The following is a 927,632-nucleotide window of genomic DNA, read 5'->3' as shown; positions in this document are numbered from 1 at the left end:
TTCAAGCCAAAACTCAAAATAAAACACAACATAAATTTATAATCTGTAAAATGTACTATATGTTTTTATTATTTAAGACATTAATAGTGATCGAAAGAAAAGAAAATACATCAATTTCGTATATATTATTAAAATTTGTTCTATTAATCCACATGGAAAATCTTTTGTCGAGTCAATCAACCCATTCAGCCAGACTTGTAAACAGTTCTACTTTTACTTTTTTTTGTTAGGGTTTTACGTTTTTGAATAGTGAGAAGAAAACTTCAATAAAAACAAACAAAATGTTTAAAAATGCCTTGATAAAAAATGGTACGTGTTAATTATAATTACCCACAAGGCCACAACCATCAAAGTGATTTATCATTGATTTTAAATTAATGAATTAATTATTAGATACAAAATCAGTTACTATCTTTCTAGTTACCCTCACTCTAGCTCTCTCGAATTATTCTGTCTCTCTCGTTTATGAATTTTGTTCTAGTTAATCGAAATTTGACGAACAAACTGTTTAAATATTTTCTCATCGAAAACGTAAAGTATGACCATGTGGCGAAAACATTGTTATTTGTGGCCCTACCGAATCGATCACTGATCAAAGTTTGTGGTCTTTCAAACCATTTTCTATATTACCAACCACATGTATTTAAAACTATTGCTATGCATGGCAGCATGGGCCAAACCCAAACGTCGTATATATTGCGATGCTACCAAAGTTCCAATTCATAATTTGGGAAACAACGCAATCGTTGAAAATGGTAAAATTATGTGGCGTACGTAGAATCTCCTTCATTCACCAGCTCCAACCATCAAACATGGCCGACGCCCTCCGGGTTTGGTTCCACTCGAGAGCCTAACAAAGGCTCTGTTTTGAAATCCTTTATACCTCTGTTTTTCCTTGGTTTTAAAATTTTCTGAAACTCAAAAAAACGTTATGCTTAAAGCTGCATATATTGTAACCAAGGACTTTTTTGAATAAATTTTACATTGATTCAAAAAAAAAAAAAAAAAAAAAGACAACCCTCAAATAACAAAAGAGGATCTTTATTTTACTTTTCAAATGTGGGCAGGAAAACTATGTTTTAAAGACTTGCCCCAAATCATGAGTTTCATTTAGTATTAATGATCTTTTGTAATAATTAGTTGGTCAAAATTTTCAAAATCCCCCCAGAGTGCATATTATACCTTAGATATCCACCGACATAACTAAATAGGTGTAGCAATAATACTATATATTAATGATTTTTAGTATGCCTGTTCTATGTTGCTTAGCCTTATATAGGTTGTCACTTTCGTCATTATAAATGCAACTTGAAAATACTATGGCATGAGATTTGTGACAAACGCGAACGCAATGGAGAGACGAGGTCTTGATCATTGGGCTTGATATTGAGCCAATCATTCAAATTATTCACTTTTTTTTTTTGACACCTCAAATTATTCACTTAAACAATAGTTTTTAATACCATTGTGAATAAAATCAAAGATCTAATAAGTTATTGTGAATTTGTGATACACAAGATCAGTATACGATTTCAAAGCTGACTCCCCCTCCCATTCATCATAACATAAGTTATTCGGTAGATTTTACACTTCTTTTTCGGAATAACAAAGGGCCTGATAGAATTAATTACAATGATTGATAGTGGACATGTAGATAAGGAAATATATATAAGAATCATAGTGGACCTAGATAAATAGACCCATAGAACTAAAGCAGTAACAATTTTTGATGGAAAGAAACATAATATATATTTTTAACTACAAAACAAAGTGAAGAAATGATGGAAAAGTGGGGCCTAAGGACAGAGGCAACAATGACAGGCCCATTGACACTCTCATATGAAAGGTTCATGTGGTTCTCCCACTCGTCTATTGCTAATTATTAACTTTATCAAATGCAAAGTATATTTCTCATTAATGAACAAAGTAAACATTACAAGAGTATATATAGTATGAGAGTAAAGTAACAAACTATAACTAACTCTCATATAGGCTTAATACACCCCCCTCAAGCCGAATCCTGTATAGCTTGACCTTTTTGAGGAAGGAAGAGGCTTGACACTGATAGACGACCAAGGATAGACCGAAATGGACCTGGTTGAAGCGCCTTAGTCAGAATATCAGCAAGTTGGTTCTCTGTATCAACATGAAGAACCTTCAAGAAGCCATTCTTGACTCTATCTCGTGTAGTATGACAGTCGATTTCAACATGTTTAGTTCGCTCATGGAACACCGAGTTATTTGCAATATGCATAGCCGATTTATTATCGCAAAAGAGCTTAACCTGAAACTCCATCTCCACATGTAAGTCTTTCAGCATTTGAGCTAACCACAACAATTCCTTAGTCGCTACTGCCATACTCCTGTACTCTGCTTCTGTGCTACTTCCACTGGCTACTTCCTGCTTTTTAGATTTCCAAGTAATCAGAGAAGTGCCAAGAAATACACACACACCACTTACTGATCTTCTGGAGTCCAAGCATGTTCCCCAATCAGCATCAGCAAAGCCATTTAAGTACAATTCTGTTCCTGCAGAGGAAAACAAACCTTGACCTGGATTGTTCTTTAGGTATTTCAAAACCTGATGTGCCGCATGCAAATGAACATTCGTTGGGCAAGATAAGAATTGACTGAGATTATGGACTGCAAATGTAATGTCCGGTCTTGTAACACAAAGATACAGTAACCTCCCAATCAATTCTCTGTAAGGTCTTCCATCTTCAAGTAAAGTACCTAAATCCTTCGTAAGAACCACCTTCGGATCCATAGGCACTGATTTAGGCTTGCATCCTAATAGACCAGAATTAGCCAACAAATCCAAACAATACTTTCTCTGACATATCGAAATACCATCAGAGTTCCTTGCTATCTCCAAGCCAAGAAAAAACTTTGCTGGACCCAAATCCTTGATCTTATACCTTGCAGCCAGAACACTCTTCACAGCACAAACAACTTCATCATTATTACTCACAATCAAGATATCATCCACATATATCAACATAGCCACAATAGCAGTGGATGTGATCTTAACAAACAACGTGTTATCCACATAAGATTGTTGAAAGCCATCATCAAGTAAAGTCTGAGACAAGCACTTATACCATTGTCGTGAAGCTTGTTTCAATCCATATATGGATTTATGAAGTCTGCAAACTGGATTTGGTGGTAAAGATCCTGAAGATGGTGTGTATCCTTGAGCAAGACTCATATAAATTTCTTCTTCTAGGTCACTATGCAAAAATGCATTTGTGACATCCATTTGAGTCGTACTCCATCCTTTTCTAGCTACTAATCCTAGAACTAATTTCACACTAGCAAGCTTAGCCACAGGGGAGAAAGTATCAAAGTAGTCTACTCCTTCCTGTTGTGTGAAACCTTTAGCAACCAACCGTGCTTTATATCGTTCTATAGAGCCATCTGCATTGTACTCAATAGTATATACCCATTTACACCCAACTACATTCTTATTTGGTGGTAAAGAAACTACACTCCAAGTCTTATTAAGTTCCATAACACCTAGTTCCACATTCATAGCCATAGTCCACTGAACAGATGCTATGACTTCTTTAAATGTTTTTGGTTCTGTCTCAACCGAAATAGAAAGCACAAAATTTTGGTAGGTGGGCTTTATCTGAGCATATGAAAGGAAAGAAGAAAGAGGATAAGGAGTAGTAATGACCTTTGGTGTAGGATTGGTGTGTATGAGAGAACAATGGTAATCCGATAAGTAACTTGGAGCTTTAGATGATCGTTTTAGCCTGCCATTATTCAATGAAAGAATCAAAGAATCGAGTAAGTTCAAGAAGTAACAACCAAATCCAGATCGATGAAGTGAATGAAAGCGGAAGAAGATTCAATGTGAATCGCGATGATTGTGATGTAGAGATGAATTGAAGGAAAGATCGAAAGCTTGATGTTGCTTATCGATTGAAGATAACAGCAAATTGAGCTGCGAAATGATGATGGATGAAGATGATAATGTGAGAATCGTCGTTGATGATGACGATTTGAAGACAAAAGCAGAAAAAATGGAAGAAGATGATGAAGAAGACGATGAATTTGGTGAATTTTTCCTGGAAAATTGGTTGTTAGAACTTTCTCGAGAAAGTGAATGAGAAAACAATTTTTCTTTGCTCTGATACCATATTAACTTTATCAAATGTAAAGTATATTTCTCATTAATGAACAAAGTAAACATTACAAGAGTATATATAATATGAGAGTAAAGTAACAAACTATAACTAACTCTCATATAAGCTTAATACTAATGATGATTAAGAATTCAATGATCCTCCTTTTTAGTATATATATTATTTTATAGTACCTTATAGTATAGTAATATAGTATGTTAAGAAAATCCAATGAGTTTTTCCGATTAATTAGGATCTTTTCAGCTTATTGATGATGATGCTATCAACTTCCCTCAAAGTTTTTCATGCACTACAACTTTTTTTTTTGTTTTTCAAATCAAAATTTTGTTGAAGTGTATTTAAAAATAAAATAAAAACTTTAAAAAGAATCTCATGCTTTCATAAACATTATTGAACTTTAGGATAATCTTTTAAGATGAATGATTGAATGGAAAATGACTTTTACTAACGTAAGAAAATGATGACAAAATGCATAAACTCTCGTAATTATTTGTAGAGTCAGTCCACTCCTACTGCCTTCTTAGAATAGATCCGCCCCTGACTTCAAGAAACGAAACATCAAAGCCCAAAAAATAGAAGATGATTTTCGATTGGAATAAGCATTCTTCGTCGTACCTTCGGTGGCCAGTAATTGTGTGTTATCATTATCTTCCTCTAATTGACACAAAAAGTCCCAATAATTGAAGTGTTGTACTGTTTGATTGCATGATTTATTTTTCGGAACAGAATTCGTATGCATGCAGCAACACATAGCTAACTGATAATAGTGTAGACCATATTTATATTCACTCTATCGTGGACCCAATGTCACTATTCTTTTAAATATTAGGTTTTGGCTGTAAATGTTTGTTTAAATTATGGTCGGTGTGGTCGCTCCGGGTTTTTGTGATAAAATAATTCTTTTGTTTTTATATGACCTGAAAATGTGGCATAGTAGTTTAATATAGTATTATTGATGCATTACCATGGGCTTCAAACTTTCATGATAAATCTTTGTTGTTAAGAAAAAAAAAAAGAAATGTTTAGCCAATTATATTAAATTAAAATGGTAGAACTAATCACAATAATTTAGCGATTTTTACGATAATGTCAATTTAAGTATATTATTTATTATCTGATGTCATTATTTAAAAGTTTTGCCAATCACACCCATGTGTGAAGTGTGAAAATTAAACTAAACGACGTGAACAAAAGAATTTACAACAAAACAAAAACGAAGATTCTCCGAAAAACCTAACCCATTGTGACTATTAGATCAAATAGGCCCATATATGTTTTGAGTTTAAGTCAGATTCTGATTATCTTACGGCCCATTTTAGTGATTATCGAGAAATCAAGTCACGTGGCTATGATAATTAAAATTTAAAACTCAACAGTCAACACACCGTATATTTCCCAAAATAACATATATATATATATATATATATATCATGTACATTTTATAAATACAAATTTAACAGTAATTAAATATCTCAAGACTTGTCATTTTAGTTATATTATTTGATTTTTAGAATAAACTTAGCAAATTTAGATACTATGGTACTTCATATATCTTGAATTCCCCAAATTATTAAACAGGAATAATGAAGGACAAGTAATTGTCTTTATAAAGTGGGAACTAAACAAACCAGTAAGAAAAAGTTGAAATAAAGTGGCGAGTAATTACAACGAATACGACACGTGGGAATACGTATCCATGTGAAATCCGTAATTAACTGAGGTGAGATTTCCAATACTGAAATTTATACTAATCCGAAATTAGCAATAATACAAAATTTAATACGAGTAGTTTCGGGTGTTCGGAATCTAACTGTTAAAAGTAACCAAAGTTATCGACTTTGGTTTTATTCTTATCCAAAACTTCAAAATGAGCAAAACAAAAATTAACGTCTACTCCTTTCATTAATGCACCATATTAAAATTGATTATAATATATCAATTTTTGTGTTCAATAATTATATATAATTCTGAATAAATAATATGTAACTATTTTTAAAAAAAAGTTTACATTTCATCATCAATAAATAATAAAACCTTTAAATATATTTTTTTCGAAACAGTTTATTTTCTTATAAAACTTGGACTAATTAAGAACAGAAAACCTAATCAGTAAGAGATTAAGTCATTATTAATATAGTTACCGCAAGAATATAAATAGTATTTCTTTTATCTCTTTAAATCCAAATGTATTCATATCTGTTTTATTCATACATATTTATCCTATTTATTAAATTATTTATATTTGTTACTTTATGTATTTTTCTTAATTTAATATTCAGTCGCCAAAATATTATTATTCGGAAACACTTCTTAAAGATGTCTTCTACCATCCATACTATATCAGTATATCGTCATCACTTACCGCATGGTCCGCATCTAACTTCTTTCTTCATAACCGCCAAATAATTCCGGTTTATTTTAATGTAATCACCAATCGAGTTATATGTTATTCAAAACGAGTTTTACCATTGGTGCAAATGTGCAATAATTGTTAGAACATAGAATAAAACTACTTTCTTTCTTATAGTTTTTCAAAAAAGAACAAGACTACTACTTTATCTGAAATCTGAATGTGAAAAAGTGAACAAATTTTTTATGAAATCAGAATTATACCAGTTTTTCACATAGTTTTCGTATATAATGGTTAGAAAGATATCATTGCAAAAAGAAAATATATATAAAAGGTAAAAGAAAGTTAAAAATTGTTAAAAAGATGTTGTGTGGAACTCAAATTGATCCTTTTATATAGTATATCATTTTTAACACGTGTCCTAGTTCGTTTTGGTTATACCATAAATTTCTCTTCAAAAACTAATTTTTTTTACGGAAGTCTGTTTAGTTTCTTTTTGGTTTAAGATTGAGGAAGTCTTTCAAGCTTTATTGATCGTTATCTTATTTTAGACTCGACTAATGCGCCGATTTTTGTTGTATATAAGTGATAAGTGATAACCGATTAAAATGTAAACCATTCTTAGTCAAACTGTATAGACTTCAGTATAACATTGACATAACAAGTTAAAAGGTGTATTAACAGATGTTCTGTATTATGTTCTATAATTTATTAATTTATATACGTTTCATACATCATGCGTAACAACTTTATAACGGAATAAGGATCTTCATGGAAGAAATGAAATAAATCAAGAAGGAACGAAAAACATAACTATTAAGAAAGTAACATGAATGACTTGGATTCTACCAGTGAATTAGATGGTCGATTTAGGATGGATCTTCATAGATAAATGACATTTAGACTTTTATTTATGAGAAACTACTGAAACATACAAGTGAATATGGTGGTGTGATGATGTTTTTTTTTTTTTTTCTTCGAAGGATTTGTTCGTCATGTCTCGTCGCCAGTCACATATGTGTAAAACGATATGGTTCGTTATGTCTTGGCTTGGTTCTAATATTTATGATGAATCGAAGTTGGAGACTAATCTTTAGCGTTATGACGATGTGAAAAAAAAAAACATTTTCTGGATTTTTTTTAAGTTTCAACATATTTGAATATCGTATGTATTACACTATGATAAATTAAATTCAGATAGCTGAAATTATCCCCATCCTTCTATATTTGTAACTATTTTTAAAAATATTCTGAAATTTAAAAATATGTGTTTCCTGTACTCAAACGTAAAACAATCAACAAAAAGAAATCTTATAATTTAATTAAGTCTAAGAAGCCACATTAACATTACTTTTCTCGTCTATAAAATTTGTTTTCTATATCATTTCTCGTCAACTCTTTTAATGTATATCAGGGATGTTTATCACAAAAGACATCATATAATTGAGTAATTGCTACAAATAACCCACCACAATGCATTAACAAAAATTTCAAGAAAAAATATTTCGAATTTAGTTGCTTCATTTTATCCTCTCTAATATTAACTTTAGTTGAATATAATAATATAAAACACTAATACAGGAAGTAGTGTCAATAATCTATACAAGCTTAGCACACCACGCTAAAAGGATAAAACTTTGCAAAGATTTTCTTACTTGTGACCTAAATTAATAGACTTTTCAGGTTCTGAATCTTCAGTAATTCCAGAAAGGTTCAAGATCAACCGGACCGGAAGAGGGAGATGGAACTTCTTGATGATCAAATCGCTTCCTCCCAAATTCAAAAACCGATGAGTTATCGGTGTTCGAAACCCCGGTTTCTTGCGAGATGCTCAATGTTTTGAAGTTCTGCCTTCTGTTGTTTTCCATCATCGCTTGTAAAACTGATTGTTCTTGCGTAAGAACCGGATTGGAACTCTCGGAAATGTTGAGAGATTGAGGTTGGTAGAGTGGAATCATCTGGAGAAAATCTGGTTGGATGGAGCTAAGGGAAGGGTTGCTGAAGCAATTGAGTATTGTTCCTCTAGTTTCAGCTTGGTTGGAGAAGCAGGGCACGTAAACTGGTTCGGTCTTGGTTTTGTCGTTGTATGGTGAAGAATCAGTTAAAGGTGGTAAACTAGACCCGGTTCCGTAAGAACCGATTCGGATTAACGTCGAAATCGGGATCTTCTTACCTCCAGCAGTTTTATGAAATACCCTGCAGATCACCCATTCATTCTGCCAAATGGAACCAAACCCCAAAAATTATCAAACAAATGGAAAAAAAAACAAAACAAAACAAAAACAGAGTTGTAAAACAGAGCAAGAAACAGAGCAAAGCTTGGATTGTTTTTATTTGACCTTAGCGGTTTTAGGCAAGTTGTGAGCAGAGAGTTTTCCATCTAGCCTATACTCATGCATCACCCAATTTGTTTTCTGGCCTTTAGGAGCTCTTCCTCTGTAGAAAACAAGTGTTTTCTTCATACCAACAAGCGATTTGCCTCGGAAGATCTCTTTATCCTTCCCTGTCGCCTTCCAATAACCGGCTTGAGTTGCTCGGTTAGTCCTCAGACCAGTCGGATACTTTCTATCCCTCACACAGAAAAAGTACCATTCTTTCTCACCAATTTTTGCTTTATCTGTTTAACAAAAAACAAAAAACACCAAAAAACAGAACTCATTAGACTTCAAAACCTTGTTTGAATTTAGACATGGGGGGATGTGTGTTGCTAAATTATGTTTTTTTTTAAAACCTACATGGCAACTCCCATGGCTCAGCTTTGTTCAAATCAACCTCACCAATAGCTTTAGCCGAGAAACCAAGGTCAAGAACCTTCTTGTGGAGATAGTGGGTTATGAGTTCTTCGTCTGTTGGATGAAACCTAAAACCAGGAGGCAAATCCATCTGCTCATCATCTTCCTTGTGAAACACACCGAAAGTTTCCATCTGTTTTTAAATAACCTTAAACCCTAGAAGAAAAGCAAAAACCTGATTCCGGTACAAGATCAAACCCTTACTTGATCCAAAACATATGTTTCTTAAATAGTTTTTCTTTGAATAGATCGAGAAAGATTTGATCTTGAATGTTTTCAAGAGATGGGTTCAGGGAATATATATAGATATATGTAAGAGAGATAGAGAGAGTAAAGGTGAAAGAGAAGTTAGGGAGAGAGATTAAGGAGACGCAGAGGAACTAGAAAGGTGGAATTTTTTGACGAAAATGATCGTTTTTCATCATACAAATTTGATTCATGTATTAAATTAAAAATATATATATTCTGTGAGAGGAGAAAGATACGTAGTGTGTAACGCAACTTGGCTAGGTTGTTTTGCACTTTCCCTTTTTGAAAAGAAAGAAACCTTTTTCTGCTCATTTAAAATAAAAATAAAAATTGTAATTAGAAATAATTAATAAAACTATATTCGGATAAAAAAAATAGAAATAGATTTGTTTAATTTAGGTTCTTTGAATCTAACGCGGTGACTAGTTATAATCAATTAACGGTATAATGAAAATAGTAATATAGTGAATTACCCAAATATATTTCGTTCGTTAAGCTACACACAATGAATGAATAACGGCGAAGAAGTATATATGATTTCAGGGAGTTATTAAAATGGCCGTTTTTGGTATTAATCAATTCATTTATTTTAAAAACTTAAATAAAGAGGTATGTGCATGTCATTACAAGTAATTAAATGTTGAAATTCTGATGACTCAACACAAATACTCGATTTACTAGTTATACTATTATTTAGTAGGATTTTTCTTTTGTCAATTTTTAATGTAGTATTAATTAGTTTTAAATAGTATACTAACTATCTTCTTCCCAATAGTGGTGTCAGGAAGGCATGAACTAGGTTTAACAAATGGTGTTCTGTACTCTTATTGGTTCTTCTTTAATTTGTTTCCTTATTTATCAAAAATGTGTTATTTTACTAAGGATATAATTATTTAGTAGAAAACTCTCGACCACAATGAGACCTTATAATCATTTCTTTTATTGATTCTAAGCTAATTTAGTTTAATTAAATTCTTTTTACAGCATTTAATTAATTAATTCTGTTCTTAATATTCTGATTATTTTTATATAAATTAAATGCTTTAAATAGTTCGTTGGTCTGATAATATTTTAGGTGATAGTCCTATTCTACTTAATTACTTATTCAAAAGTCAAATGGTCTAAAATAAAATAGAAAATTAGTAAATCTACCAACAATATAACTAATCCAAGTCACAAAAAACGACGAACTAATAAATAATTTACATCCATTAATGGCAACTACAAACTGTGATTTTAATCAATGTTTGAAACTAAAACTACATGTATATCTATATGTTTAATTACATATACACATAGCTACATTAAAGCCATATTGGTATCTATAATTTACCTCTTTCACTTTTTTTGGTAAAAGCATAATTTACATATTGCTATATGCATGTGATTACATTACATATACACATAGCTACACTAGAGCGGCCATATATTTGTTAAGCACAAGGGTGTCAAGGTGAGGCAGTGCTTCCATTAAACACTAAAATTTCAAATAGTAACTTCAAAGGTATTAGCTCTACTTAGTGACCTATACGTACCCTCAAACGAAAAGAAAGAATATGTTTATTTAATTAACCAGATATTGAGGTGCCAAATGAGAATGCAAATGCAGACTCGGCGAAAATACAAACACTTATCTATCTAGACGTAGTAAAAAGGGAAAAATATACGTTTAGGTTTAACTTTCAATGTTATTTTACTATAAAATAGTTTACCCCGTTAAAGTAAGTACCTATCGTAATAGACATCCTTTTTTCTATATTAGTGAAATTCCCTATGATCTTAAAGAAAAGCTCTAATATTCATCTTCTTCCAATTTCAAGCCAGCAGTAATGACAAATTTGTTTGTCCGAATAGTGGATTAGAGGATAATATTGTAATCAATAAAATCATATTAAATTGTGGGGTGAGCAAATAACTGATCCAATAAGATTTGGTCGTCTAATAAATTAAAATTCTACTTATAGAAAATGTTGCAAATTAGGTTAGTAAGATAGCGACTAATATTTCTATTTGAGGAAATAGATCTAATAAGACAAGACCACGTGTCTGGCTGTTTCTCGAGCAATCCCAAAGACTGCCAGTCATTAGCATAGTCAACTTGTCCATTCCGAGTTTTAATCACACATAAAAAAACTTAGGTGCCAGCTATATCCAATTATAAATAACCACGTGTCGTGGATGAAAGCTAACTACGTAATTATCAATGAAGCGATAGTTGACCTTGTTGGTTAAGTACTGGTCTCCAGTTGCGTGGTTGTCTCTTAGTGGCTAATAGGGTCAATTAAGAAGGTAGCCTTTTTTTGGGGTGCATTTCTTCGAATACTGAGAAAGATAGAAAAATGGCCGTACAGTACAGTGATGTGAACGAGATGGCAAAACTAACGATGTAAGATTAGACAAACTCCTCTACGCATCTTGTACATTGAAAAACACACACACAAAAGAGTGTAATAAAGAAAAATGATACTTAAAAGAGTTAAATGGATGACCTAGATTCAAGTCTTACTGATCATTGAATGAGTGTTAAGTATAAACGATATTGTTCTTAGCAAGCGAGATTAATTCAATTGGTTGGAAGAAAATAACTTGTTATCGAGTTCAACTGGAATATAAAGCTATATATATGTTATGTCTCAGGTCCCAAAAATGTTTTGTCTGTGATTATGCAGGTTAAGTAACAGAAAAGAACATTGTTACTATATATGTGTGTGTCATTTTTTTCTTAACCTAGTTTTATTGTGTAGACCTCTTCAAACTTTTATCTAACGAAACTAACTTATGCTAGTAAAATGCTTCTTGCTAACATATATATGGATATCGGAATTATGACTGGCCTTATTAACAACTAAAGAAGACTAGAAATTGTAGTTAGTTAACTTTTTCTTAAAAGGAAACTTGCAACCCTTTATTAGAACATGTTTAATAAATCAAATACACATGACGAACAAATTTTTTTTTTAAAATGTTGTCTGGTACATTAGTATATCACATGCACAAATTGCAAATAGTAACACAAACAAATTTATTTGAAAACTCCATATTATTATTGTTTTTATAAAATATATATAAGAAACTCCACACTATTATTACTACTTAAAATGAAAATCACGTAGAATGGAACAAAGCCGGCCCATGTGAGATTCTTGGTGTAAAACGAAAGAAAATAAAGATATATGTGTATATATGGATGAACCTAAACCACTTAAGAAAACCTAATTTAAGTTGTAACACTTTTTTATTGTTTACTGGCCTAATTAGGCAATATTGTATGAAACCGGACCCCACATGTACATTTTTCTCAATTGGGCAACACACACACATACACAAAAATATATATTTCACTAATTAAATCTGTAATTATTTGAGGATTGATAATGTGGAGTATATAGTGTAATTGATTTTAGGAAAAAAAAACTTCCAGGTCGTTTAAATCACCTGAATTATCACTATTATTTTTTTATACATAATCATTTAAAATTATTCCTTAACATGCAATGAATGATCTATTTCTAGTAAGAAAAATGTTTGAAAATACTTCTATATATCACTAGTTAATTATTTGTGAATACTTCAACATCCAATAACAATAATATTTGATAAAATCGTTCTTGATGTCTTAAGATATAATAAGATATCAAAAGGGGATGTAGCTCAGATGGTAGAGCGCTCGCTTAGCATGCGAGAGGTACGGGGATCGATACCCCGCATCTCCATTTTTCCTCCAATTAATTTTTTTTTTTTTTTTTGGGGTCAAGTCTCTCATCAATCTATGAATCTATGAAACAGAGAATGGATAAAAAGTAGAATTTACAGTAATTGCTACATTGTTCAACGAGAAGAAACAAAGAAAGAGAACCTAAGAAACTTTCAAAAAACAACATTGAAGAAAGAGTTGCGAAGTGTTAAGTATTCATGTTTTCTTGAAAAATTTCCCACCTTTTTCCCCAATTCCGGTCCCTGTAAGGCTTGAAGAGAGATGGGATCTGGTGTCTGGTCTCCACTGCAATTCTACTAATGCTGAGAACAGAGCTGACAGCGAAGGAGAGACTTCTGAATCTTTTATGTTCTTGCATGAAACTACTTTCAGATGTTCGAGCTCGTGCCAATGTAGAATCACGGATTCTAGACCTGATGTTGTTAGCAATGAGCATCCTTCTAGATACAACAGCTTCACTCTCCTGCAAACCCAACAAACAATGAAATTGGCAAAAGATTTGAACTTTTTAAAAATTATCGACAAGATCTTATACTAGTAGCAATGAAATTGGCTACAACTTTTTAAAGATCACATTGTTCCTAGAGATTCATATAGTGCTACAAAACCAGAATGCAGTTCAGTTAACTATTATCAAGCCTCAACCGCACAAAAGGGAGAGATAAAGTTTTTAGTACCCGAAAGCCATTGCCAAGCTGAATATATCATTATCCAATCCCCAACAATCTTGGAAAACAATCTCTCTCGCTGCTTCACACATTTTAAACAAAGCCTTTACGGTATTCTTATCTCTTAACTGACACTTCTCCAACTGCAATCGCTCGAGAGCAGGACAACAACAACTCAAGGACTCATCTGGATCATTATCGATCTTTTTACAAGAAACGAGTTTCAGAGTCTTGAGATTCTCACAATATCGAAGACCTCCAAGCCAACCCGACTCCATCTTATTATCACAAACAGTGAGTTCCTCAAGCATTTGACAACACTCACCTATCTCTTTAATCCCGTCAAATCCTCCCTCACATCCAACAAGCTCAAGCTTCACCAGTCTCTTACACCCTTGAGCCAAAATCATCAATCCGATATCCGAAACCAAAGAGTTATACAAACCATCGACATTCCCAACCAATCTCAAGATCTGCAGATTCTCAAACGCACCAATGCCAAGCAAAACACTATCAGAACACTTGTGCAATTCGAGTTCTTGCAACCTGGAACACTCTTCAGCTACATTCAACAACCCTAATTCACTAGTATTCGTCACTACGAGTTTCCGGAGATTAGAGCAACCACCAGCAAGTGCTTTTAGCCCTCTCTCAACTAATTCAACAGACAACAAATTCTCCTCAAAGAAACTCCAACTCTGATAAGACCCTACACCAACAGTAAACGAAACTATCCTGTGGTTAACTAAAATACCTAAATTTGGCGGCGAAATTAAACACCCACTGACCAAATCAACAGTCTCCAGATTGGGAAACCTCGAAATCAGCCGACCAGACGATAGAAATTCCCAATCCGAAACCTTAAAAGACCGTACAAGACGACCATGGAGTCTAAACCATCTCTTGCATACCAAGGAGAGATTTTTCCGTTGAGAATTAGGGATTTTCTGAATGACTCTGATGAGAATGAGGTCAGGTAAGAGAAGCGTGAAATCAGGAAGTAGGGTTTTGGATTTGGAGATAGGAGGAGTCAAAGACTGAAACTTTGCGGCTAAATCAAGGGGCGAAGAAGACAATAAGTGGTGATGGTTAACCCAAAGTTCCGACCAGCTTGCTCGTCGCTTCTTCAATGGCGAAACTGGACTACTCTCCTTCCCCGTATTATAAGACATGATACTTCACATTCTCCGTCAACGTTTCTTGAAGGTTTTTTCTCGGTTTTGATTTTCCCGAGAAAGAGCTTTAACGGATTTCTGCAATAGAAATGGAAAGTTTGAAGCTTTGAGGAACTAGAGAACTTTTACATTCACAGAGCAAAAATTTTGTTTTTAGGGATTTTAGATTTTGTTTATAAAAAATGATATTTTTGTTGTCTCTCTCTAAAGACGAAAGATTCGGTCTCTTTTTGTTAGCTTTCGTTTTGGAAACTGTTTAGATTTCTAGGAATAATGTACAAACGGTCTCAAATGTACAGTGAAGAAGAAAAAATTGAACCTGTCACTTTCAATCTTTTCATCAAAAAATCTGAAGCCACTAGATCATAATCATTATATCTATCTGTTGAGATTATTGACAAAAGAGAAACTTCCAAAATATAGGATAAAGTTAGAAAGACCCCATTAAGTTATGGCCAAAAGAGAGTAAGATGGTGAATTTACAAAAGGAGAGGTTCTTTGTAGCTCAAGAACGTGGAGCAGCCATTTGTTGCTTCTTTATCTTCTCGTGTGACTTCACCATACTGTGTAATTTGCAAAAGAGAGATTACAATGTTACATAGTTCCTATGCTTTAAAGAAACAGTGTTGTGTGTTACTTCACTAAGTGGATGGAAGTTACCTTATATCATGAGGAGTGATGAACATCCACTGTGAACCTTGTTTCAATGCGAAATCAATCAATGTGTCTAAGCTGATTTTCCTGCTAACTGCGTCCTGAGGTTGCAGAAACCGAATCGTTAACACGTTATTTCTCTCAAGGTGTTTGAATTTTGTTTTAGAAGCTCCAAGTTATGAGAAGAAGTGGTGTATGATATTATACTATGCAAACCGAGATCAAGTTGTAAGAAATAAAATTCCCAAAAGGAGATTACCATAAACACATCAAACTCGTCCATTGCTCGAATTGGGGCTTCAGTCATATTCTGAAGAGCTAATGTGAAGCATAAAGTCGAGAAAGACCGTTCCCCACCTGGAATTTATGATAAGAGTAGGATTGATCAAACTTTGAAGCTCCCTAGAAATGTAAATAGCTGATAATTTGAACGAATAAGGTTATACTCTCAATGGAGCATTAGCTTCTAGAGATTCAAATATAGGACAACATAGAGGGCATATAGTAAACAAAGGTCAAAATAGTTTTAGATTCTTAGATTTAAGTACCATCTTCAAGGGCTTAGTTACTTAACTTATTCCACTGAACCTTGTTCTAACGTTTCTAGAATGAGTGAATTTAAGTCTTAAATAATTCATATGCAAATCTAGAGCAGAGAAACAGCACCTGAAAGTCCTCTAGTATCTCGAACAGCACTGTTTGTTGCATCTTGAGGCATCTTTACCTGTCGAATACAAAAGTGCAACCAACCAGTAAATTAAAGTAATAATATAGACATATCACATGCAAATTGTAGCAATATGGCACCAGTTACCTCTATGGACAAAGTTTTGTCTTCATAAGAGACTCTGATATTTCCACTGATACCTTTCTTTCCTAAATGATGGTTGAATCTGCTTTGATGATCACCAATCAAGGAAAATAGCATATGAAAATCACATAACTAAAGAGTTAGCCAATGGTATTGGTAATTATGGGCAAAACAATTCGTACTGCCAAGTTAATTCTCGCTTCAGAAGATCTTTATTTCTTTGGAGCTTGTTCCACCGTGAGTCTACTGCATCTTTGCAGACCTGATTAAACAGTAATGCACACATTAAATGAATTAGCACATATATCTCGGAATTTTGGATGAAGGGAAAATATATCTGTAAACCTTGAGTTTTTCTCGACAGCTTTTGTAAGTTTTGCGTTTCTTCCCAATCTTCTGTTCTTTTTCCCCGTGCATAATCCTGAGGTCATCGATTGATTCAGAATAACTGTATCAATAAGAGATAAACGCATGTAACATTAACAGGCATTCAACGGGTAATTTCCGTATGTAGGAACAATCACAAGGCACAGAAACTTAAGCACTTCTCATTCTCTCGCTTCAGCCTATGATTTATTTTGTTAATCTGAGCACTAAGCTGCAAAGGAGTTGGCCCATCCCAAGGACCCAAAGCTTTTATCTCACTCTCAGGACAAATTATGGAGGCCTTCTTGTTGCTTTCCTGAAATTCAGCAGTTGAACAAAGTATTTAAAAAAAATGAATCCAAGAGCAATAATTAACTTGCATACAAACATATATATATAATGAAATTGCATTGCTCATTATGATATTTTTGTCCCTTTTCATGTTTATTACTAGTAGAATTTTATAATTGCTTACCTGCCGTTTCATTTCAAGCTCCTTATATATAGTCTCAGCCTGTTTAATCTCGGGTAAGACCTTGTCCTTCATTATATCCTCATAATGGTTCTTCTCCTGAAACAGAATCACAGTTCAGTACTAAGTGCAAACAAGTAAAGAACCAAACTCTTAACGAAGGTGCACCGTTTCTGCAGAATGGAGTTCATCTTCTTTCTCCTTTAGCTCATCCTCAGCTTTCTCAAGGGCTTCAATTTCACCCTTGGCGGACTCTGCATGTACGTTTTAGATAGAATCACTGTAGCTAGCTTGAACTATATTAAAGTAAACTGGTCTGTAAATCAAGATGACTAATCTCTTTTACACAAATCCAAGAATATAAATGTATCGCTAACATACCATATAAGTTTTCATATGAAGCTTTAAGTTCATTAGCCTTTAGTTCGGCTTCCTTCAAGGAGTCTTGAAGTTTTTCTAGCAAGGATTCTTTCTCCTCTATCTCTTTTTGGAATTTCTGAGAAATACAAAGAGTGCAATCAAGAATGATGCTATGGGAAATATTGACAATCAAACGGTTTCAACCAATATCACTAACCATGATTTCTAGATGAAGCTCATTAACACTTGATGTAGGTGATGCTTTGGTTTCAGAAGCGACTGAATTTTTCAGATCCTGCATTTCAAGTTCCTTCCTTGTCAAATCTTTCTCTAGTTGGGTGCGTTGCTTCTGTACATAAACCAAAAAAATATGCAAAATGGTTATTAATCCAAAGAAGCTTAAGCTTTGCGGAAACAAATAAAATGTATCACAGTTAAAAGTTTGGCACATTAGTTCGACATGACCAGTGCATTAAACAATGGATACAGCTAAAGAGACAGTAGTGATGTTACACTACCTTCAGTCTGCGCATTGTTGATTCAAGACCCTCGAGATTCATTTCTGCCTCCCTCTTTTGTCCCCTACATTCCTGTATCTCACTTTGTTCTCTTGAGGCCTCTATTTCAAGATCCTTGATTTGGTCATCAAAAGAAGCACACAATCTAGTAGGTCTTCGAGGACGGGGAGGAAGGGTTGTCTGAACAGGCCCACGGGAAAACCTAAGAAAAGAATATGTAGATTACTGTAATGTTGACGCAGATCTTCCTCTACAGATGAAATTAATATAGACATATAGCCTTTCCAGTAATTAAGTCAATACTCAGTAAAATCATCAGAAGTTGGCTCTAATGATCTCAACTCAAACCTCTTCCTAGGTAAAATCATTATCTCATTTTACAAAATTTGAAAACACCTGATATTTATGTCCCTCCCTTATAATCTGAACCTAAGTATTTGTGTCTGGCTCTCTAAGAGATTCGTTCTTGCCAATCTAACTGGAAACTTACATTCGGTATCCATCTATAGTGAAAACATCCTTCAGATGTGAGAGCCTTCTCTCAAAGGCAATAATCTTGCCAACCTCATAATTTTCTGCAAGCACATGCCTCTCTACGCAACTCTGGAAATATACAGAAACCAAAGCTAAAATGAATATCACTATACAGGGGTTGGAGGGTGAGAAGTTAGTAGTATACAAATACAGAGAAATCTGAAAGTAAGATTACCACATCCACCAAGACGTTAAGAACAGTAGTATTCTCAGAGTGCAAGACAGAGAGAATAGTTGGGTGTTCTGTTTGAGGAATCATGTGCCTTGGTATATCTAACCTGCATAAATAATAGCCATGGCGTTTGCAATATAACTAAATCTATCCATTCATCAAAGCAGAACATAAACAGAAATATTGGAAAATGTTTTTCAGATTTGAACCTTGGTCTTGAAAAGTCATAGATGATAATCTTTAGATTGTTATATTTTGCTTCCTTTCCACAGTCTCGCAAAGCAACTAAATCTTTATGATCGGTCACTATAAAGGCATTCAGGAGGTTGCCAAGAGCTTGTTCAACTGCAGAAGCCCATCTATTACCATTGATCAATGTCTGTACAACACCAGACGATTAGAAGAATTCACACTAAAACAGCAGAGATTGTTGTCGTAACACTTGAAAATGTTAGCTTTTCTTTACAACATGCAGGGTCCATATGATGTGAACAAACTCGATTGAATTTCTTTGTGCACAGATGTGCAGAAGGGACAAACTGTAACTTACCACATGAGCACCAATCGGACCAATTGGTGGCATTTTAAATCTGCGGTGATGTCTCTCAATCGCTCGTAAAAGATTAATGACTTTGTCCCCTCCAAATGCGGTAACCTAGCAAGAGAAGTTTGAAATTATCCAACTAATCCTCGAGATTATCATTCTCCAAAAGAATAGAAATAACAAAACAGGGCCTGCTAGTAAATCCATGTAATTGGATAAGCACCTTATTTGTTTGATGTTTCTTCAGATCATTGATGTGCGCGTTCATGTTTCTTTGTTTCTTTTCATGGTCTCTAATCTACAAGCCAAAGGGCCAAAAAAAAAAACTGAAATGTAAATATATTTACAGACAACTACAAAAAGGTGACAATTATACGATTGAAAACAGAGCACATAAATGAAACAGTGTAATAAGAAAAAGCTACAAGCACCATCATACCATCTCCTCTATGTGTTCCTTCTCCTTCCCTCCGGCTGATGCTTTTTCCATTACCATGTTCTCCTCCTCTTTCAAACTAAAAGTGAAAAATATTTAACCCATGGTTAGTCAAATAAAAGAAGATAGTGCAAAAGGATAGTTCAAGAGAAGAAATCGAAAAACATAATGACCTGGAAACCAATGATTCAGCCTTCTCAACCTCTACTGTCAATTGGTTCAGTTTTCCTTCGATTTCAGATTGTTCGACCTGCATCAATATCAGCCTGTAAAGAGTATAGACACCTCTACATACTCACACACACACTTAACTACGCCTCAATCACCATACCAAACCCTGAGCATAAAACTGAAAGGATCTTAGTTTACAAGTAGGGGACCTGTGTGCTTCTTATAGTCATTTCATTAATATCTTCAATCTGTCGTTCAAGCCTCCTAACACGATCCTTAATCTTCTGAATGTTACTGCACTTATGATGGTATTCTTCTTCTAAAGCAATCTTCTCTCTTGCAGCCTGTTTAAAATTGTATGTCAAGTACACACAGATGCGAAAAGTATCTAAACCAAACGCAATTTTTAAGCTACACTATCAGAGTAGTGCCTATCAGAGTCATGCAATTCAAATATTTCAATAACAAAATTTTCTTTGATAATATCCAATCCTTTCATTTGTTCCTCTCCCTTAACTGCTGAATAGGAAAATATAGTTTGTTTAAAAGAGGAAAGATAAATTATCAAACTACATCCTCAAGGGTAATCGCGTCAACTGGGACTCTCTTTTAAAACTAATTTTTAACATACCTTCTTCATTGATTGCCGCAAACACTCTAGCTCTCTCTTCATCGCAGTTGACTCATCTATCAAGCAGGCAACTTGAGCTTTCTTCTCGGTTAAGCTTACCCTTAAAGATTCCACCTCACCCTACATAAAAGGTCAGTTATAATCAACTTCAATATGAAGGATTCAAGCATATGCTAAGGTATGATTGATGCCACAATCAAGTATATAAGTGTGTAAGAAAATAAACATTTTAGAAACTCAACCTCTCCTAAATGAAGAGTGCACAAGGGACACTATGGCCCTAGAAGAATGTTTTAGGGTAGAACTAACCTCAAAGCTCAACATTCACTATTTGATACAAGTCATGCACCCTGTGCATAGCAGTCTAAATTTGAGTAAATAGAAACATATTACTTACCAGTTTCCGATCAATTTTATTTTGACAAGTTGGCACTCGTTCTTTGAATTTCACGATCTTCTCATTCTGCTCCTTGAGCTGCCTATCCACATCATATACCCATGACCAAGCTAGTTTCTTTTTCAAATGCAGAACCTGTTGAGTTATTTCTTCAACATGTTCCATATTCTTTATCTTTTCAAGCAACTCATTGATCTCCTTTTCTATTGGTTTTATGGTCTTCTCCATCTCATCCAAAAGAGCATTTGCAGAATTCAACTTTGTACCAATACTTTGAAGAATATCATCGACTTGCTGAAGAAGGGTTGCTTTATAAAAGAACTACGGAACAAAAGCATTCAGTAAAACTATCAACTAAATTTACCTCAGCGCGTACAGATTTACAGGATATACCTTGAATTTATCTTTGTCGTTACCAGAATGTAAGAACTCCCTGCTCTTGTCTTGACTCATTATCACACAGGGATTCTCAACATCAATCTAGTCAACGAAAGCATAATACAGATCCAAGCAATGAATACCACAAATAACACGAAAATCTGATATAACATAAATGATCATACTTTTAATCTTAAATCGAAGAGAAAAGCTCACATTATAATGTTCAACTAGTTCCCGTAGCTCCTCCTTTCGGCTAGATATTTTTCTTCCTGCACAACACAATTAAGAAGAAAACCTCTTAACTCAATTACTTGATTTATACAATGACATAACAAGTAAGTAGATATACAAATCAAGCAGAAGCACAAAGCCACAAACTACGAAGATAACATCAAAGAATTTGTTTACCTTGATGATCCTTGAGAACCGTTAAACTAGTGGAATCAGAGATCCTGCGTTCAATAATCAGAGTATCACCATATATTTCAGGCTTGAAAGCATCCTCTCCTTGGTTTTTCAGTTCGACATAAACAAGGGCATAGCTGCAAAAAAAAAACCAAATAGATTGAAGAAAGTTATGTCATTTCTGCAATTTATCCCATGGAGAAGCAAATGTGCGCAAACCTGCATCCAGTTTTAATGAAATCTTTCAACGTAGCGGCGCGCTGAGTTCCCCTGGCTCGACATCCAAAGGCAACACATAGAGCAGTCAATATCGCACTCTTACCACCTGAAAACCACGAAAACACACTCTCCAAAACTCATTTCCGCTCTTAATTGGTCAATCATTCAGAAATTCAACAAATTTAAATGATTCAAAATTGAGTATTCATAAACATGGGTTTTGAGCACAAACCAAAATCAAAGCCTAAAAAGACTTATTTACTGAAAATAGCAAACACCCGGCTCGAGAAAACGAAGCCATAAGCGAATTCACTCAAAAAAGCTAAATTTAGGTGAAAAGATACTTACTTCCGTTTTGACCAGTGATGAAATTGACCCAATCGCCAAACTCAATCTCGAGATTACTGTGGCACATGAAATTCTCAAGGCGAATCCTAAGGATTTTACCCGAGCTAGTTTGTTGATCGTTGAAAGGATTACTCTGTCGATGGTCGCCATGTTCATCCATCTCTGTCACTTTTTAGGGTTTCGTACTCAGAAGAACAGAAGAAAGTTGGATGTTTTAATGGGCGGGAAATAAAAGAGGAGATAACTAATGGTACGGATTTATATAATAAACGTGCCATACGACAAAAATAAAATAAAAACGTGCCATAATTTGGCCTTTTCGAAATTCAATTAAGTTTTTAAAGAATTTGCAAATGGTTTGTTGTTTCTTTGGAAATAAAAACTCAAAGTAATTTGTTTCTTAAGAAATTTCTACCCTTTTTTTGTCCAGTTGTATGTAGTTTCTATCTCTGATGTTTATAGGAAAAAAAGAAGAATAACTATCATTATCCTCTGTTTTTTACACTTTTTTCTTGCTAATTTCTTTTCGTTCATATTTTTTTTTTTTTTAGGGAACGAAAATAGGACAAAAATGAAAATTCTGAAATTTCCAAAAAAAAAATCTTAAAAACAAAAAATAATGAAATTTTCAAGGTTTTTTATATTTTCCAATAAAGCTTCACTTTGTCTTTCTCTTTCTCACCGTTGAAATATTTTGTAAGCAAAACCATAAACCGAATCCTTAACCGTCTTTGGATTAGCATATTAGTGAGTGGGATACGTACATGATCGGTTCTTTCTCCTTGGAAGCGGATAGGGCTCATGATTATGTCCAAAATGCTCTGTTTTGGAGACTTGTGTAATAGTAAACTACTAAAGGGAAAATAACTAGGTTTGACTCAAATATAGGTTATTTTCATGACCATAATGATGGCCCAGCAGATCTCGCACTTCTTGCTTGCATCGAAATTTAAAAAAGAACATTTTAATGCTAACAATGTTTCCTTGCTATCTTCTTCTAGGAATCTTCTCGACTGTTCAAACCTGGACAACCTCTTTTGCCCAAAGTCAACTGTGCTTTCCCAAGTCTATTTATGCGATTGATCATTCTCTTATATGCTCTGACTTAGATCGAACATGATCTAAAACAATCTGTTTGGTCTTGTATATAAACTGTAATAAATCGTCTGTTTGTTCCTAATCCAATGTCGCTTGTCGAGATCTCTGGCTCTGATGCTATGGCGGCGCCGATGCCTGGAAGAGTACCACCACCACCACCACGTCCTCCTCCTATGCCTAGAAGATTACCTCCGATGTTTGATGCCTTTGATCATACGGGTGCAGGAATGGTGTGGGGTTTTCCACGTCCAGCTAAAAAAAGGGCCTCCCTGAAGCCTTTACATTGGGTTAAAATAACAAGCGATTTGCAGGGGAGCTTATGGGATGAGTTACAGAGACGACATGGAGATTCACAAACGTATTGGACTTTAACTTTATCTTGGCTTTTCTCTTACTTCTATGTGATAATACGTACTGACGTTTTATTGACCATTGCTTTGCAAGTAATCATTTCTTATTTTTTTTTGCCAGTGCAATAGAACTTGATATATCAGAATTAGAGACCCTTTTCTTTGTTGAGGCAAAACCTGAAAAAATTCGACTGGTAATGTGAAATATTCTTAACACATTTGGTTATTGCGTCACATATATTTTTTAACTTGCTCTTTTCTGGTGGAGACTTTTGAAAGTATAGTCTCTCTTATGGTTTTCCAGCATGACCTTAGGAGAGCCAGTTACAGGGTTTTTAATGTTAGATCCTACTATATGAGAGCCAATAACAAGGTTATTAATCTTTCGATGCCGCTGCCTGATATGATGGTAAGCTACAAAACCTACATTAATTACCTGGGTAAGAAGTCATTACGCTTCATAGCTTAATGATAATAGTCCACATTTTTTTCTTTGCATCGTCCAGACTGCAGTCCTGGCAATGGATGAGTCTGTAGTAGATGTTGATCAAATAGAGAAACTTATAAAGTTTTGCCCAACAAATGAGGAGATGGAGCTTCTTAAGGTTTTGACTTTTGAGTAGTTGCATTATTTACTTTCTATTTATTTATTTTGTGATATTTGTCAGTTCTTGGTTAATCATCATTATTCACTTTTTATTGACACGGGTTCTTGTTCTTTGTCGTGATTGACTGATTTGTTGTAGACCTACACTGGTGACAAGGCAGCCTTGGGAAAGTATGAACAGGTCTGTTGAAGTTATCAATCTCGCACTGTTTTTGGTTCCTACTATAAATAAATATGGTTAGTAATTAGCTTACTTAGCTAACTCATTGACTTCTGCCATCAATTTTGTTTATCGCAGTACTTACTAGAGCTAATGAAGGTGCCACGACTTGAGGCAAAGCTTAGAGTATTTTCCTTCAAGACTCAATTTGGCACTAAGGTCCGGCGGTTCTGTTATCTGATTCTTTGGAGGAAAACGTTTTGGTTTTACCAGCGTCTATGTAACTGTATATTCTTGGTTCTGTTGTTACTGTGCAGATAACAGAACTCAAAGAAAGGTTAAATGTGGTAACTTCTGCGTGTGAGGAGGTATAATAATTACCTCTAGTTCTTGTGCAGTCCATATATGCATTTCTCTTTCTTAGAATTTGCTCCTTATTCACCAGGTCCGTTCTTCAGAAAAGCTAAAAGAAATTATGAAAAAGATTCCTTGCTTGGGTAACACATCGAACCAAGGACCTGACAGGGGTAAGTATTAGGGATATTTTATCTTTTTTGCACAAGACCTTCAATAAGATTTCTTTGATTCAAGAACGGCGCCTTTTTGTTTCTGCTGCATCATATATATATATTGTTTGTTCTCAAGGCAAATCCTCTGTGGTTGATAAGAACCTTTCTTTCTCCAGTGGAATTCAAGTTGGACAGATTAAGTGTTAAAAGGATGCATTATTTTTGCAAGGTAAATTACTCTCTTTACAAAGAAAAAGCCTCTAGATTCTGTTTTAGAAAATGGTCTTGCTCAGGTCCTGAAACTATATATGTATTTTGCAATAGTTACCTCTAGTCCATATATGAATTTCTAAACGAAAGATGAAAAAAACATAACAACAAGCAAGCAACTAAATTCTTACAAAACGGTATGATGAATTTCGTTTTTCTTACACTTTTTCTCCTCATTTCTTATTCATCATGTCCGTTTCTTCACAAAAGCTAAAAGAAATTATGAAAAAGATTCCTTGCCTGGGGAACACATCGAAGTCGAACCCGAGGGGTAAGTTTCATATCTTTCTCTTTGATTCAAGAACGGCGCCTCTGTTCCGCTGCATCATATACATTATTTGTTCTGAACGAAAATCATCTGTGGTTGCAGTGGGAGTCAAGTTGGACAGTTCAGTAAGTGATACACATACTGTTAAAAGCATGCATTATTATTGCAAGGTAAATTACAATTATAGGGTTGTTTTAGAAAATGGTCTTGCTCAGGTCCTGGAGTTAACTCTCTTCTTTCTTCAGGTCCTTGCTTCCGAGGCATCAGAACTACTGGACGTCTATAAGGATCTTCAAAGTCTTGAATCAGCTTCAAAGGTTTGCATTTGTGCTTTTTCCGGCGTCGTCGATCTACTCCTTTGGCTCATCATCTGATTGTCTTGTCTATTTCAGATACAAGTGAAGTCTCTGGCTCAGAATATCCAAGCTATAATCAAAAGATTGGAAAAACTGAAGCAGGAGCTCACTGCATCCGAAACTGATGGTCCTGCTTCTGAAGTTTTCTGTAATGTATGTTGGTTTTTTGTTCGTCTTATGATTTGAGTTTAGTTCCATGATTGTGCACCACGTAAATAATCTTCAGATATCTGACCTCCGGATCCTGAAACCTAGTTTTATGTATCTGATAACAGACATTGAAGGACTTCATTTCCATTGCTGAGACTGAAATGGCAACTGTATTGAGCCTTTACTCTGTCGTGGTAATTTCTCAACGGCCTCTTACTAGATTTAACCTTTGACAATGTGTTTGCTCTTGATATGATTTTTTTGCTTTGTTTCAAAAGAGAAAAAAGGCTGATGCACTTCCGCCCTATTTTGGCGAGGATCCTAACCAATGTCCATTTGAACAACGTATGGCGTAAAATATATAAACTTCAATCTTCTTAGGAAATACATAGAAAGAAAAAAAATTCCCTATTTGTTACTTTAAGTTGGAATTGTTTTGTAGCTAACAATAATTACCTGATGGATTGCTGCAGTTACTATGACTCTCTTTAACTTTATAAAGTTGTTTAAGAAAGCACACGAAGAGAATGTTAAACAAGCTGACTTGGAGAAGAAGAAAGCCATGAAGCAGGTGAAAGGAGTCTCTGTCTCACAAGAAAAGTGGTTCAATATATAATAGATGACCCATAAACTTTAAATATTTCACTCTGTTTGATGGACGGTTTTTCTACTGGGTTCCAGATTGACCTTAGGAGAGCCAATGACACGGAAATTATGCTTACTAAAGTAAACATTCCGCTGGCTGATATGATGGTAATTAAGCTCCTAAACCTACTTTACTGGTTGATGTTTTATAGTTTTAATGATAATTTATCACATTATTCTTTGCACCATCCAGGCTGCAGTACTAGGAATGGATGAGTATGTACTAGATGTTGATCAAATAGAGAATCTTATAAGGTTTTGCCCAACAAAGGAGGAGATGGAGCTTCTTAAGGTTACCTCTTGCCTTTTTGAGTAGCATTATCTACTTCTTAAGGTTGTTACTTGACACGAGTCCTTATTCTTGGTCGTAATTGACTGGTTTGTTGTAGAACTATACTGGTGACAAGGCAACCTTGGGAAAGTGTGAGCAGGTCTGTTTTTAAGTCTTATCACACTCTTTTTATTCCCCACTATGATATAGTTGTAACAAATTGCTTAGTTAGCTAAAGCTAAAGCTCCACTGAAAGAGCATTTCCGGGTGATTAATGCGTTTCCTTCACTCACACCGCAGTACTTCCTAGAGGTAATGAAGGTGCCAGGAGTAGAATCAAAGCTGAGAGCATTTTCCTTCAAGATTCAATTTGGCACTCAGGTCTGGTGGTATTATTACCTATAATGTTATTTTCTGTCTATCTGGTTCTTTGGAGGAATAAAAGTTATGGTTTTATCAGTGTCTAAGTAGCTCATGTAGATTCTTGATACCTTTTTTTATAATGATGATTACTTTGCAGATAGCAGAACTCAATAAAGGTTTAAATGCGGTTAATTCTGCATGTGAGGAGGTAAGATATTTTCAATAATTATCTCTAAAGTTTTAATTTGTGCAGTCCATCTTTCTTAGACTTTTTCTCTTCATTAATTTCTTTTGTTCATCAGGTCCGTACTTCAGAAAAGCTAAAAGAGATTATGGCAAATATCCTCTGCATGGGGAACATATTGAACCAAGGAACTGCGGAGGGTGAGTATTACATTATCTTTTGGCTTTAAGATATCTCCTAACGCAACACAATAACATTCGTGTGTTCAATGTGAGCTAAGTTAACGAAAGGAATGGCGCCTTTGTTTAATCGTTGCATTATGTCCTCTTTTGTTTTATCTGAACGCAAATCCTTTGCACTGCTTTCTGTAGGCAGTGCCGTGGGATTCAAGTTGAAAAGTTTATTGATATTAAGCGACACATGTGCACCTAACAGCAAGATGACTCTCATGCATTATCTTTGCAAGGTAAAACTACAATCGAAAGAACGAAGCATGCATTATATTTATGCGATCATGAAACCATCCTCTTTTATTTTCCCAGGTCCTTGCTTCCAAGGCATCAGATCTACTAGACTTCCATAAAGATCTTGAAAGTCTTGAATCAGCTTCAAAGGTTTGCCTTTGTACGTACCTTTTCCGTTCTTAGCTGTAATTTTGACTGTCCTGTCTATTTCAGATACAATTGAAGTCTCTGGCTGAGGAAATACAAGCTATAACCAAAGGATTGGAAAAACTGAACAAGCAACTCACTGCATCTGAAAGTGATGGTCCAGTTTCTCAAGTTTTCCGTAAAGTATGTTGTTGTTTTTCTATCTATCTCGATCTCTTGCATTTCTCTTTTATCAATCATGAATTTGAGATTAGGTCCATGACTCTGCCACATAACTTAATCTAGGTCTATGTGTTTTGGACAGGTATTGAAGGACTTCATATCCATGGCTGAGACTCAAGTAGCAACGGTATCGAGTCTTTACTCCTCCGTGGTAATGTTTGTCAATCTCTTATTACTAGTAGATTCCAAGTGCCTTACATTTTACAATGTGTTTGATCTTGAAAGTAATTACACTTGTTTTTGAATCAATCTTATGTATGGACGACAGGGAAAAAATGCTGATGCACTTGCACACTATTTTGGCGAGGATCCTAACCATTATCCATTTGAAAAAGGTATATATGCCTCGGAAACAATAAACTTCATCCTCTTTAGAGAGTGGCTCGTTATATGTAGCTAATAACATTAAGACCTGGTGATCGATCGATATTGCTGCAGTTACCACGACACTCTTGAGTTTTATAAGGTTGTTTAAGAAAGCACACGAAGAGAATGTCAAGCAAGCGGACTTGGACAAGAATAAAGATGCTAAGGAAGCGGAAATGGAGAAGACGAAATAACAAGTTGCTTTCACTAAAAGAAAAGCAAGCAGATATTTTGTGTTGATATAAACGAGTGATGTAAATATTTTCACTGCTTGGTGTTGTTAATATGTGTGGGTTTAAATTTGCATATACAAAAGTGATGTCAGTGTTTGTGACAATTCAAATGAGAAAGTGTTTGCATCAATTAAACCCCACTCAACACAAAAACCCATCACTGCCTCGCTGGTCCTCTAACTCCCAACTCGGGCAGTTACAGTTGGCTTCCTTGTTCCACTCAGCTCCACAAGAGCAACAGAACTCGAATTTGCAACTGTGAGATCAAAACCAGTATTAATAAACAAAAAAAAACAAATATCATGATACACACACTTTACTAATACACTATATATGAAGTAAAAATGCAGAGAAAGAGAGAGTGTACCTGCAGGTTATATGGTTGCAACCTCCATCAAATACCTTCCTCGACTTGCAATTTCTGCATTGCATCCATCTAAGACTCTTAACCGAAGCTTCCTAACGTTCCACATCCTCAGGAGATGGCTCATTACTCTCTCTTTTAAAGTATTCCTCACATGTCATGCCAGAGTGCCATCCTGCTCTGCATTCTCCGCAGAAACAATACCCACACTCCGTGCACTTTCTGACTCCTGACAGCTCAGCATCAACGAAGAACGTTTTTGTGTATTCAATGAGGTCGGGCTTTGCCATTACATTGTCACATGTGGTACAACATACAAAGTCTAAAACTTTGGCTTTGATCATGCTCGCCTTCTTGTACATGGTCATACGATCAAGCTGCTTAGGTTTCAAAACACCTTCACAATCCTCTCTCTGTAGTTCTGAGTTGCAACCGAAGCTTGGGCAGTTTACTACTGGTTTCGCAAATTCTAGTGCCACGTCGGCTTGTTTCTTAATGCAATCAAAGCAGAAGCGGTGGAAACAACCGGGTACCTCAAACTTCTCGTCAGATGTAACGTGTTCATAGCATACTGGACAAGTCTCCATGTAGACGTCACCTTCACGCCACCTGATTTGGGAAGCTATAGCATCTTTTGCAAGCTTAAGGACAAAAGTGATGTCCTTCATCACAGGAAGTGCTTCGCAAAACGAGAATTTGCTCTGAAGAAGAGAAACTTCCTTCACAAGTGTTGCTACAGTGGACTCGTTTGGTTCAGCTTTACCTGTCACCTGTTACATAGAAAAGAAAAACATTAGGCAAATACTTTATGTCTAATAATGAAAAAAAGTTTTAGGGTTGAGTAATTACGTATTCTAAGATATTGGAATCATCACAGAAGAATGTGACCCTTCCCAAATCAAGCTCCAACGCCCAATTCAAAGCATGAATTAAGGCAGCCAATTCAGCAGCTTGCTGGTGTGTGGACTCTTCACCTCCCAGAACTTTGTTCATCTCATATAGTCGATTATCCTCGTGATCACATATGGCCACACCAAAACCACCGATCTGCTTACTCTCATCCCTTATCACCTCTTCACTCACCAAACCCTTGCAATATAACCAAAAGGTCGTCGACACACACATTTTGAATGTATAAAAAAATGTTTTAGGATTTGGTCCGAATCATCATCGGTGCGGCAAGACAAGTTGTTTCTAATAAGTTTTTATACATATTTCAATCTTGCTGTACCTTTTCATTCATGAAATGATTCAACCATTACCAAAAACAAAAATAATGAAGAGTAGTACCATGTTAAATAACTCCTATAAAAACTGAGGGTTTTTCCCCACTAAAGGTGGATTCGGTAATACAAAAGCTTCTCTGTCTCAGCGTTAAAATTCTTTTCTAAGCAAAACTATAAACCGAATCCTTAACCGAACTTTAACCAGGGCATATACCGGGTTCTTCAGTCGTCGTGATTGTAATCCCTGAAACGTTTGATTCTTTTGATGAACACCCTCTCACGCCGGTATCTACCAACGAAAACACACAAGTTTTCAGAACCGAAACAAGACCTTAAATGTCAGTTTTTTGAAATGGATATTGTAGTAGCCATAGGAGAGGAGACTTACATGACAATGGCCGAAAGACAGAAGCAGATGACACCGATGCCGAAATGGAGGGGAAATGTTTCCCAAAAGTTCTTACGATCTAGGATGGTTTTCTCTGAGATGAGAGTGATTATGCTCGAAAGGATAAGAATTTGCCAACCTAAAGGAAAGCATTTTCGGAACGAGAATGAAGAAGTGCCCTACAGACAAATTTGGAGGTTCAATACAAATGTTGTTGAAAAAATGGGTGATGTTACATAATTCTATAGTTTAATCAAGCATACCTGGAAGTAACGTTGGATGAATCTCCCTGAATAGATGATCCTAAAAATCATATCTTTGTTTTTTAGAAGTCAAGAAGACAAAAACGAGATGAACAATAGCTGATTCTAGTTGAAGTATATATATATATACATATATATATATATATATAGGTGAAGGATACTCAAGGAATTCGCCATGATTAAACCTATTGCTCCGGCAGATCTTATCAGTAGAATATTTAATGCGACGTAAATCAATGAAAATATAAGCAACATGTCGTTTGAGCGCTCCAGTTCATTCTTTGTTCCAACTGCATGTAAAAATGCTTCCGAGGTCCCTGACGAAATAATGGACAAAGTAACAGATTGAAGATAGTAACCGCCAAAAGAAGAAGCTTGACAAGTCCATAAGAATTAGTTAATCCAGATATGATCACTAACCGTTCATGGCTAGGACAATGATGTAGAGACAATAAAACTGTAGGGCCAAGGAAGCTTCTCCATCGCTCCATTTTTCGCCATACAACAATCTGATGAGAGAGTACGAATAACTCGGGCCAAATGCCATAAATATAAGACCTAATTTCACGTATTCAGAAAATTTCCAAAGATAAGAGTCAAGAAGTCTTTATCTACATTGAGGAACAAAAACAATTGGGGATCTGTAATTTCGGTTTTAGAGACTCTGCAATAGATAGGAATATACCTATTAATATCACAAGCTTCAACGCCACGGTCAAGTAAATTCCAAGTTTCTTATTCCTTTCCTGATAATCACCTGTCAACAGAGAGAGACACACAGATAGAAACCATATATGGTAATGAACAGTAAATATCTTGGGAGAAATCTCTGAACCAATACCATGAAACACTAAAATTGAGATTTATTCCATACTTAACTACACTCAGGAGAGAAATGAACCTGATGCGAACCTGGCAAATATAGTGTATGAACTTTCTTCAAAGGGGAGAAACACCATGCGTACAACTAAACTACCTGGAGTTTTAAGAACTGTGTAAGAAACATTTCTAGGCAACATTTGTACCCGTAGATAATTTGCATTTTGTCACCAAAAAGACTTGCCTAGTTTGTCGACTATCCCATATACAGCCTGGTTATAAGGTGTATCTAACCATACCAGGACCAATTTTTCACCTTCTTGAAGGATTAACTTTCGGAAGGACTGAAAAGTAAACAGCTTACACATCTTCGAGAGATCATTATCAAAATCCATGAAGTTCCCAGGTCTGTGACATCACAAAAATTGTTGAACATTAATATTTATGATAGAATTAATTAGAGCATATTAAGAGTTAACAATGCTGGCGAGGAGATCAAATGATAGAGAACTCATACCTGAAAGGAAAGAGATTCGAACTTCTGTAAACACCACAGATGAGAAAATAGGCCCAGTACCCAATAAACAAGGAACCTCCATATGCAACTTGTGACAATGCGAAGATTATCACTTTTTCCTGAACATGTTGAAGATAACCTTAAGTTCGATAATATATGCTTTATTTTGCCTGAAACAAGATGGAATAGTACAAGGACTGTACCATGTTGGTTTGCATGACTAGGAGAGAGTACAGAGTTACACACCGTGCCAATGTAGCTACGGTCTCAACAATGAGTCGCAACTGTAGTTTCAGCAATGTCTGAGAGAGGATATACAAAGGTTCAGCCATAAGCTCCAGTACACATGCAAATCCTGCCACGTTAGTAGGTTAGTCCTTGAGTTGATTACAGACACAAGTATGACCGAAAACCGAAACTTTCAAATTCCAAGGCTGTAAGCTAAAGAACTATGATAAAGGCACAAAAAAGACCACAATATACCGTGAATCCAGATAGCCTGTGCATATGGGTCGGAGTAACTAAGGTTCTGCCACCATAACACAAAAATGCATGCTGCAATAGTAATAGCTATCCCGAGTGGAACTGTCACCCATGCTACTTTCAATATCCTAGTCACATTTTCCTCTGATTCAGGACCATCACTGAAGCACGAAGTTGAGGAATATCACTGACCAAAAACTCAGTCAAAAACCAAATATACAAACGGGATCAGCGCAAACTGCATTACGCATACCGTTTGGTGCCAGCCCGCAAGCAAGCGCGCCGAAATCCCTCCCGGCTGAGAAACAAGACACAAGTAACAAAAAGATGGAACTGGATAGCGTAGAGCTGCATTTCAATGAGAAAAGATAGATCGAGATTAAAATCAAGCATTTAGCTAAAACTTATAAAACATGACTTTATAACTGTTTTCTCGGTCACCTAAGAGTCCATAAAAACACAATCTTTACCATAAGAAATGCATACAAAGACAGCAACAACCAAAATAATAAATCCTTTCCATCAAGCTTAAAGCAAATACATTGGCAAAATCTAACAAGATAAACATTCAACTGGTGAACAAAGATTCATTACCGCATAGTCTCGTTCGGTGAGATGCCTGACGATCCAGGAATTGAATACGAAGGGGATGCTTCTTGATATAAACTGCCTACCTAAAATTCCAAAATTCAATCCAGAATCAAGGAAAAACACACTAATTAGAAGCTCTTAATGCAAAAGAGAGCTTCTCAGAAAAAGTAAGAAACACAGAATGAAGACGAACTTAGTGAAAACTTGAAAATGCGCGAGAGATTAACGTTGTTGTCACTATTGGTAGCCATTTTGTTTGGAGATGCAAAACTCAAAGTCCCTCGCTGGGTTAACGACGATTCAATTGCAGCACCAATCCAAGTAACTTTGATCCCAAAAAGAACATGATAATAACATTAAGCAATCTTATCACAAATTCAAAAAAAAATAATTGGGTTTTTAGGGTTTTGATTTGGGGATTTTTTATAAATGGGTAAGAAAAATAAAAATGAATGTCAGATGTGGGATTTGAACCCACGCCCTCTCTCGAAGACCAGAACTTGAGTCTGGCGCCTTAGACCACTCGGCCAACCTGACTCGTTGATATTATTATGAGTTTTTAATTTATATTCCCTTACAAATATGACCTGTGAATTTTTTTTCCTTTTCTAAACTTAAAGTTCTTGCAACAAGCCAAAGTATACATGAAGGAACATTGCACTCACGTACCAATAATAACTCCACAACATATTAAGATCAGATTCATCAGAAAAATCCTTGTCAAATTTACAACGGACTCTAGTGATGGTACGTACCGTTTTACCAGCATGGTCTTGAATATCATCATCCACTAAAAGTTTAGGCTGCAAAACACAACACAGTTTTAGTAATAGACGTAGATAAGCAAAGAAAGATTCATTTGTCACAACTTGAAACTGAATGCAATGAATGAGTCAGAGACCTCGTCATAGTCAGTCAACCAAATTAAACACAAGTTTGGTAATACTTGTCACACCTGAAATAAAGTGTAAATATATTCCATCTATTGAGCCAAGAGTATGAGAGATGTCGTGCAAGAACTAAATTAAGTTTATACGACCAGTGATAACAATAATATATTGGCCTTCATTGTTCATCATATACAAGTAGAAAACAAGCCAATTCTATCAATTTACAGTTTTATTCGTTTTTCTATCATCAAATGTTTTTGCTGTTCGAGTCCAAATTACATTTTTTTATTAGGAGTATGAACTACATAGTACTTACATGGCACATTGGGGCCATAAAATGAAACTGCCGGCCAACGTTTCATTTTCAATAAATATTTAATGCCAACCTCATCCATTTTTTTTTTATTATTTTGAACCCATGTACTCAATAATCAATATTAGTAAAATATTGCTATGATATTTTTCCGATTTTTCTTCAAAATGTAATGCTAAAGAAAATCTATATTCCCATCTTCTCAATCTAGAGCTAATTAACTACTCCTAACTTAATATGTGGGCTCATGTGATGTGTTTCTTTTTTTCAACTCATATGGTTTTATAGTACTTTGTAGTGCTACATATAAATTAGTTACGAGAAAACTTAGAAAAGGCTAGCCAATATATATCGTGCAATTTATTATGATTATGAACGAGTATGCTTTCACAATCGTATTTGGTGGTGAACAATTTAAAATGATGATGACATGGGATAGTGGAACCAAAAATGGGTGATTTCGAGCCGTTGAATAAAGTGAATTTCATCATCTGTGTCAACTGTCTAATTAAGGAGTAGAGACAAAGCTTACAGCTAACAATAGATTAATCGTGATGTCGATTTTCACTTCTCAACAATCATTATTTTCAGTCTTTTCTCTAAACACAATCATACTTATTCCAAAACAATTTCAGCTTGAAAAACAGAAAAAATTGGTATTAGTAGAAGAAAGGTTCCTCAACAAAAGAGAGAAAAGTATTCCTCTATCCTTTTTTCTTCTCAATTTATTTCATTCTCAAGTTAGGAGTTGTATGTACTTGCCTTCAATTTATTTCCTCTCCACCAGTCTGACCCTAACTTGCCGGATAAAACATCCAATCAAGGATCTAAATATGTACCCCACGCACTTCAACTACCATCACTAGTCAAACCCAACATTTAATTATCATCACCACTTCCAACGTTCTTCATTTTTTCTTGAGATCATTACAATTAATTACCACGGTCGCTCATTAATATTTTTACCTTGAAAGAAACTAAAACGTTCTACTCGAGATATTATTTTCCAAAAACTCTTTTATACGGAGTATACAAGCATGTGTGAAACTGAAAAACATCAACCCTAGAGAGAAAATAAGTACATATAGGTCGACGTGTAACGAAAATACAATTTGGAATTATTAGGTCATCATAATTGGTTGAGAACATAAGAGGAAAGTAAATTTGCATATATATGTAAATACAAATATACACATACCCTTACAAGGCCAAGAAATCATAAAGTCAACATTGATACAAGGAAATAAAATAAAAAAGATATTCTTAGATCTGTCCTCTGAACTTATATATCAACTTCATCTCCCGTCTCTATCAATCTTTCTCTCTTTCTCTGTAATTTTTTTCCCTGCAAACCTCACAATACTCATAATCATAAATCTTCCAAAAAATCTCTCACCTAAAAAAGTGTTTCAGAGATGAGAAAATCTCTACTTCTAACATTGTTACTAGGAGTATCTTTATCAGCATTCTTGATAGTAATCTTCTTTATCATCTTCCTTAGAAGAAAAGAATCATCATCTACTGAATCAGATCAATACGACGTCGAATCACTAGACCACAACAAACAAGGCTTCTCCTCGGAAACAGAGGAACTCGTAATCTTTCAAGGCGGAGAAGATCTCACGATCTGCGATATCCTCGATGCTCCCGGAGAAGTCATCGGAAAATCAAGCTATGGTACTCTATACAAAGCGTCTTTACAAAGAAGCGGCAAGATTAGGGTTCTTAGGTTTCTTAGACCGGTGTGTACAGTGAGATCGGATTCTAAAGAGTTTAATGGCATCATCGAAACACTTGGGTTTGTTCGACATGAGAATTTGGTTCCTCTGTTAGGTTTCTACGCTGGAAACAGAGGAGAGAAGCTTATGGTTCATCCTTTCTTCGGTTCCGGGAATCTTTCCGACTTCATCAGAAGTAAGTCTCTCTGTTTTCTTTTCTACTTTCTTGATAAAAAAGTTTTAAAAAGGACCAAACTTTTTCTTTTTTCCGACAGAAAGCAAAGAATGTTAACTTTTTTTCTTTTTTTCCTTTTAACCCCATGGAATCTCGTGGTTACTTGTTTCATGGGTTTTCCCGGGAAGATTCTATACATACATATATAGTTTCTTAGAATCTTCCTGGATAATTTACCATTCCCATGATGATGATATCATATGTACATACATACATATATATTCATAAAGATATAAATTAAAAATACTATGTAAGATTAACAATGTGTTAAGATTATCCAAAAGAGAACCACACAGCTGGAATTAAGCACATTAGCTGGATCATTTAATTCAGTGTTTCATTATTTGTCTTAAATATTATTTTCTTCAAGCTTTTCAAAATATAAGGTATGAGATCATCTTTGTCTTTTGTCGGTACTATTTTTGTTTTATTTTCTGTCATTTTCCACTTCTTTAGTGTAGTAAGAACAAAATTTGACACTAAGAACATCAATCTCAGCAAATATCTAGACTAATAAGAAAATTACATTCTTGTTTTGTTTTGACAGGTGGAGATGATGAATCAAGAAAATGGATCAATATTTTAAGAATCACAATTGGAATATCGAAAGCCCTTGATCATCTTCATACAGGAATGCAAAAACCAATCGTCCATGGCAATCTGAAGTCCAAGAACGTTCTTCTCAGTTCGAGTTTCGAACCTAGAATCTCTGATTTCGGTTTACATTTGCTCTTGAACCTGTCTGCAGGACAAGAGATTCTTGATGTTTCTGCAGCTGAGGGATACAAAGCTCCTGAGTTAATAAAGATGAAGGACGTGAGCAAAGAGAGTGATGTGTATAGTCTTGGTGTGATCATGCTTGAGCTAGTCTCTGGTAAAGAACCGATAAACGAGAATGCAACTGGCGATGATGAGTTCTATCTTCCTGATTTTATGAGGAATGCTGTTCTTGATCATAGGTTGTCTGATTTATACCGTCCTGAGATTCTCGGAAGTGATGATAATCTAAGTGAAGAATGTGTCCTCAAGTATTTTCAGCTTGCAATGTCTTGTTGCTCTCCTTCGCCTTCTCTTAGGCCAAACGTCAAACAAGTCTTGAGGAAACTTGAAGAGATTGGGAAATTTTAGAAGAGGTATCATCTTTTGAATAAAAGCTTCTACATAGGGATGGATTTTACAGAGAAAGATAAACTACTATTTAGACATTAGCAAGAGACTTGATGAACTGGAAAGTTCTTTGGAATCTGTAAAAATGATCCTCAGGAGCATCATTGACCAATGACTTGAAATCACAAAGTTTCTTGAAAGTCTTGTCTATGAAGTTGTACTTTACAGCTTGGTTTGGAATGTGGAGCAAAATGTATGATGCTGCATCTGTCTCTTCCTTTACAAAACCGATGACAGAGAACGCGTAAATCCGCCTATCGGTATAGTATTCGGTTCTGATCATCTCGGGGAAAGCGGCTGCAAGAGGCTCTAAATCAACATTATACTTCACGGACCAGCTTGAGCTGTTGCTTTCCATTTCGTAAACCCGTAAATTTGAAGAGCTCTGATTATTTACCTCAATATAGTAAAGATTTCCCTGGGATTCATCCAGAAACATCAGTATCCTGGGATCAGGTAGCGGTTCGTCTTCATGTTCATGATCAGGGAGTGGAAGAATCTTGATTTCCTGTGTATTGATATCGAAAGAGAGGCAATCTCTAGAGCTGAAACCGTACCAGTTAACCGCGCCATTCCAGAAGACTGAGTAGCTGAACTCTATAAAGGTTGAAGGAGAGGTTGGAACTGGAACAACTCTTCTCCAAAGTCCTTCATTAGAGGAATAAACCTCTATGTGGTAAAGTTCAGAGTCAGAGGCAGAAGAAAAAGAGTTGTTGCTTCTTCCTCTGAGGCAAAAGACTTTATAGTGAGGAGATCTTGAAGGATCAAAGGCTAATGAGAGTGCGATGTGACCGGCGATCTGATGGAGAAGAGTGTACTGTTTTGTCGTCGGATTATAAACATAGTAATTTGTGTTGAAATGGTTAGAAGAAGCACAAGAACATTTGCAGAGGAGAAGTCCATTGGTTGATTGCATTATGATCATATCTGTTTGATGATCAGTAAACCAAAGTGGTAATGATGATGAAATCCGTTGGTTGGTTGCGTCATCATCAAGAGAGACAAAGCTATACTTGATCTCTCTTGGTGAGTGTAAGAAAAAGCCAGAGATGGGTAAGGGGTGGTTGGACTTGATGACACGGTTTGAGAAAACAGGGTTTGTAATGAGCGAAAGCCAGCGTTTGGATACGCGTTTGAATCTTAAAAGAGTTTTGATTGGAAGAAAAGAGAGGATTTGAATCAAGACATCATCGATATCTGCCACAATTGTAGCCGATGAAGAAGAGAAACCACCATTTCTACGGCTTCTGGCCGATCTTGGAGCTTTTGTTCTTGTTCTTGAACAAGAGGACATCGCTGGAGTGGTTTAAAAAGAAACTTGTTTAGGGTTTATTGGAGTGAGGAAGAAGAGAGACTCTGGTGTTGGATTATATAGAGAGGTAAGGATGTGATGAGTTATGTTTTTTTGGTCAAGAAGATTGTGGAGGAAGCTTTGCTTATCAATTATTCTTTGAGTTTCGTTGACATTGACCTGTTCTCACTTCTGAATTTTGAGTCGTGTCTAATACAAATCTTAGCTTATAAACTCTGTATTCTTCTGAAACTTAAAGTTTTTTAAATATTGTTATCTCGAAACTGCTATAGACCTGTAGAGGATCAAGGATAAGTTACATGTTTAGGATGTTCCAACCACAAACGTGAACAACACGACAGTTAATTTTTGAACTCTTTACAAGAACAAGAAAGAAAAAAGGTCCAAAAAACATGACAACCCCCAAAAAAAGAAAATGTAACGTGACGTAGATCTCTATGACTCTATCGACTCCCATCGTTTTGCATGTAGACCCCAAACAACGTAACCATCCAAAAACAAAGTATGAGCTGAAGAATTACATCAAAACAAATCTCATCAGTCATAGAAATTTAACATTTATCACAACATGTTTTCTTTTCTTATCTTCTTGTTGGAGGTTTATAAGGTTGTTATCGCTGTCGTGGCCTCTATAGTCTTCTTCGTGTTCTCGGGTCTAACACTCGCTGGTACAGCCGTCGGATTAACCGTAACCACACCGCTTTTCATCATATTCAGCCCGATTCTCGTACCAGCCACGATAGCCATTACTCTCTTAACCACAGGGTTTACGACCGGTGGCGCCCTTGGAGCTACGGCCATTGCTCTCATCAGGTTGCTGATTTAGTAAATCAAACAAATTTTATTGAAATATTCATATGGTACAATGTTTTTTTTTCTAATTTAATTTAATGAAACTATGACATATATACAAACACACACACTTGTGTTATTGTGTATGTGTGATGTAGGCGCGGCATGGGAGTAAAGTCGAAGAACAATATACCTGCAATAGGAGCTCCACCAACTATGTTTGCCCAGTTCAGTTTAACGCCAAAGATTAATTATGAAGGAACTTTTAAAGGGTCTTGGGGAGGAAAATCGTCACCCCAAGCTACGCCAAATTTTAGTTATGGAGGAACTTGGACAGCAAATTGGGGAGGAAGATCCTTTACTGGAAAGTTTGGAGATCAGTCTGGCGGTGGAAGTACCGCAGGTGGAAGTACACCCGAAGCTGCTGGTGCTGGTGCTGGTGCTGCTGCTGCTGGTGCTGGTGCTGCTGCTGCTGCGGGTGCTGCTGCTGCTGCTGTTCCTGGTCTTGGTGCAGCTAGTGCTGGTGCTGGTCCTGGTGCTGGTGCAGGTACACCCGCACCCGCACCTACGGGTAAGGCGGGTAAGGCCGGCTCAAAGAAAAAGTAGATCCGTTCAGTGATGTGGCTAATAATGGCCTTTTTGTTGGAAATAATAAGCTTTTTTAAAATGGAAAATTGGCCCAAATTTCTTTTCTTCTTTAAGTCATGTTTTGTGCGTATCGATCCGTGCAGTGCCGTAGCTAACGTGACAGTTTCACATAGTCATCTTTTTTTTTCCCAGATAAAACCTAATATTCAATCCCAGCCATCGTTCTGTGTCTAGAAATTTTTGAAAGATTTGGACCCTCAAATTAGCAGAGAATTAAATAAAAAAAATTGGAGCCTCTGCATTCATTTGCGCCGGTTGCACACCCTTAAAACCCCCCCGAGGTGAACGACATTGGTCGAGCTGTTCCAACATGTAGCAGCTTCAAAATTCAACGTTTCATGTTTATGAGTAATTCAAAATTCTATGATCAAATTTTTTTAGTAAAAAAATTACAATTAAACGTCTTATGTTTATATGTAATGTTGAATCTGCTTATAGTGAAAGTCTGTCTGATCTAAAAATACAACAACTCTATTGTATCAGTTGGAAAAACATCTTTCACGTGATTAAGATGAATGTGCATTTACGTACGTGAACATCAAAATATGGTCGATTTTTAGGTGATCATGATTTCGTCTATGTGAAGGTGTTTGTTAAATAAGGCTATTATTGTCATTCCAGCAACAAACGAGTTAATGAATAATAGGCCTCAGGCCCATTATCAATCTGAAATCCATCCCCGTAACTGGCCCACCCAATACAAACCCGACCCGACTCACAATCTCTCTTTCATTTCAATTTTGAAAATTTTCTCTCGAAAAAGTCGATATCCATGGCTTCTCGCAGTCTCGTATCACAGTGAATCCAGGAGCTTAGATTATCATAGATCATAGGCATTGATTCTTCTCTTCTGAGAATCTCGTTGCACATACTCAAATATGGAATTCACGGAGGCTTACAAGCAAACAGGTCCTTGTTGTTTCTCCCCAAACTCTCGTTACGTCGCCGTCGCCAATGATTATCGTCTCGTGATCCGTGATACGTTTTCGTTTCAGGTATAAGCAAGCTCGATTTAGTAATTTATCCACCTAAACCCTTGATTAGAATGGCAATTTCAGCTAGGAGATTTTTGGATCTTACTTCTTCTAATGTTCAAATGCAACTAGATCGTGTGCTTAAATTGGATTATACTAACTTGGGTTTGCTAAATTTTGGAACTTTTAACCTTAGAGATGATAAATGTCGTTGAAGTTTTTTTTTCTTTCTATGTACTAATCTTCAATGTTATGGATGTGAATGCAGGTTGTGCAATTGTTTTCTTGCTTAGATAAAATAAGCTACATAGAATGGGCTCTTGATTCAGAGTACATTCTTTGTGGTCTTTATAAAAAACCGATGATTCAAGCTTGGTCTTTGACTCAACCAGAATGGACTTGCAAGATTGATGAAGGTCCTGCTGGTATTTCATACGCTAGGTGGAGTCCAGATAGCCGTCATATACTCACTACGTCAGAGTTTCAGCTGCGGTTAACGGTTTGGTCTCTTTTAAACACGGCGTGTGTTCATGTTCAGTGGCCAAAGCATGGTTCCAAGGGAGTTTCATTCAATCAAGATGGGAAGTTTGCGGCTATATGTACACGGCGTGACTGTAAGGATTATGTTAACCTTTTGTCTTGTCAATCATGGGAGATAATGGGTAGCTTTGCTGTTGATACCTTGGACTTGGCTGATCTTGAGTGGTCACCTGATGATAGTTCTATTGTAGTGTGGGATTCGCCTCTTGAATATAAGGTATGTATCGTTTTGGTATTGATGCTATTTTTAGATAGTTATTGGAATTTTGTTATGTTTGGTTTGTTGGAGATATCTCTAAAATTTGTACCTTTTGGGCAGGTTCTAATTTATTCTCCAGATGGTAGGTGTCTGTTTAAGTACCAGGCATATGAATGTGGACTTGGTGTCAAGACTGTTTCCTGGTCTCCGTGTGGTCAGTTTCTTGCCATTGGTAGCTATGATCAAATGTTGCGGGTCCTGAATCACCTTACTTGGAAAACATTCGCTGAGTTCTTACACCTATCAACGGTTCGTGCGCCCTGTTCTGCGGCTATTTTCAAGGTAAATCCACTTCCATTCTTTGACAATAAGGTTGGTAACAGCCTGATTTAGGCGTGTATTTAACCTAGTGGACATGATTTTTCTAGGAAATCGATGAACCATTACAGCTTGATATGTCTGAGTTATCGTTGGATGAAAACTTTATGCCAAGCAATTATGGTAACAACGATTCCAAAACTTTCTGATAGCGAAAACTTCCGTACCATTCTTCTTGTTTGTAACCTTATCTTGTTTTCTTCTGTGGTTCTATGTGCAGATGCTTCAGAAGGCTATATAAGTGTCAGGTATGAAGTCATGGAATTACCGGTAGCTTTTCCTTTCCAGAAACCTCCTGCGGACAAGCCTAACCCAAAACAAGGAGTCGGTAAGCTCTTTCTTCTGCGACCAAATGCAACCTTGGAAACTGCAATCGGATATTCGAAATTTCCTTCTTGTTTTTAACTTCCAAAGCTAAACTCTTTTGAAATATTCGCAGGCCTTCTAGCTTGGAGCAAAGACAGCCAGTACATATGCACACGAAACGACAGTATGCCCACTGCTCTGTGGATATGGGACATGCGCCTCCTCGAGGTTGCAGCCATCCTGGTCCAGAAGGAACCCATCCGAGCAGCTGTGTGGGACCCAACCTGCACACGCCTCCTCCTGTGCACTGGAAGCTCTCACCTTTACATGTGGACTCCCTCGGGTGCTTTCTGTGTATGCAATCCCCTTCCGGGCTTCTCCATATCGGACCTCAAATGGAACATTGATGGAAGCTGTCTCCTTCTCAAAGACAAAGATGCGTTCTGTTGTGCCACGGTCCCGTCTCTGCCTGAGTCCAGCGACTACAGTTCTGATGACTGAAGATTACTTATGTGGTTCTTTGTAAAAGTTTCAGCCTTGTTTGTCTTTCAATTTTAGGAGTGTTTTTTTCCGCGACATTTACTAGTGAATGTTAAAAACATTTTTCAATGTATAAAGAAGCTTTCTTGAGTAACCGTTGAGTCCTTGACCCAACAAACTAAAGTTCTCATTTCAGGAAATAGGCTCCTGCTTGATGTTGGTCGATGGCGGACTCAACAGATAAAGGCATCCACCAAAACTCTGTGTTGGAAGGTAATGAATAATGATGCATCCATTATGTTGTAGTAACATGAAAAGTATTCAGACTAAAGAAGTGTTATGCTTGTCAAAAGTGAGATAGATATGATTGAGTTTCTTCAAGTATTTCGTTGGAACTATGGAGAATGATTGATTAGAGAAGAGTGACTTGTTCTGCCTTTTCCATGTACTAATGGGATATGCTGGTATATGCCATTGTTTGTAACTGTTTTACAAGTTTACTCTTGCAGTGGTGACCAATAGGTCCAATATGGTGGGCCTTGCATTGACAACTCAGTCAACCCTTGAAGAAAGTCTCTTCAATCTAAAACCAAACCAGGTTAGCTCACTATGGATGTTATAAGATATCTCACTTCAAAAATATATAGATCCCATTTTGGCCTAGGATTCGTCCACCCAGCAAGGGTCTAGACCGGAAAAATACCACTGAAACTAGGAAACCAGACAGAGATTAGGAAATGGTATCCTGGTTTCAGTGTTATTAATACTCAACCATTTAGTAAACAGAGAGAAGTAGATATTTAACTAAATATCTCTGCTCTGTTTATTCTGCATTTGCAAGTTGTGCATCTCTCTTTCAAGTCTCTGTAGCTTGTGGTCCAGTTCCTTTATCACTGAGTGTTGACTTGTTTATTCTGCATTTGCAAGTTGTGCATCTCTCTTTCAAGTCTCTGTAGCTTGTGGTCCAGTTCCTTTATCACTGAGTGTTGACTTGTACCTAACCTATGAAGACAAACATTGCTGCTAGCCTGCTACATTCATGTAACTTGCTCATCTTGATTCACTTCCCCTTCTCCTCTTGGTACACTCACTTTTTGTAGCTGTTTTAGTGAAGTTTCTATGTGTGAGATTGAGAACTTGATTGTTTCATAAACCATTGACTAATGGATTACAACATCTAATAACTAGTTAGGTTGTTTAGAGACCTGGAAACTGAATAACTTTCTTGGAAATAAGAAGATGTTTCTAAATCTTAGGGACATGAAGAAACAGAACATCCATACACATTTGTTGCAACTTGCAAGCACACTAAACCTACACAATTCGTTTCCTCTGTACAATTACTTTATACAACTTAAGGAAACTGCTCACACTCTTAATATGCTAAAATGCATCACAGGAAGATGAAGATGAATTGCTCTGAGTTCTTTGAAGCTCTTCATGCACATCACTTCTCTTCCTTTTCCTTCCTGAATTCGCTGGAGCTTCATATTTCCCGGCGTCAAGAGGGAAGTTGAGCACGGCTTTTCTTCCCCGGAGCTTGAAAGCTGCACAGTCATAGGCTCTTGCAGCATCAACATCACTCTCAAATGTTCCTAGCCAGATTCTTGATCCTTTCTTTGCTGGATCTCGAATCTCTGCTGCAAATTTCCCCCACGGCCTTCGCCTCACTCCTCGGTAATGTCTAGCATCTACTTCTTCTTCGAACCTCTCTGCCTTTTTCACACTCTGATCAGTCTCATATGTTGATGACGATGAATTCAGCTCTGGTGATGATGATGATGATGATTCCCCTTCCACTTGCAAGAACTCGTTGACGAAAGAATCCGGATCAAGAACTGGAGAATCAGGTTCTTGTTTAGGAACGTGTGGTTCTATACACCAAAGTCCTGAGACAAAAGAAGCATCGAAGTCAAAATCTCCCATGAAACCATCACAAACCAACAAGTCTTCTAAGAGATGGCTCTGTATAGCTTCCAAATCAGAGCTTTCCTCAAAACTCGCCATTTTTACGAAAGAGAGAAAGAATCTGCAAGTGATGATGGAACAAAAGCTGTGGATGTTTTGGTTCTTATATAAAAGAGGGAAAGAGAAGAGGAAGGAGACAAGAAGGTAATCACAAGATTTTAGCAGCCATGGATGGGGTAGGGACACAAAAAAAAAGCTATGGTTTTGTCGCTCTCTTAGTGGTTTTAGAGATGGGGTCATGAGTCTGTGATCAATTAATACAAATTTATGAAGACAACGTCCAACTTTTTGAAAGGACCTTCCTTCACCCAAGTTGTTGTGTGATGTGACACTTCACACTGCACAAAACTGTAATCAAAAGCTAAGCTTTTTTCTTTCTTTTTTACATTTTGGTTCTAACGATGAATCTTCTCATATGATTTATGCTCAACTTGTCTTTTACCTTTGATGCTGACTACTAAAAACCATTTGATTCTCAACGGCACTGCTTTTTTATTTCTTTTTTGCTAAACATCCCATTATTGTTTTTGTTTTTATTCGCTATTTATAATTATTGGTATTATGCATAATGACGAAATTTCACAGAATCAAATTTTTACATAGTCATTCTGCCATTCTGTAGAATAATAAATGACAAATAAATTGGTTTTTTTTTTTCTTTCTTTCTTTCACTTCCACTCTTTTACTTTCTATTTAAAGATAAGCCATTTAGTCTATGTGTTTCCACATAAAAACAATCTCTGCATATGAAGAGATGTCATTAAAAAATCAAAATTTGAGTGTAACTCTAAGCATTTACGTAGGTGGATTTGATTTTTTGATGCTTTAACTAGGGTTATTTGATCTATTGATATCATAAGGATTTCTAACCAACTTTACAACTTTATCTCGAAACTCTGATACGACTAGGTCGAATAATCTGGATTATTTGTACATCAAATAACTTTTTAACATACGTGAATTAGACTCGAATGAAAAAAATGTATCGAGAAAATAATGAAAAATCGAATAATATGCCGACTTTCTCGTAAACCATTTCTGATCAAACAACGTCCGATTAAATAATCGTTGTTTTTTTTGGATACTAATCTCAAAAGACTTTTCTATTTTCATACCCAAAAAAAAAAAAAAAATTATATGAAAAGCTTCCTAATGGATAAATTTTAAAAGAGGAAAGACAGCTCAATCAAGTTGTATTCCTGGTAGGCCTCTCCTGGTGGGAAATGATTTGAAGCAACTTGATTTTTTGGATTCTTAATTAATTTTTAGGGCTCCACAACAGTTAAACCTAATCCACCCTCTTTTTGCATAAATAATAATATGAACATAGATTTGTCCAAAATAATAATAGTAATCTCTATAATAATGTGAACATAGATTATGATTAACTTGGATGTCTTTGCGCCATCATCCATTATTGGTTGTCAATGATATGCTAATCACTTTTATGCTTACCGAGTCTGTTAGTTTTAACTAGTTTCAGATAAAAAGTTTACCGGCGAACATTTCACCTGTATTTTGCATTCAGCTAACAGTTGTGAAAATTCAAAATTGTGAACTTTCCTCCTATCAGAAAAATATGATCCATCCATAATCTATGCGTAAGAAAATAAATTATTTAAGGATTTTGATATACATAGCAAACGAAGTATTTTTTTTTTTGTTTTTGTACTAATAAACAAAAGATCGGAAACATCAAACAGAAGAGACTGTTCTATTTCAACCACCAACATTATTCAGTATGAATTGAATTGTATCAAGTGACTCATCTCGCACATACTACTACAGCTACTGAACCTTTAATAACAATATTAAATGCATTGCTTTAGTTACTTTGTTTGTGTAAGTTTGATGAATTTCTTGTATTTGGAAATCGGATAACGAAAATTCTTCTCTTTGGTCTAATTGATGATTCTGATCGCCATAAGTTTGAGAGCAGTTTTTATCAAAAAAAAGAAGTTTGAGAGAACTCGACTTTAAAACTGTTTGTTAACACTTACTAAACCTAACTTGAAACTGACTAACAATTTATGTACCTTAATTAGGTCCTTATAACAGTTCAAAGTTAGCTACAATACTTATTCATTTTACCATGGAAATTTAACACATGTAAGAATACGCAACGTAAACAAACTCTATCAAAACCACACCAAGATCTAACTAATTTTTTTTTGAAAAAAAGTCTAGTCAATCCGAATCAAAATGATTTTGGTTATAACTTATAATTCAATCATATTATAATGAAAACTAGATTAGTCAAACCAACCTACACAAACAATATCCCAATATAAACCAAAATACCTACAACTATTTTACAAGAAAGCGAGGAAACAAGGAATAGAGGACGAAAAAATGTGGTAAACCAACAAAATTAGCTAGGGAAACAGAAAAAAGAGAGGAGAAGAGGCATTGAGGTAACGTAGAGCTCAACAGTCACTTGCATCGTTACGCATGAGGTAAAGCACGTGCCGTGCACGTAGACCATACCTCTCTAGATCTATTCATAAAATCCACTCTCCTAATTCATGAAATCCCACAACATAACCATCCGATAAAACAAGGAATATTTTCTGGCCATTAAAAATGTTGTTTCGCAAGAAAAAACGCGAGAGATTACGATCTCCAAAGCCGACGATTAAGGGTGTTTTGATAGCGTTTTTTGCCTCTACAGCCGCAGTATTCCTCTTGTTGCTGGCCGGTTTATCACTAGTTGGCACAGCCATGGCGTTAGCCGCCTCCATGCCGCTCTTCCTTGTATTCAGCCCTGTTCTCGTACCAGCGGGTATTACCGCCACCGTTCTTGCTTTAAGTTTAATGGCTGGAGGTACCTCCGGTCTGACGGCTCTCACCATCTTAACTTGGCTCTATAAGTAAGTAACACTAACCTACAAAACATTCACTTTCTATATTAATCTGTTTGCGCATTTAGGCGTTGATCTAGCATTTGGGGTTATCTTGGTGACGACAAATATCTGAATTTTTACCGTTTTATTATACCTGTATAACTTCAAACTAAATACCGTATGTGAGAGCATAGACAAATTAATTAACGTCTACAATTCATGATTTGTGACTCTATTTATGAATATATATCAGGCGGGAGCGTAGTCATAGAATACGTGAACTACATGTGCAACAGGTCGTCTTCCTTTACCAAAAAACAAAACAAAGCAAAACAAAGCAAGAAAAAAAAAACTGATTATGTCTTTGGAGAAATAATTTGGACCAAATAAAGCATTCATATAACATTTATCAGTGTTCCGTTTGAACAATTTACTTGGTAGTTTAATGGTTCATCAGTAAAAACTCATGATCGTTAGTTCGACCATAATTAAAAAGGATCGTTTACCTTTTAAACGTAGTATAATCAATATCAGACACTATGAAACAGTATCGACCAAACTTTCAAGATTAATTCATCCATTCTTTCTATAACTACATGTATTCAATTGTCTGTAGTTTTACTAAAGGGAAAGACTTTTCGAAAATTCCTGGACTGATACCGGATGAATATGCATCGGATGAAGTTTTACCAAGGGGGGATACATCGAGTAGAGCTACAATGGGTGGAGATATATCAAATGGATCTTTACCAGATGGTAATGTAACTAGTGCAGCTACATCGGGTGAGAATGCATCCGGTGAAGATTTATCGGATGGAAATACATTTGAAAGAAATGTATCGGGAGAACTTGGAGTAGATGCACCATTATCGAGTGAACATCCAATGGATGCACCTGCACTGGATGGACCTTTGCAAGATACATCTGAACAAGGTGGACTTTCACCAGATGCACCTTCACCGGATGCATTTTCGTTAGATGGATCTTCATCAGGTGAACCTGCACCAAATGGATCACCATCAGATGCATCTACAATAGGTGGATCTATACCGAGTGGGCTTGCACAAAGTGGATCTCCACCAAATGAATCTGTATCGGGTGGACCTCCATTGGATGCACCTTCATCTGGTGGACCTCCATCAGATGCACCTACAACAGGTGGATCTATGCTTAGTAGACATATGTCGAATGGACCTACATCGGGTGGACATCCATCAGATGCACCTTCACCTGATGCACCTCTATCAGATGCACCTACATTGGATAGATCAACACCAGGTGGAGCAGCACCGGGTAGACCAGCACCGGGTGGACCTACATCAGATGGACCTTTACCTGGTAGAGATATATCAAGTGGAAGTTTTTCGAGTGCATCTCCATCAGATGCACCTACAACGGGCATATCGAATGGGCCTACAACGAGTGGACCCCCATTAGATGCACCTTCACCAGGTGGACCTCCAAAAGATGTACCTGCAACGGGCCAATCGATATTGGGTGGACTTATACCAAAAGGACTTATACCGAGACTTCCTGCACCAAGTGGGCCTGCATCGAGTGGACTTTCACCAGGTGGAGATGCAATGACTGGACCATCACCGGGTGGACCAGCACCGGGTGGACTTACACCAGATGGACCTTTACCTACTGGAGATATATCAAGTGGAAGTTTTCCAGGTGGATCTCCATCGAATGCACCTTCACCAGGTGGATCTATGATTGATGGACTTATACCAAATGGGCCTACATCGGGTGGACCTCCATCAGATGCACCTTCATCAAGTGGACCTCCAATAGATGTACCTGCAACGGGCAAATCGATATTGGGTGGACTTATACCAAAAGGACTTATACCGAGACGACGAATATTGAGAGGACTTATACCGAGACTTCCTGCACCAAGTGGGCCTGCATCAAGTGGACCTTCACCAGGTGGAGATGCAATGACTGGACCAACACCGGGAGGACCAACACCGAGTGGACTTACACCAGATGGACATTTACCTAGTGGAGATATATCAAGTGGAAATTTTCCGGGTGGATCTCCATCGGATGCATCTTCACCAGGTGGATCTATGATTGGTGGACTTATACCAAATGGGCCTACATCGGGTGGACCTCCATCAGATGCACCTTCATCAGGTGGACCTCCAATAGATGTACCTGCAACGGGCGAATCAATACTGGATGGACTTATACCAAAAGGACTTATACTGAGACGACGAATATTGAGAGGACTTATACCGAGACTTCCTGCACCAAGTGGGCCTGCATCGAGTGGACCTTCACCAGGTGGAGATGCAATGACTGGACCAACACCGAGTGGACTTACACAAGATGGACCTTTACTTAGTGGAGATATATCAAGTGGAAGTTTTCCTGCTGGATCTCCATCGGATTCACTTTCACCAGGTGGATCTATGATTGGTGGACTTATACCAAATGGGCCTACATCGGGTGGACCTCCATCAGATGCACCTTCATCAGGTGGACCTCCAATAGATGTACCTGCAACAGGCAAATCGATATTGGGTGGACTTATACCAGAAGGACTTATACCGAGACGACGAATATTGAGAGGACTTATACCGAGACTTCCTGCACCAAGTGGGCCTGCATCGCGTGGACCTTCACCAGGTGGAGATGCAATGACTGGACCAACACCGGGTGGACCAGCACCGAGTAGACTTACACCAGATGGACCTTTACCTAGTGGAGATATATCAAGTGAAAGTTTTTCGGGTGGATCTCCATCGGATGCACCTTCAACAGGTGGATCTATGATTGGTGGACTTATACCAAATATGCCTACATCGGGTGAACCTTCAGCAGATGCAGGTTCATCAGGTGGACCTCCATCAGATGCAAGTGCACTTGATGGATCGATATTGGATGGAATTTTACCGAAAGGACTTATACCGAGAGGACGTATACGAAGAGGACTTTTTCCAAGAGGACTTATACCAAGACTGCCTGCACCAAGTGGGTCCACACCAAGTGGACCTTCACTTGGTGGAGATTCAACGAGTGGACCTTCACCAGATGAACCTTTACCTGGTGGAGATAAATCAGGTGGTAGTTTTCCAAGTGGACCTTCATCGGATGCACCAGCAACAGGTGGATCAATACTTAGTGGACTTATACCGAGTGGGCCTGCATTAGATGGATCAGCATCAGATGCATCTGCCTTGGATGGTTCAATATTGGGTGGACTTATACCGAGAGGACTAATACCGAGAGGACGTATACTTAGAGGACTTATACCAAAACTACGTATACCGAGCAGGCCTTCACTAAGTGGGCCTTCACCGGATGGAGATGCAATGAATGGACTTGCACCGGGTGGACCTACACCAAATGAACCTATACCTAGTGGAGATGCATCAGGTGGAAGTTTTCCGGGTGGAGGTATTTCCCAAGATAAACCAGTGCCTACGAAAACATCAAATAAACCTACAACTAATCCATCATCAACTAAACCGAAATCTAAACCATCATCTAAACCGACATCTAAACCATCATCTAAACCGATATCTAAACCATCAACTAAATCAACGTCTAAACCATCATCTAAATCGACATCTAAACCATCAACTAAACCGAAATCTAAACCATCATCTAAACCGACATCTAAACCATCATCTAAACCGATATCTAAACCATCAACTAAATCGACGTCTAAACCATCATCTAAACCGACATCTAAACCATCAACTGTATCAGCATCTAAACCATCATCGAAACCAACATCTAAACCATCAACAAAACCAACAGTTAAACCAACACCTAAACCGACATCTAAATCAACAGCCAACCCATCTACTAAACCAATAACCAAACCGATAAATAAACCAACATCCAAACCAAGAACAAAAACCATAGCTAAACCATCATCGAAAGAAGCAGGTTAACCAACAACAAAGCCAACAACAACTAAATCGACATCTAAACCATCATCTAAACCGTCATCTAAACCATCAACTAAACCAACATCTAAATCGGTAGTTAAACCATCAACTAAACCAACGAATAAACCTGTAACAAAACCGATATCTAAACCAACAACAAAATCAATAGCTAAACCATCATCCAAAGAAGCAGGTAAACCAACAACAAGGCCAACAATTGAGCCATCATCAAAACCGACAACAAAACCAGTGGCAAAACCAATATCAAAGTCAACAACAAAACCAATATCAAAGTCGGTAGCAAAGCCAGTTAGAAAACCGACATCTAAACCGACAAAAAAGTCAGAAGCAAAGCCAACATCAAAAACGACTGTAAAACCAGTAGCAAAACCGACAGCAAAACCGGCAGCGAAGCCAACATCAAAACCAAAAGCCAAACCGAAGGCAAAACCAGTATCAAAGCCGGTAGCAAAATCGATGGCAAAACCAACATCTAAGCCCGCAGCAAAGCTAGTTACAAAACCGACAACAAAACCAACATCTAAACCGACGAAAAAACTTGCATCAAATCCACCATCAAAACCGACTGTAAAACCGTTTGCAAAATCAGCAGCAAAACCGATAGAAAAACCGCCAGCAAAGCCAACATCAAAACTGACAGCAAAACCGGTGGCAAAACAAGTATCAAAGTCAGTAGCAAAATCGACTTCAAAACCAACACCAATGCCGGTAGCAAAGCCAATTACAAAGTCGGCAACAAAACCAACATCTAAACTGACAAAAAAGCCGGTAGGAAAACCCGCATCAAAACCGACTGTAAAGCTGATAGCAAAACCAACTGCAAAGCCTGTATCAAAACCGATAGAAAAAACAGCAGGCAAGCCAACATCAAAACCAGTATCAAAACCTATGGTAAAACCAGTATCAAAGCCAACATCAAAGTCGGTAGCAAAGCCAGTTACAAAACCGCCAGCAAAACTAATATCTAAACCGGTAGCAAAACCATCATCTAAACCAACATCTAAAAAGGTAGCAAAACCACTATCAAAACCGATTGTAAAGCCGATGGTCAAATCAGCAGCAAAACCGGCAGCAAAGCGAACATCAAAACCGGTATCAAACCGACAGTAAAACCGGCAACGAAACCAAAATTGAAACCAACAACAAAACCAACATCTAAACCAAAACCGACCGCAAAGCCCGCAGCAAAACCACCGGCTAAACCAAAGAAATGAAAAGATACGGAGGACAATGAAAGATGATATGGATATTTTTAATATGCATGTAATCATTAGAATTCCAAAATTAAATCTAGTTGATAATTACTAACTACGTGTTGAAGAAACTAAAATTCTCAAATATCATTTTATTAATATACGAGTCTTCTTTAACATCTTATAACATTCCATTTATTGGATGCCGAAAATTATCCTATTTGCTCTATTGAAGATTCAGATCGCTATGTTTGAGAGCACTCGAGTTTTCAATCCTCAATATTTCAATTAGTTAATCATACTTATTCATTTATTTCACTGTATTCGATTTTTAAAACATGTAAGCTATAATATCACAACCGAAACAAACTCTTATCAAAACCACAGCAAATTAAATCTAATTGAACCAAACGAAATATATAGTCCAACCGATTAAAAATGACTTTGAGGTTATAATTCAATCAAATTTTAACGAAAACTGAACTAATCAAACCAACCAACGGTACCTACCCAAACCGAAATCCGAAAATAAACCAAAATACCTACAACTATTTTTTTTACAAGAAAGTGTGACCATTTTCGCATGAAGAAAGAAAGACGAAGAGGCATTGACGTGACGTAGAGCTCAACATTCACTCGCATCGTTTCGCATGGGGTAAGCAGGTGCCGTGCACGTAGACCACACCACTCTCTCTTCATTAAAATCCACTCTTCTAATTCATGAAATTCCACAATCATCCGATATCAAACAAGCTATGGCGCCCTTTCCACTCTCTTTGATTTTTGGAAAGAAAAAACGTCGTCGCGACGACGAGATACGAAGACAAAAGCCGACGCTCAAGGGTGTTATGACGGCTTTTTTTGCCACTGAAGCTGCAATATGCCTCTTGTTGCTGGCCGGTATATCTCTAACCGGCACAGCCGTGGCACTATTCGCGTCCATGCCGCTATTCCTCGTTTTTAGCCCCGTTCTTGTACCCGCGGGTATTGCCACCACTATTCTTGCTTCAGGTTTAATGGCCGGAGGCACCTCTGGTGTGTCGGGTCTCACCATCTTAATGTGGCTCTACAAGTAATTAACCCCCAAAAACATTCATAATTTCTTTTTTTAATATGTATGCATGCGCACACAAGCCGGTAAATTAAACCACAATTTTTTTTATAACCACACTTTTTTTTGTGTTTAGGAAATATACGGGTAGAGACTTTCCAATTAAAATTCCAGGTGCTGCCGCAGCAGGTGGAGCTGCCCCAGCCGCTCCCGCTGCCCCTGCCCCTGCTGCACCTGCCGCTAAACCAGCAGCTAAACCAGCAGCTAAACCGGGCGCGTGAAAATTAGTCAAGGACATAGACAAGGATGCATGACGATATGGAAAAATTTGCTCTACAACCATTGAAATTCCATAAATTAAAGATATTTATCCACTTCTTTTTTTTGCTAAGTACTAATTATTACGTACTGATGAAACTAAATTTCTCAATCGTCATTCTATTGATGTATGCCGTGCTACAGAAACAATAACATATATATGCATGTTTATTGTTTAATATTTTAAAAACGAGGTTATATATATAACCGATTTTAACCTTAAACATTTGGATTTGACGCGAGTGCATCATATCACCCGTCTGAATAAGTGAGTCTTGCACACTGGAATTCTTGTTTCGACCATCGTAACTGGTTTCCAATTAGAAAGCCAAACCTAATTTTTTTTTCCTCAAAGTACTTACAAATTTATTCGAAACAAATTAATCATAAATTCCTGTATATAAATATAAATAAAAGGAGTAAAGGACAATAAATCAGTGAGACAATGCATGCTCTTGCAGCTCCGCCAAGGGTCAAATGGAAAATTAAATACAATTTAAAATAGTCAAAGCTTTGACCATTACTGACCATTGCGCAAAGGAACAACCGAACAATTAGTCCATGGCTAATAATAAGCCCTTAACATATTCGATTCATCATTTTATCTTTCAATCAAGTACTTTAAATCGAAATTAATTAGAATCAGTTGCAAAAATTGGTCATGTATTCGGACATCGATCGGTTATATACTTAATATTCTATGGTCACAGACGTGCTGATAAAGAGCCACAATCATAAACTAAAATTAATATTACGATTCAGTAGATCAAAAAAAAAAAAAAAAATTGGTCGAATCTTAGCTTTTTTAGATTTTTCTTTATTATACTAAGCGATATGGCTATCCAATTTTTTCTCGTTTATCGAACTCTAAATTCTTGTTACCATTGTTAAAGGTATTTTTTGTTACAAATTTTCTTAGGAAAATGTGATAGTCACGAACTCAAATCTGTATTTTCTTCTTTAAAAACAGAAATTTAGGGATACGAAATCAAGATCATAACACATATTAAAACAAGGAAAAGGCCAAAAACCGTGACAATCCACAGAAAACCAAAGAGAGACAATGACGTGACGTAACACATATCTCCATTTTCATTCAGATCGTTTTGCATGGAGCATGAATGTGTAGCGTAGCGTTCACGTAGACTTCCACTAGTTCTTGATAAAACCCCACTTCTTCCCACCACTAAATCATAAACCATTCGATCAGACCAAATCCCAGCCGTTTAACTTGATCATCCCAAAGATGTTTGAGATTATTCAGGCGGTCTTCTCCGCCGGGGTTGCACTAGCTCTTTTGACATTCGCCGGTATAACCCTCGGCGGCTCAGTGGTCGCATGTATCATAAGCACACCACTTTTTGTCATTTTCAGTCCCGTTCTCGTGCCAGCGACTATAGCCACTACATTGCTAGCTTCAGGTTTCACAGCCTCCGGTTCCTTTGGTGCCACGGCTTTCACCATCCTTTCGTGGCTCTACAAGTAAATTATTGCAATTTGGTTTACTTTTATTGAAATGTAGTTTTAGGCATATGCATCTACATGGGAACTTATTTATATGCATGATTAGACATATAATATACATTTCAAGGGATGAACATTCGGTTATATATGGTATAGTTAATAGTTATTGATTTTGAGAATGTATAACCTTACTAAACTTTATCATGTTTGGTTTAAACCTGGTTCATGTTCGATTCATAATCTTTAGTTTATACAAACACAAATCAACGAATTTAATTTAGTAATCAGAAGTATGTGATTGTATGTAGGAAACGTACAGGGAGGGACCTACCAAAAATTCCAGGATTGACGCCACCGGCTCCGGCGTCTAACCCAGCAGGTTCCGGCGTCTAATCCAGCAGAATCGGGGAAATACGATTAGGCGTTTCCTAATTTGGGATGATGTATGAAGGAACTTGATCATACTAAATTACTGGGGTTCCATAAATAAAAATAAAAATTGATCTATCCTCTCTTTAATAAAAATACTAGTTACCTCCGAATATCATTCCATTGATGTATATCGTGTGTTACAAAAAGTATAATAAAATGTAATCGTCTTTATTGTATTTTTTTAATGAAGTAATATCATTGAGATTGCCATAGATGGGTTTTGGGATGTGTTGCAAGTTCACTACTATATCTACACTTAATCGCTAATAGTATATGCAAGGGTTATAATACTAAATAGATGAAATTTTTTAGTAAAAGTAAAGGCTTTCAAGACTGTTATATCTTTAAAACAGAGTTTACGCCTTCACAACTTTTAAATGTCTCTGCGGATTTTCTCCTTAATCATGTCACTCGGTAATTGCATATGGGCTATATAGCTAATAACAAATATAACCAAAAAGAAACCATTCTTATGGCAAAAAGGAGAAACACAAAAGCCTTCTTCTTTTTTTGGGGTTAAAAGTTGATGCATTGGAATTGAACAAAACATCTATGTATCACAACAAAAGTAAAAATCAAGCTCTGCTATTTCATCAAAACACAATAATATCAAAGATATAATTTGAGTTATTTTTGTTTGTTTCACAGAAGATAATTTGATGTTAATTAAGGCCTACAAAAGTTATATGAGAACTAGAGAAAAATGTTTAGTCAAGAGACACATATTAAAATTATATATTGTGGTCAAGTTTGAGTTGTTCGAAGTGTCCGTACCAAATTTCATCAAAAACAAAAGTCAGTCTTTGAACCAAATGATGAAGTGAGGAGGAGTGAGAGCTGCCGAGAAATGTGAGAAATCGCGATTGGTACGGACAACTACCCATCCTCAAAGGTTAATTTACCTAGTTCAATGTTTTAGGTCATCGCTTTTTTTTGGGTCATTATTACGTACTTGTAAGTTGTAATTATGCTTTGACTGAAACAAGTACAACGGACCTGAGCCGGACCTTGTAACTTCTTAATTATTTATCGTACATTAAATATATAGAAAATTATCTTAAACAATACATGAAACGTTAACGCCACACAAAAGAAGAAGCAAATCAGGCGTGACTTTTTTTTTGTTTTTGTTTTTTGTTTGTGTTGTGTGTGCACAATTTGGCGTGAGTTAACGTAGATCTCTATTTACTTCCCATCGTTTTGCATGGAGCATGCATGTGTACCGTACCGTGCACGTACACCACACAACTCTTTTCATAAAAGCCCTCTATCTTTCAACAAACATCCGATTAGAGTAGCAACAATAGAGATCAAACGTAACTCACAAAATGCTCTCGTTTCTTATCCCAGTTGTACAGTTTTTTCAGGTGGTTATCGCTGCCGTAGCATCTGTAGTCTTCTTAGTGTTCGCCGGTATAACCTTCGGTGCCTCAATTGTGGGACTAACCATAGCCACACCGCTTTTTGTCATCTTCAGTCCGATTCTCGTACCAGCCACTATAGCCACTACTTTCCTAGTCGGAGGGGCTACCGCTGCAGTTGCCCTAGGAGTGACGGCATTTGCTCTCATACTTTGGCTCTTTAAGTAAAATTTATTTATTCAATTTACTATTATTTTTTCCATGACTAAAGTTTTTTGAAAACCCTATTCAAACCCTCGAGGTGCACATCTCATATATCCACTATTTATCAAACGTCTTACATATCATATATTATAAGGCATGTGTGCATCTACAACGAACCTGCATAATGCATGTTTTATTGGTTCTAATGTTGAATAATGGATGTTTTCAGCACACAAAAAAAATCTAAATAGTTTCATGTACACTTGTGTGTGTGATGTAGACATAGGATTGGAGTAAAACCGAAGAACAATCCAGCTCCGAAAGGAGCCCCAACCAAAGCAGATCAACCGGGAGCGTCGGGAGGAGCGTCTGGAGATAAACCGGGAGAAATGTCAGGAGCAGGAGGACCGTCGGGAGATAAACCAGGAGGAGCGTCTGGAGGAGGAGATAAACCGGGAGGAGCGTCGGGAGGAGGACCTGGAGGAGCGTCGGGAGGAGCGTCGGGAGGAGCGTCGGGAGGAGCGTCGGGAGGAGCGTCGGGAGGAGCGTCGGGAGGAGGACCTGGAGGAGCGTCGGGAGGAGGACCTGGAGGAGCGTCGGGAGGAGGACCTGGAGGAGCGTCGGGAGGAGCTTCGGGAGATAAACCGGAAGGAGCACCGGGAGATAAACCCGGGGGAGCATGGGGGGGTAAACCGGGGAAAAAGCCAGGACATAAACCGGAGGGAGCGCGAGGAGGTAAACGGCTTGCGTGGTGGTAAGGATGATCATATGGAGCAACTTGAAACTTAATTATTAGGTTTCATAAATTAAACCTCATGTATCCATCTCTTTTTAGTAAATATTAATTACCGTAGAAGAAACTACATGTTTCAAATATCATTTCTATTAATGTATAGCATGGTACAAAGAAATTAACTATGAAACAATGCTTTGTTTAAATGAAGTAATTAATCGGTACTATAGCGTATATACATAGAATGGATCCAGTTTAACCAAAGCAACTGTATGTGACTATGTGAATGATTCAATCGTGAGACATTGAAATTGTCGTTTCTCCATTACCTTTTTGGAAGAAAAACCATCGAAAGCTAGCTAAGACTTTTTTTATTAAACGAACTTGCTACTATTTCTATGTTTTCTTTAAAATGAAAATTAAATTTGTTACTGTTTCACCTAAAACTCAAAAGTATTGCTTTTTAATTTTATTATTAAAAAAAAACTAATCTTATTTATGTTAAGAAACCTGTCAATTTTTCATTGTTAATTTCGGCTCTATAATTATTAATTAACAATCAATTTCTCAAAAATTGCAATCATGATTATGATTAGATATATATTAGTTGGATTGTGATGCATTTTTTGTAATATAAAATGGATGTTTGTATTAGTTTCTCACTCATGTAATTAAACACCAAATGCTAGAAACTAGTACTTTTGTTTCTCAGCTCTCGTCTATTGTTATATCTGCAACACGAACAAAAACCTTATCTAGGTGTTATATATCACGGTTATGTTTATGAGTTAGAAGGGATTCTTCAACAAAAATCACGGAACTACTTGTATATATGTATGTGTGTATCCGATCGAGGTTGACTTCCGGGGTTGGACGTTGAAGAAGACGAATTCATTGATTGGGCTTATATATGGGCATGTATTACTTGGTTCAAGTTTGTAACACTTTTAGCTTTTTCAATTCTATTCGAAACCAAAATATTGGGCTATATATCTTCATACAACCTTCAAGATAAATTGGACCAATTTTAGAAGAGCAAATTGAACCCGGCCGTTAGCGTTAGCCAAACCCCAACTCCTTTTCAGTACAATTAAATCAAGAATTTCTAATAAATCGTGAATTTCTAGACATACATATCATAATTTCGTCAAAGCGAGCCTACACCTAGTTTTGAGCTACATAACTCTTTTTTTTTTTTTTTTTTATGATTAGGAGGTTTCAAAACCCTTGGACCCATAATTTCTTATAATTAGTTTTGTAATACTAAATTCACCATTGAGAGCGACCTCTCGTCACTAGTAATTCGAAGATCTCATATTCATGACCTATATTAACCATCTTCCAGTCAAGTAATTTCAATCGAAATTCATCAAAATCATATATTTAACTTAGTAATCACATATGATATGGCTAATATACGTAATATAACGATAAAGATTTCTTCACGCTTTGATATTCCATAAAGCAATGGAAATATGGAATGGAAGAAAACATTTGAATTTTACAAGAAACAATAAATAGAAGGCCTACAAAACATGACAACCCACACACACACACACGAAAAGAGAAAATATAAAGAAGGACATGTAACGTGACGTAGCGTAGATCTCCATTCACTCCAATCGTTTTGCATGGAGCATGCATGTGTGTGTACCGTGCACGTAGTAGAGACCACACAACTCCTTCATAAAAGCCCTCTCTCTCTTACCATCACCAAAACACAACAATCCGATCAGAAAATATGAGCGAAGAACTAAGTCAAAAGCCATCATCAGCTCAGTCTCTGTCACTGAGAGAGGGCAGAAATAGGTTTCCTTTTCTGTCCCTGTCACAGAGAGAGGGCAGATTTTTTCCTTCTCTATCTCTTTCAGAGAGAGATGGAAGAAAGTTTTCTTTTCTCAGTATGTTCTCTTTTCTCATGCCACTGTTGGAGGTTATTAAGATTATTATTGCTTCTGTGGCCTCCGTAATCTTCGTCGGTTTCGCCTGTGTAACCCTCGCTGGTTCTGCCGCAGCATTAGTCGTAAGCACCCCGGTTTTCATCATATTTAGTCCTGTTCTCGTACCAGCTACGATAGCCACGGTTGTCTTGGCGACAGGATTCACGGCCGGTGGCTCTTTTGGAGCGACAGCACTTGGTCTCATCATGTGGCTTGTTAAGTAAGATTATTATAACAGCTTATATTGAGATCACTCGAGATTTATGCTTAATTATATAATATTCATAAACCTATAGTTTAAAAGTATATTGAACTTCATTTGTTAACGTACTTTATAAATATTGAACTTCGTTCGTTTTCTTAATTGGTCTCTAAGTATATATACATACTTTTTTGTGTGATGCAGACGTAGGATGGGAGTAAAGCCGAAGGATAATCCACCTCCGGCAGGACTTCCACCGAATTCGGGAGCAGGAGCAGGAGGAGCTCAAAGTCTGATCAAAAAGTCAAAGGCAAAGTCTAAAGGTGGGCTTAAGGCTTGGTGTAAGAAGATGTTAAAAAGTAAATTCGGTGGTAAAAAAGGCAAGTCCGGGGGTGGAAAAAGTAAATTTGGAGGTAAAGGCGGTAAGTCCGAAGGTGAAGAAGGTATGTCGTCTGGGGATGAAGGTATGTCTGGAAGTGAAGGAGGTATGTCCGGAGGTGAAGGAGGTAAATCCAAAAGTGGAAAAGGTAAACTCAAAGCTAAACTCGAAAAGAAAAAAGGTATGTCCGGAGGGTCCGAGAGTGAAGAAGGTATGTCTGGAAGTGAAGGAGGTATGTCTGGTGGTGGAGGAAGTAAATCCAAAAGTAAAAAAAGTAAACTCAAAGCTAAATTGGGAAAGAAAAAAGGTATGTCCGGAGGCATGTCAGGAAGTGAAGAAGGTATGTCTGGAAGTGAAGGAGGTATGTCCAGTGGTGGAGGAAGTAAATCCAAAAGTAAAAAAAGTAAACTCAAAGCTAAATTGGGAAAGAAAAAAAGTATGTCCGGAGGCATGTCAGGAAGTGAAGAAGGTATGTCTGGAAGTGAAGGAGGTATGTCCGGAGGTGGAGGAGGTAAATCCAAAAGTAGAAAAAGTAAACTCAAAGCTAATTTGGGAAAGAAAAAATGTATGTCCGGAGGCATGTCAGGAAGTGAAGGAGGTATGTCTCGAAGTGAAGGAGGTATATCCGGAGGTGGTATGTCTGGGGGCAGTGGAAGTAAACACAAAATTGGAGGAGGTAAACACGGAGGTCTTGGAGGTAAATTCGGAAAGAAAAGAGGCATGTCCGGAAGTGGAGGAGGCATGTCAGGAAGTGAAGGAGGTGTGTCTGGAAGTGAAGGAAGTATGTCCGGAGGTGGTATGTCTGGGGGTAGCGGAAGTAAACACAAAATTGGAGGAGGTAAACACGGAGGTCTTAGAGGTAAATTCGGAAAGAAAAGAGGTATGTCAGGAAGTGAAGGAGGTATGTCTGGAAGTGAAGGAGGTATGTCGGAAAGTGGTATGTCCGGGAGTGGAGGGGGTAAACACAAAATCGGAGGAGGTAAACACAAATTTGGAGGAGGTAAACACGGAGGTGGAGGTGGCCACATGGCGGAGTAAAGAACAATGGTCAAGTTGTTCCAACATTAAGCAGATCATTGTGCATTAGTTCAAGATTGTATGATTGGGAAAGTAAAAGAAAGAAAAAAATATTTTCTAATAAGTTTTATGTTTATATGTAATGTTGAATCTGATTATTATGATAAAAAGACATAAATGTGATACAATGTTTATTTTAAGAACAATAATAATGTGGCAACAGTTTTAGTCCATTCTGTAGTAGAATTGCTTCTGTTATTCAATTGTACGTAAGCATAGTTTTATAGTTAAAATGAATATAAAGAGGATGTTTCCCTAGTTATTTTCTATCTTGTATTAGATTTTCTGGTTCAAAATAAAAATTCAACTAACAAAGCAGTTTGGGTTTGTTGACAACAAAAATAAGCTACAGAAGAACTTAGAGACGCATGGTATGAATATTTATTTGAGGTTTGAAGTAATTTTTTGTGACCGCAAATTAGTTGTTAAAGGTTTCTAAGAATCATGTGTTAAGTTTATATGAATAGTTTTCAATACATAGTTTCTCACGTTCCAAGACTTTTTTCTATCATATATCTCACCAATGTAAGCCTTAGGACTCGAATTTGGGGCTAATACTAAAACAGCATCCCTTTTTCTTTCATATGTGATATGTATCATAAGAGCCCTCTAATATAGTCGTGTGGTTGAGTGGTTTTGGTGAACCTTCAACAACATTTTTTCCGTCTCAAACCTTCTCTCTCTCTCCATCCAACGGAAGAATAGGTGAACGGTTCTCGGGTTTCCGGTTATTTAGTTGCATTCTTAAGCGCCCCTTAGTGTGTTGAGAAATAGCTTGGACCAAACCATTCACCAAAGATCCTCTATGTAGTTTTGTTACGCATGATTGTATTTTAACAGCCAAGTGGTAGAATCTTGTTATCACCTTTTTAAAAATGTTTCATATATCTCCCCAAAATATATATATTCCTGAAAAAAGTCGAATGTATATGCTCGGCCTTCTCATGTTTCGACAATATTTTATTTTCGAATCTAATACAAATTTATTTTACGAGATTTGAAAATTAAACAGCATATTGCAATATCATCAAGCCGAATAGAGATTTACTGCAACCATCATCCGTAAAATCAAGCAAACTAGTATTCATCAAACTTCCACAAAATCTCGCCTCCTTGAATTTCTTTCGAAGCCCCTATATTAGGTTGTTCCAACCGTAAACATGAATTGCAACACGACAATTAATGTTTGAGCTTTTTAGAAGAAAGAAAAGATGGCTCAAAAACATGACAACCTAAAAAAAAGGAAAAAAAAAACAAGAAAGCAAAGGTGACGTGACGTAAATCTCTATTTACGATCCCATCGTTTTGCATGTAGACCCCTAACAACCATCAGATAACAAAGTATGAGCCGAAGAACTCCATCAAATCAAATCTCACTCATCAAACTTTAACATTTAACTATCACAATATGTTTTCTTTTCTTATCTTCTTGTTGGAGGCTTTTCAGGTGGTTATTGCTACCGTGGTCTCCATAGTCTTCTTAGTGTTCGCGGGTCTAACACTGGTAGGTTCAGCCACGGCATTAACCATAACAACACCGCTTTTTATTATATTCAGTCCGATTCTTGTACCAGCCACGATAGCCACTGCTGTCATAACCACAGGATTCACCACGGGTGGCGCACTCGGAGCGATGGCCGTTGCTCTCATCAGGTGGTTCATTAAGTGAAATTTTGTAAAACTATAGTCATTTTTGTTTTATGAAAAACTTGTTCAATTCTCTTTTTTTTTCTCTATTCTATCTTTGATTCTTTTCACATATTCTAATTCATTTATTTTAAAGAATTAGTGTACCCTGTGTACACTTAATGGTCTTATTAATTCTTTAATGTTTTGTCTTCTAACTTCGTTGTCTATTCCATCACAACCCATGTTTACCTTTTCTTGAAACATCATTAGAAAAACTGTCAACGTGATTAATAAGAAGTGGTACAATTTTGTTTTTAATACATAAGTAACCTTTGTACGCACTTGTGAGTATATATGTAGACGTAGGATGGGAGCTAAGCCGACTGCGGAAGGAACTTCGTCAGCCCAACCTCTTCTCAAATTGCCAGTTTATGGTGGATATGGAGGATTTTGGGGAGGAAAGAAATTTTCTGGAACATTCGGAAATAAACCAGGGGGTGGAAATCCGTTTGGAGACATCTCAAAATGGCTCGGACCAGGGGCCGCAGGTGGAGGTGCACCTGGAGGATTAGGAGGGGGCGGAAATCCGTTTGGAAACATCTCAAAATGGTTCGGACCAGGGGCCGCAGGTGGAGATGCATCTGCTGCTGGTGGTGCACCTGCCGCTGAAGCTGCACCAGCCGCTGGAGCTGCGCCTGCCGCTGGAGCTGCGCCTGCCGCTGGAGCTGCGCCTGCCGCTGGAGCTGCGCCTGCTGCTGGAGCTGCTCCTGCCGCTGGTGGAAGTACACCACCCACATGGTAAAGGAAATAAGTCAAGTTGTTCCAACATGTATATTGTGCATTGATTCATAAGGAAACAAAAGCTTTTTAAAACGTCTTTTGCTCATATGTATTCTCCAAGGTCAAAGCTGCTTACACAAGACTATGCTACAATGTTCATTAATTTATAGTATAAATCATATAGCTCGATGAACAAATGGGAACGTATAATGTATAATGTACGGTCGACTCTTAGACCATGTACATTGCACATTTAGTCGGCATTGTAGTCTGTAAATCATACTATATCAATTCTTAAGGTTTTTATATACTAAGTAATTTTAAATTGAAAATTGATTTCACTATTTTCAAATTTGTTATCTATAACAAAGCAAATTGATTATTGAATATTTGAAGAGAAAAAATAATAATTGAACTGAGAATAAATTATATATTTCTAATTAAAAATTACGTTACATTTGTAACTAAATTTTCTTTCAACAGCTACATTTTAAAATATCGTATATATAGTCAATCAAATTGCTGTTTTTTTTTTCTGGTCAACGATCAACAACCCAAACTTTTGATGGTATATACTGACAAGCGAGAAGTTTATTATCTATGTAACGGTTGCATGACTAGTGACTAGTACAAACTTAGCCAATAAACTCTGTTTTCTTCTAAAACTCTGTTTTTTTAACATTTGTGCATACGATCGAAACTGCAAAGACTTATAGAAGATCAAGAATCAGTTTACATGACATAAATCATTACAATTAAATTTACCATCTACATGACAAGATCTCGTATCTTGAATCTTGATCGCTACTTAGTGTGTTGAGAAACAGTTTGAAACAAACCATTCACCAAAGATCCCCTCTGTAGTTTTATTACGCATGATTGTCTTTTGACAGCCAAGTGGAAGAATCTTGATATCACCTTTTTTCAATGTTTCATATATATCCCCCAAACTTAGAAGAGTTTTCCTGAAAAAATCGAATATGCTCGGCCTTCTCATGTTCGACGATATTTTATTTTTGTATAATTATCTAAACTCTCCCACTTGGCCAACCTCACAAGAATCTCTTACAAATTTAATTTAGGAGATTTGAAAATTAAACAGGCATATTGCAATTTCATCAAGCATGAGAGTTTCGATAAAATCAAGCAAACTAGTATTCAAAATTCCACAAAATTTTGCCTCCTTGGATTTCTTTCGAAGCACCTATTTTAGGTTGTTTCAACCGTAAACGTGAATTGCAACACGACAATTAATCTTTGAGCTTCTTACAAGAAAGAAAAGATGGTCCAAAAACATGACAACTCAAAAACAAAAACAAAAAAGCAAAGGTGACGTGACGTAAATCTCTACTTACTCCCATTGTTTTGCATGTATAGACCCCTAACAACCATTTAATAATAAAGTATGAGCCAAAGAACTCCATCAAAACAAATCTCAGTCATTGAAATTTAACATCTATCCCAAAATGTTTTCTTTTCTCATCCTCCAAGTGTCGGAGGTTTTTCAGGTGGTTATTGCTGCCGTGGTCTCTATAGTCTTCTTAGTGTTAGCGGGTCTAACACTGGCAGGTTCAGCCACGGCATTAACCATAACCACACCGCTTTTTATCATATTCAGTCCGATTCTCGTACCAGCCACGATAGCCACTGCTGTCATAACCACAGGACTCACCGCTGGTGGCGCACTCGGAACGATGGCCGCCGCTTCTCTCCTCAGGTGCTTCATTAAGTGAAATTTTTAAAAACTAAAGACTTTTGTGTTTTATAAAAAAACTTGTTTAATTCTCTTTTGTCTATCTCTGATTCTTTTGACATACTACCTCATTTATTTTTAAGAGTATCGTACACTGTACACATTAATGTTCTAGTATTAATCTTTTAATGTTTCGTCTTCTAACTTTTGAGTTGTCTATTCTATCACAACCCATGTTTACCTTTTTTTGAAACATGATATATCATTAGAACAACTGCCAACGTGATTAATAAGAAGCGTTACAATTTGATTTCAATTTATAATTAACCTTTGTACACACTTATGTAGCCTGCGACGTAGGTTCGGGCGTAGGAGATTTGGGGGACTTAGGAGATTTGGGGGAGGTAGGAGATTTGGGGGAAGATTTGGAAAACCAGGGGGTGGAGGATTAGGAGGTGGAGGTTTACCTGGAGGATTAGGAGGATTAGGAGGTGGAGGTTTACCTGGAGGACTTGGAGGATTAGGAGGAGGCGAAAATCCGTTAGCTAAAATCTCAAAAATGTTCGGACCAGGGGCTGCAGGGGCCGCAAGTGGAGATGCACCTCCCGCTGAAACTGCACCTGCCGCTGGAGCTGCACCAGCCGCTGGAGCTGAACCGGCTGCACCACCCACATGGTAAAGGAAATAAGTCAAGTTGTTCCAACATGTAGCATATATATATATACGTTTATGCTCGTATGTAATCTCAAAGCTGCTTATACTGAAATAAAGAAACACAAGACTACAATTTTATTATTTTCTAGTATAAATCATATAACGTGATGAATAACCGGGAACTTATAAACAATGTACCGAGAACAAAGAGAGTATATTGTACGGTCGATTCTTAGGGCACCTCTATTGGTGTCTCAAATATCACTCAAAACATAAATTAATAGTAAACTTTAAAGACACCATATCGTTTTGGATCTAAAATGTCTATGCAGAGACACAAACTTCTACTATTCAAAGACACTCCTTTTTTTTCTTTTCTTTTTTAAATGTATTTTAAAAACATCTCATTTTTTCAACCAATAGAGATGCTCTTAGGTTTTTTTTTGGTGGGATGAGGGGGCAATGCACCCTACAAAAATTTATTAAAATAGAAAATAAAATTACAATCGAACTCTACGAGAATATGCAGACCCTCTTGCGTCCTCAGACAAACAAAGCGACAAATCGTCTGGACAAAAATCATATAAATGCAAACCTAAAGAAAGCGGAAAAGCATAGTTGGCTAATCCATCAGCGAGGTGATTACCTTCCCTATACACATGTGAAACTCGGACTGTCCAGTCCTTCGAAAGAAAGCCATAGCACAATCGTACTAGGAAAGACAAAGGATGCGTATCACTTATCCCCGTCTTGAGAAATCCCACTACTATCTCAGAGTCCACCTCTAATTCCAACTTCAGTATCTGTCTCTCCCACGCAATACAGAGCCCGTAATAAACCCCCTATAACTCCGCAAGTGGAGCTGAACATACCCCGATATTCAGCGCGAAGCCCTGAATCCAGCGTCCCTCTCTATCTCTCAGGACTCCCCCCGCTGCTGCTAACCCTGGGTTGCCTCGTGAAGCACCGTCCGTGTTGAGCTTAACCCAATCTGCAGGTGGCGGTTCCCAAGCAATCAGTCTCTCTACTCTGGTAATTGCTTCAGTACCTCCCAACACCGGAGCATGTGCTTGATAGACCTCCCTTGCAATATCCTTCACAAAACGCACCCGGTCTCTACACTTCCCTGTCACCCCAAAAACATTCCCACATCTCCACTTCCATCCCCACCACGCTGCCATCCCAAACACCGTTAACCAAGGCACGTCGTCCTTCAGCTTCCCGTCACTCACATTGGCGTAAATCCATTCGAGTAGGGATTGGCTAAAAAATTGTGCTCTGTTATTCCGCGCAACCAAACTGTTCCAGATCCCCGACATAGCAGGACAATCCCGTAAAACATGGAAAATAGTCTCCTCTCCACATATACATACCTGACAGGCATTAGAATCACACAAGTGTCGCCGGAATCTCTCTGAATTTGTCATAATCACTTGACTCACTATTAGCCACATGAATACTCTGATCCGCTCTGGAACTACACACTTCCAAATCTTCCCAAACAAAGACTCTACATTTGGTCTCGGGGAATGATTCCACTGTAAAAACGACGCGGCCGACTTCACACTGAATCTCCCATCCTGGCTTGGACCCCATGAGACTCTATCGGACGCTCCCGTCACTGTATCTACTACCATGGAGAGGAGTCGCAGTCTGTCCTGTGTTGATAGAAATGGTTCAATACGGCTCATATCCCACCCGACTCCCTCAACCCACAGGTCCCGAACCTTCAAATCTGCCATCTCTTCTGGAATAGTAGTCACAACATCGTCAATCAGCAGCCCATTGCTCAACCATTTATCTTTCCAAAACTTGATGGTTCTGCCATCTCCTAGAACCTAACTCAACCCCGGTATCACCACTTCTCTCAGTCCCGAACCCACACTCCTCCAAGTTGATGACCAGTTACTTTTTACAGCCGTCCATGACATATCATTTGTGTCTCTTACTTTATATTTGGCCCGGAGAACTTGTGTCCAAAGACTAGTGCGATCCTTCAGAATTCTCCACCCAACCTTAGCCAACAAAGCTTTATTCATTAGAGCTGCAGGCCTCATACCTAGACCACCTTCCCGCTTAGGCAGACAAATTCTTTTCCACGCTATCAAGTGTTGCTTCTTCTTCTCACTTGTACTTCCCCAAATGAAAGAGCGAGTTCCAACCTATTTAACGTGGACGTAGGGAGAGAAATAGTACTCATCGAGTGAACTGGAATAGAAGAGAGGACCGATTTGGACAAGGTGATCCTTCCTGCTAAACTCAACATACACCCCTTCCAGCCGGATAATCTAGAAGAGACTCTCTCAACAACTTCACCAAAAGTATCCTTATTAATTCTCTTGTGCAAGATAGGCATACCAAATCACAGGTTGCTTTAATACCGCTCTCGTCGCTAATCTCCTTAGCCAAATCACGGTCAATATTACCCGAAAAGAAGATCTTAGACTTCTCTAAGTTTACCTTCTGACCGGAGGCAACACAGAATTTCTCCAACACTCTTCTCATAATCCTTATCTGACTAATTGAAGCCTCCGCAAACAAAATAAGATCATCAGCAAAACATATGTGAGAGAGTTTCGGTCCTCCTCTCGAAATACTAATCGGTTTCCACTCTTTGTGTCTTGTTGATAACTCAATTAAGTGACAAAGTCTCTCAAGACAAAGCACAAACAGATATAGAGACAAGGGATCCCCTTGACGAAGGCCTCTAGAGGGCTGAAATGCCTCTGTTTGTTCTCCATTCCATAACACAGTCATCGAAGGACCGGTCACGCATTTCATGATCCACTCTATCCACTTAACCGGCAGTCGAGCTGCTCTAAGAGTATCTTCTAGAAAATCCCACCGAATTCTGTCATAGGCTTTCTCTAGATCCAATTTGAGCAGCATCCAACCTTTGACTCCCTTCTTCCTCCTCATGGAATGAACTGCCTCTTGAACAATCAAAATATTATCCGTACTCAACCTCCCCGGTATAAAACTTGATTGAGCTGGTCCAATAAGCAGAGGCATTACTCCCTTCAATCTTATAACCAAAGCTTTAGTAATAGTCTTGAAAAGGACATTACATAGGCTTATTGGTCTAAATTGAGTTACTAGCTCCGGCTTCGCTACCTTGGCGATAAGGACTACCAAAGCATCATTCATACTCTCCGGTAGGATTCCCGTCTCAAAGAAGTCTAAAGCGAACCTTATCACTGACGACCCCACAGTCTCCCAATTCTGCTGGTAGAAAACGGGTTGATAGCCGTCGGGGCCTGGGGCCTTAAATTTCCCCATACTTCGTACTGATTCTTCAATCTCAGCAGGCGTGAAAGGTCGATTCAGCTCCGTGAAAGCACTTTGTGATAGAATAGTGAACCCCTCAAGCGGTAAAGGAGTTAAAACTGGATTCACATCCTCCAGGGAGTACAACCTTTTATAGTAATTCACCGTCATCAATTCCAACTCCTTCGCGTCTGTAACCCAGCGACCACCATCTGCCTTAAGCATTTCGATCCTATTTCTCCTACGTCGAATGATAGTTGATGTGTGAAAAAAAATTGTATTACGGTCCCCAGCCGCTAACAACTTTTCCCTCGATTTCTGGTACCAATTCATCTCCTCCTGTTTCAGAATCACATCAAACTCCTTAAGTAGACTCTTCTCCTTCTCTAGAAGATCATCCGTGGGAGTACTGTCCAATTGATCCTGAATCCTCTTAATCTCATTAAGCAATTTTTCTTTTTTCTGTTGGACATTACCAAAAACTTCTTTATTCCATCTCTTTAGAGTACCTCGCAGTTTAAACAGAGCAACTTAGAGTACCATGCTCTTAGGTGTTCCGTCATGTAGTTCATATTATATCAATTTTAAATTAAAAATTGATTTTACTATTTTCATATTTGGTTTTCTTATACCAAAGCAAATTGATTATAGATGTTTTTAAGATAAATTATCAATTATAAATTTTTTAATTAAAAATTACTTTATTTGTAACTAAATTTTCTTTCAACATCTACATTTTACAAAATAATCGTATATACTGTCAATCAAATTGCTGTTTTATTTTTCTGGTCAACGATCAACAACCCAAACTTTTTATAGCTATATACGGATATACCGAGTTACTGACAAGCGACAACTATAATATCTACGTAACGGTTGCATGACTAGTAGTGACTAAAATACAAACTTAGCCAATTTTCTTTTGAAACTCTGTTTTATAACATTGTTTATACGATAGAAAATACAAAGACTTATAGAAGATCAAGAATCTGTTTACATGCAAAGAGAAGTAACTTCTTTTGCGACATTGCAATAAATCATTACAATTAAATTTACCATATACATGACAAGATCTCTCATCTTGAATCTTGATCTTGTGGATTTTAACAAAATCCACTTTATTTATCGGGTTTCTTTTGTTCTCTGCTTTGATTTCCCAAATTTAATCGACCAACTCTGAGATCCAATCAAAGTGTGACAAATCCAAATCCAAATCGGACGGCTCATAATGATCATCCACAATGCTCATCCGACTCCAACACTTCAACAACACCTTCTCCTCGTTACTATCTAAATCATCTTTCCCGCTTCTCACCGGAGACCGTGACGTGTCGTAACCCTCGTCGTCCATTCTCATCGTCACTCCATCGCCGTTTCCACCACCTCTAGCCCTCACCGGCCTATATGCGTACCTGCACCTGTGCTTTCCTTCAGACTGCCTTAGCTGCTCCGGCGCGTGGGCAAAGAAACACACTTTCCTCTGACACAAGTTCCCGGCGTTACATGCGCGTGTTCGGTAACGCGCCGGGTGGAGCCAGTACTCGAATACGCCATGTGCGAATTCGCATGAGTCGCCACGGTGGCATGCGCCATTTCGGAAAGCCGGGCATGCGACTGCACAGTAAGTGTAACGGCGAGGATCACGGCGTGTGGCTTTCTCGCCACGGTGAGCGTAGGGACACTCCGTCCAGTCGTGGCTACGAGTACGAGGACACCGTTTGATTTTGTAAGCGTACATACGGAACTCATCTGAGCCGTAGATCGCATCGTCGATGTTTGGGATCGAAGGGTCAATCTCGTAAGCTCCTGCGTTCCCAGGTTTGCTTAAAATGTACCCGAAAGTAGAGTATTGCTGCTCTCCGATATCGTAGAATGCCATTGGACTTGCACTTTTCAACATTTTTCCTTGCAATGATCTAAAGAGTTATTTTGGTTTAATAAATGTCTTTCTTTCGAAATTTAAGAAAGGAACAAAAAAAAAACTACAGAGATTTCATCTTAGGAAAATCTTAAGTAATTTAGGAAACTGAAAGGGGAATTTATAGGAAGAAAAACGAAATAAAAAGTCGAATATTTAATAATTTTACCTTTTGCAATGAAAAATGCCAAAACTATATTTTAAAGTTTAAACGTTACAGTTATTTTTTGTTGCATGCACTTATATACTGTGGATACATAATATCTTAACGGCAACGGAAGATGGTGAAAGATAAACTAATATGATTTGAAGATATATTTTTCCAGATGCAGCAGATCGTATGTAAAGTATATACAATTACAGTAATTTACAAAAATCGTCATCATGATCAACGTTTTAGAATATTTCAATATTTGATTATGGTGTTAAATGGTGTTTGATTCGTGAGAGGTAAAGTTAACAGACGTTAATAAGGGCAGCGTTTACGTGAAGGAAGAAGAGTGAAAAACATTTGGAAACACACGAGTGGTAAAAATTGCATGAGAAGGCACACGTGTAAGTGATAATCAGAAGAACTTAAAAATAATAAAGAGGAGAGGAGCACCATCTGGCACACGTGTCGAGAGGAATCCTTTAAATCCTCGACAGCCGTTTCTCTTTTGCAATCTTGGTAGGTTGGTGAGAGCATTGCTAAATCCAAAGACAATAGAAATAGTTTGCAAATGTCATTTCCATAATTTATATTTTAGTCGTAATAAATTTGATCGAAGTAGGAAATGATTATACAGCATACTATTATCACCATAAAAAGCTTATTTATCACTTTTTTATTTAGATCCGAAAAGTTTTGCGTTAAATACATTTTTTCGGAGCGAAAATCAGGCATAAATAAAGTTTTTTCTGTGCACTTGATATTCGTATCGTTTTTTCTTTATGTCCGAAAAGTTTTGCGTTAAATACATTTTCTCGGACCGAAGATAAGACAAAAACAAAACTTTTTCCTCGCATCTACTATTCAAATCGCTTTTTTGTTATATCCGAAAATTGTTACGTTAAATACATCTTTTTAAATTGAGAATCGTACGAAAATAAAGTTTTTTCATCATTTCATATCCGAATCTACTTTTTTTAAAATATGGTTTTAGATTCTAACTGTTTTAGCTATGAATTTTAGATAAAAAAATAATTTCTTTCTAATTTGTAGCTAAAACAGTTGAATCTAAAATCATGTTATAGAAAAATTGGATTCGGATATAATTGTTTTCTTTTTGTTTAGAGCCTTTACACACTAGATTAATGTCTTTATTTTTGGCAGATCTATAAAGTGACGGTTTTTAATCAGAATTTATGCCAGTTTACAAGGTTTTTTTTGGAAAGACGCGTATTCTTTTCTGAAAAGAAAAGAAGCAATTGCATGCACAAATGGTAACGTTTAAACTTTTTTCCCTAGTCTTTTTTAAACATCAAACCGCTGTCCTCCAAGTTGTAGCAGATTAATCAAAAAGAAAGGCGTCAATACAGAGTGAAAGTAGTTCTTGTGGATCTTGAAGATAATGTGAAGAACTAAATATAAAAGTTTAACCAAAGAAACACATCTCCTGATCAACTAACATGCGCAATCAAAATAGAAAGAAAAAAAAGAATAATTCGTTTTGAAAGTTTATCTCGTAAATATTTATCAAACAAAAAGGTGATTAATAAAAACCTTTCATCACTTTCCTTGAAGCTTGTATCCTCCGATTGCGTTTATTAGCCTCGCGTTTTAGTTTATTTTTTGAATGTCCGACCTCTGTGGCGGCTCCTAAGAATCCGGTCTGAGTTCCGTCGCTGTCATTGTCAATGTCTCCTTCGATCGTTAATCCTTCAATCCTAGCCGCAATGGAGTCCCCTTTCACCCCAACATCTACATCTATACGTAAAAAAATGTGCAATCATTTTATTTGACGCTACAAATCTACTTAAGAGTATCAAATATGTATGTACGTTACACATATCTATCATGTGAGTTCCGAATTGATTTTAAAAAAGAAAGATTATGTGTTTAAGGAAACTTGATTCATGGCCTTCTATCACAAGTAAATAACTGGATCAAAAAGACTAGAAGATGCAACATTCTCAAATAGATGGTTTGTTTGCACGCATAGAGAATCGAGCAAATATATATGATAGCCTAAGATCATGAATAGGGACACAATGTGTATAATTGTAAACAAACCTGGATTAGAGAAGAACCAAAGGACGAGAGCACAAGCAAGAAGGACAAAAGGGATTATGTGAACGGCGTTTTCAGCAAACTTGGTACGTGACTTCTCTTTCTTAGTCATCTCTTGGCCAGTGGGATCGTATGGAGCCGGCTCGTCTTCGTCTAAGCCCTTCCATAATCCCTTTGGTGCGGACCAAGGCACCGAGTAATCCTCGGTCACACGGTTCCAGCTCGCGGATCTGTACATATTGGGTCTATATAATCCGATCTTGTTGTGTAGAAGGGATTGGATCAGTGTCTTTACAACGTAACGAATTAAGGCTAAAAGATACTTTTGTGTCAAATCAGATAAAAATCGTAATTCTTTACTAAACAAACACCCCTTAAAAATTTATTAAATATTTGGTGGCGAATTTAGGGCCTACGCCTTTGGTAAATACAGATGGACCAGATCGATGTTAGGACTTTGTCAAAATTCTTGAATGAATCTCACTCGTTATTAATTACGTAGATTTTTTCGAATTATTATATACATATATTTATGTTTTTTTTTAAAGGTTTTTTTTTTTAAAGGGTTTATGTTTTTAAAATATTTATGTTTAAAAAAAAAAACCAATTAACCATGCATATTATATTTCTTTTCTTCTATTTGTAAATAGAAAAATATTTAATAAAAATAATCTAAATTAGACGCGCACATACATATTTGGGTGGTATTTTGATTTCAATGAATATTTGGAAATCGAGAGAATGATATGCTAATTATATATCTTACATTACAATTTAACACGTATATATGTCTCTGATATACATCTCCACGTTATCACAGGTTAAACGCCAAAAGGACATGGACTGAGTCATACCGTGTACCAAACCAAACCGGGCTAAGACCTGATCAGTCCTTTATTCTTATTCTGTATTTATTTTATTGTCCTCTTAATCAGTCCTTGATTCTGAGAGTGTCAATAAACCTATCCCCTTGAGAAATGTCATTTTTGACAAGAAAATCAAGAAAATCGTTAAAGCTGCTCTCTTTATACCGAACCGGATTTTCATCGTTAACCAATTCGCGCGGTACACTCATCTTATCGTCCATACCCAAGCTATGCAAGCTCGCGAGAGAGATTCTCGTCTTCTCTTCATTCAAAGTGACTTTATGAACGATGCTCTTGTATAATCCATTGCTTAGAACTTCCACATGGTCACCAATATGGACCTAAATAAAGAAAAAAGAGCGAAGATGCATGGTGATTACATTTTTTGTTTTGGATCTAAACGTTTCAATTATTTCTGTTTACGTCTAAACCGGTACAGTTGAAACGCACCTTAAGTACACCTGTGACTTGTGGGACACCAACCCAACGGCCAGATCCACCGTGAGCCATTGGATCGAAGATCTTGAGACCGTCCAAGTTCTGTAGAAGGAGGGTGATGCAACTATAGTCTGAATGCGGCGGCAGGCCTAGCGCCGTCTCAGGGTCCGGACAGGGTGGATAGCAGTTAACTGTCATGACTTGCATGCCGTTTTCGTCCATCCGAGACGACAGGTAGTCTCTCCCTAGACCTAGGCTTTCCGTTATTGCTCCCATTAACTCTATCGATAGTTTCCTCACTTCCTCGCAGAACTTTCCCATTTTTTCCCTGAATTATTCACAAAAACGCAAACACGTGTGTGTACTTAAATACGTATAATAGACGATTAGTACTTGCAAAATGTGATAGACATGGTCTAAAAAACGTAAAACAAAACAGAACAGTAATTATGTCTTTCTTAATTATACAATGTAAATCCTCAACCTATTCCATTATATAAAATAAATTAAGATAAAAGATGGTCAAATCATGAAATAGTTTATTTTTAAGTCAGTTCTAAATTTCTTTAATACACAGGCAACAAAACTGTTTTTTTTTTTTTTTTAATCATAAAACCCATAGGTTAGAAAGAAAAACAAAACCGTGTTCTATGTTAGAGAACAAAAACAAAAAAGAGTACCACGTACAAAAAACAAAAAAACAGGGAAGATATGTGATATTTTTTAATCAATTAGAAAAAAGAAAGAAAGTTAAGAATAAATTAACTGTTAGGTAACTTAACGATGTTATTACGTACTAAATTAAATATATAGTGCAAAGAGAAAATTAGCTCTTTAAATTTAGACGATCATATTTGATAAGAAATTAAATTGACTAAAAATGTCTATTGCATAAAGCTTATTCAGTATTTTAATATATATTCATATATTATTTTATTGTTTTTAACATAAGGACAAAAAAAGAAAAAAAGAAAAATGATAAGTGAAGGGTTGCAAGTAAAACAAAGGATTTCTTAAACCTTACCTTAGTTAGGACGGTCCAGGTGATTCAGTTCATTAGATGCACGTCAAGAAAAAAGACAAAATCTGCCGCTATATTTTGTAGATGCAATGTATAAGTATGACCTAATCAGTGACATGTAATACCTGTATCCGGGTGGATTCTCTGGCCAAAGATGAATCCAACGATGAAGAGGATGTGCATAGTGCTTTAGAAAAATCCTCCAGAATTGGATCGTGTCCAAACCGTCCTTGAGACTCGTACTGTACCGAACCGGTGCGTAGACATCGTTTGACATAAACTGTTTCTTCTCCTTCGCCGGCAGCTCGAAGAAGCTATTCGCAACCTCCAAGGCGTCATCTAGTATGTTCTGGTTGATTCCATGGTTCACTATCTAATATATTCATCGGACAAAAAGAATGGAAAAAATGAATCAGTTAGAGTGGAAGGATATACCGGAAAATGTTGAAATATTTTGGAGCCAATTAACCAGAAACTACATTTAGACCCCCGGCATGTGACAGCCACGTCACGTTACTAACACAGCTGATATTTTGATTTCAACGAATACGAGAGCTGATTTAACGTGATTTTAAATAATGACACGAACTATATGTATGTTAATACTATGTTGAATCCGTGGTTATCAAATGTAAGCAAACTTCTACATTACATATATCGTTGATAAAAAGAAACAAAAAGTGGATGAAAAAGCAGTTTCCTTGCAACCAAAATTTCGGAAAAAAACTCAAAGTTATATGAATTTACTTGTAAAATAGCTTACTTGAAAAAAACCAAGATGTTGACATGCCAAACTTAGCTCCTGAATAACCCCTCGACGTTCATCATCTCCCCCTTTCAGCCGAGAAACATCGATAGTGGGTACGATTCCGGAATTTGAGTCACATGGTTTGCTAGAAGGCGGGACGACGTAACAGTCAGGTACATACGGTAAACTCCTCTCTTGTGCAGAATTCCCCATTTTGAATGTGCTTGAATCCTCACCTTTCTCCATTATTGGTATTTGAATTTGAGTGTTGAGAAATCGGTTAATATTGTGAAGGGATAACTAAAATGAAAGTGTGAGTGGCTCCTCTATATATAAGGTTTGTAGGCTTGTAGTCGTTTATTGATATTTCGGAGTTATATATTAAAATATGACGGTCGAATACTAAATTATTATTCTTCCTTTTTGGAATATCTAGAGCATGTGTAACTGTCAATTGTTTATCGTGTACCAATAAGAAACTAAACTTTATTATCAAAATGATAATATAATGAACATCCATATGTTGTACGAAATGTATAAGAATGTCCAAATTCATATATGACGAGGGATATTAATAAGATGTTGGGATATAGTAGGAAGTAGGAACACTAACATGGATTTAATTTTTAAATGGAGACTTCGATCTCATTCATAGTCCCAACTACTAAAAAACAAAAAGAAGCTTTCCGCAAAAAAGCATCCTCTTGTCCGGATTTCAAGCCTTCATAAATATGTTGGACACATATGTGAATGCATGTACAGATAAATTCGATATATATGTCGTTTGAGTTGTAACAATTCTGTAAAAATAATAATGAAATTGTTATATACGGTCATGCGTAAGGTCTAGGTAAAATGTATTGCGCCGGGTTCCTTCATGCAATGGGCATTTATCTTCCTTTGGGAAAGACAAAAAAATGTCTGATGTCACATTGTCACTGACATTAAAATGAGAATTTTCAATCATAATTTAACACAACTAGCAATTAAGAAATAATATTACATCGATTTTTCATCGAAATACAACTACCTAGCTTCTAGTGATATACAGTATTAGTACTATTTTTCGTTGGGTATATTAGTTAATTTATAAATACGTAATACGTAAATAAAAGTTGCAAACAAAATGTTCATCCTAGAAATTATATTTTAGGACAAAAAGAATTGTTTTCTTGTACATGTTTTAAAAATTCGACTATATTTTAACTTTTTATCCCAAAAGGCTAAACCATATATCTAGTATAATTTTTCGATCATACATGTTCTAGTTCTGATGCTCCAACAACTATAAAAAGTGTTACAAGGGAAATTCTCTGGACGCATATTATTAGGTAGGTTTGGTAAAGAGAAACACTCAGGATTAGTCGAGGAGTTATGGTTCAACACCCCTTCAATGCCAATTCCAAGCCCTCTGCAAGTATTTTCGAGAAAAGGAAAAGTACATAACAACTAATATCACCATTCCACAAGATCATATATAAATACAAGCATTATTTACTGGCCATTAAAATCTTCCCTATATTTGTATGTTGTGCAATCAAGAACAAAAAATAAATATGAATTACTGCTTCAATATCTCCATCAAGATTTAACCATTTTAGGGTTGTGGACTTTAACTAACAGCATATGAATCATATGAATTGTGAAACACGAAAAATTTGTTAAGAACAAAAAAAAGGCTATAGGGAACAAAGCAGATCATATATGTTGTGGTGGTTGTGAAGTTAGGTTATCCACCAATGAGCAACCTTAACCTATGCCTTATATAAAAACATATATATTTCCATAATTCCATTCACACATATGCATATAGACAACTATAGCAATACAAGAAAATTAAACGCAATTTATTGAGAAAATACAAACAGCGTGCACTATGAAGAAGACGTCGAAGATACAATTTCTTTTCAATCTCTGCATCATATTTGGGGTTGTAGTAATAAGAAGATGTAACGCAACGACATACTTTGTAGGAGACAGCTCCGGTTGGGACATAAGCTCCGATCTCGAGTCTTGGACTTCAGGCAAGCGATTCTCTCCTGGTGATGTTCTAAGTAAGTATCTTTGATCATGTTGGCTTCATCCAACTATATATATACTACATAATTAAAAACTCAAATTAATTTACAGTTTCCCTTAATGAACTAATTAGTCTAATTAATTATGTGTATAATGTTTTTGCAAGTGTTCCAATACTCATCGACGCATAGTGTATACGAAGTGGCTAAAGACAACTACCAAAATTGCAACACAACAGATGCGATCCGGACGTTCACAAACGGGAACACGACCGTTGCTCTTTCCAAACCGGGAAACCGGTTCTTTGTATGCGGTAATAGGCTCCATTGCTTCGCCGGTATGAGGTTACTAGTCAATGTTGAAGGCAATGGCCCATCTCAGGCTCCCGTGGGATCTCCCCAAGCCGCCACTTCAGGGATTCTTCAACCATCTTCTAAAAAGAATAACCCTGCGACCGGAGTCGCTAGCTCAGCCGCCCGTTTTGTTGGCGACAGCGGTTGGAGGGGTACCATGGGAATTTTTGTATATTTTATGGTTTTTGCTTTTCCATTCATATGGTTTTGCTGATTAAAAACTATCTATAATAAGTGTTTTCATGTATATGTGTATTCATATTTGCCCTATAATGAGTGAGAGTATTTATTTGTTGAATTTCTTTATTTTTGTTTGAGTTCATGACCAAATTAAAACCTAAATTTTTGGTTCGTTATACAAATTTCGTTTTGTTTGCTCAGCAAATTTCTTACAAAAATGACATGTAAACAACGTTATGCTTAAAGTTATTAATCAATCAATGTATAATAAAAAAAAAGGAATTAGATTCTTTGACTACATTGAATTTGTATTTGTTCGATTCGATAGCGGAAAATTCAAAAAATAACCGATATCGGTTTATATTTTAGGTAATTTTATCTGGTTCGGTGTAGTAAATTCACCGTTTGACCGTATCTATATCACAGATGATTCACTGCGATTAAAAGTTGTGGTTATCACTATCTAATCGTGATCGCTACCAAAACGCAAACGCTAGTTACCGGAAGACACGTCTTGAGTTTCGCAGCATCTCTCTCCTCTCCTCTGTTCATATCTCTCTTTAGAAATTTCTCAATGAACATACTCAACAGATTGGGTTTGGGATCAAGTGGGCAAACCAATATGGATCCTTCTCCGATCGCTCAGGGAAATGACGATGACACACCGGCGCCGGGGAATCAGTTTGCCCAATTCGGAGCTGGATGTTTCTGGGGTGTCGAGCTGGCGTTTCAGAGAGTCCCAGGGGTGACTCAGACCGAGGCTGGATACACCCAAGGGACCGTAGACAATCCTTCATACGGAGATGTTTGTTCTGGTACCACAGGCCATTCGGAGGTTGTTAGGGTTCAATATGATCTTAACGATTGCACCTATGAGTCTCTGCTTGATTTGTTCTGGTCTAGGCATGATCCCACCACTTTGAATCGCCAGGTATTTTTGGATCCAAGAGTTGAAAGTTTTAACCTTTCAAGTTCGGGGATTGAGAAAGATTCTGTCTTTAGGATTATTGAATCTATTGGGATGTGCCTGAGTCTGTTGTGCTTTGGGGATTTCTTGATTTTTCTCAAATCTGATAGCTTTCTGATTTTCATCACCAGTCTTTACTTTGAAACTTTTTAAATTTGGAACCTTGATCATCTAAGTAGAATATGAGGAAGGAAATGATATTGAATCTTGATTTTTGTTGAATTATGAGGCTTGAGTTGGTAACTTTGGTCGTTGATCTTAGTATGATCCAGATTATGTAGTAGCTCTGTAATCTCTCCCCTGTTGCTCCCTTTTTAATTGAGGTAGAGATACGGATTTCAGAGAGGTTCTTCTTGTTCTGTTCATGATCATTGATTAGCATTGGATTTCATGTTTGTTTATATTGATGTTAGTTTGGCTTATCATTTGTCTTGCATCTGTGCGCAGAGAACTATAATCATATGCAAGTTTCTGCTAGTTTTGTTTGAGAAATTCACTAGCTTATAGTCAAATTATCTCGTTGGGGTTCATAGCGAAGTATTCTCAAATTCTACGCATGTACGAAACCAAATCGTAAGCGGTCTGTTTAGGTTATATGGTTTTAGCAATTTCTGTTGTTGCAAACTCGGGACAACTATCTCGATGATGTTAACCTTGTGTATTATGATGAAAAAAAATCCTATTTATGCTTTTTTCCGACAATTTACATTTGCATCTTCTCTGACTTTCAATAGCATATACTGACCAGTCTTATGACTGTTTATCTCATGAGTTTGAATTCTCTGTGTTTACTATCATAATTTTAGTTTAAGTACTCAGTTTTCTCGGCAGCCTACTTCCATGCTAAATTGATACTTTGATTTATGACTTTGCTGTGATCAGGGAAATGACGTGGGAACCCAATACAGATCTGGAATATACTTCTACACACCCGAGCAGGAGAAACTAGCCCGTGAGTCACTTGAACGTCACCAGCAACAAATGGAGAGAAAGATCATGACTGAAATCTTGCCAGCTAAGAAATTCTACAGAGCTGAAGAGCATCATCAACAGTATCTGTCAAAAGGTGGGCGGTTTGGCCAAGGGCAATCCACTGCCAAAGGCTGCAACGACCCAATCCGCTGTTACGGCTAATAAGCTGCTTTCCTCTGTCCCTCTCCGAAAACAGAGGACTTAGCATCAAAGGACTTGTGTGTCAAATAGATTGTGTAAAACTTGACTAAGTTGTTCACACGCTATGTAACTACTTCTTTGGAATTTCATTCGCAATGTTGTAATATTGATGTTATACTCTATAAACATAAACCAAATAATCATTGCGATCCTTACTAGATCTAAAAAGCCATCAACATGGTAAATGTAGCCAACGAAAAAAAAAAAAAAAAAGAGTGTTGGAGGGCCATTCCTTTATTAGAGTAATGATTCTCTAGTTTTGATTGCATAAACAAACGTGCCCACCAACCTACAAGTTGCATACTTGCATGATTGTTTATTATTAAGTCATCCTTCATAGTTCATATAATAGAGCTTAGAACTAGCTAGTTGAGTAATTGACCCAAAAAAAATGTGAACGGTATCAAAAGTCATTTCATAAACACATGTTTTCCAAGTTTTGATCAATATTATATCTGACCAATCTATAGATTGTCTTTCTCAAATACGAATTGATCTAAATAATTTCAGACCAACCAATTTTTTTGAATTATGTTTCCAAATTATAATGATGGTTGTTGGATTTTTTTTTTAAATAGATAGTTGATACAGTATTTCTATATACAATAAAAGAAATGACGCGTAATATATCCATTATTCATTAACAATTTGACCAAATTATAAATGCTACACATAGTATTGATTGAATGTATTTTTCTTGTGTGTCAAATACTACTTACATTGAAATATGAATATTCCTATTTAGCGATGATTTTTAGGTGTTAATCTCTGACTAGCTTCTTTATATATATAAACGAGCTTCCCGAGGTCTCATCATCAAACAATACACTTAACAATGGATTCTTCTCTGAAAACTCAGGAACCTCAAGTAGTGGAAACTTCTCCTTCTCCGGTAGCTCAGGAGCCTCCTCAAGTAGCTGACAAACCTGCGATTGTTCCTTCTCCGATAGCTCAAGAGCCAGACAACGATGTTCCGGCGCCGGGAAACGAGTTTGCTGAGTTCGCCGCCGGTTGTTTCTGGGGAGTGGAGCTTGCTTTCCAGAGAATCCCTGGCGTGACCGTGACTGAGGTCGGTTACACTCATGGGATCTCTCACAATCCGTCTTATGAAGATGTCTGTACGAACACCACGAACCATGCAGAAGTTGTCAGGGTTCAATATGATCCTAAAGAATGCACTTATGAGACACTTCTTGATTTGTTTTGGTCTAGACATAATCCTACCACCTTGAATCGTCAGGTATCGATTCTTGTTTCGATTTGTTGGTTTCTTTTCTAAATTTTCTGTTTGATTACCAGAGGATCTAGTGTTTTAGTGTCTAATTTTGTTAATTTCTGGTCAAATTTATGAGTCTTGAGACTTGCTCTGCTTTCAGTGGCTTCTCAAGAATGTTGACTTCTAGTTGACTTTTTTTGGGGTGGAATCTTCTTGTTATTTCCATCTTCCGATTGTTTTGGTTTCTGTAGTAGTGTAGAGACATGTATATGGTAATGGTTAAACTGAATTTGTGTTCTTATCTTGAAATGAAATTTGATGGTGCTTGTCATTGTCCTCAATTATAGCTTTCATAGTGAATGTGATCTTGACAACGTTCAATTCCTAACCGATCTTTAAACTGTTGCAGGGAGAACTTTTGGGAGCACAATACCGATCAGGTATATATTTCTACACACCGGAGCAAGAGAAACTAGCACGCGAGTCTCTAGAGAAAGAGCAGAAAAAACTGGAGGATAAGATTGTGACTGAGATCTTACCGGCAAAGAAATTCTACAAAGCTGAAGAATACCATCAGCAGTACCTTGTCAAAGGTGGGATGCATGGAAACGCTCAATCACCTGCAAAGAGCTGCAAGGACCCTATCCGCTGCTATGGCTAATCAAAAGCCTTTGTTCCTCTTCTCCCAAAACAGAGGATTCTCCCAGAGGACCTCTTTACCTGTTGCTTTGTTGGTTTGTGTGTGTGCGTGTGTTTATATGTACTTGTCATCTCATCATACATAATAAAAGATGTGGGATCATCTCACCTTTGTGAAATTCTTTTCGTTACTCCAAATTCAACTAATAAATATTTGAATAAGTCATTAGTACTCCTCTCTCTTTCTACTATTATTTTGGGCCGTTATCTCTATTTTTTGTTTATTCTTATATCATTTGGGCCATCCGTAAGAAGCCCATATTTTAGCCTCATGAACGAATCAAGAAGCATTGATAAACCCATTCCATTGTTTCGTGAGTTTTGTTCGTGAGGAAAGTTGTTCTATGTGGTGGAACAGAGTGTTCAGTGCATTTGGATAGATTTTTAGAGATTGTTTAGTGTCATGTCAAAGATTTGTCTTTATATCGAGTAAATCTGATTAAGTGAGTCTGTAAAGATTACTTCACCAATTTCTAATCTGTATAGGATTTTGTGTTGTCTCTTCTCGGTTTAACCATATCAATTTCTTTCACATTCAAAATATAAGACGTGATATAATAATCATCTAAATCATTAACAGGCAATGTTCTTGAGCATCAGATCCGGATTATAAGATACCCGAAAAAAATAATAATAATGAGAAGTGAAAGAGACATTAAGATTCAGTGATCTTAAACATTTCACAAATCTTTGAATATAGACAACATGTTGCTCATTACTCTTTAACGTGTTTAGCACCTTGGTCCTGGCTCATCACTCCGCCACATGGCGCTTTTAGTGACGCTGCCTCTAAGCATAACAGCATATCATAGATACTACTAATACCTTAATATTAGGGTAAATTTATTCAATGTATACAATAATAGTATACACATTGGCAGAGTCAACAAGAAAAGTGAAAGTCAGAACAAAATTAAGGGGGATTTTAGTTTGGTGGTTAACCAATTTTATCCTAACGAAAACCTAATCTCTCAAGTTAGCATTATCTTATTTATTATCATCTCTTCAAAAAAGATGTAACTAATGCTTCTAAGTTATGACTTTTTAATTTGGTCATAAACCTCGAATACAGAAATTCTTCATGGTAACACTACTTATTCACATTTTTTCTTTTAATGTTCTGCAGTTCGAAGTTCTAACCAATTCAGCGACGTGAGTTATAAGCAACAAAATTCAACCCAATATGCATTACTTTCATAAGCTTTCTGTTTACAAATCTTATATATGTGAAAAATATCTTCCTTTATAAGGGTTTTTAATTAAATAATACTTACCTAATGACTTTATTAATCTAAAACAAACATTGTGTCTCCAATATGTTAGCCAAATGGTCCAAATTTAGTGGTTAGAGCTTAGAATAAAATTGCAATAAAACCATTAATCAAAAGAGATAATCTTTGGAGAATCTGTAGTGAGAACCCAATAATCATTAGCATGACACATACATGTCCTACTATTTATTCTATATAAACACCCAAAACGACAGGCAAAAGAGGAGACACCAACACAAACTTAATCTATGTAATAACCTACACATCTCTCTCTAAATCCAATGGCTTATCAGATTGATCAGAAGATGATTCACGATCAAGAACCAATGGCTGAGATCATGCCAAATGTCATAACGGCGATGTCATCTCTTCTACAAAGGGTGTCGGAGACGAACGACGATCTGAGCCGTCCGTTCAGGGAGCACAAGAGGATCTCAGCTTTCAATGCAGTGACCAAACCTTCTATATCAATCAGAAGCTATATGGAGAGGATATTCAAGTACGCAGATTGCAGCGACTCGTGTTACATAGTCGCGTATATATATTTGGATCGGTTCATACAAAAGCAGCCATTGTTGCCCATTGATTCCTCTAATGTCCATAGACTCATCATCACCAGCGTCTTGGTCTCTGCTAAGTTCATGGATGACTTGTAAGTTCTCGTCTTTGTTAGAAAAACAAGTTATGATTCTTTTTAATTGGAGTGAAAATTGTTCTCGTTTTGTTCATTTCATTAATTAACGTTAAAACTTTGTTTAAATTGAAGTTTTTATAGAATTGTTTTGTTCTTCTTGACAATTTTCTAACAAATATTATCTGAATTTTTATAAAATATAGGTGTTACAATAATGCATTCTATGCGAAAGTTGGAGGAATAACCACAGAGGAGATGAACTTGTTAGAGCTGGACTTCTTATTTGGAATTGGATTCCAATTGAATGTGACAATTTCTACTTATAATGACTATTGTTCTTCACTTCAAAGAGAGATGGTTATGAGGACGATGTACTCTCCACTTTTGGAACCTGCTTTTTTAGTTAGAAGTTTTCATAAGAATCTTCTAAAGAATTTGTACGACGAAGATCATCGTAATAGTCAAGTCACCAGTGCTGTTTGATACATTGGAATACTAGATCATCTAACAAATGGAACCTTTTAACGGAAATGTAACAATTTTTTTGAGAACTTCAAATTGAATTCCAGTAATATGTAACCGATTTTAATAAATGTTTTGGTTTCACTATTTGTGTTTTAATAATAATAATAATGAAGTAGCAAGCCACACAACTGATGAAACTAAAATTTGGGCTTTTTTTTTCCTGGAATATTTCATCCTCTGCTTTGAAACTCTCGTTTAATCCAATCATATATTTTATTCCAATTTGTTAGTTTTTATTCAATCCATTTGTTTCCTTTTCCATTTCGGAAAGCTCAATGATTTTCAGTAACAATGAAACCAAAAAAAAAAAAATGGAAAACAGAGCAAGCAAGAAACAGAGTATATAAGGGGGATTCAACTGAATTAAGCTTCCCAACCACGCAACTGGGTGGCTCGAGCGACTCGGTTAACTCCAAGAGTGAAAGCTCCCATACGGAGGTTGCAAGAATGAGTATGGCACATTGTCTTGATGTTGTGAAAGGCTCGAGTCATGTATTTTTGCAGCTCCAAGTTCACTTTTTCCTCTTCCCACATGAATCCTTGAATGTTCTGCACCCACTCGAAGTAACTCACTGTCACTCCTCCTGCGTTTGCGTAGATATCTGGAAGTATAATCACTCCTTTCTTCGACAGAATCTGCCAAAACCAAACAGATTAGGATTTTTATTTTCGGAGTTTCAGGGATGAGTTCTTGTGTTATCGATGCATTACCTCATCAGCATCTGGATCTGTTGGATGGTTAGCTGCCTCTACTATAAACTTTGCCTTCACATCTCCAGCATTTTCCCTGAACAAATATTGGGAAATATAAGAATCAGAAAGTGAATCTCTATGATTGGTGTTGATTTGATGAGTGAAGTTTTTGAACTGACTTGTTCAGGACACCACCAAGAGCGCATGGAATGAGAACATCACACTCATGAATGAGCAATTCATCTGAATTCATAGCGTCTCCACCATTGAAATCATTGAGACTTCCAGTTGCGTCCTTGTGTTTTATGAGAGCGTTGATGTCGATACCTTCAGGGTTCCTGATTGCACCAGTAATGTCGCTTACTGCAACCACTTTACCGCCTTTCTCGTGGATCAGCTTCGCAGCCCATGTTCCAACATTCCCAAAACCCTGTCACATATCATCCAAATCTCTCAACATTTCTGTCTTATATCATATACACAATAAAGCTTGAGATCTGAGATTAGCTGATAATGGTTTTACTTGAATAACAAATGTCAAACCCTGAATCGATTTCCCGTACTCAGCAAGAAGAGCTTCGGTGGCAAATACTACACCACGACCTGTGGCAGCTTCCCTACCTAATGAACCACCAAGATCCTACACCAAAGTGATCCAACAGTTACTTCTATACCAAAAAGCTCAAAACTATGGTAATCACATAGAAACATCGAATTAATTCAAATCAAGAAAACATCCATAGAATAAACAACAGATTCCGGACTCAGAATGATATAACCAAAATCTTAAAAGCCTTACAATGGGCTTTCCAGTGACAACAGCAGGGGAATGACCATGAAACTTGGAGTACTCATCAAGAATCCAAGCCATGGTTTGAGCGTTAGTGCCCATATCAGGAGCAGGCACATCGGTATGAATACCGATAAGATCATGAATCTTCTGTGTAAACACACGAGTCAACCTCTCAAGCTCGCTCAAACTCAAGTCACGAGGACTACATCCAATTCCACCTTTAGCACCACCATATGGAATATCTGCTACAGCAGTCTTCCAAGTCATCAGCTGAGCTAGTGCGTTAACTTCATCTGGATCAACCTTCAAACCAAAAAATCAAAACCCTTAATTCAAATCCCTAGATTCAATCTATAACCCCCAAAGTTGTCAACTTTAAATCCTAGATCAAGAACAAATGATAAAAGACCCTACCTCAGGATGATATCTGATTCCACCTTTCATGGGTCCACGAGCATTGTCATGTTGAACCCTAAATCCGATGTATGAAACCAGAGTGCCATCGTCTTTAGGAATCGTACACTCAACCTGAAATCAAAAGTAAAAAAATCCAAACAAAGATTGAGACGAATTTTCCCCAAAAACGAAACAAAAGAGTAAAACCTCAAAAGGAAAAAAAAAAGTCAAACCTTGATTTCTCTAAATGGGATCATAAGACTTCTCTCGATCTTCGAATCCAAACCCAGGATTCGAGATGCATGACGGAAGTTTCTGTTTGTTGCAGCTAAAGCATTCATGGTTTCTTCTCTATAAAAAATTCGAACTTTATGGAACAAAAAAAAAAAAAAAATCAACAAACCAAAAAATTCAAAGTGATCGGAAGATCCAAGATATCAGAAAGTGAAATTTGTATCTCGTGATCGGAGAAATTTACCGATTGTAAATGGGAAAAAGGTAAGAACTTGGAGTTTTTGATTTGTTGTGATGAATTGAAGAAGAAAGAATTGAGTATTTGTAGGGGAAAGAAGAGAAAGCGTAATTTGAATGAGATCGGATATTTTTGACGTATCCTACGTCAGACGGAGACTAATTATCGACTGCAATGACTCTTTTACCCCTTATTATTTATTTGGATTTCTCTAATCTTTTTTTTGGCTATCTCATCATTTTTAACTCCTTTTTAAGTCAAACATATCTTTAGAAGATTAACATTCCTTTAAAATTTACTAAAAAAATATTGGCTTGAGTTGGAAAGTTATAAATAATAATCGAAAAAATTACGGAAAAAAAATTTAGTAATTACAAGAACTACAAAAGTTTTTAAGAATATACCAACATGGTAAATTCGTAAATAACGGTGGAGAAGGTAGTAAATTTTGATTTTAACACTAATTGTTTTAAAAAACCATGTGATATTTTCAGGGATTTTTTTTTTTTTATAACTTTAATTGAGGAAAAGAAAACGATATTGGTTTCTTGAAATTTTCGGTTTCCGTTTTCTTACTGGTGTCCTGTGACAGGATCGGGACGTGGATACCCAATTAGGATGGAGCTGGGACAGACTGTTTTTGGGGACGGCGTTATATGACTTTTTACCTTGTTGATTACTATGTTGTATGACTCATTTATTTTTCCCAAATACAGTATTGTATTATCACTTTTATGAGACATTTAATGACATTTCATATTTGGAATACATATACAAATGTTATCAATTAGTACAGCAAATTGTGGATAAACTTCAGACCTGCTTACATAAGGTCCACGTTAGAAACAAAATAAAAACATGCATCTAGTGCAATTGACTCGCATTCTTTAAATACTAAGGCATTTTAGGAATATCTCTCCATAATTAGTGAAATTAAAAATGATTTTAATCCGAATATACTATAGAATATGACCAACAATATTTATTTAAAACATTTCCGAAAACGTATTTATATATATCAACAAAACGTGAAAGAAAAAAAATTGATCGTCGATGTTATCACGAGGAGATGCGAAAAACATGGAAGTAAAGCTCATTTAGGGGCGTGGATTCTCTGCGGATGTGACAATATTGTACTAATGGTTCTAAACAATCTTAGCCGTTGAAAATCGGATGGTCATTAAATCGTAAGAACCAGATTCCGAATCTAAGTCAGACTCAGCAGAACACGTTGCAGAAGTTGCTATCCTTCTCTTCTTTAATTGGATGGCGACTTTTTGCTGACCTGGCTGTGACGCGGCTACTCGCGGCGGCTTCGTCGGTGCATATCTATATTTTTTTTTTCTTTTGACCATTGGGTCTTCACTTAATTCAATAAAATTTATGCATGCATCTCTTATGGATTAAAATATACTAATTCGCCGAGAAAATTAAAGAAAGAAGAAGCTGATTCATATATATACGAAAAATATTGAAGTTTAACATTTGCAACTAGAACTATTAAAATGATGAGATCTAGAAAATGTGTGTGTTCTACTTTTTTTTGGTTAAAATAATCAAAATGTTTAATAAAAGCATATATATCATGGATAGACATTGACTCTTTCTTTTTGTTGGTACTTTAAACATATATACCATGAACGTTTAACATAAGAAAAACAAAAACAAATCATTAACTCAATAGGGTGTGAACATAATTATGATATTTTACAAAAACAAATTTTGTATATATATCCTATAGGAATTTCTAAATAAAGGAAAACAAAAACACCACAAACATCCGGTATATATAGAAATGAATGAATTGGAAGATTTATATATGTAGAAAAAATATTGATCAATTCATATCTTAAGCAATACAAAAAAAAAATAAAGAAACTAAAAAGATGGGAACATTTCAATTATAAATTAAAGAACGGTGTTACAACAAATAAGTTGTCTTAAGAAAAATTTCAGTATTTAGGAGGAGGAAGTAGCCATGTGGAGCCCTTAATGTAACCAAGAGTGAGGAAAGGCGTAACTTCGTTTTTGTCAATATCTTGTGTGTAAGGCACTCTCTTCTCTAAGTGTGACCCTGGTCCGAAACACTTGTATTCTCCATAGAACACCGTCCTGTATTTATACAACACACAATATCAAATTCAGTTTATAATCAAATATATATATAAAATGTAGTTCTATATGTAAATGAGATGATATGAAATGTTACGTACTTGTCATATCCGCGGTTGAGGTTCTCCCTCCAGCCAGATGGATTGACCACGCTGGTCATCTCTGTGAAAGCATAGACGACTTTAGGGTGGCTCATCCAAGACCTGCCCAAATAGATTCCGGTTCCGGTTCCAGTGACTTTGCAGTGCACGAACGTGTATCCGTTTTGTTCGGTTGCACTTTGTCTACCTTGAGCTGTGATCACTCTTAATCCATCTCCAACAGCGTGCAATTGCGTATTCTATCGAGTTTACATACAAATATATGTACTATTAATATCAAAAAAATGCTATATATATGTGTACCATGTTAAAAGATGTCTAATATTTAATTTTAAGGTTACCAAGTACAAGGAAGCTCCTCTTCCAAAGATAAAATCATAAGTTCCTTCGATGTAACAATCCTTGAAGAAATGGTTGCCCTTGTCGTCACAGAGAGTATCTTGAAAACCATGGAATCTACAACTATAGAAAGCTGCCTTATCAGCGTTGATCCTCATTGCTAGAGCTTGTCCCTGTGAACCTGGTTTCGGCATTGGAGCAGTGTTCTATAGTATAACAAAATCAAATTAATTAGTAGCGATTAATCTCTAACGTAATGTAGTAACGTATAACGAATATAGATATGCTTCTCATACTTTAATGGTGAGGTGAGCTGCCTGGAAATATTCAGCCCAGACGATAAGAGTTGCACTCTCAACGGTTCCGTACTGAGCGGCTGTCCCGTGGTAAGTCAAGACCGTTTCCGCACCAGGTTGACCAAGCAATGTAATGAATGGTCGAGCTATGTCGATTGTGACCTTCTCATTGTATACACCAGGAGCCAACTTGATGATCACACGGTTCTTGTTTCCTGTCGGAATGCTCTTGATAGCTTCGTTTAATGTCTTGAAATTAGCGCCACCTTTTTGATTCACCTGCAATGAGATTTTCATTTTTCACTCGAGTTAACATACATTTGTAAACTATTCATATAAGCAAAAATTTAACAACGCCTACTTAATTCGGTCAAATCGATATGAACCGAACCAAACCAAAAATCAGATTTTAGTAACTTACGGTGATAATTTGTCGCGCTGCTTCAGCAGCTTCGAGGGCGGGGTCTAGCGTGCCCTTTCTCTGGGAATATGGTTTAACGTTTGTTTTAAACCATTGCGGGATTTGGGCTCTGTTTTCTGGAATCGGATCTGTATCGGTGGCTAGAACCACCGGCGAAGCAAAAACAACAAGGAATGCAACCACGGACATTGAAATGTAACCCATCTTTTTATTTTCTTTTATTTTCTTTTATTTCTGTTACAAAATAAAAGAAAATAATGAAAAGGAAAAGAAAAACTAAGTGTTAATATTACTATCTTATTTACTTTTAAAAATGGAAGAAATGAAGAAGCCTTGAAGGGGTTTTTATACTTGTCTTGCTTGTTGATCTCTGACCGGACATATCTCATTTTTACTATTCTCGTCTGTGGTTTATATTTCTTGAAGCATTTTTGAATATCTGATTTTGTTATTATTACAAATTCAGTAATTTTGAATGGAGATAAATTCGCACATTCATCTGTAACCATCAACGAAAAGGAAAATTTACAGTTGGCAAAATCAACATGTTGAATATTGACTCATCCAAAAGGAACTATGTTGTTAATTTGCTATATATCTATCTATAGATTTACCTGAAAAGGACCTAAACCACAATTTATGTTTGAATGTAAATTTGCTAGACATGACAGGAGTGGTTAGTAGTTCAATGTTAATTAAAATGACACTTCCTAAATTTGGATTTGCTTTACGTCAATGACGCTTCCCACATTTGGCCGTGATTTTCGATCGAACTTATATATATCTCTTCAAATTTTGTGTTTTATTTCTACTAGACCGGTAATGTCAATTATCAAGTTTTTATAATAATAGAAAAAGATTACAAAATGTTCCACCAATAAAAAGCTATCCGTGATTTTCCTTTACAAAATTGTGAATCTACAATTTTTAACCAAAAACGTAATTTCACAACCATCTGCTAAAAATGTGATTCTTCAGTTTTTTTTTTTAAATCACAAGTTAACAATTTTCTACCAAAATACGAGTTCTAATATCAAACATAAAAAATGATAGAAAGTAATGTCCATATTATTTTTTGTTTAGAAATTGTCCCCAATCATTTTAACATTAACTAGAAAATATTTATAGTTAATGTGTTCGCAATTTCGCATACAAATATACTGTCATTCATAACATTAATCAGTCGCGTCACTCTATCCATGCACAATAATCAGTATGTTTGAATTCTTATCCGCTTCTCATTTGTGAACCATTGAGTATTTTATTATCATGAAACCAAAATTACACAAGTCTCTACTCCTCCATTATATACAGGAAGAGAGGATACTTCGAAAACAAAACGTACAATTGTAACATATACAGAATTTTAGTGATGATTGGGTCTGTTTAGTAAGCGGGAGGAGGTAGAAGCCATTTGGAGCCCTTGATGTAGCCGAGGGTAAGGAATTGGCTAGCTTCTTTGTTGTCAATGTCTTGTGTGTGTGCCACTCTCTTCGCTTTGTGTGATCCTGGTCCCGTGCACATGTATTCTCCATAGAACACCGTCCTATCATTCATTATATAAAAAATATTACTTATTAATGGTTGGTTCGCACTGTCACAAATCACATTTTAAACTTGTAAAAACTATTGCAATATCTTTTCTTTTTGGGGCAAACTGAAACTATTGCAATATCTCTATGTGAGAAATTATGACTGTTTAACTCAATTGGAAATGACTAAATTATGCTTATATATTAGTGTTGGTTTCTTATCACATAATCATATAATGTGAAATTGATACACTTACTTGTCATGCGCACGCACTCTGTTCTCTTGCCATCCAGATGGGTTGACGACACTAGACATTTCAGTGTAGGAGTAGACGACCTTAGGGTGGCTCATCCAAGCCCTACCCAAGTAGATCCCGGTTCCGACTCCAGTAACCTTGCAATGCACGAACGAATACCCGTTTTGCTCAGTTGTACTCTGTCGATTGTGTGCCGCGATCACTCTTAATCCGTCTCCAACAGCATGCAATTGCGTAGTCTATGGATCAAATAAATAAAACATGACTTACTTATCGGTCATGCTATATATATATATATGTGTGTGTGCAAAAAGGAGATCAAAGTATACAACGTACCAAGTACAAGGAAGCTCCTCTTCCAAAGATAAAATCATAGGTTCCTTCGATGTAACAATTCTTAAAGAAATGGTTGCCTCTATCGTCGCAAAGAGTGTCTTGAAAACCATAGAATCTGCAGTTGTAGAAAGCAGCCTTATCGCCGTTGATTCTCATAGCTAGAGCTTGTCCTTGTGTACCAGGCTTTGGCATTGGAGAAGTGTTCTATAGGAGATAGAAAATTTAATTAGGTCCAACTAATCCGTAACATAGTATGTATACTAGTAACTGAGATTTAAATTTGTATACATACTATAATGTTTAGGTTGGCTGCCAAAAAATTTGTGGCCCAGACGATAAGCGTGGCACTCTCCACGGTGCCGTATTTAGCGGCTGTTCCGGCATAAGTCAAGTTGGTTTCCGCACCAGGTTTGCCAAGCAATGTAACGTATGGTCGGCCTACGTCGACGGTAACTTTCTCATGGTATATACCAGGAGCCAACTTTATGATCACACGGTTCTTGTTTGCTAATGGAATGCTCTTGATTGCCGCGTTTATTGTCTTAAAATCGCCGCCTCCATTTTGATTCACCTGCATTGGAATTAATAGTATGCATTGCTTGGTGTCCAATTCGGATAAAGTAATATGAACGGAGTTAAAACAATAAAACCGTACCAAAGAAAACGATACAAGAATCAATCCTAAGAGAATAAATTGATTATGGTTTTACTTTTTTTTTTTTATCCCAGCAAATACAACTATACTGAAATTTAAGTACAACGGTTTAAAGTATTTTAATTTGTGCAATTTTTATCAGGTTTCTTTGTCTCAAAAACGAAAACTGGATTCAATACATTAATCAATCTTATAGGTATGATAAAATTGTGATTTACTTACGATGATGACACGTCGCGATGCTTCTGCAGCTTCAAGTTCGGGGTCTAGCGTGCCCCGTCTCTGGGAAAAGGGTTTAACGTTGGCCATGAACCATTGTGGGATTTGGGCTCTGTCTGCCGGAATTGGGGTTATATCGTCGGCGAGAACCACCGGCGAGGCAAAAAATACAAGTAATGCAACTAGGGCTAGAGATATGTAACCCATCTTTATTAATTTATTAATTTTTAAGTTTTTTTTTAAAGTAAAAGAAAATAAAAGAAAAAAAGATATTTATTAATTTGGGAATAAAAATGGAAGAGATGAAGAAGCCTTGAAGGGACATTTTATATACTTGCAGTGGTCGGGATCGTCGATGCATGACCGGATAGATCTCTTTTTACTATTCTCGTGTGTGGTATTTTTTTCTTTTGCATTCTCATTTGTGGTTTATATCCCTCGAAGCAGTCATTTCTTATGGACTTGGTGTGTGAATTGTGATGAATTTGGAAATCAAGTAGCTTATTATTCGATATTCTATCCACATAATTGACGGTTATCATTCATTAATAATTAATCAGAGATCAGAGACTCAAATAAGAATCATATATATTAATCCAAATATTTTCATATAAAAGGAATTACATAATTGCCGAAACTGCATTGTATAGAAAACCTCGAGCTTTCCTTAGTAGGCTCATGGAAAAGTACAAGTTTGTTTTTGCGTTTAGATGCTTCGTAGATTCACATAAAGAGTGGAACATTACCAATTAGTCAATCATATATGCGTGCATGTCCATTATTTTTTCTTCTTTCTCATGTCTGATTAGATTGTACTGGTCTTGATTATACTAGACAATAATATTTTTTGGTGGTTACAGATGGCAATATGTAATTAAGTATTTTTGTATATATTAATTGTAAAATACAACTATAAAATTTTTGTAGCAATGTAGCGTCAGCTTATATGTTTTTGTACTGCCAACTCTGTATGTCTCTTTCTTACACTGCTATCTCATTGTATAGTCGTCACGTAAAAGATGGTATATGTATCAACAATTACACTCTATGAACATAAACTATTTAAAGATTCATATTAATTAAAGTAAGGCACAATAATTTTATGGGAATTTAATGAAAAAAACCTTCAACTTTGGCCAGATCCATTTTTAAACCCTGAACTATGTTTTTAGTAAAACAAACCCTGAACTAAAACCTGTTAATAAACTTAACCCCACAGTAATTAAATATTAATGGGATATTAATTTCCAAAAATCGATCAAAGAACAATGACAAAATCCGTGATCCAACTGAAGATCGTCCACCTCAAAAAGTTCCTTATACACGTGAAAAAGTTCAAATGATAAAATAGAGAACAATGAATTATGTTTCACAAGATCTTCCTTTTCAAATTATTTAATTTAATATTTGCATATTTAGACTTGCAGCAACTGTCAACAAGTCGGACACAACAAACGTTCATGCAAGCGTAAAGCAGTGCCAAAACCACCCAAGAAACTTCAAGGACGACCAAGAAAAAAACAGAAAACAATGGATGAAGAGAACCCTATCACTCAGCCAATACAATCTTCTCTTCAAAGTTAATGCTTGACAAGTCTTTACTTTACAATATCTTGTCCCTCTGAAACGATTGTTTTTTTTTGTGACAAATATTGTTGTGTTGCAACTGTTTCGATAGTTATGTTGGTTGGATTTATTTAAGCATGACTCTTTGGATTATTTTAAGTTGTTGTGTCTTTCTTCCAGCTTCTAAAATCCAAACTAATTAAGCAATTCAAAATCATTTAGAACGTTTTTTTGTAATAAATTCAAAACAGTTTTAAAGAACATCATGTGGTTTTTGCGCTAAATACAAATGTCTCGTTGTTTTTTTTTTTGGAAATTAATATTCCATTAATATTTAATTACTGTGGGGTTAAGTTTATTAACAGGTTTTAGTTCAGGGTTTGTTTTACTAAAAACATAGTTTAGGGTTTAAAAATGGATCTGGCCAAAGTTGAGGGTTTTTTTCATTAAATTCCCTAATTTTATATTCAATCTTATGATTAGAATGTGTGTTTGCTACACAATTTACCCCCGATGACCTTAAAAGGATAATAATGTGATAATCACCATCTCCGTGATATACAAATTAAAATTGATAATTTCATTGCATTGTCTTGTAAATATATCAAGCATAAGAAAAACAATTAAGTTCTCGAGATAAAATATATCAAACATAAGAAAAGGGGCTACTTAAACAAATATACAAGAGTTATGAACGGAAACAACATTTTATTATAATGAAACCAAAATTACATAAATCTCAACTCCTCCATGATATTTAAAGAAGAGAGGATTTCTGGAAATTGAAAGAAAATATCGACAAAAATAATATACACCGATAAACATATTTCGGTGAAAAAAGGATGTAAGTAGAAGTTTTAATTTTAGTTTTACGTTTTAATTTTAATTTTAATAGGTTGATATTAAAGAATTTACAAAGCGGGTGGTGGGAGAAGCCACTTGGATCCTTGGATGTAGCCGAGGGATAGGAAACAGTTAGCTTCTTTGTCGTCGATGTCTTGTGTGAATGGCACTCTCTTGGCTTTGTGTGACCCTGGTCCTGAACACTTGTACTCTCCGTAGAACACGGTCCTGTCATTTTTGATAGAAAGATCATAAGGGAGATGGACCGATTGTGTGATATTCACAACATTTTCTATGTAGTGTGAAAAGTGTACTTACTTGTCATGTGCGGGAGTCTTGTTTTCTTGCCATCCGGTGGGGTTGACAACGCTGGTCATCTCGGTGTAGGCATAGACAACCTTAGGGTGGCTCATCCATGCTCTTCCCAAATAGATTCCTCCTCCAGTTCCAGTCACCTTGCAGTGCACGAAAGAGTATCCACTCTTTTCTTCTGCGCTCTTTCCTGCATGCGCTGCGATCACTCTAATACCGTCTCCAACCACGTGCAATTGTGTTCCCTTTTGAATTCAAGCATGCGTTAGAGATTTCACACTTTATGTATAAAGAAAATATGTATGAGATGTTACGTACCAAGTACATAGAGGTTCCACTTCCGAAGATGAAATCGAATGTTCCTTCGACGTAACAATCCTTGAAGAAATGGTTTCCGGTATCATCACAGATTGTATCTTGGAAACCGTAGAATTTGCAGTTGTAGAAAGCAGCAAAGTTTCCGGAGATTCTCATGGATAAGGCTTGTGCTCCCTTAGTTTTACCATCTGGTGCCGGTGCAGTGTTCTACATATACAAAAAAATAAATCACTCGACCATGAAATAGTCGACTAGTCTCATAGATATGTATAATATATTAGTAGGATCACTTACCTTAACGACGATGTTAACGGCCATGAAATAGTCGGATAAGATAATGAGAGAGGCACTATCAACGGTTCCATACTTGGCGGCGGTACCGTCGTAGGTGATAACAGGCATGGCATTGGGTTGTCCCATCAATGTAATGAAGGGTTTGTTCCTGTCGATAGTGACCTTCTCTCTGTACTCACCATGAGCCATCTTTATGATCACCCGCTTTGTGTTCCCTGCGGGAACGCTCTTTATTGCGTCTGTTAGTGTTTTGAATTCACCTCCCTTTGGATTCACCTGCAATAATATTTACATGTTTTCAAAAAATTTATGTTAAAATATATTGTTACAATGATGAGTTTGGGAAAATCAAGTGTGAGTTATACGTTGATGATACGTGGAGCAGCCTCAGCAGCTACGAGAGCAGGATCTAAGCCTTTACGTTGAGCCAATGGACCAACGTGGGTATTGAACCACTGCACCACTTGGGGTTTGCCCTCTGGGATTGGTGTCAAATCATCTGCGAACACCATTGGTGAAACAAAGATCACCAACATGCCTAATAAAATGGACACATTTGTGTATCTCATATTTATTTATTATTTTTTTTTTATTAGAAAAAAAAAAGATATTTTTTTGTTTTATTATTTTTTTGTTTTTTTTTGTTTTTTCTGGATGATTTGATGGAAAGATGGCTATGGGTATATATATTGTTTCAGAGACCTGAATTTTTTTGAATTTCGTTTTCGTTTGCTATTATTGTTTGTGGTGATCCATTTTTCCATCCTGCTATAATTTCTCTAAGAATATTTCTATTACTTTTTCAACTTTACATTTTATTGACCAGAAATTTCTTAAGTTTCAAATGTTTACAAAGGGAAAAAAAATTCTAACCACTCGAATATATCTAATTATATAACCTTTTTAAAAAAAGAATGTATCTAATTATATAACCTTTTTCTAATTATTAAGTCCTCCTTCAATGTATTACATTATTCGTTTTTTTTTATTAGAGTATGAAATGAATTATTTCATTTCTTATTATACTTTTCAAAATTTTATGTTTGTTGCAAACAACAGTAGTTACATATACAAGGGTATTTTCCGAAACGACATAGTTTCAGGAGCTGAGGGAGGATGAGGATGACTCAACCTGGCTCCACAAGGCCTCAGCATAAGCCTCTTCCTCTTGCTTCTCCTCTTCTGCAACAAACTCTCCTCTTCCTTCAGCATCAGCTTCTTCTTCCTCTTCTTCTTCTACTTCTTCCTCAACTTCTGATTCTCCACAGAAACTTGTAGAGCCTTCCCTAAACTCAGCAAAAGCTTCCCTCATAGCCAAACCTGTAGCCGGTTTATCACTCCATCCATATTTTGGAGCCGGTACAACAAAAGGCAAGACAATATCATCAATTTTAGACCCTTCGCATGAGTCGGTTTCTTCATGAGGTGGAGGGAAAACGAACACAATCCCGAGCTCATAGTTACATACACGAAGTTTTTTAACTGCTCTGATGGCATTGTTTGACTGGTCCTGGTTGTTTCTGGAGGATCTGGATATGGTCTGTCCCCAGGCAGCTGCACTGAAATTATGTGAGCCGCTGTAAACCCAACCAAACGAAGAAGATCGTGAACCTCTCGTGGAGGTAAAGAGTCTCCTAGCCACCTGTTCATAGTTTATAAAGACATTTTACTACAGTGGAAGAGTCGGGTTTCGCCAACTCGAAAAATCTTTTATTGTCACAGACAGAGCTCTCCTTTGTTCTTACCTTGATATGCATTGGGTGTCCAACTCTATCTTGAGGATTAGGAACTGCATCGTGAAGCACATTGCTATGTCTCCACTTTTGCCAGGTTTTCTGCACAAGATAGTCAAAAGACAAAGTTTGAGGTTCATAATTTCCAGTACATTATTGAATCAGTCCAAAGCAATCCTTACTTTATCTTTCTGAACAAAAGCTTTGGGCATTATACAAGTGTAAAATAAGCAAATACCTCAGAGAAGCAAAGCAAACGTCTTGAAGACAAGACACCATGATGGCCATTCTTGACTCTTTCTATGGTAGGGAAGATTATTTTAATGGAAGGAGCTTCCCGTTCTTCCCTGTTACTCCAGCATCCCCACTGATCAAGAAGAACACAGACCAAACGTTTCATGCAAAAAACTTGTAGTAACAGTTTTTAAGGGTGCTTCAAAAAAAAATGGTACCTCTGGATCAGACTCCTGGGAGTCAAAATGCTGTAACGCTTTTTTACCTGCAGCTGATGAAAAATCAGCTTGAAATCCTGTAGTTGCTGAGCCTCCAATCGAGGATGCACCTATTATAAGAAAAAGAAAAACTATAAACTTAATACCCTATTAAGGTGTTTGTTTACCATTATCATAGGCAATGAACTTACTGTAGACGAAATCAGATTCCTGAGATTCGGGCCACTTGTAACGGCCTAACACCTTTCAGAAACCCAATACAGAAGAACACAGTTAGAGACAGATATACTCTCGTTATAACTCAAGGGTCTGAAAGGATGATTCTTTAGTTTTATTAATAATCAAACTTACCTCTTGTAGCCTCCAAATGCCAGTACATCTCTGAAGTGAAGCAATCAACGAGCACAATGCAACAACATGATAAGGTTGAATCAACTTTGACATATCTGAAATGGACACTCCCTGCAAAATTCAAGAGAGATTTTTAGATGTATCCATACTCTATTTATGCAAAGTATCTCATAAGCATATGAAGAGTACCCTGCCTGTAATACATGCAGCACTAGTTGCACCTTCTCGTTGCTCCTACAAGAAGCAGCTCCAAGGACTTCATCCCGATACACATATCCCACAAATTTAAAGAATCCAATATCCCATAAAGGAGACACCCATTTTGCAATACTCCGTGGCAAAAAGCCTAGTTGGACAAAATCTGTCAAAAGGAAATTTGGACGAGTCACATAATGAAAATTCATGTCTGGAACATACAGCGATCTGTAATACATGAAATGTAACTACCTACCATCTCTTGAATCATCATCTGGGTTAGGAACAAGGACTCTCACAGCATTCGGGTCAGCAGGCACATTCGTATTTCTTCTCAAAACAAGTTCTAACATTCCGAGAGAATTTTCCCGGGTTCTGCGGATATATGAAGCCAGTCGTTTCAGTTGTGCTCCTGTGGAATCATTGGCAGAGCGGAAAAGGTAACTGAGACCTACAACAGATGCTTCAACAGATCCCAGAAATTCTTCACTGAAAATCTGTGAAACAATAATCATACAATTAGTCAAGAAAGGGATGCATAGACCAAAATTTCTAATATACAGGACACAATTAAACTTTCAATATTCTTTAAGAAAAAACAACTAAGTGAACCAATAAAAGATGAGTTCAAGATATTGATACTAATCAGAGAATGCATGCATAGAAGATGGAAGGTGAAGCTACTCACGGTATTTGAGCAACCAGACTCTGTGAGATAAGACGGCTTATAAGAATGGATTCCAGGCACTGAAGCAACAAGGTGACCTGCTGAGTGTTCAAAGTTGTACTTCGTGAACTCAAGAATCCAATGGGCCTGACTTGGAACATCAGTCAAAAGTGATGCGGCAAATCCAGCCAGCTGAGCACAAAAGTCTGGCTTTAAACCATGATTGGTTTCTCTTTGGCAATGGCCGAAAAGGGATAAAAGATCAGGGTCTGCTCTTCGTGGAAAGTCTTGCCACCAAACTGTGTTGGTCACGTCATTCCACTGGAATGATAAATCTCCATTAGAAAATTAAATATGATAAAACTCTCTGAAAATAGCTGAAACCTCATAATAGCCAAGACTCATCTGTGATTCATAGTATATATATATATATATATATATATATATATATATATATTACTATATACTAAGGCCTACACTCTAACCTGTCTTGCTACTAAGTTTGCAGATGTGATAATTACACGAATGCTATCTTTTCTTTGCAAAATAAACAGCTTGGGGTGATGACAAGCAATGCCACGGTTCGTGCGGTCCTTCCCAAATGCAATTTCCTCAGGAAATGGTGGATACCTAAGACAAACAGGAAGTAATGAAGTTTTAATAACAAACAAGTATAAAACCATTCACCATTCCTTTTAACAGATATATGATCAGTATTACGTACACCATAGTCACATTTGGGTAATTTGGCAAAGGCACAGCAGTTCTTGCATCAGGGTTTGAACTCCAACATCTCTCAGCATTGTGACATGCGATAGTCACAGGCAAGTGTCTAGGTGTATCACAACAGGTAAGAAACCTGCTAATACAAATTCGTCAGACTCTTGAACAAGCCTGGGGAACAATTGTAGATATGGTATCTATTGTTGTGTTTAGACTACTAGGGAAAATACAAAAACAAACTCTTTTCGACATACCATAAAATATCACTTGTAAATGTTGCAAGAAAGATTTGTTGAATGCTTTCCACAGGGTGAAGAAGTTCTGGCAAGGAAACCACCCGTTGACAACCAGTTGAGCTTTGTTCAATATACTGTAGACGATTTAGATAAAAGTTCTTCCCAGGTGCTTGGAGAGAACTTTGATAACTTTTCTCTTTATTGATGCAAGTAATATCGGGAGTATTAACTTTCTCCCCATCAAAAGGAAGCATAGTCCTAGTCTTATCACTGATAAAAGTACAAGCAGCAAACTCGTTTTCTATTTCGCTAATCAAGTCAGAGACACCTAGTCTTCTATCTACATGTAAATTTGAGTTTGGCCGTTCAATACTCAACCTTAGACCAGACAAACCATGACCCATATCATGATTTATCTCGGCACTCTTAACTCCTCTATCATCGGCCACTATACCTACTTTTGACCTAAACATTTTGGATGTACAACAAGATAGACATTCCTTTCCAGAATGTGATATAATAGATAGCCTAAGGCAAGATAGAGGATCATCACTCTTCAATATATGTCTACAATAGCTTACAAGAGAATTCACTCTCTCAACAACACCAACAGCTTTAGGTGGATAAAACCCAGAAACTGGAGAATTAATCTCGTTTTCCATCGGAGCAAAAACCCTTTTGCTTCTCTTCCCACTTGAAAAGGTTCCTCGAGAATGTCCTGAAGAGACCGATACAATCGAAGCATCTCTTCCTTCAAACACAATCTCCTGAACCACAAACCCAACTCGACCATCTTTACAACACAACCCTTCCTTCCCGCAAAAAAACAATACCTCATCATCTATAGAAACCTCCTGAACTTTAGATTTCCTAACTCTAACACGATTTACATAAACCCCATTCAAAGAAGCCCTAAACTTCAAATTCCCCAAATCCTCAACACCAACTAATCTTCTCCTAAACTCATCATAAACTTGACTAAAACTACCGGAAGGCAAGTGAATCACGCCGTCAAAAATATAAAGTTTGTGACTTTGGCTATCAAATAGAATCTGACAGTGTTTTCTACTGATAGAGCTATGATCAATAACAAAATCGCAAAACCCATCACTACTACTTCGACCAATCGTGTACGGCCGATCTGATTGAATGTGAAATAACTCTAAAGGCAAACCAGAAGACCCAGAAATCAATGGTGTGCCAATATTGTGGATACGAATCACAACTTTCTCACACTGTCGCCTTTTCATATCTCAGCAAAAATAAAAATAAAAATTGCCCTTTCACCAATTTCATAAATTAGGGTTATTAACGAATAAACCCTTCAAAAATTAGGAAGAGAAAAAGCAAGAACAAAATCTGAAAGCAAAACCCTTTCCCCAAACTGATTTTGGTTTTCTGGGATTTTCCCTCCCAAATCCATGTGCTTTGGGAACTGTTTGGACGGCAGGTTTAAATTATCCTTAGCTTGAATATTATAACTTTCCCACTTTAACATACTGTAGCTGTTAATTAATTTCTCCACCTTCAGATAAATTGATATAATCTTTTATTTTCAAGGTCTTCATTTTAATATATAGTTTACGAATGCCAATTATCATATTATTAAGATGTAATTACGTGATAGTTATTATCAGAGTAACTTTTTGGGTTAAAACAAGAAAGTTGGTGGACAAAAAAAAAAAAAAAAACAAGAAAGTCAAAATCAAATATTCTATACAATAATCTCTTACAGTACAAATTATTTTTTGCAAGTGGTTGGTGAATAGAAAATGCTATGTTTTATTAAGCAGGTGGGTTGAATAATTAGTTTAAAATGTATGATTAATATGAAAGTTATATTTTAATTTAGATTTTCGATGTTTTTTCGTTTGTCAACAGATTTAGATTTCGAAGTTTGTTGATTAGACTAAGATGTAACGTGAGCGAATACGACGAGAAAGCTAATAAAAATTTGGTTAACCTGACCATCAACTTATAATAAGTCTCATATTGGACGTGGTCTGATAATGCGCGGGAGATTTGACCACGAAGAAAGTACACTAACAACTCTTTAGAAAATTTCTAACCAACCCCAACACCAAATTACAATAAACAAGATAAAGTCTCCTTTCATGCTACTTTGAATTTTTCTTCATTACTAAAGATTCATAGGCTGGTTTATATATTTTCAATAGGTTAAATTAATTTCATATTGTTAGTGTATGCTTTTGGTATTCCGGTGTTAATTAATTTAATCATTTACATAAGTTCGTCTCTCTGGTTTTCAACATTCTTCTTCTTCTTCTTCGTCTTCTTCAAAGATGCATAAATATATTTCTTAAACCAGAGGTTGATGATGAATCGAAGTGAAATGCAAAAGTTAGGTTTCGAACACGTGAGATACTACACAGAGTCGCCGTACAACAGAGGAGAGTCGTCGGCGAACGTGGCGACGACAAGCAACTATTACGGTGAAGATGAACCATACGTGGAGATCACGCTAGATATCCACGACGATTCCGTCTCCGTGTACGGCTTGAAGTCACCGAACCATCGAGGGGCCGGGTCTAATTATGAGGATCAATCGCTTCTCAGACAAGGTCGTTCAGGGAGGAGTAACTCGGTTTTGAAACGCTTGGCTTCTTCTGTTTCCACCGGAATAACACGAGTTGCTTCTTCTGTTTCTTCGTCTTCCGCGAGAAAACCACCGCGGCCGCAGCTGGCAAAGCTGCGCCGTTCGAAATCTAGAGCAGAGTTAGCTCTCAAAGGTCTTAAATTCATCACCAAAACTGATGGTGTCACTGGTTGGCCTGAGGTTGAGAAACGGTTTTATGTGATGACAATGACTACTAACGGATTATTACACCGATCTAGATTCGGTGAATGTATAGGTTAGAAGAAGCGACTAGTGAGAGGGTTCAATATTTTCTGTTTTGAAATTTCAATGATTGATTACATAAATTTTGCTGCAGGGATGAAATCGACAGAGTTTGCGTTGGCATTGTTCGATGCTTTAGCGAGGAGGGAAAACGTAAGCGGAGATTCAATAAACATTAATGAGCTTAAAGAGTTCTGGAAGCAGATCACTGATCAAGATTTTGATTCAAGGCTACGAACTTTCTTCGCCATGTAAATGTTTCTTTCGATTTCTCTATATATTTGACATGAACTTTGAGTTTTATATTGAAGTGTGGTATGAAATTTAGGGTCGATAAGGATTCGGATGGGCGGTTGAATGAAGCCGAAGTAAGAGAGGTAGAATCTTGATTTTTGTAGTGATTAGTATTAACAATCTTGCAGCTCTTTGTGTTCTTCATCATAAGTATATTTTCTATATGTGTATAGATTATAACTTTAAGTGCTTCTGCAAACGAGCTGGATAACATTCGGAGACAAGCTGATGAATATGCTGCTTTAATTATGGAAGAACTAGATCCTTATCATTATGGGTACATCATGGTATGTGAAGTTTTGTGAATGAGGTTTGTTTTGATTTAATCATTTTTTTAGTTAGAAAAGTTTGGTTTGTGAGTGTTTTTTGATGTGTTTGGAGGCACTTGCTACAATGCCAAACAGATAGAGAATCTCGAGATACTTCTATTGCAAGCGCCGATGCAGGATGTGAGAGATGGAGAGGGTAAGAAGCTAAGCAAGATGCTAAGTCAGAATCTCATGGTTCCGCAGAGTAGGAATCTCGGGGCGCGTTTTTGCAGAGGGATGAAGTATTTTTTGTTTGATAATTGGAAGAGAGTGTGGGTGATGGCTCTATGGATAGGTGCTATGGCGGGTTTGTTCACGTGGAAGTTTATGGAGTATCGAAAAAGATCCGCTTACGAAGTCATGGGAGTTTGTGTTTGTATAGCTAAAGGAGCTGCAGAGACGCTTAAACTAAACATGGCTATGATTTTGTTACCAGTTTGTAGGAACACCATCACTTGGCTCCGGACCAAAACCAAGTTAAGTGCTATTGTTCCTTTCGATGACAGCCTCAATTTTCACAAGGTAATTTTTTAGCTTCCCGGAGTATAAAAAAGAAGTTTCCTATATATATAGAAGAATGCTTATGATTGAACCTTACACAGGTCATAGCTATAGGAATTTCAGTTGGAGTTGGAATCCATGCTACATCTCACTTAGCATGTGATTTTCCCCGGCTGATAGCTGCAGATGAAGATCAGTATGAGCCAATGGAGAAGTATTTTGGGCCACAGACAAAGAGATATTTGGACTTTGTTCAATCGGTAGAAGGAGTTACCGGGATTGGAATGGTTGTACTAATGACCATAGCCTTTACATTGGCTACAACATGGTTCAGACGTAATAAGCTCAACCTTCCTGGACCACTGAAGAAAATAACAGGCTTCAATGCCTTCTGGTACTCTCACCACTTATTTGTTATCGTCTACTCGCTTCTTGTCGTTCATGGATTCTACGTATACCTCATCATCGAGCCATGGTACAAGAAAACGGTTAGTAACTTATTAACCATTAGACCCATTACAGAGTTGGAATATGGACTCTAATTTTGGTTTTCATGTGATCTAATAGACATGGATGTATTTGATGGTACCGGTGGTTCTTTACTTGTGTGAAAGGCTGATTCGTGCATTCAGGTCAAGCGTCGAGGCTGTTTCAGTGCTAAAGGTGGAATCTATAAACATTTCTATATTGATATATCCAAGAAAAGGAGGACTTTGTAAATTCATCTCTATTAGTACCTTACATTTTCAACAGGTTGCTGTGTTACCAGGGAATGTCTTGTCGCTTCACTTGTCAAGACCAAGCAACTTCAGATACAAGAGTGGACAATACATGTATCTCAACTGTTCTGCAGTTTCTACATTAGAATGGTAAATGAGGAAAAAAAACTCATATTATGTGAAGACATTTGTATGGAAACAAAACTGAACATTTGTTTTCTTATAAACAGGCATCCATTCTCAATTACCTCAGCTCCAGGAGATGACTACCTCAGTGTCCACATCAGGGTTTTAGGAGACTGGACTAAGCAATTAAGATCATTATTCTCTGAGGTATTTTACTCCATTTCCACTCTAGACTATAAACACAAGATATTATTTTGGTCCAAGTATGTAACTCCCTCTGAACCACAGGTGTGCAAGCCACGCCCTCCTGATGAACACAGACTGAACAGAGCCGACTCGAAGCACTGGGATTACATCCCTGAGTAAGTATTATCAGTAACTAACTATAATTCAGTTATACTCTAGCTATACATATGCAGTCTCTAACTAGGTCATTTTTTTCTTTAAATTGTGATCCCTTAGCTTTCCAAGAATCCTAATTGATGGTCCATATGGAGCACCAGCACAAGACTACAAGAAGTTTGAAGTTGTTCTGCTAGTGGGTCTAGGAATCGGTGCCACTCCGATGATCAGCATAGTGAGTGACATAATCAATAACTTGAAAGGCGTGGAAGAAGGCAGTAACCGAAGACAGTCACCGATCCATAATATGGTCACACCTCCTGTTTCTCCATCAAGAAAAAGTGAGACGTTCAGAACCAAGAGAGCTTACTTCTACTGGGTCACAAGAGAGCAGGGGTCGTTTGACTGGTTCAAGAACGTGATGGACGAAGTGACTGAAACAGACCGCAAAAACGTAATTGAGCTGCATAATTACTGCACCAGCGTTTACGAGGAAGGGGACGCGAGGTCTGCACTTATCACGATGCTCCAGTCTCTAAACCATGCTAAGCATGGAGTGGACGTTGTGTCAGGAACACGTGTCATGTCCCATTTCGCTAGGCCAAACTGGAGAAGCGTTTTCAAAAGGATCGCTGTGAATCATCCTAAGACTAGAGTCGGTGAGTTTCTAACTAACTAACAACCGATCTCATTATGTTTATGCAGATGCAAATAATATGAATGTTTTGGTAATATTGGCAGGAGTGTTTTATTGTGGAGCAGCTGGGTTAGTGAAAGAGTTACGACACTTATCACTGGATTTCTCTCATAAGACCTCCACCAAGTTCATCTTCCATAAAGAGAATTTCTAAAAAAATAAGTTTAAAAATATATATATTTCACAAGAGTATTTGATATAGTTTAAATTGTACATATATAGTGAGATTTAATATAGTTTTGGTTTTTGTACAAAAAAAGAAAAGAACAGTAGATCATGTTTGTATCCTAATACGCAAACTACAGAATATTACCTTTACTCCAAACTTCAAGTCTTCTCGAGATCCTTTCCTATTATACGCTGTGTCAGCTCAAAAACAAATTTGTCTTAACAATCTTTTTAACTTTCTCACTATCATCTCGAGTAAGTAAAAGAAAAGCTGAAGAGGAGCAGAATCTTACCCTGAGAGCTACTTAAAGCTCACTTTTGCTTTCGTTTCAGTCTCTGAAAGCTGGGTTTCATGAGCTGGCTTGATGAAACCTGAGTTGTCTGAAAAGGAATCAGAGGCTTCTTCTGAGAAAAGACACAGACATCTGGTGAGATGGGATTATGTATGACTACATTTGGTGATCCAACGTTTCCTCTAATCTTCCTCGGAGCTTCAAGTCTTTCCAAAATCATTGATGTTTTCATATCAGCCTGTTTGTTGTTACTCTGTATAGGAGACAGAACTTGGCGGATCGTAGTTATAACCGGAGAAGGAGACTTCATGCGAACCTCCTCAGTGACTACTAGTAGTTCCCATTCTTTAGTAATGGAAGCTGTTGCTTTGTCTTCTTCATCAATTATACGAACTTCCTGAAGTGTTCCTGGATTTACTATGTGTGGAAATGTCTGTTCCGCTGGAATTACAGAATCTGAATGGACTGAGCTCACTTCATATGTTGCGTCTTTCGTGTTAGAATGTAATGAACTTCCAGAAACAAGAAAAGAAGTTAGAGATGAGCAACATATTTGAAGGGATTCTAATGATGAAGAGAAGATAAGATGTGGGGAGAATAATCACCCAAATTGAAGACTTTCTTTCACAATGAGGTTCAGTTTCTGGTGGAAGCCTCTGTTGTGGATCAGAGGATTGTAGTTTGTTGATTCAATCTGCTTAAATTTCAGAAAGAAAGAAAAAGTTACAAGTCTTACTTAATACTAAATATGAATATCAAAAGATTGAAATGACATCGACCTCTAACAAAGCGCCTTTGACAGAAATCTCGATTTCTCTAGGAATAGAGGACTCGGCAAACTGACTGACATTGCAAATAGGCAGGACTTCCTCTGACCCTGCCAATCTCTGCAAATAGTTTTGTCTGTTAAGACTAAGAAAAATGCACAATTCAAGACATAACACAAACTTATCATATCATATGGACGATAAAATTCTGTAAGGCTAATGTTATGTGATCAAGGAAGAGGGTCAGAGTACTGAATTTTTACCCTCAGAAGCATTGGACCCTTTTCAGACGGTTGAAGAACGTAATAACAATGAAATTCCACGGCTCTCATGGTGTCTAGATTACAGTTTGAAGAACAAACCAAGCCTTGGTCCATTGAATATAGTGCACCACATAGTCCCTGAAAAACTGTATTCTAGATGCTTAGGAAAGTATGAGTCAATGGGTATTTATATTGGGTACACCTGAGATACTGCTTACTCTGAGTGTTCAAATCTGGTTGATCCATTTCTTCTGTTTCATGACAAGTTGAAGGGCTTACAATGTAAGGTATCCCAAGTAGTAGGCCTACGTCAAAATAGCATACTTGAATCAAGCTCTCTATCTTGGAGGCAAGAATCGAAGTCAAAAGAAGAGAGTGCTGTGGAATAGCTAAAAGCCTTACCTTCGCTGAGAGAAGTTAGATTAGTCCTCTCTATGACATTGAAATCAACTTGGGAAGAAACTGGATGAAGTTTCTGGAGGCTATGGATTGTAGGTAAAAACAGGGTTGTTCTGTTGCCAACTTTCACAGAATTTTCAATCACATCATACTTTCCAAGTTCATGATTGGTTACGGAGCATTTCAACTTCTCTGTTGGCTTTTCCACTGAATCTTGTAATGGGATGCCGTGGCACCTGCATGTCTGTAAACAGCAGCAAGAGGATGAAAAACTGTAGTGGGTAAACCATTAGCTGAGGTAAGTACAATATGACAGTATCCAAATATTTTCCTAATGATGCAAAAGGTAAGCTTATTGGGGGATAAAAGATTAAAGTTTAGGAGTATGGCTCAGTACTTGACAAGGGATAAATCCGTCGACAATCTGATTTGTGGCTGCAGTGATATTGCAGAAGACCTTATTTACTGAACCAACAAGGTTACTTTTGAAGATAATCTGAGCCTGCAGTGATTCTCCAGTGTCATCCTTTAGCTCCTGAAGCCATCTCTTTTCAAGGCCATGAAGTGATTTTCCATCTGAATTCATAGAACGGATCAGTTTCAGAACTATTCTTTGTTACCTCGTGCTGGATTTAAAACCTCTTTACAGAATACAGATCCAAAATGATTAAAGTAGCTTGGAAATCTTATTTAAAAAACCAGCATAAAAATATGAGAAGCAGCTAGTTATTTGGAACCTACCAGGGATGCAGGTTTGAAATGAACAATTGTCAAGATCCGATAAACATCTGAGGAATCTATTAATCTTCTCCTGCGTATAGCTCAGATAGCTTTCTTGCTTCTCAAACAAAAGAAACTCAACTGACACACATTTATCTGTTGCAGCCTGAAGCAAAAAGACTCAGAACTAAGATTACAAGCCAAAGCACTAACAAACACAGTATTTGACAAATTTGACTAACCATAAGAGTGTTTTTAGCTTCAGAATCCATATCTTCAGGGAAGCAAGAACTCAGCACAATAACTTTCCTCATAATGTCTCTACCTCCCCATGAGTACAAAGCTCGATCACATAGAACACTTGATAGCTTTAGATCTATGAACAATTTAGTATGATTACAGATCATGAGATTAACCAGGAAGCTATGAAGAAACAGATAGATAAAAAGAGGTAAAGAGAGACCTCTGCAAGATATGGCTCCCGATTCATCGATCTCAGGTACAAACGCATCCAAAGGCAAGCTGTTAATAGCGTGATGGAAGTCTCGAAGACAGAAGTTTCCAGTAGGAGTGTACGCAAATTTCAACTGCTGGATCCGTAAAAAAAACATGAAAACCACACACAAACCACCGAAAATAGAAGGAAACAACGATTGATGACGAATATAACCTGATCGTTTCCAGAAATTCGATCTTTCAAGATATAACACAAACCGATCCGATCAGTGAGAGAATCTACCGGAGACGAAATTGCGTGTAAGTTGCTGAGCTTCAGAAACGACTACAACCAAATTCGCAAGCAACAATCAAATTCAATATTCATAAACGAAGACGAAATTCGCAGCAACAATCAAATCCTAGATTCAGAAATGAAGATGAAATTCGTAGTAGTAACAATCAAATTCGAGCTTCAGAGAGACGAAATTCGCAGCAACAATCAAATTCGATCAACAGATAGATTCAACGATATACGAGCAAAAATTCCTACTGAGAATGGAAATAGAGAGAGACCTGCTTTAGATCTCCGATCAGAGAAGGCGAGATATTCCGCAGATCCACGACGAAACAAAGTAGCACCATTCTCAGTCAATCGTCGTCGTCTTCTTCTTCTTCAACGATGCGCGCGAGACTGGGAATTTGAAAAGGGGAACGCAGAGCAGACTGATTTTAATAGAAGACGATTTCATTTCAGTCCCTATACTTTTAGTAATATTTGGGATCTCACTGCAAACAAACTCTTAATTATTTACGAAATTTACTATTAGTGTGAATTATTTCCTCTTTTGGCGCTAAACTTTTTTAGCTGTACAAGTCACATTCAAAGTAAAGTTCAAATATGGAATTTTTTTATATGCCTAGAAATGGAATACTCTTTGAGAAAAGAGTACGAATGTATTCTGCTCTTTAGGTAATCAAGTACATATGTGAAGGAAACATAAGTTTATATCCAAAAATTGGAATCAGCCAAAGCCATAACAAACAAATTAACTTAAATCTAAGAATCTGCAGACTCATCTGGGCTCTGAAGAATCTCACGAATGAAGTTTATGAAAGAGCAAAGACCACCCAAGAAGTTATGGTCAATGACACCATTACCATCAAGAACATGAGCAAAATCCACCAGCTTGACTTGTGGTCTAGCATCATCATCATTTCCCTTTAAGATGGATTCATTCTCATAGACCATTAAAATCGAACAAGAGTTGAAATGGTAGAGCGTTTGGTTCTCGAACCAGGTCTTGAGTTCCAGCAACTGCGTTAAGATCCCGTGGGAACCGCCGTAAACACTCGAGGCAAAAGCAGAGTCAGGTTTCGAGCCAGTGTCCGAAAGTGAGTTAGATGATACAAACTTCCTCAGAGTCAATCTCGCTCCATCTACATCGAGCCCGCGAAGAAGCTTCCTCTCGGGCTTCCAGAAACTCGATTCTTTGTGATCATACACTTCGAAACCAGAGATCCTGAAACCCGATGACACGGTTGTGGTACCCGTGTCTTTCTTCAAACATTTTTGGATGTATTCTTCAGATGCATCAGGATACCATGTTCTCGAACCCATCTTAACATCCATTACTGATGGTTTTGTGTATTCTGCAAGAAGATTTTCCAACACCATCATGGCTGCTCCATCAGAACCTTCAACTGCTTGAGTGCCGTGATACACCGGGAAATATCTATGGATGTGTTCTGGAACCTCTGTGTTTGAGGAGAAAGATTCGTAGAACTTTACCTCGATTTCACCACGAGAATCGCCCTGAAGTGGCTTGAAGAACCGACCCTTGTCATCTACGAGAGGACCAGGCTTCCCGTCTTTAGCAATGTGTCCTGCAACCTGATGTTCAGGGACTTTGAGCTGCATCTTGTTTAAATTATGAAACTGAACCTGAAGAATGAGAAATTAGATACAGATAGAAACCACTCACAAAACCAAAGAACACAAGCAGAAAACCAAAAACATGAAGATGTTAAGAGATCTGTGGTTCAGTACTCAATGAGCCAGTAAAAGATCACAATGAGTCCATCACAGCCAACAATGCCCTAGTATCTAAATGTCATAGAAATTAACCTAAAAGCCAAGAAGATCCTGAGACAAGCCACAACAACTTAGGGAATAGCTATCAAGTGTTACAAGAACAACTCTGCATCAATGAACCTGTTGTGTAACTCAACAACTTAGGAATAGCTATTGATCTGCAAAACTATCACAATTTTCACAACAATCAGAGCTAAATGAAATTCAGATTAGTTATCATAAATCTACTTACAGAATTTTCCAGGAATATACTAATTCAGAATCAACAAACCACAGATCGAGTACCACTTTCCTGGTTCACCAAAATCAAAATCAAAACTTTTCTGGTTCATCGCTTGAAGAAGAAGAAGAAGAGAAAAGAAAGAAAATAGAAAAAGAAAAACAACACTGAAAAGGAAAATTTCCTAATTTTAGCTATTCAATTGAAGAAAATCACGAAAAGTTGCTTTTTCGTATAAAAGGCTAGAACTTTAGAAAAGTACGATCCCATTAATCAAACGCAACATAAAGCAACTTAGATTTAAGTAAGGAAATAATTGAAGAACTTTCATGGTAAGAGATTCAAGTAAACAGATATACCCAAAAAGAGTAGTAGAACAAATCTTCAGGGAGAAACGATGGAGAAGACGATAAGAAAGGTGTACGATTCTTCACATAATTGAAAGTTTTTGTCTTTTGTTACTTTTTCCTTTGAGGCAACGAAGCAATCTAGCTGGATAATTATATTATTCTCTCTTTTATTTAATTTATGTTTAATTAAAACTTAAAAGTCAGATGCAGACTGCTGAGGACGAAAACTCAATAGAGTAAACCGGTTTTAACCATCTTTAAATCATAAACAAAATTAGTTTATCATTGAGTATTTATGTAATAATATATTTTAAGTACTCGATTATCGTCTAATTAATGATCAATTTATCCAGTTTCCAGTTTTGCATTCGAATTGAGTTCCTCCTCGGAGCAGCGTCAAAGTCAACGGCCGTCTGATTCTTGTTTATCTCCTAAACCCAAAAACAACGATTTCACTGTCACCGTTGTCAAGCTCGAATCACACTAGCCGAGACGATGGCGAGACCATCGATCGCCACGTGTGATCCAAGCGCACGACCTTGTTTAGCGACGCGTGGCTCACTTCCTCGTAGCCGTACATGCGCGCCGCTTTTATTCCTCTGCCTCCTCCTAGGTTTAACGGTCTTTTGTGCGGACGCAAATCCTTCTGACTCGAAGCTTCTCTGCTCCCGTCTTCTTCCATGTGAGCCTTCTATTGAAATGGTGAGAAATTGTAAGAATCTGTGGAAACTCTTGGACCGGAAAGTGAGTGTTCCTTGCCGTAAGATTACAACTTTGACGAGGTAAAAGAAAATCTATTTTTTTGTATTTTTTCAACTTTGTGGTTTTAGACAGTGAGCTGATGTTATTTACACTGTTTATGATCAGGACAGTTACTCTAACTGAACTACCAGATAAGACTATGGAAGCTAAGTGTCTTCAGGGCATGTTTGAGTTGATTGATTCTGCATTCTTCAATGAAACTAAAGTAAGTCTTTTGATTCTCTTAACAGTCTGTTAATGTTCTGTAATGATTCAAGGAATCACCTTTCTACGTTTTTACCTGATTGGTTTGAATTGATTTAGATTTGTTCATTTAGATAGCCATTTTGGGTTTCTAAATCATACTTTGAGTAAGAAAGTGTATGTTTTACTTATCAGTTATGATAATGGAGTTTTGATGTTTGTGATTGGTCTATATAGCTACAGGAGATTGCAAAGGGGGCTACTGAAATGAATGTTCCTATATATCGAGCCAACCGGAAACTAGTAGCTACTAAGAATGGTGGGTTGGAAAATCCATCCCCGTTGGTGTTTAATCCGTCTTGGAACAGAGAAGTTCAACGAGTGCAAGACAAGAGATTCAAATACCCTTCGGCATCCGGAGTAAAACTCCCTAGAGATGAAGAAGATATCGCCTTCATGAGCGTAAGTCATCACTCTTTTTTATGGTTGTTATTTCGATAGACTGGTCTATTCGTCTAACTAGAGGAATGCATTATGGCAGGTTCTTGAACTCGGAGAACTTATAAAGACGAGACAAATTACTTCCAAAGAACTCGTTCGGATTTATCTTAAGCAGTTAAAACGGTAAGGGAGCTTCCATTTTCACTGAACGTTTGCAGGGAATTTTACATGATGCTGATTTTGTTAATGGTAAAAGGTACAATCATGTTCTTGAAGCGGTAGTTACTTATACTGAAGAACTGGCATACAAACAAGCCAAAGAAGCTGATGATTTACTCTCTCAAGGAACTTATCTTGGTATCTTTCTCTAGTGCCGTATAGTCTGTTTGATGGAATCTCTAATGCCACATACAAATCTGTTTGATGGATTGGTGTTTCAAGTTTCTTACTATGAAATTTTTGTGCGTGATAGGACCTCTTCACGGGATTCCATATGGTTTAAAGGATATAGTTGCAGTTCCCGGATATAAAACAACTTGGGGTTCAACTTCTTTCAAAGACCAATTTCTTGACATTGAAGCATGGGTTTACAAAAGGTCCTGAAAATAAAATTTCACTATGTTCATTGATTTTCCTTTTTGCTGTATTGGAGTTACAACGTCCATTGGACACTTGGTTTTTTTGGTTGTTTAGATTAAAAGCTTCAGGTGCAGTTTTAGTAGCAAAGCTTGTTACGGGTTCTATGGCTTATGATGATATCTGGTTCGGGGGACGGACTAGGAATCCATGGAATATCGAGGAATTCTCTACCGGGTCATCAGCTGGACCCGCTGCATCCACATCGGCTGGTTAGTTTTTATTTTAGAAAAATGAGTCAAGATTACGTTTCAGTTTGGCTATAGCTGAAAATATAAACAGCTCCTTTTCCTCTTTTTGGGTAAACTTTTTGTTCAGGTATGGTTCCTTTTGCTATAGGCTCGGAGACAGCAGGCTCAATGACATACCCTGCAGCGCGGTGTGGCATAACAGCATTGCGTCCGACATTTGGGAGCGTTGGTAGAACCGGAGTGATGAGCATATCCGAGAGCCTGGTATGTTGAAAATAGTAGCGGTTTTAATGTGCTTCAAAACCGAGTGAAAACTTGAGAATATCTAACCTTTAAGATCCAACTCCTCTTGTTACAGGATAAGCTGGGACCTTTCTGTAGAACAGCAGCGGATTGCGCTGTAATTCTTGACGCTATCAAAGGAAAAGATCCCGATGATCTCTCATCTAGAGAGATCGCGTTTGAAGATCCCTTCTCCGTTGATATCACAAAACTCACAGTTGGGTATACAAAAGATGCTGATATGAAGGTAAACAAGCTGCTAAATACTTTTTCCAATCACAGTAATGAACTAGTTTGTGTTGATTCAACATTTGACTTCTTCAGGTGGTGGAAGTTCTTGGTTCCAAAGGTGTCAATATGGTTCCTTTTGAGCTAAATTATACTGTGGAATCGGTTCAAGGGATATTGAACTTCACAATGGATGTAGATATGTTGGCTCATTTTGATGAATGGCAAAGAACCGGTCAAGAAGATCTCTATGAAGCTCAAGATCAATGGCCGGTTGAGTTACGCCGTGCTCGTGTAGTTACAGCAGTAGATTACATTCAGGTTTTTGTCCATTTCAACTTCTCATTTTGGTTTATAGGTTGGTTTTGTGATAGTTATGTCCGATTTATTTATCTATCTAATTTACCGGCTTAGGCTCAGAGAGCTCGTGGTAAGTTGATTCGGGAAGTGGAGAAGAGCTTTACAGTCGATGCGTTTATTGGAAATGTGACCGATTGGGAGAAAGTCTGTATGGGAAACCTAGTCGGTTTGCCGGTTCTAGTGATTCCGACCGGTTTCAAGAACATAACGGATCCACCAACCAACAGTTGCCGGAGACGGACAACGATCAATGCCGGAATTTATGCCCCTCCAGAACGTGATCACATTGTAAGTAAAACCAATAGAATATATATCTTATATGTCGTTCAGTGAACTGAAATTTAGGAAAATTGTGTGGTAGGCTTTGGCATTGGGTATGGCGTACCAATCGGTTACCGATGCACATAGGAAGCGACCACCTATTGATGATCTTGGACCGGATGACTCGATACCAAATCCTCCTCGGGCTTTAATCCCTCCCCGTAGGTTACACATTTGAGCTTTCTTCAATCTTTTTTTTTACATTGGGAAATGTAGTCAAATCAATGTTGTGTGTTTTGTTTAAAAAGAAGTTATGTTATAAGTAGCATATTGTTCTGTCTCAATGAGTGATCAAGTCAATGTTATGAAATGAACATATGGTTGGGACCGTTTTTGACGATCATGCTTTGTAGTGCGCGACTCTGGATATAAATTAATCTATTGGGATTTTGTCTAATGATTAATCCGTGAAAGGGTTTTGTTTCCATATCGAACGTGACTGACGGTGATTGGAATTTTGGAACTAGTGCTGATATAAAAGTGGAAATATACACGTGTTTTTTATTCGTTTTTTATGTAGCTGTCGTGTATGTGTTTGAAATTGCATTTTTTGCTTTACTAGAAGAGGAAATGGGAATTGCGTGGGTATAGAATTTTAATTATAATAAATTGTGTTCGGCGAGTTTTGTGGGTGGGAATTTATTGTACTACCTTTGACTTTACGACCTTCGCGTTCTATTTTCGATCTCAACTTCTTCACTGTAAAGCTTTTTTTCGTCGGAAACAAAATATTATGGTGCATAATCCCAGCCCTGCATAGTCCAAACCTGAAATAAATAAAATCAAACGTCTATATTTTTTATTCATTAAAGATGAATTAGCTAAATCTGAAAAAGTTTTGATTTTACCATAAAAAGAAGTTTTGAGTCAATGAAAACATTTCTGGCAGATCCCATTATTTATTACCAATAAATAGTGACATTTGACTTGATACATATTGTAGTTTTTTCTTATTTAACCCCAAAGCAAAAGTTGACTTGATATTTATTTTGGGGTTTTACAAATTTTGCTCTTATCTATAATCACAGGCAATTAATTTGCTCGCCGGTCTTACAGAGTAATTGCCCTCAATTGTAACCTTCAAATGCAACACTTCATAACAAAAGTATACAAGAAACAAACAATCAAAATGTTAAATATGTTTTAAGTATCTATCTAAATATCTCTAATCGATGTGAGCCAAAGAACGGAAACACAAAAGAGTAATTTGTTTTAAGTATTTATCTAATCGATAGCCAATCAAAGAGCGGAAACCAGATAAACCAGCACACGTAATGGATTAACTTGAATAGCTAGTGGTTTTTTTTATATCATCTATCTCTAATCTTTGTATATAAATGAATCCAAATTTTTTTAAAGACTATCTATGTGACTATGTCTATCTAGTTATAAAAGAAATTAATCGCTAGGACTATATATGCAAAAAAAAATGGTAAGTAGACTTTTAGTTTTAGGGTTGATTTTTCTGTAAACTTCTAAAGTGAAACAGACAAGTGGATATTCACTTTCCACGGTACGACCTTAAAACCAACTCTTTTCCGTAAAAACAAAATCTAACAAAATGGCACCTACACGTAATTTATTCGAAATAGCGAGGGTAAAAGAGACAAATACTAGTCATCTTCCCTCTTTCCTCTGGTTTATATTTCTTTCTTTCTTTTAGCTCCTCTGCACAAATCCCCTGAGCTCTCTTCCCATCTCGAGATCCGCCGTTAAACTCTTTTTGCCCAAACTCTGAGCTTCTCTCTCTGTCTTCTTCTTCTTCATCTCCTCTTTTGTATTCAATCACAGAGAGACTCTCTTCTCCAGATCTATCATTTGGTTTAATCAAGGTATGTTCGTCGGAATTATCGAAGAATTCTCGTAGATCTATCCATTCATTGATTCAATTTGATCTTTTCCGATTAGTTCCGATCTGATCGAGCGATATAGAGTCTCGTCTGATTGGTTTGGTTAGCTCAAAGTTATAGTGCAGATCGAGACAAATGTACATTTTTGTGATTCGTTGATGATGAATATTGTAGTCTTTATGTATCGATGCATGTAGCTTAATCTCGTTAGTGGTTTCGATTATCTAATCAGACCAAATTGATGTTTGATCATATATTTTACCAATGCACTGTGTTATAGTGCGGCCAAATGATGAGTCTTTTGAATGATTTACTCTGATTTTTGCCGAAATGGCTTTGGTCTAAGGTTAGCTAGTGAACATGGCAACGGGGGCTGAGAACCAATGGCTTAAAGGAAGAGTGAAGGCTGTTACCTCCGGAGACTGCTTAGTGATCACGGCTTTGAGCCACAACAGAGCTGGACCTCCACCGGAAAAGACCATTACTTTTTCTTCTCTTATGGCACCTAAGATGGTGAGTTTTAATCTCAAGTTTTTTTTACCAGATATTAGTGTTTGAAACAAAAGCTTGTGATCATCACAACCAATCAAAAAATCTTTTTGATATTGATTTTTTTCTTTTCATACTGCTTATGAAGTCTTAAACCGCAGATTATATTATTTTTTGTTGGAATTAAATGTCATGTTGTTTGTTTTTTCCTCTTTTTAGGCTCGCAGAGGAGGTATAGATGAGCCTTTTGCATGGGAAAGCAAAGAATTTTTGAGGAAACTTTGCATAGGAAAGGTGCAAAGTCAAAATTAATAACTCAGTTATTATACACTAGCTATTGTGAGTGACTATATTTTCTCATCTCAAGTTTTTATTTGACAGGAGGTTGCATTCAAAGTGGATTACAAGGTGGAAGCTATTGCTGGAAGAGAATTTGGCTCTGTTTTCCTTGGCAACGAGAATCTTGCTAAGCTTGTTGTTAAAACTGGTTGGGCAAAGGTGATAAGCGTTTTCTTTCACTCGAGATGGTGTTGTCTGAATTATGGTGGTGATACCTTAGCTTTATGACATGACAGGTTAGGGAGCCAGGTCAGCAGAATCAGGACAAGGTTAGTCCTTACATTAAAGAGTTGCTACAGCTTGAAGAGCTGGCCAAGCAGGAAGGATATGGTCGTTGGAGCAAGGTTGGTCTTATCTTCCTTACTTATTCTCCAAATTCTTTACTGCCTTAATTGATTTGATGATGGATTTACCCGACTCCAGGTTCCTGGTGCTGCTGAGGCATCTATCAGAAATCTTCCTCCTTCTGCCATTGGGGATTCTGCTGGCTTTGATGCCATGGGCCTTTTAGCTGCAAACAAGGGCAAGCCTATGGAAGGTATTGTAGAGCAAGTGCGTGATGGAAGTACTATTCGGGTTTATCTTCTTCCAGAGTTCCAGTTTGTGCAAGTATTTGTTGCGGGAGTCCAGGTATCTAAACTTGTTTCTCAGTTCTTGCTGCATGCAAGGTTAACGTTTTAACCTATCACTTTGAAACACATTCAGCAATATTTCTCTTTCAATGTAGGCTCCATCAATGGGAAGGCGAACCACAAATGGAAGTGTTGTTGAGACAGTTCCAGATGAGCCGAATGGAGATGTTTCTGCTGAGTCACGAGGTCCTCTAACGACAGCTCAGAGACTTGCTGCCTCTGCAGCATCGTCTGTCGAGGTTTCCTCTGATCCATTTGCAACTGAAGCCAAGTACTTTACCGAACACCGTGTTCTTAGTAGAGATGTAAGGATTTTTCTCATCAGCTTCTCTCCTGTTTATCTGTATTTTGCATTAGTGTGATCTCAGTTTTGAGCTGGATAATGCAGGTTCGCATTGTTCTTGAAGGCGTTGACAAATTCAACAATCTGATTGGTTCAGTTCATTATTCTGATGGGGAAACAGTTAAAGACTTGGGGTTGGAGCTCGTTGAAAATGTACGTGTTTACACTAAGCAGTTATTTTGCTTTCAACATAAATTGCATATTAACTTAATGGACTGAAAATGTTTTTGCTCTACTAGTGGCGTAAAAACTACAATTTTCTTCTCTATATTGCACATGTTGTTACTTAGAGAAATTTGTTTGACACATAATGTTATACTTTGTAATTCTACTGGTCAGTTTTTGATCTCTGATAGAAAATAACTGGAATATATGATCTTTCTATGTTGTTGAAACAATATCAATGACCTTTGCTGCTATTATATTTTCTTAGGGTCTTGCTAAATTTGTTGAATGGAGTGCCAACATGATGGAGGAGGAAGCTAAGAAAAAGTTGAAAGCTGCAGAACTTCAATGCAAGAAAGATAAGGTTAAAATGTGGGCAAACTACGTTCCTCCAGCTACAAACTCTAAGGCAATTCATGACCAGAACTTTACGGGAAAGGTAACTTGTCTGCAGAAATTCTTTCTAAATACTGTCCTTCTCCTTTGGTTATTGAGTTATTGGTTTTATCTCTCTTTAGGTAGTGGAAGTGGTGAGTGGGGATTGTCTAATAGTTGCCGATGATGCTGTTCCATTTGGGAGTCCAGCAGCAGAGAGACGGGTCTGTCTTTCGAGTATCAGATCTCCAAAAATGGGCAACCCACGTAGAGAAGAGAAACCAGCTCCTTATGCTCGGGAAGCAAGAGAATTTCTGAGACAACGACTTATTGGCAAACAGGTATTGTGTTGAGCCTTTTGCATTGCCTTTGTATACGCACATATGAACAAGATTTGACTTCCCTTTTCCTGCAACAGGTTATTGTTCAAATGGAATATTCAAGGAAAGTCACCCAAGGAGATGGTCCTACCACATCTGGAGCTGCTGATAGGTTCATGGATTTTGGCTCAGTGTTCCTTCCATCTGCTGCCAAAGCCGATTCTGATGAAGTGACTGCACCACCTGCTGCAGCAATTGCTGGCAGTCAGCCGGTTGGTGTGAATATTGCTGAGCTCGTTCTTGTCCGTGGTTTTGGAAATGTGGTTAGACATAGAGATTTTGAAGAGCGATCAAACCATTATGATGCTCTTCTGGCTGCTGAAGCTCGTGCTCTGGCTGGAAAGAAAGGAATCCATTCTGCAAAAGAATCTCCAGCCATGCACATCACAGACCTAACTGTGGTTAGTATATATATATATATATATATATATCTCCATGTACATAATAAACGCATTTTCCTCATTAACCTTTTTGACTAATCTAATGTGTAACCATATATTTGTCTCAGTCGGCAGCTAAGAAAGCTAAAGATTTCCTGCCATCCCTGCAAAGAATCAGGAGAATACCCGCTGTTGTGGAATATGTCCTCAGCGGACATCGGTTTAAGCTTTATATCCCAAAGATAACATGTAGCATAGCCTTTTCATTCTCTGGTGTCAGATGTCCTGGCCGTGGCGAACCTTATTCAGAAGAAGCTATCTCTGTAATGAGACGTAGGATCATGCAGAGAGATGTTGAGGTAAACCGAATGCACATCTAAGAATTAATCTCAGTTTCCTATTCTTTTAAATGGGTTTCTCATACTCTATTATAATCACACAGATTGAAGTTGAAACCGTGGATAGAACCGGTACTTTCTTGGGATCCATGTGGGAATCGAGGACAAACGTGGCTACAGTTCTGCTTGAAGCTGGCTTAGCAAAAATGCAGACTAGCTTTGGTGCAGACAGGATCGCCGAAGCACATCTTCTTGAACAGGCAGAGAGATCTGCTAAAAACCAGAAACTGAAGGTGGTCGGCAATTACATGTTTAGTGAAGAAAATTCTTTCTTTCAAAACGTAATTTGCTAAACTGTTTTGATATTTTTCAGATTTGGGAAAACTATGTTGAAGGAGAAGAAGTCTCAAACGGAAATACTAACACCGTAGAAACCAGGCAAAAGGAGACCTTAAAGGTGAACTTATCCACATGATCCTTCACAAACGTCACATCTTTTTTTTATAAATAAAAAGCAAACCTTCATTTTCATTTCATTGCCTACTATTACAGGTTGTTGTTACAGAAGTACTTGGAGGTGGTCGGTTCTATGTTCAATCTGCTGGAGATCAGAAAATAGCTTCGATTCAGAACCAGCTTGCATCATTGAGTATTAAAGACGCTCCCATTATCGGATCCTTTAATCCAAAGAGAGGTGACATCGTCCTTGCACAGTTTAGCCTTGATAACTCCTGGAACCGTGCAATGGTAATTTTAATTCACTTTCTTTGTTTCGAGATTTTCTTTGCTTCATGCTTTATTCATACAATCGATACTTGTGTTCAGATTGTGACAGCACCCCGAGCAGCGGTTCAATCCCCAGATGAAAAATTCGAAGTGTTCTACATCGATTATGGAAACCAAGAGACAGTTCCATACAGCGCAATCAGACCAATAGACCCTTCGGTATCTGCAGCACCAGGGCTCGCTCAGCTCTGCAGACTTGCCTACATAAAGGTTCCAAGCTTGGAAGACGACTTTGGTCCTGAAGCGGGAGAGTATTTGCATACTGTAACTCTGGGTAGTGGTAAAGAGTTCAAAGCAGTGATAGAAGAAAGAGACACATCTGGAGGCAAAGTCAAAGGGCAAGGCACTGGAACTGAATTCGTTGTCACTCTCATTGCTGTTGATGATGAGATCTCTGTAAATGCTGCAATGCTTCAGGTCGGTTTTCTCTCACCTTGTCTAAAAAACATTTCCAAGAATTGGTATTGGTATTGATGAGGATGATGATGAACAGGAAGGAATAGCGAGAATGGAGAAACGTCAGAAATGGGGGCACAAAGGCAAACAAGCTGCTCTTGATGCTTTAGAGAAGTTCCAAGAGGAAGCTCGCAAGTCGAGAATTGGAATCTGGCAGTACGGTGACATTGAGTCCGATGATGAGGACACTGGTCCGGCCAGAAAGCCTGCTGGTGGTCGCCGGTAAAATTATAAAAACCGATAAGTCGTGATATGGTTCAAAGGGACCATGAGGTAGGGAGAGAAGCTTCGGTGTGTTTCTCTAAAGAGTTTAAAGACATGTCGAACTTTTTGTAAGGTTTTAGATTTGTTTCTTCTCTTCTTCTTTTAATTTATATACGTTTTAGACTTTTTAAAGAAATTTTCCATGTAGGACTTGAAATAAGGGGAAGTTTGAACCATGCTTACAGTTTTTGTGTGTTTTCTGGTCCAACTTATCTTTCCATTCCTTAAGCCGTCTTATTTATGTTACACTGACATTAGAAAGAACAAAAAAAGAGCAGAGACTAAGCAGGAAGGATATGGTCGTTGGAGCAACTTTGGTCTTATTTTCTGATGAAGTGACTGCATCATCTGCTGGCAGTCAGCCAGCTGGTGAATAGTGCTGAGCTCGTTCTTGCCCGTGGTTTTGGAAATGTGGTTAGACACACAGATTTTGAAGAGCGATCAAACCTTTATGATGCTCTTCTGGCTGCTGAAGCTCGTGCTCTGTCAAAGAATCCATTCTGCAAACAGACCTAACTGTGGTTAGTATATCATACGAGTCTCGTGCCATGGCTATCAAGACCCTTTGGTAGAGAAGTCTAAATCTCGAAGCTAAGATTTTGTTGTAAACACTCGAGCTAAAGACGATAAACTGATAATGCTGATGCATGTGATGTACACAACCCATTACTTATCAAATTTCAACTCATAAATGTTGTGATCCACATTCAGATTCATGTGAAACTAAAAGCATACAAAAAAAACATGTTACAATAATCGTCTTAATATCAGGTCCACTACTGTTTGTCTATACGGTGATAAATCAAAACAAAAAGCCCCAAAAATCAAAATCTAATCCTCTTTTTATCTAACTCTCACGCCTCGTCTGCCTCTTTCGTGGTGCAGCCACCGCTTCTGCTTTCTCCTCTGTCTTTGCCTCGCTTGTCGAGGTCTCTGCAGCTGTTTCCGGTTTCTTCTTTTCTACCTTAGCCTACATACATACCAAGAATTTCGTTAAGACTCAAACACCCGCCAACCAAAACATTACATCTCACTGACATGTTTTTTTTTTACCTTTGCACCACCAAATATGAGCTTGAAGAAGAGAGAGAGGAAGACGATCACGATGGAAATGAGCACACCGATGGTTAAGTTTGGCTGTGTTTCAGCTTTCTCAATAAGTTCCTACAAACGAAAATTGCAAATTCTCATTTAAGATTCTTCATTATACAATATGTTTCTAAAGTCTGAAAATGAGAACTTACCATAATCTTTGACTTGTACGCACTAAGGAAAGAAATGTCTGCAACCTTGTACAAGAGGTCGAACACCTTCTTCTGCAGTAATGCACATACATAATATAAGTACAAAGGATATGTATAAGCATTCCAAATTTGTGGCGAAAATCAATATACCTGGTAACTCTTGAGACCATCTGCCTCACCAGCAGCTTCATCCTCTGCCTTTTGTTTCTCTTTCTCCACATCAAACTTGGGCTTCCAAGTGCTTTGTCTGTAAGTTTCAGCAACCTTCTCGTCTTTAGATATCAAGATGTTGTCAAATAAGATACCGTCTTGCATTGTCCATATCTCAATACCAATGGCAGCAATGGGCTCCAAATTCGGCCTCTCAAGCTCAAAATAATCAGGATTTGGAATGTCTCTTGGTTTCCAGATTCCCTTGTAAGCTGGGTTATCTATGAGAGGTGAGCTCCATTTGCCCTTGTAAGCAGGGTTCCTCTTCATCGGTCTCTTCCATTCGCCACATCCGGGTGCTGCCTCACACTTGGTGTTGGAAACCTTAGGAGCCTCCCACTCACCATCTTCCTCGTCATCCCAATCTTCTGGCTTGCTTGCCTCGGGGTCTTCAACCTCTACAGGCTCATCATCCAACCATCCTTCGGGTTTCTCAGCTTCCTCATCTTCAATCTCCATGGGTGCATCCTCATCCCAGTCATCAGGCTTCACAGCATTAGGATCAGGAATCTTGGCTCTCTCATCCCAGTCTTCTGGCTTCTTGTCCTCTGGATCAGGGATGGTCTTGGAAGGAATCAACGGAGGCTCAAAGTCTTCAGCAGACAGTAAATTACCCTTCTTCTTCTCCTCACCATCGACCAAAATCCTCACCTCATTATCAGATTTCAAGACCGCAGTGTAGACATGAGAAAGCATGTCAAACGGAACAGAAGGAGGGAACTTGAGATGGTGCTCAACAAACTCGCCACTCTTGGGATTCTTATGCTTCAAGATGAAATGAACCTTGTTGGTAGCACCACACTTATCAGGTCCAAACATGATAGAGTAAGGAGAATCATTATCAAACCCTTGAGGAACCCATCCAGCTTCTTGAGGACGAAGATACTTTAAGTAAGCACCACCACACTCAAGCCCTTCTTGGAAACGAGCCTCGTATTGAAGAACAACAGTTCCTTCGTTAAGGTTTAGAGGCTCATCAACATCAAGCTCTTTAACTATTCCGTACTTCTTAGCTTTCTCACTCACTAGAAGTCCATAATCATCATGCCCTTCACTCTTCTCGTGCTTCCACACACCTAAAAGATTTCAAATAAGAAGCAACCTTTTAAGAGCTCACACAAAGTCTGTTTCTTATCCACTTATAGTAAAAGTAAACATTTCTAAATCTGTTCCAATAAAAACCAAAACTTTAAGACCCCCTTTTGATTGTAACTTCCATTACACTAATTCTAACTTGTTTTTACTTCAACAGACGAAAGAAAACCAAAAAATTCAAAACACGAATTCACTACGACGACATGGCTTTACCTTGGTATTCAGCTTTCTCTGAAACGACCCAGCGACCATCAAAAGGCTCGTCAAACGATTCATACAGGATCTGAACAACAACAAAAACACCATGTTACTGGAGATTCGATGAACAAATCTTTAAAATAGGAACTTTTTCAAGGAAGTGACCAATCACCGTTTGGTCGTCACAGTAGCTAACACTGGGAAACGAAAGCAAAGCTACAAGAAGCAGCGAAACGAATGTAATAATCCGTTCTCTCATTATCGCAATCTCAAGAGAAGAGACAAAACAGAGACTCAAAATCAAATAAGACAGAGAAGTAACTACTAAGTAAGTACTAAGTAGATCAGAGAGAGAGATATTCTTTACTCTTTAGTCCTCGTATTTCTTAGACCTACGAACGTCATTTTGATTGTTATCTTCCAATGAATATCGCTCGCCAACGTGACACTACCCTATCACCTCTCGCCAAGTCATCCAAAACAAAGCACCGACGCGTGCAAAATTTTACCCCACTAGGGCCTGGTCCTGGGCCTTGACCTGGGCCCAATTAGAATGCGAATGAATCCTCGGACACTCTTAGAAGGTTAGGAAGTTAACCATTTTATCTCATTCAAACCTAGACCCAAGAAATTGGTTTCTCCCAAATGAGTATTTTTACTAAAATCGTTAATCCAGAAGAAAATAGAAGCAAAACGAAGTTGTATTATTACTTCGACCGAAATTTCATTAGATAATTTACATGCTGTTGAAACAACACAAATACACTCAAAAGTTGCTTGATCACTGTAATACATCCAAGAGGAAACAGGATAAAACCTTAACCGACCCATTTGAAAACTCTTTGATCTCCTTCAGATGTTTTATTTATCGACAGAAACATGGAAAACAAAACACATAAACCAGCCTTCATAAAAACTTAGTGAGCTGCAGCAGCCGATATCTTAGGATCAACGCCAACATCCTTAAGCGTCAAGGCACGAGGTTTATGAGCAAACTGGTCTTTCCTGATTGGGTCAGAGATCACATCCTGCTTGTCAAACTCTTGAACGTGAGCTATTTTCCTAAACCAAGACCTGTTAGCGAACCGGTCCGCTTCGTTTAGAACTCTATCTGGATCTTCGATCTCGGGAACGGTCTCTCTCATCTTCTTGTTGACACGTACGCCAGGGTTTTCATGTAGATGAAGATACGCAGTGTAGACACCAAATGTTACTGACAATGAAATCAATCCTATGGAGACGTAAACTGGTGTGAAGTCACCTTTTGTTGCTGCCGCTGTGGTGGCGGTTCTCTGGCCACCATACTCTGTTGCCGCCGTAGAATACGCTTTGGATCTTGGTACGGTTGTCGCCTTCGTGTAAGTTCTTAACCTCTGCACTACGTTTTTCAAGTGACCCTTCAAACACAAAATGATAAAAGTCAAATCGTGAAGACCAAATGAATCATAGAGAAACGACGACGTCTTAGGTTACTTACGGTTGATCGAACGGCCATTGGTTGTTCTTGGCGAGTGATTAGTAAAATCTAGCTGAAAAGAAGAGTAAGATTTGTACTTTTTGTTGTTGTGGATTGTGCTATACTTGAGAGCGTTTTAGATATCGGATATAAAAGGAAGATGGAGACATCTGGAGTAGAGAAGAGAGTTGTAGAAGTAATACGTGTAAGCATTTAAGAACATGCAGTTTAATTCGTGGAAGTGTCTTGAAGATCCACGTCAAATCAGATTCCTTATAATTGGGATTCACTGCAGTAATGCGCGTGTTTTATTTCATTGGTTCTGTCAAAATTAAAAATATGAGATATTAATTATATTTTAAATTTGTATGCCTAATGGATAAGACCAAAATTTGTGTATCTTCTTTTACTGGTAAGCTCTAGCAACCCTCGTCTTACCACGCGACATGTGACAATCACATTGCTGCTGTGTCGATGGAACCGTGCCTTGCATCGAGTAAATGAACCAATGGCACGAAAATCCATCAAGTACTAAATGAACCTATGTCACGAAAGTATGTTCTTTTGTTTTTAAGACAAAAATGAAGAGATTAAATATGTTTGGTGTCAATTCTAATGAAAATAGTTATATTTTCTCGTCTTCGTGTTATCGTTGTATCGACATTCAAATTTAAATTCATATAAATATTATGTAAAAAAGATGGAGAAATATTAAAACGACATTTTCAACGTAATATTTATTGTAGCCATTAATTCTATAAAGTTTGTCTATATTTAAGAAATATAAAATAATTAATGCATTTTTTATGGAGTTCTTTTTATTTCATAGTGCCTTTATTTAAATAGTGAATTCAGTACTATTCATAATTTTAATAGAAAAGTAAAAGTAAACAAGTTATTTGGGATAAAGACTTAACTAAAGTGCTATTTGGGATAAGACTTAACTAAAGTGGGCAAATCTTTCTCAATGAGGAAATTAAACAAGTTTTAACTACTGATTTAAATACAATAAATTGATACGAGTTGAACTAGTGTGCTTGGTGCTTACTAGCTCCCACTTTAATGGAATTAGTGCTTATTCGACGTAATTATTTGCTCATTTCTATTTTTGTTATAAATAAAGCGGTGTAAAGAGCTTTACAATCCTATATAAAGAAAGAAAGGCCTATACATTAACTATGTAAACAATATATATAATCGTATTCACATTTCATCTCTACTTTACGTTCTTTTCAAACTATGAATATTTTTCTTTGTATCGTGACTTTTACTCACTCACCACAATTTTTTAAAAATGATGTTACGTACTTTTATCATCAAGAATAAACTAAATGGCTTAAAGAAGCATTGGTCTTAACTGATTGATGATCAAAGAGTCTCTAAGTTAACCACGACTGTAAACTAAAACCTAGCTACGTAGGTCATAACTTTCAGAAGAAGAAAAAGAAAACTCAAGTTTTTGTTATCCTAGTTTTATTAACTGAAAATGTAATTATGAAAATAACTAATTCCATTTTATTTTCTGAAAAGTTAAGTATTTTTTTTGTCAAACTGGTACAAACTCAATATTAGTGGGTTGAGCTGATGAGGTAAGTGGTCCTCGTATGACCACTAAACTAGATCAGCTCCTTAGAAAATTAGTATTTTACGAAAATATATGATCTATTTAGTAAAAAAATCAAAAATGTATATATTATAGCTAGTGGAATGACGACATTTCTATATAATATATATTCTTGTGTGTGCTAATAGTCATGCAGAAGTCAAAAATAAATAGCATGTTTTTTTTTTGACACTATATATTAATTTTACATTATGAATCACTTATTTACGACTACCACTTAATCATTTTTACGAGTTAAACTTCTATTTTTTTTTCTTTATTTAGCAAAGTAGCCCTACTAATAATAAAGCAAGAAAAAGTATTAACGATAAACAGTAACAACAACAATAATTTATGCTGCGAACTTTAGATAACACATTAATATAATTCCAGCAAGTGGAAGATATATAGCAAAAACTATGCCGACGAAAAAATAATTAAAGAATAATTCCATCCCTCTACAGAAACCACCTCGATACTTCTTGTCATACCTTTGTCTGAATATATCTTATTCCACTAGCTTCAACACTATTATATTGTTCAAATCGTTCATTTGCAGTATAATTGAGTTTTTCGACAACTTTGTTAAACTATGGTTCAAATTTAACTTAAAATGTTTAGAATCAAGCGTTGTACTTGTACGTGAAAAGAAAAAGAAACAACTTTTTCTATCAAACAATTTGAACTAAACTGTTGGGGAGAGCCAAATGCTTAAACATCTTTAATGCAATAATGCAAATGGATTTCTTTTAAAAGTAGATGCACGTTATAAAAATGTTTATTAAATTTTTACCGACGTTAGGTATAACTTTCAAAAAGATTCCATGGGTCGAAAACTTAACAAGACATAATTCATGTTTAAAATATATTGTTTAAACAATAATACGATAATAATATACGCCATTATATATATAAGGTTTTGGATATGGGACCAGATGAAGCATTATAAATGGGGTGAAGAGAGACGTAGAAGACTAAAGCAACCACTAACAGTTAGCTTCGTTTTCATTAATCTAAGGAAGGGAAAGAGATATGGAGGAGGAAGAAACCGAGAAAGAAGACGACGACGTTAAGAAGCACGTCGAGCTACGGCTAATGGAAGTTAGCTCGGTTCCGTTATCTTTCTCTGGTTCTGGTTAACAACAGATCAAGGAAGAAAACAAACGGCAAGTCAACAGAGGCAAAGGGAAGGCTACGCCTTTCTTCTTCGTATTTTCTCTTTAATTTTTCTTTCTGTTTTCTCTTATTTTTCCGGTGATGTGTAGATTCTCTAACGAGAAGTATATATATCCCTATTGTTTGTAATAGTTTTATGATCTTGTTGTTTCTTCTAAAACTATCTTTTTATACATTAAGATCCAAGTTACGATTTACAAGTATAGTTGACTCTGACTCTGACTCCACGACCGAACGAAGTCTTTGATATAATGACTATTCACAATCAACCCTTTCCAACCAATTCTCTTGTTTTGGGGACTATCACGGTTTTTGCTTTCTTTTGCTTGTGATCTGTCTGACAATCAGTTATTTAAGAAATTTGTTGATTTGCAAGTTTTGTTTAAATTACTCATTTTACTCTAATTTCTAAATTTTAAGTTAAATCTATATTCTAAAAAAACGAAAAGAAAAGCTCGCTGATTTTTAAAATAAATATAGGTTAAAGCTGAAAACAACATTTAAAACTATATATGTCTAGGTATAACATTGTTGTCATCATTCTGAAACATAGTCTAAAAAAGAATATCAATGATCGCAACAAAACAATAATTGAGATATATAAATCATAGGTGTGTTATAAGTTATATTTTTAAGTCAACGAAAACAGTATAAATATATTGCTGATAACTTCTTCTTTTTTGTTATAAGAGTGTTTTTTTTGTTAAGTTGTTATAAGAGTGTTAACTTTATTATATTGCTGATAACTATTTATCAAAAAAATTTCCATCAAATTACAAATCTATAATTAAATTTTATCACCATAAAAATATATGTCCCAATTTCAAGAATATACTTTTAATATTTTGTTTTCCATTTAATTAAATCAGATCATATACTTAAATAGGCTATACACTTTAAAATATTAGAAAAGTGACTTACAACTGATCACGATTTATATAAAAATTCATTTATTATTTATAAAATGCAGTAAGACCTTTTTAAAAAAATTAGTTGATAGATATCTTTAATGATGTAACCATTCAAAATCATTTTTGGAGATGTGAGTTCATGACTTAACCATTCAAAATCTTTTTTGGAGATGTGAGTTTACAGACTTGAGTCTTGATCTTGAACACATCAACGAAGACATGTTACAATCTCTGTCTTGTTTTTGAATTTCTCACATAACCTAGAGAGAGTGACCCCTTGGGAACAAAAAAGAATAAACTAACTCGGAGAAAATTTCAAGACCGTATTGGCTAATCAAGAGCCATATTTTTCTTCATAGCTTCATAAACAATGTACGTGATGCTTGCCGCTGGAACTACTTTGAGAAGATTGGGTAATAGTCCTCTGTAGAAACCTCTAAGACCTTCTCCTTTCATCGTATTCATAAACTCTTGCTTCATTGTCGTCTTCGAACTATCCGCTTGCATTCTGACATGACAAGGATCAAACTTGTTTTTTACAATCGCAGACAAGACATTAAAAAAAATCGGTTACAAGTTTTCGGAATTTCGGGTTTTTACCTTGTTCTTACTACCTGTAACGGGTAAACACATGATGCTCCAAGGGCTCCTGATGTCATTCCACAGCTCAGCTGTATCAGAGGACCCGGCTCTGCAGAATTTTAAGCTATTTTAGTATCATATCACAGAACAATGATATGCAAATAAGAATAAGGATTTAAGGTTTTGATGCTCTAACCAGTGTCCTGAAGAATATATGTTCTGGACAAGTCTTTTAGCGTTTCATATGCAGCGAGGTCAATTCCTGCATAAGGAACAATCCCAAGAAGAGAAGGAAACAGACCCTTGTAGAAAGCCCGAGGTCCCTCCCGAACCCATATATCTTTTGTAAGCTTCCACAACTTAGGTGCCTTTCCACCTTCACTGACACAAGTCTGTAACCGAGTCTTCACGAGATCCATAGGGTAAATAGCGGTTTGAGCCAATGCACCAGCCATTCCACCTGCCATAAGTCTCCCACTTGTACCAATATCACCATCCTCCCCTCCAATCATGGGTTTTAGCATTTCGTAAGCACAAAACTTAATGGCACTTTCAGGAGCAACCTTCATGACATTTAACCCATTACCTCTAAAGAAACCCATCAACTTATCTTCTCTCCATATCTTCTTAATTGTCGGGAGGACCCCTGCATGTGCCCTTTGAACTTGCAAAACAACCTTCAGACGATCAAGAGGCGCAGTTGCAGTTCTAGAAACAGCTCCGGCTAGTCCTCCAGCGAGAAGTAATCTGCTTCTTTTCACATGTTTACTTATACCATCCGGTATAACAGCTTGCTCCCCAATATCTATCAAGCACACCCTTTCCCAATGATGATATATGTTTTCAAGGGTGGCTTCATGAGGATATAACAAAAGAAAATCTCTCCACTCTTCAAACGTTATAGTTCCATTGTTGTCCTTATCAACATGCTCCACAAAACGAGCGAGTTCCTCATCATCGATCTCAATGCCTACAAGAACAAAACTGTAGGGCTTATATAGGTTGGTGATACTCAACAATCCAATGAAATAACATAAACAATCAAACACGTTCTAACATCTCAACACAATGCCAATATAGCAACTTCACCATAAACAATCAAAATCCACAAATCTCTCATAAAGGTACAAACTTTACATGATGATCAATAGCAAAAAGTAACAGTATAAATGGAACAGTAACATACCGGCCTTAACAAGAGCCTCCCAAAGCTCCTCAGGCAAAATGCAGCCATTATGCTCAACATCAATGGCTTGGAAAATCCTGTATAGCTCAAGCTCCTTAGCATCAATGTATCGACGAAACTCCTGGTAATCAACACGCCCATCTCGATTAGCGTCGCAGACTCTAAACAAATCTCTAGCGTACTTGTACTCAGGAGGAATCTGAAGCGAAGCAAGACCCTTTTCGATCTGGGCATAATCTAAGAACCCTAAATTCGAATTATCAAAGAAATCAAACAAACTACGAATCCTGATCTCTCTCTCATCCATTGTCTCACGTAACGCCAATAGAACATGCTCCATCGTGATGGATACAGGTTTCTTCATCGGGTTACGGTTTTTGGGCTTCGATGACTCCATTGCTGATTCGCGATCAATATCGAGATTGCCCCAAATTAGAATGCTTTACAAGAGAATTGAATGATTCTAAGGATCATTCATCTTCTTGCGTATTTATTATACAGAGAGTGAGTCCTGGGTTTTGAGAAAGAAGACCTCACAAGTCACAACACAACACACCACCGAAAGAGTCTTCACGTCGAAGAAGAAACACAAAAGTTTGGAAATTTACTTCACTATTGGAGTCAGAAGCAAAAAGGGTTAATGGTGTTGTTGTGGGTCAGTGGCTATAAACGATGGATGGCCGGTGAAGGAAAATCCGGCTCCGTCATCTGTCAACCGCAAGTGACGGTAACATATCTCTCTATCTTCCCTCCCCCTGACCTTTTGCTATTCTCCACGTGCTATTCCCACACGACACGTGCGAATCAGTCAAATTGAAATCGTGCGTTTTCCGGTTTGAACCAAAACCGGAAATGGTCAAATGTGCTTGATTAGTAGAAGTAAAAAAAATGCGTTTGACCGTATTAAAAACCTATCCAAAATTACAGAGAGGGAAAAATAAGTTTATGGAGATTTTTAATTTAAATAATTTTGTTAGAGATTGGTAATTTTTGTAGCGATCTTCTCACCGGTTTTGTCTCCGGTTTGGAAATTAGAGGACATGACTACCAAGATTACTTAGGTTAATTAACAAATCTTTGTATTAGTAATCAATAACCGACCTTAGCTCAGTTGGTAGAGCGGAAGACTGTAGTCTGTGACAGCAAATCTTTAGGTCGCTGGTTCGATTCCGGCAGGTCGGATTTTTTTCACAAAAACGCTTTTTTTTTTTTTTTTGCCATTCTTTGTACAATTTTGCAGTTTCTCTTCGCTCTATACTGTCTGGAATGTGAAATCTCAAAAGAATCTGACCTACCTAGCAAATCATGAAATCACCTTTAAAAACTCGCTTTGGATGATTGTGAAATGGGCCAGACTATTAGTGAAACAGAATTGGGCTGCGTTACATTTACAAACTGAGTGAGTCGGTGCAATTTGAACATCCCTGAACGTGAACATACATACGTATTTTAAATGATTTAATATTGTGTATATATGGTATACATGCACGTATTCATACGTCTTTGGGCCGATAAGTTTGAAATAGAAGGTAAAGGCAGTGGTTGAGATTTGCGATAGCTTAGAAGGCCGCAAAGGTTGACAGGGCGGTGAGGCCGGCGTGCGTGCGGCCATCCCCAATTTCCCTTCCTTTGTCAACGTTTTAATCTCTTGATTTTCTTTTAACTATATTCTTTCTGTCGGGATGTATTTTTATATAATAGCTGTATTTGTGTTTAGTTATTTGAACTGTTTTCTTAGCTACGGTCCATATTCGTAATCGTATCTATATATGAAATATCAAAGACTTTTGAGTATTTGGAATTGTGTATCATGTTGAAAGAACATGAACTTTCTACAAAATTTGTTTTGTTTTTTCGATAACAATTCTTTTTAAAACATATGATAATCTGGCTGTCTTAATTTGTTCAAACAACTCTTCTATTATAAATATTTGTGTCTCGTGTTTGCAACATAATGGAACTTTTTGTCTTTACATTTGAAAAATTGTGTAGCACTTGTTCACTGTTTTCCCGACAAATGTTACTTTATCCAAACCGCCCAAAGCCCAGAGGAGATCCCACAGTTAATATGCCTAGCTAATTAATTAGTTAATTGATCACTTAACATATTCAGGCTAATATTCATCTTTGACTGATAGTTAAAAGTTTTCAATTCAACGATTTGTTAATTTCATATATTAATACTATATTGGGAAATTTTATAAAGAAAAACAGGTTAATAGACTTTCACGACTAACAAAAAACTGGTTTTGAACTGAACTTTTTTCATCATAAGTAAACCTAGCTTCGCTATAGTCACAGAGACAGAGGTGTCATACACGCGCCTCATTCGCGAAACGAATTCAAATTATTTTGTTTGTTTGAAAAAACGAAAGATTGTTTTTGAAGTTCCACGAATGTCTTGAAGTTGAAGTACAAATATTTGTCGGCGGCCGAGATTCGCATACCAATAAGTTTTAAGCACTAACCATTTACGCTAATGATCTAACACGCATGTAAAAAATGAAGAAACAAGCATAAAAGACGAAAAATCTATAAGCAAAACTTTTAAGACAACAAAGAGGAGATAACGCGTTGGTCGGAAAGTATTTCATAATAACGATATTCATTATCATCGTAACCATCATTTCAATTGATATGATGATAAGAAAAATGAGTCTTTCAGTTTCAAAACGAAATGATTTTTCATTTCTAAATCCATATGTACATTGAATCTAATTCTAGTTGTTGATGCTCTATAAATTTTATTTTTTCACATCATACAATTATAGGTTTGAAATAGAATTGTGACACAATGACAACATTATTACATTAACTACTACTTGAATTCTAATTGTCTTCTAAATTTAAGTATTATCCTATGTATATATACATTTAAGAATCTGTGACACATTCCTATATCATTATATATTGAAAATAACGTATACATATTAGGAATTGTTTCAATAAGTATACTATACAGAAAAATTAAGTCAAAAGGAGTCAACCTCTTTGGATTGACAAAAGTCAAGGATTTGAAAACAAACGCTCGGGGAATCTGTTTTGGTCAAGTTTTCATACTTGTTAGTTGTTACTTCTAAGGCCAGTATCTCTATCTTCAAGAACTTAGAAAATTGCTAGTAAAAGTCTCGTTATACAAGATATAATATAAAACAAAGTACTTTTGAAACCCTGATATAACGACTTCGTAATATATATATCAAGATACACTTCTTTTTGTCAACAAACGTAAAACTATACGACATTAATTCTAACTAAAGTCTACGGTGTTTTCGAATAACCAGGCCATAAACTATTACACGCACGTAGTAATTTTTTGAATTCAAACTGACTGAAGAGATCCCCCAAAACAGTCCAATAAAATTGGAAAGGAAATTGTGTATGTATAAACTTGATATATAATTACTTAAATCAAGGCTGTCATCTTAGTCCAAGAAAACGGGACGAAAAATATTAAAACTAAACGACTCTCAACAGATGTTATTAGTACTGTCATGTAGGTATGCTACTTTGCCTTATGTCTTGTAAGATACACGGTAGAAAATGTATTTTCATTCAATAAATAAAAAGCTTTGGTTTGTTATATCTGCGTTGGCAATATAATGGCCACATAACAACGCAATTCGGAATTTAGCAGTTATTAATGCTATAATTTTATGTGTCTACATGTGTGTTTGTTTGGGGGAACTCCAATAAATTTAAAGGGTAACACTCTTGTGTATTTATAATTTCTTCTTTAATACAAAACGAATTACCCCACCCAAAAAAAAAAAAAAAAAAAAAAAAAAACTTAAAACAAATCCAAATGCAAGGGTTACAAACAAAGAACCCATGAAAAACTCTTGAAAGAAGTAAACAAAGTGATCACAAACAAAAACACACGCATAATGAAAAATACAAATACAAAAAAAAACTCAATTAGAAAACATATGATCCCCTCATAACAAGTGACCCAAATCCTTTATTATCAGTTTATTGAAGATCTCAAAAACCAGAATTAGGAGGTGAAGAATCCCCAAAACGCAAATATCTGGCGTAATCTTGTTCATCATCTTGTTGCCTTGAAGATCCACCAGAAGATGAAGAATTTGTAGTAGATAACGTCTGATGATTATACATTGAGCCTCCGGTTTCTCCACCGGCCAAGCTATAACTTAATGCATCGTTACTATTCCCCCCTTGATGAAGATATTGGTTATAGTAGTATTGGTTAAAATAAGGTATGGTTTGCGGATTAGTCTGCGGATTTGAGTAGTAAATTTGATTATTAGAAGAATAATAGTTTGGTGGACCGGTAGTTGTACTAGTGTTACTTGCTAGTTGAGCTCTCTCAGGGAAATTGAGTTTGGCTTTGCTTCCTTTGAACTTAAGAGCTGCGTTATCATAAGCTAAAGCCGCAGCTTCAGCAGTCTCAAATGTCCCGAGCCACACCCGTGCTGCCTTTTGCGGATCCCGAATTTCAGCTGCCCACTTTCCCCATGGTCGTTGTCTTACCCCTCTATAGTGCCTCTTCCTCAATAGCCCTAATCAACAAGAGAAAACATTCGTATATATACTTGATATATTTCTCATATATACTACATGGATATATTCGTCGTCCAGAGCACAAATTCAACTGCTATTATAAAACATTATGCTCATTTTTTCATTCACATATATCATCCCATAAATATGGTAACTAATTTGTCAACTATATATGTAAATATACCTTGATCTTGAGTTGGAGGAGCCGGTGGGTTAGGATCTTGTTGATTATACACAACAGGTTGATGTTGGTTATTATCATGAGAGCTGCTTTGGTTTCCAATGACTTGAGTCAAGGCTGAGACCATGGCACGCATGTCATATTGGGATCGGGCAGAGAAGAAAGGGAATATGTTCTCATCATCATCGGCTTCTTTCTTTTCATCCGATTCATCGCCTCGAAAGGGCCTCTTTCCATAATTTCCTGAATTCGCCATCTTTGCTAAAATCTTTAAACCTCTTTTTTCAGGTGATCTCGATTGTGTCTGTAAATTTAGGGTTTAAGATTTGGAATTGAGGATGTCTTGAATATGAGAAACAAAGAAAAGACGAAGAAGGAGAATGAAAGAGGGAATATATAATTAGGGTTTTAGGGGTGAGCTATTTTGACGGTTTTATAGAAGCTTTTTCGTCTGTGTGAACATAAGACAAATGACAAAACAAAATTTAACGTCAAGCAGAAGTTTTGCATATTTTTAAAAAAATTATATATTTTTCTAGCTATTGTAATTTTCGATATAGAAAATCATGTACTATATCAGTGTACCCTGCTAAAACTGTAGAGACGCGTGAAAAAAGCTTTTTGATTTGATTATTGCAAAAAATGTGTACGTGTGAATCTGAACAAGTTAAGAAATGGATATCAATAAAGATTAGTAGAAAAGCTCTAATAGAAGAATGTAAAATAATATGAACGCTATGTAAAGCTCCAAGATGACAAAAAGAAAAAAATAAAGAAGGAGTGCATGCATATATACATATTCTGTTTAATTGCTTTTTTGAGAAAACATGCATGGAATCGAAGAAGAGAAAAGAAAAATAATTATATTCTTTTGGAAGTTTGATTTAAATACAAAGAAACATAGATATTCTTCGTGTATAACTATAAACCGACATTCTCTGGAAAAGTTAAGGAATAAGAAAATAATCAAATTGTTTTACATATATGTTGTGATATAGAAAAGGAGTTTACGTTACGCGAGAGTGGGGTCTTTTCTCCCCTATAAAATATTTGGATAGAGATTGAAAGACAAATTTAGTTATATTCGAGAAATGTGTACACATTGATCACTAACTCAAGTAAAAACGTGTGAAATGTTGTTATTGAGGCTCTTTCTACTTTTGATAGATAATTCGAAGAGGATTTCTAATTTCATCTATATCTAGAAATAGTTCAGTTAAATGAGTAATGAAAAAACATTTTTACATGCAAACACCAAGTCCAAGATTCAAGTTTTAGAAAGAAAAAAAGAGATAAGATTATCACAATTCAGGAGATCAAAATTGGAGTAAATTTTCATACTCACTTAAAATGTATATATAGATAACGGGTTAGATTACTATTAATGTTTTTTAATAAACGATAAAAAGAAAAATTAGTGGATCTAGGGAAAGTTTACAGTAATATATTAACATTTAAAGCACCATTTTGGTATTAAACAAACAAATTATTATAAGGATATGCTCACACACACAAAAAAAAAAACATTTTGTATGGGCCCTTGACAAGTCGCAATTCACAACTAACGATATTTGTTGATCTCAAATATTTAATTTCCTAAAATCTAGCTTTTGATATTCTAAGAAATAACTTTTTTTAGGTATAGACAGAGCTTTTTTTCTCATTACGGAAGTAGGAAAGAAACCAAGAGAGTTGCAATCGAGAAACTGTTGTCTTTTTTTAGTCATGTTTGCACGTGGCACACATGACACATGTGTTTGTTTGTTATTCTTTCTCAACAACAAGCAACATGCTTTTTTTGTTTCTTTGTAATGTATTAACTATTAAAGTAAAAAATATGTAATATTCAAACTTGATTATAAATACATTGAAATAAAAACATAACATATAGCATGGCATCTGATAAAACGTAGGATAACACGTTTTGACGGGACGACGAAAAAATAATTTCTGTTCAGGATTGCTGTTCAGGATGTATAACGTACTCATTTGACTATGGATAAATATGATTTGATATTATTATGATCTATTAAATTAGCCAACTTTTCTACGTCTAAATTATACAAAAATGACATTATATAGCTAAGATTACGAGAAAAGAAAGTGACTTTTTTAATAAGAAAGTCAATCTGATAGAAAAAAGGTTGAGAGTATCTTACAACGACATGTCAATGAATTTGAATTTAAATGAAAAAATTAAACTTTAAAACAGGATATACACATGGCATGTGTAGGTATTTTCAGATTTGTTGACGAGAACGAAGAAACAACATTTTGTGAATTTGCCAAGCAGGGAAAATGAGTTTAACGACGTCACATAATGTAAATTTTTTTTTTAAAAAAAAAATCTTTTTTGCATAAAACGGCTTGACAACTTTTTTAAAAAATTTACTTTCAATTTTATGATAATTATAACACAATACGTATATATAAACAAAATTTCAGATTTAGTATTATGAGATTAAAAATAGATACTATATAATAGAATATTTATATTTTAAGGTCTCGTTTTGTTGCTGTAATAGACAGTATCTGTTTCAGCGACAAGTACGGTAAAGAATAATCAACGGTCACGTTTAATAAAAGTTAGACTTAGAAAGTCCACCTAAATCCCAACCAAATTAAGAAAGTCAACAACTATATATGTTGACCGTTGAAACAGTACATATCTATGTGAATACGCCCAAACCAACTAATAATTTGGCATATATAATAAATTATGTTTTTGACAACAAATATAATAATGAAGAGTGATGAGATATAATTTGACGTGGAATACTGGAAAACGGAAAAATTCCAGACAATATAAAATCGAAAAAAACAAAAATAAAAGCCAAGATAAGACGACAGCGTTTATAGCTGTGACTGACTGATGTATGTACAGTGTTGAGAGTGTGGATCAAGTAGAAGATGGAGTAGTGGTGGTGGGAGTAATATTACGGTTTCTCATATACGTCAAAAATTGTGTTGGCAATTCTGCTAGAAGTGCTTCTACCACTGAGACCTCTCCATCTGCAACAACAACAACAACAACCACAATGATCAGAGACCAAAACTCTGCCTGACAAATCAAGAAACACGAGACTCACATTGTATGTCTCGTAATGCAACAAACTGGACGATATCGCGCGATGCTATTCGACCACTGGAGCTCTCTAATTTCTCTCCTTTATCTCCATCTAGTACCTATACAAACAACCAATACATAAACCTTGTAAGAATCTATTTCAAGAAGTTTTTCAAATGAAGTTAAGCATAACGTTTTTGTTTAAGAACCTCCATTTCTTTATAGTCAGCTCCTCCGACTCCAACGATGAGGATTGATAATGGGAGATCCGATGCACTGACAATTGAGTCTCTCGTTTCTTGAAGATCTGTTATTACTCCATCCTACAAAAAAACCGACATGGTATTTTCATATAGATAAAAACACAAGAATCAGAGGAAAATCACACGTCTTGTTGTGTATAAACTCACTGTGATTATTAACAAGACGTAATATTTCTTTGCACTTTGAGCGAGTGAATCGCTTGCGATTGTTGCAGCAGCGTTGATTACAGGACCAAATAGAGTAGGTCCTGCAAAAGAGACATTGAAGAGAGCGCCATTGTAGGCATTCATGATTCCTTGAATTCCGTCTACCTGAGAAACAATCAAATAACAAAGATTAATTGAGAAATTTTGATACAAAAGTTAGTTCAATGTGAGTAGGATTTGTTGCAAGACCTCGCAATAAGTACTGCTTCCGTTGAGGTTAAAGCAATGTGAGACCGGGATGTCGATTGGACGAGCTCCAAAACCCCATGCGGGAAAGCGTTTGTCCGAGTCATAGAACTGCAACACTTCTCCAACTTCAACTATTGCCTGAATAGAAAGAAGAAAGATCACACACAGTCACCAGCTTCTGCAAATTAACTTGAATAGATCGAGTTCTTACTCTCTGGTAGGCATTTAATCGTCCTGTAGGATCAATGTAATGCAAGGAATCTGGCAGGCGAGGATTTCCATTTGAAGCTGATGGAAGAAGGGACAAATTGGATTAGTTTAAAGAGAGAGAGAGAGAGTCTAGAAAAACTCTGCACTTTTCAGATCTTTTTACCTGTGAAATCAATTGCAACCATGAAGTTCAATTCAAATCCAGAAGCCAAGTATTCTAGGAATGTATGCTGGACGGTTTCAGTAAACTTGTCAACGAAAAGCTGGCTCTTTAATACCTGAAATAATGCTAAATGTTATCAGAATTCTCGCATTTTAAATTGTGTAAAAACCTCTTGTTGTTGAAGGTCTATACCCTATCTTCATGTTTATGTCCAACACCAGTAGGTAAGGCTAAATTGATTCCTTGGCCAGCCAAATGAAGCTTTTCTAAGTCTGACAGTGATTTCTGAACTTTTCTGGCAAAACCAATAAGATACAAGAATCATCTCAGCTTCAGCAAATCATTTTCATATCTCAACCAAAAAAGAATGCAAGGAACTGAGATTTTGTGACTAACCCTATCAGATCGTGATTGCCATTGCCATTGAAGTCTAAGCACTCTATTACCAGTGGGCTGTCCTGCAAGATTACAAAAGAGAAACTAATACATCTTCCTGGTCAGACAAAACTCAGATATAATAAACCCCTTTGGTTGGTTTACCTTACTCCCCACTTGTTGAACACTTAGAGAGACTGGTTTCCAAAGTGGATTGGGATCATTCTTTAAAACTTCTGTTTTAGAGACCGGGATTGGAGTCCCGTGCTCTACAATCTTAGATATCACCAAAAACGGGTCCTGAGCATGAACAACAACAGTGTTATATTCATGTCTGAAGTATACTGAGATAAACTGGTCAAAGAGTATAGCTTACACTTTTAGAGAAAGTATCCTTTGATTCCAAATTCAACCCCCTAAATACAATCTCTGTATTGGTCTTAGAAGCTAAAGACTCCTCAGCATGAACAATAAGCTTTCCATTATGTTGTGGCTGAGTCTGTGCAGCAACACCTTCTTTACGCATAAGTTCTAAAGCAATCGTCCTATTTGATTTGGTAACCACCTGCACAGTCAACACAACATCTAAATCAAACTAATCTATAGCAAGTTTATCTTCTCTTCCTTACACTAAAAATGATGTAATAGAGAGGTTGGCATACCTCGGACAATGTACATGTTGCCTCACCGAGAAATTGCTGTTCGTCGAGCTTAAGCAACTGAAAACATTAAAAAAAAAGTGTAACTTATATTAAGACTACCTAGTGACAAACGAAAAGATGAAAAATTTTGGCAGATACCTCCTCCTTAGAATTTTGAAACTGAGTGTCAATATCATAGACACGAAACCTGTGCAGCAAAAGGTGTTAAAGTTGATTCCTTTTCCTCAAGTTTTTCACACATATAACCGAGGTTTCAAGGAACTTCACTTACAGCAATGTTTGCACAATCTCGAACTGATAACCAATAGTAAAATTCTTAATCCATTTAGGATTCAAAGAATTCAAAACAACTTCACTACGAAACAATTCAGCAAGTGTTCCATCTCTTCCTTTTGTATAAACAACCACCATTGCATCACTCTGAGATATAACAACCAAAGTAATGATATAAGCTTATATACACTATCCTTGAATCAAACCTATAACACTTAATTGGCTCCAGGAATATCAGTTTTCTGGAAGAAAAAAACGAACCTTTGAAATCACGTCCCGGTCTCGCAAATTGGAAGCAGAGAAAGATAACTGCGAACAAAGAAAAAAAAGATGAGTGAAACTAAAAATTTCAAGTCTTGAAGAAGGGAAAAGGGAAGAAACAGACCTCGATCTGAGAAAAGAGGCCATTGTAGCCACGAGACTTGAGATAGTAGTCAACGGCGTCGTTAGGAGTGGCGGCGGAGGAATTAGCCCCACCACCAACACCGACCATTCCTCCACCAGCGTAAGAGCCATCAGACCAACAGCTTCCCATTAGACGGCGAGAGTCTCTTCAGAACAAAAAAAGAGGAGGAGGAGATTGGGGGGAGACGAACAAGGAAAGAAGAGGAAAAATCAGGACAGTGAATTAGATGGGACCCACCTTTGTTTTTCCAAGTCGACGATCTGTCTTGACTCCATTTAATTTCCTTTTATTGTTGTTTTGAAATTATTGACAACATAAAGAATTAAGTATTCCCCAAATTAATTAGTGTAGGTTTATGTTTGATTAGTGGAAAACTAGATGGTCCATATGTATTAAATTGGCTGTAAGATCACGTGAATATATTTACTACAACCGGTCTACTTGTATATATTTTGGTCCACATCGGAAAATTGTCTTAGTATCAGATTTTTGAATTAAGCCGACGTTTAAGAGATAATTTTGTTTATAGTTCTATGGGAATAAAAGTATTTTTAAAAAAAATATATTTTATAATGCGGTGTGACTGTAATTGAAATAGGAACAAAGAAAGAGAGAACGCATCTTTTAGAGGGAGACGTGAATAATAAGACACACCAATTTTACGTAATGACCAATTAAAAAAGATTTCGCCACCAGAAAGGCTAACAAAACTTTTTCAAAAGCATAATTACTACTGGACTACATATATAGTAACTTTTTGTTTCTATAAATATAACAAGAATAACTATATAGTATTATAGAATATAGTTCATGAGATCGGTTCCTTATCCAAGAGAATCATCAAGTATGTGTTGCAGACCAAACCCAGTTGCTTCTTTCTTTCCAAAGCCTTATAATGGATGGATACAAGAGCTGGACTGGAGAAGGAGCCAAGGAGGTCCTCCACTGCCATAAATGGGCCACTTACTCTCAGGGGCCAAAAATGTATCCAACCAAGAATTCTGATAGTCGAAAATTTAGAGACCAAGTGTCTTAGTAGTATTATTTATTCCAAGAGGAAGCCTTAAACAACTGACTGTGTCAGAAGCTTATAAAGTGACCGACTAAAGATTCAAAGAAACACTAAAAACCAAAAGAGAAGAAAGCAATGCCAAAAACTTCGCCCTCAAAAGGGTTTACATAAATGATATTATATGGTCCCAAGCCACGGGCGAAGAAACTGAACACATCGTACTAGGTTGTTACATTTGTATGCAAAGTACAAAGAAAAAGATCCTTGTAGACACAACCCAACAATTTTTTAAGTAAAACAGAAAAATAAAAACTTAGAAAGCAAAAAGAAAAAAAAATCAAGCAAGGTTTTCTCTGGGAGGTTTAGTGATACAACAAAACTTGTGAAGTAACCTGAAGGAGTTTAAAGGGACCAAGACTTCAAAAACTTTCTCCTCTGCAAAATGAGTTTTCTCAGGTAATTTACCACACCCCCAAGGATTTACAGAGCTGTGGGGTTGTCAACGATATATATATATTTTACCTTGTGTTAATCTTTTGGGTCTCTTTTCTTTTACCTCTGATACAAGACGCCTAAAAGGGTTAGTCTGGCTTACGACATGAAAACTGTCTGGCTTATCGGTTACATGGAGTCGTTCCCATTTGCAGGTTCGTCTCGGTTATCAGAGCTACTGCTAAAGTTGGTGTAGTTCTCGATGCTATTTGTTCGATGCTTGCCTGGTCTTGACCGGATGTTTGAACCCATTGGAAATGGTTCCTGCACATTTACAAATGCAGTAATCTCTCATCAAAAACAGCTAATTGAAAGGGAAATAGGTTCTCTCATTAGGACCAACTATGAACCTAATTTATGTGTGTCACGCTATAGTGAATACATAACTACCAGATGATATGATTACTTGCAACAGAAAGAGGTTATAGTTTGAATAAGGATATCAATTGAGCCCTTGTCTTCCTTACCTGATCACCAGCATTTGGACCAGCAGTGTGGAAGAGAATAGGCCTGCAACGTTTGTCTTCGTTCATCAAACTTGAGTTCTGGAAATGGGCAATAAGAGCTGATTTCCCCTGAATCCGACCATATGCAAGCGATGCCACCTTCTCGCTGTTGAACTTTTCCCATTTCTTACCGTTGAATGCCTGTTAAGGTTTTAAACTTGTAACCAAACGCTTTTTTCCTTTTTTTCTAAAGAACAATGATACATCATCTACACAAATTGATCATAAAAAGGTACAAAGCTTATACCTTATAAAACGGAACAATATTTTCAGGTTCGATAAGGTTGATGAAAGCATATCCGACATTGCATTTATTCTGCAAATAGAAGGAAGGTTCATTTATATCGATGTAGAAAATACCCTAAGCTATAAGGCTGCATTAGACTCCATTAGATGAAAAAACAGGTAAGAGGCCTGCATACCTTGAAGTCAATTGGCAAATAAAGAAAATCATATGTTCCTTTACAGTACTCATCAATAGCAGCTAGGAGCATCTTAGAAGTATACCTAAACCATTACCAGAACAAAGACAAATAGGAACAAATGAGCAACATATAATGTTATAAAACAGGGAATAATAGGGAGAAAAGGTGAATTCACTTACTTATTAGGAATGTTCTTTATCATCAACGTTGTTCTACTGTCTTCCCCACGTAATATGCGATCTACATCAAGCTCATACAGTTTCTTTTCAGCATTACTAGAGTTAGATTCACTTCTTCGGTGAGAGAGATTCCTGTATCGTTCATTAGGCAAGTCAAATGAGCCTGACACTGAAAGCATTGGGCTCCTTCCAGTAAAGAGGTGAGGCATCTGTCGCGATGATCGTAATACAGCATTTTTTGAATTGGCCTCCATGCGATTCCCACCGACATGAGAAAAAACCTTATGAGAACCAAAATCCATTGGATGTGAGGGAGACGAGCCAGGAAATCCCATGCTACCGGGAGAACCTAAGTGAAATCCTGAAGATTCTGGAGATTCAGCTACATATGCCTGTCTTCTATCCCAAAAAGGTGAGTTTAATACCGGGGCAGATCCAATGTGGTGGTGCACAGGCGATGATGCCATGTTCACCATTAAAGGAGATGCTCTAGAGAATGCAGTAACAGGTGGGATGCGCTGAGAGGGAACGCCGTTGACGCGAGATGGTGAGTTAGGCCACATCATGCCACTTGACTGATTATGTTGCTGACTGTTAGAGTTACTCCATAAGTTGAGGTTACCACGATGGGATCCTTGATTTATGGGAGATCCTATGACTACAATAAGAAAATACAAATGAGCAAACGTTATTCCGATGCCGTTATTGTAAGAATGACAAGTTCTACACCCAGGGGGACAAGTAAACCAACTATCTAAAGGTAATACCTAAATTTGCATCCTCTGTCACCTTTCGTAATCCACTACTATTGGTTAGGATCAATATAAATATCCTTAATTAGAGATTGTACTCATGGATTATATTCTAAAATCTACAGTAAACTATTCTTCTTAAATTCACAATCATTGGTTACGCATCATCACTAACCTTAGGCAAGTGTATCAAGGTAGAATAGTAATAAGAAGAACATGTACTTACCACCTCCATTAAATCCATCTACTCCCACTCCACGAACATTGCTCATCATAAAGCCCTCATTTGCTTTTTGGCCATCGCTTACCATTTCAGAGAATGTCGTAGAGGATTTATATGGACTACCGCTTGCAAAGTTGTCAAGGTAATCAGGAAAATGAGGATGGAGATTTGGCATACTTTGGATCCCCGTTTTCGAATTATCAAATGGGTTTCCAAACTCCTGAAGACCAACAGGCTTGCTAGCTGAGATGACTCTTGCCGATGGTGGCAAACCAATAGGAACATCGAGACTCTGATGACGTTCAATGAAGGAGTTCATAGGTGACCCAACAGAATTGTGCATACCTCGAATAGATCCACCATCAATGGAGGTTGAAGCTAATATTCCTGGGAAATGTCTCCCTGAAACAGAGATGTTAAAGGATAGGTATGAGTTGTGACCCTGGATGTTCAATCATTGAGAAACGATTAATCATAAACCGTGTGCACTATCTTACCCATGTGAGCTGATGATAGGTTATTAAAAGCCATTTTAGGTAGACCCCCCTCACCATCATCTGAAGCGAACTGTGGCCAGAAACTGAAAGAAACAAAAAAAGTATGATGAATCCTACACATCATCACAGTTCAAAATATGGTAGTTACTGCATCAGACAGCCATTGACAAAAACTATGGCTGGAAGAAAAATCGATAACTACCTTGTACCCTCTGGACAGGTTGGTGCAAGTTTAAGCTGCCTCCCAGCGACCTCAAGTCCATTTAGTCCTTGAAGTGCAACCTTTGCCTTTCGAACATCAAAGAACTCTATGTAAACTTGTGAGTTCTCATGCATCGTTCTACGAACCTACAAACAAAAGAAGTAGCAAAGTTATAACAATATCACATAACCGTCAATATCATAAAGAAAGAACAAAGAAAACACTAGTAAGCAAACCTCTCTAATTTCTCCATATGAACTGAATATACCGTGAAGCTCTTCATTGGATATAGAAGAATCAAGATTATTTACCCACAAGGCTCCTTCGCTGGAGTTCTCTTTAGGATTTTCCTGATATCACAGAAAAGAGTAGTAAGCAAGACAGTAAAAGTGACAGGTACAACGCACATAGCATACAAACAAGGGGGATAAGAAGAGTGAACAACACCTTTGGAATAGAATAGCGAATATCAAGCTTCCTTCCCCTTAAGAGCCTACCGTGGAGTGCTCTTGCCGCTTTCTGAGCAGCTCTTATATCATAGTATGATACCATGATAAAGCCACGATTCTTGCCAGCTGTATGAAGAGCCCGAACATCTCCAAATTGCTAAAAAATATAAATATATCATCAATGAGAAGAGAAGACTACTGAAATTTCTAATACCGTGTCTTGCCATAATTTCGGAACCTGTAACCAGAAACGCAGGTGAAATTACGTACCTTAAAAAGGACCCCCAGCTCGCAATCTTCAATGCTGCTATCCACATTCCTAACAAAAAGTATTCTGGATAAAATTTCTCCTTGAGGATGCTCAGCAACAGTCGAAACATTGCTGCCTCTCTTGCCATCTCTTTGACTGACAGAGGAGAAAACATCTCCATCTAGTTCCATGCCACCAACACTGCTGAATAGGTCACAATCATCCAAATCATCTCCACCATTGGCACGAGACTTATGGACACCCTCACCAACCACTTCTGCAAAAAGATCATCCTCATCAGGAAGAAGATTTCCAATAGTTTGCGCCTCCATTTCTTCTAAGGACTCTGAAGGTTCTTCCTCGCGGTTTGCAGACATAAAGGCTAACTTATCACTTCTTGGTAGTCGTACTGCAAAAACAAGGGAAGTCATTAGAAAACCAACAATAACAAGTAAAACTATTTGCAAGAGTGAATAAGAAGCTTACATTTTCTACTAAATAGGTCAGACAGAGAGCTTGAGAATAGACTGCTCTCCCAGTGAGTATCATTTGTAGTTGTTCTTCCATTAGGGATAAAGGAGGGAAGCGCCCCAGACAAGCTTGATTGTTGAGAGAGCTGGTAACTGTCAGATGTCCAAGAACTAGTCGGTAGATTTGAACTTCTATCCACACCACCTTCAGGCATTGGATTGTTTTTCATGAAACCAAATTGTTTCTGCAAAATAAAACATCAAAAAGTCTTGAGAAAAACCGTTCTAAACATGAAAACACTTGTGCAGCGTATGTGGAACCAAAATCGAAGAAGGAGTTACCTCAGGAGTGATGCGAATGTCTTCATGAAAATGAGAAGGTGTAGGCACACCTCTCGGTTCCAATATATCAGATGGCATTGTTCCAGCTGACAAGAAATTACAAAGAATGAGACTTTTTAACTTTCTAGTTTTACCACCTCCAGAAACAAACATAAGGGACCCAACCCAGTCTCAAATGCCAGAATGTATTACAATTCAATGGATAAAACAGGAGCTTTCTATTACAAAACCAATCCAACTCAAAATCAAAGACACCAAATTAAGCAAATTCAAGCAATCTATAGGGTAAGAATTAGTTTGACTAGAAAAAAATATTATAAAGACACAAAATTCGGAATTAAAAACGCCATAAAACTACAATTAGCCTAAATTCAGATCTTTTAATAGAAGCAGAGAAGAACCAACTCCTACCAAATTCAAAAGTTGAGCACAAAGATAATCAATAACAAAAACCCTAATCAACAATTAACCCAACAAACAAAGACAAAAACTTACCAGATCAATTGTGCTTCTTCTCTTCGTAATTCGTCCAAAAGCAAATTGAAGCAGCTAAAAATTACTGAAACGGATCTCGTAAACCTTCTTCTTCTCTAAACTTCACGTGGCAAAAGGAGCAGAGAGACAGAAACAGAGAGAGAAAGAGTTCTTCTTATATCTTTGGCTTTCCTTTTTGTTTCTTTCTATCCAATCATCATCATAACCAGCAGAGAGAATTATATCTATATATAATTTCCAAAACAAAAAAAAAGTGAATCGGTGCTTCAATTTCAAATTCTGCTTCCTCTGACGGACACGTCGTGAATTCCAAACGAGCAAGTAAAAACTTTGCACGGAAGCAAAACCGTAATTCCGGTGATAACTCCGATTAGATTCCGGCACTCCCTCCAAGAGAGAGAGAAATGGAGAAAAGAAAGAGTTTGGTTTTTTTCGGTTAGTTGGATTACGCAACAACAAGGAAAAAAAAATGAATGGTAGAAACAAGACAAAACAACAATGAGAGAAAGAAAAAGATTTTTGCTACGCTGTTTCTGCCATGGATCTAGCGTTACGGTGTGAGCTTTTATCTCAACCGTTGGATTAGGATTACAATTTCCTTTTTTTAATGGATATATATATACATTTACGGACTCGCGACTGCAGTCGTTGGATCCTGGCTGCTCCTCGATCGGCGAATTATGTTTGTTTTTTTTTTCTCTTCTTGTGTTGATAATACAGAATTTTATACTTCATCAATTATCTTAAAGTTTTTATTAAATTAATAAATGAATGGATTCCCCATGCCAAATGTTTAGAAGATAGAACTTTAGCGTGAGTACAGATGTTAAAAACCCCCAAATAAAAAGTTTTTGCGTGAGAAAAAGGAAACGATAAAAACGCATTAACACCGACTAAAATGGATATACATACATTGAAAATAACGTTTTATTTGGTTGTTTTTAACAATCTTTTTTTGTGTGCTTGTTACAGTCTTCACGTTCTTTCTCATTCTTCTTTTTTCACCTACAACGAATCAGATAATATCTAGTGGATAATCATCTTTTGGAATATCTTTGGGATAAATATAATGATTTAGTTTCCTAATTAGACATTGCGTAATATAGTTTCCCTAGATATTTATTTCGCTTAATTTTTGTTTTATTTTTACTGAAATTTTTACAAAACATTTGTGGTTAGTCAAAATTAAGCCGAGTCGAGCCATATTAGCAATGATAAGCCAAGTTTAGTGTAGCAAAGCTGAAAGAGATAGGAAAGCGAAGTTGTTGTTGTTGTTGTCCGAAAATTTTTAATGGGCTAGACGCGGCGTGAAGGATTAGTCAAGGAATTTTTATTTTTTTTCTTTAACAAGAAAAGCATTTTTACTGTTTTAATAAGAAAACCAAGAAAAGCATTTATTCTTAAGACGCTCTTCTCAATACCTCCACGTGTATATCTTTCTATGGTTGACGTCAACAAAACAAATATCCTACGCCTGCTTCGATTCTCTACTCTCCGATCTCTATGCACCCTTCACTCACGAGCCGTTGGATTCGTCGAATCTCTTTATGGTGAACTCTTGAACACAAACAAAGTGTAGGGTATTGACACTAACATCAGGTCTAATCTAACCTAACCTGACCGGTTCTTAACCAATAACCGGTTATATAGCAAACCGGTTCCAGTTGTAGCATCAAGCTATCCGTTAACCAAGATTAGCAGGTAATCTTATTGTTTATTAATGATACTTAGGTCGTCATCTAAAGTTACTTCAAATGTAAACCACCGAAGCTACGATATTAATATTTGTCGTTGTTTTATAATCTATTTTCAAACGATTTCTTACATATCATGAAATTTGCTATTGTTTTAGGTTTTAAGTTGCTAATTGCTCTTAATGTTTTAGTCTACGTTTTTATCACCAATTTCTTTACACTTACCAATAGAGCTATATATTGAAGACATTAACAATTTACCTTCTTCTTTTTTGAAAACGATGACTCAAATGACACTATAATCTACTCTATATTAAATACATGCATCATACAATTACAAAGTACACATAAACTTTTGAATTTGGGTGTCAATGTATGACACCTAATATATAAAATGGATAACTATCTACAAATTCAACAAGTTTATTCCAATTTATCAAAATATTCGAACTCGTGTCTATTCTTGCGTACTAGAGTTTCTTGAAAACATAAGTAGCAATGTGTACTATATCCATCCATTGATCACATGCAAAAGTTTACCCAAATTATTTATTGCTTTTGTATTTTTCTACACAAATAAGCTTAGAAACAAAATTTTGCTTGCACGCCTTTAGGTACATGTAGGATAAGTTGAAGCGTATAACACGAGTCATATGACACACTAGACACGACTATATATCATTACGCGTATAATACGACGAACTTAGTTACAGATAATCATTGTTTGACAAAAACAAAGTTACAGATAATCATTAACAGAATTTGATTTCCTTTAATTAATTTACATAACATATCTTTGGGAGGACAAGGTTTGAGAGAATAGAAGAGCAAAGCAAGAGAAAATTAATTTGAAAATAAAACCCAACCAATAAAAATATTTATAACTAAAAAAAACTAAATTAAGATATCATTGAATAATTAATTTAGTAATCATTAAATAGTGTTTACTACAATAATGCATTAATTATTGACTTATTCACATGGTCCATGCGGTCTCCTATACAGGTCGTCGTTGTCTCTATAGATTTTCGTCGGTCTACTGACTCTACTCGACACACTAATCCCATTACACCTGTATATATAATCAGTAAATAGACTTTGTGTTAGCCAACATATGCTTTGTTTAAAATTATATAAAACTAAATAAGCAACATTGCAAGGAAGTAGCTTCAACAAAAAGAAACATTGTAAGTAAGTATTGTTTTTTCAAAACATTGCAATACATAATTATGATTACGGTTAGCCATGGGCTGTATCCATAGACCCGTGATATCCACATTAAATAGGCCTGGCCCGTACGTATAATACATAACCCACTAGTTATTTGATTGATATTATATTACTGATGAGGCATAAATTGAGATATTTAGGTTTGTGCAATAAATGCTTAATCCGTGAATTGTTTGGACAAAGTCTACGACTCCTATATATTTCACGAGACTTCATGTTTGTAGGTTTTTAGTTAGCGTTTTTTTCTATTGTTTTCGTAGTTAATTAGAGAAAACAAACCTTTTTACAAATTTTAAAAAGAAAAGGTTATATACTATATATATATAAATAATGTGGTTATCATTTCGTAGTGTAAATTATATGAACACGTTTGGCGACAGAATAAAAGAGCAAGTTGCAGAAATTTTGTATGTAGTCAATAACTAAAGAATAAAAAGAAGTGGGAGTGACTGTAAAATATAAAGCCAGAAGTTTGGACTAAAGATTTTTCCCTCTATTTACAATAATTATTTACTGACCACCATACTGTATTTCTTGATTTTGACTTGACATCAAACAGCTACATTCCAACCTTTTTTTTTTGCAATTTTATTTTCTTTATCTCATAAATGTGGTTTTGAACGAGAAAGGGCATTTCTGTCAATTTAATGTTTATTTTTAATTTTTGTTTGTTATTAAGGAATGTACATTGGTTTAGGATTACAAAAAAAGTTTGATTTTTTTTTTAATCATATTAAAATCAAATAATTTAGTATAGATATTGCCATAATATCCGAATCCGAAAAACCGAAACAAAGTCTACCCAGAAAAACTCGATCTGAAGTCAAATACTCAATGATCTTAAACTTCGAGATCCAAAAATTCAAACTTAAACTTAAAAAGATATCTGATAATACTTAATATATAAGTTATTTTTCGGATATTTAGTTATTTTATATATTTTTGCATATATTTAAGTAAAAATATTTTTTTTGGAAACTTTTCAAGTAATTTGATAGATTTGCGTATAAAATTTTTGTTTTCTAAATATTTAGGTAAACCCGAACCAAATCGAACTCGATATCAAAATCTTAAAATATCCAAATTAAGCCGAAAAACCTGAATATGAATAGCTCGATCCGAATACACGAAAGCCAAGACCTAGTTTGGTATTTGAAAACTGTAACGATAAAATTTGTTAATTTAATAAATTTCATTTTTTTTGGTGAGTGATAGGGAACAATGTCCCCTATTTTTTATTCAAACTAAAAGAAATTACAAACGAACATGACGCGGAAACGACATTCCGTTCCGGTCTTCCAACATAACCGAATAAACAGCATCCGGACAAACATAAAAAAACTGAAAACCAAGAGGTAAAGAAAATGCATAGTTCGCTAACTCATCCGCTAGACTATTAGTTTCCCTATACTTGTGAGAAATCCGGACTATCTAGTCCTTTGATATAAAGCCATAGCACATGCGTATTAGGAAGGACAGCGGGTGAGATTCACTTATCCCTGTCCGAAGAAACCCAACAACAACCTCCGAGTCCACCTCTAACTCTAATCGGGATACTTTACACTCCCAGGCCATGAATAACCCGTAGTATACACCCCATAACTCAGCAAGAGGTGTTGAGCATATCCCGATATTAATTGCAAACCCTCTGCGCCATTCCCCATTGCTCTCCTGTAAGACCCCTCCTGCCGCCGCTAATCCGGGATTGCCTCTTGACGCTCCGTCTGTATTCAGCGTGCACCAACCTTCACTTGGTCTACTCCATGAGATTAGTCTATCTTCTCTGCCCACTAATCTCCGAGACACTCCTACCACCGCATGTGCTTTAATAACTTCCCGAGCTAGGTCCATATAAAAAATGTTTGGTTTTCTTAGGTATCCATATATTATTTTTATGATTTTCTCGAATTGAACTCAGAAAAAATGAAAAAAAATTGAAACCAAATTTATTTAGCAGTACCGATGAAAACATTGCATATTTGGTTTTAAAGTTTTATCTTTGGGTTATAAACTTTTTTCTTTGGTTTGGTATAACATCAGTTTATTTCACACCTGATCATAAATTAAGTGCAATTAATTGGAAATTGGAATACCTATTTTTCTTTGTTCGACATTTAGAAGAAACTGAAGAACACTTACATTAACATTACAAATACAAACCCTACCACTCCCTTGTTTGGTTAGTACTAGCAGTTTACTTAAACAACAAGAAACAACTACAACATTTAAGGTTATATGGCTCATATCTCCTTAAGAGCCTTCAACACATCAAGCATGTTAGGGCGCTTAGCTGGCGTTTCAGCAAGACAAAGCATAGCTATCTGAAGCAGACGAAGCTGAGAGTTCTTCAAAGCCACAGATACGAGCAGTGGATCAATAACATCCACAGCTTTCCCTTGGTTGATCTTCTGAATCGCCCAACCAACCAAGTTCCCTCCTTCACTCTCCTTAAAGTCTGGACCGGTTGGCTCTTTCCCTGTGACAAGCTCCAATAGTATCACGCCAAAGCTATAGACATCTCCTTTGGTTGTGGCTCGGGCACTCTGACCATACTCCGGTGGGATATACCCGAAAGTCCCTGCTATGACTGTACTAACATGGGATTCACAGGCACTAATTAGTCTTGCTAGCCCAAAATCCGCCACCTTTGGTTCAAAATCACCATCTAACAGAATGTTGCTCGCTTTGATGTCCCTGTGTATAATGTGAGGGATGAAACCGTGATGTAGGAAAGCTAGACCTCTTGCAGCTCCAACTGCGATTTTGAGGCGTTTTGACCAGTCCAGAACCTCTAGCATCCCAGTTTGGTTCCTTAACCAGTGATCTAAGCTTCCATTTACCATATACTCATATACCAGAAGCTTCTCTTCACTGAAAGAGCAATATCCAAGCAAAGACACAAGATTCGGATGCTTCACTTTCCCTAGAGTCTCCATCTCTGCCATGAATTCTCGGTTTCCCTGCGTTTTGGCTTCACTTAGCTTCTTCACCGCTACTGTTTTCTCACCTGGTAAACAAGCTTTGTAAACCGTCCCAAAACCACCGTCTCCTATAATGTTCTTCTTAGAGAAATGATCTGTAGCCTCGACAATATCTCCTAAACGCACCTTCAGAAGCGGCTGCTCGAACATTGCTATATTGATGCTTAAAGGCTCCCTTGATCTGCTTCCACTTAAGAAATACAGGTTCTGATCAACAAACCCTTTCAATCTGCTTTCCTCCATTCGCTCTGGATCATCTCTTTGCTTCACTCTCTTTGTCATAGCCCATCTGCGCAGAGAGAAAACAAACACAAAAACGATGATCGTAAAGCCAAGCATGAGTCCTGCAATCCCCCAAGCACTCCTCAACTTAGTTCCCTCGATCTTGCAATCTGATCCAACCACTCTGCCACACAACTCTTTGTTCCCTGAAAGCAATGCCTTGGAAGGATCCTGACAAACACCATCACTCGGCACCTCTCCTCGCAGATTGTTCTTGGCTAGATTCAAGAACTCCAGATTGGGCAATCCACAGATCTTTGTTGGTATCTCTCCAGATAACAAGTTCTCAGAAACATCAAGGTACTCCAGCTGCGTAAGATTACCAAGTTCTGAAGGTATTTCCCCGGTGAACTTATTCTGCTCAATGTAGAGGCCGACAAGTTTTTCCATTGTAGACAGTTCTGATGAAAGCTCGCCACTTAGGTTGTTAAAGCTCAAGTCCATGTGTGTAAGCTCTTTCAAGTTCCCAAGAGAAGCAGGAACCGGTCCATCAAGCTTGTTCTTAGTCAAGTTTAGCTTCACCAAGCTACCTAACAAGCCAAAGCTTTCTGGAATATGGCCATTGAGCTGATTATTCGCCAAGTTTAATCCCTGCAACTTAAGAGAGTTGCCCATCTCCTTTGGAATAGATCCAGTCAGTGCATTTCCAGATAGATCCAGGATTGTGAGGTTGGTCAAACGAGAGAGTGAAGCTGGAATCTCTCCAGAGAGATGGTTGTTGCTCAGTGAAATCTCTACCAATACCAAACACTCGCCAAGTTCTTCTGGTATAGGGCCAGACAATCTATTGTAGGAGAGATCAAATATCCCATGGTGCTGAAGAAAGCTGAGATCAGGCATCTCAATCTGATGGAAATAAGCAGAGGGTTTTGATGGAATTGACCCGGAGAGATTGTTGTAAGAGAGAACCAGGCACTGAAGCTGAGCGAGAGCAGTGATTTTGTCTGGAATCTGTCCTTGAAGATTGTTGCTGCCTAGATCCAATGTAGTCAAAGAAGTACAATCACCGAGCTCAACTGGTATCTTCCCTTGAAACATGTTTGCATTCAGATTCAAGACAGACAAAGATGTGAGTTTTCCAATCTCTCTTGGGATTTCACCTGTTAACTGATTATCACTGAGAACCAACCGCTTCAGTGAAGCTGCATTACCAATCTCTGCAGGCAAATAACCTTCTAGACGATTATAAGAAGCTGTAAACTCCATCAAGTTCGTTGATTTCCAGAGACTCTTTGGGATTTCTCCTGTGAAGTTGTTGGAATCCAAGTCAAGTGCCATCAATGGAAGCTTCCAAAGATCCTCAGGAATAGAGCCATTGATCTGATTATTAGTAAGTAACAACTCTCCAAGAGAGGAACATCCATCAAAGACCTCCTCAATTGTTCCAGAAAGCAAATTCCCAGAGAGATCAATCGCCTCCAACGAACCTGAACCACAGAGCTCCCTAGGAATCGAACCACTTAACAAGTTGCTAGCTAGACTGAGATGTTTCAACATTGGACAATCCTCAATCTCATGAGGGATTTCACCTGAAAACCGATTGTTAGCTAACAGAAGTGAGTCCAGTACCTTCCATTTCCCCATCCATGAAGGCAATGAACCCGAAAGCTGATTCCTTTCAGCAGAAAACGTCAACAGAGGAATCTCTGAAAGCTCCAATGGCAAAGGTCCAGAGAGAGAATTGAAAGACAGCATCAGTGACTTGAGGCTTTTACAATTACCAAGCTCTGGTGGGATCAATCCAATAAGCTCTGCGGAGACAAGATTTAGTATACTCAGATTATGCAACTCTCCAAACGATTTGGGAATGGAACACTTGAGTGGATTATAAGAAAGGTCGAGCTTTGCTAAGTGTTTCAGTTTCGAAATCTCCTTTGGTAACGGTCCATTGAAGAAGCAAGAAGGTGCAGCAAAGTTCTTCAGCAACGAGATGTTACCAATCTCCGACGGAATTTGACCGGAAAATGAGTTGAGTCCCATGTAAAGATTGGAGAGGTTACTCAGTTTCCCGATTTCAGGAGGGATTTCGCCGGAGAGAGAGTTGTTGGAGACGTCAAGAGAAGACAGTGCAGGTAAGCTGATGAAGAACGATGGAGGAAGTGAACCGGAGAAGTGGTTGTCACTAAGGTCGAGGTAGAGAAGCTGAGGTAACTCACTGAGTAGCCTCGGGAGAAGTCCGGTGAGAGAATTTCCTGAGAGGTCAAGGGTTTGGAGATGTTTTAGATTCCAAATCTCAGGCGGAATCTTCCCGGAGAATTGATTTCCGGCAAGACAAAGCTCTCTAAGGTTCTTCAAACTCGAAATTTCCTTCGGAATCTGGCCTCTCAGAGACAAAGACGGTAAGGAGAGCGAGTTGACTCGTCCAAGCAGACACGTAACGCCAACCCAATCGCAGTGAGACGCGGAAGACGAAACGTTCCATGAAGAAAGGAGAGATGGGTTTTCTAGTGAGCGCTTGAAGGAGATGAGAGAAGTTGTTTCCGAGCTAAGATCAACAATGGCGGAACTCGAAAAAGAGAAGAAGAGAAACAGGAACAATGCGGTAAGAAACGCCATGTTCTTTTAGAGAAGGAGGAAGAAAACTCGGAGATTTAAAAGAGACGATTTTACAGAGAAAGTTTCAATTTTTACAAGAGCAGAGAAGAGAAATCACGCCATTAAAGAGAAAAAGGAAGGGTTTTTTTTTTAGGCGCGATAAAGATGAAGATGAAGATGAAGAAGAAGAAGAAGAGAGAGAGAAAGAGAAGCACGAAACTCACGTGACGTAATAAGACTTCGTAACGGCAATTTAATATTTCTTATTTTCAAGCTTTGTTTTGTTTGCGTGAATTTTTAAATATACATTTGTGATGATGAATAGTTATATATGGATGAAGGCATGGGTCAGAGTCTTGAGAGAGTACGGCTCGAATCTGCAGGAATCCCAACCACTGTGTACCAGATTAAAGCTGACGGGGTTTGTTTTCTAAATATTCGAAAGTTGTATGGTCAAATTGTAATTTTGAGTTTTTGTTTTGGCTTCTTTATTAAAAAGCTGGTCAAATTAATTGTGTATTTTCATTCATTTAATGTGATATCCGAAGATGCTTCAATCAAAACCAATTATAGATAGATTACAGCTAATCATTTTAGGGGGTGGTTTTATGTTTGGGAATTCTTGCATTTACTTTATAGCAGTAGATTTTGATTTATCTAATCTAACTACATATGTTCAGGCTTTTTTCATTGCGAACAAAAACAGAACAAAATTGTATAGTCATTATTCTTAATTTTTATAGTATACAAGTTAATTTTGCTTTCTTGTTTCGAAGATAATTAAGAAAGGGGGTTAAAATTAAGAAAACAGAGAATGTGGTGGTCCATTGTAAATTAAAAAAATGAGGAGAAAAAAGAGCAGAGTTCCCCCACATGTCTTCTTTCCCCTTTGGGAATGTTTAAGCTTTTTCCCTTTGGGATCTGTTTCCATTTTTCTAATCACATAAAGACTTTACCCCCATTAGATTATTAAACCTAATTAAGTGAATATAGTTGATTATAAGGTTAGTGGACCACTCTTTCTCATAAATTCATTATAGGTTGAACTATATAGAATTATTGATCCATGACATAATAATAAGTTAATAAAAAAAATGGTAATGTAATTGAAATTTAAAGTCATATAGACTAGCTCTGCAAATGAAGATTTCGAAGTAGCAAAGCCAAAAATGGGAATGCTTTTTGAAATTGGCGCATCACTGAAACCAAACCAGTTCGAGTCCAACTAATTGAGTGATAGCTTCATTTGTTTGTTTGTTTTTCGTTTTTTCTTTCTTTTGGATCCAAGAACTAATAAGAGTAAAAGTAGTATTAAGTTATTTGCAGAGGAAGAAAATGACTTGGACTTTGTGTGGTCAGATTTTTCTCATCAAGAGCTATAGAGAATCATTCATTATTACCTTTAGTTTTGTTTGACTTCTTCTAGTTCTTGGGTTGAAAATTATAAGAAAGTCTCAATATTTTCATCTATGTACTATAACAAATGGGTCCAACTAATAAAAATAGAAAGATTTTGCAAAATGACCCCATCATTATGTTGACAATTACAAATCATCATCCATAATTAATAACTTGAGCCTCTCCAAAGTCAAAAACAAACGTTACAAACCTAACAAGAAGACTCTCTGTGTTGTGGCTCATCCCCATTTTAAAAGTAAGAAATGATGGGAGACATATAGATTCTCCTCTTTCTTTCTCTGTACATACAAATAATATGTTTATGATCAAGCATTGATCTCGGAGTTGCATTGGTTCTCTCTGCTACAGCTTCTTCTTCCCCAGAACATACTTGAACAAGTTGTTGTTTTCCCAAGTCTTTGCCCTTCTTCTATCTTCTCCTGTTCAGTTGTTGTTCGAGAAGGAGAAGATTCGACGTGTTCTTCGCTATGTCTCTCTGTTCCATGTGTCTCAAAGTTTGGACATGTCCCTTCGTTGCAGGTGCACATTGGAATGTTTACTGAAGGGAATGGGCTGCATGTTACCGGACAGAATATATCAGATGAAACCGAGGCTGCACGGGTCTTGCTGCTGCGTTGTTCTGTTGGTGGGCATGTCGGTGATGATTGATCTGTTGTGTCTCCCGTGTGAAGCATACATGGTGCACAGAACCCGAGTGACATGGGTAACTTCATTTCTCTTGTCAGGGAGCTTGGGAGTCGTTTAAACGCTGTAATTCCATGTCGACAAAGAGGGCAAGGAATTGATCCGGGCGGGCCAACTGTCACCGAGGGAACATTGCTTGAAGAGCAAAGGTATAACGCACATCTCACACATAGCTGATGCTCACAACCTGAAACACAAAACCCGGTTTTTTCAAAGGACACTAATAAACATCTCTCAAAGGATATGACAACAATTTAGACCGAACCTTCAGCAGCAACTGTGCATGTTCTTTCCAGGCAAACGGCACAGATATCGACTTCATCTCCAATGGTTGCAGACTGCAACCCGAACTCTCTGCAAGCAAATAGTCAACAAGAAGAGAAATCATATTGAGGCCAGAGTTTGGCCCTATAAACTCAGATGGAGATTTCTTCATTACCTTGCAATGTTGAGGATACTCAAAAGGGGCAATGATAAGTAGTTGGAATGAGGAAAGGCTGGAATGACAACATCAGAATTTGGTGAAAGCAACGGTTCTAACCAATGACGACTCCACATCCGTGCTATGTCAATAGGTAGCCACCTACAAACATATTTTGGAAAAGGAAAGTTTCCATTCTAACGACGTCAAATACTTCCCTGAAACTGATTTTGAACATGAAGTAAAACATTAGAAGATTGTGATGGAATAACTTACCCGTTGCAGTTCAATGTCATCTTTCTTGCACCTCTTGCAAGAAGAATCTATGGAGAAATACATAAAATGCAGATTCTCTCAAGTCTTTGTCTCCAAAATACCAAAGCAAAAAGAATAAACTTAATAGTATTGTTCTTACCTGACAACATTTCAGATTCCCACCACAAGCAGCATAGTGTAAAGGCGTGCTTCCAGCTCCTGCAACGTTAACGAAGAACAAGATTGTCATCTTGGGAGCAGTATAGAAAGAATCCTTTAGTCAATAAAAAAGAAGGCGGATAGAAAGCTGAGACCAATCATATCCATTGATGTTCCATAATGAAATGTCACAGCGGAAACATTGGCCTCAAGATCAAGCAAAAGCTGCACACAATCAAATAATCCATTCAAGGCAGCCATGTGAAGAGCTGTTATTCCACCATCAGCCGCCTTATTCACAAATTTAGACAATGCGCTGCACCAAAAGACAATTTCTTTTTTTGTTGGAACTACATAGTCAATCAAAACCTTACAAACATGAAGATGGTTTCCAAAAAAAAAAAAACCTTTGCTCAGATTTGTTCTTTGCAGTGACAACACCAGTTTCAGGAAGAGAGTTAAGTTTATCACTAGGTAAAAAATCAGCCAAGACAAGTCTAATACACCTGGCGTGACCATTCACAGCAGCGAAATGAAGCGCTGTTCTTCCAGCTAAATAATCAGCTCTTGTAACCTTTGACAAAGAAAGACGATACTAAGAATCAAAATCAAAACCAAATGTTATAATTTTCTTTCAACTAGTGATGAAAAGAACTCACATTGCATCGGAAAAGCAGAAGAGTTTGCACAACTTCCCAATGTCCGTATCTACAAGCTTGCATCAATGCTGTCTGAAACATGATTAATTGCAAACTTAGCATATTCCTGGATTTTAATAGATTCAGTGTAGGAATCGAATTTGTAACCATTAGTAATCTAAGTCAGATTTCAAACAAAATCGATCTATTAGCCTAATGAGCTCAAACTTAGCCAAAGATTTCACATTTCACTAATGATACAAATCCCTAAATCAAATTAAGATTCGTCGAATCAAAAGAATCGAACTTGAATCAATGAATCAGCTCAGAATCCGCTCAACAATTTCAAATCCAATTGAGAAAAAAAACTGAAACTAGATTTATTACCTGGCCGCAATAATTTCTGGAATTCACATCAGCTCCGTTCTCGAGCAACAATCCGACGATCTAACATCACATATCGGTAAAAGAGAAAACTTTATATTAAAAATTCGAGAACAGTAAAATTATGAGCAATGAAGAGTGAAAAAGAAACCTCGTTATGGCCTTTAGCTGCAGCGAAATGCAAAGGAGAATTAAGACCACCGAAAGTTGAATACTTGGCGAGACATGGATTGCAATCGAGAAGCATCTTGGCTTCCACGAAATCCCCATCTCTCGCCGCCGACACTAATCTCTCGCCGGAGGCAGAACACCCAAATGAATTACCCATTTCTCTCTCTATCTATCAATCTATCTTTCTTCTTCTTCAGATGATGAGAATACTTTTCTCTCTTCTCAAATCCAATTGGATGGTGACGAAAATTAGGTCAACCGTCGTGGAAATATACAGAGAAGGAAGAAAGAATCTGGGATTAGATATGATACTCAAACAGCACGCGAACTCTCTTTTCTCTTTCTCTCTCTCTCTCTCTGGTTTTGTCCGTCTGAGACAAAAAGAAAGACCAGAGGAAGATGCAGGCGAAACATAAACCTGATTTTCCTATTTTGCCCCTACATCTAATTCGTCTTTGCCATTTTGATTCGTCGGCTTCCACTTTCACTTGCCCCACTCGTCCACGTGGCGTCTTTGTAGTTCATCTTCGAGTTTGCTTGCTTGATTCATATTTTTATTTTTGATTAAAACATAAGGTTGCTTGTTCTTCTTAATCACCATATAAAAAACTGTTATATGATCTAATTTATTATGGTTAGTTGGTTTACTATCCCAAATCCATTACCAACATATGAAATATTTCAAAAACTTAGATAAAACCATAATCACCATTTATTTGTTATTTCTTAATGATAGGTGTATAATAAAGTTCATAGAAATAAAGTTCCAAATTCAAACTCTCATACAACGACAACGACAACAACAACAACAACAACAACATGCAGCAATAGCAATAACGACGACGACGACAACAAGAACGGTAAAAACTTCATAAGCCATAAAACTTCAACGGTGGACTGGAAGAGCATTTTGGACATTTCCTAGAATGTTAGTGACCATGTTCTCCATATAACTCCCCAGCTCATTTGGACTCGTGACCATAGTTTGGTCAGCCTTAACATAACAACTAGCTGTCACGAAACATTCTTGTGATTCGCATGGTATTATGGTGAATCCACTGGGTAACAGTTCGACGCCAGACAAATCCCCACCGTTTATTGCAGCTGCAAAATATGGCGCTTCTACGCAAGTGTGGATTATCATTGCTCCTGATTCATCGTAGTATGTTTCTTGAATCAGATACCACTCCTTCGAACCCTTCCACTGCAATATATTTAATTGTTCTCTATTCATAAATCAAATGCTCAATAATCGATTGGTATTACTAAACCAAATGAATTTTTTTACGTACCTCAATGCTGAAAACAGAGACTTCATTCCATGAATTAGGATGTCTTCCGATACGAATTAGTTCTTTCATATCTTTAGCAGACTCTAAATAACTCCATATTTCTTGTTTTTCTGCACCGTTGATTAATCCAAACATTACTTCTGGTTTAGTGTGCATTCTAGCTAAACCGGTAGCGCTAACCAAAACGCAAGGGATCCCACTCATGCCTCGACTTTCTTGCGTGAACATTCTAATGTTATTAGCCGAAACTCCAACTGTATTCAACCGATTCCACCTTTGTCCAGTTATCCCGCAAACTCCCGAACAAAATACGTTAACCATAAATGAAGATAGGTTAAGCAAGTTCTTGCGACAGATCTGGTCGAATACTAAACAAGTACAAACGTTAAAAAACATGGTTAGTGTAAAATCAAACTAAAATTGATGAATAGAACAATAAAAACTTTAAAAAACAGAATTTTCACTACTTTGAATATTGTGACCAATTGAAGGAATAGAAACGGGGCAGGTGTTGTAGTAATGCTTTTGGAGAGCAGTGAGCCATCTCTGTGCACCAAATTCAGAGTTTGAATTGAAAGTGTTCATGCCTTCTTCTTCCTTGTAAACCCAATGGTCGAGAATGGTTACCTACAAATAATAACAAAATCAGAACAAAGCTACCATTATATATATTTAAACTCTATTGAAATTGAAATATACCTTAGAGATACCATTGGCTATATGTTGGATAAGATATCCAGAAGGAAATCTCATATATTCAGGACGTAAATGTTGCGCATATGAGCTGAAATACATAGAAATTTCTGCAATAGCCCATGTATCATCCTCTATATGCCTCGAGCGTCGAAGAAGTTTCACATTCCGAGTTTGAATGAGAGGAGAGATTTGTGGCATAAAATTCACATTAATCTACAATTATAAAGATATAAAATTATCACTAGTTCTAATTTTTGTACGGAAAATAAATAAATGTTTGGTACCTTTTGCAATCCCCGTTGTTGTGATTCCACAGACACATCCGCGATGATTGACGGAAAGATTTTTTGCCAACTTACCTGAATAGATAAACAATATAAGAAAAAAGGATAAATGTGTATATTATTATGATTTCATGTAGTTTGTCACACACTTACATGATTCATAAGATTTGCCACGAGCGATGAAGCATCACATGGGACAAAAGCAGAAGCTCTTGATACCTCATGTACAAACCCGGGTGCGTTTCTTGCGTACCAAGGAAATAATTTAGAGTAGTATTCGTCGAGATTCAATCTCCCGTTACTTGTCCACATCGGAGTTCTTTGCCTCGCAAGAAAAACAACTTCTTTCAGCGAAAGTGACGTCATAACCGCCACTCCGTAACCCACTTCAGTCAAAGACGTAGCAAATGCGGGATATAGGTTCCTGAACGAATTTAATCTCCATATGAAACAAGTCAATGTATCAATCTCGGACCGAAGACGAGCATTCTCCAACCATAGCTCCCTCTCTTCGGTTGAAATGATGGGCTCCTCACAAGATCTGCAGATTGATGGAGAGGTCATAGCATGAATCCTAGCTCTGTTTTCTGCTCTCAGCAAATCATTTTGTTGGTGGAGAAAAATCCTCGTTTGAAGATGATGATACATATCTGACCTTTTCATGTGTTATAGTCATAGAAAAAAACAAAAAACAAAAAAGTTAAACAACTATTGTGAATTTGTGATATGTTGTTTAAAAAATAAAACCTCGTTTGTTTAACAGAAAACCTAAATTGAAAAGAATTGAAACTTTAGTCGAAGATTTAAGAAACCATACCTACCTTGATAAACTCACAGAACTCCTCAAACGATGAATCTGTAGAGAAAAAACTTCTGCTAGTTATGAGTGACTGAGTATTCATTCTCTGAAAACCATTAACCATATATATATATAAACAAGAAAAACTATTATGTGTAGGTTAATAAATGAAAGGCTCACGAGATTCATATTTTTTTGACTAAAATGAGACAAATGTTCATCATTATTTATTGTAATTCAAAGTGGATTCTCTGCCAATAAATTTCCTTCTTATTTTGTAGTTAATGACTTTTTTATTCTTAAAGATATATAAAAAGGCGTTACGGTTATTCAGAAAATACTTATTCTCGTAACGCTTTTTTACAACCTATCTATGTATGATACGTTGACATGAAACCAAAACAAAGTTAAAGATGTAGCTCTAAACTTCCGAAAGATTAAGCCATCTTTTCCGGTCCTCGTGTCCATTTATCCGTCTCTACCTTTAGACAACATAGATATTTGCCAAGGGTGCAAAGTCATTCTAAAAAAATATTAGTAAAGAAAATGATCCCAAATTTTAGAAAAAAAAAGTTTTTTAGTAAAAAGGTTAATTTATTTTGGTTTTACCAAAGGCCCTTTAATAGATTAAGACGGCACATCACACATAAGATAGTTTCCATCTACTCTGTGTGACCACAGACCATATAACATCGTATGAGTGTTCCGTAGGCATTCAAAGAGTAATGGCACACCTCTAGCTGCTACATCAACACTAAACCCAAAGGAACAATGTTTCGAAAATGTCATACGACAACTATTATGTGATGAGTTTTCAACTGGATTAAATAAGTCTAGAGATTTCATTATGGTCATCTCGACTAGCATCCTAAGTTTAACTTTAACGTTCAATATATACCTTAAGAAGAAGCGACGAAAATCTTTTAAAACAAATATCAAGATGCGCTTGGTACGCGGTGACCACATCTTGATCCACCATGCAATTCCATACATTTATTCCACGATCAATAAGACACATATTACCGGCATGGTTATTATGATCCTTTTTCTAAGAGGGATTTTACCCATCTCCCACAAATAACATTCTATATCTCTAAACTAATATTCCTAATGGTCCACACATTCGAATAAAACATTATAATCATCTCTTCCGGAAAAAAATCTCTTTGATATCATTCCACCAAATATCATATTAGGTCTTCAACGATTTTCGACTAAGACCTAAAACTTTACTCATTACTATATTTTCGGAACCCGATTATTCATTTAATAATGTTGTTCATATTAATTTAAACGTTAGAGAGTCCTCAACATAACAAATATATGTTGTTTTTCCGATATTATTAATTGATAGGGTATCAAGTCCAGAAGTTTAGACATTTACACGAGCCAACGAAACTTTCTTAAGAACCCCCAAAGACAAAGGAAACAAGAGCAAAGTATCATACATCACAGCTTTATACTATCGGAGTATCTGATTGAGATACTCATCAATTAAATAATAATTAAAAAGAGAAAAAATATGAAAGAAGAGAGAAAAGTGGAGAAATGTTTCTGGCAAGAAAGAAGATTCTGAGCATTTATTCAGAATTGTCATTCAATTAATGGTTCATTTACTTTAAACTAATTAAAATATATTAATTTAATTAAAATATTAATTATTTATTTTTTGAGATACTCTCTACCACTTTTGCCGATGGAGATGCTCTTAAAGCAAATTTGGAAATCCAGCGCACGTTAGCTCCGTTACGATACAGTGTGCAATAGACCACGGTACACCGTAACACGTACCACAAAAACCGGTATTATACATTTACACGTGGAAAGATTTAATTGGTTAACAGAAACCCACTTTCTCACCCACTCTCAAGGTTTAACTCTTCTTACCGCCTTCAATCCAAAAAAAAAAAAAAACCAACCAAAACAAAAAAAACAATAAACAAATTACAGACAGAGAAGAGAGAGATCACTATGGCTGTCGGAGATGATGATCTGGAGAACAGAATGTCGGCGAAAGATCGAGGAATCGGAAGCAGAGGCGGTGATCGGAATCGAATCGGACCACCGCCTCTGCCGGTAGCCTTGTCGTCGTCTACTGAATTTGGCGATAACGCGTTGTCGTCGCGGTGGACGTCGTGGCTTGTTCCGATGTTCGTTGTGGCTAACGTTGCGGTTTTCGTCGTGGCGATGTTCGTTAATAACTGTCCGAATCATTTCGAGTCTCACCGTCTCAGAGGTCACTGTGTCGCCAAGTTTCTCGGTAGACTCTCCTTTGAGCCTCTCCGAACTAATCCTCTCTTTGGTCCATCTTCTCACACGTACGTTTTCTAAATTTTGTATCGATGTTGATTTAGGGTTCTAAATACTAGAGAATCACGTTTTGGTTCTGTTTCTCAAGTTTGTCGGTTACTAAATCGAAATTTACTGGATCTTGAGATGTTGAAATGATGAAGTTATGTGATTGAGAGTTTGAGATACAAGATTTTGATATGATTGTGTTTTGGTTGATATATACTTGAAGATTGGAGAAGTTAGGAGCACTTGAGTGGAGCAAAGTTGTGGAGAAGAAGGAAGGTTGGCGTCTCTTGACATGTATATGGTTACACGCGGGTGTTATTCATCTCGGAGCCAATATGTTAAGCCTTGTTTTCATTGGTATTCGTCTCGAGCAGCAATTTGGTTTTGGTATGCAATTTGGGTGGATTTAGTCTTCATTCTTCTAGTTGTGTTATTCTGTTGCTAGAAATCTGAATCTTGGTTTCTTGAAATTTTCAGTTAGAATCGGAGTTATATACCTATTATCAGGAATTGGAGGGAGTGTATTGTCGTCGTTGTTTATCAGAAACAGTATCTCTGTTGGAGCTTCTGGTGCTCTTTTTGGCCTCCTTGGCTCAATGCTCTCTGAACTTTTCACCAACTGGACAATCTACTCTAACAAGGTTAATACCAATCTGCTTTTCATTTCAAACATACAAATCACTCCATCATGTTGGCTCATGTTTCTGATCTGAGCATATGTACCAGATTGCTGCACTCCTGACGCTTTTGTTTGTCATCTTGATAAACTTGGCAATTGGGATTCTGCCTCACGTTGATAATTTTGCTCATGTGGGTGGATTTGTAACGGGGTTTCTCCTCGGTTTCATTCTGTTGGCTCGTCCCCAGTTTAAGTGGTTAGCAAGAGAGCATATGCCACAAGGCACACCTCTGAGATACAAGTACAAGACTTACCAATACCTATTGTGGCTCCTATCTTTGGTTCTATTGATTGCCGGGTAAATTTTGCATTCCCACAAATTACTCTGTCATTTCAATATTAAACTTCAAAGTGTGACATTAAGTGAATGTTGTGCAGGTTTGTGGTGGCGCTGTTGATGCTATTTCGAGGAGAAAACGGCAATGATCACTGCCGTTGGTGTCACTACCTGCGCTGTGTTCCCACCTCAAGTTGGAGGTGTGATGATGTCTGATAAGTAAAGCAACAAGTTTTACTTTGTAAATCCATCTATAGGTTATATTTATCGTGTTATTTTTTAGTGTTTCAGTGTAATTGTGTGATTGCTTATGTGTGTGACTCTTATTGGGCTTTTATACCGGAAAGAAAAAGAAGAAGATATTAGTTTAATATGAAAGGTTATATCAATCAATTTTCATTGCTTTAAGTGGTGATTCCCACGTCTTGACTTGACATCACTTCAAATTATTGAAGTTTTTTTATCAGACAAGAATGGACCCTTGTTGGATACAGTCAATTAGAAAATAGTACAAAACACAGATTGATCACTGGCTGTCTCTGTACTCGTGTGTCGAAATCTAATTTTACACATTCCACTCACTTTTTTCATCCTTTCTCGACTATTGAAAGAAAAGAGGATTAGAACTGAAAAACGAAGTGTACATCTTCGATTTGTCACTTTGGTTTCGATCTAACCCATCAGAAACTCCTCTGTAACCCGCGATCCCGTTATCCGAACGCTGATCAAACGATCGCTCTGCAGCAGGCGTGTAGTAGTAATACTGTCCCTGTATAGACCTCTTGTAACCACTCTCTGAAGGTAAATCTTGTAGTCTCTGTCTTGGTGCGCTTTGTGATCGGACTTTTGCTTTGTAAGACTCAGTGTTAGCCATGTAGTTAGGGTGATACCCAGAGTAGTACTCGTACTCGCTTCTCGCAGGCGTGAAGGGAGTTTTTCTCCTTGAACCACCACTGCTGCTTCCTGTTCTAGACCTTAATTGTGGACTGTTCTCCACACTTGTAGGAACCACTAGAGATCCTCTTTTCCTTGGTGACTCTCTGAAGTGAGGCTTCCAAGTGTCGACTTCTAGGATTTTGTCATCATCTTCATTGTACTTTGGTGCGCTCCATAGACTTTCCTCTGTCCTCCATTGGTCTAATAACCGGCTTGAACCCATCGGTGAACGGTGGTTGTTGTGGTGGTGATCCATGGCAATGACTTTACTGTACTCAGCCTCTGAAACGCATCGTGCATGGAAAGATTGTGGGGAAGATGGAATCATTAGTGTTGGCGGATGGGAAGAGTCAGAAACGTGAGAAGAACGCGAAGCTCTAGCTCGTGCTTGGAGCCGAACCAGCGTTTGCATTCGACGCAGCATATCAGCCGTTTGTTTCCTTACTATGTGTCCCTTCACCAACGCTTGAAGCTTCACTAATGCCTTCAGTGCTCTCAACGCCCTCCTCGCCTGAATTAAAGAAAACTTGGTTACACACTTAATTCAAACCACAAAGTAATACACTAATACTCCTTATTAAATTACTCATAGTTTCCCAACCACTATCATTTTCTTCTAAATGATACACACCTTATTTGTTATATACGAAGCAATAAGATTAGAGAATCTCTAAATTATGTGTCTAAACTACATAACCTATCTGTCAAATTATGAAAAAGGTAGGTTGCAACTTTGATAGTAACAGTGGTGATGCAACTTTAAAGCTCAAAAAGCTTAAAAACCAATCTGTAGTTTCACCTTTATAGTAAAATACACTTTGGAACTTTGGAAACTAAAAAGAAAGTAGATAAAATAAAGAACTTGGCCCTCTCCTTGTTATTCTTTATTGCTGACTTGGTTTAATGTAAAAATTAATTTATTACAAAGAATAAGCCCTTAGCTAAATCTAGTTAGGTAAGATTTTGTTTGAGATAATATTTGCATATTTTTTGGGACCAAATTTTATCTATACAATTCTAGAGTAGTACCATTAAATAGTGTCGGTACTCGGTAGAGAATCGTATCGGCTCTAAACAAGTTTCTTGGTATCATTATTCATTCATTTGTCTCCTTTCCTAGTCTTTTTCGGGGACCAATACAAATAAATACAAATTATTCTCATTCTTTCTTTTTTTTGTTTAGTAAATATTTCAATTTGGGTTTAAGTAGAAAAATCAACATCAGACAGCTATTCCACACTTTGGCTCAAAAACTTAATTTCTTTCAAACAAAATTATAGATTATGAAGTTGAGTATTAAGATTAAACTTAGAGAAGTAATTAACTCACCAAGTAGCCACGAAAAGCGGATTGAATCTTCATAGCTGCTTTATACTCTTGAGACCACCGACGATTACTCCGACTGATTTGTTTTACCGACGAGTTTCTACCACCATTGGTGAGTCTCACGACTTCCGCCGCCGCACGAGCAGCAGCGAGTGCGGCTTCAGCCACTGCAGCTGTAGCAGCCGCGACGGCTATCGCATGCTTGTCGCCGTTTAAGACATCTTCATCCCCACGTCTCTTGCTTGAATGAGAAGACGAATCATTCTCGGGATGTGAGGATCTAGTAGCGAAGCTCCATCTTCGTCTGTTCGGTGTTGCCTTTTCTTGCTTCTTACTTCCGAACAGTCTTCCAAAGAAACCCATACTTAGTTCATTGTATGAACTGAACTCTTGTCGGAATTTTCTACGGTTGAGATTTTTTTTGTTGTTCTTTTTGTTTTTGACAAGTACAAAAAGAAAAGAAGAGACAATTGGGAATGGAGAAGCTAAAGTGTGATACATATAGAGTAACCTTTTTAATACGGACCATAGGTCATGCGCGTTGATTACACGCGTCACAAGATTGCATCCTTTGACTCTTTTAGTCAATAGGTCAGTGGTTCCGGTCTACTCCAAACCAAATCTCTGGTTTGGTTCAAACTTCAAACCAACGATTCCTTTTTACATCATTTGATTTTGTCAATGTGAATCTCTCTGGTAGTTTTTACTTTTGAAACCTGGTTTAAAATTTGAATTGAGTTTTGCCTGAAGTTGCATATGTTAACCTAACACGCCTATTGTAAAAGCAAGACTACAATGATGCCAATTATAGAAAATATTCCGTAATAATGGTGAAAACGATATTCAATAGATCTGTCATAAGTATTGAACAAACCAAATTCAAAACAAAACACTAAATAGTGTATTTCTCATTATTTTATTTTATTCGTCTTGTCGTTTGCAGACCAAACTCCCCAAATCCTCGGAACTGAATGTTGTTCAACTAGGCACTTATGCCTGCACAGTTCACAAAACATAAGTCCAAAAAATCATGAGAACAAATATAAAACAAACACTATTGATGGAATAATTTATAAAAATCTAGTAAAAAAGGTTTTAATCGATGGATCATCTTACCACAATCAAAAGAGGGGAGGTTACAAAGAGAGGTAAGTGTGGTGGCTGCTCGAAGAGCGTTACATAGACAATCTTTGTTAGTTGCTTGGAGGGCAGCGCAGCAATTTGAGTTCGCGGCAGGATTGACCGCACCGGGCAGAAGCAGCGGCGCGCACACCTGCACATTGCTCAGTTCGTCTCTGCACTGCTGGGCTAGAACCGTAGGTCCGGTGGCAAGAAACATGGCAACGAGAATAGCAGCAAGGGACTTTAGAGATACCATTCTAATTAGATACTATATTGTTTGTACTTCTGTTTTTTATTCACTTTTGGATTGGTGAATTCCATCATCTATATTTATAGAATAGAAGTGTAAGTAAATAGTTTTGGGCTTCGAGAATAATTAGGTCATGAAGTGAAGTGATGCTTTTTTTTTATGATCTTGATCTAGTTACTTCATAAGTTTTGCATGATAAAAAAAACTAAAAGCTAGGGGAAATAACAAAGTGTGTGATGTAGTTTCTTTCACAGATTAATTAAGATATTCAATTAATTTATCATTTATATACATCTCCACAACATATTCAAAACCCAAATCCGGTTGATCCGGTTACACGTAAATGCTTGATTAGTGGTTAACATCTTTTAAACACATTGATTTGACGGTAACACATGGTTTGTTTTTGTTAACTAATGCGATTTGACTTTTGAGAAAAGATTTTTAGTATTTTACTCATCTTTCGTTCCCACCACTTGTACTCTTCTTAGGAGAACATAATTAAGGATTTGAGATCAACATAACTTAGTTTTATAATCAATGATAATGAAACAAAAATTTAAGAATACTAAATCTCGAATCCATTAAAGCATTTATCACTCGATACGTTTAATTAATTCCTTTCTCGCTTATTTCATAAACATATTTACATGCTCTAATAAAGACTCAACCACGACAACAATATAACGAAACAGAAACATGTACTTATAAAAATATAATGTCACACAACAAAATCAGTAGAGAAAATCTATTTCCCCAAAATATTATAACTTCTCTAATACATAAATTAGATGGGAGATTCCCAAAGTTCTAGTGGATACAATTACTTTTTCGGAGAGGCTGATGAAATCACGAGGAAAATCGAGGAATATCAAAGAGAACGTGGTAGAGTCAATAATTCTCCAGTGCATGTGTTAGACAATTCTCCAATGATTACTTATCATCATCAAAACCAACCTACAATGTCTACACATTATTATAATCCCAATTCATCGGAACATTATACTTCACAAGACATTTCTCGTTCTGGTTATCATCATCAGTTTCAAAACCAACCAAACACTCGCCATAGGCAATGCTTCAAATGTTGGATATCGTGGCTAATGTTGATGCCAAGGCGGTTGTTCGTACCACGATCAATACCCACACTTATGCCTTATAACGATTCTCCACATTCATTCTCAGGATATGGTATGACTTGATTTTGTAGCATGACCAATAGTATCGTCTTTATATAATAAGTAAAGACTATTTGATCAGTTAGTCAATCATGGTATATGCTGAACCAAAACCCGGTTAATCTCTTACCAGTTAATAAACCTTTAATATACGTTTGCAGAACACTTGGAAGATGAATCAAACCAACATTCACTCGATGTAAGGAATATCCAAAACGATCATAATATTTTTCAAGTATCATTTTCTCGCCTGAAATTTTAATATTAACTCTCACCGTTATGTCTAGACCGAAACTGGTCCAATATTTATTTTACTATATATATATATTATTCTTATTGTATCACAGGAAATAATAGAGCGGATAGAAGAGCGTGAAAGAGGAAACACAAGTGTAGGTGAAGGATTAACAGAGGGACAAATTTCTCAATTACCTACCATCAAGTTTAAACCTTCTCTAGAAGATAAAATGTAAGTACATGACTATCTTTATATATCTCCCTTCCTTACATAAATGTTTTTCTGATTTTACAATTACAAAGTATAGACTTCACCCATATTAAATCTAAAATTAATTGAAAGAAAGAAAAAAAGTGTACATGACGTAGAAAATAGATAGAACCAGTGAATAACATATACAATTAAATTTATATATGCTGCTAAATTTTTTTTTTTTTTTTTTGTGCGAAATGCTGCTAAAATTTAATAACAATAAAAATGGGGAAAACAGGTGTATGATATGCCATTCAGATTATGTTCGCGGAGATAAATTAACAATTTTACCCTGTACTCACAAATACCACAAAGATTGCATTAGTCATTGGCTCCAAAACAGTAAGGTTAGTATCGTCTTCTTGCGATTTTCTTCTTCTATTACTGACATGATCAACATATGCTAAATAGATTATTATTATTTTTGGACGAAAACATGTTGGTTTTTCAAGTTCTTACATTTATTCTAGAAAAGGAAAGCAAATAAATTCGATATGAAGACGTATGATTGAACAATATATTGTTTGGTAAAATATCAGTTGTCTTAGTACTACCCAAAGCTATACCATATCAATATATCATCAGTAATTTCGTGAAATGTTATTCTTTAGATGCTATATAAATTTTAGTGATACTAACGCTATCCCCTTTTATCCCCCTTACTATTTTTCAGCTTTGCTGCGTTTGCCAAAGAGAAGTGATTGTATAACATTAGCTTTGATCAACAGAAGAATCAGCAAAATATTGAAATTAAGTTACTCGATTTTATTGAAACATTCAAACGTTTTTCAAATTTAATCAAACGAATATGTAAAAAAGGAAAGAAAGCTAAAATAATGAAAAAAATAGTTATCGTTTGGTATTTTATCTGGATTATTCAAACGACGGCGGGATCTGTTAACAAAAATAGTATCCTAAGATTAGTTTTCATATCAATTTGTTAAATTTAGTATATATATTGATGATATTTGTGGATGAGAATCCGCTTCAGCTTGAGCCTTGAGGGGTGCATGCAACTCCCAAGAAGAGTAGTGACTTGCTTACAATGATGTTGGTTTTTCCAGTGTCGATTTGTCCCCATCTTGCTTGTTAACTGGTTAGCTTCTAGTAAGAAGAATATGAGTTTGTCAGATTGATGACATACATGAAAACACACACATGGTTGGTATTGCTAGCTACTCTGTTCTATTTCAAAGACTTCTGAAGGAGTTTTAACTTTAAAAATCAGATATTAAAAACCAAAAATGTGAGACTAATCGTATTAAGTATGATGAATGGAGAGAATTAAACAATTATCTGAGAACTTGAGTTGAAAACAAGAGAGGAGTCATGGCAATATGGCATATTAAAGGCAAAGAAGCCATTGTCATTGAAATGAACATTTCTCTGGCTTTGTGATTCAAAAGAATCAAAACCACTGTTGTCTTAAACAAAACAAAAAAAAACATTGCCCTTGAATTATGTATAGCCAGAGTGGGTTAGGTAGAGGTGTCCAGACCTCAGAGGCCCAGACCCATATGATCCAACTAAAAAGTTCTCTCCAAAAGAAAATTTCCCATGAAAAATAAATATTGGGCCGGACCTGTATTGAAATGTTTGTTGGATGTCTTGTCCGTAAGCTGTTGTTCTGAGTCTGACACTGAAACTCATGCGGTCACCAGAAAGTGACACTTGTTATGAATTTGCCTAGTGGCTAGTGGTTTAGATACTGAAATTTGCCATTTTGTCGCTACATAGTCTGTTTTCACAAAATAAGAGGAAGATACAGAGAGTTCCATCGTACTTGGTACATTCTGTTTCATTAGCAATAAGATTTGCCAACTGAACCAATTCTCACGACACCAAATTCTAGTAAACACGAAATTTGTACTTTGGTTGTGTGTGAAATCAGTAAGTGGGCCAAAAAAACTTGTCAGAATTTTCATGATTCTGTTAACCTGAGAAATCTATAACAATTAAAGTAAGAGAACCAATGAATTACAAAACTAAATCTAACAAAACTTCCCCAAAAACATAAGTAGTTGAGTAAACGCCAAATTTACTATATTTTTTTGAATCTATACGCAAAATATGACCATGATACATTGTCTAGTAGTAGTGTAAGAAAAACCATTATAATCACCCAGATTACTTACTATCAGTTGTTTGAGCATAACTATTTTGGAATTTCTCAGAAAGAAATAATCAGTAACAACAATAGGTTTGATTTTTCCCCATTGACATTGACACAGATGGATTATCTGTATCTAGAATAGAGACAACCAAACTGATAAAGAACAAAGAAAAAAATACAAAGAAAATGTGGGAATCATATAATAAAATATATATGTGTGATTACTGATGATGAGACATAACAACAATACCATTAGCTGTCACTCTTTTTATTTATTTATTTCATAATATTAAAATTTAGAGTTGCAGAAAAAATAACAATTTACTTCCCTTTGTTCAGACGTTTCTTTATTCTTCTTCCTTCCTTCTTCTCCTTCTTCTTGATCGTGTTCAGAAATCATATTCATCACCTCTCTCTCTCTATGTCTCTATATTTGGATTCTTTATAACATGTGAGATCGATCTATTTTTGATCAGAGACAGAGAGAAGACTAGAAGAAGCAAAGAATATTTCAAGAATGATGAAGATGAATACAGGAACATCGCCGTCGGTCATCGGCGGCGGGACTAGTGGTAATGAGTGGGAGTCTCGACCTGGAGGAATGGTTGTTCAACGTCGGACAGATCAGAACTCCGATGTGCCACGTGTCTTTCGTGTTCGGGTTAAATACGGGTCGGTTTATCACGAGATCAACATCAATTCCCAATCTTCCTTCGGTACAATTTTCTGCTTTCCCAATTTGGTAATCTATATATAACCAAAAGATTAGTTTTTTCCTTTCTTTCTTAAATTGGATTATTGTAAACAGGAGAGTTGAAGAAGATGTTGTCTGATCAAGTGGGACTTCACCATGAAGACATGAAGGTTTTGTACAAAGACAAAGAGAGAGATTCAAAGATGTTTCTTGATCTTTGTGGAGTTAAAGATCGGTCAAAGCTTGTTGTTAAAGAAGATCCAATTTCTCAGGAGAAACGTCTCCTTGCAAAAAGGAAAAACGCCGCCATTGAAAAAGCTTCTAAATCTATCTCTGATATTAGTTTCGAAGTCGACAGACTCGCCGGACAGGTACTTCAAAAAAAAAAAACAGAGCTTTTTTACTCTGTTTCTCAAAGTCGGAATCTTTGGATTTCAATGTTCTGAATATTTTTCAGGTGTCGGCGTTTGAGACGGTGATTAATAAAGGAGGTAAAGTTGAAGAGAAGAGTCTTGTGAATCTGATAGAGATGTTGATGAATCAGTTATTGAGACTTGATGCTATTATTGCTGATGGTGATGTCAAATTGATGAGGAAGATGCAGGTATAAAATTAGATTAGCTAAATTACATTTCAAATCTCTAATTTTGATTGGTTAAGTTTGTTTATTTCATGATTTGATTTTGGTAGGTGCAAAGAGTTCAGAAGTACGTTGAGGCACTCGACCTCTTGAAAGTCAAAAACTCTGCCAAAAAAGTTGAAGTCAACAAGTCCGTCCGCCACAAACCGCAAACGCAAACGCGATTTGAGCAACGCGATTTGTTATCGTTTGTGGAGGAAGAGGAGGAGGAGCCTAGGAATTCCAATGCATCATCCTCATCAGGTACTCCGGCGGTTGTAGCTTCAAAATGGGAAATGTTTGATTCCGCATCGACGGCCAAGGCGGCTGAAACGGTTAAACCGGTCCCTCCGCGATTCAAATGGGAATTCTTCGATTAAGATGAACACTATATATACATACATGATAAATATGTCTTTTTTTTCTCCGGTTTCATATGTGATTTGTTTTGTTTTTCATCTCAACTGAGATGTGTATGATTTGTGATTTGATCTTGGCTATTTTTTGAGGCTTTGTCTAGAATATCTTTTGGTTGGACTCCCTTTTAAGTCAATCAAAAATAATAGGGGAGTTTCAACAATTACTATCATTGTAATACCTAAAGATTTGGATTTTCTTTACTATTACAATAAAAAGCTATCAAAAAGATGTACTAGTTTGTTATTTTGGAACATAATTGCATTACATTTCAGTAAACTATTTACATAATTATCTTGGCATACAAATTGGAAAATAAATATCATCGGAACTTTCAGAATATAATGTTTCTGATATTTTGATCTTGTGGGTCAAAATTTCATACTAGTTGAGGGATATCTTCTAATTGCTATGTGAATTTGAAATGGTCGACAATTTGATGCACCATAAAATGATAAATCCATCGCTAAATCCTAAGTAGCTAAAACGATAACACCAATACCTATACTTTCGAACTCAAAATTGTAATAGCAAAAATATTGTATTTTTAAAATATTTTTTTTTTCAAAAATGAAATTTTGATATTGATGTCTCATTCATGACGTGAGTAATAACATAGTATTCAATACTGAATTAATAAAATAAATTAAATGTACAAATCGTCAAAATCTAGTTAATGATAATGGAGACATAGGTTTTGAATTTTTATTGGTGGTGCATGATCAGTGGTGAATGCATCATATGCGGTGCGTGTTATCATTTCCATTTATCATTGTTGTGTGATTCGGAAAAAAGAGAGAGTGATATAAGGGTAGTTGTGATCCACAACAAAATTACCTTTCATGCAATATTTCATGGATTTTATTTTTTCTTATGATTTTTGATAGTTCTATCGATGCAAACAATTTCATATGAATATTTTATCATTATTAATTCTTTAGAATAGTTTGTTTTATTTGGTTACATCGTTTTACATCAGAAGTTGATTATTTGCTAGTTTACTTTTCAGCTTGTTTTGATCGTTTGGTTCCTTTTGTTATGATCAAATTAAATAGTCAAAACCATAAAATATCAAAGCAACAAGACGATCATAAAAGAAAGCAGGCATGTTGGTAACACATGCCAATCATAACATTGATTATGTTTCTTGTGGAATTGGTAACTTCTGGTGACCAAAATTATATCCATTGCTTCCTTGTAAGGCTACAAAGTAGAACGAGAGAGAGAACGAGAGAATCTTTAGGGTAACAAAAACCTAATCCTCCAATGGTCCATTGACATGAGAAAAGGCAAAGTACAAAAAGTTCATTAAGGAAATGATTTAGATTTAGTTAATCTTGCAATTATTATTTTGAAAAGCCAATATAGCATTTATACAAAATTTGAAGTTCTTTTTATATGATTACGCCTTTATAGTAACCAATAAGAATTAACGGATTAATTAAGGAATACATCAAATAATTTATCGTGACATGATTGGTATCCAATAAGAAAACTTTCTTGCGTTCTATCACAAAGATTTGGTATGGCTCTAAATGTTTCCTTGACATCCATTTTTTGGGCGAGCGATAACAAACGAGAGATTTTGCTTTCTACATGCTGGTGACTCTTTGCAAAGAGTTGGAGTGAAAAGAAAGGAACTTCTTTAAAGTACCAAATTTTATGTTTTGTTTTCCCAAGTTTTTTGCACCAAAAAAAGGTTTCCCAAATCATAACATATATATACAGTACCACAAAATTTACGTTTAGGGAAAGGGGTCTTAGAATTGTATATGAACTTATGAAGGGGAAGATTTTAAAAATAGATCATATTTTTTTTTGGTTTACTTAAAAATGGTTCATAAACCTAAATTATTTAACAAACCCTTCATAAACGTAGAATATGTGGTCTTTCTATATTATTTATTAAATTATTCTAATTTCGGAATTAAATTTGTGTTTATGGTACTTCAGAGTTTAGAATATATATCAATTTCAAGACTTAAACTAAAAATATAGTTGCCATATACATATATTGAAGTTACCAGTACTTTAAAATAATTCTGAAATACAGTACAATAGCCATACGAATGTCTATATATTGACTAAACCATCTACTCATAACGATTTGATCTGCTTACCAAAAAAAATAACGATTTGATCTTCAGTCCATCTTTATAGACTCAATCTTTAGATCTATAGTTATATGACATAGGACTTTGATAATATGACATCAAACCAAACGTTTTTTATTTTCGCAAAGCCATCAAACCAAACGTTTATTTTGAGGATTCCTTCTTGACCTACTTAACTAAAGTCATTTTATTTGTTATTTGGCGTCAACCAATTTATTTAATTGTAATGACAAAGGCGAGGTTTTTTGGGGTCAAATTGTACGACTTGCAGCATGATAATATATATTAAAATGTTATGTTTGTAATTTCTTAGAGGAGAATGAATTTTTAGGAACAAAAAGCAGATAAACGATCACATCTTAGGGACCATAGAAACTTTATAAAAATTCGTAGTAATTAAATGAATGAATTAGAATATTGAATTAGAAAATATGGCACAGAGGAAAAAAAAAATACGTTTATATCTGAGAAATTCTCCTTTCTCCCCCCTTTTTCCTTTCTGCCAAGATGAAGATTGTAGATCCTCTGCTCGTTCTTCCCCAGATCCGCCTGATTTGGTGGTTGTTGAACCTTTAGCTGAGCCGTCTCTCAGTCCTGTTCTTCGGGTAGCTCTTCCTTCAGATCCGCTTCCTTTGGCGGTTGCTGCTTCTTTGGATGCGTCGCCTTTAGCTCCTGAGCCTTGTGAACCAGCTCTTCCAGCTCCGTCGGTTGTGGTGGTGGTTGTTTCTCCTGTTGTGCCGCCTCTCATCTCAGTGCCGAGGTGTCAGTTATCTTCGCCTCAGTCTTCGATCCCAGCGAATATTCCTTCTACCGCAGCGCCTTCTTACGCAGAGCGGTTCAAGGCTTCTTTAAGGAATCTGAAAAAAATATCCTCTCCGGTGTGCCTAGAAGATGGTACTCCAGTAGTTCAAGCCCCAGCCTCAGTGTTATTGAAAGCAGCAGATCAATGGAAAGGTCATATAGTTGCGAAGTTTCACGGTCTCATTCCACCTTCCTCCAAAATTTTCTCAGATTTGAATCCAGCCTGGGGAAAATTCGGGAATATTGTTATTAGAGCAGTCTCAGATACTTCTTGTCTGATTATGATACCGTGCACCTCGACTAGGGAATGGGTGTTACAGGTTGGGTATTGGCAAGCAGGAAATGTTTCTTTCTCAGTTTATCCTTGGTCGACAGATGCTTCATTGTTTTTGCCAGAGTTGGAGACGGCTCCGACATGGGCTATCTTGGAAAATATTCCACCTCAAATGTATTCTCTTGATGGAATCAGTGTCATAGCAAGTGCTATCGGGGAACCGCTTCATACTGAAAAATCTAAGCTGGATCCTTATTACTTTGGAAATACGAAGGTGAAAGTGGAGATATCGCTGGATGCTCCTCCTCCGACGACCATCTTTGTGAGAGACGCTTTATTGAACTCTGTGAAAGTGCGTGTGTCTTACCCAAGACTGCCACCTAAGTGTTGCAATTGCGGGCGGTTTGGACATTTGCTAAATCGGTGTCCGAAGCCTCTTATGAGGAAAGCTCAAGGCGGTGTGGTCAAGGGGTTGATTCCAGCAGGCTCTGTGGTCGCAGTGACCTCCACGTCTCTTGCTATCGAGACTAATGGGTCGAAAGTGGTGAAGAGTCAGGGGCCTGGTGCTTCTGGAAAAGCTTCTTCTCCCTTAAAGAGGACTAGAATTAGAGCTGAATCACGAAAGACAGCGAAGGAGAGAAGTCGGAGTTGGCCTCCAGTGGGGATCTCTATTGCCCATGAGAGTGATCAATCTATTTCTCTCATAACACAGGAGAGTGTTAAAGCCTGGATAAAAGAAAGCTCTGATTTAAAGTTGAAGGTTCCTCCTGGTTCTGATATTACAGCTGATAGTGGTTTGAGTAATCAGTGGGTTGTGGTGGGAGCTAAATCTAAAGGGAAAGGCAAAGAAAAGGAGTTGTCTGACAAGGGTTCACAGGTGAATAAAGTCTATGGAAAGCCGGGTGTGGCTGAACCTCCGAAGCTTTTTCCAGGAATGAAGAGTATTAAGAAGGTTGCTAAACTTGAAGCTAAGAAGTATTTTGTGAAGAAGCCGATTAAGGGGACTTACTGCCAGTCAGGAGTTGGTGTGGCTGGTATTACAGTTCCGAATTTCTCTTCTATGACTCAGGGGGATCGAGGTAGCTCCTCGGTTAGTCCTGTTAATCTCTGATAGAGCATAGCTCTAACAGCTTTTGGTATATTAATGATAGTATTCGGATGGAATATTAGAGGTCTAAATAGCCTTTCCCGTCAGAGGTTTTTGCGGAGTTGGATTGGGAAAAATAAGCCTTCTATTGGCGGTGTTTTGGAGACTCACGTCTCAGTGGAGAATGCTCAACAGATTTTTCGTACAGCATTTCCAGGTTGGAGGAGTGAGATGAATTATGATTTTGCGGAGAATGGCAGAATTTGGGTGGTTTGGGACCCGGCGGTTTCTGTCATTTGTTTTTATAAATCTGCTCAGATTATGTTGTGTGGGGTTTATGATCCAGCAACGAATGAGAGCTTCTCAGTGGCTTTTGTCTATGCGTTTAATACTCAGGTGCAGAGAAGAGAGTTATGGGAAGAAATCTCTTCCATTGCTCAAATTTCTCCTGCTAGAGGTGCTCTTTTGATGATTATGGGAGATTTTAATCAGATTATTTATGCTAGTGAGCATTTCTCAGTCTTACCTCATCCCCTCCCACTGGCAGGTATGGCAGAGTTCCAAGACTGTATTGTGGATAACGAGTTATCTGATATGCCGTCTAGGGGTGCGTTTTTTACTTGGTCTAATGGCAGACAAGATGACCCTATTCTGAGGAAACTGGATAGGGTTTTAATGAATGAGCATTGGAGTGATGCGTTCCCTGAGTCTCTAACGGTCTTTGATCCTCCAGGGGATTCAGATCATTCTCCTTGTATGGTGTTTACTTCTTCTCTGGTGGCTAGGAGCAAGAAAGCTTTTAAATACTTCTCCTTTCTTTCATCGCATCCAAGGTTTAAAGCTGTTATTAATGATGCCTGGCAGGTTGAGGTGTCTATTGGGTCTAAGTTGTTTACTTTTGCTCAGAGGATGAGAGTTGTCAAGGCAGCTTGTAGGAAATTGAACAGAGAAGGGTTCGGTAACATCCAACAAAGAACAAAGGATTCTCTAGAGGAGTTGGAAAGAGTTCAAGCTGCTTTGATGAGTGCTCCATCTGATGGTTTATTCAGGGAGGAATTTCAAGCTAGAAAGTCTTGGAATTTCTTTGCTAAAGCTCAAGAGTCTTTCTATAGGCAGAAGTCTAGAATCAGATGGATGAAGGATGGGGAAGCCTGTACGGCCTTCTTTTTTAAGTCGGTGATTGCTAATCAAGGAAGAAACTGCATCAAACTGTTAAGGAGTGATGATGGTGAGAGGATTCAGAATGTGGATCAGATAAAAGATATGTTGATATCAGAATTTACTGGGCACAGAGAGTTTTGGGGTCATTCCTATGCCCATTGATGAAATCCAGGATTTGGTTCAGTTCAGATGCTCGAATTGTTTGGCGTCGCAGCTTATTAAGGTTCCCACTTTGGAAGAGATTAGAGATGTGATTGCTACTATGCCAAAGAACAAGGCTCCAGGGCCTGATGGGTTCCCTGTTGAGTTCTTATGGGAAGCTTGGGACTTGGTGGGTCAGGATATATTGGAAGCTGTGCAGGGTTTCTTTGTCTCAGGGCTTTTACCAAGGAATTATAACGCGACTACGATTACTTTGATTCCAAAAGTGCAAGGAGCGGATAGAGTGTCTCAGTTTCGTCCGGTTTCTCTTTGCACTACGGTTTATAAGATTATCGCGAGACTTTTAAAGCAAAAGCTCAAAATGTTCATTTCTGATGCGGTCCAAGGAAACCAAGTGGGGTTTGTTCAGGGAAGGCTCTTATGTGAGAATGTTCTTCTACCTTCAGAATTGGTTTCTGATTTTCATGTTGATGGAGTCACTTCTAGAGGCTGCCTTCAGGTGGATTTGGCAAAGGCTTATGATAATTTGGATTGGAGGTTTCTCTTGAATGTGTTACAGGCTATTAATCTACCTGCTGAGTTTATCGGTTGGATTAAGGAGTGTTTTACAACTCCGAGCTTTAGTGTGGCTTTTAATGGGGAGCTAATTGGCTATTTGCAAGGGAAGAAAGGGCTCAGGCAGGGGGATCCGATTTTGTCTCTTCTTTTTGTGCTAGCTATGGATGTTCTCTCAAAGAAATTGGACAAGGGTGCTCGTTCTCAGAGGTTTGGTCTTCATCCTGATTGTAATGTTCCGCTGATCACCCATTTGAGCTTTGCTGATGACGTGTTGATTTTCTTCGATGGGGAGGAGAGGTCAATTCAGGAAATTCTGGTTATTCTGGAGGAGTTTAAACAAGGTACTGGGTTAGGAGTTAATCGGGAGAAGACAGCTTTGTTTTTGGATGGAGGAATTACTCAGGAGAACAGTGATATGGCTGGAAGGTTAGGGGGGTGCCTTTGACTTCAAAGAAGATGACTAAGCAGGATTACAAGCCTCTTTTGGACAAAATTTGGGGGTGCCTTTGACTTCAAAGAAGATGACTAAGCAGGATTACAAGCCTCTTTTGGACAAAATTCTTAGCAGATTCTCTTCTTGGACTGTCAGACATCTTTCGTTTGCAGGCAGATTACAACTCATACAATCGGTTATCTACTCTATAATATCCTTTTGGGCTTCAATTTTCTTATTGCCTAACCAATGCCTTCTTGAGATTGAAAGAATGTGCAGCGCCTTTCTTTGGTCTGGTAAGCATGAGTCTGCTCGTGGGGCTAAGGTGAGCTGGGATTCTGTATGCACGCCAAAAGAATATGGAGGCTTGGGGTTGAGAAGACTGCAACCGTGGAATAAAGTGTTGGGGCTGAAGCTGATTTAGCTTCTTTTCACTGCGGGGGGATCGTTGTGGGTTTCTTGGGTCAGGAGGAATTTGTTGGGTCAGCAGAACTTCTGGGAGATGAGGAATGTTAATTCTGGGAGTTGGATTTGGAAAAGCATGTGTAAGCTTAGACCTTTGGCAAGGCAGTTTGTGGTGTGTAAAGTTGGGTGAGGAATTACTTGTAATTTCTGGAGTGATAACTGGACAAACTTAGGACCTCTAATTCATTTATCTGGAGAGGAGGGTCCGAGAATTACGGGTATGCCTCGGGGTGCTTCGGTGGCGGAGGCTTTGAGAGATGGAGAGTGGTGGATAAGTGGGAGTAGAAGTAGGAATCCTATTATCCAGTTGCTCAAGAGTTGTTTACCTTTGCCTAATGTGGTGCTTTCTCAAGAGAAAGAGGAGGATGATTGTTTTTTATGGAAATAGGAGAGAGTGAGGCCTCTAATGTGTTTTCCTCGGCTGCTACTTGGCTCCATCTGAATCCTATGGGAACAAGAGTTGACTGGTTTCAAGCGGTTTGGTTTAAAGGGAGGATTCCTAAACATGCCTTTGTTACTTGGGTCACGATGCGTCATAGGCTTCATACTAGAGATAGATTGCTTAGTTGGGGTTTGAATGTTCCGTCTGCTTGTCTTCTCTGCAGCTTAGAGGATGAGTCAAGACAGCATCTATTCTTTGAGTGCTCCTTTGCTGCGGAGGTGTGGAATTTTTTCACCTCAAGGGCCCATGTCTCTCTTCCTACTTTGTTTGAGGATGGAGTTATATGGCTTAAGAATCCTTGCCAAAACAAAAATGTGGCTATGATTCTTAGGATTGCCTTTCAAGCCTCTTTGTATACCATTTGGAGAGAAAGAAATGCTCGTCTTCATGCTGCTATTGCTAGGCCTGCTGCCTCTTTGGTGATGGAGATAAAGAACTTCATTCGGACTCACTTGGACCTTCTGTCTAGAGCTCAGAAGCTGGGACGTCATGGAATCTCTTTTATGGCGACGTGGTTTGGTCTATTTGATGTATAATGTGCTCTTGTTTTTTTGGGTTTGTTTGTTCTGTTGTTGTAGGTGTATCTCATTATAGGAGGCACTTTGTATCTGTTCCAAGGTTCCTTGGTTTTTATAAAGGTATGGAATTTTCAGGAAAAAAAAAAAAAAAAAAAAGAAATACGTTTATGGGAGCACGCATCAAAACATGAACCATGACTAAAAGAAAATAATTAAATTAATGATATGACTCTTAGACTTAGAGGGTATAGTGGAACCAACATATTTGGAAGGATTTAAGTTTTAATGAAGTTCTAGGTGATTTTGGTGAATGTTTGTTCAAAAAAAAAAATGATTTTGGTGAATTAGAAAAAAATATTATGATTTTTTTTATCAAATTCTTTTGTAATCTTACCTACGACTATGAGATTTAGATTTTTATATTTTTGACTAAGAAATTTTACTAAAATATTTCGAAATCTCTAAGAATTCACTGCTTAAATTATTTCTAATAAAGAGGATTTTGAATGTACATTTCCAAATCACTAGTCTAATTTAATATTATTTTATAATATTTAACAGAAACAAATCTATTTTAAATTAAATAAGCAATATTTTCATTAGTATAAGAATCTTACAAAAACTAGATAGAATCAATTATCACTTTATCCAATACTCTTAAAATACATTAATAGTATTGCATTTCCTGCAGTTTTCAAAACTTATTAAGTTAAAAAGATTTCATCACAAGATTTGATTTTGAGAAATTAAGTACATTTCATCACAAATTTGACTTTGAAAACTTGAGTACATGTATTAGATTTTCGTAAGTGATTTTTACGTTTCAAACTTTTTCAGTAAAACAAAGGTCAACGACTCAACGGGATCAATGTTTTGAAGTTTTTGCTAGTATTTTTAACTTTGGGTGTTGCACTTACCAAGCAAGAATATCTTAAACTACAAAAAGTATTTTCCTATATATTTCTCAGAAACTAAAAGCTACAATAAAACTCAAATTCTTCCAAAACCTAATTTGTTGACATATCACATTTTGTATCTAAAGTCTTATACATTATGTATTATTTTTTCCAAATATTACACATTTTTATTATTATTTTCGTTTAAAACATTGTACCATTCAAACTTAGAACGTATGGTCGCTTGGACAAAAAAAAAAGAACATTTGATCGTAAATTGTATGTATGTAACACAAACACATGAGATCTATCTAAACCCCACATAGATAGTATTAATATCATTACTATGATATTACAAAGTTCCCAGAGATAACATAATATAATATCCAACAGGACCAACACTCATTACGCTTGCTGAAAAAAAGACATAACATCCAATACTTAGAAAGGCTAACTAAGTATTCTGCTTAAAGAACTACTAAAGCTATATAGATATTTGCTTAAAGAACTATTAGGTATCGCCGAATTTATTTCTTCCCACCTCCTTTTTGAGAACATCATGGAGAGGAGAATCCTTTTCAATTCATGTCATTGTTGAACAGAGAGTTCATGAAGTCGTCATCAACCAATTCCTATATAAGAAACAATTCACCAAAACTTGTTTCAAAGACTCATAAACTTCAAAGTTAAACTATATACAAATAATTTATGTAAGTTCTTGTAAACATTATATCGTTTACCTGTGGATCCAAAAACGACCAATCGTTAAACTCTGGAACATCTTGTCCCTAAAAAAACCGAGTCCAGGTTTCAGAATAGATTTAAACAAATATTTCTTTTATATATTAAGTATCATAGTTTCATATAAATATTCTGACTGATATGAATTAGAGGTACCTGATTCTGATTATGGTTAATGTTCAAAATTGGAGTATTAGTCTCCGGAGAAGCAATAGTGTTCGATGTTTCTCCATTAGATTGACCCTTCACAACCAAGTCATGTAAGTCAATAAGACATTAACAGATGCCGATTTCTATCTAATTACAAGACTAGCTAGCAGCATGAAAAACTTTGCAAATCTACTAAATGTCTAATACTAACAAGTCTAGTTAGAAAATTTCCATGGTGGATAGTTTTATAAAACATTAATTTGATAAAATCTAATCTTTGATAGAACGTTGGCTCAAATTCGATTTTTGTTATTGCTAAGATCTCTTAATAAATTGTAAATACCTGGTTTATGTTCACGAAGGTCCAGTCACCATCGTCTTCATGATTCAGTTCAGTCGAAAATTTTGCAGCTGGGAGCTCAAATTTGGTGGGATCCGCTTCTCCTTGTTGATGCTGCACAAACCGATTATTTAAACACATATCTCACAGCACCTACTTCAATATACATATATATATCATTGTAAGATTAGGGTTGGGAAAATATACCTTGTTGTCATCGAATTGAAAGTTACTTATGTTGTAAGGAAGCTCACTAGTGTTGCCGAAATCATTGTATAAGTTGAGATTCTCCAGTTGAGGAAGTTCATCAAGATTTGGCTGTGTAGTTGCATTGGCAGGTGGCTGAGGGTTATATGTTACGTTCTCATTGTTTAAGAACGATTGCATCCCATAGGAGAAGTGGCTAGGTCCCGGTTGGCTCGGAATCAAACTTCCATATCTACTCGTCATGTTATTGTTGAAATTATGACCACTGATAGCTGACGGTCCAAGTTGTCCAAACCCAAGAACTTGAGATGTTTGGGCGATTTTGTTTGCCATCACGGGTGGTTCGAAAAAGCTTCTTCTTTCTTCGTTTTGAGATGGTTGGTTTGGGAAACTGAGGTTGCTCTGGATGGGCAGCGTCAAGTTTGATCCAGATCCAATACGGTGCGGCTCATAGGTGGATGACCGGTTCATGTAGTTGTAAGGCATCTGGTTGAAGCAGACGGGCTCACGTGTTGTGGACAAGAGTTTAGACTGTCCAAAGCCATGTACGGGTTTGGAATAGAATGATCTATTGTTAAGCCTTGTGTCATACCAAGAAGTAGATGGTGTGTAATAGTTGAAGTACGGCTCCTTAATGTGAGTTTGTCGAAACATCGAGTCTATGCCTCTATCCGACAACATGCTATACAAACCCTGCTCCGCAACTCTTCTCAAGAATATCCGATATTTCTGCATAACATAGCAAATGAATTTAAGTTAAATAACAAGTAGAATGACACATAATCTATGCATGGTATGATGTATTTAAAGTGGAGGAAAAAAGTCCCCAAGTTTAAGTTAAAGGGTGTTATAACGAGCTCTTAATGTTGACTAAGGATAGGTTGAAATCGACAAATCAACTCAAACTTGGAAGATTTTTGTGCTTAATAAGATATAAAGTTTATTTGTTTGATTCGAGTTAATAGAGGTTTTTCCAACTTTTTCCCATTTTAAACAGTAAAATCCAAAAACATTTTTGACAAGAGATATCAAACCTGTAAATGGCTGGCTACGTTCTCTCTTGTCAAGTATGGTACGCTCATGAACGCTAGGATCTTTTTTGGCACCGCCTCTTTGGAAGATTAGTAAACAAACATAAAACATTAGTTAGTGTGCAGGTGACCTGAATTGTAAGAAAACAAACAGTGTATCATGTACTATATATATATCGTTTTTTTTAAGAAAATCAAAACACTTACTATCAAGACCAATATGTCGGATAGCCTGTAAGAATAGGTCGTGAAGAGAATCCGTCCACTGAATCTTTTTCTTTTTCGCGGGTTGCGACATAGACTCGCCATCATCACTAGGACCACCGTTGGGTTTTCTTTTTCGATTTTTTCTTGAACCATCCGTACTAACACAACTTCCATTTGTACTGTTCACGGTTCTTGAATCCGATTTAAATGAGCAGTTCTTCCTCTTGGTCTTTAAGACGTCAGCTTGCTCAGGAACCAACGTGATTTGCTGAGGGACACTAACATCTGCGTCCTTGTGGTTTTGCTCGGTCGATAGTGTTGACTTACCGTTCCTCTTGTTGCTTAAAGCAAACTGGTAAATCTTTGTTAAGTCAGTAGGATGTATGGGTTTTGGAATGAAACCCATCGCTCCACAACTTAAACTCTCCTCTTCTTTGTTGGTGTCCGATGACATAACTTTATATCAAAAACAATGTAAGGGGAAACAAACGGATAAATATATCTTTCACTATAACAAAAGAATAAATATCATAATTTAATTTAAGTTGTAAAGAACAAAAAATGTTACCTAAGACCGGTAAATTTCCAAATTCCTGAGTGATTTGTTTTTTGAGTTGTAAACCGTTCATACCAGGCATATAATAATCTGTGATTATGAGATCTATATTGTCTCGTTGAATTTTTAGAGTAGATAATGCTTTCTTCGGATCGTCTACAGCTATAACTGCGATCTCCATAACTGATGGATCTAAAACCATTTAATCAAAATAAAATTAATAAACTAAAATATAATGACAAAAATATTGCAAGTACCAAGAATTATTACTTTTTGATTGGTTTAACCTTTAAAAATGATAGGATTTCATAAATTTTACTTACGTTTTGTATGGAGGGGTTATATAGTTTTCCACATTAGTTATGAAATATTTCACAAATTTGAGATAGTTCATAACATAAGTAAAACATATTCTTTAAAATCACCATTTTCATTGAAGTGTTTACAATTTATTGTGATTGATGCTAATTGGTTGATTACTTATAAGAACAGTCGATTTGAAGAATATCAGCTAGTTTTAAACTAAGATAAATCACATGTCGTTTGCAAACACGATTTACAATTTTTTTTTTTTTTTTAATTCAACAATAGGTTACTATTTTATAAATAAACTATTTTCAATAATCTCTTAAAAAAGTTACATAGTATAAAGTATGGTTTGACAAAAAGAAAATAAACTTTATATATCATATTGGTTAGAATTTTTTTTATCAATCAAACTATTCGTCTCAAAGGCATCAAAACAAGAATACCTCAATTGAAAATTGTAGATGTGTACATGTAAACGGAATCCGGATGATTTAGAAGAATAATTGTTAAATTTTGACATATATATATAACATCTTTGAATTTCTCAAAATTCAAGTTTTGTTTTTAAAACTGCTAGTTGTTTCTCCAAAAATTGTATTTCATGCTAAGAAATCATAGAAATAAAAATCTAAATGAAATCACAAACAAAAAATCAATAACATATTATATATAATATGATAATAATATTTAATTACCTCTGTATTTGGAGTGTTGAAGCATGCGTGACATGATATCAAGGAAAACATGATCATCGTCCACAACCATGACATTGATTTTCAAGACAGAGCTTTGGTTGTAGAAAGATTGAGCAGAAGCCATTCTAATAATCTTTGCAAAGAGTTTTTTTTCTTCTCTCAAGTATGGATGAACTATTTAGGTTGCACAAACCTCACTATTTAAAGGCGAGTAAAGTAGACACGGAAATGCAACATATGGCAATATTGTACTGGTGTATATGTAATTATTATTTGTAGAAAGAAATAATAATAAAATAAGATAAATGAAAACTTAATTCTCTTTACTATTTTAATGATAATATTAAAAATTAAGAAAAGTTGAGAAAAACTAGAAAAAAAAGATACAAACAAAATATTACCATTACTTAGAAATAGCGTGTGCTAATTAATGTACAAAATCTAGACTAAGTTAAGAAAAAATTAATGCTATTTACCAATAATTTTTGGGTAGCAGATTTAAAACAGACAACAAAAAAAAAATTGGTAGTACTATAAAATATATGAATTTTTAGTGTTTCTCCATATTTTTTATTTCTTGTTAAGGATTGATTTTCATATAGATTATCTACATCTTTGTTGGATTTGTGCTATAAAGGGAAAATATTGCAATATTGTATGTAGAAATTCTAAATAAAATTATTATTTCAAGATTAAATTTTATCTATTAGAAAAAACAAAAAAAAATGATGTAGTTAAAATTGTCGATCCTTAAAACCCTAGTTTGTTCCATCTTTGATCTTCACATATATATAATGTGACTAGAACTAAGATAATACACAGTTTTTATTTTTGAGTTCTCTGATTTTTTAATTTAGAGTTTCATTTAAAAGAAAATATTTGTCATCATTTTTTGTAGTGATATTATTGTTTGTTTTCAAATCTTATACCAAAATGCGCATTAATTTCTTTGATTTTTGGAATAGTCAGATACTTTTACTATTTAGATATATATACATACATACATATAATTACCTGAACCTAGTATCCCAATTTCGAAATAAATCTTTCATTCACTAGACTATTTTTCATAACTATATGTTTGTTAGTTTTTTAACAAACAAAAAAAAAACTATATGTTTGTTCATTTTTGAACTCCATAAGTTTTTCGACCATGGTTGGTTACATTTGTCCTTCTTCGTTACTTAAAACTGTAAAACATAAATTACAAATTTAAGATATGAAATTCTCTAAAAATAAGTTAATATTAAGAGTACCTGTCTACCTGCAACTTTTGCCCTTACTCATCTCATAGACAATATTTGATTAAAAATGATACTTAGCTAGTTATTTCTAGATTATATGATAGTTTAGCGAATGGTGTTCTTCTAGCAACAACATTATTTAAAGTTTACATGCACTTAATACTTCCTCATGGAGACGCAAAACTGTTTGTAACTAAATTTATTGTGTTTAATGGAACGACAAAATCCAAGGGATTGAAATTGCGAAGACCATTGTCACTTTGTTACGTTTAGACGATTTCACATTATTAACAAAAAAAATAGTGCTATAAAAATGTTACTATTACTGAATTTAAATTTTTAATTAATTACTGAATTAGGCCGCCCATCGTGTGCAAACATATCAAATACATTTAATTCCTTAACTTAAGAAAATAATGTTTGCATTTTAATATTTACTTATTTGGTTTAAAAAATATGAACCATACAAACAAATAATACATTTTATTACTAAACTCATGAAAAAAATATAACTATAACATATATAAGGGACATGTCAGGCGGGAAAATATTATTTAATCTTTTAATTTTATTACATATATAAGATGGGTATTACGCGTGTCAAAACCGTTGACATTACTAAATATTATAATTAAATGTAAATGTTTGCACTGATAAAAGCGACAAATCATATCCGAACTTTTGTCGCAATTAAGTTATTGCAAATAAAATTCTAATTATGGTATTTGTAAACATTTTAATACTTTGTATAACGATTTTAACGATAATTTTGTCGATATTATAACAACTCAATCTATAATATTAAAAAGATAGGTAACGGAGATCATCCCATTTTTAAGTAAAAAACATGTAAGGTTATAAATTACTTAACGTTTTTTTTTTGTTTGAAAATGGAATTTGTAGTCATCAAATAATGACATCAATAAATATAAAATTTCAACTAACCAAAAAATTGATCATATATTTTCTCAAATGTCATATAACTACTACTCCTTTATTGTTTTAAATCTTTTTCTGTTCAATTATAAAATAGGTACTGCTATCTATTGATTTTCAAAATTTCTTCTAAAGTTCAAAATTTTACTTAATAGTTCTTAATTTTAATTTTAGTGATATCTAGTCAGTTTAATTTCCTCTCTAATCGAGAGTCAAAAAGTATCTTCAATTTTTAATTTTTTTCAACGTCTGCTTGTGACGCAGTGTCCGTTTAGTGTGAAAGGTTGATTGGAAAAGCGTCCGTTAATGAAAGTACACAAGTGATGAGAATCTACCTATGTATTGTAAGTTAAAGGTAAGCTGCATGCAAGACAATAGATTTGTTGATAGATGACACTTGTACTTTTGTAATTAATTTAGGGGAAACTAAAGTGGTTTGTATTCGATATGTTTGCACACGATGTAATGTTTAGGAGAAATTGAAGCATCTAAAAGTTAATGGTTTTGTGATTATGGGAAAATTAAAGTATTTAATTATTAGTAATTAATTAATCTGTTTAATAAAAATCAGCTTTAACTGTCAAAAACAAATTGCAAAAAAACAAACAGCTTTAACCGTGGGTTGACAATTGCGACCAATACAGATGAAGTGAACATTAATTATCCAAAATTTCTTTATTGGATTCTTATTTTAAAATGATAAGATTCCTGAGTTTCTTACACATAGTTTGATGTATGTTACGTTATTCCTAAACCTTACTCCAAATCTTTAAATTTTTACATAAAATCAAATTTTTTTTATGAATATGAAATTTAAATTTTCAAGTTCAAAGACATTTTTCCATAGATAAAAGTCAAACAGTGGAGAATATCAACAATGAAAAATATCTCATAGAAAAATAATTTTGTATTTGTCCAAAAAAAAAAATGTATAATAAAAACATATGACCTTAATCTTGTTTAATAAAAATATATAAGTAATGATTATGTCATAAAATCCCAAATAATTAATTGAGGAGCATCTATTACATATATATGATCTTAATGTTGTAAGATATTATATTTTTTAATTGAATTGATATTTTTCTTAAGATTATTGCTATTTAAATCTTCCATAAATATTCTAAAGTATCCATCAATCTTGCTAAAATCTGCTATAGGTTATATATACTTGATAATATTCCACATAATTTCCGTATTATATATAAATATGTAAATAATTTCTTATTTTAAAATTTAAAACATCAAATTCATTTAAAAAAATTGGTTAAAATTTAATTTGTTTTAAAAAATATCTTATAAAGTAATTTCTTACAGCTATCATTGTCATTGACGATGAAAATTCATTAAAAATGTAGTACCATTATTGATTAGAAAATTTTCTTTTTAATCTATATATATACCCACTAACATACATGTTAATTTTTGGGAAACATTCATTTACAGTATAGATTTGCTTTAAAACTCGCTTAGCTCGTCAACACTAACACTGACACTATCACATACAGTATATTTTAAAATTAATTGTGGTTAAAAACACGACATTGTTGTGTTATGCTTTATATTTTCATATCTTAACCTTCGATCAGGCACCAACTCTTATCTTAGCAAAATATCATATTACGTTTTTCGCAAATCATTTCTTAATATCGAAACATCACTCTTTTCTTTTCTTTTTGTCAACACTTATGTGTATACAAGGATTATAATAACTGGTTTGAAAATTAATTTGTAAGTCCTAACCATATTTTGTTTTTTCAAATAGTTACAATCAATTAACATCAACAATCCACAGTATCAACTCTACCGTGATGACCAAAAAAAAAAAAAAACTCTACCTAATTATCTTCATGGTACATTTATTTCGATATTATACAGCCATGTTCAATGAACGAGAAATATGCAATGAAATTGAAGAACTGAATAAGAATATCTTCTTTCAAATGAATTTTAACCTCTAAATACAGCCGTAGTATATATGTCGACTTGTAATATACTTGGTTCGCCGTTTAATGTTTTGATAATTAATTGGACCGTGGTAATTCGGCACATGTGTCATTTTTAAACAACATTTTCACTCTTTGGGTATTAGGCCCGTCTGTATTGGGCCTAAAGTTTGCTTAGGCCGAAGACTGAGCTATGTAGCCTATGTATATCTCACAATTGTCCCACGTAAGATACTAAGTTTTGTGAAAATGCTACCCTAAATGGCTAGCTAAATCCATTAATTAGACAATGAAACTCACCAGTTTAAAAGTTAGTGTGCATCAATATACGCTCGTCAGTAAAGCATTTCTTTCCAACCAAATTTGGCGTTGGAATTTTGGGTCAACAGCAATTTCAATAATCACAAAAAGTCAACTATTGGATTAGACGTCAATAAGAAAGAGTGAAAGCCAGATTGTGGTCGACTGCTAAATTAGGGTTTAAAAGTGTCTCAATTATGTCACTTTCCTTCCAAAAGTGAGGCTATCTATCTGTCAAATCCGACATTACACAGTACACACTATCTTGTATAGTTCATTGGTAAGCATCAACAAAGAACATGATATCATAGGTCATTTAGAGATGGACCCTGTTTGTAATAAAGTCTCTGAGTGGATCCCAAAAGGACTTGTAATTAAATTAAGAAGTCAAGAGATTCCATTGTTTTGATATACCAAAAGTGTCTTACACTGTTACACACATTATCCATACAATACATTTAATTTCCTCCTAAAGTTGTAAATTAAACAAAATCTTTTATATAATTCTGTTGCGTAAAACGTAGGGGAATTAATTGGATTTTATACAACCATCAAATAACGTATCTATATCGTTTATATCGGAATTTTTATACGCTTTACAAAAGTCAAATATGCATGCAATGATTAAACTAAAACAAGAATGAACTTGCTCTCTGATTATAACCGAGAAAGAAAAGTTAATGGTTTGTTTTATCTCGCTGAATCAGCTAAATCACTTCGTACATTTGTTCTTTTGATCTCGTAAAATGGGAAGATCAGTTACACGGAGAAAACTGCATGTTTTAGGGTAACTGTTGGCAATTGGCACACAAAGAGCACCACCTATCACAACAGACCAAATCGATATACTCGAGGATGAAATTGTTTGAAAATTAAGAAAACGGTTACGTTAAATTGGTAATGTCCGTTTCTATACATCCAAATTATTTTTTATGTAAGAAGAAGACAACTTTAGGTGCATACGTTGCTTCTTTCCAAAAACTACCAAAACCAATGAACACGAGAGAAGTCATAACTCATATGTATCTCCATGCGCGTTGAAGGTGTGTGTCACTCACAGACATCATTGAAAATGTTGTACTGCCAAACACTCTCCACAAGAAGACAACCTTAACCGCTTCAAATGTGTGATATGGGTCAAGCAATTCAACTCTTTTTAAAATTATAATTAACGCTTCTTCTCTTTTCGTAATATATATCTTACTAATTTTTTACTAACACCTCGATTTAATTTCATTGATAATTATCTTTTTTTATTTTATTAAAAAACTATTTTTATTTACTTTCTATAACGTTAGTATGTTACGGTAGAAGGTTCTAATCTAGATGAGTATTTGGATAACTTTTCATTTAAAACAAATAAAAATTGCTTTAACCTTTAAGTGTTTGTTGTGTTCTTCCACTTTCGATAAACATATGCTACATGCATAAAAAACAAAACAAAAGCAACTTTTTCGTTTGCTCAGCTTAAAAATATTTAAAATGATGAAACGTTTGATTCTTTACCACCAACTGTTGTTTTTATACCATTTGGCTATCGTTGTCGCCTTGTCGGTGTTGGAGCGTTATAAAGCTACGATGGGCCTCACCAAGCCCAACAGCTTTCCTTATCAATAAATGATGACCGTTTCATTTTATATTTAGTCACACGATGACCGTTTTACTGAAATGATAAAAACCTTTTCACTCATTACAGAATGGAACTTTCATTTCTTATGAAAGTTTGAAACGGACGGATTTAGAGGAATTAATTTTTTTTTCTATCACATGCTTGACTTCACTGAATCACATGTTTAGTTTCATTCTGAAAATTTTCAGTCTTTTTCTTCTTTCATTTGCTTATAGGAATTAACGGGGGTTGTAGCCTAATAGTTTGTTTTAGTAATGTCATGATTATATGCCATAACTTGGATTCAAACCTGCATGTGTGCATTATGCATATGTAAGTTAATTACTTTACAAAAAGAAAAAGAAAAAAGCCTATATAAATAATTTGTCATTTTAGCAAACATAATTTTATCACAGAAAACCTATTAAAATTCAATATTAATTTTTAAAAATATGATTGCATATGTTTTAAACATGTTTACATAATTATAGATATAGATTTTAAGAAATATTGGTTTATTCCGTTTGGATGGGTTTATACTTAAAATATCAATATGCTTCGGTTCAATATTTCGGTTTTGTGATTAATGGCAATATTCAATATTAATGTATTTACAAATAATAATAAATACATTTATAACTGAAACTATACTTGAATTTATCCCTAATTTCAAAAGAAAGATTAATTATTCAATAGTTTATTATGTTTATAAACGGTTTAATACTCGACTGGCAATTTTAAAAAATAAAAATGAAAAGTATCATGATAATTTCGCCTAATATATATGTTGTTAAGAAAAACAAGAATTTAACATGATTTTTTTCATCTGTTTTGTCTTATCTTCGAATTGCAGCCCATTCAAAAATCAATATAGTCGATACAGCCAGTTCAGCCACTAAATAAATTAATAGATTAAAAACTACAGCCAAAATTCATCTAGAAATATGTTACCATTTACAGCCAAAAAAAGAAAGAAACACCAACCTCCCAAATGCCGCTTACGTACTATTCCCTGCACCTAAGTTTCCCTCTCGCACCTATATATACCACTCCTTTCCTCTCCCACTTACCGACCACTGTACTGAATCTTTAAGCCTCTCAACGTGTTTTTTATATATATTTTGAAAATCTTTTACGCCTTAAAAGGATCTACGATAATTAAAAAAAAATGGCAACGGAATGCATTGCAACGGTCCCTCAAATATTCAGTGAAAACAAAACCAAAGAGGATTCTTCGATCTTCGATGCAAAGCTCCTTAATCAGCACTCGCACCACATACCTCAACAGTTCGTATGGCCCGACCACGAGAAACCTTCTACGGATGTTCAACCTCTCCAAGTCCCACTCATAGACCTAGCCGGTTTCCTCTCCGGCGACTCGTGCTTGGCATCGGAGGCTACTAGACTCGTCTCAAAGGCTGCAACGAAACATGGCTTCTTCCTAATCACTAACCATGGTGTCGATGAGAGCCTCTTGTCTCGTGCCTATCTGCATATGGACTCTTTCTTTAAGGCCCCGGCTTGTGAGAAGCAGAAGGCTCAGAGGAAGTGGGGTGAGAGCTCCGGTTACGCTAGTAGTTTCGTCGGGAGATTCTCCTCAAAGCTCCCGTGGAAGGAGACTCTGTCGTTTAAGTTCTCTCCCGAGGAGAAGATCCATTCCCAAACCGTTAAAGACTTTGTTTCTAAGAAAATGGGCGATGGATACGAAGATTTCGGGTAATAGTCAAATTAGCAAATGTTGAAATTTTATTATAAATGTCCAAGAAGACTGATATAATTGGTGTGATTTTATCCATGCAGGAAGGTTTATCAAGAATACGCGGAGGCCATGAACACTCTCTCACTAAAGATCATGGAGCTTCTTGGAATGAGTCTTGGGGTCGAGAGGAGATATTTTAAAGAGTTTTTCGAAGACAGCGATTCAATATTCCGGTTGAATTACTACCCGCAGTGCAAGCAACCGGAGCTTGCACTAGGGACAGGACCCCACTGCGACCCAACATCTCTAACCATACTTCATCAAGACCAAGTTGGCGGTCTGCAAGTTTTCGTGGACAACAAATGGCAATCCATTCCTCCTAACCCTCACGCTTTCGTGGTGAACATAGGCGACACCTTCATGGTACTTATATATATAGTCTTCTTATTATGGTCAATACATGCATTAGTAGATCAAATTAATGACACGAAACTTATACCATTTTTTTTTCAATCATAGGCTCTAACGAATGGAAGATACAAGAGTTGTTTGCATCGGGCGGTGGTGAACAGCGAGAGAGAAAGGAAGACGTTTGCATTCTTCCTATGTCCGAAAGGGGAAAAAGTGGTGAAGCCACCAGAAGAACTAGTAAACGGAGTGAAGTCTGGTGAAAGAAAGTATCCTGATTTTACGTGGTCTATGTTTCTTGAGTTCACACAGAAGCATTATAGGGCAGACATGAACACTCTTGACGAGTTCTCAATTTGGCTTAAGAACAGAAGAAGTTTCTAAAATTGAGGAGACAATGTTGTGGTCCAGAAGGTCACTTGTAGTTATGTATAGAGCTTTCACTGTTTTTCTTAAGATGTTCAAGACTTGTTAAGGATCGGAGACTTTTTTGTTCTTTTATTATCTTGCTCTAGGTTGTCTGGTGTTAAATAAAAGTAGCAAAAAAATAAAAATATATGTACTCCATTGGGTCTACTTATGATTTGTTTCGAAATGGTTTTTTTATAGTCTCTAATGTTAAATTTATGTCACTATTACTATTATTAAATGAAGTTTATCAAGTACAAATATCATATGATAAAACATTACACAAATAAATTTTAGCAAAATCCAAATTGTCGAAATCAAATTTGTCAACAAGACCAAGTGGATATCAGGTTCGACAACTATTAGATAATACAAAAATCATTTAAATTATAAAAGTTGTCCTCAACTATTAGATAATATAAAAACATCTTTTAAATTATTTCACCTGGCAATACTCTCTTTCTCAAATTTGATTTTATTAGGTGTCCTCTTAAATTTTGTGAACGTTCAGACTTGAAACTAATTCAATATCTAGTATAATAGCTTTAGCTTTTAAACTTTTGAAAACATACTCATCCTTCATCGTATCATTTTTTTTTTTCGTCGCATCATCTAGATTATGCATTTTGATGCAAAATTTTAGCGAACTAATGATTTTATCATTTTGACTTTTTCTAGGGAGAAAATTATTGGAAAAATATTTAGAAACCATATACTATATAGTAGTGTATTATGAAAAATAATTCACAGTAAAAAAATCACAATAAAACATCAATATTTTGAAAACGTAATTCAACAGAAATAAATATAGGAAACGAAGAGGAAAAAAAAGAGAGACAGAAGAGTGTGCGTCATTACTCTGAGAAGCTGCGATCGATGTTTGTATTAAGACTAAAGACGAAAAAACAATACAGCCAAAAGATGGCCCCGCCTTAGAAATATTGCAAATATAGATTCATAATTTCCATATGAATAGTATTGCTGATTCCACACGATTTTTAGATTCCATTACGAAGAAAAACAAATCTCAATTTGACCGCATGGAAGAAAATGTAAAATCAATCCCACTAATTACGATATGTGTTTCTATCTCTAAATTTATCTGGAAACTTGGATGGTTGTACTTTTGCCATGTAAGAAGACAATGTACTTTCTTTGGCGTCTTCTTTTATTTTCTTCGAAATAGAATCTACGATAATAAGAAAAAGATGACATGATTTTATATGGCATGGTAGAACTACAATGAACTAAATTTTTTGTTCATTTTTTTCCGTTTGTTATAGAGTTTTATCTCTTCTTATTTGCTTATTATATTTTTTCCGCCTAATTTATTTATTTTCTATCATTCTTTCATTTGATATAGAGTGTAAACAAAAAACATTGTTAACTAAAATTTCGATTATAGTAAAAATTGTAGTGAAAGAAAGTGGACGTAATCACGTAACTCCCATTAAATGTATACCACTACTATGAATTTTATATTATTTAAAAATATATACTATGTTTTTGCAATTCGAATTATATTCCAAATCCTTATAATAAGTTTAGGAAATTAATGAAGTTTTTGTTTATAAAAGTATGTTATGACTTATGACCAAACAATTATGAATTTCAACTGATACTTCAAATTTATTAGATGAATAATGCATAATTGGTTGTTCAAAAAAGAAAGAAAGAATAATGCATAATTTTAACAAAAACCTCAAGTTCAATGGGAAAATCACAAATCACACATAATTTTGGTTTTGTATTTAAAATCTACTAACTAACAAATCTCCTAAACACCATAAATATATATTATAGGAAATATAGTACTACTAATTAAGGAAAGGACAAAATCACATAAACGTGATGTTTGATTGCACGTAATCATAAATAAATACGAAAATAGAACTATATATGGAAAAGGCCCAATGGGCCAACCCGACCTCTCATATAATAAAACAGGCCCTCTTCACGTGATTCACGTGCATCTTTTTTGTCTCTTTTCTGCCGTCTCATTTAACACACTGCACGACAGTGATCTTTATCCTGTCCAGCTCTACGACACCGTCTTAGGTCTTTCTTGTTTAGTGTTTTTCCCTTTCTCTGTGTTTTCTTCTTTTGGATTGGATTATATAATTTATTTTGTTTGGAAAAGTATTGGATTGTAATATATAATACAAAAAACAAATACATTTCGTAAGCTTGCAAATAAAAGAAATGGTCCTGCAAGTGAAGTAACATGCACCAATGGATAGCTTGTTGCTCTCTCACTATCACAATGTTTGGATCTTCAATATCTCACACTTAGGTATCGTTTCAATCAGCTCCCTCGGTCCCACTAAGATAGAACTCTATGGTAAGAAAAAAGGTGCCTCAATACATTTTCTACAGTTTTTTTTTTTCTTTTTCAAATGGTTAATTTTAGGAGTTTTTTTGTGTGCGTGGATGAGTATGTTTAGTTTCTATACAAATAAAAATGGATATACTTTTACTTTAGGCTAGCTATTGAATTCTTGTTTAGAATCAATTTTTCAAAAATATAGTTACAATCATATGCTAATCATAGTATTGCTTTTTTTACTGTTTTTTATTATGCGTTTTACACCATTCCAATTTGAACTAGTTTGAACAAATATGAAAAATGAGAGAAAAATATATATGTATAGATAGAGATAAGAGATTTTGTTTTTTGTAATTTTGTTTTAAAAAAATCGAAAAGATAAATATCGCTTTCTGATATTACATTTTAATGATACGTATCATGTCAGGATACATTTAGATCATATCATTTGAGATATTTTTCTACAGAAAATTGTTTTTGTACTCTTTCAAATAAGATGGTACGAAATAAAACGACATTCCAAAACACATTTTCCCAGATTTTGAATATGTACCAAGCATGCATTGTGAACATTGACGCAGAGACAATTAGTTACTATAACACGCAGAAAAAATCGGTTTCGGGTAATATTTATATGTCATACTCAATTTTTTTTTTACTCCTCAATGAACAACTCATGGCTTCCGACTTTTTTAATGAAGAAAATTTGAGCTATGAAACAAACCAAAAAAAAAAATTACAGTTAACTAGAGACGTGAAAATAAAATTCAGTATAAATCATAATATTTTATCAAATTAGTTGTCTATCTTTAAGAAATCATTTTATCATTTTAATGATAATCAGTAAATGGTAAAGTGTAAACCAATATGGATTGTTAACCAAACATGGTTGAACATGTAAAATTTTAAATAGATTTGAAGGTTGTTTTAAGATTGTTTTACGAGTTACGACTGCCATTAAACAACTAGAACAGTAACAAATAAATGATTGGGTCATTTTCATAGTATTCGCCCATCTCTAAATTTAGATTCTCACAATGAAAATTGCTTCAATCGAGATAAGTCATCAGTTCATGTGCTTTATTCCTTTTTTTTTTACTATATAAATTCTCCATATTCAGTACTTTTTAACCTACCTAGCTACAAATGAAAAGTACAAGTAAGAGTAAACTATCTTATACTCATCTTGAGAATGAAATTGTAAATGACAAAAATTGCTTTAGACCATGAATGGTGATATAAACCGCACCCAAAACTGCACCGCAACAATGCTGTAACAATATCAAAATCTATACATATATATGTATTTATGTATTTTCATTACTTTTTAAATTGCATCACATTTCTCCCACACTGCAAAATGCAGTCATCATTCAGACCTAATTACTTACTACTTATTAGTCAATGCATGTTACTTATTCGTACTGGTAAAATATTTCTCTTTTATTTGTTTGTTTTTTTCATTTGTCATCACCTGGACGTACTCTTAATAAATAGTAATATTTATGTATGTTTTCTCGCAATGCCCAATCTCTAAATAATTTGTCTTTTTCCTAAATGACAAAGTTAAGATTGTTTTTTTCTTAATTTAACTTATGCTTACGTAAGAGATGACATGTCATATTGTTTATACCTCGGGTCGTTTTGTCTTTTCCATCGTCTTTGTCTTCAACGAAAAACTAAATTATAATGGCCAGAGATTACGTCGAGAAAAGGGTTCATATATATATTTTTTGTAAATATTTTCTTGAGTTTCGATCCATTGGATTTTATAGATACGTGCAATTTGGATTGTTATGATTTTAAAATGATTTATACTATTATATTGTAGAAGTAAATTTAAATGGTATTTGTTTGGAACGTTGTGAAAACTAGTCTAGTTTTTTCATAGTACAAACAAATTGCATTTGAGATTGATTGACCACTCTATTTTTTCATGGGCCTCCAAAGTAAGAGTTGTCTGTAACTAAATTGAAGTTACGCCTTGACGTCTTGATGGGCCTTAGTAGTTTGGGCTTAGCTACATCTTTTTGCTTTTGTTTAGGATCCATCGAATAAAGTCTCAGTACCGATTCTATTTAATTGTTCGGCAGGATTTAGCGGCTAAATCGGCGGAATATCTAACCATTTACCTTCTCTCTTTTTTTTTTTTCTTTTTTTTTTTTTTTTAACTTTATGGTGACTTAAAAGAACAACATTTCAAAAACAAAATCAGTAAAATAAAATAAAAATTGTCGGATTAACATCAATAGACAATTTGATTTAAGTAAAAGAAAATGAAAATGGCTCGGTGTAACATCAATATAAGCCATATTTAATCCCGATTTAGATCAAGGACACGTGAAACCAGATGTCCGAAAAAAGAAGAAATTTGTCTAAAAGAGAAGAGTTGTTTACGTGTTTCGACTTCTCCCATGAACTCCACCTACTACTACCTGACAAATTCCATGCATTCCAGTTTTCGACAACACTTCAATAACAATTCGAATCAAAAGTTAGGTCCATTTATGTTTTCCTTGAAATGTCATCAAATGTGCCTTGAGTTGAGGTTTGTTGTCCAAATTATTTAAATTATATCCTTGTTTGTCTCAATATAATCTATTGATAATTTGGTATGATACACCAGTTTTTGGATAAATCTTCATCTCAATTGTTAAAATTGATCACTGCTTAGCATATATGTACTTTAAAAAAAAAATTATCATACTGTCTCGCTAAAAATTGCAAGTCCAAACACCGGTTATGGAAAGTGATGGATTTTTTTAATCTTTATTTCTATGCACAAGTGATGGATTCTCTTTTGAAAATGAACTACTAAATGTCGGTACCAACTGATTAATAATCATAGCTAAACAGGAACTCATGCGCACATACTTAATAAGTAATTATGTTTTCTACAACAAGGAAAAGGCTGAAGCAAAACGAAAGCAAATAAAAACATTCGACGGAAAGAAAAAGCCTCATACAACCCAACAACATGCTCTTCAAGTACCATGCTAGTAACTCCAACGCACCATTGCGGCAATCGCAGTCGCAATGGCAAACGCAAGGAAAACACTCTCACCATTTCCAAGCCTTGAAGCAGCAGACGGCCTTGGTGGAGGCGGCGGTGGGGTGGTAGGTGTCTCCGGTGGAAACTCTGGCGGAAAATGTGGTGGAGGCAGATCGGGAGACGATGGTCTGCCTGTGGTGTTGCAGTTGTTGTGGCCGTACCAAGTGTTTAGTTGAGGGACGCTCTTGCTGAAATCGAATTTAACGGACTTTGAACCTTCTGAGTAGATCTCAATGGACTCCGGGACCCAACCGTCGGGTCCATTCCGGTTGATATAGAGAGAGCAGATAGGGTCATTCAAACATTGACCTCTGACTTGGAATGTGTTCGTTGAACACTTCCCCAAACCCCCTGGTCCTCTTACCAAACCCCCTAGTTTCGGTGCATACACCTAAAACAACAGAGATATTTAACATTTTTATTTAAATCACTATAAAGTTACTTGCACTGAGCACACATGCAAGGTATCTAAACCACTTTAAAGCAAATAAGATGTCGACTTAACTGGAACTATATACAAAAAAATCTAGTTACTTAACCTTGTTACCGTCGGCATCGCCAAAAACAATGCTGATCTGATCTCTTGTCGACTCCGGAGAAAGACAGCTTGTCATGACAACCACCGTGTACGGACATGTTCCCTGTTGCATCTACATGATTTTCTCAAAAAAACAAATATACAAGTGAGAAAACCGGTTCTGGTTACTTTGTTAGCCAGAAAGTAGAAAACAAGAAGAACCTGGATGATGCTGAGGTCGAATGCATGCGTAACGAATATGAAGGCAAAGAAGAGAAATGAGACAGAAAGAGAAGGGAACGTCATTTTACTTCAGAGATTTGTGTGTGTTTGTGATTAGGAGACGAGGTAGATAAAGAAAGAGGCTCTCGTGAGTGTTATATAAATTATAAATGCTTGATGTTTGTTGTCATCAGCTGCGACTAATTTTCTCATGAACACCAACACTTGGCACATGGAATCAATCCATTGAGATGCAAAAAGAAAATTATATTTTTTTGACGGAAATAATTGAATAAATAAGTTTGGTTATGGTTTGTAGACCGAGTTTTTGAAAATTAGCAGTTGACACGTCATCTATGGTCTCGCTTTGTCCTGAAAAAGACAAACGTACCCCTTAACTTTACAATATCATTCAAAACAGAGTCTTGTTTAAAGAAGTAACCTACGCTTCAATGGAACTGAGTCTTTGAAAAAGACAAATATACCCATTGACTCTACTATATCAGACTACTATAATATAAACCACGTCGGATCCTATGTGTCCCATTTGCTGAGTGTGGTTGCTAACCTTTCTTATTGAAGTAAATGGTTTGCCATTTTTTTTACCGTTCTATATTGTACTATTCCTTCTTACATTTTTAATAACGAATTTAATAATCATTTATCATTTCCTATTTACTGCTTAAAATTTCATAACGCTTTATGTCACCAAGTATACCCGCTATATTGAAACCTATAAAGATTACAACATTGTCTTTCATCATATAGAGAGAGACAAGTGAGAACTGCTGTTTGCAAACAAATACATCATTTTTATTATTACCCATGTTCATTTCTTTTGAACCAACTTAACAATTAGAAAAAAAATTTGCGTTTTCAGACATGAAAAAACGATATTGCCTGCTTTGGAATGTAGTCATGTAGATTACTCCCTCCATAGTATTTTTTTTAGTGTGGGTGTTGGTTAATATTGGGCCAACAATTGGGTCAGATGTAGGCTTGCATACAAATTGGAAGCTCTCCCTTCACGTTACCGGTATGGCGGTATCAAGTTTAGCAATCAAGATATGACACAACCATTATTGCATCTCAAATTATTATTACTCGGATCTGCATTAATTTGAAACAATGGTTATAACTTATAAAGTTAAATCTATTTTCTCATGCTCAAAAAACGAAAGTATATATGGACATGCTACTTTGTTAGTGTTAAGGAAAAGAGAATTAAGATAAATATCTTTTAATGTTGTTGGAAATATTATGAAGTGAATGATTAAGAGTTGTCACGATTGCGGGATATAAATATAAAAGGTGTACGAGAGATATGTCTTGCAAGAAATATGGATATCACATTGAGATCCGATTATCCGAACTCGTATAATCAAGTTCACATAGATATAAATCTAATCCCTTTTCCTTTCTTTTTGGTCAAAAGAGATAAACTAATCTTTAAAACATCAAAAATTTATAATAAAAGATATTATACGATAAATACTTTATGCCAGAGTAATGTTACATTGAAGGAAAACAAAATCGAATAGTGTATATATAATATTAATTCCAAATAATGTAAATGTTTAAAACATAGGTTACTTAAAATTACTTCCCATGCATCTAGACCAAACAATCTTCACAGCTTTTGTCCCAGCTTTTACTACATGTTTTGGGCCTGTTTGATCACGCCACGTGGATCCGGTAAAATCCACGCTTGTCTTCTCTGATTGGCTCTTCACTATAGGCTTTTTTTTTTTTTTTTGTAAATTCACTATAGGCTTAAGCTAGTCTGCTCCATAGCTATAGGTCCCTATAAATATACGTAAGTCTTCTTATATAAAAGCAATGTAATTGAATGCTCGCATAACTAAGTGAATTAGTTGTAAAATAAACGAATGTTACGTATGTGGGCATATGATCAAATCTCATTTATTTTCTTATCAGTAAATACAAAGCTTGAAACGTGGTGAACAATGAAGATTGTCATTACGTATGAGAAATTTATAGTTTGTATTGACTAATTTCATTAACTATTTCAAATTTTCACTCAAGTTTGATCATATATACATACTAACTAGTCCACACAAATCTAACTCATGTTCACTAACTTTTGACCCTTAAAATAAAAAACTCATGTTCACTAACTGTCCGATATTAACAACAGTAACCACAAAACTGATCATATATATATACTAGACCACAACAGCTAACGCAGCACCTCGTTTATTGTTTCGACGCAATAACAATAAAAACATTTAAGAGGAAACATAGTAAAAAATAATTGAATTGGTCTAGTTTAGACTACTGTAGAATGCGTACAGATTGGTCTTCTTACATATTAGAGCCATGCACCGTTCGAGTCTAAAAGCCTAGAGTTGCTTATACAGCTGAACCTCCACAAGACTTATATAAATCTTGTGGATATACGAGCCCCCGTCTCCTTTTACGTTTTTGTGGATTTACATAAATCTTTATGGTCACCGAGTCTACTGATATAATTTTACTGTCGCAGTTTGTTTCCACTACTTAAGTTTCTATAATTTCACAGTTTGAAAGAAAAATTACTGGTTATTCAGCTAAATTACAAAGATTAGTTTAATTAGTTTAGCCAGTATAATGTTTTAGTAAAGTATTAAACGGCATTTTTCGTTGGGAGAATTATGTTATGGTATAATCTACTAATACATACTTTTACACATATATCAAAAAGTTTGACCATAGTAGGTAGTACAACATAGAAGAATCAAGATCGGAACCAGCAAGGAAGAAGATACGGTCGGTCCATATTAAGCTAAGAGGACCAACGTAACTCGATATATATTTTTCTGTTCTCTACGTTACCACCATATAAATTTTAATATTGAAAAAATCATCTTTTGGCATTGTGTTTGATGTCGGATTCGGAATATGGAAAGAGGAGAGATATGAGATTTTGGCACAAAGGAAGCTGCCAAAGCATTAGGGCAACCGAGTAGTAACGAGATCAAACATCGTTTCAATCGGACGGTCGGGGTTTGACCAATATTTCTCGGATATCTTTTGGACCCTACGTTCTGACTTGAACTTGATCAGTCACTTCAGTACCTTAGTTTTCATTTTCAATGTGATCATGAGTTTTTTTTTACATGTTAGCTTCAAAACAAATACTAATATTCATTAACTATGGATCGGCATAGTTTTCATGTAATCAGCTGAGCGTTTATCATATTGATTGAAGCTAACATGTAAAATTCTCATGATCACATTGACTTTTGCCTACAAATTTTAAAAGAGTATACAAATAATTGCTTAATGAAGATAGCTTCCATAGAGAAAGAGTAACAGCTTTATACGGAGGCATAGCTTTAGACACGATCTCTGCTCTTGTGTTTTTTGTTTAACACTGAATCCACAGTGAAATTACTGCTCATTTTTTTTCATTTTTTATTACATTTTTTTTTTTACTTTTTTATTTATTACAATCTACAGTTCTACCAACTTATTCAACCTAGTGGTACCATATCGACCCCAAAATTAATCAATCTAATTACAAGGTAGAAATAGAAAGATTTTATCAAAGGAGACAACTCTGATCGATAATATGTTGCAATAAAACCATGAAAAACTGTAAAAAATATTGAAAGCTGAAGAAAAATTTTCAAATCGATAAAAGGATAGTACTAAACCAATCCGGTTTGTGGCATCTTTTTCACCCAATCACTATCAAAGCATTAACTAAAAATCACAAGGAAGAGCATAATTTGATTCTCTACATCGCAGTCCACGATAGGATTTCTCTATCCACCGTTGGATCAAATTTAATAATGATGCACGCGCGCGTCAACGGGATTTTACCCAGCAAAGGAATGTCTTTTCACCGGACTCTTAAAAGACGTTCTTCTTTTTTCACCTTTGCATTGGAAAACGGCGTTTCTTCTTAGAACCGTCGCCGTCAAATCATACGGCCTAATAAATCTCCGTTTAACGCCGTTACTTTACCGTTAAGTACTAAAAAAACAAAAAAAAATCATTTCGATCACTGTCTCATTAAGATGATCGGAGATGTTTTAGCAGGGTTTAACAAGTGATGATAGTAATGTATGTATATATGTTACTGACATTATTTTGTCGTTGTCTAATAGGAGGGTACTAAAGTTTCTCTCTCTCATGGCGTCGGAGCTCAGCCTCTAGTAATGTAGACTGTCCTCTCTTTCTCTCTCTCTTCTTTAAACATCTCTGCTCTGTTTTCCTTCCAGTTCACGCTAATCTCCTGTGTCGGTCCCCTCTCTCTTTTCCTTTGGTCTCTCCCAACAATGGCAGAACGACTTTGTACCCTTCTTTTGCTCTTTGTTTGAATTTCGTTTCTTGCTACAAAGCTTCAAAGGATCTGACTTTTCCCTAAACAGAAAAAGAGGTCTTTAACCAAAAAAGGTTGTTACTTGTTTTCTGGGTTTCGTGGTGTTACTCTTGAGGAAGAAGAAGAAGAAGATGAGAAGGATAGAGACCATGAAAGGCTTGTTTTTTTGTCTGGGGATGGTGGTTTTCATGCTACTTGGTTCTGTTTCTCCAATGAACAACGAAGGTTCTAGCTCTTTCAAAATCTCTTTTGTTTCTCTATTGTTCCATGAGCCAGAGAGATTTCTCTCTTTTTTTTCCAGAGAACTTGAATTTTTATAAATTTGTAACCTTTCTTCCGATTTTGAAGATATCATATCTGTTTATCTGTCTATCTAAACAGTGACTGTTCCTGAGAGAGCAAAAGTCATTTGATTCGTTCTTAAAAAAAACTTACTTTAGTGTTTTTGGAAATATGATAATAATTTGTGACCTAGCTCACTTCACAGTTGAGTTTATTATACTAATGATCTAGTGGGGTTTTAGTTTTTGGCATGTGGTTCATATTTTACCATTTGACTATCATCAGTGTCAAATGATTAAATAAGCTTTTTTTGATTTGTTTATTGACTTCAAAAAGCTTTTGATTTTGCACAGGAAAAGCGTTGATGGCGATAAAGGCTTCATTCAGCAACGTGGCGAATATGCTTCTTGATTGGGACGATGTTCATAACCACGACTTTTGTTCTTGGAGAGGTGTCTTCTGTGATAACGTTAGCCTCAATGTTGTCTCTCTGTAAGGATTTTTTTTTTATCTCATTCCGTATTGTTGTGCTGTCTCTTTGATTTCAGACTTTTCTGATTTGCCTTTGTTTTTTTTTATGTTGGAAGTAATCTGTCAAACCTGAATCTTGGTGGAGAGATATCATCTGCCCTTGGAGATTTGATGAATCTGCAATCAATGTTCGTTTCTCTTCTCTCTTTTACTTGTATGTTTGAGAAGAAACATGGTGTTAAATCCTTATGAAGCTCTGGTCTTTCTTAATTACAGAGACTTGCAAGGAAATAAATTGGGTGGTCAAATTCCAGATGAGATTGGAAACTGTGTTTCTCTTGCTTATGTGTAAGTTTTGTTTGATGCTTGTAGTTTCATGTTAATGAGAACTTAATCTATCTCTATTATATAATCAAAAACCTTTCTTGTTTCAGGGATTTCTCCACCAATTTGTTGTTTGGAGACATACCGTTTTCAATCTCTAAACTCAAACAGCTGGAGTTTCTGTATGTCTTCTTATCTCTCTCATTCGTGTGTAATCTTTGCCTGATTTTGGCGTTTTTTTGTCAACTGTTTCATTCTAATGCAGGAACCTAAAGAATAATCAGCTCACTGGTCCAATACCAGCAACCTTAACTCAGATTCCAAACCTTAAGACCCTGTGAGTTTCAATCAGATAATATTCTATCTATGAAGCAGGTTATTTAATGCAAAGGGATCATTGCAATGATAATAGATTATTCTCATGATTTTGCAGTGACCTCGCAAGAAACCAGCTTACTGGTGAGATACCAAGGTTACTCTACTGGAATGAAGTTTTACAGTATCTGTAAGTAGTTCATCTACTTATCTTAAGTCTAGGCATCCAGAGATTTATGTTCTGATTGTGATGTATTCATTTTGCAGCGGTTTACGTGGGAATATGTTAACTGGGACATTGTCTCCTGATATGTGTCAGCTGACGGGTCTGTGGTACTTGTAAGTGAATCCGGTTCAGCTCTTTATTTTCTTTTACTCTCAACCTCAGATTTCGAGTAATTTATAAGTGAATGTTTGTTGTTGTTAGTGATGTGAGAGGCAACAACCTTACTGGAACTATCCCAGAGAGCATTGGCAATTGCACAAGCTTTGAGATCTTGTATGTGTCTTCTCCTTAAGGAATGAATATTCAGCACAGAACTCGAGTGATCTTATTCGTCATTTGCATTTTCAGGGATGTATCTTATAATCAGATTACCGGAGTTATACCCTACAATATTGGTTTCCTCCAAGTAGCTACTCTGTAAGTATTGTTAAGACCATCTTACACTTTTGTGTGGTTTGTTAAAGCATGTCAATATGGTTAAGTGGTGATGGGTTCTCTTGCAGGTCACTTCAAGGAAACAAGTTGACTGGCAGAATTCCGGAAGTGATTGGTCTGATGCAGGCTCTTGCTGTATTGTATGTCATTTTCATATTCAAATGCTTGCTTTTTTCCTACTCTCGTTTCTTGCTCTTCTGACTGAATGAAATAAACTTATCCAATGCGCAGGGATTTGAGTGACAATGAATTAACTGGGCCTATTCCACCAATACTTGGGAATCTGTCATTCACTGGAAAACTGTGAGTCCCTTTTTTTTTCTTCCCTCTGTGTCATGCATATGTTCAGATCTTCACATATATGGATAATGTCTTTTCTTGAAAATAGGTATCTCCATGGCAACAAGCTCACTGGACAAATCCCACCCGAGCTAGGCAATATGTCACGACTCAGCTATTTGTAAGATTGAGAACTTGAAACTCCAATATCTGTTCTTCTCAATACTTGATCTTATGAGGGTTTACTCTTTCGCAGGCAACTAAATGATAATGAACTAGTGGGAAAGATCCCACCTGAGCTTGGGAAGCTGGAACAATTGTTCGAACTGTGAGTTTTTATCCTTCAGTATACTTAAATTTTTATCTTAGGTGAAAAGCTGGTTGATGTAACTTTGCCATCTAGGAATCTTGCGAACAACAATCTTGTAGGGCTGATTCCATCTAACATTAGTTCCTGTGCTGCCTTGAATCAATTGTAAGATATGATATGAACCCTTTCCCATTTTATGCTTCTCTCTATTTTTCTTCTTCTTATCTTAATGAAAACTTATTGTGCTTTTATTGTGTTCAGCAATGTTCATGGGAACTTCTTGAGTGGAGCTGTACCACTTGAATTCCGGAATCTTGGAAGCTTGACTTATCTGTAAGCTTCAATGACTGCATGTACAGTATGATTATGTATTCGAACTATTAGTCTGTGTAAATCTTGATTCAATGCTGTAAATTGCAGAAATCTTTCCTCAAACAGTTTCAAGGGCAAAATACCTGCTGAGCTTGGCCATATCATCAATCTTGATACATTGTATGTTATTTTCTACTGATTTACATCCATGTTCCGCCTAGTTACCTACTGATATGTGTACCAACTACCAACTCATACAAACTTTGTTTCAGGGATCTGTCTGGCAACAATTTCTCAGGCTCAATTCCATTAACACTTGGTGATCTTGAGCATCTTCTCATCTTGTATGTCTTCATCAAGCCCTAAAGTTGCACTGCTTTGCATTAACTCTCTCAGATTTGTTGACTTGAGTTTTGTTTTAATTGTCAGAAACTTGAGCAGAAATCATCTGAATGGCACATTGCCTGCAGAATTCGGGAACCTCCGAAGCATTCAGATCATGTAAGGCTTGTCTTATGCTTAGATTTCTTCTGTTATGATAAAATCTTCCTACTTACAAACTTTTCTCCATCCTTCTCAGCGATGTGTCATTTAATTTTCTTGCCGGTGTTATTCCAACTGAACTTGGCCAGTTGCAGAACATAAACTCTCTGTAAGTAAACCATCACTTCTCCTCTGCAATTTACCGTATAATGCATATAAATAATTCTTCTTTGCTTCTTTAATGTACAGGATACTGAACAACAACAAGATTCATGGGAAAATCCCTGATCAGCTAACTAACTGCTTCAGTCTTGCCAATCTGTACGTGTTCCTTTGTTACAACAAGATGTGTACTCTCAGATAATCTTATGATCATTTCTGAATTCATATATTTTTCCTGCTCGTTCTTTATACATTGTAGGAACATCTCCTTCAATAATCTTTCTGGAATAATCCCACCTATGAAGAACTTTACACGTTTTTCCCCGGCCAGGTATCACCTTTGCCATATTGTTACCTGTCTTAGCTTTTCATATAATCAGTATACCAAATATACCTTTTCGTTTATAGCTTCTTTGGAAATCCATTTCTCTGCGGGAACTGGGTTGGATCAATCTGTGGCCCATCTTTACCTAAGTCACAAGGTATATGAATCTGCATTTATCCTATTGCATTGTTTTTAGCTGACATATCTCTCACTACATTTCTTGCTCTTGACCAACCAGTATTCACCAGAGTTGCCGTGATTTGTATGGTTCTCGGTTTCATCACTCTCATATGCATGATATTCATTGCGGTTTACAAGTCAAAGCAGCAGAAACCAGTCTTGAAAGGCTCTTCAAAACAACCTGAAGGTCTTGGTCTCATAGTTTATGATCTCTTCTCTTTCGTTCATTAAGATTCACAACAGCATTATGATATATCTTGTATGGATCCTTCAGGGTCAACGAAGCTGGTGATTCTTCACATGGACATGGCTATTCACACGTTTGATGATATCATGAGAGTTACAGAAAACCTCGATGAGAAATACATCATTGGATACGGTGCTTCTAGCACAGTTTACAAGTGCACCTCCAAAACTTCCCGACCTATTGCCATTAAGCGAATCTACAATCAGTATCCCAGCAACTTCCGCGAGTTTGAAACAGAGCTCGAGACCATTGGGAGCATCAGACACAGAAACATAGTAAGCTTGCACGGATACGCCTTATCTCCCTTTGGCAACCTCCTCTTCTACGACTACATGGAAAATGGCTCTCTTTGGGATCTTCTCCATGGTTTGCTATTCTTCTTCTCTTGGACCAGTTACGTTCTTTTCAGCCAGTTTTCTACTTTTGGAAGACTTAAACGTAGTGATTGTATGATGCAGGGCCTGGGAAGAAGGTGAAGCTTGACTGGGAAACAAGGCTGAAGATAGCTGTTGGAGCTGCGCAAGGACTTGCATATCTTCACCATGACTGCACACCTAGGATAATCCATCGAGACATCAAGTCATCAAACATACTCCTTGATGGGAATTTCGAAGCGCGTTTGTCAGATTTTGGGATTGCCAAGAGCATACCAGCCACCAAAACTTATGCTTCAACCTATGTTCTTGGAACCATTGGATATATTGACCCAGAGTATGCTCGAACTTCGCGTCTGAACGAGAAGTCTGATATCTACAGTTTCGGTATTGTCCTTCTTGAGCTTCTAACCGGCAAGAAGGCTGTGGATAACGAGGCCAACTTGCATCAAATGGTATGAATTTGAGTATAAAGTGTTTCACAAGTTTATTCTTGGAAACAATTTGATATCATTAACTTTTTTGTTGCAGATTCTATCAAAGGCGGATGATAACACAGTAATGGAAGCTGTTGATGCAGAGGTCTCAGTGACTTGCATGGACTCAGGACACATCAAGAAAACATTTCAGCTAGCTCTCTTGTGCACCAAGCGAAATCCTTTGGAGAGACCCACCATGCAGGAGGTCTCTAGGGTTCTGCTCTCACTTGTCCCGTCTCCACCTCCAAAGAAGTTACCGTCGCCTGCAAAAGTACAGGAAGGGGAAGAACGGCGTGAGAGCCACTCTTCAGATACAACAACCCCACAGTGGTTTGTTCAGTTCCGTGAAGATATCTCCAAAAGTAGCTTATAAGATAATAACTTTTAGGGTTCCCTTTTCTGTTGTGTTCTTGTATGTCAAGAAAGATCGGAGGGGCAGGTTTTTAAGTGATTTAGGGCTAGTATGAGGGGTATTTTGGGAAGGGAGATAAAATTGAAGGCATTAAAGATAAGAACATGGGATAGGTGAAAGAGTAGGTGAAGTTAATTGTTTTTCCAATGGACATCTTCACGAGTTCGTTAAAAGTCTTTCAATCTCCTCTTTAATGCAAACATCCATTAATGCATACTTCGTTCACACTATAAATATATTTTGTACATTATTCACATGACCAACGTTGTGTATATGTCAAACTTTTACAACTAATTAAGAACATATACGCATATGGCTTATCTCAAAATGTGAATCTCAAGCTGGTGAATCCTGCCACAGAAATTCAAGCTCCTTGTTAGAATGTAATTGATGGAGATGTGTTGTTCACTTGTTTGGTCCAAATACTAGAAGGAAATGATTAAAGCAATAGGTTTTTATACCTGTTAACATGGAGGATCGTTTTCCCATTGAAGCTCTCAATCTTTTTCATTGCAATGTCTAATTTGTACACGCACGAAATATGTCTTGAAAAATCTCTATGTGGATGAGATACAAGAGATTAAGAGAAGCAACTAATCTGTAAGTACCGCGACTGAATCATTATCTGAAGTGGTAACATTTCTGTGCCTCTCCCAAGGTTGATCCTTCTGTGTCTTTAATGATTAACACAGATGGCGACATACTGTTGTTTCCGCGAGATAATTTACATTAGGAACAAAACTAGTTGTGTCTTGATTCTACTTAGTCTAGTTGCAAGCAAAGACAATGTTAGGTTAAATGATGTTATGCTAGAGTTGGAAAACCACTCACGATATGTGCATGTCCTCCAATATGCCAAGCGTATTCAAAAGCTCAGAAGAAGAAACCAATGATTGATTAAGACGATAAAAAAGACTTGAGTGTACCTTAGCAATAACAAGATCTTCATAAGTCATTTTATCATCTTTCCTGCGTTGAGTGACCATATCAAACATCCTTTTCTCCTAAAGAACCACTCGGACCAAAATACTCCTGTGACAATCGAAATCCACCACACATCGTGTGATGCTTAAGAGAGATTTGAGATCATCGAGCTTCTTCTGAGTGAAAGCTCTGCAACAAAATTACAAACTCACAATTGAAGAAGTTTATTAGAGAGTGGAGGTGAGATTGGTTCCGATGAAAACCTGGAAGCAGAAGTGAAGTCATGATCAACAGAGGACGACGAAATCGAATTCCCATTTTCGCCGGGTTTTTCTGTTCTCCGGCAGGTTTCGTCGTCTCTGTTTACATGGTTTAGTCTTCGTCGGAAGGAGAAAAAATATTTCGGTTTACATGATTTTGAAAAGTTCAAATTATAATTGGTTTCGGTTCAGTGTACATGGTTTAAAATTACAAATTGATTTTGGTTCGGTTTACATAAAACAAAAAACATAAGAGTCACGCGATGGAGATTTTGGGAGGAAGTGCGTTGAATAAAAAAGGCATGATTTGGAAAGGTAAACCCCTACAAAATTGCTCTCACTCGCTCAACGCTCACTTTGTGCGAGTGGGATTGAAATAGAGCTTTCTGATTGGCTTAAAAACTCTTAAAAAAGTGAAATAGTAGACATGTTGCTAGCTCTTATTTATTTTTCTTCTTCTCTCAATTGAGGCAAAAACTTGCTTTCAGATTTCGACTGGTGAGAGTCTAATCAGTTTGGTAATCGTCTTTGTTTTTGTCCTGCTCTGTTTTCGACTTTGTTGTCATGTTTAATCTGGTGCAGTAAATTCTTCTTCTTCCTCCATTGGATGTGGATTTGGAGCAGTAATCTTAGATTCAGAGTTTTTGGAATGTGAAAGTTTCAATCCTTTCCTACAGCTCTTGTAAATAGAATGTTCAAAGATTACTTTGTCATTTGGATCCTTTTCTACTTTTGTTAGTTTGTGATTTTGAGTTTTGGTGTTTTGTTATTATGTAGCAGATTATGAAAGATCAAATAAAAGACCATTTTACCTGCAAGATGGCGAGATCGTGGTTGCTTTTTTTTGTTCTTTATGTTTATTGTTTTGACTTCTCAGTTTGAGTGGAATGAACAAGTTGAGAGTGAAACAGAGACTAGTCGTCCTCTGTTTCTTTCAGATACAAAAGCAACCACATATACCACAAGGCAAAGATTCCGTGCAAGAAAAGGTTTGTTTTCTTATTCATTTAATAAAGGCTAGTTTCCAACTTCATCCCATCCCTTTGAGCACATCCCAAGTGATGCATTTGCAGAAAGAAAAAACATATCAACCACACTTCTTAGTTAACTTTACTAAACCATATGATTTTGCCAAAGGGAAGTATCATCCAATGATGGCAGAAATTTCTATTATAAGAAAAGAAATTCAGAAGCTTAACGAGCTGGTCCGAGCTAGAAACTGAGCTTAATCAGCTGTTGGTAACAGATGTTTAATTCATTTTTACAGGTACATTGTTTCCCCCTAGCACATCTTTCTGTGTACTGATGCAGGATTGAAAGTAGTCATTGACTTAACACTTAGTACTATTGATGAATATTGGACTTCATGTTAGTATAAGCTTTCGCACATCTAATTTGTACAAGCACGATATATGTCTCGAAAAATCTCTATGTCGATGAGATACAAGAGAGTAAAGAGAAGCAACTAATCTATAAGTACCCCGACTGGATCAGTATCTGACGTGAGACATAGCTGTAAGAAATGGTAACTAACATTGTTAATAATCATAAGCAAAGAAACAAATTCTATGCAAGTTTTTGAAGATGATGAATGCTTACTTTTCTAAGAGATTCAATAAATGGTTCATCTCGAAAATTTGTGTTCATTGGAGCTTCAAATTCCTTCAATAAACTAAAAACCTGGTATTAGTAGGGGGAATATAAATGGATCTCCATCTAGAGATATGACCTGATCACTACATTGTTATAGTTTCAAAAACCAACCTGCAGCATGAGTGACTTACCCTCAGAAGATTGTTTTCATGTTTGATATCGATTGCTTCACCGCATTTGCTTGATGTCTATCATGAAGTAAAAGATTTGTGAGTTTTTTTTCTATAATTTGTTAACTAAATACCTTTCATGGATTCTAGTTCTTGTAGAAGGAGTTAACCTGCATCACCTTTGAGTCTAGAGGGCAAATCTTAGGTCCATAAACTTGACAATTGGAATTTGAGCTGCGAGACGCCTTGACCTTCATACCCTTCATGGAACCAACGGACTTTGACCTGCACAAGACATGAAAGAACATGTTTAGAAGTCTTGATTCAAGTTTGAGTCAAATGCAAGAGAAGAAGGAAATCATGAATGGGATTTATAAAAGATTTATGGACTAACGTTAAGGAGTGTTTAGAATCATCGGTTGGTGCAATTTTAGCCTGCAATGAGAACTGCATCACTGTAGCTTGAAAGATGACCAGATAAAAACAAACAGCACAAACGGTTTGAGACTTACACTGGAAGAGCGTTCCCTCGCTCTAAGAGATGTCCTTAGATGAAATGCCTGAAACAAAAGAAAGAATGTAATTGCTGGTAAAATTATGGTATGATAAAAGAGTTTGAAAATGTTCTTTAGAAGATTTAGACCTGTAGATCTTGGGGGTGGTGAGGCGTATTCTTCTTAGGCAAAGATGGTGAAGTAGTTCCTTGAACCTGCAGGCAAAGATTTGTGACTGTTACTACTTTTGAGTTGGTGGCAGTGAAAGAAACAAAAAATGATGTAGGCACACACGCACTGTTTTATTCATATTAGAGATGAATTTTGCAATCTGCTCGGGTGCTGAGTTAGCCTTAAACCTGAAAGAGATTCATAAGAAAGAAGTTGTTATAAACAAGCCATTAAAGGAACCAACAATATATTCAAAGAGAGTCCTTACCGGTTTCTTGCAGCTCTTTGGGCAGTCTTGAGGTTAGGCTCTCTTGGAACAGTGACTTTGGACCCCTGCAAACACAAAAATTACAAATGTAAGATACACAAAAATGATGATACAGTGAATGTTTAATCTTAAATTGCATTACCTTCTTTGGAACTTTATGTAAAAAAGGAGTTTGGTCCAGCCGTGAAACCTACTTCAAAAAGCTTTTTAAGATTAGCTCCAAAACAAAATGTGTTGAGAGCAGTGAGTTTAGATGATGTTTGAGAGCAGCACCTTGCGCAAGAAGCCGGTTTCGAGTTTTTGCCTTTTGTTATCTTGGGTTTGAGGCATTGAATATAAGTGAGATGAGAACTTGTCATCACACTTTCCTAATGACCGCTGACATCTATAAAACATCAAATTAGTTTGAGTCTAAGAAAGCAAAAAGGCTGTTGAAGAGGACTGATGTTACCTTGTGAGAAGCCGAACAGAGTAAATATCGAGAGGTTTATTCTGTCTTGCCAACAAAGAAGCAGTGGGTCTCGTTAAAGTTGAGTTCTTTCGTAAATAAGTTTTGGTTTTAGACTTATGCGTCGCCTTGGGAACATCTTTAGGAGCTTGGTTATTATATATAAACCCTAAATGACCATAACAAACCTTGAGTTGCAAGAAATCAAATCAAAGACAAGAATTTGCAAGATAATACCATTGTATTGATCTGAGACGGGTTTAGGGATCTCAAGATGTTTTTCTTCGTATCTCAAATGTATGCTAAATGCTGAGAAAAAAAAGTATAACATAATTAAGAAACAGAGTCTTTTTAGCCTCAATTCCAAAAATATGCATATTGATCTTACGTGAAGGAGGATAGTTTCCAGCTGATTGAAACCAAAGCTCTGTTTCCTCTGTTTCTGAATCGAGTTCAGGTTTGGAGAAATCGTAGAATCGAGGAGCGTCGAATTCGAAATCGATGTCGAATTCGAAATCGATGTCGAATTTCTCAAGGGAGAAATCTTCTGCAAATATATCCATTGTTTCCGGATCAATTTTCTTGGGGAAGAACATGTTGAAATCGAGCATCAATCAGAATAACATCAAAACCTCGATTTTGTTCTCTCTCTCTCTCACGTCTCTTGAAAACTTGTATGAGCAAATTTAGATGGCGCGGTTACGAAACGACGGTGTTTAAATGAAAGAAACATAACGGGATGTTATTGTTCGCTAATTACAGGTAAGTAACTAACTCCTAGTAGTTTTGTAATGTTTAATCTTGATGATTAGTTTTTCAAGTAGCATTAATTCCCTTTTCATGAAAAGAAGAATCAAAAGCTCTTTGCAGAAAGTAAAGAACTAATATATTATAAGATCAAGGAGCCAATCTTTTCATTTCAGAGAGTATTATATATTTGATCATTCTATAATAATAACATCTCTAGAAAATACACTCATTACGAAATTATGTTATACATTGATAAAAAAAAGTATGTACATATTCATACAAAATCTTTGCAATTAGAATGAACATATTAACAAACTAAATTCAAAGCCCTAAGCTTCTCATGCCTCCATTCATTGTTAATTTTTGCTATAAACATTTCTACCCTCATTCTCAAATCATCGTCTCCTTCCTCCTCTTCAACCTCGGAGTCTTTGCTCTCATCATCATCATCATCATCATCATCATCATCATCATCATCATCATCATCATCATCATCATCATCATCATCATCATCATCCTCATCGTCATCAGTATCATCAGCATCATCATCAGCAGCATAGCAATGGGTGCTTTCTGAATCATCTTCTTCGTCAGAACTCGAGTCATCGATCAAAGGGTCATCTTGTGAAGATGGAATAGCAGCAGCGATTTTCATATTTTCATCATCATCACCACAATAATGATCATCAGAAGAAATATTGCCCATATCGTAGCTCACTGAGGTAACAAATGTGGAATCTTGTGAATCCTTCAAACCAGGTTTTAATGATCCGGTAAAGATCATGACAATAATGAGGTTGCAGAAACAGAACATGAGAAGCGAATTCGACGTGGCATCTCCGATCAATTCAAACGCTATGTCCAACATCTTTGCAGCCAAAGAGAAAAATTGGAATATACTGAGAAAGAGATAGAAGACGAAGATAGTTTGGTAGTTAATTCTGTTTTATGATAGAAGAGAGGTTTCGCGCTTTATAAAGAGGTAAAAGAGTGGGAGAGAAGCTTTTTAATATGAAATGAGAAGTTTTGTAGCAATGAGGTGTAGATAGAAAGCTTCTTAGAAAATAATAAAAGTATAAATAAATCTTGAGTCTTTGGGATATGTATTCTATAGATGTGAACCTTTCACTGTGATGGTCCAAAATTGTTTAAATAATGTTTCTAGTGAAGTTACTTGGCAACTATTCATCAAATCATGTGAGCAACTTCTCCAACAAATAAAATAAACAAAAAGGCTTTCTTTCGCATTTTAGTGTCACATGGACATTAGCATTAGCATCATCATCATCATCATAGGCTTTCTAGTTTCTGTGTCAGCCAGAAGCTTCTCTGAAGTTGGATCATTCAGCCATCTAATCTAAGAAGAAGTGTGCTCTTTTTACTTCCGGGTACTTTCGATGCAAATTCGGTGAAACTACTTGACGATCTTCTATATACTTAACCACACATTACCTATTCCTTGGTTTGACAAAAAAAAAAAACATATTCCTTGTAGTAATTTTTTTTTAGCCTTAATGGGGTTTTAATAGCCCATTTACACTATCATCAAAACTTATTAATAACAGACCTTGTTATGGGCCATTTTGGGCCATACACAAATAAATTTTGTGTTGCAAAGAATTCCACTATTTTAAGAATGTTCAAAAACAAACACCACCACGTACAAGAAAGTTTATAAAGAGTTTAAAATGTTTAAAAAACAAACTAAAAAATTTGTAAAGGATAAGGTATTAACACATCTGGCAATAATACATTGGTCAATTTTTTCTATTTTAAGTAAAAATCAAGATACCCTAAAACGACAAAAAAAATTACAAGGGCAAATAGGATATTTAACTTGTATTTACTTCACTATAAAAGCCAACACTCGACGGTAGTAGTAGTAGCCTCACAACTATAACAAGGCTTAGCACATTTACTTATCTTAATCAATTATACTTTATCACAACTTAACTCATCAATGAGTTTCCCTGTGGTTGCGACATCGTTTGGAGTGTCCCAAAGTGGCAGCCAAGCGGGAAAGAAGAAAGGTGGTTACGTCAACTATGAAGTCGAGCCAGGCTTCACCATTCGTATGCGTCAGAATATTGATCCCACCACGGACCCTAAGATACTCAAACGGTTAACATAATTTTCATTTTTTATCGATACATATCTTATAAATGAAACCCTAATTGAATTCAATCCATATATGAAATAAAATATGTAGGATAATTTCGAACCGTGTTGCGGCTCAAAAGTCTAGGTGGAAGAAGGTTCAATATCTTGATGCTCTAGTGAAGAGATCCATGGAGCTCCAAGTATATATATACCTCTACTTAATTTCATATATGTACTACTTCGATTCATTATGCTTGCGTATTACACATATGTATATACATTTCATTTAATGTGCAGAGAGAGGTGAGTGAGTTGCGTTCCCAACTAGCGATTACCAGTGAACAAAAACGATATCTAGAAAATGAGCAAAGGCAGCTAAAGGAGTGTATCTCTGCTCGGGTTCAACATTGTATCAACAGCGATGGTATATTAATTATATACATGATAGCTAATTTAACTTAATTAAATATATATACATATATTTGGGATTATTGATATAACAATAATTATAATGCTAATTAATAGGTGTCATTGAGGAGTATAAAACGGAGATAGAGAGGCTGAAGACGAATCTGGCTCCACTCTCCAATCTTACTTAGTTGATTTGAAAAACCCCCTACCATTTCTTCGATTCAGTTTATTCTTGAGTTGTTTTCTTTTTTTGATTCATGTGTTTCGGTTTACAGATTTTTTTTGTTTTGAATGTTAAGTTTATAGAATATTGTTATCAAATGCATATCAAATCAGTGTGCATTTGTTTCGTTTGGTCTTAATTTCAGTTTGAGTTATCTTTCTTAAGAAGATTAAAGAACATTAAAAATTGAGTGCTAATTTCGGAATAAAAGCCAATTTGACGAAGTTAATGTTTAATCAATTTTAAACAAACGGGTATATATTTAATAATATTCTTCCACGTATACGCATGCATATAGAGCCACGTCTTTTGAAGATTTAGGTGTATTAGTGAAAGATAGAATAGAGACACTTAAACGGAAAAAATAACGCATTAGGATTTGTCGTTTCTTTTTATTAGTGTAGAAAAATGCCAATTTTGAACTCAATATAGGTTAAACAAACGGTCATATAATGATTGGCATGCATTCACATTACCTACGTTTTCTATTTTGTTAGTTTTGCTTTAAATATATGTTTTTCCACGCATACGATTGAATGCAAGAAGAGCACATCTTAATTCTAATTAGAAATTTAGGTATATTAATGAAATATATATTACAGAACCTTAAACCGAGATTATTACGCCTTAGAGATTTGTCGTTTTCTTTCTATTCATGGAAAATGCCAGCTTCGAATTCAATGTATTTTAAAACGATATACAGAGAAAATTGAAGAAATGGTTATTATTATTTTGAGCAAAAACTTGTTTTATCATTTAATAACTGAAATGTAGTACAAGGTTTGGAAGAATACCATTTTCAATTTTTGATACAACAAGGTTAAAAACGAATAAAAGAAGGTAAAAGATAATTCGATAATAGATTCATAACAACTTGGAAACAAAGGTTGTAAGACACAATGTCACATGCGAGGAGATGATAGAGCGAAAACACGACTACGCGGACAATCCAGGAAGTGGAAGATTGGTCATTATCAAAAGACATGATGACGTTGAAAAAGAATCCACAGCCTCGAGTCTGGCCGGCACAAGACACGCTACACAACATGGTGTTAAGACGATTAAAGAGTTCAAGAGATTTCTGGGCATACAAACCGAAAACCAAACACATCTATGTTTTTTAATTATCTTTTCTTAATTGCTTTATGTTTTTTTTACATGCATACACGTCTTCTAATTGGAGATTTAGTCATTTAGGTATACTGATAAAAGGTGTAATAACAATTTAAACGGTAATAATAATGCATTAGAGATTTATTTTCTTACTAGTGTAGGAAAATGCCAATTATGAATTCAATAGATTTGAAACGGATATACAGAGCAAGTTAAACAAACGGCTATATAATTATGGACATGCAAACACACCTAGGACTTCTATTAAATGATCTTTGCTTTTATCCTATTTTGCTTTATGTTTTTCCACGCACCAACATGTACTTTTTTTATATATTACAAGAAAATATGTTTGAAGCTTCATAGTTCGATTGTTTCCTTATTTTCCTTTCTTTATGGAAGTGAAAAAACAACAAAAGGAATAAACATGATGAAACTCAATTTGATTGTGCTACTTTTCTTATGGAAGTGATTAAGGAAATAATAATAAAGTGTAGAAATGCAGAGAATTGATATGAATCTAAAAAGTATTTTCAACGCGAAAGTTGCAGCAGACCAAAAGAATCGAGATTGGTACATGGGCCTATAATGAGCGAGCCCAGCCCAGTGTGACTCAGGGTTATATACGCTTGTCGTTTTTATATATCATAGCTCAACTTCATGTCGTTTGACAATAAGAACAAGATTTCTCTTTAATGTTTTCAAACTCACACATTTTATCTTATATTGACCCAAAATAAAACCCAAAAAAAGAAAGAAAGAAATCATCTTCAGACTTTAAATTTGCAGAGAGTACAGAGATGATGATGGTACATTAGTTTACTGTGCAATTGATATATCTACATTTCGGTGGATATAATCTCCAGCTCCGCCCACCACGCCGGAGACCGACTAGGCAACGCTGCTTCCGGCGTTATTCCGGTGATCTCTCTCAGCTTAACCACCACTTCCTTCATTTCCACCTTCTGACTCAAACACTCTTTAACCACTTCCCACACTCTCTCCATGACCTCCTCTTGAAAGCTTTTCAGAGTCGGGTCTGCAACGGGTTTGGTTTCTTCCTGGAGCAGAGAATCTGGATCCGGGATCTTTCCGGTGATGATCTCTTGTAGAAGGGCGCCAAAGCTGGATACGTTGGTCATGGGGTCAAGTGGTGTGGAGCTGAGGAACGTAAAGTCTGAGACTTTGGCTGCGTAATCTGTTGCCAAGTAGACTGAAGAAGAGTTGAGGTTGGTGTGAGAGATGGGTTTAGGGTTTAGATTGTGCATATGTTCCATACAGTAAGCTATTCCCATTACGATTCTCAGTCTCATTGGCCAGTCCAAATGCTCTGCGTCTTGGTCTGCAACATAATATTACAGTTACAAGTTTAAAAAATAGATGGGAGGGACTGAGTCTGTTGGAAGAAGTGGCATTACTACTACTCACCGTGCAGATGCTCGAAGAGGGATCCATTAGGAGCGTATTCGAAAACTAGCATTCGGTTGAATGGTTCGTCTTCATGGCAATATCCGATTACATTGAGGAAGTTCTTGTGGTTCACTTGAGATAACCTCTGTATCTGCATTGCATGATTTGTATGTGTTTTAAAGAAGAGGAGAAAGAATGCAGAAAGAGGTTTCTGATGTTACCTTTTCTTGGAACTGTGTTTCGTGATCCTCTGACCAGTCTTGGAGGGATCCAGATGCAACTGCTAGAACGGCAATTTCAGAGCCGGTGGAGAGAGTTCCTTTGTAAATGGTGGCGTCTGAGGATGTGGAGCCTATGATGTTACTGAAATCTTCACAGGCAGTTTCTAGTTCTGCTAGCTTCAGCTTGGGAACACCTTCATAAGTCATAATAAATACACTAAACTCACTTTCACCAATCTCTGCTATGTTATTGAACTAGAGAGTAAACATAACAGTGATGATACCTGTAGTAACAACATCTTGAAGCTGGCCACTGCTCCCAGTTTCCCCCCATGGCTTTATCAATTTTACCTTTTGGTTCCAGAGAAAAAAGAAGGCCACCAATGCGGCCATGACGCCTAATACACCTACTAGCACTCCGACTATTATGTACATCTTACTCTTATGAGATTTCTTTTTGTTGACAGCATGAGGCACTTCAGAAAGCTGAGGTGGTGGAGTCTGAGCTGGTGGAGGCTGAGCTGGTGGAGGGGGAACTGGAGACGGGTTTGGGATAACTTGGGTTTCAGTAGGAGGGCTTGCACCTATATTCTGCGGAGGAGGGGCAAAGAAGAAAGGAAAATCAATGGGGACTTCCTCCATAGGCGATGGAGGAGAAGGTTGAGAAGGAGGGGGAGATATCTGAAGCAGCCTGCGAGCGAAGGGAAATGGTTGGCCAAAGTTGTTGTCACACAAATCCAAGATCTCAAGCTCCTGCAATTCTGTTACCTCTTCAGGTACTTTCCCGGAAAATGAATTGTTTCTGAGAATACTGCAACAAGAACAAGGGGTGTTGTAGAGGTCTATCTATCTAGTGTATAGTTTGAGGAGTGTTGGGGAAAACGTTGGTTACTTACAGAGATTTCAAATGAGTTAGGTTTCCTAGTTCAGGTGCAAGTGTTCCTTGTAGGGAGAGATCTCTTAGATTTCTACATTATAAGACATCAAATTTATAACAAAACTGAAATTTTAGAGAAACTTCTTATTCTTATGTTAAGGACTCGGATATGACTTACAAGATGACAACTCTTCCATCATGTGAACAGACAACACCAGACCAAGAACAATGAGAAAGCTCTCCCCAATTAACCAGAGCTCCAAATGGGTCTATCTCTATTCTCTCTTTGAATTTCATCAAGGCCAATGCTGCAAAACACACAAGAGTTAATCCATCAATCAATAGTCGAATAGACTCAGAAAGAAAGATGAAACAAAAGTAAGTACCTTCGGTGTTGAAACAGAGACCAAAGGTGAGATTGTGAGGAAGAAAGAAGAGGAAGAAGAAGATGAAGAATGCTGGTCGGAGCAATCTCCACCGTTGATCGGAACTCATCCTTTTCTGTTTTGTTGGAGCAGTTCAAGTCGTCGTCCAGAAAAGAAGACAAATCAATGGCTGCTCCTTTTTATATCCCACCTTCTTCATTTTTGATTTGTTATTTGTCATTGTTTTTGATATATACAAATGTTTAACCATAGAAACAAACATTTACAAGTTGGAAAAAATGTAAATACAATTTTAATTTAAATATACACACCATTTGCAATGCACGATAAAGTCTTTCCCTCTAGAAATTGACCTAGTAAACTTTGACTTTTTTTTTTTTTTTTTTTTTGCAACAATAAAAATTTAAATGAACATCTTTATATTTTTTTGAGGATCCAATCCATACACAATCTTGAACAGTTCTAGTTTGAAATCGAACATTCGTACCTGTTTTTTCTTATAGAAAAAGAAAAGAAAAAAAATCACTCATATTGGTCCATTTACAATGTAAACAAAGTGTAAAAATGAAAGTGGACTGGGCAAAGAGGCTTATAACTGATAATGAAACTGTTATTCTACTTTCCGGTCCACAAGGTTGCTACCATCTGATCTAACCAAAATATACACCAACCACTTTCTTCATCACATTTGCTATATTGATGTGAAGCTATTCTGTTACCCACAAAAACTATTGGTTTGCTAAACATTTCTTCAAAAAGAGGCACTCTTCCAATTCCTATGTAGAAGAGAATGTGTTACCGTGAAATGGCACGGAGCAAGATGCAGTGGATTTGAGAGAAGTTAAGGCGTGTGGAAGGGCAAGTGTTCCAGCATTTGATCATAAGATATTTGAGGACTTGAGGACACTCCTTTGGGATATCTGGTCTTAGTCCGCACGCTGCAATCCCAACCGCTGCCTGCACTGGTGAGCAAGACCCATATGCCTCCTCCCCTGTCACCATCTCCCAAAGCACCATCCCAAAGCTATACGCATTGCTCATCCAACTCTCTCTTGTCTTCTCCGGGTCTCCCGCGATTATCTGATTTCAGCCATTCACAAACTACAGTCAACAACTGCTTTTCCAAATAGAATCTACTTATGCATAATTGGACAAGGAGAATTAGTGATGGTGAAGCATGTAGGTAGCTTTCAGATGTCTGGTATTGCATCTATAACCGAAAAGCTAGACCTTGAAGCCTACAAGTATAATTACATCATCCAATCACCAGGCAATGTTTTTTTGTATTATTGGCTTACAGATCACATATGATGAGGTAATGGTAAGCATGAATCTTGAGGCAAATCAATGAACTATGATTTATGCAGGGAAAGCGTCAAAGAAATACAGACCTCGGGTGCAAGCCATCGATAGCCATCCGTTTCATACTCCATGGCCTCGTTGACACTCTTGCATGCAGTGACTATTCCCAAATCACCCAAACAAGCGTTGCACTGCTTATCTAATAGTATTCTCTGTGTGTTAAGGTCTCTATATGCAACACCATGATCATTAATGAATTTCATCCCTTCTGCTATGTCAACAGCAATTTGAAATATCAACTTGGTCTGAAGCTTCTTTTTCTTCAACACCAGTTCACGAAGTGAACCACCTTGCATCAACTTTGTTACCACGCATAATCCATGATTTTCATCGATGCAGACACCATAAAACTGCAAAATGCTCTTGTGTCCACAGGTCATCAGCTCCAAGAAATCTTTTCGGATTGCAAACTCATAGGAATTCCCCTTCTCACAGCCTTTTAGTTTCTCAATGGCCACCTTTGTTCCTCTGTAAACTCCTTTAAATGAATTTGGTCCTAACTGACCACTAAACTCGAGATCATCTGAATTCAGTAGCCATTTTCTGATATCATCACCACCTGATTGGATAGTCTGCCATTCATCTACTGATACAGAAAACGAAGAGCTTGGAGGTGGCATTTGAAGCTGAATCCTAGTATTCAGATCATCCAACTCATGTCTATAACATTGATCAATGGACTCCACATCAACATCCCCGAATTCTCCAACACCAGCATTCTGTTCTTCACAGCCACAAAGACCAAATGGGAGCTTCACAGAGGTTGACTTGGGCTTCCTCACCGCAGATCTAAGGGCATTCACAACCTTAACTTTGAACATTTTTTCTTGTCCAGACTCAACCAGAAGAAGAACAACTCCAAGAGTCAACCCCTTCTTCTCAAAGATTTGTACTTTCTTACAACAAATCAAAGCACCATCAAGAGACCCTGAAATGGTTGACCATGGAAGGGAACAAGTACAAGCAAATGTGAGCTTAAACACAGAACCCTGATCATCAGCTTCCTCATCACACACCTCTTGAATCACAAACACAGGATTATCATCTCCAAAAGCTTGCTCTATCAACTTTATGTGTACAAATACATCTTTCATATCGAAACCAGTCTGACTATAACTGTTACAAAACAAAACCATATTTAATCCACATTACTCCATGATCTATTCCCAATACAACAACATATCTAGATCTAAGCTTTGTATCTTCCACATAACACTAAATTAATAATTTAAGAAACCGAGAAGAATAAACATTAGGTGAAGAGTAAAAATGACGCAACATCTTAAGCGTCTGTGAGAATCTGGTGTTACCTGAGAGGCAAAGAATCGTAATGCTTTCGGAGATTGGAGACGAGTTTATCAGGCAACTGGCTTCCAGGATACATTTTAGCAAGGTTTCTCACTACAGTAGCCCATACGAGCTTTCTACCTCCTCCGGTAGCTGCATTTTGGTTGTCTCGACTCGAATCGAGGTTGAGAGAGTTCTTGAGCGACGCGATCGCGTCGGAGACGTTGCGGCCGAGACGCTGAAACCGCTTTTGCATAGCGGAAGAGGTTTGATCGGAAGGTGGAGGAGCAGTGAGGGACTCAGACCTGTCTTCGGAGGACATTAGGACTTGGTCAACAAAATCGTCGTCGGCGCAACCACCGGCGGCATTACGTGTTGTCCAGCATTCGAGTGCGGAGGCCATGGCGGCGAAGGTAACGATGTTTGTGTCTCTTCTACTTGAAAAGTGCTCAGTGAGATTTAACTGAACGAAACTACAAGCATTATTATATGTTTGGTAATATAAGTGTATTTTCCTCTTGGGACATACAAGCACCAGTGGTCTAGTGGTAGAATAGTACCCTGCCACGGTACAGACCCGGGTTCGATTCCCGGCTGGTGCATAGTTTTGCTTTTTTTTTTGCATGCAAAATTGAAAAATACTTTTGGACTTAAAATATCTTGATACGTTTATCTTTTGTAATTGAAAATGAATGACATGTTTTGTGAAACAAATTTGAGAATATACAAGTGTATATGTGTGTAGATAACAGTCTTAACATTGGGGTAAGTCCAATGGTGGAGACTGTACAGACTGCAAATGTCCTTCTCCGTTCTCTACTAAGAAGACCATTGCTAAACCCCAGAATATATGTGAGTCAATGTGGCAGTGCATCAGCCACGCTCCTGGATTATTGGCAACGAATCTGATGGCTACCCATCCACCTGGAGGTGTTCCGATTGTGTTTCTTCGTGGTGGGTCGATGAGGTTAAAGGAGGATGTGTCTGTATTTGGGTTGAAGTTACCAACACCTGTCCCAACTACGTAGAACTCGTAGCCATGGAGATGCATTGGGTGATTCTCAGTGGTCACGATGCTCGTGTCTTGCAATATAATCTGCACTTGCGAATTGAACTTTAGTTTGTAGGCCTTTGTTCCGCGAGTAGGCTGCCATAGCCCTCTGCTCACGTTTCCTGTATAGTCAAATGTGACAGGAGGCGTTGGAGGGAAGTCTGTGGTGAAAACACCTGTGGGAGTGCCTTGGTAATAGGCTTGCATTATGGAGTTTTGTTTGGGGAAGACGAAAGAGACATTGTTGATGCTTGCGGTGAAGCGTGTTCCGTTAGGGCCTTGACACCTTTGTGTGTTGGGGGTTGGGCAGTTGAATAGTCCCAATCCCACTGTGAAAAACAAGTTCTCATCAATCTCCAGGGGCACTTTTACTTTCGAAGGACTCTTCATCTGCGCTGTGAAGGCTGCTGCTGTTGCTGTGTCGTTGAATCCTGGTAGTTGTGCGGGTATTGCCCGTGCCTGTGATTTAGCTTGAAGAGTAACACAGGAGGCGTCTTTGTACTTGAGGATTGCGGTGGTTGTGGTGTTGTCAAAGGCAGCATTGGCACTGTTGTAGGCATGTGCTGCCATGTAGTAGTGTGCTGGCGGTTGGTCTGCAGTTAGAAGCACATCAGTTGTCTGACCAGGACCTAACATTATGACATTGGTCGAGAATGGTTTGGTGTAGGAGGCATCCGCCGCAACCACTGTGAGTTTGTGATTCGCGACACCAAAGAAGAGTTCTTGGTTCAAAGCAGAGTTGATGACCCTGAGGAGGACTATCTCTCCTGACCCCACTAGAAATCTTAAAGTTTCTGCAACATGACAAGCACATAATATTAACCAACTAAGATGTAGCTGCTTGTGGCGCATGGGAAACATAAACTAAATCTGTACCTTGGCTGGAGCATCTGTAGAGATCACCAGGCTGACCATTGATGGTAAAGGCGTCTGAGATGTTTGGTGCTGCTCCAGTGAACTGGGCTAAGTTGAGGACATCCATGGGATTTCTGTCCCACCACTCTCCTAAGAGGAGGGTAATCTCTCTCTTGGGAATAACTGGAAAAGGGTAATGAGGAGAAGAGAGCGGAGGGCGGATAATGAGAGCACCATACACGGTGGCTCGCAGCCATCTACTGTGGGCATGCCACCACAATGTACCTTCTTGGTCTTCCATGGTAAACCTGTAGGTGTAACTCCCTCCTGGTTGGATTGGGCACTGGGTTATGTATTCTGGTCCATCCGCCCATGGATTCCTCATCTGCCGTATCCCATGCCTGCACATGGTCTGATTAGCAGACTATCTAGCGATAAAACATTGATTGATTTGATGCAAGGAAAGAGTGAGTTTACCAGTGAAGGCTGATGTTGTACCGAGCTTTGTTTATGGCTGTAATGACAAGGGAATCGCCGTTCCTCACCTCCAAGGTTGGCCCTGGAAACTGTCCATTCACCGTGATCGAGTTATGGACTCTGCACAGCCTCTTCACCGGCGTTTCTTGGATCTAACCAAACACAAAAAGAATAAACTAAGTTGAGCATCTTTTGTAAGTAACAAGGAAGAAAACAAAAAAGATTTCGAAGTAGTAAACACACAACAAACTCATGAAAGTGAACTTCTGCATTGACAAGTGAAGCTACAAAAATAGCCAACAACAGAAAGAAGGGTCGAAGTTGCTCCATTGCGCTCACTTACTCGAAGAGAAAGAGAAAGTTGATACTTTTTATAGGCAGGAGACAGAGAGCTTATAGTCTAACCAGCACACACCATTTGGTGTAACAACTAAACAACAAAACAAACAGTTTCTACTTTCTAGTTTTAAATATGATTCTTGTTCCAGAAGATGTAGGTGAACCCCTACCAGCCTACTTTAGTACCTTTTCTTTGATTTTTTCTCATCCTCGGACACCAAATCTCTAAAAGCTTTTGGATCCTCTCCTTAAACCAGAATCTTTACTATTTCCCAATTAAGATTACTGCATCAGAAATCTTAATAAACTATCCCAAAATCTATAAACCGAATCTATTGCTGCGTGCGTCATCAATCATCATCAACTTGTCCCCAAGTTGAGTTTGATTTTCTCAGTCATCAATGTGTTTTAAAAAACGAAGAATAAGAATGAAAACAGCTACCTTTTTTAGACATGAGACATCTGCTGCCTCAGCTTCTCCAGAAATTTCAGTGACTTTGAGTGCTTCAAAGACATTACTGAAAGTGATAAAAATTCTCTAAAACCTCGAGAACTGTTTACTCTTCTCTCATATGACGAAAGAAGTGTCTCCGTATCATAATCATGCGTTTTGCTCTTCTCCAATAGAAAACAGAGCTTTAAGCTTCTCGCCATTGGAAACTCCATGAGACTACTACATTCTCATTTCCGAAGAATACAGAAGAGCATAAGGTGAAGATAGAATCGATAGTTTCCCAAATGGCTCGGACCCGGTAACCCCAATTTCGAGTCCCTGAGTTCATCGGAAATCTTATTACAGTAGTTGACTCGATACGGTCGTGGAAGAAAGAACCAAGTAGACCTATAGTCAGGTCGTTTGGATGCAGAGATATCTCTACCACATTTAAGTATAAGAATAATTTGCATATTGGGCTGGGCTGGGCTGCTACGGGTCGGGTCAAAACCCAGCTAAACACTTTAACGTGACCCGAAAGATATTACTCTTTCCATCTCATCTTCCCCAATTAGTTATTGACGAGACTTGACGCTACTACATTCAATATCTGGAGCCAACACCGCCGTGACTTAGCCACTCCGCTTATTTATTGCAGTTCACGACCACCGTATCCTCGTAATCTCCGTTATCTCGAACCGAATCGAAAAATCCCTAAATTCCTGTGAATTTATTACTAAAATTAGCTCACCTTATAGATTTACCAGAGATGATGGGCTCAGAGAATGACGAAGAGTCCCATCTCCACTCATCCAAAGAAGAGATGGAGAAACTCTTTCTCCGCGAAGATGGCGATCCCTTGACCAAAAGCAATGTCAACGGCGATAAATCCAACTCTAATTATCGCAGCGCTATGTCAACTCTCTTCGACTCGCGTCACCCGTCGATTGTCGTAACTCCAGCTGATTCCGATCCACTTTTTGCGCCACCGTCTTACTACAGCGAATCTCGGAGTCCTCGTTCTAAACCAAACGGCGGCGACAGAGTCAGCTCTTACCTCGAGCCTCCGTCTTACGCGGATGTTATCTTCAGCCCTTTCGATGATATCTCCGAGATCAATGGCTCAGAAGATGGTCATAGTCAGTCGTCAGATTCATTATCTAGATCTCCGTCTTCTTTGAGCTCTGATTACATCAAGATCACTGTTTCTAACCCTCAGAAAGAGCAAGAGGCCACAAATTCAATGATTCCTGGAGGAAGTACTTACATCACTTACCAGATTACAACTAGAACGAATCTCTCTGACTACGGTGGATCGGAGTTTAGCGTGAGGAGAAGATTCAGAGACATTGTTACATTGGCTGATAGATTAGCTGAGTCTTATAGAGGTTTCTGCATTCCACCGAGGCCAGATAAGAGTATAGTTGAGAGTCAAGTGATGCAAAAGCAAGAGTTTGTGGAGCAGAGAAGAGTTGCATTGGAGAAGTATTTGCGTAGGCTTGTTGCACATCCTGTGATCAGGAACAGTGATGAATTGAAGGTTTTTCTTCAAGCGCAAGGGAAGTTACCGCTTGCTACGAGCACAGATGTGGCTTCTAGGATGTTGGATGGTGCTGTGAAGCTGCCGAAACAGTTGTTTGGTGAAGGCGGTGGAGCTTCTTCGGTTGAGGTGGTTCAGCCGGGTAGAGGAGGTAGAGATTTTCTGAGAATGTTTAAAGAACTTAGACAGTCAGTTTCTAATGACTGGGGTGGATCAAAACCACCTGTTGTGGAAGAAGATAAAGAGTTTTTGGAGAAGAAGGAGAAAATGTATGATCTTGAGCAACAGATCATTAATGCTTCACAGCAGGTAGAGAGATTTCATACTTGTTACTTCACAAAAGATCAGTATTTTTCATGGTTTTTGTTTTTTGTAGGCTGAATCCCTCGTGAAGGCACAGCAAGACATGGGGGAGACTATGGGGGAATTGGGATTAGCATTCATTAAACTGACGAAATTCGAGAACGAAGAAGCTGTCTTCAATTCTCAAAGAGCTCGTGCCAATGATATGAAGAATTTAGCCACTTCAGCTGTGAAAGCAAGCAGATTTTACAGAGAGTTGAATTCCCAGACGGTCAAGCATTTGGTAAACTAGATACTTGTAGAGATATGAAGAATCTATTCCACTTTCATTGAGCTGGGATTTAGTTTCACTAAGAGCTCTGAATTATTCATGTCAGGACACACTCCACGATTACCTTGGCCTAATGATGGCAGTCCAGGGCGCCTTTGCAGATAGATCTAGTGCTTTATTGACAGTGCAGACGCTTCTATCTGAACTTTCTTCACTGGAAGCAAGAGCAGAAAAGCTAGAAGTTGCATCATCAAAGGTCTTTGGCGGTGACAAATCAAGGATTAAGAAGATAGAAGAGTTAAAAGAAACCATCAAGGTCACTGAAGACTCTAAAAATGTTGCCATCAGGGAGTACGAGCAGATCAAGGTATTCGATTCAGTCATGTCCATATACAAAACAACTCTTATGCTGATTTGAGGTCATATGTAACTATGTATATTGTGACAGGAAAATAACTGGAGTGAGGTTGAAAGGCTGGATAGGGAAAGGCGTGCAGACTTCTTGAATATGATGAAAGGGTTTGTTGCTAATCAGGTACATATAAGGACTTTGACTATTATTAAACCTCTGTCTCTTCATAGAATTAACGAGAGAGTGTAAAGCAAGATCTTTTAGCTCTGAAATGGAAGAGAAAAGTCAGTGAGTGTTATAGGGGATGCTATGATTTGGGGACTTTCTTTCATGAAATGGATTCACCAAAAGGAATATGATTTGAGATATTTGAATGGATGCTTGAAAATTGGTGAAATCTGCTCTCTTGCAATGCTAGTGAATGCTGAGAAATCTGAGTGAGATGTTTGAAATAAAGAGATGAAAATATGTAAAAAGGTGTGAAAACAGAGTTGTTGGTATTTGAATGTGCAGGTTGGATATGCAGAGAAGATCGCCAATGTGTGGACAAAGGTTGCTGAGGAAACAAGGCAATACGATAGAGAGAGCTCTTAACATGAGAGCACAGTGTAATTTATTCTTATTCTTCGATTCATGGTTTTGAGCTTAAACCAATTTGTCGTATCTTTTTTACTTTGGTGTCAAAAAACAAGAGAGAGTTAGTAAAATTCTTCTTTACTGACTCTCGTTTTAATGGTGTATAGTAAGATGAATTGTGTTTCAAAATTCCAGCAACAAAGTAAACAAAACAGAAATGACAAAAGAATGGTTACAAGTTACAACAATTCAATATGAATAAATATCACACTTTGGAAATGCGGTGTAGGAATGTAGTCTCTTCAACAATCTCAGACTCGAACGCGTGACATTGCTGAGGTGGCTATGGCAGCGGCAGCTGCATTAGAGGCATTGTTGTTGAAGAATGCGAAAAGTCCAGATCCAATGGCTTCTTGTTCTTCAAGAAACAGGTCTTCGGGAGCACGAAACGCTCCGTGGATGGCCACGCCCATGATCCCAACTGCTAGAGTGGACATCAAGAGCGATCCAACGCTGGTCATGAACATCACCACCACAGTGGACAGGCAGAGTATCCCTAGCGTCTCAAGATCGGAGAACGTGCGTCCTCCAATGACCAACGGCTGATCCGCCGGACGGAAAAAGTAGAGGAAAAGCCAAGAAGCGGCCAGCGATGCGAGGAGGAAGAGAGCGAAAGGGTGCGTGAGCAGAGACGCGGCGAGTAAGATTGCCACTAAGGTTATGTAATTGGCTCGGAAATAGGAAAAGTTCTTCCTTACTCGTGACGTTGCCTCCGAGAGCGATGGTGGCCGGGAAAACGCTGACCGGTCAACGAGCTCTGCCCAGGGTCTGGCATCTGCAGAAGCGTGACGGACGGTGGCTAGAACGCGGGACAAGAGGACGCGTAGAGAGCTCAGCAACTGTGGATCGCCGCCGGGAAGTTGATCAGGAGTAGTCGAAGTTGGGAGAAGAGGAGAAGCCATTGCAGCAGATCTACTTTGCGGACAAAGTCAGAGAGTGCAGAGAGAGATCTAAAAGTAAATGGCTTTCACGATTTGCTGGCTTTACTTCAAACTGTCGGCTACTATCACATGTGCTTTTGCGTCTTTCTTTCTTTTTAAAGAAACATAAAAATATTCCGCTCTTTGTAGTAATATACATTTATGTGTATGCCTTTGTGTGTTTATCACATCATTTGCCACCATCCATTCCATTCCATCATCATCATGTCAAACACTTGGTGTGATGTATGTTTGATTTAATATCTTGAAACAGTTGAATAAAGATTTATCGTCGGTAGTGAACATAGGGGGCAAAATGATGGAGAAGCTTGGAACTTTAGCCTCTGCCTAGTCCTGATCAGTTATGTGTGTATAGGCGCATGATTAAGGAAACATACTATATATGAATGAAAGATTACAATAGGAATGCTGAAATGCCAAAACTCATTTGCTCTTTATGTCTCTGTTTTTCCAAGTAACCTTAAAACTGGACCTCTTCTTGGGGTCGGGATTTGGTGTTTGTGTTTTCCTTCGTAAGTTGTGATCACTGACTTGGGATCTTGAAATGCTCTTTCAACGTGTTTCCTTACAAAACATCCTGTAAATGTGCACTTGTAATAGCTCCTGCACATCACAAATTTAACTAACTTATAGCTCAAGCTTCAAGCCTCCTTTTCATTCAGAATTGACAAGAGAAAAATAAAACCACACCTTGGATTTGGATTACCCTTGACGACTTTCTGACCATACTTTCTCCATCTGTAGCCATCGTCAAGAATGTCTATATCACTTGTTGTCTGAACCACCACTCTTGGCTCCTTCACATTCTCTTCTCTTTTCCTGCATTTATAAGCCATTCACAACAAATCCAATCAGACATCTCATTGTCTCCTCATCCTTTTGGTTTCAGTTACTTAATTATGAGTCTGCTAATTACCATCTCTTGGCCTCTGTTTCATCTTCACCAATGTCTTTACCGTCTCCATTACTGCTGTTCTGATGTGCTGCTATAGCGGTGGAAGATGATCGCTTCGTGGATTGGGGCTTGGGATGATTGTGGCTTCCTTTATAGACAATCTCAATCATCTGACCCTTCACAAGAGACGTCTCTACTTTCTTCTTTGTGAGACAATTTGGATACGTGCATTTGAAGTAACTCCTCGGGTTTTCGCTTCCTTTGACTTGCTTCTGCCCGTATTTGCGCCAATTGTAGCCGTCATCAGAGGTTTTGTTACTCGACATGATTTCGGATTTGAATAAATCCAGTTGAGGTAAAGGCTGAGTTACCATCTGAAAATGAGATAGTTTAAAACTAGAATGTCTTAAGAGATAATAAAGCAGAAGCTAAAAATGCAAAAATGGATCCTACAGATGGTAGGAACAAGGGAGGAGTTGTGTCTTCATATTTGATTTCATTTTTGTCAATGAGCAAACCGTTATTGTTATAGTTCAGAGATTGCGCTGGAAATGTGCCTGTCGTAGGAGACGGCAAAATCTGTGATTTCAAGATCAAAGAAGAAGATGATATGAGAGAAGAAGAAGGGAAATGGACAAATCAAGAACCTTGAATTCTTTCAATATTCCAAGATAAGGACAAACAATCATAGTTTGAAACGTTGGAGGAGATAGATAGATACGTTGGAGGAAGTGAAGAGAAGAGGAGAGTCGAGAAAGTCGGCGGGAGTAAGGCCAGGAGGCATAGTGAAGTAAGGCGAAGGAGAAAGAGGGAGCGGTGACGGTGTTGCTGTTTTGAATTTCGGAACAGCTCTTTGGCGATCAAAAGAGCCCATCAATGGTTTACGTATGAGGTACTCTTCTTCTTCTTCTTCTTCCTATATTAAATTACGAGTTGGATAGAAGGAAAGGATGTTTCCAAGGAAAAGCAAGCAATTATAAAAGATAAGCTTGTGACCAAGTGTGAAGCGTGTGTATTCAAAACACCAAAATGTTTGACTTTTTTGTGTAAGGCGGCTGAATTCACATCACTTTCAGGAGTCCTTGAGGTCTTCTTCTAGATTACTTAATGCCAAGAAAATAATATCTATTACTCATCTCTCAACAACTAATAGCGCAAAGCAAAGGAGAAGACTAAGCAAAGGAGTGGACCAACTGTCATCTGATTTAAACGGTAAATCACCAAAAAATCCACCATACAAACATTACAAAAAGCACTACTCAGCTATTTTTTGATGGGTTTTGAAATCCAACAACATAAGAAAAGAAATAGACTCACAAACTGAGACAAGCAGCGAGTCTGTAAAAGAAACGGGTCTTGATGATTCAAAGCAGTTGGACTTTCAAGCAGCTTGCTGGGAAGCAAGTCTCTTCCTGGCTTCCTCAATGATGGTCAGCTTAATACCTTTGCCCTTTGGAAGAGACACCCATGGCTTTGTTCCTTTGCCGATTGTGTACACATTCCCCAACCTTGTGGCAAACTCATGCCCTGTTGAGTCTTGAATGTGGATTGTCTCAAAGCTTCCCTTATGCTTTTCACGGTTCTTAATCACACCCACACGCCCTCTGTTTCTGCCTCCAGTCACCATCACAACGTTACCCACGTCAAACTTGATGAACTCAACAATCTTGTTCTCCTCAAGGTCCAGCTTGATGGTGTCATTTGGCTTGATGAGCGGGTCAGGGTAACGGATGGTGCGACCATCATAAGTGTTCAGGTATGGAATTCCCTTCTGACCAAACTGGATAGATCTAACCTTGCAAAGCTTGAACTGCACATTCAAGCAGAAAAAGACTAATCAATCTTCTAATTCCAATCACTAGTTCTAATTCCAGTCAAGATCTAAGAAGAGAGTGCAACAAACCTTTGCTTCCTCATCCTTGATGGAGTGGAGACGGAAACGTCCCTTGGTGTCGTAGAGAAGACGGAAGTTCTCATTGGTCTTGGGGATGGATACAACATCTATTCAAACCATAATGCAATTTAGTTCAGTGATCAAATACATACGACAAAAAGGGCAGACATAACTGGAAAAAAAAAAAGACATACCCATGAAACCAGCAGGGTAAGTCTTGTCAGTCCTGACTTTGCCATCAACTTGGATATGCCTTTGCATCAAGATAGAGATAACTTCACGGTAAGTCAAAGCATACTTCAACCTGTTCCTGATGATCAGGACAAGAGGAAGACACTCCCTCGACTTGTGAGGTCCAGAAGATGGTTTGGGAGCCTACAACAAGAAACAGCATAAAAATGATCGATACAAACACATCAACATTACAGAACAAATGTAATGAATTGTCTTAAAAACACAAGATTGATGAGACAAACAACTTACGAAGGCACCACCAAGTTTGTCAAGCATCCAATGCTTAGGAGCATTGAGCCTCTTTAGATGCTTCTTCAATCCTCTTGCCTGCATAATCACATTTGATATATAAAAGGTCAAAACAACAGACGATTCAATCAATAAAAAGTTATCACATTTGACAGAGCCTAGTCAAAAGTACACTACCCAGAAGCTCAATTGTCAAGAAAAATACAACATCGCAGTCTGAAACATTTACAGGTACGGTCTACGGCATGAAACGAGAAAACTAGAGTCGCCATTGTCCTAAGAAACTAACCAAAACGCCCATAATTGAATATCCATGACCAGATATAACTAAACAGAAGAGACATAGACACAGACTAAACCAAAATTGGGAGAAAAACGAGAAATTGAGAAGACGAACCATGTTTGCAGCTGCTCTGTTTCCACTGAGGCTGCGATTAACGGCGCCCTTTACATTATATATCAAAAGAAAAACTAAAACCCTAGTGTTGTTCTCGCATAAATTTATTGGGCTTATTTAGATAGGCCCATTTTTACAGCATGAAATATTTAGGCCCAACTAAAGCATTCTTTTTCGGCCTTATATTTTGTTGTAGCTAAAATCAGTTTTTAGATGAAACAGTGATTTTAAAAACTCCACTAAGGAATATTGGCGTGGGGTCTTTAGAAGGAATATTGTTGCTGACGTGGCGTTACATTATTGGTTTGTAAAATATTACTTTCCAAATGTGAAAAACTTAAACAAACAGCAAACAAAAGCTTTAAATATACAATCGCATGAGGTCCTTTTCATATTTTAAAGAAACACTGTGAATTACATTCACCTGCTTATTAATTTCATGTATTTAGGGGATTTATGTGTTCCTTGAAGTTGACCATTACAGATTTGGGCAGCGTGACTAGCACTCTAACACCACCTTGCTTCCTCGGCAAGAAAATACAAATATCCGGCAGATACTTGGGCACCAATGGTATAATATTCACTGATCCTCCATACCCAAAATCAATTTCGTCTAGCAATCCAAGTTGCCTCCAATCAGTAAGCAACATGAACGCTCCTTTCCCTCCTTCACACGCTACATTCATCTTCAACGTTTTCTCTGTCTCTCTTAACTGCTCCAACACGTACCTCTTCTCCTGTGCCGCTTTCTTTGCCTCTTTAATGAGCTGAACAACGTGAGACAACGGTGAGTTGCTTAACTCTCCAGCCTTCATTGCTACGTTGGCTTTGACAAATGCGTTTCCGTAGTACCCTTCCGGTAATGGTGGCTCCACAATGCGGCGTATACCCACAGCCATTCCGAAAAGAGAAGTCCCATCTGGACTTAACTTCAAGGCCCGGCACCTTGCTCTCCAGACGTGGGCCGCAAGAATCTCTAGAGTCGTGACCACCCCCGCAACTTTCTCCTTGAGCTGAGTAATATCTTCGGATGTCACGTTGAGGATCTCACATACCATGTCGTTGCTGGGTGTGTAGGGAGAAGTTGCCGCAGAAGAGCAAGCCTCTCCAAAATCAACTAGCTTGGGAGCTTGTCCCTCCTCCACTTGGTCTACTTACATATAGATATACAATGTTAATTAGTAACATCACATCATACATAAAATAAATTTAAAACTACAATATAAAACATTGCCCTACTTACATATATACAATGTTAATTAGTAACATCACATTATAAATAAAATAAAGTTAAAACAACAATATATAAAAGATATGGACCAATCTATTTTTTGTCAACTGATCTGAAACTATCAAGATGATTAGTAATGCGTCTAAATCTAAAAGAAATTATATTTAGATAATACTAGTTAACATATACCGTTTAAGCTAAAGTTGTTAGAAGTGAGACGATGTCTGTCCCAGACGGGGATGATGCTAGGTTGTGTTTTTCCCGCGGCGAGCTCAGTTAAGGTTTTGAAAAACTGAGACGCTCCAAAACCATCACACAAGGAATGAGAGAGGGCCGTAGCAAGAGTGAGCCCTCCGCATGCAAACAAAGTGATCTGCAAAGCCAGAGGGTTGTAATCGCCAGAGGGCGCAGCTACATCACAAGGTACGAGTTGGTATAAGTCAGTGTCCATGTCCTTCAAATAGTTGAGGGAAGAGAGAGTACAGTCTGCGGTTGCCCTAACAAAGGGGACTCCTTCCGCGGGACTGCACCTCAATTCTAGTCTATGGTCGTGTGATCCCCGGTGAAGTTTTCCAGCGAGAGGGTAGTAATAGACAAGGGCGTCAGAGAGAGCTTGCTGAAAAAGGGAAGCTGGATCGTGGACGTGGTCGTTTGGGGATGGTGGAGCGTAGACATAGATGGTTTTGGCGAGGGTTTCGAGATAAGGATCGTTGTCGAGTGTGGAGAGAGAAAGAGAGACATCAGGTGTAGCCTTTGAGGGTTTCACTATAACCACTTGCGATTTCTTCACCACCAAGGGACTCGGTGAACTCATGCCTTGGCTTCCCATCTTGATTTCTATATCACATGCACTGTCTTTGTGTAAGATATATATATATATATATATTTGTAACAAAATATAGGGGATATATTAGCTAGAGATGTGAGTTTGGTAAGATATGACTTTGAAGATTGGAAATGGAAACTGCAAAGTCAAGTATTATTTTTCTATACACATAAAAATGCTTGGTTTATCCGAATCCCTTTCAACACTTTTGTATTGAATAAAATATTAAATATAAATGTATTGAAATTGGAACTAGTACTCCTTTCATAACTGGATCTACATATGTAAATGGAGGAACGAGGAAGTCAAATGCATCGATGGATATGATTGTTGACGTGTGTGCGAGAGAGAGAGAATGAGCAAAACGCGTTTTTGTGTTGTGGTGTATAAACTAGTCCTCACGTATTCATCATCACTCTATATAAATATTTCCCAATTGCTTTATTTAATTTACATTTATCTTATAAAATGTGTTTCTGTTTTGGAGAACATCAACATCAGATCTTTTGGAACCGCAATATAAAGACAAGTTTAGTAATTGGCTTGTTGGGGCAGTCATGAGGAGCCACGTACGATCACATGGTCATATTTATAGAGACTTTAGAGAATGATCATCAGTCAGTGCTTGGGACACGGAAATTCAATGCTGCGTTGTACCGTTTAATGTTGAACAGCTCTTCTTCTCCATATGCAAAAGTGTTTGAAGTAATCATTAATTTGGATTTTGGGTTATCTTTCTTTCTGAATTTCAACTTAACCAGCGCAAAAGCAGCATCACCATAAACTCCACAAGCTCCTTGGTATCGCTTTCCTTTTTTTTTGGATCAAAAATCGCTTTCCATGATGATTAACGTAAACATATGAGGCTATGAGCCTGTGACTCCAAACCATCTGCAGTGCATACACATCGCCATATATAGCTTCTTCTTATGATTGTTCCATTATGAACTCTTCTTATGTTGAAATATTTTTTTTATAAATTTCATTTACATTTTAGTAAATTTACAGTTTTTTTTATTTAACTGAATTTAAAAATTTAGTGAAAAAGTTACGAACCACACTAAAATATGTATGACGTACAAGAATTTGATTCAGTTTTTTCCCCTAACAAACTCCTTCATCAGAGCTTTCATTAATTTATTATGATCCACGTAAATCTTAAGAAAATTATTCATTACACAGCTTAACTTAAAATGTAGATAGAAATAAATGATATTGAGATGTGATATATCTAGTGCAATCTTAAAGCTATAGGTTTAATTATTTAATTTTGCAAAAATTCCATGAGATTGATTCATCAGCATCTTGCAGGGTTGTGGTTTTCACGATCACGAAATTACTACAATCACATTTTGAATCTTTCCTAGTTATAATATATAGATAATTCATAACTATGACTAAAGGCGCATCCGAAACAAACCGAGACTTAAAATATGTAATTTTGGGGTTGTTTCTTAAAGAATCAAGAATTGAAAATGTTGACCAAGTTCAGTTTGTAAACTCAATTAAAAAAATCCAGGGATTAAATATTTAATAAACAACTGCTTTTAATATTAGGTTTTATCGTTGGCACACACACAAAAAAAGAGGCTTTTATCGTCGACATAAAATAAAAAATAAATAGGAGGATTTATCGTTTTAAAACCACAAAATAAAAGTTAACCAAAAAGAAGAAAGAAAAAAAAAACGATCGCCGACCAAAAAAAAATCAAAGATCAACGGCGCATATAGCGCGTTAGGTGGACGAGCCCACGAGCAACAAATACCCTCTGCGACTCTCTCTAATGTCTATTCACTTCCACGCAACTATTTAAAAAGGAACTCTTAGATTTTCCTTTATTTCTTTTTTAAAACATAAAATCCAAAAATATAAATAAAAAGAATTTAGACAGAGGAGCAGAACTGAGTCCACTAGTCAACCAAACAGAGAGATCCGTTCGTTCTCTTTTGTCTTTCGGATTCATCCCTCAATTCGGTTTCATCATACAAGAGAGAAGTGACTGTTTCTTCTTCCTTTCTCTTTCGAGTGGTTTCTCTTCGTCTTGCTTCTCAATCTTTTTGTTACAGGAGATATCGAAATCGGTTTTGTGTTGTTGGTCTAAAAGGTTAGACTTCTGAGTCCTGATCCTATTGTGCTTTTTTGATTCAGTAGTAGTTAACCTAACTTGATTTGGAATCAACAAACTGGGTTTAAAAACTCAAATGCTTTGAGGTAGTAGTTTGAAGTTTGTAGATTTTAAGGATGGAGAACAAACCAAGTGTATTAACTGAAAGATATGAAGTTGGGAGGTTATTGGGTCAAGGTACTTTTGCTAAAGTGTATTTTGGAAGGAGTAATCATACCAACGAGAGTGTAGCTATCAAGATGATTGACAAGGACAAAGTTATGAGAGTCGGGCTTAGCCAGCAAATCAAGCGAGAGATCTCTGTAATGAGGATCGCTAAACACCCGAATGTCGTTGAGTTATACGAGGTTATGGCTACAAAGTCAAGGATTTACTTTGTTATTGAGTATTGTAAAGGTGGTGAGCTTTTCAACAAGGTTGCAAAAGGAAAACTTAAAGAAGATGTTGCTTGGAAGTATTTTTATCAGCTTATTAGTGCGGTTGATTTTTGTCACAGCCGCGGAGTTTATCACCGCGACATTAAGCCGGAAAATCTTTTGTTGGATGACAATGATAATCTTAAGGTATCTGATTTTGGTTTAAGTGCGCTTGCTGATTGCAAGCGGCAAGATGGTCTTCTACATACAACTTGTGGTACACCTGCTTATGTTGCGCCCGAGGTTATTAACCGAAAAGGATACGAGGGTACGAAAGCGGATATTTGGTCTTGTGGTGTTGTTTTGTTTGTTCTTTTGGCTGGTTATCTTCCTTTCCATGACACTAATCTTATGGAGATGTATAGGAAGATAGGTAAAGCAGACTTCAAGTGTCCCAGCTGGTTTGCTCCTGAGGTAAAGAGACTATTGTGTAAGATGTTGGACCCTAACCATGAGACTAGAATCACTATTGCAAAAATCAAGGAGAGTTCTTGGTTCAGAAAGGGTTTGCATTTGAAGCAAAAAAAGATGGAAAAGATGGAGAAACAACAAGTCAGAGAGGCTACTAATCCCATGGAAGCTGGAGGTTCAGGCCAAAATGAAAACGGAGAAAACCACGAGCCGCCTCGACTTGCTACCTTGAATGCTTTCGATATCATCGCCTTGTCTACGGGGTTTGGTCTGGCAGGACTTTTTGGGGATGTATATGACAAGCGAGAATCTAGGTTCGCGTCGCAAAAACCTGCTTCAGAGATCATTTCTAAGCTAGTAGAGGTTGCCAAGTGCCTGAAGCTGAAGATAAGAAAGCAAGGCGCAGGCTTGTTCAAACTGGAAAGAGTAAAGGAAGGAAAAAACGGAATTTTGACGATGGATGCAGAGATATTCCAAGTGACGCCGACGTTTCACCTGGTGGAAGTGAAGAAATGTAATGGAGATACAATGGAGTATCAGAAGTTAGTGGAGGAGGATCTTAGGCCTGCTTTGGCAGATATTGTTTGGGTTTGGCAAGGCGAGAAGGAGAAAGAGGAGCAGTTACTGCAGGATGAACAAGGAGAGCAAGAACCATCATAGCAAGTTCAGCTACAAGCCTACAACTGCAAGCACATGAATTGTTGCAGGAACATGAAAATGGTAACCCTCTTGCGACTTCAGCTGAAACAGAAGCAAGCATCAAGAAACTCTAACGAAAACAGAGGAAGGAAAACAATAACAATTGCACAAAATGGATTCTTTTTGCATATAGACTACAAAAATTGTAGATAGTTGATTGATTTGTAACAACTACGAGCTTTTTTTTTACCTTGCCTCTTGTGAAGTTTTGAACGTATATTGTTTCATGAGTACAGTAATTGAATTTCTTTAAGAGTTTGGTCGATACATAGCAGCAAGATTTGTGAAATTTTGGTTTACTAAATAACTATTTTTCCAGTTTCCATCTAGTCTTTTTGCATCTTAAACTCTGTTTCAATACTCATATGTATTACTGGACAATCATTACTGATAGGACATAACAACTTTGTCAATTAACCGACTAAGAAACTCAAAAAGAAGAAGATCAAAGAAGAAAAATCAAGGAGTTGTTGAAACATTTAAATCCTAAGAGGCTAAGATGTCCCCGGTTCTTTTAAATGTCGTCTGTGTTGATTGATTGTTGAAACTTTGAATCTGAAGGAGGGGTACTTTTCTACTAATCAATGTTCCTGTTAACAATGTTTCAGGATTTTTGAAATCAAAGTTCGTATTTTGATGATGAATTGTAGACTATTATGTGTCTGTGTGCTGAAGATTTTGAAAGTTTCTTAATGCTTGAGCCTTAACGGGCCCAGTTTAAAGCCCAATAATTGGTAACCCTAACCCATATTTTTAAGAGAAATTCCAAATCGATTTGGACTTTGGCCTATAAAAGTAGCGTCACGAGATTGATATCTAGTACCGAAGAAAATGTCTCACAGGGATCATGGAGCCGATGGATGGGAAAGCGCCGATTTCCCAATCACCTGCGAATCTTGCTTCGGTGACAATCCGTACATGCGAATGGTGATTTCTCGCTCCCATCTCTTAAGCTTTGTTGATGTTTTCTGTATAGTGGAGTTGTTAACTTAGTAATTTAGGTTTAGGTTCAGGTTTAAAGTTATTGTAGGTGCTAATGATTCTCATAGCTTGCACTGCACGTTTTTCTTCTTCAAATCCTTATTAAAGTTGTTGTTTATATGTAGACCCGAGCGGATTATGATAAGGAATGCAAGATATGTAGTCGTCCTTTCACAGCTTTTAGGTGGCGACCAGGCCGGAATGCTAGATTCAAGAAAACCGAGATTTGTCAAACTTGCTCTAAGCTAAAAAATGTATGCCAAGTCTGTCTTCTGGATCTCGGTTTTGGTCTTCCTGTTCAGGTCAGAGACTCAGCACTCAATATTAATTCTCACTACTCTGTCCCAATGAGCCATGTCAACAGAGAGTACTTTGCTGACGAGCATGACCCAAAGGTATGACCATGGATTCTCCTTTTTCTTTTTAACTAAGTATTTTCAAGTCTGCTTTTTAGGTTATGCGATCATTGTGAAAGATTGATGACTAATCAAGTCTAGTTTTTTGTAGACTAGAGCTGGACTGGATTATGAATCTTCATTTGGGAAGATGCAACCTAATGATACTATTTTAAAGCTTCAGAGAAGAACACCTTCCTATGAAAAGAACCGGCCAAAAATTTGTAGTTTCTACACCATTGGTCAGTGTAAAAGAGGTGCCGAATGTTCATTCCGGCATGAGATGCCCGAAACAGGAGAGCTATCCCATCAAAACATAAGAGATCGTTATTATAGGTAAGCTATTGGATCTTCTCTATTGCTTGACATTTAGTTGCCTTCTCAAATGCTTATTTGAGTTGTTTCTCTTATGTACTTTTCATATGTTCGCAGTGTAAATGATCCAGTCGCGATGAAGTTACTCAGAAAAGCTGGTGAGATGGGCACTTTGGAACCACCAGAGGATGAAAGCATCAAAACACTTTACGTCGGTGGACTTAACTCAAGAATCTTTGAGCAGGACATACATGACCACTTCTACGCTTATGGAGAAATGGAATCTATCAGAGTCATGGCCGAGGATGGCAAATATGATCAAAGTGGTTCAAACCAACAGCAACAGGGCAGTATCGCTCATACTGGATTAATATCTCAGCAGCAGAATCAACACTCACAAATGCAGCAGTACTATATGCAGCCACCACCACCTAACGAATACAGTCATTACCCATCAATGGACACGCAGAGAATGGGTGCAGCCTTTTCAACCCAAGAGAGTGATGGTTCAAGCACCAGTGAGAACAACAGAGCTTATTCTTCTTACTCTTACCCGATGCCACCACACCAGCCGTACCCCACACCACCACCATATATAGATATATATATATATATATGACATGAAAATTAGTCTTTTAACGTTTTAAATTACTTTAGTTTTCAGATGCTATTAAATTCTTGAATAACTCATTATTTCACTCCAAATTTGTGAGGACACGAAACCGTTTCTACTCCCATCCTGACTCATTCACAATAGACACATGGTGTCTCAATTGTATTTGAGATTGAATTCTAGCCGTGTGATTAGAAAGAGTTATCTACTTTTGTGAAGAGGTAACTTAGCTTTTGAATGATTTTATAATATCAAATGGTCCAAGTTCGAAGATTTAACTTTCATGTCACCATAATGCCTTCTATGTCATTTATTTGCTTACCTCAAGAGTCACTACATTGATGCCCTTCTATGATCCCCCTAAACCCTCCCATTACCTGCCACGTGTCCTATGCCCTTTTCCCCCATTTTTCCAATAAACAACTTTTGTTTCTTCTCGAATCATGCAAAAGTGCATCATCACAGTTCTTTTTGTGTTTAGGCATATTCTTAGTAACGAAAATCACAAGTGCGTCTATGATTATTGGCTAGAACGTCTGCGTTGTGGGTCGAAATTTTAATTAATCCCGAATTGATGCGAGTTGTGTCACATAAAAACATATATTTCGAAGATTAGCAATTTAATACCTTCCTATATGGACGAATTTAGTACGTACATTAGCGATAGATCATCCCTAACTCATCTTTTGGTTAGCCTGTTAACCCGTTCCATGGATTACCAAGACGGATAGAGATTTACAAATTTGTTCCACAATTTCATAATTTGCCTAATGGAAGTGTCATAGTACCCAATTGGTTTTATATAATTCGACCAGTATATTTGAGTTCCAATGACTATAGAGGGGAGGTAAGATAGTGATGTCAACCAAGAAACCTAAACATTAAACAAATACAAAACCATATCATAAATACGTTGCATCTTACTATAAATACAAAAGACCACGATCAATAGTTTTACTCAAACAACTACAACTTAAAACATTATGTCGATGGAGGAGATTAGTAGCTGTGAGAGCTTTCTCACAAGCTCTAAACCCTACTTCGCCATGATATCTCTCCAGTTTGGCTACGCCGGCATGAATATAATTACCAAAATATCCCTCAACACCGGTATGAGCCACTATGTCCTTGTCGTCTACCGCCATGCAATTGCCACCGCCGTTATTGCACCCTTTGCTTTCTTCTTCGAAAGGTTATATCCATTTAATTATTTTCATTACATTCTTTGAATTTTATTCGCCAATAATCGATAGATTGTTAATGGATTCTAACTACGTATATTCCGTTTTACAGGAAGGCTCAGCCGAAAATAACGTTCTCCATTTTCATGCAACTATTCATTCTCGGCCTTCTTGGGTTGTTACTTAATCACTGTCTCTATTTGACTACCTTGTCTTTGCAAAAGCAAATTAGAAAGAGAGTTAACATTTTTTTCTTTCTATAAACAAATTTACAGGCCAGTGATCGATCAAAACTTCTACTACATGGGGCTGAAATATACGTCCCCAACGTTCTCATGCGCCATGAGTAACATGCTTCCGGCCATGACCTTTATCTTGGCTGTACTATTCCGGTACGTAAATAAATGTGCAAATCTAAATTATGTGGCTTTCAACTAAAATACGATTATTGTTTTCTAAACGTTACAAATGGTTTTAAATGGTAATAAATTCTTCTATTAATTTTGATAATAGGATGGAGATGTTGGACCTGAAGAAACTGTGGTGTCAGGCGAAAATAGCCGGAACGGTAGTGACAGTGGCGGGAGCGATGCTAATGACAATTTACAAAGGACCCATCGTTGAGCTATTTTGGACCAAATATATGCATATTCAAGACTCTTCACATGCTAATACGACGTCGTCTAAGAACTCATCAAGTGATAAGGAATTCCTCAAAGGCTCCATCCTCCTAATCTTTGCAACACTCGCTTGGGCCTCCCTCTTTGTTCTACAGGTGTGTACACACATAAAGAGACAAAATTGAGTGACAACTCGAGATCCTCTTTTTCTTTATTCATATATAATATATTTCTTTTTGTGTTTACGTACAGTTTTACAAGTATTCGCTTATTATTGTTCTTTTGGTTTGGTTGATGTGATTAGGCAAAGATACTAAAGACGTACGCGAAGCATCAGCTTTCTCTAACAACACTAATTTGCTTCATCGGAACACTACAAGCAGTTGCTGTGACGTTTGTGATGGAACACAACCCCTCTGCTTGGAGAATTGGCTGGGACATGAACCTCCTTGCCGCCGCTTACTCTGTAATATTAAACCTCTCTTATCTAGCTCTCATGTATATAAAGTCACATATATTTATTTACTTATCCCGATAATTTGATATATAATAATAGGGGATTGTGGCATCAAGTATCTCATACTATGTGCAAGGGATAGTGATGAAGAAAAGAGGACCTGTGTTTGCTACTGCCTTTAGTCCTTTGATGATGGTTATTGTTGCTGTCATGGGTTCTTTTGTCTTGGCAGAAAAAATCTTCCTTGGAGGGTAAAAATTTCCACTTTTGCCCCTTTTCTCATTCTCCATACATGGTCATGAATCATATATGATGAATAATATCAATCATCACATAAAGCTTATCAACTGCTTTGGGACATGTAGGGTGATTGGTGCGGTACTGATTGTAATTGGACTGTATGCTGTCTTATGGGGAAAGCAAAAGGAGAATCAAGTGACTATATGTGAACTAGCCAAGATTGACTCAAATAGTAAAGTAACTGAAGATGTGGAAGCTAATGGATCTAAAATGAAAATCTCGGAAGGGGATAACTCTATGCTCTCTACGATTGTAATCAGCGTACCACTGTCGGAAACACATTTGAAAAAGACTATCCAAGAGCCATGAAGATTGTATGGCACTACATATGAAAAATAAAACTAAAGGCTGTTTTGGTCGAATCAGTATTTTTGTCTTATAATTTTGACCTCAGTAAGAGAAAGAGCTCCAACTATTTTTTTTCTTTTGTAAACAAAGAGCTCCAACTTACGGCTTCCTTTTTTTTTGAATAATACGAAAACTTTTTAACACATATTGAGGATTTCACAAAACATAAATTGATTTACTGCTTTTCAATTTATTTAATTTCTTGGGAAATTCGATATCAAATAAAACTTATCTAAAAGAAAACTTCAAGAAAAAAAACAGAAAAATGAAGAAAACAAAAAAACGAAAACCATATTCGAATCCCCATATTAAAGTGGAGATCACAGAATCACAGCACATACATAAATAATCTGTACAAAGATGTGATTTGATAAATGATAACCCTACCAAGTGTACAGGTACAAAGTTACCAAATCTGGAATCTCTCTCAGTAAAGATCATACCGGAATCACGAGATCGCGGTATTACAACTAGAGTGATCCAAGAGTCACATCGTAAGGTCGCAAATTCATGCAAATAAATAAATCCTAAGATATCATTTTTTATCAAATCATTAGAAAATTTTACGACCTTTATTATTGAGCTTTCAACTTCAATCCTAAAATATAACAAATTTTAACTCATTTCTCAATCTCAAACACACAAGGGAGTAAGAAAAGGTCTTTAACTTTCACCTGATTTGAAAGGCGAGTGGGACTAAGTCGGATAAGGGTGTGGCTAGCCTAGAGGGAGCCGGTGAGTTCCTACAAAGAGGACACGTAGCACTTGTCCGGAGCCACTCATCAACACAATCAGTGTGGAAGCAGTGATTACATTCCGGTATACACCGAACGGGTTCCCTAGCCTCGTAATCACATAGACATATCGAACATGGGCCGTTGTTGGGCCTCGGTAATCTCCGGCTATCTCCCAACACTATCCTTGGATATGACTCTATCACTGGCCGGTCTAGACCGAGCTTCACCTCAGCCGCGGGAGACGGCAAGTCAAGAACTACGTCACTAGTGGCTTCGTCTCTTCCTGTAGATTTTGACCTTATGCAGATGTATGAGGCCAGCATTATAAAAGATATGAGAACCAAGATGCTTACGGCGATGGCTATACCGTAGCCAAGCCCAACCCCACTGGCAGGAGGACTTATAGGAGACATATATGTGGAGAGAGTGAGTGAGAGAGAGCTAGAGAGAGACTTAAAAATGTGGAAGACGAAGAGAGTTTGTAGGAGAAGGGGACAAGTTTGACGTAGTCCGCGGGAAACACAATTAAATGGTGCTGCAGAACATTTTTTTTTTTTTTTTTTTTTTTCTTGTGCTGCAGAACATTAATTATCTCACATATGTATATATTAGATTGGTTATGAAGATATGTAATTTGTCCTCCTAAAATCTTTCATCTTCTTTATATTATAATGGACCGTTGACTCTGAAATTGTAGTGATTCTATGGAAGTTTTATATTTTAGCACAAAAACCGACAAAAAAAGTAGTCCTTGAAGTTAGTGTTTAATTATAACATCTATTGTACAACCTTTTCAGCCATATATCTTCTATGTGTACGAATTTCAAGGACATTATTCATTCAACATTAAGTTATCTTATCAATTAGATCTTGAAGTTCTTAGATGGTTCATTACGATTACGAATTAGTCTTGTTTAGTCAAAAAACTCTTTTTGTTTTATTTTTATAGAGTTTCCTCTTTCCTATATACCATCCTCATTAGCCAAAAACAAATTCTCTAGAAATAAGTTGAAATTCGTCTTGAAACATCTCCAAATCTACAATTACAATCGTTAATGTTTAGACGTAGTTGTCAACTGAAACGTTTCCTCTTCGCCTTCATTTATTCATGAACTAAATAAAACATCTCTCAAGAGCCAAAAGCAAACCCATTACAAAATATCTAAATAGGCGAAATCATTCCCTACCTCTATATCTGTCTTCGGGTCCTTCACCTCAGTTGATTCAACGATTATTTCTCTTTGGTAAGGGAACAATGCTTTTTCCACAAAGTTACCTAATCACTTTTTGTAAAAAGTTACATATCGTAGAGAAACTGTGGAATCAATAAATATTTTTTAAGGGAAAGTTGTCACATTTTTGTGGAAAATTGCATTTGTAGAGAGAATTCTTGGAAAACAAAAAAATCAAAATCACATTTTTTAGCTAATTTTGATTATGATTGATTATTCATGAGGTGTAGAAATCGAAGAACCGTATCAAATTCCCTTTGGCCACATGTGACTGTGATCAGCCCAATATTTGTATAAACATATTTGTTGAATAATAATCTATATATACATTGGGGATTTTTGAAGATAATGTTGAAGATTTGAGCCATAATTCAACAATTAATTCAAATGGGTGGGTTTTACCCGGTTTAACTCTGTTCGGATCCTAGATAACATGTTTAATTCTGTTCTGATCTTGGATAACATTAATTTTTGGAAAAGTTACCTAAAAACTAATAATTAAAAACGAAAATTAATGATTTAATTACCAAATTTAATATAAACAATATCTCTAAACTAACCATATTTCTTATTTACCTTAACTAATTTTCTAAAATATTTCTACCTAATTTAAACATAAATATATAATTCTTCTTTCAATTTTATTTGATCTTATACTTTATTTATTTTAAATTTATATAAAATATATATAGTTAATAAAATATTATATTTTTTCTGAATATGATGTAATTCAAATTTTTTAAAACGGACATATATTATTCAACCTATGAAGAAATAATATGTGTACAATGTCCTACATCGCTTAGAAAAATTGGACAATGGTTCATATCCATATTATAAAAGGACCAAAATGATTCTGATTACGAATGAGCAGGAAGCTTGATTTATCAGGCGTCCAAAATTAAAATAGTTATCCGATTTTACTCGGATTTTTTATTTTAAAGAATTGAAACTTTAAAATGTTTCAAAAAATTATAAATATTATAACTTTATCAAAAGTTAAATATTATAATTTTAAATTTTTTTATAAAGTTTATCTTTAAAAAATGCTTTAAATATTTATAATTTTAAAACTTATAAAGTTTTAAAAATTATAAATTGAATTTTACAAGAAATTTAACATTATAAATATATAAAAAATATATTAATACGAGACGATATATTACAGAAAAAATCTTAAATATAACAATCAAAATTCAATGATGAATTTTGGGTCGATATTGTATTTTTTTAAGTTTCAAATTTTATAATATTGAAATTTATAAGAAAATGACAAAATTATGTTTAATTTCACGGGACTGGGTTATATGGTATGACGGGTTTGGGTGGATAATAATTACGATTTTAGAATGTCCCACATCGCTTAAAAAAATTGGACAATGGTCAAGAGCCATACTATAAAAAGGACCAAAATGATTTCGATTACGAATGAGCATGAAACTTGATTTATGAGGTGTCCAAAATTAAAATGGTTTGTTTACTAGGGTTATTTATTTTAAAAAATTGAAACTTAAAAAAGTTTAAAAAATTATAAATTAAATTTTACAAGAAATTTAAACAATATAAAAGATATTAATACGGGACGATATACTGCGAGAGAAATCTTAGATATAACACTCAAAATTCAATGATGAAGTTTGGGTCAATATTAATCTTTTTTGAAGTTTCTAGTTTTATAAATATTTGAAATTTATAATAAAATGACAAATTTGTGTTTAATTTCACGGGACGGGGTTATATGGTGTGACAGGTTTGAGTGGATAATAACATGGGATAGTATGCTATGGAAAAAAACATATAATAACAATCATAATATAATTATATAATCTTAAACACTAAACAAAATTAACAATATTAAAAAAAAAAAACTTAAAACTTTAATTTTTTTAAAACACATTTTGATTCTTTTATAAGAAATTTAAACATTATAAATATTTAAACATTATACTACGGGTGAAATTTTATAATTGACTGTTTGGGTTGATAAGAATTTGCGATAGAATTGGGAGTGAAATCCTAGAATGACAATTAAAATATAATTATACAATTAAATACTACCACGGGTGAAATCCTAGAATTGACGGGCTTGATTCGATATTAATATGGGATGGTGTACTACGGAATATTTTAGAATTGACTGGTTTGGGTTGATAATAATTTGCGATAGAATTATGAGTGAAATCATAGAATGACAATTAAAATAGAATTATACAATTAAATACTACCACGGGTGAAATCCTAGAATTGACGGGCTTGATTCGATATTAATATGGGATGGTGTACTACGAAATATTTTAGAATTGACTGGTTTGGGTTGATAATAATTTGCGATAGAATTAGAAGTGAAATCATAGAATGACAATTAAAATATAATTATACAATTAAATACTACCACGGGTGAAATCATAGAATTGACGGGTTTGATTCGATATTAATATGGAATGGTGTACTACGGGTGAAATCCGAGAAACAACAATCAAAATACAATTATACAATATTAAACATTTAACAAAATAAACAAATACAACTTAAAACTTTAAAATTTGAGTTATAAAATTTCGTCTAGCGGTGAATTGTACATTTAAATCAAACAATAGCATAAATTTATTAAATCATTCTAAAAAATATTCAATTATTTTTTATTTAATAAAAATATAGGCTCGCGGTATACCACGGGTTAATATATAGTTAAATGTACACTTTTAAAAGAAAAATTAATCACAAAATACATTACCCATGTTCTATTTTGTTGTTGTGATTAGAAAAAAAGTTTATTTATATCATGTGGGAGACAAGTATATTTTCCTTATTGTATACGCTGCCCATCATACTAATACCCCACAAAAGTAGTGGAAATCTGAAGAAAGTAACTTTGCACTATCGGAAGAGTAAAGAAACAGATGAATAATTTACATTACTTGCCGACACATCTTTTACAAAGATAAATATAAGAGTAATAATGGCATGCTTACAAAATACTAGTAATAACTAAACCAGCACCCATGTTTTTACCGGTTCGCATTATTGGAGATGCTGCAAGAAACAATAGGAACACATCTTTCTATTTTAGATATGATGGTTAAGAGGTGGTAGTGATTAAGAAATCATCTCGGAAACATTAAAGACAGTCACTCTTTGTGAAGGGATTGTTGGATATTTGAAAGAATAACCCACTTTTTATTATTTTAAATGGAGATAATATATTATCTTCGAAAATATGTTTGAGAGGTAAATGAAAGAATTAACATAAGAATGGAAAAGATTTCGAATCAATATATATCTTAGATTTTCCCCTCTAAAGAGACATTAGTTATACACACTTTACACACACAAATCATTCTAAAATCACATAAGTCAAAGTTTAGAAAGGTATATCATAAAAAAAACTTTAGAGCTCTGCAACTTGTTTGATCTCATATACAGTTTAAGTTTGTTGAAGGTCGAACTCTCGAAGGGCGGGATATACGATTTAAACATGTGGTTGTTGTATACTGGAAAGCGTTTTTTTAACGGATCATACAGTTAATTGTTTAGCATAATGTTTTAGATACATGCTTTAACAATTTATTGTTCTTATAGACAGTCCAAGGCAAACCTTTGTAATGAAAAAAATTAACATTACAAAAGAAATGTTAAAGTTAGAAACGAGAGCAGTTTAAATTTAAGCTAATCTTTATTTTACCGTGGATTCAAACTTAAAACCTAATAAGCGGAAATAATTATTGATTTGTATCATATAGTTAATTATACTTTTGATTTTATGTGCTTGGTCATTATGTAGCTCAGACCACTATATATACCCTTCTCATGCCAACACCATTTAATAACCCATCCAACCCAAAAGCATACAATACAATGTCTACTCTTGTTTTATTCCTCCAACTTTTTTCCATCCTACCATTAGCACTTGGGTTGAACCACCCAAATTGTGACCTGACCAAGACTCAAGACCAAGGCTCTACCCTAAGAATCTTCCACATAGACAGCCCTTGCTCCCCCTTCAAATCATCATCCCCACTCTCATGGGAAGCGCGTGTGCTCCAGACGCTGGCTCAAGACCAGGCCCGTCTCCAGTACCTGAGCAGCCTCGTCGCCGGGAGATCTGTAGTCCCCATTGCCTCAGGGCGTCAAATGTTGCAAAGCACTACATACATTGTCAAGGCTTTGATCGGTACTCCGGCTCAGCCGCTGCTCCTAGCCATGGACACGAGCAGTGACGTGGCTTGGATTCCTTGCTCCGGCTGCGTTGGCTGTCCTTCTAACACGGCCTTTTCCCCTGCTAAGTCTACATCCTTCAAGAACGTTAGCTGCAGCGCTCCTCAGTGTAAGCAGGTATATAATTTTGTACTTACACACCTACAGTACTACATATCTAATAAATATGTTTTTGGAATGTTTTTTGATTAATTTATTTTATCCTCACACTTACACTTTCATAGCTTCATAAATGAACCGGTAGTATTAAAAAAGAAAAAATAGTTTATGAATGTCTCACCATACTATATTGTAGTCAAATTTTAATATTAGTAACCTGCATTTGTTTTCATCATAAAGATGTGAGCATGAGAATGTTAATTGCTGCCCCAAAATGAAAATATATTTGACAAAATATCAGATCTAGAAATTTTTTAGTTGATATACAAAAAGGACAGTTTCTATTTTATTACGTGAAAAATGTATTTTCACAGAGAGTGGGTTCCACGTGGTTATAATTGATAATTCCACCCACATTCAAAGAAAAAACGGTCACGGGATTACAGAACCACTAAACACTTGACCGACACAGAGACACTGTACTGCATTAACAACAATTCACGTGAACACTTGCTTCAGGTACCAAACCCCACGTGTGGAGCACGCGCGTGCTCTTTCAACCTCACCTATGGAAGCTCCTCCATTGCGGCTAACCTCTCTCAAGACACGATACGTCTTGCCGCCGATCCGATCAAAGCCTTTACATTCGGATGCGTCAACAAAGTCGCCGGTGGAGGAACCATCCCACCACCTCAAGGCTTGTTGGGCTTGGGACGAGGCCCACTTTCACTCATGTCACAGGCTCAGTCTATTTACAAGTCCACTTTCTCTTACTGTTTGCCAAGTTTCAGGTCTCTGACCTTCTCTGGTTCTCTCAGACTCGGCCCTACCTCCCAGCCCCAGCGCGTGAAGTACACTCAACTTCTCAGAAACCCTAGAAGGTCTTCTCTGTACTACGTCAACCTCGTTGCGATCCGCGTTGGTCGGAAAGTCGTCGATTTACCGCCGGCAGCTATTGCTTTTAATCCTTCAACCGGCGCTGGAACCATCTTCGACTCCGGTAATTACTCTTGTCCGGTTTGGTTCCGGTTAGGTTTTAGTTTTCTGTTTCAATTGGTATTAATTTCGTATTGGTTTAGACTAAAAACATAAATCTTTAGTTAATTAGTGTATTTCGTATTGTTTTACACTAAAATATATACGTAACAAAATAGAATAATTTAGTGTATTTTATTCGATTCGGTTATTTTCAGTTATAATATAATTTTAGATTGGTTTGGTTATATTAACTAAACCATTTGCTGTGTAGGAACTGTGTACACGCGGCTGGCTAAACCGGTTTACGAGGCAGTGAGGAACGAGTTCAGGAAGCGCGTGAAGCCAACCACAGCCGTGGTGACGTCACTCGGGGGTTTCGACACGTGCTACTCAGGGCAAGTCAAGGTGCCGACGATAACATTCATGTTCAAGGGAGTGAACATGACGATGCCGGCTGATAACCTGATGTTACACAGTACCGCCGGAAGCACGTCGTGCCTCGCCATGGCTGCAGCGCCGGAAAACGTAAACTCTGTCGTCAATGTGATCGCAAGCATGCAGCAGCAGAACCACCGTGTCCTCATCGACGTCCCCAATGGACGGCTCGGTTTGGCACGTGAACGATGCTCTTAGAAAGATGAATGAGACAATAAGAGCCTACTCATATTTATGCAGAGACTTGTTTGTTTGTGTTATTTGTGTGTTTCATTTTTGTCTTGTCTTGCGTCGTTTGCTTCACCAGTCTTAGAGGGCGGAGGTGTGTAGCATTTGTGCTATCTAGTAATTTATGTTTTTAATTGTTCTTCAATTATCTAGAGTGTTGGATCTAAGCTAATCAAATAATGAAACTATATTATATTTCCTTACGGTATACAAATATACAATTGAACATATTAGGTAATTAGAAATACATAAAATTGAATATAATATTAGCACAATGATCTAATCAAATTTTAGTCGTTGTCTTAAATTGTTTATCGACAATCGATGTTCATCAATTGGCCCATCAGAAATAGCGCGACTAGTGGATATTTCAGTTCATAGTTTTCAAAAAGAATCCACTTTAAAGCTTGTATAGGGTTTGTCTGGCATGGTAATATGTATAAGACAATAATTTTCATAATTTTATCAACTAGTAGAGAAAGAAAATTGATTAAAAAAAAGTATGATTAAAAGAAAAAATATAGTTTTGAGTTTCAAACGAGTAATGTAGAAAGTGAAAACCAAAAGAGAATGCTACGCCAATTGCTTAAAATCAAATCAAATTTCATAAAATAAAATTGATAATGCGAAAGAGAACAGAGAGACAACAATCACATCGATCATGTAACCACCTAAACAAGTTCCACTCTGGTTCACTCCATTATGATGGTACTTGTATACAATTCTTTTATTCCATACCGGGAAAGTGTGATTTGAACCCCACACATGCTTAAGGTACAATACAATGGATAGTGGCTAAGCACTAGCACACAAGGTATTTTGGGGTCGTTATGATTAAACTATGGCAAAACTGATATAATTCGTTAATGTCTTTTTACGGGAAAATGAATTGAATAATGGAATATAAAGTGGACGAAGCGGGAAAAAAAAAAGCGATATGCGGAATATCTCTAGAAACAGAATAAAGCAGAAAAAAATCAAGGTGCACTAATCCATACAAAATTTTCCAATAATTGGATTGAATAACCGAATTTTAAATTCGTCATTGAGAAAACAGATCAGAAAGAAAACCGAATTTTATTCCGGTTTGATTTGAAATTGTTTCAATTTGGTTTGGTATAATTTGGAGTTAGGAATTTGTGGGTTTGGCAGTTACACGCGTAGGCTAGTGGAAAAGCCCACCACACATAACACACACACATCTTCTTCCTCTCTTTATCTTCTTCTTCTCTGTTTCTCTAAGAAGATAGAACAATCCCAAGATTCTCCTCTTATTTGATCAACCATGTCGAATGTCTTGCTATCCCCAAACGGCTACGTATTTGCATCGCCTAAACCTCTTGGCAGATTCATCAATTCAAAGTCCGGCGGACGGAAACTTTTCTTCTCCGTCGTTAGAGCTTCTTCCGATGATGCTGATTGTAATGCCGAAGAATGTGCTCCCGAGAAGGAGGTACTCAATCCCACCTCTGTATTTGTTTCATTCTCCGCTCAATTTTGTTTCTTTAACAAAACCCATGATGATAATTTTTTTGCAATTGGGTTGTTCAACATTGCTGGGAAATATGAGTTGGTTACTTAGAAGATTTAGTTTCGGAATCTCCAAAATTAGCTAATTAGTGAAACTGGATTATAAAGTGGGGATTTTTACAATTGAAATGATGTCATTGATGAGGTTTGGTGGGTGAAACGCAACAGGTAGGAACAGTGAGTATGGAATGGTTAGCTGGAGAGAAGACGAAAGTGGTGGGAACATTTCCTCCTCGGAAGCCGCGTGGTTGGACTGGCTATGTTGAGAAAGATACTGCTGGTCAGACTAATGTTTACTCCATTGAGGTTCGTTCCTCTTTATTTCTCCATCTATCTATCCACTCCACTCATCTCTACTTTTATTAGTTTAGGTTATACCTAAGTAAGTTTTAGTATCTTTAGGGAAGCACAGGCACTCCTTTTAGGCTCATAGTGTTTGGAGGGATACTGGTTTTTAGTTGAGAGAAAAAGCTTCAAACTTTGCCGAGGGAACAGGTTCTTATGATTCTGTGATAGGCATTAGAATGTAGTGGATGCATAACAACAAGATGAGATTAGGGGTATTTGACCAGTGGCTTGTTTGTGAGCCTTTTGGCTTTCAGGGAGTTAGGAGATCTCTTTAACCAATTTTCAATATACATTTGGCTCTTTCTTTGAGTTTGATCGTTGCTTCAAGGATAACAAAGAAAACTAGGCTTTCGATCTGATCAGTTTTACTGTTATATTTTGTCTCGTTTGAAATTAACTTTTTTTTGGCTTTTCTTGTGTGTGTGTGTGTTTGTTCCATAATTCTGTCATCGATCTCGACCTCCATCTCCAAGAAATATGCATTAGCTTGCAACAACATGTCATGTAAACCCCGCATCTTCTTGAGATGGGGTTCTTGATCTAATTCGATTGGCTTTTTCTTATCGACTCAATTCCATTGGCTTTTTTTCTAAAGAATAGCGTTTCTTGTAACTTTTTCAGCCTGCAGTATATGTTGCAGAGAGCGCGATTAGCTCAGGTACTGCAGGATCATCGGCTGATGGGGCTGAGAACACAGCAGCAATCGTAGCAGGCATTGCTCTTATCGCAGTCGCTGCAGCTTCCTCTATACTCCTCCAAGTCGGGAAAGATGCCCCAACTCGACCCAAAGCAGTGGATTACAGTGGACCGTCTCTTAGCTACTACATCAACAAGTTCAAGCCTTCTGAAATTGTTCAACCTTCTACCCCCTCCGTCACAGAAGCCCCACCGGTGGCCGAGCTAGAAACTTCACTGCCAGAAACTCCATCGGTGGCTCAGCAAGAAACCTCACTGCCGGAAACTATGGCTAGTGAGGCTCAGCCAGAGGCGTCTTCTGTTCCAACAACAAGTAGTACCTCTTAGGGGCTTAGCCTAGGATTATATCTTTGTGTAAAAATGAGATGAAGCATATACCAAGATTATGCATTCTGTTAATATTCGGATATACCTATATGTATGTATACACTCTGTCACTCTTCTCTTTGAGTGAATGATTATATCAAATCTCAAATCCTATTATTTTTGCTTTTACCGCGTCTGGAGAATTGGTCTGTGTCAAAAAGATGCCTGCATTTACAAAGGGATTAAATGGTATATAGGGCTCGCTCTGTCTCCTCTATGTGTTCGGCGAGCCAAGATATTATTTTTCTTTCTTGAAGACATGTTGAGACTCTGTTCTAAGTTCTGACTGGATCTAGCTCCCTTCTGTAATGTAGGAGCTTGATACCAATTCATTAGGTTTTGGACCACGAAAAGTTCAATCTTTAAATGGAAGCTTTCCATTTAACTACGTTGCTTAATCACTTGTTTGAATGAGAAACAAGGATTTTTTTTGCAGAAAATGTAGACATACAAAAAACAGAACACGCTCTGTTTCCTATTAAGCTTAAATAAGAACAATTAAGACAAATAGTTTATCTATCTCTCTCTTATTCCAACACTTCTTCATTAGCTCTCATGTAGCTTTGGCGGTTTCAGTTGACTTAGCTTCATGTTACAGACCACAACTTGAGGAGTACTAGAGAAACTGAGAAAGTAGACTTCATTCGCTGTGGATTAAGCTCGAATCTTTAAGATTTTGAAGGTATATCAGCATTTACTCGTTTTTGTTATAGAAACCTCTTCCTCTTTTAGAGTCTTAGGTCTGCTTCAGCCAGTTAATATTCATCCTGAGGATATGAACATATATCTTCCTAATACAAAAGCGTTTTGGCAGGGGAAAAATGAAATTTTCATACAAAAAATTGCGAAGAAAAGAAAAGTTCAAAATGGTTGGTGCCAATTTTCAAAACAAAAATAACTTCTTTTTTTTGTTTAGATTCATATTTATCCCACAGGATGACTTTGATACATATTCTTGATGTAACGTATTTATGCAATATACAATCACATATAAGTTGGCAGAACTGGTTATGAGATATAAAACTAAATTATCCATTTAGTATAGGTCCGAAACTTTTTTGGTAAGAGAGAAAAATATGTGTTCAAAATACGAATATCAATCATCTATCCTTACTCGATAAAAACGAGGGAAAAAAATACGGCACGGAACTGTGAAATAGAAGAGATTAGGATTTAGAGTCGTAATCAAGGACATGTAGCATTCATTGGCCATTAAAAGTAGGCCTCAAGTCACTCAATTGTTTTTCTATATTTGTCGACATTTTACTTTTTTGCTGCTTTGTCGAGTTATTATAATAAGGAGAAGAGACAAAGATAAAGAAATTAGCAACGTAACGTAGGCTCTACTTGCCTAATGCATCAAAGCATCCGATACCAAGAGTGTGCCTTTAACGGCATGTCGATAAATTATCTGTTCCAAATAGTTGATTACCTGTTTTTCCTTTTTCGTTATTTTTTTTGTTATGAACAAACATTTAACGTCATGTCGATATATATGTCAAACATCAGACTTCATATATATTGAAAAGAAATCTATTATTATTATTTATTACGTAAGCAAAGTCTAAAACCATGACATCATCTAGCGATATAAATTAACAGGTTATAACAAAACCACAATCAGAATTTACCTTATATATTGTAAGAAAAGTTTACAATACATATTATTTTACCATTGACAGATTCTATCAAAGTTTTCTGGCAAACTAATAATTTAGTCCTACACTGAAACATTCAAACATCTATATATTTTGGATGAACGAAATTAAAAATTATAGAAGATGAATTAACTGATAAATGTTTAAAGTTTACACTGTACAATTTATTGTGGTAGGAGACTTAACAAGGATATAAATTAGGCAATCATAGTCCGAATAAGATTATTAATATTTGGATACTATTAAGTATCAGTTGTAAAAGTATTTTTAATTAGTAAGAGACAATAGATGGCCAAAAAAAAGTAAGAGGCAATAATAAATCATTTTTCGAAGGGAATTGCAAGATTCGTTTCGAGGATGCAATAGCACATAAATGGTCCCTAAATTGAATAGTTTCCGGTGAAAGTCTCGTATTTTTTTGGTTGTCCAAAAGTAAAGTACTTGAGAAGATTAATTTCATAAGTAATAATAACTTGTTAAGTTTAAATTGTTTTGGAATTAATCCAAAGTAACAATAATTTGATAAGTTTTAATCAATTATATATAGTTCAATATGTATACCTATTTATAAATAGTGTCCTAAGCTAGATGTGGGGTCTCACCTAAGTTAGCTAGTAAATAATATAAGGAAGTCCATGCGCGATGTGTGGAAGTGAACGTGGTACCACGTGGGTATGGAGTGGTTCTTGCGTTAATATGGGACTATGTGAGTGTGCTTTGAAGCCTACAAGAGATGATATATTCTTCTTGAAGAATCTTCAACTCCAAAGATAAAGATTAAGAAAAAGGATAAACAAAGACAGGTCAGTGCTCGTATCCAAACAAACTTCTTCATAAGTGAAATCAGAGCCATCAAAGACCTATATCACTATATCATTCTAGTCAAAATTCTGAAAACTGTCAATACATACGCTGATTAAAAACAGGACACGAACAATATCCCACGAGTGACTAGTCTCTTCTAAGCTTTCCATTTTTATCTGGTAAAATATACCATCTACAAATATCAAGCCATAGAAGTTAGAACTATTTTCAGACCAATCACTCGTATATGTACATAATAATCTATTTTGGTATTCGTCCCTAGTGCTTTTACTCCCCAATCGCTAAATTTAAACCAAAACAATGGAAAATGAATAGCTTCATAATGAGAAAAACTTTCTTCCTCTTCTTTATTTTCGAAAAGAACTTTCCATTGTTAATAATTCACAAACATACAAATCTCAAATTGAAAGGATAAACACAAAATGGAATCAAGTCATTAAAATATTCATCGTTGTAGACAAATCTTGAAAAGCATATAAATTTATAATAGCTACAATGTTAACTAGTGCTTCCCTCTGTTAACAAAAACAAAAAGTTTAGATATTTTATTTGTATTGTAGCTATAATTGGTCCGTCCGTTTCAGGGTATCTGTCCAAATATGGATAATTCAGTCGACAACTTAAGCTTGATGAATATGTTGATAACTAGAATAATACAAATGAACTTAATTGTAGGTCCTCGTTATAACACGTATCATGGTTCTGCATGACGATTTATTCGATAAACGGATTTATCTTTTAGGTCTAGGTACATCGTCTTCGCTAAAAGCAAGAAATGGACACATACGAACAACATAATGTTATCGCTTGGGTTGAAGTTTAATTACTATCTTGTCGGAGCCCTACAGAAAGATAGAAGAATGTCCACGGTACAAAATATATAGAAAGTGAGAAAACCCGAAAGCAAACAAAAAAAAAAAAGAAAAAAAAAGAAAATTGAGACCCGAGAAAATGAAAAAAGTGCAACAAATTACCTTCAAGAACTTGTATTGGGAACATGCACATGACGTTGTATTAGGGTGGACAACAACTAACCTGAAATAATCAAATCGAAATTTATTTATAAGCTGTTTGGTTTCATTAATTTAAAACTAAAAATCTAAAACCAAAACCGTTAGTTTGTAAAACCAAGCCGGAAAGAGAAAACTTATATTATTAATCATATGCAAATATTTATTAAAATAGTTATAATATAATATAATCAAATATATAATTTTTCAAAGTTCTTTTTACACAGAACCAAACTGAAATTGCGTCAAACCTAAGCAAAAACCTAACCTGAATCACTACTAGTTGAGATTGCATTAAAAAAAATTGATAAAGAAAACAAAATCAGTCAATTTTCTATTTATTTTACTAGGGTCTTCATCGATAGATATTTTATTCAATTTCATTAAAGTTGAAAATCCAAGTTTTTTTGTTGTTACATATAGACAATGAAGCAATGTCCACATTTCAGTTTGTCGAACTTTTTTTTTCCAATAAATATCATCGTGTTTGCCATTACATTTTTATTTATACAGAAGAAAACTATACTTGATGGGTGTGCCTGAATGTATTAAAAATATGTATAGAAAAAAAAAAAATATTACGATAAAGCTAGAAGATAGGATGTTTTTTTAATCTTTTACCTTTGAGTAAAATGAGGCGTATTGATATGAAAAAGAAACGACTTGCCTATTTTCCATAAAAAGACAAATGACTTTCCTAGTTTAAAGATTCCAAGATTGAGTTCTGCCGACAATTTATGGACCAAAGACAAATGAAAAAGCAGCAAATCAAACTTACACTAACTCCAAGGGGAATAGTACGTAGAGATCATGACACGGCATTATTACTAATAGGAAGGAAAAAATAATTCGAGAAATAATAAAAAAGAATTCGAGTATCAGTGAAAATATGGAGTGGGCCAACTAATATTCGCACACGCCGTTTATTTCCCACGTGGGCGATAACAACTGAGGCTGCTCTCTTCTCTTCACAACGCATCTCATGCATTTTGCGCTATTATATAAACACCCAACTTCATCTCGAAATCTTACACCAACACACAAAGATTCCATTACAAATAAACAATTTTCATATATATCTATAACAAAAAAAAACAATGGCTACCTCAAGCATGAAGAGCATTCCAATGGCGATCCCAAGTTTCTCCATGTGTCACAAGCTCGAGCTCCTTAAAGAAGGCAAAACTCGCGACGTCCCGAAAGCCGAAGAAGATGAAGGGCTAAGCTGCGAGTTCCAAGAGATGTTGGATTCTCTTCCTAAGGAGAGAGGATGGAGAACTCGTTACCTTTACCTATTCCAAGGGTTTTGGTGCCAAGCCAAAGAGATTCAAGCCATCATGTCTTTCCAAAAACATTTCCAATCCCTCGAAAACGACGTCGTTCTCGCCACCATACCTAAATCCGGTACAACCTGGCTAAAAGCTTTAACTTTCACCATCCTTAACCGTCACCGGTTTGATCCGGTTGCCTCGAGTACCAACCACCCTCTTTTCACTTCCAACCCTCATGACCTTGTACCTTTCTTCGAGTACAAGCTTTACGCCAACGGAGATGTTCCCGATCTCTCGGGTCTAGCCAGTCCAAGAACGTTCGCAACCCACTTACCGTTCGGTTCCCTAAAGGAAACGATCGAGAAACCCGGTGTGAAGGTCGTGTACTTGTGCCGGAACCCGTTTGACACATTCATCTCTTCGTGGCATTACACCAACAACATCAAATCCGAGTCAGTGAGCCCAGTCTTGCTAGACCAAGCTTTTGATCTGTATTGCCGGGGAGTGATCGGGTTTGGCCCGTTTTGGGAACACATGTTGGGATACTGGAGAGAGAGCTTGAAGAGACCAGAGAAAGTCTTCTTTTTAAGGTACGAGGATCTCAAAGACGACATCGAGACCAACTTGAAGAGGCTTGCAACTTTCTTAGAGCTTCCTTTCACCGAAGAAGAGGAACGAAAGGGAGTTGTGAAGGCTATCGCCGAGCTGTGTAGCTTCGAGAATCTGAAGAAGTTGGAGGTGAACAAGTCAAACAAGTCGATCAAGAACTTTGAGAATCGATTCTTGTTTCGGAAAGGAGAAGTGAGTGATTGGGTTAACTATTTGTCACCTTCACAAGTGGAAAGATTGTCAGCCTTAGTGGATGACAAGTTAGGTGGATCTGGTCTCACTTTCAGGTTGAGCTAAATATAAGGCCACGTGCCCCCATTTCTACTCTTGTTCTGAGGGCCTACTATATACGTTAAGCTAAGTTAAGGCAGTTGTATTGTTGTTACAGATAGACATCGAAGCAACGTAACGTCCATAATTAAGTTAATTTGTCGTTTTTATTTTTGTCAACACCGAAGTTTGTCGAATTTTTATTTTATTAAATATCGCTTGTTTTTGCAGTTATGTTTTTATTTTTACTAGAGTATTATTGTTCATGTGTGAAGCTAAATGTATTGTAAAGTATGTTAAAATTGAGTATATATATATATATATATATATATATATATATATATAATTTCATAGATATTTTTATATTAATTACTAAGACGATGGATCATGGATCATTGGATCTAACCACATGTTTTTACTTATATATATATATATATATATATATATACTTCTTTTGTTTTCTTTTGAAGCTTGAGAACAATATAGCATGTCGACAATAAAACCTATATATTAGCACGATTTTTTTTTGTTTCCAGTCTTATTTTTCTATTTTAACCAATATTTATGGTATGAAATCTGTATATGAGCAAGTACACGATAATTGTGCTATAGTAGTAAATACGAGACTGAACCACAATGATTAATGTCAATGAGAGAAGAATTTAGCTATGACGAAACGGAGTGGGTTGTTGAGCAATCAATAAACACGAGATTTAAACTATGCAAATAAAAGACAAACAAGTAAATTACAAATATCAGACAAATTTTTAATGAAACTTGAAGTATTGGCATGAGAAATCACAAATTGTTCACTTAAAACTAATTGGTAATGAATAAATTAATTTTAGATTTTTTCAAATTTTCAATGCTATATCCAAACATTTTTTGAGATGATTGTTTTCATCAATTTATCTCGAACCAAATTTCACTCTAAAACTTGTAATAAATTTTATGTAGGTCAAAAACTATAGACTTTGAAAAGATTATGTTTGATTTTGTAGATTTTCAATTCGAAAATCAATTGATCGTGAATAGATTAGTTTGTGACCATTATATATGTACGTTTAAAGATCTTTTCAAATTTTCAATGTAAAATCTCTAGGCAAAAATTCACGAACAGAAAAATGATTAATTAAAAAAACAATTAGGACATTTCTATTGGGGGTATATATCAATGAGGTACCTTCCACTAAAATAATAAAAAAAATGAAAAAAACTATGAAAGATAAAGAGATAAAAGAACCTTTGATCGTTTGAAAAAAAAAAAACATTTGATATACTAATAAGAACCCTTCTTTACACATGTCTTCTTTAATTGGTTCATTTCTTAGTTTAAAGTTAAAAATTTAATGTATAATTATACAATATTAAAATATAGTAATATTTTGTGTTGAGATATCCAAATGGGTACCTAAACCAATGGAGATGCTCTAATTAAAACCCATTTTAGAATTCAAACACATATAGAAATGTTATTTCAAAACATTACACGGTTTCACAATTTTCTTTCTTATAGCAATAAAGTGTAACCAATACCAAACCCACACAAATAATTAAGATAAACTAGTTCAACTCTAAAATTTCTTAAGTACTAGTATTTTAGAAAATGTAACCAATCAAATACCGAATCAAAATGTGTCGAATGTTATTCCGTTTCATTCAATTTTTATATTTCATAAACTAAACTAAAAATAAATGGAAAAATTAGATTGGACACACCGACCCCTGGATACAATGCCAACCAACTTACGTTATCTTCTACACATATTTGCATTTCCAAAGAGATTTCTCTTACTTACAGCCACATAAGATGAATTATATATTCATGTATAAGCATCACCAACAAATCATTTCGAATAATCTACCAAATTTTTTTTAAAAAAAGAATACCAAAAATAAATTCAACAGAAAAAGTAAAACAAATCGAAAAATGACGTAATGTAGTTTCTCAATTTGTTTACCCTAAAGTGACGTCGTTTTATGAAATCCTCGAAAAAAAGATACTAATAAGTAGTGTTTGCGGGTGATAGTGGAGAGCCAATCAGACCTTTTAACTCTGTGGAGACTAGTAGGTTCTAGGTAGAGAGAATAGATAATGACTCGTCGTTACTATTAAAAGGAAGGAAAACAAGATTTCGATTAAGTGAGGCTGCTCTCTTCTCTTCACAACGCATCATCTCATGCATTTTGGGCTATTATATAAACACCCAACTTCCTCACGAAATCTTACACCAAACACAAATATTCCATTAAAAGAAACATTTTCTATAGTCAAGCATAAAGAGCATTCCAATGGCGATCCCAAGTTTCTCCATGTGTCACAAGCCCGAGCTCCTTAAGGAAGGCAAAAGCGAAGGCCAAGAAGAAGAAGGGCTAAGCTACGAGTTCCAAGAGATGTTGGACTCTCTTCCTAAGGAGAGAGGACGGAGAAATCGTTACCTTTACTTATTCCAAGGGTTTCGGTGCCAAGCTAAGGAGATTCAAGCTATCACGTCTTTCCAAAAACATTTTCAGTCCCTTCCAGACGACGTTGTCCTCGCCACCATACCTAAATCTGGCACAACCTGGTTAAAAGCTTTAACTTTCACCATCCTTACCCGTCATCGGTTTGATCCGGTTTCCTCATCAAGTTCCGACCACCCTCTTCTCACATCCAACCCTCACGACCTCGTACCTTTCTTCGAGTACAAGCTTTACGCCAACGGAAATGTTCCCGATCTCTCGGGTCTAGCCAGTCCAAGAACATTCGCAACCCACGTACCGTTCGGTGCCCTTAAGGATTCGGTCGAGAATCCCAGTGTGAAGGTTGTGTACCTGTGCCGGAACCCGTTTGACACATTCATCTCCATGTGGCATTACATCAACAACATCACTTCCGAGTCAGTGAGCGCAGTCTTGCTAGACGAAGCTTTTGATCTATATTGCCGGGGATTACTGATCGGATTTGGCCCGTTTTGGGAACACATGTTGGGATACTGGAGAGAGAGCTTGAAGAGGCCAGAGAAAGTCTTATTTTTAAAGTACGAGGATCTCAAAGAAGACATCGAGACCAACTTGAAGAAGCTAGCAAGTTTCTTAGGACTTCCTTTCACCGAAGAAGAGGAACAAAAGGGAGTTGTGAAAGCTATCGCTGATCTGTGTAGCTTTGAGAATCTGAAGAAGTTGGAGGTGAACAAGTCAAGCAAATTGATCCAGAACTATGAGAACCGGTTCTTGTTTAGGAAAGGAGAAGTGAGTGATTTGGTTAACTATTTGTCGCCATCACAAGTGGAAAGATTGTCAGCCTTAGTGGATGACAAGTTAGCTGGATCTGGTCTCACTTTCAGATTGAGTTAAATATGAGGCCACCTGCCCACATTTATACTCCTGTTTTGAGGGCCTATAAAAGTTTTAAGTTAAGTGAAGGCAGTTGTATTATTGTTACAGATGGACAATGATGCAACGTAACGTCCACACTTTAGTTAATTTGTCGTTTTTATTTCTATTTTACTATATGTCGTTTGTGTTTGCCATTATGTTTTATTTGTTCTAGCGTATTATTATTGTTCATGCATGTATGTAGCTAAATGTATTGACAAATATGAATAAATTTTATACTTCATATGTTTATGTATTTCATGGACTTTTTTTTTTTTCATGGATATTTTCTTACTAATGGATTATGTATAATTGGATCTAATCACATGTTTTTACTTTTTTATTTATTTTTTCTTTTCTTTGATCATAAAAACATAGCATGATTTTCTTTGTTTTCCAATCTTATTTTTCGTTGTTAACTAATATTTATGGCATGAAATCGATTAATGAGTAAGTACAAAATAATTGTGCACTAGTAGTAAATACAACACTGAACCACAATGATCAATGTCAACATCATGTCACCGAGAGAATTGAAGAATTTAGCTATAGCTAAACGGAGGGGGTTGTTGAGCAATCAATAAACACGAGATTTGTGTTGAAGTAAATTACAAATGATTCGGATCAAAATAAATAGTTAAGTACCATTTAAGAATTTAAACACATATATATTATAACTTTCTTTCAGACCATTACAAGGTTTCACGATAATTATTTTACAAATTAAAGTGTCTAACCAATACCAAATCCACACAAAAATAGGATAAACTAGTTCAAATGTAAATATTTTAGAAACTAACGAACCAAAGCATCAAATAAAATGAGTTGAATGTTATTCCATTTTCATTCGATTTTTATAACCGAAAACTCAGATTAGACACATCGACACCTAGAATACAATTAGAAATTTGCTAACCAAACTTGCATTAATTATCATCTACACATATTTGCATATCCAAAGAGATTTCCCTAATAGCCACAGAAGATGTAGTATATATATATTTCATGTATACACATCACCAACAAATCATTTCGAATAATTTACCAAATTAGAAAAGAAGAATACCAAAAGAAACAAAATCAACAGGAAAAATAAATAGAGAAAAATGAAGTTTTTATGTTTCCCCTAAAGTGACGTCGTTTTATTAAACCCTCACGAAAAAGATACTAAGCTCAGGTCCACTGTTCCCATCAGGATTCATCATGTAATACGTCTCGGAGTCTCTTGACCCAATCACTCTCTCGAAATGTGCTCTCATATACGTCAAATCTCCTTCTTGTTGTCCTCCTCCTCCTCCGCCGCTTTGCTCCGTGATCGCGCCACTGCTCACCGGTAAAACACCAGCTCCCATCGACACAGCATGAAGCATCTGCATCACCACAAGATCCTCTTCCGTTGGTTGTCTCTTCACACCATAACCAGATTTCTTACCGTTACAATACAACGCCCAAATCGGTTCGTCAATGATTTTGGTTTTCTCGCTCGGTTTCTTCTCGCATTCCAACGCGATTCTCACTAAACCGACTCCAAGATCTTGAAGAAGTTTCCCCGTTGGAATCGCTAACTCCAATAAAAGAATCGGTAAAGAACGCGGATTCTCTTGAACCGCTAGATTCACACGCGTTTTGCGGTAACCAAACAACGTTCCCGTGACACGTGTTCCTCCATGAACGTGATTCTCGTGGAGTCTTCCTCCTCCTCCTACGGGAAATTTACACATCGGAGACATGATCGGAAGTGATCTGAACACAGACCTAACACGTCGGAAGAGTTTCGTCGATTTGGAGCCGGTTGTTTTGTTTCTTCCAGATGGTTGCTCCAACGTGATCTCCGGTCGTACCGTCGCCGTTGACTTCTTCGACTTTGGACTCCCGAGAGGCGACATTGTTGTTGGAGTCATCATTCTTGGCGTTAACGGTGGTGTTGCCATTACAAAAAAACGTTAAGAGTTTTCTCAGACTGAAATGTTTTGTTTGTTAAGAGTAAAGACCAAATCTTTATACAATCTTTAGAAACTAATGGAACGCACGTTTGAGTTCATATTATATCCCTATTTAATATGCAAACGTGAGTCAGAGACTTTCTTCTTAGATAATTTATATTTGAGTTCGCCGGTTCTAGTTTATGGTCGGGTGATATTGAAATTGACTTGTGTTTGTTTTGGTATTTGATGTTTATGTTTGCTGGTATAAGACTAATTCCTCTGCTTTGCTGTTTCCCAAGGTCGTTTCCCACTTAGATATGTTTCTGTGTCTCCTCTTATCAACAAATTAACAAAAGGTCTGAAGAATATCTTTTTTGATACATTGAAACAACAGATTCTACATGGGGTAATGTACATTCACAGGTTCACTCGGTAAATAACATATAGCATAAGAAATTGGAAATCCAGAAGCAGAGTCAGAGTCTAATGAAACAGATCAAAACTGAAGCTTGGAAAAAGTCAAGCCAAGCACACATACACACACACATATATATTATATACACATATGGTATTACCAAATATGATGAAACTCTCTTATCCTTGAACAGAAGAAAGTCTCTTCGGTGGAGGCATATTTCTCATGTTGGATTCCATCTTGTTGAATGTGAGATTGGCCACGGCTCTGTCGATTGAGTTTGGTTTCAAATTCAGTTTCCCTACTGACAAAAACGTCATAGATGGTGATGAGTCATTAGAACTATTGAAGGTGATGAGTCCATTTTTAAGCAAAGTATGATTAATGAAAAAAGCTCTCTTTACCTGGTTCTATCCTCAAGGAACTCATCCGAGTTGGAGTCTGACTTCTGTTGTGAGTTCTTTGCAAGCCGGTAAAAGGTATCGCGGAAGCACTTGCGGGTATCATCAGTCAACTATAAGAAGAAGAATGTAAAAGTCTGTTACAAGACAGATCAAATCTCAAAGAAGATTATATAGGCTAGATCAAATCACCACACTCACCATTTCTGTAGCCCTTTGTAGATCCTGCAACACAACTTCTTCAGCAGATGCCTCCTCCTTGTTCTCCTCACACAGATTCATAGGTGCATCCTCCTCCTTAACCAAAAGAATGTTCCAAGATCATTAACATCTTTACTATTATCTCACTTGGAACAACAATAGTCAAACACATAACCGAGAGATCTCAGACCAAAATCCAAAACCAGACTAATCCCAAGAGTCTACTGAATTCAACAAGATTTGTCAATCACTTAGTTTCTCTTTTCTACTATTTAACATTGCTAGTATATCAAAAGAGTCGATTCTTACCATAAGTGGCATATCTTGACAAGTTTCCCAGTTGTAATGGAACAAAGGGACTTCCCTGCCATCAGTTGTGTCGAGATAGGAGGAACTGGAGCTGTTGTTATTATCCGACTCCTTGAAAGAAAGAAAATTCTCATTCCCTGGAACATCCTCCAAAATGGAACTTCTTCAGTCAAAACCGGAAACAAAAAGAGAGAGACACAAAAATATAAACATCGAAAAACTATATAGATTTTTTTTTTTTTTTATGTGATATATAAACAATTTCTTACAAGAACATGTCATCCATGTGTTGGATTTCATCAAAATCATGAAGCGAACGGTCAAAACAACCACTAGCCTTTAACTTCTTAGTTTCTTCTTCTACTTGTTCACTAGTTCCCATATCCATCTCCATCTGACTGTATAATCCTCCACTGAAACCATTGTGAATCACATCATAATCAAAACATTTCTCAGCAGCTTCTGAAGAGTTCATGCTCCATCCAGTACCCCACATATCAGGAGAAGGGTACGAATCTGATGTCTCTTGATAGTTAGGCACAACAAGATCCTCTAAATTCCTCCTCGAATAACGATCCATGAATGATACTTTAACCTGCTAACAAGTCACTCACTATATTCAGCAACCAACAGGAGAAAAACATTTGAATTCTTAAGAATAAAATAATCAAAAGAAGTCACCTTTATGATCAGATCTAAATCCAAATCCAAAAGATTATGAGTCTATCTTCTTCTATCTTCTGTAGATTTGTGAGTGCGAAGGAGGAAAGAGAGAGAAGACAAAGAAGCAAGTTGAAGAGAGGAAGTGGAGAGCGCGTGAGTTTGAACTTTAGTTAGTGGCTTAGAATTCACAAACGAGATTTGTGGCTTAGATTACTCCTCCATCTAAAGCAACTCTTTCATTGGTCCACGTGTTAAACATATCTTTTTCTGTGTGAGGTCGGCACTTGAATTAAAATTAATTAAATCTTGCAAGACACAACTGGCCAACTTGTACGTTTTTGTAGTTCTTAAAAGTTGTCTGTTTACGGGTAGACGACAAAAGGATTTTAAGTTACGGATATACCCTCCAGATCAGGCAGTGGTTAGCGGCTCAGGTTTGGTGACGACACGTCACATGTTCACTCGATTTGGTGTAGACACGTGTCCTGTAGGTATAGGGAGGTGATGACACGTGACAGACTGTTTTGCGGTGGAGTGGGACCCATGGTCTCATGGGGATGCAGTGGATAATGTTCCTCTCAGGCTCTCACTCTCTTAAGCAAAACTTTTAAAACTGGAAATTGGTTTAGGTCCTTTATAGGAGGTATTTTGAAAATCCACCCAGCTGCCGACGATCTTATAGGTAAAGTGGTTAATCCAGTTTTGCTTGTTACTTCGTAAGGTTAATATATGATATAGTGGGCCTGACAAAAAATCATATGGGCTTGACAAAATCTATGTTTATATCCAGTTCGGTCCAAAATTCGAAAACATAAACAATGTGGAAAGATGTGTTGGCTAATCTGATACCATGTCAAAAAAACATAGAAGTTCTTGTGAGGTTTCTTGTTTATTCATGTGGAGGCAATTGCCCTTGTATACAAGGCTTGTGAAAGAAGTAAAGAAGATAAGTTTAGGAAGAAGGTGGCCCATGAGGGCCCAATATTCATATCATTAGTGAAAAGCATAGGAATTTCAACTTGTAATATTAAAATCAGTGATAATTGAATAACATTAATCTTTTTAAGATTTCCAAATTAATTCAAATCTTCATTAAGAAATAAGATTTAGGAATACTAAAAAGCTAAATAATTATCTAATTACTTAAAATCAGTAATGAAAATTAATATTATACTCCCATAGTATATTTTCTTCACTATGAATGAAGTTGAGACTTCAATTTTGACAAATTCGGTGTTCTGGAATAACAAAAGAAGTCAAAGAAAGAAAATTAGGGAGATAGAGTAAATTAAAGTTGAGACAAATCAGCTTCATTTTGTTTTTCCCAAATAATAATATACAGATAGATCTTTCGGCCCCGGCGCATTCTCTAGATTTGCTCATCACCACCTCGAAATTTCTGCTCGAAGTTCTCCAAAACAGTTCATTCATCTACATTTACCAGATCATATTCGTATTCAGTCGTCTCTAAATTCTCACTAAATCAATCCTTCCTTTGGATAATTCCGGTGTTTGCGAGGAATCTGATAAAATGATTGGTTAGTTCAGTTAAACTCTACTTCTAAAACTAAATCTGCATTCAAATGTAGTCTCTAGTTCTCGTACTTGAAGTAGACTTGATTCGATTTGATTTACTGATTCGTGGCTTTTGATTTCACAGGTCAATTGGAAATCTGAGAATCCGTGTGACTATTATTGCAGCTGGATCGAGATGGAAGAGTATGTTTCTTTCTTCTTCTTCTTTTGATTTTGTTTTTGGGCTACTGTACAATCTTCTTCGTTTTATTGCTATTGCATTTTGATCGATGTGCTGTTGTATTTTCTTGCGTGTATAGAGAAAATGCTGTCGAGATTCTTCAGAGATATCGCCGGGATAGGCGGAAGCTATTGGATTTTATGTTGGCTGGTAGCTTAATCAAGAAAGTTATAATGCCTCCTGGTGCTGTGACTCTTGACGATGTTGATTTAGATCAAGTTAGTGTTGATTATGTCATTAACTGTGCTAAGAAAGGTACTACTAGCTTCTTTCTTCTTTTGTTTTCGTGATCGTTCTGTTTTTTTTCTTTCAGATTAATAGTGTGTATTGTTTCAATTTAGGTGGAATGCTCGAACTCGCTGAAGCGATTCGGGACTATCATGATCACATTGGATTGCCTTATATGGTGTGTACATGTAACATATTGCTTTCTTAATTGATACTTCTAACTTTTGTTAAGCATTACTAGGAGTTGCTTGCAACAGTTTCTAGGATAATGCCTGTTCATTTCTGGAAAACCTTTTGCTATTAACATATAACGGACTCCTTCTCCATCGACTTATATAAGTCATTTTCTAAATGCTTGAGTCTTATGTATATTTCAGAACAGCGTGGGTACTGCTGATGAATTCTTTTTGGCTACAATTCCTGAATCTTCTGGCTCACCTCCAAAAAGGGCCCCACCGCCTATTCCTGTATTAATTTCCTCATCTTCTCCCATGGTTACAAATCCCGAGTGGTGTGAGTCACCATCTGCGCCACCATTGATGCGATCAGAATCTTTTGATTCACCAAAAGCTCAAGAGCTGACTGTTGATGACATTGATGATTTTGAAGACGATGATGATCTTGATGAAGTTGGTAATTTCAGGATCTCTAGGCGGACTGCAAATGATGCTGCTGATCTTGTGCCAAGACTGCCCTCCTTTGCGACTGGTAATATTTTTGGAAAATGCATATCTTTAAGAAGTAAATTTGATAAAGGAATACTATTGTTACTGTCATTCCATTGAATAACCTCATAAAATTATTCAGATCATACGTGCATTTGTAGACTTGGTAATTTATTATTTATGGACAGGGCATTTTAGTTCGAGAAACTAAAGGAGTACTTGTAAAATTATCATTGCTTATACCATCCAGTAGCCAGAGCTAACTACGACTGGACCATAAGTAGTACACCCACACCTATGAAAAGTCAAGGCCCTGCTGATTTATTAAGAAAGTTGCAATGTATTTCTGTTTCAGGTATTACCGATGATGATCTCCGTGAAACTGCATTTGAAATACTTTTGGCTTGCGCTGGAGCTTCAGGGTATACAGAATATTGTCTTGCTTACTTTTTACTTTCTTTGTTCAGTTGAGGTGTGCTTATAATATTAGTCACATCCTTACTGATATAATTTCTCTTTCATATGTTTTCAACATGTATTTTTTCATCATGTAGAGGTCTCATAGTACCATCAAAAGAGAAAAAGAAGGAGAAAAGCAGGTCTAGGCTGATTAAGAAGCTTGGTCGCAAAAGTGAGAGTGTTTCTCAATCTCAGAGCTCATCAGGATTGGTTTCTCTTTTAGAAATGATGCGGGGCCAAATGGAGGTCACTCCCTCTCTCTTTCTCTCTTACTGTTACTTTTTTATCTCTGTTGTTGAGGCATATATGGTTTGTCAGAGCATGGAATTACATATTTACTACTCTATCTTTTCTTGTAAAGTTGTTCTTATGTAATTACCATGTTAAGATGCCCTCATTTTTGTATGCCAAATGTCTCTGCTTCATTGATTTTTTAGTATGCGCTTGGACATTTTTCGCTTCGTTTGTCAGTTTACTCTTTCCATATGTCAATGTATTGTATTATGTTTTTGGCGCTGTTGCCTGCACTACCATATGATTCTCAGTTAGCCTACTTTATGTGTTTGTTCTGTATACGACAATTAATATTTTCGGCTCATACAGATTTCTGAGGCCATGGACATCAGAACAAGACAAGGGTTGCTTAATGCCCTAGCGGGAAAAGTTGGCAAAAGAATGGACAGCCTCCTGGTGCCTTTAGAATTGCTATGTTGCGTGTCTCGTACCGAGTTCTCTGACAAGAAAGCATACTTACGCTGGCAGAAAAGGCAGGTAAAGACCACCTTTTCACATCTGAGTGTAATATTGAGTACTTTCTTTTAGTATTTGGTCCTATCATCTATTAATGTTTTGGTATTTCAGTTAAACATGTTAGCAGAGGGGCTCATTAACAATCCAGTTGTTGGATTTGGAGAATCAGGTCGTAAGGCAACTGACCTGAAGAGTCTTCTGCTAAGGATTGAAGAATCAGAGGTATTTTTTCCACCTTATTATGTTTATGTGATCTATTATATTGTGTAGACATCAGATATCGGAAGTGGGTATTTTTAGGTCTTTTCTTTAAGGGTGTGGCATAATATCATCCAAAGGTTAAGATGGGTTATTCTTTGTGGAAAAAAATGGCTTAGCGTCTTTTTTTTCTGGCAGTTGTCTCTATTGGCTTTTATCCCATAATAACTGAATTTTCTTACATTTAGTGATTTCATGATATGTTTTTTGACTTCTCTTTTACTTTCCTTTCTATTTATAGTCTCTTCCATCCTCAGCTGGAGAAGTGCAAAGAGCAGAATGTTTAAAATCTCTTAGAGAAGTTGCTATCTCACTTGCTGAGAGACCGGCTCGTGGTGATTTGACGGGTGAAGTCTGCCATTGGGCTGATGGCTATCATTTGAATGTCAGACTATATGAAAAATTGCTTCTCTGTGTCTTTGACATATTGAATGATGGGAAGCTCACAGAGGTCTGTGAATTCTGTCAAAATTTTATTGAATACATTTTCCAGAAGCAATATTCTTGGTCATTTAAAAATCATATTGATTTGAAAGGTTTTTGTTCTTTTTATCAGCTGACACTCTTTGAGCTGCTTAGATTCCTCTGTTTTGTTTTTCCATCATATTATAATTCCCATATACATTACCAGAAAGAAATTCTTGACAAGTTGCCTTACAGTTTATTGTTTCTGTTACTATGAAATGTTCATAAAGTAACCTTTGTTATTTTATTTTAGGAAGTTGAAGAAATTCTTGAGCTTTTGAAGTCAACATGGCGTGTTCTCGGAATTACAGAGACCATCCATTACACATGCTATGCTTGGGTTTTGTTTCGACAGGTAATGATGGATTAGATATTTTCTTTATTGTAACGATATTGATGCTTCAGCTGGGAAGTTTTACGGTAGCTTATGAGTGTGTTGTGTGGTTGCAGTATGTCATTACTAGTGAACGAGGACTTCTGCGACATGCTATTCAGCAGCTGAAGAAGATCCCACTAAAAGAACAACGAGGGCCTCAAGAGCGTTTACACTTGAAAACCTTGAAGTGTAGGGTTGATAATGAAGAGATATCCTTCCTGGAGTCCTTCTTGTCACCTATACGGAGTTGGGCCGATAAGCAGCTGGGCGACTACCATCTGCATTTTGCCGAGGTTTTATCTAAAACAAATGCGTTCAGACACATTAGTTGCTTTCAATTCAATTACAGTAATTCGTATATAGGATTAGCCATCTTCTTTTACTTTGTCTAGTGAGCTGTACTCTTGCTTTATGTGATATTGTGTTTTTTACATCAAATGGACACATTAGTCTCAGTAGTGTCCAGAAAATTGACGCATTGTTTAATATGTCCAACTATTCCATATGTATGTCACACATGAATATATCACACTTAAATTTATATATCATACATAAATCCAAATAAGAGTATGTCCACCTCAGGCTCCCTATATCTATCTTACTTCTAAATACATTTCTATTGCAAGCAATTTCTTTTTCTCTATTTATACCATTGAAGTTAGATATTTTGTTATTTTTATCTACATTTCAGGGTTCACTTGTCATGGAGGATACAGTCACAGTTGCAATGATAACTTGGAGGCTCTTGTTGGAGGAATCTGATCGAGTATGTTACCTGCTTTTTAATGGAGCGATGGTGACATAGTTTCCCCAACATGACTTTTGTACTTGTAACTGAGAATGATTGTCATTTTTCTCTACAGGCGATGCATTCTAACTCTTCAGATCGAGAGCAAATTGAATCCTACGTTTTATCTTCCATCAAGAATACGTTCACAAGGGTAAGTGTTATACCAATCTTCTAGATGTTCGACCAACGATAACATATCAGTTCTTATTTATGCCCATTCTAAGAATTGAGCAAATTCTGATTCCATTGTGAACAATTTGACGCATAATATTATGGAGGGTATAATGGGGCTGATTTTTGCAAATTTACAGATGTCACTTGCCATTGATAGATCAGACAGAAATAATGAGCACCATTTGGCATTGCTTGCTGAGGAGACTAAGAAACTTATGAAAAAGGACTCTACCATCTTTATGCCAATTTTATCTCAGAGGCACCCACAGGCAATTGCGTTTTCTGCATCCCTTATTCACAAGCTTTATGGGAACAAGTTGGTAAGCTTGATGCTAGCGTCCCATCTTATTACTTTTTGGTTACTACATCTCAGTCATTAATGACATCTTGAATTTGTATTTTATTTCAGAAACCTTTTCTTGATGGTGCTGAACACTTGACTGAGGACGCTGTCTCTGTTTTTCCTGCGGCTGATAGCCTTGAGCAATATTTACTGGAGTTAATGACTTCTGTCTGCGGAGAGGATACAAGTGGACCTTACTTCAAAAAATTAATTCCATATGAGGTCAGATGTTTTACTTTGAAATCTAAGACGCATGGGTTAAGCCACCTTATAAACAGGTTCAAATTCAGCGACAATCACGTTGGCTATAATATTTCTCAATAATTTAGGTCGAATCCCTCTCTGGCACATTGGTTTTGAGATGGATCAATTCACAACTGGGGAGAATTTTAAGCTGGGTGGAGCGAGCTTATAAACAAGAGGTGAGATTTGGTGTTCCTTTACTGATCTTTCGAAGAATTGCTTTATCTGTCTTTTGATACAACTTTTTTTTTTCAAACCATAACGCTTCTTAACTTTTCTGTATAGCATTGGGACCCAATATCACCTCAACAGCGGTATGGGAGCTCAATTGTCGAAGTTTTCAGGATTGTAGAAGAGGTAGGGGTCCTATGATCCACTTTTTCTGTATCTTTTTCGTAGTAGCATATGTATATTTTATTGGTTTGGAGCACATGTTTTACTAGATCCTCTGAGTCTCATCAGTTGCTTAAGGCATAGGTTTATCTTTGTTGAGCTTCCTTAGATAGGTTGTTCAATTTGCTGTGACCCTTGTTGAAAATAAAGTTTACTTAGTTCCCAGTTATTCTACATGAGAAAGATTATTAGACTTGAATGAAGCTGTGTCTGTGTCAAAACTGTATTGAACGGAGCTGTGATATCTTTGTTTCTTGTAGAAGCATATTTTGATCTCAGTAAGCAATATGACTCCACAGTCTCCACTTATAAGAGCTTGTCTAATTAAGTCCACAGTCTCCACTTATAAGAGCTTGTCTAATTAGTGTTTTGAATACACTTTGATGCAGACTGTTGATCAATTTTTTGCGCTGAAAGTTCCAATGAGATCCATTGAACTAAGTGCTTTATTTCGTGGCATTGACAATGCATTTCAAGTATATACTAACCATGTCATGGAGAAGCTAGGTATGTACAATCTGACTGAACTCTGCTTCCGAGCTTTGAAGTTCTAAACTCCAACTTATATTTTTATGAGCTTTTATCTTCCGTAACCTGGACATTGTTTTTTGTCTACTGGAAAATTCTGGTATCGGATTTTATCCATTTCAGCTAGCAAGGATGATTTGGTTCCACCTGTACCTGTTCTTACTCGTTACAAGAAGGAAACAGCAATCAAGGTTTTTGTTAAGAAGGAACTATTCGACTCAAAACACCTTGATGAGAGAAGGTCGATTAACATTGATGTTCCTGCAACCGCTATGCTTTGCGTTCAGCTCAATACTTTACATGTAATTCAAGACTCGCTTCCTCAGTTCAAGCATCATTTTTAAGTGTTGCTGCTATTGATAACGTTTTCTTACGCTTTTCACAGTATGCTGTTAGTCAACTGAGCAAGTTAGAAGACAGCATGTGGCTACGCTGGATAGCAAAAAAACCTCGTGAAAAGATTGTCATCAGTATGGAACATCTATGTGCTTATTCAATGCTGAAGTTTATTTCCCAATACAAAAATTCTCATTTATTGTATTTTGTCTTAGCCACATGAATGATACATTCCCATTTTGGCTACATTGATAGGAAAATCTATGGTTGAGAAATCCAAGAGTTTTAACCAGAAGGAATCTTTTGAGGGGAGTAGAAAAGATATCAATGCAGCTCTGGATCGTATTTGCGAGTTTACTGGTGAGATGTCGTATGTTTATATTCTTGAAAAATTCATTATCAAAGGGTTAAATTAATCATGATTCTTTCACACTGCAGGAACCAAGATTATCTTCTGCGATTTAAGGGAGCCATTTATTGAAAATTTGTATAAGCCAAATGTTTCTCAATCAAGATTGGAAGGATTAATCGAAGCCCTAGACACGGTAAGAAGTCTCCCCTTAGACAAGGCAATTTTTAGCTGAGCCAGACATTACAGTTTACATGAAGTCTGAACCGCCACAGTCAAGGTGCTGGTAACATGATTCAGGGTGTCTAAAAACTATGGAACCTAGAAGTCACTGGAGCATGAAATTCCTTGACTATTTTTAGATTTATATGGCGTTTTGGCACCAATGAATATTAGAAAAGGCATTTTTCTCTACATTGATAAATTAAATGTCCAATTACTTTGACCAGGAACTTGGACAGCTATGTAGTGTCATAATGGAGCCATTGAGGGATCGGATAGTCACCAGCCTGCTCCAAGCATCACTTGTATGTAGTTTAATCTCAGTCGGGTTTATTTACATTATAGAAAGCTCTCAAGTGTTTGCCTTTTGATTGATAATATTTCAAATTTACCAGGATGGGTTGCTTCGTGTACTATTAGATGGAGGCGCGTCTCGTGTATTTCATCCAAGCGAGTCAAAGCTGTTAGAAGAAGATGTAGAGGTCTTAAAGGTAACTCTTTCTTAACTGTCATCTTATCTTTATGCCCGCCTGAAATGCCTGTGTCGTTAAAGCTCATATGAGTATGGGTGTTACTAGGAATTCTTTATTTCTGGTGGGGATGGACTTCCGAGAGGAGTGGTTGAAAACCAAGTAGCCAGAGTTCGTCTTGTTGTAAAGTTGCACGGATATGAGGTTAGTATAAAACTGCTCCAGCCTCTTTCATATCATCATTAACCTTTTCTTTACCACCAAATGTTCGGTATTTTGACTCGCATATTAACTACGCAACAGACACGGGAGCTTATTGATGACTTGAGGTCTAGAAGCAGTCTAGAGATGCAGCAAGGAGGAAAAGGCAAACTTGGAGCGGACACCCAAACATTGGTACGAGTGCTTTGCCACAGAAACGATTCAGAGGCATCTCAGTTTCTGAAAAAACAGTACAAAATCCCAAGATCCCACGGGTAATCTATGCGCCGATCTAATCAGATCAGATCATATTTGCGTCTCTTTCTTTCTTTCTTTCTTTCGGTCTTTTCTTTAGTAACAAAATCATTTGTATAATTGATTCTCACAAGTACAGGTTGCAGAGAAATACTACCTGAGGGGTTTTAGGTGTCATTCTTTTGACTTATCTTTGCTTTTTATACAAATGTTTGTAGTTTACGATCAATTTCATCAAACTGGGACCAGATGGGGCTCTGGTCTGGGTTCTGCGGTAAAAGTAGTATGTTGTGACCGGACCAGACCAGCGTGTTCGTAAATTCAGTAAAACTCTTGAATGAAGAAAAATAGACTCTTAAGGTTTTTGGTGTGCGGCTCCTGCCTCCTGCTGACCCCATGATTTAATTAGTAATTATAATAATAAATCAACCTCTCTGATCATAATCTAGTCGGCTTATATTTTACAACTCTTAATAATTCTTAAGCATTCAAATAAGATTAATGATTAATTGACGGTTGAAATCCCATTTATGTTTAATATTTGACCAATGTTTCTTTTATGTATTTTGAGGATTGATGTTAATAGCGTCTATGAGAAACTCATACCGTGACGTGAACCAAGTTCAAACTATTGTGCAAAGAAATCCAAGGATTTGGATATAATACAAGTTGCTATAAATGCATGCGTAGACTATGCTTGATTGCTTTCGTTGTTTCTCTTCTCGTAATCATGAGCGACAACTCCTTTCAACTCATCCACTATTGTTTCTTTGTTATGTCTCATTTACATTCGCTTAGAAACTGAATGACTGTGTTTATAATTTGTAATGATATTGTACAAAACCAAAGTCACTGCTTCTCTTTAGTATCCTAATGCTTTTCAAATGTTACGGGACTTTTATGATTTCAAGATACATTCATTACACACAAACATTACAACACAAAACAGTATAATCATAATCTTGTATACGAGCTACGTGTCTAAAGTCGTCAAATCTTATGCTAAGAATCTCAAATTTTCTGGACCTTCGTTGAAGTATAATAGAGTCATGGTTCACTCTCTTGGTCTGGCAAGCCATAGAGAGCTAAGAGCACGTAACCGCAATGTATAATTGTGTACTGCAAGGAGAGCACGAGCCGATTGTCGGGTTGTTAATAGTCTCACCATCTGTTGATATGTTTGTAGCCTTAAGTTATCAGCCTGCCACAAACAATAAGATGGTTCTATCAACTGACTGCAAAATACTTTTTTCATTTGATGTTAAACAACAAAATTGTAACGTACCTGGCGGATAAATCCTTCAAGGGTACCTAACTTCCCCATCGCCATGGCCATCTGACCCATGTAGCTAGCTACATTCCCTGATGAACTTGAACCGAGAGTCCCACTCGATAAAGTATCAGCGAGTGATTGCTGTAAGTTGTCCATCCCTTGAGACAAAGCATCTTCTGCTTGCTGAGAAGACTGTTGCAAGTTATTTATGTCTAGCGATTGTTGTTCTGTCAAGGGCTCCAACTGACTCGCTATAAGCTGTAGTAGAGAAGTAAAAAGTTTGGAAACTTGCTAGTGAAGAGACCAAATAAACCGAACCTGGTCGTGTGTTTTTTACCTTGAGAAGTTCTGATGAACGGAAACCGCCGAGCCACAAGAAACATCTCTCAGCTGGGGTTTTCCACATCCCTGATAATAAATGGAAGACATCACTCTTAGCTGCGTTGCCTTTTATCCTGTAAAGCTCCTCATAGTGAGCTATTACTCCATCTACAATTATCCGAAGCTCAGAATCAGTCGCGTGAGAATCTATAGCAGAACTCAGCTCCTTCATCTGTCTGTTTTTATCTTCCTGCCATCGTCTGTATTCTACATCAAATGCCATTGCCCCTGTAAAAGAGAAGCATTCATAAAAAATTATCTCACAAGAAAGTGATCAACACCATCAACCAAACTAGTGCTTGCTCTACTTTATAACCAACAAAACTAAAATTTTCAACCACATCATCAATAAATGGTTATGAATTATGATTCAGCTAACTCACCATCTCCAGCGGTAGAATGGGCTTGGTCTCCAGAGCTTGAGATAAAGACACCCTAAGATTAAGAGAAAAATGTTATGTATGCAACAGAGCAAATATCTACACAAATATAGCTGAACAAAGTTAAAACCTGTTGCCGTGCTCTTTGTAGCTCCTGCTCAAGTTGTGTTAGCTTCAATCGACTGTTCTCTAGCTGCTGAACATATGCCTAAAAGTGCAGTAACCAACAAACATCTTAGAGTTTGCAAATAGCTATGCTTGTAAAAAACATAAAAGAATTGAAACTATGAACATAAATCTAAGCATACTTTCTTCCTCAATCTGCTTTTCCTTGCAGCCTCACGGTTTTGAGCGAGCCTACGAAGCGTCTGTTGATTACAACAACAAACAAGAAAAACATAACTGAAAGGCTCAATGACAAAAACCAAACTCTTGCAAAATAGAGATGTTTATATTCACCTTTTGATCCATTTTACTCTTTGAACGGTCACTAGAATCAGAAGCACCGATACCCAAATGCCCTTCATCGAACTGCATAAATACTGTTTTATTTCAAAACTTTGGCCATTTAATGAACATAAAGAAGCAAGACCTAGAAATTTTACAAGCTAACCATTAGGTTATTATGATCAGTGTCTCCATCTGTTGAGACTGATGTTCTTGGACTAGTATCTCCCATTTTTCTTTTTCTTCAAAATCTCTGTTACTAAATCATCAGATAAAAACCGATCCAATCGTGGTACCCTAGATGGAGTAAAGACTGTCAAAAGTAAGATGGTAAACATAAACAAAAGATTAGAGTTATAGAGAAAGAAAACATATTTTTAAGCCAAAAACCAACGCATTAAGTAGAATCAAGAAAGTGGAAACAATGATACGATACATCACCCTATTTATGTCACACTAACATAAAGATCCAAACCACTAAACTTAACACATAGCTGTGAAGCAACCAATGACCTCAAGAACTTTGAGTATTCAAAGCCAGAGAATCAAAGTAAACAATAAGCACGCCTATATGATTTGAAATGAGAACCAACGGACTTCTATAGCGTAAAGCTCTCCGTGAGGTGAAACAGTAACTAATCTGAACATTAGACTGAAGTAGAGCTAAAAGATTCAGAATTTAGCAAACTAGCCCCGGAAACAGAGTAAAAGACACAAAATTCAAGCTTCATAACATCAAATCTCAACCAATTCGTTTAAATAGTGTCCGAAATAATGATTTTGGATCCTTAACACGTACATAAAGCAAAAAGGAAAAAATTCCCTCAAAGGTCAAAATCTTCAATGGAAAAAAACAATCATGAAAGCAGAGGCAGAATAAGAAAACTGAAGAACTAAAACCCCTAAGACTATTGAAGAAGAGACTCACCTGAAAAGAACGGATTCTTTGAGCTTAACCCCAAACAAAAGTTGCTCGGAGAAAAAGCGATTTAGAGAAAGATCCGGAAAATTCCAATCTACAACTGCAAAGACGTGGTCTTTGTCTAAAACCCACAACAGATATAGTATCAATCACCAACAAAGGTTACTACTTTTGTATCTTCCTTCTTTGAGGTATTTTTAGTTGTACGATCTTCTTTTTTTTTATTTTGCCGGTCTCTGAAAAAAAACAGGAATGGAAGACGAAACTCAAGTGATGGTGGACCTCTAGATGCTGAGGGTTAAAAAGTCCTCTGAAAATTGCAACACTCTCTTTTTTCTAAAAACAAAATAATTCTTGGTTTTGACAATGACATGTCCCTTTTTTTATTACAAAAAAATCTATCACACTTACTTTGAATGTAAATTCATTTTCATCATCTCTTGGAAGTTTACATTAGAATCCTCACTAAATAAGATTTAAGACACAAGCGATGAAACTACAAAACTCAAATAGAACATCTTAATATTGTTAAATGATTACAGTACAGAAGTTGCAAGGTTAAAACACCTTTACCACACACAAAAGTAACAAAAAAAAACAAAATTCAATAACCTTTCTAAGATAATCGAAGATGCTATATAAACAACATTGAACTTTTCAAATGCTAAATTAAAAACTGATGACTACAACTAAAACAACATGAATTACCACAACCATGTAGAAGAAACCTACATACAAAGAGTCTTTTGTTTCCCAGAAATTTGCTTATTTGTTGATGGATTTGGTAAGAAGAATCTGACAAGTGTTGATTAATAGTCTCTCCTGGTTTTGTGTCCATATGGATTTTGTACAGCTGACATGTGACCAAAATACAGTTTCACTCTCTGGGTCGAGCAAGCCATAAGGAGCTTAGAGCTCGTAGCCGTGAGAAGTAATCGTGTATTGCAAGTAGAGCACGTGCTGACTGTCTCGTTGTTAATACTCTTATCATCTGTTGCAATGTTTGTAGTCTCAAATTATCAGCCTGCCACCACCAACCAAGAGACGATTATTAACCTATTGATATATATATATACTCTTAACTAAGATATCATCTCAAAACATCACAAGTGTTGTACCTGGCGGATAAATCCTTCGAGTGTACCTAACTTTCCCATTGCCATGGCCATCTGACCCATGTAGCTTGCGACATTCCCTGATGAACTTGAACCAAGAGTCCCGCTCGATAAAGTATCAGCTAGTGACTGTTGTAAGCTCTCCATCCCTTGAGACAAAGCATCTTCAGCCTGCTGCGATGTCTGTTGCAGGTTATTTATGCCCATCAACTGTCTCTCTGTCATTGGCTCCAACTGATTCGCCAGAAGCTGTTTCAACACATTTTTCCCTATGACCATTCTTTTTATGTTCTATGTAGAAACAGATGCAATCGGTGAAGACAAAGTGAAATTTGACCTCACCTTTAGAAGTTCGGATGAACGAAATCCACCGAGCCACAAGAAACATCTCTCAGCTGGTGTTTTCCACATGCCAGATAGCAAGTGAAAGACATCATTCTTAGCTGCATTGCTCTTTATCCTGAAAAGCTCCTCATAGTGAGCCATCACACCATCGACTATTATTCGAAGCTCAGAATCACCTGCATGCGCATTCAGAGCAGACCTCAGCTCGTTCATTTGCTTGTTCTTTTCTTCCAACCACCGTGAATGTTCAGCATCAAACGCCAAAGCACCTGAATTAAAAAATTTATACATGATCAAAACAAACCCATGAGATTCGTCATCTTGTAAATCTAAATCTACACCAGTGCTAATTAGAATAACAGTTTTTGCTATCAGAACCATGTCAGTCTGCCACTGACTCTGATAACCCAGTGTATTGTAATGGGATGAGATATGATGTACTAATTGATCAGTCTACACCAAGTCAACAGGAAGTTGATATATGAACTTAACTTATACACAAATTAGAAGCCAAAAAATAAACATAATTAAAACTAATGGAGAATAAGCAACCAACCATTTCCACCAGTAGAATGGGCCTGGTCTCCTGTGCCTGAAATGAAGACGCCCTAGAAACAAGAAATTTACCGTTAGGTATACAGAATAACAAAATAAAAATCAATAGAAATAAGAAACAAATTTGAACCTGCTGTCTTGCTCTTTGCAGCTCCTGCTCAAGCTGGGTTAGTTTCAAGCGGCTGTTCTCTAGCTGCTGAACATAAGCCTATGGAGGGAGCAATTAAAAGGAATTAACGTAGTACCAAATAGCTATGCTTCTAGCGATGCACCAATTTAAAAAGAAAAGAAAAAGTAAAAAAAGATAAAACCAATGGAAGGTAATATACCTTCTTCCTCAATCTGCTTTTCCTTGCTGCCTCACGGTTTTGAGCAAGCCTACGAAGAGTCTATGGATCAAAATATAAGGAAACAAAAAGAGATTATAAATTGGCTGAATAAAAACAGTGATCTTATCTACAGAGATGGACATGTCACCTTTTGATCCATCTTTCCCTTCGATCGGTCACTCGAATCAGAAGCAGCAGTATTCACTAGTGCTCCCTCCGACTGCATTAAAATTAACACCAGAATTTTTGTTTGGTCCATAAAAAATCACACTATTTTGAAGAATATAAGTGATAAAATCTAGCCAGATTATGAGCTAACCCCAAGATCAGGATGATCTGTGTCGTCATCTGTTGAGACATCAGTTCTCGGACTGGTATCAGCCATATTACTTTCTCACCACTTTTCTGTACTAACACTTGATAACAAAGACAATATCCACTTGTGGCCTCTCTTTTAGTAACAACTTCTTGAAATTTCTCTTGTGTGCACAGACTGCCAGGATTCGGAAGGAAATTAAGAAAAAGAAAAAAAGACAGAAAGAACAAAATTAGGTGATAGAATATAAAAGAAAGATCAACACCTACCAATACGAATCAATAGGAAATGAATCAGGAACAAATGTTGGTCACCCGGAGCATTGGCTGCGCTGAATGAGCACAAAAAAAAACAGCATTACATACCATCTCTTTTGCTAACATAGTTTTCAATTATGTCCTATAAAGTCAAGAAAAAGGTTCTCTAGTTTGTTTCAGTTAAACAAGCCAGCTAAAGAATGCTAAAGAGTCCTTTACTTATTCAAAGTGTCCTAAGGGAAATTCTGCTGACTACCATAAGTCACAAAGTCAAATATATAAGAACAATCTGTTTGTAGCTAACAGACTGACAAAAATAGCCCATCAAAAACACAACCTTTAAAGCAATTCATCAAACCCAATCAGACATGTAGCTTGCACAATCTACAAAGTCTGAGAAACTCATTCAGACCTTAAGCTTAGCTCGCGGATCAAAGTCAAAATCAGTGAGACTTAAGGTGTTGGCACAGTCGAAAATGCCTGAGTTTGAAAAATTAGGTACAGTCACACTCACACACATCATTTCAATTCAGTTTGAATGACACTAAAGTAGCTTCAGTAGCTGAATCTCTTAGTTTTGCAACTCTAGCTAGAACAAAAACTATTCAGTATTCACATCCGAGTTGACTCAATTCCTTACTCAGTATTCATATCCGAGTAAAGTAAAAAAAAAAAGCTAAACTCTAAATCTAGAACCAGTGAGAATTCGGCATGAAGCTGCAGCTATGATTTCAAACCAAGAAACTACCACCGAAACAGAATTCAAGAGATTAACATTTAATTCGATGATTTTGGTAGCTCAAAATTAAGAACAAAATCACCAATTAAAAAAAAAAAAAAGCTGAACTCTTTAAGCTTGAGAAAGTCAACTAGGTTTAACTTCAAAAGCAAAAAGACAGAGTTAACAAGTAGCTTCTTAGGACTGTGAAGGAGAAAACTCCCAGAAAAAAAACAAAGGAAGAAAAACCCTAGAAAAAAAGGTTGGCTTGATGAAGAAACTGACCTGGAAAAACGAAATCTTGAAGGTGCACAAGTAAAGGGCTTGATTCGAAATCGGATTGAAACAAAGAAACAGAGAGAGACACGATCCGAAATTCCAATCTCCGAGACGTCGTTTTGTCTACAAATCTACCAGTTCCCCATAGACCCTCGACCAAAATTTAACGGGAAATTTCAAACTAAACCCTATACTCTTTATTTTTACCATTAACCAACCCTACTATCTTATAATTGCAAAACCCACCCCGTATTTTCAACACCTGAAATTCAATTCACTCTCACTCTCACTCTCACTCTCACTCTCACTCTCTCACTACTTCACTCATTCAGCAGATCCTCTTCATTCTCTATTCTTAACTCATTAATGGCTACCAGATTCAAGCACCAGTTTTCAATCTCACTAGCCTTGACATTCTTCTTCTTCTTCACCAAGACCTTCTCTTTCACAGAGAACGAGGAACTTGGTAACCTTCTCAGATTCAAAGCCTCCTTTGATGATCCAAAAGGCTCTCTTTCAGGTTGGTTTAACACTTCTTCTTCGCACCATTGTAACTGGACTGGTATCACATGTACTAGAGCTCCTACTCTTTACGTCTCTTCCATTAACCTTCAAAGTTTGAATCTTTCTGGTGAAATCTCTGACTCCATTTGTGACCTCCCTTACCTCACTCACCTTGACCTCTCCTTGAACTTCTTCAATCAGCCTATCCCACTTCAGTTGTCTCGTTGTGTTACTTTAGAGACTCTTAATCTCAGCTCTAATCTCATCTGGGGCACAATCCCTGATCAGATTTCTGAGTTTAGTTCCTTGAAAGTTATTGACTTTAGCAGTAACCATGTCGAAGGTATGATTCCAGAAGATTTAGGGTTATTGTTTAATCTCCAAGTTCTCAACTTGGGAAGTAATTTGCTCACTGGTATCGTCCCTCCTGCTATTGGGAAGCTAAGTGAGCTTGTTGTTCTTGATTTGTCTGAAAACAGCTATTTGGTTAGTGAGATTCCTTCTTTTCTTGGGAAGCTAGACAAGCTTGAACAGCTTCTGTTGCATAGGTCAGGGTTCCATGGAGAGATTCCTACTTCGTTTGTTGGTTTGACAAGTTTGAGAACCTTGGATCTGAGTTTGAACAACCTGAGTGGTGAGATTCCTCGATCATTAGGCCCTTCTCTCAAGAACTTAGTGTCTCTTGATGTCTCACAGAATAAGTTATCTGGCTCTTTCCCTAGTGGCATTTGCAGTGGTAAAAGGCTTATTAACCTTTCTCTCCACTCGAATTTCTTTGAAGGGTCATTGCCTAACTCCATTGGTGAATGCCTTAGTCTGGAGAGGCTTCAAGTGCAGAACAATGGATTTTCTGGTGAGTTTCCAGTTGTGTTGTGGAAATTACCCAGGATTAAGATTATTAGAGCGGATAATAATCGGTTCACAGGTCAAGTGCCAGAGTCTGTGTCTTTGGCTTCTGCATTGGAGCAAGTTGAGATAGTCAACAATTCCTTTTCTGGTGAAATCCCACATGGTCTTGGATTGGTTAAGAGCTTGTATAAGTTTTCTGCTTCACAAAACCGGTTTAGTGGAGAGTTACCGCCGAATTTTTGCGACTCACCTGTCCTTAGTATTGTAAACATCTCTCACAATAGGCTCTTAGGAAAGATCCCAGAACTGAAAAACTGCAAGAAGCTTGTCTCTTTGTCTCTAGCAGGCAATGCATTCACCGGAGAAATCCCGCCATCACTTGCTGATTTACATGTTCTGACCTATCTTGATCTATCTGATAATAGTCTTACTGGTTTGATCCCTCAAGGCTTACAGAACCTAAAGCTTGCTCTTTTTAACGTGTCATTCAATGGATTATCAGGTGAGGTACCTCACTCTCTGGTCTCCGGGTTACCAGCTTCCTTTCTGCAAGGAAATCCTGAGCTTTGTGGACCCGGTTTACCCAATTCTTGCTCCTCTGATCGGTCTAACTTCCATAAAAAAGGTGGTAAAGCGTTGGTGTTATCTTTGATATGTTTAGCACTTGCTATTGCCACTTTCCTTGCGGTGTTATATCGTTATTCTCGAAAGAAAGTGCAATTCAAGAGTACTTGGCGCTCGGAGTTTTATTATCCCTTCAAGTTAACTGAGCATGAGTTGATGAAAGTGGTGAATGAAAGTTGTCCTTCCGGAAGTGAAGTATACGTTCTCAGTTTATCTAGTGGGGAGTTATTAGCTGTGAAGAAGCTTGTGAATTCTAAGAATATATCCTCGAAATCTCTGAAAGCTCAAGTGAGAACCATAGCAAAGATACGGCATAAGAACATTACTCGAATTCTTGGGTTTTGCTTCAAAGACGAGATGATCTTCTTGATCTATGAATTCACACAAAATGGTAGCTTACATGATATGCTATCGAGAGCTGGCGACCAACTGCCGTGGAGTATTAGGTTGAAGATAGCACTAGGTGTTGCTCAAGCATTGGCTTACATTAGCAAAGACTATGTGCCACACTTACTCCATAGGAACCTAAAATCAGCAAACATTTTCTTGGACAAAGATTTCGAACCCAAGCTCTCTGATTTTGCTCTTGACCATATCGTTGGAGAAACTGCTTTTCAGTCTCTGGTACATGCAAACACCAACTCCTGCTATACTGCACCAGGTAAATATCTAGGACGACTGAGTTTTTCTGTACATGCAAACCTTTAGTGAAATTTTTTTCCTTGATGTGATTCAGAAAACCATTACAGCAAGAAAGCAACAGAAGATATGGATGTTTACAGTTTTGGTGTTGTATTACTAGAACTTGTAACGGGACAAAGCGCAGAGAAAGCAGAAGAAGGCTCTTCTGGGGAGTCCCTTGACATAGTGAAGCAGGTCAGGAGGAAGATAAACCTGACAGATGGAGCTGCACAAGTTCTTGACCAAAAGATCTTGTCCGATTCTTGCCAATCAGACATGCGAAAGACCTTAGACATTGCTCTAGATTGCACCGCCGTTGCTGCAGAGAAACGACCTTCACTGGTTAAAGTTATTAAACTGCTTGAGGGTATTAGTTCTTCTGTCTCACCAGTTTCCGCATAAACAATAAACCAAGAGAGACCGTTTCTTAGCACTGGTTTGAACTCAAAAATCAAGCTTTTATGGAAATGGTCCAAGAGCAAGATGGTATGTTTTGTTTGTGTAACATTAGAGTATGTAGTAATGTACATTGGTCATTTGATCTTCAAGGATAATAAGAATTGGACTTTTAATGTACTTCCCGATAAGTTTGGAATTTCCGCAGGCACTTTCTGGTAATTTAAGCCAGGTTTAGGCTTCTCCAAGGAGTCTGTATCTTTCATTAGTCTCAGAAAGATTGAGGTTATCCTTCGCTACAGCCCCTTTGATGACGTTGTAGTATGGAGGAGATCTTGGTGTTTCTACCTTCTCGTTGCTGCTGTATCCATTTTTGTGTGTCATAGAAAGCTTAAGTTTGACACTGAACTCTGCAACAATGTCTGTCAAGTGGCTACAAGAAGGAGGAGAATATGAAACCGGATTGACTTGCCGAGGAAAGCCTCTAGCTGTATCTCTAGATAAGCTTCTATTCTCAAGTATGCTCTGGAAACACAAAAACAACATAGGTTTAGGCTTTTAGCAAGACAACTTTTCTTTGTACCCAGTCAATAAAGCACAGAACATAAGTAGATCAACCTGAGCGTTGAGTTCCTCAAGCACAGTTCCTGGAACAGGATACGGGCAGAATTCATCGGGGGTGAAATTGCATACTATCCTTTTTATCAAACTCAGGCCAATTGATGGGCAGACCTGTGGAAACCCAAAAAAGTAAACAAGAAGCTAGATGAAGAAACCAAGCAATATAAGAGATCACAGCTTTGTAGGGTTGATAAGCAGTTCTAAATCATGAAGCATACATACCTCATCTCTGGTGGAACTGTCCACAAACATTTCTTTTGGAAGCATAAGGAGATCACTCAGTTCATTGAGCAAGTGGAAAGGTTTAAATGTCTCATCTCCTCTCTGCATTTTTTGCTCAACATCAATCCCAAAGATGTCTGTAAGCAATCTCGACCAGTAACTAACCTGTATGAACGTTTATATTAGCTTTATGACTTGTGACTCATATCTAGCTAGAAAAAAGGACATCAAATGGTTAACGTGAATACCGTGTTTTTCAGTTTTACTCCAGATTCAAAGCTCAAAACCCCTGCTGGAATTGGCAGAACTCTTGAGTCAGCAATGGGATCAGAGGCAGAGTCAGTCGGTATGTGATGAGCCGACTCACGGAGAATAGCATTGAACATAGCCACATCAAGTCTTACAATGCATTGCTCCATAACCTAATTAGACAGAACATGTCATTTTCAGTCCAGAAGAGAAACCAACATTCCACCAGAAGAAGGAAAGGAAAAAAAGTGTACCATTCTGGTCAACACATGCAAACAACCACATTGACGCCTTGTTGCCTGAACAGGACATAGCCGTTGAAGAGCCTCCTCAAAAGCTTCTTTCCATAGGTTAACAGAAAAGCTCTCTTGTAACCGGTCACATGTTGCTGGTTCTGAAAAATTACCGATCATTTCACCCATCGTCGAGTCTACTCCTTGAGGTATCATATGAACCATCATTACCTAACAGAAGGAGTGGAAATCTAAAGCCATTTAACATCTGCAGAACATGTTATTTCAGCTTGCATTGAACATAGTTACCTGTGACCAGATAGATTCAACTGCTTGGGTGAAAAAACATGATTCAACTCTTCTTAATGCCGCTATCAGAGTTCTCACATCACCCCAATCTTCTTTAAGAGAATTTAATCCATTTAGCTTTGAGCTACCAAAATCCAGTGAAATGATCTCTCGCAACATGACAGTGTTGGACAACCAGTAAGTTAACCTGAGCCAAAGATAAGACAAGCAAATAATAAGATTCACCAGAACCTATAGGAACAACATATGTACAAGAAGAAGAAACATTTCTTTTGATTACCTCGATACATCACTTCCACAGGATTTCAGCAACAAGGACAGACCAGACACAATGTTTTTGGTTACTGAGATTATCTTGTTTTCACTCTGATTTTTTCTAGCAAGTGCATAGAGTCTAGAAAGATTTCTTGCAGGTTTATGCAACTTGTGTGATGAGCTCCCATGTTCTGGAAATACAGAGTATAGTGACATCTCAAGAGCAGCCACTTCTCTCAACTCTTCTTCAAGTTTCTCGATTCGAGCTTCCATGGTCTCAATCTTTTGAGCTAAGACTTTCTCCACATCACTCCTTTTCTTCTCCTTGTACACAAGTGTTTCATTATCACTCTCATTGTTATGAACGCTATTCAAAGCATCTTCAAACTCATCATCTTCTTTCCCCTCCTCAAAAGGCGTTGAATCAACTGGTGAAGCAGAAGAGAAAGCCTTGTTGTTTTCAGAGCTTCTATAAGAGGAGAAATCAGACAAAGCTTTTGCCTGACTCTTACTCGATCTTACTGTCTTTCTAGCAGTACTGTGGAAGGTATTGGATCGAGATCTAACCGAATCAGCAATATTAGTACGTCCTTTAGATGTTAAAGGTCTATCCTGAGAGCTTTTACTTTTGGAAACCATTGATGGTCTTTCTGATTTCTTCTCTTCAGGGGAAAACAGTTCACATTGAGACCAAGAAACAGACCCATTGTTTGTCTCAGTGTCTGATTCATCACCATTACCTTCTTCTTCTTCACAACCCACTAGATTGCCATCAGTTCTTGATTTCTCATTAGCATCATCCATGTAATGCACATTCACATTCTCATAGACTTCAGAAGACTCTGATCCAGTAGTTGAATCAGTTACAGCGACTGAAGAAGGCTCAGAAGCTGTTGTTGCATCTAAAACTCTAGAAACCAGCTGAGCCGCATTCAACGGTTTCACACCAGATCCTTTACTACTACTACTACGCGGCTTCTGATCTTTCTTACCTGAACTGGTACTGGTCCTTGGCTGCGAGTGAATCGAAGTTCTTGGCCTCTCGAATCTTTTCATCTCCAAAGAAATTCACAAGAGAGACTAACAGACAATGAAGTTGAAATTCTCAAGATCCTCAAAATCACATTCTGCAGAAGAATGCAAGAAGCTTTATTGTCTTAGTCAATCAAAGAGAAGAAAAAAAAGTCAGATAAGATAAGTAAGGCTGAGAGATTCATGATGATTATAATCTTGAGAAGCAAGCAAGAGAACATGAGCACAAGTTTGCTCACACTTTACGGACATTATTAGCTTGGTCATAACTCGTGACAGCAACGGATGTTTCCTCACAGACAAACAAACATTTCATTCATTCATCAGATCCCACTATTCATTCATATACTACTTATTAAAATATAATTAAATCAACTTGCAAACAATATTTTTTTTTTGGCCGCTTACCACGACACATGGGGGCATTAACAGCATATGAGCACGTCTTTGTGTCTTACTATTACTTAATTATAATACACACAAAAACGACTCTGTTGATCGGTTTCTAATGAAATGATGAGATTGATGAAGCTAACAACGAGGATGTATAAATGAAAATCGGAGGAATATGTGAGTGATGATGCAATATTACAATGAATGTTACCTGAAACAAAGAAACTGGTGCGAGATCCAAGTTTGGTGAGCAGAGAATTAAGAGAAAAAATGAGAGGATTTTGAGGGAATAACAGTTATGGTTTTGTGAGTGTGACTCGATCAGGTTTAAAAGAGGATTACGTCTTTTTCGATCTCTCTGGATCGGTCGGTGATTAGTTTAATCAAAATTAGGATGATTCGGTTACACCTACAGGTCGTGATCTTCCCAATAAGACGTTTTACCACATTTTTTGGCCTCGTTTCCTTATTTTATATCCGTTAATTTATATATTTCCAAATTAATATTTTTGGTTGTGTATTATCCACAAGACAAACAAAAAATGACACGAATAAAAGATGAAGAATAGTCAATGGTAGAACAAAAACTATAAATACAGAGAAATATGTGAAGTTGAATGATTACCTTGTATAAATGATACAACTAGATTTTATATTATTTTACTGAATGGTAGTCTTGGTTTAAACTTTAAAAGTGAAAAATAAATTATAGAGATAATAACATTTACATATTACTAAAAACAATATTTCCTTATTAACAAACAAAAAAAAGAATGAATGTGTTATATGCATAAAAAAAAAAAAATCACATGAATGTGTGTAGCTATCTACAAAGGAAAGAAGAAAATGGTTATACATGTGGGATCTCTAGAGTGTGTGATATTCCATGAATTACAAAGTTGGAAGAAGAGAACATATCTGGATCTACAATCTCAACTCCAGAAATCATGAAATCTCCTCCAGACGAATTAACATTTCTTCTCGTGATTGTAAGATCTTGGTAAGGATCCAATGTCTTCACTGTGGCTTTATCAGACATTGAAGCAAAATCTTTGTATGTAAGCCGTTGAACAAGAATGTGATGTCTCACAACTTCATACAAAAACGGAGAAGCAGATGACAATGAGACCAGATTCGGTGTAGCTAGAATCGTTACACCGGTCAAGTTCTTGTGATGATTATGATCGTTCACAATCCTGTTGAGAACAGAGTGCAATCCAATTGCAAATGGCACAAACCCATTTGAACTTAGAAGCTGAACAATCCGAGTCCAGTCTATGCTAACTGGAACTTCTTCGTTGTTACTGGTTTTGTTTGTTGTATCAGATTGACATAAAGGTGTGTGGATAAGATGATCACTGTGAGGTTGCAGAGGAGAGAATGGTCCAATAACTCCGTGAATGACCAATGAATCTCCAAGAAACATGTCGGGGTGTGTGATACGGACATGATTGACTTCAGCTGTTCTTGATTCTTGATTAACAGTGGATATTTGGACACTCTTGTGGTGGAGAAGCGTTGGGAGACAGGTTCCTTGAGGCTTCTTGAGAAGGTCATCCATCGAAAGCATAAGAGGGAGTGTGTGATAGTGAAGAAGCTGCTTGAGAAACAAAGGATGAAGCGATGACGTGTTGAAGAAGGAAGCATCTTCGATGGCAAAGAGGGTTGTGTTGGGAGAAGAAGAGAGGAAGATCTCAGGGGAGATGTGGAGAAGAGTGGCTATTGCTTTGAAATTAGATTGCCGTAGAGTGTTTGAGGCGTTTAAAGAGAGAGAAGGCGAAGAGGAAGAAAAAGCAATGGGTATTGTGGGTTCGGAATCCGGAGGTGAACGTAGAGTGGTGGAGATGGCCATGAAAGCTAAAGCAATGGAGAGGATGAAGTAGACGAAGCAATCTGATGAACAACAACCCATCGCTTCAAAAGATAAACCCTAACTGTTTCTTGGAGAAGAAGATAGGTCGTCAAAGATATGTTTTCTTGGAGAAAATTTGGATTAGCAAATAGAGTTTTTCTATTTCACCGTTTGGGTTCAGTCTCGTCCTGTAAATAATAGGTCAACTTCATTTTTTTTATGGAGAGCATCAAAATTTTGAGAAGATAATTCCTCAATTTATAAAGCAATAATCGAAATATTTACTGATTTTTGAAATTGATGCAATTTTGAAATTGATGCAATTTTGAAAGAAAATAAACATTCTTGTTCCATCACAAATACTACTAGAAGACAACTCTGCTTTAAGACCTCTACTTTCCTCTAGACTTCTTGGATGGTTTTCTTTTGCTTTCAATCCTTCTCTGGGCAGCTTCAAATTCTTCTTCAGTGGGCTCTGCTTCCGCATCACCACCATACCTAGAGATAAGTGATGAAAACATCGAGTCCACCTTCCCTTTCCTCTCCTCTTGTCGTTTCGCAATCATCAAGCAAAGATCTGTCTCTGAATCCTTTGCTGCTGACCTACAAGTATATACAAATTGAAGCAAGGTGGTCACAACAAGGTTAAGTTTGATTGGTGGAAATAATTAAGAAACGAAGGCAGAGATTTTACTTCTTCTTCTTCCTCTTCCTCAATGGACTGGTGGGCGGTTTCGTTTCTGAAATTTTATTTGCCCATTTCTCATATGCCTTGCTTGACTTCACTTCTCCTGAAAAGGAAATCACACTTGATAATCAGCAACTCTCCCAAGTTTACATAGATTTCAGATCAGGATCACCAAACTGGAATAAAAAAATTAGAATGCATATTTAGGTGGAATATGAACCATCAAACACACAGCTAAAGGGATATGGTACATTTTACACTCATCCTCTAACTGGAGAAGGCACAATATCAAATTCTATTGCGTTATCAAAATTCATAGATGTACAAATAGAAGGCAAGCTCATCTTATAACGTCAAGGATTCCATAGATGAGAAGATAATCTTGTAAGACGTATATACTAAATACAGAAAGATAAATTACCTGCTGCAATGGCCTCATCAAGCATGTCTTTGAAACGGTGTGAATCAAGCTTGGGGTCCGAGCAAAGCATTGAGCAGAATAGCCTGGGAAGAAAATATATATATAAATCAACTCACAACCTCAACAATATCGAAAAGAAAGGATGATGAATTACCTGTTCATTTTACCCTTAAACTTGTTGAAAAGCTCAAGCAAGTCTTTCTTCTCTGACTCAGATCCCCTGTAGTTTGCCTCAAACTCTTCAATATCAGCTTCGTTGACCTATATATAAGCAGCAACACAAAAAAAAAAAGTTAGTGTAAGCAGCAGAAGCAGATGTGTAAAAGGTATCACTAGTGAAAGTTTCTGCTACCTTCTTATACATGTCCCGGAAGAAATCCCGCAAATTCTCAAACGCATCTCCAGGAATATCCTAACGAGCATGGAAAAACACCTCAGGTTTAAGAAAATCTCATAATACTAATGAGGAAGTTAAGTGCTTTCTTCACTCGATCAAACTGAACAAACACAACAAAAACAGAGACTCACAGCATCATCAATTGAGCCAGTTTGATCATAGACTGCCCTTTTCTCTTCATCACCAAGAATTGATATCACTTTTTGCAGCTGCTGGAACTTGTCTTTAGCTTCCTGTAACAAAACAATAGTAGAATCTTCATGTAAATGAATCCAAAAAATATCTCAAGTAAAAGAGTGTGTATTTAACCTTATCATCCTGATTTTTATCAGGGTGAAGCTTCAATGCCAACTTATGGTATGCTTTTCTTATTTCCTGTGAAGTGGCTCTTCTTTCAACTCCAAGAACCTTTGAGTAAAGTGACAGAGAGATATTAGTTAGTTTCTATTGATTTCTGTCTTTTTAGCTAATCGAATCATCCTGATACCAAAATCCTAATCAAATATAAGATCACTGATCAAAACCTATGATTAGTGTTTAATCTACATAAAAATTTATATATCAAAACACCAAATTTTATGAAAGTAGACAAATTCCAAACTATTTTCTAGAATCATGATAAACCAAACCCAGAAAACAAGCTTAAATTGAAATCCCTAATAAAACCCTAAGTACGCGAGAGAAAGAGCAGCGATCGGAAAGAGAAATCCGAAAATACCTCGTAAAGACTTGTCTCAGAGGATGGGCCAGCATTATCCATCTCAATCTCATCTTCTTCGGTTGTCGAAGCCCTAGATTTCTTTTTCCTACCCATCTCTCTGAACCCTAATTAATTCGATAATATGGAATAACTGGGCTCTGTTGATTGGAGTCGGCGACTTAAAATGCTTCACAGAAGAAGATTATCTGGGCGCCAATATTTCCGTGTTCCCCGCCATTGTAGGTTTATGGATTCCTTTCAGAGACTTTTTTGCTTGTAATCCTTATTTATTCGATTTTTACATTTATAAAAAATAAAATAATATTATATTAATAACATATTATTATGAGGCCTAGTTATTATCTTTTTGATGAAAAATGTAATGTTTTATTATATGATTTTCAATAAATTCTAACACATAATTGAACATAATGCATAATTTAACAATTTTAAGTCAAGGTCACTATCATCAAAGAATCATGTATTTTTAGATCCTTCATGGCAACAAGACAAGTTTTTATAGTATTTTCAAACAAACATAAAGCTTTTGTTATATACTAACATCGTCTTATACTTGTTTGATCCCAGTCACAATAATCAGCACAAACAAATATGTTTACATTGAATTTGGATATGAATTATACTTCTTGTTCATATCTCTTCTTCACACTTGTAACCATCTTCCTTCTCCATAGACTCTTCAGCTCCTCTAGCCGCAGAGGTCTTCCTCCAGGTCCTCGAGGACTTCCCGTTCTTGGTCATATGCATCTCCTCCGGTCTAGCCTACCACGATCTCTTCAAGCCTTGGCTCATACTTACGGTCCTCTCATGACCATACGCATCGGATCATTACGAGTCCTCGTTGTCTCAGATTCCGACACAGCTAAGCTAATCCTCAAGACTCACGACCCTGATTTCGCTTCCAAGTTTGTGTTTGGTCCGAGACAGTTCAATGTTTATAAAGGATCAGAGTTCTTTAATGCACCTTATGGATCTTACTGGAGGTTCATGAAGAAGCTATGCATGACTAAGCTATTCGCGGGTTATCAGCTTGATCGATTTGTCGACATAAGAGAAGAGGAAACGTTAGCTTTACTGAGCACGCTGGTTGAGAGGTCGCGAAACGGAGAGGCTTGCGATCTCGGTTTGGAGTTCACTGCTTTGACCACAAAGATCTTATCAAAGATGGTTATGGGGAAAAGGTGCCGCCAAAACTCGAATATTCCCAAAGAGATCAGGAAGATAGTGAGTGATATTATGGCTTGCGCCACAAGGTTTGGATTCATGGAGCTATTTGGACCATTGCGGGATCTGGATTTGTTTGGGAATGGTAAGAAGCTTAGATCCTCTATTTGGCGGTATGATGAGTTGGTTGAGAAGATACTGAAGGAATATGAAAACGATAAGAGCAATGAGGAAGAAGAGAAAGATAAAGATATCGTCGATATCTTGTTGGACACGTATAATGACCCAAAAGCCGAACTCAGATTGACTATGAATCAGATCAAGTTCTTCATTCTTGTAAGCTATTTGCATTACTTTTCTTTAGCTTCGTTAAATTAGCCTTAATAAGAATATTTGGTCTCTCGTTTGCAGGAGTTGTTCATGGCGAGCTTAGACACGACTTCTGCAGCTTTACAATGGACAATGACTGAGCTAATCAACCATCCGGATATCTTCGCGAAGATCAGAGACGAGATCAAATCGGTTGTAGGAACAACGAACCGGTTAATCAAAGAATCAGATTTGCAGAAGCTTCCTTACCTACAAGCAGCTATCAAGGAGACATTGAGACTTCATCCAGTAGGACCATTACTACGCAGAGAAAGCAACACAGACATGAAGATCAACGGGTACGATGTAAAATCCGGGACAAAGATCTTCATCAATGCTTACGGGATAATGCGTGATCCGACCACATACAAAGACCCTGACAAGTTTATGCCAGAGAGGTTTCTTGTGGTGGAACAAGATACAGAGAGAAAGATGGGTTACTACCAGCAATATATGTTGGAATTAAAAGGCCAAGATGTGAATTATCTTGCGTTTGGGAGCGGAAGACGAGGATGTCTTGGAGCTTCTCACGCTTCTCTGGTGTTGAGTCTCACAATTGGGTCACTCGTGCAGTGTTTTAATTGGACGGTGAAGGGAGATGAAGACAAAATCAAGATCAAGTTACCTACCGGCTTTTCGGCTTCAGGGACTGCTGGAGGAAGCTCACTTATGTGTTCTCCTGAATTATGTTTTGATCCATTTGGATACCAAACTAAGTGAATTTCTGCAGATAAACATCATTAGGAATTTGGAATCATATGTACTGTGCTCTGTTTTATGCTCTGTTTTATGTTCTGTTTTCATAAGCTTACCAGTTACCACTATTGATGGAAAAAAAATGTTTCAGTTATTTCCATAAGCTCTAAATCTTACAGTCTGTTGTTACCAACCTTGATTACTAATCTAACTACACCTGAAAATGACGTGTAAGCCTAGACAATGAAAACATTTTTCTTTTGTCAACTGATAATGAAAGCTTAACAACAGTCAAGTAAATTCTTAAATTTTTATTTGTTTATAAACAGACAAGCCATAAATAAACATGAAACAGGATCAGAAACAGAGATTATACCTTCACAAAAGAGACAAAAACAGAACAAAGACAACATGAGAAAAGAAAGAATCTTGAAGTTGGGATTGACATTTGATACCATTAGGAGTCATGACTATAAACCTATCCTATAAAATCAAAACATGATAATATCTCTCCTAAAAACAAAACACAAACGAAAATGGTGGATTTACAATACTTCTCCGTAATCATCCTTGTATGTCTTGGAATCACAGTCTTGATCCAAGCTATTACTAACAGATTACGTGACAGACTTCCACTCCCACCAAGCCCAACAGCTTTACCGATCATCGGTCACATTCACCTCCTTGGTCCCATAGCTCACCAAGCACTTCACAAGCTCTCAATCCGCTACGGACCTTTGATGTATCTCTTCATTGGCTCTATTCCTAATCTTATTGTCTCATCAGCCGAGATGGCGAATGAGATTCTCAAATCCAATGAACTCAACTTCCTGAACCGTCCCACAATGCAAAACGTTGACTACCTTACTTATGGCTCAGCCGATTTTTTCTCAGCGCCTTACGGGCTTCACTGGAAGTTCATGAAGAGAATTTGTATGGTGGAGCTCTTCAGCAGCAGAGCTTTAGATAGCTTTGTTTCCGTAAGAAGCGAGGAGTTAAAGAAGCTTCTAATACGAGTTCTGAAGAAAGCAGAAGCAGAAGAGAGTGTTAATCTTGGTGAACAGCTAAAGGAATTGACAAGCAACATCATAACGAGAATGATGTTCAGGAAAATGCAATCGGATAGTGACGGTGGCGAAAAATCAGAGGAGGTTATCAAAATGGTGGTGGAGTTAAATGAACTAGCCGGATTTTTCAACGTTTCTGAAACGTTTTGGTTCTTGAAAAGGCTTGACTTGCAAGGACTGAAGAAAAGGCTCAAGAATGCTCGAGACAAATATGATGTGATCATAGAAAGAATAATGGAAGAGCATGAGTCTAGTAAGAAGAATGCTACAGGAGAAAGAAACATGCTAGACGTTTTGCTCGACATATATGAAGACAAAAACGCAGAGATGAAGCTGACAAGAGAAAACATTAAGGCCTTCATCATGGTAAGTGTCTTGGTTATGTCTGCACTTATAGAGTATATTACACATGAAGGGCTGTGTCTTAGTATATATATGTTAATCCTACTCTAATAATATTCAATACATTCAGCATTTACATGGTATCAGAGCTTCGATATCCTAAAACCTACTTTTCTTTTTCTTCTTTTCAAAACCAAGCATTTACAGCACTGCAACATTCATGTTGTGATATAACATTTTCACAAGCCTAATTCATTGTTATACAGAATATTTATGGGGGTGGAACAGATACATCTGCCATAACAGTAGAATGGGCACTAGCAGAGCTGATAAACCATCCAGAGATCATGAAGAAAGCACAACAAGAGATAGAGCAAGTGGTGGGAAACAAGAGAGTAGTTGAAGAATCGGATTTGTGTAATCTTAGTTACACCCAAGCAGTGGTGAAGGAGACAATGAGGTTACACCCTGGAGGACCAATATTCGTGAGAGAATCTGATGAAGAATGCGCGGTGGCTGGATTCAGAATCCCGGCTAAAACAAGAGTGATAGTTAACGTGTGGGCGATTGGGAGAGACTCAAATCAATGGGAAGATCCATTGGAGTTTAGGCCTGAGAGATTTGAAGGGAGTGAATGGAAGGTCATGAGTGAGAAGATGATGTCTTTTGGAGCTGGGAGAAGAAGTTGTCCTGGAGAGAAAATGGTGTTTAGATTCGTTCCAATAATTTTAGCTGCAATAATACAGTGTTTTGAGCTGAAAGTGAAGGGAAGTGTGGATATGGATGAAGGGACTGGATCATCTTTGCCTAGAGCTACACCTTTAGTGTGTGTTCCTGTTGCTAAAGAGGCTACACAATCATTTTCTCTACTAGAACCAAATGTCAACTTCTAGCTAATGATTTCGAAGAAGAAAATGAACAAAGAGCAAGAAAACTTTACACTTGTGTACTTTTACTTATACTTCGTTTACGGCAATTCTGTTTTATACATAAAATAAACTAAGTAGTTGAAACAAACTTAAGTCAGTTACATATATGTATATAGTTTTAAAACATCTCTCTATTTAACATGAGTTGAGAGATTGAATAGCATTTACCTGCATCCGTTTTTACCAAGACAGTGTTAGGATGTCACCTGCTCGAACATTGTAATGTGCAAGTGACTTGTCATCGTCCTTTAAAATCCCGGCTTTTCCCCTTAACTTCAGTTTGTTTGCTACTTTCTCTTTCAAACTTGCCACGTTTTCGGATAAGGACTGCACTGTGATCTCAATGACTTGCCCATCATTGACGTCTGGAACAGAAACCATGATCGTAGAGGAACCGTGCAAATGTATGACCGCTAATTAGATACAACCAAAAAAAAAAACAGAAGGTAAGAGTCAGGAGAAAACATTACCGGATTTTGAGCAAGAAACTGGTCTTCTGGAACAAGACCTAACTTTTGTTTTGTTGGCTCTGTTTCCTCAGTTAGATGCTCCATGTGTGGTGGTGGATTCTTAAGAATTGAAAGGTATCCATGAAATATTGGTGATATCCTGAGCGCTTTCTGAATTGTTCTGCCCCGATTTCAAATCATTCTGCATCATTTTTTTTCCTTACAAAACGAAAAACATTCAAATTAGATTCGAATGAATATTCCCATGGAAAAAGGAATCGGCAAAGCAAATGACTACTGAAGATCCCGGAGAGAGATAAGAACAATCGTACTTCAGTCCCGCCGCGAGAACCGCCCTGACGTTGAGAAGAAACGGCTTCTTAGATCTAAAGCTTGGAAATCAAGGAAACGGTTTTCCAATGGGCCTTATTAGTTGGGCTTATAATTTCGATTCATACTAATTTTTTAGACCCACTTAATTTGATTGGAATGAGTTTTCTGTAGACTTTTTTTGTTCAACTTTTTCCGTTAATCAATGAAATCAAGCTAAAACATTGGTTCATGCTTTTATTAATCATTCAAAATAAAAACACAATTGTCACTAGACTTGATTAATTATTTGGTATATCAGAGATAATGCTTGGTTTTGCTGGAATCTTCACTTGCAACTAGGAAGAGGTGCACCACATAAACACTTGTTGTGGAAAAAGGAATAAGAATCAAATCTTTGAATATACTCTCCTTTGGGGATGCGTCCACACAGTCTGTTATAGCTAACATTCAGTAACTGAAAATAAGCTTTGCTCCACTCAGCCGGAATACTCCCTGTGATGCCATTGTGATTCATGTCCAAGTTATTAAGTGTCTTAGCGAGCTTAACCTTGGAGAGATCGAACTGGAACATGTTTCTTGATATATCAACGATCCATGTTGTTTTTTTAGCTCCAAACAAGATTGAAGCATCGCCTTGAAGCTTGTTCCGAGATAAATCGATGCGGTAAAAGTCGGGATTGCCTAGTGACTTTGGTATAGTACCAGAGAGCTGGTTGTGTGATAGGAAAAGACTAGGGACCTTTCCTGAAAACGTCCCAAATGACTCTGGTATCGGACCTATATGGAAGTTTAAACTTTAGTTTAGTCCATGAGATTAATGGATATGACTAATAGAGACAAAAAAAAACAGAGTTATTCACCTGTAAGCTTGTTCCTACTAAGTTCAAGATACTCGAGTTTACGTAATGAAGAGAGGGAACTAGGTATGGAACCAGAGAGGTCATTGAAGGAAAGGTCAATGTACTCAAGATTCTTGAGCTGACTCAGAAACTCAGGAACCGGACCGGTGAGATTGGTCCAGCTTAGTCTGAGAAAAGTGAGGTTCTTGAGCTTGGCGATAGTGGGTTGGATGTGACCAGTGAGGTTAGTGAGTTTGCGGAAGATAAGGGATGTAAGATACGGTAAGTCACCGACTTCAGGGGGGATCTGACCGGAGATCTCGCCGTCTTGTATGATTAGGGAAGTGACACGGTGGTTGACAGTAGCGTCGCCGCACTCGAGGCAGTACCAAGAGCAACAGTCGGTTTTGGGATCCCATGAGGCGAGGTGGTAAGGGTTGTTTAGGGATTTCTTGATCTTGAGGAGGGTAGTTTTGTCATCTTTATGACAGAGATCTTTAGCTAAAGAAGTCGTGAGGAGGAGAGTGGACAAGAGCAAGAACAGTGTCATTGTCTTATCCATAGTGTTTTTGGTGTTTGTGTTTTGAGTTTTTATGGAAACTATGATTGATATACATATAGGCTATGAATGCATGGTGCGATACAGATGTAGTAATGATTTTGCTGACTAGACCACGTTTTAAACAAGTTTCGGTGCAGAAATTTTGGAATTTATATTTGTGACGATTTGAGAAATTTGGGAATTTGGAAGAATAAGGAAATCAGGGTTTTTCTCTTCTTTTTTTTTTTGTTTAAACCAATCTGGTTTTACTTTTCAAGTTTGGATATAAACCCAAATCGAATCGAGAAACCATACCAAACCACTCAGAGATTCCGTTATCCATATTTCCCCTGTTTTTCCATTAAGGTAGGATTAATCCATCAAATAAAACATTTTGAAAATGTGCTATGAATACATCAAATGAGAGGTTTGGTTCATGTTTTATTAATCAATCCGAATAACATTACATATTTGTCTATATTATTGACTCAAATATATTTTTTCGTAATCCTAGAGATAAGCTTGGTTTACTTGCAAATTTCAAGAGGAGCACCACACAAACACTTGTTGTGAAAATAGGAATAAGAATCAAATGTCTGAAGTTTCCCTCCAGTTGGGATGTGTCCACACAGTTTGTTGTAGCTAACATTGAAGAACTGAAGAGGAGCTTCAGTCCACTGCACCGGAATATTCCCAGTGATCCCATTGTGGTTCAAGTCCAAGATACCAAGTGTTTTAGGGATATCAACCTTTGAGATATCGAACTGGAACATGTTTCTTGATAAGTCAATAGACCAGGTTGTTTTGTTGGAACCAAACAACATCGAAGCATCACCTTGGAGCTTGTTGCGGGATAAATCGATCCGGTTAAAGTCGATGTTGCCTAATGATTTGGGTATTGGACCGGAGAGCTGGTTATGTGATAGGCGAAGGTCAGGGACTGTTCCTGGAAACGACCCAAATGACTCTGGTATGGAACCTACAACATAAAGATCGTTGTTTAGACAAGACACTGAATGATGTAATAAAGGAAAAGATCGTTCTTTACCTGTAAGTTTGTTCCTGCTAAGTTCAAGAGCCAAGATTTTAGGTAACGTAGAGAGAGAACTTGGAATGGAACCAGAGAGATCATTGAAGGAAAGTTCTAAGAACTCGAGATTCTTGAGCTGACTTATAAAGTCAGGAATTGGACCTGTCAGATTCGTCCAGCTGAGCCTGAGCATTCGGAGGTTCTTGAGTTTGGCGATGGTGGGTTGGATTGTACCGGTGAGGTTAGAGAGTTTGCGGAAGACAAGGGTCTCAAGATACGGCAAGTCACCGACTTCAGCCGGGATCTGACCGGAGATCTGGCCGGAGAATATGGTTAAGGCGGTAACACGGTGGTTAACGGTGGCGTCGCCGCACTCAAGGCAGTACCAGGAGCAACAGTCGGTTTGAGGGTCCCATGAAGCGAGGTGATAAGGGTTGTTTAGAGATTTCTTGATCTTGAGGAGGGTGTTTTTGTCATTTTGGTTACAGAGATCTTTAGACAAACAGGTCGTGAGGAATGTGAACAAGAACAAGAGACACAATGTCGCTGTCTTATCCATGGTGTTGGTTTTGAATTTTGATGGAAAGTGTTAGTGATACATATACATACTATATAGTGAGTGATATAGACTTAGAGAGACGGATTCGATTTGATCTCTGTTTCCACATGGACCGTAATAATAGTCAATACATATCATATAGTCAAGATGTCGGCGTTGAATATGTTTGGGTAATGCAATTACGCGTTGTATATAATTAGGCTATAACCGGTGCAAGTTATATCTCCTTGAAGCATTTGGAAATGTATACTGAGGCAATGTCTTCACCATCTAATACAACTTCTCAAAAGTTCATCCAAATTTAAGTAACCCAATTGATCTATCCAACAAACATAAGATTTGAGAGAAAGTTTAGATTTTGGTTCATATTTATAAGAAAATATCGAACAAAGTTTATGGTCATCTTCAAATCGATCCGACCGTTGGAAGAGATTTATCACAAACGGCTCTATTGAGATAAGTGATTTCTGTTTTTCTATGAACAAATAAATAAAATAAGTTACCGAAGAAGAGCCAAAGTGTGGGCTTAATTCATCTTTCAGATCTCAATGAACGTGAATGAGGCCCAATTAGTTTATAATGGGCACTATGAAAGCCACTAGACAAGTCTTATGTTCACAAATGATGATCAACTGTATCTGATCCACAATGTAAAATGTCTAATGTTCACGCCAAGTCTAAATGCTTTGGTTTCGTTAGACATTAATAAATCGTAATTGTGAACCAAACTAAACCGAGAAAAATGGATATTATGTGACAAGTCTATCAAGATGATGCATAAAAGAACATAATAATATAGTCATCATTACTAAGCATCACTGAGGCAGCAAAAGCGGACCACTAAAGTTGGATCCTTTACAACTTGATAAGTTGGTTCATAAAAATTCAAATTAGCCTTCATAAAAGTTTTAAAAAGAAAAAGCATTCCAGTTTATTCATAGTTTACATATAACATAGATGTAAAAAATGTTAGAACCATCTTATAACTTTTTTGATAAAGAAACAATACAAGAACTTATTCCACACCTTTTTATTCTTTCTTTTGGGAGGTTTTGAATTTCAGGCAACTTAAATTCATCTACGTTGGTAAAAACAATTCTTTATCCTCAGAAATGTTTATTGGAAATTGTGTAGAACTCATCTATAACTTGTCTAAAATATTAAACACATGATTTTGAAGAAGATTGACTACATCCTCATGAGAGCTCATTTGCTATGGTTGAAACCTGGACACATTTTAACAAATGCAAGTGGAGTGAAGAACCGGTTCTTGTTTGATACTATACAAAGGGAAATGTCGATCTAACTGAAGTTAGTTTCATCTCTGCTGTTAGGGTCGATTTAGTCTCGGTTCACTGATTCTTTTTACCAAATAGTTTAATAAGCTCCAGTGCGGGCATTAGAAATAAAAATGGCGAGATAATAAGGTAATGATGTTACTCAATCAAATAATAATAATCACTCCTTAGCCTAGCCTGCCCTTTTGCTTTTTATGAAAAAGTTTCAAACTCCAAAAAGCTATTTTTTAGATGCTTATTCCAATGAGGCAGAAAGAAAGAAACACTAAAGATATATATACTCACAGGGGAAAGTTGGTGTTGGAAATGTTTCTAATTATCACTTTGGCACTAAGTATATTATCTGTGAGTTCTTGTAAATTTATGTTTACATGTTTTATTTTATATATTGATGCGAAACTATTTTTGTGAAAAGTTTTGATTAAAGCATGAGAAAGTTTCACTTGATGTTGGGTTTGAGTGTTTTATCCGGGTTTATTCATCCTTGAAATCAGTCATGCAATTTGGCAAATATGTGGTGTAATTTTTTACAAGTGTGAGAGAATCTACTATTTCTACCTTTGTCACTGCTGAAAAATTTCTTAATGTACCTAAAAGTCTTAAGACAAACGAAGAATCTGCTTTCCTATTTAATAAAACGAAGATAACAAAAAAAAAGAATCAGCTTCCCTCTTAAAGAAGGAGAAAAACAGAGAGAATAAGAAGTAATTTTTTAGGGTTCTTCCTTTTTCATTTTGATTCTTCTTTTTCTTTGAGATAGAATTGTTTCTCTTTCGTTCTCTCTCTGTGTATCAAACAAAAATTTGATTATGGAATAACTCTTAACTTCTTGGTTTCTTAAATTCTTCTTTCTTTCTTTTTTTCATTTCTATGGTACAGCAGCAAACAGAGAATTTTATGGCAGCTTCTTCAACATCTTTCTCAAGGTACTGCTTACTAAGTTAAACGCATCCTTCTTTACATATATACATGTTCTTGAAATATTGTTGGTCCATATAAAAATAGCTCTCTTTTTTTGTAAGTTCGAATACTATAGATTTATCTCTTTCATTGATTTTGTTTGCTATCTTCTTTTTCTCTTCATTTACTCTCTATTTATCGTTTTCATATTAATCCTTCTCTTACTTTTCATTTGCAAAAGATAATTCAAGACATTCTGTGTTTTCCTGCAAACACTTGAATGAGTTCATGGAACAGAACCAAGAGACAAAGCTTATATTTGCGTCGACCACTTAGTATATATTGTTTAAATCAGGTAAGAATCCTTTCAATTATCTTGGTTGAGATTGAAAGTAAATTACTAAATACTAATTATAAAGGTTTTAAATCAGTTCTGATGAGATACATTAGTTTCTTTACATCCAAGAAACAGGTTTTGTCTAATCATTTTTTCCTGCAATTCTCAGATTCTGTTTTTTTGTATGTCAGGAACAGAATTGAAACGTTTTGAAAGAAACAGGAGAATCTTTTGGTTCAAGTAATCTAAAACCATGGCAGCCAAAGATGGAGCTAAGAGCCAAGAAGACTATAAGCTTAAAGACATGAAACCAGAGCTTGGAGAGAGATGGCCACATGGAGGACAGCGTGGAGGAACCGGATGGATTGGCAGTGAACGAGCTGCAAGCACATATGACCTTGTTGAGCAAATGTTTTATCTCTATGTTCGGGTCGTCAAAGCCAAGGATCTTCCTCCAAACCCTGTCACCAGCAACTGTGATCCTTATGTGGAAGTGAAAATAGGAAACTACAAAGGAAAGACTAAACACTTCGAGAAAAGAACCAACCCGGAGTGGAATCAAGTTTTCGCATTTTCAAAAGACAAGGTCCAATCCTCTACTGTTGAAGTCTTTGTGCGCGATAAGGAGATGGTTACAAGAGATGAATACATCGGGAAGGTTGTGTTTGATATGCGTGAGGTTCCTACAAGAGTTCCTCCTGATAGTCCACTTGCACCTCAGTGGTACAGATTAGAAGATCGGCGAGGTGAGAGTAAGAAAAGAGGAGAGGTTATGGTAGCGGTTTGGCTTGGGACGCAAGCCGATGAAGCATTTCCTGATGCTTGGCATTCGGATGCTTCCTCTGTTCAAGGAGAAGGTGTCCAAAGCGTGAGGTCTAAAGTCTATGTATCTCCCAAATTGTGGTATCTGCGGGTTAATGTCATCGAGGCGCAAGATGTTGAGCCTAGTGACAGGAGCCAACCACCTCAAGCTTTCGTTAAAGTACAAGTTGGGAATCAGATTCTGAAAACAAAGTTATGTCCTAACAAGACGACGAATCCGATGTGGAACGAAGATCTTGTTTTTGTAGCTGCAGAGCCATTTGAAGAACAGTTCTTCTTGACGGTCGAAAACAAGGTGACACCAGCTAAAGATGAAGTCATGGGGAGGCTGATCTCACCTTTGAGCGTATTTGAGAAAAGGTTAGATCACAGAGCTGTTCATTCCAAATGGTACAACCTCGAAAAGTTTGGGTTTGGGGCTCTGGAAGGAGACAAGAGACACGAGCTCAAGTTCTCCAGCCGAATCCACCTACGAGTTTGCCTTGAAGGAGGTTACCATGTAATGGACGAGTCAACTCTGTACATCAGTGACGTGAAACCTACGGCAAGGCAACTATGGAAGTCTCCTATTGGCATCCTTGAAGTAGGAATCTTGAGTGCTCAAGGGCTATCGCCTATGAAAACAAAAGACGGTAAAGCGACAACAGATCCGTATTGTGTTGCCAAGTACGGTCAAAAATGGGTGAGAACAAGAACCATCATTGACAGCTCTAGCCCTAAATGGAATGAGCAATACACATGGGAAGTGTATGATCCTTGTACAGTTATCACACTGGGAGTTTTCGATAACTGTCACCTTGGCGGAAGTGAGAAATCGAACAGTGGAGCCAAAGTGGATTCGAGAATCGGGAAGGTAAGGATCCGGTTGTCGACTCTAGAGGCTGATAGAATCTACACTCACTCCTACCCTCTTCTTGTTCTGCAAACAAAAGGGTTAAAGAAAATGGGAGAAGTCCAATTAGCTGTGAGATTCACTTGTCTATCCTTGGCTCACATGATCTATCTTTATGGCCATCCTCTGCTTCCAAAGATGCATTATCTCCATCCATTCACTGTGAACCAATTAGACAGTCTAAGATACCAAGCAATGAGCATTGTCGCAGCACGGTTATCTCGAGCAGAGCCTCCTTTAAGGAAAGAGAACGTAGAGTACATGCTTGATGTTGATTCACACATGTGGAGCATGAGAAGGAGCAAAGCTAACTTCTTCAGGATAGTGTCTGTGTTTGCAGGCTTGATTGCTATGAGTAAATGGCTCGGAGACGTCTGCTACTGGAAGAATCCGTTGACGACGATATTATTCCACGTTCTCTTCTTTATATTGATTTGTTATCCGGAGCTGATACTCCCAACCACATTCCTCTACATGTTCTTGATAGGGCTTTGGAATTTCCGGTTCAGGCCGCGTCATCCTGCTCATATGGACACAAAGGTATCTTGGGCTGAAGCGGCTAGCCCTGATGAGCTAGATGAGGAATTTGATACTTTCCCAACTTCAAAGGGACAAGATGTTGTGAAGATGAGGTATGATAGGTTAAGAAGCGTTGCGGGTCGGATCCAGATGGTTGTTGGAGACATTGCAACGCAAGGAGAGAGGTTTCAGGCTTTGTTGAGTTGGAGAGATCCGCGTGCGACTTGCTTGTTTGTGATTTTTTGTCTTGTTGCTGCGATGATTTTGTACGTGACGCCTTTCAAGATCATAGCTCTTGCGGGTGGGATGTTCTGGATGAGGCATCCTAAGTTCAGAAGCAAGATGCCTTCTGCTCCAAGTAACTTCTTCAGGAAATTACCTTCAAAAGCAGATTGTATGCTTTGAATTGTAAAACTTCTTTGTGGCTTTTAGGTCTTCTCTGCTCGTAACTTGTGTTTCTTGTGTTCGTGTGTTTATCTGCTCTGTTTTATTATTTTGTTCTGTTTGCTTCTATTCTTATCATGTACTGTGTTGTTGGGTTTACTCTAAAACCCAAAAGTAGTGGGCTTTAGTTATAATGTTTTGTTTGTACGTTTTTTCCTTCTCTTAAAAAGAAATAAAATTCAATAGAAAACTTTAGGGCCCAAAAATTTACGGCCCAAACGAATTTGTAGTCCAAGAATAAACACATGTATAATCTGATTGCTAGTGTATGTACTTAGAAACTATTTTTTTTCAAATATTTGCGGCTAAATCAATCTCGTTTTTTGTGATGTAAAAAGATTTTTGTTGTTTTGATTTGACCATGCATGTGTACTACTGTAATGTTCACTTTTATCAGTCAAGAAATAAAAATAGAAGAGTTGAAAAAAATTAACTGGTGACAGCAAAGAAATGAAAAGTAAAGGAGAGAGAGAAGGGCGTTGAACCCAAAGCAAAACGGTACTGATCCCAAGTCCCTGACGGTATCCTACAGAACTCACCATTTGTCACCTTCCTCACTGGTCAATGCTTTAATTTGACCTAACAAGTGATAAGTCTTGCATGCAACTGCAATTGTTGCCAGCCTTCTATTTTTGTTTCCTTTCAATACTCTCTCATGTTCTTGTGTTTGGAATTGAAGATCAAGTATAATTTTTCACTTGAATTTGCATAAGGAAGAATTCATTAAAAGGTATGGAATACTTGTCTATATATATAATCTGCATCTTGATTAAAAACATAATAGTAAGAATCATATAACAAAAAGAAGCCAAACAATTTTCCCTAATTGCACTGTATTTGAGTAGAGAGACGATATATATGATAAAGAGGTCAAGCTGGCGGCTAACTAATCAACCTATTCTCTTGTTTTTGTTTTTGGTTTCCTTCATCAGTTGTTTTAGTATTATCCATCTTGCCGAGGACGGGCTAGCCAGAGAGAACTTAGAGCTTGAAGACGGTGGAAGTACTCCGCAACGGCTAGAAGACACCGTGCTTCTTGACGGGTCGTCAACAATTGGTTCAGCCTATGGATCGTTTGGTGCCTCAAATTATCCGCCTGTAAGTTTCTAATGTATTAGCTAGTTCAAAACTAAATAAGAGTTATAGGGAAAATGGAGAAATAGTAAAAGCAAAACAAAAGATGGACAAAGTAGTGCACATGTTATTGACTAAGACCAATTAAGGACAAATAATCGAATTGGACCATCATTAATCTCATAAATATAAGTATTAAAGACTAACTAGAGAGGAAAAAAACAGATAAAGGACTAATTAAGCATTATAATGATTGTGCATGACCCGAAATTATGTGGTTGATTGACGACTAATGCCGATTATTCAACATGTTGATCGATCAAAAAATCAAAGCTTGTTAGTAATTCACTAATAAGAACACGACACCAACATGTCAAAAAGGTGAAACCGTGAATTCCATACCCTCGGTCCCACGCCATGCTTCATGATACTTTTGATCATTAATTAGAATCATACATATATAATCAACCTATTATCAATGATATAAAAGTAGACAAAAAAATGCAGAATCAAATGTAAGTAAAGGAATTATTCTCAAGGAAGTGTTTTCGGAGGATGGGATACTTGGGCAGTTACGTCCATGACATCATGCAACGATATGGGCTCCAAGCATTCCATGTTTTTATTTGATGTGATATATTATAGATACATAATATATGTATTTTTCTTTTGGACTACATATATTGGAATATGTATACTTAATACATACTTTCATGGTGCCAATTGTCACGTGCGTTTAGAGAAAATTGAATTCATTACCCCTTTTTAGTAACTAACCCCACATTTACCACCTATTTTAAAGTTGGATCTTTCTCCAAATTGTGAGCGACTAACCGTGTAGCGAAACACAAAAACTTTTTTTATAGGCGGAACAGGAACAATTTAGAACTAATTATATTAAGAAATCATTGAAAGATGCCAACTTGTATATGCATGTATCTTGTATAGAATTAATTAGCCGAAATGTCCATTTGCATATAGAGTATAGACTTATACATTAATATACACAAGCAGATATATATATTTCTTTGTTTCAAAAACTTGCCTGTCCTAAACTAGTAAATGATTAAGAAATAAATATTAAATTAATAAACTTGGTCGTCTAAGAAAAGCAACCCGACCAAGTTGATATAAGACAAGAGAAGTGTTTGTTAGATACCTACTTGCATAATGTCCGAATCAAGAGGCAAATACTTTCCATTTCATATACATATACATGTTAATGCATAATTATTAAGTTTGCGAATTAGTTTTGACATCTTCTTTAAAATCAACCACTTTTATTCTATATACACTTAATATATTACAAATGTCCTCTAACAAATTATGGCCGACGTTATACCTATATATGAGTTGTACACAAAACAGACACACACATATATACAAACATCTATATAAATTTAGATAGCGTGTTATAACAGCCAAATATAGAAATATATAAGTATATGATAGTTGAGTTTAATAAGGAGTAGTTCAAAGAAACAGAATATGTATTCCTAGTCTGATTAGGACCACATATATCCTCTAGGGGTCCACTTGTATATCAACTCTATAGGTATATTTTTATATAAAGATAAAAGATTGGTATATTGATATATAATTGCACATAAACTTAAAAAGAAAGAGTTATAAGGGTACCTGGAGAACGAAGCCCTCGAGAGCAGAGAGCTTGTTGAGAGCTAAGGACATGTGTGACATGAAATTGGATAGATGAGGAGGAAGTGGTGCGGAGGCAGGCGGGAGGGAGTCAGAGACAATGCTATCGGAAAGTGATTGATTCAACGCCTCGAGGCCTTGCGAGAGAGCCTCCTCGGCCTCTTGTGTGGACTGTTGCAGCCCACATATCCCAACTATCTGTTGCTCCGTCAATGGTTCTATCTGGTTCACAATCACCTGCATGCATGCGTTTCTAATTAATACACACAAGTTGAGATATCGAGGATTAATTAACAATGGTCTTAATGGATGCATAAAGAACGTTGAATGCATTAAAGTGTGTAGTGTATGTACTCTGCACGAGTTACTAGCTACACCCAAAATCTCTTCTTTCCTTTTTATTTTCACTAAAAAGGATATAAGATTGAGACATTGCCAAAGGTCTTGTCAGATATGCACACCATCCATATATTAATTTGTATTATTAATCGGCTATCGTAGGTACTCATATTGTTTAGAATAAAAAGTAGGTTTAATTAAAATGGCTTTACGTAACCATTTTAGAAAAGAAAAAAAATGATAATCATCCAATTGACGAGCGTGCTAAAAATGTTAAACAATTATTTATTTTTGGTTTGTTTATTATGGTCGTCTCTGTTGAATTCCATGGTGGTTTATGTCTATCTCTCTCTCCTATGGATCCCATAAATCGAAAAAACAGACAGGCACTTTCTTTTGCATTATGCCAAAACCTACCTATTTCTAGAGATACTTCACCATCACACACAATTGCATGCATTCTTAATTTGTTTTCAAAATAATTTTACGTGTACCTTTATTATTGTCGTAATATAAAGACATTCACGTATATATGTTGGTTTTATACATCTAGAGTCACCCCATGCAATGTTATGTATATATATACCTCGTCCAACAATATCACTATATAGTCTATCTCTTGTCTGTCTTATCTATTATTACTATATCGTACCTCTTTTACGAGAATCAAAGACTAAATTAAAAAAAAAAATCTAAATAATAAAATAAAGTTGGAAGTACTATATTCTGTGGACATATATGTACGATATAAATAATAACAATGTCACAATTTCAGTCATTATTAGTATATGTTCTGCAAGTAATCCACAAAATTGATGGTATTAATGATTGTATCCTGGAATATTTTAGGTTCTAAGATAAAATTTAAAATGATTAGTCTTCAAGTAAAATTCCAAAATTTAGATTTATTAATCCATATTTGATTAGTTTACAATATCATCATGACTAATTATTGTGTGGGATGTGGCTCGAATAGAATAAGTAAATATCTCTCGAAAAACCTAAATATATGTATATGGCTATAAGAAAAGACGAGATGTACCTTAATGATCTCCGATGGACGGAAACCACCCATCCACAAGAAGCAACGTTCAGCTGGAGTTTTCCATGCTCCAGAAATGAGGTGGAAGACATCGGTCTTAGCGACCATAGCCTTGAGGTTAATCAAATGGTCATAATGAGCTAAACATGTGTCCACAAACATCCTAAGCTCGTTCTCGGACAAGTGTTCTTGTGTTGCCACCCTTAGTTCGTTTAATAGCCTCTGCTGCTCCTCCAGCCACCTCGCATATTCCATATCGAACACCGCTGCTTCTGCTTCACATTGCATTTACTCAATATCTCATTCTCTCGGTTTTCAAATTTTACGGTTTTTGAGTCATCACATTTATGAAACTATTAACGTACCAGAGCTGATGTTGCCAGGGCCAATGGGTAGTCCACCTTGCTGTTGATCTCCTCCTATAAGAGACCCTCCAAAGAATACGCCCTAAACATATATAGGAAATCAAATTAAATTGGTACATTTTAGACTTTAGGTTAAATACAATATATATGAAAAGACAGGTTCAAATATTTACTTGGGATCTGGCCCGTTGAATCTCTTGTTCTAGTTGGGTCAGTTTGATCCTACATGACTCGAGTTGCTGAACATAAGCCTGTCGTAATTTACCAAAGCAAATAACGTTATAAATAAATTTGGATATAAAAACTATATTTGCAACTTACAAATATTGAATGCTGACCTTTTTACGTAATCTGCTTTTTCTTGCTGCTTCTCTGTTTTGTGCTAGTCTTCTCAATGTCTGTTGAGAATTAAATTAATAAAGAAACTATCAAAAACCGAAAAGTAAAAAAAAAAAAAAAAAAAAGAATCTTATTAATTTTCTGCAGTTGTATGAATATACACTCACTTTAGGGTCTGACGATTTAGGTATGTCATGGTCCGATGAGGCAAGACCCTTGCGGTTCCCTTCCTTCTGCCATAACATTTAGATATGACCCATTAACTTCTAAAAACAACCACAACAAGTCTATATCTATACTCGAGTTATAGTTCGACAAAGCAATTAAATGATTAAAAAAACATAAATGGATAGAGACCTTGATGGATTTAGAACCTTGAGGAGGTTGATGAAACTGAGAATGATTGGTCAAGTCCATGGACGGGTCAGAAGCTGGTCGAGTGGAACCACTAGGTTGAGCAGCCGGAACTAATCTTGTATTATCGGTCTTACCAAACACATTATATAAAACAACCAAAAAACAATCAAATCACTACTCAATAGAAAAATAAGAAACGTATAATAATTGGTCTGACTTGATATTATATGAAATGGCTAGTAGTTGCGCTGACATTATATTAAATTAGAAACAGAAACCAACTAAAATTGGCATATATATATAGAAATTTATAAAGTAATAGTAATAATTATTACATTGTGTGTAGAAGAAGGAGGTGGCTCTATGTGCATAGGCTGAGATGGAAAGATGTTGAGCGTCGATGTTGGAGGTCTCATCGCCAAATTCTCTGCCATAAGATGAGTCATGTGACCATATGTATGAGAAATGGTCTAGTTATAACAAGTCATGTATATAAATATGTGAGCGGACTAGTTCTTCTAATTAGAAGAAAAAGGACAGAGAGAGAAAAGGGTTTAAAGAAGTGTAAGATATATGGATTTGAAAGATTTGGTGTCTGAAAAGAGAGAGGATCTGGTCAAAGCTGAAAGAATAGAGTACTGATGGCAGAAGAAAGATTGAAATCTGTTTGGCATGCTTTTGCTGTGACTCTCTCTCTCTCTCACACACCTAAAGGGAATCTTCCTTATCTGCTGAAACCAAAAAAACAAACCCCAATTCCCAAAAAAGAAAGAAAAGAGAGAGAGAGAGAGTGCATACGAGTTGTGTGATGATGATGTAAAGGAGAAGGAGCAGTTGATGGAGGATCATGATGTCCTTGTCCATCAAGATAGAGGAAGAGTGATGGGTCTATCTCTCCAATATCATACCCATCTTTGTTCCTGCACACATAAATTAAAGCTCTCTTATTAAAAACATGGGGATCATCAATCAATTCAAAAAGTTATTAAGTGAGTAAAAATTACATGAAGTTTCCATGGGAAGACGTGGCGGAGGATGATGATAAGTGTTGATGATGATTCTGGTGATGACCTTGCATTTGATGATGATGAAGAGAAGTCTATATATAGGATGATGTTTGAGAGAGCGTGTGATATGATAGTAACAGCAGAAGATGATGAAGAGAGATAGATTTTGATCTTCGATCTCTCTTATGTTGGTCTTCTCCTCTGAGGCAAGCTGATGATATATGATGATGATGACGGTGCTTTGATCACTAGCTAGAGAGATGATGATATACCTTCTTTTAATTCTTGTATATTATTTTCCTTTCTCTATATTCTTGGAAAGAGATAGAGATTATGTAACGGAGCATTTAAAGCTCCTTTGGTGTTTTTTTCAGAAGAGAGAAGAGAGGTCGGTTATATTGAAGTGGAGAGGGTTCAAAAACTTAAGAAGGATATTGGAGAGAAAAATAGAGATTGGAGAGAAGAACCTAAAGACAAACTCCTTTTTATTTTCTGATATTTTTGTTGTATAAGTTTCTTCTACCTTAAAATATTAGAAGACGACTTTGTTTTTATTTTTGTATGAAACCAAGAAAAATATTCTGATAAAGCGGTCAAGAACATGTCCTTTTCCATCCCCTCTCTCTTCTTCTTCCTTCTCTCTAGTCACATTGCTGATAACAAACTTGTATAAATATTTTTTGTTTGTTCTCTAAATTATTATTATTATATTTCTCCTATATATATTATTCAGCTATTAGATTTTTACTTTAAGATATACTTTTCAATTCCATCATCTATATTATTATTATAAGATTTTTTATTCGATTTTTAATGATCCATTAACCGCTCTTACATTCAATCTATAAACACTAGACATTATATGAAACAAGTTAAAAGTCATTATTATGTGATTTATGAACTTAGATTGTCAAATATATTGATTGAATTTTGTTTGTATCTCTAACTGTTCCATTGTACTTTGTTTGAATGGGCACTAATATGGTCTAGGTTTTGTTTTTGTTAAGCTAATTGGTTTGATCAAATTGAGCTGGTAAACTAATTTTGATTTCTTTCCCATCATTCACAAAATATTCATACAAATAATTTCCTCAAAATAGTTTTAACTTGTAAAGAAAAAAAAGTTTAAAATCTGTAGACTAATCCGTAAAGGTAAAACCGACGTTACTAGATAGACCAGTTTATGTTAACCGCGGTAATGGACCATCCAACCAACCCATATAAAACCAATAAACAATTTAATCTGCCGCGGACCGGAGTAAATTGGTTCGGTTAGTTCAATAACCGGATTCGAGATATTTGATGAGACCAATGAAATTATGCGTTCTTCTGTAGCAAACTCTTGAGACTCCAAAACGTTAAACTGTGTGAGACTTCGGAGATAAAATTTCCCAGAAAGCGTGAAAGGTTAACCGGAAGAAAATGCCGTCACAAGATGATGTTCAAAATCTTCCAATCGATATCACCTTCTCTCGTCTCGGAGGTAATGCAGAACTATCAATTACGAGTACACGGAATTTTAAATTTTTATATCTCTTTGGTTTTTTTTTTTCGTTTTCTTCGTTGGATTCGAATCTGCGTTGGTGATTATTGTCTTCATTTGATTTCAATTTTGTTGAATTTGAAGAATGGTTGGTGGATCGGAAGAGAATTCCGGCGGATTGGAGGAAGAGGGTTGCTGTGATCAGAGTCAAAATCTTAAAAGAGTTCTCTTCTTTGCCTAAAGAGATCGATCCATTCTTTCAAACCCTAGATCCTGAAGGTTTTAAATTCTTCAAATTTTGTTCTTTTATCAGTTTGGCGAATTTTCAAACCTTCAAAACGAATTCGTCTTAAATTGCGTTTTGGTTCACTGCTCTCATTTATAACTTAAAGTGTTAGTATTTTGTTTGAAAATGCCAAAGAGATTTTATTGGCATCTTTGTGAACACCGTAAGCTTGTTTGTTGTTTGGTTATGTCTGATGATTGATTAGGAGGAGGGCCTTACTTGGTTGTATTCTCATTCAAGTTTAATGTTGTTTTGCTTCCAGTGATCGGTTACTTGGAGGTCAAAAAGGTGTATGAGATTCTCCTGAAGACAACTCCGGAAAGCCGCAACATCTTTGGTCGACTTTCGGGTGCTTCTGTAAGGAAAACTGTCTCTCTGTTTCGCACTTTTGTTTGTGTTCATTGTCTCAGCTGTATAATGCTCTTTTAGGGTGTTTGGGAAGCAATTGTTCGTGCGTTTGAAAAAGATCACATTTATCTTGGGGAGGCAGCTCAGATAATAATTCAGAATGTTAATTACGAAATGTAAGTTGGCTTCTACTTGATTTTACCTATAGTCTCTCTACTTTGGCATTTCTGATCTCCCTAATATGTTTTCTTTTTGCAAAACATGAAGCCCTTATCTGAAAAAGCAAGTGCAAAAGGTTCAGCAACAAATGACAGAACTTGATCGTAAAGAAGCTGATATCAAAAGGAGCGTTGCACTCTCAGCAACAAAATACGAGGATGCTTGCCGAGAGCTTGGATTGCAGGTTTACTTGTAAACTTGGTTGATTTTCATCTATATGTTTTTTAAAAGGATCATATAAAGTTTAAACATTTAAGATATCAGGGAAACAATGTGAGGCGTGAGCTTTTGGAGACTGCGAGTTCGCTTCCTAGTACCTTTAGCAAGATTCTGGAAGTTATCAACAGTGACTCAGTAACAGGGGCAATGGAGTACTACTCTGCCTATGTTCAAGATGTTCATACTGAGAAAGATGTAAGATCACTGTTTAACTTCAATCTCTTTCTCTTTAAAATTTTGGTCCTTGTTTCCTGGAGATTGAATTGACCGGCTTCTGATCTGTCTGCAGAAGCCTTTGAGGATTGTCTTACAAAACCTGAAATACATTCGTGAAAACCCTCCATCATTAAGCGTTTTTGGGGACTCTGAAGGTCTCGATGCTGATAATATTCAGTCATCTGAGAATGCAAATGGTACAGATGCGGCTGCAGACAGCATTGATTGGGATATTACGGTTGAGACTCCTGAGATAGATTGGGATGTTAGTATGGTAGAAGAAGTTGATAGTGGAAATGATCTAGGTTCATATGAAATTGTCAATGCCAGCGATATTCCTGAGAATTCTCCATTTAAAGTGGAAGAAAGCCAAGGCCTTGAGGTTGATGTTTCTGAGATTTCTTGGGATGTAAGTGTTGAAACACCTCAGGTAGAAGAAATAGGTGATTCAGCTTTGCTAGAATCAAACCAGACACAGTTGACAGATTCTACAACTCAAGTCTTAGGGAGTGGAGGAGAGAGGAGCCAGCTGTTGGAGACAGAATATAGGAATAAGATCCTTGATGATTTGTATGAGGTACTCTTATCACTAACTATCTAATTCTCAGTTTAATCCTGGATATGCTTCTTGAGTTGATGTCGTTTCTCTTGTGTCAGGTCAAGGCATTTTTGAACCAGCGTTTGATAGAACTGAGAAATGAAGATACGCTGTCCTTGCAACACCACGTGCAAGCAGTCTCCCCCATGGTTCTTCAGCAGTATTCTCCTGAAACCATAGAGCCAATGGTGGTTGACATCTCCATGGCCATTTCATTGCTAACAAACAAGAAATCTCGGGATCTGATCATGATCCTCAACTCCAAAAGGTGCGTTAGGATAAAGAATCTCTGCCAGGGGATCACAGTGAGTACCACAGCTTCTGATATATGTATTTGTTTGTCGAACAGATTCCTAGATAGGCTTGTTTCAGAGCTGGAGGAGAAGAAGCACCGTGAAGTGAAGTTAAGAGAGAGCTTGAAAGATGTGGGTAGAAGACGCATGGAGCTGCAGAATTCACTTTCTGCTATATGGCCAAAACAGGTAACCTCATGTTCTTAAAAAGCTTGTTTTGGCTAAACTGTGGATTATCAGAAATTTGGAATTGGAAGGGGCTATTATCTAACAAATTCTGTTTATTGATTTTGGTATTGAATACAGGAAGCTGCACTTTCGAAAACAAGAGAACTCAAGGAGCTATGTGAGACAAGTCTCTCTTCCATGTTTGATGGAAGACCTGTGAATATAAGAGGAGAGATCAATACATTGTTGAACGCTGGGGTTTCTGCTTAGTTTGATCTTTGGGATTTGCTAGAAAACTTAGTTTCAGTACACCAAGTGACCCTGTTTCTTGCTTTAGGATTTTGCCTTGTTTCAAACTCTTTTGTATTTCTATTATATACCAAGAAACTTCCTTTTTACCAAGACTAATACGTGTATATCATCATATGCTAAGAACTATTCTTTTCACAGTAAAGTATATGTGCATGAAGTAGAGATACAGAAAATGTTCAAGAGGAGAGGTAGCTGAAGGTAGGTGAGGAGATGAAGCGTGTGCGTGTTGAGCAGAAAGATTTACTAAAAGGGTCGGTCTTGTCTGCTACACTACTGCTTGCTTCCTTGTTCTGTTTCTGTATCAGCGCAGTGAGGGCTTCCACTATTTCTGAAACCGGTGGTCTGAACTCCTTCTCTGCCTGCTTATGAAAGAATGGTTAGTTAATGTAATGATCCTGAGTGAAGAAACTCTAATGACAATACCTGAGTGCATAGGGAGATAATGTCTGCGTATTGTGAGGCGACTCTTGAGGAGAATGTGCCGGCTATGCCTCCATCAATCATCTGTTCTAAGCTTCGCCTGTCATGAAGTCTGGTTGATGCCCATTTCACCAGTAGCTGTTCTCCTCGGGGTCGTGAGCTGCAAAACATCCATCAGAAAAGGGTCATGATTAGCTTAGCTTAGGCATCAATGATTATATTATTATGTGAAACGCTTGTGTACCTGTCAAATGCTTTCCTTCCTGTTAACAGTTCTAAGAGTAGCACTCCCAGTGCATAAGTGTCACTCTTTGTGCCACTGCTTCCTGGTTGTCCATGTTCTGGTGCTATGTAGCCAGTGTTTTGTATCGCTATTTCTGAAGCCTGCTCTAAATCACAACTCATTAGGTCTCTCTGAGTCAAAGAATTAGGTGACACATCAGATGCTGTCTTACTTACCCGAAGTTTAACACTGTTGCTTGTAAGTGGCCTTAAACTAGCAAGCCCACAGTCAGCAATACGAGGTGTAAGTTCTTCGTCTAGTAAGATGTTTGTTGCTTTCAGATCGCTATGGGCTATAGGAGGGCAAAACGACGAGTGCAAATAGCTGAAAGTTTTTGATTCACCAGATAGGGAAGAGTCAAAATAAATAACTGCAAGGGTAGGGAATAGCTACTACCACTAGTTTGAGAAGATAGAATACTTACTCCAGAGCTCGGGCAACTCCAATAGCAATGCGGAGACGCAAGCCCCAAGAAAGTGGCTTGTATACCTCATCATGCATAGCATTGTACAACGACAAATGGCCAACATACTCATAGACAAGAAGATGCTCTCCATTCTCAATGCAGAAACCGAGAAGTGTAACAATGTTTGGGTGTCTTAGTTTGGAGGCTGTCTGAAGCACTTCAGTAAACTGTTCCTCTTCATGTAAAGATAGCGAAGACATTGGGATGTTTCTGACGACGGCAAACTGTTTTAACAAAACATCAATGGATGAGACACAAATAATAAAATTCCCAATTTTGAATGTTTGAAGAGAGAGAAGAGAGATATACCTGACCATCAGGCAACTTTGCTCTGTAAACAGAACCAAGAGGACCCTCTCCGAGTAGATTTTCCTCACTGAAACAGTTAGTTGCCAGTTGAAGCTCTGCAGCTGAGAAAAGCTTAGCGAACGATGGATATTGACATGTTGCAGAGAAGCTCTTTCTTCTTGCAGATTTATCGATTCTGACAGGTGGAGAAGGTAAATGTCTGAGTTGGGGAGCTGGTGGTGGCTGGAACCTTTTAATCTGTGGGTTATCTTCAGTTGCAACAGGATATTCTGTTACATGTGAAGGTAAAAAGTCAGCACCAGGGAATCAGAATGGCCATTGTAAAAATGAGGGGAGAGACAAGCATATATCACCTCGGCCTGTACTGACTGGAAGAGAGTATGCTATGCTATTGTTGCTTCTGTGAATAGCAGCAAGGTTTTGTGCACGTCGATGATTCATGCGAACTGCGAAAAGTGCAAAGAAAGTTCCCAGCAAAGCTAACCCACCAACCAGTAAAAAGGTACTTCCTGCTCCTATGCCTTTCTTCTTCTTTTTGACCTTCTGAGTCTCAGGTCTGGGAAAATTCATAATGGCACTTGACTCTGTTGTTGGATAGCCAGTATCATTTTGTATCAGTGGTCTGACGTCCAATGGGAACTTCCACGGTTTATAGTTGGGCTCTACATGGAACTTGTTTCCCCAAATCCTGCTCAGGAAAACACCAATGATTTTCATGAGTCATAGGTGTGTCTGAGCCAATTTATGAGAAGGGGGGAATAATAAACTCACCACAGATGAGGAATGGACTGAAAATGACTTGGGATAATACCACTGAACTGGTTATCTTCGATGTTCCTGAAGACATATGTTTAGGTCATAAATAAAGGAAGTTCAATGAAATGGAAAATCAAAGCACAAAGAGAGTGAAACTACAGGTCAGCTAAAGGAAGATCCGCGAGATATATGACTGATCCTGTTAATCTGTTGTTCTGGAGGTACCTGCAGTTTTGTTATCACAGCATCAAAACTGTTATTAGGTTATACCAACGTGCACAAAGCAGATAGCAGATATAAGAAACCAGATACTTACAGTGAAGTCAGATTCATTAGAGTCCCAAAAGAGCTCGGTAGATCTCCCGTCAGGTTATTGAATGACAGATCCCTAGCAAAGTCAATATTTGAATATGAATGGGTATCTTGCACCTATATATGGTGATGAAAGACTAACAGAACTGAACAGAAGACTCACATTTCTTTAATCTGTAACCCAGAAAACACATTTCCAAGAGGTCCAGATAATGAATTATGGCTCAAATTTCTAGAAGACAGAGGAAGCCATTATTTAACAAATCAGTATAAAAGGAAAGCAATGTGATGAGATATTTCAAAGATATCCATTTGGAATAAGCCACTTACAAAGACTGAAGAGATGTCATAAGAGGTAAGGAAAAAGGGATACTTTGGGTCAGATTGTTGTAAGCCATGTTTCTGTAATCGGCAAACAACGAAAACACTCGTGAATTGCACTGGAATGTATGCTTAAAAGATGAATGCACTTGCTTAAACACTTACATATGAGTAGCGTTAGGAGGCAAGCCAAACGGAATTTCACCCTCAAGGTTATTGAAGCTTACATCCCTAAACAAAGTAAAGACCAATGCTTTGAATAAATATCAACAATACAATGACTCTGTCTCGCAATGAAGTTAACAATCAAGAACCAGAAAAGTTTGCTTACAGAATCTTCAAATTGTGGAGATGTTGAAGCTGGTTTCCAAGGCTGCCCAAAAGCTTTAACTCTCGCAGTTGTCTGCGATAGAATGAATCAGATTTTGCTCGAACCGGACAAAATAAAAACTGAGGAAAAGGGTTAAACAAGGAGATTACAGGTCTACTATAGAAGAACCAGAACAAGAAATTCCCAGCCAGGCTTCTCCGCATGGATCTCCACCCTCTAATCTCCATCCTCTCAGCTGTTCTGGATTTCTCAGAGACTTGTAGAGATCTTGAAGAGCCAAAACTAAACGGAGAAACACAAATAAACAACAATCACATATAGCCGAAGACTAAACAGTCATTTGGTGATGATCAAGTAACAGCGAAAGATCTAAAACTCGCGACTAAACCCATAGAAATTTCAAGTCAAGAAAGGGTTTCTGTGTTTTGGTGATGATCAAGTAACAGTTCGTTCCTAAGTAAGTAAAATTGAAACAGAGAACAACGACGAACAAGAATCTTAGCTAGGATTCACTCCTAGACTGAGAAAAATGAAACGAGAATCTGGAAATTTACCTTCAAGCGGATCAGTATCAGTCTTCGCCAGAACAAATAGAATCGTCGTGAGCAGAATTGTAGCGAGGAATCGCAATTGCTGTTTGGTTTTCATCACTATAATCTCTCTCGACTCTCAGTAATAATGGTGCTTTATGCAGAGAAAGTGATACGTTTAAGCTCCGACATCTAACGAAAGGAGAAAAGAAGAAAAGAATGGTGGAATTTTCTCGCACTTTCTCTCGCTTTCCGGGAAAACAAACAGAGAGGAAACTCGGAAGAGAGAACATCAAAGAAGGAGCTTTAGTTAGAGAGATGGTACTTAATAAAAAAGCCAAAGCGCGAATATTCCACGTCAGCAAAAACAGTTAAGGACGTTGGAGTCAACTAGTCAAACCTTCGTGCCACGTGGCTTTTCTTTTTCTTAAAGACTGTGATCATCGTTATTTGATTTTATTTGAGGCTTGATTATATGATAATGTTTGAATAACATTATAATCTCTCTTTATAGTGTTTTTATATACCTTAATCTTCTCAATGAGTTTCGTTATTCAGTTAGTTTTTGTTCAAGTTCATTCTCGAATTCTGCCACAGTTATATTATGAGTTCCTTTCATTGAAATTTGTTGAGATTAAACAAATTTGTTTATTTTTTCTCCAACTTTTAAAAAATTGAAATAGAACTTGTAAAACTTACATAGCAATCTGCTCCAGGAGATAACACAAAACTGCAGCTACTGCTTCAAAAAAATGTCTTCATCAGATACAAAATCGAATCTTTCCTTTGTGTTTGGGGCTCATTTGCATTGTTGTGGTCAATACTATATATATCCTGATGCATTCTTGATCTCTACTAACACACAAGTAGTTTCTTCAGGTCTTCCAAATGCTTAGGCCCATCGGGGTGACGGTTTACAAATCTAGTGGCAAAGAACTTGTCCGAGCACACAAGTATAGTACTAACTTGAAGCTTTGGGTCTGCTTTTCCTCGATCTTGAAGCCAAGAGAACATTGAAAATCGAAGCTTCATCCGCTGAAGAGTGTACTTAAGACATGTTGGGAAAGTCACCAATGTCGAAAGCGGATAACCTAATTCCTTTACAAGGTAGTTCACCTTTGATTCTAAGATATCACATGCCTGGGTGAGGATACTAGGACATGCTTTCACCATATCTTTGACATCTTTCTCAGTAAGACCGAAACTCACGAGGACATTAAATCTCTCTCGGAGTTCAGATCCTTTGCCACGGAAATTCTTGAGTGCTCTCTCCATTTCCTCAGAGTTTTCTTTGTATCCGAGGTCTAACAAGAACTGAGTCTTCATTGTTTTCGACTTTGTGTTTACCTTGTATCCAGTAGCTGGTAATGGCTGGACTCTTAACCCCATAATCCATTTTTTCATCTCTTCTGGATTTTCTTGAATGACTTGACATAGCCGCCCTTTCCCACCCTTCAAATTGATAAGTAAGGTACTGGTTTGCTTCAAACGAGATACACCAATCCACAAAGAGTGCAAACGGAAAATCTTACCGATCTCGTCATCATCCATCTCAATATCTTTCAGAAACAAGAAGCAATGCCTTAAATTCAAAACAAATTTACCTAAACTCTGACACTGAGGGAATTTCTGAAACAACGAAGAGAGTTCACTTCTGGATGACCCTAGTTTTGCTTCAAACCCAGCTAGAATCAATGTCCATTCCCCTGAATCCTCGAAAATAAGTCTTGGCATCTTTCTGATTAACTCACATAGCTCATTTTCATCAACATACAAATCTCTAAGAAAACTTAGACATCTATGCATAGAGCTCCAATCATAAGACACCTCCTCTGACAAGTTCTCTGTTACCCAATCAACACCAAAACCAATAGCTTTCAGCATCTCCATGACCTTAGCCAGTCCAACATTCATATCCCCAATCAAGATACTTGGGCTACAAACTATAAGTTTCGATAGAAACAATTTGCTAAACCCCAAATCCTCATAAGACTTAATCTTGGAAGCTAAAACCCCGGTTTCATACCCGAAAACTTCCCTAGCTTCCTTAAAGATCTTCCCCATCTTCTCCCTTCCAATTCCATAGTTCCAAAAGACATGATAGTTCTCCAGCAAAAAAGCATCTTCATTCAAAAACATCTTATCACAAGGAATCAAATGACTAAACTCTGACGGCTTCAAACCTAAACTCTCTAAAAAGGGCTCAAATTCATTAACAGGATGAAACCATAGAAACCTAGTAATAGCTTTAACTATATCATCATCATCATCAACATCAACATCACAACCATTAAGCTTCTTCAAAAGATTATCATTAAAAACAGGAGCATTCTTACTCATACTCTCAGCAACCAGAAACTGCAAACCTCTCGTTTGATAAAAGTAATCAAACATCGCAACTTGAGCCACTTTACGAATCTCGTTTCGAGTTCTAAGACCCCATTTCTCGCCGGAAACTTCAGCATCGACGAGTGCTCTTTGGGTGGCGAAAAATCTAGGGTTTCTAGAAAGTTGGGGTTTTAAAGGGGTTTCTGCAAAAGCTTGTGATACCCAATTGAGAAGAAGACTTTTGAATCTAGGGTTTCGCATAAAAGACATTACCTGTTACGCAGACATATGGAAGATATGCAGAAGATTTGTCTACACAAAGCAAGAAGTATGTTTCAATGTGAAGAAGACGAAACTAGTTGACCAAAAAAAAAAAAGTGAATAAAATAATTTTAAAGTAAAAAAATACATAAATATTCATTTGTTCATATAAAGATGAATATCATTAGAAGAGAATAGTACTACACCTACAAAGGTTTCGATACAAGATGATTAGGTCTAGTGCTACAAAACAGAGTTAGGAATTAGTTTGTTTCAACTGAAAGATGCAGCTTCTTCAGATCCTCTAAATGCTTAGACCCATCAGGATGACGGTTTACAAAAAAACTCACGAATATTTTGTCCGAGCAAGCGAGCATTGTGCTAACTTTGATCTTGCGGTCTACTTTTCCTCGGGCTTGAAGCCAAGAGAACATTGCAAATCTGAGCTTCATCCGCTGAAGAGTGAACTTTAAACATGAAGGGAAATCCACCAAAGTCGAAAGCGGATAACCTAATTCCTTTATAAGGTAGTTCACCTTTGATTCTAGGATATCACAGGTCTGGGAGAGCATAGTAGGACATGCTTTCACCATATCTTTGACATCTTTCTTGGTAAAACCCAAACTTACGAGGACATTAAATCTCTCTCGGAGTTCTGATCCTTTACCACGGAAATTCTTCATTGCTGTCTCCATTTCCTCTGAGTTTTCTTTGTATCCGAGGTCTAATAAGAACTGAGTCTTCATTGATTTCGACTCAATGTCTACGTTGGTAGCTGGTAACGGCTGGATTTTTGAACCCATTGTCCATTTTTTCATCTCTTCAGGGTTTTCTTGAATGACCTGACAAACCCGAGTTTTACCAGCCTTCAAAAACACAAGCAAGCTACTGGTTTTCTTTAACTTACATGAACCAAGCCACCAGGAATGAGAACGGAAAACCTTATGAATCTCATCATCTTCCATCTCGATCTCTTTCAAGAACAAGAAGCACTGCCTTAGATTCGAAACACATTTCTCTACTTGAATCAGCGGGAATTTCTGAAACAACGAACATAGTTCACTTCTAGATGCCCCAAGCTTTGTTTCAAACCCAACTAGAATCCCTGTCCATTTCCCTGAATTCTCAAAAAGCAAACTTGGACAGTTCCTGATTAACCCATATAGTTTTTCCTCATCAAAACAGATTTCTCTAAGCAAGCTTAAAACACGATGCACAGAGCTCCAATCAGGTCCCTCATCTGACAAGTTTTCCATTACCCACTCGAACTCAAACCCTAAAGATTGCAACGTCTTTACAACCTGAACCAGTTCAATATTCGTATGACCCATCAAGACTCTCGGACTACAAACGATAAGCTTAGATAGAAACAATCTGCTAAACCCCAAATCCTCATACGCCTTAATCTTAGAAGCTAAAACCCCGGTTTCATAACTAAAAACTTCCCTAGCTTCCTTGAAGATCTTCCCAATCCTCTTAGGGTCAACACCACTATAACACAAAACATGATGGTTCTCCAGCAAAAAGCCTTCTTCATCCAAGAAGACCTTATCACAGGGAACCAAATGATTATACTCACTGGGATTCAAACCTGAACTCTCAAGGAAAGGCTCGAATTCATTGACAGGGTGAAACCGTAGATATCGAGTAATAGATTGGTTGATATCAGAAGCAGTAACACAATCAACTTTCTTCAAAAGATTATCAATAAAAATTGGACTGTTCTTGCTCATACTCTCTGCAACCATATACTGTAAACCCCTAGTGGAATAGAAATAATCCAACATTGCTTCCTCAGCTAATTTCCTAACATTGGGAGTGATTTTAAACCCATTTCGGGTTCTCTTCACTTTCGATTTCTCACTGCAAACTTCGTTACCGGTGACGGTGGCGAAAGATCTAGGGGTTTGGGCACATCGGAGGAGAAACCCAGTTCCAGAAATTGAGGGTTTTAATTGGGTTTCTAGAGAAAGTTGTGATACCCATTTGAGAACAGACGTGAATCTACTAGGGTTTTGCCGAAGTTTCATTGCTTACTTGAGCAAATTAAAAGCTTTTACCTTTGAATCTTTTACGAGTCTCGGAGCTCAAGTCGATACGCTTCTTTTGCCATCTTCAAGGATCATCATAAGCTCTGCCGGAGACGAAGAAGACCGGTGAAGAAGATTTAGACTTTGGTGGGTTCTTGTGTTTGCTTGTAACAAACATAAAAGAACAGGCTTCTTACAAGTAGTCAAGCCTAATAGGCCCACTTTTTTAAGAGTTTCTTAACCAGCCCAATAATAAAATCAATTTAATTGGGAAATTGAATATTCAAAGTAGAAATGATTAAGAAAGCAAAAGTATTAAAAGGTGGGGTTACGTTCCTCATGCACAATGTTAAAAAGTAGCGTTACTAATTTAAGAAGCTATCTCTTTGTATGAGTTTTGTTCTCTAACAACAAAATAGTTAATTAAGAATAATCTCACACATCCTGCTTATGTCAATTGAATTTTGACATTATGGAGGGCGACACGAGGGCGTTGAGTGCAACTGGTCATGATGCGTTAATGGAGGACGTCGGACGGCCACCGGATGGTTGCGTGCCGATGGCGGCTGTATCATGGGTGGATAAGGTGCAGAAGAGTAATGGCGGTGGGTTACCTGTCCCGGAGAGAGTGATAGATGATGAGTTTATCGCGTCAAGGATGAGGGTGGAGTTCCCGAATGGTGAGGATGGTGAGCCGGTGGTGACCATTGATCCAGAGGTTGTGGATGCGATGAATGGGTTGTGGAAGCTGTGTATGGTTGTCAAAGTGCTGGGTAGGCATGTGTCTATCGCCGCTTTGAGTCGAAAATTACGGGAGTTGTGGAAGCCGAGAGGAGGGATGTATGTGTTGGATCTGCCTCGGCAATTCTTCGTAGTGCGTTTCGACGTGGAGGAGGATTATCTGGCGGCGGTGACAGGGGGTCCGTGGAGGCTCTTCGGGAGTGTTTTGATGGGTCAAGCCTGGTCTCCGGAGTTCAATCCGCTGAAAGATGAGATTTCAAAGACACCGGTGTGGGTGAGGATTTCGAACCTCCCATTTACTTTTTATTGAATGATAAGACTAGTCTATGGGCTCGGGTTTTACGGAGTAAGTATAAAATCGGCGACATACATGATAGTGCTTGGATGACTCCTAAGGGAACTTGGTCGGCTTTGTGGAGAAGTGTGAATGTGGGACTGCGTGAGGTGGTCAATAGAGGCATTGGCTGGGTCCTAGGTGATGGGAAGATAATTCGCTTTTGGCAAGATAGGTGGTTGTTGTCAACACCTTTATTAGAATGGGTTTCGGATCAGCTTCCTGTGGAAGAGAGAGGGCAACGAGTTGCAGATTATTGGATCGAGGGTGTTGGTTGGGATATGGAAAGAATAGCTGTTTTCTTACCGGAGTTCATGAGACAAAGACTTCTCGCGGTGGTAATTGGCGGGTGTTATGGGGTGGAAGATAAAATGTCTTGGGTTGGTACGGAGAATGGGCGGTTCACAGTGTCATCTGCCTATTTAATCCAATCGGTTGACGAGATATCGAAACAGTGTATGTCACGTTTCTTTGACAGAGTGTGGCGTGTGATGGTTCCGGAGAGGGCTCGTATTTTTCTGTGGTTAGTAGGGAATCAAGTGGTTCTCACGAATGCGGAGAGAGTTCGGCGACATATGGCCGACTCTGATGTGTGTCCGCTGTGTAAAGGAGCTTCGGAGTCCTTGATTCATGTGTTACGAGATTGCCCTGCGATGATGGGCATTTGGATGCGGGTGGTACCAGTGATGGAACAACGAAGATTTTTCGAGACATCTTTGTTAGAGTGGATGTATGGGAACCTTAAGGAGAGGTCGGATTCGGAGAGGAGGAGCTGGCCTACACTCTTTGCCTTAACCGTGTGGTGGGGATGGAAGTGGCGGTGTGGCTACGTGTTTGGTGAGGATTCGCGGTGCCGGGATCGAGTTAAGTTCCTTAAGAGTGCAGTGGCGGAGGTCGAAGCGGCGCATCTAGCAGCTAATGGAGACGCTCGGGAAGATGTGTTGGTGGAGAGAATGATAGCGTGGAGGAAGCCAGCTGAGGGATGGGTCACGATGAATACGGATGGTGCTTCACATGGCAATCCGGGGCAAGCTACGGCTGGTGGCGTGATACGGGATGAGCACGGTTCATGGCTGGTGGGTTTCGCTTTGAACATTGGCGTCTGCTCAGCCCCTTTGGCGGAACTATGGGGTGTCTACTACGGTCTTGTCGTGGCTTGGGAGAGAGGTTGGAGGAGAGTGCGGCTGGAGGTTGATTCCGCATTGGTGGTGGGTTTTTTGCAGTCAGGGATTGGGGACTCTCATCCGCTGGCGTTCCTGGTGCGGTTGTGCCATGGCTTTATCTCAAAGGACTGGATTGTCCGAATCACTCATGTGTATAGAGAAGCTAATCGTCTAGCAGACGGATTAGCTAACTATGCGTTTACTTTACCGTTTGGTTTTTTATTGTTGGACTCATGTCCGGAACATGTGAGTTCGATTTTGTTAGAGGATGTTATGGGGACTTCGTTTCCCCGACATGTTCGGTTGTAAGTTTCATTTCATAAATAAAATGTAGGAGACAGTGGTCTCCTCCAGTCTACCAAAAAAAAAATCTCACACATCTATTAGTCTATGACAGAGATCGACCCCATCACACACCACTTGCTCACATTTAGTACCTGATTCTGTTTCCAAGTGTTAGTGTGTGTAGCACTTTGGACATTCTTGTCGCGACTCTTATAACTTTATACCACTTTGAATAGAGTAGAAACATGCTTTAGGCCTTTTCTAATTTAGCCAGAGTATCTCTCATTTTTCAACTTTTGGTGGACTGGAGTTGAGTGTCTTCATAACTTGTTAGCATCAGGGCTTCAGCGTCGTGTACCAAGAAAGGCGAAGGAGGAGAGTGAATATGGGGATCGAGAAGAGACAATGATGCTTCAGCGTCTGGTAGCTTCTTCAGAAGACTCTCTTTGTTTTTTTGTTGTTGTTCCATCATCATTTTCAGTTGTTTCCCTTGTTCTTCGATTCTTAGTTGTAGGTTTCGTTGAATCTAAAAGAAGAAAGGCACATCAATCATGAGAGTTGTATTAAAAAACATATCTATGTAAATAATTATCAGTGAATAGCTCATAAAAAGTGAGGAGAGCCACAGAATGTTCACACATGCAAATATACAATCTCTAAGCTAGAAAGCCTTCATTTTGTTTTGGTTGGAAGCACTAAATGCCATAATGTAACATTGGGTTATATTTACTTGGTATAAAGAAACTTAATTATATAATAAAGCAAGCTAATATATTTATATAGTTACATTTTGTAACTTACCTCTAGTTGTTCATGAAGATGCCTCTGAACATCTAGTTGAAGCTGAAGTGCCTCTTTAATTTGCACTCCACTGCCTCCACAACATTACAAAAAGAAAATCATTATTAACAAGCCATTATTTATTATTTTCGAATAATTCTTAATCGTATCGTGTTGCTATTGCTACGCTAAGCCATTTGGTCAATAACTTTGGATTTATATGAAGGAAAAATAGAGGGTTAGTTAGTATAATAAAGAAAAAATTATTCCTGACACACCAAAAAAATGAAGAGAAACATACGTTCTTGTGTCAAGCTGAGACAGCTCTTTTGCACAAGCTCTTTTCTCAAACTTGCCTGCAACACAAAACTCTTTAGAATTGTGTTATTCCCAAATTATCAATTTTTATTTTTGTCCAAAAAAAGTTAGTGCAGAGATTTATTAGTGTACCTTCTTGAGACTCAGGCATGTATTTCGCAATTCTATACTTCTGATGAGATTTAAAAGCCAAATTTTATTTAATAAAATCTTCTTTGGAAAAAAAAATGAAAAGAGAGAGGAAGTAACCGTAACCTGTAAGTGGCTTTTAACGTGAAATATTGTGAGTCCATCAGAATCCATCCGCTTCAATATCGCCTTGGGCGTCGCCTCTGCATAGTTTTCCACCACTTACACTTATCAGTGACCCACCAAAGAAACAAGTTACTATATCCTTACAACAATTACGTAATTACTTTTACTGAAAGATGTATACATCTATCCAAATTAAATAATGCAACATAATTTTCTCAAAAGAGGAAATTATTAATCCACATGTGCGTAAGATGACTTTTGATCTCATGCAATTATATTCTATTCACCTATTATTCATGACCAATCATGATTCATATGCATATCTAACAACTTTTTTTGGGTAACCAAGAAGTTCTAAGTTTTAGTGAGTTCTTCAGACCGAAGACCAAAGCAAGTTAAATTGGTCCCCTTTGTAGCATGTACTAGGTAATATGACTTTATATATACAAAGTGACTAGCTCAATCAAATCGTTGAGAAAATCTTGTAATGGTTATTGACTTACTATCAGCGCCACCAAGACGATTAACGCACTCCACAAACTTCTCATGAAGATCTTGAGTCCATCTTATCCGTGTCTTGTTCACACAGTTAGGAGCCATAGACCCTCCATGGATTGAGAATGAAGGAGGAGAAGAAAATCTTGGATGACTCTGTTTAGGTTGATGTTGTGATGATGTGAAATTAAGATGTGTTACATTAGAATTACTATAGGTCCTTCTGCATAGTTCCTGACGAGAACATTAAAAACATCAAATAGGATCATATTTGTCTTAAAAAAAATGTAAGAAAAAAAATTAGATGGATTTTTTTTTGGCATACTTGTGGATCATGACTTGCTTCAAAAGAAAGCGAGTAAGAGGCTGATGAAGCATTTGTTGCGGCAAAATCGTTCGAGCAAGATCTTTGATATAATGGCTTCATATATTGATCCGGAAGAGGCTGCATAGGAATCATCGATACAGATTGGTCTAATGATGGAGAATCAGAAGATTGATGATGGTACGGATGAAACGAGGAAGGGTAGGGTTTTGAAGATGAACATTGTACGGGAAAAGATTGATTGGCTGTGCAATCGTACGGAGTTAGACCAGAGAAGGTCTCCGTAGTCCAAGGAGATGATGGTTGATTGTATTGAATCATATTCAAGTCTTGTAAATTAAACGGCTGGGGCGGTTGTTGCTGCAACTGTAGCCGGCTTCCTTGTGAAGCGTTTGAGAATTCAAAGTTGATGTTATCCATCATATAACAAGCAAGAAAGACACAAATTGCCACAGAAACATATGATTGTTAAGTTCAATGATATATTGAACGGAGGGAAATCAAAAGTTCGAAGTTGAAAAAGAAAACAAAGATTCGATTAATCAAAAAAATGCATGGGAGGAATAGCGATCGAAATGAAATCTAAAGTGTTTTGTTTTTGGGATTTTCTGAAATCTCTACATTCCTCCAAAGTCTTCAGGTGCAAGATAGGGATGAGTATTGATATAAGGCAACGCCTTTTCTTTTGATTATTCTCAAAATGGATAGGAGTGCGCAATTTTTAATTATCCAATGGCCATAATTGCAAAAGTCCAAAATTCTTATTTCAATAATAAATACTTTATAAGAAGTATATATTATCCCACTTGATTAGACCTTGTCGTTATTCTTCTTCATTTGTAAAAACATTAGAAAAGAGTTTGTTCACAAAAATAGTATGATCGCACGGAAGTCGATTATAGTACCATTAACTCATATTTTAAACCCTAACTGATCCTGTTAAACCATGCATATATATTAGCATAAAAAAATATTTAAAGTTTTATATGAGATGTTCCTATATTTATTATTGGATTTAACGTTGACAAATGTTTTGAGGAAAGGTTTAGTTTTTTTGAACTTGAGAGTTGAGACTAGAAATTAACACAACCACATTGATAGTTCCAAAAAATGATATAAAGTATACTTCATCCGTATTAATAAAATGATGTTTTAATTTAATTTTTGTTTTCATTTTAAATGATGTTTTACATTTTCAACGTACAATAACTTGTTTTATTATACAGTTTATTACACTATTATTGATTGAATTGTGTTAAAACAGATAATAAAATGATTTTTCCAAACACAATTTTCTTTTTTAATATATGTAAGAAAAACAAATTAGATTTTTTTAATACAGAAAGATTATATATTAATTGTTAATAATTTAATGTCATTGCCTAGTCAAAAATGAACTCGCGTTTGTCAAAACTAAAATTGATTGGGTACTTTCGGATACACTTGAACCGCAATATATTAAACAATAATATTAAATTATTAATATCTCAATGCCCAATCAAAGTGAATTTGCATTTGTAAAAATTATATTTTGTTCTACCCAAGATATGGGAGAATATATTTTACATGAGCATCTTTTCTTAAAAATGTAATTATAACAAGACGATTCTCAGCATAAATTTCATTCATTTTTTAGGCTCATGAAGTTGGTAGTCTAAAAAGACATATCGAATTATTCTGGATAGGATGCATAAAAATAGATTTCCATCTTCCAAAAGTTTTGTTTGGCCCAATGCAACTTCGTTATCATCTTCTAGTTTTCGTTGAATTATTCATTACTGTTGACATTATATTGTTTATTATTTGCACCAATAACATTTTATATTCCAAAAAAAAATCATTGTAGAGATTCAAATTCCACTGCCAAAAGTTGCTTAGAGGCAAACCACATTCCACACCCAAAAACAAATAAAATTATTTAAAACAAGAGACCACAAAAAATATAGAGCAGTATTGAATTCCATTCCATATTGCAAAACATACATTCAATTTTTGTTCAAGCACTAGCTTTCTTATCTAATCAATATTGGTGATCGATGCATCCCATGAAGGCACTAATCAGATGAAGGCGTTTTCGTTACTCTTAAGTCTTAACAAAAACAGAAGAAGAAAAAGGCAGTTGTCGTTTAACAAATATATCTAAATGAATTTATTTACAAGAAAAACTCAAAGGTATACTAAAAATTTTTTCTTTTTTTTAAAGGTATACTAATTTGACGTGAACAATTTTTTATACGTGAATTCTGCGAGTGGGTACATAATATCTCGAATCTAAGCTGAAAGATTTTTAATTATAATCGGCCAATGCAAATACTTTAAAGGAAAAGAATACATGGTTTATATTTTTTATTTAAAAAAAAAATAAGCAAATGAGTACATGTTTTTCTATAAGTTCAAGAGTTTTTAAGTATGAACTTCTGTTCGAGATCTCCCGATATATTTTTTATTAAAAGCAAAAGCTTCATAAACTAAATTTCTGTTTGTTGCTGAATAAATAATTTCTATTAAAATAAAATCATATAGACAATTTGTAAATCTGTGTATTAAAACAATAAAAGGATTACTCTCAAAAATACAAAAGTTTTCGTTTATTTTTCATAATTACCATCAACATTACCAAATTCCAAAATACCAAAAATTGTATGATTAAGAGGGGTTACTAAAATTTTATATTAGAGTCGTTAATGCTTTTAGTTTCTAAACACTTTCAAACTTTCCTACAAAATTAAAAATATTGTATTTTAAAACCTAAAACAATACAATTAAAACTCTGCGCGTAACAACAACTCAATCTATTCAAAACAAGGTGTCATACATTGAATTGTGACTGATCTATTACGAGGAGTTGATAAATTCTCTCTTGTTATAAAATTTCTTAGATGGTTAATACTTTTAAATAAAAGTAAGTTCTTTATCTAATTAATGTTACAGTTTAAAATTGGAAAGCCACAGTAGAACAACTGTAAGATTCCCCCTGCGTATTAAAATAATGTCCAATACTATTCTTACAAGTTGCGTTTTCCCACTTTTGTAGATAAACAATTACATGTCTTTAGACAGGTCTTTGGTTTTTTTACTTAAGTATATTTCTTAATTTCGTTCAGTATTATTTCTTTATTCGTCTCGTCTTATAAAAAATAGACTATATTCGTCTCAGTCACAGATGCCCCCTGACGCGTGTCGACATAACAATTTAACGATAATTTTTTTTTAATTCAGTCCTTTTTATTTTAAATTAAAGTTCGATATCTAGGTCAGGTGATTTGGCTTGTTTGCGTAAAGATTGCTTTTTGTTGGGATAATAAGATTGTAATTTATTATTTGTTTTGATAGCAGAGACAAATTTCGCTAGACTCTGTTAAGGGCAATATTTGAAGAAACTTGACCTTAACTTGAAGCTCTAAAAAATCATTAAAATAAACGAATCACGATGTGCATTCTGCAGCCGGATTTGATGATAAAATAAACAATTCCCTTAACCTTAATAAAAAAATATTTCAAATACGTTCCGAATCTCCACATATGAACAAACATATCATAAATCTTTAAAAATTATCTTTCTTCATGAATTGATAAACTGGTTTCTATCCGTATTGCACTATTGCTAAATGATTTATTATCGTTAGAGATGTGAATGCAAAGATAGATGTTATGAATGTCAAGAAGCGGAGAGAGATGTAAAATTTCTTTTGACTTGATCATTCTGAACATCCCAGGCTAATGGATCCTTTATTTTGATGGGCTCATAGATGTTAATTAAAAAAGCCCATATTACAAAAGTTTTTGTCTTTCACCGTTGGCTCGTGACAAAAAGTCGTCCATGATTGAGAGGACTCGCTGGATTCTTAATTCTTTTTTCTACTCAGACTATCAAAAGTCGTGTCACCGCAAAACTTATATATCGTAGTGACCTTTTCCAAAAAAGCGCAGGTCGAGTCCTTTGCTATCTTATCTTGTCTCGTCAGAAGCTGTTCCGCTTAATTTGTTTATCAACATCATATCGAATTTGGGACATAAGGTGCATATGTAACCCTAATTATCAACGCCAATAAATATGTTGTTTCTTTTAATTTCAGTAACTTAATTGATTGTATAGATCTTCTTAGATTAAGGCATTGATGTTTATAATGTTGCGGTTAATAAGAAGGCAATTCATAGGAAAAAAAACTTATTTTTTGGCGTAATTTAAGATTGTTGATCAGTTTGGTTTGTCCAACTTAAAAACTGTATTTTTTATTATAATTTTTTGGGGGCTAAATATAGATTGTGTAACCTATATTTAAAAAAACAAAAAAAAAAAAGACAAAAAGTAGATAAACAATAAATTAAAAAATGCAAATATTTTGAAATATAGGAAGCGGGGTAGTAGAATCTTTTTTCTGGCATATGGTCATAGAGACTCGATATGGGGATCCTAGGGATTTGTTTTTGGGCATAAAAGTGCTGTACAAATTTGTTTCATGTGGTCTAAGATTCGTCATCCCACCTTTATTATATCCGTTTGAATGTTTAGTAAAGTCGTTAGGTTTGTTATTCGATATTACATACTTGGTGTTACACCAATGACCAAACTGTGGATCAATTAAACCATGCAAAATGATGGATATAGTTTCACTCTATTTGATTTCATTAACAGAGAAAGACATTAAACTAATAATAACTACTATTGATTACATTTTTGTTGTCGAACTTTGCAATCTATTCAGTGGTAATATTATAGCTATTGATTGACAGAAATTAGCAAAGATGTGAAAATTGTAGTTGAAATAAAGAGAGTACAGACTACAGAGAAGCAATGATCAGTGTCAGTTACTTGAATCTAAAGTCACTTCTTCTTTCTTTCTTTCAAATCTGAGATTTTCCTAGTATTCGTTAAACACGTCAGATCAAGTGGGCTCACACACACCACCCCGACCACAATTAAACTCTCCAAAGTAGAGTGGCAATGGCATCCCTTTAAATAGTCCAAAAGTATAAGGATATTTCAGTCAAACCCTTCTTCATAATATTTGATGTTCAACTAGAAATAAGCCTTTCCCAACCAAAGATTTAATTTGTAACAAGAGAAAGAGAGAGAGAATGGCAATGCCACTCAAATCAACATCTTCTTCTATGTCTTCTTCTCAATGTTCATCTTCTTCTTCACCAACCTCAAGCTCCATGAAACTCAAATCCCTAATACAAACTCTCATCATTTCTCAAGTTTGTCGGCTACTCCGAGAAATATCTAGAGTTTCATCCATTCTTGTTAGAGTCTTGAGAAAGAAGCAATACAATTTCTTGTCAGTGTCTTCTTTACTCTATCCAAAGAGAGTCTCAAAGAAACAAAAGAATAATATATTATTCGGCTCCTTCAGACTTCACTACAACTTTTGCTCCTCTCACGTAGTGCCTGTCTCTGCGCCAGTGCGTCTCCCGGAAGAGCTCTACTTAGCTCATCTCGTACACGAATCGACTTGGGAGTCAATGTACTCCACTGAATCCATGGATGGTCGCGATGATGATGATCAAGAACCATCTCAGCTCTCTAGCTATCTAAGACAGCTAGAGGATAAAGTTAAAGACGGCCAAGAAGAGGAGACAGAGACGATGATGAATGAGATTGATAAATTGGCTGATAGGTTTATAGCAAATTGCCATGAGAAGTTCATGTTGGAGAAAGTTGATTCATATAGGAGATCCCAAGGAACCCTGAATAGAAGCGGTTGATAACGATGATGATGGGGCCTAATTTGTATCTTTCATTTCTTTTTATGTGATTTCACTTTTTCCTTCTTTTCTTCTTTTGAAACTCCTCACATGCATAGTTTGAATTATCTGAAAATGTGTATTGGAAGCATAGGGATATATGGATTGTGTGGTGTTTGTTGTGTTACAGTCTAATGATGATGATATTGATGGTGGTGGTTTATAAACTAGAATAGACGACAGTCCAAAAAGGAGAAGAGAGGATACAAATGGAATGGATTTTTGTAACTTTGGCTTTTGTGGTTTATGACGTTCTTTTGCTACTATCTTCTGATATTGTTGTTTTCTTTTGGTTGTATACAACGGGACCAATTTCGATTTTCAGTTTACTTATCTGACTTTTCTAAGATCCATCAGAAATAAAATATTTCCTTAAATAACATCATTATGCAAAAAATTAAGATAGTGTAACCTTAAAAATGCTAGACAACATATAAAACAAGTTATATTTAAAATATCAAAATGTTGATAAAATTTATAAAGTGTAAATTTTAATTTTCAAAATCTCAGTTTTTCCTAAATTATATAATTGTATTAACTAAAACTACATTAATTTAAAATTATTTATTAACTTTATGTAATATCAATTAAAAATAATATTCATATATAGTTTAAGCTTATGCATAATGGAGCTTATATATAGATAATTTTATTTTTTATGATATATAAAAAATTTAAACATTAAATTAACAAGCCTGATTCTAAACAATTTTAGCATAAAAACCAACTTTTATTTATTATAAATACAAGTCTTAGTTTAGACTTTAGAGACTCCAGTAGAGGTGCCTTAAAAAAAACATACATTTCATATTTTCATTAACAGTTTGGGCCAAACAGGCCTATGTTATCATAAAATAGGCCCAAAATGAAATTAAACAAAAACGCATCGTCTTGTCTTAAGCTGCTTCCGACCAAACTAAGGTTTCTCTCTCCTCCAACTTGGAACTTCCCGTCTTCGATCTTCTCTTCTCTCTCTCTTCATCGCACGCTGTGCCCAGCCAGCTCAAAACACTGCACTTCCGCTTTTTATCAAGATCAATCTCTACCAATACTTAGAAAAGTTCTTTCCTTTTTGTCAAATTCTTTCAATTTCTCTCTTCAATTCCCTACGAATTACTCACTTCGGATCCAATCAGCTCTTTATAGCCTCTGCGTTTGGGAGTCAATCTTTCTCTCTTCGACAATTAAGGGTTTCGTATAAAGATTGCTGTTTTACGACAGGATTCTGAATAAGGAGGTATAATTTCTGTTTTGTACTTAGTTTGAGCGATTTAAGACATTTCTCTTTTGTCCATTGAGAGATCTAACAGTTCTAGGGTTTGAAATATCACTGGAGTTTAAAAAAAAGGGTTTTACTAAATTATTCTCTTTCTTAGGGTTTAAGATATTCTTTTCACATTCTATTAGATTGTTTGATCATCTCATGTCTATTTTTTTTGCTGTCCGAATATTCGCTTAAACTAAAGTTATCCAATTTCTTGATACAATAAGTCCACCAATAAGCTCCTACATTCTCATGAGACCTCGACTGTCAAAATTATTCATGAATCTGATTAGTGCCAATGTTTTTCGTGAAGTACCTGAAAATTTAGTAGTTTGTTAAACTATTGATGTTATAAAGTGTTTTCTACATTTCAGAAGAAGGGTTGGTTTCATTTGGATGGAAAGTATATGGTAGGTCTACACATTAATATGGAAGCGCAGATTCATATACTTGAGCAGGAAGCTTATTCTGCTGTATTAAGAGCTTTTCAAGCACAGGCTGATGAATTTTCTTGGGTAAGTCCTCTTTCTTCCTTTTGCCATCAAAAGACAAAGGATTTGGCTTATATGGTTTCATTTTATAGGATAAAGCAACCGTGATGACAAACCTACGTAAAGAATTGAGGATATCTGATGATGAAAACCGACAACTGTTGAACAATGTCCATAATGATGATCTTATCAAAAGAATAAGGTAACGAGTCTGATCATTTGTGATAGTAAAGCTATGAATCTAGATTTCGTTGTATCTTGTAATAATGTGTTGTATGATGGAACTGGACCAACAGAGATTCGAGACCAAGAGGTGGAAACCAGGTTGTTAGACATCAGTCCCTCGATGTTCATCCTAGTCCGACTTTTTCAGCTTCTCGGAAGAAACAGAAGACGTTCCAATCCGTAAGACTTCTTGTTTTAATCTTTGGTCATAGAACAACAAGCAGAGGATATCTGTATTTGCATATGGTTTTCTGTTTATTTACTGATCATATCATTTGTGATACACATGCAGTATCCGTCGATTGGTTCTACTAGAAGTAAGTCATTCAATAACCGTGTAGTATCAGCAAATGAACCTGCGGAAGCTCTTATTGGAAGAAAAGTGTGGACAAAATGGCCTGAAGACAACAGCTTTTATGAAGCAGTAGTTACACAATACAATGCAAATGAGGTAACTTCTGATGGCTGAGACCTTTTTATTGAGATTGAATCAGAAATTCATATGTTCAGCATTATATATGTTTGTGTGTCGAGGTGTCTCCTGTACTTCGAATATCTGACTCCAAGGCCTCAAAGCCTGATCGAAATTTACCGTATAGTTCAGAGTTACTCTAGTGAGTGAGCATTGCAATTACTTTAGGTTGATTGTAACTGTGTAGAAAGCTAAGCAACTAGTCGAATCGCTTAGCTAGATAGCTCACTAGTTAAAAAGGAAGTTTAGGCAGAATGAGCCGGGGTACTCTGGATTAGTCTAGGATCATGGTTTAGGCATTTGTCGAAAGACTTCTCTAGTTAATCAAGTCTCTCTATAGTGTAGTTCTTGATGAATTGAAGAAAGGAGGTGTTTACTGTTAATGTGCATATGAGGCGTTGAAAAGTATACTATGACTTTGATATATCTAGAAGTTTGGAACTGTATTTAGCGTTGAACATAGCTTAAGTATATTGTAATTGATGCATTCATTGTTCTCTCGCAGGGTCGACATGCGTTGGTATATGATATAAACACAGTGAATGAGACATGGGAATGGGTTGATCTTAATGAGGTAATCTTCACGAGTTTTTGATATTATTAGGTTTTTAAGTTTTTTGTGGAAAATGCTGCCAAGAATGTCTTTTGGGTAAAGTTACATTTGTTTTTGGAGGTAGCTTTCATTAGTAAGATTACGTGGGAAACATTTGTATAGTGTATCCACCTAGTATGAAAACATTTTCAGCAGAATCTGAAGTTAGTTAGTTATATAATTGTAGATTCCAACGAAAGATATAAGATGGGATGGAGAGGAAGATGGGGTAACTTTGAATGTAGGACATGGCGGTGGAACAACTCGTGGGAATCGAAGGACCTTAAGCCATGGTGGTAGAGGGAGAGGTCCAAGAACTCAGCCAAGAAGAGAACATTTAGCAACGGAAAACGGTGGTGGGAGGAAGTTTTTCGGTGAGATTGAATTGTTCAACACAGACTCACTTGTGAAAGAGGTAGGTATCTCTATCTCTCTGCATTTTGTTTCTCTTTAGGCAAAAAGGGTTTTTGATGTCGAAATCTTTCGCATTAGGTCGAGAGAGTTTTTGATTCAAACCTTCCTGATCCACATGAGCTTGATAAGGCCAAGAAGCTACTCAAGGTGAGCGATATGATAATTGATAAGAACTTTGTGACGAGATATCGATTGAAAGAAACAGTGAAGTGAAACTTGGTGTTGTTGTTATTGGATGATATAGGAACATGAACAGGCGCTTATTGCTGCCATTGCAAGGCTTACGGATGCTTCTGATTACGAAAGCGGTAATAAATGTGAACAGCGGCCTTTGTTTATTTCTATTTGTCATGCACTAAGATCACTAACAACAACATAATTTGTGCTGGTGAACCAGATGGAGAAGAACCGTATTCGCATGAGCTTCCAATGCTGCTGGGGTGAGTATGTATGACACCATCACCCCTAGGAAAAATGACTAGCAATATTTCTTTTTCTTCTGTTTTGCTTTAAGGGATCCCAGAAAATGATTTTGTTCATATATGATGAACAATTAGTAGTATTCTTCTAATTTGTGGTTTCAGAATGTATGAAAATAATCGTTAGGAATTTTGTTTGTAAAAACACTATTTTTAAAAAAAAATTCTGAACTTGTGTGATCATCATCAGGCTTGCCATCAGGATCGTTAATAATTTACTTGCTCAAATCCCCAATTCCTGTCTAAACAATGTAAAAAGAATCGAACCAAGCATGTAAATATTGAGAAGAGGCTTTTGACCTTTGAGCATAACATTCAAAATCTGATTCAATTAGCAAGAATATAAGATGGAAAGTGAGATCAACATAAATCACCTGTCACTGAATCCTTCAATTTTAAAAATATTTCAATGGTTACTTTACTTCAATTTATTTTATTGTTTTAAAAAAATATATTCAATGGTTATAAGAACGGTTAACAATAAATTAGTATCAGGGTTATCGTCTTATCGACCCGATGTTAGAAATTTTTTATAATTTTTCTTTTGTTAAAATGACAATCTTAATTCTTAATGGCAATTATATGTTCAATCTTAATGGCAATCTTAAACCGATCGATTATTCAAATTATATGTTCCGTATTTTTTTTAGATTGAATGTTATTGATAGAGTTATCAGAAAAAAATACTACTTTTTAGTTTAAATTACTGTGATTATGATAAAAAATTAAAACGCGCCAAACTTAACGATTTTTTTCCAAAATTTCTACAAATGACTCGTTACCCAAATTATTTTTTCTGTATTTTTTGAATATATTAAAACTAATGTGACTATGATAAAACAATTAAAACGCGCAAATTTAACAATTCTCTATTTTTGAAACCACTGGATGTGAATTAACAATAAATATAAAGTAATATGTGTACAAATAATCAGAGTTGAATATTTTTTTGGTGTTTATTACTTGCATGAGTACAAGTTTGATTCCAGTCTCATCAAATAAACTCTATTATTGTCAAAACATAAATTCATTCTAATGTTAATGTATATACTTTAAATTTATAGTAATCCATATAATTAATAATGGAATTAGTCTCCTGGTCTTTTGGTGTTCCACGAATTAATTTATATTATTAACAAATTAAGCAAACCTCTATCCCCCATTTATATTGTTGAGCTGTGTGTGTGGAGATGATGATGATGATGATAAACCCAATAGAATTTTAAAAGGATAAGAATCGCAAAGCTCATATCACAAAACTTTGAGATCTCATTTCATCTTTCTTCGATTCTACCTACTCCGATTCAATCGATCTTATCGAGACATGGATGCTCGTAAGAGAGGACGCCCTGAAGCTGCTGCCTCTCACAACTCCAATGGCGGATTCAAGAGGTCTAAGCAAGGTTTGTTCTTTCACTCCTCTCCTTCCTATTGTCTCCAATTGGGTTTTAGAAATTCGAGATCTTCACAACAAGAGAGAATGTTTTGGTATCACTTATGTTTGTTCATTTCTAGTTGCAATGTGTGCTCTGTCTCTCGTAAAGGTTGTTCCTTTGTTCATTTTTGTGTTCATTAGAGAGATTAGTCGCAAACCCTTTTTCTGCTTCAGTCTGGTATTACCTTACTTGAGAGTTGGGAGACAATTGATATGAGAAGTTTGTATCTTGTTCTGCTTTGTGTTGTGCTATTGGCTTACCCTTCTTCTCATATTCATTGGATTCATCAATCAACTCCCATTAGCCTTTGTGACCACTCAACATTACTGGATTTACTTGATTGATATATTGATCTGTATCAACTCAAGCTGTTGAGTTCAATTTCAAAACTCTATAACCCTGGAAATTTTCAAAACCAGAATGGTATACTGGTGCCAAGTCCAAATGATATGTATTGAGAAAATTGTAGAAAAGTTTAACCAAGTAAAAGCACTTAATGTTTGCAACAGAGATGGAATCAATTTCAACTGGTTTAGGAAGCAAATCCAAGCCATGCACTAAATTTTTCAGGTTATAAATCTATTTTTTTTCCTGATTGGATCATGAAATTAAGAAGTAATACTGTATAAAGTGTGCTAATGAAGTGGATAGTTGTTATACAGGTACGTAGCACTGTTCATCCTTAAACGAGTTAAAAAGTCAATGTAACAAACTGTGATTCCTCCTAAGAATGGATGATAAGCTTATATGGAGTATAATTTTGGAACTGAACTCTACTGGTGAATCTAATATACAAAATCAACCAAAACTTGTTTTTGTGGCTGTCGTTGTAAACAATTTGTTTATTCTTCTTCTGTTTGATGGTAAGGAAACTGTAATTTTGCATATGCAGCATAAAACCATTGTTCTCAAGTAAGGTTCTTCTTGCATTATCTTTGAACTATCCATGAGTCTTTCGGCTCCTGTGCAACGTGTTGTTCATCGGTGATGCATAATGACTACAATCTGTTTTATTACTTTATAAATTTCTTTCATTATCTTTGTACTAAAACGCTATAGCTTTTTCGAGAAGGTAGCAATAGTGCAACAGCTTGGAGATGTGTCGTTTTGTTCTTTCTCGAATGAATTTGCTGATGCATTATGGTTTGTACTGCAGCACTTCTGGATGTCCATTTGGTGACAATTGCCACTTCTTGCACTATGTGCCCGGTGGGTACAATGCTGCAGCGCAGATGACAAATCTCCGACCACCGGTTTCTCAAGTTTCCAGAAATATGCAAGGATCTGGTGGTCCCGGCGGCAGATTCTCAGGGAGAGGAGATCCAGGATCAGGCCCTGTTTCAATCTTTGGTGCTTCTACTTCCAAGATCAGTGTAGATGCTTCTTTAGCCGGTGCCATCATTGGAAAAGGTGGAATCCATTCCAAACAGATATGCCGTGAAACAGGAGCAAAATTATCGATTAAAGATCATGAAAGAGACCCAAACTTGAAGATTATCGAGCTGGAAGGAACATTTGAACAGATCAATGTAGCGAGTGGGATGGTGAGAGAGCTTATAGGGAGGCTTGGATCAGTGAAGAAACCTCAAGGGATTGGTGGTCCTGAAGGGAAACCACATCCTGGGAGCAACTACAAAACCAAGATCTGTGATAGGTACTCTAAAGGGAACTGTACATATGGAGATAGATGCCATTTTGCTCATGGTGAATCTGAGCTGCGCAGGTCAGGAATCGCTTAGTTATGTCTTTAGACTCTTGAGAACAGATTATGCATTGTTAGCTCCATTATCATTGTGACTTTTTGCTCTCTCTTTTTGTTTTATCAATTTGTTTTATGCGACTCGCTTTGAAAACTTTAGCCCATTCTGTATTGAGCTCTGAAGATTCGACGAGTTCTGTAAGTTACCGATCACAGTTAAAAGACTTTGATATGTTAAAACCCTTATATTACAGCTACATACTATTTTTGTCTTAACTCTTAAGATATCATGCACAATAATATACTTGTTTTGTCTTAACCTATCGATTACAAAACCGGGTTAACCGCCGACATGAGGCGAACTCTAAAGCCTAACACGCGTCAACATCTATCTTCTCAACGACTCAAAGGCTTTCCAACACGTGTAGGACCAATAACTGAAACACAAAGCCTACCACCTCTTCTTCCTCTTCTTTCATGACACGTCTCACTGACGTGTCGTCAAGAACGTAATTAAATATTAAACTATCGTGACGAACGCGAGGCCTATGGCTATATCTATGGGACATGCTCGGTGAGCAAAACAATAAACAAAAGTAATCAGAAGATATCTTTGTAACATCTTTGAATTTCGCTAAAGGAAAAGAGAGAGATTTGGTAAAAATGCAGTCGATGAAAGAAACAGCTTCGAATATTGCAGCTTCTGCAAAATCTGGCATGGACAAAACCAAAGCTACCTTGGAGGAAAAGGTAACAGAATTGTGGTTATTATTAATTTATTGATGTAAAATAATAAAAATGGTGTAACGTTGGGTTTGTTTTGTCTTCAAAAGGCGGAGAAGATGAAGACACGAGACCCTGTTCAGAAACAGATGGCTACACAGGTTAAAGAAGATAAGATCAATCAAGCTGAGATGCAGAAGAGAGAAACGCGTCAGCACAACGCGGCCATGAAAGAAGCGGCTGGAGCCGGAACCGGTTTAGGTTTGGGGACGGCCACTCACTCGACCACTGGACAAGTCGGACACGGCACTGGGACACATCAGATGTCGGCTCTGCCTGGTCACGGAACGGGACAACTGACCGACCGCGTTGTGGAGGGCACGGCTGTGACCGACCCGATTGGAAGGAACACTGGAACTGGTCGGACAACCGCTCATAACACTCACGTTGGTGGTGGTGGTGCCACCGGGTACGGAACCGGCGGGGGATATACTGGATAAACGGTGTTGTTCACTTGTTCTGTTATTTGCTCTGTTTTTGTTGAATCGAAATTTCGTGGTTTTCTGTCTTACTTTCGTGTTCTGTTTTTTTTTTTTCTTTTTCTTGTGCTTCTGAATAATTGTAGGACTTCGATCTCATCTAGGTTTTTGTTGTTGGATGATAGTCTTACTTTATGAGTAGAATGTTCATGCAATGTAACAGTAGTAAAATTATCCGTTAACAATATTGTGCCCATGCAACTTAACAATAACAATACATTGCTAACTTTTTGAACTTTGAAGAGAAACATTGCTAATGCTAAGTTTTTGAAGAGAAGCATTCGCATCATATTTGAATTAATCTACTATGTTATCAAAGAAAAATTATTTCTCTGCGCAATGGGTTTGTATAAAACAACATGTACCATGCGTGAATATTCTTAAAATAGTCACTTCGTTTTGAACCATGAAGATTTTTAACGATTAGATGATCATTGATCCGACATTAGTATTTGAAGTACAAAACCAAAGTCAAAAGACTCACAATTATAACCTTTACAGTTTTTGGTACGTTTTCGATTTTCACGCTGACTCTTCTTCCTTCTTCGGTTGCTCTATAATCGTCCAATCTGATTTGGATCTTCGTTGGTGTTTTTTTTTGTGGTTGTAGGAAGAAAAATGTCTTTCAGTTTTTGGAAAGGAGGAGGCTAAACATGGAGTGGAGATGGCTTTGATTGATTTGGATGCTTTTCAGTTTTTTGTTAACATGGAGTACAACGATATGCACGAGACTCCACTGGGATCTCATAGTATCCAAGCTGATATTGATGATCCAACAACTTTGAAGTCAAGACCACAAACTCATGATGTAGAACCTAATCAGTTTCCCATTACTTCCTCATCAAGGGATCACCCGCAAGGAGCGTGATATTATCAAGCTCAAAGCCCAGTTTGTGGCTGATTTTGGAATGCCTTTTGGGCAGGATTTGGTGATGAAGAGTGTGTTTATGAAACCTGAGCTTGAGCGGTTGATCCTCTGTTTAGGTTTGTCAAATGCTTTTAACTTTTTTTAAGAAGAAACGCGTTTTTAGACTTCTATTTCTAAATAAATCGACAAAAACAAAAATATGATGTAAGATCCTTGGTAATACGTACCAAAAATCACGTCATCAATTGAATTTAATTTTAATTTATAGAGACAACTTTAATTTACACAAATCATATTTTTCACACTTTGCTTCAACTACTCTCTCACTCTTGAAGACCAACGAAAGTCTTTTCCTTTTTCTCCAAAAATCTCACATTTTTTTTCTTCAGTTTCATCTAAAAAGATTCAATTCATATCGAAAATAAAAAAGGAACAAACTTTGCTTTTTGTTTTCGCAATCTCCGATTCGTTAACTCGTTTTCTCTCTTCACCTGTTTCAAGCTTTTCGATCCAACAAATCACGAGATTCCTCTTTCCGGTGTGGTCTCCGGCGACCTAAAATAAAGAGTTAATTCTCGTGGTCGTGGAGAGCAAATGAGGGATGTTCTCCTGGTTAGCGAGAATGGCTCTTTTTTGTTTACGACCTATGCGGCGATACGGTCGTATGAACAGAGATGATGACGATGATGATGATCACGACGGTGACTCTTCTTCCTCCGGTGACTCCCTTCTTTGGTCTAGAGAACTCGAGAGACATTCTTTCGGAGATTTCTCTATTGCTGTTGTGCAAGCTAACGAGGTTATTGAAGATCATAGTCAAGTCGAGACTGGAAACGGTGCCGTTTTCGTCGGAGTTTACGATGGTCATGGTGGTCCTGAAGCTTCTAGATACATCTCTGATCATCTCTTTTCTCATTTGATGAGTTAGTTTTTTTTAATCTCTTTTTGTCTTCTTCAAGTCAAACAAAATCTCTTTTTGTGTTCTTCAAGTCAAACACTAAGTCCACTTTGATATTCTGTGTCTGTGTGTGTTTCTTCTTCTTGATTTGGTTTTGATGATCGGATAATTTTTGTAGAAAGTTGAAATCTTTATGCATCTGATGAACAGTGAAGTGAATCTTGACTTTTTCTTTATCATTTTTTGGTGAGCTACCTACTTTTTGGCAGGTTATCTTTGTCTTGTGTGTCTCTCTGTTTGTTCGTTTCTGGATTTTTGTAGCTTTGTCTTGTTCCTTTTGTGGATTACAATGGTTTTCATTAGCTGCTTATTGATTAAAGTTTTGATCTTTTAGGAGTTTCGAGAGAAAGGAGTTGTATTTCAGAGGAGGCTTTAAGAGCTGCATTTTCTGCTACTGAGGAAGGGTTTCTCACGCTTGTGCGAAGGACTTGCGGGTTGAAACCGTTGATTGCAGCTGTTGGATCTTGTTGTTTGGTTGGAGTTATTTGGAAAGGGACTTTGCTTATCGCTAATGTTGGTGATTCTCGTGCTGTGCTTGGTTCCATGGGTAGTAATAATAATAGGTCAAACAAGATTGTAGCTGAGCAACTGACTAGTGATCACAATGCTGCTTTGGAAGAAGTTAGACAAGAGCTTAGGTCGTTGCATCCTGATGATTCACATATCGTTGTCCTTAAACATGGTGTGTGGCGCATCAAAGGCATCATTCAGGTTTGCAAAGCTCTCTAATCACATATTTAAATGCCTGTGACACTATGATAAGAACAAAGCTATGAAACTGCTATTATTATGGTTCCAATTCACTAAACAAGAGAGACTTGATTAATGATTAGCTCTTTGCACAAGTAGACAGACCCTTTGTGTCATCTTGGCTTATCAAACTATAAGTCAATATTGTGTTTCATTTGTGCAGGTATCTAGATCAATAGGGGATGCATATTTAAAGCGCCCAGAGTTCTCACTTGACCCTTCATTTCCGCGGTTCCATCTCGCTGAAGAACTACAAAGACCTGTTTTATCAGCAGAGCCTTGTGTCTACACAAGAGTCTTACAAACAAGTGACAAGTTTGTGATATTCGCATCAGATGGACTCTGGGAACAAATGACCAACCAGCAAGCTGTAGAGATAGTGAATAAACACCCCCGTCCTGTACGTGCCACCACCTAAGATTGCTAAAAGTTAATTCTCAGGTTTTTTCTGCTTTCACTGATGTTGTATATATGTATGAAACAAACACAGGGAATAGCGAGAAGGCTGGTGAGAAGAGCGATAACCATAGCTGCGAAAAAGAGAGAGATGAATTACGATGATTTGAAGAAAGTGGAGAGAGGAGTGAGGAGATTCTTTCATGATGATATAACAGTGGTTGTGATATTCATAGACAATGAGCTTCTTATGGTGGAGAAAGCTACTGTTCCTGAATTGTCCATTAAAGGTTTTTCTCATACCGTTGGACCTTCCAAGTTCAGTATCTTCCTCTCTTAGACATTTTTGTTACATTTCTTTACTTTACTATCACAGTCTTCACAAATATGATAAAAATGAACACGGATCGATTTTGTACCAACACGTTTGAGTTTAGATACAAAATTGTAGGTTAATAATCCTTGAACTGCTCATTTGTAATTCCAATAATCAAAATGTATCCTAATGTTTTCCTTTGCATTCTACATTAACAGACATCCAAAAATCCAAAAGCAGAATCTTACCTATCTCTGGATTTCATTAGGAACAGAGGAAGATACAAAAAACAGAAAGATAGTTATAAGTAGTATATAACGAAACAAACTCAATTCTCAAATACTTTTTGAAGAACACACAAATAAAGATTAATGTCATCTGCCAGTAAGCTCCGTAAGTGAATTGATCTGACTCCCTGTAAGAGAGTAGTCAATGTCACTGAAAGATGGAGGCATCGCTGGCCACACGAAAGCTGGTCTCTCTGTAGGAACATCCGGTGGGCTAGTCTCACCCGTCAAGACCTTCAACACTGTTTTCATGGACGGTCTTTGGTTCGGATTCGGGTGGCAGCAAGCTAGTCCTAAGAGCAAAACGCTTTTCATTTCTTCTTTATCGAACAAATTTCCCATTCCCGGATCGGCAGCATCCGTGATGGTTCCATTTCTGTATAGCTCCCATAGCCAATTCACAATGCTATTGTTGTAATTGTTCTGGTTGTCTTTGACCAAGACATAGCTTGGTTTCTTCCCCGAGACTACTTCAAGCATTAGAACTCCGAACGCATACACATCTGTTTCAACTGTGGCTCTCCCGTTGAGAAAAGTCTCAGGAGCCATGTATCCCGGTGTTCCAGCGATCTCCTTGGTCGAATGATGTGTCATTTCGCTTTGCTGAATCATCCTCGCAAGCCCGAAGTCGCCGAGCTTTGCGTTGAAGTCGGAGTCCAGCATTACGTTGCTTGCTTTTATGTCTCTGTGAAGTATCCTCTTCTCACATCCATTGTGAAGATACTCCAAAGCTTGAGATAGCCCTGTTATAATGTTCTTCCTTGTCTCCCATGTTAGGTTTGATCTTGACTTGTCTTCCAAGAAAAGATATTTGTCCAAGCTTCCGTTAGGCATATACTCATAAACCAGAAGATACTCCTTCCTCTCGTAGCACCATCCCAATAACTTCACCAGGTTCCTATGATTCAGATTACCAATAGTTGTGATCTCGGCTATAAACTCTTGCTTCCCTTGATGCGATTTCTCGGAAACTCGTTTCACAGCTATGTCTCTACCCTGCCATTTCCCTTTAAACACCATCCCAAACCCGCCTTGCCCTAGTTTATTCTCCGCGCCGAAGTTTCCTGTTGCTCTCTTTAGCTCTCTCAGCTTGAACTTCTGCGGATTTGCAGCGCAATTATCTAGCTCAGCTTCTATATCCGGATTTGTTTCCCCTGCCTTTGACCTAGATCTCAAGTACAATGCTCCTAAGAAAGCTCCTATACCAACAATAAACACTATAGGGATAGTGATCCAGAGCCATAACATGTTTCCATCGCCATCGATCTTTAAACCTTCAAAACTCCATGATCTCACACAATTCAGCTCCGTGAAATTGCTTGTTGAAGCTGTAAATCCAACATAAACTGTCTCCGGAAGATAGGCTGAGAGATCTATAGCCCTAGAAAACACTAAGTTCCTCTGTTCAAACACATCCAAGTTTCTTGAGACATAAACCGATAGATTCTTACCATCATACCGCACATGTGCGGTTAAGTCAAGTCCGGAATCGATCTTGATCCCTCGACCGCTCAAGGATTCTTGAACAACCGAATTGATGTTGTTCACATTTAGAGCCACATGGTTTCCATCAAGATCATCCGAATGACTCTTCCTTGTGTCGAACTCAACCGAAACGATCCTCGACTCATTATTCCTATTTGTTCTTTCGTTGACCATACCGAGCCACATACCTGAGCTGTTCTGAGGAGCAGTCTCCTCGGGTGTGAGAACGAAAGCTAAGCCTTCGCCTCCGGGATCGGTTTTGTTAGAGATGTTAATAACGAAAGTGGTGTTGAAAGTAGCACTCTTGTGTTTGCTCCATAGCCTGAAAGGCTTTTTGTAGAGTGCTCTGCCTGCTTGGTTTGCGATAGTGCCACCAGGTCCACCAGTAACATCAGGAGTCACTTGGATTGCTCCAAAGACAATGTATGAGTTATCTCGGATCAATTCCAGTTCATTGCTCACATTAAACCCAGGGAAATCGAACTTTAAGCACTTCACTTGTGTCTCGATCTTACAAGTTAGTATCAAGAACAGGAGCTTCCACGCAAGAGAAAATCTCATTCTTTTTTTTCTTTTGTGTTTTTTGGTTCTGCACATACAATAAATTATCTTATATGGTTTTCTTTATGGGTTTGGAATATATTAAAAATGGCTTCGTCGTCGAGATTAAAGTTTTACTCGGAGATTCTGGTCATAATACGACTGTTTCTACATTGGATATTTGGTTTTACATCTTCTTTTATTCAACAACGAAGAGTTGACCTGTCACTAATTTTAACAGGTTGTTGGATAAGTCTTATCTAAGCTAATTTGTCAAAATTATGTATTATGATTGTGTGTTATTTAAACGTTGACGTTATGTGTAAATGTATATGTAAATATAAGTTGAAATCTAGTACTTGTTTAAAAAATATTCTGAAGATTTGATAAATTCTCAAGGGCTTTGTTAATTGAAACATATATTCATAAACAAATCTTAGAAGTTAGATGTAACCTCTGTATTTGAAAACTCATATTGAAATCTTGAGAATTTTTTTTGGTCAAAACATCTTCAGAATTTTTAAAATACCCAAGATATTTCTATGTAACTAATTAATGTTCAAGAGGTTTTAATGTAATTAATCAAACCCGAGTATGAATGAAAATAACAATGTCTACAACTTTTAGTCAATCTTGAGCAGCTATCATCAGTTTGTTATTAATTACTATAATATATATAAAACTAACTTTGGAATGAGGTAGCTAACATGTGAAAATTCATATAAAGCTACAACTTGTTCTATTTTATAGTGACTTCTATCAGATATTCATATTCGCTTGGGGAGGCTCTCGGCAACAACATTTTTATTATCATTTTCCTTTGAATTCTCAAATTCAACATACGACTGATATAACTGTATAAGATAAGATATTTAGACCCTGCTTTGTTAACTTCTACACGTTTAAAAAAAAAAAAATTAATGGTGAACTATGTTACATCACAATAGACGTGTACTGCACAATTTTTTATTTCTTTTGAATGAAATTTTTAAACATGCTTGACACAATCAGACATGAAAGACAAAGCTATTTGTATAAGAGTAAAATAATGAACAAATAATTTATAGATGTAAGGAAAATTATCAATGAACATTAATTCTTGCAAGTTTTTCGACAAAAGATATGCTTGAATAACTATTACAGTCTGTTAAGTTTATAGTAGTATATGGATAAATTCTTAACGAAGAAGTAATGATGATATTAAGAAGAGTTTGGATGGTCCAGAAGCATAATGAATGATTGGATTTAAACGCACATGGAGAGTTGGTGATGACATTCTGAAGTGCAAACCAAATAGAATGAGCTGAAAAGATTTCGAATATTTGGATCCGATCGGCTAAAGCAGTGTAGACGCTTGACCAAGGATAGAAAAAGAATAATATTGGGGAAGTTTTTGAAACTTTACATATAAAGTAAAATTGAGATATGTCCAGTGAGGAAGATGAAGAACTATAATTTCAAGCAACAAGGAAGAATAAATGTTTATCAAAAAAAGAAAAACAAAAAACAAGGAAGAATAAAGGCGGTATGTATTTTACTTAGGACTAATGAACTAAGCATATTGTGTTATATGCATGATTTTTTTTTTTTTTTACCGTGAATAAAAAAAGTTAGTGGTGTGACCAAGGTGGCTAAGTCAGTCATTTTAACCTAATTTTTTACGATCGAAAAATATCACAGAAGCGCTCAGATCGCAGTGGAGAGTTCGTTAGTTTTTTTTTAATCAAATCTGTTCATCATCTATTTGAGACTGGTTTTATGGACTTTTTAATTTCCGATCGAAGCAAGTTCCATTATTTCGTTTGCTATATATGGCCTTCACTGAATATCCAAATTTTTGTATCATCAATTGGATATTCTTATACGTAAAGATTAATTTGTTAGTATACTTGAAATTTTCCTAATATTAAATTTCTATAGATTTTTTCGAGTTATATATAATCTTATTAATATGTTTTGATGTGCTGGTAAACTTGTACGTTAGTTTTTTTTTTTTTTTCAATTTACGTTGCGACCAATTATTTGTTAGTGTACGTTGATCATTTTTTCAGTTTGTGTTTAGTTGAAGATCTAAAAAGGATTATAAAGATATTGTAAAATTAAAAAAACATCTGTAAGTTAAAAAAACATATACAGTTGTAAAGTGCCCTAACAACTAACAACTCTTTCACGTTATTTACTTTTCGTGGAACGTGACTATATGACACGAATCTTGTAGACTCAATTTTTCTAACGTTAATGACTAATTAAAACACGCACTACATAAAAATCTAGAAGCGCCATCTTTTCTCACTTTTTGACTTGGTAAAACAACACGCACCTTGACTAGTAATTATTAGCTTAAGTTAAAATCTGTTACATTCCTGATCAGGTAAGATTTATTCAGCTTTTATCCTCTATATAATGACTAATTAGATTAATCATAAGTTCAGAATCAATCAGTAAAACGAAAAGCTAATCCAAAACTCTTTAATTATTTGCAACAACTGATCAATGGCTGTAACAAGCTCTTCTTCTACTTGTGATGGTTTCTTCATCATCAGCCTTATTGTTATCGTTTCTTCATTGTTTGGGACATCATCTGCGCAGTTAAACGCAACGTTTTACTCAGGCACATGCCCTAACGCCTCTGCCATCGTTCGCAGCACTATTCAGCAAGCTCTTCAATCCGATGCAAGAATCGGAGGCAGCCTAATCCGCCTTCATTTTCACGACTGTTTTGTTAATGTATAATAAGCTTCTTGGTTTTTATATTTTATCATAAATCCTTCTAAATTTTGTTACACTAAACCGCTACTTTGCTTTTTTACATCGGAAAAGGGTTGCGATGGGTCGCTCTTGCTTGACGACACTTCAAGCATCCAGAGCGAGAAGAACGCTCCTGCCAATGCAAACTCAACTAGAGGATTCAATGTTGTCGATAGTATCAAGACAGCCCTCGAGAATGCTTGTCCGGGCATTGTTTCTTGCTCTGACATTTTAGCTCTTGCCTCAGAGGCCTCTGTGTCTTTGGTAATACATAACACTTTCTTCATAAAACATAATCAAACAAAAGAAATTACGATACCTAAAGGCCGACCTTGAGCTCTGTGGACCTATCTATGGGCTGGGCCGCCAGTGAAAAATACCTAATATTACCTAATAAGCATGTTTAATTATCTTCTTCAGGCAGGAGGACCTTCATGGACTGTGTTATTAGGAAGAAGAGATGGTCTCACCGCAAACTTGTCTGGAGCCAATTCGTCTCTTCCCTCTCCCTTCGAAGGCCTTAACAACATCACATCAAAATTTGTAGCTGTCGGGCTAAAGACAACCGATGTAGTATCCTTGTCTGGTAAATCATCAGACATGTTTAATTACTTGCAGCTCACTTCAAACAAAACCCTAATTAATGACAACTCTGTTGTTGTTCAATATGCATAGGAGCGCATACGTTTGGGCGTGGTCAATGCGTAACGTTCAACAATAGACTATTCAACTTCAACGGGACAGGAAACCCCGACCCGACTCTGAACTCAACACTTCTCAGCAGTCTTCAACAGCTATGTCCTCAAAACGGCAGCAATACAGGGATCACCAATCTCGATCTGAGCACACCTGATGCGTTCGATAACAATTACTTCACGAACCTTCAGAGTAACAATGGGCTTCTCCAGTCAGACCAGGAACTGTTCTCAAACACCGGTTCAGCCACCGTCCCGATTGTTAATTCCTTTGCAAGTAACCAGACCCTGTTTTTTGAGGCGTTTGTTCAGTCTATGATCAAGATGGGGAACATTAGTCCCTTGACTGGGAGTAGTGGAGAGATTAGACAAGACTGTAAGGTGGTTAATGGACAGTCATCAGCCACTGAAGCAGGGGACATTCAGTTACAATCTGACGGACCAGTGAGTGTAGCAGATATGTGAACAACGATGAGATCAGTTTCACCGTTTGTTTATCATATATGAATAATAACTCCTAGGCCGAATCATTTTTGTGAAAAAAATAAGTTTGGTTGAGGAGAAAATAAGTGAGTGGTAGGGTTGTGTTTTACACTTTTGAAAATTTTAATATTCTAAAACATTATTATGCCTAAATACATGCATGCATGTATAACGTCTATCGTTTTGATACATTTTGTGGATTTGAATCTAAATTGTGTCACAACGACAAAATTTAAAAGAATAAAATAAAAAACTAGATTCATGTCATGATTTATCAAATCTAATGTTTTTAGTGTCAATCAATGGAAAAAATTATAATTCATGAGAAATAAATAGAAGTACGGCAAAGTGATTTGAAACATAGGTTCATATTTTGAAAAATGGGAAGCAAAATCTATTAATAGATTTCATAATATTATAAGATTCATAATCCTTAAGTTACTTGCGCATTTTGATTGTTTATTATTCTATGAGTTAATGTCAAAGGAACATCTCCAAAAGTGATCGTAAGTAAGACTTTTGCAGATTCTTCATCAAAATCAGTGAAGTAATAACAACTCATTATAAAAGGCTTGATTATGAATCCTTTTCTGGTTTTCTGAAAGTACAGCTGTAAAGCTCCAACAACTATTGAAGGCAGCAGTTCTTTCAAATATTAGTTATCATTCACAGAATTGTGACTTATAACTAAAACTTTAGACTAACATTTAAAAAACTTATCTAAAAATTTTGCGTATTCCTTGTGACAATTGAGAACTCCTTTCACAATCTCATATATATGAAATTTCCCTTGATTAAACGTGGGAATCTAAATGCATTAATCATTATAGATGTTGGCTTATAAATTTAATTTTGAGATTGAAATGTGGCCATATCATGTTTTAGTGTATTCATTTTATAAAAGAAAGAAACAAAAAAAAAAAATCTTGATTTTCTTGACCACCGATTTCGTCTCACGCAAAATCCTGTATAAATTATAAAAACTATATATAACTTCATTTACCAACCGCGTGGGAGGATTACAATAATGCAATTGATGGAGATAGTATAACCTAAAGACAAATTACTTTTAACTAAACAAAATGTAGAAGCACCAGCTTTCTTTTCCCATCTTTTGGACTATGTAGACAAACACACACGTTAATCTATAGTTATTGGCTTAATTTCAAAATCTTTCACTTTCATGATCAGTCAAGAAATACGCGTTTAATCGACTTTTTCTCTCTATATATACAATTCTTTCAAAATGATCAAACATAGTCATAAGTTCCGCACCAATCAGTGGAAATAACTAATCAAAACTCTGTATCATCGTTTTCAAAACCTAATTAATGGCTGTAACAAATCTTCCTACTTGTGATGGTTTGTTCATTATCAGTCTTATTGTCATCGTTTCTTCAATATTTGGGACATCATCTGCGCAACTAAACGCAACATTTTACTCTGGGACTTGTCCCAACGCCTCTGCCATCGTACGCAGCACTATTCAGCAAGCTCTTCAATCCGATACAAGAATCGGAGCCAGCCTCATCCGCCTTCATTTTCATGACTGTTTTGTTAATGTATACTAATATTTTCGACGCAACTGTTTAACATCAATTAAGCCATGTTGTAATTTTCGCCCTAAACCTACTTTGCCTTCTTTATTATATATTCTGAAGGGATGTGATGCATCGATCTTGCTTGACGACACTGGAAGCATCCAGAGCGAGAAGAACGCTGGTCCGAATGTAAACTCAGCTAGAGGATTCAACGTTGTTGATAATATCAAGACTGCCCTCGAAAACGCTTGCCCTGGTGTTGTCTCTTGCTCTGACGTTTTAGCCCTTGCCTCTGAGGCTTCTGTGTCTTTGGTAACTCTACACGTTCTTTGTGGACATATGAAACAAAACATAACTAAAAATTACTGTGGTATAATTCTATTTAGTTATTGTTAAGATACGTTTGATCATCTTCAGGCAGGAGGGCCATCATGGACTGTATTATTAGGAAGAAGAGATAGTCTCACGGCCAACCTCGCCGGTGCAAATTCGTCCATTCCTTCTCCCATCGAAAGCCTAAGCAACATCACATTTAAATTTTCGGCTGTCGGGCTTAATACAAACGATCTGGTAGCCTTATCTGGTAAGTTCATCTAAATGTTTAGTTACTTGCGTCTCAAGTTGAAACAAACCCTAACGCCAACTCTTGTGGATCGACGTAGGTGCGCATACGTTCGGGCGTGCTCGATGTGGAGTATTCAACAACAGACTATTTAACTTCAGCGGGACAGGAAATCCCGATCCAACTCTAAACTCAACGCTTCTGAGCACTCTTCAACAGCTATGTCCTCAAAACGGTAGCGCATCAACGATCACCAATCTTGATTTGAGCACACCAGATGCGTTCGATAACAATTACTTCGCCAACCTTCAGAGCAACGATGGACTTCTTCAGTCAGACCAAGAGCTGTTCTCTACCACCGGTTCATCCACCATCGCGATTGTTACTTCGTTCGCAAGTAACCAGACTCTGTTTTTTCAGGCCTTTGCACAGTCCATGATCAATATGGGGAATATTAGTCCCTTGACTGGGAGTAATGGAGAGATTAGGTTAGACTGTAAGAAGGTTAATGGAAGTTGATTTCCTTAAAGCTCATTTTCTTTGAAAAAACATTGGCAAGCTTTGGTTGAATAATTTTTGTTATCATAATCACATCAAATCTGTATTGCACTTAAATCATTCTAAGCAAATTTATGATAAATGAAATTAAATCAAAACAACAGAAAATCAGCAAAATATTTAACAGTTTTACTATTATTAATGGAACATTCTCTTTATCTTTGCATTCACAGAGAAGAATGCAGAAAATTGAAAGTTTTCACTTTAGTAATAAGAACAACTTTATTTTGTGGGCTCCAACAGAGAATTATCATTGACAAATTATTTTACGAATCACCAATCAATAACGATAACAAAAAAAAAAAAAAAACCGTCCAACATGTTAATCGAATTATCTATCAACCATCATTACAGTCCTTGTGGAATGATTTCGCCGACAAATAAAAAATTTCATTTGAAATTTAGGGGAGACATAAAATAATTCGGTAGGCTGATTTTGCGGTCAAAATAAAGCGGTCCCTTTCCACGCCAAACTGCCGAAGACGAGAGTGCTTGATTCTCTAATTTTCCTCTAGAGTACTATTGATTTTATTTTTTGACAGGAACTATGAATTTTCGGCTGTAAATGTAAATATTAATTCATTAATGACAAATAATATTATTCTATTTTATAAAGTAAAATAAAAAATAAGAACTTAATAATTATCTCAAAAAATGTTGACAAAAATAAATTTGTTCAAGAATACCAATTTAAAAAAAAAATAGGTATAGAAATTAGGTTATATTTTTCTTATCTTCTCACACACACAGAGACATACATATATACGGATGAAAGTCATGATCTATATTTATATGTTTATTATTTAGGTATCATCATCGCCTCTATTACCTACATATAAATAAAGCAATAAAAATGTAAATATACTCTCATATATATATTGAGTTACCAGCGGAAAAAAATACGCAGTTCTCTGAATTCGTTAATTTATTATATATAATGAATGTGGAGTTATTATTGGGACGGAAGTCCTACCACAATTTAAACGCCTCAAACATCTTCTTTTTAAAACATTACTAAAAAGGGTTAAAAGAAGACAAAATTGAATGTGAAGTTGTTGACTTGTTTCTATCTACAACTTTAGAATACGATAGAAAGCAAAGTTCTTACAAATAAAATTAATATTGGATAAGTGATCTGTTTTGTGTGATAGGTACGCTTTGAGTCAGAATTTCAATGGTTCAATTCTTCATATGGGTTACTACCGGTGGTATTATAGTGTCGATTACAAACGATTAGGAGTGTTGCCACAAGTGTCATAGGAAAATTTAAAACAAAAACTGAGATAATTAACTAAACCAGACGATAATAACGATTTGTGACAAACTTAGTGTTGAAAAAGTTTTGAATCAAATCCATTAAAATTGAGCAACACAAAATAAATCATAAGAGCACGGTATTAATCTAAAGTCATCTTCAGTGTTTCAGAAAAGTCAGAGGAAGTACTGAAAATAAAATGTTAAAGTTTTACGCCAATCATAGTTTTTGTTAGTCGAATGTAGTAATTAATTTCTTCAAGATGCACAAAGTTGACTACATAAAGCTAAAAAGTAAAAAGTATCTTAACTAGTCTTTGAACTCTCTCTAGTATAGTTAATTAGTTCGAAGATTTAGTTAATAGTAACTTTTAACACTTCAGAGTATAACAGTAAGATTTGCCCACAAAGATAAGAATAAAAGATGAACAAAGAAGAAATGCACAAATATAGAATAACATTTTACGGAAACTTGAGGTTTAAGAAAGGAAAAAAAGGTCCCATGAACAAATGATTGCCTGTGTGGAGATTTGCCTCTTCTCAAGCAAGACAAAGTGGAACCCCACTCGTTCATCAATTCAATAATACCATAATTACTTCATCAGGCACGTTGTCACGTGACTTTCTCCTCTTCAACGTCCTTTTGGTAAATGGATGTTTGAACCTTAAGTCAAAAGTAAATGGCAACAACTACCAAAAAAAGTTATCAAACTCTTTTTTTCTAACATGGGTTTTCATATTCATAAGGAATAAAATTCGTTGTCCAAAAAAAAATTAAAAAAATAAATGAATAAAACCTAAAGAACAATACCTTATTCTGTAAACAAAAAGTTTTAGCGGAAGTTTTTTTCAAGATTCCGTTAATGAAATTAGATATATAAGATTATTTTATTCATTGACAAAAGAAAAGGTAGTCAGGTTATTTTAATTTGTATATTTTGGTTTATTCTTCTCTTTCTTTATTTTTTATTTTCTTTTAATTTTTAGGTAAACATATTTTGACTATTCTTCAAATTCTTATATTGTAGCTATTTTATACTATTGAGTTCTAGACCGCCCACACCCTTCGTTAGCCGCCGCCTAGATAAGCTGGCCTCTATTTATAGCCGTGGAGCAAGACTGTGACAACCAGTTTTGCCTTCAATAGTTTGGTACATAGACTAGTTCGTATCTTGTTTAAAATCAACGTTAGATTCGGTTAGGCAAGCCATTAATCAACGTTAGCATGTAACTTGTATGTTCAAATTAGGTTCTGACTAAATCACGATCGGATTTGATGCGGGTTGGTCAAATTAGGTCGCTTACAACAATCTCTTAAATTGGAAAAATTGAAAAGGTTTATATTATTAATTCTAGTATTAAGGTACATGCTTTGCATGGGAAAATATATTAATACACATATTATAGAATATGATGTATGAATCCTAAATTTGGTTTTAAAGTGAAGGAATTTATACTATCCACAAAATAACGTATCTGTTACATAAATATAAGCGGTTAATGTTTAGTCAAGACTATTTAATGATATGTACATAGGATACTCTAAGAATGCCATAAATCTATTGAACAACATCGGCCGGCCGGTGTTTAATTGTGTATACACACTGCACACACAACATATTGGAATTCAAAAATATATGGTGCATATTCATATAAGTAATATCTAAACAAAAAGAAAACAGAATGTGCAATAATGAATGTAGTAGGACAGAGAGGAGAGAAATAATTGAGAGAAAGATTGAGATGCCAAAAAAACTTGAGATAGTAAATACTAATAATCACAATGATAAGAGTATGCATGACTTCAATTATTGCAAGGAGCCTAAAAGCATGACACACAGCAATATTTAGTTGAGGATATCATCCGCGTCCCACGCGTGTGGGTCCTTGCACACTCTTTTTATGTTTTAACCATAACTCAACTCCCAAATGAAAAAACTTAAATCATCATATCATATGTGGTCTATATCATATGCGTAGAAGGAATCAGAGAAATTTTTTCCCTATATAGTGACAGATTTGAAATAAGCGGCTTATAATGTTACTTGGATTTTGTTTCTACTGGTCTGGTGCCAATCTGGCGACTGATAACCAAATGTTAAAACTCTATTTTGTAGCTATTGGCCGACTCATGACATTCTGCTATATATATATCATTAGAAACATAATTCATACTTTGACAAATCCCACATTGTTTTAAAGTCCAAATTATGAAGTTAAATTTTTGAAAATGTATGTTTCGAGTTTTATAAGAAGAAATGGGAAATGTGTTAATGAAAATATACAAAATTACGGTTTTGATTATCAAAGTACAAGATTATGAAAGTGATAGAAATATATACTTTATGTGATACATAGAAGGTTAAATTATTAGAGGGGAAATTCGTGTGGCTGGAAAACTCAGAATGATATACTTTATTCTATTTTTGTCCTTAGGTTGTAAATAGCAAATTTGTCGAATGTCATCATGATCAGTAAAATAACAAAATCGTAGAATTACATAATTTTTCGACTATTCCATGAAATTATCAATCAGACCCTACTTTTTTTTGTAATTAATGACAACGTACTAATGTGAAACCAACTATCATATCTATGACATGTTACCATTCATACACATAATAATGTAGCTATTTAATGTCCAGAACTTTTCTTGAAAGCAACTTGCAATAAGTTAAAAAAGAAGTTATAATTAATGGAAAATGTATTGATGATGTTGGGTTTTTCTTTTTCATTTTTTTTTGTCGAAGTTTTTTATTTTATTTTTGATGATGTTGGGTAAGAACACATTAATCAAGTTTTTTTTAGGACAATAACTGTGATGAATAAAGTTTTGGGCCAATAACGATTTTGGTCAAACTCATAAAAAAGAAAGAAAAAAACTGATTGAGTGTTTTCGTGACCGTTTGATGGGTCATCGTTATCACATTTTGCTTCTTCTTCGTATCATCGTTAATCATTATGTCTTATTCTACCTTTTTATTGGGTAAATAATCAGATCATAATGTTTCTATTCCCTTTAATTGAGTAATTCAACTTAATCATGACCTTGTAGTTATGTAATTAGTCACGCTAATGACTAATCTGTCTCGTTTCTATAAAGAAACAAGATATATAGGTCATTTGTTTCTCCGCCGCTAGAGAAATTAGACGAGAGTCATCATATCATATTATTTTCCTTGGTTTGCTGATTCCAAATAACAAAATCCAAAATCACAGAACTCCATATATAGTTAGGAAACGAACAGTACATAGTCACGACTTAAAAGTAAAATTTAACTTAATCTGGAAATTTCGTCTTGTTTCAAATATGATTTTATAAATCTTGAATAATTAAATTTATTGTAAACAAAAAATATTTTATGCAAAACTCTGTATTAAAATTATCACTTGATTCATTATAATTAATAACTACTAAAAATAATAAAACATATAAATTTATGAAATTCAGTTTAAACTACAATGTCATGTTGATTGGTATGTTTTCGGGTCTGCCTCTGCTAATATAACATATCTTATAGGGTTTAGCGAATTCATTAATAATTTCGTGATCATTTTTAATATTACAATATTAAACAAAAATAAACTTATTACAAAAACATTTTCATCAGTCCAATATCAACAATTACCTAGTCATTAAGTTAGGTCCTGTTTGTTTCATCATTTAGCATTTTCATTTACATGATTCATTTACATGATTCATTTAAATGATGCATTTGAATGATGTTTCTAGTGTTTGTTTAATCATTTGATATTTAATCTAAATAATGCATTTAAATGGATCTTTATTTGTTTGATTATTTTGTAGTTCATCCACATTTTAGTAGGTAAAAATAATTTTACGGTTTTGGCGAAAAAAATATTTTATGGTTTTAGTGGGAAAACATGATATTATGGCTTTGGCGGGAAAACATGATTTTGCGGTTTTGCCGGGAAAACATGATATTACGGTTTTGGCGGGAAAACATGATTTTACCGTTTTGACGGGAAAACATGATTTTACCGTTTTGACGGGAAAATATGATATTACGGTTTTGGCGGAAAAACATGATTTTGAAGTTTTGGCGGGAAAACATGAATTTACGGTTTTGGTGAAAAAAATATTTTACAGTTTTGGCGGGAAAACATGATATTACGGTTTTGGCGGAAAAATATGATTTTGAAGTTTTGGCGAGAAAACATGATTTTGAAGTTTTGGCGGGAAAACATGATTTTACGGTTTTGGCGGGAAAACATGATTTTGAAGTTTTAACAGAAAAACATGATTTTGAAGTTTTGGCGGGAAAACATGGTCTTACGGTTTTGGCGGGAAAACATGATTTTAAAGTTTTAACAGAAAAACATGATTTTGAAGTTTTGGCGGGAAAATATGATTTTGCGGTTTTGGCGGAAAAATGAATACAATTTTGACGTAAAATAATAGTCCGTGATTTCCTAATTTTTTTTTTTTTTTGGGTGCAATATGTAATTTTAAAAAATAAAAAAACTTTATTGAAAATTAGTATTATTACAAACGTTATATTTGTCATTTATTCTTTTTAACTAAATCATCTCCATCCAAATGGTCAACTATGTCCATCTAAATGAGTTTTAAAAATTTGTCTAAATTTACAAAGTCATTCAGATGGATCATCCTAGTGATTCATCCAAATAATATGTTAAATTGTGAAAAACAAACATCATTTTTTATCTCTATCTAGATAATTCATTTGGATGGAGAAACAAACGGGCCTTAGTTATGTGAATCAAAACGTTAGTACTCTACAAACATTAAAATGTTGCACTTTAGCTTTAATTTTCCTTTTCACCGACCATTGATTTAGAAATTTAGCTACAGCATTAAACGGTAACTACGATGTCAAACCGTCACTATGTCCCTTTTTTTACTTCCAATTATTATATACCCTAATTCTTTTTCCAACCACTTCCACTTTCGTTTAAATCTCTTAAAACTTAAGAAAATCAAAGTTCCCATTATTAACGTGTGACCAAGAATTACGCTGGCCGGTCAAACTAATTATGGTCTTCAATAATGTTCAACAAACACAGTCTCACATCTTCAAGAAAAATCACGATTCCTTAATTGGTTTCTTCAATATGTGGAGTACTAAAAATGTAGCAAAAATAAAAAGTAGATGAAACTGTTTTTTAGCCGATCTTCTTCAATGGCTGCATTGTGATCGATGGACTAATTAAACGAGTCTCCGAAAATCATAAGCTTTATAGAAATAGTTGCTTTTTGCATGCTCAGATATGTATTTATCTTTATAAATTCAATTTTCACTCTATCTGAGATTTTTTTTCCATAAAATTTGGAAGTATCTTGAAATGGAAGTATTGCATACGAAATTTTGATTGTCATGAAAACAAACTGATTCCTTGTAGAATAAAAACAAACATAAGGAAAATATAGAGAGGGGTTAATAACAAACACACAAGGCGCCAGTCTCGTGTAAGAATGTGGTATACATTTATATGTATTCACGTGCGTATGTGAATGGCGGTTGTCGGTCAATCTCCCAAATCCATATCAACCCCAAAATACACTACATTTCTCGGTATTGACAAGAAATTAAAAAAAGGAAAATATCTCATGTTTTCTTCATTTTTTGATATAATTTTTTTTCTTATATTCTCTTTGGCATATAAAGTTGATTATCATTTGACCGGTTAGAGATATACTCTTTCCACAAAAAAAAATTTGAAACATTGTTCACATATATTAAAAAATATATAATTACATAAATACATGCCCTATTCATATACCACTAAAAAGAATGATGACTTAAATCACATGTCTTAAGGAATTTATAGGATGAAGATCCAATATTTGTTCATATACATAAATAATATTATTTAAATACATTGAACATAGGAAATAAATAAGTGGGGTTTCACTTTCATGTCACCACTCCATAAGGCCACAACAGATCTTCTTGTTCCTCTCTCTCAATCTCTCTCTCTAAAACTCTTATTTTCTTCGTAAGAGATGGAACTAGCGTTGTCTCTAGGCGACAATACTAAGAAACAGTTCTCTTTTATGGAGAAGAACTCGAAGATTAATAATCCCTCTGTCTCGTCGACATCTACTTCCGAGAAGGATCTTGGGTTCTGCATGGCTTTAGATGTTGCTTTTGGTGGTCACAGATCGTTGTCATCCTCTTCGTCTCCGTCGGTAGAGGATGAGAAGAAGAAACCGGCGCCCAGAGCAAAAAAATCTGACGAATTTAGGGTTTCGTCTTCTGTAGATCCACCATTACAGCTTCAGCTTCACTTCCCTAATTGGCTCCCTGAGAACAGTAAAGGTTCTTATTTTATTTTTTATATTTTAAAATAAAAAATGGGCATAGGGCTATAATTTCTCTTACTTAAATGGTGTGATTATATACGTACACACTAGACACAAAAGAAACAAAAGAAAGTCGATGTTATTCATAACATTCGATTTCTTATATTAGAATCCCTAATTTGGCTTACATGTTTTTTTTCTTACGACTATAAGAATATTAATATCTTTTCTGGATATATATATAGAGAGAGTCCGATTTGGCTTAAATGTGTCGATGGGATGTTGAAATCATTTTCCAAAAATGTTTTGACTGATTTGTGACAAGAAAGAAGAACCATCTTTTAATTAAAGTATTATTTAAATCCAAAGAAAAAAAATATCTATTGTGGATGTATTTGATTAACAAGAATACCTAACTTTTCACATATCAGTTTGAATATTCGCTCAGGATTACAATAGAAACAATATACTAATTTAATAAACCAAATTTACAGGTCGACAAGGAGGAAGAATGCCCTTAGGAGCAGCTACGGTTGTGGAGGAGGAAGAGGAGGAGGAGGAAGCGGTGCCTAGTATGTCAGTATCGCCGCCGGATAGTGTAACGTCGTCGTTTCAATTGGACTTTGGGATTAAAAGTTATGGTTATGAGAGAAGAAGCAATAAGAGAGATATTGATGATGAAGTGGAGAGATCAGCTTCAAGAGCCAGCAACGAAGACAACGATGACGAGAATGGATCCACTAGGAAGAAACTTAGACTCTCCAAAGACCAATCTGCTTTTCTTGAAGACAGCTTCAAAGAACACAGTACCCTTAATCCTGTTCGTGTCCCATTCTTTACAGTTTTTATTTATTTAAAATTTGTCTTTCTTGAATTTATTCTATTTTTTTAGTACCAAATTTTAGCCTTAATGCTTTTTTTTTTCTTTCTAAAACATTGCAGAAACAGAAGATTGCATTGGCGAAGCAGTTGAATCTTCGTCCTCGTCAGGTTGAAGTCTGGTTTCAAAACAGACGAGCCAGGTTAGCTTATATCATTAATTATTTATCTTCATTTTCTTCCTGTGTAAACGGTTTATTTTCTTCATTGGAAGTATATTTTTTTGCTATGATTAATTTCTGAAAAGAGGGATGAGGACGAAAAATGCATCACGAGTAATAATAACAAATTGTCGCATGTCTATCCTTGTCATTTTTCGTGCAAAAGTAGTATATCACTTCCGCTCATCATTTCCATATATAATTGCTTATAGTGACTTATTCACAAAAAGAAAAAAATTCATAATCCTTCTTTATATAATTTGAACCCAAAAAAAAACGTCTTCTTTAATCTTTACAAAAACAAAGTCTCATATTGTTGGTGGGGGTTATGTGATTGATAAATGATAATAGGACAAAGCTGAAGCAAACGGAAGTGGACTGTGAATACCTAAAGAGATGCTGTGAGTCACTAACCGAAGAAAACCGGAGGCTTCAAAAAGAGGTTAAAGAATTGAGAACCTTGAAGACTTCCACACCCTTTTACATGCAACTTCCGGCCACTACTCTCACTATGTGCCCTTCTTGTGAACGTGTTGCCACTTCAGCAGCACAGCCCTCCACGTCAGCTGCCCACAACCTCTGTTTGTCCACGTCATCATTGATTCCGGTTAAGCCTCGGCCGGCCAAACAAGTTTCATGAAAGCACCTGCGAAATACAGTTTGAGCAAACGGTCGAGCTAGAGTGGTTTTAAAAGTTGTCTTCTTGTGTATATATTTATTTTACTTTTCATATTTTATTAGAGACCGCTATTTTGAAAGACGAATAGATTGATTATCCGGTTAGTGTTTTGTTTTTCTTAGATAGGACCGGATAAAAAACAGATGGAGCAAAAGGGTTGACATGTTTTATTGAATGATAGAGGAATATAGAAGAAGACAAAAGGAAAAGGGGAAAATATTTGGTTTGATCTTATAGACTTTTATTTGTGATTAAAGCAAAAGGGTTTGTCGTGCAAAAAATCTTCACTAGATACGTTTAATTATCGTGTTTTAAATTTATTAAACTTATTTTTCTTCCTTTTTTTCTTTAATGTTATATATAGGTTGATACATTTTAATTTAAACAAAACAGCGTTTTTACAAGAAATATGAAGATAATTAACAAACCGGTTTTTTCATGTCAACGTTCGTTAATCAGAGCATGCATACATCGTAGGGAGAAACAATAGAGAACCTTTAACACAAGACGAGAACAGTCACAAGATTGTATCATTAATGATGTACTGTTTAGGCGATTAATTCTCTTTTGAACATGCGCCAGACTGTTCCTGCATGTAGAAGAACACGAGAAAAGCAAGTTGTATCTACTATCTTGTTTCGTCCTCTACTTCACACAAAACAAAGTTTGATTGATGTATAAGCCCCATTGAGATGATGTCTTTTGTTGGGTGGCGTCGACTGATCATGATATGAATAGCTAGAAGAGGAACATGTGTTTTTAAACAAAACTCTTATTTCTAAAACTGCAATTTTGCAATTATTGTATTACTTATATTCATACCTCAGGTTTCATATAGCATATATGGGTTGCATGTGAACCGGATCAATGATTTGTGAGTTTTAGATCCTATCATTTTGTATGGCAAGATAATATCAACATGTTTAGATAGTGGGTCGTATTTAGGATTAAAGCGAATATAATCTTAATGCATATTGCGTTTGTAAAGACACACTAGGATAAGATTGGTATCCCCATGCAATCAATTTAAACCGGGATTAAAGCCATTGAAAACAGCTTGATCTAGGTTTTTCTTTTGTCTTGGAAAATTGCAATATTTTTTGGTTTTGGTCAGTTACAAAATTTGATACATGTTTCTCTATAATAAATCACAAAATTAAAGTCTTCAGTCAGTTGCAAAATTTCTATGCAAATTTTCATTACATAACTTTTTTTTGCAAAACAGTTGCAAAATTTACAGCGGCTTTGGAGTGAAAGTTGATTTTCAATGAGAAAACTGGAATGAAGTTGTTTTTGTTGCAGATCCTTATAAGTTTATTATTTGGGACGGATTTCATTCATTTCCGTCAGAAAATCGCAAATTTCTCATAACTTTCCCAAGTCTTAAGTCATTAACTTCTCATTAGGAATGAAGACTTTGATGAACTCATGTTATAATCAAATGTACCATGCACTGTTATTGCGCTTATCAAATAACTTAAGGAGGTGTTAGTAGTTTAATTTGCTGTGGTTATAAAAACTATTCCTAAAGAAGTTTCTTGGAATGATCACCATTGGAGGTCACAAATTGTTGGATGCTTAAAATGTAGTACTACTAATTTTGTATATTTTGGTGCTTACGCTATGGCCTTTTTTCATAAAAGAGTAAATGTGTACGGGTGAGTTTCTTCAGATATTTCCAGTTTTTCATCAATTTGACAATTTAAGCATCTGTAATCTTACTTTATACACAAACATAAACACTTGTGTTTTTCCCATTCTCCAACCAAATAGTCACATGTATGACTCTTTAAATCAATACTATATCCTGTACTATACTTGGGATTGTAACAGACTTTAATAGGTAAACAAGTGCGCCACGTGACGAACAACTGCACCAGGTTGGATCTAATTGCAATTCTTAACTCATAAAAGCATTTGACCTAACTGACTTTTTTTAAAGTCCTTCATAGTCAAAAAGTCCAAACATCCCATGTGAAACGTCTTCTGAGTTCTGAGTTCTGACCAAACCCGTTATCTTCGACTCCTATTATTTCCCCCAAATGGACAAATTCTTTATCATTTAATTGTCGGAATTGTCGGTGATCCACAAATTCCACACCAAACTCTCACATCGATGGTTCCAAATGCAAATTCTTGCGTTCACATTATAGACATTAAAACAATCGAAAGCACAAAGCAAAACCAAGCTCTAATTAGATCATCAAATATTTAGAGAGTAACGATAAGTGGAATCAATTCCATTATAAGAAATATGAATATGTAACCTCTCTTTGGAGCTAAATATTGTATTCGTCGTGACAAAAGCATTTACAAACCAATAGTAACAAAGATATCGAGTGATCCATTATATTCCATCTTTCTTTTTTACTCTACACATTCTATAATCAACAATTACCATCAAAATAGAAAGTAAAAGTGTTGAGATCAAACAAGTATTGGGGGTGGAAGAACCTTAAGTTTTTCGTTGTGTTTGGCTGAGCTGATTGAGTTTGACGATCAGCTCAGCGTAGAGGATTTCATTCCAAGAGTCTGGAACCCCGGGGAGGCACCAATGGCTGCAGTCTTGGTACAGCAATGGCGACTTTTTCTCTTTTTCCGATAAGCTCTGTTTCCGGTATACTGACGGGTGACCGTCCTTCCTGTAGTCCGTTAATCTCGTGATGTTTAGATAAGTGACAGGTGTTTTCATACCTCTTAACACTTTCTCAAGCACTTTCATTTTAGACGGGTACGGGGTTAGGTATGTATCGTTCTTGATCGGTTCTGTTTCGCTATCGCATGCTCCTCCTGAGTTCCATTGCCCACCACTGCAAAACAATTCCAAAAGTGTCAAGATTTAGACTAGACCTAAATGATTGAGACTCTACATAAGCAGATTTAAAGACGGTCTGCGTTTACCTGAAATGGGATGCGGAATAGCCCCGAAAGAAAACGAGGGACTTTGCCGGATTCACATTCTTCTCAACCCATCGACCCCATGTAGTCAAAGCTTTACGAAAAGCTTCAAGAACAGCGAGTTCATGATAAACATTACTTCCTTCTTGATAATAATCCTCCCTATGAAACAAACTCCAAAATCAGTTCTACATTATACAACACAAACAAAGACAGAGCAAATATTCCAGTAGATTGAGAGAGATTTTAGTACCCTTTGGATGTTTTCTCATGAGTCCACCAATGTCCGGTATTAAAGACAATAACATCAGCTCCTTTGTACTGCTCAGAGGACTTCCCAACCAAATCCAACCTTAAAGTCTCCTTCTTTGTTCCTTTCTTGTCTACAATTTCCCACTCTTGAACCAAGAAGGGTGAAACAAAGAACTCCACCGTGCAGTTATAATCCTATCAATCAAATTGAAAACTTTTAATATAAAAGTATAAAGAACCAATTGGGCTATAAGCAAATTAAGAAGAAAAGCCTTACTTGGAAGACGAATGAGTACTCAGCCTCCCCACGGAAATGATGTCTTCCTCTAGCCTCATAGACTTTAGTCTCATCTTTCACTGATCCTTTGAGAATACAAACCAGAGATTCCCACATGTTCCTATTTAGTGAATCACCCACAAAGACAAGTCTTCTTCCTCTAAGCATCTCCAACAATATAGCTCCATTTAACCTTCACATATTGATCTATTATTAGATTTCAGAGCCTTAAGGCTAAATATTAAATTTTGAGAACTGTTCCGACCAAAACTAACCTTGGTAAACTACATTTCTTAGGTTTCCACTTCAATTTCTGGAAATCTTTGTCTGGTCTTCCGTTGGTAATACAATTGAACTGTTCATCGATAAGATTACACGAACCAGGTTTATAAAGCGGATACGAATCATCTTTGATCCATTCACCGTCGAAGAACTCACAATTCTTCAAAGATTCACTCCATTTCTCGATCTCTTGCTTCACCGACGAAACCAAATCAACGGTTTTAGTCTGCTTTTTCGGTGTAGACGAAGCAGTTGATGAATTGGAACTGGAATTGGTCTTCAGATCTACCGACACGGGTGCTTTCGACGGCGCCGGAGATGTTGTTTGGTTTCTATTCACGGTTTCAGTATCGGCGGTGGTCCGTGACTGATTATTCGATCCCGTCGTTGAAGATTTGTCTGAAAGCAGAGGATGAGATGAAGTGTTGTTCTTTGCATCTGGGTTGGTTCCGTTTACGATCGGAGACTCAAAGGTTGTGTTTTTAGCAACCGGAGTGTGAGTTTCCGGCGCCGGTGTTTGTAAAGTTCCGTTTTTGGAATTCGAATTGAGAGGTGGAGAAGTGGCGTTAACAGAGAGAGAATCTGTGGCGTCACTGGATCTATTGGTGGGTTTGGTTGAAGTGACATTGGGAAGAATATATGAGAAAATTGAAGAGAACTGAGATCCGGAAGTGTTGTCTGAAGTTGTGGTTGTGGAGGAGGAAGTGAAGATGTTAGAGAACCAAGGAGAAGATGAGTTTGGAGAAGGACTAAAAGCAAAGAAGAGAGTGAATGAGACAAAGGTTATGACGAAAGCGTAAGCGAAAGTTGAGGTTTTTTTGGGTTTTAGAGCGGAGAAGAAGCTCTTGATGTCGGCGGCGGTTGTTGCTGTTGTTCCTCCGCCGTGGATTGGCATATACTTAACGGCGTCTGACGCCATAGACGGAGAGGTGGATGGTCACTAGTAGTGGGGAATGTGGTGTAGAGTTCGTGGCGCGTGACGAGTGGTTTTAGGGTTGAGAGAGAGAGAGATGTATGAAGAAAAAAAAAAAAGAAGATGACTTTTTAAGAACAATGGAGAAAGGTGTTTCGTTAACGGACCATTTGTTTAGACGACATTGTTAAGGGGATGACTTAAAGTGATGAGTTTCAAATTAAAATACCCCTCGTTTTTGGAGTTATTTACTTAAAATGCCACTTCAAAGAAGCGTGTCGGTGTGTTCGAGATTCGAATTTTAATTACTGTCTTTTGCCCCTATCTATATATATCTCACTTTAATCACACTTTTATTATCGTTAATGTTTAATGTTTATTTATGTTAATGAAGGATTAGTGGTTAGTGGTTGTGTTACTAATTGTTCGTTGCTAATGTCCTTGAAAGGTGTAATTTGTATGATCTATCTAACTAAATTATCCGGAAATAATGCGGTTGAAATAAAATCACGATACATATTAGGATATCACAATCTATTTATAGTATATTTTAGTCGAGATTTGAAAATAAAAAGGGAATATATTACTCGATTAAAGACATTTTCAAACGCAAAATCGTATATAACTATAGATTGAATCATATATATATCTGTGACTCAAGTCTTTTATCTTTGTTTTTTGGTTTAATGTTAAAACTTTATATCAACAAAGACTTTTATCTTGTATCTTATGTTTACTATTTCTGATGAGTAAATATTAATTTTGTAGGTAAGTAAGGTGGCAGGTTTGGGTAAAGAGGAAATCAAAAATGTATGGTAGGATAGTACTTGACAAAATACAAAATTCTAATTCGCGTTTATTAAAGTCCTTAGCGTGTGGACTCTACTTGTTTAATTTCGACTCTCTAAACGTCGGCCTTTATTTTCTTTCAAACGTACTTCACCAACTCTATTAGAGAGATCGATTATAACCGACAAGCATAAGTATGTGATTTCTATATTAGTTTATATATAGCTATGTCTTCGAATGATTATTTATAGTAAACACATAATTATACGTAATAAGTCCGAGAGTATATAAACTATGAAGGATAATTAATTGAAGACAAGAAAATTAACGAAATAGTGTGGGGAATTCCCAAGGCATCATATTCAGATCAATGCACCGTCACAAGTTTGGCTATTCTTTATTTGGTTTTCTGATTAACACAAAGTTTTAAATAGTTTTGAACGTTTCTAATCCATTTGAGGCAGTGATTTTTTCTGTTCCAAGTATTTTATGTTCAATATTATTAGGAATGTGAACGGAACGATTTTTTTTTTTTTTTGTGGAACCGAGCGACCAAATTTGAGAAAATAAAACAAATTAGATTGATTTAACATTTAGACGAGGTTTAATTAGAAAGGAAAAAAAAAACACAATTTTATATAAATATGAACAGCCAAAATAATTTTCCTAGAGTTTATAAGTTCAGGGTTTACCTTTTTCATAGAGAAAACTAATAAAGTCACTATTAACATTTTAAGAATATACATTTTTAAAACAAATTATAAAGACAATGAGAGAAAGGTAGCCCCCACCAGTAGCACATCGTTGGCATTGTCCAACTCATCTTCCGGATAAGCTCTCTATCCATCTCCTCACATCTCTTCCCAAAACTTTCAAAAACAAAAAAAATATCTTAATTATGGCATTTGAAAACTTAAAAATATCTCGTCACATATCTTCATCGACAAAAAATTTACTGAAAGCGAAAAAAATAATGGCAGCTTTGGCATCAAACCCCCAAATGCTAACTAGACAAGCTCACGGTAACAAGAAGGAACAATTGTGGAGGAAAGAGAGTTTAAATTTGGAGAAGAAGTGTGGGTTTTGTGTGAGCGTTTACAGTAATGAAAAGCTTGGGAGGTCACATATGGAGAAAGAGTGGAGACTAAAAGCCTTTTGGTCAAACATAGCTCAGCCTACGACTTTGGAGATGGAACCCATTAACAACGTTGAAGAACTCGATGCTGTTCTCTCTCACGCACGCCAACTCTCTCAGCCTATCATCATCGAATGGTAAACACACCAAAATCATATCTTATCCAATCTCCACAATCCAAATTAGATTTGGTTCTCTATAGGAAAGCTAGTCCAGAGCATGGTCAACACTTACGGAAAAATTAGGTTAACTAAAAAATCATACAAAAATGCGTTCAAGTTTTTTTTTTATCCCGGCTCCGATTGGTTTGTTGAACTCTCTTTTGTTATAATGATGGATATCAAAGGAGTTCAATATTTTTTGTAGTTTTCTTGCTAGGTTATATTTTTCTCGCAAGTCGCAAGATCATTTTGCCGGATTTTTACTTTATTTTTGACAACTCAACCACACACCAATCAAAGCCTTTATATATGTTTGGTTATGAAGAATTGTGAGAAATATTTGGGCAGGATGGCTTCTTGGTGTCGAAAATGTATTTACTTGAAGCCTAAGTTGGAGAAATTAGCGGCAGAATATAATAACCGGTAAGCTAACAAAAGAATCAACAATTTACATGGATGTTATTGCAAAGGTTGATTATATTGTGAACAAAAATGATTTTTCTTACAACAGAGCAAAGTTTTACTATGTGGATGTAAACAAGGTCCCTCAAACCTTGGTGAAACGTGGAAACATTTCGGTAAAATGCTTAAACATAATTTTGTCCTTCTTTTCTGATGTGGTATGTGCCAAATCTGAACCAATTACTTCCATATTCGTGTGTTATGCAGAAAATGCCTACTATTCAGGTATGCTTACTTTCATCTAATACAACATCAGTATTTTGAGTTTCTTGATACGCATTTGACAATAAAGTAATAGTGAAAAAGTAAATTAACATAATAATGAGAAAAATGAGTGGTGAATGCAGTTATGGAAGGAAGATGAGATGAAAGAGGAGGTGATTGGAGGTCACAAAGGATGGCTTGTCATCGAAGAAGTTAGAGAATTGATCAACAAATTTGTCTAGTTCTCTCTTTTTTTTCATTTCCTACCTTTTTTTTTTCTTTTAAAAAAAATTAATATGTACAGTCAGTTTTCTTATTTTCTTTCTTTATACAATTTCAAACTTAAAAACTCCTTTTTTTGATAATCAAGAAATTTCACATTTTTTTTTCTTTTCGTCGAGATTGAGCTTTGTTAATTAAGAATGGCTAAAGTCAAGGTACAATTGTTCAACCATTCAATTAGGAGGACAAGCATAATCAGAGTAGTAGTTACATTGAAGACAACCATGTTTGGCAAGTAAATGAGCTACTCTATTACAAGTTCTACGAGTGAATGAAAAGCTAATGTTTTGGAAGAAATTTCACATTTTGATTTCTATTTTATACTAATAATTTCAATTAACGATTAAATTAATCAATTCATTAATTGAGCATCATCGTCGCTTTGGCCGAGTGGTTAAGGCGTTTGCCTGCTAAGTAAATGGGGTTTCCCCGCGAGAGTTCGAATCTCTCAGGCGACGAATTTTTTCACCTTTTTTTTTTCCTTATATGTTAACCTCCAGTTTGGCCTGCACTTGCAAATTAATCGACAACCGTGAATTGTTTTTTCTTTTAAATTGGACACGATTGCTTTAGATTTTGAGACTGTAACTCTTGCCAAAAGCTACTTGTTTTTTGTTGTTCATATGCTTCATTCACACAGAGATAGATCAATGTGGATGAGAGGAAGAGTATCACAAAGGTTCTTCTTAATTGCAAGAGAAAGGCTTGCGGATTAAAATCACTGTGAGCTAATGCTTGTGCTCAATCTCAGGCCGTGGCTACAGAAGCTTCTAGATAGTGAAAAATTCAGAGTTTGGAGCCTTTTACACTATGGAGATACACATTATGAAGAAGCAACTGATTCCTTCTTATATCAACCAAGTCATAAAACAAATCATACAAATCAGTGAACCACAGAAGAAGAAAAAAAACTAAAGCTGGAGATCATCAGACTTATAGCACAAACTCAAACACAAACCTTCCCCAATTTACCAACACAAAGAATCTGTTTCCCAATCCTAAACTTTGAAACAAGCCATTGAAAAAACAATCTATGCAAAAGACAGAAAATCTATGAGGCAGTCTCTAAATAAGAAACAGATTCTCCCACGCACCTAGATTTTAAGAAAAGAACCTCTGCATCCCTGGTTCAGGAGAGCCCATGCTGCAGTCAGCGGTTAGTGAAAGACGTAGATAATGTCTTCTTCTCTTGCGATTGTGCAATATGCTTTTCAACTAAACCTGATACTCTTTCAACTTTCTTATCCTTTGGAATGCAATCGGCTGTAGAACTCAGTGAAGTCAAGCCGGAAAAAGAGAAACTTGAGATCTACAGATTGTTGCAGAGGCAAGAGAGATAGGAATCCATCAAGTGACGATGTGTATTCCTTTGCAATACTGTCCATATCTTGACTCATGCTTTGTAGAAATTCTCCAGCACGCTGTGTTAAGCCCTTCCTACCCTCACTGATCCATGAACCGGGCTCTTGCGATTTGTTTTTTTCTCGTCCTGATTCTTTAGATCTGCAGGAAATCGGTGATATTAGAGATCAAATTGTGACCCTAAAATCAGAGGAAAATGTTTGAGCAATAGTTTAAGGTCTACTTTTGTTTGAATATAAAAGACAAAACACACCTTATTTGCAACTCGTGAATTCCTTCATACAAACGATCTGCATGACTCCTGAACCGTAATATAAGCTCAAACAGGACGAAAAGTGATTCGCGGATGGTCTGTGACTGTTCACCCAGAAGAGATTTTCCAACAATGGCGTTGAGGTACTTCTCATGCGCTGCCAAGAGATCATCGAGGTCTTTAGCAGCTTCCATCTCTTTTGAGAAATTAGACCATGATACCTCCAATACCTCAAACATGATGTAATACTGAAAGTTAGTAACAAAATGGTTCATTTCATTCCAAAGGACCTGGCACCGCCTCAGGGCTGAGAGTAATTGCAACTTCACCGAACTTTGAAGCTTAACAAATGAGTTCGAAGTGATGCAATTTGGTTTCATGGTCTTCCAAATTCCGATAAGAGCATGCTCTACCCGTTTCAACTTCCAGAGAAAATTGAACACTCTCAGGTATTTAGACAAAACAGACTCAGTAAACACGGTATCTAATGGAACCCTTGCCTCGTATTCCAATGAGAATACATCCCAGCCTCTGTCTCCACTGCCATGAGGCATCATCTTCACTCTCAATCTGTCTAGCATGTCACGGTCATCATACTGTGCATTTGATGCTCGTATTGCAGCCTCAAGAAACCCAGCTAGCTCAAATGAACTAATATTATTGGCTGGCTCAGAAAGCTTGGGTCCTACAATATCCATCAAGTACTGGACAAAATCACCTTGACCAAGTAGTAAATAACGCTTAATCGCAAGACAATGCTCCTTAAATTTATATCTCTTATATAGAACATCCAACAGATGCTTGTCGATTCTCTTTGCTGCCTCGGTTACAAGATGTTCAAGTGCATCTGTTTCACCATACCCGAGACCTCCTCGCCTAGTTGTTGTCCCAGAGGCAGCTGCTGCTTCTGAAGCTGCATCAGCCCACCCGTGGTCATCACAGCAAACACGAAGAAAGTTTATAGATTTCCCAGTTCTCAGAATTCTCTGAGCTAGACTTGGTGAAATAAAAGATGGAAGCATTGCTGGGTGGAGCTTATAGCCTTCTCTCCAAAGCAAATCGACTTTAACCGGCTGACCTACGACAAAGAATTCACCAAAAGTATCTTCCAACTCCCCTTCTAGAACCCAACTTCTCACCATTTCAAATAGCGGAGAACACACACATCGAAGCAAACTCATCATAAAATCATGAACAAGCGGATCACCATGCTGTGCGTGCAAATGGATAGCCCCAGCCATCGCCCCACCTCTCAAAACCTTACACTTGTCAACCAAAACAGCCATCAGTCTCATTTTCACCATAGGCTCCGCAAACCATACCGACAACCTCCTCAAAGAAAGGTAATTGTTTGAGCTTGCTGATTCAGAAACCAAAGGAATAGGATTCATGGCCTGCGCTTCTAGCACAGCTAACAACTTATAATAATCAGAAAGCTCATCTTGCAACGCCGCACAAAACGCTTGCCCAACAGTTCCCACATCCTCAGCTGGAAACCGATCCATACTCTCAGTTATAAAAGTCTTAACCTTTCTAAACAACCAACCAAGCTCAGAGAGCATACGAACCATAATCCTCGTAGCTCGAGGCACCTTAACAGACTCCTGCACGGCATAACCGTCGATTTCACTGTTAAATTTGACATATTTCCCATCAATTCCTTGGCTAGCATACAAAACATCCCTCACTAGAACCTCCTCCGTCACTTCATTCTCTTCCTTAACCAAAATGGCATACTCTCTAAACGCAATATCCCTCAAATTCTCAGGATCTTTACTAACCAACAAAACCCCATTACTCCAATCCTTCTTCTTAGCCTCTCCACGGCTCAAAACCCCATTACCAGTATCACCAATCCCCAAATTAGGTAACAAAACCGAGGAATCAAGACCATTTATAGCCGATTTACGATCGTCAGAAACAATTTTAAGCAAATAAACAAGAGCCCATTTGTTATTGACACTGCCAGGTCCAGTTTTGGAAGCGAACTTAGTGTAGAGATCGGCAAAAGCGAGTGCGTCGGAGGACTTACCCTGAGTAGCGAGACGGCGTTTGAGAGACTCAGCGATAGCGGTGGCGTCAGGGAGGACGGAAGGAGTAAGACGACTAGAGAGGATACGAAAAGCGTAACGAAGGGTTTTGAGGAAGGCGGGAGAATTGGGATCGAGATTAGGGGTTTGAGGGTTTTGTGAGACGAGACGAAGAACAAGCTCTTGTACTAGATCTGCAGCCTTCTGCTGATCGTCGTCTTCCATAATCAATTCAAGCTTTTGCCTTTTTTTTCTTCTTCTTCGATTTCACCTTTTTTTGGATTTTTTTTGTTCTTCGAAGTTTTTTTGGTGAATTTGATTTTTGAAATCGAAAGAGGTTTTGCAGAGTTTGGGCGAGTGAAGAGAGTAGTGAGTGAACGAATAAAAAAAGATTGGGCTTCTTTTGGACTTTAGAGCTATGTAATTATTTTTCCTCGGCGGGCAATTGAATACATATGTTGAAATCCAAAAACATTGGAATAAAAAAACATTATGCAAAATATCTTCTCATTTTTTTTGTTATAAGTTTTATTTCAAATATATTATTTGAAACAACGGAGAAAAATAATGTTTGAATTAAAAAAAAGTTCACAAGTTAATTGATATGTTACGTAGAATTTTTTTGTTTAATGGAATTTTGAGAATTTTCCATTTTAAAATTAATAAAGAAATATATAAATATGAAAAAACCTCATAATATTTAATTCACAATAAAAGGTACCAATAAAAATGTATACTTTTTTAAAAAATTAACTAGCATTTAAAAAAGATTATTTGGTTTTATCTACCAAATTTATGTATTTATTGAGCAAAATAATAAAAACAGTTCATTTTAGACATTTGTTCTCTGAATAGAGGAATGATTTCTCTACTCATTTTAGGTAGTAAAATGTTTCTCTACTCATTATTTTCATCAATGAAGATGAAAATAAAGGAAGCTTATTTCCACTTTAATCAATTGTAAAAAGAAAAGTACAAGATCGGAATTAAAAAGTAAAAATATTAGACCTATTTTTACGTATGTGGAAAAATATTCCCTGTAACAATCACTTTCTACTTTTTTCACTAATTAATTTCTCTATATTCTGTTTGTTACAGATTGCACACCATTTATATATATACACTACTTTACTATCATTTCCATATCTTTATCTTTTTCACACCAATTTACTTCCTTATCTAATCATAATTGATTCAACAACAAAAGTTTAGAAGTTTATAGCTATTTATGACATAGAAAAATCCGTGAAGGCAAATACGTACAATTGTACATGTGTACGTATACGATTCTTCTCTTATCTTTATCTCTTAATGATGTTTTGGTGATTACAGTTTAAGAGAAGAACGAATAAACAATTGAAACTCGGGTATTATCACTTCAAACTTCAAAGGCAAGCGAGAGATTATTATTAAAAAGTAAACACTCTTTTACACAACAATCGCAATCATCTAACTAATTACTCTTTTAATGATGATTATGCTTTTCTCTTCTTTAAGTTCCTCTTCTTCTTCTTCTTCTACGTAATCACTCACTCTCTCTTGCATCATCATAATCCTTTGCATGCGATTCGGCTTTTAGCGGCGGTGATGCTACATTGAGTTAGTACCCACTTGCCTCTCTTCTTCTCTTTTATTGCAATTTTCGACCTAACCCAAGTGTTCGAAGCTCGTGGCATTTCCGTAATTCTCTTATTCCTCTCATTGTGATTCTCTCACTCGCTTACCGATTGAGCTTTGTAAACTCCCAATTTCATTGCTTTCCTGTCAATTTGCAAGTTGCTCTATGACAATTTGGAATCTTTAGCTCAGTTTGACAAAAAAAAAGGAATCTTTAGCTCATTACACAGTCGAGCATAATTCCGTTAGCTTGGTTTCAGTCTGTACTTGATAAAGTTTTGTACTTTCTTCATTTTTTCAGTCACTCGAAGTTTGAATTTGGTTTTGTGATGGGATCTAAACAAGTATCAAAGACTAGAAATGGTGGATTTAGCAAGTTAAAGACTGTTGAGTCCTCTGCATCTTCAACAACCTCGTCTTCAAAACTTTATCAAGAGGCGTCTGTAGATAGCCATAGCTCCCCTACTTCTTCATCGGTTCGAAGCAAGCCTCAGTTACCACCTAAGCCTTTGCAGTCCAAAGAAAATGTCACTGTCACTGTGCGTTTTCGTCCACTCAGGTGAATATGTTGATTTCTTTTGTGTAGGATTCAAACACTTTAGTTTTATATGTTTGTTCTGTGGATTGTTGACATTGGTTTATGCTTCACTTAGTCCAAGGGAAATCCGGAAAGGAGAGGAGATTGCATGGTATGCAGATGGGGAAACGATAGTGCGGAATGAGAATAATCAATCAATAGCTTATGCCTATGGTTAGTCTTAACAGTTTGACTAGTGTTCATGACTTCATGAGTTTCTGTAACCATCATAAATCTTGTTCTGTGGAATGGATTGAAGTTTCATGCATCATGAATCAAGACCTAAATTAAACTAGATATCAAGGTCCAATCTGCCATATTTTTTCTTGAAATTTCTGTTGTCCTTTCTTGCAGATCGTGTTTTCGGGCCTACTACGACTACACGCAATGTCTATGATGTTGCTGCTCAGCATGTCGTTAATGGTGCTATGGCGGGGGTCAATGGTATGGACTAAACACTTATTATTGCCCTCTCTAGTTAAGACTTTATTCTTAGAAGAGAAAAAGATATTTTTAGTATCAAGCTTACCCGAGCTACAGTACCATGAACAGTTGCATGACCATTCATTTAGAAAATGAGATCTTTGAGTTGCCAAACTCTATCTAGTGCTTGTTCTAGTCTCTAGAACAACTTTAAGTTAGATTTTCTTGCCAATTTGATTTTATTGTAGTGACTTTGAGTGTTAATTCAACCACAGGGACCATTTTCGCATATGGAGTGACAAGCAGTGGGAAAACTCATACAATGCATGTAAGATTCACTAATCATGTTATTTCTTGCTTTTCATCTTATTATAATAGAACGTATTAGGTTACTACCTTGTACAATGTACTTCAATGTGTCATCCCAGACAATGCTTATCTGTCAGAGAGTCATTTACCTCTTCCTTCTTTTCTGGCTAAATCACTGAGTAGTTCAGGAACAAAGTTTCTCTCCTTTAGTAGCCATAATGATTAGCAATAGAACTCGATGTTTGAATCCTAAGATATATCGTTTATATTAGATATTTGGCTATTCCTTCTAGTTAGGGTTTCTTTGTTGACCCTAGAAAGCCTTTTCTTTTACTAAATTTAGCATATGGCTGCACTCTTTAAGTTAGTTCTTTGCTTTACACTTTGCAACCTTCTATAATTTTTCACTTATGACAGCCATGATCAATACATGGCCCTGCCCTAATGCCGGATGATCTTACACACTTCATTGTAGAGTCCATGTTTACCTTTAAAGATGTGCATGAAATAAGAACTATTTTATCTCATGAAGAAAGTTTTGTTTGGTTCAAATGTCAGGGGAACCAAAGATCTCCTGGTATAATACCATTAGCCGTGAAAGATGCTTTCAGCATTATACAAGAGGTACTTCTTAGGATGTTGATTAGTCGAATGTCCTGGCCTAAGTGCTAGTTAAATCACACTTTTCATTTTTCTCGCAGACACCAAGGCGAGAATTTCTCCTACGTGTTTCCTACTTTGAAATTTATAACGAGGTGCTACTCACTGCCTGCTTTTCTTCCCTCCCGTCAACTTTACCAGTGGTGTTGATTGATAGTCAGATTCTGGTTTTGATTTTTCTTAATATCCCTAGGGTTCATTTTGCTTCAGGTTGTCAATGATTTGTTGAATCCAGCAGGACAAAATTTGAGGATCAGAGAAGATGAGCAGGTACTTGTTTCAGCATTTGATCCTCTTATTTACTTTCTGTTGGTAACATGCTTAGCGCGGATTTCACTGTCTCATAATATCTTTGTTGGGACTATATTCATTATAGAATCCTAAATCCTAGCACACCATTTTTGTTTAATTAGAGGATACATCTTTTCTCGGCTAGATGCATGAAAGTACTTGTTCCATTTTAATATAAATGAAATTCTCTGAGATCCTGCAAATAATGTGCAAAGTGGCATGATTATCTATCTATATTTGAATGTTCTGGATCACATTTTTTATTCAAGTATACTAGATTTGTACCTGTTGACTATTGGTTGGGCTAAGAATTTTAGAATAAACATGACTACCTCTATTGCATTAAGTGTCTTTCCCTCTTAAATTCTGCACTGATTCTCTCTTTATTGCTGATTATAGGGAACCTATATTGAAGGGATTAAAGAAGAGGTTGTTCTGTCCCCTGCTCATGTGCTTTCTCTCATAGCAGCTGGAGAAGGTAGGCATTTCCATGTAAATTTTCATAAGATTTCTTTGTCAGAAAGTGTTTCCTTTACCAGTTGGGGTATTTTATGTGATATGAGATAGCAATTCTGAAGACTAGCATCTCTTTCTTGATTCTAGTATTTTCACTTCATTCTTAATCCTTCTCTTAAATCTACTACTTTTTTTCTTCATTCTTATGTTTATCATGCAAGTCATCTTGATTAAATTTTCGTTTGATGACAGAGCACCGACATATTGGATCCACAAGTTTTAATTTGCTCAGCAGCCGAAGCCATACAATGTTTACCCTGGTATGTTTATTTTTCTCTTTCAAAGCATAGATAGATTTATTTATTTGATTTTGCTTTCCCCTGTTTAGTAATGTAAGTATACAGTTTGGCTGTCTTTTCATATCTATCAGTAAAGTTTTTGAAAGATGTTATAACTGGTTTGGTTGCAGACTATAGAGAGTAGTCCCTTGGGTGACAATAATGAAGGTGGAGCAGTACACCTCTCGCAGCTGGTATAACATCTTTGTTCTTATCCTGTAATTTTATGTTCGGTTATAGCTTACTTTTTCTTCAACTCTGGAGCATAATCAACTATATAAACTGTTTATTGTTGCACTCTTTGAACACTTAAAGGTGAACAACTGATTAACTGCTCATAATTTCACTTATATCTGCAGAACCTCATTGACCTGGCAGGTTCTGAGAGCTCAAAAGCTGAAACCAGCGGTTTAAGGCGCAAGGAAGGGTCTTATATAAATAAAAGTTTGCTAACTTTAGGGACCGTGAGTTCTTGGTTCTCACTGTTTTTCCCAAGCAACAATAGTTTTTCGAATTTAGTTGAAATTTAAGAACTTCTTTGGCTTTTTCCACCTCCTTTACAGCTGAAAAGCTTGGTTGGTTTTTTTTGCCTTCCAGTCATTATGTTAAGTAATCTCCCAAAAGCTGAAGTTGGTACGTTCTTTTGCAATTTTGTAGGTAATATCAAAGCTTACAGATAGAAGGGCTAGTCATGTACCATATAGGGACTCTAAATTAACCAGACTGCTTGAGTCCTCACTGAGTGGTCATGGACGTGTATCTGTAAGTGTTGTCAGAGATCTGTTTTAGCTTCTTGTTCCAATTAATGACACACACAACATGAACATAGGCAGCAGAAAACAATTGTTATGATCGATTTAACTGATTGATTGTTCCATCTGGAATATGATAGCTCATATGTACAGTGACACCTGCATCAAGCAACTCTGAAGAAACACACAACACATTGAAGTTTGCTCATCGTGCAAAGCATATTGAGATTCAAGCCGCACAGAACAAGGTCTTAGTTTACATCTATCCTTTTAGCTTAGTGCATGTCTGTACTGAAGATTCATTCTGGATTTCTAACCTTATAAAACTACAGATAATTGATGAGAAATCATTGATCAAGAAGTACCAATACGAGATTCGCCAACTCAAGGAGGAGCTGGAACAGCTTAAACAAGGAATTAAACCAGTTTCTCAGCTAAAGGATATCAGTGGAGATGATATCGACATTGTTCTCCTGAAGCAGAAAGTATGTTTTTCTGCATTGACCCCTGTTTAAATGTTTTCAACAAACCAATGATACTTTTACTGTACCAAGCTTCAGTTTGTGGAGACTTGAAATCTGCTTTGCATGATTTTCTTTTGATGTGATTATAAAAGCTAGAAGAAGAGGAAGATGCTAAAGCAGCTCTCTTGAGTCGAATCCAAAGGCTGACAAAACTAATTCTCGTGTCTAATAAAACTCCACAAACATCGCGGTTTTCTTATCGTGCTGATCCTCGGAGGAGACACTCATTCGGAGAAGAGGAGGTAGAATCACTTTTCTAGCCTAGACCTATTTTACAAAACAATATAAAACATAACTCTTCATTTCCCAAAATCATGTCTGCCAATTACTATTTTTTTGGCTGATCTTAGTTGATAATGCATGGCCAGCTTGCTTACCTACCGCATAAGAGGCGCGACTTGACAGATGATGAGAACCTTGAATTGTATGTTTCTCGTGAAGGGACTCCTGAGATTATAGATGATGCGTTTATAGAAGAAAAGAAGACAAGGAAGCATGGCCTACTGAACTGGTTGAAAATTAAGGTACACATTTGATTGTAGAATTTATATGCTTTGATAAACTTTTACCGTTGGCTTCTCTTGTTTAAATCGGAGCATTTTCCTCAACATCATAGCCTTTACTCTCATTATTCTCATTACTGTTTACTATACTGTTGTATACAGTCTCCTGCGCATCATATATCTAGCATTCGTATGTGCTTTATAAAAATTATGCTCCTTATCACACAGCTTCATTTCCTCTTAGTTAGATTTTCTTTTTTCTTTTTTGGGGGTCTCTCTTTTGCCACCTTTACTCTCATTACTGTTTACTATCAGAAAAAAGACAGCAGTTTGGGGGGATCAAGCCTCAGTGACAAGTCGAGTGCAGTCAAGTCCAACAGTACACCGTCAACTCCTCAAGGAGAAGGCAGTGATTTTCATACAGAATCTAGACTTTCAGAAGGCTCCGCATTGGCAGATCAAATTATAGAGACTATGGAGAATAGAGAAGCTCATGAAGACAGTTTTCATGAGATTGAGACACCTGAGGTACATTGAGATTTTTTCACAGTTCTTGAGCTTTCTTTTGAACAAGTGATGTACGATTTTAAGGCATTGTGTACTTGTTCCCAGACTAGAATAAAAATGATCGACCAGATGGAAATACTGAGGGAACAGCAAAAGACTTTATCAGAGGAGATGGCACAACAATCAAGGTCTTTTAAACTGTTGTCAGAAGAGGCTGCCAAAGCCCCTCAAAATGAAGAAATTAAAGTAATCTTTGCGATCTGTTTATGATCTTTATCATATTTTGGATCAAATTCTGCAGATATTTACTTTCCTGGTTGTCTTTGGTTTTATGCAGGCAGAGATTATAAACCTCAATGGCGACATCAAGGCAAAGAACGACCAGATTGCTACGTTGGGGAAACAAATACTGGATTTTGTTATAGCATCACATGATGAATTGGATAAATCTGATATCGTGCAGGTCGATTATCTTTTTCAAACATCACACAGTAGCCTTGTGCTTCTTGTTCTGACATTTGTTTGAGGTTGGATTTTCTCTCATGTGAGTCGCTCTTATCTTCAGGCTGTTTCTGAAATGAGGGCTCAACTAAATGAGAAATGTTTTGAACTCGAGGTGCTGCTGAAACTCTCTCTCTTTACACAATACTTCAGCTCTTAATTGATACTGCACCTAGATGGCTTTGCTATATAACCTACCTGCAACTATATATCTTATTTAGCTCGATATGATCTGTTAAGGATTAGGACTCTTTTTACTCAGTATTCATTTAATTTACAGGTTAAAGCTGCAGATAATCGTATCATTCAGGAACAACTCACCGAAAAGGTTCAGATAATACACCGTCTCTTTCCGCAGTTCCAGCGTATTTAGGAACCTTTGAAGCTAGTGCGCAGACATTTCAGAGAATTATCTAACTGATCAACTCTTTTCTGCAGACAAGTTTCTGTGAAGATTTGCAAGAAGAGGTTGCAAACCTAAAGCAGCAGCTCTCTGACGCCCTGGAACTGGGAGATATCAACTCGGTCACATGTCACATGCAACAATCTTCTCAATCGCCAAACAAAAATGAAGAAAAAGTCATAGAAGCACAGGTGAAAATTCACATATACTTCACAACATGTTATTGTGAAGATTTTCCCCTTATACTTTGATTATATGAAAATCTGAACATTTTATTCACTACCTGAATGAGACATACCAGGCATTTGAGATTGAAGAGCTTAAACTGAAAGCTGCAGAACTAAGTGAACTGAATGAACAACTAGAAATCCGAAACAAGAAACTAGCTGAAGAGAGTTCATATGCGAAAGAGCTTGCTTCAGCGGCTGCTATTGAGCTCAAGGCATTGTCTGAGGAAATAGCAAGACTTATGAATCACAACGAGAGACTAGCAGCTGATCTGGCAGCAGTGCAGAAGAGCTCTGTTACAACACCACAGGGAAAGACAGGAAACCTGAGGAATGGAAGAAGGGAGAGTGTTTCAAAGAGGAAAGAGCAAGAAAACTCGTTGATGGAACTGAAGAGAGAACTGACTGTGAGCAAGGAACGTGAAGTTTCATTCGAAGCTGCTCTCATTGAAAAAATTCAGAGGGAAGCCGAGCTACAAAGAACAGTAGAAGAGTCGAAACAAAGGGAAGCGTATCTAGAGAATGAACTTGCTAATATGTGGGGTCTTGTTGCCAAGTTGAGATCCCAAGGAGCTGCTAATTCAGGTTTGTCTGATTCAGTATCAGAGACAAGAATCGAGCATTTTGGGACTTAAGTTATGATTTGACATTCGTGATTTTGAGTTTGTAAATTCTCATTTCCTTCTTGGGCTTGATTTTTTTGCTTGTTGATAATACTTTGGCAGTATCCTCAAGGAAAATCTTTTGTGCAAAGTAGTTCTTTGAATCCTCTAACTTGCGATTCGCTAAGCAAATATTTTATGTTCTGTAATCAATATACACAAAAGGCTAACCAAGTTCAACATGGGAGCTTAGCTGGAGGAACCCTGCATATCTTTTGATTATGGTATCTTTACACCATTTAGGACTTTCCAGCTGATCAGATTACCATTGCCAATCACTAGTTATAAGCATAGACAAGTACTACGATGCAAATATTCAATAACTAACAAGTCTTACATTGCTGAGGATATGACCTGAGCCTCTCTGTAACTTACCCATTACACTTGACAAAACCCTATCCATGTGTACTCTTATTACCTACATCTTTCACTAACCTCTCATTTCAGTCTCCAAACAATCCATACGCATGAAAACTCAAGCCTTTTGGTGTACAAATGATTAGAAAGATGTCAAAGCATATGAAAAGGACTTGAACACACAATAATCAAGACTGAATTTGAAAAGGAGTAGATCATGTTAAGGGATCCAAATCCAAACCTCATACTAGAAGAAAACTCAAAACTCGAAACTTTGAAAGTGTTTCTCATCAAACGAACTGAAAACAACACCACTACATCAGAGCATTGAAGTTATCTATGAAAATTTCAGAGTAACAACGAGCTAAGAATCCAGAATCCAATTCATCATCAGATCAAACCTGATCAATTGGTCTTTGGATCAGGCATTGGGAACAAACCACCAGCACCAGCAGCTCCTCTAGGTGGAGAGAAACCCAAGAACTTCTGCAGATTAGTCCTTATACTAATAGAACAAAGCAGATAAAGAAAAGCCATGGAACAATCAGTGGAATCATCGCCTTTCAATCCTCTATGACTCATCTTCCTCACAATCGTAATCGGATGAAACGGAAGCTTCGCTACCACTTTCCCTTCGAAAAGCGAATTCAACAATCCAAACACGACAAAGAGAACCAAAGCCACAACGGCACCAGATTTAAACTTGAAGAGTGATAGATCTCTGCTCGATTCCTTTAAGCTGGATTCAACGCGATCTATCTTCTTCGTCTTCGATTTCTTGTTTGTTAGCTTCGAGGAAGGATTATCTGTCTTCATCGTCTCAAGCTTCTTAGAGGCTTTGTCAATGGAAGATTTCAACGATTTGTAAGAGCTTGTGCGATAGATTAGGATCCATGAGATTGCTTCGCAGACCAACGCCGTGCAGAAAGAGATTCCAACGACGGTGAGACTATCGGCATACTTGAAAGAGGCGAAGAGAGGTATCGCGGTGGCCATTGTTGCTCAGCTGATCTCTTCTTCTTCTTCTTCTTCTCTATCAGAGTATATCTGAAAGCTCAGAGATTTGATTGAGAATTTATCATACAAAAGAAAGTCAAATATCAACAAAAAGGGTCAAACTTTAATAAAAGCCCACAAGGCCACAAAATGAACATAGTTTAAACCAATGTAAGAGAAATAAAAGGGCCCAATGATTAAAAACGCCCACTCATAATGGTAATACTGAGTTAATTAATAAACGGCATAACATGTGTGTTTGACGTCGTTTTGACATCCATTTTAAATTCCCTTTTAAACAAATGATTTTTCTCAAAATTTCTAGGGTTTGAGATTTGTCGATTTTGAGATATTTTTTTGAGGTTTGGAATAAAATAGTAGATCAAGATTTTGTGTTTTTTTGTAAGGTCGGTTATAGATTACGTTTATTTATTTATTTTTGGTTATGAACTTCATTTTCTGGCTTAATTATATTGTTGTATTTTCTTTCATTTTGGTTCAAGGCTTAATTTTATCAGGAATGTTTTTAGAGGCGGAATTGTTGTTTACATTTCGTTTCAGTGGTTGAGCCTTTATTGTAGTGGTTCGTGTTAGTGTTGTTGATGCATCATCCACACATGTTTGACAAACCAAACAAAACAAATGTTAAACAAGACAAAACATTCATTTTTCTCATTAAATTAATAGAATGATCAGATGTCCTGAAAAGACAAAATAGAGAAATTTTCGTCCTTATATCAAACTTACAACTACATAATAATTTTCTCGTTATACATATAGTACATGGAATGTGAGCACTTGATTTAAGTTACACCCAAAAGTAGATTTGGAAAAACGTGAGCCAAATAAAATCTGAAGTGAGTCATCCTTTTCTCTGGCTATATTTAGTTAACATGATTTTGGTATCATTTTCGTTTTCTTCATTCCCATTTAATTTGTAGGGGTGGTTTTGAATGTGTGTGGGACATGAGATTTTGTCTATTTATGATTAAACGTTTCCTTTGTACTTTGTACTAACACAAAGTTAGATTGAAATTAAATTTGTTATAGAACTATACATGTACCCACCACGGTCTCTTCTCGTATCACACATCAATTATTGTTTTGCATATCAACTAGGATCTGATGTTTAGGTTCCATAGATTAATTCTTGTTCACTTCTCAGTTCATACGCAACTAGAATTGAAAATATGTTATTTTCTAGCTAGCTTTTATTATATTCTATATAGTGTATTTGTAATTTTGATTAAAATAACAAAATCGTATTTGTGTATCTTATTATTTATTATTATTAATATAAATAAACATCATCTAAATAATATGTATTTTTATATATTTTATAAGCCTATCTCGTAGTGTGCACTTAGAATCACATAGACGTTCAAGGCACTATGTACTCTTTGAACATTACTTTTATCCAATTCCAACTAAATAAACTATACTTATTAACTTCTAAAAACGATTTTCCTCTTCTTCATATATCTCAATGTTGCTCTCTATGGATACTTTACCTTTCATTCGTTCATCAAAGGTCATCTAGTACATTGTTCTCAACGATATGTGTCTATCTTGAGTCCATACGTTAATCCATCTGTATAAACATTAAGGCTAACGGAATTATTTAGGCGGATGTGTATTTCTTGTCAGAAACTGAGTTATTAAATGCTGCATTCAGGCGTTATTTACATCACAATTCGAATAAATTTAAACATTTATTTGGTTTGTCTTTAGGTGGAGGCAAAAAAACTTGAAAGAAAAATGTAAACATTTTCAAGTTTAAACTTAGTGGTGATGTATCCCTTGGGACCCTTTACTGATTCGATTTAGATTTGAGAGTTAATGTTATTGGCGTGGACATTTCATAACCAATCAAACGGTCTTTCGAAACCAAATATATGTTGTCAAAAAAGAAATGCAAAATAATTGACGATTTTTTTTAAAAAAGAGAGAGTTGAGCTAACAAATGTGTTAGTTAAGTTTTCGGTTTCGTACTACTTTAAGCTATGCTTTAAAGTTTCTAAAGAGAATGTTAAATAAATAAACTGGTGTGGTTGAAAAGAAGGTTCGAGGATAATTTCTATTGGTGATAAATGGGTTTATGGTAAGTAATATGAAAATAACGATGTGTCAAATGAAAAAAATAACAATATTAAAAAACAAAAATCGAAAAAAATGTTACAAATAAATTCGTATTTTTTGATATTTGAATATTTTTTTTAGAAAATAAAAGGTCAAATTGTTTTTTACGAAAATTAAAGTGTCCACTTTTATGGTTGCTGTCTTGCTGATTATCAAATCGATCATTTAAATATTCCCAATTAATCACATACTTTAACCGTCGTTAGATGTGATTGACGAATGTTTCGCTTCTAAACACTATATTATTCAATTAATAATTTTACCTTTTTAGATACAAGTTGAAGTTTCAAGTAGCGATTTTAAAATACAATCCGAAGATTTTAGCATATGTTAATTTTGTTTTTGTTAAGTTTCATGGGTTAAGGTCCATTCTCAATTCTATACTTATAATGTGAGATATAAACCTATTCTGAGATTGGAATGCGTCGATAATATTTAAGACTTTAAATCTCAGAAAGAAACTATCTGAAGTTAAAGTTCATCTCCATAAAATTGTTTAACTGTTAATATAACATGATATCTACGGGGATACACTATCATAAATTCATAATTAATCAAGTAGACTAAAATAAAATAAAAAGTATTTGAAAGAAGGAAAAAAAACTAGTCTCTCTTTTTTTTTTTTTAAGAACTAGCTAGAGAGAGATACTAAAAGAATGGAACTAGAGGCGTAGATCCAAACTCACGTGGTCCGGTACATTCTTCTTGGACTCGTAAAACAGACCATGGCTGCTGCTACCACCACCGACATACGTTGGTCTAGTCTGGTGATCACCGATGAACCAAGGAATATATCTATTATAATAAGATGAACGGTCACGATTAAAACTCGCAGATGAGTTATACATACGACATAACCCTAATCTCGCGTCGTTGATTTGAACAGCTTCAAGGCTATAGCGATCCTCGTAGAGCCTAGAAGCAGCAATGTGGTTTTGTTGGCGGTGGAAGAAAGCGGCTGCGTTTGAATGGAGGTTGAAGCGTTTAGTTTGTTGACGTTCTCTCTTGTGAGCGTTTTGATGGCCGCCTAGGGCTTGTGAAGTAGGGAAGTTCCGGAAACAATAGTGGCACTTGAATCTTTTTTCTTTGTTATCGTCTTTGATGCTTTCATTGTTCTCGTTGTAATTGTCTTTGGACTCAGATTCTTCATGAGAAGCTCCAAACTCGAAGCCAAAGAGGCGAATGGGTCTTTCCTTAGGAGAGAAAGAGTTGACGTTCATGAAATCATAAGTCTTCATTTTAATATAGTGGTGGTTATGACTCTGGATGGCTAAGTACAGAGAAAAGATTGAAATTGTAGAGTTGAAGTAAAGGAAGATTTTGGCTTTCTATTTCTAGATTCTTCAACTTAGTGTTAAATTTGCAACTTCGAAGTACGGTCTCCTCTATGTTTCTTGCATTTAATTCCCGATGGGGTATGTACATAGATAATTTACACTGAATAACTATTAACTATAATAGACCTATTCAGGCACATTTAGTTTTTGGTAAGTAGTATATATTTACCCGTTTCTAGCTATATTCTTTCTAATTTTGCTATATTATAGTCTTGTATATGTAGATAGGATTAGCCAGACAAGAATTGAACTAAACTAGTGAGCTAATTGGTTTGTCTCCTTGTAGATAATCTAGTGAGCATTCAATTCAAATGCGGATTTGCCTTGATGATTTCTACCCGTCGAACTACCATCATTGATATGTCATGTCAATGCATCTTTTATGAAAAGGTTTTAGTACACGTATTTGATGTCAAGATAGTATATAGTTGTATCTTTAAGGTTCCTGTTTCTATGTTTAATAGTGACAGCTTATATACAGTATATAACACTGATGGCTATGTGTGAGGCTTTAGTCCAAAACTTCAAATCTCTGTCGTGATATATATACATTTTTTTCTTCCTTATGGTCAGTTTTAGAACAACCATGTTTTTGAGTAGTTAATCAAATTGTATGTTGCCTCATCTAATCAAATCCTCATTTTTGAGTAGGTAATACTAACCACAAGACCAAAAAGTAAAATAAAACAACCATGCATATGAATTAACATATAGTACAAGTTTTCAGGTGGATCCCTCAAATTAATGTAGTTAGATGGTAAACTGCGTGGTGTCACATCTTTGTTTCCTCATCTGCGCGATTACTTTTTTTTGTGTTTGGATTTTGCTTTTCGTCTCGAAGTACGATCTTGTTAAAAACAGATTCATTAATGTTACTCTCCATAACAAACTGCAACAGTGACGATATATTATGTTAATTTGTCTTCGTCATATTTGTTTTATTATAATGGATCATGAAAGTGGTCGCCCATGAGGAAAGAACATGGTCGTGAACCAAACGTTGCTCACACGATCGATTCGCATGCAGTTGCTTTAACAGAAGAAGAACAGCTTAAGCAACTCTAATATACCCTAAAATTCTTCAATAATCCTTTAGAAACAAAAGCAGTAGTTAATACACAGCCTTTTAATTCATCATAAGAGAAATAAAATATTTTTTCCCTTGTCACATAAAATTTATGAAACAAAAATTTTCTCAATAGCTAAAATAATCATTAATAGTCTTTTGTTCTTCTAATTATTTGAGTTGACAAAGTTCAAACAAAAGAAAACGAACAAATATTTCAAAAATTGAGGATCTAATAAAATTTCATATTCTCCACGATCGAATTGCTACTTTATTTCAAACAAACAACATTGCACGTCCTCTAATGTAATTGGAAGTGCCACACACGAAGCCAACTTGAGAAGATAGTATAATATTTACACACACAAAAAAAGACTATATAAATGGTATTCATGTTCAAGTATAACATAAAACCAAAACAAATAAATAAAAATAAAGAGATGGGTATGATGAGATCCTCAAGAACGATGGGGTTAGGGCATTGCATGGTTTACGTTGTGGTCCTAAGTGCCATTGCGGCTACAGTGACATCATACCCTTACTCCTCTCCTTACTCATCCCCTCAAACCCCACATTACAATTCTCCCAGCCATGAACACAAAAGCCCTAAGTACGCGCCACATCCAAAACCATACGTTTATATTTCTCCACCACCTCCATCATACTATTCTCCTTCTCCAAAAGTAAACTATAAGTCTCCACCACCACCAAACGTCTACAACTCTCCACCTCCACCATACTATTCTCCTTCACCAAAGGTTGATTATAAGTCTCCACCACCACCTTACGTCTACAGTTCCCCACCTCCACCATACTATTCTCCTTCTCCGAAGGTTGACTATAAGTCTCCTCCACCACCATACGTCTACAGCTCCCCACCCCCACCATACTATTCTCCTTCGCCAAAGGTTGAATACAAGTCTCCACCACCACCGTACGTCTACAATTCTCCACCTCCACCATACTACTCTCCTTCTCCTAAGATAGAGTACAAGTCCCCACCACCACCATATGTCTACAGTTCTCCACCCCCACCGTACTACTCTCCATCTCCAAAGGTTGACTACAAGTCCCCACCACCACCGTACGTCTACAACTCCCCACCCCCACCATACTACTCTCCTTCGCCAAAGGTTGACTACAAATCTCCCCCACCACCGTACGTCTACAGTTCCCCACCCCCACCATACTTCTCTCCTTCGCCAAAGGTTGAATACAAGTCTCCCCCACCACCGTACGTCTACAATTCTCCACCTCCACCATACTACTCTCCTTCTCCTAAGGTAGAGTACAAGTCCCCACCACCACCATATGTCTACAGCTCTCCACCCCCACCGTACTACTCACCATCTCCAAAAGTTTACTACAAGTCCCCACCACCACCATACGTCTACAGCTCCCCACCCCCACCATACTACTCTCCATCTCCAAAGGTTGACTACAAGTCCCCACCACCACCGTATGTTTACAGCTCTCCACCCCCACCATACTACTCTCCTTCGCCTAAGGTTGACTACAAGTCTCCCCCACCACCATACGTCTACAGCTCCCCGCCCCCACAATACTACTCTCCTTCGCCAAAGGTTGCGTACAAGTCTCCCCCACCACCATACGTCTACAGCTCTCCGCCCCCACCTTACTACTCTCCTTCACCAAAGGTTGCGTACAAGTCTCCCCCACCACCATACGTCTACAGCTCCCCGCCCCCACCATACTACTCTCCTTCACCTAAGGTTGATTACAAGTCTCCCCCACCACCATACGTCTACAGCTCCCCTCCTCCACCTTACTACTCTCCTTCACCAAAGGTTGAGTACAAGTCTCCCCCACCACCATACGTCTACAGCTCCCCTCCCCCACCTTACTACTCTCCTTCACCAAAGGTTGAGTACAAGTCTCCACCACCACCATACGTCTACAGTTCCCCTCCCCCACCATACCACTCTCCTTCGCCTAAGGTAAACTACAAATCTCCACCACCACCATACGTCTACAGCTCCCATCCCCCACCATACTACTCTCCTTCGCCTAAGGTAAACTACAAATCTCCACCACCACCATACGTCTACAGCTCCCCACCCCCACCATACTACTCTCCTTCGCCTAAGGTTAACTACAAGTCTCCCCCACCACCATACGTTTACAGTTCTCCGCCCCCACCATACTACTCTCCTTCTCCTATGGTTGACTACAAGTCTACCCCCCCACCATACGTCTATAGCTTCCCACCCCTACCATATTATTCTCCTTCTCCAAAGGTTGACTACAAGTCTCCACCACTACCATACGTTTACAGCTCCCCACCCCCACTATATTACTCTCCTTCTCCAAAGGTTCATTACAAATCTCCACCACCACCATACGTGTATAACTCTCCACCTCCACCATACTATTCTCCTTCTCCAAAGGTCACTTACAAGTCTCCACCACCCCCATATGTCTACAAGGCGCCTTACTATTGATTTTGAATTGTTTCATTAAAAGGAAACGTGATTGCAATAATTTGTTTTTATGATTTTTTTCTCTTGAATCTTCTGATTTTGTTCTTTTAATTTGTTCCTTTATCTTGTTGAGCTTTTTATTTTACCAATAATATTTGGCTATATTTAAAAATCCCTTGGTATTTGTTCGAATTGGCTCCAAATTTCTAATATATCCGTTTTGCTATCCATTGAAAAAAGGTTAAAAAGCAATTTTGGTAAGGTTATGGATATGATAGATTTAGATCGAACCGTTAAAATTTGTATATAGTACATATATTAGCTATTTCGTTATTTTCTTATTCCTAGTATTCTCACTTGCGTCTCTTTTTATTTTTATTTTTTTCTCTAACTTATGACGTATATTACATAAAATACATCAAAAGTCAAGATTTATAGGAGAAGAAGAGTGTATCACATAAATTTTTCAACAAGGTCTAGTTCTATTTAAGACATACAAGCTCGCCGTTGAGAGTTTTCTATTCATCTGCTTGAACTTGTTTAACTGTGAAGTTTATACGGTGTCACGGGGACTAACCATCATAAGTGAATTAAAACAAAACAAACTAGAGGAAAACTAAAGGAAAAAAAGAAAGAATTAGAGGTATTAAAAGAAGGATACATTCGTCTTGGAATCGTAAAATAGACTTATGCTGCTGCTACCACCACCCGACATACGTCGGTCTAGTCTGGTGATCACCGATGAACGCCAAGGCATATATCTATTATAAGATGAACGGTCGGATTAGTTATAGCTACGACATAATCCTAATCTCGTGTGGTTGATTTGAGCAGCTTCAAAGCTAAAGCGATCCTCGTTGCACCTAGAAGCAGGCAAGCACCAATGTTGGGGGTGGAAAAAGCGACTGTGTTTGAATGGACGTTGAAGCGTTTGGTTCGTTGACGTTCTCTATTGAGCGTTTTGATGGCCACCTAGCTAGGGCTTGTGAAGTAGGGAAGTTCTTGAAACAATAGTGGCACTTGAATCTTTAATTTCTTCTTTGTTATTGTCGTTGATGCTTTCCATTTTTTTTTTTGGTCAAATCGTTGATGCTTTCAAGAGTCTTCAACTTTGTGTAGAAAAATGTTACTTCTCTTCTGTTTTTTTTTTTAACAGCATTTAGTACAAGTTTTCAGGTGGATCCCTAAAGTTACCTTCTCCCCTAATTTCTTTGTTTCCTCATCAGCACGATTCTTCTTTTTAGTTTGGATTTTGTTTTTCCGTCTAGAAGTACGCTCTTGTTTAAAAAAATGTCATTAGTGCTGCTTTCCATGACAAAGTGCAAGATTGACGATAGATTCTGTTAGTTTATCATAGTCATATTTGTTTTCTTTTGATTCACTACAAAGAATGAACGAAGCTTTTGCTAATGTTATACTGTGCGATAATTAATGATCAGTTGATCACACAACGTAAGAGCAAAAAAAAAGCATGAAATTGCTAGTTTTGCGATACAAACTTTATTGGTCTAATCTTTTATCAAACAAAGAAAAAAAAACACTAATTGGTCTAAATGCGGCTCAAATGGATGATATATGTATTTATTTTGCTCCGTCAAATGACGTTACTAGAAGAATAATGGCTATTGCCAATAAAAAAAAAGATAAAAAAAAAAGTAAGAAACAGCATAAGCAACTCTAATGTAAATAGATGCTTAGCTTTTTTTTTTTTTTTTTTTTTTGGATGAACGTGGTCGCCCATGAGGAAATGTTGTGAATCAAATGTTGCTCACACGATCGATTCGCATCCACTTGCCTTAACCAAAGAAGAACCAGCTTGTACCATATAATTCTTTTTTAACTTATAATCCTTAAAAATTGAGGGTTGCTCAAGAATCTAGTATTATTACATATTCTTCACGAATCACGAATTTTCAAACAAACAACTTAGCACGTCCTCTAATGTACTTAGAAGTGCCACACACGAACGCAAGTTGAGAACACAAAGTAAGACTATATAAAGGGTGTTCATGTTCAAGTCTAACATAACCAAAAACAAAGAAATAAAAGAGTGTGATGAGATCCTCAAGAACAATGGGATTAATGAATTGCATGGTTTATGTTGTGGTCCTAAGTGCTATTGCGGCTACAGTGACATCATACCCTTACTCATCTCCTCATACCCCAGCTTACGATTCTCCCAGCTATGAACACAAAGGCCCAAAGTACGCACCACATCCGAAACCATATGTTTACAGTTCTCCACCACCACCATACTATACTCCATCACCAAAGGTAAACTATAAATCTCCACCACCACCATACGTCTATAATTCTCCACCTCCACCGTACTACTCTCCTTCTCCAAAGGTTTACTACAAGTCCCCACCTCCACCATACGTTTACAGCTCCCCACCACCACCGTACTACTCTCCTTCTCCTAAGGTATACTACAAGTCCCCACCACCACCGTACGTCTACAGTTCCCCACCACCACTGTACTACTCTCCTTCACCAAAGGTTTACTACAAGTCCCCACCACCACCATACGTCTACAGTTCCCCACCACCACCGTACTACTCTCCTTCTCCAAAGGTTTACTACAAGTCCCCACCTCCACCATACGTCTACAGCTCCCCACCCCCACCGTACTACTCTCCATCTCCAAAGGTATACTACAAGTCCCCACCACCACCGTACGTCTACAGTTCTCCACCACCACCGTACTACTCTCCTTCTCCAAAGGTTTACTACAAGTCCCCACCTCCACCATACGTCTACAGCTCCCCACCCCCACCGTACTACTCTCCATCTCCAAAGGTATACTACAAGTCCCCACCACCACCGTACGTCTACAGTTCTCCACCACCACCGTACTACTCTCCTTCTCCAAAGGTTTACTATAAGTCTCCACCTCCACCATACGTCTACAGCTCCCCACCACCACCGTACTACTCTCCTTCTCCTAAGGTATACTACAAGTCCCCACCACCACCGTACGTCTACAGTTCCCCACCACCACCGTACTACTCTCCTTCTCCAAAGGTTTACTACAAGTCCCCACCACCACCGTACGTCTACAGCTCCCCACCCCCACCGTACTACTCACCATCTCCAAATGTATACTACAAGTCCCCACCACCACCGTACGTCTACAGTTCCCCACCACCACCATACTACTCTCCTTCTCCTAAAGTTCACTACAAGTCCCCACCTCCACCATACGTCTACAGCTCCCCACCACCACCCTATTACTCTCCTTCTCCTAAGGTTCACTACAAGTCTCCACCACCACCATACGTCTACAGCTCCCCACCTCCTCCATACTACTCTCCTTCTCCTAAAGTCACTTACAAGTCTCCACCACCACCATATGTCTACAAGACGCCTTATTATTGATTTTGAATTGTTTCTTTAAGAAGAAGCATGAGTGCAATAATTTCTTTTTATGATTGGTTTTTTTTATTCTTCTGATTTTGTTCTTTGTTGATTTATCTTGTTAAGCTTTTTTTATGTAATAAAATTTGGCTATCTTTTTAAATGCACTTTTTTGTTCCTATTTTTGCTTAATATATATATTATATGTGTTTCACTATCTAATGATTGAAAATAATTTGGTTAAGATATATAGTTTTAGAAAACCATTAAGAATTTATATATAGTTTATTTTGTTATTTTCTTGATTCCTCGTTTTCTCACATATATTATATAAGATACACGAAAATTGAAGATGACTAGGAGAGGAAGAGTTAATCAGTTAGTCAGTGGACTGGCAGCGTAAACAGTTGCAGAGGAACCCAAACCCTTGAGAGAGTATTGTTTGTCGCGCTTCATATCCCATGCTTGCATCTATATAACATATCCGAAGCTCTTCACCTGAAAATATGCATGTAGTGTTACCAATCAAGTGAAATGCACACAAGATTGAAGTGAAATGCTAATTAAAAATCTTTGTTATAAGTATAAAAGACCAAACCTTCTTCGACATCGCGTAGAGTGTTCAACCTTGCATCTGCATTATGCAACCAAATTATGTGCGCGTTGGGATCTGTGGACATTCAAACTAGTCATCACTTTCTTTTTCATAAATAGATGAAGATTTTTGTGGCGTAATAGATGTCGTACCCGCATAATAGATGAACTCAACAGTTTACAAAAACAATTCAGGTAAAGACTCACATGGATTTGAACTATCTAGTTTCTAAGTAAAAAAAAATACTTTGCTAGTTTCTCAGTAAAACTTTATCTGATCATGTTCTTTACCCTAACAGTATAACTCTCCTTCTATACAAACCTCTGTTATAATCTTCTACTCCTATTCTTTTCTCTTACCTTGCAATTACTTCAAAAAATTTGCTAATTGTCTAACGAAAAAGATTTATAAGACTATTTGGCTTATGATGTTGGTACATTAAAGAATTTCTTCACGAAAACCCGACATATTAAAAAAGATCAAAAAGTGAATATTATTACCACAGTCATGATTGTAGAAGGATGGTAGCATATAAACGGCATGACCAACTGCACCTTCACCTTCAACAGAGGCTGCAGCTAGTGAAAGAAGGTCTTCGCCACATGAGCCTCCAACCAGGTCAATACGAAATGCATTGATACGAATCCGAGCGAGTATAGCCGTATACCATTGTTTTGTCAGAACTTCTGGATGTTAAGAACTGTAAATAGCAAAGAGATAACAGAAAACAGAACGTTGGAGATAAAATGGATTTGATGTAAAATATAGCTCTAAGGATACAAGCAACATCGTCATCCTTGAAATTTGCCTTCCTGAAGGCATTCCATAATAAACCATACCCGTCTTCTATCTGAAACATTAAAAAGCCAGTGACTATACGACCAATCAACTCAGTGGAGCCAATGAATTCATCATAACAAGGTGAGCTTCACATGGTGTAATGCATGAACAATCAAATTGAATACAAGAAACTCCGGGGACGTAATTCAAAGTTTGCATAACTTGTCATGTATGAGATCAGCCCAGTGTATTTTGACTCAAACGTTTCAAAATCAGTTACTAATGTATTTATTTGTCATCTTCAATAACTCACCTTTGAAATCATCTCAGAAGATAAAACAGCTGGTTGAAGTATGTCAAGACAGTCAGCGGGCCGGGCACCTGATATTATCATACAACACAACCTCTTGACCATAAGCGGGTACTTGAAGTTATGCGTCCTTACAAAAAGATAATCGAATGTAGACATTTTCAGTGCCAATACAAAGATCTTAATAGTAATGTCTATCTCTTTTTCTAAATTACAAGAGAAAATATTTGAGAGACCATATTATAGCCTTTCACATAAGCAAGACAAACTAACAGATATCTCAAGTTATGACTTCCTTAAGTTTTCCTTATTCCACTAAAACTACTATAGAAACAGAAATGACTAGATTATGTAAGAAAATATTGATAGTGTTCACATATGGAAAAGAAAATATTGAAGCTGATATATAAAGTAAAAGTATATGCGCTAATATGTAAAACTTGAGTGTCATACCTACAATAATCATCAAAACTTGACCAATCTGCTCTTGTTTCGACATCCAAAAACCCCTGTAAATCATCAAAACATATATATCATGAACTCAAAAGTACACATATAGGGTAATGATTTATCTCTAGATGAATAAAAAAAAGAAAGTGATGTGTTTTTTCCATTGAAGCATTTCGTCGAACACCTTGTAAGCAGGGATAATACATTACCAATAGAATTATAAGAGAATCATACATCAAAGACCAAAAAATCACGACCTTTGAATTCTCTTGACACTCTTGACTGCAATAAGAAACTCCACGATCTTCAAATTTAGCAGAACCCATGAGTTTCTTTAGGCAAAGATAGCAAACAGAGTCGAGCTTTAAAAGAGAAGGGCAAGCTACGACGGGCTTTGCCGTGTGTATAAGATCTCCGGCACCAATTTTACGCGTTGCAAAAACAGCCCGACCCGCTGACTCAGTGAGTCCGACTCGGATCGGGGGCGGTCCTATCTGATAGTCACCATCTCGATTCGACGCAGCAGAGGAAGAGAAAAACAGAGGCGTCGTCAATGTCTTAAGCCGCGAAAAACAACGGCTATAACGATTTAAAGCCAATCGCGACATTTTTTTGTTGCTCTCTGTTATTTGCTTTCACAACGAAGAAGGAACAAAGTAGTTGTGGTAGAACTATATATATAGTTTTAAAATAACCCCACAACTTTTAAATTGAGTCAAAAACACCCCACTCTGTTACATTTTTCTAATTTTACAGTTTTGCCTCGATCATGTATTGTAGTTTGGTAAATGTTTTTGAGCATCTTGGTGGTGAAAATCCATCTTCATCTCTTTAGGAGGAATAAAACAATCAACGGAGAGACCAGGCACGTCGAATGCAACATCGTCTATAGTCCATTTCTCTTCCATTCGAGTCACAGAGATTCCTCCTTTGAGAGTTTCTCCAAATCTTGAGATTAACACATCTGTCTTACCTGAGTGTGCTATTACCACTTCACTACCTTCTATTGCTCGGTAGTCTTCCATCCACGACGACATTGAGGTCTCCCAATATGTTGGCACAGTTCCTGGTATCTGAATCCTGTATATCACAAACCAAAATTTACATATACAAGTGTGACTTCTAACCGAAGTAATTTAGGTTTTGACTTTGGTTAACATAAACCCTAACTAAACCAAAGTTAAATTAAATCAGTTATTGTTATGTACCTGGTTAAGGAAGAGTCTTCAAGGCAAATTAAGAGGCCACTTTTTTGGCTGAAGTAACCGAATGCGACGTGTTTGATCATCTCAGCGGTAGAGTCACTGCGTTTTGATAAATCGATTTGGTCGGTTGATAACTTGAGAATGAAACAATCCTTCCCATTGATTTCTTTCTCTCCAACGAATTGTGCCGATGAGAAAACTGATGAAATGGTTAGAGGATCCAACCCCTGATTTCGTGTTCATGCACATAGACAATCTCCATTAGTAGAAGTATATTTATCATTAGCAATCCACGTTCTATCTCCTTATATAGATTAAAAGTGCCAATACTTTAAACTATGATCAATAACTAGCAATTCCATAAATATAATTGATCCTGACAAATCATCATTTGATACTAACTAGCAAGGATTGGTTCCATTTCACTAGCAGGTCTATTTTTCATTGGATGCATAGTTTTGACCATACAGCGACCAACAATCACAAGAGTAGTTTAATTACAAGAAATATATGCTTTTGGTTGGTTTGAATTCCCCAAAACTGGTGGAAGTGTATGTTTGTACGTTTATTCTTGGCGGCTGCTTAGAAGATATATTTAGTACATCATATCTCATTTTCTGAAAATTCAAACACTGTTTTGCAGGGATTATTGAGATAATTAAGTACATACTTTTAAACTCGGATTTAGATTTTAGATTTGTAATCATGTTACCCTTTCAGACAAAGTTCTGGACCACAGCCAAAAGAAACAGAATAGAAAAATACCCCACATGGATGACAATACATGAATAAGAGCAAACATGAACCTTGTTTAGTGTAAATACTATTTTCAATTTAAGACCGATAAGTGAGGTCTAGTTTTAACTCGTTATAAACAATTATTGTTAACTAGTGATCAATGTACCACAAAAGGGGACCATTTACGTACTAATTAACACATAATGTTTTTATCCCAAAAATCTTATAATTGTATAAAGTTGGGATTAACTAATATCTCAACTTTGAATCTCTCTTCCAAGTTCCAACCTTTTAATCCATTTTTTTAAGCGTATGATAAAGTCAATTAGTAGCACGTGACTAAGGCAAAAGGAAAACTCTCATGAGAAAGCTAAAAAAGCATCCCCCAAAGTGGAATGTCAGATCCAACACCTTGATCTTTTGCCTATAGTAAATTAATCAATATACAATTATGTGTCTTCAGCTTTCACTAGATGCATTTGCTACACTTCAAATCTTGGAAATCTACCCTTACAAAGTTACAAGTCTTTCTTCAAGAGTTTTATAGATTATAAAGAATCTTACTTTTTGAGGGATTACTTAATTAATTGGTCTAGACTGTCTGGTTAACAAAAATATGCTTAATCAACATGATTGATGTCAAATAAATAAAAACTAAACGATCATATGTACTTACTTGTAGAGCACGTCGCAAAGGCCTTATGGCACCTTTAGCTGCATGATCACCGAGCCATGGTGTATAACGCCAAGTAATTTCTCCATCACTACCGGCTGAAACCTTATGGCCGCCACCAACCAACTCGATAAGCCATTTTTCAGGTAGCATTTGCCACATGACAAAGCATCCCTTATGAGACACAGACGAGGCACTACTGACCGCGGTTGAGCTATTAATATCACTCACCATAGTCATTGTGATTTTTCCGGTCACGAAAGTGTTTTTGATTTCGCCCGCAAGTTTCTTGCATCCGGTTGCTGCGGCAAACTGTTGTATTATGTATTGTGCTGATGATGATACCTTAAAGATCATAATAATTATGGATTAGTATGATTTAAATGCACATATTTGATATTATAAGCATGGATCTGAACCGTTTATTTTCACTATCAGTATGTTGATCATATTGAAATTATATTAAACTACGGAAACGTGTATATATTTTTTTCTATATGTAGTAAGCTTTTGAAATATATAAACATTTGATTTGAAACTATGTACTATGGTATGTATTTTCAATCCAAATTTGGGTTTCTGAAGTTTGAATATTACAATAATATCAATTTAGTCTGGTTTTTCCTCTTGCTAGTACAAATCATTTGTTTTTGACTGGATATAAAATATAATAAAATAACAAAAAGTATATTCAGATCTGAAAACCAGAAGAATAATTTAAGGTCTCCAGGAATAATTTATGGATCTTGTGATAGACTCTTGCATTCACTACGCTTATTCTTTCTCTCTTTTCCTTCACTGATTTATTATTGTGCAAGTTATATTTCTGGCTCGCTTATATTAATACGCTAAAGAACATGAATATTTTTTTTTTTGGTGATAAGAAGTTGAATCTTGTTACGTGACACTGACCTATTTGTCCACAAATTTTTGGCAAAACTCACATCTACCGTGAAATCATTTGAATATAAAAAGTGAAATATTATATATATAGATAATATAGCTAGCCTTTCATAGGAATCCACCTAGTAATTTACTAAAGAGGAGTTTGAAAAGGGATTATTTTAAAATTATAAATAATTTTGTAAGCCAATAAATCTTCGAAATAGTATTTATCTTCTTAAAAAATCATATATGAAAAAGGGTAAAGATAAGTATAGATATTTTCTGAACTATTAGAAATATATCCGAAAATTTTCCTTTTAAATATAATAGTATAAAGGTTTGCATATGTCATGTTTTTTTTATAAAGGTTTCCCACTAAGAAATAATATACCACAAACCATTATATAAGTTGTCAACTGTCGTCAAGTGATGGATAAAAACTTATATGTCAGGTTAATAGTACTCACCATTAAGAGCATGTCCGAAACGTTTGATGTAATTAATACCAAAAATGACGCCAACAATAAAAAATACTACTACTAATATTTGAAATGCAAAAAAAAAAAATGAAAAACGAAACGATCATAAACTAATTCAATTTAATGCGACCCACCAAAATATTTTCCTTAGTTTTAGAAATAGTCGTTGAAATAGATGAGTTTCATATACGTATAAATATACACATACATGTACGGCGTATAAGTACCTGTTGAAGAGAGATTTTGGAGAGAGGAGGGACAGGGAAGAGAGGACATCCCATAACACTAAGAAGAAGCTTCATGTCTGGTTTCTTGGGGAAGACGATGAACTGCAATTGTGTCTTTATCCATTTCTTCCATGATTTGGATCTTGTTGATCCTTTTCTTCCTCCTCTTTCTTCTTCTTGATCTTCTTCATCTATTGGTTCTTCCATCAATGGAGCTAATCTCTGCATTCTCTCTCTCTCTCTTTCTTTCTTTTGGGTTCTTTCTTTCTCTCACTTTGTGCTTACGCAGCTTATAGCCTTAGTGCGTTTTGTTCGCCTTTCGTTTTCTTTGTTTGTTAATTATTGTTATTTTTCTCTCTCTCTCTCTTTGTGGAAAAGTTATATTGGCATAGGTCGTCACTATACTTTTTCTTCTCTCTAACCTCTTTTGAGCTTTTTCATGTTTTGAAATCCTTTTTTAATAGGTCGAATATCTAGTACTGAAACCTATACTAATCACCGGAACATGTGGGAGATTGAAATCTTATTGGAAAGACTTGTATCTCGATCTCCTAATTTACCCAATGATAAGTCTTTCTACCTACCCAAGCTAAAACTTTGTTATTTAGTACATCAAAATTGTAAGAAAACTGCAAACCAAGTCATGTTTTTTTTTTTTTTTTTTTTAAATTTCCTAGGAACTTTATTTACATCTGAAAAAGTTGTAAAATTACAAACAAATTTAATATTACTAAATATATGATAGTTCTTACTTACACGATCTAAGTCAACAAATGTGACCTTAGTTTCAACAAGTGTCCTCTATAGGTGTGATGTGATCCAATTTAAATTTCGCTGAATTGATAAAGTGTAACGCTTGAACAAAAGTTTATTCATATGTTATGAAACATGCTATTGAAGTTGAAAGTTTGGTCAGGTATGAAAGTAAAAGGGACGCAAGACGAGGTGACTTGTCTACGTCGTTTTATCCGTGTAGTGTAGTCTCTAACATTTTCGTCCATTTAGATTCATTTGAGTCTTAGAAATTTATAATATATTGTTCCACGGTCATCTCACAATTGAGACAAAAAAACAACAGATAACTTGGATAAATCAAGTTGATTGATGACGACGCAAGTTTAACCTAATCTTATTTAGTTCCAAGTTTGATGATGATTATGTAGAGAAGATAAAGAAACAAATAAACCCATAAAATTGAGTTTGATTATATGGAGAATCAAATAAATAATCATAATATGTAATTTCATTCAAGTTCTCAAATTTCAGATTACTAAATACAATATTGATTTTTTTTCTTTTCTTTTCATATTCTGTATATATATATATATAGCAAGAATAACTTTTCTTGTCATAAACTAAAGTTATCATCACCAGTGCCACACCCATCACCGGTCTTACATCCTTGATTTTGAGAATAGGGTACATACACTTAAGGCCTTGGTTTCAGAGGAAATCTCGAATGGACTGTCAAATCGCAATAACCGTTTTGATCAAGATCTTGGTTTCCCCTAAAATCAAAGACCTCAGCCCTAAACCAAAACTTTAAACGAAAACCAAGTTTCTAAACCAAAACGTCTCACTAATTCCTGTCCATTTTCATTAAATTTGGCCCTTGCTCTTTACACACTCTCACTCTTCTCTTTGGACTTTGTGGATTGTTAAGATTTAAGACAAGATAATGACTTATAGATATCTTTCTAAAAAAGCCCAGTTTTGGCTAGGCCCAAGTTAGAAAAGAGATAATTAAACTTTAAGGAAAACAAAACATGTTTTTTTTTTTGTTAATCAGCAACATTTATTAATTATTAATAACAACATGTTTCTCAGTTAATTTATTTGGTTTTTTATGGCAAAAAAAAACATAGTAAATCAGCAGAATTAATACAAATACAATCTAACAATATTGTAAATGTAATAAAAGAAACCTCAAGATTCACTACCGTCATTAAAAAAAAAATCTAAAAGCAACGAAAAAAAAACAAAGAGCAAAGAAGACCCACGACGTCAGGTGATATCTAATCTTCCAAGCAGCCACGTCTAGTAGTTTTTGTATGACAGTAGCATCGTAAGTCTTATACGTGCCGCTTTCTCATTGGTCTGTCTCGCTTGATAGACCCAACCTCGGAGAAATTATAAATCTGAGCCCGTATACTGTGAAATTACATTAATGACCCTTTAAATTCTCGAAAATATCAGAATAATCAATATATCGAAGCCGAGAAAGAGTAAGAATGAGCGATTGTATTTCTCCCTAAGAGTCACTTTGCCTTTGTCTTTGATTTTTCTCTGTATCGTCGGTCTCTCTTTTGCGTTTCTCGATCCCACCGTCTAATCCTTCTCCGGCCAATGACTATGATGACTCCGCCTCCCGTTGATGTAATCTCCGATTCTTCATCCTCTCTGCCTTTTGTCAATTCCATGTGTATCCATTCGTGTATTGGCGCTTGAATCTGCTTCTGATTGTTCGTTTAGTTGATCGTTTCGGGTTTTTTTTCTTTTGGATTTGATTTGAATTTTAAGCGGTTGAATCATCTTGCAGATGCAGCGATTTTTGTTTTCGGTGTGTTAGTTTTAGTGATTGTGGTTTCTATTTTTCTGTTCGTTTTGATCACCGTAGTGCGAGATTAGGGTTTTTTTTTGGGTATATATTCTTAGTTTTTGTTTATGTTTTGCAGCAGCCAGAAGATGAGGAGATGCTTGTGCCGAATTCAGATTTGGTCGACGGTCCTGCTCAGCCCATGGAAGGTAAGACTTTTTTGGTTTGATTCAATTTGATTCACTGCTTCAATTTCTCGTATCCTTTGTGGTTTCGATGGAATTGGAATGGATGAGATAGAGCTTGTGGATATCAGGCTGCAGTGTTTGAGAGTTGGATTGATGGTTTTGAAGTGCTTAGGGTTTTGTCATTTGTCTTGTTGTTTATTTTTCATTAATTGTTGATGCATTTATAGTTACCCAACCCGAGACTGCTGCGAGTACTGTGGAGAACCAGCCAGCTGAGGATCCTCCTACTCTGAAATTCACGTGGACTATCCCTAATTTCTCTAGGCAAAACACCAGGAAGCATTACTCCGATGTATTTGTCGTTGGAGGTTACAAATGGTAATAGTAGTGTATACCTATCTCTAGTGTACTTTTTTCTTGCCATTGTTTGTCCAGTATGCATTTTGATTGGTTGACACCTTTTTGGATTTGCTTATGCAGGCGCATATTAATTTTCCCGAAAGGGAACAATGTTGATCATTTGTCCATGTACTTGGATGTTTCTGATGCTGCGAGTTTGCCGTACGGTTGGAGCAGATATGCTCAGTTCAGTCTGGCTGTAGTCAATCAAATCCACACCAGATATACCGTTAGAAAAGGTACCTGTAATTTATTAATGATGTTTATTAGACCCTGAATTCTCAGTGCATTCATGTGCATATAATGGCTGTGCACACATAAATATGTTTTGCGTTAGTTTAAATGTTGGGCTGGAAGAAGGGGATTAGTTGAACTTATTGGAATATAATCATGTTATTACTGTCTTAAGCTTTACCTGAACGCCTGCAACGCACCCTTTTCTACTTTATCAGACTGTAATATTTACCTGGTTTCTGGCGAACTTGGTATTATCAGAACCTAGCTGTAAGTGACCTTGGTGATACAGGTCACTGACATTATGATTCCTAACTGTGTTGCAGAGACGCAACATCAATTCAATGCTAGAGAAAGCGATTGGGGATTTACATCATTCATGCCACTTAGCGAACTTTATGATCCTAGTAGAGGATATTTAGTGAATGATACTGTTTTGGTTGAAGCTGAAGTCGCTGTACGTAAGGTTCTTGATTACTGGTCATATGACTCTAAAAAAGAGACTGGTTTTGTTGGACTCAAGAACCAAGGTGCAACATGCTACATGAATTCTCTCCTACAGACACTATACCACATACCTTACTTCAGAAAGGTAAGATATATTCTTGTTTTTTCCTTCAGTTTGTTAAATTCCATGGGTTCTCATTGAATCCTTGACCGGACAACTGAATTTTGCATGTTGCTTGTAGGCTGTATACCACATGCCAACAACTGAGAATGATGCACCCACAGCAAGTATACCGTTGGCTCTCCAAAGTTTGTTTTACAAGCTCCAATACAATGACACTAGTGTTGCAACAAAAGAGCTGACAAAGTCGTTTGGTTGGGATACATATGATTCCTTCATGCAGCATGATGTGCAAGAACTCAATCGGGTTCTCTGCGAAAAGCTTGAGGACAAAATGAAGGTAATTTTTCTTTTGTTGTCAGGCCATGATTTACTACTCAGTTGGTGTTTCTTGTTTTTGAGCTCTTTTTTCTTCGTTTTTCTGTAGGGAACTGTTGTGGAGGGAACAATACAACAACTTTTTGAGGGCCACCATATGAATTACATTGAGTGCATAAATGTAGATTTTAAATCTACACGGAAAGAATCATTTTACGGTATAGTAATATACATTATCACTCTTTGTCTTATTCTATTTCTACATTTGCACTCGGTTGTCTTATTCTATTTATACAATTGCACTCTGTTGTCTTATTCTATCACACCAACTTTATTGTCATGTTCTAATCTTATGGCAGACCTTCAGCTGGATGTTAAAGGCTGCAAGGATGTTTATGCTTCTTTTGACAAGTATGTTGAAGTTGAACGTCTTGAAGGAGACAACAAATATCATGCAGAAGGACATGGTTTACAGGTCGGTTGTCCCCACTCTTTTATTTTGGGGATGGTTGTGAACAGGGCTATTTGGGTATCTAGCAACTCTTTTCTCACCTTTAGTATTTCGCATACTAAAAACTGCGGATAGTTCATAACTTGAGAGTTTTACAGAGCAACCTAAACTAGGAGATCTTGTGAAACTTTGTTTACTAGTATCGTCTTCTAAGCCAAGTTAATTAACCACCGACCTAACTGTTATTATTACAAATGCAGTCCCCTTATCTAGTCTTAATCTGGGGGAACTTGATTTCTATTGTTTCAGGATGCAAAAAAAGGTGTTCTTTTCATTGACTTTCCACCGGTTCTTCAACTCCAGCTCAAGAGGTTTGAATATGACTTTATGAGGGACACCATGGTGAAGGTTAGTATTTGAAGTCACATGTACATAGGAAGTGAATATGTGGTATGCGTTTGGTGGTGCCTTGATTTGTGAGTGCTGATGTAGCTTTTATTGATAGATAAATGATCGGTATGAGTTTCCGCTTGAACTGGATCTTGATAGAGAAGATGGAAAGTATCTGTCGCCTGATGCTGACAGGAGTGTCCGCAACCTTTATACTCTTCACAGGTATATAAATTTTCTCTTTCGATTCATATTTAGTGAATTCCTCAGGAGCTTGCATTCAAAGATTAGTTTCCCTTTATTATGTGGTATGCCGTCTGGCGATTTAGTATTTATTCGATTGTCTGCTAGTTCTTCTCAAGGAATCTGCTTTATGTAGCTTAAATATTACACCTGTACATGCACAGTTAATTGGTATTTTATGAGTGGAAGACATGAAAATGTTATCATTTCATTTGGTGTCTGTTATATTTCCAGCTTGACATACTAGCTGTTATTTGTCTGCAGTGTTTTAGTTCATAGTGGAGGAGTACATGGTGGGCACTATTATGCTTTTATAAGGCCTACGCTCTCAGATCAGTGGTATGCATCTTTCTATTATCAATATAACATTCATGGTTTTTTATGCTCAAATAATTTTTACATTTCGGGAGCTACGGAGTATTTGAATTTGATATTAATTTAGCAATCTTACGCTGATGTTATTCACAAGGTCACACGTTTTTGCAATTTGTCCAAATCATGTTTTGTGCATTTTTTCTCATTAACTCGTTCAAACTTCTCCTTTTCAGGTATAAATTTGATGATGAACGAGTAACCAAGGAAGATTTGAAAAGGGCTTTGGAGGAGCAATATGGTGGTGAAGAAGAGGTTTTATTTTCTTGCTCCATTTTCCATGATTTGAACCCCAATCCTAATTCCTCTAGCCTGACATATTTGCTTTCGTGTCTTTTCAGCTACCACAGACTAATCCTGGTTTCAATAATAACCCTCCTTTCAAATTCACAAAGTACTCGAATGCTTACATGCTTGTATATATCCGAGAAAGTGACAAAGATAAAATAATCTGCAACGTTGATGAGAAAGACATAGCAGAACATTTAAGGGTAAAATATTTTCGGGCATTTTCTTAGTAGTTTATTTGCGTCTTGGTTTTACCTGATCGTTCATTACATTTTGACAGGTGAGGCTAAAGAAAGAGCAAGAAGAAAAGGAAGATAAAAGAAGATACAAGGCACAAGCTCACTTATATACCATAATTAAGGTTTGTTTATCCTATTTAATTGGGCCTGATAATATCTTTTGAACTGTTCCAGAGTGTTATTTTGATACTGTCGTTACTAACATAATCTTTGTTAACATGAAAGGTTGCAAGAGATGAAGACCTTAAGGAACAAATTGGGAAGGATATATATTTTGATCTTGTGGATCATGACAAAGTTCGCAGTTTCCGTATCCAGAAACAGACACCATTTCAACAGTTTAAGGTACTTGCCTGCGTATCTTTGATTTATTTTTTCCAAAAAGGAAATAAATTAGTGTATGTGAAAACGGTCTTTCTGGTAACAATTGATCTGGATTTCATGAGAAACCTTCAAAATTCTGCTGACTAAAAAAGTTCTTTATGTACAATTTAAGCAATCGTTGACCTTCAATTTTATGCTGATATAGGAGGAGGTAGCAAAAGAATTTGGTGTACCTGTTCAGTTACAGAGGTTCTGGATTTGGGCAAAGAGACAAAACCATACCTATCGTCCCAATCGCCCCCTTACGCCTCAAGAGGAATTACAACCGGTAACTTAATCCTTTTGAATGCTATTCATGCACATATATAGAAGTAATTTAATCCTTTTGCCTCTTTCTTCTGGATATGCGAGTTTATATAGAAGCAATACTAAAACTATTATAGAATCTGATAATCTGCTACCTTTTTATTTGTTATACTAGAATCTCTACATCTGATTATTCGGTTTTAAGTTTTCTCAATCAAATTGGTTGGAGCCTTTTATTTCTCTCTGTTTTGAAATGAATTTGCCTTGTTTATTAGGAAAAGATATTTTTATAATGTTGAGAATTATGTAAGAGTCCCGTACTAATAACTTTATGTGCGTCATGTATTTTGGAAAATGGGTTTTGTAGGTTGGACAAATAAGGGAAGCATCTAATAAGGCAAACACTGCAGAACTCAAGCTTTTTTTGGAAGTAGAGCACCTGGTAAGAACGCGTGGTTGCAAAGTTTAATTGTTAAGACCCTTATCATTGAAAGGAAAACAGAAGCTAGTTACAGAGAAGGTGAGCTAACTTGTTTTTTTTTACTAATTCTTGATTATTACAGGATTTACGTCCTATTCCTCCTCCTGAAAAATCAAAAGAAGATATTCTTCTTTTCTTCAAGCTTTATGACCCCGAGAAGGCAGTATTAAGGTAGTATTGTGTTCCCTCTTATTTATTCCCTCTGGCTTTTATATAAATTGGTCTACCACTACTTAAGTAACAAATATTCCACAAGAACGAGGTCTTTCTTTGCTTTTTTGTGAGAAAAACACTTCTATTTGTTTGTCTTCTTTTGTCCCTTGTGTTTTATCCACTATACGTTGTTTTCTTTTGTAATTTTTTTTTTCTTGTGCTACCAGCTATGCTGGCAGGCTGATGGTGAAAAGTTCCAGTAAGCCTATGGATATAACTGGAAAACTGAATGAAATGGTTGGCTTTGCTCCTGATGAAGAAATAGAACTTTTTGAGGTTTGCAGCTGCTGGTGCCTCTTAACCTTTTTATTATGCTTATATGGTTATTGATTATGTTATTTAACAGTTTTTGGGCTTATTTACAGGAAATCAAGTTTGAACCTTGTGTTATGTGCGAACACTTGGATAAGAAAACTTCATTCAGATTGTGTCAAGTAATATTTCACTTTTATCTATTGAATCTTCCTGTCGCGTTTCTCTTTGGTGACATTTTGTTTCTTGCTTGCAGATTGAAGATGGAGATATCATTTGCTTTCAGAAACCTCTTGTTAACAAGGAGATTGAATGCCTCTACCCAGCTGTGCCTTCGTTTCTTGAATATGTCCAGAATAGACAGGTAATTCTACTAAGCACTGTTTCCTAGAGTTAAGCTTGGTAGAGTTAGACTAAGAATGGCTCTAATGATAAGCTTTTTTGAAGTGGCAATGAGTGTTTAATCATTTAGGCTGCATTGGTAGAGTGGTCTTAACTTCACCTGGCATAATATTTTATCAGCGCGAAATGTATACTGATATTGTGCAAGTATTCCTTACTCTTGAGCGTTCATGTTTTCATAGCAAAGTTGAGGAGTCTCTGTAAAATTGTCTCTAGTTGGCATGATTCGGTAAGCGATTAACTATTTTCGACTTGTAATTTTGTAGCTGGTCCGGTTTCGTGCTCTGGAAAAACCTAAAGAAGATGAGTTTGTTCTGGAGTTGTAAGTACCTCTGGACGAATTTGTTTCAAGCTGATTTCAGTGATTTCATAAATCTTTTATCTCTTAGGTCGAAGCAGCACACTTATGACGATGTTGTGGAGAAAGTGGCTGAGAAGCTTGGTCTTGACGATCCATCCAAACTTAGGCTTACATCTCACAATTGCTATTCCCAGCAACCCAAGCCTCAGCCTATCAAGTACCGTGGAGTAGACCATTTGTCAGATATGTTAGTTCATTACAATCAGGTAATTGACGTGAAGTTCAGCATACTTTACTTATTTGTCTTGCTATATAAATATAATACATGTCTGCTTATTGGTTTTTTTTTTTTTTCAGACGTCTGACATTTTGTATTATGAAGTTCTGGACATCCCTCTTCCAGAATTACAAGGTCTTAAAACCTTAAAAGTTGCTTTCCATCATGCCACGAAGGAAGAAGTATGTGTAGATTTTTGTTTATGATTCATAGTTTTCTTCTTTTGTATATTTGATTAACTTTCAAGCCTTTTGACCATCTCCACAGGTGGTAATCCACAATATCAGACTACCTAAACAAAGCACGGTCGGAGATGTTATTAATGAACTTAAAACAAAGGTGGGTTTTGGATTCTAATGGATTCTCAATAAAGTTATGCATTCGATGTTATGCAAGTAAATCTAAGGTCTATGCCTGAATCAGGTGGAGCTTTCGCATCCAGATGCAGAACTGAGATTGCTCGAGGTGTTTTACCACAAGATCTACAAGGTAACAAGCAACTTCTTATCTTTTACATTATAGTCAATCTTTTCATGGTCCTAAGATGATGGCTTCTTGATACCGTATCTCCTGATGAAATTCTTGCAACCCTTTGAAGTATAATGACCAATTAATCCAATGTGCTGGTATGCCTTGCAGATTTTCCCATCAACTGAAAGAATTGAGAATATAAATGACCAGTACTGGACTTTACGAGCTGAGGAGGTATATTACTAGGCTGCACCTTGTATTTTTCTTAGATCTCACATCACAGCATTTTTGGTATCTTCTAATTCTTAGTGGTCTTGCTGTTCATTAGTTATTTCTGTTTTTCAAAGTATATTTGTACCTCTGTTTCCATGTGCTCTGAGAATGCAATTTAGTTTTTAAAGTCAGATATTAAACTAAAGAGACGTGAAGTTATTCCATGGATGAGTTACAATCTTAGCAGATTAGATTAGAATGCTTGAGACGGACAGTATTTGTGTCTGGAATCAATACAATGTACATAAAGTAGCCAATTGTTTGAATATCTTAAGTTGTCCCTGGGCTCCATCATTCAGAGATGTTGACTTATGTTTTCCTTAATCGCAGATTCCGGAAGAAGAGAAGAATATTGGTCCAAATGATCGCTTAATTCTTGTGTACCATTTTGCCAAGGAGACTGGACAAAACCAGGTGAAAATTAGCTATCTAGCTTTTGTTATTTTTACCGTTATATGAGTGTTGTAGAGTCTTGAAGTGGCAAAGTGTCTTATCAGTATCATGTTTGCTTGTTCCTCAGCAAGTGCAAAACTTTGGCGAGCCCTTCTTCTTGGTAATCCATGAAGGTGAAACTCTTGAAGAAATCAAGAACCGTATCCAAAAGAAGCTTCATGTATCTGATGAAGATTTTGCCAAGGTATGCACGACTGAGTAATGATCTAAGCTAAATCTCTGTTTGGCAGAACTGGTACAATTCTTAATACTTGATTCATTATATAGTGGAAGTTTGCGTTCATGTCAATGGGGCGTCCAGAGTACTTGCAGGACACAGATGTTGTTTATAATCGCTTCCAGGTTCTACTTCTTCTCCTCTAATTTTCTAGAAAAACTCATACTAATTATCTGAGATCTAACTTTCTGTCTTCGGACTGAAAATGGTAAAACAGAGAAGAGATGTCTATGGTGCTTTTGAGCAGTACCTCGGGTTGGAGCATGCTGACACTACTCCTAAGAGGGCTTATGCTGCAAACCAGGTACAAGTTTTTTCTTCTAGTTATTAGATTCTTAATCAAAGTCCTTCTTTTGTTATTTACTTTTTTTTTTTTTTTTTTTGCGTTGTCCTTGTAGAACCGCCATGCTTACGAGAAGCCGGTAAAAATATACAATTAGCCCCAAAACATGAACACAAATGTCAGGAGACATTGTGGCAGCAACGTTGGACCAAGGCATTGATTGGACCAATGCATCGAATAAGAAGGGAAAGGGCGAGTGTGAGGGTGTGATGATGACCGTAGGATGTTGTAGAGAATCTGGTCTGATAGGGTTTTGGGTTGCGCATTGATAGTGGTGTGTTTTCTATTTTTTTCTTTTCAATCTATCCTTATTTTATTTCGTGCTTCAATACTTTGTGTTAATATCTGGAATGTGTGAAGACCATTGCACATGCAATTTTTATTTTCCAAAAAAAGAATATGGAAGCCCTTCGCTTGGATTCGGGAGCGCGGTTTGGCTTTCAGAGTTTATAGAATACCGAAACATTTGTAATTTTAGAGATTGTGGTTTAAGAAGATTTTTGACTGAGGAGATTTGTATTCTTTTTGCATTTTCAAATTATTCGTCATCTGCCTAAATCATATGACATTAGATTTTCATGTCAGCAACGTAAGAGAGGGAGTGATCGTGGGTCCCACATTCTGGGGAGATTGCCAATTCATACAGAAAACTATGCTCTCCTGAAACAGAGTACTTGGTGGATGCAACAATAACAGACTGTTTTAGGAAATGGATTTGTGTAACGTTTCGAGGACTTATCATAATCCTTAAGAAATACTCTAATGCTACTTTTTCTGGTGAGGATTTGCTCAGACAGAGAAATCATACACAAATTAATAGAAAAGCTGTTGGGATGTGAAGATTCCAAAACACAAAGATCTCATACAACATTAATGTATATTGGATTACTCTCAGCTCTATGCAACTCTATAAGATATAACTCCGTCCGTTGTCTCAACCACAAGTCTCTTCATCCGTGTCAGGAGCAACGTATACGCTTTCTCCTTGTGGCCTGCAATACAAACCATCATCATATATTTTTTCTGTGAATCTGAAGATGATCAACCTAATGATGCTACTACAGGCAGATGTGACGAGGAAGATATGAACCTACCAAGTCCTAGAGTCGGAATCTCATCTGCACGGAAGTAGTAGGACCCGTTTATTTCTTTCTTGCTATCGAGGACCGAGTTGAATTTCTGCACGGCACTTAGCAGATCCTGGAAACACAAGCAGGAATTAACCATATTTAGAAAAATATTAAGGGAACCTTTATGCGTTTAATTACTATAAATAAACAAAACGTTCAACCCGTTGGGCATAGAGATTATCAAGACTTGCAGGGGATAGCAATTTCTCAGTTTGTCACAGGTAATGAATTTGATGGCAGGGTATTCAAAAAGTTGGCACTATAGTCTATAGGAAAGATGAAATTTTCATGGCTCTCCAGTTAAAGATTTATTGGTTCAATTCTTAATACGCTGCTAGGATATGTTCTAAAATGTTAGCTAAGAAGAAGAACATTTAACATAATACGAGAATTTAGATAATTTTCATACCTCCCACGATGCTAGAGACTTCATGAAAGAGGGAAGACTATCATATTCTTCTTTTATCAATGTTAATGTAGGCCCTGAAGTTTTATCCATCTCTAGTGTTGCATACTCATCTTCTGCATGCACCAAAGTCTAACATCAAATACCAGAGACTAATGAAACTCACCGACAATCAAAATCACACTAGTAAAGGATTGGAAATAACCATTGGAAAGCTCTGACGCATTTGGGGCAGGTAGAGCCCTTGTGTCAAATGATTTACCCCTGTAACAGAAGAAAACTTGATGATGTATGACTAAGAGGAAAACACATAAGATTTTATTTATGTCTAAGTCATTAAACTTACTTCACTGATTCTTTCAAAGACGTATCAGGATCCTTCACATTATCATTAACTGGCAAGAGGTTGGAAACGCAAGAAACATTAAGAACATGATCAGAGAAGGAAAACCATCCAGTACATCCTAACCAATTACAGTAAATCATATCAACAGTGGACAAAAATGTTGATGCATTACCTCCTGTAGCTAAATAAGCAAGACAAGCATCTGAAAGGCCAAGGTTCTTCAAATTTAGTGAATTATCTAGACTAAGAAAACATTAAGGAAAAATCATCCAGAACAACATTCCTTACTTCACACAGTGTGCTAACAAAACGTTATGATTTGATTAGGAAGACGAAATAAAAACATGATTTAAAGCTGCTTATTGTCTGGCTAATAAGCAACTACCAGAAAAATCCTAATTTTTCACTAAGGTTGAAAAAGGATACAGATTGTCCTCGTCTAATCCTTTTTTGATTGAACATTGCAATGAATGAGACTCCAAATCATCATCCGAATGCTTTGAAGCTTCATGACCAAATGCTCCAAAGACAGATTCTTCATCTCTACCTTCATCAATCTCAATTTCTAGGTCCACGAACAATAAACTCTGAAATGATTAGACAGTAACATACGAGCAAATGTCAACTTAAAGTCGACAAAAAAGAGTACCAGGAACATAGCCGAAATCTGTGAGGCGGTCCTGGAGATGCAAAAGATCTTTTTGATTATTCTTGTAGATCTGACTACAGTGACCCAGAAGCTCTTCGAAGGAGACTGTACCAAAAGACATAGATTCCAGAAAACTGAGCTCGGAAGCTGCGGTGGAGATTCGACGATTGAGACCCTTGATGAACGTCGATGAAGCCGAATCTGCCAAAATCGAAAAATTCAATTTTTAGGGTTTATGACAAAAATCGGAGGAGAAATGGGGAAAAAGAGAGAGAGAAAAAGAGACCGAGAGGAATAGGGCGACGCTGGAGAGAGTGATTGAAAGCATCACAGCTACTTTGAAGATGATTGCAGAATCCTCCTAAGCTTTTGCTCAAGCTCTTGAGCTCTTCCTCCATTTCTAAAGTTTTCGTCTTTAGATTGATCTCTCTTCCCACTTTTTGTCTCCGACTTTGTTTTCGGCGGGAATTAAAATTTCCCGGTTTAACATCATTATGTTGAACCAGTGTGTTTGATATTTGTTAACCGGAGACATAATCGATTTAACAGAAATGTAATTTCTTAGAGATGAAGAAGAAATAAAAGTAATCAAGTCTTGTCCATTCTCAATCTCCTACGTTGTGAAATCCACAATTCCATGGCTTTCGCTTCAAAATTCGCTCGTTCTAAAACTATTCTCTCTTTTCTCCGGCCTTGTCGTCAGCTCCACTCGACGCCCAAGTCAACCGGTGACGTGACCGTACTTTCTCCGGTGAAGGGACGCCGGAGACTTCCAACTTGCTGGTCGAGCTCTCTGTTCCCATTGGCGATAGCTGCCTCCGCCACTTCTTTCGCTTACCTGAATCTGTCGAATCCTTCTATCAGTGAATCATCATCGGCTTTGGATTCAAGGTTCGTCTTATTTTTTAATATAAAAATGAATGCTTTTAAAGTATCCAGAATTGTTTGATTGCTTCGTTTTCAATTATCTGCAGAGATATAACTGTTGGTGGAAAAGATAGCACTGAAGCTGTTGTTAAAGGAGAATACAAACAAGTCCCTAAGGAGCTTATTTCTCAATTGAAAACTATCCTCGAGGTGCTGCAAAATTTGAACAAATCCGTCGAAATTTTTCTTGATGCTGTACACAACTTATATTGATCATCAAATTCTGTTTCCTTGTGTTTTAAGGATAACTTGACAACTGACTACGATGAGAGGTACTTCCATGGGAAGCCCCAGAACAGTTTTCACAAGGCAGTCAACATTCCTGATGTCGTTGTTTTCCCTAGGTGAGACTCTACTATATTGCCAACTACATTTATATCAATCACTTGTTGAGAGTGGTTCGGGTTGTAAGACTCTGGCAACTTAGTGCCTTGTTCTTCTTTTTTGGCTCCTCGTTGAAATTATAAGCCAAAAAGAATGCATTGATCTTGAGCCTCTCTTAAAATATGTTTAGGTCCGAAGAAGAAGTCTCCAAGATTCTTAAATCCTGCAATGAATATAAGGTTTGTAAGAAGATTTAGTGCTCAAGTCTTTTTCAATCTAGTCTTGGCCAACATGCTATGTTACTTGGCATATATGTAGCTTCCTCGTGGATTGATATATCATTTGCTTTTTAATTAGGTTCCTATTGTACCATATGGTGGGGCAACATCGATCGAGGGTCATACCCTTGCTCCAAAAGGAGGTGTGTGCATTGACATGTCATTAATGAAGGTATGTGCTATCTGACATCAGCGTCCTTGATTTTCATTTTAAACATGTCTTTTTGGTGTCATGCAAATAACAAACTTGGCGTTTCATTCCATGAACCTGCTACGTTTGTATAGGAAGACAATTTGAAATGATGTAACTCTGTTTTCTTTGGCATGCATATCCAACCTCCGCCTTGTTTACATAAGAAAACGTAAACTTAGAAACATTCTATGAAAAGTTAATAAAAAAATGTATCCTAAATAATATCATAAAATCAGGAAATAGAAAGAATGTGCATCACTTATAGTCCTCATACAAAGGTTATTGAAATTTCTCACTCCTGCTCACACTTCTTCAAACCTTAGAGGGTGAAAGCATTACATGTGGAGGATATGGATGTTATTGTTGAGCCTGGAATTGGTTGGCTGGAGCTTAATGAATATTTGGAAGAGTATGGTCTATTCTTTCCTCTTGATCCAGGTTAGCCAACATTGAGATAGTACCTTATCTCTCAGATCATAGCTTTCATATTTAAGCTTTTATTTGGAACTCACACATTTTTAGATTAACTGATCTTATTTTATGTGAAAATCAATTACCCTTAAAAGATATTTTTTTGGTTGTTACTGCATCATTCAACACCTTTAGCGTTGTGTTCAATTGACTCTCGAAGTTCAATTTCCACGTGCCTAGGCAGCATTCAGCAATTTGATAAAAATAATTTGGTGCAGGACCTGGTGCCTCCATAGGAGGCATGTGTGCTACGCGTTGCTCTGGCTCTTTAGCTGTAAGGTAGTTATTCTGCACTGTTACTATTCCCATCTTTCGAATAATTGTGGGGTTGCTTTAATCCGGTTGGCTATGATAATTCTGCTACTAGCTTGTAGGTATGGAACTATGCGTGACAATGTTATAAGCCTCAAGGTTTGTTGTTTCTTCCACTGATTCATACTCCATTGTACAATTCATTTTTATTTATGCTATGCTCATCTCAGGTGGTTCTTCCTAATGGAGATGTTGTGAAGACAGCTTCACGTGCCAGAAAGAGTGCTGCTGGGTTTGTCTTCAGTCTTCTACTATTTTCTTGTTCTTTGTTTGCATTTCCTTTTCTCTCGGAGATATAAACTATATAAAAAAAATTGAATGGTATGTTTCTAGTTGTTTGATTACGTATCATTTGAATTAATGCTTGAGACTTGTCGAACTGATGTCGCAGATACGATTTGACTCGCTTGATAATTGGGAGTGAGGGTACTTTAGGAGTCATTACTGAGATTACTCTCCGACTTCAGAAAATCCCACAGCATTCAGTGGTATATTGACCTCTTCCTTTATAGTAGATTTCGTTCATCTATTTTTGAGTTCTTGTTCAGGTTTCTGCCTAGCAGAAAGATGCTCATTTTCTATGTGATTTTAGTTCCTCCTTTGAAGGTCGAAATTGAGTTCAATATTTTTCTGCAAACAAATTCATTTTTAGTTTTCATCCCTTGCCAAACAAATCATACATACTTATTAAAGTTCCAAATATCTCTGCTTTGGCTTAATTTATCTCTTTGCTTATTTTTTATATCTCAACTCTTTCACTCCTAGTTATGTGCTGTGTGGACCCTTGTTTGCCTTGCTTTTGTTTTGAAAGACTTTCCTGCTCTAGTATGGACTTAGGATGGTTCTTGATCATGTGTATGGATTTTACATCATTTTGACTTTCAAGAGTGTAAAATACATTACATAACACCTTTTGTCATCATTTGCAATGGTTAGCAAAATTTCCTTACGATTCAGTGTCAGACGAATTTATTATATAATTTTAGGTGGCAGTTTGCAATTTCCCTACAGTTAAGGATGCTGCAGACGTGGCCATTGCCACTATGATGTCTGGAATACAGGTTAGACCTCTGCTTTTGAATTATATGATTTAAATTTTTTTTTTGAATCTTCTCAACCGCACCTTAACCCCCATCAGGTGTCAAGAGTGGAACTCCTTGACGAGGTTCAAATCAGAGCTATTAATATGGCAAACGGGAAAAATTTGACTGAAGCTCCAACTCTGATGTTCGAGTTTATAGGAACAGGTGATGCTGCATCATATTTCTTGTACTTTCCAAGTGATATTTCAAGCTATCTAAGATTATACATCTCTTGTAGCAGTTTACTCTTTGTAAGCAATATCTGTAGATATTACAGAAATCATATTCACTCCCCTGTATCCTCTATTTTATTCGGTTACAGGATTCTCATGCTCAGTGTTGCCACTAGACACAGAAAGTGAGAATTGTTGCCTTCTAATACCCTAAATCATTTTTTTCCTTTTCTCTATCTCTTAGAGGCATATACACGTGAGCAGACGCAAATTGTTCAGCAAATTGCTTCCAAACACAATGGATCAGACTTTATGTTCGCAGAAGAACCTGAAGCAAAAAAAGAACTCTGGAAGGTAATTCTTTGTCCCACTCCCAACACTTTCCCCGTACCCTGCAACCTTCCAGCATAAAATGAGAAGCAGAAAAGAAGGGAAAATATGTACTTGTTGTTGGTGTAGTGTATTCTTGCTCAGTAGACTCTCGCCAGTGGTAATGTTTCGTGATAGTCCGTTTTTTAAATTTTTTGACCATCCTGGTTATGATATGATACCAAACGTGAAATAAACATTTCTGGAGATTTTCACTGTAGAGAATGAGGCTATGCTGAAGATGTAACTCTACATTAGTTACACTTTCGTTTGCTTCTAACAAGATTGAGTTACCAAAAGATTTTCTTTCCTGACTCCATGCAGATAAGAAAAGAGGCGCTGTGGGCTTGCTATGCTATGGCGCCAGGTCATGAAGCAATGATTACAGTATGTTGCTTTCCTTCGATACACTTTGGTTGTAGATGAACTTTCCAACTACAATCAGAAACCTCAAATATATGCCATAGATCTTTTTGTTGTTTACTTTTTTGATTTAAAATTTTAAGGTCGAACATCAAAGAATCATCTGTAAATATTTCTTCTACAGGATGTCTGTGTCCCTTTATCTCACCTTGCAGAACTCATATCAAGATCCAAAAAAGAGCTTGATGCATCATCGTTGTTGTGGTATATTACTATCCTGCACTCAACATCATGACATACTAAGCTTTAACGTCCTATAAAGTGTATGCTGACTATTGTTGTTCTACTTTCAGTACCGTTATTGCTCATGCCGGAGATGGAAACTTTCACACATGTATTATGTTTGATCCAAGCAGTGAAGAGCAGAGAAGAGAAGCAGAAAGACTGAACCACTTTATGGTTCACAGTGCACTGTCCATGGATGGTAAATGCCCTATCCATTCTTTGTGTGTTTGCAAAAGTGCAAGACTATAATAGATGTGAAGGTCTTTAACATATTCTCTGAGCAAAACTGAAAAAGCAAAAGTATTAAAGATTGGCAGGAGCCAAATTTTATGTCCATTTAGGTGAACATCATCAACAAATAGGTTAGATTGCTAAACTTGTACATACAAGTGAGGCCTAGCATTTGGTTTACTACCTTTAACAGAGTAGTGCTTGTTAGATTTAAGTTGACATTATATTTGCAACTTCCTTACTCTCCTCTCTTCCACTAGTGTATACCTCTGGCTATTAATTAGAACGTGTATATGCTTGTTCCCGGATTTAGAAAACATGATTGTAATGATGCCACTTGGTTCTGAACTTTGTCGTCAGGAACATGTACTGGAGAACACGGTGTTGGAACAGGAAAAATGAAGGTATAGCTTCTCCTATTCATATCATGTCTTCTGTTCAATTGATATGAATGTCCATTTGTGATTTGAACGGGTTTTTTGGTTATGTTATGGAAGTATCTGGAGAAGGAACTGGGAATAGAAGCACTGCAAACTATGAAGAGAATCAAGAAAACGTTGGACCCAAACGATATCATGAACCCGGGAAAGTTAATTCCTCCTCATGTATGTTTCTAAAATTGCTTGTGTTTCTTCGTTTAACGTTTCTGTATGTTGTGTGTGTAACACTGTTGTATCGTTTGGCCTCATACTGTTTCTCTTTTGTTTTGTTAAAACCGAAAAGTTACCTTTAAGTACAAAACAGCTGATGCAAGCAATTGCATCCGTTTACTTTTGAGGATGTGGTAATATAAGGAAAGATAGGGACGTGTTATGTATCTTCAAGCACCGACTCATATGACCATATCTAAGTGCATCTGCTAGTTTTGACAAACCCATAAGAGGTCGATAGGAATGACCAAGTCACATGAGACGAATCAGCCGCAAAACAATTAAAAACGTGGGCTCCCTCAAAAGATTTTGAGATTTATTACAATATCTATCTCCCGACTTGAAATGACCAAAGTACCCTTTGTTACTTCCCCCCTCTATATATTTATGTCACATGACACTGATACATATATCCAAAACCAAAAGGGAGAGACTAAGAATGGGGTCACTAGGAGAAGAACCACAAGTAGCAGAAGACTGCATGGGTTTGCTTCAACTCCTAAGCAACGGTACCGTTTTGAGATCCGAGAGCATTGACCTTATTACCCAACAAATCCCATTCAAAAACAACCAAACCGTTCTCTTCAAAGACTCAATCTATCACAAACCTAACAACCTTCACCTCCGTCTCTACAAACCCATTTCCGCCTCCAACCGTACCGCTCTCCCTGTCGTGGTCTTCTTCCACGGCGGGGGCTTCTGCTTCGGGTCACGTTCTTGGCCTCACTTTCACAACTTCTGTCTAACTCTTGCATCGTCCCTTAACGCCCTTGTCGTCTCACCTGACTACCGGTTAGCACCCGAACACCGCCTCCCGGCTGCCTTTGAGGATGCTGAGGCGGTGCTTACATGGCTCTGGGACCAAGCTGTTTCCGATGGTGTGAACCACTGGTTTGAAGATGGAACAGACGTTGACTTTGACAGGGTTTTTGTTGTTGGTGATTCATCCGGTGGGAACATAGCTCATCAACTCGCTGTCCGGTTCGGATCCGGTTCAATCGAGTTGACACCGGTTCGGGTACGCGGTTACGTTCTTATGGGACCGTTTTTTGGCGGGGAAGAGAGGACTAACTCCGAGAATGGCCCCTCTGAAGCTTTGCTCAGCTTGGATTTGCTTGACAAGTAAGCTAACACAACACTTTCTATATTTTAATTTTCTTTAGACGTACCACCGAATATTTAAACATTAAATATATACAAGTTCATTGAATTACTAGTTATGCATGACTTTATTGTTTATAACCCTAATTAACTATTAACTATTTTATTCAAATATAATATATGCATAGATGTCGTTTTCGGTTACTTTAATTCATATTATCTTCTCATCCGAGTAATGCCAATTTAAACGTTGGAGTGAATTGCCGAGTCGCATGACAGAGACAGCTACAGCCACAGTGCCTCTTCATGAACACACAGATGTGTATACATGTCCTTTTTTCCAAAACTTAACAAATCTTATACAGACTAATTGATATTTTAAATTGCATGTACTCATATAGTCGAATATGTATACGTGAAGATAAGTTTCTCCTAATAACATGATATAAAAATAGTCGAGTATTCTTCTCATTAATGAAAAAAATAACTTTTCATAAACCTAAAGATATTTTTACAACGTTTTATCAATAATATATTGTATACAAATATTATAATCGAATTCTCAACTAGTTCAAAGGAGTAGCAATATTCTATGACACAAAAAGAAACACGAACTTTCTAAAGAAAACGACTTTTCGTACCTATGAAACATTTATTTTGATTAGAACCATTCACCAACTAACCAACGGTCGACAGATGATATATATGTATATAGTGATATATTTTCATAAATATCTTTCTCTCTTTTGATAAATTCAAAGTGAAAAATAATATTCATTTTGATTGATTTTAATCGGTTAAGACGAATGATTTTAGCCCATCACATGATAGTTATAATATTACGTCATAAAAACTAGTCAATATGCTTAATCTACTAATACTCCACTATTTGATTAGTCAGTCTCAAATCATTCAACATTAAAAATGGCTTTTCAAATATTAAGGTCTTCCATCACAGTGGATACACGAATGGGTCTTGAAAAACAAACATCCAGTAGATGAACGACAACTTAGAAAGTATCTTCATTAACAAACAAAACAAGAAAAACTTTATAAAGTATCTTGTATGGAAAGTAATCGAATTAGAAAAACTAAAAGAAACTTGAAAATAATCATGATGACAACCATTTAGATACCCTACCATTTGGCGATTCTACATAATTGTACTAATTCATGAATTATTTATTTTCTTCGAAAATGGTCTAAACCTAGAAGAACTCGGAAAAAATAAACCGCACAAATTCTATAAAATTATAAAACTACACGAACGTTTAACATGTTTGAATTGTAATTCGATTCGATAATTTTTCTAAAAAAAATACCTTGATTTGTCAGTAACTATCTCAAATTTGGCATCACGACTAGAAAATTAGTTAACCAAGTTGTGATGAGCTAATGACTTCCGATTTAAGTGTGGAATCTCCAAATGGGTGTTAGAGACCGATTTTCCTTAATTCATTTTTAGGTCATTGTTCACGCATAAAAAAATGGATTAGTGGATGATGGAATAAACCGATAATCAGATATCAAGAACAGTGGTTAATATATATAGGAATGGAGATAGTGCGTCATGCATTATCCTCGTGTTCCTTTTTCATCTCTGCTTAATTTACGTATGTTTCCTCCTGAGTCGTGACTATCATTGTACACAATAGATTAAACCAAATGCAACTAATATAATGTCTCATGTTTATAAAAGTATTACTTAGCATTTTTGAATGTGTGTATTTATGTTTTTCAACGCACGTGGAATCATTGGGATCACATATATATCATTCAAGTCTTCTCTCCAATTGATTGTTTCTCCTTTTATGTTTGAACAATGAGATGATTGACCTGTCTTGTTCTTGTTCATGGCCATTGTCATAAAGCTATATGTATAGTAAATATTGGTATAGTCAATTACAATATATTAATATTAATATGAGAGAGTGAGAAAAAGGTGCTAATTAAACTTTAACTTCTTGAAGGTTTTGGAGATTGTCACTACCAAACGGTGCAACAAGAGATCACCACATGGCTAACCCTTTTGGACCAACGAGTCCTACACTCGAATCAATTAGCTTAGAGCCAATGTTGGTGATTGTCGGCGGCTCAGAACTCTTGAGAGATAGGGCCAAGGAATATGCATATAAATTAAAGAAGATGGGAGGAAAAAGGGTAGATTACATTGAATTCGAAAACAAGGAGCATGGTTTCTACTCCAACTATCCATCTTCCGAGGCTGCGGAACAAGTTCTCCGTATCATTGGAGACTTTATGAACAACTTGTCTTAAGTATTTTAGCATTTGGCTTGTTGAAGGTAATTAAGTGTTTAATTCAATTAGGATTCCATCTCAATAATATTAAGTTTGCTTGGTGATTGGTGAATCATTTATATATACACAGCACACAAAACACATAAAATGTTCTTGGTTTCGTTATACCTTGTTCATCATATCCGATCTTAAATGGAATTTTTTTTTTTTCTTTTCTAGGAGAATAAAATGAAAGTTTGGTGTTACAAGTTGAAAACCTATACAATTGATCCTTGCCAAAAAAACCAATAAAAACAAGGAAACAATAATAACACATTCTGAAGATTTAGGCTAGATCGAGGATCCATAAGTAAAGCAATAGAGGCATAAGATTTCTGAATTTCTTCAGCTTCTTTTTCCGATGTTTTTATTACTTTTTTTGGCAAAGATCAAGTAGACAATATTCTATATACATGAACTCGTTATATCCATTTAAACAGGATCCCCTTCGGTTTGTTTCTTAAAACTTTTTGTAAAGCCACTCGTTTGGTTTGTATCCCAACATAAGTGTAAACAAACGACCATAGTTTTAACCAAAAAGAAAAAGAAGAAAACAGCATGTTTATCCAAAGAATAAAAAGTTAGTCTCATGATGTTAATCAAGTAAACAGTTTCATAATCAAATTTTTAAATAAGAAGAAAAGAGAAAACAAATTGTGAAAATTAAATGAGAGTATATTTTTATGTAAAGTATATAAGACTATAAGTAGGCCATGTTGACCTGGTAAAGCTTCAATGTCGACGGCCAAATACCTCCACTCGGAAACATCCTATCGTTTTATCTGACCCAAAAAAATAATAATAATAAACATCCAAAAACCATTGTATTTAGTCTTCCCAAACGTTGAACAAAAGAAAAGTCTTCCCAAACAAAATCTTCGTACGGTTTTATATTTTAAGTCAAAGTAAGTTATTACCACTTAATCCCCTTCAGATCAAACCCTTTGTTCATGAATTTATAAAACTCGACCGCCCATCTATTCAGCTGCATATATTTATAGTTGACATTTAACAACGTGACTGTTCTATTCACGAATCACCTTAATGAAAACAATCACTAAATAGGTCAGAATTGTACTAGCTAGTTCTAAATTAAAACATTTCAAATTTTAATAACTGAACTGTTCGTACGTAATCTATCTGATCTCAAGAGCCTTGGACTAGTCTCAAAGCTGATTACCTTCATTTAATGAACCATTAATAGTTTTGGACTCACGATCACCAATAGATTTTTCACCATTAAGTTTGCTATATCAAATATCTTTCTTGAAGACTTAATCTAGGTGAAAAAAAAACCCTAATAGATCTCTACTTTATTCCACATTGAGAAAAATCTCGTATAGCTAGATATAAATTTCGAAAGAACTAATTATCGATCTAAAAAATAGCAAAATTATACTGTTTATAATTTTCTATTTAGTGATCATTTAAAATATACTAGCATGTATGAACTTGATATATACGAATAATAATGCTTTCAATTTGTTTGTTTATAAAGAAAAACATGGTCCATCTTTTTGGTTGGGAATATTCAAGTAAAAGAACATTATCATATTATTATATATACAGAAATATATTTTACCTTATTATAAAGATCACACTAATCGAAAAGATGAGATAATTACAAATTCGTGTAATTTTTACAAATATAGCAATTGGTTCATAGAAGAGGCATCTAAATCTAATAAGAATATCTATCTAAAACTCTTTAAATAAAATTCCAGATTAGCTGACCTGTACTTTCCGCAGGTAAAAAGACACCTCATCTAACCAAAATCTTATCCGTTGATCTCATCTGATAACCTAATCCTCACCGTTTATTTATCTCTCTTAGTAAAAACTCGGTTTTTACCAAAAATAACCTTAAGAGCCGTCGTCGTCGTCGTCATTGTGGGCACGAGACGAACCTCCATGGAAAGAAAAAAAGCCTTTTCTCGATTTCAAAACTGAAAGATAAAAACAGAGAGAGCTCTAGGGTTTCAAATTAACCAGAGGGAAACAACGAAGAAGAAGACCAATTCTCTCTCTTTCTCTTCCTCTTTTTTTTTTTGGTTTCCCTCTGATTCCAAACACGATTATTTTTTCTTTTTCTTTCTCTTTTTTCTTTTGCTTTTCGTTTACCAGAAAAAGCGATAAGAGAAAAATTATAGGTGGGTCTGTTATTTTCCCGGAAGTTATCATTGAGATTCAATAAGAGAAGGAGATATCATTAGCTTTCCTGGAAAAATTCGACTTTTGGGTTTAGTTTTCGTGTTCTTGGTGGTTCAACGGTGAAGGTAAAGTTCTCGATTTTGAGATGTTATGTTTACTCTGCCAATGAAAGAAGCTTCCTTTTTAAGAGATCGTTTTACATTGAATAATGTTGTTGAGAATTGACTTTTCTACAGGAGCTCTATATTGGCGCTAGTTTTGGCTATCGTGGATCTAGACTACGGAGATAGGTTTTGGTGATTGTTGCTATGTATTTGTGCCATAGTCTGTGATTGTGAATTTGGATACTGTTACAAGTTATGGATTTGGCAATTGTATCTTCCCCTACTAGGGATGTGGTTAGATGTTGTGATTGTGGATGTGATTGCTCTCTGAATGGTGCTTCTCCTGGTTCTTTGCTTCGGTCTGTGAAGAGAAAATACGAGGAATTTGAGAATGAGAAACTGTTTCACATACCGGAGCTGGAGCTGGACTTGTCTTCCAATGCTAAAGTTCAAATTGAGAATGAATTGGAGCTGCTTAGGGAGACTGTTAGCAGTCAACAGCAGTCGATTCAAGATTTGTATGAGGAGCTTGATGAAGAGCGGAATGCTGCTTCGACAGCTGCAAGTGAGGCAATGTCTATGATATTGAGGTTGCAGAGGGATAAAGCTGAACTCCAAATGGAATTGAGACAGTTTAAGCGGTTTGCTGAGGAGAAAATGGAGCATGATCAACAAGAGCTTTTGGATCTGGAAGATTTGATATATAAGAGGGAGCAGACTATTCAGGCTTTGACATTTGAAGCTCAGGCTTATAAGCATAGAATGATGAGTTTTGGGTTCACTGAGGCTGAGGTTGAAACGGAGAAGAACATGCTTAGCCGTAATCCGAGCATGATCGAAAATGATTACCAATATGATCTCCCCACATCTGATTACCCTCCTATAAAGTGCAATGTGAATGAGAACCCAGGTCCCCTGGAGGCTGATATTGATGTTGATGATGTTGAAAAGTACCCATTGGCTGATTCACCTCACCCATTGAAGACTTTGGAACGAAGGATAAGTCAGATGGAGAGAAATCCTAGCTTTACTCAGCCTACTGGTGATGTATCTGGAGGGAGACATTATACAGAGAAGAACGTGGTTGGTCAGAGTCCTAGGCATCAGAGACATTTCAGGAGGGTTTCCACTGGTAGTGCAAGTTCACTTTTGGGAACAACTAGAGAAAAAAGGCTTGATTTTTCTAATGATTCCCCAAGGTCCAACAATGGTAGCTTCAGGAAAATGGAAGATCCCCCATATGCAGCTGGTAATTCCTTTGCAAGGGATAAGGGTGACTCATCGGAAATAGGAGATAATGACATGAATGATAGAGTTTATACCATTGACTCTGTCCATCACAGTGTATCTCATAGTGGTACTGCTGAGCAAAAGTTTAAGAATGACACTGCTGATGGTTATGCAATGTCTCCGAGAGAAATATCGAATCAGCCGGATCTTGGTGATCCTGAAATATCGAAACTTTACATGAGACTTCAAGCACTAGAGGCTGACAGGGAATCAATGAGACAGGCGATTATGTCGATGAGGACTGAGAAAGCACAGATGGTTCTGTTGAAAGAAATTGCCCAACATCTGTCAAAGGATGTTGTCCCAGAACGTAGATTGCCTCTGCGGAAAACATCTATTATTGGAGCATTCAACTTCATATCTGTCTTTAAGGTGATTTTGTTTCTTATATCAGTGGATTGTGACCTTGTTTAACACTTAATATACTGATAAGAAGCAACTCGTACTAAAGTTTCTGCTGTATTACTTTGCATCCTCATTGACGGATTCGTCTTCTTATTCCTGTGCAGTGGATCACATCTTTTGTTTTCTGGAGAAGAAAGGCTCGTCGAAGCAAGTAAGTGAACAGTCTTAAACTCTGATTAGCTTGTGCTTCTCATACCTTTTTATCGAACCTGAGTTTTGAGTTTGTAGTATTATTATAAATGACTAAGATCCTTGTATAGAGACTTGCAAAGATGATGAAACAACTATTTACTTATCCTCATGGCCAAATGGTGTAAATGCAGATACATGAACGGGGTACAAGGGAACAACATGGGATTGCAAATGCTTCTAGAAAAGACTCCTCGAATACGGCAATGGAGATGTCTCTCAAGCACACAAGTGTGAAATTTGGTTTGCAGCGCATAATGTGAATTACTTTGTGAAAGTACTTACTTTCTCCATCTTCATGGTTTTTACTGAGAAAAATGATTTTTCTCTAATGTGCAGTTTTTATCTTTCTTTGCTTGGTGTATTTGCCATATGTCATTTGTTGTTGGGTTGGAATGGGGTTTGATGATTTGTCTCGGTGAGGCTACACTAAAAGCACGTCTTGTTCTTTCTATTGTAAGCTGTGTATAATGTTTCCAGATTCTTCTTTGAATTTCTCTGGAAAGAAAACAAACAAAAAAAAGGTTATCTCTCTCAGAACTTCCGGTTAATGGAACTTGGCATTGTCTTGATCCTCAGATTCTCAATATTTTACTATAACCTATCAGGCTATCACCGATCAATAGATCATTTTTGTCAAATTTTAAAAGGCATTAATCAAAATGTGTAATCAATCAATGATGATTCTACATTAGCAACATTCTGTAATACAGTACTTGAGTAGTTATTACGGTTGAACCGGTTCGAACCAAGATTTTCTCAATTCCATCTTCTGGTTAAATAATGAAACCGTGGTGAACTGATAAAACCCAAAACCCTCGCCGCTAAGGCTGATCTCCGTCAAACATGCCAAAGTGCAAGAATCTGTTGCTAACCTCGAAGCGACGTAAATCCAAATCCAAAAGACTAAAGCTCCATCAGCATGAACCTGAGTCTCTGTTTCCAGAGAAGGAGGTAGAAGAGGAAGATGAAGATGAAGGAGGCTTCAAGCTGAAAATTGCAGCTCCTTCTCAAGAGCATGGAGTTCAACCTCTGGGAAACCTATATTTCAATCCTGGTGCGGTCAATGTGCGAAACACTGGATTAGGTAATCTCCAGATACTCTCAGATGAGCTCGTTTTGGATATTCTAGGTCTTCTTGGCGCCAATCATTTGGGTGTTTTGGCTACTGTAACTAAGTCATTCTATATATTTGCTAATCATGAGCCTCTCTGGAGAAATCTTGTGTTAGAGGAGTTAAAAGGAGATTTTTTGTTTAATGGGTCGTGGAGATCTACCTATGTAGCTGCTTACCATCCGAAATTCAAGTTTGCTGGAGATGGTGAATCGAATTTGAAGATTATAGATTTCTATTCTGATTATCTGTTTCAGAGCTGGTTATGTGCGAATCTTGAAATGAAACCGAAATGGCTTAGAAGAGATAATATCACACGGGTGAGAGGCATTTCTGTTGAAGACTTCATTACAAAGTTTGAGGAGCCGAATAAGCCAGTTTTGTTGGAGGGATGTTTGGATGGTTGGCCTGCTATTGAGAAATGGTCAAGAGATTATCTGACTAAGGTGGTTGGTGATGTCGAATTCGCGGTAGGTCCAGTGGAAATGAAGCTCGAGAAGTATTTTAGGTATTCTGATGGAGCTAGGGAAGAAAGGCCTTTGTACTTGTTTGATCCAAAGTTTGCAGAGAAAGTTCCGGTTTTGGATTCGGAGTATGATGTTCCTGTCTATTTCAGAGAGGACTTGTTTGGTGTTTTAGGAAACGAGCGACCTGATTATAGATGGATCATAATTGGTCCAGCCGGATCAGGATCGTCTTTCCATATTGATCCTAACTCAACATCAGCTTGGAATGCGGTGATCACAGGGTCGAAGAAATGGGTTTTGTTCCCACCTGATGTGGTTCCTCCGGGTGTGCATCCAAGTCCTGATGGAGCAGAAGTGGCCTGTCCTGTTTCCATAATAGAATGGTTCATGAACTTTTATGATGATACTAAGGATTGGGAGAAGAAACCTATTGAGTGTATATGCAAAGCCGGGGAGGTGATGTTTGTACCTAATGGATGGTGGCATCTGGTGATTAACCTGGAGGAATCGATTGCTATTACTCAGAATTATGCTAGCAGGTAAAGTTAGTTTCTTTCCCACTGGCTCTTTGTCATATCCATTTTAGTAGATGAAAGTTTGACAATAGAAAAGAACAATAAACTGGAACAACATCATTATTAAGTTCATTTTCAGATACTTTTGAGTAGCTAAACAAAAGTTTGAAAGTGGCTAAGAAAGTAGACTGATGTTATTAAGAATATTAACTGTGTACGTAGCATTTATCTGAGAGCTATTTGTGCATTTGCATCAATGGTGATATGTATCAGATGAAAGAATTGTGATTTCGTATCTGTATTGAGTTGATCTAACTGGAGTAACATTACTTGTGCAGGAGTAATTTGTTGAATGTGTTAGAATTTCTGAAGAAACCAAATGCTAAAGAACTTGTCTCCGGGACAACTGACAGAGAGAATTTGCATGACAAATTCAAGAAAGCCATTGAAGAAGCTTACCCGGGGACTATCCAAGAGTTAGAAAAGAAAGCAGAAGAAGCAAAAAGAGCCGAAGAACAAAGAGTTTCTTTCTGGGACTCTGCCAAAACTGATACTTTCAAGTTTTCTTTCTAAAGACAATCAATACATCATCTTAAATTTTCAATTTTGTAAGATCTTCCAGATCCTTTGACAAATGCAGATGCAGAAAATTGTTACCCTTATTTTTATGCTCTTTGTTACAAAAGTCAAACTTAAAAAACAGAGGAAATAGACCGTTATATGTCAGATTCTTATAAATTTGAGAACTTTTGGGTACTTTTTGCAGAGAATGAGTAACATTGTGCTCAACACACTTCGATTCAAACACCCGAAGCTTGCCTTGCTCCAATCCTGCTCTTCCTTTTCCGACCTCAAGATCATACATGGCTTTCTCTTACGAACCCATCTCATCTCCGACGTCTTCGTTGCCAGTCGTCTCCTCGCTCTCTGCGTTGACGACTCCACCTTCAACAAACCAACCAATCTCTTGGGATATGCATACGGAATCTTCTCTCAGATTCAAAACCCTAATCTTTTCGTCTTCAATCTACTCATTCGCTGCTTCTCCACTGGTGCAGAGCCTAGTAAGGCTTTTGGGTTCTATACCCAGATGTTGAAATCTCGGATTTGGCCAGATAACATCACGTTTCCGTTTCTGATTAAGGCGTCTAGTGAGATGGAGTGTGTTCTAGTGGGAGAGCAAACGCATTCACAGATTGTTAGATTCGGATTTCAGAATGATGTTTATGTAGAGAATTCGCTTGTTCATATGTACGCTAATTGTGGGTTCATCGCTGCTGCTGGTAGAATCTTTGGGCAAATGGGGTTTCGAGATGTTGTTTCATGGACTTCTATGGTGGCTGGGTATTGTAAATGCGGGATGGTTGAGAATGCACGAGAGATGTTCGATGAAATGCCTCACAGAAATTTGTTTACTTGGAGTATTATGATTAATGGGTATGCGAAGAACAACTGTTTTGAGAAAGCCATTGACTTGTTTGAATTCATGAAAAGGGAAGGAGTTGTCGCGAATGAGACGGTTATGGTGAGTGTGATTTCGTCTTGTGCTCATTTGGGTGCACTTGAGTTTGGAGAAAGAGCATATGAGTATGTGGTTAAGAGTCACATGACTGTGAATCTTATTCTTGGGACAGCTCTTGTGGATATGTTTTGGAGGTGTGGGGATATCGAGAAAGCAATTCATGTATTTGAGGGATTGCCTGAGACGGATAGCTTGAGCTGGAGTTCAATAATCAAAGGTCTTGCAGTGCATGGGCATGCTCACAAGGCAATGCATTACTTCTCCCAAATGATTAGTTTAGGGTTTATTCCAAGGGATGTTACATTCACAGCGGTTCTTTCAGCTTGCAGCCACGGTGGATTAGTTGAAAAAGGGTTAGAGATATATGAGAACATGAAAAAGGATCATGGGATCGAGCCTAGACTCGAGCATTATGGTTGCATTGTTGATATGCTTGGTCGTGCTGGGAAATTAGCCGAAGCGGAGAACTTTATCCTTAAAATGCATGTGAAGCCAAACGCTCCTATATTGGGAGCATTGCTTGGAGCATGTAAGATTTATAAGAACACCGAGGTTGCAGAGAGAGTAGGAAACATGTTGATAAAGGTGAAACCAGAACATAGCGGTTACTATGTCTTACTGTCAAATATATACGCGTGTGCAGGACAATGGGATAAGATAGAGAGCTTGAGAGACATGATGAAGGAGAAGCTTGTTAAGAAACCACCAGGGTGGAGCTTAATAGAGATTGATGGGAAAATAAACAAGTTCACAATGGGAGATGATCAGAAGCATCCTGAAATGGGTAAGATCAGAAGGAAGTGGGAAGAGATCTTGGGGAAGATAAGATTGATAGGGTATAAAGGGAACACAGGTGATGCGTTTTTCGATGTAGACGAGGAGGAGAAGGAGAGTTCGATTCATATGCATAGTGAGAAACTTGCAATTGCATATGGTATGATGAAGACTAAGCCTGGTACAACCATTAGGATAGTGAAGAACTTGAGGGTATGTGAAGATTGTCATACAGTAACAAAGCTTATCTCTGAGGTTTATGGTAGAGAGTTAATTGTAAGAGACCGCAACAGATTTCATCATTTTAGAAATGGAGTATGTTCCTGCAGAGATTATTGGTGACAGTCTCTGTTTTAGTATTTTTTGTAGAGGATTTGTGTTTTTATTTTAGAGCAGTGACAAGTTTACATAGTAAAATATGGTAAACTTCTTTTTGTTTTTGAGTAAATCGTTTATTTTCTTACATCAAGAAAATTACCTATGACTAATGTTGATTTTTATTGAATGCAAAGGTGAATAAATACGTCTTTAAGGCTACTAAAAAAGGTCTTGAAAAGCATAGAACCAGAATTTTCATCATCTGATTCCAAAACCTTATAATGAGTTTAGTAATAGGATAACTATAACAATATGCAAATTTATTTTATTTTGTTAAAAATAGTAATAGCATTACTAATACTAACACTATACTACTTTTTATGTAGTGTAATAATTTTAGGCTTTTAGCAAATAAAATCCAAATAAAAACGAGAAGAGGGCGGTGCCGTCCTTGAGGAGAAGAAGCCACGTGACTTACGAGACTCTTTTCTGTTGGTCCCATCACCAAATGCGAAGCCTAAGACATACCTCTTTCTTTATTACGAATACGAATGAAAAATTTCCTAACGAAATACTATATGAAAGCAAATTGTTATTATATTGGTGAGTGTTGGAAATATCTCAACCAAACTCTCCCACTGAGAGGCTTGCAAACTATAGTTTAAAGTTCGAATTCTAAGTTAATTATATGATACATGTACCTTAACAAAGTCTATGTCGTAAGTCGTGTTTTAATTATTATAGACGGTTAGGAAAAAAAGAGGAGGTGGCGCGCCAAGTCGACAACTAACGTTTCAACTACCGACCAGACAGTGTGGGGAACGAAGAGGGCTCTTTGAGTCTTGACTCATCTTCGCACTTGTCTTGCCACGTGGATACATCTTTGTTCCTCTTTGTCCCTACGTAGACATGTATCCTCAAAACTATTGATTAGATTGGGTTCTGAATAGAGTAACGAATTAATAATATTGAACGTGGATTTTTTTCTTGGATTAAGAAATTGAACATGCATCTCCATATAGATGATACAATTAAAAGAGGATATACCACAATACTTTTATTGAATTACATAACATAAGTATTTTTTCTTTTTATTACATAAGTAATTTTGTTGTTATTATTACATAAGTAATTTTGATAAGATCATTTACGTATAGTTTCGTTTTACAACACAAATTAACGCCAACAATGGTAGAATTAACGTTTTGTCTTTGTGTTTATCCTGTTACCCGAGTTGGCTGATAAAATCATAAATTACTTTTCGAAAATATAAACGCAAATATAGATTCTTCTGTTTGTGTTTACAATTTACGTTTACAATAATAACAAATTAATTTTGTTTAGTAGAATGTGATTCTTTTGAAGTTTTTTTTTTTTTGAGAAAACCACTATCATGTAAACGCAAAAAAACAATCGAAGACGTTTAGGTCATACAGGATCCAATGACAAAGAAACAAAACGTAGGTATCATCAGTAGAAGAAGCCGTTTATCTCTTCAGAAAGAAGGAGAAGAAGAAAACAAAAAGTTGGGCCTGCTTCATTTATTGGCTTTGTGATTTAAGACATCGATCTTTGACAAAATCACAACCTGTCCGTAGCTTTCTTGCACCACTGTACGTGACTACACATTGAGGAGGCAGTACAAACACTTACACATAACGTACCAATTTCTACATTCAATTATAGTGTTGACCTCACATAGAATTTATTTATTATAGTACATTTGGTAGGCGTAAGTCAATTTAAAGTCCACTGAAAATAATATATTTCTCCAAAACAATCATGGGTTTGAACCATCCCAGATTTAGAAATCAATATACACCTCTTATACTAATTCCCTATAAGTTTTGACAAAAACAAATCACTACAAATATATATTCTTTACGGGCCTATTTACATTTTAGTACATAAAGAGAAGGCTTCTAGCAATCATATAATTAGGTTTAGTTTTTTCTTTTCCCTTCTTTGTCATGGGTTCTGATATTGTTAGATCCAACGGTTGATTCTATTGATCGCATACATACAAATTTTCAAATTAGCTTTCACAACTATTTGTGAACAAAAAAAAAAAAAAAGTATTTCACAACTTTATCATTATGAAAGGAACAAAGATAAATACAAGGACCATTCATTGGATCTAGTACCTATATATAGAACTTTGTATGACGTCAAATTTTACAGGAATTAATCTTTATAGGCCACTATGTTTGCTTCATAAGATATATACAAAAAAAAGTAAAAGAATCAGAAAAAATAGAAATAAATATTTAACCTATACTTCGCAATCAAATTATTAACTATTGCATCGATTATGTGATGCTTTTTCAAAAAGAATAATTCAATAAACCGATTATGTGATTAGTCGGGAGATTGAATCAAAAGAATATGAGGCCGGATATACCGATATGACCATTAGAGACGTAATATTTACGAAGATGTGACGATAATAAGTACGAAAAATCCGTAACGAAAGCTAAATAAATCTCAAAACTAACCAAAAAAAGAAAAAGAAAATAAAAGCATTTGAGTACAAAACATATTTGGCAGGAAGAAAGCATCCAAAACCAGCTTTTTAGGAAGTGCCCTGTCTCGTAGGTAACATGAGATTCAACCAAAGCCTCACAATATTTTCGTACATTTTCCAAACGCACAAAATTAACATATAAAACATAACTGTCCTTTTTATTTTATCTTCTTTTGCTGTCTTTCGTCAGGGCTAATCTGATAAGCTAATAAGGTTAAGAAATTTAATGCTAAAAGTTTTGTAGTCTAAAAAATAAATATTACCCTTGATTGACACCTTTTTTTTTCTGCAATGTCAACAAAATTATTATATGGATACATACGTATGTATATAATAAAGTAGATTGTATAATTCGAATTGGCCGGACACGTCTTTGATTATTCAATGATTTTGTATAGAAAAAATCGAACATGCATGTCTCAGTCCTTTTGAAATTTAGAAATTGAACGGCATAGCATTTTCCTTTTAAAAAAAAATATTATGTAGACATTCATCCATTTTTATTCGTATGGTGTTGTACGTAAAGGTATCACACTGTTCTTTCGTAAATTCTGATGCAGATGGACGCAAATCAAGATTTTGTGTGCCAAAATTAGGTTATATCGATTACTTGATGAATTCAAAAAACTTTACACACGTTCTTGCACAAACAAATTTTTGTCACAAAATAAATGTGTGTTTTTTTTTTGGGTCAAAGGCTTTCAAAATATGAACTGTTGCATTTCTAATCATGAGTTGTGTATTATAAATAATTAGTGCCACATTAATTGAGATAATCTGAAAATAATATTTGATATTAATAATTGGTAGATTTCTAAAGTTCAAAATAAAAAAAAAAAAATATGGACGATCTATGTCGTACTATAAGAGGATCCGAGACGATGGTTGATTACTACAAGTCTACAACTGCTTAATATTCATCACATACGAGAAAACATGTATATATGTTATAATATTCATATGTCCCACCACGTGTACGGTCTGGATGCTAGGAAGCTTCATACTTAGCTGGAAACGTCGTGTCCGCAAACTATCGCTATTACTCGTCAAGTTATACTCAAAAGTTGTGTGCGAATGTGAATTCATCTTGATTTTGAAAATATATGGTTGATCAGTGAGTAGCTAACTAGTATAATGGTTAGAAACTGTAGTTTGAAGTGCCATGGAAGCGGGATTTAATCATGATGTCTTGTTTTAATTATGCTGTTTTGTTTAGACTAACTTCAAATGTATTTTTTATGACATCGAAGGATCAGGACCGAAGTCCTTACATCATCGTAGATCCTTAACTAGATCGTTGATAATATTCAAACAAAACAAAGTGCAAAATCATCTAATACAAGAGTGTTAAACTAAATGTACAGTGTAACCAATCAAAATGCTAACCACTAATCTATCACTCATTCAGTACACAATTCAAGTATTGAGATCAGTTTTACTCTCAATGCAAACCTAGCTATCTCAAACCAATATTCAACCAAATATTATTTTGTCAATTTCTAATTTGAATTAAGTGCAAACAGTTTCAATTCGATTACGGTGTTTTATTCATAATTCAGAATAAACTCCTAACGTCAACCAAATGGTAATGTAAATTGTGCTAGGTATAAGAAGATATGAACTAATCAATGATTAAAAAAAAAATATATATATATATATTATAATATATATAGATGTATGAAAAGTTGATCATAAGGATATTATCGTAAATGGAGTTGAGGCACTCATAAATGCTACTATATAAAGAAGGTTGATGAAGCAGCTTAGAAAGGGTGTCACAAGTTTCAAGCTTTAACATCGTCTCTTCCATAAAAACAAACCTCTTTCAAACAGTGGAAACACTTTTTATCTTTTAGTTCCCCAAAGGTATCGATTCTATATCCTAAGAAAAAATCATACCCATCTTCTTATAGTCATTCCTGTTTTTTTTTCTTTTCTATTTTATGTCTGTTCATTTGTTTATGTTCCATATATACATACATATAAGTTCTATATATGATCTCGAACGTATATATTGGTTATAAATTTTGGCTAAAGATTATGATTTTTGGTCGACAGTTTTTGAAAAGGTCAAAATGTCAATGGAGAAGCCACCTTTGGCCTCCGGTTTAGCTCGAACACGATCGGAGCAGCTATATGAGACGGTTGCAGCAGACATAAGGTCACCTCACGGCTCCATGGACGCTAATGGTGTGCCTGCGACGGCTCCAGCAGCCGTTGGAGGAGGAGGAACGTTGTCGAGGAAATCAAGCCGGAGGTTGATGGGGATGTCTCCGGGGAGGAGTAGCGGCGCCGGAACACACATAAGGAAGTCTAGGAGCGCTCAGCTTAAGCTCGAGCTAGAGGAAGTGAGTAGCGGCGCAGCTTTGAGCCGTGCGTCTAGCGCATCGCTCGGTCTTTCATTTTCCTTCACCGGGTTTGCTATGCCGCCGGAGGAAATCTCCGACTCTAAACCGTTCAGCGACGACGAGATGATACGTAAGTCGTGCGAACTTTATCTCACTAGTCACTAGTTTTAGTCCAAGGGTAGTTTGGTCATTTGAGTTACTATGTTCCCATACTGAGAGGGTAGTATGGTCATTAAGACATGCAATTAAATGATACAATAATAATGATAACAACGGATACATGATTGGTGTGCGTTGCTTTGCTTTTTTGCATGAGAGAGTTTGGATAAATTACTTTATTTAATAGAGACCAAAACAATTGGCCTTCTAATTTGTTCCACGTGTTCTCTTTCTCGTGCAACTGAAACTCCCACCACTTATTTTCTTTTCACTTTTTTTCTTTTAAATTCACTTTCTTTTTGTTGTTTTTTATTTTCTTTTCACTTTTCAATGGCTTATTCAGTGGTGCTTGCAATTATACATACGATACTTGTTGTATAAAATATGGATTTTTGTCAATCCCAGTTGTTCGAAATGATTATTGTAATTTAATATTTATTCGAGTGCAAACTATTCTTTAAATCTTATATGATGAAAAGATAAGGAAAGTGCTATCAAATGCCCGATACTGTTTTTAAAAGAGATCGTACATTAACAAAAGTTATGACATTAATTTGCTTAAAGAAATACTAATTAATTTTGTCAAAGATGCATGCCTACCACTTAAATAGTACTTTGTTTTTTTTACTTATAAATTATATATATGTTGGTATTTTGTCAATCTGAGCATTTGTTATAAAAAGTCAATAATTCACCACTAGTTTGTCATAATTCATAAACTCGTTCGTAATTGTTCTCTTTGTTTATTTGATAACCATCAGTCCATCACAGTAGCAAGTCTTCATGATTCATTTCGCCTTCACTTAGTGTTTGTGCATATATACTTATGTAGGTAGAATCTTTCAATAAAAAGCAACAAAATAAAAACTAGTGATTTGTAACGTCACGTAGTGATTGATTCACCAACATTTTAACAGCTTTTTATGACTAAAGTAGGTATAAAAATAGGTGAGAAGAAGTCAAATATATCTCTACTAATTAGTCAATAATGGGTCCCATTTTTGGAGTTTTTAGTGTTTGGTCTGTTGTAATCTGTCAATAGTGTACCTCAAAGTCCAAATCTTACGTAAAAGCGTTTAGCTGGCTGACAAAGATTGGCCAACTTATAGTTTATACATCGTATAACATAAGCTCACTTACCATAGTGTTTAGGTGTTAAAAATCACCCACTTAAAGATTCATTCACTGAGTCACCGACTTCTTTTGGTTTATTAAGTAACGATGAATCAACAGTGTAACGTAACTGTTTCAGCCGAAGATATTGAAGCGGGAAAGAAGAAGCCTAAGTTTCAAGCAGAACCAACATTGCCCATCTTTCTCAAGGTAAATAATTATATCAAACCAAAACAATAAAAGAGCAAAAGAAATGTTAGAAATTGGACTGAAGTATAGTAAGTAGCTAGTGGTTTTCGTGTATGGGAATGATCTCTTTGGTACTGATCTTCTCTGTTTGCACAGGCACTGAGAGGAGATCAAAAGAATATCACACATTTGTCTCTATCTCTGTGTATCTACTTTTCATCAGCTTCAGGTCTTGTACATAATCTCATCTTACATGAAATTTATGTACAAGACTTAAGATATCCATAGTTAAGATTAGACTAATTAAGGGGGGAAAAGAAGCGAAAATGTGTAATACGATCTTTTTATTTTTTTAAATAGGTTTCATTTTCATGAGTTATGTATATATAATCTCAAGACTTAGTAGTGGTTTTTGTGAAATTGATGCAGTTCAGGGATGTTACATACAAAGTGGTGATCAAGAAATTGACTTCATCTGTGGAGAAAGAGATATTAACTGGGATAAGTGGGAGTGTGAATCCTGGTGAAGTTCTTGCTCTCATGGGACCCTCAGGGAGTGGCAAAACAACTCTTCTTAGCTTACTTGCTGGTCGAATCTCTCAATCCTCTACTGGAGGCTCTGTTACTTACAACGACAAGCCTTACTCTAAATACTTGAAAAGCAAGTCAGTGTTTTTGGCTCTTAAACTCACATTTTCTTATATGAATGAATACATATAAGATTTAACAATTGGTTCTTGGTTTGGTGGCAGGATTGGGTTTGTGACTCAAGATGATGTTCTGTTTCCTCATCTTACCGTGAAAGAAACGCTAACCTATGCTGCTCGTCTGCGCTTACCCAAGACTCTTACGAGAGAGCAGAAGAAGCAACGAGCTTTAGACGTTATCCAAGAGTTGGGTTTAGAGAGGTATGCTGGCTCGTATAGAGGTTCCAAACATTAACAAACTAAATGTGGTTTTTATTTTAATAACTTGGATGGTTGCAGATGCCAAGACACTATGATTGGTGGAGCATTCGTGCGTGGTGTATCAGGTGGAGAGAGGAAAAGAGTTTCTATTGGAAACGAGATCATCATTAATCCTTCTCTATTACTTCTTGATGAACCAACCTCTGGTTTAGATTCCACCACTGCTCTTAGAACCATTCTGATGCTCCATGACATCGCCGAGGTTTGTTTGTTTGTTCAGACAATTACTATCTTTGCTTTGATTGTTTTCTGAACTTTGACGAAAATATGTTCGGAACAGGCGGGGAAAACCGTGATCACAACGATACATCAGCCCTCGAGTAGGCTCTTCCATAGGTTTGACAAGCTGATTCTACTAGGAAGAGGAAGTCTTCTCTACTTTGGAAAATCATCAGAAGCTTTAGATTACTTCTCTTCCATTGGATGCTCTCCTCTTATCGCCATGAATCCTGCAGAGTTCTTGCTCGATCTTGCCAACGGTAACATCAACGATATCTCTGTACCTTCTGAGTTAGATGATAGAGTTCAAGTTGGCAATTCAGGTAGAGAAACTCAAACTGGCAAGCCATCTCCTGCTGCTGTTCATGAGGTAATTATAGAAGCAACAACATTTCTAGTAAATCAGTATTACCTAAAACCAAATTGAGTTCTGATATATATATCGGAAAAACTGTAAGCAGTATCTAGTGGAGGCCTACGAGACTAGGGTTGCAGAACAGGAGAAGAAGAAACTATTGGATCCTGTGCCACTCGATGAAGAAGCTAAGGCCAAAAGTACGCGTCTAAAGCGCCAATGGGGAACGTGCTGGTGGGAGCAATATTGCATACTATTCTGCAGAGGACTCAAAGAACGGCGACACGAATACTTCAGTTGGTTGCGTGTTACGCAAGTTCTTTCCACAGCTGTCATTTTAGGTCTTCTCTGGTGGCAGTCGGACATTAGGACTCCAATGGGACTACAAGATCAGGTATGTTATCATTTGGTTTTGAAATATACTTTTTTTTTATGCACACTATACTAATATCATTCTCTACATTCTTATGCTTCTTTGTTGCAGGCTGGTTTGCTCTTCTTCATAGCAGTTTTTTGGGGATTCTTCCCTGTTTTCACAGCGATCTTTGCGTTTCCGCAAGAGCGAGCGATGTTAAATAAGGAGAGAGCAGCGGATATGTACAGATTAAGCGCATATTTCCTAGCTCGAACCACGAGTGATCTCCCTCTCGACTTTATTCTACCTTCTCTCTTCCTTCTTGTCGTCTATTTCATGACAGGTCTTCGGATCAGCCCATATCCCTTCTTCTTGAGCATGCTCACAGTTTTCCTTTGCATCATCGCAGCTCAGGTATATTCAGATTAAAATTATTAAAAACCCTAATCAACGAGAAAAAGTATAATCAAAATGCTGATTTTGATTCTTTTTGCTAGGGACTCGGACTTGCAATTGGTGCCATTTTAATGGATTTAAAGAAGGCTACGACTTTGGCTTCAGTAACTGTCATGACATTCATGCTCGCCGGAGGATTCTTCGTCAAGGCAAGTCCTCTGTTTCTTGATTTCCTCTGTTTTTAACTTCCCCTGTTTCTTGATTTCCCCTGTTTTACTGATTTCCTTTTCTGTGTCTACACAGAAAGTGCCGGTTTTCATATCGTGGATACGTTATCTATCTTTCAATTACCACACCTACAAGCTTCTTCTTAAAGTACAATATCAGGACTTCGCTGTGTCCATCAACGGGATGAGAATAGACAACGGACTAACTGAAGTAGCCGCACTCGTTGTCATGATATTCGGTTATCGCCTCCTCGCGTATCTGTCTCTAAGGCAAATGAAGATCGTAACATAACCCATTTTCCACACGAAGAAATCAAATAACATAGAAGAAGCATAAAAAGAGTGCATCAGATCTTGATGATCTTGACACGACCAATCCTTGACAATGATTAAGAGATTGGTCCTAAGATTATTCTTGCTTAATTACAAAGGTGTTGTGAGTTTGATAATGATTGGATGGTGATAGATGTCTTGATTGGAGATAAATATATATGTTCAAGTTTGTAATTGTAGTTCGAATCTAAAATTGGTTAAAGTTTATTAACAAGAAGAACCTTGTGGCTGGATCTGATCTTCTTAAATTCCAATCCAATTATTCTTAGTATAGCTGTTCCGGTTTTAGTTCTGACTTCCGAGTAACTGGGGTTGTTGTGATTGATTAAATCGTAGAAATTATAATAAAATTATTTATTATGAACCGCAATTATAAGCCCAATCAAGGCCCATTAGAAAACCACCAAAGGAGTTTGGTTATAAATAGTGGTAGCCTAGGGGCTAGGGCTCACAGTTGATTTCTTCTTCGTCGCTTCCTTCGTTTCCAAGCTTTAGGTCTCCAAGTCACAGGCTGAGGTACGGTGTTTCTAATCTCTCTCCGATTCCTCTTATATGTTTTTCCTAATCTCTCTCTCTCTCTCACTCAGTAGTTGTCCCTTCTCTCTGAATCTGATTTTTAATGTTTCTCTGGTTGTAGAAAAAAAATATGTACACTTCGATGCACAAGGATTTGCGATCGAGGCAAAACAATTCAAATCAAGTTGGGGCGGATTCAGAAAGCACGCGTCTTGTTAATATAAGGAACTTGGCCAAAATTGTGAATGATTCAAGATTCAGGAGCTTAAGTCCTGACACTCCAGCTACTCATGATGCACAAGACTATCTTTGGCCTCCATCCTTGGATATGCCTCTGCTGGCTCCACCTGTCAACTTCTCACACCTTCCTCTAGGGATCACTTTCACGCGAAAGGAGCTTGAGCTTATCAAGCTCACAGCGCAGTTTGTGGCTGTTTATGGGAAGTATTTTCAGAGGGAACTGACGACGAGAGTTGTTGAGAGTCCTCTGTTTGAGTTTTTGAAACCAACTGACAGTAGGAACAGTTTTTACACGCGGATTATTCTCGGGTATCAGGGTGTGTTAATGCCTTCCCAAAAGCTGAAGACGAAGAGTGAAGTTTTTGATGGTTTCTCCAAGCTTATTGCTCAAGTGCCTGTAAAGGATGAGGATGACGTGGAGATGGCTATGACTGATTTGCATGCTTATGAATACTTTGCTAACATGTCCATTAATGATTTACGAGCTCCGGCTCCTGTCAAGTTTGCATTCCTTACTAGAGGGGTAACGTTCACGCGCAATGAGCTTGATACTATTAAGCTCACAGCACAGTTTGTGGCAGTTTATGGGACCCTTTTTCGGACAGAATTGATGAAGAGAGTGTTTATAAGCCCTAAATTTGACTTTTTTAAGTCAACTGATAGCAAGTGCTCTTTTTACTTGCGGCTTGTTGATGGGTATTCGAGAGTGTTAAGGCGTTCCAGAAAGAATGGTGCTGGTTTGGGGGAAGTTGTTGTTGGTTTTCTCAAGCTTCTTGATCAAGTTGTTGAAAAGAAAGATGCAGTGGAGATGGCTTTGACTGATTTGCATGCTTTAGAGTTTTTTGCTAACGTGGACGGTGGCGTGTTGCAACCACGACCTGAACAATACCATCCAATGATGCCAACAGTACCACCGCTAATTATGCCTCAACTGGGATCTCAGTTTACTCAACTTCAAGTTCCTCAACCTTCATGTTCTCCTCCAGTGAGGATGATGTCACCTCCTAGGCCACAGAATGATTTGCAATCGGGTCAAAGCAATTCAAATAAAGCTCCTGCGAGTGTGGCACCTATTGAGCCACCTCCAGAAATCAGAAGTTGTGTCGAGAACACTGCACTTATTGTTTCCAAAAATGGGTTGGAGATTGAAAGAAAGATGATGGAACTTAGTATGAATGATGCAAGACACAGATTTGTGTGGAGCACTGACCCTTATCACGCATTTTATCAGCTCAAGCTTGCAGAATACCGTGCTCAGAATCAAGATAGAGCTCACGATATCCAACCTAATGTTCTGAGATCTTTCGGTTTTGGATTTGAATTCCCTGAAAAGGAGATCACACTCAAGGAGCTTGGTATTATTAAGCTCACAGCACAGTTTATGGCGCGGTACGGGATGAATTTTGTGCAGGGTTTGAGGAAGAGAGTGGTTGGGAACCCTCAGTTTAAGTTTTTGGAGTCAACTAATAATAGCAGGTTCAGTTTTTACAATGGGCTTGTTATTGCGTATTCAAGGGTTTTAATGCCTTCCAAAATGCTGAGCAAGAGTGATGATTGTACGGCGACCGTTGTTGATGGTTTTCTCAGTTGTCTTCAATTGGAAAAGCGAGAGGAGGGAGTGGATATTGATATGATTGATTTGCTTGACTGTTTTGCTCGTTTGGAGGATGCAGACTATTCTGCTAACGTCCCACAACCTCAACACCTTTCAACACAAATGCAACCACCACATACGCCTGAAACGTCTCCTCCACTACCACTGCCTCTAAAAAACGAGTCATCACCTGTTCTTGCTGATCAACATCCGGTAATTGTTTAATGTTCTGATTCTTAGAGTCTTTTGTTTCTCAACTTGACTTGTATCTAATCATGGCAGTCATACATTTTCAGGATTCCTCTACCATCGATGATGAATGGCAAGTCATTGACTTCACAGGGCAGTCGTTACCGGACAACGTGGCAAGTTTGAAGGATAAAACAGCTGGGGGGATCCAAATTCCAGCAAACAAATAGAAGAGAAACAGAAGGTGCATGGTGGGAGAATGCAGGGAAATGGTTTTCAAACTTCTCTTTAATACTAATCTTTAAATTGACTTTAAGTTTGTTCTGGATTGGCAGCTAGTTCTGAGGCAAGTTTTTGTCTCTCTAATCTTAAACATCTGTTTAATATGTGCTTTAGCTCTTTTTTTTTATTGAAGTTTGGCTTTTACTTTGTTACATAAACCACAAGCTTCTTCTTACACAGTATCAGGATGAGAATAGACAATGGAAATAAAGTCTTTTAACTTTGTTACATAAAAACCACATTAACTTGAAAGTCTTACGTTTGTTTCATAAACACGTTACACACAATACATCATCTGGAAATAAGGCAGAGTTTCTTACAACACACACTAGTTGAAACATGATGCTAGGAAATGTTATTCACTAGTTCAGAGATCTTATGAAGATGCGTAGAAGAAAACAGACGAAGATAAGAACTTGATGAAGCATGAGCCAAAGATGATTTGCCTGTTTACAGCCAAACGGATGGTAAAAGGACCAATCTTATAAACCAAGGAAACTCAATGTCTTTTTTCCAAGACACAAGTTCTCTTTCCGTTTGGCTGAAAGATAAGGGACAAGACAAAAGACTGGTGAACCAAATCATGTCTTGTCCCCTATCTGCTGATCATATATTAAGTTTGCAGCAGCCAATATCCATTGCTGCTGCATTCCACTTGATAGGCATGACCATGCCACCAGGAGAATAAGCCGACGAACTTAGAAAGTAATCCATACTTGTAACTGCAGAATCCGAGAGATTTGACTCATTTGCTTCCCTCGATGAGTTTATGGTCTCATTTTCCGGATGAAAGACTTCAGAACTCTGAGAATTACTCGGCTTAGACTGCTTAGCCGCATCAGCTGTCTTGGTGTTCAAGAAACGCCCGCCAGATCCTCTAGGACGGCGCATAGCATGGAGATGGCGTGAGTGATGCATATATGGCTGAAACATCATAACATAAGGCAACATTTTTTGAATGCATAACTGAAAAAATGATCAGATAGTTTCAATAAGTTACCTTACGGCATCTACTCAGTTTTTCAGCCTTTGCTCGGGACTGGCGTCGCCTGATAATTCCATGGTACTGCTTTGAGTTCACATAGATGGTACCATCTTCTTCTGTCTCCATCTTCAGTGGAATCATTACTCGGCCCGAAGACCTCTGAGATCCGTATGCTGAAACAACTCCATAGTATTGTTCAACATGAGGATGCTTTGTGTACATCTACAATGAAAACAAAACACAGCAAATACTCAAGAAAACAATTAAAGGGAAATGAAAGTTTTTCTTTGTGATGTTCCACTGCAAGAGAACTCTACCATTGGCTGAGCAAATCCAAACTCGAAGCAAGCTGATTGCATCGCGAAAGCAACATGAGGCTTTGGCACATCTCTTGAACTCTTTTCACCACCTAAATCAATGACAGCATAAATAAAATCACCTTCAAACATTTGCATTCACTCTGTAATGTGCAAGAAACAGAGAGGTAATGTCTTCTTTCAAGGCTAATTGATACCCACTTAGAGAATTCAGTAAGAACAATCCGAAAGCTCCCATTACATATGAAAGTTGAGAGAGTTTACCAGGTGAGAAAGTGAAGAGAGTTGTAGAAGTTTGTTTATCCACCACACCTTGTTCTGCCTCCGTAGTAACTGCCTTAACTCCGGTGAATGAATCAGAAGCTTCGCCGGAAAGGCTCTCTGTAGTCAACGGCTGAGATCCAAAAGCATTCCACCAAGGAGTCTGTGGTGGCGACAAAAGCTCCTCAGTTTGCATAGCTTATGTTCCAAAAGTCCAATGGAAAACTGAAAGAGAGCCACAAAATATCTGTTGAACAAGCTAAAAAAAAAAGTCAACAACTAAAAGACTTCTCTTAGTTGTGTAAAAACTCTTAACAAGGAAAGAATTTTTAGACTTTAGTTTTAAAAGCAAAGCACACGAACCCATCTCAAGTTCACAGTCAAGAAACAGACTTTGTTGTCTAAAGAAAGAAAATTTGGGAGAAACTATAAAAGTAGACCCAAAAATCAAATCGTCAAACGAAACATTAATGTGAAAAATGCTAGACAAGATCCACAATAGATACTCGAGGACACAATAAAGAGAAGAAGAATCCAAAATGGAGTAAAGAAAACATAAGTAGAAGAAACTTACACAAGAGAGAGTGAGAAGCTTGAGATTCCTATTAGTTGGGAGCTATGTCGGTTCCAAATTAGAAACAAAGATCCGCAGAGAGAAGGAGAGAGAAAGAGATGAGTGAACAAGTGTAATGGAAACAACAATAGCTTCATCAACCAATCACCTTCAACTTTCATGCGAGTATTTTTTGTTTTATAATATTTATTAGAAAATGTTTTCTTTAGTAGTAGTAGGTGACATAAAAATAAAAGAGACAGAATTATTGCTCTAGTTAACTGTAGCGTTGGCTTGACGTGCTCTCTCCACAAGCTGCAATGATCCCACTTCATTCATAATCATCTCCATCAAGTAACAGTACTACTAGTACTGCTTTGTCGTCAAGTTTGTTTTTTGTTCCCTTCTGATTAAATTTGAGTGTTCACCGATGTTTCTTTAGCCAAACAATATATTTTACTCTGTTATGAGTATGGCTTCTACCGTTTGAATACTCTGATTGGTTGACAACATTCTGAGAAAAAAGTTGAAACACAAAAAAAAAAAAAAAAAAACTCCTTTCAGATGGACCGACATAATAAGCTCATTAATGAAGGCCCATTTTAAGCCCTATTTTTCTACAACAACTATGCTACTACTAGTGCTAGTGCCTCTGAGCCATATTTGAATCGGCCCATCATAGCTACATACCCAACTCAATTGGGTAGTTACTTAGGTCGGATTAAATCGGCCCATCAAATGAACCTCATTTCAACACTCATCAATTTGAGGAAAATATCCTATATATGATATCATTCCTTCTAAATTTAACATAAGTATTCTTTGACACTTATCCTAACTTTATCATCTGCCCTTTTGAGAAAATAACCTGATGAGCTGTCAAAGAAAATAAAATGATATCTTTCCTTTTATTTCTTAAAAAATACACCAAGATTTCTTTTCTTTTACTTCTTAAATACAGTAATTAAGATATTTCCTTTTAATTATTTTTATGATATGTATATTGGTTTATATAGAAAACTAGATATGCATGCCCCATAAATTCTTATTCCTACATTTGGGTCATGCATTCCTTTTATGATATCATAACATTTCATTATTTAGAGATAGTCAAACTTATTACTTTAATTGATAATAAAGAGAGGTCAAACAAAGAAAATAATAAGTAAATATATTCATTAGCTTCTAAAGTTTAAACATTTTTCACATTAAAGTTTCTTATTTTTGAATGCAATTGAATTAAGGTGCATGAGCCAAGCGACTTAGTCGTTAAAATGAGAATAATTTCTCTTGCAAACAACTTGCAATTTTGGGGGTTGAATGGGTAATAATACAATAAAAACACTAACACAAATTAATAGGATACAAGTCCATAGTAATTAAAATAATTTGTTATAGGAGAACAAATGAATTGATTATATTAAGGAAAATATAAGTGTTGACCATAAATAGATAATAAAACGTAGCATATAGATGTTTCATTTTAAGTTTCAAAATGCGTCCAAAAATGAACAAAACTATGTACGATGCATGAGAATGATAATATCTCTAATAATTTACGTGCATAGCATGACAATGATTATCTTATTAAAATACGATGCTCTAGAAAAATTAGGAAAAGTTAAAAAAAAATGCCCTAACATTTTGCACAAATTTGTTAAATACGGATGAGTTCTTCAAAACTGCAAAGAATAGTAAAGAAACAAACATTCGATTAAAATTAAGTTGACATGACAAGCAAATACAAGAGTTTAACACATAACAAGAGACATGATAAAAACTTGACCAAAACATAGAAAAACTAGAGATACGAAACGAGCAAGAAAAACAACAATAATAGAAAAAGAACAACATTAATTATTTCAAGAAAACTTCAAGACAAGTTGTCATGTCAACTTTGACGGCAGCTTCATTCGGCATCGTCTTCAGCACCACCGGCCATGCTGCTCTCTCCTTTATAGGTCCCCAAGTCTTCATCAGATGGTTCCATGTTTAGGTCTAAGCCACTGACCATTGTGGGTAAATGAGTCTCAACATCACAAGGGTTTTGGACTTGTGGATCAACGAAGACCCATTTATCAACATAATAGAAACTTCTTCCAGTTTCCATCATGTTTAACCCATTTCCACCTGACCCAGACGCAACATTCGAAGCCCTCAGGGCGTCGACCCCCGTAGAACCCATCCGTTTACTCAACCACATAAGTTTCTTATCCGCATATGGTATTAGTTTATCAGCCTCGGTTGGGGAGAGATCAGCAAGTTCACGACCATTTTGGACTTGGAACATGAGTTCGTCCATCTCAAACTCCGTGATAACCTTCCGAGTATCGGCTCGTTTCTTCTCAATCTTTTCGATAACGGTCTGGACGTATGACTCCGGATCAACGGCCTTCATGGTCCTTTCATGGTCGGTTAGAGAATAAAAGTTGTCGATGAGTGAATTAGCTGCCTCGGGAGATGGCCACGCCGTCAATTGTTCTTCTTCTCGATTGAAAACGACCACACTAGCGCGCATATCGCACAGAATGGACAGTTCATTCACTTTTTTGATAAGCCCCGTTAACCTCCTCTTGAGGCTTGCCCTCCTCATCCTATCGTCACGGATCCATGCAGCTCGTACTTTTTTCCGAGCCATGGCTAAGGATCACTTGGAATTGTTTTTTTCTTTGTGGTGTGAAAACTAAGCATCCTAGGTGTGGTCTTATATAAGAAAAGCCTAGGATAAGAGGTTGAACGGGGAGAATTTCCATGGTTGTAGTCTCCAATTGAGAAATGTTTGAATAGATTTTTTGGTAACTTAATTAGTGGGAAAATAGTATGTTTCTCCTCTATTCTACTAGGATTTAACCGCGGGGCAATATTTTTATTTTATGTATTTTATATAATAATTTATTGTAAAAGTGATATAGTACTAATTTTGGTAAACATTTATAATCGTGGACTAATATAATATTGTTTAAAGTTTAGGATTATAGAAATATATTTTTATATTTAATTTTAAGATTTTACGCGTGGTATATATTCCATAATATCAATCCAAACCGTTCTACCATATAACTCTATCATGTGAAATTAAACAGCATTTTTTTGTAATAATATTATTGTTTAAAAATTTCAATTTTACTGGAATGAATTTGGAATGAATTTTATGGAATAAATTTAGTCAGAAAATTTTGCAATTTTGTGAAAGCATTAATGATTGTCTTACCAAATATATAAAACAAATGAAGAATAGTAATGTGAGAGTGTTGCCAACGTTTTTGTTGTAATTGGGCTTATCTAATGACGAAAGTAGTGGATCTATATGTAAAAGTCCATATGGACCTGGAAAATAACAGTTTTAAGTATTTGTAAATCGTAGTTTGTTGGACTTCGAAAATATATAATACAGACACAAATCATTTAATGTCAAGAGAATTACAATAAATGCATAAGCCAAATGAATTTTTTGCCAAAATGTGTTAAAAATGTATATATATATATATATATATATATATATATTATCATATTTTCATGTAGCTTTTCATTTCGTTTTACAATATGTCAATTGTATTTTAAGTATCATCAACATTCAGCACTTTCTTTTCTTTAAGAATTTTCTGCTTTTTTTTTTTAATAGTAAGATAAAAAAAAAAATAGTAAGATATATATGTATATATATATATATAGATCTATTTGTATGTGAAAAAATGCTGTTGAGGGAAAAAAAAGAGAATACATGCATGCAGCTTTTCCTCTAAGTACGATACACAGACGATGCCATCGTGTTTGCTTGTTCCCTCAGCACTCGAGTGTACGTATAGTGTCCATGGAGACCTAGAAAAAAGATATTGATTAGGCTACATTTTTGTAAAAACATATAAAATAATCTTACAAATCCATCGTGATGATTTCAAATATTCGTATATTCTTAATTGTGTTAACGTATATATTTATAACATAGATAACAAAATAATTGAAAACTTTAGAATTTAGATATCATAATCAAGATGTTTGAAGAAATAGAGAACATGTGACATGTCTATTTTTTTAATCTAATTATATTAAAATAAGAGCAATGACCTACAAGGCTACAACCTAAGAAATAAATAGTAGTATTAACTTTTTTTTTGTGGCGAGGTGAACTCTTTCGATTAAAAGATCCTGCATGGCTGCATATATAGGTGAAAACAAATATGTCGTATGAAATGAGATACTAAAACCTTAATAATTAATTTGTGATTTGTAGAAAATATAATAAAATTGATAAAAGATGTAAAAAGGAGGAACGACAAAACATTGAAAAAAGATATTTACGTACGCGCAAACAGAATGGAATGGATACATAAGAAAATATTAGTCGGGGGTATTAATGGAGGATATCAGTAATTAAGAAGGAAATATGAGATTTTAATAGGTTCAGCTTACCGATCACTTGCTTGCACCCCCTTTAAATATTGATTCTATGTTCACCTTTCAAATCCAATTAGAATGCATACTGCTGAGCCAACAGAAAAAAAAACATGGTTAATGAAGACGTGACTCAATTAACAAGAGGAATTTGGTAAATAATGATGAGCTAGAGAAAGCAATTGCAAAATGCAGTCCCCAAACCAAAACTAAACCAAGATAACCAAACCCTAAAAGTACTCCCATCGCAGAGTTCTTAACAAAGTTTTCACTATTTCTTCATGATTTTAAATGTATAATTACTTCTGTCTTATTTATTACTTAAAACTAAATAGATTGATAAAAACTCTTAAATGAAATTTCTACTGATCTGGAGATGCTCTAAACCTCCTCCCCTCATCAGATACTAGATATTAGATATCTACCCAATCAAATCATGTACTGACAACTAGATTTGTGCATAGCTAGTTGTCAATACGATAAAACACTAACAAGCCCACACAAACATCAACACAATCCACAACAGTACAATATCTACTATAACTTACATGAAATTACAACCTCGTAAAAAAGCACTAATTAACAAGCACATACAAACTTAATTAGGCCACTTTCCCAAATTTACATTCCCAAATACACAGTAAATATCTTAAACAAAAGCTTGAATCTCACTTAAACAAAAAAAAAAGCTTTAAGAACCTATATAAAAAAAAGCTTTAAGAATCTCACTGAATCTTTCTTAGCAAAAAAAAAAAAAAAACTTGAATCTCACTTAAACATGTGATATATCAAGAACCTAGATAATAGTGTATTACTGTAATTTAAGAGAGAATTACTCACCATTAAAGGATTTAAGAAATTTCAAGATTAAAGCTTCGTTAAAAACAAAATCTCTAGATTATCAAGACACATACAAACCAGAGTAAAAGCGGCGATTGAAAATAAATAAAATTAGGTTTAAGATAAACAATCGAGTATATGTTCCGCATATATATCTTTATGGATAACCCAAAGCCCAAATATATAAAGCCCAAAATTATACGTATATTAGTTCAAAACTATCTGTTCAATGTGGACACATCATCATTTTCAACAAATTTTGAAATTACATGTTTACAATCAATATAATTTTTAAAAAAATTACGTACCTTTTTCTTGAAACGAAAACATTTTCAAGGTGATGTATATTTGGATAAAGTGAATTATAAATAATTACTATGTGATATATATGTAATGCTAGGATTATAATTAATCCTAATTAATTAGTACTTGATACTAGCTAGGAAAAGATAAAATTATTTTATGAGAATGTAGTTGAAAAAACAAATTGGATATGGATCGACATGCATTTCAACTAGCTACTATCAAAACTGCTATCAAATGTTTCTGGTTAGCACCGATACTCTTACGGTCTTACCAAATTTTGTTACCACATGTTTTTTCCCTTTTTTTGGCTAAAATGTAGATATTTCTTATTAAAAAAATGAAAAGTGCATGTTTAGGATTACATTCAAAATTATAAATCTAAGGAATCATATATCATAAGACACATATTTCAGTTCATCTACTCAAGATAAGCACACAAGCTAAGCTAACAAAGTTACCACTCAAAACGATCGTAGTTAATTAGTAGTAAATAAAGCAATATCGTAGTTAATTAAAGTGGTGAGCGGAAGCTGCCAACAAAACGATCAAATACGTCATTTCATTCAAGCATTCAACATGCCATGATTTATTGTAATACGTAGATATATAATTAATAAAAAAAACATTGAAAAACAATGGGTTACAGTGGATTAATATTTTACTAAAATCTATGATTGACTACTAGCCTCTTTAAATGATCGATTAAGTCTTAACAATAATTTGAATATCTGTAAAAGCGCTTAATCAACTCCACTGGTTAACTATTTGTTAATATATTTAAAATCACCCTATACCAAACAAAACAAAGCTATATGACATTACATCTTATCGTTGACTCCGAAGCTTCATCATCGTGATGACCAAAAAACATATACATTAACGAAAACATTCATTACATTCCTCGTATACTCATCATTTTTTCTTCAGACTACAATTAAAATTCTGACCGTCGTAATGAATGCGACGGTGGTGCCACCTTACTCCGGCCACTGGCTAACGAACACAGATAGGATGGGTGGATTGGCTTACGGGATCGGAGTCTCCATTGGTATACTTATGCTAATTACCACAATCACCCTAACTTCTTACTATTGCACTCGAAGCCATATCTCTGCCTCTCCCACGACCACTCCTAGGACAAGACGCCGGCAAAGAGAGAGCAATGGAACGTTACCACCTGGCCAAGAACGGTTCGACTTCGAAGATGATGAAAGCGACACCGTTGTGGTCGAAGTCTTGGGGCTAACCGAGGAGGTGATCAAGGGTTTTCCTAAGCTCCCGTACGAAGAGGCTCGTGTGAGTTATAGCTTACAAAAGGAATCGAGTACGACGTCGTGTTGTTCTATATGTCTTGCGGATTACAAGAAAATGGACATGATCAGGGTTTTGCCCGATTGTAACCACTTGTTCCACGACAATTGCGTTGACCCTTGGCTCAGGCTTCATCCTACTTGTCCCGTTTGCCGTACGTCTCCGTTACCATCACCGGCGATGACACCTGTCGCTGACGTTGTTCCCTTTTCCCGCCGGCCAATGATGGATATTTGACTTAGTCGCGTTTTATAAAAGAAATTATTGTTGACAATTTTTTTATATAGTATATAATAATATCTAAGCTGTAAAGTTTCACGATTTTTATTTGGTTCTGCACAAACATGCATTATATTCTTCATAGCAAAAATATTTTAAATAATATATAGGAGAGGTGGAGCAAGACCATGACGTTTCATATTTTCTAAAAAGAGGCGAAAACTTATAAAGAAAAGGAAATGAAGAAATGTAGCTGCATAAATACTAAATAGCAAATAGTAGAGTCGAAGTTGGCAAGGCTTACTATTTTTCGGTGCCAAACTATTGAAATTTCAAAAAAGCAAAAAGAATTCTACCTCAACGTAACCATTCTCAATTTCTCATTCAGCAAAGCGTTATAATAAGTAATCCGTTAATTATGGTAAAAGACTAAAGTCAAAACAGAGATCAAAGTCAACTTTATTAAACAAAGCAAATAACAATTGCGCAAAAAACTATAGAAAATGTAAGAGATAAATATGATTAAAAATGAGATAATTACTACAATAAATAACATTAATAAGCATGTTTATCCTAAATAAATTTAAGTGTATATCACATTCATACCAAACAATGAAATCGAGCCGTCCGTTTCCAGAAACTCTGACCTAGCTAAAAGAACGGTCCAGATCTCTTCCTACATTCCTTGAATATATGAATCCAAAGATTCCGCAACTCTACTCTGCTGCTGCTTTGATCATCATCTTCCTCTTATAGCTTCCGAGAGATTTATATCAATCACCATGTCGAGGATCTTCGCCATTCTTCCTCTCGCTGCTGTTTTTCTTCTCCTCCTTGTTTCACCGATTGTAGCCATCGATGTCCATTACTGTGGTACGTGTTTCAACCTCCGTTTCTCCTCGTGATGGCTTTGAATTCAAATTGAGTTCTAAAGTTCGATGCTTTTTGCTTTTGGCTCATATTGGTCGGTGTAAAAATTCGATTTTTTTTCAGGGAAATTTTGTTTTTGTCTGACTTGCTTTTGGATTCTGCTTGATTTGATTGTAGAAGAGAACGCAGAGTATGAAGTTAAAGTGAAAGAGGTTGATATATCTCCTAATCCTATAGCACCAGGCGAGCCAGCTACTTTCACCATCTCTGCCAACACAGGTTTTGTTCATTACTGTTTCCAGTCTTTATCTTAAGATTTTGGGCTTATATTGATACCAATGATACAATGTGGTTTCTGCTTAGGATGTTTGTACTCATGTGTCTTGATTCGTAGTAGAGTTGAACAATCACTGTTTATGATTATGATTCTTTTGTTTCATTGTTTTGGGGGAATTTAAAGGCCGTGAGATTTCGTTTGGGAAGCTGGTGATTGAAGTTTCATACTTTGGATGGCATGTTCACTCTGAGACTCATGACCTCTGCACTGAGACTAGTTGTCCTATACAAACCGGAGATTTCTTGGTTGCACACTCTCAAGTTCTTCCTGGTTATACTCCTCCTGTAAGTTCTCATAATTGCTTTGTTTTGTGGAATGTGTTGCATTCATAATGGATGGCCAATATATATATAAGGATTACCTTTGTATCGAGAGATATAAGATGGCTTAGGTTGAATGTCTTAATGTTGCATATTACTGTCGAAAATCTGGTACAAAAACAGGAAGATAACAGATTCTAATCTTACCTTTCTTGTGCAGGGTTCATACTTGCTGAAAATGAAGATGCTTGATGCAAAGAAGAAGGAGTTAACATGCATCAAATTCTCGTTCGACATTGGACTCAGAGCATCTGTGGCTGACATTTAGAGCAGCTTCACCTGTATTGGTGATTGTATAGATAGTTTAGGAAAATTGTTAATTCTTTCTATATCAGTTATGTCAGACCCTGAATGTGAAGGTGATCTTATTTTTTGGACACCAATGTGAATGTGCTTTCTTCACCATAAGATGTATCACCAGGTCTTATGGCAATCAGTCAAATGCTTGGAACGGTATAACTGACAAGGTCTCAACCATCATATGTAATGCGAAAAAGTAATCAGAGTAAAGTATATGATTAAATAGAAAATTTTGACTAATTCGAATTTGCAAGCTAGCTAAAGCTAAGCTTCTTTACCAATCTTACATCATTGCACGTTTCTGGAATTGTAAAAGACAAGACAGGCTAAATCAATTGATGACTCTTACCAGAAAGATTTATATTTCTTAAAGCTCCATTATAACATCTTCCTTTTTTGTTTTTAGCCTTCTGGCAAAATTGGGTTGATTGGGTAAAATCATTACTCATGTCATGAGTGTCTTTTGTCTTCTGTAATTGAGGTGTGAGTTTTATCATCACATCTTACATTATTGTAGCAATGACCCATCAACACAAAAAAAAAACAAAGACTTTTTTTCTTTCTTTTTTCATTCTGATGAAAACCCATCAAGAAAGACTTTTGAAAGCTAAACCAGAAAGTAGCTTTTGAAACTTTATTCATCAAAATTGGGTACCCACACGTTAACCAAAGAAGAAACCTGAAAACGAAGAACCCATTAGCCACTAAGTTTTGTTTTGTTTTTGTTCTCGTACCCGATCTTATCTTGATCAGAATTCTTCTCTAAATCCTCTTTTCAGATTTTTGAAAGATCCAAGTTTTGTTAGCAATGAAGGGAATGAAGGAAAGATTGGTGAAGAAAATCAAACTCATCACCACTGTCAAGACGTTGAAGCAAAGCTTAACTCTTCATAAGAGTACCATTGATCGCACAATCCATCATCTAAGAGACGAAATAGTCGCTGAATCTGGTCAAAGCAAAGGTTGTGTTACACCAACACTACTAGAGCTTGAGGATGCAGAGGAACATAATCTTGAAGAAGAAAGAGGGATTCTTCTGGAGTTTAAAGAGAATTGCCCACCCGGAGGAGAAGATTCGGTTGTATTCTACACGACGGGCCTGCGAAGTGTGAGGAAAACATTTGAAGCTTGCAGAAGAGTGAGATTCTTGTTGGAGAATCACCAGGTGATGTATAGAGAGAGAGACGTTTCCATGGATTCAGAGTTTAGAGAAGAGATGTGGAGGTTGCTTGGTGGGAAAGTTACCTCTCCGAGGCTGTTCATTAGAGGTAGGTACATTGGTGGAGCAGAAGAAGTTGTGGCATTGAACGAGAACGGGAAGCTGAAGAAGCTACTACAAGGAATCTCACAGGTTGATTCACCTTGCGAGTCTTGCGAGAACGAAAGGTTTTTGATATGTTCTAGCTGCAATGGAAGCACAAGATTGCTTGCAGAGCATCACGATGAAGAGAGTAGTAATGATAATATGTGGACAAGATGCAGAGAATGTAATGAGAATGGACTTGTGAAATGTCCTCTTTGTACGTAGTTGCTGTTATAAGCTAATAATAACTATCTGATTTTTAACTTTGTAGTAAATGATGTGTGAGAAAAACGTTTTGTATTAGGATTGTTTAATCGTATTATGTTTGTAATGAATAAGTGAAAAACACCAAATTTGAAAATTTAGTTCTAAATTTTAAGAAGTTAACTCTATTCTCATACATCAAAACTCTCTCTATCTCTGAAACTCAACTTCATATCCCAAGAATACAGTAATTATTAAAAGCTTCTCTCGTTGGGGACGTTAATTAAAATTCTCTAATCAGGCGAAGTAGACTGATACGAGAGGGATATCAACGTCAGCATCATTATCATCTTCACAAGCGACTACAACATCCACGTGACGTCTATAAGCAGGCAATTCAACCCCAGCCACGTCTCTTGCAAGATCCACCACTCTTCTGTTCATCCTCTCTTTATGCCTTGAGAACATACTGTTGTACAGTAAACTGCTTCCGCAAGATATGCTGTATGCGTTTAGCCCTTTCTCTTTTAGCCAGTCTAGCAACTCCCTTAGGGTCGGGTTTCCCCTCATCACCCACCGGTCCCAAACAGTCCAGCTTTGGTCTTGGTGCTTCACCACTTTAGGTGGAACCGGCTCAGCCATGGAGAAGAGCGGAAGTGCTAAGTTAGCAAATGTGTTTCTGTAGTCTTCTACTTTGTGTGACCCGTCTAAGACCTTGTACATCTCAAGGCAAACAAAACCTGTTGCCATTGCAGTTGATGTCGCAATCGCGGGTATGATTCTTCCGGCTATGAACTTGGCTTTAAGCTTGTCCACCTCGGGAACACTGTAGTTCCTTGCTCTCATGTTGGCTAGCCCAGCGATCATATCCATGTGGTAGTTGGTATCATCGTCCTAAGAACAGCAAAATAATGTTAGTTTGTTGCTCTTATAATTCAAATACAGAATCTGAAAGATACTTGGATACATTTATGATTCACCTTTTCAAACTGGATTGCCTTCATCCTGAACTCTGGCTGCAAGCTCATCCTGCACCGCACTAGTTTTGCGTTTAGTTCATCGATTACTGCTGCATCATCGACTGAAGCTGTAGACAAAGTTGTAGCCTTCTCATCTGTCACAATAGTTGCATCTTTCTTCGGCTCAAAGTCGGGGACAATTACTCTTTCCACAGCCTCGGCTAGTCCTGCTCGGGTTTTAGCCCACTCAGGAGTAGGGATTCCGAATGTCTCTGCTCGCAAGATAGATGCAGCCATGACAAAGTTGATATGGCTCAGGTCGGTTGAGGAGAATTGGAGTGGGCGAGGAAATCTCTTTGGGGCAGACCAGAACGGAGCTCCTGTACTAGTAGCAGCATCCTCAGGAAATGTGTAACATAACTGCTTCACACGGTTGGCGAAGTAGTCCTCAAACCTGTAAGCAAGCAATTATGTAAAGAGAAGAAAATCATTTTACATATAGTCTCAATGAAGGGTGTGGGCCAACAGAGAGTACCTCAGACGAGCCCAGGTTATGCAATCCTGGAATGAATTGCACTTTTCTTTCTCGAGGCACTCAACAACACGTCCCAAAGTATCCCTTGCTTGGGCATCACCAGCAGTTCTCATCGCTTTCATGTATTCAACAGGATCTGAGAGGTATGCATTAACTTCAGCTGGTGTTTTCTCAAGCAAACCCTCAAATTCAGAGCGAGCCCATGTTAAGCAATGATCAATGTTGTGAGGAAATGAGTGCACGGTGCACATTGGAGCCTGTTTCTCTGGTGGGTCTCTCGAGGCACCATAGTTCTCAGTGAGGTGAGGGATAACCATCTGTGTGTTGCACTTTGCACCTAGGGTTCCTGACTCGAGGAGAGGCTTCTGGAAATACACACACCTTGAATCAACATAAAGCCTTGCAGTGACATTGTCCAAAGCGTTCACCACAACTGTCAAATTCTCCCAGAAGCTGTCGTCAAAGACATTCTCGGTCTCAGGTCCAACACGATTTTGCAGAGCATCAATGTTGAGGCGAGAATTTATTCCAGCTGCTGCTGTTGCGGCAACTGTGGATTTAGCCTGTCCTATGTTCCAATCTCGAAAAAGAAACTGACGACTCAGGTTGCTCTTCTCAATTACATCATCATCGGTGACAGTTAGCTTCCCTTGGGTGCCACATGACACACCCATCAAAGCCAAGTTCTTTAAGAACTCGCATCCAAGAGCACCAGCCCCTACAACAAAAACTCTGGCATCCTCGAGTTTCTTCTGAAGAGTAGACCCAAATACAGAGATCTGTGCATCGTAACGGCTATTTTGTGGTCTAAACTCTGATGCATCAAGAGGTTCCTTGGGGAGTGACTCCACCGAATCAAAGTAAAAGAACTGCACAAATAATGCAAACTAATTACCACATTACCAAGTATAAAAGAAATACTACTAACAAGGGAAGAGAAACTTTAGTCCTGGTATAGGACTCATGTAGAGTAAATGCCTGTATAACATAGATGAACAGCATTGCTCAACAAGTAGAAGTTTAACATACAAAGACCGAACAGATGAGCCCCTGAAAAACCAAACAGAAAAGTCTTTACCTGAAAGATAGGATGGAATTTCCCAGAGCATGCCTTGACAACCTCCTGCCCAACAATGCCACCAAACATTGCAGCCATAGGATTCAGAACAGCCCTGGATCCAAAGGCCAAATGCCGCAACAGTTTAGAGTTGACATCTTCCAACCTTGCATCACCCAAACCCTCATTAATGTCAACTGCAATTTCCACTAGTTTCTGAGCATCTTCTTCTGAACCAGCAAACGGAAATCGGCCTGCTTGAGACGAAAACCTATCAAGTGCTTGGAATGCTAAGTGGAGAAGAGGTGGTCGGTCAAACTTTGAAAAGTCACTTAGAAGAAAGTCGCCTGGATCTTTAAGTGCTTCTCTAAGAGGTTTAAAGTTCAACACCTTTGGTTGTTTAACCTGAGTCACAATGCCACCCTTCATATATTGCCCATAGCTAGAGGTGTCTTCCTCCAGGGTAAATGAAAATGGCTTGACATTTTTTATCTTCCTTGGTTTTCCATCATTTAGCTCTGTCATTCCCTCAACTTCAGAGAAAACAACCAAATTTCCATCTTCAAACTCGAGCCTCTCATCATCGACACACGAAACAAATCCAGGATTTTCATTGCTAACAGAAGCGATGATGCCAGAGTGAGGTTCCTCCCCATCAACATCAAGAACAGTAAAATGAGGTCCAAAATCACAAAACAAAGACCCAAACAGCCCCCTAACATCAGCCTTGATGAATGCAATAGGAGGCTGATGACTGTGACAATAATCATCAATCTCTGTCGCTTTCTCAAAAGAGATATCCACAAATACCACAACCTGCATCAAGGAAAAAAAAAAGAAATCAACCACTAAAGCCAAACATTCTGTACTTTTAGTAGAAACGTTTTCATCCACGTTCAGTCACCTCTAATCTCTTTTACAGATAATTATGTCCATGAATCATGATAGTATTATTAACAACTAGAACAAGGAAGCAAAGACAAACCAAATAAAGGAAGGGTTTGGATACCTGGAAATCAGAAAGCTGCTCTTTGGTTAACTTCCCAGTCAAAGTTGAGACAGCCACAGCATTGTTGAGTTCTTGCAACTTGTGAACAGAAGCAAGTGCTCTATTCTTACCAATGTCCTCCTCCGTGAAAACAAAGTTACTAGATAGGTCCCATAGCTCAACCACATTTTCATCGTGAAGGGTCACTGACTTCACACCAGCTAGAATAATATTCTTGGCTAAATAAGAAAAAAAAAAAAAAATCATCCATCAGAAAGAAGGAAATAACGAAGAGAATAAAGAGCTATACCAGTCATTAGTTCATTACAAATCTATAGTGAATATTGAATAATCCTTCCATTATATAATGTGTCACTAACTCATTAGAAAATCAGGATTAACAAGTTAATATACCAATTTTACAATCTCAACTTCAAGTGCCCAAATGTACACACAACATCAAAACAGCTTAATCACGAAATACGTTTGCTCAAGCTTGAAGCTCTTTAACAACCAGCAGGACAAGCACAGGAATAACATGCAAGCAGAAATTAACAACGAAAAGTACAAAAATCGTTACCAATCTCAACACCAAGGCCCTGCATCCCAGAGATGAGAACGTTGGAAGCGAAAAGCTTCCTCATAGTCTCACGGCCGTAAACGGCGAGCTGTCTGCTATGAAGATCTTCATCGATCTCCTGATTGTTGGAGTTGTCGTTACCAAACTCCGCCATGCTCATCACCGTATCGTTACCACCGATGCTGTTGTTCAAACCGATGCTACTGGAGTTAGAAGCGTTAATCGCAGAACCATCAGCTGACTCAGTGTGATCGATCCGTCGCTTCTTCATCGGCGAAGAAGCAGATGCGATGATGTTCTCCTTAACAACGAATGGTTCCATATAGAGTAACTGAAAGAGAATATGTATCAAATAAACAGAAGAAGCTTCGAATAACAAACAAAGACAATAAATGAATTCCGATGAGAAGGTTCCTAGAGCTAATCGATGAAGGAATCTGAAGAAGAAACGAGAATCGGAGGAAATGAAAACGAAACCGTACCTTTGAGAGAAGATCGGAGGCGATAAGCGGCGAATTTGTTGTTAAAGTAGAAAGAGAGAGTATACTAAGCTTTTGGCTTTGTAGGTTGTGTAGAAAGAAGCGGCGGTATATAACAAAAATTGGGCGATGATTGTTGGGCTTTGAAACTATTTGTGCTGAATTCAGAATCAGCCTGTGTTGTGTGGTAAGTTTTTTCGTTTTTTCAAGTGGACCAGTTTAAGATAAATATCTGGTTTTGGTCTTGTAACATTGAACCGGATTTGAGTATGCAATAGACCAAATTTTAATTCAGGTTAGGTGTGATTGAATTTAAACTTTGAAATTGTTAATCAATCAAGTTTTGTTTTTTATTTGTTGATTGATAAAGAGAGAGTAGTTGTTGGATATTTGAATGTGTGTCGTACTTGCTAATTCCTAAAGATTAATAGACATTTCAAAGAAGTGTAATAAGAGTGAAACTTAAGCATAATGTGTGGAAATGTACCTTATGAACTCAACCATTTTGGTGTGAGCATTTGTGTTTGGAAAATGATATGGGGATGCTCTCTCTATCACTTATACCAACAAACACAATCTATGTTTTATGTGTGATTTCTAAACGAAAAAAATAATATTAATGGATTTGTAGTGTGACTACATTAGCGTGAAAAAAAACTCTTGTATCTTGAGAATTTGACCAACATTGCTTGACAAGTATATTCACGGTTGTATGATAACGATGAAAAATGTCTCACATTATATTTCTTGTGTGAATTGGCGTTGGTAACAAAGATTGACAAGGACCCCTTAAAAAAAAAAGTCAAGAAAAACATTCAAAAGACATAGAATTTCGGTTGAACCGGATTGGTCAGCTTAAATTACTAACGTATGGTTGGTTAAGCAAGCTGAGGAAATGTGTCTCCATTTCGTGATTTCTTCTTCCCTCGCGGGGATTTAGTCTTCTCTCTTCCAGCAGAAACCAGAAGAACTGTTCCTCGCTTACTACGATCCCTAACCGGACGCGAAATTTCAAGGTTCGTCCTCCTCTTAACTTCTCATCAGTTAATGTCTCTTTTAAGTTGAATTTGACTAGTATGATTCCAATTTCAGATGATAGTTAGGGGATTTTATCTCTCGGATCGATCGTTTTGGGTTACAAGAACTAAGATAGAATCAAATGTTTTTGTTTCTCCATTAGTTAATTAGTCTAAGAGATATAGAACAAAAAGTTTCGCTTCTTTCTTGTTATCTTTTGATGCACAGAAAGGTCATGAAACCTAGAACTAGGGGGAGTGATCAATGGTATTTGTAGCCAAAACTAAAAAAAAAGTTTGTTTACCTCTACTTTGATCAATTCGATGCTAGATCATTGTTTATTCAATGTGTGGTCCTTTCTTCACCCAATTTCTCCAAGTTTCCAACTCATGAATACTTGTAGTTTTTTATAAAAAAGAGGAAACCTTATTGGTGCTCAAGTTATATGAGTGATGATTGGATTCACTATCTTACTTTCCACTTCTATTAGTATTGAGATAAGTTTAGCTACAACTTTGTCAGTTATCGTTGAATCTAATTTGATTTGTGAATATTCTTTAGTGTTTTTTCATCACATGGCCTCCTTTGATGGGCCAAAGTTCAAGATGACTGATGGCTCCTATGTTCAGACTAAGACCATTGATGTTGGATCATCAACAGATATCTCTCCATACCTTTCACTTATAAGAGAAGATTCTATCTTGAATGGAAACCGAGCGGTGATCTTCGATGTGTACTGGGATGTGGGGTTTCCTGAAACTGAAACCAAAACCAAAACGTCAGGGTGGAGTCTGTCATCGGTGAAGCTGAGCACTAGAAACTTATGTCTCTTCCTTCGACTTCCTAAACCTTTTCATGACAATCTCAAGGATCTGTACCGTTTCTTTGCTTCCAAGTTTGTCACTTTTGTTGGAGTGCAGATCGAGGAAGACCTGGACTTGCTTAGAGAAAACCACGGTCTCGTGATAAGAAACGCGATTAACGTTGGGAAATTGGCTGCGGAAGCTCGTGGAACTCTGGTGCTTGAGTTTCTTGGGACAAGAGAATTAGCGCACAGAGTATTGTGGTCTGATTTGGGCCAGCTGGATTCGATTGAGGCCAAATGGGAGAAGGCAGGTCCTGAAGAACAACTTGAGGCTGCAGCCATTGAAGGGTGGCTCATCGTCAATGTTTGGGATCAATTGTCCGATGAGTGATTTACTACTTATCTCTGTGATTGCTTCTTTTTTTTTTTGGTTCTTTTGATGGAAATGACTTTGTACCTGAATCAAAGTGATCCTTTGTAAGTTGTTTGATGTGACAATCAACAATCACTAAACAAAAAGTGAACAGTTTCAGATTCTTTAACGTTCGACATTGTGTATGAAACAAACTATATGTTGGTTCTGCTTTTTCTGATATAACTGAGATTTTGTGCTGGTTTGATTTAGGTCTGGTTTTGGCTAAAGATTAGAACAATTTTGTTTTGCTAAGAACAAGAGTGCAAATGGATGTGTGTAATTAGAAAGATAAAATTTGGTGGAATCAAATATAACCATTTAAGTTGAATGGAATAAATTGAATATTCCACTCATTCCAACACTTACAAATTATACTCCTGTTTAAGCTCACCAAAGTGTAAGAGAGACACTAATTTAATAATGAAGGAGAGATGCCAAATTTAAGACAAGAGGACCCCCAAAGATATTCAGGTTTCAACTGTAATAGCATCACCTTCCTATTTATGACTATATTTGTTCTGTCTGTAATTTATAAAAAGAAAGAAACAAAGAAGAGTGAAGTTATGTGATCAAGAGGCGCAGAGAGATAGATCTTCCCACCTGTCTTCCTTCTTCTGACACCGACACTTATCCGTCTGTCACCCTTTAAACCCTATCTTTTTCTCAACTAAGCTTGTGTTTAATCTCACCATTAATCTTGTCACTACGCATCATCTCATCTCCTTCCTTTATTGGAAACTCCGACTTTACCTGGAATCGTACCCGATTTGATTTCACTCGAGATAAAATAATTAGTGCAAAAAAGTTCTCACCATCTTTCTCCGTCTTGTCGGTCACGTTTTTGTCCTCGTAGCTAAAAAAATCAGCTTTCTACAACTCCGTAAGGTTGTGACTTTCTGTGCTAATCCTCTTTTTCTCTTTTCTCTGTAAATTTTGATCAGATCATAAATTTTTTATAAGATTTTCTTCTGGGGGGTTTTGATTCTTATCACTGATTTTGTGGATTGGTCTTTGTTTTAAGGTGGAAGCTTGAGATTATGCAGAAGAAACGAGAGATCTGTGGTTATAGAGACAAATTAGACAAGACCTTATCTTCTCCTGAACTCACTAATCACGAGACTCTCAAATCTCTTCTCAGAAACCAGCTTGAAGGTTTTGTTTTTCTGAAATCTGAAATTTTGCTTTTGGATTTTTACTTTTTGGAGTTTACTGTTATGTTAATAGATTTTGGTTTGATGGATTTTGTAGAGTGTGATGAGAATATATTGGATAAAAGAACAGATGATGTATCCAAGTTACTTAGCAAGCTTAGGAGTGTTTCCATGACTGATCATCAAGTTTCTAAATTAACCAACGATGGTGATTGGAAAGTATGTTTTTTTTTGTTTTGAACTTCAGAGACATATCCATTTTTGTTCTTATTGTTTCGACCAATGATCTTGGATTGTAACGATGTAGCAAAAAAGTGTTTGTTTTACAGTTGAAACATGATCTTGAAGATTGCCGTGTTATGTACCGTGAAGGACTCGATGGAAGTCCTTTTCACACATTGCTCGTTGAAGGTTACATGGATGGTCCTATCCACGAATGTAAGTTTTTCTCTTATTAGAATCGAGACAGCAGAATCAAAGTTTAAACAATGATTACTGCAGTTGATGTTTACTGGACTTATGAATTATGATGCAGGTTTATGCGTATCGTGGGAATCAACTCTCTACAAGAAATGGTAAAGATCTTGGATTGTGAACAACAGGATCTCGTTTCTGGTTGGATGAATGTTTACTCTAAAAGTGTTGTTTATAGGTGGCCACAATATGCGTTTCCTCCATTCAGGATCTTAAAAAGCACATGCTTGCAAAAGGTCGGGGTCGGTGAACAAATTTGTTTAGCAAGGTTTGTCCATATTGAAAACAAGGATGAAGTTTGTTTTTGGGGTTTTATGTAATCTTATGAAGCTAATCTATGCATTTTATATTATGGGAAGAAAGGATGAAGGTACCATGGCCATTGACGGAAAGAGAGATGATTCTGCACTATTTCTCTTTTGAATACTTTAAAGATGGCTTAGTCGTCATCCTTCTGAACACGGTAAAGCAAAATCAATTCATCTTATGATCCTTGGTATAATAATTTGACATTATTCGTGATAATTTTTGTTTGCAACTTTTAGATCTCTGATTTAAATAGCATTGGAGTTTCCTCTACGGACATCATCATACCTGAATCACCGGATGCAGTGAGGATGGATCTCGTAGGCGGATTTGTTTTACAAAAGGTTACTCCACAGAGGAGTTACTTCAGGTTAGTGATCATTGTAGTATTGCAACTTGTTAGTTGTCTTTGGTTATGAAGCTTAAAATACAGCTCTTGTCTAATTTTGTAGAACGATAGGGGATATGGATATAAAGCTGGACTTGATGCCACCATCTCTTATGAATTTTATATCTAGGCAGCTGATCGGCAACGGTTTCAGACTATATAAAAAGGTCAGACAATCTGGTTTTATGATTTTGTTTGTTTTAATGTCAGGTAGGTACTTGAGTGATAATATGTTTCCGTATTTGAATGTAACAGTCAGTTGCTTCCGTAGCTAAATTTGATGAAGATTACAGTAGAGCTTTAACTGATCCTTTGTATACTAAGATACGTCGAGCTCTATATTCAACTGATGAAGCAGTCGAGGAAGAACCAAAGTTGGAAACCAATGAAGTAAATGGCGTTACTTTGCCAAAGCACGAACACGAGAATAATGGAGATGCTAGTGTAAATAAACCTGTCCATTGCAGAAGAACTGTTCCCGAGATTGAGGAAGAAGAAGAATCTGAGGAAAGTGTTTATTCAGAGGATGGAAATGAAATTGCCAAGACTCATGTGGATATGAGAAGACGGTTTTGCGTCAGTCCAGAGGTAGAACAAGCTTTAGGGACTCTAGATAGAGTAATATTCATGGTTAGAAATATAACGCCAGTCCCAGAAACTGAGGAATTGTCGCCAAATAGAGCAGATGATCAGGCAAAACAAGTGAGTGTATTAGAGAACATTGAAAGTGTTCCTCAAACACAAGAGTCATCAAGCGATTTCAGTGAAGAAGAGAAGAGAGAAGAGGATACGGGACAAAATCAGGGCATGTTAAACAAAGGTAAGAACTCGAGCTTGCAGAGAAAACGTAAAGCTCGCTGCTTTGCTTTCAGGTCTTGGCTTTGAAGGAAGCCAAAGTTTTCATTTACTTGCAAGAGTTTTGTAAGTTGGATTTTTTTTTTTCACTTGGAAGTTTCTTCTTCTCAGTTGCATGATCCATGTATAAAGTTTGTTGATTATTTTTGTAAAACTTGTTTTGTTCGATAAAATTTATCATATTTGGCGAAACTAGTTCCTCCTACATTTTTGCTTCTAGCCAAAAATAAAGAATAAACCGAATCTTTGGGTTATGGTTGGTTTGATTTCTCAATTCGGTTTGGTTTCATACCCAAATTTGAAACCTAAAACCCTAATTTCCTTTTTCTTTCAAATCCCCAAATTTCTCGATCTCGTCGTTTCTCTTCTCTCGCAATCATCGCACCGTTTCTGTGGAATTCTAGTCGAAAGGCGTTTTGATGGAATCAAAGGTTACTACTACGAGCTCTTCTACTTCAAAAGATCCATTCTTTTGCTTGAAATGGCCATGGGATTCAAACAAACAACCCAAATCCTCTTCAAGCGTCTGCGACTTTCAAGGACCGTGGCTCTTCAGATCTATGCAAACTATTGGCTCCATTGCTCTCAGCTCTTTGACTTCATTTGGCCAAAACCCCAATTTCAGACCAAAGAAGAAGCCTTTAAGCAGTAGTGAGCAAGGAGAAGCAGAGCAGAGGGCTTTTGCAGCTGCTTTAGCTAGCCAGAAAGAAGCTACGGTTCTTGAATTTTACTCACACAAATGCAGACTCTGCAATTCTTTGCTCAAATTTGTTTTAGAGGTAGAGAAAAGGAATTCAAATTGGCTCAGCATTACAATGGCAGACGCAGAGAATGAGAAATGGTTTCCTGAGGTATCATAAATATTAGTTATCTCTCTCTTCTCCCAAATTACAGAGCTTTTTCTCAAAAATGCATCTCTCTGTTTGTCTAAAATGCAGCTTCTCCACTATGACGTAAAGTATGTTCCTTGCTTCGTTTTGTTGGACAAAAATGGACAAGCTTTGGCCAAGACAGGAGTTCCAAGTAGTCGTGCTCATGTCATCGCCGGTATCTCTCATCTTCTCAAGATGAAGCGACCACCATCTAAGTAGTGAAACTATGCTTGATTCCACTGTTGATGCAAACAAGTGATCTACAAAAGGTTGTGGATTGTTTGTTTCTGGTGCATCAAAGAACTTTAATTGTATGTGCATAGATGATTACCAGTTCTAGGTTGTGGATTGTTTACCAATACCGTGGAAGATTATGGTGATAAATGATAATAGATTGTTTCTGTTGTTGTACACATCTCTTTGTTTCTTATGATTTCACAACTCCTGCTGGGGGAGAGAGGGTGGTGGACTGAGGAAGGAGTTTGCAAAACTTATGAAGAAACATTGTGCATCTCTTTTTGGTAAAGCCAAATATATTAGAGGACGAGGACGAGGACTCCGTAGTTAGTGTTTTAGTTTCCGTCTCTGTTTGGAGATTGTGTAGAATGTTTTAGTGTTATTATTAAACAAGTCATTTGAAAGATTTTTGGATTCATACTGAGAAGACCCAAACTATGTTGCAAGCTCTACTTACCAGAATGTTTAAGAATATTGAGTTTGACGACTTAAATTCTGACGATGACTTACTAGGAAGTTGACTCCAAAACTTTTTCAGTTTGTTTAAATTTAAAAGTTAATCAGTTTGAAACAACCATCGTCATCCGAATATACAGTATATAGGCCAGTGAGTACAACAAAACAAAAAGCTTTCCTCAAGCAAATAATCAAATGTATAGTTTTTGCCTTTTTGTCCTGTGAAAGAAGGACTTCACAATCCTTGTTCAGCTTTACTCCGTTCTTCAGCCATTCTCTTCTTGATCTCATGTGCTGCATTGAAAATCCCCATTGTTGGTTGGTTACACACAAAGCATTTCTTGTTCTTCGTGTGATGCTGCATCATTACATTAAACAAAACTCATTAGTATTTCTTCACAACCAAAAAAAAAAACAGACTCGTAATTGTGATTTAAGTTATGATCATACCTTTAAAGCACAATGCTCACAGAAGTAATGCTTGCATTTGGTGACAACTGGATCAAGAAAAGGCTCCCTGCAAATGAAGCAAGCAAAGGGCAATGCATTTTCGTCTTCGTCGCTATCCTTGTCAGCCTCATCATCGTCATCCTCAACTCCCATAGCTTTATTTCTCTTCCTAACTTTCTCTGCCTCTTCCCACTCTTTCTCTATCTGCCATCCCGGCTTGTAATCCCCACGGTCATGCAAGAACTTACACGAATCTCCATATCCACAGTATCCGGTTTCCTTGTAATCCTTGCAAATGTCTGGCTGGTAATCGAATCTAGCCGATACTCTGATGTGAGCAGAAGCTCTTAAAGGCCCGTGTGAGCCTCCAGCTTTCTCGCTCGAGATTGTTTGTTCTCTTCTAAACCCAGCTTTGTGATCTGTATATCCATGAATTCCTTTGTACAGCTTCTCATCTGAAGCCTTTTTCTTATTCCCCTTCAATGCATGGTCTGCTTTTTTAAGAACTCTTTCACGGATAGCTCGAGCGTCTTGATTGAAGTCGGTTTCAGTTTCAAGGGTCGCTGTTGCTCCACTGTCGTTCTGAACCTGGATTTCCTTGGATGAATCGTAGTGAAAAACGGGTCTCTCAGGAGCTCCACTCGTTCTAGTAGATGGTCCAGAAGAAAAGTACAAGTTGCTATCGGGTTTTGCAACTTTCTTTAGATTTTGTAAAATAGAGCTTTCGCTTTTCGAATCTCCGTCTTCTTCATCAGCGTCAATGGTTCTTTTCCTTATGTTTTTACTTTTCGTTGGCTTCTTGAAGAAAGTGCAAACTGAAACAGAACAATGATTTGATTAGTGTAAATGAAAATTTCTAGCTAACAACGAAGAAGAAGAAAAAATCTCAATGAGGCAACAACTAGAATTGAGATACAAGGAAGTAGTATATGTAACCTTGTTGAGACTCCTGATTGTTGGAGTTGTCGTTACCAAACTCCGCCATGTTCATCACCGTATCGTTACCACCGATGCTACTAGAGTTAGAAGCGTTAATCGCAGAACCATCAGCTGACTCAGTGTGATCGATCCGTCGCTTCTTCATCGGCGAAGAAGCGGATGCGACGATGTTCTCCTTAACAACGAATGGTTCCATGTAGAGTAACTGGAAGAGAGAATATGTATCAAATAAGCAGGAGAAGCTTCGAATAACAAACAAAGACAAGAAATGATTTCCGATGACAAGGTTCCTAAACCCTAATCGATGAAGAAATCTGAAGATGAAATGAGAATTGGAGGAGAAGAAAACGAAACCTTACCCAGTGACCCGGTTGACCCGGTAACCCAGAAGGTATTCCGATTCACCGTCCGGGTCGGAGGCGATAAGCGGCGAATTTACTCGGTCTGGTACGATAAGATAAATATCTGGTTTTGGTCTTGTAACACTAAACCAATTTACTCGGTCTGGTTCGATTAGGGACAAGTAGTAGTAGTAATCGATACACGACGATCTCTCCAGAGCCAAAACCTCTCCTGATCCCGTAATGAAGAAAACGAAGACGATGGTGGCTTCCATCTCCACCCTTATTAGACGGACCTATCCTTCAACTAACCAGTGTAATTCACTCGCGACGATTCAATCACAAACCCAATTGCCTCGCGAATCTCTGCAACATCATTCTTCAGCTGAGGGACGACTCCGATTCTCCGGGAGAGTTTTCTGCTCGGAATCTGGCGCCGGATGCTGGAACTGTGGCGAGAAAGCTGCCTTTTTGTTCTGTAACTCATGCCGTAGCATTCAACCTGTTGATGACTCCGTCGACTATTTTCAGATTTTTGGCCTGTAAGTGTGTAACGAGTTGATTAGAATCTAGGGTTTGAGGAGAACCATGATAATAATGTGGATTCCTGTTTTGTTGGGCTGAGGAGAAATGATAGAAAGATTGAAACTTTTAGTTGAATTGATGCAAAAGATGAGACCTTTGAATTGGGTTTTGAATTTTCAATAACTTGTTGTGTCTATATAGGGAGAAGAAGTATGAGATAGATCCTGGAAGCCTTGAAGGCAAGTACAAAGATTGGCAAAAGAAGCTACATCCTGATTTAGTTCATAACAAATCTAAGGTCTCTTTGTTTCTGGATTCTCTTTTACTATGGGACGCAATGTTTATTACTCCTCTGTTCTTAAAAATTAGCTCTTGTGTTTTGAATTGTTAACAGAAAGAACGAGACTACGCAGCCGAGCAGTCTGCAAAGGTGACTGAAGCGTGCCGGACATTAACAAAGCGGCTGTCGAGAGCAATGTATATCGTAAGCTCTTCTTAACTTTCGTCATTACGTTTTTGAGGATTCTCCAAAGCTGCAAGTTTTCCTGAAACTATTTGATTATGTAGATGAAGCTGAATGGTGTAAATGTCAATGAAGAAGAAACAATAACAGACCCAACATTGTTAATGGAGGTAAGTGAATGTACTTGCCAAAGATTAGTCTTGATGCCATATATTAGTTTGTGAGACTTTTTCTTCTACCGTAAAGGTGCAGATACATGTCTGCCATAAATAAACACATTTTCACTTAGTTATATTCATTGAAAATGGTGTCAGATTATGGAACTCAGAGAGGCCATATCAGAAGCAGATGATTCAACATCGTTAAACCAGATCCGATCCCAGGTACCTTGAAAATTCCTGATTGAGCTAGCTTCCTTCAAATGGTCTTTCTTTCCGTTAGCTTTCCAAACACCTTAAAATCTGTAGCTCTGGGCATCGGTTGAATATGCCAAACTGATCTAACCAATGCGATTTTGTTGTTTTTCTCAAGGTACAAGAGAAACTAAAGCAATGGTCTGACTCTTTCGTCGAAGCGTTTGAAAGCCAGAAGTTTGATGATGCTGTAAAATGTATACAGAGAATGACTTATTACGAGCGAGCCTGCGAAGAAATTTTGAAGAAGCTATGAGGCAATTAGTCCTCCCTTAAAAACGAACACGTTTTTTTTTATGTTTGCCTTATAGCTTTACGGGTCACATTTGAAAGGAACAGATCATGGCTCATAACTGAAAGTATCTTAGCTACATGTTTTAGTTTAGTTATATAGAACAGAGGACTCTGTATTTGTAATAAGAGGATTTACAGATTTCGTATCTGTTCATGGGCTCGATTTATGGGTTTCACTTATGGGCTGTTTATGGGCTGTTTATGGGCTCGATTCCTAGAATATTCCCATGTATTCTCAAAAATCCCCAAAGAGAAGTCAGGCATAGCTCCTAGTGTAGGTGAATGACTGAATTCCCACTAAATCTTTCTACTCGTGTAAAGAGTTATTATAATTTTGAGATTCTCAACTTACTACTTTTTAGTTGAGCTTCTACTGTAAGTGTAAAGACTTGCTAAAACCACTGATTAGAATCAATTGTTACTTGTTCTCCTCGTTTCTTAAAATATAGCTCTTACTTTTTGAATTGTTAACAGACAGAAAGAGGACTTTGTAATAGAGCATTTACAGATTTCGTTGCTTAGAAAAAGATTTGCTTTGAATCAATTTGCATGAGTTTCTTCCCATGGATACAGAATTACAGTGATATGTCAGTGATAGTCATGCAGATACGGTATCTAAGATACGGTATCTAAGATACCGTTCGCTGTGCTACTAAAGCCGATTTCTTCTGTAGAGCAATCCGGGCAAGATCATGCTTGCCTTCTCTGTTTAACCCGTAGAAAACTGTTCGGAAATTGATAGTGCTTGGAGCAATACCCTTATCCAGCATCTCAGACAGAAGCTTCAGGGCATCTTCTGATTTGCATGCTTGGCACAAGCAGTTTATGAACTTACTATATGTTTTAAAATCTGGTGAAGTTCCTCTCTCTTCCATATTGCGGAATGCATTCCAAGCCTCTTCCACTTTTCCTAGGCTCATGTATCCACATATCATTGCCGTATATGTAACAACCGAAGGTTCGCAGCTTTCTCCTTCCATTTTCTGACATGTCTCTAGAACCTTCTCGAGCTGTTTCTCCTTGAAGAAATAAACAATCAGAGATGTGTAGACATGGACACCAGGTTTTGTTCCAATTTCCTTCATGGAGTTCACTTTATCCAGTGCTTTTTGTAAGTCTCCTCTCTGTAATAAACCATGAACAATGCTTCCATAAGTATACTGGTCTAGTAAAGATCTCTCTCCTTCAAAACTGGCTAATTCTGATAGAGCTTCTTCTAGCTTTCCAATTCGACAAAGAGCTCTTATGTAAATTGAGTAGGCCACAGTGACAGGGAAACCTATCTTGCCGAGAGAATCCAAACAACTTTTTGCATCCTTCGTGTTACCAACTTCACATAAGCATCCCAAGTAGTCTTGGACTAGTTCTCTATCTGGGACAAAACCTGAACGAATCATCTCCCGGAATGTTCTGGTGGCTTCTTCAACGTTTCTGCCTTTCTTCTCACAAAGAACTGTGATTAAACACTTGAAAGTCGAAGAGCTCGGGATCAGACCCATATCTTTCATTTCCTTGAACGTTCTAATAGCAATGTTGGTAAGACCGGTTCTACCATACTGCATTATCATGATTGCCCAAGTATCTTGTGTTATCAAGCAGCCTTGCCTTCTCATCTCGTAAAACAGACTTCTCATCTGCTTAAAATCTTTCCCACATCCTGCAACTTTGATGCTCATGTTGTATGCCTCTGAATTGTGCTTATAGCCATTTCTCTTTCCCACCCATGAAAAGAAACGTAAAACAGCGTTGCCTTGTATCTTGGCATGACGTAGAACCTCAACTACCAGTTCTGGTGTGAACTGGACTGTCGATTTTTCTAGAGCTTCTTGTGTTCTCTCCCAATCTCGGGAGGATGATAACACCCGACAAATTTCTTGCACATCCATTTTATCAACAGCAGATAAAGCTGGTGGAAGAGCTGACTGCTGCACTAGTTGTGGACAATTATAGTCATCAACAAGCTCTTCTTCTTGACTAAATTCTGCTTTGCCAGATCCGTTTAGTTCATCACAATAGGAATTGGATCTTTTCTGGATTTCTTTGATAAGATGAATCTTCTCCTTTTCACCATTTTTCTCCATACTAGAGATAACCCAAGAAAAGATATCATCTCTAATAACTATCTTGGAGGCGTGCATTTGATTAAATATCTTAATGATCTCATCATATCTTGATGATCTACAGAGCTCTTTCACAAATATCGAATACGATTTCCATGTAGGTTTGATGCCTTTTTCCTCCATGCTGCTAAACACCTTCCATGCCTCTGCTACTCGGTTTTGGCCCAAATGACCAGCAACCACGGCTGTGATAGCAACGCTGTCAGGCTCAATCCCGTTCTCTATCATCTCATTGAATAAGTTGCAACCCTTTTCAAACTGTTTCAACTTGAAGAGGTGTTGCATAATCTCAGTGTATGTAGAAACTCTAGGTGGACGCCCTGATTTTTTAATAACCTCAAACTGTTCAAGTGCTTTTGAAACATCGTTTTGCCTGAGATACCCACTGATGATGATACCATAGACATTAGAGTCATCCAGTTTCCTTCTCTTCATTATATCAACAATCTCTAGAGCATCTACCATTCTATTGGCTCTACAAAGTCCTTTTACCAAAATCTCAAAATACTTAGCGTCGAGGCACATTTCCTTGTTCTTAAGCTCGCGGATCAGTTCCAGAGCTTCTTTTATCTTACCGGAAACACAAAAACTCTTGAGCAAATAACCAAAAGCGTCATGTTCTGATATCTCACATATCCTAACCATGTCATCTGCAATGGACTGGACTACATCAACTTTCTCTGATTTCGCTATGCAATCCAGTAACATCTTGTACGTTCTTAATCCAAAAGTGATACCTTTTTCCATCATTTCCTTATAGAATTCAAGCGCAAGATCACCTCTACCAGCAATACATAGAGACCTAATCATGATATTGTAAGCCGTAGCATCGAGTTCGAATCCACTTTTCCTCATCTTCTCAAAAACTAGCAGACCTTTTCCAATCTTTTTTGCCTTCCCGTACACTGAGATAAGAATGGTCCATGTCCTGATATCCTTATCACAACCATTCTTCTCCATTTCACTCACCAATTCATCTACCATATCGAGATTTCTCGCTTCTCCAGCTATGCTAAGCATGGTATTGTAAATTCCAACTCTATGCGAAAACCCATCCTTTTGTTTAACCCAATTAAAGAACCTCATAGCCAAATGAGGAACCTTGAAGCACCTCTTGAGTACATTCTCCACTATTTCTGGTTCAAACCGAAAACTCAGTTTCTCTAACCTGTCCTCCATCGAAACTAATACATCATCTCCCCTGACGACACTCGTAATCTCATGAACCACGGGGCTGAAGTCAACTTCTTCATGAAGAACTTTCTGAGCCTTTTCATCCTCACCTGAAAATCCCATTGCAGCATTTTGACGAACACCTTCCGTGCAAGAAACCGATACTCCATTATCAGAGACAGCTCCTGACACATGGGATCTGAGCCGCGTGGTCTCATCTAGTTTGACAACATCCGTTCCTAAAATCTCAGTAATCTCGTTGAATAGTGAAGTGATTGCAGTAGCTTCTGCTTGGATCTTCGATGTGGTAGTAGTCTCACGGGTTTTATTAGATTTAGATGACTTTGAGAAACCTGAGAAAGAAACGAGTTGGTTCCTCCTTCGTGTTGGATCAAACAAGCAAGACTTGAATCGAAACAAGGCTTTCATTGCTCTAAGTCAACTCCGAAGTTTGGGAGGGAAAATAACGGTCGAGACAGGTAAATTATGTAGTTTATAAAACCACTCAAAAAGCCTTTATTTATTTTTTTGTGAAATTTATTTGTTTTGAAGAACAAAAATTGAAATAATTGAGAGAACATCGTCATGAGAGTACTATGGAAAAACAAAATTCAGACAACTTCAGTATTAAGACTTGAGATTTCTCACAAAGACAGCTAAGTTTTGAGTTTGTCCTCCAATAATCAACAAACACAGCCTGAACCAACTCATTTCCCATGTCCACGTCCACGTGAATATAATTTGTTCTACCAAAATATATCACATTATAAATATTACATTCTCTCAAAATACTACAGTCAGAGACATCTAAGAAAAAGGTGACGATGGATGTAATTTAATTATTCCCTTGCTCTTACCATACACAAAGTGGAATTATACTTTCCCTATAGTAAAAGCCAAAGACTCCAAAACAACAAATCCTTACCATGGAAGAAAAAAACTTTGTTCTCTCTTTTTATTTAGTGTACTCTCATTCTCATACACCACCAAATTAATTAAAAAATGATTGATATATCTAATTACAGTATTCATAATCCATGAAGACCAAACACCCCCCCCCCCCCCCCCCAAAAATATATATTTAAAGAAAAAAAGAACTCAACAAACCAATCCTTCTAATTCCATGGAAGATTGGTTTTTTAAAACGTTGTTGTTGTTGTCCTCTCTCTTCCTTTTCTATTCACCAAAGGCCAAACCTTCAATCAGCTGTTGTGTAAAGAGAATGTAATGAAATTTTCTGTTACCATCGGTGATTGCTTGAACGCAGAAGAAACAAAAATATGCAAAAATACTAACCTTTTTGAATGTGTTTACATCAATTCTTTGGCGGGTTTGCGAATTCACCGGCATTTGCTGAGATAAGTGTCCTTGCCAAAAGCACCAAGCATACTACAGGCTACTTCCAACAATTTCCCTGTTTGTTTCAATCACAACAGCAACACCTTTATTAGGTCAAAGTCGTCCATCACAATCACTTTCTAATCTCTCCATTATTGTCACCTTGATTATAATAATATTTTGGATTTCTACTTTTCAAAAACCTATTAATAAATTATCTAATATTTTAACTAACAAAACATCTTGAAGGTAGGAAACATGACAAGATGCTCACAGCCAGCTAGTGCATGACCAAACAAGCAAACACACACAAAAGAACGCAACACTTTCTTTGATTCTTGCTTGTGTTTATTAGCATCCAATATTCATACAAATCTTCACTCTCCTAACATACTATTAATCTCTGTCTCTTGCTCGCAGTTGACATATTCTGCACCTAGCCATTGACAGAAAAGGTGGCTCATATTTTCCACGGCATACGATTGGATTACTAGATCCATCTTCCATTCTTGGAACACTAATTTTGTTCGAATTACTAAAATCCATCTTACTTTCTCAGAACCCTAATCTTGTTCTTACTCAAACATTCACAACTGACAACACTACCATTATCATGATCTCATTGTGCCTCGGTTATTTACCTAAACCAGGAAGCCAATTGGATTTGATCATACCTAAACACTAGATCAATGTACCAAACTATTGCTACTTCATTATCTAAACTTTGCCACACGCAGAAAATCAATACTAAGCACACAATTTGAGGAACACACATAAAAGATCAAATGCAATAAAAACAAAAGCGTACCTCTTCTCGGCTGAACAATTTTCTTAACCGGTTTCTTAACCGATTCAACAACCTCCTCCTCTTGTGGAAACAAAACACCGTCAATCCCCTGAACCGAAATCCGACCGTCCGTATAGATATCAGGATCAAACAAATACGCCGACTTCTCACCGTCACCAAACTTAACGGAACCATCAGCTTCCTTAGCCGCAACCTTATGAGGAAAACGCAACGTATCGAACTTCACCTTCCCAAATCTCCTAACAGAATTGTACATACTCTCCTCCGTTTGATACTCAGGGATTATATGGTAGTATACGATCTGCTCCGGTGCTCCTGGCTCACTCAGCTGATCCGTGGTCAATTTCGCCATTGCTTCATCGTTAGGAGCCAAAACCGTTAACACATAGCCTTCTGACACCAACCGTCCCATCTCTGTCGCGAGTGACGTCAGATTCACGAGAATATCTGCCATCTCGTTGTAACCGCCGTAATGTAACAGTGTATGGATGAAATCTTTGACTTGAGCCTCACCGTCGAAGTGGTGCTGCTTGCCTCCAGGTCCCGGAGCTGGTGCCGGAGCTAGCGACGGACCAGGGGCCATAGCGGATTGGATCGGAAGAGCTGGTGGAGATCCGGCGGGTACTGGAGCTGCGGGTTTCTTGAGACGGTTGGTTCTCGGGTCAACTTCAGGAGCTCCTTCAGGTAAGACGGCGGAGATTGATTGAAGGCTACGACGGCGATTGAAATCTTCTTGAACAGAGCGAGGAATGAGAAGCCGTTCAATCCCGTGGATCAATCCGTCGGGTCGGGTCAAATCATCGGGTCGGATAATCTCAGCTAAATCAACCATCTTTTTTCCTTGTCCGTTGCTCAAACGGACCTGATCGTTCCCTAGCGTGTGGTGCTTGACCCGACCCGATTCTTCTGAAGGCCATTGGTTCGACCCGACCCGATTGGGTATAATGTGGAACATGAGGAGTGTTTGCAGAGATTTGAGATTACCTGGCTCGAGCAAGAACCGCTTGAACTCAGGGTCAAGGTCACGCTCAAGAGCTTCATTGCGAGGAGCAAAAATGGTAATATTGTGACGACCAACAGCGTCTTCAAGTGTCTGAAGGAGAAGAGCTTTCTCGACGAGCTCAGCTAGCTCAGTGTAACGAGAGTCAAGAAGAGCTACGAGGACAGAGTTGGAGTTGATCTGACCCGACCCGGAAGAAGGAGACTGGTTCTTGGATAATGCAGATGCGGCGGAGAAGATTAGGACGGAGAAGAAGAGAAAGAGATGAATGACGGCGGAGCCACCATAGATGCGGCGATCCATGGAGCTCTCTCTCTGTAAGATCCGATTATCAGAAAGATGGAACAATAAATTTTCTTTATTTTTTTTGGTGAAAGAGTTTACTTTCTTTTCTTTAATTTTTCTTGAAGTGTCGGCGATGGCAAGTGGAAGTGTTAAAGAAAAAGAGATGAGTTTGGTTGTGTTGTCTATGTTGTGTAGTTTTGGGTTTTCCGACTTTTCGAACCAGGCTGGTTATGGGGACCACACCAAATTTTATAATTGTTGCTGACTTTGCATGTTTTCACCTCTCGACTCGACTCGGCTCGGCCTTGGCTTCTACTTCCTCTTATTACTCTTTCTTTATTTCTTTTTTGGTTTTAAGCCAATGTTCACAAGAATTATGTAATTTTGGTGAGAGGAAATAATGTGTGAATGACTGAATGAATAAGTGTGATGATACTTAACTTGAAAGTGAAATTAGGACAAGGAAAAAGGTGAAAAGAGGCATGTGAGTTATGATGGAAGCAAAAGAAAGAAGCTGAGAGAGGAACGCGTGGCTCTGTCGGTTTGGGACGTAAACATCCATCTGTAGAGTTTGTGAATTGAGTAAATGACCCTCGTCGGAAAACTTACTTCCACGCGCCATATTTGTGCGTAAAGGCCACGCTACTAAACAAGCATCTATTCTGTCGTCTAGCATTTTTACTAAAAGAGCGAATATCTTGTTTATTATAACCCCACACAGACACAAGTATAACCTTTTGTGGGCTCAAATTGGGCTTTTGGCCTGTTTGTCTTATTTAGCACATATAGTAGATTGTAGTCGTACAGTTAATGGGTTTTGCAAAATAAACATTTTCTTAGTGACGCAAATTACAATTGAATGAAAAAAAAGTGGCACTTCAAAAATATATGGATCACGTAAATCCTATAAATATCTTCTCGCTTTCCACAACAAAAGAGATCCGGAAATATTCAAAAATCACAAGTCCACCTTTCTAATTAAAAACAACTAGTTCAATCTTCAATATATAGAGGTTTTCAGTGAACGTCCCTGGAATCTCTCCGTCTTTAATACTTCTCCATCTCCATAGCTCACACTATTGCAGATTAGGTCATGGTCTCATGGACTATCCTCAAACTGACCTAGAATTCAACATTTTTATAGTTTCTCCTGCTTTTTCCATTTCACGACCAGTAAAGTAATCCAAGCCTTGCCTTAATAGCACAGGTTGGTTGCTGCTCGCTCACGCCTCCAAACAAAAAAATAGTTTTTCAACTTTTTATAATTAATTAATTACTAGCATAGTTCATTCATTGTTGAATCAATCTCCGGGAACACTTTATTTATTCATGTGATATTAGTTTGGCATGAAGATTTTAACTCTTTATATGTCTTAAATGAAGGATATACAGCGACCACATATTTCGATTGGGTTAGGTTTGCTTATGTGATATGAGGGAGGAGTAAAAAGGAATTTAAATGTATAGGAGTATTTAATTTTTCTTTACCTTAATGTTGTGGAAAGACATTTTAAGACAAAAAAAAATTGCATGGGATTCAACGCATAGCAAAATCCATGGAGAATTGTCTTATCACAGCTCCATTTCATGTGTATGACAATTGAAACTAAACAAATCTGTATTTATAAAAAGAGATAAAAGAGGAAATAAAAGAAGAGTCAATAAATATGGAGAGGAAAGTAATGGTTGTGGTAGGAACTCTGTGAAATCAATGTAAAGGGAAAAACAAATCAAAAGGTCCCCCACATAAAATCAAAAGGTAAAGAAAGAAAAGGACAGTTTACACGAAGAGTCACACTGTACTCTGGCCTCACATGAAACCCTAATTACTTAACTTTATTCACTTTTTTTCACTCAATGTCCTTTATTATTTTACCACCTGACCTGACTCTCTCTCTCTCTCTCTCTCTCTCTCTCTCTCTCTCTCAAGCCCTAGACTGTCACACCTATTATAGATAGCTTATACCAGCTATATTCCATATCCCACGCTTCTTCCGAATCTATTTACTGGATCCTGCTCTTTATATGATCCCAACTAAAGCACGTCTTAATCAATACATTTTCAAATGTTATAGACTTATTATAGTACAAAACTAGCTAATCTCAATACATTATAATGGTATACGGTATCAAACCACTGTTTTTCTTCACAGTGATTGATCCTACTTAGACTGTTCAATATGGCATGTATGCCACGTTCAAACTCAAACAAATGTCTTTTTCTTTTTTTTCAGTTCAATATTATCATACATGTGATGTGAATTCATAGATTATTGTGTAACCTAGATATGCACATAAGATTACGTACGTTACCATAAGTTTTGATCCAATACAGTTAACTTAGTCCATGAATCTATATGATTCATGCACATGATTTATATGCCTTATAAATCATATTCACTTTAAATGTTAATCATACTCACTTTAAATTTGCTTTTGAGTATTATTTGACTTGTAAAATGATTTGTTTTCGTATCTCCGAAAAAGTGGTGTACAAGTGTTGTTGGAGTAGAGATCTTCACCTAGTGGACGTCTACTTGTACGGCTAAACATAACTACCTAGTTCAAGGAAACGATTCCTCCAACAAAGTTGGTTTCTGAGCTTCTCAATCTCAATCATCATCCCAATAGATTCCAAATGCTTGCTTAGCTTATTCGACTAAGAGAATACATAGTCTCTAGTTTTTAGCTATCATCAATTCTTTACTGTTTATGTCACATTGTATAGTCACAATTCAAAAGATTTGATTGAAAGCCACAGAAAAATCGAAAGGTCACACTTGACCATTGCACAAAACACACATTTTATCAACATTGATCTCCAATTCACATTGGTTTTACATTACACATTGAATCAAATCTACACTTAAAAAAAAATCATCGCCTAATTGTTTTTGGGAGACGACGCCGTTTCAGCTTGAGAAAGGCTTCGCCAGAAACCACCACTGTAAAATCTGCTCCACATCTCCTTCTCCAACGCAATCACAGCCTCATCTTCTTCTTCTTCTTCTTCTTCCTCATCTCTGCTCTCTAACGGGTGAACAGCGAATTGAGAACTCCCTCCTCTACCAAACTCTCTTCCACTCTCTACAAACTCCTTTTTCGCTAATCGTTTCCGTCGTATACGGCGGATTGCGCGGCGGCAGAGTCCACGAGGGAGCTTGTATACAGCGAGTACGACGAGATTCACGACGCTACAAGGAGCGCATAGACATAAGGCTGCACAACTCGCCGTCGTACCACCGCAACACTCAGCCGTCGTAGATCCTCCGCCACATAGAGACGGCGTTGATAGACTTCGACGGAGACTCGGTTGTTTATTCATATTCAGATTTTTTTTATTAACCGAATCTGAGAATTTCGAGTCAAAAAAAACAAATGCAGATAGATTTCACAAATCAATCAATCAAAACCATAAAATCTATCGATCCTCCTCGTCTTTGATCGCCAAGAAAATCTCAGAAGAATCTCCGATGAAAAAATGAAAGAAATTGAGAATCCGAAAGGATTTGTTTGAAATGGAGAGTGAGCTATTATTAATGTTTGTGGTGTTTAGGCTTTTAGTCTTCTTCTTCACTGTTTGAGGTTAAAAAGTCATAGAAACGATTTTTGGGTATCTGTTACGGTTACGTTGGCTAGTGTATAGATGCCGACGACCACCATGGATCATATTTATACATACAATTTACCTATGTGGATAAATAAACTATTAAGCATTATTTAGTTTCTTTGTGTTACTTCTTTAAAAAAGATGATAATATTACACGTACAATTGTTCTTGTTTATTCATTTGTGTTTGTTGATATCTAGAACTCAATCTTGAATAATATTATCTTATCTTTATGTTTTGACTAATCATTAACTTTCGTATAAAGATAATATCAATACCACTAGATAATTATCACACCAGCATTCTTACTAGCACTTTATATCTACTACTACTTTTGGATAATGCAAATACATTTTATAAAAAAAATAAAGGCTGTGTGATTTGGTTAACCAGTTACTAATCTTATAAAATTATGTAGATCCTATGGTAAATTATTGGAAATTTTCATAAATTAGACAAATTTATTACCAAATCTCATACAACACTATTTAAAACATTGATAAAATATAAAAAAAACTTTGAATATTGACTATTGACCAATAAACTTTATTATTTGACTATTAAATTTGTGCAATAAATTAAATTTAACTTTTTACCCACATCAAAACATAACAGTAAAAGAGAATGTGGATTTAGACCTTTATAAGTCCCATGAAAAAGGGCCCATTTTATAGGTATCCAAAACAGGCCCAATTTTCTGGAAAAAAAAAAGAAGAAACGATGCCACGCGTTTCACACCTGTCCCTGTCTCTTTCTCTCGCTTTTAATTTTTACTTAACGACAAAGGAAAGAAAGCATGGAGATTGAAAACGGAAGCCATTTCTAGCAAAACAATTCTCTCTTTTGTCTTGAAGATAAGTTTCACAAAAAGGTCTGCTTCGCCTCTTCTACGACGTTGCAGAAACTAAGAAGAGATGGGTCTTCTCTCCAACAGGTTTCGTCTTCCCCTCTTTGATTTTCTGAGAACTCTTTAGTTATTCTACTTAACGATCATCTCAAGAAACTTTTGTATCTTTTTGAACAGAATCGATAGATCGAGTTTGAAACCTGGAGATCATATCTACTCCTGGAGGACTGCTTACATCTATGCCCATCACGGTATCTATTCCAATTCCTTTATCTCTCTACTAATGAGTTTGACAAAACTTAGGTATTGTGTGGATTTAATCGATGAATTAGGATTTATCTTTCGAACGAGATCAGTTATCGAATCATGTAATTGAAGTGTCTCTAGTATGATATAATGCTTAATCCCTATATAGATTCCACATATGATTACTGTGTTGCTTTATTCCCAAATGTTGTGATCAGAGAATGGTGTGGAAGCTATGTCCATAATGCTGCTAATACTTTTGTGTGTAGGCATCTATGTTGGAGATGATAGAGTCATCCATTTCACTAGACGAGGCCAAGAAGTTGGAACCGGGACTGTTCTAGATCTCATACTAGTCAGCTCAGGTCCATCCCGAAACCACACCCACTGTCCAACCTGTGTTCCACCTAACGAAGGTCACGGTGTTGTTTCCTCATGCCTTAACTGTTTCCTAGCCGGTGGTGTCTTGTACCGGTTTGAGTACTCAGTCAACGCTGCTCACTTCCTCGTCAAAGCCAGAGGAGGAACTTGCACACTCGCTGTCGCTGACCCTAATGAGATTGTTGTTCACCGGGCCAAACACCTCCTTCAAAACGGATTTGGATGTTATGACGTTTTCAAGAACAACTGTGAGGATTTCGCTATATATTGCAAAACCGCATTGCTGGTTCTTGAGGGAAGGACAATGGGACAGAGCGGTCAGGCGGTTTCGATTATAGGTGGGCCGATTGCTGCGGTTTTGTCCACGCCAATGCGGCTTCTGACTACAAACGTGTATGGGATGGCTGCTACAGCGATTGGTGTGTATTGTGCGAGTAGATACGCTACTGATATCGGAATGAGAGCTGACGTCGCGAAAGTTGAAGCAGAGGACCTCACAAGAAGGCTGTCTTCAGGACTTTTCCAAGTACTTGATCCTCCATTGGCAGCCATAGCTTTACCAAGCACGAGTTGATAAGCTTAAGCTTCACCAGCTTATCCCACTGTTGTATTTTCTATTTGTCCCTTAGCTTCTATAAATGTTCTAATAAGAACACTCCTTGCACAATTGATCTCGGTGTGATTCAAACTTATATAATTATGTACAATAATAGGTAAAAAAGGGTACCAGTTACTAAATCATAGAAGAAAGAAAAATCCAGAGGCTACAAAATATATATGGTTTCTGAAAAATCCCAAATCTTTTTACAAAACTAAAAATTGTTGTTGATACAATACAAGAGTATCCTTATTTAGTCATAAAAACGACAACACTTTTGATCAGATTCGTAATTGTTGCAAGCGATTCTCTACTTCAGCTTCGACTTTAGCCTTATCTGTCTTTTTCTTTGCTCTACATTTAGCTGCAAGTTCCTCAATCTTCTACGTACTTTTGGATTGGTCTAGTTCATATTCTCGGTAATTGAAGTTTGGTTTGACTTGCCTTGTGGTTCGATTTTATATGTTTACCTTCAGATTTATCTCACTTTTGCTCCCATGGGTTCTTAAGGCATACTAGCTCCGATAGTAACGGTAAAGAGGCTCAAAATGAACATTAGAAGCAACAAATTTCATAATGTGGGATACTTATAAAGCTAACATAGCAGCTAGTTAATGTGAAGAGAAGACCAACCACACATTCATAAAAAAACTTGAAATAACACAAAATTGTTTCAGGAGAAAACAAAATAAAACTAGCCAACATGATTCTCGCCTTCCTCTCGTCTCTATCCATACTTCTACGACAGTGCCGGACATTTGGTTACACAAGTAAAACAGCATTTATACATCCGTCGTTCTCTGGATTGTTTGTCACTTGAGCGTATTTTCCTGAAGTCAAATTGAAGAGAGAGTTAAGACTCTGAAATCAAAATTATAGTTTGCACTAAGGTTGTGTATATTGTCACTTACCCCAGACAACCTTTCCAGCTGGTGTAACAAGACCAAGCTCACTCACATTGACCTGAAAAATCCATTCGCATATTGAGTTATTTGCAACTTTAGCATAAATGACAACTTAATACGTAAAGATCTTGGGGACTAACCTCGATGATTGTTCCCCTGGTCATCACACCGAGTGATGTATACATGGGACCGTTAGGATTCTTCTTAATCCCGATGATCTCGAGACAGAAAGTGCATTTTAGTTCAGGGTGAGTGACGTGGGCCTTGGTGAAACGAAGACCAGATGGACGGATGAAACGCTCGTACTTTGGAGGCTTCCTTGTGAAAGCAGGTCCAACAAATGTAGCTTTTGTAACCATCCGCTTCCATTGTTTAGCTGTAATAAGGGAAAGCATTTTCAGTATTTGTAAGAACCTATTCAACACTAATAAAACCAATCCACAAAGCAAACTCAATCTAGTCTAGAGTCATTTCCTTAATCAATAGCTCTATATGATGATAAGTGTTTAAACAAAGACATAGAGTGATAACAAAACAAACAAGTAGCTATATCTGGATTAGAAAGTAAATACATACTTTTCCTTTTTCCAGATCGGATCACTCTAAACATTTCATCTTCAGCAACTGGACGGACCTGTAAAAGGACAGGGCTTGAATTTAAGCTTTGCCCATTTGTTAGAGTTCAAACACTGAAGGAATACAAAAGCAGAGAGAGAGATTTCACCTTTGGAAGAGGGACCTCCCATTTGCCAGCTTTCTCTTTCCTCTTTTGTTTAATGGTGTTGCTAAGAACCTACACCCAAAAACACACACTTGTTAATGTAATGCCGTCACCAAGTTACAGAATTATAGATATCTCAACTTGAAAAGAAAAAACAAACAAACCTTGGCACGAGTGGTGTCTTCACGATCAAGAAGATAAGCAGGAACAGCTCCTTCCTGAACATTCTCATCAGCCTTACGCCTTGATGATGACTCTTCATGCATTTTCAATCTGTTATGACAAAAATAAAAATCAAACCAATGTAAGATTCTCATAAAACCACACCTATTAACTTAGGAATATCCAATCAATTATACTACTTAACATCTTTCACTTAATGATAGATTCTCAGAGAATACGACGAAACACTTACGTTTTCTTCATGAGAGCTTTCTCAGCATAGTTTTTCTTAGCAATCATCTTACCCTTGATACCTAGAGACTGCAATTAGAGCAAAAGCAGAAGAAGAATCAGTAAAAGGAAGCTAAAAATGGAAGAAGACGAAGGAGAAGAAAGTAAGAACCTTTTGAGCCATGGTGGAGTGCTTGTGAACTTCACGCGCCTCCTTCTTGCGCTTTCTCTCGAAGTGGTCGAGGCGATATCCATTCCTCTTCCTGTGCAAATCTATGTAATCTCCCTGAGGCTGTTTTTCATCCACCAATAGAAGAAACCACAGAAATTGTTAGAGATCAAAACGCTCAAGCTGTTATATCTGAGAAACGAAAGCTGTAAGAAGAAAAAAAAGGTACTCCGGCGGCGGAGAACGTACCATGGTTGCTTCTAAGCGATCAGACGGTGAGATAAAAAGAGAGAGAGACGGAAATTGGACGGAGAGAGATACTCAGAGCCTGCGAGCTAGGGTTTTATAAACGGGTCGAATATTTGGGTCTTACTAATATAATGGGCTTTCTTGTCAATATTAATGGGCTAAATCATTCTTAAAAGCCCATCACTTCAGATGGTAGAATAAATGATGACTTTTTCGAGAACTTTGACTCTTGGATTAGTAACTATGTAGTTTACTGCAAAATCCAATAAACCAGAGTTGTTTGGTGGCGAAATGAATCATATGTTGAACATTTAGCCAACCCATGGTGGTGCAGTGGTTTTAAGATTTACTGGTTAGGAAAGTCGTAGTTCAAATCTTCTCGTTGCAGTTTAAAAGAAGGTTGGCTTCTGGAACCAAGCGTTATGGATGCTTGGTTAATGTAGAAAACCTTTTTCATGTGAAGAAGCGTATCACAGTTTTGAAGATATATGTCTTTTTCACTTCAATTAAACTCTAAACCAAAATTCTACAAAATTGTCATCAAAATTGGTGCTTTCTCAAACAACCAAGCTAAGTCGTATCTTTTGCATCCTTTATAAAGAGAGCACAAATCATTTTATGTTACAGTTGTAGAACTTAATTACGCGAGTAAGCTTTTGGACGCAATCCTAAGTCGCTCTCCCGCAATTTTCATCATATGCTTTCCTTCTACAGTCAAGCTCGTGCTTCGTGAGGACTACACATTTAAGAGGTAAAACTTATCAGCACATGTGTTATGCAGTTTGCAATAATGATAAGAGATTGGAGAAAATGATACCTGCAACGTGATAACGTTCTGAAGAATCAAATCGATCTCGGGCTTGAATGACGATATTATCTTCCTAACTTTGACGTCGTTGTGCATCAGCAGGATCACAGAGATAATGCATTGTATCATATTCAATGAGTTTCGACCGCTCTCCCTGTCTTGTACCGATTCTAGCGCTTTTGTGTTTTCACTAATCATTGATCGCATTCTTATCAGAACCTGTTCTGTGAGTTTGGAGCTCCGATTGAACAAGAAATAGCAAGGTACTAAATAGTAGAGACATGTTTGTATGTAAAGGTAAGAGTTCTCCTTATCCTCTGGTATACACTGCAAGAAGAGCGTAAGAGATGTGTCAATCCCAAGATTATAATGAAACATTTAGGACCCTGCAAAGTTTTTAAAGGGGAAATGCTTACATTGACTATGTTGATCATATATCCCGGTAAGAACTCACTTAGAGTGGTTACACTCCTTTCAGAAAGTGTGGTAGGGGTAGAGTCCAACACGCAGATCATCCTGAGTATGGCACACCCATTATCCAACGCAGGCTTCAAAACCTACACCAAGAAGAACAAAATCTCCTTAAGTATATGCAGTGCTATTAAATGAGAATGTTATTATCCATTTAGATATAAGCATTATCAAAAGACAAACTTACTATTTGTTCGAGTAAAACTTTCTCTACAATCTGAAGGACAAGAGAACTATCACCCATTTCTGACAAACATGAGCACACAAGCTTTGTAACTTCTTTAAATGTGCCACAATATGTCTCCCGTTCATTACACTCTATCGATGACTGCAGTTTCTCTGCATGCACATAAAGCCACAAGGTAAGCTATCACAAAACATAAAAAGTATGATTATCTCTCAAATAAGCTCACACCAAAACAAATTACAAAAATGTAATAAAAAGTTCAAAAGTTTTTTCTTAAGCTCAAAAGAGAAAAAAAAAATCTTGCAGATACCTGGGACAACTTTGAAACGTGCAATTAAGGTGATAAGGAAGCTAAAATGATCTGTAATCTGGATATATCCAGCTCTATAGGCAGTGTGAAGAATTTCCACTATCCGATACAACACAGCTGGTTCAAGTTGTGGATCTGCAATTTACGTTGAGTCAGGTCAATTACCCTTTTCTTGCATTTTATTATAAACAGAAGCCACTTTTAATGTTGAATAAAAGCATCAGGAAATAAAAAGTGATACTCACATAAACAGCATGAAACTATTGCTTTCATCATAGGGGAGCTGAATTTGTCTGTGGTGAAGTAGTAAAGGAAACAGAGAGCCAGTTCTTGGGCTTCCCGAGGGAGACTTGCAAAAGGTCCACCAGGTACATCACCTGTACAATTTAAACGATGAAGAAACCAAGAAGCCCTATTTCAGTGTAGTGACACTAAGAATCTAATAACACGTTTTTTGTTTTGCAGCAAGAATTGCACCTTCTCCCTGACAAAGGCTGAAGAAGTTTCTGATGTCATCTTCACAGGTGGGGGAAGCATTCAGACACCCAACTCGCCCAAGGTCGAGTAAGAGTTGCAACACAACCTGAAGTTAATTTCAAAATAAGTATAAATGAGAAACGGAGAAGTGATCTTATTTGACCAAAAAAGGGTCCATGTACTAAAGATTTTTTTTGCCTTGAATGATCAAGGATTACTGGATTGAAAATGAACTGTATGTCATGTGTTAGCACCTGAGTAGATACGGGATGCTCATTACCCAACTGATTAAGCAGCGATGGAAGTTTGTTGACCCAAGCAACCTGGTAGTAATGTACCGTTGGATCACTTGCATTGGGATAAAGGATATCTCCATTCTGCAGATAAAGAAGTAGAATCAGAGTTTAATGTGAGTAAAAAGTTAGAATCGGGTTGAAACAGTCAGCCAATATCTGGACAGTATATATCATGAAAAAATTACTTACAGGGATAATCATGTCTCTAACAGTTGAAATGCAGGCTAATTTGAGTTTAGACTCTGGTTTGCAATCGCTGAAGGTAATAGTAAATGCCTGAAAATATATAAACGTAATACCAACAGTCATATATAAATATAGATGATGATACTGCTAGTGCTAGCTATCAAAGGAACTGAGCTAGTATATATTCTCCTGCCTAGCTGAAATTACTCTAAGAATCTTAGACGAACCTCCAGAAGATTATCTCTCCAATCACGGTCTACCCTCAGAATAAGTTTTGGAAGAAAGGGCAAGAGTGCAAGTAAAGTCTTTTCGTGAATATCTTTACGAAGCCTAATGCTCCTGGTGATCTGCAAAATAAATGTTCGCAAATCCCAGTGAGAATTTTTTTCCTCTTCTAGATTTGCAAGGAAATTAGCAGTTTATCAGATATAATGAAGATAGAGGGACGGAAAAAACATTACAAGTAAACAACTAATCAGCTTGCGTTGATATATTGATGTAAAGTATGAGAACTAACCTTGCCTAGTAGTGTATTCTCAATAAATTCCAGATATCTATTGGAAAGATCAGTAGGAAGGTGGCTCCATTCACTTACTTCCAAAAAGATTTCTGTCAATACACTGTTGAGTTTAAAGTACTTATCATCACCCTGTCAACAAACATTTTAACTAGTGTTAGGCAGTTTGATATAAAAATAAGCAAAGCATAACATATAATCATAGGAAGAATACAAACAACGGCGGGGGGAACTCTTGATAGAAGAGTAATATTATTTTACTAGGCAGGGATAACCACTATCAAAATAACTACTAAACCTAGGCTATTATTAATCATCTACTCTCTAGCGTTGTGATTCATACCTTTCCATAAAGATTGTTTTCTGGATCGAGGGGAAATGAACCAAGTAACTTTTTTAACAGCATCGATGCAATGTCCTGATCCAATATCATCAGAGTAACTTCTTCAGATGCAGGTCGCCATGCAGTCTGTCTTTGCTTGTGCCTACGAATGGAAAACTTGATTGCATAACCTATGCTGCGAAGTATATGTTGTATGCAATCAAATGAATGTGCATCGAATCCTCGCGGAGCATGAATCAATGGAATGAAATCTTGGAAACAATTGATTAAGACTGCAACAACCTCCTTCAATCTCTGATAGACATGGGCATAACCTGTAAGAATCCGTAGAAACTTGGTCAGGATACTGTAAACTTGTCAATATATATAGTTTAATGCCACGAGAAATTAATCAATGTGTACAATCATATCATCCAGAAAATCAAATCTAAGTGGCGACATTGCTACATCCAAAACCATAAGATTATAAATTGTGGGGAGAGACAACAGGAGAAAAACTTGAAGCCTATGGAATTTTAAATAAGCAACAGTTACTTATTTCTTCAAAGCTTTCCATAGACAACTAGAGAGGAAGAGTGGAAAGGAAAACGGACTAGTTGTACAGTTGCAAAGTGCATAAATTCAAGAAAACATGATACAAGCTATATACCAATAACTTATTGATGAGAAAAGAAGACAGATGACACATACGAACACAATCTTTTGTAGCATCTTGCTCATAGGTGAGTAGTGTTTCATTCTGTGAAGGTCCCTACAGAAGAAAATAAGGGCATGTACAAAGAAACAGTTAGAAAAGGGAAAACAGAGCACATTCCCAGAGTGGTTAGGCGAGTACTACAAATCAAAGACATCTTATTACATACACAAGGATCTCATAAGACAGTGCATTTATTCAAGGAAACTTGATGTCAGATGTTATCTATATTTAAAAATACAAGTCTCTCCGAGAGGTAGATATTTTATTATATGGTTCCCTCACATTTAAAGATATCACTAAATTATGTATAGTAGTTCTTCTAACAAGCTAGACACCAAAAGAACAACATCCCCAAAATTCGTCGTGGCATGTACGAAACAAGAATTTTGGAGTCATTCGGAGTGAAAGTGATTATATACCTTTTTTTGTGATTTGGTGTCGCTCTCATCACATGGCAAAACCGAGAGGCAATGTGACAACCCAGAAAGAGCCACCTTTAGCTTGCTTTTATCTTCCACATAAAAATGATTTTTCTGTATAATATCCTTGTAGTTTTCGAGAATCTGCATATAGTCGCAGATGAAATTTCAGGGGACATCTTGCAAGACTAATAGGTATAGACAGAAATACTACAGGCAGAAGTTGGAAATGTAACAGTCTCTGTCATTATCCAAAAAAACAAAGTAGACACCTTTTCAGCATCCAAGGAAAAGGTAGGCGGGTAGAACTCCACAACAAGGTGGAAAAATTTGAAAGCCATCAAACGAACATCAATAGCTGAATGAGCCATAGCGCTAAATATGTATGGCATCAAAAGTGACACCATAAGGCCCTGGTTATCCTGAATATATTCACACATCGAAACGGCATGTTAGATACAACAGTAAACTAGAAAAGACATGATCATATCAATATTTGCAAGTTTAAAAAGAGTATGCATAACCAGCAGACTAGAAACCATAATAATTTCAAATTCACATCTTGCAGCTGATAATATGAAAGGGGACTAACACAACAAACTAAGAGAAACCAATGTAAGCGGAACCAGTAAGAATAACGATGAAATAACAAGTAGAAAAAGAAACAATCCATACCTCTTTACAAAGAGGAAAGATGTCAATATCAAATAGTTGATAAAAAACATCTCTCACTAGCTTATCATCATCACTAATGCGTTCCCTGAGTTTCTGTATGATAGCATATTTATGTGACTGTAGCTCTTCTGGATGATTCTTGAAAAGGTCTTTGATACCATACAATGCATCTACACAGACAAAAACAAAAATTGATCCACATCATATTTTCCTCAACCGAAAAAAACATGAGCAAGAATAAAAAAAAGAAGTACCTTTGCGAACTTTGGCATTGTGATGAGAAGTCTGTGGCAGAAGTTCCTTCAAAGTCAAGCCTTTCTTACTTGTAGCTAAGCCACTCTTTTCAGCAGCCACACTTTGCTCAGGAAGTATAATTGCTGCAACATAAACAAAAGTAAATTCCAACCATAAGCAGAGAGGAGAGAAGAAGTTTGAATAGCAGAAGAAAGCAGATACCTTTGGATTTAATCTCAGTGTTGGTTGCATTCTTTGGTGGTGGTAATTTTCTCCCGAGCTTTCTCTTAATTTTCTGCCAAACAAAACAAAAATCCTTAGACCAATATATCAAACACGTGAAGAAGAAGATTCATGGAAGCTCGAAGAGAGGAACGCACCTTGAAATCAATTCCTTTCTTTTGCTGCTTCTTTGCAGGAGCCTTGGAGCGAACCATTTGTTATATATCTTATAGAGAGCTACGTACTAAAAACCCAGAAGCAATTCAAATTAGCTTCTCCTGGAGCTTAGAGATAAACAATCTCGCTGAAGTATAAACTCAATCAAGAAGATTCTCACAAATACCTAATAACGGAGACACAGGAGGTGGCGGAAGAACGGAAACAATCTCGCTGAAGTATAAACTCAATCAATACGGAGTTGGATTAAACCGGTTTAGATGCTTTAAATCAAATCGGCAAAACGACGCCATTTTGTGGTGGTGCTGAGGAAAAAAAGGAACCGGCAACAGATTTTAATTTTTAAGAGAGGAAAAAGCAAAACCACATAGGATTTAAGCTAAGATACCACTACGTCTTGAATGCTCATTGGTCCAAAATGAACAAAAAGAAGAAAAAAAATACTCTCTTAAAAATGCTCTTTTTTTTTCTAAGAATCAGTGGACTCTTAACCATTGGAAGAATTTTTTGCTAAATGTGTAAAGCCACATAGGATTTAAGGTCATTTGAATAAACAGATGGTGTGCAAAGTTTTTGATTTATCCAAAAAATTGCATCTAAAATTTTCAGATTGATGATTTAGAACTAGGTGATAATTAATTTTTTTCCGAACGCTTATTTCAAAGGAGTCCTCTCGAACTATCAGTATCAGCATAATGTTGTAATTTATGGGTAAATTAATTATTTATTAATGTGGTAATTTAGTTCGTGAATTTAATTCGTGAGGATTTATATATAGCATCAAACTACAAGATCAATGTCTGAGATTCATGAATTTTTATTTTTGATGAGATTCAAGAGAAACCAGTATAATGAATTGATTGATTTGCTTCTAATCAGTATTCACTTGGTGAATCTTTGTGCACATTCAATCCTTAGACGAGTTCATGGAATCCTTTTCTTCATCCACAAAATAAGGGTTGAATTGCTTTATGACATGCTCATAAACAGGTCTCTTGAAATATACAGCCTGTCAGAAAAAGAATGAATGAATGAGAAGGCCAACAAATTTCAAGCACACACAAACACAATAATAATTTAAAGCCAAAACCTATCACTCACATGTTCAATAACTTGTTCCGGTAGCATCCACGACCACACCTTAAACTCTGGTTTTGCAGTACCGTCTCCAAGGAGATTTATCTCTTCTTCCTTGCCCGTGAACTTAAAGAGAAACCTGTATTAGATAATCATCATGAAGAATTATTTAGATCCTTAAATTTGCAGCTTTAAGATACTTTTCACAGATATATGAGACTGTATGCTTAGTTGTTACCACTTCTGAGCTTGGCCTTTGTAACTTGTTCGCCATTTCCGGTTTAGTTTGTCCTTTACTTCTCGGGGAAAATCATAGGTCAGCCAGTTTGGTATCTAGAGACGTTTAAAATAGTCAAAAGCTCAGTTTGGTGATACACAGAGCAATTCAAACTCTAATCCAAAAACCATGGAAATGATGAAAGGAATCTTATTGAAATATAATTTACTATGAGAGAGAGATGTCAAAAGCGTGCCTCCGCAATGAATTCTGCCGAAGTAACCCCTGTTTCTTCTCTCAGTTCTCTAAAGGCAGCGTTCCTCAAATCTTCTCCCTCATCAGCACCACCCTGTAAAAGCAGATTTAATAAAAACCTATGGCCAAAATTGATACCCTAAAGGATCATAAACTGGTGAATCTACAGCCTAAGCTACTTCTCAGGATTGTCAATGCATTTGGTTTTTACTTTGTAATTTCAAATGAACAATTCCCTAAACTATGCAATTCAACACCTCTTTAGCAACAAAGGTAAAAACGATATCACTCAATACACTACAAAGGAGCTGTTGTTTTGGTGAGAAGTGAGAACTAAGCTCTCCAAAGCAATCAAAACTACTTAGACACCGAAAGCCTATATAATAAACCCATTTTGTAATAAAATAGAGCTTATGAGAGATTCACCTGAGGCATCTGCCATGTATCCGGAATGTGAATCTTTGACGCCGTAAAAATCTGCAAAACCAAAACCATTTCAAATCCAAATCAAGTGGACAAATTCTTCCAAATCACATAAAGCGATGAGAGAGGAAGGAGAAGAAGAAAGAAGTTACCTTTCTACATGGGCTAACGAGACAAATCCCAACATTCTTCCGGTAACCAACAGGCGGAGACTCAACTGTTCTTGCCGGCGACGATAAGGCAACGGATAAAACGACCAGTGGCTTTGGTGAAGATACAGAAAACTGTTTCAAGCATGAAAATTTCACAGGAAACGAAGAGAAATCTAGATGAACAGAGATTGCTGATTTCCCAATGAATCCAGAAGCCTTCACGGCCATGGCGCACGACGGCAACTTCTTAGGCGGCTGCCTCTCCTTCGTCCGGCTCAGAACAATCGGTGATTGGTTTCAATTTTCTCACTAGTGATAAAATATATTATTACGACACTACCCTTACCCGCTTAGACATTAAACGATATCGTTTCAGATCCCTAGGGTCAAAACTACGATAAAAAAAAGAGAAGTCAACGTGAATGCTTGTATTGGGCCCATTTCTCCCTTAACTCGTAACCCAAAAGGCCATTGAGCTATTGTCCCAAATAAAAGCCCAATTAATTATAACAAGAAAACGTAGAATTTAAATGATTGACACTTGCAAATAATATATTCCAAAAGTAACTTAAGGAAATAAAATGAACTCATACATTACTAAAAAATGCTTAAATTTATAAATGTTCTGATCTTCGCAATACTTAAAAAGTCACTTTTTCATGATAATGCAACATAAAATTTAACGGCAAATCAATATATATAATATCACAACGAGTTAATACTTAATACAGAAACAAATCAAATACAACCATTATCACAAATTATATCATTTTTGATCTTATGATATTAGTTACCAAAAAAAAAAATAGTTACTCCAACATTAATTACTCCATATTACTCTAATATCTTTACCAATCACACCCATAAGTATTCGTAATAATTCATTACCAAAACATTATACTTACAGTACCATACTTTCTATACTTTATCGTTATTAAAATAACTTTTCTACAAAGACTATATAGAAAAGATATCTTTATCTTTTTATATCTTTTCTACAAGTACTTTTATCTTTATATACACTTCTTCTATATAAAGGTCACGGAGAGTATTTTAAGATTCTCACTTTCTCTCTACCACCAAACCTCCCACACCACCGTCACCGGAGCTATGACCTCAAAAGACTGTGGCTCTCACGACAGCCACTCATCATGCAACCGTAAAATAGTGATCTGGACGATATCAATAATCCTCCTCTTAATCCTTGTCGTAATTCTCCTAGTTTGGGCAATCCTTCAACCATCGAAACCACGCTTCGTCCTCCAAGACGCCACCGTCTTCAACTTCAACGTCTCCGGCAATCCACCGAACCTCCTCACCTCAAATTTCCAATTCACTCTCTCCTCTCGTAACCCTAACGACAAGATCGGTATCTACTACGACCGTCTTGACGTCTACGCTTCTTACCGGAGCCAACAGATCACTTTGCCGAGTCCCATGCTTACCACTTATCAAGGACACAAAGAAGTCAACGTTTGGTCTCCTTTCGTCGGTGGATACTCCGTTCCTGTGGCTCCGTACAACGCTTTCTATCTCGATCAGGACCATTCAAGTGGCGCGATCATGTTGATGCTTCATCTCGACGGTCGAGTTCGTTGGAAAGTCGGATCCTTCATCACCGGAAAATATCATCTCCACGTTAGATGTCATGCGCTTATCAACTTCGGGAGTAGTGCTGCCGGAGTTATCGTCGGAAAGTACATGCTCACCGAAACTTGTAGTGTTAGTGTTTGACAAATTAAGAGGTACTTAACGGTGACGGTGGTATCGGTCACGGATTTTTTCATTATTAATAACGTAATATATTTTATATATAATCTCGTAGTAGTTAAGTTTTATAACTTTTTTTTTCCTACGTCATAGAGAAATAATATCAAGAATTGCAATCGGTTGCGTTATTGTTATGACGAGCTGTAAAAGATTCAAAGGAAACACTAAAATATAGTAAAAGACAAAAAAAAAGGTTTATTTTTATTTCAGTTGGTAACAATTTATGATGGATGATTCAATTAAAAACTGTTTTCTATATAATGATAATAATGTATATTCTCTTGTTTCATTGACTATGATTTTGTGCTGATCCAGAGTGACGACAATTGAATTTTAGAAATATCTGATCGGAACGGTAACCATTTGTACGGTGTCATTATCTATAGTATCTTGTCTTTTTTTCTTTTTCTAAAACAGAATCAAGACCCATTCTCATATAGTTTTTCAATTTCCCATTAAAGTTTAGATCTTAAAGTTGGCTCTTTACAACAGTTCAGTACATTCAAAGGAAAAACTCTTGATCAAATCTATATTCCTAATATATTGGTTAGTTTGTCTCCTAAATATTCTTGGATCTTGAAATGATAAAAAGTAGAATCATGTTGCTTATTTTACAAGAAATAGGGTATTTTTCTCCAACGTTCGAATCCCACGAATATTCTATATTATGTATTTTTTGGGTTAATAATGAAGTCATCTTATAACCAACTGCTTCGACTAATTTTGCCTCTTTTGTTAAGAGATTTGTAGGCGTAATTCTCAATCTGGAATCCACTTTCTCCAAGAGAGAAAACTTGCGAAATGATTCATTACATGTGCTATTGTTATTATATTCGATATGTATATGTATTTCAGAAAGAAGTCCAATGTGAGAACATTCAAAATGTACATAAGAGCGAGGTCCAATTTGAGCATAACGTACGCAATTTGTTCGTTAGATTCGTCACCAACAAATATTTGATGTGTTTGTGAACGATTTTTTATGCAATTTTTTAATCTTAGTCCCATTTATCTACTAACTCCCACGTGTTTTGTTTCCTTTGTACATATACACGCTGCCGAATCCAGTTTGTATATAAACATAATTTTAATTGAAAATCTTCGAAACATTGTACTGAAAATTTGCCATACGTAATCTAGGTAATTGATCAGCATGATGAGAAACTTTACGCCCATCAATCCATGAATATACAATCCTAGTTTGGAACCGAAGTTATACTGTAAAAAAGCAGATGATAAAAACACACAATTGTCTACATAACCTTCCCTTTTTGCCTTTTTGAAGTCATACATTTTATTAAGCGTGTAAATGATCAAGACTTGAATATATACATAAAGATTCGATTTTGTTCATCTAGAGAAATTCATAACCAAAACATAGAATAAACATTCATAACCAAAGGATAACGTAAGTAAAATGAATCATGGAGTTGTATCATTGGTCCACTGGTTAACACGATACAGTTTCGACTTTCGAGTCGTATTGTATTCCAGATTTTAACAATGATTAACAACACAAAATTATGGTGACAACCACCAAATTAGAATTAGTAATAGATTACATGAAAAGTATACCCTATATGTTACTTCCTTAGATATATGTCCATTTAAACTTTAGTGGACATCTATTCAACGCAATTTCTCAATAATTTATTCGGATGAATATCGGAATTGAGTAGATAGGGATCGGTCGTCGGTTCCTCCATTTTCAAAACCCTAAGAACAACCAAAGTCTTCATCATTTATTTGTCCAATTCCAATGATCTATTTCGTCCAAACGGCTAAGATTGAAGGAGTCTTCGTGAAATATTTGTTGTCTAATTTAGTTTAATGTTTTATCACCACACACATTGACACCGCATTAAACTCTAACAAGTTTTTCAAACACGTTTGTTCATCACCAGGTTTTTCTTTAAAATTATTGTGTATTACTTATCATATACAATGAAAATTATTGTTATACCGTATAACACATAAAAATTTCTTAAACTACATTGACTACTTTAATAAATAAATAAAACACATTACATCTCATATTATAAGAATACTTTTTTTAGTTGTTACATTTGTTTTTATAAATCCTCCATAGTTGTTTTAAAGTTTAATATGATTGAGTTGCGATCTAGTATTATTATTCTTTATTAAATATGCTTGACCTTTCTCATTGAAGAAAGATGTAAACATTTGAAAGCATGGCTTCACCTAATCTTCCTTTCAATTACAGGTCACATCATCCAACTCTAAACACCAACCTCCCTTAGTTTTCCTTGCTTTTAGCATTATAACATTAACAAGTCTTTGCAATGTTTAATTTTCTTTGAATTTGAGAAATCTTTCACATTAAACATTTTCATTAATTGATAATTAATTAAATAACCTTTATCAGTAGAACTGTTCTCATAGTTATAAAATAAACATTTGGAAAACCCCACCTCAGTTTCAACTTGCAACCTATAGATCAAAGTTATTTCATTTCATCATGTTATATATATAATGTCGAAATTCTTGACCGGGACTGGTTTGTCTTTTTCTAACTTTGTATAGGCTTATTGATATTTTGGCCACATTTTCTATTTTTGTTCTCAAAAGTCTTTCGTCAAGTTTAAGAAACAATGGCTATATTAGAGCAGTCGCTTTTGGGGAAGTTTCTCGGAAGCTTAGTTACATTGTAAAAATGACTATTCACAATTCACAAACTAACTACCGCACTAAGTATCATCACATTCTCACATGTCTTATATAATAAAAGAATATATAAATAAATATCTACATATGGATATTCTTGTATGCGATCGGCACTAACCTCATTAATCACCAAATCATGTATATATGGATTCAAGAAATAATCTCATTAAGCTTAACCAAAGTATACATAGTCAAATTGAAGAAGAAACCATATAGTAAAATTTAAGAAACAATCTTTAATGTATATCAAACTGTTAATCCTAAATATCTAATAACAATCTCGCAAGTAACCTCTACTTAAATCAAATTTTCATCGAACAATATTAAACCGACGCGTCACCTTTGACTTTGAAAAAACAAAACCGCGTCAAATTAAATCGTTTTATCTAATACACGTTATCTCTACAGTGTATATATATTACGGCCTCTTCTTCTTCACTTCAAATCATATTTACTTTTTCAAAATCTTATCACAAACCAAAAAAAACTTTCTTTCAAAATCGTTCTCTGAGGCATTTTAACGAACAGATGGCGGACTTAAACGGTGCGTATTACGGACCATCGATTCCACCGCCGAAGAAAGTCTCTCACAGCCACGGCAGACGCGGCGGTGGATGCGGTTGTTTAGGTGACTGTCTTGGCTGCTGCGGCTGCTGTATCTTAAGCGTCATCTTCAACATCCTCATAACCATAGCCGTCTTATTAGGCATAGCTGCTCTAATCATCTGGCTCATTTTCAGACCCAACGCTATCAAATTCCACGTCACCGACGCTAAACTCACCGAATTCACACTCGACCCAACCAACAACCTCCGATACAATCTCGATCTCAATTTCACAATCCGTAACCCTAACCGCCGGATCGGTGTTTACTATGATGAAATCGAAGTCAGAGGATACTACGGTGATCAGCGATTCGGTATGAGTAACAACATCTCGAAGTTTTACCAGGGACATAAGAACACGACGGTGGTTGGAACTAAACTCGTGGGACAGCAATTGGTGCTGCTTGACGGCGGAGAGAGGAAGGATTTGAACGAGGATGTGAATTCTCAGATCTATAGGATCGATGCCAAGCTGAGACTTAAGATTAGGTTTAAGTTTGGGTTGATCAAGTCGTGGAGGTTCAAGCCCAAGATCAAGTGCGATCTCAAGGTTCCTCTTACCTCTAATTCAACCAGCGGGTTTGTTTTTCAGCCGACCAAGTGTGACGTTGACTTTTGATTGCTAGTCAAGAGTCAATGCTATTATAGTCTTCTTCGAGTTCATCATATTACACTTGTTTATTGATTCTTATTTTAGATTGTTTTGCTTTATTATCTTCCATACATATCGTTGGAGAGAGATATTTTTCTTATGTAATGTTTTATTGTATGGTTCCATGTAAATAAATAATCACATTTTGTTTAATGCTAATAACTATACAATTAGCATTATGATTGTCTCATGAAGCATTGATCCAAGTATCAAAAATGCGGAATCTTCTGCTTTCCCACTGATCCATTTTGTGTTTGTAGAATGAGAACAAGCAACATTGTACCCATGGAGGATTTCTTGGCACTTTCTCCATCTCTTCACCTCCCAACAATCTATTCAGCTTCTTGACTAGAGCCTCTTCATCAGATTCGTCACACCCGAAAAACTTTTCCTGTAAAAAGATATACAGATATAAGTATTAGACAATCCTTCAATGAACACTAATAATTAATCGTGTTTTACTTACCCCTTCATCAGCATATAGAGAAGCATGGATTCTGGCGGTTGCATCTTCTAGTATAGCTACCAATTTGATATTTCCGTTGATATCACGGAGTTTTCTGACGTCTCGGGGATACACTTGTATGAACCGAACAACACACCTGAATTTAGCAGTCACCTGCATAATAAGCATCAGTAAAACATCAATTCAAGAAAGTTTTCACTATACTCTTTTCCTACAACTTATGATAAATCCAAGGTTTTTGGATACATTACATTGTGATAGGTCAGGATGTCCATCAGAGAAACAAATGGAGCATCGTCATGGGCAACCCCTAGAAAAGATTAAACCATAAGTATTATATTAAACGTTATGTCAAATTTCCACAATTCCAAACAATTAGCTGGTTATTACCTGTGATTTCAGAATGTGAACGACTAATGCAACGCGCGATTGGGTTCCATCTCGGTGAAAACTTCTCCCCACACATTCTGAAATGGTAAGAAAGTGTGTTTTAAACTGAAGAACAAACGGACGAAGCAGAACATCAACTCACAGGATAAGAAAAGGTGTCAGCAGAAACCTTTGAGGACTAAAGGCTTCCATCTCTCTGCTCATTGTGTACTGCATCTTTGTAGAGGGAGTAAAAGTGGCGTTCCATAATCCCATATTTACTTGAAAGAAAAGGTTCAGAAGCTTCACGTGTTGACCAGGTTGAAGACAGTGAATGGCCTGCTTCTCACTAACTCTATCTACTATGATCCTCAAAACGGAACCAAAAGTAGGAAACTTACGTAACATGTATGTAGGCAACATCTCGGGTTCTACACATAAAGGAAGCCTTTCTGACCTATTATGATTGCAAACAAAAACAGAGTGAGATGAGTAACACGTTTGGGATATATGACCAAAATCTAGTAAATGAATATAAGACGCATAAGAGAAACTTATTTTTACTCGTTGTATTTTGGTTGAGGAAATTCAGACTTACTTAACCAAGATGTTGCAGGGTGGCATCTCAGTTCCATCCCAAACAAAGAGGTACCATCTATCTTTATAGACCTTGGAAATGTGAACAATCTTCAAAGGAAACAAACAATGAGAAACAATGTCAAAGACATAGCAGACCATAAAAGACACTTACAGTTCCATAAATACAAATGAACATGAAAAGTAAAACCAAAACATATTCTTTTAAGGAATGATCAATCTACCTGGCAAGATAGGTTTGAACATTCGCCTTCTTTGATATCTTTCAGGGATGTGAAACAGCATGACCCTATCATAAAACAAAACAAAACAAAACCTCACAACAATCGCAACTTACCACCAAGACATAGAACACATTAGAGATAAAGTACGAAGCAAACATTTGCATATAGAGATTTCAGTGAATAAGTAGAATTCATTAGAAATGATATTGCATCATAATTACCATCTTCAAACTTGTACGTGATCATCCATTCTCTCAGATTCGATAAGAAGTTCTTATCCTGTTCTCTCATCAGGAATTTAGGTGAGGACTGGTAAGGTATAGAATCCACGCTATGTTTCCCATTGAATAAAGCAAAAGACGAAGAGGTTGTTTCATTGCAGAGAGCTGTGATTTTCCGGTTAATCAGCACAATCTGAGTTTAAACCCAGAAGAAAACTGTTTAACAACAAAATCAGCAAAAGCCACGAAGAATTGATCTTCTCATATCAGAGGAATAGTGTGTCAACCTTTACACGTGAAAGTAAGATGATATCTCCGATCGATTCAACACGAGGAAGGTCTCGAATGGTACGAGCGACGAACTTAACGGGAAGGCCAGATCCCGAATACCATGGATCAACGATTTTGAGCGTACATGAACAATCTGCGACAAATTTCGAGCAGTCGGAAGTATGAAAAAACGAAGCTATGATGAAATGAAATAGCAAAAAAGGATTTTGGGAGAGGATCACGATACCAGAGCCATTGGAGAATCCTAGCTCAACGATGACTCCAATGAGGTTAACATGAAGATGCAATGCTTTGAAAGCGTCTTGAATTCTCAGGAATTTGTAGTCATCTCTTCTCTCCTCCTCCATGTCTCTGATCGTTGGGGTTTTGCAAGGGTTTGAAGGAAATCGACAACGGCGATGGATGCGATGACTCGGCCGGTGCCACTCCGGTGAATCTTGCTGAGTCGTTTAGGAGCTCTCGTAACTCAAATGGGTCTTAAAGGCCCAATAATAATGATTAATGGGCCGCCGCTACCAAGTTGCTCATTAAGAAGAAAAAAAAAATCTATGATATGAGTTTCATACAATTGGATGTTTGGAGGTTTTCGTAACTTAAATGGGTCTTAAAAGCTCAATAAGAGTGATTACTTTACTAGGCCCTCAGCTGAAATTCTGGCTATGCAAAGTAAAATTTCTTAAACATTATAATAATCTTTTTTCGAAATTACTAACTAATTGTATAGTTTCTTTGGGTATAGAAATATATATTTTTTTGTCTAAAACAATCCTTTTTAGAATTACTAATCTATTGAATGATTTTTTTATATAATATGTTTACATATGAGTCGTGACAAAATCTTTAATCAATATTGTATCATTTTCTTGCGATGTTTTTGCATATGTCAAAATCTGTATCAAGAAATATGACATTGATCATTTTAGTTAGCAACTTTAAAACTAACTTTTATATAATAATATGGTTCGAAAGAAAATTAGCAAGAAGATGGAAGATAATTAGAAGCAATGAAGTATCTTAAACTTGTTAATGAAATTATAAAAACAACGAAGTATCTTTCGTTTTATTAACCAATAATTAAATCTAAGTGATCAAAGATAGATGGTATGCGTTTTCTTTCTAATTTTATATGTATCACCAGCTCATACAATCTCTCTGATCATCGTGATATCTTAACGAAAGCGACTTCGATATACTTATTTTAAGGTCTTTCGATCTTGTTTAATAATTAGTAACATATAAATATTGACATTATTCGTAACCTAAAATCCAACATAAGTTCGACAGTTATGCAAACCATAAGTTTAGATACTTGATGTTGGCAAAAAAAAAAAAATGGCAGCATCCAAGCCTTGGATTCCAAGTCTTTCATAAGAAATCTTTACGAGGATACATACATTATCACTGTCTAATTATGAATTTATGATTTTGAGTTATGACTTATGTCTTACTTGGTTAAAACAAAATCATCCGTGGACTAGCCTACTTGAAAAACTAAGGTAGAAAGGTATAGGATTCAATCTGTATTGTTAACCTATAATTGTACTCTAATGGTTTGCGTTGCTTTGGTCTTCAAGTAAAAGAAGCATCATCCAAATTAATTTGATGCGACGTAAAAAAGGGTTTAGTCAAAGGATGCGATGTAAGGATCATCCAAATTAGTTGTATGATTACATCAGCTAACAGCTGTTTATCTATTCAACAATTAATAAATATATGTGGAAACTAAAATATATATCCTTTTACTAATGAAAAAAATCTATCCTTGCACTACGTAAATACGTAATTGTAGATGGGTTTTTCGTAAATAATGGTGATCTAATACTAATTTTTCATATCCGTTATGCATTGTCGGTTTATATACATACATACACATAAATATTTGGTGACAAAAAATATAAGTGTGACAAACCATAAATATATTATTATTTACAATGTAGGTGTGAAATGTGATCAAGGGACTATTGCTTTAGAGGGTGGAAATTTGATAAAGACGTGAAGAACTAGATTAGAGTGATTACGAGACACCTCACCAGACTCTAAATCAATTATAGAAATAAAATTGATAATATGGTTTCTATTCCGAGTACTCTGATTAGCCAAAAAAAGAAAGAAAACATACAGTATTAGTCTAATATAATCTGTAGTCGAGATTTTTCGATTATGGGTCATTGAAGCTTGGAGTTCCGGAATGTCTTGCGACTTTTGTTAGTGATCACGCTTCTCAATCATTCCAACTTTTCCTGACATTTTCTTCGTAATCAAATTAATAGTATATGGTTCCAGTGCAAATCTAAACTTTCTTCTTGACTCCAAGTTTCAAAACCGCAAATGAAAAGAATCGAAAAATCCCAAAGTTTGTTTTAACTTATTATTTGACTATCCATTATCTATCTAGACCAAAATTGTTAAAAAGGAACCAAATCGAAACCAAATCAGATCACTGAGACAACTAGCTATAACTTATAAATATAAATGTCTAAACCTCGATTAGAAAACTAACCACCTCTTTCTTCTTCGTGTGGTTGTCAAATCTACAACGTGTACCGTAGATTAATATATTAAATGAGCAAATTACATTGACTTCTTTTCTAAGAGTTTGATGATCACTGGAAAAGTGAATACTTTCTGTCGTAGAATTATGTTACTCTGCTACACACAAGAAGTTTTTCTTAATTATTATTACGGTACAAGTTTTACGCTCTGGATCGCAAAAATAGTAAGTTTTAGGTCATCTAATTTTTTGTCAAAAAAAAAAGAAGGTTATCTAATTTAATACTTCGGATGGACATTATTGGAAAAGTGAAATGTTCAAATGAAAACATGATCCATGAATCTGGTTGTATTGAACCAAAATCTGATACATATAGTTTTAGTAAGATAGACACTAGCTAATAGTTTGAGAAAAATTGAATTGTTCAAAGAAAAACATGATCCATGAATCCAGTTAGTCGTGAACTAATCAGATAACACAATCTGAACAGATCTTCCAACCTGTGTTAGATCTAATCTAATCTTTCCACACAAAAATAAATAAGTATTAGAAGATCATATTATAAATCGCGGCCGTATACAGACATAAAATGACTTTTCAAACAAATCTATTATAATACAATCTTAATTTGTAATAACACCATATTATAATAAAAATGTTATATAGAAAGTTTGCTGTATAAATAAGATATAAATATATGTAAGCCGTGTTTTAGCTAGTTTTAGAGAGTATCCATGGAATATTCAAACTACAAATTAAATAATACAAAAAAAGTTAGTAACTTAATTCTTCGCAAGATGAGAACACAAAATAAAATAAAATATAGATAGAATAGTAGTAATAATTAATAAAAGGGGGCAGGGCATGGGAATCGCATTTGCATTTATATTCTCCCACTTCTCCTCTATATATATATATAAATACTAACACAATTCCAAAGTGTGGTCTCATTCATCATAATAATCATAGAATTTTCAACTTTTTAAGCTCTAGATAGAGAGAGAGAGAGAGAGAGACAAAGTAACAAAGAGAAAGAGAGAGAAATATGGAAGAGACAAAATCGAGATTCAAGAGGATCTGTGTCTTCTGTGGAAGCAGTTCCGGCAAAAAACCTTCATACCAAGAAGCTGCCATTCAATTGGGTAACGAGTTGGTAAGTTCTCTCTTCAACTTTTTCTCTACTCACTAACATATATATGTATATTTAATAGTTTATATATTACATTCATTTTCACTACTCAACACAAAAGTAACTTATTAATCATCTTGTTGTGTCATTTGTAAATACTTCGCTTTTTTAGATTTCTCGTTTTGGATAGTTTGTTTGATACAAAAGGCTGATTGATTCAAAACTTTATGATGGTATATAATATGAACTCAAAAATGAAGATTTGATTTGAGATACGAATTCAGAATCTTCTTTGAAACATTGGCTATTATGTGGTTTTGATTGTGTGTTGCAACGAACAATGATGAATCTACCAAACGTGTGGATGCTGATTTTCAATTTTTTACTTTGTGAAATCGAATTTGTGTTATGGTTTAATGTTATTGGCATGAGAGAGAGGGATGAGAAAATAGTGATTTCTACTATGCTTAGCTGTAACCCGCCTGTCACTCGAGCAGCACTCTTGCATGACCTCTTTTTTTTAGATAATTTTTTGTATTTTCAGTGATTTACATTATTACACACATATATCTTGTTTTTTCCATGAGTCTGAGGTTTCATATGATTTTTCTTAAACCTAAAACTTAAGTTTCCAAGTATAAACCAATGATTTTGTTTACGGGAAAGATAAATAATAATGACAGTTTTTGTATTGCCTCGAGGGGCAATGAAAACCAACAAAAATGTTCGTTGGAAGAATAATGACTCTATGTACAAAGCGTGTGTTGTGGGGTGTACTTCTCTTCAAACGACACTAAATTGTTTGAATAAATAAAATAATTTGAAGAACCCTCTTCTGATTGATCTGTAGGTAATAATAATAGTATTAATAGGATGGTGACAATTGAAATTAGGATTGATGATGATGATGATGAGCTATTTTTTTGTTTTTCCTTTTCTCTTAATTGAGATTTGATATTTGATGTGGTTGCTTCTTTTTGGGGTCGATTGTGGATTTGGGTTTGTGACACGTGTTCATTTTCATCATGAAAACTCTGTTATCATAAATAATGCAATATAATAATAATAATAATGAAAGAAATTGATGGTGGAAATGTGGTTGAAGGTGGAGAGAAGGATTGATTTGGTATACGGAGGTGGTAGCGTGGGGCTTATGGGTCTCGTCTCTCAAGCTGTTCATCATGGTGGTCGCCATGTTCTAGGGTTTGTTCTCTCTCTCTTTCTATGTATCTATTTATATGATGATGTATTTGCTAGGGAAGTAAGCTATAAATCATCATTGTGTTTCAAACATTTGACCGTTGATTATGACTATCTACATGATGGCTATTAACCTATTGTTTTTGTCGCATAGAATTTGATAAGTTGATTAATCTTCTTTGGTTATATGAAGAGATACTTGAGTTTCATTAGAGAGGTAACATAACAACGACAAAAAAGGATCTGTGCATGTTTCCTTTGTCCAAAACTGTCTCTTTGCTTTTTAAATTATTTTACTAAACTCAAGCTACAACTAGTTTTATTATCTGTGTTTGTTTGTTCTATCAGAGAATCTCGTTTCAATGACCTATCTATACCAAAATAGCCAATTTTCATATTTCTTTCTAGTTAATTGTAGATTGAAATCCATACCAGTTTTGTTTTATATACATCATTCTTAACCGGTATATTCACTTATCTCTTGTAGGGTCATTCCAAAAACCTTGATGCCAAGAGAGGTATGCACCAAATAAAGCTCTATTGAATGAAATATCAATTTTGTTGGACTTGGTATTATATATATAGTATTATTGAGATAGAAATTGCCTTGTAATGATCTACATAAAATAGTGGTAGGACCAAAAAAGGAATGATTGAGACTTGGAGCGTTTTTTGGTTTCCTTCACGATACATCTCCTTGACCAACTAATATTTTTATATGTTAAACCCACAATAAAAAGACCATGCAATATAATATGTAAGATGTTTTGCGGTGTTCACATTTTAGAGGCAATAATAAATAAAGATACCTAAAAGTTATGTTAATAATAATTTGTAGATAACTGGTGAGACCATCGGAGAAGTTAAAGCCGTGGCCGATATGCATCAAAGGAAAGCTGAAATGGCTCGCCAAGCCGACGCATTCATTGCCCTTCCTGGTTTGTAATCCAATTCTTTATATGTAATAAAAGTATAAAACTCATTTCCTTTAGAAAAATGGATAAGATCTAAATATGTCGAATGAATCTATTGGTAAATTGTTAGGTGGGTATGGTACGTTAGAAGAATTGCTGGAAGTCATTACATGGGCTCAACTCGGTATCCACCGTAAGCCGGTACGTAATCAGGGAAATTAAAAAATTTCGTTTAACTTTTACGGATTATATAATTCATTTTAAAGTATGATATATGAGCTTACATTATTGTTATGAGTTACGACCGGAATATGCGTGTTGGATATATTTTTCTCATATTTAAAACCTTAAAAAGAATTTATATTCATATAATGTGTGGTTTAATTTGACTGAATGAAGAAGATACAAATGGTTGCATATGTTACGTCGGAATAATCACATGGAACAAGATTCCTTTTGGGATTCTTTATACCTCTTAAACTTTTTTGGTACTATTCTCATTTTAAATTAAAATGTACATATTCTAAGAGCATGTAATATTATGATATATGCATTGAATATAAAAAACGATGTGTTGTCACGACGTACGACTACATAACCCCTGATTGTGAGACCGGAAGCTTCCCATGTCGTAATCTTTCTTTTATACTATTTAAAGATATTTGGTTTCTAACATTATTTTTGGTCAATAATTTTTGACAGGTGGGTCTTCTTAACGTGGATGGTTACTACAACTCGCTGTTAACGTTTATTGATAAGGCTGTGGACGAAGGATTTATATCCCCAATGGCTCGTCGAATCATCGTCTCAGCTCCAAACGCTAAAGAGTTGGTTCGACAACTCGAGGTATATTTCGAGCCTCATATTCGTGCCAATATAAGACATTCGATACATGGTTCATTTGTTGATGGTACGTACTCTAAAAATGATGTTATAGGAATATGAACCGGAGTTTGATGAGATAACATCAAAATTGGTTTGGGATGAAGTGGACCGGATAAGTTATGTACCGGGTTCGGAGGTAGCTACCGCTACGTAAGGATGTATTATGGGGAGTTTATTTTTTGGTAAAAGCAGTGTACAGCGGAAATTAAGTTGTTTAACATCAGAAGGTAAGGGCGGAAAGAAGACAAAAGAAAGTATTGGGGTCGTTTTGATAAACATTATTTTGTAGGGGTGGTTTAAATGTGTGAAGTGGATAAACCATGTGGGTAACTGCTAACCGCGTATATACCAAACCCTATCACTCCCCACTTGTCTTTGTACATTTTGGTTTAATGGAAAAAAAGGATAGGGCTATTTTCAAGAAATGACAAAACGATCCTTTTCTTTTGGTTATTTTCTGATTTTATCCATAACTTCTAGTTTTTAACTTTTTTCTCGTGTCAAAGGTATCAGATTTTTATTTAACCAGAAAATTATCATGTACGATATTTTTTAATTAATCCGAGTGGAGAATATTCCGAGTAATACCACAACATAATTTTGTTGTCGGCTACAGATGGAGATTAGCTTAATGAGCACTCAAGTTTATTAAACAAATCAATCAGATAGTTATCTAATTCCAGGGAGCTGTGACCTCACATGATATTTTTCTAATTTATTTTTTGCAATGGTCAAAATACTCTGCCTCTTTGCATTATTATAAACTATTTACACAAGTGAAAGACATAAATATTGGCAAAAGAAAAGAAGGATTTCTTTATTTTTGATTCAATTTAAGGAGAATCACATAGCAGAAACAGGAGAAAGATGAGATAGATACAAAGGTTCTTTGGCTAAAAATAACAACTCTGCTCCAACTTTGAAAAGACGAATAAAACAACTCTGATTGCTAATTTTCACCAAACATGTGTTCAATCTTAGCCTCTAGATAGCTGAAAAGTATTCTTTGCTGAGCTTGGGGTCAGGTTTCATTGATTTCTCCCCTGGCTTCCATCCCGCAGGGCACACTTCATCCGGGTTTTCTTGAACATACTGTAATGCCTGCAAGACAACATCACAAGAAGCAACAAATAACGCATCTAAACCCTAAACCTCAAAAACAAATCTCTCTTTATCTATCTATCTCAATGATGTGATTTTTCTCTTTATTACCTGGAGGGTTCTCATTGTCTCATCAACACTTCGGCCAATACCGAGGTTGTTGATGGTGGAATGCTGAATGACTCCTTCCTTGTCTATGATGAAAAGCCCTCTCAGTGCAATGCCCTGTACTTATATATTAGCAAAATGCTTTGATTCAAAGTGGCTATACGTTACTTGAAAGAACACAAGTGGATTGGACTCAATGCAAGTATGATGCAACTATGTCAGAAGAAATCGTTTACCTGATCAGGGATGAGCACTCCAAACGATTTTGAAATGGATTTAGTGATATCCGAAACAAGAGGATAATTCAGATCACCGAGCCCTCCCGACTTTCTGTCTGTTTGGACCCACGCAAGATGCGAGAACTACATGAACATGGAATCAAACGTTCCATTATCCAAAAGAAAACGTTCCATTCGATTATCAGACTGCCACTTGCCAAGGTTCTGAGTACATCAAATACTTGAAACCATTTTTCAAAATGCTGAGACCAGAATGTTCTTTCTTGGTTCAGGTGGAGAAATAAAAATTTGACTTACCACACTGTCGACAGAGACCCCTAATACTTCGGTGTTTAGCTTCTCAAATTCTTCATAACGGTCACTGAAGGCAGTAATCTCTAGAATAAGCAAAGAAAAATTGGAAATTTCAGTGACTATGAGGGCGAGAGTTTCAGTTTTGAAGCTATTTCCTTAGCAGAATACTAACCAGTGGGGCAGACAAAAGTGAAGTCCAAAGGGTAGAAGAATAGAATAACATACTTTTTGCCAATGTACTCAGAGAGCTTCACCTGAAACCATGATTCATAGGTCGATTACTATCAGAACATTGCTCTACTGCATTGACCTTAGCTTATGACACTTAACTAACTAACATGTTAAATAAGGTTTGAATGGAATGAAAGTACCTTTATGAACTCTTGATCAAAAACTGCCTCAGCTTCAAAATCAGGCGCCTTATTACCGACCAGTGGTAAATCATCCTGCATTCATAAAACATATAAACACTAGTCAGTCATCGATCATCGAATTGTTTAACCACACAAAATGTTCTTTAACTGGTGTTCACTATCTATGCAGGGCTCAAAAGATTTCTGTGTATGAGCCAAATGTGAATCATATTAATTAATTTCAGATCATTTCCTCCCATCCCTAATTAAACCCGAAAGAAGGGTAACAAAAATGTCGCTCAATTCAAATCGCAGAACTCTAAAAAGTTTAAAGTTTAGTCTTTTATCCAATGATCTCAAAACCCTTAAGAGATAAGAAGCAGGAAAATAGTACGGATCCCATTATAACAAGCTAACGAATTCATACAACAATCATAGTGAATGAGAAGATGGAGCAAATACAAGAAATTTATGGCATTGCGAGTCAACTTACAGCCTGAGCCTTGACGGCGAAGTTCCGGCGTGAGGCGGAGCGGTTGGTGGTGAGGGAACCGAGACTGGAGAACCCGGAACAGAGAGAAGAGGATGATGCCGAGGAAGAGGGTATGATTCTGGGGAAAGAGACGGTAGGAGATAAAAGAGAAGACTTGGAGGGAAGAAGAACCCTAGAGGAAGAGAGTAGGGTGGTGGAAGAAGAAGAAGCTATAGACGCCATTGACATTGACTCTGTTCTCTCTCTCTATCTCTCTGTGATTGGTTACTTAAAAAAGAGGTCTTGTGGTTTGGTTTGAGGATGAGGTGGATAAACGTGAGGGCGTGAGAGAGACGAATCGGATAGAGAAACCAAATAGCTGCTCTTCTAGATTTTTCAGACAAGAAGAAAGAAGTGGAATGTTCGATGAACCGGAACGACACCGTGTTGATGATCATACTTTGATAATTAAATCAAAATCTATTTTTAGGCTGGTTGGATTTCCGAATATATTTCCATCTAATCTTCACATCAAAAATAGTAATCAATCCTTAAATTTTGTAATTTGCCTACTATCTTCCATTCCAATCATAATAATTAAGAAAATACAAATAAAGTAAACGTATCTCTTTACTAATTAATACAACACAAGATAGTGACAAATGTACATATCATAGAGATCAATAATTGGACCTCCTTCCTTACTTTAAACACTCGCAAAACCCAATCAGCCACAAACTCACAAACAAACCAAACAAAAAAAAAGAAGAAGAAAGACTATGGAGATTCCGCCGTCACAATCTCCGGCGACTCAACTCCGCCGTACAAAATCCATATCCAACATGACGACTCTAACTCCTCCAGAAGTTCCTTTCGACATAGCTTCAACGCCGCCGTCTTCGTTCGATTACGAGCTCATCTCCGTAAAACCATCCTCTTTCGTAGCTTACACTTCTCTCAGAGATATCATCTCTTCTCCGATTAACTCTTCACTCAATTTACCGTCGATCAACGGTAGCTGCTCTCCTGTTATATCCACCGCCGCCGGAGATATCTCGATTCGTAACCGTCTCGTTAAGCAAGCTGCTTTGTCTTATCTTCAACCAACGGTGCTTACTTCGTCAGATGATTCTGCTGGTTCTCAATTCTTCCGCCGCGTTTGGCTTCACTTATCCGCCGGGTTTCAGTTCTTGCGACGTGTGTTTGATTGGATTTTTCAATCGTTTCGTGTTCCTTTGATTGTCAAATAAACTTTGATTTGGTGAGAAAATTGGATTTTTCATGAATTGAATTGTATACAATAAAGTGTTACAATATTCAAAACATATCAAAGGAAAAATCTTTTTTTTTTTGTTCGTCTGTGGTCAATTTGAAGTCATGTGAAACTCCGGTTAACCGGCGGTTTAAAAACCCGGTTATTGAGATTGTGGCTTAGAGTAGTATAGCAGGCACCTTCTAACGGAGAAACATTAAAGAAGTTCTTGTTTGTTGTTGATCTTTTGACTTTGATTGGTTTTTATTCTGTAGACAAAGGAAGTGATGGATTTGGTGAGAGTGCTCTGATGCAGTAAAGCTTGAGGATGTATATGTTTGTTTTGAATACCTTATAGATGGTGAATTGTTGTTGCAATTGCTTGAAGATTTGGAGGCTCCAGTGGAAGATACATTGCAGTAGTTGAGCAATTACTAAATGTCCTCTTATCTTTAAGACAGAGATTCCTTGATCGATGTCAGATTCATGTTTTGACATGTATGGACATAGTAGCTTCTCGTAGACATAGCTAAGTCCCTGTTAGAAACCAAGAGAAGAAGATTGGTCGTTTTGTGAATCTAAGAATGAGAATGAATTCTCATTAGATTTTTATTGCATTGTACTGTAGTTAGTACCTGTGATTTCGGGTAACATAAGTAGATGAGAAGAGCGATTTTGATCTCTCCGTAGAGTGGTAACCTGCGGATAGATGAGATGAATCAGAAGGTTTCATACAATAAAGAAGCATATGATGGAGATTTGAAGTTTGACATATAAGTACTAACCATGATACAATGATGTCTCCTATCCTTTCGAAAACAGTAAGAAGAGCCACCAAGATCCTACAAATCAAATTCGGATTTTTGATAAGATGGTTATGAGAATAAGATACCCTTATCCAAAAAAGGAATCTTCTTTATTAACAATTAGTAAGCTTTACCAATATTGGCACCAGTATCTAAGTTCGTGAATCTCAAGCTTTTTCTTTTCCACGCTTTTGTAGCATCCATATGCAGGGTACGCGTAACCCACAAGCAATCTGCAAATTTTCCAGAAAATCTAAGAGAAAGAAGAACGAAAATGCCTAAATATAAAACCAGATGAAGGAAAGACGAGAGAGAAAGAGGGTCTAACATTATGATTCTTGTGATGAAATCTCCGAGCATCTTTGCATCAACTAACAGACTTTAGGGTTAGAGTCTTGAATCAAACCCGAAATCCGGATAAACTGGTTCATTAAGAGCATATATAAGAGAAACCAAATTAGGTTTCTGAAAAGTTTCAGGAAAACTGCAAATGAGAGAAAGAGAGATAGTTAAATCGGAGAAATGATTACAGGAAATGGGAGAGAAGAGAAGCAAAAGGTTTAGTTTGAGATTGCTTCAAAAAGACGCTTCTTTTATAATTTAGTACTATCTTTTAGAGAAAGCCTCAGTGAACGTTGCATTCCTTGGGATGCCGAATTTGTTTTTTGTTTATTATGCCAAACCGTTGTAACCGTTTCGGGTCAAACTCTACCTGAATTATTGTATATGCATATACTTTTTTTCTTCAATTATATATAGGTGAGAAAAATGGATCACCAAACTAAAAATTTATCATCATTGTAAGCTACAGTTTCCCTGTATTTAAAATTTAGACGTGAAGATATAGGCCCGATGTTTTCAGACGAAAAAATAAAGACAAGATAAAGGCCCAATTAAAAGCCCAAAACGAATGTTCTGCTTATCATTGCTTAGAAACTAAAATAAACTGAATCCTGATTTGATTAAAGCAGTCAAACAAACTACATTTAACAGATTACAAGAACTAAATATGTGCACTGAATACTGATGTTAGTTGAAAATATATTGAACATTAGTTGGAGAACTGTTGTCGCTTATTGTGAGACTGATTATCTCATCAATTCCAGGTTAGAACTCATATCTGTAACAATGTAATATTAATTCTAACAATGTCTACTTCTTTATGCGAACAATAAGTTTAAGACTGTACTTTCGTTCAGATTATTGCCAACGAATCTTAAAATCCTTTAAATAAAGTTTGACGATTAATGACAATACTATAAATTAATAACAACAATTTTCATGTGTTTAATTTTCTGACAGTATTGCTCCCTATATAAATTGATATGAAAGATGTCAGCGAGACTTAGAAAAAAATAGGAGATACAAAGAAAAAATATCGAAGCTTAAATGTGTACTGCACTCACAATAAAGAATAGGCATCATCATAAGATTTCAACTACTCAAGTTTAAATGCATTTATAGAAGCAATAACTAGTTAATTAACTAGAAAAAACAAATATAGAAATTAAAACTATGACATACCTCTTTAAAGCTTGGCCAAATCTCTTTCGTTTTTTTTTTCTATGTGTGTTATGTTAGTTGGAAAGACGTTAAGGATCATCTTAATTCTTAAACAATAATTTTTGAAAGCTAAATAAAGCTTATATAGGCCTCGGGCAACATCCGGCAAATTCAAAATAGTATAAAATGCATACCTTCGACATGTATAAGATGATCATAACTTGTAGTTGTAGTCTAGTTGTTTGTATTAATGTCATGCATGGTTGAGTTGCGATTCATGTTCACATCCGTTTGTTGTATATGTTATGTTATCGAGAAAGAAAAGTGTTTAAAATGTTGATAACTGGATCTGGAAACCTAATTTTCTTAGATATACGATTGTGACTAATCCTGATATGTAATGCTCATGGACACCGAATTGTGTGGGCTAAGACTTTCGTACGTGGACTGATGGTCGAATACGTATCTCACTAATTATTAATTAATTAATAACATTTGTAACTCTCATAGATTAGATATGCATGTATCTAACATATCTAAGAGTCAGAGAACCCGTCATAAATTAAGCTAGCAATGGACATCACAAGACATGGTGGTCAAATTCAAAGTAGGGATGGGTTTTGCATGCTTTTTTCGTATTTTGTGAACGTGCAATTGCATGCGAAAATAGTTTTGCCTTGTGTATTTGTTGATCTAATTCCTCTTGGTCCTCAAATATCTTTGGTGGGCCTCTTCCTTACAAATGGGCCCACACCAAATCTACTACTCCTCTTGTCTCTCTCCCTCGAAACGCCAATTTATCTACTCTCTTTCCATCACTCATGGCTACTCGTCGTCAATGATGAAATACATACATATACTTCTCTAATATCCAACATGAATATGATTGAGAGACTTACTCAGTAGATGGAACTATAGTAGTTTTAACATGCAAGAACTGATCACACAACAATTCTCTAACTCAAAATTTAACTGTAAGTCTCGTAGATATCAATATATATATCGAGGAATTATAAACCGAAATTCTCTAGGAACTCTTTTCACAAACGTTATATCACATCAAGAAACTAATAAAAAAAAAGTGTAATAGACTTTGGTTGATGTCAATTCCAATAACCTAAAAGATGTTAAATACTATCTAGCTGGTTTGGTTCAATGTGGGGTTATAAATTATTAACTCTGTGAAGGTAGAACGTTAATCAAAGAGAACCGGCGATAATTGAGAGAAAAGGAGAGGTAGGAAGCAGGAATTGAATAAGGGAACATGGAGCTTTGAAAGATGAGATTGCTAAAATTGGAAAGCGGCAACAGAAAGGTGGCATTTAGTGAATGATAAGAAGAGAAATGGAGTTCTTTTAAAGACATGCCAAGTAGTGTAATAACTAAAAAAAAAAAGAGAAAGAAAATAAATTCGTAGCATCATCATGATCATGATTCATGATAATAATAATTATTTCTTTCTTTCTTTCTTTGAAGAGGTGAGCGAGAAAGAGCAATGAAGGTGGAATTAAATTCGTATTTATAATCTGACGTAACGCTCATTACAATTCTCAACTGTCTCAATTACTATTGCATTTATATTTTGGTTTTAATGATCTCTAAATCTTAACATTTTGAACAGCTGTTATCAAAACATATTTTTATAAAATTTTCAAGCACCTTCCTCTGTTTTTATTCATTTTTAATTTTAATGCTCTGAACTACTTTCCTCTTTGATTTTTAACCAGCTTTCATTATTATTTTTCACTTCATTGTGTACTTCTTCGTCGGCAAATTTTTTTTTTAACAGATCGTTATAATTTTCTTTTATATAATCTATGTTTTCATGTTTAGAAAAAAGCACATAGATTAGATTTTTATCACTTTTTTTGCTCTGAATTGTTTTGCCATTTGCAAACCCATTTTCTAAATTTGTCTGCTACTGTCTTTTAACCAACCATGCAATTGCTGAGGACAAAATCTTGTTATGGATTCTTTTGCAGGGAAAGGAAAAAAATCAGTTTTTAGGCCTGTGATTAGCTACAAACTCTGAAGACTTTTTGAATGAGCAGAGATCTATCTCGAGTTAACATAAAACAAAATTATATATATATAAATAAAAACAGGAGAATTTCGAGTTTGTGTGTATGAGTTTGTGGGGTCAAATGTTACTATGTGGGACCAATAAGTAGTTCTTGTCTGATCTCTAACCATTTTTGATTTTACCATTCTTTCTATCTTCTGAACTGCTTTATCAACAAGTACAAGGAATCTATATAGTTTTCTCTCCAGCTTTTTCTGGGGATCAGGATCAAGCTATATCTTTCACAAGTCAATTTTTTAGATCTTCCTTTTCGTGATGTGTAAGCAATCTCTCTGCTACGCTAAGAATGTCTACTTTTGTTATAGTCGTACACACAAAACCTCTATTTTCTTTTTACAAACACATCCAAAAAACAGAGATGCCCTAGAAACAGAGCATCCGAAACAGAGTATGAGAAATTAGATAGAGTAGAGGAATACGAAGACAATGACACATGTTTTCACATATATTTAAAAATTCTTCTTCCATTAGAGAACTCAAATGGTAGAAAAATGTTGAGAGAAAAGAAAAAGAAAAGTTAGTGCTATTCGCGCTCCACTCTTTTTGAAAATTTTCTTGAATAGGGAAACCCTAATTTCCTTCTCCTACCTTCTTCTCCGGGTTTTAGAGTGGAGCGTGATTAGCACTACTCTCATAAAAACAACAGCTACATTCGCAAAAAAACGAAAGAAAAATAAATAACATAAAGAAGGAACAGGATTTTGATTTTACTGGTCCTTCATCAGTTCCTTCGAGTCTTGCGACCAGAGGAAGCAGCGGCTGCGTTTGCGTTGGCGTTTGTGGCGTTTTCATGGAGGAAATCAAGAAGAACGGTGCTTTTGCATTTAGGGCATTTAGGGTCGTCTTCTGAGAGCATAACGTACATGAGACAACGAGGACATCCGACAAGAACCATCGAGGTAGTCTCTGGACTTGTCGAGTATCTCACAGATGGCTCGTCCTGGTTCATCTCCGACGAGACGCATGAGCTTGGAGGTGAGGTCGGTGAAGTCGTCGCTGAGCGGCTTGGAGATCGAACCATCCTCCTCTGGCTTGACGTAGGCGGCGAGAGATTCAACTTCAGTTCCAGCTTTGGACTTCTTCGACTCATCTAAATTGGATTAAGTTTGGTTCAGACCAAGAAGAGAGATTGTTATAAGTGAAAGTGAGTTTGGTCGGAGAAAATACCTTGAAACCTACGGTTTGAGAAGGAGGTTTTCTGTGATCTCAAAGACTGGTTACTTGTATCACAAAGAAGAGTCTTCTTCTACCAAAAAAAAAGAAGAGTCTTCTCTCTTATTACCACTGGTGGTTGGATTGCTTGAGCTTAGGCCTTTATATACAAGAAAGAACACAGAGAGAAAATTAAAGGAGGAGATAGATAGATTTTTCATTAAGGCTTAATTTAATTATGAGTGAGAAAGGACTGTGTGAGAGAGAGAGAATCATAAAGATTGAATTGAAGTATACTACTACTAGACGATACATACTATCAGATTGCGTTAATTGATTTAATTTTTGCCTCAAGAGTATCGAATTCTAATTACTTTTTTCAACTTCAAACCAGTAATTTAAATTTCTTAAATGTATTTTAATAAATACACAAGAAAATCTGTAGATATTTGCAGGAATCCAATTCATTGCTTATTAAATAGGAGGAGGAAAAGAACAAGAGAGGTGTTTAATGGCTAATACACAGAAATCAAATTAAATACTCAACAGAACAACCATTATTTATTTTTATTTTCTTCATAGGAGTTAATATATGGAACCAAGAAATTAAATGGGCAACCAACTTGAATTAGATGTTTATAATAAAAGTTGAAATTGGAAGAAGAAGAAGAAAAATCATAATTTCGAAAGTAAAAAATGTACAGTCAAAGAAATTAAATTGAAATTAAAGAAACACAAACAAAATTAAATGGCAACACACCAGAATTGGTACAGAGAACCCAAATACAATGCAAATATATAAAGTGAACCACCTCCTGGCCTTAGTTTTATTATGAGAGGGGGACAAAAGAATAAATTTTCAGTTTCCAAAACTACCCATGACTCTTTTCTTAAATCTCTAAATTGCATTTCTATTACTATATTTTTGGCTTGTTGAAATTTTGGGGACAAGGAAGAAGTTGAGGATGATACGAGACTTGGAACTAAGTAATAAACCCCATGAAGTATTCCAAGTGGGTCCAAGGTTTGGTGGTCAAATTTTGTAGTTGTTTATGAATAACCAGTCATATGGGTGGATCTAATTAAGCTCTCAATTATGTCTATCAGTTAGATATCAAATCATTTGATTGATTATAGGAGTTTCACTATACAACTACAACCTAAACCAATAGTTTGGAGAAATCTAAAAGATTTGATTGTGTTTCTAAAGTTTGTTGTGCTACTGTTCTCAGTCTCTAGATGGTAGATTGTGACTGGCTTGGGTTGTTTATAAACTTTGACATTTGAGTTAAAGCAAGAAAAAAACAAAATACAAAGGAAGTTATGGTTGATTTTTTTTTTTTTTTTGAAAGAATGTGGTTGACTGTTTTTTTCCCGTTTAAATTGATCATTTCTGTTTCACAAATGAAAATTCATCATTTCTGGAACTCGAGTGTAGTTGATAAAAATATTATAAGTTTTAACGGTTAAAGGAGAAAGAACACTAGACTCATGCTATCATCAGCCTACTAACATTTCATTTTCTTATAACCAGAAAGCGTTGTTGCAGTACATACCCATGTCTTTGAGCCTCTATACACATTATTATTAGTGCTGGATTCCATCTTCTTTCGATGATAGGTGACTTAATTTGAAAAAATCATAAAACTTGTTAATTGATCTAAGGGAGATCTAACAAATCATGTTTTTCTTCTAGTTTTTTATTCTATAGATAAAGATACTAAAAATCATTTTCTAATAGATAGACATTTTTAAAATACCATAGTTTTTGTTTGATAAATAAAATTACCATAGGTTAAGCACGAACCATTTTCAAATATGTGTTAGTTTATTTGTTGTACGGGTTTATAATGGAGTATGTTTTTCACCTAGTGATTTATATTTGAGTTTTGAAACTTCGACAGGACGTAAAGTGACTACATAATATAGCAGTTACTCAAAGGTCAAAATCAAAAGATTGTATACTACTACTTATATATACTATTTCGTAGACGAATGTACATGCATAGCGTATAGGTGTCTTAATTGGAGGAGAAAGAGGATTTGATTAATTGGGTATTAATGTTAATCACATTCAGATGATTATAAATAAAAAACACAAAATAATTATAGATATAACGATGCCAAGGTTAGTAATGGCTATACACTACAAAATTACTTAGCCTCACACCGAAAGCAATTTACTAATATTTGCAGCGTCACTTAATTTCCCATGTGAAGTTATTTAATGAAATTTGGAAGAACGTTTATTATTTCACTTGTTTAATAAATAGTAGTATAAATTAGGATCTACTACTATTTTTTCTTTCTTCACAACTTTATGATAACATTTTTATAATCGTAAGAATACGGATATATATATCCAACTGCTAGTATTATGAAAGTTGACAACATTACAATTAATTCCATTTAAATAAATTTAATACCATGTTTGGCTGGATTTATACAATTAATGTTAGGCCCGTATGTATGAAATCTTAAGAGTATTAAATGAAAAATCAGAAGGTGATCGACTTTTAAATCAACTAGTTTAGCATGATTAAACTAACTACATACACATCTTTTCGCTATACATGTAAAGTAACTTAATTATGCTAATACTATTGTTGTATTGTTATCTAATTCAGTTTCGTATAATACATGTCATTATTGAATATGTGGGGAAAGCGGGAGAAGGAATTTGTGTTTACGGTTCCGATGGGACCAATTTTTATTTTGTTTTTGTTTTGTTTATGTCTTAGCTTACCCTTCTTCCTCGTAAATCTACTTCTTTGTTCTTTGGTCCCATCCTGTTATCTTTCTGTTTTGGCCCAAAATAATCTGACTTTTAAGTTAAATAAAAAGAAGCTTCGAATTCTTTATAATCCAAGTGGCTAAGTCAAACTATTGTACATTAATAAAAAGTTAATAGATTACAAATATAATCATAAATGTGTAAACTGGTTAGTGAATGGTACTGTATACTTATTTTTCTACCGAGGTTTTTGTTTTAAGAAATTTTTATAGTTTGACATTACCATCAAATAAAAATCATGGTTCGACACGACAATAACATTAGTACAAACTATTAAATAACAAACCCAAATCATGTTCAGATTTTGTTTCCGTACGTTAATTAGAAATGAGTTTGTAAAATACTATATATAATTCTAAGAAAATAAGCAAAGCGAGCATTAACAATTCGGCTCCTTTCAATAAATTGGGTACCCTTAATTGCACCAACTAATGTGCAACTTGATATCACATGCATCAAAGATCATACTATCATTGTGAAGATCGTATGTATCTTTCAACACAAGGACATAAAAACAAATTTTCTCAACAGTTTTTTTTTCTTTCTATGGCATGTTAATTAGATATCAAACCGCTAAGCATAGGTATTCTCTCTCTTTTTTTTTTCATTAACAATATTAGGTATACCAGTTAAGCAACTTAATTGACTTTCATCGCCCATCATCTCACATTGGCTATAAAAAAATCATTTAGTTGACTTGTCGAATTAATAACATTCGTGTAAACGACGTGGGCACACTTACAAACACTAATGCTTACTTGTTTTTTTTTGGATGGTTAGTTGGTTACTAATGCTGACTTTAGGGTTTAGTTATATACTTATTCCCCTTGAAAAAAGGTTACTTGTTAAAACCTCACTCCTCGCGTCAACCAAAGAAAAATAAAAAAACCAAACGTAATTTCACCAAAAAAATACAAATGTAAATGTTATAATTCGAGTCGAACTTTGATTTGGTTCTAGTAAATCATTAACATAGTACTGAATTTTTAAGTTTACGTACGTTCATGCATTTCATCTTTTTTGCCATAAGCCCAACACAAAACATATACAGGACTATTGGTTGTAACTTTACTTACCACCAGTGAAGATATGGCTCTCTCGCACATCAGCCACTACTTAAAGCATTAGCTTAAGGTCAAATTATCCAATATATTTTAACCTAAATATAAAATCAAGATATCTTCCATATTCAACGAAACGCGAGATGTTAATAATTTATATAGAACCATATGTTGACAATTATGCATATGGAAGTACTTAAATTACGATGCGTGGAAATTGGATCAGTGAGGATCATAAAGATAGAAACGATAACAACGGATCTATTTCATGTGGTGTAGTAAAACACCAAAACTCTTAAATAATCAAAAGTCAAAACATGTAATGAAGATTGAGAAAGTAATTTACATAGAATTAACATTTTGAGTTTCCTAATAAATAAATAAAAACATTTTTGAGTTTTGAGTTTGTTTCACTTCAGTTCGATTTGAATAGTTAAATCCATCTTCTTTTTTTTGTTTGGGCATAGAAAAGTTAAATCCATCTAAGAATTATAATTCCTTGGATTTTTGTATGATGCCAAACCTCATAGACTTCAAGTAAAAAATAAAATTAACAATAACCTTTTGCTAGATTTGACCATACGTATATTGGAATGCTATTTGAAATAACTAGTGCTTGATTATTTGAAGTTTGTTTTTCCAAGTTTATTGATCAATGTCAAATGGATCTACATACACTGAGTTGAGTTTTCATGAGTTTTTCTACATATACTGAAATTAGAACAATTTGGATTTGGCACAAAATACTCATTAAGTAAAATTTTCATGAGTTTTTGGCTTCTTCTATTTTTTTTGTCTGTCCTATTTTTTGCAGACTCTGGTCTTCCCATAAATGTCCAAGTTATTGAGTCCAGCAATTAGTGCCACACTTAAGTATAATGATAAAAATACAAGAAAATAAATATAAACCAAATGTCATGACTTGGCTATACATACTTGATGTACTTCAAAAAGGACCACTCTTCTTTGATTTCTCCATCAAAGTACAGAATCAAGTGTAGTGCTTAGAAAGAGGGGCTACGGTATTAGATTGATCAAGAATCTGGATTTACAGTTGAAGCCTATGGAGGATTAGTGAGTAGAAGCATCAACCTGCACACACATACCAAGATGTGATTCAGAATACAGTACTGATGATCAAGTAGAGTGAAACCTTTTAACTTCAAGCAAATATGTACTTCCCTTCATTATATCTCTGGCCAGCTTATAAAAGTTCTCAACTACCTCTTAAATCTCTTCTAATATATTGAAATCTCTAAAGTAAAAGGTCGAGAGTCGAGACAGCAAGCAAAACACTCGTGAAACATGATGAATGTAGTAGCTGATAAACTAACAATGAAATTCATATGGAAAATTCATTTTAATAAGCCTGGCCCATATAATAATTTAGAAACCATGCGCGTATTGTGTCTTAATCATATCCAGTATCTCCTAGTGCATCATATTAGTTGGAAACTTAATTCTAGCCATCCACCATATCTAAAGCCTAAATGAATAGGTAATTCCAAGATTCATCAATCGAAACTGTTAAGTCGATGAATGCTTCTAATCATGCATCTTTACTAGGGGAAAAACAATGTACCTGTAAAAATGGACTAAACACCTGTTACCAGCAGCTGATCAAGCTCGGTTTCTAGCTCCGTTAACTCAACCTGATTTTCATTTCTGCATTGTAGCAACTGCCTCCTTAGATCTCGGACCAGCTCGTTTAACTTCTGAATTTTCTTTTCTTGAAATAGAATTTTCTGCCACAAATAGACATTCATATCATCATTAGATCATACAATGAAGCGTATCCTTAGGCAATCAAATTGCTTAGTAAAGTTAACTAATAGGGCAAGATTTCAGATTAGGTATGCTTTTTGTTTCTGCGAATGCATCACTTGGAAGAATCAAAGTGATGGGATGAAATTAGAAACTAGCTTCTTTTGCTTTCCTAAGACTATACTCAACAATACACAAAACTGAACACGTTTTCAGCAACAATCATTTCACAAAGGTTTTGACAAGAAACATGAAGAAGCAATCAGATTTAGAGTGCTAAGTGAGGGACTTTGTTTTAACATCTAAAGAAACTAAGCAAGTCACTAAAAACGGAATGCGTCACAGAAAAAGCATTGGACAAGTAAGTGTCAGTTTAAGAACCCAACTCCTTCCTTAGGTTCATATACACAACAATTTTAATTCCACCAAAATCAATAAAAAACAAACCTTTACTTGTACAGATTCTTTGCCTTGAGGGATATGTTGTTGCTCTTTATCTGAAAGAATCAGAGGACGACTACTAGTCTCACTTTCATTCTCAACTTGTTCATTCCACTCAAACTGAGAAGTCAACACAATGAACATAAGAACAAACAAAAGCACCCACGATCTCGTCATTTTGCAGGTAAAGTGGTCTTTTATTTGATCTGCTACATAACAAAACACCAAATACCACAACTCAAAATCACAAACTAACAAGTGTAGAAAAGGATCCAAATCACAAAGTAATCTTTGAACATTCTATTTACAAGAAGTGTAGGAAAGGATTAAACTTTCACATTCCAAAACCTTATTTTTTATTTATGAGTCAAGCCAAGAAGATTCCTGAAGATTTCTGCTTCCATGGTTCCAAATTAATAACAAATCCAGAAGAACAATTCAGTGCTCCAAATTAAACATGACAAACGAGCTTAGCAACAAAGTCATAAAACAGAGCAGGACAAATAAAAATCACCAAAAAAATTCAGACCAGAACTATAGATTCGATAAGAACAAAGACGATTAGCAAAAATTAAGGTTTATACATATTTTAGCACTCACCAGTCGAAATCTGAAAGCATGAATCTAGTTTTTGCCTAGAAGGAGACGAAAAGTAAATAATAACATAGCTAGCAACATGTATACTATTTCACATTTTTTTGAGTTTCTAAGCCAATCAGAAGGCTCTATTTCGTACCCACTCGCACAAAGAGCGCTTTGAGCGAGTGAGAGCGATTCTGTGGGTAAACCCCTTTCCAATTCATGCCTTTTTTTATCAACGCACTTCTCTCCAAAATCTCCATCGCGTGACTTTTTTTTTTCCACAAAACAAATGAAACCGAACCGAAACCAGTTTTTATTTCAAAACCAATGCAAACCGAACCGAATCAGCAAATAGGGTGAAGCAACAATTCTGGGCAGTAATTTTCTGCACTTTCCATGACTTTTCAACATCCTACCAACGAGAAAAAGAGAAAACACCACAACTCAAAATCACAAACTATGGAGTATAGAAAAATATCCAAAAATCATAGTAATCTTTGACCATTACAAGAAGTATAGGAAAGGATTAAACTTTTAAATTCCAAAAATCTCAGAATCAAAGCTAAGAAGAATCCTGAAGATTTCTACTTCCATGGCATCCAATAGAGGAAGAAGGACAATTTACTGCTTCAATTAAACATGAAAAACGACTGAAAGAGCTTAAGCTTTACTAGTTTTAGTAAAATTTCTCGGCAACAAAGTCAAAACAGACATAGACACATAAAAAATGATACCAAAAAAGAACTGTATATTCGACAAGAACAAGGACGATTTGCAATAAGTAAGGTTTATACAGATTAGACTCACTAGTTGAAATCTGAAAGCATGAATCTTGAATCTTGAATCTTGTTGTGAGCTCTTCGTGTTTGCCTCCTTTTATTATCTTTCTTATTTTCTGTTCTTTGTGTGGATTCAACTCGCAACTTTTATATTTCACTCTGCTGCTTCGAGATCCACCCATTAAAAAGTATTTAAACCGAAATGAAGATTAGTGAGCCTTCATGGGCCTTCGTGGGCTTTGACCTGGGTTTAGTGTTTAAAGCCCATTTCCTCTTTATGGTCGTGTACTTGAGAAGAAATCTTTTCTTCTTCTCTGTAAACAATCCATCGAAAGATCATCAAAAAAATCATCTTCTTCCTCAATTTCTTCTGATTCCTCCTCTCTTTCTTCTACTTCTCACCAAATTTCTGTTAGTTCTCTGATAAGTACATTTCGTGCTTATCAAATACTTATATTTTAAGGGGTTGAAGTTGTAATTTTGAAGAAGTTGAAGATCAATCAAAAATAATAGAAGAACAGAGACGACGAAACGAAACCAGCCGGAGAACTGAGCAGAGAAAAACCCCCGGCGAGAATGGGAAATTCGAATTCGTCTTCTGTTGATCATCGCTTCATTTCTGCTTCCAGGTATTCATCGGAACCAATCTCCCTTTCACTCCCTAAGTTCTAAATTGGAAATCGATCTTATCAATTGTGTGTTTGTGTTTTGTTGCAGAGCTTTTACTCAGAAGAAGCTCGATGATCTCAAATCTCTCTTCGTCTCCCTCGCTTCCAATTCTCAGAGCAATGACCAATACGTCTCGTACCCTGTTTTCCAGGTTTTGACGATTTCTGTGTTCTGTTCTTATCTGGTTTCTATTGTCTGATAATTTAAATTCAGCCTGTCGGATTTCGATTGTCACAGGAGTATTTTGGTCTGAGTGGTTCTTTAGGAGAAAGGATGTTTGATATGGTCACTCAACGCAGGAAAGATGATAAAATGACTTATGAAGATCTTGTTATTGCTAAGGTACACTCAAGTCTTTTTATCCTCTTAATCATTTGGTTTCTTCTTCTGCGTTTTTGAAGATCTTATAATGCAGATTTCAATAGGACTATAATTTCTAGGACTCGATTTAGAATTTGAGAGATTCTTGTGTTGAACTCAATTCTTATTGCTTTTTAGGCAACATACGAGAAAGGAACTGACGATGAGATTGCTGAGTTTATTTACCAGACTTTGGATGTTAATGGCAATGGGGTCTTGTCAAGGTATCCATCTTGTGGGTTCAAGTTGCTTCTGTGATCCAAGTTTCATTACCTGTTTTGTTGTATGTCCATTACTCGGTCTCTTGATCCACTTAAGAACATATTTGGATAGAAACTCAATTGAGATTCTTAGATTAGATGGGGTCATTCTATGAATGTGACACATTCTAGTATGTCTTCAGGTCTGATTTAGAGTCGTTCCTGGTGGTGATTTTGAAGAGTGTGTTCTCCACTGAGAGTTCTGATGCGGAATCAAGTGATTACAAGAAGATGGTGGATGCGCTACTCAATGCCGCTACTTTCTCAAAATCTGATGATGGTTCTGAAAAAGGAATGTCTTTTGAAGACTTCAGAAGCTGGTGCTCATTCGTTCCAACTATCAGAAAGTTCCTCGGAAGCTTGCTTATGCCCCCGAGTACAGGTTTATTCTTTGTCTTCTCTCATCTTAACTCTTTTCTTGTTAACAAAATTGGTAAACATTTTCCTTTTTTCACTTTTTTATATCCTCTGAACCTTGTTATATAGTGAGACCTGGATATCAAGTCCCGCATCTGCTATATGAAGATAGTGTGAGTTCAGATAGGCTACTATTAAAGAAGGAATACGCTTGGCATATTGGAGGAGCTCTTCCTCACCATGAGCTTGTAGAGTGGAAGCTGTTGTATCACAGTTCCGTACACGGTCAAAGCTTCAACACATTCCTCGGACACACATCGTGAGTGTTTCTCAACAGTAACATAACATCATTTAAACTTGACTGAGTAGAATCAAGACAGAATTTGTGTGTATAGGCTTGTAAGCTAACGTAAGATATCTTGCAGAAACACTGGTATGTCGGCATCTGTGCTAATCATCAAAGACACAGAAGGATATGTGTATGGAGGGTACGCCTCTCAACCTTGGGAGAGGTACAGCGATTTCTATGGAGACATGAAGTCTTTTCTTTTCCAGCTTAACCCTAAAGCAGCCATTTACCGACCAACTGGAGCAAACACCAACATTCAATGGGTATGGCCTCTACAGACACTCTGTTACTTCTACATATGAGAATGTGATTATAAGCATATTCTAATATAAGTTCACTCGGTCGGGCAGTGTGCTACTAATTTCACATCGGAGAACATTCCGAATGGGATAGGATTTGGAGGTAAGATAAATCACTTTGGCCTGTTTATATCAGCAAGCTTCGATCAAGGCCAGACATTCGAATGCACAACGTTTGGTAGCCCGAGCCTTTCCAAGACGAGCAGAATTCAGCCAGAAGTGATAGAATGCTGGGGAATCGTTCAGGCCTCAAATGAACAAGACACCAAACATAACGCCATGAAAGGTACTGTTCTGGAGAGGTTTAAGGAAGATCGCAACATGCTCAAACTAGTCGGCATGGCAGGCAATTCAAATGATTGAATAGAGAATTTAGGTTCTGAGATTCAATCTTAGATATACACTCAACGTTCGTATACATTGTGAGAGTGAGTGTGCAAAAACATTATGTACAATAAAGAGTGTTGTATGATTCATACCATTTCCATTTCACTTGAATCACATCAAAATTCGAGAAAGTGTTTAAATATGGTGAAATGGAAGGGCAAAATCGTATTATTGCTGTGGCTTTAGAATTAGAAAATTGTACAAAGCCCAATCCTAAATATTTTTGAAATGCCCAATTAAGTGTTTGAAGATTCTATGAATGACCCATTAAGTGTTTGACGATTCTGGGAATGGCCCAATCAAGTGTTTGAACATCCAAGAGCAAACATTTTTGTAAAAAAAACAACAATATTACCAGTTCTATCAAGTTTAAATTTAACAAATTTGTTGGATTGATAAAAAAAAATGTACCAAAATGTTATTCAAGTCAGAAACTCAAGGATTTGATTTTTTTTCTAAGAAAGATCTTTTAAAAACTAGACTCTGCAATTTAGTAAGTTGAAAGACATCGGTGTCTATATCAATTCAAGGATATGATACACAAACCATTAAAGTCATCTTAATATTTGTTAAGACAATATTCAATATAATATTTTGTAATGTTCTTTACTTCTTTTTTATTCTGGTAAAATTTGTTTTCACTACTAATTAGGTGTGTAACATGAACTGTCTCTAGATATTGGAATTTGTTTCCATCTTAAGTGCACTAAATTAAAAATATAAATTTGGAAATTATTGTTGTTGGGGCTACACTCTCTAAGTCTAAGATATCGGCTGCATACAACTTTAGTCTGTGGAACAGTGCAGATCAAAAATTATTATATATTTGATTATAAGAAGAAGAAGAAAATTATAAAAGAAAAAGAAAAAAACTGTGGTCCTCTCACTCATTCAGGCCAGTTTTGTTTAGAAATAAAAAGAAAATACAGCAAGGGCTTTGGTCCCCTGCTTAGGAGCTATCAATATCTTAGTCAATAAGTTTTTTCACACATATCTATGATTCTATATCTACATATGCAAATGCAGCAAATTATATTGTTCTCAGATACTCAATGCTCTTTTAAGTATATCTATAGACTCTTTTGTTTTAAGTTCACTTTTGATGCAATTCATTTTAATACCTTTACAACCTAAGAACATGAGTTGAAACTTATATTAAGTGCTAGTGATACATCAAAAACCGAATATTTTTTAGTAAACCATATTTGTGATTCAAATTTTGAAATCATGATAGTGAAATGATTTGAATCACCGTGAACAGTTCAACCGCTAAAGAACTATGATATAGAGTTACATGTTCTAGATTCAAAATTTCTGACCCAATATATTCAAAAACATAACTAACTATCACCCAAAATAGATAGTTTAATACTTTATAAAGGACCTATTATCTATATTTATACAAAAGAATACACACTTGGAAAGTACAAGTACTTCATCTAAACCAAAGGATATAGAATCTTAAAATATTATACTATACCTATAGTACATCAATTACCTCGATTGCAGTCGACGTACCTATAACCTATTTGTATAACGCAAGATATATGCCATTGGTTTCAACTTGAATGATAAGCCAATTACAAGTGAATCCTCTATTTATATTATTGTATTTCGAAAGTACTCACTCATAACGAAATCACGAACAACTAAAAGGGAACAATTTGTGGACAAAGAACAGGAGGGAACACAATTTGAAGAAGAAAATAAAGAGATGATGCTATTTTACTAGGGAACCGAGAAAATATCATGAATGTATAGGAATAATAAGAATATAAAAATTGCAACTTACCCGAAGCTCAGTGAAGCTTCTCGCACCACTTTCCAAAAATAACAAAGAAAGGTTGTCGTTTTGAGACATTTAAATAAAGAAACTTGCAGATTATAGAAACCCTCTACGATTTACAACGCAGATACCGCTCCTGCCCCCTTTTTTATTTTTCTTCGAGGGAGCATTTTATATGTACTACGTTTATATGTGTGTAACAATTTGGTTGTATTCAATATAGTTTGTGTGTAACAGTTTGCTCATATAATAATATATACGGTTTCATTAGTACATTTCACGTACCACCAAGAAAATTTATTGCTTGAAAAACTTAGAATCATATCGCCGATTATATGTAGCCGTAATTATGTATTTTATGCATATTTATAGGATTCATTGCAAGAGCGCTAAAGTTATTCAAAATGTGGAATCATGAAACAACGCCCCTAATCGCAGCAGTCATGTTGACAAAAGAAAAATAACATGTTACTAATATGTTAAGACTTTTGAGCACTCGTTTTTGTATAGTCAATATAAACGAATATAAAACATGTTGAAATTCGACAAAACAAAAACAGATTGTAAAACACATATCTTTGAATTTGTTCACTTAATCATGCAGCCTTCCTTAGCAAAAAAAAAATCATGCAGCCTTTGAATTGGATATATATCCTCGTATAAAATAGGATTTAGATACAAAAGTTGATCTTGAATACATCAACTTAATTAGCTAGGTTATTGGAGAGCATATAACATGATTAAGCCTTCATTATTTATTGCCAAAAATAATATATAACCTCCCATTTTTTCCCTTCGTTTCAAATTCATAACCAAAACAATCATTTGTGACAAAAGAATCATATTTTTTTTTCCATCAAATTGTATAGGATTAGAAAGACCAGGAAAAAAAAATGAGAAGAAGAAATCATGTTCTATCATCTATGAGACTATTTATGACCAATATAGCGAAAGAAAAAAAAAGACAGTATATACAAGAACCCAAGAACCTCTTCTGTCATTGGAGAGGAAATGACCCTAACATGTGCGATATTACTATATTGAAAATTTAAAAGAGAACTTCTTATACATAAAAGTTTAAAATTACTTGTAGAAAAGGACATAAATAAAATAACAAAGTGTGTTTAATTGATGCAGACGTACATGCGAAAAAGGTGTCTCGAAATCGACCTGGAAATGATGTGGCCTTTGTCCATTACTCAATCTTTTTGCAACACTAATTCAATCATTATTTGCTGAAGAAGACATGTCTTAGCTATGGAACAAATTCCGAAACTATGTCACAAGCATAATTACAATCCCGGACCCGGTGAAGAAAAACACCAAAATGAGCATCCGTACCTGATTTTTAAGATTGGATTAGAGCAGGACATCCAAACTAATGTCACAAGACACAAGCATAATATCATCACATTTTGTGCTTTCGTGGAGTGGCGATCGATATATGTACTACTTCCTTTTGCGTTTAAGTGATTTTAAGTGCTCTTGATTTGATAAGTTGAAGTGGGAAGTCATACTCCACAAATCTCTCATAAATTTATGATACATGACATATTAATTAATTTTATCAAATTTTGCATGCTAACCAAATATTAAAGTAAATCTCAGTGATTATATATTTTTTATATTAGATATGACACATTATAAAAGGAAAAAGTAGGAATCTAGGCATTATTCTAAAACTCCAACAAAAAAACCCATGGTATTTCTGTTGAAAACTTGGAATACTTAAGAAATTTAATTAGAATAACGACAGAGATCTGTGAGGAGAGGATTGAAACACGAAAACAAGAGGAAATAATATCTTTGTTGTTTTCTCTGTGTTTACACATATCCAATGGTACACTCCAAATCTTATCCCATAATTGTATTTGAAAAAACCCAAACTTTCTATTTATACTTTATCATTTGCTATTTTATGAGTTTATATATATATATATATATATATATATATATATTTATAATCTCTTTAGATGGTCCTCTTTACTTGAAGCGAAGTTGGCCCACAGTCAGCAATGAATTTTCATTTTATTCTTTCACGAAAGCTTCATAAGAAAAAGAATATATACATAGACACATGAATAATTATAGATTATTTAAAGTTCTGCCTTTTTTTGGTTAAGTTTTTTTGTTTTTGTTAGACGGATAAAAAATCAAAGAATGTCTATGTAAATTGTGGAATTCATATCTTAATAATATTTTATTGAAATTAAGAAAAATATAAACGTCTAAACACCAATAATGGTGTCCAGCAATCACGTGACAAATTTATCATAATTTGTTTTACAAATGAAAGATAATCCTACTATATTATTTGGAAAGTACATTTTAAATATAACCTTAATTTTTGTAAATAATTACATAAATATGCTATTAGAAATAAAATTTTAAAGAATAAATTAATTTATCTCTTTAAAGATTAAAAAGTCAAATACTAATTTAATTAATTAAATTTAATTAAAAACGAAATCTATTATTAATTTCTAAAAATAATAACCAATCAAAATCAACATATAAGATTTGATATCTAAATTTTAATTAATTTAATTTAATTAGAAAAACAAAATACATTATTAATTTCCAAAAAAGTAATCAGTTAAAATCAACAAATTATGTTTGATATCTTAATTAACATATTAATTTTTTATTAATTATTATAGTTCACTTCTCATCTTTATATGATTCTATTTTTGCGGAAAAATAATATCATCATTATAAAAAAAAATTAGAGTTTTTTGGCATATGCCATAATTTGAATTTTTAAAAACAAATATAAACTATTCAATACATAAAAAAATATTATAACGGTGAAAAATAGATTTAAGAAAACTTTCTACTGAGTAACGGGTCATAATTTGAAATATTTATATTCAATTTCATACATATTATATTGAAAATTTATAATTTATATATATTAGAATAATTAATAACATATTAGATGTGATTCAATTTTTAATACAAGCTGGAAAATCCTAGAATTGACGGGTTTAACTCGATATTAATACAAGATGGTATACTACAGGTGAAACTCTTAAATTAACAATCAAACTACAAATGTATAATCTTAAACACTTAACAATATAAATAATATCAACAAAACATATACAACTCACAGTTTACTATACATTTAAATCAAATAAAACAATATCGTATATTTTTTAATCATCTTTACAATAAAAGTTTTCAGTTTAACTAAAATATAAGCATACTTGCGGTATACTGCAGGTTAATATCTAGATTATAGAGCTTATTGGATCTAAAGACGGGTCATCAAAGATTTCCTAAACTTAAGCAAAATATACTAAATATTCAAATATCTATATGTTACCAAATTATTAACAAATAAGTCAATTTAATATTTTATATACGAAATCAATTAAATCTTAATCACATAAAAATTAGCACAAAAAAAAATATTCAACAATTAAATTTTTATCAAATCTCTGTGTTATATAAGTTTTGATACTATATTCTAATAAAGTGTAATATACCTTTTCAATTTGTATTCTTTAACTAATTTAAGCTAACTAATATATTTGATAATCTTATATCTATCAAAACCGACTATCGTTTCTTATCTCTATATTATTTTTGCAAGATTTTTTTGGTGGATTTGGATAAAAGTGCATTCGGGTCATATGGTACATTCCTCTATTAAATAAATATGGTGCACTCCTATGTTATTAGCTAAAATGTTTAGATTATAATTCAGAGTCATATCATTAATAAAATTAATATTAATAAAATAAATACCTTTTTGGCAAGACGGATTTGGAGGGACGGGTTTTTGAATCAACATTAATAAAAAAGTAAAATATAATTAATCTACCGTTTCAATACGGGTTAAATCTTTAATTTATTATATTTTAAGACCACTAATATTAAACATATCAAATCATCCTAATTTAGAAAAGATTATATAAAACCAAAAATGTTATGTGGTATGTATAATGTTACTATATATAAAATTAAACTATAAAATATAAATGTATTAGAGAATGATACAATTTGCAAAACTTTTATATATGAAAAATAATTCTTAAATTTTAAAAATTACTACTTTAAAAAAAAATCACGGGACGGATAAAGAAATTACAAAACGTGTTTTATTTGGAATTGGGTTATATGGTGGATGTATTTGAATCAATATTTATAAAATTGTAAACTATTATTAATATGCTGTTTTAATAAGGGTTAAAAACTTCAGTTTTTTAACAATTGTCTCATGAATTCGTGGTATAGTGTTACTTAGTAACAATTATAAACTGTAAAATATAAATATTTTATAAAAATAAGATTTGCAAGTTTTAATATATATTACTTTTGAAAAATAAATCGTCCCGCGGTATTCCGTGGATTAAAATCTAGTCATAGTAAGAAAAACATTTGGTAAAAAAAGTCGTCAAATAAAACAGAAGCGGACCACGTAGGTGTCCAATTGCATGTCTTTTGGATTTTTCAGGTAGTTAAAAAAATTTCCATAGAAAACGATTAAAATCAAGAAAAATAGCAATGCCGATCAGTAATAATAATATTTATAAAGTTAAGATGCAATAGAGTATTATATACTTTGATGTAGTTTACAAAGTATATGGTGAAAATTTTAAATTTTGTTGAGTGATTTTGTTATGAGAATATATAAATCATTTTTTAAATGATTAATTAGTTAATTGGTAATAGTATTAATTTTAGCATAGCAACTCCATATTCGACGTATACCGAAATAAAAATGATGTTGAAGATATATAATCTAAGGAAGTCTAATCTCCGGGGGGAATAAATGAGAGTAGAATTGAAGATGCATGGAATGGTGTGTGGGAAAGGCAAAGCACCATGACTTCACAAGTTGCGTGAGGGCAAAGTATCTATTTTGGGTGAAACCATTTTGCCCTCTCAGCCGTTGGATCTCTTTCTTCCTTCATCATCATTCCGTCATCCTCTTTGTTCCTACGCCATCTTCTGTATTAATTTTTACTAATTTTCTTACGAACTAACTTTCAGTTTTAAAAAACCAAATTGTTTCCTAATTAACTTTCAATCGTTTCTCAACAAAGAAAAAGTTAAGTCATTCAGAGTTATAGAATTTGAAGAGCTTAACTGGTACACTAGAGTGGATATATATGTTTTCTCAATCTATTAGATTATAAGAATAAATAGAGATTGGTATAGTTTCCTTCCCAAACAATGTCAGGCATAAGTATTTTTATTAATAAATATTGGAGCTTATATTTATTTAATACTGTATGTTGGAGTTTATCTTTACTATTCAACATGTTGGTCTGGACAGGGTTAGGTTAGATGGATGGTATATATATAAAATAAAATAAATATGTATTTAAAGTGTCGTTTTTTTTCTTTTCCAGAGGAGCTCAAGATCAAACATGCTCGGCCTTATTCAGTAGTTTTTATAATCTTTTCTGCAGCTATACTGCTATTGTTTACCCTCCTACCTATTAGACCTCCCAATTGTTTGTCATCTTTTATTCCCCTAAAACAGACCCAATAAACAAATGTAGAATATATACCCTTAAGCTGAAGACAAACAATTTTGAGTATATTATCTTCACAAAATATTTTGTAAAACTTAAAGTTAGGAAAATATCTTGTAACTTGAATCCATGACGTAACAATATTTTTACCTTAGACGGTAAAGGTAATGCAACAAAAATGTCGATAGTGTTTATGAAAGTAAAGAAAACGTCTACATCTTCTTAAACTACGTCTTCATTAAAAAATAAATAACTACGTATTAATTCACAATTATTATATTCTGATTTCAAAGAATAATCAAAATTTGTTAATTTATGACAATATTCGTTAATACTATATATGCAGCAGTTGAATATCAGTGAAATGCTAATGCCAAACTTAAATTTGTGTTCGTCAAACCCCCAAAATAGCTTACCAATGAAAAGGCTTTTTAAGAACCTGAGACTAACACACTGATGACGAATGATAACGTTAGTGCATCGAAGATCGAACACGGCCTAACTATACGTATCATTTATATCACACAGTTGACTGTGAATTACGTCTAACTTTTTCAGATAAAATGTGTATTATATGCTCTATTAATTGCGTCGAAATAACAAGGACCATATCTTTTGTTTTTCTTCTTTTGGTAACATTTCGAGAAGCACGCAAAGAACTTTATTTTTTTCAGGATGTTACTAAGAAATGACATCAAAAAACAAATTGACCATTATATTTGTTTTCTCCCAATAATTGCATTTATCTTTTCAAATGGTCAGATCCTTCTAACTCTAAATAGGTTGATTCTTTGGGTTTTCGTGTAGCCTAATTTTTTATTTTTAAAAAAATTTATTTAAACCTTTTAGTTCTTCTTTCTTGTCTATATATTCCTCCTAAACACCAACCTCACCTGAGTATAACTTTTCATATCCCCTACAAAATTATACCATAATACATAATTAACATATAAATGTTTCAAAGTATATATCGTACGTCATGCTTCAAATCGTGGAATCCAATGTGTGTTAAGAAAAAAATCACCGATCGTACATACATGAATATGATATAGGCAAATAGAATAAGAAAAAGGAAATAGTGTAAATCAATAAAGAATACGGACTGCAAGAAGTAGAAAAAAAGTAATAATGATGGAAAAAGATAAAACATCACGCAAAACCTTAAAAAGAAAGAAAGTCTTCTGGTTGTCGTGTGTTGCTCTCTCCTCAAATAGTTTGCCAAAGTTTTCACGTCAAATTTTTTAACCCTCAAAAACCCCAATTTTTTCATCTCTCTCTCTCTCCTTCGTATCATACTATATTAGTACTACGAGTACCCACCTCTCTCTTTCACCTAACCCTCTCTCCCTATACTCTCCATTCGCTCTCTCTCTTTCGCTTTCTATCTCCTAGAAAAAATGTCAGTCAACCATTACTCCACAGACCACCACCACACTCTCTTGTGGCAGCAACAGCAACACCGCCACACCACCGACACATCGGAGACAACCACCACCGCCACATGGCTCCACGACGACCTAAAAGAGTCACTCTTCGAGAAGTCTCTCACACCAAGCGACGTCGGGAAACTCAACCGCCTCGTCATACCAAAACAACACGCAGAGAAATACTTCCCTCTCAATGCCGTCCTAGTCTCCTCTGCTGCTGCTGACACGTCATCTTCGGAGAAAGGGATGCTTCTAAGCTTTGAAGACGAGTCAGGCAAGTCATGGAGGTTCAGATACTCTTACTGGAACAGCAGTCAAAGCTATGTCTTGACTAAAGGATGGAGCAGATTTGTCAAAGACAAACAGCTCGATCCAGGCGACGTTGTTTTCTTCCAACGACACCGTTCTGATTCTAGGAGACTCTTCATTGGCTGGCGCAGACGTGGACAAGGCTCCTCATCCTCCGTCGCGGCCACTAACTCCGCCGTGAATACGAGTTCTATGGGAGCTCTTTCTTATCATCAAATCCACGCCACTAGTAATTACTCTAATCCTCCCTCTCACTCAGAGTATTCCCACTATGGTATATATTTCTCTTTTTAACCAAATTATTCGTCTCTTTTCTTTTTTTACATCAAATAGCTTTTATCTTTTTTTTGGGTAGACATTTTTATTTTTTCCTACGAATGAATTGTTCGTGTCCTAGAGTGTATATCGACTATCTAATGTTGTCGGGAGGATTAAAACATTACACCCAAATATAGATATCCTTTAGCTAATAGTGTACTATAATTATTTCTCTACAAGATTTATGCTTGCGTATTAACAACCTGAGATAAGTAACATTGTATTATACAGCTATTAATTAATGTTTGCTTTTCTCTAACCTCGATTGCTTAATACTCCCAGTTGTAGTTAACATACTTAATAGAGTAGCTATACACGCGCATTAAAGAGCGCGTGAAGAAGACCGTCCAATCCCCTGGGACAAACGTGCTTTTTGTTCACTTGTGTACTATTATGTTTTTGTTTTGGTTTCTTTCAATTAATTAATGACACGCACGTGTCGGTGATTACAGGAGCCGCCGTAGCAACAGCGGCTGAGACTCACAGCACACCGTCGTCTTCCGTCGTCGGGAGCTCAAGGACGGTGAGGCTTTTCGGTGTGAATCTGGAGTGTCAAATGGATGAAAACGACGGAGATGATTCTGTTGCAGTTGCCACCACCGTTGAATCTCCCGACGGTTACTACGGCCAAAACATGTACTATTATTACTCTCATCCTCATAACATGGTAATTTTAACTCTTTTATAAAGATATCTGATTCAGTTTAGGTAGAGGTACATTACATCATCCATCATATAATATTATTTATAGATACATGATTTAAAAACAGATGGATGACGCTGTTTCTCGAGACGAGACAGTTGAAATTATAATTAAATAAACGAGATTGATTAGGAGCAAATAGTTAAATGATATAATGAAGACTATAGAGGAAGGAATCAGGAATCTGTTAAGAGACACTAGACTTTTGAGCAGTCGCACATGGCCACTTTGTTAGTGACTTTGATTTGTTTTTTGTCTGAGCCCACTTTCATTTATTTTAGTATTACTACATTGTTTAGTTAAAGTATATATGTTGGCCTCAGTAATCACTGTTGCTTTTTTTTTTTTTACTGGCGCCGCAATGTACAATGATTCAGAGAAGAAAATGACTATTAGCATGAATAAGGAAATGTGTACAAATTTGATGTTTGATACTTCAGATTTGGTATAATTATGGATGTTAGTATGTTACAATACAGAGAGATTCTTAATATTATGTGTTTATATTTTGAAATGAAAAAAAAAACAGAATATAGCTTTCACGGGAGAACGATGAAGGAGCAGAGAGATAAGACGAGGATGAGAGATCCAAAGAAGTGACAACATTTTCGGAATTGACTTAAAGCTTTATGGGACCAGACTTTGTAGCCACATAGGCCAATTTTCTGGAAAATTGTATGCTATTTTTAATAATATCTCATTAGCTTCCGTACTGTATGTAACTAATTTGGAAAAGAAAAAAAAAATCGCTGAATTTGAGGGAAATAGTCTTTTCCTATTACTTCCAAAGTCAGAGACGAAGAGCAAATTTGTTTTAATCATACATAACTAAAAAAAGATAGGTTTTCTTCTCCAATTCATATGATGATGATGATGATGTATTCACATACATGCATGATGTATAGTTGTACTTGTCAAATGATGATTTTTTTTTTGGGTGAAAAAGATGAAATTGGAAATTGTTGAGATAATTATAGAAACAAAAGTGGGCCAACCAAATGATGTTTATTATTGTGGAGTTTACTATATTCATGTTTTCACTTTTTTACTAGCCTCTATTGATAGTTTCACTTTTCTTGTTTGGTGAACAATGGCAATTGTAAAACAAGTTCAATTTTGGGAGAGAAACCAAAAATGTAAGGGAATGGTGCACTTCATATCAGATCAATCAAGTCACAAGTATATATATCAATGTAAGTTATCTCTGACGACTAAAGAGTCTACAAATTTTGACAAAAAGAGAGATAAAAAAAAAAAAAAAAGAGTCCTACAAGAAGCTGTTTTTTCATGTACTAAGGTCAGATGAACAGTGAATCACCTGTTGTGAAAGCGATTGTCTATTCATGTACTGCTTCTTTTAGTGCTCTTCTCTCATGTATAAAAGAAAATTTCAATCATTGGGATCAGTTATCCCACCTCCATGTGCTTCCAAAAAGAGTTTTGTGGTATGATCCAATCCAATGATATCTTTTACACATACATAAATACATTGTTTCTTCATCATTTCTCCATCTCTTTGAAAACCACTAAGCATGGGTTATACAGGCATACAGCCATAATCACATGGGTTTTAACCAGCTTTCTGATATAACCCTCCTATATTACTGCAACAGCATCCATTTACCAAGGAATTAAAAGAGAGAATCTCCCCAACTTTTGAATACCACCTTTTTACATCAGAACATAATTCCCCATGTTCAACAAGTCTGTTGAATCACCTACTTACTTTAATCGTCGACTCTAGCTAATCAGCTAATAAATAGTTAGGCAGATTTGGTGATACACATAGACTAAACTCTCTTACGCCATAGACTTAGCTCTTTCCTCTACATCAAAGAGATTTCTAGTCAGATAAGGGACTCTTAAGTGTAATCTAAAGGCTGTTTTGGGTTAAGAGGATCCATTGCTCAGGTACTATAGGTAGTGAGACGGCTATAGCTTGGTTATAACTTCAGAGTAATAGAAAAGCAAATTTCCATTCTACAATCATTTAAGTGGATGCTTTGTCAAAAAGAAGCTGTCGAAACTATCTGCGTAAGGCACCAAAGTAGTAAAGCTAAATCTTGATTGGACAGAAAGTTTGCATAACAGAGATGGAAACAATACTAACTTATCATGACCACTCACTACCTATATATGTTCGGGTTGTATGCGCACATGTTCCAATTTTGAGTGCAGTAGCAAGTGCTAATCTTTAAGGCAAGTGCATTTGTTGACTTGACAGCATAGGTTGATAATCAACAGGTAATGCAAAATGTGTTTTTAAGCTACTTTCATTTCGATCTTACTTAGCCACAGCTGATTTTTGAAGGGCCCATGAAGATTCAGAAAAGATACTTACCTGTTGACTTGAAGACCAATCGATCTCCGCTCAATGGTTTAGTGGCTCTGTAAGTGGGAGAGGGACCCTCAGCCATGTGCCATTATCACTAGTCTTTGAAGCTTTCGGCTATAGTTAAGATGCTCAGTGGCCTCCTCCTGCATTAAGGGTTTGTCCTGCAATAAAAGTTTTGATCATAACAAGACTTAAAGTACAGTTTCTGAATCGACTGCTCAACTTTTCCCCTGAAATCTATCTGATATCTATGCTTTTTTAACAACTTCTAGGGGCCGGCCAACTTTTTCTGCAACAGCATTATGGAAGACTGTTACAGATAGCATGGATTAAAATTCCACTAACAATGCTTTTAACATGGGAAGAAAACTGAAAGTCTTTCCTCTGAAAAAACTAAACATCTATTTCAAACAGTTGCTTACACTATTGTTTCAGCATGTCCAAACATTCACCTGAGTCCTTCACCAATACAAGGTATCCGTGCAATGTGCCAGCTTGTGCTCAGAAAATTCCTGGAGAATGAAATCTGAATAAGCTGTAAAGGGAATCAAACCCATCACAATATATCATTAAGTTTATCACATCAGTTTTTGTAACAAGTCCTCCCTGCAGCAGTTTCACAGGGAAGAAGCTGCGAAAATTGGAACTGAAATCTATGAAGCACAAGTGTCAAGCTAAATTTTTTTGTTTACTAGAAGTTACTTCACAAATAGGGTACATTGAGCATGAAAGACTACGTAGTTGATAGAAATCTTTAGATTGTTGTGGTACACCATCAAAGAACCCAAGATCTAGCTACGTACATACTCGCATTCACAAAATAAATCCTGCTTTTGGAGCTAACTAAAAGGTCAGGTAGTCTTTTTGGACTTGTCAGCTTCATCTGCTGGGGCTTCAGACTCTGCTTTATTCTGCATAACTTGCTGCAGACCCTCATGGTAACCTTTAATAAAGCTTGTAAGAGCATCTTTATAATTAGAAGCTCGTGTCATGTAAAGACGATGTAAAGCAGGCCTTAAAGTCTCCATGCCACCTCTTGCAGCTACCGCTGTATAGAAGAGTAACAGAACAAAGAATGAAAAACAAGCGATTATGAATAAAAGGATAGACATAGATCATACATGATGAAGTCAATAAACTAATGCATGCTGCAGTGAATATTAGCTGGGAAAAGCACTTGTCAATATCAATAGCAAACGTTTGGTGACACCAAAGGAGAATATAAGTCAGATACATATAAAGTAGGCAATAGCTTCTTACCAAGATCTTCCAAAACAGAGGGCTCGTTCTCTGCCTCTTTCGCTTGTTTTTTAGGCTCAGCATCCCCTTGCTTCTTGTAATCATTTGGACGAAGTTCAGGACCTATATCTCTTACCCAGCTTGCAGCATAAAGCCTTGAAGCTTCCTTCAACACCTAATCACAACCATGAATATTTCACCCAGTGATTAGCACTAAATTTACTATCAAGTAGAGAAGAAAACACCAATTACTCTGAAAATAGTGAGACGTGGAATTACAGACTTCTTCTAGAAAGGACGAACCTTTTTGCTCAAACTAGAGAATTGTCACATTTGTGTTTCAGATATTCCACAATATACATAAATGAAATCACACACTTCCAGATTCTGTATCATCTCAAACATCTGCTGATTAAAGACCTAATCGAGAACACATTCACTCTAAATTGGACAAAAAAACTAAATAGAGCACAAGAAAATCAGAGCACGAAAAAATGCGAACTTTGTTTGTCCTTGAAAGAAAATTTTGATTCCCCAGATCCTCTCAATAGAAAACTACCGGAAAATTCAAATAAAAAAGAGGAAGAGAGAGTGAAGGAAAGCTCACGAGGAATCGCTCGTGCCAAGTCAATTTGCGGCGTTTAACGACGTGAGGAGGATCGGGAAGTGATGAAGGTAAGACGATTTCTTTCAGATCGTAACAGATGTAATCGGAGACCTTACGATACACAACCTTCAGCTTCATCTTTCACTATCCCGGACAAGAGACAGTCGCCGATCGCAGCTCAGTGTACTCAGCCTCTCTTGAGCTTACCGTCGCAGGTTTAATCTATTCGAGACGTCTTATAAGGTTCGGTTTAGGATTTGGTTCACAGTGATAATTATTTAATTGCTCGGTTTATCCGATTGTAACTAAAAAAGCTCTTGTTCTCCGGTTTAGTCGATGTGTACTTGAGCAAACCTTATATTTTTCTCCACAAAACCGACAATTTACCAAATTTACGTCAAACAATCTTTTTTAGGAAACATCAGCCAGCAAATTAATTACAAAGTAAACCAACAGATTGGCCGGTTCAAATTCTTTTACAAACCACAGAAGTTTGGAACACTAGAGATCGTAACATCGAAATAAGTAACCCAAAAAGTTCCAATCGATCAAAATGGAAATTTTGTTAAAAATTATTCTCTACTTATATGATCAGATTCAAATTCTTTAGAACATGATATATATTTCTTCAAATCATTGTCTCTACCAAATAAATGAGTAACAAACTAGATGTATATTTGTACATATTCCATTATGACTCTATAATGAAATGTAAAGCACACTTAGACCAAAAGGGTGCATCGTGCATCTTGCAGCTTGATGACACGTTTTCAACACGTTCGATAAACAAAGCAATTTAACAAAACTCATAACACCTACACATACAAAACTTGAGGACTTTTCAACCAAACACTCTCTCCCTTTGACAACAAAAAATGTCGTTTTCAATTTTGTTTTTGTTTTACAGAGTATTATTTTGTACTTTGAATGCAATTTTTAAAGCAAATCTGAGTTTTAACCTTATTCATTAGATAAAGAAACTGTTTTAGTGTATTAACTAAGGGTATAACATAAATTTACATATTTTGCTTACTTTGACCACTCTTTACAAGAGAGAGTAGCATTTAACTTTTTATTTTGTATCCCAATGAAAACAACTCTAGTAGTATTTTATAATGGTAATAATTTTATATTTCGTAAAATAGTTAAGACGTGACGTCGTCGCTAATCACAAACCGGAAGATGTGAAGACGACGAACGTGGGATCAAGGAAGCTTCCACCATGATGATAATTAAGTAATTATTTGCTTTAATTTACTTTAACAAACAAAAAATTATTTGTTTGATTCCTTACTCAATATGAGTTTAATTTTAAGAAGAAAAAAACAAGCGAAAATTAATAGCAGTCATATATATATATAGCCATAGCCTTAGTTTGACGTCTCTCTCGTGTAGAGAAAAAGAAGAAGACTTGTTCAAAGAGAGAAAGAAGAGATCACACACAACATGGATCATCATCAACTCTTCTCTCTCTGCTCATTTTCGTACATCTTCAAGATCAAGAAACATCTCTTCGTCAGCCTCTTTTTACTTAGCCTCCTCATATTCTCGACCGTGGTCGTCGACGTCATGCCCTCTCTTCGTATCGGATTGTTGTCATCGTCATCATCGCAAACAGTAACAAAGGAGTGCGATTACTCCAAAGGAAAATGGGTTCGTCGAGCATCATCATCATCATCATCCGTTAATGGATTGTTTTATGGCGAAGAGTGTCGCTTTCTTGACTCTGGTTTTCGTTGTCATAAGCATGGAAGAAAAGATTCTGGTTATCTTGATTGGCGATGGCAACCACACGGCTGCGATCTTCCACGGTAACAAATTGTGCTACGTCATCACTCTACCTTTTTCTTTAAACTCGAAAATATATTTCTTGCTTAAACCTGAAGTTATATTGATTCCATTGCAAAAGTTACAAGCTAAACACTAGAGATTAGGGTTTGGTTCACTTTCTTCTGACTAAAGAAAGTTTTGCTTTCTCTTAAAAAAAAAGACTTGAAACCTTGTTTTAGTAATTCTCTTAAATGATCACTGGTTTTGTGTTTTTGGCTATTGAATGGTTTAGATTTAACGCAAGTGATTTACTTGAGAGGAGTCGGAACGGGAGGATAGTGTTCGTGGGAGATTCCATCGGAAGAAACCAGTGGGAATCCCTTATGTGCATGCTCTCACAAGCAATACCTAATAAATCTGAGATCTATGAAGTAAATGGGAACCCTATAACTAAACACAAGGGCTTTCTCTCCATGCGATTCCCTCGGGAAAACCTCACTGTTGAGTATCACAGATCACCCTTTCTTGTCGTGATTGGTCGGCCACCGGATAAATCACCGAAAGAGATCAAAACCACAGTGAGAGTTGATGAGTTTAACTGGCAGTCGAAAAGATGGGTCGGGTCAGACGTTCTGGTCTTCAATTCAGGGCATTGGTGGAACGAAGACAAAACTGTGTTAACGTATGATAAATCCCTCAGCTTCTATGATCAGAATTCGACATTCTCTTCCTTCTTAACTGAGTTTATTTTTGTGTGTGTGTGCAGGGGATGCTATTTTGAGGAGGGAAGGAAAGTGAACAAGACAATGGGAGTAATGGAGGCATTTGGAAAGTCTTTGAAGACATGGAAGTCATGGGTCTTGGAGAAACTTGATCCTGACAAGAGTTATGTCTTCTTCAGAAGCTACTCTCCAGTGCACTACAGGTTAGGACAATTCAGATAAATGCTGTTTTACTATCGTCTTGAGAGACCGGGGTCTTTAAAGGTTTTGATGAATCTATGGTTGTTTCAGAAATGGGACATGGAATACCGGTGGTCTATGTGATGCAGAGATTGAGCCTGAGACTGATAAAAGGAAGCTGGAACCTGATGCGAGTCACAATGAATATATCTATAAAGTAATTGAAGAAATGAGATATCGACATAGTAAGGTTAAGTTTCTGAACATTACATATCTGACAGAGTTTAGGAAAGATGGTCATATTTCTCGGTATCGAGAGCAAGGCACTTCTGTTGATGTTCCTCAAGACTGTAGCCACTGGTGCCTACCCGGTGTACCAGATACATGGAATGAGATCCTCTATGCGCAACTCTTGTCAATGAACTATAGAACAAAGTGATTCCTTGAGGTAAATACTGATTTTATGTTTCTTGATCTAGTCATGATTCTGGTTCATCAATGCCTTCTTCAGGCTCAGTTTCATTTGTTTGCATTTGCTTGACCTTCTCGAGCTGTCTCAACAGGTTCAACCTTTCGGCTCCGTAGGTCGAAGGTATCTGAACAAAAAAGGAAAAAAGTGTTCTTTATCAACTTGATTGAAGAAATGTACAGAAGAGAAGAAGCAAGTAAAAAAGAAAGCATTACCAAGCCTGGCACATATCTCTGAATTGCAGCAAGCATAGCCGCATGACCAACTGCTGTGACCTGTTAGACATAAGTGCCCATTAGATTAGTTCATAGACTCAGACATATTGTAAATGTTAAGGTAGATGTAATGATACAGTGATTGGTATTACGGGATTTTGTACAAAGAGCAACCATCAATAGATCAGCATAAAGTTGTAGAAAACAGAAACGGTGTTATGAAGATGAACAACCAACGAGAATGGAAATATGATATTGGTAAATTTGATAAGGTTAGTATTTACTCACAGGAAGAAGCATAAGAACACCAATGGGAACAACTGATGCTAAGTCGGTCATGGTTCTGCGTAGTGCTTTCTTTTCTTTCTCTGTTAATTCATCTCCTACCACAGACCTCCGAAGGAGCTCCATAGCAGCAGCTGAATCAAACGCAAGAAGCTGAGTACCCTGCCACACGTCCTGTCAGAATATCCCGTAAAGTGCAATGTTAGTAACTATGTAGTGAAGTAGAAAAATAGTGAAGGAACAAAGCTGATTAGAAAACGCTGATTAGAAAATGCTGATTCGATCAATGAAACCGAAGATGTATATGCCATGAGGCGTGGAATGACATTCATACCGTAGTGGCATCTTTAAGTTGGTCAAGAGTTTTCTCAATGACGTTTTCTTTCTTTGAGCTCTGAACCAACTGCACACCTTTCGTACTGCTGCTTGATTTAGGCAGATCTTCAGAGGTTCGTCCCTGCAGAACATAGAGATATTTAGAATATTTACTATATAGAAACAAATCAAACATCTAGCAGCAGCGTCTGACTGCTACTTACTAACCGACTCATCTGTACTTCCTTGGACACGCTTCTCCAGCTCTATCAGTTCGTTCCTTAGAAGTTCGAACCGATAGATCTCATTGGGGTTGGAATCCACATTATCTACATTTTCTCTGGATTTCTCAAAATATTTATCTGTCTGCATAATGTAAAAAAATGTTAAAACCTCTCACCATACAACAAACTGAAAATGGTTGGATCAAACATAGCATGGAGACCAAATTAGAGATACCAAGAATGGACTGAGAAAACGAAGAGTACTAAGCAGAAATAGCCCCAAGTATAAGATCTGAATATGCTTTAGTATAGAACATAAGATAAGACAATGAAGCATACCAATGACTCGGGGCCAGGCTTCCCTTTTGGAGTACGAACAAAGAACCCCCAGAATCCACTATCCCTACTAATGTAGATGAAATACAATAAATTAGTTTCCACAACCAGAGGAATACAAAAAGGAACCTACGTTTATAACTCAAAAACAAAGAAAGAATTATTAACTAAAAGAACAAGCAACATACCTTGTGCCTTGATCTACAGAATTTATTGAATTCTTTGGGTCTTTTCCTCTTAGATACTGGCTTTGTTCCTCAGAGTACTCCTGAGAGTCACTGTCACCACCTCCCTGTATGAACCATATAAGGTTTTAGTCTTCCACAAACGTTTCACAAAATCAACTGCATTTTGCAATGGTATATTTCTCATAGTATAAGCATCCAGTGAGACTATGCTATGGACAGTTTACCAAGCTCCATCGTAAGTACTAAGATATCAATCCTAACTGCATCAAAAGGAAAAAAATCTGTAACAACAACTACAAACCTCTTGGAGGGAAGCTGCTTTGGCTCTGAAAGATGCCTCTAAAAATTCAGCCTCTTTCTTGAGCTTCCTTATCTTTTCTAGGTCAGAGCAAGCAGCTTTTATTTGCTCTTTTCCAGAAGATGAGCTTGATGCATGCAACTGCTGTAGCAAGCTTTCCAGTCTAACGAGAGCTCCATCTACACTCTCTAGAGCCTGAGAAATAACTGCTGTTAGGATCTATAGTACATCTGAAAGTCAACGGAGTTGTTAGCCAAACAACTGGATTCAGATAGTGTACAGAAAAGTGAATGGTTTCATGACTAATTCATAAGAGTACAAACCTTGTCAAATGAGCTTGACTCTCCATCAGTTGAGGATGAGGTCATGTCAATAAAACTCGCTTCTGTTACAGCCAAACTGCATCACACAATCCAGTTGCACACAGCCAAATTACTTGATTGTTAATTAAAAAAGTATACTCCACAACAAGGGATACAAGAATGCAAAATGCATAGGGATGGATATGTAAGGCGTTCTAAAGATGGATACACGAAGCTTCTTTCTACAGAATACATCGCTCTTCATGAGCTTACCTTGATATTCCCAGTTCTTCCTGGCACTGGATTAACTTGTTGTGCCTAAAACATTGAGAATATGAATCAATATGATCACCAATTACTTTGTTTTTCTCCAATTTATTTTATAAACATGTTGTCAAATACCCCTTGGATAAGAATTTTGCTGCCTTGACATTAGAAGGATTCTCAGGCCATTTGCTGTACTTAATAAAGCTCTGTAGCCAATAAGAGCAAACATTCAATATCTGTGGAAGAGCATCATAATTAGGTGGCCCTTGTGGTCTGCTTTTATGCCCGTGTGATTGTTCGGCTGGCTGGGAGTCCTTTCTGGCTGGATAGAAAGGAATCCAATCTAGTTCTTCACAGACAACCTACGCTATAGAATTCCATGATAAGATTTCAAACTGGTAACTATATATTTTCAACCAGTGATGGTATGATTTATGCCTACCTCTACATACAACTGGTAAGAACTGATGGCTGAAAGCTGAGGATATTGTAGGAGACTTCCCCCAATGAAGTGCCTAAATAAAGAAGATCTAAGTGATAGGGTGTATCAAAGAGTATGGTAAGCAAACAGAAGAAAAACAATGAGTCACCTAACAAGGTCTTCCACAGGATTCTCCAGCGAACTGAAACCATTTGCAGCTAAAAAAGACTGGGTGCTCTTGCCCAAGGCAATGAAGAATCCAAAAATAGCTAAATCTCTATCCAAAACCTGCAAGGCATCACCAACAAGTCATGATAAGCTCCCAAGATATTTCCAAGCAAGTCAACTTTTATTACTGATTTCAACAATCTAAACACTCTATGAGTTATAAAACTAAAAGATAAAACAGATTTCTGTTTCGATAAGTGCCACTCTACGAAGATCCTAGATAGTGTCATTTACGTTTGCAAACTGTTTCGGCTATGTTCTTTATAATCTAAATAGCACTTATAAGAAAAGGTACAGCAAATGATATATCCAATGATTTCAACATGGAAGGGTGGCTGTGTCATAAAAATCCTTCCCTTGCCCATAATTCTTTAATGTTTTCAAATAGTACGAGCTCACATCCATACTGTACAGAGATTCTAAAAGCTGTTCAGATATGTCCTCTACAAGTTTCTATTCATTACCTCTATACTTTCAGACGTTATTAATCTTGACCATATTTTCTCCCGATCAATAGCCCTCAGCAGTTGGTTTTGTATAAGATCTACCCAGAAGACAACCTCATCTGTATCACAGTCACTTTTTACTCTGCATGCTGCTGCCCGAGGTCCAAAATGAAGAAGAAATTCTCTGCGAAGACCAAGGGTTTTCATTGAATGATAGGTCTGAGGAAGTGGAACAAACCCAACAAATTTGTCCATCAATCTCCCTGTAGTATCTGGAATCACAGAAAAGAAGGGCGGGCACGAAAGTTTTGTTGGGCCAAGTTTTGTCACTGCTGCGATGCAATTCAGCACAAGCATGAGAAGTGACACCTCAATCTCATTGCTTGCAGCTGTGGAATTGCTTTTGACATAGCTGAAATGAAACATAAAGCTTCATCACTTTCCAAAAACCTCAAAGTCAAACGAGTGTTTTACAGAACGTACTCATATGAAGAGAGTAAAAAGAAATGACATACACAGAAGTAGCAGAAACAAATCGTTGGTCCCCCTCAAAACAATTCACAAAAGATGTCACCGCCGAAGGAACTTGCCCAGACCAAAACCACTCATTGGCTTCAGGATGACTGGAAGATAGTTTATCCCGCATCATACTATCAAGAGGAGCAGCTTGGCGTGATAAACTGCATGATGTGATTATTTAAACATGATAAAGAACCATGAAGCAGCAACAGACGATTATAATTAGACAGCAGCTGAGTTTTAAAAAGATTCAAACGTTGGTGAAAGGAAACTCTTTGGAAGAATAATAATCAAACCAATACCGCATAAATCCGAAAACTAATACTTTGTTGCATTCTATTTCAAACAAAATAACAAAAATTTCTACTAGATCAAGAACACAAGAAAATGTTGACAATCCAGTAACGCTGCATGCCATAGTTCTTAGGCCTTAAGTAAGTCGTGCAGTACCTCCTTTGTACAAAGACATTAAGATCATCGTCTCTATTGTTTCCTCTAGATGAAACCTCATTTGCAGCTTGTAGTAAGCAATACACGGAAGCCTGAGAATGATAAACAGAAGAAATCCTTAGTGTAAGCTAAATGTGCAATGGGAAGGGAACTTTTTGTTCTGGCCCAGATTTCCTAATCATGGTACCATGAAAGTGCAAAGAAACCAACTAATGTAAGCACTAGGAAGGAGGACTGATGTTAGAATGGTACAGACCTGATAAGAAAACGTCTTAACCCATGCATTTCTATCAACTCCGAGCCAGGCTGCTGAAAACCATGGTAATCTCGAAGAAGATATCTTCTCTTTAAGAGCCAGTTCAAAAGTCCTGGCAGCATCATGCAAAGACTGAATAAGTTCACCACAGCTATATTCATCTTGTAGTGATCCACTGAGTTTGGCCCTCATCTCCTGAACATCATCGCTAGCTCTTGACCCATTAACAGCCACTCCATCTTCAGCAGATGCAAGGAGAAAAGGCTGGGTAGTCCTCCGTGAACTCATTTTCTTGTTTCCAAAAAGTTTTCTCTGAAGAAAGTAGTTCTTATCATCATAGGTCACAAACAATTGAGTCCTGGAATTTCCGCAGCAGTTTGATATATAATCCAATTGTAGCACTCTTCTGCACGAAATCAAGGTTCCAACGGACATCCAAGGGTTTGAACAGCTACAATACCACGATTAATCAGAAAAATTCCACGAAAAGAGCATAAAATCGAAGATTATCGAGAGAAATGTAAGCTATTGGTTTACCTTGACGGTACAAGACCCGGCCGATGAAACTTAACTGCCATCTACCATGTAAGCTTTACGAATAATCAGTTGGGAAATGTCTTCTACAATTTTTGACTGGTGATATAATGAGATTGAGATGAGAGAACCAAAAAAAAAAAACGAAAAAACGCTGAGCTCGAATTTGATGCTCGAGTTTTTTTTGGGGAGGGAGAAAGAGATGATGACGTGGCATGGCCAGGATCTTTATCCGTAGACGTGGAGCTCACAAAATTCACTCAATCGAACGGACTTCTCCATTTGTAACTGACATCCAGTCATATCATACCACGTATGTACCTTTCTGCTGCTCGCTGTAAGATTATCATTTCCCACCTCACTTATTTCAATTTTTATTTTTAGAGAAATAATAAGTTAGTGTTTTTAGTTATTCTTTAGTTCCAAGCAATCAGTGAATGATTCATAAGATAATAAAGAAGAAAGAGCAAGTAGGAAACTAATAACCGAAGCTTGCTCATCTCTTACACATGCACACAAGTAAAATCCAAGAAACATAGCAACAGCAGTGTCCAGCAATTTGCTATCTTCGATTTTGTTAGTCGCTTTTCGATGTTTCGGTTGTTCTAGTGGCAGCTATTACGGCTGGATCAGGCGGTCCTCTAGCTATTGGATAGCCACCACCACCACCAAGAGACTGCTTCGCCTTTGCGTAGTCCACAAATATCGTCCGGCCGTTTAATTGCTGAAAGAAACTGTCTTTTGTTATCATAAAGAAATAGTTTTAAGCAAGTGAAAGCAGCAAGACAACAACAAACACAGTATACCTGTCCGTTGAACTCCATCAAAGCTTTCTGAGCTTCGTCAGCAGAAGCAAATGTCACGAAACCGAAACCTTTTGATCTGTCAGAGACTCTGTCCATAACTATTTGTGCTGATAAGAACCAGACAAAAATATCTCAAAAACTCTCAGATATACAATAAGCAGATCAAACACATGTGGGATCGATATTCATCTGATACCTTCAACAACTTGGCCACATTTGGAAAATGCCTCAGACAATCCTTGCTCTGTAGTGCAAAACGATAATCCTGTAAACAGAATCGAATTATTGGGAATTAAGCATTATTGGAGATTGTAAATTCAAAATGTTCAGAAAGTAGAGAACATCAGGTTCATAATCAATTTACTACAAACCGAACAACATGTGAGCACAAAAAGACCAAAGTTTCACAGAAACATGGCTTTGAAGAGAAACACAAAGTAAAAAATCAAAGCCATGAGAAGAAATGGTTACTGGACAACAGTGAATAGAATAGCTCGCAGAAGAAAATAACTTTCAAGACTTACAACATCATTACAGAAGAGATTTACCAATTTTCAATTAAAATGAATCATATTCAACAAATTTGCATCCGCTAAAACCTTAAAATTCTACAGCCTAGAAATGGATTGTATTAATCACAGATTCAAAAAGGAAAAATGAATAGAGAGTTACCACCAATAAAGAGCTTGGAAGCAACACCACGGCGTTGTGTGAAGAAACATGAGGCGGAGGAGTTTATTAAGCAGACGGATTTCAGGTGCCGGCCACCGATCCTTGCGAGCGCCGCCATTAAAATTTATGCGTCGCGAGAGGACTGTTGGAGAGACTACGAATAAGCATGTCATGAATCGGCCAATATGGGCCTGGCCCGGTCCATTTGGAGAGGGAACGGATTTATTGTATGGATATAATCCAGAGATGGGACAAAATCAAAACTAATCTATACGCTTAAGTTAACTAACAGATTTTCAAAATTTAAACAAGAAAAAGTGACAATTAACTTCCATTCATTTTGCTGTCTTTCCAAAAATCAATACAAAACAGAAAACAGAGTCACCAAGAGCACACAAATACAAAATATAAGCTTCTTCCATATAAACATTTCACACAAATACTAATTAAACCCTTGGCAATGCTTCTTCTTGCGCTCAAAGAGTCTGTATTGTTGACTTAGGGTCGTTTGAGAGAAACACCGGAGATAACGACAAGGATGGCTAAAAAGGTGACAGAGGCAAAGGCAGAAACCACAGCTCCGCTCGTTTTCTGACAGAAATCTCCAAACTGTTGGCAGATTGGAAGCCAGTTTGTGTTCGTATTCCCATTGTGTGCCAAATACACTATAGCCGCTGCCGCGGAAGCAGCTGCAGTGTCCAAAGCCAGAGCCGCCTGTACACATCAATAAGAAAACAGAGAATTGTTTAATTTCTGTATAAACTATAGCATCAAGAGTTTGAAGTATTGAGGAAGATGAGTACAGTGTCAAGAACAAGCAAGAGAAGTCTCGGAGCGACGGCTAGAGGACGAACAATTGTGACGACTGAGAAGGGAAGTGACAGGACAAGGTAACCTGCAACTATTGCAATGGCAACGACAAAGAACCTGAAAGAAAAAAACAGAAAGTTAGATAACTTAGTACCCATGGAACACAAGATGAAAGAAGAAGAAAGAAATATTGTGAGTCATACTGGAAAGTTGGAAGATCATCGTAGCTAGCTTCGAACTGCAAAAACTGAGTGAAGAAAGGGAGTGTCTCGTCACTAGTTCCCATTGTGGCAGCAGCAGCTAAGGCAGCTACAATGGCAGCTAAACGGAGAAGGAAATCGAAAATGGAAAGGCCTCTCTTGTAACCTCCAGAGCCAGTGTGGTCTCTGGCTAAACCGAGGAGAGGAGCTTTGCCTTTGATGACTGAGCTAGACTCTGCAGGGACATCAACGGCGATTGAGTCACTCTTCATCTTTTCTCTTTTAACTTTCTCAGTGTGTTCACCAATCTTCTTGAAGTACTTGTTTGGGGGGAATGGTACTGGATGCTTTTGCTGTTGTGAGTGTATGGCTTTTATAGGGTTTAGGTTCTGATGGTGGACTTTGTTAATGGAGTAGAGAAAGAGTAGTTGTTGTTTTGTTTTTCCCTAAGATATGGAGTTGGCAACAAAATTATACAAGTCAACAAGTAACTAAAATAATAAATAATAATTGGATCAGCAGATCATATATCCCTAAGTCAAGAGACTCTTATCAGTTGGTGGTGCATCCACCGTATTATTATTATTATCTTACCAAAAAAAGTTGAAAAACTTTATTCCAACTAATCAGTAGATCAATATAACCAAAAGGGAAAAACCCAAAGAACTAACAAAACCCATTCGCTAATAGTTCAAACGATGAGCTAAGTAAATGACCTTGAGTTCGACTAGAGCACTACAATTCAACTGTTAAAAACTCGCTCTACTTCCCAATTTGAAAGTGCGAAGAGGAAAAGGTTGTCGTTGTCTTAACTTAAGCATCATACCCATGCTCAGCATAAACGGGTTGTCGTTGTCTTAATATTGGGTTTGGGCTACTGCATACGTTGGGCTTCTGGCCCAAAGTCAACTAATCTTGGAATGATGTTTTTTGGGGCTATATAAGATGGGTAGGGTACGGAACACACAATCTACTTTTGAGTTCTCTGGAGCAGCTTTGGTCTTTTCTCTCTTCAGGTTTTTTTTGTTCTCTCTCTCTCTCTCATTCATTACTATAAATCCAGCTTGTTTAGTTGTTTGATTGTGAAGATTCTTCGTTTTAAACTTGATGTATCGCATATTATCATCCGATTTAGGGATTTGAGTATTTATGTCTATGTTTTCTTTTCGTATGAGTAGTTACAGCTCGCGATCCAGATCCATATCCAGTCATGGCGGGTGTAGTAGCAAGAATTGTGGAAAAGTTTGGTAAACGTGATATTTGGTATCGAATATCGTTGATATCAATTCCAGTCTCTAGTGTCCTAATAGTACTAGGGAATATGGAGCTTGCTCGTATCAGAGAGGAGAAGAAGCTTTTGAAGGAGAGGTTTGATCAACTGAGGGCTAGAGGAATAATCAGAGATCAGTAATCCAAAAGTGTGTTTAGGCTTTGTTTTTTTGTTTCTTTTCTATGAATTTAATTTTTTATTTCTCCTTTCCATGAATTAACCAACTCTATGTAACGAGATGATTTATTCTTGTCTCTCTAAGACTCGAGATGATTCGCTATTGATAAAACTTCTATTATTCTAACATTTTTATTGCAAAACTATTTTTTCAACTATTCTCTACCAAAAGTACAATAAACATACAAAATTCAATCCAGAAGCGTGTCATACCTTTGTGCCTTTGTGTCTTTTCTTGGATTAAGATACTGCTTTTGTTACTCAAGAGTGTACTCCGGAGAGTCAATGTCACCACCTCCCTGAGTGAACGTGAACCATATGATGTTTTTTTAGTCTTTCACACATGTTTAATCAATCCAAACGCATTCTGCAATTCTTTGTTTCTCATAATGTAAGCACTCTTTGAGACTCATGCCAACACTTCGTAACAAGTGCTTGAGATTGGTCTATGCTATGGTCAGTCTAGCAAACTCAAGTGTCAGTACCTAGAATATCAATCCTAACTGCATCAAAGGAAGACTCTTTCTTATTTTATCTAGGTCAGAGCACGCAGCTTTTATTCGTTCCTTTACAGATGATGAGCTTGATACATGAGACTACAAACCAAATGGAAAAAACCAAAGAACTAACAAAAACCAATCGTTAATAGACTAATAGTTCAAACGATGAGCTAAGTATATGACCCTGAGTTCGACTAGAGCATTTAACTTCTATGGAGGATAATTCCCAGTACGAAAATAATAACTGTAGACTATATAGGGAAAAGAGAGTAGTACTCTGGAAAACTTGTGGAGGGAAAGAACGGTCATGCCTCGATTTCCCAGCCACGCTTGGCCAGATCTTGAATCACACGCCTCGCAGCTTCTACATTATCGTTAAGAGGAGAGTAACTCCACTTCTCACACATCTTGAAATATTAAATCCATGTAGAAGCTAGTGTCAGGATTTATCGGAACATAAACAAAAAAGAGAAGGGTGTCTCGGAGTATAGCTATCATGTAAACAAAAACAAAAGACTTGAATAGAGTTATCAGAATTACATCTTCTTTGCCGGTCAAAGGTCGAACAGCTCCTCTACCATGGAGAGTCTTCTGGAAGTCAGAAAATTTCCATGTACACCGTTCAGCACCCACAACATAAACGGGTTTCCTGTGTAGAGAATGAGATTTTGATATCATTTTAAGAGTGTGAAAAGGAAAAGATTGTCGTTTTCTTAAACATACCCGGTACTACATGCCTCGCTCAACATACTTATAGAGTCAGCAGTTATGATAAAAGTATTGGCTAAAGCTAGATGTCCCAAATGCGGATTAGGGTCTGAGAAATGGATGAAGAGAAAACATCAAACTTTGCCACAGACAAGTTGAGAGTAAAAAGCCGTTTACCTTTTCCATCCCAAATGTAGACCTTAGAGTTAGAGCTCAATTCTCCAGTTATGACTTCTACAACCTGTAGAAAGATCGAGTATATGATGACCATCCGCTCCCCATGATCGTGACATTCTAAAGAGACTTTTACAAACCTTCTTTGGTGTTCTTCTTGAGAAAGATATTCTTAGGCTTCCACAGCTCCAGAGGATACTCTGAAGCATACCACACAACTGTTTAGCAAGATCAACACCATACAAACAGTTCCCTATAACAAATTAACAAAAAAAAAACGTAACCGCAGTTACAAATACAGATCGATAGAGTATATAAAATACAAAGAGGCACAATGTGTTTACTTGTAGGTCCTCCAATATTAACTACAACCAAAGGCTTTGGCAGCGAAGCAAACTCGTTTTTCCATTCCGATGTAGCATTTCTTAGAGTAGAAGCGTCGGCGTAATGAAGAGCTCCAGTAGTGAGAAACTGGATTTCAGAATTCAAGCTTGTTACTAGCAACAGAATGACAATGCCTTGCCATCAAATCCATTTTAATGAACATTGCAAAAGACACATACCACATTTCTACCTGGATGTTCACGTGGAGTTACCCATGGTCTGAGAAAGAAAGGAATTTGCCTCTTCCCTTCAGGTGTTAAAGAAAAATAATCGTGTTGAGGTGTGATCACTAGATCAAATCTCTCAAGATGCGACCTTGGATGTTGCACCTGGAAAAACAGTAAACAAGAAGAATCAAGTTATAACAAGGAGAAAACAAAGAGTATGAGGCCAAGATTTGGCAGTTGCTGATATCAGTCACATGGAAAAATCAGCTAAAACCTTCATATAAAACAAAAAAAGCTATAGAATTTGTTGTTTTTTTCAAGGGAAAAGACTTAACCTGAACAACAAAAACATTTTCCATAGCCAGTCGTCTTATTGAGCTTGCGACGGAAATAGTATCACTACCAGACGCCACGACTAACAACGGGCCATTCCTGTGATAAGGCAGACGACAAGTAACTCAAATTCTATGTAAAGAGATCTCAAAATCAAGCAGAGGAAAATTTGAACAATACTTTTCAAACGTTTTACGAGCCATAGCAGCAATCTGCTTCGCATCATCTACTTCAAACACATTCGTGATTCCTACAGCCATTTCCAGGGAAACAAATTACTGCCAAAAATCTCATTTTTCAAACTGTGAATAAAAGTTGAAGGTTGTACCAGTAGCGTTAATGGATAATCCGGCACAGATAGTGCTGATAAAACGATGAATTCGTTTGTAGAGAGAGATAGGAAGCCATTGAAGGATTCCACCTCTTGGTTTAGCTACTCTCTGAACAGGAAAAAACAAACTCAGAAACATTGAAAATGAAGAAGCCAGAAGAGGAATAGTGTTTTAGACGGAGATTACATAATAGAGGTGGCGATCGAAGAGGCCTAAGGATCGAAGGAGACCGATGCATTGATTCTCCGCGCCGGCGCAGCCGTTTCCGATCAGAACTGCTCGTTTCACCGTGCGGAAAACACATCCTTGGAGATTCTCCGATAAACCAGTGACGGCCAGTTCCCGTGGCTGTGTTCGTCGCATTAGAGGTGAAACTTGAAAGGAAAAGAAAGTTCAGTGACGAGAGGGATTCCTGACGAGAGTGATGACGACTGACCAGCTAGACCAAACCGAAGTTGAAATCAGAATAAATCGAAAATCAATTTGAACCGGGAATCGGAACGAATTAAACCTTCTTCAGCTATTTCAAGCGTTCTAATTTTTTTACGATTATTAGCAAGTTGATTTCTAAAGAGTTTTAAAATTTAAGATTCTAACTCTTGTGGATTTCTATATTTTTACTAAATTAAATTATTGTATTATTTGTGTTGATAATTTTGTAATTCTTTCAAAAATTTGTGTTATTGGTTTGTTGATTTTCTAACTCTATTTCATTTTTTTTGGCTATTAAAAGTTTGAGTATTTTCCGTTGCAATTTTGTCAAATTCTAGAGCTACTGGAATATAAGTTCTTTATATTTTCAGTCATTAACCATAATTTTCTGTTGCAATTCTCTCTCAATTTTATTTTTTCAAAATGTTAGTGAAATCTTTCTTCGCTAGGCTACGACTGATAAATTAGTTCATCGAGAAAGAGAATACTTGATTTTTTGCTTAGTATCAGTAGATCCACATATATATTGCTTCAATTTTGCTACATGATGATGTTCATTTCGAATTGATAAGTTTTGAGTACATTTCGTACCAATTGAAACTTACGACTTCTCAATTGTAATTGTAGTATTCAGTTAAGAAATTTTAAAGAATTAAGAGGATCAAAAGTAGATTTTAAGGAATTGAATTAATTCTAACCAAATCTTTGCATGAATTCCTGGAATTTTTTATTCACAATCTTGAGTGGGATTTTTTCTTTATTAATCCTAATATTGAATAACACTAGCATTTAATAAAATTTGTTAATCAAGAATTTAAATAATACTAGAATTAATAGAATCTAAAATACAAAAATTAAATTCTTAAAATTGAACACACACTCATCCCCCTCTCCTTCTAAAGTTAGTGTAGGCCTTCATTTCTTTCTTCGCTAAACCGCGGCCGGTAAGCTTTTTGCTACCACACTCATCCATGTGTCTACTCGAGTCTTCCCACCTGCCCCGTCGTCTTTGTTTAGACTAAATTTATTTTTTTGGTCTTTGATTTCATTTTATTTTATTTTATACTTTTTTAAAGTGTATTATGTTTTTTTGAATATTTCATTGTTTCTACAAAATAAAATGTATCATGAATGAATTGTCATATAAAGGTAAAAATGTTAGATTTACAATTCCTATGCATAATATTAATTTTTTTTTTTGTTATTTACCTAGAAGTTTAAAATACTTTAATTTACGCAGATTGATGTTGACATAGATATAGAAGTTAAACAAAAACAAGAAGAACTTTTTAAAATTAAAACTTTAATTAAATAATGTAAATAAATATGCCACATGCTACATTAATATTAAACATGTGGATACATAACAATAAAAAAGAAGCACATAACAATAAAAAAAAAAAAAAAATTAAGGTAAAACGGTAAGTGCCACAACACTGCTGATTAGAGCTGCTATAGCTCCAACCACAAATCCAGGTAAGTTTCCACCTCCAAATAACGCATCAATTGGACCAACTCCAAACGATACAATCATTTGTGGTATCACTATTGCCATGTTTAAAACTCCTAGAGAGAGTCCTGAAAAAATGACAAAAAATGTTATCACTATCCTTATTAATCTGATAAACGCTTTAATAATAATCTTAAACAGAACGATTATGTATCTTATTGATACATTTATGACAAATTTTATATGGTGAATGAAAACCAACTAATAATTGAAGATGTAAACAGATTGTATAAAAATATCAATTAACCAATAAATTAGTACATAACATACATCACCCTATGTGAAAATATATACTCGATCGTTTTTCTTATAATTGGAAACTGATCTCTCCATTACCGTTTTTTGTGTTCACACATTTTAATTAGCATTACTATGAGAATGTAGGTTCAAATTAGAAACAAAAGGAGAGGTTAAAATTAAATACCTTGACCGGCACCGGAACTGCTTGAAATAATGGAAGCTAATGCAAATGGAATACTAAATGTAATCTATAAAATATAGCAAAAAATGGATTAATATTGTTAAACAAAATAATAATTCATGGATAATAGTAACAAAAATTGGTAAAAGACATGGTGGACTTACAGCAAGAGGAATTCCAAGAATAGCAAAGAGACTCAATGCTCCATCTCTGATGGCATTGGTAGGAAGGGCCATCCGACCAGCGATCTTCCGGTGCTCCTCAGCCTTTTTAGTAACCAAAACTGTCATTGCCAAACACACCGCGAGGATTATGTTCACAGCTCCCCAAAGCCTTTTAGCTCCAATTTTCTTACTAATCACTCCAATAACAAGGGACATGACTCCAAGAACGATAGAGTTAAGCATCAACCCCAACGAACCAACTTGGATTCCGTGGTTGTATAGTTTCTTCATTTTGTCATCTCCTGCTGAGTCTCCACCATACACTTCACGACCCATCCAATCGGTATCGTATAAAAGAAAAGGAAACCATGCGATCCAGTTCAAGGCCGTGACGGCTAGAAGCATCCACATTGGACGTTTCATCACCTTGAAAGCTCCAAAGATCTCGCCAAAGAAGGGAGTTTTCTCATTGTCGGAATCTGCATTAGGCGACCATTGCTTGTCTTCCACGTACCAAAGAGCTATGATTGTGAGGACTATGAGGAGAGTGATGGAAATAATGAAACAGCTCTTGAGATTTGCACAATAGATGTCGCATGCTTTAGTCACTGTGAAAGGGAAAATCTTGTGGAGGTTAGTGTACGATCCCGCAGCGTATCCCAAAACGTTTCCAACGGCCATGAAGAAAGAGAAAATCGCGTTGGCAGTTCGAGTTTTCTTAGCATCTCCGGCTGCTAAATCACCAAGAAAAGCACGGCAAGGTCCTTGAAGAGTGTTGTTAGCCACGTCAAGGATCCAGAAACCGACAACGAAGAAACCAACGGCTCTTATCTTGACAGCTTCGTCGAGTTTATCTCCCATGGTGTGGCCGAAGTCAGCCGCAAATCCAATTAGTATAACAGCAAGGGCAACAAGCAAGGCACCAGTGGCGATGAAAGGTCGACGACGACCGAATCTTGACTTGCATCGGTCGCTGAAGTAACCGACGGTTGGCTGGACGAGCAGACCGGAGATAGGACCACATAGCCATATGAAAGATGACCATTTGTGTGGGACTCCGAGAAGCTGAACGTATGGGGTTAGGAGAGAAAGCTGAAGAGCCCAACCAAACTGTATACCGGCTGCGATAGAAGCCACTGATATCATCTTTCTTAGAGGTGACGGCTCATCAGGAACCACAACCGACGAAGAAGACTGTCTATCAACAGGCGCCGCATCTTCTTTTGCTTGGATGTCACTCATAGTTTCTTCACGTTATCTTAAGAGGTTGTGTTTTGGTGATGGTGAATCGTGATAGAGGAGATGAAAAGAAACGGACTCGTCTCTTAAAGACGAGGTGTGGAAGATGAATGAGATTTATGTTTCTATAAACGTTTTGATTCTGTGTTTCATTAGTTAAGAAAATAAATCATTTATACTAAAGGATATAACGCAAATATCCTTATAGGAATTTGGTAATAATGACAAGACTAACTGAAATCAGTTTATTATCTTATCTTTACATATTCTGAGATCGTGACAGATTTCTTGTTTCTGTAATATGTTTTTGTTTACAATTTCTCGTCAAATTTGTTTTGTTCGTTTTCCTTTTTTAAATTTCTGTTTGCATCAAACCGCATTACTGTTACATATTATTTTGACTTCCTCCACAAGAAAAAGAAGGTGAAACAAATGATATCTCAAAACCCAATTTGGGTACGTTAAGTATCCAAATTGATTATGTCGTCAGTTACGAGCCTAACATAAAATGGTTAAGTATCCAAAATTCCAAAGTGATTATGTCGTAAGATATGGGCCTAAAGTCCATAAACGTGAAAAAGCTTCTTCGATTAAGGTAAAACAAGCAAGTTTTCACGTTATCTTCACTAGATATATGTCTATCAATATTGATGATAATATTAAAGTCAAATTTCACAAACCTCGAACGAAGCTGCAATGTCAAGCGAAGAAATTTGCCAGCAGCAGAGAAAACGAGAACATCTTCTTTCCAGCATGATTGCAAGCTCTCCAAAAGACTAACGCTCTGTCTGAGCATCAAGTTGCGGGAAATCGGGTTTATATGAGTCAGAAACCTGAATGAAAACAAGAGAAGCTGAGAAGCCACTACTCTAATGGCAAGTATAGCCATCTATGATAGTTCTCGAGTACCTCAGTGAAAAGTACACTCCCACATTCCATTACTTCATGAATTCAGTACATATCGCTTGAGAGTTACATCAGACCTTGACGGACAATAACTTCTTTCAGGATAGATTTTGCTAAGAAGTTGTCTGTTTTAGCAACAAGATACAAAGAAAAGAGTACAATGAGTGAAATGTAAAACGACATCATAGAAGGAAACAATGTCCAATTATGATTAATGAACAAGGTTGGTAATACATCAAAATATGAAGTCTGAGATGGATCTCGGTGCTGAAGACGGTAACTTTCACGACCTGACATTTTCGAATCGCTGTTTCCCCTCCCCTGTGCAGACCACCGGCGATGGAGGAGTTTGTCATATAGTGTCTCTGTATTTAGACTGCGTGCCGAATTAAAGTTATAGAGCAGAACTCCGTGTCGGCATGGCTCAATCCAATTCGGTTCGGTTCGGTTCGGTTTAAGTAAGAAGAAAAAAACTTGATGAATAAGGCGATTCTGGTCTTTTTGTTTTCTGTCTTGTTTTGCCTATAAGGCTTAAAATAACATGGGCTTAAAGCCCAATAGTCAATAAACGAGGATAAGCTTCTTCGACTAGGGTAAAACAAGTCTTCACTATATATACAATGCATCTTCGATTATAACCCCCAATTCTTAGATATTAGGGCTTATGTTCTAAATCGTGTTATTCGTATTTATCGTTTTTTTTTTAAATCGTTGCGCAGCCCTTAAGATCGCCTTCCACAAATGCTTAATGGAAGCGTGTCGAGTCATTGCTGCGCTAAATCGAAATTTATTAAGGGTTTTTGATTAGGGTTCTCCTAAGAACTAACCCAGTTTTTACCTTCCTGATTTATTATAGGTCGAGTTTTTTTATATCGGCATTAGATCTGGAATTAAGGTCCTCTCTCGCTGACTCTTCAGATATAAGTGTTTATCTCTTTTATCTGCTAGAGATCTTTGCGTTTGAGGATTTTCAGATTTTAATTTCGTTCATTTAGTATCTCGTTCTATATAATCGGGTAGGATACATTGTTTTTATTGGTTTTGCAATGAAACGGCGAGAATGATGAACCAATTAGATGTGCGAATGAGGGGTAATTTCCTCATTATGAGCTTAAAACTGTTTGAGGCATATTTAACATCTCTGACTTCGCCGCTTTTCAAAAGTTTTGTTTGAGTTTTTATTGTTTGTTTTGGTTTGATGGAATAGTGGAAAATGAGGAACATATAACTCAAACGTGAATCAAACCATGTACCAGTTTTTGCTTATTGATATTCTGATTCCACCATTTGAAATGAATAACCATATTTGCTTTGTTTTCTTGATTTGGTTTGCTGTGTTTACGATGAACTCTCATTTGCTTCTCTGTATTTATTATCTTTTTATTAAGAAGATCAACTCATACGAAATGGTGATGTTTCAAAGTGAATTACTTCCAACCTTGATATCCTTAAGTTACAATTAGCGACTCATGAACTAATCGAAATATGGTTTGCCTTAGTTTGCCGTAAAGTAAGTGATATACTGATATGTAAACGATGTTGGCATGGACTATCTTTCAAAGACAACACCTGAAACAGAATTCTTGAGCTTGGACATGGAAGTGACTAATAATGGAAAATTGTTTATAGATAAAAAAAATAATACCAAATATGAATTGTTAACGACATTTCAATTTTGTATGTCCACTCGGAGATCTTCCTTTGGTTTTACAAACATAAATCAATATCAGAAGTCATAAGATTAGTCTATGGGATTGGCTATTATTTTGTTGTCAGGTGGCAATACTTACCCCAAAATGCCCATCGTTGGTTCAATATGAATATATGATCATCCTATATAGCTCTTTCCTGAGGAAAACAACCAAATATAGCTCTTTCCATTGATCTATTAAAGATGTCATCTCAACAAACCTCAATACTATTAGGAGATAGCTTGCAAATCTTATATCATGTGAGATATCATGAATTCAATTTGAAAAGAGTGAATAAATGGCTTGTTAACTCTTTAACTTTGACAATGATGACTTGATTTTGTGTTAGTTTGCTACCAATATCAAAGCCATTCATAGTGGATGGTTGTAAACTGCCCATTTTTTTTCTGTACAACCTTCTCTCCGTTAACATCTTTGCAAATGAACCCATTGAAGTATAGTACAATATCAAACAAACACATAATGTTTGAGTATTCCCATTAAAAGAGGATTGCAATCAGATAAAAAATATATAAATTACCAAATGGAATAGATCTTAAAAGAAAATAATTACCAAATGGTATTTTACCATATTATAGATTTTTTTATAATAAGTAAAATAATAATAAAATATAAAAGAAAAAAAAGAGTCTAAAAAGGCCCAAAACACTAACAGTCAAAAAAAGGCCTAAAACACAAACCGTCTAAAAAGGCCCAAAACATAGTTCGGCTTAAACGACCCAAACCACAACAAAAACCACCCGATTATCTTTTTCTCTCGGATTGGCGTTAAAAATTTTACTGGCGAGATTTCGGATTGAGGAAAAGAAAAGTGACTGGAATTTAGGGTTTAGACTCCGGCGAAGAAGGAGATTTCAAAGCTTCGAAGACAGAGAAAATGTCGTCGACTCTCCTCGAGCAAACTCGCTCCAATCACGAAGAGGTTGAAAGGTTGGAGCGATTGGTTGTGGAAGATCTACAGAAGGAGCCACCGTCCAGCAAGGACAGATTGGTCCAGGGACATCGTGTTCGTCACATGATTGAGTCTATTATGCTCACCACTGAGAAACTTGTACGCTTTCTCTCTTCTTCTCGTCAATTTTTAATCTTCTTTTCTATTTCCCGCATATGTTTTTATGTCTCTTCTCTTTTGAATACGTTAGATCAGAGCAGAGAAACTTGGGTTGCTGATTTTTTTTTAAATAACAGGTTCGTGTTGAGTGTTGCCTCTTTTTCTGTTAATTGCTTTAGCTTTTTAGGTTATCATTGTGGGGTTTAAGTTAGCTTTGAATCACTCTGGCTTGGGTGTTAAATTGAGAAGAAACTTCAGAGATTGGTGTTGAATATAGGTTATAGTTGGGGTCTTAAGTGTGTATGTAGGGATTCTAAGTTTTGAGCTAAGCATGCTTCAGTGTTATTTCACAAATTTGAGTTAATTTTTGTTGTTGATAATTAACTCAAACTTGGATTAATGCTAACCTTGATTCTTGTTTGTTGTAAGGTTGAAACCTATGAAGATAAGGATGGGGCGTGGGATGATGAGATTGCAGCGCTTGGTGGCCAGACTGCGACAGGGACAAATGTGTTTAGTGAATTTTACGATCGTTTGAAAGAGGTTTGTTCTTTATCCTTTGCACCTTCCTTGGTCTTTTTTCCCTAAAACTTGCCTATGGTTCTCTATACCAAGACTTGGCTTTACTTTAGTTTCTGTGGGTTGTATATTAGAGATTGAGCAGCTAACTTTACCGGACTATTAGTTAATCTAGACATTGTTATTTAGCTGTTGATCTTTTAAAAAAAAATAGTTTTATTGATTGCCTTGAACCACTGTGATGGAGAATCAAGAATTATGTACAAAATCTCAGTGAAAGTGTATTAGTTCTGTTCCATCAACAATTTGGTTAGCTGTATAAGGCTTGCTTTGCATAAGAGTATTAAGGCGGTGAAATTTTCATGAGGACACCCTGAATAAGATTCAAATTGCTAATTCGTTTTTTTTTTATTGTCTGAATTATTTGATTTTCTTGTACCACTGATGAAAGCATCAGAGCTGCAACTATTTAACTTCTTTTATAAACTTACAGATACGTGAATATCATAAAAGGCATCCTTCTGGACGTCTTGTTGATGCTAATGAAGACTACGAAGCACGCCTGAAGGAGGAACCAATTATTGCGTTCAGTGGAGAGGTAGGTTTCTGCTTGACTTTTTATTGTTGCTATTTGTTGACGCATTTTTTAACAGTTTGTAAGCCCCTTTTTTATTGTCAATACTTAAATCTTCTTGTCTGTTACGCAGGAAGGCAATGGTCGGTACTTGGACTTGCATGATATGTATAACCAGTACATCAACTCTAAATTTGGGGAAAGGGTTGAATATTCTGCTTACCTTGATGTTTTTTCTCAACCAGAGAAAATACCGCGTAAACTGAAGTTATCGAGGTAAACACTTCATTGGAATTTTCTTTTACTTAGAAAGCCTCCAATTATTTTTCTAGCTGCAGCTGAATGGCTTTCCTTTTTGTATTGCTATTTTTCATTTTAGGCAATACATGAAGTATATGGAAGCTCTACTTGAGTACCTGGTCTACTTCTTCCAGCGAACCGAGCCGTTGCAAGATCTTGACCGGATACTTTCTAAGGTTTAAGCTCCTCCCTTTCTTTATCATTTTATTGCGTTTACCTTGTTGCCTTATGAAATTTTATGGGCGTTTCGAACTATGCATTAGTACATAACTGGTATATTTATTCGTGCTTAAGAAGTTTCTACTAGTTTCCCAAGTATTAAGTGTAGAACTTTGGATTTGATTTCCTTAGTTCTAACAACTGGTTGCTTTGTGAGTCTTTCATCCCCCTGGAGATAATACATAATTTTGGAAAATAAATGGCCATAACTAGATGGTTGTATTCAATATTCATTGGTGCATAGTTTGCTCTAAGTGCAGAGATTGTATATCCTCGGAAGGTTTTGAACCATGTTATAGTTTGACATTCTGGTAGTTCTAGTTTGGCCAATGCTGTGCCTATTGTTTGATCTGTTGCGATTAATATGTTTGGTTCTTTTACAGGTTTGTTCTGATTTTGAAGAGCAATATGCAGATGGAATAGTAGAAGGCCTGGATAATGAACTTATTCCATCTCAGCATACTGTCATAGATCTTGATTACTACAGTACAGTCGAGGAACTGGTAGATGTAGGACCTGAAAAGCTAAAAGAGGTAATGACCATACTACTTCATGTTAATATCCTTTTTGAAGCATATTCCCCTAATCATATGTTCTTTGTATGCCATTCAGGCATTGGGGGCATTAGGACTGAAGGTTGGTGGTACTCCGCAGCAGCGTGCCGAGAGACTTTTCCTGACAAAGGTTTTTACACTTGCTATATAATCTCCTATTTCTTTAAGTTTCGTCTTATGAGAGGGTACTTTTATCAATTAGTAGCCGCGTTCTTGTTGTTCTTACTGGGTTTGGAAGGAACATTTAGCTGTTATGAAACCTAGTTTGGTAGTTCAGCTCAGCTCTTCTTCTAATATGAAACTAAGGCTTTTGTTGTCATAGTTCATGTTTTGTAGGGATTGAATTCTATTTGAAGCTTTTCTTATTACCTTGAGGTTATCTAATTCCCTTAATTAATTCAATTTTTGTACAGCATACGCCTTTGGAAAAGCTGGATAAGAAACATTTTGCCAGACCTCCACACAACGGAAAACAAAACGGAGATGCCAAATCAACACATGAGTCTGAAAATGCTAAAGAGATTGCACTAACAGAGGCCAAAGTGAAGAAACTCTGCAATTTACTTGATGAGGTTAGTTGATTGAAAGCTCATAGTGACATTTTTTTCCCCCTCCCAGATATCTAGTTGTACTTTTTCTGTTAACTTTTCTTGTTGTCACCTTTTATAGACCATCGAAAGGACAAAACAAAACATTGTAAAGAAACAGTCGTTGACATATGAAGAAATGGAGGGAGAACGTGAAGGGGAGGAAGCTAATACCGAATTAGAAAGTGATGACGAGGACGGTTTGATTTACAATCCGCTGAAGCTACCAATAGGTTGGGATGGGAAGCCTATACCATACTGGCTCTACAAACTTCATGGCCTTGGCCAGGTATGTAGTTTATTTATGAGACCATTGTTGTATCAAAGGAACATAGATTCACATTAAATTTCTTGTTATTACGCAGGAGTTTAAATGCGAGATATGTGGGAACTATAGCTATTGGGGAAGAAGGGCTTTTGAGAGACATTTTAAAGAATGGCGACACCAACACGGAATGCGTTGCCTAGGAATCCCAAACACAAAGAACTTCAACGAAATCACTTCGATTGAGGTAATAATATAATATGATCAAAGACTTTGTACAGCTTAAAGTAGTAAATAGTTTGGTAATTTGATCTTGTTGTTGTTTGGTTTGTTTCAGGAAGCCAAAGAATTGTGGAAGAGGATACAGGAGAGGCAAGGAGTGAACAAATGGAGGCCAGAACTTGAAGAAGAATATGAAGATCGTGAAGGTAACATTTACAACAAGAAGACTTACTCTGATCTTCAACGCCAAGGTCTCATCTGATTGATCACATCCTCTTGATGAAATCTTCTCTCCTTACTATATCCCTTTAAACCATATTCTACCTTTCGCCTTTGTAAAATCAAACCATTCGTCATCTTTTTGTGAGGTTTCGTCTCATTAAAACAGTATTTAGTTTATGTTTTTGAATTGACTATCACAATCGAGGATATAAAATTTGTTTTTGTATGGACAATGCTAGTAAGGAATAGTTGAGGACTTTACTTCAATAACAAGAAACAGATATGAGTTAATATAGGATACTACATGTAAGAATCAATCACTAAAGTTTTCAGATGATAGTGTACTCACAAATTTTGAACTAATTTTTTGATCTTTGATATTCTTACAAAATTGGAATGTTTTAATTTCCTTAATTATCCAATTCCTAACAAATCATTGGTTCCTTTTTTGATAAAACTTAAAATTTGAGTCAAACTTTATAAAAATTATCAAAATAAACAGATACAACCTCAATACCTCATACGACTGTCAAATTTTTTAAAGTAAGCTATCACATAGTTTACCTTTATTTTTTTTTATTATATTTATTTACGATATTTTTTTTTTTTGAAAAATACACAGATATTTGATTTTGGTCAGATATATGTCCATATACGAAGACTTTCAAATTTTATTTGTTTTCAAAAAACCTAAACATACAATCTCATTTTGCTATTTTGGAAAGAATAATGAAATATTCCTTTCTTAATCATATTCCAAAATTTTAATTAAGAAATAAAAGTTGGGATGGGCTTTACCTTTTTTATTTACAGTCCAACGGCCTCATTCGATGACTAGTGTAAAATTATCCAGTGCCAGCGCATTCCAACTTCGAAGACTAACCTATCCACCGTTAGATCTAAAATTTAATCATCTAACGGCAACAGATGAAATCCCCAAAAATATGACCGTTGGAATTGAACCGTTGGCTCCTCCTCCTCTTCATAAGCAGCGCTCGCTTCCAATCTTCGTCACAATCGCAGAGACTCTTTACGAAAGAGAAATATCAAGACTAAGAAACAAGAAGAGTAAGAATCATTGGGAGAGCGATCATGGCGACGAGAGCAAACGTACCTGAACAAGTCAGAGGTTTGTTCTTCGCGTCTTTTAATGGGTTTATCGTTGATATCGTCGTTCTTAATTCTATGAATCGATTTGAATTAATCTGGGTTATCGTTGATCTCGTTGTTTTGATTTCTTTGAATCGATTTGATTTTTTTGCTGGGTTGTGTTTGATATATGTACGATCCGCGTGTGAAATCTTTGCTTTTTGGATTACGCCGATCTAAAATCCGGGTTTGGTTTGATTCGTTTAACTTGAATATAACTCGTTTGCCCTAAATCGGTCCGATTTGGGTATTGTTATGATTACTCGTCGACGATACAGATCCGATTTGAATATGAAGTATCTCGTAACGGGATCGATTTTGTTAATCTTTAGAATTGAAATTGTGAATCTTTAGAAATAAAGATGAGATCTTGATGGGTTTCTTTTGAATTCTGTGAAACAGGTGCTCCTCTCGTTGATGGTTTGAAGATTCAGAACAAAAACGGTGCTGTGAAGAGTCGGCGTGCCCTCGGTGACATCGGAAATCTTGTTTCTGTTCCCGGAGTTCAAGGAGGAAAGGCTCAACCTCCGATTAATCGACCCATTACTCGAAGTTTCCGTGCCCAGTTATTAGCGAATGCCCAACTCGAAAGAAAGCCAATCAATGGAGACAACAAGGTTCCAGCTCTTGGTCCAAAGAGACAACCTCTTGCTGCAAGAAACCCAGAAGCTCAAAGGGCGGTTCAGAAGAAGAATCTAGTGGTTAAGCAACAGACGAAGCCTGTTGAAGTGATCGAGACGAAGAAGGAGGTGACTAAAAAGGAAGTAGCGATGTCACCTAAGAATAAGAAAGTGACGTACTCGTCTGTACTTAGTGCTCGGAGCAAAGCTGCTTGTGGTATAGTCAACAAACCAAAGATTATCGATATTGATGAATCTGACAAAGATAACCATTTGGCTGCGGTGGAGTATGTTGATGATATGTACTCGTTCTATAAAGAAGTTGAGAAGGAGAGTCAGCCTAAGATGTACATGCACATTCAGACTGAAATGAATGAGAAGATGAGAGCGATCTTGATTGATTGGTTACTAGAAGTTCACATCAAGTTTGAGCTCAACCTTGAAACTCTGTACCTCACCGTCAACATCATTGATCGATTCCTCTCTGTGAAAGCTGTCCCTAAAAGAGAGTTACAGCTAGTGGGAATCAGTGCCTTGCTTATTGCTTCCAAATATGAAGAAATCTGGCCACCTCAGGTACTTACTGTTTGTTTTCAACAATTTGATTGTGTTTTTACTATGTGACTGTGAGCTGATGTTCATGTGATGTGCAGGTTAACGATCTGGTGTATGTCACGGACAATGCTTACAGTAGCAGACAGATTCTGGTGATGGAGAAGGCAATTCTTGGAAACCTCGAATGGTATTTGACAGTCCCGACTCAATACGTCTTCCTTGTCCGCTTCATCAAAGCTTCGATGTCTGATCCAGAAGTGAGTACATTTTTTGTTTAAAGTTCAGATTTTTTGTTATAACAATGTTCGATGGAAAGAGATTGATTCTGGTTTTGTTGTTTATCGTGTAGATGGAGAATATGGTTCACTTCCTTGCTGAATTGGGGATGATGCATTACGACACCTTGACGTTCTGTCCCTCCATGCTTGCTGCTTCAGCTGTTTACACGGCAAGATGCTCATTGAACAAGTCCCCTGCTTGGACTGATACATTGCAGTTCCACACCGGCTACACAGAGTCTGAGATTATGTAAGTAGAGAAACAAAGACCTCCAAGTTAGCATCATTTGTTTTGTTTTTTGGACTCTTGATTGCAGAGGCTGATATGGTTTTCTTGTGCTGTGTTATAGGGACTGCTCAAAGCTTTTAGCTTTTCTTCACTCGAGATGCGGTGAGAGCAGGCTACGTGCAGTGTACAAGAAGTACTCGAAGGCAGAGAATGGAGGTGTTGCTATGGTTTCTCCGGCCAAGTCTCTCTTGAGTGCTGCTGCTGATTGGAAGAAGCCTGTTTCTTCTTAGATGTTTTTTTTCATCAGATCTCTCTCTGATTCAAAATTCTAGATTTCTCATCAGATACTCTTTTGTTTTTTTGAGTTCAAACGTATTAATGAATTCTTCTCATCAGTGTTTTTCTTAATCTCTGATTACTTGGATATTAGATTTCTACTATATCTTTAACAGATAGATGATGTTTGACTGTAATAAATCAGATGCGTGCAATTAGTTTCCGACTTATTGTAAATTGAATGATGATAAATGAAATGCATAAAATAGTTAATGTTATATCGTGAATCCCAATTATTTATGTTTTATGATTTATTTATTTTTTAAACTAGAGATGAAGGTTTTAATGAAAACTACTCTAATATAGCATATTTTTACGAGATTATCCACTAAAAACCGGTTTATTTTGAAAGCATAACTACAAAATACTAGTAGTGTTATTAATTTGATAGTATATTTCATAATCTAGTAGTGAAAAAGTTAAAATTTCCATTTTTCTTTTGTCCCAATCTTAAGTGTCTTATCATTCTAATTTTTGTCAAGAATCTATCTTTAATAATCATATCTAAAACGAACTAATTTATCTAATTTCATCAAATTTTGTTGTTAAATATGACAAAATGAAATTTTGGTTTAAAGTTAAAAAATCTGATAACCTTTCTCTTTTCAAAGGTTACTTACTTGTGCACCGAAAGTTGAACACAAAACTCGTGAATATTACAAATCTGCCACTAGAGGTGAATTTTTGACTAAATCGTTTTTTTTTTTTTTCGATCTCACGGGGTTGATTCTCGTTGTTGTCTCATGGAGAGCACGGAGCAGCCGAGGAACATCTCCGGATCGATGCAGAGCCCTAGATCTCCGTCTTCGCATCCGTATCTGTCAGTCTCCGTCACAGATCCTGTCAAATTAGGCAATGGCGTACAAGCTTATATCTCTTACAGAGTTATCACCAAGGTTTATCCTTCTTGGAACCTGATTCGTAGCTTTCAGTCTAGGGTTTCTATTTGAAAAATTGGGTGATAACAGAAGATTATTCGCTGATTTTTTGTTGTTGCGAAACTATCTAATTGTATGCTGAGCAGCTAGAATTTGGGTTGATTATGGTTTTGTTGTGAATTAGTTTATCTAAGGATCAATTTCTGACAAATTGGATTTTTTTTTTGGCAGACTAACTTGCCGGAGTACCAAGGACCCGAGAAGATTGTTATTAGACGATACAGTGATTTCGTCTGGTTACGGGATCGGCTTTTTGAAAAGTACAAGGGCATTTTCATTCCTCCTCTTCCAGAGAAGAGTGCTGTAGGTAAATTAGCTAGCTTTTCCCTTTCTAGCTATTAATTTGAATCTTTTGTAGTCGGCATCTATTCTATTGCTCTCTATCTAGTTGAACACATTATCTGATTGAGTCAAAGATACGAATTGTGCATCTCTATAGTTTTATGTCAGTCAATCCAGCTATCCTTGTTCCATTTAGTTAGGTTAGATGTTGTTAGTAGAGGTCTCTGATTAGGTGTTGAGACTTTGGAAAGTGCACGAGGGTAATGTACAGCTTTGATAAAGTTATTACTTATGAGTGCCTTCCTCTTGTAATTGTTATCTGATGGAGATTAGTATATTGGATTCATGTTTATTAATACTCTTTTTGGCAGAAAAATTCCGCTTTAGTGCCGAATTTATTGAAATGAGGCGAGCAGCATTGGATATATTTGTTAATCGAATAGCATTACACCCTGAGCTTCAGCAGAGTGAGGATCTTAGGACCTTTTTGCAAGCAGATGAAGAGGTAGGATATCTGGACTTCACATTGCTACTACATCATCTTCACATAAAAATGCTCGTAGAATGCTTCTTCTTTTTTCCTACTGGAAGGACTGCAATTTGCATATTAGAAGGTTCTTGTCTCTAATGACAGTTTACTTTTCTCGTCAGACAATGGACAGATTCAGGTTTCAGGAAACTAGTATATTCAAGAAGCCTGCAGATCTAATGCAAATGTTTAGGGTAAGAATGTTTTTTCTGACCATGTAAATATTATTTTTCTGCTCTTTATTGACCTTTGTGGTGCGCCATCATCTTACTGCCATATCTGCACTATTGACAGGATGTCCAGTCAAAAGTTAGTGATGCTGTCCTTGGAAAAGAAAAACCTGTTGAAGAAACTACTGCTGACTACGAGAAGCTTAAACATTACATTTTCGAGCTTGAGAACCACTTGACTGAGGCTCAGAAGCATGCGTATCGCCTAGTCAAGAGGCATAGAGGTAATAAAAATATCACAAATCAGAATTTAGTCTATATAAATTCTGTTATGTTTTCTGTTTTCTCTTTCCCAACCGCATGAATGGATCTTCAGTTTTAATGCTGTATCAACCTATTGGCAGAGTTGGGTCAATCACTGTTGGATTTTGGCAAGGCTGTAAAACTTCTTGGGGCTTGTGAGGGTGAACCTACAGGAAAAGCATTTTCCGATCTTGGAACTAAATCTGAACTGTTATCGATTAAGCTCCAGAAAGAGGTATTAAGTTTGTAAGACTAGATCATCTTCTTCTTTTTTTCTAAATCATTATAGTAAGAAATGTATATATCTTGGCGAAATTCATCTATTCTATATTCCTAGATGCTTTTATTGACCTATCTTGCACTATTTGTAGGCTCAACAAGTCCTGATGAACTTCGAGGAACCCTTGAAGGACTATGTTCGTTATGTACAATCGATTAAGGTGAGTTCTCTAGCCTTTGCCTGTGGGATTGATTTCTCTTTCATGGTTTCGTTTTGCTGGTACTAAACTCTTACCTTTTTGTTTCCATATTTTGCTTTTCCAGGCAACAATAGCAGAACGAGGCACTGCTTTCAAACAACATTGTGAATTGTCAGAAACAACAAAGTTAAAAGAAATAAATCTGTATGATGGCTTCTCTCCCTTTTTGTCTTCTCTGTCAACAATCGTCGTAGAACATTATAGAAATTCTCGTCTGTTATTGTAGTGACAAACTCATGCTCACACGTTCAGACAAAGTAGGAGAAGCTGAGATCGAATACAGAGAGGTAAGAAGAACTCAAAACAATCCTTGAAAATTTTGTAGTAATGCTTTTGGGTGCTTGAACTTGTGGTGTATACCGCAACAATGCAGATAAAAGCAGAAAGTGAGGAAGCCACGAGAAGATTTGAGAGGATAGTAAAGAGAATGGAAGATGAGATAGTAAGGTTTCAAGAGCAGAAGACGGAAGAGATGGGAGTGGCATTCCATCAGTTTGCGAAAGGACAAGCTCGCTTAGCAAACAGTGTCGCGGATGCTTGGAGATCCCTTCTTCCCAAACTTGAAGCTTCTTATTCTGTCTAAATCCAAAACTAAACTTACCTGTGTCTGTGTGTGTTCCTTCATGAGAGGGTTTGTGTCTAGAGGCAGTTTGTTTTTGTGAGAAATTCTGGTGTTTTTTTGTCAACTTCAAGTTTAGTTAACTTGGCTTGTTTCCACTTGTAAAGAAGATACATATGCGTCATTATTACTCTCCTAAACGTTCATATAACAATTTTATTTTAGATTACAACTTTCCCAATTCACTAACATGATACTGCTAGTATATTGAATCTTCTTATGTTGGATGCTGCAGATCACAACTGTGTCATTTTAAGATATGTTGCTGGTTCGGTTAGAGTTTGTTTAGGCCTAACTTTTAGCCCAAAATGGTAACCTTCGTAGTGATCGGAGGGTTCCAAAAAGTTGCAATAACTTAAAAAAATTATCCGAAGAAGACGATAGACAGCAAAAAGCGTTGGGCGAGAAGAAGATGACGTGCTTCTCTTCTGCTACTCCTCATCGCCATCATCTTCTACTTTCTTCTCCATCTACTTCCAAATCCCTGCTTCGATTTCCCTCATCTTATCTGAAACCTAGCCCCAGTCTTCTCTTCCATGGCTCATCTCGCTCTCTCCTCTCCTGTTCAGACGGCAGCAACAACCGTCCTCCTCCCTCCGGTGACACCGTCCCAAAGCAAGTTCCTCTGATTTCTTCCTTTATTGATGAATTCTAGGTTTCATCTTCAAATTTCACCTGGGTTTGGCCAAATCGATATCTATTGTTTGAGAGCTCGATTAGTGATTAAGTGGGAGCCTTGTAGCTATGTATATGATCTATAGCGTGTATAACGATTATCATTTTGATTCTAACTGGTAATAGATTATTTGTTTGGTGGATATTGTTTCAGTAACTTCTGTATCATTGAGGGATCAGAGACAGTTCAAGACTTTGTGCAGATGCAGCTTCAGGAAATCCAAGATAACATAAGGAGTAGACGCAATAAGATATTTCTCCTCATGGAGGAAGTGAGGAGGTTACGTGTGCAGCAACGTATCAAGAGTGTTAAAGCCATCAATGAGGACAGTGAGCTCGAGGCTACCGAGATGCCTGAGATCACATCTTCTATTCCTTTCCTCCCTAATGTGGTCAGTTACAAATTATGAAACGGTCTCTTGTTCAGTTTTTGATATTCCCTTCTGTTTTAACTCTTCTTTGTCTCTGCTTCTTATCTTTTGATATAGACACCAAAGACTTTGAAACAACTCTATTCGACCAGCGTTGCATTGATATCGGGAATTATCTTCTTTGGTGGTCTCATTGCACCTAATGTAAGTACAAGAGTAGTAGACTCCACGTTTCTTTCTTTATGTTCGCCTATAGCAATATCAAAGCTCTAGATTTTGTTTGAGTTAATATGCTTTTCACACAGTCATCTCAGTTTACTGCAGCTCTTAGAACCCTACTAATCTTACAACAATGCACGAGAGCTCTTTAAAATATATGCATTTACTTTCCTGGCTATATTTTGCAGGATCCATCAAGTTATTAGTGATGCAACAACAATGGCACATTAATCTAAATATACTTGCTTTTTGTTGATAGCAACAGATTGTGGAGATTACTATTTTTCCTTCTTTGTGATGTATACAGTTTTTTGGTTTTTTATTGAGTTACTGTAACTTTACCAGAAGAACAATAGCTATTCTTGTTTTTTCTAATCCTTGAATGATAAATTGATGATTTTACATGGCAGCTGGAACTGAAGGTAGGACTTGGAGGAACCTCTTATGAAGATTTTATAAGGAGCTTACATCTACCCTTGCAATTAAGGTACTACTACTAGTTCAGTAGCTTGAAGACTAATATGATTGAAAACATAGTCAAACTAGTCAACTTTACTTGTCCTGAATCTGAAACAGCGACATTGATTTTTTTTTTTTTTTTGTTCTGTAATGTAGCCAGGTAGATCCAATTGTGGCATCTTTTTCTGGCGGGGCCGTGGGAGTCATTTCAACCTTGATGCTAATCGAAGTTAACAATGTTAAACAACAAGAGAAGAAGAGGTGCAAATACTGCCTTGGGACTGGTAATTTTATTGTATATATCATGAAAATTCTTGATTTTTTCTTCGAATTACTTCTCAAAATGAGTTGGAGAAATGCTCACTGGTCTGTGTTCACATGATAATAGGATACTTGCCATGCGCTCGATGCTCAGCTAGTGGTGTGTGTTTGAGCATTGATCCCATCACAAGACCTAGAGCTACAAACCAGCTTATGCAGGTCGCGACCACAAAAAGATGTCTAAATTGTTCCGGCGCAGGAAAGGTAAGATTCTCTCTATTTCATGCAATCTGATCTGAGTATTATATAATTCATTGTTGTCCTTGTAATGTTGAAATGTGTATTTGTATATGAATCAGGTGATGTGTCCGACATGTCTTTGCACCGGGATGGTAACAGCTAGCGAGCATGACCCCCGCTTTGACCCTTTCGATTAGAAAACAATGGCCTCCTTTGAAATTGGTCCTTGCAAAAGCTAAGCCAAGCCTATGAGAACTGAGGAGAGCCAAACCTCGTCATATAAATGTTTTACATAATAAAAGTAATTACATAATAAAAGTAACATTAGAATTTTTAACTTTTGTCTATAGTAAACATGGGAAAGTATCGGTTATGTAAAGTACTTCTTCACAAACTAAAAAAATTCACCAGATGATCTCCGGTGAAGATAATAGGATATATAGTAGCCATCAACTCCGTCATCATAAGCTGTCTTGTTGTATTTACACTTCGATTATTAATTCACAAACTTTCTTGCCAACCGGATAATGTAGGTTAATTCATTACAAATCGATGTGTAAATACAACAAGACAGTTTGGCCGAGTGGTCTAAGGCGCCAGATTTAGGCTCTGGTCCGAAAGGGCGTGGGTTCAAATCCCACAGCTGTCAATTATTTTACTATTTTAAAGAATTCTTTTGTATTAAAAAAGTGCCAAATGACTACAGCGTCCTCATGGAAACCCTAATTTATAAGAAATTATCGCCGGCAATTTCTTCCTTTGTGTTACATCAAGCCCTCGCTGAAGAAGAACATTTTGAATAAACTCCCTAATTTTCAAGATTTGTGTTATATATTCCTTGTGTAAAGTTTTTTTTTTCATTTTCGAAAGCCATCTATGTTGTGGTATGCAGTAATGCAAGAGTTACTGTATGAGCAATATAGGCTAATAAATACTAGAGAGTTATACGAAAATCCAGACAATAAACAAAACAAATACTGCATTTTCTTTCAGATTTGTTTACCATTACAAAGAATATGTGACCTAACTGCTCCCAACATTTGCAAAAGTAAACCCTAGATTTCAATGTTTTACATCAACCTTGTTATGGGGCTGACAAGAGACAAAATAAATCCCAATGATGAATTAAGCCACAATTGCGAGGAAACCACCAAAACGTAAATCTTTCTTCATATTACCCTTTCTTCTGAGAGAATAAAGAAACTGTACAGTACCACAATCTCGAGACTACTTTTTTGTTTTTCCATTTTTTAACTTCTGAAGATTTCTGGTTCACTGTGTCATGTGGGTCTTTTTGATGAGACCCCTAATGTAGTAGACTGTGGCTCAGGGACTGTGTTTGGCCGATTTTATTTAACGCGGAACTCGTGTCTGAAAAGGGTCAAGTTCTGAGTGAACTTGTCTCTGTTCTTTGAATCTAATCCCCGCGATATGTCTGTCATAAGACTGTCAAAGCAGGCAGAGAGTCGCTGGTGTTGATCCGCAGGCTGCACCATTAGAATAATGCTCTAAGGCATACACAAAAAGCAACACTCAGGGGTAAAATATATATAGATATAGAATTTTGGATCATCACCTGTGATGAGAGGATCTTAGCTTTCAGATCAGAGAAAATCTGGGGAAATCAATTGAAATAAGTTAGATGAATGAACAACAAAGCTCATTCGGAACAGAAAACTGCACAAGAGAGATAAATGTATAAATTACACATACCTGCTCACTTATAAGAATCAAGCTTAACATTGGTCTGCTGAGACTCCACTGATTGCCACAATCCTCGAATAAAACTATTTCAAACAGTGTCTTCAATATCTGCTTGTAAGAGGATATTTGTTAAAAGGCATTATAGCCCATCATTATTGTGTTCAATTTAACAAAGAGAGATTGAGGAGTGTAATGAGTTACCTCGGGGAACAAACTCGGACAGTCTGCAATGTGCTGTGCAAAACGAATAGCAGCTGGAGTAGTAGGTGCCTCACCCATTGTGATGTTATTGAAATAATATGAAGCAAGATTGTCGACAGCTATTGCACACTGAAAGGATAATAGATATCAATGCTTCAGAAAGTTGCATTTCGAGGAATATCTTTTGCAGCTTAAAGCTTTAAGAATTTCTTGATAAATTGATGTGTCTTAACAGTTTTGTCACAATTCTCACCTGTGATGAAATACTTGTGTCCAACCCCTTGAGTCCAGATTCAAGGGAACCTACGAGATGCATAAAGGTTGCAGTGTCCAGTTTCAATATGAAGGTAATATGACTGGCACACAAAACCTCGACGAACCCAAAGTATGCCTTTGTAAGCTGAAGGATGAAAGGAAGACTATAAAGATTAGAGATTTTATAACGACAAAGAAAGAATTCAGAGTAAACATAATTCAGATAATGCAAACAATATCAAAAACGTGTTGATTTGATCACCAAATGAAATTATTGGAGGCACGTGGAAAACGCAATGCCACACATACCTTGCGATATGCTAATATATCTGCCAAGGGTATTGCAAGGGTCATCTTCAACGCAATATCAAGTGCATCCGCAAGAGCCCGGTCACCATAAAGTTCAAAGACACCGAAGTTGCAATAATTTCCCGAGAGCGCTGCCCATTAGATGATGGTTAAGTATTATAACATAACAATAAACTAAACAACGAATGGTTAGCTCTCATTGGTCAAAATCATGTTCTAACCTCTTGACAGTATTGTGAGTGAAACCCAGATCCCCTTGTATTTGAAGGCATATATATCCGCAACATTTGGCAGGGCTAAAATCCTTGAACCATAAGCCACAATCAATTTACTGACTTCCCGGAAAAGCAGGATGCCATTTGGAGAAGAAGAATCAAAAGTAAGGCGCTGCGTTTTGTTATGCACAAACTCAGCCATGAACTTCAACAACGGGGTCGTAACCTACATCAACAAGCCAAGAAGAGGAGATGAGACAATGAAGGCACCACTAACCACACTAAAATGGCAGAAGGCGTAAAATCACAAGCAGTGGATTAGAATCATTTTTTCTATGCACGGACTCAGGTTATTACTAGGCCAGTGTTCTGTCAATCCAATGGAGCAGAATGCATAACTTAATACCTCTGGTGTGTCGAACCAATGTGAGACCCCTCTCAAAAGGAGTGGCATGTGTGCAGGATAGAGCCAGTCAAATAGAAAACCATAGCTTCTCCGGCTGAAATCCAAAGAGAAAGCTTCAATAAATCATAAGATTGTAACATGTCTATGGATGTCAAAGTAACTAGATGAACTCAAAACCTGCTAGTAGCCATTGCAATTCCTCTTAAATCCCTCATCAATCCGATCAGAGCAAACTTCACAGCATCAGTGCGAAACATCGAATCTGGTGTTGATTCCAGGGTGCGGAAAACCTAGAATGATTGAATAAAAATGTGGTTTACTGGCTAAGACCACTATGTGAATCTGCCTATAAGATATATTGTAAAATGGATGTGGAACAATCCCTGTTTATAGGATATCAAATTTTGCCTAGAACTGTAAATAGGGTGAGTGTGCAGTGCAGATTCAGACAGAATCATTATTCTAAAAGGAAAGCTGCAAAAGATAAAATGCTGAAAGAAAACAAAGTATAACCTGCAGAAGGGGTTCCATAGAAGTCTTGAACTTTATTAAGCTATCCTCCATGAAAATCAACCAGCCAATAGTGTAGTAAAACGTTGTTCTGCTGCGAGAGCATCTATACTCTTCTAAGAATGGAAATTGCTCCCTCTGGAATTAGACAATTCACATAGTCAGAGTGTTGCTCGTAATAAATTACAATGCACAATGATGTCCACAAAAGAAAGTCCTTGGAGAAGAATTACAGTGTGATTAGATATAATAAAGGTCACCGTGTCCAACTTCAAAAGCAGCTTCCCGGTCATGTATCTGCACGAGAACGGCAAAACATAAAAAAAAATCGATATGAAAATGTATATAAACTAATGTAACATCAGCTTAATCAGGTTATAACAGAGTTACCCAGATGCCAACTCCAGAAACAAACTTAGCGTGTGATTAATGACTTCTTCACTCTGGAGAAACAAAAGATAGATTGTTTGAACAGTAGGTGACGTTGATGTAGAGCGGCATGCTAGAAAAAAGTAAAGAACACAAGATTACCTCTGTATAACATTTTAAGTTTGTAGCAATCTTGCCAACAATAACGTTCAACAGAACAAGATGATCATGCAGTCCAAGGAGTTCTTTCAATCTGGCATACAACTGCTGCAACAGAAAGGTAGTATCAGAAATATACATAGAACAAATACAATAAAAAAAAGAAACAGGGTTTGCATTTACTTTTGATGAATGCATGGCCTGATCACCAACGTAAGACTTCCGGAAATTTTGGAAGAAGGTAAGAATGGCACGATCAAGCCTTTGTTTACTTATTTCACCATATCTCTGCAGAAAGAAGTGTTTTTGATTAATTAGAGATGAGATTAATGTAGTGAACTTACCTGAGAGAAAACAAAATCCAACAGGTGCACTTCAAGCAGAAAATTAATTTCATAATCATTAATGAAATCACTCTTATGTTACTAATTGTGGCTATACAGGCTTACGCCCTTTTAGCTAAATTTTGTAGCTGTATTGATGGTTTATGTTCAGTAGAAATGCAGTAATAGAACCATACATATAGAGATTATATAATAATATTTCAAGTTGATTTAATGAAATTGCTTGTATCTAACAGATGTAACACCTGTCTATGCAGTCCACTGTCCATAACATTTACTAGCCGCAAAACACGAGCGGAGAGTTCAGCATCAAGCACCTCTTGCGTCTCCACACTGCAAAATACGTATAAATTTCAATCCATATATTATTTTGTTCTTCAAACAGACCAAAATGCAAAGAAACCCCAAGATATGATATCAACTTACCTACAACCACTGCACTGCTTTATTTTAACAATAGCGGCAACAATGTGAACAATCCATGACAATTTTGCTTCAATGAGTGCTAGTTCAGAATTATCAGCAAACTGTAGTTGCCCTCTTTCCTGTTACACAATCACTCAGCTCAAGATTAGGAAGACACGTACAAGAATTGACAGAACAACAATACGCTAAACACAGAATAACAGTAGACTTTACCGTATATGATTGCAGAAGAGGCTCCATTGTGTTTATTATATACATACCAGTTCTTTCATACTGCATGATAATTGATAAGACTCTCAGATGCAGTTCAATTGTGTTAAGATACAACATAATCAAACAAAACATGTGAGCAAAACCAGGGTACTGCATGACACATATATGAAGAAAAGACTAACCTGAAATCTGCATAGGTAAGGAAAGCAATCCAGCTCATCCTGCAGGACTTCAACTTTATCCAAAGGATGATCAGTCGGATCATCTGGGACGCTAGCCTGGAAAGGGGATTTCAAATAGGAAAATATCAAAGAAAAACTACAAGTCAGTACTGGCAATCCTCCAGAATAAGTGATGTTATATACCTGCACAGAATTGAATCTGGAGATGATAAAACCCTCTGTAATTTTAGGTACAAATTCATCAAGTAGACTTGGTGAATCACCCTTCAAGTATGGGACAGATGCTACTAATCTGGACCACATCCCAAGAAGGTAATACACGCTGCTGCTGGCCCACTGTAAGAAAAAAGGTCACATGGATTTTGCAAACAAGATACAATCTCCGCCAAATATTTAAGCTATATACTAAAAACGATCATGCTGGAGGATAACCAGAACTTTAAAGACTAGTAGGGTCTATAATTGGTATGCTAATGCATTCACTAACATAAACTTGCGAACCTGCCATGACTGGAGAGATTTAAGTGTGAACTCTGCCACCAACTGTATCCACTCACCATAACCTTCCATCTTCACAAGCTCTGAAAGCTGCAGATGAATTCATACACGTAACATGCTATTACATAATGTCTGAATTTAGCCATATAAACCAATAAATTATATCCAAATGGTATATGACAATCATAGATAGCGTCACAAATTACGAATAGTTAAGACTGTCCAACTGTCACATACAGAAAAAAGGAACATGTGTGTATTTACTCAAGTACATGGCATCATAACATAAATTTCAAGCTACAACACAAACAAAATTGTACAAACCGTAATCTGTAAACTAGAAAGGAATCTAACCGAGAAATTTACCTGATAATTCAGCCTAAAACGCCCAAGTAGACGGCAGAACACGTGGTAATTATCATGATCAGCAAGACCTGATCCAACAAAAGTAATTTGTGTTGACGAACCAAGATCAGTGAGATGTTATAGTTCAATGAGGTGTAAAGTTTGCAACAGAACAAAATATTAACAAATACTGTACATAACATGTTAACAGACTGTGTAATTGAGAAGCTGGAATGTCAGTCATGAAGAGTTAAAAGTTGCATACAATGCAACACCTTAAGCGCAATATTTACAGTCAGACATAGGAAAGTCCCATAGTATAAAAACATCAAGCATACCTTTTCCAGTTTGAAGAATTTCTTTGGTTCCCGTCATCAAATGAGCTAGAAAATTAGAGCGTGTAGCATCATTTGTGAACAGAGAGCGCCTTACAGAAGCCAATCGCACCAAGCACTCAAGTGCCTAGAAGTTAAAACAGAGAAACATTAAAAAATAACAAATTGTAAGTCATCTATAATACCTACTGAGTCCCAACTGTACATGAAATAAATCACGTCATCAGTGACATTACTGCAATTGAATCATTTGTCCTCATAATGAGAGTGAATAAAAAATTCACAAAAAAAAGGTAGTCAAAATCTATCTTTGATGCAAAAGATGCCATTTTGTTTCTTCTAGTCAAGCACGGAAAAAAACAAATAACAATAAAGACATACCTCTTTCGAAAGAGGGGACTCTGTACTACCATAATAATCGAAAAATATCTGCAGCGTGGAAGAATCCTCCAATACTGACCTCCAGGAAGTTGGAATCTAAACATTATCAGTAACACTAGAAGTTAACACCCCTTAAAAACGAGTACACAAATACATAGGCACAAAGCATTGAAAAGAGATTGAAGATAGAAGATCATTAATGTTCAACCTGAACTGTACCAAACTCCTCTGTGCTTTCATCAATTGAAGTTCCGACAAAGTCAAATGATACACACCTCAGTGCAAGAGAAAGCGCCAATTCTTGTAAACGACCAGCGGCTGGTTAAAAGAAAATATCTGACTCATTACAATTGAAAATTTCCACTCCTATGCTAAGACCAACAGATATACATCGACAAAGATAGTTACATACTTAACGATTACAAAACATTCCAATGTGCATAAATTATGAAGCTGGTATGTAGAAGTTTTCATACTTGGCATGACGGAATATAACGAAAATTTTGACATAGATGACTCATATTACCATCATTTTTCAGATAGCTTAATGACGTCAAAGCTATTCTGAAAACTTGAAATAAGGATTGATCCCTAAAGTTGCATGCAACCCGCCGATGATGTGTAGATGGCAGTCCTGGATTAGGCTAAGAATTGAGCAAAAAAGGGATGAAAAAATGTCAATAAGCATTTAAAAAAAATACCCTGGTAAGTTGGAACACAGTAGAAAAACAAAAAGTTAGAAATAAATACCCTCGAAAAAATATAGTTTGTGACACGCTATCTATCTAAAAGCATGCACACTGTGCACATATAATTCTGGCCAGTCTAACAAAACAGCCATCTTAAATGTTTTTAATTAAAAAAATAAAGGAATGGTGAAAACAGACAATTATTTAGATACAGCACAAACCTCCCACTTGTATCTATAACAGACTGCTACTCTAGATCGAAAAGAAACAAAAATATGAGGCAACTCAAAGCTAATATACAAAAACATGACTCAAATGCAATTAGCAATACATGCCAAGAACTCAAACTTAAAAGAGAGTTATTCCAGCCTATGTTAGGACATGTCTGTGACATGGAAAATCAACCACAATACATCACTAACCTGATTCATCTCCTGCACAAGTTGATCCAAAATTCTTAAACCAATAGCATAGTGATCCGAGGAACCCTATTGAAATAAAATTGATGTAAGCAACGTATTCAGCAAGCCCTTGTTAAAAATATCTGAAAATTCTACAAAAAAATGTCCACAAAGCACTGTATTCCCCCAGAAGATGAATCACCTGTTCCAAGAAGTTTGTAGATTCCTTAACCACATCCCTGAATCTATCATCATCTAACCATCCAAACTTTGTGAGCCGGCAAAGCAGTTGAATGAGAGAAGCGATAACAAATGATTGCATCTTCGGTCCTCTTGTAGCCAGATAGTTCACAATATAAGCCCCTAAAGACAACAGAAAGAACACCAGAAACAAGTAAGATATTAAATGCCAAAAAGAGATATTCTAGTTATTTGGTTAGGAGGACATAAGAAGTTTACTGATGTCAAGGCGAAGATTCAGCGGAAGAGTATGATCAGTTACTTGCTTTAACAAACTCGAGCTAGCGAGCATTAAGGAATAAGGTTTTGATGAATTGTCGAGAATGTATTGACATTGTGATATATAATCCGTATTCACAGAAAAGCATCTCAGACTATTTTCAGCATGAGCCCTCTCAGCTGAATCCTGTGAGTTGTATAATCTCTCGCACATTGCCTCAAGTTGCGCCAAGCTCTCCATTGGTAACAAAGCAGAATCTGACCAAAAAGGTAGAAAACCATAGATACCACTACCGTTTTAACAAGAATATTTTGACAAGATTACAATTATATTACAAAGTATTCTGATTTAAGAACTGTTAAGTGGCAACAAAAGACATGAATGAATCATTACAATAATATTTTCCAGAGAGCCTTCACTGTTTCAATCAAAATATCTAGAATTGGATTGGAAATTTAATATCACAATAAGGCAAACAGGTTGCAGGAGAAAAAAAACAAATGATACATTTCCACAGTAAACGCAACCAACCATTCTTAAGAAAACTGAAACACCAAGATCCAAACAGAGATGGAACAACATTAACAATGACAAAAGTGCAGTATGAGTTAACACAGACAACACAAGTGAGCTAGCGGTAAATATCATGTAGATCTCATACTACAAAGAAGCGCAAGAGAGAGAAGGTACACAAATAGTATTAGAAAAATATGTAAAAGCCTACTGGCAGAGATAAGTTCCTAACTCTGCATGATGGAAAATGTATTCAAGCTGTCTATCACCTTACTCCAGCTCAGTACTCGGGTTGATTTCTGTTTAAAGGCCAAAAATCAAAATTCAGTTGCCAAACCACCCATGTAAATACTCATACTAGTCATACAAAACGCCGGACTGACACACAACTCTAAGTGAGACCACACATTATCAAAATGCTGCTATATAAGCTAATTACAGCAGAAATGGAAGAGAAACAAAACTCTTAGACGATATTAAGCTCAGACTTTACAGTATCATTCCGCCACAGCTAAATCCTATCTGATTTTATGAAAGCGCAATGAAAAATGTGTTGATGAAACAATAAACGAAGTATGTAGACAATAGCAGTGGTAACCATTCGATACTGTGCAAGGATAATCATAACCACTTGAGCACAGAAAACGGAAACAGTAAGGAGAAATGAACACATAGAAAACCTAGATTTCGTATTTCAATAATATCCTAATCATTTGGCGCAAACAAACACGAAGAAGATTTATCATCGATCTTCACAACTTCACGAATCACAACATTAAGAAGAACAAACCATCGAGCAAGAGAAAAACTCGGAAAAAGCAAACGATGTGAGAAACTAAAGTTTGGCTTACCAGAGATTGAGCTGGTAGTTAATCAGATTTGTTGTTCGGTGAAGTTTTCCGGCGAACTAAATCTCGATCAAGCGAAGCGTCGATGGTTACAACGAAGCAGAAGAAGAAGATTAAGAGACGTGCAGTCTGATCAGGCGATGACAGCGTTTATAACGCCGAAGAAGAGAATTCACCGATTATATTAACTTCTTTTTTTGGTTCAGATGCTCCCTCACCTCTCTCTCTCTCTGGCTCGAGAGATGTTTCAATATGGGCCTAATTTAATGGTCCTAGGACCATACGTAAAATGGGCTTAAAAAGAAATAAGGGCTTGGTTGTGTTGAATAGTATAAAATCGAAAAGAGTGTGTCAAACAGGTTTAGGATACTTCCCACTTTTAAGCAAACTGCTTTGTCTCTCTCTATTTCTCCTTCTCTTCCTCTTCTTTGCGCTGCCGCCGCCGTTTCCTCCTGAACTTATTGAACTCTTCTCGTTTTCGTCGTCTCTTTTGGACTGCGATAACTTCTTAGGAGAAACTTACGGCAGGCTAATCTAGGCAAAGGCAAGCTCACTTTCTGGTGAGAAAAGTTGTTTTTCTTTTCTGAGTTGGGTCGATTTTGTTGAGATCGCTTTAAAAAATCTGACTTTGTATCTATTTTTTCTTGAAGAGGTAAACCCTAAAAGACGAAATCTTAGGGTTTCTATGTTTATTGTTTGTGTTGATGATTTTAAGTAGGGTAACTATAACTAGGGTTTAGGAGCTATGTATTGAGTTATTGATTGTTTGTTGACTCGCTTCTGTTTCAACCTCCGTTGACAAGTTTCAGAGAGGATGTTGTAATACGTATTTACTGCTTCTGGTTTCTTATAAGGCTTTTGTGAATGCCTTTAGGTCTTGTGGATTATTTGGATTTGTGACACTGTTCTCTTGGTTTTGATTGCTTCGTTCTGTTGTGCATCTAACTACTTTGTCCCTTATTCTAATCAAAGACAGTCGTTTTGAAATATCCTGGGGTTGTGGATCTAAAGTAAAAAAGTTTCTATCTTCATATAAGTTTATCTGTAGTTTCTGTATCCTGTCAATATTTCTATGGAAATATACCTGCTTCTGTATATAACTGTACTTTGATTCTTTGTTACAGGAATAAACGTTGGTGATCACTTTTGAAGCAAGGTGGACTTGAAGCTCTGACACATATTTCATCATGCAGAGTTGGGGAATTAACTCTGCTATTAAGCTACTTACATACTCCAGTGAGCTTAAGGATGGACAAGCGCTCTATGCTTCTTCCAATTGTCATCCTGTGAAGGCTTTAAACCGTGAACCTGCGGGTCATGCCTTCCATTCTGCTGCTCTCAAACTGCGTGGTTGTGCTAAGGAAGCCACAAGCAAGAACGAAGATACCGATAAGAAGGTCCCTAAGGAGAAGGATGGTGAATATATTCCTTCCTATGACTCCCATAACATCAAAGGAAAGAAGAAGTCGGGGAAGCTACAACATGATCACTATGCGTTGTTGGGTTTGGGCAATTTAAGATATCTTGCAACAGATGATCAGATCAGAAAAAGTTATCGCGATGCTGCACTGAAGCATCACCCTGATAAACTGGCTACTCTACTTCTTCTTGAGGAGACAGAAGAAGCAAAACAAGCCAAAAAGGATGAGATAGAATCTCACTTCAAGTTGATTCAAGAAGCTTATGAGGTTTTGATGGACTCAACAAAAAGAAGAATATTTGACTCTACAGATGAGTTTGATGACAAAGTCCCAACTGATTGTGCTCCCCAAGACTTCTTCAAGGTTTTTGGTCCAGCATTTAAGAGAAACGCAAGGTGGTCAAATTCGCCTTTACCAGATTTGGGAGATGAAAATACACCACTTAAAGAGGTTGATAGGTTCTACAGTACTTGGTACACTTTTAAAAGCTGGAGAGAGTTTCCTGAAGAAGAGGAGCATGATATCGAGCAAGCTGAATCCCGCGAGGAAAAGAGGTGGATGGAGAGAGAGAATGCAAGAAAAACTCAGAAGGCTAGAAAGGAGGAATATGCTCGGATTAGGACTCTTGTGGACAACGCATATAAAAAAGACATAAGAATACAGAAAAGAAAGGATGACGAAAAGGCTAAGAAGCTGCAGAAGAAAGAAGCAAAAGTTATGGCCAAGAGGCAGCAGGAAGAAGCTGCTGCTGCAGCTATTGAAGAAGAGAAAAGGCGAAAAGAAGAAGAAGCAAAACGTGCGGCAGAGGCTGCTCAGCTGCACAAGAGAGCCAAGGAAAGAGAGAAGAAGCTTCTGCGCAAAGAACGAAGTCGGCTCAGAGTTCTCTCCGCCCCTGTTCTGTCCCAGCGTCTGCTTGGCATATCTGATGAACATGTGGAAGATCTATGCATGTCACTTAACACCGAGCAGTTGCGGAAACTGTGTGACAAGATGGAAAACAAGGAAGGGATGGCTTTGGCAAAGGTGATCAAGAATGGGAGCAACATTGATGATGATAAAATAGAGATTGAAGAAGAAGAAGTTCAAGTAGCTGTTAAGCAGAATGGTCATATAGAAGCCAATGGTCATGTAGAAGCCAATGGTCATGTAGAAGCCAAAGTGGATACTGCTACTCATGAGAAGAAAGAGAAACCTTGGAGCAAGGAAGAGATTGACATGCTGAGAAAAGGAACAACCAAGTTCCCAAAAGGAACATCTCAGAGATGGGAAGTCATATCAGAGTACATTGGTACAGGAAGATCTGTGGAGGAAATTCTCAAGGCTACTAAAACAGTACTTCTCCAGAAACCCGACTCAGCTAAAGCTTTTGACTCTTTTCTGGAGAATAGGAAACCTGCCGCTTCAATCAACTCTCCTCTCTCTACACGAGAGGAACTCGGAGAACCAATTATACCGACCAAAGCTCATGAAGACAACAACTCAACCAAAACAGAGACCGCAGAACAGAACGGTAAGACCAAAGAGAACAACAACAGTAACGGCAACTCTGAACCAGCAGCAGCATCTGGTTCAGACCCAGACGGTTGGTCTGCTGTGCAAGAAAGAGCTCTGGTACAGGCTTTGAAGACGTTCCCAAAGGAGACAAACCAAAGATGGGAGAGAGTAGCAACAGCTGTTCCAGGGAAAACGATGAATCAATGCAAGAAGAAGTTTGCTGATCTTAAGGACGTCATCAGAACCAAGAAACCCACAGCCTAACCTATCCGATTCCTCGAGCTGCACGCTTTGAGATTTTGTTTTGACAGAGATGAGCGTGGACTCAATTTTTGCTACAATTCATATTTTCGTAATTCGTATACATCATCATGCTGCTCTTATTCTACATAGAGTTTTTGACAACCGAATCTATTCTTATTTATCTATTTTGTTCTAATTTTATTTATGCTCTCTGTCTTTATTTAATTTTTTGATCGTCTGGTGTTATCTTGTTTTCATTTTTCTATCTAGTCTACAAACGAATAGCCGAAGGGAGTCGTTGATAAACCAAAGCGAAATCAAACTTAATCCAAAGAGAAATATATTAAAAGAAACAATTCTCTGTTTAACATTGAATCAAATCAACTGTCTGTATGTATACCATAGTCCTTAAAGAAGCCAGTTCTACAAAATCAACCACTTCATCCTCCTGATGAATCGTCATTATGGGTTATTGGTACAGAAGCCAACAAAGTATCGGCTGTGATCAAAAGGCTCAAAGAAAAGATATTGTTCTTGCATTGGCAGTTGCTAGTCCATGACCATGAGAAGTGAGAACTGACAGATTCTGAACGGCTCTAATCCAATCCACACCACCAATGGAGTGGAGGATTTCCCGGGCTCGTTAGGGTAGTTCTGTCATTTGACAGACAGGTGGCATGTTGCTCCAAGAACAAGACCCAACTCCTGAGGATGCCCCAACACTCATATTCATATAGTCATTTCCTATGTCATCGCCAAGGAGAACCGCGAGTGCGTCGCTCATGCTACCTGTCTCTTTCACAATCCCTAAACCATGGTCAAGCCAGCTCGATGCAAGCAAAACGTCAGGCCTTGTTATATCCAAGAGAGGTTTCCGCTTTTTTTCTCTCTGCCCTGCATAATTTTTTAAGTTTAGGTGAGTTCTTGATCAGCTCAAAATCTCGGCTATAAGAAACAAATTAATGCAAGTGATGATTCTCAAAAAGTAAAATCAGGATACCAAATAGAATTCTAGGGAAAAAGATGAAATCTTCAACAAACTATTTCAAGTGATGGTAAGGTGAATAGTAACTCACTTGGTGGAGTTTCATCTGCATTTTGTGTGGACATTTCGGAATGAACCAAGAAGCTCTTAAGGGAATTGTCAAACTCCTCGGATTTAGTTTGGGATACAGTAACCTGGCCAAGATCAGCTGATGGAATAGTTGAAGCGCAGCTCCTGTACAAATTGTTCTTTGTACTATTATTTCTGATCTTGGCTTCCAGAAGCAACATATCGAGCAGACCAGTATCAAAATTTGAATATAAATCTGACTCTTCTCCCCCCGTTGGTGGTGGTGGAGACTGAATGTAAGTATCAAAGGGATCAAGGAGATCAGAGTGTGGAGGAGATGACGATTTCTTCCACTGGTCAAATGTTGTTTCTGAATATTGGAATGAAGGGAGCTCCAGCTTCACTGCCCCATATAAGGGCTTAGAATAAGGAACAATGCCATCCGTAGGGGTATGGCTATCTGGAATCATAACAGGTGAATGTCGGTTTCCATAGAGAGGATGCTCAACATCACAAGGAACTGAGAAGCTGCAAGTTTTGGAAATCGTTTGTGGAGATGTGTTCCGGAATTGTTCAGGCGACGAGAATTCTTGCTTTATGGTACTGCTACACCCAGGATACAACAACTCAGATTCCCAAAGTCGCTTCGAGGAGGGGATTGTTGGTGTCATGAAGTTTTCATATCGAGGAGAACTTGCACAGTTACCCATATTTTTGTAGGCAGTCATATCTGCTAGATCAAAAGTACCAGGTACCATGTCGGTAAAATTAAGAGTATCAAAGAAGACATTAGATTCACAACTCCCCAGCTGCAAGAAATCTTGATGTCTTCTATCTTCTCCCATAACTCTACTCTTGGCATACTCTTGACTCCACTCAAGTGCCTCAACATGCATCTCAGGAGGATAAAGTGGCAAACCAGCTCGTTGTCGCCTCTTGATACGAGTGTTCCAATAATTCTTTATCTCATTATCCGTTCGGCCAGGCAACTGGAGCAAACAAAAACTCTATGAAATTAGTCTCGAAACACACTTTTACAAAAGGAACCATATCCTTATCAGAAACAAAACACTTACATGTGCAGCCATACGTGCCCATCTATTACCCATCTTGGCATGCAATTCAACGATAAGCTGTTCTTCTTCTTGACTAAAAGCTCCTTTCTTCAAATTTGGCCTCAGATGATTAGCCCATCTTAGACGACAGCTTTTACCACAACGAAACAAGCTGGTGTGTTTCTGCACAGCATTCCAGTTACCCTCACCATGCTTATTCACATAGTCAATAAGAATATCATCTTCAGCTGAACTCCAAGGGCCTTTCTTGAGAGCATGACCATCCCATCTACTTCTGCAGTCACTTCCATTATCATCAGCAGCTGGTGACTCATTATGGTCACTGTCAGTGCTCGTGTAACTCATCTCTTTTCTAATTAAACCACTGACAGTAACAATTTAGACATCAAGCTCCCACCTAAACACCAAAAACTTCAGCTTGAAATAAAGAAAGTTCATAGTCATAAAGAATTAAAAGAGACGAAAGAGGAAAACAAACCCTAAATAAGGAAAGAAAAAAAAAACAAAATCCAGAACTGTCAGACGCTGGATACCTGAAAACCAACAGAGAATAAAAATTAGATTGAGAAGATTAGTAGTCTATTACGAAGAAGATCAACAACAAAGCTGATGCAAACATCAATCGAAAGCGCAGATAAAGATCAGCTGAAATAGATCAGAACGCACAAAGAAGATACTATCAGATTATGAATATGAAAAAACAGAAAACCTGATTTGAAATCTAAGCTGAAATTGAAAGTTTTTAAAGATCCTAAGGACTAATCAATCATAGATCCATGAAAAGCAGCAATTCGAGATAGAAACGGAAAGATAATCTAGAAACAAAAAATTATATTTACGCGGAGAGAAGCTCAAGGCTAAGGAAAATACCAAAGCTGGATAGAGATCCGAGCTTAGCTTGGGCAGCTGAACATCGAGTGGAAATGGAAGGAGGGAGAGAAGCTTAGCTCTTTCTCTTCCTTTTACTCTTTTCTACTTTCTATCCCATTTTTCTTTTTCTAAAACGTTTTCTTAAATATATTATAATACGATAACTTGTGAAAATTAACTATTTTATTATTGTTATTAGCATTGTAATTATGTTACTAAAAATTAATCAGAGTTTTTACTAAATCAAAGCTTAAGCAAAAATAAAAGCAGCTTATGAAGACAATCCTTTTGGTTTATTAACTGAAATGCATTCAGATAGTAAAAGAGTGAGATTGAATAATTGATTTGAAAGAGTTGTAACTTGTAAGAAAGAAATAGAGTTGAATTGGTCACCTTTTTGCAGCCTTTTTTGGTCACTCTCTTTATCTCATTTCATGTTGTGTCGTATGTTTATACGTATGTATATTCCCGTATAAGGACAACACTAGGCTTACGAAACCTACTTCTGATCCTAAAGAAAAGCCCACAACAGAATTCAAGTTAGAGATACTAAAGCCCATTACGTTTCTTCTTCTTAAGAATAAAACAAACAAATAAAACATTTTTCTTTAGTATTATTAACCTAATTAATCTAGAAAATTTTATAATGTTAACTGTTTTCTGAAGCATGTACTATTAACTATTTTGTTAATGTGGCGAATCTAAAAGTTGGCCAACTCTAACGGGAAGGCGGCAGCTAAAAATTTGGCGGTCAAAGAGATTGTCATCATCCAACCAAATACGCAATTAACTATTATTTGATCAAAAAAGTTATAAGATGATATTTGCAGCTCAAGTTTCCTTAATCAATTTCTTAGCTACCACCACCAAACTATTAATCGTCTGTGCATTACCAACCATTATTTTTCTCACCCTTAGTTTGTATGATTGAAAACAATTCTATACATTCTTTTAAGATGTGATGTAAATTAAACATAACCAAATTTAACTAACAAGTAGTTAGATATATAGAATATTTGGACAATTTTGTCAACGTATTTTCATAAAGCGAAAATGTCCCAAGGAAATTATTCTATTGGGCTCTCTTTTGAAAGATATGTAAAAACGTTGTCATGTATTTAATTTCAACTTTTAACAAAAAGGTTAATATACTTGCGATTACATTCGACAATTTATAAAGTAAGGAAAAAAAAAACACAAAACCGTAGTCATAATATACTTTCAACAAAAAAATCTTTAAAAATGAAAACTTAAGCAATCAGTGATCGCGTAATTTAGAGTATATAATTATCAAAATAACTTGTAAATTAATGCAAAAAAGGTTTGAAAGTGGTGACGACCTTCTTGACTTGATCGAGAAACGACAAATACGACACGGTTCCGTCGTTCCCTGCGAGAACTCTATACTTATCCTTCCTCGTAAAGTTAGTACACTCAAAGCCTAACGTAGCTGCCAAGATTCTCTGTACATAGTTAGCCACGTCATAAGGGCTCTTCCCTGACGAACACGTCGCCTCCACCTCGAGCTGGTTCAAGAACGTCACCTCATAAACCGGTCTCGGGTTCATGAAAAAGAAGATCGGGTCCAAACCTTTCCAGCCTCTAGCGGTAGTCGCATGAAAGAATCCAACTCTGTAGTTCATTGCCACGGGCACAATATTGTCGGTTAATTCTGCGAAAAGCGCGCTAAATCTCAGCAAAAACGGCTCGCGACAAGTGGTTCCCTCGGGATATACCACTAAGTCCCCATTAGACAGTTCTTTCTTGATCATCTCCGCATCTACATCTCGAATTCTAGTTAACCTAAAGGTTGGAATCGGAGATAGGATCTCGGATAAACGAGAAATAGAGTAGGTAACAGCTGGAATGCTACGTCCGAGCACATAGGATAATACGACCGGATCCATTAGAGTTCTATGAGTGCATACGAATAGTACGCCTGGGTTTCCGGTGGTTGCTTGTGCCGGAGGCTTTCCTTTTACGATGAATCGAGTGTTGAATATCCGTGAGACGTAAGGTATGGCCCATAATGGAAGTAAGAACCCAACGAATATCCGAATCATGGCTAGAATTATTCCAAAGGGGATCCAAAGAAGGATGATGAGTGCGGTGGCTGGTGTTGGTAGCTTCACAAGTCGTCCATCGTGGAAGATAACTGGTAACGGCTGCACATGTAGCCGCTGGTTATGACCGTTGTAGTTCGATGGAACTGGTGCATGAACTTGCTCCTACATGTACATAACATATGCAATCATTCAGATTAGAAAAATGATAGTAACGCTTTCATAAATTATAAAACAACCTAAAAGAATTCCTAACGTTATGTTGTCTTTAGTACTTACCTCACATAAAGATAGGAAAGTTGGAGAATCCGAGATAATATGTCGTCCTAGACCTAGTTGAGGTCTCCGATCCACAAACAAGTTAGCCACACTGTTGAAAACAGATTGGTCCACATTGGTTTCCTGAATCAAACCGGTAGCATAACCGAAACGGTTTACGACAATCTCTGTACCGATGACCTCATCGGCGCTAAGATGATCCTTAGCGAATCTCTCCACCATAACTCGTGGCATTCTTGTCACAACGACTCTCTTATCGCACGAACCAAACGCCCTCCAAGCGTCCATGCTGATATCGTCCATGAAGAATTTGGGAAGAACCGCTCGAGCCACTGATTCAATCTCTGATTCGTGCAAACCGGCCGTTGCGACGAAGATCATTAACTTAAGGCTACCGTTTCTGTAGCCCAAAACGTCAAGGAGTGCTATGATAGGCCAGAGAAACAGCAAGGTCGCAAAACGGATTAGTCCTGAAGCCTCGAAAGCTACGAGCATGAAGTAGGCGAAGGGTTTTGGGTTTTTCAGTAGTGTTCCTTCTAGCTCCGACACAACTGAATACGATGTTGTAGTTGATGACTCCATCACAACTTAACTTGTTTCTTTTTTTGGGTGTGTGGTTTCTTGAGTTTTTGATTTGTTTGAATATGGAAAATTGTGGATTATAAAGTTTGTTTTTATAAGGTTGGTTGGAGTCATTTGTCTCTAATGCAATAACACGGCAGTTTATCAGTTTCGCAACTACTTTTTTTGTTTATGAACGCATTAATTTGTATGTCAATTTAATTAATAATTAGTTTAGGTCAATGTATGAACACATAAGATAAGATACTGAATGTCACGTACGTGTTCTCTGATTCCTTTTTATATTGACTACACGTAAGATTTACAATCAACGAATCGAAACAATTTGATGGCTTAACTTTCACCAACTTGATTTTCCGAATTTTCGGTTTGGCTGCGCCAATATTAGGTCACGTGTACACCTAAAAATATGAAGATCATATTATGTATGCGCGTACATTTGGAATGTGTCCATATGTCTACACGTGTAACATGTACGTGTGTGGAGATTGTGAGAATAGGAAACGGACCCTTTATTTGCTTTGTTGGCATGTGTATTATTACGGAAAATTAAATACTGTATGATCGACAGATTTAATTTGTTTGTTGGCATTTGTACTAACAGATTTATATATGGTCGACAGACGACAGGTTTAACATCCCGTCACATCATCATAGTACTTTGTGGATATTCGGCCCTTAATTTTAACATATTTGATTCATTTGACCGTTTTCACATTCATCGAATAATTACGTTTTGCTTGCGTGGTTCAATTTGGTTTATCAAATATGTGGGTTCTCTTGGGCTTCTTTTTCTTTTCAGTCTATGGTGGACTTTGTCAATTGAACGCAATCGGTACTAAGAATTTCTATATGTAATAGAAAAACTTATATGAATAAATAATATTTTTATTTATTAAACTGAACATTTATTTAATTTCCCAATTATTAATTAAAAATATATAGTGTTAACTAAATAAAATGAAAAATGTTGCACAGCAAAGGCAAGACAAGATGTGGTAATTAAAACGATAAATGTTTTTCCCTAACATCCTTTCTTAAGTTTTGAAAGTTTCCATATTTAAAAGTGTTAGTTCTTCGTCGTTGACTTGGTGCGAGGTTTTTTGCTTCTTCCAATTGTTCTCTATCTTAATCAGGTGTGACTATGTTAACTAAAATTAGGTTGGAAAATCAACAACTTGCATGAGAAACATATCTGAACAAAAATGTGCGATTCTTGAAGTTATACTATAGTCTATATACGTACTAAAGTCAAATGGTACGTTGCTTCATCGAGACACATACATAATTCATTCTTCTAATAATCGACGACTAGACCGGTTTTAATATAGGTCAACTAATCGGTACGTAGCTATATATATATATATATATATATATACATATCAACAAATTGAAATGTTAAAAACAATGTAATAATCGAATTTGTGAACAAAATCGGTCGACTACACCAACTAGCTAGTATTTAAACCATCCGTAATCCGTAGGTCACTATAATAGCAAAAAGAATATTTGTTGTGTTTTTGTCCGTCACTTGGCTGTTTTATTTTTCTTTGGGGTAGTGTTATATAACTACTAACGAAGTTCTAGAAGATACAAATTAAAAATGTTTTCATAATTTAGTCCATAAAACAGATGACACCGGTTGGGCAATAGGCTTTAAGACCCACCAAAACAAAAGATAGCTAGAAACGAGAATTAATTATGAATGAGCCTAATGACACGCACATACAGGAAGACTAGGCTCGTAGGATTCACATATAACAATATCATATAGAAACGAAGAATGAAATGTTAAAGTTATAATTCGTATTAAAATAATGTCACTAATTAATATATGATTGCATGCGTGATTAAAGACAAACGATGTAGCTATCTCGAAAGTAGAAAGTGGTAAGTACCATCGGTGAACGCCTCGTTAGTCCCAATCCCAATGCCCCATTTTTCCCTTTTGTACGTCTCTTTGTTTCTTCCGTGCTTGACTACATCTTCCCAAGGCTGTATCCAAATATGTTTTGCAATGTTATTGGCATTTGGGTCTTAGTCTGCATTTTCTAGCTCATTTGGTATTTCGAGTTCCATTAGTATATGAACACGTTTTATAAAATTAACATCATTTCTGTAAGGAAATGTTTAGGAAGAAGGTTTCTTTAACTGGTTTTAATTAGAAATATAGTGTCCTATTTTTGGAAAACAATAATAAAATGTGGTTCTTTTGAATGCGTTAAAGTTACGGAGAAAATAAAAACTAGCTACAATGAGGTTTGCAAGGGAGCACTTACAACAGTAGGTTCAATGTTATTGGCATATGGGTCATAGTCGCCGACTTTTTTTTGGTGTTTAATTTTCTTATTTTGCGCATCCAACACAATAAGTGGCAAACAAAGAAAGGGCCAATTATAAATATAATAATCACAGTTATAGATTGATTAAAATCAAATGGACACTAAATTTAGACATTTAGGTTATCAATAATTATTGATCTATCAAGACAACATAGTCGTAGATATATATAGGGGAGGATGATTCATAACCTCTATATGACTATTGTCTAATCCGACGAGTAATTGGCGAGAAAATGTATTTTTGATTTTAAGTGTGCTGGCATCTAGATGCGGGCTTGATTAATTTCGACATCAGACAGCGTTTGATTCCAACAAATGAAAACAACTACATACACAGAACAATTTAAATATTCTGGTTTTTAGTGATAAAGCTAATGTTATCTTGTTATGAGATCTATTATGATTAGCAATACTAATATATTCAAAAGAGAGAAAATAGCAACAACTTCTTGAAATCTTTCTAAATCAGACCAGAAATCTATGTGTGGATCGGAGTAATGCTAATTATTATAGATTTTGTATAACATTAGGCTTTGATTTCCTCATTTTACAAAAAAAAAAAAAAAAGACTTTTTTATTTGTTTTGATGTATAATTTCTATTCGTATCAAATAGTATATATCTCTCGGTTTGATTACTAATAAGGAAAGAAAAATCTGGATTGGCTTCGATAAAGAAGTTCAATGTACAACCAAGTTGATTGGAGATTGACCTTTTCTAAGACACTGTACCTTTTGTCTGTGTCACCCCATGCAAAATGGCTGCATTTGTATCCCAACCAATTATTTATCATTTCCGTAAAGCCTAAAGACTATTTAACAGTTGAGAAATAAGGAAAAAAAGACTAGTTTGTCCTAAGCATATATATAAATGATTTTTGAAGAAAATTTAAAAGGCACTTTAAGCCATTAAATAAAATATGGGCTTGCCCAAAACAAGCATGAAAATGTAGGCCACGATGCAGACCCCCAGAAAATAAGCTAAATCAAATTTTATATTAGGAGAAGAGACACTAGCTAGACACGTACTGGATATTATGAAAATTCGACGTACATATATGTATTCCATACAACATATATACTCGTACCAAAAAAAAAAAACGAAAATGTAATTTAACTATAGTGTCTAATTTGTACCTTACTATTCATGAGAATATTGATCAATCAAGTGTAAGTAAAATACTATAAAGTTATAAAAATGATTGATGTTTATCTCAAAATTGAACTCTTTTGCCCTTCTTTCAAGAACTTTTAGTGGTGGGGCTTATAAAAACCAACGTGATTTGTCTCAATCTAACAAAAGGTAAAAACATAAAACAAAACAGAGTAAAAGAAAAAATGGCAAGTCATGGATCATCTTGTGGAGCATGCAAGTTTCTAAGGAGGAAATGCAACCGCGACTGCGTCTTCTCGCCTTACTTCAGCTACGAACAAGCCTCTTCCCATTTCGCAGCGGTTCACAAAGTCTTCGGCGCAAGTAATGTCTCTAAACATTTGCTTCATTTGCCTCAACATCAAAGAAACATCGCTGCTATCACCATCTCCTACGAGGCTCTCTCTCGCATGCGTGATCCTGTTTATGGCTGCGTTGCTCACATCTTCGCTCTTCATCAACAGGTCTCTTAAAGTTTTGAACGATATTCTTTTATTCTTGTTGAGATTTTAGACCATTTCAAGCAGTCTGATCACGTTGCTTGGTGGGTTTATTTTTTTAGGTTGTGACTTTGCAAGAAGAGATTGAGTTTCTCGGGTCACAGATGAAGAATTTTTCATACTCTAATCAAAACGGATCACAACTTAACAACATACCGGAGTTTGTGAATCAGATGACTATGGCCACGACCAATTTCGTCGACGAGAGTGTTTTGAACAATGCCGACGGAAGAAACTGCTATGATGGGTTCTTCACGAACTCAGAGGAAATGCTCGTGAATCATCAATGGCTCCAGAACATGGATTATTATTACTAAGCACAACAAAATTCGACGCGAACTAAAAACGATGGATCTATATATAATAGTTGTGGAGCATGGTTTTGTTGTTATGATAAATCTGATTTATGTTTTGTATATCAGTCTTGTTATTTACATTCGCGTTATTTATCATATGCAATTTGGTAAGGATTAAGCATATCTTAACCCTCCAATTAAAGTTGGATTTCTAAAACAATGTCTTTAGTTTTTCATTTGAGGGGTCTCTGTAAAATTGATTGTGTACCATTCGGTTAAATTCTAATTAATGTAATATTATACTATATAAAATGCTATTATAAATTAATAAAGAGAATTAAATTGGTATATAGTATAACTATGAACTGTCTTTCCGTCATAAAAAACAAAATATATTTAATTTTCTTAATTATTAAGATCATATAATTTATCATAAAAGATATTTCATCATTTTGAACAATTAATCTATGTATAATAAACATGTAATCTATATATTACAAAAATATTCAATTTTCTAAATTATTTTGATCTTGGGAATTCTTGGATCTTTCTTAGTTATTGTTGGGCTTGAAATATCTATATAAATCCAATATCAAAGTCTAAAAGTTTCTTAGGAGCCCAATGGCCCATCTGAATCGTAAACCATTGCAAGCCCAAAAGCCTCTTATGTAAGTGGGTTTTTCTTCTATCCGAGAAATGATGTGATAATGTCTTCAATTATTGAAAAGGTCTTGGCGTCTTGTTACGACACCAAAAAAATAATAAAAAAATTGATGCAACAATCTCAACAAAATTACGAAAACGAAGTTCATGTTTTAGCGGTTTATCACATTCTTCGTATAATAATCAAAAAATATATTTTTGCGTTCTAATTAAGTCACTTTGGTTTGGATATTTTGTAGTTTGTACTCCAATCTCGTTTTGTTTATTTCTCTCGTACTGTCTTAAAACCCGTAATATGGCGACAATGATAGGTAGAAAGAATCTCTTGACATATGAGTCCTTCAATTAACGTCTTGATAAAAATAATCTAAATTCCAGGCAAATATCTCTACTTTTCATCCGTATAATAATTGTAAATAAATCACACGATAAATTATTGTCAGTATCCCACGGCTCCATTGTCTAATTAGCTAAATCAATATAATTAATCATAAATCAATTGTTGGGCCCCTGTACCTCACAGCCACATACATCCGATGATTCCGATGATATATGGTGTATATTTTAGACTCCATAAAATTGTTATAAAGATTTCAAATTAAACCATAGTTTTTGTCATATTATTAGCTACGTGTTATTAGAAAATATCGACTCTGACTTATTAATTTTGTAGACTCGTGGAAAACTTAAGTTGCGTCTGGCATTAATTTAACTATTATCAAATCAAAAGCTCACACCAACTAATTATTAATATCTAAACATTTAACATGTATAGAGTGAAGACATACGAGTAACTAAAGTAAAAGAGAACTTTCCCCATCAAAGCCTCTCCCTATTTACTCATGGTTCTCCACGTTGCTTTCTCACATTCAATGCTTTAACCATATAGTCATATACACACACACACACACATACCTCTATCTATATGCGTCTCTCTTTATATAAGTCTACGTGCGTCTAAATCTACATACTTCACTACTCCCACATAAATAAACACAAAAAAAACACTCACCTTAACTTCTTCTACTGCATAGAAAAATCTTACATATGATGGATAGAGGAGAATGCTTGATGTCGATGAAGCTTAGACCGATGGTGACGAGGCCATCTTCGGATGGGACTTTATTTTGGCCGTTTAGGGAAGAGAGAGCGTTTGCGTCAGCTGAGGAGTATGGCGGCGGAGGTGGTTGCATGTGGCCACCGAGGTCTTACTCATGCAGCTTTTGCGGGAGAGAGTTCAAGTCGGCGCAAGCACTAGGCGGTCATATGAACGTTCATCGAAGAGACCGAGCTCGACTCAAACAACAATCATTATCACCTTCATCAACTGACCAAGCCACACCTCCTGAATGTGATCGTCAACAACAAGTTCTTGATGTGGGATCAAAGGTTCTTGTTCAAGAAGAAACAAGAAAGCCTAACGGAACCAAGAGGGAGATAAGTGATGTTTGTAATAACAACGTTTTAGAAAGTTCTATGAAAAGATATGAACATGACAATGGTGAAGTCAAGACTGACTTATCGGTCGGTCTACTGAGTACTGAGTTTGATCCTCGGAAGAAGCAACTAATCAACGGATCATCTTCGTCATGGAAGAGGGCAAAGACGGATGTGTCAAGATTTCCAATGATGTTAGGGTTGGTCATTGGAATTTCCGAGATCAACGGCCATCATGAGGAGTTGGATCTTGAGCTAAGGCTAGGAGCTGATCCGCCTAAGGTTAACTAGCTTAAGTAATTAAAAAGTAATAATAGTTAATGTGATTGCCAAAAAGAAGAAGTTAAACTGTCTCTAATCTCAAGAGTGAAAAGTGAGTAGGTTCTGTAGTGTTGGCTTTGATATAGTAATATATTTATCTTATGGATAAAGTCAACACGTATAGTCTTTGCTCTAATTCATAAGACAATTAAAATATTTTGATTGTTTCTTTTTCTTACGAATGATGTAACTTTCTCACGATTTGGTTTTCAATATTTATGCCTATTCGAAAGATTTTTGATTGGAGTTGCCGTAATAATTTTGAAAAGGTCTGGTGATTGGAGTGTCTTGGTGATGACAAACTTAAATTAACACTAAATAATTGGTAGGCAAAAAAAAAAATAAAAAAATATTATCGTTGATGAAAATTAGTCTGGTATTCCATGTGAACTCCTAATAACCGTAAGAGAAATTAGAGACGAATTATCATAATCTTACGATGCAATTTAAGAATAAGAAGAAATAAGTATAAATTATATATAACCTAACTGAAATCTTGATAACTGATGTATATAGCCTATAATTGGGTGGTGACAAATAAAAGAAGCCTATAGTTGGGTATTTGGGTTTTACTTGTAAATAGCCGTAACGTAATCAATGTTTACTATAAGCTCCAATCTAAATTAACATTTTTACATATATTGCTGTATCAGTGGTTGGCACATGAAAGACAGTATATAATCATTGTGTTTTATATGTTTGGAAATAGTAGGAACTTCAAAAATTACTTTTCTAACTAGTTGGCTTCGAAATTTTATAAATCAATAAAACTGTATCTGGAAACAAATACTGAACAGTGATAAATATATTTTTTCATTATTTCTCTTGGTAAACAGGAAAATGGACTATCAAAGTATTAATGATCGAATTAAATAGAAATGTAATGAGCATATGCAGGAACAGATGATTATTGTTTGTTCACACCAACTTGCATATATATATTATATATATGAACATACTATTACAGATGTTACATGTATATATATACATATTCTGTTGTGACTGTGGGACTAGTACCAACTAAGAGGAGAAGGGTAAAATCTAAGTGAAGGAAGTGAGAGTGGTCTTTTAAGTTTTCACAATTTACACCTCCTAATATAAACATACGCTAACGTTTGTATAGAAGAGAGAAATGGAATAAATTTATATATGTCATTTAAGGAAAGAAAGAGAAAGAAAGAATGAAACCGATGGTTAAAAAGGAAAATATGGTGTTAAAAGGGAGAGGGCATCGAATTTCAACGTTGTCTAAAAGAGGAAACCTCATGGGATATGGTTTTTGACTTAATATATTTCGAAGCATCGAAACCAGACTGAACCAAAAGTCTAACCAAAAAAAAAAAAAACAGAGAATTAAAAAAAACTCTCAGACTCTGCTCTGCAACTGCAAGAGAACTTAACTCGACAAAAAATGTAAAGTGAATGTAAAAGGAGAATAAAAAGAATTTATGTCATGTAACTTGTAACCACCTGCTGTAACATCATTTCCTCTTTAGGAAATTCGGCTTCTGAATAATTCAATGTGCTCTTATTTCATTCTTTATCATTCTCAATTTCATTCTTTACTTTATTTTTTTCTATTTGGTTTTCTCTCACTTTTATTTTTTAAGGTTTGAGGGTAAATATGTTATAAAAATGTTTGTGATGATTTTATGATTTGTTTTTTTTGAATTTAGTCTCAATAATTATAAGGATATTATTGTAATAACCTATATCTATAGTTAAGAATATATATTTCAATAGTTACCTTAAAAGCTAATATATCAATGTACCCCAAAGTTATTTTAGTGTGTGTTGATATAACACCTATATACACAAACAGGTAAAGTGAAAAGTCTAAATTCTCTGTTGTCATGCTTTCCCATTCAAGAAACTCAACTTGAAGTTGCACCATCATTACACATCTATAATGTTTAAGAGGTCTTATTTATATCAAAATGCATACAATAGGAAAGTGAAAGGTTCGAAGATAGAGTGGCAAATAGGTGACTTCTTTAGTGTAAAACAAGATAATACAGAGAGACGAGAGAGCCTTTAAAGGAGAGCTCAGAATGCACATGCTCATGCTTGATGCTTCCCTCTCTCATTATTCATCAAAATTCATTTTTCTGGTTTAGCTCTTTTTTTAATGATTTGTCCATTAGAATTTACTAATTTAGTAACCTTTTCTTCTTTCTCTTGTCTCAATGTACTTTCCTTTTTTGGCTATTTGTTCTGCTTCGCATGTACACACCTTCACAAAACCGTGTGCATTAAGATGCATCCAAAGTCAAATAGCTACTTTCTAAAAATATTTACTTTCTTTTTCCATTATGACATTGAGGTCGTGTCTCTCCGTGTGTAAATTCATTTAGACCAAACCAAAACCTAAATTTACTTATTCGCGTCCTATGTGTATAATTTCAAGGAACATGATGGGCTTTGAGCACATAAACAGACCCATCGTAATTTTAGGCCCAATGGTAATATCTCAACTGGAGTTGAGCCAACCAGTTTAGTTCACTCACACATCCACAAAAAGAGAGTTAGAGATTCCAAGGAGGAGAGTGCGTGAGCGTGACAATGGAAACTGACAAAAGATGGTCTCTCGCCGGGAAAACAGCTCTGGTAACCGGCGGGACTCGTGGAATCGGGTTTGTCGCTCCTCTCTTTTGTATAATTCGCTTCCATTATCTTACGACTGACTAAATTCTTTACCACCGTCAAGTATTCTCCGGTAAGACGGATAAGTTCTGCAATCGCAATTCTGTTGTTTTGATAAATATTAGAATTCAAATTGGCATAAGAGATTTGGTTTCTCATGTGATTGTTTCGAAGCTCTTTTACAGCGATTTTGTGTTTGTTTGATAAAACTTTTGAGTCTCTGTATTGACAATTTATAACAAGATTTGAATCGAATTTATGGCATCTCTGTGATTGCATGAATATAGATATGAATGCATAATCTCTGTTTTTGTTTTCCGGCGTATACTATTCAGGAGAGCAGTTGTAGAGGAACTAGCAAAATTTGGTGCAAAAGTTCATACTTGTTCAAGGAACCAGGAAGAGCTAAATGCATGCTTGAATGATTGGAAAGCGAATGGTTTAGTCGTGTCTGGTTCGGTTTGTGATGCTTCGGTTAGGGATCAGAGGGAGAAGTTGATTCAGGAAGCTTCTTCTGCCTTCAGTGGCAAGCTCAACATCCTTGTAAGTTCCCTTCTCCTGCAAAAGTTTGTTGTTTTCTACACATTGGAGGAATCTTCACCAAATCTTGAAATCATATATCGTATTAGCAGAACAATCTTCGAACTAATCTGCCACACTTTTATCAGGTGTCTATATTTGTTTGGTCTTAGCATTGAAATGGTTTATACTTGTGGTGGTTTTGCCTTGAATGATCCGCTATCTGTCAATTCCATACAAGTAATCTAAGGCTTACGGTTTATCGTTGAAACATATAGTGATGCTTGTTGATCTTATGTAAGTTTCCACCTATTATGCAAGATCTGTTATATAACATGTTAAACATCACCGGCACAAGTTAGGGGTATAAGTCCATTTTTTGCCCTTCTGAAAATTTCTCAACTTTGTTCTGTTTTCAGATAAACAATGTTGGAACTAATGTCAGGAAACCAACAGTTGAATACTCAAGCGAGGAATATGCCAAAATCATGTCGACCAACTTAGAATCCGCTTTCCATTTATCTCAAATTGCTCATCCTCTTCTAAAAGCATCTGGTGTCGGAAGCATTGTGTTCATCTCCTCTGTAGCTGGCCTGGTGCATCTTAGCAGTGGATCTATCTATGGTGCAACTAAAGGTGAGTCTATGTTCTTCATTATTCAAAGAAACGGAAAATAAAGGATGGTTAAAGTAGGTAACATTAGGATTGTTTTCTCAGGAGCACTTAATCAGCTTACAAGAAATCTAGCTTGCGAGTGGGCAAGCGACAACATCAGAACCAATTGCGTGGCGCCATGGTACATCAAGACCTCACTTGTGGAAACGGTATAATATACTGTACTATAAGATACGCATATGGAACATTGTTTCACTTAGATTGATAAATCTGTAGGAGGATAAGGGTAGGGCTTGGCAGATCAATACTATGAATATGTAGCTTATAATGTTCACTTATGTGATTTTTTGTTCTTATGCAGCTACTTGAGAAGAAAGAATTTGTGGAGGCTGTAGTTTCAAGGACCCCACTTGGGCGCGTTGGAGAACCAGAGGAAGTCTCATCGTTGGTTGCCTTTCTCTGCCTTCCCGCATCATCTTATATTACCGGACAGGTCATATCCGTCGATGGAGGATTCACTGTCAACGGTTTTAGCTATGCTATGAAGCCTTAATCTCGAATCGCAACATTACTAATAAAGCAAGAATCCTCGTGATGTGTTGGTCTTGTTTGTCTTTGTTTAGTTTTTGTGACTTCTTTAAACATATAGTAATATCAAAACGTTTGAATTTCTAATGTAGCCGTTAAATAAATCAAGGCACAGTTGTGCACCAGTTTATGTAGACCTACAACATTTGTCATTGATTTAGGTATATGGATGAGAGTATTTTGATCGACAAACATACCATCATGGATCAAACAGTGTTGTCTTGTGACTCTTCGTAAATTATGGAATAAACAAGTGAAATATTTGGGCTAAGTGAGTTTAATCCGGTTTCAATCAACTTTAAAGAGGGTTAAACGCCAAAACCTCACAAACAGTTTCACTGTTTCAGGTCCCTAATTTTTCTAAAATTCCAAAAAGCCTCCCAACTAAACTAACCATTGTCCATTGATCCAAAGATCCCCAGAAAATTCTAGCCCAGCACTTGTATTCTATGAAAATGTCAAGCTCTTTTTCCTTTAGTCTTCCTCCTCTTCTTGGTACGACGCTTCTCAGACGATTCAAACCGCTTCTCACATAAGAGAACCCTGTAACTTGAGTGAGGTCCTTCAGCAGTTTCACGTAAGCTCGTGTGCCACCTCATTGCGTTTCCAATCTCTTGAAGCTCACTCGTTACATTGATTGTGTCCCGTATGTATACACGTCCTCCAGGTCTTAAAATCCGGTCCATCTCTAGCATCATTGTTGTCATGTTGCATCTGAACAAGGCCACCAACCAAAACAAAGTTTATAATAACTCCAATGTCCTTGAAGATTCTTCTTTATTTTGGCAAAGCAAAGTGACTGTTATTACCTTTTTCTTTCAATGGAAAACAGACCCGCAGCATGCAGCAAATCGTAGGTTCTTGGGTAAGTATCAAAAGGTTCACACCTGCAAAGACAAATATAAATGTCTTAAGCTGTGCCAATTTACAATGTTTTGTGTAATCTAGGCCTCAATAAAGATTCAAACGAGGAAAACGTGACAACAATTAAAAGAGTGTGGCATGGGATAACAATCCAATAAGTTTAAGATGGTTGTATTTTTGGAGTAAGATTTTTTTTACCAATCGTGCATAACTCCAAGCAGTCCACGGTCATATATAACAGGCAATGTGTTGGGACCACTCACTGGGATGACGTTAAGAACCCAGCAGTCAACCTTTAGCTCAGCTAATGCAGCTGCAAATCTGCCAAAAAAAAAAGAAAGAAGAAGAAATTAGAAACTCCGGATTATATGAAGTTTCTAATAAGAGAGCGATAAGATAAGAAAAAGTACCCGCCAAATCCAGCTCTCATGTCCAAGACATTTCTGAGTCCTATCTGCTTCCAGTGTAGGGCATTTACATAGTTTGATATTATTTCTTTCCAGTACTTTGATTCGGCTACAAATAGCTCTTTTCGGGCTATGTATGAATCAATTTGTATTGTCTGCAGCCTATCCGGTGGGGTCAGTAAACGAGCTGGCCAAGGAGCAAGATTTGCTCCATATCCATTTTCTTCAATTCTAGTGATGCATGCCTTCAGATCCACGTACCTAACATAATCACAGAATCGTTGAAAGGTGACAAACCCCTAGGATACAAGAAGTTTCTGAATCAAACAACTATTAGCCTAAGGAATAGAAGCAAGGTCCACCAATAAGTCGAACAGTCAATGTCAAGATTGGGAACCAAAGCAGTTTCTCGATGTTTAATTTTTAATTTGGCAGCTAAAAGAAGTGGAAAGTTGAAGGCATCGGAAACATACCAAACATTATCTGGGTCATCTTCAGAATTGCACAAAGGAGGACTGACTCCAGCACCACGACTTAGGTAACAAGTGTTATTTACAGGCTTCTGCCAGATAGCTATATATCCTTCCTTCTTTACAAGAACCCAGCACAGCCTAGTGGTCAGGTTTAGCATCTCTGGAAAAACGAAAAGAAAAAACCATCTTACTAAACCACATACAAGCATGGTCTCAAATAAGAGACTCAATATATATCCTTGCAAGACCAAAAGAAACTTTCTCTAAATGCCTTCTGATAGGCAAACTGAAGCAAAGATGGATGTTTTTTTAATTCAACAGTATAGTGTAGGTAGTAGCTTTTAGAGCTTTCTCCCTAGAAAATTAGAGAGTTTTCAGCAAAAACGAGCTTTGGTTGGAATGTTTGTATAGGCAAAACTGACACTTCATGAATGCTGAAATGATATATTAAGGTGCACGGATGATACCTTCCCACTGTTCTTCCAAGGCCTTTTCATGCTTATATACAGGTTGTGCTGCCCAAACAAAATATCCTCCGGCACGAAGCATCCTATTAACTTCAAGGAGCAGGATCCCATCTACATATCAAAAACAATGACAATGCAGAAGAATCTATCAGTAGAAGCTTAGAAATACTTGGTATTCAGTACGTTTTTTACTTAAAAGTTTGGTGTTAAATGGCAAAACAGCTACCAAAGCACAGTTTTAGCTCTATGTGGCCACGGATCGATAACTTTATTTATAAACCAAAAATAGGAAAACGAGTTAAACATGGTGGAAGGAACGGTAACAAGTTTGTGCAAGTGAACTGGAATAAGATTTATGTCTTAACTTTCTCATTAGTAAAAAACAGTGGCAGAAAAGATCTGCATACCATCACGAGTCCAGTTGATTCTACATCTTGAACAATGTACCAAATCAAAAGCTTGGCTTGGATACAACAATCTCCGTGTTGTGAATGCTGCCACCATTGCAGGAACACCACGCTCAAGAGCAAACTGTATCTGGTTCTCGTGAACATCTTTTGGAGCTATAGACATAGTCAAGACATTTCGTGACATTAAGTAGGCACCAAAACTTGCCACACCACATCCAATGTCAAGAACAACTCGTGTATGGTTACCAAAGCTAATATCAGGAATCATCTACACATACAACCACAAAAATAAAGTAATATCAGATTCAAGTGATGCAAATAATTCTCACAATGAGACATAAAAATCAATTAACCTGAGAGATCTGATCCAAGTACTGATCAGCTCCGTGTATAAACTGAGTACCACCACCAGGAAACTTAAATTTGTCATTCTCTTTATAAATCCAATTTTGACCACCTTTGTCTTCAACAAGTTTAGTATGTGGAACATTGTTGAACCACACCTGTAAACCAAAATCAGAAACTTTCCTTTTGGAAATACAAAATCAGAACAGAGAGCGTCACAGATATACCTCATCACGGCTTCTCGGCCACGGAATCGGACTACGGTATCCTTGAGGAATCGGAACGGTGCAATTCAATCCCATTCCATCGTTAGGACAATTCCGTTCGAATCGCTCACCACGCGCCGTTGAATTAAGCCTTTTGATGGCTTCTACATTATCCAAACAAGGAATGTACTCAGTCATATTCTCCGAACAAATCTCAAATTTCCTCACACTAACTCTAGCTGTGGTGGATTTAATATCATCGTCGTCGCTACTCTCGAATTCCGTCTGATTCCCCAACGTCTCCGCCGACTCAACGTCGTAATCACCAATCTGAAACTCATCAGACATTGTTCCGTTCTCATTAACGATTCCAAACACCTTCAACTCAACAGAATCTGGCGGCGGCGGTGGTGACAAAGACGGAGGCAAAATCGGGTGACTCTCATAGATCAAACCAGAGATGTTATAGGTTTTTCCGAAATCAGGTGAGAGTGCGACAATGGGAGATCGGGAAGGCTCGGCGGAGAAGAAGATGAGACGGCGGAAGCCATCCTCAGACCAATGCTTACCGAGGAAGAAACAAGCAACGGAGATCAAAACAAAGGCGGAGATCTTGAAGAAAATAGAGTTTCTGAGCAGATTGCTATTGAGGAAGAGCTTCATTAGCTTCCAATTCTCAGAAGCATTACCTTTAGCAATTAGCAGTCAAGTTTCTTTATTTCCCCGGAAATCCTCAGACTGGCAGTGAAGAAGAATATATATATATATATATTGTCGAATGGCGAGTGACTTTTATTATAGATTAAATGGATTAGTTTTTTAAAAAGAAATTTCTTATAATATATATATATATATATATATATATATATTACGGAATAGATTCGTATAAACAATTTTCTTCGGTTTTGAATTGTTACGGTGGTCGGAGCGGACAAACCGTCTACGGATCGAATTATTATTAACTAATTATAGTTTTAAAAATTTTAAAAATATAAATTTTACGCAATTTAAGAAATGATGTTTTCAACCTTTTTTCAGTCACATTATGTATAAATCCAATTTTCACGTTTAAGAAAATAAGTTTACAATCACATCTGAATAGTTATAATACGAAAATGAAACAACACAAAAAAAAATAAACAGAAAAAGATAAAAATTACAAAAATATAAAAATTAAAAAATAATAACTCTCGAGGAAGCCGAAATCGCAATGTGACGAAATCGTGAATGTTTGCAGCTTCGGTGCTGCAAATCTCGCAAATCTTGTAATTCAAAAATTTAATCAAATAGTTATTAATATTTTTAATATATATATATATATAATTTATTAAATAAATTTACCTAGTATTTTGCTGTGTGAATCATATCTCTGCACATTTTTTATGTACAAGAGACATATCATCCCGGCATAAACAGCCGAGGTGGATAAGATCTCCCTTGTCTAGACAAATCCTACACACTGGTGGATTCTCGATGTCCGCCATTAAACCTATTAATCCAAATAATTAGTAATAATGTTTTGTTGAATTATTATAGAACTAGTATTCCACCCGTACGACGTACGGGAAAAAAATTAGATTGGTATTATTTATATGATAGCATTTTGGATAATTAGATTTATATCAAATTAATTACATGCAATATTTTACTTATAAATGTTTGGATTTAAAAGATAATATATACATACACATTCGTTAATGATGAACTATGTAAAATTCCATTGGATTAACAAACATTAATCTAGAAGTTCCAGTTTTCTACAATAAACTTTATATTAAAATGGTTTATTTTCTTAAAACTGATTTAATTGTAACTTTAATTTGTGATTTAAATTCATTAATGAAGTTGTTATAAGACATTAAAGAATTAAACTAAAAATACTTCGATTTGCTAAATGAGTTAGCATACAAAAATCTATCATAAGCCAATATAAGAGTCACATTATGGCCTGCGGTAGATTGACAAAAGAAAAAAAAAACATGCGGTAAAATTTGTTCTTTCATTATTCTTCTTCACTATATTCAGTTTGGTCTCTGTTTGTTTGTTTAGCTTTACTGTATATTCTTCTTGTCCGGTCCTATAAATCTCCTTTCCGAAATTGAGTTAGCCTAAGAAGATGACTGAAAATAAAAGAAATATGATTGCTTGACCTTGTAGATCTATTTGTCTTGAGACACATGAGAAATGATCTATGTTAAAAAAATGTATGTTTTCCTATACACACAAAAATGAAGGAAAAAATATGGTTTTCTAAAACTCTTGAATTATAAACTAATTTAACAAACTTGAGATAGTACTTCTCCAAATTATAAGAAACTTTCAACAATCATGTTTTTCTCCAAATCTCTGCAAATCAAGCACAACAATTTTAAAAAGTTATTTTAGATATAAAAAACAGAGCTAAGAAAAGAGAGAGCCGAGAGTAAGTGACTAACCTAAAGTAATAAAAAGGGTTTGGAATTACAAAAAGGAGAAGATTAGTAAGTGAGATATAGACAACAAATTAAATGAATCTCATTTCCAGGATTTTCATGCATATCAATTGTTTTTTGGAAAATGGCTTTAATTTTTTCATCTACACTCCTATATCATTTAAAGAAAAAATTTAAAAACACAAAAAAAATGGATGAATTTGAGTTTTTTTTTTTCTTTTTCTATATATGCTTAAACCTAAAATTGATTGGGAATTAACCTCCTACCAATTGAAAAAAAGAAAAAAAAAACTTTTTTTTAAAAGTTTTTACCTGAATATTTTTTTTAATGGGAGAGAATGATGGAGTCGCCGTGTGCCTATGTCGATGATGATTAATGAGAATGTGTAAATTTTTCAATGTAGGATTTTTATTTTATTTATAGAGAGTAAAGACGAAACGTTTGAAAGAGATCATGAAATTGTAAAAGTAGTAGATGATAAATTTTTGGGGTTTTTTGAAAAAGTTATGATTTTAAAATTTTTACATTTGGAACGGGCCACCGATCGGTGGCAGCGCTCAAGTCAAAACTTGCTATAAATCTTGGGCGTCTCTTTGCGAGACGATGGATAGGACGTTTTCAATGAAGGGGAAGTGATTCCTAAGACAGGGGGATAAAGGATCCCCCGTTGTTATTTTGTAAGAAGTCACAAGCTGATGGGCTATATGTGAAGTTAAATAACCTACATGAGTTGGCTTTTACAGTATCTATAGAATAAGCTGACTCCTCCTACTCGACACTCTTTAACTTAATTACTTTTCTTCCGGCAGGGCAGTCTACAATAATTTGGTGTCCGATTTTCGGCTAGCTGCTCAAACTAATGCTAGCTAGGCCTCTAACTGTTATGCAACATTCAAGATAGTACGAGTAGTGCTACCCATATGCGAGGCGCCGTCTTAGCCTTCCCTGACCAGGATCGCTCCCACACCTGTAGCGTTCGTGATTGGCCTCGTCGAGTCATGACTTCGCCCTCACGTGGGAGGAGATCATCCGCGCCCTCTAAGACAGATCATCCGCGCCGGAATCCCCTAACTTCTTTCCAATATTTTGACGATCCACCGGCACCAGAGATTGTGATAAGCAGCGGTTGGCCAGTTCCGTCTACTTTTCTTTCCAAACTTTTTCTAAAGTGCGAAATAAACCTATCAATTGGGGGATCAATTTTCCACATCAGTCTAAGTGGCGGAGAATTCAATTTCACCGGGTCCATGTCGGAGATATCTAGCCTCTTCCAGGAGTACTCAAGTTGAACCGGGCGGATCTTTGGAAGGGTCTGTTCGAGAACTTCACAACTTCACTCTAGTGTAGTACAACAGTTGTATCTTATAGCCCGGCGTGGCGGGTCTTTAATTCAGTAGATAGAAAAAACTATAAATTGTCATTCTAGACCCGATTGGAAAGATTGAATTGAAAGCAAGAACATAGACTTGACGAGAAAGACCCACAGTGTAAACCTGAGATTTTATTGCTGTGGAAGGGTATTTGTTGATGATGTGCACAGCTGCGTGTGATACCACCACCTATCAGGCCCGACGAGCGGTCCACGGAGCTCAAACTTTGAGATGGACTGGACCAACACTCTTCTTTATAACTATATAATTAATAGATTTTATGACACACAAGTTAACGAAAGAGGAAATTTTTGAGGGAAAACTGCGTATTCCACGCGTTAGTTAAAGTGTTAAAATGTAGCTGACTAGGATAACAAAATCGGAAGAAGAAGACGACAAATTTATATATATCTATATATATTTACGTATGTGAAGGTCATAAAAGTTGTCGTAGCATAATGGTGTTGGGCTTGCATTTCTAATTCGTATTCGAAACCTTGGAAATGTCATTTTAGAAATAATTGATCTTAACTAAACGACGTAGTTTTAGTTTCTGTCAATCCTTGTGGAATATGCCGTTTTCCCGAACTTTAGACAAGTGACGATAGTTTCTTTTAGGTCTGGGAAATCGGTTAATTCCGATTATTCGGATTTATTCGGTTTTTGATTTTATGGTTATTTCAAAATCCTGCCGAATTGACCGAATAAACATTTGATTCGGTTCGGTTCGGTACTCTGTTTATTCGAGTCGGTTACATGCTTTAAAATCACTTCTAAATCGACTCAAAATTTTATTTATCTCGGTTTATTCGGGGTTTTCGGTTAACCAAAATTGAAAACAAGCCCGCAAAACAATTTACAAGCCTGTTTAACATATTTTACAACTAAAATAACAAGCCCATGAAAATATAAGTTTCTGGGCTTTACTTTTTTTAATTTTAAATGTGAGTTTGTTTTGATGGGTTCTAAAAAACTGTTATAATAATATGGGCTGGGCTTTAGATTGTTTATTTATATTTCAAGTGCAAAGCTCATCCATATTAAATATTAGGGTTTTTGTTAATCGTATTCTACGTGCCATCTTCTGTTTCACGTGGCTGCATGATGAAAAACAGAGCAACAGATCTGTGAAGGAGAAGAACTATGAAAAAGGGGTAACAAAGAAAAAAAACGAATAACCGATTGGTTTTAGCTCGCCGAACCGAACCAAATCGGAAACGAATTCCTAAATTAGTTTTGCCGATCGGTTTTGGACGTCTCTAATTCTCGGGGCCGATAGAAACATTCGGTTTCCTCGGTTCGGTTATTTTCGATTTCACCGAATGCCTAGGCCTAGGCCTAGTTTCTTTTGTGACAAAATAAATAATAGTAATAATATTCATAGGTTATAGTACTTTTATTTATAATTTAGGGATTAAGCAACTGCATTACATTTTTATTTACATTTAGGGATTAATATAAAATAATTTAATTTTATATTACTTTAACCAGTTATAAAATAAATAATATAGGAATATAGCCATATTCGTGAAGACCATCTTTCTCAGCTTTTCATGTACAATTTGCATATCTATAAAAAAATCTCTATTCGTTCTGTAAATTTTGAACACGTCTTTATTCATTTTTCCTTTGCTAAAACCACAGAAATAAAACGTTGAATAACGGAAAGAGACATGAAACTTTCAACCAAATAGTTTACCTTTAGTAAGAATGTGAAAGCCTAAATCATCATCTCCTGGTTTACATTGGATTCCAAGAAGATAATCGTTATCATTTTGAATCGTGACTCTCGTAAGATGATTTCGAAGTGGTTCTTTAGCTTGTTGAATTTGAAGAGCTAATGAACATATCAAAGATATCACAACTATGGACATAATGAAAATTGAGCAGACATAAGAATTGAGATTGATTATGGATGAGTTTATCATGATTTTTAGTTATTGATAGCTTTTTTGGGAGATGAATTTTTTTTTAGAGTGATATATATGAGCATTTAAATAAAATATATAATTATATTGATTAACCTAAATCAGGCAAAAAAATCACTAGATATATATTCATAATTACAATAAATGGAAATTTTAAATAACCAACAATAATCAAGTTTTTTTCTCCAAATCTACTATACTTCCAAATTTGATCTTTCTTAGAGTTAATATTTTTGAAATAAATTTAATTGGTTTATAAAAGAATAGATGTTTCCACTAAATAACTTTGAAGATAATCATAAGTTTCAGAATCCAATTGTACCCTATTATCCACAAGAAGAAGATCCATTCCTCTGAATAAATTTGTTTTTCCATGGCCTTTTTATTTTCTTCAAGTTAATTAATAAATGTTGAGTTCAAGGTTCTAATTGTCGCTGAAGTGTTTGGGAAGAGGAACACTTTTTTTTTTGATAACTCAGATATATGATTATAAAGGTTTTCTAAGCTCAAAACTAATCATGAAGCCCAAAAAAATAGTGTTAGAATTCGAACCCTGGTGGCCGATGCTACTCGAATTAAGGTGGCAAAGATTTTTCTCTCCTTTACCACTGGACCAAGACAAGGTTAACCAAGAATTTTAGAAATTGTTGTCACAAAAGAAATAATAATAATAATAATATTGATAGATTATACTTTTATTTATCTTTTAAAAAATTGCATTACATTTGTTTTCTTCTTAAATAACTCAATATTATATTAGTTTAACCAATTATAAAATAAATAACCTCTAGTAGGAATATCACCATATCCATGAAAACCATCTTTCTCAGCTTTCCATGTACAGTTTGCACATCTATAAAAATCTCTAGATGCTACATAAATTATAAACACACCTTTATTTATTTGTCTTTGGCTAAAACCACAAAAACAGAGCGTCGAATAACGAAAATTAACATGAAACTTCCAACCAAAAAGTTCACCTTTAGCAAGTATGTGAAAGCCTAAATCATCATCTCTTGATTTACAATGAATTGCAAGAAGATAGTCATTATAATTTTGAATCGTGACTCTCGTAAGATGACCTCGAAATGGTTCTTTAGCTTGTTGAATTTGAAGAGCTTCTGAACATATCAAAGATATCACAACTATGGACATAATGAAAATTGAGCAAACATAAGAATAGAGATTGATTTTGGATGAGTTTATCATGATTGTTAGTTAGTGATAGATTTTTTTGTGATATATAAATTTTTTAGAGTGATATATATCAACATTTTACAACCAAAATTCCCGGTATAAAAAGCTATGGGGACCCTCGTAAATCCAATATTTATATATATATAAATATTTATATTTATCTTGATTAAACTAAATTAGGTAAAAATCACTGGATTTATTTGCATAACTACAATATATGGAGGTTGTTCAAATAACCCACAAAAATCTAGATTTTTTCTCGAAAACAAGTATACTTCCCAATTTTATCTTTCATAGAGTTAATATTTTGAAATAACATTAATTGATAGGGAAAATTCTATAAAGAACTTTCAAGATGGCAATCACTTTCATTTTAAACTTTCAAGGTTTTGAATTCTCACAATAAACCATCTTCGTATATCCACATAATATATATATATATGTATATACATATTTCTATTTACTAAATTGTAATTATTTCATTGATAATAAAAAACAGTTTAGGTTACAAACATATTTTAGCTAGATTCCAGCATGCATGTGTAAATAATAACATTGATTTCTAACACTTGTGTAAATGATTCTAGAAAACACTATAAGTACATATGTAATTTATGTCGTATAAGTAAACAGAAGAAATATTCAAGAAAAATATAAATAATATGAGCTTAACCAACAAACACATGAAACTTATCTAGCAAAAGATAGTTTCTCTATCTCTCTCAAACACTGATTACATAGAGGAAAAAAAAATGTAATGAGTTTCTTCAAAGTTTGTAAATTCTTTACTTCCAGGAACTCCGGTAAAATATCTCCGGCCACCGTCATAAAATCATTGCAGAAAAGATTGTGGAAAGAATTTTAAGAAGAAGATCACATCCTGAAGGCTCTTAATACATTCTTCAGAATTATCTGGCGGGAATATGCCCGGTCCCAACTCAATATCCTTTTAAACAACCCAAAATCACATTCAAAACCAATGTAACCAAAGTTAGATAATCGGTTCGAGTAATCGTTCGGTAATGTTTGGCTTTCCTGTTTAAAATTTTGTTTTTTTCAACTAGGTCCAAATTGTTCAGTTTTCTATAAGCAGATAAAAGATTACATATGTACATATAGTGTTTGGCTATGAAGTCTATAAAAAAAATATATAAAAAAAGAAGGAAAATATAAGAAAATCAGAAGAACAATATGAAAAATCAGAAGGAAAATATAAGAAAATCAGAAAGAAATATAGAAAAATATAAATAAAAAATAATTAAGGAAAATATAAGAAAATCAGAAGGAAAATATAAGAAAATCAGTTGTTTTCAGTCTATCCTTAACTATTTGTTTTCTGATTTGTTAAACAGCCATTGACACTTCTTAAAGTTTATACTTTTAAAGGCTCACATCTCTTATTTGCTCTCTTACTAAAACTTGCTCTAATATGCTCGACAACAAGTTTTTATTTTAGGTTAACAACATAATATGCAAATTTTATACAGTTCTTAAAAGATTATTTTATTTATATTTGCAATGATAATTCAATTTAGTACTATTTTAACCACTTAAAAAACCATGTAACTGTTTGAGGCAAGTTGCTATAACCATATAGACTATCTTTTTTTGCATTCCATGTACAATTTCTACATCTATAAAAATCTCTTTCCGCCCTGTCTATGTCGAACACGCCTTTATTATCTTGTCCTTGGCTAAATCCACAGAAATATAGTGTTGAATTCTGAAAATTTACATGAAATTTCCAACCATATAATTCACCCTCTTTGTGAATATGGAAACCGAGATCATCATCTTTAGATTTACAGTGGATTCCAAGCAAATAATCGTTATTGTTTTTAACCGTGATCCTCGTAAGAGGACCTCTAATTGGAAATGGTTCTCCATCTTGTTGAAACGTTTCATAGCATGTCACAAATATCATCACTATACAGATTGTAAACATTGAGGAGAAGGTGGATATGAGATTTTTTTTAGATGAGCTGTTTATCATTATGATGTGTTATTGATATCATTATCTTCAATAGTTCATAATTTATACTCTCTTTGTTCCTTATTATTTTATTTTCTAAAAAAAAAATTAGTTTCCAAAAAAATATTTTAAGTTTTCTATGCAATATTTATTAGTTATTATTGATGAGTTATAAATTTTGAAAAAAACATATTTGAGTACTATTAATTTAGAGTTATTGCAAATTGTAAATCACAAAAATATTTTTTTTTAATATGTTTTCTTAACATGTGTGAAAATCCTACAAATTTCACTAATAAGGAAAATAAAAAATAGTAACATAGTAGCTTAAAAATAGTTATATTTATTTACTTATAATAACCTAAATTAGCAAAACCTCAAGAGATTTTAAATTGATTTATAAAGATATACATTTTTAAAAATAACCAAAATCATAGAATCCTTATATTACAAAGATAAACATTGGTATTGGACGTGTGGCATACTACATCCATCTTAGTTTATTTATTTGCTTTTATTAATTAAAATAGGATTTAGTTTCTTCAAGTGAGCACCACATTGCCTTAATTAAGTCTGACACAAACTTTTAGTTTAATTTTTTTTTTGTATGAGACTTTTTTTAATACTTTTATCTCACAAGATCTTGTTTTTTTTCTTTTTAGTAAAAGGTTAAATTTTATACTATTTTATTTTTGACAGAATTACAAAAATTACAAAAAATAGATCAAAGCAATCTACAGAAAATAAATACATCATAACTACTTAAAAAGTTTCAAATCGCTTCTAAGCAAAAGAAGACATTATTGTTGTTGCAGTCCATAATTTTGTTTAGTGATGTTATAACAGGCAGATCGGCCCGTTTAAGCCCGGCCCGTTTAACCAAAAAATATTTAAGCCTATTAAAGCCCATTTCCGTTAAGTTTTGCTCTTTAAATCCATTAAATTTGCATTGATCCATTTAAATCCTTTTAGGCCCGTTTTGATATTATTTCATAGAAACTATGGGTTTTGGTACAATCTTTTTCATGTTTTAACAGTGGATATCAAACTATAACATTAAAAATAAAGTTCACGATTTTTATTTGGTATTTTTATTTATTCTTTACTTAACTAATTAAATTAAATTTTAAAGTAAAAAAAAAGACTTTTCAGTTTCCACCATTGAAGATTGAAGATCTCTTTATTTTTTTAGTATAGTAAAAGTTCATGATTAATTTAGTGTTTTCATATATTCTTCAAAGAATTAAATTGTCTCAGATTAACAAGTTTAAAGAAAAAAACTTTGTCAAAAAAAAAAAAAACTATGATTTCTAAAACCGGCTATCCGTTTAAATTTTATAAAACCCATTAGGCCCGCGGGTTTAAACTTTGTTCCATGTTGGATATAGTTTAAATTTTGTAAAACTATAATTTTGTAAAAACTATGTTCCATATTGGATACAGTTCCGGCTCAATTCATTTTTGGACCTTTGGCAAAACTCAAAATAAAATATAATTATTTTGGTAAAATTAGGGCCTTTTAGTCTTAACAATTTTTTCTGAAACTTGTTCAAGAGATGTTAAAGTGATTAAAATATTCGATATTGTACAAGTACTAGCATTTTGATTTATATTTTCTTGTGTTAATGAACGAATTATGAATGTGTTTAGGTCCAATCATAAAACGTTAGTTTCATTATACTAGACAAGTAGTTGCTAAGCTTTGGGGTGATTGTTCTTATGATCCCAACGAAAGGTTTCAAAAGCAAACTTTCTCTTGTCAGCTAAATCGCCAGGGACTGTCATGATTCCGTAAGTCGCTAAGAGCATATCGATTGTCTCTTCGCTCATTTTCTCATAGTCTTCTTTTTTGTAACACGGATAGAGAAGAGGCATCTCAGACGAAGGTGGTGGTAATGGCTGCTGTGGTTGCGATTTTCGGATCAATTGCGGTGGTGACTGTTGAGGCTGAGGTACAGCAGCAATCTCCTCTTTCGGATTGGTTGAAGAAGAAGAGCCTTTCGAGTCCTTGTTTCCCATCTCTTTGAATTTGATGATATTCACTTGATTAATTGCCCTTACTTGGTCCTTCCCTTATGATCATTTCTAAGTAACATGCTTGCCGTAATAAAGAGAGTTTTATTACTTTTTTTGCACGTATTCAACCGAAATACATTTAGTAGGAACTTGCATACGAGACCCCAACATGAATTACTATGTATCGCGAGAACTTATAATCATGAATGACATATATTCAACAACTTACAAAGATTATTATAATCAGCGAATGAAAACGGATCTAATTGGGTTTTAGGAGTGGACCATTCAACCCTAAGAATGAGGTTATCATAACCATAGCCATTCAATTTGTTGATTGCTCGCTGTGCATCTTCCCTGCTCACAAAACTGACAAAACCAAATCCTCTGCTCATGCTTGTCTTCTGATCAATGGCTACATGACAACGGGTTACAGCACCAAACGGACGAAACAACTCCATCAAATCTGGTCCACGGGTATCTTCAGACAAATTAGTCACACGGACAGAGTTCTCATCATGTCTACTCCTCATGTCTGAACCACCAGCTTTTCTGTCTGCACCTTCTCTCATGCTTGGCGGGACATAAGCCGCCCTGCCAGTTCCAGTTATGGTCGATGTAGAAGTTTCTGCTGTTAAAGGCTCGTCCATTAAGGATAAGAGATCCTTCTGTGGGCATCTTGATGTCCAGTGGTCACCTTTCTTTTGGCATAACCTGCAGACCATGAGGACCGCACCCGGTTTGCCCAACTGAGACATGCTATCTCCTGATACGGTCGACTGTTCCGCGTTGCTACCTGAGATATTCAAAAGAATAAACATCTTAAAACCTCAAAATAATACTACCCTTTAAGATGGTAATGCAAAAACTAAAAATGTAGTTGGCAGCTATAAAGTGAAAGCAGAAATCTACTTTCGTGCAAGAAGCCACCAACAAAACATCTAGGTGGGCATTACGGCCACCCACATATAGAACAATATGGCTGACTAACGTGTCCACCTATAAAGAAACTTATGTAAAAATGAATACTTGAATGTGTACAGTTAATAGCCTAGAAAAGAGAACACAGAATTTGTCCACATTCAGAAAAGGCTACCAACAAGATACTTATATTGGTGACATACTGACCAATCACAGAAAGAAGCAGCCATATATGGCTAATATGTGATCGGCTAATTGGGCACCTTTGTTATGTTACACAGTTACAAAAAAAAAACTTGAACCAAAGATATAGTTGATGATCCATAACCAAAAACTGGGTTAAATCCTGTTCTAGTGTTGAAACGAATCACCAACGACATTGCTATAGGTGTGCTTACTGACCATTCACACAAACAGTAGCCATAAAGCTAACATGTGACTGGCTAATTAGCCACCCTAATCAAAACAGAGCATAATAACAACGAATCCTAACAAACTAAAATGCAAAGTTGAAGATTTTACCAGGAGCTCTAATTCGTTCCAAGATGATATCCTCTGTTGAACGCATTGTGAGGTAACTACTGGATTCTTCATGAGCTGCGTCTCCGAACTTATTCCAGCTCCGTCGCTCCACGGCTTGTTTGGTGAGAGCTCGCTTCTGAACACGGGTCGTGGTAGTGATTTTGACCTTTTTGTCCTCTTCGTTGAATTTGTACTCAATCACCTTCTTTACACCGTTCTGGTCCGGACTAATCATCTGCTTAGGCGGAAGAAGGAAATCATAGTCGCCTTCTTCTTCGTCAATTTCTCCCCACCGAAGCTTTTTTGTTTTTTGTATCGTATCAATCGCCATTTTTCTCAGATTTAGATATGCCGCTTATTAAGTTCGTTAGTTTAGTTTAAAAGGCAACAACTAAAGACAGAAGCAAACTAGGGTTTCGGATTATGGAAACGGTCTCTTAATGTCGTAATGGGCCACTAGGCCCATATTGGCCCGTATTTTTAGCCGGTCCTGATTTTCTGTGATTTTTAATTTAAGTCCCGCTAAATTTGTAATTTGCTATATTAAACCCTAAAGGGAAATAAAAACCCTCACTCTTCCAATTTGAGCTTCAACACAAAAAAAATGGCGACTCTTGTACGTCGCGCAGCTTCTCGGTTTGTGGGAAGTTATTGGAAAAACCGTTCTTTCGTTTACTCATTGTTGGACCAGTCCGCTTCTGGCCGGAGGCGACATCTGACGCCGTCGGTTGACCGGAATGTTCCATTTACCACATCGACCAAAAAGAGAGCTTCTCCAACTGATCCGCTTCTTCGAATCATTGAAGAGGAGATTGGATACGCCGAGAAAGCTGATGATTATCATCGAGTAAATCCTTACCATTTTCATGTTTTAGTTTCTGCAAATTTTGTTTATTAAGATTTATGTGTTTCGTGAAGCTCTGTTTCAATGGCAATGGTGTGTAATCTCTCTGTTTCTTCTTTTGTTTGAATAAAGGTTGAAGAAACTCCAAGTGGCTTCCCTTTCGAAATGGAAGACAAACCAGGAGGGAAGATTGTGACATTGACTAGAGAATATGAAGGAGAGACTGTTAAAGTTGAAGTACACATGACTAATCTTGTGACTGGTGACAAAGAAGATGATGAAGATGATGAGGAAGAAGCAGAGAATGAAGAAGATGAAGATGAGGATAAGCCATTGAAGCCTAAGCAATCGAATGTGCCTCTCTTAGTAACTCTTTCCAAGAAGACAGGACCAAGTTTGGAATTTAGATGTACTGCTTTTCCAGACAGGATTGCGATCAAGGACATGTGGGTTACATTTCCTGATGATCCTTCCAAAGATGAGCTTGCTTATGAAGGACCTTCCTTCAGGTAATAGAAGAAAAAGTTTTAAGCTTTTGATGTTACCAGAATCAAAGCGATGATCTTTGATGGTTTCTTTCTGCAGGGTTTTGGATGAAAAGCTAAGGAAGGCTTTCCATAGGTACATTGAGATTAGAGGGATAAAGCCGAGCATGATCAACTTCTTGCACGAGTACATGATCAACAAGGATAGTAGAGAGCACTTACTGTGGTTGAAATCTCTCAAGAACTTTGTCAAGTATTGAAATAAGAAAACAATGTTATTTTCCGATGCTCTTTGTCTTCCAAATTTTGTACTTGAAACACCATTCAATTATGTTTGGATCTATTTATATAAAAAAAGAGTATTGTGAGACAGTGAGAAAAGTATAAACATCACTACACCAATTAGAAGTAACTTGGTCAAGTATGTCCACTATTTCAAGTGAATCTATTCTGTCTGCTATCGAACTGCCAATAACCATCTTAACCATGTAAAAATAGAGCTACATCTGCCATCATAAGAATAAACTGCGAACATGGTTGAGGGAAAGCATCCCCTCACTTGTCAGATGACTGTTTTGTTTGTTTCTAGATTGTGTAGCGCGACCTGTGACTTAAAGTTCACTGTAGTTACGCCAGACAGCCCGGAATTCTTCACGGAATGTGTTTAAGCGTGCCTTGAGATTTGGGGTTCTTATGCTTGCATGAACAATGATCACTGTGGAGAAAAAATGTTAAGGTCAAAACATAAACTCCATCAAAGGACATCTATGATCAAACAGGAGGAATAACTTTACCAGCAAGGGAAGTGAGAAGTGCATAGAGGACCCACAACAAACCGCAGGAAGAAAACCACATGACAAGACTGGCTATATATACATGAGAAAATTAACACATTGATCAGTTTTTAACACCAATATTACATTAACTACATAAAGAGGAATTATGAGTATTCAAGTACCTGTAAGGAAAGTAATAACGAATACCCATCGCGGTTTCCCACAAACGTATACTGTCTTTCTTGCTGTCGATCTTCCACGGATGACAGGCCTGCAGTGATCACATATTAAATAAAATTACAAATGTAACTACGAACCCTATTTATATCTTCCATGAACCTAATTAATATGGAACTCACATGTGGGGAGGTCTCATTTTTGCAGCCATGTGTGGGGAGAAATGCCTAATCGTTCTTATAAACTTCTCATTAAAACTAGCTGCAAAACTGCAAAAGACAACATTTAACCCCGTTAAGTTTGAAAAACTAATAGATTATGCTAGGGAGCGGACCACACACACACAACCACATACTACAATACTTTCTGATCCAATCTCATAAAAAAGCAACTAACATCGATGTATGATTCTAACATGAACATCAAATCGCCACAGCGGGAATAGAACATACCAACTTGAAAAACTCAAGACTTCAAGAACCAAAATTAGAAAACCTATCAATTCCAATACTGATATCCAGTTCTAGAGCAACCATTATATACAAAGGAGCCTAATATCTACCAATGCATGTGAATACAAATGGAACAAACGACCATGAAGTTCATATGAATACACATGGAACTAGCCACCACGAAACACTCAAATTTCAAAAATCACAGATCATAAAAACCTATCGGATGATTCGAATCCAATACTAAGAATCCAGTTGAAGAGAAAGCACTGTATACAAAGTAGCCTAATACCCTTCTAATTCATGCAAAACTACACCAACTTCACATTACCATGAAGCCTTAAACGCATTGCAGAGCAGATATATATAAGTAGAAACCAAAACAAGTCACATGAGATGGTACCTGTCGTTAAGGAAAGCTATACTTAAAGCTGTTAGAGCAGCACCCACAAGAGCCAGAGGTCTCGTAACAAGCGCAAGACCTGTTTCAACACAAACATGGATTAACAAACTGCACAAGATCTTGATCAAAACCCAAATTCCCAAAAATACAGCTAAAAGCAATAAAATTCTGCAAAACTATAACTTACCCAGAACGAAAATCACCAAGATAAAGTAATTCGTCCTATAGCTGCAACACATATAAAACAAGCAAAAATCAACACAAGATCAAAATCATAAATCCTATCGACGCAGACAGAAATTGAGAAAGAGAGAGAGGTAATACTAGTAGAGATTGCATTTGAGACGGCTCTTCCATTTAGAGAAAGAGCGAGGGAACGCGAATCTAGAGAAGAACTCGCCAAACGAACGAGGAGGCGTCGACCATTCAACTTCTCTAAGCGCCTCAATCACATCCTCAGCTGCTACGTTGTCCCAATCCATATCTCCCTCGCCTCTTCTCTTCTCTTCCTCTTCAAAGACGAATTCGAGAGACTCCGATGAGTTTGATTACACGATTCGTGATTGTTTGGTTCTCCGGTTTGCTTTTGCCTAAGAAATGGAGATTAGTACACACGTGTGCGAGTGAGTCCCCACGTGCAAACTAAAAAATCCCAAAAAAAAGAGTAAAAAAATGTCTGAGCCCGGGTTCGAACCGGGGACCTCTAGTGTGTGAGACTAGCGTGATAACCGACTACACCACCCAGACTTTTTATTAATTCAATTAAGTTTGTATTTAATAAGGAAGCTTAACAAAATTGTGATGCGCTCTGTTTTTTTTTTTTTTTTTTTTCGTCTTTGTGATGCGCCGCTTTCGTCAACAAATTGCCGAAAAAGAGTAAACAAAAAGCAAAAGAAGTGTAGCAATGTTAGTGACAAGAGAATGTTTGCAGTTTCGATAGTACCTCGAACCACATCGTGCCGTTTGAGCTCTGCCTTTCTCTGTCAACTCTCGATTCCTCTCACTCTTCGGCTCCACCATCACTACCAACACCACCAGCCTCACCTACCATCTCCTCTCTCTTTTCAGGTTTCCCTTTCTCTTTCGCTCTCTGTCTCTCATATTCCGAGAATCTCGGAGTTTCGGCATCTCTGATATTCTCTCTTATTCGTGTTTCAGATTCATTCGTTAAGAAAGCAGATCGACATGGCAGCTCAAGGTTTGTTATTGATTTTCTTATTCTTCTCTAGCTCTTCCTCACTTGATGATAACAGTAATCGAATCGAGTTCACTTGTTTGTTTTTGTTGGTGACAGGAGGTGATTCATATGAGGAAGCGTTGGCTGCTTTGTCGTCTTTGATCACGAAACGAAGTCGTGCTGATAAGAGCAATAAAGGGGATCGCTTTGAGTTAGTCTTTGATTATCTCAAGGTTTCTCTTTTCGATTGGATTCTCGTAGAGTTTTGAATATTTATTGCACCTTTTGTTTTATTTTCTGATTGAATACGCTTCTTGTAATTAATTTGGCAGCTACTTGACCTGGAAGAAGACATTTTAAAGATGAATGTTATTCATGTCGCTGGTACCAAAGGCAAGGTAACAACAACAACTTTACTTTTTCTGGTAAAGCTCAATAAATGATACTAAATCATCTATTGTCAATATTAGGAGTTGGTTTTGTTACTTTAGTTAGTTAGTTAGATATCTTCTGAATTCGTGTCAGCTTCTACACTAGTTGTGACCGTTACGTCCTTATGACTGCTTTGTCAGAAGAAGCCTAAGGTTTTTGCTCTGTGGGGATTAGAGATACGTTTCTGGACTGAGTCATCTTGAGCTTTTTTCCAATTTGAGTGAGTGCGAGAAGAACATTGGTTTTGAGATCCTTGCATGCTTGGAGATGCGTATGGTTTCATCTGATGGAGTGTCAGTTTTGCAAAAGTTGCTACTTTAATCTTGACTCATATCACTTATGTGATAGTAGATTTGGGATAGCACAAAGGAAATTGTTATGAAACTAGTACTTGCTTACTTTTTGATTCAAACCTTCAGTGAACTTGTTTGATGAAAGTGGTTCATTGTTAGCATGGCTGATTACTATCTGATCCAGCACCTAACAGTATTCCTTTTTGTTTCTTATGTGGCATGAAGGGATCCACATGTACCTTTACAGAGTCTATTATTCGAAACTATGGCTTTCGAACTGGACTCTTCACTTCACCTCACCTCATTGATGTCCGGGAAAGATTTCGTTTGGATGGGTAAGTTTTTCTAAGTTTGCTGAAAATTTTGAGAAAATAAATATATAGTTACCGGCCCTCATATAATCAGGAACCAACAATACTTCGCTAGCATAATCCTGTTTTTCACTCTTCTTTACTGAGAAATGCTTATATTCGCTTAATCTGATATGTTCTATTTATTGCTGCAGTGTGGACATAAGTGAAGAGAAATTTTTGGGATATTTCTGGTGGTGCTATAACAGGCTCAAGGTATGTTCGTGAGAAAAGAAGGTTCAGCTATTTGATTCATTTGTTTTGAACTCAATATCTGTAGTTTGGTTATCTCGATTGACTAGTAGACTAGTTGTTAGTAACGTTCTGTAAACTTGGAATCTTAGTGATGAAAGCCATATAGAATGTGATAAACATGTAAAACACCCTTTTTCATGAACACTTATTTTGTTTTTCCATTTTAGCTTAAAACCATGGTGTTCAGTACTGAAGTTTTGGTACTTAGAGAAATTGTATTATTGGAACTATTTTCATCGAGGGGGTGGTGATGCGGTAGAGCTCATGTATAGTGTCTTCCCTGTATCTTGTTGAAGTCACCTTTTGTTTTGCGGTCTGAGTATTTCATGATATGAACTCATAAGAATTTACAATGGTGTGCATAGTTGCAAATTAAGATACATGCTTTAGTTTTTTACTCAAAATACAAGGTTGCCGACTATTTGATTTGCAGGAGAGAACTAACGAGGAGATACCAATGCCTACATATTTCCGCTTCCTTGCATTGCTAGCTTTTAAAATATTTGCTGCAGAAGAGGTTTGATACCAGTCTTTACCTTGGCTGACTATTTTTCTTACTCAGTGACATGATAGATAAACTAACATCATGTTCTCTTTATTGATATAAGGGGTTCTGCTTTTTGCTTCTTTATGCAGGTAGATGCTGCTATATTGGAGGTTGGATTAGGTGGAAAGTTTGATGCCACCAATGCGGTATGTTTGACCTTTTTTCAGCTGAAATGCTTTTGTCTGAACATATCCCTTTACCTAACATCCTGAATTACGAAAGAGGAAAGTTATATGAAAACCTTAGATAAGATCGGAACCCAAATCCTTAACTAATCGTATACTGAAGTATAGTAATATCCTCAAAAGACTCCAATTACTAAAATATGAATAACTTTCAGGACGGGTGTAAGTAGAGCTTCTTGTGCCTAATTAAGTTCTCATGGTGATTTACTACTGACTTGTTACAGGTTCAGAAACCTGTGGTATGTGGTATTTCTTCACTCGGATATGACCACATGGAAATTCTAGGTTTGTAACTGGAATCTTCTCAGCATGCCATACGAATATTGTCCATGCCTCTACTCTTTTTTTTTCATATCAGAACTTTAAAGCATGAAGTCTATGCTTGCATTAAATGAGCAGACATATTTTGAGTTACATTTCGTTTTTATAATTTCTTTCTTATCTGTGGAATGCATCACAGGTGATACACTTGGAAAAATTGCTGGTGAGAAGGCTGGAATTTTCAAGGTGGCTATAACTCTGTTAAATTGTAACTTAGCAATATTCTCCATAGTTGCCTCATCTTCATTGTTCATATTTCAGCTTGGAGTTCCAGCTTTCACAGTGCCCCAACCTGATGAAGCCATGCGTGTCCTTGAAGAGAAAGCTTCCGAAACAGAAGTACGCTCAATTTTAATTAATGAGCACTATGGTCATTAAATTTGGTAGACAATGTATGTACATATATATAGTTTCTGTTTATGTCCTGCGTGGTTGATTGTAGTGCTTTAGATCTACCATTCTTTTACGGTAAATAATGAGAAATCAATGTGTCCACAAATATGTGCATTAGTTATAGTCCCATTCTAGCTTTTTTGATCTGTGAAAGTAAGAGTGGGTGCTTTTGCGGAGATGATTCAACATTCTATTGACAGATCTTGAAAGTAGGTAAGTGTTTTTGAGAAGCTTTAACATCATATTGACAGGTGAATCTCGAAGTGGTGCAGCCACTAACCGCAAGGCTGTTAAGTGGTCAGAAACTTGGGCTTGATGGGGAACACCAATATGTCAATGCTGGTCTAGCAGTTTCGCTTGCCTCTATCTGGCTTCAGCAAATTGGTAAACTAGAAGTTCCGAGTCGGACTCAGATGGTAAAATGCTCTTTTCCGTCTTTACGCTTACTCACAGTTTGTATCTTGGCCCTTCTCTCATTTGTGAATTTCATCCCTTTTTCGACATTCTTCTTCGAATTAGAGTATTCTGCCTGAGAAATTCATCAAAGGGTTAGCTACAGCGAGTTTGCAAGGACGAGCACAGGTCGTCCCTGATCAATATACTGAATCTCGGACTTCAGGAGATCTAGTATTTTATCTGGATGGAGCTCACAGTCCAGAAAGCATGGAAGCATGCGCCAAATGGTTTTCGGTTGCGGTTAAGGGAGACAACCAGTCAGGGAGTTCAGGACATTTGGTTAATGGCTCTGCAGGATCCTCTCATGATAAATGGTCAAATGAAACCTGTGAACAGGTAAGGTCCGGGTTTCGTGGTCTGTCTTGGATTTATAAATCATATGAGAGACTGAATGAATTCACAGGAAAAGGATTGGGTTTAGAGTATCTTCTTATGTCTATGCTTGTCTTTCTCTAGTTTCTCAGCTTTTTAAATATCTGAACGAGAGCATCTGGCTGCTTTGCAGATATTGTTGTTCAATTGTATGTCAGTTCGGGACCCAAATCTACTGCTTCCACATCTAAAGAATATGTGCGCAAAATACGGTAAGTTCGTGAGCCCTTGTGTCTTCAAAAGACAAAATGTAGAAACAGAAAACTTGGCCTGAGGTAAAACGGATAGTTAGAGAAGCTGAATAATGGTTGATGTAGGTGTCAATTTCAAGAAGGCATTGTTTGTACCAAACATGTCGGTGTATCATAAGGTTGGTACAGCAGCTGATTTGCCAGAGAATGATCCACAGGTTGACTTGTCATGGCAGTTCACACTTCAGAAAGTGTGGGAAAGCCTTGTGCAGAGTGAAAGAGGTAGTCCTAAATCTTTATGATCATGGAATAAAATCAACACGTCACAATCGTTATCTCAACTTAACTCTTCTTGTTTGGTCACGCAGATGGAGAAAAAGATGGTGAAAGTGATGGAAACAGTGAGGTGTTTACTTCACTACCCATGGCAATAAAATGTCTAAGGGACACTGTACATGAGAGTAGCTCAGCCACACGTTTCCAGGTATAAAACAAACCCCTTTTTCTGAACGAGTGTTCAATCCGGGTTTTCAGTTTTCGGATAATGAATAGTTAGCAATGTAAGATGGCTCAGGGACTGTTTGTGTGTGCAGGTCCTTGTAACTGGTTCGTTACATCTTGTGGGCGATGTACTGAGATTAATCAGAAAATGAAGAGAAACAAACACACTTCACTTTTCAAATTTCAATACACGAGTCGTCATCCACCAATCACCGTACCCACTGTGGAAGAGGATGGCATTTCTTATTAAAAGCTATTTTGTATTATTTCGGTTTTAGTTTCCAGCTTAAGTACTAACAAAGTTGTGGTGATCTTTTTCAAATTCAAGAGCAATAGTTAACAAAAAGAAAAGGAAACATGTTGGCAAACGTTGTGACATGGTTAATGATTTGCTTCCTCCAGATTAGGAAACGCAGTGTTTCAAATTATACAAGATCTCTACCAAAACCCAAACGGATCAATCATAATATGAAATCAAAACGGATTCGATCGGGGAGAGGAACACATGAAGAGTACCAAAGAGAAAGATATAAATCCACACATCATTTAAACACAAAAAACTCACAACGGTCTCCCCTAAAGCCTTTGTCTGAGCTCTTGATTCTCTTTTCGCAACAACTTTAACTCCTTCATTTGCTCCGCTTGGTTCTCCAGAATCGAGCTTAACACCTTCGACATCTCCATCTGTTAAAAAAGAAACAGTTTCAGTCATTTAAAGAAGACATGGATGAGATTCGAGTAAGAGCAAACGATACCTCGTGCATGTGGAACTGTCTGAGGATCTCAATGTGAAGGTTCCTTACGTCGTCATGAATTGAGTTTTGGAAAGAATCCAGAGTTCCTTCGAGCGTTCTTTGAAATAGCTGAAGCGTGAAATTGCTACTACCCATCACTTGCTGTTGATCCGTTTGAGATTGCTTCAACCCTCCCTGCTACAGGTTTGCAAAAGTTAGTGAAGTTACAGATATCCAAACAATATGAACTCTCAGGCTTTTGTGAAACTTTTACGTACATTCATAAGCGGCATAGCTCCTGCTTCTGTTGCAACTACTGTCTCTGGTCTTGCCAACAGATGATTTAAAACTTCCTCTCTCGTTTCTGAGCCTGTTTTCTTTATCTTGGGTGAGCCACCCAGACTGAGAGAGGCCCCGTCACTAAAGGAAGAAGTGGTGCTGATTCTCTCAGCATATGTTGAGAACCTACGAGTAAAATTTGGTGATAGCCTCAACGAATCAATGTTACCAGGAGCTGTGATGCCTTTTGTAAACAATGGGCTTGAAGGCAAGTTGTTGTCTGTCTGTGTTGAGGATGTCTCAAAGGTTGAAGAGAAGTCTCTGATCCGTGGGAATTCTAAGCTAGCGTTTGCGAAGTTTGTCTGACCATGCGACAAGGGGAAATCTCGAGAGCTAGAGAACATTGATCCAGATGTACTAGCACCTGTGCTTGAAACAGCGAGACGTGAAGGTGCATGCAGGTGGCTAAATTTATCAGAAAATTTCTCATTGGCCAATTGGTTAAACTTCTCAGAAAATTTATCACCACCCCATGCTTCTGGAGGTGTCAAGGCAGAGTCTTCACTTTTGGATGATGCTGTTGGCGTAATAGATCCAAAAGACGAAAAAGCAGCCCTCGGGTCATCCTGTGTAAACAATGGAAAACGTTTGAAACCGATGAAACATACGAAAGAGAATTATAGAAGGCAAGTTAAATTAAGTCCAGCCAGTGTATTCTGTACAACCACAAATAAACAGACTAACAGAGACTTGGAAGACGTAATGAAGTTATGAAATTGATTAATAAAAAAAACAAGCACTTGCTTGATGAAGAAACACGAACCTGTTTCGAAGTAGAGCTTGGTTTCCAATCGAATATTGGATGTTCCTTGCTTCCATTGTCTCCAAACGAATATCCCTTGCTGGATGACGGAAATAGCAAAGAGGACGGCTTGTTGTCAACAACTAAATGGTCCTTATTATTATATCCTTCACTATCAGCCCACTTCTCAACAGATGATACGTCAATAATAGGTGAAAAAACACCCATATCATCATTATAACTGTCATTTGCACGAAGTGCATGCAGTCTGCCCAGTGGCCCACTAGGCCATAGATGATTTCTATTTGGTGTTTGTTCAACTGATGATGCATTTACAGTACTCGCGGATACTCCACGGGAACCTGGTGCCATAGCGGACTGTGAAGCTGAGGGTGTCGTTGAGGGAAGTGGATCTGGAATGACAACTGAATCTTCCACAGTACTGCCAAGAAGAGCCATCTCAGAAGTGTAATTTTTCTCATTCACAATAACTGGTTTTGATGTTTGCCATGATAAACTTGTTACATCCTGATCAATACAAACAAATGCTGTTAACTTTGCAATCCAAAGTATTATGTATCATTAGTCAGTTGACCCCAACAATATACACCAAAAGAAAAAAACATTCGCTGCTACTATTGGAGATATTAAATTGATGAAGCCGCTGACAAACCAGGATAGGGACAACAAATAAACAACTAATACTGATAAGCGCAAAATGTAACTATCCATGGAACCAGATTCGTTAGATAGGACATGCTAAATAGATTGCAGTGGGTTAAATATTTACCTCTGAATTACTGAAAGCGTGCAGGACAGTAACAGGCTGCGGTTTTCCACGGATGTCGTAAAACACTACTCTACCGTTACTGGTTCCAGCTACCAGAATATAGCCATTATCCCCAAACGCCAAAGAGGAGAAAGGTGCCTCATAGGCAATGCAGGACGAAGATCTTCTGGATCCAGAATCATAAGTGTAAAGCTTTTTGTCCATCCCGACACTAGCAATTATCTGTTACGGTAGATAATCTAGATTGTAGGTTAGGTAGATACTATGTTTATAAACTCTATGTCAAGAGCATTAGACAGGCTTATCAAAATTGAGGGTGACATGCACATTGTTTGCAGAATCAATTGCAACCACTTTTTTCTGACTTTCTTGCGTATCTGTAGCAAGAGTGATAAGGATTCAGATACCTTTTCGTTTGATGGAGAGAAGCAAACACCAGCAGTTGGTGCCGAATGCTGCTTCAACCAGGACATCTGTGGAAATGAAAGCAGAGAAAAGTTAATTGGCTTCCCAACTGCCCCCCCCCTTCCCCCACTAAGGTGTACAACACCATCAAAATAAAAGTTCCCAATAGCTTTTCAAAATTGACAGGAGAGCCAATGTAATGGAAAATACAGTCTTTTCCACATGAACACCAATAAGTAAAAGAGTAAACCTTCGGGCTACGACCAGTTGTGTCCCACAGATGTACAGTGCCATCATCACCTGCAGTAACTAGGAGGTGTCGACTAGACCTTGAATAATCAAGCAACCTTAATACCTGGTGTCTTGAATCGATTAAAAAGTCAATTAATTTGATGACCAATGCTCTGGTCTATAGATGTAAGTATACATGTACAAACTGAACAACCTGCCCATTTGGATCTTTGAGTTCGGTAGCCCTTGCTCCAGATGCAAGGTTATGGACTATTAGATCCCCACCAACACTAACAGAAGCCAAATGCTCATCTTTGCAATTGTACATCACACCCGTTATTGTACTTGTATGACCTTTCAACTTCTTAATACAAAGCTTTCTTTGCAGATCCCATATCTTAACAATTTGACCAGTTCCTCCAGAACAAATGTACCTGGAGCCTTTTTTGCTGAAGCTAATAGCCGATAAACATTCCTGAATTCATCAAGACACAAACATAGTATCATCCAAGAGATGCAAGACATGGAAATTAGAATCAGTGGAGAGAAAGGAATATAACCTCAGCACTATCACCACCGTCCTTCCCAGTAACTGGAACTGTTCCTAAACTCTGCCCATTTTTCCGCCACAGGGATATCTTCTTATCTTCTCCCGTACTGGCCACCACTAAATCTGCATACCAAATAACATAACTTCAACAAATGGAAAAGAAAAGAGAACAAATAACGATTTTCACCAGATTGAATTAAAGAGCATCCAAAACACAACGATTTTCACCAAGAAACTTGTTTGCTTCCAGCAGAAATTGACTAATTGCATTCCCAAATACGATTCCTAAAGTTAAACAGAACCTCAATTTTGAACAGCAGATCACAGAAAATCCAGATTTGTTAAATACTAAAACTCAGCTGAATCATTACATAAACCTAAGATCAAAAGTGGAATCACTACTTCAGCAACTTTCCTAAACTCTCACCAACCAAAGGAAACCAGGAAATGAGACTAATCGGAGAATACATACTCGTATGATTCCACTTGACGGAGTTGACAGCACAACCAGGTGACGGAGTATAGCTCAAAACGCAGGGATCGCCGGAATCGGCAGAAACGTCGAAAAGCTTAACCGTATCTCCGCCGCTCGCTGCCAGAAGGCGCCACGATGGCTCTACCAAGTTCGACATCATCGCTGGATTCGGGTTTGGACTCAGAGACAGTGAATTTTCCCGGGAAAAGTCAGATTGATGAATGAATCTTAGAGAATCTGAACAATGCGGGAACTGTACTTTTTTCTCGAGAGAACAGCAGAAACCAAATTTTGAACCCTATGAGATTAGAGACAGATTCGAAATGACAGAAAAACAAAAAAAAAGTATTTTTGAATTAAATTAGTTTCTCGAGCGCTTGTCCGTCCAAATGATAAAGGCTTTTTCCTCCTTTGAAGAAAAAAAAAGAGCAGTGAATATTAATATTTTCTGAATAAAAAAATATAGTTTTGCTACATACTATGGAAATGTTTAAAAATATGAAATAAAACAAAATATTATAAATCTACTAAACAGTTTTTTTTTTTTTTTTTTTTTGAACAACATCTACTAAACAGTCTATAATTAGATTTCCAACGTTTATGAGTATTTTTCGTTTTTTTTCTTAAAAAAAGGTTCCTAATGTATTATTATGTACGGTAAAGTTGAAAGTATGATAAAATACAAAATTTTATTAACTTACTAGAATTAGCTCCTCAACGTATTTTGTGCAAACTTATTCGACTATATACTGTGTTGTTGGTCTTGTTTAAGAGGTTTCAAAATGAAAATAACACATTTGAAAGAGTATTAGGATTTGATGAGTCAAAATAGAGGGAAAACGTTACATTTTGGTTTAAATAGTGATTAGAAGCTCAATTTCAGTTTCATTTGCTATCTACACATGTGAGATTTAGAAACATATTAGTGTTGAATAGTGGAATCACTACGCTTAACACAATTGTAAAACATGAATCGAGAACCGATCCTTAGATCACCATGATTTGATATCCATGATAGAGTGACTGAGTGAGAGATTTAGGAGTGGAAGAATTAATATTTGTGTATAAATTAACTTCACATAGATTCGAATCATTCGTCTAAACTTTAAACTATTCGAACTCTAGAAGACATTACAATTCCTAACTCCTGCTGCCTTCGAATTAATTATCTACTTTTTATTCCTAACTCCTGCTGCCTTCGAATTAATTAGCTGACCACTTTTCCGATTCTTAGCTTCAGCGGCCCTTGAAGTCATTTGACCCCAATATATCGGAGCCGAATATTATCTAATTTGTTTTCTAGGTAATAATATAAATTTGGAACTCGTCTAGCGATAGTTTAACCGGAGATTTAACACGAGAATCATCTCCCATTAATAATCTGTCGACAGTATGATCGGATTCGCAACCGTAAACTACTAATGATCGGATTCACAACAATATAAACCTACAATAGGTTAAACACTTTTAAATTCGTTAGCTATAACTAATATTTTCTGCATTAAGATGAAACCTAAACAACATACGACATAAAAGCATATAAGAAGTTGGTCCAACAAAGTGGATAAGAATACTCTAAGCATGCATTATTTCTGTCCTCTTTTTCTGTTTGTTAACATGTGAAAGCCATTTCTGTTCTTCTTCTTTTTTGATAAAATTTATGTTCACTTGATGTCGGCATATATGTGTCTGCATGTATGTGGGTGGAATATCAAATCTATCCGCCGAAATTAGAATTGCAAGTGATTTTTATTCTTATATCCCAATGTTTTTTATTATTGTTATACGGCGAATCTTACTAGATTTGGAGAAGATAAAACGCAATCAAAATTAAAGAAGAGATTGACGTGGAATATGCTTCATTACTGTTTCATTTCAGCTTGCTTTGCTTTGCTTTGCGACCTCTCTTTTTTTGTTGGAATATATCAATTTATCAGATCTATTTTGATATGATTTAGCTTCACTTCACCGTCAAAAAATCTGCAGATATATATATTTGGCTGAGGTCGGAATTTCCGGTAAAAAGATGAAATATATACATTCTTTATTGGTTAATTAGTAGAGAGACCAAAATATCAATATCAGGTTATATATATATATATATATATTCTAAAGAAATGAATGTGCTATATCATAAGTCGACGAAGAATAAGGTGGGAAATAGATTCCATGAGAAGTTTCTACAAATTAATCCCCACAATGGTGGACTCTCTTAATCAATCTTTTACCTGAAATAATTTTTTATTTTTATCTGTTGTGATCTTAGATGAACCATTATATTTTGTATAGGTTAAATGATCATATGTATAGTATAGCATTTTACATTCCTGTAAACCACATCAACGGCATAAAATTTGTTTCACTATCCAACATTATCCGTATATAAATGACATTCTCGGACCCAATACCAATAGACTAGACATTTTCTTATTTATAACATCAAAAACCAAAAAAAGGTCGAATAACCATTATCCTCCTACAAAATCCTCCGATATATAAAAGATTTTAAAATGAAAGTTTAATATTCGAGATTTGAGGATGTCAATGAATAAACCTTTAGTCCATACTCCATAATAATGGAAGTCAAACTTACAAGTCTTAGAATAAAATCAAAGCGACATTTTCGAGAATAAGTCGATAGTGAGTCACATGATCGAATTATTTAATTTAAAGAAAACGAAGAAGATAGAGATTGTTGTCAGTGTAATGTGCCAAAGATCAATAATAAAAACGAGAGTTTAATATCTTCATTGTATAAAGGAAGAAAAGAAGAAGGTAAAAGAACTTATCCAAATGACAAAATAGAAGAAGAGAAGAAAGAGTACAAAAGTAGTAAAAGCAAAGTTTATCCATAGCATCTACGAGAAAGCACACGTGGCGGTGAGAAGAGAGTCGAAGACGGCGGCAGAGCCACGTGGGGATCACGTGAACCCATCTCCTTCTCATCAGAAGAAGTTGGTTATATAACGGACCGTTGGGGAGTTAATTAGGGCAAAAACCAAAACTATCATTATCCATTTCTCACTCATCAAAATATCAACATTCATTTCTCTCTCTCTTTCTCCTTCTCTAGTCTCTCTCACAAGAAATTCACATTGTGAAGTTTAGTTACTACATATACTCATAAAATGGACATCAAGAAAACCAAAGCTGCTTCATCATCGCATTCTTCTTCATTTGATAATCTGTTTGGTCCGAAAGGATCAGCATCTGCTTCTTCTTGTTCAACTATACTCGACTCCATTTTTCCTCCTCCGGTATATCTATTTACCTTTGCATATGTATATGTTTTCTTTTGTTTTGAGAGAAATATTTATGTATATATATATGTTGTGTTAGTTAGTATATGCATATATAGATGCATGTATATATAGTTCGATTATCTTTCATTTAATGAACATATATAACGGTTGTGTGACAAATTTCGATGAATTTACTTGTAATTTGTTGGTTTTTACATATTGAACAACTCGAATAAACCTGAATTATGACACACAATTTGTGTTGATTTTCTTTGGGAATGGATAAGGATTATACAAATTGATAAAGAATTTTCCCAACCAGCTACACGACAAGTATGCATCAGAACCATGCATGAATCTTCTTGTGGGTGCATATACATATATGTTTGTGTGTGTGTGTGTGTATGTGTATGTGGTCTATAGGTTTTGTTTCTTTTTTTAAATAAAAGTTAATTTGAGGGTCCCTTAATTTGAAGCCATTTAATAATGTAGGTAGCAAGGAAGAAGGGCAGTCACACTGCTCCTGAAGTTCAAGGCAACATCTCTCAAGCCACTGGTATTGTATACAGCTTTCTCTCTTTGGGTTGAATTTCCAAAATAGTTTTCAAATTTTGTAAATATTAGAAACCAATTTTAGGGAGATAAATTAGTAACCTCTAGTAATTTATAGTTTTCTTTTTAGGGATAAATTAATAAGTTATATCAGGGTATATGTTGAAATCATCTGATTTAATTATGAAAGTAATATTTTTTCATTTACTAAAGATACACATCAGGGCCAATCTTTGATCTAACAAAAAAAAGAAGGCTATTTGAGTTTTTTTTAAAACGTCACTTAGTTTTCACCAAGTTGTTTTACAGAAATGTTAGTTGCAATAACTCTTTCTGCAAATTATAGACCTTTTGATTCTCATTTCTTCGAAAGTTAAAAGTAGAAACCAAAAAAAAAAAAGTAAAAAGTAAGAAGGTGTTGATGATTTATGGTTTTTTCTTTCTTTCTTTTTGTTGTGTTTCCAAAGATGAGAGGAGCAGCCATGAAAAGAGAGAATCCTCCTACTATAGCTCATCCATTTACTACGGAGGCCAGCAACACTATTCACCTCCACGAACCGATGGTTCCTCCACTTCTCCATCTCATCAGCCCAAAGAAACCAATGATCGCACTGACATAACCACCTCTACTTCAAGAGGAAATTGGTGGAAAGGTACTTAATTACTTAATTATGCCGTGATTGCTTAGTAATGATCTCTATTCTCAAATCACTCTTCTCAAGTCAACAATTAATGGATTGTTTCATTAATGCAGGTTCTTTGTATTACTAAGATCAACCTAACTACTAGTCTACTTGATTTCGCAATGGCCATATGTATCCACTGCATTCATATCAGTAACTTTGCAGTGTGATCTTCGGGTTTTGTTTATATGCTCTTCATCTTTTTCGTGTGTAATCTTACATGTTGGGGATTGGTAGTTAAAGAGGGCGGTTAGTGGACCGCATCTATGACTAATGTATCGCATACAACAAGTAATCAAATACTCACAATCATCTCAGTAACAAGTCATACCATTTCATGATCAATCATCATTTTGATTCATATTTTTATTGAAACCAAGTAATACAACTGTGAACATGTGACAATTTAGACTGGTTTTGAAGAACACGTCTATTGCTTTCTGTCTGCTGCTTCAAGGCAGAGTATAAGCTGCAAGAGAACAAGTTAAAAACATTTGATAAGCAAAATTGCAGCTGCAATGAAATAGAAAAAGTTAATAAGCTTTTTATGTCATTACCTCCACATTTGTAACCGACGGGACGATTAGCGATGTTGCAGCGTTTAGGAATAGTCATCGAGATCTCTGGCTTTGCTCCGGAGCTCCTAGCTGTGGAAGAAAGCATGACAGCACAAAGGCATTTTGGATTCTGCCCCATCTGTTTCACTCGAGCACAGCAAATTGCTGACACTTTAGCAGATGTGTCTTGTGCAGCCATTGCACAAGGAGCCAACTTTATGGCTTCTCTGTCTGGAGGATTTCTCCCACATTCTCCAGCCCCATAAACCATGGTTTTAAGGCTGTAGATGCAGAGAACTAGGAGGAAAATGCGAGATAAAACATGGGTTTCCATTCTTGAGTGATGAGTTGATGCATATACTACTAGTTATGGAACCTAAGTTTTATAGCAACTGAAATTGCAGGAGGATTTGGAAGGATCAGAGAAATTCCACACAGAAGTAGTGGAAGAAGCACTAAAGGAACATAGTAATTACTTCACCTAATCAGTCGCATTAAGAGCCTCTAAGTGCATAGCTATTTTAATCTAAAGTAAGATCATGCTGCCCTTTAGTCTCTAAGCTAATCATTTGAACCTTTGAAGAAAGCAAAGAGGTATTTTTACATGACAAATGTAATAGCATAAACCAAAGAAAAAGCTTCCAAAAGTATGGTTTTATGAGCCTTCAAGTTTTAAGCTGAAAATTCACTGATCACCTCATGAGATCTAGATATATCAGGTTCCTTTTCTCCAGTCCTCAAAGCTATTTTTTCATACAATTATGCATACAAAGCAGTTCCCGAGATATGTGGGAATGGGATAGTATACAGAGGAAATCAATCATTCAGCTTAGTCAGAAGACACAAAACTATAAACAAGTGAAAAAACTCTATCCAAATGAGGAACAGAGAAAAGTTGTCTCTTTTTGATGAATGATTCCAAGTAGACTCTGCTTTATCAATAATCCAAGAGATCAAACCAAACAGGCATCAGAATCCAGCATAATCTCATACCCATTTCCTGGGATCAAATCAGTTTGAATGAATCCACCAGTTAATATTCCTGATAAAACACACATAAGTGCCTAACTCCAATCAAATCTAGAATATCATCTATCCAAAAACTCAGACACTAAACTTAAATCAGAAGCCAAACCAAGAGATTTACAAAGAACCATATCAAACATAGAATCATTCTCATTTCCATCATATCATCATCATACAAACATAACCCTAATTGCATCAACCATGGAATCAAAAACCATGTCTCTAACGAGTAAAAGCATATAACATAAGAGAAACATAGATGAAAAGTGCAGAAGGAACCAGAATCACAAGCGGCACAACAGCTGCATAAGTATGACCACTAGCACCACAGCCCAAAGTCCCAAGCTTGATCTGAACAACATTAATCAAAGCCAACATGAGAAACCCACATCCACAAACCGATCCCAAACCGGATGTAACCATCCCAAATCTAAGAGCCGTCTTGTTCACATAGTAAACCACAGGATCGATTCGAGTAGAGATGTGAAACGAAGAAGCTATGTTGAGCCTCATTGCTTGTTTGAGACCTAGAGCGATGAGACTTGAGAATAGGAATGATGCGAAAGAGTACACATGGAAGGCGACGAGATTCTCAGCCATACGAGCTGTGGGGACGCAATTAGGGTCGGTTACGAGGCTGTTGTCTGGATCGGTAGGGTTCCAAGCTAATCCGATGAATACGGCGAGTGTGAAGAGTGAGTTCACGTTGACGATTCCGTCGAGAGCTGTGATGTGAATACTCGTCGTCATTTTTCTCTCCGGCAGATCCGGCCAATCAGAGAGAGAGCTTCGTTCAGAAAGGAAATAAAAAAGGAGGAAGAGATTTAAAAAAAAAAAAAATCGCCGTTGCCGGGGATCGAACCCGGGTCACCCGCGTGACAGGCGGGAATACTTACCACTATACTACAACGACATTTTGTAGTGGGTTACAAAAAGAAACATTATAATCATAACTTTAAATTATACACGTTATTGGTGATTGTTTACCAAATAAATAAAGCTAGTAAACCAAACCAGAACAAATTTGATGAGAATATTTGTTACAACCACTCTCATTTTTGTCTATTTTGTGATCTGATTTGGTTTGCAAAGATAGACACTTTACCATTCCAAATAAGACAGAAACTACAAGTAAATATCAAACAAATCAATCCATGTCTGCATTAATTATACACTCTATTGAGTTTCTTCTATTAGCTTTTAAGAGACAGTGTACTTTGGAGGACCCTTTTGATGGACTGATGTTGAGTTTCTTTTCTTCTCTTCTTCCACGTCTTTGCTGATTTGGTTAATCACTGCTGTATCTGCATTATCTGACGGATTAACGCATATTTTCAGTTTTGATTCCATGCCAAGATAATTGTTCAAGACTCTTCTCACTCCATATCCTCGAGAAGGAAGACCTTTCTCAATGATTTTGTTAGTGTCCTTGCTGGAGTAAGGTGTTCTCCTCTCTCCTTTCTTGGGGCTAATCATTGAAGGAGAGAAGCCTGGTGTTGTTGAGAAGCTTGTTCTATATGGAGTTCCTGATGCAGATATTAGATAAGGGAGTGGTACTACTTTCTTGTGAGCTATAATGCTGCTGACCGCTGGACTTGACAAAAGATTGTTATCATCTGATTGCTTTGTTAAGTCGTCCACGTAGAGTAAATCATCGATTCGTGCTATGATGTTTGATGCTAAGCTCTCCAAAGCCCTTGAGTAGCTTTCGAGGATTGATTTCCCAATATCCTGAAATTTTCAAAGGACTGAATATATAAGAACAAGCAAAGCCATTTTGTACTGTAATGTATTTAGAGGATTTGTGTGTCTGGACCTTGTTCCATTGAATCTTGCTTATGTCTAGAGAAGTCTGCGTTAGAGAAGGAAACCGCTGCTTCAAGCAACGTAAGAGAGTTTCCGATCTCTCCACAAGCAATCCCCTTTTGTCACCAGCAGCCATTAGTTCTTTGACCATTTCCCATGTTAACTTTGGAGTAGTGCTTGAAGTATTATTGTTGACTCCAAGTTTTGTTTGAACTCTTCTCCTCCAAACATATATCGAAGCTTCCACACGGTTTGCGATATCAAGAGCAATATGCTCAGAGGACAGATCAAGGCAATCGAGAAGAGACTCCGCAGAAAATTTGTCAGATGTTACATACCTGTAGATAACATCCCCAAGGCAGGACCTACCGTTCTGTACCAAAAGTTTAATGTCAGAACAAAAAAAAAACCTTACAATGGTTTTTATAGGGATGTTTTGAGTTAAAGATGTAGACCTTTGGAAGGGTTTCAAGGTATGATTTAGGAACATCCATTTCGGTTAAAGCAAGGCTGTTAATAGCCATTGCAGCTTTAAGTATCTGCGTCGCACATTCCCTCTTATGATTCAATTCTGTTCTTGCTTCTTCAGTAAGACCATTCGGTGCTAAACGAGGAACAGGCAACCACCATTTCTCCTCTTGGCGCTGAATCTTTCTGCGGAAAGAAGCTGAGCCATCGTTTTCCGAAGCAACGATCCCTTGATCAACATACCAGAACTCAGTTTTCTTGAAACTCGCCAATATATCCTAATGCAAAAGAAAATTACATCAGAGATCAAAACAGGTTTCACTTGAGAGGATCATCGTATAAGAAAGTTAAGTGAAACTCACGAGAAGCATATTGTCTAGTTTACGGAGAGCAGGGAGGTTGATGAAAAGATCAAATCTTGGTCGACAAGTCATGACCTGAAGAAGATTCACAATTCAAACTCCAGTAATTGCAGTTGCAACAATCTTAAAAAATCAAGAGCTTACCTCAAACTTGTTGCCGTCTGGATAAGTTTGTGTTGAAGGTGTTAACTCGACGATGTGATCACTAACACTAAGAATCCACTCCATTTCCCTTCTCCACATCTCCTTCTTTTCGCTTGAAAGTGGCTCTAATCTCCATAGTTGCCCGAAAATCGTAGCTAAAAGAAGAAACATCAAATTCAACACTTTGGTTCAAGCATTTTAACAAACACAAGATAGCTTCGTCTTTTTTTAAGACTTACCACAGAGATTTGTTATGGCGTTGGAGATAGCTAAAGCCGTACACACACCTTTACCAGAACCTGACATATCTTCACCAAGTAACAACTTTGCAAATCTCTCCTTCATCATCTCCACATCTAATCCACAATCAGATTAACAACAACAACAAAGAAAACACATGAGATCTTAGGGCTGAGTAAAAAAGTTTCAATTTTTGATTTTTTCTCACTAACCTGCAGAATTCATCTCTTTCGCTTTAAACCCAGAATCATCGTGAAGGGTTAATTTCTTATGATCAAAATTAACACTCTCCTTCGAATTTTTCCGAAATGAAGCTTTTCTAATCGGCCAACCCAGAATCTGCGACGGTGGTGGTGGTGGAGAAGACGAAGCGACGGTGGTGGTGGAGGAGCTTTCGTAGCTCGCTCCGCTAGTGCTGCTTCTCTCCTTTGACTCTGTAAGTATATCTTCCATCGATGGAGTCAAATTGCTTCTTTTCTTCTCGATCCCTGCGCAGCTCTTCACTAAATTCTCCATTTTTAAAAACAAAATTTTGAACTTTGAAAACTGGTTTCTTTTGCAAAAGACCCAAAAGAGTTTAGATAACACTCACTATAAAGGTAAGAACATGGCTTTAGTGAGAGCAAAAGGTAAGAAATTTGAAAAAAAATCGGCTGGATATAAAGTTATGCTCTCTGTTTCTCTTCCTCAGTCACGAGTAGAAAGAGAATATATTTGACTTTTTTTTCTTTCAAAATATTAAATTATCTTTTTGGCGGACAAATTTCTTGAATGGTGTGGATATTACGGTTCTGCCCATGTTTTAAATCAAGAATTTAGTATTTTACCACAAATAGCAATTGGTGACTCGGTGTGGTTTATTAATTACAAGGCAATAATTAGTTACGTAAATGAGACAGGTGAATTTCCAAAATTGACATGTTAACTAAAGAAATCTTACAAGATGTAAGTACGTTTAATTGTTTGGAAGTAATAACTTCAAATATAAGTTTTATTGTTTTAGTTAAACACGAATATAGCTGTATTCAGGGTCTAAGATAAGTTTTTTTTTATTTTTTAACATTGGGTCTAAGATAAGTTTGAATTTCAGTTTATAAGATTTTATTGAACGAAAAATGGCAACAAATATCAACAAAACCACTTTCTGAATATTATTGAATGCAGAGTAGACCGGAAAAATGTTCATACAAAAGAAAGTGGAGACATTCTTCTTGAAGAGTACCAAAATTTAATGTGACATAGGCCGCCAATATTAAAGTAAATAAGTAATAATTAGGAGTTTAAAAAGGATTAAGTGGATTTAATGCAGCCATCTTTTTGTTTGTTGTCAGGAAATAATGCAATGGGTAAGTGAGTGGCATTTTCGTTAATATGGATGTCTGTAGTGTGCAATATAGTAATCTGAGGTTTTAATTCAAACGCATGGTCCCATATCGATTTCGTTTGAAGTTCGTAGCCGTTTAAGGGCCTAACCTCCCACAATTAGGCGTAGCTTAATGACTTTGAGAGCTTAATTATCTAATTTAAATTAGTTTTCCTACTTTCTAGTTTCTACGATAACAATTTGATATCCTTTATAAACAAAATTTGTTAGGTTTTTCAAAAAAATGTATAGTTTCCATTGCGTTAAAAAAAACAAAGAACAAACATCTGTATTTTTAGGATTTTGTTACGTCATAACGACTCATGTCCATTTGTCCATCACATCTAACAATTCTAAAATTTGAACTTCGATAAAGCAATACTATTGATTACTAGTCAAAATAAAGTGAAAGGTTATGGACTGTCTAAATTCGAATTGTTAAACGGATGTGTTTTACAAAAATTCAAATGAACTTATATGTATAAGGTATAGTACTTTTATTAAAGTGACAGTTTTTGACTTTTTCGACACAGCACTCACCTAAATTTTACTTTTCCCAAATGTTGTAACTTTATTTTTATTTTTTTAAAAAAGGTATTGATATCGATCTATATTGATAACTTGATATACTTACTACTCTCTTAATGACTCTTACAAACTTTTTTTGTTATGTGTCCCGCCTTCTACATTCAATCTCGGTTTTCAAACCCTTTGTCTTCAAACTTTTTATGTTTGGCATATACAACTTTTATAGACTTCATGATTGAAAATTTTCTTTCTTACGATATTTCTTTAAAAAATCTCATAAGAGGTTTGAATTTAAAGGAAAACGACTGACCTATATATAGTCTATAGACTCTTTATTTGGTTATGAAGATATTTTTTTTAATTACAGTATCAATGGAGATTAGACAAAAGTTTTGGCGCCCTCTTGTTCAAGTCCATTACTTCTTATACCCGAGCATGAACTCTCTCACCTTCTATAGGTGCAAAATGCAATTCAGGGACGAATGCTCCATTCAAGTTAGGTAAATATAAACTATTGCCCTCAAACCCTTGATCCAACAAGTAAAAATCAAACCAAGATATCGTGAGAGTTCTTATAGTCCAAATAAATGATTATGTTTGGTCGGTGTTGAGATCTAAGCTAAGAAAACTAAGGAAACTATCTAAACGACTAAACCTTGCTTCAATTCTCATATACTCAGTAGTAATGAATCATTGCTTAAGTTTGCAATTGAAACTATCTAAACATGGTTGAAAGCATGTTGTGCTGCCCGCATATAGATATCTTAGATCTAAGTACAAGTTTAACCTACATAAACTAAGCCTTAAGCAATAGGGTTGTTTAGCCATATGCCAATTGCCAACCTCAACCCTAGAAAATATATACTCACTAATCATAATAAATACAACCATAAAGTTCATAAGAAGACAAATTGGTATATGTGAGATTGATAGTTAAAATCTCATAAAATTATTGAATCAAACAAATATTATAGCTGAATAGAGGGTTTTTTTCTAGAATATTCATAAACTGTTTTATAGTTTAGACTAATAAAATACATTTTGCACAAAATCAAAATCAGAATCATGTTTGGAAACGTGAAAACGTTAAAGTGGTAAACGATTTTATCTTCTGAAATCTGAACGGTGAAATATTGATATAAATCACGTTTTCAAGTAATTGAGAACGTGAAAAAATCACGTTCCAACTTATTTGAAAGGGGTTTTATTGTTGCTGCTATTTATTTGGTAAGAAAACTATTGAAGGATGAATAAGAAGAAGACAAGAATAAGAAGAAGAAGAAGAAAAGATTGAAATTAGAATAATCTCAGGATTCGTCGCTATCCCAAGAGCAAAAAAACAAATGAAAACACGAGAAACGTGAAGATACAGCTCCCGTCTCCTTTATCCAAATTCCAAACCTTTTTCATTTTCCCAGGAAAATTGAGTAGTAATTAGAAAACTCATCGTCCTCATTGAGCTGCAGATCCCATAATCTCTCTCGCCAATCATCTCCCTTGCATCTTAATCAAAGGTATGTCCTTCTTCTCTCCCCTTCCAATCGATTGGTACATCAATCGTAAGGAACTTGATCACAGATTTCTCGATTTTAGATGTTGGGGTTTTGATTGGGTTGAGTCACATCTGAATTTCAGCGTCATTGGTTGGCAACTGCGAGACTTTCTGGTGCCACTGAGATTTTAACAAAATTGGGGTTTTCGATTCAAAAAGTCTTTTCTTTTTGGGTACTTTTCGTTGAACCCTTTTAGGTAGAGTTTCTGTTTTCGAAGAAAAAGTCATGGTTTTAAGGGGTTTAGGTTTGAGGTAGCTTCAGTTTCGGAATTTAGCTTTGACTGGTTAAGGAATTTGAGCTTTATGAGTTTATTCGTCTTCCTATCTTGATGATTCTTCCGTTGTGTTGCATATTCAGGTGTATTATATCCGCAACAAGATCATTAGAGAAGGCTGTTACAAGTTTGTTTTATGACCGCGTAACAGCTCACTTGGTAATTGATGTGGCCTCTTTGTTTTCTGCTTAACAAGCTATTAAGAGTTGAGGAGAGGAATCAGGGGATATTAGACGGAAATGGAGATTCGACTTTTCCGAAATACTGCCTATTCGATGATCCCTTGGTGAGTGATGGAAAGTACAGAGATGCAGGGTTGCCATCCTCGTCCCACATGGATGTAAGATTGATCTTTGTAACTTAGGAAATCTACAGTTGCTGCAACTTATCGTCCTCTTTTGCCACATTTATGGTCCTTTGTATTGCTATTAGGTCCCTCATGTACATCAGTTAGCTTCATGGGATTGCGGTCTCGCTTGTGTTCTTATGGTTCTCAGAGCAAGTGGCATCGCAAGCTGCACTCTTGAGGATTTGGCTGAGATATGCTCCACAAATAGGTTTGTATATACCTTAATAAATGGTCATCAGCAGTGTAATCCCATTATATATTATTTGCCCTATCTGCTTCTTCAAGATGAGAACATTAGAATGCTATCTCAATACAATACTTATCATCGACTTTTGACATTTCTGCAGCATTTGGACTGTCGATCTCGCATATTTACTGCAGAAGTTCTGTGTGGAATTTTCATATTACACGATAACATTTGGAGCAAACCCGAATTATTCCATAGAGGAATTTTACAAGGTATCTAAACTATAGATGGCAAAGACCTCTAAATTCTTGTTTAATAGTTTCTCATGCACCATGTCATGCTGTGTGATTTAGTGAGTAAGTGAAATGTTGATGCTTTTCCGAACTTCTGAACATGCCTGCTTTTTCTTCTAAGTAGAAACCGTTCAAGATGTTCGTTTTTGGCAATCATGATGCAGGAGCAGCTCCCTGAAGATCTGGTGCGTGTCGATTTGCTCTTCAGGAAAGCACATGAATCTGGCATTATTATACAGGTAAAACTGTTTGGCCAAACGTTGCTACTTGCCCCTGTCTTTAAAAAAAGTGCTGGCTATTTTTTGTTCCATTAGTGTTGCTTGAAATACGTGGGCAATTCTTCTACTCAGAGATACCACGACATGATCTTTTGTTGTAGACACTCCCCTTTCAGTCGTGCATTGTTTCAGGATTTTCTGCGGAAAGTCACTTGTCATAAAATCTTCCCTTGTGTAATCCATTATTTATATAGAAATCAAATTCAATCAACCTCTTCGTTTTTGCAGTGCAGATCAGTTAGTATCCATGAGATTTCTTGTTTGCTATTGTCGGGGAACTATATTGCCATTGCGTTAGTCGACCAGGACAAGCTAAGGTCGCTTATCTCTTTTGTTCTTCTTCTCATATATTCGCTCTAGTCAGATCCCTTCATCAAAAAATTTGGATGTGTGCTGCTTCTTTCATGTTCTTCACAAAATTTGCTCATTGACAGTCTTAGCCTTTTTCCGGAAATGTTATTTTCCCTTGATTAAGGGTGTATGTGCCTTTCTTGTTTCAAGTGCTTTTGTGCAAGAAGTATGATAAAGAAGTTGCATAGTGTTCATGCTCGTCTTTTACTGTTGCAGCAAGTCTTGGTTGGAGGAAGTGCTTGTCTCTGGTCTTCACTCCAGCAATTCTTGTTACACTGGTGAGAATTGTCCCTTAGCCTAGACTTTTCTCTTCCAAAATGGTAACCCCAGTTTCACATCCTTGATTATATCTTATGTTGATAATCCTGTTATAATCATTGGAACTCCGGGAACTTATGAAGCCAAGATCAGACAAAAAGACTGTTCTTTAACTAACGAAAGCTTAAATCTAGAAGCACAAACGGTAAAGACTACATTAGCAAAATTTCTTACATCAACTTGTTTCCTTCATGTTTTCCAATAGGTCACTATGTCGTGATATGTGGCTATGATGCTGTTAGGGATGAGTTCGAGATCAGAGATCCCGCCAGTTCCAAGTAATGTTTTGTTATATCTCATTGCTTCAATACTTACAAATCGGTGCTCTACAGCATTTTCTTGGAAATGTTATATCTGGTTGCCATGTTCATCGATCAGCAATACACATTGAAACTGTTTAGTAATGAGTTAAAATCTAAACATAATGGGAAGAGAGATTTAGGTTGGTTTATACTAAGATATTCCATCTTTTAGATGCGAGTTCTCATTACTATTTAAGAAGAGAGTTTCGCTAAGTAAGAAAGAGCACGTATGCATCATCTTGGAACTAGTAAGAATTGATAGAGAAATGTTTTGCAGGATACATGAGAGGATCTCGTCAAAATGCCTGGAGAATGCCCGGAAATCGTTTGGCACAGACGAAGATCTTCTCCTGGTAATCTAAGGAAACATTAATAGTTGGCTTTGGCTTGTGTTGTAATGGCTCTGTTGTTGATGTGTTGGTAAATTGGATTTGTGCAGATAAACTTGGAGAATATGAGGAACCAGAACGGATATTAGAATAGTTGTCATCATCATCATCAAATCAGTTCTGGATGAGAATGAAACCTGAGTGTTTTCTCCCAGAAGAACATGAGGTGAAAAGTATACGTCTCTATACATACGTCTTTACATATGGATGCTGCCAAAGAAGAAGGAAAAGATATACATATGTCATGAAATATCTCAGTATCTGTTTGCGTTTATGAGATTCTTGTGTTGGCAGTTATAATTCCTTGTTGTACAAATTGGTGAATAGAAAAGATTTGATTGATTAAAGTGTTCGAGCAATAAGAGTGATTCCACCAAGCTTTGTCAGTTTGTTGATCAATAGAAAAAAAAGGAGTAAAATCGAACGTACCGGAACGAACCGAACCATACAAATACCGGATCTTTAATCGCGCCCTACCGTGGAAAATGATTCGAATTTATTAACCGAGTTTAGATTCGGACCAAACTCAAACATTTGTCAGCAAAGATTCGTTTGAAGATAGTTCATCTTTATTCCTTCCCCTAGAACCCTAGAACTCCCAAAACCCTCTACTACTACACTTTCAGATCCAAGGAAATCAATTTTGTCATTCGAGCAACATGGAGGATGATCGTGTTTTCTCTTCGGTTCACTCAACAGTTTTCAAAGAATCCGAATCATTGGAAGGAAAGTGTGATAAAATCGAAGGATACGATTTCAATCAAGGAGTAGATTACCCAAAGCTTATGCGATCCATGCTCACCACCGGATTTCAAGCCTCGAATCTCGGCGAAGCTATTGATGTCGTCAATCAAATGGTTCGTTTCTCGAATTCATCAAAAATAAAAATTCCTTCTTTTTGTTTTCCTTTGTTTTGGGTGAATTAGTAATGACAAAGAGTTTGAATTTGTATTGAAGCTAGATTGGAGACTGGCTGATGAAACTACAGTAGCTGAAGACTGTAGTGAAGAGGAGAAGAATCCATCGTTTAGAGAGTCTGTCAAGTGTAAAATCTTTCTAGGTTTCACTTCAAATCTTGTTTCATCTGGTGTTAGAGATACTATTCGTTATCTTGTTCAGCATCATATGGTTTGTGATTTTTGCTTTATCACCCTGCTTTTTTATAGATGTTAAAATTTTCGAGCTTTAGTTTTGATTTCAATGGTTTTTCTGCAGGTTGATGTTATAGTCACGACAACTGGTGGTGTTGAGGAAGATCTCATAAAATGCCTTGCACCTACATTTAAAGGTGATTTCTCTCTACCTGGAGCTTATTTAAGGTCAAAGGGATTGAACCGAATTGGGAATTTGCTGGTTCCTAATGATAACTACTGCAAGTTTGAGGATTGGATCATTCCCATCTTTGACGAGATGTTGAAGGAACAGAAAGAAGAGGTATTGCTTTATCTTTCCTTTTTATATGATTTGAGATGATTCTGTTTGTGCGTCACTAGTGGAGATAGATTTTGATTCCTCTCTTGCATCATTGACTTCGTTGGTGAATCCTTCTTTCTCTGGTTTTTCCTTGTAGAATGTGTTGTGGACTCCTTCTAAACTGTTAGCACGGCTGGGAAAAGAAATCAACAATGAGAGTTCATACCTTTATTGGGCATACAAGGTATCCAAAATTTTAACCTTTTTAGTTTTTTAATCATCCTGTGAGGAACTCGGGGATTTAAATTTTCCGCTTCTTGTGGTGTTTGTAGATGAATATTCCAGTATTCTGCCCAGGGTTAACAGATGGCTCTCTTGGGGATATGCTGTATTTTCACTCTTTTCGTACCTCTGGCCTCATCATCGATGTAGTACAAGGTACTTCTTTTACTCAATAAGTCAGTGTGATAAATATTCCTGCTACATCTAGTGCAGGAATATTGTAACTAGTAGTGCATTGTAGCTTTTCCAATTCAGCAACGGACTTTACTGTAAGTTGATATCTAAAGGTTCAAACGGGAGCTAGGAGAATAGCATAGGGGCATTCTGATTTAGGTTTGGGGCACTGGGTTAAGAGTTAGAGAATAATAATCTTGTTAGTTGTTTATCAAACTCTTTGATGGTTAGTCTCTTGGTAATTTGAATTTTATCACAGTGTTTATGGTCTTTGAACCAGTTAATGTTTTATGAACAGATATCAGAGCTATGAACGGCGAAGCTGTCCATGCAAATCCTAAAAAGACAGGGATGATAATCCTTGGAGGGGGCTTGCCAAAGCACCACATATGTAATGCCAATATGATGCGCAATGGTGCAGATTACGCTGTATTTATAAACACCGGGCAAGAATTTGATGGGAGCGACTCGGGTGCACGCCCTGATGAAGCCGTGTCTTGGGGTAAAATTAGGGGTTCTGCTAAAACCGTTAAGGTCTGCTTTTTAATTTCTTCACATCCTAATTTATATCTCACTCAGTGGTTTTGAGTACATATTTAATATTGGATCATTCTTGCAGGTATACTGTGATGCTACCATAGCCTTCCCATTGTTGGTTGCAGAAACATTTGCCACAAAGAGAGACCAAACCTGTGAGTCTAAGACTTAAGAACTGACTGGTCGTTTTGGCCATGGATTCTTAAAGATCGTTGCTTTTTGATTTTACACTGGAGTGACCATATAACACTCCACATTGATGTGGCTGTGACGCGAATTGTCTTCTTGCGAATTGTACTTTAGTTTCTCTCAACCTAAAATGATTTGCAGATTGTGTTTTCGTTTAAAACACAAGAGTCTTGTAGTCAATAATCCTTTGCCTTATAAAATTATTCAGTTCCAACAACACATTGTGATTCTGTGACAAGTCTCCCGTTGCCTATGTTCACTTCTCTGCGGCTGTGAAAAAAGGAGAGGTGATCTACCAAGGGTACAGTAGTAAATACAGCTAGTTATTCTTCAACTGTTTCACTCAATTAAAGCCATGAATGGAACAAAGCAGCAAACAAATAGTGAAATAGATAGGAAGTTAATTTTATGACCCAAAAAAAAACTAGCGAGGATAACGTTTATAACGCATTATTTGATCAATGTAACTCCACCTCTGTAAACAGTGCTACGACAGATGGGACAATCCTGACTTTCTCTAAGCCAAGAGAATATGCAATTCATGTGGAAACTATGATTGCACTTGGATAAACAAACCACGACTTTATCATCATCATTATCAACCTTCTTCAAATCCTCAAGACATATCGGACAACATAATTCCACGTCCACAACTATGTCTTTAATCATCGCCGCAATCTCCCGCGGACACATTGGCGGCTGAGGTTGTGGTAACGGTAGAGGTGGTTGCGGTCTCTGGAATCTAAGATTAGTTCCACGACAACCATCGTTAAAGGTTGCATACCTTATGGCAACAATGCCATACAAAACGAAGACGATGACCATAAGAGTGAAGTCTTCATGTAGATGATGATGCGTATTGTTTTCGATAGATGCGGGAGCTGGTGACGGCGGAAAAGATCGCATGATTGTGTGAGTGGAGTGGGTGAGCTCAAAAGAAATGGTGCAAAATAATTTTTGGTATCTATAAGTAAATCCTATGTTAGTGAGGTTTATATATTATAAGCATTAAGCCATTAACTAATTAATTACGGTAAGTTTGTGTGTTGCAAGAAAATAGGAAACTAAATTGCACCAAAAGAGGAAGACTTTGATAAGTATTCAAATACACATATCCATTTGAGTGTGTCATTGTTTAAGGTGTCAATGACTAGGATTATACTAAAGCCAAAACCGTCTGATAAAAAACCCTAAAAGCATAATTTTTTGTGATCCATAGTCCATCAATATATGTGCATATTTTCAAGTTAGTTAAGATCAAGTTTTATTCCCGAAAATAAACAACAACTTTTATTCCAACGATGCCAAACACAAAGGAACAATTTCGTGAATACACGCAAACAATTGATCAACTTAAAAATGAGGACAAAAAGAAACAAACACTAGAAATATGTTATATAATCAATCAAATGTTGTAACGATCGATACGCCGAACCTTTTGGTTTAACGGATCTTCCTACATTCTCCTTAAGAATTTCCATCCTCTCTCGGATCGCTTTTCCTTCAGTTTCCGAAAATAATCTTCTTATCATTCCCTCAATCACATTCCTCTCAATCCGACCCTCTAGATGCAGCCCAACCATCCATACATCACTAACAAATCTTGCATTAAGCAATTGGTCCCATACAAAAGGCATACATATCATAGGGACGCCTTCAAAAACACTCTCAACCGTCGAGTTCCAACCATTGTGTGTCAAGAATCCTCCAATGGCTTGATGCTTTAGAACCTCTTGTTGTGGGGCCCAATTCACTATCTTTCCTTTCTCATGAAGCTGTTCGATCCATTCTGCACCATGGACTACCGAACCACCCCGTACGACCCACAAGAACGGTTGGTCGCTGTTTCTTAGAGCCCAAGCAATCTCCATGAATTCTGCTTCGCCAATGGTCGAGATGCTCCCAAAACTCACGTAAATCACGGATTTGTCTTCTTGCTTGTCTAACCATGGAATGCAAGTCTCGTCCACTGTGAACAAGCTACTAGATGAGCCTGGGAAGTAGCTATGAGAAGGTCCTATCGTAAAGATTGGGACTTGATAATCTTCACGTGCTTGACTCAGTGAGTCTTGGTCCAACTCTTCACATGTGGATACAAATATAAGACCTGAAGACGCTTTTGTTGTTTCCAAAATCATATTGGAGTACGAGTCTAGTTGCTCCGATTCTTGATCAAGAATTTGTAAAAGATCTTTCTTTCGAAGGGGTGGAAACTCCTCAACTGGATCATCACCTTGTTCTGAATCTGTAAAACAATTGAGATAAAATCAAAATTTTCTTGATTGGAACTAACACCACGAAAATAAATTTGTTAATCTAGAAAAATCTTATATATTATTGCCAAAAGATTCTATACTTACATGTGCATTTTTTGTTATTAGCAAATGAAAAAGACTTGTATTCACAAATGAAACCAAAATTATTAATGTAAATTCATATGTGAACAACAAATGTTGATGGATTATATTTTCATATGGTTTTTTGGTAGTCGAAGTATACTATAGACCGAGACTCAAAGTAATCTTCGAAATTTATAGAAAAATGATATTTTTGCTATATAAGATTTCTAATGAGTAATGACCAAGAAAAGGCCAAAAGTTGAGGTATTCGTATGAACTTGCCTGTAATAATACTTAACAAATAATGTTATTTTCAGATTTATCAAAAGAAGATCGGATCAAAAAGGTCAACACTCAACAATATAGGGAAATGTTGGTAATCATATAAGAAAGCTTTTGGTAAAGTGAGAAGTAAATAATACCTTGTAATGGAAGATACATTTCACGACGGAGTTGAGGAAGAACAAAATGGTCCCGAAAGAAGGAGACTTTGTAGGTGTTAAGGACCAATCTCGGGAGATTGAAACTCTGAGCAACGGGCTGTGTGAATATCCATCCAGAATCATCGATCAAACAGCTAATCCTCTGTTTCTCTTCCCCTGTTTCTGAATCTGCAGACTGCAAAAGTTTAGTCAAACATTCACGAAATGGAGACTCACAGCTTCGGTTGAGAAGCGTTAGGAGAAGTGTGATATCGTGAGTTCTTGTCTCTGTTTCAGACAAGCCATCTGGGATCTGTAAGAAGGTGAACAGAGGGTGGTTTGAAGCTTTTGGCGCATTGAAGCGCGTGTGGATCACAGTGATGGAGAAACCTCTTGAGTGGAGGATCTTCGCTAGCTGAATCATGGGGTTGATGCATCCTTGTAATGGAAGTGGAAACAGAATCACTCGTAGGCCATTACTCTTATCCATTGAAGCTTTCTCCTTTTGACCTTCTTTCCAAATGTAAATCTCCTGATATTTCAGTGAATGGTGTAATTCTTTCCCTTTTGATAACAAACATCTATATATAACATAAAGAAATTTCCGAATCTGGTCTTTCTTTATTAGCACTTCGCATTCTTTATTACTCGAGAGTGAGACAAAACTATACTCTTCATGATGTGCTAATAAAGAAAGACCAGATTCGTTTTCCCTCTAGGGCATGTAACTAGTGGTCTAATTTATATTTGATTTTCATTAGTTAAGGGACATAAAAAGACAAGATGCGTTTGTATTAGTAGGTTGCAAAATAATAGTAAAAAGTTGCTGAAAACGTGGCTGATAATTAAGTGGTAAGTATATATGTAAATTCCAACTTACGAAGAAAATTTTATTCTAACAATACAAAACACACAAAGGAAGAAATTTCTGATACACAAACAATTTATCGGTTGAAAAACTTAAAACACAAAGAAACAACATGTCAGTGGCTAAAAAGATGATATATAATCAATCAAATTTTGTAACGATTGATATGCGGAACCGTTTTGTTGAAACGATCGTCCTACTTTCTCCTTAAGATGTTCTATCCTCTCTCGGATGGCTTCTCCTTCAGGTTCCACCAATAATCTCCTTATCGCTCCCTCGATCTCATTCCTTTCAACCCGATCCTCTAGGTTTATCCCGACCATCCATACATCGCTAACAAATCTTGCATTTAGCATTTGGTCCCAACGAAAAGGCAAACAGATCATAGGGACTGCTTCACAAACACTCTCAACAGTCGAGCTCCAACCATTATGTGTCAGGAATCCCCCAATGGCTCGATGCTTTAGAACGTCTTGTTGCGGAGCCCATTTCACTATCTTTCCCTTCTCATTAAGCTTTTCCATGATCTCTTCCGGGATTGTCTCGATCCATTCTCTGCCACGGACTGAACCAACCCGTACGACCAACAAGAAGGGTTGGTCGCTGTTTCTTAGACCCCAAGCAATCTCTATTAAATCTGATTCGCTGATGGTCACGATGCTCCCGTAACTGACGTAAATCACGGATTTGTCTTCTTGTTTGTCTAACCATGGAATGCAAGTCTCGTCGGGTGTGGACAAGCTACTAGAGGTAGCTGGAAAGTGGCTGTGAGATGGTCCAATCCCAAAGATAGGAATTTTGAAATCTTCACGTGCCTGACTCACTGAGTCGTGGTCCAACTCTTCACATGACATGAATATAAGACCTGAAGACGCCTTTGTCATTTGTAGAACTTTGTCCAAGAATGGATCTAGTATATCTGTTTCTACATCAAGAATACGTACAATATCCTTCTTTCGAAGCGGCGGAAACTCTTGAACTAGATCCTCCTGTTCTGAATCTGTGAGAAAATTTAGATATATGTTTTTAGGTTAACGAGTTGCTTGGTCTATACGAAAAATGTAAGAAATAACAATACCTTGAAGTGGAAGATACACTTCACGCCGAAGCTTAGGAAGAACAAATTGGCAGCGAAAGAAGGAGACTGTAAACACACTGAGGACCAATATTGGGAGTTTCAAACTCTGAGCAATGGGTTGTGTGAACATCCATCCAGAATCAGCGATCAAACAGCTAATCCTCTGTTTCTCTTCCCCTGTTTCTGAATCTGCAGACTGCAACAGTTTACTCAAACATTCACGAAACGGAGACTCACAGTTCCGGTTGAGAAGCGTTAGGAGAAGTTTGGTATTGTTAGTTCTTTTCTCTGTTTCGGACAAGCCATCTGGGATCTCTAAGAAGGTGAAGAGAGGATGGCTTGAAGCTTTTGGCGCGTTGAAGCACGTGTGGATCACAGTGATGGAGAAACCTCTTGAGTGGAGGATCTTGGCGAGCTGAATCATGGGGTTGATGCAGCCTTGTAATGGAAGTGGAAACAGAATCACTCGAAGGCCATTACTCTTCTCCATTGAAGCTTTCTTCTTCTTTCTTGTTTGTCGACCCAAATGCAAAAAGATCTGATAAATCAGTGAAGCTATATCACACAAGAAATCATTTATGTTATTAATATGAGAGTGGACCCCTAGGCCCTAACTCTACGCTTCTCGATCGATGTGATGATAAAAAAAAAAAAGAAGATAAGATCCATTTTCTCTCTCTCGAGTGGAAACAAAATTACTCAGCTTTACAACTAACGAAGCACTAACAATTAACAAGTGCAAGTGGTTTAGTTTTATTTAATCTGGTTTAACAGGTAACTAACGTGTATCAAATAGTCGCAAGTAAATGTTTTTAAACCTGTATCCATTTGTAAATAAACATGAAAGTCTACGACTATGTAGTAACTAGTATGTATTACCAATACCATATCGTAAAAACAAAATAACTCAAACATATCCCATAAAAATGATTCAAAATATCACAAAAGCTGCTAAGGAAACTCAAGTTTTCAACCCAAAGATAGGGCGTCTACTACTATCAATAATATAACAGTTATGAAAAATCATGTATCTTGCTCTGTAAAGTCGCATCAAACTTAGATACTTCAGTTCTTTCGACCATGTCTCTCTATTCGATTAATAATTATTGCTCAAGTTCATGGACAAATGAGTGATTATTGTGCTCTGTTCTTCCTTTCATGGTTAAACTTTTTCAACATCTAGCAAACAACCAACTTTTTAAGAACCTCCTGTTGTGGTGCCCATGTCACAAGAGTGTTTGTGTTTATATTCTTGTTATTCCTTCTTCTGTTCACAATATGGTGCTTTCTCTTCTCCATTGAACCTTTCTCTTTTTAAGCTTCTTTCCAAGATCCGTTGGACTAGTAGGTTGCAGGATAATAGTAAAAAGTTGCTGAAAACGTGGCCTGATAATATAGTGGTAAGTATATGTGTATTCCAACTTAAGAAGAAAAATTTATTCCAACAATGCAAAACACACAAAAGAAGAAATTTCTGATACACAAACAATTTATCGGTTGAAAAACTTAAAACACAAAGAAACAACATGTCATATGCATGGCTAGAAAGATGATATATAATTAATCAAATTTTGTAGAGATTGATATGCCGAACCGTTTTGTTTAACTGATCTTCCTACTTTTTCCTTAAGAAGTTGTATCCTCTCTCGGATGGCTTCTCCTTCAGTTTCCAACAATAATCTCCTTATCGCTCTCTCGATCTCATCCCTCTCAATCCGACCCTCGAGATGTATCCCAACCATCCATACATCACTAACAAATCTTGCATTTAACAATTGGTCCCAACGAAAAGGCAAACAGATCATAGGGACGCCTTCACAAACACTCTCAACCGTCGAGTTCCAACCATTATGTGTCAAGAAACCTCCAATAGCTCGATGCTTTAGAACCTCTTGTTGTGGAGCCCATTTCACTATCTTTCCCTTCTCATTAAGCCTTTTGATGAAATATTCCGGGATTGCTTCAATCCATTCCGTGCCATTGACTGAACCAACCCGGACGACCCATAAAAATGGTTGGTCGCTGTTACTTAGACCCCAAGCAATCTCCATTAGCTCTGTTTCGTTGATGGTCACGAGGCTCCCAATACTCACGTATATTACGGATTTGTCTTCTTGTCTGTCTAACCATGGGATGCAAGTCTCGTCCGGTGTGAACAAGCTACTAGAAGAAGCAGGAAAATGGCTATGAGAAGGTCCTATCGCAAATATCGGAACCTTAAAATCTTCACGTGATTGACTCAGTGAGTCTTGGTCCAACTCTTCACAGGACATGAATATAAGACCTGAAGACGCCTTTGTCTTTTCCAAAATCATATCCGAGTACGAGTCTCCCTGCACCGAATCTGCTTCAAGAATCCGTAAAAGATCTTTCTTTCTAAGCGGTGGAAACTTCTCAACTGGATCATCTTGTTCTGAATCTGTAAAGCAATTGGGATACAATCAAAACATAATTTCGGGATATCAGCATTAATTCACCACGAAAATACTTTTTTTTTAAGACTGTATATTTTGGGACCAAAGAATTTTAATTTATCTCTATAAAATCTTTAATTAGTGTCTCTAAAAGACTTGTACTACCCTAATAGAACCAAAAATGCTAGTTTTGCTAAACAATGACCTTTTTGTAACTGAGTAGATTATGGACCGAAACATAGATTAAACCTCGAAATATATAGAAAATTGGGTATTTTTACAATTTAAAACACCCAATCTTGACATTTGCCAAAAAAAAGAAAAACATCTATAATGACCGATAAAACCAACCTTAGAAGTGGAGGTAGTAGTTAGATGTTTTCATATGCATTGCCAGTGTTAATGTACTTCGCAAAAAAGGCTATTTTAAAATATTTTAAAAGAAAATTGGACCAAGAAAGTCAATATTAGAGTAAAATATTGATAGATCATATAAGATGGTAAAGTGAATAATTACCTTGTAATGGAAGAAACATTTCACGCCGGAGCTGAGGAAGAACAAAATGGCTTCGAAAGAAGGAGATCTTATAGGTATTAAAGGCCAATCTCATGAGATTCAAACTCTTGGCTAAGTGTTGAGTGAAGATCCAACCAGAATCATTGATCAAACAGCTAATCCTCTGTTTCTCTTCCTTGGCAGATTGCAACAGTTTACGCAAACATTCACGAACCGGAGACTCGCAATTTTGGTTGAGAAGTGTTATGAGAAGTTTGACGTCGCGAGTTCTTGTCTCTGTTTCAGACAAGCCATCTTGGATCTGTATGAAGGTGAAGAGTGGATGGCTTGAAGCTTTTGGCGCGTTGAAGCAAGTGTGGATCACAGTGATTGAAAAACCTCTTGAGTGGAGGATCTTGGCGAGCTGAATCATAGGGTTGATGCAGCCTTGTAATGGAAGTGGAAACAGAATCACTCGCAGGCCATTACTCTTCTCCATTGAACCTTTCTTCTTCTTTCTGTTTTTTTTTCTTTTTCCAATCCAATTATGCAAAGATTCTATAAATTCAGTCAAGGTATATATGTATATATAATAACGTAAGAAATCTTTATATTATCACTGCTTGTTAGAGTGAAGACAATATTCTACGTTTCTCAATGTGATAAATACTATAGTCTATATAGAAAAGATCAGATTTGTGTATTTTTTATTTAATCTGAGGGAAGACCAGATCCGTTGTACGTGTAGGTTGATTATAAATTAAAAAGGAGCGTGTCTGTAAACGTGGACCCGTATGAGTGTTTGTAAAAAAGATTTTTTTGAAATAATTCTTTTTAAAAATCTTTATGAAAAAAGATAAATGATTATATTAACTCACAGCAGTTAGTCACGCAAATGCAAACAAATGAATCCACTTTGTTCTATAATCAATTGACAAGAGTTTCGTATAGAGAATCCCATTTCATGTGTCACGTAGGCACTAGTGGCTCGATGATGATTGATATACGATCAACCAACTCATCTAAAGATCGATATGACGAACCTCCTTGTTTAACTGACCTTCTTACTTCGTCTCGCAAGACTTTGATTCTACCTCGAATCTCTTCTCCTTTCGACTCAACCATTAGTCTTATAACAGCTCTCTCGATTTCTCTTCGCTCTATCCGACCTTCCAAGTGAATCCCAACCCTCCAAACTTCGCTTATGAATCTCGCGTTTACAAATTGGTCCCACTTACAAGGCAAGCAGATCATAGGTACTCCTTCGCATATACTCTCTAATGTCGAGTTCCATCCATTATGAGTCAAAAACCCTCCCGTGGCTCTATGCGCAAGAACGTCTAGCTGCGGTGCCCATCTCACTATCTTTCCTTTACCATCGAGACTTTCCATGAACCCTGAAGGTAATGATTCGATCCAATCTCTGCCATGGACTGAACCAGGCCGGACAACCCACAAGAAGGATTGGTTGGTGTTTCTTAGTCCACAAGCAATCTCCAAGAAGTCAGACTCGTTAAGACTCGCAATGCTCCCTAAGCTCACGTAGACTACTGATCTCGTTTCACGCATATCTAACCATGGAATGCAACTCTGGTCCGGTTCTAACAAGCTGCTAGACGAGGCTGGGACGTCATGAATGTGAAAAGGGCCAATGGGAAATATCGGAATGCTGAAAACTTTGTTGGACTCAGCAAGTGAATCATGGTCAAGCTCTTTGCAGGACATAACTATAATCCCTGAAGCTGGCTTCGTCGCGTCGAGTATCTTAAGCAAGTAAGCATCTAGAGGCTTACTCTGAGCGCTGGTTCCCATAATTCTCGAAAGATCTTTCTTTCGAAGCGGTGGAAACTCAGGAACTAGATCATCTGCCTCCGAATCTGAAACAAACCTAGAAAGTTCAAGAAATACGGACCAATTGTGTCTTTGATGACTCAATTAACAATAAGAACAATGACCTACTATGAGTCAAAGCCGTACCTGGTACTGGAAGAAACCCTTCACGACGAATCTGAGGAACAAGAAAATGTCCGAGAAAGAAAGAGAACTTATAAGCACAGAGGACAAATCGAGGAAGATTAAAACTCTCCGCCACGGATTGTGTGAAAACCCAACCGGAATCATCGATCACACAGCTAATTTTCCTATCCTCTGTTCCTGAATCTGAACTAGGTTTAATGAGTTTAGCCAAACACTCTCGAAATGGGATCTGACAATTGTTGTTGAGAAGCGTGAGTTGAAGCAAAAGATCACGAGATTGAGTCTGAGATTCAGACAAGCCGTCGCGGATTTGTAAGAAAGTGAAGAGAGGATGGTCTGAAGATTTGGGCGCGTTGAAGCGCGTGTGGATGATGGTGATCGAAAAACCTCTTGAGTAAAGGATCTTTGCTAGCTGAAGCATAGGGTTTATGCAACCTTGTAATGGTAGAGGAAAAAGAATCACTTGTCTCTCGTTTCTCTTCTCCATTCAAGTTTCTTTGTTCTTCCTCTCTTTGCAATTTTTTCTTTTCTTATCTGCAGAAAGCAAAACAATGATTTTGGAGAATGGAGTCTATTCAATAAGACAACCACTGGCCTACATTGCTAAGGCAGTGACAAGTGTACTTGACTATGACACGAAATGTTTTTTTTTCTTTTTTGGTGATGACAAGTGAAACCACTCAAGTTTTTGATTCAGTAATAAAATAGCAATGAGCTTTTTTGAATGTTTGGTTTGTTTTAGACAACAGACAATATAATCAAGTGCTTTTCTTTTTGCAATTTATAGAAACGTTGAGGTATCTTTAGCAAATATTCCCAACTTACAACAATAGTATATGATTAGCTAGAGTCTCAATAGATTGAAAAGATGAGCCTCCTTGTTTGACCGATTTCTCGACCTCATCTTTCAGAACTTTCATTCTCTCACGAATCTTATTTCCTTCACTTTCCTCCATTAACACCCTCACAGCTTTCTCAATCTCCTTTTTTTCAATCCGACCTTCCAAGTGAATTCCAATCTTCCAAATATCGCTAACAAATCTTGAATTCAGCATTTGATCCCAACCTCCTGGTAGGCAGATCATAGGAACCCCTTCGCATATACTCTCTAGCGTTGAGTTCCAACCATTGTGTGTCAAAAACCCTCCTGTGGCACGATGCGCAAGAACCTCCTGTTGTGGTGCCCATTTCACAATCTTTCCTTTCTCTTCAAGGCTACTAACCAGCCCTTCAGAGAGCGGTTCGATCCATTTCGCGCCGAGTACTGAACCGGGTCGTACTACCCACAAGAAAGGCTGTTTGCTATTGCTTAAACCACACGCAATCTCCAAGAACTCTGTTTCCGTTATGTTCACAACGCTTCCTAGACTAACGTAGATCACAGATTTATCTTCTTGATCATCTAACCACAGAATGCAAGTCTCGTCTTGTGTGAACAAGCTGCTTGACGAAGCAGAGAAGTAGCTGTGAAACGGACCAATTGCAAAAACCGGAACTTTAAAAATTTCGTTAGAAAGAGTCAACGAATCTTTCTCAAGCTCTTCGCAGGACATGTATATTAACCCTGAAGATCTTATTGTCGTTTCGACTACAGCATGTAAGAACGGATCGAGTTTCTCTCCGAACTCCCCGAAAACCTTTGAAAGATCTCTCTTTTGAAGCGGCGGGAACTCAGGAACAGAGTCCTCTGCTTCCGATTCTAAGACACAAAGGCTCAAAACAATCTTATAAACTTGATAACCAGAATTCAAAATAGAGTGTCCATAGTAAATAACCTAAATATCCTACTCTTTTCCTTAGTTACGTGAACAACTTTAACTTTTTATTTGTTAGACCAATATTCATTGACATGCCATGCTATTTTATTAGTAGAGATGACGCCATTTTTTTAAAAAAACAACACAATTATGAATAAATACAAATATACCATTTTGGTCAAATGCAAAAATTTTACTTTCCTTATTTTTATTGGATGACACATTTTCCTTTTAATAGACTGACATCATCATAGGTGAGAGTGCGAAGAGCATTTGTAGTCACAGTATGCAAATATGTTTACAAAAATACGAATTTCCTACCCAAGTTAGATAACTTTTTCCTATATAGCAATTTGACCATTAAAAATAAGCATTTCATGAAGCATTAATTACCTGAAACTGGAAGATATCCCTTGGTTCGGATAAGTGGAAGACTCGGATAAGCATTGAAGAAAGTGGCTTTAAAAGTACAGAGAACGAGCCTCGGAAGCTTCAAACTCTCTGAAACAGATTGTGTGAAGAGCCATCCACAGTCATCGATCAAACAAGTAACCCTCTCTGACTCTTTTGATTCCAGCAACACTTTACGCAAGCAATCACGAAACGGAGACTCAGCGTTAAGGTTGATTTGCGCGAGCAAAGACATAACACCATCTTGAATCTCCGTTTCAGACAAACCATCAGGAATCTGTAAGAAAGTGAAGAGAGGATGGCTTGAAGCTTTTGGCGCGTTGAAGCGCGTGTGGATCACGGTAATGGAGAAGCCTCTTACGTGAAGGATGTTGGCGAGCTGAAGCATAGGGTTGATGCAACCTTGTAATGGAAGAGGGAAGAGAATCACACGCAGACCATTTCTCTTCTCCTCCATTGTAATTGAAACGCTCTAGTTTTTTTTTTTGCTTTCTCTCTTTTTTTGGGTTATTGTGAAAAAGATCGAAGTTCTATGTACTTTATCGGTTTATCCAATCGTTTGTTTATTCTCAGATATGGAGAATCTATAATGGAGACAATGCTTTTATGGCTATATGCGTTTGGTTTCGACCCATTCAACTTTCCACCGGTTTTGTTGACGTTTTTCGATTTTAATACTCCCTGTGTCGTCACTATCAGAGATATTGAGTTTTATTTTTTTTTACTTTAAAAGTTGAATTTTATAAAATAAATACATTTTTAAGTTGAAAATAAGCAAATGTTTAGGTATAACTATAACATCGTCTTCATCATCATGAATCATCATGAGATTACAGAAAAATCAGTAAAATTCCAAAAGTTATTAACTTATTATTATTATCATACATATCGAAAACAGAGTCTCCATTGCATAGTCTCAAAAATGAGCTTTTTTTTTTCATTTCCAAAAGAATAACAATATAGTTTTCCCTAAGATCATTCTCAAGCCCATAAAACATTTGTGTCACCAATATTGGGCCTCACAATCTTAAAATGAAGACAAAATAACAACAAAAATTATTCACTTTTTCAAAAACCTTAATTAAAGTTTTCTCTAAACTTCTTGGTTATCTTATCTATTCTAAAACCTTAATTAATTTGTTTCTACTAAGTGTAAAATTATTATTTGTGTAAGAAGTGTTTTTAGAATGATTTTTTTCTTCTTTGTAGGATAACATTGACACTTGTCTTGTATTAATACAAAACCACGTGTAATTTAACGATCTTTGACTTTGACTTGGCAATAGAGATGCTAATAGTACGGAAGGACATGAGACACGAACCAATAATCGCTTCTTCTTCTTCTTCTTCTTCCTCAATCTCCCAATCGTCTCTTCCATCAAGCTCCCAACAATGGCGACGGAGCTTAACCCTAAGAACTTCCCTGTTCTCTCTTATGTCTTGGATCGTCTCCCTTCATTCACCGCCAAATCCTCTTCCTCTTCCGATGTCGAGCCACCACCATCCAAATCCGATCCTTCTTCATCATCAAACCACTCTATCGAGATAGTGACTCAGATGCCTCACTTGGCTCATCCTGATGTTCTTGCCTCCATGACTAACGCAACCGCCGACGTTTCTCAGACCCGATCTGTTCTTCGAACCCTAGGACCAAGACCCGATCACGAAACCGTCGACAGAGCTCGTGCTAGGCTCCGTGAGATCGACGCGTCTTTGTCGGAATCTTTCGAAGAGATCGCTCTCTCTCCTAACGATATTGACGTGGCGGAGAAGGAACAGAAGAGGAGAGAAGCTGTGGAGCAAGAGAAGATTTGGTATAAATCGATCCTTAAGCTTAACGAGCTTCATGAATCTTATGAGAAGCTTTTGAAAGAAGCAGAGGAGAGGCTCGTGAGGATCTATGAGTCTGCCGAGAAGAATGCTGCCGCGGTGGCGGAGGAGGAAGCTGCGGAGGTTGAAGTCAATGAAGAGGTTGTGAGTATACTGCAACAAGCTGCGGAGAATCCATTGGACCGAGTTGATTTGTCTGGTCGGAAATTGAAGTTGCTTCCTGAAGCATTTGGAAAGATTCAAGGTCTCCTTGTTCTTAATCTCTATAACAATCAGCTTCAGGTCAGTTTTTCTAAGTCCCTAATGGTCAAATTCATAATCTTTTGATCAAATCTGTTAGAATTCTGATATGTTTATGTGTCAAAGATGTAAACTTTGCTCTGGATTTTGACTCTTTAGGGTGAATTCTTTGACATTTGGATCAGTACTTGTGATAGATTCAAAAGTGTGTTTGCTTGTCAAAGATGTAAACTTTGCTCTGGATTTTGAGTCTTTTAGCATAGAGGTAGATTCTTGGATCGGTTCTTATGGTAGTGTCTAGATTGAGATAGATTTAGAAGTGTGTGTTGCTTGTTTTTGATCAAAGGTTATGTATGTAACAGGCTATTCCTGATTCGATAGCTGGTTTGCATAACCTTCTCGAACTCGATGTTTCCACTAATTTCCTGGAGACATTACCAGATTCGATCGGTTTATTGTCAAAGTTGAAGATTTTGAATGTCTCTTGTAACAAACTCACAACTTTACCAGATTCCATCTGCCATTGTGGGTAAGTGTTTTTTATCTTTAAAGGTTGACTCTGTTTCCTCTGTTTTTTTCTTACTTCTGTTTTTTTTTTTATTTAAAGATCGTTGGTTGTCTTGGATGCGAGCTACAACAATCTCACCTACTTACCAACAAACATCGGATTCGAGCTAGTGAAACTAGAGAAGCTCTTGATCCATCTCAACAAAATCAGATCATTACCAACTTCCATTGGTGAAATGAGATCCTTACGCTACCTCGATGCACACTTCAACGAACTCAATGGTCTCCCAAATTCTTTCGGGCTGCTCACGAACCTCGAGTACCTTAACCTGAGCAGTAACTTCAGCGATCTCCAAGATCTCCCTGCTTCATTCGGAGATCTCATAAGCCTCCAAGAACTCGACTTGAGCAACAACCAGATCCATTCTCTTCCAGACGCTTTTGGCACGCTCGTGAACTTGACCAAACTGAACTTGGACCAAAACCCGCTTGTTGTCCCGCCTGATGAAGTCGTGAAACAAGGTGTGGATGCGGTTAAAATGTATATGGGTAAGAGATGGGTCAGCATGTTGGAAGAGGAAGAGAAGATGGCGAATATGAAGGATGAGATGGATCAGACAAACACCGATTGGCTCACCCGAACCACCTCGAAGCTGAAAACGTATGTTACTGAGGTCTCGGAGTATCTTGGCTCGAATCCGCCTAGAGATCCTTACCTTGACCAGCAGCTATGAAATGACTTTGAGCTTCATTTTACATTTTCGTGACGATATCTCAAGTATCAGTTTCCAAAGTGATCTTCAGTCTTGAGTTTTCCTGCCGCTGCTTCTCTGTTTCGGTATATAGTTTTTTTTTCTCTTTTATTTGCTTCTACTCTTTACTGTTGTTTATTCGTATTTGTCTCATAACATTTCATTTATTTGTTTACCTTTTTTTTTCTTTTTTCTGAAAGAATTTTATGTTCCTTCAACAATTTTGAGAGATGGTAACAGAAGTTCTTTTTTCAAGTTTACGAATGTATGGAGCTTTATTACAAAAAAAAAAAAACTAGAAAATTAGGAAGAATTTTAAATAATTTGTGGTATACAGTATTTGGAAAAAACGAAACATAAAAATTACAAAATATTATACGATCACCAGAAATTATCTGTCTATTTAACTGCGAGAGAATCAAATTTCAAAATGGTTGAAAACGACGGAGTCAATAAAAAGGTAATATTATACCTTACAGTATTATATCAAATATAAAATTAAATAGGTTTTATATACGGTGCAAAAAAAAAAAATGCATATTCTAGAAAGCAACGACAAAGGTATTTGATTCCTTTTATATTCCGGAAAGAAAAAGAAAAAAAAAATACAAGAAACACAGAATCATATAGTTTTAAGAACAAATGAACGTGCAATACACATAGTTTTTTACAACCAAACAAAAAAAAAAATATATAGCCCTCACTTTTTAACTATAGAAAAGATCTATACAAATAATTTTGCAAGTCCATACAATTTTTTTGAAACCATATTCAATAGCTGAGTTTATCTTTGCAGAAACTGAGAAAACGATAGTCTTACAATTAAAACAATAGCTGATTATAAGCCTTGTATAGTCTTAGAACTAAAATAGTAATTAGATGAAGAAAAAAAAAAAGTTCATTGAATTGGGAGATACATTTACACCAAAATGTTCCTATTTAGTCATAAATAACTTCGGTTCACATATAACGACTCCCGCTCTGCATGCCACTAATTGATATATCAAGATTCATAACAAGTCAAAAGGTCTATTCAATATTTATCAAAAAGGTCTATTTAATTGCAATCTTTGATGTTTAATAAATACTATAATTAGCTATTAGGTGTTTACAACTATAATTTACAAAAGTATTCCGTCAGTTAAAACAGTTTTTTTTTTCTTGCCAGTTGAATATTAACAATTTAACATACTAATACTAGTTAGAGAATACATAGGTTTAAGAATAGAGTGAATTCAAATAGTATCATAGTGATTAGAAAATAACAATAAACCCGCTCAAGTTTATCTTTTTCAGGTTGCTTAAGTCCATTTTTTTCGTTAATTAATTTTAAATTATAGCTTTTCTGATTTGTTATGTCCAAAAGCCAAATTCATAATTTTCAATTCAACAACTAGATACTTAAATTGTATTATATCAACTCAACTAATCAAGAGAAAAAAAACTTTATGCGCTCGAGTATTACTTTTTTTTTTTTGTTCTTTTTTTTTTCGTGTATTACTTTTGTTAATACTATTTTAAGAAAATCAAACTTATTAATATATTTATAAAAGTTGTAAAATTAGGAATGTTTTATTTCATTACGACTTTAGGTAGCGAGGATATCACGAAATTGCCATAGCCAATGTATTAATTTGTTCGATTCATAGTCATTCGGTATTGGATTCAACATCCAATGTTCCGATCTTTAGAGATCATGTCCAATTTAACTGAAATGATATTTACTATTATATATATATAAAAAAAAAGAATGATCGTATAAGTCTATGAAGTTTCTGGTATGATTTCAAACGGGTCAATACTCTGCTTGTAGTAAATTTGTTGCACGATTATTTTGTCCAAAAAATATTAAATTATACAATATAAATCTTTAAGGGTGGGTATCATATTCAATTCGGTTAGAGGTTGATGTGGTCATAATTTTTGTTAGCAATTAAAGATTGTCCAAAAAATAGATATTGTACTTGGCATATCTTGATCCCATGTCTTGTGTATAAATAAACAGACGTAAGCAGAGTGAGAGAGCGTGCAGACACGACAAAACAAAAGGCCTCCCCACGTTCCGGTCGGTTGGTGACAACGACGAATGTCTTTTTTCTAATTTCAATCTCTTTTAAGTTTTCATCAAATCCAAATTTCCCACAGATAGCCTCCCTCTCTTCACTCAGCTTAAATTTCTCCCTTCGAAACCCTTTTTTTTTTGTTTTTGCGAATATGAGGAAACTTTGTCCGAATTACAACCTCGAGGACGGGTTAGAGACCGTCCTAGAGGTTCCCATGCCTGAGGAGTTATTTGCTGCGTCCAAGACAAAACCTGGATGGAACCAAATGAAATCTTACTGGTCAAAACCTACCGCTACTGCTACCGGAACCGCAACAGCCACAAACATGACAAGACTCTTTGGTGGTCGTAATGCAGAGATCCAGCTCCTTCTCGGAGTTGTTGGGGCTCCTTTGATCCCTCTCCCCGTTCAGCCTGACCACCATAACGATTATGAGAATCCCATCCACAAAGACATCAAAGACCAACCTCTCGTAATTACATCTTCCTTCTTTTTTTATCACCCTACATCTACCAAAATTTCATCTTAAACCCAATCAACAATATGGATCGAGTGCTTGATATATTTTATATTATGGCATGGATTTCTAAGTTTCGTTTGTTTTTGCCATAAAACCACAATTTTTACTATCGAAACAACATTTTCTTTGTCAGAACCTACACGGGAGGAAAAAGCATGTTTGAGTTTTATTTACACTGTACAAAAATATTTGATGAAAAAAATAAAAGATTGTCTAGGTTTTAAATGAAAATTTACATGTAAATGTGATTGACTTAAAAACATTAGCAATATCTTGATTCCTAAATCCGCCATCATATATAAGATTTTTTTGTATTGGAAAATTACAGGAGATGTCGATGGCGCAATACATAGTAAAGCAGTACATAGCAGCGGTAGGAGGCGATCGAGCGTTAAACGCGGTAGAGAGCATGTATGCGATGGGAAAAGTGAGGATGACAGCATCAGAGTTTTGCACAGGAGAAGGAAGCTTGAACAGCAAAATGGTAAAGGCAAGGAGTATCAAGAGTGGAGGAGGAGAAGTAGGAGGCTTTGTGCTGTGGCAAAAGGGGATAGAGTTATGGTGTCTTGAGCTTGTCGTTTCAGGCTGCAAAATCAGTGCCGGTAGTGACGCCAAAGTCGCTTGGAGACAAACTCCGTGGCATCCTTCTCATGCCTCTCGTGGTCCTCCTAGACCATTGCGCCGTTTCCTCCAGGTAATTCATTTTTCTTTTTATTTCCTTTTCCGTTGTTTATTAGTCAAATCCATTCAATCATATAATATTTGAGGGGAAATCAATAGAAAGCCAAATTTTAGTTTTTTTTTTTATTTGCAAAATCTAAGGATGGTAAACAACAAAACCCTAAAACATTATATCAAGAAGTTAATTTATGACGAAATTGGGAGAAACGAGAATATTTGAAGAATGGTCTTTCTTTTTGTTAATGTAGTAGAGAGGCATAGCTCCTTTTTTTACGTTCATCTTTTTGGTTTACTTTGTTCATTATGTTTTTGCGAAATTATAGGGGTTTTTTTTTTGTTCAAGGCAATATAGGTTGTTTTATACAAAGAATTATAGGGTTTTTGTGAAATGTTTGTAAATAATATTATTTGGAAAAATAATGTGGATATTTTTCTTGTGGTTATGCTACATTTCTAGTTTCTACTTGATTCATGAAAAGACAAAGATCCTTTATGTCTCATAAAGCATATGCAACGACTGATCATTATGGCACTGTGTGATTGAGCTTTTCCACTTGGAGTTCAATAATTCATTCTTCTTCTATTCCTGATTTTTATGATTCTTAGTAGTTGACGTTTTCTTTTCCTTGATTGTTGGCAAAAAGATTTTTCTTTTTTTGTCAATCAGCAAAAAGATCTTTCAATCATCAAACTTCCTCTTGCTTTTTATTCTTCATTGCTTCGTTTGTTTTTCTTTACCACGTTTACTTCCAAAAGAGAATTTTCTAGCTAAACCTACCTTCAACTTTGTCAAACGATAGAATTGGTCATCGTACAATATTGTTCGTTGAATAGTTTGGATTTTGATTTGGAAAATTTGATAACGAATAAATGCTAGTACTAATTAAAAATTACTAGAGTGAAGAACGTTTCTAATGTACATTACGCGAGAACCATATACCCATATTAATATATTATCATATAATTTAATTTAAGATAAAACCATTGATTTTTTCCAATGTAAACTTATGACTTTTGAGATTTGATGTGGTCTTAAATAAAGTGTGACGTGTCCCATGTACTTGCGCTCTTGTTTTCTCATTTCAAAGTGGAGAAAATGCTTACAAGTTACCAAGGTTGTTGGAACTTGAAAGTTGGAACCATCTATGGTCCACCACTAACAACAACAACCAAAAATATATACTTATAACTAGTATACATTAGTTGGTTCCCAAATAGATATATTTGTTAACAAAGATATTGCTACTTGATTTTCTCCAAATAGTATTTTTGTTATAACAAAGTAGACTTTTGTTCCCATTACCAAGTGTATAGTTATTTACAACCTAATAAGATCTTCTTTTATTGTCACCAAACCAATAGCATTTGTTTGTTTTGGGAAATTTGTAATAATGATGAATTAAGTTACTTGTCGTTGACTTGTTTCAAGTATCTTTGTGTTTAGTACTTGTCTGAATGGAATCATTACAAAGGTTTCAGACCTTAATCGTTGAAACAAAATGAAACAGGGTCTTGATCCAAAATCAACGGCTAATCTATTTGCAAGATCAGTATGCATGGGAGAGAAGAAGATAAATGATGAAGACTGTTTCATACTCAAACTTGATGCTGAGCCATCGGCGCTTAAGGCGAGAAGCAGCAGCAATGTTGAGATCATACGGCACACTGTGTGGGGATGTTTCAGCCAGAGAACAGGTCTTTTGATTCAACTTGAAGACTCTCACCTTCTAAGAATCAAAGCTCAAGACGATAACAGTATATTTTGGGAGACAACAATGGAGTCTTTGATCCAAGATTACAGGACCGTTGATGGTATCTTGGTAGCACACGCTGGTAAAAGCTCGGTGTCTCTGTTTCGGTTTGGTGAGAACTCGGATAATCATTCGAGGACTCGGATGGAAGAGACTTGGGAGATTGAGGAAATGGATTTTAACATTAAGGGTCTGTCTATGGATTGTTTTTTACCGCCTTCTGACCTGAAGAAGGACGATGATGAAGAAGAAGAAATCGAATGTGGTTTAGCTGCTAATAATGAGAAGCTGCCTATGAAAATCCGAAGCGCTTCTTTGAGGATTAGTTCCTCAAAGGTCTTAGCAATTGTGGAAGAAGAAGATGAATCAGAGGTCACTGAAGAGACATAAAAGCATGGCCTGAGTTTCGGTTTTTGTACATAGCCTTTTTAATCTATTGCAACATGGAAACAGAGGATTTTTTCTATTTTTGGTTTTTGAGTTCCTCTGTAAATCACTGAACTCTTGGGATGCAAAATGCAATGCAAGTGATCAGATCATTCATAATACAATGAGATAAGAGAAGAGACTTTCACAAGACTGCATTTGCATTAAGCTTAAGAGTGACTAGAGCTATATACATCATCCGCAATCAAGAAACAGATTTACATATTCTAGATAGAAATTAAACCCGCAAATAGCATAATGAGCTCTTCTAGGTCTTGTTCTTCCTCTCTAAACTTACATCAAACTTAATAGTGAAAAAAGGCATTGGTACAAGAGTGAAGTACCTTTCCGAGAGATCTCTAATGAATCTCTTCTTCTTATGGAGAGTTGAACATTACTTGTGTTGCTATGTAGAAGGAACATTGAAGTGGAAGAGCCATGAGATAACAAATGCAAAGACCATACAAGCTAAAAGGAAATTCAAGAACCGGTGACCTTGCCAGAAGCTTCTACCTTCCACCAATCGTGGACCAGATGTTCTCAGAGTTAGATTCTCTACACCATTTGCTTCATTCCGGCTTTCCTCAGACTCCACCTCAACACTTCCAACAACATTACCCGCAATCGACCCACAAACTTCACAGATTCTGCAAAGCAAAACCAAACCATGAATCTCATCACAAAGAAAGAAAAAGCTAAGCTTTGCGTCTCTCATCTGACAACAAATGGCCTCAAAACTGAAACTTCTCAAAAAGACAGTCAAAAGAAAGCTGTTCAATAACCAAAAGTGACAATAACCTAAAGAAAGTAAAAAACTTTCCTACATCAATGGAAATGTTAGTCATTTAGCCTTTCCTAAACTATCTTAAAGCTTAGATTTTTACGTACTCCTAATGGAAGTAACCACCAAACAACCATTCTCAAGAAATATGGAGATTTTGAACTTACTTGTTTCCTTTGATCTTGAACCAAGTCTCAGCACAGTGTTTATGAGCAGCAGCGAGATCAGCTTTACAAGAACAGCCAAGCTCAATGGGAACACCAGATTCAAGATTCGCTGCATCTAAGCTCATGTGACAAATCCTGCAATCTCTCTCAGATTGCGACAAATGTACAACTTTCTCAGGCAATCCAAGCTCCAGATCTATTTCCACCGAACACACCGACGCATTGGATCTCCTCTCCTCATCTTTCACTATTTCTTCCTCCTTCTCCACCGCACCGGAGCTCCGACGAGGCTCTCCATCGCCATCACAGCCACTTGAGCTATTGATTACTTTAACAGAGACAAAGGTCTCGAGATGTGGCTGTACGGATTCCATATTCGTATAGACCCGGATGACGAATCCTCATATAAATTATGAAAACGAGACTTGTGAAGATGATGAATGATGATGATCAATGCTTTGCAGCGCAGAGAGAGAGAGAAAAAAAGAGATTTCTGGTTGAAACTTTACAGTAAAATTACATGATTGCCACTGGGTTTTGGAGTTAAGTGATCGTCAGATTCTCAGACAAAACTATTAACTCTCTCCTCTCACTTGTTCACCTGGACACCTAGACAGACCCACCTCTAATAAATCTACTATTTTTTGGATCATTACTGTCAATTTAATTTTTTGGATATGAATACCTAACCTAATTGATGTATTTCTATTATATTTTGGGTTATTTAAGCAACTTTTAGTCTTTTTTTTTTTTGGGAACAAAAAGCAACTTTTACTTTCTTATTTACTTCACAAAAACTTCTAGTGATTTCATGACTATTTTAGGTTATTCAACATAAATTAATGTAAATTATAATTTTTTTTGTAAAGTTAGCTCATTATATATAAATAAATTATAAGTTCTAGAAAATGCAATATCATGATTAAGAAAATCTTCATGATGAATTCGTCTAACATAAATTTCCTAACAATTTTCTACTCAATGTTTATAATCATCTTTATAGTATTAATATCTTTGATAGGCTGTGAAACTCTACAACATGATGGAAAAGTATTTCCAATGAAAGGTCCTCTTACTAGGGTTGTGATTTATAATGACAATGATTATCTTTTAGGAGTTCATTGTAAATCAAGAGATGATGATCATGGCTTCCATATTCTACAAAAAGGTGGATTATATGGTTGGATGTTTTACGTGAATTTTATGAATTCGACACTCTACTTCTGTGGATTTAGCCAAGAACAAGTAAAAAAAGGTGTGTTCGATATTTATAAAGCGGTTAGAGATTCTTCTAGATGTAGAAATTGTACTTGGGAAGCAAAGGAAGATGGTATTTATGGATATGGCGAGATTCCTAAGAAAAATCCTTTGTTTTATAAGTGGCTAATGTAATGTGAAATTGAGTGGTTATAAAATCAAATTTGAATCTAAATGATTCATATGCAAATTTCATTGTTATTTATACGAGTTGTAATTCATCTTCACAAGTTGTAACGGCTAATAACATCAAGCCCAAATGCAGATGATCCTACCATTGTTTTGACTTAAGAATCGAGCATCGATTCTAAACTATTGTATATTACATAATTTCCCTTTGCTACACCACTAATAAAGCTTTTATTGGTCTTCTACCACTAGACTTAACACCCACTTTGTCAAAAACGTTTGCTAAATTTATTCAACTTCATCATAATTCTGCCAAACTTCTGCTACTTAGATAAGCTTTTCTCTGAATAGTTCGTATTTTTAGAAAAATTAATGTAAAATCGATTGCCTAACTAACCAAACGCTTTGTTAATTACAATTAGATTCGTGGTCGATTTACTTAGTCAATTAAATATGCTCAGAACTGAAATGTTTCGTTAGCTAGGAATTTTCAAGGATTAGTATATGAACGTAAATCATTAAATTTAGAACTCAGATTCGGTAATAACCAATAACAAAGTCAATGGCTCCTTTCCTTCATTGTTACACATCTTCACACTTTGATTTTTCAAGTAACCAAACAAAAAAAACTTTAGCCCAAAGAAACATTACATAACGCACCAATTATAATATCATGAAACTGAAAGAAAAAATAAATTAGTTAAAAAAGGAAAGAGAAGTGTTGTTGCAGCTTTAGCCCAAAGATCTCTCCTTTTTGCAGAGCTTCTTCTTCTTCTTCTCCAAAAATCCCAACTTTCTTCTCTTTCCCGGTTTCTTCGTCTCCAGCATTTTCGCGTGTTGTAACCTAATCCAAATCTTACCCATTGATGGAATAACATCATCACGACGCGTCAAAATTCTGTATCGGAGGACCGAGAGATCTCCATCTCCTGTCCAGATTCGATTCCCACCAATCCCAATTTCGTGAAATTCGTTAGGGTTTTAGTTTGAATCTCATCTCATCAGATCGAGTCGACCCAGGATTAGGAAGAAGAAAAGCGATGAAGATGGCGACGAATGGCCGGTTTTTCACAATCGGGCTAGTCGCGTCTTGGTACTCATCGAACATTGGTGTATTGTTGCTGAACAAGTACTTGCTTAGCAATTACGGATTCAAGTACCCGATCTTTCTCACCATGTGTCACATGACGGCTTGTTCGTTACTCAGCTACGTCGCCATTGCTTGGTTGAAGATGGTTCCGATGCAGACGATTCGATCCAGAGTTCAGTTCTTTAAGATCGCAGCTCTAAGTCTCGTTTTTTGTGTGTCGGTGGTCTTTGGTAACATCTCTCTCCGCTTTCTTCCTGTTTCGTTTAACCAAGCCATTGGTGCTACGACGCCGTTTTTCACCGCCGTGTTTGCTTACCTGATGACGCGTAAGAAAGAGGCTTGGTTGACTTACTTCACTCTCGTCCCTGTCGTCACCGGAGTTGTTATTGCTAGTGGGGTATTTTCACTTCTTTTGACCTCTTAAATTTGAATCCCTTATGTATGCTTTTGGATGAGTTGTTAGAGAGGTTGATGTAGATGTGATGTAGGAGCAATGAACTAGATATGTTGGGAACATAGGTATGGTTCTGGAGCAATGAACGTGATATCGTTGATTCAGTTTCATGTTTGGCCAATGATGCTAGCTTTTATCTTTGTGACAAGCTCAGACATTGTTGAATTATGCTTCACATGAGAAAATTTGGTATTGTTTTGTGCTTGTATTCGCTAGATTTTGTGTTTCTCTCATCTTCTCTTAACCATGTGAACTTTATGCTAAAAAAGTTCGAGTAATGGAGATTTTGTTCTGTTTGTGTGTGTGATGTGTTTGATTCTATGCTTGATATTCTTTAATTTATGGGTGTTGTCAGGGTGAGCCAAGCTTTCACCTGTTTGGATTCCTTATGTGCATTGCAGCAACAGCTGCGAGAGCACTTAAATCAGTGCTTCAAGGAATTTTGCTTTCTTCTGAAGGGTAAGAAATGGCTGGTATTGTTGTAGTCGCCTTGTTAGAGGTCTATATATCAATAGTTCAAGTATTTATATGAGTGTTGCTTAAAAGATTCTAAATATTGTATTGAAGGGAAAAGCTGAACTCCATGAATCTCCTCCTTTACATGGCTCCAATAGCTGTCGTGCTCCTTCTGCCTGCTACTCTTATCATGGAGAAAAATGTTGTCGGCATTACAATTGCACTTGCAAGAGATGATTTCAGAATCGTTTGGTATCTTCTATTCAATTCAGCGCTCGCCTATTTAGTCAACTTGACAAATTTCTTAGTCACAAACCACACTAGCGCCCTGACTTTACAGGTGATTACAGTTCACATTCCTTTTACATTCTTAGTGGCATCATTGTTTATGGTAGAAAAAATGATACGGGTTTTGGTTGGAGTTGAAAGAAAGTTAGTCCAAGGAAGTGTAGAACTAGTGAGAAACGATTATCTGCTTGGTCCTCCTGTTAGTGAGATCCTGTCATTTGTATTGGATGTTGAGTTGGGTTTGCTTTTTTTATGTGTATGATAATGCTTGATGTTCCCTGCGTTTCAAAACGAACTTTTGAGATATGATTCACATAAACTCATAAAACGTCGTTTTGGATCGCTCTGTGATAGGTGCTAGGAAACGCCAAAGGAGCAGTAGCAGTGGTGGTCTCTATTCTAATCTTCAAGAATCCGGTGTCAGTGACCGGAATGCTGGGTTACTCCCTCACCGTCTGTGGAGTTATCCTGTACAGCGAAGCCAAGAAACGAAACAAAAATTAGAACACTAAACACACACAAAGCTTTTACTTCTTCTTCATCATTCCCCCCTATATATATGTTTTATATTTTCTCCCCTATGGATATACAGGCAAGTAGTCTCTTTTGCTGGGCCAAACTGACTCTTGTCTTAATGAAAAGCTGGGCCAAAAACATCTCTTTTTTTTGGCAGAAACAGAGAAGCAAAGCCACACAAAGATTGATTACCAAAGGCAAGAATTTAGAGAACTTCCTCCTATGAATAAGTAACCTTTTTGTTTTTCATTTTTGTTCTTTCTTCTCGGATTCTCTTGCCTTTCCTCTGTAGGTTGTTTGTTGAATTAGGTTTGTTTCTTCGATTCTTTACATTTTAGTTTTGTGATGTCAACATTTTACAACAACACGGATTGATTCATTTAATCGAAAGAGAGAAAGTTCCTTCTATCTTCTTCTTAAAATCCATTTTCTCAATGTTTATCTGAGAATTCAATTCAATATTAAGCTATCTCAAGGTTCCTGAGTTGTTCAGATCAAATAGCTGTGTAGTGGCAGAGCAGAGAATCAGAATAGGAAGTGATAACAGTTTGCAGAAGAAATATCTAAAAGAGAGAAAGGAGACAAGAGAGTTATTTTTACTTATGAAGAAGACATAGTCTTGTCTTTGTCTATAGTCTTTGTCTTGTCAAATCACTCGCTTCATTTTCTTTATCTGGTAACGGCAGCCATTATCATATCAAGCCGTAGATCCGGATTCACTGCAGCATATCTCACTTTCATGAATCTAATCCACACATTACCAAGTAGGCCATTCCAAATATATGTCGTAAATTTTCAGGATTGTTTGACCCAAAATGTGTAAAGAACACACTCTATGTAGTGTTTTTAAACCTCCTTGCTAAAACATGGTTTCTTCGAAGCATGAGTGTGATGGAGAAAGACTCCACGTAGTCATGGTACCAAAACTTGTAATGTGACAATAATATTAACTCTCTCGACAGGGAAAAGAAAAAAAAAGCAAGAGTAAAATTTTCAGGAGATAGAGAGAGGAAAAAGCCAAAATGGGGTCGGAGAGAGATATAGGAGTAAATTGGTTAATATAATAGACTTACAAGTCAGACAAAAAAGCTGAAAAGAAACCAAAAAAGGCTTGATTAAGCTTGGAGACTGTGACAGTTGAGTTTTTGAGTGTCTAGAAACTCTTTCAAGTACTCGAGTGGGCTTTTCATGAAGAAGCTAAGGAACAAGAATTGCGAAAAGTAATAGAGATTGAAAAAGGGAGGACGATAATGATGAGGACCATGTACACACACGTATCAACTCTTTTTATCCCAAGGACTCTCATTCTATGAACCAATGGATTCACTCGACACTTTCCATGATTTTTTTCATGCAAAGATTGTTACCATTTTGATTAAATTTAAATTTCTAATTTTGGAGATATTAACTTTTCTTTATCATGTCTAATTTTTGTCTGAAAACATCTGTAGTTTAATTAGTACCTAAGGATTATTTGAGGAAACATAGTTAAAGAAATTAAGAAACTATAAAACAAATTTTTTTTTCTTACTTTACTTGTCAGATAATATATCTTGCATATCTAGTGACTCTGCAGCTCTAAACTCTGCTAACTTCAAAGATTCTATCGTGGGCCACTTTTTCTTGAGCTCTGATTTTGTCAGTAATTTTGGATTTCATATACAGTCTGTTTAGAAATCATTTATTTTCTTTCTTTCCCAAGAGTTGCTATGCCCATATTCTTATGCAACTCCATTCTTTCAGTTCTCCTAGACAAGGATAATGGTTGAAGAAAAAAAGAAAGAAAGAAAGAAAAGGACAATGGTACAAAGAAAATGTTATTTAAAAAAAAAACAACAATCAATGGTAAAAATTAGTGGTAAGAGAAAAAAAATCATGGTAATGCTTTTGGTACCTATAATTCCTCTTGCTTATGTGACTAACAACAATCAAAGCAGTATAGATTTTACTTTGACGGTAAATGTCAAATGTGAAATGTATCAAGTTCTCAATCAAACTTGTAATGAAAGGCCTTTAAACAAATTTAAACACTTGGAATTGGGTGCTTTTGCATTTCGTTTTACACGACCAAACTTTTAATGTATGTACACGCAATAATTCGGAGGAGAATAGTAAGGTTATGCAGATGAAATCATGGCAATGACTAGTAGACAAAATACATTCGTTGTTATTCTATGAAAATGTCATTATCTATGGTTAGTAATAAGATGGACTATACATGAGATAACACAGGCAAAGGCCACATGGAATGTTCTCCTTTATGTGTCCATGCTGGTGAGATTTTAATTATTTATCTCTGTTAACCATTTTTCTCTCGACATGTAAATTAACAAAACGCAACTTATTCAACCATTTCATTTTCTTCTGATAGTAAGTCCAAACAAAACAATATAAAATGTAAATGACAACAAAAAAACACTGTTTTAGATAACATTAAGTAAGTATCTCAATGTGACATATGCTTTTGCCTCTAAATGATGATTTTCCTCTTTTGTGGAACTCATGTAGAGTTTGTCAAACAACATGAATTTGAATTTTGATGGTGACTTATTATGATAATACCACAAACACTAGAGACTAGACTATGTATCATGATAATCATGCAAAATTTTAAACAATTAAATTGGATTTTTTTCTCTTATGAGTTAATTTATTTTCGTTATAGTTAAATTTTTTGAATCGCGTTTAAATTTTTACCTGAATTTTTATATACTCTCTTATGAGCAATAAAACAAAACTAGTATTTTATCGAAGAAATTGTTACTTTTGTATGATTTTGAATCATCAATCATACAAACTACACCGATTTCTCTAAATGAATAAAGCAAACTTGTTCTACTTTTTTTTTGCTTGTACTACGTGTGCTTGCTTCTACAATCGTCTTTTCCTTATTTTTCTCGATACCTAGTTAATAAAGGGAGTGGGCAACACAAGTGGAAGTGGTTGTTACAAACAAGGAACAAGATCAGCTGTCGAAAAACCACAAAATGAATAAGAAAAACAATAATTTTTATTTTTGAGAATGTTGGAAATTGGAAATGATGAGTTGTAAAGTGATGGCAAGAAATATCATTAATTCAAAACATTAAAGTAGTCAATGAAATACTATATCATCATCTTATTAATTGTATTCCAAATTGGTTGTATCAATCAACAATGACTTTGAAAGTAAATGATCTGCTTCATACTTATATTTGGAATGAGTTCTCTCTGGCTACTTGCACGTTATGACTTCTTTGCGTTCAATTCATAATAACAAAAACACAATACTCCATATATAGAAAAGGGTAAAATAAAAATGTAAAAAGTAATTTTAAATCGCCTCTTCCCAAAGTTTCATAAAAAGAGATGTACTACTGTCTACAGAAATCACGAGTTATATTTTGAATTGAATATTTCTTGGTTCTTACATAAAGATACGACTAGTGTTACATGGAAAGTCTTTGGAAGTATGGAACATTTCGAGATAATCAAATTTGTATATAATGTTTCGTGTGATTAAATTGATGTATATACAAACAATCATAGAGGTATGTGGATGGATCATGAGTTGTGTCAGAGCATTGTCTTATATCAAAATTTGAATTGGAACCTTCTTTTGAGGACCCAAAAACTAACAATGCTACAAAGTCTAAAGTTTACTCCATTACTATATTCAAAATCATTGATTATTCTAGTATAAGAACTCATTGATAAAGGTCTTGCAAGCACATAATGTTTCAAGTGTTATGAGTTCAATGTATAGAAAGACAAACACGAGTCATTTCTTTTTCTATTTAAACTTAGTTATCAGATCCCCAATACTCGCCCTTTATTACACCAAGAAAGACATTAATTTTAAAAAACTCAACCTTTCACTTTCCTTAATATTTCCTCAAAAATTAAAATACAAAAAGAAATCATTTGTGCTTCCTTGCACTCGTGCATACTCCAAAAAATTCGCATTTCAAAAAAAAAAAAGAACAACACTAATTTATCCCTACCTGCCATTGTTGCATTCCTCTAATAAATTAGTTTGGGCTAAATGTTATAGAACAAAACTAAACCGGCCAAAACTGTTATAAAACAAAACTAAAAGGATCATAATATAAATTTTAAACAATGCTGGAAGCGGAGGCACGGTGGGACCAAGCGAGCCACCTCGAAATCACCGCCGTGGCTTGTCGTTGTCTCGGCTCTCCTCCCCATCTCCTCCGTCTCTCAATTCCCGTTAACTCCGACACACTTCTCCCGTTAATTACATCTCTGCCACCCTCCGCCGCAGCTAATTTCCGGCAATCGCTGAGTATCATCTCTGATCGTAAATACAAAAGATCCGACGGCCTTACTTCGCTCCACCTCTGATCGTCTCGATTCCCGCCGGAGATAATTATCCGGTGCTCAAATCTCCCCTCAAAGCTCTCCCGATTCGGAATCAACAACAATCCGTCTTTTCTCTGTAGACGATCCAAGCAATTAACGGCGACAGATTCCGATTTCTCCTCGCCGGCGTCGTTAACTTTCAGAGAGCTATCGAGTGATCTCCGAAACGACATCGGATTCGATTTATACGACGAAGATGTTCTAATCTCGTTGAGTCGACTCGCTCGTTCACCAGCCGAGGAATGACGACCGGAAATTCGACTAACCGGAATAAACCGGGTTAAACCGGGAGGATTATTATTAACACTGTTTGATTCATCTTTAGAGAACTGGAGCTCGAACCAGGAGTTACAATCACCGATCAAGAGTATATCTTCCGGGTCGACCCGGTAACGGCAAAGCGGGCAAGTGGAGTGAGCGTCAAGCCACGTGTCAACACATTCCACGTGGAAGGCGTGTTTACATTTCGGCAATAACCTCAGAACTTCCGTCGGTTCGAACCGAGCGAGACACACGGCGCACTCTAAACCATCCTTGTGACCGCTTAATGCACCAAACCGGAAAACCGGTAAAGATTCAATCACGGACCGGTCTATACCGGAGTTTTTCCTTCCTCCTACTACTCCTCCACCGTTGTAATATCCTCCTCCGTATCTAGTGATTGCGAAACGCTGCGGGTGGTTTACGTAAACGCTGCCGTTTCGTCGTTTACAGTGTTTGACGTAGAGGAGAAGTAAGAAAGTGAGAGAGAAAAACGCAGTGAGGACGGCGATAACGACTGCGATTCCGGGCATGAGAGAGGAAGTGAAGTTATGCCGTGGCGGTGGAGAAGGCGGAGGAAGTGGCGGTGGAGTATCTGAGGTTGTTATAACAACCGCCGTGTGATTGTCTGCGAGTGAGACATTGAGAAAGAGAGAGAGAGTAGAGAAGAGAAGTATCAAGGAAGAAGAAGACATGGCTTAAAGGCTTCTAGTTGAAAGAGAAGGTCTTTAGACTTAAGAAATGGTTATTTTATTTTCGTATATTTATTTTGAAGTGCCTGAAAATAAGGGAGACACTTTTGTGAGTGTGTGAGATAGGGAGAGAGGTTTTTATAAAAGGGAAAGAAAACAAAGTGAATGAGGACAAAGAGGATGCATTAAAAACATGACTCCCTTCTTTCATCTTTCATGCCTTACAAATTTGATTTTAGGAACTACTATAGTAACCAACATTTTTTATTTCATTTTAAATTGAATTCATTAATGGAAATTAATATATAGGGACACATATCAATGATGATATCTATAGAAATTGTTTTTGGAATTTTCGTACTGATCATAAATTCTGACTCTAAACAAATATAATGGCTAGCACAGAGTCGATAACAGCATAAACTAGAATCAAATCATCAATGCATGTCTCTTAGCCCTTTTCTCTATCAAAACTAAAGACTACATGCCAAACCACCGAAATCATAACCAAACTCTACTTTGGATTGAGGTTTTTTCTCCCATGCTAAAGAGTAAAGACTACATGCATTTTAAGATAATAAATGTTAACATCATAGTCATGTGTCTGCTGCTTTCTCACGATGTCACACTAACGGTTTAGAGAGTGCAATCACATTTTAACCGTTGAGACAAAATGTTTGTTAGAATCTCAACTTTTCAGTCACATTTTCAAGCCATATATATGTCTTCCTAATATATTTTTTTGGTAAAAATCATGTGTTATGCCTCGTTATCTTTCTCTCTCGAAGATTTTCTGTATAACACAAAAAGTAAAGTATACAAGATTTATAACGTGTTAACGCTAATCAGTCCACAAGAAAACCACGAATAGAAAACAAGAAAATACAAAGTCCATAACAGAATAAGCAAAAGAAATCATAAAAAAAAACGAGTAGAAAGCAGTTTGTTCCCTAGTGACGATTTGGGGGAGCTGGAGCTAGCTAGCTATTTCTGTACCATTATTTCTTAAATTTTGGACTAATTTCCATTATTTTTGTATCTGGATTTATACGTTACGGCCCATTTAAAGCAAATGTTATTTATTATTTGGTCGGCACCATTTAAAGCAAATCTTATTGCTGGAGTCCCCTATTAATTTTGGTAATCGTGGTCACCCTCCCCCACAAACTATATCTATACTTATCAATGATGCCGATAGTCACCTAAATATATTTGATTGGAACAATAATCACCTTTTCGATAAACCCATATTCAATTCTCCTAACTCCTTCACATAATCAGCTATAAAAATGTTTCGATAAGAAAGCAAAAAAAACATCTAAGTCGAGCAGAAATTTGAACAAAATCAAGACCGGACCCAACGCAAACCAGTCTCACAGTCTGTGTCCTCTTAACCAATCAGAGTATCTCTTCAAACGGAAACAAATAGTCAGGCAAGAACCGGTGTAATTTATTGGGCTATGACCCATGACCAAAGAACTCGGCCCAGCCCATAACTCTTAGAAAAGCCTTGGAAAATCCGTACAGCGCGGCGCAAACGCAAAAAGCAGAGAAAGAGAGGAAAAATCGCGATCGGCTTCTTCCAGCCACACCCGTCACAGAGTGGCCACTCAATCGCTGTCGCGTTTCCATCAGATTCCCGGTAACGTTTTCCCTTCTTCAGCTTCCCAATTCCCGCCGGCGAAATCCTAACCACTATCGTAGTTTTTCAGTCTCCCGATTAATCGAGTTAGGGTTTCGTGCAATTTTCCCCATTTTCGTGTTCGGTTACTACTGGGATTTTGAAGTAGGCGAAGTCTCAGGTCGCAAAATCATATTTTTCCCTGAAACACGTTTCAAGTAATTGCGTCTGCGTTCTCTGGTTCAATGCCTTGTTTATATGATTTGTGTTCAATATCTAGAATTGTTGGGTTAATGTTTATGCAAATGTCTCTGTCTCTCTGTGCTTTTGTTAAAAACGAGTTCACAATGATAAAGGTATCGTTTTTAATTGTTAGGAGTTTTGGAGAACAGAAGTTAAAAAAGAAATGAGGCCAAAAGCAGTGTGGGAGCCTGAGTATCACAGAGTGTTTGTTGATTTATGTGTGGAGCAAACGATGCTAGGGAATAAACCAGGGACACATTTTTCGAAAGAAGGTTGGAGGAACATATTGATATCGTTTCAGGAGCAAACAGGCGCCATGTACGATAGAATGCAGCTTAAGAACCATTGGGATACAATGAGCAGACAGTGGAAAATATGGCGTAGACTCGTTGAAACTAGTTTTATGAATTGGAACCCTGAGAGCAACAGGTTTCGTGCAACTGATGATGACTGGGCTAACTATTTACAGGTTTACAAATCAAAACCACTTGTTACATTCATTTTTGTTGATTTTATAAAATGCTAAAATGTGATTGCTTTGTGCCGTAGGAGAATCCTGATGCTGGGCAGTATCGGTTGAGTGTTCCGCATGATCTCAAGAAGCTAGAGATTCTCTTTGCGGGTTGTAATGTAGAGGTGAAAAATGATGAAGTCTCGGGTGTAAGGAAGAGGCGAAGAAGTTGTTACGAGGAAGAAGATGAAGATAACCAAAGCATGTGTAGTTCATCTAACCCTCAAACAAAAGGGTATTGGTCTCCGTCTACACATAAGCTGTTTCTTGATCTGTTGGTTCAAGAGACTTTAAAGGGAAATAGACCCGACACTCATTTTAACAAGGAAGGGTGGAAGACGATTCTGGGGACTATTAATGAAAATACCGGCCTTGGTTATACGAGACCGCAGCTGAAAAACCACTGGGATTGCACTAGGAAAGCTTGGAAGATCTGGTGTCAACTCGTTGGAGCAAGTAGCATGAAATGGGATCCTGAATCTCGTAGCTTTGGTGCAACAGAAGAGGAATGGCGAATCTATATTCGGGTATGATAATGTTAGTTGTCTTAACTATTATCCTTCTCCCATTGGACTACATTTTGAACAGATAGTGTTTGTCTTTGGTTTATTACAGGAAAACCCAAGAGCAGGACAATTCCGCCACAAGGAAGTTCCTCATGCTGATCAACTTGCAATCATTTTCAACGGAGTGATAGAACCTGGAGAGACATACACTCCTCCTTCGCGTTCGCGCAAGAAGCTCCTCCACAATCGTTCTGAATCACCACAATGGCGTGACACAACTCCATTATCAAAGATGCACGTAGATGAAGCAGAAACCTCCAGGCAAAATGGTTGTTATGCAGAGTCTCAAGAAGATCGGATAGACAGTGAAAACGCTCAACCATTGGATGATATGAAGTTAATGAATGACGTTATGTTGCAGGAAAGTCCGGTATTCGTTGAGATTGAATCGGCAAAGCCGATGTACAGCATTGGAGAATGCATTAAAAGCCTCAACGCAATTGAAGAGGTCGAACAAGGTAGTGAGCTCTACATGTTTGCGTTGGACCTGTTTCTGAAGAGAGAGTATAGAGAGATCTTCTTAGAGCTGAAGAAGCCCAGTTTGAGAATCGCATGGTTGCAGAGACTTCAATCTACTTCATTTCCTATTCCTACTACAACATAGGTTCAAGTGTATTTTACAAGCCATCCTTTTTGTACTCTGACCTCTGTCTCTGTCTGATGTTATACCCAAAAGAATCGTTCTTTGTTAGTTCTATGAATATGGATTATATAAAAACAGACAGGTAGAGAATCATGTTGATGAACCTTTGAATTGCCTAATTCTTAAGTGGTTTGTGTTAGAATTGTTCTCACTTTCATTCATTAGGAGAAGATATTTAGCATTTAGTTCTATGCATATTACGAGAGAGCAGAACAAGGTTTGGGACACCGACAACAATGGAGTGTGTGAAAGGGGCTTTTGAGTGAGAGTTGATGATTAGAATCTTTTTTGAATTAAAAAGTAGATAAAGCGAGTGACGACAAAAAACAGTACCCAAAGTGGGCAAAAAAAGGTTTAGTCGCATCCCAATAATTAATTACCCCTTTAAGGTTAAGGAGTAATTTTCTAAAAAGTAAGAAACTAAAATTAACGCGCCAGGTAGGGGTCGAACCTACGACCTTCTGCTTAGGAAACAGACGCTCTATCCACTGAGCTACAGGCGCTTCTGCATTTATTATATTTATTCTTTCTTTTTCAATCTTGTTTTTGTGGCGGCTTATGAAATTTCGTAGAAGTATCATTTTCAAGTGGTACGAAATACAAAAAAAGACATAAAGAATAAAGTGTCGTTAAGTTTAAGCTTACGTGTTATCTCGAATAACATTAATTAAGTTACATCTATAAACAATTTGTAGCAATCGCATTGTTTTTGTTAAGTAAAGCAATCGCATTGTTTTTGGTTTTTTTTAGTAAATTTGAAGTTTTTCTCCTTATTTTATGTGTGTTTTATGATTAGTTAAGCCTTAGACATAGCCGACGTATAACACGTAAACTATCATTAAGTATGAACAACTTTATGTGTTGTCGCTTTTATTTTGAATAATATTAGAGAAAAACTACCTAACAAAAAAAAACGGTGTATACTAGTGGTTATTAAAATTTTGGAAAGATATGAAATGTTGGCCTAGCTAGTAGCTAGTTAGAATTTTATAATTGAAGTTTATTGTTATTTTTAGAATTCGTGTCATTGTGAAGAATCCTCTTTGGAATAAAATGAAGCCAAGTAGGGGAGTGGAGTGGTTCCATTGGCTAAAACTTTTACACTCTCTCTTTCTCTTTATAACACAAACCACAAATACCTTCTTCTTCTCTCCCTTTGCTTCACAATCTCTCCCTATCTATCTTACTGATTATCTCTCTCTACCATCTGAGTTTTGCCTGTTTTGTATTACTTTGACGACCCACTTTTGCAGATTCTCAAGGATTCTTCAAAGTCTTAGTCTTTTGTGTTTCTTTCCAGATTCTTCAATTAATATACGCTATAATCTCTCACTAAATCAGGTTCTTTGATTCCATCATTAAACTATTCGTTAGTTTTCCCAGTTTGATTCCTATATATCTTTAGATCCTATAAGAAGCTTCAGTCTTTTACTAAACCCACAAATCAAGCTTCCAAGAATTAGAGGAAAAATATTAAGTACTTTATTTTATAGGTAGAACTTTTATCTCGTAGCCTTTAAACGATGGAGACTCTGCATCCACTACTCTCGCACGTGCCAACTTCTGACCACCGGTTTGTAGTTCAAGAGATGATGTGCTTGCAAAGCTCGAGCTGGACTAAAGAAGAGAACAAGAAGTTTGAGCGAGCTCTTGCTGTCTACGCTGATGACACGCCTGATCGCTGGTTCAAAGTTGCTGCTATGATCCCTGGAAAGACCATATCAGATGTCATGAGGCAATACTCTAAGCTTGAAGAAGACCTCTTCGATATCGAAGCAGGACTTGTCCCGATCCCGGGTTACCGTTCAGTTACTCCTTGTGGATTTGATCAGGTTGTGAGTCCACGTGACTTTGATGCGTATCGTAAACTTCCTAATGGAGCCAGAGGATTTGATCAAGACCGTAGGAAAGGAGTTCCATGGACGGAGGAAGAACACAGGTGAACAAAGTTTTCAATCTTTGTGATCCTTGTTTCACTCTTCTTTGGTGTCTTGAGTTGCAAGTTACTTTGTTTTCTTGGTTTGCTGAGACCTTGTTTAATTGTTTTCTGCAGGAGATTCTTGTTAGGGCTTCTCAAGTATGGGAAAGGAGATTGGAGAAACATATCGAGGAACTTTGTGGGATCAAAAACACCAACTCAGGTTGCAAGTCATGCCCAAAAGTACTACCAAAGACAGCTTTCCGGTGCGAAAGACAAACGACGGCCTAGCATTCACGACATCACCACCGTCAATCTTCTCAATGCCAATCTTAGCCGTCCATCGTCTGATCACGGTTGCTTAGTCTCAAAACAGGCCGAGCCGAAACTAGGGTTCACCGACAGGGATAATGCAGAGGAGGGAGTTATGTTTCTTGGTCAGAATCTATCCTCGGTCTTCTCTTCCTACGATCCTGCCATTAAGTTTTCCGGAGCAAATGTTTACGGTGAAGGAGGTTACTGTATCTCACAAGATCTTGAAACGAGAAAATGAGAATTTTGAAATTTTAACTATTGCAACGAAACCATAATTATGTTTTATTTAAAAAGTTATGTTACATTATTAGAGGAATGTGAATATGTATGTCTTGTATTTATGGAATAAACATATATTAGCTAGTATATATGTCTCTTTGCCAAAACTATCAATAATGGTGAAAAGGACCAAGTACCGGGTTTATGGCTTTACTTGCAACTTTAACGGTCAGTCATTTTCTTGGAAAATTGTCTCTAAACCTGAACATTTGATCGATGATAGTAGATAAATTAGTATAACATTACTCATTTACGTTTTATATTTTCTTAAAATGATTCATCACAGAACTATACACAAATACTGTTTTCTAAGGTAAGAAATTGTCTTTAGCAAAAAGAATGTATAGAATTTTATGTAAGAAAAAGGAATTAAAAAGTGAGGGTTGGATATATTTGTATGTGTGTGTATGGGTGGCAAAGCTGACCACTAACTTGTAAACGGTATATAATTAGAAGCTGAGTCTGCATTCCACTTTCGGCACACAGAATCACATTCTTTTCACCTATTACACCAACCCTTTGCTCCCTCAATTTTGTTAAGTTTATAAATAAATTAAGGGTGTCCTTGGATATATTATTACTCTTTACAAACAAAAATAGCAGTTTAGTACAAGTGGAACATATATACAAGCTCCTGTTTTAAAATTATTTTAAGAATGTTTTTTTTTTTCCGTATTTCTTTTAGTTAATTTAATAAAGAGCTAGAAAATGTGATATATGTTTTCTTTCATATCAGAAGGAATATATAATGCTTTGTTTTTTCCCTTCTTTTTGTGAAAGAAGTCAAGTTGGAATTTATTAAAAAACATAAACAAAAGTGATTTAGGAAATTTCATTGGATGAACGAATCGTTAAAGATACTTATTTTTGTGCAAATAAAGAGAAGTTATATTGAATCGCTTTGTTATAAATTTGAAAGCTTTTAGTTTTCTAATTAAAAAATTTGAGAATATAAAAGAAAAGCTCACTTTTTAATCACGAACAGTAAGTAACTACTAACTACGTAATATGATTACTCTATCTCCATATATTAATTTGATTTGATCAGTAATAGTGAATAGTATATACTATATATAGTCACTTTAAGAGCATCCGAACCTTATTTATTTTTTGCATGCGGGAATAAAACCCTAAGATACTACTTAATAATGTAGGTCGGTTGGAGTCGATATAATTCTAACACCACCTATGACATTCATCGATGAAGATGATGAACCATATATATTTTTAACGAAAGTGGCATCACACAATTCAATTTGTTATTTTTTTTTCGTGGCTCCACTTTTGATGAGGCGTTTGAATGGAACCCAATGAAAGGTCAATCAATAATAGCCGTATAACTTATAATATGTTTGGATCATAAAACTGAGAATTTTTGTATTGACACCTTTCTATATATGTCTATTTAGTAACACTCAGAACGTTCTTTATATAAATTAATCACTTTGGTTACTTCGTCACTATGGATTTGGTCACCTCAATGGGATATGCGACCTAACCACTAACTAACATACTAATATGAAAGTCGTCTTCTTGAATGCTTACGTCACGTCTGTATAGTATACAACTACATTGTTACTTTTCGTAGTGAGCTACGTTATTTTGATTTTTATTTTGTTTACACAAAATTATAACGGTTTCGATTTTTGAAACTTTTTTCTTATAGATATCTAAGTAAAACAGGACAGTAATATATTGATTTGCAAAATGAGTATCCTTAACAAGGATTAACATAATACACAATAGAAAAAGAAGGTGTTCAAAAGAAGTAGACTTAGAAAAAGAAGAAGCATAATGCGTATCAAAGCACGTTCTTGTTTTCGTTTCTGTCTTTTGGCATCAAATATCCTTTTCACGAACATTACGCCATTTATTAACTTTATTTTCCTCCATAATCCTTTTTCACTTTACTTTTTCTTCTTGTTGTTTCTTTTCAATTTAAAGAAAAGCTCATCAAAATGTATAGTCTTCCTTTTTACATCTAGGTAATATGCAAATTATTCAGTTCTGCTAGTAAACAAATTCATAAGTAACACCCTTGTTGTGGTCAATGGCTCTAATCAGAAATTTCATACTAAGGACAAACATGAAGAACATGTTGACTTTGGAAAACGAACAACATTCAACCGGGGCTGTATACTCGGTCACGATGTGAGAGTATAACAGAAGGGGGGGGGGGGGGGGGGGGGAAATGTGAAAAAAAAAATCTTAATTTCAATAGGATAAGACCATCTCTGTGGAGATTTCGACACATTGACGTGAACTTTTGTATTCAAAACCCCCTCAAAAGAGGCCTAAGCCTAACGAACTTGAAAGATAAAATGAAAAAAGACTCTTTGATACATTCTGAATCAGAACAACTGAGAGAATTCAACAATGTCGATATCAAACTAAACTCGTTCGTTCCCCCACCCTGACTTGACCCTTTGTTTTGGGGAAGAGAACACACAATAGCTGCCTTCATCGCGGGCAATGATGACTACAGTAAGTCACGAGAAAACCTGATCTAGCTGGTGGCAGGTATGGCCACAGGCTTTGAGTCCTCTGCTTTTTCATGTTCCTTGTTCAGTAACTGAAACACAGCATCATCACAAGATTTAGTTCAGAATCACATTATTGTGTGCCGTGAGAGAGAGTAAAGTAAAGATCTAACCTTGTTGTTGATCAAGTTGTGGAGCGCAATTACACTCCGAATGAGGGATGATAGATAGATAACGAGCATCATGTCATTTGTTTTCACTGCACATTATAAATACAGTAAAGATTAATGAAGCAGATCTAAGAAAGCAGCCCAATATAATATCAAAATGATAGCAGAAACTCACCGGAGAAGGCCTTGACCAACTCGTTCACATTCAGGTTAGGAAGCAAGTTGAAAACGTCCTGTCGATTTTACGAGAATATATTTCATTAGACGAAATCAACCAACAGCAGAGACAGTGACTAGAATATTTTAAAGAGCGCAAAACACATAGGTTTGGACATTGTCAAATAGTTTCTCCATAATTTGTAAAATTCAGAACACGAAACGGAAATATAGTTCTAACCTGTAGATGGTATAAAATCTCATGGTTTAGAGGGAGCTTTCCTTCGATTACAAGGTCAAGATAACTCCGGATCTCCCGAAGACGTGCATCCAACCCCTTCAAAGCAGTAAGTTTTGCAGTGACCTGGTGCAAAATACTATAAAGTTATTTATGTCCTCGAGCAGAAAACTATTATGTCCATAAGTAACCTTGCAAGAACATCAATACAAATCCTACAAGTCCCCCATCATGATTTCAACAGACATTTAATGGGAAGATAATGAAAATTTCATGTATTGTAAAGACAAGAACCTCAGTCGCGAGGGTACTGATTGTTGTGTCTTTCACATCCCTGAGCAAATGCTCCACGCCTGTACAAGAACAAGAATGACGCAGGTAAGTGTCAGAAAATCTTCCTCAGAACAATCACAAAACACATTTCTTTAAAACTCAACCGAGATGATGAAATCATCAAAAGAACTGTTTTCCCTTTTGGACATACCGATTTCCTCAACTTCATGAGCAGCAATTTCTGTAGACACATGAACGAAAACTTTCTGGCTTTTCTGAGTAGCATTCTGGAGAGAAAAAGAAGTGTTTAATCAGCATCTGATTATAATAAGCATACAACTTTACAAAAGGGACAATATTTGGAAGGGTTTGTATCTTACCTCCTTAACCTCCTCCACTGCATAGTATGCTTTGGTAGGGATTCCAAGTTCTTTAGGCTGGACATCAATAATGACCAGGACTGGATTTGGAACATAGCTGCAAAACCAAAAGCAAAGTGAACCTTAATTGGAGATGAAACCGAAGCCACAAAAAACGTAAAGTGGGAAAGAAACACAGATTTCAGCCTAAAACAAATCTTTATCACAATTTAAGAACCAGAAGATCCTCAATCCATAAAGGCCAATCAATTGATATCTGAATGATTAAACTGGAAACTAACCCATTGAACAACGCGTGAACATCCAAATCATTCTCTCGAAGTTTAGGGCCTGTGCTGTACCAACCTACAACATGCTCCTTGGCTGAAAAGCAAGTAGGTAGTGTTAAAAGCATGGATTTCTACAATGTCATAAACAGTATAAGCATCAGTTTCCTGAGAAAATACCATTAATTCTCTTGAACATGTGGAACATTGACTCATGGTAGTTGTGATCAAGAAACCAGATGCTTGGGTCTTTGTCATCCTCCTCAAAGGGCACTACAATTCAAGATGTCAACATGTTAACACGAATTCATATGTAAACAACATCCATCTATTAAAGAGGTTTCTAGTGACAGTGTCCATAGATAAGCAAGCACCTCTGCAAACTTAAATGCAACTAAATCAACCTAAAACAATCTCTTTCTCGACGGGGGCTCGATTGAATCTTAAACCCTAGCGAGAACGTGATTTAACTGAAGTAAACATCAACTCTAGAAGAGGTCAATTCCGGAACAGAACAGCCACAAAAAAAACCTAAATGGTGTTATTATACACATCTGCCTAGAACCCAGGTATGAATAACCACTCAATTCAAGTTTCAGTTTAGAGACCTCAACAGAATCTGAGATCTGGGATCCAAGAGTACTAGAGGAAAAAGGATAAATAAGGCATACCTGCATAGCTGTTGGTGACATCAACAACACCACGAGAGCTGCTCCCCAGAAGAACACCGACGACACGCTTGCTTGAATCCTTAGCGACGCGATTGTAATGGTCGACGATACTAAGCAAGACTAGTGGATGAACAACCACTTTCTCGATCGTCCTTGCTGAAATCTGTTGCGTCTTAATCACATCCATTGTTTGAAGAATCAAGTAATCTGATTTCTCCGGAGAAGATTTGAAAAACGTGAACTTTCCGATCTGGTTTTCCTTTTTTTCCCGACGGAGCTTGAGAGTTTGCTTCTTCTCCAGGAAAAACCACTTTGCACTAAATTGCTTCTAATATGGTCGTTTTATTTTATTTCCCTATAATGGGCTTTTCTTTTGTTAAGCCCAATATGATGGGCCTGATCACGTCATTTATTGGGCAATTTTCCAATATACATTTCTCGAAAATTTATTAAGACGGTGGATAATTAAATAGGATTTTATTTCTTATTTTATCAAATATTTTGAAGTAATTTTTCAAACGAGTGCTGAAAATATGAATTGTAGAGGAGAAAATAAAATAAAATAATGACAAATTAAGTTGTGGAGACTTTCAAAAGTGTAAATCATAAATGTGATACAAAAAGAAATATCATCCCTTCCACTATGGTAATGTTATAACCCTAAATCGTAAGTACTCATTTCACGGGTAGGCCACAGAACAGAACAGGCAATAAGTGAAGAGAAGAAGCTAATGAAAAAAAATGTAGCAACGATATTATTAGGTTGATATTGTTACAAGGGAAATTTGTCAAAATCTAGCTAGATCTAAATAAATGTGATCATCATGTCTTTATTTCTTAGCAACGTCACCACTAGAGTTGTACGTTAATATCAAATCCGTTCATAGAAAGCTTAATCGGAGATCCAACGGCGAATGTTCCATCTCAGCCCCACATGTTGAGAATGTAGAAAACGCCGTCGTATATGCTTGCTCTCGTGTGTATTCGTTGTGGCTCGCAGCAGTAACGTTTGCTCTCACTCTCTCAACTTTCGATAATGGGAAGAGTTGCAACGTCTCTATCATTTTCTCTTCTACTTTACAAACTTCAAAAATATTTATAAGAAACCAAGACACATTATTAGCGTCTTAGTGATAAACTGATAATATATACTGTAAAATGTGATTATAAAACAATCTAGAAAGAGATCTTGATTAACCTTTCGCTGGTAGTTGATGACGACGTACGTTGTCTCGGCGAGGCTTAGAAAGATCTGTATCTTGACGATGATCAAACTTGACGGTGGAGATTTTCCGGCACTTTTGTCTCTCTCTAGCTTTATGGTTTTGGAACCAATAGAACACGTTCTTGCTCTCAATCTTACCGTAGAAACTCAGCTCCATAGAGATCTTCTGAATCTGGTCCGTGCTCGGTGTTCGCAGTCCCGCCTTGAACAGATCTGTCAGAAGCTTCACTTGCTCCACCGTTGGATTCCACCGTCCACACTTCGCCCCCGTTCCTCCTCCTCCGTTGTTGTTATTACATAATCCTCTAGCTTTAATGTTGAATCCTCTCGACGACATTATTAATTTCAAGAAATAGTTATCTTAGTGTTTGCGTTTTAGGGTTTTGGATATGTTATATGATTATAGGCGATGGACTTCGTGATGTGAATGGACCAAGGTTTGAATATATAGATGAGTAGATGATGTTTTTTTGAATGTTTGTAGATTTTTTTCCGATATGCTATTATAATCAAAAAGAAAGAATAAGGGGAATAGATTAAGTAACTGTGTTCGTGTTTTGAGTTTTGTGTCGTTTAACTAGTGTTGTGTAGGATAAAGGTAGAAAAAATCAAACAGAATCAGTGCGTTGTTTATTACGAAATGCATGCTTTTGTTTTTGGGATTCGGGAGAGACTGAATTTTCCCGAGAATTGATCGTTTTCTTTTATCCTAGTTAGCTAGGGTTACTTGCTGCGTAATTTCATCAGTAATTGTGAACTGATTGATTTCTTGATTAAATGTGGGATGTTGTAGCCTGTGGGGTTGAGTGATGTTTCAATTATATATGTTGCAAATTTAAGCTAGAGAACATGTAGCGTGTGATCAGTTGTCGTACGATAATTCTAACATTAGCCGCAAAATTTAATTTAATGATTGTGTGAAGTGTGAACAAATAGAAAAGCTCATGAATTAACGGAAATTTTTCCACAAAAGCTGTGACTTGATAAAGTAGTTTGGTCGGCAGATGGTGATTAGAAAATTAAGTGGAAGCCTTTACAAGAACATTTAGATTTAAATTAATAACTAACCCTGTCTATAATAAAGTGTTAATTAACACACAAAATGACTAAATATCAATCAAAACATGACAGTGTAGGATTATATCTTTTTAAAAAAAAATCACTTTCAAACTATTTTTTCGTTCTTTCCTAAAATGACTTTTTCAATCGGAACATCAACAAAATTAATACTATAAATTTAAAACCAGTTACAGTAGTACAACGCTACGTATGTATATATACTTCCTCGTAACAATGTTATCTGAATGACTAAATAGTCTAAATATCAATCAAAATATGACAGTGTAGCGACTAGGAATTTATTTTTTTCAGATGTATTTTGGCATGGTGATATATATGTATGTTGTTGTGATTATTGTGTACGTGAGTCATTTAATGGTGATGATTTTGAGGAAAAATATGCACGAGACGCTAAGCGAGAACTAAAGATCCAAAGAATAAAATGACAATTAGAATAAACCAAACATTGTTTTTATAAACAAGAGTCTCTCCGCTACACAACATACTAATGCGTACAAACGTTATGTATTTTATCATCACACTTGACTAATTTAATTTCAAATTTGTAAGAGAAATAAAAGAAGCAGATCAATTCGGCCTCAAAGTCAAAGTTTATGTTGGCGTTTCTACTTGGAATCATCCATAAATTAACTAATCGTATTAGATAACTCTTTTTGTGTTAACATACATAATATCAATTGGAAAAAATTTAGGTGTTCTCTAGCTTGACAACAAAAAATTCATTTGACCATCTTTCATCAACGAAATGTTGGTTTAAGAAAGAACAATAATATGAATCAAACTTTTATATTAAAAATTTTAAAGACGGATTTTATGAAGTTTAACAAGATTTTTAAACTTTATATGGTTTTGTGATTTTAAAATAATAAATCAAAAACTTTGTTTCTTTGTTTCTTTTAGGACATTTGAAAACGTTGAACCCGTCACACATGATACATATTATTTGGTTCTATATTCAAGTATGTTATATTAAAACGAAAATTTCACTTTGGAACATATATATATTGAGTGGAAGGTGGTCTCACATTGTAAATTTGTAAATCCCACTCACATGCAATTCCCAATGATGTTACATGCACCATTAAAGAAATATTTCTAGTTTTTCTATTAATGTTATACTGTATATAACGTATAAGAAATGAAGCTTCATGCGACATAAGTTTTGGTTACTAGTTCTTGGCAAAGGGTTTTTTAATTTTCTTGCTCTAACTCCTAGGTCAATGTCGTGTATGTGATCATCAAAAGTTTTTAAAAAAAAAAAAAAAAAAAAATCTTATAAGAAAATTAAGTTAACATCATGCGTTGTCAAAAATCAAATTACTGTCATTTTGTATAATTTAAAATGTCTATCCTAAATGACCTTGTTCAGATTGCGTAAGTTCTCGTTTTATGATTCCAATTGCAAAAAAAAAAACAGGAACTCCCATCTCTAAATGCATTCAAGATAAAACGATTGGTAAATTGAGAGAATCAATACATTTATATTGCAAATTTTTATCACACTAATTAATTCGTTGATAAACAGTAAACACTCACTTAATAACATCTGAACTATTTTTTTTTGCTAAGAATGTAAATATTTCATAAAAATGAAAACAATTTAGGTTTATAATCGATGATTATATACTTACAGAAATGGTTCCATGGCAAAAAAAGTAAAAGCATGGAAGCATAAATCATAACTAAAAATCTTTAAGTATGGAAGCATAAAGCATAAATCATAACATCTGAACTTTGAATAAATGTTATTTGTACGTAAAAGAAAAAAAACATGAAAAAATCGCAAAATTGGGAAACAAGGGCATGAAATTGTGGCATGCTTAAAATGTAGACTCCTACGCCTCGCGAAGCTTGGGAAGCTTCCTTTTTGGATCTCCTCGCTTCCACGTTTGTCGCTGATCCATCCAACATTACCCCAAACCTTTAATTTCCATTCACTTCTTATATACAACTTTCTAATCTCACACTTTATCTTTTCTCTTTATTAATATCTTAGTAAGCCCTTCACAACAAACATGAACAAAATTAAGATACTTAAGTGATTTTTTTCTCATGCTTCTCATATGCTTCCTTTGTTGGTCTGGCTCGGATCATGTGACTCATTCCAAAACTTCGGTCTCATTCCATTTATCTTATATACGAAACAAATTTGATATTAGGAAATCAGCAACAAAAAAAACAAAGACTTTTCTAAACTAAAAAAGACGGAAATAATATTGGGTTTTGGGCCCAAAGTTAGATTAATTAATGCCTAAACGCACACCTTTTGGTTGCCAAATGTTAAAACGGGACACGGTCCAACAAGAATAAAAACAACAAGACGTTCGATGTTATAACATAATAATGACACGCACTTCTATCAATTTCTTACTACTGTGGAGATGTATTCAATGTTATATTTCGAGTGATTTGATTTATTTTGAGTTTTTATATGATTTTGAAAAAATTGAGTGAATTTAAGAATTTATTATGATTTATTGTAAAATCTTCTCAAATTCAAGAAGTTGTTATAACCTAAAATTATGAGATTTAAAATTCTGTATTTTGAAGTAAGTAAATCCATTCAAATTAACTTAAGTCTCAAATGTTTTTAATAACATGGGATTTTTAAGTAGATTTTAGAATCACTTGTTCAATAACATTAGATTTTATTAAACTTTTAAAAATTTATAATTGAATAACATAAAATTTGTTATTTTGACGTAAATCGAATATGCTCCCTATATGTTTCTCAGTCTCTTTCTCCGATTGATACATCTCTCGTTACTCTCGAAATAAAGCTCATCATCTGAGGAAATTCATCAATTTGCCGGTGACTTTAGTTCAATTCCGACCCTCCGATGGGCTCGACGTTCAGAGATCGGACGGTGGAGCTTCATTCACTGTCCCAAACATTGAAGAAGATCGGGGCAATCCCGTCCGTTCATCAAGATGAAGATGATCCGGCATCATCCAAACGGTCGTCTCCGGGATCCGAATTCAATAAGAAGGCTTCCCGGATCGGGTTAGGTATTAAAGAAACGTCACAGAAGATCACGAGGCTCGCTAAATGTACGATCCAGTATCAGATCTATGCTCGTCATCTTCATATTTAATTTCTGCTGGAATCAATTTCGTCTGGATTTGAATAAACATGAGAAATGTTAGGGTATTTGATCCGGATAATGAAATTAGGCTTTTTTTTTTTTTTTTTTTGGATTCTAACGAGGTTAATACATAGATTCCTATAGCTGTCTTGTAGGAAAGGTGTAACGTAAACCCTGCTTTTATGCATTTAGCTTGCAACAAGAAATGGTGCTTAGAAGAAAATAGAAAATTCCATGTTGCTTGCTGCGGAAGTTATTTGTCTGTGTTTAGATGTATTGCATATGATCTTTAAACGATTCTAGTGACATTGTTGTGATTACAATTGAGAGCAGCCTTAGTTTTTGTTTACCTGAAACTTTTGATGAATCACAGTGGCAAAACAATCGACGATTTTCAATGACCGGACTGTGGAAATACAGGAGTTAACTGTGTTGATCAGGAACGATATCACGGGGCTGAATATGGCTCTCTCGGATTTGCAAACCCTTCAGAACATGGAGCTTGCTGATGGGAACTATTCACAGGACCAAGTTGGTCATTACACTGCTGTTTGTGATGACTTGAAAACCAGACTTATGGGAGCTACTAAGCAGCTTCAAGATGTTCTAACTACGAGATCAGAGGTTGGATTTGCAGATTTGTCAACCTTTTATTGATTTGTATCTGCCTATTATCCTACAATGGACAGTGTTTTATTGAGATATGTCTTGTCTTCCTGCAGAACATGAAGGCTCATGAAAACCGGAAACAACTCTTTTCCACAAAAAATGCAGTAGATAGTCCGCCTCAGAATAATGCAAAATCTGTACCTGAGCCTCCTCCTTGGTCAAGTTCATCAAATCCTTTCGGGAATTTACAACAACCACTGTGAGTTTTGTTTAAGAACTACTTCCTATGTAATAGTTGTTCTTATCTAATTAGGTTTTGTCTCCTGTAACCGATCAGATTACCTCCATTAAATACTGGAGCTCCGCCAGGTAGCCAGCTCAGGTATGTCCTAATTCCCATTACTTACAACTCTTGATTGTGTTTGTTCACCGTTATGCTTGAAGGTCAAAATGATGTATAAAACATGATGTTTTGTTTATGTCATGCTAAAACAGACGCAGATCCGCGATCGAGAATGCTCCTTCACAGCAAATGGAGATGTCCTTGTTGCAGCAAACAGTCCCAAAGCAGGAGAACTATAGCCAAAGTCGAGCGGTTGCACTTCACAGTGTTGAATCAAGAATAACAGAGCTCAGTGGAATATTCCCGCAGCTAGCTACAATGGTCACACAACAAGGAGAGCTAGCAATCAGGTTCGTTAACGTTTTCTTACCCACAACCCGACATTTTCCGAGTTGCTGGGAACATCATCTAACACCTGTTAGTTTTATGGAACAGAATCGATGACAATATGGATGAATCGTTAGTTAATGTAGAGGGAGCACGTAGCGCTCTTCTGCAGCATCTCACTCGAATTTCGTCAAATAGATGGCTCATGATGAAGATCTTTGCTGTTATCATCTTGTTCCTGATTGTTTTCCTCTTCTTTGTGGCTTAAAACAATACCATTTTATCTCTTGTTCCTGGGGGTATCAAATCTATACATATGTTAAGCTTGTAAGCTTCTAGGGCTCCTTTTTTTTGTGTGGATAGTGGAGTGTCAAAAAGTTTAATTTTTCTGCAAGACTCAGTTGTATTTTACCAGGAAACTTCTGATGTAATAGCATTTAACTCAAGTAAAAATTCAAAGCAAACAAAGTAATTATTATTCTAATTAAGATATAATCACACATAATATGTTTCATACTAAACATCATAAGGAGGACAGTAATCAACGTATATGAGTTTGGGACTTAGAAATCAAACTACTGAAGCATCAACAAAAATGCTCAGAAGTTAGTAAGTACCATAGCTATGTCTCAGAACAATCCAACCAAGTTTCTTGGATTTGAGTTTACTAACTTGGTGCTTCAGTCTCTCTCTGACCTGGATGGTTTATGCAGCAGCTGCATCAAACCTCTTCATCATGTCGCAACGTGGCGTTTCGCGGATATATCCCCATTGTTGTCTCTGAAGCTCATGGCGACAATTCTGGCCAAGTATAGACAAGTAATCTCTATCAACTTGCTCTTCAACCCTCTGTCTCTCGAAGCTACTTATCGGATATTCCTGCTCGAACTTGGCTGATCTCACAAAGTAAGTGACGCCCCTATGCGTGGTGAATTTGAGCTCGTAGTTATACGATGAGAAAGCGAGTAAATTGGTTGAGGAGAAGGCAAAAAGTTGAGTAGTAGTATGAACACAACAGGAAGTATTTGAAGAAGTACACGAGGATTGAATCCTGTATCAGAAGCTTGATTAGCTGTTCTAGTTCCTCCACCAAAATTGAATGATCGGAACTGAGTAGTAGCAGGATTCATTTCACCACCACCAAAGAAGCTTCTGAAAATCTCATCAGCATCAAATTCATCGTCGTAGAATCCATTGAATCCGTTGTTTCTTCTCGCATCTCGGCGTGGTTGATAAGCAGGCTCATCGGAACCACTGCCGTCGTACTTTCTTCTAGTGTCTTCGTTGCTTAGGCATTGAAAAGCTTTAGAGACGGATTTAAAAGCTTCTTCAGAACCAGGAGCTTTGTTCTTATCAGGATGAACTTTCAACGAGAGTTTCCGATAAGATTTCCTCAAATCTTCCACTGAACAGTTACTTTTCAATCCAAGGATCTCATAGTAATCCTTCTTCGATTTTATCTCCCTCACGATCGTTCGTTGTTCTTCCGTGGAAGACGAAGATGATGACGATCCCGCGGCTGATGACGAAGATCCACGTTGACGAAGAGAAGGTCGATCCGACGGCTTAGATGACTCGTTGGCAGCAGATCCCGGCGAATCCTCCTCCGCCGCTGGTTCATCCGATTGCTTCTTCAGATCCGAAACAAGACCATCGATCGGAAGATTTGGATCAAGACGACGAGCTTTCTCAAGAAATTTCAAAGCGCGAGATCTATCTCCTGCTTCTATAGCATCCTTGCCGATTTTTAGGCATTTCAACGCGTCATCTTTGTTACCATCCATTGTGATTGTTCAACGGAAAAACAATTTCCCGATGATGCTATCGGAAACTCCCGAGGAATTAGAGTTTCTCGAAGCGATTGGAGTTCATCTAAGATGTGAGGACTTTCCCAAACGAGCGACGATTGAAAAATATCGCCTCCTCTTCCACAATCCGCACACAGCTTTCAAGCCTTTCTACAGATGAACGACTTTCAGAAGGATTGCGTGCAAACATGCGTGGCGTTTTGTATATTAAGTAGAGAACCTAGTGTCGTTTAAATAAAAGAACATGTATGCCGTTTTTATTATCAAGAAGGGGCAGTCGTGTCGGCAAAAAACTGGGGATAATCGGGCTTTGGTCTTTCTTATTCAGGCCCGGTTCTTTGCATTTGCACCAGGTCCAATATATTTAAGACCTAGTATATCTAAAGCCTAATTGTTTAATTTTAAGGCCCAAATTCTATCCTTACCACATAAACGTGTCGTTTGAGATATTAAGAAAGGAACTACATGTCGCTCTAAAAGGCGAAAACGACGAGGCGTTATTCTTGGAAAGAGCTCCTCCAACGGATAAATGAAAGATCCTCTCTCCTCCAACGATAAGAGAACCACGAGAGGACACAGCATCTGAAATCGTACAAGTATCTGAAGAACATAAATTAAAAATCTTTACTTTGTAATAATGGCATCAGAGTTTTGATCGGAGAATCTAAAAGTCTCGACTTTTCGAATTTTGTTGGTCGCTTTCTTAAGGACATGAATCTCGCGGTGGCTAGTTTTCGCGGCAATTTCGGCGTCTTGTCGCAATGCAGCTCATGTTGTAGTCTTCAGTTTCAGCCTTTTGTAGCTGCTACTTCCAGTCTCAATTTTGGGCAAACAGGAACATCTCGAAGGAAGAAGGATCTGAAGCTTGAAAGGTATATTGTTTTATTCATCTTCTTCTTTTGTTAATCCGTGAGGCGTGAGCACTGCTACTTCTTTGTCTACTTATTCTGGTGGCTTTGAATTTAGAGTTTTCAGAAAGAGAGAGACTTTGGTTAGAGTGACGGAGACGCAAACGGAACCAGAAGGCAATGATGATGAGGTATTTGCTTTTGTATCAATGTGGCTTTTTCTTCTAGAGACTATGATTCTGTTTATGATTTTCCCTATGTGGAAACTTTTTCGTGGTCCATTAGAAGTGTTGGTACGTATACGCGTCTGAGTTCGTAAGTTCTTCTTTGCAGGATAATAAAGAAGGCAAAGAGAGCTCTGCAGATGATCCTCCTACAAAAATTCCTACTGAGTTGAATTCACAGTCAACGGTTGTGAATGAAGCGCCGGGCAATGAGGAGGAAAACAAAGCTCAGTTCAGTTCTCAGGTATTGTCTTCTTACTTGGAAACTAATGCATCCATAGTGAAGTTAAAGCTCAATTTGTAAGTTTAAGTTTTGGTAGTCTAGTAATTTAAACTTGAAAGTAATTGAATCTAATTTGAAAACATGGCATAACGTGTCCATATGCGTTGTTTCTTGGTTTTGTTTCTGAATGTGTTGTACTCTACTGCATTTGGAATAGGACGGTGATAAATTAGAAGTTAGCAGTGGTTCTCCTCTTCCTGGTGTGAATGTAAGTATTATCATCCATGTTATTTACAAAGACGACAGCATAATGTTTTCTGGTTGTTTATCTTTCATAAAAAGTTGTTGTGAACAGCCATTACAATTGGACGATTCCATGAGACTCCCCAAGGAAACCATTGATATTCTCAGGGGCCAAGTATTTGGATTTGACACCTTCTTCGTAACAAGCCAAGAACCATATGAGGTGAGACAGTGAGAAACTCATCAGTCTTTTTTCCTAACGTTATTACCAACTTTGCTTTTAATGAAACATAAATACGAGGTTCTGAAATTCTCTTATTGTTGGATCTCCTGACGTTTTTATCCAATGTTGGTAGGGTGGGGTATTGTTCAAAGGAAATCTAAGAGGCAAGCCTGCTACAAGTTACGAGAAGATAAAGACGAGGATGGAGGTAACAATTCTGCTTTTTGGGTTTCCTTTCTTAACTATGATCGTTGACAAGCACATGTTGTGACAAAGAGTAATAGTGTATTGCTCATCAATCTGCAGAATAATTTTGGTGACCAGTACAAGCTTTTCCTTCTCACGAATCCTGAGGATGATAAACCTGTGGCCGTTGTTGTTCCAAGAAGGTCCTTAGAACCCGAGACAACAGGTATATTGCTATACACTTCCATGTTAATAAGGATATCTCTCTCAGATTATTAAGTTTTAGCTGGATACTACATATAATTTGCAGCTGTTCCTGAATGGTTTGCTGCTGGTTCTTTTGGATTGGTGGCATTGTTTACATTGTTTCTCCGTAATGTGCCTGCCTTGCAATCCGACTTACTGTAAGAACATCTTGAACATGTTTTCTCTAGAATATGTTATGCTTCCAAAACATCTAACTGAATAAAAAATTTCCCTCCCATATATGAATTTAATTGCAGATCGGCCTTTGACAACCTTGAACTGTTAAAAGATGGCTTACCAGGAGCTCTTGTCACCGCTCTTGTCCTTGGAGTACATGAACTGGGACACATTTTAGTTGCAAATAGCTTAGGAATAAAGCTTGGTGTTCCATTCTTTGTTCCAAGTTGGCAGGTGAAGATGCGATGTTCTATTTGAAAGAAAAGGAAAAACTTTCAGCTGAAATTTGGTTTTTTTAGACATTTAATGAACATGTTTTAGATGGCAGATAGGCTCTTTCGGTGCTATAACGAGAATCAAAAATATCGTAGCCAAGCGAGAAGATCTTTTGAAGGTTGCAGCTGCAGGACCTTTGGCTGGCTTTTCTCTAGGCTTGATTCTGTTTCTTATAGGGTTATTCGTGCCTCCCAGTGACGGCATTGGCGTTGTAGTTGATGCATCAGTGTTTCACGAGTCCTTCCTTGCTGGTGGTATTGGTAAGCTTTAGCTCTCAATCAAATATGATAAAGTGTTGCAGGCTGAAGCTGGAGAGTTGATCAATGTTTAAATTTTGTTTCTTTTTCTCTTATAGCAAAGCTCCTACTAGGTGATGCACTCAAAGAAGGAACTTCAATATCTCTTAACCCACTTGTGATCTGGGCATGGGCTGGACTTCTCATCAATGGCATTAACAGTATCCCTGCGGGGGAGCTCGATGGGGGCAAAATAGCTTTCTCCATTTGGGGAAGAAAGGTAACACTAATTAGAATGACTTAAAAAGCTTAACAATGTCTTATACTATTCGTCTTTGTGTTCGAGTCCATTCCCCATAGTAGATTGATTAGGTAGTAATCAGAATTATATATGTCTCCTAATGATTTCAGACCGCAACACGGCTCACGGGTGCATCCATAGCGCTTTTGGGCTTATCGGCGTTGTTCAGCGACGTGGCATTCTACTGGGTGGTTCTGATATTCTTCCTGCAGCGTGGACCGATTGCGCCGCTGGCTGAAGAAATCACGGTGCCTGATGATAAGTATGTGTCTCTTGGAATCCTGGTTTTGTTTCTCTCCTTGCTTGTGTGTTTGCCTTACCCATTTGCTTTCACGGGCAATGAAGCCATGATGATTGGCTTGTGAAGTGACTCATATCATTACACCGCACAATAAGAAATCAGAGATATAGTTGTAACTTTTTGTTTTGGTCTCTATGCTCTACTTTGACATCTAAAGTTATGTTTTTGTTCTTGCTCTATATTTTTACTCTCATGGAGCAGTTTAGGAAACAAACCAAATTTCTCACAGAAATGTGAACTAATATTTTGCTAATCAGTTATTAATTACGTGTGGGATTGTCAATCTAGGTTTTGAAAAAGAGACTTTCACTGGTTGGAAAAACAGAAAAGACCAACTTTGTTTATGGGGTAGTGATAATCATATTGTTAACAACTTTGTATATATATATATATATATCAGACGAATTAATAGAAATTTAAACTACATTATAGACATGCGAGAGTATGTGACAAATTTGATGCTATAACGACGTTAAATTCTCTATTCAAGAAAAACAATTCAAAACTTTAATAACATAAAGAAATGACTAGGAAGGATTAATATTAGTATAATAGAAGGAAAGAATAATATTATGAAATTGGAAGGTAAAAGATAAGAAGAAAAGCACATGCTTTTAATGTGGATGGATTTGATTTTGGTTGGTAGCAACTAAAGGCTAAAGCAACCTTCCAATTTACATAGTCCTACTATGATCGTTGTTTATTCAAGAAAATGTCAAAGTTTCTACATTCGTACTATTATATAATTGACTGAAGAAATTAAATACTAATCTGGTAAAAGAAGTAGTATTGTTAACATTCCGCTATCAGGCATGTTACCAACTTTTCTATGTTTTTATTTTTGTTGGAAAAAAATGAAAAACGCATACTTGAGGATTGTCTTGTAATGGCATTAATAAAGAAAGACTTTTCGAACACTAAAGTAAGAAGATAAGGGTTTTTGACTTTTGAGAAAGACGACCGTTCGTATCGTTTGCTTATGAAACTGATGCAATATCTTTGTGAATGACAAGTTTGCTTAGTTTTTCCGAAAAGGGTTCGCTGCCTTCATGGTTCATGCACATGACTTATAGTGAAAAAATGAGGGAAATTGGAAAATACAGGTAAGGGGTATTAAAGTAAATTGCTAAATAAGTCACATGGTCATCTTCTTTATAAATATGCCACATCTCGTAGAATAATCACTAATCAAATTTACTCATTTAGCCGTCACCTCTGAATCTTCTTCTCCGATCTTCAAACATTCCGGCCGCCACCGAGTTCTTAGCCGTTACAATGTCTTCCTCTATGAACGTAGCGACGATGCAAGCACTGACTTTCTCTCGCCGGCTTCTCCCTTCTGTTGCTTCTCGTTATCTCTCTTCTTCTTCTGTGACCGTTACTGGATACTCCGGTAGAAGCTCGGCTTACGCGCCTTCTTTCCGTTCGATTAAATGCGTCTCTGTTTCTCCGGAAGCTTCAATAGGTGAAGCAATGCTCTTCGTTTTTTCTTTTAATTTGGGTTTTTGATTGTTTGATTTTTTACCGATAAAATGCGGGAAAATGGTTGAACGACATTTATGTCAAGCTTATAATTTCTATTCTCTGACTAATTTGATTGGTTTGATTGTGAATGTGAATCTTCTTAAGCGTGAAAACAGTTCTGATACATGTTTTTGGACTTGTTCTCTGCAGTAAGTGATACAAAGAAGTTGGCAGATGCTTCTAAGAGTACAAACCTTATACCAATTTACCGCTGTATATTCTCTGATCAGCTTACTCCTGTTCTTGCTTACCGTTGTTTGGTCAAAGAAGATGACCGTGAAGCTCCTAGCTTTCTTTTCGAGTCCGTTGAGCCTGGTTCTCAGATGTCTAGCGTTGTAAGTATATAATCTTTCTTTGTACATATCCTTTTTATCTGTTAATATGTCTCAGTTCCTAATTGTTTCTTTGATGTGATTGGTCTCGATAGGGTCGTTATAGCGTTGTTGGGGCTCAGCCTGCGATGGAGATCGTGGCAAAGGAGAATAAAGTTATTGTAATGGATCACAACAATGAAACCATGACTGAGGAATTCGTCGAAGATCCAATGGAGATCCCAAGAAAAATCTCTGAGAAATGGAACCCTGATCCTCAACTAGTTCAGGACCTTCCAGATGCGTTTTGTGGTAAGAGATTCTTCTTTATTGTTTATAATGAGTCACTTTCTAGAATAGTTAACTTAAAAGGAATGAAGCCACTAGTTTTAAGGACTGGGGATATGTGATAATGGTATGGATGTCTTCGAGACAAGCTCTTGCTTTTGAGTGATCTTTTTAAATGTCAAGTTTCATGGATTTCTATCTCAAAACCATTTAGCAATTAATGCACGTAACCCGTGTTCACTACATACCATATCATATGGGGTCATGGGATTCCTAGTTGTAAACATGTACGTCTGATTTCCCAAGAGGCAAGAGCAATTGATAAAGTAGAGAACTTTCTTATGCTGGTCATTCTGTCCCTGTTGTGATCTAGTTTTCCCTCTACCTTTTGTGCCCAATTCGCCTTTACGTTCTTGAATATCTTTTCTCGCGCTTTTAGATAGAAGATTGATTGCCCTTAGTGTTTTAGTTTACTTTTTGTGCTTTATCTTGTTCATGAAGTGGTATCTCTTAGTAAGATTTCTTTATTATGATAGGTGGGTGGGTTGGTTTTTTCTCGTACGACACTGTTCGTTATGTTGAGAAGAGGAAATTGCCATTTTCAAAGGCCCCTGAGGATGATAGGAACTTGCCAGACATGCATCTTGGTCTGTACGACGATGTAGTTGTATTTGATCACGTGGAAAAGGTAATCATTTTGTCACCATCCATGTTTTATGATTAACTGAGACATGCATCTTAGTTTCCTTTTTATGCGTTATCTTGTTCTTGAAGTGGTGACTAGAGATTCCTTGTAAAATTTTACAGAAAGCATATGTCATTCACTGGATTAGACTAGATGGGAGCCTTCCTTACGAAAAGGCATACAGTAATGGAATGCAACATTTGGAGAACTTGGTGGCCAAGTTACATGATATTGAGCCGTGAGTATCTCTTTGAATTGATTAAGTTTTTCAGCTCCGTTTGGCTACTATTCTTAAAAGTTGTTCATTTTTCTTCCGCTGTGAATCTATGCAGGCCAAAACTGGCTGCAGGTAACGTGAATCTTCAGACACGACAATTTGGGCCATCTTTGGATAATTCAAACGTGACATGCGAAGAGTACAAGGAGGCTGTGGTCAAGGCCAAAGAACATATACTTGCAGGAGACATATTTCAGATCGTGCTGAGTCAACGTTTTGAGCGGCGAACATTTGCAGACCCCTTTGAAGTTTATAGAGCACTAAGAGTTGTGAATCCAAGTCCGTATATGGGTTATTTGCAGGTTGGTGATGGAGAGAACATTTCTCAACAACTTTGCATTTTGTACTTGTGGATAAACCATCAATGCTGTTTTCGTTCTGTTATTCAGGCTAGAGGATGCATTTTGGTAGCATCAAGTCCAGAAATTCTCACCAAAGTAAAGCAGGTAAATCTCTCTTTTCTCAAAGCTGCATTAATCTTTATATCATTTTTGAAGCTAACCTTTATATCATATTTGAAGCAGAACAAGATAGTGAATCGGCCATTGGCAGGAACCAGCAAGAGAGGGAAGAATGAAGTTGAGGATAAGAGATTAGAAAAGGAACTGCTAGAGAATGAAAAGCAATGTGCTGAGCACATCATGTTGGTTGATCTCGGTCGCAACGATGTTGGAAAGGTTACGAAATACGGATCAGTGAAAGTAGAGAAGCTTATGAACATCGAACGTTATTCCCATGTTATGCATATAAGCTCCACGGTAATTGTTAATTAGATAACTAGTAGTAGATCAAATATCTAAAGTCTCGCATAGTGTGTTCCTTAATATCTTAAGTTCTAATTCTGTGTGTAGGTGACAGGAGAATTACAAGATGGTTTGACTTGCTGGGACGTACTACGTGCGGCTTTACCAGTGGGAACAGTTAGTGGTGCACCAAAGGTCAAAGCTATGGAACTAATCGATGAGCTAGAGCCAACGAGGCGTGGACCATACAGTGGCGGTTTTGGTGGAGTCTCCTTCACTGGTGACATGGACATTGCTTTATCCCTTAGGACAATCGTTTTTCCGACAGCATGTCAATACAATACAATGTACTCTTACAAGGATGCTAACAAACGGCGTGAGTGGGTGGCTTATCTTCAAGCTGGAGCTGGTGTAGTAGCTGATAGTGACCCGCAAGACGAACACTGTGAGTGCCAGAACAAAGCCGCTGGTCTTGCTCGAGCCATCGACTTGGCTGAATCTGCATTTGTGAAAAAATGATTGTGCCCAAGAACAGAGGCTGGCTTTCTTTGAACTCCGAGTTCATGTGTATAAAACAGTTACAAGCAGAACAAAGTTTTTTCTTTTTCTTGATTTTGTGAGAATTGCAATTAGACTCCATTAATGAAGCTCTGAAAAATGTTACAATAGAAACCATGGTCAATAATATTCAGCTATTCTCCCAAACTTGATTCTTCTTTAACCAACAACTGTCGAGCTTTTCCTTTTCTTTGGATTATTGTTTTCTTGATCCACATACTTGGCAGCAGAACGATATCGGATCGCCTTCATGCTATTGTCAACCTTTTTCCACTCGATCACCTGCAAAGACGGCAAATAGCGAGTTGAGGATGCATTCAAGGATGTCAAAGATGAACAGGCTAGAGAGATGAGTACACAAGATAAGTCCATAGAAATGGGTGTTGGATAATGCCTTTTTAGCGTTTAAAGCTTCTTGCTTTGTCTCAAATTCAATAAAACCATAACCAGCATATCTTCCCTTAGTCCTCTCTGGAAGCCCAACGCTCTTGATCTGTCCAAATGGAGTGAAAAGCTGTCTTACTTCTTTCATAGTTGCTTCAAAAGCTATATTTTTCACATGTAACTTTGTCAAAATTGTGTCCTTGTCTAAATCTTTCCCAACCGTTCCACTCGGCTTGTTTTTAGAGAAGCTCAAGATCAAAGCATGCCCATCCACAACAGTTCCCTAGGAGCAAACAAAAAATTGTCACCCTACTTCATCGAGTCCAATCAACTTCAAGTTTCAAATTAAAGAGACTTAACTAGGATAATATACCTGTAGATCTCTGTAGACACTGGTCGCTGTCTCTTCGGAGTCAAATTCTACAAAACCATATAAAAAACAGACATGATGGTTAACTGCATATCATCATCTGTCAGCAAAACTTACCTTAAAACTCAGAATCTTTCCCTGCTTCACCAGTTCAGTCAAATGCTTCTTCAAACTCTCATCAGTGTCTTGAAGTTCAGAATCTTAACATAAAGGACATTTGACTGAAATATAATGCATTATTTAAAGGAAATGTTACAAGATTGATCAGAAAACTTGAAGCCAGTCAACATAAATTATTCAGTACCTAACGTGAAACTTACACTGTAATACTAAACCCGAACATAAATTAGTTCAGATACTTCAATACCACACAAAAGGACGAACACATGGTTTCAAAACGTCCACAGCAATCATAAAGTGGGCATACCTCAGTTATATCCGAATCGATTCCAACCTGCTGATCCAAGTTGAGTCTTCTTCTCACATCATTTTCTTCAACATCACTCGTATTTTCATTGTTATCGGCAAGTGCTTTTGGCTCAAGAATATCTCTAGGAGCCCCAGATACAGGGGAGCATCTCTGTAATAATAAGGAAATGTGATGAAGCAGTTTGGTTAGACTAGGACAACCATTTATCTCCAAGAAGCACTTTAGGGGAAGAAAGAATGAGGATTTTAGACTTTATACATAGAGAAACAAAAGCTTACTTGTAACGCTTGTACGCCCATTCCCTTCAGAGCTTCACGTGCCTCAATCGGTTCAAGGAAAACAACCTGAAAAGTCAAGTAAGAACAGGTTAGAGAATAATCACCTATTCGTTAAAAGTCAAGTGCTTCTTTGGTCTCCATAATCACGGGGCTTAGCTGGTGAAATATTCAACGTCCGCCCCTGGAAAGGTAATTTATCTAATTTCTCCATTGCCCTGCAACACCATCCAAATTAAACATCCTGATGTCCGAATCCGAAAACATGAATTGTAAACTCTTTGTCAACTCTGTCAGCTTCAATATCCCCATCAATAGGAAAAACATGAATTGCATCTTCACAACCATAAGTTTCACAATCACTGTCCGAATCCGACAGATTTTTCTTTGTCCGACTCTTGTAGTATTCCATATCAGAAACATCATCACCAACGAGAGCAACAACTTTAATCTTTCTAGTCTTTTTAGAATCTAATAATGATATTTTCGCTTTGTTAGGCTCATCAGCACCATCGGGCGAGACCTGATCGTTGCCGATGGACACATATCATTGGACCAGGTTTTCAACTTATTATTAAGCTCAAGAAATTCTTGAAGCTGAGGATCATGATCAACCTCTGGTTTCTTCTTAATCTTTTTGTCTCCTTTAGCATAAGCATTAGAAAAATGTTCAGTATTTTCCTTTTTTTTGAAAGAACGTAAAAATAGATTCAACCAAAAAAACTTTGTTACAATGAATGCTTCGATTTGTTTGAGTGTTTTTGATAAAGAATGTTGACAACAGAAAAAGAGTTTGAAAGGCTAGCCGAGATCTTGTTCATGAGAATGTTCACTATTTTCATTAACCTTCCCTTCTTCCCTCGGAGGAGGGTCCGCAACCTATATACCAAGGAGAATCTGATTTAGATTTGAAACTAGTACTACATAAGTGAAACTGAGTAATTAAGTGAAGATTAATAACCTCAACAGATATTCGATAAGTATCAATGAAACACTTGTTAACATATGTGATAGCATCTTGAGCTTCTTGTTCAGTACGAAAGCCAATATAAGCAAATTGTCTACTTTTGCCATCACTGCAAAAGCAAAACGAAATATAGTGACACAAGAATTAGCTGTGAAAAACACTCGATTTGAATGTACCTTTTACGCTTCAATTTCACGTCTGCGATTTCTCCTTTTCGTGAAAAGACATCTCGAAGTCGTTCCTCTGTCACATGTTTGGAAGGAAGATTCTTAACGATTATCCAAGACCTGTAATTTACAGAAGGCCGAAACAAAAAAAAATAACTTGCCTACATTGATTGTTTTCTGCTAAACCTAATTAGTTAAAGGAAAAAGAAAACTGTTGTGGGAAATCAATACTTACATTCTCAAGTTAGGGTTTCTAATAGACGAAGAAGATGGATTTTGTTTCCTTCTTGCAATGTTTTTGAAGACTCTAAGAGTGTCGGACTAGGAAGAAGAAGAAGAGGAGAGGGGTTTTAGGTATTTTGTTGTTCCTTCCAGACCCGGCCCTGAATGGAAGCGGGTAGGGTTTAGGACACTTAATGACGAGAGGAACTTTCCATACATGCATCTTAGTCTGTACGACGAAGTTATTGTATTTGATCACGTGCAAAAGGTATTGCTTCTGTTACCATATTTGGTAAGTACATGTTTGAAGAACCATATAAGTCTTTGAACCAGAAGCGTTGCCCTTGAAGAATTAGGTTTTATATTATATGTTTTTCGGATATGAGTTCATGTTTTCAAGCAGAGACAAAGCTTTTCATTTCTTGATTTTGTAAGATTTACATTTAAGACTCCATCAATGAAAGCTGTGATCATAATCACTTTGACAAAAGACAAAAACAGAGAAACTTTAGTGTTTGTTATCGTAATCAACGATCTCAGAATCGGTAACGGATCTGGAGTTTTGCACGATGGAACGTCCAATGGAATTGATCCAATCTTCTTTCTCCTTCTCCGAATCAGCAATGAAGTACATAGTCTCATTTCTCGTCGATAGCTCGAACGCGTTTTGCTTGTTGAGTACATCCTCTGCTCCTTTAGCGGTTAAGCACGATTCTACGGGGACGACACCGCGAGGGCGTGACACACGCGTGACGTCGGAGTCTTTGAACCAGAAGAGTTTCCCTTGTTTGAGCACGAACCATCGGCGTCGCCAAGTCTTGATGTACTCTCCTTGTTTCGTGAGCCAGCCGGTTCGTTCTGGGTTTGACCAGAACTCTACGCCTCCGTAGTCTTCGGAATTGTTGTTCTGACCGCCGATTACTGCTCGCCACAGGCTTGCCATCTTCCGAAGATTGAACTGGAGAATTAGGGTTTTGATCCAAATCTGCCGATGCTATCGAAAATCTGTTTATCGATTCCATTATTTTTTCGTGTTTATCTTTTGCCCCAAAATGTTTTTATTTTTCATTTTCTTCCCTTAAAATATTTATAATTACATAACAACCCCTTCATTTTGCCAATTGCATAACAGTCAGCAACAATGTTTTAATATTGAAAAAAAAAGTCAAATGTGAAAGAAGATTATGTCTTCTTCTCCAAACGGAAAGAGCTTAGCAAAATTCTTCTGAATGAATAATCGGCGATTATGTCTTTGAAAAACGATGCGAGTAGTAGCCACGACGGTGGAAGCAACAGAGAAAGCGTAATCGATGATCATGGCCGCCGTAAAAGCACTTGCGGCTACTGTAAATCCCCAGCTCGGTCCAGTATCTCTCACGGTTCGTTTAATTTTGCTTTTCTTACGGATTAGGTTGTTGAATCGATCGATTAGAGTAGAATCTTCTCGAATTGCTCATATGCTTGATAAGAATTGATTTTGTTTATGATCTTAAAGTTCCAATGAATAAATGATTGATAAACATAGTGAATGTCAATGCAGGTTTATCAGCACAGACTCTTACCGTTTATGACTACCAAGGTTTGTTGCTATTATTGGACTCTATGTGTGATGAACCAATTTTGTTGACAGAATAGAGATCTTTTATGTATCTTTGCTTTACTTTTCTGTAGCTCTTATTGACCGAGGCTGGAGAAGATCTGGTACTTATCTTTACAAACATGAGATGGATAAAACGTGTTGCCCTCCTTATACGATACGTTTGAAAGCAAGTGATTTTGTTCCTACTAAAGAGCAGCAGCGAGTTTCTAGAAGACTAGAAAGGTGCATATAGCTTCACTTTGCTTCTCTTTTTGGATCAATAGATGAAAGTTTTTGTGGTGTTAGTTGTTTCATGTTATTGGCTTAGTCGGAAAGGTTTTACCTTTGAAACATGCATATGAGGAGAGATCTATGATTCTGATGTGTAAATATTCTTCACGATCTTCAGATTTCTCTAATGAAGTCGTTCATTGAAGAGCTTCCTGAATTTTCTTAATAATGTTTTGTCAAAGGTTCTTGGATGGCAAACTAGATGTGCAGCCCAGGGAACAAAGAGGTGCTTCTTCCTCTGGTGATGTTTCAGATACAAGGAGAAAAACACTTGGAGCTGCTAAAAGTGAAGAGAATAAGAAAGTTGAAGCAGTTATGGATGATTTGTCTAAAAATATTGACCAAGCTGTGCAATTATGCATACGGAGTGGGGAATTCCCGTCTAATATGCAGATACCAAAAGCTTCAGTGAAGAAGGTTTTCTGTGCTAGAAGAAAGAAACTAGCTGAAGGAACAGAACAAATCTTATACACCAGCAACATTGCTTTTCCAATAGCAGCTGCAATAAAACGCATCCAGACATCTGAGAAAGAGGGGATAAATAGTGCAGAAGGAAATAGATTATCACCTGAAACTATTTCTGAGATGTTGTTGAGTGCAATGCATAAGGTGGGGGAAACTCCTGATGTGTCTATCAAAGTCTGTAAGGGCCATATCAATTTCCTTTCATCTGCCAAAGATTCTTTTTCTGATAGAGATGTTGTACCTAATGGTAACATCTCGAGAGGAGCCAATTCTTTAGATGGAAGTGAAACCCTTCACGCTAAGAAGGATTCAGAAAACCATCAGGCAAGAAAGCGAAAGCTGGAGATACATTTGAAAAGGTCTAGTTTTGATCCTGAAGAACATGAGTTATACAAACGGTATCAGCTGAAAGTGCACAATGATAAGCCAGGGCACGTTGTAGAAAGTTCATACAGAAGGTTTTTGGTCGACTCTCCTTTAATAGATGTTCAACCTTCAGGTGATGAAAAGGTTCCGCCTTGTGGCTTCGGCTCTTTCCACCAACAATATAGAATTGATGGCCGCCTAATTGCCGTCGGGGTTGTAGACATTCTTCCTAAATGTTTGTCAAGTGTATACTTATTCTGGGATCCAGACTATGCATTCTTATCGCTCGGAAAATATTCTGCCATTCAAGAAATTAATTGGGTTATAGAGAACCAAGCTCGCTGCCCTTCTCTTCAGTATTACTATCTTGGTTATTATATACATTCCTGCAGCAAGATGAGATATAAAGCAGCCTATCGTCCATCTGAGCTTCTATGTCCTCTCCGTTTCCAGTAAGTTACAACCAAACTGAGTCGTATATTTTTTTACTCTATGCCTTAGTTTATCATTGATCTCCTCTCATATGAAGTTCTGGTACTTGTAAAAAGATATTTATGTCCTCTTCTTAGACATGTCATTGAAGTGAAGAGACTGGTAAATGTAAGTTTTTAACACTCGGAGTTGTGTTTCCAGGTGGGTTCCATTTGAAGTAGCAAGGCCGATGCTTGATAAAAAGCCATATGTCATATTGTCCGATATTGCTATTTCACATAATCAATGTTCTTTACTAGCTGGTGCTTCTGAAACTCTCGTGGAACCAGCAGCAAGTGAACATGAAGACATGGAACAAGGGGAGACGAATGATAACTTTATGGGCTGCAGTGATGAGGATGAAGATGAGGATGAGGATGATGATGATGATGATGATGATGATGAGGAAATGTATGAGACTGAATCAGAGGACTCTCATATTGAGTCAGACCCTGGATCCAAAGATAACGACATTAACAACATCCTTATCGGTCTTTATGGATCCCAATATAGATACAAGGTACATCAAACTTCTTCTTCTTTTTTTGTTTCTTTTTGAATTATCATAGCTAATTGGGTATTTATTGAGCATTATCAAACTCTCCTCATATTGATGACAACTAAACAAAAAAAAATGGATTTGGAAGGAAATGCGGCAGATCATAACTCCCGTAGGCAGGAAGCAACTGGAACCGATGTTACAAAGCTACCGCAAGGTTGTGGGCGCTGAGCTTTCAGAGAGAATGGTGTATGAAATCAACTGAAGCTTCAACAATACCAAGCTCCATTGAGCTTTGGTACCATTAGTCATTAGATAAAACTCAAAATTGTTTGTATTCATGTTTCAGTTGTTGTATATCTATGACTATGAGACTTGTACATGGTGTCTTTCTTTAAGTTTGTATTTTCTGATTACCTTTATATTGAAAAAATTTCTGTCCAAGAAGTTGAAAACTAACTTACTGTTCATGAAGTAGTTTTTGTCAATCTTTGGTACGTACATATGGTTTTGTTATGCTTTTTAATTTTTGCAAGAAACAAACTACAAATAGAGAGGTTTTATTACGATAATAAAAGTTTATAATAATAACTATTGGGAGATATCCAAAACTATATTATTTGTAATATTATCGAGCTACATATCAGCAATTCAGCATTACAGATATAAATGTATAAAAAATAGTAAAAGGAGAAAGGGAATGAGGAGGAGAGAGGCGCACGTGGGGAGGCCTGACAGTGAAAAAGAAAGGCAAAGGCCCACACGAGCAGATTTCAGACTTTGGGAAGTGTTAAGTAAAAAAGAATAAAGGTTTTTTAAATTTTTTTTAACATTCTCAGAATTTTTGCAGCAGAACACTTTTTACCACATCTCTCACACGTGTGCCCCTCCTCGTCTTCCGTAATCTTCTTTTTTTTTCTTGACCCTTTTGACCGCTAGCTACTTCTCCTACTAGGAGTATCTTCTTCTTCTTTTTTTCTTTTTTAAAATGTATTTGAAACTACCAATTTAAATCCAAAGAGTTTTGAAGCTTTTCTTCACAACGACACAAAATCTAGTCACGACCCGACACAGCAAAAGTTACTATTTCATTTGGTTCTTTTTGGTTGCGTGGTAAATTAACAGTCGGAGGATCAATTTTCATGTTTTCTTTAGTCTTCTACCATATTCCATAAGATCTTTGTTGGCTTTATATCACACGTATATATATTATTCTCCGTGATATATAAATATCAATCATCTACGTATAATCTCTATATTGACATCAATAAACTAACCGTAAGTATATTACTAACTACTGATTTTTTATTTTAGAGAAACATGATTACCACAAAAAAAAACTTATTCATTGAGTTCATATGATTGTCCTAAATAGGAAAGGACACTAAAACTCAATCTCTTTCGTTTCCAAGGTAAAAGGTTTGTGGGAAAGAACTTTGCTTTGGAAGGGGAAAAAAAAAGGAAATGATTATTTGGAGGGTAAATGACAAAATCAATTTGCGGATATGATACGTACGATTTAACGTTAACTACGAAAAAATGAGATGTAATAATGGAATTATGTGTACGGGTCACAATCAAGTACAGATTATGAGAGTGATAACTAAACTACAAAACAATAGGAGACAAATAAGAGGTAGAGAGGCATCTTAAATCTTTTGGACAGAAGCTCAAAACTGTCACTTCACACGTGGATTTTTAAGATATGGTATGTCGTCTGTCTCGTGATTTGTCTAATCAACACATCTTCTTCATCCCACTCATCTATTATTAGTTTTAACGTTTGGTGTCCAAATTTCAGATTAATACTCAAACAGTATATGGAAGAACCGAATGTTTTGTTATTTTTCACACACAAAAAATATATATATGCAACAATTGAGGTGATATATCTGGGGATTTCACGTGTCATATTTATATGGTTTGAATTATTTTCAGCTTGCTTTATGATATGTGATTTAGCTATTGTAGGTTTTGTAACCTACAAAATACTCACAGCCGTGACTCATTTATGTCAATTCTCAGACGAGGCATCATGCATTGGCCTAGCCATGGCCTAATAGAAAATGCTGCTAAATTTATAAGTAAATACATATATTAAGTTTGAATATTAAAATTTATCTTATATTTCCCTAATTTAATTATATATTTACTGGTCCGATGTATTTAAGTTATATATCAAACCTTTTTTGTATAATGTGGATGAGCTAAAAAGAAAATATGATCAAATAATCAATGTACTTATATTAATCCCAAGGACACAGGTTAATGCGACAAAGTTATCATGCATTCTTCTTTTGAAAACTCTTACCCACTAACACAAGAGTATAGTATATTCTGTTTAATTGTGATCGTCATTATAACTATAGCAACTAATGGACACGAAGACGTGTCAAATATTCAGAAGATTAAAATAGTGAAATTCATATATAATAATAGAATAATGCACATATTTGGATTATGATGACTTCGCTTTCATCACGTGTTATTGAGAACGATCTTTGTGTAAAAATTGTTTCATCTTTGTATGCCACTTGGGATCCTTAGATTTAGAACGTAAACATTTCTATTTACGAGCAATAACGTAAATGAATAACTCATTTCTTATTTTACTATGGTAAAATTCTTCAAACATTACTCTGTATCCTTTTCAAAGAATGAACATGCATATATCTTATAATGTCCCTAACATAATTGTCACAGTTAAATTAAAGTAGTACTTACTATAACAAAAATTATGTGTATCATAGATTTTTATTGTGAAAACACGAGATTTTACATATTTATATAACTTGAGAATGTTATGTACGTAAATTATTATAAAATCAAAAAGTCATATATATCGACGAAATATAATACTAAAATTTAAGTTTATTAACCTACCCATATGAATTCTTAAAAGGGTACCTCTTGGAGGGGATACTAATGTATCCTAGTGGTAAACTTCACCTCTACATGGAGAGAATCAGAGAAAGTTTGGGAACTTGAGTGTGCTATCTAAAGAAAAATTAAAGAAATACTATAAATAGTTTAGGAGCAATTGAAAATAACACTAATTTAAAAGCCACTAGCATTTATAATGTAATATATATTTTTATTTTTTTAAAACAACAACAACTGGAAGAACTATTTCTGCTTTTAGCAATTCGCTTTTGAGTGTTTGCTTTGTTGAGGAAGGAAATAAACATGAGGATGGGGATGGGGTTTAGGGTCAACAATAACATATGCATTATTATTGATACATAAGAATTTAGATCCCCTTTTATCTTACAAGTATAGATGATATTTTAAATTATTAGGTAATTGCACTAATTTTTACTGATTATATTTTATTCCTACTGTGGTATTTATTTCATTTATCCCAAGATTAGTATATATCTGCCAAATGACCAAAAACAAATCATTAAATATATTTATTTTCATCTTTTTGGTTCCGTTTCTTTCTTTCTATATATATACACATACATAAATTTTGAAATACAAATAAATGAGCCTACGTACTAATACACCAAAATGGATCTTTAGGTACGCATAGACGCCATACGTTTTAAAGCGATAATGAGATAACATGTGTACAACAGTACAAGTATATCTTAAGGTCTCCGAAGATACTTCTAAAGTATGTTATAACATACACTCCGAATTTTTTAAAACTTCGAACTAATATAAGTTATTAGTGGTTTCAGAAATAATTAATTAAATTGGTTTCCCACCAAGATTAAAGGTGATAAACTGATAATGGAATCATTAGAGAATGTGATCGAGTTAACATTTTGACCAAGTCATTTTAGTTTCTCCCCTATATTATAGCTACATATAAGTAAATGCATTAAAGCTAAAAAAAAAAAAATGCATTAAAGCTAACTAGGATTATTGCATAATGGTGTGGTAAACGAAAAGCGTGAACGAGATTGTTTCATATAACATTCAACGTTCTCTAGGTTTTGTGCACTTTTGAAAATTATTTATACGATATTAAATGATGTCATTTTTGTAAATAGGTTTTACTTAGATCTTAGTGTCGTAATTTTAATACTAAGTGCATGTGTTATAAATGATTGAAGATTTGATCTTAGGTGGGGGACTCACTGAGATTCCATAGCATATAAGAAGTAGAAGATAAAAAGGCAAATCAAACTTAGAGCTAAGAGAGGCAAGTGTTGCTAATCACTACTTCTATAGCTACTCCTTTGCTTTTTTACTCCTCTATGCTCTTTTTTCCATTGACCGATTTTCCTCTTCGCCTTGGGTGTATAAACTAATTCATACATTTTTGTTTTCAACATATATAAATTAAATCATTCTTTTCTGAGTGGATGAGAAAGGTAAATATGGTAATAGTGATAAATAAATTGAAACTATAAAGCAACAGTATTTGATACTATCGTCCAAAGGTGTGATTAATCAAATAAACCCCAAATCCAACCAAATTTGATTAAGACTAAGTCCAAAAACATATACAATCCTTCAATTCAAATGTATGTATCGACCCACCTTTCTATATCATGTCCTTAAAAAGTATACCGCGTAAAAGTCACATGTAAGTACATCAAAACTCATCATGAAGTACTGAACATAATTGGTATTATCACTAATAAATTATGAAGAGGCCTAACTTTATTAGAGAAAAGAAATATATCTTTTAAAGAAAAGAGATGATGGGAAACTCATGAAATGGGGACTTTGGGTGAGGGAAAGAGAGAGACATGTGAAGTGTTCATAGGCAATTTGTGGACCAACAAGGCACATGCTACTCTTCTTTCATCAACTTTTTTTCTTAGTTTTGTGCGAAAGATAATGTTTTGTGATTATCTATTTTCTCATAACCATGTTTGATCTTGGTGAAAACTAATGATGCAAATGTATATCCAGTATATGTTTTTGAATCTAACACTGACTACATTCATCGAACTATAGTTTGCAAAATTTCTATACCAATTTAAAATTTTCGTTTCACTTTCATACGACTTATTTTTTGTAAGGAATCGGCAAGCCAATCCGAAATGAAGCCACTGGCCAAGTGGTACTTCCACAGTGATCCCATCCCCCATGTACTGGTTTCGAGCCATGTTGGTATAGGGATACTTGTTGATTGATATTTTTTAAAAATATAACCATTAGCCGTCGCTAGACACTAGTAAGAAAAACATTAGTTTCTTTTAAAATGTTTTTACAAAATTTATTCTAAATCAGTATGATAAAATAATTATGAAACTTCCAAAAATAATAATTAGATTCCTACACTAAGTAAAGTCTCAATTTGGGCAAATGCAAATGCAATACTAGAAAAACAATTCGAAACGCAAATCAGTAGAGAAGAACAGCTCACAACTCCTATCCTCCACTGTAACTCATGTAGAGTTTTGTTTGTTAATTTGAATCCATGTCCATCAAAACTAATAAGTTTTCTCATTTATATATAATCAAATCAAAAAGACCGAAATCAGAAACTATTTTTTTTTATAGAGAGGTGCTTGGATGTGTAAGATCTACAACCAAACAAAAACATGGGCCAATATACATAGATTGAAAAATCAACAAGGATCCAAACAAAATGTAATTATGGAACCAAAATTCTTGACCTATGATTCATCAGTTCCTCCATTTCTCTACAATAATTAATATTCAATAAGAATTTCACATTAACATCCTTTTAATATATTTTAATTATCTGTTGATGTCACTAGTTTGTTGATGTCATCAACAAACCGATCGATAATCAATGGATTAAAATTGGTTCGATTTCTTTTCACTTAAGTGTCTTTTGAAGTTAGCTAAGTCCAGTTACAATCAAATTATCATGACGAAATCAGAAGTTAAAAAAAAAAAAAAATCAGAAGTTAAAAGTTGAATAAATAATATTTAGCATATGCATGTGTGAGTTCTCTGCAACCAAATACGAAAACACACTAAACCATAAACATTCTGGTTCCAAAAATAAACGGAATAAAGCTACCGGAATTACTTTTTTACCAGCAAATGATATACAATCCCAAATTATATAAATGATTCTACATATAGTAAGAAAATCATGATTCCATTACCATGTGCATAAAAGTTAATAATATACATAGACAACCCACAAATTCATCTATATTTACTATAATTAATTTCGTACATGCCAAATATGTTTTAGTTATAATACAGAAAAAATATAACTCTTTAAGGCACTAAATCTTTTAAATTATAGAATTTTGCTCTCTGATAAATTTGAAAATCTGTGTGTTAGAGATGTTTGAAACAAAATTTAGAATAGTATCGAAAATATTTTATCCTTATTTAAAAAATTCATATTTTATGAAGAAGTTATTATTCACTGCTTACTGTATTTTAGAAAATTACTTATAATTTAGAAGAAAAAGAAAAGAAAAGAAGAAGAATGCAAAAGAGTATAATGATGAAAGGTCCTACTTTATGCAGAAACCCCCCGTGTGCCCACTCTCCCCTTCTCCATTAATACTCTCTCTCCCTCATCCTCTCTTCTTCTCTCATCATCATCTTCTTCTTCAATGGCCTTCACCGCTTTTCTCCTCCTCCTCTCTTCCATCGCCGCCGGCTTCCTCCTCCTACTCCGCCGTACACGTTACCGTCGGATGGGTCTGCCTCCGGGAAGCCTTGGTCTCCCTCTGATAGGAGAGACTTTTCAGCTGATCGGAGCTTACAAAACAGAGAACCCTGAGCCTTTCATCGACGAGAGAGTAGCCCGGTACGGTTCGGTTTTCATGACGCATCTTTTTGGTGAACCGACGATTTTCTCAGCTGACCCGGAAACGAACCGGTTTGTTCTTCAGAACGAAGGGAAGCTTTTTGAGTGTTCTTATCCTGCTTCCATTTGTAACCTTTTGGGGAAACACTCTCTGCTTCTTATGAAAGGTTCTTTGCATAAACGTATGCACTCTCTCACCATGAGCTTTGCTAATTCTTCAATCATTAAAGACCATCTCATGCTTGATATTGACCGGTTAGTCCGGTTTAATCTTGATTCTTGGTCTTCTCGTGTTCTCCTCATGGAAGAAGCCAAAAAGGTAACCAAAAAAATTCTTGCTTATCAAAAACATTATATTATTATTTTATTCGGCCTTCTCACTTATGTTTTTTTTATAATAAAAATAAAATAAAAACCCGGACCGAGTTTGTGACTCAGTGAGTCAGGCCGAGTCACCACCGCATGCATGCATAGATTGATGATTATTAATGATGATGATGTATGATGCAGATAACGTTTGAGCTAACGGTGAAGCAGTTGATGAGCTTTGATCCAGGGGAATGGAGTGAGAGTTTAAGGAAAGAGTATCTTCTTGTCATCGAAGGCTTCTTCTCTCTTCCTCTCCCTCTCTTCTCCACCACTTACCGCAAAGCCATCCAAGTATATATTTCGTTTCATTTACTAATTCTTTCTTATTTCAATCATATTTTGAGAATATATATCCTAATATATGTGTGTGTATTTTAGGCGCGGAGGAAGGTGGCGGAGGCGTTGACGGTGGTGGTGATGAAAAGGAGGGAGGAGGAGGAAGAAGGAGCGGAGAGAAAGAAAGATATGCTTGCGGCGTTGCTTGCGGCGGATGATGGATTTTCCGATGAAGAGATTGTTGACTTCTTGGTGGCTTTACTTGTCGCCGGTTATGAAACAACCTCCACGATCATGACTCTCGCCGTCAAATTTCTCACCGAGACTCCTTTAGCTCTTGCTCAACTCAAGGTAATTTTCCCATTTTTGGTAAATAATCTCTCTACTTATTTATATACATGGTTCGTATTTAATTAATAAAGAATAACTTTGAGAAAAATATTCGATTTTAGTATCGAATTTTGATTGAATTATTTTTAAAAGAGTATACACAGCGAATGAAAAACACGACACGTATGAATGAAATTTTAGGTGTTATGTAGTTGGTTTGATTGCGAATCAACAAGATTTAGTGTTTTGGAAAAGATATTAAAAAATTAAGATTCGATCTATTCAGTGTTCACTACATTGCATCTGCATGCAAACCGTTTTTTTGAAGGACCACCGGCGCATGTTTTACCCTGCTCTTGCTTTATTTGGGGTTTAGGGTATCAAAACAAAAATGGTTTTGTTTCTTTTCTTTGAAAAACTAATTAAATTACATTTCTGTACTTTCAACAAAATAACGAAAAGAGTGGAAAACATTGAATTAGAACACGGTGATGTGTTGTTATCAACTAATATGAACTTTTTCTTGTGGGGACAATCTTACTGATTTAAGCTTATTTCATTTTCTTAAGTAATTAAGAGATGGGAAGAAGTAGTTGGGGGAAAAATAAAATTTAAGGTGAAAGAAAGAAATGGGACAGAGACTACAACAATGGGAGCATAATGATATGTGCATGTTGGCCTCTAAATTTCTCCATCATTTACGTTTCACACGGGTGTCTAGATTTTTTGCAATTAATAAAAACTATTATAAAAAGGACACACACACATCAATGAAACGGCTTAGGTCTCCAATGAACTACTAGTTCACATAGCAAGTAAGCAACAGTACAATCTAGTCGGTTGATACTAATAATTGATAGTAGCCAAAAAAAAAAGACTTTTTGTTTTTGGTTTAGAATAAGGTTTTTGTTTATAGCCTTCAATCTTGGTTAATTAATGGTTAGGTATCAAGAAAATTAAAATACGCGACATTAGCCGGGTAAGACGATCTAGTACTGCTATTCACTATTTCAAATTATGTATATCATATACTAAACTGGTTTCAAAGTTTTTGTTTTCCGTCAACAAATAATGAATTAGAAAACGTAAGCTTTCATTCTATTTGTCTATTCGATGAGTTTATAATCTAAGATTAAGCATATTATTAAGTGGGTGTGAGCTTTTTGAAAGGTGAAAACTGAAAAGTGTAAAAGGTACTAAAATTACCGTAAAAGTCAAAGTAGTCATTTTCGAAAATAGACAACATCATCACCTCAGTTTTAGAGTTTTATTTTAATAAGGAAATTGTAAAATGTAAGGAGTTACAGTCTCAGAGATTTGACTAATTTGTCTCCTGAACTGCATGCATAATCACACTTTTACCAAACCTCATCTTCTTCTTTTGTTTTGTTTTGTTTGTTTGCCAACAACTTTCATCTTCTTTTTTTATCTTACTTGTCCGATTATCCCCCAATAAATCTCTCTTTACATTAAAGATAAAAGTTTTATCATAAATATGTTTGTGCTATGCGCGACCGACAAGCTTCTCATCCATTGGTTCTTAATATTTTAATTATTTGTTGATGTCACTAGTTTTGTTCCAAGGATGGTACTACTATATTCACTAGTTTAGTCATTTACTCATTAGTGCTTCGAATATGACCAACCGGTTCAAAAAACGGTTGGACCGGTGACCTAATTAATTAATTTTGCTTTTACACCTTGTTTCTTTCTTTTATTGTTGGTTGATTTGGTATTTGCTTGGTTGAATATAACAGGAAGAGCATGAAAAGATTAGGGCAATGAAGAGTGATTCGTATAGTCTTGAATGGAGTGATTACAAGTCAATGCCATTCACACAATGTGTAAGTGTACTTACCTAAAGCTCTTAAGAATTCTTGTCTTATCTTCTTTCTAGTCATTTCTCATCAGTATCTTATAAACCTATTTTGATTCAGGTGGTTAATGAGACGCTACGAGTGGCTAACATCATCGGCGGTGTTTTCAGACGTGCAATGACGGATGTTGAGATCAAAGGTAAAATAATCTAACTTTTAAAATGAGTAAAAAGAGTCCATTCTGTATCAAAAACTTAACATTTAGAAAACTGGAACAAAACCAGGTTATAAAATTCCAAAAGGGTGGAAAGTATTCTCATCGTTTAGAGCGGTTCATTTAGACCCAAACCACTTCAAAGATGCTCGCACTTTCAACCCTTGGAGATGGCAGGTTTGTATTTTAAGCCCTGAACTTGGTTTGGGTGTTCTTTCTTTGCATTCTTGATTTTGAGTTATTGAACGATTGCAATTCTGTGGAACAGAGCAACTCGGTAACGACAGGCCCTTCTAATGTGTTCACACCGTTTGGTGGAGGGCCAAGGCTATGTCCCGGTTACGAGCTGGCTAGGGTTGCACTCTCTGTTTTCCTTCACCGCCTAGTGACAGGCTTCAGGTATATATACCTTCACATAGAAGATAGTAGCTCTGTTTTCCATTTCAAAAGGCTAAAGAGACTGATTTGATTTTGTTTTGTAAATTTGTTTGAACAGTTGGGTTCCTGCAGAGCAAGACAAGCTGGTTTTCTTTCCAACTACAAGAACGCAGAAACGGTACCCGATCTTCGTGAAGCGCCGTGATTTTGCTACTTGAAGAAGAAGAGACCCATCTGATTTTATTTATAGAACAACAGTATTTTTCAGGATTAATTTCTTCTTCTTTTTTTGCCTCCTTGTGGGTCTAGTGTTTGACAATAAAAGTTATCATTACTCTATAAAGCCTTAGCTTCTGTGTACATAAAAAAAAAAAACTTTTGTTTACCTTATGCTTGCATAAATCTCTTCTGCTTCAATGGTTCAAACATGAGTTGCTTGACCTACTCTTTGTAGTCTTATGAGTTCATAGGAATAGTTTGCAGAAAATGACCATTTGTAGAGACAAATTAAAGTAATACCGTAGTTTGATTTAACAGACAAAACTTACAAGGAGAGAGTTAGAAAATTTGGTGCAGCACATATATTCAAATTTGAACAGGATTTAGTCAGTCAAGGAAATGATAACTGCGTCCCTGTTACAGTGAGTGACTACATGAAACTGCTTTCTTGCGATTTCAGCGCAGATTCCACGATCTTGACTTTCTTGGAGTTATCGCTATTCATCAGGGATAGTTTGGCGAGTGTGGACTGAAGCTGTGACATTTGTGTATCTTGAATTAAGTTTTTCTTTGAATACTGCTTTTTCTGACTAGCTGCGACTACTGTGCCCTTGTGAGATTTTTGAGTTGACTTCTTCACTCTTGCTCTCAGTGTTTCGATGGATGATTGAAGCGCATCCACCTCAACTCCCGCATATTGATCTGCAATTTTTCATTTATAAGCGAAAAGAAAAGATGATGAAATGGGTTCCGGTATATCCTTTTGCGGACAAAATTTATGGGGGATATTTGATTTACCGAGCTCCGATTTAAAATCCAGTTCTGCTCTCGTCAGAGGTTTCTTGTGTGTACCAGGCAAGCTACGGAGACGTTGCAAGCATTGTTCAAGAGAATCATGTCTTTCAATTGCTTTGTCAATCCTTTTCTCCAGAAAAGATTGGTTTTTCTCAACTTTTGATATTTTCTCATTTGCCTCAGCAAGCCGCTGGTGTTGGTCATCGATTATTCTCTTCAGGTTAGGAGCATGATGCTGCAGCTCAAAGTGGACCTGCAAAAAACACAAAGAGATCTCATTAGTAAAATCGGTTAGAAAACACATTGACGTTTTTGTGTTGGGTTTACATGACTTCTTTCTCACCTTGTGTGCATATTCGATGTAGTTTTCATGGAAAAGTTTGACATAGTCAAGCAGAATTGATCTGCCTTCTACGGAATTGGCTGGAGTTGAACGCTGGTTAGGTAAAGCGTGGGGCGCAATTCTAATTTTGGGACCTGCAAGGAGCTCCTTGCTTATGATGCACGAGTTCTCTTGCTCTTTTTTCTCTATTGCGCTTGAAGACACTGTCTTATCCGTACTGACATGAATTGGAAGCAAGAGATCCCAAGTTTTCATCTCTGCCACAATGCATTCTCCTGAGGATAAGACTGCAACGATCCATGAATACCCAAACGAATCCGACAGAGGCACAAAACCCAACAAAGGAGATACAGCGGATTCTTCTTGGCATGTACTTAGGACAGTGTGAACAGATGGCGTTTTGAGAGCTTCATCTTTTCCACTGGCCTGACTTGTGAAGGGAAGAGAGTGTAAGACTGTTGAATCAATGCCACCGTCGTGAAGGGAGTATATTCGTTCTGGCAAAAGGGAGTCAGCAAACAAGGTAACAAGAGAGCCACCTTCACGCATTTTGGGGAGAGCCAAATCAACCATTGCAAGTCTTAACAGTGGTGGTGGATGCCCTAACCAAACAGTGTGATCGAGCGGCAGGTTTGAAGTTGCAACTGGAAGCTCACTTATGTTTGACTCACAAATCATTGCAACTCCTTGTATTTTGTTGTGGGAGTTCATGCGAAGACGAGATGAGTTACCAGATATCCAAACAGGCTGGATTTCATCAACCAGGGCATCAACCTGTAATTGTCCAGCACTCCAGGCAGTTACCAGAATCGAATCTTTGCTAACAAGATTATATAATAGACTCACTGCCCGGCCTTTACATTCTGCCTCCCGAACAGCGAAATCTTCATCTCCGTCGCCACTAGATGCTTTATATAAAGGGCCCTGTACACAAGGAAAACAAGAGATCAGCATTACAAGGAAAACAGTAGACAAACAAAGAACACTTAGGGAACATGTGTGTATGTGTCATCTCTTTTATCCCGTCCGTGTTCCGAATCAAGTTAAGGAGGGTTTAAATCTGTGATGAAGACCACTGGCTTATAAACCACATATCTAGAACATTGGTGAAACAGCTAAAATCTACGAGGAGCCCCTCAAAAAGATGAGGAATTCATACCTGTAAAGCCAGTGATGCGTCAAGCAAAGCATAAGGCTGAGCTTTCACCACCAATATATTTTCACCTCTAGTTCCTTGCTCAGTCAAATCTGGAAATGTAGCTTCCAACCATTCAATAGCCAGACTGGAGTTGCTAACTGCTAACGAATTGGATGACTTAACCCCATACATATTAGCATCGTTGTAAATCTCCATTACGGATTCCCATTTGTAAACACTGTTGCAATATACATCCGAAGCAATCTCAGTCAACCTCAAGGGCAGTTAAACACAAAACATCACAACGAACTAAAACATCTTCCATGACTTATAGAAGTTCGACATAAAGAGGATAGTCTGTGGAAGGAATGCATCTGTTGCATATCAAGTCGTCACCGCGTCAACATGCATAAACTATTTGATACATCAAAGGAATCATGGGACCCAGCTGATTTTACCCCTCAAAAGCTTCAAATGAGCCTAGATTTGGGATCTAAAACAGCTTAATGAGAATCATTCATATCTTGTTCAAGAAACCAGAAAACCACAAAAAATTGATAAATGTTATCTTGGAAACTTAGCATACCAGGTACAACTTCAAGCGATAAGAAACTAATTAAAAAACTGCCAGAGAGAAATGAAAAGGAGAAAGAACCATCATCTGCCTACCTTCCAAATGGCACAACGGGGCATAAGATATAAATTGAACCATCAGTGAATAATATAAAGACCTGCACCAATTGAAAGATTAGGTCAAGACCTAAACATGTAATCCTCAAGGCTCTATTTGACAAGACAACTAAACAAAATCACTGTCAGTTATCAAACAAGTGGAGCAAGAATTTGTACTGAACTTACAGTAAATCTATCCCACAGATGATCTCCTCCAAAACTGAAATCAGCAGGATAAATTGATGAAGCTGTTCTAGATCTTCCTGGCTCACCGGGCTGCAGATAATATTCTTGCTCTGGTAGCTCAGTATCTGAAGACAAATCGAAAAGCCTAGCATACAAATATCTTTTAGTAAGCTAAAAAGCTCTTAAATCAGGATTAAATAAAACGATTTGATTCTTTATAATGAGAGACTGGACCAGATGGTAACATAGTAAGTCATTGCATGGCAGAAACTAACAATCTACAACCTTAGGAACTGATTTTTTCTACAATTTCTCTAACATCTTTCCATAATGATATTGATCAATATATTGACATGTACATCCACCTTCACTATCAGCCGAAAAGATTGTTACCTGAAAACTGCATCCGAGGATAGAATTCCCAAATGGGTGTCACTATCAGGGTGCCACGATGCTTGTAGCAAGGTTATGGCACTGTCACTACTAGTATAGATTTCTGAACCAATAGAAACTACCCTGCAACACATAGATTATGAAGTGATAACGTATAAGCAGAAGGCCATTAATTTAAGCAAGATAACATCATAATCAAGATAACAATGAATATAAATGCATCTTATTAGGGTAACGTTAATCACTACCTGCAAATGACATTGTCTTCTATCACAGAAGCACGTCCAAATAGGTACATCACACATATCCCATCTGAGCCGGCAAGAAGTACAGCTGATCCAGACTTATTGATGGAGATTTTGCTAACAGAAAATGTCACCTGAAGGTCTGGTTGCATCACCTATAATATCATTTATTAGTAAAGCTTAGTCAATCACTACATGATGAATCAATCACCTATAATTTATCTTATGTAGCAAAGACAACAGAGGAAAACTAAAGGTTTTTGACAGTAGTACATAGCAAGTAGAAAAGATCTTCCTATTATCATCCATCAGTAAGAAATCTAATTTCTCAAACTCTTCCTAAACCTAATTTCTCAAAGTCAGTAAAATGTCAGCACTAAAAAAGAGCTTTCGATAAATCTTCTTTTCAATACTCATTTTGGCCGACTTAGCGGTGAAAACAGAAAGAGAGAGAGAGAGAGAGAGAGAGAGAGTAAATGACCTTGGACGGGACTGCGGCGAGGACGGAGGATGGTTCAGGTTCACCCAAGCGCAGAGATAATCGGTGAAGGAGATATCGTCTCGAATCCCAGTAGTATACGCGCGAGTCTCCGTCCCAAGCCATGAAATTTCTCGGAAACAGCTGCGACACGGCGGGTTCATCTTGGGAGGAAGGAAGAGAAGCGAAAACCGGGTGGCTCTGGAGAGGAACCCACCTAACCGGCTCTTTGGGCGTCGGAGATCGTCGTGAATCTGGTGCATCCTCTGTCTCGTTAAAGTTAAATTTCATACTTTCTTCACTCGAGTGTATCTGTTTTCGTCGGAAGGAGATGCAGACACAGACACCAGATTCACGGCGGGAAGAGAAGGGAGAAAAGAAGCGATGAAGCAGATACAGTTGAAACGACTTCGTATTGACGTTTAATGGGCTTTTATTCGGCCCATTAACTATCTTCGAAACAAATTGAAATGAAGAAGCACTAACTGGTTTTAATATATAAAATTAAATCTGAACCCTAAATCATCGTCGCCGTGTTCTTCTCCGCTTCCACCGTCGTTGTATTCGTCTTCCGCCTCCTCTCCCATCGGTGCGTTTCTATCTCTTCCACCAAATGGATTCATTTACTCTTGGGTAAATTTTAGCTCTTGTTTGTCTATATTCATTATCTGGAATTTTAGAGGAATCTGTTTGTATTTTTTTACATCTCGTTGAAACAGCGCATCAATGTAGGATTAGCATTTATCTTTTCATAACTTGGGATGATCGTGTATGGGTCTACGGGTTGTATTGATCTGGTAAAACTGGTTTTAAATTGGGATAAACAAATTGTGTTCCTTGTTCACAAGATGATTATTGTCACTGTACTGGGTTTATCACAAGGATGAACATGATAATGTGAGAACCAGTATTGATATAATGTTTGCAAATATTAGAGAGTTCCGATTTCAATTTTTGTTTTCAGGAAGCAGTTTTAAATTATTCCCATGCATGTTGTTTGTGTAGGAGAAGAGAGTTTTCTAGTTAACTCTAGGTTATTTTTATGTCTTAAGAGGAATGAATTACATCTCTGGATGCAGGTTTTGAACAGCTTGGCAGAAGAAGTGAAACTTGAGAGAGTAATGGAGAACTTGGAAGATCTGAAAATTCTGGCTGAGCAGTGGTCGCATCAAGGAATTGAATATCTTCAGAAGATACCACCGAATCAGCTGTATGCCGCCATTGGTGTTTTGTTGTTTACAACCATCTTGCTCTTCCTATCCAGTATGTATTAGACACCACTTTGTTGTTTCTTAATCCTTTCCTAGTAGAATTGCTTTATTTATGTAAGATCTCCCCCTGGTAGTATCTTGTTTGCCATTGATAAGGACATATAGCCTGTTCTTCTTCTAAATGTCTTCAATTACTTTTCTTCTGCCTGCTATTGTTTACAACTGCAGAGGTTATAGTTCTCATGGTACCATTTTAGACTTGTGATTAAGCCAGAGTATTTTGTGTATTGGAATTAGAACTATTATTGCAATTTCTGAGGTTTATTCATGATTTTTCTTTGATTATACATAAACAAACTTTTGATCTTTTGTTGCTAAACTTGTTGTTCTTGCTGGGGTATGCAGTTCGCCTGGTCAGACGTACCAAATCCAACACTGTACTCCTTTCTGGGCTGACCGGAAGTGGAAAGACTGTGCTCTTTTACCAAGTGAGTGTTTTGGCTTGACGTTACCTTTTTCATATGAATATTGTTTATGACTTTCCTTCAAATGTACTTTTTTTTTGTAATGTGTCACTATTGTGAGTCAGTGTGAGTGACTAGGTCATTGTTGGAGAGTTATAACACGATAATTGTTTGATTGGCAGCTCCGAGATGGATCGTCGCATCAGGGCACTGTAACATCAATGGAACCAAATGAAGGCACTTTTGTTCTTCACAGTGAAAATACTAAGGTAAAGAATCTTACTGTGTTCTGTTGTAAACAACACGTGCAGTTGATTGTGATGGATGGAATAACATATTACTAAACCATGTCCCGTGCTTGCTCTTTGTGACAGAAAGGAAAAATCAAGCCTGTTCATCTTGTTGATGTTCCTGGGCACTCTCGGCTTCGACCCAAGCTAGAAGAATTCTTGCCCCAAGCAGCTGCCATTGTGTTCGTAGTGGATGCCTTGGAGTTCCTCCCAAACTGTCGTGCAGCTTCAGAGTAATTTCAAACACCCTCTCTCTTCCACACACACGCATTGTAAGACACAGATAAGAGACATGTTTGCATATGTTTGCATCTCAATGTTGAAAATGAGGCATTGCCATGGTTTTTTATGGTGATAGGTACCTATACGAGATTCTGACCAATGCGAATGTTGTCAAGAAGAAGATTCCAGTCCTCCTTTGCTGTAACAAGACCGATAAACTCACTGCACACACCAAGGAGTTTATCCGGAAGCAAATGGAGAAAGAAATGTAAGAATTTCAGTTTTCTTGACAAAATTTTCTTATATATAAAGCCTATCTTCCTGCATAAAAGCTAATCATCATTGGTTGATGAGTTTTTGCAGTGAGAAACTGAGGGCTTCAAGGAGTGCAGTCTCTACTGCTGATATAGCGAATGACTTCACCATTGGAATTGAGGGAGAAGTGTTCTCCTTCACGCATTGCTCCAACAAAGTCACTGTCGCTGAGGCATCTGGACTTACCGGAGAAACCATCCAGATTGAAGACTTCATTCGAGAATACATCAAGCCATGAGCTCCAACATGCCTTCATAGATTGAATCTACCACAAGTTTCTTATGCTTTGGGCTGTGACTTTGATTTGAGTTTAGAGATCCTTTTGTATATGAGATCTTTGGATGATTTAGGGTGTTCAAAACTGAGTAGCTGTATTTTCGAGTTAGATAATCTGTTTTAAATCGGAATGATTTTAAGGAAATGTTAAATGACTTAATTCTCTTGCAAAAAAGGAAAAGAGGATAATCATAGATAAGTGATCGTGCTTATCAACTTCGAGAAGATAACGCGAGAAGTCCTTGGGGATAAGCTAGAAACTGTCTTAACTAAGCCGGTAAATCCAAATTAAACCGGTAATTTGGTCATTACAATGCTCACGAGAGCATCACGTGTCTTCTTCTTCTTCTTATTCCCCCCCAAATTTCTGGACTTTGTCCTTAAGAAGGAGATGAAGAAGAAGAATGACTAATATGGCCGGAACCGCCACCACCGAGTTCCGGTGGAAATCACCACCACAGCCTCCGTCACAAGAGCAACCCATTTCAGATTCAGATTCAGACTCCGGATCTGATTCAGAGAATCATCAGCACCGTCACAATGATCTATCAAACTCCATCTTCGAAGCTTACCTCGATTGCCACTCATCTTCGTCCCCTTCCTCAATCGATCTCGCTAAGATCCAATCTTTTCTCGCCTCGTCTTCTTCCGGTGCTGTCTCGTGCCTTATCTGTCTCGAACGCATTAAACGAACCGATCCTACATGGTCCTGCACTTCCTCATGCTTCGCCGTCTTTCACCTTTTCTGCATTCAATCATGGGCTCGTCAGTGCTTAGATCTACAAGCCGCGCGTGCAGTCACGCGACCTTCTTCGAATCCGACAGAACCGGAAGCTGTCTGGAACTGTCCGAAATGTAGATCGTCGTATCAGAAATCGAAGATTCCAAGGCGGTACCTTTGTTACTGCGGCAAGGAAGAGGATCCTCCGGCGGATAATCCATGGATCTTGCCTCATTCTTGCGGCGAGGTCTGCGAGAGGCCGTTGAGCAACAATTGTGGTCACTGTTGCTTACTCTTGTGTCACCCTGGACCTTGTGCTTCTTGTCCCAAGCTCGTGAAAGCTAAATGCTTCTGCGGCGGTGTTGAAGATGTTCGTCGATGTGGACACAAGCAATTCTCTTGCGGAGATGTCTGTGAGAGAGTCCTGGATTGTAATATCCATAACTGTAGGGAGATTTGTCATGATGGCGAGTGTCCACCTTGCAGGGAGCGCGCGGTTTACAAGTGCTCTTGTGGTAAAGTGAAGGAGGAGAAGGATTGCTGCGAGAGAGTCTTTAGGTGTGAGGCTTCTTGCGAGAATATGCTTAATTGCGGGAAACATGTATGCGAGAGAGGATGCCACGCGGGAGAATGTGGATTGTGTCCATATCAGGGGAAGAGGAGTTGTCCCTGTGGCAAGAGATTCTACCAAGGCTTGTCTTGTGATGTTGTGGCGCCTTTATGTGGTGGCACTTGTGATAAAGTTCTTGGTTGTGGCTACCATAGGTGTCCAGAGAGGTGCCACCGCGGTCCGTGCCTTGAGACTTGCAGGATTGTAGTTACCAAGTCTTGCAGGTGCGGAGTAACGAAAAAACAGGTGAAAGAGAGCCTTTTTGATACTTCATGATGCTTTATTATAGTCAAAATCAAATGTTGATGGAAAGATTTTGGGAACTTAATTTAGAGTAGGTTCCTTGCCATCAAGAGTTGGCGTGTGAGAGGAAATGCCAGAGAGTGAGAGATTGTGCACGTCATGCTTGTAGACGCCGATGTTGTGATGGTGAATGTCCACCATGCTCAGAGGTATGATGTGTCTCTTGGTCCAGTTTAGTGCAATTGTTCACGCTTGGCTTCTAATTTGTTTGTTTGAATTTTTCAGATTTGTGGAAAAAAGCTCCGTTGCAGGAATCATAAATGCCAGTCTCCTTGTCACCAGTATGTTCTGTAGTAGCTTGCTTTGGACTTTCTTTGTCCGTTTGGTTTCAGATTTGGGACGATATGACTAATAAAATTGTGTACTGCAAGATATCAACTCATGCACGTGGAATGACATTATTTGTTGCGTGTTCATTGCAGAGGTCCATGTGCTCCTTGTCCAATAATGGTAACAATATCTTGTGCTTGTGGTGAGACACATTTTGAGGTGAGAATTAGGATTTGAGCATCAATATGGCGTCTTACTATCAAGTCGTGATATATAGTCTTGGTACTTTTATTGTTATGGTGGATCTATAGAAAATTCTTAGTTTTGGGTAGATGCAACTGGTAGAAGCAGGAGATGTTACTGACACCTAACAAGCGAGACTATAAGCTTAAACTTACTAAATTATCTTCGGAAAGAATGATCTTGAGGTCTTGTTTAGTCTAAGCCTGAGAACCATATCTGATGACTTTATGCCTATTGTTGTTATAGATATTTTGCTTCTTCTTTTTGTGTCCATAGGCTTTTAAATGTTTGATACTTTTAATATATTCTGTATTCTCTGATAGAAGATCTGGTACTGTATGTTAAACCTGTATTAATAACGCAGTTGGATGTTTTATGTTGTTCAGGTACCCTGTGGCACTGAAACAAATCAGAAACCTCCTAGATGCCGTAAATTATGCCACATAACCCCATTGTGCAGACATGGGCAAAACCAAAAGGTAGCAGAAGAGTTAGAATAAGGATTTTATGATTTTACTTTTGTGACTGGTTCTATGTTTGAATTCTGCGAAATTTATGTCATGTTTATATGCAGCCTCATAAATGCCACTATGGAGCTTGTCCTCCATGTCGACTCCTTTGTGATGAAGAATACCCATGTGGGCACAAGTGCAAACTAAGGTTTCTCATGCTGGTGTCTTTTTCATCCATTTTCTTTCCTACTCTGATCATTTCCCTTCTTATAAACATTGGTTTTTGTGTGCTTCTTATGACATAGGTGTCATGGACCTAGACCTCCTCCTAACCGTGAATTTATACTGAAACCAACGAAAAAGATGTTGCATATTCAGGCTGAATCTACACCGGGTTCTCCCTGCCCTCGTTGTCCAGAGCCTGTCTGGAGGCCCTGTGTAGGCCACCACCTGGCAGCAGAGAAAAGGGTGAGTCTCAATTCTCTTTTATATTAGTTATTTCAGATGCATGTCCAATATCTAACTTGTTAATTTTTATTTGTGGACTTTGAGATCTTCTTCCGACATTTGATATGTTTTTCTCTTTTCATTGGCTTAGATGATTTGCTCTGACAGAACTCAATTTGCATGCGATAATTTATGTGGAAACCCTCTTCCATGTGGGAACCATTACTGTTCGTATTTCTGTCATGCCCTGGATATAAGAAGTTCATCATTGGATAAAAGAAGTGAGTCCTGTGAAAAGTGTGATCTCCGCTGTCAAAAGGTATCAGTTATCTTTTGTATCTCACCACTTACTCGATCATCTTTACGCTCGGGTCTTGATTGCAGTTGGGAATCTGTTTTCACAATAACTTGCATTGTTCCGATAGCTTCTGATAAACACATTTTTTTTTTTTTGATAAACATATTTAACTCCATGAAGCTGTTAAAAGCTCTCTACTGAGTCAGTCAATTAGCCAGTCTTCCTTATCTTTCATACCATTGTACAGGAGAGAACACCACGATGCCAACATCCATGTCCTCGGCGATGCCATCCTGAAGATTGTCCACCTTGCAAAACTCTAGTAAAGAGATCATGTCACTGTGGCGCGATGGTGCATGCATTCGAGTGCATATACTACAATACAATGTCGGAGAAGGACCAAATGAAGGCGCGCTCATGCCGTGGACCTTGTCACAGGTAACTAACACGCTGGTACTGTATTATTGTGTTTCATTTTTCAATTTGAACAACTGATGGTTTCCTTGTGGTAACTCACTTGTTCCCAAGCTTTATTTTTATATTTTAGTGAATAACATTATTAGAAAACCACACTTTTGAAACTAGAGGATATTGCTGTTGCAGAAAATTGCCAAACTGTACCCATTTGTGTCCGGAGATATGTCATCCTGGGCAGTGTCCATTGCCAGAGAAGTGTGGTAAAAAGGTATCCATTTGCCAGTTTATATCCATTTGGGATGCTGTATCTGTTACAAGTGAGATCTTACTTGTCTCGATTTTATCATGGATCAAGGTGGTTGTTCGTTGCAAGTGCCTAACCTTGAAGAAAGAATGGGTATGCCAGGATGTTCAAGCAGCCCATAGGGCCACAGGTTCTGATCCTAAAGAAGTACCAAAGAACCAGTTCGGGGTTGGCCTCCTCCCTTGTGATTCCAACTGTAAGAGCAAACTACAGGTGGCTGAATCGGTGTTAACACAGCGCAATGTCAAAGAGATTGAGGTAAACAGAAACAATAAAAAGCTTTCAGAATTAATCTCACTCTTAAAGCAACTTTCACAAGTCTTTCTTCTAATCAAACATCTTAGGAGAAGGAGGAGCCTAGCGGGAAAAATGCATCAAAGCGAAGGAAAAGGCGTGGACGGGGTCAGGACATTCAGGAGACCACAAGGCTGCAGGTAATTACTGTCTTTTGATTAGAAAAAATCCGAGAACACACATGTCTCGTATGTCTTAACTTCTCCTTAAGACACCATCTGTTTTTTTGGTTTCTTCTCTGCAGAAACTTGCTGTCACCACAAAGAGGATACTGATGGTCGTGATGTTAGTGGCGATGCTAGCTGCTGTTTCATACTATGGCTATAAGGGACTCTTGTGGCTTTCAGATTGGATGAATGAAGTCGAAGAACAAAGACAAAAGTCTAGAAGATACCCTCGAATCTAACTGTTTTGAGAGTTTCTTCCTTCTCAAGCTTCTAGCCTGATACTGCGCAGTGACAACACAATTAGCTTTGAGACGTTTGGTCTTTCTTTTTGGTTTAGTCACCGGAAATATTTCAAAGGAGATTAGAAAGATTATCAGTTTGTTTTGTTTTTTTGATTTGTTCTCTTTCTTTTAGCTTTTTGATATTTCGAAACAGCAAAAATTGTTGTACTTTGTTCTTCTCTAGTCATGATATATGAGTCAAATTGTCTGACAAACAATATCCACGATGTGAAAGCCATGACGTGACGTTGGTTAAACGTTAGACGATGGTGCTATGGAACACTAAAGGAGGTCATACCGGCTATGTGGATTCGCGGCTCTTGGTCGGCCAAGTACTGTCTCCATAAATCTTATCTGACCCCTTCAGAATTTTTCCTGTCTCCATACATTTTTTTCTTTTTTGGGCAAACTTAGCCTCACATACAATTGTATATGATTTCGACTTTTAAATTCAGGAATTTGGTAAAAAAGTTTCACAAAAATAAAACAATGATTTTTTGGTGTGCTCGAATTAGTATTCATATGTTTGTCCAAGTTATTTCAATTCCAATTTAATTATTATATGCTAAATTCAATCAGAGATCATTTCGATATTGTTTACAACAGTGGTCGGACAATGATTATATACATATGACTTTTATCGTGGAAAACTTCAATATATAAGAAGAAATACTATCTTTCATGATTTCATCCAAGATTTCTAAAGCATATTTGATATTTGTTTACTGTGTTTGTTAACTAACTTAACCATGCATGTAGTCTCAAGAAACTGTGTTTGGTTATTTATTAGTCTTCTCAACTTCTCAAGTACTGTGTTGGTTTGTTTTTTGTTTTCTATATGTCGTTCACGATAATATATACATGGTGTCGCTATTAAGGCTAACGTTGAGAGGAAAGACAAATGGGAAAGCGAAGCAAAGCTAAGGTTTATTTAACATCTTCTTAAACAAGATTTTTGAAGTTAAATTATGGGTTGTAATATATATAAACAAAAATGGTGCTAAATGTTTAAATTTAAGAAAAATGTAGAGACTTTCCACATATTAATATAAAAAATTATGAAAATTTTAAAGATATATGAATGCATGAAAACTATTTGTAGCAATATTTTAATATAATTCTAATTACGTACACTACAATGATAAACTAATAACACAAGTTGATTTTTTTATAACACAAGTTTTGACGTAGTCAGGATTTTCTCCTATATTTCTAAAATTCAATTATAAATCAATAAGTATTTAATTGAATCATCCATCATAAATTGTTACCAATTGAAAAAAAAAAGTTTTATCTTTTACTATATTGTAAGTATTTCTTTTGAATCTTTAAAACTCGTCATAACAATAACGCAACCGATTGCAATTCTTGATATTATTTCTCTATGACGTAGGTAAAAAATATAAATAAAAAACTTAACAGCTACAAGAAAGTTATAACAATATATTAGGTGATTAAAATAATGAAAAGCCGCGCGTGGCCTGATACGGCCGTCACCGTTAATGTCTTTTCACACTAACACTGCAAGTTTTGTTGAGCGTGTACTTAACGGTGTTATTTCCGCCGATAACTCTGGCAGCACTACTCCCAAAGTCGATAAAGGCTGGACATCTAACGTGAAGATGGTGGTAATGGGTGCCGAGGTTAGTTACCGAGTAGTAACCAACTAATTCTGCCGTCGAGGTGAAGCATCAACATGTTCCCGTCACGTGAGTGGTGCTGATCGTCAAGATACAAGGCGTTGTAGGGAACGACGGGGATGTAAGGAGACCAAACGCTGTCTTCTTTGTGTCCTTGATAAGTCGAAGGCATAGGAGTCGGGATAATGATCTGTTGGCTCCCGTTCCCGTAAAAAGCGTAGACGTCAAGGGTGTCGTAGTAGATTCGGATATTGGCGTTAGGGTTACGAAAGGAGAGATTGAATTGGACTACTGGGGTGTTGAGGTCCGATGGATTGCCGGAGACGTTGAAGTTGAAGACGGTGACGTCTTGGAAGATAAAGCGTGGTTTTGATGGTAGAAGGATTGCACAATCTATAGGAGGATTATGAGAATGCATATGATGAACATGATTATCATCATTATATTCAATATTCTGTTTATTATTGGCCACCTTACGCTGGGGCATGAGTGTTTCGAAGTCATGTTGGAGCTCCGGTGAAGGTGGCGAAGGGAGGTTTGGTTTATATAAAAGAAAGTGTGTAAGGTTTTGTAGAAATTTTACTTTAATAACGATAAAGTATATATAGGAACTTAGGAAGTATTGTAATGTAAGTAATATGATTTTGGTAATGAAATATTACGAATACATTATATACATAAAAAAAAAAAAAAGCTGATTTCATAATAGTATTGTGCGATAGAAAAGGAATTTAACGAAGGTTTAAACGTAAAAGGGAAATTAATGGTAAAATAGAAGAGGAAAAAAACTAATATCCTAAGATGAAAAATGATATAATTTGTAATTTCTCTGCAGAAACTTGCTGTCACCACAAAGAGGATACTGATGGTCGTGATGTTAGTGGCGATGCTAGCTGCTGTTTCATACTATGGCTATAAGGGACTCTTGTGGCTTTCAGATTGGATGAATGAAGTCGAAGAACAAAGACAAAAGTCTAGAAGATACCCTCGAATCTAACTGGTTTTGAGAGTTGTTCCTTCTCAAGCTTTTAGCCTGATATTGGTCAGTGACAACACAGTTAGCTTCGAGACATTTGGTCTTTCTTTTTGGTTTAGTCAATGATAGTCACCAAAAATATTTCAAAGGGGAGATTAGAAAGATTATCAGTTTGTTTTGTTTTTTTGATATTTTGAGACAGCAAAACAGCTTGGAAAAACTGTTGTACTTGTTCTTTCTTTTTCATGATATATATCTGTATAAAACTATCCCTTTAGAATTTGTCTGTTTCTGTTTTAGATATGTGATCTAGGGCCTCAAAAAGGATCTAAATGAGGAAAATGTGACAACCACCAAAGACCATGGAATGGGATAACAATCCTCCCTCTCCATTGTGTAAGAACATTAACATTAATCTAGTTAAAGAAACGAGTTAATAAAGAAGGTCTAAACTTAAAAACAGATGAAACGAAAAAGAGGTTAAAGGGAGCAAAATCATTAAATCAAACTCCATCTGAGTCAACCAACGGCAGCAACTGAGACCTCATTGAAGTTGAAGCATCAACTATTGATGTAAAAAAATTATTTTCTTTTAAATATAATTTAACATTTTATTCAAAAAAGAATAAATGTCCACTAAAGTTGAAATGAATTTCGAAGAAAGCTGTAGTCAAATAATGATATATGGGGACTTTTCATGTAATCTATTACTAACTTTAGTTTGGTGGTTGTCACCATAAGTTAGTGTTGTCAATCATTGTTAAAATTTGGAATGCATTATGACTCAAAAAGTCGAAACTGTATCATGTCTACCAGTGCAGGAGCAATGGTACAATTTTATGATTCATTTTACTAATGTTAGGGGTGTTTTTGGTTTATTGATTTGTAAATCTATATAGAATTTGAAAATCTCTATTAATTATGAAATCAAAATATATAGATTTTGAAATAACATGTGTTTACCCATGAATTTGAATCCTTATATTTTTCTCTTTCAAATCCATTCAATTCCATTTAAAACATAATTTGGATTCTCAAATCCAAAAACAAATGACTAAACGAATAACAAAGGATTTAACTAGTATTTTATAAATCATCGAATCAATAACACATGATTTTTAATTAGAATTTTAAAATCAATGATTGAATAACAAATGATTTTTGTTTGGATTTTCAATTCCTTATAAATCAATAAACCAATAATCCCTCCCTAGTTTATCCTTTGGTTATGCGAATTTTTAGTGTAAATGTATATTTTTTTCATTCTCATTTCTCTTTTATTTTCTTATCTAATATATAACTAAAAATAGCTAGAGATTTAAAATGAAATAAGTTAAAAATTAGTCACTTTTTCAAATATAATTAATTAGAAAAGTAGTCATTTCGTGCTTAAAACCTCTTATTTTAGTGTTCTCATAAATATGATGATGCTGATGAGTTAATTTGTGCCCTAGCTCACTAAAACAATATTTTGATTTTGCATAGAAAAAGCATCATTCGACAACGGTTCTTGCTCCGGACGACGAAGCTATAGCGAGATTCACGATGGATCAGCTGAGTGAGAAACAAATTTGGTATTACCACATTATCCCTGAGTATCAGACTGAGAAGAGTTTTTATGCTTGTGTTAGAAGATCTGGGATGATAAAGTTTGATACATTTTACTTCCCACATATGCTTTCGGCTAGGGAAACTCAACGTTCTATTAAGTTTGGTGACGGTGTCTGGTCAGGGTGTTTGTACGATCCTGACATTTACACCGACGGTAAGATTTCGATTCAGGGGGTTGGTGGCGTTCTCTTTCCTCGAGAGGCGGAGATCGGTGGATGTGTTTGTCTCTGCTTGATTTTCCTAATTAAGTTAGGGTTATCTACTAAGTATATGAAGTCTCATGTATCTTTTGATGTATCTTGTGACTTGTGATGATGCATCTTGTTGTTAAACGCAAACTCCTCTGATATGAGAGAAGATAAATTCTTTCTTGTTAAACTGTTTTCTTTTCGGTTTTAACTCAGATTCTGCTGATTAACCGGAAAATCACAGCTTCGTCTTCTTTTGCTTATGGGATACATAGCTTCAATTTTATAACAACTTTTTATCTAATTTGAGAGAATGGGTGATAACCAAGTTTGAAGATGGTAATTATTGTGATATAAATAATCTCATTTCTTTTAAGTATATCCTATGCATTTGTTTATATCTAGAGAATTGTATTTGTTCGCTGAAATCTCTACATGCAAATTGTTCCTTCTTATTTAATCTCAAATGGGTTGTGTCTTATTTAATGATCAAAAAGCCACTTTTACTCCCTCTACAAAGATGCATGGAGTACACAATGAGCCTTTAGTCCTCCTCAAAGTTACTTCTGAAGCTTTTTCTTATCCTGTGAGTTGATGTTATGCTTTGTCCGTTTGTTCTTCAGCTTAAAAGTTATAAAACACATTTTCTTACAATTTCAGCTGCAAATGTATTGACAGGAAAGGTATTTCGGGTGTGAAGACGAATCTGATGAAGAGGCCCTGGTCAAGAAGCTGAATAGATTGTGTGGAGGTGAGGAGATGGAGCAAGTGCCAAGAAATCCTCCATGGGTATAATGTTGCCTCTTCTCATTCTACAAACATAAAATGGATCAATGGTCACAGTTTTGTTAGTTAGAACAATCTTTTTTTGACCCTTGTCTCTGATTACAATCCCAAGAGTTGCAGTAACTCTTTTGAGAGTTGCTTTATCACTAGTTCTCTCCAATTGATCTTTCCTTATGTTACCTCTCAGCAAGGAAATGGCAATAGCTAAAGAAACTTAAAAGAAAGACTAGAAAGTCTATACTTAAGAACAGATCAAACGAAACAAAAGAAAGAAGCTCAATAAAGCACTAAATCAAACTCCATCTAAGGAGTCAACAGCAGCAACCTGAGACCTCATTGAACTTGAAGCATCAACTATTCTCTTGGCTTTTTTCAATAGCTCATCCCACTTTGCATCATCATTTACGATCTTGACCCGATCTTCAACGATCGTAAAGCTGTCTCTTGTAACACTTGCTTCTTCTTGCCTTGCACTCAAAGTTGAAACCCTTGCAGCAACTTTCAACATCTTATCAAGACTATCAGAAGACAACAACCCAAATCTCAAAAGATAAACGATCCTATTTTCATCAGAATTGAATCCAGATCCACGAGCAGCCTCGGTATATCTTTTCTGATTCTCGTACAATGCATGAAAACTTCTCTGTTCTTGAGGAGTAATCAGAAGAGAGAACTCAGCCATGAAAGCAGAGTGACACATGCAAATAAGGTCTATGAATTCCATATCATCACTTTCTCTTGGAATCAGACCAGCAAATCCAGAGTGAAGCATAGCAATAGGAAGCTTATGAGTTTGAGCAGGAAATCTATTGGCATCATTGAAAGAAGCAAACCTGTTGACAAAAAGGCTCTCCTTAGAGACCATTAGCTGGCTAGCCCAGTGAGGGAAAATAGCTATCATTCTTGAGAAAGTCACAGTTTTGTTTGTTAGAACAAGCTTTCTTTGACCCTTGTCTCTGATTTCAATCCCTAGAATTGCAGCAACTCTTTTGATAATTGCTTTACCAGCATCACAAGTTCTCTCCAGTTGATCTTTCCTAATGTTACCTCTCAGCAAGCCAATGGAAACAGCTCTGAAGAATGTCCTGCTGACTTCAGCTTTGGGTAAGGTTTTAGTTCTCTTAAACAATTCAGCCATCAAAGCATGTAGTGAAAATTCCACCAAAGGCTTGGGAGTCGATGTTGCTGCGATGGCATCAGCAAGCGAAGCTACAAGTTCATCGAAGTCAAAGCTGCTAAGAGCTTCGCTAAGAGCTTCTTCCATTTTCTTCTTTCTAGCTTTCAAGAGGAAGAAAGAACCAAGGGAGAGGGAGTGACGACTTAGGTTTCTGAGAGCAGTTATATACAACATGAAGCAGGAGCCAATTAGGGTTACAAAGGGTTAAAAACGTAATTAGTGTTAAGTGATAGACTCATAAGTCATAAACATTAGTGTTATTAATTAGGAGAATTTTGGATAGACGAAAAAAATTATATATACTATCTGTAACATACTAACATAAGCTTGTGTGTTCACTGTTTCTTCTTCTTGTTTTGTTGTTGTTGTTTCCTTTTCTTTCTTGTACGTAGACTATCCCTTGTTGTCAATGAATCGACTAAAACTCTAAGAGGATTGTGTAAGATGGCGAAATATAGCAAGTAATTTTGTCCTTTTTCTATGATCAGAAATGTCTCCCATGCGGTGTAAGTTACTGTATAATGAAAAATCAAAGAAATCCAAAATCCATTGAAAAGAAAAGTCTTCATCTAGTAAGGCATAGAATAAGCTTTTAAGTTCTGATCCAAAATCCAGAAGCAATGATCATTACCTGTAAGATCAAAAGTAAAACCAAAAGCATCACCATCTTCGGTGGTCTTTACTCCATCAGGTTTGGTAGGTGAGAACTTGTTGAGAACTTGAGCCATCCCTTTTTCTCCACTTGCTTAAGACAAGGTTGCAACACAAGCCCAATCACTATAGCTGCAAGGCTCACCAGCGCAACTTTCAGGTTAGTAAATGCCATGATGACACCGATCAGTACTGTTGGAGGAATGCACATGAGGACTGATCCCAAAACCCCTACAGGTATCTTGAACGGTCTTGAGGCAGCTGGATATTTCATCCTTAACCTCACAAACGTAATAAATTCCAAAACCATTCCAAAACAGTATAACAGATTCTCTGCAGCCACAATCTCTTGAAAGCTTAACCATGACAAGATAATCACACCAGAGGCCGAGAACAGTATCCCGACCCATGGAGTTCTGTAGCGCGATCTCTTGGCAAAGACCTCGGGAAGCATCCCCCTCTCAGCCATTCCAAGTAGCTGAAAAGAATCACTGCTCATTTCAGCCAAAAACATTCCCATGTTAGATGTCGCAGCTGCAGCTTGAATCCACCATCCCAACCAAACTCCTCCTATAACTTTACCGATATCAGCGAAATACCCGTCAGTCCATAGCTTCTGATCAAGAGCTATAGCTCCTGTCCCGGTCAAAACCGGGAAGATGTAAGAAAACACAACAAGAAGCAGAGCATAAAACAGAGCTCTTGGTAATGTTTTACTCGGGTTTTCAACTTCACCCGTAAGCGTACTAACTGAATCCCAATAGTTGAGATTCCAGAAGAGTGTATTGAGATACAAGCTCCAGTTAACACCTTTCATCTTCTTGCTAACCACAAGCCATCTCGAAGGTTTAAGCTTTGGAATCGACATGAAAGACATCACCACAAACGGAAGGATGGAGAAAACGCCGAGAAGAACAGCTGCTACACCAACAATGCTTAAACCCCTGTAGTTCAAGTAAGTCAAGGCTACAGTCAACACCAGAATCGCAGCGACTCGAGGGATCCCACTACCGAGTATCGGGATTCCTGATTTGAGATAGTCAAGGAAGAGAATCGGATAAAGAGCGTTGTCTATAACGCCACTTAGCCATTTAACCCAACCTTGTTGAAACCCCCAATAAGGTCCCATAGCTAAAGTGACCCACACGACGTAACCACCGTTCTCCGGGAACATTGTTCCCATCTCAGCAGTGATGAGTGCTTCAGGGATACTCCATATAAAAGGGAAGACGATGAATCCAACAATGGCTAACAATGGTCCTGCTGCTTTCACACTATCCTCAATCCCAAACGGACCGCCTGAGACCTCGTAGAATATCAGGAAAACTAGTGGCAGTACCGTTATTTTCTTGATTTGGTTGACGGTTCTCGCCGGAGACGTAGCAGGGTCACCGGTGGTGACACCAATGCTTATGTGAGGAGGAGGAGGAGGAGGGTTTTCGGTGGAGATTCTTGGCTTCTGCGAGGCGGAGTCAAGATTCGGAGAGCTAAGCTCAGTCATCGAGAATTGGAACTTAAAATAATTGAGAAAGTGCTAGGGAAGTTGCTTCGACGTACACAGAACAGAGCTAGAAGAAACAAGAAACATGGAAAAGTTTGAAACTTTGAGCTCCGCGAAATCGAAAATTAAAGCTTTACACTTTGTGAAAAGAATGAATACCCAGAAACAATCGCAGATGTTGTTGTTCCAGGTTTCAGAAATTTATCTTATATTGAAATACAGAAAGAAAAAGGAAACAAGGCTTCTTATTGACAACTTATGTAGGATAATAAATTCATAAGAGATGTTAGATAACGATAAAACCTTCTTTTTTCTTTAATATTTTTTAAAAACCCTATTAGATAAAATCCATCAATGAATAAATTCCTGTATTGCCGACCCAAAAGAAAATCTTTTATATTTTAGCACTCACTCACCTAATAAGCATGCATCTCAAGGTTAAAACGAGGTTGTTTTTGTTGCTGCACTATTAGAACAACCTGTTTTCTCGCAGCTACAAACTTTAAGGTAGGAGGGGTCCACGATGTTACATTGGTGTAACTTCAATATGCATAGGATTCCAAGAATATATGTTACTAATACAATTCAAGATTCCTGCTATGCAACTTTTAGGTGCTCTTAATCTTAGAAAGTACCCAAAAAAAACACATTCATCTCATAGATTGAAACTCATCCACATCATAATACTATTCAAGGTTTACAATGCCAACACTCTTTATCGTTACTACTACTGATCCTACCAAAGAAAACCTATCATGACCTGAAAATCTCAGTTAAAAGTGAAACATCATATGACTTACTCTTGAGTTTTTATTTTTTGTTCAGAACGCTAACTTAGGATCCGCAACTCCTGAAGCATTGCCTTCACCAGTCATAAGCTGTCCAGGGTCCTGAGAGAGTCACATATATTCGATAATCATTATAAGTTCTTCCTTTAGTGTGTGACTATAGATGGCAAAAGCTTAGCTTATATACCTCCATTCCCCATTTGATGTAATCTGGAGACTCACAGGCCTTATATTCGTCTACCAAACTCTCAATTATGTCCCTTGATTCATCAAACTCTGAAAGATCATTGTCCTGTCCATATCAACATGTAGATTCTCATGATTTCAACATTAACTGTCAATGCTAATAATAGGGTGGGTTGCACTAAACATCAGCCGATATATTTGAGCAGTCAACTTACAGCAAACATTGGAAACTTTCGGTAATTGTCAAGAAAAGCTTGCTTCTTCCTCAATTTGTCATATTGGCTCAAACATCTGCTGAAAAGGTGCCTGATACTAGTGTGGCTTGCTAACATAAGACCACTGACCTGAAATATCAAATACACCACCAAACTTAAGAGTCTTCGATGTATCTACTAAAGCAGGAACTGCAGCCTTAGACATTAACTGTAAGGAGTACCAACTCTCAGCATGAGTGCATGACAGATATATATAGAGTGATATAAGATTACCCTATGGGAAGTTTGAACATACGGGGACTTCTTGGAAAGAGCAACCTGTTGAGAGTAAGATATGGAAAAAATTGTGATGCAAGTCCATGGTAAATCCAAAAGCAATAATTAATTTGACGACGCAATTCGGTTAGAACCTGTATGCTTGCTGGTCCCCAGTCTATGAAATTGACAAGCTTTCTTTCTCGTATCCTCTGCAAACTCTCATGCACCTAATATCAAGTAGTGAGACAACAGAGCAGATAACATCAACAAGAAAGAATTACCGATTCATCCTCAATATATCGAACAAAAAAATTAGTACATAAAAGTACCTGAGTGGGATCGACTTCTCCTTGAATTATATTCAATATTGATATGTACTTTGCCTGACTAGCTTCTTTGTTTCTAGCATAAGACGAAACCATGATATTTTTTGTCTGCGAATACAATCATGTTAGAAGAAAATCTAATTCAATTTTCGAAAAAAGACTGGAGAAAGCAAACAGCTCACCTGTAGAAGTCTCCTCATAACATCCAGCACAGTAGTTTTACGAATAACATTTGCCTGCCAAGAACAATTCACATAAGAGAGTAGGAAATCAATGAAAATGTCAATCATAACATTCAGAAGTCATGTTCCAGATAACAGCAGCTTCCCATAAAAATGGTTTGATGATATTAGTTATAAAACTGATTGAGATATCTAACCTGGCGCTCAACAGTCAACGGTGTATATCCAGTCATGAGGAAGTGACACCTTGGAGTTGGGATCAAAGATGCAAGCAAGCCAACCAAGTCATTATTCATGTATCCAGGATAACGCAACGTTGTTGTGCTAGCAGACATCACAGTTGACACCAAAGAATTGGTCTGAGCAAAAGTAGGATTAGTCAAATGTAGACGCTCCACAGCAATTCTGTTCAATGCAGTGTTGTCAAGAACAACAACACAATCAGCATTTAACGTAAGCCGCTTCAGCGTCAACAGTGAGTTGTAGGGCTGGACAACAACGTCACTCGTTTCCATCTGATTGGGAAATACACTGTATGTCTGAACCAACTTCTTGCTATAACGATCATTCAAAGTCTCCAACAAATAAGATCCCATTCCTTCATGTGAAAATACATAAAAAAAAGTCATTCAGTGAATAAACATAAGCTAAACGAAGATAGGGATTGGCAATAAAAAGTAAAATACCTGAGCCAGTGCCTCCAGCAATAGAGTGGCAAAGAACAAAACCCTCCAGACTGTCACTTCCATCAGCTTCACGATCAATCATGTCCATGATTTCCTCTTCAACACCTTTCCCTTGGTGATATCCACTGGCCCAGTTATTACCAGCACCACCGCCATGGTCAGAAAGGAAGATATTTTCATGATTGTAGAGATTCCGGTATTCACCATTCTGAATACCATTGATAACTCTAGGCTCCAAATCAATGAGGAGAGCTCTTGGTATATAGTGTTGGTCATCCGCTTGGTAAAAAAACACATCTTTTCTATCACCTCCCTACATACATACAAGTAGTTCATCAATCAAATCCACAATTCTATGAACAACAACAACAAACCAGCAACCATGGAATTCAATTAATCGATGCATAGAAACGAATTCGAAGAAAGAGGACCTGAGTAGCGAAGTCCTCGAGAATACCATCTTTGCTGATGCCGTGCTCAAGGCAAAGCTGTTTCCAGAACTCCATACCGATCTGGTTCCCACATTGTCCAACCTGAAGCGTAATTATCTCCCTCGGCATCTTCTTCCTCTGTAAAACCCTACCTAAGTGTTTCGAGACTACTACGCCTGAAGAGGATGATCAAACTATACTCATTAAAGCCACACTTTCAGCTTCTTCTTTACTCATTTACAGAGAGATACAGAGAGAAAACGTCGTTTTATCAGAATTCAACTCGATGGGCCATGGGCCAGGCCCATTTTAAAATAGAGACCAAAAACAGAAGTTACTTTACTACTACTACTCTTAAAGTCTTAAACTCTGGTCTCTCTCTATCTCTCTTGTCCGTGCGCATCGGATTTTGGAAACCATTGATGCAGACCTCAATCCATCTCTAACACCACTGATCTATCTACTTAGGTCTTCTCTAACAATACTTGTAATTTTCTTTCTTTTTGCTTCTTCCGTCACTACATCTATGGCCGCTGAGTCTTCTAACCCTCGCACCGTCGAAGAGATCTTCAAGGATTTTAGCGGTCGTCGCTCCGGTTTTCTTCGAGCTCTCTCCGTAGGTTAGACGACGACGCTATCCTCATTTTCTCCTATTTTCTCGTAAATGTTAAGCTTTCTAATTTTACATGTTGTTGTTCTTGCCTCTCTTTTACTAGATGTTGACAAGTTCTACTCTTTATGCGATCCGGGTAAACGAGCTCTTTCCATGGTTATTTTTCGGATCTGTGTTTGTTTTTTCCATGGATAAGTTTCAGAAAAAGATACCCTTTTTGATAAATTTTGTTCCTTTTTTTGTTTATTGGGTGGTCTTAGAAATGGAGAATCTGTGTTTGTACGGACACCCGAATGGGACATGGGAAGTGAATCTTCCAGCTGAGGAAGTGCCTCCGGAGCTACCTGAGCCAGCTCTTGGAATCAATTTCGCTAGAGATGGTATGCAGCGTAAAGATTGGCTCTCTTTAGTTGCTGTCCACAGTGATTGTTGGTTACTCTCTGTTTCTTCTTACTTCGGCGCTCGTCTTAATCGCAATGAGAGGTACGTTTGCCTTTTGTTCTTGCTTGTTTCAGTGACTTTTATAAATTGTCGAAGATAGTTTTACTGTGCTAGCTAGATTGTGGTGGTAATGATGAGAAAAAATATGTCTTTGGACAATGGACTGTATCATGATTCATGAGCTTGTGTCATCACTATTTTGTTTTTGTTTCCTGATTCTTTCTGTCACTTTAACTCTACTTGTCAATGAGCTTCTTTCCTTCTTAGGTTAAGTTTCTTTAAATGCATACCATTTTTCACTAATCCTTCTGTTTTTTGAACTTGTGCATCGTTTGGATATAGAAATGGCTACTACATTCAATACATATCTGTTCTATCGGAGCTGATGATATCGTGGTATTCACTAGGTTACTTATCCAGTTATCCTTCAAGTTTTATTTCCTTTACGTTCTATAAGAGTCTATGTTTTTGCTGGTAATGAAGCTCATAAGTTACATATGTGCGGGTATATGAGCTTATTTGATAGTCTTCTGAGATTATGCTACTGGGTCTAGGAACTTATTATGTATGTTCCATTCAATGAGCAGGAAACGTCTATTTAGTCTGATCAACGATCTCCCAACTCTCTTTGAAGTAGTGACGGGTAGGAAACCCATCAAAGACGGTAAACCAAGCATGGATCTCGGAAGCAAATCCAGAAACGGCGTAAAGGTATCATAATGAACTCTTTACTAATCTTTACCATCCCAAAACAGTATTTTCTTCTCAAAGACAGAGAAGGGTTTGATATTAATAAATTAGTTGTGTTTTGGTTGGTATTGAATTGTTGCAGAGATCAATTGAAGGGCAGACAAAGAGCACGCCGAAACTAATGGAAGAGAGCTATGAAGATGAAGACGATGAGCATGGAGACACACTCTGTGGAAGTTGTGGAGGAAACTACACAAACGACGAGTTCTGGATATGTTGTGATGTGTGTGAACGTTGGTACCATGGGAAGTGTGTGAAGATAACACCAGCCAAAGCAGAGAGCATCAAGCAATACAAATGCCCTTCTTGCTGCACTAAGAAAGGAAGACAGTGAGTGAATGAATGAGTGAGTCATCTTTCTCATTTTTCCTTATTTCTTTTTAAGTTATTGCAAAACATCCTTTTGTTAATGTATGAATACAAAACAATTATTGGTGTTAGATTCTCAAAAAGGGCGTTTTAAAATAGTAATGAGGGTATGAGACATGGAGAGAGTCATAGAGACACCAGCTGCTTAGAGAGCTTCGTCAACTTTTGATCAAATATGCCATGTGTTTGTATATGTAGCGACTCTACTACTTTCATCGTTTATGTGTGTAATCTCTCTTTAGGCTAATATAAAAAAAAATATTCTTATGTAAGGTTGATCTTCATAATCTCTCATATGGTATTTTAACTAAGAGTTTGTACTGACAAAATTTAAGTGGTTATAGTGGTGTTTTGTTATGTACACAAAACCAAAATAGTGGGGAAAAAACCTCATCTCCTGCAGTCTCTAATCCCTAAAACTGAATTGACGGGAAAAGTCGTTATATTTGTGATTTCAATTTCATAAAGTATAGTATAACCTCCATAAATTAATACTCGACAAATTAATAACTTTTATAAATTAATAAATTCTTCCGGTTCTAAGTTGGGACCAATGTAAAAATTGATACAAATTAATAAATTAATAAGATAATAACTTTTTTTGAAAATCTTATATAAATATATGGTCCCATCAATATTATAAATTAATAATTATGTAAATTTACCAATATATATATATATATATATATATATTCTATTTAAAATATTTATTGAAATATGACTCTAGTATTATTTTTTCTTCAATTTCTATTAATTATTTGTAGAGTTTAATTCTAATATTTTTATTACGTCAAAAAAACTTTGTATTATTTTTTAAACTTAATAATTATTTTTTCCTTGTAATTAATTTTAGAAAAAATGATTAATTATAAAGAAAAACTACTTTTATATCGAAATTTTATAAAAAATAATACAAAATTTGTAAAAATTTTCTATAAATTAATAATTATTAATTTATCGATAAATTAATACCTCTCTAAATTAATAAATTTTCTCGGTCCCAACATTATTAATTTATAGAGATTTTACTGTACAACAATTACCACACTTTAGATTCAATACTAAAAAAGAGTTTACAAATTATGATAAGTTTTCAGTACAGCCTTTGAAAACTCGATCCATGAGAGTGATTGAGCCATTTGTTGACTATTCCATCACTAAATCTCTGGCCACGGAGTCTCTGGTCTACTGCCATTTTCCATTATTGTCAATTTGTCATATAACATTTATAAGTTAATCTGAACTTTAGTTAACGACCAAAAGTATTAGAGAGGGGATTAACGTTATAAACTTCTAATATCAAACTAAACGTATAGTAATATTTCTGATTCAATTGTATAGTAAATAAAAAAGAACATTGTTTTAAATGATTCAATTCATTAAAAAGAGGCAACCGTCGATAGTGTGAATGAAAATGCAACTTGCATTTTTGTATTAATATATATTCTGTATTAACTTTTCTAAATAATATATATGTTATTATCACTACTGACCAACTCGACACTTAAGGCCAAACCACCACTTGAAAGCGCACATGCTAATTATAGTACTTTAATAGTGAATATATGAAATGTAAATGTAATAATGGTATAAGTGCAAAGGTTTGACATATATTGTATCTAATGATTAATCCAAATATGGGAATGAGAGGCACACAATAGATCAGACGTGGCTTGGTCTTATAAATTATCCACGGGCAACAAGAAGAAGAAAAAAGGTTTTAAGATGTTTATTACTGATATTCATATATTTTAGGTCGACGATGTTCGTTTGTTTAGGGTTTAGCTCGAGTTATTAACATGTTCATATTGTTTACGTCATTTTGTTGATTTTTTTTATGCTTTTATATATCTATTCAGGATCGAAGTGGGGATTCTAACACGATAAATTAAACATCAATTCTAACAATCTGTTACTCTGTTAGGTCGAAAACAATCACAAGACTCTATATAAAAGATGAACTTTTTCAACGGTATCTCTATACAGATTTGGAATTAGTTTGTTTCTCTCTATAAAATAAAGAAAAGAAATTGTAGTGGATTGTTGTCTATCCAATACGTAGAACAATAGTCCACAAGGGATTCTTTCTTCACGTGACTCACGTCCAATACCGCATTTGATCGAATTCTGAAGACCAATTTGTAAAATATTTATGTTAACGAAAATCTTTATAGTTTAGTTGATTAAGCACCGTTCAACGATATTCCATATTTCATAATATCATGTGACGTTTAGAGTTCAACAATTATGCATTTCTATAATAGTTCTATTCTTTTGTAACCTAGCTTTACCATGATCACTATCAACTTTACCACGTTTTTCAAACATGACGCGCGACACATTAGGAAATAAACAATTAATGTGTGCAAATGATATTGATAGACGTTAAACTCAGAGATTTATAATAATATACTATTTGAAAATTGCTTGCAAACTAATAGATGTGACAATTTAAAAATGATTGTAAACTTCTTTTTTTTTTTTTGAATGTTGTTAAAAAATGATTGTAAACTAAAACTATTGTTAAAAAAAATGTCTATGCAATTCAATATTGTTATTTGCATGCATGAAGGCAAATCATCCTTTGAAAATTCAAAATATAAATGATTGTACACATATACAAGTCAGACGTAATATCATAAAAATAACAAAACATTAATTTTTCTTTAAGGGAAGAAATAAAAGAAAAACAATCAACGAGGAGAAATATGAGATTCAACATGGGATTTGCCTTGTGGACCTTGAGTTCTGATAAAGAGTCTATACTGATCAAAGGTCATGGGAGGGTATAAAGGAGGATTATGAGTTGATACAAGTTCTTGTAATGGTTGGATCGGAATATCGCTTTTAGGATTGTAGAAGAAGGCAAGTGAAACTCTCTCCTTGTCCGAGTTCACTATCACTCTATGCTCCACACTCTTGTATGTTGAGTTGCTTAGTATCTGCATTTTTCATCATCGCAACATGTATTAGCTTATCAACACGTAAGTTGTGTGATTCTAAGGTAAAATTTAGACAAAACACAATATTTATTTTCTAAAAGTACAACAATTTAGAAAAACATTAATAATATCTAAGTTTATGATGTTTTGAGAAATTTCATGTGCATATACATATGGTGTTTGTTTTAAAAATCGTGTTATACATTGTAGAAATAAATATTCCTTCTATGCAACATGGGCAAACGGCCAAACACACACATGTGCGCAGTGAAGGATTTGATGTACTATTTGTTTCGTATTACAAATATAGAGACAGACACAGATTAATAAATAAAACGATTAATTCCAAATTACGATTGCTGTACTATCTTCTAAAGAAAGTTGTCCATAAAATTTGGTTTGACAGGATAGATCTAAAAGGACGTAATTTCTATTGTCGGAATAATGACTTAATAATTACATTATTTTCGTTGAAAAAATCATAAAGGCATTTTGGCACCAAGTGGTAGCTGTTTATCATACTTGCATTTTTAAAACGTGTCTAAAACGTGGAACTATAGCTTATATCATATTCATTGGTTGTCAAATAACAACTTTCGCATTTGTCCTTTTCTGTATAGACGATTTTCTCTGATACAAGATAATAGGGAATTTAGATATTCTTTAAAACATTGTTTTTCGAAAAAAATATTACAGTCTTTTTTTTTTGTTAAAAAAAAATATTACAGTTTTAAGATTAAAACTCAACAAGTAGTAAATTAGTAATTCTTTAGGTGATATTTACTTTGTTTATATGTTTCTTAATTATCGTTTCTTTCTAATACTATGTTAATTTGTTTACATATTATTTTTAAGGTTGTTAAAATATATTTATAGAATATTAGCAACATGGATATTAATAAAAAGTTAATCTACCTGTATTTGATCACCAATATTGACGATGAAAGCATGGGGATGAGGCTTGACGGTGATCCACGTGTCATCTTTACGAACCTGGAGACCGAAGACTTGATCGTCCGGTAAGAGAATGGTCATACCGCCAGGATCGGAGTGTGGAGAGAGACCAAGAGCCAGCTCCGGTCGAGGGCATTTTGGGTAATAATTAACCCTCAAACACGCCCCAATGTTTTCACCTCCAAATGCTTCTTGAAACTTATCCTCTTTTAGTCCCAAGTTTGTCGATAATACCCTCATAATTCTCCCACTTAGCTTCACTAGCTCTTCGCCGTATTCATCGATCACTTCTCTATTTTTTGAATAAATATAAATATAATCAATAATTTATCCATTTCCCTATATTGGACTTTATCCCAACGTTAAAACTCACATAATTCTCCTCGTGAAAAGCAAAAAATCAGCCTTCTCACATTCCCCAAGAACTTAATAGTATATCAAAACTAATAAAAAGAGGATAATTTCCCAAGATTGTACCACATGTCCGTACATTTTAAAGAATAGAAAAATACCGTATTTATTATTTTCTACTCAGTACTCATGAAAATTCACTAAAAAAATTCTTAAAAAGAAGAGAAAATGATTAAAGAAGAGGAACCTTATGGTGGGAGGAAAAGAAGGCCACTTGTTGAAGTCTTTCAAATGATGAGGAAGAAGATGGAGAAAGTAATAATCACTCCAATCAAGACTTGCTCCTTTCTCAACACCTAGTCTACTTCCATAGCCTTCGTAGGTTCTTGGTGAGTTTGAGTAAGTCTCTTTGGCATTAACCGGCATATGGAAAAACTCTCTCCAATTCTCCCTAGCCGCGTCCATCAGCTCCGGTTTGACCCCGTGGTTCACCACCTGGAAGAACCCCCACCCACGGCAAGCCTCCGATATCCGAGCCATGATGACGTCATCAGACAACCCTTCTTCCGAGAAGAGTCCTTCAAGGTCTATGATTGGGATGTTGGTCGCGGTAGGAGCGTCTTCGGTCGTGGTGGGGCGTAGAGACGCTGGTTTGATGTAACGGTCGGGGAGAGAGGAGAGGTTGCTCTCGGCTAAGGACTGGACTCGGACGATTGGCTCAGGCCACTCATCCATCGATCCTTTCTTCGTCTCGATCTTAACATCAATCTTGTTCTTGTTCATCTTCTTTGTTTCTATTTATTCTTCTTGTTCATGTGAGACGTTTTAGTATATAAAGAAGAGGTTTGAGAAATAATTCTAATTTTGATTGAAGGAAGGAATTTAAAAGAAGGGTAAAATGGTGGTGGAGGAGAATCTAGAAATCGGCTAGAGACGATGAAAGCAACGTCTTTGTTATTTAATGAAACGTGTGAATAAGTATTGATTTAATTTTTATTTTCTTGGGATAAAAGGACAAAACAAAATTTGTATCGACATGTGAAACTATGCATTACTTTGAGTTTGAGGCAATCTTTGGTTGTAATAGTTTTAACTATTTCAATGACTAAGTGTCGACAAAGACTAAGAGTAAATATATTAATATTTTAAGATACTAATTAAACAGTTTTGCACAATAGATGACACACAACGAGATTAATGTGTATGAGATGATTGTTATTTTATAGAAATAAATCATATTTTGTTATATATAAAGAGATGGGAAATTGACATATCTATTTGGTGATGCTAAGAAAAATAGAAACAGATAAATTAGCAAATGATTTGAGAAAACTATTTCTGTATGTATGATTGATTTTAAGAAAAACAATACAATATATATATAGAGTTTAGCTTATGTTCAACCAAATTAGAAAATGAAATACATAAAGATTTTAACTCTTGTTTCTAAATATTATTCGACTTAGACTTCATGGATTTCACTTCACAAATGAGTTTTTACTGTCCACAATAATTGGTTTTCAAAATATACTTTAACAGAGATCAAGTGAGTTTTCTAAAATATACTTTAATAATTTTAGTAAAACTAAAATGTGAATGGTAAAATTATTTTAACAGAGATCAAGTGAGTTTTCTTTTCATTAGAATTTGATGAAACTTTTTATATCCTGCTCGAGTCTTCCAATTCATTATATCTGGTGAAACATTTCAAAGCAAACCAGTGTGTATTTCTCGTTTCATCTATATAACCCTTGTAAGGCTTTTTTTTTCTTCTTTCTATAATGGTTTTCTTTTAAACTTAAAAACTTATGCAGACAGTTACGGTGTGCAATATAATGAGACCGTTACCATATTTTAATTTATATTTTTATTCACTCGTACATATAAGGTTATTTGTAATAGGTCAGTTACTCAGTTATCCCTTTTTCTTCATAACATCTATTAATATTGATTAATGACGAGTAGAGTACTTAAATAGGTCAGTTATTCTGTTATTGTTGCACATCAAACATATAGAACTGTTTTTTTTCTTGACTGTAGAATTGTTTCATAGAAAGTTTATACAAAACTACTTGCAGGTTATAAGTGAAAGTTTCTAGAAATCGGATCATATGATAATATTGTATAAACACATGAATCTTAGAAAGAGTAAACGAAATCCCTTAAAAGGGAATACGATCAAGTCAACAATAACAGGTTCCGTCGACATACCAGAGCTTATGCATGTTTTTTATTTTTTTGAATCGTACTCATAAAATTAGTCAACGCTAGCTTTGGATAAAATGAATCGAGACGCAAAGAAAACTAAACAATTTTTTTTGTTTTGCTTCAATTGAATATCGATACCACGTGGGATAATAATCAACTGGTAATCAATACATATAAGATGGCGTCATTAATGACGTAAAGCTTTCAAAACTTCTCAAGAATACTTTTACCCAAAGACAGATTTCGGAGATCTAATAAAATATAATCGAGAAAACTAATTCTTTTGTTTAGGTCAAATGTTATCTGCCAATAATACATATTGAATGATTCAACAGGATCTAAAAGCCAATGTGATAATGTTTTCTAGTCTTTCCTGAAATATTCTTTTTGGAGTTTGCCTTCTATAAGTTAAAACCTTTTTTTTTTATATAATTCTTGCGAATAAACAATTTAAAATGTTTATTATTTGCTTTTCCAAGCTGTTTTTCTTTAAAAGATTCGTAAGTCTTTTCCGAACATGATTTTTTAAATCGATTGTCTGTGTATATGGAACTTAGATCAAATAATTCTGACAGTAGTACACCACATATTTCTGCACTCTACTGTAATTCCAATCATTCTAGCCGCCTCGCTCGTAAAAGCCTCCACACTCATCATGCGGGCCTTACTATTGGTAGACAAACTAAATCAACTAGTTCCAAAACGTTTCTATTATTTATGGAGCTCTTGTTCTCCTTTTTTTTTTTCTTGGTTTTTACTGACTTTTATATACTAAATCGCTTATATCTATGTAATTTTTCTCATGGGAACTCTGAAATACCTTAAACTTTCTTCGCTTACAAGTAGTTATCATGAAAGTAAAATTGAGCCTCTCCATGTTTAGCAAAAGTGATAACATTAGGAGTACGAAATTAAATCTTTTTACATTTATGTAATCCGTACATTTTGCCACATATATGTCACATCGAACAAGTTTTTCAATACATTAGATCATTCTCTAGAAATAATGTTAATTCTCTCATTCCAAATCCCAATAAAGATAATTAAAAAGAAAATCAATTCTGCATAATCTATATATAGTGTGTTTTTTTTTCTGTTGAAGATAATCTGTCTATATATAGTTAAATGTTGATTGATTACCATACATCATAGTGTTATCCAATCATAAATAAGGACGAAACAGGCCGTATAAGTATAAACTATGGAGCATTGGTTTATAAATAATGGACGAAGGAGAAGGGACATAAAGATGAATAATCGCGTAAAGAGAAGAAGAGTTTGATTGAGTCTGAAAGGATAGTTAGAGAGATTAGTTTGCGCCTAACAAGGACGAAACGAATGAAAATTACGTATGCTTATTGAAAATAGTTCTGTTTTTTAGCTGTTCGAATAAGTACGCTAAATTAAATTGCATAGAAAAAGTTTTTAAAGAAAAAAACCAAAATGAATAGTTTGGTAAGTTATAGATAAAATCACATTTAGCACGTGTTATAAATAGAGGGAGACAATTATGTAAGGTTGGGGGCTCACTTTGATGGATGAACCGCCGTGTTACTAGAGATGTCGGCAAATGTTGTCTTCGCATGTCTCATCATGTGCCTTGTATTCGAATAACGTTGCGTTCACACTTTGATATTTCTTTTACAATATATACTTCTTATATCTTTATATTTTCAACTTGCAATTCGTTAGTTAAATAAAACAGAAGCTAGTAGTCTACTACTACCACCAGTAGAGCGACAATCTTTGATCACATAACTTAATCCCATATTTATATCCTCCAGAAATCTATTATTATCTGATCATTTCTTCGCATTCATTGAATCTTATTCAAGTAGATATTGACAAATGACATGTTGTTGTTGTTGTTGTTGTTGTTGTAGACATGACATTCCTTACCGACAACTGATGAGTGATGAGATATCATTTTTAGAGTTTATCAATTGTAGCTTCAACATGAGAAATTTACAAATTATTATTATTATTATTATTATTTATTTTTTGTTGAATTATGAGACTGGAATTTAATAAGATCAAACACCAAAATACAGGCTCTTTCTAAACAAGTCAATTAATATTTACGTAGAAGACTATTGATTTCGGATATGAATAAACCAAACATCATTTTTTTCTTTCTTTTCTAACCAACATGTCAATTAATGTTTCGAAGATGATAAGAACATATATAGTATACATCATGAATTTTCAACGTTTACATTACTTTTATTTTATGATTGAAAAAAAAACTTTGAAAATGAAAATTATTGGAACAAACTTAAATATTTATTTTGAATATTTGATCAATTATCTATCTTTATGAATTATTGATCAAGAAACAAAATTTAAAGAACATCGGGGACTTGAAAAAGTAATGGAAATTTCACAAAACCGAAAAGCAAACGGTTAATTCGGTTTTACAAAGACCAAACAGAAAATTCAATAATTCGGTTTGGTTCGGTTTAATTACACCTAACAAAAAAGTTGGTACATTCGTTTTTATTTTTCCGCCATTCTTGTCGATCTTCTTCAGTCGTAAAACCGCCGCGTCTCTGCTGACCCTTCTCTTCTCATTTCATCGACGGGAGAAAATCCGATACCATCTGAGATTTCCAACAGTGAAATTAAGATGTCAACAGGTATTGTTCTTGTGGTTTAGCTCATTGGGAGAAATGCAGATAACTTCTTCGATGTATTTACTCAATGAGTTTGATTTTGTTTTCTAGTAGTGATTTTGCTGCTATCAATCTGCTTTAGTGATGATCCATTTTCATATTATATTGTTTGCTTGACATGTTCATGCACTAATAGGAATCTCGATTGTATAATTGTCTTGTAAATTCAGAGTTTGTGTTGTTTTGTTAATAGTGAGCTTTATTGTAAGATCAGTTAATGAAACAAGCTTTGTTCTTTTCCTCAGGAATATCCACTGATCTACACGTCCATTTTGGAGCTCTGAATTTCTCAAAAACCTACAAATCTGGTAACTTTTCTTGACTTTTAGTTTTTCTTCAGATTTCACTAGACCTTCTGTGTGTGTGATTCTCTTTGTTTCCGGCAAATTACTGAAGCTTGCCATTGATCTCTTTTTTCCTACTGGATTTGTCCAGGTTTAAGCAATCGAACGGTGTCTTTTTCGAGAGTCGGGTATGCTCAGAACAGGAAATTGAGCTGCAGTGTTTCCAACACAGAGAATGTAGCTCCTAAGGATGATGAAAGAGGAAAGGATAGACCTTTGGTTAAGATGTGTGGCATCACATCAGCCAGAGATGCAGCTATGGCAGTTGAGGCTGGTGCCGATTTTATTGGGATGATTATTTGGCCACATTCAAAACGATCCATTTCTCTTTCTGTCGCAAAGGATATCTCCAAAGTGGCCAGGGAAGGTGGGGCCAAACCTGTTGGTGTTTTTGTTGAAGATGATGACAACACGATACTGAGAGCAGCTGATTCCTCTGACCTTGAGCTTGTGCAGGTTCTCTACATTCTTATCGATTTTGATTTTGCTCTCACCAAAGTGATTTTCTCAACTTTATTAACGGTTGATAGTTATGGTTTCTTACAGCTTCATGGTAATGGTTCGCGTGCTGCTTTCTCGAGGTTAGTACGCAAGAGGAGAGTCATATATGTCCTTAATGCAAATCAGGATGGAAAGCTCTTGAATGAAGTTCCTGAAGAGGATTGTCATCTTGCTGATTGGATTCTTGTGGATAGTGCAACGGGTGGGAGGTACCAAGAACAACTTTTCAATTTCTTTCGCATTGTAATGTACTCCTTAGAAGAAAAATTTAAGCAATCACTCTAGTACAGAAAACCATTTGTCTTTCACGAGGTGATTGAAATATCAAGAGTGTGATAGGTTCAATCATAACAATTTGCTGCAGTGGACACGGATTTAACTGGGCTCAATTCAAGTTGCCTTCCGTCAGAAGCAGAAATGGGTGGCTCTTAGCTGGGGGAATCAATCCAACAAATGTTTCAGAAGCTCTTTCTATCCTTCAACCTGATGGAATTGATGTTAGTAGCGGTATTTGCGGTACAGACGGTATCCAGAAGGATAAGTCTAAGATAAGCTCCTTTATAACTGCAGTTCGCTCTGTACACTACTAATGGCAAGCAATATAAACCAAGGTAATTTATCTTGTAACTATAGTTTTGAGCATCAACCTGTTGTTTCCAATCCATGTCATTAAGTTTTGAATTGTAACTGGCTGATAATAATAATAATGCCCTTTCTTTTCATCAGTAGTAGATTTAAATTAAAAGCGTTGGGTTGTCACCGTAATAATGTCGTTGGGCTCTCAAGAACAAGATCCTTGTATGAAATGTATTCTACTGATCATATCTTATTTCATTTGATCGAGAGTTTTACCACAGGTTTCTACAAATTAATGCTTTTTTAATCTCGAAAAGGCTTTACACCAAAACAAAAAGAACATAATGAATGGGCCAAGATGAATTTATGTAACTTGTCTGCCTGGTTCACTGCAGTATGTCCTCATGTTCTTTGTCCATTGAGTTTTGGATCTGCCTCATAGTACACGACATCTCCTGTATCGCTTACGAAATGGTCTTGTTTCATACTCTTTATGAGGCTTCCCAGTAAGTGAAGTGGCAGAGGTCCAGAGTTTTTCGGTTCTCTGTAGTACTTTCCTAGTACTGGTTTAGCTGCTTCTGTCTAGAAAAAGAGGAAAATGAAAAGATAGATATGGAAGGTTTAGCACACCATATTGAAGTAAGTCCACACCAGAATAGTCTTTACTTAAGATCATCAAGAACTCTTACTGCTTCTACTAGATGATAATGTGGGATCTGCGGGAAAAGATGATGTATCACATGAGTTCCAATATCGTGGTGGATGTTATTGATCCATCCGTAGTCACGATCTAATGTTGTGAGCCCTCCTCTCAGGTAACTCCATTCCTGTGTTTGGGGAAAGTACATGAAGCGTTTGTGATTCTCACAACAACAGTGTCTCTCAGGTAACTCGATTACAAAAGGTGAAGTAGATTTTGCATACCTTTCCACGATACCAAGGGAGCTTGTCTTCATGTCCATGGTGGTGCAAGTAAGTGACGAAGTCCAACCACATTACAAATATCTGCATTAATTGTGTTTGAAAATTCCAATAAACACCTTCACATCTGAGGCAACAAAGGAATACATAATCAAGTTTGTCTGAAACGGAGAGGTACAGAAGTAGAGGATACCCAATAAGGGATGCCATATAGTTTGAGCATCTGGATTGGACCCATGACAAAGTTGAGACAAACAAGCAAAGCAGCCATTGCAGTCCAACAGGCAGTTGATGTCAGAACATCTTTCTTCTCTTTTGGAAGAAACAAGTCACTGTCCGGATGATAATGAGAACCTTGTTTCCCTGGACTTCTGTTCCACTGCATCAAGAATACAGTGAATCAGATGTGAAACATGAGCTTCTTCCATGAGATTATAGTAAGATGCAGAAGGATGAAGGATTACCAAGTAGAAAGGGTATGCGAGCATTGGAAAAGGCAGTGTAAACCTAAACATTTGAGTCGTCTTTTCCAAATTCTTGTAGATGCTTTCAGGCAACTGCAGTTACAAAAACATAAGCTCTCTATCTAAGTAGTAATAAAAAAAATGAAACCATGTTTCGACATCTGTGTTTGATTATGGATAGTGCAACATCTTACAGGATGCCATGATTCGTCATTCTCGACATGACCATGGTTCTGGTGGTGAGTTCTGTGGCTAATCCTCCTACAAGGAAAATTCAAATATTGTCATGAAGAATGTGATATTATTCTTCAAGTGATTCATTACCAAGAGAGAAAAGGTTTGTATTATATTGAAGGGATTGAAAGCAAAAGTCACCAGCCATGGTAAGGGACCAGAATTGAGGAATGAAGAAGATGACCAGCCACACTGTTCAGCCTCGGATCATTCGAGAAGCTACCATGTCCGCTGCAAGGTAAACAACATGAATACTTGGTTAACAATATAGAGAGAGATCAAAACACTTGAAGTAGGCAGATGAAGCATGAGGATTAGTTGATACCAGTCATGGCCAAGGACAAAGAGAGCCCAGAACATGGTTCCTTGAGCGAACCAGTAGAGAGGCCAGAGAAGCCAATTGTTGAAGTAAGCAGCAACAGCAGCCAATCCAAAGACGATAGCAACATCTCTGACAACATAACTCATAGACATCCATGGATTCTTAACCCAACAATGCTTAGGTATGGCTGCTCTTATATCCGCCAAATTGAAGGGAGGAGGCGCACCTGGGTCGAATCTCTCCGTGTCTTCCTCGGATGGAGACTGAAGAGTTGTTAAAGGTGTTGCCACATTCAATGCCCAGTTCCTGGTTTTAGAGTAGAATCCATATCGGGAATTGAGAAGAGAAGAAGGAGGTTTAAGTGGTGGATTGAATTTGAAAGTGGGTTTAGGGTTAGAGGCAAAAGAGGTTGTGTGTTTAGGGTAGAATCTGGGGAGAGGTCTAAAACCACATTCTGATAAAACCGAGCTCGCCATTGGAGCCTCTTCCCAAGAAGAAAAGAGGAAAAAGTCTCTGTCGTTCTATTTGCACTCTCTGAATGAAGAGATAACGTAGAGAGATAGAGAGATGGATTCTGTGTTGGTTGATCCTTGTCGTCGTCGTCTATCTCTCGTAATCAGTCTTCTATGTGCTTTTCTAGCTCGAAGGCTATTTCTATATGAGGTCCTCTTTCAATTATAAGTAGATATGTAAGTACGAATGTGTGGTGTTCTGTTCTGTGTTGTGTAACTAGAAAGAAAAGGAGAAGGAATAAAGCGGGATTTAGGGTTTTAAGCATTAGTCAAATGTGTCATAACTCATAACAAACAAAAGTGTGTCGTCAAGTAAAGCTGTGGGATCAAGTAAAGGACAAAACAAACTGTGTTTTTTTTTTTTTAAATTTAAAATTCTGATAGACAGTCAAAGCAGCCTCAAATCAGCTCACAAGCAACTTTTCAAGTTAGAAGGGTTGCTCTCTTTGGTCAATCTATTTTACAGATTTGATTGATAAATAAACATGAAAAAGAAATTTTCACCTGTGGAAACACAAAAGATAATTAGTTTATATACGGAAGAGCCCACAATGGCTGCAACTCTCTCATATGTTCCACCATTTTCGCTTCTCCATTTGCTTAGCAAGTTCATGTGCCATGGATGCAAAGTTCTCAGCATTGTCTTGAAGCTCAGCTGTGCGTTGGCTGATTCTCTGGCAGATAAAACAAAGAAAGGAGATGTTTTTGTAGTTAGCATACATAGCTTGGAAACATAAATGAAGATGAAATCTCTGCAGCGTAATATATGACCTCGAGTTTTTCTCCCCGCTCATGAAGTTTGTCCTTCGCTTGTGAAGCTATTGCTGAGGTTTCCTGGAAAAATTACCCAACTATGTTAGAGATGGAAGCACAAAAAAGAAGCTAGTTGGGTATATCAAATTGGTCATGACTCACCCCAGCTTTTCTGTATTTGGACTTAATTTCATCCACTGTTCTTGTTTTGGGTTGTGCATCGCTGGATGCACCGTCGAACAGCTTTTCCTTATCCGTTCTCTTATCTGCAAAGAAACCTCATGAATCGTCTCATGCATTCACAATGATACTAGAACTTGAGGCGTACAGATCTTTTACCTTTCTTTTCTTTTTTGTCTTTCTCTGTCAACGGCAAGATGATCACAGGTTCATCTATCTCGATGTCATCTACAGAAAACAATTTTTAGTCAGAGGCAGGAACCCGGGGAGGAGTAACTTAGTGTAGATATTACAAACCTATGTTTAGCTCAACAATCTTTTCGTCGTCGCCACCGGTATCAGAAGGTTTTAAGTATGGTGGATTAGAAAAGATGTTCCCCAGGTGGGAGAAATCTTGTACTTGGTCCATCTTCTGTTCAGTGCTTGATCTGAAGCCTTTGATAATGTTACTTAGGAATTTGGGAGCGCCATCCTGTGGTCACAGAAACTTTTCTAGCAAAACAGTGGAGCTTACAAAAAAAGGGTTCACATGTGAAAGCAGAACATACATGATTTTTCTTATGAACAGAGATATGGCTAAAGGTAGCGTCAGCAGCTGCTGCAAGGACTTTGTCATGAAGCAAAGGTAAAGACTCTGGGAGCCTGAGATGAATGAAAAGTTAGGTATTGGTAACTTAATTGCTACTTTGCTAGCTAAGCATACGAAAGTTCTATGGAACAGCAAACAGTAAGCCAGTACCTGAAGCCGTTTGCGTGGGCCAAAAACGAAAGGATGGCAACTTCACAACCATTTACCTGTAGATTTAGTTTTTATTAGTCCTTAACATCTGAGATAACAAAAACATTCTCTTATGATATTATTCTACATGCCAACTTATACATCAAGATTTAACTTGGCATACTTAATACATCACATGTTGAAAAGCTCTCTTCTAAGAAATCTCACCAGGACGACATGGCCGAAATCATCTGAACATACTGTCTTCTCCATGTTAGGCTTGAAGTTCCACCTAAGAAGTGACAGCAAAGAGCTCTCTCCCACAACTTCAAGATTCGGGAAAGATCTGTTCAATTAAGAAACCATTCTTTCTGAGCAATCAATGGTCCATCTATAGTAGCCTTCAGACTAAATAGTTACAAGATTGTATTTTGGTAACTAACTTTTATCTGACATATATTTGAAAGTCACCTTATTTCAATATGCCCTGTTCGGTAAAACAGGAGTACTGCACATTCCCTTCCATCTTTTTTTAGGATTCCCATCCAGCAACACGGCCTTGGAAGATTTACCTCCATAATGCTCTCAAGACTTCCCTAGGTATTGAAAGCAAGTCCTTGTTATCAGAAAGAGCCAGCAAGATACTTTAGGTATCATAAAAAGGATAAATACTGTGATATACCTGAGATAGAGACTTTACAGTATACAAGCGCAGTGCATCCTCAGAACACATGAGAAATAATGAATTCGCAAATATCTGATCAATAAGTTTTGTTTCTGTGACAGCATTCTGTTCACCGTCTGGTGAATGACTCTCACTAGCTTTGATTATATGAGATTTGTTCTCATGTTTATCCTTCCCAGATGGATTTTCAGCTGGTTTTTCACTGGGCGTTTCATAGTTTTCATAGCAGTTCTCTGCAAAATAGAATTATTTTTATGAATACTAGATGCATAAGAAAACACACTTTTATGTTAGTATCAGATAAAATACCTATAATGTGCATACAAATCGCAGTTGGGTTCTTTAGAGGTCTCAGGCAAGAGGCAAGTATTTTCCCAGTATTGCCATCCAAAAGAATGGTCTGTCCATCTTTGGTCATTGCACACAAGAGTAAATCATCTTCAGAATTTATGGAGTTGTGATCAGTTGGATCACTTTTTGAGCCTGTTGGAGCTGAAGAGGATTTCACATAGAGTGACTTGATCGGAGAACCTGAGTCAGATAAGCTATTTGTAACAAATAATACTGACGGCACACCAATGTCAAGCACTGCAACCTGTAATTTGAAATGAAAATTTGAAATGGTTTGGAAAGAAAACTTAATTTTACTTTCAACTAAAGAAAACAGCTGTATGCCGACACTTAAACATTTGTTAAATCCCTACCTTGCCACATTTAAATCCCACGGCAAGCCTTCTTGTAGACTGTACAAATTGCAGGGTGCACACTGGGGAACTCAGGAAGGAAAACGCAGCCAACCATTGAGGACCATCTTCTTGATGCAAATGGTGAGCTACAAGTAATGAACCAACAGCATGAGATAAAGCATAACAAATCCATAGTGTCAACGTTGTAACAATAGCCAAACCTTTCTTCTCAGTGTTGGTAACAACTTCCAAAGTTCCTCCACTTGTATGGCCGACCAACTTGTATAGGCGAACCTACAGATTCAGAAAAGCGAGAAAATCAGATGCACATTAGAATCTAAGCTGAAATCAAAAAGGTATCAACAGAAACAGGTCTTCTTACCATACCACATTCGTTACCAACAGCCAAACAAGAAGTCTTAGAGCAGAAGCAAAATGCCGTTACAGATGCATCTACTCCAGTTATGTCAATAACACTTGCCTGATCATTGGTGAAGGATGAAATTATTTATTGCAAACAAACCTTCTCAAAAAAATATTTAAACGAGTTTTCAAGATGAAGCTCAAAAGAAGAAAAGTTATAACATTAATACCTTTGGCTCCAAAATATAAATAAGGGACAGACATGGATAGGTTGCATCCCATATTCGCATAGACCCATCTTGATATCCTGCCATGTAAAGTCTTTCAAGCTTGTAGTCATCAACGTGGCTTGGAACACCACCTGTCAGAGGCCATTGTGCACTTTCTCCGGATGGGGTACGAGGGGTTCGAGCTTTTGCAGCTAAGACTATCTATCAGGAATAAGATATAAATTAATTGCCTCACAATGGGAAGCACAACTAGGAAAATTTGTCGAGAGACTACCTCAGAAAGAGCTAATGACGTTTTATCATTCACATTTAATGCAGAAAACGTTGCTACTGTCATATGTGGATCCATCGTTGGTACAACCATTGGATATGGCAGTGGAGAAACAGAAATCTTATTCTCTTTCTGAGACATCAGAGAAGCCAGAGAGGTATCGTCATATGCTTGCAGTTGTCCTGGATTTGTCAACAGAAATAAAAACACCCCACTCTGCCTTGAACTGGCAATTGGAGACAAGACCATATCAGCAAATGAACCACTAAGGGTCAGGTCAGCACGGCCAACACATTTCAGACCTCCCATACCAGAAGACCAATCAAGACCTAACATCTGCACATGGTGATCAGCAAAAGGACTGAATTAGGCTATGCATTTTCATCTACAAGGTAAGATTCATGTTTGGGTTTCCCTTGTACCATGAAAATGCAACATGTTTAGAAGAAAATTTGCGACTTTTTTTTCATATGTTTCTTTTTGGATAGAAAGTCGGTTTATAATTGGCCCAAGATCACCAATCTGTGCTATGAACGTTTTTATTTGGGCTGAGTTCTTACCGTAAGTACTTCGTCAGATCCAATGATATCACCACCATAGATGAAGAGTTTTCCACCACTACTCTTGCGGGATACATCCAAACACCAATGCATAACAATGACAGGAAGTCTTTTCTCAGCCGAAGACAACTGTAACTTAACAACGTGATTAGATGGCTTCCCCTTTTGCCCATCAGAAAAGTCCCAAAATAATATATCCCCATCCACATAGCCAACAGCAAGAACTGAACCATCAGTTGATGCCCAACACAAAGAACTTATCTCTTTTCCATCGAGTTCAAGATTGGAAAGCTCATCATGTGAAGCTTCAAGAGAATCAGCAACTGTTTTACCCTCCACAGGTAGATCTTTGTTCCCCCGAACTAACACGACATGATCTTCTGATGCATCCCAAAGAAAAAGTAATCCATTTGAAAATGCAATCAACAATCTGCAGGATTATTACTTCAAAATCGTTATGAAAATTAATCATAAGAAAGATCTTATTCTTGCTTATAATACACTGTAATAGCATAGCAAAATCAAGATTTTCACTCTTTTGACAGGATTAGAATCACAGTGCAAAAAGAAAAAATGATACAATGTTTCTCAAGTTAGACATGAAGATCACTAAATGCTTTCACTATTTCCGCCTATGATATCTTCAGATGGTGTCCTTATTTTAAGCTCAACGGTCGGGGACATTGGAGCATGAAACTAAATAATTAGTAGATGCAGAGGGAAAAGTTAAAAAGGAAAAGACTAGTTTCATGTGCTATGACAGGCACAGATGGTCAGTTTTAGAGACACATGTTCCTTATATAGCACTTCAGTTCAATGAGAAGATTAAATTTGAATTAATGAACTTATCATCAAGCAATGCTTTCCATCTATAGGTTAAAAAAACAACATAATATCAGAAGAAATCTTGTCTCACCTAGTTCCCTTTGAACAAGGCTGGGAAAGAAGTCCAACAACCGGATAATCAATAGGAGATGAAAGCCCCGCTGCTTCTGCACAAAGAGGGAAATGGGAGAAAATATAAGTTTTAAAAGAATAACTTAAATGCAACGCTGGAGGTCTTCATGTTTGCATTTAATCTGAAGTATGAAGTGGATATGGTTCCCTGCCAAGAATTACTTTGCAAATTATTTGGTGAAGGTAGATAGACCACTAAGAAATAAAATAATGCCTAAGAGCTGAAAACAAATTTTTTCTAAAGTCAGTCGTGCTTCTAAACACATTTGGTCATCACATTGAAGGAGGGAACCCTACATACCAGATAAAGCATCAGTTGGAACATAATAAGGAAGCTGCAGTAATTTCCCTTCGTCAGCGCTGTAGTTTAGAACAGACACCATACCGTACTCATCACCAACATACCTGTGAACAAGATAAGAAACACACTTAATTACGCCATAGTTACTGTCAATGGAATAATAGTGCTCCAAACTGTAATCCTAATAAGCTCATTACATGTAACCAGTGCCATGAAGGATTGCAAACGCAGTAATGTTTGACTCCCACTTTAAGCTTGATGCTGGTTGCCTAAGATCCAAGTCCCAAACCTAATAAATAGGGAAACTTTGTTGATGAAACCGATCCAATAAGGTGAGAGTCAAGAAAGTCAAACAGAAGTGAAGACATCAGCTGATAATACAGAAATTTCAAACGTCACACTGAATTGTCACCTGAATCTCGTTTTCATTTGAGATGCTAACCAGAAAGCCTTGGTTCTGCATGAACTGTAAGATATAAAGATAAAATGTCAAGTGAAGTTACAGATAACTGGGATCACAAAGCGGTTGGACTGTAATATATATGTCCCAAGTTCACAACGCAAGTTGATCTATCCAGAAAGGAATGGACTAGAGAAAAAAAAAATCTGCCCACTACTCAAATAAGATGGCTCAAAGGAGATTTGAACATGAAAGTTAGTATATTATGTGATCGAACTTCTTGTAAACCATTATTAAGAAGAAAGAGATCTAAGCTAGGAAGCACATCAGGAAATAAAAAAAGGAACTACACAGAAGCTATAATCAGAGACCAATATTTTGAAACTGAACATGATTGTAGGCTCTCAAAATATCAAGAGGTGAACAGAATACCACAAACCTCTAAGTTTTTGAAAGGTAACTGCTTAGGAGATGCAAGAATTGCCTCGATGTTATCGCCACCAATCACTTTTATCCTTCCATCTCTGAAAGGGGTTAGCAAAAAGTACATTACTTTTTAAAGTTCAAATAAAATACAAACCAGGGAGAGAGTTGTTTCTCTCATCATAGATATTATGATAGCTAGAAAGACTAAAGAGTGATTCACTTAGCCAAAATTCTTATACAGTTTCCCCCCTTCATCTCAACTATAATTTCCTTCGTATAAACCAATGTTCGTTTTCAAGAACTTACAGTGTTCCCACAGCCAAGAGGCATTGAATAGGGTCAAAGGCAAGAAGAGACGCCGTCGAAGGTATCCCAGAGTGGGTGATAATATGAGGATCCAAATCTTCTGCCATCAAACATCCCTGCAAAGATTCATACTAAATGTGAACGTCTAAAGCAAAAAAAAAAAAAAGCATTCCTAGAACGGAGCTATCTTAGGTGAAGATGGAATTAAAACACTTATTGTTAACCAATGTATTTGTGATGCATAATTTGGTAAGTAGCATGCGTTCAATCCTAAACGAGATATCTCTCTCTGAAGCATCTCAATGATCGAAAATTGAAGTTTGTCAAGTACATTTCTTTTCCTGAAATTCTCGTCTCCAACAAGTTCTCAATCCTAGATTCCTAGCTATAAATTTAAAATGAGAACAAACTATTCATCGCAAAGAAAATATTTGTAAATTCAATAACTTGGGGAACATTATAGGCATCAATCAAATTCCACAGAAAAATAGAGCTGAGCCCAACCTAAGCTAGTATACTAAGAGTGAAACTCCAAGCGGGAGAATGGTCTAGAAGCATCAAAAATGGAACTTTTATTCCTCGAGGATAGTAGAATAAAAAGAGATGAGGCTAGAATACCCGAGGCGGAGGAGCTATAGGAGGAGGAGGATTCTGACCGCCGGAGGATTTCTGCAGAAATTTTCTGACGAACATCGAGCTAAAACAAGACAAATGAGAGCCGATTGCTCACTCCTCCGGTGGAATAACAAACGAGAATGGAATTTTCAATCGAGAAGATGCATCGGACGGAGAAATCAGCGGAATCAAGAGAATTTTGTTCGTTCGGAATTTGATCGTAGAATAAAACTAAAAGCTTCAGATTCGATTTGAGAGAGTCAGAGAGGATGACCGATGATTTGAATTTTTCACTGAAGCCGTCCAAGTTTTGTGTTTTCTTAAACCGGTTTCGGGTTTAACCATCAAATTCGGTTCAGTTCGTATCCTCCAATGGATCGCTCCATTTTTGTGTAAATTGGAACCGGTTCGCAAGAGTTATGTGGTAAGACTTAAGAGGATTACGATGTTTAAAGTTGTTTATCATTAGTGAGGTTAAAATGTTCTATTTTTTTTCCCACTCACATTGCTTCTATTTCCTTTTGAAAATAATTATATTCTCTCAACCGAATGATTTGCACTGGCTTCTTAAATATTGTTAAGAAGAAAAAGTTGGAATGTGAAATATGTGAATGAATGTGGTTTTTTTCCGCTATTTTCAAATCCTCGAGTATTGCGATTTCATAGAAATTCGACTTAAGCTTGCGCCATATAATAACCATAATTTTAATGAGCCTAATTGAAACCCATTACGATGAATTAGAGTTGGGCCAATTTGAAGATAGGTTTTAACAGCCCAGTCCGTTTATCCACGTGATGCCCACCGACTTTTGTGTGTTCTTAAACATGTTTTTGATTTGACCCATAAAACTCGATTCAGTCCCTATGCTCCATTAAATCGATCACTTTTCATGTAATTGAACCTGTTCCAGTTTAGAAATATGCAATTTCAATCACAAATAATTTGTCTTACATATTTTACATTTTATATAGTCTATACTAATTATTCACGCTGTGAAATTATGCTGCAATAGTTTCATTCTACTATATTATAATAATATATAGGTTAATTGTATTTGTTTTAAAGATGTTAAAACTATAAAATTAATTTAAAGACATACATATTTTTTTTTATAAATAAACTAACATTTGTAAGCTTTTTCTGTTTCAATTAATTTACAAACCTACAAAATATTATAATTACATTTGATTTTACAAAAGAATGCATGTTAAAAAACAACTTAAGATAAATAAATAATACACACATTTGAAAATGTTTGCATTGAAATGATAAGAAAAATTGATGTGTACAAAATATACACAACATACCACCAATAATTTTATAATATAAAAAAATCTCATAAACAAAAGCTATATGCAGATACCTAAACTGCCAATTGAAAGCTATATGCATGGATTTTAACGACTAAATTATAACAATCTAATAAACAAAATAACCTCCCAAAATCTTGTGTCTGGATATATATTTTCGTTTCTTTTACATCTCGTTTGTCAAAAATAGATATAAACATCTAATGTCAAAGCATACACATCTACTACAATTTTAAAATAAAACATAGAAAAACTAAATATCCACTCTATTTCTCCTGAATTCGAATCTGAACACCCTCTCACGTCACGTTAACCACAAGATAGTGAGGAGTCCCGTGCACAAACTTGTAGACTTGTCCACTCCGGTAAATCTCGAGATGAGTGAAGGAGATGCGGTCAGCACAATGGAAGATGATTCTGAACACCTTGGCATTCCAGTCACACATCTCAATGCTCGGTAAAAGGTTGTCCATGTTGCGACTAAGAAGAATTTGAAACAGGTTATGTCGTAATGCAATTGCAAATATGGAGGACAAATTATAAAATTTTATAATTGAATTTACAAGTGTCAAACCATATTTAAACCATCTCACTATTACAGTGTATGATCTTAACACTTCCATTTAACTCCATGTCTATTCTAATACTTTTTTAAAAAAATTGATCTCATAAATATTCTTTAAAAAACATCAACTAAATATCTTTTAAAATTTAGCTTATTTTATATTATGCTTTTGTCATGCACATTTGAGTTTGAAATTGACCATGATAGCTTTGCTCACAAAATTTATCAGCTTATTAGCCCAAACGAAGAGAATACAAAATCATGTTTTCACAATACAATTGTTTAATTCGAGGGGAAAAAGACCCTATCAATTTCACCAATCACACTAATATGCGTATTTGGTAACAACAATCGCAACAAAGGTATTGCCGAAGTTGAGTTTTTGGACTTGGATTTGATCTTTTCCACTGCTGCTTTGATGATCGATGGAGATGGTACGTTGAACCATTTTAGATACCATGAGAGAATAATTATATCTTTCTGCAACTTTGAGTTCTTATCATAAGGCCATGCTTCTGAGGTCAAATAATTCCTCAAATTAATCTTCAGCTCCGTTGAGCAATTCAAAACCTCTTCACATCGCTTTCTCAGCGATGCTAAGAAGATTGACTGTACAAAGCCACCTGAGGAGGCCAATCTTCCAGTTGATACTGCCTCATTGTAGGCAAGAGCAACCTGAGACCATAAGATTAGATCCAAAATTAGGAAATCAAAGCTGATTACAAAAGTCAAAATGTGAATCAATGTTCTTTGTTTCAGTTCCATCTTTGCAGGAACAGTACCTTGAGGCTTGAGATGGAAAGTGAATCACACATGTTACTATCGCTTTTGACAAGCAGATCAGCCATCGAACCAATGGTTGTGTACAAAGATAAATAAACCTACAACAATTATGTAACGTATACTCAATATTAGAATACACATTGCCAAATAAACTGCATCAAGAATTGTTCCGTTAAACATTGAATAGTAGGGTTAGGTGGCTGTAAGTAGCAATCACCTGCAAAAGAGCTGGTCTATCCTTGCTTATACAGTCAAACAACACTTGCAGACAGAACTCCTTGAATTCAGAATCAGATCTGGATCAATGAATATGTTAGAATTCGCCCTTCTGAGTTTGCCAAGCAAACTACCGAACTCTGTTATGACTTATGGAACTAAAAGCACAAATAAATGTGAATCAACCGGATAAAACAGTACTTACCTGTTATTCCAAGATTTGTCACAGCACAACTGTGCAAACGCTATTAGGCTTGGATCTGATGAGAAAGTGCTGACCAAGTGATCAACACTATCAGAATCCAGTTCTCTATGACTATTAGCAATCAAATTAGATTCTCCCAGAGTCCTTAAACCAAAAACCTGTATCACAGAAAGCATACAAACGTGTATCAGAACCAGTTTTCTATGACTGAATATTAATCTATCTGAGTCAAGAGTATATGATGGCGTATACAACCTTATGCATTGCTCGCGAAAGCAGTGACTGACACCCAACTGGATCATCAACATACGAACAAGCTCCTACTTTCCTTTTGACATATATAACACCAGAACTGAAGGGATCACTCTTGTCCCCAAAGCTCCACCAATTTTTCTCTATATTTCATTGGATAAAAATAAATTATCTTAAAACCAGGTAGACGAAATGACCAAGGACAAATAAGGAATATATAAGCAAATGCATCAACCACCTTCGGGGACTAGCTCAATTTGTTGGGGCCAGTATCGGGGACCACATACACAAATTCTCTTTAGCTGCAGGATACAAATACATTTTTAGGTGACGTGGACGAAACAAACAGGTAGAATGGCTGAGCAAGTATTTCATGAAAAAACTTAAACCAGCATTGAGACAAGCTGGTATATGGCCTAGTTTTCTGATGTTTCAACTTGCAGTTGCCACAAATGTGCTTCTACCAGAAAACTATTTTTTTTTCATAATCTTGTAGAAAGCAGTGTGACATGCAAATCAAGAAACCTTCTGTAGTTTGTTCATAAAAAATATGCAAGGCAAGATGTTGAACTTTTCTTACAATAGCACGCTCTGGCAGAATGCACGGTGTTATCTCGCAAAATTTTGTTTCTGAATAAAGTTTTGTCTCTTTTACTGTGACTTCTAGAGGGGCATAGACAGGCAGACCAGAATCAACATCAATGGTCTGCAGCCAGCGAGCCTCTGTTGCAAGGACATATAAATGCCTGAATGCCTAAAAAAAAGGAAAATTCACCTTGTCAGATGTATTCTTGCAAAAGCATAAATAGCACAACAAAAGTTTGAAACCAACTTCCAAGCTTAGCATGTCTTTGATATCACAATCGACAAAGTGATTGGTGTTGGGTAGCATTTTCTATAGAAAAGCAACTCTTGCTTCTATAGAATTGACATATTAGACAAAAAAGAGCGATGCAAAGAATAAATAAGAGATTTAAACTTGCCTGGAGGTGACAACGGTTGTCATTTGGTCCAGAAGGCAACCGTGGATAGAGAGTAATGAGCAACATTGCCAGTGAGCCATTATTCGTTGAAAATGTTCGCATACCGCCTCCAAGAAACAAGAATCCTGTGGCTAAGCTCACCTAAAGGAAAGAAATTATGATGCTCATATTTCACAAAAAAAAGAAAAGTATAGGACTCTGCTCAACAATAAATATGCAATCGTAAGCTAGCTATAGAAAGTCACATTTTTCGATCTCATTGCTCAAACAAAATCAGCAGCTTTTAAATTACTTTACATGGTGCAAGTAGTTCACTGGTACATTAGAGACGAATTGTTTTGGCCATATGAGGTTAATGCAATAAATGAGCTAGAACTTCTTTATGTTTTTCTGTGTGCTCAGTGACCTGAGATTTTATTTATTGTTTACAAGATTGCCAGCCATTTCAAGAAAATAACTGCTTCAGAGATTACATTTTAATATCCAAACTTCAAAAATAAAATTCAAGGCAATTGAATTACATGAAATCAAGGAACCTTCATTTTGCACAAAAGTACTTACTGCCATTTGTGTGCCATAGTTAGCATGTCCATCGGCAGAGTTTCGGCTGCGGAGAAATCTCAACAACCGAAAAACTTGCAAGTCTCCAGATCCCGCCATGACCTACACAAGTGAGTCCTTCCATATAAAGCTACTGACTGAGTTGAAAAATGAAAATTGTTGGACAGGAAACTTTAAGAAGTATTACCACTGACAGAGAAATAATGATAAGATAAAGACACATTTCAAGTGTTCCCCGATCAACAAATTTTGATATTCCCCTGGGAAATGCATTTCCAGGTGTGGCAGAAAGAGGCTTGATCTACATACGTGAAAACATATAAGCTCACATAGAGATGACCAGAAGCAAACCCAGAGAATTATTAGCATTTGAAGGAGAAAAAGGAGTAACAAATATAACATTTCCATGGATGATATACCTCATTCAAAAGATAGAGAGCGTAGGAGTTAAGTAAGTCACGAGCATTTCCATCCCTCGTACCAGCAAATCTCAGCCCTATCAAAAACAACAATACATGTCATAATTATCACGAGTAATTAGAGACTGATGTCTCACAAAAAATTATATTATATACCAAGTGAAATGCAGGCCCCGGCCACTATATTGACGTATGCCTGAACAAGGGCTTCAACATCCACCTCATACATATTATCCATGTCATCTCGGAGTTGGCTGATACCATTTTTGACTACTTCAGGAACTTGAGACTGAATCCAATCACAAGTAGGACAGATCCTATAATACGAAATCTGTTAGACTTACTATCTTAGAAGCATCAATAACAGCACTCCTAATTAGGCAAGATAAAAATTACCTGCTCCACATTATCAAGTTCCGAGCAATGACACGGAGCATAATGAAATCAGGCCTAACGCACTCCAAATCGTAATGTGTTTGAGGAATAGAGAGCTTTGAGAAGATGACCTCTGATTCTGTCTGCAACAACCATTGTATAAAGTGTCCACATTCCACAGGAAAAAACACAAAAACAAAAAGCCGTAACGGCTGAAGTTTAATCAGTTATCTAGTTAACTATCCTCAAGACCCACCTTAAGATACATTAATGTGAGAGCTATTATCGCTCCAGGTGCAGTTATATCAACATTAGAAGTGCTTCCGTCTGTTATCTGAGACAGAAAAAATTATACCCACATTATAACAATTCAGCAAGTGTTTAAGGCACATGTTTATGCACAATACAAGCTTCACATAGGAATATATGAAGAACAGATATGCAGGGAAACCTGTGCAGCACTTCGGTGATCTTCAAGGGATGGTACAAGGATAGATCTTTCCTGTAAGAAATTCAAAGAGTTGTTCAGTACAACAATATTCATAGTTTACAAATCCAATGTGATATGGTTTATAGTGGGATACAATTAAGTTGAAATCCAAAGTAATTAACCTCTTTTGCTCCTAAATACAGGAGTAAGCGATTGACCAAGGAGTCCATGGAACCGAGCGCATCACCTCCACGGCCTTGAGCCAAAAAGAAAGCGGAGTCGGCTTAAACTGAAGAAAAAAAAATTGGTTGCCAGCCAAATACCAAAAAGACATACCCAAAGCTACAAGACCAAGTGAGAATCCTGCAGATACAGCATAACCCTCCCTTTCAAGGACATTGTCCCCTGCACTTCTACGGCCAATTTCACCCTGAGAACATGTACGATGTGGGATATGAAAGATAAGGGACGATCCACTGGAATTGCAGCGAACTAAATTGCCAATTAAAAGATATGTATGAACTTAATTGATGTTTTTAACTCACTCCTAGATTGTACATGTAGGATTGGATCCACAACTAAACTAAAAGATAGAATCGTGAGCCTTATCAACTTGCTAGAAGTTCATATACCAAACTGTATCAAAGATGCACCACTGAGAAAACTTTAAATTTAAGAAGAAATTAAATATGCTGAGAAAAGCAAAACTGTATGGATACAGTTCTATCATGTATCCACCTATTTCCTATAAACTATAAATAACAAAGAATGTCGTGATGATAAGAAATAAGGGGAAAAAAATTCCAAACAAGGAAAGAAGGTTCTATGGACATGTAGTGCAAGTTATGAAATCTAGAATTCCTCAAGAAACATCCTTTACACCAATTGCTTTGACCAACGAAACCATCCTTTATGGACATGCAATTCACTAACAAGTGTGCTTAAAACACGATTCTCACATATAATAATGCTGTAACGATGAGAATGAGATTGATGACAAGAAGAACGCTATATCAAATTTCAAGCATAAGTAAGAGAAATAAACATGGAGGAGACATTACCAAAAGTAATTGCATTGTCTGCTGGTGTGCTGATCCTTCAAATAGCATGCCAACGGAGACTAAAGCTGCAGACTGTAGAATAGTTTAACATAGCGTGTTACAAAAAATAACACTAGTTAACCATAGTCATACTTTCTCTGTCAACCAGATTTTCTGATCATCACTTCTGCAGTAAAACTAAAATCAATGGATTTGCTAGGGCAAGATATATGTGAGGAATAAAAGATGAATTTTCCAAAAGGCGTTGCAGATTGGCACATATGTCAACATAAGGCACAAATAAAATATCAAGTCAATGAAACTTTAGAAAATGCCAGAACTGACAATGTTGGAATCATATATATAAGACATGGATTGCTAACCTCAATTGGAAACTCAAATAACAAAAGTGTTGAAATTGCGTGACATGAAAAAATAGCTTTACTTTTAGGATATGCAAGTAAATTTTATTGCAACTGCTTGTCATACAACTTCTAGAATCAGTAACTGCTTGTAGAGAAGTAAAACATCACAGCAATCTGTACCTGTAGAAGTGTTGGTATCTCAAACTCAGTATATGAAGCTTGGTATCGAGCAGGAACATGGAAAAAGAGAGCCTGTTACAAAAAGAAAAATAATTTCTTTAGGCAAGAATTAGACAGTCACACAGGGCGCACCAAATACATCTAGATCTTCTAGTGCTGGAACTGAAAATTTTAAAAGTATTATGCTAGTAAGAATAATTGACATCATTCAGTGCATAAATGAAAATTTCACATTTCAGAAGACGTTGGTCATCCATCATTTTATATAAACAAGATCTAAAACTAACACAAAAGCATATGTAGATCCTAAAGTAGTCTTAAATGGAAGTTGGGACTTTGGATATCCTAAACCAAAAAAGTGTTTTTGGTTGACACACTATCAACAAAAAATACTTAAAGAGGCCAATTCAAAATATGAGCCTATGACCACCAAATAGCTGAATCTCTACCTTTGCAATATCAGGTTGCATTGTTCCCCTGTATGAAGCGGCCAGACCAAGCATCAAACCTACCGTAGTGCTCTCATGGTCCTAAAAGATCAAGGAAAAGGAAGGAGGCAGTTCAGGTAAAATAGAAAGTACTTCACCAGGGTACACCGCTTCTATATGTGATATTTAATAAAAAACGACCACAATTATTAAATAAGGCAGACATGGAAAATTAGTTTACATAAATAATGTTGCATTCATATCTCCTCACTAAGCCACATATATGGCCCCAGTTATAGATGACATGTGATAATCCAAAAAAAATCGGGCAAACAGGTAAAACTAGTAATAACTTCGATCAAGAGCCACAGTAACGTGATGCTCAATACAGCAGACATCCACATATATATATATATCTCAATCAAAGAATGGAATATGTATTAGGCCTCACTGAGCACGTCTTACTAGTTACTATTGCCCAATAATCAAGTGCGAAAAATAAATAACTAAATGGAAGAAAGAGCCAATAGAAACAAACCTGAGTGAAATATTGGTATATGTCACTAAGGTTTAACACATGCAAATATCCCTGTAATCCCAGGCCAAACAGAAGTCCAGCATGAACAGCATTTGGCTCTCCAGGTTTATTGTATCTAATCCACGTTCTGGAGACCTTTCCCTGCACCAAAATGTAAGGAAAAACATAACTGAGTTAATTGGATTGTGTCTGTGAAGAAAAGGTTCCTGTTGCATGATGATAAATATACAATAGTGGGATCGTGTACCACAATTTGGTCACATACTCTTTTGGTCTTTCATAGATGCAAAAGTTTAAAAGATACATAACATGTCCTCACAATATACAACACAAACCTGAAGCGGAGCCAGTCGTAACCCAGCAGCAACAGCGTTATGAAACTCTGGCCAGGTCTTTAATTCTTGGATATTCCTTATGTTTGGATCTAGATTAACCTGTCAGAAAAATATGCAATCTTAACTATAAGAGTGTCTAAAACGGTGAAAGAATAAAAAAATTCTTTGGGAAAGAACAAATGTAGGCAAAAATATTCATTATTTATGTCTTGAAATAGCTGCTTCATGCAAATTGTAACTTCCATCTTCACAGTAATAACAAAATCCATTGCAATAACGCTATTTCATTTAAATTAGAGTAAATAACATGTTTCAAATTTGTAATGATCCCCCTAATAAACCATAACCACAATTTTACATACAATGGCATTTTGTTGAGAAGGCAGTCGACCAGCTAAAACAAGCTTTGGTACAGTAAACGCCTGCAAAATTTCAGAGAGGATATAAATCATCAAGTAGTAATTACAAGTGATAAGAACCATGTCTAGCTCCTACTATAGATAGCAAATTACCTCAGTTAAAAGAGTATGTATCGTTGATAATGTGAATGCTCCACGCCCGAGGGGTAGAACAGCAGTCCTCTGTGCTATGCGCCAAAGATGGTCCTACCCCAGCGAAAAAAACAAAGCAACATTATAAACACTTAAGAGAGAATTGGAGTCTATGAAGATCTAAAACAGAAAGTTCAGCAGAAACTGAACCACTGGCTTCTACCATGTCGAGAAATAAAAGTGCAGCTGCATCTAAATTCAGTTTTTAAATAAGTAATTAAGAATTGATTAAAATTTGGTAAAATAATTACAAGATGTGTGATGCGAAAGTGTACTTTTTGATGATAAATTGAAACATGCTCTCCTAAAATTTTTTTAGACGTATAAATATGTTTGAAGTAGAATAATAGAAGGAATTCAACATATTAAATGATTAAAAAGAATTACATGTAAATGAACATACACTAGATTTGTACCTGTTGCTGCTCCTGATCTGATATAGTAGGGTTAGCAGCCGTTTGAACTACCACAGGTCTTGCAGAGCACAAAAGACGTCTAACCTAACATGACAAGGAATAATGAAAAAGAAAAAGAAAACATCAAGAGAAAGAATATGGGTTTATAGTTAATACCAGTGCCTAAATATTATAGAAGGTATAGGGGTAGATGGTAGCATTTGAATAGCCAATTAGCAACGCATAACAGAATGAGGGATAATTACATAGTATGAAACATTGTAATCATCCTCTAATACAGAAAATCAAAGTAGTGGCAAAGCTCTGATGCAACAGACACCAAATCAAATAGAGGACACAGACGTAAGTCTACGTCTTTTGATATATATAGTCAACGAGACGAGGTATAGAGTGCACTACAAGCTAACAAGTTACCTTATGAAAAAATTTAGAACAATGCAACATGAGCATAGCTACAAAGATGCAAAAGTTTATATGGCACACTACAGAAATCGTTTCGAGCATTGAACATTGTGATCATTAACACTAGAAAATTTTAATTGCCAAATGGGGTGGGGCAGATATACCTCATTCAATCTTAGATCCCGGCCATACCGTAGCTGTGTGTAGGAGTTGAAGATATGCTCCATTCCATCTATCACAGAACCATCCACAGAATTTGTATCCTCAATCTTAGTGTTTTCTAAGCCAATCGACTCAGAGGATGGAACAATTACTGGATGCAAATGTAGCATGTAAGGTATGGACATCGATATCAAACTCGTATTTGACTGCATCTCAAATTCCTTAGATGAACTAAAATTTCTGAAGACGGATAGGGCCATATCTTCTCGACCAAGAAGCACATAAGCAATTGCTGGCCAGTCAGCTGGAGGAGATTCCCGACAGCTATCCAGTGCCTACAAAATACAGAAAATAAATAATATGGAAAAGATATAACACCAGAACTGTATATGGAAAATCATCACACTGATGTTATCAACAGCTTATCATTACACCTGCATATTCCTCACATTTACAAGTCTCTAACAATTCCAACTTACATGTCTTTTTTTTTTTTTTTTTTTTTTTTTTTTTTTTTTGGGGCAATCCAACTTACATGTCTTAGCGGGAGAGAAACACCAGAAGGTAGCAAATCCAGTTGGTGAAGCCCAAATCTCTCTCCTGCCATAGCTAAGATAGTGAGTTCCTCGTTACAGGAGTATGATCCTGGCGCGATATTACAGGGGACACCTGATGAAAGTGTCCGTCCTTCTGGCTTATCACCAAATAACACACTGTAGAAGGAAACAACTTTCCTTGCCCAGCTTACTATGGAGCACCCATCTCTACGGATCAAATCTGGGAGGTCATCAAAGTTTGTTGATAAACATCCACGTCTTAAACAATTCTCAAGCCATCTAAATAAATTTGGAGGTTTTCTGCTAGAAGAAAGGGTTGTGCACGCCCCAATAGTTGTTGACAGACGAGGAAAATCACGTATGTAGTAATCTAAGTAACACTTCTCATCCAGAAACTTGGCAATATTGCACAACAAAACAGCCAAGTGATGCAAATCCCTACACATAGATGTCCAAAGTTAAAACGAGTTAGTCATATACGTGTTCAATCTTAACTCTTCTTCTAATCTAACAAACTTTAGTTTTCTGTAAGAAACCATACAGATGATTGTTAGGCAAACAGTCTAGCATGAAACTACAGTTGTCGGTGCAAGATTGATTTTTTTCAGGAAACCATCTATGGCTAGATCAACTTTTGTGCCACGTTTGAATCAAAGCATATGCAACATAACTTATGTTACAGAATTTCATACTTTCATGCAGCAAGAGAGAACCAATTAAGAAACGAGGAAAAACAAAGCATTTTGTAGTTACCAATCAAAGATAGCTAATCATTTTGTAAGCAAAACAGGCAAAAAGCACGAAACAAAGCTTTGTAAAACCAATGTGCTTACTGTTTCCGTAGATTATCCATCTTCAAGCTCTCATAAACTGCATGGAGACAATCTAAACTCTGGACCATTAGTTCACATGAGCTGCCCAGTGTTTCTTCACTACAAATCTTGGAATCAAATGGGACAATGCCTTCCAGATCTAAACGATTTATTGAAGTAATACCATTGTGAAACCTAGAGTAGGTCTTATGAAATTTGCTGATGAGAAGAAACTCCCAGGAGGACTCTGATGCTGTTTTGGGTTGCTTTCGATGCACAACAGTAGGCTTTTGACAGATCTCCAGAAAAATGTTGCATAATGCTTCCCATTCAAAATGAATACTGGAACCTTGCAGGTCAGAATGACCATCTCCCCAAAGAAGAGAGAGAAACAAACTGTACAGATCGGATCGTAGTCCCTCAGCTATGGCTGCTATGCAATCATTTGCAAGTGACGATGAAGGTTTACCAGTTAAGGCACACCGAAAGATCTACAAGAGTATAGTATAAACAAGAAGTTAAAACAAAAGAAAACTTTGACTAACCCAAAAAAACAAATACTAAAAACAATCACGTGATTGGAGTCCATAAGGATAGAATGACTATGGTAATTGACAAAACTAATCATTTGAATTTCAAAAGGATTAATATCTGTCAGTCATACCTGTGAATGGTTAACTGAGAGATTGATAGATCCTAAAACAGCATCAGACAATCCTGTGATCTTCAGGTTCCTGAAACCTGAATCTGTTTTTGCAGACTCTCCATCCCCGGAACCAATACTTTCTCCCAACCAAGAAGGTAATACATATCTACAGAGACATTGTTTTCCTGACTACAGATAATATTATAGATAAATTAACATACAACATTAGGATAATAATTAACAAAGAAAACGGTATGGTACATAACAAGAACCTACATAGAGAAAGAGGTCATTTTCTGGAGATAAAACAATGATATCCAAATGTGGAAGCAGTCCTATTTTCACTCTGCAAGGAAACAGAAAAAAGGGTTGTCATACTCATAACTCATGACATGACGACAGAAATAGTCTCATTTACAGTGACAGAGAGGGCAAAAAAAATTGTAAGTAGGAACTTACTGAGAACGTGTCACAACAACAGGTGCAGCAGCAATCGCAGACACACTCCAGCTTATATCAGGCTTAACATCGAACAGAATTTCGTTATTGATTTCAACAGTTTGAAGTCCCACCGATAACAGCTTCTTTTGTTCTAGAATCAGAAAGCAAATTACTGGGACTGAATTATCAGTTGCCAAAAAGACCTGAAATATATTTTGAGGCACTTGTGAAAATGAAAAATAATAGTAAATACTTCAGTAAAAAAAATAGTATACAATCTTCCTCAAATAAAGGTAGCATGACCAACAGCGAGAACATTAGATAGATTTGTCACCTTAGATGCAGCTTTCTTAGCACCTTTCGCTTGCCATATTCTACGAAAAGAAACCCGCTTCGAGAGAACAGCATCAGGAACAATGCCGCTTGAACATGACGCAGAAGCTTCAAGGTTTGACTCTATAAATTCGGCCGCCCACACAGAATGTTGCATCTTGCCTGAAAAAACGAAGACAAAGTATTTCATAAAAACTTAAAAAAGCATGAGCCATCAGCCTGACCAGAGAAGAAACTTACAAACCTTTGTTATACGACGTCATAAGAGGTAGACGGTCACTTGTCCAAATTGTCCTCTCATCGTAGTCCTTCATTATGGTCAACTTCCCCCTCTCTTCAACGTAGGTTGGCTGAAAAGTAAGTAGATGAGTTACCAGATGAAAAGTATAACCAAATATTGCATCATCAAAAAACATTTATGTGCTGTTGAGACAACAAGAAAGAAATAATATAGGTCCCGATATAAAGAAAGACTGGCTTGAAGCAGAAATAAAGTTACAAGGAATATCTACAAAATGATGAGTTCATTTACCCCAGGTTCCTCTAGTGGATCTCTTAGAATCAGATGGGAAGACATGCATGGCATATCTCTTTTGCTAATAAGGTCATGCGCGACTGGGGAATGGAAGTTTTGTGGTGAACTATTCCCAACTTCTTTTCTTTGGCGCAGCATCTCACGAGAACCAAGGATGGGGCTAACAGGAGAAAATGGAACATGTGAGGGTGGATTCACTTCACCAGCTTGCTCAAGAAGTAGACCACATGGTAGAGGCCATATTGATTTGACAGTACGCATTAGTGGAACAGATACAACTTCGCCTGTTGCCAACAATTGCCAAAAATCAGAAAGTAATTACCTCAGCTAGTGTTACCTCAGAAAAGAGACAAACAGTACTGATTAATCAGATCTAGTCAACAAGTAAAAAGGAATACGCAATATATTTCCAAGAGCAGATGAAAGGAAACTAGAAATAGAACGGCTAAAAGTTAATCAATCAACTTGAACGTTCAAAAAGCTATCAATGCACAGAAAGCTACCTGAAATCTATTCTTCATAAACCGATTCCATAAATTTTCATTTGTAATTACACAATTTCAAATGAATCATAAAGAAAGGGACCAACTATGTGCACCAGTATGAGATTGTCCTTTCGTTAGAAGCAAACCATATAAGAATCCATTAGGGTATAATGGAAAAAGTCGGATAGTGCAGAAATATTATAGTTCAGAGGTATCTAGCCACAATTACCTGATGTGTTGTAGATTGTTAAGCAAGCAATTTGTAATACACAAAGAAAAGCTTCTGTCCCTCGACCAAGGTTGCTCCAGCATGCCTATGACATAAAAAAGCTATGAGTTAAAACAGTCTTTCTGACGCATCAAATAGATGGAAAATATTTTTGTCTATGTTTTTGTTAATTCATGTGGAACAGATAACGTATCCACCAATACAACAGAAAAGCATTGTTAAGACATAGCTAGATTTGTTTAATCAAGGATTGTCACAGATAAGAATCCATAGATTTTCAAACGGGAAAACTTGAGAGACAAAGAGCCAAAATTCTAATGGAAATCACCTTAATGACGGCAGAAGACAAGGTAAAACGCTTGAGGACCCGCGAACCGCTTGTCCAGATTATGCTATCATCAAATCAAAATTTCATCGTCAGGTACAGAAACGAACCGCAATTCAGCTAGATACGTTATACCAATATCCAATGAAATTAGCTTCTACTAAAGCATAACCCTTACGGACATTACTGGAAGAAAGAGGCAAACTTGAAGAATAGGAAAACACATTCGAAATTGAAGTGATAACAAATTCATGAAGTGGTGCAGAGTTATAGAGTAATCAGCAAATTGTATACATTTCTTACCAGTTGTCTCGGATGAAGAGCTCGTGCTCTCTCTGCCGCGAGAAGTTGGCATCATTGCCATCAGCATCATCTCGCTCGCCAGTGAGCTCAGGATCGAAGAGGAAATACTGATAGGAATCATCCGGTGATTTACCATCAGTAGCTTCGGCGATTAGACCGAAAGGTTTAAACTTTCCGAGGACGGTAAGTTGGCGAACCCCTGGAGGCATTTTTTCTCCGAAGCCAACAGGCAATGGAGATTGGTGAAGTTTAATTTACACTCTCCCGCTCTTTCCAAGTTGTCTTAGCGCTTAAACCCTAGTCTTTTCTATTTTCAAAATTTTATTTGAGATTCTCATTTCTCTTTAAACCTGCGGGTCGAAATCGTTTTATGAAAAGTAAGCGAGACAGAGGAAGATAACATTGAAGAAGAAGAAGAAGAAGAAGAAGAAGAAGTGAGTAGGAAGAATTGTCACTTACATTAGAAACCGGATAGAGAGGTTTCAAACGAGTTCCGATGATTGTCGAGGCTCTAAACTGAACGGAATGAAGAAAGTGAGGTTCAAAAAAGTATCGAAAGTCGGAAGATTTCGCTTAGTGAAAGAGAGATGTTCTCAGAGGAATTTAATCAAACACTTTCTGTGCTAGATGCAATGAAATCTGGGACGAAGTCTGAGCTTATGAAAGACAAAATTTAAACATTGGAAAGAAGTAAAACTTGAAGGCTTAAAATGAAATAAAACTAAAATATTTCCAACTATTTGCTATTGACCCAATCTGTCACTTTTAGAGGTTTATTTATGTAATCTTTTTAGTTTGAGGTTTGTTTTGGGATAAATGAAAAATTATGAGGTTTTTTTTAACAGTTTAATCATAAGTACTAACGAGACCAAAGAGATTGGTTCGGTCTTAACGGATAATCGCCGTTGGGACCAAAACGCTCCAATACGGTCAGTGACGTCACCGCCGGTCATCAATGTCAGGCCACACTTATCCTCTTCTCTCCCATTCCGGTTTCCTCCCACCAAAAAAAAAAAACTTCTTTTTATGTTTTGTTTGTTTCTATTCCGATCTTATCCTACGCCGTCACTCTCCTCCCGGTGCGCACATTAGCAACACTACTCCCGACGAATGGAGACGACGACGCCGCAGTCAAAATCAAGTGTGTCCCACCGACCGCCGTTGGGAAGAGAAGACTGGTGGAGTGAGGAAGCGACGGCGACGCTGGTAGAAGCCTGGGGCAATCGTTACGTCAAGCTGAACCACGGAAATCTCCGGCAGAATGACTGGAAAGACGTCGCCGACGCCGTTAACTCTAGACACGGTGATAACAGCCGTAAGAAGACCGACTTACAGTGTAAGAACCGGGTCGATACTTTGAAGAAGAAGTACAAAACAGAGAAAGCTAAACTCTCGCCGTCGACTTGGCGTTTCTATAACCGCCTCGATGTTCTAATCGGTCCCGTTGTGAAGAAATCGGCTGGCGGAGTTGTCAAATCAGCGCCTTTTAAGAATCATCTGAATCCAACTGGATCGAACTCTACTGGAAGCTCTCTTGAAGATGATGATGAGGATGATGATGAGGTTGGTGATTGGGAATTCGTTGCTAGGAAGCATCCTCGTGTGGAAGAGGTAGATCTGAGTGAAGGATCAACGTGTAGGGAACTAGCTACGGCGATTCTCAAGTTTGGAGAAGTTTACGAGAGAATTGAAGGGAAGAAGCAACAGATGATGATTGAGTTGGAGAAGCAGAGAATGGAAGTGACAAAGGAGGTAGAGTTAAAACGAATGAACATGTTGATGGAGATGCAGTTAGAGATTGAGAAATCAAAGCACCGGAAACGCGCAAGTGCTTCAGGTAAGAAGAACTCACATTAGGTTTTCAAGTTACTAGTGGTGGCTTAGACTTTACATGGTTGTTACTCTTTCTCTTTAAACCGCATAATGTATCCGTGGAAGGACCTTAGATTTCAACAACAATGTTATACCTATGCTGTTAGTTGTTGTAAGCATGGATGAGGCTGGTTAGTAATTGACTTATTGTTGATATGTGAAAGTCATGTGCCTCTCTGCTTTTGAAGAATACCAATTTTGTCAATATACAATTCAGTTGAGCTTCTGTGCTTCCAGTGGTCTGGCAAGGAAAAGTCTAGATAGCATTCTCTTACTTCTTTAGCTTCTCCAGCTTCGTGGAATGTTGAACTGGATTAGGAGGAGTAGACTTCCAGGTTTGAAATTGAGAAAAAAGATCAATGTTCATAGTAGTCGAACATTCTTCATATGGTAATGAGTTCACTGAAGTTTGATCTGCCTTTATTGTACAGGTAAGCAATTGTAGAATTAGATTGGTGGAGGAAATACCATGGTGAAGCAAAGAGGAGTTACTTGAATCTGAAGCTCATTGAAATTGGAGGATCCTGTTACTTGTTTTAATCTGTAGGATGGAAGTTAGAGAACTCTTTAGGATGTCTTTGTTTGTTTTCTTCTACTTTCTAGCGTGTTAGTGTACATTGGTGTACTGGAGCAAATCTTCCTTAACTCTTTAGTAGCTGACAAGTATGATCTACATTTGTGTTAGTGTCCACGTATAATGATGGCTTGTGTATCCAAACTACAGCTTCTGATGCTTAACAGTTACATGTTTATGCTTCTTCTTGGGCTTTTTCATGTCTAAATTTTTATCATAACCACTTATCATAAGATATATATAATACATCCACAAGTATGCAGTTGCATCCGAGTATCTTAAATCAATAGTCTCTGAGTTCTTTAACCTTTAAATTGGCAAAATACTATCCAAGGTTCATTAAGGGCATCAACGATGACCAAACACAAACTAGAGTCACAGTGAAAGCAATTTTCAAGAATCCGGACCAATTATCATCTTATCATTTTGCTTTGAGTTCTTGATTTTCCTTGATATTATCTTCTTCGTTTGACATTGCTTCTCTGTTTTCGTCTGGACAATGGTTTACACCTGCGTCTATCTCTGGTCCCTTTAGAATGATTTTCTCTCTTCCGTTTCTTAGAACTCGCATTATTCTCCTCTGCTATGACTTCCCCAACCAAATCATCTTCGACCATTTTACGAACGAGAACATATAATCTAGGTTCTGATGAACTCGGCTCTAGAAAGATCTGTTTTTGTGACAACCCCCTCGAATCCTGTAAGAGAAATACATAGAAACTTGTTATATCACCACCATCTGTGAAATAACCAAAGATATGATGCTAAATTACCTTTCCAAAGTCTCCAGCAATGTTTTCAAATGCTTGATTTGCTTCTTCTGGACTTTTAAAAACAACAATCGCGCTATAGTAGTGACGGTCTTGTTTTTTCGACGGCTGCCAAAAGAAAATCAAGAAACAACGAGAGCCTCATAAAATACAGAATTTGGATAAGAATATGTATATGTTGAGTGGATTCATACCTTAACTTCATGTGGGATATCCCTGGAAACGACTCCATTTAACTCTTCATATGGAACATTGCAAGGGATTCTATGAAGGTAGAGCTTTGACTTCTCAGCTTCCAACATCTATATGGAATTATGCAGACAAAACGTTATGCTTTTATAAGTTTAGATTGAACTAATGAAGTTTGTGCAATCCAACTTACCTCTTTAGATAGTGGAACGGAGGTCTCTGCTCCATTATCTAGTATAGCAAGTACAAGTTTCATTGCAGCTTCTGCATCATGAACACAATTGTGTGGAACACCTTCTTTCTGCACTTCATATCCCAATATACACTGGAAATCAAATCAAATAAACAATGTGATACATCGGTCATGTACATACGAGATTCCATATCTCATGAGCAGAGGGTTGAGCTTTCACAGGCTTTACCTTGCACAGATAATTCAAAGAAGGTCTTTTAAGTCTTAAAGGCCTTCTTGTACCGTCATAGTTATACTTAAACACAAGTGAAGTATCAATTACTCTGGCATGATCCACCTTCAATACTAGTATCAATCATAAGTAAGTATGGTTCTGAAACTTATTTCAAAAAAACTAGGCGCAACTGAACCATTTTTACTAACCTTTTAGATCATGGTTCAAACTTTGACCAACCAAAATTGTATCCTCAGAGATAAACATCAGCAATTTTTCCTGCAAAAATGATTCACCAAATGTCATCAGAACAATAATTTGAAACCGCAAAACAAAAAAAAACAAGTCGGTATACATTATATACACAATGTACCTGTATATCTACCACAGATATAGTAGCCTTTTCAAGATCTTGAGCAGTAAGTCCAGTAATGAAAGTCCTATAGTCAACAACCGGTTGATTCGGTTTCACAAACTCATCAAGAATCACCTGATTTATTATCAGCACAGTTCTGTAAAAAACGAAAAGGTATACATCGAAAATAAAGCTGTAAAGAGACCTTTAAATCACGGTCAACTGCAGCAACTCTAACAACAGCTTCACTCCCATCTTCACAAAGAACCATCTCACAATCAATGGCAATCATTTCGATCTTTGTCGGTTCCATCTTCTTCTTGCCAAGCCCTGTTCTAACCCAATCCTGTTTTTTGCAACTCAAAGAGTTCAGCTTTTTTTTTTAATCAGTTACTCCATTCAACATAAAAACAAGATAAACACAAACCTCAGCGTTAGATGGGAACAAATAGTCTAATGGGTACTCATCATGCGTAAGAGTCATTCGAACTAGCCTCTGCACTGCCAACAACATTAGTTATGAAAATACTATTTACTAAACTAATTGCATTACGCAACCAAGAAGATAATGTGTTTCAATCTAAACCTGCTCAGCTGTCTCATCCAAAGATTTCTTTTTGAATTTCTCAAAAACATCATTGTCGAGTTTGAGAGACTTAGCCAACAGCTGAGAGCATAATAAAAAATTAGAAAAGTTTGTAACTTGAGATTATCATTATTAAAAAGTTGAGTTGTGTGTTTTGTCTTTTGAAACCTGCAAATCTTCTTTCTTCTTGAGTGTAGTAAGAAAAGCCACCAAATCATCTTTGCGCCGCTTTGAAGGATCACTTAAGCTCGAAGATCCTAGCTGTTTGTCATAAAAATCTAAAAACTCCTTCCAAGTTCCGTTTTCACCTTTTAGACCTAGCTTTTGCGCTACCTTCACCAGCTTTACTAAAACCTACTTAAAACCCCATAGATTTTACCAAAATTGATTAGAACGAAAAACAACCTTCGAATCCATGAATTTCTAGCTAACGTCGTATGAGAAAAAGAGACCTACCACTCCCTCTGCCGTGGCTAGCACGTCCTCCATGACCGATTCAGACAGCAGAACGGAAGCTTCTGACGGCGGCGGCTCGCTCGCCCTCGTAAAGGAGACAGATTGACAACACGTGCATAATCTATAATGGTCACGTGACTTCACACACACACACACAAACCACAATTATGGGCCTTGGGCATCTTTTTTTATAACTAGGTCTATATGTCTTTTCGTTGCTTTCACTTATTTATTTAATTATTAAATTTTACACAAGAGATGTTGAACAAGCAAGCTATATACAGCAAGTAGAAATGTGGAATATGCATCTTTGGACATTTTTACACAAAAGAAGAATACCAAAAAAGCTATAAAAAAAACCTAAAACTTGGGTCTTGAATAGATAGGATGACGACAAAGAGGACAAGAGCTTTTGGTCCGAATCCAGCGCCAAAGACAGAGTTTATGAAAAACATGACAACAATCATGTGTCTCTATAGATTCTTCGTCGTGGCATAATTCCTCAAGGCATATAGTACATTCGTTGACCGGAGTAATCGATTTGGCCGGGATACAAGTAGTCCAGCCTTTACTTTCTTCCATCAAGTGATATTCAACATCTTCTGCTTCAGCTTTGAGCTCGAAAGCTCTTCCTCTGCTTTCTCCGATGAGTTGAATGCCATACAAAACCAGAATCTCCCGAATCCTTGGCTCAACATCCGCCAAAACAAGAGACACGTGTCGAAGACATGTTTCTACGTCGGAGGCTGCTAGAAACTCTGAAGAGATCTCGAATTTGAGTTGAAGTGGTCGACCTAGTGATGTCTGTCCGAAAAGTCGTTCTTTCCCGGTGATCGGACGGTAGATGTCTCGTCGGAAAGTCGCTAGTGTGATGGAAAAATGGCTAGCGGAATTTGAATGGAAACGCGGTGAGAAAGTGACCGGGTAGAAAAAGACTCGCCGGTTGTTTTGCTTTTGCATGACTTTGTCCACCCAACAATCTACTTGTAATTGGACTTATATTTATAGAGATGACAGTACTCGATCCAAAACATATTCATGAAAAAGGAAACAAAAATTTATTCTACCGTGTCATCTTTATCTTCATTGAAAAGGAAGGAAAACAAAAAGTTTATTACTAATTTAAAATTTAATTCAAAACAAATCAACTTTAGTTAATTTTTATTTCTTGATCTATCTCCTTCCCAAGAACAATCCGCACATCAGGTAATCTCTCTCTCTAAAATTTGCACAGTTTTCAATTCCAAACAACAACCTAAACAATGAAAGCTCCTGGAAACAAAACAAAAGACTCCGCCATGACACTGTGAGTGCAAAGCCAAAATTAAGATATCATCAAAAGTAGCATTAAGATGATGTTGAAAATGTCATGAAAAATCCAGATTTTGCTCGATCGTGTTCTTGTTTCTTCAGTATGTGGCAGTAGTTGAGCTGGCATAAGAGATCACATAACAAAAGAAGAACAATCAATATCTGTTAAAAGGATTGCAATTTTTTTATGATCCTTGATAAGAAAAGAGAAACAAGAGAACTAACTAACCTCCATGCGAAATAGACTAGTTGGTACCACGATTCCTGCACCAACTGAGCTTCTGAATGTCTCCAACAACTTTGGAGCTGTGAAGTTCCTATACTTGTTCTCTGATAATTCCGCCATATTCCCGGCACATGCAAACACATGTCCGTGGATTCCTCTGTCTCTGAACCATTTCAATGGGAAATCAAAAGAAAGGTCTGCAAATGCAGTAACCGCAACATCTCCTCCCACAAAATCCCGTTCATATGTGTCACCACTCTCATCGTCCTGTACTTCCCTCCTTGGTTCGTTAGGACCCAATCCCCTAGTCTTGAATCCCCATAATGCAGATGGTCCTCCCAAAGAACACACAGGCGATATGTTTCCACCTAAGAAGAACCTCTCAGGTACACAAGAAGCTCTGCTCTTGTATCCGCTTCCCCATGGAAATGTGATTCCCCCAGCTATACCAAAGTTCAGAGCAGCACGATAAAACCCGAGTGGAACAGCATATCGAAGGTCGATTTCCTGCAAAAGGACAAGAAACCCTCAACATGATGTATGGCAAACATAAAAGAACCACATATGTTATAAAAGGGCTAACCAATCTTTTCATTCACTGCTACAATAAGTAAAGAGTGTCAGATGTACTTCGGAAGTTATGGATAAATGGTGCAAAAGCATAAACGAGGAACTAGGTGCCATGGAAGTTTTCTGAGTAATATATTTGTGCTACAACTTTCCACACTGTAATATATAGGTTTATGTAAATTCTGACATAAGAATGAAGAATCCCAAACCTGGCGCAAAAAGCGGAGAGTTCGACTATCAGGTGCAAGACCACCTATTTGAGAAGTCGAGATGAAAGAGTAACCTCGTGTTGGCCTCAAAGATGAGTTTCTCTGGTCAAATTTGAAAGTGTACTTCAGAGCAGAAACCAAATTATGACCCAGCTGTCTCCTTATTGATCTTGATGCCATTTGCGATGGGTCTATCAGGTTACGCCATGCAATATTATAGGCCAGCTCATGATACTTGCTAGCGATAAGCCCGAGGGAAAGACCAAGAGCTCGTTCTTTATAAGACGAAAACTTAAGCCAATCTTGGGTAGAAAGGTAAACCCGCGACGTAAATGGAGTAGGACGCCCTCTGAACCTTGGCAAATACATCCCCAAGCCGACCTCTGCAGAGTGATCACAGCCATAAGCAAGAGACCCGTCCCAGATATCTCCATACCCAAATATGTTCTTGTACTTCAAAGAGCCTTCAAGGCTTGATGACCGAGCCTACAAGAACATTAGACTTATGAACAACATTCAACATTTCAAATTCTCACAAGAACACTTAATCTGGAAATCACTAAAACACATGACATACAAAAGTCTATATATGAAATCCAAATCCAGAATTATCCTCATAAAGCAACAAATCCAACTCTATGCATCAATCAATGGATGTATCTAATTCTTCCTGCCAAGACCTAAGTATCCTAATCCACTGAAATAAGAAAACGAAAGTGATACCTCTGCTTTAGTGAAGGTTCCGATTTGACCGGTGATAGGGCTTTTGCTCTCAACAACATCGATAACAACATTGGTGGTACCAGGAAGCTCAGGAGGACCAGAATCAAGCGTAATTTTGACTGAATCGAAGATATCAAGCGCTTGTAGATTGAAATTGGCAACCTTAGAGGCTTTGAGAAGCTCCTGCAACGTAGTGGCTTGCCTCACAACATCCACCTCAGCCTCGATGACATGATCCTTAGTCTTCTCGTTTCCCTTGACGATCACGTCGTGAACACGCACAGCGACCGGAGTTGCTCGCATACGACGGAACAGAGACTCAGCTTTGATCCTATCCGCGATTGCATCCTCTCGCGTTCGAGGTTTCCCATCGTCTTCTTCCTCATACTCTTCCTCTTCTTCTTCGTCGCCGTTAATATCTCCTAGTTCTTCTCTTTCATCTTCAGATTCGATTTTGGGTTTTGATGGATTCGGGTCGGGTTTCTCCGCCGGATTCTCCATGAGAAGGAGCAAAGCAACTGAGAGTCAGAGATGAGCAAATCGGCGAAATCAATTTGACGGCTCCTCCAAAAAGCGTTTTACAATTCCTGTCAATACCTTACTGAACCGGTTATCTGATTATCTGGCTAACCGGCTGAGTGATTAGCTGGTTATCTGATTATCTGGTTAACCGGTTGACCGATTAGCCGGTTAGCTTTACGCAGGGATCGTGGAGCCTCTTGCTGTATCAGAACGTTTCAAAATCAAAAGGTGCACTCTTTTTTCAAATTCATATAATCCCTCTCTCTCTCTATCTCCCACTAGCCTTGTCCCTTTTTGCTTTCTTCAATTCGGCGAAGTAAAAATGGCGAAGAACGAGAACGGCTACGAGAATTTGCTGGCTTCATTGATCGTCGACATCAAATCATACTCTGGAAAAGACCATCTTCTTCCGTGGATCCGGTAATTTTGTCTATGTCTTACTCTTTGTGTCACCATTTTTGTGGGCGGGTCTGTATCTTTAAGTTCATAGAAACCTAATTGAATAGATGTTTGTGTTGATTTATGTGTCGTTGAATCTTGGGTCAATCTGAAACAGAGGTGTTAAGAAGATGAAAGAGAGTTTGCCGTCTCAGATATTGAACGAGAAGCTGCCGCGGTTTTTGCAGAAATGTGCAGAGTCATTTGAATCTGATAAGAGATATAAGAACGATTCGCGGTATATTCGTGTTTGGTTGCAGCTGGTAATGTACATTCACCCCTTGATTTTGCACTTGATTTTGATAGCAGATGTTGATTCGTTAGCATGTGGGTCTTAATGGGTGATGATGAATTGTTTGGGTAGATGGACTTTGTAGACGATCCAAGAGCTCTTTTAAGAACCATGGAAGCAAAAAGTATAGGGACCAAGAGGTCACTCTTCTACCAGGCATATGCTCTCCATTATGAGAAGATGAAGAGATTTGAGGATGCTGAGAAAATGTACCGTCTTGGGGTTCAAAAGTAAGTATTCTTGGAAACTCTAGAAAAATGTATTCGAGTGAGTATGCATATGCAACATATATCAATCAAATCTATTCTTGGTTTTGTGGATATGAGGAATGCTATAATGCCAGTTTGAGCTAGCATATGTGATATGTGGAAGACATGATTTAAATTGAGTGACTATTTCCTCTTGTTCCCAGCCTTGCAGAACCCATGGATGAGTTACAGAAATCATACTTGCAGTTCGTTACTCGCATGGAGAGGCACAAAAAGAAGAAGACACAGGTACTGTTTCCATAATTTGATTGCTCCGTTTGTATAAGGGTTACAATTTCTGCAGATGTCTGAATTTATGTTTCCTCTTGCAGCGTCAAGAACAAAAACTGTCTGGAAAGCACCACAAGGTTGATGAGAGGCAACAACATGAGCCTGTGTTGAATTTTGTTGATAAAGCCATTGTAGGGAAGCCTGAAGCAGAAAATGCTTGCCATCACGGTTTGGTGGATCCCACAATAAACATGAAGGAAGCCATGAATACAATCAACAACATGTTCAAAGAGCCTATAGAAACTGCTCCACTTCAGAGAAGATCACGACAGAGAAGTCAGAACAAAGAAAATCAAGGATGCAACAATAGCTTTGAGGTTTTTCTGGACGAGAATCTCGAATGTGAAACAGGGACAAGTGGAAAAGCAAAGACTAGTACTACTCAGTGTGGATCCCAGCCTAATCAAGAGTCCTTTGAGATATTCATTGATGATGAAAACACTGATGAAACTGCGGATGAAAATGATGAGGCTGGAAAAGCTTTTGTCTTTCTCCTGCCAAGAGACCATTCACCTGAAAGCTCTGAAGAAGCAGACAGAAACACTCCTCCTCGGGCTAGATTTAGAGAAGATACAGTTGTTCGTAGATTTGTTGGTTCAACAATCTCCGATGAGCCTGAAGCAGTTGAAAACGCCTGCCACCATGGCCTTGTTGACCCTACAGTAAACCTAAAGGAAGCTATGGAGGACATAAACAACATGTTTGGCGAACCAATCAATTTTGTTAGACCCAACCGCTCTAAAAACAAAGGAAAAGCAGTAGTAGAGACAAAACCAAATCCTGCTGCAGGTTTCTCAATACTCGAGGATGATGATGAAGAAGAAGCTGAGCAAGAACATCAAGGGAAGAGCCAGCCGACTCAGAGATTGCCTTCAAAATCAGATGAGCGCGAACTATTTGAACCAACGGTATGCACAAAAGTAGCCTTGGATGAAATCAACAAATTGTTTGCAATGCCAATGGACTTCTAAGGAACAAGGTATTTGGTTCCACTTTGTTCTACTCTCATAACGTATGCCTAGAAGCAGACAATGTTTGTGGTCGATGTTCCTGCTTTGTACCTCTCTGTTGTGTTAAATTATGAGAAATCTTTGTTCTTGTTGTAACTTGAAGACATATTTGTGTCGTAAGGTTTGAGATTTAGAATTATTCTGGTTATAATGTTTCTGTGACCAATGATTTAACCGATTTAAACTGAGCAAAATTGAGTCACAAGAGTCCCATTAGGCCATTACAATATTACTCAGCATCTTACAAACAATTGACAAACCATAAAACCAAAAAGATACAAAATAGAGAAAAATCAATAACATTGTCTTATGTAATTAGTATATGATGATCTTCAAAACCCAAATCAGTAAGTGGGTGGTGCAGTCGCAGGGCAGTGGTCAGGACGGAAAGCCAATGGACCAGCGGCGTAAATCACGGCCTCATAGTTAGTCCACTTGAGCCTCTTCTCTTCATATCGGAGTGGAGCTCCATCTAGAGCATTGTTAATGTTGGAGAAGAGATTGCAGTCTTCACGAGGAGAAGAGACGAGCTTGGCTCGGCAAGAATGAAGAGGATGGTCCAAGAAATGTGGAGTCATCTTGAAACCTTTGAGCTCACCATAGAAATGGCCGTAGGAATCAGTTCGAAAGACTTTGTAGAAACTCACTTGTTGCCTATGATTCTTGCAGATAATGCTGATTTTAGCTCCGGCTATAGCTTCTGCTCCGGCCAATGACCATGATCCGAATTTGTCGCAGGATTGACAGTACACCATTCCTTCCACTGCCGCTTCCACGGTTTTCACGGCAGGGTATGCGGTGGTTGGAGGAGGAGGAGGAGGAGTGTAAGCGTTGGCCAACACCGCCGTAGCAATGAGGATGACGAGAACGGAGAAGGGTAAGGCTCTTGAGTCCATGTTACTTGTTATACACTCTGCTTCTTAAACTTCTTCTTCTTCTTGATGTGTGATTCAGGGGTAAGAAATATGCGTATATATAGAAACATATAGAGGCTGGTATTTGATTGTGTAATTAGTTTAATTTTTTGAGAAATTTGACAAATTGTATGAAACGTGTGAGCGACTAATTATGAAGATTATACATGTATTGTATGAAATGGGGGCAGTTGCGGCTTATTACGTGACTGCCACCATTTTCTTTGTCAACGGAGTATATATTAAACTATTGTTTTGTTTATGCTCTGTTCAATACATCTTCTAAGAAGACTCAATATATGCGAGTAAAATACTTAAATTATAGAATAATGTAAAAATTAGTTTCAGATGTTTTCGGACAAAGCTAGGATGTGATGATGTATGAGGTACTAATAACCATATAACAAAAGGACCAAACAGAGGAATTTGGGTAAAGAACGCTTGCTCTTTATAACTTAAAAAAGTCTACGAACTCTCTCTGCTAGAATATGAAAAGCAAAACAACTATGGATAATCGGTTCACCAGAATCTTTTATAATTTAGAAATCAAACCTTACATGTTGGGTCCTCTTGCAATGAGAATGTCCCCATAAGGCTCTGCTTGGTTTACCTTGATGACTCCGCGAGTAGCTAACACTGGACATATAAACAATAATCATAGTCAGGTTTTTTTATGCTCAAAGAAAGTGAAATTAAGTTGAAGTAGAAGTTAGTACCACAGGATTGGAAGAAGAGTTTAGCTGCAGCGTTTCTGTCCATTCCAACAGCGAGCTTGTTAAGAGATTCCACTTGAGGAGCTCCAGGTGTTTCAAAGTGTGTCTTCAGGTGACTGTGTTTCGTTTATAGATCTCATCATTGTTACTCAGTATATAGATTTGGCAGATAATTTTGAATCTCTTACCTTTTGATGCTATCTGTTATCATCTCGTCTGATTGATTGCACACTGGCTTTTGAGTCTGTGTAGATGCAGTTTCAAATAGTATTTCTGTGAAAAAGAAGCCACGTTAAGGTTTGTAAGATGGTGTTTTTGAAAGTTGTATAGGATCAAAAGACAATTAAAAACTTCTACCTTTATCGGCTGTGAAGCGTTTTTCAGGTAACATTGAAAACTCAAACTCATATTCACGGTGCTCCCACGGTCTCTCTTCCGCCACTGGTTCGAGTCCTCTTCTTGGTGAGGAATTTGGTCTTTTTCTATTGGGCATGCGACTGATTTGGTAAGCAGAAGAAGATTTAGTGATCGTCTTCCAATGGAAAACTTGTTTGTAAGTTACTATTGGTTTTAGTATCAGAGAAACTTAGATGTGTTCTTAACCTTTTAGAGCTGATCTCTATGTTGTTAATTGAAGCTGCTCCACGTGCGGATGGTGTACTAGGCATGGATCTCACATCATCTCCTGTAATTCCCATGAAAATCAAATAACTTACGCTAAATATTCCACAATACCAAGCTATGATCTGAAGACTGGATAAAATAGAGAAGCTTTTAACCAGAATAGAATGGCGTGACATTAATATCAGCAGCCTGGCGGTTAATAGTTTCAGGGCTTGCTCGAGATCCAGCCATCATGCTTTCTACTGAAGCACCTTTCCCAGTACGAACTGTCCGGAGTATTTCTGCGGGACTATCAAGATTTTGGGAGCTTGTGTCACTGCGCTCATGCTGCATAAATCCACATTCTGTTAGAGAGAATATGAAATGTGCCTTTCTCTTATTGATACTAAACTTTCAGGAAAGAATATGCTTCCGCGACTTACATGGTCTGTTTGATGGTGGTTATGCATTCTCTCCTGAACAAACCCTGGAGATTGTTCCGCACGGAGATCAGGATGTCGAGATTCTGTATCGACATTTCCAAATGTCAGATTCGTTTCAACAAGGAGAAAACAAAAAACCAACAGTTATGGATAGAGAGAGACCAGATGATGAGGTTTGAAGAACTTGAGTATTCTTTGACCAAAGCTGGTAAAGCTGAGGCGGGTAAGAACTGTCCTTTTCAAAGAGTTGTGTAGGTGGCATATTCGCACGTTTGAAACTTTCCATGTCTGGCCGGATAGTTCCTCGAACCTACAAAAAGATGTCAGATGTAAGGCCAACATGAGCACCAGTTAATACAATAAAGGCCAATGAGTTCAAAAATTTGAACCTTTCTCTTTTCCCCCCTACAGAGAATGTCAGAAGTATCCTGGAGCCATGACTGGTAAACATGACCAGCGATAATAGTTTGCTCATAATCCATCGCTGAAGTAGCTGTCTTTCTTGCTCTCTTTTTCGCTGGTTGTGGTCTATCGTGTTCCTGCATGCAGAACAAAACCCAATTCAATGTATTTTCTACTAGATGAGGGTATTCCTAGTAAGTGAAAATACCTCTTTGTCCGGTATGTTTTGTTCCTCCATCTGCTCAGCAAATCCGTCCCTACGATTCTCCTGTTGCTCCTGGCGCTGAGGGCTTGTGGGGTTGACTCCTGCAGATGGCTAAAGATTAGTAAATTTGTTCTGCTCTGTTCACGAAGCTCAGTGTTCATATCATTCAGAAGCTTCAACAAAAATACATTCCCAGGTCACATACATGATTATTATACAAGAGACTCGCCCAAGTCATTGTTATTGGCTTCATAAACTTAACACTATTTAAAAATTGAAAACAATTTCATCTTTGACTCAAAAATTCATATCCCCATACAATAACCAGATGTCACGATTATAGAAGGGAAGAGTGACATAACTATCTACCTTCGGGAATGTCATGATGACGAGGTGGTGATGGGATGAGAGTTGTAGGTATTTCAGCGCCTTCTCTTGGATTGGAGTTCATCTGTGTTTCATCATCTCCTTCGATGTCAAATCTGAGATGCCATTAAAAAGCAGAATAGAATAGAACAAATCATCACCAGCTTTTTGCTGAAAGGTGGATGAAAGAAAATACAGAAATAGTGAAACGCTACAACTTCTACCTTCAACAGTTATTCGAGAAGGTTTAAAATCTGGGAATTAAAGACTGAAGATAGATAGTGGGATTGAAAGCTCACCTTTCAAAACGATCATATGTTTCATTGTTGGTCTGGAATGAACCATGATACTCAAAGAGTGTGATATTCTCGGCATCAGCTGAGAATGTTACAGAAATTGACAAGCGGATAAATGTAAGTTATTAACATGTCGTATACTCACAAAGGTTTTGTCTCAAGATACTCACCTTGATGGAACTGCTGTCCAAGATCTTCTGGCTCGGGGTTATTGTTAACATGGGATTCATCTAACCGCTGCAAAGAGATAAAACCACGCAATGAATTAGATCAACTGAAGATGCACACGAGTAATCATTGGTATACAAGGAGATGAACACTACTATGATCAATTCACATTAACAGTTGCATCTTTTGTGCATTGTCCATTTCCACAGCCCATAGGTTACACGTCAAAATCTTAAGCGATGTTCAAATGATTTTGGTTTGAGTTCATATGCTTCAAGTTCCAAAAAGATTTTCCTTTGAAATATTCACCTGTAGACTAAAATGAGGCTACTCATAAACCACATGCTTGAGTTAGACCAAGTCTTAGGTGCCCTTTATGCGCCAACTTATTTACTCCACTTTTATGGGCAATGAAGAATGATGGCTACTGATTTTTCTATATCTTATACACTGTTTTAGGTTGGAGAGTTCAAGCCACAATTCTACGAATTGATGAATATTGAGACGTAGAAAGAAAATAAATACCCAATTCAATCTAGAATTCACAGGGAATTGAGTTGATTACCATGGAAATAAAAGTCTGCTGAAAATCCATGTAATTGCCAAATTTAGGAACATTACGAGTCTGTTCAAAATCTCCAAAATCAGCTTCTTCGTTCTCAGGCAATGTAACAGCCTCTTTCCTGCAAACAAAAAAATCCAACACGCCAATCATTTCTATTATTCTTCACGACAATGTTCTTATGTTTACGATTTGATCCTTCAGAATCCTTCAATGGCATGAGAAGCTCCTTCAAGGAAGAAGATGTGACATTACCTGGCATGGGTTTTTCCTTTAGGTAGTAAAGTGGGATCCGGAACAGATTTTGTGCGCCAAGCTCCATTAATTTCAACCTGAGAAAAATAAACACATGTGAAAATCCAGAAATCGAGGTACGTGAATATGATTTTGACGGGGAAACAAAAAATAGAAGAGGATCGGAGAAGATTTGATTACCAGAAAGCGATTAACATCATCTGAAATATTGACGGAAAATAAAACCCAGAAAAAGAGCAGAGTCTCATCAGAAAAAGAGGAGAGTGTAAACTTAAATCCCAAAATTCAAAAATGATTTGAATCAGAAAATTACCGAATAGGAGCTTCACTTTCCTCTCATAAACAATCACAACACCACCTATCGAATAAACAAAACATTGAAGAACCCAGAATGTGAAGAACTGAGGAAAAAAAAAATCCGATGAGCAAAAGCATACCCATAAGAATCCCGGAGAGTCTAAGAGCCATCGGAACCGACGGATTCAAAATCTCTTCGCTGTAAGAGTAAAGTAACCAACAAAAATGGAAAAATCAACGTTCGTTTTCATGGCAGGAACACCAAAAAAATCGAAGCAGAGTAAAACCCAAAAAAAGGGCGAACACTATCTCATCTCCTCTCACCAGATTTGAATGATATCGAGCTTATCTAGTTTCTTCCGGTTGATCTTCGCGTGCAATGTAGCGGCCATCCTTAAGAAGAAGAAAAATCAAAAACAGAGTTTAGAGATTTTACTCTATGCATTCACTAATAATCCATATACAGATCAATCAATGGAAATCGCAGTGACGATTTGAAGCAGTGACAAGTGCTTGATCGCGACAAGGAAGTTCCCAGCCGATTTCAAAAACAGATACAGAAACAGAGGTTGCAAAATCATCGTGATAATCGGAAAACGTTTCACTGATAGAATTTGACTCACCATATCTGACCCAACGGAGCTTTTCGAGCTAGAAGCTGGTGAGAATAAAACATGATTCAGCTCAAGCAAAAAAAATCCAAACTCAGGAAGAGAAAAAAAGAGAAGCGAGTCTTTGCGTGGAGAAGAAGCTGAATCTGAGTAAATAGTTTTTTTAATGCGTTTCTTTATGTGTAAATTTGTCTGTATATAGATTTATGAAGCCGCCATGAGAGCTTAAGAAGGGAAAACTCGCAGTGATCGTAGCGGGAGAGGAGAGAGTAAGCATGTCAGGAGAAAGGCTAAAATTAAGTGACAGTGACGAAAGTGTCACTAGTAGCCCTCTCTTATTTTGACACGTGCACAGATTATAAGTAACCACACGTGACGCTAAAATAAATTTCGAATTCCGTTACCGTCGCTGGTCCCCACACTGTTACTATCAAACTCTCCAGTCTCAACATTTCCTTTCTACTATCTGCCAATTTAGGATGTCAAACGACACGTAGTTGATTCTCCGAAATATAAAAACGCTTTGGTGTTTAATTACGTCCCTTCTCTCTCTCCAGTCTCCATTGAAGTTCGCATCGGCGAGCTCGGATAATCAAAAACACAGAAGCTATCATGCCAGAAAATCAAAACGGCGCCGTTAAGTTCTTCTTCACACTTGCTTTTCTCACTGCTACCGCCGTTTCTCGTCCTTCCTCGCCGGATCGATTCCTTAGATCGGCTTCGACTTGTCTCCGGTCACCGGTCGAGCCTCAGGAGTACGAGGAGCTCAGGCGGCCCCTACCGTCCGATCAGCTAACGCCGTCATGCTCGCATGTCCTCTTCCGCCATTCATTCGCCAACACCATCAACAGACCTCCTTTTACCACTCCATACACTCCCCCTTCCAGCTGCATATCGCCGCCGTGGTCTTATGTTGTACTTGACCTACGCGCCGCCTCGAGTGGCGATCAGTACGATCGTATCTCCGGCTTGTGGCTCGGCGGAGTGGAGCTACTTCGCACCAGTACGGCGGAGCCGAGTCCATCCGGAATCTTCTGGAATGTTCGGAAAGACGTCTCTAGGTATTCCTCGCTCTTTATGAGATCCGATTTAAATGTCACAATGATGCTTGAGAACATAGTCAACGATGTTTACACAGGCATCTATCATATCAATGTCACCCTCATCTTCTACGAATTCAATCCTATTGCGTCAAATTTGAAGATTAGTAACAGATTAGGGTTTGTGGATTCCCAGAAAAGAGATCAAACCCCTGCGGATTTGATAATTCCGGTATGTGACGGAGGGAACAGAGGGTTCTGGTTCATGATCGAGAACCCCAGAGAAACTTACTCAAAAGGAATTCAAATTCCGTCCAACACTCGTCAGATTGTGCTGGAACTATATGTATCGTTCCATGGAAACGATGAGTTCTGGTATTCAAACCCGCCAAATTCTTATATCAGAACGAACAATCTAACAACCGGGCGTGGCAATGGTGCATACCGGGAAGTTTTTGTTAAGATAGATGGGAGATACGTGGGATCCGAGGTGCCATTTCCGGTGATCTTTACTGGTGGAATCAATCCCTTGTTCTGGGAACCAGTTGTAGCAATCGGTGCCTTCAATCTACCTTCCTATGACATGGACTTGACGCCATTTCTCGGGTTGCTTTTAGATGGAAAGTCTCATGAGTTTGCGTTTGGGGTCAACGATGGGATATCATACTGGCTTGTGGACGCTAATTTGCACCTCTGGTTAGATCACGGGTCTTCGAATGTTGAAGCTGGGTCTAGACTTTATGATAGCCCGAGTCGGCATATGATGAGACAAGAACAGCTTGAACAGCTTGATGGGTCGTTTAAGGTTGAAGCAGAGGTAAGTAGTGAATATGATGGCTGGGTTAGATCAAGTAAAGGTAATCTGACCACCATGGTCAAGAGCATGTTCAAGGTTGACAGCTTGGTGAGGTTCGAGAAAAACGGAACATACAAGAGGGTTGAGCAGAGAGTGAAGACCGAACGGATCGTGGAGGTGACTTCTGAATCGGGTAAACCGGTGAATCGAGTCGTGCACCAGCGGACATATCCTCTTACAGTGATCACTTCTACTCTTAGAGGGTTAACCAACGACAAGGATACGTATATGCTCGTGACGAATGTTTCACACGCCTTGAATGAGACACATTCAGATGGAGAGGCTTTGATCCAAGTTTATAGCAGACAAGACTCAGAGGGTTGGATGGAGGTTGAAGATCACAATGTCTTGGCTGGTGAAGCGAGCACAAAACAGAGTCTTAGCTATATCGATGAATTCAGCTGTTATTCCCGCACCATCGTTGCGGCTAATGGGGAGATTGCCCAGGACAGTTCATCTGATTCTTGTACTTCGTCTTCATTCTCAGAGCTCAACACTATTGAGCAGCTTATCATAACCAATGTTATGAAACACTTGTCGTGAATAAGAGATGCTTGTACTACTAACCATGTTTGGGGTCAAACAAAAAATACTGTTTTTGCTCAAAGGGAAACAAAATTGTAGGATCTAAAGCAGAAACAGCAGTTACAATGCTTTTGCTTTTGTTCATTCAATTATCCCGCTACCTCCATCGATATCGACTTCTCCCATTCCAGTGTCTTCTTCTTCATCTTCGCTTCCCTCATCACCACTCATTTCTTCATTATCCATTCTAAGCTTAGCCATGTGCTCAGCAAGCAATTTGTCATCACGCTCACTCACCTAAAAATGTTGTAGCACATTAAAGTCACGGAACCGAAGAAAAGGAGTGACTGAAGTAGCAAATTCAGTCAACTAGTCATAGAAAAAGGCTACAAGACTTACCGCACGAGCACCTTCTTTAACGACAAGTTTACCCTTGTGTTCCTCAATTGCAGTAATGCATGCTTCAATTGCTTTATTCAGAGTCACTATTCCTTTTTCCTACTCAGTCAGAACAAGAAAGTGTCAATGTTACTATGTAATCCTCAATGTATCTCAAAACGGTTTCCGCTTATAAATAGGAGCACACCCAACAACCATAAACATACCTTGTAATGGGTGTGAGTTGTGAGTACATAAAGTGGTGGAGCAACGAGCTTGATTTTGACTGGACAATCATCAGTACCTACAGCCTCTGCCTTCTTCATGGCTTCCTGTAAATTCATAATAATAGCCAAACATCTTTAGCTAGAAGTAGAAAACAAACAGAGAAAACAAAAAAAAAAAACAGATAAGAAAAAGGAAAAGACTGACCTTGATGTGGAGAACTCCATCAAACTGAAAACACTTCAATTCAATATCAGCACGAATCTTCATTGGCTGTGGTGTCATTCTCCTCCTAATGTCCTTCAAAAATGCATCTTTCAATTCTTCAGACACAGCCGGGACAACTTTGGTCACCTGTACAGAAGATATGTTATAAGTCTTCATGATCAAATTAAAACAATGATAGAGAAGGCTGCTCAAGGCAAAGAGTGTTGTTACCTCCACACCATCAGGTCCAGTTTCTTTAACTTCTCGGGTAAGAGCATCGAAAACTGAATCAGGATCAGTGACAACAATTTTGAAAGCCTGAAACACACAGTCCAAGGTACACACCATCACAACATAGTTCGTACAAACGACAATGGGCCAACTATTACATAATAAAATCTTTGGAACTATTACCTCAAAAGCATGTCCATGCTTCTTATACAATGGCCAACCGATGTTTACGTATAGCTCCTACAAAAAAGAAGGTTTTTCCTCAGAAATTGGACCTTGTTTCAGTTCAAGAACATTGACCTACATTCAAACAAATTCGAGAAGAGTCAGAGAATCGTATGAATGAATATACCTCCAAATCGACACCAACAGTCTCAGCAACATGACGCATGATAGAGTGAACAAGCTTGCTCTTATTATACCTCTCCTCACAAGCCTCTTTGTCCTCATCACTAACCCTACGTTTACTGAGATCAATGTAACCTCTCTCTCTATCGACACGAAGGACCATAACAGGCTCGGTACGACCGACCTTGATTAAGCTACTGATACTACGAATCCGACGGCGAGAGAGCTCGGAGAACAGGATCATTCCTTCGATGTTGTTGTATTCAAGGAGAGATACGTAAGCTCCCATGTCAGCGATGGTCTTCACCTGAATCATCACCGCCATGTCTACATCAGGGTATCTCGATTCGTACATACGACATTCTAGATTCGGAGCAGGATTCGCCATGGTTATGAGATTCTTGAGAAAAGATTTCGGAAGCTACGAATTACAGAGAAAGTAAGATTGAGTTTCTTAGTAGAGAGCGTCGAGGATTGAGATTTAGGGTTTTCAAAATTGGTACGATTCTGTCGTTAAAAATAGTCGACGTCGTATAATCTTCAATCTCGCCGAGTCGCTCACATTCTCACGGCCCATTCTAGTACGACACCGTTTTTGTAGTTGGCTTGCTAACGATACCGTTTAATCTACAAAATAAAAGTACTGAAATTACTAAAAAGGTTATGAAACTAATTGATTCAAATAAAGAGATTAAAATGTTGAGATTAGCTTAACTTAATGAGCTGTGTATTTTTGGTAATATGTCGTAAATTAATTTACAACTTCAACCTCTTAATAATCGAAATATTCTTAGTTTACCCCATTATTTTAACTTGGGAAAAGTTCATCGAGAAGTATTTCGAATCGTGACCACTCACTCATAGTCATTTCTCTCCTTTCTTCGACCTCACACCAAAGAACATAAAAGAAGGAAATTGTAAGTTAGAACTAAAAGGCGAACACGAAGATTCATGCTTTCAGATGAGTCTAATCTTTATGAACCTTAATTATTACAAATCTTGCTTGTTCTTATCGAATCTACAGTTCTTTTTTTGGTTTTTTTTTTTGTCCATGTCTGTTTTGACTTTGTTGCCAAGGAATTTACTAAAACTAGTAAGTCTAAGCTCGTTCAGTCGTTTGCAATGTTTTAATTGAATCAATGGTTTGTTCTTCTTCCTCTATTGGATGTCATGGAAGTAAAAATCTTCAGGAATCTTCTTTGCCTTGATTCTGAGATTTTTGGAATTTAAAAGTTTAATCCTTTCCTACACTTCTTGTAATGATCAAAGATTACTGTGATTTTGTAAATTTTTCTATCGGTTCATAGTTTGTGATTTTGAGTTAAGTTGTTAAGAAATCATGCAAACTGCCAGAAATTTTTGTCCAGAATTGCAAATTGAAATTGATTTCGGTTTGGTTTACTTTGGTTTTGAAATTAAAAATGATTTTGGTCCGGTTAGCAATTGGTTTTGAGAAAAAAACAAAAAAAGTCACGCGATAGAGAATTTGGAGAGAAATGCGTCGATACAAAAAGGCATGAATTGGAAAGGGGTTTACCCACAGAATCGCTCTCACTCGCTCAACGCGCTCTTTCTGCGAGTGGGTACGAAATAGAGCCTTCTGATTGGTTTAGAAACGCAAAAAAAAAATGAAATAGTAGACATGTTGCTAGCTATGTTATTATTTACTTTTCCTCTCCTTAGGCAAAAACTAGATTCACGCTTTCAGATTTCAACTGGTGAGTGCTAAAATATGTATAAACCTTAATCATTGTTAATCGTCTTTGTTATCATCGAATCTATAGTTCTGGTATGAATTTTTTGGTTGTCCTGCTCTGTTTTTACTTTGTTGCCCAGAACTTTTACTAAAACTAGAAAGCTAAGCTCGTTTGTTATGTTTCATTTGGAGCAGTAAATTGTTCTTCTTCCTCCATTGGATGTGTATTTTTGTTTGTTCTTTATGTTCATTGTGTTGACTTGTCGGTTTTAGTGGAATGAACAAGTTGAGAGTGAAACTGAGACTAGTCGTCGTCCTTTGAATCTTTCAGATAAGGACCAACATATACCACAAGGCAAAGAATCTGTGCATGAAAAGGTTTGTTATTATTATCAACCTTATAATCATTAATTCATTATCGTATGGTTCATATCCTTGAACTGACTAAACAAACCATCAATGGTCTTATTAGATCGCAGGTTCGGAAATGAACCATAATTCAAATCAACCCACAACAACAAAGCTTTGAACTCACACGCTCTACTTCAACCACAAGGTTAGGGGAAGCATCCAACTCCTGCCATGAACCATCTTCACCACAGGTTTGAACCACGAACCGGACTCCCTTCACATCTGATCCAACGACCATTTCAGAGACATAATAAGCATCAACATGAGCTGTTCCAAGAAACACTTTCTCGCTTCTTGGTTCTTCCATAACCTTCCTTGGTCTATACTCACTCGAACTCAGATTCTCTGCATATACATTGTACTTTGGAAAGACAGAATCTTCTTCAGGGTGCTTCAATCTCCATTCTAGCTTACAACTTAAGGTCTTGGAGCCAGAATCACCCGGTACAAACTTTACGTGATGAGCCTCTATAACCCATGATGACGCCAGAGGATAAACCTTGGCTTTTTGCTGGCTCTTGATGGAGATATGTCCAAGCAATGCAAAATACTCTAGTGTGTTTGTTTCTTCTGTGAGATCATCTGGTCTGGAGCAGAAGGCAGATATCTCAGTCAGTGTGTGCCCATCTAAAACAAGGTTTGTTTCGTGTACTGTCCAACCGGATGTGGTCTGTTTTGATGTGAGAAGACATGGCAGGAACATGTCGCCAAATCTGTTGATAGATTCATTTGGCACCATAAGCATGGACTTTTTCTCTTGTGAAGGAGATGAAAAATGGAGCAGAATGCTTAGCTCGGATCTTTTATCTGACTTCACCTGCACCAGTCCAAAGACTTACATGATGAGTAAAACTTAAAGATTGAAACTTTGTAAAGATGAGGAGGAGCTCAAATCTTATGCGTTAACTTACAGAAAAGAAGATTGAGATTGGGGCAGCAGAGAGCTGAAGCTGAGGTTTGAATAGTCTTGCTGTGAAATGTGCATTTCTCTTTAGTTTTCCTCTGAAACTGACGTTCCCTCCTCCATTATAAGATGCTTCTCGACCACTAGCATATATGTGTGCTTAATTGTTAGATGCCAAAACAATTTCTTCTTAAGCTTCTTGAAAATCAAATATGAGGCTAGTATTAGGGATTTAGGGTCAGAACTCACTCAACAGTGACCTGAATGGTCTCTGAATTCCTTCCTTCATTGAATTCTAGGAATGGCTGTCACAAAGAACACAGCAGAAGAAATTATCAAATTGGTATATAGATAAGTCCAGATTAAAAATGTGACAAAAAAGGAAATGAGCTCTAGTGCAATAAAAGCTAGAACAAGGAGTGACCATTGAACCTGTAGACTTTGGCATGAGATGTTGTACCAGGGAGCTTCTGATAATTTCCGACCTCCAAGAGAGGTATGAGAACCAAGGCCCTATATAATAAACAAGTGGAGAGTTTCAAAACTCAGTAGAACATAGAATAGCCATGCTCATTTGCATCTATTCATTGGGAACAAAGTTTGACTTCACCTGATTAAAATCTGAGTAGAAAGGTAGGACTTGAGGATATGTTTGAACTATACCCCATGACTTCTCAACAAGTGACCACCATCTAAAGAAAGATAACATATGATGAATAAGATTGCAAAGATTAATTTTACCATCACATTTGGCCATTTGCAAGTATTACTTGTTTTGTGCCGTGTAAAAATCCGGGGGTTGCTCGGTTTCGTATACCCATCCAGGAGCAAATATCGCAGCTGATACATTACTGCTCTTCAGCAAATCAAGAGCAACATTTGCCTACAATACAAAAGAATTGAACAAACGTATAAAAACTTTATATGCAGCTTGAACATTGCAGACTACTGGTTGAATGAATTTGTTAGAATAAAGATACATACAGTCCATTGCCCACCACCGTAAGTTCCCCGACCAAACACATCTATTCCCATGTAGACATCATATTTTCTATCACCGGCAATTTCAGCTGATGCTTTGGGGTAGTTCTCCTGAAAGAGATACCTACTCAGTACTCATATCACAATCAAAACATATAAGATGAATGAAGATGAAGTGATTGATTGAAGTGAAAGGCCAAACCTTCCATGTATAGTTCATGAATATACCATCGCATATATCAAAGAAAGGTTTATTATTCTCGGTTAACTGATCTTGCCAAGCAAGATGACCATCAATAGTGACACTATCATACCTACAAAAAAAAAGTAATAGAAAAGATCAGTATAGTCTAGAAACAGATGAATGATTTTGACAAAAAGAAAAGCTTCTCAACACTCACCATATAACTAAACCTCCAGGTACAGATGAATGCATGACTTTTGTTAGATGGCTTACAAAAACCATCAAATTTGGAATTTGAACTTCATCTATTACATTCTCTATATTTATCTGCAAGTAACAATTCACAAGCAAAGTAAATTATCAATAATATTGCTGAACAAAGAGATCCATATATAGCAAAAAGAAAAATCACCAGCCAGCCATCAAAGCCAAGAGCAGCAGCAAGTTCAGCCAAACGCTCTGCATACATCTGCGCAGATTCCTTTGTGGCCAACAACTCTTTGCAGGTAGCTTTTCCTTCGTCCCATTCTGTGATGAAAGTCCCCAATACCTTAACATTTCCATAAAACACACACAAGAAAATGAATCATTCCTTATAACAACCATAATTGTACTTCTCTGCTTTCACAGACCAAGACAACCAAACTCCCTATCACTTATTCATTTCCTCTCTAATCAAAGTTCAACTTTTTTCTACGACTTGCAACGACTTTACTCACTTACATTCAATGATCGAAACTTGAGTTACTTTAACTATATAAATCAGCTAAACTTTGAAAAGTCAACACATTGACTTACTTTGACGCCATGTCTGTGAGCAGTGTTGGTCCAACAAGGAGGAGGAAGAGTCACTAGAGAGTGAGAGAAGTAAACGAAAACGTCCATCAAATACCAATCCCAGATGGCGTAACCAGCGTTGTTTCCACATCCTTGTACCCACTTATCATCGACGTAGCCTCCTTTCATGTCATGACAAACCAAGAGCCTAGGTCGATCCGACAACGCGCCAATGTTCCGACGGAGAGGTACGGAGGAACGGTTAAAGGGATAATGAAAGGAATCGAAGTAAGAGCGAGACTTCAAGTCTTGAAGAGTTTTGATTGGGAAAGAGATTGGTGTCGATGGCTTAGTCGGATCGAAAGGTGGAGGACTTGGAGCTGGTGGTGCCACTGACATGACTTCTTCGTTGGATAGAGACGGATTTGCGAAAATTCAAACAAGTCAACGGCAAAAGACGAAGAAGACGATGATACAGAGAGATTTTTGTTTTTATTTTTGTTGTGTCATGAAATACCTTAGTGATGGTGATAGTCGTTAATTTATTATTATGGAGGGCATTTACTAGCATGTGCAAGCGTGCACACTCTCCTATGAAGATCGAATTTGCTCTATAGATATATTCACAATTTATTTGCTAAATTTATTAGGAAACATATATAAAAGTGAGACTCGTAGAACGAAAAAGGACATAACATGATCCGATATTAATTCTCACCCAAAAAAAAAAAAAAAAATTAACAGAATCACATATGATATGAGAGTAGAAAGACACTAAGCTTAGTCCAATCTCAGCATGCAGGTTTTGTTTCTTCTCATCAGAATAAATCATCATCTCCTGTAAGTCTTTCATATTCATCTTCTTTAATTAACCCTTTCTTTACTTTTATCATCAACTTATAATCTCGATCCATCACTTCTTCATCTTCAGCAGTTTGAATAGTTTGTCTTTGTTTCCCCGTTAACTTTCTCGACGCTTTCTTAGGATCATTACTAGCAGAAGCATCAACCCTTTTTCTCTTGCCTTTCTCTTTTTTCTCTTCTTGCCGTTTCTCTTTCCTTACTTGTAAGTTTTGCTGTCTTTGTTTCTCCCGATATTTGTCCCTGCGTTGATTCAAAACATTCAGGTTTAGAGAAATGCCAACTTGTCAACTCAGAAAGCATATGATTCCTGAAGACACGGATGTACAAAGACTTCACACTACAAAAGCTTGTTTCCTCTAAATCTAAAAATGGTCATTGTACGTGTAGACGAGTTGAATGTATCAAGTTTCAGATTTTTAGTGTCTCGGAAACTAAGGGAATGGGAGAAGGCGGATATATATCATAAATGTTTAGGGATTATGGTAGAAAAACCTACTTGAATTTTATTTCTTCAAACTTGACACCTTCAACTGGTGTGAAACCCTCACTGGAAAGTCTGTGTTGTTTAACTTCAGACATTGAAGGAAGATACAAGAGGCCATATCCCATGGCTAACTTTCCAATCTCAAGGTCTTTCCATCTGTAAGTTAAGACCCAAAACAAAAAAAAAAACTTTTCAATTACAAAACTGATAGAGCGATAAAGAATTTTGAGAAACAGAAAAATGACTGAGCCTCATGAATGAACCTGAAAATGAAAGAGCAGTGATGCTCCTTATAAGCACGGACAAAGGAAACAAATGCCTTTAATCCCTTCTCCATCACTGCTCGGTCCTTCATGGCAGCTGAACGTATCTGAACACATTGTAGTAATAAACAATGTGATTAACACACAGATAGACAGAGCGACCCTTCTTGTGTGCAACAGAGAGAGAGAGATATGGAGGTTTTCTTACAATCGGGATGACATCGGATGCGTCCTCAGAGCATTTTCTCTCTTCCAAAGGGACTCTTCTTATGCGCATAAACTCTACATAGGCTTCTTCCTACACATATATGCAAGTGAACTTTTCAGCTTTTCATGCTTTCTGATGTAACTATGGGGTGCACAAGAGAACATAAAGTGGTCAAAGCTAAACCTTGGGCAGTAAAAACACAATGGCCCTCCCTTGTCTTCCTAATCTTGCAGTTCTGCCGGCCCTGTGGTTGAACATATTTGGGTCTTGTGGGGGATCATACTGCATGAACATGTTCGAACCTCTGAATCTTAAATATTGCAACAAAGATGTCATAATAATGTAAACAAAACATTATTGGAATCTACCTGAACAACATAATCAATGCCTGGAATATCAAGTCCACGTGCAGCAACGTCTGTGCACAGAAGGGCACCACTTGATGCTTTAGTAAACGAAGCTAATGCCTTGTCTCTTGCATTCTGATGTGTTAAGTATATTTCATCAAAACCTTTAAATAGCAATAGGTAATGAGGTGATAAGGAAAATTAAAATCTATCATAGTAATTTACCTGCTTCATATCCCCATGGATAGGAATTAAAGATATGGACTTCAGGGCAGGAATTTTTGAAAGTACGAGTCCCCAGTAGTCAACAGAAGCACAGGTCATGAAGAATCTGCAGCGTTACTTAGACTATTTATAAGGATGCTTCATTTTATATAAGTCTGTGTGGAATATTTAAACTTACACTATAAGCTTTTTATCACTGTTCTTGATGAGGAGATCAACTAGTTGTGATGATTTTTTATCTGCTTCGCATTCCATATACTGTAGAGACAAGGAGAAATAAACCGCTAAGAAACGCATCGGTAGGACATGTAAAGATAGAACATCGGTTTCTACTAAAAAGAAGTATATACATATGCAACACATATGATCAATAGGTATTTTCAATACAACAAACTTGCTACCAAGAGAAGGGAATACAATAGAGCTACGAAGAGAATCGTATAACTACTGGATACTTACAAATTAGAAGGAAATCCTTCGTAAATCAGGTCACAGTAATGCTAAATGATAACGAAGGATACAACAGGAAAACTAACTACTCTGAAACATATTATTACATAATTATATATTGAACTTATGCTACCTCAAGATGAAGACCAGAAGGGGTTTTCGAGTTTGTCAATTGCTGGGATGATTCCGACTTCGACTTAGCTCGAACTTCAACTCTCACAGGGTTCCTAAGCCCAGCCTTGGCGAGCTCTTCAACGCCCTCTGTTTGTGTAGCTGAAAAGAGGCCAGTCCTCCTCTGCTTTGGCAAGCGTGAGATAATGTAATTCACCTGCCTTTGGAACCCCATCTCCAAAAGCCTATCTGCCTCATCTAGAATAAGAATCTACATACGCAAAACGATTCAGTTTAAGTAAAAAAACTAAACTTTTAAGTTGTTTAGACAACATAACCACACCAAGCTATAGATTCAACAACATCTATCTTAAAACAAATCCTTGATTGAAGAAAAGTACCTCAAGATTTCGAAAATCCAGAATCTCCATTCGTTCCATAATATCAGAAAGTCTTCCAGGTGTACCAATCAAGACATTGCATCCTTCTTCTTCAATAATCTTCATGTCAGCTTTCACCTCTCGGCCTCCAACAAGCAACACAGAGTTCACATTTGCCAAAGTCGAAACAAATGGTTGTGCGACATTATATATCTGCGTTGATAGCTCTCTCGTTGGCGATATAATCACCCCCATGACCTGTAATTTAATTTCAAAGATAAGCTCACAATCGAAACAAAAATCCTAATTTCCAGATTAGTTGGCAATTATCTTACCTGGTGAGGCTTCGGAGGGAATGAGGTGGATCGACGGAGGATTTCTACGAGGGGAACGACGAAAGCTAGGGTTTTTCCAGAACCAGTGGCAGCGTCGACGGCAACATCCTTGTAACTACAGAGTAAAGGGATCGTCGCGGCTTGAACCGGAGTGCAGAACTCGAAATCAGACTGATTAAGAGCCTCAATGATATCTCCGGAGAGTGGAGGTTCGAGGTCGGAGAAACGCGTCTCCGTTAGAGCTTTGTTTATGTTCGCCGATGAATCCATGACGGCCGCCGCTGCCTCTCGTTGCTCACTTCCCGCTTTAACCTTGCAGTAACCTTGCAATGACTGAAAACAAAACGCAGCGTTTTGATCAATTCGGTTCGGTATTATGTTGGAATTCACAACCCAGGCTTAAATACTGAACCGGTAACCAATTGATGCCCGGATTTCTCCCAGAAAAGCTTTACTAATATGAAAGAAATGTATAATTTCGGCCCATTTGTTTTGAGCTAATTCTTGGGCCTCGCCACTTATAAATATTATTACCGTTCTTAATCAGACATTTGAAGTATCTCAGCACTAATTTGGGACAACAAAGGATAAAATGTCACGAATAATTTTGTAAGATGTGGTACGATAGTTTACGTATCTTCATTTTTGTGTATTATAAACAAAAATTACTTTTAAAATTTTAATCATTTGTGTATATATGGATTTGAATATGGTGGTGACACGATGATAGTGATAGAATAGTACAAATATGTTTATCTCAATTTATTTGTTCGAAAAGAAAGAAAAAGAGGATGTTTTACCAAACACAAAATAAAGTGATACAATAGATTATAAATATAAAGAATTTTGTAGCAATAAATACTATGATATTTAATACTTATCTTTTGATTCGTACCAAAAAAAAATAAAAATTGTTATCTTTTGAGTTTTGATATTGGTTATACATTTGTTTTTCTTTACATCCAATATTATATAGTAAGATAATTTTAATAACACTAATCAACATTTAATCAATAATATAGTAGTGTGCTTGATGATATATAATACTCTTTTGACAAGATTTTGATAATTTGTTATTGTCCTTGTTTGTATTATTATTAAAAGGAAATTGGATAAAAAGAAATATTAACTCTTTAAGACCGGCATAAGGGTTCGTTGTATCATATCCCACTAGGGGCAGAAAAAACTAGCAAGTTGCAACGCGTTTCCAGCTAAATTTTAATTGCATGTCCTTTTAGACTTTCTTAAATACAAATTTTGAATCGAACGAATTATAATAAACCCACCAGAACAAAAAAAAAAAAAAAAAAAACAGTAGACCAAAAACTTATATTTGAATTAAATATAACCCACTAGGTTGGTTGGTTATAATTTATTAACAAAACAAACGGGAATAAAAAATGATAATCTCCACTTGACCAGACTAGTAGCCAATGAAAGACTAGTTGGTAATAGTTTAAGCACGTCTACTTTTGCTTTAGGTCTAATATATATGTTTTATGTAAATGCACATGCTAATCAGGTTTAAATTCCATAACCTGGTTTATAATTTCCCTCTTAGTTAACACGCAGTTCCATCTACATATAGTACCTTCTAATAAATTGTTACGTCCCGAGAATATTATGTGTAATAGACAGATAATTCGAATATATATACTCAATACTTAAAGGTAATTTGATGTTCCCTTAATATGATCCATGATGACGATAAATCTTAAAGTTAAACGAATTGGAGTTTTTTTATTTCTGAACTTTTATCTCTCTGGTAATATTATAGACAGTGGAACAGTTATTGGCTTCATTCTAATTGATTCTTAGATCAGAATATCGGCTTTGTATTATATTTTCTATTTAGAACATTTGGACACAAGGATCAACCAACAAAAAACAAACTTATAGTAATGTTACATACTATGAAGAAATAAATTAATAAGTCTATCATTAACAATACCGATGCATCAAATATTCATTTACAAACCACAAAAGAAAAAAACGGTTAAGAGTAACATTTAAAAGAGTACAAGAAATTAAACAATGTCACAAAGAATGATACCATGTACAAAACAACAAATGGATTAATTCATTTAACAGATTCACCTTAAAATGTTTTATGTACCAGTACTAACACCCTCCAAATCCAAAGTTTTGTGAATCCCCCAACAGTACTTCGAAATTTCCAACATAAATCTCCCAAAGAAATCCCCATTAAATTACAATTCTTTCTAAGCCGATATATCTATTTAAAAAGAAAGAAAAGGTACTCGAAATTTTCTTCCTTGTAAAGAAGATCGAACATCTAAAAGAAATAGAACAACAAAAAAAATTAGATACATAATTGCAATTTATATAAGAAAGATGAGATTATTGCCGGTTGGTACTTCGAGCCAGAGACTGAAGGTTGCACCGGACGATAGTATCAACGAAGCTTAGAGTTTCCTCCTCCGTGTTTCCCGGCGGCACATCAACGATGTAAGACTCCACCACCACGGTACCTTCGTCGTCCGACGCGTGTAGTGTCGTCACCGATCGGTAGTTCTTGAGCCTGTGGTCCCCACCAACGACACTAAAGCTTATCACGTGACGCTCCTCGTCCAAGATCTCGAGCCTCTCGGTGCTCGAGACCGCCGGGAGTCCAGAGACCACCATGACCTCCCGGAGATCGCCGACGTGTAGTCCATCGCCTTGGACGATACGGCACTGTCTGATGAAGTTCTTGTAAACCTTCGGATTATCGAAACGCCGCACAAGAGCCCACACGGACTCAGGCGGCGCGTGGATCATCTGCACCACCGAGGAGCAACACTGGTCCGGACCAACGTCGTGTGTGTGGTGCATCGCAACGTGTTCAGGGACATGCATACCGCGCGTGAGACACACTCTCTTGATCGGACCATCGGTCTGATCGTGAGGCTGCAGCGTGTGGAAACCGTTAGTGGCGTCTGAGCCGTGTTGGAGTTGCACCGGTGACCTCATGATCTCTCCTCTATCTCTTAATTTGTTTTTGGGAGAATTTATGGAATCGTATATATTGCGATCGAGAGAGAAATAAGTTTGATGAGAAAAGAAGAGAGCTAGCTTTTTGATCTTGTTCGCTGTCGGTTGTCAAGTTGGTTTTGTTTGAGAAATTTAAAAAGTATGATCATCTTTTATTTTATAACAATAACAATAAGATATGAACATTGTGTGTTTTTAAAAATATATATTTGAAGATAGATGGATAGAGATAGCTGGGGATGTGAAGGCTTTGTGTTTGTATGTATATAGAAACAGTTGTGTATATAGACGCATTTGTATCATATAGATGTGTGTGACCATGTATGATACATTGTACCATCTTATGCCCCCATGATTTCTTTCCTCAGACGCCTCCTTCATTATCTTGAATATATATCACCAAAATTAATTGTATTCTATAGATCCCTCATTTCCATCTTGATAAATTTTATATTATAGAATCTACAAGGTTTATCTACATATGAATACTGTTAATAAATTGTTCATAGAAAAAACTGAAATTTCAGAATTAGTTTTATCTTTTTTTTTTAAATAAATCATTAGTTATAGTAAAATATGTTGCTGTTATTGTTAAAATTTACTTATTATATGCACATTCTGATCTTAATCTACTAAAGTGATAGTTATGAGAAATAACATGTACAATTTTTGAATATCACACGACTGTAACGCGCATGATTGATTGATTGTGGTAAATTTTAAGATAGACATGGTCATCATGGCGAAGTAAAAACTACATACATGCATGAGCACACGTGCATGCACAGATGTTGATGGGTTTGTCATATATGTGTAAATGGCGTATGTAAATGTGGTGTATGTATGGAGAGAGAAAGTCGGAGGACGGTGAGAGACCTTATCAAAGAGCTTACGCCGGACGAAGCAAGTGGATGTTGCAACTTGCAATCTTCTTTGGACTTGTTTAGGTGGAAGATTATCCTTTCCTTTTTTTCTCTATTTTCTTTTGTTCTTGTTGCCCATTTTTATATTATATTCTCATCATATAGTACAAAGGTTGTTGCATCGCGACTTTGTAATTTTTTCAATAAATAATAATATTTTGCGACATGGGTATGGTACTCTACATCAAGTTTCATGTACACTCGAATTGTATAGGCATGCAAACGTGCAATTTTACTATTTTTTTCTAAACCAACTATGATAATTGTCGTAATTAATTATAGAGGAATGCATTCAGTAATCCCACTACATTTTTTGAAAAGACTGATCTACAAGAAAATAATATTTATACGGTATAAATTATACCCTGTCAATGAGATAAAACGTAAAAAAAAAATGTAATCGTAATTTGTAAGACTAGTTAATAAATCTTGTGGGTTTTTAGAAATATTCGACCATCACACCAAAAAAAACAAGAGACCACATGTGGGTTTTTAGATTTTGTTTAACTTTCTAATTAAAAATTCAAGGCCCAATCGTTTGTTTTTTTAAAAATATTATACGAAATCATGCCCTGTAAGAATAACGAGAGAGCTTCACGGAACTCATAAGACCATCTCCAATGGTGAGAGCCTCCTAATGGGATCTCACCATTTTTTAAGTATAAATCTTTTGAATTTGTAAGATGAGAGCTTCTGATTTTTTTGAAAGATTTTTCATAGTCCAATGGTAAGTCTCTTTTAAAAGAGTTGTCTGGAAAAAAAATTATTCACAATAGAAAAAATGAGAATCATAGAAGAAATGTCTAACATGAGAGGCTGAGACCATATATTCACAATTCCTTACCATGTGAAAGCAAGTAAATAAAGAGGAATGAGATAGGAGAGAATAGAAATGCAGTAGACTTCTTGACAAATTAAAACATAAAGGTCAAGGTCAATAGAAATGTAAAACGATATGTGGAATGTTCCGTTGTATGGTTCCGGTCAGACATGATATTACTCTGTTGGAAACTTGCTGCAGGAAATAACAACATATCAGGTTCACCACTAAATGATTGCAAAGGAAGATCTATGGAAAGTACATAGATGCACCAACAATCTAAACACATGGCCATCACCTTTCCAAGCTTGTAAGCCCTCTTCACTTAGAAGAGCAGAACCAACGAAAATGAGTTCCTTCACTCAGAGTATAATCAACCAAAATGAGTTCCTTCACTCACTTTTGAGAAACTGCAAGTGGTACAGCCAGAAAAATACCCACCCAAATGGATTATCCCCTGAAGCTCTCTCTATTAGCCATCAAAAGTGATATTAGTCAGATACAAAACACCGTAAAGGAAACTATCGAAACACAAAGATTAGACTTTACCACAGGTGGGGTTGAAATATACTTCACTAGCTTCTTCACGTTAGATGGGTATCTCAAATCAAAGCCAAGATCCCTTAATCAACCTAAAATGTCCCTAAATTCTTTTCCAAATCACCACATTAAAATCACAATTAGAACCTCAAATTCCACAACCTTTTGCAAATTCTAGTTCAATAGCTACGAGAATCAAAGAGCAATCGAGAGTAAAAGTCCAAAACCCAGACAGACAAAATAAAAGAAAAACAATAGGACAATGAAAACCGAGAGACAATCGAATTTAAGAACAAACAAAAACAGTTCTATGAATCAAGACGAACGATAAGATTAGAAGAACAAACCTTGCAAAGTATGGAATCCATGAATCTCAGAGCCGATAAGCCTACCGAAATCAACGTCGGCCAGCTCGTTTCAGGTAAGTCCAATGATCCTCAAAGTCCCAGTGAAAAGATGATAGTAGAGAAAAAAAACGGAAAAAAAAAAGAAATACTGAAAAACAACGACACGTATGCGTCTCTCTTCAGCTCCAAAATCTCTCTTAAGAGAAACGATTCTCTCAGTATTAAACCTTTATGATTTATTTTTTTCCACAATAATTTAGAGAGACTGTCATGAGAGCTCCATTTTTCTCCCGTTGGAGATGCTCTAAGATACTTAATAGGAACCATATGGGGCTAACTAATTCAAGGCCCAAAATAAAAAGAAAAAAACAACTATAAATGCCCTCTTCAGACCTAAATTAAATCTGTTAAAAGGGTTATCGAGTCTCGCTCTTGTCGAACAAATTTTAGCCATGTTCTCATCCACCATGGTACTCTACTCTTATGGCTTTTCTGATTCACTCTGGTTTCTTATCTTTGTTTCTCAATTGATGGTTTCTTCACAAGTTTGTAAGAAAAGTACTTGCAAGTTAGTTAGCAGTGCAAGTGTTTCTGATTTGATCTCCTGTACTTTTTAGGGAGCGAAACGGAATAACATTCCAAAACTGAGGTAAATTGAGAATTTGGTATGTGTAAGGTGATGCATGTTTTCAGATGTCACGTTGATAGTATTATTATTATTGCAGTGACGTTGGGAGGATTAAGGTTACGGGATATGACACTGGTCTTCCGCTTGATGATCTCTACACGGCGTTGGCAGAACATTTCTCTTCATGTGGAGAGATCTGGGAGATTTATATTCCCTTAAAATTTGATGAGACTAATACGATTCTCAACAGGTTTTGGTGGCTTCTTCCTCCTCCATTTCTTTCCAACTCATCAGCTCAAGTTAACGTGGGAGGATGGAATGTCTCTGTTGAGGCTTATCCGTATCCGGCACACGCAAACGAGTAAACACTGATTTCTTAAAAAAATAAGATTTGTTGATAATAATAATGTTTATCATCTCCGGCAATATCCTATTACTGCAGTAAGGTTATTGTAAGAGTTGAAGGATATGATACTTCGCTTAGGAAGAGTCAAATCTCGAGGGCTTTGGTTAAACTTTTCTCTCCATATGGAAATATCATACGCCTCCATTTTGTCAAAGAGAGGTTTGAGGCTTCTTTCTCCCATGTTACCCAACTTTCAATTTATTTAAAATTATTACTCTTTAACGACTAGAGACTTGTGTATTTTGTTGATCATTTTTCAGCTCAGTTAGAGCTGTTGTTCACGGAAAAGACGTAGCTGATACCGTGACTCAACTTAATGGGAGCTACATGCGAGGACGCAAATTAGCTGTATTGGGTGACTGCCAAACCGGAAATACCTATACGCCTCATTCGCCGCCGCGTCAATTTCAGTAAACCTATTCCTCCTCTCCAAGATCCTTCTGCCATGGATGCAGCCATTCCAAAAAGCAGGTAAATTAACTTTTCTATCCTTCTCCAGTCACTTTTGTATCCTATAACCACAATTCAAATATTACTGTAAAATTTAGCTTTTCTTATTGAAATGGTTTTAACTAAATTCCTTCATATATAAGATCCTCCGGCATACTCTTTTCAAAACAATGAATAGAAGTCAGCTTGAGGTTTCCTTTGGCTACTTGACTTCAGTCCATTCTTCTGCCTTAAGTACTTTGTTCTTTTTGGGGTAATCAAAAGTAGTCATGTCATTTGGGATATATCAGTTAGTACATTTGTTATTGGTATTCGATATTATTAGCTCACAAGTAAATGGTTCTTTCAAATTCTTTCCCATCTTATAAATTTCTATGCTTTTTTCTTTTGATATTATTGCAGGAGTGAAAGCTCCATGTCCCCATCTGAATCTGCTAAGAAGAATGAGAAGATAAGTGAGGAAGCTACAGTGGAGAGTAAAGCCTTTTCTATTAGTGTTGAGAAGCAAACGCCTGACCTAGATGGCCTCATTGTTGAAGAGTTATGCATGGGAAACCCCAACGGCAAGAAAGCTGAGCCTGGCAAAAGGGTATGAGCATTTAGTCCTAAACTGTTGTAGTTTGTGTGCAAATATTTGTTGGAGGTCAGTCTATTGTCTCTGAGTGCAGGTAAGTGTCCATTATACTGGAAAGCTTCAGGGGAATGGGAAGATTTTCGATTCCACCGTTGGAAAATCACGTTATAAGTTTCGTCTAGGTTGGTATTATAACTTGATGCGAAAGTAAGAGCTTTATTAATGTGTGAGTGGTACTTGGATACTTATGTGCTTGCTGTTACACATACAGATGCTGGAAAAGTCATTAAGGGATTGGATGTTGGCCTTAATGGTAACCTAGCTAGTTTCTTACTGGTTTTTCTTCACTAAATATGGTCAAATGGTGTGTTGTTTTGATCTCTTTTTGTAAATTTCTAAAGGAATGCTTGTTGGTGGCAAAAGAAAGCTTACAATTCCTCCAGAAATGGGGTAAAGCCTTTGCAAATCTTTTTTTATTTTTCCATAATGTGATGTTTTATTTTAAGCTTTTTTTAATGAGAGATGATAAAATTGTCTGGCTCACAGGTATGGTGCGGAAGGTGCTGGTAGCATTCCCCCTGACTCTTGGCTGGTCTTTGATGTCGAGCTGCTTAATGTTAAATAAAGCTGCCCTCTAATCCCTAGAGAACTTCCTAAGACTCAATCCAATGATGAGTTTTTTTGTGGAGATCGTATAGTTTTTCCTCTTACGATTTCAAATATTGTGAGACACACTAAGGCCCATAAAGCTTCACAAGTGTGTATTATTCATTCCTGTTGTTACAAAACATAAAACATATCTAAAGAACAACTTAAGAGAAGCAGACTAACAAACTATAGTTGTCTTCTCTATTGTCATATCACTGTTTCGATATATACAGTTCACCTTTATAACAAGAAAAAACGTGTTCTGTAGTTCTCTATATCACTAAAACTCGGATAGAGAATCAACAGTCGTTGTGGGATTAAGGCAAATATCAAATCCAAAAAGCTTCATATTGTTTTGTTTAGTTCTCCAGATCCAAGTAACTCAAGTCGTCGAAGAATCCATTACCATCCTTTCCCTCGAGCTGAAACGGAGGTATTCCGTAGTTGAGGCTTTGTAGCGGATCAAAACCACTTTGTTGACTCTCGGGCCTGTATGAACCGTTGGCAACACTGTTCCCCGGGTACCGGTCCTGATTTAAGCCTGCAAACACATCGTCGCCATTTAGGTCACGTAGAAGCTCATCGACATCAAACATGTCTGAAGAATCCAAGTGACTCTGATCCACATCATTGGGCCAACCATAGTCTGCAACAGATAGCGAATCCTGCTGTTGTTGCTGACAGGTTTCTACAATCCCTTGCTCCTTCTGTTTCTCTTTCTCTTTCAGAATATCACTCCAATAGTTATGTTCAAACTCGCTCAGCCAATGCTTATCCGCTTTAACACCTCTCTTCATCTCTTCCGCACCATTCTCCAGACAATACATCGGCTCCACTCCACCGGAGAAGGGTTTAGATTCACAATCTGGATCCTCTGTTTTCACATGAACACAACCAGGAGTCTCAACAGTACACACCTCAGACTGACTTGAGGTACTCGTAACCTCAGACGCATCAGACCGAGGGAAATTAAGACGAGCCAAAGGACCATACATAGCTTTAGCAGCCTCATCATAAGCAGAAGCAGCTTCTTGAGCAGTAGGGAAAGTACCAAGCCAAAGCCTGCTACCTCGATTAGGCTCTCTGATCTCAGCAACCCATTTACCCCAAATCCTTTGCCTAACTCCTCTGAAACTACATCGGCTATTCTCTGGTCCTCCTTTACCTTTCATACAACCCTTCTTCGACCCTTTCGCAGGTACTTTCCTCTTCTTGGTAGAAACTTCTTCTACGGTCTCGTTATACTCTTTCCATCTCTTTAATCTCTCAGCCACAGTAGTACCGTCACCTCTACTTCTAGATTTCCTTTTCCTCGATGTATCAATTTGTGTTCTGTTTCTATCTCCACTCTGATCATAAACTGCCATCTCCTTCCCAGAAACAACACAATCTACAATACAACAACACTTCAATATCAGAACACAAGCTGAAACATAAGGCAAGAGAACTTAAACTTGGTTCAAAATCAGATCGATTTACTTATTTGTTATCAAATTAGGAACACCTAAAATTTCCCAATTTCACAGCTATACCTAAAAGGAAATAATCGAAAACCTAAAGACGAAGATAAACCCTAGAATCACCAATTGACGAGACCTAATCAGAGAAATTAATTGAAAATTTGTAAGAAATCAGAAATCAACGTACCTATAGGGGACGAAATTTGAAAATCAAAGTCTCTTCCTTCGAGTTGATAAATCGCTTTCGTGTTTAGTCTTCTTGCTCGTATCTTTTCTTCTTCTTCTTGTGTGTAGCTTTTTCGAGTTTTCCTCTTCTTTTTATCAGACAGCTTTAGCAGAAATCAAAATATCTAAGGAAGACAAAGTATCTACGGAGTATTTATAGCCTTCTCTAGATTTTTCTAACATTATTTTATTTTTCTGTTTGAGAGCAAGGTTACGTGTCAGTTTTTGATTCGAACATAAAGGCTTAGACGACTTTTCCGTTCGACGAGTGTCCTCCCGAATCTTCTCGAAACACGCTGTTGATACGGAAAAGTAAAGTTTAAACCTTTTTAAAATTGATTTATGGATAAGATCATAAAACTACTTCATTATTTAAATATTATGAAATTTTAAAATATCTTCATTTTTTTTTTATTAACCCTGACAACACAACACTGTCTCATCTGCTCTTTCTCGATTTTTCTTGGTTTATTGCCAGTTTGCCACTGCATCACACTTACTAGATGTGTAATTGGATGATGATGTTTATTGCCTGTTTTTCTAGTTTTTACAAACGTGCACATTATTCAATTTTGTTTTGATGAGATACTTATCGTTTATATAGATATTTTTAAAAAGATCACGGTTAATATTGTAAAATTAAAGGTTTCCGGTGTACGTACGACATAGAGCGAATTCATAAATGTGTCAGCCAGAAATGTCTTAAACATGAAGTATTAGTTTAAAGTTTAAGCATTAAGTATTAGCTAGAGACGTGTCAAATGGTGAAGCTCAAACTTGGGTGGCTTAGCTTCGAGCAGAGGTGATAGGGTCCATTACCTTATAAAATTTGGGAATCGCAAGTTGTAGCAAAGCAGCAGTCATTTATAGCCTTTGCATGTGCCTCATGTGTCCTTTGCTAACCAAAGCCACTTCATCCACTACGTGTCTCTAACGGCATCGCTAACGTAAGCTCACGCAATTGCCTACGTACTTCAACCTCATGGGCCTTAGTTACTTAACATCCATTATCAAACCCATTGCCTACGTGATACAATCCCATGTGCCTCAGTTAATTAACATCCATTATCAAACCCTTAAAGCCCGTTAATCTAAATTAGCCCATTGGATGGGTGTCGTCCATTTTATTTCTACCGTCGGTGTTGCTACTATCTCGCTATCTCAAGCACGATCGGGTGAGCATCTTCTAGTCTAGTCGATTGAGCCTACAAGTTTCTATCTTCTGGATCTATATGAAATTTCAGTTTGTTTGTTTTTTTTTTCGCTGAAGAGAAATTTCAGTTTTTATTGGTCTAAATAAGGCATGAATTTGGAAATCTGTATCTACGAGTTGGTTTCTTCGCTGTAATGCTTGTTTGTTTTTGGTTTAGTGAACAACATTTGGATGATAAATTATTTGTGCGGAAAAAGCTGCAAGATGATGCCATGATGGCAACACTAATTTTGTTGCTGACTGTAGACTCTCTTTTCTTCGACGACCGTGAGAAGAGCTCTGTAAGTTTGGCTTCTTTCTTTCCATATTAGTATGAATAGGTTATTCGCGTGGCTATGAATCATTCAGCATTGTCTAAGGCCTAGGATCGATAGGGAGGAACGCATTCATTACAATGATTTAGGTTATCGATTACAAAACCATTATTGGAAAACGAGATGTAAGTAAAATGTTGACTTGGCTTGGCCAAACCACGTTAGAATTGTGTTAAGAAAAAACGAGCACATAGTGCTCACTAAACTTGGCTCTGTTAACATCCCAAGGGTCGTTGACCTTATGAAAAAAATGTTATCTTGGTTACAGTTCATTTTTAAAATAACATAAATATTTGATCGAGTCGTAGATGACTGGATGCCAAGATTGGTGGTCAACCCGAATGATCGTGCACACACCTCAGTTAATAAACTAAAACATTAGGAAAGGAATTTGTATATTAATCTCTCTGGTAGGAATTTGAGAATCTATGAGAGATGGGAGCCTGCTTCTCTGTGGCAATATCCTGTGACCAGGCTGTTAATAACCTTACAAGCTGCCTTAGCAGGAACCAAAATCGCTTCCGCAACCTCGTAGATCATGTAGCGGCTCTAAAGAAAACTGTACGACAGTTGGAGGCAAGACGAGATGATTTGTTGAAAAGGATTAAGGTACAAGAAGATAGAGGTCTAAACCTATTGGATGAAGTCCAACAATGGCTTTCTGAGGTCGAAAGTAGGGTATGTGAAGCCCATGATATCCTCTCGCAAAGCGATGAAGAAATAGATAATTTATGTTGTGGCCAATATTGTTCTAAGAGATGTAAATATAGCTACGACTATAGTAAAAGTGTAATCAACAAGTTGCAAGATGTTGAGAATCTTCTATCTAAAGGCGTTTTTGATGAAGTTGCTCAAAAAGGTCCTATACCAAAGGTGGAGGAAAGGCTTTTCCACCAGGAGATAGTTGGTCAAGAGGCAATTGTTGAATCAACATGGAATAGTATGATGGAAGTGGGAGTTGGGCTTTTGGGTATATATGGTATGGGGGGAGTAGGCAAGACCACCCTCCTCTCTCAAATCAACAACAAGTTCCGCACAGTAAGCAACGATTTTGACATTGCAATATGGGTTGTAGTGTCTAAAAACCCAACTGTTAAGAGGATTCAAGAAGACATTGGAAAAAGACTAGATCTCTACAACGAGGGATGGGAACAAAAAACAGAAAATGAGATAGCATCAACCATAAAGAGGTCTTTAGAGAATAAGAAGTATATGCTATTGTTGGATGATATGTGGACGAAGGTGGATTTAGCAAACATTGGAATTCCGGTTCCTAAAAGAAATGGAAGTAAAATAGCATTCACAAGTCGTTCTAATGAAGTTTGCGGGAAAATGGGGGTAGATAAGGAGATAGAGGTAACATGTTTGATGTGGGATGATGCCTGGGATTTGTTCACGAGGAACATGAAAGAGACATTGGAAAGTCATCCAAAGATTCCCGAAGTTGCAAAATCAATAGCAAGAAAGTGCAATGGCTTGCCACTTGCTCTCAATGTCATTGGCGAGACCATGGCTCGCAAGAAGTCCATCGAAGAGTGGCATGACGCTGTTGGTGTTTTCTCAGGTATAGAAGCGGATATTCTTTCCATTTTGAAATTTAGCTACGATGACTTAAAGTGTGAGAAGACCAAGTCCTGCTTCCTTTTTAGTGCCTTGTTTCCTGAAGACTATGAAATAGGAAAAGATGACTTGATAGAGTACTGGGTAGGCCAGGGTATTATACTTGGTTCTAAAGGTATAAATTATAAGGGTTATACAATCATCGGCACTCTCACTCGTGCATATTTACTGAAGGAGAGTGAAACCAAAGAAAAAGTAAAGATGCATGATGTGGTTCGCGAAATGGCTCTGTGGATATCATCAGGATGTGGTGACCAGAAACAAAAGAATGTTCTTGTTGTGGAAGCCAATGCTCAACTAAGAGACATTCCAAAGATTGAGGACCAGAAAGCTGTGAGGAGGATGTCCTTGATATACAATCAGATCGAAGAGGCATGCGAAAGTCTTCACTGTCCCAAGCTCGAAACCTTACTCCTTCGAGATAACAGATTAAGGAAGATCTCACGTGAATTTTTGTCGCATGTGCCGATCCTTATGGTATTAGATCTTTCTTTGAATCCAAACCTGATAGAGTTGCCCAGCTTTTCACCACTTTACTCTTTACGGTTTCTCAATCTGTCATGCACTGGGATAACGAGCCTTCCAGATGGGTTGTACGCACTGAGAAACCTGTTATACTTGAATTTGGAGCATACGTACATGCTGAAACGTATCTATGAGATACATGATTTACCGAATTTGGAAGTTCTGAAATTGTATGCTTCTGGAATAGATATAACTGACAAGCTAGTGAGGCAGATACAAGCCATGAAGCATTTATATCTGTTAACTATAACCTTGAGAAACTCCTCTGGTTTGGAAATTTTTCTTGGGGATACGAGGTTCAGCAGCTACACCGAAGGTTTAACTCTCGATGAGCAGTCATATTATCAGTCACTCAAAGTGCCACTTGCAACGATTTCGAGTAGTCGCTTCCTCGAAATTCAAGACTCGCATATACCGAAGATAGAGATAGAAGGGTCAAGCAGCAACGAGTCTGAGATAGTTGGACCGAGGGTTCGGAGGGACATATCCTTTATTAACCTCCGCAAAGTGAGATTAGATAACTGCACTGGTCTCAAGGACTTGACATGGCTGGTTTTTGCTCCACATCTAGCTACTCTATATGTGGTATGCTTACCCGATATAGAACACATTATAAGCAGATCTGAGGAATCTAGGTTGCAAAAAACTTGTGAGTTAGCAGGTGTCATTCCGTTTCGAGAACTGGAATTCCTTACTCTGAGGAATTTGGGGCAACTGAAGAGCATATACAGGGATCCTTTGCTTTTTGGGAAACTGAAGGAAATCAACATTAAAAGCTGTCCGAAGTTAACAAAACTTCCACTTGATTCTAGGAGCGCCTGGAAGCAAAATGTTGTCATAAATGCAGAAGAAGAATGGCTGCAAGGGCTTCAATGGGAAGATGTAGCGACTAAGGAGCGTTTTTTCCCAAGCTAAGAAAAGGTTCCGGTTTTTCTTGCCTACTCTTTTTTATATATGAATACTACTGTGTGATTATTTTATTTGGTATGTAAATCTCTGATGCATCATATGGTTTCTTAATGTTTTATATGAGAAAATTGCATTCTGCAAGACTTGTGTACGTGTGAGAGTGAGAGATCTCCCTGTCTAAACTGGATTTGCTTTGTGTGTTTTGAACTGTCTCAAAAAATTACATTGCTCTGTGTGTACTTTCATTTCCAAATGTATCTTGATCATGTTTATTTGTTTGTTATTACGCTTGTTTCCCTGAAACTTGAGTGCTTTGAGTGCTAAATGATTTGCTTCTTTTTGTTTATTTGATGAGATGGATCTTCTTCCCTGCATCGAGATAATACAAGTATAACAAGAGATGGAAGAAGTTGAGAGCCATATATTTTAGACGAGTACCCTTTAATAAGTTGAATTTTTTTATTTCCTATGGTACTACTTATCATTTAGGAAATTGATAGAATATCTAAAAACGCTGACATAGTTCTTTGAGATATAAAGATTGTTATCAACTATCTTTGATTCACGCTGTTATCTCATCTGACAATCATCACATCACTTATAAAACATTGTGCTCAAAACCGTTACTCTTTTCATTAATTTGCGTTTTCTTATACAATACCAAAATCTGAAATATTCTTCTTCCAGAAATGACTCCTTATATTGAAACTAGCAAATAGGTAGATCGTGAGGAGGAGCTTCAAGAGTCTCCAATTCTCCGACACCATTGTCGACCAAGAACGCCATAGCAAGACCCCACTTTATATGAACATCTAAGTGACAATGCATCAACCAAACCCCTGTTTCAAAACCATAACAGCATTATTTCCCCTAATATCAAATCAAAATGTAACTATTACTAAAGATATAATCAACTTTTGTTCATTACCTGGATTATCTGCCACGAATCTGATAACAGCCCATCCATTAACAGGAACAGCCACAGTGTTTCTAAGCGGAGGATCAACAAGATTAAACTTAGAAGTATCTTTCTTGGGATTAAAGTTACCGAACCCTTCACCAACAATGTAGAAATCGTAACCGTGAAGATGAATCGGGTGATTCTCCGATGTAACAATGTTTGTATCCTGTAAAACAACTTGAACTCGAGATCCATACTTTAGTTTATACAGTTTAGTACCCTTAACCGGCTGAAACAGAGCCCTGCTTATGTTATTTCCGGTATAATCGAATTTAACCGGCGGTTTAGACGGAAAATCCGTTGTGAAAACGCCGGGAATTCCGTTGGAATGTGCTTGTAAGAGCGAGAAATTCGACGGTAGAACAAACGAAACGTTGTTCATCGATGCGGTAAACCGGGTTCCGTTCAAGCCTTGGCACCGGCTTTTAGGGAATTTTTTGGGACAATTATCAAGACCTAAACCAATGGTGAAGAACAAATTATCATCGATTGTTTTCGGTACGACGACGTTACGGAGAGATTTGAACTTCCTTGAGAAAGACGTCACGGTGTTCGTGTCGTTGAAGGCAGGCAAAACCGGCATGATTGGTTTAGAAGTGGTCGTCGTCTTCTTGTATTGGAGAATGGCTGTAGTTGTGGTGTTATCAAACGGTGCGTTTTGAGCGCTTTGGTAAGCTCTTGCTGCTATGTAATAGCGTTTTGGGGGTTGGTCTGCGGTTAGAAGTACGTCAGTAGTTTGGCCTGGACCTAACATAAGGACCTTTGTGGTGAATGGTTTGAGGTAAGATGCGTCGGCTCCAACTACAGTGAGCTTGTGGTTAGCCACAGTGAAAAATAGCGGTTGGTTTAAAGCTGCGTTGATCACTCGTAGGAGACTTGTTTCCCCTGAATTTATCGGTACTACAACAGTCTCTGCATTTTACAAAATATTTCAGAAACTTTAATGCATCAAGTACTTAATTATATTATATAGTTTTTATTTTTGTTTACCTTTGGTCGAGCAATTATAGAGATCACCCGGTTGACCATTGATGGTATAAGCGTCGGATATATTAGGAGCAGCTCCGGTTCGAGTCGCTTGGTTAATTACATCAACCGGATTTGCATTCCACCATTCCCCTGAATTTTAAGTTTTTATTTGTTAATTAGATTAGAGATTCAACAAATTTGTGCATCAAATAGGGAAAATTTTAAATCCGGTATGGTATGGTGGATACCGAGCATGAGGGCGGTTTGGCGGTCCGGTTTAGGGAAAGGAAAAGAGGAACCAGGGGTTGGGTGAATGATGAGTGCGCCGTAGACAGTGGCTCGGAGCCAAGAGCTGTGAGCGTGCCACCACAATGTCCCTTCTTGGCCTTGGATAGTGAAACGGTACGTGTAGCTCTTTCCGGGTCGGATCGGGCATTGGGTCACGAATTCTGGGCCATCAGCCCATCCGGTTCTTATCTGCCTCACTCCATGCCTGTTTTTCAAAAAAAAATTATCATATACGAAATATCTTAATTATGTGATAAATATATATACTGTGACCCATTAAAAAAAAAAACTAGAAAGTTTGATAAAGCTTATTCACTTTTTTTGTGTGGTATTTTTGATTTGTTTAAAGTTTCTATTAATTTTGGAAGAAAAGTAACATATTGGTAAAGTTTCAAAACGTAAACCGATAAGATGTGTAAAATGTACCAATGGATGGTGATATTGTAACGAGCACGGTTATGCACTTTGACTTCAAGAGTGTCGCCGTTGTTGACTTCGAGCGTAGGCCCCGGAAACATTCCGTTGACGGTGATGGCGTTACGGGTCTTGCACAGCCTCTTCACCGGCGTCTCTTGTATCTAAATGATTGCACACAGAAATATAAGTAATGACAATTACTACTTGATGATGAATTTAATTAGTGTATTAGTCAATATGAACATGCAACTTTTATTGAGGACGTACGACAAAATCATGGTGTTGGACTTTGGCGATAATCAATGAAGCCGAGAAAAGGGAACAAAAGAACAATAATATAGAGAATGTGTGAACAGTCGTCATTAAGTGTGTTTAAGCTTTGAGATTACGAAAAATTTGAGATTAACGTTTATGAGATTAAGAGATATATGAGAGAAGGGTTTGAGAGAATTATGAAGAGGGAAATATCCCTTTTATAGTTAAAGTAAATTGAATTTAATTTTTTTACTAAATTATTTAGGGGTTGGAAGAATTAGGTGCTGATTATTCAAAAGAAAAAAATTAAATTACCGGTCACCAACATATTTATGTGTCTTTATCAGTTCGTTGGCTATGTTTTCTTGCTTCCTTTCACACTTATTCAAATGGAAAACCATGGTTTAGTTTTCTTCTATTTTAAGAGTTGATCAACCTCAAAAATGTTGGCAGAAAATATATGTTAAAATATGTTAATGGACATAGGATCATGATGATACCATTTTCAAAATATAATGTTGGTTTAGAAATTAGATTAAACACCTCTTAAAAATGATTCGAGTGCCAAATAAATATCTGGATGTTAGTAAAAATGATATTATTTAGTATCCCTTTAAAGGTTGTTTTAGTTATCTTGATATTTTTTTAAATATTAACCCATCAAAACATTATTAGTTTTATGAATACTTTCTATATTGCGTAATCATGTTTTTTTATATTCCACGCCATAAGTTATAAACTTGAAAAATAGTTTACTAGTTCTTTTGGCGCCATCCGAAATTGAGAAGAAGTTGAGACATTGAAAGGGAGCAAAGACTTAGTTGAGGTAATTAAGTTGTTGCACCGAACACTTAGCATAATTTCAACAAAGTTTAGTTGAATTGAACTCAAGTCATTTCATATCACGTCTAGACGTTCTAGTGCTTGTGTCTCAAGCTTCTTCCTTAAATCCCAAGTTTTTCCTGTCTTACCAAATACACAAATGATCATTAATCATCATCAGTAAGAATAGTTTGGCAATTTAATACCAAGGCCACTCTTTTAACAAACAAAAGTAAACAAAAACTCAAGGTCACATGTATATTATTTAATTATATGTAACCAGATTAATGATTTTGTTGTATCTTCTATTGGTTATCCAAACTCTAAAAAATGGGTAAATAATTTTCTATTCGTATTAGACGAATTTCTCAATAACTTAACAATATTAATTATTTATAAGAAAATTGACTATTGCATAATAATATATGTAGGTCTAAATCCATTCATTTTAAAAAATATATATAAATGTAAATCAAGATTCATATCTCAAAGACTCAAACTCTAAAGATGAATTTGGAATACAAACAACATCTAGATGCAGAAAACCTAAAGTCAGAACACGGATGAATTGGGACGTTGGGTCATATTGGTTTAACAATCTCATGATTTCATTTTATTGTTTTTGTTTTTTTCTTAACAAACATAGCATATTATGCACTGTACTAGAGTGTAACGTTCAAACAATAAACTAACTGCCAATAACGAAATAGACTTTTTCTCTTGAAGTAATATTCAAATCTTTCATAATGCATTTTAACAAACATTCACGATAAACTTCTTTGTTACGTTACTCCTTTGTCTCGATGATTATCCCACATGTCATTTTCCATAACCAAAAACAAAAGTATTTACACGAGATTCGTTAAAACAGCCGGAATGATGACACTGCCATTTTACGTCGGACACTTTTAGTTCCCAACATCTAAACACACTAAACACAATTAGTCTCAAAGCTTAATAGTAATCAACCATTCCATAATCTTTGTCACAAAAAGAGCTAAGGAAGAGTAATGCGAGATATTGTTGAATCCATTTAATGTTTGAATCATAAGAATTTCTCAGCTTAAAACCAAGAAGATCAATTCTACATTTCCCCTTACATAGTCGCATTCAGAAATACAATAAAAGAATCATAGTAATTGAGTTTGTTGTCTACAGAGAAGAGAGTCCTTCAAACACGACCTGACGCAGGAGTTGATGCGGCGGCAACTGCGGCGGAAGTGGCGGCTCCGCTAAGGAAAGACAATAAGCCGGTGTTAGCAGGTTCTTGATCATCCAAGAAAAGATCCTCCGGGACTCTAAACGCGCCGTGTAAGCATACGATTCCGAAACCAATCATCAAAGCAGAGGTCAATAAAGACCCAACGCTGGTTAAAAAGACGACGACGATTGTCAAAATTACCAAAACACCAAGCGTCTCACGATCTGAAAACGTACGGCCGAGGACGACCAGAGGTTGATCTGACGGACGGAAAAGGTAGAGGAAGATCCAAGCGCAGAAGAGGCATAGGAGAACGAGAAGAGAGAAAGGATGGGAGAGGAGCGAGAGCGCGAGCACCAAGGAGACGATCGTCACGTAGTTTACCTTGAAGTAAGGGAGATTCCTCCGGATCCGAGAATACGCATCGGTGAGAGACTCTGGACGTGAAATTGCGCTTCGATCTACGAGTTCTAACCATGGACGCCGCTGCGATAGGCTTTGGCGGATTGACGACGAGAGGCGAGAGAGGAACGTGCGAAACGCCGGTGTTGATACGGGTTGCTGAGATTGGGAACCACCACCGGAATGGTCTGAGATCGGTAACGTTGGAGGATTAGCCATCATCACACACGACTGCGCGTGGGGATGCGAAGAAGGCGCGTGGATTAAAGGCCCGTACGAATGAATTGATTTCTTTTGAAGCAACCTGTTTCCCGTGTTAACGTCATGATCTCGTGTAATAACCCTCACCATAGACCGCTCTCTGCATCGTAGCATCTCTACCGTCCACGTGGATTTTAGCAAATTCATAAAGAAAAGGCCCATATTCTAACCATTGGGCTTAAGTGGATTGAAATTAAAAGCCTTTACACTTAAACGGCAGCGTTTTGTGACGGAGAGATGCATATTAGCCGGCTTGAAAAGTCTCCTAGTTGCATTTATCGAAATCGGAGATTTGGTCGTCGAAAATGGGAAAGCAGCCGGTGAAATTGAAGGCGGTGGTTTACGCGTTATCGCCGTTTCAGCAGAAGATCATGACGGGTCTTTGGAAGGATCTTCCGGAGAAGATTCACCACAAGGTCTCAGAGAATTGGATCAGTACTATTCTCCTCGTCGCTCCTGTCGTCGGAACCTACTCGTACGTTTTTCTCTTTCTCTCGGTCTAGGCAATTAACAAACAGATTTGATGTATCAATCATGTGGACTTCGATCTGATGATTATGATGTTCAACAATCTGATTGTTATGCGAAGTTTGTAGATTCAATTAGGCTATAGTTTTATTGGATATGACAGCAAAAATTGTTTTAGGGCAATTGTTCTGTGACAAATTCGCATAGATTGGTGTCGATTTCGATGCTCATGTTTCTGCTGGACCAATACTATAGGAACTAATATGCAGAATGATAGAAGTAGCTAGCTTGACAACATTATAAGATAGGGATAGTGAATTCATGATGATGATGATGATAAAAAGATAGCCATTAACTATCAAAACGTTTCTGTTACTTCTGAGTTCTGATTGTTGAAAAAATTGTTGAGCTAGTAGTGTTTTAGCTTGATGATGCTCTTTTACTTGAAACAGATGAGTTTATGTGATTCATTGAATTTAGATATTTGCGCAAGGGGTTAAATTATATTCACCTGCCCTATCTTTGATTATCATTACTCTCATAGCAATTATTCAGGATACTTTAGATGACTAGATGAAGAATTGTTTTTGTACGTTGACATTCATTTTGTCACTATCGAGTCTCAATTGTTATAATTGTTTCCAATACTCTCTGAACCTTTTCTCTTTCAAATGAACGCAGGTATGCTCAGTACTTCAAAGAACAAGAGAAGCTGGAGCACAGGTTCTAAGCATGGAGATATCTTGATTCCAATTCTTTCCTCATTTTTCATTCTCCAAAATGTGGTTTATTGACAGTTTTGTAATTTTATACTCTAAATAGAAGCGGAAAAGTTGCTTCCTTGCATTTTTTGTTGAATAAATTTGTGGATTATATTGATCTCTATTTCCAGAATCTATATCGCATTTTATTGTCGTGTATACAAAATCCTCGTGTATTCTGCAACTGATGCATAAGGTCAGTTGAGCAGACATACATATAGACCTAACTATTGCTAAGGAGAACATATAGATCAAGAGGAAAGCAAAAAGACTCTAGTTGGTAAAGAGGGTTTGATTGTCTTGGTCCCATTTAACAGCAGCTTTCCTCACCTTTTGAAGAACCCTAATCACTTGTTCCTCTGTTACATTCCCTGTGACTGTCACTTTGTTGAGCTGTGTGTCCACATCGTATGCTTCTATATCTGTAATTTCATCAAATACTCTTATTTAGAAATATAAACCATAATCATAATCTTACAAGGCTATATATGTATAAGGAGAAAATTTACAGAATTGTTACCTTCAATTTTCTTGATGGCTTTAAGTATTTTCCTGATGCATTCATCACAATGCAAATTCACTTTTAGCTCCACAACCTGAAATGAGAATTTTCTGTCATTTCGGCTAGTTTTGATCCTTAAACAGTCAAAAACAAAACTCCAATAAACAGAGACATTGCATCAAGCATAATTTGCAAAGAACACTCTAGTTGCAACGATCGCTCTTTTTGTTTTCTATTTTCTTGATAACAGTGCAGTTAGAACAAGGTAGATTTAATTAAAGCAAACCATGCACTACAAGATCTTACTTACATTAGCCATCACAGAAACTTTTGTGAAATAAAAAGACTTCTTCTTCGTGTAGAGAAACAGAGGAAAACAGAGTATATGTGTGTGAACAAGGTCTAGTTGTGTAGAGAAACTAAAGGAGGAGTAGCAACATATAAATACACGATTTAATGATATAAAATGACAAAAAGAGAACGAAGAAGAAGATGACGAATGGGATTCTTTGCGTAAAGGAAATTTTTGTGAATAGAAACCCTCACTGGCTTCCACTAAGTTAGCCGCGTTTGATTATAGGACCAAAGTAATTCTCTTTTCCTTCATTTTCTACAACCGTTCGTTTGATTTATTCACTTTTTCAACCTTTTCACACTACAATTTTAAGAAAACAATGATGATCATATTGTTCCGGTCGGACATTCGCTATTTGTTTAGGTACGCTTCAATTTTTTTTTGTAAATTTTGAATCGGATTAGAATTTAGAACTTAATGGTAACAGTTTTCGAAAGATGGTGAACTTAATATTTACAATTCAGTGTTATCGATGAACATAATCCATCATTAGAGTGATGCGAAAACTGTCTCAGTTTAACTTTTACCTTTTTCACTCCATTCAAACCCAAAAATTAGTTGCAGATTATCTTTAGAACAAGAATGTAGATTCCTTGGAGAAAAATTGTCAAGTGACATTGCAGATTCCAGATTCCAGATTCATTCTTTGCAAACTGTTTGATTCTACTTCTGGGGACAAAGAACAAGAGAAAGCCTGGCAAAAATCTATTGGCAATGCAAGGATTTCAGCTACAACAGACTCACAGTTGAATTACTTCACTGCCTGGTAATAAATAACTTGAGGGGCACATTTTGACCATTGGGATGATACAAAAGCTTCAAATTTGAATAAATCAAGTAGAGTTAAACAAAGGAGAGAGAAACTAACAAATCAAAGTCAATGGCAATACAAACATTCAAAAGATGATCATCAATCTTTCTTATCATTGGAATCTGAATCGCTTGCATTATACCCTGACATTAGAAGAACAAGAATCCCAAATAAAACACACAATTCACAAGATTCCACTAATTCAATAAAAGATTGAAACAACACAAGTTCTATCATATATTATTACCTGGAGGCTTATCACTCACTTGCCAAGCTGATGATCTAGTTCTTGAAGCTTTGTTAATCCAAGCACGACCCTTTACAGATCAAAATCACACATTCTGAATCAGAATCACAATCACATCTTCAAATCAGAGCTAACCACATACATTTTAAGAACCCTAATTCAGACCAATCACAACAAAACCTAATCAGAGGCATACAATGTAGACACAGAGACGAAAAAATCAAACCTTTATATCAACTCTAGAAGAACTATAAGAAAACAACCTAAACCCAGAAAAATTAGAGCAAAAAAGTGAACCTTGTTTTCATCTTTAGGGATTCCATAGCCGCTGCAATACATCTGACCAACCAAGACCTGCATACCAACGTCACCAGATTTGGCTTCCTTGAGCGTATCCTGGAACCAGCGTCTGACGCAATCCTCGACGACCTGAGCGAGGGGAACCCGGTTAATAGGATCCGAACCCGAAGCCGGAGCGGGATTCGAACCCGAGTGCGATCCCGCCTTCTCCAGCTTAACCAGATTGGAGTAATCGAGGTGTGACGTGGTGTCTCTCGTCGTCTTCTTGACGAAGACTTTGTTCCGTGGAGAAGGAGAAGGTCTGTGTGGTCTGGTTGGATTCTCGGAAGAGAGTCTAATGGCGAATTCTGCGAATCTGACCATCGATTTTCCCATTCAACCAATTTAGGGTTTTCAATTTTTTTTGGTTTGACAGTGCGATCAATTATTTTTTATTTTTCTTTTATTTTTTTGTCAACTTCTTCTTTAATAAAATTTTTAGTAGAAATAGCAGCACAAAATAAAGACCATTTACAATTTAAATAAATAATTAATTAAGACCTTATCAACTAGGAAAAATAGTAGCTAATGAACATCTCTCAAATGGATATATTGGCTAATGAATTATCATGGACATACATATATTCATAGGTATGACAATTGACAACAACAATTGAAGAAATTTGGAATTGAAAAATTCATGTTCAATCATTTTCTTTACACTACAAAATTTAAATAAAAAGCAAATAATTATCAGTTTTCTTTGTTTGTTGGAATTTAATTGCCATTGAGATGCATATTGCATAAAACACCAACAAAATTGCTGCCACATTTCTTTGTTTTGTTGATGTATTATGAAGTATGTATATCAAGGCAAAAAATTGTATTGTAAGAAAAATTCAGTGAATTGCAGAAATTAGAAGAATTATAAGAAAACTGCAATTGCTACACAAACAAAACATTGGCTAAAACTCCAGTTGCTACACATGCATCAAATATGAACAAGAAAATCGTTTCTACATGTTCGCTTGACCAAAGTTTTAATACTTTATCAGCTGTTGATTTTACGTGGATGGTAGACACGATTCTCATCAGGGTCGTGATGAGACCATTGATCGCATAAGCAACTAATGCTAAGTTGTTCTTTTTTTAATTCACTTTAAGGTCCAAATCAACGTAATGTGGTTAAGCTCACATGAGATGATGAGAAGAAACATAATTCTCTAACTGAAACACTTCAAACAACACTTGTATTCCTACGTGAAAATTCAAAGAAAACTAAACCTGTTTTACATTGTTTATAACTCGTAAATTCCATAAACCCCAAAACGAATTTAAACTTTACTTTCAATTAGATATAGTATATCTGGTTTTACATTAACAAACTTTCATTAAAATCTGTTAGTTCTAAGTTCTAACTAGCTTCTCTGTGTATGAATGGAGGAGAAGGTGGACTTAGAGCTTCATCACCTTTCTCTCCCAAGCAAGTTTCATCTTTCTGTCTGCTCGGGCTAAGAGTAGAGCTAGCTATCATCGTCGTGGTCATCTTCTTAGGCAAGCAACTCGGATCAAACACACCGTCTTCACGAGGCAATGCAGATACGACAACCTCATCATCAATCTTACTATTTTCTTCTCTTCTTTTGCAAAATTTATCCTCCACTATTTCATAAGAATTCGCGGTCCGGACTTCTTGAGCTAAAGAGCACCAACAACAGAACAACCAGAGTGTACAATCAGCAATCGCGGGTCTCCCGCAACAGATGTTATAGCCCGGCAACTTGAATCTTTTCCTCATCTGTATTCTCCAAAAACCACCATAGAGCAAACCAAACAAGCAAAGCACAATCCCAGTATATCCAAGTGCATCCCTTACCATCTCGTTATCAATGTTTATAGCAGCCAAGTTGAATATAAAGAAAGGAGCTAAACAGAAGAGAACAAAAGTCGCAATGTGCACATACATATTCCCAAACCCAATCCTCTCCATGTTCCAACCAAACAAACAAAAAGTGCAGAACAGAGAGAGATAAGCCAATGAAATATCTTCCCATATGTCAAGAACTCCCTCTCTCCATTCAGGATTACTCACATCATTAGAAGCAAATGAATATCTCCTTTCAAGAGATAACTTGCGATTACTAACCGGTCCTTCTCCCACAGCCTGCACTTGATTCTCCTCATCTCCTTGAGGATCATAATCTTTCCCAAGTGGACTAAGAATAGTGTACAAACCCGCAGCCGTAGGAGCTGCTATTGCAAAAGATATACATATAGCTACACCAATGGCAGGTCTCTCGGATCTTCTATAGCCTAAGTTAAGACCGCAAAGCGCATACTGAGCAAAACAGTTCAAGTGAAGCAAAAGAACAACAACCATCATGTGTATCCATTCGTTTGGCTTGTAAGTCCCGTTCTTGCAGAATATCTTCCTAAGCGTTGTAACATCGTCTTGCTTCCATCTACAGAGAAGCACAAGGTGGTAAAACCGTTTCGGGTGTTGATACAGACACATCAGAGTAAACAATGCGTTGAGGATTTGGTTGTTAACTTCAAACCAGACATCTCTCTGTGATTTCTTGGGCAAAGCATGGTTCAACATACCAGTCATAACCATGAATAGAATCGCACCGGAGACAGCAACCACAAAGATCCACAAAAACATAACCATGTTCAACGGGTTCTGTAGCCATTGCTTACCCATTTTCATCAAACAAGCCCACTCGATTTTCCGGGAAGACACCACATCGTGGCTGCTAGAGCTTGAGCTGTTGACAGAGCGTGAAACTTCATCTCTTTCCTCAGCCATTCTCTTGAGTCTAGCAGAAGGGGAACCAAATTTCAAAAGCTTAATCCTATTAGAGACATCAGGCAACGAACTCTCGGACCATCTCCTAGGTTTCTCTTCACTGATGAGAATCTTATGAGATGTTGAGAGAGCAGGAGGACATGAAACCCTAGTCTTAGATATCTCAACCTCATCAACTGAACCCATTAATTTCTCGTGCCAGGAAAAAAGAAGTAAAAGCAAAAAGCTTTACCGGGAAAATCTAGTCAAAGGCATGTTCTTGGAAGCTTAGACATTGCTGGCAAAAGTGTGGAAACCCATAAAGCAGAGATATCAAAATCGATTCAAAGAAGAAGATTCTACTAGCGGACGGATTCAAAACGAGCAAAGTCTTCAACTTTGACAAAAGAAGATGGAAACACTTTGAAATACATGCCCAGGATTGGAATTGGGCTACAATTACAGAGAAACCCAGAACGAAAGAGACGAACTAAGGCTGAATTTCAGAGGAGAATTACACTAGAGAAAGAGATACGGCTTTGAAGAAGGATCTCAATTTAAAGCAAAAGATTGTGATATGTAACAGATGAGAGAGACATCGAAGGAAGAAGAAGTTTTTGGTAGAGAAGAAGAGCGGTTTCCACGTCTTGCCTCCTCAAAAGTATACAAACTGTTAATGAGCCATAGGACTGGGACATGTCACCATAGTCTTATTAATTAAAGTACATATTTATTAATCAAACATTACCAAAAAAAAATTATTAATCAAGCTTTTTCATTTTCTTTATTTTTAGTATTTGATGTTTATGCTAAAATTTGTAATGAATATTTTTAGTTGGAATATAAATTAAACATAATAAGTTAAGAGGTGGTGTCCAAACGTAAGGTGATATGTAACGGAAAAACATTCATTATGTATTGTCCTAAATCCTAACTATCAATTGATAATTACAAGTTTTTCTGACACATACGTTAGTCATTCATTTATTCCCATCCAATATGAATGTTTGAACAGATATTGGAAGTATATGAAAAACTACTACGATGTGTGGTTTAGAGTTTAGACTGTTTATATAATTATATTAATGGTCTTCCGGAGTATTAACAATCTGAATTCAATTTAATCTAAAGAAGAGTTTTATAGCCCAGAAGACATCATAATAAAAGGAGACCTATATATTAGTTAGGCCCAAATTCAAAAATTAAACCCGACCCATTAACATTTTTGCATCAAAATTTTATGTGACACTAATTAAGAATCTAGAAGACTGAACCTATGGTGAGGGAGACGCGTCTGTTACATGTAGTTTTGTATTCAAATTCAAATGGTGTTACACGAAAAACCTATCAAAATATATGTTATGGTCGCATCGATATTGCGCAAAATTTTATAAATAAAATGATATATAGTGTATATGTATAATTCCAGTAAATGAACACCACTACACCAGTATTAATATACTTCCAACTGCTATAGTGCTGAAAATCTCGATTTCTTTCTTTCACCAATATCATCTCTCGAAAAACAAAATCCTTGAAAAAATAGGATACGTAAAATATTTATACCGGTAAAGCATGATTTTAGTGTTTAATTAAAGCGATTATTAACCGGTAAATTAAAGTTGAAGATCCTCAACTATTTCGTGGCATTCATACTCATGAATTGGCGCTCTACACGATATGAAAATTTTGACTCATATGTTGTCAGTAACTGCAGCTTTTGGGGAAGTTTCGTATTGTTATATTACTCCACCCACCCCACCAAAATCCAAAAGTGTTTTATCTTCGTCACACCCAAGTGTTACGTTGATATTGTATAATTATACGTGTGTGTATCAAAGAATCTGCAGCATCTTTGGTTATACACAGTCAAACATTCATATCCAATTCTATAATATAGAAACATATTAGACATGCATTGAGTCAAATAATCCCAATGATATCACCTAGTTTAGTTTCTTAATTTCCTTTTTATTTTTGTAATCTTTTGACTAAAATAATGGAAGACGACAAACATGGTTGACCTTGTCCGGGTTGGAAAATGTTACATAATTAGAAAGCTTAGGAATCTTATGACTTGAGATACCTTTACACGTAGAAGCTACATTAGAGCCAAACGCACTATCAGAATTATCGTATTGTTATTATCGTGATTATTATTCTAGTCTATATATGTTAATATACATGCTAATGTTATTATGATTGTAATTTGTAAATATATACATGAATATTAATATTCTACATGTAAGTGCAAAACCAGGATGCAAATAAACGATGCAGTGACAACAACCAACATCTTAATCATTTTTGTATATGTCATTCAATACCACAAAAAGCATTTTTCAAACATAACATTATATTCAAACGTCAGGCGGTTTACCTAAACTGCTATGTAAACACTTCATTTCGGTCTCTCCTCAATCAGACTCAAAACTAAAACTTTGAAGAGGCGACTATCATTGTCAAATCAAATTGTATTTCATTGATTCATTCGCCTTTGAATGACTAAGATACGTCACACGTGGATTACTTACGGTTACGATTAATTTTCTTTCTTTTTGTTGGTAATATTCTATGTTTAAATTTGTCCCATCATTTCATGGGGTGACTGTGACTAATCTTCTTTGGCATTTTCTACGTAATCAACGATTCGAATAATAATCTTCAATATATGCTGCAAAGAGTGTATTAAAATTCTTACTAGCAATTTACACACACTAACAACTTTTTCCAATTCTTGACTCCGGCAAGGAGGTTCATATCTTTTTCTTAATTTCGAAGCTGTTTACCAATTCAAGTGACCCTAAATTCATAAATATAAAGAAAAATGGTTCAAATCATTAATTATCTTGTTCCTTGTACATAAAGCAAATTCACATATATAGTGGCATTGACAATAAGGATTACCAAATGTATATAATTTAATGTGATAAGCAAAGTTTAACTTAAACAAAAAAAAATCAGAAATAAAATGTGAATAAGTTTTGTACAAGGTTTAATGTGATAAGCAAAGTTTATACTAAAAATGTTAACAAACGTGATTATGATCTTGTGATTTCCGAAGAGCATAAGTTTTGTTCAAATGGCCCAATAACAAATTAAAAACATGTAAAGTAGTCAGTTTAAACAAGCATTTGCATAAAGTGTGGTTAATATTATATTAAACTTCACATCCAATGAGCATTCATGTAATTTAAAGTAACTGAAGTTAAGTATCTAGAAGCCTTTTTCTTCTATTGGTTATTAATTTGCTTAATTTTCTTTATAAGTTAATTTCTGGTTGGTGTGAAAATGTGACCGGAGAAGGTATCTAACTTTTTTTTTTCTTTAATGAATTCCACTAAAATTTAATTCTGTATGTAACGCATATAGTAAAATCTAGAAAGCGACCGGCGTGCCTCCTTTGGAAAGTAATCCTGTAAAAGTAAAAGCCGCGTAGTGTAAAAGTATATGACTTCTTCTTCCCATAATTATTTTATAATTAGTCTTTAATCTAAATATTTAAACATATAATTCGTTTTACGAGAAAGATCTTCACACTCGATTAGTATACATTACATTTAATTCCCTAGTTCATAAAATGGATAACAAAAGGCTGTGCGAGATTACAACTGTACTTGATAATTTTGTATAAATATATCCTTTATGAATATATTTTAGCATTGATGACCGTACATGGTTAATCCAGTCTGCAGCATAACGGAGTATGATATTAAATGAACACTTTCTGTTCGTATCAAATGGTATCGAATATTATTAGAGTGATCATTCAGAAGAAAAAAAGAGAGAGAAGAAAACCTACAGTGTAAACATTTTTTTTTTTGCTAAATACCTACAGTGTAAACATGAAGTGCTATAATTTCTGCAAATAGAAATCAAGAACAGAAAGAGTTGCTTGGAGGAAAAGAAATAGAAAATTAAGAAATCTAGTGATGTAATAAATCTTTCCATAAAATCAAATGTTTGGTCCAAAGTATTAGTTAAATAATTAGGCCACTATTCTTGACAACTCTTTTTAACAAACTCTTCTATATTTTCTCGTGGTACATATGCTGAAAAAGATGTATGTCTAATCCATAATATATCTGTATAATGCGACTTTCATTATCTATTAGTACGACTTCTAACCTAGAAGATAACAAGCATTAGTTAGGGCATCAAAATCAACGTGGAAAAACCTACGAAAAGCACGAAGTGATTAATCTGTGTAGGGGTGGCGTAAGGGTAAAGACTAAAGACTGAGAATCTAGGGTTCAAGGCGTAAACTTGTTCTGCTTTTTGGGTTTCATTTTATTGGCGAACAACATTGATGTGTGTGGACCATTTGGTGTTCAGGGATTGAGACAAGATAATATGTTTGCTCTCACCTTCTAGGATTACTCGGGTGCTAAGACTCACTTAGTACTATTGCTATATCGATATACTAGTTCATTACCAAAAAATGGAGTCTTCAAATTTCGAGTTCCAATATCTGAAAGCATTGTTTAAAGAGATTTGTTTTCTCCCTGCACAATTAGTTTATAACTTCATATATACACAATCTTATCAATTTACAACCAGGTGTGTGTGAACCTTCACATAATCTCTCTTATTCATTCATGTATATATCCAATAAAAGTTCGATATGTGAAATTATATATCTCCATCTAATGTTAGACTATTTCCGGGTCTTGACTATAAATTTAAAGTATTAGACGAGCTAATTATATTTAGCACAAACAATTTCTTCTGTAACAGTGTCACGCTTATCACTACCAAAGAATAAACACTGATCTGTTTTAATCTCTTATTTTCTCACCCATATTCAAAGTCAACTATTGCAAGACTTCGAGATAATTAATTTGATGGCTATACTATTTACTTGACATTTGGGAAAATATATTTTCGCTGATAAATTTGGTTTTTACTTCTCTCTCCGACGGATATAGAAACAATTCAATTACATGCGAAAATGATAATTCAACCCTATAAACCAAAACAAATAACAGAATGCACATTTTTTTCAACGCGTTAGGTCACCTATCTTTCACTTTAGAACATCCCTTCACGTCTCTATATAAACCTCGACTCTGTTATCCTTTGTTCTTCAAGTACAACAATCAACTCTAAGTCTATTATATTCAAGTCTTTGTTTTAACCTAACAATGGCTTCAAATAAACTTATTTCGATTCTAGTTCTCGTAGTTACACTTTTACTCCAAGGTGATAACAATTACGTCGTCGAAGCACAACTCACGACTAACTTCTACTCAACCTCTTGCCCCAACCTCCTCTCCACCGTCCAAACCGCCGTTAAATCTGCCGTTAACAGCGAGGCTCGAATGGGTGCATCTATCCTCCGTCTCTTCTTCCACGATTGCTTTGTCAACGTAAGTTTTTTTTTCTTTTACCTTTTTTGTTTTCCTTGCATCTCAAGAAACTTGGCATAATTGTTATTTGGTTATTTCCTTCTAATCATAGTCATAACTTGCATATGTAGGGATGCGACGGTTCGATTCTACTAGACGATACGTCAAGCTTCACAGGAGAACAAAACGCGGCTCCAAACCGCAATTCAGCTCGTGGGTTTAATGTGATCGACAACATCAAATCAGCGGTTGAGAAAGCATGTCCCGGGGTTGTGTCTTGTGCTGATATCTTAGCCATTGCTGCTAGAGACTCCGTCGTAGCCGTAAGCTCCCTACTTCTCTTAGTCCGATTTTGACAGTTTAAAAGATTAAACCGGTCTAAAATATGAATTCGTCTTTATATTTGTTGAAGCTTGGAGGACCGAACTGGAATGTGAAAGTAGGAAGAAGAGATGCAAGAACGGCGAGTCAAGCGGCAGCGAATAGTAACATTCCGGCACCGACTTCGAGTCTGAGCCAACTCATTAGTAGTTTCAGTGCTGTTGGACTCTCCACCAGAGATATGGTTGCTCTCTCTGGTTCGTTTCATTTCTCCTCTATCTTAACCCAATTCCTATTTATTATATACGCAACTATATATGTTTTATAGATTATGGTTGATTGCAAATTTCAAAACATCGATTACTATTACATTGCTAAAACATTGGGACGACAGAGAAATTTTCTTAATCTGTGATTAATTATCTTTAATTTAAGAATATTTCTTATTCGTTCACCATATTTGTTTAACTAAAAGAAACATAGAAAGAAATATTTCAAAAGGACCAAGAGTCAACAGAGTCGACACAAAATAATATAATTTGATTATGTTGTTTGTTTTTTGTCGACTTTACTTTTGTTTCCTTGTGAATTTGTTTTTTCAACACATTTTTGTAACGCACCACCGACTTTTCTGTTTTTTCTTCCCAAAATTACGTAATCATATTTTTCCCAAAGTTACGTAATCATATAAATGACTGTTAACAAATAAACAAGTCAACTATTAAACTAATCATTCAAATTATTTTTGGTTTTGTTTACAGGCGCACACACGATCGGACAATCCCGTTGCACGAACTTCCGAGCGAGAATCTACAACGAGACAAACATCAATGCCGCCTTCGCCACGACACGTCAACGAACTTGCCCTAGAGCCTCCGGTTCCGGCGACGGAAACCTAGCTCCACTAGACGTCACCACGGCAGCTTCTTTCGACAACAACTACTTCAAGAATCTCATGACTCAGAGAGGGCTCCTCCATTCCGACCAAGTGCTCTTCAACGGCGGCTCTACTGACTCCATCGTCCGTGGATACAGCAACAATCCGTCGAGCTTTAACTCTGACTTCACGGCGGCGATGATAAAAATGGGTGATATCAGCCCGTTGACTGGTAGTAGCGGTGAAATCCGCAAGGTTTGCGGGAGGACCAACTGATTCAAGTCTACTCCACGTGTCTTTTTCCTATTGGATTTACCTTTTATTATTTGAGTTGGTGAGTATAATAAAGATTGATCTTCTCCAAAAAAATTCGAAGGTCCCTTTCAATGTTTTTTTTTTGTTTGCTTTGCTTTGTGTTGAAGTGTGTATTTCCGCATTAAAAATCTAATGAAAATTATTCCATTTTGAAGTTTTATATTCGCATATTTTAGAAGTGATTACGTGTCTAAGTTTTATTGGTTATAATAAATAATTAATTCTTTGAAGCGGGAGAGATTTCCTCTGTTTTTAATTACGCGCCAATTATGTCCCGCGTATTATCTGTTAAGCGCACGTTAGCAGAAAATCCATTATCGTTAAAATGCGCAATTGACACGTAAGCGAACCGATGCCTGAGCTCTCGTGCACACAACATAGTAAAGAGCGAAAAAGGTTAAAACTTTTGTTCACTGTCAGAAATAGAAAAAATCGTCGATGCGCATTAATGGCAATTCGGCCGAGAACTCGTAAAAGAGTTCAAGCTGTTCGTCGTGCTGCCGATGGTAGCGCTTTTAAAAAATGGTATTGCTACTTTGTTCAAAGCTTTTGGATTCGTCGATCTAGATTTCTTTAGGGTTTTTATCTAGATTTGTGATTACTCTGTTTTGGGTTTTTATTCCAGTGAAGAATGTGGTGTTATGATAGCGATTGCTCTGTATGATATGCATGAGTGCGGTGAGAAAAGAAGGGAAGTGAAAAGGTTCAAGTACATTGCGAGTGGCAATATCGATAATATCTCGAAACCAATTGGGAGCTTTGAAGATGAACCCAGATCACCATTTGTCTTCTTCTTGTACAGTAACCAAAGACTTTTACTCTGTTTCTTATTACAATTGTGTTGAATTTCTTGAGTTAACTAGATGGAGATAAATAGTGGACTTTGATCCTTAGGTCAAAAAAGGGGACTGGTGATGTTAATTTATAAGGTCAATGTCTTTCCTTTTACGTTAAATGTTGGACCTTTTGTTGGTTCTTGGTGAAATAATGCAAAACAATTGTAGGAAAATGTCAGTGAGTGATTTAACCATCCAGTAACTATTTTTCTTTCTCTAGAGAGGAGTTTAGGGAAAATTACAATGGAGACTTAGTGGATGCTAGCAGAATATGTTTCAATGTATGGAAGAACATGTCAGCAGAGGTAACATCACTTTGTTCTTAAAATACTCAAAAAGCCTCTGGCGTATTTTCTAAGCTGGATTTATGCATAATTGTTGCTTCTTTCCAGGACCAAAAACCATTCAACGCCCGTGCTATGGAGGTTGATTCGGCACACAGTAGAAAGTTAAACGAAGAAGCTAAAACCATTTATAAGGTAGACTATATCCCTCGATCATAAATTGATACATTGGAAGATTCTATGGAGGTTTACTCAATAGATTCGTTTTCCTTCATATCTTCATTTAATTGCTAGGCATACTTGAGATAGCTGTAGATTTAAACTAATTAGGCTTAAGGTTGTTGAACACTGTGATGTACCATTTTGCAGGCAGATGAAGAGGCAGATTCAAAAACTGTTGGGAGATATGACAAGGTCAGAGTCATTGTTTTTTTTTTAACTTTACAAAACCAAGAAGCCTAGCCTGTGTTTGCATATTCAATTGTTTCAATTCATTTTTGACTACTTTGCAGTTCTATGAGAGCTACGTTCAAATTGAAGAAGAGGAAGACTATGATTCATCTGATCATTTCGGACACGAGTTTTGGTAAGAATATGAACAATACAACACTACCATACCCATTGTTCTTGGCTCTTGTTTTCTCACCTTTATGTTCATTGAAACAGGGAAGACGATACTATGTTGGACTACTGAGAATCCTGATTTAGTGGAGAAGGTTTTGGCTTTTGGTGGTGTACATGTTTTAGAGAATTTGTTGGGGGATTTATGTAAATATAGAAACAGACTAGAGAGGCTGCTGATCTTATTTCCTTCCTCTGTGACTATTAGAGGTGTTCTCGTCCTTTTTTTGGTGACACCTTTTTTTTTCAAAAAAAAATGATGGTGAAAACTGAATCTAAGTAGTAATTTTTAACTCTTCAGTAACTATCTTCCTATATCTATTCTCTAGAGTGAAAACATTTATATTGTCTTCGACATTATGTGGAGTAATTGTTCCTTCACAAATTTTGTGTTTTGAAGTAAAAGTTACTAGCTTCTGATCCCAAGCCTGTATATACTACTACAGTACTACTATACTACTATGGGTGCTGTTCATTAATTAAGTTATAGAAACAGAATTACCATTATGGGCTTTTTGAGCATTGGGCCCATGCTTTGGCTGTAATGGGTTTCAAACCACGCGCCAAAAGTGCGTGTCTACTCTTAGTTCTTACACGATAATAAATCTTTATTATTATTATTATAAATATAAAGTTTGGATATTTATTGAACCGAGTGGTTTCTTTCGTTGACTCGCCCACCATGGAAGCTGAAAGTACCCAAGATATCATCATCGTCGGAGCTGGAATCTCCGGCCTTGCCACTGCACTTGGGCTCCACAGGTGTGTGTGTTTGTGTCAAGTATTTGTTATAGTCCATGTAAGTTAATTAAAGTGGTATTTTCAGGCTTGGGATCAGAAGCATAGTGCTGGAATCTTCTGAGCAGCTGAGAGCAACAGGATTTGCACTTTCATTATATTTTAATGCTTGGAAGGCCATGGAAGCTCTCGGTATTTCTCAGCATATTCGCAGTCTCGGTGATCGCTTTCAAGGGTAACCAACAATTTAACACTATTACTATTAATAGCAACTATGAACTTACTATATATAGTTGACCTTGATGCAGATGGGTGGTCAGACCCATTTCTGCAGGAGATCCTCCTAAAGAAATGTTATTTCCAGAATCTGAGTATGTATCTTATCATTCATTCTCTCGACTATTAAACAAAGAAGAAGAAGAAACCTTTATATATAACCTTGTTGAAATGGTTTTGTCAGAGAATATGAGGTTCGATGCGTACAGAGGAAGCTCTTGTTAGACGCTCTAGCGGGCGAATTGCCTCAAGGGACCATACGGTTCTCATCTAAGCTTGTTCACATCGAATTGTCCGGACACTACAAGATGGTTCATCTCTCCGACGGGACTATACTTAAAACCAAGGTACTAACTAACCAGTCCTGACTCCTCTGTAAAAATATGCTGGTCTTGTAACCGAATTTGTGGTCTTTTAAAGGTTTTGGTAGGGTGTGATGGAGTGAAGTCAGTGGTTGGTAAGTGGCTAGGCTTCAAGAATCCGGTTAAAACTTCCCGTGTAGCAATCCGCGGGATCGCTCATTTCCAGACAGGCCACGAATTAGGGAGAAGGTTCTTTCAGTTTTATGGCAACGGTGTTCGTTCCGGTTTCATCTCATGTGACCAAAACACTGTCTACTGGTTCCTAACCCACACCTCTACTGATTTAGGTAAATGAAACTTTACTCTACACAGGATCTTGTTCATATCATTGATTCATCTCCTTGACTTTGTTAGATAAGAAAAATCATCAGAAGATCAAACAGTTTGTGCTGACCAAGATCAAAGACTTGCCTGACAACATCAAGAGTATCCTGGAGACCACTGATCTTGATAGTTTGGTGATGAATCCACTCATGTATCGACCTCCCTGGGAACTTCTTTGGGCAAACATTGCAAAAGACAACGTATGTGTTGCAGGGGATGCACTTCACCCAATGACTCCTGATATTGGACAAGGTGGTTGCTCGGCGATGGAGGACGGAGTTATCCTCGCTCGTTGTCTCGGTGAAGCAATGAAAGCTAAGAATATGAAAGGTGAAACAGAAGATGAGAACGAGAGTTATAGGCGGATTGAAGATGGTTTGAAGAAGTATGCAGGATCGAGGAAATGGAGAAGCATTGATCTTATAACTACATCATATACAGTAGGTTTCATACAGCAGAGCAGAGGCAAGTGGATGACCCTGTTTAGAGACAAGTTCATGTCCTCTTTCCTTTCTTGGTTGCGTGTGAAAAAGTCTCATTTCAACTGTGGAAGACTTAGCCATGAATGATTCTCAATGAGCAAGCACAATGTTAGAGCACTGGAGCTTAGTCTAGTGTATTGGTATTTGGCAAATGCAATTAAGAAAATCAAAACCAAAACTAACGTGAGTTACGTCACCCAATGCATTCGCTTGAATCCCAAGGTACAAATAAAAAGAAATGTAAAATATGCATAATCTCGTTGCAGGTACAATTTATCATGTTAATTCACACAATAAACACTCTGCTTAAACGAAATTAAAAAAAAAAAAAAAACATTCATCTAAATCAAGATCTGGAAAGATTGATTCAGGGTCTCACCATTGGCGCCGGTAAAGTAAAGTGGACGAGTAATGAGTAATTAGGGTTTCTGGCTTCAACTGTTCAACAGTAAACCCATCTAAGATTAAGCCCATTTCATTATATTAAAGTGTCCCCAATATTGTGGAGCAATAACATTGCCATGTCATCATGTCTGCAGTTGTTTCGCTTGGGTTAGTTGGTCTGGCTCTTTGCAAGTTAATTGAATGAAGAAAAAAAAGAAGAGAAAAACCAAGTTCGGTTACATATACTCCGCTCTCAAAAGAAAGAGCGTAATTTCCCTTTGTACAATATTTAATTTATCAGCAGACATATGAATTCTTTAAGCTAAGTTCTAAACCATTACTCTGCCTTGTGATCCTTCATCTTCATGTCGGTCGGGTTTAAGTTGTTTTCCCATAACTCCTACATATGACGTTGAAGCCTCTCATCTTCTGTATCAAAGTTAAGATTTTGTTCCTATGAAGATGAACCCACCTGGAGTTTCGCCAATTGTTCTTGTCGCCGGCCCAAGAAGAACGCTGTGACTATCCATATTAAACACACCTGTTAAAAAAACAATGGAGACTTGATGAGGAGTTTCATGGAGAAATAATACTCATACACGACGAACTGTCTGAAAGTAGGAAGCTTTTATTATACTGGCAGGGCATAGAGTGAAGCAGTTGACGTTTGACCGCCAAGAGCAATGGTAAGGACTTCAAATAGTCCCGCCGCTGCAGCATCTCCAAGCCGTTGAACAATTACATCTATGCATACCTGAAACCATAGCACACAGAATGAGAAATAATAAACCAAAGTGTAAACTTTCCCTTTTGCAGGACTGATTTTCTTACTAGAAGTTCAGGAAAGGAAAGATTCTGTACCTTAGCTTTGTATTTCTCGTCTTGCGAGACAACGGTGAACAAGAGTTCCCTTCCAGGTCTAGTTACAACATAAGTTGTCACCTACCATGTTATAAAAAATCAAGTGTCATTAATGGAACAGTAGGTTAACATGAGAGAGATTGTTGTAAACCACAGACCTTTCTCAGGGTTTCAGACACAGCAACCGTAACCCAAGTTGGCCATATGGCAATAGCAACCAAATTCCCAAGTGCAACAAATGGAGATGCAGATATTGCAACCGTGACACCAGCTACAGTCAAGATACGCCCCTGTAAGATTTAGCATACTAACTTATATAGCAAATATTCCAGGTATGGTGAATCAATGTGTGAATTTTGTCTCGCATATGACTTACCGTTAAAGTCAGTTGTCCAATGAGTATGAAAACTGCAACAAAGCTGTTTATCTGGGCAAACAGTCTTCTTCGACCAATGGATGATTTGATTGTCGTAGCAATTATATTCACTTTCTGCAGTTTAACTTTATTTCATCAGTGAGACCGTAAGAAGTTCAGCTTTCTTTTTGCAAAGAGCAGAAATTGATTCTATAGACTCAAAGAAAACAAAGGAATTTTAAAGCAACAGCTCGTATCATAAGCGATAATTTGCAAGCACTAATAACAAAGGGATATTCTACTCTTTATGTTGTGAAAAATCGTTCAAATGGCTGTTAAAGAACAAAGAGTCTTGGTTATAAACTTATAATGATCATAGTTCTTTCCAGATCAGGTAAATGAATAGTATAACACGTAGAGATGGTTCACATGAGAAGCCTATATTCCATCGTCAACTATTTCTGATATTACATCCACATGATTTAGGTAATTCTTATATCTTGAAAATGAAACCATTCAAAATATAAAGAGTAGTCTTACTTGGAAATAGAAGAATGAGGAGATGACCGCACCGAGCCAAAGAAACAAAGACACGAGCAAAAGATAAGGTGATGCTAGTATAAGTCTCATTCCATCTAAGATGGCCCAAAACTGAGGTCTGGTTGTGGAGATGGGCGATTTAGGAGAAGCAACTTTTGGAGAACCAACTTTTGGAGAAGTAGCCTCCTGTTTTCTCTCACGTTGATGATCATTATCAGTTCCCCTAACAGAAACAACAACAAAAATCAACTTCTTGACCAACAATGAGCATAACTGAGTCAACCTCACACTAAGACTATCCCATAATCTAAATTGAGTACGCACAAATCTAAACTTAAAGATAAATCATTTCAATTTTCCATACGGTTCCATGCATAGCCACATATTATTCCAAACATAAGATAGGAGAACATAGCAAACAGAGGGTGATTTACAAATCAAATTCATAATAACATATATGGACACAGATTGTAGCTTAGCTAACCTTAGAGGAGACAACTCCTCAGAGGACTGGGAAATATCATTAGTGATCCCTTTTGAAGACTGTGCAGCAAATTCCATCAAAAGAGCAGCAAATAGAAGTAAATCTGCCATAAACATCAAATTGATTTTCGAGTGAATTCAACATGGCATTCATTGAACAACAAAGCATAAGCTAATATCTATCTAGGTACTTATATTGTAAATGAAACAATCATCAGACAATGTGATGCATACATGGACCCATCCAAGCAGTGGCAGCAGCAAATACAGATCCAAAAAGCTGTCCAAGGGTAGCACCAGCACCAACAAAACCAAACAATCTTGCACCTGACTGAACTGAAGAATATTATATGCCTCGAAACAATAACCAGTTCTTGGAAATAAAAGTAGAGGGCAGCAGAAACTACCTCACTATCCATAACGTCTATTATTCTAGCCCACGTTGAAGAAATAGCGACAAGATTAAGCAACGCAACCTTGGAAACATACAAGAACAAGCATCATATATCCAGCTACACTCAAACGACTTGAAATTAAAACCAAAAAAAACCCAAAGAGTTAGACATCATACCCAAAGGAAAAATCCAACCCGGACAGAAATGTAAAACCAGCCATGGTTGTCCCATCCAGTAGCAGCATTAGCTCCATCATTTGTAAGGCCGGAAGCCGCCTCAACTGCATCCTTTGAAGCAGTGGTATGTGTTAAACCATGAGACAGGACTTATTCCAGAATGCTTATGAATGATTCAAGTCTCTTATCTTACCTTTGAATTAGACTCTGTCGGGGAGGCCATCCAAAGAAGGAAACATAGAACAAGTGATAGACTAAAGAATCTATGAATTATAACCAAAGCCTGCAAATTTCGAAAAGCATGTGTATAAGATTGTCAAAAGGTTACAAATTGGAAACAGACAATGTAAGAAAGAGGAGTACCTTGGATTTGGACAAATTGGGCAAAGAGAAGATGAAGGTGGAAAGAGGAGCAGCAATGAGAGTGAGAAACAATGATCCAACGAAAAGGCCTGGTAGCTTTGATAATCCCAGCGATATTGCTCCTTCGTCGCGGAGTGGAAGAACTACGAAATACGCGCTCAATATCTAATTCAATAGAAATAAAAGTTAAAGGACACTCGAAATGAATGGTTAAACATAAAGAGAGACAGAGAGAAGGAGATCGGTATACGAAGAAGAAGCAGGAAGAGGAGTGGAGCAACGCCGGAAGCTCGTGCGGGTGCACCGTTACTATCGTGGATATTACCGCATCTAATCGAATTCTGGCTGCCATTTGGTACCCTCAAGCTCCAAGGTCAACGTTTCGGAAGACCGATGATAGCCAAATCGGAGAAGTAAAGAGACGAAGAAGGAAGGAGACAAACAAAAAAACATACAGAAAGCCTCTCCCTCATTCAGAAGTATCGTCAAAACGGCAATTTAGTGGATGATTTCTGAAAGGTTGATTTTTGTTACTCAATAGCCCAATAATGGCCCATCCAATTATCGATTAATGGGTTTTTCATGGTTAAAAGTTAAAACAAATACATATGACTTTTCATTACTACTACAATCAATAAGGCCCATCCAATGATTATGTACACTTATGACTTTTCATTACTACAATCTCTATAAAAAAAAAAAAGTTTTTTTTTTTGTTACAATCTCTATAATTTGTCTGTAACAACAACACTCTGTTTAAATCAATAAAGCCGTTAAAGTTAAAATTAAACTCCTAACCGAATTTCACTCTAAAGTTGTCAATTTTTATTTTCAAATTATAAACTGTTTTCAGTCTCTACTTGTCAATTGAATTAACACATAGTTGATAAATGGTCTTTTCAGATAGGTGTGTTTATCATATCTCCAAATAGTGTTATTCACGCCTATTTTTGAAATCAGAAAATGTAATTACAAATTGTGACAATACGTTCTGAAGTGATATTTCAATTGGACCGGAAACTAAAATGACCTAGTCTTCTAACTCTTTTTGAGTCCAAACACTTGCCGCGTTATCTATGCAACTGCCATTGACTGACCAGAGACCTCTCTATCTCTTTTCACATTACATATATAGACATATACTTTCACGGATCTTCTTCACCAAATCACATAGTGACGAAGAAGGTTAAGAAACAAAAACAAACAAGAAAAATGGCTAGAATTGGAGCTTTGATTCTAGTTTTATTCATCTCCATCTCTCAGCTTGCTTCGTTCTCAACAGCTAGGAAATTTCCGGTAGGAATTCCGTCGGTAATCGATGGCGTCATCTTCTCCGGAGAGATCTCTGCTGTCTCCAAGAAGGTGACGGTGGTAGGGTGCGAAGGCGAGGATGATCACTTGACGGCTGGATATTCGTCGTATATCACCGGAAAATTTGGGTCGTTGGTGTTGAACGCTCTTCCAAAAGGGTCAGTTCCGGCGTCTGGACCCAGCAAGAGAATCAACGACGTCAAGACTTAGCAAATTTGTCATTCTCATGACTAAAAGTCACGTGTGATGACTTCTTTATTTAATTATTATTCTTTTTCTTTAAAAGAAATTTAGTGTTGTTGTATATATATATATCAAATACTATAGTTGTGTTACTACTGAAATTAAAATGTTTGAATTGCTGGCTTTTGGTTCTTCGTACTAGAATTTTCAAATAGAGATACCTTTTGTACTAAGCGAGGATATGCGAAGAATACAAAATGATCTCCAAACAAAATTAATTGTTTCATTGTATTTCTTTCTTATGACTATTATATATCGAAGAGTGGTTATGATCAATGAAAAGCAGAGTTTTATCTTAAACACAATCATTGACTTTTCTTGGATATAACGTCTATTAGTTTCACTTGATCATAAATCTAAAATTGTCCGCCTTCAAAAGTCTGACCGAACTGCCAATCATGAGGCACAACATCGTAGCTCACAACAGTCCGACCATCACTATCAGTGACTTGGAAAGAAAGGCTTTGACCTCTGAGGTAAGTGTTGCTTTGCCAATTCTGTCCCCAGTTTCTTGACATGGATTGCCACTGATCTGTCTTTGAGCCTTTCAAAGAGACGGCCCTTATATCTCCAGCACCACCCACATTCGTGATTAGCACGAGGTCGAAATATGGATTCCCGTTTATCGTAAACCTTATCCCTCCACCTTTCTCACATGGAACCCTATCATTATTAGAGGACAGAAAATGGTACGTTAGAGTCTTTAAAAAAACGTATACTAAAAAAGACAACTAAGGAACCGTATATAGAATTGTTTTTACCTTCTGAATGCGACAGGAACGATCCCAGCTCGGTACTGAGCGATCTGGAGGAAGGCAGGCTCGGCCAAGTCAAAGTGCTTAAGAGGAGGATTGCACCAACCACCATTATCATTAGCTAAGGCAAAGTTTGGAGGACAGAAGTTTGTAGCCGAGACGATGATGGAACCAGGGATGCACCACTCAGGATCATCCTCACACTGTAGCTCAAAGCAGGCCCCACATTTCTGCCCACTATTGAACAAAGCCGTGCTCAAAGCCGCGGTTTGTAGCCCATAGCCTTGGCTGTGTAAGTTACCGTACCCACAAGCACCACCTAAAAAAACATCAATACTTGACTGTTAAAAGTATATCCATTTGTTATGATTTAATTATGTGTGTGCAATGAAGAAAAAGGTATGTTTGAAGTACCCATTGTGCCGGATGCATCAGCTCCACCATAGAAGGTAGCATGGCCTCTCTCCCAGCCTCCGTTGTCGTCGGAGTTTATGGAGTACAAGCAGAAGTTGAGGGTGCATAGTGAAAGAAACAAAATATGGGAATATTCTGTAAGATTCATGATATTTGCTGATGGGCTAAAGAGGAGGAAGTAAGAAGTGGAAAAGGGGATGAGTAGTGAAGTTGGTAATTCGTTCAATACTTCACTTATATAGGGATTATGGAGTTCACTACTAGCTAGATCCCACTTCTCTTATGATACACATATTTTTTTAGAGAAAACGTAAAAGGGAAGAAGGTGACATAATCGGATCGGTCTTAATTTCCAGGAATTCCGTGTGTAGGTTAAGTCTTCACATGCAATTCCGTTAGGCGCTTAACCATTCCAACGGGCAACGGCTATACCTCATGGACCCCTACTTTTATGCCACGTGGACGTATTACATATCCGCATCACAGATTCACATGTCATTTGATAAAATTAATCGGTTAACAAATTAATCATATGCATTCTTTAGTGATCTTTAATTTACTTTCTAGTTTCAAACATAAGATTAGATATCATCAGTCATGAGAAACAGAAATACTGAAATGTGCATGAATACGGTTAAGCATTTAATACTAATCCAATCGATGTTATTAATCATAGTAATTTAAAAATATATATAGTCAGCTTTGTTAAACTATTTATATATGGATTTTATCTATTTACTCAATAATCAATATCATAGTCTAAATATTGTGTCTTTTTCATCTCTAAATTTGTAATTAAGAAAAATACATATAAGTGAAGTTCGTTTCTTAAAATTGCATGCGCACACTTGAATAAATCATATATAGACTATAGTCTATAGTCATAAGTTAATTGGTTAGATATGAATGGTGAGGAAGAAAGAGACATGCATGTGACAGGAGATCATCAAAACATGACGTACTCGGCGTATAACTGAACAAGGATATATAAGAACATGAGATCGCCCGTTGTTTCCGGTAACAAACTTTTTTTTTCCGCTAACAGACTTTCTTTCCAAGTTTCAGTCAATTATCAGTTTGTAAATCATCATATCACATTCTTCGCCATGTATGCTTACATATCAATAAAATAAAATAAAACAAAGAAACCACACCAGGAAATTTTGATAATATATTTGAAATTTGTGTATGTAACTTGACACATTCAAGATAAGAACCATGGACAGATGACAAGAACCTTGTAGTCTAGTACACAGCCGCCTCTTAATTGGGTAACTATGGAGCGTGATTCGGCCCATCAAGGCCTGCCCACTGAAATATCAAGCTTAGATCTTTTTTTCCATGTGCATAGGGTTTCAAGATTAACCAAACCAAATCAAAATCTAACCTAACAAACTTAGACTTACTCATAGTTTTGCTTTCTAACCACCGTTTTTACCACTTTGATTTGATTCTAGGATTCTTGAAATGAAACACACATTGGTGGACCAATTTTAGCACTAAACCTAGAGTTAGATTTTATAGCCCAAAGCCTACTCATCGACAATAACTTCTATAGATAGAACTAGCATCGGCTATTTATCCAAACACAAACAGATACATCTTCTTCTTCATTTGTAGTAATTCCATCTCATTTCAAAAGTGAAATTTCTTACAAAAATAGTGAATTTTTTACAACTTCACGATAGCTAATTTTTTTTTGCGATTGATTGACAAAAAAAAAAAAAAAAAATTAGCTATCGTGAAGTTGTAAAAAAGAAAGAAAGAAGCTAATCAGGTTAAAACATTCGTATATGAGCATACACACGTATTGGTTAATGGGTCAGTTTGTCTTATAATTTAATTATGTGTGATAATGGAGGTAGTGGATCTTGCGTGAGAACTTGTGTGTATGTTTGTCTTGAACATCAGAAAGTGTTGAATTGGATGTTGCTAATATGTGGACCAAAGATCCCACCCAGATACTTCTTTTCCCTTAATATATGTAGACCATTCAATTTAAATCCAACTAATATTTTACACATTTTCGGTAACATTAAACTACGTTTTAATGTGACCCGACTATAGTAAATTAGTAGATTAATGGTGGAACAAATGCATTATGCTATAATCCTCATGATTTGTTAAGAATCTGATACCCCAACATATGTATGTTTATACAAAAAAATGATCAAATGTTTCTTTTATTAATAACTCGTTTTCTCAATAATTAATTTCTTTCTATACGAGAGTGGATTTCATCTGGCTTGAAACCGAAATTCTTAATTAAGACCACTAATTGAGAATTCGTTATACATCAATTTTAATATCTACTCACCAATATATTCTGCATTATTAGTTGTCTTTTTGGCCTTGTCCTTTACGTTTGTCCCTGTTACTAAATTATACAAATCCAACAAGATTATATGCCATAGTATTTTCTCTCTCAAATTATCGAATTTATATAACAGCAAATCTAACCAAAGATTTATTGGACCGACCATCTCATCATATCATCCCTCTTTCTCTCTATTACTAGCCTATTTCCTACTCTTATAGTACAACTTATTTCCTTATGTGTAAAACCCAAAGAAGAACTTGTATAAAGAAACAGATCATAAAGGATTTGAGCTTTGATTTTTCTCCATGGATTTATCAAGTCTTTGAGTTTCAGACTGGAAACTAAGCCTCGGAGTAAAAGAGAGAACAAAAGCACTCTTGTGCTTATCATAGCATGAAGAAACTTGACTCTTTCATCTCAGTCTCTTTCGTAGTCCGATTCGAACAGAAACTGGAGCAATAAGAAAAAGAAGAAGAAGAACCTTGAAGGTGAGTTAAAAAAAAAAGAAGATTTGTGCATCTGTTTCTGAAACGTTTACAGATGGCTAGATTTTTACTTGCGACGCAAGCTACCCCGACTATTTCAGCTACTGATGCAAATCCTAGAACCTTAGGAGACTCTGTCAGCAACAACAAGAATATAGCTAGCATGGATACACACATGGTGATCATACTAGCCGCTCTTCTATGCGCCTTGATCTGTGCTCTTGGCATCAATTCGGTCTTGCGCTGTGTCTTACGCTGCACGAGAAGGTTCACTCCCAACGAAGATCCAGTTGACACCAATGCAAACGTAGCAAAGGGGATCAAGAAACGGGCGTTGAAGGTTATTCCGGTTGATTCATACAGTCCTGAGCTTAAGATGAAAGCCACGGAGTGTTTGATCTGTTTAGGAGATTTTGTTGAAGGAGAGACAGTTAGGGTTTTGCCCAAATGTAACCATGGCTTCCACGTCAAGTGCATCGACACTTGGTTGCTGTCACATTCCTCTTGCCCCACTTGCAGACAATCACTCCTCGAACATCAGACTCCAGCAAATGGTTCCCGGCGGGGTGATGACGTGGCAACGTAACAGAGCTTCATGAGGTCACTTTCAATGTTGAGTGTTTGCTTCACCTAAGTAGGTTTTCTTCTTTCTGGTTTGGTATATATATTTTTGTTTTGTTTGTAAATTACTGTTTACAATGACTGAAGTTTTATCCACGATTACTTATATAATCTTTCTACTCTTCTACGTTATTTCCTTTTTTTTTTTTGCTTGGGAAGTCCAGAGCAAAATCGAACCTTAGGTTCGGATAAACCAACGGCTAGTCAGATGCTTCGGTTAACAACGACTAGTTACTTTTTGAACTAAAATCGCATCGATTGTTCCTCTGTAGTTTGCTGCTCCGTATCTGCTTAGTACAACAAAAGCAAAGTCACACTACATCACAAACCAATGACCAATCCCAAATCTTCTGTTTCACAAAACGATCCATTGCAAGTGACTTCAATAGAATTCAACAAAGTTGGTTCAATCAGCCAAGATTCATACACTAAGCTCAACAAAATCTATTCTGTGTCCTTCCAATGTTGAATCCAAACGAGCAAAGCTGATTTAAATTGAGATTAAGGAATTACCATATTGTTCGGCCATATCAAACTCCAAAGTAAAAGTTTGATGATACAAAAGCAGGAACTTGACAAGAGGAAAAAAAAAAATACTACATAAAACACACACACATACAAATTTTTATGTAAGGGGCCATGGTTCTTAGGTTAAAACTGCGGAGATTGAATCAGCGATGGAGACAATAGTCGACGGTGAGACTCCACGACTTCCGGACAAATACCATCTCTGCATCATTCCCACCACATTCGCATTCTCCACCTTCAGTTTCTCCTCTTCTTTACCTTCCGTCTCAAACCCGATCTTCCACCAATCAATAAAGAATTATTTTAGGACATTGATTGTTTTGTACGCTAGCAATAAGAAACTAAAACATCTACTCTTTCAAACAAATTCTCATTAGTATAAGTTATACTGTATAACGCAAAAAACAGAGTTCCTCTGTTCCACAAGAATTTGATGCTTATGTTTATGGATAACTAAACATACTTTCTTTCTAAAAATATATGAAAGTTGATATTTTCTTACCTCGCAAATGCCATCTTTGGCTGAGAAATGGTAAGTGATAACGGAGTTAGCTTTGAAGTACTTGGACTGGAAAAAGCCAACGACCTTCTCGAGCTCAGTTTCTTCTTCTTCCTCGTACTTATCCTCCTCAGCCAAACGATCTCTCACCGTATTCTCTAGCTGCACTCCGTACTGAGCTCCTTTTATCTCCTTTATCACCACCACTCTTATAACCTTCTCCATCTCCGCTGAAAAATGTATAATAGTAAGCAGAGGAACCGGTTCAATTTCGTTGGACACGTACTTAACCAGATTAATTAAGTAAACCGGAGTTTAACCAGTTGAATCAAAGTAAACCAAAATAAGAAGCCAAACCAAATAATGTATTTATTGAACCACGTAGTCTCCATCTAAACCAGAGAACCCTAATTCAAATTTTGATTTGAAAACATGGACTAATTAAGATTACCGGAGGCAAGGGCGTCGAAGAAGTCATCATCGCCGGCGAGTTCTTTTCCGGTTTTGCCTTTCCAGTTATCAAGATGTGTTTTAACATCTGAAGGATCTAAGTAAACTCCGATCGCAGTGAACTTCACTTGAAGAAAGTGGATCTCAATGTCTGTGATCCCTATAACAAGAATATGAACAATCCATATAAAATTATTGTTACCTGCGATTTTGTTATGTATCGCATTATAAGGTATCAGACATTAAGAAAGCAAAAAAGAAATAAAAACCTTGGCCCAGAAGAGAGAGTGGCTTGGAAGTGATGATCTGTGGAGGAAAAGGAACCTCGTGAACCATGACCATCTCTGTTCCCACTGTTTGATAAACAAGAACACACAAATCTTAGGAAAAAAACAAAGCATTGAAAAAAAGACAATGAGAATAATTGAAACTTGTTAGAACTGAAAATCTTACTTTAGTGGATAAACTTGTAATAAAAAAGAATGCAAAGAGTGTAAGACTTACTTTCTAATTTATATTATTTTGAATCTGAGAGTGAAGAAATTTATAAATGGCTTGGTGTACTATTTTACGATCTTAGAGAAACAATATCGAAATTGTAAATGTGAATATCTCTCTCTATATAATAAGCCAGGGACTGGTGGTAGGTAACATAATTTTGCTAACGTTCAAAGCTTGTGATCTAAAAGACGACGTATTCTTTTTATGAATTCAATTTTTTTGCTACCAAAGCTTGTGATCTCAATTGTTTGTTAGCGACCCACCAGGAAGCCACGTGTTTGGATCAAGCACTCAGTCCACAACCACTCATTCTACCTAACAAATGAAGGTATAGAAGTATAATAATTAAAAGAGATAGAAGAAAGAATTGCTATGATACAGTAAAAAGAGATCAGATGTCAAATGTGAAACAAAGCGTACATAAATTAGATACAAAATTAGAAGCAGCCACATTTCTCCACAACGGCTCTTGAAATCAGTAACGTAAAGTAAACTGATGATGACAAAGACCCAAAAAAAAAAAAAAAAAAAAAAAAGAGAAATAAAGAGTGTCTTTAAAGCAGTAACGTATAAAAACCCTTTTTCGTCTTCTCTTCTATCTCGACCTCCCAAATCATGAAAGGATCAATTCATGACTCCGCTATTACGGGTTTAGAGGCTCAGCTTATGGCATCGAAGCGAGGACTAATCGAAGCCGTGAGTTTGGGGATCACTCATAAGTCATATCTCAATCTATTGCGATCATTATCACATTTTTGAACTGGTAAGTAAGTGTTACTGCTGCAAATCGAAACTGACTATTGAAAGCTATGCCCATCTTTCGACACATAAACTAAGAGCCAAGTGGGAACAAAGGATCGAAGAGACAACTGAAAGAGATTGGGTAATGTGTGCAAAGTGCCAAAAATTGGCTTCAGCAAGTCATGGTATAATCTCTATTCTCTAATCACAATCTCTAGCTTTTCTTAATTAGTCCTTATGTAATTTGATTATGTTTTAATTCGCCTCCTAATTAATTTCATGGTTGATGGATAGTCGTGGGTATTCCTTTTGCTACGCATGTCGAGCCGAATGGAAGCTGCTAGGATTAAATTTACAGAAGCTGAATCAATTTTTAAGTGGGCCAAATATTTACAGTTTTTATAAGCCCAAATCTCCATGTCCATATTGTTTTTAACGTGGCGCTACCTAAAAGGGGATAAAGATTTCATAAACAGCATTAACAATTTAACATCAACAAGATTTTAAAGGGATAAGGATTAAGGAATCGTAAGCAAATTTATCCTTAGAGATTAGATTTAGACGAATTTGGAAAAGTAAAAAGTTGGTAATTAAATAGAAATGTACTTAAAACACAACATGTAATACATTAGACATATGAGCTGTTGAAAAATCGTGGTTTTTCTAATGATGGCGCTACCTAAAAGGGACAAGGATTTCATAATGATGCATTACCAATTTAACATCCACAAGATTTATAAGGGATAAGGAATAATCAAAGAAAAAAACATGTCTTACATATGAGCTGTTGAAAAATCGTGGATTCATTTAACATTGTTTTCTTCAACATTTAAAGCACATTTATTTTCCATAGATTACACTTAAACAAAAGCATTTGTTTCATGGCTATAAATAGCTTATTCCTCATCATAGATAAGAAAAAACCTTTTCGAACTCAAATAATTTCTCCAAATTGAGATTTAAAAAAAAAAATGCTTGACTCCACCCCAATGCTCGCGTTTATTATAGGTTTGCTTCTTCTTGCATTAACTATGAAGCGTAAGGAGAAGAAGAAAACCATGTTAATTAGCCCTACGAGAAACCTCTCTCTCCCTCCCGGGCCGAAATCTTGGCCTTTAATCGGAAACCTACCGGAAATACTAGGGAGGAACAAACCGGTGTTCCGGTGGATACATTCTCTCATGAAAGAACTCAACACCGATATTGCATGTATCCGTCTTGCGAATACTCACGTGATCCCCGTGACATCCCCGAGAATTGCAAGAGAGATTCTGAAGAAGCAAGACTCCGTTTTCGCCACTAGACCGCTAACGATGGGCACGGAGTACTGCAGCCGCGGGTACTTGACCGTTGCGGTGGAGCCACAAGGAGAGCAGTGGAAGAAGATGAGGAGAGTGGTGGCATCTCACGTGACGAGCAAGAAGAGCTTCCAAATGATGCTACAAAAGAGAACCGAAGAGGCTGATAACTTAGTCCGGTACATCAATAACCGTAGTGTCAAAAACCGTGGTAATGCTTTTGTGGTTATTGATTTAAGGCTTGCGGTACGGCAATACAGTGGAAATGTAGCTCGGAAGATGATGTTTGGTATAAGGCATTTTGGTAAAGGAAGTGAAGATGGATCGGGACCAGGGTTGGAAGAGATTGAACATGTGGAATCTTTGTTTACGGTTTTAACCCATCTTTACGCCTTTGCATTGTCAGATTATGTCCCGTGGCTAAGGTTCTTGGACTTGGAAGGCCATGAGAAGGTTGTGAGTAACGCAATGAGAAATGTAAGTAAGTATAACGACCCTTTTGTTGATGAAAGACTCATGCAATGGCGAAATGGGAAGATGAAAGAACCTCAAGATTTTCTTGACATGTTTATAATAGCTAAAGACACTGACGGGAAGCCTACTCTGTCGGACGAAGAGATCAAAGCACAAGTGACGGTATGCATTATTATATATGGACATATATCTTTTTATAATCGGCTTATAGAACATGTTCATACGTAGAGTTTTTTTCTTTCTTATAACACGAAAGATTCGTCTTTTCATGGCCACTAGTGATCTAGCTCTTATAAAACATGTGGTCATGATGTCTACAATAGTACATCATTTGTCTATGAATGTAGTACTTAGTATTTGGTAAAACTGTAAAAACACTTCTTAACCTCAAAGTTCATGGTAGATTGTAGTGGGGTTTTTTAGGAAATTAAAGCTCTAAATATTTAATTTCAGTTTGGAATCCTTGCAATATATAGATGCATTTTCACAAGCAAAAGGTTTAAATTTATTTTAGAAGAATTTTTTTTTATCTGGTGACCTCTAACTTTATTGGTGGTTAATTATGTTGGATTATGAAGGAACTAATGTTGGCGACGGTTGATAATCCGTCTAACGCGGCAGAGTGGGGTATGGCGGAGATGATTAACGAGCCGAGCATCATGCAAAAAGCCGTGGAAGAGATTGATAGGGTAGTTGGAAAAGACCGTCTTGTCATTGAGTCTGATCTCCCAAATCTTAACTATGTGAAGGCTTGTGTGAAAGAAGCATTCCGGTTACACCCCGTGGCACCGTTCAACCTCCCTCACATGTCCACCACTGATACTGTGGTAGACGGTTATTTCATCCCCAAGGGAAGCCACGTATTGATTAGTCGTATGGGGATTGGGAGAAATCCTAGTGTGTGGGACAAGCCGCATAAGTTCGACCCTGAGAGACATTTGAGCACTAACACATGTGTGGATCTAAACGAGTCTGATCTGAATATAATATCGTTCAGTGCAGGACGAAGAGGTTGTATGGGTGTGGACATTGGGTCAGCCATGACGTACATGTTACTGGCTCGGTTGATTCAAGGATTCACGTGGTTACCAGTGCCTGGTAAGAATAAGATTGATATTTCAGAAAGCAAGAATGATCTTTTTATGGCAAAACCATTATACGCGGTTGCCACACCTCGTTTAGCTCCACATGTGTATCCAACCTAATGGAGAGCGTAAAGATTACTAGAAAAATGCATTAAACTGAAAACAAAAAGTGAAAGAAAAATGCACTATTAATTGTATGTCATGGTATGTTTCGTTTTTCTGATAATTTTGTAATGATATGTTAAATAGTTTTTCTAAAAAAGCTATTACGGATTGATATTATAGATGTAGTTCCGGAATTTTCAATTATAATCTTAATTTTTATATATTAAAAACATAGGATTGAAAAGTTATTAACCTCTATTTGCAATTTTAGTTGATTCGAAAGAGCAGAAATCAAATACACACGGGTAGTCTGGTAGGATAGTTTTGGGGTGGGCAAGGCAACGAAAAATTCAAGCAAAATGATGTCTTGTTGGATTTAAAACTTTCGTATTTGGTTTGTAAATAATTACATAAATAACTAGGAGGTTTATTGGTTTGTACATAATCCAGATAATTTGTAGTATTTTCAATAATTACGAGGTTTATTGTTAAGGATTTGAAAGGGCACAAGTCAAGTATACTCCTGATATAGCCTCGGGGTAGGTAATGCAATAGAAAGTTCAAGCAAAATAATGTATTGTTGGATTTAAAATGTTGTGTTATTTGTGTAATGACTCATAAATACTAGTTGAAATTTGATTATTTTTTTAATGATTTATAATTAGGTTTTTGTTTATATATAATATATATATTTTTCACATTGGGTTTTAACTTTTAACATGTTGAAATTTGAAAGTATTTTCAGTTCAAATTACGAAACTTAAAAATAATATAATCGTTACTGTTTTAAAATCCATGTTGTGCCTTTTGATGGTTTTATTTTCTACCAACTGATTTGTTTTCTATATTATTGCCTCTAGTGTTTTTTTCTTCTTTTTCTTTAGCTACCTTTGTTTGTTTTCTTCTTTTAAATATTTACCTCAGAAACTGAAAGTAGGCAAAATTTATTACAAACAATGTAAATTAAATGGAAAAATTAATAATAAATCTAAATTATTTGGCTTTATGCCTCTAAAATGTAAGGAGCTAGCGATCCTATAAACTAAATATCATAAATCCAACAAAATTCAATAAAATGTGGGTTTATTACGTTAATGGGATTGTTTGATTATCATTGAATTAAATTGTAGTATTATTTAAACAGGGTAGGTTTTATCTATTTTTGGTGCATGGAAAACCAAATTTCATAACTTTTTGAGTCATTGACGTATAATATGGAAAACTGACAATAAGATGAGTAGGAACAGATGATTCCACGTGGACAATAAGCTGACGTGGCAAACACGTGGTAAGCACGGAATCCACTTAATTAAGAAGACGAGTGTCGCGTGTTACACCGAGATCCCCACGTACCCAAACCATATTATCACGTGCCTATTGATTTCTATATCTCATGATGACCGTCCGATCCGGTCCTCTGAAGCATTGTCTTATAATCCTACGGCTTAAATCAAGCAACTCTCGACGGCAAAGCGTCTGTTCTAGATTATAAAAAACGCCGTTATATCGTTAAAGGTCTTTTAATCATTGACCTCGTTCCACTGTCAAGCTAAGTAATAATCCACTACGTGATTCTTATTGTGCAACCATGTTCTCTCCTCTAGTATACTCCGCTAACAACCAATTAAAAGTAAAAACATATACTTAATTACGGTGCAACAGGTGGTCTTAGCATGGATTGAGTTACATCAGAATATAACTCGTCAAACAGTTTCAGCATAAAGTGACGTCAGCATGTTTAAGAAACCTAGCGTTATATTAAGTCATCTTCTTACGTTACAGTTCTTCCTTCTCATCCGACCGCTAGATATATATTATCTCCGCCTTAATCCTCGCCGTTGTTTCATAACTTCTTGTTCGTAGAGACATTAAAGCGAATCTAGCGACGTTTTATTCTCCGGTTTTTGTGATTTAAGATTTTATTGGACGTGAAAATCTCATCACCGGGGTAAAATTAATGGCGTATGCAAAGATCGGTTACGGTGGAAGTTATCTAGTGCAACGCGGCATATTGGAGTATCCGTGTGGATCCGATCATAATGCGAGATTGATTTCATCGTCGTTTCCGATTAATCTAGGCGGTAATCGACGATCTAGCATCGGAACAATCTCGGCGTCGATAGGGGAGGCTGTGACTGAGATAGAGAAACAGAGAGGTGGAAGAAGAAGCGGAGGGAGAAGCAGAGGAGATCGTTGGGAGGTGGAAGCGGAGCGTGAGAAGCTAGACAGGTGGATGAAGGAATCGGTGACGGAGATCGTTAAGAATTTAAGTGAAGCGCCGTTGTTAGTCCATTTGTACACCGGAGATAAGGAGGAGGGAACGGTAGTTGTGATGAAAGCAGAGGAATGGGCGGCGGTGAAGGGGAGGTGGGAGAGAGGAGAGGCGGAGATGCCGGAAGGGATAGTGTTCGTGGAGCAGTTAGGAGCGGCGGAGGAGAGTTGTGGCTGTGGTTTTGACGGTGGAGACGGCACACGTGCGTGGGGGTTGGTGGTGCAAGGGAGAGGAGTTGAGTGTGGGCCGGTTTGTTATCTGCTTAAGACGACCCGTGTAGGGTCAGGGTCAGGATCCGGGTCGGGTTTGGGTATGCGGTGTACGCATTTCTGTTTAGCTAAGGTGTCGAGTTTTAGAGAGACTAGTGAATCTCAGCTTAGGAATTGTTGGCTTGTGGGAAATTGATAATGAAGCCTTTGTTTTATCATGTAAATAAATGTTAGTTTGACCAAATTTTGGTAAAATATTATTAAAAAATATAAACTTAATTTAGTAAAAAAATATCAAATATGTTATTATTATTATCAAAACCTTACTTTAGCAAAAGAAAATCAAATATGTTTTTTTTTGAAGTAACAAAATTAAATGGAGGTAGAATAACAAGTGTCTTAATGTATTAATTGTAGATTACAAATTTACAATGAATATTATTTTCCAAAATACACAATTGAATAACAAAAGATTTCACAATATTCATGCAATTAATACTTATAAATCTGTTACTTAAATTGAAAGTTCAAATGGCAAGAGGAGCCTTCTCGTAATATACGGTTTAAGTAGTTGGTTTATTAAAAAAGAAGTGAAAAAGGCCTTTACGAATTTGATACAAAAGATTCGATTATAAAGGCCCAAATATACTATTCCCTCCAAATCGCGTTTAAGTCTTGTTTGAATTTGAAAAACCTCAAAAGATCCATCCAGAAAACAAAAAAAACCCCAAAAAAAACAAACATATTTGTTGTTTGTCAGAAATTATTAAAACAACGCAGACATCGCGCGCTCTTCTCACCTCTTTCTTCTTCTTCTTCTTCCCTCTTCTCCAATTCTAGGGTCTCAAAATCGAACATTCCAATCTTTACTAATTGACCATCAGATCTTTAAACCCTAGACTTCATCACCCGAACCCTCGGTCTCCTTTTTGAGTATTTTCCCTCGAGGATTCAGAGAATCTGTAATCACCATTTTCTGGGGTTTATCTCCAATTTCTCGAAATTTCGCGGCTTTTGTTTTGTGTCAAATCTTCGTGGGTAAATTTCTAGGTTTGCTTTCGAGGTTTTTAATTGAGCCGCCATGGAAGAACACGACGCTGTTTCTGGAGGGTGTTCTCCGATTCCCAGATCCGACTTAAAGGTAACTTCTTTACTTCTTCTTCTTCTCTGGGGTTCGTTGAATTTATGTGATATATTTTTTCTTTCAATTTCTCGATCTAATTATACATTGCTTTACTTTTTCAATTTCTGGGATTTTAGATCGGCGGCAATGAATTGGATGAAAGACAGGAGTTGAGTAAAATTGAACCTGTTACACCAACTCTAAATTCAGGTAATTTTACTGTTACTACTCGAACCAATTTCACTCAGTTTGAATTGAGTTTGAAGTTTAGAACAAGGCATAGAATATGTAACCTAAACTCTGAATCACTTTTACCTCTAATAGCCCTTGAAATGTATTTTGAAGTACAGGTAACACTGTTCATGGTTCTAAAGACGTTGAAAAAGCCAATGGCATGTCTCAAGTTGGTAAAGTTTCAGAGAGTTTTGTTACAGAAGGGAAGAATATTAAGACTGAACTGTTGGTGGGTCAAGAGGTTAAGTCTTCTTCCAGTAAGCTTGTTCTCAACACTGATGTTGATTGTGATAAGCGAGCTTTGCTTAAGAGATGTGATAATGCGGATGCTGTTTCCAGCTGCTTGAATGATGATTTAACTTCGGTTTGCTCCTCTAGGATAAGCCAGAAAACTAGTTCAATGGATGTTTATTCAGAGTGTGGGAGTTCCAATGGTTCTGTAGCCAAAAGAGATCCAATGAAGGTTTGGACAGAGATGAAACAGAACGGGTATCTCTCTAATCCGAATGGTGGGATTTCAACGACATCAAGTAGCTGTCTCATATCATCTTCTCATGGAGGGATACCGGCTCCAAAGAAACGTGGACGCAAAACCAAGATTAATAATGACGCTGCAGTGGCGAAGAAGAGAAAGATAGAAAGGAAGGAAGAAGTTGACAGGTTTGCTAGGCTTGCTGCTCCTAGCGGACTGCTTAACGAATTGAACCCTGGAATTATTAACCATGTGAGAAACAAAAAGCAAGTACTTTCCATTATCGAAAACATTGTCAAGTCTGAAAGAGATGCTGGAAACTATCATTCTACATTGAGGCATAGTAATAGTGCAGATGGGAGTCCTAGGAAAAACTTGGGAGATGCCTGCAGATCTGAATTTTACCAAGTATTCCAGTATGCCTTGCCTAAAGATATGTACTCTATGCGCTACTACGCCGAGAAATGCGCTGATGATGAGTTCAGTGAAGAAAACAATACAGTTAGGTCGAGGTTTCAGGTGGCAGGTAAGTTCTCAGAAAATGACAGTTCCTTGTCGAGTGAGGACGCATCAGATCTTAACAGTGCTAGTGTTCTCACTGTTAATGGTATGTTCTTTAATTCAATACACAATGTGCATGGTTTTATACTATCATATGTGGCTTAGATGGATTTTCATCTTTGATTTGCAGCGGCTACAGTAGCTTCTCAATGGTTGGAATTGCTTCATCAGGACATCAAAGGCCGTGTTTCTGGTAACCAAAACTCTTATATGGTCATTAATGCTACGAAAACTTTAGTACTTGATTGTTCATTAAATGTCCTTATTGTTCTTTTCAGCTCTTCGACGTAGCAGGAAGAGGGTTCGTGCAGTTGTCACGATAGAGTTACCTCACTTAATAAGGAAAGAGTTTCCAGCTGATCAAGAAAATGACCCAACTCTACTCCTTGGTGGGGCTTCGAAGGCTTCAACAGTCGATATCCATAAGAGCAGATGGATGACTCTGTTTAAGCAACTCGAACACAAGCTATCAGAAGAAGAGTCACAATTGGTAAATATAGTTAAGATATCTTTACCACGCATCTTACCTTTTTTTTTAATTTGCATCTGATATGGAGTTTGTGGACTCTGCAAATATTCAGGAAAGCTGGTTAAACCAAGTGAGATATATGCAATCACATTGTGATGAAGGTCTGCAACACTTGAGCTTGAGTTCTGGTCAGAATTTCTTACAGTTAGGGATGCCATTGGACTCTAGGTATGTCCATTTCACTACCTATTCGTCTCATTACCAGTTGAATATGTTTCCCCAATCCAAGTTTTTTAGTTACCTGCTGTCCAAATTGTGTTGCAGAGCTGCAAACGCGCTGATCTCAGATAAGGATTTAGTCATTAAAGCAGCTGCAGCCTCTATATACTCGACCTGCAGTTTTCTAGAGGAGAACATAACCTGTAGCTGAATTCCTTAAAACTTCTGACCAGGATCTGATTTAAGCTTTTTAGTTGAAAACTTTTTCTCAGTTACTTTAGTGTAAACTTTCATAGCAGAGTTTTTCTTTGTAATATCCATTTGTAACACTAGGAGCTTTTACTTTTCCTGTTTCCTTTTATAGATTCATTTTTCAGCCATTTGTTTTACAGTAAGAACCTTGGTATGCTAAATTAGTTAAGATCTGATAGTTTATAAACATCTCTTCTTGAATAAGGAAGTAATCTTGAGACAACAGTGTATTGTATTATGATCCTAATATGTTCTGGCTATTCAAAGTTTGGATATTTCACTAAGACTGATTTCCTCAAACCTCTTACATGGAGTAACTACTACATTTTACAATATGTAACAGTGATCTGGATCTGTAGACAAGTTTTTTTGGGTTCTTACATAGCGAACCTAGGAGCAGAAACTGGTGTCATCATGTTGTAAACAAGGTTGGTTTGTTTAGAGCCAGTTAGAGACCATCTTGTTTGGTGTTGCTTTAGCTGATGGATCTTCTGGAGCTTTAGCCAATGAACGATACTGAAGCTTCACACTCTCTGCGTTGTCCAGTGTTTTCACCACATACCTGCAATATAGTTTTATGTAGCAAATGAGCTCTGAAGTTACAGAAAATTTATACAAAAGTTGGTATAGATATTTGCTCAAGGTTATTAAGGTGATGTCTTTAAAGTTTGCAGTGAGAAAGAATCTAAACTTAGTGAATCAAAGAAAGAAATGAGACTTTACCAGCCATTTAAGCATTGAGTAGTCACAACAGCTTCCCGGCCAACAAAACGAGGTGGTGTCCTCTTATTTCCCTGATTTCACGTTTTACTCCAACGGTTAGCAACTCTCACAATCTTCCATTATAAGAACATACCTACGATACAGAAAACAATGCAGGGGAAAAGAAGAAAGGACTGACCTTTATTATAACTCGATCTGCCACAGCAAATGGGAAATGGTTACTTTTGTTTCTTGAACGACCTGAATGATTCGTGACACCAAATGCGCGTCTCTCCTGTGTATATGGAAAAGGAACCTCTTGTTTGAAACATAAACAAATGTGAGAGGTCATATGTATAGTAGTATTGAATTTACTTGATCAAATCCTTCTCGTTTTCTCTTAGATGGATGGTTTGACTGTGAATTCTCTTCTCGGCAGAATGCTTGTACCGCAACTCGTAAAGCTGCGAAAACATCGAGAGAAAATAATGACAAGGAGTTCTCTCAGACAATACCAAATACAAAAATCAAGAACACAAGTAATTCACTGACTGAGATTTGGGGTTATCGAGTCTTCTGAGACTGGTTGTGAACATGTGCAACAAGCTTTCTAAGAACACGACGGAAAATAGATTCCATAAGCAAAAGAAATGAGCCAAAAGCAAGAGAAAAAGAAGAGCTTGTGCTAGCAAAACTTTGTACCATCTGTTTAACTTGTTCTATCCCTCCAGCTCCAAAAGTGTGTCCGCAAGGTAAAATCATAGCATCAGCCATCAAAGAGCCTCTACAATTGTGCAAAGAGAATCACATTTAACACAATATAGGCTATAGATTAAACGGAACCATATATATCACTATACCAAGATTCAGAAAGTGCTACATCTATGCTCATTAATGGATAATTCAAGAACTAAACGAATTTCAAGAGTTTAGAACAGAATCATATAAGCTCAATACCGACCTTAAGACCACCAAAAAACCCCGTAAAAACCAAGCCAAAACAAAAAGAACATACGTTGTAGGATCAGACAAAATGGTTCTCAATGACTCGATCGAATTGCTCGAAGAAGAAGAAAGGTCTCTTCTGCCACTGAAATCACACCCATTATCCGCAGCGATTGATGATTCCTCATTCCTAGAAACAAAACTCGCTTCCACTGTCTTAAAATGCTGGGAATAGTAAGCTGCGTTGTCTTGTCCAACCACTATCACTGCATTACCATTTTAGTCCACTGCCTCAATACTCCAAAAGTAGAAACTTTTCAAAACTAGAATTCCCAAAAAAACATAAACTTTGTGTGATTCTCATACCAGCTCCTGCAGATACAGAATCTTCACCAGCGTCTTTGTTCATGCCGATGTCACCTTCGTTTCCGTCTAAGTCATCATCCTCGTCTTCTTCTTCCACGTCAACGTCATCCTCGCCGTCGGATCCACCACTGTCGTTAGGGTTTCCGATAATGGGTTTCTCCGAGTAGAAATTCTGACGGAACTCGAGATGAGGATGTGGATTAGCTGCGGCGGCTGCTGCTGCTGCTGCCGCGAAATACCGGTGGTCGCCGATAAAGGCAGCGAATTCACGGGTTTTAGGATCCTGTTCGCCGACCCGAAAACGTAACGGGTCAGCATCTTGGACAATCATCGGCTGCGCGTTGAACGGCGCCGGAGATAGACCTTTGCCGGACATGGAATTGAACGATCGAAAATGACTAAAACCCCTAAGAATTAAACGAAAATTGAAGATAATTGAGCATGTAAGAAAGGGAAATCAGGGTTCGGTTTAGTTTCGTGAAGCAAAGAAGGAATCTTTAAGAAGAGAGATGAGTGATGAGAGGAAAAGTTTTCATTTCCAGCGATCAAATGAAAAAGACTAAAGAGGAAGAAGAAGAAGGGAAGGAGAAATGGCGTCGTTTGGAGAGAAGATAAACGAAGTAAGAAACGGTGACGTATCAACCGCAACAGACGTCAGGCTCAGATTCTAGGGCCCATGGATCAGAAAGTAAAGTGTGCAGAACTGGATTATGAAAAGAAGTCAACGGAATCTATCTCTTTACTGTTGTTTTGTTTTTTGTTTGTCCGAAAATAATTACCGGTTTTTGTTGTCTGAAAATTATTCATTGTCTACATTAGAATACTATACAACTGCTGTCGTAAAGTGTAATTGACTAATTGATATCATCATATAATATTATGGATTTAGATTGAAACTTGTCAATTGTCATTAAGCCGCAGATTACATTCTGCATCATTGTGCGTTCAATAATTAGTCTCTGGTTGATTGAATAATACTTAGAAGAAATATCACATTATTAGGATCGTGTTACAATGAGAGGATCCTTGCAAAAAGAGTAGAGGTACAACGGTACAAGGAATCAAACGATTCAAACCACTAATGAGATCATTACAAACAGACTACATTTATCATACCAAAAAAACAAACAAACTACATTTTCGTAATTCATTCTGGAGACTGCTCTCTCTGTTCTTTGATGTTCTTGAAGATCTTAGAACTCTTGTCAAAAATCTTTGCTCTTCTGTTATAATCTTTAGGGTCCTTCCCATCATCAGCCCCCATGATAGCTTCCTTCTCAAGGTAATCAACAGGAGCCTGATCTCTCTGTTCATTTAAGTTCTTGAAGATCTTAGAACTCTTGTCAAAAATCTTTGCTCTTCTATTGTAATCTCTAGGATCTCTCCCATCATCATTCCCCATAATAGCTTCTTTCTCAAGGCACTCCAAGAGCTCCCATACTCCTCTGTTTACTTCTCCACCACATATCCCTCTTCTCTGAGTCAATTCCTCCTCTTCCTCCGGCGTAATTGGCTCCATTGCCGCAGCATAATCCGATCCTGAAGCCACGCATCTAGCAGCAGCAACCCACCTCTCCTTCTTGACTTTAAGGCTCAGCTTTGTTTGTGGAATTGCCGTGACTGGAGATGAGGTTTTATATATCCTCTGAGATGGGTTGGTGATGATCTTTGTGCAGGTTTGAGAGATAGCTTCCATTGTTTTGTCTGGTAGAGTTTTGTTGGGTCTCTCGGTGGGTTTATATAAGGTTTGGGTAATGTGATCCATTGGCACACGTCATTCATCATACGTGTGGGAATGGCGATGAGTAAGAGAGTTTTCGAGATTCCCCAAGCTGGTTCTTGTGCCACGTGTCTCGAGACTCTTTCACCGACCTACTTTGACTCTCTTTTCGGCTTTATCCAAGCTTTTTGTTTAGCATAGTAAAGCTTACTGTTCTAAATCAGACACGTTTGTTTAGATCTAGAACTTTTCTGAAAGATATTTTCTGTAGTATGAACCAGGCCAAATCGGATCCAACAAAAGTTAATAATTCAAATCTACTCGGATTAGTTTGATTTCTCACATATGACTTCAGATCAAAGTAAATCTAAATGAACACAACTTGCATTGATTATCTAGCTTGAATTACCTAGTATTTGTAATCTCGCATTCAATATATGCTAATTTCTGTGACAAGTTTATCTAAAACCTGCCTGATAAGAGCATTCACTGTAAGGAACAACACATTGAGTAGCAAATGGAACATCTGAAAAGTCTACAAACTGCAAAGTAAAACGAACAAGAAGATAACAAATATTGCTAGGGACTTGACTAGATGAAAATTCCCAAAATATGTTTTTCGATTTCAGATGTGCAAAAACCCTCTTCACAGCCTTTGTGAGGATCACATCGTTGAAATGTTGGAACACAAAAGGCGTGTGGAAGACTTGAATTCTAGTTTCCACCTTCATTGATAAACCCTTCTTTGCGGCCTTCAAAGCCAGGACGCAGGAGCTTTTTCTCTCTCTTGGCGATTTTGCGCATCTTATTCTGTTCAATCCTATCGGCAATATTCCCTGATCTCTTTTGCTGCTTCTCCACCTTGAACTTTTGTTGCCCTTCAATTCTCTCTTTCCACTTCTCTGCGTTCTTCTCTTGCCTCTTTTTGTCTTTGTGGATGCTTTGCTTCAATAGCTTTGGGTCATCATGAACCTTGATACCAGCTGCTCTGCTTGTAGCTGCCTTCCATGAGTGCTTCTTTGCAATTACATCACCTTTTTCTGGATCCTTCTTTGCAGCCTCTAACTTCATAGCCCTTTCAAGTTCTCTTGCCTTTGAAAGCCTTCGTTTCTTTTTCTCTTTTCCGTGTTCTTCATCGTCATCAATCTTGACATAACCAAATGTAAGGTCCTTAGCAGCCTCCTCCACATCCAACTTACCCTTACCTTTATCTGCTGACTTAATCTCCTCCACAGTCTTCTCCTCAGAAACTGTATCCCTCTTTCTCTTATTTGGCAGATTCTTCTTCCTTCTTTCATTGCTTCTTGGTCTATCTGAACCTCCACGACCACCTTTGAGCTCATCAATTTTGCGGTGGAGGCGTTCCCTTAGCTCTTCGTACGTAACAGATCGATCATCCTTTTGTCTGTTATTATCTGTTTCCTCCTTACTGTCATCATCATTTAGTCTGTTGTTATCTGTTTCCTTCTTACTGTCATCATCAGGAAGCTCAGTACCTGATTTTTCCTGCTCTAGCTTCTGCTCCCGTAAATCCGCGTGTTTCTTCTTAAGCTTCTGCTTCTGTGAAGCCAATCTTTCCTTCTCTATCTTCTCCTTCAGTAAATCGAGAGTCGTCAAAGCAGACTTCTCTGGGTCCAACTTATCTCTCTTCGCCTTCTTTAGGTTGTCATTTGTTTTTTTCTTGGCTCTAGCTTTTTGAGCCTTGCTAAGACCTGGATACCATTTCCTTTCTGTCTCATCAGGTAAGTAGAATCTAGCAGGCGTGAGCTCTATCAACTTATCGAAAAATTCAGTATGCTGATGAGTCTTGAAATCCATTTCAGAAACATGTTTACCCTTTTTCTTTGTCATCTACAACAATAACCAAAACCAATCACAATCAGAAAAAAGCCCTTTTGGAGAAATGACAAATAATAAACTAAGGACTCATAGTCCAAGTTTCATAAAAACTATAGAATCAAGACTTACAATGGCAGATTAACAAAATATTAGATGATAAAAAGTTAACAGTGGAAATCAAAACTTACATCAGTCCCACGAGTTTTAGTCATTGCTCTCCACAGAGGAGATTAGTCCAAAAGTCGTAAACCTCAAGACAATCTGCAGCAATAAAACAAGGATATATTAGTAACTGTGAAAGACTACAGATATCATAAGACATGTATTTCGATATACATTATACATAGCTATAACTAAGCTGGTACAAATACATTCAGAATTTCCTGCATCTTGTCAGAATCGAGCAAGTCACTGAATCACATCAAGTGACACCAAGTTTACTCGTTTGCTAGATAGATACAGAACTAAAGAAGATGACTTTGTAGACACCATTAATCCATAAAAACAAAATTCCAAGTTGTGTAATTGAGCAAATATCCTTATTCATTATCCAGAAGAGAAACAGAAACCTTAGTATAATACAACAAGTTTCCCCAGTATAACAAGCTCAGGATGAATAAAGAGGATAAGAAGCAAACATAAACAAGCCAAAGAAACAAATCTTATCCTACAAAGAATAGAAGAACCCTAAAGCAAACAAGGATGAATCGTAGAAACAAATAAAAGTTGAAGTTTCTACATATCAGTTCAGGAATCATTATAACTCAGAACTCATTATCTTAAGTGATAAACAATTCTGACTCTATAATCAATTTTTTTAAGCTACAAGCACAAACCCAGATGGAAAGAGAGCGAATTGATGGAATAAAAGAAAGACAATCGAAGGAAAATCTCACCGGTAGCGACGATGGCGAATCAACGGCGTTGAGAGAAGAAAAAAGACAGAGAGACGAAGATGAAGAGGTTCCGTGAAAGTGGTTAGGGTTTGAATGGTTTTGTTATTTCTCAATTTTTATAAGGGTATTTATGTAAAACCGCGTTATCTCAACTTCTCCTCCAGCGTCGCAAAAACGGTTCGGTTTAATGGGATTTAAAAGAGGTTAACCGGAAATCGAATCGTACCGAGAGTTTTTCACGAATATGTTGTGACTTGTGAGGAGGAAAACAACCACTTACACGTTTCCACGTGGCATATTCCCCTTCACTCCGCCTCAGGATATTTTCAATTTTCAAAATATACAAAACGGTGTCGCTTTTCTGTGCGTTTTGTGAGTAATAAAGCTTGACCGGAGTGTCTTGTCTCTGCTGCTTCAATCGCCGGCGAACGATGGCGGTCTCAGCTTTCCGTGGCACGCGGTTACCGTTATTTCACCATTCTCAGGTTTACTTGTTTTCTCTTCTCTTTCCTTCAGTAAAGTCGTTTCCTTGATCTGCTCTTTATGGCTTAGCTACCAAAATTTGCAAAGGTCCTTTACTCGCTGCTCAATCTCGATAGCTTCATTTTTCAGTTTCCCGTCGCGAGAACTGTGTCAGGAACGTCTAAGAAGATGATCGGAGCCAGGAATTTCAAGGGTTTTGTTCTTACAGCCCAGTATTCGCAAACTCAGGACCTTTTCACTTCTCGTCTTCAAAGTACAGAAATTTCCTTCTTCTTGTAAACTCAATCTCATTGTATACATCTATGATTCTGAATTGTATCTCGTTAGGGTATTCTTTGTTGCTTATTGGATTTATTTTGTAAAAATCTACATATTGGATGACAGTTTATTGATCCATTTACTTGTTTACATGGCTTTTGATGCAGGCCAGATAGAGAAATTGCCCAAATTGGTTGAGGATATAGTTCAGACATCGATAAACACAGGTCCACGAGGTGTGACACGCCTTGTCCAAGGTGTTCAAGCCTTTGTAGGGGTTGGAGGAGAGTGGCTAAATGATTTATCTAAGGTGGCTGAAATTATCTTTTTGCTTATGATGTCAAACTATCTTTGATTGCTAACTACTCTCTCACTCGCTGCAGTCTACAAGCGCGTCTGGTGGATTACCAAGTGAATTGCAGCTTGGTCTACTGTCTCCTCTATATTTGAGGAAACTCTTTGAACGCATGGGAGCTACTTACATTAAGCTGGGCCAGGTAAATCATGTTGCTAAATGTAGAGCATATTGTATCCTCTGATGATATCATGTAAATATCTAGAACCATGTGAACTGTGTATGTCTAAAGTAAGCTTAGTTATCATATTTTGTTGCTTCTCTATATATTTCCTATTCTATCCATTTAACAATACTTGTAATGTATCTTTGAATTTGTAGTTTATAGCATCTGCGCCAACTTTGTTCCCACCAGAATATGTCAAAGAATTTCAGAACTGCTTTGACAAAGCTCCTCCTGTGCCATTTGAAGAAATTCGTAAAATCTTGCAAGAGGAGCTTGGGAGACCCATTGAAAGTGTATACGAATATGTTGACCCTACGCCAATTGCATCAGCCTCAATAGCACAAGTGTGTTCTTCTACTTGTACTTCAATGATCAAAATTCATTTTGTTCATGTACTCTTCTTCTGCTTAAGGGAATCATCATGACCAGGTCCATGGTGCAAGGCTTCGAGGCTCCCAAGAGGATGTTGTGATTAAAGTCTTGAAGCCTGGGATAGAAGATTTCTTAGTGGCAGATTTGAACTTTATCTACGTTGTTTCCCGTATATTTGAGTTCCTTAGTCCTGAGTTTAGCCGTACTTCACTGGTAATCTCCTCTGTATTTGATTTGCAGTCGCTCTTAAGATACTCTCTAAACAATATTATCCTATGGATAGGTTGGAATTGTCAAAGATATTCGTGAGTCAATGCTTGAAGAAGTAGATTTCAATAAGGAGGCTCAAAACATTGAGTCATTTAAGAGATATCTTGAAACCATGGGGTTGACAGGGCAAGCTACTGCTCCAAGAGTATATAAGTACTGCAGCAGCCGGCGGGTACTTACAATGGAGAGGCTATATGGAGTTCCTCTGACTGATCTGGACTCTATAAGATCACTTGTTTCCAGTCCCGAAAACAGCCTTATTACCGCGCTTAATGTGTGGTAAGATCTTTGAAATTCAATATTATGATTAAGATTGTTCTCCCTCCTAAATGTAGCTGTTAGTAAAATGAATCTTCATGTGATGTAACTTGCAGGTTTGGAAGCTTACTTGCTTGTGAAAGCTTCCATGCTGATGTACATGCAGGAAACTTATGGCTGTTGCGTGATGGCCGGATTGGGTTTCTTGATTTTGGTAAATCATACTCTCTCAAGCCTAATTAGTGCAACATTTCTTGCCTACTTACCTCTGACTCATCTATTAATACAGAAAAATGCAGTCTTTTTCCATAAATACTCTTCCTTTTTATTGGTAATTTTTTGTGTATTCAAGTAAGTATCCACATTTTTTTCAGGCATTGTTGGTCGGATATCCCCCAAAACATGGGCTGCTATGGAAGTATTTTTAGCGTCTATTGCAACTGAAGAATATGAATCCATGGCCTCAGCTTTGATTCAAATGGGCGCCACAAACAGAGATGTTGATGGCAAAGCTTTTGCAAAAGACTTGGAAAAGATGTTCTCATCTATCCAGGCAAGAAATTTTACTCTTTACTGACTATGATGGCTCTCTGTAACCAGCTACATCTGTTCAGAGGAACCAGCTTGATTTGCTTTCCGAACTGTAGTGCAAAACAACTACAACAACTTTGGCTAATCTTATAGAGAAAAGTGAATCTCTTCTTGCAGGAACTAGATACAGAGATAGTAGTGGCTACAGCTCGTGGAACAAATTCAGACACTACTGCTGTTGCTGCTAACGTAGTTATGGATGAGAGACAGATGAATGCTCTTTTCCTCGACCTGGTAAGCAGTTAGACGTAATTTCTTAAGGATTTTTTTTTGGTTTGAAAGTTGTTAAGAGGATATAGAAGTTGCATTGAGTTAAGATAAACCCCAGGATTTGAGCTTTCAGCAGTTGAAAATAAGTTCACTTTCTTATAGGTGCGTGTTAGCGAATCATATGGTCTTAAGTTCCCGAGAGAGTTTGCACTTCTGTTGAAGCAACTTCTGTACTTCGATCGATACACAAGACTATTAGCCCCAAACCTGAACATGCTGCAGGATCAGCGGATCTCTATCGCGTCCAACAAGAGGACGAATGGATACAAGGACAGCTTCAACTAAGTTTATGCAAATATACTTCACTAAACCTATTCAAACTTTTTATTTATTTACAAGTGGTAATGTTATAGTAGATTATCAAGCCAAGAACGATGATGAATTCAATCTTGTTACAAACATATCATGACTATATACAACAGATGAACTATATCTTCTTCTATTTTTTTGTATAATTTTTCACAAGTGTCATGGTTTCTACTTTAAACAAAAGTGCAGAGACAAATCTTTTACCTATACACAGAAGTGAAATAAAGAATGGCAAACAATGGCAAAACTTTCCATCTCAGATTCTCAGAAGTTCATAGTTCTCGTTGCTTCATCTGAAGCAGAGATCTATATAGAAGGAGGACGCTGTGAAACTTTAAAGACTTGGCTTACAGTAGAATATCCCATTAGTCGGTGAAGCGGAGAGCCTCTAGCCACAGGTAGCTCCTCATCCTGAACAGAGGATCTCAGCTTTTCAGGTTTGGAGGGAGCTTTGTCTATGGGAGACTCTGATGTTGAATTGCTATTCCTATTAGCATTTATGTCATGTGTTACTGCAGGAACTAAATGATTTCTGGACTGAAGTGAGAATCTGAGAACAGTGGTGCAAGTGCCGCATCTGAGAAGATGATGTTTCCTCTTGAAAATGAGAAAGTCTACAGGAAGCTGCAGGTTTTCTGAGCAACTGTAACAGCTAACAAAAGGTGCCCCACCAGCTGTTGGACGGACATGACGCTTGGCCACACGTTGTCTCTCTCTTAGACGACGGGTCTGTAACTCATGGTGGTGGCCAGCATGTCTATTACGCTGATGATCCTCCACGTCTGAGACTATCTCACGCCTCCATCTCGGATGATACTCAGGTTGTTCCATTGGTCTCTGTGGACTTGCAGAATATGAACTGTAAGAATTATGAAGCTGACCTGAATACCAACCGCCATGGTTTCTTCCCATTTCACCTGAGATCCTACTTCCTTGGCCCTGACCTCTTGCCCTTGGGTTGTTGTGATACATATAGTCAACAAAATCGTGGTTCATGCCTCCAGCGTATGAAGGCATTTGAAGTGAGTGTGCACGGGGATAGCGATCAAACTCATCATGTGACGGATGGGAAGGGCTTCCACGTGTGTATGATTCTCTCGGATAGAAAGGCATGTCAGGCCGAAGTTGTTCTGTCACATGTCTCCTCCCTTGTCTGCCAAGGCGCCCTCCTGGTCCCTCTAGCTGTAGAGACCTGTTCTGATGCCGCTCGTTGTATGTGGTAATCCCATTGCGCCTATTCTCAGAGAAAGGGGAGGAGGAACTAGCGCCTTGCTCCTTATACCCAGGGTATCTATGCATCTCAAATTTGCCTGATCTTATTTTCTGAAGAGCATTCCATTGTTCGTCATCATCGAGAAGTTGGCCTTCCCTTTCGTCAGAGGAAGACTCACTCCCATCATAAGCAGAAGAAGTCTTGTTTGCAGGATAATCAAGTTGGCTTTGCTTCTCTTCAACAGGGGAAGCATCAGGTGAGATCTCAGCATTGCCAGATGAATTACTCGCTCTTGCAGCCACCACATCATAAGCAGAAGGAGTCTTGTTTGCAAGAATGTCAAGTTGGCTTTGCTTCTCTTCTACGGGGGAAGCATCCGGTGAAATCTCAGAGTTACCGGATGGATTACTCGCTCTTGCAGCCACCACATGATCAACGCTCAAGCTTCCAGAGCTAGATCCAGATCCTGCAGCTTCTGCTACGGTGTTCATCATATGAGACTCCAATCTGGAGTTGTCTTCTCTTTCATTCTTCTCAGAATCACCAAGTGAACATTCCTGCTCTTGAATTTCATTTGTCCCATCTCCATTAGATAACTCTAAGTCATCAAGCTCCTTCTCCGTAGACTCCATGGATGCATTCCTACCTTTCTCATACTCTTGGTCCACGGAACGACCTGGAGATGACGGCAGAACCGTGTCCTGCCCCGAGCTGCTGGACACATTGTTGGTTTCAGGTACGCTTTGCGGCTCATTGGCTTGAGCCCTCTCTGTCTCTCCTGCACTTGGTGTACTGCTTGGAGCAATGTTCCGCCTTTTCGCTGAATCAAAGAAGCAACAACCAAATTTAATAATGAAAGAGATCATGCCACAAAACACAACTGGTTTGAGCTCAGACATCCAAACAGATGGACAACCAGGAGTAGAACAAAGCCAGATTCAGGGACAGAGTTCACATTATAATCAGAGGCAAAATCGAAATGGAAAGAAAGTTACCTTGAAGAATGGCGGAACAACCACCGCACTGATAAACAGGAACATCTTCGTCTTCCTGTAGAATCTTCAAGCACTTGGGACACCTCACCAACCGAATTTTCTGACCCGTCTGGCTCGCCATTGTTGGTACCAAATTTCAAAGACTTAACTCTACTTTTGTTATTTTTGGGTTATAACTCTACCTCATTAGTTAGAGAATCATCATCAACAGAACCCAGAACCCTAATAAACAGAGAGAGAGAGAGGAACCAAAGTAAAAGATTGAAACTTTGTGAAGTTCTTTAAAAGAAAATGGGAGAGGAGACCAGAGGAAGAAGGTCAACGCGGTGTGACTTTTAAGGAGGAGAAATGGTATAACCCGGGTCTGGTCTGAGAGCTGGTTACGGATCCGGGTAGAGATGAAAAATGGCGAGAAGGAAAAGATTACATGATTCAAGAAGCCATGAAAATTGTGTAAGATCCTCCACAGAAGAATCAAAGTAAAACTCTTTGCAGAGAGTTATTATAACTCGAGGGATTGTGGAAGAATAAACCCAGAAGTTGAAGATTTTATAGAGAGAGAGAGAAAGAATGAGATAGAAATAGAGAGGAGAATTTCTTGTCGTGGGGGCGAAGTAGAAGAAGAAGAAGAAGAATTGAGAGAACAGAGACAAAAAAACAAAAACAAATCGTTGGACAGACAGTTTTTTTTTTTTTTTTACTATGGTTTCTCTCTTTTCTTGTTTTTTTCCTCTGAGAAAAGTCTCTCTTTTTCCGTGTCTAAAAAGTTTTTTCTTTTTAATATCTCTTTGAGGAATTTTTTGGTATCTTTTTTCATTCTTGCAAGTCAATTAGAACATCAACGACTCGTTCTCTAATCACTATTCTTTCTTAAACAAAACCCAGTCTGTTGTTGATCTTTTCAATAAACAATATTGGCCCAATTTTTTTCTAAAGAAAGCATCTGCAACAGAGCTTTGTTAGAAGAATTAAGTAGAGGAAGATAAGAGAAAGAGTAAATTGGGTTCAGCTAAATAAAAATTTGGATAAAGAGTTATAAATGGAATGGTGTTGTTAATGTCGGCGCCTGTTTCATTTATTTTGGATAGAGAAATTTTAGCCCCACTACTACTTCCATTTTTCTCATTTATTGATCCCAGTCCTTTTTTTCTTACTTTTTACCATTACCTTCTTAAATATTTCCTAACATTCGAAGTTTGAATATTCCGGTAAATGACTAAATGTTGCCAAGGGAAATTAAATTACCGTGAATGTTGAAATGAATTGGGTTCCACATATTTATTTCTAGGACCTGACAAAAAGCATAATGATCATATGTTTTTCGTATATATATTTATATCACTGGTCGAATTTAACGAACTTTTCATTTTTCTAATGAGAATTCACTAGCCGTGTGAGTGTTTTCAATCACTTTTATTTATAACCAGACAAGTTGAGTCTTTGGTTCATAACCTTTTTAGGTATGAAACCAGTTTTCAAATATAGCACCTACAAAGAATTTGAAATTGATAGCAACGTAACAAAATATTAATCTTCAAATTGGTTCATAAAGTTTTAGGGAACTTGTGAGAAATAAATGAATAAAAGTTTTGTAGGGCTATCTCAAGTCAAATAGTATATATTAAGTATTAACGTACATGTATATCACATTATTTTTTAACGATATGAAAAAAAACTAAGGTAATGGTCGACAGACTCGGTCTTTTATCGTTTTGTGCTGTCTAGTTTCTCTACTTTCTAGATTATCGTTTTGGCTTTGTGATTCTGTAAAAGTCAACCTTTGTTGTGGTGTCCTATTTCTTTGTAGACTTAATTAGAGGTTGCTTCAATATTTGTTTTCTCTGCACAATCCAATGACTAACGGGATACGATTCACAAAACGAATCAAATCAAATCAAGTTCAATACCATTCGAGTCTTCTTCTTCACAGATTACAAATTCGATTATGCGTTGACTCTTTAATTGAGTCAATGGTTTGGACCACTACATGGTTTGTAAATGTTTATTTCTATTTCAAATCGCTAGCTGTTACCTAACATTCAGGACATGAACAAAAACTATCTTACTAAAAAAAAGTCAAAATTAAAGTTTCAAATGTATAAAAGATAATATTGGAGGTCAACTCCCATTTGACAACATTCATATATAGTTATAAATTGATTTTGTTTTTCTATTTACTGTGTTCCCATGATGTTTCGTGAACACATGAAGTTATGGTATTGAATAGAATGGATTTTCTTTTAGTTTTTGGTTTATTCTACAGAACAAGCTCTTGAAATAACTAAAAAATTCACTAACTAAAAACTTGTGATATATACCATGCTGGTTATATTCGCACAACGATTGCAATCATAATTGGCTACTATAGACGATTTAATTGATAAGAATATTCAATTATTCTACCTATGCTTTGGAGAGTCTATTTCTTTTTACTTGAAAATTTCCGATTATAAATAAAGATAGACACCTCAAAGCAAAAAACTATTCTTTTACACCTGAAATTCTTTAATACATGTCTTTAATTAATAATAGATTCCATATGAAAGAATTAAAGAAAGAAAAAGGGCCCATAGTAACGTTTTCTTTAGCTATCTTTTAAGATTGATAATTGATAAATTTGTTGTATCTAACTAATAAAGTTCGTAGCCAGCGGTCTTGCAAAGTCCTTTCACACACTCACACATGCAATCACATTTACAACTTTAATACTACCATGAAAGCATAAACTAAAACAATCAAATTAAAATATTTGCATGCGCGTGCATCTTTACGCGGTCGATCATATATCGTTACATATGGAGGAAAGTTTACGTAATAGACCTATAATATCAAACTATAACTTGAGATTTTTTTTTATTTACTTTATGTGGATTAGATGAAACTAAGTCTTGTTGAACATGACCAATCCTGAGATAGTCAGATCTTATTATAAATTGTTAAAACCCAAAAAAAAACAAAAATTGTTTGACCAATACTTAAAAGTTTCAACACAAATAGAAATGGAACTGGGAGCATATACATAGACGCAGTATAGAAATCAGACTCGTTCAACTTTGATTTTGGGAATATTACTTCTCTGGTTCAGATTTAGTTTTAAATTTTAGATTTCATATTTCTTCACTGGTTTGGGCGAGAAGAATTTGTTTTTGTGTTCACTAAATTTTTCTGAACAAAAATCATAAATCAAGGACCATAATAATTGAGTCCTTAGTATTTCACATTAACTCCAATCCTTGTATTGAGAGAGTCAACCAAGTTGAGATATTGGAGGATTAGGTTTGTGTTTGGCTTTTGACTTTTTCTCTCTCACTTTTAATTACTTAGGCTTTACGTCACTATTACATAAGCACAAATAAAAACTCCAGACAGAAACACCTGTAGATACCCTAAGTTCAAAAATACTTTTATAAAATCACACAAAATTAAAGCCACATATATAAAAGCATTTCCAAGCTAGAATTTCATATAGGTGCACAAAAAAAAAAAGAAGCTAGAATTTCATATAAATTGCGCTTCTTACTAAAGAAATCTTAAGATTAATGTCCAAGAGTTTGAGAGAGAACATAACTCAGAATAACATAAAAAAACATGACGAGACAAAGAAAGACATAAGACTGTAACGACTAAAGAAATGATAAGAGTATTCAATCGAAACTCACACGACCATGGTTGTTTGATGTTGCTGGTTATTGCCCGAAAGATACCACAAAAGCTGTTTATATCCGCTTTTGTAATGATCCAGAGAGAAACAAAGCTGTCTAATCGCCTCTCGTTTCTCTTCCTCTCCTTGTGATATCGCATTCCTCTGCAACTCTGCATGCTTCTCCATTTCCCAGACCGTAGCTCTCAGTTCCTCCACAGTTTTCTTGGCCTTACTCTGCAGCTCTACTTCAATCTCCAGTTCTTTAACCACAGCTTTCAGTTCCTCAACAGTGTTCTTGGCATTTCCTGATTCAGACACAAGCTCTGTCTGCTTATAGACCAGCTGGTTAAGTTGCTCCTCCATTTGCTGAATTTGGATGTCTCTTGATCTCATCTCTGCTTTTAGATTGTCTACTTCAGCACATACTCCGTCTTTCTCTGCCATTAACATGTCGTACCTCAGCTTGTGCTTGTCGAAATCTTTGTTTAATGCTTCAATATGCTCACCACGTGTGGCCAAGTCTGTCTTCAATGCACTGATTTCAGCTTGCAACTCAACCTCTTTCCTCTGCATCTCCATTTTCTCTGCCTCAGAATGCTTTATCTGATCTACCAGTTTTGTTTTCTCAATAGAGAAATTTTGCTGACAATCACACAACATTTCCCTTAGCTTAGAGATTTCAGAAAATGACACATCTAAACAGTCCCTACTCACCTCATGCTCATTCACTAGATGCTCAAATTTGAAACTTAAGTCTGAAAGCTCAGTTTCCAAATCAACCACCTGTCTTTGCACCTCGAGAACTCGCTTTCTCTCAGTCTCAATAGCTATGTCCCTAATCGCAATTTCTCCTTGTGCGATTTCTCGCTCACCACGTAGATACTCGCCAAACAGAACAACCGATTCTTTTTTCTCGGTCTCCTTTAGTTTCTCAATCTCTTGCTCAAATTCTTGAAGTTTCAAACTCGTAGTCCTAAGCTCTTCTTCACACTGGACATATTTCTTCATCAATTCTTCATAACTCATTTGTTTCTCCGGGGATAAGTCATGGCTATCCATTGACCCTGGTGATACGAGGTGATGGTTAAAAGATGAGTAAAAGGCCTCCGTGTCCGAATCTAAATCGGAATAAGAAGAGTTAGAATCATGATTGCCAGAAACATCAGAACTTCCTTGGTCAAAGTTGGAAGCTACTGTATCAGACTTTGGAGTTACAGGAGGTGAAGATCCATTGTGATCTGAAACTTGACAATTGATATGTCTAATAAGATTTCTACGTTTGAACGGAAACGCACACAACCAAAATAAGACATGAATGAATTATACGGTTATACCTGTTGAGATGTCCACAAAGGAATTCGAATTATGTGGCCACTCATCTGGGACCTCAACTGTTGTAAAATCCATTACACTTAAACAACAAAAAGCGAATCAACTTAAAAATGATCAAGCAAAAAAAAATCAAAGAAACGTAAACATAGAATGATGTAACAGAAAAACCCTAAAAATACAGAAGATATACGAGATATAAAAACTGGTAAGATTTTTATTTACTTTTTTTTTTTTTATACTCCTAAGATTTAGCTATAACTAAACGTATTTATATTTTTTGACCAAAAAAAAAAAAAACGTATTTATATTTATCTCTACAATAATTTCGATTAAAAATATCTAACAAAAAAAAAAGTTGTGATAATAATCAGTGGAAAACTATCATGAAGAGACAAGCTAATGTTCTTTAATTGAAATCTTAGAAAATAAAAAAACTAGGGTTGCGTAAATTTTAAGACTTTCTTATGTCACAGAACTGAACTTTTTTCACTACATGTAAACAGAAATTATAACTCATTTGCAACGGTGAAGAAACATAGACAAAGACCCTCCATAAATCTCAGAAAAACAGAGCAAGTAACTCAGATCATAAGATCTACAAAACACATCAACGGAACAAACAAATATCAAACCCTGAAATCTGATTCACATAGGACCAAATAAACATGAGATTTCACTGACCTTGAAAATTGATATGATCGAGGGAACAAAAGAGCAGATTTACAGGAAAAGTGAAGGAGAAACAAAGGAAGGTTTAAGTAGAGGATTGCTAGGGTACGAGAGTTACGAAGCAGAAGGTGGAAAGGTTTAAAGGGACGACAAAGAGGAGGGAAGATTTGTCGGATAGCGAAGAGAAAGTGGCGCTCTTTGGGATTCAAATGTTTGCCATTTTCTTCTTTTGTCTATCTGACAGTCTGTTCTTTGCTGCACTAGTGGCCACACATCTCCACATGCACCACCAGTTATCAAAGTTTGACCTATTAATTATTGGGTTCGGTTCGATTCAATTTTCTCTCGTAAATAACGTAAACCGAACATATACCAATTTTGTCTGCAAAGTCCAACAAACCCATTTTCTCGATTCTGTTGGGCTTGATGATACTAGAGTTGGACCTTTATTTTTTCAGCCCGCTGGTTTTAGCCTATTTTGATATACTAGTAAGTAAAGCATCACTATCAATATATTTTGATTTATTCATTGGACTAATCCGTTGATTAATTAATATTTTGAAGTTTTATTTTTGTCGGCAAATACTTTTTAAGTTTTATCTGTAAGAAAGTTAGTGACGATGAATATCCTTTACCCCACTACTTGTGATTTGTTGTGTTCTTCACACTTCTATTTTAGTTATATCACTATCAAATATCAATTACTATTTTGATTTAGTCACTAATTCGATGATAATATATTTCTAAGGATATTTTAAAGGTTTATCGGCCGTTTTTTCACTTTTTTTACAGCCACTGTAAAACTGTAACTAGAAAAAAATCGACTGTGGAAGTTGTCGGTGGTGGTGGTGGTTGTTGCTTGGTTGGATTATGATTTGTGACAAATATATTAATATTTTAAAAATCTGGAAGAGTGACGAGTAGAGGAGACAAATAGCTTGCTCTTTGCATCTTCTTAGCCATCCCAAGATTCTCCTCTTCGTCTTCCTTATAAACTATCTCTCTGTAGAGAAGAAAGCTTGGATCCAGATTGAGAGAGATTCAGAGAGTCACATCACCACACTCCATCTTCAGATCTCATGGTAAAGCTTTTAACTCTTCTTACACTCATGATCCATTCTCAGATTTGACTTCCTTTACTCGGATCTCCTCAGATCTAATCGTAGTTTCTGTTTTTGATAATTCCGATCAGATTTGAACTATTCCGACGTTTCGGTGTTGGAAGCAACTAAGTGACAAATGGAATCCGAAGGAGAAACCGCGGTATGCTTTTTTGACTCTTGCTTCATCATTATACTTACCTTTATCGAAATCAGGAATTATATGTACTGAAATTGATTGATTTGGGTGTTGAATTGTGTATTGGAGAGATCTGATTTCAAATTTTCTGTTGAGGTTTCTAATTTTGGCTTCATTGATTCGACTTGATTTGTAGGGAAAGCCGATGAAGAACATTGTTCCGCAGACTTGCCAGATCTGTAGTGACAATGTTGGCAAGACTGTTGATGGAGATCGTTTTGTGGCTTGTGATATTTGTTCATTCCCAGTTTGTCGGCCTTGCTACGAGTATGAGAGGAAAGATGGGAATCAATCTTGTCCTCAGTGCAAAACCAGATACAAGAGGCTCAAAGGTTCTCTTTTGATCCTTCTGAAGTATACTGTCTTCATTGTTCATCGATAGTTTATCAGTATGTTTTGAATTTTGGATCAGATTGGTATTTATAGCAATTTGCTAATTTCTGATTCTAGGTAGTCCTGCTATTCCTGGTGATAAAGACGAGGATGGCTTAGCTGATGAAGGTACTGTTGAGTTCAACTACCCTCAGAAGGAGAAAATTTCAGAGCGGATGCTTGGTTGGCATCTTACTCGTGGGAAGGGAGAGGAAATGGGGGAACCCCAGTATGATAAAGAGGTCTCTCACAATCATCTTCCTCGTCTCACGAGCAGACAAGATGTAAGGCATTGCTGTTCATTCTTCCCTCTTAAGCATTCGCATCCTCACGCAATTTAGTTTTGGAATCTGATTTTGTCATTTGCTTATTTACAGACTTCAGGAGAGTTTTCTGCTGCCTCACCTGAACGCCTCTCTGTATCTTCTACTATCGCTGGGGGAAAGCGCCTTCCCTATTCATCAGATGTCAATCAATCACGTAAATATCCTTTATTTCTAACTCTCTCGCCAACACATATATTTGTACCTAGGCTTCTCTTTTATGTCAAAACTCTAAACAATAAAATCTGTTGTTGTCATTCACGCTGCAGCAAATAGAAGGATTGTGGATCCTGTTGGACTCGGGAATGTAGCTTGGAAGGAGAGAGTTGATGGCTGGAAAATGAAGCAAGAGAAGAATACTGGTCCTGTCAGCACGCAGGCTGCTTCTGAAAGAGGTGGAGTAGATATTGATGCCAGCACAGATATCCTAGCAGATGAGGCTCTGCTGTGAGTTCTTGTTTTGTAATCTTGTTTGTTCTGTCGTGGTGTACCGAGCGTTTTTCCTATTAAGCAATGTCCTGATACTCATTTTCCAATTCTTTATTTATTGTACAGGAATGACGAAGCGAGGCAGCCTCTGTCAAGGAAAGTTTCAATTCCTTCATCACGGATCAATCCTTACAGAATGGTTATTATGCTGCGGCTTGTTATCCTTTGTCTCTTCTTGCATTACCGTATAACAAACCCAGTGCCAAATGCCTTTGCTCTATGGCTGGTCTCTGTGATATGTGAGATCTGGTTTGCCTTATCCTGGATTTTGGATCAGTTTCCCAAGTGGTTTCCTGTGAACCGTGAAACCTACCTCGACAGGCTTGCTTTAAGGTAAGTTCTATTTCCCCATTCTTCTGAAGCAATTACTCAAAGGATTGTTTGCCTATACTGTTTCCCATTTTAATTTGATCATGGTCAATTTTTGGGACAGATATGATCGTGAAGGTGAGCCATCACAGTTAGCTGCTGTTGACATTTTCGTGAGTACTGTTGACCCCTTGAAGGAGCCACCCCTTGTGACAGCCAACACAGTGCTCTCTATTCTGGCTGTTGACTACCCAGTTGACAAGGTGTCCTGTTATGTTTCTGATGATGGTGCTGCTATGTTATCATTTGAATCACTTGCAGAAACATCAGAGTTTGCTCGTAAATGGGTACCATTTTGCAAGAAATATAGCATAGAGCCTCGTGCACCAGAATGGTACTTTGCTGCGAAAATAGATTACTTGAAGGATAAAGTTCAGACATCATTTGTCAAAGATCGTAGAGCTATGAAGGTAAGTTTGTAGTTTTAGTCATCTAGTCACCCTCACTTTGATTTTAGTGTATGCTATATTGACCTTTTATTTTCTTTCAGAGGGAATATGAGGAATTTAAAATCCGAATCAATGCACTTGTTTCCAAAGCCCTAAAATGTCCTGAAGAAGGGTGGGTTATGCAAGATGGCACACCGTGGCCTGGAAATAATACAAGGGACCATCCAGGAATGATCCAGGTAAGAAATTGGTTTTAACTATGGAATCGAGAATGCTCTCTCTTTCTCTCTAGAAGTTCATTATTGAAGTACCATTTGCTGAATGCAGGTCTTCTTAGGGCAAAATGGTGGACTTGATGCAGAGGGCAATGAGCTCCCGCGTTTGGTATATGTTTCTCGAGAAAAGCGACCAGGATTCCAGCACCACAAAAAGGCTGGTGCTATGAATGCACTGGTAAGTTTCTGATCTTGGATTTTTGACTTCTTCATTCTGACCAATTTGTTAGTCTAATCTGGGTACTTTTCAAATGAATAGGTGAGAGTTTCAGCAGTTCTTACCAATGGACCTTTCATCTTGAATCTTGATTGTGATCATTACATAAATAACAGCAAAGCCTTAAGAGAAGCAATGTGCTTCCTGATGGACCCAAACCTCGGGAAGCAAGTTTGTTATGTTCAGTTCCCACAAAGATTTGATGGTATCGATAAGAACGATAGATATGCTAATCGTAATACCGTGTTCTTTGATGTAAGTCACACTTACCTATACTTGCGTCTAATTTTCTTGTTCTTTCAAATTGCTTTTAGACACGAATATACATTAAACTCACAGTTTCTTGAGTTTGTCGTAATTTTTCCATGATATGTTTTCCAGATTAACTTGAGAGGTTTAGATGGGATTCAAGGACCTGTATATGTCGGAACTGGATGTGTTTTCAACAGAACAGCATTATACGGTTATGAACCTCCAATAAAAGTAAAACACAAGAAGCCAAGTCTTTTATCTAAGCTCTGTGGTGGATCAAGAAAGAAGAATTCCAAAGCTAAGAAAGAGTCGGACAAAAAGAAATCAGGCAGGCATACTGACTCAACTGTTCCTGTATTCAACCTCGATGACATAGAAGAGGGAGTTGAAGGTACAACTGTTTTTATTTCTTCTTTGGTTTCCGTTATACCCATATGTTGCTGTTTGAAATATTGATCCAGGGGAGGGGATTATTTATAGTTGACAGTTGTCTAAATAGTTTCCATACTAGGTATCTCATCATGTCTTAACTATTTGGCATTTGTGAAACTTAGGTGCTGGTTTTGATGATGAAAAGGCGCTCTTAATGTCGCAAATGAGCCTGGAGAAGCGATTTGGACAGTCTGCTGTTTTTGTTGCTTCTACCCTAATGGAAAATGGTGGTGTTCCTCCTTCAGCAACTCCAGAAAACCTTCTCAAAGAGGCTATCCATGTCATTAGTTGTGGTTATGAGGATAAGTCAGATTGGGGAATGGAGGTATAATCTCATTTGAACTCCTACATGAATCTGCATTGTTCTGACATATCCACTTTGGCATTCACTTTGTTTATATTTTCCGCTGTCTTTCTTCAGATTGGATGGATCTATGGTTCTGTGACAGAAGATATTCTGACTGGGTTCAAAATGCATGCCCGTGGATGGCGATCCATTTACTGCATGCCTAAGCTTCCAGCTTTCAAGGGTTCTGCTCCTATCAATCTTTCAGATCGTCTGAACCAAGTGCTGAGGTGGGCTTTAGGTTCAGTTGAGATTCTCTTCAGTCGGCATTGTCCTATATGGTATGGTTACAATGGGAGGCTAAAATTTCTTGAGAGGTTTGCGTATGTGAACACCACCATCTACCCTATCACCTCCATTCCTCTTCTCATGTATTGTACATTGCCAGCCGTTTGTCTCTTCACCAACCAGTTTATTATTCCTCAGGTTTGACACCTCTCTCTGTCTATCTATCTCTATCTCTATCTCTATCTCTAGAACAAACCTTAATTACGTTCTGTTTAACTGAAACCATGTTGTGTTTGTCATCTATTTACGGTTCCAAATCCTGATCAGCTGGTTCTATTGTTCCTCTTTTGCAGATTAGTAACATTGCAAGTATATGGTTTCTGTCTCTCTTTCTCTCCATTTTCGCCACGGGTATACTAGAAATGAGGTGGAGTGGCGTAGGCATAGACGAATGGTGGAGAAACGAGCAGTTTTGGGTCATTGGTGGAGTATCCGCTCATTTATTCGCTGTGTTTCAAGGTATCCTCAAAGTCCTTGCCGGTATTGACACAAACTTCACAGTTACCTCAAAAGCTTCAGATGAAGACGGAGACTTTGCTGAGCTCTACTTGTTCAAATGGACAACACTTCTGATTCCGCCAACGACGCTGCTCATTGTAAACTTAGTGGGAGTTGTTGCAGGAGTCTCTTATGCTATCAACAGTGGATACCAATCATGGGGACCACTCTTTGGTAAGTTGTTCTTTGCCTTCTGGGTGATTGTTCACTTGTACCCTTTCCTCAAGGGTTTGATGGGTCGACAGAACCGGACTCCTACCATTGTTGTGGTCTGGTCTGTTCTCTTGGCTTCTATCTTCTCGTTGTTGTGGGTTAGGATTGATCCCTTCACTAGCCGAGTCACTGGCCCGGACATTCTGGAATGTGGAATCAACTGTTGAGAAGCGAGCAAATATTTACCTGTTTTGAGGGTTAAAAAAAACACAGAATTTAAATTATTTTTCATTGTTTTATTTGTTCACTTTTTTACTTTTGTTGTGTGTATCTGTCTGTTCGTTCTTCTGTCTTGGTGTCATAAATTTATGTGTAGAATATATCTTACTCTAGTTACTTTGGAAAGTTATAATTAAAGTGAAAGCGAATATTTTTTTGTTTCTGTAGTTAAAGCAGTGGTTATGATTTTTCAATTTTCATTAGTGAAAGCAGTTACGTTTGATCATAAGCACTAAACTACGATGCAAAGAGAAATTATTTTTAACTGGGATTCAAAAGTAATAAGATAGAAGTAGAATTGATCAAAGAAACTTTTGGTCGGAATGAGGAATCATTCAGAGACATTGGAAGTAGCCTCTGAGGATGTTCTGTTTTGCTGTAACTGCTGAGACTGATCCAATCTCCTCACATCTTCAATCATCCTCGCGACCTCTTCCATCTTTGGCCTCGATTCTGGATTCCTTGCAACACAGGCCAACGCTAGCTGAAGCATCTGAACCATCTCCTCTTCAATGTTCTGAAACTTCAAGAGCTCCACATCGAAAACCTCTGCAGTCCACTCTTCTCTCACAACAGACCGAACCCATCTCGGAAGATCAATGACGACACGCTCATCCTCGAGACCAGGCTGAGTTAAAGGTGTCTTCCCGGTTAGCATTTCGAGAATCACCACACCAAAGCTATAAACGTCTGATCTTTGACTGACTCTCCTCGTCTCAATAACTTCAGGAGCATTGTAGCCAATGGTTCGCGGTGTGTGAGTTGGAAGGTTGAAGAGAGTGACTAAAGATGTGTCGGACAGACATGGCTCAAGGTCTTCAGTGAGAAGTATGTTTGATGATTTGATGTCTCCGTGAACGAATTTTAAGGAGTGAAGGTAAGAGATTGCTTTTGAAGTCCCTGTCGCGATCTTCATCCGCGTTTCCCAGTCGACTCCTCTGTCTCCTCTGTTTCCTGTCCAAAAAATCCAAAAAGGAACAATTTTTCGTGACCCACACACAAGCTTTACATTACCAAAAAAGTTAGGGTTTGGTCTCTTTATGACTCACCGTGCATGATCCCGAACAAGCTTCCTTTCGTCATGTACTTGTAGACCAATAGCTTCTCGTCTTTCGAATAGTAATAAGCGAGGAGTGGTACGAAATTAGAATGCTGGTTAATCTTCCCAACTATCTCCATTTGCTGTTCAAACTCTTTCTTGCTCGCCACGACTTCTCTTAAACGTTTCACCACCACTGCGGTTGTGTCCTCAAGCACGGCCTTGTAGGCCGTTCCGAAACTCCCTTTACCAAGAACTTCAGCAGAAGCTTTCAAGAGATCCTCAAGATCGAAATTATGATTGCATCTTTCGAAGAAGAAGAGCTTGTTCTTCTCTGGATCTTGAACTCCGCTCCCGAAATCCTGCGGTTTCTTGCTATTCACTCCCCCCATCTGCGTTCGCACTCCTTCACCGCCTCCTTCTTCTTTCTTCGTCTTCTTCACCAGACAAACCAAGAAAACAATCCCAAGGAAAAGAACGGCCACAGAGCATCCGACTACAATGGCGATTATATAAGCTTTACTCTGTCTCCTCCGGACAGGATGGAGATTCTCTGTCAACGGTCTAGGCAAATTTGAAGACGGAGAGATGGCTCCTCCGGAACATGCATTCAGAGGTGGACCACATAGTAATGAGTTTCCGATGAAAGAATATTCCGGTGACTTCTTGAGATGCTCAGGGATGGGTCCACTTAAGTTGTTATAGCTCAAATTTACAACTTTTACACTCGGGAGATCAAGAGAATCAATGGGACCATCAAAAGAGTTGTTTTGAAGGTACAATACAGTGATCTGAGACAAGTTCCGGAGACCGGAAGGAATGTTACCAGATAAAGAGTTATAAGACAAGTCCAAGACAACAAGCTGCTTGGAGATCGACGGCAAAGAATTAGTGGTGAGTTCGCCGGAGAAGTTGTTGTGTTGGAGATAAAGGTATTCAAGAGAAGGGAGTGAGAGAATATCAGAAGGTAAAGTTCCAAAGAGAGAGTTGGATCTGAGGCTAAGGACTTTGAGAGCGTCTAGTTTGCCTAATGTGGCAGGAGGGATTGAGCCGTAGAGGCCAACTCCTGGAAGACGGACAGCTACAACGCGGCTGGTGGGGTTGGATTCATCACAAGTAATGCCGATCCATGAAGAGCAGAGAGAGAGGTTCTTGTTCCAGTTGAGTTTTGGTGGATGTGGGACTGATGCTGCAAAGTTGAGAAGGGCTTGTTCGTCTGATGCTAAATCGGCTGAAACCAAAACCGCGGTTGCGGCGAGTAAGAGGAAGAAGAAGGAAGCAGCAACGAAGGCAGTGTGAGAAGAATTCATGGTTGAGCTATTTGGTGACTCACACCATGATCTGAGAAAGAGAGAAAATTGAGTTTCCTATGAAAGTTTTGTTCTTAGTGTTTGTTTTCATGTGGGTAAAGAGAGTCAAAAAGAAGAGGTGAGCTCAAATAAGATAAAAAACAATGATTAGTTGGTTTGAATCCATTGTTAAGTAAACATAATGGGTTGTTTTTAATATAACAAAAAGTGGATTCAAATTCAAATAACTATGTAAAGGAAAATAAAAAGCAAGACACCGTAAAGAAAGGAGGGAAAGAAAGCAAAAGCATCCCATTTTTTGCTTCTTTCATTTGTTCTTTAAGAGACAAAACACACTACAGATTAAAGGAATATTTTGCTTTTTCTTTTCTTTGCATTATACAGCATGCAAATCAAGGAAAAAGGTAGTGATCGATTTCTTCAAGTAATTCAACAATAATGTATCAAAATTAACAGAAAAAAATAACCAAATGATCTGTCTCGTGTTGTCATTTTATTGGTCATATTGACAGAATCCGATCCTGCATTGGTGCATATATTTGGACACACCAAAATTGATATAAAAGTTATGTTGTGTTTCGAAGAGACTCATTGGCAAGACTTTTTTTAACCACTAAAAGAGTAAAGTGTGAATTTTGTATGGAGAGATTATTTACCTAACCAACCACTGCAAGTGGGGTCCTCTGTTTAAATCTGATAAATTGCATTTAACAGAATTAGGTGCTTAAAGTTGAAGAACACAAGAGAGAATCAAAGATTGACTTGTGAGGATATAACACTGTGTTGCTGTACTATGAGTTTTGCTTTTCAAGTCTCTCCAATTCATTAGGTTGGTTTGGTCTAACTAAATGAATAATGATGGATTATTAATCCATGAAGATTGACTATGAAGTGACATTAGTAATATGATTTTTGATGATTTTTCACCTGTGCCTCAAAGACTCATGATTGGGTTCTTTTGTTACAGTTAACACAATGATTTTGCAGCATCCATCAATGCCAAACCTGTCTCCCTCAAATCTCTAGATCTATGACAAAACACATCTTCAGTTCCGAAACTTAAGGACTTGCTTAATCCAATATTGAATGTTACAACAAAAGGAGGGGAAAAAAAGGTAGTAGCAAAAAAAGTAAAAGGAAAACACCTCATTATTACCCCGGGAAGATTGTTAAATTTTGAATTATCCATGGACCATTGCTTGGGAAGCGACTATATAGGAGCTCTAGATAGAAACTCACACTTTTGCGGAGTCTCGACACAGCTCAAATCTTTAAGAAGATCGATATACCTTTTCGCAACAATGTCTCATCGATGAGTCATTGGTTGCCGCTAAAAGCTTCAGAGATTCTACAAGTTTGATTACAAGGATCAGTCACATTCCACATTCGTTTCAAGTCAGCCATGAGTAGGTTAAGTTCAATCTATATCTATAATTTGTAATTAGGTCTAGTTTTTTTTTGACCGAAAACTTTGTATCCATTTAGATTTAATGAAATCCTTTTTAAACAAAATTAAATAGATAAACACAATTATAGTTAGATGAAGACGTGGAGTTTTGTAATGAGATTTTCTAGGTTTGATTTTTATTTAATTTTCATAAACGTATTATATTAAAGATGTGATATATATGGTTTGAAGTCTTTTCCTATTCGCACTCTATTTAGGATTTTGTTACCTGTGTATAAATTACCAAACGATAAACATCAATTTCCCAACGACTTTTCATGAGAAGCGTTTGATATTCTAAAGTATTGTCTCTTCGGTTTTTCTTCTGTGAATTTGGTTTGGAAAAGAGAAGAATGAATTCGATTGTCTCCACTGTCCGTGGAATCTTAACGCTTTCAAGATCTGAAACTTTCGATTCACCACGTGATGAAGCAAAAAGTGACTTGAAGGTGTTATCAGTAGCTTGGAACCAGGTATGCAGTGGTTTCATCGTTGGAACAAATCACGGTTTCAATGTATATAGCTGCAAACCAATGATAAAGAAAAGCATCAGCCGTGCCCCGCACGAATCAGGCTTCAAAGTTGCTGAGATGCTCTTCCTTTCTAACTTATTCGCTTTTGTTGGCAATGGTTATAACAATTCCGAGTACCCTCCTAACAAAGTATTCGTTTGGGATGATTACCGAAATTGCTGCCTCAGCGAGCTCACTTTTAAATCAGAAGTTATCGCTGTGAAACTAGCGAGAGAACACGTTGTGGTGGTCCTGAAACAAAACATCTATGTCTACACTTTCAACAACCTTAAGGTTGACCGTGTGATCGAAACCCTCATGAACCCGAAAGGACTGTGTTGCGTCACTCACGTTGAGTCGAAAGCAGTCTTGGCTTGTCCCGGGTTTCATCCGGGACAAGTTCAGGTCCATGACTTGAGATGGAATGTTATCAAATTCATCAAAGCACATGATTCTGCTATAGCTTGCATGACTTTGACTCTCGATGGAAGTCTCCTCGCAACCGCTAGCACCAAAGGAACTTTGATCAGGATCTTTAACGCCGTTGATGGTACTCTCTTACAAGAGGTAATTAGCCCTAACCTTTTTTTGTTTTTGTTATAAACCCTAGCTAAAATTTTGTGGTTTTTTTTTTGTGATTATGGTTTGTTAATTACTTAGTATTTTGATATGTTTGGTTTTCTTGGTGAAGTTTCGGAGAGGAGTGGAAAGAGCAGAGATCTATAACGTTGCAATCTCTTCGAATCTGAAATGGGTCGCTGCGTCAAGTGAAAAAGGGACTCTCCATGTATTTCGTTTGAGACCTGACATTCTTAGTTTTGATCCGGCTTCATCGTCGTCATTCATAAGAGTGATCTTACCAAAGTATTTGTACGAAAATGAACGGTCGTTTGCTCAGTTCTCGTTGCCAGCTTCCACCAAGTTCATTGTAGGTTTTGGATCAGAGAACACTGTTCTTCTCGTAGGCATCGATGGAAGGTAAGCTTTTTTCTCTTTGGTTTCTGTGACGTGGCTCTACTTTGGCTCTTTCTTGGAGTCTGCTTGTTTTCCTCATCTAATTGTCGGAATCATCCCCGGAAAATGTGAAGTTTCCGGAGGTGCAAATTTGATCATGCAGATGGAGGGCAGATGGTGGAATTGGAACACAAATACTTCTTCTCCTTACAAGAGACGGGCAACACAATGGTTGGTGGGGTGTGATCAACAAAACACAACACATTTCCTTCTTGTTCTTCTTTTTTTTGGAATAATTTCCTTCTTGTTCTTCTTCTTCTAATAATTAGTCTTCACCGATTAAAACTTTGTACTACCCTTTTTCTTTCTTTTTGTTTTTTTGTTTTTTTCTGAACAAAACTTTCTTGTTCTATATTTCTTGTGAAGAACTATGTTGATTTTTAATAAACTAGGAATTGATCCCCCTAAGAACCGATTGGAAAAACCTTTATGTATTTATTTATCAAAGTATTTGAGATCAATAAAATACAATTATATGCATTGATATTTTATAATTATATTATTTGTTAATGTATTTTATTTATCTCAAAAAGCTTATATAAAACCATTTTCTGAATTTCAATTCTAATTCGTAATCGTATATAAATAATGATTCTTATCCCATGTAATGATACTTTAATTTACGTTATAAATGATTACTTCAACCTAACGAAACACAATGGTGAATTATTTTTAATCAAAACCTAAGACTATCCAACAATGAACTCAATTCTTTCAAATTTCATTTATTTATGAGAAAGGTTTAAATTGCGCATAATTCTGATAATGTTTCCAGACTTTGTCCAATCGTAAATCAAATAAGACTCAACAATACTCAAATTAAACAAGTTGAGTTATTCGATTATATAGTATAATCAATTTTCAAAACCATGAAAATTTGATGAACGTTCTAAATGATGGATTTTTTTTTGTTTAGAACCGATACTCAACTATTTTCCCTTATTTCATTTGTCAACTCTTATTTCTTTATCTCACCGTTGATTGCGACGCAAGGAATTTTGTAACGATTAGCTGTCTATCTATCTAAAACTCCACATAAATTATAAAATGGTAACCTAAATACTTTGTGTCGGCAGCAGAACTGATGCTATTGTTGTTTTTTTGTCCATGTCAACTTCTCTCCAAAAACATGTCGATTCTCTGCATGGAAAAAAGATGCCTTCTTCTTTAGGGTCAATTAATGAAATAGTCACAATCTCTCGGATCTATATATTAGCATTTTTTCACATGCTTCACTACTTTTCAAGTCTTCCCAATTCCAACGACTGGGAACCAAATATCATTAATTAAATTAAGTGCATATTTTTCTATTTTTATTGAGTCATTAATCCTGCTAGAATGTTTCACATCAAAAATGAAGTGTAATCTAACAAAGTATGTAATGGATATAGGTCAATTTATTCATTGCATATTGATTATAAATGAGATTTTTTATATTCTTAAAATAGTATGAATTAGACATTTTGTAGTGATATTTCCAACAACAAAAAAAGATCTCATAATTTTGTTAAAAAAAAAAAAACTAAAGACATTTCGCTGCATCAATAGTAAGATTTAAGTTCTAGAGCTTTTGGAATTGCAGTTTTTTGTTTAGTTTAAAGTTTTGAGATTATGAGTTAATGTTTTAAATTTTGAAACTTACTAAATGTTAAATGTCATTTCAGTTTTTGTACACAGACAACAATATTTTTTGTATTTTCACATGCTCAACTTTTTTTTTCTCTCACATGCTAAAGTTTACAAAAATAACCAACACATCCATACGAATTTACCATCACGCCAAAAATCATTACGTTTGTTTTTGTCCAAAAGTGTTTGGGTGTACTTATTTAATCAAACTAAAAAGTGCATTTTCCTTTTCACGAAATAAAATCGTGACCATAAAACTAGATTTATCTCTATCCAACTGTTTTTCTTTCAATAGAAATGGAGTGAAAGATTAATAGAAGTTGTAGAAGTCCACGTGGTTCATGTGGTGAAATGCGTGAACGCGTAACGCCGAGATAATAACAACATTGAATAAAAAATACCAACACGCACAAAGACCACACTGCAACAACATTCCTATCCATCCACGTTATCTCCCACCCCCCACTACCTTCTCCTCTTTTCTTATCCACCCACCTTCCTTAAGCCTTTCCAATGCCATCTTATTTTATATACATAAGTAATAAGAAATGACAACATTCGGTCACAATCACATTCATTCATAACAATTGGATATCATTATATAAATATTTATTTATTTGGAAAAAAGTGTCATCATCTCTATATTGTGTCCCAAATCATTTCACATTACTATACAAAGTTAGGTGAAGAGCCGGTCAATTTCGAATGAGCTTTTCTACCCTCTCTTTTACTATTTTTATATGATATATATGTAAAAGGGACCTCTCTCCTTGTCCCAAAACCGAACATAACCCGACTAAACCGGGACTGTACCGAAAGTCTCAAGAATGTAGTAAAGAACACATAAAAGAAACAATAATTGGTATCCCTATCTTGCTGCAATTGGTGAATCCAAGACAGAACAAAACAGAGGAGTAAACAGTTTGTTCAAAGTAAAGTTATGTTGGATTCTGTTCCTTCTCCTCTGCTTGTTTCTGTCTCCAGCTTTGTGGAACTAGACTCTGTTTACCTTTATTGCACCAGAGATTGCGAGATATGTGTGGTAAGTATGGAGTAATATCTTTTGCCGAGAATTATTCACCATTTGAACAAAGCAGAAACTATTTTCTCCCATTAGCCCAATTCCTGTTGCTCATTCCAGGTCTCTTGAGTTGCGGTTTCTGAGCACTACCTTGCTTTGGGATCATCTCAAGTACTTGTATCGTTCGCTGCTTCTTGGCTGTGGCAAGATCACAAACATTTTTAAGTTCTTTTGTTTTCAAGAATGTAACAAAAAACTCGAAACAAAAGAAAGGAAATGAAACGAACCATTCTCGTGATGCTGGTAGCTTTCTTGAAGTTTCCTCTTTGCAAACTCAAACTTTGCGTCTGCATCAAGACCTTTAAGTTTCTGCAAGGGACAAGAGCAAAAACACCATCAATTCTACGTCCAAGAATAGGATATTAGACAAGAGCTTTGTCTCCACACTCACTTCTTGTTGAGGTCCAGGAGCTTTCCGCTTCTGTTCTGTAACAACCGGTTTCCTTTGGATCATGGGTTTTTCAGACTTGTGAACAGATACCGTTTCGTTCTTCATCCTTTGCTCTGTACTTTGCTTTACAGGTCTTCTAGTCCCATCAAAATCAGTAGCTGATGATGGCTTAATAGATCTAAAAGGAGCATCTTGTATCCTCATTTGTGTTCCCTCAGGTTTTCTCTTGGCGATATTTTGTGGCCTTCTTTCATGCTCTCGGCTTGTGTTGTGTTCTTCAGAGTTACGAGGATCTGAAACAAACATCCCCAAGAAAATCAATCAACACGTAGCTAAGAACATGTTCTCAAACAAACAAGACATAGTTTTAAAACTCACTTCCATCAAAGTCCAAGGAATCAAAGAAGTGTGAGATTTCAAATCCGTTTGGTTCAGGTGTAAAGATATCAACATCATATGGAAGCGATGGAAACGCCTCTTCTTCATCAAGGACAGACGGGTTTGCAGACTCTGGTGTACCTTCAGCACCTGTTTTAAACACAAAATTAGAACCAAAGACTATGGATCTAATTCAAGAAACCAAACGGTAAGACACGAAGCCAGTCATAAAAGATCGAAAAGCGAGACAGAGAAAGCGCAATTACCAGTGATTTCCTTTGTGGTATTCACCCATTGATCCACCAACTCCTTCCATTCTCTGCATAAACATATCAAAAACTCAAATGTGAGATTCAAAAGTGCAAAAGCATAGCAAATGTCAATCAAACTTGTGAAAGATCAAAAACTCATACGCGATAAGAGTCTTAGCGAGTTGTCGAATCTTATCAGAAGAATGTTTCCTGAGGCCATTAACAGCCTTTCCAATCTCAGTACTCTGCGAGAATAACCGCAAACCTTAAGAATCTCAAGGATCATCAACAACAACTTCATACACTATCCACCAAGATAACCAACCTTAAGAATATCCACATTCAAAGACATCAACTTAAGATGTCTTAAAGAATCGAGTAACACCGAGTTTGGCTGCAAGAGAATACAAAAAAGAACCAATCAGAAAACACAAAAAAAAAATCTTCACATTGATGAAATTTCAAGAACTTGAGAATCAAACCTCATCTTCTTTGTTGAGCAAGATCTCTTTGATCCTAGCAACCTCCTTAGAAACCACAGAAAACTCTTCAATCTCATCACTCAAAGCCTCAGCTTCATCAAATGTATAATTGCTAACAATCTGATTATTATCCCCTCTGCTACTATTAGCTTTGCTCTCTTTACTACCACCAGCAACCTCATAATCTTCATCAACCGCCGTACCACCACCACCATTTCCGGTGGTTCCACGGTTAGCCTCGTCGTCTCCGGGAACAGACAATTCAAGATGGTCGCATCCGACGCAACGATTCACTCTACAGGAGAATAAAAGCTCGGCGATTTTGTCTCTTCTGGATTTGAATTTGTTAGGACAATCAGTAGCAGCCACCATGATCGCATGATCGATGATCCCGAATATATCGGAATCTCCTCGCCGTCGGAAATATTCTCTCCAGCTATCTAATGAACCCGATGCTTTCATCGTTTCTCGATTCAACAAAATCGGAGTCTAATTAACTCAAGAATTTGATTTTTTCCCCAGAAAATTTGAAGAAGAAGCAAAATAGATTTCCAGAAGAAGAAGATTGGGATCGTTGAAGATTGAAGAATTCGAAAAGAGAAGATCAGAAAATATCGAATCTACGACAGAAGATTTACTTACCAAAAAAAGATCAATCAAACTTAAAGGTTGAGACTTTGAAGATTGTTTTGTTCTCAATCAAAATATGATCAAAAACGAAAAGGATTTGTGATCAAAAGAATCTATAGAGAGAGAGATAAACACAAAATCTGTTTGGTAAGTTTTTATTAATTTATTTTTTTTGGTACCTTTCCGAATCTGACAAGAAAACTTTCCCGGAAAGCCCAGAAAGGATTTTCCCGAGAAAAAAATGCACCGCAGCAAAGATGAGAAAGAAGGAGGAAACCCAAAAAAGCAAAAGAGAGAATACAGACAGAACATGAAACAGTTTTGGTTACGTTGTCTATCTAAAACCCAAGTGCTACTACGTTAAACACAGCTACAAATTCAATTCAACAAGAAACCTTTTTATTAATTCAGAAAGAGAAATAATGAAATTTATTTATTTCCTCTGATTGAAGTCTCTCTGTATATCTGTTTGGTAAAAGAGATTTTATTTTTATTTTAAGTTGGATTTTCTTTACGGCTTTCTTTTGACCTGATCGGTCTGTTTTGGCTTTTCATTATTATTATAAAAACACATTATTCTTTTTTTCCTCACACATGCGTTGTACTTGAACGACGACACAAGTTAAGTGATTACAAGGTCAAACTCTTTTTTTTTTTTTTGGGTCATAAATCTTTTTTACGTTGGAAAATGTCAAAAGTAAATTCTACTAAGAGTGTTTAGTTAGTTATACGGACTTTAATGAGAAGCTCTGAAGAAGAGATATTTATTTCCTAATGCTGCTGATCAAAAGCGTTTATCTTCTAGTCAAAGAGTGATATATTAGAATATTTGGTAAATCCGATTCAAAACAATAGTTTCATGTTTTAACAGTTAACACTATCATTTCATTTTATTTTGTTTTATAAGAAATTGGATTAGGTACTTTAATTTGTTCAGATTTGTAAGACAGAGAAACAAGTATTTCTTTGTTTACAATGTTTTAAAAATATCTAACAAAAAAGTTGTTTTATTTTTTTTGTATCCCTTTGTACTTTGGATTAGGTACAAAATGACTCACAATGTTTTAACCTCGTTACCCTCACAGCTTTTTCATTAATTCATCGACTATTTTTTCATAACCCATACTTGTTAAGGCCATTAGGGCATCTCCATCCATGAAAAACCCACAAAGTTTTTCAAACAAAAAAAATATTAATATTATATTATAATTTGATTATTTGATTAAAAAAATATTTTTGTTAAAAAATTAAACCAATAGTAAGATGATAATTGTCATGATGGGTTGTAGAGACTATCTCAGAGTTTCTCAAGTGAGAAACTTTCTACACTCTCTCTCCTTCATTTTCATTATTTTTATTTTTTTAATTGTGAGAAACTCTTATGAGATACTCCCAATAGAGATGGTCTTAGATATGTAGTTTATTTACAATTTATCAATTGTAAATAAAAGTTACAACTCTTCACTTATACTCATAATGTTCCGGTACAATCCAACCAAACCTTAACTTAGATCATATTTATTTTAGAGAATTTACCAAAAAAAGACATAGCATGATAGCATCATGTCATCAATCATCATACATTGTCTTATTTTTGTTGTTGTTGAAAAAAAAAAAAATCAACTGTTTTTCTTTGTATTTGCATTTTCGTTTATGTTTACATGTTCCAAAATGATACCACAATCATAACTGTTTTAATTCAAAGTAAGAACTTTGTTTTGTGTTTACAAAGTTATAAAATAAGTTGGACTATTAAACTTAGCTTGATTTGTTAGAGCAACAACAGAAAATAGAAGAAGAAAAGGAAGTTTCTGTTTGTGGAATGAGAAGCATGTATTAAATGTTGGTCAACAAAATCGACCCCTAAAAATATTATAATTTGATTTTATGTTAATACGTGACAAAACGAAGTCGTACGATTTGGGACGGTGGTGATTACCAATCAGAATTTACTCACCTTCAAACGCGTGAAAAACACTGGGACTCCTTTGAGTGCTAACCTCACGGGCTTGTCACAGCCACGTTTACGTGACAGACTTTGATTGGCCGACACGTCAGCAGATATAGTGGCTGCTTTACGGTGTTTTAGTGGACCTACTTGAAGAAAATGGTGCGTGTTTTGTATACAAGAGATAAGAAATCCATCTACCACGGACGGTCTCATTACAATTTTTTTATTATCTGAATAACCAATTATAGATATAACACCTAATGTATTTTGCTAGAAGTCGACAAAAAAAAATTAGACTGGAGTTGGAAAGAAAAATTAGAATTTTTTAGGCTCAAATTATTCAATATG

General features: G+C 36.6%; 277 protein-coding genes, 28 long non-coding RNA genes, 19 other non-coding genes and 6 pseudogenes across 565 annotated transcripts, besides 1 other annotated feature; 150 read left to right on the top strand and 180 right to left on the bottom strand.

Annotated features, from left to right (window-relative positions):
- Window positions 1–2,008: 2,008 nt before the first annotated feature.
- Window positions 2,009–4,079, bottom strand: AT5G07685 (annotated as a pseudogene; the record flags this gene model as incomplete). Its single annotated transcript has 1 exon — window positions 2,009–4,079.
- Window positions 4,080–4,656: 577 nt separating this feature from the next.
- Window positions 4,657–4,904, bottom strand: AT5G01425. The gene has a single exon (NR_142505.1). It is a non-coding gene; the product is annotated as an other RNA (long non-coding RNA).
- A 2,952-nt stretch (window positions 4,905–7,856) lies between these two features.
- On the bottom strand, window positions 7,857–9,723 carry NAC080 (NAC domain containing protein 80). Of its 2 annotated transcripts, NM_180458.1 has the most exons (4): window positions 9,469–9,535; window positions 9,237–9,384; window positions 8,841–9,118; window positions 8,019–8,717 (listed from the first exon to the last, which is right to left on the bottom strand). In NM_180458.1, the coding sequence occupies exons 2-4, from the start codon at window positions 9,382–9,384 to the stop codon at window positions 8,196–8,198; spliced, it is 948 nt and encodes a 315-aa protein (NP_850789.1). In that variant the 5' UTR covers window positions 9,469–9,535; the 3' UTR covers window positions 8,019–8,195. The 2 variants fall into 2 exon arrangements, with proteins under 2 accessions (NP_568182.2, NP_850789.1); NM_120850.4 differs by having other exon boundaries at window positions 7,857–8,717; window positions 9,237–9,723.
- Window positions 9,724–13,182: 3,459 nt separating this feature from the next.
- Window positions 13,183–13,255, top strand: AT5G07675. Its single transcript has one exon. It is a non-coding gene; the product is annotated as a tRNA-Ala (tRNA).
- A 31-nt stretch (window positions 13,256–13,286) lies between these two features.
- On the bottom strand, window positions 13,287–15,372 carry AT5G07670 (RNI-like superfamily protein). The gene is made up of 2 exons (NM_120849.4): window positions 13,935–15,372; window positions 13,287–13,720 (listed from the first exon to the last, which is right to left on the bottom strand). The coding sequence occupies exons 1-2, from the start codon at window positions 15,095–15,097 to the stop codon at window positions 13,453–13,455; spliced, it is 1,431 nt and encodes a 476-aa protein (NP_196384.2). The 5' UTR covers window positions 15,098–15,372; the 3' UTR covers window positions 13,287–13,452.
- A 9-nt stretch (window positions 15,373–15,381) lies between these two features.
- SMC6A (structural maintenance of chromosomes 6A) lies at window positions 15,382–22,735 on the bottom strand. The gene is made up of 28 exons (NM_120848.2): window positions 22,520–22,735; window positions 22,172–22,277; window positions 21,956–22,089; window positions 21,761–21,816; window positions 21,560–21,646; window positions 21,167–21,487; window positions 20,770–20,889; window positions 20,348–20,482; window positions 20,141–20,217; window positions 19,971–20,046; window positions 19,755–19,829; window positions 19,538–19,642; window positions 19,197–19,366; window positions 18,991–19,093; window positions 18,772–18,884; window positions 18,282–18,483; window positions 17,981–18,112; window positions 17,785–17,899; window positions 17,572–17,657; window positions 17,407–17,502; window positions 17,111–17,247; window positions 16,911–17,013; window positions 16,748–16,827; window positions 16,569–16,647; window positions 16,421–16,478; window positions 16,014–16,111; window positions 15,761–15,855; window positions 15,382–15,663 (listed from the first exon to the last, which is right to left on the bottom strand). The coding sequence occupies exons 1-28, from the start codon at window positions 22,677–22,679 to the stop codon at window positions 15,606–15,608; spliced, it is 3,177 nt and encodes a 1,058-aa protein (NP_196383.1). The 5' UTR covers window positions 22,680–22,735; the 3' UTR covers window positions 15,382–15,605.
- Window positions 22,736–23,444: 709 nt separating this feature from the next.
- On the top strand, window positions 23,445–29,318 carry AT5G07650 (Actin-binding FH2 protein; the record flags this gene model as incomplete). 2 transcript variants are annotated; one of them, NM_120847.3, is made up of 28 exons in its annotated part: window positions 23,445–23,975; window positions 24,089–24,161; window positions 24,272–24,376; window positions 24,474–24,572; window positions 24,714–24,755; window positions 24,873–24,953; window positions 25,052–25,102; window positions 25,180–25,261; window positions 25,380–25,429; window positions 25,724–25,784; window positions 25,884–25,951; window positions 26,027–26,098; window positions 26,174–26,290; window positions 26,413–26,481; window positions 26,566–26,632; window positions 26,761–26,858; window positions 26,969–27,040; window positions 27,126–27,224; window positions 27,322–27,363; window positions 27,432–27,584; window positions 27,724–27,774; window positions 27,869–27,950; window positions 28,122–28,216; window positions 28,293–28,364; window positions 28,428–28,544; window positions 28,666–28,734; window positions 28,852–28,918; window positions 29,022–29,143. In NM_120847.3, exons 1-28 carry the CDS (start codon window positions 23,704–23,706, stop codon window positions 29,141–29,143), a joined length of 2,448 nt encoding a protein of 815 aa, NP_196382.2. In that variant the 5' UTR covers window positions 23,445–23,703. The 2 variants fall into 2 exon arrangements, with proteins under 2 accessions (NP_196382.2, NP_001332477.1); NM_001342955.1 differs by having other exon boundaries at window positions 23,649–23,975; window positions 27,504–27,584; window positions 29,022–29,318.
- AT5G07640 (RING/U-box superfamily protein) lies at window positions 29,219–30,695 on the bottom strand. The gene is made up of 3 exons (NM_120846.3): window positions 30,396–30,695; window positions 29,550–30,316; window positions 29,219–29,438 (listed from the first exon to the last, which is right to left on the bottom strand). The coding sequence occupies exons 1-2, from the start codon at window positions 30,669–30,671 to the stop codon at window positions 29,642–29,644; spliced, it is 951 nt and encodes a 316-aa protein (NP_196381.1). The 5' UTR covers window positions 30,672–30,695; the 3' UTR covers window positions 29,219–29,438; window positions 29,550–29,641.
- A 72-nt stretch (window positions 30,696–30,767) lies between these two features.
- Window positions 30,768–34,815, bottom strand: AT5G07630 (lipid transporter; the record flags this gene model as incomplete). 2 transcript variants are annotated; one of them, NM_120845.5, is made up of 17 exons in its annotated part: window positions 30,807–31,061; window positions 31,161–31,339; window positions 31,424–31,476; window positions 31,585–31,740; window positions 31,844–31,981; window positions 32,109–32,180; window positions 32,325–32,399; window positions 32,487–32,650; window positions 32,760–32,878; window positions 32,963–33,114; window positions 33,243–33,403; window positions 33,496–33,590; window positions 33,837–33,916; window positions 34,027–34,158; window positions 34,334–34,365; window positions 34,503–34,636; window positions 34,789–34,815. In NM_120845.5, the coding sequence occupies 17 exons, from the start codon at window positions 34,813–34,815 to the stop codon at window positions 30,995–30,997; spliced, it is 1,836 nt and encodes a 611-aa protein (NP_196380.5). In that variant the 3' UTR covers window positions 30,807–30,994. The 2 variants fall into 2 exon arrangements, with proteins under 2 accessions (NP_001332151.1, NP_196380.5); NM_001342954.1 differs by lacking the exons at window positions 34,334–34,365; window positions 34,503–34,636; window positions 34,789–34,815 and having other exon boundaries at window positions 30,768–31,061; window positions 34,027–34,084.
- AT5G07625 lies at window positions 34,287–34,370 on the bottom strand. Its single transcript has one exon. It is a non-coding gene; the product is annotated as a tRNA-Leu (tRNA).
- A 1,443-nt stretch (window positions 34,816–36,258) lies between the features above and the next one.
- AT5G07620 (Protein kinase superfamily protein) lies at window positions 36,259–38,117 on the top strand (the record flags this gene model as incomplete). Its single annotated transcript, NM_120844.2, has 2 exons — window positions 36,259–36,950; window positions 37,537–38,117. The coding sequence occupies exons 1-2, from the start codon at window positions 36,452–36,454 to the stop codon at window positions 38,115–38,117; spliced, it is 1,080 nt and encodes a 359-aa protein (NP_196379.1). The 5' UTR covers window positions 36,259–36,451.
- Window positions 38,118–38,187: 70 nt separating this feature from the next.
- Window positions 38,188–39,450, bottom strand: AT5G07610 (F-box family protein; the record flags this gene model as incomplete). Its single annotated transcript, NM_120843.1, has 1 exon — window positions 38,188–39,450. The coding sequence occupies one exon, from the start codon at window positions 39,448–39,450 to the stop codon at window positions 38,188–38,190; it is 1,263 nt and encodes a 420-aa protein (NP_196378.1).
- Window positions 39,451–39,960: 510 nt separating this feature from the next.
- AT5G07600 (Oleosin family protein) lies at window positions 39,961–40,979 on the top strand. The gene is made up of 2 exons (NM_120842.3): window positions 39,961–40,281; window positions 40,419–40,979. Exons 1-2 carry the CDS (start codon window positions 40,037–40,039, stop codon window positions 40,864–40,866), a joined length of 693 nt encoding a protein of 230 aa, NP_196377.1. The 5' UTR covers window positions 39,961–40,036; the 3' UTR covers window positions 40,867–40,979.
- Window positions 40,980–41,621: 642 nt separating this feature from the next.
- AT5G07590 (Transducin/WD40 repeat-like superfamily protein) lies at window positions 41,622–45,205 on the top strand. 4 transcript variants are annotated; one of them, NM_001342951.1, is made up of 8 exons: window positions 41,641–41,903; window positions 42,151–42,639; window positions 42,742–42,963; window positions 43,050–43,122; window positions 43,220–43,327; window positions 43,439–44,058; window positions 44,295–44,383; window positions 45,185–45,205. In NM_001342951.1, the coding sequence occupies exons 1-6, from the start codon at window positions 41,787–41,789 to the stop codon at window positions 43,804–43,806; spliced, it is 1,377 nt and encodes a 458-aa protein (NP_001318500.1). In that variant the 5' UTR covers window positions 41,641–41,786; the 3' UTR covers window positions 43,807–44,058; window positions 44,295–44,383; window positions 45,185–45,205. The 4 variants fall into 4 exon arrangements, with proteins under 4 accessions (NP_196376.2, NP_001318500.1, NP_001331904.1 ...); NM_001342952.1 differs by lacking the exon at window positions 45,185–45,205 and having other exon boundaries at window positions 44,295–44,424; NM_120841.5 differs by lacking the exons at window positions 44,295–44,383; window positions 45,185–45,205 and having other exon boundaries at window positions 41,622–41,903; window positions 43,439–44,254.
- AT5G07580 (ethylene-responsive transcription factor) lies at window positions 45,169–45,792 on the bottom strand (the record flags this gene model as incomplete). Its single annotated transcript, NM_120840.3, has 1 exon — window positions 45,169–45,792. One exon carries the CDS (start codon window positions 45,790–45,792, stop codon window positions 45,169–45,171), a length of 624 nt encoding a protein of 207 aa, NP_196375.3.
- A 2,177-nt stretch (window positions 45,793–47,969) lies between these two features.
- On the bottom strand, window positions 47,970–48,810 carry AT5G07572 (uncharacterized protein). Its single transcript, NM_001125716.1, has 2 exons — window positions 48,751–48,810; window positions 47,970–48,638 (listed from the first exon to the last, which is right to left on the bottom strand). The coding sequence occupies exon 2, from the start codon at window positions 48,603–48,605 to the stop codon at window positions 48,255–48,257; it is 351 nt and encodes a 116-aa protein (NP_001119188.1). The 5' UTR covers window positions 48,606–48,638; window positions 48,751–48,810; the 3' UTR covers window positions 47,970–48,254.
- On the top strand, window positions 48,095–49,086 carry AT5G07571 (Oleosin family protein). Its single transcript, NM_001125715.1, has 2 exons — window positions 48,095–48,623; window positions 48,850–49,086. Exons 1-2 carry the CDS (start codon window positions 48,337–48,339, stop codon window positions 48,950–48,952), a joined length of 390 nt encoding a protein of 129 aa, NP_001119187.1. The 5' UTR covers window positions 48,095–48,336; the 3' UTR covers window positions 48,953–49,086.
- A 102-nt stretch (window positions 49,087–49,188) lies between these two features.
- Window positions 49,189–53,937, bottom strand: AT5G07570 (glycine/proline-rich protein; the record flags this gene model as incomplete). 3 transcript variants are annotated; one of them, NM_001342950.1, is made up of 3 exons in its annotated part: window positions 49,189–50,399; window positions 50,841–52,415; window positions 52,509–53,937. In NM_001342950.1, the coding sequence occupies 3 exons, from the start codon at window positions 53,794–53,796 to the stop codon at window positions 49,189–49,191; spliced, it is 4,074 nt and encodes a 1,357-aa protein (NP_001331191.1). The 3 variants fall into 3 exon arrangements, with proteins under 3 accessions (NP_001331191.1, NP_001331192.1, NP_196374.1); NM_001342949.1 differs by having other exon boundaries at window positions 49,189–50,759; window positions 51,105–52,415; NM_120839.1 differs by having other exon boundaries at window positions 49,189–52,415; window positions 52,509–53,796.
- Window positions 53,938–54,078: 141 nt separating this feature from the next.
- On the top strand, window positions 54,079–55,311 carry GRP20 (glycine-rich protein 20). Its single transcript, NM_120838.4, has 2 exons — window positions 54,079–54,790; window positions 54,906–55,311. The coding sequence occupies exons 1-2, from the start codon at window positions 54,474–54,476 to the stop codon at window positions 55,048–55,050; spliced, it is 462 nt and encodes a 153-aa protein (NP_196373.1). The 5' UTR covers window positions 54,079–54,473; the 3' UTR covers window positions 55,051–55,311.
- A 957-nt stretch (window positions 55,312–56,268) lies between these two features.
- GRP19 (glycine-rich protein 19) lies at window positions 56,269–57,293 on the top strand. Of its 3 annotated transcripts, none has more exons than NM_120837.5 (2): window positions 56,269–56,569; window positions 56,860–57,293. In NM_120837.5, exons 1-2 carry the CDS (start codon window positions 56,334–56,336, stop codon window positions 56,942–56,944), a joined length of 321 nt encoding a protein of 106 aa, NP_196372.1. In that variant the 5' UTR covers window positions 56,269–56,333; the 3' UTR covers window positions 56,945–57,293. The 3 variants fall into 3 exon arrangements, with proteins under 3 accessions (NP_196372.1, NP_001119186.1, NP_001078543.1); NM_001125714.1 differs by having other exon boundaries at window positions 56,276–56,508; window positions 56,860–57,208; NM_001085074.1 differs by having other exon boundaries at window positions 56,276–56,569; window positions 56,871–57,208.
- Window positions 57,294–58,268: 975 nt separating this feature from the next.
- GRP16 (glycine-rich protein 16) lies at window positions 58,269–59,618 on the top strand. Of its 2 annotated transcripts, NM_180457.3 has the most exons (3): window positions 58,269–58,568; window positions 58,829–59,059; window positions 59,107–59,505. In NM_180457.3, exons 1-3 carry the CDS (start codon window positions 58,312–58,314, stop codon window positions 59,189–59,191), a joined length of 573 nt encoding a protein of 190 aa, NP_850788.2. In that variant the 5' UTR covers window positions 58,269–58,311; the 3' UTR covers window positions 59,192–59,505. The 2 variants fall into 2 exon arrangements, with proteins under 2 accessions (NP_850788.2, NP_196371.1); NM_120836.5 differs by having other exon boundaries at window positions 58,829–59,618.
- AT5G07545 (uncharacterized protein) lies at window positions 59,390–59,428 on the bottom strand (the record flags this gene model as incomplete). Its single annotated transcript, NM_001349600.1, has 1 exon — window positions 59,390–59,428. One exon carries the CDS (start codon window positions 59,426–59,428, stop codon window positions 59,390–59,392), a length of 39 nt encoding a protein of 12 aa, NP_001336536.1.
- Window positions 59,619–60,992: 1,374 nt separating the features above from the next.
- GRP17 (glycine rich protein 17) lies at window positions 60,993–63,137 on the top strand. Of its 3 annotated transcripts, none has more exons than NM_001342948.1 (3): window positions 60,993–61,441; window positions 61,628–62,313; window positions 62,380–63,137. In NM_001342948.1, the coding sequence occupies exons 1-3, from the start codon at window positions 61,023–61,025 to the stop codon at window positions 62,838–62,840; spliced, it is 1,566 nt and encodes a 521-aa protein (NP_001331377.1). In that variant the 5' UTR covers window positions 60,993–61,022; the 3' UTR covers window positions 62,841–63,137. The 3 variants fall into 3 exon arrangements, with proteins under 3 accessions (NP_001331377.1, NP_001119185.1, NP_196370.1); NM_001125713.1 differs by having other exon boundaries at window positions 60,997–61,441; window positions 61,628–62,610; window positions 62,753–63,050; NM_120835.3 differs by having other exon boundaries at window positions 60,997–61,441; window positions 61,628–63,050.
- A 1,063-nt stretch (window positions 63,138–64,200) lies between these two features.
- On the top strand, window positions 64,201–65,620 carry GRP18 (glycine-rich protein 18). Of its 2 annotated transcripts, none has more exons than NM_120834.5 (2): window positions 64,201–64,532; window positions 64,869–65,620. In NM_120834.5, the coding sequence occupies exons 1-2, from the start codon at window positions 64,288–64,290 to the stop codon at window positions 65,308–65,310; spliced, it is 687 nt and encodes a 228-aa protein (NP_196369.1). In that variant the 5' UTR covers window positions 64,201–64,287; the 3' UTR covers window positions 65,311–65,620. The 2 variants fall into 2 exon arrangements, with proteins under 2 accessions (NP_196369.1, NP_001330023.1); NM_001342947.1 differs by having other exon boundaries at window positions 64,875–65,594.
- A 1,068-nt stretch (window positions 65,621–66,688) lies between these two features.
- Window positions 66,689–67,815, top strand: GRP14 (glycine-rich protein 14). Of its 3 annotated transcripts, NM_001342946.1 has the most exons (3): window positions 66,694–67,005; window positions 67,330–67,442; window positions 67,479–67,815. In NM_001342946.1, the coding sequence occupies exons 1-3, from the start codon at window positions 66,755–66,757 to the stop codon at window positions 67,658–67,660; spliced, it is 546 nt and encodes a 181-aa protein (NP_001318499.1). In that variant the 5' UTR covers window positions 66,694–66,754; the 3' UTR covers window positions 67,661–67,815. The 3 variants fall into 3 exon arrangements, with proteins under 3 accessions (NP_196368.2, NP_001078542.1, NP_001318499.1); NM_120833.4 differs by having other exon boundaries at window positions 66,689–67,005; window positions 67,330–67,815; NM_001085073.1 differs by having other exon boundaries at window positions 66,689–67,005; window positions 67,354–67,808.
- Window positions 67,816–68,135: 320 nt separating this feature from the next.
- AT5G07505 lies at window positions 68,136–71,465 on the bottom strand (annotated as a pseudogene; the record flags this gene model as incomplete). The annotated part of the gene is made up of 1 exon: window positions 68,136–71,465.
- A 397-nt stretch (window positions 71,466–71,862) lies between these two features.
- Window positions 71,863–72,899, bottom strand: PEI1 (Zinc finger C-x8-C-x5-C-x3-H type family protein). Its single transcript, NM_120832.2, has one exon. The coding sequence runs from the start codon at window positions 72,800–72,802 to the stop codon at window positions 72,065–72,067; it is 738 nt and encodes a 245-aa protein (NP_196367.1). The 5' UTR covers window positions 72,803–72,899; the 3' UTR covers window positions 71,863–72,064.
- A 349-nt stretch (window positions 72,900–73,248) lies between these two features.
- Window positions 73,249–73,518, bottom strand: AT5G01415. The gene has a single exon (NR_142504.1). It is a non-coding gene; the product is annotated as an other RNA (long non-coding RNA).
- Window positions 73,519–74,191: 673 nt separating this feature from the next.
- On the bottom strand, window positions 74,192–75,385 carry AT5G07490 (uncharacterized protein). The gene is made up of 2 exons (NM_120831.4): window positions 75,036–75,385; window positions 74,192–74,729 (listed from the first exon to the last, which is right to left on the bottom strand). The coding sequence occupies exons 1-2, from the start codon at window positions 75,268–75,270 to the stop codon at window positions 74,515–74,517; spliced, it is 450 nt and encodes a 149-aa protein (NP_196366.2). The 5' UTR covers window positions 75,271–75,385; the 3' UTR covers window positions 74,192–74,514.
- Window positions 75,386–75,821: 436 nt separating this feature from the next.
- KUOX1 (KAR-UP oxidoreductase 1) lies at window positions 75,822–78,351 on the bottom strand (the record flags this gene model as incomplete). 2 transcript variants are annotated; one of them, NM_001342944.1, is made up of 4 exons in its annotated part: window positions 75,822–76,239; window positions 76,349–76,664; window positions 77,483–77,730; window positions 78,121–78,351. In NM_001342944.1, the coding sequence occupies 4 exons, from the start codon at window positions 78,349–78,351 to the stop codon at window positions 75,964–75,966; spliced, it is 1,071 nt and encodes a 356-aa protein (NP_001318498.1). The 2 variants fall into 2 exon arrangements, with proteins under 2 accessions (NP_001318498.1, NP_001332701.1); NM_001342945.1 differs by having other exon boundaries at window positions 75,964–76,239; window positions 78,121–78,149.
- A 975-nt stretch (window positions 78,352–79,326) lies between these two features.
- On the bottom strand, window positions 79,327–79,828 carry AT5G01405. Its single transcript, NR_142503.1, has one exon. It is a non-coding gene; the product is annotated as an other RNA (long non-coding RNA).
- Window positions 79,829–79,912: 84 nt separating this feature from the next.
- On the top strand, window positions 79,913–80,812 carry AT5G07475 (Cupredoxin superfamily protein). Its single transcript, NM_147847.3, has 2 exons — window positions 79,913–80,159; window positions 80,291–80,812. The coding sequence occupies exons 1-2, from the start codon at window positions 79,982–79,984 to the stop codon at window positions 80,689–80,691; spliced, it is 579 nt and encodes a 192-aa protein (NP_680152.1). The 5' UTR covers window positions 79,913–79,981; the 3' UTR covers window positions 80,692–80,812.
- A 226-nt stretch (window positions 80,813–81,038) lies between these two features.
- Window positions 81,039–82,994, top strand: PMSR3 (peptidemethionine sulfoxide reductase 3). Its single transcript, NM_120829.3, has 2 exons — window positions 81,039–81,588; window positions 82,507–82,994. The coding sequence occupies exons 1-2, from the start codon at window positions 81,232–81,234 to the stop codon at window positions 82,756–82,758; spliced, it is 609 nt and encodes a 202-aa protein (NP_196364.1). The 5' UTR covers window positions 81,039–81,231; the 3' UTR covers window positions 82,759–82,994.
- Window positions 82,995–83,289: 295 nt separating this feature from the next.
- Window positions 83,290–84,888, top strand: PMSR2 (peptidemethionine sulfoxide reductase 2). Its single transcript, NM_120828.4, has 2 exons — window positions 83,290–84,037; window positions 84,423–84,888. Exons 1-2 carry the CDS (start codon window positions 83,633–83,635, stop codon window positions 84,672–84,674), a joined length of 657 nt encoding a protein of 218 aa, NP_196363.1. The 5' UTR covers window positions 83,290–83,632; the 3' UTR covers window positions 84,675–84,888.
- Window positions 84,889–86,206: 1,318 nt separating this feature from the next.
- Window positions 86,207–87,227, top strand: CYCP4;3 (cyclin p4;3). Its single transcript, NM_120827.3, has 2 exons — window positions 86,207–86,635; window positions 86,821–87,227. The coding sequence occupies exons 1-2, from the start codon at window positions 86,265–86,267 to the stop codon at window positions 87,098–87,100; spliced, it is 651 nt and encodes a 216-aa protein (NP_196362.1). The 5' UTR covers window positions 86,207–86,264; the 3' UTR covers window positions 87,101–87,227.
- Window positions 87,228–87,276: 49 nt separating this feature from the next.
- GDH2 (glutamate dehydrogenase 2) lies at window positions 87,277–89,759 on the bottom strand. 3 transcript variants are annotated; one of them, NM_001125711.2, is made up of 8 exons: window positions 89,503–89,759; window positions 89,258–89,391; window positions 89,043–89,156; window positions 88,635–88,931; window positions 88,359–88,475; window positions 88,015–88,265; window positions 87,854–87,929; window positions 87,277–87,778 (listed from the first exon to the last, which is right to left on the bottom strand). In NM_001125711.2, the coding sequence occupies exons 2-8, from the start codon at window positions 89,363–89,365 to the stop codon at window positions 87,506–87,508; spliced, it is 1,236 nt and encodes a 411-aa protein (NP_001119183.1). In that variant the 5' UTR covers window positions 89,366–89,391; window positions 89,503–89,759; the 3' UTR covers window positions 87,277–87,505. The 3 variants fall into 3 exon arrangements, with proteins under 3 accessions (NP_001119183.1, NP_196361.1, NP_001119184.1); NM_120826.3 differs by having other exon boundaries at window positions 89,258–89,759; NM_001125712.2 differs by having other exon boundaries at window positions 87,464–88,265; window positions 89,258–89,556.
- A 258-nt stretch (window positions 89,760–90,017) lies between these two features.
- AT5G00355 lies at window positions 90,018–90,410 on the bottom strand. Its single transcript, NR_144126.1, has one exon. It is a non-coding gene; the product is annotated as an uncharacterized misc_RNA (transcript).
- Window positions 90,411–91,179: 769 nt separating this feature from the next.
- AT5G07430 (Pectin lyase-like superfamily protein) lies at window positions 91,180–93,082 on the bottom strand. Its single transcript, NM_120825.5, has 5 exons — window positions 92,766–93,082; window positions 92,345–92,623; window positions 92,051–92,254; window positions 91,710–91,948; window positions 91,180–91,608 (listed from the first exon to the last, which is right to left on the bottom strand). The coding sequence occupies exons 1-5, from the start codon at window positions 92,967–92,969 to the stop codon at window positions 91,449–91,451; spliced, it is 1,086 nt and encodes a 361-aa protein (NP_196360.1). The 5' UTR covers window positions 92,970–93,082; the 3' UTR covers window positions 91,180–91,448.
- A 32-nt stretch (window positions 93,083–93,114) lies between these two features.
- Window positions 93,115–93,319, top strand: AT5G01395. The gene has a single exon (NR_142502.1). It is a non-coding gene; the product is annotated as an other RNA (long non-coding RNA).
- A 585-nt stretch (window positions 93,320–93,904) lies between these two features.
- AT5G07420 (Pectin lyase-like superfamily protein) lies at window positions 93,905–96,066 on the bottom strand. The gene is made up of 5 exons (NM_120824.4): window positions 95,768–96,066; window positions 95,183–95,461; window positions 94,891–95,094; window positions 94,555–94,793; window positions 93,905–94,311 (listed from the first exon to the last, which is right to left on the bottom strand). The coding sequence occupies exons 1-5, from the start codon at window positions 95,969–95,971 to the stop codon at window positions 94,152–94,154; spliced, it is 1,086 nt and encodes a 361-aa protein (NP_196359.1). The 5' UTR covers window positions 95,972–96,066; the 3' UTR covers window positions 93,905–94,151.
- Window positions 96,067–97,952: 1,886 nt separating this feature from the next.
- AT5G07410 (Pectin lyase-like superfamily protein) lies at window positions 97,953–99,760 on the bottom strand. The gene is made up of 5 exons (NM_120823.4): window positions 99,463–99,760; window positions 99,098–99,373; window positions 98,804–99,010; window positions 98,492–98,730; window positions 97,953–98,401 (listed from the first exon to the last, which is right to left on the bottom strand). The coding sequence occupies exons 1-5, from the start codon at window positions 99,664–99,666 to the stop codon at window positions 98,242–98,244; spliced, it is 1,086 nt and encodes a 361-aa protein (NP_568181.1). The 5' UTR covers window positions 99,667–99,760; the 3' UTR covers window positions 97,953–98,241.
- A 212-nt stretch (window positions 99,761–99,972) lies between these two features.
- Window positions 99,973–104,895, bottom strand: AT5G07400 (forkhead-associated domain-containing protein / FHA domain-containing protein). 8 transcript variants are annotated; one of them, NM_120822.5, is made up of 12 exons: window positions 103,473–104,895; window positions 103,220–103,354; window positions 102,981–103,125; window positions 102,517–102,816; window positions 102,085–102,325; window positions 101,828–101,994; window positions 101,634–101,744; window positions 101,474–101,525; window positions 101,283–101,392; window positions 101,069–101,197; window positions 100,843–100,932; window positions 100,036–100,739 (listed from the first exon to the last, which is right to left on the bottom strand). In NM_120822.5, exons 1-12 carry the CDS (start codon window positions 104,702–104,704, stop codon window positions 100,197–100,199), a joined length of 3,255 nt encoding a protein of 1,084 aa, NP_196357.2. In that variant the 5' UTR covers window positions 104,705–104,895; the 3' UTR covers window positions 100,036–100,196. The 8 variants fall into 8 exon arrangements, with proteins under 8 accessions (NP_001332339.1, NP_001332335.1, NP_001332338.1 ...); NM_001342937.1 differs by having other exon boundaries at window positions 103,017–103,125; NM_001342942.1 differs by having other exon boundaries at window positions 100,033–100,739; window positions 100,843–101,197; window positions 103,473–104,876.
- Window positions 104,896–105,604: 709 nt separating this feature from the next.
- On the top strand, window positions 105,605–109,623 carry RBOHA (respiratory burst oxidase homolog A). 2 transcript variants are annotated; one of them, NM_120821.2, is made up of 12 exons: window positions 105,605–106,327; window positions 106,409–106,565; window positions 106,643–106,691; window positions 106,782–106,895; window positions 107,013–107,438; window positions 107,519–107,905; window positions 107,985–108,080; window positions 108,171–108,286; window positions 108,367–108,469; window positions 108,551–108,624; window positions 108,725–109,263; window positions 109,346–109,623. In NM_120821.2, exons 1-12 carry the CDS (start codon window positions 105,790–105,792, stop codon window positions 109,453–109,455), a joined length of 2,709 nt encoding a protein of 902 aa, NP_196356.1. In that variant the 5' UTR covers window positions 105,605–105,789; the 3' UTR covers window positions 109,456–109,623. The 2 variants fall into 2 exon arrangements, with proteins under 2 accessions (NP_196356.1, NP_001190250.1); NM_001203321.1 differs by lacking the exon at window positions 109,346–109,623 and having other exon boundaries at window positions 105,650–106,327; window positions 106,643–106,682; window positions 106,782–106,899; ... (1 more) ...; window positions 107,212–107,438; window positions 108,725–109,334.
- Window positions 109,455–113,082, bottom strand: AT5G07380 (uncharacterized protein; the record flags this gene model as incomplete). Of its 6 annotated transcripts, none has more annotated exons than NM_120820.4 (13): window positions 109,455–109,661; window positions 109,763–110,274; window positions 110,368–110,456; window positions 110,542–110,649; window positions 110,793–110,938; window positions 111,011–111,097; window positions 111,195–111,435; window positions 111,589–111,767; window positions 111,933–112,077; window positions 112,154–112,287; window positions 112,375–112,498; window positions 112,582–112,692; window positions 112,923–113,082. In NM_120820.4, the coding sequence occupies 12 exons, from the start codon at window positions 112,989–112,991 to the stop codon at window positions 109,782–109,784; spliced, it is 1,926 nt and encodes a 641-aa protein (NP_196355.2). The 6 variants fall into 6 exon arrangements, with proteins under 6 accessions (NP_196355.2, NP_001031848.1, NP_001078541.1 ...); NM_001036771.2 differs by having other exon boundaries at window positions 109,455–109,651; window positions 112,923–113,042; NM_001085072.2 differs by having other exon boundaries at window positions 109,457–109,661; window positions 112,375–112,501; window positions 112,923–112,991.
- Window positions 113,083–113,179: 97 nt separating this feature from the next.
- IPK2a (inositol polyphosphate kinase 2 alpha) lies at window positions 113,180–115,180 on the bottom strand. 4 transcript variants are annotated; one of them, NM_120819.2, is made up of 3 exons: window positions 114,674–114,824; window positions 114,475–114,561; window positions 113,237–114,291 (listed from the first exon to the last, which is right to left on the bottom strand). In NM_120819.2, exon 3 carries the CDS (start codon window positions 114,265–114,267, stop codon window positions 113,407–113,409), a length of 861 nt encoding a protein of 286 aa, NP_196354.1. In that variant the 5' UTR covers window positions 114,268–114,291; window positions 114,475–114,561; window positions 114,674–114,824; the 3' UTR covers window positions 113,237–113,406. The 4 variants fall into 4 exon arrangements, with proteins under 4 accessions (NP_850786.1, NP_850787.1, NP_974748.1 ...); NM_180455.3 differs by lacking the exons at window positions 114,475–114,561; window positions 114,674–114,824 and adding an exon at window positions 115,021–115,180 and having other exon boundaries at window positions 113,180–114,291; NM_180456.2 differs by lacking the exon at window positions 114,475–114,561 and having other exon boundaries at window positions 113,182–114,291; window positions 114,674–115,130.
- On the top strand, window positions 115,056–118,831 carry AT5G07360 (Amidase family protein). Of its 3 annotated transcripts, NM_001342933.1 has the most exons (13): window positions 115,056–115,079; window positions 115,365–115,793; window positions 115,879–115,978; window positions 116,194–116,418; window positions 116,498–116,580; window positions 116,654–116,754; window positions 116,870–116,993; window positions 117,091–117,245; window positions 117,352–117,488; window positions 117,583–117,753; window positions 117,831–118,055; window positions 118,149–118,382; window positions 118,456–118,825. In NM_001342933.1, exons 2-13 carry the CDS (start codon window positions 115,507–115,509, stop codon window positions 118,591–118,593), a joined length of 1,980 nt encoding a protein of 659 aa, NP_001331984.1. In that variant the 5' UTR covers window positions 115,056–115,079; window positions 115,365–115,506; the 3' UTR covers window positions 118,594–118,825. The 3 variants fall into 3 exon arrangements, with proteins under 3 accessions (NP_001331984.1, NP_196353.2, NP_001078540.1); NM_120818.5 differs by lacking the exon at window positions 115,056–115,079 and having other exon boundaries at window positions 115,245–115,793; window positions 118,456–118,831; NM_001085071.1 differs by lacking the exon at window positions 115,056–115,079 and having other exon boundaries at window positions 115,376–115,793; window positions 117,373–117,488; window positions 118,456–118,814.
- Window positions 118,832–119,982: 1,151 nt separating this feature from the next.
- On the top strand, window positions 119,983–125,524 carry Tudor1 (TUDOR-SN protein 1; the record flags this gene model as incomplete). 2 transcript variants are annotated; one of them, NM_001161225.2, is made up of 19 exons in its annotated part: window positions 120,099–120,247; window positions 120,617–120,778; window positions 120,974–121,048; window positions 121,136–121,252; window positions 121,330–121,437; window positions 121,517–121,723; window positions 121,821–122,030; window positions 122,114–122,221; window positions 122,502–122,672; window positions 122,752–122,949; window positions 123,027–123,389; window positions 123,497–123,727; window positions 123,811–123,999; window positions 124,080–124,163; window positions 124,259–124,453; window positions 124,532–124,909; window positions 124,986–125,163; window positions 125,361–125,396; window positions 125,475–125,497. In NM_001161225.2, the coding sequence occupies exons 2-19, from the start codon at window positions 120,626–120,628 to the stop codon at window positions 125,495–125,497; spliced, it is 3,024 nt and encodes a 1,007-aa protein (NP_001154697.2). In that variant the 5' UTR covers window positions 120,099–120,247; window positions 120,617–120,625. The 2 variants fall into 2 exon arrangements, with proteins under 2 accessions (NP_196352.2, NP_001154697.2); NM_120817.3 differs by having other exon boundaries at window positions 119,983–120,247; window positions 124,986–125,524.
- Window positions 125,525–125,674: 150 nt separating this feature from the next.
- On the bottom strand, window positions 125,675–128,392 carry AT5G07340 (Calreticulin family protein). 2 transcript variants are annotated; one of them, NM_120816.3, is made up of 6 exons: window positions 128,132–128,392; window positions 127,975–128,044; window positions 126,607–127,742; window positions 126,457–126,528; window positions 126,266–126,376; window positions 125,675–126,182 (listed from the first exon to the last, which is right to left on the bottom strand). In NM_120816.3, the coding sequence occupies exons 1-6, from the start codon at window positions 128,216–128,218 to the stop codon at window positions 126,060–126,062; spliced, it is 1,599 nt and encodes a 532-aa protein (NP_196351.1). In that variant the 5' UTR covers window positions 128,219–128,392; the 3' UTR covers window positions 125,675–126,059. The 2 variants fall into 2 exon arrangements, with proteins under 2 accessions (NP_196351.1, NP_001190249.1); NM_001203320.1 differs by having other exon boundaries at window positions 125,869–126,182; window positions 128,108–128,305.
- Window positions 128,393–128,643: 251 nt separating this feature from the next.
- Window positions 128,644–129,571, bottom strand: AT5G07330 (NFU1 iron-sulfur cluster protein). The gene is made up of 2 exons (NM_120815.3): window positions 129,437–129,571; window positions 128,644–129,356 (listed from the first exon to the last, which is right to left on the bottom strand). The coding sequence occupies exons 1-2, from the start codon at window positions 129,452–129,454 to the stop codon at window positions 128,877–128,879; spliced, it is 498 nt and encodes a 165-aa protein (NP_196350.1). The 5' UTR covers window positions 129,455–129,571; the 3' UTR covers window positions 128,644–128,876.
- A 2,383-nt stretch (window positions 129,572–131,954) lies between these two features.
- On the top strand, window positions 131,955–132,399 carry AT5G07322. Its single transcript, NR_144258.1, has one exon. It is a non-coding gene; the product is annotated as an other RNA (non-coding RNA).
- A 772-nt stretch (window positions 132,400–133,171) lies between these two features.
- On the bottom strand, window positions 133,172–135,655 carry APC3 (Mitochondrial substrate carrier family protein). Its single transcript, NM_120814.3, has 4 exons — window positions 134,874–135,655; window positions 133,884–134,657; window positions 133,706–133,796; window positions 133,172–133,613 (listed from the first exon to the last, which is right to left on the bottom strand). Exons 1-4 carry the CDS (start codon window positions 135,268–135,270, stop codon window positions 133,436–133,438), a joined length of 1,440 nt encoding a protein of 479 aa, NP_196349.1. The 5' UTR covers window positions 135,271–135,655; the 3' UTR covers window positions 133,172–133,435.
- A 314-nt stretch (window positions 135,656–135,969) lies between these two features.
- AT5G07315 lies at window positions 135,970–136,055 on the top strand. Its single transcript is given in 2 exon segments — window positions 135,970–136,006; window positions 136,019–136,055. It is a non-coding gene; the product is annotated as a tRNA-Tyr (tRNA).
- Window positions 136,056–138,680: 2,625 nt separating this feature from the next.
- Window positions 138,681–139,967, bottom strand: AT5G07310 (Integrase-type DNA-binding superfamily protein). The gene is made up of 2 exons (NM_120813.2): window positions 139,582–139,967; window positions 138,681–139,396 (listed from the first exon to the last, which is right to left on the bottom strand). The coding sequence occupies exons 1-2, from the start codon at window positions 139,832–139,834 to the stop codon at window positions 138,858–138,860; spliced, it is 792 nt and encodes a 263-aa protein (NP_196348.1). The 5' UTR covers window positions 139,835–139,967; the 3' UTR covers window positions 138,681–138,857.
- A 2,282-nt stretch (window positions 139,968–142,249) lies between these two features.
- Window positions 142,250–145,793, bottom strand: BON2 (Calcium-dependent phospholipid-binding Copine family protein). Its single transcript, NM_120812.4, has 16 exons — window positions 145,373–145,793; window positions 145,249–145,296; window positions 144,986–145,134; window positions 144,853–144,901; window positions 144,715–144,771; window positions 144,429–144,617; window positions 144,218–144,352; window positions 144,074–144,135; window positions 143,870–143,972; window positions 143,678–143,792; window positions 143,516–143,592; window positions 143,305–143,442; window positions 143,056–143,220; window positions 142,855–142,968; window positions 142,668–142,764; window positions 142,250–142,590 (listed from the first exon to the last, which is right to left on the bottom strand). Exons 1-16 carry the CDS (start codon window positions 145,520–145,522, stop codon window positions 142,478–142,480), a joined length of 1,761 nt encoding a protein of 586 aa, NP_568180.1. The 5' UTR covers window positions 145,523–145,793; the 3' UTR covers window positions 142,250–142,477.
- A 748-nt stretch (window positions 145,794–146,541) lies between these two features.
- On the bottom strand, window positions 146,542–152,404 carry ML4 (MEI2-like 4). The gene is made up of 14 exons (NM_120811.5): window positions 151,688–152,404; window positions 151,193–151,278; window positions 150,867–151,095; window positions 150,401–150,789; window positions 150,129–150,287; window positions 149,918–150,031; window positions 149,682–149,827; window positions 149,480–149,562; window positions 148,986–149,384; window positions 148,008–148,665; window positions 147,826–147,910; window positions 147,651–147,719; window positions 147,365–147,544; window positions 146,542–147,161 (listed from the first exon to the last, which is right to left on the bottom strand). Exons 2-14 carry the CDS (start codon window positions 151,268–151,270, stop codon window positions 147,027–147,029), a joined length of 2,724 nt encoding a protein of 907 aa, NP_196346.1. The 5' UTR covers window positions 151,271–151,278; window positions 151,688–152,404; the 3' UTR covers window positions 146,542–147,026.
- A 541-nt stretch (window positions 152,405–152,945) lies between these two features.
- AT5G01385 lies at window positions 152,946–153,205 on the top strand. Its single transcript, NR_142501.1, has one exon. It is a non-coding gene; the product is annotated as an other RNA (long non-coding RNA).
- A 3,457-nt stretch (window positions 153,206–156,662) lies between these two features.
- On the bottom strand, window positions 156,663–160,688 carry EMS1 (Leucine-rich repeat transmembrane protein kinase). The gene has a single exon (NM_120810.3). The coding sequence runs from the start codon at window positions 160,428–160,430 to the stop codon at window positions 156,852–156,854; it is 3,579 nt and encodes a 1,192-aa protein (NP_196345.1). The 5' UTR covers window positions 160,431–160,688; the 3' UTR covers window positions 156,663–156,851.
- Window positions 160,689–161,850: 1,162 nt separating this feature from the next.
- XBAT33 (uncharacterized protein) lies at window positions 161,851–164,958 on the bottom strand. The gene is made up of 10 exons (NM_120809.5): window positions 164,521–164,958; window positions 164,373–164,432; window positions 164,007–164,078; window positions 163,755–163,921; window positions 163,503–163,663; window positions 163,349–163,407; window positions 163,210–163,256; window positions 162,952–163,095; window positions 162,778–162,866; window positions 161,851–162,699 (listed from the first exon to the last, which is right to left on the bottom strand). The coding sequence occupies exons 1-10, from the start codon at window positions 164,695–164,697 to the stop codon at window positions 162,134–162,136; spliced, it is 1,542 nt and encodes a 513-aa protein (NP_196344.2). The 5' UTR covers window positions 164,698–164,958; the 3' UTR covers window positions 161,851–162,133.
- Window positions 164,959–165,236: 278 nt separating this feature from the next.
- AT5G07260 (START (StAR-related lipid-transfer) lipid-binding domain-containing protein) lies at window positions 165,237–167,705 on the bottom strand. 2 transcript variants are annotated; one of them, NM_120808.3, is made up of 7 exons: window positions 167,630–167,704; window positions 166,966–167,467; window positions 166,813–166,887; window positions 166,532–166,741; window positions 166,300–166,459; window positions 165,833–166,200; window positions 165,237–165,744 (listed from the first exon to the last, which is right to left on the bottom strand). In NM_120808.3, the coding sequence occupies exons 2-7, from the start codon at window positions 167,458–167,460 to the stop codon at window positions 165,427–165,429; spliced, it is 1,626 nt and encodes a 541-aa protein (NP_196343.2). In that variant the 5' UTR covers window positions 167,461–167,467; window positions 167,630–167,704; the 3' UTR covers window positions 165,237–165,426. The 2 variants fall into 2 exon arrangements, with proteins under 2 accessions (NP_196343.2, NP_001190248.1); NM_001203319.1 differs by having other exon boundaries at window positions 165,238–165,744; window positions 166,315–166,459; window positions 167,630–167,705.
- Window positions 167,706–169,478: 1,773 nt separating this feature from the next.
- RBL3 (RHOMBOID-like protein 3) lies at window positions 169,479–171,258 on the top strand. 2 transcript variants are annotated; one of them, NM_120807.4, is made up of 5 exons: window positions 169,479–169,929; window positions 170,133–170,296; window positions 170,387–170,550; window positions 170,636–170,886; window positions 170,967–171,258. In NM_120807.4, exons 1-5 carry the CDS (start codon window positions 169,583–169,585, stop codon window positions 171,079–171,081), a joined length of 1,041 nt encoding a protein of 346 aa, NP_196342.1. In that variant the 5' UTR covers window positions 169,479–169,582; the 3' UTR covers window positions 171,082–171,258. The 2 variants fall into 2 exon arrangements, with proteins under 2 accessions (NP_196342.1, NP_001119182.1); NM_001125710.1 differs by having other exon boundaries at window positions 169,528–169,929; window positions 170,777–170,886.
- On the bottom strand, window positions 171,230–173,628 carry IQD24 (IQ-domain 24; the record flags this gene model as incomplete). 2 transcript variants are annotated; one of them, NM_120806.4, is made up of 2 exons in its annotated part: window positions 171,230–172,312; window positions 173,131–173,611. In NM_120806.4, the coding sequence occupies 2 exons, from the start codon at window positions 173,488–173,490 to the stop codon at window positions 171,467–171,469; spliced, it is 1,206 nt and encodes a 401-aa protein (NP_196341.1). The 2 variants fall into 2 exon arrangements, with proteins under 2 accessions (NP_196341.1, NP_001332444.1); NM_001342932.1 differs by having other exon boundaries at window positions 171,467–172,312; window positions 173,131–173,628.
- Window positions 173,281–173,611, top strand: AT5G01375. Its single transcript, NR_142500.1, has one exon. It is a non-coding gene; the product is annotated as an other RNA (long non-coding RNA).
- A 279-nt stretch (window positions 173,629–173,907) lies between the features above and the next one.
- AT5G07230 (Bifunctional inhibitor/lipid-transfer protein/seed storage 2S albumin superfamily protein) lies at window positions 173,908–174,570 on the bottom strand. The gene is made up of 2 exons (NM_120805.4): window positions 174,244–174,570; window positions 173,908–174,123 (listed from the first exon to the last, which is right to left on the bottom strand). Exons 1-2 carry the CDS (start codon window positions 174,503–174,505, stop codon window positions 174,110–174,112), a joined length of 276 nt encoding a protein of 91 aa, NP_196340.1. The 5' UTR covers window positions 174,506–174,570; the 3' UTR covers window positions 173,908–174,109.
- A 720-nt stretch (window positions 174,571–175,290) lies between these two features.
- Window positions 175,291–176,897, top strand: AT5G07225 (RING/U-box superfamily protein; the record flags this gene model as incomplete). The annotated part of the gene is made up of 5 exons (NM_203018.2): window positions 175,291–175,690; window positions 175,839–175,876; window positions 176,025–176,146; window positions 176,406–176,514; window positions 176,841–176,897. 5 exons carry the CDS (start codon window positions 175,291–175,293, stop codon window positions 176,874–176,876), a joined length of 705 nt encoding a protein of 234 aa, NP_974747.1. The 3' UTR covers window positions 176,877–176,897.
- A 1,608-nt stretch (window positions 176,898–178,505) lies between these two features.
- BAG3 (BCL-2-associated athanogene 3) lies at window positions 178,506–180,285 on the top strand. Its single transcript, NM_120804.3, has 4 exons — window positions 178,506–178,996; window positions 179,089–179,345; window positions 179,432–179,578; window positions 179,665–180,285. The coding sequence occupies exons 1-4, from the start codon at window positions 178,798–178,800 to the stop codon at window positions 179,971–179,973; spliced, it is 912 nt and encodes a 303-aa protein (NP_196339.1). The 5' UTR covers window positions 178,506–178,797; the 3' UTR covers window positions 179,974–180,285.
- Window positions 180,286–182,555: 2,270 nt separating this feature from the next.
- Window positions 182,556–188,043, top strand: AT5G07215 (annotated as a pseudogene; the record flags this gene model as incomplete). Its single annotated transcript has 1 exon — window positions 182,556–188,043.
- Window positions 188,044–189,499: 1,456 nt separating this feature from the next.
- On the bottom strand, window positions 189,500–193,281 carry RR21 (response regulator 21; the record flags this gene model as incomplete). Of its 2 annotated transcripts, none has more annotated exons than NM_120803.1 (9): window positions 189,500–189,553; window positions 189,662–189,709; window positions 189,819–189,905; window positions 190,156–190,266; window positions 190,360–191,088; window positions 191,394–191,470; window positions 191,598–192,053; window positions 192,166–192,345; window positions 193,158–193,281. In NM_120803.1, the coding sequence occupies 9 exons, from the start codon at window positions 193,279–193,281 to the stop codon at window positions 189,500–189,502; spliced, it is 1,866 nt and encodes a 621-aa protein (NP_196338.1). The 2 variants fall into 2 exon arrangements, with proteins under 2 accessions (NP_196338.1, NP_001331229.1); NM_001342931.1 differs by having other exon boundaries at window positions 192,166–192,321.
- A 6,897-nt stretch (window positions 193,282–200,178) lies between these two features.
- On the top strand, window positions 200,179–201,965 carry GA20OX3 (gibberellin 20-oxidase 3). The gene is made up of 3 exons (NM_120802.2): window positions 200,179–200,908; window positions 200,993–201,314; window positions 201,411–201,965. Exons 1-3 carry the CDS (start codon window positions 200,361–200,363, stop codon window positions 201,681–201,683), a joined length of 1,143 nt encoding a protein of 380 aa, NP_196337.1. The 5' UTR covers window positions 200,179–200,360; the 3' UTR covers window positions 201,684–201,965.
- A 4,832-nt stretch (window positions 201,966–206,797) lies between these two features.
- ATS3 (embryo-specific protein 3) lies at window positions 206,798–208,044 on the bottom strand. Of its 2 annotated transcripts, NM_120801.4 has the most exons (3): window positions 207,825–208,044; window positions 207,625–207,735; window positions 206,798–207,476 (listed from the first exon to the last, which is right to left on the bottom strand). In NM_120801.4, exons 1-3 carry the CDS (start codon window positions 207,906–207,908, stop codon window positions 207,030–207,032), a joined length of 642 nt encoding a protein of 213 aa, NP_196336.1. In that variant the 5' UTR covers window positions 207,909–208,044; the 3' UTR covers window positions 206,798–207,029. The 2 variants fall into 2 exon arrangements, with proteins under 2 accessions (NP_196336.1, NP_001031847.1); NM_001036770.2 differs by having other exon boundaries at window positions 207,625–208,011.
- Window positions 208,045–211,930: 3,886 nt separating this feature from the next.
- Window positions 211,931–218,079, top strand: ERL2 (ERECTA-like 2). 2 transcript variants are annotated; one of them, NM_120800.4, is made up of 27 exons: window positions 211,931–212,379; window positions 212,790–212,928; window positions 213,024–213,095; window positions 213,184–213,255; window positions 213,342–213,413; window positions 213,497–213,568; window positions 213,665–213,736; window positions 213,814–213,885; window positions 213,974–214,045; window positions 214,121–214,189; window positions 214,276–214,347; window positions 214,439–214,510; window positions 214,596–214,667; window positions 214,743–214,814; window positions 214,890–214,961; window positions 215,058–215,129; window positions 215,217–215,288; window positions 215,381–215,452; window positions 215,538–215,609; window positions 215,689–215,760; window positions 215,841–215,912; window positions 216,013–216,084; window positions 216,162–216,235; window positions 216,317–216,445; window positions 216,533–216,871; window positions 216,964–217,334; window positions 217,411–218,079. In NM_120800.4, exons 1-27 carry the CDS (start codon window positions 212,286–212,288, stop codon window positions 217,729–217,731), a joined length of 2,904 nt encoding a protein of 967 aa, NP_196335.2. In that variant the 5' UTR covers window positions 211,931–212,285; the 3' UTR covers window positions 217,732–218,079. The 2 variants fall into 2 exon arrangements, with proteins under 2 accessions (NP_196335.2, NP_001331523.1); NM_001342930.1 differs by lacking the exons at window positions 211,931–212,379; window positions 212,790–212,928 and having other exon boundaries at window positions 212,991–213,095; window positions 217,411–217,994.
- A 215-nt stretch (window positions 218,080–218,294) lies between these two features.
- On the bottom strand, window positions 218,295–219,402 carry AT5G01345. Its single transcript, NR_142499.1, has 2 exons — window positions 218,957–219,402; window positions 218,295–218,470 (listed from the first exon to the last, which is right to left on the bottom strand). It is a non-coding gene; the product is annotated as an other RNA (long non-coding RNA).
- Window positions 219,218–220,377, top strand: AT5G07175 (uncharacterized protein; the record flags this gene model as incomplete). The annotated part of the gene is made up of 5 exons (NM_001342929.1): window positions 219,218–219,269; window positions 219,537–219,577; window positions 219,735–219,784; window positions 219,832–219,943; window positions 220,222–220,377. The coding sequence occupies 5 exons, from the start codon at window positions 219,218–219,220 to the stop codon at window positions 220,258–220,260; spliced, it is 294 nt and encodes a 97-aa protein (NP_001330590.1). The 3' UTR covers window positions 220,261–220,377.
- On the bottom strand, window positions 220,049–222,755 carry AT5G07170 (Cell cycle regulated microtubule associated protein). 2 transcript variants are annotated; one of them, NM_001342927.1, is made up of 14 exons: window positions 222,487–222,755; window positions 222,336–222,407; window positions 222,102–222,267; window positions 221,924–222,035; window positions 221,793–221,840; window positions 221,651–221,715; window positions 221,510–221,570; window positions 221,361–221,426; window positions 221,230–221,277; window positions 221,112–221,152; window positions 220,888–221,002; window positions 220,739–220,795; window positions 220,554–220,626; window positions 220,049–220,467 (listed from the first exon to the last, which is right to left on the bottom strand). In NM_001342927.1, exons 1-13 carry the CDS (start codon window positions 222,707–222,709, stop codon window positions 220,609–220,611), a joined length of 1,092 nt encoding a protein of 363 aa, NP_001318497.1. In that variant the 5' UTR covers window positions 222,710–222,755; the 3' UTR covers window positions 220,049–220,467; window positions 220,554–220,608. The 2 variants fall into 2 exon arrangements, with proteins under 2 accessions (NP_001318497.1, NP_001330591.1); NM_001342928.1 differs by having other exon boundaries at window positions 220,374–220,467; window positions 220,897–221,002; window positions 222,487–222,751.
- Window positions 222,756–222,914: 159 nt separating this feature from the next.
- Window positions 222,915–223,723, bottom strand: AT5G07165 (uncharacterized protein; the record flags this gene model as incomplete). The annotated part of the gene is made up of 2 exons (NM_001342926.1): window positions 223,165–223,723; window positions 222,915–222,932 (listed from the first exon to the last, which is right to left on the bottom strand). The coding sequence occupies exons 1-2, from the start codon at window positions 223,714–223,716 to the stop codon at window positions 222,915–222,917; spliced, it is 570 nt and encodes a 189-aa protein (NP_001332070.1). The 5' UTR covers window positions 223,717–223,723.
- Window positions 223,724–224,808: 1,085 nt separating this feature from the next.
- On the top strand, window positions 224,809–225,547 carry AT5G07160 (Basic-leucine zipper (bZIP) transcription factor family protein; the record flags this gene model as incomplete). The annotated part of the gene is made up of 4 exons (NM_120798.2): window positions 224,809–224,969; window positions 225,058–225,148; window positions 225,246–225,372; window positions 225,474–225,547. 4 exons carry the CDS (start codon window positions 224,809–224,811, stop codon window positions 225,545–225,547), a joined length of 453 nt encoding a protein of 150 aa, NP_196333.2.
- A 952-nt stretch (window positions 225,548–226,499) lies between these two features.
- On the bottom strand, window positions 226,500–226,954 carry AT5G01325. Its single transcript, NR_142498.1, has 2 exons — window positions 226,848–226,954; window positions 226,500–226,597 (listed from the first exon to the last, which is right to left on the bottom strand). It is a non-coding gene; the product is annotated as an other RNA (long non-coding RNA).
- A 392-nt stretch (window positions 226,955–227,346) lies between these two features.
- AT5G07150 (Leucine-rich repeat protein kinase family protein) lies at window positions 227,347–229,891 on the bottom strand. Of its 2 annotated transcripts, NM_001342924.1 has the most exons (7): window positions 229,590–229,780; window positions 229,382–229,511; window positions 229,223–229,294; window positions 228,611–229,137; window positions 228,327–228,520; window positions 228,124–228,256; window positions 227,347–228,037 (listed from the first exon to the last, which is right to left on the bottom strand). In NM_001342924.1, exons 1-7 carry the CDS (start codon window positions 229,696–229,698, stop codon window positions 227,535–227,537), a joined length of 1,668 nt encoding a protein of 555 aa, NP_001318496.1. In that variant the 5' UTR covers window positions 229,699–229,780; the 3' UTR covers window positions 227,347–227,534. The 2 variants fall into 2 exon arrangements, with proteins under 2 accessions (NP_001318496.1, NP_001330722.1); NM_001342925.1 differs by having other exon boundaries at window positions 227,357–228,037; window positions 229,382–229,891.
- AT5G07152 lies at window positions 227,347–229,939 on the top strand. Of its 3 annotated transcripts, none has more exons than NR_142980.1 (2): window positions 227,347–229,102; window positions 229,412–229,939. It is a non-coding gene; the product is annotated as an other RNA (long non-coding RNA). The 3 variants fall into 3 exon arrangements; NR_142981.1 differs by having other exon boundaries at window positions 227,402–229,102; window positions 229,364–229,910; NR_142982.1 differs by lacking the exon at window positions 229,412–229,939 and having other exon boundaries at window positions 227,376–229,408.
- A 33-nt stretch (window positions 229,940–229,972) lies between these two features.
- AT5G07140 (Protein kinase superfamily protein) lies at window positions 229,973–232,692 on the bottom strand. Its single transcript, NM_120796.3, has 3 exons — window positions 232,262–232,692; window positions 230,981–232,067; window positions 229,973–230,669 (listed from the first exon to the last, which is right to left on the bottom strand). Exons 1-3 carry the CDS (start codon window positions 232,639–232,641, stop codon window positions 230,385–230,387), a joined length of 1,752 nt encoding a protein of 583 aa, NP_196331.2. The 5' UTR covers window positions 232,642–232,692; the 3' UTR covers window positions 229,973–230,384.
- Window positions 232,693–232,769: 77 nt separating this feature from the next.
- Window positions 232,770–232,840, top strand: AT5G07135. Its single transcript has one exon. It is a non-coding gene; the product is annotated as a tRNA-Gly (tRNA).
- A 12-nt stretch (window positions 232,841–232,852) lies between these two features.
- LAC13 (laccase 13) lies at window positions 232,853–235,801 on the bottom strand. 3 transcript variants are annotated; one of them, NM_001342922.1, is made up of 4 exons: window positions 235,403–235,801; window positions 234,622–234,773; window positions 234,166–234,545; window positions 232,853–234,083 (listed from the first exon to the last, which is right to left on the bottom strand). In NM_001342922.1, the coding sequence occupies exons 3-4, from the start codon at window positions 234,527–234,529 to the stop codon at window positions 232,993–232,995; spliced, it is 1,455 nt and encodes a 484-aa protein (NP_001330377.1). In that variant the 5' UTR covers window positions 234,530–234,545; window positions 234,622–234,773; window positions 235,403–235,801; the 3' UTR covers window positions 232,853–232,992. The 3 variants fall into 3 exon arrangements, with proteins under 3 accessions (NP_001330377.1, NP_196330.3, NP_001330376.1); NM_120795.5 differs by lacking the exon at window positions 235,403–235,801 and adding an exon at window positions 234,865–234,955; NM_001342923.1 differs by lacking the exon at window positions 235,403–235,801 and having other exon boundaries at window positions 232,898–234,083; window positions 234,622–234,956.
- A 160-nt stretch (window positions 235,802–235,961) lies between these two features.
- Window positions 235,962–238,624, top strand: SNX2b (sorting nexin 2B; the record flags this gene model as incomplete). 3 transcript variants are annotated; one of them, NM_001342920.1, is made up of 6 exons in its annotated part: window positions 235,962–236,071; window positions 236,152–237,242; window positions 237,310–237,519; window positions 237,614–237,874; window positions 237,956–238,042; window positions 238,373–238,453. In NM_001342920.1, the coding sequence occupies exons 2-6, from the start codon at window positions 236,163–236,165 to the stop codon at window positions 238,451–238,453; spliced, it is 1,719 nt and encodes a 572-aa protein (NP_001331853.1). In that variant the 5' UTR covers window positions 235,962–236,071; window positions 236,152–236,162. The 3 variants fall into 3 exon arrangements, with proteins under 3 accessions (NP_001331853.1, NP_196329.2, NP_001331854.1); NM_120794.4 differs by having other exon boundaries at window positions 235,962–237,242; window positions 238,373–238,624; NM_001342921.1 differs by lacking the exon at window positions 238,373–238,453 and having other exon boundaries at window positions 235,962–237,242; window positions 237,956–238,108.
- AT5G01315 lies at window positions 236,599–237,143 on the bottom strand. Its single transcript, NR_142497.1, has one exon. It is a non-coding gene; the product is annotated as an other RNA (long non-coding RNA).
- On the bottom strand, window positions 238,590–239,518 carry PRA1.B6 (prenylated RAB acceptor 1.B6). The gene has a single exon (NM_120793.4). The coding sequence runs from the start codon at window positions 239,395–239,397 to the stop codon at window positions 238,747–238,749; it is 651 nt and encodes a 216-aa protein (NP_196328.1). The 5' UTR covers window positions 239,398–239,518; the 3' UTR covers window positions 238,590–238,746.
- On the top strand, window positions 238,870–239,171 carry AT5G01295. Its single transcript, NR_142496.1, has one exon. It is a non-coding gene; the product is annotated as an other RNA (long non-coding RNA).
- Window positions 239,519–239,552: 34 nt separating the features above from the next.
- Window positions 239,553–241,312, bottom strand: WRKY26 (WRKY DNA-binding protein 26). Of its 5 annotated transcripts, NM_120792.2 has the most exons (5): window positions 241,053–241,270; window positions 240,785–240,910; window positions 240,353–240,705; window positions 240,127–240,255; window positions 239,707–240,039 (listed from the first exon to the last, which is right to left on the bottom strand). In NM_120792.2, the coding sequence occupies exons 1-5, from the start codon at window positions 241,203–241,205 to the stop codon at window positions 239,871–239,873; spliced, it is 930 nt and encodes a 309-aa protein (NP_196327.1). In that variant the 5' UTR covers window positions 241,206–241,270; the 3' UTR covers window positions 239,707–239,870. The 5 variants fall into 5 exon arrangements, with proteins under 5 accessions (NP_001331977.1, NP_001331975.1, NP_001331976.1 ...); NM_001342917.1 differs by having other exon boundaries at window positions 239,553–240,039; window positions 240,785–241,312; NM_001342918.1 differs by having other exon boundaries at window positions 239,553–240,039; window positions 240,353–240,888; window positions 240,979–241,312.
- A 55-nt stretch (window positions 241,313–241,367) lies between these two features.
- AT5G07090 (Ribosomal protein S4 (RPS4A) family protein) lies at window positions 241,368–243,154 on the bottom strand. 3 transcript variants are annotated; one of them, NM_001036769.1, is made up of 6 exons: window positions 243,106–243,121; window positions 242,886–242,984; window positions 242,709–242,786; window positions 242,420–242,600; window positions 242,235–242,332; window positions 241,440–242,141 (listed from the first exon to the last, which is right to left on the bottom strand). In NM_001036769.1, exons 3-6 carry the CDS (start codon window positions 242,733–242,735, stop codon window positions 241,713–241,715), a joined length of 735 nt encoding a protein of 244 aa, NP_001031846.1. In that variant the 5' UTR covers window positions 242,736–242,786; window positions 242,886–242,984; window positions 243,106–243,121; the 3' UTR covers window positions 241,440–241,712. The 3 variants fall into 3 exon arrangements, with proteins under 3 accessions (NP_001332405.1, NP_568179.1, NP_001031846.1); NM_001342916.1 differs by having other exon boundaries at window positions 241,368–242,141; window positions 242,886–243,154; NM_120791.4 differs by lacking the exon at window positions 242,886–242,984 and having other exon boundaries at window positions 241,368–242,141; window positions 243,106–243,154.
- Window positions 243,155–243,359: 205 nt separating this feature from the next.
- AT5G07080 (HXXXD-type acyl-transferase family protein) lies at window positions 243,360–245,344 on the bottom strand. Its single transcript, NM_120790.3, has 2 exons — window positions 244,526–245,344; window positions 243,360–244,255 (listed from the first exon to the last, which is right to left on the bottom strand). Exons 1-2 carry the CDS (start codon window positions 245,163–245,165, stop codon window positions 243,543–243,545), a joined length of 1,353 nt encoding a protein of 450 aa, NP_196325.1. The 5' UTR covers window positions 245,166–245,344; the 3' UTR covers window positions 243,360–243,542.
- A 1,338-nt stretch (window positions 245,345–246,682) lies between these two features.
- AT5G01285 lies at window positions 246,683–247,105 on the bottom strand. The gene has a single exon (NR_142495.1). It is a non-coding gene; the product is annotated as an other RNA (long non-coding RNA).
- On the top strand, window positions 246,979–249,090 carry CIPK2 (CBL-interacting protein kinase 2). The gene has a single exon (NM_120789.3). It carries the CDS (start codon window positions 247,405–247,407, stop codon window positions 248,773–248,775), a length of 1,371 nt encoding a protein of 456 aa, NP_196324.1. The 5' UTR covers window positions 246,979–247,404; the 3' UTR covers window positions 248,776–249,090.
- A 464-nt stretch (window positions 249,091–249,554) lies between these two features.
- Window positions 249,555–251,552, top strand: MAC5C (CCCH-type zinc fingerfamily protein with RNA-binding domain-containing protein). Of its 2 annotated transcripts, NM_001203318.1 has the most exons (5): window positions 249,555–249,741; window positions 249,921–250,190; window positions 250,303–250,526; window positions 250,623–251,078; window positions 251,338–251,552. In NM_001203318.1, exons 1-5 carry the CDS (start codon window positions 249,646–249,648, stop codon window positions 251,357–251,359), a joined length of 1,068 nt encoding a protein of 355 aa, NP_001190247.1. In that variant the 5' UTR covers window positions 249,555–249,645; the 3' UTR covers window positions 251,360–251,552. The 2 variants fall into 2 exon arrangements, with proteins under 2 accessions (NP_001190247.1, NP_196323.1); NM_120788.2 differs by lacking the exon at window positions 251,338–251,552 and having other exon boundaries at window positions 249,635–249,741; window positions 250,623–251,299.
- Window positions 251,553–252,101: 549 nt separating this feature from the next.
- On the top strand, window positions 252,102–254,133 carry UMAMIT9 (nodulin MtN21 /EamA-like transporter family protein; the record flags this gene model as incomplete). The annotated part of the gene is made up of 7 exons (NM_120787.3): window positions 252,102–252,310; window positions 252,412–252,474; window positions 252,575–252,691; window positions 252,813–253,074; window positions 253,224–253,385; window positions 253,476–253,627; window positions 253,742–254,133. The coding sequence occupies 7 exons, from the start codon at window positions 252,102–252,104 to the stop codon at window positions 253,983–253,985; spliced, it is 1,209 nt and encodes a 402-aa protein (NP_196322.3). The 3' UTR covers window positions 253,986–254,133.
- A 118-nt stretch (window positions 254,134–254,251) lies between these two features.
- On the bottom strand, window positions 254,252–255,271 carry AT5G07040 (RING/U-box superfamily protein). The gene has a single exon (NM_120786.2). It carries the CDS (start codon window positions 255,172–255,174, stop codon window positions 254,695–254,697), a length of 480 nt encoding a protein of 159 aa, NP_196321.1. The 5' UTR covers window positions 255,175–255,271; the 3' UTR covers window positions 254,252–254,694.
- Window positions 255,272–259,545: 4,274 nt separating this feature from the next.
- Window positions 259,546–262,190, top strand: AT5G07030 (Eukaryotic aspartyl protease family protein). The gene is made up of 3 exons (NM_120785.4): window positions 259,546–260,325; window positions 260,827–261,307; window positions 261,557–262,190. The coding sequence occupies exons 1-3, from the start codon at window positions 259,801–259,803 to the stop codon at window positions 261,916–261,918; spliced, it is 1,368 nt and encodes a 455-aa protein (NP_196320.2). The 5' UTR covers window positions 259,546–259,800; the 3' UTR covers window positions 261,919–262,190.
- A 789-nt stretch (window positions 262,191–262,979) lies between these two features.
- Window positions 262,980–265,017, top strand: AT5G07020 (proline-rich family protein). The gene is made up of 3 exons (NM_120784.4): window positions 262,980–263,401; window positions 263,647–263,784; window positions 264,448–265,017. Exons 1-3 carry the CDS (start codon window positions 263,234–263,236, stop codon window positions 264,847–264,849), a joined length of 708 nt encoding a protein of 235 aa, NP_568178.1. The 5' UTR covers window positions 262,980–263,233; the 3' UTR covers window positions 264,850–265,017.
- A 358-nt stretch (window positions 265,018–265,375) lies between these two features.
- AT5G00350 lies at window positions 265,376–265,678 on the bottom strand. The gene has a single exon (NR_144125.1). It is a non-coding gene; the product is annotated as an uncharacterized misc_RNA (transcript).
- A 2,199-nt stretch (window positions 265,679–267,877) lies between these two features.
- On the top strand, window positions 267,878–268,206 carry AT5G01275. Its single transcript, NR_142494.1, has one exon. It is a non-coding gene; the product is annotated as an other RNA (long non-coding RNA).
- Window positions 268,207–269,071: 865 nt separating this feature from the next.
- On the top strand, window positions 269,072–270,850 carry ST2A (sulfotransferase 2A). Its single transcript, NM_120783.4, has one exon. It carries the CDS (start codon window positions 269,479–269,481, stop codon window positions 270,556–270,558), a length of 1,080 nt encoding a protein of 359 aa, NP_568177.1. The 5' UTR covers window positions 269,072–269,478; the 3' UTR covers window positions 270,559–270,850.
- A 1,652-nt stretch (window positions 270,851–272,502) lies between these two features.
- ST2B (sulfotransferase 2B) lies at window positions 272,503–274,151 on the top strand. The gene has a single exon (NM_120782.4). It carries the CDS (start codon window positions 272,824–272,826, stop codon window positions 273,865–273,867), a length of 1,044 nt encoding a protein of 347 aa, NP_196317.2. The 5' UTR covers window positions 272,503–272,823; the 3' UTR covers window positions 273,868–274,151.
- Window positions 274,152–274,911: 760 nt separating this feature from the next.
- Window positions 274,912–276,093, bottom strand: AT5G06990 (MIZU-KUSSEI-like protein (Protein of unknown function, DUF617)). The gene has a single exon (NM_120781.3). The coding sequence runs from the start codon at window positions 275,817–275,819 to the stop codon at window positions 275,034–275,036; it is 786 nt and encodes a 261-aa protein (NP_196316.1). The 5' UTR covers window positions 275,820–276,093; the 3' UTR covers window positions 274,912–275,033.
- AT5G06980 (uncharacterized protein) lies at window positions 276,081–278,398 on the bottom strand. 5 transcript variants are annotated; one of them, NM_120780.4, is made up of 6 exons: window positions 277,821–278,398; window positions 277,409–277,734; window positions 277,140–277,302; window positions 276,831–276,926; window positions 276,633–276,742; window positions 276,081–276,532 (listed from the first exon to the last, which is right to left on the bottom strand). In NM_120780.4, the coding sequence occupies exons 2-6, from the start codon at window positions 277,717–277,719 to the stop codon at window positions 276,385–276,387; spliced, it is 828 nt and encodes a 275-aa protein (NP_568176.1). In that variant the 5' UTR covers window positions 277,720–277,734; window positions 277,821–278,398; the 3' UTR covers window positions 276,081–276,384. The 5 variants fall into 5 exon arrangements, with proteins under 5 accessions (NP_568176.1, NP_850785.1, NP_001330537.1 ...); NM_180454.2 differs by having other exon boundaries at window positions 276,127–276,529; window positions 277,821–277,982; NM_001203317.1 differs by having other exon boundaries at window positions 276,170–276,570; window positions 276,675–276,742; window positions 277,821–278,050.
- Window positions 278,399–279,006: 608 nt separating this feature from the next.
- Window positions 279,007–287,548, top strand: AT5G06970 (plant/protein (DUF810)). The gene is made up of 27 exons (NM_120779.3): window positions 279,007–279,340; window positions 279,463–279,521; window positions 279,638–279,813; window positions 279,900–279,964; window positions 280,164–280,494; window positions 280,807–280,873; window positions 281,006–281,156; window positions 281,514–281,681; window positions 281,772–281,882; window positions 282,160–282,369; window positions 282,637–282,738; window positions 282,834–283,052; window positions 283,451–283,525; window positions 283,623–283,700; window positions 283,861–284,043; window positions 284,133–284,288; window positions 284,396–284,488; window positions 284,595–284,666; window positions 285,092–285,209; window positions 285,354–285,532; window positions 285,616–285,700; window positions 285,822–285,926; window positions 286,005–286,111; window positions 286,365–286,442; window positions 286,533–286,628; window positions 286,716–286,811; window positions 286,911–287,548. The coding sequence occupies exons 2-27, from the start codon at window positions 279,514–279,516 to the stop codon at window positions 287,085–287,087; spliced, it is 3,306 nt and encodes a 1,101-aa protein (NP_196314.2). The 5' UTR covers window positions 279,007–279,340; window positions 279,463–279,513; the 3' UTR covers window positions 287,088–287,548.
- A 250-nt stretch (window positions 287,549–287,798) lies between these two features.
- OBF5 (OCS-element binding factor 5) lies at window positions 287,799–290,772 on the bottom strand. 3 transcript variants are annotated; one of them, NM_120778.4, is made up of 9 exons: window positions 290,473–290,772; window positions 289,711–289,857; window positions 289,557–289,628; window positions 289,406–289,465; window positions 289,228–289,305; window positions 289,101–289,152; window positions 288,674–288,945; window positions 288,349–288,594; window positions 287,799–288,264 (listed from the first exon to the last, which is right to left on the bottom strand). In NM_120778.4, the coding sequence occupies exons 2-9, from the start codon at window positions 289,774–289,776 to the stop codon at window positions 288,118–288,120; spliced, it is 993 nt and encodes a 330-aa protein (NP_196313.1). In that variant the 5' UTR covers window positions 289,777–289,857; window positions 290,473–290,772; the 3' UTR covers window positions 287,799–288,117. The 3 variants fall into 3 exon arrangements, with proteins under 3 accessions (NP_196313.1, NP_974745.1, NP_001332658.1); NM_203016.2 differs by having other exon boundaries at window positions 289,711–289,841; NM_001342914.1 differs by having other exon boundaries at window positions 287,808–288,264; window positions 289,557–289,639; window positions 290,473–290,770.
- Window positions 290,773–290,931: 159 nt separating this feature from the next.
- AHBP-1B (bZIP transcription factor family protein) lies at window positions 290,932–294,678 on the bottom strand. Of its 5 annotated transcripts, none has more exons than NM_120777.3 (10): window positions 294,387–294,678; window positions 293,396–293,457; window positions 293,130–293,303; window positions 292,959–293,030; window positions 292,811–292,870; window positions 292,612–292,689; window positions 292,483–292,534; window positions 291,924–292,195; window positions 291,585–291,830; window positions 290,932–291,490 (listed from the first exon to the last, which is right to left on the bottom strand). In NM_120777.3, the coding sequence occupies exons 3-10, from the start codon at window positions 293,193–293,195 to the stop codon at window positions 291,344–291,346; spliced, it is 993 nt and encodes a 330-aa protein (NP_196312.1). In that variant the 5' UTR covers window positions 293,196–293,303; window positions 293,396–293,457; window positions 294,387–294,678; the 3' UTR covers window positions 290,932–291,343. The 5 variants fall into 5 exon arrangements, with proteins under 5 accessions (NP_196312.1, NP_001031845.1, NP_001331392.1 ...); NM_001036768.2 differs by having other exon boundaries at window positions 290,958–291,490; window positions 293,396–293,452; window positions 294,383–294,481; NM_001342913.1 differs by lacking the exon at window positions 294,387–294,678 and adding an exon at window positions 293,721–294,209 and having other exon boundaries at window positions 290,965–291,490.
- Window positions 294,679–294,746: 68 nt separating this feature from the next.
- Window positions 294,747–297,630, top strand: AT5G06940 (Leucine-rich repeat receptor-like protein kinase family protein; the record flags this gene model as incomplete). The annotated part of the gene is made up of 2 exons (NM_120776.2): window positions 294,747–297,018; window positions 297,094–297,630. The coding sequence occupies 2 exons, from the start codon at window positions 294,747–294,749 to the stop codon at window positions 297,438–297,440; spliced, it is 2,619 nt and encodes an 872-aa protein (NP_196311.1). The 3' UTR covers window positions 297,441–297,630.
- AT5G06930 (nucleolar-like protein) lies at window positions 297,168–300,993 on the bottom strand. 3 transcript variants are annotated; one of them, NM_001342912.1, is made up of 8 exons: window positions 300,960–300,993; window positions 299,349–300,450; window positions 299,069–299,255; window positions 298,781–298,990; window positions 298,526–298,699; window positions 298,278–298,442; window positions 298,053–298,166; window positions 297,168–297,959 (listed from the first exon to the last, which is right to left on the bottom strand). In NM_001342912.1, the coding sequence occupies exons 2-8, from the start codon at window positions 300,377–300,379 to the stop codon at window positions 297,669–297,671; spliced, it is 2,172 nt and encodes a 723-aa protein (NP_001331473.1). In that variant the 5' UTR covers window positions 300,380–300,450; window positions 300,960–300,993; the 3' UTR covers window positions 297,168–297,668. The 3 variants fall into 3 exon arrangements, with proteins under 3 accessions (NP_001331473.1, NP_196310.2, NP_001318495.1); NM_001342911.1 differs by having other exon boundaries at window positions 297,479–297,959; window positions 300,595–300,972; NM_120775.4 differs by lacking the exon at window positions 300,960–300,993 and having other exon boundaries at window positions 299,349–300,519.
- A 605-nt stretch (window positions 300,994–301,598) lies between these two features.
- On the bottom strand, window positions 301,599–302,660 carry FLA21 (FASCICLIN-like arabinogalactan protein 21 precursor; the record flags this gene model as incomplete). Its single annotated transcript, NM_120774.1, has 1 exon — window positions 301,599–302,660. The coding sequence occupies one exon, from the start codon at window positions 302,658–302,660 to the stop codon at window positions 301,599–301,601; it is 1,062 nt and encodes a 353-aa protein (NP_196309.1).
- Window positions 302,661–302,838: 178 nt separating this feature from the next.
- Window positions 302,839–305,118, bottom strand: ATJ6 (J-domain protein 6). Its single transcript, NM_120773.4, has 8 exons — window positions 304,825–305,118; window positions 304,416–304,514; window positions 304,238–304,339; window positions 304,062–304,121; window positions 303,864–303,970; window positions 303,710–303,792; window positions 303,295–303,391; window positions 302,839–303,203 (listed from the first exon to the last, which is right to left on the bottom strand). The coding sequence occupies exons 1-8, from the start codon at window positions 304,918–304,920 to the stop codon at window positions 302,993–302,995; spliced, it is 855 nt and encodes a 284-aa protein (NP_196308.1). The 5' UTR covers window positions 304,921–305,118; the 3' UTR covers window positions 302,839–302,992.
- Window positions 305,119–305,439: 321 nt separating this feature from the next.
- CYP712A2 (cytochrome P450, family 712, subfamily A, polypeptide 2) lies at window positions 305,440–307,232 on the top strand (the record flags this gene model as incomplete). Its single annotated transcript, NM_147845.2, has 2 exons — window positions 305,440–306,327; window positions 306,403–307,232. The coding sequence occupies 2 exons, from the start codon at window positions 305,440–305,442 to the stop codon at window positions 307,078–307,080; spliced, it is 1,566 nt and encodes a 521-aa protein (NP_680150.1). The 3' UTR covers window positions 307,081–307,232.
- Window positions 307,233–307,576: 344 nt separating this feature from the next.
- CYP93D1 (cytochrome P450, family 93, subfamily D, polypeptide 1) lies at window positions 307,577–309,516 on the top strand. Its single transcript, NM_120772.2, has 2 exons — window positions 307,577–308,489; window positions 308,732–309,516. Exons 1-2 carry the CDS (start codon window positions 307,593–307,595, stop codon window positions 309,356–309,358), a joined length of 1,524 nt encoding a protein of 507 aa, NP_196307.1. The 5' UTR covers window positions 307,577–307,592; the 3' UTR covers window positions 309,359–309,516.
- Window positions 309,517–309,574: 58 nt separating this feature from the next.
- Window positions 309,575–309,775, bottom strand: AT5G06890 (Ubiquitin-like superfamily protein; the record flags this gene model as incomplete). The annotated part of the gene is made up of 1 exon (NM_120771.1): window positions 309,575–309,775. The coding sequence occupies one exon, from the start codon at window positions 309,773–309,775 to the stop codon at window positions 309,575–309,577; it is 201 nt and encodes a 66-aa protein (NP_196306.1).
- Window positions 309,776–310,349: 574 nt separating this feature from the next.
- Window positions 310,350–311,600, bottom strand: PGIP2 (polygalacturonase inhibiting protein 2). The gene is made up of 2 exons (NM_120770.4): window positions 311,037–311,600; window positions 310,350–310,953 (listed from the first exon to the last, which is right to left on the bottom strand). The coding sequence occupies exons 1-2, from the start codon at window positions 311,575–311,577 to the stop codon at window positions 310,502–310,504; spliced, it is 993 nt and encodes a 330-aa protein (NP_196305.1). The 5' UTR covers window positions 311,578–311,600; the 3' UTR covers window positions 310,350–310,501.
- A 171-nt stretch (window positions 311,601–311,771) lies between these two features.
- AT5G06865 lies at window positions 311,772–313,321 on the top strand. 2 transcript variants are annotated; one of them, NR_142954.1, is made up of 2 exons: window positions 311,772–311,922; window positions 312,071–313,321. It is a non-coding gene; the product is annotated as an other RNA (long non-coding RNA). The 2 variants fall into 2 exon arrangements; NR_142955.1 differs by having other exon boundaries at window positions 311,775–311,983; window positions 312,071–313,242.
- Window positions 311,931–313,168, bottom strand: PGIP1 (polygalacturonase inhibiting protein 1). Its single transcript, NM_120769.2, has 2 exons — window positions 312,605–313,168; window positions 311,931–312,535 (listed from the first exon to the last, which is right to left on the bottom strand). The coding sequence occupies exons 1-2, from the start codon at window positions 313,143–313,145 to the stop codon at window positions 312,084–312,086; spliced, it is 993 nt and encodes a 330-aa protein (NP_196304.1). The 5' UTR covers window positions 313,146–313,168; the 3' UTR covers window positions 311,931–312,083.
- A 1,687-nt stretch (window positions 313,322–315,008) lies between the features above and the next one.
- FTIP1 (C2 calcium/lipid-binding plant phosphoribosyltransferase family protein) lies at window positions 315,009–318,574 on the top strand. The gene is made up of 3 exons (NM_120768.3): window positions 315,009–315,369; window positions 315,585–315,698; window positions 315,872–318,574. Exon 3 carries the CDS (start codon window positions 315,934–315,936, stop codon window positions 318,316–318,318), a length of 2,385 nt encoding a protein of 794 aa, NP_568175.2. The 5' UTR covers window positions 315,009–315,369; window positions 315,585–315,698; window positions 315,872–315,933; the 3' UTR covers window positions 318,319–318,574.
- A 486-nt stretch (window positions 318,575–319,060) lies between these two features.
- TGA10 (bZIP transcription factor family protein) lies at window positions 319,061–325,046 on the bottom strand. 3 transcript variants are annotated; one of them, NM_001203315.2, is made up of 11 exons: window positions 324,534–325,046; window positions 324,328–324,449; window positions 323,865–323,956; window positions 323,530–323,658; window positions 323,340–323,405; window positions 323,172–323,231; window positions 323,007–323,084; window positions 322,834–322,915; window positions 322,469–322,740; window positions 321,070–321,324; window positions 319,061–319,453 (listed from the first exon to the last, which is right to left on the bottom strand). In NM_001203315.2, exons 1-11 carry the CDS (start codon window positions 324,605–324,607, stop codon window positions 319,301–319,303), a joined length of 1,383 nt encoding a protein of 460 aa, NP_001190244.1. In that variant the 5' UTR covers window positions 324,608–325,046; the 3' UTR covers window positions 319,061–319,300. The 3 variants fall into 3 exon arrangements, with proteins under 3 accessions (NP_001190244.1, NP_850784.1, NP_001078538.1); NM_180453.2 differs by lacking the exon at window positions 323,530–323,658 and having other exon boundaries at window positions 319,062–319,453; window positions 324,534–324,991; NM_001085069.1 differs by lacking the exon at window positions 323,530–323,658 and having other exon boundaries at window positions 319,064–319,453; window positions 322,469–322,743; window positions 324,534–324,991.
- Window positions 325,047–325,877: 831 nt separating this feature from the next.
- On the top strand, window positions 325,878–329,009 carry AT5G06830 (uncharacterized protein). Its single transcript, NM_120766.4, has 10 exons — window positions 325,878–326,019; window positions 326,164–326,298; window positions 326,568–326,662; window positions 326,735–326,829; window positions 326,921–327,056; window positions 327,137–327,286; window positions 327,381–327,884; window positions 327,965–328,173; window positions 328,255–328,387; window positions 328,505–329,009. The coding sequence occupies exons 1-10, from the start codon at window positions 325,959–325,961 to the stop codon at window positions 328,634–328,636; spliced, it is 1,650 nt and encodes a 549-aa protein (NP_196301.2). The 5' UTR covers window positions 325,878–325,958; the 3' UTR covers window positions 328,637–329,009.
- On the bottom strand, window positions 328,764–332,802 carry SRF2 (STRUBBELIG-receptor family 2). Its single transcript, NM_120765.3, has 16 exons — window positions 332,431–332,802; window positions 332,026–332,158; window positions 331,877–331,948; window positions 331,711–331,776; window positions 331,555–331,626; window positions 331,388–331,456; window positions 331,229–331,300; window positions 331,072–331,137; window positions 330,928–330,993; window positions 330,510–330,844; window positions 330,157–330,425; window positions 329,806–330,071; window positions 329,558–329,705; window positions 329,343–329,482; window positions 329,102–329,258; window positions 328,764–329,037 (listed from the first exon to the last, which is right to left on the bottom strand). The coding sequence occupies exons 1-16, from the start codon at window positions 332,522–332,524 to the stop codon at window positions 328,855–328,857; spliced, it is 2,208 nt and encodes a 735-aa protein (NP_196300.1). The 5' UTR covers window positions 332,525–332,802; the 3' UTR covers window positions 328,764–328,854.
- A 459-nt stretch (window positions 332,803–333,261) lies between these two features.
- On the bottom strand, window positions 333,262–335,022 carry AT5G06811 (transcription termination factor family protein; the record flags this gene model as incomplete). Its single annotated transcript, NM_001342910.1, has 1 exon — window positions 333,262–335,022. The coding sequence occupies exon 1, from the start codon at window positions 335,002–335,004 to the stop codon at window positions 333,262–333,264; it is 1,743 nt and encodes a 580-aa protein (NP_001332147.1). The 5' UTR covers window positions 335,005–335,022.
- Window positions 335,023–335,258: 236 nt separating this feature from the next.
- On the bottom strand, window positions 335,259–337,025 carry AT5G06810 (transcription termination factor family protein; the record flags this gene model as incomplete). Its single annotated transcript, NM_120764.2, has 1 exon — window positions 335,259–337,025. One exon carries the CDS (start codon window positions 337,023–337,025, stop codon window positions 335,259–335,261), a length of 1,767 nt encoding a protein of 588 aa, NP_196299.2.
- Window positions 337,026–337,497: 472 nt separating this feature from the next.
- On the top strand, window positions 337,498–339,421 carry AT5G06805 (annotated as a pseudogene; the record flags this gene model as incomplete). The annotated part of the gene is made up of 3 exons: window positions 337,498–338,034; window positions 338,118–339,267; window positions 339,324–339,421.
- Window positions 339,422–339,513: 92 nt separating this feature from the next.
- On the bottom strand, window positions 339,514–342,403 carry AT5G06800 (myb-like HTH transcriptional regulator family protein). Of its 3 annotated transcripts, none has more exons than NM_001342908.1 (7): window positions 341,722–342,403; window positions 341,405–341,630; window positions 340,902–340,978; window positions 340,779–340,818; window positions 340,630–340,699; window positions 340,350–340,419; window positions 339,514–340,074 (listed from the first exon to the last, which is right to left on the bottom strand). In NM_001342908.1, exons 1-7 carry the CDS (start codon window positions 342,142–342,144, stop codon window positions 339,838–339,840), a joined length of 1,143 nt encoding a protein of 380 aa, NP_001318494.1. In that variant the 5' UTR covers window positions 342,145–342,403; the 3' UTR covers window positions 339,514–339,837. The 3 variants fall into 3 exon arrangements, with proteins under 3 accessions (NP_001318494.1, NP_196298.2, NP_001330818.1); NM_120763.4 differs by having other exon boundaries at window positions 340,630–340,684; NM_001342909.1 differs by having other exon boundaries at window positions 340,630–340,818.
- A 4,059-nt stretch (window positions 342,404–346,462) lies between these two features.
- AT5G06790 (cotton fiber protein) lies at window positions 346,463–347,849 on the top strand. Its single transcript, NM_120762.3, has one exon. The coding sequence runs from the start codon at window positions 346,801–346,803 to the stop codon at window positions 347,428–347,430; it is 630 nt and encodes a 209-aa protein (NP_196297.1). The 5' UTR covers window positions 346,463–346,800; the 3' UTR covers window positions 347,431–347,849.
- A 429-nt stretch (window positions 347,850–348,278) lies between these two features.
- On the top strand, window positions 348,279–351,635 carry EML2 (Emsy N Terminus (ENT)/ plant Tudor-like domains-containing protein). Of its 2 annotated transcripts, none has more exons than NM_120761.5 (10): window positions 348,279–348,706; window positions 349,108–349,248; window positions 349,317–349,426; window positions 349,521–349,629; window positions 349,742–349,900; window positions 350,427–350,495; window positions 350,701–350,928; window positions 351,006–351,074; window positions 351,172–351,235; window positions 351,325–351,630. In NM_120761.5, the coding sequence occupies exons 2-10, from the start codon at window positions 349,141–349,143 to the stop codon at window positions 351,369–351,371; spliced, it is 963 nt and encodes a 320-aa protein (NP_196296.1). In that variant the 5' UTR covers window positions 348,279–348,706; window positions 349,108–349,140; the 3' UTR covers window positions 351,372–351,630. The 2 variants fall into 2 exon arrangements, with proteins under 2 accessions (NP_196296.1, NP_001190242.1); NM_001203313.1 differs by having other exon boundaries at window positions 348,475–348,706; window positions 349,111–349,248; window positions 351,325–351,635.
- Window positions 351,636–352,516: 881 nt separating this feature from the next.
- AT5G06770 (KH domain-containing protein / zinc finger (CCCH type) family protein) lies at window positions 352,517–354,826 on the top strand. Of its 6 annotated transcripts, none has more exons than NM_120760.3 (3): window positions 352,517–352,809; window positions 353,352–353,412; window positions 353,999–354,815. In NM_120760.3, exons 1-3 carry the CDS (start codon window positions 352,731–352,733, stop codon window positions 354,579–354,581), a joined length of 723 nt encoding a protein of 240 aa, NP_196295.1. In that variant the 5' UTR covers window positions 352,517–352,730; the 3' UTR covers window positions 354,582–354,815. The 6 variants fall into 6 exon arrangements, with proteins under 6 accessions (NP_196295.1, NP_001332010.1, NP_001332009.1 ...); NM_001342904.1 differs by having other exon boundaries at window positions 352,568–352,809; window positions 353,505–354,825; NM_001342906.1 differs by lacking the exon at window positions 353,352–353,412.
- Window positions 354,827–355,087: 261 nt separating this feature from the next.
- On the top strand, window positions 355,088–356,073 carry LEA4-5 (Late Embryogenesis Abundant 4-5). The gene is made up of 2 exons (NM_120759.3): window positions 355,088–355,291; window positions 355,375–356,073. The coding sequence occupies exons 1-2, from the start codon at window positions 355,205–355,207 to the stop codon at window positions 355,762–355,764; spliced, it is 477 nt and encodes a 158-aa protein (NP_196294.1). The 5' UTR covers window positions 355,088–355,204; the 3' UTR covers window positions 355,765–356,073.
- A 157-nt stretch (window positions 356,074–356,230) lies between these two features.
- AT5G06755 (uncharacterized protein) lies at window positions 356,231–356,671 on the top strand (the record flags this gene model as incomplete). Its single annotated transcript, NM_001161224.1, has 2 exons — window positions 356,231–356,351; window positions 356,433–356,671. 2 exons carry the CDS (start codon window positions 356,231–356,233, stop codon window positions 356,669–356,671), a joined length of 360 nt encoding a protein of 119 aa, NP_001154696.1.
- AT5G06750 (Protein phosphatase 2C family protein) lies at window positions 356,521–359,252 on the top strand. Of its 3 annotated transcripts, NM_001125709.1 has the most exons (5): window positions 356,521–356,787; window positions 357,173–357,594; window positions 357,964–358,340; window positions 358,543–358,779; window positions 358,870–359,232. In NM_001125709.1, the coding sequence occupies exons 2-5, from the start codon at window positions 357,273–357,275 to the stop codon at window positions 359,113–359,115; spliced, it is 1,182 nt and encodes a 393-aa protein (NP_001119181.1). In that variant the 5' UTR covers window positions 356,521–356,787; window positions 357,173–357,272; the 3' UTR covers window positions 359,116–359,232. The 3 variants fall into 3 exon arrangements, with proteins under 3 accessions (NP_001119181.1, NP_001119180.1, NP_568174.1); NM_001125708.1 differs by lacking the exon at window positions 357,173–357,594; NM_120758.4 differs by lacking the exon at window positions 356,521–356,787 and having other exon boundaries at window positions 356,944–357,594; window positions 358,870–359,252.
- A 47-nt stretch (window positions 359,253–359,299) lies between these two features.
- Window positions 359,300–361,554, bottom strand: AT5G06740 (Concanavalin A-like lectin protein kinase family protein; the record flags this gene model as incomplete). 2 transcript variants are annotated; one of them, NM_001342902.1, is made up of 1 exon in its annotated part: window positions 359,300–361,554. In NM_001342902.1, the coding sequence occupies exon 1, from the start codon at window positions 361,458–361,460 to the stop codon at window positions 359,466–359,468; it is 1,995 nt and encodes a 664-aa protein (NP_001330436.1). In that variant the 5' UTR covers window positions 361,461–361,554. The 2 variants fall into 2 exon arrangements, with proteins under 2 accessions (NP_001330436.1, NP_196292.1); NM_120757.2 differs by having other exon boundaries at window positions 359,466–361,430.
- A 2,278-nt stretch (window positions 361,555–363,832) lies between these two features.
- Window positions 363,833–365,593, top strand: AT5G06730 (Peroxidase superfamily protein). Its single transcript, NM_120756.3, has 4 exons — window positions 363,833–364,130; window positions 364,224–364,415; window positions 364,572–364,737; window positions 364,827–365,593. Exons 1-4 carry the CDS (start codon window positions 363,897–363,899, stop codon window positions 365,309–365,311), a joined length of 1,077 nt encoding a protein of 358 aa, NP_196291.1. The 5' UTR covers window positions 363,833–363,896; the 3' UTR covers window positions 365,312–365,593.
- Window positions 365,594–366,512: 919 nt separating this feature from the next.
- Window positions 366,513–368,136, top strand: PA2 (peroxidase 2). The gene is made up of 4 exons (NM_120755.3): window positions 366,513–366,891; window positions 366,991–367,182; window positions 367,288–367,453; window positions 367,533–368,136. The coding sequence occupies exons 1-4, from the start codon at window positions 366,661–366,663 to the stop codon at window positions 367,949–367,951; spliced, it is 1,008 nt and encodes a 335-aa protein (NP_196290.1). The 5' UTR covers window positions 366,513–366,660; the 3' UTR covers window positions 367,952–368,136.
- Window positions 368,137–374,951: 6,815 nt separating this feature from the next.
- HAT14 (homeobox leucine zipper protein) lies at window positions 374,952–377,577 on the top strand. 4 transcript variants are annotated; one of them, NM_120754.5, is made up of 4 exons: window positions 374,952–375,549; window positions 376,028–376,353; window positions 376,476–376,555; window positions 376,925–377,559. In NM_120754.5, the coding sequence occupies exons 1-4, from the start codon at window positions 375,234–375,236 to the stop codon at window positions 377,211–377,213; spliced, it is 1,011 nt and encodes a 336-aa protein (NP_196289.2). In that variant the 5' UTR covers window positions 374,952–375,233; the 3' UTR covers window positions 377,214–377,559. The 4 variants fall into 4 exon arrangements, with proteins under 4 accessions (NP_196289.2, NP_974743.1, NP_001332104.1 ...); NM_203014.3 differs by having other exon boundaries at window positions 376,028–376,555; NM_001342901.1 differs by having other exon boundaries at window positions 375,140–375,549; window positions 376,476–377,577.
- A 1,387-nt stretch (window positions 377,578–378,964) lies between these two features.
- Window positions 378,965–382,104, bottom strand: AT5G06700 (trichome birefringence-like protein (DUF828)). Its single transcript, NM_120753.4, has 5 exons — window positions 380,955–382,104; window positions 380,680–380,872; window positions 380,404–380,597; window positions 380,154–380,312; window positions 378,965–380,062 (listed from the first exon to the last, which is right to left on the bottom strand). The coding sequence occupies exons 1-5, from the start codon at window positions 381,878–381,880 to the stop codon at window positions 379,708–379,710; spliced, it is 1,827 nt and encodes a 608-aa protein (NP_568173.2). The 5' UTR covers window positions 381,881–382,104; the 3' UTR covers window positions 378,965–379,707.
- Window positions 382,105–383,436: 1,332 nt separating this feature from the next.
- On the top strand, window positions 383,437–385,083 carry WCRKC1 (WCRKC thioredoxin 1). 4 transcript variants are annotated; one of them, NM_120752.4, is made up of 5 exons: window positions 383,437–383,935; window positions 384,308–384,382; window positions 384,471–384,537; window positions 384,629–384,646; window positions 384,769–385,075. In NM_120752.4, the coding sequence occupies exons 1-5, from the start codon at window positions 383,562–383,564 to the stop codon at window positions 384,865–384,867; spliced, it is 633 nt and encodes a 210-aa protein (NP_568172.1). In that variant the 5' UTR covers window positions 383,437–383,561; the 3' UTR covers window positions 384,868–385,075. The 4 variants fall into 4 exon arrangements, with proteins under 4 accessions (NP_568172.1, NP_001330198.1, NP_001031844.1 ...); NM_001342899.1 differs by having other exon boundaries at window positions 384,471–384,646; NM_001036767.2 differs by having other exon boundaries at window positions 384,471–385,075.
- A 200-nt stretch (window positions 385,084–385,283) lies between these two features.
- Window positions 385,284–385,365, top strand: AT5G06685. The gene has a single exon. It is a non-coding gene; the product is annotated as a tRNA-Ser (tRNA).
- A 293-nt stretch (window positions 385,366–385,658) lies between these two features.
- SPC98 (spindle pole body component 98) lies at window positions 385,659–388,990 on the bottom strand. Its single transcript, NM_120751.4, has 2 exons — window positions 386,523–388,990; window positions 385,659–386,410 (listed from the first exon to the last, which is right to left on the bottom strand). Exons 1-2 carry the CDS (start codon window positions 388,775–388,777, stop codon window positions 386,149–386,151), a joined length of 2,517 nt encoding a protein of 838 aa, NP_196286.1. The 5' UTR covers window positions 388,778–388,990; the 3' UTR covers window positions 385,659–386,148.
- A 912-nt stretch (window positions 388,991–389,902) lies between these two features.
- Window positions 389,903–397,425, top strand: AT5G06670 (P-loop containing nucleoside triphosphate hydrolases superfamily protein; the record flags this gene model as incomplete). Of its 8 annotated transcripts, none has more annotated exons than NM_001342893.1 (24): window positions 389,943–390,151; window positions 390,471–390,728; window positions 390,823–390,920; window positions 391,101–391,190; window positions 391,445–391,497; window positions 392,037–392,102; window positions 392,180–392,233; window positions 392,349–392,408; window positions 392,829–392,907; window positions 393,138–393,205; window positions 393,355–393,417; window positions 393,583–393,687; window positions 393,881–393,985; window positions 394,116–394,223; window positions 394,308–394,460; window positions 394,592–394,741; window positions 394,868–395,023; window positions 395,318–395,530; window positions 395,615–395,755; window positions 395,847–395,972; window positions 396,075–396,125; window positions 396,291–396,338; window positions 396,449–396,604; window positions 396,715–397,425. In NM_001342893.1, 23 exons carry the CDS (start codon window positions 390,499–390,501, stop codon window positions 397,273–397,275), a joined length of 2,934 nt encoding a protein of 977 aa, NP_001332372.1. The 8 variants fall into 8 exon arrangements, with proteins under 8 accessions (NP_001332375.1, NP_001332376.1, NP_001332372.1 ...); NM_001342892.1 differs by having other exon boundaries at window positions 389,943–390,232; NM_001342891.1 differs by having other exon boundaries at window positions 390,033–390,151; window positions 391,418–391,497; window positions 396,715–397,275.
- A 131-nt stretch (window positions 397,426–397,556) lies between these two features.
- Window positions 397,557–398,733, bottom strand: AT5G06660 (transmembrane/coiled-coil protein (Protein of unknown function DUF106, transmembrane)). The gene has a single exon (NM_120749.3). The coding sequence runs from the start codon at window positions 398,653–398,655 to the stop codon at window positions 398,065–398,067; it is 591 nt and encodes a 196-aa protein (NP_196284.1). The 5' UTR covers window positions 398,656–398,733; the 3' UTR covers window positions 397,557–398,064.
- Window positions 398,734–401,317: 2,584 nt separating this feature from the next.
- Window positions 401,318–402,099, bottom strand: GIS2 (C2H2 and C2HC zinc fingers superfamily protein). The gene has a single exon (NM_120748.2). It carries the CDS (start codon window positions 402,030–402,032, stop codon window positions 401,457–401,459), a length of 576 nt encoding a protein of 191 aa, NP_196283.1. The 5' UTR covers window positions 402,033–402,099; the 3' UTR covers window positions 401,318–401,456.
- Window positions 402,100–403,589: 1,490 nt separating this feature from the next.
- Window positions 403,590–405,920, top strand: EXT10 (Proline-rich extensin-like family protein; the record flags this gene model as incomplete). 2 transcript variants are annotated; one of them, NM_001342889.1, is made up of 2 exons in its annotated part: window positions 403,590–404,330; window positions 404,406–405,920. In NM_001342889.1, 2 exons carry the CDS (start codon window positions 403,590–403,592, stop codon window positions 405,657–405,659), a joined length of 1,995 nt encoding a protein of 664 aa, NP_001331105.1. In that variant the 3' UTR covers window positions 405,660–405,920. The 2 variants fall into 2 exon arrangements, with proteins under 2 accessions (NP_001331105.1, NP_196282.1); NM_120747.2 differs by having other exon boundaries at window positions 403,590–405,877.
- Window positions 403,994–404,685, bottom strand: AT5G06645 (gibberellin-regulated-like protein; the record flags this gene model as incomplete). The annotated part of the gene is made up of 2 exons (NM_001342890.1): window positions 403,994–404,469; window positions 404,545–404,685. The coding sequence occupies 2 exons, from the start codon at window positions 404,683–404,685 to the stop codon at window positions 404,176–404,178; spliced, it is 435 nt and encodes a 144-aa protein (NP_001331106.1). The 3' UTR covers window positions 403,994–404,175.
- A 376-nt stretch (window positions 405,921–406,296) lies between the features above and the next one.
- Window positions 406,297–406,701, bottom strand: AT5G06634 (annotated as a pseudogene). The gene has a single exon.
- A 961-nt stretch (window positions 406,702–407,662) lies between these two features.
- Window positions 407,663–409,206, top strand: AT5G06630 (proline-rich extensin-like family protein). The gene has a single exon (NM_120746.3). It carries the CDS (start codon window positions 407,694–407,696, stop codon window positions 409,014–409,016), a length of 1,323 nt encoding a protein of 440 aa, NP_196281.2. The 5' UTR covers window positions 407,663–407,693; the 3' UTR covers window positions 409,017–409,206.
- Window positions 409,207–409,251: 45 nt separating this feature from the next.
- On the bottom strand, window positions 409,252–411,758 carry SDG38 (SET domain protein 38). 2 transcript variants are annotated; one of them, NM_120745.3, is made up of 7 exons: window positions 411,388–411,758; window positions 411,134–411,189; window positions 410,684–410,810; window positions 410,371–410,440; window positions 410,091–410,273; window positions 409,594–409,665; window positions 409,252–409,493 (listed from the first exon to the last, which is right to left on the bottom strand). In NM_120745.3, the coding sequence occupies exons 1-7, from the start codon at window positions 411,736–411,738 to the stop codon at window positions 409,375–409,377; spliced, it is 978 nt and encodes a 325-aa protein (NP_196280.2). In that variant the 5' UTR covers window positions 411,739–411,758; the 3' UTR covers window positions 409,252–409,374. The 2 variants fall into 2 exon arrangements, with proteins under 2 accessions (NP_196280.2, NP_001331184.1); NM_001342888.1 differs by having other exon boundaries at window positions 410,091–410,440.
- Window positions 411,759–411,794: 36 nt separating this feature from the next.
- On the bottom strand, window positions 411,795–415,725 carry AT5G06610 (lipase (DUF620)). The gene is made up of 4 exons (NM_120744.3): window positions 415,338–415,725; window positions 413,750–414,091; window positions 412,339–412,562; window positions 411,795–412,210 (listed from the first exon to the last, which is right to left on the bottom strand). Exons 1-4 carry the CDS (start codon window positions 415,563–415,565, stop codon window positions 411,898–411,900), a joined length of 1,107 nt encoding a protein of 368 aa, NP_196279.1. The 5' UTR covers window positions 415,566–415,725; the 3' UTR covers window positions 411,795–411,897.
- Window positions 415,726–417,401: 1,676 nt separating this feature from the next.
- On the top strand, window positions 417,402–426,434 carry UBP12 (ubiquitin-specific protease 12). Of its 3 annotated transcripts, none has more exons than NM_120743.3 (32): window positions 417,402–417,713; window positions 418,013–418,082; window positions 418,289–418,439; window positions 418,542–418,699; window positions 419,021–419,286; window positions 419,384–419,602; window positions 419,690–419,798; window positions 419,940–420,055; window positions 420,341–420,439; window positions 420,537–420,646; window positions 420,929–421,003; window positions 421,213–421,291; window positions 421,378–421,527; window positions 421,605–421,685; window positions 421,789–421,908; window positions 422,093–422,215; window positions 422,561–422,635; window positions 422,757–422,845; window positions 423,055–423,163; window positions 423,253–423,321; window positions 423,396–423,503; window positions 423,808–423,863; window positions 423,931–424,108; window positions 424,200–424,301; window positions 424,387–424,458; window positions 424,543–424,608; window positions 424,759–424,824; window positions 425,194–425,277; window positions 425,384–425,500; window positions 425,584–425,658; window positions 425,751–425,837; window positions 425,932–426,434. In NM_120743.3, the coding sequence occupies exons 1-32, from the start codon at window positions 417,684–417,686 to the stop codon at window positions 425,971–425,973; spliced, it is 3,351 nt and encodes a 1,116-aa protein (NP_568171.1). In that variant the 5' UTR covers window positions 417,402–417,683; the 3' UTR covers window positions 425,974–426,434. The 3 variants fall into 3 exon arrangements, with proteins under 3 accessions (NP_568171.1, NP_850783.1, NP_001119179.1); NM_180452.1 differs by having other exon boundaries at window positions 417,573–417,713; window positions 418,016–418,082; window positions 425,932–426,411; NM_001125707.2 differs by lacking the exons at window positions 425,384–425,500; window positions 425,584–425,658; window positions 425,751–425,837; window positions 425,932–426,434 and having other exon boundaries at window positions 417,575–417,713; window positions 424,759–425,214.
- Window positions 426,435–426,549: 115 nt separating this feature from the next.
- AT5G06590 (uncharacterized protein) lies at window positions 426,550–428,952 on the bottom strand. Of its 2 annotated transcripts, NM_120742.3 has the most exons (9): window positions 428,694–428,928; window positions 428,408–428,608; window positions 428,185–428,323; window positions 427,931–428,001; window positions 427,759–427,807; window positions 427,618–427,676; window positions 427,416–427,528; window positions 426,971–427,076; window positions 426,550–426,868 (listed from the first exon to the last, which is right to left on the bottom strand). In NM_120742.3, the coding sequence occupies exons 1-9, from the start codon at window positions 428,803–428,805 to the stop codon at window positions 426,774–426,776; spliced, it is 945 nt and encodes a 314-aa protein (NP_196277.2). In that variant the 5' UTR covers window positions 428,806–428,928; the 3' UTR covers window positions 426,550–426,773. The 2 variants fall into 2 exon arrangements, with proteins under 2 accessions (NP_196277.2, NP_001330149.1); NM_001342887.1 differs by lacking the exon at window positions 426,550–426,868 and having other exon boundaries at window positions 426,878–427,076; window positions 428,694–428,952.
- AT5G06580 (FAD-linked oxidases family protein) lies at window positions 428,935–434,273 on the top strand. Its single transcript, NM_120741.3, has 18 exons — window positions 428,935–429,298; window positions 429,382–429,484; window positions 429,578–429,678; window positions 429,849–429,897; window positions 430,016–430,108; window positions 430,453–430,567; window positions 430,819–430,879; window positions 430,975–431,011; window positions 431,083–431,144; window positions 431,304–431,400; window positions 431,899–431,973; window positions 432,051–432,159; window positions 432,412–432,521; window positions 432,861–432,923; window positions 433,084–433,163; window positions 433,253–433,383; window positions 433,776–433,819; window positions 433,913–434,273. The coding sequence occupies exons 1-18, from the start codon at window positions 429,045–429,047 to the stop codon at window positions 434,030–434,032; spliced, it is 1,704 nt and encodes a 567-aa protein (NP_568170.1). The 5' UTR covers window positions 428,935–429,044; the 3' UTR covers window positions 434,033–434,273.
- A 65-nt stretch (window positions 434,274–434,338) lies between these two features.
- AT5G06570 (alpha/beta-Hydrolases superfamily protein) lies at window positions 434,339–438,099 on the top strand. 4 transcript variants are annotated; one of them, NM_001342885.1, is made up of 3 exons: window positions 434,339–435,187; window positions 437,137–437,469; window positions 437,645–438,099. In NM_001342885.1, exons 1-2 carry the CDS (start codon window positions 434,460–434,462, stop codon window positions 437,441–437,443), a joined length of 1,035 nt encoding a protein of 344 aa, NP_001330981.1. In that variant the 5' UTR covers window positions 434,339–434,459; the 3' UTR covers window positions 437,444–437,469; window positions 437,645–438,099. The 4 variants fall into 4 exon arrangements, with proteins under 4 accessions (NP_001330981.1, NP_001330982.1, NP_196275.1 ...); NM_180451.2 differs by having other exon boundaries at window positions 434,477–435,187; window positions 437,645–438,053; NM_001342886.1 differs by having other exon boundaries at window positions 434,340–435,187; window positions 437,137–437,665.
- A 1,071-nt stretch (window positions 438,100–439,170) lies between these two features.
- Window positions 439,171–442,214, top strand: AT5G06560 (myosin-binding protein (Protein of unknown function, DUF593)). The gene is made up of 4 exons (NM_120739.3): window positions 439,171–439,740; window positions 439,852–441,381; window positions 441,519–441,565; window positions 441,738–442,214. Exons 2-4 carry the CDS (start codon window positions 439,975–439,977, stop codon window positions 441,838–441,840), a joined length of 1,557 nt encoding a protein of 518 aa, NP_196274.1. The 5' UTR covers window positions 439,171–439,740; window positions 439,852–439,974; the 3' UTR covers window positions 441,841–442,214.
- A 191-nt stretch (window positions 442,215–442,405) lies between these two features.
- Window positions 442,406–444,447, top strand: AT5G06550 (transferring glycosyl group transferase). The gene is made up of 2 exons (NM_120738.5): window positions 442,406–443,723; window positions 444,038–444,447. Exons 1-2 carry the CDS (start codon window positions 442,450–442,452, stop codon window positions 444,270–444,272), a joined length of 1,509 nt encoding a protein of 502 aa, NP_196273.3. The 5' UTR covers window positions 442,406–442,449; the 3' UTR covers window positions 444,273–444,447.
- A 21-nt stretch (window positions 444,448–444,468) lies between these two features.
- AT5G06540 (Pentatricopeptide repeat (PPR) superfamily protein) lies at window positions 444,469–446,441 on the top strand (the record flags this gene model as incomplete). Its single annotated transcript, NM_120737.2, has 1 exon — window positions 444,469–446,441. One exon carries the CDS (start codon window positions 444,469–444,471, stop codon window positions 446,335–446,337), a length of 1,869 nt encoding a protein of 622 aa, NP_196272.1. The 3' UTR covers window positions 446,338–446,441.
- A 4,115-nt stretch (window positions 446,442–450,556) lies between these two features.
- ABCG22 (ABC-2 type transporter family protein) lies at window positions 450,557–455,868 on the top strand. 4 transcript variants are annotated; one of them, NM_120736.3, is made up of 11 exons: window positions 450,557–450,703; window positions 450,896–451,315; window positions 452,597–452,667; window positions 453,076–453,311; window positions 453,399–453,554; window positions 453,633–453,816; window positions 453,895–454,203; window positions 454,295–454,582; window positions 454,673–454,957; window positions 455,041–455,148; window positions 455,243–455,868. In NM_120736.3, the coding sequence occupies exons 2-11, from the start codon at window positions 450,913–450,915 to the stop codon at window positions 455,456–455,458; spliced, it is 2,256 nt and encodes a 751-aa protein (NP_568169.1). In that variant the 5' UTR covers window positions 450,557–450,703; window positions 450,896–450,912; the 3' UTR covers window positions 455,459–455,868. The 4 variants fall into 4 exon arrangements, with proteins under 4 accessions (NP_568169.1, NP_001031843.1, NP_001330485.1 ...); NM_180450.2 differs by having other exon boundaries at window positions 450,694–451,315; window positions 455,243–455,771; NM_001036766.2 differs by having other exon boundaries at window positions 450,681–451,315; window positions 455,041–455,771.
- A 277-nt stretch (window positions 455,869–456,145) lies between these two features.
- Window positions 456,146–458,337, top strand: AT5G06520 (SWAP (Suppressor-of-White-APricot)/surp domain-containing protein; the record flags this gene model as incomplete). The annotated part of the gene is made up of 2 exons (NM_120735.2): window positions 456,146–458,062; window positions 458,146–458,337. The coding sequence occupies 2 exons, from the start codon at window positions 456,146–456,148 to the stop codon at window positions 458,266–458,268; spliced, it is 2,040 nt and encodes a 679-aa protein (NP_196270.1). The 3' UTR covers window positions 458,269–458,337.
- A 116-nt stretch (window positions 458,338–458,453) lies between these two features.
- On the bottom strand, window positions 458,454–460,695 carry NF-YA10 (nuclear factor Y, subunit A10). 7 transcript variants are annotated; one of them, NM_001342881.1, is made up of 5 exons: window positions 460,458–460,695; window positions 459,887–460,142; window positions 459,623–459,714; window positions 459,321–459,527; window positions 458,454–459,244 (listed from the first exon to the last, which is right to left on the bottom strand). In NM_001342881.1, the coding sequence occupies exons 2-5, from the start codon at window positions 460,077–460,079 to the stop codon at window positions 458,927–458,929; spliced, it is 810 nt and encodes a 269-aa protein (NP_001330575.1). In that variant the 5' UTR covers window positions 460,080–460,142; window positions 460,458–460,695; the 3' UTR covers window positions 458,454–458,926. The 7 variants fall into 7 exon arrangements, with proteins under 7 accessions (NP_001330575.1, NP_001330576.1, NP_196269.1 ...); NM_001342882.1 differs by having other exon boundaries at window positions 459,887–460,130; NM_120734.4 differs by having other exon boundaries at window positions 459,887–460,108.
- Window positions 460,696–462,312: 1,617 nt separating this feature from the next.
- On the bottom strand, window positions 462,313–463,074 carry AGL96 (AGAMOUS-like 96; the record flags this gene model as incomplete). Its single annotated transcript, NM_120733.2, has 1 exon — window positions 462,313–463,074. One exon carries the CDS (start codon window positions 463,072–463,074, stop codon window positions 462,346–462,348), a length of 729 nt encoding a protein of 242 aa, NP_196268.1. The 3' UTR covers window positions 462,313–462,345.
- A 1,059-nt stretch (window positions 463,075–464,133) lies between these two features.
- On the bottom strand, window positions 464,134–465,056 carry AT5G00345. The gene is made up of 3 exons (NR_144124.1): window positions 465,033–465,056; window positions 464,847–464,916; window positions 464,134–464,255 (listed from the first exon to the last, which is right to left on the bottom strand). It is a non-coding gene; the product is annotated as an uncharacterized misc_RNA (transcript).
- Window positions 465,057–466,530: 1,474 nt separating this feature from the next.
- AT5G06490 (RING/U-box superfamily protein) lies at window positions 466,531–467,742 on the top strand. Its single transcript, NM_120732.2, has one exon. It carries the CDS (start codon window positions 466,929–466,931, stop codon window positions 467,520–467,522), a length of 594 nt encoding a protein of 197 aa, NP_196267.1. The 5' UTR covers window positions 466,531–466,928; the 3' UTR covers window positions 467,523–467,742.
- A 398-nt stretch (window positions 467,743–468,140) lies between these two features.
- AT5G06480 (Immunoglobulin E-set superfamily protein) lies at window positions 468,141–469,571 on the top strand. Its single transcript, NM_120731.3, has 4 exons — window positions 468,141–468,377; window positions 468,552–468,653; window positions 468,835–468,995; window positions 469,192–469,571. Exons 1-4 carry the CDS (start codon window positions 468,287–468,289, stop codon window positions 469,297–469,299), a joined length of 462 nt encoding a protein of 153 aa, NP_196266.1. The 5' UTR covers window positions 468,141–468,286; the 3' UTR covers window positions 469,300–469,571.
- Window positions 469,572–469,987: 416 nt separating this feature from the next.
- AT5G06470 (Glutaredoxin family protein) lies at window positions 469,988–470,983 on the top strand. Its single transcript, NM_120730.2, has one exon. It carries the CDS (start codon window positions 470,140–470,142, stop codon window positions 470,857–470,859), a length of 720 nt encoding a protein of 239 aa, NP_196265.1. The 5' UTR covers window positions 469,988–470,139; the 3' UTR covers window positions 470,860–470,983.
- A 7-nt stretch (window positions 470,984–470,990) lies between these two features.
- On the bottom strand, window positions 470,991–475,558 carry UBA 2 (ubiquitin activating enzyme 2). Its single transcript, NM_120729.4, has 7 exons — window positions 475,440–475,558; window positions 474,958–475,288; window positions 474,399–474,616; window positions 473,411–474,205; window positions 472,333–473,201; window positions 471,819–472,251; window positions 470,991–471,732 (listed from the first exon to the last, which is right to left on the bottom strand). The coding sequence occupies exons 2-7, from the start codon at window positions 475,277–475,279 to the stop codon at window positions 471,136–471,138; spliced, it is 3,234 nt and encodes a 1,077-aa protein (NP_568168.1). The 5' UTR covers window positions 475,280–475,288; window positions 475,440–475,558; the 3' UTR covers window positions 470,991–471,135.
- Window positions 475,559–476,230: 672 nt separating this feature from the next.
- Window positions 476,231–477,880, top strand: AT5G06450 (Polynucleotidyl transferase, ribonuclease H-like superfamily protein). Its single transcript, NM_120728.6, has 2 exons — window positions 476,231–476,452; window positions 477,015–477,880. Exon 2 carries the CDS (start codon window positions 477,029–477,031, stop codon window positions 477,647–477,649), a length of 621 nt encoding a protein of 206 aa, NP_196263.1. The 5' UTR covers window positions 476,231–476,452; window positions 477,015–477,028; the 3' UTR covers window positions 477,650–477,880.
- Window positions 477,881–478,017: 137 nt separating this feature from the next.
- Window positions 478,018–481,098, top strand: AT5G06440 (polyketide cyclase/dehydrase/lipid transport superfamily protein). Of its 6 annotated transcripts, none has more exons than NM_120727.6 (10): window positions 478,048–478,558; window positions 478,695–478,825; window positions 478,922–479,043; window positions 479,154–479,262; window positions 479,360–479,399; window positions 479,477–479,566; window positions 479,662–479,761; window positions 479,844–479,974; window positions 480,057–480,159; window positions 480,248–481,098. In NM_120727.6, the coding sequence occupies exons 2-10, from the start codon at window positions 478,711–478,713 to the stop codon at window positions 480,875–480,877; spliced, it is 1,440 nt and encodes a 479-aa protein (NP_196262.3). In that variant the 5' UTR covers window positions 478,048–478,558; window positions 478,695–478,710; the 3' UTR covers window positions 480,878–481,098. The 6 variants fall into 6 exon arrangements, with proteins under 6 accessions (NP_001318492.1, NP_001332440.1, NP_196262.3 ...); NM_001342878.1 differs by having other exon boundaries at window positions 479,140–479,262; NM_001203312.1 differs by having other exon boundaries at window positions 478,183–478,558; window positions 479,477–479,594; window positions 479,669–479,761; window positions 480,248–480,917.
- Window positions 481,051–482,446, top strand: AT5G06430 (Thioredoxin superfamily protein). The gene is made up of 2 exons (NM_120726.3): window positions 481,051–481,698; window positions 481,786–482,446. Exons 1-2 carry the CDS (start codon window positions 481,267–481,269, stop codon window positions 481,936–481,938), a joined length of 585 nt encoding a protein of 194 aa, NP_196261.1. The 5' UTR covers window positions 481,051–481,266; the 3' UTR covers window positions 481,939–482,446.
- A 31-nt stretch (window positions 482,447–482,477) lies between these two features.
- AT5G06420 (Zinc finger (CCCH-type/C3HC4-type RING finger) family protein) lies at window positions 482,478–484,837 on the bottom strand. 2 transcript variants are annotated; one of them, NM_180449.1, is made up of 4 exons: window positions 484,161–484,837; window positions 483,799–484,006; window positions 482,863–483,677; window positions 482,478–482,770 (listed from the first exon to the last, which is right to left on the bottom strand). In NM_180449.1, exons 2-4 carry the CDS (start codon window positions 483,995–483,997, stop codon window positions 482,648–482,650), a joined length of 1,137 nt encoding a protein of 378 aa, NP_850780.1. In that variant the 5' UTR covers window positions 483,998–484,006; window positions 484,161–484,837; the 3' UTR covers window positions 482,478–482,647. The 2 variants fall into 2 exon arrangements, with proteins under 2 accessions (NP_850780.1, NP_196260.1); NM_120725.3 differs by having other exon boundaries at window positions 482,480–482,770; window positions 483,799–484,237.
- Window positions 484,360–486,151, top strand: AT5G06410 (DNAJ heat shock N-terminal domain-containing protein). The gene is made up of 6 exons (NM_120724.3): window positions 484,360–484,684; window positions 484,869–484,965; window positions 485,062–485,151; window positions 485,235–485,300; window positions 485,445–485,513; window positions 485,662–486,151. Exons 1-6 carry the CDS (start codon window positions 484,386–484,388, stop codon window positions 485,797–485,799), a joined length of 759 nt encoding a protein of 252 aa, NP_196259.2. The 5' UTR covers window positions 484,360–484,385; the 3' UTR covers window positions 485,800–486,151.
- Window positions 485,371–485,682, bottom strand: AT5G01265. The gene is made up of 2 exons (NR_142493.1): window positions 485,518–485,682; window positions 485,371–485,390 (listed from the first exon to the last, which is right to left on the bottom strand).
- Window positions 486,152–486,267: 116 nt separating the features above from the next.
- On the bottom strand, window positions 486,268–489,657 carry AT5G06400 (Pentatricopeptide repeat (PPR) superfamily protein). The gene has a single exon (NM_120723.2). The coding sequence runs from the start codon at window positions 489,557–489,559 to the stop codon at window positions 486,467–486,469; it is 3,093 nt and encodes a 1,030-aa protein (NP_196258.1). The 5' UTR covers window positions 489,560–489,657; the 3' UTR covers window positions 486,268–486,466.
- Window positions 489,658–489,721: 64 nt separating this feature from the next.
- On the bottom strand, window positions 489,722–493,013 carry FLA17 (FASCICLIN-like arabinogalactan protein 17 precursor). The gene is made up of 3 exons (NM_120722.4): window positions 491,277–493,013; window positions 490,427–490,544; window positions 489,722–490,336 (listed from the first exon to the last, which is right to left on the bottom strand). Exons 1-2 carry the CDS (start codon window positions 492,577–492,579, stop codon window positions 490,471–490,473), a joined length of 1,377 nt encoding a protein of 458 aa, NP_196257.2. The 5' UTR covers window positions 492,580–493,013; the 3' UTR covers window positions 489,722–490,336; window positions 490,427–490,470.
- Window positions 493,014–495,235: 2,222 nt separating this feature from the next.
- Window positions 495,236–496,203, bottom strand: AT5G06380 (uncharacterized protein). The gene has a single exon (NM_120721.2). It carries the CDS (start codon window positions 495,884–495,886, stop codon window positions 495,446–495,448), a length of 441 nt encoding a protein of 146 aa, NP_196256.1. The 5' UTR covers window positions 495,887–496,203; the 3' UTR covers window positions 495,236–495,445.
- Window positions 496,204–496,905: 702 nt separating this feature from the next.
- AT5G06370 (NC domain-containing protein-like protein) lies at window positions 496,906–498,513 on the top strand. The gene is made up of 3 exons (NM_120720.4): window positions 496,906–497,105; window positions 497,196–497,269; window positions 497,534–498,513. Exons 1-3 carry the CDS (start codon window positions 497,086–497,088, stop codon window positions 498,217–498,219), a joined length of 780 nt encoding a protein of 259 aa, NP_568167.1. The 5' UTR covers window positions 496,906–497,085; the 3' UTR covers window positions 498,220–498,513.
- A 220-nt stretch (window positions 498,514–498,733) lies between these two features.
- On the bottom strand, window positions 498,734–500,764 carry AT5G06360 (Ribosomal protein S8e family protein). Its single transcript, NM_120719.4, has 9 exons — window positions 500,681–500,764; window positions 500,435–500,554; window positions 500,285–500,352; window positions 500,034–500,142; window positions 499,873–499,941; window positions 499,725–499,782; window positions 499,289–499,524; window positions 499,155–499,206; window positions 498,734–499,073 (listed from the first exon to the last, which is right to left on the bottom strand). Exons 1-9 carry the CDS (start codon window positions 500,681–500,683, stop codon window positions 499,006–499,008), a joined length of 783 nt encoding a protein of 260 aa, NP_196254.1. The 5' UTR covers window positions 500,684–500,764; the 3' UTR covers window positions 498,734–499,005.
- Window positions 500,765–501,151: 387 nt separating this feature from the next.
- On the bottom strand, window positions 501,152–507,106 carry AT5G06350 (ARM repeat superfamily protein). 2 transcript variants are annotated; one of them, NM_001342876.1, is made up of 20 exons: window positions 506,866–507,106; window positions 506,681–506,766; window positions 506,523–506,595; window positions 506,321–506,443; window positions 506,067–506,236; window positions 505,664–505,813; window positions 505,392–505,535; window positions 504,966–505,026; window positions 504,276–504,589; window positions 503,933–504,064; window positions 503,643–503,762; window positions 503,419–503,505; window positions 503,188–503,310; window positions 502,934–503,039; window positions 502,702–502,833; window positions 502,457–502,591; window positions 502,147–502,298; window positions 501,905–502,045; window positions 501,498–501,815; window positions 501,152–501,416 (listed from the first exon to the last, which is right to left on the bottom strand). In NM_001342876.1, the coding sequence occupies exons 2-20, from the start codon at window positions 506,735–506,737 to the stop codon at window positions 501,321–501,323; spliced, it is 2,634 nt and encodes an 877-aa protein (NP_001318491.1). In that variant the 5' UTR covers window positions 506,738–506,766; window positions 506,866–507,106; the 3' UTR covers window positions 501,152–501,320. The 2 variants fall into 2 exon arrangements, with proteins under 2 accessions (NP_001318491.1, NP_196253.2); NM_120718.4 differs by having other exon boundaries at window positions 501,161–501,416; window positions 506,681–507,022.
- A 277-nt stretch (window positions 507,107–507,383) lies between these two features.
- Window positions 507,384–509,179, bottom strand: NUDX27 (nudix hydrolase homolog 27). The gene is made up of 6 exons (NM_120717.5): window positions 508,824–509,179; window positions 508,675–508,725; window positions 508,250–508,342; window positions 508,015–508,109; window positions 507,801–507,915; window positions 507,384–507,708 (listed from the first exon to the last, which is right to left on the bottom strand). The coding sequence occupies exons 1-6, from the start codon at window positions 509,049–509,051 to the stop codon at window positions 507,607–507,609; spliced, it is 684 nt and encodes a 227-aa protein (NP_196252.1). The 5' UTR covers window positions 509,052–509,179; the 3' UTR covers window positions 507,384–507,606.
- A 498-nt stretch (window positions 509,180–509,677) lies between these two features.
- Window positions 509,678–511,628, top strand: AT5G06330 (Late embryogenesis abundant (LEA) hydroxyproline-rich glycoprotein family). The gene has a single exon (NM_120716.3). The coding sequence runs from the start codon at window positions 509,934–509,936 to the stop codon at window positions 510,555–510,557; it is 624 nt and encodes a 207-aa protein (NP_196251.1). The 5' UTR covers window positions 509,678–509,933; the 3' UTR covers window positions 510,558–511,628.
- Window positions 511,629–513,735: 2,107 nt separating this feature from the next.
- NHL3 (NDR1/HIN1-like 3) lies at window positions 513,736–514,725 on the top strand. Its single transcript, NM_120715.3, has one exon — window positions 513,750–514,725. The coding sequence runs from the start codon at window positions 513,807–513,809 to the stop codon at window positions 514,500–514,502; it is 696 nt and encodes a 231-aa protein (NP_196250.1). The 5' UTR covers window positions 513,750–513,806; the 3' UTR covers window positions 514,503–514,725.
- AT5G01255 lies at window positions 513,946–514,226 on the bottom strand. Its single transcript, NR_142492.1, has one exon. It is a non-coding gene; the product is annotated as an other RNA (long non-coding RNA).
- On the bottom strand, window positions 514,567–517,175 carry AtPOT1b (Nucleic acid-binding, OB-fold-like protein). Its single transcript, NM_120714.4, has 10 exons — window positions 516,930–517,175; window positions 516,700–516,836; window positions 516,413–516,605; window positions 516,192–516,256; window positions 515,969–516,057; window positions 515,561–515,827; window positions 515,392–515,468; window positions 515,253–515,311; window positions 515,002–515,154; window positions 514,567–514,926 (listed from the first exon to the last, which is right to left on the bottom strand). Exons 1-10 carry the CDS (start codon window positions 517,048–517,050, stop codon window positions 514,723–514,725), a joined length of 1,365 nt encoding a protein of 454 aa, NP_196249.2. The 5' UTR covers window positions 517,051–517,175; the 3' UTR covers window positions 514,567–514,722.
- A 2,935-nt stretch (window positions 517,176–520,110) lies between these two features.
- Window positions 520,111–523,970, top strand: LOG7 (Putative lysine decarboxylase family protein). The gene is made up of 7 exons (NM_120713.5): window positions 520,111–520,347; window positions 521,429–521,526; window positions 522,011–522,041; window positions 522,362–522,461; window positions 522,568–522,638; window positions 523,140–523,283; window positions 523,375–523,970. The coding sequence occupies exons 1-7, from the start codon at window positions 520,240–520,242 to the stop codon at window positions 523,474–523,476; spliced, it is 654 nt and encodes a 217-aa protein (NP_196248.3). The 5' UTR covers window positions 520,111–520,239; the 3' UTR covers window positions 523,477–523,970.
- A 122-nt stretch (window positions 523,971–524,092) lies between these two features.
- 2-Cys Prx B (2-cysteine peroxiredoxin B) lies at window positions 524,093–526,438 on the bottom strand. Of its 2 annotated transcripts, NM_120712.4 has the most exons (7): window positions 525,911–526,438; window positions 525,436–525,510; window positions 525,237–525,318; window positions 525,068–525,147; window positions 524,768–524,893; window positions 524,535–524,648; window positions 524,093–524,423 (listed from the first exon to the last, which is right to left on the bottom strand). In NM_120712.4, exons 1-7 carry the CDS (start codon window positions 526,136–526,138, stop codon window positions 524,307–524,309), a joined length of 822 nt encoding a protein of 273 aa, NP_568166.1. In that variant the 5' UTR covers window positions 526,139–526,438; the 3' UTR covers window positions 524,093–524,306. The 2 variants fall into 2 exon arrangements, with proteins under 2 accessions (NP_568166.1, NP_001331225.1); NM_001342875.1 differs by having other exon boundaries at window positions 524,093–524,648; window positions 525,911–526,339.
- An 86-nt stretch (window positions 526,439–526,524) lies between these two features.
- Window positions 526,525–527,877, top strand: AT5G06280 (uncharacterized protein). 2 transcript variants are annotated; one of them, NM_120711.2, is made up of 2 exons: window positions 526,631–527,150; window positions 527,417–527,877. In NM_120711.2, the coding sequence occupies exon 1, from the start codon at window positions 526,669–526,671 to the stop codon at window positions 527,137–527,139; it is 471 nt and encodes a 156-aa protein (NP_196246.1). In that variant the 5' UTR covers window positions 526,631–526,668; the 3' UTR covers window positions 527,140–527,150; window positions 527,417–527,877. The 2 variants fall into 2 exon arrangements, with proteins under 2 accessions (NP_974740.1, NP_196246.1); NM_203011.1 differs by lacking the exon at window positions 527,417–527,877 and having other exon boundaries at window positions 526,622–527,237.
- On the bottom strand, window positions 527,099–528,654 carry AT5G06278 (annotated as a pseudogene). Of its 4 annotated transcripts, one of them has the most exons (7): window positions 528,276–528,654; window positions 528,082–528,180; window positions 527,927–527,983; window positions 527,777–527,840; window positions 527,493–527,678; window positions 527,342–527,410; window positions 527,099–527,122 (listed from the first exon to the last, which is right to left on the bottom strand). The 4 variants fall into 4 exon arrangements; another variant differs by lacking the exon at window positions 527,099–527,122 and having other exon boundaries at window positions 527,231–527,410; window positions 528,276–528,650; another variant differs by lacking the exon at window positions 527,099–527,122 and having other exon boundaries at window positions 527,231–527,678; window positions 528,276–528,369; window positions 528,478–528,646.
- A 3,135-nt stretch (window positions 528,655–531,789) lies between these two features.
- Window positions 531,790–533,505, bottom strand: AT5G06270 (uncharacterized protein). 2 transcript variants are annotated; one of them, NM_001342874.1, is made up of 3 exons: window positions 533,003–533,505; window positions 532,701–532,845; window positions 531,790–532,623 (listed from the first exon to the last, which is right to left on the bottom strand). In NM_001342874.1, the coding sequence occupies exon 3, from the start codon at window positions 532,621–532,623 to the stop codon at window positions 532,255–532,257; it is 369 nt and encodes a 122-aa protein (NP_001331734.1). In that variant the 5' UTR covers window positions 532,701–532,845; window positions 533,003–533,505; the 3' UTR covers window positions 531,790–532,254. The 2 variants fall into 2 exon arrangements, with proteins under 2 accessions (NP_001331734.1, NP_196245.1); NM_120710.3 differs by having other exon boundaries at window positions 532,701–533,505.
- A 3,680-nt stretch (window positions 533,506–537,185) lies between these two features.
- AT5G06265 (hyaluronan mediated motility receptor-like protein) lies at window positions 537,186–540,476 on the bottom strand. 10 transcript variants are annotated; one of them, NM_001342868.1, is made up of 5 exons: window positions 540,135–540,270; window positions 539,094–539,739; window positions 538,752–538,954; window positions 538,123–538,285; window positions 537,186–537,632 (listed from the first exon to the last, which is right to left on the bottom strand). In NM_001342868.1, the coding sequence occupies exons 3-4, from the start codon at window positions 538,920–538,922 to the stop codon at window positions 538,136–538,138; spliced, it is 321 nt and encodes a 106-aa protein (NP_001318490.1). In that variant the 5' UTR covers window positions 538,923–538,954; window positions 539,094–539,739; window positions 540,135–540,270; the 3' UTR covers window positions 537,186–537,632; window positions 538,123–538,135. The 10 variants fall into 10 exon arrangements, with proteins under 10 accessions (NP_001318490.1, NP_001330369.1, NP_001318489.1 ...); NM_001342872.1 differs by having other exon boundaries at window positions 538,752–538,951; window positions 539,346–539,739; NM_001342873.1 differs by having other exon boundaries at window positions 537,252–537,632; window positions 538,752–538,951; window positions 540,135–540,231.
- AT5G06260 (TLD-domain containing nucleolar protein) lies at window positions 540,241–542,953 on the top strand. Of its 3 annotated transcripts, NM_120708.4 has the most exons (8): window positions 540,241–540,735; window positions 540,824–540,926; window positions 541,013–541,117; window positions 541,274–541,359; window positions 541,539–541,777; window positions 541,882–542,071; window positions 542,178–542,364; window positions 542,452–542,924. In NM_120708.4, the coding sequence occupies exons 1-8, from the start codon at window positions 540,683–540,685 to the stop codon at window positions 542,761–542,763; spliced, it is 1,275 nt and encodes a 424-aa protein (NP_196244.1). In that variant the 5' UTR covers window positions 540,241–540,682; the 3' UTR covers window positions 542,764–542,924. The 3 variants fall into 3 exon arrangements, with proteins under 3 accessions (NP_196244.1, NP_001330374.1, NP_001330375.1); NM_001342865.1 differs by having other exon boundaries at window positions 540,417–540,735; window positions 540,824–541,117; window positions 542,452–542,953; NM_001342866.1 differs by lacking the exons at window positions 541,013–541,117; window positions 541,274–541,359 and having other exon boundaries at window positions 540,417–540,735; window positions 542,452–542,927.
- An 8,211-nt stretch (window positions 542,954–551,164) lies between these two features.
- DPA4 (AP2/B3-like transcriptional factor family protein) lies at window positions 551,165–553,638 on the top strand (the record flags this gene model as incomplete). 5 transcript variants are annotated; one of them, NM_001342863.1, is made up of 3 exons in its annotated part: window positions 551,165–552,072; window positions 552,569–552,783; window positions 553,349–553,555. In NM_001342863.1, exons 1-3 carry the CDS (start codon window positions 551,460–551,462, stop codon window positions 553,373–553,375), a joined length of 855 nt encoding a protein of 284 aa, NP_001331852.1. In that variant the 5' UTR covers window positions 551,165–551,459. The 5 variants fall into 5 exon arrangements, with proteins under 5 accessions (NP_001331852.1, NP_001331851.1, NP_001331850.1 ...); NM_001342864.1 differs by having other exon boundaries at window positions 552,569–552,752; window positions 553,349–553,550; NM_001342862.1 differs by having other exon boundaries at window positions 551,314–552,027; window positions 553,349–553,638.
- Window positions 553,639–554,170: 532 nt separating this feature from the next.
- Window positions 554,171–554,484, top strand: AT5G01245. Its single transcript, NR_142491.1, has one exon. It is a non-coding gene; the product is annotated as an other RNA (long non-coding RNA).
- A 627-nt stretch (window positions 554,485–555,111) lies between these two features.
- AT5G01235 lies at window positions 555,112–555,389 on the top strand. The gene has a single exon (NR_142490.1). It is a non-coding gene; the product is annotated as an other RNA (long non-coding RNA).
- Window positions 555,390–555,603: 214 nt separating this feature from the next.
- Window positions 555,604–557,268, bottom strand: emb2735 (embryo defective 2735). The gene is made up of 3 exons (NM_120706.5): window positions 557,001–557,268; window positions 556,415–556,568; window positions 555,604–556,202 (listed from the first exon to the last, which is right to left on the bottom strand). Exons 1-3 carry the CDS (start codon window positions 557,136–557,138, stop codon window positions 556,006–556,008), a joined length of 489 nt encoding a protein of 162 aa, NP_196242.1. The 5' UTR covers window positions 557,139–557,268; the 3' UTR covers window positions 555,604–556,005.
- Window positions 557,269–558,342: 1,074 nt separating this feature from the next.
- TBL9 (TRICHOME BIREFRINGENCE-LIKE 9) lies at window positions 558,343–560,590 on the top strand (the record flags this gene model as incomplete). 3 transcript variants are annotated; one of them, NM_120705.3, is made up of 5 exons in its annotated part: window positions 558,343–558,811; window positions 559,063–559,452; window positions 559,537–559,695; window positions 559,784–560,120; window positions 560,236–560,590. In NM_120705.3, exons 1-4 carry the CDS (start codon window positions 558,447–558,449, stop codon window positions 560,109–560,111), a joined length of 1,242 nt encoding a protein of 413 aa, NP_568164.2. In that variant the 5' UTR covers window positions 558,343–558,446. The 3 variants fall into 3 exon arrangements, with proteins under 3 accessions (NP_568164.2, NP_001331517.1, NP_974739.1); NM_203010.1 differs by lacking the exon at window positions 560,236–560,590 and having other exon boundaries at window positions 558,487–558,811; window positions 559,784–560,149; NM_001342861.1 differs by lacking the exons at window positions 559,784–560,120; window positions 560,236–560,590 and having other exon boundaries at window positions 558,397–558,811; window positions 559,537–559,714.
- On the bottom strand, window positions 559,875–565,616 carry AT5G06220 (LETM1-like protein; the record flags this gene model as incomplete). Of its 3 annotated transcripts, none has more annotated exons than NM_001203310.2 (18): window positions 565,429–565,616; window positions 564,892–565,342; window positions 564,636–564,727; window positions 564,182–564,346; window positions 563,685–564,078; window positions 563,162–563,280; window positions 563,014–563,086; window positions 562,707–562,933; window positions 562,481–562,603; window positions 562,326–562,401; window positions 562,006–562,197; window positions 561,705–561,808; window positions 561,520–561,583; window positions 561,185–561,322; window positions 560,976–561,098; window positions 560,645–560,815; window positions 560,357–560,416; window positions 559,875–560,268 (listed from the first exon to the last, which is right to left on the bottom strand). In NM_001203310.2, the coding sequence occupies exons 1-18, from the start codon at window positions 565,467–565,469 to the stop codon at window positions 560,152–560,154; spliced, it is 2,730 nt and encodes a 909-aa protein (NP_001190239.1). In that variant the 5' UTR covers window positions 565,470–565,616. The 3 variants fall into 3 exon arrangements, with proteins under 3 accessions (NP_001190239.1, NP_196240.2, NP_001330150.1); NM_120704.4 differs by having other exon boundaries at window positions 561,520–561,586; window positions 562,578–562,622; window positions 562,707–562,777; window positions 565,429–565,581; NM_001342860.1 differs by having other exon boundaries at window positions 560,152–560,268; window positions 561,520–561,586; window positions 562,578–562,622; window positions 565,429–565,581.
- Window positions 565,617–565,642: 26 nt separating this feature from the next.
- On the bottom strand, window positions 565,643–567,069 carry AT5G06210 (RNA binding (RRM/RBD/RNP motifs) family protein). Its single transcript, NM_120703.3, has 4 exons — window positions 566,904–567,069; window positions 566,428–566,496; window positions 566,232–566,338; window positions 565,643–566,149 (listed from the first exon to the last, which is right to left on the bottom strand). Exons 1-4 carry the CDS (start codon window positions 567,019–567,021, stop codon window positions 566,003–566,005), a joined length of 441 nt encoding a protein of 146 aa, NP_196239.1. The 5' UTR covers window positions 567,022–567,069; the 3' UTR covers window positions 565,643–566,002.
- A 124-nt stretch (window positions 567,070–567,193) lies between these two features.
- On the bottom strand, window positions 567,194–568,384 carry CASP4 (Uncharacterized protein family (UPF0497)). Its single transcript, NM_120702.2, has 3 exons — window positions 567,917–568,384; window positions 567,707–567,830; window positions 567,194–567,617 (listed from the first exon to the last, which is right to left on the bottom strand). Exons 1-3 carry the CDS (start codon window positions 568,183–568,185, stop codon window positions 567,402–567,404), a joined length of 609 nt encoding a protein of 202 aa, NP_196238.1. The 5' UTR covers window positions 568,186–568,384; the 3' UTR covers window positions 567,194–567,401.
- Window positions 568,385–568,735: 351 nt separating this feature from the next.
- AT5G06190 (uncharacterized protein) lies at window positions 568,736–569,729 on the top strand. Of its 2 annotated transcripts, NM_001203309.1 has the most exons (3): window positions 568,736–568,929; window positions 569,092–569,320; window positions 569,627–569,729. In NM_001203309.1, the coding sequence occupies exons 2-3, from the start codon at window positions 569,124–569,126 to the stop codon at window positions 569,661–569,663; spliced, it is 234 nt and encodes a 77-aa protein (NP_001190238.1). In that variant the 5' UTR covers window positions 568,736–568,929; window positions 569,092–569,123; the 3' UTR covers window positions 569,664–569,729. The 2 variants fall into 2 exon arrangements, with proteins under 2 accessions (NP_001190238.1, NP_568163.1); NM_120701.2 differs by lacking the exon at window positions 569,627–569,729 and having other exon boundaries at window positions 568,828–568,929; window positions 569,092–569,484.
- AT5G01205 lies at window positions 568,908–569,112 on the bottom strand. The gene has a single exon (NR_142487.1). It is a non-coding gene; the product is annotated as an other RNA (long non-coding RNA).
- Window positions 569,459–572,402, bottom strand: AT5G06180 (fission ELM1-like protein (DUF1022); the record flags this gene model as incomplete). Of its 4 annotated transcripts, NM_203009.3 has the most annotated exons (12): window positions 572,145–572,384; window positions 571,955–572,066; window positions 571,807–571,876; window positions 571,629–571,725; window positions 571,306–571,455; window positions 571,087–571,213; window positions 570,883–570,995; window positions 570,746–570,809; window positions 570,584–570,677; window positions 570,401–570,509; window positions 570,137–570,267; window positions 569,459–569,659 (listed from the first exon to the last, which is right to left on the bottom strand). In NM_203009.3, the coding sequence occupies exons 1-11, from the start codon at window positions 572,319–572,321 to the stop codon at window positions 570,166–570,168; spliced, it is 1,215 nt and encodes a 404-aa protein (NP_974738.1). In that variant the 5' UTR covers window positions 572,322–572,384. The 4 variants fall into 4 exon arrangements, with proteins under 4 accessions (NP_974738.1, NP_001330530.1, NP_568162.1 ...); NM_120700.3 differs by lacking the exon at window positions 569,459–569,659 and having other exon boundaries at window positions 569,895–570,267; window positions 572,145–572,402; NM_001342859.1 differs by lacking the exons at window positions 569,459–569,659; window positions 570,584–570,677 and having other exon boundaries at window positions 569,800–570,267.
- A 1,396-nt stretch (window positions 572,403–573,798) lies between these two features.
- On the bottom strand, window positions 573,799–575,727 carry SUC9 (sucrose-proton symporter 9; the record flags this gene model as incomplete). Its single annotated transcript, NM_120699.1, has 3 exons — window positions 573,799–573,968; window positions 574,325–574,388; window positions 574,486–575,727. 3 exons carry the CDS (start codon window positions 575,725–575,727, stop codon window positions 573,799–573,801), a joined length of 1,476 nt encoding a protein of 491 aa, NP_196235.1.
- Window positions 575,728–577,273: 1,546 nt separating this feature from the next.
- On the top strand, window positions 577,274–578,321 carry AT5G06165. Its single transcript, NR_144254.1, has 3 exons — window positions 577,274–577,426; window positions 577,493–577,823; window positions 577,887–578,321. It is a non-coding gene; the product is annotated as an other RNA (non-coding RNA).
- On the bottom strand, window positions 577,525–578,001 carry AT5G01155. The gene has a single exon (NR_142482.1). It is a non-coding gene; the product is annotated as an other RNA (long non-coding RNA).
- Window positions 577,687–577,778, top strand: AT5G01195. The gene has a single exon (NR_142486.1). It is a non-coding gene; the product is annotated as an other RNA (small nucleolar RNA).
- Window positions 577,840–577,913, top strand: AT5G01165. The gene has a single exon (NR_142483.1). It is a non-coding gene; the product is annotated as an other RNA (small nucleolar RNA).
- Window positions 578,322–579,084: 763 nt separating the features above from the next.
- Window positions 579,085–583,193, top strand: ATO (splicing factor-like protein). Its single transcript, NM_120698.5, has 11 exons — window positions 579,085–579,393; window positions 579,823–579,936; window positions 580,406–580,510; window positions 580,620–580,762; window positions 580,866–580,962; window positions 581,389–581,538; window positions 581,618–581,689; window positions 581,973–582,131; window positions 582,229–582,435; window positions 582,512–582,658; window positions 582,749–583,193. The coding sequence occupies exons 1-11, from the start codon at window positions 579,220–579,222 to the stop codon at window positions 582,893–582,895; spliced, it is 1,515 nt and encodes a 504-aa protein (NP_196234.3). The 5' UTR covers window positions 579,085–579,219; the 3' UTR covers window positions 582,896–583,193.
- Window positions 583,194–583,814: 621 nt separating this feature from the next.
- Window positions 583,815–586,239, top strand: CYC1BAT (Cyclin family protein). 2 transcript variants are annotated; one of them, NM_120697.3, is made up of 5 exons: window positions 583,815–583,984; window positions 584,407–585,200; window positions 585,278–585,436; window positions 585,529–585,707; window positions 585,808–586,239. In NM_120697.3, the coding sequence occupies exons 1-5, from the start codon at window positions 583,948–583,950 to the stop codon at window positions 585,974–585,976; spliced, it is 1,338 nt and encodes a 445-aa protein (NP_196233.1). In that variant the 5' UTR covers window positions 583,815–583,947; the 3' UTR covers window positions 585,977–586,239. The 2 variants fall into 2 exon arrangements, with proteins under 2 accessions (NP_196233.1, NP_001332193.1); NM_001342857.1 differs by having other exon boundaries at window positions 583,862–583,984; window positions 585,278–585,707.
- A 375-nt stretch (window positions 586,240–586,614) lies between these two features.
- On the top strand, window positions 586,615–589,523 carry SNX1 (sorting nexin 1). The gene is made up of 10 exons (NM_120696.4): window positions 586,615–586,918; window positions 587,132–587,267; window positions 587,614–587,747; window positions 587,894–587,965; window positions 588,066–588,225; window positions 588,346–588,479; window positions 588,616–588,684; window positions 588,788–588,867; window positions 588,950–589,010; window positions 589,097–589,523. The coding sequence occupies exons 1-10, from the start codon at window positions 586,766–586,768 to the stop codon at window positions 589,304–589,306; spliced, it is 1,209 nt and encodes a 402-aa protein (NP_196232.1). The 5' UTR covers window positions 586,615–586,765; the 3' UTR covers window positions 589,307–589,523.
- A 16-nt stretch (window positions 589,524–589,539) lies between these two features.
- Window positions 589,540–592,086, top strand: AT5G06130 (chaperone protein dnaJ-like protein). 2 transcript variants are annotated; one of them, NM_120695.5, is made up of 7 exons: window positions 589,540–589,957; window positions 590,172–590,409; window positions 590,506–590,592; window positions 591,018–591,094; window positions 591,223–591,350; window positions 591,455–591,591; window positions 591,687–592,086. In NM_120695.5, the coding sequence occupies exons 1-7, from the start codon at window positions 589,755–589,757 to the stop codon at window positions 591,762–591,764; spliced, it is 948 nt and encodes a 315-aa protein (NP_196231.2). In that variant the 5' UTR covers window positions 589,540–589,754; the 3' UTR covers window positions 591,765–592,086. The 2 variants fall into 2 exon arrangements, with proteins under 2 accessions (NP_196231.2, NP_851031.2); NM_180700.3 differs by having other exon boundaries at window positions 589,646–590,409.
- Window positions 592,087–592,136: 50 nt separating this feature from the next.
- Window positions 592,137–592,216, top strand: AT5G06125. Its single transcript has one exon. It is a non-coding gene; the product is annotated as a tRNA-Leu (tRNA).
- A 250-nt stretch (window positions 592,217–592,466) lies between these two features.
- AT5G06120 (ARM repeat superfamily protein) lies at window positions 592,467–601,690 on the bottom strand (the record flags this gene model as incomplete). 10 transcript variants are annotated; one of them, NM_001342855.1, is made up of 30 exons in its annotated part: window positions 601,334–601,581; window positions 600,694–600,781; window positions 599,969–600,226; window positions 599,712–599,872; window positions 599,531–599,596; window positions 598,946–599,063; window positions 598,628–598,737; window positions 598,420–598,515; window positions 598,042–598,165; window positions 597,725–597,792; window positions 597,362–597,448; window positions 597,044–597,196; window positions 596,861–596,956; window positions 596,679–596,738; window positions 596,466–596,584; window positions 596,285–596,372; window positions 595,879–595,983; window positions 595,699–595,800; window positions 595,558–595,610; window positions 595,401–595,464; window positions 595,171–595,305; window positions 594,835–594,947; window positions 594,658–594,751; window positions 594,258–594,477; window positions 594,037–594,167; window positions 593,726–593,872; window positions 593,473–593,601; window positions 593,281–593,379; window positions 593,144–593,182; window positions 592,467–593,054 (listed from the first exon to the last, which is right to left on the bottom strand). In NM_001342855.1, exons 3-30 carry the CDS (start codon window positions 600,207–600,209, stop codon window positions 592,917–592,919), a joined length of 3,156 nt encoding a protein of 1,051 aa, NP_001330878.1. In that variant the 5' UTR covers window positions 600,210–600,226; window positions 600,694–600,781; window positions 601,334–601,581. The 10 variants fall into 10 exon arrangements, with proteins under 10 accessions (NP_001330878.1, NP_001190235.1, NP_001330880.1 ...); NM_001203306.2 differs by having other exon boundaries at window positions 600,715–600,781; NM_001342850.1 differs by having other exon boundaries at window positions 592,480–593,054; window positions 600,752–600,781; window positions 601,334–601,536.
- On the top strand, window positions 601,646–604,763 carry AT5G06110 (DnaJ and myb-like DNA-binding domain-containing protein). 2 transcript variants are annotated; one of them, NM_120693.4, is made up of 2 exons: window positions 601,646–601,890; window positions 602,455–604,763. In NM_120693.4, the coding sequence occupies exon 2, from the start codon at window positions 602,518–602,520 to the stop codon at window positions 604,507–604,509; it is 1,992 nt and encodes a 663-aa protein (NP_196229.1). In that variant the 5' UTR covers window positions 601,646–601,890; window positions 602,455–602,517; the 3' UTR covers window positions 604,510–604,763. The 2 variants fall into 2 exon arrangements, with proteins under 2 accessions (NP_196229.1, NP_001190234.1); NM_001203305.1 differs by having other exon boundaries at window positions 601,646–601,874; window positions 602,455–604,689.
- A 27-nt stretch (window positions 604,764–604,790) lies between these two features.
- On the bottom strand, window positions 604,791–607,683 carry MYB33 (myb domain protein 33). 5 transcript variants are annotated; one of them, NM_180448.2, is made up of 5 exons: window positions 607,489–607,683; window positions 607,097–607,151; window positions 606,619–607,015; window positions 605,565–606,531; window positions 604,791–605,382 (listed from the first exon to the last, which is right to left on the bottom strand). In NM_180448.2, exons 3-5 carry the CDS (start codon window positions 606,961–606,963, stop codon window positions 605,132–605,134), a joined length of 1,563 nt encoding a protein of 520 aa, NP_850779.1. In that variant the 5' UTR covers window positions 606,964–607,015; window positions 607,097–607,151; window positions 607,489–607,683; the 3' UTR covers window positions 604,791–605,131. The 5 variants fall into 5 exon arrangements, with proteins under 5 accessions (NP_850779.1, NP_001078537.1, NP_001330996.1 ...); NM_001085068.2 differs by having other exon boundaries at window positions 604,812–605,382; window positions 606,619–607,151; NM_001342849.1 differs by having other exon boundaries at window positions 604,812–605,382; window positions 607,097–607,604.
- Window positions 607,684–608,480: 797 nt separating this feature from the next.
- GPAT7 (glycerol-3-phosphate acyltransferase 7) lies at window positions 608,481–610,471 on the bottom strand. Its single transcript, NM_120691.2, has 2 exons — window positions 609,831–610,471; window positions 608,481–609,716 (listed from the first exon to the last, which is right to left on the bottom strand). Exons 1-2 carry the CDS (start codon window positions 610,410–610,412, stop codon window positions 608,796–608,798), a joined length of 1,503 nt encoding a protein of 500 aa, NP_196227.1. The 5' UTR covers window positions 610,413–610,471; the 3' UTR covers window positions 608,481–608,795.
- Window positions 610,472–614,050: 3,579 nt separating this feature from the next.
- Window positions 614,051–614,847, top strand: LBD33 (LOB domain-containing protein 33). The gene is made up of 2 exons (NM_120690.5): window positions 614,051–614,369; window positions 614,468–614,847. Exons 1-2 carry the CDS (start codon window positions 614,091–614,093, stop codon window positions 614,720–614,722), a joined length of 534 nt encoding a protein of 177 aa, NP_196226.1. The 5' UTR covers window positions 614,051–614,090; the 3' UTR covers window positions 614,723–614,847.
- A 1,484-nt stretch (window positions 614,848–616,331) lies between these two features.
- Window positions 616,332–617,368, top strand: RBE (C2H2 and C2HC zinc fingers superfamily protein). Its single transcript, NM_120689.2, has one exon. It carries the CDS (start codon window positions 616,412–616,414, stop codon window positions 617,090–617,092), a length of 681 nt encoding a protein of 226 aa, NP_568161.1. The 5' UTR covers window positions 616,332–616,411; the 3' UTR covers window positions 617,093–617,368.
- A 2,223-nt stretch (window positions 617,369–619,591) lies between these two features.
- On the top strand, window positions 619,592–621,679 carry AT5G06060 (NAD(P)-binding Rossmann-fold superfamily protein). Its single transcript, NM_120688.3, has 5 exons — window positions 619,592–619,755; window positions 620,101–620,308; window positions 620,704–620,920; window positions 621,002–621,108; window positions 621,261–621,679. Exons 1-5 carry the CDS (start codon window positions 619,685–619,687, stop codon window positions 621,450–621,452), a joined length of 795 nt encoding a protein of 264 aa, NP_196225.1. The 5' UTR covers window positions 619,592–619,684; the 3' UTR covers window positions 621,453–621,679.
- Window positions 621,656–625,401, bottom strand: AT5G06050 (Putative methyltransferase family protein). The gene is made up of 9 exons (NM_120687.5): window positions 624,681–625,401; window positions 624,462–624,611; window positions 624,106–624,376; window positions 623,699–623,809; window positions 623,232–623,391; window positions 622,762–623,019; window positions 622,550–622,672; window positions 622,297–622,374; window positions 621,656–622,201 (listed from the first exon to the last, which is right to left on the bottom strand). Exons 1-9 carry the CDS (start codon window positions 625,320–625,322, stop codon window positions 621,946–621,948), a joined length of 2,049 nt encoding a protein of 682 aa, NP_196224.1. The 5' UTR covers window positions 625,323–625,401; the 3' UTR covers window positions 621,656–621,945.
- A 2,611-nt stretch (window positions 625,402–628,012) lies between these two features.
- On the top strand, window positions 628,013–628,381 carry AT5G06043 (uncharacterized protein; the record flags this gene model as incomplete). Its single annotated transcript, NM_001036764.1, has 1 exon — window positions 628,013–628,381. One exon carries the CDS (start codon window positions 628,013–628,015, stop codon window positions 628,379–628,381), a length of 369 nt encoding a protein of 122 aa, NP_001031841.1.
- A 1,099-nt stretch (window positions 628,382–629,480) lies between these two features.
- On the bottom strand, window positions 629,481–630,390 carry AT5G06040 (self-incompatibility protein-like protein; the record flags this gene model as incomplete). Its single annotated transcript, NM_120686.1, has 2 exons — window positions 629,481–629,587; window positions 630,162–630,390. The coding sequence occupies 2 exons, from the start codon at window positions 630,388–630,390 to the stop codon at window positions 629,481–629,483; spliced, it is 336 nt and encodes a 111-aa protein (NP_196223.1).
- Window positions 630,391–631,146: 756 nt separating this feature from the next.
- Window positions 631,147–631,599, bottom strand: AT5G06030 (Plant self-incompatibility protein S1 family; the record flags this gene model as incomplete). The annotated part of the gene is made up of 1 exon (NM_120685.1): window positions 631,147–631,599. One exon carries the CDS (start codon window positions 631,597–631,599, stop codon window positions 631,147–631,149), a length of 453 nt encoding a protein of 150 aa, NP_196222.1.
- Window positions 631,600–633,124: 1,525 nt separating this feature from the next.
- On the bottom strand, window positions 633,125–633,580 carry AT5G06020 (Plant self-incompatibility protein S1 family; the record flags this gene model as incomplete). The annotated part of the gene is made up of 1 exon (NM_120684.1): window positions 633,125–633,580. One exon carries the CDS (start codon window positions 633,578–633,580, stop codon window positions 633,125–633,127), a length of 456 nt encoding a protein of 151 aa, NP_196221.1.
- A 1,656-nt stretch (window positions 633,581–635,236) lies between these two features.
- On the bottom strand, window positions 635,237–635,653 carry AT5G06010 (uncharacterized protein). The gene has a single exon (NM_120683.2). The coding sequence runs from the start codon at window positions 635,576–635,578 to the stop codon at window positions 635,255–635,257; it is 324 nt and encodes a 107-aa protein (NP_196220.1). The 5' UTR covers window positions 635,579–635,653; the 3' UTR covers window positions 635,237–635,254.
- An 8-nt stretch (window positions 635,654–635,661) lies between these two features.
- EIF3G2 (eukaryotic translation initiation factor 3G2) lies at window positions 635,662–637,407 on the bottom strand. The gene is made up of 2 exons (NM_120682.4): window positions 637,019–637,407; window positions 635,662–636,371 (listed from the first exon to the last, which is right to left on the bottom strand). The coding sequence occupies exons 1-2, from the start codon at window positions 637,347–637,349 to the stop codon at window positions 635,776–635,778; spliced, it is 927 nt and encodes a 308-aa protein (NP_196219.3). The 5' UTR covers window positions 637,350–637,407; the 3' UTR covers window positions 635,662–635,775.
- On the bottom strand, window positions 636,607–636,761 carry AT5G01145. Its single transcript, NR_142481.1, has one exon. It is a non-coding gene; the product is annotated as an other RNA (small nucleolar RNA).
- Window positions 636,802–636,956, bottom strand: AT5G01135. The gene has a single exon (NR_142480.1). It is a non-coding gene; the product is annotated as an other RNA (small nucleolar RNA).
- A 191-nt stretch (window positions 637,408–637,598) lies between the features above and the next one.
- Window positions 637,599–638,757, top strand: AT5G05990 (Mitochondrial glycoprotein family protein). The gene is made up of 3 exons (NM_120681.4): window positions 637,599–637,865; window positions 637,995–638,371; window positions 638,448–638,757. Exons 1-3 carry the CDS (start codon window positions 637,623–637,625, stop codon window positions 638,605–638,607), a joined length of 780 nt encoding a protein of 259 aa, NP_196218.1. The 5' UTR covers window positions 637,599–637,622; the 3' UTR covers window positions 638,608–638,757.
- PRA1.A2 (prenylated RAB acceptor 1.A2) lies at window positions 638,668–640,821 on the bottom strand. The gene is made up of 7 exons (NM_180447.3): window positions 640,480–640,821; window positions 640,343–640,383; window positions 640,156–640,234; window positions 639,483–639,569; window positions 639,306–639,394; window positions 639,142–639,213; window positions 638,668–639,062 (listed from the first exon to the last, which is right to left on the bottom strand). Exons 1-7 carry the CDS (start codon window positions 640,635–640,637, stop codon window positions 638,959–638,961), a joined length of 630 nt encoding a protein of 209 aa, NP_850778.1. The 5' UTR covers window positions 640,638–640,821; the 3' UTR covers window positions 638,668–638,958.
- A 7-nt stretch (window positions 640,822–640,828) lies between these two features.
- Window positions 640,829–640,902, bottom strand: AT5G05985. Its single transcript has one exon. It is a non-coding gene; the product is annotated as a tRNA-Val (tRNA).
- A 123-nt stretch (window positions 640,903–641,025) lies between these two features.
- Window positions 641,026–646,028, top strand: DFB (DHFS-FPGS homolog B). 2 transcript variants are annotated; one of them, NM_120680.3, is made up of 17 exons: window positions 641,026–641,223; window positions 641,314–641,353; window positions 641,450–641,565; window positions 641,665–641,730; window positions 642,283–642,392; window positions 642,563–642,623; window positions 643,096–643,179; window positions 643,299–643,355; window positions 643,619–643,679; window positions 643,855–643,901; window positions 643,977–644,054; window positions 644,360–644,524; window positions 644,628–644,900; window positions 645,070–645,148; window positions 645,254–645,409; window positions 645,496–645,611; window positions 645,721–646,028. In NM_120680.3, the coding sequence occupies exons 1-17, from the start codon at window positions 641,077–641,079 to the stop codon at window positions 645,778–645,780; spliced, it is 1,716 nt and encodes a 571-aa protein (NP_196217.2). In that variant the 5' UTR covers window positions 641,026–641,076; the 3' UTR covers window positions 645,781–646,028. The 2 variants fall into 2 exon arrangements, with proteins under 2 accessions (NP_196217.2, NP_001031840.1); NM_001036763.2 differs by having other exon boundaries at window positions 641,058–641,353.
- AT5G01125 lies at window positions 642,765–643,104 on the bottom strand. Its single transcript, NR_142479.1, has one exon. It is a non-coding gene; the product is annotated as an other RNA (long non-coding RNA).
- Window positions 645,991–650,224, bottom strand: NEDD1 (Transducin/WD40 repeat-like superfamily protein). 2 transcript variants are annotated; one of them, NM_001125704.1, is made up of 10 exons: window positions 649,892–650,224; window positions 649,430–649,542; window positions 649,084–649,344; window positions 648,889–648,993; window positions 648,641–648,706; window positions 648,234–648,455; window positions 647,465–647,971; window positions 646,641–647,267; window positions 646,384–646,560; window positions 645,991–646,312 (listed from the first exon to the last, which is right to left on the bottom strand). In NM_001125704.1, the coding sequence occupies exons 1-10, from the start codon at window positions 650,052–650,054 to the stop codon at window positions 646,205–646,207; spliced, it is 2,349 nt and encodes a 782-aa protein (NP_001119176.1). In that variant the 5' UTR covers window positions 650,055–650,224; the 3' UTR covers window positions 645,991–646,204. The 2 variants fall into 2 exon arrangements, with proteins under 2 accessions (NP_001119176.1, NP_196216.2); NM_120679.3 differs by having other exon boundaries at window positions 646,384–646,557.
- Window positions 650,225–652,883: 2,659 nt separating this feature from the next.
- On the top strand, window positions 652,884–654,730 carry AT5G05965 (cell wall RBR3-like protein). Its single transcript, NM_147842.3, has 4 exons — window positions 652,884–653,151; window positions 653,629–653,692; window positions 654,156–654,341; window positions 654,443–654,730. The coding sequence occupies exons 1-4, from the start codon at window positions 653,023–653,025 to the stop codon at window positions 654,457–654,459; spliced, it is 396 nt and encodes a 131-aa protein (NP_680147.1). The 5' UTR covers window positions 652,884–653,022; the 3' UTR covers window positions 654,460–654,730.
- On the bottom strand, window positions 654,685–655,980 carry AT5G05960 (Bifunctional inhibitor/lipid-transfer protein/seed storage 2S albumin superfamily protein). The gene is made up of 2 exons (NM_120678.3): window positions 654,929–655,980; window positions 654,685–654,840 (listed from the first exon to the last, which is right to left on the bottom strand). Exons 1-2 carry the CDS (start codon window positions 655,260–655,262, stop codon window positions 654,824–654,826), a joined length of 351 nt encoding a protein of 116 aa, NP_568160.1. The 5' UTR covers window positions 655,263–655,980; the 3' UTR covers window positions 654,685–654,823.
- On the bottom strand, window positions 655,526–656,780 carry MEE60 (maternal effect embryo arrest 60). Its single transcript, NM_120677.2, has one exon. The coding sequence runs from the start codon at window positions 656,702–656,704 to the stop codon at window positions 656,177–656,179; it is 528 nt and encodes a 175-aa protein (NP_196214.1). The 5' UTR covers window positions 656,705–656,780; the 3' UTR covers window positions 655,526–656,176.
- Window positions 656,781–656,795: 15 nt separating this feature from the next.
- Window positions 656,796–656,867, bottom strand: AT5G05945. Its single transcript has one exon. It is a non-coding gene; the product is annotated as a tRNA-Asp (tRNA).
- Window positions 656,868–656,917: 50 nt separating this feature from the next.
- Window positions 656,918–659,673, bottom strand: ROPGEF5 (ROP guanine nucleotide exchange factor 5). Of its 2 annotated transcripts, NM_120676.3 has the most exons (7): window positions 659,187–659,673; window positions 658,974–659,090; window positions 658,735–658,889; window positions 658,591–658,665; window positions 658,216–658,506; window positions 657,771–658,133; window positions 656,918–657,685 (listed from the first exon to the last, which is right to left on the bottom strand). In NM_120676.3, exons 1-7 carry the CDS (start codon window positions 659,488–659,490, stop codon window positions 657,155–657,157), a joined length of 1,836 nt encoding a protein of 611 aa, NP_196213.2. In that variant the 5' UTR covers window positions 659,491–659,673; the 3' UTR covers window positions 656,918–657,154. The 2 variants fall into 2 exon arrangements, with proteins under 2 accessions (NP_196213.2, NP_001332731.1); NM_001342847.1 differs by having other exon boundaries at window positions 656,918–658,133.
- Window positions 659,674–662,052: 2,379 nt separating this feature from the next.
- GC1 (guanylyl cyclase 1) lies at window positions 662,053–665,648 on the top strand. Of its 7 annotated transcripts, none has more exons than NM_120675.5 (10): window positions 662,067–662,379; window positions 662,776–663,032; window positions 663,125–663,249; window positions 663,389–663,500; window positions 663,686–663,760; window positions 664,028–664,116; window positions 664,367–664,428; window positions 664,674–664,746; window positions 665,048–665,123; window positions 665,210–665,648. In NM_120675.5, the coding sequence occupies exons 2-10, from the start codon at window positions 662,859–662,861 to the stop codon at window positions 665,246–665,248; spliced, it is 825 nt and encodes a 274-aa protein (NP_568159.1). In that variant the 5' UTR covers window positions 662,067–662,379; window positions 662,776–662,858; the 3' UTR covers window positions 665,249–665,648. The 7 variants fall into 7 exon arrangements, with proteins under 7 accessions (NP_001331580.1, NP_568159.1, NP_001331576.1 ...); NM_001342841.1 differs by having other exon boundaries at window positions 662,106–662,379; window positions 662,501–663,032; window positions 663,190–663,249; window positions 665,210–665,544; NM_001342843.1 differs by having other exon boundaries at window positions 662,053–662,379; window positions 662,776–663,249; window positions 665,210–665,545.
- Window positions 665,649–665,650: 2 nt separating this feature from the next.
- Window positions 665,651–667,971, top strand: DHS (deoxyhypusine synthase). Of its 3 annotated transcripts, none has more exons than NM_120674.4 (7): window positions 665,651–666,016; window positions 666,117–666,287; window positions 666,375–666,593; window positions 666,730–666,816; window positions 666,905–667,010; window positions 667,327–667,562; window positions 667,648–667,971. In NM_120674.4, exons 1-7 carry the CDS (start codon window positions 665,819–665,821, stop codon window positions 667,735–667,737), a joined length of 1,107 nt encoding a protein of 368 aa, NP_196211.1. In that variant the 5' UTR covers window positions 665,651–665,818; the 3' UTR covers window positions 667,738–667,971. The 3 variants fall into 3 exon arrangements, with proteins under 3 accessions (NP_196211.1, NP_001330195.1, NP_001318486.1); NM_001342840.1 differs by having other exon boundaries at window positions 665,688–666,016; window positions 666,117–666,219; window positions 667,648–667,966; NM_001342839.1 differs by having other exon boundaries at window positions 665,688–666,016; window positions 666,117–666,593; window positions 667,648–667,966.
- A 233-nt stretch (window positions 667,972–668,204) lies between these two features.
- AT5G05910 (RING/U-box superfamily protein) lies at window positions 668,205–668,660 on the bottom strand (the record flags this gene model as incomplete). Its single annotated transcript, NM_120673.1, has 1 exon — window positions 668,205–668,660. One exon carries the CDS (start codon window positions 668,658–668,660, stop codon window positions 668,205–668,207), a length of 456 nt encoding a protein of 151 aa, NP_196210.1.
- Window positions 668,661–669,025: 365 nt separating this feature from the next.
- AT5G05900 (UDP-Glycosyltransferase superfamily protein) lies at window positions 669,026–671,183 on the bottom strand. The gene is made up of 2 exons (NM_120672.2): window positions 670,516–671,183; window positions 669,026–669,999 (listed from the first exon to the last, which is right to left on the bottom strand). The coding sequence occupies exons 1-2, from the start codon at window positions 671,003–671,005 to the stop codon at window positions 669,137–669,139; spliced, it is 1,353 nt and encodes a 450-aa protein (NP_196209.1). The 5' UTR covers window positions 671,006–671,183; the 3' UTR covers window positions 669,026–669,136.
- Window positions 671,184–671,330: 147 nt separating this feature from the next.
- AT5G05890 (UDP-Glycosyltransferase superfamily protein) lies at window positions 671,331–673,103 on the bottom strand. The gene is made up of 2 exons (NM_120671.4): window positions 672,462–673,103; window positions 671,331–672,383 (listed from the first exon to the last, which is right to left on the bottom strand). Exons 1-2 carry the CDS (start codon window positions 672,949–672,951, stop codon window positions 671,506–671,508), a joined length of 1,368 nt encoding a protein of 455 aa, NP_196208.1. The 5' UTR covers window positions 672,952–673,103; the 3' UTR covers window positions 671,331–671,505.
- A 677-nt stretch (window positions 673,104–673,780) lies between these two features.
- On the bottom strand, window positions 673,781–675,991 carry AT5G05880 (UDP-Glycosyltransferase superfamily protein). Its single transcript, NM_120670.2, has 2 exons — window positions 675,393–675,991; window positions 673,781–674,880 (listed from the first exon to the last, which is right to left on the bottom strand). Exons 1-2 carry the CDS (start codon window positions 675,868–675,870, stop codon window positions 674,003–674,005), a joined length of 1,356 nt encoding a protein of 451 aa, NP_196207.1. The 5' UTR covers window positions 675,871–675,991; the 3' UTR covers window positions 673,781–674,002.
- Window positions 675,992–676,040: 49 nt separating this feature from the next.
- UGT76C1 (UDP-glucosyl transferase 76C1) lies at window positions 676,041–677,888 on the bottom strand. Its single transcript, NM_120669.4, has 2 exons — window positions 677,349–677,888; window positions 676,041–677,248 (listed from the first exon to the last, which is right to left on the bottom strand). Exons 1-2 carry the CDS (start codon window positions 677,833–677,835, stop codon window positions 676,341–676,343), a joined length of 1,395 nt encoding a protein of 464 aa, NP_196206.1. The 5' UTR covers window positions 677,836–677,888; the 3' UTR covers window positions 676,041–676,340.
- Window positions 677,889–678,007: 119 nt separating this feature from the next.
- UGT76C2 (UDP-glucosyl transferase 76C2) lies at window positions 678,008–680,128 on the bottom strand. Its single transcript, NM_120668.4, has 2 exons — window positions 679,499–680,128; window positions 678,008–679,047 (listed from the first exon to the last, which is right to left on the bottom strand). Exons 1-2 carry the CDS (start codon window positions 679,971–679,973, stop codon window positions 678,170–678,172), a joined length of 1,353 nt encoding a protein of 450 aa, NP_196205.1. The 5' UTR covers window positions 679,974–680,128; the 3' UTR covers window positions 678,008–678,169.
- A 615-nt stretch (window positions 680,129–680,743) lies between these two features.
- Window positions 680,744–683,113, top strand: PIRL1 (plant intracellular ras group-related LRR 1). Its single transcript, NM_120667.5, has 3 exons — window positions 680,744–681,628; window positions 681,949–682,115; window positions 682,194–683,113. Exons 1-3 carry the CDS (start codon window positions 680,909–680,911, stop codon window positions 682,825–682,827), a joined length of 1,521 nt encoding a protein of 506 aa, NP_196204.1. The 5' UTR covers window positions 680,744–680,908; the 3' UTR covers window positions 682,828–683,113.
- Window positions 683,114–684,851: 1,738 nt separating this feature from the next.
- On the top strand, window positions 684,852–688,453 carry AT5G05840 (replication factor C subunit, putative (DUF620)). Its single transcript, NM_120666.3, has 3 exons — window positions 684,852–685,380; window positions 685,757–686,122; window positions 687,618–688,453. Exons 1-3 carry the CDS (start codon window positions 685,060–685,062, stop codon window positions 688,248–688,250), a joined length of 1,320 nt encoding a protein of 439 aa, NP_196203.1. The 5' UTR covers window positions 684,852–685,059; the 3' UTR covers window positions 688,251–688,453.
- On the bottom strand, window positions 688,433–689,849 carry AT5G05830 (RING/FYVE/PHD zinc finger superfamily protein). Its single transcript, NM_120665.3, has 2 exons — window positions 689,235–689,849; window positions 688,433–688,933 (listed from the first exon to the last, which is right to left on the bottom strand). Exons 1-2 carry the CDS (start codon window positions 689,606–689,608, stop codon window positions 688,693–688,695), a joined length of 615 nt encoding a protein of 204 aa, NP_196202.1. The 5' UTR covers window positions 689,609–689,849; the 3' UTR covers window positions 688,433–688,692.
- A 1,307-nt stretch (window positions 689,850–691,156) lies between these two features.
- AT5G05820 (Nucleotide-sugar transporter family protein) lies at window positions 691,157–693,832 on the top strand. Its single transcript, NM_120664.4, has 4 exons — window positions 691,157–692,107; window positions 692,520–692,623; window positions 692,732–692,960; window positions 693,263–693,832. Exons 1-4 carry the CDS (start codon window positions 691,661–691,663, stop codon window positions 693,410–693,412), a joined length of 930 nt encoding a protein of 309 aa, NP_196201.2. The 5' UTR covers window positions 691,157–691,660; the 3' UTR covers window positions 693,413–693,832.
- Window positions 693,833–697,190: 3,358 nt separating this feature from the next.
- ATL43 (RING/U-box superfamily protein) lies at window positions 697,191–698,970 on the bottom strand. The gene has a single exon (NM_120663.3). The coding sequence runs from the start codon at window positions 698,740–698,742 to the stop codon at window positions 697,519–697,521; it is 1,224 nt and encodes a 407-aa protein (NP_196200.3). The 5' UTR covers window positions 698,743–698,970; the 3' UTR covers window positions 697,191–697,518.
- Window positions 698,971–699,898: 928 nt separating this feature from the next.
- AT5G01115 lies at window positions 699,899–700,173 on the bottom strand. Its single transcript, NR_142478.1, has one exon. It is a non-coding gene; the product is annotated as an other RNA (long non-coding RNA).
- Window positions 700,174–700,272: 99 nt separating this feature from the next.
- Window positions 700,273–702,524, top strand: AT5G05800 (Myb/SANT-like DNA-binding domain protein). Of its 5 annotated transcripts, NM_001342838.1 has the most exons (5): window positions 700,273–700,381; window positions 700,452–700,578; window positions 700,737–701,072; window positions 701,153–701,641; window positions 701,730–702,432. In NM_001342838.1, the coding sequence occupies exons 3-5, from the start codon at window positions 700,767–700,769 to the stop codon at window positions 702,282–702,284; spliced, it is 1,350 nt and encodes a 449-aa protein (NP_001332325.1). In that variant the 5' UTR covers window positions 700,273–700,381; window positions 700,452–700,578; window positions 700,737–700,766; the 3' UTR covers window positions 702,285–702,432. The 5 variants fall into 5 exon arrangements, with proteins under 5 accessions (NP_001332325.1, NP_196199.1, NP_001078536.1 ...); NM_120662.3 differs by lacking the exon at window positions 700,452–700,578 and having other exon boundaries at window positions 701,730–702,524; NM_001085067.2 differs by having other exon boundaries at window positions 700,273–700,578; window positions 701,730–702,524.
- A 229-nt stretch (window positions 702,525–702,753) lies between these two features.
- On the bottom strand, window positions 702,754–702,826 carry AT5G05795. The gene has a single exon. It is a non-coding gene; the product is annotated as a tRNA-Arg (tRNA).
- Window positions 702,827–703,331: 505 nt separating this feature from the next.
- AT5G05790 (Duplicated homeodomain-like superfamily protein) lies at window positions 703,332–704,995 on the top strand. Of its 2 annotated transcripts, NM_001342835.1 has the most exons (3): window positions 703,357–703,664; window positions 703,817–704,262; window positions 704,377–704,975. In NM_001342835.1, exons 2-3 carry the CDS (start codon window positions 703,847–703,849, stop codon window positions 704,792–704,794), a joined length of 834 nt encoding a protein of 277 aa, NP_001332439.1. In that variant the 5' UTR covers window positions 703,357–703,664; window positions 703,817–703,846; the 3' UTR covers window positions 704,795–704,975. The 2 variants fall into 2 exon arrangements, with proteins under 2 accessions (NP_196198.1, NP_001332439.1); NM_120661.3 differs by having other exon boundaries at window positions 703,332–704,262; window positions 704,377–704,995.
- Window positions 704,996–706,777: 1,782 nt separating this feature from the next.
- RPN8A (RP non-ATPase subunit 8A) lies at window positions 706,778–709,793 on the bottom strand. 2 transcript variants are annotated; one of them, NM_120660.4, is made up of 10 exons: window positions 709,470–709,788; window positions 708,979–709,071; window positions 708,814–708,895; window positions 708,533–708,629; window positions 708,364–708,439; window positions 708,174–708,232; window positions 707,883–708,005; window positions 707,661–707,718; window positions 707,489–707,574; window positions 706,778–707,407 (listed from the first exon to the last, which is right to left on the bottom strand). In NM_120660.4, the coding sequence occupies exons 1-10, from the start codon at window positions 709,654–709,656 to the stop codon at window positions 707,342–707,344; spliced, it is 927 nt and encodes a 308-aa protein (NP_196197.1). In that variant the 5' UTR covers window positions 709,657–709,788; the 3' UTR covers window positions 706,778–707,341. The 2 variants fall into 2 exon arrangements, with proteins under 2 accessions (NP_196197.1, NP_001190233.1); NM_001203304.1 differs by having other exon boundaries at window positions 706,818–707,407; window positions 708,542–708,629; window positions 709,470–709,793.
- Window positions 709,794–710,662: 869 nt separating this feature from the next.
- Window positions 710,663–711,091, bottom strand: WOX7 (WUSCHEL related homeobox 7; the record flags this gene model as incomplete). The annotated part of the gene is made up of 1 exon (NM_120659.2): window positions 710,663–711,091. The coding sequence occupies exon 1, from the start codon at window positions 711,029–711,031 to the stop codon at window positions 710,663–710,665; it is 369 nt and encodes a 122-aa protein (NP_196196.1). The 5' UTR covers window positions 711,032–711,091.
- A 2,470-nt stretch (window positions 711,092–713,561) lies between these two features.
- On the top strand, window positions 713,562–713,889 carry AT5G01105. Its single transcript, NR_142477.1, has one exon. It is a non-coding gene; the product is annotated as an other RNA (long non-coding RNA).
- Window positions 713,890–714,427: 538 nt separating this feature from the next.
- Window positions 714,428–716,625, top strand: SYP31 (syntaxin of plants 31). Its single transcript, NM_120658.5, has 6 exons — window positions 714,428–714,825; window positions 715,234–715,484; window positions 715,583–715,728; window positions 715,807–715,851; window positions 715,965–716,162; window positions 716,248–716,625. Exons 1-6 carry the CDS (start codon window positions 714,615–714,617, stop codon window positions 716,405–716,407), a joined length of 1,011 nt encoding a protein of 336 aa, NP_196195.1. The 5' UTR covers window positions 714,428–714,614; the 3' UTR covers window positions 716,408–716,625.
- AT5G05750 (DNAJ heat shock N-terminal domain-containing protein) lies at window positions 716,585–718,150 on the bottom strand. The gene has a single exon (NM_120657.2): window positions 716,585–718,089. The coding sequence runs from the start codon at window positions 717,921–717,923 to the stop codon at window positions 717,039–717,041; it is 885 nt and encodes a 294-aa protein (NP_196194.1). The 5' UTR covers window positions 717,924–718,089; the 3' UTR covers window positions 716,585–717,038.
- AT5G01095 lies at window positions 717,664–718,103 on the top strand. The gene has a single exon (NR_142476.1). It is a non-coding gene; the product is annotated as an other RNA (long non-coding RNA).
- Window positions 718,151–718,449: 299 nt separating the features above from the next.
- EGY2 (ethylene-dependent gravitropism-deficient and yellow-green-like 2) lies at window positions 718,450–721,831 on the top strand. Of its 3 annotated transcripts, none has more exons than NM_203007.3 (12): window positions 718,450–718,819; window positions 718,914–718,986; window positions 719,129–719,263; window positions 719,460–719,510; window positions 719,598–719,708; window positions 719,842–719,916; window positions 720,015–720,120; window positions 720,205–720,298; window positions 720,398–720,551; window positions 720,646–720,853; window positions 720,949–721,109; window positions 721,241–721,831. In NM_203007.3, the coding sequence occupies exons 1-12, from the start codon at window positions 718,659–718,661 to the stop codon at window positions 721,493–721,495; spliced, it is 1,584 nt and encodes a 527-aa protein (NP_974736.1). In that variant the 5' UTR covers window positions 718,450–718,658; the 3' UTR covers window positions 721,496–721,831. The 3 variants fall into 3 exon arrangements, with proteins under 3 accessions (NP_974736.1, NP_001190232.1, NP_196193.1); NM_001203303.1 differs by having other exon boundaries at window positions 718,488–718,819; window positions 718,923–718,986; window positions 721,241–721,659; NM_120656.3 differs by having other exon boundaries at window positions 718,586–718,819; window positions 719,460–719,708; window positions 721,241–721,682.
- A 753-nt stretch (window positions 721,832–722,584) lies between these two features.
- ASA1 (anthranilate synthase alpha subunit 1) lies at window positions 722,585–725,985 on the top strand. 2 transcript variants are annotated; one of them, NM_120655.4, is made up of 9 exons: window positions 722,585–722,896; window positions 723,106–723,290; window positions 723,383–723,578; window positions 724,091–724,242; window positions 724,362–724,477; window positions 724,572–724,818; window positions 724,906–724,962; window positions 725,041–725,274; window positions 725,368–725,985. In NM_120655.4, exons 1-9 carry the CDS (start codon window positions 722,707–722,709, stop codon window positions 725,776–725,778), a joined length of 1,788 nt encoding a protein of 595 aa, NP_196192.1. In that variant the 5' UTR covers window positions 722,585–722,706; the 3' UTR covers window positions 725,779–725,985. The 2 variants fall into 2 exon arrangements, with proteins under 2 accessions (NP_196192.1, NP_001190231.1); NM_001203302.1 differs by having other exon boundaries at window positions 722,608–722,896; window positions 724,572–724,962; window positions 725,368–725,943.
- AT5G05735 (uncharacterized protein) lies at window positions 725,352–725,552 on the bottom strand (the record flags this gene model as incomplete). Its single annotated transcript, NM_001342834.1, has 1 exon — window positions 725,352–725,552. The coding sequence occupies one exon, from the start codon at window positions 725,550–725,552 to the stop codon at window positions 725,352–725,354; it is 201 nt and encodes a 66-aa protein (NP_001332671.1).
- AT5G05720 (RNA-binding (RRM/RBD/RNP motifs) family protein) lies at window positions 725,977–728,647 on the bottom strand (the record flags this gene model as incomplete). The annotated part of the gene is made up of 11 exons (NM_120654.2): window positions 725,977–726,158; window positions 726,265–726,484; window positions 726,689–726,771; window positions 726,956–727,151; window positions 727,280–727,345; window positions 727,518–727,799; window positions 727,892–727,957; window positions 728,123–728,155; window positions 728,238–728,352; window positions 728,420–728,530; window positions 728,646–728,647. Coding segments are annotated over 11 exons (1,356 nt in total).
- A 321-nt stretch (window positions 728,648–728,968) lies between these two features.
- AT5G05710 (Pleckstrin homology (PH) domain superfamily protein) lies at window positions 728,969–729,738 on the bottom strand. Its single transcript, NM_120653.6, has one exon. The coding sequence runs from the start codon at window positions 729,573–729,575 to the stop codon at window positions 729,141–729,143; it is 435 nt and encodes a 144-aa protein (NP_196190.1). The 5' UTR covers window positions 729,576–729,738; the 3' UTR covers window positions 728,969–729,140.
- A 48-nt stretch (window positions 729,739–729,786) lies between these two features.
- Window positions 729,787–732,848, top strand: ATE1 (arginine-tRNA protein transferase 1). Of its 2 annotated transcripts, NM_120652.4 has the most exons (6): window positions 729,787–730,011; window positions 730,173–730,211; window positions 730,304–730,454; window positions 730,685–731,785; window positions 731,967–732,324; window positions 732,452–732,848. In NM_120652.4, the coding sequence occupies exons 1-6, from the start codon at window positions 729,879–729,881 to the stop codon at window positions 732,566–732,568; spliced, it is 1,899 nt and encodes a 632-aa protein (NP_196189.1). In that variant the 5' UTR covers window positions 729,787–729,878; the 3' UTR covers window positions 732,569–732,848. The 2 variants fall into 2 exon arrangements, with proteins under 2 accessions (NP_196189.1, NP_001331417.1); NM_001342833.1 differs by having other exon boundaries at window positions 730,173–730,454.
- Window positions 732,849–738,569: 5,721 nt separating this feature from the next.
- On the top strand, window positions 738,570–742,878 carry CPD (Cytochrome P450 superfamily protein). Of its 3 annotated transcripts, NM_001085066.1 has the most exons (9): window positions 738,731–739,009; window positions 739,095–739,328; window positions 739,520–739,669; window positions 739,757–740,005; window positions 741,742–741,828; window positions 741,922–742,000; window positions 742,086–742,192; window positions 742,284–742,414; window positions 742,512–742,830. In NM_001085066.1, the coding sequence occupies exons 2-9, from the start codon at window positions 739,170–739,172 to the stop codon at window positions 742,609–742,611; spliced, it is 1,062 nt and encodes a 353-aa protein (NP_001078535.1). In that variant the 5' UTR covers window positions 738,731–739,009; window positions 739,095–739,169; the 3' UTR covers window positions 742,612–742,830. The 3 variants fall into 3 exon arrangements, with proteins under 3 accessions (NP_196188.1, NP_001078535.1, NP_001031838.1); NM_120651.3 differs by having other exon boundaries at window positions 738,570–739,328; window positions 742,512–742,878; NM_001036761.1 differs by having other exon boundaries at window positions 738,731–739,328; window positions 742,286–742,414.
- MOS7 (nuclear pore complex protein-like protein) lies at window positions 742,859–747,248 on the bottom strand. The gene is made up of 9 exons (NM_120650.4): window positions 746,866–747,248; window positions 746,388–746,539; window positions 746,140–746,262; window positions 745,747–745,891; window positions 745,558–745,619; window positions 744,910–745,126; window positions 743,751–744,674; window positions 743,411–743,660; window positions 742,859–743,314 (listed from the first exon to the last, which is right to left on the bottom strand). The coding sequence occupies exons 1-9, from the start codon at window positions 747,151–747,153 to the stop codon at window positions 743,043–743,045; spliced, it is 2,433 nt and encodes an 810-aa protein (NP_196187.1). The 5' UTR covers window positions 747,154–747,248; the 3' UTR covers window positions 742,859–743,042.
- A 78-nt stretch (window positions 747,249–747,326) lies between these two features.
- AT5G05670 (signal recognition particle binding protein) lies at window positions 747,327–749,801 on the top strand. 2 transcript variants are annotated; one of them, NM_120649.5, is made up of 7 exons: window positions 747,327–747,451; window positions 747,942–748,125; window positions 748,479–748,561; window positions 748,720–748,806; window positions 748,912–749,060; window positions 749,186–749,317; window positions 749,413–749,801. In NM_120649.5, exons 2-7 carry the CDS (start codon window positions 747,984–747,986, stop codon window positions 749,600–749,602), a joined length of 783 nt encoding a protein of 260 aa, NP_196186.1. In that variant the 5' UTR covers window positions 747,327–747,451; window positions 747,942–747,983; the 3' UTR covers window positions 749,603–749,801. The 2 variants fall into 2 exon arrangements, with proteins under 2 accessions (NP_196186.1, NP_974735.1); NM_203006.3 differs by having other exon boundaries at window positions 747,327–747,495.
- AT5G05675 (uncharacterized protein) lies at window positions 749,389–749,620 on the bottom strand (the record flags this gene model as incomplete). Its single annotated transcript, NM_001342832.1, is given in 2 exon segments — window positions 749,389–749,540; window positions 749,551–749,620. The coding sequence occupies 2 exon segments, from the start codon at window positions 749,618–749,620 to the stop codon at window positions 749,389–749,391; spliced, it is 222 nt and encodes a 73-aa protein (NP_001332548.1).
- Window positions 749,802–749,960: 159 nt separating the features above from the next.
- Window positions 749,961–754,947, top strand: NFXL2 (NF-X1-type zinc finger protein NFXL2). The gene is made up of 13 exons (NM_120648.6): window positions 749,961–751,217; window positions 751,310–751,423; window positions 751,500–751,555; window positions 751,697–751,763; window positions 752,174–752,266; window positions 752,362–752,447; window positions 752,545–752,707; window positions 752,838–753,005; window positions 753,232–753,422; window positions 753,588–753,669; window positions 753,757–753,963; window positions 754,050–754,139; window positions 754,244–754,947. The coding sequence occupies exons 1-13, from the start codon at window positions 750,045–750,047 to the stop codon at window positions 754,403–754,405; spliced, it is 2,652 nt and encodes an 883-aa protein (NP_196185.4). The 5' UTR covers window positions 749,961–750,044; the 3' UTR covers window positions 754,406–754,947.
- Window positions 754,948–755,946: 999 nt separating this feature from the next.
- AT5G05657 (late embryogenesis abundant (LEA) hydroxyproline-rich glycoprotein family protein) lies at window positions 755,947–756,528 on the bottom strand. The gene has a single exon (NM_180445.2). The coding sequence runs from the start codon at window positions 756,503–756,505 to the stop codon at window positions 756,092–756,094; it is 414 nt and encodes a 137-aa protein (NP_850776.2). The 5' UTR covers window positions 756,506–756,528; the 3' UTR covers window positions 755,947–756,091.
- On the top strand, window positions 755,950–757,147 carry AT5G05653 (uncharacterized protein; the record flags this gene model as incomplete). Its single annotated transcript, NM_001342831.1, has 3 exons — window positions 755,950–756,090; window positions 756,810–756,853; window positions 756,923–757,147. 2 exons carry the CDS (start codon window positions 755,950–755,952, stop codon window positions 756,831–756,833), a joined length of 165 nt encoding a protein of 54 aa, NP_001332475.1. The 3' UTR covers window positions 756,834–756,853; window positions 756,923–757,147.
- Window positions 757,148–757,326: 179 nt separating this feature from the next.
- AT5G01065 lies at window positions 757,327–757,613 on the bottom strand. The gene has a single exon (NR_142475.1). It is a non-coding gene; the product is annotated as an other RNA (long non-coding RNA).
- Window positions 757,614–758,608: 995 nt separating this feature from the next.
- On the top strand, window positions 758,609–758,986 carry AT5G05650 (fasciclin-like arabinogalactan protein 17 precursor; the record flags this gene model as incomplete). The annotated part of the gene is made up of 1 exon (NM_120647.1): window positions 758,609–758,986. One exon carries the CDS (start codon window positions 758,609–758,611, stop codon window positions 758,984–758,986), a length of 378 nt encoding a protein of 125 aa, NP_196184.1.
- Window positions 758,987–759,705: 719 nt separating this feature from the next.
- Window positions 759,706–760,952, bottom strand: AT5G05640 (nucleoprotein-like protein). The gene has a single exon (NM_120646.3). The coding sequence runs from the start codon at window positions 760,910–760,912 to the stop codon at window positions 759,941–759,943; it is 972 nt and encodes a 323-aa protein (NP_196183.1). The 5' UTR covers window positions 760,913–760,952; the 3' UTR covers window positions 759,706–759,940.
- Window positions 760,710–760,964, top strand: AT5G05635 (uncharacterized protein; the record flags this gene model as incomplete). The annotated part of the gene is made up of 1 exon (NM_001342830.1): window positions 760,710–760,964. The coding sequence occupies one exon, from the start codon at window positions 760,710–760,712 to the stop codon at window positions 760,962–760,964; it is 255 nt and encodes an 84-aa protein (NP_001332371.1).
- Window positions 760,965–761,013: 49 nt separating this feature from the next.
- RMV1 (Amino acid permease family protein) lies at window positions 761,014–763,217 on the bottom strand. Its single transcript, NM_120645.3, has one exon. It carries the CDS (start codon window positions 762,975–762,977, stop codon window positions 761,505–761,507), a length of 1,473 nt encoding a protein of 490 aa, NP_196182.1. The 5' UTR covers window positions 762,978–763,217; the 3' UTR covers window positions 761,014–761,504.
- A 245-nt stretch (window positions 763,218–763,462) lies between these two features.
- Window positions 763,463–766,288, bottom strand: GCP2 (gamma-tubulin complex protein 2). Its single transcript, NM_120644.3, has 10 exons — window positions 766,050–766,288; window positions 765,619–765,931; window positions 765,130–765,530; window positions 764,933–764,986; window positions 764,754–764,858; window positions 764,577–764,651; window positions 764,440–764,484; window positions 764,167–764,295; window positions 763,953–764,057; window positions 763,463–763,867 (listed from the first exon to the last, which is right to left on the bottom strand). The coding sequence occupies exons 1-10, from the start codon at window positions 766,176–766,178 to the stop codon at window positions 763,799–763,801; spliced, it is 1,425 nt and encodes a 474-aa protein (NP_196181.1). The 5' UTR covers window positions 766,179–766,288; the 3' UTR covers window positions 763,463–763,798.
- Window positions 766,289–766,410: 122 nt separating this feature from the next.
- On the top strand, window positions 766,411–768,629 carry AL1 (alfin-like 1). 2 transcript variants are annotated; one of them, NM_180444.3, is made up of 6 exons: window positions 766,411–766,669; window positions 766,766–766,798; window positions 766,923–767,145; window positions 767,691–767,814; window positions 767,936–768,199; window positions 768,295–768,629. In NM_180444.3, exons 1-5 carry the CDS (start codon window positions 766,576–766,578, stop codon window positions 768,185–768,187), a joined length of 726 nt encoding a protein of 241 aa, NP_850775.1. In that variant the 5' UTR covers window positions 766,411–766,575; the 3' UTR covers window positions 768,188–768,199; window positions 768,295–768,629. The 2 variants fall into 2 exon arrangements, with proteins under 2 accessions (NP_850775.1, NP_196180.1); NM_120643.2 differs by having other exon boundaries at window positions 767,936–768,629.
- Window positions 768,630–770,747: 2,118 nt separating this feature from the next.
- AT5G05600 (2-oxoglutarate (2OG) and Fe(II)-dependent oxygenase superfamily protein) lies at window positions 770,748–773,448 on the bottom strand. Of its 2 annotated transcripts, NM_120642.3 has the most exons (3): window positions 772,717–773,448; window positions 772,080–772,410; window positions 770,748–771,164 (listed from the first exon to the last, which is right to left on the bottom strand). In NM_120642.3, the coding sequence occupies exons 1-3, from the start codon at window positions 773,250–773,252 to the stop codon at window positions 770,916–770,918; spliced, it is 1,116 nt and encodes a 371-aa protein (NP_196179.1). In that variant the 5' UTR covers window positions 773,253–773,448; the 3' UTR covers window positions 770,748–770,915. The 2 variants fall into 2 exon arrangements, with proteins under 2 accessions (NP_196179.1, NP_001330807.1); NM_001342829.1 differs by having other exon boundaries at window positions 770,760–772,410; window positions 772,717–773,422.
- Window positions 773,449–773,455: 7 nt separating this feature from the next.
- AT5G05598 (uncharacterized protein) lies at window positions 773,456–773,706 on the bottom strand (the record flags this gene model as incomplete). Its single annotated transcript, NM_001085065.1, has 2 exons — window positions 773,456–773,574; window positions 773,643–773,706. The coding sequence occupies 2 exons, from the start codon at window positions 773,704–773,706 to the stop codon at window positions 773,456–773,458; spliced, it is 183 nt and encodes a 60-aa protein (NP_001078534.1).
- A 3,242-nt stretch (window positions 773,707–776,948) lies between these two features.
- On the top strand, window positions 776,949–779,047 carry PAI2 (phosphoribosylanthranilate isomerase 2; the record flags this gene model as incomplete). Of its 4 annotated transcripts, none has more annotated exons than NM_120641.5 (5): window positions 776,949–777,313; window positions 777,595–777,657; window positions 777,785–778,149; window positions 778,240–778,403; window positions 778,559–779,047. In NM_120641.5, the coding sequence occupies exons 1-5, from the start codon at window positions 777,304–777,306 to the stop codon at window positions 778,782–778,784; spliced, it is 828 nt and encodes a 275-aa protein (NP_196178.2). In that variant the 5' UTR covers window positions 776,949–777,303. The 4 variants fall into 4 exon arrangements, with proteins under 4 accessions (NP_196178.2, NP_001330071.1, NP_001330072.1 ...); NM_001342827.1 differs by having other exon boundaries at window positions 778,534–778,573; NM_001342828.1 differs by lacking the exon at window positions 778,559–779,047 and having other exon boundaries at window positions 778,240–778,479.
- Window positions 778,987–781,478, bottom strand: FAD8 (fatty acid desaturase 8). 2 transcript variants are annotated; one of them, NM_001203301.2, is made up of 8 exons: window positions 780,715–781,478; window positions 780,531–780,620; window positions 780,350–780,416; window positions 780,156–780,248; window positions 779,885–780,070; window positions 779,695–779,775; window positions 779,460–779,597; window positions 778,987–779,348 (listed from the first exon to the last, which is right to left on the bottom strand). In NM_001203301.2, exons 1-8 carry the CDS (start codon window positions 781,185–781,187, stop codon window positions 779,328–779,330), a joined length of 1,149 nt encoding a protein of 382 aa, NP_001190230.1. In that variant the 5' UTR covers window positions 781,188–781,478; the 3' UTR covers window positions 778,987–779,327. The 2 variants fall into 2 exon arrangements, with proteins under 2 accessions (NP_001190230.1, NP_196177.1); NM_120640.4 differs by having other exon boundaries at window positions 778,991–779,352; window positions 780,715–781,456.
- A 110-nt stretch (window positions 781,479–781,588) lies between these two features.
- AT5G05570 (transducin family protein / WD-40 repeat family protein) lies at window positions 781,589–789,037 on the bottom strand. 2 transcript variants are annotated; one of them, NM_001203300.2, is made up of 24 exons: window positions 788,678–789,037; window positions 788,060–788,175; window positions 787,767–787,851; window positions 787,340–787,393; window positions 787,125–787,216; window positions 786,928–787,031; window positions 786,586–786,661; window positions 785,670–786,099; window positions 785,113–785,445; window positions 784,839–785,039; window positions 784,628–784,726; window positions 784,467–784,539; window positions 784,264–784,391; window positions 783,869–784,154; window positions 783,557–783,792; window positions 783,346–783,470; window positions 783,103–783,220; window positions 782,896–782,951; window positions 782,705–782,798; window positions 782,454–782,628; window positions 782,316–782,384; window positions 782,139–782,242; window positions 781,995–782,057; window positions 781,589–781,897 (listed from the first exon to the last, which is right to left on the bottom strand). In NM_001203300.2, the coding sequence occupies exons 1-24, from the start codon at window positions 788,750–788,752 to the stop codon at window positions 781,790–781,792; spliced, it is 3,300 nt and encodes a 1,099-aa protein (NP_001190229.1). In that variant the 5' UTR covers window positions 788,753–789,037; the 3' UTR covers window positions 781,589–781,789. The 2 variants fall into 2 exon arrangements, with proteins under 2 accessions (NP_001190229.1, NP_196176.1); NM_120639.2 differs by having other exon boundaries at window positions 784,264–784,539; window positions 788,678–788,952.
- A 1,650-nt stretch (window positions 789,038–790,687) lies between these two features.
- EMB2771 (E3 ubiquitin ligase) lies at window positions 790,688–805,420 on the bottom strand. Of its 3 annotated transcripts, NM_001342825.1 has the most exons (38): window positions 804,317–805,420; window positions 803,858–804,207; window positions 803,558–803,621; window positions 803,230–803,314; window positions 802,513–802,799; window positions 802,225–802,330; window positions 801,982–802,142; window positions 801,666–801,850; window positions 801,483–801,552; window positions 801,225–801,395; window positions 800,582–801,051; window positions 799,727–800,186; window positions 799,194–799,526; window positions 798,628–798,711; window positions 798,173–798,265; window positions 798,023–798,082; window positions 797,661–797,759; window positions 797,326–797,466; window positions 796,809–796,889; window positions 796,360–796,431; window positions 795,836–795,907; window positions 795,111–795,204; window positions 794,957–795,030; window positions 794,796–794,846; window positions 794,601–794,678; window positions 794,366–794,487; window positions 794,126–794,286; window positions 793,970–794,046; window positions 793,738–793,851; window positions 793,551–793,652; window positions 792,990–793,130; window positions 792,587–792,760; window positions 792,245–792,308; window positions 792,010–792,149; window positions 791,755–791,912; window positions 791,551–791,629; window positions 791,333–791,431; window positions 790,688–791,225 (listed from the first exon to the last, which is right to left on the bottom strand). In NM_001342825.1, exons 2-38 carry the CDS (start codon window positions 804,064–804,066, stop codon window positions 790,833–790,835), a joined length of 5,424 nt encoding a protein of 1,807 aa, NP_001331419.1. In that variant the 5' UTR covers window positions 804,067–804,207; window positions 804,317–805,420; the 3' UTR covers window positions 790,688–790,832. The 3 variants fall into 3 exon arrangements, with proteins under 3 accessions (NP_001331419.1, NP_001331420.1, NP_001318485.1); NM_001342826.1 differs by lacking the exons at window positions 803,858–804,207; window positions 804,317–805,420 and having other exon boundaries at window positions 790,723–791,225; window positions 803,558–803,579; NM_001342824.1 differs by lacking the exons at window positions 791,333–791,431; window positions 791,551–791,629; window positions 792,010–792,149; window positions 804,317–805,420 and having other exon boundaries at window positions 790,762–791,265; window positions 792,255–792,308; window positions 803,858–804,153.
- On the top strand, window positions 804,558–806,518 carry AT5G05550 (sequence-specific DNA binding transcription factor). 3 transcript variants are annotated; one of them, NM_180443.2, is made up of 3 exons: window positions 804,558–805,694; window positions 805,967–806,064; window positions 806,161–806,518. In NM_180443.2, exons 1-2 carry the CDS (start codon window positions 804,968–804,970, stop codon window positions 805,987–805,989), a joined length of 750 nt encoding a protein of 249 aa, NP_850774.1. In that variant the 5' UTR covers window positions 804,558–804,967; the 3' UTR covers window positions 805,990–806,064; window positions 806,161–806,518. The 3 variants fall into 3 exon arrangements, with proteins under 3 accessions (NP_850774.1, NP_568158.1, NP_001332681.1); NM_120637.2 differs by lacking the exon at window positions 805,967–806,064; NM_001342823.1 differs by having other exon boundaries at window positions 804,558–806,064.
- Window positions 806,519–806,578: 60 nt separating this feature from the next.
- Window positions 806,579–809,236, bottom strand: SDN2 (small RNA degrading nuclease 2). 2 transcript variants are annotated; one of them, NM_120636.4, is made up of 12 exons: window positions 809,067–809,236; window positions 808,779–808,964; window positions 808,611–808,691; window positions 808,452–808,520; window positions 808,230–808,370; window positions 808,043–808,159; window positions 807,879–807,948; window positions 807,685–807,800; window positions 807,456–807,587; window positions 807,268–807,375; window positions 807,077–807,181; window positions 806,579–807,001 (listed from the first exon to the last, which is right to left on the bottom strand). In NM_120636.4, the coding sequence occupies exons 1-12, from the start codon at window positions 809,097–809,099 to the stop codon at window positions 806,759–806,761; spliced, it is 1,401 nt and encodes a 466-aa protein (NP_196173.1). In that variant the 5' UTR covers window positions 809,100–809,236; the 3' UTR covers window positions 806,579–806,758. The 2 variants fall into 2 exon arrangements, with proteins under 2 accessions (NP_196173.1, NP_001119175.1); NM_001125703.2 differs by having other exon boundaries at window positions 807,077–807,375.
- Window positions 809,237–809,239: 3 nt separating this feature from the next.
- AT5G05530 (RING/U-box superfamily protein) lies at window positions 809,240–810,040 on the bottom strand. The gene has a single exon (NM_120635.3). The coding sequence runs from the start codon at window positions 810,024–810,026 to the stop codon at window positions 809,427–809,429; it is 600 nt and encodes a 199-aa protein (NP_196172.1). The 5' UTR covers window positions 810,027–810,040; the 3' UTR covers window positions 809,240–809,426.
- Window positions 810,041–810,101: 61 nt separating this feature from the next.
- AT5G05520 (Outer membrane OMP85 family protein) lies at window positions 810,102–812,719 on the bottom strand. Its single transcript, NM_120634.4, has 4 exons — window positions 812,106–812,719; window positions 811,383–811,868; window positions 810,607–811,110; window positions 810,102–810,497 (listed from the first exon to the last, which is right to left on the bottom strand). Exons 1-4 carry the CDS (start codon window positions 812,604–812,606, stop codon window positions 810,414–810,416), a joined length of 1,575 nt encoding a protein of 524 aa, NP_568157.1. The 5' UTR covers window positions 812,607–812,719; the 3' UTR covers window positions 810,102–810,413.
- A 59-nt stretch (window positions 812,720–812,778) lies between these two features.
- On the top strand, window positions 812,779–814,959 carry AT5G05510 (Mad3/BUB1 homology region 1). Its single transcript, NM_120633.3, has 5 exons — window positions 812,779–813,047; window positions 813,184–813,328; window positions 813,430–813,587; window positions 813,770–813,854; window positions 813,938–814,959. The coding sequence occupies exons 1-5, from the start codon at window positions 812,950–812,952 to the stop codon at window positions 814,865–814,867; spliced, it is 1,416 nt and encodes a 471-aa protein (NP_196170.1). The 5' UTR covers window positions 812,779–812,949; the 3' UTR covers window positions 814,868–814,959.
- Window positions 814,960–815,039: 80 nt separating this feature from the next.
- On the bottom strand, window positions 815,040–815,908 carry MOP10 (Pollen Ole e 1 allergen and extensin family protein). Its single transcript, NM_120632.2, has one exon. It carries the CDS (start codon window positions 815,800–815,802, stop codon window positions 815,251–815,253), a length of 552 nt encoding a protein of 183 aa, NP_568156.1. The 5' UTR covers window positions 815,803–815,908; the 3' UTR covers window positions 815,040–815,250.
- Window positions 815,909–816,248: 340 nt separating this feature from the next.
- SYN1 (Rad21/Rec8-like family protein) lies at window positions 816,249–821,312 on the bottom strand. 2 transcript variants are annotated; one of them, NM_180442.2, is made up of 21 exons: window positions 821,146–821,312; window positions 820,754–820,788; window positions 820,455–820,523; window positions 820,271–820,329; window positions 820,147–820,191; window positions 820,014–820,033; window positions 819,834–819,910; window positions 819,582–819,699; window positions 819,019–819,085; window positions 818,852–818,930; window positions 818,556–818,668; window positions 818,190–818,287; window positions 817,969–818,118; window positions 817,742–817,889; window positions 817,580–817,662; window positions 817,313–817,484; window positions 817,137–817,218; window positions 816,891–817,030; window positions 816,722–816,806; window positions 816,537–816,649; window positions 816,284–816,456 (listed from the first exon to the last, which is right to left on the bottom strand). In NM_180442.2, exons 1-21 carry the CDS (start codon window positions 821,191–821,193, stop codon window positions 816,374–816,376), a joined length of 1,884 nt encoding a protein of 627 aa, NP_850773.1. In that variant the 5' UTR covers window positions 821,194–821,312; the 3' UTR covers window positions 816,284–816,373. The 2 variants fall into 2 exon arrangements, with proteins under 2 accessions (NP_196168.1, NP_850773.1); NM_120631.2 differs by lacking the exon at window positions 821,146–821,312 and having other exon boundaries at window positions 816,249–816,456; window positions 820,754–820,955.
- On the top strand, window positions 821,248–823,346 carry AT5G05480 (Peptide-N4-(N-acetyl-beta-glucosaminyl)asparagine amidase A protein). Its single transcript, NM_120630.3, has one exon. It carries the CDS (start codon window positions 821,354–821,356, stop codon window positions 823,178–823,180), a length of 1,827 nt encoding a protein of 608 aa, NP_568155.1. The 5' UTR covers window positions 821,248–821,353; the 3' UTR covers window positions 823,181–823,346.
- On the bottom strand, window positions 823,178–825,060 carry EIF2 ALPHA (eukaryotic translation initiation factor 2 alpha subunit). The gene is made up of 7 exons (NM_120629.3): window positions 824,556–825,060; window positions 824,387–824,443; window positions 824,204–824,290; window positions 823,973–824,119; window positions 823,768–823,872; window positions 823,562–823,660; window positions 823,178–823,459 (listed from the first exon to the last, which is right to left on the bottom strand). Exons 1-7 carry the CDS (start codon window positions 824,937–824,939, stop codon window positions 823,304–823,306), a joined length of 1,035 nt encoding a protein of 344 aa, NP_196166.1. The 5' UTR covers window positions 824,940–825,060; the 3' UTR covers window positions 823,178–823,303.
- Window positions 825,061–826,146: 1,086 nt separating this feature from the next.
- AT5G01055 lies at window positions 826,147–826,381 on the top strand. The gene has a single exon (NR_142474.1). It is a non-coding gene; the product is annotated as an other RNA (long non-coding RNA).
- Window positions 826,382–826,410: 29 nt separating this feature from the next.
- On the bottom strand, window positions 826,411–830,011 carry ENGase85A (Glycosyl hydrolase family 85). Its single transcript, NM_120628.5, has 11 exons — window positions 829,526–830,011; window positions 829,140–829,277; window positions 828,945–829,054; window positions 828,746–828,857; window positions 828,547–828,654; window positions 828,333–828,445; window positions 828,173–828,254; window positions 827,995–828,075; window positions 827,812–827,867; window positions 827,570–827,705; window positions 826,411–827,475 (listed from the first exon to the last, which is right to left on the bottom strand). The coding sequence occupies exons 1-11, from the start codon at window positions 829,901–829,903 to the stop codon at window positions 826,747–826,749; spliced, it is 2,043 nt and encodes a 680-aa protein (NP_196165.3). The 5' UTR covers window positions 829,904–830,011; the 3' UTR covers window positions 826,411–826,746.
- A 119-nt stretch (window positions 830,012–830,130) lies between these two features.
- On the bottom strand, window positions 830,131–833,781 carry AT5G05450 (P-loop containing nucleoside triphosphate hydrolases superfamily protein). Its single transcript, NM_120627.5, has 11 exons — window positions 833,172–833,781; window positions 832,858–833,094; window positions 832,479–832,727; window positions 832,074–832,153; window positions 831,896–832,001; window positions 831,692–831,805; window positions 831,507–831,605; window positions 831,324–831,413; window positions 831,116–831,222; window positions 830,865–831,008; window positions 830,131–830,608 (listed from the first exon to the last, which is right to left on the bottom strand). Exons 1-11 carry the CDS (start codon window positions 833,439–833,441, stop codon window positions 830,323–830,325), a joined length of 1,782 nt encoding a protein of 593 aa, NP_196164.1. The 5' UTR covers window positions 833,442–833,781; the 3' UTR covers window positions 830,131–830,322.
- A 1,209-nt stretch (window positions 833,782–834,990) lies between these two features.
- Window positions 834,991–836,530, bottom strand: PYL5 (Polyketide cyclase/dehydrase and lipid transport superfamily protein). Its single transcript, NM_120626.3, has one exon. It carries the CDS (start codon window positions 836,142–836,144, stop codon window positions 835,533–835,535), a length of 612 nt encoding a protein of 203 aa, NP_196163.1. The 5' UTR covers window positions 836,145–836,530; the 3' UTR covers window positions 834,991–835,532.
- Window positions 836,531–837,779: 1,249 nt separating this feature from the next.
- On the bottom strand, window positions 837,780–839,141 carry AT5G05435. 6 transcript variants are annotated; one of them, NR_142834.1, is made up of 4 exons: window positions 838,796–839,140; window positions 838,458–838,558; window positions 838,207–838,377; window positions 837,845–838,103 (listed from the first exon to the last, which is right to left on the bottom strand). It is a non-coding gene; the product is annotated as an other RNA (long non-coding RNA). The 6 variants fall into 6 exon arrangements; NR_142838.1 differs by having other exon boundaries at window positions 837,780–838,103; window positions 838,207–838,558; window positions 838,796–839,135; NR_142837.1 differs by having other exon boundaries at window positions 837,814–838,103; window positions 838,458–839,137.
- AT5G05430 (RNA-binding protein) lies at window positions 838,806–840,243 on the top strand (the record flags this gene model as incomplete). 3 transcript variants are annotated; one of them, NM_001342821.1, is made up of 5 exons in its annotated part: window positions 839,219–839,265; window positions 839,413–839,444; window positions 839,521–839,784; window positions 839,866–839,988; window positions 840,090–840,243. In NM_001342821.1, 5 exons carry the CDS (start codon window positions 839,248–839,250, stop codon window positions 840,241–840,243), a joined length of 591 nt encoding a protein of 196 aa, NP_001330628.1. The 3 variants fall into 3 exon arrangements, with proteins under 3 accessions (NP_196162.2, NP_001330628.1, NP_001330629.1); NM_001342822.1 differs by lacking the exon at window positions 839,866–839,988 and having other exon boundaries at window positions 839,224–839,265; NM_120625.2 differs by lacking the exons at window positions 839,219–839,265; window positions 839,413–839,444; window positions 839,866–839,988 and adding an exon at window positions 838,806–838,873.
- A 451-nt stretch (window positions 840,244–840,694) lies between these two features.
- Window positions 840,695–841,478, top strand: AT5G05420 (FKBP-like peptidyl-prolyl cis-trans isomerase family protein; the record flags this gene model as incomplete). Its single annotated transcript, NM_120624.1, has 5 exons — window positions 840,695–840,868; window positions 840,948–841,035; window positions 841,125–841,166; window positions 841,255–841,303; window positions 841,400–841,478. 5 exons carry the CDS (start codon window positions 840,695–840,697, stop codon window positions 841,476–841,478), a joined length of 432 nt encoding a protein of 143 aa, NP_196161.1.
- Window positions 841,406–843,313, bottom strand: DREB2A (DRE-binding protein 2A). Of its 2 annotated transcripts, NM_001036760.1 has the most exons (3): window positions 843,149–843,313; window positions 842,142–842,891; window positions 841,592–842,042 (listed from the first exon to the last, which is right to left on the bottom strand). In NM_001036760.1, the coding sequence occupies exons 2-3, from the start codon at window positions 842,866–842,868 to the stop codon at window positions 841,861–841,863; spliced, it is 909 nt and encodes a 302-aa protein (NP_001031837.1). In that variant the 5' UTR covers window positions 842,869–842,891; window positions 843,149–843,313; the 3' UTR covers window positions 841,592–841,860. The 2 variants fall into 2 exon arrangements, with proteins under 2 accessions (NP_196160.1, NP_001031837.1); NM_120623.3 differs by having other exon boundaries at window positions 841,406–842,891.
- A 949-nt stretch (window positions 843,314–844,262) lies between these two features.
- Window positions 844,263–848,167, top strand: AT5G05400 (LRR and NB-ARC domains-containing disease resistance protein). Of its 3 annotated transcripts, NM_001342820.1 has the most exons (3): window positions 844,263–844,361; window positions 844,557–844,680; window positions 845,220–848,105. In NM_001342820.1, exon 3 carries the CDS (start codon window positions 845,656–845,658, stop codon window positions 847,771–847,773), a length of 2,118 nt encoding a protein of 705 aa, NP_001332096.1. In that variant the 5' UTR covers window positions 844,263–844,361; window positions 844,557–844,680; window positions 845,220–845,655; the 3' UTR covers window positions 847,774–848,105. The 3 variants fall into 3 exon arrangements, with proteins under 3 accessions (NP_001332096.1, NP_001332097.1, NP_196159.1); NM_001342819.1 differs by lacking the exon at window positions 844,263–844,361 and having other exon boundaries at window positions 844,455–844,680; NM_120622.2 differs by lacking the exons at window positions 844,263–844,361; window positions 844,557–844,680 and having other exon boundaries at window positions 845,126–848,167.
- Window positions 848,168–848,475: 308 nt separating this feature from the next.
- Window positions 848,476–850,833, bottom strand: LAC12 (laccase 12; the record flags this gene model as incomplete). Its single annotated transcript, NM_120621.2, has 6 exons — window positions 850,670–850,833; window positions 850,412–850,563; window positions 849,946–850,190; window positions 849,719–849,847; window positions 848,696–849,640; window positions 848,476–848,606 (listed from the first exon to the last, which is right to left on the bottom strand). Exons 1-6 carry the CDS (start codon window positions 850,763–850,765, stop codon window positions 848,476–848,478), a joined length of 1,698 nt encoding a protein of 565 aa, NP_196158.1. The 5' UTR covers window positions 850,766–850,833.
- A 1,499-nt stretch (window positions 850,834–852,332) lies between these two features.
- Window positions 852,333–853,505, bottom strand: PRA1.B3 (prenylated RAB acceptor 1.B3; the record flags this gene model as incomplete). Of its 4 annotated transcripts, none has more annotated exons than NM_001342816.1 (1): window positions 852,333–853,388. In NM_001342816.1, one exon carries the CDS (start codon window positions 853,302–853,304, stop codon window positions 852,651–852,653), a length of 654 nt encoding a protein of 217 aa, NP_001318484.1. In that variant the 3' UTR covers window positions 852,333–852,650. The 4 variants fall into 4 exon arrangements, with proteins under 4 accessions (NP_001318484.1, NP_001330012.1, NP_001330011.1 ...); NM_001342818.1 differs by having other exon boundaries at window positions 852,446–853,473; NM_001342817.1 differs by having other exon boundaries at window positions 852,482–853,505.
- A 73-nt stretch (window positions 853,506–853,578) lies between these two features.
- AT5G05370 (Cytochrome b-c1 complex, subunit 8 protein) lies at window positions 853,579–854,721 on the top strand. Its single transcript, NM_120619.4, has 2 exons — window positions 853,579–853,818; window positions 854,493–854,721. The coding sequence occupies exons 1-2, from the start codon at window positions 853,649–853,651 to the stop codon at window positions 854,539–854,541; spliced, it is 219 nt and encodes a 72-aa protein (NP_196156.1). The 5' UTR covers window positions 853,579–853,648; the 3' UTR covers window positions 854,542–854,721.
- On the bottom strand, window positions 854,657–855,482 carry AT5G05365 (Heavy metal transport/detoxification superfamily protein). Its single transcript, NM_001085064.1, has 3 exons — window positions 855,385–855,482; window positions 855,093–855,168; window positions 854,657–854,994 (listed from the first exon to the last, which is right to left on the bottom strand). Exons 1-3 carry the CDS (start codon window positions 855,391–855,393, stop codon window positions 854,846–854,848), a joined length of 234 nt encoding a protein of 77 aa, NP_001078533.1. The 5' UTR covers window positions 855,394–855,482; the 3' UTR covers window positions 854,657–854,845.
- A 392-nt stretch (window positions 855,483–855,874) lies between these two features.
- AT5G05360 (uncharacterized protein) lies at window positions 855,875–857,241 on the bottom strand. 2 transcript variants are annotated; one of them, NM_120618.5, is made up of 3 exons: window positions 856,785–857,241; window positions 856,488–856,557; window positions 855,875–856,383 (listed from the first exon to the last, which is right to left on the bottom strand). In NM_120618.5, exons 1-3 carry the CDS (start codon window positions 857,160–857,162, stop codon window positions 856,340–856,342), a joined length of 492 nt encoding a protein of 163 aa, NP_196155.2. In that variant the 5' UTR covers window positions 857,163–857,241; the 3' UTR covers window positions 855,875–856,339. The 2 variants fall into 2 exon arrangements, with proteins under 2 accessions (NP_196155.2, NP_974733.1); NM_203004.1 differs by having other exon boundaries at window positions 856,235–856,557; window positions 856,785–857,203.
- A 759-nt stretch (window positions 857,242–858,000) lies between these two features.
- Window positions 858,001–860,269, bottom strand: AT5G05350 (PLAC8 family protein). The gene has a single exon (NM_120617.3). It carries the CDS (start codon window positions 859,759–859,761, stop codon window positions 858,181–858,183), a length of 1,581 nt encoding a protein of 526 aa, NP_196154.1. The 5' UTR covers window positions 859,762–860,269; the 3' UTR covers window positions 858,001–858,180.
- Window positions 860,270–864,642: 4,373 nt separating this feature from the next.
- On the top strand, window positions 864,643–866,649 carry PRX52 (Peroxidase superfamily protein). Its single transcript, NM_120616.3, has 4 exons — window positions 864,643–864,923; window positions 865,034–865,225; window positions 865,315–865,480; window positions 865,985–866,649. Exons 1-4 carry the CDS (start codon window positions 864,699–864,701, stop codon window positions 866,374–866,376), a joined length of 975 nt encoding a protein of 324 aa, NP_196153.1. The 5' UTR covers window positions 864,643–864,698; the 3' UTR covers window positions 866,377–866,649.
- Window positions 866,650–866,749: 100 nt separating this feature from the next.
- On the top strand, window positions 866,750–868,536 carry AT5G05330 (HMG-box (high mobility group) DNA-binding family protein). Of its 3 annotated transcripts, none has more exons than NM_120615.3 (7): window positions 866,750–866,940; window positions 867,041–867,211; window positions 867,472–867,556; window positions 867,644–867,730; window positions 867,905–867,949; window positions 868,048–868,121; window positions 868,202–868,536. In NM_120615.3, exons 1-7 carry the CDS (start codon window positions 866,768–866,770, stop codon window positions 868,227–868,229), a joined length of 663 nt encoding a protein of 220 aa, NP_196152.2. In that variant the 5' UTR covers window positions 866,750–866,767; the 3' UTR covers window positions 868,230–868,536. The 3 variants fall into 3 exon arrangements, with proteins under 3 accessions (NP_196152.2, NP_001318483.1, NP_001078532.1); NM_001342815.1 differs by having other exon boundaries at window positions 866,767–866,940; window positions 867,472–867,532; NM_001085063.1 differs by having other exon boundaries at window positions 866,828–867,211.
- Window positions 868,537–868,786: 250 nt separating this feature from the next.
- Window positions 868,787–870,656, top strand: AT5G05320 (FAD/NAD(P)-binding oxidoreductase family protein). The gene is made up of 6 exons (NM_120614.3): window positions 868,787–868,918; window positions 868,983–869,129; window positions 869,203–869,265; window positions 869,355–869,517; window positions 869,591–869,819; window positions 869,887–870,656. Exons 1-6 carry the CDS (start codon window positions 868,839–868,841, stop codon window positions 870,423–870,425), a joined length of 1,221 nt encoding a protein of 406 aa, NP_196151.1. The 5' UTR covers window positions 868,787–868,838; the 3' UTR covers window positions 870,426–870,656.
- A 184-nt stretch (window positions 870,657–870,840) lies between these two features.
- On the bottom strand, window positions 870,841–874,374 carry AT5G05310 (TLC ATP/ADP transporter; the record flags this gene model as incomplete). 9 transcript variants are annotated; one of them, NM_001342812.1, is made up of 14 exons in its annotated part: window positions 870,905–871,122; window positions 871,195–871,263; window positions 871,360–871,476; window positions 871,584–871,664; window positions 871,742–871,873; window positions 871,960–872,073; window positions 872,479–872,701; window positions 872,963–873,065; window positions 873,196–873,292; window positions 873,369–873,437; window positions 873,533–873,643; window positions 873,726–873,815; window positions 873,896–874,060; window positions 874,146–874,374. In NM_001342812.1, 14 exons carry the CDS (start codon window positions 874,245–874,247, stop codon window positions 871,060–871,062), a joined length of 1,536 nt encoding a protein of 511 aa, NP_001331026.1. In that variant the 3' UTR covers window positions 870,905–871,059. The 9 variants fall into 9 exon arrangements, with proteins under 9 accessions (NP_850771.1, NP_001331026.1, NP_196150.2 ...); NM_180441.1 differs by having other exon boundaries at window positions 870,939–871,122; window positions 873,196–873,297; window positions 873,374–873,437; window positions 874,146–874,247; NM_120613.5 differs by having other exon boundaries at window positions 870,905–871,263.
- A 534-nt stretch (window positions 874,375–874,908) lies between these two features.
- Window positions 874,909–875,663, top strand: AT5G05300 (uncharacterized protein). Its single transcript, NM_001342808.1, has one exon. The coding sequence runs from the start codon at window positions 875,108–875,110 to the stop codon at window positions 875,414–875,416; it is 309 nt and encodes a 102-aa protein (NP_001318482.1). The 5' UTR covers window positions 874,909–875,107; the 3' UTR covers window positions 875,417–875,663.
- Window positions 875,603–876,824, bottom strand: EXPA2 (expansin A2). The gene is made up of 3 exons (NM_120611.3): window positions 876,619–876,824; window positions 876,211–876,523; window positions 875,603–876,112 (listed from the first exon to the last, which is right to left on the bottom strand). The coding sequence occupies exons 1-3, from the start codon at window positions 876,764–876,766 to the stop codon at window positions 875,806–875,808; spliced, it is 768 nt and encodes a 255-aa protein (NP_196148.1). The 5' UTR covers window positions 876,767–876,824; the 3' UTR covers window positions 875,603–875,805.
- A 2,302-nt stretch (window positions 876,825–879,126) lies between these two features.
- Window positions 879,127–880,071, top strand: AT5G05280 (RING/U-box superfamily protein). Its single transcript, NM_120610.2, has one exon. It carries the CDS (start codon window positions 879,479–879,481, stop codon window positions 880,007–880,009), a length of 531 nt encoding a protein of 176 aa, NP_196147.1. The 5' UTR covers window positions 879,127–879,478; the 3' UTR covers window positions 880,010–880,071.
- Window positions 879,332–879,400: a sequence feature (AT5G05280.uORF1).
- Window positions 879,351–879,555, bottom strand: AT5G05285 (uncharacterized protein; the record flags this gene model as incomplete). The annotated part of the gene is made up of 2 exons (NM_001342807.1): window positions 879,351–879,388; window positions 879,495–879,555. Coding segments are annotated over 2 exons (99 nt in total), but the record flags the coding sequence as incomplete, so codon positions are not given.
- A 122-nt stretch (window positions 880,072–880,193) lies between the features above and the next one.
- CHIL (Chalcone-flavanone isomerase family protein) lies at window positions 880,194–882,232 on the bottom strand. 2 transcript variants are annotated; one of them, NM_120609.3, is made up of 5 exons: window positions 882,026–882,232; window positions 881,791–881,874; window positions 881,523–881,681; window positions 881,075–881,301; window positions 880,194–880,849 (listed from the first exon to the last, which is right to left on the bottom strand). In NM_120609.3, coding segments are annotated over exons 1-5 (630 nt in total). In that variant the 5' UTR covers window positions 882,027–882,232; the 3' UTR covers window positions 880,194–880,690. The 2 variants fall into 2 exon arrangements, with proteins under 2 accessions (NP_568154.1, NP_850770.1); NM_180439.2 differs by having other exon boundaries at window positions 880,411–880,849; window positions 881,975–882,210.
- A 383-nt stretch (window positions 882,233–882,615) lies between these two features.
- On the top strand, window positions 882,616–883,075 carry AT5G01045. The gene is made up of 2 exons (NR_142473.1): window positions 882,616–882,718; window positions 882,862–883,075. It is a non-coding gene; the product is annotated as an other RNA (long non-coding RNA).
- A 640-nt stretch (window positions 883,076–883,715) lies between these two features.
- CYP79A2 (phenylalanine N-monooxygenase-like protein) lies at window positions 883,716–885,910 on the top strand. 2 transcript variants are annotated; one of them, NM_001342806.1, is made up of 3 exons: window positions 883,724–884,542; window positions 884,639–884,697; window positions 885,114–885,910. In NM_001342806.1, exons 1-3 carry the CDS (start codon window positions 883,735–883,737, stop codon window positions 885,738–885,740), a joined length of 1,494 nt encoding a protein of 497 aa, NP_001318481.1. In that variant the 5' UTR covers window positions 883,724–883,734; the 3' UTR covers window positions 885,741–885,910. The 2 variants fall into 2 exon arrangements, with proteins under 2 accessions (NP_568153.2, NP_001318481.1); NM_120608.2 differs by having other exon boundaries at window positions 883,716–884,697; window positions 885,114–885,896.
- A 1,121-nt stretch (window positions 885,911–887,031) lies between these two features.
- On the top strand, window positions 887,032–888,531 carry AT5G05250 (uncharacterized protein). The gene has a single exon (NM_120607.2). The coding sequence runs from the start codon at window positions 887,683–887,685 to the stop codon at window positions 888,400–888,402; it is 720 nt and encodes a 239-aa protein (NP_568152.1). The 5' UTR covers window positions 887,032–887,682; the 3' UTR covers window positions 888,403–888,531.
- A 381-nt stretch (window positions 888,532–888,912) lies between these two features.
- On the top strand, window positions 888,913–891,719 carry AT5G05240 (cation-transporting ATPase). 2 transcript variants are annotated; one of them, NM_120606.4, is made up of 7 exons: window positions 888,913–889,347; window positions 889,467–889,539; window positions 889,680–890,642; window positions 890,727–890,789; window positions 890,875–891,086; window positions 891,178–891,293; window positions 891,390–891,719. In NM_120606.4, the coding sequence occupies exons 1-7, from the start codon at window positions 889,288–889,290 to the stop codon at window positions 891,493–891,495; spliced, it is 1,593 nt and encodes a 530-aa protein (NP_196143.2). In that variant the 5' UTR covers window positions 888,913–889,287; the 3' UTR covers window positions 891,496–891,719. The 2 variants fall into 2 exon arrangements, with proteins under 2 accessions (NP_196143.2, NP_001331575.1); NM_001342805.1 differs by lacking the exons at window positions 888,913–889,347; window positions 889,467–889,539 and having other exon boundaries at window positions 889,588–890,642; window positions 891,390–891,704.
- On the bottom strand, window positions 891,710–894,220 carry AT5G05230 (RING/U-box superfamily protein). Its single transcript, NM_120605.4, has 8 exons — window positions 893,550–894,220; window positions 893,254–893,449; window positions 892,941–893,022; window positions 892,791–892,848; window positions 892,614–892,702; window positions 892,438–892,533; window positions 892,260–892,330; window positions 891,710–892,098 (listed from the first exon to the last, which is right to left on the bottom strand). The coding sequence occupies exons 1-8, from the start codon at window positions 893,923–893,925 to the stop codon at window positions 891,975–891,977; spliced, it is 1,092 nt and encodes a 363-aa protein (NP_196142.3). The 5' UTR covers window positions 893,926–894,220; the 3' UTR covers window positions 891,710–891,974.
- A 275-nt stretch (window positions 894,221–894,495) lies between these two features.
- On the bottom strand, window positions 894,496–895,267 carry AT5G05220 (uncharacterized protein). The gene has a single exon (NM_120604.3). The coding sequence runs from the start codon at window positions 895,243–895,245 to the stop codon at window positions 894,697–894,699; it is 549 nt and encodes a 182-aa protein (NP_568151.1). The 5' UTR covers window positions 895,246–895,267; the 3' UTR covers window positions 894,496–894,696.
- A 390-nt stretch (window positions 895,268–895,657) lies between these two features.
- Window positions 895,658–898,106, bottom strand: AT5G05210 (Surfeit locus protein 6). 2 transcript variants are annotated; one of them, NM_120603.3, is made up of 3 exons: window positions 898,005–898,106; window positions 897,297–897,369; window positions 895,658–897,120 (listed from the first exon to the last, which is right to left on the bottom strand). In NM_120603.3, exons 2-3 carry the CDS (start codon window positions 897,318–897,320, stop codon window positions 895,984–895,986), a joined length of 1,161 nt encoding a protein of 386 aa, NP_196140.1. In that variant the 5' UTR covers window positions 897,321–897,369; window positions 898,005–898,106; the 3' UTR covers window positions 895,658–895,983. The 2 variants fall into 2 exon arrangements, with proteins under 2 accessions (NP_196140.1, NP_001078531.1); NM_001085062.1 differs by having other exon boundaries at window positions 895,727–897,369; window positions 898,005–898,095.
- Window positions 898,107–898,310: 204 nt separating this feature from the next.
- On the top strand, window positions 898,311–901,511 carry AT5G05200 (Protein kinase superfamily protein). Its single transcript, NM_120602.5, has 11 exons — window positions 898,311–898,489; window positions 898,617–898,740; window positions 898,913–899,055; window positions 899,129–899,242; window positions 899,422–899,610; window positions 899,696–899,851; window positions 899,922–900,187; window positions 900,283–900,380; window positions 900,541–900,719; window positions 900,875–900,991; window positions 901,130–901,511. The coding sequence occupies exons 1-11, from the start codon at window positions 898,436–898,438 to the stop codon at window positions 901,310–901,312; spliced, it is 1,623 nt and encodes a 540-aa protein (NP_568150.1). The 5' UTR covers window positions 898,311–898,435; the 3' UTR covers window positions 901,313–901,511.
- Window positions 901,381–904,300, bottom strand: AT5G05190 (hypothetical protein (DUF3133)). Its single transcript, NM_120601.5, has 2 exons — window positions 903,545–904,300; window positions 901,381–903,369 (listed from the first exon to the last, which is right to left on the bottom strand). Exons 1-2 carry the CDS (start codon window positions 903,663–903,665, stop codon window positions 901,643–901,645), a joined length of 1,848 nt encoding a protein of 615 aa, NP_196138.1. The 5' UTR covers window positions 903,666–904,300; the 3' UTR covers window positions 901,381–901,642.
- AT5G01005 lies at window positions 902,626–902,995 on the top strand. Its single transcript, NR_142472.1, has 2 exons — window positions 902,626–902,854; window positions 902,978–902,995. It is a non-coding gene; the product is annotated as an other RNA (long non-coding RNA).
- Window positions 904,301–906,903: 2,603 nt separating the features above from the next.
- On the bottom strand, window positions 906,904–909,461 carry AT5G05180 (myosin heavy chain, striated protein). Of its 3 annotated transcripts, none has more exons than NM_001342804.1 (4): window positions 909,201–909,422; window positions 908,522–908,598; window positions 908,342–908,425; window positions 906,989–908,251 (listed from the first exon to the last, which is right to left on the bottom strand). In NM_001342804.1, exons 2-4 carry the CDS (start codon window positions 908,592–908,594, stop codon window positions 907,200–907,202), a joined length of 1,209 nt encoding a protein of 402 aa, NP_001330522.1. In that variant the 5' UTR covers window positions 908,595–908,598; window positions 909,201–909,422; the 3' UTR covers window positions 906,989–907,199. The 3 variants fall into 3 exon arrangements, with proteins under 3 accessions (NP_196137.1, NP_001330522.1, NP_850769.1); NM_180438.2 differs by having other exon boundaries at window positions 906,999–907,829; window positions 907,902–908,425; window positions 909,201–909,461; NM_120600.3 differs by having other exon boundaries at window positions 906,904–908,425; window positions 909,201–909,437.
- A 498-nt stretch (window positions 909,462–909,959) lies between these two features.
- CEV1 (Cellulose synthase family protein) lies at window positions 909,960–915,386 on the top strand. The gene is made up of 15 exons (NM_120599.4): window positions 909,960–910,270; window positions 910,381–910,451; window positions 910,624–910,819; window positions 910,938–911,143; window positions 911,237–911,339; window positions 911,452–911,629; window positions 911,738–912,004; window positions 912,105–912,450; window positions 912,531–912,668; window positions 912,757–912,882; window positions 912,964–913,176; window positions 913,303–913,564; window positions 913,728–913,930; window positions 914,027–914,377; window positions 914,533–915,386. Exons 2-15 carry the CDS (start codon window positions 910,428–910,430, stop codon window positions 915,115–915,117), a joined length of 3,198 nt encoding a protein of 1,065 aa, NP_196136.1. The 5' UTR covers window positions 909,960–910,270; window positions 910,381–910,427; the 3' UTR covers window positions 915,118–915,386.
- RUL1 (Leucine-rich repeat protein kinase family protein) lies at window positions 915,313–917,750 on the bottom strand. The gene is made up of 2 exons (NM_120598.4): window positions 916,219–917,750; window positions 915,313–916,123 (listed from the first exon to the last, which is right to left on the bottom strand). The coding sequence occupies exons 1-2, from the start codon at window positions 917,516–917,518 to the stop codon at window positions 915,501–915,503; spliced, it is 1,923 nt and encodes a 640-aa protein (NP_196135.1). The 5' UTR covers window positions 917,519–917,750; the 3' UTR covers window positions 915,313–915,500.
- A 1,568-nt stretch (window positions 917,751–919,318) lies between these two features.
- On the top strand, window positions 919,319–920,819 carry G18E (autophagy-related protein 18E; the record flags this gene model as incomplete). The annotated part of the gene is made up of 3 exons (NM_120597.2): window positions 919,319–920,044; window positions 920,169–920,455; window positions 920,566–920,819. The coding sequence occupies 3 exons, from the start codon at window positions 919,319–919,321 to the stop codon at window positions 920,675–920,677; spliced, it is 1,125 nt and encodes a 374-aa protein (NP_196134.1). The 3' UTR covers window positions 920,678–920,819.
- Window positions 920,820–922,380: 1,561 nt separating this feature from the next.
- Window positions 922,381–925,813, bottom strand: AT5G05140 (Transcription elongation factor (TFIIS) family protein). The gene is made up of 8 exons (NM_120596.4): window positions 924,704–925,813; window positions 924,547–924,615; window positions 924,384–924,466; window positions 924,237–924,289; window positions 923,971–924,120; window positions 923,593–923,885; window positions 923,429–923,510; window positions 922,381–923,339 (listed from the first exon to the last, which is right to left on the bottom strand). The coding sequence occupies exons 1-8, from the start codon at window positions 925,163–925,165 to the stop codon at window positions 923,221–923,223; spliced, it is 1,311 nt and encodes a 436-aa protein (NP_196133.3). The 5' UTR covers window positions 925,166–925,813; the 3' UTR covers window positions 922,381–923,220.
- Window positions 925,814–927,632: the final 1,819 nt, after the last annotated feature.

This window comes from Arabidopsis thaliana, chromosome 5 (assembly GCF_000001735.4).
Source record: "Arabidopsis thaliana chromosome 5, partial sequence".
In the NCBI taxonomy this organism is placed as follows: Eukaryota; Viridiplantae; Streptophyta; class Magnoliopsida; order Brassicales; family Brassicaceae; genus Arabidopsis; species Arabidopsis thaliana.
Note: the sequence above shows the minus strand (reverse complement) of the source record. Positions and strands in the feature narration are given on the sequence as shown.

Excerpts from the sequence above, each read along its gene's own strand:
- NAC080 (NM_120850.4), bottom strand. The coding sequence starts at position 9,426 with ATGGAAACTTTCGGTGTGTTTCACAAGGAAGATGATGAGCAGATGGAT. Across the intron at positions 9,119-9,236 it reads TGAGCCATGGGAGTTGCCAT|ATAAAGCAAAAATTGGTGAG; the intron begins GTAGGTTTTAAA and ends TTTGTTAAACAG. Across the intron at positions 8,718-8,840 it reads ACTTGCCTAAAACCGCTAAG|AATGAATGGGTGATCTGCAG; the intron begins GTCAAATAAAAA and ends TCCATTTGGCAG.
- AT5G07670 (NM_120849.4), bottom strand. The coding sequence starts at position 15,097 with ATGTCTTATAATACGGGGAAGGAGAGTAGTCCAGTTTCGCCATTGAAG. Across the intron at positions 13,721-13,934 it reads AGCTTGGCAATGGCTTTCGG|GAGAGTGAAGCTGTTGTATC; the intron begins GTACTAAAAACT and ends TTGGGTTTGCAG.
- SMC6A (NM_120848.2), bottom strand. The coding sequence starts at position 22,679 with ATGGATGAACATGGCGACCATCGACAGAGTAATCCTTTCAACGATCAA. Across the intron at positions 17,248-17,406 it reads AGCTTGAAATGAAACGGCAG|GAAAGCAACAAGAAGGCCTC; the intron begins GTAAGCAATTAT and ends GCTGAATTTCAG. Across the intron at positions 15,856-16,013 it reads ACGAGTTTGATGTGTTTATG|GACGCAGTTAGCAGGAAAAT; the intron begins GTAATCTCCTTT and ends CTGCAACCTCAG.
- AT5G07640 (NM_120846.3), bottom strand. The coding sequence starts at position 30,671 with ATGTGTGTGTCGACGACCTTTTGGTTATATTGCAAGGGTTTGGTGAGT. Across the intron at positions 30,317-30,395 it reads ATTCCAATATCTTAGAATAC|GTGACAGGTAAAGCTGAACC; the intron begins GTAATTACTCAA and ends TCTATGTAACAG.
- AT5G07600 (NM_120842.3), top strand. The coding sequence starts at position 40,037 with ATGTTTTCTTTTCTTATCTTCTTGTTGGAGGTTTATAAGGTTGTTATC. Across the intron at positions 40,282-40,418 it reads ACGGCCATTGCTCTCATCAG|GCGCGGCATGGGAGTAAAGT; the intron begins GTTGCTGATTTA and ends TGTGTGATGTAG.
- AT5G07590 (NM_001342951.1), top strand. The coding sequence starts at position 41,787 with ATGGAATTCACGGAGGCTTACAAGCAAACAGGTCCTTGTTGTTTCTCC. Across the intron at positions 41,904-42,150 it reads GTGATACGTTTTCGTTTCAG|GTTGTGCAATTGTTTTCTTG; the intron begins GTATAAGCAAGC and ends ATGTGAATGCAG. Across the intron at positions 43,123-43,219 it reads CTTTATGCCAAGCAATTATG|ATGCTTCAGAAGGCTATATA; the intron begins GTAACAACGATT and ends TTCTATGTGCAG.
- AT5G07571 (NM_001125715.1), top strand. The coding sequence starts at position 48,337 with ATGTTGTTTCGCAAGAAAAAACGCGAGAGATTACGATCTCCAAAGCCG. Across the intron at positions 48,624-48,849 it reads ATCTTAACTTGGCTCTATAA|GCGGGAGCGTAGTCATAGAA; the intron begins GTAAGTAACACT and ends AATATATATCAG.
- AT5G07572 (NM_001125716.1), bottom strand. The coding sequence starts at position 48,605 with ATGGTGAGAGCCGTCAGACCGGAGGTACCTCCAGCCATTAAACTTAAA.
- GRP20 (NM_120838.4), top strand. The coding sequence starts at position 54,474 with ATGGCGCCCTTTCCACTCTCTTTGATTTTTGGAAAGAAAAAACGTCGT. Across the intron at positions 54,791-54,905 it reads ATCTTAATGTGGCTCTACAA|GAAATATACGGGTAGAGACT; the intron begins GTAATTAACCCC and ends TTTTGTGTTTAG.
- GRP19 (NM_120837.5), top strand. The coding sequence starts at position 56,334 with ATGTTTGAGATTATTCAGGCGGTCTTCTCCGCCGGGGTTGCACTAGCT. Across the intron at positions 56,570-56,859 it reads ATCCTTTCGTGGCTCTACAA|GAAACGTACAGGGAGGGACC; the intron begins GTAAATTATTGC and ends GATTGTATGTAG.
- GRP16 (NM_120836.5), top strand. The coding sequence starts at position 58,312 with ATGCTCTCGTTTCTTATCCCAGTTGTACAGTTTTTTCAGGTGGTTATC. Across the intron at positions 58,569-58,828 it reads CTCATACTTTGGCTCTTTAA|ACATAGGATTGGAGTAAAAC; the intron begins GTAAAATTTATT and ends TGTGTGATGTAG.
- GRP17 (NM_120835.3), top strand. The coding sequence starts at position 61,023 with ATGAGCGAAGAACTAAGTCAAAAGCCATCATCAGCTCAGTCTCTGTCA. Across the intron at positions 61,442-61,627 it reads CTCATCATGTGGCTTGTTAA|ACGTAGGATGGGAGTAAAGC; the intron begins GTAAGATTATTA and ends TGTGTGATGCAG.
- GRP18 (NM_120834.5), top strand. The coding sequence starts at position 64,288 with ATGTTTTCTTTTCTTATCTTCTTGTTGGAGGCTTTTCAGGTGGTTATT. Across the intron at positions 64,533-64,868 it reads ATGGCCGTTGCTCTCATCAG|ACGTAGGATGGGAGCTAAGC; the intron begins GTGGTTCATTAA and ends GTATATATGTAG.
- GRP14 (NM_120833.4), top strand. The coding sequence starts at position 66,755 with ATGTTTTCTTTTCTCATCCTCCAAGTGTCGGAGGTTTTTCAGGTGGTT. Across the intron at positions 67,006-67,329 it reads GCCGCCGCTTCTCTCCTCAG|CCTGCGACGTAGGTTCGGGC; the intron begins GTGCTTCATTAA and ends ACACTTATGTAG.
- PEI1 (NM_120832.2), bottom strand. The coding sequence starts at position 72,802 with ATGTTGAAAAGTGCAAGTCCAATGGCATTCTACGATATCGGAGAGCAG.
- AT5G07490 (NM_120831.4), bottom strand. The coding sequence starts at position 75,270 with ATGTACAGATCCGCGAGCTGGAACCGTGTGACCGAGGATTACTCGGTG. Across the intron at positions 74,730-75,035 it reads TTGGTTCTTCTCTAATCCAG|ATGTAGATGTTGGGGTGAAA; the intron begins GTTTGTTTACAA and ends TTTTACGTATAG.
- AT5G07475 (NM_147847.3), top strand. The coding sequence starts at position 79,982 with ATGAAGAAGACGTCGAAGATACAATTTCTTTTCAATCTCTGCATCATA. Across the intron at positions 80,160-80,290 it reads CTCTCCTGGTGATGTTCTAA|TGTTCCAATACTCATCGACG; the intron begins GTAAGTATCTTT and ends TGTTTTTGCAAG.
- PMSR3 (NM_120829.3), top strand. The coding sequence starts at position 81,232 with ATGAACATACTCAACAGATTGGGTTTGGGATCAAGTGGGCAAACCAAT. Across the intron at positions 81,589-82,506 it reads CCACCACTTTGAATCGCCAG|GGAAATGACGTGGGAACCCA; the intron begins GTATTTTTGGAT and ends TGCTGTGATCAG.
- PMSR2 (NM_120828.4), top strand. The coding sequence starts at position 83,633 with ATGGATTCTTCTCTGAAAACTCAGGAACCTCAAGTAGTGGAAACTTCT. Across the intron at positions 84,038-84,422 it reads CTACCACCTTGAATCGTCAG|GGAGAACTTTTGGGAGCACA; the intron begins GTATCGATTCTT and ends AAACTGTTGCAG.
- GDH2 (NM_120826.3), bottom strand. The coding sequence starts at position 89,365 with ATGAATGCTTTAGCTGCAACAAACAGAAACTTCCGTCATGCATCTCGA. Across the intron at positions 88,476-88,634 it reads TTGTCACTGGAAAGCCCATT|GATCTTGGTGGTTCATTAGG; the intron begins GTAAGGCTTTTA and ends ACTTTGGTGTAG. Across the intron at positions 87,779-87,853 it reads CAGATCCAGATGCTGATGAG|ATTCTGTCGAAGAAAGGAGT; the intron begins GTAATGCATCGA and ends TGGTTTTGGCAG.
- AT5G07430 (NM_120825.5), bottom strand. The coding sequence starts at position 92,969 with ATGGGTTACATTTCAATGTCCGTGGTTGCATTCCTTGTTGTTTTTGCT. Across the intron at positions 92,624-92,765 it reads CAGCGCGACAAATTATCACC|GTGAATCAAAAAGGTGGCGC; the intron begins GTAAGTTACTAA and ends ATCTCATTGCAG. Across the intron at positions 91,949-92,050 it reads GAGGAGCTTCCTTGTACTTG|AATACGCAATTGCACGCTGT; the intron begins GTAACCTTAAAA and ends TAAACTCGATAG.
- AT5G07420 (NM_120824.4), bottom strand. The coding sequence starts at position 95,971 with ATGGGTTACATATCTCTAGCCCTAGTTGCATTACTTGTATTTTTTGCC. Across the intron at positions 95,462-95,767 it reads CATCGCGACGTGTCATCATC|GTGAATCAAAATGGAGGCGG; the intron begins GTAAGTAAATCA and ends ATTCCAATGCAG. Across the intron at positions 94,312-94,554 it reads AGAGTGCGTGCGCATGACAA|GACGGTGTTCTATGGAGAAT; the intron begins GTAAGTGTATCA and ends AATGAATGATAG.
- AT5G07410 (NM_120823.4), bottom strand. The coding sequence starts at position 99,666 with ATGAGATACACAAATGTGTCCATTTTATTAGGCATGTTGGTGATCTTT. Across the intron at positions 99,374-99,462 it reads CTGCTCCACGTATCATCAAC|GTGAATCCAAAGGGAGGTGA; the intron begins GTATAACTCACA and ends ATATTATTGCAG. Across the intron at positions 98,402-98,491 it reads AAGACTCCCGCACATGACAA|GACCGTGTTCTACGGAGAGT; the intron begins GTAAGTACACTT and ends CAAAAATGACAG.
- AT5G07400 (NM_120822.5), bottom strand. The coding sequence starts at position 104,704 with ATGAAAAGGCGACAGTGTGAGAAAGTTGTGATTCGTATCCACAATATT. Across the intron at positions 103,355-103,472 it reads TTTACAAGTGATATTTTATG|GTTTCTTACCTGTTGTGATA; the intron begins GTATGTCGAAAA and ends TTGTATTAGCAG. Across the intron at positions 101,995-102,084 it reads AGATGATGATTCAAGAGATG|ATTTTGTCCAACTAGGCTTT; the intron begins GTAGGTAGTTAC and ends TCCTTTTGACAG.
- RBOHA (NM_120821.2), top strand. The coding sequence starts at position 105,790 with ATGATGAATCGAAGTGAAATGCAAAAGTTAGGTTTCGAACACGTGAGA. Across the intron at positions 106,566-106,642 it reads CTACGAACTTTCTTCGCCAT|GGTCGATAAGGATTCGGATG; the intron begins GTAAATGTTTCT and ends TATGAAATTTAG. Across the intron at positions 106,896-107,012 it reads ATCATTATGGGTACATCATG|ATAGAGAATCTCGAGATACT; the intron begins GTATGTGAAGTT and ends AATGCCAAACAG.
- IPK2a (NM_180455.3), bottom strand. The coding sequence starts at position 114,267 with ATGCAGCTCAAAGTCCCTGAACATCAGGTTGCAGGACACATTGCTAAA.
- AT5G07360 (NM_120818.5), top strand. The coding sequence starts at position 115,507 with ATGGCGAGACCATCGATCGCCACGTGTGATCCAAGCGCACGACCTTGT. Across the intron at positions 115,794-115,878 it reads AAGATTACAACTTTGACGAG|GACAGTTACTCTAACTGAAC; the intron begins GTAAAAGAAAAT and ends GTTTATGATCAG. Across the intron at positions 116,419-116,497 it reads AAGATATCGCCTTCATGAGC|GTTCTTGAACTCGGAGAACT; the intron begins GTAAGTCATCAC and ends GCATTATGGCAG.
- AT5G07340 (NM_001203320.1), bottom strand. The coding sequence starts at position 128,218 with ATGAGAGAACGGATTATTACATTCGTTTCGCTGCTTCTTGTAGCTTTG. Across the intron at positions 126,377-126,456 it reads CGTACAAGTCAAAGATTATG|GAACTTATTGAGAAAGCTGA; the intron begins GTAAGTTCTCAT and ends TTTCGTTTGTAG. Across the intron at positions 126,183-126,265 it reads TCATATTTGGTGGTGCAAAG|GCTAAGGTAGAAAAGAAGAA; the intron begins GTAAAAAAAAAA and ends GTATGTATGTAG.
- APC3 (NM_120814.3), bottom strand. The coding sequence starts at position 135,270 with ATGGAGTCATCGAAGCCCAAAAACCGTAACCCGATGAAGAAACCTGTA. Across the intron at positions 133,797-133,883 it reads ATATATTCTTCAGGACACTG|AGCCGGGTCCTCTGATACAG; the intron begins GTTAGAGCATCA and ends AAAATTCTGCAG. Across the intron at positions 133,614-133,705 it reads TTACAGGTAGTAAGAACAAG|AATGCAAGCGGATAGTTCGA; the intron begins GTAAAAACCCGA and ends TTGTCATGTCAG.
- AT5G07310 (NM_120813.2), bottom strand. The coding sequence starts at position 139,834 with ATGGCGAATTCAGGAAATTATGGAAAGAGGCCCTTTCGAGGCGATGAA. Across the intron at positions 139,397-139,581 it reads TCCTCCAACTCAAGATCAAG|GGCTATTGAGGAAGAGGCAC; the intron begins GTATATTTACAT and ends CTTGTTGATTAG.
- BON2 (NM_120812.4), bottom strand. The coding sequence starts at position 145,522 with ATGGGAAGCTGTTGGTCTGATGGCTCTTACGCTGGTGGAGGAATGGTC. Across the intron at positions 143,793-143,869 it reads GACATAAACATGAAGATAGG|GTATTAAAGAGCCAGCTTTT; the intron begins GTATAGACCTTC and ends GCATTATTTCAG. Across the intron at positions 142,591-142,667 it reads TGCATTACGAGACATACAAT|ATGGAGAGGTCTCAGTGGTA; the intron begins GTGAGTCTCGTG and ends TTGTTGTTGCAG.
- ML4 (NM_120811.5), bottom strand. The coding sequence starts at position 151,270 with ATGCCATCTGATATATTGGAACCGAGAGGTGTGCCTACACCTTCTCAT. Across the intron at positions 149,828-149,917 it reads CATATGGAGAAATTAGAGAG|GTTCGTAGAACGATGCATGA; the intron begins GTTTGCTTACTA and ends TTTTGTTTGTAG. Across the intron at positions 148,666-148,985 it reads AGATGGATTTAATGGAGGTG|TCATAGGATCTCCCATAAAT; the intron begins GTAAGTACATGT and ends TTCTTATTGTAG.
- EMS1 (NM_120810.3), bottom strand. The coding sequence starts at position 160,430 with ATGGCGTTTCTTACCGCATTGTTCCTGTTTCTCTTCTTCTCTTTTTCG.
- XBAT33 (NM_120809.5), bottom strand. The coding sequence starts at position 164,697 with ATGGGTAATTCATTTGGGTGTTCTGCCTCCGGCGAGAGATTAGTGTCG. Across the intron at positions 163,408-163,502 it reads AACATCAATGGATATGATTG|GAGCTGGAAGCACGCCTTTA; the intron begins GTCTCAGCTTTC and ends TTAACGTTGCAG. Across the intron at positions 163,096-163,209 it reads ATGACATTGAACTGCAACGG|GTGGCTACCTATTGACATAG; the intron begins GTAAGTTATTCC and ends ATATGTTTGTAG.
- AT5G07260 (NM_120808.3), bottom strand. The coding sequence starts at position 167,460 with ATGTATCATCATCTTCAAACGAGGATTTTTCTCCACCAACAAAATGAT. Across the intron at positions 166,888-166,965 it reads TGGCAAATCTTATGAATCAT|GTAAGTTGGCAAAAAATCTT; the intron begins GTAAGTGTGTGA and ends TTATCTATTCAG. Across the intron at positions 166,460-166,531 it reads TAGCCAATGGTATCTCTAAG|GTAACCATTCTCGACCATTG; the intron begins GTATATTTCAAT and ends TATTATTTGTAG.
- RBL3 (NM_120807.4), top strand. The coding sequence starts at position 169,583 with ATGGCTGTCGGAGATGATGATCTGGAGAACAGAATGTCGGCGAAAGAT. Across the intron at positions 170,551-170,635 it reads GGACAATCTACTCTAACAAG|ATTGCTGCACTCCTGACGCT; the intron begins GTTAATACCAAT and ends CATATGTACCAG. Across the intron at positions 170,887-170,966 it reads TTGGTTCTATTGATTGCCGG|GTTTGTGGTGGCGCTGTTGA; the intron begins GTAAATTTTGCA and ends AATGTTGTGCAG.
- AT5G07230 (NM_120805.4), bottom strand. The coding sequence starts at position 174,505 with ATGGTATCTCTAAAGTCCCTTGCTGCTATTCTCGTTGCCATGTTTCTT.
- BAG3 (NM_120804.3), top strand. The coding sequence starts at position 178,798 with ATGATGAAGATGAATACAGGAACATCGCCGTCGGTCATCGGCGGCGGG. Across the intron at positions 179,346-179,431 it reads TCGACAGACTCGCCGGACAG|GTGTCGGCGTTTGAGACGGT; the intron begins GTACTTCAAAAA and ends AATATTTTTCAG. Across the intron at positions 179,579-179,664 it reads AATTGATGAGGAAGATGCAG|GTGCAAAGAGTTCAGAAGTA; the intron begins GTATAAAATTAG and ends TGATTTTGGTAG.
- GA20OX3 (NM_120802.2), top strand. The coding sequence starts at position 200,361 with ATGGCAACGGAATGCATTGCAACGGTCCCTCAAATATTCAGTGAAAAC. Across the intron at positions 200,909-200,992 it reads GATGGATACGAAGATTTCGG|GAAGGTTTATCAAGAATACG; the intron begins GTAATAGTCAAA and ends TTATCCATGCAG. Across the intron at positions 201,315-201,410 it reads ACATAGGCGACACCTTCATG|GCTCTAACGAATGGAAGATA; the intron begins GTACTTATATAT and ends TTTCAATCATAG.
- ATS3 (NM_120801.4), bottom strand. The coding sequence starts at position 207,908 with ATGACGTTCCCTTCTCTTTCTGTCTCATTTCTCTTCTTTGCCTTCATA. Across the intron at positions 207,736-207,824 it reads TCGACCTCAGCATCATCCAG|ATGCAACAGGGAACATGTCC; the intron begins GTTCTTCTTGTT and ends AAAATCATGTAG. Across the intron at positions 207,477-207,624 it reads GCGATGCCGACGGTAACAAG|GTGTATGCACCGAAACTAGG; the intron begins GTTAAGTAACTA and ends CTGTTGTTTTAG.
- ERL2 (NM_120800.4), top strand. The coding sequence starts at position 212,286 with ATGAGAAGGATAGAGACCATGAAAGGCTTGTTTTTTTGTCTGGGGATG. Across the intron at positions 215,289-215,380 it reads ATCATCAATCTTGATACATT|GGATCTGTCTGGCAACAATT; the intron begins GTATGTTATTTT and ends ACTTTGTTTCAG. Across the intron at positions 215,453-215,537 it reads CTTGAGCATCTTCTCATCTT|AAACTTGAGCAGAAATCATC; the intron begins GTATGTCTTCAT and ends TTTAATTGTCAG.
- AT5G07170 (NM_001342927.1), bottom strand. The coding sequence starts at position 222,709 with ATGCTCGATTTCAACATGTTCTTCCCCAAGAAAATTGATCCGGAAACA. Across the intron at positions 222,036-222,101 it reads TCTGTTCGGCTTCTCACAAG|ATGTCAGCGGTCATTAGGAA; the intron begins GTAACATCAGTC and ends GATGTTTTATAG. Across the intron at positions 220,796-220,887 it reads TAGACTCAAAGGTGATGCAG|ACATCAAGCAAATGCGGTGA; the intron begins GTTAACTCCTTC and ends ACTTCATGATAG.
- AT5G07150 (NM_001342925.1), bottom strand. The coding sequence starts at position 229,698 with ATGAGTTCCGATCAACGGTGGAGATTGCTCCGACCAGCATTCTTCATC. Across the intron at positions 229,295-229,381 it reads GATGGAAGAGTTGTCATCTT|AAATCTAAGAGATCTCTCCC; the intron begins GTAAGTCATATC and ends CTTATAATGTAG. Across the intron at positions 228,038-228,123 it reads CCTCTTCGAGCATCTGCACG|ACCAAGACGCAGAGCATTTG; the intron begins GTGAGTAGTAGT and ends ATTATGTTGCAG.
- AT5G07140 (NM_120796.3), bottom strand. The coding sequence starts at position 232,641 with ATGGCCTCCGCACTCGAATGCTGGACAACACGTAATGCCGCCGGTGGT. Across the intron at positions 232,068-232,261 it reads TACGATTCTTTGCCTCTCAG|TTATAGTCAGACTGGTTTCG; the intron begins GTAACACCAGAT and ends GTTTTGTAACAG. Across the intron at positions 230,670-230,980 it reads ATCGATGGCTTGCACCCGAG|ATAATCGCGGGAGACCCGGA; the intron begins GTCTGTATTTCT and ends GGCTGAAATCAG.
- LAC13 (NM_120795.5), bottom strand. The coding sequence starts at position 234,951 with ATGGAGCAACTTCGACCCTTCTTTCTGTTGTTGGCTATTTTTGTAGCT. Across the intron at positions 234,774-234,864 it reads TTCACTTTCATGAGTTTGTT|ATCCAAGAAACGCCGGTGAA; the intron begins GTGTGTTTACTA and ends GTGTTTGGTTAG. Across the intron at positions 234,084-234,165 it reads CTACAGATGCTCCAGCCAAG|AAACTTTAAGATTTCTAGTG; the intron begins GTACAGATTTAG and ends GTCATGTTGCAG.
- PRA1.B6 (NM_120793.4), bottom strand. The coding sequence starts at position 239,397 with ATGGCTTCTCCTCTTCTCCCAACTTCGACTACTCCTGATCAACTTCCC.
- WRKY26 (NM_120792.2), bottom strand. The coding sequence starts at position 241,205 with ATGGGCTCTTTTGATCGCCAAAGAGCTGTTCCGAAATTCAAAACAGCA. Across the intron at positions 240,911-241,052 it reads TTCTCTTCACTTCCTCCAAC|ATTTTGCCGTCTCCTACGAC; the intron begins GTATCTATCTAT and ends TTGAAATCACAG. Across the intron at positions 240,706-240,784 it reads CTCCCTTGTTCCTACCATCT|ATGGTAACTCAGCCTTTACC; the intron begins GTAGGATCCATT and ends TCTCATTTTCAG.
- AT5G07090 (NM_120791.4), bottom strand. Across the intron at positions 242,601-242,708 it reads ACAAACTTGGTGGTGCCTTC|GCTCCCAAACCATCTTCTGG; the intron begins GTAAGTTGTTTG and ends TTCTTGTTGTAG. Across the intron at positions 242,142-242,234 it reads TCAAGGATGAGGAAGCAAAG|TTCAAGCTTTGCAAGGTTAG; the intron begins GTTTGTTGCACT and ends TTGAATGTGCAG.
- AT5G07080 (NM_120790.3), bottom strand. The coding sequence starts at position 245,165 with ATGGGAAGCCAAGGCATGAGTTCACCGAGTCCCTTGGTGGTGAAGAAA. Across the intron at positions 244,256-244,525 it reads TAACAACTTTAGCTTAAACG|ACCAAGTGGAGGAGGGACAA; the intron begins GTATATGTTAAC and ends ATATGTAAGTAG.
- CIPK2 (NM_120789.3), top strand. The coding sequence starts at position 247,405 with ATGGAGAACAAACCAAGTGTATTAACTGAAAGATATGAAGTTGGGAGG.
- MAC5C (NM_120788.2), top strand. The coding sequence starts at position 249,646 with ATGTCTCACAGGGATCATGGAGCCGATGGATGGGAAAGCGCCGATTTC. Across the intron at positions 250,191-250,302 it reads CTGACGAGCATGACCCAAAG|ACTAGAGCTGGACTGGATTA; the intron begins GTATGACCATGG and ends AGTTTTTTGTAG. Across the intron at positions 250,527-250,622 it reads ATAAGAGATCGTTATTATAG|TGTAAATGATCCAGTCGCGA; the intron begins GTAAGCTATTGG and ends ATATGTTCGCAG.
- AT5G07040 (NM_120786.2), bottom strand. The coding sequence starts at position 255,174 with ATGTCTCCTATAAGTCCTCCTGCCAGTGGGGTTGGGCTTGGCTACGGT.
- AT5G07030 (NM_120785.4), top strand. The coding sequence starts at position 259,801 with ATGCCAACACCATTTAATAACCCATCCAACCCAAAAGCATACAATACA. Across the intron at positions 260,326-260,826 it reads GCGCTCCTCAGTGTAAGCAG|GTACCAAACCCCACGTGTGG; the intron begins GTATATAATTTT and ends CACTTGCTTCAG. Across the intron at positions 261,308-261,556 it reads TGGAACCATCTTCGACTCCG|GAACTGTGTACACGCGGCTG; the intron begins GTAATTACTCTT and ends TTTGCTGTGTAG.
- AT5G07020 (NM_120784.4), top strand. The coding sequence starts at position 263,234 with ATGTCGAATGTCTTGCTATCCCCAAACGGCTACGTATTTGCATCGCCT. Across the intron at positions 263,402-263,646 it reads AATGTGCTCCCGAGAAGGAG|GTAGGAACAGTGAGTATGGA; the intron begins GTACTCAATCCC and ends GAAACGCAACAG. Across the intron at positions 263,785-264,447 it reads CTAATGTTTACTCCATTGAG|CCTGCAGTATATGTTGCAGA; the intron begins GTTCGTTCCTCT and ends TAACTTTTTCAG.
- ST2A (NM_120783.4), top strand. The coding sequence starts at position 269,479 with ATGGCTACCTCAAGCATGAAGAGCATTCCAATGGCGATCCCAAGTTTC.
- ST2B (NM_120782.4), top strand. The coding sequence starts at position 272,824 with ATGGCGATCCCAAGTTTCTCCATGTGTCACAAGCCCGAGCTCCTTAAG.
- AT5G06990 (NM_120781.3), bottom strand. The coding sequence starts at position 275,819 with ATGGCAACACCACCGTTAACGCCAAGAATGATGACTCCAACAACAATG.
- AT5G06980 (NM_001203316.1), bottom strand. The coding sequence starts at position 277,719 with ATGGATCGTTATTCGAGGAGGAATTTAGAGGATCTTGTTGTGCCTAAC. Across the intron at positions 277,300-277,408 it reads CACATGGATGACATGTTCTT|TTCCATTTTGGAGGATGTTC; the intron begins GTAAGAAATTGT and ends TGACTGAAGAAG. Across the intron at positions 276,743-276,830 it reads TACAAAGGGCTACAGAAATG|TTGACTGATGATACCCGCAA; the intron begins GTGAGTGTGGTG and ends TTCTTCTTATAG.
- AT5G06970 (NM_120779.3), top strand. Across the intron at positions 281,682-281,771 it reads TACGCTGGCAGAAAAGGCAG|TTAAACATGTTAGCAGAGGG; the intron begins GTAAAGACCACC and ends TTGGTATTTCAG. Across the intron at positions 282,370-282,636 it reads ATGATGGGAAGCTCACAGAG|GAAGTTGAAGAAATTCTTGA; the intron begins GTCTGTGAATTC and ends ATTTTATTTTAG.
- OBF5 (NM_120778.4), bottom strand. The coding sequence starts at position 289,776 with ATGGGAGATACTAGTCCAAGAACATCAGTCTCAACAGATGGAGACACT. Across the intron at positions 289,466-289,556 it reads AGAGTAAAATGGATCAAAAG|ACGCTTCGTAGGCTCGCTCA; the intron begins GTGAATATAAAC and ends TGTAATCAACAG. Across the intron at positions 289,153-289,227 it reads TACAAAGAGCACGGCAACAG|GGTGTCTTTATCTCAAGCTC; the intron begins GTTTTAACTTTG and ends TCTTAATCTTAG.
- AHBP-1B (NM_120777.3), bottom strand. The coding sequence starts at position 293,195 with ATGGCTGATACCAGTCCGAGAACTGATGTCTCAACAGATGACGACACA. Across the intron at positions 293,031-293,129 it reads CAGATCATCCTGATCTTGGG|TCGGAGGGAGCACTAGTGAA; the intron begins GTTAGCTCATAA and ends ATTTTAATGCAG. Across the intron at positions 292,690-292,810 it reads AAAGCAGATTGAGGAAGAAG|GCTTATGTTCAGCAGCTAGA; the intron begins GTATATTACCTT and ends CTCCCTCCATAG.
- AT5G06930 (NM_001342912.1), bottom strand. The coding sequence starts at position 300,379 with ATGAAAAGATTCGAGAGGCCAAGAACTTCGATTCACTCGCAGCCAAGG. Across the intron at positions 299,256-299,348 it reads TGTGGAAGTGATGTATCGAG|GTTAACTTACTGGTTGTCCA; the intron begins GTAATCAAAAGA and ends TCTTTGGCTCAG. Across the intron at positions 297,960-298,052 it reads TTGAGGAACTCAACGCTCAG|AGCATACTTGAGAATAGAAG; the intron begins GTTGATCTACTT and ends TTGTGTTTCCAG.
- ATJ6 (NM_120773.4), bottom strand. The coding sequence starts at position 304,920 with ATGGGTAGGAAAAAGAAATCTAGGGCTTCGACAACCGAAGAAGATGAG. Across the intron at positions 304,340-304,415 it reads ATAAAAATCAGGATGATAAG|GAAGCTAAAGACAAGTTCCA; the intron begins GTTAAATACACA and ends GTTTTGTTACAG. Across the intron at positions 304,122-304,237 it reads CTGGCTCAATTGATGATGCT|GATATTCCTGGAGATGCGTT; the intron begins GTGAGTCTCTGT and ends CATGCTCGTTAG.
- CYP93D1 (NM_120772.2), top strand. The coding sequence starts at position 307,593 with ATGGTGGATTTACAATACTTCTCCGTAATCATCCTTGTATGTCTTGGA. Across the intron at positions 308,490-308,731 it reads ACATTAAGGCCTTCATCATG|AATATTTATGGGGGTGGAAC; the intron begins GTAAGTGTCTTG and ends ATTGTTATACAG.
- PGIP2 (NM_120770.4), bottom strand. The coding sequence starts at position 311,577 with ATGGATAAGACAATGACACTGTTCTTGCTCTTGTCCACTCTCCTCCTC. Across the intron at positions 310,954-311,036 it reads TAGTAGGAACAAGCTTACAG|GTCCGATACCAGAGTCATTT; the intron begins GTGAATAACTCT and ends ACTTCCATATAG.
- PGIP1 (NM_120769.2), bottom strand. The coding sequence starts at position 313,145 with ATGGATAAGACAGCGACATTGTGTCTCTTGTTCTTGTTCACATTCCTC. Across the intron at positions 312,536-312,604 it reads TAGCAGGAACAAACTTACAG|GTTCCATACCAGAGTCATTT; the intron begins GTAAAGAACGAT and ends TTTATGTTGTAG.
- FTIP1 (NM_120768.3), top strand. The coding sequence starts at position 315,934 with ATGGCAGCCAAAGATGGAGCTAAGAGCCAAGAAGACTATAAGCTTAAA.
- TGA10 (NM_001203315.2), bottom strand. The coding sequence starts at position 324,607 with ATGCAAGGTCATCACCAGAATCATCATCAACACTTATCATCATCCTCC. Across the intron at positions 322,916-323,006 it reads TTCAACGGGCCAGATCCCAA|GGCGTATTCTTTGGAGGGTC; the intron begins GTAAATATTTGA and ends ATATATGTTTAG. Across the intron at positions 321,325-322,468 it reads GTCCATCGGAGATCATTAAG|GTGATTGTGAACCAGATAGA; the intron begins GTACATCTCGTC and ends GCATGCATGCAG.
- AT5G06830 (NM_120766.4), top strand. The coding sequence starts at position 325,959 with ATGCCGTCACAAGATGATGTTCAAAATCTTCCAATCGATATCACCTTC. Across the intron at positions 327,057-327,136 it reads GCCGAGAGCTTGGATTGCAG|GGAAACAATGTGAGGCGTGA; the intron begins GTTTACTTGTAA and ends TTAAGATATCAG. Across the intron at positions 327,287-327,380 it reads ATGTTCATACTGAGAAAGAT|AAGCCTTTGAGGATTGTCTT; the intron begins GTAAGATCACTG and ends ATCTGTCTGCAG.
- SRF2 (NM_120765.3), bottom strand. The coding sequence starts at position 332,524 with ATGAAAACCAAACAGCAATTGCGATTCCTCGCTACAATTCTGCTCACG. Across the intron at positions 331,777-331,876 it reads CTCCACAATTTGAAGATTCT|GGATGTAAGCTTCAATAACC; the intron begins GTAAGCAAACTT and ends TACTTTGTTTAG. Across the intron at positions 329,038-329,101 it reads TTATCTCCCTATGCACTCAG|GCAGAGAAGGAGTTCAGACC; the intron begins GTATTGTCATTA and ends TTTCATAAGCAG.
- AT5G06800 (NM_001342908.1), bottom strand. The coding sequence starts at position 342,144 with ATGATGGATAACATCAACTTTGAATTCTCAAACGCTTCACAAGGAAGC. Across the intron at positions 341,631-341,721 it reads AAGCAAGTCATGATCCACAA|GAACTATGCAGAAGGACCTA; the intron begins GTATGCCAAAAA and ends TGTTCTCGTCAG. Across the intron at positions 340,979-341,404 it reads TCGTCTTGGTGGCGCTGATA|AGGCGACGCCCAAGGCGATA; the intron begins GTAAGTCAATAA and ends AAAACTATGCAG.
- AT5G06790 (NM_120762.3), top strand. The coding sequence starts at position 346,801 with ATGGCAATGCCACTCAAATCAACATCTTCTTCTATGTCTTCTTCTCAA.
- EML2 (NM_120761.5), top strand. The coding sequence starts at position 349,141 with ATGGTAGGTCTACACATTAATATGGAAGCGCAGATTCATATACTTGAG. Across the intron at positions 349,249-349,316 it reads AGGCTGATGAATTTTCTTGG|GATAAAGCAACCGTGATGAC; the intron begins GTAAGTCCTCTT and ends TTCATTTTATAG. Across the intron at positions 349,427-349,520 it reads GATCTTATCAAAAGAATAAG|AGATTCGAGACCAAGAGGTG; the intron begins GTAACGAGTCTG and ends CTGGACCAACAG.
- AT5G06770 (NM_120760.3), top strand. The coding sequence starts at position 352,731 with ATGGATGCTCGTAAGAGAGGACGCCCTGAAGCTGCTGCCTCTCACAAC. Across the intron at positions 352,810-353,351 it reads ATTCAAGAGGTCTAAGCAAG|AGATGGAATCAATTTCAACT; the intron begins GTTTGTTCTTTC and ends TGTTTGCAACAG. Across the intron at positions 353,413-353,998 it reads CCATGCACTAAATTTTTCAG|CACTTCTGGATGTCCATTTG; the intron begins GTTATAAATCTA and ends TTTGTACTGCAG.
- LEA4-5 (NM_120759.3), top strand. The coding sequence starts at position 355,205 with ATGCAGTCGATGAAAGAAACAGCTTCGAATATTGCAGCTTCTGCAAAA. Across the intron at positions 355,292-355,374 it reads AAGCTACCTTGGAGGAAAAG|GCGGAGAAGATGAAGACACG; the intron begins GTAACAGAATTG and ends TGTCTTCAAAAG.
- AT5G06750 (NM_120758.4), top strand. The coding sequence starts at position 357,273 with ATGTTCTCCTGGTTAGCGAGAATGGCTCTTTTTTGTTTACGACCTATG. Across the intron at positions 357,595-357,963 it reads TCTCTTTTCTCATTTGATGA|GAGTTTCGAGAGAAAGGAGT; the intron begins GTTAGTTTTTTT and ends TTGATCTTTTAG. Across the intron at positions 358,780-358,869 it reads TGAATAAACACCCCCGTCCT|GGAATAGCGAGAAGGCTGGT; the intron begins GTACGTGCCACC and ends AAACAAACACAG.
- AT5G06730 (NM_120756.3), top strand. The coding sequence starts at position 363,897 with ATGGCTGTAACAAGCTCTTCTTCTACTTGTGATGGTTTCTTCATCATC. Across the intron at positions 364,416-364,571 it reads CAGAGGCCTCTGTGTCTTTG|GCAGGAGGACCTTCATGGAC; the intron begins GTAATACATAAC and ends TATCTTCTTCAG. Across the intron at positions 364,738-364,826 it reads CGATGTAGTATCCTTGTCTG|GAGCGCATACGTTTGGGCGT; the intron begins GTAAATCATCAG and ends CAATATGCATAG.
- PA2 (NM_120755.3), top strand. The coding sequence starts at position 366,661 with ATGGCTGTAACAAATCTTCCTACTTGTGATGGTTTGTTCATTATCAGT. Across the intron at positions 366,892-366,990 it reads TTCATGACTGTTTTGTTAAT|GGATGTGATGCATCGATCTT; the intron begins GTATACTAATAT and ends TATATTCTGAAG. Across the intron at positions 367,454-367,532 it reads CGATCTGGTAGCCTTATCTG|GTGCGCATACGTTCGGGCGT; the intron begins GTAAGTTCATCT and ends GGATCGACGTAG.
- HAT14 (NM_120754.5), top strand. The coding sequence starts at position 375,234 with ATGGAACTAGCGTTGTCTCTAGGCGACAATACTAAGAAACAGTTCTCT. Across the intron at positions 375,550-376,027 it reads GCTCCCTGAGAACAGTAAAG|GTCGACAAGGAGGAAGAATG; the intron begins GTTCTTATTTTA and ends CCAAATTTACAG. Across the intron at positions 376,556-376,924 it reads TTTCAAAACAGACGAGCCAG|GACAAAGCTGAAGCAAACGG; the intron begins GTTAGCTTATAT and ends AAATGATAATAG.
- AT5G06700 (NM_120753.4), bottom strand. The coding sequence starts at position 381,880 with ATGGCGTCAGACGCCGTTAAGTATATGCCAATCCACGGCGGAGGAACA. Across the intron at positions 380,598-380,679 it reads AGTACTCATTCGTCTTCCAA|GATTATAACTGCACGGTGGA; the intron begins GTAAGGCTTTTC and ends TTTGATTGATAG. Across the intron at positions 380,313-380,403 it reads CATGAGAAAACATCCAAAGG|GGAGGATTATTATCAAGAAG; the intron begins GTACTAAAATCT and ends TTTGTTTCATAG.
- WCRKC1 (NM_001036767.2), top strand. The coding sequence starts at position 383,562 with ATGGCATTTGAAAACTTAAAAATATCTCGTCACATATCTTCATCGACA. Across the intron at positions 383,936-384,307 it reads CAGCCTATCATCATCGAATG|GATGGCTTCTTGGTGTCGAA; the intron begins GTAAACACACCA and ends ATATTTGGGCAG. Across the intron at positions 384,383-384,470 it reads GCGGCAGAATATAATAACCG|AGCAAAGTTTTACTATGTGG; the intron begins GTAAGCTAACAA and ends TTCTTACAACAG.
- SPC98 (NM_120751.4), bottom strand. The coding sequence starts at position 388,777 with ATGGAAGACGACGATCAGCAGAAGGCTGCAGATCTAGTACAAGAGCTT. Across the intron at positions 386,411-386,522 it reads ATTCACGAGTTGCAAATAAG|ATCTAAAGAATCAGGACGAG; the intron begins GTGTGTTTTGTC and ends GATTTCCTGCAG.
- AT5G06660 (NM_120749.3), bottom strand. The coding sequence starts at position 398,655 with ATGGCCACCGCGATACCTCTCTTCGCCTCTTTCAAGTATGCCGATAGT.
- GIS2 (NM_120748.2), bottom strand. The coding sequence starts at position 402,032 with ATGAAGACTTATGATTTCATGAACGTCAACTCTTTCTCTCCTAAGGAA.
- AT5G06630 (NM_120746.3), top strand. The coding sequence starts at position 407,694 with ATGAGATCCTCAAGAACAATGGGATTAATGAATTGCATGGTTTATGTT.
- SDG38 (NM_120745.3), bottom strand. The coding sequence starts at position 411,738 with ATGTCGCGATTGGCTTTAAATCGTTATAGCCGTTGTTTTTCGCGGCTT. Across the intron at positions 410,441-410,683 it reads CTTCTGAGATGATTTCAAAG|ATAGAAGACGGGTATGGTTT; the intron begins GTGAGTTATTGA and ends TTAATGTTTCAG. Across the intron at positions 409,494-409,593 it reads TCTACGCGATGTCGAAGAAG|GTGAAGAGCTTCGGATATGT; the intron begins GTTTGGTCTTTT and ends GCATATTTTCAG.
- AT5G06610 (NM_120744.3), bottom strand. The coding sequence starts at position 415,565 with ATGCAGAGATTAGCTCCATTGATGGAAGAACCAATAGATGAAGAAGAT. Across the intron at positions 414,092-415,337 it reads CCAAAATCTCTCTTCAACAG|GTATCATCATCAGCACAATA; the intron begins GTACTTATACGC and ends ATGATCTTTAAG. Across the intron at positions 412,211-412,338 it reads GAAGACTCTTCCTTAACCAG|GATTCAGATACCAGGAACTG; the intron begins GTACATAACAAT and ends TGTGATATACAG.
- UBP12 (NM_120743.3), top strand. The coding sequence starts at position 417,684 with ATGACTATGATGACTCCGCCTCCCGTTGAT. Across the intron at positions 418,083-418,288 it reads TCCTGCTCAGCCCATGGAAG|TTACCCAACCCGAGACTGCT; the intron begins GTAAGACTTTTT and ends ATGCATTTATAG. Across the intron at positions 418,440-418,541 it reads GTCGTTGGAGGTTACAAATG|GCGCATATTAATTTTCCCGA; the intron begins GTAATAGTAGTG and ends TTGCTTATGCAG.
- AT5G06590 (NM_120742.3), bottom strand. The coding sequence starts at position 428,805 with ATGGAGGAAGAGCTCAAGAGCTTGAGCAAAAGCTTAGGAGGATTCTGC. Across the intron at positions 428,324-428,407 it reads AGATTTCGGCTATGTTCCTG|AAATTGAGATTGATGAAGGT; the intron begins GTACTCTTTTTT and ends TCGTGGACCTAG. Across the intron at positions 428,002-428,184 it reads GGATTAGACGAGGACAATCT|TCTAGATAATTCACTAAATT; the intron begins GTATCCTTTTTC and ends ATGTTTTCTTAG.
- AT5G06580 (NM_120741.3), top strand. The coding sequence starts at position 429,045 with ATGGCTTTCGCTTCAAAATTCGCTCGTTCTAAAACTATTCTCTCTTTT. Across the intron at positions 430,568-430,818 it reads ATTCTTTCCTCTTGATCCAG|GACCTGGTGCCTCCATAGGA; the intron begins GTTAGCCAACAT and ends AATTTGGTGCAG. Across the intron at positions 432,522-432,860 it reads CAAAAAAAGAACTCTGGAAG|ATAAGAAAAGAGGCGCTGTG; the intron begins GTAATTCTTTGT and ends GACTCCATGCAG.
- AT5G06570 (NM_001342885.1), top strand. The coding sequence starts at position 434,460 with ATGACACTGATACATATATCCAAAACCAAAAGGGAGAGACTAAGAATG. Across the intron at positions 435,188-437,136 it reads AGCTTGGATTTGCTTGACAA|GTTTTGGAGATTGTCACTAC; the intron begins GTAAGCTAACAC and ends AACTTCTTGAAG.
- AT5G06560 (NM_120739.3), top strand. The coding sequence starts at position 439,975 with ATGGATTTGGCAATTGTATCTTCCCCTACTAGGGATGTGGTTAGATGT. Across the intron at positions 441,382-441,518 it reads ACTTCATATCTGTCTTTAAG|TGGATCACATCTTTTGTTTT; the intron begins GTGATTTTGTTT and ends ATTCCTGTGCAG. Across the intron at positions 441,566-441,737 it reads AGAAAGGCTCGTCGAAGCAA|ATACATGAACGGGGTACAAG; the intron begins GTAAGTGAACAG and ends GTGTAAATGCAG.
- AT5G06550 (NM_120738.5), top strand. The coding sequence starts at position 442,450 with ATGCCAAAGTGCAAGAATCTGTTGCTAACCTCGAAGCGACGTAAATCC. Across the intron at positions 443,724-444,037 it reads ACTCAGAATTATGCTAGCAG|GAGTAATTTGTTGAATGTGT; the intron begins GTAAAGTTAGTT and ends TTACTTGTGCAG.
- ABCG22 (NM_120736.3), top strand. The coding sequence starts at position 450,913 with ATGTCAATGGAGAAGCCACCTTTGGCCTCCGGTTTAGCTCGAACACGA. Across the intron at positions 451,316-452,596 it reads CAGCGACGACGAGATGATAC|CCGAAGATATTGAAGCGGGA; the intron begins GTAAGTCGTGCG and ends TAACTGTTTCAG. Across the intron at positions 454,583-454,672 it reads CAATGGGACTACAAGATCAG|GCTGGTTTGCTCTTCTTCAT; the intron begins GTATGTTATCAT and ends TCTTTGTTGCAG.
- NF-YA10 (NM_001342881.1), bottom strand. The coding sequence starts at position 460,079 with ATGCAAACTGAGGAGCTTTTGTCGCCACCACAGACTCCTTGGTGGAAT. Across the intron at positions 459,528-459,622 it reads TTGGATTTGCTCAGCCAATG|ATGTACACAAAGCATCCTCA; the intron begins GTAGAGTTCTCT and ends TTTTCATTGTAG. Across the intron at positions 459,245-459,320 it reads AACTGAGTAGATGCCGTAAG|CCATATATGCATCACTCACG; the intron begins GTAACTTATTGA and ends ATGATGTTTCAG.
- AT5G06490 (NM_120732.2), top strand. The coding sequence starts at position 466,929 with ATGAATGCGACGGTGGTGCCACCTTACTCCGGCCACTGGCTAACGAAC.
- AT5G06480 (NM_120731.3), top strand. The coding sequence starts at position 468,287 with ATGTCGAGGATCTTCGCCATTCTTCCTCTCGCTGCTGTTTTTCTTCTC. Across the intron at positions 468,378-468,551 it reads CATCGATGTCCATTACTGTG|AAGAGAACGCAGAGTATGAA; the intron begins GTACGTGTTTCA and ends ATTTGATTGTAG. Across the intron at positions 468,996-469,191 it reads TTCCTGGTTATACTCCTCCT|GGTTCATACTTGCTGAAAAT; the intron begins GTAAGTTCTCAT and ends TTTCTTGTGCAG.
- AT5G06470 (NM_120730.2), top strand. The coding sequence starts at position 470,140 with ATGAAGGGAATGAAGGAAAGATTGGTGAAGAAAATCAAACTCATCACC.
- AT5G06450 (NM_120728.6), top strand. The coding sequence starts at position 477,029 with ATGGCCTCCTTTGATGGGCCAAAGTTCAAGATGACTGATGGCTCCTAT.
- AT5G06440 (NM_001203312.1), top strand. The coding sequence starts at position 478,711 with ATGCAGAAGAAACGAGAGATCTGTGGTTATAGAGACAAATTAGACAAG. Across the intron at positions 478,826-478,921 it reads TCTCAGAAACCAGCTTGAAG|AGTGTGATGAGAATATATTG; the intron begins GTTTTGTTTTTC and ends TGGATTTTGTAG. Across the intron at positions 479,762-479,843 it reads TCGTCATCCTTCTGAACACG|ATCTCTGATTTAAATAGCAT; the intron begins GTAAAGCAAAAT and ends TGCAACTTTTAG.
- AT5G06430 (NM_120726.3), top strand. The coding sequence starts at position 481,267 with ATGGAATCAAAGGTTACTACTACGAGCTCTTCTACTTCAAAAGATCCA. Across the intron at positions 481,699-481,785 it reads ATGAGAAATGGTTTCCTGAG|CTTCTCCACTATGACGTAAA; the intron begins GTATCATAAATA and ends TCTAAAATGCAG.
- AT5G06420 (NM_180449.1), bottom strand. The coding sequence starts at position 483,997 with ATGGAACCATTCGTTGTTAAGGAGAACATCGTCGCATCCGCTTCTTCG. Across the intron at positions 483,678-483,798 it reads CAATCAGGAGTCTCAACAAG|TTTGCACTTTCTTCAAGAAG; the intron begins GTTACATATACT and ends GTTCTGTTTCAG. Across the intron at positions 482,771-482,862 it reads GTGAGCATTGTGCTTTAAAG|CATCACACGAAGAACAAGAA; the intron begins GTATGATCATAA and ends GTAATGATGCAG.
- AT5G06410 (NM_120724.3), top strand. The coding sequence starts at position 484,386 with ATGAAGAAAACGAAGACGATGGTGGCTTCCATCTCCACCCTTATTAGA. Across the intron at positions 484,966-485,061 it reads TAGTTCATAACAAATCTAAG|AAAGAACGAGACTACGCAGC; the intron begins GTCTCTTTGTTT and ends AATTGTTAACAG. Across the intron at positions 485,152-485,234 it reads TGTCGAGAGCAATGTATATC|ATGAAGCTGAATGGTGTAAA; the intron begins GTAAGCTCTTCT and ends TTGATTATGTAG.
- AT5G06400 (NM_120723.2), bottom strand. The coding sequence starts at position 489,559 with ATGAAAGCCTTGTTTCGATTCAAGTCTTGCTTGTTTGATCCAACACGA.
- FLA17 (NM_120722.4), bottom strand. The coding sequence starts at position 492,579 with ATGGATCGCCGCATCTATGGTGGCTCCGCCGTCATTCATCTCTTTCTC. Across the intron at positions 490,545-491,276 it reads AATTGTTCAGCCGAGAAGAG|GGAAATTGTTGGAAGTAGCC; the intron begins GTACGCTTTTGT and ends TGAAACAAACAG.
- AT5G06380 (NM_120721.2), bottom strand. The coding sequence starts at position 495,886 with ATGAATAAACAACCGAGTCTCCGTCGAAGTCTATCAACGCCGTCTCTA.
- AT5G06370 (NM_120720.4), top strand. The coding sequence starts at position 497,086 with ATGGGTCTTCTCTCCAACAG. Across the intron at positions 497,106-497,195 it reads ATGGGTCTTCTCTCCAACAG|AATCGATAGATCGAGTTTGA; the intron begins GTTTCGTCTTCC and ends CTTTTTGAACAG. Across the intron at positions 497,270-497,533 it reads TTACATCTATGCCCATCACG|GCATCTATGTTGGAGATGAT; the intron begins GTATCTATTCCA and ends TTTTGTGTGTAG.
- AT5G06360 (NM_120719.4), bottom strand. Across the intron at positions 499,525-499,724 it reads CCGATCTGGAAAAAGGAAAA|CTAAACAATGGAAGCGGATG; the intron begins GTATGTATTTAC and ends CCCTTATTACAG. Across the intron at positions 499,074-499,154 it reads AGCTGGAAAGGTTGTCTGGG|GAAAATACGCTCAAGTGACA; the intron begins GTAAGTGACAAT and ends ATTTGACTTCAG.
- AT5G06350 (NM_001342876.1), bottom strand. The coding sequence starts at position 506,737 with ATGGTTCGCTCCAAGGCTCCTGCAAAGAAGCAGCAAAAGAAAGGAATT. Across the intron at positions 506,444-506,522 it reads CACTGAGATTAAATCCAAAG|CAATTATACTTCCTGAGCAA; the intron begins GTATCTGCTTTC and ends TTTATGTTGCAG. Across the intron at positions 505,027-505,391 it reads ACACCAAATCACAAAAAAAG|GGACCTTCACAGAATGAAAC; the intron begins GTATATAATCAC and ends TTTCTTCTGTAG.
- NUDX27 (NM_120717.5), bottom strand. The coding sequence starts at position 509,051 with ATGGCCGTGAAGGCTTCTGGATTCATTGGGAAATCAGCAATCTCTGTT. Across the intron at positions 508,110-508,249 it reads CGGCAGAATTCATTGCGGAG|ATACCAAACTGGCTGACCTA; the intron begins GCACGCTTTTGA and ends AAACGTCTCTAG. Across the intron at positions 507,916-508,014 it reads AAAGGCCAAGCTCAGAAGTG|GTTTCTCTTTAAGTTCACGG; the intron begins GTAACAACTAAG and ends TATCTAATACAG.
- AT5G06330 (NM_120716.3), top strand. The coding sequence starts at position 509,934 with ATGACCTCAAAAGACTGTGGCTCTCACGACAGCCACTCATCATGCAAC.
- NHL3 (NM_120715.3), top strand. The coding sequence starts at position 513,807 with ATGGCGGACTTAAACGGTGCGTATTACGGACCATCGATTCCACCGCCG.
- AtPOT1b (NM_120714.4), bottom strand. The coding sequence starts at position 517,050 with ATGGAGGAGGAGAGAAGAGATGACTACAAATTCCTGAGAATTCAAGAC. Across the intron at positions 515,469-515,560 it reads GAAGCCTTTAGTCCTCAAAG|AATGTGTGGGGAGAAGTTTT; the intron begins GTTTCTGCTGAC and ends TTACCATTTCAG. Across the intron at positions 514,927-515,001 it reads CTCTATATGCTGATGAAGGG|GAAAAGTTTTTCGGGTGTGA; the intron begins GTAAGTAAAACA and ends ATCTTTTTACAG.
- LOG7 (NM_120713.5), top strand. The coding sequence starts at position 520,240 with ATGGAAGAGACAAAATCGAGATTCAAGAGGATCTGTGTCTTCTGTGGA. Across the intron at positions 522,639-523,139 it reads TCGGTATCCACCGTAAGCCG|GTGGGTCTTCTTAACGTGGA; the intron begins GTACGTAATCAG and ends AATTTTTGACAG. Across the intron at positions 523,284-523,374 it reads AGTTGGTTCGACAACTCGAG|GAATATGAACCGGAGTTTGA; the intron begins GTATATTTCGAG and ends ATGATGTTATAG.
- AT5G06280 (NM_120711.2), top strand. The coding sequence starts at position 526,669 with ATGGAGATTCCGCCGTCACAATCTCCGGCGACTCAACTCCGCCGTACA.
- AT5G06270 (NM_120710.3), bottom strand. The coding sequence starts at position 532,623 with ATGAGTCGAAGAAGTCCAAAGCTGGAACTGAAGTTGAATCTCTCGCCG.
- AT5G06265 (NM_001342869.1), bottom strand. The coding sequence starts at position 540,288 with ATGGGTGGATCTCGAAGCAGCAGAGTGAAATATAAAAGTTGCGAGTTG. Across the intron at positions 538,952-540,134 it reads ATGCTTTCAGATTTCAACTA|ATCAAATAAAAGACCACTTT; the intron begins GTGAGTCTAATC and ends GTTATGTAGCAG. Across the intron at positions 538,286-538,751 it reads AAGAATCTGTACAAGTAAAG|AAAATTCTATTTCAAGAAAA; the intron begins GTTTGTTTTTTA and ends TATTTGTGGCAG.
- AT5G06260 (NM_120708.4), top strand. The coding sequence starts at position 540,683 with ATGGGAAATTCGAATTCGTCTTCTGTTGATCATCGCTTCATTTCTGCT. Across the intron at positions 541,360-541,538 it reads GGCAATGGGGTCTTGTCAAG|GTCTGATTTAGAGTCGTTCC; the intron begins GTATCCATCTTG and ends GTATGTCTTCAG. Across the intron at positions 542,365-542,451 it reads CAAACACCAACATTCAATGG|TGTGCTACTAATTTCACATC; the intron begins GTATGGCCTCTA and ends TCGGTCGGGCAG.
- emb2735 (NM_120706.5), bottom strand. The coding sequence starts at position 557,138 with ATGAAGCTGAAGGTTGTGTATCGTAAGGTCTCCGATTACATCTGTTAC. Across the intron at positions 556,569-557,000 it reads CTTGGCACGAGCGATTCCTC|GTGTTGAAGGAAGCTTCAAG; the intron begins GTGAGCTTTCCT and ends GGTTGTGATTAG. Across the intron at positions 556,203-556,414 it reads CTCTGTTTTGGAAGATCTTG|CGGTAGCTGCAAGAGGTGGC; the intron begins GTAAGAAGCTAT and ends TCTTCTATACAG.
- AT5G06210 (NM_120703.3), bottom strand. The coding sequence starts at position 567,021 with ATGGCGGCGCTCGCAAGGATCGGTGGCCGGCACCTGAAATCCGTCTGC. Across the intron at positions 566,497-566,903 it reads TTCCAAGCTCTTTATTGGTG|GATTATCGTTTTGCACTACA; the intron begins GTAACTCTCTAT and ends TTCTGTTTACAG. Across the intron at positions 566,339-566,427 it reads ATGTGGCCAAGTTGTTGAAG|CACAAATAGTTATGGACAGA; the intron begins GTATCAGATGAA and ends GGTTCTTATCAG.
- CASP4 (NM_120702.2), bottom strand. The coding sequence starts at position 568,185 with ATGAAGAGTGACTCAATCGCCGTTGATGTCCCTGCAGAGTCTAGCTCA. Across the intron at positions 567,831-567,916 it reads GATGATCTTCCAACTTTCCA|GTTCTTTGTCGTTGCCATTG; the intron begins GTATGACTCACA and ends TTTTTCTTTCAG. Across the intron at positions 567,618-567,706 it reads TCTTGCTTGTTCTTGACACT|GCGGCTCTGGCTTTGGACAC; the intron begins GTACTCATCTTC and ends TGATGTGTACAG.
- AT5G06190 (NM_001203309.1), top strand. The coding sequence starts at position 569,124 with ATGGCGGGTGTAGTAGCAAGAATTGTGGAAAAGTTTGGTAAACGTGAT. Across the intron at positions 569,321-569,626 it reads AGAGGAATAATCAGAGATCA|AGTGTACTCCGGAGAGTCAA; the intron begins GTAATCCAAAAG and ends TTGTTACTCAAG.
- ATO (NM_120698.5), top strand. The coding sequence starts at position 579,220 with ATGTCGTCGACTCTCCTCGAGCAAACTCGCTCCAATCACGAAGAGGTT. Across the intron at positions 580,963-581,388 it reads TTGACCGGATACTTTCTAAG|GTTTGTTCTGATTTTGAAGA; the intron begins GTTTAAGCTCCT and ends GTTCTTTTACAG. Across the intron at positions 582,659-582,748 it reads ACGAAATCACTTCGATTGAG|GAAGCCAAAGAATTGTGGAA; the intron begins GTAATAATATAA and ends GGTTTGTTTCAG.
- CYC1BAT (NM_120697.3), top strand. The coding sequence starts at position 583,948 with ATGGCGACGAGAGCAAACGTACCTGAACAAGTCAGAG. Across the intron at positions 583,985-584,406 it reads CGTACCTGAACAAGTCAGAG|GTGCTCCTCTCGTTGATGGT; the intron begins GTTTGTTCTTCG and ends TCTGTGAAACAG. Across the intron at positions 585,708-585,807 it reads TACACAGAGTCTGAGATTAT|GGACTGCTCAAAGCTTTTAG; the intron begins GTAAGTAGAGAA and ends GCTGTGTTATAG.
- SNX1 (NM_120696.4), top strand. The coding sequence starts at position 586,766 with ATGGAGAGCACGGAGCAGCCGAGGAACATCTCCGGATCGATGCAGAGC. Across the intron at positions 587,966-588,065 it reads ATCTAATGCAAATGTTTAGG|GATGTCCAGTCAAAAGTTAG; the intron begins GTAAGAATGTTT and ends CACTATTGACAG. Across the intron at positions 588,480-588,615 it reads CGATTAAGCTCCAGAAAGAG|GCTCAACAAGTCCTGATGAA; the intron begins GTATTAAGTTTG and ends CACTATTTGTAG.
- AT5G06130 (NM_120695.5), top strand. The coding sequence starts at position 589,755 with ATGACGTGCTTCTCTTCTGCTACTCCTCATCGCCATCATCTTCTACTT. Across the intron at positions 590,410-590,505 it reads TTCCTTTCCTCCCTAATGTG|ACACCAAAGACTTTGAAACA; the intron begins GTCAGTTACAAA and ends CTTTTGATATAG. Across the intron at positions 591,592-591,686 it reads ATTGTTCCGGCGCAGGAAAG|GTGATGTGTCCGACATGTCT; the intron begins GTAAGATTCTCT and ends TATATGAATCAG.
- AT5G06110 (NM_120693.4), top strand. The coding sequence starts at position 602,518 with ATGCAGAGTTGGGGAATTAACTCTGCTATTAAGCTACTTACATACTCC.
- MYB33 (NM_180448.2), bottom strand. The coding sequence starts at position 606,963 with ATGAGTTACACGAGCACTGACAGTGACCATAATGAGTCACCAGCTGCT. Across the intron at positions 606,532-606,618 it reads GGGCACGTATGGCTGCACAT|TTGCCTGGCCGAACGGATAA; the intron begins GTAAGTGTTTTG and ends TGTTTGCTCCAG. Across the intron at positions 605,383-605,564 it reads TGCAGATGAAACTCCACCAA|GGCAGAGAGAAAAAAAGCGG; the intron begins GTGAGTTACTAT and ends AAAATTATGCAG.
- GPAT7 (NM_120691.2), bottom strand. The coding sequence starts at position 610,412 with ATGGAGTCATCAACTACAACATCGTATTCAGTTGTGTCGGAGCTAGAA. Across the intron at positions 609,717-609,830 it reads CTTTCCTATCTTTATGTGAG|GAGCAAGTTCATGCACCAGT; the intron begins GTAAGTACTAAA and ends ATGTACATGTAG.
- LBD33 (NM_120690.5), top strand. The coding sequence starts at position 614,091 with ATGGCAAGTCATGGATCATCTTGTGGAGCATGCAAGTTTCTAAGGAGG. Across the intron at positions 614,370-614,467 it reads TCTTCGCTCTTCATCAACAG|GTTGTGACTTTGCAAGAAGA; the intron begins GTCTCTTAAAGT and ends TTATTTTTTTAG.
- RBE (NM_120689.2), top strand. The coding sequence starts at position 616,412 with ATGATGGATAGAGGAGAATGCTTGATGTCGATGAAGCTTAGACCGATG.
- AT5G06060 (NM_120688.3), top strand. The coding sequence starts at position 619,685 with ATGGAAACTGACAAAAGATGGTCTCTCGCCGGGAAAACAGCTCTGGTA. Across the intron at positions 620,309-620,703 it reads GTGGCAAGCTCAACATCCTT|ATAAACAATGTTGGAACTAA; the intron begins GTAAGTTCCCTT and ends TTCTGTTTTCAG. Across the intron at positions 621,109-621,260 it reads AGACCTCACTTGTGGAAACG|CTACTTGAGAAGAAAGAATT; the intron begins GTATAATATACT and ends GTTCTTATGCAG.
- AT5G06050 (NM_120687.5), bottom strand. The coding sequence starts at position 625,322 with ATGAAGCTCTTCCTCAATAGCAATCTGCTCAGAAACTCTATTTTCTTC. Across the intron at positions 624,377-624,461 it reads ACTTGGATCAGATCTCTCAG|ATGATTCCTGATATTAGCTT; the intron begins GTTAATTGATTT and ends TTGTATGTGTAG. Across the intron at positions 623,810-624,105 it reads AATCAACTGGACTCGTGATG|ATGGGATCCTGCTCCTTGAA; the intron begins GTATGCAGATCT and ends TTTGATATGTAG.
- AT5G06010 (NM_120683.2), bottom strand. The coding sequence starts at position 635,578 with ATGGGAAACAAGGACTCGAAAGGCTCTTCTTCTTCAACCAATCCGAAA.
- EIF3G2 (NM_120682.4), bottom strand. The coding sequence starts at position 637,349 with ATGGCGATTGATACGATACAAAAAACAAAAAAGCTTCGGTGGGGAGAA. Across the intron at positions 636,372-637,018 it reads GGAACGAATTAGAGCTCCTG|GTAGCAACGCGGAACAGTCG; the intron begins GTAAAATCTTCA and ends TGAATATCTCAG.
- AT5G05990 (NM_120681.4), top strand. The coding sequence starts at position 637,623 with ATGGCGACTCTTGTACGTCGCGCAGCTTCTCGGTTTGTGGGAAGTTAT. Across the intron at positions 637,866-637,994 it reads AAGCTGATGATTATCATCGA|GTTGAAGAAACTCCAAGTGG; the intron begins GTAAATCCTTAC and ends GTTTGAATAAAG. Across the intron at positions 638,372-638,447 it reads TATGAAGGACCTTCCTTCAG|GGTTTTGGATGAAAAGCTAA; the intron begins GTAATAGAAGAA and ends TTCTTTCTGCAG.
- PRA1.A2 (NM_180447.3), bottom strand. The coding sequence starts at position 640,637 with ATGGATTGGGACAACGTAGCAGCTGAGGATGTGATTGAGGCGCTTAGA. Across the intron at positions 639,214-639,305 it reads CGTTATTACTTTCCTTACAG|CCAGTCTTGTCATGTGGTTT; the intron begins GTACTTGAATAC and ends ATGTATATATAG. Across the intron at positions 639,063-639,141 it reads ACTTCTCACTTCCCTTGCTG|TGATCATTGTTCATGCAAGC; the intron begins GTAAAGTTATTC and ends TTTTCTCCACAG.
- DFB (NM_120680.3), top strand. The coding sequence starts at position 641,077 with ATGTTTGCAGTTTCGATAGTACCTCGAACCACATCGTGCCGTTTGAGC. Across the intron at positions 642,624-643,095 it reads GGTGCTATAACAGGCTCAAG|GAGAGAACTAACGAGGAGAT; the intron begins GTATGTTCGTGA and ends TTTGATTTGCAG. Across the intron at positions 644,901-645,069 it reads CAAATGAAACCTGTGAACAG|ATATTGTTGTTCAATTGTAT; the intron begins GTAAGGTCCGGG and ends GCTGCTTTGCAG.
- NEDD1 (NM_001125704.1), bottom strand. The coding sequence starts at position 650,054 with ATGATGTCGAACTTGGTAGAGCCATCGTGGCGCCTTCTGGCAGCGAGC. Across the intron at positions 648,994-649,083 it reads TCAAAGATCCAAATGGGCAG|GTATTAAGGTTGCTTGATTA; the intron begins GTTGTTCAGTTT and ends TCAAGACACCAG. Across the intron at positions 648,707-648,888 it reads CAACTGGTCGTAGCCCGAAG|ATGTCCTGGTTGAAGCAGCA; the intron begins GTTTACTCTTTT and ends TCATTTCCACAG.
- AT5G05965 (NM_147842.3), top strand. The coding sequence starts at position 653,023 with ATGGACATCAAGAAAACCAAAGCTGCTTCATCATCGCATTCTTCTTCA. Across the intron at positions 653,152-653,628 it reads ACTCCATTTTTCCTCCTCCG|GTAGCAAGGAAGAAGGGCAG; the intron begins GTATATCTATTT and ends TTAATAATGTAG. Across the intron at positions 653,693-654,155 it reads CAACATCTCTCAAGCCACTG|ATGAGAGGAGCAGCCATGAA; the intron begins GTATTGTATACA and ends GTGTTTCCAAAG.
- AT5G05960 (NM_120678.3), bottom strand. The coding sequence starts at position 655,262 with ATGGAAACCCATGTTTTATCTCGCATTTTCCTCCTAGTTCTCTGCATC.
- MEE60 (NM_120677.2), bottom strand. The coding sequence starts at position 656,704 with ATGACGACGAGTATTCACATCACAGCTCTCGACGGAATCGTCAACGTG.
- ROPGEF5 (NM_120676.3), bottom strand. The coding sequence starts at position 659,490 with ATGGAGAATTTAGTGAAGAGCTGCGCAGGGATCGAGAAGAAAAGAAGC. Across the intron at positions 659,091-659,186 it reads GAAAGAGATGAATTCTGCAG|ATGTGGAGATGATGAAGGAG; the intron begins GTTAGTGAGAAA and ends ATTGTGGATTAG. Across the intron at positions 658,507-658,590 it reads AACTAGACAATATGCTTCTC|GATATATTGGCGAGTTTCAA; the intron begins GTGAGTTTCACT and ends CTTTTGCATTAG.
- GC1 (NM_120675.5), top strand. The coding sequence starts at position 662,859 with ATGTGGCCTCTTTGTTTTCTGCTTAACAAGCTATTAAGAGTTGAGGAG. Across the intron at positions 663,761-664,027 it reads AATCTGGCATTATTATACAG|TGCAGATCAGTTAGTATCCA; the intron begins GTAAAACTGTTT and ends TCGTTTTTGCAG. Across the intron at positions 664,747-665,047 it reads AGAGATCCCGCCAGTTCCAA|GATACATGAGAGGATCTCGT; the intron begins GTAATGTTTTGT and ends AATGTTTTGCAG.
- DHS (NM_120674.4), top strand. The coding sequence starts at position 665,819 with ATGGAGGATGATCGTGTTTTCTCTTCGGTTCACTCAACAGTTTTCAAA. Across the intron at positions 666,594-666,729 it reads TGAAGGAACAGAAAGAAGAG|AATGTGTTGTGGACTCCTTC; the intron begins GTATTGCTTTAT and ends TTTTCCTTGTAG. Across the intron at positions 666,817-666,904 it reads ACCTTTATTGGGCATACAAG|ATGAATATTCCAGTATTCTG; the intron begins GTATCCAAAATT and ends TGGTGTTTGTAG.
- AT5G05900 (NM_120672.2), bottom strand. The coding sequence starts at position 671,005 with ATGGATAAGAGTAATGGCCTACGAGTGATTCTGTTTCCACTTCCATTA. Across the intron at positions 670,000-670,515 it reads AATGTATCTTCCATTACAAG|ATTCAGAACAAGGTGATGAT; the intron begins GTATTATTTACT and ends ATTGTTTTACAG.
- AT5G05890 (NM_120671.4), bottom strand. The coding sequence starts at position 672,951 with ATGGAGAAGAGTAATGGCCTTCGAGTGATTCTGTTTCCACTTCCATTA. Across the intron at positions 672,384-672,461 it reads AGTGTATCTTCCACTTCAAG|ATTCAGAACAGGAGGATCTA; the intron begins GTATTGTTATTT and ends ATTTTCTCACAG.
- AT5G05880 (NM_120670.2), bottom strand. The coding sequence starts at position 675,870 with ATGGAGAAGAGTAATGGCCTGCGAGTGATTCTGTTTCCACTTCCATTA. Across the intron at positions 674,881-675,392 it reads AATGTTTCTTCCATTACAAG|ATTCAGAACAAGATGATCCA; the intron begins GTAATTATTCAC and ends ATTGCTTTACAG.
- UGT76C1 (NM_120669.4), bottom strand. The coding sequence starts at position 677,835 with ATGGAGAAGAGAAACGAGAGACAAGTGATTCTTTTTCCTCTACCATTA. Across the intron at positions 677,249-677,348 it reads AGGGTTTCTTCCAGTACCAG|ATTCGGAGGCAGATGATCTA; the intron begins GTACGGCTTTGA and ends GGTTTGTTTCAG.
- UGT76C2 (NM_120668.4), bottom strand. The coding sequence starts at position 679,973 with ATGGAGGAGAAGAGAAATGGTCTGCGTGTGATTCTCTTCCCTCTTCCA. Across the intron at positions 679,048-679,498 it reads GGGATATCTTCCAGTTTCAG|AATCGGAAGCAGAGGACTCT; the intron begins GTAATTAATGCT and ends TTTGTGTCTTAG.
- PIRL1 (NM_120667.5), top strand. The coding sequence starts at position 680,909 with ATGGCGACGGAGCTTAACCCTAAGAACTTCCCTGTTCTCTCTTATGTC. Across the intron at positions 681,629-681,948 it reads TCTATAACAATCAGCTTCAG|GCTATTCCTGATTCGATAGC; the intron begins GTCAGTTTTTCT and ends TGTATGTAACAG. Across the intron at positions 682,116-682,193 it reads GATTCCATCTGCCATTGTGG|ATCGTTGGTTGTCTTGGATG; the intron begins GTAAGTGTTTTT and ends TTTTATTTAAAG.
- AT5G05840 (NM_120666.3), top strand. The coding sequence starts at position 685,060 with ATGAGGAAACTTTGTCCGAATTACAACCTCGAGGACGGGTTAGAGACC. Across the intron at positions 685,381-685,756 it reads ACATCAAAGACCAACCTCTC|GAGATGTCGATGGCGCAATA; the intron begins GTAATTACATCT and ends GGAAAATTACAG. Across the intron at positions 686,123-687,617 it reads CATTGCGCCGTTTCCTCCAG|GGTCTTGATCCAAAATCAAC; the intron begins GTAATTCATTTT and ends AAAATGAAACAG.
- AT5G05830 (NM_120665.3), bottom strand. The coding sequence starts at position 689,608 with ATGGAATCCGTACAGCCACATCTCGAGACCTTTGTCTCTGTTAAAGTA. Across the intron at positions 688,934-689,234 it reads TTCAAGATCAAAGGAAACAA|AATCTGTGAAGTTTGTGGGT; the intron begins GTAAGTTCAAAA and ends TTTGCTTTGCAG.
- AT5G05820 (NM_120664.4), top strand. The coding sequence starts at position 691,661 with ATGAAGATGGCGACGAATGGCCGGTTTTTCACAATCGGGCTAGTCGCG. Across the intron at positions 692,108-692,519 it reads GAGTTGTTATTGCTAGTGGG|GGTGAGCCAAGCTTTCACCT; the intron begins GTATTTTCACTT and ends GGGTGTTGTCAG. Across the intron at positions 692,961-693,262 it reads CTAGCGCCCTGACTTTACAG|GTGCTAGGAAACGCCAAAGG; the intron begins GTGATTACAGTT and ends GCTCTGTGATAG.
- ATL43 (NM_120663.3), bottom strand. The coding sequence starts at position 698,742 with ATGTCTTCTTCTTCCTTGATACTTCTCTTCTCTACTCTCTCTCTCTTT.
- AT5G05800 (NM_120662.3), top strand. The coding sequence starts at position 700,767 with ATGAGGCCAAAAGCAGTGTGGGAGCCTGAGTATCACAGAGTGTTTGTT. Across the intron at positions 701,073-701,152 it reads ACTGGGCTAACTATTTACAG|GAGAATCCTGATGCTGGGCA; the intron begins GTTTACAAATCA and ends TTTGTGCCGTAG. Across the intron at positions 701,642-701,729 it reads AATGGCGAATCTATATTCGG|GAAAACCCAAGAGCAGGACA; the intron begins GTATGATAATGT and ends GGTTTATTACAG.
- AT5G05790 (NM_120661.3), top strand. The coding sequence starts at position 703,847 with ATGGAGACTCTGCATCCACTACTCTCGCACGTGCCAACTTCTGACCAC. Across the intron at positions 704,263-704,376 it reads TGGACGGAGGAAGAACACAG|GAGATTCTTGTTAGGGCTTC; the intron begins GTGAACAAAGTT and ends TGTTTTCTGCAG.
- RPN8A (NM_120660.4), bottom strand. The coding sequence starts at position 709,656 with ATGGATGTGATTAAGACGCAACAGATTTCAGCAAGGACGATCGAGAAA. Across the intron at positions 707,719-707,882 it reads AGATTTTATACCATCTACAG|GACGTTTTCAACTTGCTTCC; the intron begins GTTAGAACTATA and ends TAAAATCGACAG. Across the intron at positions 707,408-707,488 it reads ACAACTTGATCAACAACAAG|TTACTGAACAAGGAACATGA; the intron begins GTTAGATCTTTA and ends GCTGTGTTTCAG.
- SYP31 (NM_120658.5), top strand. The coding sequence starts at position 714,615 with ATGGGCTCGACGTTCAGAGATCGGACGGTGGAGCTTCATTCACTGTCC. Across the intron at positions 715,729-715,806 it reads GGGAATTTACAACAACCACT|ATTACCTCCATTAAATACTG; the intron begins GTGAGTTTTGTT and ends GTAACCGATCAG. Across the intron at positions 715,852-715,964 it reads CCGCCAGGTAGCCAGCTCAG|ACGCAGATCCGCGATCGAGA; the intron begins GTATGTCCTAAT and ends ATGCTAAAACAG.
- AT5G05750 (NM_120657.2), bottom strand. The coding sequence starts at position 717,923 with ATGGATGGTAACAAAGATGACGCGTTGAAATGCCTAAAAATCGGCAAG.
- EGY2 (NM_120656.3), top strand. The coding sequence starts at position 718,659 with ATGAATCTCGCGGTGGCTAGTTTTCGCGGCAATTTCGGCGTCTTGTCG. Across the intron at positions 719,709-719,841 it reads CAAGCCAAGAACCATATGAG|GGTGGGGTATTGTTCAAAGG; the intron begins GTGAGACAGTGA and ends CAATGTTGGTAG. Across the intron at positions 719,917-720,014 it reads AGATAAAGACGAGGATGGAG|AATAATTTTGGTGACCAGTA; the intron begins GTAACAATTCTG and ends ATCAATCTGCAG.
- ASA1 (NM_001203302.1), top strand. The coding sequence starts at position 722,707 with ATGTCTTCCTCTATGAACGTAGCGACGATGCAAGCACTGACTTTCTCT. Across the intron at positions 723,291-723,382 it reads GTTCTCAGATGTCTAGCGTT|GGTCGTTATAGCGTTGTTGG; the intron begins GTAAGTATATAA and ends TGGTCTCGATAG. Across the intron at positions 724,243-724,361 it reads TATTTGATCACGTGGAAAAG|AAAGCATATGTCATTCACTG; the intron begins GTAATCATTTTG and ends AAAATTTTACAG.
- AT5G05710 (NM_120653.6), bottom strand. The coding sequence starts at position 729,575 with ATGGCAAGCCTGTGGCGAGCAGTAATCGGCGGTCAGAACAACAATTCC.
- ATE1 (NM_120652.4), top strand. The coding sequence starts at position 729,879 with ATGTCTTTGAAAAACGATGCGAGTAGTAGCCACGACGGTGGAAGCAAC. Across the intron at positions 730,012-730,172 it reads TCGGTCCAGTATCTCTCACG|GTTTATCAGCACAGACTCTT; the intron begins GTTCGTTTAATT and ends ATGTCAATGCAG. Across the intron at positions 732,325-732,451 it reads GATCCCAATATAGATACAAG|GAAATGCGGCAGATCATAAC; the intron begins GTACATCAAACT and ends TGGATTTGGAAG.
- CPD (NM_120651.3), top strand. The coding sequence starts at position 738,813 with ATGGCCTTCACCGCTTTTCTCCTCCTCCTCTCTTCCATCGCCGCCGGC. Across the intron at positions 741,829-741,921 it reads CAATGCCATTCACACAATGT|GTGGTTAATGAGACGCTACG; the intron begins GTAAGTGTACTT and ends ATTTTGATTCAG. Across the intron at positions 742,193-742,283 it reads TCAACCCTTGGAGATGGCAG|AGCAACTCGGTAACGACAGG; the intron begins GTTTGTATTTTA and ends TCTGTGGAACAG.
- MOS7 (NM_120650.4), bottom strand. The coding sequence starts at position 747,153 with ATGAAATTTAACTTTAACGAGACAGAGGATGCACCAGATTCACGACGA. Across the intron at positions 746,263-746,387 it reads GAAGACAATGTCATTTGCAG|GGTAGTTTCTATTGGTTCAG; the intron begins GTAGTGATTAAC and ends TATGTGTTGCAG. Across the intron at positions 743,315-743,410 it reads GGATTTTAAATCGGAGCTCG|ATCAATATGCGGGAGTTGAG; the intron begins GTAAATCAAATA and ends GAAAAATTGCAG.
- AT5G05670 (NM_120649.5), top strand. The coding sequence starts at position 747,984 with ATGGAGAACTTGGAAGATCTGAAAATTCTGGCTGAGCAGTGGTCGCAT. Across the intron at positions 748,562-748,719 it reads AGACTGTGCTCTTTTACCAA|CTCCGAGATGGATCGTCGCA; the intron begins GTGAGTGTTTTG and ends TTTGATTGGCAG. Across the intron at positions 749,318-749,412 it reads AAGCAAATGGAGAAAGAAAT|TGAGAAACTGAGGGCTTCAA; the intron begins GTAAGAATTTCA and ends GAGTTTTTGCAG.
- NFXL2 (NM_120648.6), top strand. The coding sequence starts at position 750,045 with ATGACTAATATGGCCGGAACCGCCACCACCGAGTTCCGGTGGAAATCA. Across the intron at positions 751,764-752,173 it reads GTGGTGAGACACATTTTGAG|GTACCCTGTGGCACTGAAAC; the intron begins GTGAGAATTAGG and ends TATGTTGTTCAG. Across the intron at positions 753,964-754,049 it reads GCAATGTCAAAGAGATTGAG|GAGAAGGAGGAGCCTAGCGG; the intron begins GTAAACAGAAAC and ends CAAACATCTTAG.
- AT5G05657 (NM_180445.2), bottom strand. The coding sequence starts at position 756,505 with ATGCATTCTCATAATCCTCCTATAGATTGTGCAATCCTTCTACCATCA.
- AT5G05640 (NM_120646.3), bottom strand. The coding sequence starts at position 760,912 with ATGGAAGAAGCTCTTAGCGAAGCTCTTAGCAGCTTTGACTTCGATGAA.
- RMV1 (NM_120645.3), bottom strand. The coding sequence starts at position 762,977 with ATGACTGAGCTTAGCTCTCCGAATCTTGACTCCGCCTCGCAGAAGCCA.
- GCP2 (NM_120644.3), bottom strand. The coding sequence starts at position 766,178 with ATGCCGAGGGAGATAATTACGCTTCAGGTTGGACAATGTGGGAACCAG. Across the intron at positions 764,652-764,753 it reads GAGAAGTCGATCCCACTCAG|GTGCATGAGAGTTTGCAGAG; the intron begins GTACTTTTATGT and ends ACTTGATATTAG. Across the intron at positions 764,058-764,166 it reads GAAAGTTTCCAATGTTTGCT|GACAATGATCTTTCAGAGTT; the intron begins GTAAGTTGACTG and ends TGATATGGACAG.
- AL1 (NM_180444.3), top strand. The coding sequence starts at position 766,576 with ATGGCCGCTGAGTCTTCTAACCCTCGCACCGTCGAAGAGATCTTCAAG. Across the intron at positions 766,670-766,765 it reads TCTTCGAGCTCTCTCCGTAG|ATGTTGACAAGTTCTACTCT; the intron begins GTTAGACGACGA and ends CTCTTTTACTAG. Across the intron at positions 766,799-766,922 it reads CTACTCTTTATGCGATCCGG|AAATGGAGAATCTGTGTTTG; the intron begins GTAAACGAGCTC and ends GGGTGGTCTTAG.
- AT5G05600 (NM_120642.3), bottom strand. The coding sequence starts at position 773,252 with ATGAACAAGAACAAGATTGATGTTAAGATCGAGACGAAGAAAGGATCG. Across the intron at positions 772,411-772,716 it reads TCTTTTCCTCCCACCATAAG|AGAAGTGATCGATGAATACG; the intron begins GTTCCTCTTCTT and ends TTCAAAAAATAG. Across the intron at positions 771,165-772,079 it reads ATATTGGTGATCAAATACAG|ATACTAAGCAACTCAACATA; the intron begins GTAGATTAACTT and ends TGAAAAATGCAG.
- FAD8 (NM_120640.4), bottom strand. The coding sequence starts at position 781,187 with ATGGCGAGCTCGGTTTTATCAGAATGTGGTTTTAGACCTCTCCCCAGA. Across the intron at positions 780,417-780,530 it reads CTGGTCCCTTACCATGGCTG|GAGGATTAGCCACAGAACTC; the intron begins GTGACTTTTGCT and ends TTTTCCTTGTAG. Across the intron at positions 780,249-780,349 it reads ATGACGAATCATGGCATCCT|TTGCCTGAAAGCATCTACAA; the intron begins GTAAGATGTTGC and ends TTGTAACTGCAG.
- AT5G05570 (NM_120639.2), bottom strand. The coding sequence starts at position 788,752 with ATGTTCGTCAGAAAATTTCTGCAGAAATCCTCCGGCGGTCAGAATCCT. Across the intron at positions 788,176-788,677 it reads CTATAGCTCCTCCGCCTCGG|GGATGTTTGATGGCAGAAGA; the intron begins GTATTCTAGCCT and ends GAATCTTTGCAG. Across the intron at positions 782,629-782,704 it reads CTGTTCATAAGAAAAATCAT|GATGGCGCTCCCAAATTCCT; the intron begins GTATGTTCTGCT and ends CTGTGACCACAG.
- EMB2771 (NM_001342825.1), bottom strand. The coding sequence starts at position 804,066 with ATGCCTCCAGGGGTTCGCCAACTTACCGTCCTCGGAAAGTTTAAACCT. Across the intron at positions 801,396-801,482 it reads AAAATGACCTCTTTCTCTAT|TCAGGAAAACAATGTCTCTG; the intron begins GTAGGTTCTTGT and ends TATTATCTGTAG. Across the intron at positions 796,432-796,808 it reads TGCAACCTGATATTGCAAAG|GCTCTCTTTTTCCATGTTCC; the intron begins GTAGAGATTCAG and ends TTTTTGTAACAG.
- AT5G05550 (NM_180443.2), top strand. The coding sequence starts at position 804,968 with ATGGAGACGACGACGCCGCAGTCAAAATCAAGTGTGTCCCACCGACCG. Across the intron at positions 805,695-805,966 it reads GAAACGCGCAAGTGCTTCAG|TGGTCTGGCAAGGAAAAGTC; the intron begins GTAAGAAGAACT and ends CTGTGCTTCCAG.
- SDN2 (NM_120636.4), bottom strand. The coding sequence starts at position 809,099 with ATGGAGGACGTGCTAGCCACGGCAGAGGGAGTG. Across the intron at positions 808,965-809,066 it reads TAGCCACGGCAGAGGGAGTG|GTTTTAGTAAAGCTGGTGAA; the intron begins GTAGGTCTCTTT and ends GGTTTTAAGTAG. Across the intron at positions 807,182-807,267 it reads ATATCCCACATGAAGTTAAG|CCGTCGAAAAAACAAGACCG; the intron begins GTATGAATCCAC and ends TTCTTTTGGCAG.
- AT5G05530 (NM_120635.3), bottom strand. The coding sequence starts at position 810,026 with ATGCAAAAGCAAAACAACCGGCGAGTCTTTTTCTACCCGGTCACTTTC.
- AT5G05520 (NM_120634.4), bottom strand. The coding sequence starts at position 812,606 with ATGGAGAATCCGGCGGAGAAACCCGACCCGAATCCATCAAAACCCAAA. Across the intron at positions 811,869-812,105 it reads GAACCTTCACTAAAGCAGAG|GCTCGGTCATCAAGCCTTGA; the intron begins GTATCACTTTCG and ends ATGTTCTTGTAG. Across the intron at positions 811,111-811,382 it reads CTCTCCGCTTTTTGCGCCAG|GAAATCGACCTTCGATATGC; the intron begins GTTTGGGATTCT and ends GTCCTTTTGCAG.
- AT5G05510 (NM_120633.3), top strand. The coding sequence starts at position 812,950 with ATGGCGAAGAACGAGAACGGCTACGAGAATTTGCTGGCTTCATTGATC. Across the intron at positions 813,588-813,769 it reads TACCGTCTTGGGGTTCAAAA|CCTTGCAGAACCCATGGATG; the intron begins GTAAGTATTCTT and ends TCTTGTTCCCAG. Across the intron at positions 813,855-813,937 it reads ACAAAAAGAAGAAGACACAG|CGTCAAGAACAAAAACTGTC; the intron begins GTACTGTTTCCA and ends TTCCTCTTGCAG.
- MOP10 (NM_120632.2), bottom strand. The coding sequence starts at position 815,802 with ATGGACTCAAGAGCCTTACCCTTCTCCGTTCTCGTCATCCTCATTGCT.
- SYN1 (NM_180442.2), bottom strand. The coding sequence starts at position 821,193 with ATGTTGAGACTGGAGAGTTTGATAGTAACAGTGTGGGGACCAGCGACG. Across the intron at positions 818,119-818,189 it reads AAAACATACCGGACAAAGAG|GAACACGATAGACCACAACC; the intron begins GTATTTTCACTT and ends TTCTGCATGCAG. Across the intron at positions 816,650-816,721 it reads ATAACAGATAGCATCAAAAG|TCACCTGAAGACACACTTTG; the intron begins GTAAGAGATTCA and ends AACGAAACACAG.
- AT5G05480 (NM_120630.3), top strand. The coding sequence starts at position 821,354 with ATGCCAGAAAATCAAAACGGCGCCGTTAAGTTCTTCTTCACACTTGCT.
- ENGase85A (NM_120628.5), bottom strand. The coding sequence starts at position 829,903 with ATGTCAGTGGCACCACCAGCTCCAAGTCCTCCACCTTTCGATCCGACT. Across the intron at positions 829,055-829,139 it reads TTGGCTTTGATGGCTGGCTG|ATAAATATAGAGAATGTAAT; the intron begins GTGATTTTTCTT and ends TGTTACTTGCAG. Across the intron at positions 828,655-828,745 it reads TCATGAACTATACATGGAAG|GAGAACTACCCCAAAGCATC; the intron begins GTTTGGCCTTTC and ends TATCTCTTTCAG.
- AT5G05450 (NM_120627.5), bottom strand. The coding sequence starts at position 833,441 with ATGGATTCATCGGCGAACATAAACAAAGCTCTAACGGAGACGCGTTTC. Across the intron at positions 831,009-831,115 it reads CACTGCTCTTTCATTTTCAG|ATGGAAAGACCTTGAGATTG; the intron begins GTTCATTCATGA and ends CTTAACTTACAG. Across the intron at positions 830,609-830,864 it reads TTTGAAGAAATAAAATTCAA|GGACAAATATCGGGAGAAAC; the intron begins GTAGGTTTTTCT and ends GAATCAACGCAG.
- PYL5 (NM_120626.3), bottom strand. The coding sequence starts at position 836,144 with ATGAGGTCACCGGTGCAACTCCAACACGGCTCAGACGCCACTAACGGT.
- DREB2A (NM_120623.3), bottom strand. The coding sequence starts at position 842,868 with ATGGCAGTTTATGATCAGAGTGGAGATAGAAACAGAACACAAATTGAT.
- AT5G05400 (NM_120622.2), top strand. The coding sequence starts at position 845,149 with ATGGGAGCCTGCTTCTCTGTGGCAATATCCTGTGACCAGGCTGTTAAT.
- AT5G05370 (NM_120619.4), top strand. The coding sequence starts at position 853,649 with ATGGGAAAGCAGCCGGTGAAATTGAAGGCGGTGGTTTACGCGTTATCG. Across the intron at positions 853,819-854,492 it reads CCTGTCGTCGGAACCTACTC|GTATGCTCAGTACTTCAAAG; the intron begins GTACGTTTTTCT and ends AAATGAACGCAG.
- AT5G05365 (NM_001085064.1), bottom strand. Across the intron at positions 854,995-855,092 it reads AGCCATCAAGAAAATTGAAG|ATATAGAAGCATACGATGTG; the intron begins GTAACAATTCTG and ends ATGAAATTACAG.
- AT5G05360 (NM_120618.5), bottom strand. The coding sequence starts at position 857,162 with ATGGGAAAATCGATGGTCAGATTCGCAGAATTCGCCATTAGACTCTCT. Across the intron at positions 856,558-856,784 it reads TCCCTAAAGATGAAAACAAG|GGTCGTGCTTGGATTAACAA; the intron begins GTTCACTTTTTT and ends TGATCTGTAAAG. Across the intron at positions 856,384-856,487 it reads AGTGAGTGATAAGCCTCCAG|GGTATAATGCAAGCGATTCA; the intron begins GTAATAATATAT and ends TTCTAATGTCAG.
- AT5G05350 (NM_120617.3), bottom strand. The coding sequence starts at position 859,761 with ATGGGTTCAGTTGATGAGGTTGAGATATCTAAGACTAGGGTTTCATGT.
- PRX52 (NM_120616.3), top strand. The coding sequence starts at position 864,699 with ATGGCTTCAAATAAACTTATTTCGATTCTAGTTCTCGTAGTTACACTT. Across the intron at positions 865,226-865,314 it reads CTAGAGACTCCGTCGTAGCC|CTTGGAGGACCGAACTGGAA; the intron begins GTAAGCTCCCTA and ends TATTTGTTGAAG. Across the intron at positions 865,481-865,984 it reads AGATATGGTTGCTCTCTCTG|GCGCACACACGATCGGACAA; the intron begins GTTCGTTTCATT and ends TTTTGTTTACAG.
- AT5G05330 (NM_120615.3), top strand. The coding sequence starts at position 866,768 with ATGCCTGAGCTCTCGTGCACACAACATAGTAAAGAGCGAAAAAGGTTA. Across the intron at positions 867,731-867,904 it reads AAGCTAAAACCATTTATAAG|GCAGATGAAGAGGCAGATTC; the intron begins GTAGACTATATC and ends ACCATTTTGCAG. Across the intron at positions 867,950-868,047 it reads CTGTTGGGAGATATGACAAG|TTCTATGAGAGCTACGTTCA; the intron begins GTCAGAGTCATT and ends ACTACTTTGCAG.
- AT5G05320 (NM_120614.3), top strand. The coding sequence starts at position 868,839 with ATGGAAGCTGAAAGTACCCAAGATATCATCATCGTCGGAGCTGGAATC. Across the intron at positions 869,130-869,202 it reads CTCGGTGATCGCTTTCAAGG|ATGGGTGGTCAGACCCATTT; the intron begins GTAACCAACAAT and ends ACCTTGATGCAG. Across the intron at positions 869,266-869,354 it reads ATGTTATTTCCAGAATCTGA|AGAATATGAGGTTCGATGCG; the intron begins GTATGTATCTTA and ends TGGTTTTGTCAG.
- AT5G05300 (NM_001342808.1), top strand. The coding sequence starts at position 875,108 with ATGGCTAGAATTGGAGCTTTGATTCTAGTTTTATTCATCTCCATCTCT.
- EXPA2 (NM_120611.3), bottom strand. The coding sequence starts at position 876,766 with ATGAATCTTACAGAATATTCCCATATTTTGTTTCTTTCACTATGCACC. Across the intron at positions 876,524-876,618 it reads TGATGCATCCGGCACAATGG|GTGGTGCTTGTGGGTACGGT; the intron begins GTACTTCAAACA and ends ATGTTTTTTTAG. Across the intron at positions 876,113-876,210 it reads GTTCCTGTCGCATTCAGAAG|GGTTCCATGTGAGAAAGGTG; the intron begins GTAAAAACAATT and ends TAATAATGATAG.
- AT5G05280 (NM_120610.2), top strand. The coding sequence starts at position 879,479 with ATGGCTAGATTTTTACTTGCGACGCAAGCTACCCCGACTATTTCAGCT.
- CHIL (NM_120609.3), bottom strand. Across the intron at positions 881,302-881,522 it reads CTTCGACGCCCTTGCCTCCG|CGGAGATGGAGAAGGTTATA; the intron begins GTAATCTTAATT and ends TACATTTTTCAG. Across the intron at positions 880,850-881,074 it reads CCAAAGATGGCATTTGCGAG|ATCGGGTTTGAGACGGAAGG; the intron begins GTAAGAAAATAT and ends GATTGGTGGAAG.
- CYP79A2 (NM_120608.2), top strand. The coding sequence starts at position 883,735 with ATGCTTGACTCCACCCCAATGCTCGCGTTTATTATAGGTTTGCTTCTT. Across the intron at positions 884,698-885,113 it reads AGATCAAAGCACAAGTGACG|GAACTAATGTTGGCGACGGT; the intron begins GTATGCATTATT and ends TGGATTATGAAG.
- AT5G05250 (NM_120607.2), top strand. The coding sequence starts at position 887,683 with ATGGCGTATGCAAAGATCGGTTACGGTGGAAGTTATCTAGTGCAACGC.
- AT5G05240 (NM_120606.4), top strand. The coding sequence starts at position 889,288 with ATGGAAGAACACGACGCTGTTTCTGGAGGGTGTTCTCCGATTCCCAGA. Across the intron at positions 890,643-890,726 it reads TAGTGTTCTCACTGTTAATG|CGGCTACAGTAGCTTCTCAA; the intron begins GTATGTTCTTTA and ends TTTGATTTGCAG. Across the intron at positions 890,790-890,874 it reads CATCAAAGGCCGTGTTTCTG|CTCTTCGACGTAGCAGGAAG; the intron begins GTAACCAAAACT and ends TGTTCTTTTCAG.
- AT5G05230 (NM_120605.4), bottom strand. The coding sequence starts at position 893,925 with ATGTCCGGCAAAGGTCTATCTCCGGCGCCGTTCAACGCGCAGCCGATG. Across the intron at positions 892,849-892,940 it reads TAGAACAAGTTAAACAGATG|AAAGCTTGTTGCACATGTTC; the intron begins GTACAAAGTTTT and ends TCGTGTTCTTAG. Across the intron at positions 892,534-892,613 it reads AACGAGAAGGATTTGATCAA|GAGAGACGCGCATTTGGTGT; the intron begins GTAAATTCAATA and ends CCATATACACAG.
- AT5G05220 (NM_120604.3), bottom strand. The coding sequence starts at position 895,245 with ATGGAAGCTATCTCTCAAACCTGCACAAAGATCATCACCAACCCATCT.
- AT5G05210 (NM_120603.3), bottom strand. The coding sequence starts at position 897,320 with ATGACTAAAACTCGTGGGACTGAT. Across the intron at positions 897,121-897,296 it reads CTAAAACTCGTGGGACTGAT|ATGACAAAGAAAAAGGGTAA; the intron begins GTAAGTTTTGAT and ends TTATTGTTGTAG.
- AT5G05200 (NM_120602.5), top strand. The coding sequence starts at position 898,436 with ATGGCGGTCTCAGCTTTCCGTGGCACGCGGTTACCGTTATTTCACCAT. Across the intron at positions 899,056-899,128 it reads GGCTAAATGATTTATCTAAG|TCTACAAGCGCGTCTGGTGG; the intron begins GTGGCTGAAATT and ends CACTCGCTGCAG. Across the intron at positions 899,243-899,421 it reads CTTACATTAAGCTGGGCCAG|TTTATAGCATCTGCGCCAAC; the intron begins GTAAATCATGTT and ends TTGAATTTGTAG.
- AT5G05190 (NM_120601.5), bottom strand. The coding sequence starts at position 903,665 with ATGGCGAGCCAGACGGGTCAGAAAATTCGGTTGGTGAGGTGTCCCAAG. Across the intron at positions 903,370-903,544 it reads TTGTTCCGCCATTCTTCAAG|CGAAAAGGCGGAACATTGCT; the intron begins GTAACTTTCTTT and ends TCTTTGATTCAG.
- AT5G05180 (NM_120600.3), bottom strand. The coding sequence starts at position 908,594 with ATGGATTTTACAACAGTTGAGGTCCCAGATGAGTGGCCACATAATTCG. Across the intron at positions 908,426-908,521 it reads CTTTGTGGACATCTCAACAG|ATCACAATGGATCTTCACCT; the intron begins GTATAACCGTAT and ends GTCAAGTTTCAG.
- CEV1 (NM_120599.4), top strand. The coding sequence starts at position 910,428 with ATGGAATCCGAAGGAGAAACCGCG. Across the intron at positions 910,452-910,623 it reads AATCCGAAGGAGAAACCGCG|GGAAAGCCGATGAAGAACAT; the intron begins GTATGCTTTTTT and ends CTTGATTTGTAG. Across the intron at positions 911,340-911,451 it reads ATCAGATGTCAATCAATCAC|CAAATAGAAGGATTGTGGAT; the intron begins GTAAATATCCTT and ends TTCACGCTGCAG.
- RUL1 (NM_120598.4), bottom strand. The coding sequence starts at position 917,518 with ATGAATTCTTCTCACACTGCCTTCGTTGCTGCTTCCTTCTTCTTCCTC. Across the intron at positions 916,124-916,218 it reads CTTGTTCGGGATCATGCACG|GAAACAGAGGAGACAGAGGA; the intron begins GTGAGTCATAAA and ends TTTTTTGGACAG.
- AT5G05140 (NM_120596.4), bottom strand. The coding sequence starts at position 925,165 with ATGAAAGCATCGGGTTCATTAGATAGCTGGAGAGAATATTTCCGACGG. Across the intron at positions 924,467-924,546 it reads TGAATGTGGATATTCTTAAG|AGTACTGAGATTGGAAAGGC; the intron begins GTTGGTTATCTT and ends TTATTCTCGCAG. Across the intron at positions 924,290-924,383 it reads CTCGCTAAGACTCTTATCGC|AGAATGGAAGGAGTTGGTGG; the intron begins GTATGAGTTTTT and ends ATGTTTATGCAG.